This window comes from Eurosta solidaginis, chromosome 2, assembly GCF_040869045.1.
Source record: "Eurosta solidaginis isolate ZX-2024a chromosome 2, ASM4086904v1, whole genome shotgun sequence".
NCBI lineage: Eukaryota > Metazoa > Arthropoda > Insecta > Diptera > Tephritidae > Eurosta > Eurosta solidaginis.
The window spans coordinates 264,121,895-265,275,327 of NC_090320.1; the positions used below are offsets into that span (position 1 = coordinate 264,121,895).

The window sequence follows — 1,153,433 nt, forward strand, 5'->3', positions numbered from 1 at the left end:
ACTGCTTTGTGTTGTTGATTTTCCGACAGGTTGAATAGCTGATGATTGTTGTGCTGCCATCTTAAGTGTCGTTGATCGTTCTGATTTCTTATCAGTTGTGCAGTATTTATATTACATTCAGGTATTGGCGTAGATGCTACCAAATGGGGTTGTTTTGTGTAGCGTTCCTGTGTGGTTATACCTGCATTAGGATTGTTTTGTATGTACCTGTTTTTATGCCTTGGTGACTGGTGCGGTAGGTTCTGGCAGGTTGAAGTCAGTGATCTTCGCCTTTTTGCTTTTAGTGTGCTCTGGTTGACCTTGCGCGTTTATTTTTGTGTGTTTTATGGCTACGTGTTTGTTCCCTGTACCTGGGAATTGGTTTTGCTGTTTGTAGATCAGCTTTAAAGGTTCAAATATCTCGTCGGAGCTGGTACGTACATACATCCTATTTTATATGTGGAGATAACAAAATCTACAAAAAAAAATTAAAAATAGATGTGCAAAGAATTCGCAATGGTTTTTTCTTTCTACTATTAGAGAATACTTCCGACTATAACATATGTAAAATTTAGCCCGGATGTCCGCGGATATATGTAACTTTTTTGTCCCTAAAGTTAAAAATATAGAGAAAAAACCCTTTTCTTATTAATAACGGAATGTTAAATATATTGAAAATACTCTAATTGCGAAAGAATCACTATTAAAAAATTTTACTTACCTTCGGGCTTAGAATGCATCAAAAAAATTATATAAAATTGTTCACTTAAAAGAAATATGAAGCTTAATATTCAACAAGAATTTTGCAAATTAATCAATGCATTTTACGGTCACTCCTGCTTTCTTACTTCAATTACTCAATATATATGAGCAAAAATATCAAAAAAAAGCAGAAATCCCGTTATTTTGTTTGTTTTCTTTCATTTCTCATTACACTTTTCTTGGAATAAGAACTTTGTTTTTGTCCAGCTAGCTTGTTCTACACGAAACACTGTGCGGCGCAGAGAATCGGCTATCTTCAGCGGGGGATAGAAAGAGGTGCAGAATGAGACAGCGATAGTCAACTAAAAATCAGGCGATCCATTCTATTTGTAATTTTGACGTCTATGCAGAAGTTATCACACTTGTCTTATCCATAATGATAAAAATCTTCATGTAGGGTTCACTGGTATATTATAAGTGTTTAAATTAGGTTTTATTATCGAAATAAAGTTTAAGTGTAAAATAAATTATAAATGAAAAAATATGTATCTATTTTTCTTCAGATGTGTCCGTTTTATCTTTCGTTTCTTAATAATAAGAATAGTTTTACAAATATCGCATGTCTTTCGCTAAATGTATGCATGCTTACTCTTATACTAAAAATTACAAATTTTTTGGGTATTTTTTATTTTAATTTTTACCGTTATGTCCATTTTGAGATGGTACAATTTTATTCGCAGTTTTTTTCTGCTTTTTTAGTTGGCCCTTATTTTCAAATGTATGTTAATATATACATATACTATGCATTAGTATGTATTTTAGTATAGAAATATATTTAGACTTAATTTTAGGACTATTTTTAAGTATTTTGTTTTTGCGATTTCTGTTGTTCGTTACTTTTCAAAGTATATACATACATATACTACTTAATTTCACCATACGACGCTAAAATTATGCTCATATAAAAGCAGTCAATTCGTATTTTTTTTATTTCAATATTTACTTTTTTTAATACTAAAATGCGTGAAGAAAACTGAAATGTTTAAGTTCATCTTGGCATTAAACTCTTACTAATAAAACAAAAACTAAGCTCTTATTGATAATAAGGAAAAATTACGAAGTTTTTCTCTAATATCAATTACAAAAATAATTGTATAAAGCAATATGAGCAGGTCTCACCAATTAAATACAAAAACTAGGATCACAATTTTTATTTTTGAATTCCAAAGTTTACTTGAGTAATACTATGTTCAAACAGAAAAATAATAAACTGCAGCAATATCAATTTAAATTGAGTGGTGTTCATACAAATAAATTTAGCTTACGCAATAGTAATTTAATAGCTAGTTGGTTCATCTCTAAAGCAACAAGATATCTTTGTTCAGACTGTCAAAATGTGCGTGTTGGTATTAGGCGAATGGAATGCAATGAAAACACAAAACTTTGAAATTTTTGTGTGTTGTAAGAAAATGTGCTCAATGTTTTGATGATGGGATGAGCCAACCATATAGTTGAACCATACGTAACTGACGTTTAAATCTACTCAATTAACACACTTTACAAGGTTGCATTTGCAGTTAGAAACAATTTATTACGCAATTTTTTTTTAAATTGGCAATTTATTTGTACAATTTATTATATGAGAAATTGCGTAATAAATTGCCCAAATGGTATAAATTGTCAATTTGATGTGTGTTTATACATATTATAAGTAATTATAATGACAATTAAGTCAATTTAAAATTGTAACATAGAGTTATTTTTAGTTTTAGCTTTAATTTTTCGTAGTAAAAAAATAGTAAGAATAATTTAAGTATTGCAGATAGTTCCTTAGATTATTTATTTCATATTCTTATGTCAGACAAGTTTTCCTAACAAAGTACAGCAAAGAATCTCGGATTATTAGAACTGGCAGAGTATGAAAAGAAGCAATGGCAAAACGATGACTGTTTCAATTGTTACCAGTTCATTTCGTACTGTGACGAAATAGTTAACTATAAAAGTCAAATTTTTCAAATTTCTAAATTACGCTAATCAACTAACATATTTCCTGTTGACAAATACTTAGCTTTATTCACTACTCGACATCTCTAACGTGATGGAAATTTAATTAAGTGGCCTCACATCTAATGCCGTTAGCCCAAATTAAATATTCTATTTACGACAACAGCTCATCATAAATTATCGGTAAAAAGTTATTGAAAATCGAAATAATTATATTTATCGATAGAGAATTTCGTTAAAAAAGTAACAGAATTCCAGCACTGGTAGCCTCATATATATACATTAGGGTGGGTAAAATTTATTGTCGAAAAGGCCATCCAATTTCTGAATCTATGGGTCATACTGAGTAATATTGTCCATGGGACCAGAGGTCTGAAATGAATTTCGAGCCTCCCTAATTTTGTTAGAAAATTTTATATCGCCTCCTACTAGCCCCCTAACCCTAACAAAAGTTGCAAGTTGGCTACTTTTTCATGCCAGCTGGCGCCAGTGTCGCGCAATCTACCGTTCTCCATAAAAATACGTGCAATCTACACATTATGCGTAAGATTAAGTTAACAATACCTAACCACTTAATAGCGCTTGAAAGAAGAAGAAAAGCAAATGCAAATGGATCACTGGAGAATGGGCTGCGATTTAGAGTTAAATGTTCAAATGAATTTTGATTGATTTTCTGGAAATTAAAGACAGTGGTGAAAATCTGTAGACAATGAGGAAACAAAAACACACACTTTGAGCGGTTTTTCAAAATCCAAAACCACCATTACAACAGGGAAACTTTTTCAGGAAGAATTGCTCAAATTTAATTATAGTCTGCTCAGTCTAGTTTGCTAGCTTGCAAATCAAAAAGTTTTTAAATTACATATTGTTTTCAATTACTTTTTTTTTAGTTCATAATGAGCCCAAGAAGTTCCAGGAAACGCACGCACATATACCCGAATATCATTAAACATTATACCAATCACGATAAGAATTAAACTCGGATTTACACAAAAATTTCTTGAACTCGACCCGATATGAACTCATTTGCATAAGATATACTTAACAAATGCAGATAAATAACACTGCGTGACATTAAAAATACTCGTTTAACGAGACATATCTACATACTACACGCAGGTTTATTCGAACATAAAATAAACTACATGCCAAATTTTGGGAAAGTTCTCAAAATTTGGGATCAGGACGAAAGATTCTTTTGGCACATGTGATGGAATATATTGGCTCATAATTTTATTTCAGTGTTTGTATCATAGTACAGATTTACAAGTATGATATGTATGAGAAGGAAACAATTCCTTTCTTTTTCTAACACACTGCCGTTTGACACTTCGGTCAGTGTGAAAGTATTGTCGAACTAAGTGGAACCTGCGTGGAACATGCGTTTGACACTGAACGAAGTGTCAAAATTACCGGGGTTGCTGTCGTGGAAAGCGACGCAGGGAAACAAAACAAGGAGCGGAATATCAGATATAGGTTGTTATGGTAAATTTTTTTGAACGAATTTAGTATGAAAATGTAGTGCACCTATATGGATCCTACAGAAAATTATACAAATCTTGAATTGGGGTATCTGAGGACGCGTAGTTATTCCAGTATTAAGAATACAAACACGGGTGCTAAGTTTTTCTACCCGTTCCAAAGTTCTCCGCGAAAAACAGTTTGAAACCAATGTCGGCTGCAATAACCCGCCCAAAAATGTGGAAAGAGAAATGAAAATACGCGTTTTGTCCTTTAATCAATACTCCAATGGCGAAAAAGTATTCGAATTATTGGAAGCGAGGAAAAACGCGTCTCTTAATACCTCTCGACGGTTTTGGTAGTGTTTTAGCCAGGGACGGAAAATAATAATTATTTTTTTTGCGGAGTCGAAAAAGTCCTGGTCAAAAATTGTCCTAGGTTAAAATGTTTGAGTTCCCAGGTATCCCTATAGCAATATCATGCATCCTTTTTATTTTTCAAACTTTTTCCATAAAAGTCCACATATAAAAGTAAAATCTGTATTTTGGTTTTTTTTAGTCCGATAGAACTAGTTAAACTAGTTAAATAAAAAAATGGTTTGCTTCGGATAAGCCGTTTCTTTGTTATCAGGCGGGACTTTTATTTTGGCTTTAAAAAATAAAAGTCCGGATTTAACTTTAATTTCCGGACTTTTATTTTTAAAAGTCCGAGTTTAACTAGTTCTATCGGACTCAGAAAATAATAATCCGAAAATAATTTATATCTTGATCCAAATATATTAAAAGTCCAAAATTAATAGTTTTGAAAGGAATTATACTATAAAAGGAATAACAGTTTCGGCCCCTGGTTTTAGCAATCGTCGCCGGTAATAAAGTACCACAATTTGTTAATTAAAATTGTCCAAAACATATGGATTTTAAAGAGAGATGTAATAAAGTGCTCGTTTGAAAGTAAATAAGGATATTTCTTTGTAATTTTACAATAAAAATTTTACGCCGTTTTCGTTAGCAGATACTACACTTTTCTTGGACCCAAGAAGTACAACAGTGCCAAATAGCATCCACAAAAAAACGAACAAGAACAAGCATTTTATCAGGTGAGCGTGGCTGTGGATGTGCGTGCTGCTACATATCCTACTTGTAGACCTTTAAAATGGTTTGTATGCCAAACTAGACCGCCGATTTAAAGTGCTAATTAAACTCCCTTAACCCTAACGCCATAGTCGTAACCATACACATTCCATAACCATCTCCAATGTGATCGATTAATGGTGTCTTAACCTAAAAATCGTCAAAAATTTCATAAAAATGAAGAAAACGCAAAAAATTACAATCATATTCCGCAAAAAATAAGTCTCTTAGTCATAACGTATCCAAAACAATGAATAAAATCTACAAAAAGTTATTAAATCTACCAGCTCCAAAATTTTTAGGTTATGGATATGGCGAGAAACCAAAAACCAATTGTTTGGCTATGGTATGGTTATGGCTTTAGCGTTATGGTATGGCACCATTAATCGATTACATTGATGTTTTATTTGGTTATGGTTTTATGGTTATAAGTCACCATTAATTGACCCTTAAGGCATGCCTCACAAAAACTGATTTTTACTATTGCACTGTTAACAAATTTTAATTTTTTTTATCTTAATTTTTAGTATTAAAAAATATCTGCGCGTTTTTCTTAAAGCCTACAATTTATATTTCTTCATAGCATAGCATTGTTTGGCCACTGATTATTTTTTTTATGTATATATTTATTTTCGTAATCTTATATGTATTTTATGCCCCTGTTACCGTTTACAACTCAACTCTGGTTGGGTTGAAATTTCGCAATTTGGTATTACAGATTACAACCTGTCAAAAAAAAAAAAAATGTCGTTTGAGTTGTCTAGTCTAATAACTTTTTGTGGCGTTACCGTTTACAACCTTGTGTTAGTGTAGTTCTCAAAGACGTCAAAATCTTACAACTGATTACTAGCAGTTGTCTCATACAATTTTGCAGTTGTTTTGAAAAAATGTAACGTTTTACAGGACGGTTCACCTCTTAATTTTTAACAAAAATTTTGAAAGTTGGTATCAAAAGACACGTTTCGACCTCCGATTCAAGAATCCGAAAACAAAAATTAAAATTTTAATTTTTGTCAAATCATTTCGGTAAAAATTTTCATGTGGTTGTTGTATTTTTTGTATACACTAATGCAGAAAGGCGTTGGACCCATCCAGGGTTATTTTTACAAATCGCGGCCAAAGGCCGCCAACGCAGAAAGATGTTCTGTGCAAAAAAAATGTGGATCGCACCTCATATTTCGGACCATCTCCGGCCATTTTGTGAGTTTTTGTAAATATTTTTCGACAGAAATAAAATTTTTAATTTTCGGTTTCGAATCCCAAAAACAGAGATCGAAACGCGTCTTTTGATACCACCTTTGATAAGAGTTAGATGGTACACGGGCTCATAAAGCGTTACCAAAGAAAAACAAAAAATTTAAAGCCGGTAGTTAAACCTTTTTTAATCAAACAATAATCAACAATTTTGTACACATTTATAGAAAAAACAACGTTTAAACGAAGGATTACATTGAATAACTTTTTTACTTTATGGAGCGACATTCCGAAGTTGGACGAGACTGGCCGCAGTTCGGATGCAGCCAAAATAGGTGAAATTATGCGAACGTGAGTCCCATTGATACTAATCACTACTCCTGGGAATCCTGTTTTAGAGTAAAATACAATTTTTGCTGTTTGGGTTTTATCCATTTCGCTCAAATATGCTCCTCAATAATATCTAAAACCAGTCCAACCCAAAATCATTTCCACAGCATATTTCATAGCTGCCGTCAGCAAGGAATCGGAGTGTGGCGCATAATTTTAAAATACGAACGCGTATGCGGAAATGGTCCTTAATTTTGTTTAGTAAAGAGCAAAACGCTTCCTTTCAAATCTGCAAAATAATTGCATGATAAGTTCAACATTTGTCACTTAAACATTTTCTTACTGGTGCTTGGTAGTTCCAATGGATTGGAATGATCACGCGAATGTTTTCCGTATTCGCGACATGTCAATCACCAACATTTTCGCCATTATATAATAGATTTTCATATAATGTCCGTTTTGCTTTTATTTTGTAAATGCTTAAATTTCCTCCATAAATTGATCAGCTGTTCATTTATCTGTCAAATCATCACTTTCTGAAGTTGGCAACTCAATTCAATTTCAACTGAAATAAGTTGAAATTCGTAATACCAAACGGGAGTTTAGTTGTCTTAAAGTTGAGCTCTTTTAATTACAACCCAACTAAGTTGAGTTGTAAACGGCAATAGGGGCATCAAAAACGGTTTATTATCAAGTGTCAACACTGTGCAACCATTTTGACTTTACTATATTGGGGCGGAATGATAATGACTCAGAATGAAATATGCTATATTGAAATTCCTTAAGACAGACATTATTTTAAGTCTGAATTTTTGGAAACAATAAATTTTAATTAAGGGTACACAAAATTACTCTAAGCATTGGAAACAATCCGCCCAAGCAAGAAAATGTGTTTGCACAGTGTTATCGCCTCTAATTTGTTCGCTGATCCGCTTGCTTACTATATCATTAGCATTCAATTTAAAAGCTACTTAAAATTGGTCTTTAGTGCTTATGTTTGCACAATTCGAGCTATGATTTCAAGTATTATACATACATATATATAGCAGGATCATATCATGATAAATCGACCAATTGGATAGAGTTGTTGCTTTCCATTTGTCTAAATTTCATAGCTTCAAGACTAGAAAAATAGCAGGATTTTAAACATTTGTTTAGTTTTGAAATCTTTTCGTCCTGCCAGAATTGTGTTTTATGCTATTAGTATGGTTTTGATCAAAATTCATTCAAAGCGAAGAGCATCGATTTCTATCATTGGCCAAATTGGCATGAAACGATCTAGATCTAAGTTGTTTAAATGGCTAATCTACAGGTAGGGCTGTGAACTGCATCCGGATTTTTCAACTATCCGGATAAACAGGATATTCGGATAACCGGATAGCTAAGCAAAAAATCCGGCTATCCGGATATCCGGATTCACAAATACGTAAACGGAAAATCCGGATAACCGCATGTCCCGATACTGGAATATAAAAGTTGAATATCTGCATATCAGAACCGAACGAAGCAAACATCGAAAAATTATTCACAAAATATGTTTGTAGATTATTAAATTAACGTCAAAAATTAAAAAGCTACAATTTTACAAACAAGTGAAAATAAGAACAGTGCCATTTGTATATATTGTGAAAAAACGCTGTTAATTGATATAAATGCCCCACGAATTTATTGTTATTAATGTTAGATAAACATATATATTACATCAATTTGTTGCATTCACTGGATATCCAAAAATACGGTTATTAACAGGATCTTCATAAATCCGGATATCCGGATATTTTCACAAACGAATATTAACCGGATTTCCATGCCTTCCGGATTTTATCCGTGTCAACGGATATCCGAATATTGGAATATGCGGGTAGTCCCAGCCCTATCTACAGGGCGTTTACAAAAATGGTAAAATTTAATATCAATGCTTGATGATGATTATCTAAGTTAGAATTGTTTTTCAACATTTAATTTATCAATCACATGTATACGCTGCAATTACACACTCTTTGTTTAAGTCCACAATTTTCTTCATATTGTGTCGTATTATTAGAATTTCGCGGTTAATTGTGTGACTTTTAAATTGATTTTTGAAATGCAATATATTAGAGCTTATGATTTCTTCTCGAACACAAGCGAGATTTTCGAGACCCGAGAAATCGAGAATTCGACTTCTCGCGAGATTCTCGTGTCTCGAAGTCCTCGTAAATCTCGCGAGCTTCCCGACATTCTTACTTAATCGCTGTATGGATAGTATTTATACACTTGTTTTTTTTTACTTGTGGCTTTTTTGTTGATTATTATATTGCTTCCAAGACATTGATAGGATAGGATAGGTTAGGTGGTAGCTGCCCTGATAAGGATAGCTCACTTGGACAACACGAAGGTCCGTTGTGATACCACATACACCAAAAATAACGGTGACCTAGATCCAGCTACTTAGAGAATCGTTGGGTAGCAACGATAAAGCTCCGAATGATACCGATCTTAACTTTGGATATATCCTCGGGAGATCCAAGTAAGTCGCGACCGAAGTACTTTCGCCTAATTCTGGCAAAAGCTGGACAATCAAGCATAAAGTGATTTGGTGATTCCACCTCATCATCCTCCATACAGCTGCAGCAGGATGGAGTTTCCAGTATATTGAGACGTACCGCATGGATACCCATGGGACAGTGCCCTGTCAAAACCCCAATGACCATTGATAGGTGAGCCTTAGTGAACCCAATTATTTCAGCAGACCTCCTGCCATCCACTTTCGGCCAGAAAGATCTATATTTATTATACATATAATTTGATCGCAATATTTTATTTTTCAACGAGACTTCAATAACACGGCTTCTCGCGAGATTCTCGAATCTCGAATTACTCGTAAGGCTCGCAAGATTCTCGAATTACTCGTAATACTCGCGATCTTCTCGACTTTCATTTCAGTAGCTGCATTGGCAATATTCTATACATTTCGGAGGTTTTTACTTGTGGTTTTGCGGACATTTTGGCTTGTGCTCCAGAAGAAATCGTAAGCTCTATATACATAAAACAGCAATGAATCGATTAAGTTGAATGTCGAGAAGTTCGCGAACCATACGAGTAACTCGAGATTCGAGAATATCAGGAGCCTTACGAGTAATTCGAGATTCGAGCATCTCGCGAGCCTTACGAGTAATTCGAGATTCGAGAATCTCGCGAGAAATCTCTTCTCGAACATGTTCGGAAATCGTAAGCTCTACAATATATTGCAATCTAATCACAAACAAGGAATAAACCCTTTAAATTTTAGTAATTAACAGTTATATATGTTTTTATGTATGTAACAGTCAGCGCCAAAATGCATATTTCGGTTTTTTAAAATGCATTTCTTATGTTTTATTATTTTTTTCCTTAGTGAAAGGAAGCGCATTTTTTTTTTAATTTTCAATTTCGTTTATTTCAAAAAAATTTCCATTCGAAATTTGTTTCAAACTCCGTTCAACAAACATTTTTGACTTAAATTTTCGAAAAAGATTCAATCCCGATTTTCGTACTACGTATTGAATACATTATTTGTCGCTGACTAGTTAGTATTCATCTCCAAATATGCCATGCAATATTTTATTCTGTATAGAATGTGCAAGTACTTTTGAGAAAATATTTATTTTCGAAATTATAGTCGAGTCTAACCACCGAAACGACACGTATTCATGCTGACAATGGCTTTGCCTATAGAATAACTCGCAAAAACTTCAGTAGACAGTTACAGCAAGAATGTTGGCTAAGATGTTTTTTAATATTATACTCACTACTAGACAGCTATCAGTCATTCGAGGCATCAGTTGACAGATATAGCTGATGTAAAGCAAAGTTTCTATCAGGTTATTAGAAGCGACATGGTAAACCTGATGTAAACATTTTGTATACGTGTATGTACATTTATGCGAATGTATTAGTGATGCCAAAAATTCTGTTAATGGTTTGGAGTTTCCGTCAGCTCTGTCTAGCAGGGCTTTTAAAGGATCCTATACTGCAACTGAATTCGAAAATAAATTTATTCGAATTCATAATGTTCCTTTGTTGCAATTTTTTCATATTTGTAGTTCCGTTTTTGAAAACAATATTCGCAAATGAACTTACTATAATTCGAAACATTTATATTCTGTTCCTCTTTTTTTAGCATTTGGATTTAAATATCAAAACCGTTTTGCAAAACTCGCATAACGTCCTAATTTGCACATTTCGTTCTTATTTTGTATATCTCGTGTATCCGATATAGTTTGATGCGATATTTTGGCATTCACTTTATCCCGCATTTTAATTCAATCACAAATTGCATTTACCATTTACTTGATGATCTACTATTTTCTCTAAAATCATTTTAGACATCGAACAAAATTTGGAAAACTCATATTTTCAATTCACATGTAAAACTGTTAAATTCACAATGTGCGTATTGGATTGTTAATAAACGAGTTTGTTTTGTCACACATACAGACGCTTCTTATTTTAAATTGCTTAGTAATCTTAATCCTCTAATAAACTAACGAAAATCACGAAAGTATAGCCACAGAACGTCGTGGACCACCTTGGCTAATATTATCCATAGACGACCATTTCTTCATGCCATTCTTCAACGCTTCGGCAGTCACTTTATCTTGCATAACACGTGACATAGCTTCCAATTTTTGAGCACGCTCTTTAGAGAGTGGTTCCGTTGGGAAAGACAAATCGTTCGCTTCGGCTAGCGTACGTAAATCAAAATAGTATTTGGCGTAGACGGATGAGGGTACATTTATATTGAACTGTAATAATTCAAGAAATTCACGTTCCAATTCATTCATGTCTTCAACTGTGATATCCTTTAAAATTTGACAATAATCGACATTCCAAACAGCTTGATCGTCCCACACCTTTGAGGCTAGCAATATGGCACCTAATTTAAAAACGGGAATACGTTTTTTATAAGTATATAATGAATGACTATTAGGTCGTCGTAGAAAAAATTTTGTCATGCACTTTCCAATGTAAAGAATTTTGGGTTGTCTATATACTCCGCTGAATTTACACACTTAGAAAAGCTAACAGTTTTGACAGGACTACGATGTCATGGAGCCATTTTAGAACCTTTACTCTTAGCTCTTTTTGATACAATAATTTTCATAACAGCTTACAGCCTAGTTCGACTTGCACATCTTTAACTTTTCTTTCGATCCTCAGCCGATAAATAAATTCAACAAGTAAGGAAGGCTAAGTTCGGGTGTAACCGAACATTACATACTCAGTTGAGAGATATGGAGACAAAGTAAGGGAAAATCACCATGTAAAAAATGAACCTAGGGTAACCCTGGAATGTGTTTGTATGACATGGGTATCAAATGGAAGGTATTAAAGAGTATTTTAAAAGGGAGTGGGTCATAGTTCTATAGGTGGACGCCATTTCGAGATATCGCCATAAAGGTGGACCAGGGGTGACTCTAGAATTTGTTTGTACGATATGGGTATCAAATCAAAGGTGTTAATGATTATTTAAAAGGGAGTGTCCCTTAGTGCTATAGGTGGACGCATTTATGAGATATCGCTACAAAGGTGGACCAGGGGTGACTCTACAATGTGTTTGTAGGTATTAATGAGGGCTTTGAAAGGGAGTGGCCCTTAGTTCTATATGTGAAGGCGTTTTCGAGATATCGACCAAAATTTCGACCAGGGTGACCCAGAACCTCATCTGTCGGGTGCCGCTAATTTATTTATATATGTAATACCACGAACAGTATTCCTGCCAAGATTCCAAGGGCTTTTGATTTCGCCCTGCAGAACTTTTTCATCTTCTTCTACTTAATATGGTAGGTGTCACACCCATTTTACAAAGTTTTTTCTAAAGTTATATTATGCGTCAATAAACCAATCCAATTACCATGTTTCATCCCTTTTTTCATATTTGGTATAGAATTATGGCATTTTTTTATTTTTTCGTAATTTTCGATATCGAAAAAGTGGGCGTGGTCATAGTCGGATTTCGGCCATTTTTTATACCAAGATAAAGTGAGTTCAGATAAGTACGTGAACTAAGTTTATTAAAGATATATAAAAGTTATCGCCATAGAATCTATGTCCCTAGAATCTATGTACAAGGATTGGTAAATTTTTGTTCGACTTATGGCATTAAAAGTATCCTAGACAAATTAAATAAAAAAGGGCGGAGCCACGCCCATTTTGAAATTTTCTTTTTTTTTTGTATTTTGTTGCACCATATCATTACTCGAGTTGAATGTTGACATAAATAACTTATATACTGTAAAGATATTAAATTTTTTGTTAAAATTTGACTTAAATTTTTTTTTTTTTTAAGTGGGCGTGTTCGTCATCTGAATTTGCTAATTTTTATTTAGCACACATGTAGTAATAGGAATAACGGTCTTGCCAAATTTCATTATGATATCTTCAACGAGTGCCAAATTACAGGTTGCAAAACTTTTAAATTACCTTTTTTTAAAAGTGCGCGGTGTCACGCCCATTGTCTAAAATGTTACTAATTTTCTATTCTCCGTCATAAGGTCAACCTACCTACCAATTTTCATCGCCTTATCCGTATTTGGTAATGAATTATCGCACTTTTTCGGTTTTTCGAAATTTTCGATATCGAAAAAGTGAACATGGTTATAGTCCGATTTTGTTCATTTTACATAGCGATCTGAGATGAATGCACAGGAACCTACATACAAAATTTCATCAAGATACCTCAAAATTTACGCAAGTTATCGTGTTAACGGACAGATTGACGGACGGACGGACATGGCTAAATGAATTTCTTTTTTCGACCAGATCATTTTGATATATAGAAGTCTATATATATCTCGATTAGTTTATGTCGTTACGGATTACCGTTATGCGAACAAAATTAATATACTCTGTGAGCTCTGCTCAGCTGAGTATAAAAACAGTAACTTCCACTTTTAGCGCTAACAACGCTTACACGGACTTTTACAATGTGCTCTATAAAAATGTTTTACATCGGTAAGAGTACACCGAACTTTTCTTTGCCATCTTATTCACATATTACTAAAAACAACTTACCCAACACCATACGCTTCCAATTGCATGGTGCCAAATCTAATTCCGCATATGTAACTAAACGCTCCAAGTAGACTAGCGTTATTATGGCACATTCAGCAGTTAATTGTGCCGCATTGAAAAGTGTCCGTACAAATTTATATATTTGCCTATGTTCAGGATTATGCGTATCATAATCTTCTGGTACTGTATCATGTGTTAATGGATGTAATTTCTCATCGAATATTTCGAGACGTTTATCTGATTGACGATTTTTTATATGATAATAAATAGCGAGTGATACACATTTTACGGTATTTTTTAAATTTGGTTGTGATACTGTACTATCATCCAAATAGATTGTGGAACATGAAGAACTCTTCTTTAAACCTCCACCAGTTGAATTCGCCGCTTGTTGTGCAATTTGATGTTGTGAACGTTTACGTGATATACCACCATTTTCTACTTTAGAACGTTCTAAAAACATAGTGGCAGCTGTTGGATCCACCGACGGATCCTCATCACCTTCAAGCGCTTCACGTTCGGAAATGTGTTGTAAATTGTGTGGATTTTCTAGTGTACCAGCACTGTGATGTATTGCTGCTGTTGAAGCTGAAATACCACCATGACCATCTAATTGATGTTGTGATGATGATGAAATATGATGACTACTATGCACATGATGTCGCTCTTCATAGACCGGTGGTATATCCTTAGATTTACGATCTGATTGTGGGCTTGAATAAGCACAACATGAATTCTTGTTACCCATTTTTATAAAAAAGCAAGCTTGTTTTGAGTCCAAGTAATTGGCTGAGAGTGAGTAAATAAAGTAGAATGAAGTGTAGAGATCTTTCGTGTGCGAGGAAGAAATGATTTTAAAATGGAGACGAGAAAAACTTAACGTAGAAATTCCAATTTTTTTAGTCTGTTTGTGGTATTAAATGCAATCGTTTTGGTTACTTGTCTTGCTTTACGTTCTTCTTCTTTTTTCTTAATATTTTTATTTAATATTAAATTCCTTCTCTTAAAAGGTGTGGCTTTGTTTTTGCTATTTTGACTAGTTGCAACGCATGTTGCCTTATCGTTTCCTAGATTTACAAAGGTTTATTAAGTATAGAGGGACATTTACAATACGCATACTTACCTTATTTTCAAATAAAGTCGATCCCTGTTCGGGTTCTCTTGGCTATCAGCAATAAAACTTAGTTTAAATTTGTTCGTATTTTTATACCGTAACGCTTTTAGTTTCTTGATATTTGGCACTTTTTTCCAGCTTCTCACACAATTTTTTAGGTGCTGTTGATTCTGGAATTGTAGAGAAAAATTTGTGAATCGAAAGTCGCTGCATTCAAACGTTATCAATAAGAAATTGGTTGAAATTAAATTACAGACGTGTGGGCCTGAACCCACCATTAAGTATACCGAAGTAATCAGGTTGGCGAGCTGAGTTGATTTAGCCATGCCCGTCTGTCCGTCTGTCTGTTTGTATGCAAACTAGTCCCTCAAACTTTGAGGTATCTTGATAAAATATGGCGAGCGGGTGTATTTAGATGTACGATTAGACATTTGTCGGAACCGGCCGGATCGGACCACTATAGCATATATCCTCCATACAACCGATTTTTCAGAAAAAGGAGATTCCTTTCTACCTCAATTTATCGGATTGAAGCTTCAAAGTTCACCATATACTTTCCTATATTGCACATATTTTTGTCTGAAAAAATTGATGAGATCGCTCGTATATATACTATATATCCCCCACAACTGATTGTTCAGATAAGACACTTTTCGTAATTACTGACCTATTTTAAGAGCTATAGGCTTTAAATTTCAACGAGTGCTTAAGTATATAGCATATATTGTTGTCTGAAAAAATCACAGAGATCGGTGGTATATATATGGTGGTATATATAGTATATGGGGTATTCCATCCCATTTCGACCAATTTTTAACCCGACCCCTTTAGAATTGGCTGAAAGTTTTTCTTCTTTTTCTAGCTTACGAAAGACGTTTTTCAGAAGTTTTTCAAATTTTTTCATCCAACTCAAAAAAAGTTATGAATTTAAAAAAAAACACCGTTTTTGTTTTCAAAATGCTATAACTTTTTCAAAAATTGACCGTTTGGGATTTTTTTTTTTAATTTATTTTTAAATTACTTTTCGGAAAAAATTCAAAAACATTTTTAAAGTTTTTTAGCTTACGAAAGACGTTTTTCAGAAGTTTTTGAAATTTTTTCATCCAACTCAAAAAAAGTTATGAATTTTTAAGGAAACACCGTTTTTGTTTTCAAAATGCTATAACTTTTTCAAAAATTGACCGTTTGGGATCTTTTTTTTTTAATTTGTTTTTAAACGTACTTTTCGGAAAAAATAAAAAAAAATTTTTAAGTTTTTTTTTTTCAATTAAATAAAATTAAAAAAAAAATTCTCGGCCCACTCCGGGATTAGTGGGGATGATTGCAGAATTGATTGAAGTTTTTTATGAGAAAAAAGGGCGAAATTCGAAAAATCTCGAAAAACTGAAAAATTACAAAAAGAAAACTTTAAAAATTTTTTTGAATTTTTTCCGAAAAGTACATTTAAAAACAAATTAAAAAAAAAAGATCCCAAACGGTCAATTTTTGAAAAAGTTATAGCATTTTGAAAACAAAAACGGTGTTTCTTTAAAAATTCAAAATTTTTTTTTAGTTGGATGAAAAAATTTCAAAAACTTCTGAAAAACGTCTTTCGTAAGCTAGAAAAAGAAGAAAAACTTTCAGCCAATTCTAAAGGGGTCGGGTTCAAAATTGGTCGAAATGGGATCGAATACCTTATATATATTAGAGGTTTACGCCGATCACTTTATCGGCGGCGGCGGCGTAGGCTCAATTTTATACCGGCGGCGGCGGTGTGGGTGGCGCGCCGGCGTACGCCGGTGTTCTTACTTTAAAAAGCTTGATTTTTATACTCAGTTGAGCAGAGCTCACAGAGTATATTAAGTTTAATTGGATAACGGTTGGTTGTACATATATAAAGGAATCGAGATAGATATAGACTTCCATATATCAAAATAATCAGGACCGAAAAAAAATTGGATTGAGCCATGTCCGTCCGTCCGTCCGTTAACACGATAACTTGAGTAAATTTTGAGGTATCTTGATGAAATTTGGTATGTAGGTTCCTGAGCACTCATCTCAGATCACTATTTAAAATGAACGATATCGGACTATAACCACGCCCACTTTTTCGATATCGAAAATTTCGAAAAACCGAAAAAGTGCGATAATTCATTACAAAAGACAGCTAAGGCGACGAAACTTGGTAGATGAGTTGAGCTTATGACGCAGAATAGAAAATTAGTAAAATTTTGGACAATGGGCGTGGCACCGCCCACTTTTAAAAGAAGGTAATTTAAAACTTTTGCAAGCTGTAATTTGGCAGTCGTTGAAGATATCATGATGAAATTTGGCAGGAACGTTACTCCTATTACTATATTTACGCTTAATAAAAATTAGCAAAATCGGAGAAGGACCACGCCCACTTTTAAAAAAAACTTTTTTTTTTAAAGTAAAATTTTAACAAAAAATTTTATATCTTTACAGTATATAAGTAAATTATGTCAACATTCAAATCCAGTAATGATATGGTGCAACAAAATACAAAAATAAAATAAAATTTCAAAATGGGCGTGGCTCCTCCCTTTTTCATTTAATTTGTCTAGGATACTTTTAACGCCATAAGTCGAAAAAAAATTAACCAATCCTTTTGAAATTTGGTAGGGGCATAGATTTTATGACGTTAACTGTTTTCTGTGAAAATGGGCGAAATCGGTTGATGCCACGCCCAGTTTTTATACACAGTCGTCCGTCTGTCCTTCCGCATGGCCGTTAACACGATAACTTGAGCAAAATTCGACATATCTTTAATGAACTTAGTTCACGTGCTCACTTGAACTCACTTTATCTTGGTATGAAAATCCGACTATGACCACGCCCACTTTTTCGATATCGAAAATTACGAAAAATGAAAAAATGCCATAATTCTATACCAAATACGAAAAAAGGGATGAAACATGGTAAGGTAATTGGATTGTTTTATTGACGCGAAATATAACTTTAGAAAAAACTTTATAAAATGGTTGTGACACCTACCATATTAAGTAGACGAAAATGAAAAATTATCTGCAGGGCGAAATAAAAAACCCTTAAAATCTTGGCAGGTATTACATATATAAATAAATTAGCGGTATCATTTTGGTCGATATCTGGAAAACGCCTTCACACCATATCGTCAAACTCATTCTAGAGTCACCCCTGGTCCACCTTTATGGCGATATCTCGAAAAGGCGTCCACCTATAGAACTAAGCCCCACGCCCTTTTAAAATACTCATTAACACCTTTCCTTTGATACCCATATTGTACAAACACATCCTAGAGTCACCCCTGGTCCACCTTTATGGCGATATTTCGAAACGGGGTCCACCTATAGAACTAAGGCCCACTCCCTTTTAAAATACTCATTAACACCTTTCGTTTGATGCCCATATTGTACAAACAAATTCTAGGGTCACCCCTGGTCCACCTTTATGGCGATATCTCGAAACGGCGTCCACCTATGAAACTAAGGATTACTCCCTTTTAAAATACTCATTAACACCTTTCTTTTGATACCCATATTGTACAAACACATCCTAGAGTCACCCCTGGTCCACCTTTATGGCGATATTTCGAAACGGGGTCCACCTATAGAACTAAGGCCCACTCCCTTTTAAAATACTCATTAACACCTTTCGTTTGATGCCCATATTGTACAAACAAATTCTAGGGTCACCCCTGGTCCACCTTTATGGCGATATCTCGAAACGGCGTCCACCTATGAAACTAAGGATTACTCCCTTTTAAAATACTCATTAACACCTTTCTTTTGATACCCATATTGTACAAACAAATTCTAGGGTCACCCCTGGTCCACCTTTATGGCGATATCTCGAAACGGCGTCCACCTATGAAACTTTTAAAATACTCATTAACACCTTTCATTTGATACCCATATCGTACAAACGCATTCTAGAGTCACCCCTGGTCCACCTTTATGGCGATATCTCGAAAAGGCGACCACCTATACAACAACCACCACTCCCTTTTAAAACCCTCATTAATACCTTTAATTTGATACCCATATCGTACAAACACATTCTAGAGTCACCCCTGGTCCACCTTTATGGCGATATTTCGAAACGGCATCCACCTATAGAACTAAGGCCCACTCCCTTTTAAAATACTCATTAACACCATTCGTTTGATGCCCATATTGTACAAACAAATTCTAGGGTCACCCCTGGTCCACCTTTGTGGCGATATCTCGAAACGGCGTCCACCTATGGAACTAAGGATTACTCCCTTTTAAAATACTCATTAACACCTTTCTTTTGATACCCATATTGTACAAACAAATTCTAGGGTCACCCCTGGTCCACCTTTATGGCGATATCTCGAAACGGCGTCCACCTATGGAACTAAGGATTACTCCCTTTTAAAATACTCATTAACACCTTTCATTTGATACCCATATCGTACAAACGCATTCTAGAGTCAACCCTGATCCACCTTTATGGCGATATCTCGAAAGGCGACCACCTATACAACAACCACCACTCCCTTTTAAAACCCTCATTAATACCTTTAATTTGATACCCATATCGTACAAACACATTCTAGAGTCACCCCTGGTCCACCTTTATGGCGATATTTCGAAACGGCATCCACCTATAGAACTAAGGCCCACTCCCTTTTAAAATACTCATTAACACCATTCGTTTGATGCCCATATTGTACAAACAAATTCTAGGGTCACCCCTGGTCCACCTTTGTGGCGATATCTCGAAACGGCGTCCACCTATGGAACTAAGGATTACTCCCTTTTAAAATACTCATTAACACCTTTCTTTTGATACCCATATTGTACAAACAAATTCTAGGGTCACCCCTGGTCCACCTTTATGGCGATATCTCGAAACGGCGTCCACCTATGGAACTAAGGATTACTCCCTTTTAAAATACTCATTAACACCTTTCATTTGATACCCATATGGTACAAACGCATTCTAGAGTCAACCTTGATCCACCTTTATGGCTATATCCCTAAATGAGGTCCACCTATAGAACTATGGCGCACTCCCTCATAAAATACTCTTTAATGCCTTTCATTTGATACACATTCCAGGGTTTCCCTCGGTTCATTTTCCTACATGGTTACTTTCCCTTATGTTGTCACCATAGCTCTCAACTGAGTATGTAATGTTCGGTTACACCCGAACTTAACCTTCCTTACTTGTTCTATTTAAAAATAAATAATAGTTTAAAAAAAACTAAAAAAAACACGCTTTTATAGCTAACCGAACTAAAAAATAGAAAATAATTTTCAATTAAAAAGAGTTTATATAACAGTAGTAGAAGGTCAAAAAATCATTTATAGTTAATCACCTCAAAATAAAATTATAATAAAATTTAAGTTATTAACAGAATAATTTAATTCGCAGTAAAAATCGTGGGATGCATTTGACTATATTTCATATCTTTCCTCTCAGATAGTTGCCAATAGAATGATTGTAACATTCAATATCAAGCACTCCACGCTTTTTACAGTGAATTAAATTATTCTGTTAACTTAAATTTATTATAATTTTATTTTTAGGTGATTAACTATAAATGATTTTTTTACCTTCTACTACTGTTATATAAACTCTTTTTAATTGAAAATTATTTTCTATTTTTTAGTTCGGTTAGCTATAAAAGCGTGTTTTTTAGTTTTTTTAAACTATCATTTATTTTTAATTTTTTATTTCAAGTAATTTTAAAAGTTTTAGTCGGGAGTGATGAAACCTCGAAACGCCAGCGGTCCATGGATGAATCCAAACCCACGGCACCGAAAAACGCCAAGACGTAGGGGGGCTGAACGCGGTCTTTCGTCGAAATTGCCAAGGGTCGGCAGATCATTGGCATTATAGACGAGAGCAGCGAAGATGGCAGGATCCCGAAACAACAGTGGAAGTGGATCGAGGCCGCGCTCGCTACGGTGGCCGTTAAGATTAAGAAAGACAACCCTGGTCCACCGCCATCTTACACCGATGCAGGGTGGTTCCAGGGCAATTTCAAGCTAATTGCCTGTGACGACGCCAGGTCCGTAAACCTCTATAGGGCCGCCGTCACGCTGATAGGGGTGGTATAACCTGGATTTACACAGCAATTGTGCGCCCGATTCTTCTTTATGGTGCCTTGGTCTGGTGGCCTGCACTAGCTAAAAGTACCTATCTTAAAATGCTTCAAAAGGTGGAACGGAGTTCGGAGCTCTGCATTACCGGGGCTCTCGGCTCAACTCCAGATTCCGTTACATACATACATGGATACATAGATAGATAGAGGCAAAGCTAATAAAAGCGTATTAAAAAGGGCTCCAGTATGCTCTTTCGTAGATGTGCCATGCATCCCCTTCTATCATTAATAAAGGAATGCGTTCTTCGTATTATGTGCAAGGTTTCTATGGCCATTTGGGGTGGTCATAAGTTGAATTGACCGTATGTCCATTAACCTTATGTCACCCCACCATCACATTATTGCATTGTCATTGAGCCTTGATACGTGTGCAAAATTTCAATCAAACTTATGGCCATTCAAAGTGGTAATAAGGCCAATTGACCTTATGTCACCACACCATCACATTAATGCATTGTCATCGAGCCCTGATACTTGTGCAAAGTTTCAATCAAACCTATGGCCATTCAAAGTGGTAATAACGCCAATTGACCTTATGTCACCACACCATCACATTAATGCATTGTCATCGAGCCTTGATACGTGTGCAAAGTTTCAATCAAACTTATGGCCATTCAAAGTGGTAATAAGGCAAATTGACCTTATGTCACCGCACCATCACATTAATGCATTGTCATCGGGCCTTGATACATGTGCAAAGTTTCAATCAAACTTATGGCCATTCAAAGTGATAATAAGGCCAATTGACTTATGGCCGTTGACCTTATGTCACCACACCATCACATTAATGCATTGTCATCGAGCCTTGATACGTGTGCAAAGTTTCAATCAAACTTATGGCCATTCAATGTGGTAATAAGGCCAATTGACCTTATGGCCGTTGACCTTATGTCACCGCACCATCACATTAATGCATTGTCATCGAGCGTTGATACGTGTGCACAGTTTCAATCAAACTTATGGCCATTCAAAGTGATAATAAGACCAATTGTCCTTATGGCCGTTGACCCTATGTCACCACACCATCACATTAATGCATTGTCATCGAGCCTTGATACGTGTGCAAAGTTTCAGTCAAACTTATGGCCATTCGAAGTGGTAATAAGGCCAATTGACCTTATGGCCGTTGACCTTATGTCACCGCACCATCACTTTAATGCATTGTCATGGAGCCTTGATACGTGTGCAAAGTTTCAGTCAAACTTATGGCCATTCAAAGTGGTAATAAAGCCAATTGACCTTATGGCCGTTGACCTTATGTCACCACACCACCACATTAATGCATTGTCATCGGTCCTTGATACGTATGCAAAGTTTCAAATTAATCAGACTTCTAGAAACCGGTGAAAATTAAGCTCAAAGATTCCGTTACATACAGGCCAAGCTAATAAAAGCGTGTTAAAAAAAGGAAAGGTTTTGTTTGTATGTATATAAGGAAATCATTCGGAAATATCCGGGGTTTTTGCCTCAAGATCTCGCAGAACGTTCAAAAATTTTCAGGAGTAGCTCCTTGCGGAAGGGATTGTCCCTCGTTCACTTACTCCAGAGAGGCTTCGAACCTAATCCCGGTGTTTGGAATTGGTACTGCTGCGTCTGCTGAAAAGAAATAGAGATACATAAACTAATCACACTTTTGTGTGTATATCACGTGCAAAGCGTAGTTTCACCTAGGGTTAACTCCTAATAATCGTCCCGAACACAATTTCTTTAAAACATTTGTGGCTCCTTGGTGGTCACGCACAAAGGCCACTTGCGGTTGCTATTAATGGTCTATATACTCATGACACTCGTGGCACAGGGCGCCTCCAGTTTTTTCGGCTGTTTTCAAGAGCTATAATTCCCCATGTGCGAACAGTTGCGATCCCAACCACCAGTATGGGAAGACTATACCAACTGGGAAGACTAAACATCCTTTACAAACCATCTTTTGCTGCTCTTCCCGTTCCGACCGATGTCCGGCAGGGTGAACGTGCGCTCCGCAAGGCCATCGCTTCAGCTTCTGCACGCTTCATCCCGGCCGGTAGAATACCTGAAATCATACTGCATTTCCCGGCCGAAGCCGCAAATTTAGCAAGAGAACGTGACCTTGCGAGACACCTCAACCCTAGAGACCCCCCTATTAGGAGTCTTAATTTGGATATCATGCGGGTGGTAAATGAACATAAACGTACCAAATGAGCGGAGCATCTAAAGAACTGCAACCTCTCTGCGGGTGTTGGTAAATTGTGGACAACCGTCTAATCACCTAAATACAATGATAAAGTTTCCATAGCCTTCGATGATAAAACTTTATCTGGTTCGAAGAAATGCGCGAGCGGCTTTTTCCGACAATTTATAATGCATTATACTGTAGACAAAGCCAGACGTCGTGCTAACAGACGAGCCCACAAATATAAACACGACGTCCCACCCATTACCATCACCCCCACAGAGGTTGAAGCAGACATCCGTAAAGCCAGGCCCTCCAAGTCGATAGGCCCGGACGGAATAGCCATGCCAATGCTTTAACACCTTGGCGATGAGGGAATAAAACACCTAACACATGTTTTCGACCTGTCACTGGAATACATCGTCATTCCCGAAAAATGGAAAATGGCAAGGATAATCCCGCTCCTAAAGCCTGGCAAACCAGCTAACGAAGGCGAGTCTATCGACCGATATCACTCCTTTCGCCAGTAGCTACGTCATTGGAAACCGTTCTGCTCCCTTATTTCACGGCAAATCTTCGCCTAGCCACGCACCAACATGGCTTCCGTAAATTGCACAGCTCCACCACCGCCCTCAATGCCATTAACACTCAGATTAATACGGATTAAATCAGCAAAAACCCCATCATAGGACGGTGCTCGTGGCACTTGACCTGTCAACCACGGCACGCTAGTCCAAGATATAGAAGGATCATACCTTCCCGCTTGTCTAAAAAGATGGGCCGCTAATTATCTGAGTGGTTGGCAGGCGTCGGTTGAATTTAGGAACGAAATTCCAAAATATGTATGGATAAAATGTTTAAAATGTAGACCAAAGTTTGCAGACGTTTGTGTTCACAACATTGATTTCAATAGCCTAAGTTAAATCAAAACGATATTTTAGAATGAAAGCCGACCGATTTAAGTTGAAAGATGTTAACGGAACCTTTTTTGGGCATTTTGCTTTTATTAGCAACTTGAGGACAATTTGAAAACATGTTCGGCTTGGGTCATTTTATTTGAGGTCATTGTTCATTATTAATTTTTTGAAAAAAATATGCAAAGTGGGCATATAAATTTATTATATAACTTTTCTTTTAGTGTTTTGTGTTAATAACTTGGTGAATTGGGTGATGCAAAGTCATTGTTCAGCTGACATCGAAAACGCCTGTTTTTTTAAATAACTTTAGAACAGTTAGAAAGAGTTAAATTTCGCAATTAGTTTCTTATTACTGACAGTGATGCGCATCCGTTGATACCACTTTCTACCATATCCGACCAATTTTCGACATGAAGAATAAATGGCCTAAACAGTCTTAAACGAGTAGAAAATATACCACCCAGCGGGTTAGGGGGTCAGATAATACCCGCGGTAGGTACGCCTGTCGTAAGAGGCGACTAAAATACCAGATTCAAAGGGCTGTGTAGCGCAACCATTCAGGTTGCCAGCGCAATATATAGCTTCTCCAAACCCAATTGTCAACCTCACCTATCCGCGGCGAATCCTGTTTCACTAACAGCCGAGACTCTGGCGACCCCAAGCTCCTCATGGAACTTGGGGTGGGGAGGGAGGGATGGCCTGAAGGTTTAATGTGGCCACATAAATCGTTCCCGAAATGGTCGAGCTAGCACCTTAATGGTGGTGTTACCGGAGCGTACCGTATCTTTATCCGGCAAAGGACCATCACATGGATAACACTCCCCAAAGCCTTCGGGGGTAACCTTATCGCTACAAAAACAACAACAACAATAACAGTAGAAAATATAGTATCGCGCCGGACGCCGCCGCCGCCGCGCCGATATTTTTGACATTCGGCGGCGACGGCGGCGTTTATCGGCGGCGTATATCTCTAGTATATATATAGTATATACATATATTTTCGAAATTTCAGCCCCATTTTAACAGCTAGAAGCTTCAAATTTCACCAAATGCTTACGTATATAGCATTTATTGTTGTCTGAAAAAATCATAGAGATCGGTGATATATATAGTATAAATCTCATACAACCGATTGTTCAGATAAGAAACTTTTCGCAATTTCTACCCCATTTTAACAGATATTAGTTTCAAATTTCACCAATTGCTTACGTATATAGTATATATTGTTGTGTGAAAAAATCATAGAGATCGGTGGTATATATAGTACATATGATGGTATATATAGTATATATGTATATATAGTATATATATTTTTTTTTTGCAATTTCACCCCATTTTAACTGCTAAAAGCTTCAAATTTCACCAAATGCTTACGTGTATAGCATATATTGTTGCCCGAAAAAATCATAGAGATCGGTGCTATATATAGTATATATCTCATACAACCGATTGTTCAGATATGAAACTTTGCGCAATTTCTGCCCCATTTTAACAGCTAGAAGCTTAAAATTTCGACAATTGCTTACGTATATAGCATATATGGTTGTGTGAAAAAATCATAGAGATCGGTGATATATATAGTATATATCTCATACAACCGATTGTTCAGATAAGAAACTTTGCGCAATTTCTGCCCCATTTTAACAGCTAGAAGCTTCAAATTTCACCAAATGCATTCGTATATAGCATATATTGTTGTCTGAAAAAATCATAGAGATCGGTGGTATATATATTATATACCCCATATAAGCTGTAATTTTTGCCCCTTTTTTACGGCTAGAAGCATCAAATTTCTTCAAATACTTACGTTTACGTCATCTATTGTATGAAATAATTGATTCGTAGTCATAGTTTTTACATGCAGACCACAAAAAACGTGAAGCTTTGCATCCTCACACAAAGTACCTACCTATTTTTTATTTTATATTTACTTAAAAATCTTTTAGGTATGTACATCTGTTCACTATATATTTCTTATATTATACATCCGATTATTTGGAGATTACGAACGGATAAGATTATTATTCAGCCCCATTCATGAAAGGTATGAAGTCTTCGGCCCAGTCGAAGACAGTCCCGTCCTTACTTTTTTTTGTACAAATTTGGAACTTCGAAAGTCAATATCTATGTTTTGGAGGCTAACTTCGAAACACGGGGCAATTATTTTTTTGACTATGGTTCAATCTCTACAATATTATGGATGTAATAGAATAACTAGAAAAAAAGTCATTTAGTCGTATAATGCTATACTTCGTGTGAAGTATTTTAGCACTTTTTTCGATAACCGTCATATGTACAGATTCTATATGCATGTGATTTCTGATTTGATAACACTCTCATTAGTTTCAACTCATCATTGATAATTCGCAAAGCAGTGTCATAATTTTGGCAATTATCACTACAACTAAGTTTATATCGCTCATTTAGTGTCATAACTCAAAAAACACGACTTTTGAGTTAATAACATATAAACGTACCCAATATCATGATCTATGTTGTATAAAAAAATCTTTGTGATCAGATAAAAATTTGCCACGTGCTAGAAATATGCCTTTATATGCGCAACATATGGAAGTTAAAATCTTTGAATGGCTCTCCTGGAAAATTGTGTTTTTTGAGTTGTGACATTATTGAAGTAAATGAGCGATATGTATACATGATAAGCCCAATGTTAAATTACATACGTTTATCTGTCTATATATTTATTTATTTATTTATTTATTTAAGCCAATTAAAAAAGAATCTTATAGGCTAATTATAAAAGTGTAAAGTAGTTAATAATGTATAATAATATAAATTACCTTACTTATAAAAAGTATTTAAAATGCTCAGAAAGCCATCTTTCGAACAAGAAAAATCTATCTCACAAAATTTAGAAATTCTATTGAACTCAATTAAGGCTCTAGTAATTGGAGCATTCCGCGCATAAAGAGCCCTGAGAACACCAATATGAAAAAACTCAGAAGCACGAAGAGCTCTAGCCGGTATATTAATGAAAATCCTCTCCAAGAGCACAGGGCAATCAACAACCCCACGTAACAAATCGAAAACGAACGACAACGATAAATGTATATATATACACCTGCGAGTAAAAGAATAGCAGCAAAAATGATATACAATTGTTTTCAAATACTTTACGGTTTTTTGGCAATTAAAAAGAAACACTTTATTGAATTGCATAACGAAAACTATTAAACCGATTTCGAAAATGACTTCTAAAAAGTTCGACGAAATTTTACCAACCCACTTCGAAAATTTTTTCCAAAAAGTTTGAAGGTTTGAGAAAATTTACCAATTTGTATAAAGGAAACTTTTTGAGTAAGAAGTTTGGTAGTCCATTAATTTTAAACTGATCTGTATACGTTGGAAGACTTTGCAAAAATGTATTTTTTAAACGGTTTTATTTAGCTTGACTTGACAGGCTGGCTGGTTGGCATGAATTTTGTAATTGAAATTTAAGTAACTTCCCGATAAGCTATAAGCTTGAAACTTGGAATATAGTTCCCGATGACAATGCAATAATAAGAAAAAACTCCGATAGGTGGCGCATAGATCGAAATATTTCAAAAAATCATATTTGTGGTCCGATTTTTTTCATACTTGGAACACATAATACATACATGAATACAAAGCGACCTATGAAAAAATCGTCGCTAGGTAGCGTAAGGATCGAGATATTCAAAAAAATTGTTTTTGTGGTCCGATTTGGCTCATATTTGGAACACATAATACATACGTGTATACAAATCGACCTATGAAAAAAATCGCCCCTAAGTGGCGCAAGGATCGAGATATTCAAAAAAATCGTATTTGTGGTCCGATTTGGTCCATATTTGAAACACATTATACATACATGAATAGAAAGCGACCTATGATGTCCGCTTTGACTCATATTTGGAACAAATATTACATATCGTCTGGTAGAAGTGACATCAAAATATTTTGGAGTTCGAGGAGGGACAAGCATACGTGGCGCAGAGTCGAGTAAAGTCTTTGGAAGGATTATGTATTGAGGACTTAGATTGTAACAAATTGTCAGGAAAGAGTCCGTGTAATAATGAGTCACTAAATGAAGTAAATAGAATTAGAAATAATAGGGAATTAAATAAAGACTAAAAACTTGAAAATAAAATAATTTAAAAAAAATGTTTATAGTTAAACGGTTTTATTGAAAACAATACTTGCATGAAGTAATAATAATACTAAATGCTAGAAAATAATTAGGTAGGTCCTAGGTACTAGTCATCATACTCCTCTTCAATCTATTTTACCCTACTAAAAATTAAAACAAAATTGATATTTAAATTAAATTTAAGAAAAAGCTTTTCTAAGAACAAGCTTTTATTACTTGTTAATAAAACGAACTAAAAAGTAAAAAATAAAATTAAAGAAAAACAAAAACTGTTTTAAAAATAAGCTTTTATTATTGGGTAATAAAATTAACTAAAAAGTAAAAAATAAATTGACTGTAAAGAAATATAACACTTTATTATAAGTTCATTGTAACCTTTAACGATAATTAGGCTTTTTCGTCTGCGACAAAAAAATTCCATATTGTACATAATTATATATTTTTAACATTAAAACTTTACACCTAAATAATTAAATCTTACAGTTTATATCACAGTCCTAATTGTTCTAATAAAAGCGTGTTACATTGTGATAGCCAGAAAAGAGGTCCTAAATGTTCTTAATTCTACCATAAAAATGTCATTTGTTACATTAACAATGAAATTTGAAGCACCAAGCAAAACCGACTGTATTTTTCTCTCGATTAGGCATTCAATGAAGCAATAATTGTATTTTGTATGGAGGATTGAGTTCAATTAGAACTGTAATGTAGAAATCTTGACTAATTATTTCATTAAGCCTCTGTGTGAAAGTGGCATTAGAAAGCTTCACTGGTAATCGAGTCGATAATAATAAGAGAACTTTGAAAATTGAATTCATATTAGGATCCCAATATAGAAATACATTGCAGGTCGATTGGAGAACTATGATTTTTCTCGATTTTATAATTAGGTCCCATTTTGTTTGAGAATGCTGTCTTTCTCCAGTGTTTCGCGAGTCATCGGCTTACATTAGAGATTCGAGAACAGGGGTAGTTAGTTATCTAGTTTGTTTTAATATTTATATAACTTCAGTGTTTGTTGGGAAAGGACAACGGCGGAGGGTTGAGGCCTTAGATAGCTGACTCTCTCATCGCCGAGGTTTTTTCACAGCATTGCTACGACATATGGCTACATAACTTGAAAACCTATTTTCGTAATATAAGTTCATGCAATGCTTTACAGTAGCTCAGTATTTACAAACATACATACATACGTAACATATTAGTGTTTCCATTGTTAATTAAACAACGCCGCAGATAACTTTTTGCAAAGATTAAGCTTAAAAGTAAATATTTGCCGCCCACGTATATTCATTCCTAACATTATAAATATAAAACAAGTAAGGAAGGTTAAGTTCGGGTGTAACCGAACATTACATACTCAGTTGAGAGCTATGGTGACAACATAAGGGAAAATAACCATGTAGGAAAATGAACCGAGGGAAACCATGGAATGTGTATCAAATGAAAGGCATTAAAGAGTATTTTATGAGGGAGTGGGCCATAGTTCTATAGGTGGACGCCATTTAGGGATATAGCCATAAAGGTAGATCAGGGTTGACTCTAGAATGCGTTTGTACGATATGGATATCAAATGAAAGGTGTTAATGAGTGTTTTAAAAGGAAGTAATCCTTAGTTCCATAGGTGGACGCCGTTTCGAGATATCGCCACAAAGGTGGACCAGGGGTGACCTTAGAATTTGTTTGTACAATATGGGTATCAAAAGAAAGGTGTGTCAGCCGACATGGCAACTCTAACTAAGTAAAAGACGATTTGAGGAGAGAAATGAAATGAGCGAGACGAAGGAGTCTGTCTCGAACCTTGAGAACGAAACGTCGTATTTAACACAATCATAATTCGCTTATAATACATTAAAGTGTATATTCATTATTTCTAATAATAATACTTTCTTCATTTAACATTAAATAAACTAGCGTGCGTCTAATTAATTATTCGGAACTCTGACAAACGTAAGTAGATATGCCATCGTGTTAATATCAGAAGTGTGCGAAGCCTATGCCACATAAGGATTGTCGCGTTAATAATAATTCGAGCATATTATAACAAATGTGAAAAATCTTTGCAACAATAAAAAGAAGTGTTGTGTTAATGATAAAATGCATTGAAAAACGAAAGCGTGCATAGTAAATAGTCATATATGTACATATGTACGAGGAAAAAAGTCCAACCGTGTCGAAAAACGTACAACGAAGTAGAAAAATTGCGTCGAAATTGTGAAATTGCAAAACACGAAAAAAATAAAAGAAACGGTAGTATACATACACACATAAATGTACATGCGTCTATATGTACATACGAACGTGCAACGCGTCGAGTTTGCAACGAACGGTCGGTTAAATTGAAAATTCTACGACTTTAGAGTTTCATCATAAAAACGAAAGGGATAGCGAAAATATTCCTATACTAAAACATATATGTGTTTATGTTGTATGCAAGAACGTCGTTTCAACCATTTTAAAACATCACAAAACTTCTCAACTCGTAAAAGCTGAATTCGCATTTTCAATTTCTAATTAGACAAAAACATGAACTTTCGTAGTATGACAGTTAATGATCTGCGCAACAGATGTCGCGAGCGCGGAATTGCAAAGACGGGAAAAAAACACACTTTAATTGAACGACTCGAAGAATATGAAAATGTAAACAAAACCGCGAACGCGAACGCAAATGATACATTTATGAGTGCAAATGAAACGATGCTAATGCAAAGAATAAATGAATTAGAAAAAACAATTACCGATTTGCAAGTGAGTGTAACGCAACGTGAGTGTGAAATGCCAACGCAAAGCAAAAGCACTCAAGTAGTATCTGAATTTCGTCCGTCGGTTGGTTCGTCACCACAGTCCGAACAAATTACAAGTTGCATAAATTCGTTTGTTTCGGTACCGCTTACGTGCGTGCCGCCAACTAGTGTATCATATACACACGCACATTCATCGCGAATGAGTACAAATATTCAACCACCGTATATATCAATAGCAAATGACGTGCACCCGTATATGCAAGTCAACGAGCATTCTTATTGGAATAGTGAGAATATTCACAATCTAAATTATATGCCACCCATGTCTGTTTATAATGGGCATGCTCAGTTGTGTTATGACGAAAATTTCACGCAAACGCGATTTTATAATGAACCGAATATAAGAAGCAATATGCAGTCGAATAGTGTTCATGCTCATATGCAACAAAATCATCCATTTTCAAATGTAAATATACGACAAAATCCGTATAGTAATGTGAATGAAGTGATAGCACTTCTACCCGAATTCGACCCGTCAAATGAAACATCACTAAGTGCAAATCAATTTATAAGAAGAATCGAAATGCTACGTACTGCATATCAGTGGAGTGACCAAGTGTTATTATTCGCCGTACAGCAAAAATTAAAAGGGCATGCGAAATATTGGGTTGATTGTCAAAATATTTTTAAATCGTGGTCGGAATTCGTCGCGAAATTTTGTATTGATTTTGCAACCGTTGAAAACGTCGCGGATATACACATAAAATTGGGACGAACGCGTCGCCAACGTAACGAATCTCCGCAAGACTATTATTACAAAATGTTGTCGATGGGTACAAAAGGAGGAATTCCTGAATTTGCTATCGCGCGGTACATAATAAACGGCATTAACGACCATGATCTCCGTAAAAAGATCTCGAACGATTACGAAAATTGCAATAAGTTGCTACGCGATATTCAAAATTATTCGGTGTACAATAACATAAAATACGAACCGCTGAACTATAAACAGAAAATCGACGAATATACGGCTACGTCCAAAAGCCAAACGAAAAATGTTGGTGAACGTGAAATACCAGCAAACGCTAAAGTAGGTGAACGCGAAACACCTAAATCGGTTAAATGCTATAATTGTTTAAAAACGGGACATATTTCAATAAATTGTTCAGAACCACAACGTGTCGAAAGATGTGAGACTTGTAAACGTACAGGTCATAAAGCAATAAACTGTAAACAAGCGAAAGCAAAACCTAAACCAAATACGACAGTGAATAAAATAAATGATGTAATTCAAGATACAAACTTGACAAAAGTAATCAAAGTAAACGATTTCGAAACAAAAGCTATCATCGACTCTGGTAGTACGTGTTCGCTAATCCGTCATTCTATAGCCGAAAAAGTGGGCAAACTTGTAGAATGTAAACGCATTTTAAGAGGATTCGCAGGAGGCGAATATATGTGTAAAGCAAACATTTCAGTTGTACTTGAAATTGACAAAAATTATAACCAAGCCGTATTATTAGTGGTTAACGATGATCACATTGATGAAGATGTACTCCTCGGAAGAGATGTGTTTTGTAATAACAAAAATAGGCTGGTTATAGAAAACAACAAGTGTAGTTTCGAGAAATTAGAGAACGTGTCGAATATCTCAACGAATGAACGATCGGAATTGAAAGCTATTATTGAAGCAAACCGCGATATATTTTCTGAGTCTGTATCCGACCTAGGTACATGCACAGTCTCGAAAATGAATATCGAATTAACCAACGATAAGCCAATAACTTTAAAGCCATATAGAGTGCCGTTCGCTAAACGTAAAATAGTATCTGATATTGTATCTGAACTATTAACAAATCGAATAATTCGTCATTCGGAATCACCTTACGCGTCACCGGTCGTGTTAGTTGAAAAAGCCAATGGGGAATCGCGATTATGCGTGGACTATAGAGCGCTAAATAAAGTTACGGTGAAACAACCATATCCCATGCCAATAATCGACGAATATTTCGCACAACTATCGGGAAATAGTTATTTTACAACATTGGACTTACGGATGGGATATCACCAAATAGAAATCGAAGAGTGTGCGAAAAAGTTTACTGCTTTCGTGACTACGGATGGTCACTATGAATACAATAGAATGCCATTTGGCCTGGTAAATGCGCCTTCTGTATTCCAACAAGTAATGAATAAAATAATTGCGAAAATGAGAGCGGGTGAAATACTCGTATACTTGGATGACGTCATAATTCCAAGTAAAACGGTTAAAGAAGGTTTATCACGTCTTACAAAATTCTTAAATATCTTACGAGAAAATGGTTTAACACTACGTTTTTCAAAATGTAATTTTCTGGCTGAAGAAATACACTATTTAGGCCACGTAATAAATAAAAATGGTATAAAACCGGGAGAAAAGAAAATAATCGCTATCAAAAACTTTAAAGTACCATCTAGTATAACGGAAACTAGACGATTTTTGGGTTTAACTGGGTTCTTCCGGAAATTCGTACCGGAATACGCGCTAATTTCGAAACCAATAACGAAACTTCTCGCGAAATCAAACGAATCTTTTGTATGGGGTCGTGAACAACAAGAAGCATTCGAAACCTTGATCGAACGTTTAAGCAACGCTCCAATTCTCGCGTTGTACGATAGGATGGCCGAGCATGAAGTACACACCGACGCATGTAGTGTTGGCCTTGCCGGTGTGCTACTTCAGTCAAACGACAATAAAACGTGGAAACCAGTATTTTATTTTAGTAGGCATTGCACGAGTGCAGAAAGTAATTATCATGCGTACGAACTCGAGGTACTCGCCGTAGTCGAATCCCTCGAACGCTTTCGAATGTATGTACTAGGCAAGCATTTTCGACTAGTAACGGACTGTTCTGCCATAGCTAAAGTCAAAACTAATAAAGAATTAAAATCTCGTATCGCGCGTTGGTGGATGAAACTTTTAGAATTTGATTTCGATATAATTCATCGCCAAGGCACACGTATGGCTCATGTCGATGCTTTGAGTCGCGCACCAGATCAGCCACCAAACGACGTAGAACCGGCTGGGTTGGTAATGAAAGTTAATACTTCATCCGAAGACTGGCTCTTGACAATGCAGTTGCAAGACCCAACGTTATCATCGATAGTATCAGTACTTAAGCAAGAGAAGAAAACAGATCAAGACGCCCAAATTCGACAAGACTACGAAATTAAGGATCATCGATTATATCGCCGTACGAAAGATGGGTTACGATTCGTTGTACCAAAATCAGTTCGTTGGAGAGTAGTGCATTCTTGCCATGACGAAATGGGACATTTTGCACTCGACAAAACGATCCAACGAATTTCAACACATTTTTGGTTTCCTAAAATCCGCAAATACGTTAAAGATTATTTAGCAGCATGTCCAGATTGTTGCTACAACAAATCTCGTCACGGTGTGGCTGAAGGTAGGCTGCATTATAGTGAACCTGATCCCATGCCATTTCGGATCCTTCACGTCGATCACTTAGGACCTTTCGTCAAAAGTAATAGTGGAAATTGCTACGTTCTGGCAATATCCGATAGTTTTTCCAAATACCTGGTAGTGAAGCCAGTACGCAATACGAAAACCACCGCGGTAATCAACGCACTAAACGATATGACAAGCTACTTTGGACTGCCTGTCAAAATCATCACCGATAGAGGTACATGTTTTACCTCGAAGCAATTCGAACAGTTTTGTGAAAAAAATTCGATCCAACATATTAAAAACGCCGTACGTACACCTCGCGCCAACGGCCAGGTTGAGCGAGCTAACCAAACCATATTAAATTATCTTCGAACATCGACCGATAAACCGAAAGAGTGGGATTGTCATCTACGAAACGTGCAATGGTCAGTCAACTCACAGCGCAACGATACGTCAGGTTATTCGCCGAACGAACTAATTTTTAATTTTCGTCTCCGCGATATCGTACAAAATAAGCTAATTGCAGCTATTCACGATACAACCGATAATCCGAATCCGCTACCAATCGACGAAAAACGGCATAAAGCCCTTGAAAATATTAACCACGAACGAGAAAAATGGAAACGTAGGTTCGACGATAAGCACCGTACTCCGACAACATACACTGAAGGTAACCTCGTTGTTATTGAGAACGAGCCAGCAGCAACTGGCGAATCGAGAAAGCTGGAACCCAAGTTTCGCGGTCCATACGTTATTACCCGAAGCTTGGGAAACGACCGATACCTCATAGAAGATATTCCTGGTATAAAAATAACAAATCGCAAATTCTGCTCAATATTTAGTACCGACAAAATAAAGCCCTGGTGTCACAGTGCACCCGAGCTCGACGAATACGACGACGACGACGACGACCCTGATCAAATCGAGGTCGATTTGGAGTCAGGAAAGGCCGAATTGTCAGCCGACATGGCAACTCTAACTAAGTAAAAGACGATTTGAGGAGAGAAATGAAATGAGCGAGACGAAGGAGTCTGTCTCGAACCTTGAGAACGAAACGTCGTATTTAACACAATCATAATTCGCTTATAATACATTAAAGTGTATATTCATTATTTCTAATAATAATACTTTCTTCATTTAACATTAAATAAACTAGCGTGCGTCTAATTAATTATTCGGAACTCTGACAAACGTAAGTAGATATGCCATCGTGTTAGGTGTTAATGAGTATTTTAAAAGGGAGTAATCCTTAGTTCCATAGGTGGACGCCGTTTCGAGATATCGCCACAAAGGTGGACCAGGGCTGACCCTAGAATTTGTTTGTACAATATGGGTATCATAAGAAAGGTGTTAATGAGTATTTTAAAAGGGAGTAATCCTTAGTTCCATAGGTGGACGCCGTTTCGAGATATCGCCATAAAGGTGGACCAGAAGTGACCCTAGAATTTGTTTGTACAATATGGGCATCAAACGAAAGGTGTTAATGAGTATTTTAAAAGGGAGTGGGCCTTAGTTCTATAGGTGGATGCCGTTTCGAAATATCGCCATAAAGGTGGACGAGGGGTGACTCTAGAATGTGTTTGTACGATATGGGTATCAAACGAAAGGTGTTAATGAGTATTTTAAAAGGGAGTAATCCTTAGTTCCATAGGTGGACGCCGTTTCGGGATATCGCCATAAAGGTAGATCAGGGTTGACTCTAGAATGCGTTTGTACGATATGGGTATCAAATGAAAGGTGTTAATGAGTATTTTAAAAGGGAGTAATCCTTAGTTCCATAGGTGGACGCCGTTTCGAGATATCGCCACAAAGGTGGACCAGGGGTGACCCTAGAATTTGTTTGTACAATATGGGTATCAAAAGAAAGGTGTTAATGAGTATTTTAAAAGGGAGTAATCCTTAGTTCCATAGGTGGACGCCGTTTCGAGATATCGCCATAAAGGTGGACCAGGAGTGACCCTAGAATTTGTTTGTACAATATGGGCATCAAACGAAAGGTGTTAATGAGTATTTTAAAAGGGAGTGGGCCTTAGTTCTATAGGTGGATGCCGTTTCGAAATATCGCCATAAAGGTGGACGAGGGGTGACTCTAGAATGTGTTTGTACGATATGGGTATCAAACGAAAGGTGTTAATGAGTATTTTAAAAGGGAGTAATCCTTAGTTCAATAGGTGGACGCCGTTTCGGGATATCGCCATAAAGGTGGACCAGGGGTGACTCTAGAATGTGTTTGTACGATATGGGTATCAAACGAAAGGTGTTAATGAGTATTTTAAAAGGGAGTAATCCTTAGTTCCATAGGTGCACGCCGTTTCGAGATAACGCCATAAAGGTGGACCAGGGGTGACCCTAGAATTTGTTTGTACAATATGGGTATCAAAAGAAAGGTGTTAATGAGTATTTTAAAAGGGAGTAATCCTTAGTTCCATAGGTGGACGCCGTTTCGAGATATCGCCATAAAGGTGGAGCAGGGGTGACCCTAGAATTTGTTTCTACAATACGGGTATCAAAAGAAAGGTGTTAATGCGTATTTTAAAAGGGAGTAATCCTTAGTTCCATAGGTGGACGCCGTTTCGAGATATCGCCATAAAGGTGGGCCAGGGTGACTCTAGAATGTGTTTGTACGATATGGGTATCAAACGAAAGGTGTTAATGAGTATTTTAAAAGGGAGTAATCCTTAGTTCCATAGGTTGACGCTGTTTCGAGATATCGCCATAAAGGTGGACCAGGGGTGACCCTAGAATTTGTTTGTACAATATGGGTATCAAAAGAAAGGTGTTAATGAGTATTTTAAAAGGGAGTAATCCTTAGTTCCATAGGTGGACGCCGTTTCGAGATATCGCCATAAAGGTGGACCAGGAGTGACCCTAGAATTTGTTTGTACAATATGGGCATCAAACGAAAGGTGTTAATGAGTATTTTAAAAGGGAGTGGGCCTTAGTTCTATAGGTGGGCGCCATTTCGAAATATCGCCATAAAGGTGGACCAGGGGTGACTCTAGAATGTGTTTGAACGATATGGGTATCAAACGAAAGGTGTTAATGAGTATTTTAAAAGGGAGTAATCCTTAGTTCCATAGGTGGACGCCGTTTCGAGATATCGCCATAAAGGTGGAGCAGGGGTGACCCTAGAATTTGTTTCTACAATATGGGTATCAAAAGAAAGGTGTTAATGAGTATTTTAAAAGGGAGTAATCCTTAGTTCCATAGGTGGACGCCGTTTCGAGATATCGCCATAAAGGTGGAGCAGGGGTGACCCTAGAATTTGTTTCTACAATACGGGTATCAAAAGAAAGGTGTTAATGAGTATTTTAAAAGGGAGTAATCCTTAGTTCCATAGGTGGACGCCGTTTCGAGATATCGCCATAAAGGTGGGCCAGGGTGACTCTAGAATGTGTTTGTACGATATGGGTATCAAACGAAAGGTGTTAATGAGTATTTTAAAAGGGAGTAATCCTTAGTTCCATAGGTTGACGCTGTTTCGAGATATCGCCATAAAGGTGGACCAGGGGTGACCCTAGAATTTGTTTGTACAATATGGGTATCAAAAGAAAGGTGTTAATGAGTATTTTAAAAGGGAGTAATCCTTAGTTCCATAGGTGGACGCCGTTTCGAGATATCGCCATAAAGGTGGACCAGGAGTGACCCTAGAATTTGTTTGTACAATATGGGCATCAAACGAAAGGTGTTAATGAGTATTTTAAAAGGGAGTGGGCCTTAGTTCTATAGGTGGACGCCATTTCGAAATATCGCCATAAAGGTGGACCAGGGGTGACTCTAGAATGTGTTTGAACGATATGGGTATCAAATTAAAGGTATTAATGAGGGTTTTAAAAGGGAGTGGTGGTCGCATTTTCGAGATATCGCCATAACGGTGGACCAGGGGTGACCCTAGAATTTGTTTGTACAATATGGGTATCAAAAGAAAGGTGTTAATGAGTATTTTAAAAGGGAGTAATCCTTAGTTCCATAGGTGGACGCCGTTTCGAGATATCGCCATAAAGGTGGAGCAGGGGTGACCCTAGAATTTGTTTCTACAATATGGGTATCAAAAGAAAGGTGTTAATGAGTATTTTAAAAGGGAGTAATCCTTAGTTCCATAGGTGGACGCCGTTTCGAGATATCGCCATAAAGGTGGGCCAGGGGTGACTCTAGAATTCGTTTGTGTAATATGGGTATCAAACGAAAGGAGTTAATGAGTATTTTAAAAGGGAGTGGGCCTTAGTTCTATAGGTGGACGCCTTTTCGAGGTATCGCAATAAAGGTGGACCAGGGGTGACTCTAGACTTTGTTTGTACGATATGGGTATCAAATGAAAGGTGTTAATGTGTATTTTTAAAAGGGAGTGGGCCTTCGTTCTATAGGTGTTTGCCTTTTCGAGATATCGCCATAAAGGTGGACCAGGGGTGACTTTAGAATATGTTTGTACGATATGGGTATTAAATGAAAGGTGTTAATGAGTATTTTAAAAGGGCGTTGGGGCTTAGTTCTATAGGTGGACGCCTTTTCGAGATATCGCCATAAAGGTGGACCAGGGGTGACTCTAGAATGAGTTTGTACGATATGGGTATCAAATTAAAGGTATTAATGAGAGTTTTAAAAGGGAGTGGTGTGAAGGCATTTTCCAGATATCGACCAAAATGTGGACCAGGGTGACCCAGAACATCATCTGTTGGATACCGCTAATTTATTTATATATGTCATATCTGCCAAGATTTTAAGGGTTTTTTATTTCGCCCTGCAGAACTTTTTCATTTTCTTCTACTTAATATGGTAGGTGTCACAACCATTTTATAAAGTTTTTTTCTAAATTTATATTTCGCGTCAATAAAACAATCCAATTACCTTACCATGTTTCATCCCTTTTTTCGTATTTGGTATAGAATTATGGCATTTTTTCATTTTTCGTAATTTTCGATATCGAAAAAGTGGGCGTGGTCATAGTCGGATTTGGTTCATTTTTCATACCAAGATAAAGTGAGTTCAAGTAAGCACGTGAACTAAGTTCATTAAAGATATGTCGATTTTTGCTCAAGTTATCGTGTTAACGGCCATGCGGAAGGACAGACGGACGACTGTGTATAAAAACTGGGCGTGGCATCAACCGATTTCGCCCATTTTCACAGAAAACAGTTAACGTCATAAAATCTATGCCCCTACCAAATTTCAAAAGGATTGGTTAATTTTTGTTCGACTTATGGCGTTAAAAGTATCCTAGACAAATTAAATGGAAAAGGGCGGAGCCACGCCCATTTTAAAATTTTCTTTTATTTTTGTATTTTGTTGCACCATATCATTACTGGAGTTGAATGTTGACATAATTTACTTATATACTGTAAAGATATTAAATATTTTGTTAAAATTTTACTTTAAAAGAAAATTTTTTTTTAAAAGTGGGCGTGGTCCTTCTCCGATTTTGCTAATTTTTATGAAGCATACATATAGTAATAGCAGTAACGTTCCTGCCAAATTTCATCATGATATCTTCAACGACTGCCAAATTACAGCTTGCAAAACTTTTAAATTACCTTCTTTTAACAGTGGGCGGTGCCACGCCAATTGCCCATCATTTTACTAATTTTCTATTCTGCGTCATAAGGTCAAGCCACCTACCAAGTTTCATCGCTTTATCCGTCTTTGGTAATGAATTATCGCATTTTTTTGATTTTTCGAAATTTTCGATATCGAAAAAGTGGGCGTGGTTATAGTCCGATATCGTTTGTTTTAAATAGCGATTTGAGATGAGTGCCCAGGAACCTACGTATCAAGATACCTCAAAATTTACTCAAGTTATCGTGTTAACGGACAGACAGACGGACGAACGGCCCGACGGACATGGCTCAATCAAATTTTTTTCGATAACTACTGATGATTTTGATATATGGAAGTCTATATCTATCTCGATTCCTTTACTCCTGTACAACCAACCGTTATCCAATCAAAGTTAATATCCTCTGTGTGCAAAGCACGCTGAGTATAAAAACTGCTGTCAACATAACGGCAAATTGTAGGAGCATAAAAGAATAGACATATGAAAATATTGGCTTTGATATATCCAAATGCTCAGAGTGAAAAAGGGTATAGATTAAGGGCTTCATTCTGCATCGCGAACGATAGCTCAGACGAGAGATACGCTTCCAAACGATTTCGTCTGGCAATGGCATTCTCTATTATTTTTGAAACTATTTATAACAAGCTTTCTTTTAGAAATTTTTTATAAGTTTACATTTATAAGCTTAAAAGTAACAAGCCGTTTCGATTATTTCAGGCTTATTTCTGAACAAAAAATCAACATTAATTATTGTTTATTTGAGAAAACTTGCTTACGTTACGTTTACTTTGCTAATTGGCAAGTCTTTTAGAGCTACTTTCAGGTAAAATTAATACATGTATACATTAGTTTTTAGCATGCGAATATTTTGCCGAGCCTCGCGTGCTAAAGAAACAGGATCCGTCAAGGGAAGATGTGGATGTGAAGATGTGTTGCGCTACACAACCCCTTGAATCATTTGGGTGTTTTAGTCGCCTCTTACGACAGTTATGTCTGCCGCGGGTATATTCTAAAGCCTCGAACCCGCTGTGGTGAAACTGTGGATCGTCTTCGGCTGTATCTGAATCCTTTAGTGGACCAAAGTATAAAAAGTCGTTTACCATAAGGATGAGCATTGTTTAAAATATATTTTGGAAAGTCTAGTCTACCTCTCTATGTCTGACCAATTACTATATTTTGTTGTTGAGCATCTTGCATAAAAACTATTTAATCGTGGCAAAACCGGCCGCAGAGAAAACAGTTTAAATCGCTCCAAAAAAAAAATCTAGCACGTCAAAATCGTATTATCAATAATAGTTTGTATCTCTTCCAAGATCCCCTCTTTTCTATCGTACTTTTTTTATTTAGTTGTAGTTTATTCGGTCTATGATCAATGATCTTACATACTAGGTATTAACACTAAGTACTTATCGCTTCCCAAGGCAGTCGGTTCTATGTACCGGAGCGACTCGGGATTTTCCCGACCAAGGACTGTCATTTCAGTGTGACCCCATTTAATTTGTTTCGTCCCTCCCACAAATTGTCATCCTCCCAGCAGCTCCTTGCAGCAGGGCTGCTACATATTCTCTTACTCCGGGAAGGTATCGAACCCAATCCGGGTCCGTCTCCTGACCCCGGTCATGAGAAATGGTTTTGCTGCATTTGCCAGAAAAGAATCTTTTTAGGACGGTCATACTCTGTTCAGTGTGTCTCGTGCAAGGGATGGTTGCATCGGACAGGTTGTTCTGGGCTTGATCCCAAAACCCGACGTCCACGTAACTTTTATAAATCTTTTGTGGCTCCTTGCTGCTCACGCCCAAGGGCGTCCCGTAGTCTACGCCTAAGCGTATCCCCACTACCTTCCAGCAGCTTCGCTGCTCAGCAAGCCACAACAAGTACCCGCTGCTGCTCGCGCCCCACGGCGCCAACAACTCAAACAGCTGATACCACTCATAACTACTACCTTCGTAGTAGAGCTGGTAGCAATGCTGAGCATCAGCCCCTGCCCCCGTCTTCTTCTCCCCCCCCCTCTTTTCTGGCAGCAATCGTGCAGGTCAGGGAAACAGACTCTTAGTCCCTGCCTCCGTTTGCACCGTCTGCCAGCACAGAATATATAGGTTTGCGACATCCGCTCAATGCAGCTCCTGCCTTGGGTGGTGCCACTTTCCTAGATGTTCTGGTCTCCGCGACGGCAACCCCCCGACGGGTTTCATCGCGCCATGTTGCCAGGTCGCAAACCCAAATCATCCGGGTACCCCAATGCTTGCCCAAGGGCGCCCAGTCCCAAGGCCACAACAGCAATTGCGTCCTGGCCTTCCACAACCTAGGCGTAGTCACCCCTCACTTACCACTAGAGTGGCGGCGTCACCCCTCATGCACTTCAGAATTCTGCAGTTCAACTGTAATGGACTAACTGGGAAGATTACGGAGATAGTCGATTTCATGAAGCGGCACAACATCCGCATTGCTGCGATTCAAGAGACTAAACTCACGGCAAGATCTGCATTGCAGACCTGCTCTGGTTATAATGTCCACAGGAAAGACCGCGAGAGCGGAAATGGAGGCGGCCTCGCGTTTATTATACACCACTCTGTGCAATATCATATATTTGATCCTGGCATCGACCGCAGTGACAATGTCTTAGAACGTCAAGGCCTATCTGTCCGGTCAGGCGATGCAAATCTAGAAATCATCAACATCTACATCCCTCCTGTCACCTGTTTCCCCAGTGGATACCGCCTTAATATCGAGGCCTTACTCACTGGCAACAATCGCATTATCTTAGGCGATTTCAATGCCCATCACGACCTATGGCATTCAAAATTGCGGGCGGACAGTAGGGGTGAGATGTTGGCGGATCAAATAGACGAAACGACGTTCTGCACAATAAACGGAGACGCCCCCACACGTATGGTAGGAAGCTGTCATAGCTCGCCAGATATCTCAATCGTGAGCGCAGAACTCGTAAACTGCGTCAACTGGCAGCCGATGGTAACATTGGCATCCGACCACCTGCCTATACTTATTTCGTTCGAGCGTACCGCCGACTTCATCGTCACCGAAAAACGCACTTTCATAAACTTCAAAAAAGGGAAGGTGGAAGAATATAAATCTGCAACAGACAGCAGCTTTGCTGCCCTCCCTATCCCGACTGATGCCCGCCAAGGGGAGCGTGCCTTCCGTAAGGTCATTGAATCCGCCTCGGCACATTTCATTCCCGCCGGGAGAATTCCCGAAATCCGGCCCCACTTCCCGGCGGAGGCCGCGAGCTTACCGAGGGAACGCGACCTTATAAGACAGCTTGATCCAGGCGACCCCCAAATAAGGGATATAAACCAACGCATCAGATTGCTTGTGGACGAACACAAGCGGGCGAAATGGGAAGAGCACCTAAGAGGTTGTAACCTCTCTACCGGTGTAGGTAAACTTTGTCCACCGTAAAGTCCCTATCGAATCCGACTAAGCACAAAGACAAAGTTTCCATCGCCTTTGGCGATAAGGTGCTGTCGGATGCGAAAAAATGCGCGAGCGCTTTCTGCCGACAATATATAATGCATCCTACGGTCGACAAAGATAGACGGAGAGCCAATAGACACGCACATAAACACAAACTCAGCGCGTCACCAATTACCATCACCGCTAGAGAGGTTGAGGACGCCATTGGTCGCGCTAAACCATCCAAAGCAGTGGGCCCAGACGGCATAGCCATGCCGATGCTTAAAAACCTAGGGAAAGAGGGTTTCAAATACTTAGCGCATGTCTTCAACCTGTCTCTTTCCACCTTTGTCATACCCGAGATATGGAAAATGGCCAAGGTGGTCCCGCTACTAAAGCCTGGGAAACCAGCTAACGTAGGTGAGTCATATCGTCCGATATCTCTCCTATCGCCAGTGGCAAAGACGCTTGAAGCCATTTGCTCCCTTATTTCCAAGCACATTTGCAGCTAGCCCCTCATCAGCATGGCTTCAGAAAACTCCATAGCACTACCTCCGCGCTAAATGTCATTAGCACCCAGATAAATTGCGGTTTGAATCAATATCCCCACCATAGAACAGTACTCGTAGCGTCAGACCTATCAAAAGCTTTTGATACGGTCAACCATGGCTCGTTACTGCAAGACCTGGAAGGGTCCACCCTTCCCCCATGTCTTAAAAGGTGGACCGCAAATTATCTGGGTGGTCGGCAGGCATCGGTGCAATTCAGAAACGAAACATCAAAACAAAGGAGAATTCAACAAGGGGTGCCACAGGGTGGTGTCCTATCCCCGGTTTTGTTTAATTTCTACATATCTAAGCTACCTTCACCACCGGAAGGAGTCACAATCGTTTCCTACGCCGATGACTGCACAATAATGGCCACAGGCCCAGGCCCAAAGATCGATGAGCTATGCAATAAAATAAACGGCTATCTCCCTGATCTCTCCAGTTTTTTCGCCTCGCGAAACCTGGCATTGTCACCGACTAAATCTTCCGCGACCTTATTTACAACATGGACGCCCCAAATGTCGACCATATTGAACATCCACGTCGATGGCACTACGCTACCGACTGTCCTACACCCCAAAATCTTGGGTGTGACGTTTGATCAGGATCTACATTTTGGTGCGCACGCAACCGCAATTATTCCAAGAATTCAGAGCCGTAATAAAATTCTTGCTGGCAGTACCTGGGGAAAAGATAAAGAAACGCTCTTGACCACATACAAAGCAATTAGCCAGCCGATTACGTGCTACGCGTCACCCATATGGTCGCCAAGCCTAAAAACCACCCACTGGAAGAAACTACAGGCCTGCCAAAATATTGCCCTCAGAATCGCCACGGGCTGTCTTCTTATGTCCCCAGAACACCATCTGCATAATGAGGCGAGAATACTCCCCATCAGGGAGAGAAATGAGATGCTGACCAAACAGTTTCTGTTGAATACCCAGAAACCTGGGCATCCCAACAGACATCTGATTGACGAACCAGCACCGCCTAGGGGCCTAAGGAGTCATCTCCGTAAGCATTTTGAGGAAATACGGTACCTGAGAACCCAGCCGTATGAAGCGGAAAAACACAAGCAGGTCCTTGGTGAACTCCATAGACAGGCGTCGGACCTTTATGTCGGGAATTGCCCGGTGAATCCAGTACTTGAAGAAAAATATCCAGAACTCGCAGAAGAGGAACGCATACTCCCCAGGGAAACGCGTGTCACTCTTGCTCAACTTCGTTCTGGATACTGTAACAGGTTAAACTCTTACCTATCCAGAATCAAGCCCGACATACAAAATGTATGCCCTGCTTGCAATGTGTCCCCACATGACACCAACCATCTCTTTAATTGTAATGTGGAACCAACGCCTCTAACACCCCTTTCCTTATGGTCCACCCCTGTTGAAACGGCAAGTTTCCTTGGACTCCCGTTAGAGGATATTGATGACAATTTGTGATCGGTCGCGGCTATTAGGTGGGGCGAGCATTGCTACAACAACAACAACAACTAAGTACTTATAACACACTTGCCTTTGTTTTAACTGTTTATGTTCTACTCCCTACTTCGCCTTTTTTCCTTTCCCATCTCTCTCTCGGATTCAACATTTGTTTCTATAAAAAGTCGCGTCATAAGTAATCCCCCAAAAAATTATTTTAAAAAAGAGGAAGGGGGCTATGAACTTTTCTAACAACATTCTAAATCCAGCTTTTCTGAGTAAAAATTACAAACGATATTTCGTGATATTAGGCTTTGTCGGCTGCTCTGCCACAGTTGGGGACTTAGAAAGGTCCTACAAATAGCGAGGAGAATAGATTGAGATTCAAGGGTTGTGTAGCGCAACACTTCAGAGGGTTGATAGCGCAATTTACAGCTTATTCAATCCCATTGTCATCCTGGCATACCCGTAGCGCAACACTGCAGAGGGTTGATAGCGCAATTTACAGCTTATTCAATCCCATTGTCATCCTGGCATACCCGTGGCGAACTCAATACTCTCACAAAAGGAGGGGAACGCAAGGGATCTATATCCGGCAAAAGAATATATCCGCGGCAGGTATGCCTGAGACTAAATACCCAACTGATTCAAGGGGTTGTGTAGCGCAACCCTTTCAAGGGGTTGCCAACGCAGTTTGTAACTTCTCCAACCCAATTGTCAACCTCAAGTACTCATGGATATGGGAGGTTGGAGGACGGGATGGCCTAGAAGGTTTCATGTGGTCAAAATAAATCATTCCCGAGATATTCTCGCTAGTACCTTAATGGTGGTTGTTACCGGGACGTACCGGATCTATATCGAGCAAAAACCATCAACATCGATAACACTCCCCAAATAAATTTGGTATTTTAGTCGCCTCCAACGACAGGCATACCTGCCGCGGGTATATTCTACGCTCCCTATCCCGCTGGGGGGCAGGCCCCTGTGTGCCTCTCTGGTATACATATAAACATGTCCATATATTTGCATTATTAATGCAGTGTGAAGTTGTGAAGGAAATTGATTAAGTATATCCGCTTATAGATGTTAGAATAGGTTAGGTTTGGTGGTAGCTACCTTGATAGGGGAAGCTCACTTGGACAACATGAAGGTCCGTTGTGATACCACAGAAAATAAAATAAAATAAAGTAACGGCGACGTAGATAAAGCTACTTAGAGAATCGTTGGGTAGCAACGATAAAGTTACGAATGATACCGATCTTAACCTTGGATAAATCCTCGGGAGATCCAAAATGAGTCGCAACCAGAGTACTTTCGCCTTGTTCTGGCAAAAGCTGGGCAATCAAGCATAAAGTGATGTGTTGATTCCACCTCATCATCCTCCATACAGCTGCAGCATGATGAAGTTTGCAGTATATTGAGACGTACCGCATGGATACCCATGGGACAGTGCCCTTTCAGAACCCCAATGGCCATTGATAGGTGAGCCTTAGTGAACCCAATTATTTCAGCAGACCTCCTGCCACCCACTTTCGGCCAGAAAGATCTTGCTACCCTGCAAGACGTGGTGTCCGTCCAACCTTTGCTGAGCTGACTCGAGGTCCAGCCAATGAGGAGCAGTCCACAGGTGGCCAGCGGAATCCCGAAATCCCTACAGCCATATTCATCCGGTTCAGTTGTACCGATGGGGACTAAGAGATCCGCCTGACAGTTACCCTGGATATGACTATGGCACGGGACCCAGGAAATCTTAATTTGAAAATGATTCGATGCAATCGCAAGCGAGGTCAGGCACTCCCAGACCACCCTCGATCGCACTGTAGTTGAGCTCAAGGCCTTGATAGCCGCTTGGCTATCAGAGTACATGTTAAATTCCCTAACCGTAGCAGCACTGGATAGCATGTCATTCACCGCATCCTTAATCGCAGCGACTTCAGCTTGGAATACACTGCAGTGATCAGCCAACTTAAACTTGCGGCTTACATTTAGCTTTTGACAAAATATGAACAAGCATAGTTTGAATTAGGCTATTGACAAAATATATAAATACGCTTCATACAAAACACCATAACTGAATACAAATGTTCGTATGTATATGTGTACAATGCTACGTAGATATGTGCATTCAAATAAGACTGTAATCATTGAAGCGAAGTGTACTCAAGGTTGTGCTTGAGTTCAAACCACAAATTGTTGTGACATTTTAAACATGGACATTTGAAAACTGTGTATGTACGTCAGTAGAGCAAATCCAACATTAATTTGCGTTAAATTACTTACAATTCGATTTTATTTGTTGCTAGTGGAGTTGGCAAATATTATTACGCTTAAAAAAGTCATACCAAGCTATTGTCACTAAACCCCTTTAATTCGATGTAACTTTGAGCAAAAAAAAAAAACATATGCTTGGATCATAGTTTGGATATACACCTGCGTGTACAACAATATAACGAAAACAATTAATGTAAACGAATTTCGAAACGTTTTCGAAAAAATGGGGAAGTTTTTAAAAATCATCATGGAAGTTTTCAAATCTCTGTTTTGAACTATTTTGGAGTATTCAGTTTTGTTGTTCAGTTCCGAAATACTTTAAACTTTTCATCCTAAAACTTAATTAAAAAATTTCTCAAAATTTAAGAAAAAATGAAGATTAAAAAAAATTTGAATTTTTGTCTTATTTTTTAAGTTTTAAAAATGTGGTTTTGGTATCTGTTAAGGCGCCGAGCTTAAATTAAATTAAACAAATATTAGCTACGTTTAAAAAGATATATATGTGAATCTACTAAACTATTGGTGCTAAACCTTTTCATATTCATTTCGGGAACGATTTAACATGACCACACTGAACCTGCTAGGCCATACCGCCCCCTACCTCCTAAATTTAAAAGATTTCCTAAAACTCGAAAAATGTATAGCATAGCAGGTATCATGTTCCGAGCAGGGATCAGTTAAAGGGGATTTCCAGCTGATTTGTGAGAAATCTCTCACCTTGGTCGTCGCGTGAAGAGTTTCGAGGAACCCTAGGAACAGTAAGGATTTTATCTCAAATGAAAATTGTTTGATATTGGTGACTTGACTTTTAATCAAGATTGCGATGTTCTCTTAAAATATCTCTAGCAGCTATAGCTACTATTACCACTGTAAAATGATATCAACTATTTTGATCCGATTTTAAGAGTTAGAGCCAGGGCCGTAGAGAGAAAATCCGGGCCCGGGACTAAACAATTTACGGGCCCCTATAAAAAATCCACTAATACATTTGATTAATTTGAATTAAAGACGTCTCATTTATGAATCAATATTGATAGATTACATAAAAAAAAAATGTTTGCCGTAGTTTCATCCATGTCTTCAAATTGCCACAAAAAGGGAAACGTCTCACTAAAATTTCTCATAGCTGCAAATCGTTCAGTAATGCCAGTGATTACCGAATCAACGATCACCAGGAATGGATTGCTTTTAAAATCAGATTCTGAATCATCCGTAATCATCTCATTTAAATTATCTTCTGACCGTCTTTTGGGTTTTCTCTTTCGAATGTCCGGAAACTTTGGGCAGATGTTCAATTGAATAGCAACTGTTTTGCCATCGTTTAAAATCGTTTCCCATTGGTTCCTGATCAACTTCAAATCAGCTAATAAGGCATCTAGATGTTGGACCTCAACATCTATGGTGGCGTCTCTAGCTTGGAGGACCACGTTTCTTTCATTAATGGTAGTCAGTATTTTGAACCAAATTGAGGACAGCAAGATACATTCGAACTTGTTGATGTACTTGAGAATGCCGGTAACATCTCCGTATGCTTGCGCAGTCAAATTTGGCTTTTGGCTGAAAGACTATGAAGGGGGCTCGGTACATTTTTTTTGAGAATGTCCCATCGTTGTGGTGTGCTGCTGAAAATAGTAAAACATTTTTGTACAACTCCGAAGAAAGTAATTGCAGCCGTACAGAAGTCTGCAGCATCAACACCACATAAATTGAGACTGTGGGTTGCACAAGGCGAGTAATCAGCATTCGAGTTTTTGTCGAGAATGTGGCTTAGTGCTGGCGCCGTTATCGTACCCTTGTGACTAGCATCAGGCATAGCATCAACGATAATAGCAAAATACTTGGATTTCTTTCCTTTATCTAATACAGTTTCCCTCACGTGCTTTGCACAAATTTCTATAAACTCGTTTTGAATATCTGGGGAAAGATAGTGGATTTGTAAACGTCTGTGCTGCTGTTATGAAATCCTAACATCTGCAAATGATCTCTAATTATCGGATCATAATGGCTTATGAGATCTTAGATGCCGAAAAAATTTCCATTGTTTCGTTCACAAAGATATATACTTTCGCCTTTGAAAGCTAGGCCTCTTTCACCCAAAAATAAAAGAGTGTCCAAAATTCTATATAAAATTTGTTTCCACTTTTGAGTTTCAGTGATTAGCTGGTCATTGATAAGTTTATCAATTGTAGCCTCCTTTTGAATTAGATTTTGTAAAGATCACCATTGAATATAAAATTTAATGTGATCTTGAGTATTTTCGTGTGATGGCAGTTTATCGTATAGCTGCTTCCATAGCTGGAATTTCGAATATCCGCACAACAAACTTTAGGTCGATTTAAAGTATTGGTGCTTAACAGACGACATGGTAGGCAATAAAAAGCAATGCTATTGGCATTCCACACCAACTAGTCACGCTCCACTTACTCTCCATTTGGCAAGATTCTGTTTAACAACGAGGTAGGAAATGCATGACGATCACGTGGAAAAATAACAGGACACTTTTGAGGACCTCGACGAATTATTTCGTTGACTTCTTCTGATCGCAAAAACTCATTATTCACGGTACCGATGTCGCAGTTGTTTAAATAAACTGGACTGTGATACATAGTTGGTTGTATTGTTGGAAGAGTGTCACCACGAAACTTTACAATTTCGGATTCATGTAAACATACATTTTTGTTTGATGTTTTTATTGTATCCTCACTGTTCGAAGGCCCAGGCAAAAAATCATTATCAATAGTCGAATCGGATGCGAAACCTGAATGGTTTTGTGCCAGCTGCCAAATGAAATATTTATTCTTAAATTTTAAGGAAAAGGACTTTTCCAATTATTTTTCACACTTCACTATAATATTAAAACGAAATGCAGATATTCGTTGCTTTTGAAATTCGGCTTAAAAATTGCACATGGAACAACTAAAGAACCCTGAATTAAAAAAAAAATCTTAGTATCTCTAAATCGCGGACCCTCTCAAAAACCCCGGGTCCGGGGGGAATCCTTTCCCCAACCCCTCTCGTAGGGTCTGGTTAGAGCCATCCGTGACCTAAACAAGTGCGCGCTTGGGAGTGAAATGCTCAATCAGGGAGACACATATCTGCCAATAATGTTTAAAATCTTAATACGAGCGAGGAGCGATACGAAACACGATTACGGTCATTAACTCCATTGTTTTGAATGTTGAAATGCGTAATTATTCTATAAATGATTGCGAGAAATGCATACCAAGAAGAATAACACCGTTTCTTTCTTCTTGAGTTTAGTTTACGCGTGCATATCGTCAGCAGTCTACTACTTTTGATTATATACATACAAATATGTGACTGAGATTCATTCATACAGCTAGACTTGTACAATTCAGAGCAAGAGAAAACCAAAAACTGTCAGTGTGCAACAAATCTTATTCTTTCATTTTTATATAGCGGTGGATAACAGAGCTAAAGATGTCTCTTATTCAAGAAATTCGTATATATTTTTGGCTTTCCGGCAAACTTCAGACCGTGGCACGCGCACAGCATAGTTTTTACATATTCATAGCTCGCACTTAATTTTCTTTCTTTTTTAACCATTTTTAGTTTCTAGTTTATCTCGGTTACGAATTACCTTTTACATATTTCATTCCGAAACTGGAGTAGTTGGGCTGGATATATTGCACTTCTTGTCTGATGCTGCCTTTGTCCGTCTGCCACCTTGTGAAGGCGTTTGGTGTGGCTCACTCTACTCTGTTTTCCCACTTATGTTTGCCTTTGTTGGAGCTTGGTTTGCCGTTCGTTTCTTTGAAAGAAAATTACTTTCCTGTTTGAACACTTACATTTTTTGCGCTAATATTTTCACCAAAACTGTTCGATTCTTCTTACATTTTAAAACCGAACGCTTTTTAATTTTGCGATAACAAATAGACATAAATTTGCGTTTTTTATTCCAGCTTTTGCTTTTTTGCGGTTTCTGTGATTTTTTCACAATTTCGTTTATCTGGTTGACGGGTGTGTATGTGCATGTGTATGTGGATGAGAAGAAGCGCACAGTTGCATTTGTAAGTATAAATATTTTTAAAAACTTCAATGACACTTACCAAAAGTTTAAGAAAAAATTATGAGTAAGTGAAAATATACTTTCGTAAAAGGCTGTCTAAAACAAACTCAATCGTTTTTTTATGCTGAAATGTTATAAATCGTTACCAAATCATAAGAATTGGCTGCAATATTTTTCCCAAATGAATAAGTTTTTTTGCAACTCTGTAACTAAACAGCTGTTTACAAATGTAACGAGTAATGTAATGTAATTAACACGACACTGTAAAATGCAATTTATTGGGGGCTGCACATCTATAACTTAAAGTTTGTTTACACTAAAGCCCCGACACATAAGCAGTTTTTCATATAGATTAGTTTAACACAAGCTTATACATTATAAGTAGATTGCACTAATGAAATCGTAAATTTTTGTTTTCACACAGAAGTAACTGCTCGATTAGTATGAAGGATGAAATGTCAAGCGAATAAAATGACAATGCTATATGACAGACAAGGCGAATCCATACCAGGTGGTGGCAAAGCGAATTCAACCAATTCGCCGTGCAGAAGAATGTCAAGTCAAAAGAAAATTTTCATTGATTTCGATTAACTGACATATTGTTGTACAAGGCTTTGTATGGAAAATTATCAAGAAGAAGCAATCAGCTGTTGGGATAACACCACCTCTACTGAATTCGCCTTGATGACAGACAATCATGGCGGAACGATACAAGGTGGCAGCATGGTGACATACCTACAAACAAACAAAATTCCATCTACTTGTAAATTCGATGGACAAATGTCACAATCGTACTGCGCCGGTAGTTGATGTATCAAATCAAATAAAAAAGGTTATAATCAGCTGTTCGATGCGGCCACCTTGTATCGTTCCGCCATGTAGACAATGACATTAACTTTAACAAATGACATTTTTAAGCACTGAACACACCAAAAACTAAGAAGCGGAAGGCTGCCAACAGAGTTGCATTGTGCTTTTGACTTCATTAGGCATTCGATTAGCTACTAATAAAATAATTATAGATTCGAATTTTGTAGGGAAGATTGAGCTCAATAAGCGTCTTAATGTAGAAAACTGCCTTTAATATTCAATAAGCCGTCTGTGTGAAAACAGTATAAAGGTGTTGGCACACGTTGCAAGTGAAATTATATTTCCCACTGGTTGGTAAATTTTCTAACATTTTTCGTTATTAAAAACTGCAATATAACAACGACACAAAATATGTTAGCAAGTATTTTTGTTGTTTAGGGAGAATGTTTATAACAGTGCTTCGCGAAATTTTGTATGTGAATGGGCGAGCGTAATAAACTTTTATTGCCAAGTCTGAAGTTCCTTTACATTTATGAACGCAACATCTTGGTTGATTGTGGCGATGTTATTGGAATGCATAAGCTCTTGTTAAACGCATCTATATGAAAAATGTCATTGTGCCGCAGCCTTTAGCAGTGTTTTTTTTTATACGCGTATACGTTTATGGTTGCGTGTATAAAAAACGCTTATCCTCGCTTAGATAATGCTTAAGAGACCCATCTAGCGGCACTGGTTAAATAACTAGCTACAGAACAGGGTGTACCGAAAAGCGGAGACACAACCCTCTGATGACCATAGTGTATAACATATAGCTGAATCAGTTGCGATGAATTGTGGACATGCACCATTTTAACGAGTGATACATAGAATTAGTGTAGAGGTGAAACATAGACACATATTTCAGTTGAATCTGAGTATAATGCGTATTGAAATTAGCTGTGTTTTTTTATATCTATAGACGTTTACGCTTAAACTTTATATGGACTGCTAAGGGTCAAACTTTAAATATTCCTCTGTTTGCAGCCTTCCTGCCCATTAAATTAGTACTACTAAATTTCAATACGCATAATATTCAGATGCAACTGAAATATGTGCCTATGCTTCACGTCTACAATAATTATATGTATCACCTCTAAAAATGGCACGTGTCCACTATTCATCGCAACAGATTCAGCTATATGTTATACATTATGGCCAACAGAGGTTTGTGTCTCCGATTTTAGGTACACCCTATTCTGTAGGTAGTTATTTAACCACTGCCGCTAGATGGGTTTCCTAAGCATTATCTAAAGAGCGAATTAATGGTGACTTATAACCATAAAGCCATAACCAGATAAAACAGCTGATCGAACCTACCTTAAGGAAATTAATGTAATAGAGTTAGCGTTATGATATGGCACCATTAATCGATTACATCAGGGATGCACCTTAACGTTAAGCTAATCGTTTATCAAAAAATTTCCACCGTTTCCGTTGAAACACTTCGAAATATTATCGATAAAGAAATTATCAAGATAAATTGTATCTCGTTTTTAACCGAAACGAAAAGCTTTTGTTAACGTTAAAAACGTTAACGAAAACGTGATACTTTATGTTTGAATTGTGCTGGCAATGCTATAGCCATGGTGAAGCCGTAAGGTGGCAACAACGAGCGCACATACACACACAAACTCTATGTAATTTGTTTGTGTAATTCGTTGGTGGTAATGTCAAAAATACTCTGAGAAATGTTCGTACTGTCAAAATTCATGAGAAAAGTTGCAATCAGCTTGGCTAATGCTTTCACCTTTAATGACTCCGCCATCAATCAGCTTTGCCAGCATAGTTTGAAATTAATAATCAACATAAACGATTTGATTTCGTTTTGATATGGCAGAAAACGAAACGAAATCATTTCGTTAATTTGACGATCTTAACGTTAATAAACGAAACGAAATGACTTCGTTTCGTTTATTAACGTTGATTATCGTAACGAAATGATATCGTTTCGTTGGTTAAGCATGCCTGGATTACATTGATTTCCATAAGGTAGGTTCGATCAGCTGATTTATCTCGTTATGGCTTTATGTTTATAAGTCACCATTAATTCGGCCTTAAGTGAGGATAAGCGTTTTTTTACGGCCAAACGTAAACGTATACGCGTGTAAAAAAACACGGCTATTTAGTATTACTCATTTTATGTGCGGCAATTTCAGAAGAGTAGATAAAGTTAGACGCTTAGCAGTCCATATACGTCTATAGATGTAAAAAATCACAGCTATTGCGTTTATTACGCTTAAACTTTATATGGACTGCTAAGCGTCAAACTTTAAATACACCTCTGAAATTGCTGCGCAAAAAATAAGTACTACTAAATTTCAATACGCCTTAAGCCGGAGTCATTGGTGCCGTATGTCGTATCGCTGTATCCGTATCCCTAACGTAATCTGCTGTTTATCGTTACGACGGTAAACCAAAACCCAATTGGTTGGCTACGATACGGTTACGACCTTAGCGGCACCAATAATCGATTGCATTGATTCTCATAAGGTTGGTCGAATCAGCTGTTAAAAGGTTACCGATACGGTTACCGATAAAGCACCAATGTCTCCAGCTTTATACTCAGATGCAACTGAAATGTGTGTCTATGTTTCACCTATACATTAATTCTATATATCACCTCTAAAAATGTTGTGTAACCACTATTCATCGCAACCGATGATATATATATACATGTTATACATTATGCGTTTTTTCGCGCAAACGTAAACGTAAAAAACACGGCTAACATTTTCTTACAACATACAAAATTGCTAAGTTTTATGCTTCCATTCCATACCATTCGCACCAACACCAACACGCAGATTTTGACAATCTGAACTAACATATTTTGCTTTTGTACAGATGAGCCAACCATATTGTTGAACCATGTGTAAGCTGGAGAATCAATTTTCACCCAGACAGCTTTTACAGAGGGAGCTTGTTGGTATGCGCTACCGAAGGAGTATTGGTGCAAGAGCGCAATGCCAAGTGATGACACCCGTCAGTACCCTCACTTCAATCTCATATAACTCGATTTTACTTCAGAGATAACCGAGCGGTGGTCGTATGAATCGGTCCTCCCTGCTTATGCCTAATTTGGAGGGAGAAATTGCAATGCCTTTTAGGAGCGAGGCTCGACATCTTCGCACGATATCCGACTTTGTCACATTGGATTCTAATGCCTTTAAGGCCAACTGTAGAGTAACTTGGCTCTTCTCTCGATGACATAGACCTCCTTCCGAAAACAACTGCGTGAGTCGGTCCCAGTTTGCTTTTCTATTTTCGAGCGACCTGTGTAAATTGTTATGCCGCTACCACTGTCTAATCCTTCCTCCTACTCATCCCTTAAAGAATATCGTATGGTTTGCACCTGGAAGTAAAAAACTGTCGTGATACGATACGTAACGGACGTGAGGTCAGTTATGACTCCGATTTTCACATATTGGATTCTCTTTGTCGTAGAGCCAACCCCTGTACGAATATTTGTAGACGCATCAAGTACACAATTACCTTTAATGTGATGGTAGGCATGCTAACCTTACCATCCCTATGTTGAGTGCTCTTTTTTGTCTAGCACCTTCCACCAGACCTACTCCACCAGAGCTACATACCATAAGCGGGTACATTTCCCATATCCTCCCAAAAGCACTTTTCCAGGTGTAGTAAGCTGCCAGAGCTTTCATTGATCTCACCTCAAAGTTCTTTGTCCAGCTTAGTTTGGAGTTGGGTATCATTGGAAGATATTTGGCTTAAGAAGAGAGATTTATCGTTGTTATGTTTAGCTTAGGTAAGATAAAGGAGGGGGGTTTTGTTTCTTGTGAACAGAACAAGTTCCGTTTGTATTGGATTCACCCCCAGCCGTTTATCCCTGCCCAACGCGAAACACCGCAAGGGCCGTATTCACAAGCTCGCTAATCGTTGGCAGGACTTTATCTTCGCCGTATGCAACTACCTTCATTTCTTCTGAAGAATTTAAGAATTTCATTAACTACCAATATCCAAAGAAGAGGCGATATCACGCCGCTTTGAAGGGAGCCTCTGGAAGTCATTTTTGATTCTTAAAATGGGTGAAACGTGATGATAATCACAACCACCTTTTATATATCGAATGTTTTGGAGAAAAAAGCAGTGTGATGGTAGCGTGCTCCGCCTACCGTATGCCCTGGGTTCGCACCCCGGGCAAAGCAACATCAAAGTTTTAGAAATAAGGTTTTTCAATTAGAAGAAAATTTTTCTAAGCGGGGTCGCCCCTCGGCAGTGTTTGGTAAGCACTCCGAGTGTATTTCTGCCATGAAAGGCTCTCAGTGAAAATCATCTGCCTTGCAGATGCCGTTCGGAGTCGGCATAAAACATGTAGGTCCCGTCCGGCCAATTTGTAGGGAAAATCAAAAGGAGCACGACGCAAATTGGAAGATAAACTCGGCCTTAGATCTCTTCGGAGGTTATCGCGCCTTACATTTATTTTTTATTAACACGCTTTTATTAGCTTGGCCTGTATGTAACGGAATCTTTCAGCTTAATTTTCACCGGTTTCTAGAAGTCTGATTAATTTGGAACTTTGCATACGTATTAAGGACCGATGACAATGCATTAATGTGGTGGTGTGGTGACATAAGGTCAACGGCAATAAGGTCAATTGGCCTTATTACCACTTTGAATGGCCATAAGTTTGATTGAAACTTTGCACACGTATCAAGGCTCAATGACAATGCATTAATGTGATGGTGCGGTGACATAAGGTCAACGGCCATAAGGTCAATCGGCCTCATCACCACTTTGAAAGGCCATGAGTTTGATTAAAACTTTGCACAAGTATCAAGGCTCGATGACAATGCATTAATGTGATGGTGCGGTGACATAAGGTCAAGGGCCATAAGGTCAATTGGACTTTTTACCACTTTCAATGGCCATAAGTTTGATTGAAACTTTGCACACGTATCAAGGCTCGATGACAATGCATTAATGTGATGGTGCGGTGACATAAGGTCAACGGCCATAAGGTCAATTGGCCTTATTACCACTTTGAATAGCCAAAAGTTTGATTGAAACTTTGCACACGTATCAAGGCTCGATAACAATGCAATAATGTGATGGTGGGGTGACAAAAGGTTAACGGACATAATGTCAATTGAACTTATGACCCCCAAACGACCATAGATTTGAAACCTTGCACATAATGCGAAAAACGCATTCCTTTAATAATGATAGAAGTGGATACATGGCACATCTACGAAAGAGCATACTGTAGCCCTTTTTAATAAGCTTTTATTAGCTTGACCTGTATCTATCTATGTATCCATGTATGTATGTATGTAACGGAATCTGGAGTGGAGCCGAGAGCCCCGGTAATGCAGAGCTCCGAACTCCGTTGCACCTTTTGAAGCGTTTTAAGATAGGTACTTTTAGCTAGTGCAGGCGACCAGACCAAGGCACCATAAAGAAGAATCGGGCGCACAATTGCTGTGTAAATCCAGTAGGTCACTTTAGGGGAGAATCCCCAGGAGGTGCCAATTACCCTCTTGCAGGTGAACAGCTCTGCTGCTGCCTTCTTGGATCGCTCCACTATATGGTCACTCCATAATAGCTTCCTATCCAGAATGACTCCCAAATACTTGACTTGATCGCTAAACGCTAAGAACGTACCCCCAATTCTTGGTGGTGTGAGATTTGGTACTTTGTACCTCCTCGTGAGTAGGACAAGCTCGGTTTTATCCGGGTTGACTTCCAAACCTGTGGCGGGTTGTACTCCTGGAGCAGCTCCAGGATGTTAGCTGGGTCTGTTGGCGTCACTGGAACCCAGGCTCTAGCCCTTGGTTGTGAGGGGATATCACGCGCCTCCACTACCTTGAAGCGCCCGCCCGGATATACCACCCCTATCAACGTGACGGCGGCCCTATAGAGGTTTACCGACCTGGCGTCGTCACAGGCAATTATTGATATTGCCCTGGAACCACCCTGCATCGGTGTAAGATGGCGGTGGACCAGGGTTGTCTTTCCTAACCTTAACGGCCACCGTAGCGAACGCGGCCTCGATCCACTTCCACTGTTGTTTCGGGATCCTGCCATCTTCGCTGCTCTTGTCTATAATGCCAATGATCTGCCGACCCTTGGCAATTTCGGTGAAAGACCGCGTCCAGCCTCCCTGCGTCTTGGCCCTTTTCGGTGCCGTGGGGTTGGATTCATCCATGGACCGCTGGCGTTTCGAGGTTTCATCACTCTCGTCTAAAACTTTTAAAATTACTTGAACTAAAAAATTAAAAATAAATAATAGTATAAAAAAACTAAAAAAACACGCTTTTATAGCTGACCGAACTAAAAAATAGAAAATAATTTTCAATTAAAAAGAGTTTATATAACAGTAGTAGAAGGTCAAACAATCATTTATAGTTAATCACCTCAATATAGAATTATAATAAAATTTAAGTTATTAACAGAATAATTAAATTCACAGTAAAAAGCGTGGGGTGCTTGATATTGAATGTTACAATCATTCTATTGGCAACTATCTGAGAGGAAAGATATGAAATGTAGTCAAATGCACCCCACGCTTTTTACTGTGAATTAAATTATTCTGTTAATAACTTAAATTTTATTATAATTTTATATTGAGGTGATTAACTATAAATGATTTTTTGACCTTCTACTACTGTTATATAAACTCTTTTTAATTGAAAATTATTTTCTATTTTTTAGTTCGGTTAGCTATAAAAGCGTGTTTTTTTAGTTTTTGTAAACTATTATTTATTTATTTTTAATAATAATATTCAGGCGTCGCATACCTTTGAGAAGATTAAAGCTTCTCTTATCATTTGTGGTATGCTACTTTATCATTTTAGTTTAATTGTACACCGGTTGCGAACGGCAACTGCTAAGGCAGATGTTTGAAAAGGTTTTCATGGAAGAAATACACTTCTAGAAACATTTTCTAAAATATTTTTCCGTCCAAAAACGTGGGCGTGCATCATTCACTTCGATAAAGCCAACTTAACAGTACTTAATTATTTATTATAATTGTAAGGTCTCGAAGCACTGCGACCTTTATTTAAATCTACTGTGTTTGACCTTCCTTAATAAATTAGCGCTTAACCGTTTAAACGGTTAAGGCCGTCCAACAAGGCGCGCCATTCGCTTTTTATCTCTGCCAACCGGCTGATATTCTCGTTACTGGGAGTGTAAATAATTTGGCTTGCTTTTGCGCTGTGCATTCAATGCAGTGTTGTCTGAAGTGCATTGTTTCCTAGTTACTTATGGTTTCCTTAGTATGTGACTTTGCGAGTACACGGAAGAGATCTGAACCATAGCATGCTTCTGTAGCACTTTGGTTGACTAGGTAGTCTACGTGTTCATAACCTTTATCTGCTGATGCACGGAACCCCAGATCATTTATGACTCCAATGCATTCATCTACTAGCTTAGAAGTAATTGTGTAAGACTGCAAGGCAGGAAAGCCTGAATAACAGTTTGACATCAGTCTGACATGATGAGGGTTCGGTCCAGAGTTTGCAGCTCTAGTTTTTCCGTCATTAAATTTAAATCCGTCAGTGAACCAGACCTCTGAGTAAGGGTCATTATATGGATTCCATGTTTCCCAAAGAGTTCTGTCCACAATGGCCACCCCCGAATTCCGGGAGATTCTGAACGTGTTGGCCATTGCATCACGTAGTTGCAATGCGGGATTTCCTATGAATTTTCTTATTACTTTTATATGCCCTGTCATGTTTCAACTCTTTAGCTCAGAGATTTTTTGAAATATTACTGCACCAAGTGTTGCCTCTTTCTCTATTAGCATAGGGAAGGGAGGTAATACTACTAAGACATTAAGAGCATCAGCAGGGGCGTTCTCCTCGCATTCGTTGTGCAAATTATTTATAAAATAAATCGAAAAGCGTTTTAAGTTTCCATAAGTTAATTTGAAAAAAAAAAAAAAAACGGTAAAGGGTCAACATAACCAAAGTACACGTAATTCTTTTATGTTAGTTTCAAAAAAGTGACTCAGTTAAAGGAGGAGAAGGAATATCTACCATACAAAATGAACTCAATGATTAAAACTTTTCTTAAAGACTTGGCTAGATGAAGTGGCATTGCTTATTTCTAGACTAAGCGATTTCCAAAATAGCCAAAACCATAACTTGAAAAAAGATTGATAGCAAAAAAATTTTCTAGGTACACATACTACTCTTATAACGAGAAATATTTGTAGTGTACAAGGACGAAATCGAAATCGTGACAAAAAATGTTTCAGTAAAATTCGAAAAGGGATATCGCGAAAAGCATATCGTACATATCGACTGAAATTTTTTAGAAGGTGATAAAAAATATTTTATGTGGCGTGGTGTCGCTCCTGTTTAAACACACAGTACTTTTTTTTCGAACCCGATTATTTTAAAAAATACTGATAATTGAATGGCTAGCCTTTTTAAATCTGTATCAGTAGAAACTAAAGGCGGTTTTACATTAACGCTTTGATCGCGTTGCTTCGCCACAAGATAACAAGGAGTCTCCTTTCTGCTTTTTTCGCTTTGGAGCGATTAAAGGTTCATGCACATTATACGACGCGACATGTAGCGACACGTTCCGACAAAATATTCGCGGCATTTTTGCCTAATTGGTCAACTTGGTCTTGTCGTGTCGTACGACTGTCGCTAGGTGTGCATGGCTTCATAAGAATACATGCAAAGAATATTTTGCCGCTACATGTCGCGTCGTATAATGTGCATGAACCTTAATGCGTTTATATACATCCGCCTTAAATTATTACGATCTTATTGAAGCCACAGCCGTAAAACGTTTTGTATTGACCATGCTTAAGAAGAGTTCAGCTATTTTTCCTTGCTTCCCCTACGCATAATATTTCTAAGCGCAACGGTGCTTCACTTCTGTTTTGGCCATAAATACAATGGTGCGTGCCGCCGATTTCTTTAAAATGAAAAGCTCAGTTTTTAATTATTCAGTATGTATTCATGTTTATTAATACTCCTCATATGTATAGCATTATGTTCTTTATTGATTTATTACAATGATTTAAACAATATGTTTAATTAAATTATTATTATTTTTTATTTTCATTCAACATTTCTGTTTTCAATTTAGTAACATTCGTATTATAATAATAAAAAATTGCATTCCGAATTTCTTTATAAGAAAGTTGTTTATAATCTTTTCATTCTTTAGCTACATATATAACAAAACTGCAAAAATTTATTATATACAAATTAAAATTATTAGATAGCTAAAGTTTAGTTTCAAGTGCTTGTAAAAAGAAAAAAATTATTTACAGTAAAGGTGCTGTCACATTTAGTGTAAATGAAAAAACTATGCACTTTAATAGGTATATGTATATGTAAAGTAACTGTTTTGTTGCGCGTAATTTGCTGTTTCATGTTTAATTTATTTATATCCGTTATTGGTGTACTATATGTATGTATCTTTCCATCAGTTTCTATTTTTTTCAGTGTAAGTTATTTTTTTTTTAATTTTTAATAGGCATACTTTATAATAAATATTAATGTAGATGTGCATCCTTTCAATTAATTTTTATTTAATATTTAAAATTTATTAAAATTTAAATGATTGAGTTCATTCCATATATGCTATCTCGCTCTGTTGCATCGTTCGCTAAGCTGTTTCTACTAGTTATAATCACAAATATGTATGGATTATTTCTACTTACACAGGTTCTTCCGCTCGACTAAAATTGTTTTAGTTTTCTAAATTTCTACTTTATTTTTATACTCAGTTGAGCAGAGCTCACAGAGTATATTAAGTTTGATTGGATAACGGTTGGTTGTACATATATAAAGGAATCGAGATAGATATAGACTTCCATATATCAAAATAATCAGGATCGAAAAAAAATTTGATTGAGCCATGTCCGTCCGTCCGTCCGTCCGTCCGTCCGTCCGTCCGTCCGTCCGTCCGTCCGTCCGTCCGTTAACACGATAACTTGAGTAAATTTTGAGGTATCTTGATGAAATTTGGTATGTAGGTTCCTGAGCACTCATCTCAGATCGCTATTTAAAATGAACGATATCGGACTATAACCACGCCCACTTTTTCGATATCGAAAATTTCGAAAAACCGAAAAAATGCGATAATTCATTTCCAAAGGCGGTTAAAGCGCTGAAACTTGGTAGATGGGTTGACGTTATGACGCAGAATAGAAAACTAGTAAGATTTTGGACAATGGGCGTGGCACCGCCCACTTTTACAAGAAGGTAATTTAAAAGTTTTGCAAGCTGTAATTTGGCAGTCGTTGAAGATATCATGATGAAATTTGGCAGGAACGTTACTACTATTACTACATATGTGCTAAATAAAAATTAGCAAAATTGGATGAAGAACACGCCCACTTTTTAAAAAAAATTTTTTTTAAATTCAAATTTTAACAAAAAAGTTAATATCTTTACTGTATATAAGTAAATTAAGTCAAAATTCAACTCCAGTAATGATATGATGCAACAAAATCCAAAAATAAAAGAAAATTTCAAAATGGGTGTGGCTCCGCCCATTTTCATTTAGTTTGTCTAGAATACTTTTAATGCCATAAGTCGAACAAAAATATACCAATCCTTCTCAAATTTGGTAGGGGCATAGATTCTGTGACGGTAACTGTTCTCTGTGAAAATGGGCGAAATCGGTGGAAGCCACGCCCAGTTTTTATACACAGTCCACCGTCTGTCCTTCCGCTCGGCCGTTAACACAATAACTTGAGCAAAAATCGATATATCTTTACTAAACTTAGCCCACGTACTTACCTGAACTCACTTTATCTTGGTATAAAAAATGGCCGAAATCCGACCTTAACCACGCCCACTTTATCGATATCGAAAATTACGAAAAATGAAAAAAATGCCATAATTCTATACCAACTACGAAAAAAGGGATGAAACATGGTAACTGGATTGGTTTATTGACGCAAAATATAACTTTGGAAAAAACTTTGTAAAATGGGTGTGACACCTACCATATTAAGTAGAAGAAAATGAAAAAGTTCTACAAGGCGAAATCAACAGCCCTTGGAATCTTGGCAGGAATACTGTTAGTGGTATTGCATATATAAATAAATTAGCAGTACCCGACAGATGATTTTCTGGATCACCTGGTCCACATTTTGGTCGATATCGCGAGAACGCCTTCACATATACATCTAAGGGCCACTCGCTGTTAAAACCCTCATTAATACTTTTAGTTTGATATCCATATCGTACAAACACATTCTAGAATCACCCTGGCCCACCCTAATGGCGATATCTCGAAAAGGCGTCCACCTATAGACCTAATGCCCACTCCCTCTTAAAATGCTCAGTAACACCTTTCGTTTGATACCCATATCGTACAAAAATTCTAGAGTCACCCCTGGCCCACCCTAATGGCGATATCTCGAAAAGGCGTCCGCCTATAGAACTAAGGATTACTCCCTTTTAAAATACTCATTACCACCTTTCATTTGATACCCATATCGTACAAACACATTCTAGAGTCACCCTGGCCCACCCTAATGGCGATATCTCGAAAAGGCGTCCACCTATAGACCTAATGCCCACTCCCTCTTAAAATGCTCAGTAACACCTTTCGTTTGATACCCATATCGTACAAACATTCTAGAGTCACCCCTGGCCCACCCTAATGGCGATATATCGAAAAGGCGTCCACATATAGACCTAATGCCCACTCCCTCTTAAAATGCTCAGTAACCCTTGGTCCACCTTTATGGCGATATCTCGAAAAGGCGTCCACCTATAGAACTAAGGATTACTCCCTTTTAAAATACTCATTACCACCTTTCATTTGATACCCATATCGTGCAAACACATTCTAGAGTCACCCTGGCCCACCCTAATGGCGATATCTCGAAAAGGCGTCCACCTATAGACCTAATGCTCACTCCCTCTTAAAATGCTCAGTAACACCTTTCGTTTGATACCCATACCGTACAAACATTCTAGAGTCACCCTGGCCCACCCTAATGGCGATATCTCGAAAAGGCGTCCACCTATAGACCTAATGCCCACTCCCTCTTAAAATGCTCAGTAACACCTTTCGTTTGATATCCATATCGTACAAACATTCTAGAGTCACCCTTGGTCCACCTTTATGGCGATATCTCGAAAAGGCGTCCACCTATAGAACTAAGGATTACTCCCTTTTAAAATACTCATTACCACCTTTCATTTGATACCCATATCGTACAAAAACATTCTAGAGGCACCCCTGGCCCACCCTAATGGCGATATCTCGAAAAGGAGTCCACCTATAGACCTAATGCCCACTCCCTATTAAAATGATCAGTAACACCTTTCGTTTGATACCCATATCGTACAAACATTCTAGAGTCACCCCTGGCCCACCCTAATGGCGATATCTCGAAAAGGCGTCCACCTATAGACCTAATGCCCACTCCCTCTTAAAATGATCAGTAACACCTTTCGTTTGATACCCATATCGTACAAACACATTCTAGAGTCACCCCTGGCCCACCCTAATGACGATACCTCGAAAAGGCGTCCACCTATAGACCTAATGCCCACTTCCTCTTAAAATGCTCAGTAGCACCTTTCGTTTGATACCCATATCGTACAAACATTCTAGAGTCACCCTTGGTCCACCTTTATGGCGATATCTCGAAAAGGCGTCCACCTATAGAACTAAGGATTACTCCCTTTTAAAAAACTCATTACCATCTTTCATTTGATACCCATATCATACAAACACATTCTAGAGTCACCCCTGGCCCACCCTAATGGCGACATTTCGAAAAGGCGTGCACCTATAGACCTAATGCCCACTCCCTCTTAAAATGCTCAGTAACACCTTTCATTTGATTCCCATATCGTACAACTAGAGACACCCCTGGTCCACCTTTATGGCGATATCTCGAAACGGCGTCCACCTATGGAACTAAGGATCACTGCTTTTCAAAATACTCATTAACAGCTTTCATTTGATACCCATATCGTACAAACATATTCTAGAGTCACCCCTGGTCCACCTTTATGGCGATATCCCTAAATGGCGTCCATCCATAGAACTATGGCCTACTCTCTCTTAAAATACTCTTTAATACCTTCCATTTGATACACATGTCATACAACCACATTCCAGGGTTACCCTAGGTTCATTTTCCTACATGGTGATTTTCCTTATTTTGTCTCCATAGCTCTCAACTGAGTATGTAATGTTCGGTTACACCCGAACTTAGCCTTCCTTACTTGTTAAATATTATTTCTGTGCTTTCTTAACTAAGTACTAATTTTAGTGGTTTTTTTTCACAACTCATAAGAATTCTGCAATTTTTATACCCAGAACAAACATAATTTGAGACTTTGTTTAAAAAACGCTTTCCTTCTATTCACCTCCTTGCTGTAAGACTTATTTGTAGAAAACGACCAAGCTTCGGTTTCTTTTAGGCGTGGTGCCTCACCAATTGCGGTAATTTTTCTTCGAAGTATTCTTTATAGTAAAGGCAGCCTCTCTGTCGAATTTTGTTGTGATAGCTTTAACGGTTTTTGATTTATGATTAATAATATTTCTAAAATTGATTTTATCACAAGTGGGCGGTGCCACGCCCATTTTCAAAAAATAAATAGTCTTAATGTCAGTTCAATAATCAAGGTTTATGTGTTTTTTCAAAAGGATATATGTATATATAAAAGGTGGTCGCGGTTACCATACGATATACCTCATTTTTAATAGCGATGGGATATGAGCGCCAAGGAAACCATATACCAAATTGCAATATTTTATTCTCAATATTTACTAAAGTTATCGCGTGCACCGACAGACAGACGGACGGACATGGCTAAATCAATTCCTATGGAAGTCTATATTTATCTCGATTCGCTTATGCCCGTTATGTTACCAAAGTTAATACATTCTGTCTGAAAAGCACGCTGAGTATAATAACATTGACCTTGATTAGCTTTACCTTAAATTTAAGTTGATTTAAGTGTATTTTTCCTATATCAAATTCTTGAAATCATATTTTTTATTTACACTTGTCAAAACAAATAATATTAATTAAGTGTACCCAGTGTACTTTTCATTAAAAATATTTGTACATTGTACACGTGCCAACTTCATAACACAATTCAACTTCGCAAATACATATGAGCAATTCCTTGGTAATGGACGCGACATTAGCACGCATAAAGGAGAACATGAGCAACGGACCGAGCAGATATTACAATACTTTAAGCCAAAATTGTTGGTAGCTCAAAAATGTAACTACATATACATATATGACCATATATAATGAGGTTCGGAAGCGACAAGAAATAGAAGTAATTTTTTAATGCTTGTGAAAGTATGCAAAACTTAAAGAAGCTAAGAGGAGACTTAACATTCCTTAAATGAAAGACAGAGGGTGAAATAAAGACCCAATGCCCGTATATTTTATGAAATATCTCTTTAAAACGCTGGATATAAGGTTAAGTACGGTTACGGACACGACATTTTTTCTCAATGAATTACACTATATGACATTAAAAATATTTTCTTTGCGAAACATCAAGATTTAGGTGTAGTAGAGTAACCAAAATATGCATACCTGGAATTTCGAATACGCCCTCAAAGTCCGGGCTAAGGCCAAACCCCTCTTTTTATAAGCGGAGACGTATACTGGTATATAACTCTCCCTCTGTTTATTCCTCGATACATTTTTAAATCATTCAATAGAGTACGTTATTGTGCTTCTAACGATGTACAAATGTTAGTTTTATAGAAAAAATAAAACAAAATTACAAAACTTTAAAGCGACCATATATAATTCTGTGTTCAAAAACTCACGCACATAATAAATCCATTGAAACTTGGATAATATATTTCCATTTAACCATTTATAGTCGACAAATATACACATTTGTTGTTTTCAAGTAGATGAGATTCACAAGAAAAATTCAAGCTAATTTGTACTGCTTTCTTTTGTGTCTTCATATGAAATTGTTGAATACACCAATAAAACCTACTATATCAATCTTTAAAATTAATATCTTGTTGAAATCAGGACTGACTTTAGATTTTCCTTAGAAAATCCTTTGTATATATATATTAAAAAAGAGATTCAACAATTTAAATTTTCCTCATATTTTGTAAGATTTCCCTAACATCTCCAAGAATCAATTAACAGTTTATACACTGCTGAAAGCGCAAAATGCCCTCTTTTTGACAACATATAATATATATATTAGACAAGGTCGATTTATTAACAGATATCGCGCCATCGATATTTCGATAGTATTTGGGCTCAGGAAAAAAAGTTCCACTAGGCATACCCAAAAAAATAATTTTTGAGCCTGCGAAATTTCAGTTTTTTTTTACTTTTTTTCTACTTTGATTTTTAAGGGTTTCTTCATAACCTACTAAAAAAATTTTCATTTCCCGACCCAAGTTTTTCAAAACTGTCATCGCATTTTTAGATCGAACAGGGTATACATAAGAAAATTTTTAGTAGGTATAGTGTTAACTACTTTGTACTCTTTACTTTAATTTTTAAAATAATTTTGAATTGAGTTTTCGTGTTAACTTAAAAATTTTTGCAATTGTTTTTGTTTTTGTCGGCCTATTGATAAATGATTCAAGGTTCGATTCGAGCTCAAGGCCAGAACAATAATTTTTTGTTTAATGATAATTATTGTTATTTTTTAATTTTTCTAAATTTGAAAAATTTTATTTTGTTTTTGGAATAGTAAGTAGACAATTTTTCAGACAACCTGCCATAGCTGCGCAGATAGATCCATTTCGAAGGGTGCTAAGCCTTCATCATCAGTACGCTTTAGGCATGCTGCGCTAACCATTTAACTATACAGCGGTGGTTTGTTTGACTGGCAAATTTGCTACTTCTATTCCTTTTTACCAACTATATTTATTCAGTGTTGCGCCATCTGGTGCAAATCACTGATAATGCTGGATTTTTGTTTATTGTCAATTACTTTGTTTGACATTCCCAAGTGCTCATGGTTTATTAACAATTGTTTTTGTTTTTGTCGGCCTATTGATAAATGATTCAAGGTTCGATTCGAGCTCAAGGCCAGAACAATAATTTTTTTTTTAATGATAATTATTGTTATTTTTAAATTTTTCTTAATTTGAAAAATTGTATTTTGTTTTTGGAATAGTAAGTAGAAAAATTTTCAGACAACCTGCCATAGCTGCGCCGATAGATCCATTTGGAAGGGTGCTATGCCTTCATCATCAGTACGCTTTGACAATAAACATAAATTCAGCATTATCAGTGATTTGCAACAAATGGCGCATCACTGAATAAATATAGTTGGTAACAAGTAAGGAAGGCTAAGTTCGGGTGTAACCGAACATTACATACCCAGTTGAGAGCTATGGAGACAAAATAAGGAAAATCACCATGTAGGAAAATGAACCTAGGGTAACCCTGGAATGTGGTTGTATGACATGTGTATCAAATGGAAGGTATTAAAGAGTATTTTAAGAGAGAGTAGGCCATAGTTCTATGGATGGACGCCATTTAGGGATATCGCCATAAAGGTGGACCAGGGGTGACTCTAGAATATGTTTGTACGATATGGGTATCAAATGAAAGCTGTTAATGAGTATTTTGAAAAGCAGTGATCCTTAGTTCCATAGGTGGACGCCGTTTCGAGATATCGCCATAAAGGTGGACCAGGGGTGTCTCTAGTTGTACGATATGGGAATCAAATGAAAGGTGTTACTGAGCATTTTAAGAGGGAGTGGGCATTAGGTCTATAGGTGCACGCCTTTTCGAAATGTCGCCATTAGGGTGGGCCAGGGGTGACTCTAGAATGTGTTTGTATGATATGGGTATCAAATGAAAGATGGTAATGAGTTTTTTAAAAGGGAGTAATCCTTAGTTCTATAGGTGGACGCCTTTTCGAGATATCGCCATAAAGGTGGACCAAGGGTGACTCTAGAATGTTTGTACGATATGGGTATCAAACGAAAGGTGCTACTGAGCATTTTAAGAGGAAGTGGGCATTAGGTCTATAGGTGGACGCCTTTTCGAGGTATCGTCATTAGGGTGGGCCAGGGGTGACTCTAGAATGTGTTTGTACGATATGGGTATCAAACGAAAGGTGTTACTGATCATTTTAAGAGGGAGTGGGCATTAGGTCTATAGGTGGACGCCTTTTCGAGATATCGCCATTAGGGTGGGCCAGGGGTGACTCTAGAATGTTTGTACGATATGGGTATCAAACGAAAGGTGTTACTGATCATTTTAATAGGGAGTGGGCATTAGGTCTATAGGTGGACTCCTTTTCGAGATATCGCCATTAGGGTGGGCCAGGGGTGCCTCTAGAATGTTTTTGTACGATATGGGTATCAAATGAAAGGTGGTAATGAGTATTTTAAAAGGGAGTAATCCTTAGTTCTATAGGTGGACGCCTTTTCGAGATATCGCCATAAAGGTGGACCAAGGGTGACTCTAGAATGTTTGTACGATATGGATATCAAACGAAAGGTGTTACTGAGCATTTTAAGAGGGAGTGGGCATTAGGTCTATAGGTGGACGCCTTTTCGAGATATCGCCATTAGGGTGGGCCAGGGTGACTCTAGAATGTTTGTACGGTATGGGTATCAAACGAAAGGTGTTACTGAGCATTTTAAGAGGGAGTGAGCATTAGGTCTATAGGTGGACGCCTTTTCGAGATATCGCCATTAGGGTGGGCCAGGGTGACTCTAGAATGTGTTTGCACGATATGGGTATCAAATGAAAGGTGGTAATGAGTATTTTAAAAGGGAGTAATCCTTAGTTCTATAGGTGGACGCCTTTTCGAGATATCGCCATAAAGGTGGACCAAGGGTTACTGAGCATTTTAAGAGGGAGTGGGCATTAGGTCTATATGTGGACGCCTTTTCGATATATCGCCATTAGGGTGGGCCAGGGGTGACTCTAGAATGTTTGTACGATATGGGTATCAAACGAAAGGTGTTACTGAGCATTTTAAGAGGGAGTGGGCATTAGGTCTATAGGTGGACGCCTTTTCGAGATATCGCCATTAGGGTGGGCCAGGGTGACTCTAGAATGTGTTTGTACGATATGGGTATCAAATGAAAGGTGGTAATGAGTATTTTAAAAGGGAGTAATCCTTAGTTCTATAGGCGGACGCCTTTTCGAGATATCGCCATTAGGGTGGGCCAGGGGTGACTCTAGAATTTTTGTACGATATGGGTATCAAACGAAAGGTGTTACTGAGCATTTTAAGAGGGAGTGGGCATTAGGTCTATAGGTGGACGCCTTTTCGAGATATCGCCATTAGGGTGGGCCAGGGTGATTCTAGAATGTGTTTGTACGATATGGATATCAAACTAAAAGTATTAATGAGGGTTTTAACAGCGAGTGGCCCTTAGATGTATATGTGAAGGCGTTCTCGCGATATCGACCAAAATGTGGACCAGGTGATCCAGAAAATCATCTGTCGGGTACTGCTAATTTATTTATATATGCAATACCACTAACAGTATTCCTGCCAAGATTCCAAGGGCTGTTGATTTCGCCTTGTAGAACTTTTTCATTTTCTTCTACTTAATATGGTAGGTGTCACACCCATTTTACAAAGTTTTTTCCAAAGTTATATTTTGCGTCAATAAACCAATCCAGTTACCATGTTTCATCCCTTTTTTCGTAGTTGGTATAGAATTATGGCATTTTTTTCATTTTTCGTAATTTTCGATATCGATAAAGTGGGCGTGGTTAAGGTCGGATTTCGGCCATTTTTTATACCAAGATAAAGTGAGTTCAGGTAAGTACGTGGGCTAAGTTTAGTAAAGATATATCGATTTTTGCTCAAGTTATTGTGTTAACGGCCGAGCGGAAGGACAGACGGTGGACTGTGTATAAAAACTGGGCGTGGCTTCCACCGATTTCGCCCATTTTCACAGAGAACAGTTACCGTCACAGAATCTATGCCCCTACCAAATTTGAGAAGGATTGGTATATTTTTGTTCGACTTATGGCATTAAAAGTATTCTAGACAAACTAAATGAAAATGGGCGGAGCCACACCCATTTTGAAATTTTCTTTTATTTTTGGATTTTGTTGCATCATATCATTACTGGAGTTGAATTTTGACTTAATTTACTTATATACAGTAAAGATATTAACTTTTTTGTTAAAATTTGAATTTAAAAAAAATTTTTTTTAAAAAGTGGGCGTGTTCTTCATCCAATTTTGCTAATTTTTATTTAGCACATATGTAGTAATAGTAGTAACGTTCCTGCCAAATTTCATCATGATATCTTCAACGACTGCCAAATTACAGCTTGCAAAACTTTTAAATTACCTTCTTGTAAAAGTGGGCGGTGCCACGCCCATTGTCCAAAATCTTACTAGTTTTCTATTCTGCGTCATAACGTCAACCCATCTACCAAGTTTCAGCGCTTTAACCGCCTTTGGAAATGAATTATCGCATTTTTTCGGTTTTTCGAAATTTTCGATATCGAAAAAGTGGGCGTGGTTATAGTCCGATATCGTTCATTTTAAATAGCGATCTGAGATGAGTGCTCAGGAACCTACATACCAAATTTCATCAAGATACCTCAAAATTTACTCAAGTTATCGTGTTAACGGACGGACGGACGGACGGACGGACGGACGGACGGACGGACGGACGGACGGACGGACGGACATGGCTCAATCAAATTTTTTTTCGATCCTGATTATTTTGATATATGGAAGTCTATATCTATCTCGATTCCTTTATATATGTACAACCAACCGTTATCCAATCAAACTTAATATACTCTGTGAGCTCTGCTCAACTGAGTATAAAAAGGAATAGAAGTAGCAAATTTGCCAGTCAAACAAACCACCGCTGTATAGCTAAATGGTTAGCGCAGCATGCCTAAAGCGTACTGATGATGAAGGCTTAGCACCCTTCGAAATAGATCTATCTGCGCAGCTATGGCAGGTTGTCTGAAAAATTGTCTACTTACTATTCCAAAAACAAAATAAAATTTTTCAAATTTAGAAAAATTAAAAAATAACAATAATTATCATTAAAAAAAATTATTGTTCTGGCCTTGAGCTCGAATCGAACCTTAAAAATTTTTGAATAACTTCAAAAAAAGAAAATTTTTATTAGTATTAAAATATCTAAACTCAAAAATAAACAAAAATAAATTTTTAAAAATAAAATAAATATTTGGTTTATTACTAAAGTAGGTCATGAAAAAAACCTTAAAAATCAAAGTCGAAAAAAAGGAAAAAAAAAAATGAAATTTCACAGGCCCGAAAATTATTTTTTTGGGTATGCGTAGTGGAACTTTTTTTCCTGAGACCGAATCCTATCCAAAAAGCGATAGCGCGATATCGGTTAACTTTCGTCCATACAAGTCGACCAACCCTAATATGTATACATATATATGGACCAACTAATGGAATAGAGGTAATGGCCTTAACACATTTTAGATACCAATAAAAAATGTTACCCGAACTTTCCGGAAACATTTTAGTAAGCAGACCTATTTAACATCTGAAAGCATTTTTAATTTCAATTCGACGTTAGCTTACTAGGAAAATAATAGGGGTAAGGGCAGGATCAATTTATAAAACCTCTGTTTTATAAAGTTTATTTTTAAAGCTAAATAAAAGCCTAGACAATATTTTATTAAAAGCAAAAATATAGATCTGGGTTTAACAGCGCCACAACATACAAGAAAGGACGTTATATTTTATTAGCAACACATCCAAATTTGCAAAACCGATGAAGCCTTTCTTTGAAATCATGTTTCACATCACACACATTTTTGACCTTAAACCCCAAGTAATAGAATTAAAGGCTGACTACTTTTAATTTTCGGTTCGTTATGGACCTTATTTGGGATTCGCCCACATATAAATACACAAACAATTGCAAAGAAATTTTGTCTTGAAAAAGTATGGCAAAATGCGTCATTTCATTTCGCTAGAATAAATTAATAAAATAAATAATCACATTTGATTTTTTTTTAATAGAGCCAAATCTGTTTGTTCAGCTAATTAAAACAAACAAAACGCAAGTAAGGGTGTCTAAGTTTGGGTGTAACCGAATATTATTTACTGAGCGTGAGTTTGAGTTGTACAGTTCATTTAATATGAATTACTTTTTCGAATTTTGTTACGAGGATTTTTTTTTTGAGAATCTAGAAATCTTTTGTAATGCTTGATCGGAATTGGGGCGTGCAATCACCCATTAAAAAAAATGTCTCCCAATTTCCTCTTACAATAAAACTTGATAAGTGAAATATCATTGATACAAAACTATTTTCCGGTAGGATATATCTTATTATTCTTGTCTACGTCCCTTTTAAATATCTTTTATATAAAAGTGGGCGTGATTTTTAACGGATCCCATTCATTTTTCCTAGAAATATTTGCTGCTATAATGAAATATGTTTACCCAATTTTATTAGGATCCTTTAATTTTTCTTCGAGTTATGGCTCCCGAAACATAGAAAATTCTTTGGCCATAAATTGATTTTATCACAAGTGGGCGGTGCCACGCCCACTAAAAAAAAAAAAAGAGTTAATAATAATTTTAACATTCTAGATGAATTTTTTACTAAATAATCAGATCTTATGTGTTTTTCAAAATGTTATAGATGTAAAAAGTGGGCGTGGTTACCATACGATTTCCCTCATTTTTAATAGCGATGGGAGATGAGCGCCAAGGAACCGATATACCGAACTTCAATATTTACTCAAGTTATCGTGTGCACCGACAGATGGACGGACGGATGGACGAACATGGCTAAATCAATTCTTTTTTCATCCTCAGCATTTTGATATATGGAAGTCTATATTCGTCTCGATTCGTTTCTGCTCGTTATGTTACCAAAGTTAATACACTCTGTGTGCAAAGCACGCTGAGTATAATAAGATTGACCTTGATTAGGTTTAACTTAAATAAATGTATGTATTTTTGTTATTTCAAAACTTATGTTTTATTTACACAACTCAATTAGGTATAAATAGCGCCCCCAAGATTAATTTCGGTGTATTTTATAATTAAAAAGTGGTAGAGGAAGTTTTAAACAAAAATGAATTTCGCGCTGGTGTTTCTCCTGATTAGCTGCGTCTTAAGCGAAACGCATGCCACATTTCGCGTTATAGGTGGCGAAATTATAAATATAAGGTACAGCCCACATTCAGTGGCAATTCTTAAATGTAACCGCTATATATGTGGTGGTTGCCTAATCAGCGATACATCTGTTGTCACACCTGCGCATTGCGTAAAAGATGAACTTCCGTTTCATTTCACCGTACTAGCTGGCGTAACCCATTTATACCGAGAAGAAGGAAAACGAAGCTTAGTGCAGGAAATACATGTTCATCCTCAGTATGATCGAGAAAAAAGAATTATGGATATAGCAGTGGTTAAAGTGAAAACACCCTTTCAAGAGACTGATGAAATAAAAGCAATAAAATTTTGCGAAGAACTTTTAGTACCGAACTTATCGATGCAAGTTAGTGGATGGGGATGCGCAGATCTAAACAATCAAACAAGTCATTCTCCCCTTCTCCAAACTAAGCACGTGCAAATAGTAGAATCCAGATGGAGTCTAAAACATTATAAAAAAAAGGCGCATGCTGAATTGGCAGATGTAGTTATATTAGCTGGAATTAGTGGGGAAGATTTCTGTTATGGAGATTCTGGAGCAGGAGCCGTTCGGAAAGGACGACTTTGTGGGGTGCTACAACATGTAGTTGGAGACAAAAATCCTGCGGCTATATTTACAGATGTAACAAGTCCAAAAGTTCTAGACTTTATAAAAAGCAAGATGTAACTGAATTGTGTTATTATAAATTGACTGTTGATTGGAATATCACCCTAACTCCACTGAGCTCTGAATTTCGAAACATTTTGTGATCGGGCGTTTTTGAAACAGCATTTGAATTATGGTGATATTCCGCTCAGCAATCGAAATAATTATATTTTTTTCTTATATCGTATACAAATAAATTATAATTTTGAGTAAATAAATATTTTTATTGTATGCATTGAAAGTGTGACGCATGTAAATGAATTACAGTGGTGTAGTTAAGCTAAACGCTGCCAGCCTTTCCAGATGAACAACTTTCATTTTGGTTCGTGGTTTACCAATGGTTTGTATGCCGTAAACGACATCGTTGATGCATTTTACAACTTTGTATGGGCCTTCCCAGTTACACTGCAATTTCGGGGACAAACCTTTTTTTCGTTGTGGGTTGTATAACAGCACCAAATCTCCTTCCTGAAAACCTTCCGAATTAATTGCTTTATCGTATCTGCGTTTCATCTTACTACTCATTATCCTGGATCGTTCCCTCGCACTTTGTTGTTTGGCCAATGAACTACTTTGTAGAGCTTGCTCTTGACGAATTGCCTTCACATAATCAGTATCGTTCCGACCTTTCCCAAGAGTAGTGCGCCCTGGCTTGAAAGCACCCTTGCATTCTTTCTGGGAAATTGTTTCGTTCGTTTTAGTGCGTCCATTAGGGTTTTTCAATGCCAGTGTTTCTCTCGTAGGTACCTTCGGTTTTGATTTGTTTGGCCCATTCGTTCCATCAACCTTTGCCCAATATACTTTCCTTGACTTTTGTGGTCTCTGTCGAATTTCCTCCACCAGCACTCGCTTACTGCTGAACCCTTTCTCCAAACTAAAGTTAAGTGGTATATCCTGGTTCTTATAGCGCATATTCCTTCTTTGCATGTCGATCCTGATGTCATGGTCAACTAAGAACTCCACTCCCAATATGACTTCATCAACAATCTCCGCCGCAATGAATTTGTGTAGAGCCATGACCTTTCCTATTAAGACCTCACATAACACTTCTCCTTGGACTTGGTTATACTCGCCAGTGACCGTACGCAACCTTGCTCCAGGTAATGTCTTTACTCTCCTGTTGACCAAATGAGATCGAATCAAGGAATGAGATGCACATTCCCTCTGATGCTTGATTTCCTTCGAATTTGCGACACAGATATCACAGGAGATTCAATAGCTGGAGCTAGCTCTCGATCTCTACATTTTACTCGCTCTTGCTCACCCCCTCCATCTTTGTTATTAAGAAAACCCATACTTTTGAAACCACTAGGATTAAGATCGCAATGACGTGCAATGTGTCCGGGCTTCCCGTATTTGTAGCATTTGATAACTCTTTCGCTCCGCTTTTGCGATCCTTTCAGCGGCTCAAATATTGTGTTCACCCAATCTGGCCTTTCTACCTCCACACGGCGTGCTTTGAAAACTGGCTTACACAGAAGCGACGCTGTTTGCTGAATCAGAGCATGTGATACCGTTTCTGCGAATGTAGGTTTTGGATTTGCGTATGTCGCTCGCTTCGTTTCGACATCCCGTATTCCATTTACAAAGCTCTAAATTTTAACCCTCTCGGTGTATTCCACGGGTGAATCTGCATTTGCGAGATGAGCCAGTCTTTCAACATCCGACGCAAACTCTTGCAATGTTTCGTCAGGCCTCTGGAAGCGGTTCAGTAACTCCATTGGGTATATCTGTCTCCTGTGCTCAGTTCCGTATCGTCTCTCTAGAGCGCCCATCAATGCTTCATAACAGTTCCGTTCGCCCTCTGGAATGGCTTGCAAAATCTCAGCTGCAGGCCCTTTCAATGCCATGAACAGTGCAGCAATTTTATCTTCCGCATTCCAGTTGTTCATTGTTGTGGTCTTCTCAAACTGTAGCTTAAAGACCTGGAAAGGAACAGAGCCATCAAAAGATGGAGTTGTTACCTTCGTATTGCTTGCTGAAACAACTGGGCGATTTAGTTGCAGCTTCTGTATATGACCTTTTAAAGCATCTACCTCAGCCTCGATTTTGTTCTCAAACTGCATTATTTTTTCGTCCAGTTGTGCAGAGATCTGCGATGATACCTGTGTTGAAATTTGTCCCGACATTTCGGATATACGTGCCTCCTGTGCTTCAATCCTGGATGCTATTTGTGATGACATTTCGGATATACGTGCCTCCTGTGTTTCAATCCTGGATGTTATTTGTGACGACATTTCAGATATACGTGTCTCCTGTGATTCCATTTGGGATACCATATATGTCTTCTGTTCTGCCAGTTGAGATGTTATATTTGTCTTTTGTTCTTCCAGTGGAGTTGCCATCTTGGATGTTATGCGCGTCTCTCGGGATTCCAGTTGGGATGCCATTGTCGATGTTTGAGCAGATATTGCAGCCAAAATCATGTTCAAGTCTGTGCTCGTAACTGTCTGCGATGTTTCGTTTTTCTCTTCAATTTTTGTTGTTGTCTCGTCCCCATCAGGATAAAAGACATACTCGTCCACATCAATTCCTTGCGACTCCATTACCTCTCGTAGCCGTGATTGAAGTTCGATTTTATTGCCGGTTGTATTCAATCCACGGTTCTCTAACTTCTTTTTCAGTTGCTGAATCTTTAATTCACTCAACTTTGCCATGTCCAAGTTGTATTCAAAATCTTCGAAATATATTCAACAATCCCACTTCTGACACCAATTGTAACGAATTTAGTGTAATCAGGCCCGACGAGAGGGGCGGTGGGGAGGGGTGGAATGGGGGGGATTCCCCCCGGACCCGGATTTTCTCAGGGCGCGCGCGATTTAGAGGTACTAAAAATTTTAAGCCGAATTTCAAAAGCAACGAATATTGAAAATGATTTTTCGCCTGGGCCTGAGGAGACAATAAAAACATCAAACAAAAATTTGTTTCCCAGGGGCCTGTGATTTAGAGCTACTAAGACATTTTTTTTAATTCAGGAGAGTCTTTAGTTGTTCCATGTGCAAATTTTAAGCCGAATTTCAAAAGCAACGAATATTGATAATGATTTTTTGCCTGGGCCTTAGGAGACAATAAAAACATCAAACAAAAATGTATGTTTACATAAATCCGAAATTGTAAAGTTTCGTGGTGACACTGATGAAGGTTCATCTTCAAAAAGTCTTCCAACAATACCACCAACTATGTATCAAAGTCCAGATTATTTATACAACTTCGACATCGGTACCGTGAATAATGAGTTTTTGCGATCTGAAGAAGTCAACGAAATAATTCGTCGAGGTCCTCAAAAGTTTCCTGTTATTTTTCCACGTGATCGTCATGCATTTTCTAGCTCGTTGTTAAACAGAATCTTGCCAAATGGAGAGAAAGTGGAGCGTGACTGGTTAGTATGGAGTGCTAGTAGCAATGCTTTTTATTGCCTAACATGTCATCTGTTAAGCCCCAATACTTTAAATCGACCTAAAATTTGTTCTGCGGATAAACGAAATTCCAGGTATGGAAGAAGCTATACTATAAACTGCCATCACACGAAAATACTCAAGATCACATTAAATGTTATATTCAATGGCGATCTTTACAAAATCTAATTCAAAAGGAGGCTACAATTGATACACTTACCAATGAACAGATAATCACTGAAACTCAAAAGTGGAAAGAAATTTTATATAGAATTTTGGACACTGTTATTTTTCGGTGAAAGAGGCCTAGCTTTCAAAGGCGAAAGTATATATCTTTGTGAACGAAACAATGGACATTTTTTCGGCATCTAAGATCTCATAAGCCATTATGATCCGATAATTAGAGATCATTTGCCGATGTTAGGATTTCATAACAGCAGCACAAACGTTTACAAGTCCACTATCTTTCCCCAGACATTCAAAACGAGTTTATAGAAATTTGTGCAAAGCACGTGAGGGAAACTATATTAAATAAAGGAAAGAAAACCAATTATTTTGCTATTATCGTTGATGCTATGCCTGATGCTAGTCACAAGGGTACGATAACGGCGCCAAAATAAAAGGAGCTTACAGCGGAGCACTAAGCCACATTCTCGACAAAAACTCGAATGCTGATTACTCGCCTTGTGCCACGCACAGTCTCAATTTATGTGGTGTTGATGCTGCAGACTGCTGTATGGCTGCAATTATTTTCTTCGGAGTTGTACAAAAATGTTTTACTATTTTCAGCAGCACACCACAACGATGGAACATTCTCAAAAAAAATGTACCGAGCCCCCTTCATAGTCTTTCAGCCAAAAGCCAAATTTGATTGCGCAAGCATACGGAGATATTACTGGCATTCTCAACAAGTTCGAATGTATCTTGCTGTCCTCAGTTTGGTTCAAAATACTGACTACCATTAATGAAAGAAACGTGGTCCTCCAAGCTAGAGACGCCACCATAGATGTTGAGGTCCAACATCTAGATGCCTTATTAGCTGATTTGAAGTTGATCAAGAACCAATGGGAAACGATTTTAAACGAATGCAAAACAGTTGCTATTCAATTGAACATCTGCCCAAAGTTTCCGGACATTCGAAAGAGAAAACCCAAAAGACGTTCTGAAGGTAATTTAAATGATATGATTATGGATGATTCAGACTCTGATTTTAAAAACAATACATTCCTGGGGATCGTTGATTCGATAATCACTGGCATTACTGAACGATTTGCAGCTATGAGAAATTTGAGCGAGACGTTTTCCTTTTTGTGGCAATTTGAAGACACGGATGAAACTACGGTTCGGGCGAGCGCAGCAAAATTTGTCGAAAAATACAAGCCGGACATCTCTCAAAGCTTAGAATGCGAAATAATTCACTAAAAACACATTTACGATGCAAATTTTGATAAAGGTCTGTCACCATTGGAATTGTTAAATGCCATCTACATATGTTCAAAATCTGTATACGATTTTCCCAACATTTGTGTTGCTTTACGTATCTTTTGCATTTTACCTGTCACTGTAGCTAGTGCAGAACGTTCCTTCAGCGTCCTTTCAAGAATCAAAAACTTTCATAGATCGTGTTCATCTCAAGAGCGAGTTTCAGGACTTGCCACGCTTTGTGTTGAATCCGTTTTGGAAAGACAGTTAAATTTTGATATTATTATAAAAATTTTGCAGCGAAAAAAGCAATTAAAGCCACTCTTTGATATGCGAACTTTCTATATTGAATAATTGAAATTTATAATCATCATTAAATTTATCAGAAATGTATTAAAATGTTACCAAATAACTAGAAAAGATTATTTGAAACAATATGTGGCTGTTAAAAGAGAATTTTATTTCTACGTTACAAAAAAATAGTATAAATAGTAAATATTCTGTGTTTATTTTATTGTCAGCTTTTAGTCCAAAAATCATTTACTTGATGTGGAAAAAATTTTTTTGATGTAATCCAGCAATAATGATTCATGAATGAGACGTCATTAATTCAAGACAATCATATGTATTAGTGGATTTTTTATAGGGGGCCCGTAAATTGTTTAGTCCCGGGCCTGGATTTTCTCTCTACGGCCCTGAGTGCAATACCGCTTATTTGCAACCTTCTACTAACGTTCTTATCGCTAAACTGTTGAATAAATAACACCAATATTCAATAATGCAAAATAGCCTTTATTAAAGTACTTCACAATAAAACTTCTACTTCTCGACAGATAGCGTGTTTAAATCAAACTGATTCGTCGTGCCTCAGCTGCTGCTTTTATGCTCTTTGGTTTCCTCGTTGACATATTTCTAGACGTTTCTATTTCTAGAATTTACTACCAGCTATAAATTTCTCAGCTATAACTACAGATGCACGATGATTATAGCTGCTCGCATAGCCCATGCGCGTGTATATGTGAGTGATACTTCCACAGATGATTGCCTACTTTTGGGAATATCTCAGATATAGATATATATGTGCGTTTCTCCCTGCTGCGTGTACGTACATATGTGTAGACATAATGATTAATTCGTTTATGTAGATACAAGTGACTGCTTGTTTTATTGTTGTTGTGGCTTTATTTACTTACGCCCCGATTCTAGTGTGGTAACAATATTCTTCACCACGGTAACGAAATCATGTGGCAACTTTTACACCCTTTTGGTATTCTACCAGCGAAAGTATCCGGATAATTTTTTACCCACAAAAGTAGGTGGTTACATCGAAATAACCACACAACAGCTGTTGTATATAAAAAGGCAAAGCCGAAAAATAAAGAATTGTAAGCGAAAATAAGTAAAGATAATAGTAACAAGTAAGGAAGGCTAAGTTCGGGTGTAACCGAACATAACATACTCAGTTGAGAGCTATGGAGACAAAATAAGGAAAATCAATCTGGGGTAACCCTGGAATGTGGTTGTATAACATGTGTATCAAATGAAAGGTATTAAAGAGTATTTTAAGAGAGAATAGGCCATAGTTCTATGGATGAACGCCATTTAGGGATATCGCCATAAAGGTAGACCAGGGCTGACTCTAGAATTTGTTTGTACAATATGGGTATCAAATGAAAGGTGTTACTGAGCATTTTAAGAGGGAGTGGGCCTTAGGTCTATCGGTGGACGCCTTTTCGAGATGTCCCCATTAAGGTGGACCAGGGGTGATTCTATAATGTGTTTGTACGATATGGGTATCAAATGAAAGCTGTTAATGAGTATTTTGAAAAGGAGTGATCCTTAGTTCCATAGGTGGACGCCGTTTCGAGATATCGCCATAAAGGTGGAACAGGGGTGTCTCTAGAATGTGTTTGTACGATATGGGAATCAAATAAAAGGTGTTACTGAGCATTTTAAGAGGGAGTGGGCATTAGGTCTATAGGTGGACGCCTTTTCGAGATATCGCCATTAGGGTGGGCCAGGGGTGACTCTAGAATGTTTGTACGGTATGGGTATCAAACGAAAGGTGTTACTGAGCATTTTAAGAGGGAGTGGGCATGAGGTCTATAGGTGGACGCCTTTTCGAGATATCGTCATTAGGGTGGGCCAGGGGTGACTCTAGAATGTGTTTGTACGATATGTGCATCAAACGAAAGGTGTTACTGAGCATTTTAAGAGGGAGTGGGCATTAGGTCTATAGGTGGACGCCCTTTCGAGATATCGCCATTAGGGTGGGCCAGGGGTGACTCTAGAATGTTTGTACGATATGGGTATCAAACGAAAGGTGTTACTGAGCATTTTAAGAGGGAGTGGGCATTAGGTCTATAGGTGGACGCCTTTTCGAGATATCGCCATTAGGGTGGGCCAGGGGTGACTCTAGAATGTGTTTGTACGATATGGGTATCAAATGAAAGGTGGTAAGGAGTATTTTAAAAGGGAGTAATCCTTAGTTCTATAGGTGGACGCCTTTTCGAGATATCGCCATAAAGGTGGACCAAGGGTGACTCTAGAATGTTTGTACGATATGGGTATCAAACGAAAGGTGTTACTGAGCATTTTAAGAGGGAGTGGGCATTAGGTCTATAGGTGGACGCCTTTTCGAGATATCGCCATTAGGGTGGGCCAGGGTGACTCTAGAATGTGTTTGTACGATATGGGTATCAAATGAAAGGTGGTAATGAGTATTTTAAAAGGGAGTAATCCTTAGTTCTATAGGTGGACGCCTTTTCGAGATATCGCCATAAAGCTGGACCAAGGGTGACTCTAGAATGTTTGTACGGTATGGGTATCAAACGAAAGGTGTTACTGAGCATTTTAAGAGGGAGTGGGCATTATGTCTATAGGTGGACGCCTTTTCGAGATATCGCCATTAGGGTGGGCCAGGGTGACTCTAGAATGTGTTTGTACGATATGGGTATCAAACGAAAGGTGTTACTGAGCATTTTAAGAGGGAGTGGGCATTAGGTCTATAGGTGGACGCCTTTTCGAGATATCGCCATTAGGGTGGGCCAGGGTGACTCTAGAATGTGTTTGTACGATATGGGTATCAAACGAAAGGTGTTACTGAGCATTTTAAGAGGGAGTGTACATTAGGTCTATAGGTGGACGCCTTTTCGAGATATCGCCATTAGGGTGGGCCAGGGGTGACTCTAGAATGTTTGTACGATATGGGTATCAAACGAAAGGTGTTACTGAGCATTTTAAGAGGGAATGGACATTAGGTCTATAGGTGGACGCCTTTTCGAGATATCGCCATTAGGGTGGGCCAGGGTGACTCTAGAATGTGTTTGTACGATATGGGTATCAAATAAAAGGTGGCAATGAGTATTTTAAAAGGGAGTAATCCTTAGTTCTATAGGTGGACGCCTTTTCGAAATATCGCCATTAGGGTGGGCCAGGTGTGACTCTAGAATGTTTGTACGATATGGGTATCAAACGAAAGCTGTTACTGAGCATTTTAAGAGGGAGTGGGCATTAGGTCTATAGGTGGACGCCTTTTCGAGATATTGCCATTAGGGTGGGCCAGGGGTGACTCTAGAATGTTTGTACGATATGGGTAGCAAACGAAAGGTGTTACTGAGCATTTTAAGAGGGAGTGGACACTAGGTCTATAGGTGGACGCCTTTTCGAGATATCGCCATTAAGGTGGGCCAGGGGTTACTCTAGAATGTTTGTACGATATGGGTATCAAACGAAAGGTGTTACTGAGCATTTTAAGAGAGAGGGGGCATTAGTTCTATAGGTGGACGCCTTTTCGAGATATCGCCATTAGGGTGGGACAGGGGTGACTCTGGTATGTTTTTGTACGATATGGATATCAAATTAAAGGTATTAATGAGGGTTTTAAAAGCGAGTGGCCCTTAGATGTATATGTGAAGGCGTTCTCGTGATATCCACCAAAATGTGGACCAGGTGATCCAGAAAATCATCTGTCGGGTACTGCTAATTTATTTATATATGCAATACCACTAACAGTATTCCTGCCAAGATTCCAAGGGCTGTTGATTTCGCCTTGTAGAACTTTTTCATTTTCTTCTACTTAATATGGTAGGTGTCACACCCATTTTACAAAGATTTTTCCAAAGTTATATTTTGCGTCAACAAACCAATCCAGTTACCATGTTTCATCCCTTTTTTCGTATTTGGTATAGAATTATGGCATTTTTTTCATTTTTCGTAATTTTCGATATCGATAAAGTGGGCGTGGTTATGGTCAGATTTCGCCCATTTTTTATACCAAGAAAAAGTGAGCTCAGGTAAGTACGTGGGCTAAGTTTAGTAAAGATATATCGGATTTTGCTCAAGTTATTGTGTTAATGGCCGAGCGGAAGGACAGACGGTGGACTGTGTATAAAAACTGGGCGTGGCTTCCACCGATTTCGCCCATTTTCACAGAGAACAGTTACCGTCATAGAATCTATGCTCCTACCAAATTTGAGAAGGATTGGTAAATTTTTGTTCGACTTATGGCAATAAAAGTATTCTAGACAAACTAAATGAAAATGGGCGGAGCCACGCCCATTTTGAAATTTTCTTTTATTTTTGTATTTTGTTGCATCATATCATTACTGGAGTTGAATTTTGACTTAATTTACTTATATACAGTAAAGATATTAAATTTTTTGTTAAAATTTGAATTTAAAAAAATTTTTTTTAAAAAGTGGGCGTGTTCTTAATCCAATTTTGCTAATTTTTATTTGGCACATATAGAGTAATAGTGGTAACGTTCCTGCCAAATTTCATTATGATATCTTCAACGACTGCCAAATTACAGCTTGCAAAACTTTTAAATTACCTTCTTGTAAAAGTGGGCGGGGCCACGCCCATTGTCCAAAATCTTACTAATTTTCTATTCTGCGTCATAACGTCAACCCATCTACCAAGTTTCGTCGCTTTATCTGTCTTTTGTAATGAGTTATCGCACTTTTTCGGTTTTTCGAAATTTTCGATATCGAAAAAGTGGGCGTGGTTATAGTCCGATATCGTTCATTTTAAATAGCGATCTGAGATGAGTGCTCAGGAACCTACATACCAAATTTCATCAAGATACCTCAAAATTTACTCAAGTTATCGTGTTAACGGACGGACGGACGGACGTACGGACGGACGGACGGACATGGCTCAATCAAATTTTTTTTCGATCCTGATTATTTTGATATATGGAAGTCTATATCTATCTCGATTCCTTTATATATGTACAACCAACCGTTATCCAATCAAACTTAATATACTCTGTGAGCTCTGCTCAACTGAGTATAAACAAGTAAGGAAGGCTAAGTTCGGGTGTAACCGAACATTACATACTCAGTTGAGAGCTATGGAGACAAAATAAGGAAAATCACCATGTAGGAAAATGAACCTAGGGTAACCCTGGAATGTGGTTGTATGACATGTGTATCAAATGGAAGGTATTAAAGAGTATTTTAAGAGAGAGTAGGCCATAGTTCTATGGATGGACGCCATTTAGGGATATCGCCATAAAGGTGGACCAGGGGTGACTCTAGAATATGTTTGTACGATATGGGTATCAAATGAAAGCTGTTAATGAGTATTTTGAAAAGCAGTGATCCTTAGTTCCATAGGTGGACGCCGTTTCGAGATATCGCCATAAAGGTGGACCAGGGGTGTCTCTAGTTGTACGATATGGGAATCAAATGAAAGGTGTTACTGAGCATTTTAAGAGGGAGTGGGCATTAGGTCTATAGGTGCACGCCTTTTCGAAATGTCGCCATTAGGGTGGGCCAGGGGTGACTCTAGAATGTGTTTGTATGATATGGGTATCAAATGAAAGATGGTAATGAGTTTTTTAAAAGGGAGTAATCCTTAGTTCTATAGGTGGACGCCTTTTCGAGATATCGCCATAAAGGTGGACCAAGGGTGACTCTAGAATGTTTGTACGATATGGGTATCAAACGAAAGGTGCTACTGAGCATTTTAAGAGGAAGTGGGCATTAGGTCTATAGGTGGACGCCTTTTCGAGGTATCGTCATTAGGGTGGGCCAGGGGTGACTCTAGAATGTGTTTGTACGATATGGGTATCAAACGAAAGGTGTTACTGATCATTTTAAGAGGGAGTGGGCATTAGGTCTATAGGTGGACGCCTTTTCGAGATATCGCCATTAGGGTGGGCCAGGGGTGACTCTAGAATGTTTGTACGATATGGGTATCAAACGAAAGGTGTTACTGATCATTTTAATAGGGAGTGGGCATTAGGTCTATAGGTGGACTCCTTTTCGAGATATCGCCATTAGGGTGGGCCAGGGGTGCCTCTAGAATGTTTTTGTACGATATGGGTATCAAATGAAAGGTGGTAATGAGTATTTTAAAAGGGAGTAATCCTTAGTTCTATAGGTGGACGCCTTTTCGAGATATCGCCATAAAGGTGGACCAAGGGTGACTCTAGAATGTTTGTACGATATGGATATCAAACGAAAGGTGTTACTGAGCATTTTAAGAGGGAGTGGGCATTAGGTCTATAGGTGGACGCCTTTTCGAGATATCGCCATTAGGGTGGGCCAGGGTGACTCTAGAATGTTTGTACGGTATGGGTATCAAACGAAAGGTGTTACTGAGCATTTTAAGAGGGAGTGAGCATTGGGTGTATAGGTGGACGCCTTTTCGAGATATCGCCATTAGGGTGGGCCAGGGTGACTCTAGAATGTGTTTGCACGATATGGGTATCAAATGAAAGGTGGTAATGAGTATTTTAAAAGGGAGTAATCCTTAGTTCTATAGGTGGACGCCTTTTCGAGATATCGCCATAAAGGTGGACCAAGGGTTACTGAGCATTTTAAGAGGGAGTGGGCATTAGGTCTATATGTGGACGCCTTTTCGATATATCGCCATTAGGGTGGGCCAGGGGTGACTCTAGAATGTTTGTACGATATGGGTATCAAACGAAAGGTGTTACTGAGCATTTTAAGAGGGAGTGGGCATTAGGTCTATAGGTGGACGCCTTTTCGAGATATCGCCATTAGGGTGGGCCAGGGTGACTCTAGAATGTGTTTGTACGATATGGGTATCAAATGAAAGGTGGTAATGAGTATTTTAAAAGGGAGTAATCCTTAGTTCTATAGGCGGACGCCTTTTCGAGATATCGCCATTAGGGTGGGCCAGGGGTGACTCTAGAATTTTTGTACGATATGGGTATCAAACGAAAGGTGTTACTGAGCATTTTAAGAGGGAGTGGGCATTAGGTCTATAGGTGGACGCCTTTTCGAGATATCGCCATTAGGGTGGGCCAGGGTGATTCTAGAATGTGTTTGTACGATATGGATATCAAACTAAAAGTATTAATGAGGGTTTTAACAGCGAGTGGCCCTTAGATGTATATGTGAAGGCGTTCTCGCGATATCGACCAAAATGTGGACCAGGTGATCCAGAAAATCATCTGTCGGGTACTGCTAATTTATTTATATATGCAATACCACTAACAGTATTCCTGCCAAGATTCCAAGGGCTGTTGATTTCGCCTTGTAGAACTTTTTCATTTTCTTCTACTTAATATGGTAGGTGTCACACCCATTTTACAAAGTTTTTTCCAAAGTTATATTTTGCGTCAATAAACCAATCCAGTTACCATGTTTCATCCCTTTTTTCGTAGTTGGTATAGAATTATGGCATTTTTTTCATTTTTCGTAATTTTCGATATCGATAAAGTGGGCGTGGTTAAGGTCGGATTTCGGCCATTTTTTATACCAAGATAAAGTGAGTTCAGGTAAGTACGTGGGCTAAGTTTAGTAAAGATATATCGATTTTTGCTCAAGTTATTGTGTTAACGGCCGAGCGGAAGGACAGACGGTGGACTGTGTATAAAAACTGGGCGTGGCTTCCACCGATTTCGCCCATTTTCACAGAGAACAGTTACCGTCACAGAATCTATGCCCCTACCAAATTTGAGAAGGATTGGTATATTTTTGTTCGACTTATGGCATTAAAAGTATTCTAGACAAACTAAATGAAAATGGGCGGAGCCACACCCATTTTGAAATTTTCTTTTATTTTTGGATTTTGTTGCATCATATCATTACTGGAGTTGAATTTTGACTTAATTTACTTATATACAGTAAAGATATTAACTTTTTTGTTAAAATTTGAATTTAAAAAAAATTTTTTTTAAAAAGTGGGCGTGTTCTTCATCCAATTTTGCTAATTTTTATTTAGCACATATGTAGTAATAGTAGTAACGTTCCTGCCAAATTTCATCATGATATCTTCAACGACTGCCAAATTACAGCTTGCAAAACTTTTAAATTACCTTCTTGTAAAAGTGGGCGGTGCCACGCCCATTGTCCAAAATCTTACTAGTTTTCTATTCTGCGTCATAACGTCAACCCATCTACCAAGTTTCAGCGCTTTAACCGCCTTTGGAAATGAATTATCGCATTTTTTCGGTTTTTCGAAATTTTCGATATCGAAAAAGTGGGCGTGGTTATAGTCCGATATCGTTCATTTTAAATAGCGATCTGAGATGAGTGCTCAGGAACCTACATACCAAATTTCATCAAGATACCTCAAAATTTACTCAAGTTATCGTGTTAACGGACGGACGGACGGACGGACGGACGGACGGACGGACGGACGGACGGACGGACGGACGGACATGGCTCAATCAAATTTTTTTTCGATCCTGATTATTTTGATATATGGAAGTCTATATCTATCTCGATTCCTTTATATATGTACAACCAACCGTTATCCAATCAAACTTAATATACTCTGTGAGCTCTGCTCAACTGAGTATAAAAAGTGTTGCCTATTGCTATACATATTTGTTTACATTATGTACTTTCACAGAATAAATTACAATATACCTATGTAGAAACTTATCATGCATAATATGCATATACACATCGTCCCGTTTATTCGTTAACCTCGTATCTACAAGCGAGACATTTTCTGTAAAGCGAACACGGTTGCCACACTATGTTTTCATTTGTGACCAAAATTCATCGAAAAAAAGGACCAAATTTTTGTTTTATTTTATTAGTATAAAATACAAAATTTTAGGATGTTTCCATATGAAATTTTACTAAACATAGTGAATACTTTCCGTTAATTCAAGCTGAACAAACAAATATATGTGCATACAACCAAAAATGGTACTGTATTTTGACATAGGATATGTCTATGCCTTTCACCAACCAAACATTGTGAACCTAGTTTTGGGCACAAAGCTCTTGGTTCTAGCATTATGTTGTTGATTGCAATGAAATAAAATGCATGGTGCAGTTAGGTTTTAGTAAGAAACGGTTCAAAATTTGCGTGCTGGTGTTGCCGAACTATGTATGTGGAAAACTCAGTAAATCGTAAATGAAACTAGGCAACTTTGTTAGTGCTATTTTTATAGATGCATACTTTTTCCCTTAACGTTTAACCTTCATATCAGTGCCTAGATTCATTAAGTGTGAGTTTTGATCCCAGGCCTCAGGGGTTCTGCTAGCACCTACGGGAATAATTTTATACAAAACATTTCTTCCGAAATCAAATATCTTCCTTCTGTCTTCGAGTTAAAATATTTCTTGTGCCAATATACTAAGTTTTCAATTACCTTGTGTGGCTTAACACCACAATAGTCCTGGAATTCCTTGAACTGTTGTTGTTGTTGTAGTGATAAGGTTGCTCCCCGAAGGCTTTTGGGAGTGCTATCGATGTGATGGTCCTTTGCCAGATACAGATCCGGTACGCTCCGGTAACACAGCAACAGTTGATCTTGGGTCGCCAGAGCCTCGTCAGGATTCGCAGCGGATAGTTGAGGTTGAAAATTGGGTTTGGAGAAGCTGTATATTGCGCTGGCAACCTGAAGGGTTGCGCTACACATCCCCTTGAATCTGGTATTTTAGTCGCCTCTTACGACAGGCATACCTACCGCGGGTATATTCTGACCCCCTAACCCGCTGAGGTGCTGGGTGAGAAAGATTTAAATATCAACGTGCCAAACGAGAAGTAATGCATAGAATTTCTTTGTATAAGTTTTGAAAGTGTTAGGCTCATAGCAGAGTAGTCGCTATAAGCTATGCTAGGCGAGAAGCAATTTTTATTTTCATATATTTTACATAGTGTTGTACAACCGATCGAAATATCTAGCCGTTATTAATATGATAAAAAAAATTTTTTTTTTGATTAGTCGGTTATTTCATCAACAATTAACGACAATGTGTTTGCCAACAATTTTCTTTTTAATGCCTGGCATAAATTATATCTTAGGTGAAATTTTATTGTTCTGGTACATTTTATTGACTGAGCAATTTTTTATGGTGAGAGTTCCATTGAAGTAAATTCAAAATTATATGGGGGCTAACGAAAATGTGGCAAATTTTTGGGCAATATTGTGAATTTTTACCTGAGTGAAAAGAAAGAAAAGTACCAATCGTGGCTACTGCCTAAAAGGACCAAAATTGAAGAAAAGGGAAGGGAAAGGAATTGAAATGGACCATTTTTGATCCAAATGGTCCAAAGTCGCAACCGTGAAAGCGAAGAAAACTACCTTTCAAATTTCTCCACAGACACTGGTGAGTTTTTCGGTGATGACAGCGTTACCACTTTGGCCAGAATCGCGGATAAAAGAACTGGTAACGATATTCGGTTACATAATGTTCTGGGTACTATTTTACCGGTAACGCTGAGAATCGGGGCGTTAGTATCAGATTAGTGATGTGAGTATCACTTAGTGTCACAAATATTCGTCATTATATTTTGCAAAATAAACATTTGTCTCTTAAAATTTTTCACATCACAGGATGTCCAAGTATTCACATTAATGAGAGGGAGTAGGGGCACTCATTTTCATCTAGTTTTATTTCTTTATTTCACGATTTTAGTTCACAAACTTTATTTCACTTCACAAGATATTTATTTTTCTTATGCACAATAGGTTTTGGTTGAGTATAGGATTTTACTAATAAACTTTAATCTTAACAACTGATAGGTAATTCAACCGCGCGCTCTAAAAGACAACTGTCTGCGCGGCCATCGATGACCGCTCGTTGAGCTGTGCAGTGCGCATACAAATCAACATATACAAAGGTAAGTAAATAGAAAAGAAGCGGTAGCTTTCCAACCTCTTCTTAAGAGTTTTACATTAGGATTTTAGGGTAAATGTGGATATAAAGGGTAAGTATAAAATTCAAATTTTAGTGTAACTTCAGCAATGCAATTTAAGGTAAGTATTTAACAGGTCAGTATTTTTACAGGTAAGTTAATCAAATTGGATCAAATTTTCATCCATGTCTTCAACATGGCGGCCGGCTTGCGGAGTCGACAAATTTAGAAGCTCTTGCAGTTTCTGTAAAGTAACCTTTGCTTGATTAACCAGCTTCCTTATGTTACGTTGGCTACCACTACGGCTCTGCAAACGAGCGGCTGGACGTTCAATTGTACGGTGTCGCGTTCTTCGTTGTTCCTCGCGCCTATGACGCGCGGGTGGCGGAGACCTCGAATGTCGGTTGCGTGTTGACGTTGGAACGGACGGACGGTGCAACAAAGTATGATGAGCTCGGCCACAGTGGCGGCAGCTGCCGGCGGAATTGCACTCGCCGGTGGTATGTGACGTGGCCAAGCAGTTGACACAGTAGCGATGGGCGCGTGCCGACTCATATCGCTCCGCAGGAGTCATTATTAGAAATGCGTGGCATTGGCGCAAAGCGTGCTGGCGGCAACATAGGCGGCATTTTCCCAACTCCATGATTAGATCTGTGGAGAAAAACGTTAGAAGAAAAAAGAGAAAAGAAACTCAGCATTAGGGTAAATTGAGGTTGAACTGAGGATAGGATAATTCTAGCTGGGAAGAAAAGAGGCAAGAGAATTAGGATGGGGTCAATAAACAGATTTTGGTGATGTTCCGCGTTATTACTCCATTTTGAGTACGAATATCGAGGACGCGAACATTTCCATCGGGACCTGCATGCAGTTTTGAAATGCGTCCGAGGCGCCACTCATTGGGTGGCAACAGATCATCTTTAACAACGACTAGGTCGCCTTCTTTCAGGTTCGCCTGAGATATTTTCTATTTTTGTCGTTTATGCAGTTGTTGAAGATACTCATTCTTCCAGCGGTTGCTGAATTGATGGTGTAAGACTTTAAGTAATTGCCATTTACGAGTTGGATTTAGATTTTCTGCATTGGCTTCCGGCAGGGACAGCAGGGGGCACCACGGAGAAAGTGTCCTGGCGTTAGCGCGAGTAGGTCTGTAGGGTCCTCCGACATGGGAGAAATAGGTCTGGAGTTTAGGACTCCTTCAATGCGAACGATGAGGGTCGTGAATTCTTCAAAAGAGAACTTATGATTACCGGCTACTTTTGTTAGATGGGTTTTAAAACTTTTAACTGCTGCTTCCCATAGCCCACCCATGTGAGGAGCGTATGGTGGTATGAATTGCCAAGAAAGGCCTTGAGGAGCATATTTTTCTGCGATGTCTTGACCTGCTTCTTGGAGAAAAAGAGGGATTTCCTTTTGCATCGCTCGATGAGCGCCGATAAAGTTCTTTCCGTTGTCGGACAAAGGCTGCTCTAAACGCTTCGGTGGTCAAGTTTGAACAGACCTCAAGATGTATGGCTTTAGTTGAAAAGCAAGCAAAGATGCAGACGTAGGCTTTGGAGTAGGAGGCGCGTCGTAGAGTAGAGGTTTTGACGAGGAATGGTCCAGCAAAATCGACTCCTGTCGTGTGGAACGGGACAGTATACGTTGATCGTTCGGCTGGCAACGCTGCCATGATCTGGGAATTCATCTTCTGCTTGTGGATCGTGCAAGTCTTGCAGTGGAAAATATATGACTTTATCTTTTGTTTCAAGCGCGGGATATAATATTCTTGCTGTACCATCCGAAGCATGAGTTGCTTTCCTGCGTGAAATAGACGATTGTGAGTAAAGTCGAGGAAGAGGGTACAAAATTTTGAGGACTCGGGAATGATGATCGGATGACGTTCATTATCACTGAGTGGGGCATAACTTAGACGTCCATTCACGCGCAATATTTCCTTCTGGTCTAACATCGGGTTCAATGACAGTAGCGGACTCTTCCTACCTATCGGCTTAGAGGCTTTTAATAAAGAGATTGCTTCCGCATAGTACATCTGTTGAGTTACGATGATAAGGCGTTCCTTTGCATGGCAAATCTCTTCTGGAGAGAGAGAATGTGTTGAAGGGACTTGTTGTTTTCTCGCTTTGTGGATGAACCGATACATGTACGCGGTAACGCGGAGGGCCCTAGCGAACGAAGAGAAACGTTCTAAGGGATCCAGGGCCTCTCCGGTGTGTAATGCTTCGACCCGTTTTTGTTCTGGTGGACTGGAGTTTTGAGGAACCGCTTTGGGCCAGAAATCGGGAGACTTGGATAGCCACTCCGGGCCTTTCCACCATAGGGAGGATTCAGCTAGCTCTTGGGGTTTGCATCCGCGTGTTCCAAGGTCTGCTGGATTGTCGCCGCTTGACACATGGCGCCAAGTAACATTGCCGACATTTTTGAGAATTTCCGCAGTGTGGTTTGCTACGTATGTCTTCCAGGTGGAAGGTGGTTTTTCCAACCATGCTAACACGATTGAGGAGTCTGACCAGAGACTTAGCTCATGTGGGGGCAGTTTTAAATGAGAGCATATTTGTTTGATTAATTTTGAGAGTAGTACTGCCCCACACAATTCGAGGCGAGGGAGGCTTACAGTTTTTAAAGGGGCTACTTTGCTCTTTGCTACTAACAAATTTGTAGTGAAATCATTATCGCTATTCTGCACTCTGAGGTGAACGCATGCGCAGAATGCTTTTTCTGAGGCATCAGAGAATCCGTGTATTTGAAATGGTTTGTCGGGAGAAAAGTCGACCCATCGGGGGATTTTTATGTCACCTATCGCTGCGAGATTTCCCCGAAAGGCGTTCCATTTGTGTAAGGCCAGAGGTTTGATTTCTTCGTCCCAGTCCGTTCCTTCCAACCAGAGTTGTTGAAGGAGAGCCTTGGCTAATATCATAATTGGCGCTAGCCATCCTGCCGGGTCAAACAATTTCGCTATTGCTGATAATATTTGTCGCTTTGTCCTTGAGTCGGCGGCTGGTAGAGGGTCATATGAGTACGAGAATGAGTCGTTGATAGCGTTCCATTTTATTCCAAGGGTCTTTGTGGAGCTGACATCATGGAATTTTAGAAAATCTGCATCGAGGAGATCAGATTTTGGGATGGATTTGAGCATTTCGGGGTGATTAGCCGTTATTTTCTTCAGAGGAAAACCGCCTGATCTCAGAGCTTCGATAACTTGGGTCATGGAGTTTATTGTGGACTGTAGGTTATATCCGCCAGAGAGGATGTCATCTACATAAGTCTCGTTTAGAAGAACATTTCTGGCGAGGGGAATTCATCTTTGGTGTCTGCTGCTAGCTGATGGAGGGTGCGGATTGCTAGGTAGGGGGCACAGTTCACACCAAAGGTAACTGTTTTCAGTTTAAAATCTTCGAGCTGTGATTTTGGAGATCGGCGTACTATGATTCGCTGATAGTCCTGATCTTCTGGGTGTATGAGTATTTGGCGGTACATCTTTTCGATGTCGCCATTAAAAACGAACTTGTAGAGGCGCCATTGTAGGATTACCAGCATCAAGTCGTTCTGCAGGGTCGGACCAGTGTGTAGTACGTCGTTCAACGAACTTCCGGAATGCGAGAGTTTTGAGGCATTAAAAACGATCCGTACCTTTGTTGTTTTGCTGTCGGGCTTTATGACAACATGATGGGGCAAATAAAATGAGTAGTATTTTCCTTCCTTGATGATTTCGAGGGGTGAAGTGGGTTCCATGTGGTTCATGGTTAGATATTCTTCCAGTACTTCAGAATATTTTTCTTTTAGTTCTGGTTTCTTTTCCAATGATCTTTCTATGCTAATATACTGCTGTTGAGCAGCGGGTCGTGAGTGACCGAGGGCTAATGTTTCCGGGACATTTTGTTTGAATGGGAGTTTTACCATGTAGCGACCATCTTCTTTCCTGGTGGTGCTCCTTTTGTAGAGATCTTCACAAAAGGTGTCTTCATCTGCGAGCGGTGTGGTGGATTGAACTTCTTCCTGCTCCCAAAATTTTTTGAGGAGTTCATTTAGAGAGTCGTCGGGGTTTTCAATTATGCGGGTTGAAAACGTTGAAATTTGTTCAGTTATTGGGCCACTCAATATCCAGCCGAATATGGTGTTTTGAGCTATGAGGCTTCCTGCGACGTTGGTTTCGAGGCCTTGCAGGAGGATTTGTGGGAGTATGTCGCTACCTATTACCATGTCTATTCTCCCTGGAGAACAGTAATGGGGGTCAGCTAGTGCTAAAGAGGAGAACTGTTCAAGATTTTCGATCACCACTTTGGAAGAAGGGAGGAAGTGTGTCAACTGTGGTAAAATGATGGCTTGGGTAATGATTCGTGTCGTTAAATCCCGAGAGCATATTGTTATAGAACAAATTTTATTGGAGTTTTGGACTATTTGTCCGCCCATCCCTAATATCTGGTAATTAGTCTTCTCGGTTGGTAGACCTAGCAATTTTTGTATTCGAGAGGTTATAAATGACTTTTGGGAGCCTTGGTCCACCAAAGCCCGTACCTTGAAAGTTTCTCCTCGATGGAGTATCGGGACCACTGCCGTGGGCAATAACGTTCTTTCTTTGTTACTGGAGAAGTGAGATAGAACTTTGTTGCCTGAATCTTGCGTTTTCGTAGAGTTTTGGGCTTGTGATTCTTGGAGCTGCATTGCCTGTTTTGATGTACAGGGATTTTCTTGATCATTGGTTTGGGTGTTGGACTGATTTCTTCTCTGGTACTGTCGGGAAGTGTAAGGGTTCGCTGGCCGAGATGTTTGATAGTGTGGCAGAGAGTGATCTCGCTTTTGACAATATACACATTTGAAGTTGCTACAACATTCGGCTTCTAAATGGGAGAATGCTAGACAATTTTTACAATAATTATTGTCTTTTACGAACTTGTTGCGCTCTGACACACTGAGTTGCTTGAATTTAACGCAGTTCATCATGGAGTGGTTTGAATTACACAACTTGCATGAGACTTGTCGGAGCTGTTCGCTATGAAAGGAGTGAGATTTATTTTTAAAGTTGGATTGACTTTGAGGTGTCGCTGATCGAGGGGTGAAGCTCGAGTTTGAGCTTCGAGGTTTGCTTGGCCTGTATGTACCTAGTCGCTCTACCACTTCGTATCTGGTCGTGAGGAATTTATCCATTTCCGACCAAAGTGGTAATTCCTTTCTGGACTCCAGAGATTGTTCCCATAAAGCCAGAGTTTCATTGGGGAGTTTTGAAGAGCATAAATAAATAAGCATAGGGTCCCAATTACTAGTGGGTACGTTATTAGTGTTAAGGGTAGAGAGGCAATTGTTTATTGTGGTTTGAATTTCTTGAATTCTTTCCCCACTTTCATAGAATACGGGTTGCATATTAAAGAGAGTTTTAAGTTGACTGTCTACAAGAATTCTTCGATTCTCGTATCTAGACTTGAGTGCATCCGGCTCGAAGGACCATGTCCAAGTATTCACATTAATGGGAGGGAGTAGGGGCACTCACCACTGGCAGGCACTTTCCTTGCTAAATAAAAACACGATATGGTTTCTAATTTCATACAATAATAATTAATTTTAATCTAGTTTTATTTCTTTATTTCACGATTTTAGTTCACAAACTTTATTTCACTTCACAAGATATTTATTTTTCTTATGCACAATAGGTTTTGGTTGAGTATAGGATTTTACTAATAAACTTTAATCTTAACAACTGATAGGTAATTCAACCGCGCGCTCTAAAAGACAACTGTCTGCGCGGCCATCGATGACCGCTCGTTGAGCTGTGCAGTGAGCATACAAATCAACATATACAAAGGTAAGTAAATAGAAAAGAAGCGGTAGCTTTCCAACCTCTTCTTAAGAGTTTTACATTAGGATTTTAGGGTAAATGTGGATATAAAGGGTAAGTATAAAATTCAAATTTTAGTGTAACTTCAGCAATGCGATTTAAGGTAAGTATTTAACAGGTCAGTATTTTTACAGGTAAGTTAATCAAATTGGATCAAATTTTCATCCATGTCTTCAACACAGGACCTTGGCACTAGAGATATAGGCCGCCGATAAACGCCGCCGCCGCCGCCAATTTGAGACGTTTTTCGCGCGTTACTATATTTTCTACTCTTTTAAGACTGTCTAGGCCATTTATGGTTCATCTCGAAAATTTGTCCGATATGGTCGAAAGGGGTATCAAGGGATGTGTATCACTGCCAGTTATGAAAAATCAATTGCGAAATTTAACACTTTCTAACCGTTCAAAAGTTTTTTAAGAAACCAGGCGATTTCACTGCCAGCTTAATACGGATTTCGTATCACCGAATTCACCAAGTTATTAAAACAAAACACTTAAAGAAAAGTTATATAATAAATTTAAATGCTCACTTCGCATAATTTAAAAAAAAATTAATAACAAGTAAGGAAGGTTAAGTTCGGGTGTAACCGAACATTACATACTCAGTTGAGAGCTATGGTGACAACATAAGGGAAAATAACCATGTAGGAAAATGAACCGAGGGAAACCCTGGAATGTGTTTGTATGACATGTCTATCAAATAAAAGGCACTAAAGAGTATTTTATGAGGGAGTGGGCCATAGTTCTATAGGTGGACGCCATTTAGGGATATCGCCATAAAGGTGGATCAGGGTTGACTCTAGAATTTTTTTGCACGATATGGGTATCAAAAGAAAGGTGTTACTGAGTATTTTAAAGGGAGTGCTCCTTAGTTCCATATCTGGACGCCGTTTAGAGATATCGCCATAAAGGTGGACAAGGGGTGACTCTAGAATGCGCTTGTACAATATGGGTATCAAAAGAAAGGTGTTAATGAGTATTTTAAAAGGGGGTAATCCTTAGTTCCATAGGTGGACGCCGTTTCGAGATATCGCCATAAAGGTGGACCAGGGGTGACCCTAGAATTTGTTTGTACAATATGGGTATCAAAAGAAATGTGTTACTGAGTATTTTAAAGGGAGTGATCCTTAGTTCCATAGCTGGATGCCGTTTCGAGATATCGCCATAAAGATGGACCAGGGGTGACTATAGAATGTGTTTGTACAATATGGGTATCAAAAGAAAGGTGTTAATGAGTATTTTAAAAGGGGGTGGGCCTTAGTTCTATAGGTGGACGCCTTTTCGAGGTATCGCAACTTAGACTTTGTTTGTACGATATGGGTATCAAATGAAAGGTGTTAATGAGTATTTTGAAAAGGGAGTGCGTCTTCGTTCTATAGGTGGTCGCTTTTTCGAGATATCGCAATAAAGGTGGACCAGGGGTGACTCTAGAATGCGCTTGTACAATATGGGTATCAAATGAAAGGTGTTAATGAGTATTTTAAAAGGGCGTGGGGCTTAGTTCTATAGGTGGACGCCTTTTCGAGATATCGCCATAAAGGTGGACCAGGGGTGACTCTAGAATGCGCTTGTACAATATGGGTATCAAATGAAAGATGATAATGAGTATTTTAAAAGGGCGTGGGGCTTAGTTCTATAGGTGGACGTCTTTTCGAGATATCGCCATAAAGGTGGACCAGGGGTGACTCGAGAATGTGTTTGTACAATATGGGTATCAAAAAAAAAAAAAAAAAAAAAAGAAAGGTGTTACTGAGTATTTTAAAGGGAGTAATCCTTAGTTCCATAGGAGGACGCCGTTTCGAGATATCGCCATAAAGGTGGACCAGGGGTGACTCTAGAATGCGCTTGTACAATATGGGTATCAAATGAAAGGTGTTAATGAGTATTTTAAAAGGGCGTGGGGCTTAGTTCTATAGGTGGACGTCTTTTCGAGATATCGCCATAAAGGTGGACCAGGGGTGACCCAAGAATGTGTTTGTACAATATGGGTATAAAAAGAAAGGTGTTAATGAGTATTTTAAAAGGGGGTGGGCCTTAGTTCCATAGGAGGACGCTGTTTCGAGATATCGCCATAAAGGTGGACCAGGGGTGACCCAAGAATGTGTTTGTACAATATGGGTATCAAAAGAAAGGTGTTAATGAGTATTTTAAAAGGGGGTGGGCCTTAGTTCTATAGGTGGACGTCTTTTCGAGATATCGCCATAAAGGTGGACCAGGGGTGACCCAAGAATGTGTTTGTACAATATGGGCATCAAAAGAAAGGTGTTAATGAGTATTTTAAAAGGGGGTGGGCCTTAGTTCCATAGGAGGACGCCGTTTCGAGATATCGCCATAAAGGTGGACCAGGGGTGACTCTAGAATGCGCTTGTACAATATGGGTATCAAATGAAAGGTGTTAATGAGTATTTTAAAAGGGCGTGGGGCTTAGTTCTATAGGTGGACGTCTTTTCGAGATATCGCCATAAAGGTGGACCAGGGGTGACCCAAGAATGTGTTTGTACAATATGGGTATCAAAAGAAAGGTGTTAATGAGTATTCTAAAAGGGGGTGGGCCTTAGTTCTATAGGTGGACGCCTTTTCGAGGTATCGCAACTTAGACTTTGTTTGTACGATATGGGTATCAAATGAAAGGTGTTAAAGAGTATTTTGAAAAGGGAGTGCGTCTTCGTTCTATAGGTGGTCGCTTTTTCGAGATATCGCAATAAAGGTGGACCAGGGGTGACTCTAGAATTCGCTTGTACAATATGGGTATCAAATGAAAGGTGTTAATGAGTATTTTAAAAGGGCGTGGGGCTTAGTTCTATAGGTGGACGCCTTTTCGAGATATCGCCATAAAGGTGGACCAGGAGTGACTCTAGAATGCGCTTGTACAATATGGGTATCAAAAGAAAGGTGTTAATAAGTATTTTAAAAGGGGGTGGGCCTTAGTTCTATAGGTGGACGCCTTTTCGAGGTATCGCAACTTAGACTTTGTTTGTACTATATGGGTATCAAATGAAAGGTGTTAATGAGTATTTTTAAAAGGGAGTGGGTCTTCGTTCTATAGGTGGTCGCTTTTTCGAGATATCGCCATAAAGGTGGACCAGGGGTGACTCTAGAATAGGTTTGTACGATATGGGTATCAAATGAAAGGTGTTAATGAGTATTTTAAAAGGGCGTGGGGCTTAGTTCTATAGGTGGACGCCTTTTCGAGATATCGCCATAAAGGTGGACCAGGGGTGACTCTAGAATGTGTTTGTACAATATGGGTATCAAAAGAAAGGTGTTACTGAGTATTTTAAAGGGAGTGGGCCTTAGTTCTATAGGTGGAAGCCGTTGCGAAATATTGCCATAAAGGTGGACCAGGGGTGACTCTAGAATATGTTTGTACGATATGGGTATACAATTAAAGGTATTAATGAGGTTTTAAAAGGGAGTGGTGGTAGTTGTATAGGTGGTCGCCTTTTCGAGATATCGCCATAAAGGTGGACCAGGGGTGACTCTAGAATGCGTTTGTACAATATGGGTATCAAACGAAAGGTGTTAATGAGTATTTTAAAAGGGAGTGGGCCTTAGTTCTATAGGTGGAAGCCGTTGCGAAATATCGCCATAAAGGTGGACCAGGGGTGACTCTAGAATGTGTTTGTACGATATGGGTATAAAATTAAAGGTATTAATGAGGGTTTTAAAAGGGAATGGTGGTAGTTGTATAGGTGGTCGCGTTTTCGAGATATCGCCATAAAGGTGGACCAGGGGTGACTCTAGAATGCGTTTGTACAATATGGGTATCAAACGAAAGGTGTTAATGAGTATTTTAAAAGGGAGTGGGCCTTAGTTCTATAGGTGGAAGCCGTTGCGAAATATCGCCATAAAGGTGGACCAGGGGTGACTCTAGAATGTGTTTGTACGATATGGCTATTAAATTAAAGGTATTAATGAGGGTTTTAAAAGGGAGTGGTGGTAGTTGTATAGGTGGTCGCTTTTTCGAGATATCGCCATAAAGGTGGACCAGGGGTGATTCTAGAATGCGCTTGTACAATATGGGTATCAAATGAAAGGTGTTAATGAGTATTTTAAAAGGGAGTAATCCTTAGAAAGGTGTTACTGAGTATTTTAAAGGGAGTGATCCTTAGTTTCATAGCTGGACGCCGTTTCGAGATATCGCCATAAAGGTGGACCAGGGGTGACCCTAGAATTTGTTTGTACAATATGGGTATCAAAAAAAAAAAAAAAAGAAAGGTGTTACTGAGTATTTTAAAGGGAGTGATCATTAGTTCCATAGCTGGATGCCGTTTCGAGATATCGCCATAAAGATGGACCAGGGGTGACTACAGAATGTGTTTGTACAATATGGGTATCAAAAGAAAGGTGTTAATGAGTATTTTAAAAGGGGGTGGGCCTTAGTTCTATAGGTGGACGCCTTTTCGAGATATCGCAACTTAGACTTTGTTTGTACGATATGGGTATCAAATGAAAGGTGTTAATGAGTATTTTGAAAAGGGAGTGCGTCTTCGTTCTATAGGTGGGCGCTTTTTCGAGATATCGCAATAAAGGTGGACCAGGGGTGACTCTAGAATGCGCTTGTACAATATGGGTATCAAATGAAAGGTGTTAATGAGTATTTTAAAAGGGCGTGGGGCTTAGTTCTATAGGTGGACGCCTTTTCGAGATATCGCCATAAAGGTGGACCAGGGGTGACTCTAGAATGCGCTTGTACAATATGGGTATCAAATGAAAGATGATAATGAGTATTTTAAAAGGGCGTGGGGCTTAGTTCTATAGGTGGACGTCTTTTCGAGATATCGCCATAAAGGTGGACCAGGGGTGACTCGAGAATGTGTTTGTACAATATGGGTATCAAAAAAAAAAAAAAAAAAAAAAAAAGAAAGGTGTTACTGAGTATTTTAAAGGGAGTAATCCTTAGTTCCATAGGTGGACGCCGTTTCGAGATATCGCCATAAAGGTGGACCAGGGGTGACTCTAGAATGCGCTTGTACAATATGGGTATCAAATGAAAGGTGTTAATGAGTATTTTAAAAGGGCGTGGGGCTTAGTTCTATAGGTGGACGTCTTTTCGAGATATCGCCATAAAGGTGGACCAGGGGTGACCCTAGAATGTGTTTGTACAATATGGGTATCAAAAGAAAGGTGTTAATGAGTATTTTAAAAGGGGGTGGGCCTTAGTTCTATAGGTGGACGCCTTTTCGAGATATCGCCATAAAGGTGGACCAGGGGTGACTCTAGAATGCGCTTGTACAATATGGGTATCAAATGAAAGGTGTTAATGAGTATTTTAAAAGGGCGTGGGGCTTAGTTCTATAGGTGGACGTCTTTTCGAGATATCGCCATAAAGGTGGACCAGGGGTGACCCTAGAATTTGTTTGTACAATATGGGTATCAAAAAAAAAAAAAAAAAAAAAGAAAGGTGTTACTGAGTATTTTAAAGGGAGTGATCCTTAGTTCCATAGCTGGATGCCGTTTCGAGATATCGCCATAAAGATGGACCAGGGGTGACTATAGAATGTGTTTGTACAATATGGGTATCAAAAGAAAGGTGTTAATGAGTATTTTAAAAGGGGGTGGGCCTAAGTTCTATAGATGGACGCCTTTTCGAGGTATCGCAACTTAGACTTTGTTTGTACGATATGGGTATCAAATGAAAGGTGTTAATGAGTATTTTGAAAAGGGAGTGCGTCTTCGTTCTATAGGTGGTCGCTTTTTCGAGATATCGCAATAAAGGTGGACCAGGGGTGACTCTAGAATGCGCTTGTACAATATGGGTATCAAATGAAAGGTGTTAATGAGTATTTTAAAAGGGCGTGGGGCTTAGTTCTATAGGTGGACGCCTTTTCGAGATATCGCCATAAAGGTGGACCAGGAGTGACTCTAGAATGCGTTTGTACGATATGGGTATCAAATGAAAGGTGTTAATGAGTATTTTTAAAAGGGAGTGGGTCTTCGTTCTATAGGTGGTCGCTTTTTCGAGATATCGCCATAAAGGTGGACCAGGGGTGACTCTAGAATAGGTTTGTACGATATGGGTATCAAATGAAAGGTGTTAATGAGTATTTTAAAAGGGCGTGGGGCTTAGTTCTATAGGTGGACGCCTTTTCGAGATATCGCCATAAAGGTGGACCAGGGGTGACTCTAGAATGTGTTTGTACAATATGGGTATCAAAAGAAAGGTGTTACTGAGTATTTTAAAGGGAGTGGGCCTTAGTTCTATAGGTGGAAGCCGTTGCGAAATATTGCCATAAAGGTGGACCAGGGGTGACTCTAGAATATGTTTGTACGATATGGGTATACAATTAAAGGTATTAATGAGGTTTTAAAAGGGAGTGGTGGTAGTTGTATAGGTGGTCGCCTTTTCGAGATATCGCCATAAAGGTGGACCAGGGGTGACTCTAGAATGCGTTTGTACAATATGGGTATCAAACGAAAGGTGTTAATGAGTATTTTAAAAGGGAGTGGGCCTTAGTTCTATAGGTGGAAGCCGTTGCGAAATATCGCCATAAAGGTGGACCAGGGGTGACTCTAGAATGTGTTTGTACGATATGGGTATAAAATTAAAGGTATTAATGAGGGTTTTAAAAGGGAATGGTGGTAGTTGTATAGGTGGTCGCGTTTTCGAGATATCGCCATAAAGGTGGACCAGGGGTGACTCTAGAGTGCGTTTGTACAATATGGGTATCAAACGAAAGGTGTTAATGAGTATTTTTAAAAGGGAGTGGGTCTTCGTTCTATAGGTGGTCGCTTTTTCGAGATATCGCCATAAAGGTGGACCAGGGGTGACTCTAGAATGTGTTTGTACGATATGGATATTAAATTAAAGGTATTAATGAGAGTTTCAAAAGGGAGTGGTGGTAGTTGTATATGTGAAGGCGTTTTCCAGATATCAAACAAAATGTGGACCAGAACATCATCTGTTGGGTACCGCTAATTTATTTATATATGTAATTCCTGCCAAGATTTCAAGGGTTTTTTATTTCGCACTGCAGAACTTTTTCATTTTCTTATACTTAATATGGTAGGTGTTACAACCATTTTAAAAAGTTTTTTCTAAGGTTATATTTCGCGTCAATAAACCAATCCAATTACCATGTTTCATCCCTTTTTTCGTATATGGTATAGAATTATGGCATTTTTTTCAATTTTCGTAATTTTCGATATCGAAAAAGTGGGCGTGGTCATAGTCGGATTTCGTTCATTTTTTATACCAAGATAAATTGCGTTCAGATAAGTACGTGAACTAAGTTCAGTAAAGATGTGTCGCCCATTTTCACAGAAAACAGTTAACGTCATCAAATCTATGCCCCTACCAAATTTCAAACTTCGACTTATGGCATTAAAAGTATCCTAGACAAATTAAATTAAAAAGGGCGCAGCCACGCCCATTTTGAAATTTTCTTTTATTTTTGTATTTTGTTGCACCATATCATTACTGGAGTTGAATGGTGACATAAGTTACTTATATATTGTAAAGATATTAAATTTTTTGTTAAAATTTTACTTTAAAAAAAAAATTTTTTTTAAAGTGTGCGTGGTCCTTCTCCGATTTTTCTAATTTTTATTAAGCGTACATATGGTAACAGGAGTAACGTTCCTGCCAAATTTCATCATGATATCTTCAACGACTGCCAAATTACAGCTTGCAAAATTTTAAATTACCTTCTTTTAAAAGTGGGCGGTGCCACGCCCATTGTCCAAAATTTTACTAATTTTCCATTCTGTGTCATAAGGTCAACCCACCTACCAATTTTCATCGCTTTATCTGTCTTTGGTAATGAATTATCGCACTTTTTCGGTTTTTCGAAATTTTCGATATCGAAAAAGTGGGCGTGGTTATAGTCCGATATCGTTCATTTTAAATAGCGATCTGAGATGAGTACTCAGGAACCTACATACCAAATTTCATCAAGATATCTCAAAATTTACTCAAGTTATCGTGTTATCGGACGGACGGACGGACGGACATGGCTCAATCAAATTTTTTTTCGATCCTGATGATTTTGATATATGGAAGTCTATATCTATCTCGATTCCTTTATACCTGTACAACCAATCGTTATCCAATCAAAGTTAGATACTCTGTGAGCTCTGCTCAACTGAGTATAAAAACAATGAATTTAAATAAAATGTCCCAAGTCGAACATATTTTCAAATTGTCCTAAAGTTGTTAAAAAAGCAAGTTGCGCGAAAAAGGTGCCGAATTTTATATCCCGATTGGCTGAAAGAATAAGCGAAATCTGTGATGCCAAATCCTTTAGTAGGCTCCAGTGGTTTAAATTCTCCGTTAAGTTACATGTATCTTCAACACGTATGAGAAGGGTTTGAAAAATCACTTTATTTGCTTAACTATAAAATAGCGTCTGAAATTTTAATTTTGATTTTCACACATCATCATTCAAAACCCAAGTATCCCGGTTTGACATTTCCTAAAGGTGGCGGCTCTATCCCCAACTAGTACCTTGGAGTGAATCACATTGGATATAGCCTATCAAGCATGTTTAAATACGACCTACACGTAACGGCTCCAGTTAAAAATGTCAATAGGTAGGAATATTTTTTAACCAGGTTAGGCGTTGTCCTTCGCAAGAACACTCAAAGAACACTCAAGACAGTCGACCAAATTACCGGGTGTTCTACTACCCTAACGTAGGGGATAGTCGAACTTGTGTGAAAACTGAAGGCAGTCATCCATAATAAGCTCTTATATCATAAGGCTGGAAACGAAGACTAACGAGGTCAATGTATCGAACACAAACATCTGCAAATTTTGGTCTAAATTTCTAAACTTTTTTTTTATATAGATGCGCCATGGATTATACGATTTTCACCCATGAGTTACGTAATGATATCCACTTAGACTGCTTGTGATTTCGAGGGCGGGATCCTTGGACGAATAGTTACTCCCTAACGTTTCAAGACGTGTGTAACTCGGAAGCATAGCGCGAAAAAAACATCCGTCAGAATGTCTTCGGAGTTACACCTAGAGCTTCGAGGAAAGTAAGGTCGACGAAGGTATGAGTTCGAAGTCGCAGTCCTATGGCTTCTGTGCTGGCATATGGTATAAGGGCCAGGTTGCGTGGTAGCGACTGGTGGTCGGGATTGCTACTGTTCGCACGTCGGGAATTGTAGCTCTTAAAAACAGCCGAAAAAAAAGAAAGCGCCTTTTGTCACGATCAACAATAAGCCAGCATTGATGCTTATCGTTAAAACTGTGCCACGAGAGACTTGAATATTAGTAGATAATTGATAGCAACCGTAAGTCGCCTTTGTGCGTGACCAGCATGTAGCCATAAATGATTTAAAGAAATCGTGGCGACGTCGGGTATTAGAGTTAGCCCAGAACATCTCCTTCGGTGAAACTACGCTACAAAAGTGTGACCATTTTAAGTATTTCTCCCTCTCTCCGCAAGGAGCTACTCCCGACATTTTTTGAACGATCCACGAGATGTTGAGGCAAAAAACGCGGATATTTCCGAAATGGCCGAAACGTCAACGTACTTAAATACATATAAACAAAACCTTTCTAAATATTATTTTTATTTAATTTTCGCTTTACAAGACTCCCAGCTACTCATACGCAAGTTAATGATTTTGTTACAGAACCTCAAAAATAACATTGACGTCAGCAGTATGTTTCCATATTCATTAGTTGTGGACAATATGATACTCTGAAATCCAGCCATTCAATTCAGAGGTTTACGCCGGTCACTTAATCGGGCGGCGGCGTGGCCTATACTTAGCACTGATTTATTGTACATACGGCCATATTGTTAACGACGTGATCCTTGCACATAACACAAAAACTACTGGACAGCCACTTCAATGGCATAACGTTACTACTGTGGAATCCCAAAAACTTTTGGTTGTGACTTTCGAAGACAGTCTCTGCTTCGGTTTTCCCCCTAAGGTTTTTCGCTAAAACATATATTTATTTGTGTTAAATGATTCAAGGTTCAAGGTATTTGTGTTAAAATAAAATTGTGTGTGGCAGTGTACTTTACCACAACCTGAAATTAAAGATTTTACAACGAATTCGACGCATTTGTAAATTGGCAAATTGCTTGTAAACCAATTAAAGAATACAAATATTTGGTAAATTTCTTAGCGATTTGGTCTTTTTTCTATGAATTGTAGTCCCAAATGAAAACATGGTGTGGAAACTGTGATCAGTTTAATCATTTGTCGGAACCGACAGTATCGGAGCACTGTATATCACCCACCCACAACCGATTTTTCGAAAAAGACGATGATATATATTGTCACGGATATTACCATCACTAAGTTATCCCATCACTAAGGCGATGCTAAGGCCATGCCAAGCAGTATTTACGTTAATAATCAAATCATGTATACACATATATAAGGCAACCGAAAGTTGCCACACAGATGCATTTACTTATACGCCTATGTATGCGCGAGAGACTGTAAACTACAAACATTCACATCAATAATTCAATCATTATGTATCTACATAAACGAATAAATAATTGCGTCTACACATATGTATGTACGTATACGAGCAGCGGAGCGGCAATGCACAAACACATGCATATATCTTATCTGAGTTGTCACAAGAGAGAGCAATAATTTGTGCACGTAGTTGTGGCTGGCGATTTTGTAGCCGAAAATAAGTAGTAAGTTCTGGAAATCGAAGAGCCTAGAAGTATGCAGCGTAAACTATAAAAGCGGGCAGGCGAGTAAGAAGTAATTCAGTTTGAGTTGAGCTATCAATCTGTTTGATTAAGCACGCGATCTGGCGGCCAATAGTAGAGTTTCATTTGAGTTATCAATCAGTTTGGTTATTAAGCCAGCGAGTAGCAAAGTATAAGTGTTATTGTGAAGTACTTTAATAAAGGCCATTTTTTCCATTATTCAATATTGGAGTTATTTATTCAACAGTTTAGTGATTCGAACTTAGCAAAAGGGCAAATAAGAGGATTTGCAGTAAATTCGTTACAATTGGTGTCAGAAGAGGAATTGTTGAATAAATTCCAGAGGACAACAAGGACATGGCAAAGTTCAGTGAATTGAAGATCCAGCAACTAAAGGAGGAGTTGGAGAGCCGTGGATTGAATACAAGCGGCGTTAAACTGGAACTTCAGGCACGGCTACGAGAGGCAATGGAAGCAGAAGGAATTGATGTGGAAGAGTATGACTTTCATCTTGATGGCGAGCAAATAACAAAAATGGAAGAAACACCGCAGACAATGGCGAACACAGACCTGAGCATGATATTGGCTGCAATATCGGCACAAATGTCCGAAATGTCATCACAAATATCCACAAACATGTCATCTCAACTGGAATCGCAAAAGACAGATATTACATCCAAGATGGAAACTCAGCTGGAATCGCAGGAGAACCGTATAACAGCGAAGATTGAAGCACAAGAGGCACTTATAACAGAAATGTCATCACAAATATCCACAAATATGTCATCAAAGCTGGAAGAACAAAAGACATATATGGCAACCCAACTGAAAGAACAAGAGACACGCATAACAGTACAACTAGAAGCACAAGGGGCGCGTATATCATCAAAACTCGAAGCGCGCATGGACGAAAAAATAATGCAGTTTGAAGAAAAATTCGAGGCAGAGGTGGAAGCGTTGAGAGGTCGTATACAGGAATTGCAACTTAATCGGCCGGCTGCTTCAGCGAGTAATACGAAGGTAAAAACTCCATCTTTTGACGGTTCTGTCCCTTTCCAGGTCTTCAAGCTACAGTTTGAGAAGACCGCAGCAGTGAACAACTGGAATGGGGAAGATAAAGTTGCTGCACTGTTCATGGCGTTGAAAGGGCCTGCAGCTGAGATTTTACAAACCATTCCAGAGAGTGAACGGAACTGTTATGAAGCATTGATGGGCGCTCTAGAGAGGCGATACGGAACTGAGCATAGGAGACAGATATACCAAATGGAGTTGCTGAACCGCTTCCAGAGGCCTGGTGAAACATTGCAAGAGTTTGCATCGGATATTGAAAGGCTAGCACATTTAGCGAATGCGGACGCACCCGTGGAATACACTGAAAGGGTAAAAATCCAGAGCTTCATAAATGGCATACGAGATGTGGAAACGAAGCGGGCTACATACGCAAACCCAAAGCCAACATTCGCAGAAACGGTGTCACAAGCCCTGATTCAGGAAACAGCGTCGCTTCTGTATAAGCCAGTTTTCAAAGCACGCCGTGTGGAAGTAGAAAGTCCAGATTGGGTAGACGCAATAGTGGAGGCGCTGAAAGGATCGCAAAAGCGGAGTGAAAAAGTTATCAAATGCTTCAAATGCGGGAAGTCCGGTCACATTGCACGTAATTGCGATCTTGGCCTTAATAGTTCCAACAATGTGGGTGGGCGTAAACGCAAAGCTGGAGGAGATGAGCAAGAGCGAGTAAGAGGTAGAGAGCTAGATCCAGCTATTGAATGCCCTGTGATATCTGTGCCGCAAATTGGTAAAAAATCGAGCAGTCTTACCGTCAGAGGGAATGTGGATGGCAAAGAACGAATACTGACTCTAGATATGGGCGCATCTCATTCCTTGATCCGATCTGACTTGGTCATCAGGAGAGTAAAACCGTTACCTGGAGCAAAGTTGCGTACGGTCACTGGCGAGTATAACCAAGTTCAGGGAGAAGTGATATGTGAAGTATTGATTGGGAAGGTCATGGTTCTACACAAATTTGTTGTGGCGGAGATTGTTGATGAAGTTATATTGGGAGTGGATTTCTTGGTTGACCATGACATCAAGATCGATATGCAGAGAAGGGTGATGCGTTATGAGAACCAAGATGTGCCACTTAACTTTAGTTTGGAAAAAGGGTTCAGCAGTAATCGGGTACTGGTAGAGAAGACTCGACGAAGGCCACGAAATTCAAAGGTAAAGGTTGATGGAACAAATGGGCCAAACAAATCAAAACCGAAGGTACCTGTGAGAGAAACACTGGCATTGAAAAGCCCTAACGGACGTACTAAAACGAAGAAAGAATGCAAGGGTGGTTTCAAGCCAAGGCACACTACTGTTGTGAAGCGTCGGAACGATACTGATTATGCAAAGCAAATCCGTCCAGCGCAAGCTCTGCGAAGTAGTTCTTCATTGGCCGAGCAACAGAGTGCGAGGGAACGATCGAGGATAATGAGTAGTAAGATGAAACACAGGTACGACAAGGAAAATAATTCGGAAGGTTTCCGGGAGGGAAATTTGGTGCTGTTATACAACCCTCACCGGCGGAAAGGTGTTCCATCCAAATTTCGGTGCAGTTGGGAAGGCCCGTACTAGGTTGTGAAGAAGATCAGTGATATCATCTACCGCATACAAAGCATTGAAAAACCACGGAGTAGAAGAGTGGTACATATGGCGATGCTAGCAGCGTTTAGATCGAGAGATTTGTCTGATCGGGACGATCAGACTTAGGTGGAGGGCAGTGTCACGGATATTACCATCACTAAGTTATCCCATCACTAAGGCGATGCTAAGGCCATGCCAAGCAGTATTTACGTTAATAATCAAATCATGTATACACATATATAAGGCAACCGAAAGATGCCACACAGATGCATTTACTTATACGCCTATGTATGCGCGAGAGACTGTAAACTACAAACATTCACATCAATAATTCAATCATTATGTATCTACATAAACGAATAAATAATTGCGTCTACACATATGTATGTACGTATACGAGCAGCGGAGCGGTAATGCACAAACACATGCATATATCTTATCTGAGTTGTCACAAGAGAGAGCAATAATTTGTGCACGTAGTTGTGGCTGGCGATTTTGTAGCCGAAAATAACTAGTAAGTTCTGGAAATCGAAGAGCCTAGAAGTATGCAGCGTAAACTATAAAAGCGGGGCAGGCGAGTAAGAAGTAATTCAGTTTGAGGTGAGCTATAAATCTGTTTGATTAAGCATGCGATCTGGCGGCCAATAGTAGAGTTTCATTTGAGTTATCAATCAGTTTGGTTATTAAGCCAGCGAGTAGCAAAGTATAAGTGTTATTGTGAAGTACTTTAATAAAGGCCATTTTTCCATTATTCAGTATTGGAGTTATTTATTCAACAGTTTAGTGATTCGAACTTAGCAAAAGGACAAATAAGAGGATTTGCAGTAAATTCGTTACAATGTTGTAACGAATTCTGGGGAATTCCGATTATTTTGCACCTTCTGCTAACGTTCGTATCGCTGAACTGTCGAATAAATAACTCCAATATTCAGTATTGCAATATGGGCTTTATTTAGTCTACTTTGGGAGTAGTATGATTATACTTCAATATGACGTACTTCACAACTAATAGCGTGTTTAAATCAAACTGATTACTGATTCCTCAACTTGCACTGCTTTTATACTCTCAGTTTTCTCGTACACCCATTTCTCATAAGGTCTAATAATTTCGCGATCATTTTTATCTCATGCTTGGTTACCAGCTATATATATGTATATTTGTAGTTTATGGTTTTCTACTAGCCATATGCGTGTGTATGTGCGTGTAACTAAAGTAGTTAGTTAGTTAGCTGATGACTACATGTGTGTGTGTGTTTGTTATCTCGTCGTTGCCTTGTACATAAGTGTCGCCGCTTGCTGCGTTTTGATGTTGCGATTATTTACTAACATCATATTGCTAAATTTTAAATCGTAGCAAACTGGTGGCTCTTATTAGAATCTATCTTTTTGGTAACTTTCCCAAGACGTGTGTATAAAAATATATATTAATGCTATTTATGTATGGACATTTATAAAAATTGTAGTGCTTTAAGAAATTTTTGCGCTGATTTTTCTTTTGTTTTTGTCTTTCCTTTTTCGTGAAGTTTCATTTCTTTAAATAATTTTCAAAAAATCGATTAATGTAAGCTGCAGAATCAATTTTCACCCCGACAGCTTTTGCAGAGGGAGATTGTTGGTATGCGCTACCGAAGGAGTATTGGTGCAAGAGCGCAATGCCACGTGATGACACCCGTCAGTACCCTCACTTCATTCTCATATACCTCGATTTTACTTCAGCGATAACCGAGCGGTGGTCGTATGAATCGGTCCTCCCTGCTTATGCCTAATTTGGAGGGAGAAATTGCAATGCCTTTTATCAGCTCGACATCTTCGCACGATATCCGACTTTGTCACATTGGATTCTAATGCCCTTAAGGCCACATGTAATATCCTGGAGTAACTTGGCTCTTATTTCGATGGCATAGACCTCATCCCGGAAACTACTGCCTGAGTCGGCTCCAGTTTGCTTTTCTATTTTCGAGCGACCTGTGTACATTGTAATGCCGCTACCACTGTCTATTCCTTCCTCGTACTCATCCCTTAAAGAATATCGTATGGTCTGCACCTGAAAGTAAAAAACTGTTGTGTTACGATACTTTTCGGACGTGAGGTCAGTTATGACTCCCATTTTCATATGTTGGGTTCTCTTTGTCGTAGAGTCAACCCTTGTACGAATACTTGTAGAGGCATCAAGTAAGCAATTACCTTTAACCCTTTCTGGAGTGCGCTGATGGCTGCGCCTGCCATTCGTAGGCATGCTAAGCTTCCCATCCCTATGTTGAGTGCTCTTTTTTGCCAAGCACCTTCCACCAGACAAGAGCTACATACCATAAGCGGGTACATTTCCCATATCCTCCCAAAAGCACTTTTCCAGATGTAGTAAGCTGCCAGAGCTTTCATTGATCTCTCCACAAAGTTCTTTGTCCAGCTTAGTTTGGAGTTGGGTATCATCGGAAGATATTTGGCTTCAGAAGAGAGATTTATCGTTTTTATGTTTAGTCTAGGTAAGGTAAAGGAGGGGATTTTTATTTTTGTTTCTTGTGAACAAAACAAGTTCCGTTTGTATTGGATTCACCCCCAGCGGGTTTTCCCTGCCCAATGCGAAACACCGCAAGGCCCGTATTCACGAGCTCGCTAATCGTTGGCAAGGCTTTACCTTCGCCGTATGCAACTACCTTCATTTCTTCTGCTCTGAAGAATTTAAGAATTTAATTAACTATCAATATCCAAAGAAGAGGCGATATCACACCGCTTTGAAGGGAGCTCTGGTAGTCATTTTCGGTTTTTACAGTGGGAGAAACGTGATGATAATCACAACCACCTTTTATATAACAAATGCTTTGGAGAAAGAAAGAAAGCATGAATAATAATAATATTCAGGCGTCGTAACCCTTGAGAAGATTAAGGTTCTCTTGCCCTTTGTGGTGTGCTACTTTATCATTTTAGTTTAATTGTATACTGATTCTGAGCGGCAACTGCTAAGGCAGATGCATTTTTTTTAAAAAGGTTTTCATAGAAGAAATACACTTCTAGAAACATTTTCTAAAATAGTTTGCCATCCAAAACGTGGGCGTGCACCATTTACTTCGATAAAGCCAACTTGACCGTACTTACCTTACCTTTATATAGATCGTTTGTGCTTGACCTTTTAGCCTATTACTGTATGTGGAGGCTTTTAATATATTTAGTTACCTCTTTAAGCTTTTTACTCCAAATCATGAAGGGATTAAGAACCACGCCACCTAAATGGATGAGTTTCTTTCTTTCATAGCGACTTATTCACAGAGAATGTGAACTGGCGTTTCATTCTTCAGCTCACATAAGTGACATACTGCAGTGTCCCGTATAGCACTCAGTTCGTAGGTCCTTTCTGCTTAGATTAATGAGGCTGATACTCTCGTTACTGGGAGTATAAAGAATTTGGTTTTCTTTTGCCCTCTGATTTCCATCCAGTGTTGTGTGAAATGCTTTGTTCCCTAGTTACTTATGGTTTCTCTAGTATGTGACTTTTTGAGTACACAGAAGGGATCTCGACCAAATAAAGTACACGAAAAATATTTTGTGTGGCGTTGAGTCTCTCATGTTTAATCACGCAGTACTTTTTTTTCGGAACCCGTTTCTTTTTAAAAATACTGATAATTGAATGGCTAGCCTTTTTAAATCTGTATCAGTAGAAACTAAAGGCGGTTTTACATTAACGCTTTGATCGCGTTGCTTCGCCACAAGATAACAAGGTGTCTCTTTTTTGCTTTTTTCGCTTTGGGGCGATCAAGGCGTTTATATACATACGTCTTAAATTATTACGATCTTACTGAAGCCATAGCCGTAAAATTTTTTGTGTTCACCATGCTTCAGAAAAATTCAGCTATTTTTTCCTGAATTCCCCTACGCGTAATATTTCTAAGCGCAACGGTGCTGCACCTCTGTTTTGGCCATAAATATAATGGCTTGTGCCGCCGATTTCTTCAAAATGAAAAGCTCAGTTTTTAATTATTCAGTATGTATTCATGTTTATTAATATTCCTCATATGTATATCATTATGTTCTTTATTTATTTATTACAATAATTTAAACAATATGTTTAATTAAATTATTATTGTTTTTTATTTTCATTCAACATTTCTGTTTTCGATTTAGTAACATTAGTATTATAATAATAAAATTGCATTACGAATTTCTTTATAAGAAAGCTATTTATAATCTTTTCATTCTTTATCTTTATAACAAAACTGCAAAAATTAATTATAAATAAATTAAAATTATTAAATAGCTAAAGTTTAGTTTCAAGTGCTTGTTAAAAGAAAAAATTATTTACAGTAAAGGTAGTTAGTGTAAATGACAAAACTATGAATTTTAATAGGTATATGTATATGTAAAGTAACTGTTTTGTTGCGCGTAATTTGCTGTTTCATTTTTAATTTATTTAGATTCGTTACTGGTGTACTATATGTATGTATCTTTCCATCAGTTTCTATTTTTTTCAGTGTAATTTATTTTTTTTTTTTTATTTTTAATAGGCATACCTTATAATAAATATTAATGTAGGTGTGCATTATTTCAATTAATTTTATAACAAGCAGCTATATTGTAAAACTAATTACTATTTAGTTAAAATTTAAATGATTGCTTTCTTTCCATATATGCTATCTCGCTCTGTTGCGTCGTTCGCTAAGTTGTTTCTACTAGCCATAATCACAAATATGTATGGATTATTTCTACTTTTACAGGTTCTTCCGCTCGACTAAAATTATTTTAGCTTTTTAAATTTCTATTTTTTTTTAAATATTTCTTATTTTGTGCTTTCTTAACTAAGTATTAGTTTTAGTGTGTTTTTTTTACAATTCATAAAAATTCTGCAATTTTTGTACCCAGAACAAACATAATTTGAGAGTTTGTTCAAAAAACGTTTTCCTTTTATTCACCTACTTGCTTTAAGACTTATTTGTATAGAACGACCTAGCTTCGTTTTTTTTTTGGCTTGGGAAATGTCCAGCACACAGAGAACTGTTCCGGCAAAAAAAGACCAAAATTTCCCTTTTCAATCCTCGATTTTCTTTTAAGCATTTAATATATAAAACCTTCGTTTTTTTTTAATTCGAACCTTGAATGATACTTAGTTTGTATTCGACTGAAATGGACAAAGTTCGCTCTGGCTTAAAAATGAAATTAGGTAGTTCTGTTAATTTTTATAAATTTTTTAAATTTACTTTTAGACAATAAGAAATTTATTGATATATGTAATACAGTAATTACCAGTGAAACATACATGGATATATTAAATTATTTTAGAGATTTTTAAAAATCATATTTTTTATTATTCACAAGAATTTTTCTGTTTGCTTGTTTAGCAAAATGAAACAAAGTTTCACAGTGTTTTAGAGGCACTGAATATTTTAGTCACACTGTAGAAAACTCTTCAGGTTTCCAATCCACATGATGCATGCAACTTAAAAAGTATTCCCTTTTATTCACCGTAAAAAAATAGTTAAATTAACGAAGTGGCTATCCATCGACATTTTTTTTTGACTGGAATGAAGATATGAAAAGGAATCAAAAAGAGAATGTATATTTTTGTACTAAATTTTTCAGATATACAGGGATAAATTGTTGAGATAATTTTTTAAGCGCAATTTAACACAAGCTCAATTTAGTGAGCGTGCTAATCATTCGCTCAAAGTACCTACCCTGCAATAATCGTTGGATCATGTGGTCCACTTGTGTCATTTTGGAGTACCCCATTGATTACTCTGATGTAATGCTGAGCTGGAGTATATGGTCCAGTCTTAGGACATCGAAATGTACATTGGACCATATTTTTTGTATAAATTGTGGTTAGTTTTGGGTACTCGCTTGGTCCATAGCGAGTACTCCATATATGCATGCATGGAGTACTCGCGATTATTGCAGGGTACTTACAACCAGAGAGTCGAAAAAACCATACATGAAGAGTTCACTCTGAATATTAGAGAACAACGCAATTCACGAGAAAGGGGAAGTTTGTTCCAAAACCAGTCATATTCCCTGCAAAAATCGTTGGATCATGTGGTCCACTTGTGTCATACTGGAGTACTCCATGGATTATTTTGATGTAATGCTGAGTTGGAGTATATGGTTCAGTCCTAGGACATCGCAATGTTAATTGGGCCATACTTTCTGTATGAATTGTGGTTAATTTTGGAGCACTCGCTTGGTCCATAGTATCCATGAGTCAACTATATGGTTGGCTCATCTCTATAGCAACAACCTACTATTGTTTAGAATGTCAAAATATGCGTGTTGGTATTAGGTGAATGAAAGGGAGAGAAAACATAAAATTTTGCAATTGTTGTGTGCTGTGGGAAAATAATGCGCTAAATTAGATGCATTTACTAAAAAATAACTTAAAGTGATGTGAACCTATTTTTTTATAAAAAATTTACCACTCGATAGTCTATTATAATCAGGAGATCGGTTCTATTTGTAATTTTGACGTCTATGCAGTAGTTATCACACTTGTCTTATCCACAATAGTACCAATATGTGGGAAAAATAAAATTACTTGCAAAGTCTGAAAGAACTCATGGCTAAAAGAAATGTCTAATTCTTATGCTTTGCATAGGACAGAAGTTGAAAATTGCTGATTTTCGTATGTTGGATGGCGCTAGTAACGCTCGACTTGCCACTCTCCATAAAAATATACCTAATGTACTCATCTGTCAGCAGGCGATGATGCATCAAAAATCGTATGTGTCGGGCCTATAAATAATAAATGTTTGTTCCAATGAAGTGTGACCCAGATACGGAATTTAACATGCAAATGCAACAATAAATTGATCCATATGGTTCACTTTGCTGGTGCATTTGCATGTTAAATCTCTATCCGTATCTGGATCACACCCTGCAAAAATAGTTGGATTATGTGGTCCACTGGAGTACTTACCATTATACTCCACTGTAATGCAGCAATAACCCACTCATGTTTCTACACGAACATATTGTAAGTCGATCATTGCTCGTTTATAACGATTGTAATCACTGCACGATGTTTATTGGACTGTGGGTACTCCATGGATTACTCTGATGTAATGCGGAGCTGGAGTATATGGTCCAGTCCCTGGACATCGCAATGTTAATTGGACCATATTTTTTGTATGAATTGTGGTTAATTTTGTAGCACTCGGTTGGTCCATAGCGAGTACTCCATACATGCATGCATGGAGTACTCGCGATTTTTGCAGGGCGTTTCATTGGAACACGAGAAAAAAGTTTTATACTGTTACAGTCGATACAAAAAATGTATGGATCTCTTTCAAATGATTTTTGCTTCTGCTTTATTTTGTATATGTGTATTATACATAAGTACTGTTTTATTTCTAATACATACATATATGTAGATATACAAATATTAATGCTATTTATACTTTTTTGAATGTTGGTTATTGCATTTTAAATTTTTTAAATTTGCATCATGGACGTGGTCAATTCTCAATGTCAATTGTATGTCAGTTATTTATTTCCTTTTTTTTTGATATATAAATATTAAATACTGATTCCGATGCTGATTTTAATAAGCTTAAATTTTTTCAGTTATTTTTTCTGTTGCTTTTGTTTTAGGATGATATGCTGCTTATAACGAAATTTGACTCATTATTATTGCATTTAAATTTCATTTCATTTAATTTAACTTGACAACTATGCAAATCCCAGTTGCATTTACATTTCTGTTGATTAAATAATAATCATTTGCATTCATGTATGTCTCAATACGTGTAAGTGTATTTTGTAAGTGTTGATGTTTTTGAAATTTGCTTTTGTTTTTGACTTTTAATTTTATGAATAAGCTCCACGAATCCCACATAGACCAAACAAGTTCAATTTAACCACCCTGCATTTATTTGGTAAGCACCTTCAAATAAATAAATAAATAGAAGGCGCCGTATACCTCCGAGGAGAATTTATTCCAAGCTTATCAACCAAACAAATAGGCGGGAAGGGACCTACGTGTTTTACGCCAACTCCACCTTAGCAGTTAAAATACAAAAAAAAAAAAGGATTTAAAATTTCACAGTAGTAAAACTGTAGGTAGTTTCTCGCTTCCCTGCCGATACCTAAATCTAGGCCTTACTTTAATCGAAGAGCTGGTCGAAAGAGTAAGGTAATTTACAAGTTAATTCTAATGCTAATGCTACATTTACACTGCGACAAATGTCTCAACTAGTTGCATTTAATCACATTTGGCCTGCAAATACGATCCACTAATGTAATCCATACACGCGTTTGACATTTCCACTAGAATATAATATAATAATAGAAGCATCATAATATTTGCAATGTACCAGAGTTATATTTAGCAGTGTTTTCTGGTTTCCACTAAACCACTGCCGCTTCGATGGTTTTACTCTAAACCAACACAGAAACAGTTGGAATTTTGGCGACCATTGTTCTAAACAATTAAATGGCTTTTGACTTTAATAGTTTTTATACTCAGCTTGCTTTGCACAAAGAGTATATTAACTTTGATTGCATAACGATTGGTTGTACAGGTATATATAAAGGAATCGAGATAGATATAGACTTCCATACGTCATCAGTATCGAAAAAAAATTTGACTGAGCCATGTCCGTCCGTCTGTCCGTTAACCCGATAACTTGTGTAAATATTGAGATATCTTCACCAAATTCGATACACGGGCTTATCTGGACCCATAATATATTGGTATTGAAAATGAGCGAAATCGGATGATAACCACGCCCACTTTTTATATATATAACATTTTGGAAAACACAAAAAACCTGATTATTTAGTGAATAATACACCTAGAATGTTGAAATTTGACGTGTGGACTGATATTGAGACTTTTGATAAAAATTTGAAAAAAATTTCAATTTTACAAATATTATCAATTATAAATCAAAAATCGTTAAACCTATCGTAACAAAATTCAGCAGAGAGGTTGCCTTTACTATAAGGAATGCTTTGAAGAAAAATTAACGAAATCGGTTAAGGACCACGCCCACTTTTATATAAAATATTTTTAAAAGGGTCGTGGACGAATAAAATAAGCTATATCTTTGCAAAAGAGCGCTTTATAACAATGCTATTTAATTTCCCCAGTGGAAAAATTTACATATCGTAACAAAATTGGGTACACATATTCTCCTTATAGCAGGAAATATTCCTAGAAAAAATGGACGAGATAGGTTAAAGACCACGTCCACTTATTATATAAGAGGGGTCGTAGACGAAAATAGTAAGCTATATCTTAGCAAAAAAGAGCCTTGTATCAATAGATTTTCTTTTTCTAAATTGAATTATAACATTAAATTGGAAAACACTAAAATTTTTGAAAATGGGTGTGGCACCGCCCTTTTTATGACTAAGCAATTTTCTATGTTGCGGGAGGTGTAACTCGAAGAAAAATTATCATATCGTAATGAAATTTTATTTTATACATATTTTCCTTATAGCAGCAAAAATGTCTAGTAAAAATGGACGGGATCGATTAAAGACCACGTCCACTTAGATACAAAACAAGTTTAAAAGGGTCGTAGACTAGAATAATAAGCTATAACTTGGCAAATAATAGTTTTGAATCAATGATATTTCACTTATCAAGTTGTACTGTATGAGGAAATGGGGAGACATTTTTCTTTTAAACGGGCGGTGCCACGTGTTATGTAGAAAAGTAATTTATCTGAAATGAAATGTTCAATTGAAGCTCACTCTGAGTATATAATATTCGGTTACACCCGAACTTAGACATCTTTACTTGTTTGGCCTATGTTTTGATATGCAGATGAGTTCCAGTTATTTGAAAGTGGAAAAATGTTAGAAGTGGAAGAATCTTTCACTGGAACTCAAATTTCACATTACAGTGAATATTTACTTATAAAACATGAATATATGTATAAGAAGTATTAATGGCTTTTTAAATTATAAATATATTTTTTTCGTATGTCTGTATGTGTGTACTCACATTGCAGTATATATGTATTCAATACTATTTTTTTTTATTTAGTATATAATTACTACCTTAATAAAGCTATGATCCCAATTTCAGCTGATAATTTAGGTACCCAACTGTAAAGTAAATATTACCATTGCTTTGTAGTATATGTTTTTGTTTATATTTATACATACAATTCCTTTTGTTTTACTGTATGTACGTACTGTTTGTGTGAATAATATTAGATCCGACATTGTCTGAATAAACGATGTACGAATACTTCTCGCTTCGAAAAATTCGAATCATAGATTACTATTCGAATATCTTATTTTCGAATACCTCTATGAATGTAAGCTATGATCGTGTTATTAGTTTTTGTTTTTTCAAATCATTATAGTAGTAACACAAGGCATTCGAATAGAAAGTTATTCGAATAAGGTAAAGTATTCGAATAGTATTATAAACTTCGAACAAATATTATTCGAATAACGAACACCCGTCGAATAAAAGCGTTTATTTTTCCAGTTAATTTTAATGCGAATTGTCCCACCCCTAGTACGTATGTATACATACATACATATATATATTCAGCAAGCAGTGCAATGGTAATCCTTATAAGATATGGTCCCCAATTACCAGACATTTGAAAACTTTCAACTAAAAAATATCTTCTTGTTTCTCATTGTATTGTTACAAAACAATATGCCAATAAAAAAAGAAGAAGACAAAGAGAAAATGATAACTATACGACAATGAAATATATATATATTAGAGCGGGTCAAATTGTATGGATGGATTTATTTTCATCAGGAGTATAGCAAAAACGTAATCTACAGATGATTCTAAGAAAGATTGCTGAAGACACCATAGCTCTAAGTCCGATTTCGAGTCTCCTACTTTTGCAAAATAGATATTTTGCCATATGAATGTAGGGTTTGGCCAAAAAATCTTCATAGCTTCACATATAATTATAGGAAAAATATCATATTGGGCTTACTTTAAAGGTATTTTATGTACATTTCAGAATCTGTATTAATATCTATAGTGTTTTTGAATTTTAGTACAGATATCAGGCTTAAATTATGAGAAATTAGCCTAAAATGAACTTTTAACTACTATATTATCATTTTTAACAAATTTCTTATGGAACATTTTTTTTTCTTTACAGCTGAAATAAGTTCAGAATATTTCCAACAACTTTTATTCAGACAGTTTTTCTTTTTTCCAATTCGTTTTAGTAGAAAACAATTTAAAAAAAACCTATATTTCAAGTAATAAGCAAAAAAACACAATTTTTATAATTTTAATGTAATTTATTTAAAAAATAATTTTTTCACTTAGAATTGACCATTTTAGCGCATTTTTCAAAATAAAAGTAATGTTATGTTATTATTATTTTTAAATCTTTTTTGCTCTCCATTCGTGGTTGTTTTTCACGACTTTCTGTAACAGCCATAACACCTTCACATTTTTTTCTATAACACGTTTGGAAACAGATGTTAGCAACTGTACAATGCATATCTTTCTCTTCCTTGTATATGCATTGGAATATTAGGATCATCTAGTGTTGGCTCATCATAATCTAAGAATTGTACCAAGTGATCGTATGGAATATTTCTTGTGAATGCCGGTTCAGATAGTAAATTACCGTCATTCAGATCAATAATATCAGTATAATATGAAGCATTAAAATTGATATTATATTTTTTCGAAACTCTGAGTTTGATCCAAAGTATTTTTTCTCGATAGTATAAACTTTTATCGATAGCTCTATCACGTATGTCTTTTCTATCATCAAATAACATTGTTAATAAAATGTTTTCTGGATGGGCGTAATATGAATTATTTTGGAATACACCATCTACAATATTAAGTAAATTACGTGGTAGGTATCGTGTCCAACGAATAAACTTTGATAAAAGTACACTGCCGTATACAACATAATTATAGTATTTTACGTTGGAATACGTTGGCACTTAAATTCTTATAATATAAACTGCTAGAGTTTTCAAATTTTCCGATGGTGTATTAGTTTTTGTATAAAGACCTAATACTACCCTGCTTGCTTTGGTTAGCCATCGAGAATGTACAACTGGTCCTGGTTTTATGTTAGCTAAATCAACTGAAACAGCACCACCTGAAATTGCTTTGGCCATTTGATATAAATATTTAACATCTGTAGATAATTCTCTTTCTTGTTCATCACTGATCATACAAGGCATATTTTCCAATGCTATTGGTTCAAAATCACTTACAACCTGAAAAATTAATTTTTTAGATCAATTAAAATTGGTATAATCTTCCTATTAAATTTTTATGCGGGAATAATTTACTTTGAATTTTAGTATGATCACTTAAGAAAAAAATTTTAAAATGTCACGACTAGACGGTAAATTCAGATTATTTAATCGTGTTCAAGTATATGTGATAAAGTAGATTCAGATGATGTAGAAGGATTTGGTTCGTCCATTTTAAATTAAATACAAAAGCTGTAAAGAAAAAAAATTTTTCCATAAGGAATTTGTTAAAAATGATAATATAGTAGTTAAAAGTTCATTTTAGGCTAATTTCTCATAATTTAAGCCTGATATCTGTACTAAAAATAAAAAAAACACTATAGATAATAATACATATTCTGAAATATACGTAAAATACCTATAAAGTAATTTTTCCTATAATTCTATCAGAAGCTATGAAGATTTTTTGGCCAAACCCTACATTCATATGGCAAAATATCTATTTTGCAAAAGTGGGGGACTCGAAATCGGACTTAGAGCTATGGTGTAACAACAATTTTTCTTAGAATCATCTGTAGAATACGTTTTTGCTATACTCCTGATGAAAAAAAAAAATTGACCCGCTCTAATGTATATGGTATTTATGTGTTAATGTACTTAATAATTATTTAACAGACAACAACAAAATTGTTGCATATAAAAATAGGTTTTTGTTATACATACACATGTAAACGTGCGTATATACACCTTTTTATATATGCATATATGTATGTACATATGTATGTATGTATGTAAGTGTGTCCCTTTTATATAATATTTATGTTTGTATGTGGATATATAATTTTTTATATATAGTTATTTATGTTAGTACATATGTATTCATATTGTTTATGTACGAGTATTTATTATTTGCAGGCAGGTATATACAAAATTTGGTTTAATTAATTCTGGTAGTAGTGTTGTTGTATTTGTTGTTGCACAAGTGAATGTTATAGTTAGCTTAGTATTGTAGATTTACAACTTTACATAAGTATTCAGCTTTAGTCATAAAATATATGTATGTACATATGTGTCGATATGTACTAAGTGACGTAGTTATGTTTGTGTAAACATGTTCATAAAATATTATTGAAAAATTAAGAAACATAGTGTGGCGAATGTTGATATCACTAGGCTGTTACTAAATAATCACGCAACAACAAAAACATGAAGCAGCCACATTTGTGTACATGAACACATCAATCATCATTTACACACATACATGGAAGGCGACGAGAAGTCCATGCACACACATAACCAGCCGCTCGACGAAGAGATAACTCACTCACACACATGTAGTCATCAGCCGAAGTTGTTACTCACACATACACACGCATATGGCTCAATTATCAAGCATGAGATGCAACACTTCTAGAAGGTGAAACATCTAGACCTTTGGAGAAATATGCGTACGAGGCAACAGAAAGTATAAAAGCAGCGCAAGCTGAGTATTAACTAATCAGTTTGATTTAAACACGCTATTGGTTGTGAAGTACTACTCCCAAAGTAATCTAAATAAAGCCGAGTTTGCAATACTGAATATTGGAGTGATTTATTCGACAGTTCAGCGATAAGAACGTTAGCAGAAGGTGTATAAATATCAGAAAACTCCAAAATTCATTACAATAATTAACAGATACCTGCTGAGAAAGCACCATCTAACGTCGAAATGTTGGAAGTTCTAAAGACACGCACTTTACCGACTGCACCATAGAACCACTAACATCTGCTAACTCTTCGCTCAACTATCACTCCATGGGGCATTTAATCCCCACTCGGAAGGTTGAAGAGGCCACCAAATTGGTGCTCTACATCCCGGATACCAAAGACCAGAGCCCAAGTAGGGCACGAGGCGCCATTTTGATGCACATTCTACTGGAAACAATTTCTGCTGATATCTTTTACAGATCATTTAGCAACTTCCTGGCATATAATAATATAACTGCCCATAGTTAGGAACATAGTGTGTGTAGGGGTAAGGCATTCGTACTGGTGGTGCGCGACTGTTTCTTCGCTGCCCTCCTCGCCACAGCTTCTCTTCTTCCTTTATTGTTAAAAGGCATCCCCATGCTTTTAAAATACAGGTTAAGTGCTGAATGTGGCAGAGATCCTAAAAATTTCTTTCCTTGGCCAACTTAGCAAGTCCTCTGTTCTCTTTCTATTGTAATTCGGCTAGATTATCTTAGAGGTGTCTAAGAAGTAGCAGTTGGAGGCCGATAGCTCCTTGAATCCGCTATGTATGTGTCCTTTGATTAATGTAACTGACGATATGACGGAGAAGTTAAGCTCCATGAGTACTGCTTGACTATCTGAGAAGTTGTTTACCGCGCCATCCCTTTCGACAAGAGTGTTCAGGCCCTCTTTATATTCAGAACATCCGCTTGAAATATATTAGTCGAGTCTGGAAAACCGAAGGACAGTGACAACATAAGTGGCTCGAAATAGACGCCATTTCCCATGCCGAAGACCATTTTGGACTTGTCGGCACAAAGCGAAATAGCGTCCTTTCTGTGCACCCCTCTTGAGTGATACTCTGATGACGGAGCGCCACCGGGGAGATTTCCACTGTGACCATACTGCCTCGAGCTCCAACAGTTAGACTCACAAAGTTTTACTGCCGGACAGGTCGCAGATTCACGTATGTGAGAGCCTAAAGGCAGCTGGTTTAGGAGTAAATTTAGCTTCTGTGTTGGACAAGAATTTAGTGCTTCTGTAACCTCTCCGAAAGATGCTCGTTGCACTCACCTTTTTATTATTGCTGGCAACCATACTATGGTCCCATATTTTATTATGGGCCTGACGACGACTGTATAGGTCACTTGGTCGATGCAAACAAAAACAATATTTGTAGCATACTTTTAGGCAGACTTTCTTATATTAGGTTTACAGTTGTCTAACAGATGAACTAGTCAATAAAGTTAACTTTGACTTAGATGTTTTGATTTATTAGCTTAATATAATTTCATTTCAATTAGGCATAGTTTGTTGAAGCCAGTTACTTGCAAACGTTTTCGACTACCATGCCAAAAGGATACTTCAAATTTTGTAAAAACAAATCATATGGAATATATAGCAAGTCTTGAATACTTTAAAAGACAATATGTGAAGTCTCAATGGGAACATGCCAAAGAGTAAAATAGTTTTTTGAATGAGAAGGGTTGCACTTTCAAAAAATGTATGTTGTTTTGTAATGAAAACAAGTTCTTAAGACAAAAAAGGGTAACAGTCAATGTATGAATATCTCGAAACCCAGAAACAATTAAGAAAATTGGCGGCCGAATTTAGAAAAAGCACACTTGATGCTTTTAGAAAAGTAAAGGCTCATTTTTGTGTCCTCTGTATCTGTAGATAATAGCGTTTTCTTTTCTGAAATAAATTGTTGCCTAAGTAAATGGTAAAGCCTTAATTGAGCTACTCCTACCCAGAGAAAATTTTGAACATTTATAGTGATCGCAACGCAAAAGAGCAGACAACATTTTTCAGAAAAGAACGAAATACCCCGTAAAGGAGTTACCTGCTTTTTAGAACAGAACAAAGTATATTTACAACACTTGCGCGGAATATAAAAAGCGTAACACTTTTGCCAGAAAAGAAAACGCTTTAAGTTTCAAATAAAAATAAAAAGCATGTGTCATCAGAACATTAAACATGTATGTAAATATATTTTTATGTTTATTATCGTGATTTTATGTTTTCGTAATAGATAATAGACTAAAATAATTAACAACTCATAAAAAAATGGATTTATGTAAATATAACAATTCTTATTCACTTTAATCCCTAAACGTAAAACCTACAAGGTATATTCTTTTCTAACATTACTAACATTTTTCCCCAATAAAAAAAGAAAATTAAAATTTCTCAACTGCGCACATACATATTTATTTTTGATTTAAACAAAAATAATTTTGAATGTTTTACTTTGTTTATTGTTTGATTTCCGTTTGTTCTGAAATTGATTTTTAAATTTTATGTTGCGCAAAAATTAGATTAAAGATAGAACGGTTATACCTTGTTAATGTTTTTATTATGGCCAAGTGCATAGTTTTAAAATTATAATTGGGCCATTCCATGAGAAACTGAGCTAAATATATACATATGTGCAATGTTTGCCATGTCAAATTGATGGCAATACAACAAGTCCTCACTCTTTATACAAAGAGTTATTTTACAAACAGTTCTTAATTTTCCTGTGTTTCAAAAACTTAAAGGGATTATAATTGTGTATAATGAAATAGTTAATTTTAACTTTACACACAGAGTCAATTGCTTTATTAACGATCTGGTTTCTCTTTTATATGCAAACAAACAATCAAATAATCAAAGTCAAATTTATGCGCAAATATTCATAGATGTTGCATCTAAGCAAATATGTGCCTATTTTTTTTTTAAGAATTATGCCTTATTTTATGTTGCTGTAAATGCAGAAAAATAAAATTAAGAATTTTTTCGGTTTTTTCTATTTTTTGTAGACTATTGAAAAAATAAGTTTTTGATTGTCATTTGTTACATTGTGAATAAAATTCGACACACCAAGCAAAACTGACTAGAGTTTTCACTCCAGTAGGCATTCAATTAAGCAATAATTAGCTAATTAAGAATTTGTATTTTGTATGCTAGTTAAGGGCTTTAATGTAGAAAACTCGAGTAATTATTTCATTAACATTTTGTGTGCAATTAGTATTTGGCCTTAAAATTTGAGTTGAAATACCTTACCATTTACCGTGGAATGAACCAATTATAACTTTTTTAGACTTTTGAAGTGGTGTCTGTAATAATTTTTTCACCGCCAGCATTTTCCTATGTAATAAAATGAATGTTTTAAAGAAATTAAAAATTACTCAATTTCACTTGGAATTACCCATTCATTATTTGTTTCTGTGCCACACATGCATTAATTCATGTATGTACATATGTATTTATGTAATAATTTCAGAAACTTAATTGCCTTTATTCTGTTTACTTAAAATATATGCTTTGCACTTCTTTTTTATGTTACTACTCCATACTTAAATTTTTTAAATCTTTTTACAAAACAGTTTTTACTAAATTAAATTTTTAATTATCTAAATTGATATAAATCTGTATGGAATTTGTGATTCTTGTTGATTGATTGAGTTTTATTCCAAATGCGTTTATTTTTAGTTTTTGTAAATTTTTTTGCAATATTTACGGCTTTTTTAGTCCTTTTTAATTTATTTAAATAAATTATTATTTTTCCACCCATAAACAAAGTCATTTATTTATTTATTTTTGATTCTGGTGTTTTTTTATATTTTGCTTGATTTTTGTTTGCTTCATGATGAAATTAAAATCCGACAAGTGAAGTCAGTAGTAAAACAACAAAAATTTGACTGCCCTCATTATTCAGTCACGAATTTTAAAGTATTAGGGAGGGACAATATTTGGTAACTTTTTACTACTTTAGTTATGAAATGTGCGGAAAAATGCCAAGCTCGATAAATCTTCATATTGAAAAAGGGAAATCGAATGAAAAGAGAAAAGAAAAAAAGAAATGCAAAAGGGAAAGTTGAGGAAGTTGGAGGGTAATCGAAAAAGTAAAGGCAACAAGAGGAAGAGTGACGGTTAAAGGTTAATGGTTTGAGAAAAAGTAGGAATCGGAGGTTAACAGGAAGGGTAAGTATTACATTAGGGTTAGGAGAAATAGCGAGAGTCACACTCATATAAGAGCGAGGGCAGGAAGAGTAAGAAGAAAGGGGCAATGATTTACGTAAGAATGAAAGGGATGGGAAAATTGTGTGGGCCGATTAGGGTAAACTTTAAAAATATAGAGGGTGAGGGGAAATAAGAGAAGAAGAACAAGACGAGACATAGGAGATGAAGGTGGATAGATAGAGAAAGTCAGAACAGCATCTGTCGGGTTTGATCATAAGGCTGGGAGTATTTTAAGTTGTTCTAAACGTTTCCATGGTTAGTCAGCAGGACTGTTTAAAATAAAGGTCTGATATATATATGGCTTACTCCTTTTTTGCATTGAAGGCAAACCTATAAGCATATAGATAATTTAAAACCATTCACCTCCTTCTGCTCAATGAGCCTAACTTTTAACGCTGGGTTCACATAGGTAAATATTGGGTCTTGTGACCGTACACCCTCAAACCCTAGTTTTCGTATTAAAAGCCTCGTAGATATTCATACGCAACTTCATGATATTGTTTCACGTTATTAGTCATCTCATTGATATCAACGGTCTGTTTCCATATTCCTTAATTGTGAACAATGTGATATTCTGAAGATTCGTTTCGTGGACTAAGAATGGTTTATTTTTTCTCAGGAGCTCTGTAAATCGGGTGCAATTAAATAATACAATCGGAATTGACGCCTGAAAAATGGAAGTAATGCCCAGTGGCCTTATTTCATATACAAGAATGAAATTTGGTGCTATTTTGGTGTCCGTTATTTCATATTTTAGAATGACATCCACGTAGCAGAAAAAAATCACGAAGCAACACATTAAAGCGTGGTATCCACATCATATAAAAACCCACAAGAAAAATTTCGTAAATATTTCTTGTGTGAAAAATAGTAGCAGACAAGAAATTCTGACTCTCTTTTATTTTCCTGCTCTCTATGAAGTGGCGTCTCTTCCTTGCAAGACACCAAAGTCAGATTCAGAAATGCATTAGAAGAAAGCAAAAATAATAATAAAATTTGCGTCGTGATCTTTTTTAATGTTTCCTACAAATTGGCGGGATGGGTCCTTCATGTTTTACGCCGACTCCGATTGGCATCTGCAGTTAGATGAGTTTTTACTGAGAAGCTTTTCATGGTGGAAATACACTCGGAGCGCTTGCCAAATCACTGCCGAGGGGCGACCCCGCTTAGAAAAAATTTATTTCTAATTGGAAAGCTTGTTAAAATAAACTTCCTCGAATTGAAAATGCATTTAAGTCTAAGAGAATGCACTTAAAGGAGAAAAAGAACACTTTTGCTCAAATAGAATTGCAAATTTCATTCAAAAAACTCATATATACAGTTACTGTTATGCCGACTATGTTCTTACAGGGTAGTTTGATCAAGAAATAATAAGACGCACATATATTTCTTGGCGACAACAGAGCTCCCCTGTGCACGTTTGTTATAAAATTCTTAGAAAAAGGTAGCAGAAAGGTGGATACGAAGTTTGTCTTAAACAGCTCTTGAGCCTTGTTTGTATAGAATTGTTCATTTCTTGCAATGTGGATATCGCGTTTAAGTTTTTGGGGCAAGTATTGTCAAATGCGACTCCATTTTGTAATATTGACTTCACCTGTCTGCTTTTATTATTAATGTATGCATGTAAGTGTTATGTATTTGAGCGCTATAACTGTACATTTTATTTGCTATTCATTCACTTGATTTAACAAATAATAAAATTGTTTTTAATTCAACTCATAAAATGCTTAATAAAAAAAATAAATAAAATTTACTTAATATCCTATTGATATTTGATCTTTTCTCTTTTGTGAATGATATTTGCATGCTTTTTTTTGTTTAATAATATTGATGTTATTTAAATCTTTATTAATTTCATATGCAATATTTACAATAATAGAGTTAATACACATAAAATGCTAATTTCAAGTTAATTTCCGTTTGTTTTGTTTTTATGGCTTTTCACGTTTAGCAATAATAACAAAAAATAAAAATAAAATTATTATAATTAAATATTTTGTTATTTGTTTGTAAATATAATAATAATAATAATAATCGCTTAAATTGCACCATATTATTGCATATTAGCTTAAAACAAATTAATAATTATAGTAATAACAATATTCCATTAATTGAATGTAAGTTATATTCTAATTTTGAAGTTTACCAACTCAAACACTTAATTTTGTATTTTGTTCCTACGTTCACTACAGAAATTATTACACATGTAAGTCTCTATTCAGTTCCAAAATATGGTGTTTGTCCTTATTTATTTAAGTGTTTTTGTATTTATAGTATTTTTATATAATATTTGTATTTTGTATGTATGTATGTTAATCAATGCTTTTTGTTGTAAATTCTACGTTTTCCGCATTGATTACAAATGGTTTATTTCTCCTTTTCCTCACCATCATTGTTCTGAGCTTTTTGATTGCGGGCGGCCTCCTCTGGAATTATATGGAATAATATATTGTTAATTATATTAAAGACACGACTTAATGTTTTAAAAGTTACAATTTATAAAATCTTATGTCCTAAGTGGACTTTAAACATTGATAAGCTTTTTATACTCAGCGTGCTTTGCACACAGAGTATATTAACTTTGATTGGATAACGGTTGGTTGTAAAGGTATAAAGGAATCGAGATAGATATAGACTTCCATATATCAAAATCATCAGTGTCGAAAAAAATTTTATTGAGCCATGTCCGTCCGTCCGTCCGTCTGTCCGTTAACACGATAACTTGAGTAAATATTGAGATATCTTCACCAAATTTCGTACACGAGCTTATCTGGACCCAAAATAGATTGGTATTTAAAATGAGCGAAATCGGATGATAACCACGCTCACTTTTTATATATATAACATTTTGGAAAACACAAAAATAATACACCTAGAATGTTGAAATTTGACGTGTGAACTGATATTGACACTCTTGATAAAAATTGGAAAAAAAAAATTTTTAAATGGGTGTAGCAACGCGCTATGGAAAATAAAGGCCTGTTTCTGATTAAAAATCAATAACTTTTTTACTCGTATTTCTGAATATTATGTTCTAAAATTTTGCACAAATATAGAATAGGGTATATGGCTTCAAATGGAATGTAATTTATTATAATTTAATTTAAAACCATACCTTAAAAAATAAAAGAACTTCAAAATTATCAAAAATATCCAATATTTTAATGCCTACAAAAACCAAATATCAAATAGTACATCAAAATACAAATCAATTTATATAATAAAGCATAATAATATGGTGATTGAAATTGAACACAATAACAATTAGTTTGTTTCATGCTTTTTTTCGGTAACATACAACATTGCACAACTAGATCTAAACAGCGATCAGTTCAAAAATCACGATGCTCGAAAATCCGACTGCTTTCCCTATGTATGTATATGTGTCAATGTAATTTCTATTGTTCATGTAGCCTTTTCTCCGTGGATAGTGGAGGTATTACTTGATCGACTATACAGGTCGATAGGTATTAAGTCGTGGTATGCATAACTTCAATATTTAAGATTTTTGACATAGCTCCTTTTAGACCGAGGTGTGCAATATGTACGTTGAATTGAATTCAATGCAATAAATATTTAATTTTCAAACTTACTATTATTTTACTTTGTTCTATATCTTTTTATTTCACTATATTTTCCAAGGAGATTGAATAGTAACGTTAAAGACTTTTCTGTGTAGCGTTAAAGACCTGTATACTTTGAATCGTAGACTTGCCGGACATTTTTGTTTTCCAAAATTTAAAACAGTTGCCGTCTCTTTCAACCTTAGTCTTGAAGAAAATGCTTTGTTTAAGTTTTTTAGTTGGCAGGATGAGCTGAATTTTCCGTAAGTGTGACGTTACTACGTAACGCACTTACAAATACGGTAACATTAAAGACCGCTTAAAACTGGCTGTATCTTGAAAACAACAAAGAATTGAAGAAAAGTGTATACGTATAAAATATAGCCCTTGGGGTTAATCATCAGAATAAGTAAAAATATTCAGCTTTTGTTCAATACTTCGGAAATATGAACAGAAATATACGTATTTCTGTAACATTAAAGACTAAAATATTGACCATATATGTTATTTCCACTTGATGAACTTCGGGATCTAAAATTAATTCGTTCACTTTCAAAAAATCTAAGGTGTCTAAGGATCCAAAGTATAAAGAATAGTATGAAATACGCCCTCGTTTGTAGCGGATCTTGAGCATTTTCTAGCATGATGTAAACGAAATTTTTTATAATCCTTATTACGGGATTGTTGTGCATCTTCCGAAAGTAGACCAGTAGGAAGTACTGCAAAATGTTTTATGACAATCTCTCCATGAATCAAAATTTTGTGAACTGAAGATGGCATGCAGTACCATTCATAATTGCTCACATAGATCCTGGTAGTCTCCATAGCATAACTGCCAAATTTTTCAGCAAGTCAGTAAAGTCGTAATCAAATTTATTAAATTTCCATCTATCATTGAAAGAAAGAGATCGTGCTTCACTTTCACTCCCTCACCTTCTTTGTTAATTAATGATGGCCTCAAAGAAATCAGTTGACCTTTTATTTCGTCCACAACAGCTTTAGTTTTCTCGGGAGTTTCTTTGCTAAATTCTATTAATATAGGCCGACAAAAACGAATAGATGAAGGTACCGGATTTTGCCAAACAACATCACCCGTTAGCTCGTTAATTAACTTAATAGACATCAAAGAAGTGATAAATAAGTTTGCATCAGAAATTAGTTCAGACTGGCAGTTTATGGCAGAATAATATGTCTTTGAAAATCACTGAGGATGAAACATAAGTTGTCTTCAGATACATGATAATTTCCTTTTAAAACTGTTGATAATGCCTCCAATGATTTTCCTCCTTTCATATACGAAAGTATTATTTCACGTTTAAATATCTTGAAAGTAAACATTTTGAAGGGACAACAAAACACGTAGTTATTTGTATTCGTAACAATTACACTTCTTTTAATTCACCAATATTTTTTTCTGTTTATATACTAATATGAAATTTGAGGGTAGTGCGTTAAAAGAAAAGGTATTTTCGAAATTCCGATATAATCGCATTTAACCTCGTTAATTTCCTACATAAGGTCTACATTCATAAGTACTCCCAAACATATGCTTAAGTTCACACTCATTCAGTCTACCTAATAAAATTTGAAAAACTAAAAATTCTTAGTTTAATGTATTATATAATGTAGTTTCGAATTGTAGGTATTTTATGCAAAACTGCACTTATTGCTTTACTTTAAACAATTTAAAATAGGATTCAACGCTCAATGTCACACGGGAGAAAAAGAATTTTTACTGATACAAAATAGGAATAATACATAGTAATAATATATTTCCGCCCGCTGAAATTCAAAAATTTAGGCAAAACTGCATTTAGTGATTTTGTTATGATATTTGAAAAGATAATGCTTTACTTTTTTATTGTTTAAAACAGTATTGAACCCTCCCGGTCACTCGAGAAAACTGGGATTTTTATTGAGACGAAATAAGAATCATTCAGCGCTATTCTCAGGTTTGCCACTTGTTTATTAATATTTTCACACGCAACATGAGTGCAAAAAAGATAAATGTCCTAATATCAATGAAAAATTACAAAATTTACCGCAAACTATTGATGTAAACAGCAACATTTAAAACACCAATAGATAGCGAGCTGTTTTCCGTTTTCTGACTTTTATCAGATTTTTACTAGTTACCCCGAAAATCGCAAATTTCCGCAGTTTATTTTATTTTATTATGTTTATGGATAGCTAGGCTACAAATCAACATAAAATGTAAGGCGTGGGTAAACGTGGGCAACTGTCAAAAGTTTTTCACCATATATTATTTTGCAATTATTTTAAGATAAACATTAACATAATATTAAAAACATATTAGTGGTTTCATATTCTTCAAAAAACAAGGTTTCCAGAAATATATAATACATAATACCTCTTCCTGTAACGTATAACATTAAAATCAATTTGAAAGTGATGAAGGGAACGGGCTTAACATGGACGTCCGTCAAAACTATAAAGTTTGTGATGTTGTAAAAAAATCATTTCATATAATATGTATCATTTTTTGATATTATAGTCTAGTTTGGTCCACTCGTGATAAAATCAATTTTACAAATATTATTAATCATAAATCCAAAATCGTTAAGCCTATCGTAACCAAATTCGGCAGAGAGGTTGCCTTTACTATAAAGAATGCTTTGGAGGAAAATTTACGAAAACGGTTAAGGACCAGATTTTTAAAAGGGTCGTGGACGAATAAAATCAGCCATATCTTTGCAAATAAGAGCTTTATATCAATGGTATTACATTTCCCAAGTGGATTTATAACAATAAATAGGAAAAACTTCAAATTTAAAAAAATTGGCGTGGCACCGCCCCTTTTATGACTAAGCAATTTTCTATGTTTCGGGAGCCATAACTCGAAGAAAAATTAACGGATAGTAATAAAATTGGGTATACAGATTTTCCCTATAGCAGGAAATATTTCCAGAGAAAATGGGCGAGATCGGTTGAAGACCACGCCCACTTTTATATAAAAGATTTTTAAAAGGGTCGTAGACGAAAATAATAAGCTATATCTTAGCGAAAAAGAGCTTTGTATCAATAGAATTTTACTTTCTATATTGAATTATAGCATTAAATTGGAAAACACTAAAATTTTTGAAAATGGATGTGGCAACGCCCCTTTTATGACTAAGCAAGTTTCTATAATTCGGGAGCCGTAACACGAAGAAAAATTAACGGATCGTAATAAAATTGGGTACACAAATTTTCCCTATAGTAGAAAATATTTCTAGTAAAACTGGACGGGATCGATTAAAGACCACGGCAACTTAGATATAAAACAAGTTTAAAAGGGTCGTAGACTAGAATAATAAGCTATAACTTAGCAAAAAATAGTTTTGAATCAATGATGTTTCACTTATCAAGTTTTATTGTAAGAGGAAATGGGGAGACATTTTTTTTTAAACGGGCGGTGCCACGTGTTATGTAGAAAAGTAATTTATCTGAAATGAAATGTGCAACTGAAAACAAATAGCAAAAATCTATTGTGAATACATGAAAACTATCTAAACAGCTGGCTTTTGTTTACAATTTTTCCTTGGAACTAACTAAGGCGCGAAGCTTCACAGCACAGAAAACAAGAAAATTTCGATAAGTTCTAGATATATAAGTGCCTAACTGAAGATAGTGAAAACGGCCTTAATATAGTTTTTATATCCTTCATGAAACCGAATTGGTAAATATATTAAGTTTGATCTGAATCCCAAAATTGTAAACCCAAAATATACCAAAATGATCAGGATGACGAGTTGAGTTTATTTAACAATGCCGATCTGTCTGTTAGTGCAAACTAGCACCTAAATTTTTGAGATATCTGTATGAAATTTGGTGAGCGCGTATATTTTGATGTCAGATTAAACGTTTGTCCAAACCAAAAGGATCGCACTACAGTATCATATTTCTCTTATACAACAAATTTTTCCAAAAGGAGGGGTTTTTGTCAGGTCTTCCACATTTTAACAGCTAAAGACTTCAAAGTTCACAAGATACTTTTCGTTGTTGCCTGATATATGTATAATTCATATCCCATACAACCGATTGCTCAGATAAGCGGCTCGTCTTCTATAGCTATCTCATGTAGACAGCAAGAACAGTGTAACTGTGTGCGGGTACTAGGTAAGGTTGAACTGTCCGGTCAATAAAGACCTCACATAGACTAAGACTATGGACACATTAGTCTTAGAGTCACAGTCCTCTTCGAGGACTTATGTTATAGAATAACTCCGCCATCTTGGCAAATACTAGGAGTTTTCTAGGATCTAGCTTAATTACTGCCTCGAAATCTAGCAAATCTGCCGCTCCTAATAGTTGGAGCTTTGAACCTGGCAAGCGCAGGACACGCACACAGAACATGCTCAACCGTTTCTGCATGCAGCCCACACTTCCTACATCCGCTGTAACTAGCGAGGCCTTTTTATAAGCATGTAACGCCGAAGGCATCGTGAGCCTTCAGTTTTCTCTCTTCACAGATATGACACACTTTGTGAATTTATTATCGCAGGATTTGCGCATGAATTTAGATCTTTTGTAGCCTAGCGCATTTTCTGCTTGATGTATCATATGCAACTCCTGTCTTCTTTTGATTTCTCACACATCGGCCTTTTCATTACCTTCTACCCCTTTATGAAAAAGAGCCCAGAATAGATGTATAATTGAGGACACTTCTTGATGAAGTACTTTTTGAGATTATTGCCTTGCTCGCCGCTTGACTGTCAATGTATATATTGACGCGACTGCAGCTTAAGCACGCTTTATTCAGAAGATTTGCTGCTTTCTTCGCGGCAATCATTTCCGCCTAAAAGGTGCTGCAGTAATATTGACTACATAGAGGCACTCCAGACGCAACTAATAAAGAAAAAAACGAAGATTTTGCATTACACTAAGCAACAGCGAGACTTCTTGGCTCCCGTCTGAAAGTGTGGCCTCTACAACAAGGAAAGAAGTAGGACCGACCATACTAGGACCAACTTCAGCATGATGCAAGAATAAGCTGCCACTTTACACCCAGAGATGCCATTCTAGATTTTCAACATGTTATTGTAATGAATTTTGGGAAATTTCTTATAATTATGCCCCTTCTGTTAACGTTTGAATCGCTGAACTGTCGAATAAATAAATCAAATATTCAGTACAGCAATATCTCTTTTATTTACAACTTTACTGTAGTAGTACTTCACAATTACAATACTCGCCTACTTCACAAATAGTCATGATTCAATTACAAGAGGTTTGCTCGACAGAGACATTTTTTGACAATTGCAGCCATTTTGCTCCCAAATCGAATTGACATCCATTAACTGTGTTGTTTCTTTGCGATTTTTCGAAAAATATTAGTAGTAGAAATAGGAAGCAATCAGTTTACAAATACCCGATAAGTACTGAACTGCATAATTCCTTAGAACATTTATTTTAATTTTATGATGAATTTATTAACTATGCCATGATCTATTAGTGTGGCTGAAGATAGGTTCTATGAAAAGTACGGACACCAAGGAATCGTGCACTTTCGTAAACATGTGAACATACGAACCCTAAACCACTTCAAAATTCATCGCTCAACGTCCAAAACTCGACTAGTAAATCGATTCACGTAAAAATGACATTACTAAATAATGAAGATGCAATAACGAAATATCCTCGTTGAGCATGTTAACTTATTCATTCCGTATATTGGGAACTTTTAAGACTTTGGGGAATCGGTTTATATTTTGAATATTATGTATATTCGGACCTCGTGAGATAGTATCAAACGAACGTATTCCCAATATTCTAAATTAACGGTTTATCCGGAACACTTCCATGAGTACTTAACGTAAAGGAGCTTTCCTAAATTTCAGAATAAAAAGGTGAATACTCCCTATGTAGCAGGACCGCATAAAAGCTGAACTCTTCTGTCAAAGCCAAGACCGGAATATAAAGTTCTAAGACATTTATTTTTATTTTTTTTGTCAGACCATGTGGACTGCCTTTTCAACATCGTCCAATATCTCAAAATATTTTTCAAAATCCATTTAATGATTTGACACAAAAACTCCCTATATTAAAATTAGATTGAATACCTTTCATTAACTCCCTCTTATGTCAAAATTCATTGAATTTATGTCCATATAATAGAATTTATGTCCATATAATAAATTTAGTACAAAATGAATTATTTCCTCTAAAACCTGTTGGCATTTACACATTTATTATCATTACTAATATACTACTAAAGGTAATTTTCTACTACAATTTTCGATAAAGGGGATTGAATTATTACCCGTTTTCCTTACTTCGTAAAAGCAACCCGTCCAGATTTTTCAATTTGGGAGTGTCAAAGCTCTGCCGTCATTGAAGAACAAACCTCTAGTAATTGAATCATGACAAATAGTGTGTTAAAATCAAATTGATTCCTTATTCCTCAGCATGCATTGCTTTTAAACTCTCGGATACCTCGTTCACCCATTTCACCTAAAGTCCAGACTTTTCACGAGCAGCTGCTTATTTATGTCTCTTTTATGTATCTGATATTTACATTCTTCTTCTACTTATATGTGTGTTTATGCGTGAGTAAGAACTTTTGCTTTTAGCTGCCGACATGTGTATATGTATGGCTGCTTAATTTGCTATTGTTGTACATTTATTTACTAGCAGCAGAGTGATGTATAGAACTGCTAATATTCGCCCCAACATTAAGAACGCGGCCCGAGAAATAGGCATAGCTATACTCATAACAGGCGATTTTTACTCTAAAGCCAACAAGTCGGAACTGCCAACGATGAAGCCAATATTAAAAGTGAAAAAGTTTATCTGAAAAGGTTGTAAGTGCTTGCAAGTTTCATTGGCAGCTACCATAAAAATATTTCGTCGTACATGAAGCTCTTCCAGAGGTTACGAGTTGATGGATAATGTTTTGTTGATTTATTGTACAGCTGACCATGATACAAAACGAAATGCAGATTTAAGAGTCTATAGCGCTTCCTCATCTGAAGTTTGTTTGCTCACAGTTCACAGCTGTACAGTAACTTGAATAGGCCGATGTCCATCAGCAGCTTCCTTTTGCTTTTTGTTGGTCTACCGATGTTTGCCATTAATCTATATAGTACCGATACCTATTTAGATGCCTTCTGAGTTGCAAATTGAATTTACGCCCAAGGTTTTAGTCGGGAGTTCAACCTTACATCTAAAGAGTTGACTACCTTGTTTAAGCTTATATTTCCAGAGAGCACCAGCTCTATTTTTCTGCTGCCAGCGCGAGTCCACGCAAGTCTTATGACCTGATCACGCTTTCTGTTTGCCGCTTAGGTGTCTCGGGCTGCCATGACTGTGGTATCCGACTAAGAATTAATCTTCGGGAATTTCAAGATTCAACAATATTCAAGATTTTATCGCAACGACGTTCCTCTGCTACTCCGCATGTGAACTTCATGGTCCGCGGGCCGTCTGAAGTTTGGTATATGGTTTATGGTAGCATGCGGTTTGGGAACGCTGCTCAAAGACTGTCAGCATATCCTGCTCATGAGAGCGTTTCTTACGTCTAAGGTTGCAAGGAGGGAGGGTTTGGATGTAGTATCAGCTTGCTGTGCTTATTCTACGTTAGAAGAGGCGCCTTCGATTGAGACTTTTTTTTAGGCCTAAAGCCATGTTCTCTAGGTGATAATGCTAAAGCTTGTGCTATTGAGTCTGCGATACATGGTTTTAGAAGCATTTTAAAAATTTATTCAGCTGTTGTCAAGCATGCATAAAGTACGGTATGTTGATGCAAAATTCGGGTCCCATTTCGCCTTGCGGTTTAACACTATCGGTTACTTCTTCAGTTTATTTAACGAATTCTGCTTAGATTCCCCTCTGAACTTGGCCACTTATTGTTTTTAAACTTCTTGCTGTGGTGAATGTTGCTCACCAAGAGTGCTGGTGTAGCCTAAACTATCTTCCTTTATTTAGAAAAGTGCACTTACTATGGAAAGTTAATTTCATACAAAACAATTCTCTTTACTTTGATATTGAATGTTGGATTATTGTAATTAATTTTTGCCCATGTCTGTTCTTTTGGATTATTATAAACCATCATTAAGCAAAACAAGTAAGGAGGGCTAAGTTCGGGTGTAACCAAACACTACATACTCAGCTGCCAAATTACAGCTTGCAAAACTTTTAAATAACCTTCTTTTAAAATTCGGCGGTGCCACGCTCATTGTCCTAAATTTTACTAATTTTCTATTCTGCGTCATAAGGTCAACCCACCTACCAAGTTTCCGTCTTTGGTAATTAATTATGGCACTTTTTCGGTTTTTCGGAATTTTCGATATCGAAAAAGTGGGCGTGGTTATAGTCCGATTTTGTTCGTTTTAAATAAAATAAATTGTGGGCGTGGCAAGGTGTCAAAGTTGTGAAAAATGACGGTAATAGGTACTTTTGAGCTGTGATAACTACGGAATGGCTCAACCGATTTCAAAGATCTTGGTACCATTGCAAAAGGTGTTCAAAAACATATACTGTAAAAAGTTTCTAATACACCGAAAAAATTTTTCTATTCTAAAATAAAATGTTAAACTTGAAAAAAACTTCAAAAGCCAAGCGTTTTAAAATAAAATAATTTTTTTTTAGAAAGGTCTATTTAATATATATAACATATCCAAAAACTAAAATGGCGTATTTTTATACCTTTCATGAACATGAAATGGTATATTAACTTTGGTCCGATGTTTGTAGCATTGAGAAATATAGAAGATAGACTCACCATTAAGTATACCGAATTGATCAGGGCGACGAACTGAGTTGATATAGCCATGTCCGTCTGTCTGTCCGTCTGTCCGTCCGTCTTTCCGTCGGTCTGTCCGTCCGTCTGTCTGTTTTAACGCAAACTAGTCTCTCAAATTTTGAGATATCTCAGTGAAATGTGGCACAAGGATGTATTTTTGTATTATATTAGACATTTGTCGGATCCGGTAGGATCGGACCACTATAACATATATCTCCCATACAACCGATCGTTCAGATAAGACGATTTTGGTCATTCCTGCCGCAATTTAGAAAGTATAAACGTGAAACTCGGTGATATATATTATAATATATCTTAGAAGATATGCTGGAAAAATCACTTTTATTGGAGATATATATAGTACTAGCCTTTACCCGCGGCCCCGTCCGCAAGGAAAATTTTAAATATATGGGCTATTCGCGTTAGCCTGCTTATTATCTGTTTAAAATTTTGTTTTCTGTCTAATGCATTTTATTTTTGTAATTGAGTAAAAAAAGAACTAAATGAGCTGATAACCTGATATGATCCCAAATGATCCCGAAATTATCCAGAAAAAGCTACGAAATGACCCCAACGCTATCGCGGACGGATCCCGAAAACCATCCAGAAATGCCCCGAAAGGGTCTCCAAAAGTTCCCCGAATAGTCCCAAAAAAACCCGAAATGAGAGCGACACGATTCTAGACGTATCCAGAGAACCACACAGAAATGTTCCCTGAAGGTGTTCCAAAATGATCCCGAAAAGGTTCCCAAATGACCCTGACGGGCTCCCGGGCGGATCTCAAAAACCATCCAGAAAATATCCAGGAAGGGTCCCTAAATTATCCAGACTAACTCCAGAAAAAGTTCCGAAATGGCTCCGAGGGGATCCACGATGGATCGCGAAAACAATACAGAAATGATTCCGGAAGGATTCCAAAATGATCCCGAAATAGTCCGGAATTGACCCAGATGGGATCCCGCACAGATCCAGAAATGATCCCGGAAGGGTGCAAAAACTATCCCGGAAAAGTAACAAAAAATCCCGAAATGGCTCCTACGGCATCCCGGACGGATCCAGATATGATCTCGGAAGGGTCCCCAAATGATCCCAAAATGGTCCCGAAATGACCCTGATGGATCCGGCAAACCATCAAGAAATTATGCCGAAAGGGTCCCAAAATGATCCCGAAATAATACAGAAAAAGTCACGAAACGACCCCTAGAGGATCCCCAAATGATACCGTATTAGCCTCGAAAAGGTCCCGAAATAACCCCGACAGGATCCCGGACAAATCCCGAAAACCATCCAGAAATGATGCCGGAAGGAATCCCAAATGATTCCGTAAAAGTCCCGCATTGATTCCGACAGGATCCCGAACGGATACCGAAAATCATCCAAAAGTGATGCCGGAAAGGTCCTCAAATGATCACCTAATAGTCCCGAAATGACCCTTAAGGGGTCATGGACGGATCCCATAAACCATCCAGAAATGATCCCGATATAGTCCCGAAGAAGTCCCGAAATGACCTTGACGGGATCTCGAACGCACCCCTAAATGACCCTGACGGGATCCCGGACAGATCCCGAAATCCATCCAGAAATGATCTTGGGAGGGACCCCAAATGATCCCGAAAAATTCCCGCAATGATTCTGAGGGGATCCTGATCGGATACCGAAAACCATCCAGAAGCGATGCCGGAAAGGTCCTCAAATGATCACCTAATACCAAAATGACCCTGACGGCATCCCGGACTGATCCCAAAATCCATCCAGAAATGATCTTGGGAAGGTCCCAAAATTATCCCGAAATAGTCTCGGAAAAGTTCAGAAATTACCCTGACGGGTTCCCGGACGAATCCTGAAAGCCATCTCTAAATGATCCCGAAAAAGTCCCGAAATGACCCTGACTGGACCCCGAAAGGATCCCGAAAACTATCCAGAAATGATGCCGGAAATGTCCTCAAATTATCACCTAATAGTTCCGAAAAGACCCTGACGGGATCCCGAACGGATCCCGACAACTATCTAGAAATGATGCCGAAAGGGCCCGCAAATGATCCCGTATTAGTCGAGAAAAAGTCCCGAAATGAACCCGACGGGATGCCGGACGAATCCCAAAAACCATCCAGAAATGATGCCGAAAGGGACACCAAAAGATCCCGAAAAAGTCCCGCAATAATTCCGACGGGATCCTGAGCGGATACCGAAAACCATCCAGAAGTGATGCCGAAAAGGTCCTCAAATGATCACCTAATAGTCCCAAAATGACCCTGACAGCATCCCGGACAGATCCCGAAATCCATCCAGAAATGATCTTGGGAGGGTCCCAAAATTATCCCGAAATAGTCTGGGAAAAGTCCAGAAATTACCCTGACGGATCCCGGACGAATCCTGAAAACCAATCTTAAATGATGCCGAAAAAGTCCCGAAATGACCCTGATGGGACCCGGAAAGGATCCCGAAAACTAACCAGAAATGATGCCGGAAAGGTCCTCAAATGATCTCCCAATAGTTCCGAAAAGACCCTGACGGGATCCCGAACGGATCCCGACAACTATCCAGAAATGATACCGAAAGGGCCCGCAAATGATCCCGTATTAGTAGAGAAAAAGTCCCGAAATGACCCCGACGGATGCCGGACGAATTCCAAAAACCATCCAGAAATGATGTCGGAAGGGACCCCAATGATCCCGAAAAAGTCCCGCAATTATTCCGACGGGAATCTGAACGGATACCGAAAACCATCCAGAAGTGATGCCGGAACGGTCCTCAAATGCTCACCTAATAGTCCCAAAATGACCCTGACAGCATCCCGGACAGATCCCGAAATCCATCCAGAAATGATCTTGGGAAGGTCCCAAAATGATCCCGAAATAGTCTCGGGAAAGTCCAGAAATTACCCTGACGGGTTCCCGAACGAATCCTGAAAGCCACCCTTAAATGATCCCGAAAAAGCCCCGAAATGACCCTGACGGGATCCCGAAAGGATTCCAAAAACTATCCAGAAATGATGCGAAAGGTCCTCAAATGATCCCCTAATAGTTCCGAAATGACCGTGACGGGATCCCGAACGGATCCCGACAACTATCCAGAAATTATGCCGAATTGTCCGCAAATGATCCCGTATTAGTCGAGAAAAAGTCCCGAAATGACGATATCCCGGACGGATCCCGAAAACCATCCAGAAATGATGCCGGAAGAGCCCCCAAATGATCCCGAAAAAGTCCCCAAATGACCCCGAAAAAGTCCCCAAATGACCCCGACATACTCCAGAAAAGGTTCCGAAATGGCTCCGAGGGAATCAACGACGGATCGCGAAAACCATACAGAAATGATTCCGGAAGGATCCCAAAATGATCCCGAATTAGTCCGGAAATGACCCAGATGGGATCCCGCACAGATCCAGAAATGATCCCGGAAGGGTCCAAAAACTATCCCGGAAAAGTAACAAAAAATCCCGAAATGGCTCCTACGGCATCCCGGACGGATCCAGAAATGATCTCGGAAGGGTCCCCAAATGATCCCAAAATGTTCCCGAAATGACCCTGATGGATCCGGCAAACCATCAAGAAATTATGCCGGAAGGGTCCCCAAATGATCCGGAAATAAAACAGAAAAAGTCACGAAATGACCCCTAGAGGATCCCCAAATGATCCCGTATTAGCCCCAAAAAAGTCCCAAAATGACCCTGACGGGATCCCGAAAGGATTCCGAAAACAATACAGAAATGATGCCGGAAAGGTCCTCAAATGATCCCCTAATAGTCCCGAAATGACCGTGACGGGATCCCGACAACTATCCAGAAATGATGCCGAAAGGGTCCGCAAATGATCCCGTATTAGTCGAAAAAAAGTCCCGAAAGGACCACGACGGGATCCCGGACGAATCCCAAAAACCATCCAGAAATGATACCGGTAGGTATCCCAAATTATCCCGAAATAGTCCCGAAATGACCTCGTCGGCATCCCGGACGGATCCCGAAAATTATCCAGAAATGATGCCGGAAAAGTTCCCAAATGATCCCCTAATAGTCCCGAAATTACCCTAATGGGATCCCGGACGGATCCCGAAAACCATCCAGAAATGATGCCGAAAGGGTTCCCAAATGATCCCGTATTAGTCGCGAAAAAGTTCCGAAATGACCCCGACGGGATCCCGGACGGATCCCGAAAACCATCCAGAAATGATGCCGAAAGGGTTCCCAAATGATCCCGTATTAGTCGCGCAAAAGTCCCGAAATGACCCCGACGAAAATTTTCGAAAACCATCCAGAAATGATGCCGGATGAGCCCCAAAATGATCCCGAAAAAGTCCCCAAATGACCCCGACGAGATCCCGGACGGATCCCGAAAACCATCCAGAAATGATGCCGGAAGAGCCCCCAAATGATCCCGAAAAAGTCCCCAAATGACCCCGACGATATCCCGGACGGATCCCGAAAACCATCCAGAAATGATGCCGGAAGAGCCCTCAAATGATCCCGAAAAAGTCCCCATATGACCCCGACGAGATCCCGCACGGATCCCGAAAACCATCCAGAAATGATGCCGGAAGGGTCCCCAAATGATCGCGAAATAGTCCCGAAATGATTCCGGAATAGTCCCGAAAATGTTCCAAAATAACCCCGACGGGATCCCGGACGGATCCCGTAAACTATACAGAAATGATCCCGGAAGGGTCCCAAAATGATCCCGAAATAGTCCCGAAAAAGTCCCGAAATTACCCCGGCGTAATCCCGGACCGATCCCGAAAACCATCCAGAAATGATCCCGGAAGGGTCTCGATATGACCCTTACGGGATTACAAATAAGGTGAAGCTAATTATAAAACCATGTTAATAAGGCAGCAGGCGCATTGGAGCGAATAAAAAGTTAGATAGAAACATACAGGTAAAGCTAATAAAAGCGTGCTAATAAAAACAATTGATGGAGGGCGGATGGCGGGAGTAGAGGAGAGGACCACTGATCGTTCCTCCAAAATTGTCTAGATCTCGTTCTGTATGTACCAGATACCAAAAACTATTGATTTAGGAGAAAATTTAGATTGAGTTATAACAATTTATGGATTTTACACCAGAGGGGGAGATAAAGGGGGGCGGGCGGAGGGTGTCACTGCTTACTTTGTAAGCCCTCGACTTATTTGACCCCTTGAGTCTGTGATATTGGTGAAGGCCAGTATACGTAAAGTTATAATGTGTAAAAATTATGAAAAATAATTTCTCGAAGGGTCGTGGGACCCCCACCCCTCTTTCCATGTTCGAAAAAAATTTCGCTAGTAGACTACTGTCTGTGTCCCAAATTTCATCAAAATCCGTGTAGCCATTCTGGCGTGATTCAGTCGCAAAGACGAAAAAATATAATAATTAAATTATAACTGTTCCTAGGGGGTGGGGACCACGCCCCTTTTGAAAAATATATAGCTAGTAGATCCTTCTAGACTATTGGCTATATGTGTGCAAAATTTCATCCAAATCGGTCCAGCCGTTCTTGCGTTATTGAGTCACAAAGGCAAACGTCTGGACAAACATCCAAACATCCAAACATCCAAACATCCAAACATCCAAACATCCAAACATCCAAACATCCAAACATCTAAACATCCAAACATCCAAACATCTTAACATCCAAACTTTCCCATTTATAATATATATTAGATATATCCCATACAACCGATCGTTCAGATAGAAAGATTTTTGGCAATTTCTCCCTTAATTTCCAATATAAAAACTTTAAACTTCGTGATATTTATCCTAATATAGCATAGAAGATTTCATGAAAAAATTATTTCGATCGGAGCTATATATAATATATATCCCATACAACCGATCGTTCAGATAGAAAGATTTTTGGCCATTTCTCCCTTAATTTAGAAAGTATAAACGTGAAACTTGGTGATATATATTTTAATATATCATAGAACATTTTCTGAAAAAATCACTTCAATCGGAGCTATATGTATATAGTATATACCTATCCCATACAACCGATCGTGCAGATAGAAAGATTTTTGGCCATTTCTCCCTTAGTTTCGAATATAAAAACGTGAAACTTGGTGATATAGTCTAATATATCATAACAGATTTCCTGTAAAAATCATTTCGATCGGAGCTATATATAATATATATCCCATACCGATCCTTCAGATAAGGGGGTTTTTTGCCATTTTTATACTCAGTTGAGCAGAGCTCACAGATTATATTAAGTTTGATTAGATAACGGTTGGTTGTACAGGTATAAAGGAATCGAGATAGATATAGACTTCCATATATCAAAATCATCAGGATCGAAAAAAAATTTGATTGAGCCATGTCCGTCCGTCCGTTAACACGATAACTTGAGTATATTTTGAGATATCTTGATGAAATTTGGTATGTAGGTTCCTGAGCACTCATCTCAGATCACTATTAAAAAAGAACGATATCGAACTATAACCACGCCCACTTTTTCGATATCGAAAATTTCGAAAAACCGAAAAAGCGCAATAATTCATTACCAAAGACAGCTAAAGCGATGAAACTTGGTAGGTGAGTTGAACCTATAACGCAGAATAGAAAACTGGTAAAATTTTGGACAATGGGCGTGGCAACGCCCACTTTTAAAAGAAGGTAATTTAAAACTTTTGCAAGCTGTAATTTGGCATTCGTTGAAGATATCATGATGAAATTTGGCAGGAACGTTACTCCTATTACTATATATACTCTTAATAAAAATTAGCAAAATCGGAGAAGGACCACGCCCACTTTAAAAAAAAAATGTTTTTTAAAGTAAAATTTTAACAAAAAATTTAATATCTTTACAGTATATAAGTAAATTATGTCAACATTCAACTCCAGTAATGATATGGTGCAACAAAATACAAAAATAAAAGAAAATTTCAAAATGGGCGTGGCTCCGCCCTTTTTCGTTTAATTTGTCTAGGATACTTTTAATGCCAAAAGTCGAACAAAAATTTACCAATCCTTTTGAAATTTGGTAGGGGCATAGATTTTATGACGCTAACTGTTTTTTTGTGAAAATGGGCGAAATCGGTGGAAGCCACACCCAGTTTTTATACACAGTCGTCCGTCTGCCCTTCCGCATGGCCGTTAACACGATAACTTGACCAAACATCGACATATATGTATTTACTGAACTTAGTTCACGTACCTACCTGAACTCACTTTATCTTGGTATAAAAAATGAACGAAATCCGACTATGATCACGCCCACTTTTTCGATATCGAAAATTACGAAAATGAAAAAATGTCATAATTCTATACCAAATGCTAAAAAAGGGATGAAACATGGTAATTGGATTGGTTTATTGACGCGAAATATAACTTTAGAAAAAACTTTGTAAAATGGTTGTGACACCTACCATATTAAGTAGAAGAAAATGAAAAAGTTCTGCAGGGCGAAAAAAAAACCCTTGAAATCATGTCAGGTATTACATATATAAATAAATTAGCGGTATCCAACAGATGATGTTCTGGGTCACCCTGGTCCACATTTTGGTCGATATCTGGAAAACGCCTTCAGATATACAACTACCACCACTTCCTTTTAAAACTCTCATTAATACCTTTAATTTGATACCAATATCGTACAAACACATTCTAGAGTCACCCCTGGTCCACCTTTATGGCGATACCTCGAAAAGGCGTCCACCTATAGAACTAAGGCCCACTCCCTTTTAAAATTCTCATTAGCACCTTTCGTTTGATACCCATATTGTACAAACGTATTCTAGAGTCACCCCTGGTCCACCTTTATGGCGATATCTCGAAAAGGCGACCACTTATACAACTACCACCACTCCCTTTTAAAACCCTCATTAATACCTTTAATTTGATACCCATATCGTACAAACACATTCTAGAGTCACCCCTGGTCCACCTTTATGGCGATATTTCGAAACGGCGTCCACCTATAGAACTAAGGCCCACTCCCTTTTAAAATACTCATTAACACTTTTCGTTTGATACCCATATTGTACAAACGCATTCTAGAGTCACCCCTTGTCCACCTTTATGGCGATATCTCGAAAAGGCGACCACCTATACAACTACTACCACTTCCTTTTAAAACCCTCATTAATACCTTTAATTTGATACCCATATCGTACAAACAAATTCTAGGGTCACCCCTGGTCCAACTTTATGGCGATATCTCCAAACGGCGTCCACCTATGGAACTAAGGATCACTCCCTTTTAAAATACTCTTTAATACCTTTCATTTGATACCCATATCGTACAAACAAATTATAGAGTCAACCCTGATCCACCTTTATGGCGTTATCCCTAAATGGCGTCCACCTATAGAACTATGGCCCACTCCCTCATAAAATACTATTTAATGCCTTTCATTTGATACAGATGTCATACAAACACATTCCAGGGTTTCCCTCGGTTCATTTTCCTACATGGTTATTTTCCCTTATGTTGTCACCATAGCTCTCAACTGAGTATGTAATGTTCGGTTACACCCGAACTTAACCTTCCTTACTTGTTTATTTTATATTTATCTTAAAAATCGTTTAGGTATGTAGAACTTTTCACTATATATTTCTTATCTTATACATCCGATTATTCTGAGATTACGAACGGGATCAGATTATTGTTCAGCCCCATTCATGAAAGGTATGAAGTCCCGTCCTTACTTGTTTTATTAATTTTAAGTAAATGCATCTCTTTATTTTTGATATAATGGTATTTTTGAGATGTCATAACTACGGAACGGCTCTACCGATTTCAAAGACCTTGGTACCATTGGAAAGGTATTTGAATCGGCTTTCGAAAATATACACTGTAACAAAATTTTATTACACTGAAAAATTTTTTACAGTACTGTAAAAAGTTTCTAATACACCGAAAAAATGTTTCTATTCTAAAATAAAATTTTAAACTTGGTAAAAAATTCAAAGGCCAAGTATTTTGAACTAAAATATATTTTAATTAGAAAGGTCTATTTAATATATATAACATATCCAAAAACTAAGATGACATTTTTAAGTAAATTCATCTCTATATTTTGATATCATAGTACCTTTGAGCTGTGATAACTACGAAACGGCTCACGCGATTTTAAAGATCTTGGTACCATTAGAAAGTTATTCAAATATGCTTACGAAAACGTATACTTTAAGAATTTTTAATTTGCTGAAAAACCATTTTTTTTTTCAAGTTTTTTAAAAACTAAACTTGGAAAAAATTACAAAGATCAAGCATTTAAAAACAAACAAAAAATGCTTTTCAGTGTAAAAAAAATTTTTTCAGTGTACGATTTCGATAGCCGATTAGAATACCTTTCCAATGGTATCAAGGACTTTGAAATCGGTAGAGCCGTTCCGTAGTTATCACAGCTTAAAAATACCATAATATCAAAAATAAAGATATGCATTTACTTAAAATTAAAAGCAAAAAGAAAAAATACGCCATTTTAGTTTTTGGATATGTTATATATATTAAATAGACCTTTCTACAAAAATATATTTTATTTTAAAACGCATGGCCTTTGAAGTTTTTTTCGAGTTTAAAATTTTATTAAAAAAAAAAAAAAAATTTTTCAGTGTATTATAAATTTGTACAGTGTATGTTTTCGATAGCCGATTTGAATACCTTTCCCATGGTACCAAGATCTTTGAAATCGGTGGAGCCATTCCGTGGTTATCACAGCTCAAAAGTACCTATTATCGTCATTTTTCACAATTTTGACACCTTGCCACGCCCACAATTTATCAAAAATACAATTTCTAAAAACGAGGTGGTGTTTGTATAGGTAAAGTGTACCTCTATGTAAAATTTCATCAAAATCTGAGGGGGTCGGGTTCAAAATGTGCCTTTTTTTATAGGTTTTGATATGAAATTCATGTTGTTGTTGTTGTTGTTGTAGCGATAAGGTTGTTCCCCGAAGGCTTTGGGGAGTGTTATCGATGTGATGGTCCTTTGCCGGATACAAATCCGGTACGCTCCGGTACCATAGCACCATTAAGGTGCTAGCCCGACCATCTCGGGAACGATTTATGTGGCCACATTAAACCTTCAGGCCATTCCCTCCCTCCCTACCCCCAAGTTCCATGAGGAGCTTGGGGTCGCCAGAGCCTCGTCTGTTAGTGAAACAGGATTCGCCGAGGATAGGTGAGGTTAACAATTGGGTTTGGAGAAGCTATATATTGCGCTGGCAACCTAAAAGTTGCGCTACACAGCCCTTTGAATCTGGTATTTTAGTCGCCTCTTACGACAGGCATACCTACCGCGGGTATATTCTGATCCCCTAACCCGCTGGGGTATATGAAATTCATCATATAGAAGTCTATAATCTCGATTAGTTTATGCCGTTACGGGGTACCGTTATGCGAACAAAATTAATATACGCTGTGCGCTCTGCTCAGCTGAGTATAAAAAAATTAGTTAAATGTCGCACTTGCTAGCGCGTGCAGACAAATCCGTAACTAACTAAGACAGAAACAAATTTTCTCCTACAACTGACTTGTGTCTCAATTCACTAAAATGGTAAATAAATTCATTAAAATTTGTTTTGCCTTTCAATTGAAACCAAATAATTGATTATACAGAAAAAACTGTTGCCAGTGTTAATTAGTTAATTGAAGGAAATTTTTTACAACAACAAAATTACATTTCTCACCCTGAGCTCTTGAATCGTGCACCTTTGTGTGGTAATGCATGGTACAAAGGTCAGATTAGGCTAGTCTGACTGAATTGGCGTAAAGCTAAAGAGATCAAAGCTCAATTGAATTTAAATCAATACTAATTTTTGGTTATTTATGCTTATGGAGGCAATGACCTTGTTATTTGTACGATTTTGACAATAGCAGACAGGTAAGAGGCTGATATGCAAGCTTTGCTGAGCAATTAGTTCCAAATTAAGAGGGTTGAAAATTACTATGAAATTAATTGACTGATTTGATTTTAATGAAGGATAAATAGTTTGATTGGCTAACTAGAAAATGAAAGTGTTAGAAGAAACGGCAATCGAAACCGATATCGGAAGTTGATATAGGGTATGAGAGATAACTTTATAATTAATTAAATTGAAGGAGGAGGACGAATGAAACAAAAGTTTGCAATAAAATATTTTCCTTTTCTTTGATGAAAAATTTTCCAACACTAAATTGCAGAAAAATTTGATAAAGATCGTTTATACTAATCACCTTCCGTTGGAGCTCAGACTTCGAATACTCGACATTGGAATCTCCGATTTATCGGAATAGGAACCGAAATTTGGTAACACCTCTACAACTACGAGTGCTACATAAACGTCTTAGCAATTTATTCAATAATTTGGGAAACATTTAAACAACGTGACATCAGGACGGACAAGGCGTCAGCCAGCTGTTTCGATTATACCTTGTAAATCTCTTCAAAGCCTTTTCAGCTGTTTCGATTATACCTTGTAAATCTCTTCAAAGCCTTTTCACCCGGGAGTGGGATTTGAACCCGCACTCCTACGATGGTTGAAATTGTTGTTAGTTGTTGTAAAGTTTTTCTCAATTGCCTTCTTTGCATATTTTATTCTTTTACACACTACATACTTCGTATATAATTATGTGTTAAAGTTATGCTTGTTGGTAAGGCGCAATTGTCCAGAACTAACATATTTCAAACCTCGTAACACAAATCCTCATGAGCTCTAATTCATAGATGAGTTCCTGAAGAGTAGGCACCAATAGCAGATTTCTGCTGGGAAAACATAGTAGCAGGTTCAATATACAGTGTAACTAGGGTTAGTAGAAAAAGTCTACGATGATTACCGCATACTTATTATTAAGTAAATGGAATCGCAAGGTTAATTTCATCTTCTGGTGTTGGGCTTCTTTAAAGAACGTGCATGCGAGCAAATAGATAAGTGTTCCTCTTTCCTACAAAGAGTGATCGGAAAAATTGAGAACTTGCTCAGAGATTCATCATCTCAGTTTTGACAGACGGATTGGCTTGTGAAGCGAGAATGTTGCAACAAAATCACCCAAGATCATATTAAAGTGAAATTTTTGCTATTAAGGATACGAATAGTACTGGTTATAGGACAGCTATTTAAACTAGTAGGCAGACGACTTTTCAGAATTTCGAATCTGTGACGTCAACACAAACCCAGGTGGTCAGTGTAGAGAAAGGGCCATGAATCTGGGAAGTCGATATAGCATTTATTTTACTATCTGAGATGATGAGCGCCTACACCGGCTTTTATAGCTTGAATTTTTATAGAAATTCCTTTTTCAAGAGCCTTTTGAACTCAAAGACGTATATCTACAGTACTCTTTCGGCCTCGTCTTCGTTCGTTAGAAGGAGCTTACGAACGATCTGAAATCTTATAACAACTGAAATAGTATTGCATTCACGCTTTTTAAGCTTCGTTGATGTTTATACTCAACTGTATGGATAGTGGCGCGGTATTCCCAACACGGTTTATATTCGTGAGTTTAGTTATGTTGTGGTACCAAAACCCATACTAACAAACTACCTTTTTTAGACTATGAGTGGATGCAGTTAAGTAAACAAAAGTTTGTCTTAACCTTAGCCTTTGTCGGCTACATCAGAAATTATACTATGCGATTTCTTTAAAAAACAATAACTGTGACCTATAATCGACGACAGAAGGCGCTACCCGACCAGCTGTTAAAAAATTCCGTGAACATCCATGTAATGACTAGAGTAACCCACATAGGTACATACCAAACGATGTATATTGGAACGATTTTCCGTCATCCCTTGTCAAATTTGGTTTCGAGACAAACCGGTTTCGGCGTTGTGCCATCATCAGTGTCGATTTTGGTCGAACGAAAAGGAAAATCGTTCCAATATACATTATTTATCCACCCTGTCGGAAAATCAACAAAACAAAATGTTTCAAACTTCTACCCTAAAGTATTTTCACCACAAGTAACAAAAATATTATTGGCAATGTCGAAGATCAGGACAAGACACAAAATTCAACACTATGCAAGAATTATTCTAATATTCAAAAAGTGATAAAACGTCTTTAAGAGTAAAGAGCGAATCAACAAAAAAAAACATATACTTGGTGCAATTTACCTTAAAGGAGATCTGGACCAAGCATCCCTACCAGTTTGCGTTGTGCTTCTTTTTGATTTTTCCTACTAATTGGCGGGAATTGTTTTATGCCGACTGCCATAGATAGTAGCTGGTGAATATTCACTCAGAACCTTTTCATGGCAGAAATACACTCGGAGCAGGCCAAGTGTAAAGAGGAATGCTATTCCTTCTTCCAAATGCAAGCGCTAACTTGAATTATCTTTCATTCAGATAGGAACGACTAAGTTAACATACTTGGGTAGAGAACTTAAAATACCGTGGTTGAAATATTAGGGAAGCTTTTTCTTAGCTTGTTGTTGTTGTAGCAGTGCTTCGCCCCATACAATAGGTGCGACCGATCACAAATTGTCATCAATATCCTCTAACGGGAGTCCGAGGAAACTTGCTGTTTCAACAGGGGTGGTGTTAGAGGCGTTGGTTCCACATTACAATTAAAGAGATGTTTGGTGTCATGTGGGGACACATTGCAAGCAGGGCATACATTTTGTATGTCGTGGTTGATTTTGGATAGGTTAGAGTTTAACTTGTTACAGTATCCAGATCGAAGCTGAGCTGGAGTGACTCGCGTTTCCCTGGGGAGTGTGCGTTCCTCTTCCGCAAGTTTTGGGTACTGTTCTTTGAGTACTGGATTTACCGGGAAATTCCTGGCATAAAGATCCGATGCCTGTTTGTGGAGCTCACAAAGGACCTGCTTGTGTTTTTTGGCTTCATACGGCTGAGTTCTCAGGTTTTTCCTCATAATGCTTGCGGAGATTACTCCTTAAGCCCCTGGGCGGTGTTGGCTCATCAATAAGATGTCTGTTGGGATGCCCAGGTTTCTGGGTATTAAACAGGAACTGTTTGGTTAGCATCTCATTTCTCTCCCTCATGGGGAGTATTCTTGCCTCATTATGTAGATAGTGTTCTATGGACATAAGAAGACAGCAGTTCTGAGAGAAGTATTTTGGCAGACCTATAGCGTCTTCCAGTGACTAGTTTTTAGGCTTGGCGACCATATAGGGGACGCGTAGCATGCAATCGGCTGGCCAATTGCTTTGTAAGTGGGAATGGGCGTTTCTTTGTCTTTTCCCCAAGTACTGCCAGCAAGAGATTTGAGCATTTTATTACGGCTCTGGATTTTCGGTACAATTGCAGGTGCATGCTCACCAAAATGTAGATCCTGATCAAACGTCACACCCAGATTTTTGGATGTAGGACAGTCGGTAGCGCAGTGCCATCGACGTGGATGTTCAAAATGGTCGACATTTGGGACGTTCATGTTGTAAATAAGTTCGCGGAGTGTTTAGTCGGTGATAATGCCAGGTTTCGCGAGGCGATAAAACTGGAGAGATCAGGGAGGTAGCCGTTCATTCTGTTGCAAAGCTCATCGATCTGTAGGCCTGGGCCTGTGGCCATTATTGTGCAGTCATCGGCGTAGGAAACGATAGTACTCCTTCTGGTGGCGAAAGTAGCTTTGATATGTAGAAGTTAAACAAAAGTGGGGATAGGACACCACATTGTGGCACCCCTTGTATAATTCTTCTTCGTTTTGATGTTTCGTTTCTAAATTGCACCGATGCCTGCCGACCACCCAGATAATTTGCGGTCCACCTTTTAAGACATGGGGGAAGGGTAGACCCTTCCAGGTCTTGCAGTAACGTGCCATGGTTGACCGTATCAAAAGCTTTTGATAGGTCTAGCGCAACGAGTACTGTTCTAGGGTGGGGGTTTTGATTTAAAACCCAATTTATCTGGGCGATAATGGCATTTAGCGCAGTGGTGGTGCTATGGACTTTTTTCTGAAGCTATTCTGATGACAGGCTAGCTGCAAATTTGCTTTGAAGTAGGGGAGCAAAATGACTTATGTGACTATTATGACTGGTATCCCAGGCTTTAGTAGCGGGACCCCCATGGCTATTTTCCATTTTTCGGGAATGACAAAGGTGGAAAGAGACAGGTTGAAGACATCTTTTTCTTAGCAGTTGTTGTTGTTGTAGCGATAAGGTTACTCCCCGAAGGTTTTGGGGAGTGTTATCGATGTGATGGTCCTTTGCCGGATACAGATCCGGTACGCTCCGGTAACACAGCACCATTAAGGCGCTAGCCTGACCATCTCGGGAACGATTTATATGGCCATATTAAACCTTCAGACTATCCCTCCCTCCTCACCCCTAAGTTTCATGAGGAGCTTGGGGTCGACAGAGCCTCGTCTGTTAGTGAAACAGAATTCGCCACGGATAGATGAGGTTGACAATTGGGTTTGGAAAAGCTATATATTGCGCTGACAACCTGAAAGGGTTGCGCTGCACTGCCCCTAGAACCTGGTATTTTAGTCGCCTCCTACGACAGACATACCTACCGCGGGTATATTCTGACCCCCTAACCCGCTGGGGGTCTTTTTCTTAGCTCTAATAGCTCAGTTTGATTTCCTTAAAACTTTTGGATAATAAGATGTTTTTGTCGAGCGCCCAGTTCAAGTTAGTTCAACTTTAATATAGCATGAGGTAAAATGGGAATCACATTACTTAATTCGGGCATATGCCATTAAAATATAAAACTCACCTTTGAGCGATTGTTCCTTCCAGATTTTTTTATTATCATTAAGACAAGCAAGCCATGGCTTTCGTATGCTAAATTTAGTCGTCGCTTTAGCACCAATCTGCTTAGCAGTACCACCATCCTCCTGTTGTGTACTCGTCGATGTACTATTCTCATCAATGCTAGCGCTAAGTCGACTACGCGAAGCAGCAGCACTTGCTGACGCCCCATCCACTGGTACATCACCTGCATCTATACTGGCATTCGTCGTTTTGCACATTGGCGCTAATGGTGTTAACACATATTCTAGCATATCTGACATCACTGACAAACTTGGATCCACAATAAAATCAATAAAACCAATTTGCGACTCCGGAAAGAGTATATTATTACGATCACACATTGGACTAAACGGTAAGCCCAATTCACGTTCCAAATCGCCCTGTCGAAAGAATTCCTCAAATAGTAACATCGTCCAGCGATGATGTAAATTCCAACGTTTCGCAGGATGCGAAATATCACAACAATGTAATACCAACGACATCGCTTTCGATTTATCCACCGAAGCCTCATTGAGCGTGAGAAGATTACGCATATTTTTAAGTTGTTGAAAATGAAATGACATATCAGTGGCCAGCACCATGTCTATGATTAATGTACGAAATTCACGATATTCTTCACGTGATAAATTTACCAAAATATTACAATCATCCTCTTTGAGCAAACGAAATGCGGCGCTCACATGATGATTCTCTAAAACGGCACGATCATTATAGAGCATCGCTTTCTCCGAACCGGACATTACATGAAAGTTATTGGTGGTGCCAGTATGTTCGTAATCGTGTATGAGTGCGGCAAGTAATGTGGCAAATATTTCCAAATCAGTCAACCAATTCATGAGGCCCGTTTGACAGAGTACATAATGTGTTGTTTGTGTAACATCTGCGGCATGTATGTTGTTGTGATATGGATTGCGATAACGGCAATAGCCCTCTTCGACGCGATTCAAGAAGGTTTCTAATGTGGCAGGGGCAATTTTGAATTTATGTATAATACCGTAGCGATTGAGCAAATCGTAACTGAGATATTTGATAGGTTGGCCGCTGGCGGCTTCCGCTAGAGCGAACACGTCAAATGACCAATCATCCAGGTTCTGTGGAGAAAGAGAATACTTATTTTAGAAGACATATATGTATACAACATCTTTTTCGTAAAAGAAAAACTTTATTTAGATTGATAAAGACCGCTCCGAGCCATTCGAAACTAAACGAGGCTTGAGATAAGGCGGCTTCCTTAATGTTGGAGAAGATAATTCTTGGAGCAGAGCTAAAGGGTGATGGCGTAATCTATTGTGGCCAATTTTAATATCACTAAGTTGTTATTAAATAACGGCACAACAACAATAAAACAAGCTGCCACTCTTGTGTACGCAAACAAATCAATCATCATTTAAACACATACATACAACGCAACGGAAAGATAGTCACAAACACATTAATCATCACCCGAAGTAATAGTCACATATACACACGCATATGGCTACAAACTATAAATGTACATGTATAGGGTTGGTAACCAAGCATGAAGTTCGGAAATTACTAGACCTTAGGAGATATGGGTGAACGAGGAAACCGAGAGTATAACAGCAGCGCAAGCTGAGGTATGACTAATCAGTTTTGATTTAAGCACGCTATTGGTTGTGAAGTATAAGTGTTATTGTGAAGTACTCTCAAAATAGTCTAATAAAGACCATTTTGAATTATTGAATATTGTAGTTACTTATACAACAGTGTAGCTATTCGAACGTTAGCAGAAGGTTTGGAATAAGTGGAATTCACAAAATTCGTTACACTATTGTAAAAGTGTAAAAATACTGGCGCATGCAGATAATATTGATATTGTAGGCCTCAACAAATGCGCCGTGAGTTCTGCCTTCTCTAGGCTAGATAAAAAGGTAAAAGAGTGGGTTTTGCAGTAAATGAGGACACGACGAAGTACTTGCTGTTATCTAAGAATGAATAAATGGATTTCGGCATTGGCAGCCATGTCAGTGGTGAGTGATATGAATCGAGACTCTGAAGGACTTCCTTTATCTAAGAACCAGCATCAACAGCGAAAATAATGTCAGCTTAGAAATCAAACGGAGAATAACTCATGCCAACAAGTGCTACTTTGGACTGAATAGGCAATTGAAAAGTAAAGTCCTCTCTTGACAAACAAAAATCACGCTATAAAAGTCGCTCATCAAACCTGTAGGTAGGTGAAATGGCTGCGATCCTGGTCGCCCAAGTAGCTATTTAAAGCCATTTTGATGCCATGTAACTCGTCTAAAAACCTACGGAATGTTACAAGTAGAAGCTTTGGATATTCCCCTTGGGTGCTGCTAAGGGTATGCCTACTTCGACACTGGTTATTTCCTCGTTCATCTCCGATGAGCCCCTGCGTGCTAGCTCGTCGGCCTTCTCGTTACCCTCTATCCTATGACCCGGGACCCAGATAACGCGTAGTTCTAGATTGGTGGATAACTGGGATATGAGTCGCTTACAAGCCCACACTAATTTTGAGTTAATTTGTGGCGAGGAAAGCGCTTTTATCGCTGTTTGGCTATCCGACAGGCTGCAAACTTTACCAGCTACATTCAAGACCTCCATTGATTTGCAGGCTTGCCAAATTGCGAGGATTTCTGCTTGAAACACGCTGCAGAGCGATGGGAGTATGAATGATGCAGGCAAATCTAGGGGCTCAGAGAAGACTCCGGCCCCCACTCCCAATTCCATCTTGGAGCCGTCAGTGTAGATTTGGATGTCGTCGGCACTTATGCCCGGGTTTCTCTTCCACTCGTTCCTACTTAGAATGGCGGTATTACAACCGTACTCAAACTTCAGTTTGCGAGGGTAGCAATCTGTCTCGGTACTACATGTACCATCCGGAAGTTTATTTAGGATGCTACTATGCCCTTGCTGAGTAACGTCCCAACACACAGACTCCCTGAGTATCAGTGCGGTTTGTGACGATGTACAAAGTATATGCAAGTCGATCGGAAGCAGGTGCAAAATGGGGTCTAAAGCAGCTGTGGGGCAAGTGCGTCCGGCCCCTATGGCACCAACACACGCAGTGCGCTGGACTTTTTGCAGGCGGGTGAGATTGTAGCTCTTACTTAGAGCTCCCTACCAGACTATGGAACCATAGGTAAGCACCGGTCGCACCACCGCCTCGTACATCCAAAGTACCATGCTTGGCTTCAGTCCCCATTTCTTACCAAACATTGATTTGCAGGCATAGAAGGCGATGCAGGCCTTCCGTACCCGCTTTTCGATGCATACTTTCCAATTCAACTTGCAGTCAATTGTTAGTCCCAGATACTTGGTACTCGACGACAGGGTTAGTTGCTGGCCGTTCAAGAATTGTAGTCTGAAGGCAGGTGGCTTGTACTTCCTCGTGAAAAGAAGCAGGTCCGTCTTGTCGGGATTTAACCTAAGGCCACATCCCTGTACCCACCTGCTGAGTTTCCATGATTTCCCTCATCACGGAGGAGAAAGGACCAGAGACCAAGATCATCAAACCTGTACTACTGTAGTGTTTGTAATCATACACGGTGTCGAAAGAAGATGACATTGTTCTTGGAGTGTTGTAGAGAAAAGTTATCCGGAAGATTTATGGCCCTGTCCGTGATACCGACGGCGAGTATCGAAGGAGGTGTATAATGATGAGCTTTAGGCAGATATGAATATAGTTCAGCGCTAGCTAGGTCATGTTATGCGAATAGGTATTGTTAGTCAAGAAATTTTTTTTCAAACTAAATTAGATTTGCCAAGATAGTTATGAAATCGAATTCAATAGAGATACATAAAAATAGGGCTGCCAATTGGAAAATATGTAATAAGCAATATTCTTAAAAAATAAATAAAATAAGCTTCCTAAGAGATTTTAGGCAGGTCTTCTCTTCCAATTTTCATCGTGCTTCTTTTAAATTTTCCTACAAATTGGCGGGACGGGACCTACATGTTTTAATCCAACTTCGAACGGCAGCTGCAAGGCAGATGAGTTTTCACTACGAAGCTTTTCATGGCACAAATTCACTCGAAGTGTTTGCCAAATCACTACCGAAGGGCAACCCCGCTTAGAAAAACTTGTTTCTAATTGGAAAAACTTGTTTCTAAATTTGAGATGTTACTTTGCCCGTGGCTCGAACCCCTGATCTTCGAAGCACGTTACCACCATACCACGGCGGCCGACGAACTAACATGCTTAGCTCTATTATTTATGAATATCTTAGAGTAGAGTTGCCATCTAATCCTAATTACATATTTGTACGTATATATGTCGTTATTGAGTAGTAAATATGCACATGACTTACCTTGAGAATTTGTACAACTTCAGGCGGAAATTGCATAAGCGCCGTACGCGTAACGCTGCGATAAATTCGATCCACAAATATACCAGCGCGTATTGCATAAGCAACGGTACGAAATTTTGGCTTCTCATCGGTGCGTTTGCGTGCAGTCGCCGATTGCCGTGTAAATGTGGAGGCCAACCATTCACGCACCTCCGGCGGTACGGCATCCGGTTGTACTTCGGATAGTTCATCGTCTTCGTCGGCGAGGCGTCTATTGGTTTTGAATGCAATTGTTGTTGAGGGGGAGGAAGAGAAAGAAAATAATATACTTTATTAGAAAATGTATATTTTAATAATTTTTTTTTTTTACTTTAAACAAAATCAAATTACGTAAAAAACTTTTTTACAATTTTTAAATTTTTAATTGCTTAATCAATTCATAAATAAACACTTAACAACAAACAAATAAATATTTTGAAAAAAAAAAAAAAAAATTAAAAAAAAATTGTTAAACAAAGTTAATAAAAATAATTTAATTTCATATAATTTTTAGTGGGTTTAAAACAAAGCAATTTTTAAATACTTAAAAAACATGAAACTAAAAAATATTGAAATTTGCATCAAGCTCTTAAAAACGCATAAGTGGAATAAAATCGTGTGCATTACTTTCGTGTTTGTGTTAATTCGGGTTTCAACTTTTTTTCTTGATTTGCTCCTACAAGTATTGTAAGAAAAATTAAAGAGTGTAGGAAAGTGAAGTGTTGCGCTTGAGAGGCAAGAGCGTTAGCATAGTAGAGCGGAAACGGAAGTGAAAGTGGAAGTGAAAATTGTGTATAATAGTCGGGAAAATACAAAGATTTTGTGGGTGTTTTGTGTTTAATTTTTGGTTTACTATAAGTGTGTGCGCATGTAAACTACTATACCAACAACAACTTGAGTTACGTACGGTTCGTTTTTTCATAAAGAGCATGTAAGTGTTGTTAAAGGCAACAGGAAGTACACAGTAAACACGAAACATATAGGTAACGTTACAGCAAAAACTTAATAAGATAGAGTAGTGTCGAAACTAGTTTAGCAAGGAAATCTAGTAAAAATTAAAAGTAGTGTAACCAGCATATTTAAAAGTGTACTGGATGTAAAGAAATTGAGGCAGTAAAACAACACAAAGTAATAAAGTAAAAACAAATTAAAAATTTTGTAAATTGAGTTACTTATTGGCCGGTAAAAATATATATCAGTTTTATTTTTCCTTTGAGCTTAAGGCCTATTTTTATAAATAAAGCACTTGATTTTGTGTTTAATTACTTAATTTATTCGATATTTCGACCTTAGTCAAGTGTTTTATTTATAAAAATAGGCCTTAAGCTCAAAGGAAAAATTTTGTAAATTTTTTTCAAATTGTTTATAGTAGGTTGGTAAGTTTTTCATGACTTAAATACATTTGCAGGCTTTATGTATAATATAAATTGTTTGTACATACACTGAAAGAAAAAGGCTGGTAAAATCAACCGAAATACGGGTCAATTCAATCGAAATTTCTGTCAATTTTTATCCATCGCAACAAGATGTTGAATCAACTGCGCACAAATCGTTGATTCGTAATTGACCGTTTTAGTAGTCAAATGTACAAAAAAAGTTGGTGCGACAGCTTTATACGCAAGTACCTATGTTTCGGTATTTGCAAGGCAGATGAGTTTTCATTGAGATCTTTTCATGGCAGAAATACACTCGGAGTGCTTGCCGAACACAGAATACATAAGTACAAAGTAGAGGGCGCAGTGAGCGTAAAATTCGCTTTGAAATTTGCTGATGTATTGATTGTTGATCGCTGTTGAAATGACCAGTGAGATCAGTTGTGTTAACAAAAAATCAGTTAGATTGATTAGGAATCTGTCAATTTTACAGAATTTTGTCAACTTAAGAGCTACAGATTCTCTTCTGTTGAAATGACTAAACTAATTTGTTCGCTTGACAAATTACTCGGTCGAATTAACCATAATTCGATCAATTTCACCGAATCTCCGTTAAGTCAAGAACAACAGAACCGATTTTTGATTTTACTAGCACCATTTATTTCAGTGTAGTATATGAAGTTATGTGAATATGTTTTTGTATATATAAATAAATAAGTGATTGGCTAAGTTGTGTGACTATTATTCTAACTGTTACGTGGTAGATAAATATTTGGCACGATAGGATAACAAATGTATGCGGATAGGTACTTATATACAATTATATGTTTGCGTAAGGGTGTTTTTTATATATAATATAAGTCTTTAAAGTTGTATGCAGGTGAAGTTGTGACAAAACGATCTGGATATAAGATATACTTTATCGATGGACAGTGCTAAAGAAAAAAAAATAAAAATTATACAAAAAAGGCGATTTCTATTGAAGCTTTATCGATATGCTAGTGTAAAAGTTACGTGGAGACCTGTCATGGAAGACCCAACCCCACGGTGTACTTAAACATGGATCAATATTTGCTGATCACCGGCCCAACAAAGTTGGTACCAATGTGCTGAATTTTGGTGTTCAAGTCAACCAGCTTTGGTGAGGTCGGTATCTATACCCCGCCGTTCCATTTATACGTAAATGGCACTCGGTTGCTCGGCAACACCACCGCGAGTTCCGAGCTTTTCTCAGCGTCCCTCTTTCATTGATTTTTGTTATCTTAATATCTGATTAAAGTATTAATCAGTATGAGATATGTATTTGTTTATCACAATTTAGGAATGTGACCAACCTTTTCTGCCCAGCCGTTGGAACAATGTATGATGCATTGTTGACGACAAACTGCCGTTGCTTCGATATTGCTTAAAACTGTACTTCCTTGCCCAACGCTATGCACCTTCTTGTGTCAATACCTCGATGCATCTTGATCAAATCCTCGGTCCCTTGAAAAAGCGATAAGATACAGTATACATCTTCATTACGCTTCATTTTCGCTTCAATTCTCATTCCTATTATCATTCCAAATTTCGTTCCAATTTACATTCCAATTTCAATCACAATTGAGGGCTGTGGTCAACCTTTTCTTATCATAGACCTGTTTGCAACGCGCACACGCTTCAACAATATCTTCGCAAAAGAAATTAATCCACCGCTGTCAACCAACATACTCAGCCGATTTATCAACATCTGACGTGGCCATCCACTTTTCGAAAGAATCCTTTCAGGCATCCTTTCTTAACGTAGCCTAAGAGGAAGCTTCAAACATCTCAAAAGACAAAATGAGCACTGGACCACTCGTACAATTATCGATTGTTTTTAGTTGACGATAGGCATCCGTTTCTCCATTTCAGCACCGTTTTTTCCCCGATTGTCACAATGATGGGATGTGGCCAACCTTTTCGTCTGCCCCTCAGGGTCAGTTTTCAATGATTGAGGTTTACTGAGACAAGCAAGAGACCGAATTCCCATGGGTTGCGCTCACAGGGAAACACTTTATTGTCTACTCGGAGCTAGTCTAAAAGTGAACTCTTATGGGTGAAACCACAGCCCCCCCATTCTCCGAGGGTGTCGAACCCATGGACAGGAGGTGAGACCTGAATACAAGCATCATGCAATACAATGCATCAGATCACAACTGGCCTTTCCTGCTCCCCGCGGTGACAGTTTTTAAGACCATGCTTAAGGTCCCGCAAGTGATACGCCGCATCCACTCTCCTCCCTTTCGAGTAAAGTCACCTTATTACGATCGCCTTTTACGATCACTTTATCGATATATATGAAAACCTGCAAACTGCGCCAACTATCGCGGAATCAGAATTCTTAATATCGCATGTGTGATGTGCGAAAGATTGGAGCTCGCCGTGAATCGGTATATTGGACCTAATCAGTTTACCTTATCAGTGCTGTGTGTCAATTCTTTTTCGCGGTCTAAAGCCACCTGGTAAATCTACCATCGACCAGATTTTCGCAATGCACCAAATCTTGGAAAAAACCCGCGAAAAGAGAATTAACACACACCACCTCTTCGTCGATTTTAAAGCCAACTTCGATAGCAGAATTTGCTTTCCCCGCAAAACTTTTATGGCTGTGCAAAATGACGTTGAGCAAAACCATGATCTTAGTCAATATTGGAAAGGTCCTCTCGTGTTGTTTGAAAATAAACACACGGTCACCCCCTATCGTGCGAATTTTTAATTTGATGATGCAGAAAATTATACAAGCTGTAGAACTTAACCGCTCTGGCAACCAGGTTAGCAAAATAAAAGTAAACCCCTCTCTTGGAAAAGGAAAATTATGCTCTACAAGTCACTTGTCGTATCCGTCTGGGAATATTAGAGAGAAAAGTTCTTCGAAAGATTTACGAACCTCTGCAGGTTGGCGACGCGAGCGCCGATTTAATGATGACCTACATATACAAGCTTTACGCAGACATCAACATAGTCCGGCGAGTTAAAACGTAGAGGCTATGCTCGCTGGGTCATGTTATGCGAATGAGAAATGATGCTCCGGCTATGGAAGCAGAGGGAGAGGGCGGCCCCCACTCCGCTTGAAGGACCAGGAGGAAAACGATTTTAATTCCATTAAAGTATTAAAACAAACCGATGAGTCGTCGTTAATAAATCGATAACACGCCAATGAGAAATTGATAAAACTCCGATAAGAAATCTATAAATTTTCGATAAAAAAGTGATCACCTTTTGCTAACAAATCGATAAATCATTAATATCGAAGCGATAATTTTTGTATTTAATGAATAATTTTTTGATAATATACTGAAAAATTTTCGATAAATTGGCAATAAATTATCGTTGAAAAACAGGTAACTTTTTGATAAAAAATCGATAAATTTTCTATAACACACCGACAATTTTTCGATAAATAATCGATAACATATCGACAGACTTTCGATAAATAGTCGATAACTTTTCGACAAAAAATCCTTTTTTTTGTTAAAAAACCAATAACTAGTCTTTTGAAAATCGCTAACTCATTGGTAACCTTAGCAATCGAAATCATATTTTTAGCACTTCGACAACAAATCCTTAACTACATGACCATAATGTCAGCTGAGCAAATTTCACGGAGTATATTAACATTGTTCGCATAACGGAAGATTGTAACGACATAAATTAACCGAAATGTATATAGACTTCAATATCCATAAAAAAGATATTCATTCAGCGTCCGTCTATGAACACGATAACTTGAGTAAACTTCGAGATATCTTATTTTTGAGTGTATTTTGAGATGTCTTGTTGAAATTCGGCAACAACCATGCCCGAAACTGGGTGTGGCATCCATAGTATTTTTGAACAGAACATCTTCCTGCGTCATAAATAATAATGTCATTCAATATTATGTAAAAATATATCACTAGGTGACGCACGGCTCGGCGCATCACTTGGCCCAATATCAGAAAATTTTTGTGAGAGCCGCGTAATAATGAAATTTCACATGCTCATGAGTTGTGATGCAAAACCGAACATCGTCATAGTCGCGCAAGATGTACGGTTTTAAATATAAAAGAATTGCAGACTTAAAGTTAAAACTTATTTCCGCTTGCTCATTCACTTAAAAAAATTTCGCGAAGCACGGTTATAAACATTTTCACTATACAAGAAAAGTACTTGCTAACATATATTAAAAAATGTTAGAAAAGTAACGACGAGTGGGAAAAATAATTACACTTGCAAAGTCTGAAAGCACCCATAGCCAAAACAAATGTCAAATTCTTCCTCTTATGCTTTGCTTACAACTTAAGGTTGAGAGCTGGCTCCCTTCGCATATCAGATGGCGCTTGTGATGCGCTATTTATCGCTCTCCATGCAAATACATGCAAACTCGATTCGATTTTATGAAAAATCGATTTTTTCGATTCGATTCTAAAAAAAATCGATTTAATCCATTAAATCGAGTGGAAAAAAGTTGATTGCTGCTTAATAGTTTACACGATTTTCACCTTTTAAAAAAGTTCGACAGTTTCTTCCTCTTTCGTAAACTGGCGCTAACTCGAAAATCAAGAGGTACCACCTGGTTCTTCACTTGGTCCTCCCATCGGAGTGGGATTATTAGAGTATTTGATACTGATATATCCTTATTTTTTGTGCTTTTTCAAATTAATTTATAGCAGTAGTAGAGAAACTAACCTCGGGTACCAAGGAGGATGAACAATTTCTGTTTAGGATATTCCATTTTGTAAGCAGAAATAAATTTTATCTTAAATAAATTCTGCCTTCTCTGCATTGCTAGCTTAGAAATCAAATAGAGATAAACTCTTGTCAATAACGCGCCATAAATCTCTCATCGTACGTCTTCTAATGTATGGGTCGGACTCATGGCCCAGTGTAAGAGAAAAAAGTATTGGCGATGATTTATGGTGCTCGCCGTGATGTCAACCGCTACGTCATATTGTGGGAATGCATGAAGACGCTCTGGCACAGATAGTATACCTATCGACACCCGTATTTGGAAGCACACGAAGGGAGAGACCTTCAGTAAGAAGTCTTGATCTCCCTAGGTGTCAGTTATATTGAAACAGGGATGCTGGCGTGATTTCTTATGCAACGCCAAAACCATTTAGGCGGTTCAGCGCTAATCGGTGGTGATGATAAAACCTCCTAATCTTTTCCCTTCACTCGAAGTAATAGTCATAGTTATGGTTCTAAATAAAGTCGAAACTATTTTTTTTTGGCTATGAATATTAGCCAGAGAAGGTAAATTTTATAAAAAATTACAATAAATATGAAAGCATAAACAAAGTGGAATAACATCACCACCTGTGCAATATCAAAATCCATTTGGCCAAAATATGATGGAAAGAGGACGAGAAGTCTTCTGAACAAATCGAGGGCCAACACACACAAATTGATAGCAGTCTGCACCGGTCATTGGGCAGTAGGTACGCATGCGGAAAAGATGTGCATTCCGTATAATGACTACTGCAGAAGCTGCAAAGATACAAAAGCCAGGCAGGCAGTAGAATACTTTATGTGTAAATGCCCGGCTCTAGTTAGAGCCCGACTAAGATTCCTTGGAACCCCGTTTCTAGAAGACCTCAGAGGTTTATCTGTGATAGCAATCCCGAATATTCTTAATTTTATCAACAACTCTGGCTGGTTGTAATACATTGACCGTAATTCCGTAGGTTTTTAGACAAGTTACATGGCATCAAAACGGCTTTAAATAGCTACTTGGGCGACCAGGATCGCAGCCATTTTACTTACCTACCTACCTACCTACAATAAATATGTTTTCTGCCCATTTTGATGAATCAATATTAAATTGTACCTACTATAACTGTAAGATGATCAAAACTTCGAAGGCTAAAAAAATCAAACGATTCTTGAAAAAAATCGATTCTTCATTCTTCGAAAAAAGATCGATTAAAAATCGAATCGAAATCCAGCTCTAATGCAAACTATTCATCTCTCAACGCACGATGTTGCATAAAAAATTCCTATGTGACTGGGCTTTGATTTTAGCAGCAGAATTCATGATGACTCTTTATATGTTTAAGAAAAAGTTTTAGTGGCCTTTTTTGGCCTAGTTATAAGAAGATAGTCTTATAATATTTTAACATTTTTTTGAATGGTCACTTTGAAACAAGTAAAGTAGAAATATCGAAAGAAGTTGTAGTTTAAAGTGTTGTATTGGAAATGTTAAGGCTGCTTTACATGAGTTGATTTTCTGGTCGATTTTTTGACACTCAACCTTGATTACAAATCGTTTAAAGGTTGCTCGTAGAAAAATTTACTAGAAAATAAACTCGGGTAAAAGATGTTTAGGTATGACACTTTTATGTATATACTTGTGTAGATATTTATGGGGGAACTTATACTTAATGTAAATAAATATATTAAAAAACATTAATTTATAGGGCTTTTACATGTCAACTTTTTTGTTTAATTTATATTTTAACCACTCTGTATTTCGTGCAATATCGATTCGTTTATAATTTTTTTTTTTTTTTAAATAAATTTAAGGCAATTTTTGCTGTTAATATTATTATACAACTTCAAAATCTCTCTCTGTATCATACGATTACTTGTTAAGTTAAAAATAAAAATTTAATAACAAGCGTTTTATTTCAATTGCCCTTAATTAAATATGCAATACTTAAAAAAAATATATATAATGCGTTAATAAAGTACATACTGCACATTTTTTCATAACTAAAGTAACAACTACATATGCAAATACAAGGACATACAAGCAATGAAAGAGCTTTTAGAAAAAGTATCGATACCGGTACTCATATAAAATACTCGGATCAAAGTATCGATGCTAGTACTCATACTCAGCAAAAGGTAACGAGTATACTCAATCCAAGTGAGTACTTCGGAATTTTTACTGAATGCGAAGAAACTGTTTTCAAATCCCTCTCCGCCAAGAAAAGCCTTTGAAAAGATTTACAAGGCATTATCGAAACAGCTGTCGCCTTGTCCGTCCTTAGTTGTTTCTAAACAATTAATAAAAATATAAAAACAATTTTAATTAGAAATAAGTTTGTCTAATACCGGGTCGTCCCTCGGCAGTGATATTGCAAGCAATCCGAGTGTGTTTCCCCATGAAAAGCACCCCAGTGAAAATGCACCTGCCTTTGCAGATGCCGTTCGGAATAGGCACAAAACATGTAGGTCTGGCCCCCTCAATTTGTAAGGAAAATTGAGAATAGAACACCGCAAATCGGAATAGAGTCTCGGTCTAAACTTCGCGGAGAAAAATAAAGTCAAGTATTGTGTAGAGATTAACTAAATAGAAGGGGATCAGAACGATTTTTTTTTAACTTTTGTACTTTGCTCTTCGATATTTCTACTGGTAGTATTGTTATGTACCACATATGTATATATTGCAAATTTTGTTAGGATTAAAACTATAACCCATTTTTTTCTAAGTAAGCGTGGTCCTTATCCGCTTTTGATCGGATCTATATTTAATAATATCAAGAACCATATTTCCGCCAAATTGCAAAGTGATATCAACGGCTTTTGATTCACGGCTTGCAAAACCATTTTCGTGGACGATGCTGTAAAAGCTGCTAACTCCATCCACCAATATTTCACAGTAGAATGAAAAAGCTCTATTGCATGACAAGTTAAAATGTATTTAAATTTTATGGAGTGAGCAGTTTTTCATAATTTTGTAAGAGTTAGTGATTCTAGAAAATAAACACATACTTTTCTTTTGCCACCACATGCAGAAATCGGTTCCCATTCCGTAATTATCATAAAGTCGGTTTAAGCTAAGTGTAGAGCTTTTATCGCATCGTCGACGATCTCAGTTTATGCTCAAGTTATGGTGTTAATGGACTAAACTTTGTTGATCTTGAAAATGTAGACCAAAGGCACTTCGTATAGTATCGGGGAAAAGTATTGAGGTAAAGTATCGATACTTTACAGAGTACTTGGAAAAAATCATCTAGTATGAAGTACTCGAGTATTTTTTGGAAAAGTATTGATACTACTCACTCAGTATTCGTATCGGTCTATCACTACATATAGGTAAGTATGCTAATACACATTTTTTAACCTTGCAGACTATTTACATGCAAATTAAAGAAACTTATTAATATTGTACTGGATTGGAGATTTATTTTATTTTTAGTGTAAAGCACGTGCCATGAATATTGTATGAAAAAAGTATTTGCACATAAAACTGTGCTACAAGCTTTGTAGTTTATTATTTAAAATATGTGAATTATGTGTGCACGCGGCCGCTGCAAATATGCCAGCCAAACCAATGGAGCAATTTATTTGAAATTTTGCAGTGTGGTTGCAGATACTTAAATCTAATTTGAGAATAAAATTGGGCGTGATCGGCCCACTTTTTTTCCTTGCCCTCATATAAGGTGAAATTTCATATAATAATATTTTCAACTTTAAAAGCATTTTACAGTGCCAATATAAATAAAAATTGTTTAGATTTCTTAACTTTGTCTTAGAGGCTGTTGATTAATATTTAAAAAAATTTATTTTCAAAGTCAAACACAATATACATATTTGTAAAAACTGAATCGAAATACATACTTATTAATAAAAAGTGATATTTTAACTAGTATAAAGTTAGTCGGAGTCAATATCGTCGACATCCTCTGGTTCAGATAATAAGCCAATAACTTCACTCGTTAATGCTCTTCGCTTTGACCTAGGGGTTTTCCGCAAACTGTTTACTGAACGGGTCTGACGATATCAGCAATCTGTGCAGCAAATCCAAGTTACTACAAATTCTTGACTTTTTTGTGGTGAAAAGTTCACGATAGTTTCGTGCATGTTTGTTTCTGGACTCTTGAGCTTCTTCCGAAAGTTGAACCGACAGATGATGTTCTGGGTCACCCTGGTCCACATTTTGGTCGATATCTCGAAAACGCCTTCACATATACAACTAAGGGTCGCTCTCTTTTAAAACCCTCATTGATACCTTTCATTTGATACCCATATCGTATAACCACATTATAGAGTCACCCCTGGTCCACCTCTATGGCGATATCTCGAAAAGGCGTCCAGCTATAGAACTAAGGATCACTCCCTTTTAAAATACTCTTTAATACCCTCCATTTGATACCCATGTCATAAAAACACATTCCATGGTTACCCTAGGTTCATTTTCCTACATGGTGATTTTCCCTTATTTTGTCTCCAAAGCTCTCAGCTGAGTATGTAGTGTTCGGTTACACCCGAACTTAGCCTTCCTTACTTGTTACCTCTTAACTTTATATACTTTGTGAATTCATTATTTTATGTTAAATAATTTTATTTTCATTATTTTGATTTTTTAAATATCAAAAATTTTCATTCCGTGGAAAATATTTATAAAATAAAAACCTACATTTAGGCGTTTAATATAATAAAGCAATTTGTATATTAAAATATAAAATAAATATATATTATTATTAATTAACCGTGATAACAATCTTCAACAACACATATATTTAGGCGTATTTAAATACAATTTTTTATAAAATTTAAAAGTGTTTTCAACCACTACAGCAATATCCAAGGCTACAAAATAAATTACGGTGTGCAGGCGCATCGCAGGCCAGTCCTGGGGATCCATGGCCTAGGTCTCGTTACCCATCAGAATGTTTTCAGAATTTGTTTGGCACATCCAACAACTCTATACTATTTATCAATAGAGATTTGACGCGTACAACGCTTTTATTTAATTGTCTGATCAACGCCCTAGATTGATCAGGAGTGTAATTACTAATTAACTACTAATTATTTTATAGCTTTTAGTATTATTACTACGCAATGTAAGTATTGTTTTCAATAAAACTATTTAACTAAAAAAATTGTTTTTCATTATTTTATTTTCGAGTTTTTAGTTTTTATTTAATTGGCTATTAATTCTCATTCTATTTAGTTCATTTAGTGACGCATTATTACAAGGACTCTTTTCTAACAATTTGTTACAATCTAAGTCCTCAATACTTGCAAAGACTTTACTCGACTCGGCGCCACGTATGTATGCTTGTTAGGGCGGGTCGATTTAAAAATCGGTCATTGCTCTGTGAAAATCGTACTTTGCCGAAGGAACCATACCTCTAAAGCGAATTCTGGAGTCCCCCCCCCCCCCCCCAGGTAGGGGTAAATTTTGAAAAATCCCACTTTGACCCATTTAGAGTGCTCCAATCGAGTCCAAATGTATGACCGACCCACCGATGCCAGTGGCACACCCCCTGGTGGTAAAGTGCATGTAAAGTGCAAAACCGGCGATTTGAAATGTTTGTATGGTGAACCCCCAGGGGGGTTCCAGGGGGTGTGCCACTGGCATCGGCGGGTCGGGCCTCCAAAGTTAGTGGGGGTCGGTCATACATTTGGACTCGATTGGAGCACTCTAAATGGGTCAAAGTGGGATTTTTCAAAATTTACCCCTACCTGGGGGGGGGGGGGGGGGGGGCATTCGAATTCGTTTTAGAGGTATGGTTTCTTCGGCAAAGTTTCTTATTTTGATCCCTAGAATATGATTTTCACAGAGCAATGGGCGATTTTTTTACCTCCCCACAAATCGACCCGCCCTAATGCTTGTGCCTCCTCCAAAGTATTTTGATGTCAGTTCTACCGGACTGTATGTAATATTTGTTTCAAATATGGGCCAAATCGGACTACAAATACGATTTTTTGAAATATTTCCATCCATGCGCCACCTATCGTAATTTTTTGTCTTATTATTGCATCGTCATCGTGTACTGAACTATATTCCAAGTTTCGGGAAGTTACTTAAATTTTAAATACAAATTCGTTCACAGCGGCCGGCGTGCGCTACACAGAGTCAAGCTAAATAAAACCGTTTTCATTTTCGTGGCGTATTTATGTTCATTAATATGAAGCATTTTACATATTAAAAGGAGCACGATGCAAATTGGAAGAGACACTGGGCCTAAAATCTCTGCGAAGGTTATCGCGCCTTACATTTATTTTATTTTGTGTTCATTCTTTCCAAAAATCGCTATTACGTAAAGTCACGACACCGGATGCAGATAAAGAAAACTAGCCAAAATTCCTAGAGAAAATATTCGGCATAAATTGGTTGCTTTGTTGCTTCCAAAGTAGCGAGTGACGGCTCTTAACAAATAAAAACTCCATGTCTCAAATAGAGCTTACTCGAAAGCGCATTCTTCAAGCAAAAACCAGCAGTTATAACGGTATACAGAAAGCTTATTATTTATATTTTTTATTAAAAAACCAAGAACAAACGAATTATTAGTTACAGATCAACTGTAGTAATTTTTTAATTTAGTTATGTTTCGGCGTTATTAAATCATATTCAAAAACCCATTCCTACAAGAGGTAAAACACCATGTCCAGATCGGCTATATGCGGCCACATCTACTACCATTCCCGAAAAAATTCTTCGTCCCAGGTTCCAGGTTGTGCTGAAAACAATTGAAATAAAAAATTATACAAATCATTTTTTAACTCATCAAATTTAATAAAAACTTACCATCAGCCACGAGTGTTGCCAAAGCTAATAGGAAAAGTACAGTGAATAATTTCATTTTGTCAAGAGGTCGAACCTTAGCAAACTGCTGAAGCTACCCAATTTGTGTTCCCTTTTATAGCATACAGTTTCTACAGTGTTAAACAAATACTATTGTTTCAAATTTGTATTCCCTTTTATAGCAAACAATTTCTACAGTGTTAAACAAATATTGTTTTAAAACAATTGTTACCATATTATACTATGTGAACATATTTTTTGGGTGTATATCACAATCCCGACACAACAAAATCCCGATAATTCATAAACCCGACAGAAGCAAATCACGTCCATTCATATTCCCGACATAACCAAATCCCGACCTTTCATCCCTACAACACGTAAATTGGGACATCACACATGATGTCTTAAAAAATACAGTTCTTCGGTATGGTTTTACCATTTTCGTTTCAAGGAAAGAAAAGCAGACACGATTATACTCTTTCAATGAAACAAAATTTTATGTACGCTCACTGGCTTATTGTACCAAGCTTACTCCGATAAATATAGTACCCTTGTCTCTGTCACATAGTGGTCAAAAGCTTCAGAATTTATTTGAAACCCACATCCTATGCATGAAAGTATTTTTTGAAACTTTTCAAAAGATTGATGTTTATGCCGGTTATGTCTGATGTTATTTCAGGATCTCCAAAGAATCTTCTCGCAGTGTTGCCATCATTTGTGTTGCCGGTTTTTTGCTTTGGCATATCAATCAAAAGACCAACTTCTTTCCTGAATCTATTTTGGATATGTTCTTTCTTCTTTTTCATCTGTTCCTTATTTTCTTCGCCCCGCACACACCAGTTCTTCATTTCCATTCGATAAGCAATGTGTTCCATACATTCCATGCATCGTATCCAAGAATGTAAAGGGGAAAATCCGAAAGCAAGCATGCTTTTGTTAACATTTCGCTCTGACAGGGCTCGCATATTTTTCATATCTTTTGGAGAAGCCCCACATATGTAACACTTTTGCGATGACGTATATGCCGACAGAGCGTTGCAAACTTTGCCATCAACCATGCACAACACAAACGTTGATTTCAGCAGTAATTTTAGGTTATCTGTTTGAATTGTTGTAGGACGAAAACTGGAAATTTGGTCTTTGACAGATTGCACCACCTTTGAAATGACATCTCGTGTTTCTTTCGTAAAAACAAATTTTATCGGGCGGTAGTATCTCGTGGAAGATGGAGCAGGATTCCTCCAAATTATAACCTTTTGTTCGTCAACCATTGTATACATTTGAAGGAGTACTAGTGAAATGAAAAACATACTAGTGTCCGATTTGTTTTCTTCCGAAAATTGTTGTTTGTAGCAGTTATGATCATCTCCATCACATCCACATTTTATAACTACATTTAGTTCGTTAACCTCAGGAATAGAAAGCAATACCTCTTCTTGTGCAAGACACAATCTTCGTAAGCTGTGATCAATTAGGGATTGCAATTCAATTTCATTATAGGTTTCCGTTACGGTTATTTATTCAGCATATCATAAATTCTTTGATTCTTTCCGTAGCCATTAACAGTTAATCATTGTCGACATTGTTCATTAATTCCTTAGCTTTTCATTTTTTTGTGCGCATAGATGACTCCGAAAGAGTCATAGAGTCACCCCTGGTCCACCTTTATGCCGATATCTCGAAAAGGCGACCACATATACAACTACCACCACTCCCTTTTAAAACCCTCATTAATACCTTTAATTTGATGCCCATATCGTACAAACACATTCTAGAGTCACCCCTGGTCCACCTTTATGGCGATATTTCGAAACGGCGTCCACCAATAGAACTAAGGCCCACTCCCTTTTAAAATACTCATTACACCTTTCATTTGATACCCATATTGTACAAACGCATTCTAGGGTCACCCCTGGTCCACCTTTATGGCGATATCTCGAAAAGGCGACCACCTATACAACTACCACCACTCCCTTTTAAAACCCTCATTAATACCTTTAATTTGATACCCATATCGTACGAACAAATTCTAGGGTCACCCCTGGTCCACCTTTATGGCGATATCTCGAAACGGCGTCCACCTATGGAACTAAGGATCACTCCCTTTTAAAATACTCATTAACACCTTTCTTTTGATACCCATATTGTACAAAAAAATTCTAGAGTCACCCCTGGTCCACCTTTATGGAGATATCTCGAAACGGCGTCCACCTATGGAACTAAGGATTACTCCCTTTTAATATACTCATTAACACCTTTCATTTGATACCCATATCGTACAAACCAATTCTAGAGTCAACCCTGATACACCTTTATGGGGAAACCCCTAATGGCGTCTACCTATAGAACTATGGCCCACTCCCTCATAAAATACTCTTTAATGCCTTTCATTTGATAGATATGGCCCACTCCCTCATAAAATACTCTTTAATGCCTTTCATTTGATAGACATGTCATACAAACACATTCCAGCGTTTCCCTCTGTTCATTTTCCTACATGGTTATTTTCCCTTATGTTGTCACCATAGCTGTCAACTGAGTATGGAATATTCGGTTAGACCCGAACTTAACCTTCCGTACTTGTTTAATTTTGAATGATCCACATCTCTTCCAATTATAATCAAAATATGGTTTAGTATGGCTTTATCCGTTTCTCCATCTTTGCTTTTTAGCCAAACTTCAAAGAGTGCATTTCGTGAAATAGCCATAACTAGTTGATGATATAGGAAAATTTGGTACAGTGCAGTTGGTTTTATTTCAATTATATCACTTGTCATAGAATAAGGAACTGGGTTTTTACGGGAAAATAATACCTTCTAATGCTTAACAAAAATTTGCTTACCCATTTCTTTGTTTTAAAGATCTGCCTAAGATCTCAAACTCCGAGCGAACTTTAGGTAAGCGTTTATGTGATACATATGATACATATGTATATTCTCGAACCCGTAATAGATGACCCTCAGGTAGGCGTGAATACATAAGTTGATGGGATAAGTGCACAACTATAGGAAAACTCATTTGACAAACAATGAAGAATATTCAGTGCACATGTTTCCTTTTTCTGTGTTTTTACCATTTCAGGTATAACTGTCTTTTTTTGGGATCTAGTATTGTAGACTTGAATTGAGGACATTCCATAGTTAGCTCACTGCGCTTCATACGTGAGCGAGGGCATAGAGACCTTAAGTTGGCGATTACAAAGAAAAACGCAAAATTTCGCAATGGTTTTTTTATCTGAAACTATATGAAAATCCCTTTAATGCGCATGTATTCGTTGAGTGGAATTGGGCGGACTCAAGCAAGTTTCGTTCTATTGAAAACGAAAAATTTTCTAAGCCTGCCAAACTTTAAGTGGTTGTCTAAAACAAAAAAAAAAAAAAATTTTTTTAAATTCCTACGTGGCTGAAACTTCCTAATGCTGTTATAAACTACCCAATTATGTTAAATAAAATAGCTTGAAGTCAAAACAGTTATCGAAAAATCCACCACGTGGCCACAAAGTTGGTCAAAAATATTGGACTGTGAAATTATTTTTAGACTTGTTTCAATTACCCAAGTTTCATAATGCTTATCATGGTGATCGTGGGTTTTTGCTTTGCTGTGTATACATTTTCTTAACAGCTGGTTATTAATCTGTTGCAAATCAAAACGTTTTTGAGATTGGAGAACATTGTTTTTTGGACTTTTGGCATCCTAAAAGTGAAAAAAGTTAAACTGTGCGCTGTGGGTGTGATGGTAGCTTGCTCCGCCATCCACACCGAAGATCCTGGGTTCATGCGAAGGGCTAAGCACCATCAAAATTTTAGAGACTGTACTTGGCAAGTACTCCGAGTGTATTTCTGCCATGAAAAGCCCTCAGAGAAAACTTATCTGCCTTGCAGATGCCGTTCGGGGTCCGCAGAAAACAAGTAGGTCCCGTTCCGCCAATTTGTTGGTAAAAATAAAAAATGAGCACGACGCAAATCGTGTCAAGTAAACAATAGAGATCCTATATAAATAAAAATCTACATTGCTCCAACGTTGGGCGCGTATTGAAGATTTCCTTGTGCAAAGAATTAAGATGGAATATTCTTACTTGAAATTATTTGATGTATTTCCCACAGGATGCACTGTTTTCCACAAACTGTTTTGATAAATTTAGGTAAATCAAATTTTCACACTTTTAAGCTCCAACTAAAAGAAATTTCGAGTATTTTGCGTAAAGCTTTGCCAAAATTTGCTACTCTATAACGCAGCTATTACAATATTTCCTAGTAGTCGATATGTATGTATGATTATATGCCTAGTAATGAAATCAGCTAGTAGAAAGTTGTATTACAACGACGATCACCATTAAGTCCAACTAGTCAGGCAAATTTTTTTTTTTTGGTTATCCAAAAAGGTTAGATTAAGTTGTACTGGCTGGTCCGTGAGGACCTCACTTAGACTGAATGAGTCTATAGTATTACCAGAAGTTTGCTCAACAACCACACTGAAAAACTCTAACAGAAACCAAGATATATATTATAAAATAGCTCCGCCTTCTTGGCAAATACTAGAAGCATTCTAGGACCTATGCTACTTGCTGCTTCTAGAACTGATAGCTGTGACACTCTTAATAGCTGGAGTGTTAGCCTTGCGAGGGCAGGGCGCGAACACAAAACGTGTTCGACCGTTTCCTTCTCCGACAAGCACTTCCTACATCTGCTATCACTGACAAGGCCTAATTTAAAAGCATGTGGCACTAGAAGGCAGTGTTCAGTCAATATATCCATCTTGAACCTACAGTCCCCTTTTTTCAAAAATAAGAGTTACATTGGAAAGTCTAAGGTTAGAAGATCTGCATATGATCTTGGACACTTTGTATCCTCGCATTTTGTTCCACATCTTCCCTGCTTAGTCGATCATGTGAACCTTTCGCCCCATTTTAAATCTCGCCCAGTCTGAGTCCGTATTACGATGCATAATCGAAACTAATTCTTAAAAGCACAATAGCTCTGATATGGTCAGTCGGATTAATGGCATATTTGAAATAGCGACAAATAGTACTCGTTCGATCCATAATTTATTATTATTTTTAGAACAAGTTTGACAGTTGCATAGTTATCGCTTGAGTGTAAATGGTTTTCAGCAACTGATCGGAACACATGATTCGGGCCCTGATTAGAACGTCTACGGTACAAGCTTCGAGCGTTGCGCCCTGTTTACCTAACTCATCCTCCTATTTTCATCTATCCGTGATACCCAATATCCCGATTATTTCCAGAGATTGATTACACTCTAACACACTTTTAAATGCTGTGCAATGAGAGATTAAAGCCTTAATTGCTGCTTGGCTACCAATATAAAAATTGATGCGGTTCCAGTTTTCCTCCAGTGTTTCTACTGCTTTAGTCACGACTACTATTTCCGCCAGAAAAACACTACAGTGATCTTTTTATTTACGAATTTGCGCCACAGACCGTCTGCCATTTGAGCGCCCTTGCGCCAACGTTCCACCTCTATCGTGGCAAATAAAATAAATTTTTTTATTAGCATTTCCAATTCTGTACGCTCCAGTATTCCACAAAACTTAGGATTTGTATTTAGTACTAGTCTGATATAGCATTTTCAGGTCGAATGAAACTTTTTTTCATTTTAAATGAATTTTTTTCATTTTAAATTAAACTTTTTTCAAGTCAAATGAAACCATACTACTAAGGTAATTGTCAATATATTTATATCGTATTTTATAACGCTATTTATCAAATTTTTCTTTAATACGACTATTTCTAATTAGCCACATTGAAGGCAAAATTTTTGCTTAAATTTTCTTTGTGAATTTAAGCTGCAGTTAAGGTGGGCTTAGTTTAACCTTGCCTTTTGATCGTCTCAATTGTTTAATAAATAATAAGGAGGGTTAAACGCTAGGCAATTTATATACTACAGTTTAACCTCCCACTGAAAATGAGCACCTATATTTTTTACTTGTATCTCCTTCTTTATGTATATATAAAGCACATTCTTCTTCTTACATATACTTCGTTAATAACGTAGGAATATAACAACGTAGAGAACAAAGAGCAGGAACCAAAGAGCATGGTGTGACACCAACTAGAGACCAAGGTCTTACCAAACAACATAGAACGATAGCAAGGTATTGAGAGAAACATTACTTTTACCAACTATATATTAGTAGAGCATGTGTACTGTGGAGAGATCTTTTTTAACTATGCTGAAAAACATAACCGTAAAAAGTGATCTTTTCTACTCTGTGGCGCAGTCACACTACACTTCACTCGTTTGGGCCTTTGAAAAGCAAAAACAAATATTCCATTATTTGTCATTATATAGAAGACCCGGCAGACGTTGTCCTGCCCTAAATTTGGCCAATCTGCATGCATTTTAATAAGCTTTTTCCGTCTGACTCTGCCCTCCCCCCTGTTCACTTTTTCCTAATCCTTTTATTCATTCCTCCCTCCGTCTTTTTCGCTTCATCTATCTCCATCTTCGTCTCATTCTATCTCTTTCTCAATCTCCTTCTCCTTCTCTCTTTCCTCTTCTCCCAATTTCTTCTCATTTTTCTGCATCCCTTATTGCCTGTCCCAGAAGGTGGTATGTATTTTATTCCAGTCCCAGTCCCATTCCGAGTCTCAGTCGCAGTTCTAGTCCTAATCCCAGTCCCAGTCAGGCTCTGGATATTATATTACTCTGTACTAAAGCACTCATCAACAGCTTTCATTTGATATCCATATTCTATAAACACACTCTAGGGGTACCAGGGTCCACGTTTTGGCCTATATCTCGAGACCCTAGTCACCCAGGGGTATGAAAATTACCCTCTACTAAAGCACTCATCAACAGCTTTCATTTAATATCCATATTCTATAAACACATTCTAGGGGTACCCGGGTCCACGTTTTGGCCTATATCTCGAGACCCTAGTCACCCAGGGGTATGAAAATTACCCTCTACTAAAGCACTCATCAACAGCTTTCATTTGATATCCATGTTCTATAAACACATTCTAGGGGTACCCAGGTCCACGTTTTGTCCTATATCTCGAGACCCAAGTCACCCAGGGGTATGAAAATTACCCTCTACTAAAGCACTCATCAACAGCTTTCATTTGATATCCATATTTTATAAACACACTCTAGGGGTACCAGGGTCCACGTTTTGGCCTATATCTCGAGACCCTAGTCACCCAGGGGTATGAAAATTACCCTCTACTAAAGCACTCATCAACAGCTTTTATTTAATATCCATATTCTATAAACACACTCTAGGGGTACCCGGGTCCACGTTTTGGCCTATATCTCGAGACCCTAGTCACCCAGTCACCTATCCTATATTTCAAGTTAGATCAAACTACACACGGGGTGCAAAACAAATTCAAAATCGGTTCAGTAGTTTAGGAGTCCATTGGCCTCAATTGTGTGACACGTGTTTTTATATATTAAGATTGTTTTTAAATGTAATACTTAGAATATATACATATTCGAAGTTATATACATACATATATATTAGGCTGCTTTTTTTTCACCATCACTTTTTTCTTTACTGCCACGCTGAAATTTTGTGGGAAATACCTAAAGAAGCATTCTTTGAAAATTTTAGCTCTTAATATATATATTTAATACTCGCTCTCCGCGTATGAATATATCCTATATCAAATACGCGTCAACCAGAGTTTTTTTTTTAAATCCCTCTATCTCAGAGGTTTTTTATGTGATTTGATTCGTCAGGCTCCCAATTATTTGAGCTACCAGAGCTGAAATCACTTCCGCTTTCACTTTCACTCATGTTCAAAGATCAATTGCAACTGAAAACGTATTGCACTTTTCTTTGCGAATTTGAATAATAATGAATCCGTTATCTTTGGAGAGGTGCAAGGGAGAAATAATCATTTGGAGAGTGGAGGTTTTATATAGTTGTTGGTAAAAACTGTTTACTAAATATATAGTAACAGAAAAGTTACAGTAGGGCTGTTGCCATAGTTCACTTTTAAAAGCATACTCGTTTTTGGAGTGTAAAAGCAAGTGACAAAACCTGTAGATGGCCGATGCCAAATATGCTTTCATTTGACTTGAATAAAGTTTCATTTAAAATGAAAAAAGTTTCATTTGACCTGAAAATGCTATATCAGTAATCATAACTCAGTTGTAAATTCGTTTCTTTTTCTGATTTTTGACAGTTGGGCAACACCACTTAGGGCGCAAAGCTGTAACCTAATATGCACGTTGCAGCACCACTTAAAATTTCTTACCAAGCAAAACACTTTTTGGCTAAAGTGAAATTGCATTAAGCGCAAAATGGGCGATAATGTTCAATTGGGTCGCAAAGCTCTGCAAATCTGTTGGCTTTGAACTTTTATTTTCTAGTACATAGAAAGTTGGTGCATTTGTTAAAGAGGTTTTTACGCTTCAATTTCGTTGTGGCTTTGAAATTCTCATGGCATTTAAGCCTAATATAATTCGCTAAATAATTTGTGTACGTTTAATATTTTCGTGTAAAATTTGGATCATTGAGTTTGACTGAAGGGCGCCAAAAGAGAATAATATCTCAGAATATTTTTTCGAGAAGCATCTTCTATCACAACTCTTTCTAAGAAAAGTTCTATCTCAAATAAAAATGCATTTAGGAGTTTTTAAAGGGCTAATTTAAGTTTGGCAGCCACCGTGGTGTGATGGTAGCGTGCTCCGCCTACCACACCGAAGATCCTGGGTTCACACCCCGGAAAAAGCAACATCAAAATCTTTAGAAACAAGTTTTTTCAATTAGAAGAACTTTTTTCTAAGCGGGGTCGCCCCTCGACAGTGTTTGGCAAGCACTCCGAGTGTATTTCTGCCATGAAAAGCTCTCAGTGAAAACTCATCTGCCTTGCAGATGCCGTTCGGAGTCGGCATTAAACAAGTAGGTCCCATCCCGCCAATTTGTAGGAAACAAAATAGGAGCACGGCGCAAATTGGAAGAGAAGCTCGGCCTTAGATCTATTCGGAAGTTATTGCGCATTACATTTGTTTATTTTTAAATTAAGTTTTGTTGCGAGAGTGACTCGCCCAACGATTTCTAAACCAAAAGAAATGAGAAAAAGATGACAATTTTTGAGCGAAGGAAGTTAATACGTAGGCTAACAGCGCATTGGTTGAAGATCTATAGCAAACACCTTCGCAGCAATGCATACGCATGCACACAGAGAGATCAGTGTAAGCACTGTAAGGAAGACGAGCCGGACTCGTGCGCATCTGGCGCAACAAATATAAAAGTCTCAGATCGAATATCAGCAGAAATCAGCTGTTCTATTAATCAAACATCTATATATTACATGCGCTTTCGCTGCCATCTGGCGAATGCTAGCAATTGCTGGTAATGCAGTGTTATTTCTAATCAAATATGTATTCATAATAGTGCCATAGTGCAAATAGATTTCTTTGTGTGCTCACAATCATTTATTTTTAATAAATTATTTTAATAAAATTTAGCTAAACAAAAGCACTCCGACTAATAATGCCAAAAGCTCGCTAATAGCACGAATCCCCATCTTTACAACCAAAACTTTATTTATAGATTTAGATTCCAAATAAGAGCGAAAAAGGGCCTGTATATAAAAACAGCAATTAGAAATAATAGCTGTGTTTTTTTTCTACAACTATAGACGTTTACGCTTAAACTTTATATGGACTGCTAAGCGTCAAACTTTATCTACTCCTCTGAAATTGCTGCGCATAAAATAATTATTACTAAATTTCAATACGCATTATACTCAGATGCAACTGAAAGACCGGACAATAAGCAGCTTTTCATATAGATGAGTTTAACGCATGCTTATGCATTATGAATAGATCGCACGTATTTTTATGGAGAACGGTAGAATGAGTGACACTGGCGCCATCTGATATTGAAAAGTAGCCAACTCCCATATTTGGTTAGAAGCAAATCATAACAAGAAGAATTTGACAATTGCTTTGGCTAAGGGTGTTGCCACACTTTGCAAGTGAAATTATTTTTCCCACTGGTTGGTAAATTTTCTAACATTTTTTGCAATTAAAAACTGCAATATAACAATAGAATACGACACAAAATATGTTACCCCAACGGGTTAGGGGGTCAGAATATTCTCGCGGTAGGTATCTGTCGTAAGAGGCGACTAAAATATCAGATTCAAGGGGCTGGGTAGCGCAACCCTTCAGGTTGCCAGCGCAATATATAGCTTCTCAAAACCCAATTGTCAACCTCACCTATCCGGGGCGAATCCTGTTTCACTAACAGACGAGGCTCTGGCGACCCCAAGCTCCTCATGGAACTTGGGGGTGGGGAGGGAGGGAATGTCCTGAAGGTTTAATGTGGCCACATAAATCGTTCCCGAAATGGTCGGGCTAGCACCTTAATGGTGCTGTGGTACCGGAGCGTACCGGATCTGTATCCAGCAAAGGACCATTACATCGATAACACTCCCCAAAGCCTTCGGGGAGCAACCTTATCGCTACAACAACAACAACAACACAAAATATGTTAGCAAGTATTTTTGTTGTATAGGGAGAATGTTTATAACAGTGCTTCGCGAAATTTTGTATGTGAATGGGCAAGGCGCAATAAACTTCAATTGCCAAGTCTGAAGTTCCTTCATATTTACGAACGCAACATCTTGGTTGATTGTGGCGATGTTACTGGAATGCGTAAGCTTGTGTTAAACGCATCTATATGAAAAATGTCATTGTGCCGTGGCCTTGAAATATGTGTCTATGTTTCACCTCTACACTAATTCTATGTATCTTCTCTACAAATGGTGTGTCTCCACTATTCATCGCAACGGATTCAGCTATATGTTATACACTATGGAGGTTTGTGTCTGCGCTTTTCGATACAACATTTTCTGTAGCTAGTTGCCACTAGATGGGTCTCCTAAGCATTATCAAAGTGAGTATAAGCGTTTTTTTTACGCGGAAACGTAAACGTATATACGTGTAAAAAAACACGGCTAATATAAAAGATATGGCTACCAGTTTGATTTAAAGCCTTCCTACGCGTTTCGGTACAGTTTGAACCTTCGTCAGGAGAGATCTCTTACTTATTTATAAGAACATAAGGCAGTTGCATGTAATTGAAAATGTTGATTTTCATTTGAAGTTTTTTATATTTTTATAAATAAGTAAATACAGATCTCTCTAAGGAAGGTAGAAAATAAACCCTCTGGTTATGTCGACCATTACAACAGCAGACGGCAGGAGGGCATAAAGCAGCGAAAGTGTTAACGAATACAAGATAAAGAGAAAATGCCGATACGTACGACGAGACTTCTTGAATGTCATCCGCAAATAACTAGGAGACGTGTAAAAGTTTCATGAAAAAAAGAGTTTGCTCTGTGAAGGCAATGAAAAGTAGTCCATTCATCAGACTGCAATCAGAGAATAAAATTAACGTATTCGCTCTTTTTGCCACGCCTGAAGCGTCTTGATGCCGCTGAAAGGGACCTAGAACGTTAAAAAGCAAGTGCACATGTGGAACAACGAAACTTCGGAGACAGAGTGCGTGGCGGATCACGATTTTTTCTTACTCTACTACCTAGCAACCACGTTCCAAAACCATGACATGCAACCATACAACGTAGAAGAGCTTAAGACATCAATGGAGGCAAAAAATTCACCACCAACATGATGGACACATGTGTAACATATTCTTAAGAGTAAGCATACTGTGCTGGAGACGGTTGAGCGACTGAGAGAGCCTATCGTAACAACACCGGATAGCAGTCAGATAGAGGAGAATTATCCCACCAAAGGCATGGCTAGCGAAGTTGTCACTCCACAAAAAATGCCATAGCAGAGGTAAAAAATATGGTGAGAAGACCATAAAAGGCAAGGGGTTCCACAAAGCAAGATTGCAAGTCTTGTTAAACATGAGAATGTTCGCAACTTAGTCAAGGTGTTACAAAGCACTCATCCAAGCTACGGATAGATAGAATTTAGAGAACTGCCAATTTGCGAAGCATTTTCATTCAAGCTATGGACAGATAAAATCTAGAGAAAGCAGAAATAGCCTGAAAAGCAGTACGGGGGTGAGCACGAACTGCCAATTTGCGAAGCTTTATAGCTGTTCTGCTCCTCCACATGAATATATACGTACGTGCATTAGCAGGTGAGAGTTTGGGCACCTCACAATCCTTACGAAGGGATGAGAGGAGATTGGAAGTGCTCATATCAAATCGTTCCATTTATAGTCGGCCTAGTATTATAAAAGTGCTATTATCCGAATCATACCTGATCTGGATTCAGCAAAAGGCTACCAATATAGAAAATGCTTCCTCAAACCGTTGGCGAGTATCTTTATAGATAATATAACAACAACGTAGTCTCAACTCGGTAAAAATCTGTACAAATTGGATGTGGCGTTGGTGTACTGGTGTCAACCACTCTTGGCTTAGCAGTAATGCAGAGAAGACAGGAAAATATGTGAATTTACAGAGCTTACAATAGGGAAGACAGATATATCATACGCCATGTCTTATTTGAATGCGGTTGCTCCGCCCAATATCGAAACAGGGTGTCAGAAACATAATAACTAACACATGGTATCCATCAAACGAACTGTTGAACATACTTCTCACGAAACGGAAAGGTAGTTGACTAGTCAATCGCTCAGGCTGACCAAGAAAACTGCTTTGAAAAACAAGGCAAACCCTAGCTATCAATTAATGTCAAGAACGGCGCCTAGCAGATCAGTTAGTCTTTGTCAGCAATTGGTTCTCTTTTTTATCAATAAGTCTTTTTTCGCCACGTTAAGTAGGTTAAGAAGTAAATAAAATTAAAGAAAAAAAAACTTTTTTAAAAATAAGCTTTTATTATTTTGGTTAATAAAATTAACTAAAAAGTAAACAATAAATTGACTCTAAAGAAATATAACACTTTATAAGTTCATTGTAAGCTTAAACGATAATTAGGCTTTTTCGTCTGCGACAAAAAAATTCTATATTGTACATAATTATATATTTTTAACATTAAAACTTTACACCTAAATTATTAAATCTTACAGTTTATATCACAGTCCTAATTGTTCTAATAAAAGCGTGTTACATTGCGATAGCAAGAAAAGGAGATCCTAAATGTTCTTAATTATACCATCAAAATTTAACACGTTTTTTATTAGAACAATTAGGACTGTGATATAAACTGTAAGATTTAATAATTTAGGTGTAAAGTTTTAATGTTAAAAATATATAATTATGTACAATATAGAATTTTTTTGTCGCAGACGAAAAAGCCTAATTATCGTTTAAGCTTACAATGAACTTATAAAGTGTTATATTTCTTTAGAGTCAATTTATTGTTTACTTTTTAGTTAATTTTATTAACCAAAATAATAAAAGCTTATTTTTAAAAAAGTTTTTTTTTCTTTAATTTTATTTTTTACTTTTTAGTTCGTTTTATTAACAAGTAATAGAAGCTTGTTCTTATAAAAGCTTTAAATATAAGTATAGGGGGTGAAACAAAAACACATATATCAGTTACATCTGCGTATAATGCGTATTGGAATTTATTAGTACACATTTTATGCGCAGAAACTTCAGAGGTGTATTTAAAGTTTAAAGCATTGTAAATATAAGTATTGAAGTCATGAGCCTGGGCATTCGCGCAATTTTAGTGATGTAAATTGCATGGCGCCAGCGCCAATGCGGTGCCAGCTCAATGGTAGCTCATTGACGAAATTACTCCAAGCGAATTTTTGACGCTTCTTAGTAGTGAGTGCGTAGTACATTTTACTTGCGCTATTGAGTGAAACGACTTTTGTGTGTCAGGCACGAGTTTGGTGTTATTGGCGCTACTGGCAGTGATGACACTGAGCTGTTGACGGTAGCGCTGGTAGTTCAGATTTTGAATCAGAGAAAGAATTGATGACCCGTGTGAATTATTATGGCTTTGGCCGTGTAAATTATTATGGTGTATTTGTATATTTTAGATTTAATGCACAATTAATATTTGTGTGTTTGAGCGGCCAAATAATAACAGTAGTATTGCTAAAGTGCTGCTTAGTTGATGGAATGTCGCTAATTTCTTAGCGATGATCAGCAGATTGTCAATATTTCGTTCAACGGACGCGCGAAATTGCCACATCTGCTCAAATTTTCCAAAGATTTTCCATTCTTGATTTAACTTAAGCTGTTATGCCAATATTTTTCAGCCAGCTTTTTTCAAATAGGTAATTTTTCCAAAAGCAAAATAAATTACAGAAAATATTACAAGGTTAAACAGCCTTAAAAATTCAGCTATGTTGGTTATACACAGAAATACAACAGAGGGTTGTGTCTCCGCTTTTCGCAAGCGATGAGATTCACCACGCGTGACACGTGATTCACCACGTCCAAATATCACAATCCACGGATAGGTACCGGCGTGTTTGTATGGGACTTAGGCTGTTATGCCAAAGTAAATACAAATCTTTACCGATAACTGTGTTATCGATTAATTTATCGAATTCTAACAAAGTAATATTGCATTGTCATCGGAGTTATACATGTGTGCAAAATTTCAGCTCAATCGGACACCGGGAAGTGTATCAAATTTAACTTGCAAGATTCCATTACAGACAACAAAAGTGAAAGTAAATAAAAGCTTATAAAAAGATTTCATTCAGATGTCTTGAAAGCATATCATAACTGCTTACTTCTTCAAACGAGCCTAAAAGTATACACCAAGGGTAATAACTTTGACGAACATTTTCAACGCAATCAATCAAATTACGCTTTAATAGGCATTCTTGCGTTTTCATTAATATAAACTGTTGTCATTGTTTGGCAATAAGAGCAATAAAACAATAAACACAAAGGGGAAAAAGGACTATGATACATTCAAAGCGCCCAAAAGAAGGCAACTTTAAAATTAAACTGACAGCTTTCAAAAGCAGCAGCAATTTCAAGGAATCTTGATATGTAGCTACATAGCTCTTGGTTACAAGAGCGGATAAAATATTTAATACCATGAAGATGACATAAAAAAAAGACAGAAACAAAAGTAATGAGCAAACAGAGAAATTATCCGTGCACAAAGGGCAAAGGATATAGACATTCAGTTTAACGAAAAGCTTTTAGAGCTACAAACAACATATTTATGTACATATTTATAAAAAAGATAAATTTCGACCTTTTATCGCATTTCATTTGACTTCGCGCTGGGTTGTCATAGAAGTACTGCAAGCACGTGTTCGTAATAAAAACGTTTCAAAGCTCCGAATAAAGCTAATTAAATGGAAAATACCGGTACTCAAACCATTTTCGTAAGTACCCTTTACCAGCAACCATAAAAGCAGAGAATATGGGTTCACCTGAAAGAGGACAGCGGTGTGAAGATAACGCTCTTCCTCCTAATCCGAACAGCTTCTGCAGAGGGTGCTTTTTGGTATGCGCCACCGTGGGAGCATACGTAGGTGTGATGGCACCCGTAGGTACTCTCACTGCAGATTTGTTAAGCTTGAGAAGGAAGATAGTTTCCGTCTTATCCAAATATGCACATAAGGTCTTTGAGACCGCGAAATCATACCCAATGGTTCACAGCAATTCCGTTGCTATAATCTCAAATTGCTCCATTTTCCTCAGGAGATAGTTCAGCGGTGGTCTTACGGAGCTTTACACCTCGCTTATGTCCATTTCGTGAACTTTCCTGGCCATCTCATCTAAAAATTCATTCCCCTCAATATCACAGTGCATCTCCGCACTATATCTGACTTTGCCACTTGTGATCGTAATGATTTAAAGATGGCTTGGCTGTCGACAAAGTTCGTAACATTGATATGCATTTGGTACTGTACTTTCCAGCAGCAGTTTGGTTGCTTTCTACATTGCATAGACCTCCACCTAGAAGACGCTGCATGAGTCAGGAAGTCGGCAGGATTGATTTAGTTGCAGATGATTTCATTACACTCCAGCTCAGTTCCGTTTTCCATTTTCAAACCGTTTGTGTAGGTTGCAGTGCGTATCCTCACATTCCTGCCTTGAAAGATATATTATGTTTTGCACATGGAAGTCAAAAGCTGCCGTGATATGACCAGTGTCGAACGTTAGGCCAGTTCTGATTCCGTTTATTCGTCCCCTTGTCATGACAAATAATATCGTCGCGGGCACGGTTCATTTCCATATGTAGGATTCTCTTTTGCAGCCAATCCCTGCGTCAACACTTTTGGAGGAATCACGCCTGGTATAGCAGGGCATGCCAGCCTTTGCACCTTCCCTACCCCATGTTGATTACTCTTTTTGTCTAGCGCCTTCCTTCATGCCATTGATGATATGCGGAGACAGTCTCCAGTTCCTCGCGAAAGCCCTTTTGCAGGTGCAGTATGCTGCCAAATCTTGATTTGATCTCACCTCAAGGTTCCTTTCCTAGCTTTATTTCGACTCTTGTATCATGACAAGATATTTGGTTCAGACGAGAAATTTATCGTTGTGCCCTTAAGCCTCGGTTAGTTGAAGAAGGGAATTATTTTTTTTTCTTGTAACACTACGGACTCATTCAGTATATGTGAGGTCCTCATGAACCGGCAAGTTCAACAGGACAAGTTGCGCTTTTGTTAGGTATACCCCCAGTCTGTTTTTCTTTGCCTATCGGGAAATGCTGCATAGCGCCGTAGCCGTGAGCTCGCTAGTCGTTGGCAGGAATTTGCGTGTGATCAGAATCACTAAGTTGTCGCCGTATGCGACTACCCACGTTCCTTTGGCTCTTCAGATTATTAGAATTATATCAACTACCATTATCCAAAGCAAAGGCGATTTCATGCCGCACTAAGGTGTACCTCTGGCAGCTATTTAGAAACTGAACCAGCTCCTGAAGTTGCATTGACAACCTATCCCTGAGCATAGATTTGATTCATGCAACTATAAAATCATGGGTTTCTTGTCGTATTAATGACCTGCAGATGGCCTCCGTTTGAACGTTGTTCAAAGTTCCCTCAATGTCGACGAAGGCTGCCAAGGCGTACGCTTTGTAGTTCAATGATTTCTCGATTACGCTAATTACCTCGTGAAGGGCGCTGTGAACTGATTTGCCTTTCCGTTATGCTTGATGAGCTGCGTTCATCTTGCACTGTCTCTTATATGCAGGTCGATAAGTTCCTCTTGTATGTTAAGCATACAGGAGAGGCTTATTGGCCTGCAGTCCTGTTTTCCGAGTGCTCTAATTCGCCTGCTTTAGGAGTGAACAGCACTCGTAGCCTAATGTTGTGGCCAGGTCGTCAGTGCATGAGGAAGATTCTGTCATAATCCAAAGATACCTAAGTGCCATAAAATATCATAGAACTGATATCTGTGGCAATTTGAAAAAACAACCTATTTTGAGTTAGGATAAAAGTGATATTCTGGCTTCATAATGGAAATCCGTTACAGATCTCCCTGCGTTACATACTCATAGCGCTATCGCCAAATGGCTGCTACAAAATATAGGAAGTTACAATGGTGAATTGCGGCTAGCTTTTCAGATATAGGTCTATGTATCGCTACTATCCTAACTCGAAATACGTTGTTTTTTCAAATTGCCACAGATATATCATACGCTGATTCACAATAGGACCCTAATTAGGACGGTATATATTTACCTAAGTATGTACATTAGGGTGGGTCGATTTGTATGAACGAAAGTTAACCGATATCGCGCCATTGATTTTTCGATAGGATTTGGGCTTAGGAAAAAAAGTTCCCTACGCATACCCAAAAAAATAATTTTCGAGCATGCGAAATTTAATTTTTTTTTGCTTTCTTTCGACTTTGTTTTTAAGGTGTTGTTCATGACCTACTAAAAAATTTTCATATGTATACTCTATGCGATCCAAAAATGTTCGCTAAAAACGTTGGCGGTAACAGTTCTTGGGTTGGATTTTATATAAGGTGCCACGATTTTCAAACTTTTGTTGATTAGTAGGGGTGGAGGGGGTCCTAAAAATCACCAAAATGGAATCCGCAGCTCTAGGAAACTCTTAGTTTATGAAATATAAGCTTTTTAATTTCCAAATTTAGTAAATTTTCAATTTAAGTACTGCCCTTAAAATTCGGGTCGCACATGTCGATAGCGGTATACAAAGACGGGTATTTGCGTCAAGATTCAGAATCCGAAAGCAGAAACTATATTTTTTATCTCGTTTAAAAGTTATTCGCGGAAAACCCGTCGATACTATTGTGGTTTTTTTCGTTGTTGCAATTAAACAAACGAAAACATATGAAGGTGGTGAATAATGTTGCCAGCTCCGCAACAATATCTTTTTAACTTGGTAGAACATTATAAGGTGGTGGCACGTCGACATAAATGCAAACAAACATACCCTATCAATGTATTTTGATTTTGTAAAACTCTTTGGCGGGTTTGTTTGGAGGTGAGTCTTTATGTTAGTTTTCTTGTTGCCGGTGTCGGATCGGTTAAGGGTAATTTTTTTAAAGGTGTTCTACGCAGAATTACGGTGCATGGCGTAGCCGGTGTTGGATCGGTTAAGGGTTATTTTTTTAAAGTGCGGCCAAAGGCCGCCTATGCAGAAGGGTGTACTACGCAGAAGGACATCACCGTGGCGGTAGCCACGGTTACACCACACACCCGGATTTGGCGTGGCGTAGCCCAGGGTTATTTTTTATATGCAGAAAGGTGTTCTACGCAGAATTACTGCGCATTGCCACCAAAAAAGAGCTTTTTTGGTAAATAAAGACTAGAAAAGTTAAAGATATATATACATCAGATGAAACGTATTTTTATAAGTTATTTTTCGATTTTTTAATTTTTGAAATCCATACACTAGTTTCGGAGATATTTTGATTTGAAAAATTCATAATTTCTCCTTTTGATATGGAATTACCCCCAAACCTTTCATTTGCACCAAAAAAGAAATATACCGTTGGAATCAGCATAAAAATCTCTATAAAGTCCGATTTCTTTTTTTGACAGATGTATGTATTCTGCACTTAAGCCCATTTTTCTAAATTCTTATCATACAAAAGTTTAATATTTAGTTAAAAATCTCGCGTTTCGGTAAATTAAATACATTAATTTCAAATTATTCAGAGAATTACAGAAACAAAATACATTGATACTGTATGTTTGTTTGCATTTATGTCGACGTGCCACCACATTATAATGTTCTACCAAGATAAAAAGATATTGTTGCGGAGCTGGCAACACTATTCTCCACCTTCATATGTTTTCGTTTGTTTAATTGCAACAACGAAAAAAGCGACAATAGTATCGACGGGTTTTCTGCGAATAACTTTTAAACGAGATACAAAATATAGTTTCTGCTTTCGGATTCTAAATCTTGACGCAAATACGCGTCTTTTGATACCGCTATCGACATGTGCGACCCGAATTTTAAGTGCAGGACTTAAGTTGAAATTTTACTAAATTTGGAAATTAAAAAGCTTATATTTCATAAACTAAGAGTTTCCTAGAGCTGCGGATGATAATTTTGTGATTTTTAGGACCCCCTCCATCCCTCGAAAAAAAAGATGGAAAATCGTGACCCCTTATTCAAAATATTCCCCCAGTTCTTAGAAAAATTTTTTTTTGCCAAAATTCAACGTTTTTAGCGGACCTTGTTGGGTCGTACAGGGTATACATGAAAATTTTACAATCAAATGAAAATTCCCACTCCCGGGAGAAAAGGCTTTGAAGAGATTTACAAGGTATAATCGAAACAGCTGTCGCCTTGTCCATCCTGATGTCACGTTGTTTAAATTTTTCCCCAAATTATTAAATAAAATTAGAAAATTTTTTTAGTAGGTCATGAAAAAAACCTTAAAAATCAAAGTCGAAAAAAAGTAAAAAAAATGAAATTTCGCAGGCTCGAAAATAATTTTTTTGGGTATGCGTAGTGAAACTTTTTTTTCCTGTACCCAAATCCTATCGATGGCGCGATATCGGTTAATAAATCGACCCAGTCTAATGTACATACATACATAGATATCCTTCACAAATGTACTTACTTGTCAAAACCAAATTGAGGCACGCATCTAAAAATTTTAAAAGATTCCAAGTCAAACAAATCAATTGGGAATTCGTTCTTTTGCTCAAACTTATCAAGAATTTTCCCTTGCGCTAAATGACCCATTGAATTATTTATGATATTCGTTTTGTGCGGGTATGTACAAAATATACTTATTTGAAATAATTTCAAAAGTTTTCTAACATTCAACAAATCTTCCACTTTTTTGCTTTATTTGTGCTTTTTGGCTTGATTCTATATTTTTTTGGTTTTTGTGTTTCTCTGTCTTCTTAGTTTGTGTTGGCGGAAGGAAAACTTTTGCTTTACGACTTCAAAATTTTTGTTTTTTCTGTTTTTTTTTTTTTTTTGGTTTTTGTTGTAGGAAGTAGTAAATTATGACTTTAGTTCACAGACAATTTCAATAAAGTTCGCTCAAGTAGTAACAGACGTCAAATGTCGGTCAGACAAGGTTTGCACAAAATAATAGAAAGTAAAAAAAAAAAAAAAACAGAATTAAAGTCAAAGTTCAGCTGAAAAGAAAAACTCATTACATACCCAGCTGTGCTAAGGCTTTCAAGATGGTTTCAGGCATATGATGGTCCATTTTAGTTCATGTTAGAACTTCGATGCTAATACAAGTGTTTCTCACAACACTTGAGACCCTAATCATACAACTTGGGAAAATTAACGGAGCCACGCCCTCTAATAGAGAAAGCCCACCACTGTATACCTTCACTACAAAATACTATTTTCCGTTCGCCGCTCTTAAATAGAGTGAGGCTGAAACTCTCATCAGAGGCTAAGTACATCGGGGTAGTTTGGACAGTAAACTGAACCGAAATAAAAATGTCGAGAACATAAGCGCTAAGATTAAAACCTCTGCGCCGCTAAAGCAGCCTTTGAATAAAATGTTTGATGCACTGACTGCACACCGTAGACACAAGAGTTGAACAGTCAGTTGCAGTGCTTATATCACGGGCCCGTCTCATAATAGCAACAAACGTTCTTGAAGGTATGTTCCAAATTATACCGATATACCTCTATGGTAATGTAATACCGCCCTGGAGTGACATCAAATTTGGCTATTCCAGCATTATGGGGGATTATCACTTCGGTCGTCCTTACGGATAGTTTCAGACTTAATGGCAGAGCGTGCTGTGGAATTTAGTCAAAATATCTTTCACTCTCCTTAAGGATAGTGACAGCCCTATAGCGTTTTAAGAAGGCGCTTTTTGGTATTATTCCCTATAGAGTTGCAACACTTTATCCTATATACTGAAGATAATCGCTCAACAAACTGGACTTTCTGTGGGTCTCAGCAAAGATTTGGGTTCCATGTTCCATTGGCGTACCTGAAAGTTGTGCTGTGTATGAGCTAGTAAGAAAGGCTATTGAATAGACCGAATTAAACCAGCTTATTGACATTGCTCCTCCACAAGCTACACGCAATAAGGAGCTCATGTGCGTTTTCACCATTAAAGCTTATATCTGATAGACACGGAAACCAGCATGTAAGGTGTCCAAACAAACTTGGCTCAGCATAAATGAAACCCAACTAGGCTGCTGATTAATATATTAATCGTCTCTTTTTAATAAAGCACAATTTATTAGGATACCAACGGGTCAAATGAACGAAGGGGAACCCACAACAAAAGATTCCTAATGGAGCTGTAGGAATGAAGAGGTTAGCAAAAGCTCAGCAGATGCTCTGCTCTGACCAGAAAACGTGTTGAATATCTTAGTAGGCATTCCATGTTTGATTTAGAAAAACTTGGCAATGCTGACCTTCCGGTCTAAAAGTGGCTTTAGACTTCCTGTGGGATAGCCACCCTAATCAAACATAATATACATCTCCATATATATCATTTTTTATCAGGTCTTATGATCTTATGCATAAGAGCGATAAGTTTCATGGACAGATATAGAGAGACAGTGGATATTAGAGGTAAGATGAGAATAAAGTAATGATGCAGGGGCAATAGGGAGACAGAGCTAAACAAAAGCAAAAAACAAAAGGAAAGTAAGAAATAAGAGCAGGGAAAAGGGTGTACATTGGACAGTGTAGTGTAAAGAGGAAATTAACAGGTAGGTGGAGAGGAAGGCAAGGCATATAAAAGGAAAGGGAACATGAGAGTGGAAAGAAAAAGAGGGGGGAAAATGTGGAATAGGTAGATGAAAAAGGAAAGGATGAGGGTATGAAAAGAATAAAAAGAAATATGGGGAGGAAGACAAAGGGGAATGAAAAGAAAAATGAAGATGGAGTGGGAGAGGAGTCGAAAAGGAAGGAAGTGTTTTAAAAGAAAATGGAAGAGAAGTGCAAGAGGAAAAAGGGAGTGAGCGGGACAGGAAGTTGTAAAGGGAGAGGAATGGCCAAAAAGAGAAAATGGTGAAAGGGTAGCCGAAAATTAGAAGATAGGGGATGAAAGAAATAGAGCAAACGAGAGAAGGAAATTCAAAAAGAGGGAAAGCACAAGGCAAAAGAGGAACAGTAAGTGTAAAGCTATAATAAAAAGAAAAAGCAAATGGTGAAAAATCTGTGAAAAAGTTTCACTTAATGGTTTTGATTACTTTAGAATTTTTTTATCTGACTTTAGCGCAGCAAAGCGGGGCACGATATAGGCGCACTTGCGATAAAAAAAGTAGCAGCAAAAATTATTTGCAAATTTTGTATTTCTTTTCATCTTTTTTTTACGTTAGTACAAAAAAAAAATTTTTTTAAAAAATGTGCGATTCCTTTATCGCACACTTTTACCAAAACAGCGATCAACCCAAAAAACTGGCTGGGGAGACGTTTCGTTTTCGAAAAAGTAGGAGTTGAAGTGTTTAGCTTTGTACGCTAATTTCGAAATTATTTTGATTGCCCTTTCAAATAATTACGTTGAAATAGCGAATTTAAATATTTCCTAGTTGGGACGTGACACCGCCCACTTTTTCAAAATATTATATAGCCAGGAAAATACTATGTGACCAAGTGATATTACTGTGAAATTTTTGTATATTTGGGCGCCTGTAGAAAACACACACACGCATCTATTTTTAGTTAAACGATTTTAGGAACAAATTGTAATAAATAATTCGAAAATATTTCTCGAATTCGTTTTGAAAAGCTTAGATTTCTGCTGCTTGTTTTCGGAACAATTTTTCGATGTCAATTCAAGCATTCTTGAAAAATTAATTTATTGTAATTAAAAGATTTCAATAAGTTGCTACCATAATTCAATTACTAGAGGTTTGTTCTCCAAAGCTTTGACACTTCCGAATTTAAAAATCTGGACGTGTTGCTTTTATGGAGTAAGGAAAACGGGGAATAATTTAATCCCTTTCAGCGAAAATTGTAGTAGAAAAGTACCTTTATTAGTATATTAGTAGTGAAAATAAATTCGTAAATTCCAACGTGTTTTGGAGGATGTAATTCATTTTGTACTAAATATTTCCTGAATTGATAAAGAGTTATGTTGGTTTGGTCATTCTTTCAGAATTTTTTTAAGAATACCGTGCGTTAGAATTTTATTCAAAAATACACTATCTCAAAATTTGTTTCAAAAACTCCTTGCCTGAGCATAAGTTCAATGCATTTTGACATAAGAGAGAGTTAATGAAAAGTATTCTGAGATAAGGCGTTTTCAATATAATTCTAATATAGGTCGTTTTGGTGACAAATCCTGAAATGGAAAATTTTTGAAAAATAATTTGAGATAGGACGATTTTGAACAGGCAGCCGGGGGGGTTATACTCTACTAAGCAGCAGCAATGAACTGACAAAGAAAAAATGGCTTATTGTCTTAGAACTTTATATCACGGCCTTGAGTTTGACAAAAGAATTAAGTTTTTGCGCGTTCCTGCTACACCTTTTTATTCAGAAATTTCGGAAAGCTCTTTTCCGTTAAGTATGGAAGTGTCCTGGATAAACCGTTTATTTAGAATATTCGGAACACATGCGTTTGATACTACCTCACAAGTATCGAATATATCAAATAAGTATAACCGATTCCACAAATTCTTAAATGGAGACGTATGTTCCGAACATACGGAATGAATAAGTTAACATGCTCAATGAGTACATTTCGTTATGGCATCTCTATTATTTACTAATGTGAACTGATTTGCTAGTCGAGTTTTTGACGTTGAACGATTAATTTTGAATTGGTTTAGGTTTCATATTATGAACGGTTTACGAAAGTGCACGATTCCTTTGTGTCCGTACATTTCATAAAATTACCTATGCTCAGCCAAACTAATAGATCATGGCATAGTTACCAAATTCATCATAAAACTAAAAAAAAAATGTTCTAAGGAATTATGCAGTTTGGTACATATCGGGTATTTGTAAACGGATTGCTTCCTATTTCTACTACTAGTAGTTTTTGGAAAATCGCAAAGAAACAACACAGTTAATGGATGTCAACTCGATTTGTGAGCAAAATGGCTATAGTTGTCAAAAAATTTGTCAGCCGAGCATACCTCCAGTGATTGAATAATGGTTGCTACTAGGGCTGTGAACTGCATCCGGATTTTTCAACTTTCCGGATAAACCGGATATTCGAATATTCGGATAGCTAAGCAAAAAATCCGGCTATCGGGTTCCTAAACGGAAAATCCGGATATCCGAATGTCCGGATACTGGAATATAAAAGCTGAATATCTGCATATCAGAACTGAACGAAGCAAACATCGGAAATTTATTCACAAAATAAGTTTGTAGGTTATTAAATTAACGTCAAAAATTAAACAACTACAATTTTAAAAATATCAACAATTTTACAAAGTGTCAATTTAAACTAATAATGAGTGCTAAAATGGTCAGCAAGATTTGGTATCATTTCCAAAAGAGTGAAAATAAGAACAGTGCCATTAGTTTATATTGTGTAAAAACGCTACGAAACAAAGGATCGACATCAAGTCTATGGAGCCACTATCAGGTTTCCATCTTCAAGAGAATAAATAGTATGGACACAGCTTTTCTCTCTGAATCTGCGCCAGTATATAAGCCGAGTAGCAGTTCACCACAAAGTAATTTTGATCACAATTGGGAATGTTCAAATCCATGTTCACATGTGAACATCACGCGTAGCTCAAGCTGTTCGCAATAAGTATATGCCCAAAGAACGTGAAGAGATAATAACATAAGTCTTGGCTAATATGATTGATGTTGACTTATTGCCTATTTCGTTGGTGGAATGTGATGGATTCAAGAAGTTTGCTAATGTCCTCGAACCCGAGTATGTAATTCCTTGTCGAAGAACAAATAAACCAATGCCAGCGATTGGTGGCAAGACCATGAAAAAATATATCCCAATCTGTCAAAAATCGCCAAAAGATATCTTGCGGTTCCTGCCACTTCAACAGCTCATGAAAGGGCATGTTCAAGTGCTGCAAATGTAGTCCGGCCCACACGAAATTGTTTGTGTCGGGAAATGATATCGGCACTTGTTTTCTTACACCAGAACTAGAAGAAAATAGTGTAACATCATATTACATATTTCTCAATACGAGCCTTTTTTGTATTCACTGTTAATTTATTTAAATGCCCCACGAATTTATTGTTATTAATTTTAAATAAACATATATGGTACATCAATTTGTTGCTTTCACTGGATATCCAAAAAGGCGGTTATTAACAGGATCTTCATAAATCCGGAATCCGGATATTTTCACAAACGAATATTAACCGGATTTTATCCGCGTCAACGGGTATCCGTATGGATATCCGGATATTCGAATATGCGGATAGTCCCAGCCCTAGTTGCTACTACAATAAAATCCAAATATTGCCATGTCTAGCGGAAAGGGCCTGCATAATCAGCGTTGGGTATATAAATAAAATGATGGTTAACACCAGAAGTCTATGTATGTATGATTGAGAGCAGCAACCAAGTTTTCGTCCTTTTTAGTATATTTCACTTTTAGTTTAGTTGATTTGCTTGTGATTGTAACAAAGTCAAACTGTTAGTTTTTGGTAGTGAAAAGTTTATTTTTGCTCACAAATGCCGATGGCAATAAGTTTTGCTTTGGTTCATACAATATAGACATACACACACACACCTTACGTTGTGTTAGTTGTGATTTATAGCTATTATGTATGGATGTATGAATGCATGAGCTGTTTGTTTGATGTTTTCATACATTTAAGTGTACCCATCTGAATATCAAAATCTTTTTTCATAACTATTTTTGTGTAATTGGCCAAAAACCATTTACAAAAATTTTGTTGAACTCGTTATTGTTGAGGGTGGTGGTGTTGTTTATTTGTTATATGTGAAAGTTAATAGGGGGACTCATGTAACCGTATAAATGCCTTATAAAGTGTGTAAACGTATAAATTTATCTAGTTTACGCAGGAGCTGTCAAATTTTGTATGAAAAATCATTTACACAATTTGTATAAATTTACGCGCACATTTCATTGTGTAAACGCGGTAAACTCAAAGGAATGCAACCTTGCAGACATTACAGACGGCATTTTCATCAAAAATCTCCAACATCAGCAAGTAAAGGCGTTTTAGTTTTGATTTTTCACTTAATCTTGGTATTTTTTAATTTGTATAACAATCAAAAAATTTTTTTTGGAAATAATACAGCTGAAAAACAATCAAGTTTATCAAGAGTATTACTAGGTGCGTTCATATAACCGCGTGTGTAAATGGATATAATTTTACACCTTATAAGTTTATATGCTATCATTAGTCCCCCTATTGTGTAAACGCGGTAAACTCAAAGGAATGCAACCTTGCAGACATTACAGACGGCATTTTCATCAAAAATCTCCAACATCAGCAAGTAAAGGCGTTTTAGTTTTGATTTTACACTTAATCTTGGTATTTTTTAATTTGTATAACAATCAAAAAAATTTTTTTGGAAATAATACAGCTGAAAAACAATCAAGTTTATCAAGAGTATTACTAGGTGCGTTCATATAACCGCGTGTGTAAATGGATATAATTTTACACCTTATAAGTTTATATGCTATCATGAGTCCCCCTAATATCTTTATTGTTGTTTTCTGATTACAAACTTTTTTACGATTCTCGTTTATTAAATAAGTATTATGACGTTATGAATACAAATTTAGCAATTCATAACACTTTTAACACTAAATTTATTTGTGTACTTTTTCTATAAGTCTGTATTTTTAGCATAGGTTAGGTTAGGTTGAACTGGCCGGTCACATAGACTGATTGAGTCCGTAGTGTTATCAGAAGTTTGTTTTAACGACCAAACTGAAAAACCCTATCAAAAACTATGTTATAAAATAACTCCGTCCTCTTGGCAAATACTAGAAGCTTCCTAGGACTTAAGCCACTTGCTGCTTCTAGATCTGACAGCTGTATCACTCCTAATAGCTGGAGTCTTAGCCTGGCAAGTGCAGGGCACGAGCACAGAACGTGCTCGATCGTTTCCTTCTCCAACTCGCACTTCCTACATCTGCTATCACTGGCCAAGCCTAATTTAAAGGCATGTAACGCCAGAAGGCAGTGTCCAGTCAGAATACCCGTCATGAGTCTACAGTCCACTCTTTTTAATGATAGAAGCAACTTTGTTAGTCTAAGGTTGTAAGACCTACACATAATCTTCGACACTTTACAGCCCCGCGCTTGAACCCACGCCTTTCGCGCTTGGTCGACCATGTGCACCTCTCGCCTTTGCTTAATCTTGCCCAGTCTAATTGGGACGTCTACGGAGCAAGCTTCAAGGGTTGCGCCCTTTTTAGCTAGTTCATCCGCTTTTTCATTCCCATCTATTCCCATATGCCCTGGGACCCAATATAGATGTATGCTTCTCCCTGTCTCGATTCTCTCCAGAGACAGCTTACACTCTAACACGCATTTAGATGCTGTGCTATGCGAGATTATTGCCTTAATTGTTGCTTGACTGTCAATATGAAAGTTAACACGGTTGCAGCTTAAGCTATTCTCTTCCAGGTTTTCTACTACTTTGGTTACGGCTAATATTTCCGCTTCGAAAACGCTACAGTAATCCGGCAGCCTGTAGGATCTGCTTATTTCCGGATCAGCATAGTATACCGCAGACCTTACTCCTTCCCCTACTTTGGAACAATCTGTGTACACATGTATCGCCTCGTCCGCCATTTGCGCACCCTTGCACCAACCGTCCACCTCTATTGTGGCCCTAAGATCTCCCTCGAAGCGCAGATAGGGAATCAGGTAGTCTGTTCGTTTTGTGATTGATGACGCTATACTACTATGGCCATATGGTCGGCGCTCAAGCTGCCCCGAGGCTCCGAGCCTGGTTGCGGTTGTAAATGCATTTTCTTTGCTACCAGGTCTACAGGTGGGATGTGCAGAATGGCATACAGTGCAGCCATCGGGGTTGTTTTCAGGGCTCCCGTAATGCTAAGCATCGATAGTCTGCATACCCCCTCTAATTTTTTGAGGTATGTTGTTTTTTGTGTGGCTTTCCACCAAACAAGAACTCCATAGTATAAAATAGGACTTACAATCGCTGTAAAAACCCAATGAGAAAGAGAGGGCGATAAGCCCCACGTACACGCCAGCATTCTTTTACATGCATAGAGTGCCGTTGAGGCCTTCTTAACCCTCTCCTCCACGTTGAGCTTCCATGACAGCTTACTGTCTAGGATGATTCCTCGATATTTTTAGCATATGTTTGCAAACATATGCATAAATACATATGTAAATCTATAAATATCGTTTAGAAATTGAAATTGAGCACACGCTACGTGTTTGTTGTTGTTTGTAAATTATGATGTGCGAATTAGGAAAATGTGTGAAAATTCCTTTAGGTCGTTTGAAGTTATATAAATTATATATGAAGAGCTTATTTGTAGCAACTTGCATATATTCTAAAATATGTATATAAATTGAAGCAATATTTAATGCTGGTTTAAGTGGATTTGTGTGTATAATAAGTAAGCGCCAATGATATTAACATTACTTAAAAAGTGGGGACTTGGAAATTTATTGCCTTTATAAAAAATTGTGAAAAACCAATTACATTTAGAGGGTATTTAAATAGCTAGTTAAGGGCTATACCACTAATAGTATAATATAAAACTAATAGTCTATTGTGTATTTCTTAATATTATTATTAGGTCTGGAAACATTGCGACCTTTATGCATATCTATTGTACATGACCTCTCAGCCTAATTTTGTATATACCGGCTTTTGATGTATTTAAGTACCGCTTCAGGCTTTTTACTTCATATCACATAGGGATTAAGGGTCACACCACCTAGACGGAAGAGTCTCTGCCTTACCATAGCGACGCATTTGCAGAGAAAGTGAACAGGCGTTTTATCCTCCAGCTCATAGAAACAACAAATTTGAATGTCGGATAGATTTAACTTACTTGGGTGATATCGTAAACCATAGTATCCCGTATAGTACCCAGTGAGAGTTATTAAGTCCTCCCTGCTAAGCTTAATGAGTTTAGTTGATACTTTCGTTGTCGGAAGCATAAACAGTTTGGCCTGTCTTTGCCCTGGGCAGTCAATCCAGTGACGTCTGAATTGTTTTGTTTCCAAGTTACTTATGGTTTTCATGGCGTGTGTTTTTGTGAGTTCCCAAAAGGGCTCTGGACCATAGAATGCTGCTATAGTACCCTGCTTTGCTAGGTAATCTGCATGTTCATTAGCTTGATGTCGCTGTAGTCAGGAAACCCATCCTAACAAAACCTTGTTCTTGGCTGCCAGGCCATTAAGGATTTCAATGAAGTCATCCACTAGCTTAGATGTAACTGTGTAACATGCCTTGCAAATGTAGGGCCGCCTGGCTCTCCGACATAATGTAGATGCTATTCGAGGATGAGCCTCTCCGCAGACATTATCTACCGCAGACTTCTATTGCATGGATTTCTGCATGAAATATGGTGGGGTATCATCCCATTGGTATCGATTTGTTGAAGTTCGGCCCACATATGCCAGCTTTCGTTCTTCCGTCATCGAATTTGGATCCATCCGCGAACCAGAGCTCTGAGTCAGGGTCATTATGAGGATTCCCTATTTCCCAGTGGCTCCTGTACACAATGGACACTTCAAAGTTCCGAGAGATTCTGAGCTTAGGGGACATTACGTCAAGCAGTTATAATGTGCGATTTCTTAAGAATTTTCTTATTTCTTTCATATGCCATATCATGTTTCCGAAATATTTTGAAGTATTAGTGCGCCTAGTGTTACCTCTTTCTTCGTCAGAATAGAGAAGGGAGGTAGTCCCACTAAAGAACGAAGTGCATCAGCAGGGGAAACATAGGTGACTATTGACCTTACAACAGTATTAAATGTCCAGTGTACCCTTTTTGGAGATATCCACCACGTTTTGCCGTAGAGTCGAGTACAGGCGAAGACAGCTCTTGGCTTAGAAGGTTTCATATGATCATACTAACTCATTCCCGAGATGTTCGTGCTAGTACCTTGAAGATGCTGGTTACCTGAACGTATCTTATCTGCATCCGGTACCATCATATCGATTTTTTTTCATAAGAAGCAGATATACAGTGTACTCTCTCCTAACGGACATCTCTCTTAAGCGCACACCTCTCATAAACGGACAATTTTTTCAGTACCAAAAAAATCCTTAAGCATTTTTTAAGTTTTTCCCTTTTGAGCGGACAACCCTCCCATAACAGGACGCGGACACTTGCTTTTTACCCCAAAGGGCTTTTTAATTTCCCATAACCGGACAGCTTACAACACTTGTTTTTATACTCAGTTTAGCAGAGCTCACAGAGTATATTAAGTTTGATTGGATAACGGTTGGTTGTACATATATAAAGGAATCGAGATAGAGGTATCTTGATGAAATTTGGTATGTAGGTTCCTGAGCACTCATCTTAGATCGCTATTCAAAATGAACGATATCGGACTACAACCACGCCCACTTTTTCGATATCGAAAATTTCGAAAAACTGAAAAAGTGCGATAATTCATTACAAAAGACAGATAAAGCGACGAAACTTGGTAGATGGGTTGAACTTATGACGCACATAAGAAAATTAGTAAAATGTTGGACAATGGGCGTGGCACCGCCCACTTTTAAAAGAAGGTAGTTTAAAACTTTGCAAGCTGTAATTTGGCAGTCGTTGAAGATATCATGATGAAATTTGGCAGGAACGTTACTCCTATTACTATATGTACACTTAATAAAAGTTAGCAAAATCGGAGAATGATCACGCTCACTTTTAAAAAAAATTTTTTTTAAAGTAAAATTTTTACAAAAAATTTAATATCTTTACAGTATATAAGTAAATTATGTCAACATTCAACTCCAGTAATGATATGGTGCAACAAAATACAAAAATAAAAGAAAATTTCAAAATGGCCATGGCTCCGCCCTTTTTCATTTAATTTGTCTAGGATACTTTTAACGCCATAAGTCGAACAACAATTAACCAATCCTTTTGAAATTTGGTGGGGAAGAGATTTTATGACGCTAACTGTTTTCTGTGAAAATGGGCGAAATCGGTTGATGCCACGCCCAGTTTTTATACACAGTCGTTCGTCTGTCCTTCCGCATGGCCGTTAACACGATAACTTAAGCAAAAATCGACATATCTTTAATGAACTTAGTTCACGTGCTTACTTGAACTCACTTTATCTTGGTATGAAAAATGAACTATGACCACGCCCACTTTTTCGATACCGAAAATTACGAAAAATGAAAAAAATGCCATAATTCTATACCCAATACGAAAAAAGGGATGAAACATGGTAAGGTAATTGGATTGTTTTATTTTGCGCGAAATATAACTTTAGAAAAAACTTTATAAAATGGTTGTAACACCTACCATATTAAGTAGAAGAAAATGAAAAGTTCTGCAGGGCGAAATAAAAAACCCTTAAAATCTTGGCAGATATTACATATATAAATAAATTAGCGGTATCCAACAGATGATGTTCTGGGTCACCCTGGTCCACATTTTGGTCGATATCTGGAAAACGCCTTCACATATACAACTTCCACCACTCCCTTTTAAAACTCTCATTAATACCTTTAATTTGATACCCATATCGTACAAACTCATTCTAGATTCACCCCTGGTCCACCTTTATGGCGATATCTCGAAAAGGCGTCCACCTATAGAACTAAGCCCCACGCCCTTTTAAAATACTCATTAACACCTTTCATTTGATACCCATATCGTACAAACATATTCTAAAGTCACCCCTGGTCCACCTTTATGGCGATATCTCGAAAAGGCGAACACCTATAGAACTAAGGATTACTCCCTTTTAAAATACTCATTAGCACCTTGCATTTGATACCCATATCGTACAAACAAAGTCTAGAGTCACCCCTGGTCCACCTTTATTGCGATACCTCGAAAAGGCGTCCACCTATAGAACTAAGGCCCACTCCCTCTTAAAATACTCATTAACTCCTTTCGTTTGATACCCATATTGCACAAACGAATTCTAGAGTCACCCCTGGCCCACCTTTATGGCGATATCTCGAGACAGCGTCCACCTATGGAACTAAGGATTACTCCCTTTTAAAATACTCACTAACACCTTTCTTTTGATACCCATATTGTACAAACAAATTCTAGGGTCACCCCTGGTCCACCTTTATGGCGATATCTCGAAACGGCGTCCACCTATGGAACTAATGATTACTCCCTTTTAGAATACTCATTAACACCTTTCATTTGATACCCATATCGTACAAACGCATTCTAGAGTCAACCCTGATCCACCTTTATGGCTATATCCCTAAATGGCGTCCACCTATAGAACTATGGCCCACTCCCTCATAAAATACTCATTAGTGCCTTTCATTTGATACACATGTCATATAAACACATTCCAGGGTTTCCCTCGGTTCATTTTCCTACATGGTTATTTTCCCTTATGTTGTCACCATATCTCTCAACTGAGTATGTAATGTTCGGTTACACCCGAACTTAATCTTCCTTACTTGTTTCATTTACTCTTTACCATATTCGTACATTTGTTGCTTATTCACTAATACGTGCATGGATGTAGGGGAATCCCCTAAATACGAAGAACCTGTTTTCAATACAGTAAAAACCATAAAAATGTATGTACCTATTGCATACACGTAGTAAGTATCTTCTTGTGTGTGTACGTACGTGAATCGCAATGCCTAAATTAGTGTTGAGTATTAAAGACAAAGTTAATGTCATTGAAATTCATAAGAAAGAAAAACTAAATGTACGAGATTTGGCAAAGAAATGTAAGATCAGCAAAACTCAAGCTGCTAGCATTATCAAAAACAAAGATCAAATTTTAAGAGAGAAAAAGGAGTCTGCTGAAGCCCAACGGCCTTAATATTTATAAGCTGTTCTACGAATGGTTTGTGAAGGCTCGAAATAAGAGCATTCCTCTGTCAGGCACACTTATAAGGAGCAAAGCTAAAGAAATTGCAGTGAGACTCAATTACGACGATTTTAGTGCATCATCCGGCTGGCTGGAAAGGTTCAAAAAACGTCACAACATAACTTTCCGTACAATTATTTTGAATATTTTGTACACAAAAAATGTATTCTTTAATTTATGAACAAAGCTTTATGAACCTCCTAACTCAGTCTTATTTGTATGTATTAATATTATTATTTTGGAAATAAAACTGTTTAAACATTCATCAATAATACTTTTCTAATAAGCGGACACCTCTCATAAGCGGACAAATTTGGCAGTCTCTTAGGTGTCCGTTTAAGAGAGGGTACACTGTATCAGGTCATTCAACTCGGAGCAATTTCAGAATAACTTCGGCTTTATTTTAGGCATCATTTCGGCAAAGCTTCAAATCAATTTCGAGGCTGTTTCGGGACAATTTTGGGGCATTTGAAGAATCTGCCTACCACATCGAACACCCTGAGTTCACACCATGGGTTAAGTAAAATCAAAATTTTAGAAACAGGTTTTCTCAATTAGAAGAAAGTTTTTCTAAGCGCAGTCGCTCCGCGGCAGTGATTTGGCAAATACTCCGTGTGTATATCTGCCATGAAAAGCTTCTCAGTAAAAACGCATCTGACTTGCAGATGGAGTTGTATGCCAAACATGTAGGTCCCGCCCCGCCAAGTTGTAGGAAAATTATAAGGAGCACGACGCAAGTTGGAAGAAACCGCTGCAAAAATTCTCTTCGGAAGTTATCGCGCCTTACACATTACATTACTTTTATAAAAAAGCCGTTGCGTGGATCTCTCGCTTGATGCCTATATTCTCATAACACATTTAAATAACAAAGACCCGCGAATACCTTTTGTTTTATACCTATATCTTGAAAATGCATTCAGCAATAGATCTGATCCACATATTGGCCAATATCTCGTAGATGAGTTGAGATATCGTAAAAAGTTTACTTTTTTGTTAAATTATTTATCAGAAGCTTTTATTAGATATCCATATTGTATAAGCACTTTTGAAAGATAGCCGGGTCCAAATATTGGGTCTAAAACCCTAAGCGCCTAGGGGTTTAAAACTTATCCTTGACTGTCAGTTAGACCACGGCTGATGAAACAGAAAAGCTGACGCAATTATATGCACGAGTTTCTGAATGAAGCGAGTGCAAATAAACATAGAGACAGACAGACAGTTAAAATTTTTGAAAGCTGATGATTTAGGGTTAGGTTCGGTTAGGTTGAACTGGTCGAACCATGAGCACCTCACATAGACTGAATGAGTCCGCAGTGTTACCAGAAATTTATTTTAACGACCAAATCCATCCTCTTGCCAAATACTAGAAGCTTCCTAGGATTTAAGCCACTTGCTGCTTCTATATCTGACAGCTGTATCACCCCTAATAGCTGGAGTCTTAGCCTGGCAAGCGCAGGAAAAGAGCACAGAACGTGCTCGATCGTTTCCTCCTCCAGCCCGCACTTCCTATATCCGCTATCACTGACCAAGCCTAATTTAAAGGCAGGTAACGCCAGAAGGCAGTCTCCAGTCAGAATACCCGTCATGAGTCTACAGTCCTCTCTTTTTAATGATAGAAGCTACTTTGTTTTTACAGCCCCGCACTGGAACCCACGCTTTTCCCGTTTGGTTGATCATGTACACCTCTCGCCTTCTCTTAATCTCGTCCAATCTAATATACGGGGCAAGGTTCAAGGGATGAGCCTTTTTTAGGCTTCGTGGATCTAAAATTGATCACTATGTTAAATTCTTAAATATCTTTATGGTACAGACATCGACCTGTTACAATTTAATTATATGTAGAAAGTTTTCTACTTTCGGGGCTTTACAAATCAGTAATAATTTATATCAAATAGATTACAACGAAACACACTTTAAAATATTTTTTTTTTACTCGTATTACACAGATATTTGATTCACTCTGCGTATTATATGTATGATGTACCTAATGACTTCGTGCTATTGATCCCATATCTGCCGTATTCAAGTCGACACTTATTACAGTATTTGTTAGATCTTAAATAACCGTTCTACGTATGGAAATCTAATAATGAATGTTGTCAATCATGATGCAATTACAAGGTGACTGACGTTGGCAGCTTCTCTTTCTAATCCGCCATCTTGAACTCCCACTCTGAAACTCAATTTGGCTCTTTACAAAACTAATTTTTTATTAAGAGAAAAAAGTTTAGTAAAAACCGTACAAATCAGTTTTCCTCCAAAAGTATGCAAAGGCATCACTTTTTTTCTCCAATTCTATTTTGTGGTGACTTTTCTATCTTTCAAATTCGTAATAAAATAATTTTGTTTACTAAAACATGAAGGTAAAATGTTTACTATAATTATGATAGTTCACTTTCTAAACACTTTTTTAAAAGTTGGTCTTCTTATTTCCTTTTCCAGGTAATCTGCCTTTTGCTGTCGCAAGTTGGATGCCAATTTGGGTTGGGCACATCCAAAAATTCAAACATGTCTTCTACCTGTAGCAATCTTTTTTATTTTTTCGACCGAAGGGCAGGACAGGAGTATAAAACATGTCTCGGTCGCAGGCAAAGTCGATCAGTCTAAATTCATTGCAAGAGGTATTGTTGTAGGGGCTGAACCTTCCGGCTTTGCGGCCAAATATACGTTTTGTCGCTCCTTGCGTTGAAGCTGGCAGACAAGGACTTTTTAACATGTGCGTTACACGCGCTCCTCTTTCTACTACCACGAATCCGAAACCAAGCGTTCGTTTGCTTGACCACTTCCATTGATCATATTTACTTAATCTGTACGTCGCATCTCCTGGATCTTGTTATATTTTCAATGGAATGTGGTTTTACGTGGGAGATGATCATCATAGCGCCTAACGCGGTTTGACATGTTAAGTATAACATCACACCTTTGCACAGCTAGCTGCTTGCAATCCAAAAGAAGTTCTCAAAGATATTTTTATTTCATCACATCACCAAACATCCCAAAAGAATATATCTGGTTATTCCCACATGAACCCCAACCTCCTAGGATCTGTGGGTCGACAGAATATCACCCCTCCACTGGTTCGCTACTTAGTAGTGATTATAGGATGGAGTTTTAAAACTTGCGACTTATAATGTAGCCGTCACCCGATTTGATGCTGATAAACCAACAACTCTCGACACGGAAAAAAGTATTATCTCCACTAGGCTTATGAGTAATTATAGCAGCCCTGCTAAATATCCACTGACGGACACTTTCAATTAGCCCAGGCCAAGAGATCAGCCTAACGTGGACGACGATGCGGTGATCGGGCATTCCAATTTTCGAAATAACACCGAGCTAACACTCCACCCCCAACCCTGCCGTTCAGTCTGGACCCATCCGTCATCAGATTCACCAGCATCTCGTCCATATTAATCCCCAACTTCATTCATCTCTTAATGAAATATGAGTCGTGAATGTAGACGAATATTGATCCGGCACGCTCCGAAAACTAGCTACATTAAGGTAATAAACAGATCCTCTCGAAAACGATTTGATATGACCGCCTTGAACCCTAGGTTTGTTGATTTTAGTCACTCCTTACGACAGGCATGCCTACCGCGTGAGTATCTTAAGCCCCTAAGTCCGTTGGAACATTTTCCTGAAGTATAGGTTACACCTTTTTACTTCAATTTCAAGACCTTTCGAATTGAAAATGAGCTCTCGTCGCTCCTAACAAACATCCGAGATATCGAAAGTTATTTTTTCAAACTAGCTGCTTCTTTTACGATCAGCTAGCTATACGTCGAATAGCAGACAGTGTAAGGGGAGGAGTGTGGTCTTCATTAGGTTAACCCATACCGTGCGCTGACTTAATCTTCTTGTAATTCATTTTGCCCTTCGGAACACAAACTAAGCAAAATATTTCAAGTTTGCCATATACACTCGAATTCAAAAATATTAGGTCCAAGAAGCCTTTGAAAAAGAATAGTCATCTATCTTTCAGTGGCCGGCCTGCATGTTTTATGCAAAGTTTGAACGGAATTTGCTAGGGTTGCTGAATTCTCTCAGAAACTTTCTATAGCAGAACTAGAAGTTTATTCGGAGAGCCTGCCACTAACATATGTATGTACATATATTAATATAAGAAATTTTTCATGAAACATTTAAAAAAATGTACTTATTTCTTTGACACAAAAGAGTCTAAATTTAATACCATTTCATAAAAGGGCCTGTTCTTTTCTTCCCCTTTCTCTCATCCTTCGTTTTGTATGGGAGTTTTCAAAATGAGCTGTCACTACATAGACCAACATGTCGTTATTACATCATGGTCCTCAATTTTCAAACTGTAAATTTTACCAAAAATATAGCAATATATTGCTTTCTCCATGTGGGCATCTTTCAGACGGGCACGTCCCAAGACACAGTATACTAAGCTAAATAAGCACGTTGGAAAAACTTTGTTTTTTGTAACTTTTCCAGCATGCTGTAACACTTTAACCTTGATCAAAAACTTATATAAATTATACTTTAATAATAAATTTTCAAGACTTTCCTTTCAAACATATCAAAATCCAACATACTGTTGTCCTCCAACTGCGTATCGTCCTTATGTTCAGTTTTAATACAAAGTAATTCGTTCATAGCACCACAATATTCACATTAAACTGTCAAACACTTACTATGCAGATAGTAAATTAAAAACATAAGAATAAGTGACGCCTGAATGGCTACAAAAAGTCACACATACACACAAATTAAGAATACATAACAGAGTGCATAAAGTTACATACACGTAAATATATATCGAATAGCAATTAACTTAACTAAAACTCAAGTAATGCACACCTTTTACGTTTCTCCAACATTTCCTTGGCACGATACTGAATTATGAATTGTATTAGCTCGACTGTAATGACACTTTGTCGGCTATTTTCTCGCCGCAAACGACTCATGGCAATTGATATCACACTGACTGCCTTGTTGCACGAAGGGTTATATACGCAGCACACACACACCAACACCCACACAAGCACAGTGATTATAAACGCGGATGTGAGGAAATTTGCACAAATTGACAGGAGAAAGTCGACAGTAGCGTTATTAAATATTTCGCAAAAGCAATGTTCATGACACAATTAACAGCTGTTGGGGTTAAAAGCCTGCGGATATTGCGAGTTACGTTCTATGTATGCATGTATGTGAACGTACGAATATACGAATGGCCGTAAGCAAATGTTGATTGGATACAACGTCGATGCGTTTAGGTTAATTATTTGCAAATACAAATACGCATTCACATGCAAACACACATACCTCTATATGTATATAACTGTGTGTATAAATATTTAGTATACATACGCAGGATAATGAAGTTTTTACCCCACCTCTGTAACTGTAGACGCTGCAAGAGTGGGGCGCATTGTGGCTGCCAGAAATATTTAGCTTATGATCGACTGGTGGAAGTATTCATGAATGTAGGTACATAGCAGAGCAAGATTCACGTGCGGGGGTGCGGTAGTGTGTCGCAACTAAGAATAATTGCTACTTGTTTTTGTAAATATTTCACAGCTAATGAGTCTTAGGTATTTAGTTTGTGTGCGGCATTCTTTTGACTGGGCTTTGGGTAATCCAATTTCTATGAATTTATTTCACTATTTTTTGGTGTTGCACAAAATTTTCACACGCACAAATTTTCACGTATTAATCGCACGTTAATTAATCGATCGACATTAATTTGGTATATAAAAGGTTAAGAGTCAAATTTATAAGAATTTGAGTTTGTAAAGTGATGTAGATCCCAGGTTGTCTACTGTGGTTTTTGTTACAAGAAAATTAGGTACACGAATTTCGAGGTCGTCTGTGAAAAAAAAAGATTTAGTATTTAAAGGCGCGATAAATTGAACCCTCAGAGGGTTAGGTGGCTTAGAATTTACCCGCGGTAGGTATGCCTGTCGTAAGAGGCGACTAAAATACAAAATTGATTCAAGGGGTTGTGTAGCGTAAACCTTTCAAGGGGTTGCCACCGCAAAATATAGCTTCTCCAACCCAATTGCCAACCTCACCTACATGTGGCGAGCCCAATTTGATTAACAGCCGAGGCTCTGGCGACCCCGAACTCCTGATGAGTCTAAGGGGTGCGAGGGCGGTATGGCCTCGAAGGTTGCATGTGGTCATACCAAATCGTTCCCGAGATGGTCGGGCTAGTACCTTTATGGTGCTTGTTACCGGAACGTACAAGATTTGCATCCGGCAAAGGACCATCAACATTGATAACACTCCCCAAGGCCTTCGGGAGTGTCCGTATTGCTACAGCAGCAACAACAACAACTAACAGCTTTTTTCGTGACCAAACAACTAAAGGCAGAGCGCTTCGGGACAGCTGGAAAAGAATCCTAAAAAGGCACATAGAATCAGAGGACCCATATTTTCTTAGAATGAATCATTTAAAGACCAAATGAAAATTTCGATCCAGTCCCTTCTAATGGTGCATAAAACTGTATTAGGGTAATCAGTGGGTGAAGGCGTATGCTAACGGCACTGATATAAACGATCTAGCTTGTATCTATCTGTAAGCACAAGCTGAAGCTCTACTTCATTGAACAGAAAACTCAAGATGGGCATAGAAAACCCACCTGCAGTGTGGCTAGGTTAATGAGGCCCATCACCAATAGGGCAGCTATGTCCATCATACCATAAGATTGTCTGTAACTGAACTTGTTGAACTCCAGACGAATGACTTCTAATGCAGCTTCAGCAATGATGTTGAGAAAGAAACTGTTCCTTTGTAATTTTCTCCGCCTCGCTACAAGACGACATCGATTCTTGTGCCATCATTTCATTGTAGCGTCTTCCAGACGGAGATCTGCGCCTTAGGATAATTCAGGCTTGGTGGCAGCCGCCGTGGTGTGGCAGTTGCGTGCTCGCCTATCACACCAAAGATCCTGGGTTCAAAGCCCGGGAAAGGAACATCTCAATCTTTAGAAAAAGTGTTTTCAAAAATAAAACATATGGGAACCATGCAGCCATTTTGTAGGAAAAATTAGAAAGTAGCACGCAGCAAATTGTAAGAGAAGCTCTGCCTTAATCTTATCAGAGGTATTGATATTGAAGTTGATTTTTTAAATTCTTTTTGTTCAGGATTACATGCAATATAACGATATATATTTAAGCTCAGGATACATTAAAGGCGTAACAATCCACACATTGATATGATCGGATGTTATATGGAGGTATCGAGCCTCGCTGGCATTCATACGCCAACTCAATGCCTCCCTCTGCTGTGCCTGGTGACAGTAATATTGAAGAGAATGATTTAGCTGATTAGGTGGCTGGGAAAGATTTCTATATGCATACAAAAGAGGTAGTTGGCTAATAACGAGCATCACTGATTATCACATGAGGAGAAATCGAAGTTGCTGTTGACTAACCGGTATGATTAGTAAGATTCAGACCATCATCCTTCGCAAACTAAAGAAATATGTGGCAAGAGTACTTACGGGCCTCATCAGCGATCACTGTTCTATTTCAGCAATCCATCAACGATTGCACATACTAACACGTTGCCAAGACGTGGAAAAGCGGAGTCGGTTCATAACTTTTTCGGATGATGCTCAGGACTACAGAAAAGACGACTCAGATTAAGGTAAGGAAGGTCAACCTTTCACTTTTACTTAAGTTGATAGGGGGAAAGCAAGTGCTTTACGATGTGAAATAGCTGAGTTGATCCATAATTTTTTCAGACGGTGCTGGTAATTGCAAGTGCACTGACTGAGATTAAGGTAAGGAAAGTAAACCTTTCAGCAAGTGCTTTAATACTTTTAAGGTAGTATCTGGTTAGAATTATGCACCCCACTAGGCACGCACTAATGGAATCAAAATGGACAAAAATGTCTTCGACTTTTAGTGTGGTAAGCTTCCATGCATGTCCTCTTAATCTAAAGTAACCGATCTCATTTCCCATCTAAAGGACGACGGGAAATATTCTGGTGAGAAAAGGATATCAGCTATCCAAGCAACGAAGATATAAGATCACTTCGATTTAACAGGGAAGCTCTTAAAACAACGACAAGGAATTGCAGGCCAGCCCTACATTGATGCGGTTGGGTTCTCAAATTTTCAATATCTGTTATATCCGGAAATTTTTTGGGGAGCAACGTGATTTATAACTTTGACTTTTATGTCGCAGAAATCTCAATTCGTAACTGTGAGTTAACAGTAATGTAAGAGTACTCGAGCAGTGATTTAAATCACTCTTTGTAATCGTAGCTTATTTTCCATCTAAAAGACGACGGAAATATTCTGGTGAGCATAGGATATCATCTATCGAAGCAATCGAGATATAAGATCACTTGGATCTAATGGAGAAGCTCTTACAACAACTACAATTAATTCAGCTGACAACCTTCTTTCATTAAACCGACGAAGGAGTTGTAGGCCCTGCATTGATACGTATGGGTTCTCAAATGTTCTAACTGAGGCTCTTTTATATCCGGACATTTTTGGGGAACTACGTGATTTATGACTTTTACTTATAAGAAATTTCAATCCGTAACTCTGAGTTAACATTTATATAAGAGTAATTGGGCAATGATCTAAATCACACTTTACAATCATAGCTCACTTCACACCAGAACATTTATCTGCGACAATATGGAACACCGAATCTGTGCTTTGTTTTGATATTCACCGCTAGATGTCGCAGTCGCAGTATACACTCAATCGCTATTAATAGCAGCATGAATCACAGGCTCAGTGACTCATATTATCGAAACTAACTGTGCCTGTGACGCGATCAGTCATAACGTCTGTGATTTCCATTATTGGTAAGCAATATTGTTTGTCACGATGATTTCTATGATCCTGCAGGCACGATCTTTTGTAATATATAAGTCGCTGTGACAATTGAGGGGATAGCATATCACTATATGTTATCTTCTTTTTTTATTTTTTCTGCATTCGATTTTTCGGCCAGAATTTGCATCTATAAGGTTTACAAAACCCTTATACTTTTCCCAACATCGGTAATTATTGAACACACGCCGGGCGCGCGATTATTAATCAACTTTCATTTATGTTTTGGGTCACTTATTGCCAATGTTGCCATATCTTTAAAATTTATATTTTTCACCAAACTTTATTCTTGGTGCTTGTGCTTTCTAACTTTAAACTTTTTATCCATTTTATTTTAATTTTAATCGCTTTTCACTAAAACTTTCCACAAATAATTCTTTTTGCATGATGGCACTCATCTCCTTTTGATGCTGCTGCACTAAGCTGCAACTCACGTCGCATTAAAAAGAATGTTCCACACGATTGCGCTCCGCATATGTTGCATGTTAAATTTAAACTGAAGGTATATTCTATGCGAATTGCAAGAAATTGCTAAGAAGGAGCAGCACGCAAAAAATTCCATTAATTCCATTTACTCAATTGTTTTTTTTTTTATCCATATTCATGTTATTTATTTCCATTTATTTTTCAACTCCCTGAAGTGCTGTGCCGTGTTGCTGCAGAAGTCCTCATGCTATTGTGTAAGTGTGATAGTACAAAAGCAATGAGGAGGGGAAGGTTTGTTTAGAAGCGTGATGTTGCTGAAATGTGTTGTCCTCACGAAAGCAAGCAGCAACTAAGAAAACCAAGTGCCATTTTATGCACAAAGCTACACTTCCTTCATTTTTATACTCAGTGTGCTTTGCACACAGAGTATATTAACTTTGATTGGATAACGGTTGGTTGTACAGGTATAAAGGAATCGAGATATATATATATCAAAATCATCAGTATCGAAAAAAAATTTGATTGAGCCATGTCCGTCGCTCCGTCCGTCTGTTCGTTAACACGATAACTTGAGTAAATATTGAGATATCTTCACCAAATTTGGCACACGAGCATATTTGGACCCAGAATAGATTGGTATTGAAAATGAGCGATGATAACCACGCCCACTTTTTATATATATATATAATATTTTAGAAAACACAAAAAACTTGATTATTTAGTAAATAATACACCTAGAATGTTAAAATTTGACGTTTGGACTGATATGGGGACTCTTGATAAAAATGTTTAAAATGGGCGTGGTACCGCCCACTTGGGATAAAATCAATTTTACAAATATTGTTAATCATAAATCGAAAACCTTTAAACCTATCGTAACAAAATTCGGCAGAGAGGTTGCCTTTACTACAGGGAATGCTTTGAAGAAAAATTAACGAAATCGGTTAAGGCCATGCCTACTTTTATATAACAGATTTTTAAAAGGGTCGTGGATGGATAAAATAAGCTATATCTTTGCAAAAAAGAGCTTTGTGTCAATGGTATTTCATTTCCCAAGTGGTTTTATACCAATAAATAGGAAAAACTTCAAATTTAAAAAAATGGGCGTGACACCGCCCCTTTTATGGCTAAGCAATTTTCTATATTTCGGGAGCCATAACTCGAAGAAAAATTAACATATCGTAATGCAATTTTATATTATACTAGCAGACCCGGCAGACGTTGTTCTGCCCTAACTTTGGCCTATCTGCATATATTTTTATAAGCTTTTTCCGTCTAACTCTGCCCTACCCCCCTACACTTTTTCCTAATCTTTTTATTCACTCCTCCCTCAGTCTTTTTCGCTTCATCTATCTCCATCTTCGTCTCTCTATCTCTTTCTCAGTCTCCTTCTCTCTTTTCTCTTCTCTCAATTTTTTCTCATTCTTCTTCATCTCTTATTGCCAGTCCCAGAGGGTGGTATGTATTTTGTTAAAGTCCCATCCCGAGTCTCATTCCCAGTCCCACTCCGAGTCTCAGTCTCAGTCCCAGTCCTAGTCCTAATCCCAGTCCCAGTCCGTCCCCGGTATACTTCTCGGAAAAAAGCATCGTAAATACTAATATAGGCAAATTTATATACGAAATTTCAGGCCAATCGAATAGGACATATGTAAATAGGTATGTGGGTATTATTAATTATTGTCTTTATTTCAGCTTCGCATGCATATTTATCAGTTTTGCCAGGTTGATGCGACTAAATCGAATATCACAGTGAACTTTAGAGCTCTCATCAACAGCTTTCATTTGATATCCATATTGTATAAACACATTCTCAAGACTCTAGGCACGTAGCGAAAAAAAGGTAGACGTTGGCCGATTCTCAGACCTACCCATGTTTCGGAGGAGTGAAGCCTCTAACACCGTGACAGAGGAATTTTATATATTAGACATATTTTCCTTATAGCAGAAGATATTTCTAGTAAAAATGGACGGTATCGGTTAAAGACCACGGCCACTTAGATATAAAACAAGTTTAAAAGGGTCGTAGACTAGAATAATAAGCTATAACTTAGCAAAAAATAGTTTTGAATTAATGATATCTCACTTATCAAGTTTTATTGTAAGAGGAAATGGGAAGACATTTTTTTAAACGGGCGGTGCCACGTGTTATGTAGAAAAGTAATTTATCTGAAATGAAATGTAAAATTGAAGCTCACGCTGAGTATATAATATTCGGTTACACCCCAACTTAGACACCTTTCCAATATACAACACCTTTACTTGTTATAGAGAACTTGTGTTTACAACAAACACAATTACATAAGCAAATAAGGCAAAAAAACAAAAACAAAAACAATTAAATGTGAAGTGAGTATATAAGTGTAAGTATTTATGTAAAATACATAGCCAACAATTAATTTTGTTTAACTTGTTTTTTTTGTTTTTTTTTTCTTACTACTTTTCATTTCATTTACGCCCCAATTCTAGTGTGGTAACAACATCTTCACCACGGTAACGAAATCATGTGGCAACTTTTACACCCTTTTGGTATTCTACCCGCGAAAGTAGCCGGTTAATTTTTTACCCACAATAGTAGGTGGTTACATCGAAATAACCACACAACAGCTGTTGTTTAAAAAAAGGCGAAACTGAAAAATAAAGAATTGTAAGCGAAAATAAGTAAAGTTGGTAAAAGAATAAAAGTGTTGCCTCTTGCTATACATATGTATTTGTTTATATTATGTACTTTCCCAGAATAAATTACAATATAGCTTTGTAGAAACTTATTATGCATAATATGCATATACATACACATCATTCGGTTATTCGTTAACCTCGTATCTACAAGTGAGACATTTTCGGTAAAGCGAACACGGTTACCACACCATGTTTTCATTTGGGACCAAAATTAATCGAAAAAAAGGACCAAATTTTTTTTAATTTTATTAGTATTAAATACAAAATTTTAGGATGTTTCTACATAAAATTTTACTAAACATAGTGAAGACTTTCCTTTAATTCAAGCTGAACAAACAAATATATGTGCATGCAACCAAGTGTTTCTATATTTTGACATAGGATAAGTCTATGTCTTTCACCAACCAAACGTTGTGAACCTAGTGTTGGTCACAAAGCTCTTGGTTCTAGAATTATGTTGTTGATTGCAATGAAATAAAATATATAGTGCAGTTAGGTGTTAGTAAGAAGCGGTTCAAAATTTGCGTTCTGGTGTTGCCGAACTATGTATATGGAAAAATCAGTAAATCATAAACGAAACTAGGCAATTTTGTTAGTGCTATTTTTATAGATGCTTACTTTTTCCCTTAACGTTTAAACTTCATATCATAGCCTATATTCAGTAAGTGTGAGTTTTGATCCCAGGCCTCAGGGGTTCTGCTAGCACCTACGGGAATAATTTTATACAAAACATTTCTTCCGAAATCAAATCTCTTTTGCATTTGCTTCCTTCTGTTTTCGAGTTAAAATATTTCTTCTGCCAAGATACTTAAGTTTTAATTACCTCGTGTGGCTTAACACCACAATAGTCCTGGAATTCCTTGAACTCATTGAGCTGGGTGAGAAAGTTTTAAATATCAACGTGCCAAACGAGAAGTAATGCATAGAATTTCTTTGTATAAGTTTTGAAAGTGTTAGGCTCGCGGCAGAGTATTCGCTATAAGCTATGCTAGCCGAGAAGTAATTTTTATTTTATATTGTTACGAATATACTAAACTAAGGGGTACTGCCATCTCTAAGCCGATGCTAAGCAGTGACGTTAATGCACATCAATAATTCAATCATTATGTCTACACATATGTACGTATACGAAGTAGAGAAGCAGCGCACAAACACATGCAGATATCTTATCTGAGATATGCAATTATAATTGTGGAAGTGTCGCTCACAAACACACGCGTATATGAGAGCTATAGACGTACATCTGTAGTTATAATTATAACAGATAACCAACTAGTAGATTCTAGAACAGAAGCGACTAGAAGATGGAAGGAGGAAATCAAAGAGAATAAAAGGCCTCAACAATAGAGACGCTACAATCAGTTTTGATTAAGTACGCAATCTGTCGGGCAATAGTAGAGTTAGTTTCATTAAAGCTATCAATCAGTTGAGTTAAGCAAGCTATCAGCAAGCGAAGTATAAGTGTTATTGTGCAGTACTTTAATAAAGGCCAATTTTGTATTATTGAAGATTGGAGTTATTTATTCAACAGTTTAATGACTCGAACTTAGGAGAAGGTTGCAAATAAGAGGATAATAAGAGGTCGTTACAATATATATATTTTACATAGTGTTGTATAATCGATCGAGATATCTAGCCGTTATTAATATTAATATAAAAAAAGAGTTTTTTTTTGATTAGTCGGTTATTTCATCAACAATTAAGGACAATGTGTTTGCCAACACTTTTCTTTTTATAGCCTGGCCTAAATTATATCCTAGGTGAAATGTTATTGTTCTGGTACATTTTATTGACTGAGCAATTTTTTATGGTGAGAGTTCCATTGCAGTAAATTCAAAATTATATGGGGGCTAACGAAAGTGTGGCGAATTTTTGGGCAATATTGTGAATTTTTACCTGAGTGAAAAAGAAAGAAAATTACCAATCGTTTCTACTGCCTAAAACGACCAAAATTGAAGAAAAGGCACCAGCGGACCAAATGGGGTCGGAAAGGACCATTTTTGGTCCAAATGGACCAAAGTGGCAACCGCGAAAGCGAAGAAAACTACCTTTCCAATTTCTCCACAGACACTGGTGAGTTTTTCGGTAATGACAGCCATTGTAAATTTTACCAAGTATCGCAACTAACAGCTGATCGGTGAAAATTCGCACATTCACACGCACAGTTCTCGACTCAGTTTCAAAAACAAACTTTAGATTATTTAACTCAAATTTTAAAGTGAGATAATCCTTACGAATTTTGTGTATATAGAATATATAAGGCGTTTTTATTGTCATTAAAACAATAGTTTTATTTTTATTAAAGCTTTTATCATTTTTTTTTTTAACTTTGAAAAGACTCCGAACACCATTCTTTCATTATATGACATTCGACTGCCTAGTCCACTGCCTTCCACTCTATTCGCAACAAAACCTCTATTTAAGTTGCCAAACTATATAGTAAACAATGATGACAGCGTTACCACTTAGGCCAGAATCGCGGATAAAAGAACTGGTAACGATATTCGGTTACATAATGTTCTGGGTACTATTTTACTGGTAACGCTCAGAATCGGGGCATTAGTAGCGAAGTTTAACCAATCCTTAAGCCATGTTGCGCTGACCAATTAGCTGTAAAAGGTGCTTTTTAGGCGTAAATTTTTTTTGGTAGCTATTATTATCAACAAAATTTCATAAGACTTTGCGTACTTTGAGAAAAGTTATATATTACTTTTAAATTGAGGATACGGCGAATGTGATTTTTGTTTGAGAGAACAAAGGGAAGTCCCGACTTTACAGTCACTTCCAGTATTTGCATTTGCTACTCCAAAGCAGCAGTAGCAACGAAAGAAATGCTCTGCTACTGCTCAAGCTCTGAACAAAAACAGGGCATAGAGCAAAGCGGTAGCTTAAAACAGTGATAGCATTCTTATGATCTGCTTCGAGCTACGTTGTATTTCAGAGCAGAGAAAATAGCAGAAAAAAAGTCTAAACGAAATGTATTTATTCTGCTATTTGCTCTGCTCTGAAACACAACGTACCTCGTAGCAGAGCATAAGATATGCCATCACTTTTTTATGCTACAGATCTGCTCCATGTTCTCTTCATGCTCAGAGCTGGAGCAATAGCAAAAAAAAAAATCTTGCATTCTCAACCACTGGTCACTGATCAATACAGATTCGAAACTGTGAAAGACTTGTCTATCAGGGTTTACAGCGAAAACAACGACAGCCCATAATAATCACTCTAGAGTTATGAGATATCGCAATTCTCAAGAATGAATTGATTTGAACTGAAATAAAAACCGAACATTACATACCCAGCTATACACTTGAAATGCTGTTGTTGTTTGTTTTGTGTGCATAATAGGGTACAAGGCTGCGCAATAATAATACATATACATATGGTTCTATTCTGAACTAATTTTTCTTCTAGTTATGGCTCCCGAAATATAGAAAATTGCTTAGTGATAAAAGGGGCGGTGCCACACCCATTTTTTAAAATTTGAAGTTTTTCGTAGTTATCGTTATAAATCCACTTGGGCAATGAAATACTATTGATATAAAGCTCTTTTTTGCAAAGATACAGCTTATTTTATTCGTCCACGACCACTTTAAAAATCTTTGATATAAAAGTGGGCGTGGTCCTTAATCGATTTCGTAAATTTTTCTTCAAAGCATTCCTCATAGTAAAGGCAACCTCTCTGCCATGCCCATTTAAAAAAAATTGTTCAAGTTTTTATCGAGAGTCTCAATATCAGTCAACACGTCAAATTTCAACATTCTAGGTGTATTATTTACTAATTAATCAGGTTTTTTGTGTTTTCCAAAATGTTATATATATAAAAAGTGGGCGTGGTTATCATCCGATATCGCTCATTTTCAATACCAATCTATTCTGGCTCAAGATAAGCTCGTGTACCAAAATTTGGTGAAGATATCTCAATATTTACTCAAGTTATCGTTTTAACGGACAGACGCACGGACGCACATGGCTCAATCAAATTTTTTTTCGATACTGATGATTTTGATATATGGAGTCTACATCTATCTCGATTCCTTTATACCTGTACAACCAACTGTTATCCAATCAAAGTTAGAATACCCTGTGTACAAGTACAGCTGGGTATAACAACATGATCTAAGTCGCAGTTCATAATTACGGCAGCTAACCACTATGACTGCGACGAACACCACGCAGGCTTAAAAAAAAAATTTATGCAAGGCGCGATAACCTGCGAAGAGATTTTAAGCTGAGCTTTTCTTCCAAATTGCGTCGTGCTCCTTTTTAGTTTGAATGAACCAGTGCAGATGAATTTTTACTGAGAAGCTTTTCATGTAGGAATACACACGGACTTTTTGCCAAATTACTGCCGAGGGGCTAGCAACCATGATTAAAAAAACGTGTTTCTAATTGAAAAAAACTGTTTTCTAAAATTTTGATGTTGCTTTGACCGTGAATTGAACCCACGATCTTCGGTGTGGTAGGCAGAGCACGCTACCACCACACCACACCGCACCACGGCGGCTACGAATGCTTATTGCTTCATGTTCTAGCAGTTGATTTTGCTTGTGAAAAGTCTGCAATTGATATTATAAGTAAATCTGATTAGCTACGAACAAGAATCTGATGTCTCGATTTATTTGAAGCTGTCGCTGAGATCTACTAAGCTCACAGTTGCAGTGATCATATCCCTGGTAAGCACATGAATATATGCCAACTCTAAATCTCTCTTGGCAGTACGTGCTGGCGAGCTGGTTGGTTGGTTCTGAACTTAATTATGATGCTATTTTAGAAGAGTTGGGTAGAAGAGTGGTGAACATATGGAAGCTCATAGTAAGCATCCGTTATTGTCAAGAATAGTTTTGCGATAAAAACGGAAGAGAAAGATGTACCATATTTTTTGGCCATCAGTCAACAAACGCACTCTTCCATCTACCACTTTTTATGAAAAAAAATCAGTTGTTGTAAGCCCATTGGGGTTTGAACCCTCGGTGGGAGGTTAATAAGTTAAAATATTTAAAGATTTTTTAAATTTTACGCCTTTTACAAAAACACCCTTTACACGAACACTGTCCACATTTGTTACAAATTCAAAAAAACTAGGTTGGCGGACAACCCTTTATATAGTTCAGTTTCGGTTTTTTTGTTGTGCGTCCGCTCTTTGGCTTACTTATAGGATAAAAATTGTGTCACCGTTAAGTAAATAATAATAAAACTTAGAAAGTAGTTGACGAAGCTGTTCTAAGGTACGGGGGTGACTATCAAGATTTTAAATTTAGCCTTGTAAAAAATTAATTTTGGATTACAAGGTTTACTGATTTCGTAAGCAAAGTTATAATTAAGTTATTTATTCTTAAAATAGTGATAAAAGTGGATAATACCCAGCCTTCCCTCAATAAGTGGCTGAAAAACCCCGGATAGGTCGGACTCCGCATATCTTAATATTATTATTTCTTCTGTACGAGTGTGTGACTGAAGTTCTCATAAACGACTAGACCGATTTTGATAAAATGTTGTGTGTGTTCAATGGATTTGACGATTCTTCAGATTCACAAATGGTTACATTTTATTTTTTATCTTTCTGGGAAATAAACCAGGGGCTCAGAAGGACTTCCTTGACTAGCTTATTCTTCGAGAAACTTTCTTTCCTAGGACCTAGGACCTATTCCAATTCACGGTGCGATCATGTGGACAAGTTATTAGAAAAGCCATGGGCTAGAAAAAAGACAAAGAAAAATAGGAGACTGACAAGCGAATTGGAGATAGAAAGGTTAGAAGATGAGTGAGAGAAAAGAAATTCTGAGTAGTAGAGAGATAGTGCGAGGGGAAGATAGGAAGGAGAGGAACCTAGAGAAGGGAAGGAGATGAAGAAAAATAAAGGGAGGTTTAGGGAGAGAAATGAAGTGAGAAGGGCATAAGATATAAAGTGAAAGGGGGAAAATACGGAGAGGCTAGAAGATAACATTTTTTTCGCTGAAGCAACATTATGACAAATACCTCCACTGAGAAAGTAAAAACACCACAGAGAGGAACATCATCGGACAGGAGTATGTCTTAGTCAGCTGCATATCTGTATTGATATTATATAGTTTCGTAGTGGTTAATAAAAACCAAGCTATTGAATAAGCCGGTCAGGTGAAGCGGGTATTTCATATTTTGTATAGGGCTTCCATATATAAGGAAATTGAAGTGAGAGAAGTAGACGGAGCGAGAGTGGGAGTGGAGATAGGAGTAAGAATGGTTGTGTTAGTGGGAGATGGAGTGGGTGTGGGAGTAGGAAGGTGAGTGGAAATTAATAGGAGTGGGAGTCAGAGCGGTAGTTAGAGAAGGAGTGGGAGGAAGATGAATGAAATAATGGATGGACAAGAATAAAAAAAAATGGCAGACAAAATAGAAGAGAGTTAAGAGGGAAATCGAGGCTCGCTTTTGAAATGAATGCAAAACAATCTTCTAACAGAATAAAGTTTGCAAATCTACCGGGTACTCTAGTCTATAATATATTTGAAAACACAACTAATTATGCAATTTTACAGAATAACCATGCACACGCTCCAGCTAAAAAAATAAAAACTCCATTATGCGAGTCACTACTGAAAGGTCATAAAACAAATATTTTCACTTAAGCAAATTTCTCACTCAAACAATTTTTATTACCGCATAACACATCCCATAAAGCACATAGTGCACTCATATTTAAAACTACAAATATATCCAGTTAAAAAATCCTTAAAACAGACGCCCAAATAGGCAAATAGCTATCGCAATGAGGAATGCAGATGTGAAATAGAGTGATTTGTGAATTGGTCATAAATGTTACGGTATGTAGCAGAATTCGTAAGATATTTATCATTTGCGTTAGTCCATTATTTTGTTCATTGCAAAGTATGGTCATAAAGTTGCGACAATTTTCGCTATTACAAATGACAAAGGACCATGTAGAATATGCCAGCATTCTATATTTTACTAAAAAAAAAATAAAAAAATATATTTTACATTGTACTTAAATACGTTAAGGCTGTGTAACTCTGTGCGATTTTGAGTTATTAAGTTGACAACGAGGTTGCAGTTACTGATGCTGACACACTACTTCGTGATACCGTGGCGCAATATGGCGCTACTAACACCAGACTAGTACACATTTTTTTTGAGCTGGCAACACCTCAACACAATTCAATTTATGACTGCCAAAGGCTTGTGGCAACATGCTCACTTTTCTGCATGACGGCAACCCCACATCTCAATTTTTAACTAAATTTCATTTATTAGTTGTAAGAGTATTTATTTATGTAATAAATTTACGTTGGATCAATAAACGTATAATCTAACGTGACTACAGTAGTATCAATACAATCAAGTACACTACAGGCTTTATGAAGCGAGCGACATCTGTTAACAATTGCTGTGTTAACAGTTATTTAATGTACAAGAAAATGAATAGTGTGGCCACAACCGATAACAGCAAAGTTCGAGTATGGTCATACATTTGAAAGGAGATATGTCTCTTTTAGACTCTGGATCGTCTGAGTGCTATCCCAGCCTTTCGACGAAACCCAAGCTTCAGCTTCATCAAAATGCTTTTTTACCTTTAGAATAAGCTGGAAGAACAGTAGTGGAATAACAACTTAAGTTAGTAAGTAAGTCTAAAACAATCTAAATATTTGCAAAAAAACTCTATATTTGTTACATATCGCTTTAATATACTACTTTGCATTGAATATCAAATAATAAACTCAGAAGTAACTCTGGCTGTTATGGCCGTGGAATTTATCTGCTTCAAAACCTAATTTACCAGCATTAAGGGACGTTAACGAAAAGTGATGCGCAATAGACATTTAGATACATAAAGCTTTCTCATGTTCACATGTATATTCTTGTCTGCCGCACAATCAATGACGCATTAAACGACACCGACTCATTGCGCCAACTCACCGAGTCGACACCCGTCTTGGCGTTGATGTAATGTTGTCAACACCACAAAAAATGTGCCATTACCTAGACTTTATACTCCTACGTAGTACAAAGATCTTTGGTAAAAAGTATGAGCGATGAGTGAATAAACTATAAAATGCGAGAACTGCCTCGAAAAACCGTTGGTTTATTCATCTATAAAACGTGTTTTACACACGCGAAATTTATGCACGAAAATGTTGGCAAATGCAAACAAATTCCTTTCGCAGAGAGTCAGGATATTACTGCAGGCTAACATTGTATATGTATGTATATTGGGTATGTACAATGTACACACATACAATGCAGCATTTACTTTTATGTTGCAACAATGAAGCAATGTTACTTTGAATTGTTTTGTGGATCAACCTCATTCTTTTTTTTTTTTTATAGTCACATGCGTGCTTCAAACCCATTTCCACATTATGTATGGTGTTACAAGTACATTGCGACCGCATTGCATATAAAAGAGGAAGGAAATTCGACTTGAATGTTGGCAATTAGCAAAGCACGCAAAGCCAAGGCATTTTATAGTAAAGCAGGAATTGGAGAGACAACACAAACAAAAGTACTTAGTCAATTGGAAAACTGGCATATATAACAAAGTCGAAAACGAGTCTATCTCTTTCCATCGCTCTTAAGTTTCAACCAATTTAGTTTCGCTTTTTAATTCACGGTTACGTTCGAACACTCTTCTCGTTGCTTTCCATCTCAAGGTGGCTCTATAAGGAACGTCCTTTGGGTGATACGAAGTGCTTTAGAGATATCCTAGAACTGCTTCTTTTTTTCTTCGGATTAAGTTTATCGGTGAAGTCTGATTGATACCGCAAGGTGATGGTACAGGAGCGTCTTGCATTCATATTAGGTAAAAGGCCCATATTTGCAATACTTTCACACAACTTAAGGAGTGCTTTTGCTCTGACAATAGAAGTTACGAAGTCAGTGGAAGTCGCATGGGATAACATTTTTTCGAGGTCTGGCGTGAAGATATCGAATCATGCGCACATCTAAAATACTGCAGGTATGCCGTTCTATTTGATTGCGTTTTTTTCGATCGTTTGACAAGTATGTGCCTTGATCTTTTTATGTTTATACTAGGTATTGGAACGTGACCACGTATCGGGCCCTGGAAAATCGATCAGCCTTAATTCGTTAGGTGTGTATGCGATAAAACAAGAGATGTTAAAGAACTTTGCTTTTATGTGTATGAAGCCCAGATGTTTGTGCAACAAGATTTCCCGCCCACCTAAAATCCGATTAAAAGTTATCGATTAATTATCGAAAAACTATCGAAATATTATCAAAAGTTATCGGTTTGTTATACATTTGCTATTGGAAAGTTAGCGATTTTTTATAAAGAGGTATCGACTTGTTATGGACAAGTTATCAAAAACTTGTTGTCGAGGAGTAAGCGCAAATTTATCGTAAGTTTTTCGATTTGCTATCGAAAGGTTACTGATTTATTATCAGAGGCTATCGGTTTGTTATCAAAAATTTATCGAAAAGTTACTAATTTTTTGTCAGAGTGCTATCGGTTTATTATTAAAAAGTTATCTTAATTGATATCGGGGTGTTATAGGTTTTTATCAAAAAGCTATAGAGATAACTATGAAAAGTTATAGATTTTCTTATTAAAAAGTTATTGGGTTGTTAAGAAAAAAAAATATCGATTTGTTACCGAAAAGTGGTCGATTTACGTGAAAGATATCGATTTATTACAAAAATGTATCGATTATTTATTGACAAGTAATATTTTTTATCAAGTTTTTATCGATTTAATATGAATATGATATGCTATATCAATTTACTCATTGAAAAGTAATTGACTATTTATACTGGACTTGTTATAGAAGAGTTACTGATTTGTTACAGGATTTTTGTCGATTTGTTACAGAAAAGTGACCAATTTGTTATCGAAAAGGTATCGATTTCTTATCGAAGTGTGGCCAATCATTTATTGGCGTGTTATAGATATGTTAATGACGAACCATCTGTTTGTTCTGAGGCAAGTACTGAGAAAACTTCAATACAAAATCGATTACACATCTGTAACTCTGCGATAACATGGTGATTAGAAAGGTATAAAAAGTCAATAACTCGGTAAAAACAAACATATAATTCGACGACAGTTTCGCTTTCGATATAAAACCCACAGTAAAAAATAACATGTCAGTTTTGTTTGCTCCTGAGAAGGAACCGACGAAGTCCTTCACAGAAAGCCTGAAATTATTTTTTTGGGGTAAAAATTCCTCGGTTTTGGCTTCACTTCAACCCGTGGGGGAACTCTAGTTAATTTAAAGTAAATTTCCAGAGGTATACCTGTATGTTTAGACATCGACCTTCAAAAATTCTTGGTATGTACGCACGTCTTTTTTTTATAAAACAAACGTTTTTTATAAAAAAATACTTAGAGCGACTTACCTTCGATTTAAATTTAGAACGAGCCCGAATGAATGACGTACTGTCGATTTACGACTCACACAATCACACTTCTTGCTACCACAGCAGGAATAATGTGCGTAGTATAAATAATTTTGAAACTTAATTCTAAAATATTTCCGGAATTGTTGAGCTAAATTATATTTTACACAAGTAAGAACGGGACTGTCTTCGGCTGTGCCGAAGACTTCATACCTTTCATGAATGGGGCTGAACAATAATCTTATCCCGTTCGTAATCTCCGAATAATCGGATGTATAAGATAAGAAATATATAGTGAACAGATCTACATACCTTAACGATTTTTAAGATAAATATAAAATAAAAAACAGGTAGGTACTTTGTGTGAGGATGCAAAGTTTCATGTTTTTTGTGGTCTGCGTGTAAAAACTATGACTACGAATCACATATTTCAAAAATATATGACGAAAACGTAACTATTTGATGAAATTTGATGAATTTTGAAGATTCTAGCCGTAAAAAAGGGGTCATAATGACAGTTTTTATGAAGTATATAATATATATACGACCGATCTCTATGATTTTTTCAGACAACAATATATGCTATATACGTAAGCATTTTGTGAAATTTGAAGCTTCTAACTGTTAAAACGGGGCAGAAATTGCGCAAAGTTTCTTATCTGAACAATCGGTTGTATGAGATATATACTATGTGTACCACCGATCTCAATGATTTTTTCAGACATCAATATATGCTATACACGTAACCAGTTGGTGAAATTTGAAGCTTCTAGCCGTAAAAAAGGGGTCAATATGACAGTTTATATGAAGTATATAATATATATACCACCGATCTCTATGATTTTTTCAGACAACAATATATGCTATATACGAAAGCATTTTGTGAAATTTGAAGCTTCTAACTGTTAAAACGGGGCAGAAATTGCGCAAAGTTTCTTATCTGAACAATCGGTTGTATGAAATATATACTATGTACATCACCGATCTCAAGAATTTTTTCAGACATCAATATATGCTATACACGTAAGCAGTTGGTGAAATTTGAAGCTTATAGCTGTTAAAATGGGGTAGAAATTGCGAAAAGTTTCTTATCTGAACAATCGGTTGTATGAGATATATACTATATATACAACCGATCTCTATGATTTTTTCAGACAACAATATATGCTATATACGTAAGCAATCGGTGAAATTTGAAGCTTATAGCTGTTAAAATGGGGTAGAAATTGCGAAAAGTTTTTTATCTGAACAATCGGTTGTATGAGATATATACTATATATACAACCGATCTCTATGATTTTTTCAGACAACAATATATGCTATATAAGTAAATATTCGGTGAAATTTGAAGCTTCTAGCTGTTAAAATGGGGCTAAAATTTGCGAAAATATATATATATATATACTATATATATATACTATATATATACTATATATACCCCCATATATATACTATATATACCACCGATCTTTATGATTTTTTCAGACAACAATATATGCTATATACGTAAGCATTCGCTGAAATTTGAAGCCTCTAGCTCTTAAAATAAGGCAGTAATTACGAAAAGTTCCTTATCTGAACAATCGGTTGTGGGGGATATATACTATATATACGACCGATCTCATAAATTTTTTCAGGCAACAATATGTTCAATATACGAAAGTATATGGTGAAGTTTGAAGCTTCAATCTGTTAAATTGGGTAAGATATTACAAAAATCCTCTTTTTCTGAAAAATCGGTTGTATGGAGGATATATGCTATAGTGGTCCGATCCGGTCGGTTCCGACAAATGTCTAATCGGACACCCAAATACACCTGCTCACCAAATTTTATCAAGATATCTCAAAAATTGAGGGACTAGTTTGCATACAAACAGACAGACGGACAGACGGACAGACGGACATGGCTAAAACAACTCAGCTCTTCAACCTGATTATTTCGGTATACTTAATGGTGGGTCTATCTATTTTCCTTTAAGGACTTACAATTTTCGGTTTCGTGACGAAATTAATATACCATTTCATTTTCATGAAAGGTATAAAAATAGGTAGGTAATCTGTGTGAGGATGCAAAGCTTCACGTTTTTTGTGGTCTGCATGTAAAAACTATGGCTACGAATCACGTATTTCAAAAATATATGACGTAAACGTAACTATTTGATGAAATTTGATGAATCTTGAAGCTTCTAGCCGTAAAAAAGGGGTCAATATGACAGTTTATATGAAGTATATAATATATATACCACCGATCTCTATGATTTTTTCAGACAACAATATATGCTATATACGAAAGCATTTTGTGAAATTTGAAGCTTCTAACTGTTAAAACGGGGCAGAAATTGCGCAAAGTTTCTTATCTGAACAATCGGTTGTATGAGATATTTACTATGTATATCACCGATCTCAATGATTTTTTCAGACATCAATATATGCTATACACGTAAGCAGTTGGTGAAATTTGAAGCTTCTAGCTGTTAAAATGGGGTAGAAATTGCGAAAAGTTTCTTATCTGAACAATCGGTTGTATGAGATATATACTATATATAGAACCGATCTCTATGATTTTTTCAGACAACAATATATGCTATATACGTAAGCAATCAGTGAAATTTGAAGCTTATAGCTGTTAAAATGGGGTAGAAATTGCGAAAAGTTTCTTATCTGAACAATCGGTTGTATGAGATATATACTATATATACAACCGATCTCTATGATTTTTTTAGACAACAATATATGCTATATACGTAAGCAATCGGTGAAATTTGAAGCTTATAGCTGTTAAAATGGGGTAGAAATTGCGAAAAGTTTCTTATCTGAACAATCGGTTGTATGAGATATATACTATATATACAACCGATCTCTATGATTTTTTCAGACAACAATATATGCTATATAAGTAAATATTCGGTGAAATTTGAAGCTTCTAGCTGTTAAAATGGGGCTAAAATTTGCGAAAATATATATATATATACTATATATATACTATATATACCACCATATATATACTATATATACCACCGATCTTTATGATTTTTTCAGACAACAATATATGCTATATACGTAAGCATTCGCTGAAATTTGAAGCCTCTAGCTCTTAAAATAGGGCAGTAATTACGAAAAGTTCCTTATCTGAACAATCGGTTGTGGGGGATATATACTATATATACGACCGATCTCATAAATTTTTTCAGGCAACAATATGTTCAATATACGAAAGTATATGGTGAAGTTTGAAGCTTCAATCTGTTAAATTGGGTAAGATATTACAAAAATTCTCTTTTTCTGAAAAATCGGTTGTATGGAGGATATATGCTATAGTGGTCCGATCCGGTCGGTTCCGACAAATGTCTAATCGGACACCCAAATACACCTGCTCACCAAATTTTATCAAGATATCTCAAAAATTGAGGGACTAGTTTGCATACAAACAGACAGACGGACAGACGGACAGACGGACATGGCTAAAACAACTCAGCTCTTCAACCTGATTATTTCGGTATACTTAATGGTGGGTCTATCTATTTTCCTTAAAGGACTTACAATTTTCGGTTTCGTGACGAAATTAATATACCATTTCATTTTCATGAAAGGTATAATAACTATCTTTACAGGGCTAAAGATTTTGCTGAGTAAGAATTTTTTCAACGGAAGTTTCAGCCAAATACGTTCAGTACGAAACTAGCTCTTCCCAAAAATACTTTGATGTATAATTTATATTGATTACACTGCGGAACAAATTTCCACTTTTAAAAATTTGCTTAGGAAATTTTTATCACATTAGATGTAATTTTGTGTGCTGATTTCATAAATCATTTTACTTTTTTTGTAACAGCTCTAGTTTTCGAGATATTTTCGACTACCCGAAAACTTATCCCACGGGAGTAGAAAAGTGCAAAAACAAAAAAAGCAGCAATTTACAAAAGCAAGCCTCAATTTTTTTTAATACTTCATTATGCATTTCATGAACATGAAATGGTATATTAACTTTTGTCCGATGTTTGTAACGTTGAGAAATATAGAAGTTAGACTCACCATTAAGTATACCGAATTGATCAGGGCGATGAACTGAGTTGATATAGTCATGTCCGTCTGTCCGTCCGTCCGTCTGTCTGTCCGTCCGTCTGTCTGTCCGTCCGTCTGTCTGTCCGTCTGTCTGCTTGAACGCAAACTAGTCCCTCAAATTTTGAGATATCTCAATGAAATTTGGCACAAGGATGTATTTTTGTATTATATTAGACATTTGTCGGATCCGGTAGGATCGGACCACTATAACATATATTTCCCATACAACCGATCGTTCAGATAAGACGATTTTGGTCATTCCTGCCGCAATTTGGAAAGTATAAACGTGAAACTCGGTGATATATATTCTAATATATCATAGAAGTTATCCTGAAAAAATCACTTTGATCGGAGCTATATATAGTTATATCCCATACAACCGATCGTTCAGGTAGAAAGATTTTTGGCCATTTCTCCCCTAATTTAGAAAGTATAAACGTGACACTCGGTGGTATATATTCTAATATATCATAGAAGATATCCTGAAAAAATCACTTTGATCGGAGCTATATATAGTTATATCCCATACAACCGATCGTTCAGGTAGAAAGATTTTTGGCCATTTCTCCCCTAATTTAGAAAGTATAAATGTGAAACTCGGTGATATATATTCTAATATATCATAGAAGATATCCTGAAAAAATCACTTTGATCGGAGCTATATATAGTTATATCCCATACAACCTATCGTTCAGGTAGAAAGATTTTTGGCCATCTGAAGCTTATTGAGAATGATGAAGCGAACAAAACCAATGATATGATCGCGCTCTTCGTTCGTGAGAAAAAAATAAAAATGTAAAAAGTCGGTCTATTTGCATAGCCATTTAAATCGGTTTCCTAAGAATCTTGGAGATTATAGTGAAGAGCACGGTGAAAGATTTCAGCACGATATTCGTGTTATGGAAGAGCGATACCAAGGAAGATGGGTCACGCATATGATGGCCGATTACTGCTGGAGTTTTTGTCCGGATTTTGAACAACGCCCACAGGAAAGAAAGTCTTATAAAAGGCAATTTTATGCTGATACGCGGTAAATGATTAAAATTAAGTATGTAAAAATTCTAATTTTTGTAAGAATTTAACACCTATACGAAAATTAAAAACTTGAGCTATTAGAAAGGAACAAATCATTCTTTCGTAATCAGCACCCTTAAATTGACTTAAAACGACAAAAAAAAAATTGGGAAAATTTTTCTCTGTCGACCAGTGTTATTTTTTACCACTGCATTTTTGGTCAGCTATAAGGGGAAATAAGAAATTCAAATCTAAACGAAAGTAGTTTAAGCATTCAATTTAATGTAGTAAGTTTACTCGTATCAATGAATTTTTATTATATTGAGTATGAACATAAAAGAGTTGGAATTTACTATAAGGTATATAAAAGGTAGCCATTGTGCTACAGAATGCTAATTGAAAAATGCGTAGGGTATTTCGTACAGCATATACGGATAAATTCATTTTTTAAAGCTCCTTTTTTGATGTGTCATTTCAAGAAAGGTGAAAAATATACTCGTAAAGCAAGAAGAATAGAAAAATCCTGGCATATACATACATAAATATTCACCTACCTATTATTATCCATATTTAATTTTATTAGCATACTTTTGCTATTCACCTAAAAGTTTACGTTCTTTTCATATTTTCAAATAAATATATGCTTTCAGAACCTTTTCTGCACGTTCCTACACTTGGCATTGGCGTACGTGTGAGTGAGCGAAATGGGGCATACATTTAAGCACGCATGAATTCCACTTTATGGTTATGTTGGAATTTATTTTTTCGCATTTTTCTTTCAAATATCAAGTCAATGGGACACGTGAGAATTTTTATTGAGAGGACAGAAATGCAGACGCATAGAAATAAAATGTATGTAGAATATACTTGAGTATATAAAGTGGGCTTAAGAAAGGATAATTCTATGATGGGTACTTATCTTTAGGACACATGCAAAAAAATGTCTGATTTTATGAATATCCTTATTAATAGAAGGAAAGGCATTTTGATCTAAAATCCCGCACAGTTAAATAAGCCCCATGTTATTGCTATTTATATTAGAAATTTCGCCGCTATGCCGCTAGAAAGAAACCCTGTGAAAAATACGATTAGGCTAGGATGAATCCGGAATGAGTCGCAAAGGAACACGCGACTGATGTTAGTTTTAATATCCCTGTACGCAAACAGTTTCCTTTTATTTGAGTATAAAGGGACTAATTGTAGCTATTTATACCCGAACAGGAACAATAGGACCAATTCCTTTTCTACCCATATTGGAACGAATGAAGACTAACCCTTTCTCTTATCAAAAAGTGTTAGTTTCATATGGTGCGAAGATATGTACATTTCAAAAGCAATATTAAAACATGCAAAAGATTGTTAAACACATCTGAGTAAAAAAACTATTTAGCCCCTAACTCATTCAAAAAGATATGGGCGACGATAATGAAACATATGGTCCTAGTCCTTTAGGTTCGGTATAGAGCTCCGCATTTTTCTTAAATAATTCGATTCAATCCCCTGTAATCTTTTTTATTTAATCATTTTATTATCGTTTTCTTTAATGTTTCCTAAAATGGGCTACATAGATTTCAAACTGACTAATGGCAACAAAAAGGGACTCGAACGGATCAATTATGGCCCAATGTAGATAAAAGAGATCAATCAGAGACCACTCTCTTTAGAGCAGTGGTCGGCGCGCCATAGCTCAATTGAGCCAGACTTGCTTCACACATATTCTTACTCTCCATCGTCAGTCGTTAGCGAAACGTTAAGGTTCCCTGTGAGAGATATTACGATTGGGAAACGCAACTGGTATGACGGGCTTTCCATAAATAGCTCATTTTCCAAACAAAAGTTGTAACAATTTCATTCTGTACTCCCTGTTTTTCTGAGCGAAAAACGTTTAATTTCTGCACTGTAAAAAACTATTGTAGAATGTTTAGAGAAACTTAGCGAAATAGTAAAAAAAATTGCCATGAATGTATATTTATGTTTTTTTTAAGTCAGCTACATATTTTTTAAACATTTTGTATTTCCCTCGTTGCGGCAAATTTATTAGTTTCGAAATATGATTTTTTAAACGAGTGATCGCCACTATTTTTACATTATTTGCCGCATTGAGCAGCTTTGACAAACCAAATTTCATGTGCATTTGCATGTAAGAAATATCGGTTACCCTTCGAAGCAAGTAAAATTTAATGAATTGAAGGACTTGAGAATAATTCAAATTATTTCTGAATCATACAGGAAATTTTCCAAAATTTCTGGTGGTGTAAATGTTTTTAATAAATGCACCATCTGCATGTTGTAATTTTACTTTGATTTTCTGCTGGGATGATCATGCTTTCGCTCGCACTAATGCACTTACATTTTAATTTTTGTCGACAACTGCTTTAGAGATTAATCGCAAGATTTTTTGCAGGGAAACGCTGAACAATAACAACAGCAATGTAAGCAGTTGAAATAGCAAACAGCTACACACACATGCACATAAGAACAAAGAGCGCGGACAGCAACAAAGAGCAAATATATGAGATAAAGAAACGAGGTGTAAATAAGCAATTATTCGAGAGGGCTGTTCCCGAAAAATTTAGACCCCGGCAGAAAAATAATGATGAACCAACTAAGTGCTATATAAGAAGCGAAATTTGAGTAATGATTAATGAGTTTGATTTGAACACGTCATAAGTGAAGTATGGCTTTCTACTAGCATCTTTGTAGTTAGTAAAAATATTTGAAATACGCAAATAAAACAAAGCCTCCTCCGATGTTGCTATGGCGCTTGCTCAGAGACTACTAAACGTAATAGAATAATATGTGCGAAGTGAGAGCGAATAATTGTTCCACTAACTGAAGCCCTTTATTGTGACGTGAGAAATACCTACGTGCAGAATTTCATACAAAACGGATAGTTTGATCCGGAACACGCACGAATGGTTCTGAGGAAGTGCGTGTTGTAATGTGTCACGCCCACTCATTATAAAATAATTTTATATGTAAATATATTAAGACTATCTCATAACTCTTTAAAAACCTATTGCCTTGAGTATAATCATAAATATTCAAATCTTGTACCTCAGCAAACAATTTACACAATTTACTCCTTACGAAAGCATTTGCACGGAACTCACAACTGAGCCTTTCGCATAAGCCAAGATGGCATGTATTACAAAAAACCAACTAAGTAAGTAATTAACTAACATGAAAGTATGTATGCGCTCACATTTTACTTAGGAAAACTTTTGTTATTAAATATATATAGAAGAGTTTCTTATTCTCTTGCATGTGGCATGTGGCCATGGCAAAGGCATTAAAATATTATCAAGCCTTTAGAAAATTTAAGTAAACATATACGAGTCTTAATGCTAACGAAAACAATTATTTTCAGTTTCAAACTATGTAAAGGCTTAGAGCATATGAGTAAATAAACGTGCTTAAGTACATAAGTATTTATTTAAGTATTTTAACTTAAGATTCTAGAAAATCAAAAAGTATTTCCACAAAAAGTTTTTAATTTAGTCATATATTGATAATTGTATTTATAAGCGAGTTCAGCAATTAACTTTTGAAACTGTTGAATTGAGAAAAGTTTATTAATTTCACGCGAAAATGAGATATGCAATGGGTTTGTAAATAAGCACGTTGTTTTATTAAAACCCAACCAAAAACACATATTCGTACAACTTAATAAAATAATTAAAAAAAAATGTTTAAGTTAAACGGTTTTATTGAAAACAATACTTACATGAAGTAATAATATTACTAAAAGCTAGAAAATAATTAGGTAGGTCCTAGGTACTTGTCGTCACACTCCGCATCAATCTATGGCGTTGATCAGACAACTAAATAAAAAGGGTTGGGCGCCTGAAATTTCCAAAAATGTGAGGCGTAGCATGACCTTATTAAGGTTCAGTTGGTCTTACTTAGACTATCAATAGAAATTTGACGCGTCCAAAGCTTTTATTTAATTGTCTCATCAACGCCCTAGATTGATGAGGAGTGTGATGACTAGTACCTACGACCTACCTAATTATTTTCCAGCTTTTAGTATTATTATTACTTCATGTAATTATTGTTCAATTTGTTACAATCTAAGTCCTCAATACTCGACTCTGCTCCACGTACGCTTGTCCCTCCTCCAATTCCAAAATATTTTGATGTCACTTCTACCGGACTGTATGTAATATTTTTTCCAAATATGAGCCAAATCGGACATCATAGGTCGCTTTCTATTCATGTATGTATTATGTGTTCCAAATATGAGACAAATCGACTTTTTTGAATATCTTGATCCTAGCGGCGATTTTTTTCTTATTATTGCATTGTCATCGGATTCTGAACTATATTCCAAGTTTCAAGCTTGTAGCTTCCAATTACAAAATTCGTGCCACCCAGCCAACCAGTTAGCCTGTCAAGTCAAGCTAAATAAAACCGTTTAAAAAGACCGGTGCGTATGCGTAACACATTTTTTGTTAATATAAAAATACCGAAGTGTCAAGTGTCAACCTGTTAAAAATTTGTTAATGTCATTTAGATTTTTCATTGAAATCATAGGAGGTAATCTCAGCTTAAAAAAAACAACAGTGGTTGCTAATAGTCTCGATATGATACATCAAATAAACCCGAAACAGTTCGAAAGTGGTCTCGATACGTTACCCAAACAGCTGGGAAACTGTAAGGCAAACAAAAAATTTACATTAAAAAAGTTCCCAACTCCAACATTTATCCCAAAATTAAACACGAAAAGCAACCGAAAACAATTTCGAAATTATCCCAAAGAGCTCCGAAACTTTTCTAATACCGATTTCACACAGAAACTTAATCGAATCAAAATTTTTTTTAATAAAAAATAATTATGTTTTTCTTTTCACACAGGGCAACTTGCTTCATTAAACGAAAATTTTTAAATTTTTGGTGTTTTCTATGTTTTTATTGTTTATTGTCATTGACAACAAAATTCGGCAAAACCCACTAGAGTTTTGTCTCCATTAGGTAAAGCAATAATGAAATAATTGATTGAGTTCAATAAGGGCTTTAATCTATAATTACTATCTATTTCATTAATCCTTGGTGTGAAATTGGTATAAATATAACTAGGCCGACTCACTTCAAATTACATTTAATAAAGTTTCGGGATTATTTCGGGGCTATCGTAAGATGCCCGAAATAAAATGGAGTTTGCCTGAAAATAATTCCAAAAATGATTATAAAAAAGTCACGAAGTTATCTCGAAACGATACTAAACAAAAAATACATTTGAAAAGGCTCCGAAATAGTCCCGAATTCGATTGATTAATTTCCAATTAAATTTAGAACAGTTAGTACCGAAATGATCCAGAAAATAATGCGCAGTTGGTCTGAAAATAACTCCTAAAAGTACTCCAAAAACTCCCGAAATGATACCAAGCACATGACGTTTAAAAAAAGCTTCCAACCAATCCCAACTTCAAAACTGAAATTAATTTTTAAATGATCCCGAAATAGTCCTGGGTTCGCAAGCTCTGTTTCCTTTCTTAGACCTCGATTCAAATTACCAATACACATAGTATTATGGGTATGGGATACATAATCAGTTGTTTGAAAAAAGCTCCGAAATAGTCCTAAACTCGAAAAACTTCGAAATTAGTTCGCAAATAATCCGGAAATAGTTTGGCGGATTGACAAGCGCTTTTCAGTTTAGAACATTTTTAGACTCCGATTCATACTACTCACATACCAAATATTATTAATATAGGAAAAACCGAATTTAGTTTAAACGATTTGAAGATACTTTTATATGGAGGGTATCTCATTGACCACTTTCCCAAAGTTGTTAGACTTCCACTTACATACATATATGACTCACAGACATGATATCAAAATTCGTGGTCAATACAATACCTAAAGTTCTAACGATTATTAATAATTAAATTATAACCGTTTCTAGGGGCCTGGGACCTATCTCTTTAGATTATTGAAAACTTTTGACCATCTGTGTTCGAAACTCTCTCGATCCATAGACATGATATTATTTGTAATTGTCAATATATTTAAAGTTATAACGATAAATCATAATTAAATGAAAATTGTTTCCAGTGGGCGTGTGACCTCTCTCTGCAGATTTTTGCAGATTATTGATCATCTGTGTTGGAAAGTGCATCAAAATAGGTCCAGCCATTCCAGCGTGATTGAATCACAAATACAATTAAAAATTAATAAAATGTAACTGTTTCCAGGTGCGTAGGAGCCCCTCTCTAAAAAAATTTTTTTTCCAAGAGATTACTCAAATGTGTAAACTTTATGATTATAAAATTTCATTTAAATCTGTTCAGCTATTCTGGCATGGTTGATTCTCAAATACACTTGAAAAATAATTAAAAAGTAACTGTTCTCATGGTGCGTGGCACCTCCCCGTTTTCTTCAAGAAAATTTGGTCATTGAACCTCACAGACTGTTGTCTACTTATGTTGGAAATTGTATGCAAATCTGCTTCGGTGTTCGGGCATGTGTTCGACACGAAGACAATTGAAAATTAACTAAAATCTAGCTGTTTCCTTAAAAAAAAAAAATAAAATAAAACCAGTACATCCTTCTAAATCAGATATACCCTTGAGAAATTCGGAAATCCATTCCGTACATTCCGTAAGCGTGCAGCAACTGACACAACAAAGAAAGCAATGAACCAATTTTCGCTTCTACTTCAAGCACTAAAAATTTCGTGCGTAAATTCTATACTCATATATTCTGTCATTACTCTCCTGCTACACATATACTACCACAAAAAAATTTTGTGTTTGAATTCCAAACGTTTTACACCATTTTTCTAGACTATTAGCTGTCTGCGTGCTATTTCAATTTGTTCCAAATATGTTTAGCCGTTCCTGTGTGATCGTATCAAAGACGATTTTAAAATAATTAAAAAGTAACTGTTACAGGGAGCCACCATCTGTAGTGGAATTCACTAACTTAAACAATACGATTTGTCGAGATTTTAATTAACGATTTCGTCGCTTGCCTTATCGATTGTGCTATTCACTAACTTAATTTTAACGACTCGTGAAAAACGACATTTAAATTTCGTTTTAATAGTAGAAATGTGGCAGCACAGCTTAACGAAACCTAAAAAATGCGAAAAGCACAAAAGGAATTCTAAAAATAAATAAAATCCGTATACTAACTGCTTTTAATAGTCATTATTGTGCAACTTTTTACATATTTTGACAAAAGGTAAGTAAATTCGGTATTCATTTCTTTTTTTTTTCTCTGTTGATATCGCAGTTATTCTTGTACCCCTTAATTGGCCATCAAGTTGAGAAATAATATCATGGGCCAAGTCTGGGGTTAGTCGGTACAGAATTCGAAACTCCGTTGCATTCAAGTGGAATAGGTTATCTACTTTTCTAAGAAAGTGTCTGTCCACTGGCCATGGACTTAGTAATTCTTCATCGTGTGATAAAACGTACGCCAATTACTCAAATGCCATTTGATTTATAAAGCAGCTTTTCGTGTTTAAAAGTATTTAATTAAAGTTCCGATTTTCTTTTTTAACTAAAATTGCCAGAAATATGAATTTCGTGATTTTTAACGCAGCCTATTTAGTTGCCGTTTATTTAACAACACAGCTGATCGCCGATAAACAAATATCGATACAAAATAGTTACTGAATAACGAAATCGTTATAGTTATCGATTCGTAAATAAAGCGATGGCAAATGTCGTTAAAAAAGTTAGTGAATTCACTACTGGGCATCCAAACAGCCAAACTTTCACATTTATGTATAAAAAATGCGCCTAAAAGTATGCAACATCTTAAATAAGAAACTGTTTTGTGGTAATTTAGCGCTATTAATCAGCACAGTTTCACCAGTCATAGATGGATAAAATAAATTAACATAAAAAGTGGAATTACCTACAAAAAAAAAAAAAAAAAAAAAAAATATTCGTAACGGTTGAAGATTAATATTAAAAAAAAAAATGCAAATTATATTCACCGCTGAGCAACATGATACAATTTAACGGCGATTTACTTCGAAGTCTAGTATTTTTTTCCGTAATTAATCTATTTTCTCGCCTTTTTGCTCTGCATGAAATTTTATGAGTATTGGTTGCCTTCGTTAACTTCCACCATTTTATGCCAATGCTTTATGAGCAATTTGTCTGTTCACTTATTAATATATACGAACATATATATATATATATAAGGTGGGTCCATTTTTTACCAAGTAATTTTTCGACATTCTGCTAAAAACGAAACCTAAGAGGTTCGCTGGGCGGCCACTGTGGTGTGATGGTAGCGTACTCCGCCTACCACAGCGAATGCCCTGGGTTCACCCCCCGGGCAAAGCAACATCAAATTTTAGAAATAAGGTTTTTCAATTAGAAGACAATTTGTCTAAGCGGGGTCGCCCCTCGGCAGTGTTTGGCAAGCACTACGAGTGTATTTCTCCCATGAAAATCTCTCAATGAAAACTCATTTGCTTCGCAGATGCCGTTCGAAGTCGGCATAAAACAAGTAGGTCCCGTCCCGCCAATTTGCAGGAAAAATTAAAAAGGAGCACGACGCAAATTGGAAGAGAACTCGGCCCAAAATCTCTTCGGAGGTTATCGCGCCCTACATTTATTTATTTTAAGAGGTTCGCTGCAGCATGGCTCTAAATAAAATTTCGAGCCCACGTAGATTTGTAGTCAACTGGCTAAGTCTATTAGCTGTGAACCGATTCTCTTTGAGATATTGAGGCATTCGGTGCTTTTTCTCTGAAGTCCGCTTTTTTTTACAGCTTGGAGAAATAAGGAGCATACTTTTAGGAGCGCAACTCGATAAACAGCCAAAACTACGGGAAACTAGTTTCAGAACTCAATAAAAAAACTTTTTGCTATGCTTTTAATAGCAAGAAATTTGTTCCGTGACCCTTTCTCCACATAAGCTTCTAATTTTGTCACGGTCTTTGTTAAATGTTTTTTGTCGCAGTCTAATGTATGCACGTTCTTATATGTATATTTTTTTCTTGAAAGTTAATATTCAATCGTTAGCTACATTAAATCATAACAACTCTAAGATGATTTGATGAGATTTTGTAAGACTGTGAAGGATAATATTGAACTACGGCCTTAGCCTCTTCTCCACATCATTAAAGCAAGTTTCTTTATGTGAGAAAAAGAAGTTCTCGTAGACCAATGAGAAAACCAATATGAAGCGCAATAACGTGAAACAATGACTTGCGCTTTTGCACAATAAAAAAATTTGTTTCAAATTCAATTTTGCTATTAAAAATTAAGAAAAAAAAACCAACGTTTAACGGTTTATGCAGTAAATTTCGCTGTAGCATTCTTAAAGGCGCCGTGGTCCTTTTGAAGTAGAGCAAGAAAAAGGCAAAGAAGCTTTATGTGTGCGTGTATACAGCAATGCGTAAGTGTATGTGCGAAAATTGATATGACGCAAAAAAGATTTTTTTTATTTTTGAGCACTCAGCTTGCAGTTCATTTCATTTAACGAACATCAATCAAAGTTAAGGTCATGTAATGTATTGAATTTCCAGCAATTTCTTTTTTTTTTTACAAATTTCCTCAATGGCGTCAATACAGTTTGGAAAATATGAAGTTTGAAAGCTTAAAAGCTGCTTGCACTTTTACACTTTTGCTTTTCACAGAGAAAAAAAAAAAACATGTATATTGCTAAGTGTCGAAATATATTTGAAGTAGCTGTAGCCTGCGTTTGCTAAATGTTGTACCTAATTGCTTAATTTATGATCGTTTTCTTTGGAGTTAAAATTATTTTAAGTAGAAATCAGCGTCCAAAAAGTGGAGTATTCTCTCGGAAAATGAAGGTTGATGTGCAAAAATTTATTTTTCTCTTTTAGTTTTCCTTTCCTTTTCACGAAGGGCAACATACGGTCAACGATAATGTCATGGCAACTTATGACCACTTCAAATGCCCACAAAGTCAATTGAAGCTATGACTATATCTAATAGTCACAATGTCAAATTTTTAATGATTCCAATTTCCACGAAATTGACATTATGAACATTCTGCTCTTTCGAAATGGTTATAGGGTCAACTATTTTTTCTCACGTGGCCAAAAGCTCAACTATTTTGCTTCCCACCTTCACGTATTAGGTTACGTTAGGCTCAAAAGGTAGGCATAGGAATTTGCCACACTTCCACTCGTAGACATTTTTGCCCATTTTGGGTGCCCTAAGTAAGTGCCGTCCAACCAGATTACCTCCTAGTAGTCCTTAAGGAACCACTTGCTTTCTCTGATGAATTTAAGTAGGAGCGACCCAACATCTGCCAGACTGTCCAAAAACGTGCGCCCAGATATATGAGTCGTATTATTTGCAGTTCAGTAGCGGAATTCACTAACTTATAACGATGCGATTTGTCGAGATTTTAATTAACGATTTTGTCGCTTTCCTTATCGATTGTGCTATTCACTAACTTAGTTTTAACGAATCGAAATAAATTACATTTAAATTTCGTTTTAATAGTAGAAAGGTGGCAGCACAGCTTAACGAAACCTAAAGAATGCGAAAAGCACAAAAGGAGTGCCAAAAATAAATAAATTCCGCATACTTACTGATTTTAAAAGTTTTGACATATTTTAACAAATGTTAAGTAAATGCGGTATTAATTTATTTTCTCTGTTGATATCGCAGTTATTCTTGTACCTCTTAATTGACCATCAATTTTAGAAATAATATCATGAGCCAAGTCTAGGGTTAGTTGGTACAGCTTTAGAAACTCCGTTGCATTCAAGTGGAATGGGTCATCTACTTCTCTATGAACCACTGGCGATGGACTTAGTAATTCTTCATTTTGTGATAAAACGTACGCTAAGTACTCAAATGCCATTTGATTTATAAATAAAGCAGCTTTCTTTTTTAACTAACATTGCCAGAAATATTAATAGCGTGATTTTTAACGCAGCTAATTTACTTGCCGTTTATTTAACGACACAGCTGATCGTCGATAAACGAATATCGTTATAGGTATCGATTCGCAAATAAAGCGATGGCAAATGTCGTTAAAAAAGTTAGTGAATTCCACTACAGGACATCGGCAAAGAAAGTGATGAATTGATTCCTCTTCCCCTATTCCCCTCATCCTAACATCTTCTTTAAATAGAGTTTGTTGCTATGCTCCACCATTGGAGCATCCGTGCAATAGCGAAATGGCCTGTGATGACGTAAGTACTCTTACTGCAGATTTGTTTACCTTGAGAGGTAAGCTTGTTGCTTTCCATCCAAACTTGGACGTAAGGATCTTGAGACCACGGAATCTTTCCGGTTCTATTTCAGGCGCTCGATACCTTCACACGATATCCAAATTGTCACTTTTGATTCTAATGCCGTTTAGGTAGCATGGCTGTCGGAGAAGGTTGTTACTTTGGTATCTGGGACCATACAGTTCTGGTGCAGTCAAGAAAGTCGTTACGATTGATTTAACTGCAGATGTTCTCATTATACGTATTAAATGTTAACAGCTTTGGAATTATATTTACGGTTTGTAGTTGTTTCTTTGTTTGCCGAATGATAAGCCACATTCCCGCCAAATTTTTCCCGGCGGTGCTTCTTTCTCTACATTCTATCCTTTTTTGGTGATAAAGCAGATAAGTACTTGTACGGTACAGTGAAGATTTCTATCACTATCCCTCCCGTCTTTTTACTTTTTTCGAGTTTTTTCGAGTTATATGCTGCTCGTTCTTGTGGCTTGTCTGCCACTGATACTGGAGCGTTTTTCCTCTTCCTTCTGCATGAGGAAAGCTGGATTGCCGCTTTGAGCTGATCACTGCCTTTTCGGAAAAGTGCACCTGCTTCCACCGTATTTTCAGTTAGTTGTTCGGTCTGTATATGGCTTTATTTCTCTCTCTGGTACATATGCTTTTCAGTTTCATTTTATTATTTGGTTTGCCTAGTAGCCGCTCCTTCACGAAGCTCATTGGTATGCAGATGAAGCCAAACAACTTCTTGGACCGTGTATTAGCTTATACCTTCCAAGAAGAGGAAAGTTTGAAGCAGTCCAACTTTCAACCGGCAAAGGAAATTCAATGGGGTTACATCAAATAACAGCTAGAGAGAGCGAGAGCAAGCGCATCACAGCAAGGAATTAAAGTTTAAATTACTACATGCAGAGTGTGCATTTATTAAAAAGATATACCAAAAATTTTGTAAAATTTCATGTTTGATTCAGAGATAGTTTTAAATATTCTCAAGCCCCTCATTTCATCAAGTTTTACTCGCTTCGAAGGGTAACCGATAGTTTTACATGTAAATGCACATGAAGTTTGTCAAATCGGCTCAACACGGCAAATATCGCAAAAATATTGCCGATCATATTTCCGAAACTAATGCATTTTCCGCAAACAGGGAGATACAAAATGTTTAAAAGTATGTAGCTGACTGAAAAAAATGCATTCATGTAAATTTTTTTATTATTTCGCTAAGTTTCTTTAAATATTCTATAGTAGCTTTTTGCAGTACAGAAGCTCAATTTTCTTTGGCTAAGAAAAAGAGGGAGTCCAACTTATATCGCATTGAAAAGTGTTTATGTATAACATACTCGAAAAGGTGAAAATCTAAGCCTAAACATGTTATGAAGATGAGCTACACATGGAAAGGCCGTCATTCCAGTTGCGTTTCCCCATCGTAGTATTTCTCACAGGGAACATTTGTACGACAGCAGTGCGCAGTGTTTATTCATTGCTGTTGCCATTGTAAACTTTACCAAGTAGCGCAACTAACAGCTGATCGCTCAAAATTTGCACACACACACATCACTAATGGCCATATTGCGGAAATCTTATACTGTTTTCACACAGAAACTTAATGATCTCATTTCACCTTCTAATGAAATCGTAAATTTTTTGCTTTCACACAGAAGTAACTGCTCGATTAGTATGAAGGATGAAATGTCAAGCGAATAAAATGACAATGCTATATGACAGACAATCATGGCGGAACGATACAAGGTGGCAGCATGGTGACATACCTACAAACAAAAAAAATTCCATGTACTTGTAAATTCGATGGACAAATGTCAAAATCGTACTGCGCCGGTAGTTGATGTATCAAATCAAATAAAAAAGGTTATAATCAGCTGTTCGATGCGGCCACCTTGTATCGTTCCGCCATGCAGACAATGACATTTACTTTGACAAATGACATTTTTAAGCACTGAACACACCAAAAACTAAGAAGCGGAAGGTTGCCAACAGAGTTGCATTGTGCTTTTGACTTCATTAGGCATTCGATTAGCTACTAATGAAATAATTATAGATTCGAATTTTGTAGGGAAGATTGAGCTCAATAAGCGTCTTAATGTAGAAAACTGCCTTTATTATTCAATAAGCCGTCTGTGTGAAAACAGTATTAGGGAAATTGAAGTTAAAATTTTCAGCAGACATAAAATATTATAATTTTGGAATATATAGCATCTAATTGCAGCAATTGAAAGAAAATGTTTGCTTATACTCAAGTATTTAATTACTTTTTCTAAATTTATCTTTAATATTGATGCAATGATTGATCCAATGCAACTCTGATCTTCCTACTGTTCTTCATTCCACTCCATTCGAGTGTCTCTTTCACTGAATTCGAGTGTGGAAGGCACACTGAATTCGAGTGCCGTCCACTCTATTCGCAACATAACCTTAATTTAAGGTGCCAAACTATATAATAAACAATGGCTGTTGCGCTGACAACTGACGATGGAGAGTAACATGCATTGTTTACTATATAGTTTGGCAGCTTAAATTGAGGTTATGTTGCGAATAGAGTGGACGGCACTCGAACTCAGTGAAAGAGACACTCGAATGGAGTCCCTGCAAAAATTGTTGGATTACGTGTTCCATTTCCTTCATGTTGGAGTACTCTAACAATACTCCTTTGCAATGCGTTTGCGGAGCACCATCAGCCATTCATTGGTCGTTTTTTAACGACTGTGATCACGACACGATGACGATCGAACACAGTTGCCAAAAGTAAAATATTGTATACAAATAACTGATAATAAAATTTTACTATGGTAACTCTGATAAAATGCAACCGCGCACTGGTTTTATGTATACATACTATAGTATAGAAAAAAAAATTAGTTTCTTTATTCACGCAAATGCTAAATAACATAAGAATATTCGTAGTAAAAAATATAAAAGTTATATTGCCCCTCTTCATTTACTTTCATTTTAAATTAAATTCACTCCGATAATTCTTTCCGACACAATTCCTCTTTAGTACTTTGGCATATGAACCTCTGTGGGTGCTCCATGGAGTACTACAGTGAAAGTACTTTGGAAAGTACTCTCACGTATGTACTCTATGGATTACTCACAAACAAAGCGAGAGTGGGATCACATACTCCTCTCCTAGGACATCGCAATGTTAATTGGAGCACATTTTTTGCATGAATACAGATTAGTTTTGGAACACTCCTATACTCCCAAAGGAGTATTCCTTACATTATTTAGGAGTACTCGCGTTTTTTGAAGGGGTGGAATGAAGAACAGTAGGAAGAGCAGAGTTGCATTGGATTAATATAACTTCAATCATTTCATCAATATTAAAGATAAATATAGAAAAAATAATTAAATACTTGAGTGAGTATAAGCAAACATTTTCTTTCAATTACTGCAATTAAGGTGTCCTAGATGCTATATATTCCAAAATTATAACATTTTATGTCTGTTTAAAAATTTAACTTTAATTTCCCTAAGATTTCCGTAATATGGCCATTAGTGATGTTTATGTGTGTGTGCAAATTTTGAGCGATCAGCTGTTAGTTGCGCTACTTGGTAAAGTTTACAATGGTAGCATGCCAACCATGGTTCAATTATGTACAGGTTGGCTCATCTCATCAGCTGATTTTATTTATGTCATTGCATGGTCGAAGGGATTGTCAAAAGGAGATGGCGAACTCAAAATGAAACCAACCCATTGGCAACATTTTACTTACACATACAAAAATTGCTAAGTTATATGTTTCCATTCCATACCATTCGCAACAACACCAATACACAGATTTTGACAATTTGAACAGACATATTTTGTTGCTTTACAGATGAGCCAACCTGTATATAGTTGAACCATGATGCCAACCTAATAAAACTGACTTAGAAGTCTGTTGAATTTTGATTTTCTATATAAGTTCTAAGTGACGTTTACATTTTGAGATGCCATTTGTTTGTTTCCATTTCATTTTGACATTTTGTCATACAAATTGACAGTTATTGATTATGACGCCAGATTGTATGCGCTAAGTGGAGTATAATCGTGGCTAAGTTGCCAAGTTTACGCCAAGTCAAGTCAAGTCTATGCTAAGTATCAGTAATGGGCCCTTATATGTAAAGCAAGTCTGCCTCAATTGAGCTATGGCGCGCCGACCACTGCATTAGAGTTCATGTTGAAAACCATAGCTTTCTCATTATCTATATGTTTTTGTGGCAAAAATGTTGTTCTCAAATGAGAAACTCAAATGGTTGATAAGGAATTACAAATTTTTCACAGCTTGATATATTTTTTCAATGTTTGTTGGGACAGAATAAAAACAGTAAATGAAAGATTTCAACTGAATATTAAATGGCTTGAAAATACATCTATCGCAATAATTGTTAAGTTTATTGACAGTTATTATTGACATTTATTGATATTGTTAATTCGCATGTGATTGGCGTTATAAAGAATTGCGTTAACTAATTGATTTTTAAGATTTATTATTTTATTAATTAAAATGTTTAATAAAACTGAACTGAAGTTCCAATTTGTTGAACGGGTGAAGTTATGTGTCCGATTAGATATTTGTCGGAATACAACCGATTTTTAGAAAAGAAGATTTTTGCCGATTATACGGTTTTACCGAATGGGATAAGATTATTGCTTAGCTTCATTCATGAAAGGTAGGAAGTCTTCGGAACAGCCGAAGACAGTCCCGTCCGCACTTGTTAAATTTGATATGCCGTAATTTTTACCTTGAGAATTTCTATAACTCCTTCTAATATCCTTTTCAGCTCTGAAATCGGGAAGGGCAGATCATATGAAAAATGGAAAAATCGAACAATAACCACGCCCACTTTTTTTTTCTTCTTTTTAACTATCACATATTTTGCAATATATTTATGGCACGTAAAGAACGAAAATTGGAAAGGCACTGTAAATGGTCTAGATCCGCTCTTTTTAATGAAGCTCCTCACAAAACTTTTAATATCAAAATCGAAAAAAGCGACCAATTTAAACGAAATTTCTTAAGACCATTCGCTTTTTACATACATATACATTTAAACTTTATATGGACTGCTAAGTGCATAACTTTATCTACACTAAATTGTTGCGCAAAAATTAAGTATGTACTGCTAAATTTCAGTATGCATAATACTCTGCCATGTTTTTTTTTACATGTATATACATCAAGGATTAACCAAAATAAAGATGTTGCAGGGACGAAAAATCGTGTGAAGCAAGCTTCACATTCACCACTTACCACAGCAGAATTTGTTAAACTACCACTGTCTGTATTTGTTATTTAACAATTATTTGTACACTTTTTATTCAGCTAATGTGTTCAGAATTTTAACTTTTACTCTCTAAAACTCCAATCAGTGTATTTCTGTGCTTAAATTATGTTAAAAATTGTGTCAAAGTTTTTGGTGTGGTGAAAGTGACCTACTAGAATTTTGTTACGCTCCGCTGCTTTCCACCGAAGTTTGCGCCTGCAACATCTTTATTTTCGATAATCTTTGTATACATCGATTAAAAAAAGCTTATCATCACTTAGATACTGTTTAAGAGACCCATCTAGCGGCAATTATTGAAGACTCGAGGCAGTGGTTAAATAACTCGCTACAAAACGGGTTGTGTATGATAGCAGTGACACACTCCTCTGTTGGTCATAGTGTATATCCTAACTGAATCGGTTGCGATGAATCGTGGACACATTTCATTTGCAACTGAGTATAATTTTCTGCGCAACAATTTCATAAGCAGTGTAGAGAAAGTCATGCTCTTAGCAGTCCATATAAAGTTTAAGTGCATGTGTATATACTTAAAACAAAAAACAGAGCTAATGCCCGAACATAGACTTCCTTACTTTTTTTAAATCAAAGATTATATAAACATATTGTAACGAATTTACTTGCAAATCCTCTTATTTGCAATCCTCTGCTGACTTCGTATCACTAAACTGTTGAATAAATAACTCCAATATTGAATAATGGAAAAATGGCCTTTATTAAATTACTTCACAATAACACTTATACTTTGCTACTCGCTGGCTTAATAACCAAACTTATTGATAACTCAAATGAAACTCTACTATTGGCCACCAGATCGCGTGCTTAATCAATAACTGATTGATTGCTCAACTCAAACTGAATTACCGCGCCTCTACATCTGTTGCCTTTTATACCCTTTGATTTCCTCGTTCGCATTTTTCCAGAATGTACTAGCATTGTCCATGAGCTCTCAAACTTCTCAGCTATAACTAAAATTGCACAATTTTATACATCTTTTAGGCGCTTCCAGAATCTACTAGTCCAGTAGCTCTCAAACTTCTCAGATATATGCATGTGTTTGCGCATTGACTCTCCGCTGCTCGTATTCGTACATGGTACATATGTGTAGACGCAATTATTTATTCGTTTATGTAGATACATAAAGATTGAATTATTGATGTGAATGTTTGTAGTTTACAGTCTCTCGCGCGCACATAGGCGCATAAGTAAATGCATCTGTGTGTGACATCTCTCTGGGCTGCCTTATATATGTGTATACTTGATTTGATTATTAACGTAAATACTGCTTGGCATGGCCTTAGCATCGCCTTAGTGATGGGATAACTTATTGATGCTAATATCCGTGACAATATTTCATATCAAATTTGGATAAAATTTGCTGCATAAATAATGTATTTAACCTTAATGCTTGTTGCCTAGGCATTGCCACTAAAGTTGTTATTACCAAGTTGCCACTTGAAATTTTTAAACTTAAATGAGATATGCAAGTATGGCAAGAACTCCAAGCGTATTTCAGCCATGAAAGGCTCTCAGTGTAAACTCATCTGCCTTGCAGATGCCGTCCGGCATTGTTTACTATATAGTTTGGCAGCTTAAGTAGAGGTTAGTTGTGAATAGAGTGGAAGGCAGTGGACTAGGCAGTCGAATGTCATATAATGAAGGAATGGTGTTCGGAGTTTTTCAAAGTTAAAAAAAAAAAATGATAAACGCTTTAATATAAATAAAACTATTGTTTTAATAACAACAAAAACGCCATATATATTCTGTATACATAAATTGGCAAGGATTATCTCACTTTAAAATTTGAATTAAATAATCTAAAGTTTTTTTTTGAAACTGAGTCGAGAACTGTGCGTGTGAATGTGCGAATTTTCACCGATCAGCTGTTAGTTGCGCTACTTGGTAAAATTTACAATGCCGTCCGGAGTCGACATAAAACAAGTAGGTCCCGTTCCACCAATTTGTAGGAAAAATTAAAAATGAGCACGGCGCAAATTGGAAGAGAAGCTCGGTTTAAAATCTCTTCGGAGGTTATCGCGCCTTACATTTACATTTTTTTTTCATTTAATAAAATACTGCTAGCCTACTTGCTATTCAAGAAAATATTTTTGGCACACCGTTCTGGTATTTTCGGCTGTGTGGACGTGTAGTGTCATCTTCGGTTCAACTGCAATATTTTTGGGCTTTTTTGGTTGAGCTGAAAATTTAAATAGGCCTAAAGGTTGGCTTATGTGCTCCATTCTGGCGTTTTGGCGGAGTTGGGAGTTGCAAGGCTTCCCTGACCCGGAGTTAGGGTAGTTTTTTGCACTCCTAACAGGAATATGTGTAAATTAAAATCTGGCGTGGTGCCATTTAAAAACCAAATGCTTTTTATATACGTAACGAAACATATCGGGACATTGGAAAAAAATGGCAACAAGCCACATATCGGATCCTGAAATACATATTACTGTATTTGTGCCTGGCGTGGTGCGCTTAAAAACCCAAATTACTATGAATTTTGTGCCTGGCGCCGTGCCGTTTAAAAACCAAAAAATGAACATTTCGGGAAATAATGGAATTGAATAACGAAGCTACTGTGAATAACGGATCTTTTGTGAATAACGGAGGAACATGGTGAAATGAAACGGCAAATTGACTTTGAATAAAATTAAGGCAACCTGGTATTTTAAGGGCTCTCATAATCACCTTGCCATTCGACGCTTGCGAGTGCAGTGTCAATTAAAATTAAAAAAAAAATAAAGAAATATTTTTGGGACACCTGTAATTTTTGTTCCGTGAAATCCTGTAATTTTTCATGCACACAGTCAGGTCTTCAATCTGAACTTAAGCGACAGTGAAAATTTAGCTAAGTTTAAACTTGCCACTTAAAGATTAAAGTTTACTGCTCATCTTAGTTCAAGCGTCCAAAATGGCAGGGTTAAAATCTAGATAACTTAAGGTAATATTGAAAACCTGGATCTGTGAGTACGAAAAGAAAGAAATTTTACGCCATACCTATGTATTATATATACAATTTTTTAAGCGGCTTAAGCCACTTGGATGAATTGTTTTATACGTATATGAAGGTAATCCATTACACTCAAAGCACTTTCAATTAAGAAAATGAGATTTTTTGTTGTTATGCCTGATGTATGTTATTTAAACTTATAAAATTTACTTAAATGAAAATAAAATTGTTTAAATGCATTGCCGCATGGATTGAAATAGCAATTCAAACATAATTATATTAATTTATTGGTATTTTCGCAAAATCGTTATGCCACTGACACACACAGCAAAGTTTATATAACTTTGCACGTGTAAATTGCATTAACAGCAAAGCACTATATGGTTATCAGAATCAAAATATTCAATTATATTTTAATTAACTAATGCGTATGCAACTGCCTACACATATACATATGCACATTCGTATGCATGTGGATTTTATTGTTGGTAAGTAAATATATTTATTACTAGCCTTTACCCGCGGCCCCGTCCGCAAGGAAAATTTTAAATATATGGGCTATTCGCGTTAGCCTGCTTATTATCTGTTTACAATTTTGTTTTCTGTCTAATGCATTTTATTTTTGTAATTGAGTAAAAAAAAAGAACTAAATGAGCTGATAACCTGATAGGATCCCAAATGATCCCGAAATTATCCAGAAAAAGCTACGAAATGACCCCAACGCTATCGCGGACGGATCCCGAAAACCATCCAGAAATGCCCCGAAAGGGTCTCCAAAAGTTCCCCGAATAGTCCCAAAAAAACCCGAAATGAGAGCGACACGATTCTAGACGTATGTAGAGAACCACACAGAAATGATCCCTGAAGGTGTTCCAAAATGATCCCGAAAAGGTTCCGAAATGACCCTGACGGGCTCCCGGGCGGATCTCAAAAACCATCCAGAAAATATCCGGGAAGGGTCCCTAAATTATCCCGACTAACTCCAGAAAAAGTTCAGAAATGGCTCCGAGGGGATCCACGATGGATCGCGAAAACCATACAGAAATGATTCCGGAAGGATTCCAAAATGATCCCGAAATAGTCCGGAATTGAGCCAGATGGGATCCCGCACAGATCCAGAAATGATCCCGGAAGGGTGCAAAAACTATCCCGGAAAAGTAACAAAAAATCCCGAAATGGCTCTTACGGCATCCCGGACGGATCCAGAAATGATCTCGGAAGGGTCCCCAAATGATCCCAAAATGGTCCCGAAATGACCCTGATGGATCCGGCAAACCATCAAGAAATTATGCCGAAAGGGTCCCAAAATGATCCCGAAATAATACAGAAAAAGTCACGAAACGACCCGTAGAGGATCCCCAAATGATCCCGTATTAGCCCGAAAAGGTCCCGAAATAACCCCGACGGGATCCCGGACAAATCCCGAAAACCATCCAGAAATGATGCCGGAAGGAATCCCAAATGATTCCGTAAAAGTCCCGCATTGATTCCGACGGGATCCCGAACGGATACCGAAAATCATCCAGAAGTGATGCCGGAAAGGTCCTCAAATGATCACCTAATAGTCCCGAAATGACCCTTAAGGGGTCATGGACGGATCCCATAAACCATCCAGAAATTATCCCGATATAGTCCCGAAGAAGTCCCGAAATGACCCTGACGGGATCTCGAACGCACCCCTAAATGACCCTGACGGGATCCCGGAAAGATCCCGAAATCCATCCAGAAATGATCTTGGGAGGGACCCCAAATGATCCCGAAATAGTCTCGGAAAAGTCCAGAAATTACCCTGACGCGTTCCCGAACGAATCCTGAAAGCCATCCTTAAATGATCCCGAAAAAGCCCCGAAATGACCCTGACGGGATCCCGAAAGGATTCCAAAAACTATCCAGAAATGATGCCGGAAAGGTCCTCAAATGATCCCCTAATAGTTCCGAAATGACCGTGACGAGATCCCGAACTGATCCCGACAACTATCCAGAAATTATGCCGAAAGGGTCCGCAAATGATCCCGTATTAGTCGAGAAAAAGTCCCGAAATGACCCCGACGGGATCCCGGACGAATCCCAAAAACCATCCAGAAATGATGCCGGTAGGTATCCCAAATGATCCCGAAATGACCTCGTCGGAATCCCGGACGGATACCGAAAATTATCCAGAAATGATGCCGGAAAGGTCCACAAATGATCCCCTAATAGTCCCGAAATTACCCTGATGGGATCCCGGACGGATCCCGAAAACCATCCAGAAATGATGCCGGAAGAGCCCCCAAATGATCCCGAAAAAGTCCCCAAATGACCCCGACGATATCCCGGACGGATCCCGAAAACCATCCAGAAATGATGCCGGAAGAGCCCCCAAATGATCCCGAAAAAGTCCCCAAATGACCCCGACGAGATCCCGCACGGATCCCGAAAACCATCCAGAAATGATGCCGGAAGAGCCCCAAATGATCCCGAAAAAGTCCCCAAATGACCCCGACATACTCCAGAAAAGGTTCCGAAATGGCTCCGAGGGAATCAACGACGAATCGCGAAAACCATACAGAAATGATTCCGGAAGGATCCCAAAATGATCCCGAAATAGTCCGGAAATGACCCAGATGGGATCCCGCACAGATCCAGAAATGATCCCGGAAGGGTCCAAAAACTATCCCGGAAAAGTAACAAAAAATCCCGAAATGGCTCCTACGGCATCCCGGACTATATCAACATTCAAATTGATATTTTAAAAGAATCTTTTATTTTGATTTTAAATATAAATATTTATTTTTGTTTATTTTTGAGTTTAGATATTTTCCAACTAATTAGAATTTTCTTTTTTTTGAAGTTATTCAAAATTTTAAGTTAACACGAAAACTCAATTAAAATTATTTTAAAAATTAAAGTAAAGAGTACAAAGTAGTTAACACTATATTTACTCCCCCTCCAAGAAAATTTGATATAAACAAATTATTAATTAATATTAAATGTAACCTTTTTTTGTTTTTTGTTGTTTAATGTATTTGTATTTAAATTGGTAGGATCGCCAATATATCAACATTCAAATTGATATTTTAAAAGAATCTTTTATTTTGATTTTAAATATAAAAATTTATTTTTGTTTATTTTTGAGTTTAGATATTTTCCAACTAATTAGAATTTTCTTTTTTTTGAAGTTATTCAAAATTTTAAGTTAACACGAAAACTCAATTAAAATTATTTTAAAAATTAAAGTAAAGAGTACAAAGTAGTTAACACTATACGGACGGATCCAGAAATGATCTCGGAAGGGTCCCCAAATGATCCCAAAATGGTCCCAAAATGACCCTGACGGGATCCCGAAAACAATACAGGAATGATGCCGGAAAGGTCCTCAAATGATCCCCTAATACTCCCGAAATGACCGTGACGGGATCCCGACAACTATCCAGAAATGATGCCGAAAGGGTCCGCAAATGATCCCGTATTAGTCGAAAAAAAGTCCCGAAAGGACCACGACGGGATCCCGGACGAATCCCAAAAACCATCCAGAAATGATGCCGGTAGGTATCCCAAATGATCCCGAAATAGTCCCGAAATGACCTCGTCGGCATCCCGGACGGATCCCGAAAATTATCCAGAAATGATGCCGGAAAGGTTCCCAAATGATCCCCTAATAGTCCCGAAATTACCCTAATGGGATCCCGGACGGATCCCGAAAACCATCCAGAAATGATGCCGAAAGGGTTCCCAAATGATCCCGTATTAGTCGCGAAAAAGTCCCGAAATGACCCCGACGGGATCCCGGACGGTTCCCGAAAACCATCCAGAAATGATGCCGAAAGGGTTCCCAAATGATCCCGTATTAGTCGCGAAAAAGTCCCGAAATGACCACGACGGGATCCCGGACGGATCCCGAAAACCATCCAGAAATGATGCCGGAAGAGCCCCAAAATGATCCCGAAAAAGTCCCCAAATGCCCCGACGAGATCCCGGACGGATCCCAAAAACCATCCAGAAATGATGCCGGAAGAGCTCCCAAATGATCCCGAAAAAGTCCCCAAATGACCCCGACGATATCCCGGACGGATCCCGAAAATCATCCAGAAATGATGCCCGAAGAGCCCCCAAATGATCCCGAAAAAGTCCCCATATGACCCCGACGAGATCCCGCACGGATCCCGAAAACCATCCAGAAATGATGCCGGAAGAGTCCCCAAATGATCGCGAAATAGTCCCGAAATGATTCCGGAATAGTCCCGAAAATGTTCCAAAATAACCCCGACGGGATCCCGGACGGATCCCGTAAACTATACAGAAATGATCCCGGAAGGGTCCCAAAATGATCCCGAAAAAGTCCCGAAATTACCCCGGCGTAATCCCGGACTGATCCCGAAAACCATCCAGAAATGATCCCGGAAGGGTCTCGATATGACCCTTACGGGATTACAAATAAGGTGAAGCAAATATAAAACCATGTTAATAAGGCAGCAGGCGCATTGGAGCGAATAAAAAGTTAGATAGAAACATACAGGTAAAGCTAATAAAAGCGTGCTAATAAAAACAATAGATGGAGGGCGGATGGCGGGAGTAGAGGAGAGGACCACTGATCGTTCCTCCAAAATTGTCTAGATCTCCTTCTGTATGTACCAGATACCAAAAACTATTGATTTAGGAGAAAATTTAGATTGAGTTATAACAATTTATGGATTTTACACCAGAGGGGGAGATAAAGGGGGCGGGCGGAGGGTGTCACTGCTTACTTTGTAAGCCCTCGACTTATTTGACCCCTTGAGTCTGTGATATTGGTGAAGGCCAGTATACGTAAAGTTATAATGTGTAAAAATTATGAAAAATAATTTCTCGAAGGGGTCGTGGGACCCCCACCCCTCTTTGCATGTTCGAAAAAAATTTCGCTAGTAGACTACTGTCTGTGTCCCAAATTTCATCAAAATCCGTGTAGCCATTCTGGCGTGATTCAGTCGCAAAGACGAAAAAATATAATTATTAAATTATAACTGTTCCTAGGGGGCGGGGACCACGCCCCTTTTGGAAAATATATAGCTAGTAGATCCTTCTAGACTATTGGCTATATGTGTGCAAAATTTCATACAAATCGGTTCAGCCGTTCTTGCGTTATTGAGTCACAAAGACAAACGTCTGGACAAACATCCAAACATCCAAACATCCAAACATCTTAACATCCAAACTTTCCCATTTATAATATACTAGCCTTTACCCGCGGCCCCGTCCGCAAGGAGAAAATGAAATATGTGGGCTATTCACGTTAGCCTGCTTATAAAGTTATCTGTTTAAAATTTTTTTTCTGTCTAATGCATTTTATTTTTGTAATTGAGTAAAAAAAAAGAACTTTATGAGCTGATAACCTGATAGGATCCCAAAACGATAACGAAATTATCCAGAAAAAGCCACGAAATGACCCCGACGCTATCGCGGACGGATCCCGAAAACCATCCAGAAACGCCCCGGAAGTGTTTCCAAAAGTTCCCGAAGTAGTCCCAAAAAAACCCGAAATGACAACGACACGATTCTAGACTTATCCAGATAACCACACAGAAATGATGCCTGAAGGGTACCAAATTGATCCCGAAATAGTCCCGAAAAAGTTCCGAAATTACCCTGACGGGCTCCCGGACGGATCTCAGAAACCATCCAGAAAATATCCAGGAAGGGTCCCTAAATTATCCCGACTAACTCCAGAAAAAGTTCCGAAATGGCTCCGAGGGGATCCACGATGGATCGCGAAAACCATACAGAAATGATTCCGGAAGGATTTCAAAATGATCCCGAAATAGTCCGGAATTGACCCAGATGGGATCCCGCACAGATCCAGAAATGATCCCGGAAGGGTGCAAAAACTATCCCGGAAAAGTAACAAAAAATCCCGAAATGGTTCCTACGGCATCCCGGACGGATCCAGAAATGATCTCGGAAGGGTCCCAAATGATCCCAAAATGGTCCCGAAATGACCCTGATGGATCCGGCAAACCATCAAGAAATTATGCCGAAAGGGTCCCAAAATGATCCCTAAATAATACACAAAAAGTCACTAAACGACCCCTAGAGGATCCCCAAATGATCCCGTATTAGCCCCGAAAAGGTCCCGAAATAACCCCGACGGGATCCCGGACAAATCCCGAAAACCATCCAGAAATGATGCCGGAAGGAATCCCAAATGATTCCGTAAAAGTCCCGCATTGATTCCGACGGGATCCCGAACGGATACCGAAAATCATCCAGAAGTGACGCCGGAAAGGTCCTCAAATGATCACCTAATAGTCCCGAAATGACCCTTAAGGGGTCATGGACGGATCCCATAAACCATCCAGAAATGATCCCGATATATTCCCGAAGAAGTCCCGAAATGACCCTGACGGGATCTCGAACGCACCCCTAAATGACCCTGACGGGATCCCGGACAGATCCCGAAATCCATCCAGAAATGATCTTGGGAGGGACCCCAAATGATCCCGAAAAAGTCCCGACATGATTCCGAGGGGATCCTGATCGGATACCGATAACCATCCAGAAGTGATGCCGGAAAGGTCCTCAAATGATCACCTAATACCAAAATGACCCTGACGGCATCCCGGACTGATCCCAAAATCCATCCAGAAATGATCTTGGGAAGGTCCCAAAATTATCCCGAAATAGTCTCGGAAAAGTTCAGAAATTACCCTGACGGGTTCCCGGACGAATCCTGAAAGCCATCTCTAAATGATCCCGAAAAAGTCCCGAAATAACCCTGACTGGACCCCGAAAGGATCCCGAAAACTATCCACAAATGATGCCGGAAATGTCCTCAAATGATCACCTAATAGTTCCGAAAAGACCCTGACGGGATCCCGAACGGATCCCGACAACTATCTAGAAATGATGCCGAAAGGGCCCGCAAATGATCCCGTATTAGTCGAGAAAAAGTCCCGAGATGAACCCGACGGGATGCCGGACGAATCCCAAAAAGCAGCCAGAAATGACGCCGGAAGGGACACCAAATGATCCCGAAAAATTCCCGCAATAATTCCGACGGGATCCTGAGCGGATACTGAAAACCATCCAGAAGTGATGCCGAAAAGGTCCTCAAATGATCACCTAATAGTCCCAAAATGACCTTACGGCATCCCGGACAGATCCCGAAATCCATCCAGAAATGATCTTGGGAGGGTCCCAAAATTATCCCGAAATAGTCTGGGAAAAGTCCAGAAATTACCCTGACGGATACCGGACGAATCCTGAAAACCAATCTTAAATGATGCCGAAAAAGTCCCGAAATGACCCTGATGGGACCCGGAAAGGATCCCGAAAACTAACCAGAAATGATGCCGGAAAGGTCCTCAAATGATCTCCCAATAGTTCCGAAAAGACCCTGACGGGATCCCGAACGGATCCCGACAACTATCCAGAAATGATACCGAAAGGGCCCGCAAATGATCCCGTATTAGTCGAGAAAAAGTCCCGAAATGACCCCGACGGGATGCCGGACGAATCCCAAAAACCACCCAGAAATGATTTTGGAAGGGACCCCAATGATCCCGAAAAAGTCCCGCAATTATTCCGACGGGAATCTGAACGAATACCGAAAACCATCACGAAGTGATGCCGGAACGGTCCTCAAATGCTCACCTAATAGTCCCAAAATGACCCTGAGGGCATCCCGGACAAATCCCGAAATCCATCCATAAATGATCTTGGGAAGGTCCCAAAATGATCCCGAAATAGTCTCGGAAAAGTCCAGAAATTACCCTGACAGGTTCCCGGACGAATCCTGAAAGCCATCCTTAAATGATCCTGAAAAAGCCCCGAAATGACCCTGACGGGATCCCGAAAGGATTCCAAAAACTATCCAGAAATGATGCCGGAAAGGTCCACAAATGATCCCCTAATAGTTCCGAAATGACCGTGACGGGATCCCGAACGGATCCCGACAACTATCCAGAAATTATGCCGAAAGGGTCCGCAAATGATCCCGTATTAGTCGAGAAAAAGTCCCGAAATGACCCCGACGGGATCCCGGACGAATCCCAAAAACCATCCAGAAATGATGCCGGTAGGTATCCTAAATGATCCCGAAATAATCCCGAAATGACCTCGTCGGCATCCCGGACGGATACCGAAAATTATCTAGAAATGATGCCGGAAAGGTCCACAAAACGAAATTACCCTGATGGGATCCCGGACGGATCCCGAAAACCATCCAGAAATGATGCCGGAAGAGCCCCCAAATGATCCCGAAAAAGTCCCCAAATGACCCCGACGATATCCCGGACGGATCCCGAAAACCATCCAGAAATGATGCCGGAAGAGCCCCCAAATGATCCCGAAAAAGTCCCCAAATGACCCCGACGAGATCCCGCACGAATCCCGAAAACCATCCAGAAATGATGCCGGAAGAGCCCCAAATGATCCCGAAAAAGTCCCCAAATGACCCCGACATACTCCAGAAAAGGTTCCGAAATGGCTCCGAGGGAATCAACGACGGATCGCGAAAACCATACAGAAATGATTCCGGAAGGATCCCAAAATGATCCCGAAATAGTCCGGAAATGACCCAGATGGGATCTCGCACAGATCCAGAAATGATCCCGGAAGGGTCCAAAAACTATCCCGGAAAAGTAACAAAAAATCCCGAAATGGCTCATACGGCATCCCAGACGGATCCAGAAATGATCTCGGAAGGGTCCCCAAATGATCCCAAAATGGTCCCGAAATGACCCTGATGGATCCGGCAAACCATCAAGAAATTATGCCGGAAGGGTCCCCAAATGATCCCGAAATAAAACAGAAAAAGTCACGAAACGACCCCTAGAGGATCCCCAAATGATCCCGTATTAGCCCCAAAAAAGTCCCAAAATGACCCTGACGGGATCCCGAAAGGATTCCGAAAACAATACAGAAATGATGCCGGAAAGGTCCTCAAATGATCCCCTAATAGTCCCGAAATGACCGTGACGGGATCCCGACAACTATCCAGAAATGATGCCGAAAGGGTCCGCAAATGATCCCGTATTAGTCGAAAAAAAGTCCCGAAAGGACCACGACGGGATCCCGGACGAATCCCAAAAACCATCCAGAAATAATGCCGGTAGGTATCCCAAATGATCCCGAAATATTCCCGAAATGACCTCGTCGGCATCCCTGACGGATCCCGAAAATTATCCAGAAATGATGCCGGAAAGGTTCCCAAATGATCCCCTAATTGTCCTGAAATTACCCTAATGGGATCCCGGACGGATCCCGAAAACCATCCAGAAATGATGCCGGATGAGCCCCAAAATGATCCCGAAAAAGTCCCCAAATGACCCCGACGAGATCCCGGACGGATCCCGAAAACCATCCAGAAATGATGCCGGAAGAGCCCCCAAATGATCCCGAAAAAGACCCCAAATGACCCCGACGATATCCCGGACAGATCCCGAAAACCATCCAGAAATGATGCCGGAAGAGCCCTCAAATGATCCCGAAAAAGTCCCCATATGACCCCGACGAGATCCCGCACGGATCCCGAAAACCATCCAGAAATGATGCCGGAAGGGTCCCCAAATGATCGCGAAATAGTCCCGAAATGATTCCGGAATAGTCCCGAAAATGTTCCAAAATAACCCCGACGGGATCCCGGACGGATCCCGTAAACTATACAGAAATGATCCCGGAAGGGTCCCAAAATGATCCCGAAATAGTCCCGAAAAAGTCCCGAAATTACCCCGGCGTAATCCCGGACCGATCCCGAAAACCGTCCAGAAATGATCCCGGAAGGGTCTCGATATGACCCTTATGGGATTACAAATAAGGTGAAGCTAATTATAAAACCATGTTAATAAGGCAGCAGGCGCATTGGAGCGAATAAAAAGTTAGATAGAAACATACAGGTAAAGCTAATAAAAGCGTGCTAATAAAAACAATTGATGGAGGGCGGATGGCGGGAGTAGAGGAGAGGACCACTGATCGTTCCTCCAAAATTGTCTAGATCTCGTTCTGTATGTACCAGATACCAAAAACTATTGATTTAGGAGAAAATTTAGATTGAGTTATAACAATTTATGGATTTTACACCAGAGGGGGAGATAAAGGGGGGCGGGCGGAGGGTGTCACTGCTTACTTTGTAAGCCCTCGACTTATTTGACCCCTTGAGTCTGTGATATTGGTGAAGGCCAGTATACGTAAAGTTATAATGTGTAAAAATTATGAAAAATAATTTCTCGAAGGGTCGTGGGACCCCCACCCCTCTTTGCATGTTCGAAAAAAATTTCGCTAGTAGACTACTGTCTGTGTCCCAAATTTCATTAAAATCCGTGTAGCCATTCTGGCGTGATTCAGTCGCAAAGACGAAAAAATATAATAATTAAATTATAACTGTTCCTAGGGGGCGGGGACCACGCCCCTTTTGAAAAATATATAGCTAGTAGATCCTTCTAGACTATTGGCTATATGTGTGCAAAATTTCATCCAAATCGGTCCAGCCGTTCTTGCGTTATTGAGTCACAAAGACAAACGTCTGGACAAACATCCAAACATCCAAACATCCAAACATCCAAACATCCAAACATCTAAACATCCAAACATCCAAACATCCAAACATCCAAACATCTTAACATCCAAACTTTCCCATTTATAATATATATTAGATACTAGCCTTTACCCGCGGCCACGTCCGCAAGGAAAATTTTAAATATATGGGCTATTCGCGTTAGCCTGCTTATTATCTGTTTACAATTTTGTATTCTGTCTAATGCATTTTATTTTTGTAATTGAGTAAAAAAAAAGAACTAAATGAGCTGATAACCTGATAGGATCCCAAATGATCCCGAAATTATCCAGAAAAAGCTACGAAATGACCCCAACGCTATCGCGGACGGATCCCGAAAACCATCCAGAAATGCCCCGAAAGGGTCTCCAAAAGTTCCCCGAATAGTCCCAAAAAAACCCGAAATGAGAGCGACACGATTCTAGACGTATGTAGAGAACCACACAGAAATGATCCCTGAAGGTGTTCCAAAATGATCCCGAAAAGGTTCCGAAATGACCCTGACGGGCTCCCGGGCGGATCTCAAAAACCATCCAGAAAATATCCAGGAAGGGTCCCTAAATTATCCCGACTAACTCCAGAAAAAGTTCCGAAATGGCTCCGAGGGGATCCACGATGGATCGCGAAAACCATACAGAAATGATTCCGGAAGGATTCCAAAATGATCCCGAAATAGTCCGGAATTGAGCCAGATGGGATCCCGCACAGATCCAGAAATGATCCCGGAAGGGTGCAAAAACTATCCCGGAAAAGTAACAAAAAATCCCGAAATGGCTCCTACGGCATCCCGGACGGATCCAGAAATGATCTCGGAAGGGTCCCCAAATGATCCCAAAATGGTCCCGAAATGACCCTGATGGATCCGGCAAACCATCAAGAAATTATGCCGAAAGGGTCCCAAAATGATCCCGAAATAATACAGAAAAAGTCACGAAACGACCCGTAGAGGATCCCCAAATGATCCCGTATTAGCCCGAAAAGGTCCCGAAATAACCCCGACGGGATCCCGGACAAATCCCGAAAACCATCCAGAAATGATGCCGGAAGGAATCCCAAATGATTCCGTAAAAGTCCCGCATTGATTCCGACGGGATCCCGAACGGATACCGAAAATCATCCAGAAGTGATGCCGGAAAGGTCCTCAAATGATCACCTAATAGTCCCGAAATGACCCTTAAGGGGTCATGGACGGATCCCATAAACCATCCAGAAATTATCCCGATATAGTCCCGAAGAAGTCCCGAAATGACCCTGACGGGATCTCGAACGCACCCCTAAATGACCCTGACGGGATCCCGGAAAGATCCCGAAATCCATCCAGAAATGATCTTGGGAGGGACCCCAAATGATCCCGAAATAGTCTCGGAAAAGTCCAGAAATTACCCTGACGCGTTCCCGAACGAATCCTGAAAGCCATCCTTAAATGATCCCGAAAAAGCCCCGAAATGACCCTGACGGGATCCCGAAAGGATTCCAAAAACTATCCAGAAATGATGCCGGAAAGGTCCTCAAATGATCCCCTAATAGTTCCGAAATGACCGTGACGAGATCCCGAACTGATCCCGACAACTATCCAGAAATTATGCCGAAAGGGTCCGCAAATGATCCCGTATTAGTCGAGAAAAAGTCCCGAAATGACCCCGACGGGATCCCGGACGAATCCCAAAAACCATCCAGAAATGATGCCGGTAGGTATCCCAAATGATCCCGAAATAATCCCGAAATGACCTCGTCGGAATCCCGGACGGATACCGAAAATTATCCAGAAATGATGCCGGAAAGGTCCACAAATGATCCCCTAATAGTCCCGAAATTGCCCTGATGGGATCCCGGACGGATCCCGAAAACCATCCAGAAATGATGCCGGAAGAGACCCTAAATAATCCCGCAAAAGTCCCAAAATGACCCCGACAGGATCCCGGACGGATCCCGAAAACCATCTAGAAATGATGCCGGAATGGACCCCAAATGGTCCCGAAATGACACCGACGGGATCCCGGACGGATAACGAAAACCATCCAGAAATGATACCGACAGGTACCCCAAATTATCCCGAAATAGTCCCGAAATGACCCTGACGGGATCGCGGACGGATCCCGAAAACCATCCAGAAATGATGCCGATAGGGTCCCCAAATGATCCTGTATAGGTCGAGAAAAAATTCCGAAATTACTCCGACGGGATCCCGGACGGATCACGAAAACCATCTAGAATTGATACCGGAAGGTACCCCAAATGATGCCGAAATAGTCCCGAAATGACATCGACGGGATCTCGGACGGATCCCGAAAACCATCCAGAAATGATGCCGGAGGAGACCCCAAATGATCCCGCTAAAGTCCCAAAATGACCCCGACAGGGTCCCGGACGGATCCCGTAAACCATCCAGAAATGATGCCGGAAGAGACCCCAAATGATCCCGCAAAAGTCCCAAAATGACCCCGACAGGATCCCGGACGGATCCCGTAAACCATCCAGAAATGATGCCGGAAGAGACCCCAAATGATCCCGCAAAAGTCCCAAAATGACCCCGACAGGGTCCCGGACGGATCCCGAAAACCATCCAGAAATGATGCCGGAAGAGACCACAAATGATTACGCAAAAGTCCCAAAATGACCCCGACAGGATCCCGGACGGATCCCGTAAACCATCCAGAAATGATGCCGGAAGAGACCCCAAATGATCCCGCAAAAGTCCCAAAATGACCCCGACAGGATCCCGGACGGATCCCGTAAACCATCCAGAAATGATGCCGGAAGAGACCCCAAATGATCCCGCAAAAGTCCCAAAATGACCCCGACAGGATCCCGGACGGATCCCGTAAACCATCCAGAAATGATGCCGGAAGAGACCCCAAATGATCCCGCAAAAGTCCCAAAATGACCCCGACAGGATCCCGGACGGATCCCGTAAACCATCCAGAAATGATGCCGGAGGAGACCCCAAATGATCCCGCAAAAGTCTCAAAATGACCCCGACAGGATCCCGGACGGATCCCGAAAACCATCCAGAAATGATGCTGGAAGAGACCCCAAATGATCCCGCAAAAATCCCAAAATGACCCCGACAGGATCCCGGACGGATCCCGTAAACCATCCAGAAATGATGCCGGAAGAGACCCCAAATGATTCCGCAAAAGTCCCAAAATGACGCCGACGGGATCCCGGACGGATCCCGTAGACCATCCAGAAATAATGCCGAAAGGTTCCCCAAATGATCCTGTATTAGTCGAGAAAAAGTTCCGAAATGACCCCGAAGGGATCCCGGATGGATCCCGAAAACCATCTAGAAATGATGCCGGAAGGTACTCCAAATGATGCCGTAATAGTCCCGAAATGACATCGACGGTATCCCGGACGGATCCCGTAAACCATCCAGAAATGATGCTGGAAGAGACCCCAAATGATCCCGCAAAAATCCCAAAATGACCCCGACAGGATCCCGGACGGATCCCGTAAACCATCCAGAAATGATGCCGGAGGAGACCCCAAATGATCCCGCTAAAGTCCCAAAATGACCCCGACAGGGTCCCGGACGGATCCCGTAAACCATCCAGAAATGATGCCGGAAGAGACCCCAAATGATCCCGCAAAAGTCCCAAAATGACCCCGACAGGATCCCGGACGGATCCCGTAAACCATCCAGAAATGATGCCGGAAGAGACCCCAAATGATCCCGCAAAAGTCCCAAAATGACCCCGACAGGGTCCCGGACGGATCCCGAAAACCATCCAGAAATGATGCCGGAAGAGACCCCAAATGATCCCGCAAAAGTCCCAAAATGACCCCGACAGGAACCCGGACGGATCCCGAAAACCATCCAGAAATGATGCCGGAATGGACCCCAAATGGTCCCGAAATGACACCGACGGGATCCCGGACGGATACCGAAAACCATCCAGAAATGATGCAGGCAGGTACCCCAAATTATCCCGAAATAGTCCCGAAATGACCCTGACGGGATCGCGGACGGATCTCGAAAACCATGCAGAAATGATGCCGGAAGATACCCCTAATGATCCCGAAATAGCCCCGAAATGGTCCCGAAGGGATCCCGGGCGGATCCCTAAAACCATCCAGGAATGATTACGGAAAGGACCCAAACTGACCCCGAAAAAGTCCCGTAATGATCCCGGAAACCATCAAGAATTTATCTCTTGAAGGTACGCAAATGATCCCGAAAGTACCCCGACTGGATCCCGGACGGATCCCGAAAACCATCCAGAAATGATGCCGGAAGGGTCCCCAAATGATCGCTAAATAGTCCCGAAATGATTCCGGAATAGTCCCGAAAATGACCCAAAATAACCCCGACGGGATCCCGGACGGATCCCGAAAACTATACAGAAATGATCCCGGAAGGGTCCCAAAATGATCCCGAAATAGTCCCGAAAAAGTCCCGAAATTACCCCGGCGTAATCCCGGACCGATCCCGAAAACCATCCAGAAATGATCCCGGAGGGTCTCGATATGACCCTTACGGGATTACAAATAAGGTGAAGCTAATTATAAAACCATGTTAATAAGGCAGCAGGCGCATTGGAGCGAATAAAAAGTTACATAGAAACATACAGGTAAAGCTAATAAAAGCGTGCTAATAAAAACAATTGATGGAGGGCGGTTGGCGGGAGTAGAGGAGAGGACCACTGATCGTTCCTCCAAAATTGTCTAGATCTCGTTCTGTATGTACCAGATACCAAAAACTATTGATTTAGGAGAAAATTTATATTGAGTTATAGCAATTTATAGATTTTACACCAGAGGGGGAGATAAAGGAAGGGGGGCGGGCGGAGGGTGTCACTGCTTACTTTGTAAGCCCTCGACTTATTTGACCCCTTGAGTCTGTGATATTGGTGAAGGCCAGTATACGTAGTTATAATGTGTAAAAATTATTGAAAAATAATTTCTCGAAGGGGTCGTGGGACCCCCACCCCTCTTTCCATGTTCGAAAAAAATTTCGCTAGTATACTACTGTCTGTGTCCCAAATTTCATCAAAATCCGTGTAGCCATTCTGGCGTGATTCAGTCGCAAAGACGAAAAAATATAATAATTAAATTATAACTGTTCCTAGGGGGCGGGGACCACGCCCCTTTTCAAAAATATATAGTTAGTAGATCCTTCTAGACTATTGGCTATATGTGTGCAAAATTTCATCCAAATCGGTCCAGCCGTTCTTGCGTGATTGAGTCACAAACACAAACGTCTGGACAAACATCCAAACATCCAAACATCCAAACATCCAAACATCTTAACATCCAAACATCCAAACATCTTCACATCCAAACTTTGCCATTTATAATATACTAGCCTTTACCCGCGGCCCCGTCCGCAAGGAGAAAATGAAATATGTGGGCTATTCACGTTAGCCTGCTTATAAAGTTATCTGTTTAAAATTTTTTTTCTGTCTAATGCATTTTATTTTTGTAATTGAGTACAAAAAAAGAACGTTATGAGCTGATAACCTGATAGGATCCCAAAATGATAACGAAATTATCCAGAAAAAGCCACGAAATGACCCCGACGCTATCGCGGACGGATCCCGAAAACCATCCAGAAACGCCCCGGAAGTGTTTCCAAAAGTTCCCGAAGTAGTCCCAAAAAACCCGAAATGACAACGACACGATTCTAGACTTATCCAGATAACCACACAGAAATGATGCCTGAAGGGCACCAAATTGATCCCAAAATAGTCCCGAAAAAGTTCCGAAATTACCCTGACGGGCTCCCGGACGGATCTCAGAAACCATCCAGAAAATATCCAGGAAGGGTCCCTAAATTATCCCGACTAACTCCAGAAAAAGTTCCGAAATGGCTCCGAGGGGATCCACGATGGATCGCGAAAACCATACAGAAATGATTCCGGAAGGATTCCAAAATGATCCCGAAATAGTCCGGAATTGACCCAGATTGGATCCCGCACAGATCCAGAAATGATCCCGGAAGGGTGCAAAAACTATCCCGGAAAAGTAACAAAAAATCCCGAAATGGCTCCTACGGCATCCCGGACGGATCCAGAAATGATCTCGGAAGGGTCCCAAAATGATCCCAAAATGGTCCCGAAATGACCCTGATGGATCCGGCAAACCATCAAGAAATTATGCCGAAAGGGTCCCAAAATGATCCCGAAATAATACAGAAAAAGTCACGAAACGACCCCTAGAGGATCCCCAAATGATCCCGTATTAGCCCCGAAAAGGTCCCGAAATAACCCCGACGGGATCACGGACAAATCCCGAAAACCATCCAGAAATGATGCCGGAAGGAATCCCAAATGATTCCGTAAAAGTCCCGCATTGATTCCGACGGGATCCCGAACGGATACCGAAAATCATCCAGAAGTGATGCCGGAAAGGTCCTCAAATGATCACCTAATAGTCCCGAAATGACCCTTAAGGGGTCATGGACGGTCCCATAAACCATCCAGAAATCATCCCGATATATTCCCGAAGAAGTCCCGAAATGACCCTGACGGGATCTCGAACGCACCCCTAAATGACCCTGACGGGATCCCGAACAGATCCCGAAATCCATCCAGAAATGATCTTGGGAGGAACCCCAAATGATCCCGAAAAAGTCCCGCAATGATTCCGAGGGGATCCTGATCGGATACCGATAACCATCCAGAAGTGATGCCGGAAAGGTCCTCAAATGATCACCTAATACCAAAATGACACTGACGGCATCCCGGACTGATCCCAAAATCCATCCAGAAATGATCTTGGGAAGGTCCCAAAATTATCCCGAAATAGTCTCGGAAAAGTTCAGAAATTACCCTGACGGGTTCCCGGACGAATCCTGAAAGCCATCTCTAAATGATCCCGAAAAAGTCCCGAAATGACCCTGACTGGACCCCGAAAGGATCCCGAAAACTATCCAGAAATGATGCCGGAAATGTCCTCAAATGATCACCTAATAGTTCCGAAAAGACCCTGACGGGATCCCGAACGGATCCCGACAACTATCTAGAAATGATGCCGAAAGGGCCTGCAAATGATCCCGTATTAGTCGAGAAAAAGTCCCGAAATGAACCCGACGGGATGCCGGACGAATCCCAAAAACCAGCCAGAAATGATGCCGGAAGGGACAACAAATGATCCCGAAAAAGTCCCGCAATAATTCCGACGGGATCCTGAGCGGATACCGAAAACCATCCAGAAGTGATGCCGAAAAGGTCCTCAAATGATCACCTAATAGTCCCAAAATGACCCTGACGGCATCCCGGACAGATCCCGAAATCCATCCAGAAATGATCTTAGGAGGGTCCCAAAATTATCCCGAAATAGTCTGGGAAAAGTCCAGAAATTACCCTGACGGATACCGGACGAATCCTGAAAACCAATCTTAAATGATGCCGAAAAAGTCCCGAAATGACCCTGATGGGACCCGGAAAGGATCCCGAAAACTAATCAGAAATGATGCCGGAAAGGTCCTCAAATGATCTCCCAATAGTTCCGAAAAGACCCTGACGGGATCCCGAACGGATCCCGACAACTATCCAGAAATGATACCGAAAGGGCCCGCAAATGATCCCGTATTAGTCGAGAAAAAGTCCCGAAATGACCCCGACGGGATCCCGGACGAATCCCAAAAACCATCCAGAAATGATGCCGGTAAGTATCCCAAATGATCCCGAAATAATCCCGAAATTACCTCGTCGGCATCCCGGACGGATACCGAAAATTATCCAGAAATGATGCCGGAAAGGTCCACAAATGATCCCCTAATATTCCCGAAATTACCCTGATGGGATCCCGGACGGATCCCGAAAACCATCCAGAAATGATGCCGGAAGAGCCCCCAAATGATCCCGAAAAAGTCCCCAAATGAGCCCGACGATATCCCGGACGGATCCCGAAAACCATCCAGAAATGATGCCGGAAGAGCCCCCAAATGATCCCGGAAAAGTCCCCAAATGACCCTGACGAGATCCCGCACGGATCCCGAAAACCTTCCAGAAATGATGCCGGAAGAGCCCCAAATGATCCCGAAAAAGTCCCCAAATGACCCCGACATACTCCAGAAAAGGTTCCGAAATGGCTCCGAGGGAATCAACGACGGATCGCGAAAACCATACAGAAATTATTCCGGAAGGATCCCAAAATGATCCCGAAATAGTCCGGAAATGACCCAGATGGGATCCCGCACAGATCCAGAAATGATCCCGGAAGGGTCCAAAAACTATCCCGGAAAAGTAACAAAAAATCCCGAAATGGCTCCTACGGCATCCCGGACGGATCCAGAAATGATCTCGGAAGGGTCCCCAAATGATCCCAAAATGGTCCCGAAATGACCCTGATGGATCCGGCAAACCATCAAGAAATTATGCCGGAAGGGTCCCCAAATGATTCCGAAATAAAACAGAAAAAGTCACGAAACGATCCCTAGAGGATCCCCAAATGATCCCGTATTAGCCCCAAAAAAGTCCCAAAATGACCCTGACGGGATCCCGAAAGGATTCCGAAAACAATACAGAAATGATGCCGGAAAGGTCCTCAAATGATCCCCTAATAGTCCCGAAATGACCGTGACGGGATCCCGACAACTATCCAGAAATGATGCCGAAATGGTCCGCAAATGATCCCGTATTAGTCGAAAAAAAGTCCCGAAAGGACCACGACGGGATCCCGACCGAATCCCAAAAACCATCCAGAAATGATGCCGGTAGGTATCCAAAATGATCCCGAAATAGTCCCGAAATTACCTCGTCGGCATCCCGGACGGATCCCGAAAATTATCCAGAAATGATGCCGGAAAGGTTCCCAAATGATCCCCTAATAGTCCCGAAATGACCCTAATGGGATCCCGGACGGATCCCGAAAACCATCCAGAAATGATGCCGAAAGGGTTCCCAAATGATCCCGTATTAGTCGCGAAAAAGTCCCGAAATTACCCCGACGGGATCCCGGACGGATCCCCAAAACCATCCAGAAATGATGCCGAAAGGGTTCCCAAATGATCCCGTATTAGTCGCGAAAAAGTCCCGAAATGACCCCGACGGGACCCCGGGCGGATCCCGAAAACCATCCAGAAATGATGCCGGATGAGCCCCAAAATGATCCCGAAAAAGTCCCCAAATGACCCCGACGAGATCCCGGACGTATCCCGAAAACCATCCAGAAATGATGCCTGAAGAGCCCCCAAATGATCCCGAAAAAGTCCCCAAATGACCCCGACTATATCCCGGACGGATCCCGAAAACCATCCAGAAATGATGCCGGAATAGCCCTCAAATGATCGCGAAAAAGTCCCCATATGACCCCGACGAGATCAAGCACGGATCCCGAAAACCATCCAGAAATGATGCCGGAAGGGTCCCCAAATGATCGCGAAATAGTCCCGAAATGATTCCGGAATAGTCCCGAAAATGTTCCAAAATAACCCCGACGGGATCCCGGACGGATCCCGTAAACTATACAGAAATGATCCCGGAAGGGTCCCAAAATGATCCCGAAATAGTCCCGAAAAAGTCCCGAAATTACCCCGGCGTATTCCCGGACCGATCCCGAAAACCATCCAGAAATGATCCCGGAAGGGTCTCGATATGACCCTTACGGGATTACAAATAAGGTGAAGCTAATTATAAAACCATGTTAATAAGGCAGCAGGCGCATTGGAGCGAATAAAAAGTTAGATAGAAACATACAGGTAAAGCTAATAAAAGCGTGCTAATAAAAACAATTGATGGAGGGCGGATGGCGGGAGTAGAGGAGAGGACCACTGATCGTTCCTCCAAAATTGTCTAGATCTCGTTCTGTATGTACCAGATACCAAAAACTATGGATTTAGGAGAAAATTTAGATTGAGTTATAACAATTTATGGATTTTACACCAGAGGGGGAGATAAAGAGGGCGGGCGAAGGGTGTCACTGCTTACTTTGTAAGCCCTCGACTTATTTGACCCCTTGAGTCTGTGATATTGGTGAAGGCCAGTATACGTAAAGTTATAATGTGTAAAAATTATGAAAAATAATTTCTCGAAGGGTCGTGGGACCCCCACCCCTCTTTCCATGTTCGAAAAAAATTTCGCTAGTAGACTACTGTGTGTGTCCCAAATTTCATCAAAATCCGTGTAGCCATTCTGGCGTGATTCAGTCGCAAAGACGAAAAAATATAATAATTAAATTATAACTGTTCCTAGGGGGCGGGGACCAAGCCCCTTTTGAAAAATATATAGCTAGTAGATCCTTCTAGACTATTGGCTATATGTGTGCAAAATTTCATCCAAATCGGTCCAGCCGTTCTTGCGTTATTGAGTCACAAAGACAAACGTCTGGACAAACATCCAAACATCCAAACATCCAAACATCCAAACATCCAAACATCCAAACATCCAAACATCCAAACATCTAAACATCCAAACATCCAAACATCTTAACATCCAAACTTTCCCATTTATAATATATATTAGATTAGATATTAGATATTAGATTTACTGTACATTTGGCTGCTATTCATGTGATTTTGGTACATTTTCTCTCTGTTGTTTTAAACTTTTGTATGTACTTATTTACACAATAATCTTTTGTTTTTTTTTTTTCATGAAAGCAATTCAGTTAAAAGAACGTTTTTTTGTGACAATGGACAGTTATTATCCAATAAATACATAAATATATATGAGCACACATTTTTTAATGCAATTCTTTCGCAAAAATTCAACAAAACTAAAGTTTATAACACAAAAAAAAGAAGTTACTTAACACTTGTTCCCAATTTTATTTACAAGTTTTTTTTTGCTTACTCAGAAATAAATATTTAAAATAACGCGCATTTATCTTTAAATTTGGATTAAATTATACTGATAACTTTATATACAAATTCATAAACGAGCAACATGTGAATGCCTTGATATTTACAGCTGTGAACACGAAAATAGCAACGCAAATTTTTTAACAAATTTTGTAAATGTAATTTTGTTTTTTTTTTTTGTTTAACACTTTAGTGAATTGAAAGGGGAGAAATTTGCACGCCAATTTCACACATGTTTTCGAAAAAAGTGTCTAAAATTCTTCATGAAAGTTTCAAAACTTTATTCTCTGAAACTTTTTGGTTATGACTAGGTCGAAAAAAGTAGCGAAGTCCGCCCTTAAACTCAAATCTTGTGGGATGAGGCTCTCGGAAAGATTACAAAAAAAAAAAAAAAAACAGTTCAACCTTAAGTTATGGTTTTACTTTTACCAAACTATGAGAAACGGCTGTGTGGAAACGACTGCAGCCCCGAAAAGGACATATTAGAAAAATTGAAAAGATTCTCCAGATAAATACAATCATACAAGCAGACCCGGCAGACGTTGTTCTGCCCTAACTTTGTTTTATCTTCATAACCTTTAAGAAGTTTTTACCTCTTACTCTCCCTCGCCTTTACTCCACCTTTTCCTTGTCCTTCTATTCAATCCTCTCTCTGCATTGCTTTATCTATGCGGGAAGGAGCTCCCGCCCTCCTCTGTCTTCTCCCTCACTTTTTTCACTCTAGCTTCCTGTCCCTCCAGCGCTCAATCTATCTCTATCTCTCTATCTTCGGCTAACTCTATCTCTTTCACAGTCTTTTTCTCCTTCCCTTTTTATTCTCTCTAGTTCTTCTTATTTTACTCGAGCCGAGAATTTGATATACAAGGTATGAATAGATAGTTGAGACGTTTTCCTGCATGAAAATATCTCTCCCTGCGATGCATCTACTCTCCCAGAGTAACAGAGGTTTTTGCCATATTAAGGCTTCTGCAAACGAAATTTTTGTATATTCTTCTCTTTCTATCCTTGTCCCAATGTTTGATCCATCGCTCTTCTCCGTAACTAGCCACCTTCGTTTTCCCGATTTTTTTGCTTCTACTCCCACTTTCTTTCCTCTCCCTCAATCTCTATTTATTTTTCTTCAACTCCGTCCATTCTCACATGTACATGTCACATGTAAATAAATATAAATATATGTTAGGCGCGATAACCTTCCAAGAGATTTAAGAGATTTTACAAATTGGCGAGCCGGGACCTACTTGTTTTATGCCGACTCCGAACGGCATCTGTAAGGCAGATGAGTTTTCACTGAGAGCTTTTCATAGCACGTCTGAAGCGCGACCCCGCTTAGAAAATTTGTTTTCTAATTGAAAAAACTTGTTTCTAAAATTTGTGTGTTGCTTTGCCCGGGGCTTGAACCCAGGATATTCGGCGGCCGCATTGTCAGATGTGCAGAAGAAATATATTGTCATGAATTTGACACATCACTATGCTGCTACTAAATAAAAGCACAACAACAGTAAAGCAAGCAGCCACACATACAAGTGGTCAGCCGCTAAGAGCAGAAGTTATTACTCACTCATATACACGTACATAACTAGAAGACAAACGTAAATATCAGATATATAAATGAGAAATAAATAAGCAGTTGTTCAAGAAGGCTTTTCGTGAAAAGTCTATACCTTAGCAGAAATGGGCGAACGAGGTATACTCTCGGTTAGTGGCAGCGCAACGAATCAGTTTTATTTTAAAGCGCTATTAGTGAAGTACGCGGGTATTGTAATTGGAATTGTAATAAAGAACATTTTGTTATACTGAATACTTGAATTATTTATTCGACAGTTCAGCGATTCGAATGACAAGAGAAGGTGTAATTTGAAATTTCTAGAAATCGTTACAATATATTAAAATATGTTTTCCCGAAATTCCCGCAATTTAAACTTTAAGCTTCCCAGTCTAGTGTACAGCTTTTCAGTTTGAAGTAACTCAAAATATGCATTTTTATTTCTAAATTTATTTCTAACTGGTGTTTTAAATTTTCTTTTACATAATTTCTTAAACAAAATGCTATGCAAACACGAATTTGCATACCAAAGTGAAATCGTTGAAGCTTCTGTAAAGATTCTCAAATACTTCTTGCATTTTCTTACTTTTTACATATTTTTCGCTGTACCATCCGTTAAATATCCCACTAAAATAATACAAAAATAAATGAAATACACAAATAACCGATCAATAATTTTTGCTTCAATTTTTCTGAACACAACTGTACATATAATCGTTTTCTAATGATAACAACCAACTATATGCAAACAATTTGCGCAGTGCCATCAACAGCATTGTTAATATATTTATATTTTTTGGTTTAAATTATTTACAGGTATTTTTGTAAATATCTTATGAATAATTAGAATACGTTTTGTACATATTTATTTACTTGACATAATGGTTCAATTATGCATACTTAACATAACAGTTATGAAGTGATAACTTCAGGACTATCTGGAATAGAAATTTATTCAATAAACTTTATGGTTAAGTGCTTGTACAACGCAAATCCTGATTTACAAGCCCAAGTTTGGTTTTATTAGAATTTAAATAAAATACTTAGGAAATGAAAGCTATAGCGTTATGCTGTGCTTTGCTAAGTGGCCAATAACAAGGTGGAGGTAGATGGTTCTACATACCCAATTAACTTGATAACTCTGCTTGAGACGTCACTTCCATACATATGTGTGACCCTTCGCGAGAAAAGAACCCTAACTAAAAAAAAAAAAATCAACTTTTTTTAACGATTTGATACAATAGAAAGGTCGTTCTCGAAATTGACAAAGACCGGAGCTTTATATCTCTTTTACTTTATGAAACATAAGCGGAGCTTGATATCTTTTTTACTATTGAGTGATGAGCATTCAAAGTGATAGCAATTGTGCCGTATACGGGCGACCATGCGAAAGCTATCACATACGACCATGACGGAACGATACAAGGTGGCAGCATGGTGACATACCTACAAACCATGGCGCAACGATACAAGGTGGCAGCATGGAACAGCTGATTATAAACTTTTTTTATTTCATTTGATACTTCAACTTCCGGCGCAGTACGACTTTTGACATTTGTCCATCGAATTTACAAAAACAAAGTACACGGAATTTTTATATATGTTTGTAGGTATGTCACCATGCTGCCACCTTGTATCATTCCGCTATGCTACAAACATAAATAAAAATTCAATGTATTTGTTTTTGTAAATTCGATGGACAAATGTCAAAATCGTACTGCGCCGAAAGTTGATGTAACAAATCAAATAAAAAAAAGGGTATGATCAGCTGTCCCATGCTGCCACCTTGTATCGTTCCGTCATGCATACGACCTAATATACCTGATCGTCGTGTAAAATCAACAGCACCCGAATTGAGAGCCTTTTCTCGCGGAGTGTCACATATGTATTTATGTAAGAAGGGGAGTGCCGACCAAGCATGGCGCAGAATTTCTACTACAACGAAACCTTTATCAAAGAGGATAAATATAATAAGAGCCACCAGTCTGCTACGAGTGGCGAGTAACTCGCTGGAAATCAAAAAATTGATGCCCAATGCTTTGTAAGAGGGACATTTTTGAATTGTCTCGCTTATCCATGCGATGTAGGCACCTTGTGCAACTGTGATATTTGGAAAGAGAATTAGTTAATTACAGTCGGAAATATAAACACAAATACCCCACGAAAATGTGTCGAAGACATTTTATGCACATCTTGCCAAGAAAACATCGAGCAAATGGCTGCGAGTAACGAGTGATGTCTCTTATCATAATTTATCCTCTTTGCCTTTTTCTTCATATGTAGGCATTATTGATGTATAAATGTTGACGTAACAAACGTGAAATAACTTGACATATCGTTTAAGACGCACTTAGTATAGGTGAGACCCCCAATTTTAGGCGTTATTAGAGTAACCCTCGTTAAATATTTGTTTGATAAAAGTATTTATTTTATCCATCAATTTTATAATTTGCTTTTTATTGTAGAATTGGGCGTGTGCGGTGCTGATTAGAAATAAATTTTGTAGATAAAAGCCACATTGCAAAGAAAGAAATATAGATATAATTGGCGCAGCCAATTTGTTTGCTTTTGTCGACAATACAGTTGGCCCCAGGATGAAATCACAGTGACAGGTAGGTCCACAAATTTGAATGCGAACTTCATTTCTTTGGACGTGTGCTTTCTGCACCAGTGCACAGTGGTTCCAATTCCATTTTGTGGCATAAATAAAGCTAATCCAGCTAAGAAGTTGAAAGTTGACAAGGTCAATCGAGGCAGTTTACATAGGGATAAGACCAAGTATTATGCCAAAAGAACAGCGCAACCTTCGTCACAGCCAGTTCAAAACAATATGTTGAGCTTTGGATAAGTATATTGCATTTAAATTATTGTGGTATTCACTTCAGCTCGTTATCAACTTATATGCTGAAAAACTGTTTTCAAACAGTGCATTTTGTTTTTGTAAAGTGGGTAAAAAATGAACCACATAAGCAGATAAAATGATAACACCCTTTACTTGAATACCCATACTGTGTTTATACCTACAGTTGTGTGCAAAATAATAGGACTAAAATTTAAAAATATTTGTTTTTTACTTTATGTCTATTTATAGAAGTGGGTTTTGACAATTTTTTGAAGACCGGTTTTTTTTATAATTCACAGGGATTTTTTTGTTTAATTATTCTCAACAAAATATATGGCTCTCTGCTAAAATTTGTCAAAAATGTAGCGAAAAGCTAACAATGGGTTAAAAATATATTTTGTAGTTTATCAATAAATGACACGCGGTTCAGCAATCAGAAACAATAGTAAAAACAAACGTGACAAAGACTTATGCGAGAGAAAAAATAGCACAGGAAGCTCGGACAGTGAGGCATAAGCAAAATTCGTTCAAATACATCATAACTAATAGGTTGTCCAGAAGCCTTGTTTGAGTATTTTTTTTCTTCGTTTGTGTTCAAAGGTTCCGGACAACTTATTACTTCTCAGTCTTTGACCGAATTTCGCTCATGCCTAGCTCCGCGACCATCCTCAGCTGTTTTTCTCTCCCATATTGCGTTGTTACTGAGAGCTGGGCTTTGTTCCAAGCATTAATTCTTTGGCTCACATGGAGGTTACATAAAATTCGATAGAAAAATTTAACCACGTTGGAGCAAATTTATAAAATATATCTATCCGACCGTCACCTAGTGATTTCGATCTATGGTTTAAGTTTCAAGTGCCTGGCCCCTACGCAAGTCACTACGAAAACGATCGGAAAATTTCAAAATTCCCTTTTTAATTTTATCGATATGTGCGCCATCTACCGGAATTTTCACTGCATCATATTTAAGTAATATTTGACTTGAAGGGCCGTTTTCGCCAACTCCAGCAATGTAAGTTATATTTTACCTGGAGGATATCAGCAATATCAGATAGCTTCATTTGACCTTTCCGTCTTCACCAACACAGGGTGACCAACTCTCGAGTAAATCGATACCAATGAAGGTTTTATAGGGCAAATCGCAAAAATCAAATGTAAACAAAAGTAAGGAATGAGTTATAAATAGAACTTCCGAAGCGAGCTAGGTTTCCCAGTTCCGCAGGAGTTTTCTAAGTGTCACGCTTCGTGCGACATCTATGAGAATTGGATTTTCTCACATATCAAGACTCAAATACCAAAAATTCACTATTGTGTGGAATATAAGCGACCAAGGATGATGAACTAGTATGCAAGTAGCTCTATACAAAAATTTTAAAAAAGGGCTCGGCCTAGAAAAATAGAAGATAAGTTTGATTCGTCAACATATACACACGCATATAGCTAGAAGACAAAAGTGAATACCAGACACATAAAGAGGAAATAAATAAGCAGCTGTTCGGGAAGACTGTTCGCGAAAAGTGTAGACCCTGATAGAAATAGGTGAACGAAGCGAACTGAGAGTATAAAAGCAGGGCAGTCCCAGCGATGCGCGTTGGGGTATTTGATCAATCTAGCTGGCCAAAACTAAAACAGCAGTTATTTCTGTTAAAAAAGTGGTTGTCTCACTTCATTGTTATGAAGGGAAATTTTTGACAGTAAATTCACGGTGTTCCGAGCAGAATTACTTGGATCGAGCCCCCGGTTTCGGAGGGACCCAGGGTCATTTTTGGCATTACATGGGATATGTATGTCAATATGCGTATCAAACGAAAGGTATTTTACTCCGCATTTCTATTGACACTCTTGAGTAAGGCTGCCACTTAGGGTTGCCTTTTTTATATTTCTTTGTATATCCATTACCATATCGGACATCGGTATAGTATTACATTTTAAGACTTTTCACCTAAGTGTTGCCACTGAGGAAGTTTTCACAAGGTTGCCACCTTTTGCCAACAGGGGTATCGGTCTCTTACAAAATTGATCAACACTCAAAAATCGCGGGTATGCGTAGACGCTTTTGTTATTAAACTTTGAAACAAACATAAGCTAATGTATTGCCGAAAAATAACTGACATTATATGCCATGAAAAAAAGATATATCTTTTGTTTGTTTGTTTTAGGGCATGTATACTATCCAGTGGAGATCTAGCAACGCCAGGGAGAGTATTTAAAAAAATTGGAATATTTTGAAAAATCTACTTTTGGTCAGATAAATTGATCAAATACCCCACCGTGCGATGGTCAATCAATTTGATTTTAACGTACTACTAGTGAAGTACCCAAGTATTGTAAGTACTACTACGAAATTAGTGTAAACAAAAAACATTTTTAAGAATTCATGAGCTTAACACCGGCTTACAAACTGAGCCCGAGTTTACAAAGCTTCTCATTCGCAACGAAGAAGAACTTTACAAAAACAAATCTACATGGCACACAAATTAATATAGAGACAAAATGTCTCAATTGTATTGTTAGTGTACAAATGAGAAAAACTGAATTAAGCATGAAAACAAATACCAGCAGGATAGCCTAGTGGTTAAAGGCAACTGCAGTTTCACCATGTGATTCACGGTTCGAATCCCGGTGAAACCTTTGATAACATTACAAAATTGCCTGATGATGATTACGTTGGCGGTTTTCGAAATGGTTCCATCGCAATATGCCAGTAAATGTTTCTTTCTTTTCAGTTTCTCTTAGAAAACATAATAATTGAAATTAAGCTCATGAATTCTTAAATATAAGTATAAACTGAACACACCATTAAACAAACATATAAAAAAATTTTGTTATATTGATTACTTGAGTTATTTATGCGACAGTTTAGAGATTCGAACGTTAACATAAGTTGCAAAATAATCACGCATTTCTTAAAATTCGTTACAATATTATAATGTTTCCAAAATGCAATTTAGGCGTTTTAAATACCCTAATGATGATTAATACTAATCATTGTCAAAGAAAATGAAATTATATATATAGGCCATATTTTCATGTTAAGAGGAACTTATCGAAATGCTTTAGCACATAAATACCTTTATATAGGTAGTTTATATATGTACAGATATTTATTGTATATATGCATTTACAATAATCTTCAACACAGACAAATGCCAAGGGAAATATTTGGTAGTTGAGAAAATGAAAATCACTTACAAGAGCGCCTTAAAATATGCTTCCTTAAATACAAAAGACTCTACCAAAGGACTTGATTAATGCTTTTGAAATATCAACGTATTGTATTTTGCTCTGACTTTGATGACAAAGCTTGCGTGTTCTTTACTCATATACAAGGCATACAGTGACATTGAGGATTAACAATGGAGTATGCATTGTATATGGCTGTTGGACTTTAGTGTGTGCGTGCCTGCATTGGTAAATAACTATGTAACTTTGTTTAAGACATTTTATTCAATTTACCGAAGGTCATTGAGGTACTAGAGCAATTCGCCTTCTTTTTAACAAATAGTGAGTAATGAAATTTGCAAAAAAGATTTTGTTGATATATAATTCATGCTGTAAATGCATTTATTTATTTGTAGTAATATGATAAAATTTGCATACTACCAAATATATTTTCACATTCAATTTGCTGTGATTTCGTTAATAAATAAATAAAAATTGATTTACGTATGTATATGAATTAATAAATTCTAGAGAACTAAGCAATTGTGAGGTTTTTGTTAAAATATCTGCATTAGGGTGAGTCATATTGCTCCGATAAAATTTTATTATTTCACTCATTCCTTTTTGCTCACACTTCAACTCTCTCCGTTCCTCTCAATGTATTTTTATACCTCTCTCTGTTCCCCTTACCATCCCAGAACTCTTTGGTTTCATAGGTCTCTACTCTCCCTCTTCCTTACCGCTCTCTCAACGTGGTATTTCTCATTCTCATTGCCCTTCTTCACGTCAGTCTTCCCTTCACTTCTCTTCTCCTCTTCATTCTTCCTTTTTTTCTTTTCTATAACCATAAATGCGAATTTTGAGATATAGCTTTTTTGAAATCAATTTTGAGAAATAATCGAACCGACAGCCGAGATAGGATGATATTCACTGAAGCTAGTTATCGACGAAAGATATCGAAAAAAATATATTGCAGCAATGTTGGTAGATCTACAAATTTGTGTGCAATATTTGGCAACAAGGTTTAATTTTTGTTTGCCATGTTATTTTAATAGAAGCGAGAGCTCCCCGGATGAAGCACTGGAATAGATGCGATGATGCAAAGAAATAGCAGGGTGAAGGAGAGTGTGATTATAGAGATAAAAGAAATCTCAAGAGAGTTGACGTAAAAGCTGTCGGTGCTTTCTAATCTTACAAAAAATTTGATTTATAAAAGATTGCAAGAGAAAGTATTATATAACCCAAATAAATTTCAAAATGAAATTGCGTCAATAAAGCTGGATCTAGACATAATCATGCCTGTTTTTTGATATAAAAACAATAAAACATTGGACATTAGCCTATTATTTATTCAAGGAATGTTTTCACACACTAAAAGCAATAAAAAGTACTCCCCGCTTAATAATACAAATAGACATCATTGGTTTATTCTTCGTATTTCTAAAAATAGAACAAAGAAACCCAGTTCCTAAAATGGACCGGTCACAACCGCTGACATACAAAGCATTGTGGATAAGTACAAGTGTCTTGACTTCTTTCTGACAGGCACTCGCTTAAGTTAGCATAACGGCAAAACCTGGGTTGCCATTGTTGTTTCGGTTGAAAACAGTCAATTAGGGTTCGGTGCAGGGACGTTAAAGGTTGAAACAGGGTTTATGTAGTCACGAAAGTGTTGCTCCAGTTACACAGCATTTTTTTCATGGCGAAAATTGTTCAGTTCAGAGTTATTGATTTTCATTGAAAATTTAATTTATTACATGAGGTTACTCCTCTAAGTGTAAAAAGCATAGAAAACGGAGAGTTTTCAAATTATTGTGAAAAACGTTTTAAACACAACAACAAAGTATATTTCGTAAAATATTTTCTATGATTTCTGAATTTCTCTACCCAAGTTCATAATGTTTGCGTAATGCAGTAATCTGGTAACAGCATTTTTAAATGAAAAAACAACAATGTTACACGTGTGGCGCTTTATAGTTTGTCAAGTTTTTCTAGACTTTTTTGACTCTAATTTAAATAAATTTTGCTATGTCCGTATGTTTCCGCATTGTTGGAGGCTAAAAGTCTTCTATTATTGATATTTCCGTGGAAATTTATGCAACTATTTCAACCGTAAATACTACAAAGTTTTAATAAACTATCAAATGCAACTTAGCTTAAAGCAGTCGTACGTACCAAAAGTGCAACTCTAGACCTGAGATTTGTATCAGGTGAGCGAGGCTGTTTGTAATTTTGACGTTTATCGCTTAGTTGACACACTTGGTATTGTGCACTATGATACAAAGTACGACTGTTCAAAGAATAAATCTATGCAAAGAAGGCTATTGGTAAAAGTTGCACAACAACAAATGCATGGCTTTGGCTGAATGTGCTTGTCAATAGTTCAATCATCGAAGGCGTGAATTTCACTTCCCGGAGAAAAAGCTTTGAAGATATTTACAAGCTATAATCGAAACAGCAGTCGCCTCATCTCTAACAATGGATGTGCTCACTGTGCTATGATCGCTTTTGAACTTTGCCTTAGAATTATCAATAGATTAAAAAAAATTTAACACAATTATGCTTTAGATATGTACACACCCCAATGTGCATACATACATATGTAAATATTTATGTTGGCTTAACTTTATTTATTTACAAACAAAATGATAAAATGGAAATCGAAATCCAACTGCTGTCGTGCGCTATCAGGTGGAAAATCGCTGCGAATCAATCAATTCAACATATCCAAATGCCTGGAAAATTGGAAATTTAAGTAAAATATTTTGTAGGCTTTAAAGGAAGTTTATATAGGATTATGTATATAGGTAATCATGAAGCAGATTAGGTATTGATTTATCAAATGCGCTGCTTTGATATGTTTTGCTTTATTTGGTTTGTTTGTTTGAGTAGCGGCAAACGCATTCTCGGAAGGTTTTGTGGTTTGCTATAACGTTGATAGCCTTTAGCCATATACAAGTCCAGTACATTTTTATAGCTGCTCAGCTCTGTACAGGCAGTTCGATACGACTACGTCGAACGTACTGGGTCACTCGAATATCTTCTTTAGTAAGGAGCTTTGGGTGGCATAGCCTGCGGTATATTTGTACTTATATATTGAATTGGATATACCATGTACATATACTGCTCTCACATTTCCCCGAACTCGTTCATGGTTCAAGATCGACCAAACTGCTTCGACTGATCTGCGCAGTAGAGGTGGATGATAGTATCGATATATCGATAGTTTTTACATATCGATGTTACTATCGATGTTTTATGACTATCAATACCATCGTTTAAAGTATTGTAGTAGAGGAATTGTAAGTTTATATATTAATATATAAAAATCATGTGTCACAAATCTTTGGCCGCGATGGACTCCTAAACTACTGAACCGATTTTGAATTTCTTTTATACCCCGTATGTAGTTTGATCTAACTTGAAATATAGGATAGGTTATATCTCAGTTTATAGTCGCAATATTATTTTATTGCAAATTTTTTATTTGTTTATACGTAATAATAAAATTTTACGTATACGCACCGGCACTGACATTTTCAGATGGTGAGGATATACATCCGTGTAATTGGTTGGTGTTTAATTAAACAACGTGCTTATCAATAAAAAATATTATAGCGAATGATATCAAGTATAGCACACCACCAGGCCCGCCGAGAGGGTGGGGGGAAGGTTTCTGAGGGGGCCCGCGATTTTGGGGTACTATGAAATTTTTTTTAATTCAGAAGAGTCTTCAGTTGTTCCGAAAATCTGGATTTCGTTTTAATACTATAGTGAATTGTGAAAAATAAAAATCTATAAATCTTATAAAATAAAGTCGCTAAATGCCATGTACGCACATAACTTCACACAGAATGCTCCGATTTTAAAACAGTTTTTTGCATTTGAAAGCTTAGCTACGTGAGATGGTACAGTTAATATAATTTGAAGATATATATTATAGGGGCGTGGCAAATTGCCAAGATGTAGTAAAAAATCATAGAATTTTTGTTTACACAGCTATAACTCATAAACTGATGGATTGATTTAAAAAATTTTACTTTTCAGTAAAACTTTGAAATATTTACCTTCGATCTGCATCAAAAAACAAAAAAATACTTGATTCCTTTCTTATATCAGCCAAATTGTTTAAACAAAAGTAACATTTTTACCAAAAAATGTGTTTGTGTGGTTGTTCGCTGTGAACCGTGCGCGCTAATTGCTTTTGAGTGAGGCATGATGCGACACATACATACGTACATATATAGCATTCGCCGCGTTATTTAACTTCGGGCGTATGTTTATAGGTATGTATGGATGCACATCACTACATAGTATAAAACAAAGTCACTTTTTCTGTCCCTATGTCCCTTTGAATGCTTAAACCTTTAAAAATACGCAACGGATGCGATTCTTTTAATAGATAAAGAGTGATTGAAGAGGAAGGAACGGATGAACATAATTGGCTGAAAATTGGTGGAGGGGTAGTTTAGAACCAGGAGACAAACATAGGATAATTTTTTCCCGTTCTGGCTAGGGTCTTGAAATCAAAACGTGGACCTGGGTAATCCTGGGATATGTTTGTACAATATGGATATCAAATGGAAGCTGTTTATGAGTGCTTTGATACGGGGTTGTTTTCGTACCCGCGGGTAACTAGGGTCTCGAGATATAAGCGAAAACGTGGACCCGGGTACCCATAGAACGTGTTTATACAATATGGATAACAAATGAAAGCTGTTGATGAGTGCTTTAGTACAGGGTATTTTTCATATTTATTTGTGAAAGGTCTCGAGATATAGGCCAAAACGTGGATCACGGTAACACTAGGATGTGTTTTTACATTATGGTTATCAAATTGAAGCTGTTTATGAGTGCTTTAGTACAGAGTAATTTTTATACCGCTGGGTGACTAGGGTCTCAGGATATAGGCCAAAACCTGGACCCGGATACCCCTAGAATGTTGTGTAATAGGAATATCAAATGGAAGCTCTTGCTGACAGCTTTAAAGTAGTTTTCATTGTGATATTCGATTTAGTCGCAGCAACCGGGCAAAACTGATAAATATGCATGCGAAGCCGAAATAAAGACATGAATTAATAATACCCACATAACTATTTACATACGTCCTGTTCGATTTGCCTGGCAATAAGGGATGAAGAAGAATGGGAAAAACTTGAGAGAAGAGAAAAGATGGAAGGAGAAGGAGACTGAGAAAGAGATAGAGTGAGACGAAGATACAGATAGATGAAGGGAAAAGACGGAGGGAGGAGTGAATAAAAGGATTAAGAAAAAGTGAGGGGGGGGGGGGGGAGCAGAGTTAGACGGAAAAATCTTATTAAAATTTATGTAGATAGACCAAATTTAGGGCAGAACAACGTCTGACGGGTCTGCTAGTCTATATATACATATAAAGATAAAGGCTAAAATGTGTGTTAGTTGGTCGCCGGTGTTTGAAGAGATGCGTCGGTCGATTTTGTTCAAACTTTCACACAAGTTGCGTAAACCTCACGCCGTGGTTTCTACATAGGTTTGGTTGCGGTCGAAGTACAGGGTCTCGAGATATAGGACAAAACGTGGGCCTGTGAATGCCTAGACAGTGTTTATACAATATGGATATCAAATGAAAACTGTTGATGAGTGCTTTAGTACAGAGTAATATATTATCCAGAGACAGACTGGCACTGGGATTAGGACTAGGACTGGGACTGAGATTCGGAGTGGGACTGAGACTGGAACTGGAATAAAATACATACCACCCTCTGGGACAGGCAATAAGGAATGCAGAAGAATGAGAGGGAATTGAGAGAAGAGAAAAGAGAGGAGAAGGAGATTGAGAAAAGATAGAATGAGACGAAGATGGAGATAGATGAAGCGAAAAAGACGGAGGGAGGAGTGAATAAAAGGATTAGGAAAAAGTGAAGAGGGTGGAGGGCATAGTCAGACGGAAAAAGCTTATTAAAATGTATACAGATAGGCCAGGACAACGTCTTCCGTGTCTTCTAGTATAATATAAAACGCACTGGTAACTCATGTTATGCTGGCATGTTGTTAGCACTTATTTTGACGTTTTCAGCGGAAATTTCAGAAGCGATAGAAGTGGGTAAAACACGCGTATAAATTGGAACGAGTTTTCGCATTGGTTTACTCTTATAAATTTAATCTTATAGAAGAAGTTCATGATTCTTTATATAAATTGTCAACTTTCGCACATTCGGAACAAAATGGATAGCGTGTCCCACAAAAAGAAAGTAAGTATGTCTGCTATTTGGAAAAAATATTACACATCGAATAATAATAAACCAACGACAATTTGTTCCTATTGAAAAAAGGAGTTCAAATCAAGCGGCAGCACAAGGAATTTGTGGGATCATCTCCCCGTTGCGCTTTGTAGTCGACCTCAAAAGAAAAACATGATGGTGAAAAACAAGCTTCTGCCTCAAAAGCTGGACTGGCTTCGTTAGTAAGCGTGCTAACTCGCGCTCCGAAAATATCGGGATGGGTATCAAACGACGCGTCTTGGCACCAAGATGTAAGCTCTGTGTGAAGAAATTTTTAAAATTGAATTTAACAGTTTTCATGTGGTTGTTGTACATAGAAAGAAAATTGGTGTAGAAAAAGGTTTTGCACGTCTTTAATTTAAATCGCACCAAGGTGATGGCAATGCAGAAAGATATGAATCCTACCCCCCGATTTCGGTCCGGGGTCATTTTCCGGTTTTTAGTGAACATTTTTTGATTGACATTCATCCAGTGTAATTTTTTATAAGCTCGGACTAAAACCGCTAATGCATAAAGGTGTTCGGATCCCACCCCCGGTTTCGGAGCGGTGCATGGTTATTTTTCGATTTTGGAAAGATGATACTGCTTTCTCTGAAGGTATCGTCGACTAGAATAGGAACCTTAATTTTCCAAACTCCTCCAAAATCTTTACACACCTGCAATGACTTGAATTTCATATTTAAAAGAATTAATACGTTTGTACATTTGTGTCCACACAACTATACGCCATTTTTTTCAAGTTTTTTTTGCAACCGCCGCATTGGTTTGCGTCAATCTTTTTGAACATAAAAACTCATTTTTACAGGTAACTCGAAACTTTGGAATAGTTTGGAAAATGAGAATTCTTGTTTTAGTCGACGATAACTACAAAAAAAAAAACAACATCAATTCCCAAATCGATTTCGATTTCTCGCTTCTTACACCAAAAGGAAAATTAATTGAGTAATCGGTTTTTGATTGATCACAGTATGAATAAAGTTATTAATCACGCTTCTTGCACCCTCCATATTTAATGTTCCAACTTGTTTAATCAAATTAATCAAGTAGTCGCTTAGTTGACAAATGTTTATTTACCAAACTTATCCAATCCAGTAAGGTTACGTACTTTGTTTTCTTGGATTTCCGCATTTAGGGGAAATTTGAGTTACAAACAGGCGGTCTTACTAAACTGGGTATCATATTAGTATTTTTTATGGTCAAGAGCAAGTGAGATTATGATGAACTGGGACACGAAGCATTTTAGGTAGCATTGGTGTGACTGCTTAGAATAACATGGTTCTAATTTCCGACTAGGTACAGGCAAAATTGACATAGGAAGTAGTAGATAATTCAGATCACCATCAAAAGAAAAGAACTCCGCCTAAAGAAGTCACCTTCGTCTACTGAAAATCAACATCAATATGCTGCGAGAGTCATCGTGCAAATTCACTTATGGAATAAGTACCTCGCATATGGTTCTCTGAGATCCTAGAAAGAGTTAATAAAATTCAGAGTAATTTCGAAGTTAGTGTCTTCGTTAGAAAATCTGATACAACAAAGACAATCAGAGTAAATACATAAGTAAGTTCTAATTATATTTATGGCAGATAAAACCCAAACTATCCGAACATAAAAATAGCTGGGCAATCACAAGGGTTTTGAATTCATTGTAAAGTTTTAAGTTGCTTCCGCGGTTTGCAATATAAAATGTAATTGAAACATAGGAATAGGAAACTTTTTAAATTGTCTAAGTCTTTGTTCTTTGCCTTCTTATAGAAGCTTTGGCTGTGCTGTATTTCAAGATATTCTACCTACCTAGCTCCACTTGTAAAATTGAACGTAGCAAATCAAGGATGACTTTTAAAGTCCATTTCCATAAGAACTTTTCATAACCACTAAATATAATGGCACTTTTAAAATCTATTTTGTTCTCACTGATTTAATTTTCTTAACTTCTATTTTTAAACTCACATTGTTATTGCATTACTTTAGTATATTACACACAGCTTAGAAGCTCGCAGTAAAATTTTAAAACACCCCAAAAAGCCATAAGTTATTTTCTGCATGTACTTTTTTGAAGTTGAAGTGTGTCAAATTTCTATTAAAACTTAATAAGATTTTGCACTTCAAATACCTTGCCTTACTATCTGAGAGGTATTGAGTACTTTGTATTTGACACAATAAGAGAGAATCCCTGTAGGAAAAGCTGTGAGCCTGAGCCTTTATGAAGGTCGCTTGCGTGCCCAACTAACAGATGGTCCCTGATTCGAGTGAGAAGGCAGCTAACATCCAAATACACGATTGGACCAAATAAAAGGATCAACAAAAATCAAAAATTTTTGAGCAATTTTGAACAGGCCGTAACACCGAGAGAAATGGTCATACAGAAAAGAAAAATGTATTCCAGCTTGTTGGATCAGAACTTAAAAATTTTTTAGTTCCTGAGGTTTTTGAGTTATCTTACAAACACGAGCAATAAAAAGTTTCTTTTTTTAGTTTTTTTTGTTGGTCTGCGGGCGTGGAAAATTTGTTTTTTGCCTAACCACTATAAGATCGGCTACTTTGCTCATTTAGCTTTAAAAAATTTAGGCCGAGCTTCTCTTCCAATTTGCGTCGTGCTCTTTTAATTTTTCCTACAAATTGGCGGCGCGATACCTACATGTTTTTTTAGCCGACTCCGAACGGCATCTACAAAGCACTTCTAGTCGAGATATCGGTTTTCAAATGAAAAATGATCTTTTTGTCGTTGATTATCGATATCTCAGTAACCAGTGATTATACAGGAAGTTATAGGGGGGTCAATTACTTTTTCGATTAAGAACTTTTTTTTTTCGTCAAATGAGTTTGAAAATGCAACAAAAATGGGTTTTTTGGTGTTACTTTTGAAATCAATAAATGTTAAGTCTGCCTTTTGCAGTTCAATATGCCAGAAAAAAAACCTACAAAGAGCCAAACTAATCCAACCACCCGTTTTTGTGCTTCACTCCATCAAATTGACGGATTGACTTAGACCGATCTGGACGGCACCTGGATTTTAACTGTAACCTCCGTCAATAAGAGTCACTAACCGAGCCAACCGGAGGTGGGATCCGATTGAAGTCGTCTATTCATGATTAGAAATGAAAAAAGTAAGAAGTTTTCAATTTTGACAAAAACAAATATTAAACAAATTTTTGAAAAAAAGAAGAATTTTCAACATAAAATCGGGATGAAATTCCTCGAAGGTGTGGTATACCAAACTATTATTTTTTATTACTACATCTTTCTCAATTTTTATTCAGTAAGTTACAATTCATATTCGAAAAGTTATAATAGAGACTGATATTCAGAAAGCTACAGCTGATATTGAAAAAGTTGCAACTTATATTCAGAATTTTCATTTAATATTCAGATATTTCAGTTCATATTCAGAAAGTAAAATTTGATATTCAGAAAGTTCCAAATCATATTCAGATTTTCCATTTGCTCTTCAGAAAATTGCAGTTCATATTCAATAAGTTTCAACTGGTGTTCAGAAAGTTACAATTGATATTCAGAAAGTTGCAGTTCATATTCAGAACAACTTCTTCATATTCAGATAGGTACAATTATTATTCAGAATTAAAATTTAATATTCAGAAAATTAGAATTTATATTACGAATTTCCAGTTCTTATTCCGGAACTTACTATTCATATTCAGAAAGTTGCAACTCATATTCAGAATTTCATTTAATCCGAAAATTGCAGTTCATATTCAAAAAGTTATAACTGATGTTCAGAGGGTTACAATTGATATTCAGAAAGCTTCAATTATTATTAAAAACTATTATTTCATATTCAAAAAGGTTAAGAAACTATTAGAAAAACTACAATTCATATTTAGAAAATTGCAATTGATTTTCAGAAAATTTCACTGCACGCTTTCAAATTTTATATTGGAATTCTTGTACAGACAACGAATTCTGAACTTTGCTGAAGCTGAATCTTCAGTGCTTAGTGAATTTTGGTTGATAAATTTTGCGAATGCAGTGCAAGAAAAGCTCTTTATATATCCATTTTTGTTATTTTTTCGCCCCATTTAAGAAATTAATACAAATCAGAATCAGATAAAGCAATTACCTGTTTTTTACAGTGCATTATGCTGCATTGCGATTTTGAAGCACTTGCCATTGTCCGCAGATTATCGTTCAAAAGCCCACGAGCAGAGAAGCCACCAAAAAAACCTGTAGTATCCGAGCTAAAACTGAATGGTTGGCAGTCCTTAATGCAATACAAGCGTCAGAAAGCCTGCATCCATGACTACATACCCAATGTGAGTCTTCCATTGAATTTACGGTATAATAAATACCTCAAAGCTTTTCATTGGGGTATATCCACAGTTCAGATGAATACTCTGACGTTAAAAATTCCTACTAACAAGTAAACTTGAAAGTTATTTAGGCCAATAATAACAACAATTTAGAAAAAAAAAAACAACAACAACGCGAAGCCAATGCCGTTGAAATGTGAGTTTGAGTGGTTTGTAAAGTATGTATGTTTGTATGTGTTTATATTATTACTTAGACAGTAATTGAAGTGGAGATCTAGAAATATAGTCACATTTAATGCAATTTTCATCGGATGTTGCCTCCCGCACGTCATTACATAACAATCTAAGTAACTTCATGTGTATGTACGCACTTGGGAATGTTTGGAGCATAGTATGTATATACATATGTATATGATGCTGTTGTGTGCTTCCGTGAGTAAAATTTCTATCAGTAGATATTTATATGTAAGTTGTTTCTACAAATTTATATATATGAATGCATGCTGGCGAAGTAACTAACTGAAATATTGATGTACTCATATATTGATTTTATCTTTTCATCAAGGGTAAAATATAAAATATCTTAGTACATATACATATCTTAATATATAAAAATCACGTGTCACTATGTTTGTCCCCGATGGACTCCTAAACTACTGAACCGATTTTGAATTTGTTTTGCACCCCGTGTTTAGTTCCATCTAACTTGAAATATGGGGTAGGTATATCTCAGTTTATAGTCGCAATATTATTTTATTGCAATTTTTTTTATTTGTTTATACGTAATAATAAAATGTTACGTATACGCACCGGCACTCACATTTTCAGATGGTGAGGATATACTTCCATGTAATTGGTTGGGGTTTAATTAAACAACGTGCCCGCCGAGAAGTGGGGAGGATTAGCCCCGGGCCCGGGGTTTCTGAGAGGGCCCGCGATTTAGAGGTACCATGAAATTTTTTTAAATATATTATCCAGAGACGGACTGGGTCTGAGACTCGGAGTCGGACTGGGACTGGGACTGGAATAAAATACATACAACCCTCTGGACAGGCAATAAGAGATGCAGAAGAATGAGAAGAGATTGAGAGGAGAGAAAAGAGAGAAGGAGATTGAGAAAGAGATGAGACGAAGATGCAGATAGATGAAGCGAAAAAGACGGAGGGAGGAGTGAATAAAAGTATTAGGAAAAAGTGAAGAGGGGGGAGGGCAGAGTCAGACGGAAAAAGCTTATTAAAATATATGCAGATAGGCCAAATTTAGGGCAGAACAACGACTGCCGGGTCTTTCAGTATAGCATATATTATATACACATCAATTTTAAGTTTGAATATATAAGACAATGAACTATTTTCATTTAATTGCAAACTTTTATCGGAAGTTAGGTACTAATTTATAAATGGAACATCACATAATACGTAAACTTCTTTCCGGAATATGAATGCGATAATATTAAAAATAAATAAGTTACTCATACGCCATGGTTCTGTTATACAAAAATATTGTAACGAATTTTAGGAAATGCCGATCGTTTTGCACCTTCTGCTAACATTCGAGTCGCTGGACTATCGAATAAATACCTCCAGTATTCAGTATTGCAAAATGGTCGTTATTTAGACTTTGGGAGTAGTACTTCACAATATCAATTATACTTCACTAATAGGTTGTTTAAATCAGATCCTGATTCCTCCGATTGCGCTGCTTTTATACTCTCGGTTACCTCGTTCGCTCATTCCTCCTAAAGTCTAAACGTTTCACGAACATGCCTTCCAGAAAAATGGTATCTCATGCTTGGTTATTTAGCTATATACATGTATATCTGTTGTTTATTCTAGCCATATTTGTGTGCATGTTTGAGTAACAACTTCTGCTCTTAGTTGCCGGCTACATATATGTATGTGAAATAATCTCTCTGCTTCAAACTGCTGGGTATGTTTATGGAATATTCTTTGTTGTAGCTGCTTGCTTTAATGTGTATATGTACATTAACCTGGGTCCATTTGTATGGACGAACCGATAGCATGCCATCGATTTTTCGCTAGGATTTGGGCTCAGGATAAAAAGTTCTACGACGCATACCCCAAAAAATATTTTTGAGCCTGCGAAAAAAAAAATGGGCGAAAGGGTCAATTTTTCGACCAAAACATTCCCCAAAACCCAAAAAATATATATCTTTTTTTTTTCAAAAAACTGTTGTAAAAACGTTGGCAAAAGAAGGCAATTGGGAAAAACTTTACAATAACTAAGGCATGACGTGGCTGAATGCGTTTGTAACATTTCAACCATCGTAGGAGTGCGGGTTCAAATCCCACTCCCGCGAGAAAAGGCTTTAAAGAGATTTACAAGGTATAATCGAAACAGCTGTCGCCTTGTCCGTCTTGATGCCACGTTGTTTAAATCTTTCCCAAATTATTAAATAAATTATAAAATTAAAAGATGCTTCAAATAAATGCTTTCATACATTTAAAGCAATACGGGCAATCCCGGATTAACTCATACAAGTTGGCGATAGCAGTTTTTTGAAAAAAAAGTAGTTTTTGGGTTTTGGGGAATGTTTTGGTCGAAAAATTGACCCTTTCGCCATTTTTTTTTTGCGCAGGCTCGAAAATTGTTTTTTTGGGTATGCGTAGTGGAACTTTTTTTCCTGAGTCCAAATCTTATCGAAAAATCGATGGCGCGATACCGGTTAATAAATCGACCCAGTTTAATATACATAGGTGTGGCTACTTGCTGTTTTTGTTGTTGTTATTATTTACTAACAGCATAGCGATGATAATATTCGCCACAATATTTTTAAACAAGTATGGGTGTCTAAGTTCGGGTGTAACCGAACATTATATATTCAGCTGAGAACAGAGCTCTTCAAAACTAAAAGTGTGACTGTATTAATAAGAGTATTAAAGTCTTGGTTTTAGTGGTTTAGTCGGTTATTAACGAGCAATGAGTCAAGAAGAACGCACGCATTGTTTGCATATTTCGTAAATATGCTATGAAAATATTATTTTAAAGCTTTAAATAACTTACTTGATATTGCTACTCCGCTTGCTCAATAAACGAAATAGCGAAGCAAGTAATCCGTGTGAAGTGAATATACACTTTGAAATGATGACCCCTGGCTGTAAGTATCTGTCATACAGTTCATTTAGTTTCACATTTTGATACTAAGTATTATATAAAGTGGGCGTGTTTCTTAAACGATTTTCCTATTTAGCTATGGATTCCGAAACGAAGAAGAATGGTTGGTTCAAGAAGGGGCGGTTCCACGCACATTTTCAAATATTTTTATCATTCCAATTTATTATTATAATGATCTTTTGAAAGTAAAACAACATGTACATAAAGTTATTTTGCCTATTGTATTCGTCGACGATTTATCTCCAAATCTTTTAAGTGGGCGTGGGTCTCGATAGATTTCGTTGATTTCCATGAGAAATATTTGGGGTTGTAAGATAAATACATGTACCGTATTCTGACATGATACGCCAATTGGTATTTGAATAATGGCTCCTAATATGGGCGCTGACACGCCCACTTCAAAATTCGTTTATTTATTCCCTTTAGTATTATAAACATTAGAGCGGGTGAAATTTATTGTTGAAAAGGCACAACCAGTTTCTGAATCTATGGGTCATACTGAGTAATATTTTCCATGGGACCATAGGTCTGAAATGAATTTGGAGCCTCCCTAATTTTGTTAGAAAATTATATATCCCATCCGAATTTGACATTTATTTTTATGTATTTTATTTGTGAGAGCCGTTATTGGGATTGGTATATAAAATTTTCTAACAAAATTAGGGAGGCTTGAAATTAATTTCAGACCTATGGTCACATGTACAATATTACTCAGTGTGACCCATAGATTCAGAAACTGGATGTGCACCTGAAGTTTATTTTCCCCCATTTTTCCACAAACAATTTGACCCGCCTTAATAAACATACTTAAGAAGTAAAAAAGCCATGATGTGAAGTAATTTTCCGCAAATAAGCTGCTTTTTGTGCCCTCTTAGGGTTCCCTTAAAACACATTTATATAAAAGTGGGCGTGCTCCTCAACCGTTTTCGTTAAAACGATTTTTAATTTTTGGCCAATATGATTTAAACAGTTGAGTTTGTCAGAAGCGGGCGGTAACACGTGTCTTTTTGAAAATTGTCAAAAAGTTAAATTAGGGGCCAATATTTCAAACCACACATGATATTTGTTATTATCTACTGATAAATCGGGTTTTTAGTGTTTTTGAAAATATTATATACATATAAAAAGGGCGTGGTTATCATCATTTTCAATAGTAATGCGAGATGAGTGTTAGAAAACCCATATATTAAATTTCAATAAGATATCTCGAAAACTCAAGTTGTTGGCTTTATGGACGGATATGCGCATTGAATTTCTTTTTCTTCCTGATCATTTTGATATATGCAAGTCTATGTCTATTTCGATTCGTTTATGCCTTGTAAGCTACCGATATGCGGACAAAATTAATATACTCTGAGAGCTTTGCTTAAAATTTTTTTAAAGAGCCTAGTTAGGAGCCTACTTCAAACTAAATTATGCTAAATACAACAAGTTCATTAAACAATTTTGATCCGACATTTTATGTATGAACAAAAGTACCGAAAATGGTTATGGAACGAAACCGCTGACCCTTTTTCGTGTCGCTGTTGTGTGTTACATACAATTCTCTCAAAATGTATAAAAAGTATTTTAATTCATTCAAACAGGTTGTAGTTAGCAGATTTTTTAATTAATTAAAGGCAATGAGAATTCAATTTTCATTAGCTATATTTAATGTTAAACCAACAACAATAAATGCCAACTAGTTGGTTTAATGTAATAATAGGTAATTACTGAGAGTGTTCATAGTTAAGTTCGTATATTTGTATAAGCGCGGGGAAACACAAAGGAGTGCACTGTGTGTGAAAGGAGACAGATAGAAATTAGAAATAAAGGTGTGGCAGGATTTGCATGCGAAAAATCTTTAAGAATAGGAAACTTCTCTTGAAACCAAAATCTTGAGAAACATCGGTTGCAATTCTAGTTAAATGGAAAAGCAAAAAAGCATATATGTAATGCATATTTCAGTTTTTCCTATTCATAACCCTATATCAAGATTAGGCCGGGTCGAGTTGTGGGGAGGCAAAAAAATCGACCATTGCTCTGTGAAAATCATATTCTAGGGATCAAAATAAGAAACTTTGCCGAAGGAACCATACCTCTAAAACGAATTCTGATGTCCTCCCCCCCCCCCCCCCTTGGGTCGTAGGGGCAAATTTTGAAAAATCCCACTTTGAAATGCCTATGTTTTTTCTTTTTGGAGTTTATTTTTCTCTTTAGAAATTTATTTAGTCAGAAAATATGTAAATGAAAAAATGAACTTAAATTAGTAATAGAAAAGAAATTTAAAAAAATTATTAGAAATTAGCGTTTTTACAACCCCCTTTTAAAACCAAGGCATCACTGTGATGCATTTGCATGTCGTAAACATAGTTGTGTGGGCTTTTTATTCAACCGTTTTAAAAAATGAAGGTATCACTGTGACACAATTGCAGATCGTAAAATTGCTTGTGTTGTTTTTTTAAGCCACCACAAGACACAGCAGGTAGAATTGAAATTGCCCCTACCCAAAAGTTCGATCCAAAGGGGGGGACATCAGAATTCGTTTTAGAGGTATGGTTCCTTCGGCAAAGTTTCTATTTGATCCCTGGAATACGATTTTCACAGAGCAAAGAGCGATTTTTAAATCGACCCGCCCTAATCAAGATGCAATACACCTTGCAATATGGCAACAATCGTTCTCGGAAATAATACGCTTGTTGATATATTCAGTGCTTATATTAGGTTTAATAATAATCCCTAAAATCAGTGTGACCTTAGTTCGAAACATTAGCAATAGGAATAGTTAGCGCAAACTTTTCGAAGCAACAAGTGCGAAAATCGTGAATTAGTCGTCCGTGGTTTGGTTTTAATAATCTTTTTCAAGACACATTTAACGACCACATTTTTGAAAAGTTTGATATTTGGGGTCTGTCATCAGCCTAAATTGCGTATTTCAAGGACCGCTGAACAAGTATTGCGATAGATAAAGTAGTATACAGAGTAGAAGTGGCTTTTGAGATTACACTGTTTAATCTGTACTTAGAGCTCTTAATGATGTTCGTCCGGAACTGTTCTCACTCTATTCCCTAGGTATTAAAAATTTTTTTATTATATTATTTTTTCAAAATAAAAGTTTGCGATTCGTTAACATCAAGATAATCGCTCCCGAAATCGTGGCTTTCAATAATAACACCGCTTCACTAAAAAAATTGTTGGATCTGGTAATGCGAAAGATGTAGTCCTATGAATCCTACGCGGTGAATCCAAATCCACTACCAGATTTGACCGAATGGGTTCTGGTTCGGCTATAACCTGAAAAATCGGACAAAATATTACTGGCGATTAAGTGTTTTTAAGCCTTGGGCTGAAACAGGATTCGCTAAGCGAGTTCTGATACCGGAATACATGTGTCGCAATACCAGATACGAAAATTGTTTGTGTTTTCTTTTGTTTGGCGGTGTAATTTAATCTTATGAGTCCTTTATTTACAAAACAATTATTTGGCAGTATGACTTCTATACTAATCCCCTTTTTACGGGCCTAGCTACGCCCCTGTCCGCATATTTACTAACAAGCAAAAACATAACCTAAAATATTATTTCGATTGTAACCTGCATAAATCAATATATATAGTATGGAGTAAATGTATTATTACTGTAGATTCCAATACCCTTTAAAACTGAATTATTCCCAAATAATTTGCCACACGTGCATTATCATTGTTGAGCTATCAAATTTCATTTTATTGAGATTAATAAAATGTTTTTTATAGTAGTAAGCATAAGATTTAAATATCGACGTTGTTGTTAGCTGAAACTTGTTTGTTTGGATAATTTTTGCTTTTCTTGCAAAATATGATCTTGAGGAAAAAACACTTAAAGCATCACTCGAAATATGAAATTTTTATGGATAGTCAATCCATAAACAATAGTGTTTAGATACTGTGAACAAATTTTTGCTGATCCTTATATATAAGTTAAAAGTTGTATCTTCCTTTATCAAAAACTCCTTATCATTAACTCCTTTCATTTGATACCCATATCGTACAAACAAATTCCAGAGTCACCCCTGGTCCACCTTTGTGGAGATATCTCGAAAAGGCGTCCACGTATAGAACTAAGGCCCACTCCCTTTTAAAATACTCATTAACACCTTTCATTTGATACCCATATCGTACAAACAAATTCTAGAGTCACCCCTGGTCCACCTTTATGGCGATATCTTGAAAAGGCGTCCACCTATAGAACTAAGGCCCACTCCCTTTTAAATTACTCATTAACACTTTCCATTTGACAGCCACATCGTACAAACAAATTCTAGAGTCACCCCTGGTCCACCTTTATGGCGATATCCCTAAATGAGAACTATGGCCCACTCCCTCTTTAAATACTCTTTAATGCCTTTCATTTGATACACATGCCATACAAACACATTCCAGGGTTACCCTAGGTTCATTTTCCTACATGGTGATTTTCCCTTATTTTGTCTCCATAGCTCTCAACTGAGTATGTTATGTTCGGTTACACCCGAACTTAGCCTTCTTTACTTGTTTCTTTATTAATCCATCGGCCGAAGCAGCTCCTGCCCAGCAAACAATTTCCAAAAGAGTTTGGACCAACTAACAATAATCGAAATTTTTTTATACAGAAACGCTCTGCTGATATCTTTGTCTGCGGCTGTCTCGAAACGACCTTTCTCAATTATGAAAAACTGCCTAAATTCAAAACATTTCGAACTGCGGCAGGGCGTTCTTTAACCGAATTTCAAGAGGGGTAGAATACAGCATTCTAAAAAATGCGATATTTTTGAAAAAAAAATTTGAGATAGGATTTAGGGCCGACATATGGTAATATATCACTCAAGGAATACAAATTTAAAGTTCCAAAATTGCGATCTTGTACTTTTGTACTTATATTCAGCTTGAACTTGTACATTAAGGCTCTGTTCTTCGGTAGTTGGTTAAGCTAAGCTTTAAGTAAGTTTGCTTAAACTCTAGTCAAACTTAAACTCCAGTTAAAGTACTGAGGAGTTTTTCAGTCACAATTTAAGGCCGCTTTTGGGGTAGGCTTTTTTGTACGGCAACATTGGTTCTTTATTATTTAGATAATTTGTAGACATGGCAACAGCTGGATTTTGTTAACCCAACCCATGAAAAAATATTTGTTCAACCTCAGAGAAATATATGTATATCTAGTTCCGGAGTTAATATCCAACATCAGTTGATTCCAACGTCATTCTCAAACTATTATCCGACTTTTCAGAGATTTTGAGAAATGTACTGCTGTCAATTGAATAGCCAACACAGTTCTGCAGTTTATATCCCATATTGGATATCGAGTGGAGGTGGGTTGAAAAAAATCTTCTCCACGGTGGTACCATCAAAGCCAACAGCTATTTATTGTGAGAAACAAACAAAAGGCGGATATCAGTAAATAATCGTTATTAATTAAAAATAAATTGAACATGTTTTATTGTTTTTTTCGTGAAAATACTGTAGTATTGGTATCTTACATTTGACATCAGTTAGAGAAGTTGAGAACTATTTTTTTTCAACTTAAGTAAACGCATTTTTTGCTATAAAAAATACCTTTTTTGCTAAGAGCGCTATGACTCTCAAGTTGAGCCACTGTTTGGAAACAACTTTTACGATTTTAGAAGTATGCCTAGCTATCAACATGACCACTAAACATTCTCAAGCCCAAATGCTTTTTGGATATATTCCACACCATTGCGAACGAACCCAAATAACTGATAGGTTAACTAGAGTTTAACCCCCTACCAGATCGACCGCTTAAGCTCAGCTTAAACTTCTGTAAAAATGTACTGAAAAACTGCAGAATAAGTTTAAGCATGGTTTAACTGTCAAACTGATAAACCGAGTCTAATTGTTTAATTTATATGTTACGCATCAGACCTGTCAAGTATATAGGTGTGGTATGTAACATTGTGTAAATCGGAAGTTGACACTGTACAGTGCATTCAAACCCATTGCATGAGTCTCGAATCAAGATGTCGATGGCATTGTAGAAGTTACTCCAGCAAGCTAAAGAGTTTAGAATATGTCTGTAGTAAGAGATGTATATCGTAAGAGGTTACTCAAAATTGTAAACTCTAAAGTAGAAGGGAGTAAACAAATTGTTTTCGTGTCGGTACTTAGAAGATTCAGAAATGTTTCCTCGTAACCATGGTTCAAGTATATGGTTTGCTCATCTCTACAGCAACAACATGTCTATAAAGAGGATACTCGAAAATTGCCAGCATGGGTTTGTTGCAGGTTCAACTGTTACAAATCTTGGTGTTTTTTCGCAGTTCTGTGTTTCTGCTTTCAAGGAAGGATATCAAGTGGATACCATATATACCGACTTTTGCAAGGCTTTTGATACAGTTTCCCACAAACGACTTCTTTTAAAATTTAAAAATAAAGGTTTCCATTCAACATTTTTGTCTTGGCTGGAAACATACCTGTCAAATAGAACATCTTTTGTTGAAATTGAAAATATAATTTACATTTCGAAAAAATTAACAGTAAATAATTTTTAATAAATTGAATGCTTTGAATACCACAATCCTGTAAAGTAAACAATTTACTTAAATATTAAAGCTAAAAATATTATCTACATACCTCAGTGTTTTTTTTTTTTTTCTTTATTAAGTAAATAGGATGTACGTGACTTTTTAAGAATTTTCTTTCATGAGCTTTCTAAAAATTTTTCAACAAGTTTAAATTATGGCCAAAACAAACAAAATAAATCTGAGAATATCAGCCTAATTGAATTTTCTAAATTCAAGTCAATTTGCATAGAAATAAGTTAAAAGAGAGAGAACAAAATTGAAAAATAATTTGCAGGTTACGAGTAGCTGACATTTATTCACTTAAGTGAAATGTCTCAAGTGTTGGCTGCAGGATGTTGATAAAGAAGGAATCGAGCACAAACCCACATATGTGCAAGCACAAAATAAACCCACCAAAAACTGACATAAGCGGTTGAAAGCAATAAGGAATACTGTTTTTACTCCTCACATATAAGCTGTAGAATAAGGTAAATAGATTACATTATAAGCCCTATAATGTACCCACTTTTTTAGGCTTATGTACGCTACGAATAAGCCTGGTCCCTAACGTAAAGAAAAATAAAAGTTGCCTTAACATAAACATGATGAGATTTTATTTTAAAAACTAGCATTAGGGCCACTACTTCGTATGCGAGGAAAGTTTTTTATTTATTTGGCTTGACTCTGTGTAGCGAGCGTTGTTTACGAATTTTGTAATTGAAATTTAAGTAACTTCCCGATAAGCTCCAAGCTTGATGCTTGGAATATAGCTCTGAACCCGATGACCATGCAATTAAAATAAGAAAAAACTCCGCTAAGTGGCGCATGGATCGATATATTTCAAAAAATAGTATTTTTGGCTCATATTTGGAACACATATTAAATATAGAAATAACAAGTAAAGGTGTCTAAGTTCGGGTGTAACTGAATATTATATGCTCAGCGTGAGCTTCAATCGTACATTTCATTTCAGATAAGTTACTTTTCTACATAGCACGTGGCACCGCCCGTTTAAAAAAAATTTCTCCCCATTTCCTCTTACAATAAAACTTGATAAGTGAAATATCATCGATTCAAAACTATTTTTTGTTAAGTTATAGCTTATTATTCTAGTCTACGACCATTTTAAATTTGTTTTATATCTAAGTTGCCGTGGTCTTTAACCGATCCCGTCCATTTTTACTAGAATTATCTTCTGCTATAAGGAAAATATGTGTACACAATTTCATTGCGATATGTAAATTTTTCTTCGAGTTATGGTCCCCGAAACATAGAAAATTGCTTAGTCATAAAATGGGTGGTGCCACACTCATTTTCAAAAATTTTAGTGTTTTCCAATTTAATGTTAAACTCAATTTAGAAAGTAAAATTCAATTGACACGAAGCTCTTTTTCGCTAAGATATAGCTTATTATTTTCGTCTACGATCATTTCAAAAATCTTTTATATAAAAGTGGGCGTGGTCTTTATCCGATCTCGTCCATCTTTCTAGAAATATTTCCTGCCATAGGGAAAATTTGTGTACCCAATTTTATTACGATCCGTTAATTCTTCTTCGAGTTATGGCTCCCGAAACATAGAAAATTGCTTAGTCATAAATGGGGCGGTGCCACGCCCATTTTTTTAATTTGCAATTTTTCCTATTTATTGTTATAATTCCACTTGGGAAATGAAATAGCATTGATATAAAGCTCTTTTTTGCAAAGATATAGCTTATTTTATTCGTCAACAACCCTTTTAAAAATCTTTTATATAAAAGTGGGCGTGGTCTTTAACCGATCTCGTCCATTTTCCCTAGAAATATTTCCTGCTATAGGGAAAATTTGTGTACCCAATTTTATTACGATCCGTGAATTTTTCTTCGAGTTATGGGTCCCGAAACATAGAAAATTGCTTAGTCATAAAGGGGAGGTGCCACGCCCATTTTTTTAAATTTGAAGTTTTTCCTATTTATTGTTATAAATCCACTTGGGAAATGAAATACCATTGATATAAAGCTCTTTTTTGCAAAGATATAGCTTATTTTATTCTTCCACGACCCTTTTTAAAATCTTTTATATAAAAGTGGGCGTGGTCCTTAACCGATTTCGTAAATTTTTCCCCAAATCATTCCTTACAGTAAAGGCAACCTCTCTACCGAATTTTATCATAAGTGGGCGTTTCCACGCCCATTTTGAAAAATGTTTCCAAATTTTTATCAATAGTCTCAATATCAGTCCACATGTTAAATTTCACCATTCTAGGTGTATTATTTTCTAAATTATCAGGTTTTTTGTATTTTCCAAAATTTTATATATATAAAAAGTGGGCGTGGTTATCATCCGATTTCGCTCATTTTCAATACCCATCTATTCTGGGTCCAGATAAGCTAGTGTACCAAATTTGGTGAAGATATCTCAATATTTACTCAAGTTATCGTACTAACGGACGGACGGACGGACATGGCTCAATCAAATTTTGTTTCGATACTAGTAATTTTGATATATGGAAGTCTATATCTATCTCGATTCGTTTATACCTGTACAACCAACCGTTACCCAATCAAAGTTAATATACTCTGTGTGCAAAGCACGCTGAGTACAAAAATCGCATTAATAATAAAATTCTCGCTTGGTGCCGCAAAGATCGATATATTCAAAAAACTCGTATTTGTGGTCCGATTTGGCTCATATTTGGAACAAGTATTACATTCAGTCCGGTAGAAGTGACACCAAAATACTTTGGAGTTCGTGGAGGTACAAGTATACGTGGCGCTGAGTTAGATGGTAATTAATTGTCAGGAAAGAGTTTTTGTAATAATGAGGCATATAATGAGAAATAATAGGCAATTAAATAAAAACTAAAAACTTGAAAATAAAATAATTAAAAAAAATTGTTAAGTTAAACGGTTTTATTGAAAAAAAAAAATACTTACATTAAGTAATAATAAAACTGTGACGAATATTAGCAACACTAAGGGATACTATCATCTCTAAGCCGATATTAAGCAGTCATTTGTATGTACATAAACAAATCAATCATTATGACTACACATATGTCCATACAAGCAGCGGAGAGATACGCACAAACACATGCATATATCTGAGATACTCACAAAAGTATGCAATCATCGGTGGAAGTATTACTCACATATACACGCGCATATGACTATGCGATAGGCTACAAACGTGCATCTGTATTTTATAGCTGCTAAACAAGTAGTAAATTCTAGAAGACGAAACGCCTAGAAGTTTGCGAACGAGTCAACATAGACTATAAAAGAAGCGAAAGCTGAGTAAAGCAATCAGTTCGATTTAAGCACGCTATCAGTTGCGAAGTATAAGTGTTATTGTGAAGTATGTTCAAAGTAGTCTACTAAAGTCCATTTGAATATTGGAGTTATTTATTCAACAGTTTAGCGATACGAACGTTAGTAGAAGGTTGCAAATAAGCGGAATTTCAGTAAATTCGTTACAATACTAACAGTTAGAAAATAATTAGCTAGGCCCTAGGTACTAGTTATCAAGCTCCTCATCTATTGACGACGTTGATCAGACAAATAAATAAAAGCGTGGGTAACGTCAAATTTATATTCGCATATCTTTACAAATTATATTTTCATATATGTATAACTAAGACCAACTCAACCTTTATCAGGTTATGCTACGCCTCACGTTTTTAGAAATTTCCCAAGAAGGCAGTGTCCAGTCAGAAAACCCGTCATGAGTCTACAGTTCTCTCTTTTTAATGATAAAGTCAACTTTGTTAGCCTAAGGTTCTAAGGCCTACACATAATCTTCGACACTTTACAGCCCCCCGTTTGGACCCACGCCTTTCCTTCTTGGTCGAGACCTCTCGCCTTCTCTTAATCTCGCCTAATCTAATTGGGACTTCTACGGAGCAAGCTTCAATGGATGCGCCCTGTTTAGCCAGCTCATTCGCTTTTTGATTCCTATCTATTCCCATATGCCTCAGATGTATGTAGAAGATCTGTCTAAGTCTCGGAAATATATTGCGTCGATTTAATTATTTTATTAATTAGAACATTGTACTGAAAACAACCAAATGCAAAAGCACTTCCTCATGCCTCTCATCTGATGCCCATTTTGCGAAATCACATTCGAGGGCTACCTCTGGCTCACATTTAGGTGAATATTTTTTGACGAAAGTAAGATATTGAAATATAAGATATCATACGTTTATCCCCCGCCAATACCTTTCTTGATACCTATTTGGTGAAAATACATCCAGAGGTACCCCTGATCCACTTTGTCTATATCTCGGAAAGGGGTTGAGATACCGAAATCAGATTTACACTGTTTTGAAACTTTCGGCAGACGATTTCATTTCATATCCATATTGTGCAAACACATTTTAGATATTACACGGGTCCATATCTTGGGGTTTAGACCCTGGTGACCTACCGTATTAAAATATATCCAAACTTAAAGTTAGAGCCCTAATTTCAAAATTGCGAAAGTTACATTGAATTCTATGCAGTGGTTTTTGAGTGATGCCCGGTCAAACATACATACAAACAGACAGAAAAAAATTTTAAAAGTTGTTGTTTTACACTCAGTTACTCTAATAACGACCTCTGGCATCAATTTTTCTTTTATATCTCGCTGCATGAGCTCTATTTCAAGTTTTCGATACACTGCTTTTTTAATATTTCCTACATATTGGTCGAAGCTACGTTTTTCAGGCCTGCTTTCTCGGCCTATAAGCCTGATTTTTAGTTGGTTATTGTCCTTATATAAAAGGTTTTTATATAACAAGTAGTATCTTATAATAAGGCCTTATTATTTATCTGGTCCAAAAGCCTTTTTATTCTACCTAATGGCTTATATTCATTCTTTATGTAAGCCTTATTTTATATGGGCTATAAGCCTTATACATAACATATCTTTCAGATAACCCCTATGCCTGATGACATAAATACAGAAAAATAAGGAGTATTACAAGGAATACGACCTTCTGCTGATTTTCCTCATGAATTAAGGTGATGCCATAAGGCTTTTGGTCATATCAAATAAGCCTTATATAAGGCTCACACTTTTTGCTGGGAATATTTACAAATACATACACTGCAGTGCAACACCAACTTGATCAGAAAAAAATTAGTTTAAAACTAAATTTTTTGATTGGTATCGAACTGATTCAAAAAGATCAAATTAATACAAACTGATTAGAGTTCGACAAAAAAAAACAGCAAATCTTTAGAGGCCGAAACCCACGACCTCTTTCATATAGATTTTTAACTGGTTTATAAAGAAAGAGAGAGTAGAGTGAAAACCTCAGTTATTTATGTGGATAACTTACTCTGGGTTTCATACTACATCTGAGGGAGTAGTTCTCAGTTGTTGCTAAGCACTTAAGTCAAGTCAAACAACAAGCAAACGTGCTCAAGAAATGAACTCCCAGACTGACTTGAGTGTTCATCAATGACGGCTTCTAGGTCTCGACATGCTTATGCATTTGCTTTCCGTGTTCAAAATAAGTTTTCCATGAAATAGTATATTATATATATTTGTGTATGTGTTATGTAGAGATAGTTAAACACCATAAAAAGCAAGAATAGGTAAATAGAAAATGCCAAATGTCACAGAGTCGTGACCCAATTTTTGCTTTTTTATTTGCTTAACGTGTCAAGGATAATGAAGGTACCCCACCAATGTACATAATAATACATTAGGGATATCAGACACTTTTTCATTTCGTCTAAAATTAAGACCTAGAATATTCAGAGCTCTTTATTTCAGTTTCTTAAACATCGAAAATCCATTAAGGATTGAAGTATGGCTCTTGTTTATATTCGATTATTTGACGTATGCTCACATTATTGATATCATCGGTCTGAGCACGCGCGCCGTAAGACCTGCTTACTCTAAAATGGGAAAGAAGCGGAGAAGATGGTGAAAAAAAGTATATGCTGTCATCAAGTAATCAGTCGGCGCCACTTTTGCCAGCCATTACTTCGAAATGTTGTTGTTGTTGTTGTAGCGATAAGGACACTCCCCGAAGGCCTTGGGGAGTGTTATCGATGTTGATGGTCCTTTGCCGGATGCAGATCCGGTGCGTTCCGGTACCAAGCCCGACCATCTCGGGAAAAATTTGTTATGACCACATGCGACCTTCTGTCCATATCGCCTTCCCACCCCATAGATCCATGAGGAGTTCGTGATGATCCAGGTCCATGAGGATCCAGGACTAAAACAAGCAACATAAGCTTTGAAATTCAGTGAAGTATCACTCTTGTCAACTATAGCCGCTTTGGACTAGGTAGACAATTGCAAAGTAAAGTTCATTCGGCAAACATCACTTATCGTAACCGTCCTACAATATGATGCAGAAGCATGGACTATGAAAGCATCAGATGAGGCGTCTTTGGGTGTGGTCGAGCGAAAAGTTATTGGAAAGACTTTCGGACCATTACGAGCTGGCGACGGCGAGTACCGGAGTAGATTTAATAATGAGCTGTACGAGCTTTATGTAGACAACAACATAGTTCAGCGATTTGAAACACAGTGGTTACGCTGGATAGCTCATCCTATGCGAATGAAAGATGATGCACCAACCAGGAAGGTAATGTTATCGGAACCTGCATACAAAAGCAAAAGCCGAGGATGGCCTTCACTCCACTGGAAGGACCAAGTGGAAAACCATTAAGATCGCCTTGGTGTCAGATATTGGCACTTGGTTAGTCCAACGAAAAAGCGGCTGTAGCAAGCTGTTGAACCGCTATACCCGTTTAAACAGTTAAGCGCTAATTAAGTAAGTAATTGGTTTGCGGACTTCACCAGGTTATAGTCGTTGCTTTATACTTTAGATAGGGCTGCTCCTCTTGACACCCCGCAACTTCTCCCTTGTTGCCAAAAGGCCGGAGGGATACTGTTTAATCCCACAGATTTCAACTTCCTAAAAGATCGTAATATTTAGAAAAGGTGGCAAATTTATTGCACCCTCAGTTTAAGGGCAGTTATCGCAATGATGATTTTGGGGTATTGGTCTAACAGTCCAAACCGCGACCTGAATTAGGTTTGATGCCTCTGGGAAGTGGACTGCTAGCAGGCTCTTTGCTATTTGTACTACGTTCTTGGTAAAAGGGCAGTCAGAAAGTTTTAATTGCTAGTTTTGTTTCTCTTTGATCCCTAGCAAGGGATGTGTGGAGTCTTGATGCTTTCGAAATACACAGAATACATTCACAGAAGAACCTAAAGGTAACTCAATTCGCTTTTCGAATCACCTTGTTGTATGCTGTTACAAGTACCGTGTGCTAAATCTAGTTTCTGTGTATCTGCTTTTATTTATTACGAATATTTTCCTCATTACCTAGAGTGCCTTTGACCTCCAGGTGACAACGAAGTATGACGATTTTCCAACTATTAAAATTAATTTTTTCCCCTATTCTCCTTTCTGCTGCAATAAACTTTAATTCATCATTAAGCTGGCTAAATTTAAAAAATTTAGTGCGTTCACTTTTAACAACCCACGTCGTAGTTCAAAATCAAAACAGATAATGCCCAATTTGCTTTTGAGCAACATGAACTTGCACTTAAGTAGTCGATTGCGTGGCAAAGTTGTTACATATAAATCCATTTGGGAAATCAGCAGTTGCAAAAGCTCATCAACAAATATACGATTAACACGTTGTATGTAGGAAGAATACAAAACGGATCCTTGCTGCATTCAAAGATTATATTTGCGACCGTTATGTAGGAAGGAAAAAAAGTTGCAAAAGTAAAGCAAACAACGCAACCAAATTAACAATTTTTTGTTGAAATATGGAAAAAAAATCAACCAAACGAAAATTGAGCTATGAAAATACGCACAGAATTGACCTTGTATGTTGTGGGTGGAGTAGGTTGGGTGTGGGTATACTCGCTGCTCAGGTTGAGCCACCCAAGCGTAATACGATGAGCACAATTGAAACATTTTCTTTTCAAATTGCATGCCAAAGTCAATTGAAATGAAATGGCAGTAAAAAAAAGTAAATAGGGAAAGGAGCGAGTGTAGCAAACGAGGACAAAAAAGGATGTTAATAGTAATCGGATGTTGTTGCTGCTATAGCATAACAACGAATGAATTGCAAGTTTGTTGCTGCTCTTAACAAGTCTGTAAGCATACATTTAGGAATTACGAGTGAGCTGTGTTTAATGTCTGATAAGAAAATCTGCTGAAGTAGTGAGGATTACTTTTAGGCCCGGTTTTTCAGTACAAGTTCAACTCAGTTTGTCAGTTAAACTACGCTTAAGCTTATTTTGCAGTTTTTCAGTCTACTTTAACTGAAGTTTAAGCTGAGCTTAAGTAGCCAATCCTGAAGGGTTAAACTCTAGTCCAATGCTTTTATTTAATTGTCTGATCAACGCCCTAGATTGATGAGGAGTTTGATGACTAGTACCTAGGACTTACCTAATTATTTTCTAGCTTTTAGTATTATAATTATTTAATGTAAGTATTGTTTTCAATAAAACCGTTTTACTTAAATTTTTTTTATTATTTTATTTTCAAGTTTTTAGTCTTTGTTTAATTGCCTATTGTTTCTCATTCTATTTAGTTCATTTAGTGACTCATTATCAGAAGGACTCTTTCCTGACAATTTGTTACAATCTAAGTCCTCAATACATAATCCTTCCAAAGAATTTACTCCACTCGGCACCAAGTATGCTTTTCCCTCCTCGAACTCCAAAGTATTTTGATGTCACTTCTACCGGACTGCATGTAATATTTGTTCCAAATATGATCCAAATCGGACCACAAATACCAGTATTTTTAATACCTCGATCCTTGCCGCACCTAGCGGGATTTTTTTTTTCATAAAGCGATTTCTATTTCTGTATGTAATATGTGTTCCAAATATGAGCCAAATCGGACCACAAATACAATTTTTTTTATGTATCCGTGCTTGCGCCACCTGACGGCAATTTTTTCCTATGTCGCGTTCTATTTATATATGTAATATGTGTTCCAAATATAAGCCTAATCGGAGCACAAATACGATTTTTTGAATATCTCGATACCTAGGTGGCGGCGATTTTTTTCATAAGTCGCTTTCTATTCATCTATGTAGTATGTGTTCCAAATATGAGCCAAATCGGACCACAAATAAGATTTTTTGAAATATTTCGATCCATGCGCTACCTATCGGAGTCTTTTTCTTATTTTTGCATTGTCATCGGGTTCTGAACTATATTCCAGGTTTCAAGTCTTCCCTAAAGACGGCCTTAAACTATAACGGAAAAACTGCTCAGTAGTTTAACTGGAGTTTGAATTTGACTAGAGTTTAGGCAAACTTAGTTTAAACTTATCTTAACCAACTACTGAAAAACAGGGCCTTAGTTAAAGAAAGAAAACTGTAGGGAGATAATGAAGTATGTTTAAGTTGAAAAGTTTTAATCTTGTTCGGATAGGCAGATAGCATTTTAAGATATATGATAGTGTCTCTAACTCAAGTATCTAGCTCACCTATGAGTGGCCTTTTCTGTTATAATTTTGAATAGTAAAGCTCTGATAGTCAGGCCGAGCTAAAGGTCTTGGACTAATGTGTCGACATCACAAAGTCGGTGACTGCTTTGCTGTAGATCCTTCTACTCACTACTCTAGGATGTGCATCGAATATTACGATTAGTGCAGCAGAAGCAGAGGCATTGAGGCGGGGGAAAGCGTGCAGCATCTTCTGAGTCAATGTCCAGCACTAAGAAGAAGGTTGGCTGCTCGCGCTTAACTATTTTAAATGATACCACGGAGGTTCCAAAGCTCGGAAAAAGAGCGATAATTAAATTTATTAGCTCCACAAAGTGATTTGATCTGTATTAGATAGTGCAGTAAGGAGGAAGGATATCATAGGTCACATTGGAGGCCTAAGTGTCAGGCTGGGAAGCAACTTCTGGGCAAAATCCTTTTAACATAACATTACCCGCGACTCTGAGGATCTCCATTTTCTTAAGATAGAAGTGCATTCCGCATACGGTAGCGATATGAGTTCGAGAAGAGGTGGGGGCTACTGGCGTTTAACTCAATTGTGATGGATTTCTTTAGCTATGGTGACCAGGGGGAGCGTGCTCCGCCTACCACACCGAAGCTCCTAAGTTCAAGAAAAGCAACATCAAACATTTTGAAAAAAAGTATTTTCAACTACAAACAAACAATTTCTAAGCGGGGTCGCCCCACGGCAGTAAAAAATTAATCTGCCTTGTCATCCTGCTGCTTGGTTACATCATCAAGTCGAATATAGCTTTCAGGGACTTCAGCCCCAGCGGGTTAGGGTGTTAGAATATACCCGCGGTTGGTATGCCTGTCGTAAGAGGCGACTAAAATATCAAATAGATTCAAGGGGTTGTGTTGCGCAACCCTTTCAGGGCGGGATGGCCTAGAAGGTCGCATGTGGTCATAACAAATCGTTCCCGAGATGGTCGGGCTTGCTACTGGCTTGAACGTACCGGATCTGCATCCGGCAAAAGACCACCAACATCGATAACACTCCCAAGGGATTCAAGGGGTTGTGTAGCGCAATATATAGCTTCTGCAACCCAATTGTCAACCTCACCTTCGAGCGGCGAATCCCGTTTCACTAACAGACGAGGCTCTGGCGACCCCAAGTTCCTCATGGAACTTGGGGGTGGGGAGGGAGGGATGGCCTGAAGGTTTAATGTGGCCATATAAATCGTTCCCGAGATGGTCGGGCCAGCACCTTAATGGTGCTGTGTTACCGGAGCGTATCGGATCTGTATCCGACAAAGGACCATCACATCGATAACACTCCCCAAAGCCTTCGGGGAGTAACTAATCGCTACAACAACAACAACAACATAACACTCCCAAAGGCCTTCGGGGAGTGTCCTTATCGCTACAACAACAACAACAACCGGGAAGACTTGAAGCACTGTTAACACAACAACAACAAGAGCGAGCACATAAGGCAAAGACAAAAAAACGCTCATAGCCACTATTAAAGCAATTGCTACGCGTTGTTGTTGTAGCGATAAGCTTGCTCCCCGAAGGCTTTGCCGGTTCGTTCCGCTAACACAGCTCCATTAAGGTGCTAGCCCGACCATCTCGGGAACGATTTTTATGGCCACATTAAACCTTCAGGCCATCCCTCCCTCCCCAACTCAAGTTCCATGGGGAGATTGGGGTCGCCAGAGCCTCGTCTGTTTGTGAAACGGGATTCGCCGCTCGAAGGTGAGGTTGGCAATTGCGTTTGGAGAAGCTATATATTGCGCTGGCAACCTGAAACGGTTGCGCTACACATCCCCTTGAATCTGGTATTTTAGTCGCCTCTTACGACAGGCATACCTACCACGGGAATATTCTAACCCCCTAACCCGCTTGGGAGAATTGCTACGCGTCTCCGATATGTTCGCCGAACTTAAGTGAAACACCCTGGAAGAAGTTGCTAGCCTGCCAAAACACCGCGCTCAGAGCTACCATGGGAACATCATCTACACAATGAAGCGGGAATACCCGCATAAAGAAGAAAAACGAAATTCTGAACAAAGAGGTTATGTTTAGTACTTGGACACCCGGGTATCCTAACAGACAACTGACGACGACCCTCTTTCCAGGGATATAAGAAAACACCTTTGCATTATGACGAAATGTGGCAAACAATTATTCAGCCGTTTACACCAAAATAGCATGGCCTGCTTATGTTATCAGCCTCATTCACAGGAAGCCGGCAAAGTCTTATACCGATAAATGCCCGACAAACCCTGTTCTGTGCCCAAAACCCGAAAGAGGAAAGCAGACTTCCCAGCGAGACGCGCGTCACTCTAGCACAATATCTATCTTACTTACTGTATTGACGCTTAACCGTTTAAACGGTTATAACATATATCTGGATACTGTAATAGGTTAAGCTCTTAGTCATCCAGAATCTATCCCGACATACGTAGTGGGTCCCCACATCACACCAACCATCTTTTGTCTAATACCATTGGAACTGCAAGTTTCCCAGGACTTGTATAAGAGGATATCTAAGATAATTTGTAAATGATCGCACTTATTGGATGGGCGAGGGACTGCTACAAGAGCACGACATTATCAAATTACTTCATTTTCTTTGAACAGAAGATAGCAAGTAGCTAAAGCCATATTTCACAAGCCAGCTCATATTCCGGGTAAGGGGTCGGGAGGTTGTTACATATTTGCCTCCCAAACCTTAAGACCTAAAGTTAGACTTCCGCCTCCTCGATGTCACACGGGCTTGAAAATTTTCTGAAGTTACAGCTAAAAAGCTCAAAATATTCTGCTGTTGACATGCCTGTCGTTACAAACGACTAAGATCCACAGGCCCGAAGATTCGAGACATCAAAAAAATATCGTTACCGAGGTAGTGGGTCTGCCCATATCCGTGACGCTCCCTAAGCCATCCGAGAGTGTTTTTGCGTTAGAAAGAACGGCGCTAGAAGCCAAAAATTCCCAACGCATGCTTTTTTAAACACTATACCAACTAATCAGGTATAATTGCAATTCTAACAAAAGTCTTCTATTTGGCTTAGAGACTCAAAATTCAATTGAAAAAAATCAAAGCTGCTTTCGTTTTTGATAATTGAATATTCAACCAGAAACGGATACCACGAACTGGCATTCAAGGAAAAACACCAAAGGACAAACTACCAAAAACCAAACACGCAATACTCAAAACCAATGAAATTGCTAACAACGCCTGCAAAAAACCGCCCACATTCAGCAACAAGTTTCAACCAAAAAAAAAAAATCAATAGTCCACCGAAGGGGAGAGTGACATTGACTGCGGACGGTAGTGTGGAACGTGATCTGGGCGTTGTAATTAGCTTTACGTTACATTTACCAACTCCAAAGGCAATCCATAGTGATTACACGCTAGAAGTATTTCGTTTACACAACTTTGCAAACCGCGCTGCAGCTTCACTCATCAATCCGAGATGCTAACACAATGCATGATTGCATGTTAATTGGGGAAGATGGAAAAGAATAGGGAGAATTTGAGTTGACACTATAGCGCTTGTACTACTTACTAACACTTTAATTGCTTAAAGATAAAAGGTAACTAGAAAATGTGAACTATAGTTGCAACTCAAATTGTGCTTAAAGGTGCATCTATAGAATTTTGTGTCTGCTTTTTTAACCAAATAAGGATTAGGTGTTATACACACAAACAGTAAAACTTAGTATATTTGTAATTGTTGTACCAGCATCACTGGTATTATATTTCAATTAAATTGATAGCAATGAAAGAGCTAGTTAAAAAAAAGGTCGTTTGAGAATGCCTTGAACTTTGCTGAATTCAAAAGAAGATACAGCTTGCAAAAAAGCATTGGAAACCATTTTGTCGTTTGATATTGGTCAAATTCAAAACTTTTCGTAATGACTTTTGTTTTCATATTATTTTGTGATTTATTACAATGAACATTATTACTATCTAAGATCATAATCAAACGCTATGGTATTATTTATTATTAAGAAATGAAATCAACACAGTTTATAAGTAGAGTAGATTGTGCTTTTGACATTGATACAGCACAGCTTAAACTCTTGAATGGTACATAATACAAGCGTCATACCTAAACATAACGTTTAATATTAATTTATTATTAAAACTATGATTCTTAATCCTTCATGTGAACTAATATTTCTATAAGCCTTAAGGAAAAATAAAAATTATACCAACATTTAGTTGAATATTTGCTATATTCCTTTGAGCGATATCTTTTGCACACATTTTGGTTTATTTGAATTGGCAGTTACAATTTCGTGCGATTCAATTCTATATCTATGATTTCTAAAATGACTATACATTTGCGACTTTTATTAAGGACATGATTCAACTCAAGGCGTCTTTTGCACCATATTTGTACGATTCCAACGCCAAACTGTACCATCATCACATACGTATACCAAAACACTGGAATCGCGTGAAAAAGCCACTTGGCGTACAGGAGAGTTACATTTTAAATTATTCAACGTACTCGTATGCGTATGACCAGGATCACTTGGATCTAATTCCCACACATACACCTTGCCGTGTTGATTACCCAATGCAACAATCTTATGACAAGGATTAAAACCAAAACGAACAAACCATATTTCACATTCATCATAATCTAGTTCAGCTATAATCGTACATGATGGATCGTTTGGTTTGAGTGTTGATATAGCTTGATGCAATTGGCCAGGTTTCCAACAAATTATGGAATTCTCACATGACTTAGAGAGTACAAAATCGCCAAACCATTGCACACAATCAACATAGTTACGATGTATATCACGCGTGGAGAAATCGGGAAAATGTTGCATTATTGTTGGAAAAGGACGTGATGATTTGTTTGGATTAAATGTGCGTGACAGTTCAATTTTCTCTTTAAAATCTTCAGTGTTTATGCACCACAGTTTCAATGAATGATCCATGCCACTAGACATAAAACGTTCACCACGAAAATCAAAATCAATCGAAAGTACTTCATCACGATGACCTTCCACACCACCAAATATAGCAATACAAACATGTGTTTGTATATTCCACAAACGTACGGCATGATCCTTACTGCCAGACAGTAGTAGATGTGGTTGACGTGGATGATATTTCAATTCGTTAATCGCTTGTCCATGTCCAATATAATTACCCACAGACTCATTTTTATGTACATCAATAACGCGTATCACACCACGATAACCTGCCGTAGCCAACAATGGTAAGGATGTCTTTATATCATATGACCAAGCGCATGTGTAGAAAACTTCATCGGGCTGCAAGTGACAAGAAGAGTTGTGGTAAAGATTGATTATCCTTTCAGTGTTTTCAATTGAAAATGAAATAAAACTTAATATGGAATATAAGCCATTATGACTTACATCTGGATCTGCGTAGCACATAAGCAATTTAATGCTACCCTCACGTGGACATTCATAGACAGTACAACGATTGCTACCTGCTGTGGCAAATATGTGTGGTTGATCATTACCCAACCATTGATTGAAGCTGATGCCGAATATGGCTTGCCCATGATTCTCCTTCACATGGTAGCTGCATATATATAAATACACGTATAAAGAACAGAGTAATTTATGCATATAAACAATTGTTTGCTTTTAATTTAAACAAAATAATATGGTAGCCTCTCCACTCACTCATATTTGTATGCTGGCTTGCGTGCTTTCGCTTTATTGCTACGCCTGTGTCCACGTGAACGCCGTGCTGTTGGGGATTTGCTACGTGATGTGTTGTTGGTGCTAACGCTTGCTGTATCATCCTTGGAAATTCCAATTAAAAACACAGATTTATAGTCAAAAAACTAAAGCACTTATCCATAATCTTACACCACAAGAGTCTTCGCCTTCTTCGTTTTCGCCTTGCACGGTCTCCTTTGGAACACTTTCGGCCTTATCACTTTTAACTTTAGACATTTTGTGGACAACCGATTAAACTAAGCAAATAATAGTTTACAGCTTTCCTTAGCAAGTATTATTTACTATTTTAACAAAATACTAAATCGCACGCTTTTTTCATACGTTAGCGGTTGATTTGTTTTGTTTGTATTTTGGCGCCAATTTCAAGCTGTCAATTTCGTCAGCTGACCGAATAGTTGGCTGTGTTCACTGCATCGGCACAGATACAGGGTTGCAAATTGAGCGATCTTGATTTACAACTAGAGATGCTCATCGAGGTAGATAATTTTTTGAATGGGTACCCGGATATAACAGCAGAAATACTTTACCAGCAATATATATACATATATATATGTAGACATATTTGTAATTATATATATCTCACTTTGTATTCATTGCTAGTTATGGCCGAGACACAATGAAGTTTTTCATATAGATGAGTTCAAAGCAAACTTATGCATTCTAGTAACATCGTCACAATCAACCAAGATGTTGCGTTTCTAAATATAGAGGAACCTCAGACTTAGCAACTGAAGTTTATTTCGCCTCGCCCATTCACATACAAAATTTCGTGCAGCAATGTTATAAACATTCTCACTAGAAAATTACTTTCTTACACATTTTGTGTTCTATTCAAGTGTCAAATTGTAGCTTTTAACTGTGAAAAGTTTTGGAAAAGTACCAACATGTGTGATAAATAATTTCACTTACAAAGTGTGGAAGCACCCTTAGCCAAATCAAATGTCAAATTTGTCACGTACACGTACATTTGTGGATCCGCCCCTTTGCGCAATCAAGGTGGAATTGCCCCAGCTAGCTCAGTACATGGAGTCGCGGTTCTGAACCCTTTTTCCACCTTGATGCGGGGCGGATGTCACAATCACATTAATCATTTCCTCTCCCACCTCACCCCACAAGAAGCCCACCCTTCCTTGGACCGCTCGCTTCGCATCGCTCTGCAGGTCCCCTTATCTTACCTTTGCTCCATTCCGTTCCAAACCTCCTACCCTTTGTTCATCTTCCCCCTCCCCACCTTATTAATTTAGAACGCCATCTTAAATTTCTTTTTCACTTCAATATAACATTTTTAATAAATAAAATATAGCTAAATACATACATCTACTGCTTACTCAAAATTGCAATAAAAATTGGCTTACGACAGGCGATTTGAACAATAAAATAAAATTTTACTTTATGATGGACTCAACCACACATGATTATTTTAAACAAAATTTTCTTACATACATATATCGGTAAAATATGGAATTTCTGGGAAATTTTTACTTTGCCTTATTCGGCTTACACGAAATCATTTTTTTTCTAACTTTATTAATTATTATTAATTTCGCAAATTACTTCGGGACTTCCCGCCAACGCTACCAAAAACCAAACATTAGAACCGCTCAATATGAGCACCAAATTTTATATTCCCTACCAGGGTCCTATCCTACCTAAAAGAGCTCTCTTTGGTGGTCAAGGGACTCCTAGGGGCTGGGCTTTCTCGCCGCTATTTACAAAAAAAAACGGTATATTTGAATAAACGTTTGGGTTGACGCGTGGACGTCCGCCACGAATTAATATTCAAAAAGTTAATATTTTGACACTATAATCAAATACAAATCTTATAACTAAAAGAAATATACATAAAACATATAAATGTCCATATAATCAAATAAGGTTCCAAATGTAGTTTGTTCGCTGGGTTTCCGGCACGCAATAGTTTTATGGCAATGTTTCTTGAACGAATTATGGGTGAAAATTATAGCATGGTTTGGTGAATACTAGTGTGTCGGCTTGAAGAATTTCCCTGTGCTCGCCAGAGCTTTCGTTATGGGAGAAGGTATCCCAGCTAGCGGAACAAAAAGGTACAATTTACCATAAGGTACAATGGTGTGCCTGAGCGCCAAGTTGGCATTCACGCCTCATAGATTAGGTAGATTACATTGCTATAAAAGCAGATATATGTATGAATGCGACATGGAAATTTAAACCGAGAAATAATAAAACAAAAAAAAAAAAAAGGAAAACATTTTATAAAAAAAACAGGAAGAGAATCGAAATTTAATTTGCATAGAAATCTGCACCTGTACACGCAATGCGCTGGGTCAGAATTTTTAGCAAAATTTGTTGACAGAAATTTGAAAATTGGGTTGGCGTGAATCACCAAAGAGGCGCGAAGCCAAAAACAAAAAGTTGCAAATGGCCTAAACAATGGGTTTTGGATCTTGATCGACTTACCACTTTCGCTCCGATGACTTATCACCATTTAACTTTAGATTTTGGTCTCCCCTCGATTTGCTCGTTGTCCTGAGCTTAAATTTGCCAATGGTATTAATGATTTTAATTTCGACTTGTACGACCGATTATTGTAGATTTATGGGCATCCTGCCACACAGCACATACAGATTTTGAACACTACGGACTTGGTCCTTACTGGACTTTGCGCGCACAGGGAAAACAGTTTTATTTGCCGTTCACGGACTATCACCACAAAAAAAATTCACCGCGCACTCACTACGTGCATATGCCCACAGTTAAAATCTTTCTTTTCTTCTGCCACAATTATGCCCTATATATATACCAGCAGAAACAAACCGCAACGCCGGTTCTACATACCGTTTCCTATTGTCCTCATTTCCAATCTTAATAGCACTTTCTTTACTCTATATCCATCCTTTTCCTGGATTGATCCTATTTTCCTTCATCATCCCTTTCGCTGCGGTCCGGCAACCCTCCTGAAAAGCTTTTACAAATTTCTCCATATTGGGAATTTTGCTATTATCTTTAATTTGACGTTTCTCGTTTGTTTACCTTTTTGTATCGTGAGTGTATGTTAAATTCCGCGACCAAAAAAAATAAATTTCGCGTTTAAATTAAATAATTTCAGTGCGCGAGTGTTATTTTTATGAAAGAAGACCAACGTGGCTCTTCTTTGCCAAATAAATAGTTTAGGTTGCGGTGCCTGAAGTGGCTGAGGAAAAAACAATTACTCCTTATGGTCCCCAGGCGGCCGGGCTTGGAATATAAAAAAAAAACTACAAGTTTGGAGCATTGGTGGACTGCTAATAGAGTCCAACATTTACCGGAAGCCTCAGGAATGATGATAAGAGGTAATAAATGTGAAAATTTTAATTAAGAATATTTATAGTGAAGGTGGGCAATTTGCATTTGGTTGTTGTACTTTTGAGTGTTTGATTACCCAACAGAAAAAAATGTGCACTTATATAAGTGATTTCGCTATTTATGCCCAAACTAATTTAAATTAATTTCTTGTTCTTTTTGCTTTTTTCCAGTGCGGAAACTAGGATGCTTAGGAGGCGAGGTGTTGGGACCCTGGGATGTTGAGTTTACGGGAAGTATACATACATAAATTACACGCTGCTTGTAAGAACTTTTTACTTTAGGGTACTTTTCTTTTGTCTTTTTCAGGTGAATTTCGGTGACACTCTTGAGAGCGGCCTCCGGCTTTATGCCCTTTTATACCATCTAATATCCCTCGAGCGGGACAAGGTACGCCCAACGCGGGGAACACCCACCCCTGACAAATTCTTCTTCTTATGCTTTGCTAGCAACAAAAGGTGGAAGATGGCTATCTACTGTTTCATGTCCAATGACGGTAGTGTCGCTCAATCTGCCGTTCTCCATAAAAATAGGTGCAATCTACCCATAGGCCTTAAGCACAAAAGTATTCTGCGCAAATTTACTATTAATTTTTAATTTTTTAGTTTTTTGGGCATATTTTTTTGGCAAAAGCAAAAAAAAGAATTTTATTTGCGACTTTGGAGTAAGGTCGTGGATCCCAAGACCCGTCTTTTGACACCTCACCCGAAAATTATAGTATTGTATTAAGAGTGTCATGCTGTCGTATAGAATGAATTGAATGACATCTGCGTTTTATTTATTTGATATTGTCTTATCTTTAAAATTTTTCAGAAAATCATGAATGCATCCCATTTAGTTAAAGTTTGAAGTTTATTGTATAAAAATTCCGGACACTAGTCCGGAAGATTTATTTTAATATTATTATTTTTCTTGTAGTTTTTGCTTGTTTATCTCGTTATTGTTGCTGGTACTTCTTTTTGCTTTGCTTTTGTTGGGAATAATTTAATAACAAATGTTCTGGACAAATAAAAAAAATATTCTTACGGCATTTGAGGACGCATTCTTATGCGAAATGGCGAAAGTTCGTTAGAATAATCGGGTTTTTCAGACGACCGGTACCTATATTGCATTATTTACATATTTTAAAATGTTTGCAAATGTGCGTGTTTGAAATCCAGCGAAGAATCAATCTTGCCAATAAATGCTATTTTGGACTAGGTAGGCAATTGAAAAGTAAAGTCCTCTCTCGGCGAACGAAAATCATACTCTACAAGTCACTTATCGTACCCGTCCTGCTATATGGGGCAGAAGCATGGACCATGACAACAGCAGATGAAGCGGCTTTGGGAGTGTTCGAGAGAAAAGTTCTGCGAAAGATTTATGGACCTCTACGCGTTGGCGATGGCGAGTACCGAAGAAGATTTAATGATGAGCTGTACGAGCTATACGCAGACATCAACATAGTCCAGCGAATTAAAACGCAGCGGCTGCGCTGGCTAGGCCATGTTATGCGAATGAAAGATGATGCTCCGGCAAAGAAAGTGTTTCTATCGGAACCCGCCTATGGAAGCAGAGGTAGAGGGCGGCCCCCACTCCGTTGGAAGGACCAGGTGGAAAACGATTTAAACTCCCTTGGTGTGACCAATTGGCGCCGGTTGGCGGAGCGAAGGAGCGACTGGCGCGCCTTGTTGGACGGCCATAACCGTTTAGACGGTTAAGCGCCAATAAAGTAAGTAAGTAAGTAAAATGTTTGCTTAATTGGCTGCTCACATTTAATCTATTAAATAGAGTTTACAAAATAATATTAACATGTAGTCTGATTTTTGATTTTCTGTATACACATTAAAAAAAAACGCTGGTAATAGTCTAGTTGAGGGGTCGACTGCTAATACGCTACCAAAAATATCGAGAGAGGTGTCAAACGACGCGTCTTGACATCAGTATTAATAATCCGAAGGCGGAAAATACAAATTTTAACTTGTTCAAAAGATATTAACGAAAAACCGAAAATAGACCCACGGGTACCTCCGAAACCGGGGGTGGGATCCATAGTATTTTTGCGCAGAACACCTTTCTGCGTTGGCGGTCTTCGGCCGCGCATATATAAAATAGCCCTGGGCTACGCCATGCCAAGTCCGGGCGTGTGGTATAACCGTGGCGGTAGTGAGGCACAATTTTTTTTGTGGGTATGAACACAACAACAACTACATGAAAATCGCCAAATTCAACTGCAAATATCTCCGGATAGAGATACAATTTTTCTTGTCCTCCTTCGGATTATTGTTCTCGAGATTAATACGCGTCTTTTGACACCTCTCTCGATATTTTTGGTAGCGTATTAGCAGTCGACCCCTCAACTAGACTTTTACCAATACGCTGATTTGAAACACAAATGAGCAATTCATGGCACTTCAATTTAATAATTACGAGCAAAAAACAAACCTTTCTTCCATTCTCTGGCCATTCGCAACAGGCGTTCTCCCTGTCAGCTGTCATTTACAGGTAGGTATAGTAATGCAAAACCTTCGCCGGAAACTTTTCTCTCCAATACTTCAAGGCGCTACCCGCCCTCTCTCGACAATAGTCATAATTCCCAGTATGACTCACGAAAGTTATGCAGAAGAATCGACCATGACAACATCAGATGAAGCGGCTCTGGGAGTCTCCTCGAAAGATTTATGGACCTCTACGCGTTGGCGATGGCGAGTACGAAGAAGATTTAACGATGAGCTGTACGAGCTCTATACAGACATCAACATAGTCCAGCGAATTAAAACGCAGCAGCTGCGCAGGCAAGGTCATGTTATGCTAATTGATGATGACGCTCCGGTCAAGAAAGTGTTTCTATCGGAACCCGCCTATGGAAGCAGAGAGAGGGCGGCCCCCACTCCAATGGAAATACCAGGTGGAAAACGACTTAAACTCCCTTGGTGTGACCAATTGCCGCCGGTTGGCAGTGAAAAGAAACGACTAGCGCCCCTTCTTGGACGGCCATAACCGTTTAAACGGTTAAGCGTCAATTAAGTAAGTAAGTAAATAAGCGGGTTAAGCATGCCTGTCGTGAGAGGCGACTTAAATATGCCGATCCTTTCTCCGCGCTTTTTTGTTGTTTTGCCGAGATATTGCTATTCTAACTTCGTCACGGTCGTATGACGTAAGATACCCTGCAGAAAAAATGGACACAATGCGCCATGTTCGGAAAACAGGATTAATGACTAATTTCGAACTGTTTCTTACCAGATGTAGAGTGGGACAATTGGTAGCCACACTGCAGATGTTCAAAGTGCAGGCCTGCAAATTTCACCGGTATGTCGCATAAGTTAGACAACCATACTACTACTCGTAAACCGATATTGCCTTTTTATGTTGTCCGCAGACGGGGTTTCTTGTCTTTTTCCCCAAGTATTGCCTGCATTTTACTAAATATTTTTGTTTCGGCATTGGTCTTTAAAGCATTGCATGTGTACTAACAAACGTCACATCAAAAATTTAAAGGTGGAGGTGAGTCAGTTAGGTGATATCATAGATGTGGGTGTCTAAAAATAAATAAAATAAATGTAAGGCGCGATAACCTCCGAAGAGATCTAAGGCCGAGCTTCTCTTCCAATTTGCGTCGTGCTCCACTTGATTTTCCCTACAAATTGGCCGGACGGGACCTACATGTTTTATGCCGACTCCGAACGGCATCTGTGAGGCAGATGAGTTTTCACTGAGAGCTTTTCATGGCAGAAATACACCCGGAGCGCTTGCCAAACACTGCCGAGGGGCGACCCCGCTTAGAAAAATTTTCTTCTAATTGAAAAACCTTATTTCTAAAATTTTGATGTTGCTTTGCCCGGGGTGCGAACCCAGGGCATACGGTGTGATAGGCGGAGCACGCTACCATCACACCACGGTGGCCGCCACCGATGTGGATGTCTATTGTTGTATTATCTGCTCACTTCCTATCGTAAAAATGGCGGCCGTTGACTTGGTAGGTTACCAATGTCGAAATTCTGTGAGGGGTAAATCTGGATAGATTGGGCACGCAGCGTTTTATTTTAGACCATAGCTCATCTGTGGAGGGTCTCGGATCCGTTTCCATTGTTGTAAAGTCGTCCGCGTAGAAAATTATGGTGATTACTTCTATTCAGGAGGAAAGTTTTGAAATATAGATAAAATATAACCCTTCGGTATCCCTGTTTCTTCTTTTTTAATTCTCATGCTTCATTCCTTGATTGCTCAGACGTTTAAATGCCGTCCAAATAATGATCCACGTTTAAAGCTTTGCTAGGTGTTATGGAGGGTAGATCTCAATGAAGTGTATCATGATTGAAAGTTTCATGTTCTTTTGAAATTTTGGGCAACAAGAGCACAGTCCTGTGGGAGGGCTTTTCTTGATTGGACTAGCATAATATCTGAGCTTCACCGGGATTTACTGATATAAGATATTTTCCGTGCTCCGCCTACCACACCGAAGATCGTAGGTTCAACTCCCGGCGAAGTAACAACGAAAATTTAGAAAAGAAATTTTTCAATTAGAAAAAAGTTTTTCTAAGCGGGGATTTGGCAAACACTCCGAGTGCATTTCTACCATGAAAAGCTCTCAGCGAAAACTCATCTGCCGTTCGGAGTCGGCATAATACATGTAGGTCCCGTCACGCCAATTTGTAGGAAAAATTAAAAGGAGCACAACGCAAATTGGAAGACAAGCTCGGTCAAAAATCTCTTCGGAGGTTATCGCGCCTTAATTATACCTTTCATGAAAATGAAATGGTATATTAATTTCGTCACGAAACCCAAAATTGTAAGTCCTTAAAGGAAAATAGATAGACCCACCATTAAGTATACCGAAATAATCAGGTTGAAGAGCTGAGTTGATTTAGCCATGTCCGTCTGTCCGTCTGTCTGTTTGTATGCAAACTAGTCCCTCAATTTTTGAGATATCTTGATAAAATTTGGTGAGCGGGTGTATTTGGGTGTCCGATTAGACATTTGTCGGAACCGGCCGGATCGGACCACTATAGCATATATCCTCCATACAACCGATTTTTCAGAAAAAGAGGATTTTTGTAATATCTTACTCAATTTAACAGATTGAAGCTTCAAACTTCACCATATACTTTCGTATATTGCACATATTGTTGCCTGAAAAAATTGATGATATCGGTCGTATATATAGTATATATCCCCCACAACCGATTGTTCAGATACGAAACTTTTCGTAATTACTGCCCTATTTTAAGAGCTAGAGGCTTCACATTTCAACGAATGCTTACGTATATAGCATATATATGTTGTCTGAGAAAATCATACAGATCGATGGTATATATAGTATATATATGGTGGTATATATAGTATATATATATAGTATATATATATATATTTTCGCAATTTTAGCCCCATTCTAACAGCTAGAAGCTTCAAATTTCACCGAATGCTTACGTATATGGCATATATTGTTGTCTAAAAAAATCATAGAGATCGGTGGTATATATATTATATACTTCATACAAACTGTCATTTTTGCCCCTTTTTTACGGATAGAAGCTTCAAAATTCATCATATTTCATCAAATAGTTACGCTTACGTCATATATTTTTGAAATACGTGATTCGTAGTCATAGTTTTTACATGCAGACCACAAAAAACGTGAAGCTTTGCATCCTCACACAAAGTACCTACCTATTTTTTATTTTATATTTATCTTAAAAATCGTTTAGGTATGTAGATCTGTTCACTATATATTTCTTATCTTATACATCCGGCCACCGTGGTGTGATGGTAGCGTGCTCCGCCTATCACACCGTATGCCCTGGGTTCAACTCCCGGGCAAAGCAACATCAAAATTTTAGAAATAAGATTTTTCAATTAGAAGAAAATTTTTCTAAGCGGGGTCGCCCCTCGGCAGTGTCTGGCAAGCGCTCCGATTGTATTTCTGCCATGAAAAGCTCTCAGTGAAAACTCATCTGCCTTGCAGATGCCGTTCGGAGTCGGCATAAAACATGTAGGTCCCGTCCGGCCAATTTGTAGGGAAAAATCAAGAGGAGCACGACGCAAATTGGAAGAGAAGCTCGGCCTTAGATCTCTTCGGAGGTTATCGCGCCTTACATTTATTTATTTTTTTTATACATCCGATTATTCGGAGATTACGAACGGGATAAGATTATTGTTCAGCCCCATTCATGGAAGGTATGAAGTCTTCGGCACAGCCGAAGACAGTCCCGTCCTTACTTGTTTTTTTTAACTTTATCGCAAAAAGAGATTGCCACTTGTCATTATTGTAGTGTTATACAAGGGTTTCACGTTTTACCATAGCTTACCCACACCAGAGGGTAGTATGTTCTAAGATGCTCTTCCGATTTGGTTTGTTTGTGTTGATCAACAACCCGCCTATTTAATTATAAAAATTATTTTGAGATCCCTTTGATTGAAGTGTTACATTAAAACCCGTTCAATTGGCAGGACAGCAATCAGAAAATTCAATACCAGCTGTTGTAAAGAACTCCGAGCCTAAATATGCGTTCATGCGTATCTCCGGTTAAGGAATATAAAGGAAATCTCTGTTAATTCTTTGAAACATTCCACGTAAGCGTTATAAGAGTTTGTGAAGACTCTGCGTTCTGAAGAAACAAAGAGAACTTAACGATCAATTACAAGGAATATGGGCAGGTAAGCAGATGCTGGTCACTATGCTATATTTTGTAACTTCTATTTGCTCTGCCGCCGCCGTGGTGTGATGGTAGCATGCTCCGCCATCCACACCGAAGATCCTGGGTTCACGCCCCGGGAAAAGCAACATCAAAATTTTAGAAAAAAGTTTTTTCAATTAGAAGAACATTTCTCCAAGCGGGGGGTGGCAGTGTTTGGCCAGCACTCCGAGCGTATTTCTGCCATGAAAAGCTCTCAGTGAAAACTCATTTGCTTTGCAGATGCTGTTCGGTGTAGGCATAAAACAAGTAGGCCTTGTCTCGCCAATTTGTAGGAAAAATCAAGAGGAGCATGACGCAAATTGGAAGAGAAACTCGGCCTAAAATCTACTCGGAGGTTATCGAACCTTACATTTATTTTTTATTTGCTATGCCAACTTCTGTTCGCTACCATCATTTAGCACATTAAAGTGCCAGAGGTCATGGTTTGTTGCTTCCGTTCATCGAGCAGGATATTTGCTTTGAACATTATAGTCATCAAAAATTTGGAAGGCCGAAGTCGCGTTGATCCTTGTCTGGTAGCTATTCTAATTCGCGTCAGTTATGGCGTAAAGAAAATTACGTGCGCACTTTGTAATTGGCGGCAAAATTCGGCTAGACGTTAAAGCGTCAGTTAAGAAAAGAACAGGTGTGTGGAGGGATGGTTGTGTGTAATATACAACTAATTTCCAATAATATGTATGACCCTTTGCTTAAAATGTTTTTAGGCAGAAGACGAATTGTACACCTGCAAGCTAGTACATTTCGTGCTTGGAAGAAAAATAGCTAACATGATCATTCAATTTATGTAATGCACTTGTGCCGTCTTCTTTAGCTTATTTTGTTTCATTTGATATGCATTGTCTAGTAACTTACATAACATACCAGTTTGGATATGTTTTTGGCCGTAAAAATAATTTCAAATACGGCAAATGTGCATGTAAATCCACCCTTCTTTTAATTATGCAACATTTGTGCAGCAGTTGGCATCAGACAAGATGGTAGCAATTGTTGCACGTACACGTTTACATAGGTTAAGCAGCATAATGTGATGCATGACCCTCTTCCCTACAAGAACCCTTGCGGTTAAATAGTGTATGATAACCCTGAGAGCACTACCAGAGATCTCAATGAAAGTTACTATGGCTTTTGTTTTTTTTTTTAAGGCAAACTTACAATTCTGGCCGGAAGTTATGCGATGCAGTGGCGTGGACAGCGATTTAAGGAGGTGAGGGTCATAATATTAACAACATTTTTTTGATTGGTGTTTGAGTTTCTGTGTTTCGTATTTCACAACGAAATATACTAAAATAAGTAGTGCCCGTGTTTTCGGTACGTTTAAAGTTTAAGCTCCAGTTAAAGTTGACTAGAGTTTAATGCTGTCAGTTCGGCCTCTTATTCTGAGATGAGCAGCAAAATTTTATGTTATCGTACATAGCGGGAGTGTAAGTTCGAACAAATTTTACAAAAGTCGGGATTTTGAAATTTAATAACGGTGACCATAAGATTTTTCGAGACGATAGTGTCTTTTGATGTCGGGGTGGGAAAACTGCTCTGGAATTCCATGTTCTGGGATTCTCGGCCGTTATGCCAATACGTTGAAAGTTGTGTATTGGTACGACCTTCTTAACAGAATTTTATAAAAAGTTCACATGATGGTCGACCATCTTTACTAATTCTTACCAGTATATGATGACTTCTGAGTGGAATAAAACCTTACCTCAGCAAATTTTTTCCAAATGACATCCATTTTAAGATTTTTTTTGAAAAACTCTATATGTGTACCAGTATTTGTTTATGGAATAGTCTAGTTCAGAATATCGTTCAAAAACGTCACATCTCTAAATTTTATTGCAAGACAACCCTGTTTGTCCGGAAAACTCGGTAAACAATTTTCGATTTCTTTTACTATCTTTTATTAATAATACTTCATTCTGGACTCTAAAACCAAATTGTTTTAGGACGAATCAGGAAGTAGTTGATTGAAAACGTCATCTTTTAAAATTTGGCTGAAGAAAGCCCTATTTCAAAATTTACTTCAATAGGGGTTTTCTTTATTTATTTATTTATTAGTCTGCAAATTCACCAATTAATGAAACTAAATATAGTTACGGATTACAGATTAATTACAGAACCATACAAATGGAACAAAATTATTTTATAAAATATGTATATATATTATTAAATCAGTTGTCCGGATGGACTGTCATACCGAGCAACGGGAATTGATTATTACTGCTGTCGGAATGTACGTGAATTCGGGCAGCTGATGTATATTTGACACACAACAAGTAGTGCTGCGATGTGGAGGAGTTTGGAAAGGACGTAATTCCAAGCCACCCGCCCAAAGTTACTGGAGCTGGTGATAAAACGTGATTTCGAGCAGCTGATGTATATTTGACATACAACAAGTAGGGCTGCGATGTGTGGGAGGTTGGAAAGGATGTGATTCCAAGCCACCCGACCAAAGTTACTGGAGCTGGTGATAAGAGTGGGAGGTTGGAAAGGACGTGATTCCAAGCCACCCACCCAAATAATTGCGTATTTAAGGTAGTCAGCAGATATTTTTTTATTACGTGGAGTGAGTCACACGTATCAATGTTTTTGCAATGCTTATTGAAGTCAGTACACAGACAACGAAGAGGTTCGTGCATTTCAAAATTCGATCTGCATGTGCTTATATGTATGGCGGCCACCGTGGTGTGATGGTAACGTGCTCCGCCTACCACACCGTATGCCCTGGGTTCGCACCCCGGGTAAAGCAACATCAAAATTTTATAAATAAGGTTTTTAAATTAGAAGAACATTTTTCTAAGCGGGGTCACCCCTCGGCAGTGTTTGGCAAGCGCTCCGGGTGTATTTCTGCCATGAAAAGCTCTCAGTGAAAACTCATCTGCCTTGCAGATGCCGTTCGGAGTCGGCATAAAACATGTAGGTCCCGTCAGGCCAATTTGTAGGGAAAATCAAGAGGAGCACGACGCAAATTGGAAGAGAAGCTCGGCCTTAGATCTCTTCGGAGGTTATCGCGCCTAACATTTATTTATTTTATGTGCTTATATGAAGCGGTTGAAAATGCCTAGATGGTCTAAAGGGAACATTAAATAAAATTTGACCAAGCAGAAAAGGGCTATTTACCATCCCTCTAATAGGTTTTACTACAAATAACACACCTGCCATCTCCCTACGACTCCGTAACGTAAGGAGCTGAATAAGTTTTAAACGGCAGGAGTAGAGAGGAAGAATCCTTGAGGTGTCCCACGGTAAGTTCCTTAGCGCAAAAGTCAGGAATTGCTTTTGAACCACGCAGAGCGTCTGGTAACGAGGGTTCCAGATTATCGAAGCGTATTCTAATATTGGCCGCACCAAAGATATAAAGAGAGTATTGGTAATATATGGACATTCGATTTCTTTAGACCATCCTTTGAACGAAGTTATGAGATCGGTCGTTCTTTAGCGGAATACTGAGCGTATCAATAACTTACATTACCAATTTAAAAAATCAATTTTTTTTCAAGTTATTGCGTGAACGGACTTGTCCAATTCTTTTCTAATGGGGACCAAATTAATATATGAAGTTCTGATGATGATATGAAGGTTTACAACTAATCTACAATGAACCCACAAAAGTTAACCTACACGATCAGCTTTTAAGGATGAAACATAGCAGGATTATTAACTGTAAAATTTTGGATTGGCCTTGTTGGCTCGTATCAAAGTTTAGAAAAAAGAATCGTCTTTCTCTAAAATTTATTCATAGTTAGCGATTATCAAACTCTTCATAAAAATATAATCCATATAATCCTATTTAATAACCAATTAGGAGCTAAATACAAAAATCTAAATAGTTTCGTTATACGTGAAGTAGATCTAAGTGTTACTGTTAAATGCAATGAATAATAAAGTAGCTCACAAGCGAAAAGGGGTTATTTTCCCTCCAATGTGCAGTCATCTGGCTAGCCACTGTGTGTACGTGTGATCTTATTATCTTTTTTTTACAGTTGTCCACCTATTTACTCCAATGCATTTTCGTTCAAGGCATTGGTCAATGCACAGTAGTCGCGTGTTGTAGGGCTTCCACCAACTATAGAGATGGCAGATTGAGACAAACAGAAATATCGACTTGACTCCAGCAAAATTTATCTATACAGATAATCGACTCAAAATGAGTCGGTTTCATAAGATCGTTTCATTCCGATAAAAAATACGAAAATACTTTATTAAATTCATATTATCTTCAAAGCAACGCTAACACACATTTTTTTCATGTAATATTATTCACATGGATTGGAAAATATACATAGTTAGTTAGTTGTATTCCTAGATAGAATTGAACATCTAGTTGACAATCGCAAAAGTTAAAACTAATACCATAGCCATCCAGAAGCACAACTTATCGCTCCTAGTCGGAGCATAGGGCGGAGAATATACATAATGCTGCCATTTTTTTTGCTGTGGTGATGAAAATACTCACAGAAAAATATATCATGTACATGAATATGAGAAAATTTCGAACTTAATTAGTTTTATTAAAATTCGTTGAATTAAAATTCCACTTTACCAAGTTTAGGGGCCGTTTTCGCCGAGACAAGTTACCCTACATTCATACATAGCTAAAGCGGTGTTTTAAAATGTGTTTTCAAGTTCAATAATGGCTCATTTGGAACCCTACAATGCTAATCAATAGTTAGCTGAGAAATAGTACTTAAATAACAATTTTTAGTCCATTTTTGCAAAATAATGGAAACCAGTTGTAGGTTTTGAAAAATTAAAGAGAAACTGGTTTTACAAAAATAAATATATAGGGCATATATCTTGTTATACGATAAAGGACCAATTTCACGCAAAGAATAAATATGAATCTCTGAAACTACTTACATATAAAATTTATGGATCCAATGAACACTTTTTTACCAGGGGCCTGTTTCAGAAGTGACAATCGCGTCAATTGAACTTGAAACTTTAGAATCGACGGCGAAAAAACCGACAATTGTCGGACAAGGGTGCTGACAATTACCGATCTGAGAAATTGTCGTGACAATAATGACAAAACTAAATAGCTCTGTCAGAATCAATAGCAGAGCGAGCTTTGAAAATGTACTTGTTTTTACAGTCCATAAATGTAAATGCTATCATTTAAGTAAAACTAAAGAACGAAATGATTTTCAGCAATGTGACAAAAACCACAGACGCAATTTGTCACATTTTTAATGAAGTTTAACGAAAAAAAATAATCATAATTACCTTCACAAATTTTTCTGTGAAAGGCGTTTTTCAAAAAGCTTTTGAATTATCTCTGCCAAAACGAAAAAATTCTATCATGACAAAATTGCCCTTGCCAATGCTATGTAAAAGGCCCCAGGCTAAATAAACTTTAGTATTTCACGACATTTTGCTTCTTTGTTTAAAAATATTTCAAATGAAAAAGCAGCTTGTTGGAAAAAGTTTGTTCCATGAGAATAGGTAGATATTCATTCCGCTTCAGTTAAACTGATGATTATTCTATAAGTACTATTCAGCAGAAATGAGTAAGTAAATTCACCTTAGATCTGTGTTGTAGTCTCTTTAATTTTATTGTAATTCTTACCACCCGTTTTTCGTTACTGACGCGAACGTTTAGCTACTCTGAAAGCTAACTGTTTACATAATTTAATGCAGCAATTATTTAAATAAAAAGCCTGTAATTTGCTTTCAAATATGTTTCATTAAAATAAATGCTAAATACTGAAGCGAAATTTGTTTCAATCGGTTCATGAGTCAAATCGAAATAGAAAAATCAATTCAATTGGTTTCGACATAAAAGTCACATCTCTTTTTTGCTTAACAATGGGTAGGCTTAGAACATGTTATAGTTGAGCAACGGTTGATCATGCATTCACTAAACGTGCGCTAGTACATCACGATCAGCCGAGTGGTTCTTTGTTCTCTTCCACTTGTGTAATCATACAATTTTCATGAACAGTTAAGCCGGAGTCATTGGTGCCGTATGTCGTATCGCTGTATCCGTATCCCTAACGTAATCAGCTGTTTATCGTTACGACGGTAAACCAAAACCCAATTGGTTGGCTACGATACGGTTACGACTTTAGCGGCACCAATAATCGATTGCATTGATTCTCATAAAGTTGGTCGAATCAGCTTTTATAAGGTTACCGATACGGTTACCGATAAAGCACCTATGTCTCCAGCTTTATGCAGCAAACAAATTTTTACTTTAGACGCCCAAATCAGTGACAAAAGTACCCTCAAGAAGAAAAGTAACAGGCAGAAGTTTTTCTCACATACTACTCTGCAAACGTAAGTAATCATTTTCGTTGCTTAAATTCTTATTAATTTAAAAAGTTCTCCTACTTGGAGTACGCGAGGATCACTACATGAAAACCGGTATTGACACTAGCTATTGCTGGATCTAAGCAACTAATGTACCAAATAGCTTAGCAGTAGCAGCAGCTTGTAACGCTCACTGATCACTGAATTTCAACAACAGTTGCATTAAACTGTTGCGTCTTTTGAAACCACCCTATTGTTTGTTAAGTAAGTTGACTTCAGAAGACGTGTAGCCTGTTGCGCTCATCATTGACCATTGGTTTTCAACCACTTTTGCAGCAAATTGTTGCGCCTTCAGCACCTGTTGTGCGCCCTTTTCTCAGTCACCTGCTAGTCGTTGAATAATCTAGATCGTTGCGCTTGCGCTAAGAAGATGGAAGAGTTATTGCCTTCCGTAAATTTAGACGAAAACCTTACAAAGTAAGTGTTACATTTAAATAAAACGTCTTTGTTAAATTGTAAAGTTATTAAAAATTAAAAATTTTGTTTATTTTTCATTTCTAATATTTTAGTATTATGAATGAATTGTTGGGTGAATCAACTCTGAATTGTGAAACAAGTAACACATCGTTTGAGTAAGTGAAGCAATTTGAATATAATATATACGTTTATATGTACTATATGTTTATTAGAGTGATCCGAAAGCTTGAGGCTGATGACCTTTTGGCTTCTAGCGTAACACAAAATCATCCCCTAAATATTTCGTGCAAAGGTAGTTATTAATTAAACTGTAGAAACTTCGAGTAGATCGCCACAAGTGTTCAAAATGTTACGTTCTTTAAATTTGTGAGCAAACCAAAGAGATACTTTCACAGTGGTTATAAACAAAACAATTTTTCAATTTGCAGAAAAAGTTATACATATATTTTGTGAACTGAAAAACGAAATAATGTAACTTATATACAGTCAGTTTTACTTAAGACTTTGCGTAAAACTGGGGCCGTATCGTATCATACGATCAGTGATCGAATGCCATTTTTTAAATCACAATAGCTCCGAAACGGTGAATCGGATAAATGTAATTATATGAACTAGACGTACTAGATCCACGATATATTATTATTATTATTTTTTTAATGGTTTGATTGCCTAATTTTTATCGCTTGAGTGAAAATAGTTTTCGTTCCGTGATCGCGAGTGACAATACAGCTCCTGATTTTTTTTAGATTCCTATGAAATCGGAGAGCGTATAAATAGTTTTTTACTCAAATTGCTAGTGAAGGTGGCTTTTGGTAATAATCTAACAAAAATGAAACAAAAATTAGAAACTTTCGTTGCTTAAGTCGATTAAGTTTTATATTTAAATTTCAACTTCTCCTTAGAAACCTATTTTAAAAAAATTTGCGTTTTTCTCTTCATGATGCTATCAACATTAAATAAATAATAAATTTAGAAAACTTACAAGTTGCGAGCGTCTATCAGCAATTATATCGACTCTTGTCGATCGGATTTTTTCCACATTTTTTTTAGCTATTGTGCAAAAGAATTGTCACATCTCTGTGCTATTATAAATTTTTAGCTTAATAGAAACAGATTTCGAGAAATTTCGACTATTCGATTGATATAACACGCCATCTTACTCTTTTAACCTCGCATTCCAATGAACAGTGATCCAGATACCTATAAAAGTTTAACATACAAATGCAGCAACAAATTTATCCATATGAATTTCTATCGGGATCTGGATCACTCTTCATTCGTACGCGAGGTAAGATTATCGCTCATCGGTTAGCCATCTGCTTCCATCGACACTTGCATTAGGGAAGAAAGAGTTAATACATTTTCAGTAGCGCTATACCCAATAATCGAGAGAAATTTTTGTATGAATATTTACCAATTTTGAAATAATTTAAACTTTAGCAAACTTTTAAATATTTCATAAATATTTTATTCAGCATCTTTAAATCTTCAGAAACGCGTTTTTACACTTAAAAATAATGTTCAGTCTTCGCTAATACTCTAGAATAGCGGTCGACCGCAAATACGCGTCTAAAAATATAAGGAGGGGTGTAAAAAGACGTGATTTGAACTCAGTATCAATAATCCGAGGTCGGAAAAAATGTTGGTTCTATCAAAAGAAGTTGGCGAAAACCAAATTAGGACACCGTACTGCTTCGAAACTGGAGTTTGGAATACATAGAATTTTTGCACAGAATACTTTACTGCTTTTAAAAAACTACCATGGGTGGGTCCAACCCCGGGTTGAAGATCAAAATTATATGCGCGCAAAATACTTTTATACAGAATTGTTTTCTTGTGTGCTACAAAATTATAACAATCAGATACAAATCGTTAACTTCTAACAGAGTTAAAGCTTTTATTTTGCGCCTTCCTGACGAGTCTTTTCACATCCTGAAATTTTTAGGCGCGTATTAGCAGCGGCTCGCTATTCTATCGAGTCTTATACCCAATTTTCTTTTCAAAATTGAAAAAACTCCAAATTTTAAATACTACATTCAAAGAAACCCACTTACCGAAAATGTGGAAAACATTTCCTAAAAAAAAACTCTATAGGTTAAAGAAACTTTCAAGGACCTCATATATTCGTATCAAACTTTTCATTAGCTCAGTGAATAAGTGCACTCGACAGGCAAGTTGAACATCTCGACTAGAAATGCAGCGCCACACAATTTACACAATTTAATTTTTTTAATTTCATTTGTACAATTTTTAAAATTTTGTATTTTTAAGAAAATTTCTTGTGCAGATTTGGACCTAGTTGACATACAAGGAGATTATTTTCATTTTCGTACTTAACTCCTAATCGTTCATTATATAACTAGATTTCCCATATAAATTTTTCCCCTCGATAGTCCGTAATTATGAAAAATGTTTGAGATGCGGATTTTTTTTATAGAAAAAGTACCACCTCTAGATTGTAATCTCCAAGTCGAAGTACAAAATAAAAGAGAAACGTGAAAAATTTACAGAAAATAATCTAGTTCCCAGAGATGGAACATATATGTAAACGCATAGATTATCTATTGATGATTTCATGTAGATTAAGGCATGTGTATACGTGGTCTTAGGGAAGGATTTCTATGGCGAAATATCATATATCATTTTTCCTAATTTTAATAGCCATTTTCCTCGGTTTTAGGACAAGTTTTTTCAGTGTACGTACAATAAAACTTTTGATCATATTTGATTTCTCTGGGCACAAGTATAAGTGGCCTCATTTTCGAACCATAAAAGACTCATTTGACGGCGAGTCTTAATAACGCTTTTTAAATTCCATTTCTGCTCATAGTTAAGTATTTTTCGAGTCGTTTTTTATAAACACTAATGGTCGCTGTATATTTAGTTACTTTATTTTCAATACGTCACCATAAAAGCGTATGGGAGGAGGGAGGAATTTTTGAATCTTCTTTTAATCGCAGATATTACAGTTTTTAATCTTCCTCGAGTCGTATTTGTAGTCAGTATGTTATCTAGCTCTAAAATTTGTTATTGTATTTCTCATAAATCACATCGCAAACGCAAAAGAGAGTCAAATAATAAACGCTTAGAGGTCAAAAGCCTTAACAATAAATCACAGCACGTTTTTTTCTGGTCACGCTAATGTGTACGTATACTAAAATAACTCAAGCATAACGTACATTTTTATGTATTTACAGCTCCAACTACTCATCTGAAATAGAAAACGTACAGCCTTGCAATTTTGAAACAATTGGCGAAAATTTTGTCTATATACCTGAAGTTAACGTCTCAAGCAACACTTTGCGCTTGATCCTGCGAGCATTATCTTCAGACGATAGTTCCTGTAAGTTGTTTGGAGTTGATTTAAAAAAAAAAAAAACTATAAATTTTAACGTTTTCATTACAGTTTGTGTTAAATCTCCAACAAAGAAGCGTCCCTGTCAACCAGACATGTGGCAACAGAATATACGAAAAAAGTTGCGTGAATGTGGAAAACCATACACGGATAAGCATGGTATACAGAGGCCTGGGCGAAAAATGGGTTTGCCTTGTAGCGAGTTATGTTTTTATCGATGTACTCAAAAAATTACGCAACGCACGCGTGCAGAACTTCACAACAAATATTGGAGCCTTAATGATGTCGAGAAAAAAGCTTATATATTATTATCCGTACAGCCGTGCGATGTTAAACGTCGACGTAAGTCTTCTACACAGCGTAAATCGCGAACTTTTAATTATTATTTTGATACAAAAGAAGAAACTGTACAAGTATGTAAAAAGTTTTTTTTAAGTACTATTGGTATTTCGGAAAGAAAAATTTACTATTTATATAATGTTCCTAACAATGAGGACAATGACGATACTCAAACAAAACCAAAGATTCGCGGTAGACCGCGAACTAAAATTCAAAAAATTCAAAAAGAAACTGTTGGAGAAAAAATGCAAGAAATAGAAAATCAATATGTTGCGAGTAATGATATATTGAAAATATGTACAGAACAACTGGGTTTACCTTGTAGTGATAATTGTGTATATCAATGCACTCAACTTTTTAATGAAGAAGCTCGTGCAGAACTTCATAACAAATATCAAAACCTTAGTGACACAGAAAAAGAATCACATATTTTTGGATCTGTACAGCAATCCGATGGAAACTGTGCAGATTCTTTCGATTTTTATATTGATACTAACATTGCATCGGTTCAAGTCTGTAAAGAGTTTTATCTCAGTACTTTTGGAATATCTGAGAATGTAATTTATAATTTATTCAACGCTTCGAACTATGAGGAACACGCTTCAGTACCAAAGAATTTCGGTTTACCATCCACTAATATTGATAAAATTCAAGAAGTCACAGAACATGTACTTAATTTCTATGCATTGTGATATCCTACGTTTTTGCACTATCATGAGCAGTCCGATTATAAATTGTATGTGACGAAGTTTTTTCTTTGAAAACTATGAGGCATATTTGTGGTCAAAGTTATGTAGGTACTTAAGTCCAGTTAAAACATTCATTATTTCCTGGGGGTATCGGTCGAGAAAATTACAGCTGCTTTTAAGTACGCACGTTATTTCCTATGTAACAAAGTCGCAACTAACTTTAAGCACCAACTTAATTTTGACTATGAATAGCATTTCGAACATATAATAGGAATGAATATGTGAAAACAAATAATTACGAGATTTTTTATTGTGATTGAAATTTATCATATCTAACCATTAAACATTGGCCCGAAGTCAGACTCAAAATAAAGTCAACTTTAATATTAATAGCGTTTTGTTGAGATACATTTTTATTGTTATCTGTAAATGTTACAAATATGTAAATTAAGGATCTAATTTCTTCAACCGATTGACTTGATATTGACTTTTGTTAAACTGTTTTCTTGACACACTGTCTAGTGTAACCGCTGTCACAAATTAACCTATTAATTAACTTATTCATGTTATATCATTTAATATAAGCTTACTTAAGTTATAAATAAGATGTTATTATAGAAACTGGTCGTGAGATGTGACTTTATTTCTGACTATGACTTCGTGCCGCTTTATGAGACGCATTCTTAAACAAAACGAAGTAGGTACTTAAAATTTGGAACAATGGGCTACATGCATAGAAGTAGTGAAGTCCATTTTTGTTTGTTTTGTAACTTAAAACTGGTATTAAAATTTCAAGTGATTGCTTTAAATAAAGCGTTCCCTGGTTTTATGGATAGTTATGGCCCAATGTATTAAACCTAGCTCTAACTTTAAGTATCTACTTAGTTTTGACTTTGAGCAAGTTTTTGCTGGGGCATATTTACAGTCGAACTTTAATATGCACTTAAAGTTAGTTACAGCTTTTTTGACAGATAGCCCACCCATAGCAAATGTGATGTCAAGAAGCTGTAGCTTACTTTAAGTATCTACTTAATTTTGATTTTGAATAAGCTTTTATATTATTTATTTTAGTTTATAGAATTTTTCTGTACTTAAGTCTGATATTCAGGTTTCACACGCACATCTCTTAGCCTTATGATTCTATTTACACAGTATTAAGAAAACATCAAAATTTTTGAAATAAAAAATGTTTTCTGCAAAATTCACACACTTAAATTAATGTTTTTTGTGTATTTTTTGGTTGGGATTGTGATTCTTGTCTGCTTTTGTTTTCAATAGAATATACATATGTACGTATCTATATCTGAGAATTCTCAAACCAATCATGCAAATAAACCTTTTGTTTTATTAGGGGGACTCATGATAGCATATAAACTTATAAGGTGTAAAATTATATCCATTTACACACGCGGTTATATGAACGCACCTAGTAATACTCTTGATAAACTTGATTGTTTTTCAGCTGTATTATTTCCAAAAAAATTTTTTTGATTGTTATACAAATTAAAAAATACCAAAATTAAGTGAACAATCAAAACTAAAACGCCTTTACTTGCTGATGTTGGAGATTTTTGATGAAAATGCCGTCTGTAATGTCTGCAAGGTTGCATTCCTTTGAGTTTACCGCGTTTACACAATGACAGCTCGTGCCTAAACTAGATAAATTTATACGTTTACACACTTTATAAGGCATTTATACGGTTACATGAGTCCCCCTATTGTGTAGCATTATGTATGTGTCTATTAGTGTGGGTCGATTTTATCCACATAAAATCGTGAATGTCGAAAATGCCCTACAAATCATTCTGAGCAACTTTAATTGAGACATTGTTAATTTAACATAGATTTCGAGCCAAGAGGAAGTTTATTTGATTGAAGTTAAAAAAATTCTTATACCTATAAAATGGTATATTAAGTTTGTCACGAAAGTTGTCTGAAAGTTGTAAGACCTTAAAGGCGGAGAGATAGACCATACAATAAGTAGGTAAACCGGTAAATCAGGATAAAGATCTGAGTTGATTTAGCCACGTCCATCTGTCTGTTTGAACGCAAACTTGTCCCTTAATTTTTGAAATATCTTGATGAAATTTGGTGAGCGGATATATTTTGGTTCATATTAGACATTTGTCGATTTTTCAGAAAAGAGGATTTTGTGTCATATCCTCCTCAATTTATATCAGATAAAAGTTAAAAATTTTACCAGAAGCTTTTGTATATGGCACATATTATTGTCTGAAAAAATCGTAGCGATCGGTCATTTACAAGAAGCTTTTTTGTGATTTCCGCCCCATTTTAACAGCTAGAAGCTTCAAATTTCACAAAATGGTTACATACGTACATGGTATGTTTTGCTATCTGGAAAACTCGTAGAGATCGGTATACATATACAAGCTATTATTCAGATATGAGATTCATTGTCATATCTATCTCATGTTGACAACAAGAAACGTGAAACTTTGTGTGAGAATTCACGATTTCTTATTTACTTGTTTGATATTTATCGAAAACTTCGCTTAAGTATGTACATGCATATGTTCTCTATACATTACATATCTTATACAGCCGATTATTCGGGTGTTACGAAAGGAATAAGATTATTGCTCAGGACCAATCCTTACTCATTTTTTATACTCAGTTGAGCACAGCTCACAGAGTATATTAAGTTTGATTGGATAACGGTTGGTTGTACATATATAAAGGAATCGAGATAGATATAGACTTCCATATATCAAAATAATCAGGATCGAAAACAAATTTGATTGAGCCATGTCCGTCCGTCCGCCCGTTAACACGATAACTTGAGTAAATTTTGAGGTATCTTGATGAAATTTGGTATGTATGTTCCTGAGCACTCATCTCAGATCGCTATTTAAAATGAACGATATCGGACTATAACCACGCCCACTTTTTCGATATCGAAAATTTCGAAAAACCGAAAAAGTGCGATAATTCATTACAAAAGACAGATAAAGCGACGAAACTTGGTAGATGAGTTGAACTTATGACGCAGAATAGAAAATTAGTAAAATTTTAGACAATGGGCGTGGCATCGCCCACTTTTAAAAGAAGGTAATTTAAAATTTTGCAAGCTGTAATTTGGCAGTCGTTGAAGATATCATGATGAAATTTGGCAGGAACGTTACTCCTATTACTATAGGTACGATTAATAAAAATTAGGAAAATCGGAGAAGGACCACGCCCACTTTTAAAAAAAAAATTTAACAAAAAGTTTAATATCTTTACAGTATATAAGTAAATTATGTCAACATTCAACTCCAGTAATGATATGGTGCAACAATATACAAAAATAAAAGAAAATTTCAAAATGGGCGTGGTTCCGCCCTTTTTCATTTAATTTGTCTAGGATACTTTTAACGCCATAAGTCGAACAAAAATTAACCAATCCTTTTGAAATTTGGTAGTGGCATAGATTTTATGACGTTAACTGTTTTCTGTGAAAATGGGCGAAATCGGTTGATGCCACGCCCAGTTTTTATACACAGTCGTCCGTCAGTCCTTCCGCATGGCCGTTAACACGATAACTTGAGCAAAAATCGACATACATATCTTTAATTAACTTAGTTCACGTGCTTACTTGAACTCACTTTATCTTGGTATGAAAAATGAACGAAATCCGACTATGACCACGCCCACTTTTTCGATATCGAAAATTACGAAAAATGAAAAAATACCATAATTCTATACCAAATACGAAAAAAGGGATGAAACATGGTAAGGTAATTGGATTGTTTTATTGACGCGAAATATAACTTTAGAAAAAACTTTATAAAATGGTTGTGACACCTACCATATTAAGTAGAAGAAAATGAATAAGTTCTGCAGGGCGAAATAAAAAACCCTTAAAATCTTTGCAGGTATTAAATATATTAGCGGCATCCAACAGATGATGTTCTGGGTCACCCTGGTCCACATTTTGGTCGATATCTGGAAAACGCCTTCACATATACAACTACCACAACTCCCTTTTAAAACTCTCATTAATACCTTTAATTTGATACCAATATCGTACAAACTCATTCTAGAGTCACCCCTGGTCCACCTTTATGGCGATATCTCGAAAAGACGTCCACCTATAGAACTAAGCCCCACGCGCTTTTAAAGTACTCATTAACGCCTTTCATTTGATACCCATATCGTACAAACATATTCTAAAGTCACCCCTGGTCCACCTTTATGGCGATTTCTCGAAAAGGCCAACACCTATAGAACGAAGGCCCACTCCCTTTTAAAAATACTCATTAACACCTTTCATTTGATACCCATATCGTACAAACAAAGTCTAGAGTCACCCCTGGTCCACCTTTATTGCGATACCTCGGAAAGGCGTCCACCTATAGAACTAAGGCCCACTCCCTTTTAAAATACTCATTAACTCCTTTCGTTTGATACCAATATTGCACAAACGAATTCTAGAGTCACCCCTGGCCCACCTTTATGGCGATATCTCGAAACGGCGTCCACCTATGGAACTAAGGATAACTCCCTTTTAAAATACTCATTAACATCTTTATTTTGATACCCATATTGTACAAAAAAATTCTAGGGTCACCCCTGGTCCACCTTTATGGCGATATCTCGAAACGGCGTCCACCTATGGAACTAAGGATTACTCCCTTTTAAAATACTCACTAGCACCTTTCTTTTGATACCCATATTGTACAAACAAATTCTAGGGTCACCCCTGGTCCACCGTTATGGCGATATCTCGAAAATGCGACCACCTATACACCAACCACCACTCCTTTTTAAAACCCTCATTAATACCTTTAATTTGATACCCATATCGTACAAACACATTCTAGAGTCACCCCTGGTCCACCTTTATGGCGATATTTCGAAACGGCATCCACCTATAGAACTAAGGCCCACTCCCTTTTAAAATACTCATTAACACCATTCGTTTGATGCCCATATTGTACAAACAACTTCTAGGGTCACCCCTGGTCCACCTTTGTGGCGATATCTCGAAACGGCGTCCACCTATGGAACTAAGGATTACTCCCTTTTAAAATACTCATTAACACCTTTCTTTTGGTAACCATATTGTACAAACAAATTCTAGGGTCACCCCTGGTCCACCTTTATGGCGATATCTCGAAACGGCGTCCACCTATGGAACTAAGGATTACTCCCTTTTAAAATACTCATTAAGACCTTTCTTTTGATAACCATATTGTACAAACAAATTCTAGGGTCACCCCTGGTCCACCTTTATGGCGATATCTCGAAACGGCGTCCACCTATGGAACTAAGGATTACTCCCTTTTAAAGTACTCATTAACACCTTTCATTTGATACCCATATCGTACAAACGCATTCTAGAGTCAACCCTGATCCACCTTTATGGCTATATCCCTAAAAAGCTTCCACCTATAGAACTATGGCCCACTCCCTCATAAAATACTCTTTAATGGCTTTCATTTGATACACATGTCATACAAACTTATTCCAGGGTTTCCCTCGGTGCATTTTCCTACATGGTTATTTTCCCTTATGTTGTTACCATAGCACTCAACTGAGTATGTAATGTTCGGTTACACCTGAACTTAACCTTCCTTACTTGTTATTTTACAAACAATTTTAATTTTTCAATTTTTGGTACGACGCTTTCTAGTTAAAAAACACCACTACGAATTTCCAATCGCTAACACTTAGCGCCGATTTAAAACTCTTTTTTCTAAAACAAGTAAAATAAACACAAAGTAAGGAAGGCTAGGTTCGGGTGTAACCGAGCTGAGAGCTTTGGAGACAAAATAAGGGAAAATCACCATATAGGAAAATGAATCAAGGGATGTGTTTGTATGACATGGTTATCAAATGGAAGGTATTAAAGAATATTTTAAAAGGGAGTGGGCCCAAGTTCTATAGGTGGACTCCTTTTCAAGATATCGCCATAAAGGTGGACCAGGGGTGACTCTAGAATGTGTTTGTACGATATGGGTATCAAATTAAAGGTATTAATGAGGGTTCTAAACGGGCCCCTAGTCGTATATGTGAAGGCATTTTCGAGATTCGACCAAAATGTGGACCAGGGTGACCTAGAAAATCTTCTGTCGGATACCGCTAATTTATTTATATATGTAATACCACGAACAGTATTCCTGCCATTTCCAAGGGCCTTTGATTTCGCCCTGCAGAACTTTTTCATTTTCTTCTACTTAATATGGTAGGTGTCACACCCATTTTACAAAGTTTTTTCTAAATTTATGTATAAATTGCGTCAAAAAACCAGTCCAATCACCATTTTTTATCGCTTTATTTGTATTTGGTATAGAATTATGGCATTTTTTTCATTTTTCAAAATTTTCGATATAGAAAAAGTGGGCGTGGTCAAGTCGGATTTCGCCCATTTTTAATACCAAGATAAACTGAGTTCAGGTAAGTACGTGAACTAAGTTTAGTAAAGATATATTCATTTTTGGTCAAGTTATCATGTTAACGGCCGAGCGGAAGGACAGACGGTCGACTGTGTATAAAAATTGGGCGTGGCTTTAACCGATTTCGCCCGTTTTCACAGAAAAGAGTTAACAGCATAGAAGCTATGCCTTTACCAAATTTCTCATAGATTGGTAAATTTTTGTTCGACTTATGGCATTAAAAGTATTCTAGACAAATTAAATGAAAAAGGGCGGAGCCACGCCCATTTTGAAATTTTCTTCTATTTTTTTATTTTGTTGCACCATATCATTACTGGAGTTGAATGTTGACATAATTTACTTATATACTGTAAAGATATTCAATTTTTCGTAAAAATTTGACTTAAAATTTTTTTTTTTAAATGGGTGTGTCCGTCATCCGTATGTGCTAATTTTTATCTTGAACATATATAGTAATAGGTGTAACATTCCTGTCAAATTTCATTACGATATCTTCAACGATTGCCAAATTGCAGCTTGCCAAACTTTTAAATTACCTTCTTTCAAAAGTGGGCGGTGCCACGCCCAATGTCCAAATTTTACTGATTTCCTATTTTGCGTCATAGGGTCAACAAACCTACCAAGTTTCATCGCTTTATCTGTCTTTGGTAATGAATTATCGCATTTTCCGGTTTTTCGAAATTTTCGATATCGAAAAATTGGGTGTGGTTATGGTCCGATTTCGTTCATTTTATATAGCGATCTGGGATGAGTGCCCAGCAACTCACATACCAAATTTCATCAAGATACCTCAAAATTTACTCAAGTTATCGTGTTCACTGACAGAGACGGACGGACATGGCTAAATGAATTTCTTTTTTTGCCCAGATAATTTTGATATATAGAAGTCTATATCTATCTCGATTAGTTTATGCCGTTACGGGTTACCGTTATGCGAACAAAATTAATATTCCCTGTGAGCTCTGCTCAGCTGAGTATAATGAAATCCCAAACATTTCTTGCTCAGAATGTTTTGTACAGCATTTTCCGTTTAGGTGTAAGATTTTTTCGTTTTTTCGATTTCTTACAAATCGACCCGTACTACATAGAGTCTATATTAGAGCATATCGAAAAACTCACGCTTCCCACTTGAAATAAAGTGATTTTGTAAGACATTTTCAAAATTTTTTTTTAATATCGTATGCCTATTAGTGTTTTTGCTGGAGCGATAAGTTCACTGAAAGGGTAATTCCAAGGTTCACAGAGAAGTATAACAAACATATATATGGGGTGTGCAAAAATTATATATTTTTTTCGATATCACCTATTGCATATATATACACACATCTATAGATACCTATAAATAGTTTTACAAACTAAAGATTAGTTGATACATTCATTGACAAGAAACCTTACACTGAAACCATGCGAAAAATGTTTACCAAGCAAAAAAAAAAAAAACAAAAAAAAAAAACTAGTTTTTAAAAACAATCCGTGCGAAATACAGCGTTCCTATTAGAAAATAGAATTACATTGTTATAAAATATTGGTAAGTATGTACAAGGTATAAAGAAGTGTAAAGTAAACGGGTATAGAGTTTCATAGTTTCAGATAGAACTAGAGAGAATGCTAGAAAAAGACAATACAATAGATACATTAGAGAAAAGTTTAGAGATAAGGTGTTGGTAAAACTAAATGGTTGTATGTAGAACTTCAAAGTAGATTTTTCAAGGATTCATAAAGTTATTTATTTGTTAGAATTTAACATTTTTTGTTTAATACAATTCTAAAAATCTATCACCTTTTTCGACACGTCAAGTTGTAAAGAACATTTATTAGCCTTGAATTTAGATGTTAGACTATGGTATATTCTTGTTGTTGTAGTAGCGATCTGAAGGTTTTGGGGAGTGTTATCGATGTTGATGGTCGTTTGCCGGATATAGATCAGTTACGTTTCGGCCACAAGCATCATTAAGAAACCTAAACGTTGACTAGCCCGACCATCTTGGGAACGATTTGGTATGACCGCGGCCTTACCGCCCTCACTACCCCTAGGTACATGAGGAACTTGTGTCGCCAGAGCCTCGGCTACTAAAGAAACAGGATTTGCCACGGTTAGGTGAGGTTGACAATTGGGTTGGAGAAGCTATAAATTGCGTTGGCAATCCCTTGAATCAGCTTGGTATTTTAGTCTCGTCTTACAACAAGCATAGTAGGTTTTAATGTATATTAAAAGGCTAATGATTTTGATAATAAACGTAGGGTCACGGTCACATAAGTAAACAAAGCAAAGTGGTTTTAAAAGCAACTTCACATTAAGGTGGCCGTCATTTTTTTTTTATTGAACTCCAAACATTTTTTTGTTTTAAGTAATAATTACACAAAACTTCAATTGATTTGACCCACTTTAATGGGTGGGGGACACTTCTCCTTTGTTTTCGTTATTTATATGATACACGGCTCTCCGGATATCGTCATAGTGCTTACTGGATGGGATGTATAGGTTTAATATGATTTTATTTCTCCTTTACCAATGATAATTGGTATATGGATCATGTGGACCGAGGTCGAAACATTTCGAGAAAGATTAGCTGTGTCTGTCCGATATTAGTCCGAAAAGATCTACAATATGCGTTTTGTTTTTTTTTTTGGAAAAAAGGGTCCCACATCTACTTGCAAGTATAAGAGGCCATATCTGGGGATCGCAGTTTAATGGTATTTTTTTCCCGAACATAGTGTCACTCTGTTTTCTCAGCTCTCTCGTGAGTTTGTGTGTTCCTTTCACACCAAATTTAGAAATTTAATTTACCACAATGGGGTAACATCTTTTTTCCTTTTGGAAATATTTATTTTTTAAAACCATTAAAACTCTTATACCGTTTTCACACAGAAACACAATCGAATCACAATTTTATTTAATGAAATAATTAAGTTTCCCTTTTCATACAGGACCTCATTAAGCGAACATCTGTCAACAGCTCGAAAAAATTATTCCAGTTTTGGAAAAAATTGTTAAAATGGAAAGCAGCCGTTTCCTTCTTAACTATAAATACAATCGAAATATAATTCATGCGCAACTAACCATAGATGTTGCACCTAACCAAATATGTGTATATTTTCGAAAAATCCATATTATCTTTTGTAGCAAATGCAGCGAAAATTAAATTTTGAATTTTTTCATGTTTTTCTATTTTTCGTAAATTATTGAAAATAATTTATTTTTGATTGTCATTTGTTACATTGACAATAAAATTCGAAGCACCAAGCAAAACCGACTGGATTTTTCACTCGATTAGGCGTTCAATAAAGCAATAATGAGATAATTAAGAATTTGTATTTTGTATGGAAGACTGAGTTCGATTATGGCTTTAATGTAGAAAACTTGACTAATTATTTCATTAAGCCTCTGTGTGAAATTGGCATTACCTTATTTGATCTAGGCCCACACAATTTGATGCAGATTTAGGTCTAAGAAAATTTGAAAATTGAGCAGTGCCATCCTCCCTTCACCTTACACAAGGATCAATTCGTAATATGATCATTACGGAACGTTTTTAGCATTGATTTCGGGACTATTTAGGACCACTTCAAAGCTTGTCGGGACTCTCTTCGGTTCCATTAAGGACTATTGACGTTATAATTCAGGATTGCTGTTGGATAATTTCGTGTAAATTTTAAGATAAACTCGAAGCCATCTCGGGATAAATCCAAGCCGGTTAATTTGGGACGATTTCTGACTCAATTGGGGATTACATCGAGTTTTTTTAGGATCAGTTGAGTTCATTATATAAGGACTATTTGCGGTTCAGTTCGGAAGTATAGACGAATCATTTCTAAACTACTTCCAGGTTAATTATGCACTGATTTCATCATGATTTTGACTCTATTTCCGAATTCTTTGGTTACTTACTTATTTACTTAATTGGCGCTTAACCGTTTAAACGGTTATGGCCGCCCAACAACGTGCGACAGTCGCTCCTTGTCTTTGCCAAATTCTTTGGTTACAGTTACGGGAATAGTTGGGGAGTTTTCTAGATATCAAACAAGAAATATTTCGGGACTCGTCAGAGCTTAGTTGATCTAGATCAGTCTTTATAAATCATTTTGGATCCGATATAGTTATCAAACATCAAAAATCATGATTGCTGTAAAAATATTACAAATAAATTTTGGTCTGCATAGAAGTTGGCAGAGGCATGTGGCGTAGAGGTAAAGGGTATAAGTCTAAAAAATAATTTTAATTCTATGAGTCTTCATAGGGTAATCTGAACTTTGACCTCCGTGCGATTGGACATCACGTCTCTTATCGAGGTCAAAATTAATCTTCAACTGTAGTATTATTGATTTCGGGTATTTGATTTAAAAAGTTTGCTGAATTTTTTGAGTTCCCATATCGAAACTTGAACGTTGATCCGCACACGCTTTAACCGTTTACATGCGGGACCAAAATGAATAAGTTCCTAAAAAAAGAACCAATATTCATCAAATTTTTAAGGACCTTCGCAATGTGCAAAATTATATTTTTACAGAATGTCAGATATGTCGTATGATTGGTCGTAGAGCTTCAAATTTTTGGTGGTAATGGCTTGATTATCTTGAGCTAGTTACCGGTTTAAGAGTATTCATATGCGAGAGGTATAAAGAATCAAAGCTACAGAGGGCTCCGAAGAATTGAAAATTCGTAGGTATATTAAGGGCAGATTATGTATGATGCCGTGACAGTTTGAGTCGCAGTCACTAGCATCCATATTCATCATTATATAATACCAAGATTTTCACAAAGGTAATCGATTAACTGCAACTCACTTAGGTGAATGAATGCTCTTATATGATAAGAATTCTGGTTCACAAGAGAACATATGATTCTAAATGATTATAAAACCTTATGAATCCTGTAAAATGCTTTTTATTTCGTGTTCTATTTTAGTTTTTGTAAAATAATCGCATTGAATTTGTTTTTTTTGTACAGTGTGCAGTTTAATCAAATTTAAAAACTCAACGAAGGGAATGGGTTATTCATTAACGAAAATCAGTTGAAATTGCACTAACATTTACATTTCGTCATAATTAAATTCAACGAATGCAAACTAAATAAATTAGTGTCAGTAAGCATTTTGTTTCAAAAAAAAAAAACAAAAAAACAAACCATAATTGAATACATAACAGAATTAAAGGTAAGTACGTTTTATTCGTCGACGATGATGACATAGATCTCGCCCAAACTGGTGTGCGCAAACGCCTTTGCTTCTGCATGGTTGCTTTATTACTACTACTACTGCTACTACAGCCGACATTTCGACCATCACCGCCATTGCTAGCACCACCACCACTACTACCACCGTGACTACCACTACACTGATTTTCGTTTCGTTTACTATCTGCAGCTTCATGTGTGCTCGCCATCGTTCTCGCTGTTTCTGTTTCCCCTTCCGTTGCTGCTGCAGTTTCTGTTTCCGCATCTGCTTCTAAAATCGTATTCGGTGGTCCTGTGGGTCCGCTATGCATTTGAGGTGCTAATGTTACACCTTTAGTGCGACTATCGATGCTCGTTTGATTGTCAGACGCATTGCTGTGCTGGTGTTGGTGATTGTTGGTGCGTAAACTACAACTGTTGCATGAATTGTTATTATCTTGATTGCTATGACGACTATTACTACTACTATTAAAACTAACATCACCACCACTACCATCACCGCCTCCACAAATGTGCTCTTGATGCTGTTCATGACTACGTTGGCTACAATTTATATTTCTACAATTACCGTTGCGCGTTTGCTGACTATTAACGGTTTTGCGAATAAATGTGGGTTTAGGGGCCAACCAGTGTTTCGTGTGCATATTATTTTTTGTTTGTTTATATTTTCGAAATAAGTAGCAGTGTGCGGTGAGTGATAGCAATAGCAACGCACACAGAAAGCAAGGAAGGCGTATAGAGCCGTTGCGCATTTTTAATTTGGATTTGCAGAATTGGCGGAATTTCGTATGAAAATGTTTTCCATGAAAATTTTTCGTATATTAAATTTTTAGTTTTTTAAGTGAGCGCAGAAAAAGAGAAAAGAAATTCAATTAACAAATGTTTGATAAGCTAAATTAAACAACAAAAATGATTCTTAAGTCAATTTGTTCTAAAGTTGGTAGTTATTAAAAAAATGGTTCACCTTAACGACATTTCTCTCAAAATAAAGTTTTTAGAATTATATTTCTAATTAATTTTATATGAGAGGTAGCTCTTACTTACATAAGTCCTTCAGATCATTTTTATTTGGAAAATAAAGTTCTATGAGTAATGAGATTGGCACTTAAAATTTACACTAACCTCACATTTGCAATATTTCATCCCTACTCATTTCACTTATTTATTTATAAACATCATCCTGTGGCCCCCCGAGAGTAGGCTATAAACGTGTTCATTCTTACAGTGAAACCTCTATTATGGGTACTAGAAGTTAAATAATTCATGAGAAATTTTCGAATTTCCTTCGATATTAAACAAAACTTTGTATTCCGGTTAATAAAAAAAAATTAGCTTTTCATCATGACAAAACACTGAAACATTCATAGTGGCCATGATGAAATGAATATTCAGGTGTTCTCATCCCGTTGACGGTTTCTCTTATTCTGATAAGTTCGGCATGCATATTTTAGAGGGTTGTCTATCATACAGAACCGCCGTTTAGTTGTATTATGATCGGAGTAGATTTTACTATACGTTTAGAAATATAATAACTACATATATTCTAAGTCGCTATTAGAATTCTTTAGTCATAAAGATTAGCGTAACTTTGTGCTCCCCAAAAGAATATAGAACAAATTTTGCAGAAAACTAATTTTTGGGAGAAATTTGTACGAGAAATGAAGCAATCACAATTTAATACTTTTGTAATACAAGAAAATAGTGAAAAATGGCGCAACCGAAAAAGTGGGGTTATGTTGTTGACATCACCTTTGTATTACATCATGATAGTGGCGAGAAAACTTTCAACGTGCGTTATGTCAAAGTGAAGCCAACAGAAAAAAAAATCGAACGTGTTTGGGCTTTTAAAGTCAATGTGAACGGTGGTGTCTCTCTACTAGGAAACTTTTGCGCATATCAGTGTTTTCTGGAAAACTTAACTGTCATAAAGAAGGCTGCTGGGTACTTATTACCCAAACTCTTTTATAACGCGGCATTTGCTCCGACAGTTAAGCAGGAAAAAAGCCTTTCATGCTTGAAAACTTTCTTCGAAGATAGCAAAAAACTGAAAATAGTTGCAAATTAGTCATAGATAGTGTATGAGGTGCCGTAGCGAGAAAGTTTACTAAATATACCTAAAACCAGTTGCGTAACATAACTCCTCCTCTTACTGCATGCAAATACCGAGCTCGTGTCTATTTTCACTGAGAAAGATATGGTCAGAAGGACATTGGAAACCACATGTGAGTTATCAAGATGAACTTTTAAATGGGAACTGAACTATGTCCCAAATTAAATTCAATCTCCTAAAGTACCTTGTTATATCAACGGACGCACATTAATAATTTCAAAAGGAGCTGAAGGATCGAGTAGGAGATAGAGGGTATGGGATAATTTATTTGCAAAACCGCTATCTATTACACGTATGTTGTGACTCGACAGACACTTTGCTGACTCTGTAGCAGAATGTGGCAACGCTGAAATTAAGGATATTTTGATCTATAATAGAGGGGCAAATTTGTTTAACTTTTTTCATACTCAAAGTAGGAGGACTCCAAACTCTTTGCTATGAGGCAGCCACCATACTAGGACCCTTGTCCGACTTTTGCTTTAATTAAAAATCGACTAGTACTCGATTCCGATATAGCATGCAACGAATACTGACGCTTTCGTAAATTAATTTTTTGTCATGCAAATTTAATTATTTGCTGCAAAATCAGTATTCTTCGCTAAATCGAGGTTTCACTGTACATAAATCCATCAACACATGCATACGAATGCTCGTGTATTGCATTCGTGCTTCGTTTTGAGATAACTGAAATATAGCCTACTTTTAGGAGCTTGCTATCTAATGTGCTTCCATGAAAATTTACTGCTGTTCTAAAATCATCTCCTTCAACAATGGCCTTTCTAAAAATGTACATATTTACAAAATATTCTGTTGATCTTTGCAAATGAGCACATATTCAAATATTTCATTCCTGCATGCTATTTACAAATATTAAACATTCTTTACTAGGGATGCTTTTATTGAAGGAATGTAATTACATATTTTATATGCTCGAAATTCCGAAAGCTGTTTCAAATATCCGAAATATGAATACCGAAATTTTGGGGTTTCCAAGTCAATTTAAAATATTGTTTCTAAAATAAAATCTTACTGCGTTTATTAAAAACCATTTTACCTGAACTTGGAAATATATTGAAAGCTTAGCTTATAGTCGTCAAAAAGGTACTAGCAGTTTTTCAATATTAGCATCTCTAATAGCCACTTACACCTTTTCATTTAATTTTACAGAATATTTTATGTTTGTTAATTCAACAGGGACACAGATGCTTTTATATATGCAGGTTGTATGTACACACATACATACACTCTATTTACACTCACACATATATACACTCACACATATGTGGTCCTGGATATGCAAGGATAATGCTGAGTTGACAATAAAAATTCGTATATATCTACAAATATAAAATGCTTGCTTACCTAAGTATATTTATATGAGCTTTTATAAAATGTGTTTATATGTACATACATATGTATGTGATATGATAATGTATGGTAGGTAATACATGTACATCTAGGTTACTTAAGGACGACACATTATGTTGATGCAAATTTTATTCCTACAATAGAATGGAATTTGGTGTTACTTCGGTGTGAAGTGAATAAGCACCGAAAAGCTTATAATGAAAAAAAGTTACACAAGGCAAATAAATACCTTTCTGTGTGTATTGCTTTCTTGAAGGCTTTCCTTTCTAACTTTTTTTGTTTAAATTAAAGTTTTTTTTGTAGTAATGGGAAAGTTTGTAGTAATGGCAAAGTTCGTAAAAAAGTGACAGCATGTAGATCGAAAAAGAATGAAAAGGGAAGTTGAAAAAAAGTTTGTCAGTCAAAAACTTGTTTGTGAAAAGCTTGTCTGCTGCGCAAGAAGAAATACTGAACATTTTTAAAATTCAAATATTTATTGTAGAAAGGTTGACCAAGATGAAAACTGGGACATGCTTTAAATATCAGCTCAAGGAGCTTATTGGACATATGCACAGAGATATGCATGTCCTCAAATAGATTGTGAAAGATTTGCATAGAGAAGAGCCGAACGCTTTTGTAAGTGCACACATTTAGAGGAATTCCAACAAAATAAATAGTTTGGATGGAATTTGCTATGCTTGCTATAATACATCGCACGTTTTATTGTAAAGAGAAGTAATTCAAAATTAAAATTGTTTGCGAAAACGCAGACAAAGCTTTATTTTTTTAATAAAATGATGTTTAAAGCCGGTAATTTTTAGCCCATGAAGTATTCTTTACATGTGAGCATAATCTTACCGTGAGATTATTTTCGGGTATCATAATATCTCGAAAAAAAAAATTTTAATATGCATCTCTTAAAAATAAAACGCGCGACACACTGGAAGAAAAAAATTAAGGTAGGAAATCTTTTTTATACTATACCCTTCAACTGAGTACACATTTTGTTTAGATATACATATATACAGTTGCAGTGAAAATAATAGTAGTGTTGGTTCTGGTTCTTGAGATAAATGTACTGTAAAGTACAGTATAAGTATATTCACTAGGCTTTTTTGTCACGAAATAAATAAAAAAATAAAAATTTAAGCGCAACTGCTATCCTTGAAAATGTAGTTTTGTTTTTGAGAATACTATACTGCCAATCCTTGAGAGCAAAAACTGTATCCATGCAGCATTTTTGATCAAAATAATTTAGATTGAATATGGTCGGTCCTGACGTCTATATAGTTACGTCAGGTGCTCGTACTCTGTCCTGTAACCGCTGTCTTTACTTTACGTACTTAACAGAACCGGAGCTGGAGTAATCGCCTACGCTGATGACGTAGTAATACTGGTATCGTGTATGTGTGTCGATGGCATGATCGTGATTATACAGGGATAATTGAAAAAGCGTAGTAGTTAAGCGGATACCGCAGGACATATATTCAGAGGCTGGACAAAAATCATAAGTTTTATCTTACCTTCTGTTTATGGTCAAGAGCTAAGGCTTTTGACATGGGTATACAAGGCGATTGTGAAAGCAACCCTAACATACGGAGCGCTGGTGTGATGGATAACAATTGATTATAGAGCCCATTTAATAATTACCTTCAGCGGCTCCAAACGTGATACACAGTGTGCGACCGATTAAATTATTTAACACTAAAACCTCAATCAATAAAGCAGCTGAAGTTAGCTCTGAGTAAATAATATAGATATGGGCTCCAAAGTATTCTGCTCAATATTGATGATCACAATAAAAATAGATGACTTATATTCTATGACAGTCTTCTTTTCTACAAGGAAGGGTTGGAGAGAAGGAATGCTTACATAGAGACTCAATAACTTAGTGTCAGGGAAATGTTTCTGGAGTGAGTGATGAGGTCTTAGCAACACTGTAGGACTAACTCTCTCACCTGTGCTCATTCTGGAACCGTCAGTTTAGATTTGCACACCGTTGTAAGCTTTGAATGTTATACAAGATGAATACTAAAACTTCTCTCTGCTTCAAATGTGCCCATTGGAAGTAGATTAGTAATATTGCTATATCCTTGTCGAAAATCTTTCCAGCACCGCAATTCCTTAAGTCTTCGTGCGGTTGGTATCAATGTTTACAGTGTTCATGTATTTCAATAAAAAAAAAAAATAAATGTAAGGCGCGATAACCTCCGAAGAGATCTAAGGCCGAGCTTCTCTTCCAATTTGCGTCGTGCTCCTCTTGATTTTCACTACAAATTGGCCGGACGGGACCTACATGTTTTATGCCGACTCCGAACGGCATCTGCAAGGCAGACGAGTTTTCACTGAGTGCTTTTCATGGCAGAAATACACCCGGAGCGCTTGCCAAACACTGCCGAGGGGCGACCCCGCTTAGAAAAATTTTCTTCTAATTTAAAAACCTTATTTCTAAAATTTTGATGTTGCTTTGCCCGGGGTTCGAACCCAGGGCATACGGTGTGGTAGGCGGAGCACGCTACCATCACACCACGGTGGCCGCCATATTTCAATAGCAAATGGATAAAACATGGAATATGAGACCACATTGCGGAAGGTGCGACAAGCTTTCGGGTCAAGATAAAATAAGGAACTTACGATAGGAAGGTGTTGAGGGTTACTTCAGTGCATTTTTGAATTTATTTGGCTGATTGAGAGATTTTAATAAATTTCCCTTAAATTTTTAAGGCCTCAAATAATTGAAATGAGATGAATCAATCACAAAAATGTTAATGCACTCTAGCATAATTCAGTATATCAATGAAGGACGAATGAAGAATGATAGCTAAGAGTGAATTCAGAGTCAGAGAGGATGCCTTTAATACGTTCATGTAGACAGCCTGAAGTAACAATAAAAATTTTCTTACATATCGCTGTGATAGCACTACTTCTATTATTTTGCCAGCAACTGTACATATATATACTCTTGCATACGAGAGAGTATGTATACATGTATGTATGTTACATAAGAGAATATAAAAAGTAAGTACAGTAGAGTTAATTCAATTTTAAGCTTTTATTCAATTTAGTTTGATTCTCGAAATATGTTTAAAATCTAAGAGTTATTGAATTTGATTTTAAATTGGTTATTTAGATCATTCGGTTAACTATTCGGTGAAGTTCTTCAGAACCAACTAAGAGAAAGCTAACAGTTAATCAAATACTTAGTCGAAACTGACAAGCGGCTTTGAAATTAAATCGAATGCACAGGAGGAGCTTAGAGCTAAATATCCACTACAATTTATTTATATTTCATTCATTGCGAAAAATAGGTTAGAACTTATAGTTTGAACTATCAGAATTTAGAAGAGAGATATAAAAATTATACTTCAGAATTTAAAGAAAACTTTTTTCAAAGCTTTTGATAATAACTCTTACTTGTGCTTTAAGTTTAAAAAATGCAAATGCGAAATACTTTTGTGTAGTTTAGTATGGTCTTATTCACGATGCGAGTGCACATGTAACATTTAATAATGAATGAGCTTTTACATAAATTAAGCACACATTTTTTTTTACACAAATTTATTTACAATGTTGTTATAGAAAATTAAAAATAAAACAATATTAAAAATAAATAAAGTAATACATTAAAAATTTTGAAATGAAACTGAGAAACACAACATATGTATGTGTTTGATAAGTCAAACTAACAACACTTACTCTGCATTAGAAGTTTCAGCAGTAAGTTTAGAAGAAGACCCTGTTTTGATACATTCATGTGTAGAAGATGATTTTCTTCTTGATTTAAGTTTATGAATGAAGATACATAGCACATAAATATGTAGAAAAATTTGACATTACAAATTTGGTTTCAATACACTTATTAAATAAAATTCAATAATAATTAAATAAAAAAAAAAGAGACAAAATTTAAAAGCTTTATGTAAAAAAAATATGTAGGTACGAGCTTTAAGGATTGCGTTTGATTGAAAAAAAAAGAGCAGTGATAACAAAACTATTCTTTCTAAGCTTTCTCTAATAAGTACCATTCCCCAATATTTGATCTTCTTCAGATTTTTGGAGCTTTTGATTTTAGGCGCATTTTTTAGATATTCTTTGAAAGCTCTTCCAAGATCTAAAAAATAAAATTTAGAGTGTTTATAATGGTCAATTCGACACAAATCCGAAGCAATTTAAGAATTATATAGGGCTATAGAGCTTTCGAAACTAAAATTTCTTATGAGAATGTCATTTAAAAAAATGTTATAAAAATAAAATATTTTTTAAATGAACTTGACTGTTAAAGGAATAGAGCGAAAGCTCTACTGATATATGCAGAGTTTTTTTTATAATTTTCGATTTCGACATTTTTCGATTTTATAAGCATTCTATTTAAGGTGCAACAAATGTTCGAAAATAAAAGCTTTTAGGCGATGAGTTATTCTAATACAAAATATAGGACAATACCGACTTTAGTGCTTTTTCGACCCAAACGGAGATTTTTGTAAGTTCTATGAATGCTTGAATTAGTGAAAACTATCCTAAGATGTCATTATTGATTTAGGAATATTGCAGAGTCATATTGTAAGATTGGCAATAGCTTTTATCTTTTCAACATATTTGCTATAACAGAAATGCTCGAGAATAAACCGAACCTTTTTTTTTACAATAGAGTTTCCAAAATACTCTCAGAGCTTTCGTTTATAGTTCAAGCTATTTTTTAGTTAAAATTGTTCTTTCACGAATTTATGTAATAAAAATCCTATTTCTACAGCCTTTAACGGTAAAAGCTCATACGAAACGGTCGGATACTTATAAACCTAAGCCACTTTTTAAAGTGAAACTAGACGATTTTTTTTATTTGTTGTGAAATTTTTTATTTGTTGTCAATTTTAAATTCTTATATTTTTGTTGTGAAATTTTCTAATAAAAAATTTTGTTTTAGTGGCATTCGAAATCTAAACATTACATGTTCTTCTTTCAAGAAGTTTGCTTTTTAAGCTACGATGAAAGCTTTCAAATATAAATTCTAGAAAAAAGTTTCTTTGCATTTAAAAACCTGTATCAAAGGCAATCCTTTAGCATGCCAATAGTTTTGAAAACCAGCTTTCACCATGTACACAAAAGAATGTATTTTCCGTAAGCGAGGTGAAAGCGCTTCTAAGCTTTTTTTTATCTTTTCAAAGATATTTATTTTGTATGATTTCCTCATGATATTTTAAACAAAAAACATTTATTACAGAAATGAGCTTTTAAATAACACACATAACACATATAGATATTCTGCCAAGTCACATAATAAAGAGCTTTGGAACAATAAACACAAATGAATGATCAAAAATGAAGTTTAAGTTTGAAAATTTTGTAAATACGTATTGATTTAATATGTAGGTGAAAGCTTTACTTATAAGAATGTGTAAACGTATACACTTAAACTTTTGTAAGAATATAATTAGCAAAACATTGTAACCTAAACCGTTTGAATATTTTTTTGTTTTGCTTTTAATATAAGCCTCATACTAACCGACTAAAAGCACCTAACGAAGCCATCTTTTTCAAAACTGAAAGCAATTTTACTACAAAAAGCTACGCAAGCTAGCTGCTGTTAAGCTTGTGTAATTTTTGCATTAAAATATTTGGTTGTTTTGTTTTCAAAATTATGCAGTCTTGCACCCAAGGCATAAATTTTACGGTAGTGAGTGAATAAATTGCATAATTTCTAAGAAAGCTTTTTAAATTTTCTATAAAGCGTAGTTCTAAAAGCTTTTTTGTTAACATACATGTATAAATGATACTTTGGCAATGTAAATAAACTTAAACTTTTATTTGATCATTTGTAAACGGAGTATCCTATGAATAAAAAACTGTGCTTTTTCAAGCTTTTGGTGGAAACTAATATCAAAGCTCGGGATATGCCTAGATTGAGTCACATATTAACTGCTTTAAATTACTGTAAAATTTTATTCTCATTCTAATTGTAAATATGAAAGAGCTTTAGATAACTTAATTGATGATTTTTAATACGTATGCGGTTTTTATGATCTCTATATTTTCTTGCTCTATATATGAGACTGGTTATAATAAGTGATGACTTTCATTATATGAATATTATAATAAAACTGTAATTTGCAACGAAAGTACTTACTTGGATTCGTCGAGGAAGACAGCTTCAAGAACGCGAGCAGCATAGTGAAGATTACGTTGCAAAACGTCGTTTGAAATTTCGCCGGAATTTAGTAAATGCAATAAGCAGCGTAATCTGGAAAAGAAAACAAAAATGATTTCTTGAAAGTAGGCCAGCATAATGCACTTATGAGCATTGGACTCTGTGAAAAAATTCGAACTAATAGAAATTCAAGGACATCTGAAGCTTGTAGTGTTGATCAATGGGATATTGCAAAGATCCGGGCACCCCGATAACACAGCAAAGGACTTCATCAATGTGGAAGCAGTTTTAAAAGCAGAATGCTATCAATTGCACCACAATTGAGTTCATGGCTTTAATGGCCGGTTGGCTATCTGGGTTGGTTTTAAAATCCGTTTTAAAAGCAGAATGATATCAATTGCACCGCATTTGAGCTCAAGCCTTTAATGACCGGTTGGTTATTTGAATAGGTTGTAAAATCGTTAACCGTAGTAGCACGTCATCTTCCACCTAGTAAACGGGACAGTGATATGACAGCTTTAACTTGCGGCTTGTATCTCGCATCTAACAGAAAAACCGTCAACAATATTGCCATCCAATTTCGACCGATGTATAAACTATCTAACTAATCTACTACCTCAGATGTGTATCCGTTCCCAGTTTTCTATCAAGGGAAGAACTGAGCTGAAGCTTGCATAATGCGTTGTGGCCGGCTCACAATAATATGTGCTGTCAGGGATATCATAAGAGTTGGTAAAAATGCTGGAGGGCCTCAAATATAACACGCATCCTGATCAATGATCGAGTCGTAGCCACCAAGTCCGTAATGTCCATCGTATGTTCACTATGACATTTAGTGCAAAGTTAGATATTAATACCAACCAGCGCCGTCCGGTGTACTGTCTCTTACATTTGGATTTTAATCGCCGTGTTACCGCATGGTAATAAGTTTTTTTTTTTACTTTGACTTGTTGCTACCCCTGTACGGGATAAGGAATCGCTTCCTCCAGGATGAGATCTCTCTGAGAAATTGTATGGACATTGGTTTTTTTCAACGCGTCTGGGACGTAATGAAAATGCACTTGAGAATACTGGAGTATTTGTCACGCATATCACTTATGATAGGGGCTAGCAACGAGCATTGTTATACTTCGATTTGAATCAAGGATGGAAGAGTAACGTACTTGTACTAAGTGACAGCTTTGTAGAAAACTAGGCTCAACATCAGCGCTATCATAAGAGAGCTGGAGTTGATTACACAGTCTAAGTGAAGTCGAACGTGGCTGACTCAAGATACAGCCAATAGTCGAAATTCTTGTCCTTTTCAGAAGTTTTTTTTAGGTTCAAGCTGGAAGCTATAAAAAAGCCTTTAAAGTATGGGTAATGAATTTTTGACACAAGTCTAAAACCAGCAATTAAATTGGAATGCAGCTCCAAAAATCTTTACATATCATGGAAAGTTTTTGCCTGGAAAGTATGTACTTGTATATTCCGGCTCCCAGACCCCTCCCATATTCTACTCATACTCACCTCACTGCCGCTTTATCGCATGCGTCTGGTGTATCGACAGCTGGTAAATTTTCCGTAGCCAAATCAATAATCGCCGTCGGTGGCGATTCACGTGCGACATTTTCCTCCGACGTTTGTCCATCATTTTCATTATCGGCCGAAATTGAACTAAAATTACCGGCATTCGGTGAACTTGGTGTCTCTGATTGCATTTTGTTGATAAGTGAGCTGATGGTGGTGGTGGCTGAACTAAGCTGATTGCTTGTGTTACTGTTGTTGTTGTTGCTAGTTTTAATAATATTAACGGCGGTGGTAGCGTTTGTGCGGTTGATATTGCCAACAAGTGGGGCTGCGGGTGGTATACCCACTGGAGCTGTTGATGTCCCTGCCTTTAAAGTGCTTTGTACTGAAGCTGCTGGCTGAGCTATAAAACTCGCTGGTGCGTTTGTTTCAATTTCAGTGCGGTTGTCAGCGCTATTCCGATTGTCAGTGCTTGTTGCTGTTGAATGGGCTGCAGTTTGTTGTACGAGCTTTTTGTCGATACTGCTACCTAGCTGTTGAGCTGCTAAATCAGCGGCTGCGGGGGGAAATGGTTGTGTTGGATTTTTTTGTGGTTGCAATGGACCCCCGCCACCACTTATAGGTGTTGTTGTGGCTGTTGAGGGCGATGCGACAATATTTTGTTGTTGCTGTTGTTGTTGTTGTTGTGCGTCCAACTGTATGAAGCTCTTGCGGCTATTCGATCGTCGTACAATTGTAAGCGAACCGTGCCCTGCGAAATTAAAAACAAACCATAATTATTTAGGTCCTTGCTCATGACAAAATTATAGAAAGATAAAATAAATATTGAAGCAAAAACAAAATGTTAGTACAAAATCAACCTGATTAGGATTTCAGCTCATTATGAAAATTTGTTGTGAGTAAATATTTATATGGAACGTATTTCCATTGGGCATCTTGAAATGGCTGCCGCCGTGATATAGCGAGTAGTGCTCTTCTGCCATGCCAAAGGTCTTAAGTTCGACTTTAGAGCGGGGTTCCCCTCGGCAATGGTCGGAACACCCGATAAGATTATATCTTCTATCGTCTGGTGGCAGGAAGGAGGAAGATGAAGAAATTATCAGAGAAGAAAAATAATTATGAGACTATAAAAATAAAAACGTCCTACGAGGCTCCCTTACGATTTTGCAAAAGCATCGAGATGGCTTAGTGGAGAGGGGAGAGTGATGGCTGAAGAAGGGTGAGATGGAGTAAGGCACAGTTTATGTCGTTGTGAACAACCTGCTTAAGGACCTTACGAGTGGTGGCTCACGTAGACGACCTAAAAATCGTTGTGATGGTAAAATTTCTGAATACACTAAGGGACGTCCTACAGGGGGAGATGGGTGTAGTCTCAGTCATGTGGATTAGCTGTCAAGCCAAGCTGGGGCTATTTACATATACATATATAAGAGCAGATAAAAAATTTCTAAATTGTTACTCCTTCAATTAGGGGAGTACCGATGGTGCTGGCTGCCAATGTAGTTACCTTTGGATTGTTACTCAGTTACCTTTTTACCGCTTACATGGGGAAACGATGAGGTCTCTTAAGAAGCCAATTCTCTTCCATGGAGTTCTGGTGTGGTTGGCAGCACTTAACACTTCTATCACAGCTAAGAGGATCGAAGTGATGTATCGATTGAGAATAGTTGAAAGTAACGGGATTATTCAGGCAACACTTTTGAGGTGCACGATATAAGTAAGCTAGTTGATTAGAAGCACTCCACACTTTCCGGCTTGGTCTTAAATCTTGATGGAACAGCAATGTGTATCGGCATAAGGTCCTGTGGATAGATTCACCATTCATATTCAATCATGAAAGTAGTATGTTAGTGAATCAGTACGGGATCTAGTGAACTCATTGACGGAACGACCCAAGATGGATGGAAGGGTAGGGAGGCAGTTATGCTGCAAGGTGGTTGGCTTCAGCCTAAAAGTTGCGCTGCCCAATTACTGAAATATTTTCTAGGTGGTGGTCGCCACTATTAAGGATGTGGTGGATGCAATGCTTGCTATATGGAGTTTAAATTCTTAAAGAATTACTTTTATATTCAAGTGGATATCAAAGCTCTGCCACCAAGTAGCCGAAGGCTATTTGTCTGATCTCGGTCGTAGTTGCATCGAACTAGTTTTTGAAACAAATGATCTAAATGGCGGAACCTTAAGATATCCCTGGAACTCGCCACGTTCATCTCTTTGCTTGAACTTTGCTACTTGAACGTGCGTGCCGCTGAAAGTTTCACGATTCCAATGGCTCAGTGGGGCATCAGTTGGACTCACTGACCCCTTGACGGGTAACTAAGTGTTTCTGACCAGTTTTTGATATGAAACGGCCAACGAGGTAGCCATCTTCCAACTTCTGTTGCAAGCTAAGCATTAGAACAAGAATTTGACATTTGATTTGGCTAAGACTGCTATCACACTTTGCACGTGAAATTATCTTTCCCACTTGTTCGTGCTTTTCTAAAATTTTTCACAGTTGAGAACTGCAATTTAATAAATGATTAGAACAGAAAATATGCTAGCAAATATTTTTCTTGTCTAGTGAGAATGTTTATAAAAGTGCTTCGCGAAATTTTATATGTGAATGTGCAAGGCGATATAAATTTCAATTGCTTAGTCTGAAGTTCCTTAGTACTTACAAACATCTTGGTCGATTGTGGCAATGTTACTTGTGGCTCGGCTATAAGTTTGCCACGAAAGAATCGTCTAAGCCTTCATCTACAATCAATAAATTTTCTTCTGCCTAAAAGTATGCAATATACAATAATATAGTGTGTGCAACCCAACACATTAATTGTCTCATTGCTTTTATTGCTTCGATGAACAAATTTCTCGAAATCTGCAAAAATTATTGTAAACCCCCGCTTACTCATTTGTTTGTTTATATGTGCACTAGACTGGGTTGGCCCCATACAAAAAAAAAAAAAAGTTGCTAATGTCCGCCCCTAAATTTAAAGATTATGTTGAGAGGGTTTCGGAAATTTTTTTTTTATTTTTTGTTGATCCTTCGAAACAAAGCCGAAAATGTTTTTTCGTTGTAATTTGGTTATTTGACGTCCGATTTTTCAAATTGATATGTCATTATTTTGGCCTTGAGAAGCTTCACATTTCCGTTTAATTTCCTTTTAAGCTATGAAGTCATTTTCACATGATGAGGTCAACTAACAAAATTGTAGGGGAAGTCAATAAGTGAGTCAAACCTGTTGTTTCGTATTTATAATAATAACAATATTGTTTACTTAAGCCCCAATCTCTACAAAAAAGTAGGTTGTGTCCAATACCCAGAAAAAAAGTTGATTTTGTCGCATAGTGTTATTATTATAAATACGATACAACAGGTTTGACTCACTTATTTACTTTGACTTCCCCTATTTATGATATTTGGCATATCTTTATTAACTTTTCAACGCAAACCCTAATAATAATTTTTCCTCTAAAAATATCATGAGTTTAAGGTATAATAAGAATCAGGCAAAATAACAGTTGAAATAAATATTGAAAGTGATATAATTTCTTTGTTTATTATTTTAGTGATTTGGTTTGAAAGCAACATTTTCTTGAAATTTTAAGTACTTTCGTTTGGTAAGGAAAAAAGGATACTTTTGGAAGGGGGGGGGGGGGGGGGGTACAATTTTGTTAGTTGACCTCATCATGTGAAAATTACTTCATAGCTTAAAAGGAAATTAAACGGAAATGTGAAGCTTCTCAAGGCCAAAATAATGACATATCAACTTTAAAAATCGGACGTAAAATAACCAAATTACAACGAAAAAACATTTTCGGCTTTATTTCGAAGGATCAACAAAAAAAAAAAAAAAATTTCCGAAACCCTCTCAACATAATCTTTAAATTTAGGGGCGGACATTAGCAACTTTTTCTTTCGACACAGTCTAATGTGCACTCATGCATGCGTCTATGTATGCATACATCCATGCGTACATTTCTCGTTAACGGTACACCCAAAATTACAATAACGCCTTTTGTAGGCGTCCCCAATGGATTTGGCATTGTTTATTTGACTGTTCAATTGCTTTTCTTATACTTTTATGTGCATAAGCTACGATTTTGTGTTAAATCGTACTCTGGTAGATTTATTGTTAAGCTCTGTTATTGTTGTTGTACGTACACATGTAAGAGATTTGTTGTTAACAACACCATTTAGTGAAATTTGGGGTAGCCAAAGGCGTCACGTATACGCCATAGTCGACCATTACAGTTTTTGGTTTATAAAGTACGAGCTGGAAAATTTCTTTATCGGTCACAAAAGACACTTTAAATGTGTTTGAAGCAATCGAAATTAGAAGAAAGCTGTTTATTTTGAAAATAATGCTATATGCAAACTTCCAGGAAACATTTTATTTGCTTAAAACACGCTTTAACTTAAAAATAAAAATAAACTACTTACAGCTTTCATTAAATATTTTTTAGAAAAAATTTCAACAAATTTACTCACTTCCAATTTGACCATTGATAGTCACACTCTCGAGTGCACTATTTGTTGCCTGTGTTGTTGCAGTTGTTGTTGTACTTGTTATTTCTTCATTAGCGTAGGTGCTACCAGCGCCTATACCCCCACCGCTACTACTCCCGAATACTCCAGTCGTGTTGCTAACAGTTGGACTGTCAGCTTTTGTACGTCTTTCACTTGTTGCACTCGCACTTGCTGAACCAATCGATGTTGCACTGCCACAAACTGTAGCGCTGCCGCCCGTGGATAGATCGTCACGTTCACGTTTTGGTATGTTTTCTGGTGTGCTGGCGACTGCAAAAAAACGAAAACGAATAAAGTTAAATTGAAGTTAGATGCTTTTTTTAATTTAAAATAAATCGCTTGTTTATTATATTAATATATTAAGATTGATATAGAGTGACTGTTGCTCCACAGTTCAAATGAAGTGGGTGGTTGGGTTTAAACTCAATAATAAGCTTTTTACCTGGCTGACTGAGCTTAATTTCATGTGATTAAAATTTGCATCAGAAATTCGACAGCTTTGCGATATCTTATGAATAAAAATATGCATGCGTATGTGATCTTGAAAAAAATTTCACAGTACGTTCACGTCGTAACGCTGTATTTTTCTGGCTATATACAATTTTGAAAAAGTGGGCGGTATCAGCCGTCGGTTGAGAAATATCTAAGTGTGCTATAACTATATCCGTATTATTTCAAGCAAGTAACCAATATTTGGTTTAGATATTCCAAATATCAAAAAAATTATGTGGTAGAGGTGAAGGGAGTCGAAACGGAAGTATGAGCAAGGGTGGAAGTGGAGGTAGGATTGAGTGAGATTGAAACTGCAACTTTAAATATTTAGTATATTCCATAGATGAGGTCATTTAGGTGGGAGAGGTAGAACGTGCAGGAGTGAGAATGGAAGCGGAAGTGGGAGTGATAGATACAGAAAACTTGTAGCAAGAATTTTTATAGCGAATTAAAATCTAGGTATTTATATGAAGGGGTATACAATGTTTGAATTCTATACATGTATGCGGTAATTTAGGTGGAAGAGATGAAGGGCGTGGGAGTGAAAGTGGGCACGGTAGAGGGAATGAGAGTGGAAGTGAAAGGAATTTTTCTGTCTCCGTAGCTATTTGAAGTAGTATATAATATTTGGTATATATGTTGATTCCATAAGTAGATTCTATACATATATGAAGTCATTTAGCTGGGAGAGGTAGAGGGCGTGGAGGTAGGAATAGAAGTAGAAGTGAAACAAAAATGCAATTTCACGAAACCCCCGTAATAAGTCAAAGTATGTGACTGATGACGGGGTGCCCCCTAATTTTTCTGCTGAAATCCCGCCATTCTTGAACTTTGGGAACTTGGATATTTCTTCAAAGGATATTATTGATGATTTAGCATACTTTAAGCATTCTTCTAAGACAGATGTCGATGGTTTCTCAGCTATTTTATTTAAAAGTTGTGCAGTAGTTAGTCCACTCGTGATCATTTTTAATAAATCCCTATCCGCAGGTACATTCCTAAATGATTGGAAACTGATTTACATAACGACGTTTTTCTAAAATGGAAGTAAAAGTGATGTTCGCAACTATAGGTCTATAGCGAAGCTGTCATGTATCTCAAAACTTTTTGAATACATACATACATACATACATGTAAGGCGCGATAACCTCCGAAGAGATCTAAGGCCGAGCTTCTCTTCCAATTTGCGTCGTGCTCCTCTTGATTTTTCCCTACAAATTGGCCGGACGGGACCTACATATTTTATGCCGACTCCGAACGGCATCTGCAAGGCAGATGAGTTTTCACTGAGAGCTTTTCATGGCAGAAATACAATCGGAGCGCTTGCCAGACACTGCCGAGGGGCGACACCGCTTAGAAAAATTTTCTTCTAATTGAAAAATCTTATTTCTAAAATTTTGATGTTGCTTTGCCCGGGAGTTGAACCCAGGGCATACGGTGTGATAGGCGGAGCACGCTACCATCACACCACGGTGGCCGCCCCGGTCCCCCCCCGTCCCTATTTATACTATTTATTAACGACATAAGTGATTGTTTATTACAGGCATGCTTAACCAACGAACCGATATCATTTCGTTACGATAATTAAATGTCAAATTAGCGAAATGATTTTGTTTCGTTTTCTGCCAAATCAAAACGAAATCAAATCGTTTATGTTGATTATTACTTTCAAACTATGCTGGCAAAGCTGATTGATGGCGGAGTAATTAAAGGTGGAAGCATTAGCCAAGCTGATTGCAACTTTTCTCATGAATTTTGACAGTACGAACATTTGTCAGAGTATTTTTGATATTACCACCAACGAATTACACAAACAAAATACATGGAGTTTGTGTGTATGTCCGCTCGCTGTTACCACCTTACGGCTTCACCATAGCAATAGCATTGCCAGCACAATTCAAACATAAAGTATCACGATTTTGTTAACGTTTTTAACGTTATCGAAAGCTTTTCGTTTCGGTTAAAAACGAGATACAATTTATCTGGATAATTCATTTTTCGATAATATTTCGAAGTGTTTCAACGGAAACGGTGGAAAGTTTTTGATAAACGATTAGCTTAACGTTAAGGTGCATCCCTGGTTTCTTACATGTAGAGTTTTTGCTTTATTCCGACGATTTAAAAATTTTTTGTAATGTTAGAAACTTAGTTGACGCGATGAACCTACAGAAGGATCTCGACAATCTTTATAGATGGTGTGTGAAATCGCACCTCTCTTTAAATATTAAAAAATGTTTCCATTTATCTTTTTCCAAGCGTCAGTCCAATCTGAGTACATCGTAGGCTATTGGTACTGGTGTACTGCAATCCGTTACAGAATTTAAGGATTTATGAGTTGTGTTTGATGCAAAGTTTAATTTCAACAGTCATTTAAATGGTATAATTTCGAAATCATATTCTCTTTTGGGTTTCATTCGTCGCAAATCGTCTGAATTTGCCGACCCCTACACCCATAAACAAATCTTTACGTCGCTTGTCCGGTCACACTTGGAGTGTGCAGTCTTTATTTGGCGTCCATATGATCAGCTTTCGATCAATAGGATCGAGCGGGTGCAAAAAGTTTTTCTGAAACACTCGTTACGTTCCCTTCGGTTTGAGGAACCAGATCCCTCGTACGATGCTCGAAGTATGCTAATAAACTTGGATTCTTTGGAAAAACAACGGAAAGTCCTTTCACTTGGGTTCATGTTTAATGTTATTAATGGCGTATTTGATTGTCCAGTTTTACTTGAGTGTATTAGTTTTAATGTTCCGTAAAGAAATCTGCGTACATTGTTCCCCTTTTATTTAGAAAATTTTAAAACAAAATATGCGAGTATGGCGCCTATTGCTCGGGCATTGCGTGAAATTAATGCTTTATTTTCAATCACAAACCATGTTGACTTTGCTTCCTCAAAATCACATTTTGTAAAAACACTTAATGCAATTTGTTAGTAAAAAACTTGTATTTTGTATTATTCTATATACTATTACTTCCCTGTTTGGGATTTATCAAAATATATTGTTCTAGTCTGTAAGGTATTTGGTACTGTAGACTTAAATATATAAATAAATAAATAAATAAATAATTTGAAAGGGATATCCAATATTTGGTATATAAATTACTTATATAAGGTAACTTAGGTTAGAGAGGCATATAGCATAGAAGTGGTAGCAGCAGTGAGAGCGTCAATGAAACAAACAATTAATTAGCAACAGAGTATTCCCTCTACCTAGAATCCATAGAAAACGTAGAAAGTTTTTCATTTTACTGCCAGAAGCTTCCTTTACGCAATAACAAAATGCATATGAGAAAAGTTTCTAGGGTTTATACTTTTTCTATAGACAAGTTCATGTATATATGAATAGAAAATTTATAAATGTGACAAGAACGTTGGGACTGAAGTTTCAAATAAAAAAAAAAAAATTTTCTCTGCGCAGCAGATTTGTTAACTTTTTAAAAGCTCAGATAGAAAGGATATTAATTGTGGTGCGTTCTCTGAGTGTTGTATATTTGGTATAGAAAACGTGTAATATTTTCTAGGTTTTCTACTACGTTTTCTAGACCGAGAGAATTGTCCTAATGTTTTTCCTAAAAATTTGAAGGGGTATCCAATATTTATTATATAGATTCCATGCATGAGAGTAGCAGTGGGAATGAGAGTGGGAGTGAGAGTGGGAATGGGTTTGGGAGTGAGGTGAAGAAAATACTAAGAGAAGGGCGGAATAAGGAGGAGAAATAGAAGAAAAAGTCTAAACTTGTGGTCTATTTGATGTTACAGAGAGTGAGGAGGAAAGGGGGGGGGGTCCATTTTTCAAATAAAGGAAGGGAAGACTCCTGCAGGGTACGGTAGTGAAAATATAAAGTTAGATAAGTAATTAAGGTGGAAACTAAAAAATTTATTTCATGAAAAACTATGTGTACCCTTAGTACCCGCATACAAGCAAAAGAGATTATAGTGTGACGCATTATTTTAACCATTTTAGAAATAAAAGCTGATATACAAAGGTAGTTGGATATCCATTTGCATATCTCAATTAATCTGTTAAAAAAATTCGAAAAGTGGCAACCTTGTAAAACGTCCAAGACAGTACTTGGAGTGTATCGCCTACATAAAAATATTTAAATTCAATTCAATATATAATAAAATTCCCCCTCTATTGATATATATATGTATTGACGTATCACATTCAATTTTTAAAAACTTTCAAATAGCTGCCAGAATTTTAAATGCAACCGCAGTGGCAGCACCTCTTTAAACTTTCCCTAATTCGGTGAAAAGGTTTGAAATAGGTGGCAAAAATTCAAAAATATCTTCTTTGAAAACATCTAATTAAAATGTCTTAGAATGAAAAATTAGTTATCTGTGTATCAATTTTAATTAGAACCGGTTTGAGGCATTTATGAGATAGTAGTGGCTTAACAAGATGATATATATATTGTAACGAATATTAGCAACACTAAGGGATACTATCATCTCTAAGCCGATGCTAAGCAGTGACTTGATGCACATCAATAATTCAATCAATATGTCTACACATATGTACGTACACGCAGCGGAGAAGAGACGCACAAACACATGCATATATCTTATTTGAGGTGCTCACAAGAGAGGGCAATAATTTGTGCAAGTATTATACTAGGTTCAAATACACACCAAATTGGCAATTTATACTATTTGGGCAATTTATTACGCAATTTGTCATATAATAAATTGTAATAATAAATTGCCCATTTAAAAAAAATTGCGTAATAAATTGTTTCAAACTGCAAATGCAACATTGTAAAGTGTGTTTATTGAGTATATTTTAACGTCAGTTACGCATGGCTGAACTATATGGTTGGCTCATCTCATCAGCTGATTTTATGTCTTTCATTTCACTGGAGTAGGGATTGTCAAAAGAAGATGGCAAACTCAAAATGAAACCAAAACATTGAACACATTTTCTTACAACACACAAAAATTTCAAAGTTTTATGTTTTCATTCAATTTCATTCGCCCAATAATGTGCGTGTTCATTTTGACAGTCTGAACAAAGGTATGTTCTTGCGGTAGAGATGAGCCAACCAGCTATCAAATTACTATTGTGTAAGCTAAATCGAATTGTATGAACAGCACTCAATTCAAATCGAAATTTCCTCAATTTATTTTTCTGTTTGAACATAGTATTACTCACGCGCATATGAGAAGCTATAAACTTAGTTGTGGCTGGTGGTTTTGTAGCTGATAACTAACTAGTAAGTTCTGGAATGGAAAAGCCTAGAAGTATGCAACGAGGAAACCAGACAGTATAAAAGGCGACAACAGTATTGTGAAGTACTTTAATAAACCCCATTTTGCATTATTAAAGAGTGGAGTTATTTATTCAACAGTTTAGTGATTCGAACTTAGCAGAAGGTTGCAAATAAGAGGATTTGCAGTAAATTCGTTACAATATTATAGTTAGGTGGCAGCCTTGTAATGTGTACACATAGTGGGGTGCCTGTAATATTCAAATTTTGTTTTCCCGAAACGCTCCATAAAATTTAACTTAAAAAGTTAAAGCAAATTATAACTAATATCAGTATTATTAGATCTCTAAACCATGCCTCAAATCCGACAAATTTTTCTAATAAAATTGTATGCGATATTGCACTTAGGAAAAGCTAGACTACAAATGCTTTACAAAAGGGTCGGCTGTAAAAACGCGCCCAAATATGTCGGGAAAGTTATCAAAAGATGAGTTTTGAACTAAACAACAATTGGCTGATATTAAAAGTTTTACTTCTGTCTGGAGCTTTGTGCAAATAGCTATTGTTCACTATGTTGTGGTTATTTTATATTTCATATTTTGTTGTAGATATGTAAATAAAAAATTAATAGTTTTTCTAACATGGTTTAAATTAATATAAAAAAAATAAAATAAATAAATATAACGCGCGATAACCTGCGAAGAGAGGCCGAGCTTCTCTCTCAATTTGCGTCGTGATCTTTTCTTAATTTTCCTACCAATAATCGGGACGAGATAAGTTTTCAATGAGAAGCTTTTTATGGCAGATCATATGCTTGTCAAATCACTGCCGGGGGGACCCCGTTTAAAAACTTGGTGTGATAGGCAGTGCATGCTACTACCACACCACGGAGGCAGCCTTAAAATGAATATAATATAATAGTTTTATAGCGTAAATAATTTTTTTCGAGACTTAAAGTAAAAATGTATGGGTTGTCTAGTGGACAAAAATTGTTAAATATCGAATGCCCTAAGTAAGGTGAAATTTTCCACAAAAAACCAAATAAACAGATCCAGCCTGTGGATCTAAAATTGATCCAGATAAATATCAAGATCGAATGTTGTTCTTTGGAACGAAGCAAAATAAGCGTATTCGTCCGATTCTAGGGGCCCCTGAAAAAATCAAAATACTTCTAATATTTTTTTACAAACATAACATTCTAGAGATTGAAAGAAAAATATAATAAGAACTGAAAATAAATTTTACTCAAATAAATAAAACTCAATTGACCGCATTCAAAAGTCGACGACCGACAAACTAAACAAGGCTCCTAAAAAGGACATTTCAAACTTATTTGACAAATTGTATGAGCGTGCAAAGAAGTGTGTCGGAAGTGGAAGGAAATTATATTGAATAATAAAAAAGTTTCTAACTTTTCTTCAGTTGAAAGGTCATACTGGTGAAAGTCTAGCGAATCAAACTTTAAAGTTCCTTACTGAAGACTGTGGTTTAGATATTCAAAATTGTAGAGGACAATAATATGACAACGCATTAAACATGTCCGGGAAGTATAAAGGTATGCAAGCAAGAATATTGAGTTTGAATGAGAATGCGATCTATGTTTCCTGTTCCGCGCATTCCCTTAATTTGGTTGCAGAGCATGCTGTGAAGTGCTGTTTTATGCAGTAGATTTTTTCGCCATTATGCAGACATTATATAATTTTTTTCCGCTTCCACCTATGGTTAGGACGTATTAAAAAATCAAGCAAATAATGAGAAAACTTTGAAGACATTGTCAACTACACGCTGGGAAGCACATACGAATGCGATAAATGCAGTTTACGATTCATTTGGTATCATATTATTAGAGGTTCTAGAAATGATTGCTGATAATGAATCACAAAATACTGATACCCGTTATGAGGCGACGTGTATCGCGAATAAAATGCAAAAATTCGAATTTGGTTTCCTGTTGATTTTATGGAACTCTATTTTGACTGCTATGCGTTGACTGAGTAAGTCATTGCAAAGTGAAAAAGCAGATTTGCAAACGTGTGATTTTATGTCCGGATTGTTAGAAGAGACCTTAGTTTCATTCTGTGAAAAGTTCAATGATTTCGAGGAAAAAACGGAACAATTATTACCTGGTGTAGGCTATACAGAAATCGTAAAATGTACTCGTCGTAGAAAAAACCAACCTAATGAACGAAATGCTCCAGAAGTCCAGTAGAAGTAGAATTTTCGCCTCGCGATGATTTTAGGACAAAAGGTTTTCTCGAAATCATCGACAATCTTCACAGTGAAATCAAACGACGTGCTAAAGTGTATATGGAAGTTTCAGAGAGATTTGCATTTCTCATCAACTTTTCTCTAAAGGATGGAGACCTCGACGAAGCTATAAATAACTTAGTTCGTTTTTATTCTAGAGATTTGGAAAAATTTTTCATTGAAATGAAACAATTCCAAAGTTACGTGAACTCCCGATACACTGATGCACAAAAAACTTATAGTCATTTGTATAATATTCTAAAAGAGGATCAATTAGCCGATGTATTTCCTAGCACAGAAATAGCTCTTCGGATTTTTTTAACATTAATGTTCACAAATTTTACTGCCGAACGATCCTTTTCGCAATTAAAATGAATCAAAGCAGCTGAAAGAGCTACAACGCGACAAGAGCGACCCGAGATGTTAGATATACTTTGCATTGAGTCAGATTTAGTGATCAAAATCGATATTGGTGATATACTTAATTGATGAATTTGCCGAAAACAAATGTAGAAACGATATGTTTAAAATGTAAATAGTAATTTTATTGATATTATTCCATTGTGACAATAAAATTTTTATGAAAGTTGTAAGTTTATATTTTTTATTCGAAAAAATAAGGGAATGGACGTAAAAAAAAGGGCCCCCAAATTGATGGTTGCCTAGGGCCCCGTTGAGGGTTAATCCGGCCTTGCTCATATCTGTTTCGGGCCGGTGATTCCAAATTTGGGTACTGCTCAGAAAAGCAATTTATTGTATTAAATTTAATTTTTTTTGGTAATTTAGTGAGTCGAACGGATACTAAAGCAGCAAGATATGACTTTTAACCGATTGCTGGACGTCCATATTGTATGCGGCAATGTTTTTAACTGTTTGTTTTCGATACTGACTGTTCATGAACCTGTGAAAGCAATAAAATATTCAAGTATATACTGATTAGTTACCAACAGATTAGAGTGCCTTTGATTTACGTCAGAAAATAGTTGAGTGATTGCAGATAAAAGGGTAATACAGTCTGAACCTCTGTACGACTGTATGAATCAAACTGACTGACTTTTATGAAGCTCTGGGTGATAATTGAATACATTTTTATAAAAAAAAACTGTACCATTCAGAACTCTTACTTACTCACTGAAGCCTAAGCCTAATTTTCGATCATTAAAGATGGATCTGTTTTCTTCAAAATACCTCCCGATCTCATCACAATATTGCTTTTCCAATAAATTGTGCCCACTTACATTGCTTATCAAGCTATAAATAATTGCAGAATTGATAAAATCGGTAGCCCATACACACATATAATAAAATAATCGATTAAGCAGCGATAGCCTTGCAAGGGAGATAACTTACTATATTATATTTCAGTTTATACGAGTATTTGCGCAAAATCGCACGTATTTAAAAAAAAAATTCCACTAAAATTCATTCTTTATAACAAAAAAGTTGTGCAAAATGCGCATTTCAATAAAATTTTCTATAATTTCTTTAAGCTTAATGCTTTTATGTTGCTGTGGTATTTATCGAGCGAGCATTGGCGTTGAAGCTGGAGCTGTTAAAAATGTTGCAGAGAGATGTCTTTGTGGTCGCATATATCAACCCGTTTGTGCATCTAATATGAAGACCTATGCTAATCGTTGCCTCTATGAATATGCACGCAAAAAGTTGGCGAACAGAGGACGCAGTCTTGCTCTATTGCGTTCAGGAGTTTGTGGTAACGAGCAGCTACGCAGGAGCAACATTTTGGCAGAAGAAATAATTACTGCTGATGATCTGAAATTATGTAGCTGCGATCGCAGTCTATTGCCTGTTTGCGGCTCTGACAAGCGCACGTATCCCAATCGTTGCCTATTTGATTGCAAACGTAATATTTTGGCTCGTTCAGGTAGAGTTTTGACACTGTTGCGTAAAGGAGCTTGCTAGTAAATATGGAAATATTGATGGTATTTATGGACCGTTTTCACCATCTCCATTTAAGTTAGATTTATACTGTTTTCACACAGACGGCTTATTGAATAATAAAGGCAGTTTTCTACATTAAGACGCTTATTGAGCTCAATCTTCCCTACAAATTTCGAATCTATAATTATTTCATTAGTAGCTAATCGAATGTCTAATGAAGTCAAAAGCACAATGCAACTCTGTTGGCAGCGTTCAGTTTCTTAGTTTTTGGTGTGTTCAGTGCTTAAAAATGTCATTTGTCAAAGTAAATGTCATTGTCTGCATGGCGGAACGATACAAGGTGGCCGCATCGAACAGCTGATTATAACCATTTTTTATTTGATTTAATACATCAACTTCCGGCGCAGTACTATTTTGACATTTGTCCATCGAATTTACAAAAACAAAGTACATGGAATTCTTATTTATGTATGTAGGTAGGTCACCATGCTGCCACCTTGTATCATTCCGCCATGATTGTCTGTCATATAGCATTGTCATTTTATTCGCTTGACATTTCATCCTTCATACTAATCGAGCAGTTACTGCTGTGTGAAAGCAAAAAATTTAAGATTTCATTAGAAGATGAAATGAGATCATTAAGTTTCTGTGTGAAAACAATATTAACCTGGAGGATAGCGATCTATCAGATCTTCATTTGACATTTTCGTTATCACCAATACAGGGTGACCAACCTCCGGTTAAATTGATAATTGTGAATATTTTGCAGGGCAAAGCGGAAAATCGGAATACTCGAAAAATTGCGAAACAGCTAACTTTTGTTTACACTTTTTCTTTTCACTTAATTAAGACGTGAAGGTTCAGTTAGCATGAAGAACCCGAAAATTTCGGTAACTTAAGTTAAGTAACTAACTGAAGATGGTGAAAACGGCCCTAAATGATAAATGTTACAAAAATTTTGTTAAAATTTCTAAAAATCCATTGAGAATACAAGAAAAATAGCCAAACAACTGACCTTTGTTTCCACTTTTTCCTTGCACTTAACTGAGACGCGAAGCTTCTGTTAGCATGAAAATTTCGGTAACTTAAGGTAAGTAACTAACGGAAGATAGTGAAAATGGCCCTAAATGATTAAAATGTTAAAAAAGTTTTGTTATTGGCTAGAACTAACAGTACCTTGAAAGATAAAAAAGTTCAGTACGTAAAATTCAAATCAATAACATATTATTCAGGCTGCTTAGGCAGGATGCCTAACTTTTCCGCATCTGATCGCGACCCCCCTAATACAACTCGATACTCGATTTAATTTCCAGCCACCCACACCATTACCACCTCATGCATGTGCATACACGTGTATGTGTAGTTTGTCAGCACACATGCACATGCATGTCGGCGTTTATGTGTGGGTGACTTTCCCCCCCAAACGGAGGATTCTTTCGGGTAAACGGTTGTCACCGGCGAGCCAACCGCTCTCTTTTTCGATCAACCGCAAAGCAGGACGCATCATCCACGGATCACCATCGCCATTTTTGACATAAAGGTAACCTTTTATCACTGTACATTTTTTTCACTTCAATTAAATACAATCTTATAACCAAAGGAAACTCTACAGCGATGTTTACACTCCAATGTCATTTATTCTCCTAATTTGAATTTTCTTAATTCTAAGAGCCAAAGCTCTATATACCTATCTATACAAAATATTCATGTATTTCTCTATGCAAAAACAAAAATGCACCGTAATATTGTTCGATGTCTTTTCAAAGCCTACTTTGTTTGTCGATCTGCCTGCTACATACATACATATTGATATAAATATAATGCAAGTAAGTTTGTAGATGGGAATAATTATTAAGCTTGTTAAGACGAAAGTACATACATTTTGAGAGCGAAAGAAGTAGGTAACAAGTCGTTTAGTAAATGATTAAACTATTATTGATGTAGTATGTATGTTAATATGAAAACGTATAATCCGCTGACTAAGTGGGATGAATCTGACCAAATAAATGGGTTTTTGGTGTGTTTTTCAAAATAATTTCTCCATATATTGAGCGCTTTTCAGCGCCTTCAGGTAAAAATATTATATTGTTATGTGATTGAATATACCATTTTAACTGGTTGTAGTACATAAGAATGCAATCTCTTAACCTGAAGGGGAGTTCCCAATTGGTCTATATCTCGAGTCCTTAGTTACCCAGCGAAAAGAAATACCCTCTTTTCATTAGCATTTATCAACAACGTATAATGGATACTCATGTGGTTCAAATACATCCTAGGGTTAACCGGGTCCACGTTTTGGTCTATATCTCGAGACCCTAGTCACGGAGGGGCATGAAAAATAATCTATAATATAGCAATCATCAACAGGCCGCATCTGCTACCCATATTGTACAAACACATCCTATAGTTATCCGGGTCCACGTTTTGTTCTATATCTCCAGTCCCTAGTCACGGAGCGGCATGAAAAATACTCTATACTATAGCATTCATCAACAGCTTCCATTTGATACCCATATTGTACAAACACATCCTAGGGTTACCCGGGTCTACTTTTTGGCCTATATCTCGAGGCCCTGGTATCCGATTCTTAAAACGCAAACCATCTACTGAATAGTCAGAACAAAGCCTACAAATTTGGTTTGGATAGGTGAGCCCGTTCTTAAATTATAAAATCACAACGAAAAATGGCATTCATTTTTATATACATATATATAAGATGTATCCACGGTTCAAGGTTTATATAGATGTTAGTCTAAAAGATTGTGTCTTCTGGTTACTTACAGGACAATTTCGGCATCATTCCGGGACCACTTCCGTACTTCCGAGATTATATGAAGACAGGACGAAATCAAAACTAGAGCTTACGATTTTTCGAACTTGTTCGAGAAGAGATTTACGCGAGATTCCCGAATCTCGAATTATTCGTAAGGCTCGTATGGCTCGCGAGCTTCTCGACATTCAATGTAATCTATTCATTGGCTGTTTTATATAGAGCTTACGATTTCTCCTGGAACGCAAGCGAAAATTTCCACAAAGCCACAACTAAAAAATCCCGAAATGTGTAGAGTATTGCCAATGCAGCGACTGAATTGAAAGCCGAGAAGCTCGCGAGTATTACGAGTATTTCGAGGATCTCGCAAGAAGCCGTGTTCTCGAGGTTTCGTTAAAAAAATAAAATATTGTGAACAAAATTATATGTATAATAAAGATGTTTTGAGTGAAATGTCATTGGAAAGCAATATAATCAAAAAAAAAAAAAAAAAAAATAATAAAATTCTCAAGTAAAAAAAGCAAGTGTATAAATACTGTCCATACAGCAATTGAGGTAATGTCGAGAAGCTCGCAAGATTTACGAGTATTTCGAGTCACGAGAATCTCGCGAGAAGTCGAATTCTCTGGTCTAGAAAATCTCGCTTGTGTTCGAGAAGAAATCGTAAGCTCTAATCAGAACTAAATTTTGCGCCAGTTCGAACCGTGTTTGCAATCTTTTCGGGACCACTTTTAGAATACCTCAGGATTGTTTCGGGATTGTGCTCGAAATCGTTTCTGAATTTCTATAGATTAGATACTTTGAGATTATTAAAGGTCGGTTCGGGACCGTTGAGAGACTGTGTTCGAGATCTCCTTGGAGCTGTTTGGATCCGTTTCTGGATTGTTTACGTAATAATACCGTCGACACCTTATGGGAACTAACTCCATATAGTTTTCAAGATTCTTTTGGAAAGTATTTCACGATTGTTTAGGGAATTATATCGGAAGAACTGCCACCCAATATTTTTTAATTATCGGCGGATCTGTTCGTTGTTTTCAAGATCATTCAAAAAAAGAAAGTGTTTCAGGGAATTATTGTATCCTCCTTTAAGAACTCCACTATATCCTTCCTTCAGTTTATCACCGTGTGCTTATCTACGTGACTGCTAGTATTTCGCGATTTGTTGGGACCATTTAAATATTATTTTCTGGACGATCTCGTTATTTTTTTCAAAATCATATCTTGGCATATCGTGCGAACTGGGACGCGGTTTAAGGTTAGTTTTACGAATATGTGAACGACGAACAGACGTTCAAATCTACAACAAATTAATGCCTTATTAACACTCAACAAAAGATATTGTTTATATCAGCCCATTTAAGTTCGAACAGTGTTGTTGTACAGAATTTTGTGCTCTTCTCCCAAACCTGTTTTTTTTTTGGCAGTATACAATAGAAACTACAGATACAGATAAAACTAATTAAGTGAACCCCTTGTACTTTTTTTGTATTTAAAAAAATAAATAAATTTAAGGCGCGATAACCTCCGAAGAGATCTAAGGCCGAGCTTCTCTTCCAATTTGCGTCGTGCTCCTCTTGATTTTCCCTACAAATTGACCGGACGGGACCTACATGTTTTATGCCGACTCCGAACGGCATCTGCAAGGCAGATGAGTTTTCACTGAGAGCTTTTCATGGCAGAAATACACCCGGAGCGCTTGCCAAACACTGCCGAGGGGCGACCCCGCTTAGAAAAATTTTCTCCTAATTGAAAAACCTTATTTCTAAAATTTTGATGTTGCTTTGCCCGGGAGTTGAACCCAGGGCATACCGGGTGATAGGCGGAGCACGCTACCATCACACCACGGTGGCCGCAATTTTGACTGAAGGTTTTTTGCTAATTTTTTGTTCACATCGCTCAGTTGGGTATAAATAGCGCCCACAAAACTAATTTCGATGTAGTTTATACTTAAAAAGTAACAAAAAAGTTCTTAAATTAAAATGAATTCAAGAAATCTTTTCGCTATCGTCTTTGTCGTTCTACACTACTTTTCATCCAATGCGAACGCGGAGTTCCGCGTTAATGGAAACCTTATACGAATAAATGACAGCAACCATACCGTATCAATATTTAGTCGTTCCAGGTATATTTGTGTTGGTTCCATAATCTCTGAGGATGCGGTGCTTACAGATGCGGCATGCGTAGAAAAAAAGGGGAATCTCGCCGTTCTAGCTGGTGAAAGCGATATAAATTACTTTAACAGAGGAGGTATTCAACAACTCCCAGTGCGCGATATATTTATTGATCTTGAGAATAAGGAAGCACCACAGTTTATGCAAATAGCTTTGATTAAAGTGCTTGGCAATTTTCAATGGAAGGATAATTTAGTAAGTTCTGTAAAGCTTTGCGATACCAATATCATATTAGAACCGGGCAGTGATATGCAAGTGAGTGGATGGAATCCAGATTTATCTCCTTATCTCAGAACTACTAGAATGCCTATAATACAAAAGGATGAATGCAAGAACCGTTTTAAAACTATATCGTCATGTCCTCTACGAGACTCAACCATTTGTGCTGGATGTCAAAGTATGCTGGATAATGGAGATTCTGGAGCAGGGGCGCTTGTGAATGGCAAACTTTGTGCGGTGGCACACTACTTTGGTCGTGGGTCCGATATTCCGAATGTATTTACAGATTTAAGAAATCAAAAAGTTAGAGAATTTATAAGTCGCCATACATCTTTGGTGTTGTTATAAATTCACTGTTGAGTGGAATAAAACCCTTACTCGACAGAACACCGACTTTCGAAACATTGTGAGATAGGTCGTGTTCGAATTGAGATATGGTGACATTCCACTCAACAGTCGATATTTGTTTTATATATCATGTACAAATAAACTTTTATGATTGCGAGTAAATAACTATTTTTTATTGTATGTAATGAAATTGGTACGAATGTCTTAAATTAAATGCTTTCAATTTTGAGACCAAAGTTTGATCACGACTGTAAAGTTCCCCCGTGTATGAATATATCATGAGATAAAAAGAAAATTGCGGAACAACTACTTTGAGGCCCTGGCAAACTACGTGTAAAACTCCAGCCCCAACTCTATGAAAGTCAATGTAATCGGTAAGTCATAGAATAACGCCTTAGTCATAACGATACCATAGCCAACCTTTTAGTTTTTGGTTTTCACCCACAGTTTTGTTCCACAGATGTAATAGCTCAGCCAGTCCACAAGATTGGTTTTTTTTTAGATGCTGTTGTAGACCTCTATGGATTAAAACTGAAACCTAGTTCTGCACACACATTCAAGCGAAGACCGGTATAATCTAAATTTGAAACCAATTTGGTTTGGCCATATACATATATAGAACAAAAAAGTTTGATATTTAGGCTCAAACTGTTAACCGTGTACTAGCGTAACCGGCAAACTTTGTCCTGGCATCGTATTTTAAAACTATACTTCCCTTTCCTTTTATTACATCACCATATCATCGAACAAACTAAAACTTTACTACTTTTCCAACCATTTCCCTTTCTTATTCCTTTCCTTTCCTTTTACTCTTCATCTACACTCCCTTCTCATTGTAATTTTTCCCCTCACTCCCAAACCCAATACCAATCTCATTCCCACTCTAATTTCCACTCCCGCTTTAATTCCCATGCTTACTCACTCTTCCACACTCTCTATCTTTTTTTTTTATTGGACGTGGGGGTAGCTCACTACCACCAAGTGGCCCAATGAAGCTAATCCTGTTCATGTGTCCGCACCCTGTGGGCCACCGATAGCGTCACGGAGGGGAAAGGCATACTTCGTATGCGCATTTCTCTGCGCTCCCCTTCAGCATGCATCAATTTCATCATTACTATAAAGGCCATCTTGCTCACAGCAATCCAACAATCTATTTGTCCGCACACTCCTGGAACTAAATACCTAACGGAAGGCTCCTCTCCAAAAACTCTGTTTACAGACAGTCTTTCGCCGTGATTCGAGGGCAGTGAAATATTACATGTTCTGCGCTTTCCAATTCGGAGGAACAGTGTGGACAGAAAGGATCCTCCTCTATCCCATGCTTATGTAGATATTCCTTGGAGGCGTCGTGCCCCTCAATATCTGTCTGAGGTGGTAATTTAGTTCGCCGTGTCTTCGCTCGTACCATTCCCCTATATTACGGACTAGCATGAAGGTCCATCACCATTTTCTCGAATCTTCCTACCGTTCTTGCCACTTAACTATTGTTCCTGACCTTGCGCTTTTCTTAGCATCTTCAGATGGTCGGCCGATTCCAATGATACAGATCGGCCATTTCACCTGAGAGTAGATCTACTGGAATTTTCCTGGATAAAACATGGATCGCGTCGTCAGACACCGTCCGATAAGCACATGCTATTTGTATAGCAGTAATGCGGTAGGCTGCTAGTATATCTGTTTGGTGGACTATTTTAGATCCGTGCCATACTGGTGCTGCATATAATATTATAGAGCCGATTACGTTGGATAATAGCTGACGGGTAGCTTCGCCTGGGCCGCCGATGTTGGGCATTATTCGCGTTAGGGCTCAACTAACTCTAGAAACTTACACTCCCACCGCCCTGAAGTGCTCCCTAAAAGTTAGTTTTGAGTCAATGATTACTCCTAGATATTTCAAGGAAGGCTTTGAATTTATTTGATAATCTCCTATGGTTAGGACCAACTCATCCGCAGTCCGCTTTGAGCTCACCAGAACTACTTCTGTCTTATTGCTAGCCATCACCAGCCCCATGTTCGTCAGCCCTTCCTTTATTCTTCCCACGGCGTCATTACATAATGCTTGGAGCAGATCAAGTTTCTTGGTCACTGCTACTACGACAATATCATCTGCATAGCCGACAATTTCCATGCCTCCGGGAAGGTCGATTTGTAGCACACCGTTATACATCGCATTCCAAAAAGCTGGACCTAGAACAGATCCCTGAGGGACACCGCCCGTGATGTTGTGATTTCTTGGTCATCCGTATCAAAAAGGAGTACTCTGTTGCTTAGATAGCTACCAGTTATTCGGAGCAGGTAAGCAGGTGTGCCAAAGTTTCGTGATCTCTCTATCTCTCCGACCTTAATTACCTCATACATATATGGAATTATACACCAAATATGGTATACTCTTTCAAATAATTACTCTCACTCGTACTCCCACTTACATGCGTTCTCCCTCACCCACCTTAATTAGTAAACGAAATAAAAAGAAATTCTAATACATATTTATCTCCTGCAAGTTATGCTCAAGACTAAATAAAACGAGTTACGGGATGTTCATAAGTGTTGTTATAAATGAAATGCTGTCAAAAATGTATGTAATACTTCTAAATTAATAGTACAGAGAGGGTACACTCGTAAACATCAGAGTGGTGATATATTTCTGTTAAAATGTTTTCGGTTTTCTTTTCCACGAAGAAATGTAAAAAAATTATAGTTTTTAATTGCAAAACTTAAGCTACTGCAATCTAATGCTTCGTCAATTAAAAACTCATTGCGCACATATTGTTGTAGCAATATGGGAGTGTTACGTATATGACTACTGAGCAGAATATCGGCCTATCTCTGCTGAAAGCCCCATTCCAGAATTTTTTGCATAAATGCCCCAGCTCACGTCAAAATATTTTAAATTGGGTGTTTTCCAAACGGTGGCTGAAATCGGGTGAAATTCCACTCAGCAGTCGAAAAAGTTTTGGTTAAATACATTGAAAATGTGATAAATTAAGGGCATAATTCTGTATTGCGAACGATAGCTCAGGCGAACGATTCGTCTCTTTACGATTTCGTCTAGCAATGGTATTCTCTATCATTTTCGTTCGGCCTTTACGTTTCTTATGTTACACACTGTTTCGTGTAGAACAAGCTAGCTGAACAAAATTATTTTCTAATATTTTCAGTTTCATATATAGTCATTTATTACAAGTATAATATTTTTTCAGCCATATGTGCCTTTTTTCTTATTTTTTTCTAAAATTTTACTACTTTTTGCTTTACTTTACTACTTACTGATCAAGGAAAAAGTTATAGCGTAAGTTTTCTTTCATAATTATGTTACCATTCATTATCGTCACTGTCATTCGATGAGTCATTTGTGGAATGGTCATGAGCATCATTACTGTGAAAGCTTGAGACAACTGGGGTATTTATTGACTCCTCAACATTATCGGAGGAGACTGAATGTAAGACTTCTGAAGACATTTTTTCTTGGGTACCTCCCTTAAGCTGTTAACTAAGGGATACGATGTTATAAGTAACATATTCATAAGATCTCTATTCGTGGCTAAGCGCGACTGCTTTTGTGTGTTATCATCCCTGAATCGTCTCTAATCTTTGTTACGGGCTTCTTGTGCTTTTTCAGAAAGTTGACCAATAGGCTTTACATCCAATCCCGTAATTGCAGCACTAGCATCAGAATTTTCGAAAAACCTTCGAGCAGTATTACCATCATTGGTATTGCCGAATCCTGGTTTTGGTTGATCTACTATCAACCCAAGTTCACTTTTAAATTTATTCTGGATTTCGTTGGAACATTGCTTAACACTCTATTTATCTGCCTCATTACTAAGCTGCCATTTTTTTACTTCGAGACGATAACTTATGTGAAGCAAGCATTCAAAACATCTTATCCAGGCATGTAGAGTAGACAAGCCAAAACCAAGTTTACCTGGGTTAGGCATAAAAACCCGTGTCTCATCATTCATATCTTTGGAGTGGCACCACAAATATAAAACTTTTGTGCGGAAGAAGTTTCAGTCAAAGCATTGCAAACATTTCCGTCAATCATTGTTAGGAGTATGTTGTGATTTACATAAACCTCGCATTCTTCGAGAAAGTACTTTGTTGTCAACAAAGCATTTACCTCCTCTAAAATTTTGTTCGTTTCAGAAATAATAAAATCTTTTGTTTCCTTAGAGAAAATAAATTTAATTGGACGACAATACATCGTAGAAGAACGTCGAGGATTCTGCCAAACAATGTTACCCTTTTCGTCCTCATATTTTTGACTGCTAGTTTGTTTTATTTCCACTCACGGCACCGTTTTATTTGCGGGGGACTTTCACATCGCCAGAAATTAAGGCGGATTTACATAGACGCTTTGGTTGTCTTGCATCGATCTGAGACTCCTTGACATTTCATCGCTTTGAAGCGATGAAATAGTTGTAAATCCTCCTTTGACAGTTTCTCAATTTTTTGAATCCCTTAACATTCAACAAACTTTGCGTAGCAAGATATAGGAGCGGCCATAAATTTAACTCATCTGTCGGGCGAAGCATCGCAACAAAAGGCAGATTTATATAAACGCTTTGGCAACGCCATTCGAAAAACAATTAAACTTACCGTTATCTTGGCTTTGAAGCGTTTATATAAATTTACCTTATGCATTTGTGTAAACAGCCATACAAGTGAAATTATTCATGAGGAAAACTTGTTACACGCTTTATAATTTGTTAAGTTTCATTTGACTTTTTTGGCCCTAATTTAAATAAATTTTGGTTTCCGTATGTTTTCGCATTGTAGGAGGCCACAAATCTTATATTATTTATATTTGCACAATAATATATACAACTATTTGATTTGTACATACTACACAAATTGATTAAACTATCAAATGCAACTCAGTAGTGTTACATACCAAAAATGTAACTTTGGACCTGAGTTTTGCATCAGTTGAGCGATGCTGTTTGTAACTTTGACGTTTATTGCTTAGTGGACAATCTTGGCGTGGTACACAATAGGGCCCATTACTCACACTTAGCATAGATTTGACTTGACTTGAGAACTGTCACTGTTCTGTTAAATGAACATTGCATGTTACTCATTACTCAAAACTTGGCAAAACTTAACTTGACTTCGAAGTCTGTTGAATTTTGATTTTTTATGTAAGTTCTAAGTGACGTTTACATTTTTAGATGTAATTTGTTTGTTTCCATTTCATTTTGAAAATAAATTTCAAAGCTGATTATGATGCCAGATTGTATGCGCTAAGTGGAGTATAATCGCTTGAAGTGCAAGCGAAAACTGATTCACTGCTTATTTTGTTAAAACGGCTGCACTATCACGACATCTAGGCGAATACCGAATTGTTTTTCGTTGCTCCATGAAGCTCCCAAGGACACCGCTATTTAAGTATTTGAAGCTATGATGATTTTTCTTTCGCTTCTTTCATAGGCCTTTGCATGTGCTTATAATTCGCAACCGGCTAATGAAGTAACTTAGAGACATAACTCAGGATCGATATGAGTTAAGGGGGGCTTTAACCGTAAAATGAGGTGGCTATTTTTGAGATCCTTTTCCACATGGTCTATGCAGCGGAACGGAAGCCGGAGCATAGTTTTTTATTCGCATAATATGGCCATCCAAGCGAAGCCGCTATATTTTAATTCTAGGACCTATTCCGATGTCTGCATAGAGCTTTTACAGCTCATAATTAAATTTTGTTTGGTACTCGCCATTGTCAATGCAAAGAGATCCATAAGTGTTTAGAAAAACGTGTATTGCGCCAAATCCGTATACCTCATTGGCTTTGCATGAAATATTCCAAATAAATGTCTTCAAAAGGTGATCTTACTCATTTCAATAGCACAAATTAACTGAAATCTAGAAGTTTTTACTTATTGTAAATATATCACATAGCCTTACTCATTTCAATAGCACCAATTAACTGCGAAAATACATAAACAAATCACATGTAAACTTACTGTTGAAAAAGCTAAATGTTTCAAAATATTTTCATTGTGCCCGTTTCTTGAAATCTAGAAGCTTCTACTTATTGTACATATACAGTATTTTTTGCTTATATGCACCCCGGTTATAAGCATTTCCCGGTTACAAGCACTAGAAAAATTGTAAAAAAAAGTTCCCCTATTTCAATGCACACAAAAAATTACGATATAAGCACCCCGCTTAAAAGCACCGATTTTTTTTTTTGTAATTTTCCCGCTTATAAGCACTGAATAAAAAAAATCTATTTTAAGTCTTCTCATACGTGAATTTATTTGGCTTCTAACTAAATTGGGAAGCACTGTGTTAACCACATTACTATTCATTTATCGATTCTATGCATAAATTAACTAGTGCACACATCCCTAGTTTCATGTCAATGTAAACCAGTGAATGTCAACAATGAGCAAGCGAACAGCTTTAACGTATCGCCAACAAAAGGCAATTCTTTAAGAACTGCAAACGACAAATAAAAATGAACTTTGTGTTAAATATAAATGAACGCGATCTACTGTTAACCGATTAATACGCAAAAAAGACAGTTTGGCCGCAAAATGTAGTTCGGGAAATATAAGTAGGAAGCGGAATAGGTGCAGAAATTCGAGCGAGGTTGATAGAGCAGTAACAATTTGGTTTAACCAAATTCGTGCGTCCGGCATTGTCATATCTGGGAACATGGTAAAAGAAAACGCCACGCAATTATCTATAAAAATGAACAAGGATCAATGCCTCCACCGGATGTTTATCACTCTGGCAAAAACGGAACGGAATTTCAGTCAAACACCTTCAAGGAGAAAGTGCATCGGCGAATGTTGAGGGTGCAAATGATTTTTTAAAATTGCTTCTCGACTTGATAAAAAAGTACATGACTAGAGACGTGCTTAGATTATGGAGGGAACACTTCTCTGCTCTCCTAAATGGAGGCAGCGATTCACCGCGCAGAGATGACGAACCCGATCCCGCAATCGATGATGATGGAAAATGGGGGACATATACCCGATTATGACGAAGTTAGAATAGCAATAACCAGATTGAAAAACAACAAGGCCGTTGGCGCTGATGGAATGCCTGCGGAGCTATTCAAGTACGGCGGCGAGGAGTTGGTAAGGCGCATGCAACAGCTTCTTAGCAAAATATGGGCGGACGAGTGCATGCCCGACGATTGGAATCTAAGTGTTCTTTGCCCAGTCCACAAGAAGGGGGATACTGCAAAATGCACCAACTATCGTGAAATCAGCCTTCTTAATATCGCATATAAAGTCCTTTCAAGCATATTGTGCGCAAGATTGAAGCCCACCGTGAACCGGCTGATTGGACCTTATCAGTGCGGCTTCAGACCTGGTAAATCTACCATCGACCAGATTTTCACAATGCGCCAAATCTTGGAAAAAACCCGTGAAAAGAGAATCGACTCACATCACCTCTTCGTCGACTTTAAAGCCGCCTTCGACAGCACGAAAAGGAGCTGCCTATATGCCGCTATGCCTGAATTTGGTTTCCCCGAAAAACTTATACAACTTATGCAAAATGACGTTGAGCAACACTATCAGCTCAGTCAGAATTGGGAAGAACCTCTCCGAGCCGTTCGAAACTAAATGAGGTTTCAGGCAGGGTGACCCCCTATCGTGCGATTTCTTTAATTTGATGCTGGAGAAAATTATACTAGCTGCAGAACTTAACCGCACTGGAACAATATTCTATAAAAGCTTGCAATTACTGGTATATGCTGATGGCATTGATATTATCGGCCTAAACACCCGCGCTGTTAGTTCTGCTTACTCCAAACTGGAAAAAGAAGCGGTAAAGATGGGTTTGATGCTGAATGAGGACAAAACGAGGTACCTGCTGTCATCGAGCAAAGAGTCGGCGCATACGCGCCTTGGCAACCACGCTACTGTTGGCAGCCATAATTTCGAAATAGTAAAAGACTTCGTTTATTTGGGAACCAGCATCAACACTAGCAACAACATCAGCACTGAAATCCAGCGAAGAACCCATCTTGCCAATAAATGCTACTTTGGACTAGGTAGGCAATTGTAAAGTAAAGTCCTCTCTCGGCGAACGAAAATCATACTCTACAAGTCACTTATCGTACCCGTCCTGCTATATGGGGCAGAAGCATGGACCATGACAACAGCAGATGAAGCGGCTTTGGGAGTGTTCGAGAGAAAAGTTCTTCGAAAGATTTACGGACCTCTACGCGTTGGCGATGGCGAGTACCGAAGAAGATTTAATGATGAGCTGTACGAGCTATACGTAGACATCAACATAATCCAGCGAATTAAAACGCAGCGGCTGCGCTGGCTAGGCCATGTTCTGCGAATGAAAGATGATGCTCCGGCCAAGAAAGTGTTTCTATCGGAACCCGCCTATGGAAGCAGAGGTGGAGGAGGGCCCTAATTTCGTTGGAAGGACCACGTGGAAGACGATTTAAACTCCCTTGGTGTGACCAATTGGCGCCGGTTGGCGAAGCGAAGGACCGACTGGCGCGCCTTGTTGGACGGCCATAACCGTTTAGACGGTTAAGCGCCAATTAAGTAAGTAAGGAAGTCAATGATTCCATTGACATTATACGTAGGGCACTTATGCCTACAAATACATTTATGATCGAGCTCGCTAAAATTGAGAAATACTATTTCGAACTCGCTAAATTACATTCAGTCGAAAATTACAGACTTTTTTATACTCAGTTGAGCAGAGCTCACAGAGTATATTAAGTTTGATTGGATAACGGTTGGTTGTACATATATAAAGGAATCGAGATAGATATAGACTTCCATATATCAAAATAATCAGGATCGAAAAAAAATTTGATTGAGCCATGTCCGTCCGTCCGTCCGTCCGTCCGTCCGTTAACACGATAACTTGAGTAAATTTTGAGGTATCTTGATGAAATTTGGTATGTAGGTTCCTGAGCACTCATCTCAGATCGCTATTTAAAATGAACGATATCGAACTATAACCACGCCCACTTTTTCGATATCGAAAATTTCGAAAAACCGAAAAAATGCGATAATTCATTGCCAAAGGCGGTTAAAGCGATGAAACTTGGTAGATGGGTTGCCGTTATGACGCAGAATAGAAAACTAGTAAGATTTTGGACAATGGGCGTGGCACCGCCCACTTTTACAAGAAGGTAATTTAAAAGTTTTGCAAGCTGTAATTTGGCAGTCGTTGAAGATATCATGATGAAATTTGGCAGGAACGTTACTACTATTACTATATATGTGCTAAATAAAAATTAGCGAAATTGGATGAAGAATACGCCCACTTTTAAAAATTTTTTTTTTTAAATTCAAATTTTAACAAAAAATTTAATATCTTTACAGTATATAAGTAAATTATGTCAAGATTCAACTCCAGTAATGATATGGTGCAACAAAATACAAAAATAAAAGAAAATTTCAAAATGGGCGTGGCTCCGCCCATTTTCATTTAGTTTGTCTAGAATACTTTTAATGCCATAAGTCGAACAAAAATTTACCAATCCTTCTGAAATTTGGTAGGAACATAGATTCTGTGACGGTAACTGTACTCTGTGAAAATGGGCGAAATCGGTGGAAGCCACGCCCAGTTTTTATACACAGTCCACCGTCTGTCCTTCCGCTTGGCCGTTAACACAATAACTTGAGCAAAAACCGATATATCTTTACTAAACTTAGCCCACGTACTTATCTGAACTCACTTTATCTTGGTATAAAAAATGGCCGAAATCCGACCATAACCACGCCCACTTTATCGATATCAAAAATTACGAAAAATGAAAAAAATGCCATAATTCTATACCAACTACGAAAAAAGGGATGAAACATGGTAACTGGATTGGTTTATTGACGCAAAATATAACTTTGGAAAAAACTTTGTAAAATGGGTGTGACACCTACCATATTAAGTAGAAGAAAATGAAAAAGTTCTACAAGGCGAAATCAACAGCCCTTGGAATCTTGGCAGGAATACTGTTAGTGGTATTGCATATATAAATAAATTAGCAGTACCCGACAGATGATTTTCTGGATCACCTGGCCCACATTTTGGTCGATATCGCGAGAACGCCTTCACATATATATCTAAGGGCCACTCGCTTTTAAAACCCTCATTAATACTTTTAATTTGATATCCATATCGTACAAACACATTCTAGAATCACCCTGGCCCACCCTAATGGCGATATCTCGAAAAGGCGTCCACCTATAGACCTAATGCCCACTCCCTCTTAAAATGCTCAGTAACACCTTTCGTTTGATACCCATATCGTACAAACATTCTAGAGTCACCCCTGGCCCACCCTAATGGCGATATCTCGAAAAGGCGACCACCTATATACCTAATGTCCACTCCCTCTTAAAATGCTCAGTAACACCTTTCGTTTGATACCCATATCGTACAAACATTCTAGAGTCACCCCTGGCCCACCCTAATGGCGATATCTCGAAAAGGCGTCCACCTATAGACCTAATGCCCACTCCCTCTTAAAATGCTCAGTAACACCTTTCGTTTGATACCCATATCGTACAAACATTCTAGAGTCACCCTGGCCCATCCTAATGGCGATATCTCGAAAAGGCGTCCACATATAGACCTAATGCCCACTCCCTCTTAAAATGCTCAGTAACACCTTTCGTTTGATACCCATATCGTACAAACATTGTAGAGTCATCCTTGGTCCACCTTTATGGCGATATCTCGAAAAGGCGTCCACCTATAGAACTAAGGATTACTCCCTTTTAAAATACTCATTACCACCTTTCATTTGATACCCATATCGTACAAACACATTCTAGAGTCACCCTGGCCCACCCTAATGGCGATATCTCGAAAAGGCGTCCACCTATAGACCTAATGCCCACTCCCTCTTAAAATGCTCAGTAACACCTTTCGTTTGATACCCATATCGTACAAACATTCTAGAGTCACGCCTGGCCCACCCTAATGGCGATATCTCGAAAAGGCGTCCACCTATAGACCTAATGCCCACTCCCTCTTAAAATGCTCAGTAACACATTTCGTTTGATATCCATATCGTACAAACATTCTAGAGTCACCCTTGGTCCACGTTTATGGCGATATCTCGAAAAGGCGTCCACCTATAGAACTAAGGATTACTCCCTTTTAAAATACTCATTACCACCTTTCATTTGATACCCATATCGTACAAAAACATTGTAGAGTCACCCCTTTCCCACCCTAATGGCGATATCTCGAAAAGGCGTCCACCTATAGACCTAATGCCCACTCCCTCTTAAAATGCTCAGTAACACCTTTCGTTTGATACCCATATCGTACAAACATTCTAGAGTCACCCCTGGCTCACCCTAATGGCGATATCTCGAAAAGGCGTCCACCTATAGACCTAATGCCCACTCCATCTTAAAATGATCAGTAACACCTTTCGTTTGATACCCATATCGTACAAACACATTCTAGAGTCACCCCTGGCCCACCCTAATGACGATACCTCGAAAAGGCGTCCACCTATAGACCTCATGCCCACTTCCTCTTAAAATGCTCAGTAGCACCTTTCGTTTGATACCCATATCGTACAAACATTCTAGAGTCACCATTGGTCCACCTTTATGGCGATATCTCGAAAAGGCGTCCACCTATAGAACTAAGGATTACTCCCTTTTAAAATACTCATTACCATCTTTCATTTGATACCCATATCATACATACACATTCTAGAGTCACCCCTGGCCCACCCTAATGGCGACATTTCGAAAAGGCGTGCACCTATAGACCTAATGCCCACTCCCTCTTAAAATGCTCAGTAACACCTTTCATTTGATTCCCATATCGTACAACTAGAGACACCCCTGGTCCACCTTTATGGCGATATCTCGAAACGGCGTCCAACTATGGAACGAAGGATCACTGCTTTTCAAAATATTCATTAACAGCTTTCATTTGATACCCATATCGTACAAACATATTCTAGAGTCACCCCTGGTCCACCTTTATGGCGATTTCTCGAAAAGGCGTTCACCTATAGAACTAAAGCCCATTCCCTTTTAAAATACTCATTATCACCTTTCATTTGATACCCATATCGTACAAACACATTCTAGAGTCAGCCCTGGTCCACCTTTATGGCGATATCCCTAAATGGCGTCCATCCATAGAACTATGGCCTACTCTCTCTTAAAATACTCTTTAATACCTTCCATTTGATACACATGTCATACAACCACATTCCAGGGTTACCCTAGGTTCATTTTCCTACATGGTGATTTTCCTTATTTTGTCTCCATAGCTCTCAACTGAGTATGTAATGTTCGGTTACACCCGAACTTAGCCTTCCTTACTTGTTAAAAATAAGTAACGAGTTCGTACATACATCATATGCAGTACTTATATGTAAGTACATATATACATATGTAAAATCCAATGAATGATACAAAATTCAGTGTAACTGTTAATATATTGACCTCTGTACACTTGGAATATTTATTTTAAATAAATGAATTCTCAGTTGTGCCTTTTTAAATTGGTTGTGTTAGAGGCACTGGTAATTGGGGATTTCAATATAAGCACAGTTCCCAACAAACATTTAGATTAGAAAACGATTAGATGACGAATCGAATTCTAATGTATTTCTCTAAGGTAGAAGGTTAGAGGACGATTTGCGAAACTGTCGCGAATTATAGCATTCTCGACAAAAAGGGGACATCGTTCTCGATATCGAGAAAAAGGTTAGAATTCTAATCGAATTCTAACGTCAAATTCTAATGAGTTTCTAATGAGAATTTTGAAGTGATGCGCAATTAAGTTCAATTATTTAAAATCAGCGAAATTTTCATTGTTTCATTATATCAAATACATTTATTTGGTTATAACCTTATGTATTAAGAATGAACATATTTCAAAGGCTTTTTCTATTATAATAAATTAAAACCGTTACCTACAGATTGAACTCAGCGTTGGTTTGAGGTACGGATGAGGAAGCGTTTTTTTCATGCCATTCAAATAGCACTTCAATAATCTCCTCGCTTTCCTTATATAACCTTTTTTGATTCATTTATTATTATAAATAAAAAAACTTGTTTTGCAACTTGTAATATTTCCAATATTCTTTTTTTGTTTGTATAACACTAAGAATGAGTGATCATGTCGTGCAACTAATCGATAACTGTGACAATAATCATAACATCGCATTTCAAGTATTATTCGAATCGTTTCACAGTCGAATTCTAACCTAGTTCTCTAACCTAGTTTTCCATTCTAATTGCATTAGAGAACTATATTAGAATTCTAATGTAAAACTACAACATTTCTCTAACGTTATAAACTATGTTTGCTGGGTTAGTGCTTATAAGCGGGATTTGGATATAAGCGTCATCAGCGCTTATATGCGGGCTTTCTATATAAGCACTCCCCGCTTATAATCACGCATTCTCGTAACACATAGCCTTACTCATTTCAATAGCACTAATTAACTGTCCAAATATATAAACAAATCGCCTGCAAATTTACTGTTGAAAAAGCCAAATGTTCCAAATTTTTTCGTTGTGCCAATTTCCTGAAATCTAGAAGTTTCTACTTATTGTTCATATATCACATAGCCTTACTCATTTCAATAGCACCAATTAACTGTGCAAATATTTAAACAAATCATATGGAAATTTACTATTGAAAAAGCCAAATGTTTCAACATGTTATCAATTCAATGGCATGAATTAACTGTGTAAATACTTAAACAAATCACATAGAAATTTACTGTAGAAAAAGCCAAATGTTTCAAAATATTTTCGTTGTGCCATTTCTTGAAATCTAGAAGTTTCTACTTATTGGACACATATCACATAGCCTTACTCAATTCAATAGCACAAATTAGGTGCGCAAATATATAGACAAATCACATGGAAATTTACTGTTGAAAAAGCCAAATGTAGCAAAATATTTTCGTTGTGCCCATTTCTTGAAATCTAGAAGTTTCTACTTATTGGACACATATCACATAGCCTTACTCAATTCAATAGCACAAATTAGCCGCGCAAATATATAGACAAATCACATGGAAATTTACTGTTGAAAAAGCCGAATATAGCAAAATATTTTCGTTGTGCCCATTTCTTGAAATCTAGAAGTTTCTACTTATTGGACCCATATCACATAGCCTTACTCAATTCAATAGCACAAATTAGCTGCGCAAATATATAGACAAATCACATGGAAATTTACTGTTGAAAAAGCCAAATATAGCAAAATATTTTCGTTGTGCCCATTTCTTGAAATCTAGAAGTTTCTACTTATTGGACACATATCACATAGCCTTACTCAATTCAATAGCACAAATTAGCTGCGCAAATATATAGACAAATCACATGGAAATTTACTGTTGAAAAAGCCAAATGTAGCAAAATATTTTCGTTGTGCCCATTTCTTGAAATCTAGAAGTTTCTACTTATTGGACACATATCACATAGCCTTACTCAATTCAATAGCACAAATTAGCTGCGCAAATATATAGACAAATCAGATGGAAATTTACTGTTGAAAAAGCCAAATGTTTCAAAATATTTTCGATGTGCCCATTTCCTGAAATCTAGAAGTTTCTACTTATTTTACGCATATCACATAGCTTTACTCATTTCAATAGCACTAATTAACTTTGCAAATATATAAACAAATCACATGGATATTTACTGTTGAAAAAGCCAAATTTTTGAACACGTTCTCAATTAAATGGCATAAATTAACTGTGCAAATACATAAACAAATCACATGGAAATTTACTGTTGAAAAAGCCAAATGTTTCAACATGTTCTCAATTCAATGGCATGAATTAACTGTGTAAATACTTAAACAAATCACATAGAAACTTACTGTTGAAAAAGCCAAATGTTTGAACACGTTCTCAATTAAATGGCATAAATTAACTGTGCAAATACATAAACAAATCACATGGAAATTTACTATTGAAAAAGCCATATGTTTCAACCTGTTCTCAATTCAATGGCATGAATTAACTGTGTAAATACTTAAACAAATCACATAGAAATTTACTGTTAAAAAAGCCAAATGTTTGAACACGTTCTCAATTAAATGGCATAAATTAACTGTGCAAATACATAAACAAATCACATGGAAATTTACTATTGAAAAAGCCAAATGTTTCAACCTGTTCTCAATTCAATGGCATGAATTAACTGTGTAAATACTTAAACAAATCACATAGAAATTTACTGTTAAAAAAGCCAAACGTTTCAAAATATTTTCGTTGTGTCCATTTCCTGAAATCTAGAAGTTTCTACCTATTTTACGCATATCACATAGCCTTACTCATTTCAATAGCACCAATTAGCTGTGCAAATATATAAACACATCACATGGATATTTACTATTGAAAAATCCAAATGTTTCAACATGTTCTCCATGCAATGGCATGAATTAACTGTATAAATACTTAAACAAATCACATAGAAATTTACTGTTGAAAAAGCCAAATGTTTGAACACGTTCTCAATTAAATGGCATAAATTAACTGTGCAAATACATAAACAAATCACATGGAAATTTACTATTGAAAAAGCCAAATGTTTCAACCTGTTCTCAATTCAATGGCATGAATTAACTGTGTAAATACTTAAACAAATCACATAGAAATTTACTGTTAAAAAAGCCAAACGTTTCAAAATATTTTCGTTGTGCCCATTTCCTGAAATCTAGAAGTTTCTACCTATTTTACGCATATCACATAGCCTTACTCATTTCAATAGCACCAATTAGTTGTGCAAATATATAAACAAATGACATGGATATTTACTGATGAAAAAGCCAAATGTTTAAAATATTTTCGTTGTGCCCATTTCCTGAGATCTAGAACTTTCTACTTATTTTACGCATATCACATAGCCTAACTCATTTAAATAGCACCAATTAGCTGTGCAAATATATAAACAAATCATATGGAAATTTACTATTGAAAAAGCCAAATATTTCAACATGTTCTCAATTCAATGGCATGAATTACCTGTGCAAATATATAAACAAATCACATGGAAATTTACTATTGAAAAAGCCAAATGTTTCAAAATATTTTCGTTGTGCCCATTTCCTGAAATCTAGAAGTTTCTACCTATTGTACGCATATCACATAGCCTTACTCATTTCAATAACACCAATTAGCTGTGCAAATATATAAACAAATCACATGGATAATTACTGTTGATAAAGCCAAATGTTTCAAAATATTTCGCTGTGCCCATTTGCTGAAATCTAGAAGTTACTACCTATTTTACGCATATCACATAGCCTTACTCATTTCAACAGCACCAATTAGCTGTGCAAATATATAAACAAATCATATGGAAATTTACTATTGAAAAAGCCAAATGTTTCAAAATATTTTCCTTGTGCCCATTTCCTGAAATCTAGAAGTTTCTACCTATTGTACGCATATCACATAGCCTTACTCATTTCAATAGCACCAATTAGCTGTGCAAATATATAAACAAATCTCATGGAAATTTACTATTGAAAAAGCCAAATGTTTCAAAATATTTTCGTTGTGCCCATTTCCTGAAATCTAGAAGTTTCTACCTATTGTACGCATATCACATAGCCTTACTCATTTCAATAACACCAATTAGCTGTGCAAATATATAAACAAATCACATAGAAATTTACTGTTGAAAAAGCCAAACGTTTCAAAATATTTCGTTGTGCCCATTTCCTGAAATCTAGAAGTTTCTACCTATTTTACGCATATCACATAGCCTTACTCATTTCAATAGCACCAATTAGCTGTGCAAATATATAAACAAATCATACGGAAATTTACTATTGAAAAAGCCAAATATTTCAAAATATTTTCGTTGTGCCCATTTCCTGAAATCTAGAAGTTTCTACCTATTGTACGCATATCACATAGCCTTACTCATTTCAATAGCACCAATTAGCTATGCAAATATATAAAAAAATCACATAGAAATTTACTGTTGAAAAAGCCAAACATTTCAAAATATTTTCGTTGTGCCCATTTCCTGAAATCTAGAAGTTGCTACCTATTTTACGCATATCACATAGCCTTACTCATTTCAATAGCACCAATTAGCTGTGCAAATATATAAACAAATCATATGGAAATTTACTATTGAAAAAGCCAAATGTTTCAAAATATTTTCGTTGTGCCCATTTCCTGAAATCTAGAAGTTTCTACCTATTGTACGCATATCACATAGCCTTACTCATTTCAATAGCACCAATTAGCTGTGCAAATATATAAAAAATCACATGGAAATTTACTATTGAAAAAGCCAAATGTTTCAAAATATTTTCGTTGTGCCCATTTCCTGAAATCTAGAAGTTTCTACCTATTGTATGCATATCACATAGCCTTACTCATTTCAATAACACCAATTAGCTGTGCAAATATATAAACAAATCACATAGAAATTTACTGTTGAAAAAGCCAAACGTTTCAAAATATTTCGTTGTGCCCATTTCCTGAAATCTAGAAGTTTCTACCTATTTTACGCATATCACATAGCCTTACTCATTTCAATAACACCAATTAGCTGTGCAAATATATAAACAAATCACATAGAAATTTACTGTTGAAAAAGCCAAACGTTTCAAAATATTTTCGTTGTGCCCATTTCCTGAAATCTAGAAGTTTCTACCTATTTTACGCATATCACATAGCCTTACTCATTTCAATAGCACCAATTAGCTGTGCAAATATATAAACAAATCATATGGAAATTTACTATTGAAAAAGCCAAATGTTTCAACATGTTCTCAATTCAATGGCATGAATTAACTGTGTAAATACTTAAACAAATCACATAGAAATTTACTGTTTCAAAAGCCAAATGTTTCAAAATATTTTCGTTGTGCCCATTTCCTGAAATCTAGAAGTTTCTACTTATTGTACGCATATCACATAGCCTTACTCATTTCAATAGCACCAATTAGCTGTGCAAATATATAAACAAATCATATGGAAATTTACTATTGAAAAAGCCAAATGTTTCAACATGTTCTCAATTCAATGGCATGAATTAACTGTGTAAATACTTAAACAAATCACATAGAAATTTACTGTTTCAAAAGCCAAATATTGAAAATATTTTCGTTGTGCACATTTCCTGAAATCTAGAAGTTTCTACCTATTGTACGCATATCACATAGCCTTACTCATTACAATAGCACCAATTAGCTATGCAAATATATAAACAAATCACATGGATATTTACTGTTGAAAAAGCCAAATGTTTCAAAATATTTTCGTTGTGCCCATTTCCTGAAATCTAGAAGTTTCTACCTATTGTACGCATATCACATAGCCTTACTCATTTCAATAGCACCAATTAGCTATGCAAATATATAAACAAATAAGATGGAAATTTACTATTGAAAAAGCCAAAATTTTCAACATGTTCTCAATCCAATGGCATAAATTAACAGTGTAAATACTTAAACAAATCACATAGAAATTTACTGTTTAAAAAGCCAAATATTTCAAAATGCCCATTTCCTGAAATCTAGAAGTGTCTACCTATTTTACGCATATCACATAGCCTTACTCATTTCAATAGCACCAATTAGCTGTGCAAATATATAAACAAATCACATGGATATTTACTATTGAAAAAGCCAAATGTTTCAACATGTTCTCCATTCAATGGCATGAATTAACTGTGCAAATACATAAACAAATCACATGGAAATTTACTGTTGAAAAAGCCAAATGTTTCAACATGTTCTCAATTCAATGGCATGAATTAACTGTGTAAACACATAAACAAATCACATAGAAATTTACTGTTTTAAAAGCCAAATGTTGAAAATATTTTCGTTGTGCCCATTTCCTGAAATCTAGAAGTTTCTACCTATTGTACGCATATCACATAGCCTTACTCATTTCAATAGCACCAGTTAGCTGTGCAAATATATAACCAAATCACATGGATATTTACTATTGAAAAAGCCAAATGTTTCAACATGTTCTCCATTCAATGGCATGAATTAACTGTGCAAATACATAAACAAATCACATGGAAATTTACTGTTGAAAAAGCCAAATGTTTCAACATGTTCTCAATTCAATGTCATGAATTAACTGTGTAAATACATAAACAAATCACATAGAAATTTACTGTTTCAAAAGCCAAATGTTGAAAATATTTTCGTTGTGCCCATTTCCTGAAATCTAGAAGTTTCTACCTATTGTACGCATATCACATAGCCTTACTCATTACAATAGCACCAATTAGCTATGCAAATATATAAACAAATCACATGGAAATTTACTATTGAAAAAGCCAAAATTTTCAACATGTTCTCAATCCAATGGCATAAATTAACAGTGTAAATACTTAAACAAATCACATAGAAATTTACTGTTTAAAAAGCCAAATATTTCAAAATGCCCATTTCCTGAAATCTAGAAGTGTCTACCTATTTTACGCATATCACATAGCCTTACTCATTTCAATAGCACCAATTAGCTGTGCAAATATATAAACAAATCACATGGATATTTACTATTGAAAAAGCCAAATGTTTCAACATGTTCTCCATTCAATGGCATGAATTAACTGTGCAAATACATAAACAAATCACATAGAAATTTACTGTTAAAAAAGCCAAACGTTTCAAAATATTTTCGTTGTGCCCATTTCCTGAAATCTAGAAGTTTCTACCTATTTTACGCATATCACATAGCCTTACTCATTTCAATAGCACCAATTAGCTGTGCAAATATATAAACAAATCATATGGAAATTCACTATTGAAAAAGCCAAATATTTCAACATGTTCTCAATTCAATGGCATGAATTAACTGTGCAAATACATAAACAAATCACATGGAAATTTACTATTGAAAAAGCCAAATGTTTCAACCTGTTCTCAATTCAATGGCATGAATTAACTGTGTAAATACTTAAACAAATCACATAGAAATTTACTGTTGAAAAAGCCAAACGTTTCAAAATATTTTCATTGTGCCCATTTCCTGAAATCTAAAAATTTCTACCTATTTTACGCATATCACATAGCCTTACTCATTTCAATAGCACCAATTAGCTGTGCAAATATATAAACAAATCATATGGAAATTCACTATTGAAAAAGCCAAATATTTCAACATGTTCTCAATTCAATGGCATGAATTAACTGTGCAAATATATAAACAAATCACATGGAAATTTACTATTGAAAAAGCCAAATGTTTCAAAATATTTTCATTGTGCCCATTTCCTGAAATCTAGAAGTTTCTACCTATTGTACGCATATCACATAGCCTTACTCATTTCAATAACACCAATTAGCTGTGCAAATATATAAACAAATCACATGGATATTTACTGCTGAAAAACCAAATGTTTCAAAATATTTCGCTGTGCCCATTTGTTGAAATCTAGAAGTTTCTACCTATTTTACGCATATCACATAGCCTTACTCATTTCAATAGCACCAATTAGCTGTGCAAATATATAAACAAATCATATGGAAATTTACTATTGAAAAAGCCAAATGTTTGAACACGTTCTCAATTAAATGGCATGAATTAACTGTGTAAATACTTAAACAAATCACATAGAAATTTACTGTTGAAAAAGCCAAACGTTTCAAAATATTTTCGTTGTGCCCATTTCCTGAAATCTAGAAGTTTCTACTCATTGTACATATATCAGATAGCCTTACTCATTTAAATAGCCCTAATTAACTGTGCAAATATATAGACAAAGCACATAGAAATTTACTGTTGAAAAAGCCAAAGGTTTCAAAATATTTTCGTTGTGCCCATTTCCTGAAATCCAGAAGTTTCTACCTATTTCACGCATATCACATAGCCTTACTCATTTCAATAGCACCAATTAGCTGTGCAAATATATAAACAAATCATATGGAAATTTACTATTGAAAAAGCCAAATGTTTGAACACGTTCTCAATTAAATGGCATGAATTAACTGTGTAAATACTTAAACAAATCACGTTTAAAAAGCCAAATGTTTCAAAATATTTTCGTTGTGCCCATTGCCTGAAATCTTGAATTTTCTACCTATTTTGCACATATCACATAGCCTTACTCATTTCAACAGCACCAATTACCTGCGCAAATATATAGACAAATCACATGGAAATTTACTGTTGAAAAAGCCAAATATTTCAAACTATTTTCGTTGTACCCATTTCCTGAAATCTAGAAGTTTCTACTTATTGTACACATATCACTTAGCCTTACTCATTTCAATAGCAAGAATTAAATGTGAAAATATATAATCAAATGACATGGAAATTTACTGTTGAAAATGCCAAATATTTCAAAATATTTTCGTTGTGCCCGTTTCCTGAAACTTAGAAGTTTCTACTTATTGTTCACATATCACATAGATTTACTCATTAAAATAACATCAATTAACTGTGCAAATATTTAAACAAATCATATGGAAATTTACTATTGAAAAAGGCAAATATTTCAAAATATTTTCGTTGTGCCCATTTCCTGAAATCTAGAAGTTTCTACTTATTTTACACATATTTCATAGTCTTACTTATCTCAAGAGCAAGGATTAACTGTGCAAATATATAAACAAATCACATGGAAATTTAATTTGAAAAAAGAAAATGTTTCAAAATACATTCGTTGTGCCCATTTCCTGAAATCTAGAAGTTTCTACCTATTGTGCACATATCACATAGCCTTACTCATTTCAATAGCACCAATTAGCTGCGCAAATATATAGACAAATCACGTGGAAATTTACTGTTGAAAAAGCCAAATGTTTGAACACGTTCTCAAATCAATGGCATAAATTAACTGTGCAAATATATAAACAAATCACATGGAAATTTACTGTTGAAATAGCAAAATGTTACAAAATATTTTCGGTTTGCCCATTTCCTGAAATCTAGAAGTTTCTAATCATTGTTCACATATCACATAGCCTTACTCATTTCAATAGCAAGAATTAACTGTGCAAATAAATAAACAAATCACATGGAAATTTACTGTTGAAATAGCAAAATGTTTCAAAATAATTTTGCTGTGCCCATTTCCTGAAATCCAGAAGTTTCTTCTTATTGTACACATATCACATAGCCTTAGACATTTCAACAGCACTAATTAGCTGTGCAAATGTATAAGCAAATCACATGGAAATTTACTTTTGAAAAAGCCAAATGTTTCAAAATAATTTCGCTGTGCCCAATTCCTGAAATTTAGAAGTTTCTACTTATTGTACACATATCACATATTCTTACTCATTTCAATAGCAAGAATTAACTGTGCAAATATATAAACAAATCACATGGAAATTTACTGTTGAAAAAACAAAATATTTCAAAATAATTTCGTTGTGCCCATTTCCTGAAATCTAGAAGTTTCTACTTATTGTACACATATCACTTAGCCTTACTCATTTCAATAGCAAGGAACAAAGGACATGGAAATTTACTGTTGAAAACGCCACATATTTCAAAATATTTTCGTTGTGCCCATTTCCTGAAATCTAGAAGTTTCTACTTATTGTACACATATTACATAGTCTTATTCTTTTCAATAGCAAGAATCAACTGTGCAAATATATAAACAAATCACATGGAAATTTACTGTTAAAAAAGCAAAATATTTCAAAATACTTTCGTTGTGCCCATTTCCTGAAATTTAGAAGTTTCTACTTACTGAACACATATCACATAGCCTTACTCATTTCAATAGCAAGAATTAACTGTGAAAATATATAAAAAAATCACATGAAAATTTACTGTTGAAAAAGCCAAATATTTCAAAATATTTTCGTTGTGCCCATTTCCTGAAATCTAGAAGTTTCTACTTATTGTACACATATCACTTAGCCTTACTCATTTCAATAGCAAGAATCAAATGTGAAAATATATAAACAAATGACATGGAAATTTACTGTTGAAAACGCCAAATATTTCAAAATATTTTCGTTGTGCCCATTTCCTGAAATCTAGAAGTTTCTACTTATTGTACACATATCACATAGTCTTACTCATTTCAATAGCAAGAATTAACTGTGCAAATATATAAACAAATCACATGAAAATTTACTGTTGAAAAAACAGAATATTTCAAAATACTTTCGTTGTGCCCATTTCCTGAAATCTAGAAGTTTCTACTTATTGTACACATATTACTTAGCCTTACTCATTTCAATAGCAAGAAACAAATGACATGGAAATTTACTGTTGAAAACGCCACATATTTCAAAATATTTTCGTTGTGCCCATTTTCTGAAATCTAGAAGTTTCTACTTATTGTACACATATCACATAGTCTTACTCATTTCAATAGCAAGAATTAACTGTGCAAATATATAAACAAAACACATGGAAATTTACTGTTGAAAAAGCAAAATATTTCAAAATACTTTCGTTGTGCCCATTTCCTGAAATATAGAAGTTTCTACTTATTGTTCACATATCACATAGCCTTACTCATTTCCATAGCAAGAATTATATGTGCAAATATATAAACAAATCACATGGAAATTTACTGTTGAAAAAGCCAAATATTTCAAAATATTTTCGTTGTGCCCATTTCCTGAAATCTAGAAGTTTGTACTTATTGTTCACATGTCACATAGCCTTACTCATTTCAATAGCAAGAATTAACTGTGCAAATATATAAACAAATTACATGGAAATATACTTTTGAAAAAGCCAAATGTTTGAACACGTTCTCAATTAAATGGCATGAATTAACTGTGTAAATACTTAAACAAATCACGTTTAAAAAGCCAAATGTTTCAAAATATTTTCGTTGTGCCCATTTCCTGAAATCTAGAAGTTTCTACCTATTGTGCACATATCACTTAGCCTTACTCATTTCAACAGCACCCCATTTCCTGAAATCTAGAAGTTTCTACTTATTGTACACATATCACTTAGCCTTACTCATTTCAATCGCAGGAACTAAATGTGAAAATATATAAACAAATGACATGGAAATTTACTGTCGAAAATGCCAAATGTTTCAAAATATTTTCGTTGTGCCCATTTCCTGAAACTTAGAAGTTTCTACTTATTGTTAACATATCACATAGTTTTACTCATTTAAATATCACCAATTAACTGTGCAAATATTTAAACAAATCATATGGAAATTTACTGTTGAAAAAGCCAAATATTTCAAAATATTTTCGTTGTGCCCATTTCCTGAAATCTAGAAGTTTCTACTTATTTTACACATATCACATAGTCTTACTTATCTCAAGAGCAAGGATTAACTGTGCAAATATATAAACAAATGACATGGAAATTTACTGTCGAAAATGCCAAATGTTTCAAAATATTTTCGTTGTGCCCATTTCCTGAAACTTAGAAGTTTCTACTTATTGTTAACATATCACATAGTTTTACTCATTTAAATATCATCAATTAACTGTGCAAATATTTAAACAAATCATATGGAAATTTACTGTTGAAAAAACAAAATATTTCAAAATAATTTCGTTGTGCCTATTTCCTGAAATCTAGAAGTTTCTACTTATTGTACACATATCACTTAGCCTTACTCATTTCAATAGCAAGAAACAAATGACATTGAAATTTACTGTTGAAAACGCCAAATATTTCAAAATATTTTCGTTGTGCCCATTTCCTGAAATCTAGAAGTTTCTACTTATTGTACACATATCACTTAGCCTTACTCATTTCAATAGCAATAATTAAATGTGAAAATATATAAACAAATGATATGGAAATTTACTGTTGAAAACGCCAAATATTTCAAAATATTTTCGTTGTGCCCATTTCCTGAAATCTAGAAGTTTCTACTTATTGTACACATATCACATAGTGTTACTCTTTCCAATAGCAAGAATTATCTGTGCAAATATATAAACAAATCACGTGGAAATTTACTGTTGAAAAAGCAAAATATTTCAAAATACTTTCGTTGTGCCCATTTCCTGAAATTTAGAAGTTTCTAGTTATTGAACACATATCACATAGCCTTACTCATTTCAATAGCAAGAATTAACTGTGAAAATATATAAACAAATCACATGGAAATTTACTGTTGAAAAAGCCAAATATTTCAAAATATTTTCGTTGTGCCCATATCCTGAAATCTAGAAGTTTATACTTATTGTACACATATCACTTAGCCTTACTCATTTCAATAGCAAGAATTAAATGTGAAAATATATAAACAAATGACAGAAATTTACTGTTGAAAACGCCAAATATTTCAAAATATTTTCGTTGTGCCCATTTCCTGAAATCTAGAGGTTTCTACTTATTGTACACATATCACATAGTCTTGCTCATTTCAATAGCAAGAAACAAATGACATGGAAATTTACTGTTGAAAACGCCACATATTTCAAAATATTTTCGTTGTACCCATTTCCTGAAATCTAGAAGTTTCTACTTATTGTACACATATCACTTAGCCTTACTCATTTCAATAGCAAGAATTAAATGTGAAAATATATAATCAAATGACATGGAAATTTACTGTTGAAAATGCCAAATATTTCAAAATATTTTCGTTGTGCCCGTTTCCTGAAACTTAGAAGTTTCTACTTATTGTTCACATATCACATAGATTTACTCATTAAAATAACATCAATTAACTGTGCAAATATTTAAACAAATCATATGGAAATTTACTATTGAAAAAGGCAAATATTTCAAAATATTTTCGTTGTGCCCATTTCCTGAAATCTAGAAGTTTCTACTTATTTTACACATATTTCATAGTCTTACTTATCTCAAGAGCAAGGATTAACTGTGCAAATATATAAACAAATCACATGGAAATTTAATGTGAAAAAAGAAAATGTTTCAAAATACATTCGTTGTGCCCATTTCCTGAAATCTAGAAGTTTCTACCTATTGTGCACATATCACATAGCCTTACTCATTTCAATAGCACCAATTAGCTGCGCAAATATATAGACAAATCACGTGGAAATTTACTGTTGAAAAAGCCAAATGTTTGAACACGTTCTCAAATCAATGGCATAAATTAACTGTGCAAATATATAAACAAATCACATGGAAATTTACTGTTGAAATAGCAAAATGTTACAAAATATTTTCGGTTTGCCCATTTCCTGAAATCTAGAAGTTTCTAATCATTGTTCACATATCACATAGCCTTACTCATTTCAATAGCAAGAATTAACTGTGCAAATAAATAAACAAATCACATGGAAATTTACTGTTGAAATAGCAAAATGTTTCAAAATAATTTTGCTGTGCCCATTTCCTGAAATCCAGAAGTTTCTTCTTATTGTACACATATCACATAGCCTTAGACATTTCAACAGCACTAATTAGCTGTGCAAATGTATAAGCAAATCACATGGAAATTTACTTTTGAAAAAGCCAAATGTTTCAAAATAATTTCGCTGTGCCCAATTCCTGAAATTTAGAAGTTTCTACTTATTGTACACATATCACATATTCTTACTCATTTCAATAGCAAGAATTAACTGTGCAAATATATAAACAAATCACATGGAAATTTACTGTTGAAAAAACAAAATATTTCAAAATAATTTCGTTGTGCCCATTTCCTGAAATCTAGAAGTTTCTACTTATTGTACACATATCACTTAGCCTTACTCATTTCAATAGCAAGGAACAAAGGACATGGAAATTTACTGTTGAAAACGCCACATATTTCAAAATATTTTCGTTGTGCCCATTTCCTGAAATCTAGAAGTTTCTACTTATTGTACACATATTACATAGTCTTATTCTTTTCAATAGCAAGAATCAACTGTGCAAATATATAAACAAATCACATGGAAATTTACTGTTGAAAAAGCAAAATATTTCAAAATACTTTCGTTGTGCCCATTTCCTGAAATTTAGAAGTTTCTACTTACTGAACACATATCACATAGCCTTACTCATTTCAATAGCAAGAATTAACTGTGAAAATATATAAAAAAATCACATGAAAATTTACTGTTGAAAAAGCCAAATATTTCAAAATATTTTCGTTGTGCCCATTTCCTGAAATCTAGAAGTTTCTACTTATTGTACACATATCACTTAGCCTTACTCATTTCAATAGCAAGAATCAAATGTGAAAATATATAAACAAATGACATGGAAATTTACTGTTGAAAACGCCAAATATTTCAAAATATTTTCGTTGTGCCCATTTCCTGAAATCTAGAAGTTTCTACTTATTGTACACATATCACATAGTCTTACTCATTTCAATAGCAAGAATTAACTGTGCAAATATATAAACAAATCACATGAAAATTTACTGTTGAAAAAACAGAATATTTCAAAATACTTTCGTTGTGCCCATTTCCTGAAATCTAGAAGTTTCTACTTATTGTACACATATTACTTAGCCTTACTCATTTCAATAGCAAGAAACAAATGACATGGAAATTTACTGTTGAAAACGCCACATATTTCAAAATATTTTCGTTGTGCCCATTTTCTGAAATCTAGAAGTTTCTACTTATTGTACACATATCACATAGTCTTACTCATTTCAATAGCAAGAATTAACTGTGCAAATATATAAACAAAACACATGGAAATTTACTGTTGAAAAAGCAAAATATTTCAAAATGCTTTCGTTGTGCCCATTTCCTGAAATATAGAAGTTTCTACTTATTGTTCACATATCACATAGCCTTACTCATTTCCATAGCAAGAATTATATGTGCAAATATATAAACAAATCACATGGAAATTTACTGTTGAAAAAGCCAAATATTTCAAAATATTTTCGTTGTGCCCATTTCCTGAAATCTAGAAGTTTGTACTTATTGTTCACATGTCACATAGCCTTACTCATTTCAATAGCAAGAATTAACTGTGCAAATATATAAACAAATTACATGGAAATATACTTTTGAAAAAGCCAAATGTTTGAACACGTTCTCAATTAAATGGCATGAATTAACTGTGTAAATACTTAAACAAATCACGTTTAAAAAGCCAAATGTTTCAAAATATTTTCGTTGTGCCCATTTCCTGAAATCTAGAAGTTTCTACCTATTGTGCACATATCACTTAGCCTTACTCATTTCAACAGCACCCCATTTCCTGAAATCTAGAAGTTTCTACTTATTGTACACATATCACTTAGCCTTACTCATTTCAATCGCAGGAACTAAATGTGAAAATATATAAACAAATGACATGGAAATTTACTGTCGAAAATGCCAAATGTTTCAAAATATTTTCGTTGTGCCCATTTCCTGAAACTTAGAAGTTTCTACTTATTGTTAACATATCACATAGTTTTACTCATTTAAATATCACCAATTAACTGTGCAAATATTTAAACAAATCATATGGAAATTTACTGTTGAAAAAGCCAAATATTTCAAAATATTTTCGTTGTGCCCATTTCCTGAAATCTAGAAGTTTCTACTTATTTTACACATATCACATAGTCTTACTTATCTCAAGAGCAAGGATTAACTGTGCAAATATATAAACAAATGACATGGAAATTTACTGTCGAAAATGCCAAATGTTTCAAAATATTTTCGTTGTGCCCATTTCCTGAAACTTAGAAGTTTCTACTTATTGTTAACATATCACATAGTTTTACTCATTTAAATATCATCAATTAACTGTGCAAATATTTAAACAAATCATATGGAAATTTACTGTTGAAAAAACAAAATATTTCAAAATAATTTCGTTGTGCCTATTTCCTGAAATCTAGAAGTTTCTACTTATTGTACACATATCACTTAGCCTTACTCATTTCAATAGCAAGAAACAAATGACATTGAAATTTACTGTTGAAAACGCCAAATATTTCAAAATATTTTCGTTGTGCCCATTTCCTGAAATCTAGAAGTTTCTACTTATTGTACACATATCACTTAGCCTTACTCATTTCAATAGCAATAATTAAATGTGAAAATATATAAACAAATGATATGGAAATTTACTGTTGAAAACGCCAAATATTTCAAAATATTTTCGTTGTGCCCATTTCCTGAAATCTAGAAGTTTCTACTTATTGTACACATATCACATAGTGTTACTCTTTCCAATAGCAAGAATTATCTGTGCAAATATATAAACAAATCACATGGAAATTTACTGTTGAAAAAGCAAAATATTTCAAAATACTTTCGTTGTGCCCATTTCCTGAAATTTAGAAGTTTCTAGTTATTGAACACATATCACATAGCCTTACTCATTTCAATAGCAAGAATTAACTGTGAAAATATATAAACAAATCACATGGAAATTTACTGTTGAAAAAGCCAAATATTTCAAAATATTTTCGTTGTGCCCATATCCTGAAATCTAGAAGTTTATACTTATTGTACACATATCACTTAGCCTTACTCATTTCAATAGCAAGAATTAAATGTGAAAATATATAAACAAATGACAGAAATTTACTGTTGAAAACGCCAAATATTTCAAAATATTTTCGTTGTGCCCATTTCCTGAAATCTAGAGGTTTCTACTTATTGTACACATATCACATAGTCTTGCTCATTTCAATAGCAAGAATTAACTGTGCAAATATATAAACAAATCACATGGAAAGTTACTGTTGAAAAAACAAAATATTTCAAAATACTTTCATTGTGCCCATTTCCTGAAATCTAGAAGTTTCTACTTATTGTACACATATCACATAGCCTTACTCATTTCAATAGCAAGAAACAAATGACATGGAAATTTACTGTTGAAAACGCCAAATATTTCAAAATAGTTTCGTTGTGCCCATTTCCTGAAATCTAGAAGTTTCGACTTATTGTACACATATCACATAGTCTTACTCATTTCAGTAGCAAGAATTAACTGTGCAAATATATAAACAAATCACATGGAAATTTACTGTTGAAAAAGCAAAATATTTCAAATACTTTCGTTGTGCCCATTTCCTGAAATATAGAAGTTTCTACTTATTGTTCACATATCACATAGCCTTACTCATTTCCATAGCAAGAATTATATGTGCAAATATATAAACAAATCACATGGAAATTTACTGTTAAAAAAGCCAAATATTTCAAAATATTTTTGTTGTGCCCATTTCCTGAAATCTAGAAGTTTCTACTTATTGTTCACATATCACATAGCCTTACTCATTTCAATAGCAAGAATTAACTGTGCAAATATATAAACAATTACATGAAAATTTACTTTTGAAAAAGCCAAATGTTTGAACAAGTTCTCAATTAAATGGCATGAATTTACTGTGTAAATACTTAAAAAAATCACGTTTAAAAAGCCAAAAGTTTCAAAATATTTTCGTTGTGCCCATTTCCTGAAATCTAGAAGTTTCTACCTATTGTGCGCATATCACATAGCCTTACTCATTTCAACAGCACCAATTACCTGCGCAAATATATAGACAAATCACATGGAAGTTTACTGTTGAAAAAGCCAAATATTTCAAACTATTTTCGTTGTACCCATTTCCTGAAATCTAGAAGTTTCTACTTATTGTACACATATCACTTAGCCTTACTCATTTCAATAGCAAGAATTAAATGTGAAAATATATAAACAAATGACATGGAAATTTACTGTTGAAAATGCCAAATGTTTCAAAATATTTCCGTTGTGCCCATTTCCTGAAACTTAGAAGTTTCTACTTATTGTTCACATATCACATAGCTTTACTCATTTAAATAGCATCAATTAACTGTGCAAATATTTAAACAAATCATATGGAAATTTACTATTGAAAAAGCCAAATATTTCAAAATATTTTCGTTGTGCCCATTTCCTGAAATCTAGAAGTGTCTACTTATTTTACACATATTTCATAGTCTTACTCATCTCAAGAGCGAGGATTAACTGTGCAAATATATAAACAAATCACATGGAAATTTACTGTTAAAAAAGCAAAATGTTTCAAAATACTTTCGTTGTGCCCATTTCCTGAAATCTAGAAGTTTCTACTTATTGTTCACATATCACATAGCCTTACTCATTTCAATAGCAAGAATTATATGTGCAAATATATAAATAAATCACATGGAAATTTACCGTTGAAAAAGCCAAATGTTTGAACATGTTCTCAATTCAATGACATGAATTAACTGTGTAAATATTTAAACAAATCACATGGAAATTTACTGTTGAAAAAGCCAAATATTTCAAAATATTTTCGTTGTGCCCATTTCCTGAAATCTAGAAGTTTCTACCTATTGTGCACATATCACATAGCCTTACTCATTTCAATAGCACCAATTAGCTGCGCAAATATATAGACAAGTCACGTGGAAATTTACTGTTGAAAAAGCCAAATGTTTGAACACGTTCTCAAATAAATGGCATAAATTAACTGTGCAAATATATAAACAAATCACATGGAAATTTACTGTTGAAATAGCAAAATGTTACAAAATATTTTCGGTTTGCCCATTTCCTGAAATCTAGAAGTTTCTAATCATTGTTGACATATCACATAGCCTTACTCATTTCAATAGCAAGAATTAACTGTGCAAATAAATAAACAAATCACATGGAAATTTATTGTTGAAATAGCAAAATGTTTCAAAATAATTTTGGTGTGCCCATTTCCTGAAATCTAGAAGTTTCTTCTTATTGTACACATATCACATAGCCTTAGTCATTTCAACAGCACTAATTAACTGTGCAAATGTATAAACAAATCACATGGAAATTTACTGTTGAAAAAGCCAAATGTTTGAACACGTTCTCAATTCAATGGCATGAATTAACTGTGTAAATACTTAAACAAATCACGTTAAAAAGCCAAATGTTTCAAAATATTTACGTTGTGCCCATTTCCTGAAATCTAGAATTTTCTACCTATTGTGCACATATCACATAGCCTTACTCATTTCAATAGCACCAATTAGCTGCGCAAATATATAGACAAATCACATGGAAATTTACTGTTGAAAAAGCCAAATGTTTGAACACGTTCTCATTTCAATGGCATAAATTAACTGTGCAAATATATAAACAATTCACATGGAAATTTACTGTTGAAATAGCAAAATGTTACAAAAAAATTTACGGTTTGCCCATTTCCTGAAATCTAGAAGTTTCTACTCATTGTTCACATATCACATAGCCTTACTCATTTCAATAGCAAGAATTAACTGTGCAAATATATAAACAAATCACATGGAAATTTACTGTTGAAATAGCCAAATGTTTGAACACGTTCTCAATTCAATGGCATGAATTAACTGTGCAATTATATAAACAAATCACATGGAAATTTCCTGCTGAAAAAGTCAAATGTTCTATTGTGCCCTTTCCTGAAATCAAGAAATTTCAATTTACGAATGCGGAACCCCGCGTTCTACCATATGTCGTGGCAATATTTGAAAACTGCGGTTTTTTTTTTATTTTATCTTAAAAATTGCTCAAGTATTTAAATTTCTTTACTATATACTTCATATCTTATACAGCCGATTATTTTTATATTACGAATGTGATAAAATGATTGTTCAGCCCCATTCATGAAAGGTATGAAGTCCCGTCCAGTCTGGTCTTTACTTGTTCGTTTTCAAATATTGCCACGAAATATGGTAGAAAGCGGGGTTCCGCATTCGTAAGTAGAAATTTCTAGATTTGGGGAAATGGGCACAGTGAAAATATTTTGAAATATTTGGTGAGGATGCAAAATTTTACGTTGTTTGTGGTCTGCATGAAATAGCTGTGACAATGAATCACTTATCTCAACAATATATAACGTAAAGGTAAGTTTTTGATGAAATTTGAAGTTTCTGTGTGCTAAAAAGGGGGCAGAAATTACAGTTTATATGGGGTATATAATACATATACCACCGACCTATATGATTTTTTCAGGCAAAAATATATGCGAGATACGTAAGCATATGGTGAAATTTGAAGCTAAGTAGCTTATCTGAACAGTCGGTTGTATCAGATATATACCATTTATACCACCGATCTATAACATTTTTCCAGATAACAATGAATGCTCTATACGTAAGCATTCGGTGAAATTTGAAGCTTCTAGCTGTTAAAATGTGGCAGTAATTACGAAAAGTCGCTTATCTGAAAAACCAGTTGAGGGGAATATATGCTATATATATGGCCGATGTCATCCATTTTTTCAGACAACAATATGTACAATATGCGAAAGCATATGGTGAAGTTTGATGCTTCAATCTGGTAAATTGAGGAAGATATGACAAAAATTTTCTTTTCTGAAAAATCGGATGTTTGGTGGATATATGCTATAGTGGTGCGATCCGGCCGATTCCGGCAAATGTCTAAACCGACACTTAAGTATACCCGCTCACCAAATTTTATCGAGATATCTCAAAAATTGAGGGACTACTTTGCATACAAACACACAGACGGTCAGAGGGACCGACGGACATGGCTAAATCAAATCAGCTTGTCATCCTGATCATTTCGGTATACTTGTTGGCGGGTCTATCTATTTTCCTTTAAAGACTTACAATTTTGAGATTCGTGACAAAGTTAATATACCATTCAGTTACATGAAAGGTATAAAAATTCTAAGCATTTTCTTGATATAAATTGGAAAAATCAACGAAAAATATATTCTTGCTGAACTTTGGTTTTAAAATTTTGACATAGAAATTGTAAAAATATTTACGAGAAATAAAAATATGAAGGCGGTGCGCAATTAATTGACCATAATGTAATGATAGAAGTTGGAGGATGTTTTGACAGCTGTCAAATCGACCCCCCTTAGCTCCGGCTTGTATTTTGGAAGCACACGAGAATGGGGGCATAAAATATTGCTCCTTTTGAAATAGTACTTAAATTAATACTTTTTAAATAATGATAGAATATAGATGTAGCTTGATTTTAATGCAATTTTATGATAAAACTATGAAATTAAATTTGCTTTATTAATTTTTGAACCGCTTGCAGCTTATAGATTTTGCTGGTAATAATCTAGGACAGAGATCGACTGCTAAACCGCTGCCAAAAATGTCGCAAAAAGGTTTCAAAAGGTTTGTTTTGACCTCGATATCAATAACCTGAAAGTAAAGACTTTTCTAATGTCAAAAGATATTTTCAAAACAAAAAACTATTTAAATTTCTTGCTGAAGGGGTTCCTGCGACAAAAGACTATGTATCTTACTCCTAGTCTTGGAGAAGTTGAGGGTCATTACTCGGATTTAAATACCGAGGCAAAATCGTGTCTTTTGAACACGCTCCTGACAGTTTTGAACGGGCATTAGCAGTCCACCCCTGTCCTGTAGTATAACTTCCTTAATTGGCGTTTAACCGTTTAAATAGTTACGGCCGTCCTACAAGGTGCGCCAGCCGCTTCTTGGCTCTGCCAACTGGCGCCAATTAGTCACACCAAGGGAGTTTAAATCGTTTTCCACCTGGTCCTTCCCGCGGAGTGGTGGAAAAATTTAACAACATGCAATAGTAGGACGAAAAAGACGACAGGTATATAAATTACGTTGGATATAAGTTGAACTTCTGAATTTCAGTCTTTATCCCGTAAACCTTAGAAGTTTCCGCTGTGAGAAGATTCATTGTTGGTCACCCACCATTACAATTCAACGCTAAGGTCAACTGTAGGCAGGGGTTTGGCGCCAAAGGGATCATCGGCCACAAGACTACACATCTATGCAAGCCTTCGCTGACAGTACAGATTTTAAGTGCGGTGCTACAATTTCCCATATGCCTGTCCAGGACATTGCCTTGTGCACAAAGAGCGTTGTTTTAAACAACATTACATCTACATTACATAGCATACATTGTTATTGTTTTTGTCTTAACGATAAAAGATACTCCCCGAAGGTTTTGGGTAACTTTATCGGTGTTGATAATCCTTTTCCGGATATAGATCCGGTACGTTCCGGCAAGTGCCATTAAGGTAATAGCAGAAGTATCTCGGAAACAAATTGATGTGACCAAGTTCAACCTTCTAGGTTATACGAACCCTTCCACACAAGCTTCTGATAGCCATTACCTGGAATGACCATCATGGATGTATGACTTGTACATTAATCGGGATACTGTAGAAAAGTGTAATATAATGCGCCCACTTCTCAATTGATTACTCGTTCACAGGAATATTGACGGCAACGAAACATTGGTTGAGCAATGCGGCTGACGGTCCATCAGCTATACTGATCAATAGTGACATACTTACCAATCTCAAGAAACCCGAAATTGCTTACTACGGACTTGTATAAAACCAACAATCAAATTTAGTCTGATTACGATCAGAAAATAAAGTTTCAACTGATTATATCTAGCAAAGAGATATTAAGGATCACATCCACAATCACAGGGCGCAGGCTGTTCAGCCTACACATGGAAAGTATTGAAATCTCCTTCAACGCAGGTGTAAGAGTGAGAGCTGTTGTGAGGACGGTTGATAGGAAAAAGTCACGCATATTCCCTGCGAGAGCTTTAGCCCCAAGGAGCATTATGTCCCGAACATAAGCCAGTTTTGTGCTATCCGATTTAAGGGCGGTATCAAAATGCTCAATAAAGGATATCAGGAGGTATATTGACCTAACCAAATGGTTTTGAGTTAAACACTAACAGGGTATATAAAGCAACCAAACAACCATAAAAGCCTCGGATACTGCCACTTGTGGTGCTAACTACGGAAAACTTTTGAACACCTATGATTTGAGGTCACACATTTAAAATTTCCGGTTCGTTGACGGGAATGATGCCACCGCCGAACTGGTTATTATATTCGTCACGGAAAATGCTGACAATATATTCGTCCAATAGGCACGATAGATAAAGCAAGTTTTGCCCCCGCCCTGATATATGTAATTCGTCCTTAGCGACGTGAACGCCACCATATGAAAACAAGGTGAATTTGGCTCCGTTGTTGCAATTTTCAGCCTGCACAACGAAGCCTCACGTAATGCACTGGGAACCATATCTGAACATGAAATATCCGTCCTTCTATCATCACAAAACCTACAAGGAAAGCTGTAAAAATATATTTTAAACAATTATTACCGGTTTTATATTGATATTGAAACATCTTTTCGTATAGCTCGATTATTTGGCAACTTCTTGCCATATATATTAACAAATATATTACACGTGATTATTTCTTATCTGATTGATGAGGCTACACCGCACAGGAGCTTAAGGGGTAAGCTTTATGAGGAAATACAGCACCTGAGAACCCGGTGAATCGAGTACTTAAAGAACAATACCCAAAACTAGCAGAGGAGGAAAGCACTCTCCCTAAGGAAAAGCGCGGCACTCTAGCTCAACTTCGATCTGAGTACTGTAACAGGTTATACTCTTACTTATCCAGAATCAACCCCAACATACATAATGTATGTATGTCCTGCTTGCAATGTGTCCCCACATGACACCAACCATCTCTTTAATTGCAATGTGGAACCAACCCTTCTAACACACCTCTCACTCTGGTCCAGCCCTGTTGAAACAGCAAGTTTCCTTGGACTCCCGTTAGAGGACATTGATAACAATTTGTGATTGGTCGCACCTATTGGGTGGGGCGAAGCACTGCTACAAAAACAACGACAACTAGTTGCGAAATTGCGCGAACCAATAGCAATATAATGACAAAAGAATCAAAGTTCAAGATTTTCAAATCCAGTCAATAGATACATTTCGCAGCGGTTAAGATTTGCATTTAGATACAGCAACTTCTCTTTCTATACTTCTTTGCTTCGCCTTTTCATATATGGGCATTAATTGACCTTGCTCTCCCACAATTTCAAGTAATTCGATTATGAATGGTAAATATAGCATTTCCGATTTTCCACTTCATATTCAATTTTTGAACGCAATTTCCTTATTTCCGTCTGATGCTCTTCACCATCTCCTGTATCCATAGCATCGTCAGCAGTCGCCATCATTTTATCGATTGTCTGCTGATATATTTTCAATCTACCTGCCACTAGGGCCATAAGATTAAAATGTATTTCACGTTCGCTATATTTTTGCATACGTTTCTCAATTATTGGGCGTACAGCATCAAACCAATTTTGTTCGGAAGATACTGCGCCCAAATCCAAAGGACCTTCTTTCACACCATACAATTAATATTAACGTCCATTAATTGGTATGCCAGTCAGATTCTCACATTTCTAAATACACATAACCTTGAGTTTTTTTCTTTTGCTTAGGGTTTTCCTTATAATATTTTGAATAAGCCATAGTATAGGTTTTGTTGTATAGCATGTATTGTCATGTACGTAATTAATAAGTTTTCACTGAATTGCTTTATGATGTACTTTGAATAAAATTTGTAATGTAAAAATGGGAATGCTTATTAATCTAGAAGGCACGTAGGTATTTCAGGTAAGGGTCCACAGAAATGCAGGTGCGTCTGTGGCCATGGATGAGGATGGGATAAGCACCGGGCGTTGCAACAACAACCGCGGCGCCCCCTATGTATATTCGGCCTTATTATACTTTTCATGAACACGAAATGGTATATTAACTTTGGTCCGATGTTTGTAACGTTGAGAAATATAGAAGACAGACTCATCATTAAGTATACCGAATTGATCAGGGCGACGAAATGAGTTGATATAGACATGTCCGTCTGTCCGTCCGTCGGTCTGTCTGTTTGAACGCAAACTAGTCCCTCAAATTTTGAGATATCTCAATGAAATTTGGTACAAAGATGTATTTTTGTATTATAGTAGACATTTGTCGGATCCGGTAGGATCGGACCACTATAACATATATGTCCCATACAACCGATCGTTCAGATAAGACGATTTTGGCCATTCCTGCCGCAATTTAGAAAGTATAAACGTGAAACTCGCTGATATATACTCTAATATATCATAGAAGACATCCTGAAAAAATTACTTTGACCGGAGCTATATATAGTTATATCCCATACAGCCGATCGTTGAGATAGAAAGATTTTTGGCCATTTCTCCCTTAATTTCCAATATATCAAGTAAGGAAGGCTAAGTTCGGGTGTAACCGAACATTACATACTCAGTTGAGAGCTATGGAGACAAAATAAGGAAAATCACCTCGTAGGAAAATGAATCTAGGGTAACCCTGGAATGTGGCTGTATGACATGTGTATCAAATGGAAGGTATTAAAGAGTATTTTAAGAGAGAGTAGGCCATAGTTCTATGGATGGACGCCATTTAGGGATATCGCCATAAAGGTGGACCACGGCTGACTCTAGAATTTGTTTGTACGATATGGGTATCAAATGAAAGGTGTTACTGAGCATTTTAAGAGGGAGTGGGCCTTAGGTCTATCGGTGGACGCCTTTTCGAGATATCACCATTAAGGTGGACCAGGGGTGACTCTAGAATGTGTTTGTACGATATGGGTATCAAATGAAAGATGGTAATGAGTATTTTAAAAGGGAGTAATCCTTAGTTCTATAGGTGGACGCCTTTTCGAGATATCGCCATAAAGGTGGACCAAGGGTGACTCTAGAATGTTTGTACGATATGGGTATCAAACGAAAGGTGTTACTGAGCATTTTAAGAGGGAGTGGGCATTAGGTCTATAGGTGGACGCCTTTTCGAGATATCGCCATTAGGGTGGGCCAGGGTGATTCTAATGTGTTTGTACGATATGGGTATCAAATGAAAGGTGGTAATGAGTATTTTAAAAGGGAGTAATCCTTAGTTCTATAGGTGGACGCCTTTTCGAGATATCGCCAAAAAGGTGGACCAAGGGTGACTCTAGAATGTTTGTACGATATGGCTATCAAACGAAAGGTGTTACTGAGCATTTTAAGAGGGAGTGGGCATTAGGTCTATAGGTGGACGCCTTTTCGAGATATCGCCATTAGGGTGGGCCAGGGGTGACTCTAGAATGTTTGTACGATATGGGTATCAAACGAAAGGTGTTACTGAGCATTTTAAGAGGGAGTGGGCATTAGGTATATAGGTGGACGCCTTTTCGAGATATCGCCATTTGGGTGGGCCAGGGGTAACCCTAGAATGTTTGTACGATATGGGTATCAAACGAAAGGTGTTACTGAGCATTTTAAGAGGGAGTGGACATTAGGTCTATAGGTGGACACCTTTTCGAGATATCGCCATTAGGGTGGGCCAGGGGTGACTCTAGAATGTTTGTACGATATGGGTATCAAACGAAAGTTGTTACTGAGCATTTTAAGAGGGAGTGGGCATTAGGTTTACCGTCATAGGATCTATGCCCCTACCAAATTTGAGAAGGATTGGTAAATTTTTGTTCGACTTATAGCATTAAAAGTATTCTAGACAAACTAAATGAAGAAGGGCGGAGCCACGCCCATTTTGAAATTTTCTTTTGTTTTTGTATTTTGTTGCACCATATCATTACTGGAGTTGAATGTTTACATAATTTACTTATATACTGTAAAGTTATTAAATTTTTTGTTAAAATTTTACTTTAAAAAAATTTTTTTTTAAAAAGTGGGCGTGTTCTTCATCCAATTTTGCTAATTTTTATTTAGAACATATATAGTAATAGTAGTAACGCTCCTGACAAACTTCATCATGATATCTTCAACGACTCCCAAATTACAGCTTGCAAAACTTTTAAATTACCTTCTTGTAAAAGTGGGCGGTGCCACGCCCATTGTCCAAGATCTTACTAATTTTCTATTCTGCGTCATAACGTCAACCCATCTACCAAGTTTCATCGCTTTAACCGCCTTTGGCAATGAATTATCGCATTTTTTCGGTTTTTCGAAATTTTCGACATCGAGAAAGTGGGCGTGGTTATAGTCCGATATCGTTCATTTTAAATAGCGATCTGAGATGAGTACCCAGGAATCTACATACCAAATTTCATCAAGATACCTCAAAATTTACTCAAGTTATCGTGTTAACGGACAGACGGACGGACGGACGGACGGACATGGCTCAATCAAATTTTTTTTCGATACTGATGATTTTGATATATGGAAGTCTATATCTATCTCGATTCCTTTATACCTGTACAACCAACCGTTATCCAATCAAAGTTAATATACTCTGTGAGCTCTGCTCAACTGAGTATAAAAACGTTAAACTTGGAGATATTTAATCTAATATATCATAGAAGATTTCATGAAAAAATTATTTCGATCGGAGCTATATATAATATATATACGATACAACCGATCGTTCAGATAAGGGGGTTTTTTGCCATTTTTTATTTTATATTTATCTTAAAAATCGTTTAGGTATGTACATCTGTTCACTATATATTTCTTATCTTATACATCCGATTATTTGGAGATTACGAACGGGATAAGATTACTGTTCAGCCCCATTCATGAAAGGTATAAAGTCTTCGGCACATCCGAAGACAGTCCCGTCCTTACTTGTTTTGGTTTGTTTTAGTTTTTAGATATAGTAACCGGTCGTTTCCCGTTCGGTCAGCCGACATGACTAGCCACAGTGCACCACTAGATCATGTCGACTGCCTTCCTCGCTACTCCATAGAAGATGCGTGTCCATAACATCGAGCAATCGAGTTGTGCACTGAGCGAATTTTTGGTGCATTACTTAGAGTAAAGCCTTTTGTATAAGGATCAAAGGATTGGGAAAATTCTTTGAATTCAGTAAGTGTTGGTCCCAGCTTAATGTCTTCATGGTCACAGTTCAACAGAATGTTAAGTATTGCCTGTGTTGCGCATGCATTGTTAATGACTTGCTTTTCAAAGAATATATTATCTAGACTATCATCGCGTACAACAGATCCAGATGATTCATCATCCCGAACCCATTTAAAAAGGAAACGAGCCCATGTATGCGTTCGAGGTCTTTAAATAGGTCAGGATCTAAACTCCAAATCTCCTCCACTTGAATGCCCTCACATTTAAATTCACGTATTAATTCCGTAAATACACCTGGATCGCTCTCAATTAAACACCAGCTGCCTGCGGCGTCGGACATTTCGTTTGGATTTGAATATTATTACAATGATTTTTGTGAAATTTTAATTGCATTCAGCAAACTTTTGTGTTCATTAATATCAAACAAAATTATTAAATGGGAATTGTCACACATTTGAATGATAGAAAAGTCAACACAAAGCGGAATTTGAGAAAAAAAGTGATGCGGTTGTAAAATTTTTCAGAGAAAGCAATTGGTAAGGTGTTACATACATTTTGTCCTCTGAATAAAAAAGGATTTTTGTAAAGCGACCATATTATTATTTCTAAGGGCGTTTAAGATGGCGGCATTAGAGCGAGAAACTGCTTACATCCGCCACCTGCTAATTGACTATATATTGATAAATTGACTTATTTTCTGTCAACTTTCCAATCCACGTAATGTGCACTCCACTTATATATTTTTATTTCTCATAAATATTTTTACAATTTCTACAGCCACCGTGGTGTGATGGTAGCATGCTCCGCCTATCACACCGTATTCCCTGCGTTCACACCCGGGAAAAGCAACATCAAAATTTTAGAAATAAGGTTTTTCAATTCGAAGAAAATTTTTCTAAGTGGGGTCGCCCCTCGGCAGTGTTTGGCAAGCGCTCCGAGTGTATTTCTGCCATGAAAAGCTCTCAGTGAAAGCTCATCTGCCTTGCAGATGCCGTTCGGAGTCGGCATAAAACATTTAGGTCCCGTCCGGCCAATTTGTAGGGAAAATCAAGAGGAGCACGACGCAAATTGGAAGAGAAGCTCGGCCTAAAATCTCTTCGGAGGTTATCGCGCCTTACATTTTTTATATTTATTTATGTCAAAATTTTAAAATCAAAGTTCATCAAGAATATACCTTTATATAAGGAAACATTTTTCGCTGATTTTGTCCATTTATATAAAGGAAATGTTTAACATTTTTTTATTTTCTTTTTATTTCCCTTCCATTAAAGTTTTACGCATTTAATAGCTTAAATCTCTCATGTTATTTTAAATTTAAAATACTTTTTTAAAGATAAAATAGTGTTTATTTTGACTATAACAGACTTAAAATGATGCTTAATTTAGAAGCATTTTAAAACCGATAAAACTCTATTTTACTTTGACTATAACTACGGCCAATTATATTAATATATGACCACATACATAGATCACATAGGTCAAGGTCTAGAAATTATGGCGAAGTGAACGGTTGCATTCCCTCTCCCCCAACAACCGTTTTCCTAAGTCATTATTACTTTGGTTCATCCAGACATCGAACATCCCAAAATTTACATTTATAATATATGTATGCACGGTTCAAGGTTTATATAGATGTTGGTCTAAAAGATTGTGTCTTCTGGTTACTTGCAGGACAATTTCGGCATCATTCAGGGACCACTTTCGTACTCGCGACATTATATGAAGACAGTTTGGGATATTAGATAGAGCTTACGATTTTTCGAACTTGTTCGAGAAGAGATTTCTCGCGAGTCTCGCCTTCTCGCGAGATTCTCGAGTCTCCAATTACTCGTAAGGCTCGCGAGCTTCTCGACATTCAATGTAATCGATTCATTGGTTGTTTTATATAGGGCTTACGATTTCTCCTGGAACGCAAGCGAAAATTTCCATAAACCCACAACTAAAAAACCCTGAAATGTGTAGAGTATTGCCAATGCAGCCACTGAAGTGAAAGCCGAGAAGCTCGCGAGTATTATGAGTATTTCGAGAATCTCGCTAGAATTGAAAGTCGAGAAGCTAGCGAGTATTACGAGCATTTCGAGATTCGAGAATCTCGCGAGAAGCCGTGTTCTCGAGGTTTCGTTAAACAAATAAAATATTGTGAACAAAATTATATGTATAATAAAGATGTTTTGAGTGAAATGTCATGGGAAAGCAATATAATCAAAAAAAAAATAATAATAATAATAAAATTCTCAAGTAAAAAAAGCAAGTGTATAAATAATGTCCATACAGCAATTGAGTTAATGTCGAGAAGCTCGCAAGATTTACGAGTATTTCGAGTCACGAGAATATCGCGAGAAGTCGAATTCTCTGGTCTCGAAAATCTCGCTTGTGTTCGAGAAGAAATCGTAAGCTATAATCAGAACTGAATTTTGCGCCAGTTCAAAACCGCGTTTGCAATCTTTTCGGGACTACTTTCAGAATACCTCAGGATTGTTTCGGGATTGTGCTCGAAATAGTTTCTGAACTTTTATAGATTAGATACTTTGAGATTATTAAAGGTCCGTTTCGGTATTATTTGAGGAACATTTTTGGGACTATTTAAAATTTTCTAAGACTATTTCGGGACCGTTGAGAGACTGTGTTCGAGATCTCCTTGGGGCTGTTTGGATCCGTTTCTGGATTGTTTACGTAATAATACTGCCGACACCTTATGGGAACTAACTCCATATAGTTTTCAAGATTCTGTTCGAAAGTATTTCACGATTGTTTAGGGAATTATATCTGAAGAACTGTCACCCAATATTTTTTAATTATCGGCGGATCTGTTCGCTGTTTTCAAGATCATTAAAAAAAAGAAAGTGTTTCAGGGAAGTATTGTATCCTCCTTTAAGAACTCCACTATATCCTTCCTTCCGTTTATCACCGTGTGCTTATCTCCGTGACTGCGAGTATTTCGCGATTTGTTGGGACCATTTAAATATTATTTTCTGGACGATCTCGTTATTTTTTTCAAAATCATATCTTGGCATATCGTGCGCACTGGGACGCGGTTAGTTTTACGAATATGTGAACGACGAACAGACGTTCAAATCTACAACAAATTAACGCCTTATTAACACTTAACAAAAGATATTGTTTATATCAGCCCATTTAAGTTCGAACAGTGTTGTTGTACAGAATTTTGTGCTCTTCTCCCAAACCGGTTTTTTTTTGGCAGTATACAATAGAAACTATTAGCAGTTTGGATACAGATAAACTAATTAAGTGAACCCCTTGTACTTTTTTGTATTTGTTCACTAAAAATACAGCCATTCTACAGATATTAATTTAATAACACAACTCAACTCTTCAAATATACATATATATAAACAAACAATTACTATAGAAGTTTTCTTTTGAAAAAGTGAAGCAAAATGTTTTGCCAAAGCCACGTTCATTTCGTTTCGCTGGTAAATGCGTAAATTAATTCAATTTGTTTAGCTAATTAAAAATTTCCATTAGAGTTATTAAGCTTATTAGGCTTATTGTATTACCCAAAAATTTCCGCAAGCTATATTTGATCGAGGCGGCCGCCGTGGTATTATGGTAGAATGCTCTGCTACCACCCCGACGGTCTTGGGTTCAAATCCCCGGTAGAGTAACTTCAAAAATGAAGAAAAAAGTTTTTTAATTAGAAAAAACTTTTTCTAATCGACGTTGTCTCTCAGAAGTGTGTAGCATACACTCCGAATGTATTTATGCCATGAAAAGCTCCTCAGTGAAAACTCATCTACCTTGCAGATGCCGTTCGGAGTCGACGTAAAAGCATGTACGTGTCGTTCCTCCAATTTATAGGAACAATTAAAAGAAGCACGATGCAAATTGGACAATAAGCTCGGCCTAAAATATCTTCGGAGGTTATCGCGCCTTGCATTTATTTGTTTATTTCATTTATAATGGACCGAGTGAAAACAAACAAGATTTTTTGTTGTGTAGCATTGACTTTAATTAAAATGTATTGTTGTTATTTAAAATTTCTGAAAGTTTGAATGAACGATTTTTGCTTATTTTTTATCCACATTGCTCAGTTGGGTATAAATAGCGCCCACAAAACTAATTTCGATGTAGTTTATACTTAAAAAGTAACAAAAAAGTTCTTAAATTAAAATGAATTCAAGAAATCTTTTCGCTATCGTCTTTGTCGTTCTACACTACTTTTCATCCAATGCGAACGCGGAGTTTCGCGTTAATGGAAACCTTATACGAATAAAGGACAGCAACCATACCGTATCAATATTTAGTCATTTCAGTTATATTTGTGTTGGTTCCATTATCTCTAAGGATTGGGTGCTTACAGATGCGTACTGCGTATACAATAAAGAAAAGTACGATCTCGCCATTCTAGTTGGTGAAAACGATATAACTGAATTAAACAAACGAGGTGTTCAACAACGCACAGTGTGCGATATATTTATTGATTTTGCGAATAAGGAAGCACCACTAATTATGAAAATAGCTGTGCTTAAAGTGTTTGAAGAATTTCAATGGAAGGATAATTTTGTAAGTTTTGTAAAGATTTGCAATGCCAATACCATATTAGAACCGGGCAGTGATATGAAAGTGAGTGGATGGAGTAAAAATGTATCTCCTTATCTTGAAACTGTTAGAATGCCTATAATACAAAAGGATGAATGCAAGAACCGTATATCGTCGTTTGCTCTACCAGACTCAACCATTTGTGCTGGATGTCGAAGTATGCTGCGTAATGGAGATTCTGGAGCAGGGGCGCTTGTGAATGGCAAACTTTGTGCGGTGGCGCACTACCTTGGTAGTGACTCCGATATTCCGAATGTATTTACAGATTTAAGAAATCGAAAAGTTAGAGAATTTATAAGTTTCCATACATCTTTGGAGTTGTTATAAATTCATGTTGAGTGGAATATCACCCATACTCGACAGAACATCGAATTTCGAAACATTGTGAGATAGGTCGTCTTCGAATTGAGATATGGTGACATTCCACTCAACAGTCGATATTTCTTTATATATCATGTATCATTTTATATATGATTTCTTATATATATCATGTACAAATAAACTGTTATGATTGCGAGTAAATAAATACTTTTTATTGTATGCTAGGAAATTGGTACGTATGTCTTAAGTTAAATGCTTTAAATTTTGAGACCAAAATTTGATCACGACTGTAAAGTTCTCCCGTGTATGAATATATCATAAGATAAAAAGAAAATTGCGGAACAACTACTTTGAGGCCCTGGCAAACTCCGTGTAAAACAGCTGATCCAACCAACTCTATGAAAGTCAACGTAATCGGTAAGTCATAGAATAACGCCTTAGTCATAACGATACCATAGCCAACCTTTTAGTTTTTGGTTTTCACCCACAGTTTTGTTCCATAGATGTGATAGTTCAGCCGGTCCATTAGATTTTTTTTTTTGTTTAGATGCTGTTGTAGACCTCTCTGGATTAAAATTGTAACCTAGTTCTGCACACCCATTTAAGCGAAGACCGGTATAATCTAAATTTGAAGCCAATTTGGTTTGGCCATATACATATATAGAACAAGAAAGTTTGATATTTAGGCTCAAACTGTTAACCGTGTACTAGCGTACCCGGAAACCTTTGTCCTGGCATTGTATTTTAAAACTATACTTCCCTTTACTTTTATTACTCTCCATATCATCGAACAGACTAAAACTTTACTACTTTTCCAACCATTTCCCTTTCTTATTCCTTTCCTTTCCTTTTACTCTTCATCTACACTCCCTCCTCATTGTAATTTTGCCCCTCACTCCCAAACCCAATCCCAATCTCACTCCCACTCTAATTCCCACTCCTGCTTTAATTCCCATGCTTACTCACTCTTCCACTCTCTCTATCTTTTTTTTTTATTGGACGTGGGGGTAGCTCACTACCACCAAGTGGCCCAATGAAGCTAATCCTGTTCATGTGTCCGCACCCCGTGGGAACGCCGTTTAGCATAACGTCACGGAGGGGAAAGGCGATTTAGTCGCCACTACTTCTTATGCGCATTTCTCTGCGCTCCCTTTCAGCATGCATCAATTTCATCATTACTATAAAGGCCATCTTACTCACAGCAATACAACAATCTATTTGTCCGCACATTCGTGGAACTAAATACCTAATGGAAGGCTTCTCTCTAAAAACTCTGTTTACATACAGTCTTTCGCCGTGAAACGAGGGCAGTGAAATATTAAATGTTCTGCGCTTTCCAATTCGGAGGACCAGTGTGGACAGAAAGGATCCTCCTCTATCCCACGCTTATGTAGATATTCCTTGGAGCCGCTGTGCCCCTCAATATCTGTCTGAGGTGGTAATTTAGTTCGCCGTGTTTTCGCTCGTACCATTCCGCTATATTCCGGCTAGCATGAAGGTCCATCGCCGTTTTCTCGAATCTTCCCACCGTTCTTGCACCTAACTATTTTTCGTGACCTTACGCTTTTCTTAGCATCTTCTGATGGTCGGCTGATTCCAATGCCATACAGATCGGCCAATTCTCCTGAGAGTAGATCTACTGGATTGGTTAAAGGTCGAATCGTATCATTTCTTGACAATAATAACTATTTCAGCTCAATGCAATTCGGGTTCAGATATGGGCGGTCAACAGAAGATGCCCTGCTGGACTTTTGTTCTCACGTATATAGGGAACTAGACAATAAAAAGAACTGTGCTGGACTGTTCGTTGATATCACTAATGCATTTGACATGGTTGATCACCAAATTTTATTAGACAAATTGTATTTTGCGGGTTTCCGTGGGTTTATATATAATTGGTTTAAATCTTATTTGTCAGGAAGAATTCAAAAAGTAAAGTTGGAAGTAGTATAAGTAACCCAGTTACAATTAGCTTAGGTGTACCTCAAGGATCTGTCTTAGGTCCTATTCTATTTTTGATTTACCTTAATTCAATATTCTCGCTGCCATTGTATGGAAAAGTAACAGCCTTCGCTGACGACCTTGCTATCGCCTATGGTTCATTGAACTATCTGGATTTAGTAGCAGGAATCAATAACGATGTGCATTTGCTAAGAGTGTGGTTTGCAGCACATAAGCTCTGTGTCAGCCATAAAATGAAGTTGATGTATTTCAATTTGCATCCAAAATCCTCACCTGACATAGCCATTGTATTCCATGCTACTGACTGCAAACGTTTTGTACTAAATAATTTTCTGTTCTGTGCATCGTTTAAAGCTGAAGTAAATTGTTGCAATAAGTGCTTCACTATTGAGAAAGTAAACGACTTCCAATATCTTGGTGTTATTGTTGACCAAAACTTGAGTTGGTCTACGCATATTTCTCGTTTGAAGTCCTACTTGCGATCTTCCGTTCGTTATTTTTACAATTTAAGAAAAGTTTGTTCAAACGAAACACTTAAAACTATTTACTACGCTTTAGTCCACTCCAAGCTCCAATACGGTATAACCTGTTGGGGTGGCGCTGCAGGTAATAAAATCCAGCAGCTTCTAACTATTCAAAAATGGGTCATAAGAAAAATATGTAATGTTGATTGTTTTCATCACTCTATGGAGTTGTTTAGGGATCTGAAAGTTCTTCCTGTTAAGCATATGTACTACTATAAAACGTTAAAGATATTTTTCATTCGCTGTGGGTATTTACATAGCCTGGTATCGGATAGTTATAACTTGAGGCAAAACTCATATGGACTTGTGTATGTCCCGACCTCTCGAACAACCAACTTCATCAACTTCTTTACTATCCTTTCTTGTAAAGATTTTAATGCGTTGCCTGCATGTATACGTGTCACTAGAAATCTGAATGAGTTTTTGGGAAAGTTTAAATCTTTTCTACTAGAGAAATCACACGAAGACATCAAAATTTTGCTGAACCATAGAACTTAAAAAAATATATGTACATATTGTATTAATATATTTTATTACTTATTATTTTTAATCAAACTTCACCCCACGCACTATTTTACATGTTTTTGAATTCAATTTTATTCGGAGATGGCATTCGATACTAAAATACATATATTTTTACAGAATGCCTTACTTTTCTTTCTGTAATTATGGTTAATTTAATTTAAGTCGCTATTGTAACATATATGCTGTTTTGAAAGAAAATGAATAAAAAATGAAATGAAATGAAATTTTCCTCGATAAAACATGGATAGCGTCGTCGGACACCGTCCGATAAGCACATGCTATTCGTATAGCAGTAATGCGGTAGGCTGCTAGTATATCTGTTTGGTGGACCAGTTTAGATCCGTGCCATACTGGTGCTGCATATAATATTATAGAGCTTGTTACGTTGGATAGTAGCTGACGGGTAGCTTCGCCTGGGCCGTCGATGTTGGGCATTATTCGCGTTAGGTCTCCACTAACTCTAGAAACTTTCTCCCCCACCGCCCTGAAGTGCTCCCTAAAAGTTAATTTTGAGTCAATGATTACTCCTAGATATTTCTTGGAAGGATTTGAATTTATTTGATAATCTCCTATGGTTAGGACCAACTCATCCGCAGTCCGCTTTGAGCTCACCAGAACCACTTTTGTCTTATTGCTAGCCATCACCAGCCCCATGTTCGTCAGCCCTTCCTTTATTCTTCTCACGGCGTCATTACATAATGCTTGCAGCAGATCAAGTTTCTTGGCCACTGCTACTACGACAATATCATCTGCATAGCCGACAATTTCCGTGCCTCCGGGAAGGTCGATTTGTAGCACACCGTCATACATCGCATTCCAAAGAGCTGGACCTAGAACAGATCCCTGAGGGACACCGCCCGTGATGTTGTGATTTCTTGGTCATCCGTATCAAAAAGGAGTACTCTGTTGCTTAGATAGCTACCAGTTATTCGGAGCAGGTAAGCAGGTGTGCCAAAGTTTCGTAGCGCTCTCTCTATCTCTCCGACCATAATTACCTCATACATATATGGAATTATACACCAAATATGGTATACCCTTTCAAATAATTACTCTCACTCGTACTCCCACTTACATGCGTTCTCCCTCTCCCACCTAAATTAGTAAACGAAATAAAAAGAAATTTTAATACATATTTATCTCCTGCAAGTTATGCTCAAGACTAAATAAAACGAGTTACGGGATGTTCATAAGTGTTGTTATAAATGAAATGCTGTCATAAATGTATGTAATACTTCTAAATTAATAGTACAGTTAGGGTACACTCGTAAACATCAGAGTGCTGATATATTTCTGTTAAAATGTTTTCGTTTTTCTTTTCCTTGAGGAAATGTAACAAAATTATAATTTTTAATTGTAAAACTTAAGCTACTACAATCAAATTCTTCGTCAGTTAAAAACTCATTGCGCACATATTGTTGTAGCAATATGGGAGTGTTACGTATATGACTGCTGAGTAGAAGAGCGGCCTATCTCGGCTGAAAGCCCCATTCCAGAATTTTTTGCATAAATGCCCCAGCTCACGTCAAAATATTTTAAATTGGGCGTTTTCCAAACGGTGGCTGAGATCGGGTGAAATTCCACTCAGCAGTCGAAAAAGTTTTGGTTAAATACATTGAAAATGTGATAAATTAAGGGCATCATTCTGTATTGCGAACGACAGCTCAGGCGAACGATTCGCCTTTTGACGATTTCATCTAGCAATGGTATTCTCTATCATTTTCGTTCGGCCTTTACGTTTCCTTCGCTACACAATGTTTCGTGTAGAACAAGCTAGCTGGACAAAATTATTTTCTGATATTTTCAGTTTCATATGTAGTCATTTATTACAAGTATAATATTTTTTCAGACATATGTGCTTTTTTTCTTATTTTTTTCTAAAATTTTACTTCTTTTTACTTTACTTTACTACTTACTGATCAAGGAAAAAGTTATAGCGTAAGTTTTCTTTTATAATTATGTTACCATTCATTATCGTCACTGTCATTCGATGAGTCATTTGTGGAATGGTCATGAGCATCATTACTGTGAAAGCTTGAAACAACTGGCGTATTTATTGACTCCTCAACATAATCGGAAGACAGTAAATGTAAGACTTCTGAAGTCAGGCTTTTAAATTTTTTCTTGGGTATCTCCCTTAAGCTGTTAACTAAGGGATCCGATGTTATAAGTAACATATTCATAAGATCTCTATTCGTGGCTAAGCGCGACTGCTTTTGTGTGTTATCATCCCTGAATCGTCTCAAATCTTTGTTACGGGCTTCTTGTGCTTTTTCAGAAAGTTGACCAATAGGCTTTACATCCAATCCCGTAATTGCAGCACTAGCCTCAGAATTTTCGAAAAACCTTCGAGCAGTATTACCATCATTGGTATTGCCGAATCCTGGTTTTGGTTGATCTACTATCAACCCAAGTTCACTTTTAAATTTATTCTGGATTTCGTTGGAACATTGCTTAACACTCTATTTATCTGCCTCATTACTAAGCTGCCATTTTTTTACTTCGAGACGATAACTTATGTGAAGCAAGCATTCAAAACATCTTATCCAGGCATGTAGAGTAGACAAGCCAAAACCAAGTTTACCTGGGTTAGGCATAAAAACCCTTGTCTCATCATTCATATCTTTTGGAGTGGCACCACAAATATAAAACTTTTGTGCGGAAGAAGTTTCAGTCAAAGCATTGCAAACATTTCCGTCAATCATTGTTAGGAGCATGTTGTGATTTACATAAACCTCGCACTCTTCGAGAAAGTACTTTGTTGTCAACAAAGCATTTACCTCCTCTAAAATTTTGTTCGTTTCAGAAATAATAAAATCTTTTGTTTCCTTAGAGAAAATAAATTTAATTGGACGACAATACATCGTAGAAGAACGTCGAGGATTCTGCCAAACAATGTTACCCTTTTCGTCCTCATATTTTTGCCTGCTAGTTTGGTTTATTTCCACTCACGGCACCGTTTTATTTGCGGGGGACTTTCACAGCGCCAGAAATTAAGGCGGATTTACATAGACGCTTTGGTTGTCTTGCATCGATCTGAGACTCCTTGACATTTCATCGCTTTGAAGCGATGAAATAGTTGTAAATCCTCCTTTGACAGTTTCTCAATTTTTTGAATCCCTTAACATTCAACAAACTTTGCGTAGCAAGAATTAGGAGCGGCCATAAATTTAACTCATCTGTCGGGCGAAGCATCGCAACAAAAGGCAGATTTATATAAACGCTTTGGCAACGCCATTCGAAAAACAACTAAACTTGCCGTTATCTTGGCTTTGAAGCGTTTATATAAATTTACCTTATGCATTTGTGTAAACAGCCATACAAGTGAAATTATTCATGAGGAAAACTTGTTACCCGCTTTATAATTTGTTAAGTTTCATTTGACTTTTTTGGCCCTAATTTAAATAAATTTTGGTTTCCGTATGTTTTCGCATTGTAGGAGGCCACAAATCTTATATTATTTATATTTGCACAATAATATATACAACTATTTGATTTGTACATACTACACAAATTGACTAAACTATCAAATGCAACTCAGTAGTGTTACATACCAAAAATGTTACTTTAGACCTGAGTTTTGCATCAGTTGAGCGATGCTGTTTGTAATTTTGACGTTTATTGCTTAGTGGACAATCTTGGCGTGGTACACAATAGGGCCCATTACTCACACTTAGCATAGACTTGACTTGACTTGAGAACTGTCACTGTTCTATTAAATGAACATTGCATGTTACTCATTACTCAAAACTTGGCAAAACTTAACTTGACTTCGAAGTCTGTTGAACTTTGATTTTCTATGTAAGTTCTAAGTGACGTTTACATTTTTAGATACCATTTGTTTGTTTCCATTTCATTTTGAAAATAAATTTCAAAGCTGATTATGATGCCAGATTGTATGCGCTAAGTGGAGTATAATCGTGGCTAAGTTGCCGACTTTACGCCAAGTTAAGTAAAGTCTATGCTAAGTATCAGTAATGGGCCCTAATTTCCGCTTGAAGTGCAAGCGAAAACTGATTCACTTCTTATTTTGTTAAAGCGGATACCGAATTGTTTTCCGTTGCTCCACGAAGTTCTCAAGGACACCGCTATTTAAGTATTTGAAGCTATGATGATTTTTCTTTCGCTTCTTTCATAGGCCTTTGCATGTGCTTATAATTCGCAACCGGCTAATGAAGTAACTTAGAGACATAACGCAGGATCGATATGAGTTAAGGGGGGCTTTAACCGTAAAATGAGGTGGCTATTTTTGAGATCCTTTCCACATGGTCTATGCAGCGGAACGGAAGCCGGAGCATAGTTTTTTATTCGCATAATATGGCCATCCCAGCGAAGCCGCTATATTTTAATTCGAGGACCTATTCCGATGTCTGCATAGAGCTTTTACAGCTCATAATTAAATTTTGTTTGGTACTCGCCATTGTCAATGCAAAGAGATCCATAAGTGTTTAGAAAAACGTGTATTGCGCCAAATCCGTATACCTCATTGGCTTTGCATGAAATATTCCAAATAAATGTCTTCAAAAGGTGATCTTACTCATTTCAATAGCACAAATTAACTGAAATCTAGAAGTTTCTACTTATTGTAAATATATCACATAGCCTTACTCATTTCAATAGCACCAATTAACTGCGAAAATACATAAACAAATCACATGTAAACTTACTGTTGAAAAAGCTAAATGTTTCAAAATATTTTCATTGTGCCCGTTTCCTGAAATCTAGAAGCTTCTACTTATTGTACATATACAGTATTTTTTGCTTATATGCACCCCGGTTATAAGCATTTCCCGGTTACAAGCACTAGAAAAATTGTAAAAAAAAGTTCCCCTATTTCAATGCACACAAAAAATTACGATATAAGCACCCCGCTTATAAGCATTTCCCGCTTAAAAGCACCGATTTTTTTTTTTTTTGTAATTTTCCCGCTTATAAGCACTGAATAAAAAAAATCTATTTTAAGTCTTCTCATACGTGAATTTATTTGGCTTCTAACTAAATTGGGAAGCACTGTGTTAACCACATTACTATTCATTTATCGATTCTATGCATAAATTAACTAGTGCACACATCCCTAGTTTCATGTCATGATAAAAAAGTACATGACTAGAGACGTGCTTAGATTATGGAGGGAACACTTCTCTGCTCTCCTAAATGGAGGCAGCGATTCACCGCGCAGAGATGACGAACCCGATCCCGCAATCGATGATGATGGAATATGGGGACATATACCCGATTATGACGAAGTTAGAATAGCAATAACCAGATTGAAAAACAACAAGGCCGTTGGCGCTGATGGAATGCCTGCGGAGCTATTCAAGTACGGCGGCGAGGAGTTGGTAAGGCGCATGCAACAGCTTCTTAGCAAAATATGGGCGGACGAGTGCATGCCCGACGATTGGAATCTAAGTGTTCTTTGCCCAGTCCACAAGAAGGGGGATACTGCAAAATGCACCAACTATCGTGAAATCAGCCTTCTTAATATCGCATATAAAGTCCTTTCAAGCGTATTGTGCGAAAGATTGAAGCCCACCGTGAACCGGCTGATTGGACCTTATCAGTGCGGCTTCAGACCTGGTAAATCTACCATCGACCAGATTTTCACAATGCGCCAAATCTTGGAAAAAACCAGTGAAAAGAGAATCGACTCACATCCCCTCTTCGTCGACTTTAAAGCCGCCTTCGACAACACGAAAAGTAGCTGACTATATGCCGCTATGCCTGAATTTGGTTTCCCCGAAAAACTTATATAACTTATGCAAAATGACGTTGAGCAACACTATCAGCTCAGTCAGAATTGGGAAGAACCTCTCCGAGCCGTTCGAAACTAAATGAGGTTTCAGACAGGGTGACCCCCTATCGTGCGATTTCTTTAATTTGATGCTGGGGAAAATTATACTAGCTGCAGAACTTAACCGCACTGGAACAATATTCTATAAAAGCTTGCAATTACTGGTATATGCTGATGGCATTGATATTATCGGCCTAAACACCCGCGCTGTTAGTTCTGCTTACTCCAAACTGGAAAAAGAAGCGGTAAAGATGGGTTTGATGCTGAATGAGGACAAAACGAGGTACCTGCTGTCATCGAGCAAAGAGTCGGCGCATACGCGCCTTGGCAACCACGCTACTGTTGGCAGCCATAATTTCGAAATAGTAAAAGACTTCGTTTATTTGGGAACCAGCATCAACACTAGCAACAACATCAGCACTGAAATCCAGCGAAGAACCCATCTTGCCAATAAATGCTACTTTGGACTAGGTAGGCAATTGTAAAGTAAAGTCCTCTCTCGGCGAACGAAAATCATACTCTACAAGTCACTTATCGTACCCGTCCTGCTATATGGGGCAGAAGCATGGACCATGACAACAGCAGATGAAGCGGCTTTGGGAGTGTTCGAGAGAAAAGTTCTTCGAAAGATTTATGGACCTCTACGCGTTGGCGATGGCGAATGCCGAAGAAGATTTAATGATGAGCTGTACGAGCTATACGTAGACATCAACATAATCCAGCGAATTAAAACGCAGCGGCTGCGCTGGCTAGGCCATGTTCTGCGAATGAACGATGATGCTCCGGCCAAGAAAGTGTTTCTATCGGAACCCGCCTATGGAAGCAGAGGTGGAGGGGGGCCCTCATTTCGTTGGAAGGACCAGGTGGAAGACGATTTAAACTCCCTTGGTGTGACCAATTGGCGCCGGTTGGCTAAGCGAAGGACCGACTGGCGCGCCTTGTTGGACGGCCATAACCGTTTAGACGGTTAAGCGCCAATTAAGTAAGTAAGGAAGTCAATGATTCCATTGACATTATACGTAGGGCACTTATGCCTACAAATACATTTATGATCGAGCTCGCTAAAATTGAGGAATACTATTTCGAACTCGCTAAATTACATTCAGTCGAAAATTACAGACTTTTTTAAAAATAAGTAACGAGTTCGTACATACATCATATGCAGTACTTATATGTAAGTACATATATACATATGTAAAATCCAATGAATGATACAAAATTCAGTGTATCTGTTAATATATTGACCTCTGTACACTTGGAATATTTATTTTAAATAAATGAATTCTCAGTTGTGCCTTTTTAAATTGGTTGTGTTAGAGGCACTGGTAATTGGGGATTTCAATATAAGCACAGTTCCCAACAAACATTTAGATTAGAAAACGATTAGATGACGAATCGAATTCTAATGTATTTCTCTAAGGTAGAAGGTTAGAGGACGATTTGCGAAACTGTCGCGAATTATAGCATTCTCGACAAAAAGGGGACATCGTTCTGGATATCGAGAAAAAGGTTAGAATTCTAATCGAATTCTAACGTCAAATTCTAATGAGTTTCTAATGAGAATTTTGAAGTGATGCGCAATTAAGTTCAATTATTTAAAATCAGCGAAATTTTCATTGTTTCATTATATCAAATACATTTATTTGGTTATAACCTTATGTATTAAGAATGAACATATTTCAAAGGCTTTTTCTATTATAATAAATTAAAACCGTTACCTACAGATTGAACTCAGCGTTGGTTTGAGGTACGGATGAGGAAGCGTTTTTTTCATGCCATTCAAATAGCACTTCAATAATCTCCTCGCTTTCCTTATATAACCTTTTTTGATTCATTTTCCCTTACTAGTATTTATTATTATAAATAAAAAAACTTATTTTGCAACTTGTAATATTTCCAATATTCTTATTTTGTTTGTATAACACTAAGAATGAGTGATCATGTCGTGCAACTAATCGATAAATGTGACAATAATCATAACATCGCATTTCAAGTATTATTCGAATCGTTTCACAGTCGAATTCTAACCTAGTTCTCTAACCTAGTTTTCCATTCTAATTGCATTAGAGAACTATATTAGAATTCTAATGTAAAACTACAACATTTCTCTAACGTTATAAACTATGTTTGCTGGGTTAGTGCTTATAAGCGGGATTTGGATATAAGCGTCATCAGCGCTTATATGCGGGTTTTCTATATAAGCACTCCCCGCTTATAATCACGCATTCTCGTCCATTTTCTACGGTGCTTATATCCGGGAAGTACTGTAACACATAGCCTTACTCATATCAATAGCACTAATTAACTGTCCAAATATATAAACAAATCGCCTGCAAATTTACTGTTGAAAAAGCCAAATGTTCCAAATTTTTTCATTGTGCCCATTTCCTGAAATCTAGAAGTTTCTACTTATTGTTCTTATATCACATAGCCTTACTCATTTCAATAGCACCAATTAACTGTGCAAATATTTAAACAAATCATATGGAAATTTACTATTGAAAAAGCCAAATGTTTCAACATGTTATCAATTCAATGGCATGAATTAACTGTGTAAATACTTAAACAAATCACATAGAAATTTACTGTAGAAAAAGCCAAATGTTTCAAAATATTTTCGTTGTGCCCATTTCTTGAAACCTAGAAGTTTCTACTTATTGGACACATATCACATAGCCTTACTCAATTCAATAGCACAAATTAGCTGCGCAAATATATAAACAAATCATATGGAAATTTACTATTGAAAAAGCCAAATGTTTCAAAATATTTTCGTTGTGCCCATTTCCTGAAATCTAGAAGTTTCTACCTATTGTACGCATATCACATAGCCTTACTCATTTCAATAGCACCAATTAGCTGTGCAAATATATAAACAAATCACATGGATATTTACTGTTGAAAAAGCCAAATGTTTCAAAATATTTCGCTGTGCCCATTTGCTGAAATCTAGAAGTTTCTACCTATTTTACGCATATCACATAGCCTTACTCATTTCAATAGCACCAATTAGCTGTGCAAATATATAAACAAATCATATGGAAATTTACTATTGAAAAAGCCAAATGTTTCAAAATATTTTCGTTGTGCCCATTTCCTGAAATCTAGAAGTTTCTACCTATTGTACGCATATCACATAGCCTTACTCATTTCAATAGCACAAATTAGCTGTGCAAATATATAAACAAATCACATGGAAATTTACTATTGAAAAAGCCAAATGTTTCAAAATATTTTCGTTGTGCCCATTTCTTGAAACCTAGAAGTTTCTACTTATTGGACACATATCACATAGCCTTACTCAATTCAATAGCACAAATTAGCTGCGCAAATATATAAACAAATCATATGGAAATTTACTATTGAAAAAGCCAAATGTTTCAAAATATTTTCGTTGTGCCCATTTCCTGAAATCTAGAAGTTTCTACCTATTGTACGCATATCACATAGCCTTACTCATTTCAATAACACCAATTAGCTGTGCAAATATATAAACAAATCACATGGATATTTACTGTTGAAAAAGCCAAATGTTTCAAAATATTTCGCTGTGCCCATTTGCTGAAATCTAGAAGTTTCTACCTATTTTACGCATATCACATAGCCTTACTCATTTAAATAGCACCAATTAGCTGTGCAAATATATAAACAAATCATATGGAAATTTACTATTGAAAAAGCCAAATGTTTCAAAATATTTTCGTTGTGCCCATTTCCTGAAATCTAGAAGTTTCTACCTATTGTACGCATATCACATAGCCTTACTCATTTCAATAGCACCAATTAGCTGTGCAAATATATAAACAAATCACATGGAAATTTACTATTGAAAAAGCCAAATGTTTCAAAATAATTTTGTTGTGCCCATTTCCTGAAATCTAGAAGTTTCTACCTATTGTACGCATATCACATAGCCTTACTCATTTCAATAACACCAATTAGCTGTGCAAATATATAAACAAATCACATAGAAATTTACTGTTGAAAAAGCCAAACGTTTCAAAATATTTCGTTGTGCCCATTTCCTGAAATCTAGAAGTTTCTACCTATTGTACGCATATCACATAGCCTTACTCATTTCAATAGCACCAATTAGCTGTGCAAATATATAAACAAATCACATGGAAATTTACTATTGAAAAAGCCAAATGTTTCAAAATATTTTCTTTGTACCCATTTCCTGAAATCTGGAAGTTTCTACCTATTGTGCGCATATCACATAGCCTTACTTATTTCAATAACACCAATTAGCTGTGCAAATATATAAACAAATCACATAGAAATTTACTGTTGAAAAAGCCAAACGTTTCAAAATATTTCGTTGTGCCCATTTCCTGACATCTAGAAGTTTCTACCTATTTTACGCATATCACATAGCCTTACTAATTTCATTAGCACCAATTAGCTGTGCAAATATATAAACAAATCATATGGAAATTTACTATTGAAAAAGCCAAATGTTTCAAGATATTTTCGTTGTGCCCATTTCCTGAAATCTAGAAGTTTCTACCTATTGTACGCATATCACATAGCCTTACTCATTTCAATAGCACCAATTAGCTATGCAAATATATAAACAAATCACGTAGAAATTTACTGTTGAAAAAGCCAAACATTTCAAAATATTTTCGTTGTGCCCATTTCCTGAAATCTAGATGTTTCTACCTATTGTACGCATATCACATAGCCTTACTCATTTCAATAGCACCAATTAGCTGTGCAAATATATAAACAAATCACATGGAAATTTACTGTTGAAAAAGCCAAACGTTTCAAAATATTTTCGTTGTGCCCATTTCCTGAAATCCAGAAGTTTCTACCTATTTCACGCATATCACATAACCTTACTCATTTCAATAGCACCAATTAGCTGTGCAAATATATAAACAAATCATATGGAAATTTACTATTGAAAAAGCCAAATGTTTCAACATGTTCTCAATTCAATGGCATGAATTAACTGTGTAAATACTTAAACAAATCACATAGAAATTTACTGTTTCAAAAGCCAAATGTTGAAAATATTTTCGTTGTGCCCATTTCCTGAAATCTAGAAGTTTCTACCTATTGTACGCATATCACATAGCCTTACTCATTACAATAGCACCAATTAGCTATGCAAATATATAAACAAATCACATGGATATTTACTGTTGAAAAAGCCAAATGTTTTAAAATATTTTCGTTGTGCCCATTTCCTGAAATCTAGAAGTTTCTACCTATTGTACGTATATCACATAGCCTTACTCATTTCAATAGCACCAATTAGCTGTGCAAATATATAAACAAATCACATGGAAATTTACTATTGAAAAAGCCAAATGTTTCAACATGTTCTCAATCCAATGGCATGAATTAACTGTGTAAATACTTAAACAAATCACATAGAAATTTACTGTTGAAAAAGCCAAACGTTTCAAAATATTTTCGTTGTGCCCATTTCCTGAAATCTAGAAGTTTCTACTCATTGTACATATATCAGATAGCCTTACTCATTTAAATAGCCCTAATTAACTGTGCAAATATATAGACAAAGCACATAGAAATTTACTGTTGAAAAAGCCAAACGTTTCAAAATATTTTCGTTGTGCACATTTCCTGAAATCCAGAAGTTTCTACCTATTTCACGCATATCACATAGCCTTACTCATTTCAATAGCACCAATTAGCTGTGCAAATATATAAACAAATCATATGGAAATTTACTATTGAAAAAGCCAAATGTTCGAACACGTTCTCAATTAAATGGCATGAATGAACTGTGTAAATACTTATACAAATCACGTTTAAAAAGCCAAATGTTTCAAAATATTTTCGTTGTGCCCATTGCCTGAAATCTAGAAGTTTCTATCTATTGTGCACATATCACATAGCCTTACTCATTTCAACAGCACCAATTACCTGCGCAAATATATAGACAAATCACATGGAAATTTACTGTTGAAAAAGCCAAATATTGCAAACTATTTTCGTTGTACCCAGTTCCTGAAATCTAGAAGTTTCTACTTATTGTACACATATCACTTAGCCTTACTCATTTCAATAGCAAGAATTAAATGTGAAAATATATAAAAAAATGACATAGAAATTTACTGTTGAAAATGCTAAATGTTTCAAAATATTTTCGTTGTGCCCATTTCCTGAAACTTAGAAGTTTCTACTTATTGTTCACATATCACATAGCTTTACTTATTTAAATAGCATCAATTAACTGTGCAAATATTTAAACAAATCATATGGAAATTTACTATTGAAAAAGCCAAATATTTCAAAATATTTTGGTTGTGCCCATTTCCTGAAATCTAGAAGTTTCTACTTATTTTACACATATTTCATAGTCTTACTCATCTCAAGAGCAAGGATTAACTGTACAAATATATAAACAAATCAGATGGAAATTTACTGTTAAAAAAGCAAAATGTTTCAAAATACATTCGTTGTGCCCATTTGCTGAAATCTAGAAGTTTCTACCTATTTTACGCATATCACATAGCCTTACTCATTTCAATAGCACCAATTAGCTGTGCAAATATATAAACAAATCATATGGAAATTTACTATTGAAAAAGCCAAATGTTTCAAAATATTTTCGTTGTGCCCATTTCCTGAAATCTAGAAGTTTCTACCTATTGTACGCATATCATATAGCCTTACTCATTTCAATAGCACCAATTAGCTGTGCAAATATATAAACAAATCACATGGAAATTTACTATTGAAAAAGCCAAATGTTTCAAAATATTTTCGTTGTGCCCATTTCTTGAAACCTAGAAGTTTCTACTTATTGGACACATATCACATAGCCTTACTCAATTCAATAGCACAAATTAGCTGCGCAAATATATAAACAAATCATATGAAAATTTACTATTGAAAAAGCCAAATGTTTCAAAATATTTTCGTTGTGCCCATTTCCTGAAATCTAGAAGTTTCTACCTATTGTACGCATATCACATAGCCTTACTCATTTCAATAACACCAATTAGCTGTGCAAATATATAAACAAATCACATGGATATTTACTGTTGAAAAAGCCAAATGTTTCAAAATATTTCGCTGTGCCCATTTGCTGAAATCTAGAAGTTTCTACCTATTTTACGCATATCACATAGCCTTACTCATTTAAATAGCACCAATTAGCTGTGCAAATATATAAACAAATCATATGGAAATTTACTATTGAAAAAGCCAAATGTTTCAAAATATTTTCGTTGTGCCCATTTCCTGAAATCTAGAAGTTTCTACCTATTGTACGCATATCACATAGCCTTACTCATTTCAATAGCACCAATTAGCTGTGCAAATATATAAACAAATCACATGGAAATTTACTATTGAAAAAGCCAAATGTTTCAAAATAATTTTGTTGTGCCCATTTCCTGAAATCTAGAAGTTTCTACCTATTGTACGCATATCACATAGCCTTACTCATTTCAATAACACCAATTAGCTGTGCAAATATATAAACAAATCACATAGAAATTTACTGTTGAAAAAGCCAAACGTTTCAAAATATTTCGTTGTGCCCATTTCCTGAAATCTAGAAGTTTCTACCTATTGTACGCATATCACATAACCTTACTCATTTCAATAGCACCAATTAGCTGTGCAAATATATAAACAAATCACATGGAAATTTACTATTGAAAAAGCCAAATGTTTCAAAATATTTTCTTTGTGCCCATTTCCTGAAATCTGGAAGTTTCTACCTATTGTGCGCATATCACATAGCCTTACTTATTTCAATAACACCAATTAGCTGTGCAAATATATAAACAAATCACATAGAAATTTACTGTTGAAAAAGCCAAACGTTTCAAAATATTTCGTTGTGCCCATTTCCTGACATCTAGAAGTTTCTACCTATTTTACGCATATCACATAGCCTTACTAATTTCAATAGCACCAATTAGCTGTGCAAATATATAAACAAATCATATGGAAATTTACTATTGAAAAAGCCAAATGTTTCAAGATATTTTCGTTGTGCCCATTTCCTGAAATCTAGAAGTTTCTACCTATTGTACGCATATCACATAGCCTTACTCATTTCAATAGCACCAATTAGCTATGCAAATATATAAACAAATCACGTAGAAATTTACTGTTGAAAAAGCCAAACATTTCAAAATATTTTCGTTGTGCCCATTTCCTGAAATCTAGATGTTTCTACCTATTGTACGCATATCACATAGCCTTACTCATTTCAATAGCACCAATTAGCTGTGCAAATATATAAACAAATCACATGGAAATTTACTGTTGAAAAAGCCAAACGTTTCAAAATATTTTCGTTGTGCCCATTTCCTGAAATCCAGAAGTTTCTACCTATTTCACGCATATCACATAACCTTACTCATTTCAATAGCACCAATTAGCTGTGCAAATATATAAACAAATCATATGGAAATTTACTATTGAAAAAGCCAAATGTTTCAACATGTTCTCAATTCAATGGCATGAATTAACTGTGTAAATACTTAAACAAATCACATAGAAATTTACTGTTTCAAAAGCCAAATGTTGAAAATATTTTCGTTGTGCCCATTTCCTGAAATCTAGAAGTTTCTACCTATTGTACGCATATCACATAGCCTTACTCATTACAATAGCACCAATTAGCTATGCAAATATATAAACAAATCACATGGATATTTACTGTTGAAAAAGCCAAATGTTTTAAAATATTTTCGTTGTGCCCATTTCCTGAAATCTAGAAGTTTCTACCTATTGTACGTATATCACATAGCCTTACTCATTTCAATAGCACCAATTAGCTGTGCAAATATATAAACAAATCACATGGAAATTTACTATTGAAAAAGCCAAATGTTTCAACATGTTCTCAATCCAATGGCATGAATTAACTGTGTAAATACTTAAACAAATCACATAGAAATTTACTGTTGAAAAAGCCAAACGTTTCAAAATATTTTCGTTGTGCCCATTTCCTGAAATCTAGAAGTTTCTACTCATTGTACATATATCAGATAGCCTTACTCATTTAAATAGCCCTAATTAACTGTGCAAATATATAGACAAAGCACATAGAAATTTACTGTTGAAAAAGCCAAACGTTTCAAAATATTTTCGTTGTGCACATTTCCTGAAATCCAGAAGTTTCTACCTATTTCACGCATATCACATAGCCTTACTCATTTCAATAGCACCAATTAGCTGTGCAAATATATAAACAAATCATATGGAAATTTACTATTGAAAAAGCCAAATGTTTGAACACGTTCTCAATTAAATGGCATGAATGAACTGTGTAAATACTTATACAAATCACGTTTAAAAAGCCAAATGTTTCAAAATATTTTCGTTGTGCCCATTGCCTGAAATCTAGAAGTTTCTATCTATTGTGCACATATCACATAGCCTTACTCATTTCAACAGCACCAATTACCTGCGCAAATATATAGACAAATCACATGGAAATTTACTGTTGAAAAAGCCAAATATTGCAAACTATTTTCGTTGTACCCAGTTCCTGAAATCTAGAAGTTTCTACTTATTGTACACATATTTCATAGTCTTACTCATCTCAAGAGCAAGGATTAACTGTACAAATATATAAACAAATCAGATGGAAATTTACTGTTAAAAAAGCAAAATGTTTCAAAATACATTCGTTGTGCCCATTTCCTGAAATCTAGAAGTTTCTACTTATTGTTCATATATCACATAGCCTTACTCATTTCAATAGCAAGAATTATATGTGCAAATACATAAACAAATCACATGGAAATTTACCGTTGAAAAAGCCAAATGTTTCAACATGTTTCCAATTCAATGACATGAATTAACTGTGTAAATATTTAAACAAATCACATGGAAATTTACTGGTGGAAAAGCCAAATATTTCAAAATATTTTCGTTGTGCCCATTTCCTGAAATCTAGAAGTTTCTACCTATTGTGCACATATCACATAGCCTTACTCATTTCAATAGCACCAATTAGCTGCGCAAATATATAGACAAATCACGTGGAAATTTACTGTTGAAAAAGCCAAATGTTTGAACACGTTCTCAAATCAATGGCATAAATTAACTGTGCAAATATATAAACAAATCACATGGAAATTTACTGTTGAAATAGCAAAATGTTACAAAATATTTTCGGTTTGCCCATTTCCTGAAATCTAGAAGTTTCTAATCATTGTTCACATATCACATAGCCTTACTCATTTCAATAGCAAGAATTAACTGTGCAAATAAATAAACAAATCACATGGAAATTTACTGTTGAAATAGCAAAATGTTTCAAAATAATTTGCTGTGCCCATTTCCTGAAATCCAGAAGTTTCTTCTTATTGTACACATATCACATAGCCTTAGTCATTTCAACAGCACTAATTAACTGTGCAAATGTATAAGCAAATCACATGGAAATTTACTGTTGAAAAAGCCAAATGTTTCAAAATAATTTCGCTGTGCCCATTTCCTGAAATCTAGAAGTTTCTTCTTATTGTACACATATCACATAGCCTTACTCATTCCAACAGCACTAATTAACTGTGCAAATATATAAACAAATCACATGGAAATTTACTGTTGAAAAAGCCAAATATTTCAAAATATTTTCGTTTTGCCCATTTCCTGAAATCTAAAAGTTCCTACTTATTGTACACATATCACTTAGCCTTACTCACTTCAATAGCAAGAATTAAATGTGAAAATATATAAACAAATGACATGGAAATTTACTGTTGAAAATGCCAAATGTTTAAAAATATTTTCGTTGTGCCCATTTCCAGAAACTTAGAAGTTTCTACTTATTGTTCACATATCACATAGCTTTACTCATTTAAATAGCACCAATTAACTGTGCAAATATTTAAACAAATCATATGGAAATTTATTGTTGAAAAAGCCAAATATTTCAAAATATTTTCGTTGTGCCCATTTCCTGAAATCTAGAAGTTTCTACTTATTGTACACATATCACTTAGCCTTACTCATTTCATTAGCAAGAATTAAATGTGAAAATATATAAACAAATGACATGGAAATTTACTGTTGAAAGCGCCAAATATTTCAAAATATTTTCGTTGTGCCCATTTCCGGAAATCTAGAAGTTTCTACTTATTGTACACATATCACATAGTCTTATTCTTTTCAATAGCAAGAATCAACTGTGCAAATATATAAACAAATCACATGGAAATTTACTGTTGAAAAAGCAAAATATTTCAAAATACTTTCGTTGTGCCCATTTCCTAAAATTTAGAAGTTTCTACTTACTGAACACATATCACATAGCCTTACTCATTTCAATAGCAAGAATTAACTGTGAAAATATATAAACAAATCACATGGAAATTTACTGTTGAAAAAGCCAAATATTTCAAAATATTTTCGTTGTGCCCATTTCTTGAAATCTAGAAGTTTCTACTTATTGTAAACATATCACTTAGCCTTACTCATTTCAATAGCAAGAATTAAATGTGAAAATATATAAACAAATGACATGGAAATTTACTGTTGAAAACGCCAAATATTTCAAAATATTTTCGTTGTGCCCGTTTCCTGAAATCTAGAAGTTTCTACTTATTGTACACATATCACATAGTCTTACTCATTTCAATAGCAAGAATTAACTGTGCAAATATATAAACAAATCACATGGAAATTTACTGTTGAAAAAACAAAATATTTCAAAATACTTTCGTTGTGCCCATTTCCTGAAATCTAGAAGTTTCTACTTATTGTACACATATCACTTAGCCTTACTCATTTCAATAGCAAGAAACAAATGACATGGAAATTTACTGTTGAAAACGCCACATATTTCAAAATATTTTCGTTGTGCCCATTTCCTGAAATCTAGAAGTTTCTACTTATTGTACACATATCACATAGTCTTACTCATTTCAATAGCAAGAATTAACTGTGCAAATATATAAACAAATCACATGGAAATTTACTGTTGAAAAAGCAAAATATTTCAAAATACTTTCGTTGTGCCCATTTCCTGAAATATAGAAGTTTCTACTTATTGTTCACATATCACATAGCCTTACTCATTTCCATAGCAAGAATTATATGTGCAAATATATTAACAAATCACATGGAAATTTACTGTTGAAAAAGCCAAATATTTCAAAATATTTTCGTTGTGCCCATTTCCTGAAATCTAGAAGTTTCTACTTATTGTACACATATCACTTAGCCTTACTCATTTCAATAGCAAGAATTAACTGTGCAAATATATAAACAAATTACATGGAAATATACTTTTGAAAAAGCCAAATGTTTGAACACGTTCTCAATTAAATGGCATGAATTAACTGTGTAAATACTTAAACAAATCACGTTTAAAAAGCCAAATGTTTCAAATATTTTCGTTGTGCCCATTTCCTGAAATCTAGAAGTTTCTACCTATTGTGTACATATCACTTAGCCTTACTCATTTCAACAGCACCACATTTCCTGAAATCTAGAAATTTCTACTTATTGTACACATATCACTTAGCCTTACTCATTTCAATAGCAAGAAACAAATGACATGGAAATTTACTGTTGAAAACGCCAAATATTTCAAAATATTTTCGTTGTGCCCATTTCCTGAAATCTAGAAGTTTCTACTTATTGTACACATATCACTTAGCCTTACTCATTTCAATAGCAAGAATTAAATGTGAAAATATATAAACAAATGACATGGAAATTTACTGTTGAAAACGCCAAATATTTCAAAATATTTTCGTTGTGCCCATTTCCTGAAATCTAGAAGTTTCTACTTATTGTACACTTATCACATAGTCTTACTCTTTTCAATAGCAAGAATTATCTATGCAAATATATAAACAAATGACATGGAAATTTACTGTTGAAAAAGCAAAATATTTCAAAATACTTTCGTTGTGCCCATTTCCTGAAATTTAGAAGTTTCTACTCATTGAACACATATCACAAAGCCTTACTCATTTCAATAGCAAGAATTAACTGTGAAAATATATAAACAAATCACATGGAAATTTACTGTTGAAAACGCCAAATATTTCAAAATATTTTCGTTGTGCCCATTTCCTGAAATCTAGAGGTTTCTACTTATTGTACACATATCACATAGTCTTGCTCATTTCAATAGCAAGAATTAACTGTGCAAATATATAAACAAATCACATGGAAATTTACTGTTGAAAAAACAAAATATTTCAAAATACTTTCATTGTGCCCATTTCCTGAAATTTAGAAGTTTCTACTTATTGTACACATATCACATAGTCTTACTCATTTCAGTAGCAAGAATTAACTGTGCAAATATATAAACAAATGACATGGAAATTTCCTGTTGAAAATGCCAAATGTTTCAAAATATTTTCGTTGTGCCCATTTCCTGAAATCTAGAAGTTTCTACTTATTGTACACATATCACATAGTCTTACTATTTTCAATAGCAAGAATTATCTGTGCAAATATATAAACAAATCACATGGAAATTTACTGTTGAAAAAGCAAAATATTTCAAAATACTTTCGTTGTGCCCATTTCCTGAAATTTAGAAGTTTCTACTTATTGAACACATATCACATAGCCTTACTCATTTCAATAGCAAGAATTAACTGTAAAAATATATAAACAAATCACAGGAAATTTACTGTTAAAAAAGCCAAATATTTCAAAATATTTTCGTTGTGCCCATTTCCTGAAATCTAGAAATTTCTACCTATTGTGCGCATATCACATAGCCTTACTCATTTCAACAGCACCAATTACCTGCGCAAATATATAGACAAATCACATGGAAATTTACTGTTGAAAAAGCCAAATATTTCAAATTATTTTCGTTGTACCCATTTCCTGAAATCTAGAAGTTTCTACTTATTGTACACATATCACTTAGCCTTACTCATTTCAATAGCAAGAATTAAATGTGAAAATATATAAACAAATGACATGGAAATTTCCTGTTGAAAATGCCAAATGTTTCAAAATATTTTCGTTGTGCCCATTTCCTGAGATCTAGAACTTTCTACTTATTTTACGCATATTTCATAGTCTTACTCATCTCAAGAGCAAGGATTAACTGTGCAAATATATAAACAAATCACATGGAAATTTACTGTTAAAAAAGCAAAATGTTTCAAAATACTTTCGTTGTGCCCATTTCCTGAAATCTAGAAGTTTCTACCTATTGTGCACATATCACATAGCCTTACTCATTTCAATAGCACCAATTAGCTGTGAAAATATATAGACAAATCAGGTGGAAATTTACTGTTGAAAAAGCCAAATGTTTGAACACGTTCTCAAATCAATGGCATAAATTAACTGTGCAAATATATAAACAAATCACATGGAAATTTACTGTTGAAATAGCAAAATGTTACAAAATATTTTCGGTTTGCCCATTTCCTGAAATCTAGAAGTTTCTAATCATTGTTGACATATCACATAGCCTTACTCATTTCAATAGCACCAATTAGCTGTGCAAATATATAAACAAATCACATGGATATTTACTATTAAAAAAGCCAAATGTTTCAACATGTTCTCCATTCAATGGCGTGAATTAACTGTATAAATACTTAAACAAATCACATAGAAATTTACTGTTGAAAAAGCCAAATGTTTGAACACGTTCTCAATTAAATTGCATAAATTAACTGTGCAAATACATAAACAAATCACATGGAAATTTACTATTGAAAAAGCCAAATGTTTCAACCTGTTCTCAATTCAATGGCATGAATTAACTGTGTAAATACTTAAATAAATCACATAGAAATTTACTGTTAAAAAAGCCAAACGTTTCAAAATATTTTCGTTGTGCCCATTTCCTGAAATCTAGAAGTTTCTACCTATTTTACGCATATAACATAGCCTTACTCATTTCAATAGCACCGATTAGCTGTGCAAATATATAAACAAATCACATGGAAATTTACTATTGAAAAAGCCAAATGTTTAAAATATTTTCGTTGTGCCCATTTCCTGAGATCTAGAACTTTCTACTTATTTTACGCATATCACATAGCCTAACTCATTTAAATAGCACCAATTAGCTGTGCAAATATATAAAAAAATCATATGGAAATTTACTATTGAAAAAGCCAAATGTTTCAAAATATTTTCGTTGTGCCCATTTCCTGAAATCTAGAAGTTTCTACCTATTGTACGCATATCACATAGCCTTACTCATTTCAATAACACCAATTAGCTGTGCAAATATATAAACAAATCACATGGATATTTACTGTTGAAAAAGCCAAATGTTTCAAAATATTTCGCTGTGCCCATTTGCTGAAATCTAGAAGTTTCTACCTATTTTACGCATATCACATAGCCTTACTCATTTCAATAGCACCAATTAGCTGTGCAAATATATAAACAAATCATATGGAAATTTACTATTGAAAAAGCCAAATGTTTCAAAATAATTTCGTTGTGCCCATTTCCTGAAATCTAGAAGTTTCTACCTATTGTACGCATATCACATAGCCTTACTCATTTCAATAACACCAATTAGCTGTGCAAATATATAAACAAATCACATGGAAATTTACTATTGAAAAAGCCAAATGTTTCAAAATAATTTCGTTGTGCCCATTTCCTGAAATCTAGAAGTTTCTACCTATTGTACGCATATCACATAGCCTTACTCATTTCAATAACACCAATTAGCTGTGCAAATATATAAACAAATCACATAGAAATTTACTGTTGAAAAAGCCAAACGTTTCAAAATATTTCGTTGTGCCCATTTCCTGACATCTAGAAGTTTCTACCTATTTTACGCATATCACATAGCCTTACTCATTTCAATAACACCAATTAGCTGTGCAAATATATAAACAAATCATATGGAAATTTACTATTGAAAAAGCCAAATGTTTCAAGATATTTTCGTTGTGCCCATTTCCTGAAATCTAGAAGTTTCTACGTATTGTACGCATATCACATAGCCTTAATCATTTCAATAGCACCAATTAGCTGTGCAAATATATAAACAAATCACATGGAAATTTACTATTGAAAAAGCCAAATGTTTCAAGATATTTTCGTTGTGCCCATTTCCTGAAATCTAGAAGTTTCTACCTATTGTACGCATATCACATAGCCTTACTCATTTCAATAGCACCAATTAGCTGTGCAAATATATAAACAAATCACATGGAAATTTACTATTGAAAAAGCCAAATGTTTCAAAATAATTTCGTTGTGCCCATTTCCTGAAATCTAGAAGTTTCTACCTATTGTACGCATATCACATAGCCTTACTCATTTCAATAACACCAATTAGCTGTGCAAATATATAAACAAATCACATAGAAATTTACTGTTGAAAAAGCCAAACGTTTCAAAATATTTCGTTGTGCCCATTTCCTGAAATCTAGAAGTTTATACCTATTGTACGCATATCACATAGCCTTACTCATTTCAATAGCACCAATTAGCTGTGCAAATATATAAACAAATCACATGGAAATTTACTATTGAAAAAGCCAAATGTTTCAAAATATTTTCTTTGTGCTCATTTCCTGAAATCTAGAAGTTTCTACTTATTGTACGCATATCACATAGCCTTACTTATTTCAATAACACCAATTAGCTGTGCAAATATATAAACAAATCACATAGAAATTTACTGTTGAAAAAGCCAAACGTTTCAAAATATTTCGTTGTGCCCATTTCCTGACATCTAGAAGTTTCTACCTATTTTACGCATATCACATAGCCTTACTCATTTCAATAGCACCAATTAGCTGTGCAAATATATAAACAAATCATATGGAAATTTACTATTGAAAAAGCCAAATGTTTCAAGATATTTTCGTTGTGCCCATTTCCTGAAATCTAGAAGTTTCTACCTATTGTACGCATATCACATAGCCTTACTCATTTCAATAGCACCAATTAGCTATGCAAATATATAAACAAATCACGTAGAAATTTACTGTTGAAAAAGCCAAACATTTCAAAATATTTTCGTTGTGCCCATTTCCTGAAATCTAGATGTTTCTACCTATTGTACGCATATCACATAGCCTTACTCATTTCAATAGCACCAATTAGCTGTGCAAATATATAAACAAATCACATGGAAATTTACTGTTGAAAAAGCCAAACCTTTCAAAATATTTTCGTTGTGCCCATTTCCTGAAATCCAGAAGTTTCTACCTATTTCACGCATATCACATAACCTTACTCATTTCAATAGCACCAATTAGCTGTGCAAATATATAAACAAATCATATGGAAATTTACTATTGAAAAAGCCAAATGTTTCAACATGTTCTCAATTCAATGGCATGAATTAACTGTGTAAATACTTAAACAAATCACATAGAAATTTACTGTTTCAAAAGCCAAATGTTGAAAATATTTTCGTTGTGCCCATTTCCTGAAATCTAGAAGTTTCTACCTATTGTACGCATATCACATAGCCTTACTCATTACAATAGCACCAATTAGCTATGCAAATATATAAACAAATCACATGGATATTTACTGTTGAAAAAGCCAAATGTTTCAAAATATTTTCGTTGTGCCCATTTCCTGAAATCTAGAAGTTTCTACCTATTGTACGCATATCACATAGCCTTACTCATTTCAATAGCACCAATTAGCTGTGCAAATATATAAACAAATCACATGGAAATTTACTATTGAAAAAGCCAAATGTTTCAACATGTTCTCAATCCAATGGCATGAATTAACTGTGTAAATACTTAAACAAATCACATAGAAATTTACTGTTGAAAAAGCCAAACGTTTCAAAATATTTTCGTTGTGCCCATTTCCTGAAATCTAGAAGTTTTTACTCATTGTACATATATCAGATAGCCTTACTCATTCAAATAGCCCTAATTAACTGTGCAAATATATAGACAAAGCACATAGAAATTTACTGTTGAAAAAGCCAAACGTTTCAAAATATTTTCGTTGTGCCCATTTCCTGAAATCCAGAAGTTTCTACCTATTTCACGCATATCACATAGCCTTACTCATTTCAATAGCACCAATTAGCTGTGCAAATATATAAACAAATCATATGGAAATTTACTATTGAAAAAGCCAAATGTTTGAACACGTTCTCAATTAAATGGCATAAATTAACTGTGCAAATACATAAACAAATCACATGGAAATTTACTGTTGAAAAAGCCAAATGTTTTAACATGTTCTCAATTCAATGGCATGAATTAACTGTGTAAATACTTAAACAAATCACATAGAAATGTACTGTTAAAAAAGCCAAACGTTTTAAAACATTTTCGTTGTGCCCATTTCCTGAAATCTAGAAGTTTCTACCTATTTTACGCAAATCACATAGCCTTACTCATTTCAATAGCACCAATTAGCTGTGCAAATATATAAACAAATCACATGGATATTTACTATTAAAAAAGCCAAATGTTTCAACATGTTCTCCATTCAATGGCATGAATTAACTGTATAAATACTTAAACAAATCACATAGAAATTTACTGTTGAAAAAGCCAAATGTTTGAACACGTTCTCAATTAAATTGCATAAATTAACTGTGCAAATACATAAACAAATCACATGGAAATTTACTATTGAAAAAGCCAAATGTTTCAACCTGTTCTCAATTCAATGGCATGAATTAACTGTGTAAATACTTAAACAAATCACATAGAAATTTACTGTTAAAAAAGCCAAACGTTTCAAAATATTTTCGTTGTGCCCATTTCCTGAAATCTAGAAGTTTCTACCTATTTTACGCATATCACATAGCCTTACTCATTTCAATAGCACCAATTAGCTGTGCAAATATATAAACAAATCACATGGAAATTTACTATTGAAAAAGCCAAATGTTTAAAATATTTTCGTTGTGCCCATTTCCTGAGATCCAGAAGTTTCTACCTATTTCACGCATATCACATAACCTTACTCATTTCAATAGCACCAATTAGCTGTGCAAATATATAAACAAATCATATGGAAATTTACTATTGAAAAAGCCAAATGTTTCAACCTGTTCTCAATTCAATGGCATGAATTAACTGTGTAAATACTTAAACAAATCACATAGAAATTTACTGTTAAAAAAGCCAAACGTTTCAAAATATTTTCATTGTGCCCATTTCCTGAAATCTAGAAGTTTCTACCTATTTTACGCATATCACATAGCCTTACTCATTTCAATAGCACCAATTAGCTGTGCAAATATATAAACAAATCACATGGAAATTTACTATTGAAAAAGCCAAATGTTTAAAATATTTTCGTTGTGCCCATTTCCTGAGATCCAGAAGTTTCTACCTATTGTACGCATATCACATAGCCTTACTCATTTCAATAACACCAATTAGCTGTGCAAATATATAAACAAATCACATGGATATTTACTGTTGAAAAAGCCAAATGTTTCAAAATATTTCGCTGTGCCCATTTGCTGAAATCTAGAAGTTTCTACCTATTTTACGCATATCATATAGCCTTACTCATTTCAATAGCACCAATTAGCTGTGCAAATATATAAACAAATCATATGGAAATTTACTATTGAAAAAGCCAAATGTTTCAAAATATTTTCGTTGTGCCCATTTCCTGAAATCTAGAAGTTTCTACCTATTGTACGCATATCACATAGCCTTACTCATTTCAATAACACCAATTAGCTGTGCAAATATATAAACAAATCACATGGATATTTACTGTTGAAAAAGCCAAATGTTTCAAAATATTTCGCTGTGCCCATTTGCTGAAATCTAGAAGTTTCTACCTATTTTACGCATATCACATAGCCTTACTCATTTCAATAGCACCAATTAGCTGTGCAAATATATAAACAAATCATATGGAAATTTACTATTGAAAAAGCCAAATGTTTCAAAATAATTTCGTTGTGCCCATTTCCTGAAATCTAGAAGTTTCTACCTATTGTACGCATATCACATAGCCTTACTCATTTCAATAACACCAATTAGCTGTGCAAATATATAAACAAATCACATGGAAATTTACTATTGAAAAAGCCAAATGTTTCAAAATAATTTCGTTGTGCCCATTTCCTGAAATCTAGAAGTTTCTACCTATTGTACGCATATCACATAGCCTTACTCATTTCAATAACACCAATTAGCTGTGCAAATATATAAACAAATCACATAGAAATTTACTGTTGAAAAAGCCAAACGTTTCAAAATATTTCGTTGTGCCCATTTCCTGACATCTAGAAGTTTCTACCTATTTTACGCATATCACATAGCCTTACTCATTTCAATAACACCAATTAGCTGTGCAAATATATAAACAAATCATATGGAAATTTACTATTGAAAAAGCCAAATGTTTCAAGATATTTTCGTTGTGCCCATTTCCTGAAATCTAGAAGTTTCTACCTATTGTACGCATATCACATAGCCTTAATCATTTCAATAGCACCAATTAGCTGTGCAAATATATAAACAAATCACATGGAAATTTACTATTGAAAAAGCCAAATGTTTCAAGATATTTTCGTTGTGCCCATTTCCTGAAATCTAGAAGTTTCTACCTATTGTACGCATATCACATAGCCTTACTCATTTCAATAGCACCAATTAGCTGTGCAAATATATAAACAAATCACATGGAAATTTACTATTGAAAAAGCCAAATGTTTCAAAATAATTTCGTTGTGCCCATTTCCTGAAATCTAGAAGTTTCTACCTATTGTACGCATATCACATAGCCTTACTCATTTCAATAACACCAATTAGCTGTGCAAATATATAAACAAATCACATAGAAATTTACTGTTGAAAAAGCCAAACGTTTCAAAATATTTCGTTGTGCCCATTTCCTGAAATCTAGAAGTTTATACCTATTGTACGCATATCACATAGCCTTACTCATTTCAATAGCACCAATTAGCTGTGCAAATATATAAACAAATCACATGGAAATTTACTATTGAAAAAGCCAAATGTTTCAAAATATTTTCTTTGTGCTCATTTCCTGAAATCTAGAAGTTTCTACTTATTGTACGCATATCACATAGCCTTACTTATTTCAATAACACCAATTAGCTGTGCAAATATATAAACAAGTCACATAGAAATTTACTGTTGAAAAAGCCAAACGTTTCAAAATATTTCGTTGTGCCCATTTCCTGACATCTAGAAGTTTCTACCTATTTTACGCATATCACATAGCCTTACTCATTTCAATAGCACCAATTAGCTGTGCAAATATATAAACAAATCATATGGAAATTTACTATTGAAAAAGCCAAATGTTTCAAGATATTTTCGTTGTGCCCATTTCCTGAAATCTAGAAGTTTCTACCTATTGTACGCATATCACATAGCCTTACTCATTTCAATAGCACCAATTAGCTATGCAAATATATAAACAAATCACGTAGAAATTTACTGTTGAAAAAGCCAAACATTTCAAAATATTTTCGTTGTGCCCATTTCCTGAAATCTAGATGTTTCTACCTATTGTACGCATATCACATAGCCTTACTCATTTCAATAGCACCAATTAGCTGTGCAAATATATAAACAAATCACATGGAAATTTACTGTTGAAAAAGCCAAACGTTTCAAAATATTTTCGTTGTGCCCATTTCCTGAAATCCAGAAGTTTCTACCTATTTCACGCATATCACATAACCTTACTCATTTCAATAGCACCAATTAGCTGTGCAAATATATAAACAAATCATATGGAAATTTACTATTGAAAAAGCCAAATGTTTCAACATGTTCTCAATTCAATGGCATGAATTAACTGTGTAAATACTTAAACAAATCACATAGAAATTTACTGTTTCAAAAGCCAAATGTTGAAAATATTTTCGTTGTGCCCATTTCCTGAAATCTAGAAGTTTCTACCTATTGTACGCATATCACATAGCCTTACTCATTACAATAGCACCAATTAGCTATGCAAATATATAAACAAATCACATGGATATTTACTGTTGAAAAAGCCAAATGTTTCAAAATATTTTCGTTGTGCCCATTTCCTGAAATCTAGAAGTTTCTACCTATTGTACGCATATCACATAGCCTTACTCATTTCAATAGCACCAATTAGCTGTGCAAATATATAAACAAATCACATGGAAATTTACTATTGAAAAAGCCAAATGTTTCAACATGTTCTCAATCCAATGGCATGAATTAACTGTGTAAATACTTAAACAAATCACATAGAAATTTACTGTTGAAAAAGCCAAACGTTTCAAAATATTTTCGTTGTGCCCATTTCCTGAAATCTAGAAGTTTTTACTCATTGTACATATATCAGATAGCCTTACTCATTCAAATAGCCCTAATTAACTGTGCAAATATATAGACAAAGCACATAGAAATTTACTGTTGAAAAAGCCAAACGTTTCAAAATATTTTCGTTGTGCCCATTTCCTGAAATCCAGAAGTTTCTACCTATTTCACGCATATCACATAGCCTTACTCATTTCAATAGCACCAATTAGCTGTGCAAATATATAAACAAATCATATGGAAATTTACTATTGAAAAAGCCAAATGTTTGAACACGTTCTCAATTAAATGGCATAAATTAACTGTGCAAATACATAAACAAATCACATGGAAATTTACTGTTGAAAAAGCCAAATGTTTTAACATGTTCTCAATTCAATGGCATGAATTAACTGTGTAAATACTTAAACAAATCACATAGAAATGTACTGTTAAAAAAGCCAAACGTTTTAAAACATTTTCGTTGTGCCCATTTCCTGAAATCTAGAAGTTTCTACCTATTTTACGCAAATCACATAGCCTTACTCATTTCAATAGCACCAATTAGCTGTGCAAATATATAAACAAATCACATGGATATTTACTATTAAAAAAGCCAAATGTTTCAACATGTTCTCCATTCAATGGCATGAATTAACTGTATAAATACTTAAACAAATCACATAGAAATTTACTGTTGAAAAAGCCAAATGTTTGAACACGTTCTCAATTAAATTGCATAAATTAACTGTGCAAATACATAAACAAATCACATGGAAATTTACTATTGAAAAAGCCAAATGTTTCAACCTGTTCTCAATTCAATGGCATGAATTAACTGTGTAAATACTTAAACAAATCACATAGAAATTTACTGTTAAAAAAGCCAAACGTTTCAAAATATTTTCGTTGTGCCCATTTCCTGAAATCTAGAAGTTTCTACCTATTTTACGCATATCACATAGCCTTACTCATTTCAATAGCACCAATTAGCTGTGCAAATATATAAACAAATCACATGGAAATTTACTATTGAAAAAGCCAAATGTTTAAAATATTTTCGTTGTGCCCATTTCCTGAGATCCAGAAGTTTCTACCTATTTCACGCATATCACATAACCTTACTCATTTCAATAGCACCAATTAGCTGTGCAAATATATAAACAAATCATATGGAAATTTACTATTGAAAAAGCCAAATGTTTCAACCTGTTCTCAATTCAATGGCATGAATTAACTGTGTAAATACTTAAACAAATCACATAGAAATTTACTGTTAAAAAAGCCAAACGTTTCAAAATATTTTCATTGTGCCCATTTCCTGAAATCTAGAAGTTTCTACCTATTTTACGCATATCACATAGCCTTACTCATTTCAATAGCACCAATTAGCTGTGCAAATATATAAACAAATCACATGGAAATTTACTATTGAAAAAGCCAAATGTTTAAAATATTTTCGTTGTGCCCATTTCCTGAGATCCAGAAGTTTCTACCTATTGTACGCATATCACATAGCCTTACTCATTTCAATAACACCAATTAGCTGTGCAAATATATAAACAAATCACATGGATATTTACTGTTGAAAAAGCCAAATGTTTCAAAATATTTCGCTGTGCCCATTTGCTGAAATCTAGAAGTTTCTACCTATTTTACGCATATCATATAGCCTTACTCATTTCAATAGCACCAATTAGCTGTGCAAATATATAAACAAATCATATGGAAATTTACTATTGAAAAAGCCAAATGTTTCAAAATATTTTCGTTGTGCCCATTTCCTGAAATCTAGAAGTTTCTACCTATTGTACGCATATCACATAGCCTTACTCATTTCAATAACACCAATTAGCTGTGCAAATATATAAACAAATCACATGGATATTTACTGTTGAAAAAGCCAAATGTTTCAAAATATTTCGCTGTGCCCATTTGCTGAAATCTAGAAGTTTCTACCTATTTTACGCATATCACATAGCCTTACTCATTTCAATAGCACCAATTAGCTGTGCAAATATATAAACAAATCATATGGAAATTTACTATTGAAAAAGCCAAATGTTTCAAAATAATTTCGTTGTGCCCATTTCCTGAAATCTAGAAGTTTCTACCTATTGTACGCATATCACATAGCCTTACTCATTTCAATAACACCAATTAGCTGTGCAAATATATAAACAAATCACATGGAAATTTACTATTGAAAAAGCCAAATGTTTCAAAATAATTTCGTTGTGCCCATTTCCTGAAATCTAGAAGTTTCTACCTATTGTACGCATATCACATAGCCTTACTCATTTCAATAACACCAATTAGCTGTGCAAATATATAAACAAATCACATAGAAATTTACTGTTGAAAAAGCCAAACGTTTCAAAATATTTCGTTGTGCCCATTTCCTGACATCTAGAAGTTTCTACCTATTTTACGCATATCACATAGCCTTACTCATTTCAATAACACCAATTAGCTGTGCAAATATATAAACAAATCATATGGAAATTTACTATTGAAAAAGCCAAATGTTTCAAGATATTTTCGTTGTGCCCATTTCCTGAAATCTAGAAGTTTCTACCTATTGTACGCATATCACATAGCCTTAATCATTTCAATAGCACCAATTAGCTGTGCAAATATATAAACAAATCACATGGAAATTTACTATTGAAAAAGCCAAATGTTTCAAGATATTTTCGTTGTGCCCATTTCCTGAAATCTAGAAGTTTCTACCTATTGTACGCATATCACATAGCCTTACTCATTTCAATAGCACCAATTAGCTGTGCAAATATATAAACAAATCACATGGAAATTTACTATTGAAAAAGCCAAATGTTTCAAAATAATTTCGTTGTGCCCATTTCCTGAAATCTAGAAGTTTCTACCTATTGTACGCATATCACATAGCCTTACTCATTTCAATAACACCAATTAGCTGTGCAAATATATAAACAAATCACATAGAAATTTACTGTTGAAAAAGCCAAACGTTTCAAAATATTTCGTTGTGCCCATTTCCTGAAATCTAGAAGTTTATACCTATTGTACGCATATCACATAGCCTTACTCATTTCAATAGCACCAATTAGCTGTGCAAATATATAAACAAATCACATGGAAATTTACTATTGAAAAAGCCAAATGTTTCAAAATATTTTCTTTGTGCTCATTTCCTGAAATCTAGAAGTTTCTACTTATTGTACGCATATCACATAGCCTTACTTATTTCAATAACACCAATTAGCTGTGCAAATATATAAACAAGTCACATAGAAATTTACTGTTGAAAAAGCCAAACGTTTCAAAATATTTCGTTGTGCCCATTTCCTGACATCTAGAAGTTTCTACCTATTTTACGCATATCACATAGCCTTACTCATTTCAATAGCACCAATTAGCTGTGCAAATATATAAACAAATCATATGGAAATTTACTATTGAAAAAGCCAAATGTTTCAAGATATTTTCGTTGTGCCCATTTCCTGAAATCTAGAAGTTTCTACCTATTGTACGCATATCACATAGCCTTACTCATTTCAATAGCACCAATTAGCTATGCAAATATATAAACAAATCACGTAGAAATTTACTGTTGAAAAAGCCAAACATTTCAAAATATTTTCGTTGTGCCCATTTCCTGAAATCTAGATGTTTCTACCTATTGTACGCATATCACATAGCCTTACTCATTTCAATAGCACCAATTAGCTGTGCAAATATATAAACAAATCACATGGAAATTTACTGTTGAAAAAGCCAAACGTTTCAAAATATTTTCGTTGTGCCCATTTCCTGAAATCCAGAAGTTTCTACCTATTTCACGCATATCACATAACCTTACTCATTTCAATAGCACCAATTAGCTGTGCAAATATATAAACAAATCATATGGAAATTTACTATTGAAAAAGCCAAATGTTTCAACATGTTCTCAATTCAATGGCATGAATTAACTGTGTAAATACTTAAACAAATCACATAGAAATTTACTGTTTCAAAAGCCAAATGTTGAAAATATTTTCGTTGTGCCCATTTCCTGAAATCTAGAAGTTTCTACCTATTGTACGCATATCACATAGCCTTACTCATTACAATAGCACCAATTAGCTATGCAAATATATAAACAAATCACATGGATATTTACTGTTGAAAAAGCCAAATGTTTCAAAATATTTTCGTTGTGCCCATTTCCTGAAATCTAGAAGTTTCTACCTATTGTACGCATATCACATAGCCTTACTCATTTCAATAGCACCAATTAGCTGTGCAAATATATAAACAAATCACATGGAAATTTACTATTGAAAAAGCCAAATGTTTCAACATGTTCTCAATCCAATGGCATGAATTAACTGTGTAAATACTTAAACAAATCACATAGAAATTTACTGTTGAAAAAGCCAAACGTTTCAAAATATTTTCGTTGTGCCCATTTCCTGAAATCTAGAAGTTTTTACTCATTGTACATATATCAGATAGCCTTACTCATTCAAATAGCCCTAATTAACTGTGCAAATATATAGACAAAGCACATAGAAATTTACTGTTGAAAAAGCCAAACGTTTCAAAATATTTTCGTTGTGCCCATTTCCTGAAATCCAGAAGTTTCTACCTATTTCACGCATATCACATAGCCTTACTCATTTCAATAGCACCAATTAGCTGTGCAAATATATAAACAAATCATATGGAAATTTACTATTGAAAAAGCCAAATGTTTGAACACGTTCTCAATTAAATGGCATAAATTAACTGTGCAAATACATAAACAAATCACATGGAAATTTACTGTTGAAAAAGCCAAATGTTTTAACATGTTCTCAATTCAATGGCATGAATTAACTGTGTAAATACTTAAACAAATCACATAGAAATGTACTGTTAAAAAAGCCAAACGTTTTAAAACATTTTCGTTGTGCCCATTTCCTGAAATCTAGAAGTTTCTACCTATTTTACGCAAATCACATAGCCTTACTCATTTCAATAGCACCAATTAGCTGTGCAAATATATAAACAAATCACATGGATATTTACTATTAAAAAAGCCAAATGTTTCAACATGTTCTCCATTCAATGGCATGAATTAACTGTATAAATACTTAAACAAATCACATAGAAATTTACTGTTGAAAAAGCCAAATGTTTGAACACGTTCTCAATTAAATTGCATAAATTAACTGTGCAAATACATAAACAAATCACATGGAAATTTACTATTGAAAAAGCCAAATGTTTCAACCTGTTCTCAATTCAATGGCATGAATTAACTGTGTAAATACTTAAACAAATCACATAGAAATTTACTGTTAAAAAAGCCAAACGTTTCAAAATATTTTCGTTGTGCCCATTTCCTGAAATCTAGAAGTTTCTACCTATTTTACGCATATCACATAGCCTTACTCATTTCAATAGCACCAATTAGCTGTGCAAATATATAAACAAATCACATGGAAATTTACTATTGAAAAAGCCAAATGTTTAAAATATTTTCGTTGTGCCCATTTCCTGAGATCCAGAAGTTTCTACCTATTTCACGCATATCACATAACCTTACTCATTTCAATAGCACCAATTAGCTGTGCAAATATATAAACAAATCATATGGAAATTTACTATTGAAAAAGCCAAATGTTTCAACCTGTTCTCAATTCAATGGCATGAATTAACTGTGTAAATACTTAAACAAATCACATAGAAATTTACTGTTAAAAAAGCCAAACGTTTCAAAATATTTTCATTGTGCCCATTTCCTGAAATCTAGAAGTTTCTACCTATTTTACGCATATCACATAGCCTTACTCATTTCAATAGCACCAATTAGCTGTGCAAATATATAAACAAATCACATGGAAATTTACTATTGAAAAAGCCAAATGTTTAAAATATTTTCGTTGTGCCCATTTCCTGAGATCCAGAAGTTTCTACCTATTGTACGCATATCACATAGCCTTACTCATTTCAATAACACCAATTAGCTGTGCAAATATATAAACAAATCACATGGATATTTACTGTTGAAAAAGCCAAATGTTTCAAAATATTTCGCTGTGCCCATTTGCTGAAATCTAGAAGTTTCTACCTATTTTACGCATATCATATAGCCTTACTCATTTCAATAGCACCAATTAGCTGTGCAAATATATAAACAAATCATATGGAAATTTACTATTGAAAAAGCCAAATGTTTCAAAATATTTTCGTTGTGCCCATTTCCTGAAATCTAGAAGTTTCTACCTATTGTACGCATATCACATAGCCTTACTCATTTCAATAGCACCAATTAGCTGTGCAAATATATAAACAAATCACATGGAAATTTACTATTGAAAAAACCAAATGTTTCAAAATAATTTCGTTGTGCCCATTTCCTGAAATCTAGAAGTTTCTACCTATTGTACGCATATCACATAGCCTTACTCATTTCAATAACACCAATTAGCTGTGCAAATATATAAACAAATCACATAGAAATTTACTGTTGAAAAAGCCAAACGTTTCAAAATATTTCGTTGTGCCCATTTCCTGAAATCTAGAAGTTTCTACCTATTGTACGCATATCACATAGCCTTACTCATTTCAATAGCACCAATTAGCTGTGCAAATATATAAACAAATCACATGGAAATTTACTATTGAAAAAGCCAAATGTTTCAAAATATTTTCTTTGTGCCCATTTCCTGAAATCTAGAAGTTTCTACCTATTGTACGCATATCACATAGCCTTACTTATTTCAATAACACCAATTAGCTGTACAAATATATAAACAAATCACATAGAAATTTACTGTTGAAAAAGCCAAACGTTTCAAAATATTTCGTTGTGCCCATTTGCTGACATCTAGAAGTTTCTACCTATTTTACGCATATCACATAGCCTTACTCATTTCAATAGCACCAATTAGCTGTGCAAATATATAAACAAATCATATGGAAATTTACTATTGAAAAAGCCAAATGTTTCAAGATATTTTCGTTGTGCCCATTTCCTGAAATCTAGAAGTTTCTACCTATTGTACGCATATCACATAGCCTTACTCATTTCAATAGCACCAATTAGCTATGCAAATATATAAACAAATCACGTAGAAATTTACTGTTGAAAAAGCCAAACATTTCAAAATATTTTCGTTGTGCCCATTTCCTGAAATCTAGATGTTTCTACCTATTGTACGCATATCACATAGCCTTACTCATTTCAATAGCACCAATTAGCTGTGCAAATATATAAACAAATCACATGGAAATTTACTGTTGAAAAAGCCAAACGTTTCAAAATATTTTCGTTGTGCCCATTTCCTGAAATCCAGAAGTTTCTACCTATTTCACGCATATCACATAACCTTACTCATTTCAATAGCACCAATTAGCTGTGCAAATATATAAACAAATCACATGGAAATTTACTATTGAAAAAGCCAAATGTTTCAACATGTTCTCAATTCAATGGCATGAATTAACTGTGTAAATACTTAAACAAATCACATAGAAATTTACTGTTTCAAAAGCCAAATGTTGAAAATATTTTCGTTGTGCCCATTTCCTCAAATCTAGAAGTTTCTACCTATTGGACGCATATCACATAGCCTTACTCATTACAATAGCACCAATTAGCTATGCAAATATATAAACAAATCACATGGATATTTACTGTTGAAAAAGCCAAATGTTTCAAAATATTTTCGTTGTGCCCATTTCCTGAAATCTAGAAGTTTCTACCTATTGTACGCATATCACATAGCCTTACTCATTTCAATAGCACCAATTAGCTGTGCAAATATATAAACAAATCACATGGAAATTTACTATTGAAAAAGCCAAATGTTTCAACATGTTCTCAATCCAATCGCATGAATTAACTATGTAAATAATTAAACAAATCACATAGAAATTTACTGTTGAAAAAGCCAAACGTTTCAAAATATTTTCGTTGTGCCCATTTCCTGAAATCTAGAAGTTTCTACTCATTGTACATATATCAGATAGCCTTACTCATTTAAATAGCCCTAATTAACTGTGCAAATATATAGACAAAGCACATAGAAATTTACTGTTGAAAAAGCCAAACGTTTCAAAATATTTTCGTTGTGCCCATTTCCTGAAATCCAGAAGTTTCTACCTATTTCACGCATATCACATAGCCTTACTCATTTCAATAGCACCAATTAGCTGTGCAAATATATAAACAAATCATATGGAAATTTACTATTGAAAAAGTCAAATGTTTGAACACGTTCTCAATTAAATGGCATGAATTAACTGTGTAAATACTTATACAAATCACGTTTAAAAAGCCAAATGTTTCAAAATATTTTCGTTGTGCCCATTGCCTGAAATCTAGAAGTTTCTACCTATTGTGCACATATCACATAGCCTTACTCATTTCAACAGCACCAATTACCTGCGCAAATATATAGACAAATCACATGGAAATTTACTGTTGAAAAAGCCAAATATTGCAAACTATTTTCGTTGTACCCAGTTCCTGAAATCTAGAAGTTTCTACTTATTGTACACATATCACTTAGCTTTACTCATTTCAATAGCAAGAATTAAATGTGAAAATATATAAACAAATGACATGGAAATTTACTGTTCAAAATGCCAAATGTTTCAAAATATTTTCGTTGTGCCCATTTCCTGAAACTTAGAAGTTTCTACTTATTGTTCACATATCACATAGCTTTACTCATTTAAATAGCATCAATTAACTGTGCAAATATTTAAACAAATCATATGGAAATTTACTATTGAAAAAGCCAAATATTTCAAAATATTTTCGTTGTGCCCATTTCCTGAAATCTAGAAGTTTCTACTTATTTTACACATATTTCATAGTCTTACTCATCTCAAGAGCAAGGATTAACTGTACAAATATATAAACAAATCAGATGGAAATTTACTGTTAAAAAAGAAAAATGTTTCAAAATACATTCGTTGTGCCCATTTCCTGAAATCTAGAAGTTTCTACTTATTGTTCATATATCACATATCCTTACTCATTTCAATAGCAAGAATTATATGTGCAAATACATAAACAAATCACATGGAAATTTACCGTTGAAAAAGCCAAATGTTTCAACATGTTTCCAATTCAATGACATGAATTAACTGTGTAAATATTTAAACAAATCACATGGAAATTTACTGGTGGAAAAGCCAAATATTTCAAAATATTTTCGTTGTGCCCATTTCCTGAAATCTAGAAGTTTCTACCTATTGTGCACATATCACATAGCCTTACTCATTTCAATAGCACCAATTAGCTGCGCAAATATATAGACAAATCACGTGGAAATTTACTGTTGAAAAAGCCAAATCTTTGAACACGTTCTCAAATCAATGGCATAAATTAACTGTGCAAATATATAAACAAATCACATGGAAATTTACTGTTGAAATAGCAAAATGTTACAAAATATTTTCGGTTTGCCCATTTCCTGAAATCTAGAAGTTTCTAATCATTGTTCACATATCACATAGCCTTACTCATTTCAATAGCAAGAATTAACTGTGCAAATAAATAAACAAATCACATGGAAATTTACTGTTGAAATAGCAAAATGTTTCAAAATAATTTTGCTGTGCCCATTTCCTGAAATCCAGAAGTTTCTTCTTATTGTACACATATCACATAGCCTTAGTCATTTCAACAGCACTAATTAACTGTGCAAATGTATAAGCAAATCACATGGAAATTTACTGTTCAAAAAGCCAAATGTTTCAAAATAATTTCGCTGTGCCCATTTCCTGAAATCTAGAAGTTTCTTCTTATTGTACACATATCACATAGCCTTACTCATTCCAACAGCACTAATTAACTGTGCAAATATATAAACAAATCACATGGAAATTTACTGTTGAAAAAGCCAAATATTTCAAAATATTTTCGTTTTGCGCATTTCCTGAAATCTAAAAGTTCCTACTTATTGTACACATATCACTTAGCCTTACTCACTTCAATAGCAAGAATTAAATGTGAAAATATATAAACAAATGACATGGAAATTAACTGTTGAAAATGCCAAATGTTTCAAAATATTTTCGTTGTGCCCATTTCCAGAAACTTAGAAGTTTCTACTTATTGTTCACATATCACATAGCTTTACTCATTTAAATAGCACCAATTAACTGTGCAAATATTTAAACAAATCATATGGAAATTTATTGTTGAAAAAGCCAAATATTTCAAAATATTTTCGTTGTGCCCATTTCCTGAAATCTAGAAGTTTCTACTTATTGTACACATATCACTTAGCCTTACTCATTTCAATAGCAAGAATTAAATGTGAAAATATATAAACAAATGACATGGAAATTTACTGTTGAAAGCGCCAAATATTTCAAAATATTTTCGTTGTGCCCATTTCCTGAAATCTAGAAGTTTCTACTTATTGTACACATATCACATAGTCTTATTCTTTTCAATAGCAAGAATCAACTGTGCAAATATATAAACAAATCACATGGAAATTTACTGTTGAAAAAGCAAAATATTTCAAAATACTTTCGTTGTGCCCATTTCCTGAAATTTAGAAGTTTCTACTTACTGAACACATATCACATAGCCTTACTCATTTCAATAGCAAGAATTAACTGTGAAAATATATAAACAAATTACATGGAAATTTACTGTTGGAAAAGCCAAATATTTCAAAATATTTTCGTTGTGCCCATTTCCTGAAATCTAGAAGTTTCTACTTATTGTACACATATCACTTAGCCTTACTCATTTCAATAGCAAGAATTAAATGTGAAAATATATAAACAAATGACATGGAAATTTACTGTTGAAAACGCCAAATATTTCAAAATATTTTCGTTGTGCCCGTTTCCTGAAATCTAGAAGTTTCTACTTATTGTACACATATCACATAGTCTTACTCATTTCAATAGCAAGAATTAACTGTGCAAATATATAAACAAATCACATGGAAATTTACTGTTGAAAAAACAAAATATTTCAAAATACTTTCGTTGTGCCCATTTCCTGAAATCTAGAAGTTTCTACTTATTGTACACATATCACTTAGCCTTGCTCATTTCAATAGCAAGAAACAAATGACATGGAAATTTACTGGTGAAAACGCCACATATTTCAAAATATTTTCGTTGTGCCCATTTCCTGAAATCTAGAAGCTTCTACTTATTGTACACATATCACATAGTCTTACTCATTTCAATAGCAAGAATTAACTGTGCAAATATATAAACCAATCACATGGAAATTTACTGTTGAAAAAGCAAAATATTTCAAAATACTTTCGTTGTGCCCATTTCCTGAAATATAGAAGTTTCTACTTATTGTTCACATATCACATAGCCTTACTCATTTCCATAGCAAGAATTATATGTGCAAATATATAAACCAATCACATGGAAATTTACTGTTGAAAAAGCCAAATATTTCAAAATATTTTCGTTGTGCCCATTTCCTGAAATCTAGAAGTTTGTACTTATTGTTCACATGTCAAATAGCCTTACTCATTTCAATAGCAAGAATTAACTGTGCAAATATATAAACAAATTACATGGAAATATACTTTTGAAAAAGCCAAATGTTTGAACACGTTCTCAATTAAATGGCATGAATTAACTGTGTAAATACTTAAACAAATCACGTTTAAAAAGCCAAATGTTTCAAAATATTTTCGTTGTGCCCATTTCCTGAAATCTAGAAGTTTCTACCTATTGTGTACATATCACTTAGCCTTACTCATTTCAACAGCACCACATTTCCTGAAATCTAGAAGTTTCTACTTATTGTACACATATCACTTAGCCTTACTCATTTCAATAGAAGGAAACAAATGACATGGAAATTTACTGTTGAAAACGCCAAATATTTCAAAATATTTTCATTGTGCCCATTTCCTGAAATCTAGAAGTTTCTACTTATTGTACACATATCACTTAGCCTTACTCATTTCAATAGCAAGAATTAAATGTGAAAATATATAAACAAATGACATGGAAATTTACTGTTGAAAACGCCAAATATTTCAAAATATTTTCGTTGTGCCCATTTCCTGAAATCTAGAAGTTTCTACTTATTGTACACATATCACATAGTCTTACACTTTTCAATAGCAAGAATTATCTGTGCAAATATATAAACAAATCACATGGAAATTTACTGTTGAAAAAGCAAAATATTTCAAAATACTTTCGTTGTGCCCATTTCCTGAAATTTAGAAGTTTCTACTCATTGAACACATATCACATAGCCTTACTCATTTCAATAGCAAGAATTAACTGTGAAAATATATAAACAAATCACATGGAAATTTACTGTTGAAAACGCCAAATATTTCAAAATATTTTCGTTGTGCCCATTTCCTGAAATCTAGAGGTTTCTACTTATTGTACACATATCACATAGTCTTGCTCATTTCAATAGCAAGAATTAACTGTGCAAATATATAAACAAATCACATGGAAATTTACTGTTGAAAAAACAAAATATTTCAAAATACTTTCATTGTGCCCATTTCCTGAAATCTAGAGGTTTCTACTTACTGTACACATATCACATAGTCTTGCTCATTTCAATAGCAAGAATTAAATGTGAAAATATATAAACAAATGACATGGAAATTTACTGTTGAAAACGCCAAATATTTCAAAATATTTTCGTTGTGCCCATTTCCTGGGGGCTAAGATACTTGGCTTGGATATCATACGTGGTTCCAGGCTCTGGATCAGGGACTGGTATCAGTCTTAGACCGGCCATAGTGACGAATTGTCACACGTGATTGGTTGTCACGTCCTGCACGAGGTGCCCCTGCTTCTACTGATAATGGCGGATCTAGAGAGGACAACTCGATAAAACCCGCACCCCTGAGTCATTGTGCCGAGCTCAGGGGAGGGAGGACCCTGTTAAGGGTCAAGATCGGTACTCAATGGTGACGAACCGGATTGTTAGGGACTTGATTTTGACTATGGATAGGAATTGATGACTTTGGGCTGGTAGGTGCAGTATTCTGCCACCTTAGTAGGTCGGGGTGAAACCCTATCGAAATGGCTGGTAGGCTAATGCTGCACCTGCCCACGTCCCGTTAAAACCGTGGCGGGCCTCAAGGTACGTTCCGGCTCCGTCGCCGTTAAGTTGGTGGTGTAGGTGCGGTTGAAGATTTTCCCGCTTTGCGTCCGGTCTGGCTCTGAACGCATTACTCATAAGGTAATGCGTCAACCCTCGCGTGGCCTCCCTGCGCAGCATAGATAACCACGGGACCGTTGAAGGGCGACTACACAATCGGCTCCGGATAGCGGCCTTGAGGGGGGACTTCTTAGAATGGACACGAAGACGAAGAAAAAGGAGGGTAGGAGTGACGGCGAAAGTCGTCATGGTGCGGGGGACGCGACAGGTGCGGAAAGTGCTCCGAAGCAGGTCGCCGCCAGCCGGGAAAGCTCCCGGCGGGTCAAAAGGGCTGATCAGACGGATCAGCGCAGGGGTTTGGTTTCAAACCCCGTAGGTACGGGTAGTTCGGTTAGTGGAGGGGTGTCGAAACCGACACCCAATGTAGGCCCATATGGGGCTGTGACAGGGAAAGGCAGAGGTCCGACGAATGCGACGGAGCAGCCCAGTACTAGTAAGGAAGCCCTGTCGCGAGGAGCTTCCCCAACGGGAGCCCTGGGGTCGAAGCCTGGCGGGAAAGGTAGGCGATCGACGCCGCGTAGGAAAGCTCTGGGTGATCGGCGCTTAGCTGAGAAGATCTTGGAGCGCTACGGCGGAAGGGATGCAGCTCAGATGTCTGAGAAGCATTCCCGGACGCTGGAGTGGGCCAGGAGCGTCGTAGCTTGCGACGACCACACACCGGTGTCGAACGATGCGGGTGAGCAGCAGGGTTTGGGGGCTATGAAGCGGCAAAGGTCGGATGAGCGGAATGCCTCAACGACAAAAAGGGCCCGAGGAGGTGGGGACGCAATTTCGTTTAGCGAAATCGCTAAACGTGCAGGCTCCATCACCCTCGGGGTCCTGGATAGGAGTAGGGAGGATGGTGCCATCTCCCGAGAGGAGTGGCCGTGGGTCGCCAGCGCCATATCAGCGGCCTATATGACCGCTGTTATGGAGAGCCCAGGTACGCGGCCATGCTTCGAATACTCGGGGTGGTATCATGGTTTTAGACTGATTACTTGTGCTGACGAGCGGTCGGCCTGTATCTTTAAGAAAATAATTTCTTTGGTAGGGGAGGTCTGGAGGGGGGCCAGACTCGAGGCCGTGGAACGGAGGGATCTCCCCCTTCGACCGAGGGCTCGGGTGTGGTTGCCTGCCGGGCCATCTCAGCCGGAGAAAATACTCGAACTAATGCGTTACTGCAACCCGAACCTTCCGACGCATAACTGGAGGGTCCTCAGAGTAGAGGAGGCTGTTGGGCCACGTCGGCAAGTGCTGATTCTGCTAAACGCAGAGTCCACCGGTCCTCTCTCTGACACGAGGGGAGCTATCTCCTATGGCCTCGAGCGTGTGGTTCTTAAAATCTACCACGCCGATTCCAGGGGGGATGGTTCCTCTCCCACAGAGACTGTTCGGGAGGTGGAGGCGTCCGCAGGGGAGCCAGTACCCATGGTTGTGGATGCTGACTCCGCTAATTTGGACAGCGAAAGCACTGTTGACGTCCCGTCAATAGCGGGATCTGTCATCAGTGCTAGTCGTCTGGATGATAGGGCCGAGGAGGAGCTCCTGGCCTCCGAGGGCGAATCATCGATGGCGGGATCCGTCATCAGTGTAAGTCGTCTGTTGGGGGAGGAGGAGGACCTCCTAGTCTCCGAGGGCGAAGCCGCCAAGGATGGGGTGCAGAAGAAGAAGAGTGGTGTTGATGGAAATCCGTCAAATCAATCTTCAGCATTCTAAGGCGGCTTCCGCAAACTTGTTGCTCTGTCTTGAGAAAGGCGGAGTGGATATTGTCCTTGTCCAGGAGCCGTGGCTGAGTAGTAACGGCGGAAAAATTTCTGGATTAAGGACGGGAAAATTCAACACCTTGGTGCATGGGGAGGCAGGTAGGCCTAGATCCTGTGTGCTTATTAAAAAGGAATTTAAAGCATTTATTCTCTCTAATTTCAGCAATGCTGACGTAACCACGGTCTGCCTCGAGCGAGGCAGTAGCGAATTGTGGGTGGTCTCAGCGTATATGCCCCATGGGGACGTAACGGGACCACCGCCTGTGATACTGGGCGAAATCACCGCTGAAGCAAGGCGGAGAGGTGTTGGCGTAATCATAGGTGCCGATGCTAATGCACACCATAGCATATGGGGGAGCTCGGATACGAACACCAGAGGTGAGTCTTTATTTACTTTTATTGTAGATGAGGGACTTTGTATATGTAATAGGGGGAATGACCCGACTTTTATTACTGCGGTAAGGGAGGAGGTCTTGGACCTCACCCTGGTTAGCAGAGAACTGGAAGATCGGATATCTGGATGGAGGGTTCTCAACGAGCACTCTTTCTCTGATCACCGATATATTCAGTTCTCGGTGAATGAAGAACGTCCCGGTAAAATATCTTTTAGGAACCCTAAAAGTACCAACTGGGACTTGTATTGTAGGAAGTTGGGAGAGCTATTGCCTGAGGCGCCTATCGCTGGTTCGGACCTGTCCGAATCTGAAATAGACGATCTGGTGGAAAACTTCACCTTGGCAGGCAATAGCGCCTTTCAACAGTCCTGCCCACTGAAAACTTACAGGGGGAAGGGCAAGCCGCCCTGGTGGTCTGATTCCCTTGACGACCTAAGAGCGTCCAGTAGGCGGCTCTTTAATAGAGCCAGGAGGAGTAGACTACCCTCGGACTGGGAGCTCTATAAGGTGAGTCTGGGGATTTATAAATATGAAATAAGGTTAGCCAAGCGGGATTCATGGCGAAGCTTCTGTGAAAACGTGGAGGGCTGCAATGAATCCGCGAGGCTTAGAAAAATACTCTCTAGGAATCCCGCCCCTCGGGGGTATCTGAGAGATGATGGTGGGGACTGGTCGATGAGTAGCGAGGAGTCCCTGAGACTTTTACTGGACAATCATTTTCCCGATGTCCCAGTTGCGCAGGGATCTTCGCTTGCGTGGTCGGCGGTTGCTGGCCATGCAGAAATGCCTGCCATCCCACTACGGGAAAGTCAAATATCCTGGGCTATAAATTCGTTCAAGCCCTATAAGTCACCCGGTCCGGATGGCATCATTCCTGCGCAACTTCAAAGGTCTTTAGGGATTTCCTGCCGCTGGTTGGCCATCATCTACACTAACTGCCTCAGGCTTAACTATATCCCTAGGTCGTGGCACACGGTTAGGGTCATCTTCATTCCGAAGGCCGGCAGGGGCTCTCATGTAACACCTAAGGATTTCAGGCCAATCAGTCTCTCGTCGTTTCTTCTTAAGACGCTTGAGCGGCTGATTGACCTGTACCTACGAGAAAGGATACCTGGGGGGTTACTGTCGGCTTCACAGCATGCGTACTGCAAAGGCAGATCGACGGAAACGGCTCTCCATTCGATTGTAAAGCAAATAGAGGGGTCTCTAGAACATAAAGAATATGCTCTGGGTGCCTTTCTAGACATCGAGGGGGCTTTTAACAATGTTCTACCGGGGGCAATCGAAAGAGCTCTGGTGGGTTTAGGAGTCGAAGCGGCTCTGGTTGAATTTATTAGCAAACTTCTATGCGGCAGAATTGTCGCAGCGGAGTGGGGAGGAGCCATAATAAGGAGGAAGGTGTGCAGGGGAACGCCACAGGGAGGTGTCCTATCTCCTCTGCTCTGGGTTGTGGTAGTCAACGAGCTTCTTGTGGAGCTGGAAGCCAATGGCTGTCGGGTGGTTGCCTATGCAGATGACCTCGCTATCCTAGTCAGGGGCAAATTTCTGGGCACCCTGCGCGATGTTCTGCAGGGATACCTGGATACTGTGGCTAGGTGGGCTGAATCATGTGGAGTGGCGGTCAACCCGGGAAAAACAGAATTGGTTCTTTTTACAAGGAGATATAAGATACCCGACTTCAGAACTCCTTCGATTGGAGGGGTACCGTTGGTACTTACTGACAGGGTTAAATATTTGGGAATTGTTCTGGACAAGAAGCTGTCCTGGAGGCCCAATGTGGAAGATAGGGCCAGGAAGGCCGCGGTTGCCTTGTACTGCTGCAGGGGGGCTATCGGAAAGAGATGGGGGCTCTCGCCAGGAGTAGTACACTGGCTTTATGAGATGGTTGTCAAACCGATTCTGCTATATGGGGTGCTGGTCTGGTGGAAAGCACTGGACACGGCGAGCACCTCCAAAATGCTAATGTCAGTGCAACGGACGGCGCTTATCGGCATCAGTGGCGCTATGAGAACAACACCTACCTTGGCACTGAATGTCATGCTGAATATACATCCAGTAGATATTGCGGGAAAGGCAGCCGCGGCCCGGTCGTTGGTCAGGCTTCGTGATATGGGTTATATGCTTTCTGATTTCGGACACTCTAGCCTTCTTACTAGTTTCGACTTTATCCCTGACAGGACGGACTATTGCATGCCGGTGGCCGCTCCCTATACAACCTTCACCCCAGTCATTCCCCCGAGGGAGGAGTGGAGAAGAGGAATTATCTGGGGCATGGGACCGGTTAACTTGTTCACGGATGGGTCGAAGTTGGACGGAAAGGTTGGCGGGGGGGTCTTTTGTCAAGAGCTAAATGTAAGCCGCAAGTTTAAGTTGGCTGATCACTGCAGTGTATTCCAAGCGGAAGTTGCTGCGATTAAGGATGCGGTGGATGAAATGCTATCCAGCGCTACTACGGTTAGGGAATTTAACATCTACTCTGATAGCCAAGCGGCTATAAAGGCCTTGAGCTCAACTACAGTGCGATCGAGGGTGGTCTGGGAGTACCTGACCACACTTGCGATTGCATCGAATTATTTTACAATTAAGATTATCTGGGTCCCGGGCCATAGTGATATTCCGGGTAACTGTCAAGCGGATCTCTTAGCCCGAATCGGTACAACTGAACCGGATGAAGATGGCTGTAGGGATTTCGGGATTCCGCTAGCCACCTGTGGATTGCTCTTCCATAGCTGAGCCTCGAGTCAGCTCAGCAAACGTTGGGCGGACACTACGTCTTGTAAGATATCAAGATCTTTCTGGCCGAAAGTGGATGGCAGGAGGTCTGCTGAAATAATTGGGTTCACTAAGGCTCACCTATCAATGGTCATTGGGGTTTTGACAGGGCACTGTCCCATGGGTATCCATGCGGTACGTCTCAATATATTGGAAACTCCATCCTGCTGCAGCTGTATGGAGGATGATGAGGTGGAATCACCAAATCACTTTATGCTTGACTGCCCAGCTTTTGCCAGAACTAGGCGAAAGTATTTTGGTCGTGACTCACTTGGATCTTCCGAGGAGCTATCCAAGGTTGAGATCGGGATCATTCGGAACTTTATCGTTGCTACCCAACGATTCTCTAAGTAGTTATATCTACGTCACCGTTAGTTTAGTTTATTATATGTGGTATCACAACGGACCGTCATGTTGTCCAAGTGAGCTTCCTCTCATCAGGGAAGCTACCACCCAACCTGACCTGACCTGACCCATTTCCTGAAATCTAGAAGTTTCTACTTATTGTACACATATCACATAGTCTTACTCTTTTCAATAGCAAGAATTATCTGTGCAAATATATAAACAAATCACATGGAAATTTACTGTTGAAAAAGCAAAATATTTCAAAATACTTTCGTTGTGCCCATTTCCTGAAATTTAGAAGTTTCTACTTATTGAACACATATCACATAGCCTTACTCATTTCAATAGCAAGAATTAACTGTGAAAATATATAAACAAATCACATGGAAATTTACTGTTGAAAACGCCAAATATTTCAAAATATTTTCGTTGTGCCCATTTCCTGAAATCTAGAGGTTTCTACTTATTGTACACATATCATATAGTCTTGCTCATTTCAATAGCAAGAATTAACTGTGCAAATATATAAACAAATCACATGGAAATTTACTGTTGAAAAAACAAAATATTTCAAAATACTTTCGTTGTGCCCATTTCCTGAAATCTAGAAGTTTCTACTTATTGTACACATATCACTTAGCCTTACTCATTTCAATAGCAAGAAACAAATGACATGGAAATTTACTGTTGAAAGCGCCAAATATTTCAAAATATTTTCGTTGTGCCCATTTCCTGAAATCTAGAAATTTCTACTTATTGTACACATATCATATGGAAATTTACTATTGAAAAAGCCAAATATTTCAAAATATTTTCGTTGTGCCCATTTCCTGAAATCTAGAAGTTTCTACTTATTTTACACATATTTCATAGTCTTACTCATCTCAAGAGCAAGGATTAACTGTGCAAATATATAAACAAATCACATGGAAATTTACTGTTAAAAAAGCAAAATGTTTCAAAATACTTTCGTTGTGCCCATTTCCTGAAATCTAGAAGTTTCTACCTATTGTGCACATATCACATAGCCTTACTCATTTCAATAGCACCAATTAGCTGCGCAAATATATAGACAAATCACGTGGAAATTTACTGTTGAAAAAGCCAAATGTTTGAACACGTTCTCAAATCAATGGCATACATTAACTGTGCAAATATATAAACAAATCACATGGAAATTTACTGTTGAAATAGCAAAATGTTACAAAATATTTTCGGTTTGCCCATTTCCTGAAATCTAGAAGTTTCTAATCATTGTTGACATATCACATAGCCTTACTCATTTCAATAGCAAGAATTAACTGTGCAAATAAATAAACAAATCACATGGAAATTTACTGTTGAAATAGCAAAATGTTTTAAAATAATTTTGGTGTGTCCATTTCCTGAAATCTAGAAGTTTCTTCTTATTGTACACATATCACATAGCCTTCGTCATTTCAACAGCACTAATTAACTGTGCAAATGTATAAACAAATCACATGGAAATTTACTGTTGAAAAAGCCAAATGTTTGAACACGTTCTCAATTCAATGGCATGAATTAACTGTGTAAATACTTAAACAAATCACATTTAAAAAGCCAAATGTTTCAAAATATTTTCGTTGTGCCCATTTCCTGAAATCTAGAAGTTTCTACCTATTGTGCACATATCACATAGCCTTACTCATTTCAATAGCACCAATTAGCTGCGCAAATATATAGACAAATCACATGGAAATTTACTGTTGCAAAAGCCAAATGTTTGAACACGTTCTCAATTCAATGGCATAAATTAACTGTGCAAATATATAAACAAATCACATGGAAATTTACTGTTGAAATAGCAAAATGTTACAAAATATTTTCGGTTTGCCCGTTTCCTGAAATCTAGAAGTTTCTACTCATTGTTCACATATCACATAGCCTTACTCATTTCAATAGCAAGAATTAACTGTGCAAATATATAAACAAATCACATGGAAATTTACTGTTGAAATAGCAAAATGTTTCAAAATAATTTCGCTGTGCCCATTTCCTGAAATCTAGAAGTTTCTTCTTATTGTACACATATCACATAGCCTTACTCATTCCAACAGCACTAATTAACTGTGCAAATATATAAACAAATCACATAGAAATTTACTGCTGAAAAAGCCAAATATTCCATTGTGCCCTTTCCTGAAATCAAGAAATTTCTACTTACGAATGCGGAACCTCGCTTTCTACCATATGTCGTGGCAATATTTGAAAACTACGGTTTTTTTGTTTTATTTTATCTTAAAAATCGCTTAAGTATTTAAATTTCTTCTCTATATATTTCCTATCTTATACAGCCGATTATGTTTAAATTACGAATGTGATAAAATTATTGTTCAGCCCCATTCATGAAAGGTATGAAGTCCCGTCCAGTCTGGTCTTTACTTGTTCGTTTTCAAATATTGCCACGACATATGGTAGAAAGCGAGGTTCCGCATTCGTAAGTAGAAATTTCTAGGTTTGGGGAAATGGGCACAGTGAAAATATTTTGAAATATTTGGTGAGGATGCAAAATTTTACGTTGTTTGTGGTCTGCATGAAATAGCTGTGACAATGAATCACTTATCTCAACAATATATAACGTAAAGGTAAGTTTTTGATGAAATTTGAAGTTTCTGTGTGCTAAAAAGGGGGCAGAAATTACAGTTTATATGGGGTATATAATACATATACCACCGACCTATATGCTTTTTTCAGACAAAAATATATGCGAGATACGTAAGCATATGGTGAAATTTGAAGCTAAGTAGCTTATCTGAACAATCGGTTGTATCAGATATATACCATTTATACCACCGATCTATAACATTTTTCCAGATAACAATGAATGCTCTATACGTAAGCATTCGGTGAAATTTGAAGCTTCTAGCTGTTAAAATGTGGCAGTAATTACGAAAATTGCTTATCTGAAAAATCAGTTGTGGGGGATATATGCTATATATATGACCGATGTCATCCATTTTTTCAGACAACAATATGTACAATATACGAAAGCATATGGTGAAGTTTGATGCTTCAATCTGGTAAATTGAGGAAGATATGACAAAAATTTTCTTTTCTGAAAAATCGGATGTATGGTGGATATATGCTATAGTGGTACGATCCGGCCGATTCCGGCAAATGTCTAAACCGATACTTAAGTATACCCGCTCACCAAATTTTATCGAGATATCTCAAAAATTGAGGGACTACTTTGCATACAAACATACAGACGGTCAAAGGGACCGACGGACATGGCTAAATCATATCAGCTCATCATCCTGATCATTTCGGTATACTTGTTGGCGGGTCTATCTATTTTCCTTTAAATACTTACAATTTTGAGATTCGTGACAAAGTTAATATATCATTCAGTTACATGAAAGGTATAAAAATTCTAAGCATTTTCTTGATATAAATTGGAAAAATCAACGAAAAATATATTCTTGCTGAACTTTGGTTTTAAAATTTTGACATAGAAATTGGGGGCATAAAATATTGCTCCTTTTGAAATAGTACTTAAATTAATACTTTTTAAATAATGATAGAATATAGATGTAGCTTGATTTTAATGCAATTTTATGATAAAACTATGAAATTAAATTTGCTTTATTAATTTTTGAACCGCTTGCAGCTTATAGATTTTGCTGGTAATAATCTAGGACAGAGATCGACTGCTAAACCGCTGCTAAAAATGTCGCAAAAAGGTTTCAAAAGACTTGTTTTGACCTCGATATCAATAACCTGAAAGTAAAGACTTTACTAATGTCAAAAGATATTTTCAAAACAAAAAACTATTTAAATTTCTTGCTGAAGGGGGTCCTGCGACAAAAGACTATGTATCTTACTCCTAGTCTTGGAGCAGTTGAGGGTCATTACTCGGATTTAAATACCGAGGCAAAAACGTGTCTTTTGAACACGCTCCTGACAGTTTTGAACGGGCATTAGCAGTCCACCCCTGTCCTGTAGTATAACTTCCTTAATTGGCGTTTAACCGTTTAATTAGTTACGGCCGTCCTACAAGGTGCGCCAGCCGCTTCTTGGCTCTGCCAACTGGCGCCAATTGGTCACACCAAGGGAGTTTAAATCGTTTTCCACCTGGTCCTTCCCGCGGAGTGGTGGAAAATTTAACAACATGCAATAGTAGGACGAAAAAGACGACAGGTATATAAATTACGTTGGATATAAGTTGAACTTCTGAATTTCAGTCTTTATCCCGTAAACCTTAGAAGTTTCCGCTGTGAGAAGATTCATTGTTGGTCACCCACCATTACAATTCAACGCTAAGGTCAACTGTAGGCACGGGTTTGGCGCCAAAGGGATCATCGGCCACAAGACTACACATCTATGCAAGCCTTCGCTGACAGTACAGATTTTAAGTGCGGTGCTACAATTTCCCATATGCCTGTCCAGGACATTGCCTTGTGCACAAAGAGCGTTGTTTTAAACAACATTACATCTACATTACATAGCATACATTGTTATTGTTTTTGTCTTAACGATAAAAGATACTCCCCGAAGGTTTTGGGTAACTTTATCGGTGTTGATAATCCTTTTCCGGATATAGATCCGGTACGTTCCGGCAAGTGCCATTAAGGTAATAGCAGAAGTATCTCGGAAACAAATTGATGTGACCAAGTTCAACCTTCTAGGTTATACGAACCCTTCCACACAAGCTTCTGATAGCCATTACCTGGAATGACCATCATGGATGTATGACTTGTACATTAATCGGGATACTGTAGAAAAGTGTAATATAATGCGCCCACTTCTCAATTGATTACCCGTTCACAGGAATATTGACGGCAACGAAACATTGGTTGAGCAATGCGGCTGACGGTCCATCAGCTATACTGATCAATAGTGACAAACTTACCTATCTCAAGAAACCCGAAATTGCTTACTACCGACTTGTATAAAACCAACAATCAAATTTAGTCTGATTACGATCAGAAAATAAAGTTTCAACTGATTATATCTAGCAAAGAGATATTAAGGATCACATCCACAATCACAGGGCGCAGGCTGTTCAGCCTACACATGGAAAGTATTGAAATCTCCTTCAACGCAGGTGTAAGAGTGAGAGCTGTTGTGAGGACGGTTGATAGGAAAAAGTCACGCATATTCCCTGCAAGAGCTTTAGCCCCAAGGAGCATTATGTCCCGAACATAAGCCAGTTTTGTGCTATCCGATTTAAGGGCGGTATCAAAATGCTCAATAAAGGATATCAGGAGGTATATTGACCTAACCAAATGGTTTTGAGTTAAACACTAACAGGGTATATAAAGCAACTAAACAACCATAAAAGCCTTGGATACTGCCACTTGTGGTGCTGACTACGGAAAACTTTTGAACACCTATGATTTGAGGTCCCACATTTAAAATTTCCGGTTCGTTGACGGGAATGATGCCACCGCCGAACTGGTTATTATATTCGTCACGGAAAATGCTGACAATATATTCGTCCAATAGGCACGATAGATAAAGCAAGTTTTGCCCCCGCCCTGATATATGTAATTCGTCCTTAGCGACGTGAACGCCACCATATGAAAACAAGGTGAATTTGGCTCCGTTGTTGCAATTTTCAGCCTGCACAACGAAGCCTCACGTAATGCACTGGGACCCATATCTGAACATGAAATATCCGTCCTTCTATCATCACAAAACCTACAAGGAAAGCTGTAAAAATATATTTTAAACAATATTACCGGTTTTATATTGATATTGAAACATCTTTTCGTATAGCTCGATTATTTGGCAACTTCTTGCCATATATATTAACAAATATATTACACGTGATTATTTCTTATCTGATTGATGAGGCTACACCGCACAGGAGCTTAAGGGGTAAGCTTTATGAGGAAATACAGCACCTGAGAACCCGGTGAATCGAGTACTTAAAGAACAATACCCAAAACTAGCAGAGGAGGAAAGCACTCTCCCTAAGGAAAAGCGCGGCACTCTAGCTCAACTTCGATCTGAGTACTGTAACAGGTTATACTCTTACTTATCCAGAATCAACCCCAACATACATAATGTATGTATGTCCTGCTTGCAATGTGTCCCCACATGACACCAACCATCTCTTTAATTGCAATGTGGAACCAACCCTTCTAACACACCTCTCACTCTGGTCCAGCCCTGTTGAAACAGCAAGTTTCCTTGGACTCCCGTTAGAGGACATTGATAACAATTTGTGATTGGTCGCACCTATTGGGTGGGGCGAAGCACTGCTACAAAAACAACGACAACTAGTTGCGAAATTGCGCGAACCAAGAGCAATATAATGACAAAAGAATCAAAGTTCAAGATTCTCAAATCCAGTCAATAGATACATTTCGCAGCGGTTAAGATTTGCATTTAGATACAGCAACTTCTCTTTCTATACCTCTTTGCTTCGGCTTTTCATATATGGACATTAATTGACCTTGCTCTCCCACAATTTCAAGTAATTCGATTATGAATGGTAAATATAGCATTTCCGATTTTCCACTTCATATTCAATTTTTGAACGCAATTTCCTTATTTCCGTCTGATGCTCTTCACCATCTCCTGTATCCATAGCATCGTCAGCAGTCGCCATCATTTTATCGATTGTCTGCTGATATATTTTCAATCTACCTGCCACTAGGACCATAAGATTAAAATGTATTTCACGTTCGCTATATTTTTGCATACGTTTCTCAATTATTGGGCGTACAGCATCAAACCAATTTTGTTCGGAAGATACTGCGCCCAAATCCAAAGGACCTTCTTTCACACCATACAATTAATATTAGCGTCCATTAATTGGTATGTCAGTCAGATTCTCACATTTTTAAATACACATAACCTTGAGTTTTTTCTTTTGCTTAGGGTTTTCCTTATAATATTTTGAATAAGCCATAGTATAGGTTTTGTTGTATAGCATGTATTGTCATGTACGTAATTAATAAGTTTTCACTGAATTGCTTTATGATGTACTTTGAATAAAATTTGTAATGTAAAAATGGGAATGCTTATTAATCTAGAAGGCACGTAGGTATTTCAGGTAAGGGTCCACAGAAATGGTATATTAACTTTGGTCCGATGTTTGTAACGTTGAGAAATATAGAAGACAGACTCATCATTAAGTATACCGAATTGATCAGGGCGACGAAATGAGTTGATATAGCCATGTCCGTCTGTCCGTCCGTCGGTCTGTCTGTTTGAACGCAAACTAGTCCCTCAAATTTTGAGATATCTCAATGAAATTTGGTACAAAGATGTATTTTTGTATTATAGTAGACATTTGTCGGATCCGGTAGGATCGGACCACTATAACATATATGTCCCATGCAACCGATCGTTCAGATAAGACGATTTTGGCCATTCCTGCCGCAATTTAGAAAGTATAAACGTGAAACTCGCTGATATATACTCTAATATATCATAGAAGACATCCTGCAAAAATCACTTTGATCGGAGCTATATATAGTTATATCCCATACAGCCGATCGTTGAGATAGAAACATTTTTGGCCATTTCTTCCTTAATTTCCAATATATCAAGTAAGGAAGGCTAAGTTCGGGTGTAACAGAACATTACATACTCAGTTGAGAGCTATGGAGACAAAATAAGGAAAATCACCTCGTAGGAAAATGAACCTAGGGTAACCCTGGAATGTGGCTGTATGACATGTGTATCAAATGGAAGGTATTAAAGAGTATTTTAAGAGAGAGTAGGCCATAGTTCTATGGATGGACGCCATTTAGGGATATCGCCATAAAGGTGGAAGAGGGCTGACTCTAGAATTTGTTTGTACGATATGGGTATCAAATGAAAGGTGTTACTGAGCATTTTAAGAGGGAGTGGGCCTTAGGTCTATCGGTGGACGCCTTTTCGAGATATCGCCATTAAGGTGGACCAGGGGTGACTCTAGAATGTGTTTGTACGATATGGGTATCAAATGAAAGATGGTAATGAGTATTTTAAAAGGGAGTAATCCTTAGTTCTATAGGTGGACGCCTTTTCGAGATATCGCCATAAAGGTGGACCAAGGGTGACTCTAGAATGTTTGTACGATATGGGTATCAAACGAAAGCTGTTACTGAGCATTTTAAGAGGGAGTGGGCATTAGGTCTATAGGTGGACGCCTTTTCGAGATATCGTCATTAGGGTGAGCCAGGGGTGACTCTAGAATGTGTTTGTACGATATGGGTATCAAACGAAAGGTGTTACTGAGCATTTTAAGAGGGAGTGGGCATGAGGTCTATAGGTGGACGCCTTTTCGAGATATCGTCATTAGGGTGAGCCAGGGGTGACTCTAGAATGTGTTTGTACGATATGGGTATCAAACGAAAGCTGTTACTGAGCATTTTAAGAGGGAGTGGGCATTAGGTCTATAGGTGGACGCCTTTTCGAGATATCGCCATTAGGGTGGGCCAGGGGTGACTCTAGAATGTTTGTACGATATGGGTAGCAAACGAAAGCTGTTACTGAGCATTTTAAGAGGGAGTGGGCATTAGGTCTATAGGTGAACGCCTTTTCGAGATATCGCCATTAGGGTGGGCCAGGGGTGACTCTAGAATTTGTTTGTACGACATGGGTATCAAATGAAAGGTAGTAATGAGTATTTTAAAAGGGAGTAATCCTTAGTTCTATAGGTGGACGCCTTTTCGAGATATCGCCAAAAAGGTGGACCAAGGGTGACTCTAGAATGTTTGTACGATATGGGTATCAAACGAAAGGTGTTACTGAGCATTTTAAGAGGGAGTGGGCATTATGTCTATAGGTGGACGCCTTTTCGAGATATCGCCATTAGGGTGGGCCAGGGGTGACTCTAGAATGTTTGTACGATATGGGTATCAAACGAAAGGTGTTACTGAGCATTTTAAGAGGGAGTGGACATTAGGTCTATAGGTGGACGCCTTTTCGAGATATCGCCATTAGGGTGGGCCAGGGGTGACTCTAGAATGTTTCTACGATACGGGTATCAAACGAAATTTGTTACTGAGCATTTTAAGAGGGAGTGGGCATTAGGTTTATAGGTGGACGCCTTTTCGAGATATCGCCATTAGGGTGGGCCAGGGGTGACTCTAGAATGTGTTTGTACGATATGGATATCAAATTAAAGGTATTAATGAGGGTTTTAAAAGCGAGTGGCCCTTAGATGTATATGTCAAGGCGTTCTCGCGATATCGACCAAAATGTGGACCAGGTGATCCAGAAAATCATCTGCCGGGTACTGCTAATTTATTTATATATGCAATACCACTAACAGTATTCCTGCCAAGATTCCAAGGGCTGTTGATTTCGCCTTGTAGAACTTTTTCATTTTCTTCTACTTAGTATGGTAGGTGTCACACCCATTTTACAAAGTTTTTTCCAAAGTTATATTTTGCGTCAATAAACCAATCCAGTTACCATGTTTCATCCCTTTTTACGTACTTGGTATAGAATTATGGCACTTTTTTCATTTTTCGTCATTTTCGATATCGATAAAGTGGGCGTGGTTATGGTCGGATTTCGGCCATTTTTTATACCAAGATAAAGTGAGTTCAGATAAGTATGTGGGCTAAGTTTAGTAAAGATATATCGGTTTTTGCTCAAGTTAATGTGTTAACGGCCGAGCTGAAGGACAGACGGTGGACTGTGTATAAACCTGGGCGTGGCTTACACCGATTTCGCCCATTTTCACACAGAACGGTTACCGTCATAGGATCTATGCTCCTACCAAATTTGAAAAGGATTGGTAAATTTTTGTTTGACTTATAGCATTAAAAGTATTCTAGACAAACTAAATGAAGAAGGGCGGAGCCACGCCCATTTTGAAATTTTCTTTTGTTTTTGTATTTTGTTGCACCATATCATTACTGGAGTTGAATGTTTACATAATTTACTTATATACTGTAAAGTTATTAAATTTTTTGTTAAAATTTTACTTTAAAAAAATTTTTTTTTAAAAAGTGGGCATGTTCTTCATCCAATTTTGCTAATTTTTATTTAGCACATATATAGTAATAGTAGTAACGCTCCTGACAAATTTCATCATGATATCTTCAACGACTCCCAAATTACAGCTTGCAAAACTTTTAAATTACCTTCTTGTAAAAGTGGGCGGTGCCACGCCCATTGTCCAAAATCTTACTAATTTTCTATTCTGCTTCATAACGTCAACCCATCTACCAAGTTTCATCGCTTTAACCGCCTTTGGCAATGAATTATCGCATTTTTTCGGTTTTTCGAAATTTTCGATATCGAGAAAGTGGGCGTGGTTATAGTCCGATATCGTTCATTTTAAATAGCGATCTGAGATGAGTACCCAGGAATCTACATACCAAATTTCATCAAGATACCTCAAAATTTACTCAAGTTATCGTGTTAACGGACAGACGGACGGACGGACGGACGGACATGGCTCAATCAAATTTTTTTTCGATACTGATGATTTTGATATATGGAAGCCTATATCTATCTCGATTCCTTTATACCTGTACAACCAACCGTTATCCAATCAAAGTTAATATACTCTGTGAGCTCTGCTCAACTGAGTATAAAAACGTTAAACTTGGAGATATTTAATCTAATATATCATAGAAGATTTCATGAAAAAATTATTTCGATCGGAGCTATATATAATATATATACGATACAACCGATCGTTCAGATAAGGGGGTTTTTTGCCATTTTTTATTTTATATTTATCTTAAAAATCGTTTAGGTATGTACATCTGTTCACTATATATTTCTTATCTTATACATCCGATTATTTGGAGATTACGAACGGGATAAGATTACTGTTCAGCCCCATTCATGAAAGGTATAAAGTCTTCGGCACATCCGAAGACAGTCCCGTCCTTACTTGTTTTGGTTTGTTTTAGTTTTTAGATATAGTAACCGGTCGTTTCCCGTTCGGTCAGCCGACATGACTAGCCACAGTGCACCACTAGATCATGTCGACTGCCTTCCTCGCTACTCCATAGAAGATGCGTGTCCATAACATCGAGCAATCGAGTTGTGCACTGAGCGAATTTTTGGTGCATTACTTAGAGTAAAGCCTTTTGTATAAGGATCAAAGGATTGGGAAAATTCTTTGAATTCAGTAAGTGTTGGTCCCAGCTTAATGTCTTCATGGTCACAGTTCAACAGAATGTTAAGTATTGCCTGTGTTGCGCATGCATTGTTAATGACTTGCTTTTCAAAGAATATATTATCTAGACTATCATCGCGTACAACAGATCCAGATGATTCATCATCCCGAACCCATTTAAAAAGGAAACGAGCCCATGTATGCGTTCGAGGTCTTTAAATAGGTCAGGATCTAAACTCCAAATCTCCTCCACTTGAATGCCCTCACATTTAAATTCACGTATTAATTCCGTAAATACACCTGGATCGCTCTCAATTAAACACCAGCTGCCTGCGGCGTCGGACATTTCGTTTGGATTTGAATATTATTACAATGATTTTTGTGAAATTTTAATTGCATTCAGCAAACTTTTGTGTTCATTAATATCAAACAAAATTATTAAATGGGAATTGTCACACATTTGAATGATAGAAAAGTCAACACAAAGCGGAATTTGAGAAAAAAAGTGATGCGGTTGTAAAATTTTTCAGAGAAAGCAATTGGTAAGGTGTTACATACATTTTGTCCTCTGAGTAAAAAAGGATTTTTGTAAAGCGACCATATTATTATTTCTAAGGGCGTTTAAGATGGCGGCATTAGAGCGAGAAACTGCTTACATCCGCCACCTGCTAATTGACTATATATTGATAAATTGACTTATTTTCTGTCAACTTTCCAATCCACGTAATGTGCACTCCACTTATATATTTTTATTTCTCATAAATATTTTTACAATTTCTACAGCCACCGTGGTGTGATGGTAGCATGCTCCGCCTATCACACCGTATTCCCTGCGTTCACACCCGGGAAAAGCAACATCAAAATTTTAGAAATAAGGTTTTTCAATTCGAAGAAAATTTTTCTAAGTGGGGTCGCCCCTCGGCAGTGTTTGGCAAGCGCTCCGAGTGTATTTCTGCCATGAAAAGCTCTCAGTGAAAGCTCATCTGCCTTGCAGATGCCGTTCGGAGTCGGCATAAAACATTTAGGTCCCGTCCGGCCAATTTGTAGGGAAAATCAAGAGGAGCACGACGCAAATTGGAAGAGAAGCTCGGCCTAAAATCTCTTCGGAGGTTATCGCGCCTTACATTTTTTATATTTATTTATGTCAAAATTTTAAAATCAAAGTTCATCAAGAATATACCTTTATATAAGGAAACATTTTTCGCTGATTTTGTCCATTTATATAAAGGAAATGTTTAACATTTTTTTATTTTCTTTTTATTTCCCTTCCATTAAAGTTTTACGCATTTAATAGCTTAAATCTCTCATGTTATTTTAAATTTAAAATACTTTTTTAAAGATAAAATAGTGTTTATTTTGACTATAACAGACTTAAAATGATGCTTAATTTAGAAGCATTTTAAAACCGATAAAACTCTATTTTACTTTGACTATAACTACGGCCAATTATATTAATATATGACCACATACATAGATCACATAGGTCAAGGTCTAGAAATTATGGCGAAGTGAATGGTTGCATTCCCTCTCCCCCAACAACCGTTTTCCTAAGTCATTATTACTTTGGTTCATCCAGACATCGAACATCCCAAAATTTACATTTATAATATATGTATGCACGGTTCAAGGTTTATATAGATGTTGGTCTAAAAGATTGTGTCTTCTGGTTACTTGCAGGACAATTTCGGCATCATTCAGGGACCACTTTCGTACTCGCGACATTATATGAAGACAGTTTGGGATATTAGATAGAGCTTACGATTTTTCGAACTTGTTCGAGAAGAGATTTCTCGCGAGTCTCGCCTTCTCGCGAGATTCTCGAGTCTCCAATTACTCGTAAGGCTCGCGAGCTTCTCGACATTCAATGTAATCGATTCATTGGCTGTTTTATATAGGGCTTACGATTTCTCCTGGAACGCAAGCGAAAATTTCCATAAACCCACAACTAAAAAACCCCGAAATGTGTAGAGTATTGCCAATGCAGCGACTGAAGTGAAAGCCGAGAAGCTCGCGAGTATTATGAGTATTTCGAGAATCTCGCTAGAATTGAAAGTCGAGAAGCTAGCGAGTATTACGAGCATTTCGAGATTCGAGAATCTCGCGAGAAGCCGTGTTCTCGAGGTTTCGTTAAACAAATAAAATATTGTGAACAAAATTATATGTATAATAAAGATGTTTTGAGTGAAATGTCATGGGAAAGCAATATAATCAAAAAAAAAAATAATAATAATAATAAAATTCTCAAGTAAAAAAAGCAAGTGTATAAATAATGTCCATACAGCAATTGAGTTAATGTCGAGAAGCTCGCAAGATTTACGAGTATTTCGAGTCACGAGAATATCGCGAGAAGTCGAATTCTCTGGTCTCGAAAATCTCGCTTGTGTTCGAGAAGAAATCGTAAGCTATAATCAGAACTGAATTTTGCGCCAGTTCAAAACCGTGTTTGCAATCTTTTCGGGACTACTTTCAGAATACCTCAGGATTGTTTCGGGATTGTGCTCGAAATAGTTTCTGAACTTTTATAGATTAGATACTTTGAGATTATTAAAGGTCCGTTTCGGTATTATTTGAGGAACATTTTTGGGACTATTTAAAATTTTCTAAGACTATTTCGGGACCGTTGAGAGACTGTGTTCGAGATCTCCTTGGGGCTGTTTGGATCCGTTTCTGGATTGTTTACGTAATAATACTGCCGACACCTTATGGGAACTAACTCCATATAGTTTTCAAGATTCTGTTCGAAAGTATTTCACGATTGTTTAGGGAATTATATCTGAAGAACTGTCACCCAATATTTTTTAATTATCGGCGGATCTGTTCGCTGTTTTCAAGATCATTAAAAAAAAGAAAGTGTTTCAGGGAAGTATTGTATCCTCCTTTAAGAACTCCACTATATCCTTCCTTCCGTTTATCACCGTGTGCTTATCTCCGTGACTGCGAGTATTTCGCGATTTGTTGGGACCATTTAAATATTATTTTCTGGACGATCTCGTTATTTTTTTCAAAATCATATCTTGGCATATCGTGCGCACTGGGACGCGGTTAGTTTTACGAATATGTGAACGACGAACAGACGTTCAAATCTACAACAAATTAACGCCTTATTAACACTTAACAAAAGATATTGTTTATATCAGCCCATTTAAGTTCGAACAGTGTTGTTGTACAGAATTTTGTGCTCTTCTCCCAAACCGGTTTTTTTTTGGCAGTATACAATAGAAACTATTAGCAGTTTGGATACAGATAAACTAATTAAGTGAACCCCTTGTACTTTTTTGTATTTGTTCACTAAAAATACAGCCATTCTACAGATATTAATTTGATAACACAACTCAACTCTTCAAATATACATATATATAAACAAACAATTACTATAGAAGTTTTCTTTTGAAAAAGTGAAGCAAAATGTTTTGCCAAAGCCACGTTCATTTCGTTTCGCTGGTAAATGCGTAAATTAATTCAATTTGTTTAGCTAATTAAAAATTTCCATTAGAGTTATTAAGCTTATTAGGCTTATTGTATTACCCAAAAATTTCCGCAAGCTATATTTGATCGAGGCGGCCGCCGTGGTATTATGGTAGAATGCTCTGCTACCACCCCGACGGTCTTGGGTTCAAATCCCCGGTAGAGTAACTTCAAAAATGAAGAAAAAAGTTTTTTAATTAGAAAAAACTTTTTCTAATCGACGTTGTCTCTCAGAAGTGTGTAGCATACACTCCGAATGTATTTATGCCATGAAAAGCTCCTCAGTGAAAACTCATCTACCTTGCAGATGCCGTTCGGAGTCGACGTAAAAGCATGTACGTGTCGTTCCTCCAATTTATAGGAACAATTAAAAGAAGCACGATGCAATTTGGACAATAAGCTCGGCCTAAAATATCTTCGGAGGTTATCGCGCCTTGCATTTATTTGTTTATTTCATTTATAATGGACCGAGTGAAAACAAACAAGATTTTTTGTTGTGTAGCATTGACTTTAATTAAAATGTATTGTTGTTATTTAAAATTTCTGAAAGTTTGAATGAACGATTTTTGCTTATTTTTTATCCACATTGCTCAGTTGGGTATAAATAGCGCCCACAAAACTAATTTCGATGTAGTTTATACTTAAAAAGTAACAAAAAAGTTCTTAAATTAAAATGAATTCAAGAAATCTTTTCGCTATCGTCTTTGTCGTTCTACACTACTTTTCATCCAATGCGAACGCGGAGTTTCGCGTTAATGGAAACCTTATACGAATAAAGGACAGCAACCATACCGTATCAATATTTAGTCATTTCAGTTATATTTGTGTTGGTTCCATTATCTCTAAGGATTGGGTGCTTACAGATGCGTACTGCGTATACAATAAAGAAAAGTACGATCTCGCCATTCTAGTTGGTGAAAACGATATAACTGAATTAAACAAACGAGGTGTTCAACAACGCACAGTGTGCGATATATTTATTGATTTTGCGAATAAGGAAGCACCACTAATTATGAAAATAGCTGTGCTTAAAGTGTTTGAAGAATTTCAATGGAAGGATAATTTTGTAAGTTTTGTAAAGATTTGCAATGCCAATACCATATTAGAACCGGGCAGTGATATGAAAGTGAGTGGATGGAGTAAAAATGTATCTCCTTATCTTAAAACTGTTAGAATGCCTATAATACAAAAGGATGAATGCAAGAACCGTATATCGTCGTTTGCTCTACCAGACTCAACCATTTGTGCTGGATGTCGAAGTATGCTGCGTAATGGAGATTCTGGAGCAGGGGCGCTTGTGAATGGCAAACTTTGTGCGGTGGCGCACTACCTTGGTAGTGACTCCGATATTCCGAATGTATTTACAGATTTAAGAAATCGAAAAGTTAGAGAATTTATAAGTTTCCATACATCTTTGGAGTTGTTATAAATTCATGTTGAGTGGAATATCACCCATACTCGACAGAACATCGAATTTCGAAACATTGTGAGATAGGTCGTCTTCGAATTGAGATATGGTGACATTCCACTCAACAGTCGATATTTCTTTATATATCATGTATCATTTTATATATGATTTCTTATATATATCATGTACAAATAAACTGTTATGATTGCGAGTAAATAAATACTTTTTATTGTATGCTAGGAAATTGGTACGTATGTCTTAAGTTAAATGCTTTAAATTTTGAGACCAAAGTTTGATCACGACTGTAAAGTTCTCCCGTGTATGAATATATCATAAGATAAAAAGAAAATTGCGGAACAACTACTTTGAGGCCCTGGCAAACTCCGTGTAAAACAGCTGATCCAACCAACTCTATGAAAGTCAACGTAATCGGTAAGTCATAGAATAACGCCTTAGTCATAACGATACCATAGCCAACCTTTTAGTTTTTGGTTTTCACCCACAGTTTTGTTCCATAGATGTGATAGTTCAGCCGGTCCATTAGATTTTTTTTTTGTTTAGATGCTGTTGTAGACCTCTCTGGATTAAAATTGTAACCTAGTTCTGCACACCCATTTAAGCGAAGACCGGTATAATCTAAATTTGAAGCCAATTTGGTTTGGCCATATACATATATAGAACAAGAAAGTTTGATATTTAGGCTCAAACTGTTAACCGTGTACTAGCGTACCCGGAAACCTTTGTCCTGGCATTGTATTTTAAAACTATACTTCCCTTTACTTTTATTACTCTCCATATCATCGAACAGACTAAAACTTTACTACTTTTCCAACCATTTCCCTTTCTTATTCCTTTCCTTTCCTTTTACTCTTCATCTACACTCCCTCCTCATTGTAATTTTTCCCCTCACTCCCAAACCCAATCCCAATCTCACTCCCACTCTAATTCCCACTCCTGCTTTAATTCCCATGCTTACTCACTCTTCCACTCTCTCTATCTTTTTTTTTTATTGGACGTGGGGGTAGCTCACTACCACCAAGTGGCCCAATGAAGCTAATCCTGTTCATGTGTCCGCACCCCGTGGGAACGCCGTTTAGCATAACGTCACGGAGGGGAAAGGCGATTTAGTCGCCACTACTTCTTATGCGCATTTCTCTGCGCTCCCTTTCAGCATGCATCAATTTCATCATTACTATAAAGGCCATCTTACTCACAGCAATACAACAATCTATTTGTCCGCACATTCGTGGAACTAAATACCTAATGGAAGGCTTCTCTCTAAAAACTCTGTTTACATACAGTCTTTCGCCGTGAAACGAGGGCAGTGAAATATTAAATGTTCTGCGCTTTCCAATTCGGAGGACCAGTGTGGACAGAAAGGATCCTCCTCTATCCCACGCTTATGTAGATATTCCTTGGAGCCGCTGTGCCCCTCAATATCTGTCTGAGGTGGTAATTTAGTTCGCCGTGTTTTCGCTCGTACCATTCCGCTATATTCCGGCTAGCATGAAGGTCCATCGCCGTTTTCTCGAATCTTCCCACCGTTCTTGCACCTAACTATTTTTCGTGACCTTACGCTTTTCTTAGCATCTTCTGATGGTCGGCTGATTCCAATGCCATACAGATCGGCCAATTCTCCTGAGAGTAGATCTACTGGATTGGTTAAAGGTCGAATCGTATCATTTCTTGACAATAATAACTATTTCAGCTCAATGCAATTCGGGTTCAGATATGGGCGGTCAACAGAAGATGCCCTGCTGGACTTTTGTTCTCACATATATAGGGAACTAGACAATAAAAAGAACTGTGCTGGACTGTTCGTTGATATCACTAATGCATTTGACATGGTTGATCACCAAATTTTATTAGACAAATTGTATTTTGCGGGTTTCCGTGGGTTTATATATAATTGGTTTAAATCTTATTTGTCAGGAAGAATTCAAAAAGTAAAAGTTGGAAGTAGTATAAGTAACCCAGTTACAATTAGCTTAGGTGTACCTCAAGGATCTGTCTTAGGTCCTATTCTATTTTTGATTTACCTTAATTCAATATTCTCGCTGCCATTGTATGGAAAAGTAACAGCCTTCGCTGACGACCTTGCTATCGCCTATGGTTCATTGAACTATCTGGATTTAGTAGCAGGAATCAATAACGATGTGCATTTGCTAAGAGTGTGGTTTGCAGCACATAAGCTCTGTGTCAGCCATAAAATGAAGTTGATGTATTTCAATTTGCATCCAAAATCCTCACCTGACATAGCCATTGTATTCCATGCTACTGACTGCAAACGTTTTGTACTAAATAATTTTCTGTTCTGTGCATCGTTTAAAGCTGAAGTAAATTGTTGCAATAAGTGCTTCACTATTGAGAAAGTAAACGACTTCCAATATCTTGGTGTTATTGTTGACCAAAACTTGAGTTGGTCTACGCATATTTCTCGTTTGAAGTCCTACTTGCGATCTTCCGTTCGTTATTTTTACAATTTAAGAAAAGTTTCTTCAAACGAAATACTTAAAACTATTTACTACGCTTTAGTCCACTCCAAGCTCCAATACGGTATAACCTGTTGGGGTGGCGCTGCAGGTAATAAAATCCAGCAGCTTCTAACTATTCAAAAATGGGTCATAAGAAAAATATGTAATGTTGATTGTTTTCATCACTCTATGGAGTTGTTTAGGGATCTGAAAGTTCTTCCTGTTAAGCATATGTACTACTATAAAACGTTAAAGATATTTTTCATTCGCTGTGGGTATTTACATAGCCTGGTATCGGATAGTTATAACTTGAGGCAAAACTCATATGGACTTGTGTATGTCCCGACCTCTCGAACAACCAACTTCATCAACTTCTTTACTATCCTTTCTTGTAAAGATTTTAATGCGTTGCCTGCATGTATACGTGTCACTAGAAATCTGAATGAGTTTTTGGGAAAGTTTAAATCTTTTCTACTAGAGAAATCACACGAAGACATCAAAATTTTGCTGAACCATAGAACTTAAAAAAATATATGTACATATTGTATTAATATATTTTATTACTTATTATTTTTAATCAAACTTCACCCCACGCACTATTTTACATGTTTTTGAATTCAATTTTATTCGGAGATGGCATTCGATACTAAAATACATATATTTTTACAGAATGCCTTACTTTTCTTTCTGTAATTATGGTTAATTTAATTTAAGTCGCTATTGTAACATATATGCTGTTGTGAAAGAAAATGAATAAAAAATGAAATGAAATTTTCCTCGATAAAACATGGATAGCGTCGTCGGACACCGTCCGATAAGCACATGCTATTCGTATAGCAGTAATGCGGTAGGCTGCTAGTATATCTGTTTGGTGGACCAGTTTAGATCCGTGCCATACTGGTGCTGCATATAATATTATAGAGCTTGTTACGTTGGATAGTAGCTGACGGGTAGCTTCGCCTGGGCCGTCGATGTTGGGCATTATTCGCGTTAGGTCTCCACTAACTCTAGAAACTTTCTCCCCCACCGCCCTGAAGTGCTCCCTAAAAGTTAATTTTGAGTCAATGATTACTCCTAGATATTTCTTGGAAGGATTTGAATTTATTTGATAATCTCCTATGGTTAGGACCAACTCATCCGCAGTCCGCTTTGAGCTCACCAGAACCACTTTTGTCTTATTGCTAGCCATCACCAGCCCCATGTTCGTCAGCCCTTCCTTTATTCTTCTCACGGCGTCATTACATAATGCTTGCAGCAGATCAAGTTTCTTGGCCACTGCTACTACGACAATATCATCTGCATAGCCGACAATTTCCGTGCCTCCGGGAAGGTCGATTTGTAGCACACCGTCATACATCGCATTCCAAAGAGCTGGACCTAGAACAGATCCCTGAGGGACACCGCCCGTGATGTTGTGATTTCTTGGTCATCCGTATCAAAAAGGAGTACTCTGTTGCTTAGATAGCTACCAGTTATTCGGAGCAGGTAAGCAGGTGTGCCAAAGTTTCGTAGCGCTCTCTCTATCTCTCCGACCATAATTACCTCATACATATATGGAATTATACACCAAATATGGTATACCCTTTCAAATAATTACTCTCACTCGTACTCCCACTTACATGCGTTCCCCTCTCCCACCTAAATTAGTAAACGAAATAAAAAGAAATTTTAATACATATTTATCTCCTGCAAGTTATGCTCAAGACTAAATAAAACGAGTTACGGGATGTTCATAAGTGTTGTTATAAATGAAATGCTGTCATAAATGTATGTAATACTTCTAAATTAATAGTACAGTTAGGGTACACTCGTAAACATCAGAGTGCTGATATATTTCTGTTAAAATGTTTTCGTTTTTCTTTTCCTTGAGGAAATGTAACAAAATTATAATTTTTAATTGTAAAACTTAAGCTACTACAATCAAATGCTTCGTCAGTTAAAAACTCATTGCGCACATATTGTTGTAGCAATATGGGAGTGTTACGTATATGACTGCTGAGTAGAACAGCGGCCTATCTCGGCTGAAAGCCCCATTCCAGAATTTTTTGCATAAATGCCCCAGCTCACGTCAAAATATTTTAAATTGGGCGTTTTCCAAACGGTGGCTGAGATCGGGTGAAATTCCACTCAGCAGTCGAAAAAGTTTTGGTTAAATACATTGAAAATGTGATAAATTAAGGGCATCATTCTGTATTGCGAACGACAGCTCAGGCGAACGATTCGCCTTTTGACGATTTCGTCTAGCAATGGTATTCTCTATCATTTTCGTTCGGTCTTTACGTTTCCTACGCTACACAGTGTTTCGTGTAGAACAAGCTAGCTGGACAAAATTATTTTCTGATATTTTCAGTTTCATATGTAGTCATTTATTACAAGTATAATATTTTTTCAGACATATGTGCTTTTTTTCTTATTTTTTTCTAAAATTTTACTTCTTTTTACTTTACTTTACTACTTACTGATCAAGGAAAAAGTTATAGCGTAAGTTTTCTTTTATAATTATGTTACCATTCATTATCGTCACTGTCATTCGATGAGTCATTTGTGGAATGGTCATGAGCATCATTACTGTGAAAGCTTGAAACAACTGGCGTATTTATTGACTCCTCAACATAATCGGAAGACAGTAAATGTAAGACTTCTGAAGCCAAGCTTTTAAATTTTTTCTTGGGTACCTCCCTTAAGCTGTTAACTAAGGGATACGATGTTATAAGTAACATATTCATAAGATCTCTATTCGTGGCTACGCGCGACTGCTTTTGTGTGTTATCATCCCTGAATCGTCTCAAATCTTTGTTACGGGCTTCTTGTTCTTTTTCAGAAAGTTGACCAATAGGCGTTACATCCAATCCCGTAATCTCAGCACTAGCCTCAGAATTTTCGAAAAACCTTCTAGCAGTATTACCATCATTGGTATTGCCGAATCCTGGTTTTGGTTGATCTACTATCAACCCAAGTTCACTTCTAAATTTATTCTGGATTTCGTTGGAACATAGCTTAACACTCTATTTATCTGCCTCATTACTAAACTGCCATTTTTTACTTCGAGGCGATAACTTATGTGAAGCAAGCATTCAAAACATCTTATCCGGGCATGTTGAGTAGACAAGCCAAAACCAAGTTTACCTGGGTTAGGCATAAAAACCCGTGTCTCATCATTCATATCTTTTGGAGTGGCACCACAAATATAAAACTTTTGTGCGGAAGAAGTTTCAGTCAAAGCATTGCAAACATTTCCGTCAATCATTGTTAGGAGCATGTTGTGATTTACAGAAACCTCGCATTCTTCGAGAAAGTACTTTGTTGTCAACAAAGCATTTACCTCCTCTAAAGTTTGTTCGTTTCAGAAACAATAAAATCTTTTGTTTCCTTAGAGAAAATAAATTTAATTGGACGACAATACATCGTAGAAGAAGGCCTAGGATTCTGCCAAACAATGTTACCCTTTTCGTCCTGTAACTAAAGAGGAACGAAAGAAAATATAAACAAAAACTCATCAGTGTCAGCACTGCATGTGAATTTTTGCTTATATGTATTATGACCAGAACTTCCATCGCAACCCCACTTGCTGATTAAAGTAAATGACACAGATGTAGGTAACAAAGTAACAAGAACTCTTGATTTGCTAAAATTAAACTTTCAACAGTTTTATCTAATACGGCTTTAATTTCAGCACTTGTTTCACCCACATCAATCTCAATTGGGTAGCATTCTGCCTTAGCTTTTCTTAAACTATAAAATGATGGATAAACCTTATGGCCTGCCTTGGTACTCTACTTACGAGTTGTTTTGTACCCATGAGTCGTCGACTTGCTGTCTACATAGTATGCCAAAGCATCTACACTGCTCAAGCGTCTTGCACCTTGCTCACATGTTACCTTGTTCGTCGTTTTTTGTGGACTTTTTATAATATTAGCAATATTCCTGTTGCCGGACATCCGCGTTGATACTTCTGTCGCATAAACTAACTCATCAGCAATTCTGGATTGCAGTAGGTCGTTCACTCGACGACGTTTGACCTTTTCACTGGAAAGCAGAAAGTCCTTCTGTGGTCTTCCGGGTCCTGGGTTACCTGAAGACGAAGCTGGTTGCTCTGATGGCAACCTTGACTCCATCGTAATTGTAAACTTGAAATCTGTTCCCGAAAGCCACTCCGAGCTTTTATTACAAAATCGCTCCCAATGTCTTCCAGAGCTGTTCCATTTCTCATCAATGGTGGACGAATATTTTGAAATTTGTTGACTTAAATTTCTTAACGAATGCTCAGCTACTTCTTTTAAATCAGCCCTAAGTCAAATACAACTCAGTAACTCCTTATTTCTCGATTCTTTCGAATATTTCAACCAAATTTCAAAAAACTCCATTTTTGTATAGTTCATACTAAATCTACAAAAAAAAAAAAAAAAAATAGATGTGCAAAGAATTCGCAATGGTTGTTTCTTTCGACTATTAGAAATACTTGGGACCATAACATATGTAACATTTGCGCGCGGATACATATAACTTTTCCCTTTCTAAAATTAAAAATGTAGGTAAAAAGTACCTTTCTTCCTAATAACGGAATTTTAAATATATTAAAAATATTCTAATTCCGAAAGGATTACTATTAAAAAATTCAACTTGCCTTCGAGCTTAGAAACCATCACAAAATTTATGTAAAAGTGTTTAATTAAAAGTATTATGAAAATTAATATTCAACACTATTTTTTTGTAAATTAATCAACGCAAATTACGGCCACTCCTGCTTACTTACTTCAATTACTCAAGTTATAATAAGCGGAAAAAACAAATGTATGCAAAATTCCCGTTATTTTGTTGTTTTCTTTAATTTTCCATTACAATATTCTTGGAATAGAAACTTTGTTCTTGTCCAGCTAGCTTGTTCTACACGGAACACTGTGCGCTATGGCAAAGTTTAGGCGAAAGCATTTGTCAAATGGTATGTTGCCATATGTATTTTATTCAGAAACTTATTAAAATCACTTAAGTTTTAAAGTTTTTCATGTTTTTTCACTGAATTAAATAAATCTGGAAACAAAATTGATTTGTTTATTTTGGGTTTGTTTACATTTAAAAAAATAAGAAAAATGTAAGTGTATATTTGCAAGTTGGTGTGAATACTAACAGCACTTTACCTCAGATATGTAGCAAATTTTCGGGTGAGCAAGGAAGGTTTTAGACATATATATGGAGAAACGAAAATGCATATGCAAACCTCGTTCCGTACCACTCACTTACTAGTGCAGTTGAAACTATCAACATTTCTAAGATTTCTAGCCACTGGTAGTTACCAAAAGTCAGTAGGAAATGAACATGTTTCAGCTATGAGACAACCGACAGTGGCAAGAGTCATCGAGGAATGTTTAAAAGTTTTTGAAGCCCATTTTTGTAAGAAATGGATAGTTTTCCAAAAACTGAGGATGAGGAGAACAGCACGAAGGAACATTTCTTCAACTCATGTGGTATCCCGGGGATCATAGGATGTGTCGATAGAACCCATGTGAGGATAAAGTCACCTGGCAACCATATTAGGCATTTATACCATAATCGGATAGGATATTACAGTATAAATGTCATGGTGGTAACTATCAGTGAATTCATTGTTTTATTCTATTCCTGTCTTTCTGTATTTTTCCTCTTACTATATTTGTATATCTAGCTCCTTCTGTCTCCTTTTCCTCTCCCTCCTGTTTTACTTCCTCATATTTCTTCAGTTATTTTTTACTTCAAAGATTTGTGATCACAACATGGTGATTACGTACGTGTATGCAAGGCACCCCGGAACAAACTACGATTCTTTTATTTGGAAACATAGCGTAGTCGAAGGGCAGCTTAGATATGCTTACAACAGTGGGAGAACTAACTCCTGGTTTCTCGGTGGGCTTAAAATATTTAATAATAGTAGTGTTAAATACTTTATTGAGTTTTATTTCCGAACAGGCGATTCCGACTATCCACTACAACCATATTTAATGACACCTTTCCGCACTCCCAGTGGCGTATTGTCATTATTATTATTGAACGCTGCATCGGAGTCTTGAAGAACAGATTTCGGAGCATAATAGGCTCACGTGGACTGCATTACTCTACCGAAAAGGCAAAGCAAATCGGTAATATATATTACGCACTTCATAATACCTGTATTTTTTTAAGCATCGGTTACCTTTTCCACCGTTAATTGAGGATGATAACAGCAACAACGCAGTTGTGGAAGATATGCAATCACTTGCTACAAATATTTGTCTACAAATCGCAGTCAATTTGCAATAAATAAAGTTTTATATAGTCATACATTATTCGCGGTTTTTTTTATAAGTAAACAGGTTTGAAGACTGCTTTGTATATACTTGAAAAATTATCCGTCCTTCGCTTACCTTTTTTCCTCCTCGGTCTCGTCTTACTTTTCTTCCTTCCCCTCTTCTTCCTTCCCTTCTTCTTCATACTCTTCCTCCTCCTCTTTTTCTACTCCTGTTCCCACTATTCGTTTCCTCTTCCCACTCTTTCTTTTCCTCTTATTCTTCTCTTCCTCTTCCTACTCTTTCTCCTCCTCTTTAGCTCCCTCTTTCTCTTTTCCTCTTCTTTTTCATGCTCTTCCTATTACTCCTCTTCCAACCCTTCCCTTTATACCCCTCCCCCCTTCCCTTCCTTTCTTCTCTCCCTCATCGTCACCCTGCTCTTCTTTCTCCTCTGTTTCTAATTGCTATTCTTTCTCCTCTTTACCTCCATTCCCTCCCACGTCATCTTTCCCCACATTCTGCTCCTCTTTCTACTCCTGGTATTCATCTTCCTACTTTCTTCCTCTTACTCTTCCCACTCTTTCTACTCCTTATTTCATTATCCTCTTCCATTTGTCTATAAAAACTTTTTAAAGATGGGCCAGACAGTGGCACAGAAGGTGCTGCACGCTTTTCTCCTCATCAATACATCTCCAGCTGCGGCAATAATCGTGCGATACGACGCCCATCCTAGCGGCGTCAGTACCTATCAAGCAGTTACCGGTAAGAACCCTTATCAGGGTCGAAAGTCCTGACTTATTTAGTTTCAAGAGAGTGTTAGTGCGACCTTTATCATAGGATGGCCACACCAACTTTGGTGTATCGCATGTAGGAAGCGCTGACCAGAGTATATGCGCCCTACCTATAGTGTTCGTGCTCACACGGAACTTAAAAAAGGCCATTGGTATATCTAACGAGTCATTTTCAGGATGTGCGCGGGCATACCTTTCCTGGCCAGCTCGTCAGCTACACAGTTGCCTTCAATACCATATGTGTCATATGTGACCAGGTACCCATACAAGGCTAATACTGAATTGCTGGGCCATCTCATTGTTGTCGACACATGAGTTCAAGGTCTTTAGCGCGGCCTGGCTGTCCGAGAAAATTATCACCTTTCTTCCGTCTTTAGGCACAAGTGCCAGCTGATTTACAGTACTGCGTATTGCTAAGACTTCCTCTTGATGGACGCTACAATTGTCAGGAAGCCGGAAGGAGATTTCCAGTCCCAGGTCCGGTGAAAAGATACCACCCCCATCTTCCCGTCGGGCTTGGAGCCATCAGTAAATATGTGGATGGCAACACGAAAAGCATGCAGCATGCTCGTCCATTCCTGCCGTCCATTCCTGCAGAGAGCGCAATAGTCAGTGAGTACTGGTATTGAAACTGAAGCTTTAGTGCTCAAGATATTAGAGTGGCCACCACATACATTCCTTCAGCCACCAGTTCCTCTAATACGTAGGGCCGTGATAACGGCTAATTCTTTAGCCACCAAATCAAGTGGTGGCAGGTGCAGAATAGTGTTGAGTGCATCCGTGGGAGTGGAAACAAGAGCGCCTCTAATATAGAGCTCCGAACTCCTCTGGACTTTTTGTAAGCATTTGAGGTTCGTGGCCTTCGTGAGCGCCGGCCACCAGACCAGAACTCCATACAATAGAATTGGGCGTACAATGGCTGTATAGATCCAATATACTACTTTTGGAGAGAAACCCCACGAGACTCCAATTGCCCTTTCGCAAGAAAACAACGCAGTTTTTGCTTTCTTTACCCTATATTGTCTCTCCAGAGTAGTATGCTATCCTGAATGACTCCCAGGTACTTCACATTATCGCTGAAAACTAGGTTTACGCCGTCAACCTTGGGAGGTATGAGGTTCGGCGTTTTGTACCTTCTTGTGAAGAGGACAAGTTCAGTTTTATCCGGATTTACCCCGAACCCTGAGCTTTTTGCCCAGTTTCGAATGGTTAGTAAAGCAGTCTCCATTAGATTGCAGAGTGTTTGATGAAATTTGCCCCGCATAACAGCACAAATATCATTTGCGTAGGCAATCACCTTATGACCACTTAGATCCATGAGTTGTAGTAGTTGGTTGACCGTGACCACTGGTAAGTATAATATTATGAAAATAATTTATATGAACTTTTCTCATCTAAAGTACTTGTATGTGGGTACATGGAAATGAGCGGAAAAAGCTTCAGCAAGGAATTTGCTCATGAAATGTTTTCTGATTGAAGTACAAGTGAAAATTGATTCAGTGCTTGCTTTGTTGAATCTCAGCGGCTGCACGATATGTAGGTGAATACCGATTGTTTTCCGTTGCTCCACGAAGCTCTCAAGAATACCGTTGTCTTAAGTATTTGAAGCTATAATGATTTTTCTTTCTTTTTTCATAAGCCTTTGCTTAGAATATACCCGTGGCAGAAATGCCTGGTGTAAGAGGCGATGCAAGGGGTTGCCAGCGTAATATATAGCTTCCCCAATCCAATTGTCAACCTCAACTACCCGCGGCGAATCCTGTTCCTTTACCAGCCGTGGCTCATAAATGTAGGAGGTGGGAGGGAGGGATGTGGTCGTACCATATCATTGCTCAGATGGTCAAGCTAGTACCTTAATGGTGATTGTTACCGGATCTGCATCTGGCCAAGGATGATCAACATCGATAAAACTCCTCAAGGCCTTCGGGGAGTACCAACAACAAAAACGAGCTTAGATCAAGCCAGGCTGCAGTGACGGCATAAAACCTTGATCAAATCAGATATCGTGTGGAGATCTCGGGCCTCGTCTGCGTTCAAAGAGCAACCTCATATCTATCGTTGCTGGGCCCTCGGACAAAGAAATAGTGAAGGGAATGAACTTAATATGAGATGTCCAGAAAAGTATATAAACGAGGAGTATAGCTCTGCATCTCCGGAGGAAAATTGAAAAATACGCTGCTAGGGAAACGGAATTGCTGTGGACCAACCGGGATTACTATGAGGTCTCAAGGTCTCAATAACCTTATTTGCATAAGGAAGGAACGCGCTCCTTTCTCAAACTAAGGAAGTCTGCAGTAAGTATATTTGTGGTAGTCCATAGAGGCCTCTTGCTAATGCACCAAATACTGCGTGATTACACATATCAAATAGATCCTTCTGGTGAAGGTGCCAAGAACTGCACACAAGGCGGCTAAAATATAAAAGCGAGAGAAAAGCGATTTTTTCGGTAGCCACTATCGACTTTATCGGTGGTAGCGCCTAGGGATTTGTTTTATATCCTACTTAGGTTAGGTTAGAGTAGCCACCGGTGTAAGCACAAGTGCACTTAGGTCCAAAAAGGTTCCATTGTGATACCACGTTGATCTCTCCCCTACTCAAACCAACAGGTCGATACAGCAAACGTCAGGAGTTTCTTAGTTTCCAACTTAGCCAGATCACAAAGATCATTAAAGAAGGCAGATCCCAGAGATTCTTCATACTTAAGTTAACCGGAAAAATCGGTAGTTTTAACCGAAAAAAAGTTTATGTTAGCATTGGTCATCCATTCATCAGTCTATTCGTCAGCCTATTTGTCCGTGGGGTCATAATTAAACGTTTTTTTTGCAATAACTGTCATTACTTCTTCTGACCGCGACTTATGCTCCTCTAAAAAATATATATTATTTCAAAATGGAATATAGTTCTGTTGTAATTCAATACTTTACGAGATATTTCCGTCATTTATAAAGCTACACTGCTAACATTTTATATGATCAACTTTGTAAGATCGACTTAGAAACTGTATTTGACTATCTTGAAAAAAGTGCGGGCGACGCTTGCTAAGGCTGCTCGAATCTTTTGAAAATATTTGCATCGACTTCAAAAACGGTTGACGATTTTGTGATATTATTTAAATCCATCTTTACCTAACCTCGTTTTTTCTCTCACTCTCAAACCATAAATACGATTTTTTCGAATAAATTATTAACAAGTAAAGGTGTCTAAGTTCGGTGTAACGGAACATTATATACTCAGCGTGAGCTTCAATTGTCCATTTCATTTCAGATAAATGTCTCCCCATTTCCTTTTACAATAAAGCTTGATAAGTGAAATATCATTGATTCAAAACTTTTTTTTGCTAAGTTATAGCTTATTATTCTAATTATTTTAAACTTGTTTTATATCTAAGTTTCCGTGGTCTTTAACTGATCCCGTCCATTTTCACAAGAAATATCTTCTACTATAGGGTAAATCTGTGTACCAAATTAACTATTATATAATTATTACAATCCGTTAATTTTTCTTCGAGTTATGGCTCCCGAAACATAGAAAATTGCTTAGTTATAAAAGGGGAGGTACCACGCCCATTTTTTTTAAATTTGAAGTTTTTCTTATTTATTGTTACAAATCCACTTGGGAAATGAAATGCCATTGATATAAAGCTCTTTTTTTGAAAAGATATAGCTAATTTTATTCGTCCACGATCCTTTTAAAAATCCTTTATATAAAAGTGGGCGTGGTCCTAAGCCGATTTCGTTAGTTTTTCTTCAAAGCATTCCTTATAGGCAACCTCTCTGCCAAATTTTGTCACGATAGGTTTAACGATTTTTGATTTATGAATAGTAATATTTGTAGAATTGATTTTATCACAATTGGGCAGAATAGATAGGTATTGAAAATGACCGAAATCGGATGATAACCACGCCCACTTGGTATATATATAACATTTTGGAAAACACAAAAAACCTGATTATTTAGTGAATAATACACCTAGATTGTTGAAATTTGACGTGTGGGATGATATTGAGACTCTTGATAAAAATTTCAAAAAATTTTTTAAATGCCACGCCCATTTAAAAAATTTTTTGAAATTTTTATCAAGAGTCTCAATATCATCCCACACGTCAAATTTCAACAATCTAGGTGTATTATTCACTAAATAATCAGGTTTTTTGTGTTTTCCAAAATGTTATATATATACCAAGTGGGCGTGGTTATCATCCGATTTCGGTCATTTTCAATACCTATCTATTCTGGGTCCAGATAAGCTCGTGTACCAAATTTGATGAAGATATCTCAATATTTACTCAATATATCGTATTACGGACGGACGGACGGACGGACGGACATGGCTCAATCAAATGTTTTTTCGATACTGATGATATTGATATATGGAAGTCTGTATCTTTCTCGATTCCTTTATACCTGTACAACCAACCGTTATTCAAAGTTAATATACCCTGTGTGCGAAGCACGCTGAGTATAAAAATGTTAATTTAGGGGAAGGCTAGCTATGTACCCAATTTTAACACAATCGCGCCATGAAAAAATATTTTTTTCTTTCGAATAACTCAGTACCTCAACCACTTTTGTGGCCAAAGGTATGTTATCTTTGGCCAAGGTAACAAACTCCAAACAATTCGGATACTACGTTAAACGAAATCCAGCGTCTTATGTGAGTTAGAGCCTTTTCGATATCAAAAAGAGATCAAAATATATGCTAGTCTTCCACTTATCGCGATAAGTCGCTAAGGTATGCGTGATATCTATGAAGCATTTTTTATTACGGTAAGAAACTAAATTTTTAAAATAATCGTACATGTTCATGCCTAAACGGTCTTGTTTAGCTTGATTTAACAGGGTGGACGGTCGGCCGGCACGAATTTGTAATTGAAATTTAAGTAGCTTCTCGATAAACTACAAGCTTGAAATTTGGAATATAGTTCAGAACCCGATGACAATGCAATAATAAGAAACAAATCTGCGACAGGTGGCGCATGGATCGAAATATTTAAAAAAATCGTATTTGTGGCCTGATTTGGTTCATATTTGGAACATATAATACATACATCAATAGAAAGCGATCTATGAAAAAAGTCGCCGCTAGGTGGCGCAAGGATATAGATATTCAAAAAAATCGTTTTTGTGAGCCGCTTTCTCTCATATTTGGAACACGTAATACATACAAGAATCGAAAGCGACCTATGAAAAAAATCGCCGCTAGGTGGTGCAAGGATCGAGATATTCACAAAAATCGAATTTGTGGTCCGATTTGGCTCATATTTTGAACACATAATACATACAATAATAGAAAGCGACCTCTGAAAAAAAAAATCGCCGCTAGGTGGCGCAAGGATCGCCATATTCAAAAAAATCATATTTGTGCTCCGATTTGGCTCATATTTGGAACACATAATACATAATACGGCCACCGTGGTGTGATGGTAGCATGCTCCGCCTACCACACCGTATGCCCTGGGTTCACACCCCGGGCAAAGCAACATCAAAATTTTAGAAATAAGGTTTTTCAATTAGAAGAAAATTTTTCTAAGCGGGGTCGCCCCTCGGCAGTGTTTGGCAAGCGTTCCGGGTGTATTTCTGCCATGAAAAGCTCTCAGTGAAAACTCATCTGACTTGCAGATGCCGTTCGGAGTCGGCATAAAACATGTAGGTCCCGTCCGGCCAATTTGTAGGGAAAAATCAAGAGGAGCACGACGCAAATTGGAAGAGAAGCTCGGCCTTAGATCTCTTCTGAGGTCATCGCGCCTTACATTTATTTTATTTTTTTTAATACATACAAGAATAGAAAGTGACCTATGAAAAAAATCGCCGCTAGGTCGCGCAAGGATCGAGATAAAAAATCGTATTTGTGGTCCGATTTGGTCCATATTTGGAACCCATAATACATACAGTCTGGTGACAACAAAATATTTTGGAGTTCGAGGAGGGACAAGCATACGAAGTCGAGTAAAGCCTTTGGAAGGATTATGTATTGAGTTAGATTGCAACAAATTGTCAGGAAAGAGTCCTTGTAATAATCAGCCACTAAATGAACTGAATAGAATGAGAAATAATAGGCAATTAAAAAAGACTAAAAACTTGAAAACAAAATACTTAAAAAAAATTTTTAAGTTAAACGGTTTTATTGAAAACAACAGTTACATGAAGTAATAATAATACTAAAAACTACTACTAAAAAAACTAAAAACTCCTAATTAAATAAAAACGTTGGACGCGTCAAATTTCTATTGAGAGTCATATATAAGATCAACTGAACCTTAATAAGGTTATGATGCCACGCCTCACGTTTTTAGAATTTCATGCACCCAACGCTTTTATTTAATTGTCTGATCAACGCCCTACATTGATGAGGAGTGTGATGACTAGTACCTAGGCCGTACCTAATTATTTTCTAGTTTTTAGTATTATTATTACTTTATGTAAGTGTTTTTTTTCAATAAAACCGTTTAACTTAAAAACATTTTTTTTTATCATTTTATTTATACTTTTTATTATTTTAATAAAATTTCGTTCTTTTATCGGCCTAGTCATTTGTAGGGTCCGAATCGTGTTGAAGGCGTTAAAAATAATTTTTTAAAAAAGTGTCAACAAAGTAAGACGCTATTGCCAAATAACAAGCAAAATTTTCACAATGCTTTTTCGACATACTTTATGGCGCAACACTGTGAAAAGTGATTGGCAAGAAATGGTATAAAATTAAGTAGATAACAAGTCACTACCATGGAATCAGAATGGTTGGGACAGCGCTGAAGAAAAGTTGTTAATGAGCTGGGTTTTAGCTGCCCCGGAAATTTATCTGTATAACCAGATATGTCTTCAATTTTTTTATATTAAGAGAGTTCAACATTTTGTGTATTTGACGTTGGAAACGTTGCTATAGCAAATATAATCTACGGATCGTGAGCAATTCTTTTCATTTTAAAATTTTCTTTGCACTTTTTGTTTTGTTTTGACAGTTGATTACACTGGTCAACAGTGAAAAATTTTCCAGACTTTTTTTTTAGTCGTTTTAAGCCAATTTAAGGGTGCTGATTACGAAAAAATGATTTGTTTCTTTCTAACAGCTCTAGTTTTTAATTTTCGTATAGGTGCTAAATTTTTACAAAAATGAGAATTTTTACATACTTAATTTTAATTATTTACCGCTCAAACTTCAATTTCATTTTCATTTTAAACTATTTGTTTTTGTATTTGTTGTGTATTTGTTGTTTAATTTAACGAAAGTTTAAGAACAAAAACAAAATAATGTCGATCACTTTCGCTGAGTCCTTCTTATCGACATTCTTGTAGGTTTTTTTTAAGTTTCGTTAAATGAAACAACAAATACAAAAGCCAATAGTTTAAAATAAAGGAGCAAAGGCAAATAAAAAATGAAGTATTAAAAAAATTGACGTTTGATTTTGTAAATTTTTTGTATATTTTTGTTTTTGCACTTTTCTACTCCTGTGGGATAAGTTTTCGGGTAGTCGAAAAGATCTCGAAAACTAACTAACTGATAAAAACTTCCTTGGAAAATTTTGAAAAGTGGAAATTTGTTTTGCAGTGTTATTTGTTATTCCATATTAAAAAAAAAACTACGGCTTTTGATGTTGCGTTTTTGCAATGCCTGTATTGTAAAGAATATGCTACGGATGCTTGCAATGCAATGATTCTAGACCATTTGCACAAAATCTTGAACTCCCTTACTATAAAAGTAATAATTACAAAGAGATTACTATTGAGGCATTAAGCCCGTTACGTCCAATACTACTTAACAAATATTTCGAGTTGCTTAGAATTTCACTGAAATTATAGAAAATCTAAAAATACAACCATAGTGCCGTAAAAGGTACTCGTTTTCAGTTTTGCTAATGTGCTATTTTTTGTCTTTAAGATTTTGCAATAAGTCGCACATTTTTTTGCAGTGTAATTTACCTAAAATAGGTTTTTGTGTCCGGTAAAATAGCACCAGCTCATAGTGAGTTGTAGTAAAGTTGTAAGTAGAGTCTATTGTAAAAATTCGACATCCGTGAAAATAGACACTCAATATCTTGATTTATGGATCAGATATTCGTTTAAATAGGTGGGTCGCAAAACTTCGTTGGTGTTGTTGTTGTAGCGATAAGTAACAAGCACCATACAGTTACTAGCCCGACCATGTCAGCAGCGATTTTGTATGACCACATGCAACCTTCTAGGCCATCCCGTCCTTGCACCCCTAGAACCATCAGAAATTCGGTGTCGCCAGAGCTTCGGCTGTTAATGAAACAAGATTCGCCACGGGTATGTGAGGTTGATAATTGGGTTGGAGAAGCTATATATTGCGCTGGCAACCCTTTTGACAGAGTTGCACTACACAACCCCTTGAACCAGTTTGGTATTTCAGTCGCCTCTTACGACAGACATACCTACTGTGGGTATATTCTAAGCCCTCTAACCCGCTGGGGCTCGCAAATGTACTGGTAAATTGTTGTTTCCGAAATATGCTTACGCAAACGTTCTATGTGAGTTTTAGAAAGGCTGCTACTGATGTCAAATATTTAAATTACCTAAATCTATAACATATTGTTCTCATTTAGGGAAATGTTATTATTGTTGCGAGAAATTATCATTAAAAAATAAACTAGTAAATAAAATCTACCTTTAAAAGTGAAATCAATATTTGCTAATTTTTAATAAATTTGTTATATGAAATTTAGCGTTTGTCACAAAACAAAGGTGATAATACTAAAACAGTGGTATATATTTGCTAGATATGGAGATATTTCTTTACTTCGACATTTGCGGAGTCTTTCTAATTGCGAGCTGATACATGGAAGCCGAAAAATGGAATATCAAAACAAAAAAATGATGCCAACTGTGTACACAAAAAACTCGTGTTTGGGTAAAAACTGTATGCATGAATATGGATTTTACCTACCGTGACAATAGCTAAATGAAACAGTTGCGAAAACGAAAATAGCAGTGGCAACTTTGATCAAATATCGTCAATTAAATTCTTTTTTCGATAATTTACGAAAAAACTTTCACGAATTTCCTAACTGAAACTAAGAAAACCAATCTCCAAAACTAACAAATGACAAGCTACAAGCCTCTTAAAATTCGCATTAATTTTGAGATTGTTTTTCGAAGACTGCCTCAGGTTGTATTTATTGTAAAGGTTTACAAGTAAGATAGGTCTCAGCTGTTCGTTTAGAGCTACGCTCACCTGACCATATTGCTTGTTCTATCTGGTGTATTAGCTTCTGTGGAGTAGCTGTAGTACTGTTGTTCGCTCCTAACTTTTGTACGTATGGAAAAGCTTTACCTCCTTGTTTAGATTCTTAATGTTGATATAACTACGCATCTATGGATACCTTATTCCTCGACTTTTGTAAAATTTTCAAAAGGTCAAATATAATGCACTAAATATTAAATACAAAATTAAAAAAAAAAATCTACCATCTGCGTTGAGTTCAACTACAGTGAGGTCGAGCGTGGTCTGGGAGTGCCTGACCTCGCTTGCGATTGCATCAAACTATTTTATAATTAAGATTATCTGGGTTCCTGGCCATAGTGATATTCCGGGCAACTATCAAGCGGATCTCTTAGCCCGCATCGGTACAACTGAACCGGATGAATATGGCTGTAGGGATCTCGGGATTCCGCTGGCCACCTGTGGTTTGCTCCTCCATAGCTGGGCCTCGGGTCAGCTCAGCAAACGTTGGGCGGACACCACCTCTTGCAGGGTAGCAAGATCTTTCTGGCCGAAAGTGGATGGCCAGAAGTCTGCCGAAGTACTTGGGTTCACTAAGGCTCACAAATCAATGGTAATTGGCGTTTTGACAGGGCACTGTCCCATGGGTATCCATGCTGTACGTCTCAATATACTGCAAACTCCATCCTGCTGTAGCTGCATGGAGGATGATGAGTTGGTACTTCGGTCGCTACTCACTTGGATCTCCCGAGGATTTATCCTAGGTTGAGATCGGTATCATTCGGAACTTTGTCATTGCTATCCAACGATTCTCTAAGTAGCTATATCTACGTCACCGTTATTTTATTTGATTGCATGTGGTATCACAACGGACTTTCAAGTTGTCCAAATGAGCTTCCCCTATCAGGGTAGCTACCACCATACCTAACCTACCATCTGCGTTGGTTCCACGTTACAACTGAAAACACGGTTGGAAATTTATTACATGCGGGACATATGTAAATTGCGTATTTCGGGGTTCTTTCTATTACAGTACCAAGATTAAAGTTGTGCCAGAGAGAAGATCATCTCACTGAGAGGTTACTTTCCTTGTGTTATAGGAATTCGATATTGAGAACTGGGTTCGTTGCGTATTTATCGGCATATGACTTTGCTGACTCTTTTTATGCTTTATTGGTTCAAAAGACTGCATTCTCGTGGTTCGGATTTCTTCATAGTACTTACGGAGGTGACCTTTTATGCTCCTATGAGGCATGCGTTTTCAATCTGATGTCTGTTAAGATATTCAGGTTTCTGAGTATTTAACAGAAACTGTTTGTAACAGTAAATTAGTTTCTCTGCCTTATGGGGAGTATTTCCGCCTCACTCAACCCGTGGCAGTTTTTAGCGCGATGTTTCGACAGTTTCCTACAGCGTGTTTCTTTTAGGCTCGGCAACATTAGTTAGGACCGTTTTTTGTTTTAGCCCAAAGTACTTCAAGATTTTGCTCCGGCTCTGAATTATATGTGCCATCGCGGTTGCATGCTTTCCATAATGCAGGTCACACCAATTAATTTTGGTTGGTGAACAGTTCGTACCACAGTCCCATCGACGTGAATGCCCAATAATGCCGACGCTTGACACGTCCACCTCACAAATACGAGTGTTGGTCAGTGATAGCTTCAAATACGGGAGACCAAAACACTGCAAGTACTAAGTAGATAGCTGTTTATTTTACACCGTTCCCACTTATGGAATGGACATAACCTGTTTCCATTACCCATTACCATGCAGTTATCGGCACAAAAAACAATAGCAATTTCTTGTGTTGGTGAAGGGAGCTTCGAGATATAAAAACTAAACAAAAGTGGGGATAGGACACCACTCTGTTTTACACCTGGTTACATTTTTGTTGGCTTGGATGTTGAATTTCCTAACTGAACCGATTCCTGGTGACCTCACAGATTGCTTGCCGTCTACATTTGAAGACTGGGTGGAAGGGTAGACCCTTTGAAATCATGCAGTAACTTGCCATGATTGACCGTTTAAAAAGCTTTTGGCAGGTCTAGCGGTAAGAGTACTGTTCTATGGTTGAGCCTTTGGTTCAATCCGTCATTTATTCAAGTATTAATGCCTTTACAGATGAGACGGTGTTTTGTGATTTTCAATTTAACCAATATAGAAAGGTTAATCATTATGTAAACAAACAAAAAGACTTAGAAAAATTTATGTTTCCGTAAAAAATTTCCAAAAAAAAAAATACCTTGAAATTATAATACCATCTGCTTAATCACAAATTCATTGATATTTGATAAAATTGGCACTGCTATTTGCTTGTACGCAACTGTATATACTTAAGTATTTACAGTACTTTAAGTTCTATAAAATTTGCTTGGGGATTATACAAAAACTTATCAAGCCAATAGTAATGGGAGAGTATTTATTGTTTAATATTTTTAAAGTTTTCAAATTAATACAGTTACTTAACAACTGCGTTAATACTTATTGATCATAAACCAAAAATCCCAATTCTCCTTAAAATGTATATATGGGGTATTCCATCCCATTTCGACCAATTTTGTACCCAACCCCTTTAGAATTGGCTGAAAGTTTTTCTTCTTTTTCTAGCTTACGAAAGACGTTTTTCAGAAGTTTTTCAAATTTTTTCATCCAACTCAAAAAAAGTTATGAATTTAAAAAAAAAACACCGTTTTTGTTTTCAAAATGCTATAAGTTTTTCAAAAATTGACCGTTTGGGATCATTTTTTTTTTGAAAAATTTGTTTTTAAATCTACTTCTCGGAAAAAATTCAAAAAAAATTTTTTAAGTTTTTTTTGTAATTTTTCAGTTTTTCGAGATTTTTCGAATTTCGCCCTTTGTTTTTTTTCTCATAAAAAACTTCAATCAATTCTGCAATCATCCCCACTAATCCCGGAGTGGGCCGAGCATTTTTTTTGTTATTTAATTGAAAAAAAAACTTAAAAATTTTTTTGTATTTTTTCCGAAAAGTACATTTAAAAACATATTAAAAAAAAAAAAATGATCCCAAACGGTCAATTTTTGAAAACGTTATAGCATTTTGAAAAAAAAAAAAAAACACCGTTTTCCAACTTCTCCAAATTCTCGGCCCACTCCGGGATTAGTGGGGATGATTGCAGAATTGATTGAAGTTTTTTATGAGAAAAAAAGGGCGAAATTCGAAAAATCTCGAAAAACTGAAAAATTTAAAAAAAAAACTTTAAAAATTTTTTTGAATTTTTTCCGAAAAGTACATTGAAAAACAATTAAAAAAAAAAAAGATCCCAAACGGTCAATTTTTGAAAAAGTTATAGCATTGAAAACAAAAATGGCGTTTTTTTTTAAATTCATAACTTTTTTTGAGTTGGATGAAAAAATTTGAAAAATATCTGAAAAACGTCTTTCGTAAGCTAGAAAAAGAAGAAAAACTTTCAGCCCATTCTAAAGGGGTCGGGCTCAAAATTGGTCGAAATGGGATGGAATACCCCATATGTATCCCCCCACCTAATACATCAAACACAATATGCCCCTTCAAGTCAAGCTTAAGTTGCCATAACACATGTCCATTCCTTAAACGATCTTCGAAGTCCGAATGGTTTAACCTTGAGATTTATTGTCGCATTCGCTTAGCGTGCAAATATGACCAACCCAATTGGGTTTTAGTTTACCGTCGTAACGATAAACAGCTGATTACGTTAGGGATACGACTACAGCGATACGACAACGGCTGCTCAGCTACACGCGAGATTATTTTTCCAACTATTGTGAAAATCTCACCACCCTAGTAATCTACTCAACTACTGCGTCCGCTGCATACTGATAAACCAGGTCATCTAGTTCTTTAGCTCTTACCTTTTTTTGTAAGTAAAGTTCCTGCCCAGCAATCAAATCAAACCATGTGTGCGTGTGTAATCGATATTTGTACATATATCCTGTATTTATGTTTATTGAGAGTTAGGCAGACCTCTAGTCGAACCTGGAATACTTTATATTCGACATGGATTGGAATCGTCACTCATGTTACTTTTTAGGCTTTCTGTAAGTGTAGTACTTTTTGCCGGGGATTCCAAGCCCATGAATAATGTTCCCATTAAGCAATCTGATCCTTTTTTGGAGTTGTAGACCCATATGAAGAAGAATTTGGATCGAGTCACAAGAGGTTTTTAAGTATCAAAAAATGGCTGCCCTGAACACAGTTTCACGTAGAAAATAAATAAATTTAATACGGGATTCACAAAAATGGTAATTTATGTTGCGCTCTGAAAAATCAAAAAAGTTTTTGGTTGAGTTACCACCAAATTGAAATAAAATGCATCCCTTATTATACCCCTTTCTTCATTCGCTGCTGTTCCAAAAATGGCTTAACCGATTGGGACGGAATTGTATATAGGAGAGGTGTGGGTAGTATTGGGCACTTTTTTATTTTCACTAAAAACTTGTAAACAATTTTTATTTTCTGAAAATTGTTATGGAAAATATCACAGCGACCTATCAAGAAATTGGTCAGCCCGCTTGTGTGCTACGCGCCTCCGATATAGTCGCCGAGATAAATATAAAAACCCTGTCACGGGATGTCTTCTTATGTCCCCAGAATACAATTTACACAGCCATGTGAGAAAACTTCCCATAAAGGTGAGAAATGCAATGCTAAACAGTTTCTGTTGAATACTCAAAAACCTGGGCATCGCAACAGCCATCTGATTGAAGAGGATTAGCGTCCCAGTGCATAAGGAGTAATCTCCGAAAGCACTACGAATATTTCCGGCACAAAAGAATTCACCTAATTATACGAAAATAGCATTAAAAGGCCCTCATAGCAAGCAACATAAAAATTCAGCAAAGTTCTACGCCGACAAATACCCGGCGAACGCCGTTCTCAATGTCAAACACCAGAAACATGCAGTTGAAGCAAGCACTCTTCCCAGGGAGACGCGCGATTCTCTAGCACAACTTCGGTATGAATACTGCAATATATTAAACTCTTTTTTATCTGGAATCAACCTCAACACACTCAATGTATGCCCCGCATGTAATGAGTCACCACATGATACCAACCATCTTTAAATTGAATTGTGGAACCAACGTTGTCAAGTCAAGTTTCCTTAGAATAACGTTAGAGGATATTGTTGAAAATTTGTGAGTGATCACACGCATTGGATGAGGCGAAACACTACTACAACAATAAAAACAGGACGAAGTTATTTTATAACATAAGTCACGGCACCTAATGGGGGGTTTTCCGTTTGGCCGTTAAACAAAATCTAAACACACTATGCAGTCTATCTAAGTTATTTACTGACCGGCTAGTTCAACCTAACCTAGATTTTGCCTATTAAATTCACGACTAAGTAGTTGATCCTTTTGACACCTTTTTTAGTGTGCCACCCTGTTGTACTTGTAAAATCGATCGATATGGAAGAGAATTATCGATATACATAGATACTATCGAAGGATGTGCCAACTGATCGCTCCAGCGGGTTAACGGCCTTAGAATATTATGCATTTGGCGTGCTTGTCTTAAGCGGCGACTGCGTTCCACAGACTCGAAGGTCCGATGGCTCAACAAAGTCGTTCCAGAAGCAGTCGAACTAGTACCAGAGCGTACAGGACTCATATACACCAATGAACTGCCAACATCCCCAACACTTCCCTAAACCTTTGGGAAATCGCGGTTACAGCAACAACATGGCAAAGGAAAATGTATTTAGCCAGCAAAAAATTATGCGAAAAGTATGTTCTTTGTTATAAAAAAATATTTCTTCAATAGGTTCAATAATGTTTGGTAATAATACCGCACGGTGGGTTTTAAAAAATTTAAATTTTTCTGCCGACCACCCGAGAAACGTTAGAGCTTGGGAAGAAAACGGAGGTAAAAAGAACATGCTAAGTTTTTTAAAAATTGTGTAAACAAACCACTCTTTGATTTTGATGAGGAAATTGAAATAATAGAGTTGATTCCACCTCCGGAACTTCATCTTTTACTGGGCGTTATAAATAAACTTTATGAAAGCACGTTAAAAGAATCTGAAATAGAAAGCAATGAATGGGGTAAAGAATGCCATGTAGATCGTGAAGTTTACTTCGGACAGTCTTCTTTTAACGGCAATTCCTGCAAAAAATTGCTTAAAAATGTAGACATTTTGAGAACAATTTCAGAAATACATGACCGTAAATTTTATTTATTTATTTTAATTGAACACTTGTCTTACTTTTGTTCAAAACAAGGAAAAGGGCTTGCTTTTTGGAGAAAGCAAGTTTTTGAACCTGTGCATGCAGATTTTAAATAGACGTGGGTTAAGTACAGTGTTAAAATATTTCATCCAGAATACTCTAGTCGTTTATTGAGAGCAGTTTGCGAATACAATAGTTGCCATTTGTGATTCAAATAAATTAGAGAAGCTGGTTAACGAACTTTTGTGGTTTCATAAAATATGCATTATTTTGTAAATTTTGTTTAAAAAAACTATTTGCATTGTATGCAACGTTACATAAAATAAATGTTTACATTATTTTTTGCAAAGAAACATGATTATTATTGCGTTAAAATAGACTTCCCTATCAATAACGCTTAGAAAGCTTTAATTGCAAAAATTAAAAAGTTCAAGTGACTCTAAAAAAAGCGCCGAATATACGATTTCACGGTTGGATTTTTTGACACTAGGTACCTCCTAAAGTAAGCCCACAGAAAAATTTCCCAGGTGGTCGGCAGAAAAATTTAAATTTTTTAAAACCCACCGTGACCGATAATATAAAAAAACAAAATTTCAAATTAAATCAGGGATTCTTTTTTGTTTTATTGTTTTCATTAGCAGAATTCTTTTATAATTTATTATATTTTCCTTTTAGTACAAATGTATAATACATAATTATAAACTTGTCACTTCTTTATAAAATTTATAGTTTTTATAGTTTTATTTTATAAATAATTTTTTTTTTAAAACATCATATATTACCAGAAAATTTTACTGAATTATTAAAAAAACCCAAAATTAATTATTCCAAGATCCTGTGCCACACATCCGTATACATCTCTAACATTCGCCCTCGCGTACTATAGATACTTGATGTCCAATAAGTGCCAGATATGTACGTACACAATCAAATTCACACATATTTGAGTGAGTTATGTTGTTGTTGTCACACACAGGAACATAGTCACGGGGACATGAACACAAAGCTTTGCCTTCTTCATTATCTACAAGTCGGGCTGTGGTTAATGTGGTGAGCAGGATGACGCGTAACACCAACGATATGATCAAATGTAAAAATTGCATTTTTGGTGTTGCCGCTTTTTTAGGAAGTTCACTTAAATGCTAACGAAAGTTAACTGAATTTAATTTTGCTGAATTTTTATTTTTATGTACGTTGTGTTCGTGAAGTTCACCCAACCGGCATATGTATGTATGTATGAGTAAATTAAGTTGTTACGAATTCTAATTTTTAGAACTTTGTGTTCCCTAATTTTCGGTATAAGATATGATAATCCCGAATTTCCGCAATTTTTTTTATTTATCAATCAAAGTGTAGGTATACATGTTATCTATAATATGTTTAAGATCGCGGGATATAATATGTTTAATTGAGAGGTTAAATTCCCCAAATTGCACCAGGCCTAAGCACGGAGGGGTGACCCTGTAGGAAAAAAACCTTGCACAAAATATCTAGGTATCATTATAGACAGTAAGTTGTCGTGGAAGCTCAACGTGGAGAAGAGCGCGAAGAATGCATTGAAAGGAATGCTGGGCTGTACATGGGATTTATGGCACTCTTTCTCTTATTGGGTATTCACAACGATTGTAAAGCTTTTCCTATACTATGGAGTGCTTATTTAATGGACAGATACACAAACAAAATCTACCTCAAAAAATTGGGGAAGGTATGCATGCAGGCTATCAAAGTTTAGTATTACGGAAGCCCTGAGAACAACCGCCTCAGCTTCACTCTGTGCCATTCCGCACATTCCACCTGTAGGCCTGGTGGCAAAGAATAAAGCGTAAGCAAATAGAACGAGGCTCAGTGCCGCGGGCAGTTTGAGCTTAGACCACAAGGCCATTCGCTCAGAGAAAAAGTCGTTCTAAAACGAACAAAACAAGTTCAAAATTAAAAACATTTGTTGACAAAAGTCTGTTAAGTGCGTTTTTTCTTAACTCGTGACCGATGGGCTTGTTTTAAGAACAGTTTTTCCAACCACAGCTTTCGTATTTTATGACTAGTTTGGTATTGATGTGTGAACCTTCTGTGTTCATCTCAAGCACTACTTGGACTTGATTTAAGATTTTTCGTTCTCACGCTTCAAGAACGATTTGTGGTCGATTTAACAGTGTTCGGTCTGAATTCAAGCCATCCACTCACATATGCAATTTGGCTATTTTTGCTGCATCATTTACTAATAATCACGTTTTTTTTTTGTTTTTTAAATATCGTGTATATTGTGGCGAATGTTAACATCACTATGCTGTTAGTAAATAATCACAACAACAAACAAGTAAGGAAGGCTAAGGGTGTAACAGAACATTACATACTCAACTGAGAGCTATGGAGACAAAATAAGGGAAAATCTCCATGTAGGAAAATGAACCTAGGGTAACCCTGGAATATGTTTGTATGACATGTCTATTAAATGGAAGGTACTAAAGAGTATTTTAAGAGGGAGTAGGTCATAGTGCTATGGGTGGACGCAATTTAGGGATATCGCCATAAAGGTGGGAGAATTTGTTTGTACGATATGGGTATCAAATGGAAGGTGTTACGGAGTATTTTAAAAGGACGTGGGCCTTAGTTCTATAGGTGGAAGCCTTTTCGAGATATCGCCATAAAGGTGGACCAGGGGTGACTCTAGAATTTGTTTGTACGATATGGGTATCAAATGAAAGTTGTTAATGAGTATTTTAAAAGGGAGTGGGCCTTAGTTCTATAGGTGGACGCCTTTTCGAAATATCGCCATAAAGGTGGACCAGGGGCGACTTTAGAATTTGTTTGTACGATATGGGTATCAAATGAAAGGTGTTAATGAGTATTTTAAAAGGGCGTCGGCCTTAGTTCTATAGGTGGACGCCTCTTCGAGATATCGCCATAAAGGTGGACTAGGGGCAACTCTAGAATTTGTTTGTACGATATGGGTATCAAATTAAAGATGTTAATGACTATTTTAAAAGGGCGAGGGCCTTAGTTCTATAGGTGGACGCCTCTTCGAGATATCGCCATAAAGGTGGACCAGGGGCGACTCTAGAATTTGTTTGTACGATATGGGTATCAAATAAAAGGTGTTAATGAGTATTTTAAAAGGAAGTCGGCCTTAGTTCTATAGGTGGACGCCTCTTCGAGATATCGCCATAAAGGTGGACTAGGGGCAACTCTAGAATTTGTTTGTACGATATGGGTATCAAATTAAAGATGTTAATGACTACTTTAAAAGGGCGAGGGCCTTGGTTCTATAGGTGGACGCCTCTTCAAGATATCGCCATAAAGGTGGACCAGGGGCGACTCTAGAATATGTTTTTACGATATGGGTATGAAATGAAAGGTGTTAATGAGCATTTTAAAAGGGAGTGGACCTTAGTTCTATAGGTGGACGCCTTTTCGAGATATCGCCGTAAGGGTGGACCGGGGGTGACCCTAGAATGTGTTTGCACGATATGAGTTTTAAATGAAAGGTGTTAATGAGTATTTTAAAAGGGAGTTAGTTCTATAGGTGGACGCATTTTCGAGATATCGCCGTAAAGGTGGACCAGGGGTGACTCTAGCATGTGTTTGTACGATATGGATAATTAAAGTTATCAAAGCGGGTTTTAAAAAGGAGTGGCCCTTAGTTGTATATGTGAAGGCGTTTTCGAGATATTGACCAAAATGTGGACGAGGGTGACCCACAACATCATCTGTCGGGTACCGCTAATTTATTTATATATGTAATACCACAAACAAGGGCTTTTGATTTCGCCCTGCAGAAATTTTTCATTTTCTTCTACTTAATATGGTAGGTGTCACACCCATTTTACCAAGTTTTTTCTAAAGTTATATTTTGCGTCATAGACCAATACAATTACCATGGTTCATCCCTTTTTTTGTATTTGGTATAGAATTATGGCATTTGTTTAATTTTTCGTCTCTTTCGATATCAAAAAAGTGGGCGTGGTCATAGTCGGATTTCGGCCGTTTTTTACACCAATACAAAGTGAGTTCAGATAAGTACGTCAACTGAGTTTAGTAAAGATATATCGATTTTTGCTCAAGTTATCGTGTTAACGGCCGAGCGGAAAGACAGACGGTAGACTGTGTATAAAAACTGGGCGTGGCTTCAACCGATTTCGCCCTTTTTCACAGAAAAAACAGTTATCGTCCTAGAATCTAAGCCTCTACGAAATTTCACAATGATTGGTAAATTTTTGTTCGACTTATGTCATTAAAAGTATCCTAGACAAATTAAATGAAAAAGGGCGGAGCCACGCCCATTTTGAAATTTTCTTTTATTTTTGTATTTTGTTGCACCATATCAGTACTGGATTCGAATTTTGACATAATTTACTTATATACTGTAAAGATAATAAATTTTTTTTTAAATTTGACTAAAAAAAAAATTTTTTTTTTAAGTGGGCGTGCTCACCATCCGATTCTCTCATTTTTATTCAGCATACATATAGTAATAGGAATAACGTTACTGCCAAATCTTATAATGATATCTTCACAGACTGCCAAATTACAGCTTGTAAAACTTTTAAATTACCTTCTTATAAAAGTGGGCGGTGCCACGACCATTGTCTAAATTTTACTAATTTTCTATTCTGCGTCATAAGTTCAACTCACCTACCAAGTTTCATCGCTTTATCCGTCTTTGGTAATGAATTATCGCACTTTTTCGGTTTTTCGAAATTTTCGATATCGTAAAAGTGGGCGTGGTTATAGTCCGATATCGTTCATTTTAAATAGCGATCTGAGATGGTTGCCCAGGAACCCACATACCAAATTTCATCAAGATACCTCAAAATTTACTTAAGTTATCGTGTTAACGGACAGACGGACGGACGGTCCTACGGACGGACGGACATGGCTCAATAAATTTTTTTTCGATACTGATGATTTTGATATATGGAAGTCTATATCTATCTCGATTCCTTTATACCTGTACAACCAACCGTTATCCTATCAAAGTTAATATACTCTGTGAGCTCTGCTCAACTGAGTATAAAAAAGCAAGCAGTCACACTTATGTACAAGGTAACGAAGAATATTCCACAAATAACAGCAGCTCGAAGTGAAGAGATTATCTTACATACACATATGTAGTCATCAGCTAAGAGCAGAAGTTGTTACTCACACATATGTACACACGCATATAGCTAAATAACCAAGTATGAGATACAACTGTTCCAGATGTTCATGAAAAGTCTAGACTTTAGGAGAAATAGGTGAACGAGTCTAACTGATAGTATAAAAGCAGCGCAGTGCAAATGATAGGAATCAGTTTCATTTAAACGCGCAATTAGTGAAATATAATTGTACTACTCCCAAAGTAGTCTACAAAAATACCATTTTGCAATACTGAATATTGGAGTTATTTATTCGACAGTTCAGCGTTTCGAACGTTAGCAGAAGGTTCAAAATAATTCGAATCCCCCAAAATTCGTAACAATATTAAAAATGGGCGTGCTTAATGACCATGGTTAACGATGGAAAATGACTACCAATGGATTTGCAAACCAGATTTTACTGAGATATCTTTCATATTATTCAAGTAATCGATTTTAAAGATGTATAGATAGGACTAAATCAATTATTCAAAGCTTCACTCAAGAAAACCAAAAATCTTTCTCAGAAAAGGGAAAATAGGATTGATTTATTTCCCCAATTCCGTATACGAAAATTTGTTGTTTTGAGGTATTCACCTGGTAAGTATAATATTATTAAAATAATTTATAAGTACTGTTCCCACCTGTTAATTAATAACTTTGTTGTTGTTAATTGAGGATTAAATATGTTTGCTTAGGGCTTATTGAAGTCTTCCGAGTTATGCATAGTTTTTCAGAAGAGACAAATTAACAATTCCTTTAATTTGCCGGTAAGATCAAACATAAATATAATTTTGTCAATATTTGTATTTAAAATTATTAGGACATAATTAAAATCACATAAAGGTACGCGCGAAATAAGCCATAAATGTGCTATTTATTTTTTCCGATGACGAAGACGGCGAACGTTTTAGGTACTAGGATGTTAAAGACCATGAATGTCTGAACTCTTTTAGAACATACCGCTGCCCGGCTGTTTCCTTTGGGTGATGTCCTCGTCAACGCAAATACCGACATCACCACAACCAGAAGGGCGATAGGGCCTCCTGACGTCTACTACAGTAGCCATATGAACAAACGTGCAACTCGGCGCCCAGGTGTTAGTTTCGTGTGGTTAGAAAGAAACTCCGCCGCTAAGAAGTGCTGTTCACAGCCGCTAAGCCTCCACGATGTAAGAACTCCTAATGGGCTGAGGCTGATTGACTTTACCAAAGTGTCTATTGATCGAAGCAAACGAAACCAAGTCGATCACGTCGTACTCCAGTGTCGTCGATGTGCGCACTTTAGGATGTCCAAATATTGAGCCGGACCACTACCTTTTGGCAGTCAAGATACTTTCACTCCTCTGTACAGCGAAGGAAGAAAAGTGTGTCTGTTTACAAAACAGATAGCTGATGATTATACCACTCGCCTCTCGCAGCTGCTTACTGTAAATCTTCGACCCGACGATGTAGCTTGGCAGTGGAAATATATTTCCTTCTCGTTAGGTAACGCTGCTGCTGATACAATAGGCTTTAAGTGACCCCATGAAAAAAACTGGTACGATGGGGAATGTTGCGCTGTCTGTCGTGACATATTGGAGTGTTATCGTGACGTGAAGTAGGAAGAGATACGTCGATCATTTACTACGGAATGAATACTATTATTGTATTTATTGGTAGCAAGCAGTAAAATATCAACAGTATCAGTTAATATACCGAGATATCTCCATAAGTGTTGAATGAAATCTTTCTACCTGGCCATTTGATTCACTATGCAGAGTTGGAATAAAAAATTGATCTACTGAAAAGTTATCTCTCAGTAAGGATTTGACTATATTTGATTGAAATGCTTTTTCGTTGTCTGAAACAATGATTTTTATGCTTTGAAATACTAATAATATTTCAAGCAATGCATTTTTCGCATCCAGTATAGATCGCGATGCAATTGGTTTAACAAGGGCAAACTTAGAAAATTTATCCACACATGTTAAAAAATATTGCTTATTTGTGACAAAATTATCAATATGAAGAATTTCCCTGGATAATTAGGAATTGGTGTTTCTCCAATTTCCAAATTGGCCGGCTTGCGCTGATATTTATTTTGCAAACAAATTTTGGAATTTGCTAAAATAGTCTTTAAATCTTTTTTAATGTCGGGAAAAAATATTCTTTGGAAATTTGTTTCAAATTTTCAAACGAACAGCGGTGAGAGTGATTACGTTCAGTGACAAAAGTTTCAAGTTGGTCACTTCTATTTGTCAAGTCTATCACAATCACTTCAGTATGACGAAATTTTACGCCAGGAAATGAAGAGACAATAGAATTTTAAATTTCTGCCAAGGTATCTAACTCACAGCGAATTGCATTTGTAACACTTGGGTTGATAATGTCTTTTAAACATCGTATTAAATTTTTTATTGTGTCGTAAGAGATAGTATGACGAAAATATTTTTGAAAAAAAAAAAAACCTTTGTGGGTTTAGCTACCGAACGCCCTTTTGATAGTATCAGTTGATTTTTAAACTGGTTTATAGAGACTGGAATACTTCTAATACAATGACTTAAAGAATCTTCACTATGTGCTGTGTTTACAGAGGTACTAAGATTATGAATGAACTGCTGCGAAAGAGAATCAGCAAATCTATTTTATCTTCTCGGTTTGTAATGAAAACTTGACGAGAACTCCTCAACAAATGCACGCCATCTCTATCTTTGTATTGGGATTCTTTTCCGGATTAAAAATATGAAGGGCTGATGATCAGTAAAAATTTTAATATTTTTAACTCCATATAAATAATGTCGAAGAGTTTTTAATGCCCATACAATAGCTAATATTTCACGCTCATTATACTCAGTTGAGCAGAGCTCACAGAGTATATTAACTTTGATTGGATAACGGTTGGTTGTACAGGTATAAAGGAATCGAGATAGATATAAACTTCCATATATCAAAATCATCAGTATCGAAAAAAAATTCGATTGAGCCATGTCCGTCCGTCCGTCCGTCTGTCCGTTAACACGATAACTTGAGTAAATTTAGAGGTATCTTGATGAAATTTGGTACGTAGGTTCCTGAGCACTCATCTCAGATCGCTATTTAAAATGAACAATATCGGACTATAACCACGCCCACTTTTTCGATATCGAAAATTTCGAAAAACCGAAAAAGTTCGATAATTCATTACCAAGGACGGATAAAGCGATCAAACTTGGTAGGTGAGTTGAATTGATGACGCAGAATAGAAAACTAGTAAAATTTTGGACAATGTGGGTGGCACCGCCCACTTTTAAAAGAAGGTAATTTAGAAGTTTTGCAAGCTGTAATTTGGCAGTCGTTGAAGATATCGTGATGAAATTTGGCAGGAACGTTACTCTTATTACTATATGTATGCTTAATAAAAATTAGCAAAATCGGAGAACAACCACGCCCACTTTAAAAAAAAAAAATTCTTAAAGTCAAATTTTCAAAGAAAAGTTAATATCTTTACAGTATATAAGTAAATTATGTCAACATTCAACTCCAGTAATGATATGGTGCAACAAAATACAAAAATAAAAGAGCATTTCAAAATGGGCGTGGCTCCGCCCTTTTCCATTTAATTTGTTTAGGATACTTTTAATGCCATAAGTCGAACAAAAATTTACCAATCCTTGTGAAATTTGGTAGAGGCTTAGACTCTAGGACGAAAACTGTTTTCTGTGAAAAAAAGCGAAATCGGTTGAATCCACGCCCAGTTTTTATACGCAGTCGACCGTCTGTCCTTCCGCTCGGCCGTTAACACGATAACTTGAGCAAAAATCGATATATCTTTACTAAACTCAGTTCACGTACTTACCTGAACTCAATTTGTATTGGTGTAAAAAATGGCCGAAATCCGACTATGACCACGCCCACTTTTTCGAAAAGGCGTCCACCTATAGAACTAAGACCCACGCCCTTTTAAAATACTCATTAACACCTTTCATTTGATACACATATCGTACAAACACATCCTAGAGTCACCCCTTGTCCACGTTTATGGCGATATCTTGAAAAGGCGTCCACATATAGAAGTAAGGCCCACTCCCTTTTAAAATACTCATTAACACCGTTCATTTGATACCCATATCGTACAAAAGAATTCTAGAGTCACTCCTGGCCCACCTTTATGGCGATATCTCGAAAAGGCGTCCACCTATAGAACTAAGGCCCATTCCCTTTTAAAATTCTCATTAACACCTTTCATTTGAAACCCATATCGTACAAACAAATTCTAGAGTCACCTCTGGTCCACGTTTATGGCAATATCTCGAAAGGCGTCCACATATAGAACTAAGTCCCCTCCCTTTTAAAATACTCATTAACACCTTTCATTTGCTACCCATATCGTACAAACAAATTCTAGAGTCACCTCTGGTCCACGTTTATGGCAATATCTCGAAAGGCGTCCACATATAGAACTAAGTCCCCTCCCTTTTCAAATACTCATTAACACCTTTCATTTGATAACCATATCGTACAAACAAATTCTAAGTCAGGCCTGGTCCACATTTATGGCGATATCCCTAAATGGCGTCCATCTATAGAACTATGGGCCACTCCTTCTTAAAATACTCTTTAATACCTTCCATTTGATACACATGTCATACAAACACATTCCAGGGTTACCCTAGGTTCTTTTTACTACATGGTGATTTTCCCTTATTTTGTCTCCACAGCTCTCAACTGAGTATGTAATGTTCGGTTACACCCGAACTTAGCCTTCCTTACTTGTTTGTTGCATAATTTTGCTCCGTCGGCAAAAGTGTTCTAGAAATCATAGTTATAGGTCGATTATTTTGAGACAAAACAGTACCCAAAGCGTTTGCCTGATGCATCAGTTGTCAACTGAAAAGGCTTGTTATAGTCTGGATACTGCAAGAGCACATCCTCCGATGCGAGTATCTTCTTGATTTTTTCAAAGGCAGACACATCTTCAGAATCTAATTTTCATCTTATACCTTTTGATTTCTTTGCATCAATAGGCCCATTCTCTCCTCTTAAGTATTTAGTTAAAGGCTTAACAATATCAGCAAAGTCGCTGACAAATCTTCGATAATAGCCCGCTAAACCAAGAAAAGAACGTATACTACGTAAAGTCTCTGGGATTTTATAATTTAAGATATCGTTCACTTTATCTGGACTAGTTCGAATACCATGCTGGGAAACCAAAAATCCTAAAAATTCAACATCTGTTCTGAAAAATTTAGACTTTTCTGGTGAAACCCTCATTCCACTACTCTCAAGCATTTTTTAAAATTTATCAACATCTTTTAAATGGGAACTTTCGCTACCTGAAAATATAATGATATCGTCAATATAAACGGGGCACGTTTTCCCTATCTCTTCACGCAAAACGTCATCAATAGCACGCTGAAAAATACTTGGTGTATTTTTTAAACCAAACGGCAAGCGACAAAACTCGTACGCCGCCGTAGAGCGATGGTAGCATGATCCGCCTACAACACCGAAGATCCTGTGTTGACGCCTCGGGCAAAGCAACATAAAAATTTTTGAAACAAAGTTTTTAAATTAGTATGAAAGTTTTCTAAGCGGGGTCGCTCCTTGGCATTTCCTTGCAGATGCCGCTCGAAGTGGGCATAAAATAAGAAGGTCCCATCCAATTTGTAGGAAAAATTAAAAGCAGCTCGACGCAAATTGGAAAAGAAGCTCGACGCAAAATCTCTTCGGAGGTTATCGCGCCTTACGTTTATTTATTTAAAAGTACGCCAATGTGTGCTCCACCATTATATTTTTGTTCCTCATACAGATTTTTTACAGAGGTTATGTTAAAATTTCAATATCAAAATTTAACAAGATAATGCCTTTGTTTAAAGAGAAATTTTGTGTTTCTTCTCGTTAAATTATAGAAAGGAAGTTCTGAGACATCTTCTTTTTTTTATTTAAAATGTAGTCAATATTTTTCTAATGCACTACACCAGACATTTACAAAAATGTTTCAATAAAACTACTGAGCACATGATTCAAGTAATCGAACAGTGCATTAACAGGTTATCCGGGCTGTTTACTATTGTGAACGTTTTTCACAAACTAGAGTCAGCTGTTATGTTGGTTTTCGTGTAATCACAACAGGTTTTTGAGATTTGGTTCATAAGATATTCACAATTATCGATTTAACTGTGCGTCGGTGATAAGAAAAATGTCAAATGAAGCGATCTGAAATAATGTTATCCACCAGTTAAATTCTTACAAAACTTAAGATGGTTAAAATGGACTTTAGAAATGAAGTACACCTTATCTTTTTAGTGCCACTCTAAGAGAAGCGCGCTCTTAATCAGGACTATGATTATGACCGCTTGATTTCCAGATATATTTTGCTAATGAAACCTCACCGTTAACAGGCATTAGCTATATTTTTGGTGTGGCACTCTATTGCATGATACAAAAAAGAAGGTAGTTCCACTCAAATTTTTTTGACGTATTTGGGAATTTTGAAGTTTCATAATGTTTGTTGTTTTGCCAGAAGCGTTGCCATACCGTTAATTGTTAAATTGTGGTTTTTCGGGTTGGAAATTTCCTTTAGGATGAAAACACAATGGTCATCTGAGACAATAATAATATACTTTAGCACAATTTATGTGCAGTCATATCGATTGAGAATACAGTAAAACATGCAATTTTATTGAAAAATAGTGGATAATGACTCATACATTGGTTAATGACTCATACCTTTATAGCAGCTTGACCCCTAGAGAGAGAAAAAAAAAATACAAGAAAAATTCTGTTGTTCTAGCATGGCCCTATTATCATGCCCCTAAAGTGGATATTTCTCAAGGCATGTTGAGAAAAAGTGTACCTCCAAAGTTTACACATATACATATGTCAATGCTAAAAGGGTACAGAATATGTATAGGCGGGGCTGCCAGAAGGTGACCCCCGGTACAACGGGCAAAAACACTCTCATAACTAACCTGCAGAGCTACAGGGTAATGGTCTCCCTAAAAAGTGATTTAACAATTCCCACCTAAAGCGTAACGCTTGAATTATACAACAAATAAAAAAATAAAAAATGTGGACTTGTAGCCCATTTATCAAGAAATTGCGGTGTCGGTTTATAAGGACCTCCTTTGAGCAAGCAATTGACAAACGTGTACGTTTTGTCAAAATGTTCTGAGCAAACGTACGGACATTTAAGAAGGCTATATTCCCTTACTTTGCATACTTCGATTCATGTTTCTTCCTTCTTCGGAGCTCGAGAAACTTATTAAAGATCTTTTCTAGGCTGATATTTCGTATTAAAATATTTCCAAGGCATGGGGCTCGTTTTTTTCTTTTTTATTTAAAATAACTATGAAAGTAATTTTGTCGTATTCCTCAATATGAAATCCATCAAAATTAGAAAAATTCGTAACATTTTTCAATCTGGTAGCTTGTTTTTGCTGATATTGTCATTCTCCCCACAAAAGTCAAGTGGCTAACGTCACACTAAATGGAACTATCTCCATTTTTTGTATCATGCTCTATTGTATTTGTAGTGTTATCGATGACAGATATACCAACAGATAACGTATTTAGCCAGCAATAAATTACTTATATGTATGCAAAATTATGTGTGTTAATAACAAAAAATATTTGTTCAATATTTTGTTATCGTAAAAAAATTTGCAATAAAACATGTATTATTAATTGTTAGTCATAAGCAAAACTAAGATTTAATTTATTATATTTCCCCATAAGTATTAAGTATGTACCTAGCAAAGATTAGGAGTCAGAAAAGAGGCATAAAAGGCAACCAAATCGGAGCATTTACACTCATTATGAGCTTATTTAAGAGCCCTCAATTAGTGTATTTCCTTTCCTGCAATGATCGCTCAATATGAGCCTTATTTCATACATTGTATGAGCCTAAATAAGAGTCCAATCAGACTTCTATTACGCTCATAAACAACTCATAGTTTACTTCTTATATGAATGACTCCATTCAGCGTCATTAGTATGCATTATATATGGGATTGGAATTTCCCCATTCAGGGCGAATATCTGACGATAGGCATTTAATATAGGGTAGAATATTGGGAAGCCTTGTTGAAAAGTACGATATTGGAAATGGAAAATCTTAAGGGTGGGGCATACCGACGTAAGCGCTAATCGGAGGCATACGAAGGCTCGACACTCCCAACGGGGTATGCCGCGGATGCAATTAGTAGTAGCAATCAAAAAAGTACAAAATACTTACATATATTGGTAATATGCGTTAACTAACAAATGATTAAGCGAAGCGTCCATTAAAAGAAAGCGTCACTTCCAATTTACAAAGGGAGTAGCAAGGAATTTTATTTGAACGAAAATTTTTATAATATAAAATATGAATATCTCTCCTTTGGTTGCTGAACATTGGTACACATTTTACGCCATACCGGAGTCATAAAAGACTCCTATATGATCTTATTTCTGAGGCTCATATTTTTTACGTACATATTTCGGACTCATAACGGATTTCTTAATTATGAGGACTCTGAGAATGTTTGAGGGTTAGCTACAAATTTGTCATCTTTTTATTTTGATAAAGTAAAATAAATTTAATTTGTATATAAAAAAACCACATTTATTTCAATTTAACCAGAAAATGTCACAGAGCTCTTATCAACCACACAATTTAATTATACAAAAAATCCAATGCCGCATATCAATCTACATTATTAACATGGCCCATTGCGTAGTAAGTTTAGACTACGTCCACGACGTTCCACATCCCTACGTACACAATCATATTCACAACGATTTGCATGGGTGACCAAGTTAGTGTCACACACTGGATCATAGTTACGTGCACATGGACATAGTGCTCTCTCGGCTTTGGTTAATGTAGTAAGCAGGATGATGCTCAATAGCAATGATGTGATGAATTGTAAAAACTGCATTTTTTGTTTTTGCTTAATTTTCTATACTTTTATTTTATTAATTTGATAGTTCTTTTTGGTTATTTAAACGCGCGCTATTGTCCCTTTTTGAAGAAGTTCACTATAATGCTATCGAAAGATAACTGAAATTAACTTGCCTTGGGTAAATAATTTTTACTTGTGCAAATGCGTTTCATTCTTATCGCTCACCTAACCAGCATATGTGGACGTGTAAATACCCTGTAGGAATATAAGCATTCAGTTTTATAAATTTACTCATTCAAAAATACGTACCAAGTGTTTTATAAAAGGCTAATACTAATTTCACACAGACGGCTTATTGAATAATAAAGGCAATTTTCTACATTAAGACGCTTATTGAGCTCAATCTTCCCTACAAAATTCGAATCTATTATTATTTCATTAGTAGCTAATCGAATGCCTAATGAAGTCAAAAGCACAATGCAACTCTGTTGGCAGCGTTCCGCTTCCGTTTCCGTTTCTTAGTTTTCAAAGCAAATGTCATTGTCTGCATGGCGGAACGATACAAGGTGGCCGCATCGAACAGCTGATTATAACCTTTTTTATTTGATTTGATACATCAACTACCGGCGCAGTACGATTTTGACATTTGTCCATCGAATTTACAAGTACATGGAATTTTTTTTGTTTGTAGGTATGTCACCATGCTCCCACCTTGTATCGTTCCGCCATGATTGTCTGTCTCATCCTTCATACTAATCGAGCAGTTACTTCTGTGTGAAAGCAAAAAATTTACGATTTCATTAGCAGGTGAAATGAGATCATTAAGTTTCTGTGTGAAAACAGTATAATACTTTTAGAATAATCAATAAAAGTAAATAATACATCTCATCGTTGAACACTTGGTTAGTGTGGTTCCGATACCAACTTGTACTTCATAATGTATTCATATAAGAGGATCGAAAAACTAATCGATACCAAAATATGTATTGAGGGAATGTACTCGCTACTTACTCCTATCGTACTCATAAAAAGCTCAACGAAACTTATGGAAATTAATTCGTTACTTATTAAAGCAATTCGCTTATACTCGCAATTGTCTCATAAGCATGAAAACCACGCAAATGACAAGTTTGCATTTATGAGTATTCATGAGTTGCCTTTTATAAAAAAATTGGGTTATTGTGAAGCATATGTGCATTAGTTCATTTATTTATAACTTTTCAACGGTCAAAACATCTTAAGTAGGCCCAGTTTAAAGAGCACTCTATAGTGTGCACAGACACCTTACCTTTCCCATTTTATTTTAAATTTCATGTGAGTCTTGTTAAATGTACATACTATTTCTATATTTGCCTGTCGGTGATATTAATTCAAATGGACTTCGATTTATTTGTGCCAGCTAGTTTATGAGCGGAATTCAATATTCTCAAAATCGATTCTTTTTTACATAGCATTTTCTTACAAAAAAGGCTGAAACCCAAATTCAACGAACTGATTGCAGACCTGGTAAATCTATTATCGACCAGATTCTTACGATACGCTAAGTCCTGAAGAAGACTCAGAAATTATTCACATCTTCACCCGTATTTAGAATCAGACGAAACAGCGAAAATAGCCAAGACGACTAAGCGCCAATCAATAATTGCGATTTCTTCTAAAAAATCCCAAATGCTGGCCATTTTTTCGCAAACAACTTATGAGCGGAACACAATATTCTGTTTACTTACTTACTTACTTTCTTAATTAGCGCTTAACCGTTTAAACGGTTATGGCCGTTCAACAAGGCGCGCCAGTCGCTTCTTCACTGGCGCAAATTGGTCACACCAAGCGAGTTTTAATCGTTTTTACCTGGTCCTTCCTGCTCCTTCCTGGTCCGGAGTGGGGGCCGCCCCCTTCCTCTGCTTCCATAGGCGGGTTCCTATAGAAACACTTTCTTAGCCGAAGCGTCATCTTTCATTCGTATAACATGGCCTAGCCAGCGTAGCCGCTGTGTTTTAATTCGCTAGACTATATTATGTCAATGTTCTGTTTAAAACCTTTTTATATGATAACTAAAAATTGTATAATCTAGAAAATCTTAAAATACAACTATAATAAATATAGGAGGAATTATTTGACTTGAGTATTCGATGCCTTCATACGCTGCCCACGTAATCGATTCCCAAGAACGTACTTGAAACCTGGTAATTGACTTTGAAAAATAGTCAGCACTTAAGCAAAATACACGAGTGTGTATTCCTAGTTACTCATATCATCGAACGAAGTCTTCCTCGAAATTACCCAACATTCCGAGCCGTACACATCAGGGGAGCTATAATGAGAACCTTATAGAGCGTGATTTTTGTTCGTCAAGAGAGCATTTTACTCTTAAGCGTCTACGCTGTGCGTTTGATTTCTAGGCGGAACTAGTTGATGTCCCCGTCGAAACAAAGGCTGCCGTGACTGACTTGCAATTGACTTGTCCTTTGAAAATCATAAACTTTTGGAATAAATAGCCTAACAAGAAAAAAAATTGTATTTTAACCACACTACTTCTCCTTAAAGCAGTTCCATTTCCATCAGGGCATGTTATTACTGCAATATAAGCACCTGTGTCTAGAATGTGGGTGTTCAGTGTTAACTACTTATTACCACCTATTTAAATATCGGGTGTAATGAAAAATAACTGGTCTCATTTTTTTGCAATTAATTTGTTACCCAGTACAGTTTTGGCTGCATTAAATTCAATAGGCCTCATGCATAAAAATTGCCCATTACCTCAAACATGATTTTCTGAGTAGACGGAGTTTATTGAGACAAAAACAAATGCGAAAATTGAAAGATCAAAGTATATTTCTGTTAGTTGTCGCATTTTATGCTCAATGGGGATATTTCACAGCAAAATGAGTGATTTGTAAATGTTAACCCAAATCTCTTGATCTCTATAGACAAATTATTAGCTGATTTTGCAAGAACAAAACCAAGGAATCTCGCACTTTGTTTCTTAGAACTCCCGCGTGATTTATCTAAATTCAAGGTAAGCAACACCGATTCCCTATACAAAAGAAAGCGGATGTTGCCACAAAACCTAAAATTTTGGTAACACAACGGACCATTGTGGACTTCCGTTGAACTTACTAGAAAGGGCAGCTGAAACTTGATCTAACTCACCGATTAAACGAAGATTGCAGAATTAACGATTTCATAAAAAAAAAAATCTGATTGTTATTGAGTTATATTACTTTCCTCTCAAGAACTTTGAACCCTGTACGCAAATTTGTGGCTGCAGGGCATAAAACGTTTAGTAACCTGGAAAAAAGGGTAAAAAGGGGGACTTTTGCTTGCTAATATAAGGAAGGGGATTTTTATAATTTTATGACATAATGAAATTTAAAACTTGTCTGCTTGCAAATACTAGATATGGAAATATGAATAAAAACATACATATATCGCACGTTTTATAGACAGAAGCCATTCAATTAATATTAATTATTTGTCATTTTCTGAGCTTGAATAGAAAGCGCAATTTCTTTGCCGCTTATTCAGTTTAACAGCTGCTTAAATGGCAATAAGTAAATACACTTTACTAAAAAACCCATATAATGTAAGGAAGTTGAAGTTTATACACATCTCTGTGTTTTAACATAAATATAATAAAAGTAATAACTTGCAGCGATATTCAACTAGTAATCACCTTCATTACCATGGGCCGGAATGATCTTCCCTACTCTAGCTGAAACTTCTTCTTTATTTACGTTACAGACGCGCAAGAAATGTTAGTTGTATTGGTAATTTTTTTCTTTAGCTCACAACTGCTAAAACTAGTCCAAAAATATTGGGAGAGGTGTCAAAAGACGCGTTTTAAACCCAGGACCATGAATCCGGAAGCGGAAATTAAAAATTTTATTTCTATCAAAAGATATTTCCAAAAAAATGGCCCGGAGCGCTCCAAAACTGGTATCCATAGTATTTTTGCGCAGAACACCTTTCTATATTGGCGGCCTTCGGCCGCTCTTATAAAAAATTACCCTGGGTGGGTCAACACCGGTTTGGAGGCCAAAACTATATCCGCGTAAAACACTGTTACCCACAGTTTTTCTTGTGGGTACGACAAAATCATCAAAATTACAACAACCACATGAAAATTTTTAATTTTGTTTGCAAATATCTCCGAAAAGAAATAAAATTTCCAATTTCCCCTGTCGGATTCGTGTTCCTGGGTGCAAAGTGCGTCTTTTGACACCTCTCCCAATATTTTTGGACGAGCTGTAGCAGTTGTGAGCTAAAGTAAAGGATTGCCGTTGTATTATTCATTGCTTAACTAGATTATGAAATATTCAATCACATTTTTTAAGCCCATGTTGATGATGAGGAATGCACGAGATTTTCCGCTGTGTTACGTTCTCTTTAAGCATTTGACTTATTTTGACACCTTTTAATAGCTCTATCTAACTAAAGAACATATAATTGTTGTCATTAATAAATAAACACAAAAATTAGGCTGCATGACTTGGGAACTTGTCCTTTCTAAACTCTCCGTCAGCGTAGCCCTGATAGTTGTGTGATAGTTTTTGATCTGCTGCTCGAGACCACATGCATTCCAACAACATTTTTAATCAATTAAAAGTGATTCAGTGTTGCTTGGGTTCGATTTATTTTGAAGACATATTCAATAATACTCGAAACGATTATAGAATTTTATAATGTATGTAGGTATGCTGTTGCTGGGATGTTGATAATTTTCAAGTGTCAACTACAAAAAATTAATGACGAAAAGGAATAAATAAAATATAAATGTAAGGCGCGATAACCTCCGAAGAGATCTAAGGCCGAGCTTCTCTTCCAATTTACGTCGAGCTCCTCTTTTTTTTCCACAAATTGGCGGGATGGGACCTACTTGTTTTATGCCGACTCCGAACGGCATCTGCAGGGCAGATTAGTTTTCACTGACAGCTTTTCATGGCAGAAATACACTCGAAGTGCTTGCCAAACACTGCCGAGGGGCGAACTCGCTTAGAAAAAATTTTTTCTAATTGAAAAAATTTGTTTCTAAAACTTTTGATGTTGCTTTTCCCGGGGCGTGAACCCAGAATCTTCGGTGTGGTAGGCGGAGCACGCTACCATCAGACCATGGCGGCCGCACGAAAAGGGAGCTCAATATTTAAAAGCTGTCAGCAAGCTTATACTACGGTGCTCGTAATACCGTCATCAACAATACAACAATACTAGTTGTGTTATTTCTTTAAGATGATAGTAGAGAGTACATTCGAGAAGCAGAACTTAACCAGTATTAAAAGCGCCATAAATTCTATATCCTTTCTCCTTCTGCCTTGATAAGAAACGAACAAAGTGGGATAAGCGTAAAATATTGATGATGCAGTCCATCGCTCACATTTAATAATTATTAATAAATTATAATTAATAATAATTTTTTTCAAAGAAGTCAGATGCAGAATATCTTTAAGCTAGCAAAGCTTTTATTTAAAAATTCTACCACAATGTATTAACACTGTCACTTAACAGTTAGTTTTCTGTTAAGGAAAAGCTTATCGCTAGCTGTTATACTGGGCTAACTTTTGAAGCTTTTATAATATATATTACCATCAGCGATGCTTTTAGCAAAGCTAGAAAACTAGCGCTGTAGCTAAGTGAACGATTATCGGTATGTAAGTTCTTGTTATGTAAATATGTATATATTTCGCATCTACTTTGTAGATATAGTAACATGCAGAGGCCCACCAGCGAAAGCTGTTCCCTTTAGGGAAAATTTCTAGTTCAAAACTGGAGTGCTTCTAATGCATTCGTCACCACTACTAGTTCGACCTTTATCTCTTTTATCTCCTTACAACAGCCGACTTAAATAAGGCGTACCCGTTGCATTACCTACTTTATAGCCCTGAACGAGATACATATTTCCATTTTAAGACCAACTGTTGGCACTATTTCGATAGGTTGGAACTACATAGTGCAAAAATTTACAGTTTCTTTTATTGGTACCCTTTCGTTGGTACCGAACCAGACAGAAATTCTACATGTTGCTTCTAATACGATTTTATCCACTTTTTCGATAGTTACGAGCCATAAGAAGTGAGTCGGAAAGACTTTCAAATGTAGGGAAGGGAGGAATACTCATGGTCGAAGCTCCTCAAATAAATAGCTTGTTTATCAAAAATATTTCAAGTATGAAATATAAAAGTCCAAACTGTATATTTTGGAACTAGAGCAAATCTAGTTATTATCACTCTGTTATAACTACGTACTTTAGTTCTAGTTCTAAACCAGACATTTCTTTATTGACTCCTTTACTACAAAGTTCCAAATTAGTAGATTTATTTATTAAGTCTATGGTTTAGAAACCTTACAGACTAAAACTTACATAGATTATTAATTATATTGAAAATAGTACATATAAAGTTTTTCTTTAAATTCATTGCGATTTACAAATATATCTAAATTTATTTCTCTACATAACAAATTACATTCCGATAGCAGTCTGATAATTGGTTCATTTTGAGCATACCTGGTTTTGCAGAGGTCAATAGCAAATAAATCATGATGTCGTAAGTTTCTGGCTGGAACATTGAGTTTAATAGAACGCAATAAAAACGGACAATCAATAGTCCCACTGAGAACATCACGAATAAAAACTAAGCCAGATATCAATCGCCTACTGGCAAGAGTTTGCAGACTGATCAGTCTGCACCGCAGAACATAAAATCGAATAGGCATATTAAACCTAATACTGGATAATGCAAATTTTAGAAACTTTTTATACTCAGTTGAGCAGAGCTCACAGAGGATATTAACTTTGATTGGATAACGGTTGGTTGTACAGGTATAAAGGAATCGAGATAGATATAGACTTCCATATATCAAAATCATCAGTATCGAAAAAAAATTTGATTGAGCCATGTCCGTCCGTCCGTCCGTCCGTCTGCCCGTTAACACGATAAATTTGGTATGTGGATTCCTGGGCACTCATCTCAGATCGCTATTTAAAATGAACGATATCGGACTATAACACGCCCACTTTTTCGATATCGAAAATTTCGAAAAACCGAAAAAATGCGATAATCCATTGCCAAAGGCGGTTAAAGCGATAAAACTTGGTAGATGGGTTGACGTTATGACGCAGAATAGAAAATTAGTAAGATTTTGGACAACGGGCGTGGCACCGCCCACTTTTACAAGAAGGTAATTTAAAAGTTTTGCAAGCTGTAATTTGGCAGTCGTTGAAGATATCATGATGAAATTTGGCAGGAACGTTACTACTATTACTATATATGTGCTAAATAAAAATTAGCAAAATTGAATGAAGAACACACCCACTTTTTAAAAAAAAATTTTTTTGAATTCAAATTTTAACAAAAAATTTAATATCTTTACTGTATATAAGTAAATTAAGTCAAAATTCAACTCCAGTAATGATATGATGCAACAAAATACAAAAATAAAAGAAAATTTCAAATGGGCGTGGCTCCGCCCATTTTCATTTAGTTTGTCTAGAATACTTTTAATGCCATAAGTCGAACAAAAATTTACCAATCCTTCTCAAATTTGGTAGGAGCATAGATTCTGTGACGGTAGATAATTAATTGAGGATCGCACTGCGGCCATTGGTCTATTGTGCCCCCTCTATGACGGTAATTGTTCTCTGTGAAAATTGCGAAATCGGTTGAAGCCACGCCCTGTTTTTATACACAGTCCACCGTCCTTCCGCTCGGCCGTTAACACAATAACTTGAGCAAAAACCGATATATCTTTACTAAACTTAGCCAACGTACTTATCTGAACTCACTTTATCTTGGTATAAAAAATGGCCGAAATTCGACCATAACCACGCCCACTTTATCGATATCGAAAATTACGAAAAATGAAAAAAATGCCATAATTCTATACCAAATACGAAAAAAGGGATTAAACACGGTAACTGGATTGGTTTATTGACGCAAAATATAACTTTGGAAAAAACTTTGTAAAATGGGTGTGACACCTACCATATTAAGTAGAAGAAAATGAAAAAGTTCTACAAGGCGAAATCAAGAGCCCTTGGAATCTTGTTAGTGGTATTGCATATATAAATAAATTAGCAGTACCCGACAGATGATTTTCTGGATCACCTGGTCCGCATTTTGGTCGATATCGCGAGAACGCCTTCACATATACATCTAAGGGCCAATCGCTTTTAAAACCCTCATTAATACCTTTAATTTGATATCCATATCGTACAAAAACATACCAGAGTCACCCCTGGCCCACCCTAATGGCGATATCTCGAAAAGGCGTCCACCTATAGACCTAATGCCCACTCCCTCTTAAAATGCTCAGTAACACCTTTCGTTTGATACCCATATCGTACAAATAAATTCTAGAGTCAGCCCTGGGCCACCTTTATGGCGATATCCCTAAATGGCGTCCATCCATAGAACTATGACCTACTTTCTCTTAAAATACTCTTTAATACCTTCCATTTGATACACATGTCATACAACCACATTCCAGGGTTACCCTAGGTTCATTTTCCTACATGGTGATTTTCCTTATTTTGTCTCCATAGCTCTAAACTGAGTATGTAATGTTCGATTACACCCGAACTTAGCCTTCCTTACTTGTTTTGTATACGTTCAAGTCTATTGGAATGCACATCATAAAACGGATTCCAGATTATAGAAGCATATTCAAATTTGGACCTTACAAATGTACTAAACAGCAATTTTTTAGTATAAGGATCCTTAAATTCAGAACTATTCCGTCTAATGAAAGCTAGAGAGGAATATGCTTTAGGTATAATGTAATTCAAGTGATCAATAAACGTGAAATTCGAGTCAAAAACAACCCCAAGGTCTTTGATTTTGTAACTAGAACTGAGGACAGAGCCAGAAATAGAGTACAAAGATATGATTGGCAATCTAATTTTGTTGAAGGTGACCGAGCAGCATTTTTCGATATTGATCATAAGCATATTTCGATCACACCATTCCTGGAATTTGTTAACCTCATTTTGCATAATTTGAATATCAGAGAAGCTTGTTATTTTTTTTTTAAATTTTTAAATCATCGGCATAAAGTAGATGTTCACACAAGGAAAAAAACTTTGAGCAATCGTTGATAAAAAATAACAAAAAATAGAGGACCAAGGATACTACCTTGAGGAACCCCAGAGGTAGCTCTATATGAAAATGATTTTACGCCATCAACAACAACATAGTTAATTCTATCTATTAGATATGATTTTACCCATGACAAGAAAGTAGAATGAAAGCCAAAATTTTCAAGTTTTTTAATTAATAAGTCGTGAGACACTCTATCAAAAGCTTTTGACAAATCAGTATAGATTATATCTACCGGAGAGCCCTCAACAAAGGCTGAAAAACAAAAATTAGAGAAAACAGTTTGATTAGTGACCGTACATCTGCCCGGTATAAAACCATGTTGAGTATACGAAATATAGGGCTTAATAGCAAATGACAATTTAGAGCTAATGATAATTTCAAATAATTTAGCAATATTAGTAATTTTAGAGATAGGACGATAGTTCGAAACCAGATTCTTACTCCCACTCTTAAAAACTGGAGTAACAGAAGTCACTTTTCATTCATCTAAAAAATGACCTGACCTAAAGGACAAATAAAACAACATAAGTAGCGGATACACTATAGATGACGTGCATTTTTTGAAAAAAAAGCAGAGATATTATGAGCATCTAATTGCTTGGAGCATAGGTCTTTTATAGCTGCGAAAATATCATCCTCAGTTAAAACTAGGGAGCCAAAATCAAGCGAAGAAGCTAATTGCCCAGCACTAGAAGTATCAATCTGCACACAATTATCAACAGAATTAGACTTAAAAAATTCAGCAAACATATTTGCCCTTTCATTAGCGGTGCTTACACTCATGCCATTGTAAGACACTATGGACGGAATAACTGACGAAGAAAGTTTTGAATTTACAAAACTTCAAAAAGCCTTGGGATTAGATTTAATATTCATTTCAAACCCGAGTAAATAGAAGTTAAATGCTAACTGTTTAACGGAAGTGTTATAGCTAACATCGTGGTAACTGCATAATCAGATATTTGGGAGTTATATTTTCTGGTATGGATCTCGGAGGTCCTCGGAAATTATGTATTTAATAAAATTTATTGACATTTAACTCTAAAACTATAGCCAATCTTTGTAATTGGGGGCAAGCCAATATATTTAGAAGGCATGAATTATTAAGTTGAATTATGTATCAAAACATAGTTTGTATGTATGTATGTCTGCTTTTTTTACAGCTCACTGATTAAATACTTCATTTATATGTCATGAGTTAATCTATAATTAAGCATGTAAACTGTGAGAAGCGACAACAATAAGGTGAACGGAGAACTGAGAAAAAAAGCTTCCAGCACAAAGATAATGATGCTATAATAGATACTATTTATTCTTAGTTTCCAGTATATTTATTAGTTTTAAACAAGTGATAATATTTTTCACTTAAGGCACATGAATATTAATTTGTGGAGTACAGAAAGTGCATTTGTATATATGGGGCATTCCATCCCATTTCGACCAATTTTGAACCCGACCCCTTTAGAATTGGCTGACAGTTTTTCTTCTTTTTCTAGCTTACGAAAGACGTTTTTCAGAATTTTTTCAAATTTTTTCCATCCAACTCAAAAAAAGTTATGAATTTAAAAAAAAAACACCGTTTTTGTTTTTTCAAAAATTGACCGTTTGGGATCTTTTGTTTTTAAAAAATTTGTTTTTAAATAAAAATTTTAAAAGTTTTTTTTTTTAATTTTTCAGATTTTCGAGATTTTTCGAATTTTGCCATTTTTTTTTTCTCATAAAAACTTCAATCAATTCTGCAATCATCCCCACTAATCCCGGAGTGGGCCGATTTTTTTTTATATTTTTTTTATTTAATTGAAAAAAAAATTTTATATAAATAAAAATTTTTTTTTTTATCAATTTTATTTATATAACAAAAAAATGTAAGAAAATGATTTTTAATAAACGTAGATAAGTATTGAATACGAATGTGTGTATACCGGCCTAATGCAGCTGGACAGCGAAAGCGAGTCATTTTAATCGTAGATTACCATAATATATAAAGAAAAGAATACTTAAAAATCTTTTTTTTTTTCAATTAAATAAAAAAAAAATATAAAAAAAAATCGGTCCACTCCGGGATTAGTGGGGATGATTGCAGCATTGATTGATGTTTTTTATGAGAAAAAAAATGGCGAAATTCGAAAAATCTCGAAAAACTGAAAAATCAAAAAAAAAAACTTTAAAAATTTTTTTGTATTTTTTCCGAAAAGTACATTTAAAAACAAATTAAGAAAAAAAAAGATCCCAAACGGTCAATTTTTGAAAAAGTTATATCATTTTGAATACAAAAACGGTGTTTTTTTTTTTTAAATTCATAACTTTTTTTGAGTTGGATGAAAAAATTCTGAAAAACGTCTATCGTAAGCTAGAAAAAGAAGAAAAACTTTCAGCCAATTCTAAAGGGGTTGGGTTCAAAATTGGTCGAAATGGGATGGAATACCCCATAAATAAATAAATAAATAAATAAAGCTCACGATTTCTTCTGGAGCACAAGCGAAAACTTTCACAAAACCACAACTAAAAAACCCCGAAATATAAAGAATATTGCCAACGCAGCGACTGAATTGAAAGTCAAGAAGCTCGCGATATTACGAGTATTTCGAGATTCGAGAATCTCGCGAGAATAGAAAGTCGAGAAGCTCGCGAATATTATGCGTCAAATTTCTATTGATAGTCATATGTAAGAGCAACTGAACCTTAATCAGGTTATGCTACGCCTCACATTTTTAGAAATTTAACGTGCCCAACGCCTTTATTTAATTGTCTGATCAACGCCCTAGATTGATGAGAAGTGTGATGACTACTACCTAGGACCTAAATAATTATTTTCTAGCTTTTAGTATTATTATTACTTCATGTAAGTATTGTTTTCAATAAAACCGTTTAACATAAAAAAATTTTTTTTTTTATTTTATTTCAACATTGAATAGCAAATCAGCATCTATCTATACAAAACAAAATGTGCTATTGCAATGTTTTCAATATCAAATGTACAAAACTCTGAACTGGCATACAAAATTCTAAACTCCCTTACTATTTTTATAAATTTCATGAATGCTTAACATTAACTTCAAAATTGTAAGTCCCTGGAAGAGAAGAGATAGACCGACCACTAAGTAAACCGAAAAGATCAGGATGATGATCTGAAATAATTTAGCCATATCCGTCTACCTGTCGGTTCGCCTGTCCGTTTGAACGCAAGTTTCAGTGAAGTCGGTTTTTGAGATATCTTGATGAAATTCGATGAGCGGATGATTCTTGGGTGTCCTACTAATCATTTTTCGGAACCGACCGGATCGATCTACTTATCATATTTGTACATTCAACAACTATTTTTTCGGATAAGAGGGTTGTCGTAATATCTTCCTTATTTCTTTAGCCAGAAGCTTGAAATTTCATGCTAACATACTTCGTTGTCTGAAAAAATGTTCAAGATATACAACAGATTGTTCACATAAGAGGTTTTACGTCATTTCTTCCTCATTTTAACGTTTAGAAGCTTGAAACTTCACGGCATGCATTGCTGTTTAAAAAAAACCGTTACAAAAGGTCATATATAACATATTTATTCCACACAACTCATGGTTCATATTTAATGAATTTTTGAAAATTTATCAGATTATTGTTCATTTCCTTTCATGAAACCTATGAGTTCTTCGACACAACCAAAGACAGTCCCATTCTTGGTTGTTGTAAGTAAAATTGGGCGCACAGCTGGCTGAGAAGAGAAAAGGTAAAGATAGATGTAGAGAAGAGCAGAGGGGATATGGAGATTGAGAGAGCAAAAGTCGGAGAAGGTAACATGTATGGCAGGGGAAAAAGATGCGGAGAAAGGGGCAGGGGCAGGGAAAGCGAATAGAATGGTTGAGTGAGAGTAAAGCAAAGACAGGCTGAAAGTGGTACAGTGGGTTTGAGAAGGAAAGAAAGCCAGTAAGTGGTACAAGAAGAAAACGAGAGGGAGAGAAGAGGAGACAAGAAGTGAAGAGTCCAATAGGAAGATAATAAGGAAGAAATCGAAGAAATGACAGAGGCCGAGGGAGATAGACGGGTATAGAAGTAAAGTGATGGAAAAAGATAATGTGTGAGAAACCGGAAGAAGATGAAGAAGAGAGAGGTATGACAAAAAGAAATTTCTAAGCTTTCGCATGCATCAGGCCAACGTATGCTAAGACTGTAAGTTAATATAAAAACTTATAAAAGAGGTTATCCCGAAATATTCTTAGAAAATTGCCAAAATAAAGAGCCTAATCTAACTTCAAATAAACCAAAATGGCAACACTGATCTCAAAAGTCCTACATTGCATTGTATCTTAATAAAAGTAGTTTGCCAGTTGTAAGAAATATCTCATGCGTAGAAATAAATAAATATCTGTTTTGCTTTTGTCAAATTTTTCTTATCTTAGTCGGTTTTTGCACTTGCGCTGGTACGCTAAGCTATTAAAATGAGATTTTTTTATACGCTGGCAATATTCCTTGTGATTTTTGCTTTAATTACCAAATGTGAAGGAATTAATTGTCAGCCATGTAAAATACAAGAAGCGCGAAAAGTACATGGCAAAGAATTGCACAAGAAGACAGAACAAAATGGTAGAAGAAGAGAGATTTCAAGTGAGAGGAGTTCAAATTGATTCATGGATAATGGCACGATAGTAAAATTTACTGAGTGCAGTTAATTAAATCCCAGTTTCTTACATTTTTTGAAATGATTTTTAAATCAATTTAAATAAAAGATATTAATAATTTTGTTTGTAATATTGCATTAATTGAGAGTTCTTGTTCAACAAATATAATTTCTCAAAGCAAAAGTAGAGCTACACCTCACTCTTCTGTTATTGAATGCTGAGTAGTTTTAATTGAGAATTTCAATTAACAATTGTACAGAGAAACGCTGCAAATATCAACTACATACAGCACCGCACCTCCCATAAGAGAACGTTTTTATATTCATCAGAGTTTTAATTAAAACGTCACTCGTGTTCACACGCATACAAATGCAAGCTGTGAATATTCGCTAACAATTTATAATTAACACATTTAACGCTTTCCGCACACATGAGATAATTGAAACACATTTACGTAGATTTTTTTATGAATAAACAGCTTAGTGCCAAAAGCCGCAGATTCATATCACAATGACAATGATTTGTTTCATAAACAATATTAAAATGTGAAGAATAACAAAATAATTGGTAAACACTACCTTTATATACGAAAAGAGTAATGAGCGTTAGCAATGGGTGCATCATTTTTATTGTTTTTCTAATTTTTATAAAAAAAGTACAATATGACTTACTGTATACTGACTTTCACTGAAGCAAACCAAATAGGTCTTGTTTTCTTAAAGTAAAACACCCTTCCGAATAACAATTAACTTTAGAGCAGTCGATTTGCTTCAAATCTCTATCTTTAGCATGTTCTAAAAAAGTCACTTACAAATTTAACTACTTTAAAAACTGTATCAGTCCCAATAGACGAAAATGGTTCAGTAAAAGCTATTGGTTCAAAAATAACCTGTTCTAAAAAATTTCCTGTTATAAGAAAGTTATTTGTTCTTAATATAATACTTGCTTTAAAAAAGCAAAACCTTGAAAAAAAATTCTCAAAACAGTTAATGTTTTAAAAATTTATCAGTTCTAAAAGCTTAGCCGGTTCTAAAATAGGAGCTCGTCCCGATACGAGTTGAAAAAATTTTCTTACACTGTTACTTGTTCTAAAAAGTTGAAAATTTTCAAAAATTAAGCATTTAAAAAACCTTAGTTATTTTTAAAATTCTATCACTTCCAAAAGACGAAAAAAGTTTGCTCTTGTTCTAAAAAGTGATCTGTTCAAGAATTTAACTATTCTAAGAGGTTTCCTGTAATAAGAGAGTTATTTGTTCTAAATATGGTACGTGCTTTAAAAAGCAAAAGGTTGAAAAAAAAATGATTAAAGACAGTTGCATGTTTTAAAAAATTACCAGCTCTAAAAGTGTAACCTGTTTCGTGTTCGAAATAACTACCTGTTCTAAAAAAGTTACCAAAAATATTAAAAAATAGTTACCATTTAAAAAAAGATTTTCGAAAGAATCACCTGATCTAAAAAAGTTACCACTTCTTAAAAAGCAAAGGGATCGAAAAAATTCCGTATTTTACAAAGACTAACTCTGAGTAGCATTTTCTTAAACAGTAACTTCTTCTAAAAGAGTTACCTGTTCAAAAAAAAATTGCGTGTCCAAAAAAAAAAAAAAAATACGAATTAACAAAAAATGTCTTATACTGTTACATGCTCTAAAGAACTTACCACTTATAAAAAAGTAAACAATTTCATAAAGTTTTTTTTTTTTTAAGTAACCTAACCAGTTCTAGAAAATTGAAAGATTTGACAAGATTTACTTGCTCTAAAAAAGTTACCCGTTCTGAACGAGAAAAAAGTTACTTGTTCAAAAATATTACCTATTCTAAAGGAGTGACCTGTTCTAAAAAGTAGCCCGCTCTTAAAAGTAAACTTTGCTAAAAAATTAACTAGTTTTAAAAATATATCGCAAAACAATAATTTGTTCTAAAAAGTCACTGTTATAAATAATCTGTTCTATAAAATTAGCTAAAAAAATTTACTGATTAAAAAAATGTTTCGAAAAAGTTATATGTTCTAAAAAAAATACCAGTTCTGAAAAGGAAAAATTATAAACAGTTACCTGTTTTAAAAATGCAACCACTTCGAAAAGAGCAAATTTCTTGAAAAAGCTCCTTGTTCTAAAAATATTACCTCTCCTAAAAGAGTAACGAGTTTCTAAAGAGTAACCTGTTCTAAAAAAGCAACCTGCTCAAAAAATATCCAAAGAAAGGTACAAGTAAAAAAAATCCCTATTATTGTTACATGGAAAGATACGAGTAAAAAAAGTGTCCAGTATTGTTACATATTCGAAAAAAGATAATAGACTTTCAAATATGTCTTATTGGAGTCCGTTCTCAGTGCCATGCATCTACCTTACCAAAAAACTATTTCAAAATGCATCAAATTGCCTAATTTCGCAAGAATCTTCCTAACAGCTTCATCTATGCAGCATCTTTTGGAAATTTTTCCTTATATTACATATTTTCATCGGATTCTGAACTTAACATCAAATGTAAAACTACCTAGCTCCTTAAAACAGCTTTAAATCCCTAGACAAGTGCGCCACCTAACGATTTTTCCCATTTTTACTGCATTGTTGATTGATTCTGAACTTTCTGTGCCAATTTTCTAGTCCATAAAATTTCGCCAATTCATTTAAAAATCAAACGCAAAATTCCTTACGACAGTTTTAAAACCCCAAATGAAGGCGCCACGATTTTTTTTTCTATATATTGCATTGTTAGTGGGTTCAGAACTTTATTCAAATATCTACGGAACGTACCTTAAAAATAAATGAAGAATTAAAAAATCTATGGCAGAAATAGTCAGAAAAACAATATTGCGGTTTAATATAAAGGTAGGAGTAAGAATAAGTTTAGAAGTAAGTATAACCTATGTACATATATATATATATACCCAGTGGTGAGTTTTCAGATTCTTCTCTAACTGAAAATCTGTGTCTGAAAAACATGTGACTAGTACTGCCGTCCAAATAAAGAATGTGATTATCTGCATTTTTTTTTCAAAGATTAGTCATTTTCATCTCATCTTTATACCGACATTCGAGTGTTCTGTCTTTCCGGATGACCGATTAAAGTGACACGACTTGAATAGAGCGGTATTTATATAATTTTCGAAACGTAAGCAGTACCTCGCCTGTACTTAGGAAAGGATTAAGGTCAATATATTTCCAAAATTTTTTGGAGCTGCTATGCAGCTTTTCGTATACACATGCAATTAATCAGGACGTGGGAGTTGGAGTCGAAGAGTAATATGGAAAGTTAAACTGAAGTAGTGAAAGAAGGAGAAAGATAATACAAATGAGAAGATAGCAGGAAAGGGAGCAATAGGGAAGGGAGAACCCATTTCCAGACCGTGTATGTATGTTTTATATACATAAATATCGCTCCATTCAATCATTTTCTATTACGTATAGACAGTTTAGCAAAATGCTATAGACCACCACATCTGGGTATAGCAAATTTAAATGCAAGAAGAGCACTCGACACTTACACTTACACATAGTCGATGAGCTGTCCCAATAACGCCTCATTAACTTACAAACGCTTTTAGACGATTCGTTCGCCGTAGCTTTAATTTAGTTTCAATTCAAAGCGCAACCCGTTCGTTTGCTTTAAATTTACGTACAAACGCAGAAAATCATAATATTTTTTAAATTGAAATATCTACAACCACAACAATAAGCAAAACGCTAGTACGCTTTTCAATCATGAAGTCCTTTTCGTTATTATTTCTTCTCCTAATTTGCGTGGCTGCATTCGTCACCGTTACACAAGCATCATACTGCTCGTGCGATCTAACAAAGAAGGAACAAATCTGCGGCTCAAATGGCATTACCTATAAAAATGTTTGTGAGTTTGAGTGCACCCAAAGGGATTACAAGAGATTGGGACGTATATTGAATAAGGCCAAAGCGGGTCCTTGTTAGATGCTATATACAAAGAAAGAGTATGTATGTATGTATGTAGCTGGTGATTGTGGAGTTAAACAGTGAGGCGGCAAATAAAATTTTTTACATACATACATACATATATGCTAGATACTTGTTAAATGTGTTGTGTGGAAAGCTGGCAGGTGACAACCAAAGTGGAAGTTGATTGTAACGTAAAGTGGCAGCATATTTTCAGGATGTCTTGGTGTTTTAACACCAGGAAATTATTTCAAGAAAAATGTTTATCTAGTTACAGTTATGTAGTATTTTCAAAACTATATGTTTGTGTGAAGTTATATTTGCAAGATACCAAAATATATATTTTAATTTACTAAAGCACTTGTCAGTAGCAGTTAATGTTGATACATACACAGATATTTATGTAGTGAAGCTATTTTTGGAAATAAAGTGATTGTTCTTAAAAAGAAAATGATTAATAAATAATAAAAATCTTATCTGTTGTGTTTGAATTCCATATAGTAATATATAACACAGTGAAACATATTTATATAATAAAGCGGACTTCGTACAAATCATTTCCGCTGAAGATAGCTGTAGTCCAGAACGTCTGGATCATCTTTTATTTGCGTTTTAAGATTAGGAGGTGGCAAGGGGTCTTTGGTCAACTTGTAAGCATTCTGGGAGAGTTACAATTTTGATGTCCTAGAAAATGTATATCATAGTATAAAGCTTAAGATTTCATACTAATATTTAAACTCTCCACCATTAGACCTTCCATTGCCTGCGACGATTTTTGAAATACCCTGTAAGAGCGTCTTTTCAGCCCAATGGATCTATGTGAGAGTCATATAGGGAGTTGCCACTGGCATAAAGAAATCATTTATCGCTGATGTTTCTGGTGAATCCTACCAGCGAAGGTGTTATACAGACTCATATATAAAAGTCATGGTATGTATCCAGTCCACATCTTTGTTGAGTTTAAATATTTGAAGAGCTCTACACGGTTTGAGATTGCAGTTTAAGCTGTGGCACCAAGTTCCAATCTCATCCGTGAAGTGTGTTAATTCTATTCACTCTAATATTGGTTGAAGGCAAAACTTTGTAGAAATGCCTTTGTGATGTCATATACCAATTCACGCCGAACTAGCTCATGGGCCCCTTTTTACTGATATAAGAGAAAAATTGCAAAATTGCACACGACAACAGTTGGGATGGGTTAAACATTCCGGTTAATAAAAATCTCGGATAGATTGAATGTGTTCATAGTGTTACCATAACTTGTTCGACGACCCCAATTAGGTGCCAGAAGGCAGCGTTCAGTTAGTATGCCCAACGCGAGACGTAAGTCTTCTCTTTTCAGAGATATGAGCTACTTTGTAATATCGTAGGATTTTCACTTTATCGTAGAAATTTTGTAGCCGCGTTTCCTTCCAACTTGATAGATTATATGCAACTTCTGTCTTCTTCCAAACTGATAGGGACGCCTGCTGTTGAATCGGCGAGTGCTTCAATCTCCATTGCCATGCAGATCCGACTCCTTCCGTAAACCCTAGGTATACACTTTTATAGTACGTTTTTCCATTTCTTTACCCTGACGCTAATCCACAAGATAAGTTGTTGCCTCAAGATCGCTTTAGAAGCTCTGTAATAGGACCATATATACCGTTTGCCAAATATTAGCTGGCGCTATATTTCTTCGGCCATACGGCCTGCACTTAAGCCGCCCCGATGAATTAAGCCTTGTGGCAATGGCTAACGCATTTTTTGGGCGTTAGGGCTGCATGCGGGATGTGTAGCGTAGAAATGTTATAACGATCATTTATAATCTAGTTTTTTTGTAAACACTCTTTTTTAGAAAAATGATTTTTCGATTAGAAAATAACTTTTAAGCGAGGTCGTCCCTCGGCAGTGGGTTAAAAAACGTACTGCGTATATTTCTTTTACGCGTACATTCATCTGCTTGCAAACTACATTCGGAGTCAGCATAAAACATGTGCCCGTCTCGTCAGCTTGTAGGAAAAACTAAAAAGTAGTACGACGCAAATTGGAAGCTTGGCCTAAATCTCCTCGGCGGTATATAGTGCCTTGTATTTTTGCGTTATTTTCCTATACGTAGTTAAGGGGTTTACTGTATATAAAGAGATGAGGTGAAAGCCTTCATTCATCAAATCATTGCAAGTATAACAATGCATGAATCATCATATTTATTTTTTACAAACTTTAGTTTTTAATAAATACATTGTCATCAACATCTACAAATGTAAGCACCTTAACTGACAGCAAAGCTAATATTAGAGCGAAAAACGGTTGACTAATTAGCAAGAAACTCTTTTACTTTTTTATAACCGCTGTACTTGTACACAGGAAATTATAACTTTGATTGGATAACGGTTGGTTGAACAGGTATAAAGGAATCGAGATAGATATAGACTTCCATATATCAAAATCATCAGTATCGAAAAAAAATTTGATTGAGCCATGTCCGTCCGTCCGTCTGTCCGTTAACAAAATAACTTGGGTAAATATTGAGGTATCTTCACTAAATTTGGTACAAGAGCTTATCTGGACCCATAATAGATTGGTATTGAAAATGAGCGCAATCGGATGATAACCACGCCCACTTTTTATATATATAACTTTTAGGAAAACACAAAAAACCTGATTATTTAGTAAATAATACACCTAGAATGGTGAAATGTGACGTGTGGACTGATGTTGAGACTCTTTAAAAAAAATATTTAAAAATGGGCGGGGCAGCGCCCACTTGTGATAAAATCAATTTTACAAATATTATTAATCATAAATCAAAAATGTACGAGATCGGTTGAAGACCACCCCCCCCCCCCCCCCACTTTTGTATAAAAGATTTTTAAAAGGGTCGTAGATGAAAATAATAAGCTATATCTTAGCGAAAAAGAGCTTTGTATCAATAGAATTTTACTTTCTAAATTGAATTATGGCATTAAATTGGAAAACACTAAAATTTTTGAAAATGGGTGTGACACCGCCCTTTTTTTGTCTAAGCAATTTTCAATGTTACTGGAGCCATAACGCAAGATAAACTTACATACGGTAACAAAATTGGGTTCACATATCTTATCTTATCTTATCTTATAACTTTAAACGAGCAATTCTTGTATATTTGTATGTTGGTATAGCCGAACGATCTCCGGAACCGCTCAACCGATTTAAATGAAATTTGGCAGGGAGTTAACGTATCACCTTTTAAGACCTTCTACCTAGGTGTTGCCACTCAGAATGTTTCACAAGGTTGCCACCTATTAGAAATACAAAAAAATTGCATGGGATATGCCCATATGGGTATCAAACGAAAGGTATTTCACTCCGCATTACAATAGGTACATTTTTGAGTAAGGTTGCCATTTAGGGTTGCCACCTATTCGAAATAAAAAAAAATTGCATGATATATGCCGATATGGGTATCAAACGAAAGATATTTAACTCCGGATTACAATAGGGACATTTTTGAGTAGGATTGCCATTTAGGATGGCCACCTATTAGAAATTAAAAAAAAAATTGCATGATATATGCCGATATGGGTATCAAACGAAACATATTTCACTCCCAATTATAATAGGGAAATTTTTGAGTAGGGTTGCCATTTAGGGTTGCCACCTATTCGAAATTAAAAAAAAAAAATGCATAAGATATGACGATATGGGTATCACACGAAAGGTAATTCGCTCCGCATTACAATAGAGACATTTTTGAGTATGGTTGTTATTTAGGGTGAGGTAGTTAGACGAAATAGTACTCTACTTACTCATATTCTATTAAAACTTTAAAGGAGAACATTAAAGTTAAAAATCTTCGTAAAAAAATCTTACACATGATTCGATTTAATTTTCGTAATTTCACACACGCTAATAAAATTGAAATGCAATATCAAGGCACCGTGGCAAATTCTAGCAAAATATATTTAAATGCATATTTTTGGCAAATTTGAAATGAATAATTGCAATTTCTCACAGATTACTATTAGAAAGATTTCTTAACATAGCAAAAAGATATCTTTTCATGGTAATTTGCTACCGTTGAACACTAGAGGCATACGTTCAATTTGAAAACGACATCTAACCATGTAACTACTTACCAACAGATGGCGCTTAGAGAAGTAATTTGACACTTATTTAAACTAACTGATAGTTGTCATTCGTAAAATTTACAAGTTTTTAGAACGTAACAAATTGTGAGACTTTCATAGTGTATAACTTAAAAAAATTTTTGAAATTAATAATTCGGCGCATGAAGATTCTCGACCTAAATAACTGAGTTCTCGATTTTACTAATAGTCATAACAATCGCTTATACTATTACCCATTTCAAAATTTTCATTCCAGTTCATTTTGCGGTTAGTGGTTGATATGCTTTTGAAATCCATTTTTAAAGAAATCAAATATTTCGGATTTCGCGATTTTTTTTTTTCTCATAAAAAACTTCAATCAATTCTGCAATCATCCCCACTACACCCAGAGTGGGCCGATATTTTTAATTTTTTTTTTTATTTAATTGAAAAAAAAAACTTTAACAATTTTTATGTATTTTTTTCGAAAAGTGCATTTAAAAACAAATTTAAAAAAAAAAAAAATTACAAACAGTCAATTTTTGAAAAAGTTATAGCATTTTGAAAAAAACACTGCTTTTTTTTTAATTCATAACTTATTTTGACTTGGACACCGTTTTTGTTTTCAAAATGCTATAACTTTTCAAAAATTGACCGTTTGGGATCTTTTTTTTTTAATTTGTTTTTAAATGTACTTTTCGGAACAAATACCAAAAAATTTTAATTTAATTTTTAAATAAAAAAAAAATATCGGCACACTCCGGGATTAGTGGGGATGATTGCAGAATTGGTTGAAGTTTTTTATGAGAAAAAAAAAAAAAAAAAAAATAGCGAAATTCGAAAAATGTCGAAAAACTGAAAAATTACAAAAAAAACTTTAAAAATTTTTTTGTATTTTTTCCGAAAAGTACATTTAAAAACAAAATTAAAAAAAAAAAGATCCCAAATTGAAAAATTCTGAAAAACGTCTTTCGTAAGCTAGGAAAAGAAGAAAAACTTTCAGCCAATTCTAAAGGGGTCGGGTTCAAAATTGGTCGAAATGGGATGGAATACCCCATATGTATTATTGCGCAGCCTTGTAACACTATTAAGCACTCAAAACAAACAACAACAGCATTTAAAATGTAGAGCTGGGTATGTAATGTTCAGTTTCACCCGAACTTAGAAACTTAGACTTCCTTACTTGTTTTACTGTACATCAGTATTAACTGAATTAATTAACCTAAGTAGCCAAAAAACAAAACGCATCTAATTTTAATTAGTATAATTCTATTCCGAAAATAAAGCTACTTGTGGAATAAAAACATGCTCAATGCTCCAGAATTTGTGTTTTGTACGTTATATATCCCGTTATATATATGCAACTATTCGACGCAATATTGCCGTAAAGGCTGATTTCCTTATCACTGAAGTGCAAGGCTTGTTTGGGAGCAACGGATCCAATACCTGGAGAGGAAAATAGAGAAAGCAAAGACTAACAGCCGTTGGCTGTGCTTAGGCAGCACAACACACTATAACGTTCTTTGCAGGTGCAATATTAATGCGAGATGTTAAAGAATAATAATTTTAAAAAATTCTCTAACAAAATATATACTTTTTTTATTTTAACTTATATAGTATTATATCTGTTTTAGTCTAAACACACATATTTAATAGTTTAAATGAATCGATAACTTGAAAAAATTTTTCGGAAATCGAATTTACACATTCTGAAACTTAATTAAGTATTCTGAAATCCAATTCCCATTTCTGAATTTCTATTAATACATTCTGAATACCGTCTATTCTATGAATAACTATCCTTAAATCCAAATGACAATTTCTGAAATCCAGGCACCTATTCTGAAATAAAATTGCCCTTTCTGATTTTAATCTGGAAAAGGTGTAGTAGTGAACTATTATTACTTTTTTTTTAAATTCTCTGGGGAAAATAGTAATTAGTGATAGGAATTTCTGGTTCAGAGCAAAATATAAAATACCAAAAAATAACTACTTAAAAAAAAAACCTGGCCACGGAGACAATTTCCACTGCATAGAACATTGCAATGATGAATCCACCACATTTGAAAGCAACCATTAAAATTTTTAATTGAGATACCTGCAACAAAAACTATATATTTACGCCTTTAACTAAAAAACACTTTTCAATCATGAAGTCCATTTCGTTAGTATTCTTTCACTTGATTTGCGTTGCTGCATTTATAACGGTCACACGAGCAATATACTGTCCATGCGATCTATCCAAGAAGGATCCACAGTGCGGCACAAATGGTATGACCTATAAAAATCATTGCGAGTTTGAGTGCACCCAAAGGGCTTACCACCAGTTGGGACGTAAATTGCTAGTAGCCCATCGGGGTCGTTGTTAGGTGCCTATATACAAAGCAAGAGTATGTATGGAATGTGTTTGGTGTTCGACCAGTGCAAGTATTATTTCTATGAAAATTTGCACCTCGTTCCAGTGAATTTTTTGTATATATGTATGCATAATAGTATCCCCAAATAAATAAAAATACATTCCAACATAATTTTGGCACTTCAAGTTTATAAATATATTGGTTCACGTAGCCCAATTATTTTTAGAAGAAATGGGAATTAGGCATTTTTAATAAATAAAAAAAAAATTTCTCCAGAATATTGAGCTTATGGCAGATAGATCAAAAATCATTGGTCTATTGCAAAAACGCGCAGATTTCTGGAAGGTTATACAAAAAGTTCAAGCATGGGGTGAGAGTGGTCACTGATTCTCCCATACTATTGCCTAGCCCTATGCAAAACCGTAAAGCTCTTCTGGCGTAGTTAAGTCACAATTACAAACGTCTGGATATCCGGACAAACATCCACACTTTCGTATTTATAATATTAAATAAAAAGATAAGATAAACATTGATGTAGTTCTTCTGCTAAGAAGTAACGAATAAAATATTACACCAAGTTGCAATTATCAGCAGATTTGCCGAAACTAAAACAGTATTAAATTGTGAGCCTTTCAGTATGCCATCAATGAAAAGGTATGTGACCATCAACCGATTTGCTTAGTTTTCTTAGTAACGGTAGAAAGTTTACCAATTTCCATCTAATTGCCCTTATGAAGGTGCGAGTGATTGCTCTTCGAAAACAAAAGAATTTCTATACCGAAAAGTAGGTAGTGCTACGCCTAATTGCTTATATCAACGCAAATAAGTCAAGCATTTAAGAGCAATACTTTTTTTAAGAAATACTGGCAAAATATGGGCGAGGGCCTCAAGAGAATTTCGATCACTTTGCGCTGGCTTGTACCTGATTTGATGGCAGTCTTGAGAGAAATTCCTGGGCGGAGCGCCTTCGTCCATTCGCATAACATGACCAAGCGAGCGAAGCTTTTGGGCACTACATTCATATCTTGGTAAAGCTCATATAGCTCATCATTGCCAGAAATCTTCCGGAAAACTTTTCGCTCGAATACACTAAGGGTCATTTCATTTTACCTCGAGACCGTTTATGATTCTTAGTAAAGGTATTATGGCGATTTGTACAGCGTGATTTTTTCTTTGAGAAAGATGATTTTACTTTGTAAACGCCTACTCAGTCTTAAGAAGGAATTGATTTTTGGGAAGAGTTATTTTGCATTTGATTTCAACGCTGAAATTTTGTTCGCCAACCATCGTTACCAGATAGACGAAGTGCTTCACAATCTGAAATTATAGCTCTCAGCATGTAGAGACCAATGCGTGGATTCCTTTCTCTTATGACAGCTTCGTTAAGTACTTCGCTTTGTTGTCGCTGTTGTTGTATCGATAAGGAAACTCCCCGAAGGCTTTGGGGAGTGTTACCGATATTGATAGTCCTTTGCCGGATGCAGATCCGGTACGTCGCGGTAACAAACACCGTTATGGCACCAGCCTGACCATCTCGGGAACGATTTAGTATGACCACATGAAACCTTTAAGGCCATACCGCCTTCCCACCCCCTAGATCCATGAGGAACTTGGAATCGCCAGAGCCTCGGCTGTTAAAGTAACAGTATTTGCCACGGGTAGATGAGGTTGACAATTGGGTTGGAGAAGCTATATTTTGCGCCTGCAACACCTTGGAAGTGTTGCGCTACACAACCCCTTAAATAAATTTGGTAGTTTAGTCGCCCCTTACGACAGGCATACCTGCCGAGGGTATATTCTAAGCCCACTGGGAGTACTTCACCTTGTCCTCGTTTAACACAAAACTCATTTCTTTACTTTTCTTTGCGTCCTTAAAGTTTGCTGCGTTTCTTGTTGCATGTATAGATAGAGTCTTTAGATTTGGAACATAGTACAGTAATTGATTACATTGCAACCTGAGGTAATTGAAAAATGTATACTCGATTAGGATTCTTGAGGTCAGTTCTTAAACAATTTTCAAATAATCTCACCTAGAGCAAGTCAAAGGTCAATAAATATAACTGCGGACCTAACTTTGATGGGGTATATTAAGAAAATCCATATAGAAAAGTTGAAACCTTATACTTAGTTGTGGGCACTGTGATAATACTATAAAAGGAGAAAAAATGTCCCCTAGATGGCGTATCGGTTTAGATGAATTAAAAACGGCAGTCACCGTGGCAGAATGGTAGCGTGCTCAGCCTACTACACCCCCTCGGCAGATGTTTGGCAAACACTCTGAGTGTTTTTCTTCCAGATTCTCAGTGAAAATTCATCTGCCTCGCATAATCGGAAATTTGTAGGAGTTACTTAAATTTCACCAAGTTGTGATAGGTGCCGATCGGGGATAAAATATGTCAATATGAGTGTTTCTGAAGCAATAAGAAGCCGTTAAAGAGAGTCCCATGTTTACATGAATCATCTTGTTTATCTATTTATTACTTACGTATATATAGTTCATAAACAAATGAATATTATTTATAACAGCTACTTAATTAGCTTAACGGACAAAGGTAGTAAGATATCATGAAAAAGGTGGACCAAATAGCAAACGCTTAACCATGAAAATTTCGTGACTTAATCAACTTAATAACTCGTCATTAAAAAACAAAAATATTCGCATTGTAATTAGTGTATTCTATTCTTAAAAGAATGCTAATTCTGGGGCATAACCAGTACTAATATTATGCACATCTATTTATGAAAATGCACGAACTGTAAGCTAGCAGTGAAACCAACTAGTTGTGAGCCACCTTATGACTAGTCTGATTTATAACCCAAATGGTCAGCAACCTGTATTTTTCTCACTAAAAAACCATTTGCCAAATTTGGGACATTCTTACCGCGTATCGCAGCACAGTACTAGTTCTAATTCTGTCCACTCTCAGCGTTTTAAAATATCATTCTGGGTGTATTTATGCAATGAAAAGTTTTTCAGAAAATTCATCTGCTTTGCAGATGCCGTTCGGAGTCGGCATAGAACATGTAGGTCCCGTCCGCCTATTTGTAGGAAAAATTAAAAGAGCACTACGGAAATTGGAAGGGAAGAGAGACTCGGCCTAAAATCTCTGCGGAAGTTATCGTGATTTGCGGAGGTGCAAAAAGTAGCGAACACAGTTCTTAATTTATTCTTGAGCTTTAATTGACCCTTGGCATTTAAATTTATACTACCTGGGCGAGCGAGCTTTACTCGGAAATCTTCGAGTATGCCACATAACATACTTTTTTCTACATGTCATCATTAATCAAATTCTACTTTTTTATATGTGACGCGCTGTGACGCGCTGTGACGCAATTCCTCCAAACGTTGTGTACGCTGTTCGCCCGTTTCGAAATTTACTATTTCTGATGTAGGCTGCCGCTGATCCTCAAGTCGTTGTTCTAGTACCTCGATACATTCGTTGGCTCTGCGCTGTGACGCACGTTATATCAGGTACTCTAAAGGTGTACTCGTTACTCATCAGTTTCACAAATTTGTGATATACGCTGCCACTGATCCTCAAGTCGTTGTTCTCGGTCCGCGATACATTCGTGAGCCCTGCGCTGTGACGAACGCTGACACAACTCCTTCAAACGTTGTGTGCGCTGCTCACCAGTTTCGAAATTGACTCTTTCTGATGTATGCTGCCGCTGACTCTCAAGTCGTTGTTCTTGGTCCTCGATACATTCGTTGGCTCTGCGCTGAGACGCACGCTGCCGCAATTTCTGCAAACGTTGTGTACACTGCTCATCACTTTCGGAATTTACTCTTTCTAAGGTGAGCTGCCGCTGATCCTCAAGCCGTTGGTATCTCTCTTCGATATTTTCAGTGACGCTGTGTATGCACGCACGTTGACGCAAATCCTCCAAACACTGCGTACGTTCTTCGAATGATTCGTTAGCTAACCGTTTTGCCCCACGCATCTCGATTTTGCAGCACGCGTAGGGCGTTGTGCTGGCAACGTTTCTCGCGTATCTTCATGCACCGAATTATTAATTTCAAAAATTTTTTAATTATACACTATGAAAGTCTCACAATTTTATTACATTCCAAAAACTTGTAAATTTCACGAATGACAACTATCAGTTAGTTTAATTAAATGTCAACTTACTTCCCTAAGCGCCATCTGTTGGTAAGTAGTTAAATGGTTAGATGTCGTTTTCAAATTGAACATATGCCTCTAGTGTTCAACGATAGCAAATTACCATGGGGATATCTTTTTGCTATGGTGAGAATAATAATATTAATAGTAATCTGTGAGAAATTGCAATTATTAATTTCATGTTTGCCAAAAATATGTATTTAAATAAATTTTGCTAGAATTTCCACCGGTGCCTTGATATTGCATTTCAATTTTATTAGCGTGTGGGAAATTAAGAAAATTAAGTCGAATCATGTGTAAGATTTTTTACGAAGATTTTTAACTTTATTGTTCTCCTTTAAAGCTTTAATAGAATATGAGAACGTCAAGTACTGTTTCGTCTAAACACCCCAACCCCAAATGGCAACCCTATTCAAAAATGTCCCTATTGTAATGCGGACTGAAATACCTTTCGCTTGATACCAATATCGGCATATCTCATGCAATTTTTTTTTAATTTCGAATAGGTGGCAACCTTGTGAGTGGCAACACCTAGGTAGAAAGTCTTAGAAGGTGATACATTATATTTGTGTCAAATTTCATTTAAATCAGTTGCCGAGATCGTTCGGATATACAAACATACAAATATAAAAGAATTGCTCGTTTAAAGTTATAGGATGAAACTTGTCTAAGCTTTGGTGATTCGGCGGGCGAATAGTTTTTTTGCTATTATATTATTTAAGTGGACTGTGTGTTATTTTAGAGAGGGAGGTTGCTTTGCACCTGTTACACCTTGTATTTATTCATTGGGGGCGAGCACTGGGGGGCTCCAAGGTATTGGCTGCGGGTTGAGCCACCTTGTTTTGCTTTGAAAAACCCCGCTTTGGGATAAAAAACTTAAACTATGTCTTTAGAATATTTCACTAACCAGTTGAGAATTACAAGCACACTCAATGGCTAATGACACAAACGAACTAAAAATGTTCATAGTTTAAGTCACTTAAACATACTCGCCCGCCTAGACGGCTTAGTTGTCTAGTGAAATTTCCATACGAGACAGTTATCCGGCTCGAAGGACCATGTCTAAGCTTTGGTGATTCGGCGGGCGAATAGTTTTTTTGCTATTAGATTATTGAATTGGACTGTATGTTATTTTAGAGAGGGAGGTTGCTTTGCACCTGTTACACCTTGTATATGTTCATTGGGGGCGAGCACTGGGGGGCTCCAAGGTATTGGCTGCGGGTTGAGCCACCTTGTTTTGCTTTGAAAAACCCCCGCTTTGGGATAAAAACTTAAACTATGTCTTTAGAATATTTCACTAACCAGTTGAGAATTACAAGCACACTCAATGGCTAATGAAAAAAAACGAACGAAAAATGTTCATAGTTTAAGTCACTTAAATAAATATATGACGTAAACGTAACTATATGATGAAACTTGATGAATTTTGAAGCTCCTAGTCGTAAAATAAAAAAGAGGCAAAAATGACAGTTTTTATGGGGTATATAATATATATACCACCGATCTCTATGATTTTTTCAGACAACAATATATGCTAAATACGTAAGCATTTGGTGAAATTTGAACATATCTAAACGATTTTTAAGATAAATATATGATAAACAAGTAAGGAAGGCTAAGTTCGGGTGTAACCGAACATTACATACTCAGTTGAGACCTATGGAGACAAAATAAGGAAAATCACCATGTAGGAAAATGAACTTAGGGTAACCCTGGAATGTGGTTGTATGACATGTGTGTCAAATGGAAGGTATTAAAGAGTATTTTAAGAGAGAGTAGGCCATAGTTCTATGGATGGACGCCATTTAGGGATATCGCCATAAAGGTGGACCAGGGCTGACTCTAGAATGTGTTACGATATGGGTATCAAATGAAAGGTGATAATGAGTATTTTAAAAGGGAATGGGCTTTAGTTCTATAGGTGCACGCCTTTTCGAGATATCGCCATAAAGGTGGACCAGGGGTGTCTCTAGTTGTACGATATGGGAATCAAATGAAAGGTGTTACTGAGCATTTTAAGAGGGAGTGGGCATTAGGTCTATAGGTGGACGCCTTTTTGAAATGTCGCCATTAGGGTGGGCCAGGGGTGACTCTAGAATGTGTTTGTATGATATGGGTATCAAATGAAAGATGGTAATGAGTATTTTAAAAGGGAGTAATCCTTAGTTCTATAGGTGGACGCCTTTTCGAGATATCGCCATAAAGGTGGACCAAGGGTGACTCTAGAATGTTTGTACGATATGGGTATCAAACGAAAGGTGTTACTGAGCATTTTAAAAGGGAGTGGGCATGAGGTCTATAGGTGGACGCCTTTTCGAGATATCGTCATTAGGGTGGGCCAGGGGTGACTCTAGAATGTGTTTGTACGATATGGGTATCAAACGAAAGGTGTTACTGAGCATTTTAAGAGGGAGTGGGCATTAGGTCTATAGGTGGACGTCTTTTCGAGATATCGCCATTAGGGTGGGCCAGGGGTGACTCTAGAATGTTTTGTACGATATGGGTATCAAATGAAAGGTGGTATTTTAAAAGGGAGTAATCCTTAGTTCTATAGGTGGACGCCTTTTCGAGATATCGCCATAAAGGTGGACCAAGGGTGACTCTAGAATGTTTGTACGATATGGGTATCAAACGAAAGGTGTTACTGAGCATTTTAAGAGGGAGTGGGCATTAGGTCTATAGGTGGACGCCTTTTCGAGATATCGCCATTAGGGTGGGCCAGGGGTGACTCTAGAATGTTTGTACGATATGGGTATCAAACGAAAGGTGTTACTGAGCATTTTAAGAGGGAGTGGGCATTAGGTCTATAGGTGGACGCCTTTTCGAGATATCGCCATTAGGGTGGGCCAGGGGTGACTCTAGAATGTTTGTACGATATGGGTATCAAACGAAAGGTGTTACTGAGCATTTTAAGAGGGAGTGGACATTAGGTCTATAGGTGGACGCCTTTTCGAGATATCGCCATTAGGGTGGGCCAGGGGTGACTCTAGAATGTTTGTACGATATGGGTATCAAACGAAAGGTGTTACTGAGCATTTTAAGAGGGAGTGGGCATTAGGTCTATAGGTGGACGCCTTTTCGAGATATCGCCATTAGGGTGGGCCAGGGTGACTCTAGAATGTGTTTGTACGATATGGGTATCAAATGAAAGGTGGTAATGAGTATTTTAAAAGGGAGTAATCCTTAGTTCTATAGGTGGACGACTTTTCGAGATATCGCCATAAAGGTGGACCAAAGGTGACTCTAGAATGTTTGTACGATATGGGTATCAAACGAAAGGTGTTACTGAGCATTTTAAGAGGGAGTGGGCATTAGGTCTATAGGTGGACGCCTTTTCGAGATATCGCCATTAGGGTGGGCCAGGGGTGACTCTAGAATGTTTGTACGATATGGGTATCAAACGAAAGGTGTTACTGAGCATTTTAAGAGGGAGTGGACATTAGGTCTATAGGTGGACACCTTTTCGAGATATCGCCATTAGGGTGGGCCAGGGTGACTCTAGAATGTGTTTGTACGATATGGGTATCAAATGAAAGGTGGTAATGAGTATTTTAAAAGGGAGTAATCCTTAGTTCTATAGGTGGACGACTTTTCGAGATATCGCCATAAAGGTGGACCAAGGGTGACTCTAGAATGTTTGTACGATATGGGTATCAAACGAAAGGTGTTACTGAGCATTTTAAGAGGGAGTGGGCATTAGGTCTATAGGTGGACGCCTTTTCGAGATATCGCCATTAGGGTGGGCCAGGGTGACTCTAGAATGTGTTTGTACGATATGGGTATCAAATGAAAGGTGGTAATGAGTATTTTAAAAGGGAGTAATCCTTAGTTCTATAGGTGGACGACTTTTCGAGATATCGCCATAAAGGTGGACCAAGGGTGACTCTAGAATGTTTGTACGATATGGGTATCAAACGAAAGGTGTTACTGAGCATTTTAAGAGGGAGTGGGCATTAGGTCTATAGGTGGACGCCTTTTCGAGATATCGCCATTAGGGTGGGCCAGGGGTGACTCTAGAATGTTTGTACGATATGGGTATCAAACGAAAGATGTTACTGAGCATTTTAAGAGGGAATGGGCATTAGGTCTATAGGTGGACGCCTTTTCGAGATATCGCCATTAGGGTGGGCCAGGGTGACTCTAGAATGTGTTTGTACGATATGGGTATCAAATGAAAGGTGGTAATGAGTATTTTAAAAGGGAGTAATCCTTAGTTCTATAGGTGGACGACTTTTCGAGATATCGCCATAAAGGTGGACCAAGGGTGACTCTAGAATGTTTGTACGATATGGGTATCAAACGAAAGGTGTTACTGAGCATTTTAAGAGGGAGTAGGCATTTGGTCTATAGGTGGACGCCTTTTCGAGATATCGCTATTAGGGTGGGCCAGGGTGACTCTAGAATGTATTTGTACGTAATGGATATCAAATTAAAAGTATTAGTGAGGGTTTTAAAAGCGACTGGCCCTTAGATGTATATGTGAAGGCGTTCTCGCGATATCGACCAAAATGTGGACCAGGTGATCCAGAAAATCATCTGTCGGGTACTGCTAATTTATTTATGTATGCAATACCACTAACAGTATTCCTGCCAAGATTCCAAGGACTGTTGATTTCGCCTTGTAGAACTTTTTCATTTTCTTCTACTTAATATGGTAGGTGTCACACCCATTTTACAAAGTTTTTTCCAAAGTTATATTTTGCGTCAATAAACCAATCCAGTTACCATGTTTCATCGCTTTTTTCGTATTTGGTATAGAATTATGGCATTTTTTTCATTTTTCGTAATTTTCGATATCGATAAAGTGGGCGTGGTTATGGTCGGATTTCGGCCATTTTTTATACCAAGATAAAGTGAGTTCAGATAAGTATGTGGGCTAAGTTTAGTAAAGATATATCGGTTTTTGCTCAAGTTATTGTGTTAACGGCCGAGCGAAAGGACAGACGGTGGACTGTGTATAAAAACTGGGCGTGGCTTCCACCGATTTCGCCCATTTTCACAGAGAACAGTTACCGTCACAGAATCTATGCTTCTACCAAATTTGAGAAGGATTGGTAAATTTTTGTTCGACTTATAGCATTAAAAGTATTCTAGACAAACTAAATGAAAATGGGCGGAGCCACGCCCATTTTGAAATTTTCTTTTATTTTTGTATTTGTTGCATCATATCATTACTGGAGTTGAATTTTGACTTAATTTACTTATATACAGTAAAGATATTAAATTTTTTGTTAAAATTTGAATTTAAAAAAAATTTCTTTTAAAAAGTGGGCGTGTTCTTCATCCAATTTTGCTAATTTTTATTTAGCACATATATAGTAATAGTAGTAACGTTCCTGCCAAATTTCATCATGATATCTTCAACGGCTGCCAAATTACAGCTTGCAAAACTTTTAAATTACCTTCTTGTAAAAGTGGGCGGTGCCACGCCCATTGTCCAAAATCATACTAATTTTCTATTCTGCGTCATAACGTCAATCCATCTACCAAGTTTTATCGCTTTAACCCCCTTTGGCAATGAATTATCGCATTTTTTCGGTTTTTCGAAATTTTCGATATCGAAAAAGTGGGCGTGGTTATAGTCCGATATCGTTCATTTTAAATAGCGATCTGAGATGAGTGCTCAGGAACCTACATACCAAATTTCATCAAGATACCTCAAAATTTACTCAAGTTATCGTGTTAACGGACGGACGGACGGACGGACGGACGGACGGACGGACGGACATGGCTCAATCAAATTTTTTTTCGATCCTGATTATTTTGATATATGGAAGTCTATATCTATCTCGATTCCTTTATATATGTACAACCAACCGTTATCCAATCAAACTTAATATACTCTGTGAGCTCTGCTCAACTGAGTATAAAAATAGGTATGCACTTTGTGTGAGGATGCAAAGCTTCACGTGTTTTGTGGTCTGCATGTAAAAACTATGAGTACGAATTACGTATTTCAAAAATATATGACGTCGACGTAACTATTTGATGAAATCTGATAAATTTTGAAGCTTCTAGCCGTAAAAAAGGGGCAAAAATGACAGTTTATATGAAGTATATAATAGATATTCCACCGATCTCTATGATTTTTTCAGACAACAGTATATGCTATATACGTAAGAATTTGGTGAAATTTGAAGCTTCTAGCTCTTAAAACGGGGCAGAAATTGCGCAAAGTTTCTTATCTGAACAATCGGTTGTATGAGATATATACTATGTATACCACCGATCTCAATGATTTTTTCAGAAATCAATATATGTTATACAGGTAAGCATTTGGTGAAATTTGAAGCTTCTAGCTGTTAAAATGGGGCCGAAAACGCACAAAAAAAAAATATATATACTATATATACCATCATATATATAGTATATATATCACCGATCTCTATGATTTTTCGACACAACAATATATATTATATACGTAAGTAATCGGTGAAATTTGAAGCTTCTAGCTGTTAAAATGGGGCCAAAATTGCGAAAAGTTTCTTATCTGAACAATCGGTTGTATGAGATATATACTATATATACAACCGATCTCTATGATTTTTTCAGACAACGATATATTCTATATACGTAAGCATTCGGTGAAATTTGAAGCTTCTAGCTGTTAAAATGGGGCTAAAATTGCGAAAATATATATATATACACTATATATGGGGTATTCCATCCCATTTCGACCAATTTTGTACCCGACCCCGACGGCTGAAAGTTTTTCTTCTTTTTCTAGCTTACGAAAGACTTTTTTCAGAAGTTTTTCAAATTTTTTCATCCAACTCAAAAAAAGTTATGAATTAAAAAAAAACACCGTTTTTGTATTCAGAATGCTATAACTTTTTCAAAAATTTACCGTTTGGGATTTTTTTTTTTTAAATTTGATTTTAAATGTACTTTTTGGAAAAAATTCCAAAAAATTTTAAAAGTTTTTTTTTTGCAATTTTTCAGTTTTTCGAGATTTTTCAAATTTCGCCCTTTTTTTGTTTTTTTTCTCATAAAAACCTTCAATCAATTCTGCAATCATCCCCACTAATCCCGGAGTGGGCCGAGAATTTTTGTTTTATTTAATTGAAAAAAATCTTTAAAATTTTTTTTGTTTTTTTTTTTCGAAAAGTACAGTTAAAAACATATTAAAAAAAAAAAATGAAATGCTTTTTGAAAAAGTTATAGCATTTTGAAAAAAACACCGTTGTTTTCAAAATATTTAAAACTTATTTTGAGTTGTAAAACGGTGTTTTTTTTTTTCAAAATGCTATAACTTTTTCAAAAATTGACCGTTTGGGATAATTTTTTTTTAAATATGTTTTTAAATGTACTTTTCGGAAAAAAAAAATTCTCGGCACACTCCGGGATTAGTGGGGATGATTGCAGAATTGATTGAAGTTTTTTATGAGAAAAAAAAAGGGCGAAATTCGAAAAATCTCATAAACTGAAAAATTACAAAAAAAACTTTAAAGATTTTTTTGAATTTTTTCCGAAAAGTACATTTAAAAACAAATTTAAAAAAAAAAAGATCCCAAACGGTAAATTTTGAAAAAGTTATAGCATTTTGAAAACAAAAACGGTGTTTTTTTTTTAAATTCATAACTTTTTTTGAGTTGGATGAAAAAATTTGAAAAACTTCTGAAAAACGTCTTTCGTAAGCTGGAAAAAGAAGAAAAACTTTCAGCCAATTCTAAAGGGGTCGGGTTCAAAATTGGTCGAAATGGGATGGAATACCCCATATATTAAATACATTTTTTTCTCTTTTTTTGAATATGGTGACCATATTTTTATCACACCTTGAATGCGTAAACAAAATTTCGGTTAAATTTTATGTACGTACATTAGGGCGGCCCTTATAAATTAAACAGAAAATTTTTCCAGTCTTACCTCTTCATATGGCACTACCTAGGTCAAAAGTATGACAAATAAATTTTATCCCCGATTGGAGGCGATTAAAGGGTGTAGCAAAGGGGACCAGGTAAACGTTTCTCTATAACTGAAAATTTAAAATTTAATTTAAGACTTCTGTTACCTAAAATGGATAAAACTATGTACGCCGATGGCACATTTAAATTATGGTTCCGCTATGAAGTGGGTAAGGGGTGTCACACAGTGATTAATTTTCAAATTGTAATATATTGAGTTTTTATAAGACAACCTGAGCTTTGATCTCTGTACTGCTTCTGATCGGAGTCATAATATGGATGTAATATTTTTGATCTACATAGGTATTACCGTCTGAAAGCATGGGACTGAAAAAATCGTTTTTGATTTAATGAGGACCACCCTAATTAACCTAACCTAAGCGTTCATGGATCTGTCTACGTGTTTATGAATATCTTTTACTTTAGTCATAAACTGTTGTGTGCGGCAAACATTCATGAGTACCCGCCTAGTTTGGGATATTCCATATCAAGCAACAAAAATGTGTAAAATGCAAGGAAGTCAATAATGCTAACAAAGAATCTTAAATAAAAGTACTCTTTTGATACCCAGACTGAGTCATGTATGTCAGTCCATTGGCACCTGATCTTGTAAAAAAAGAAACATATTTATATTAACACATTTTTATTTTTTTTTTCAAGTATTGGGCTTTACTCAGAATAGATTGACGGATGAAATATTTATTTTACCTTCATTATTTATTGATTATTTTCTTTTGATGCTACCTACAAGATATACCTGAGGCTACGTCGGTACAAAGAAAAACAAACATAAAATTTTGTTGAACTTAGTTAAAACAAGTAAAGGTGTCTAAGTTCGGGTGTAACCGAACATTATATACTCAGCGTGATCTTCAATTGTACATTTCATTTCAGATAAATTACTTTTCTACGTAACACGTGGCACCGCCCGTTTAAAAAAAGTTCTCCCCATTTCCTCTTACAATAAAATTTGATAAGTGAAATATCATTGATTCAAAACTATTTTTTGCTAAGTTATAGCTTATTATTCTAGTCTACGACCCTTTTAAACTTGTCTTATATCTAAGTTGCCGTGGTCTTTAACCGATCCTGTCCATTTTTTGCTAGAAATATTTTCTGCTATAAGGAAAATATGTGTACACAATTTCATTACGTTATGTTAATTTTTCTTCGAGTTATGGCTCCCGAAACTTAGAAAATTGCTTAATCATAAAAGGGGCGGTGCCACGCCCATTTTTTAAATTTTAAGTTTTTCCTATTTATTGTTATAAATCCACTTGGGAAATTAAATACCATTGATATAAAGCTCTTTTTTTGCAAAGATATAGCTTATTTTATTCGTCCACGACCCTTTTAAAAATCTTTTATATTAAAGGTGACGTAGTCCTCAACCGATTTCGTTAGTTTTTCTTCAAAGCATTCCTTATAGTAAAGGCATCTTCTCTACCGAATTTTGTTACGATAGGTTTAACAATTTTTGATTTATTATCAATAATATTTGTAAAATTGATTTTATCACAAGTGGGCGATGCCACGCCCATTTAAAAATTTGATTTAAAATTTTTAGCAGTAGTCTCAGTATCAGTCCACATGTAAAATTTCAACATTCTAGGTGTATTATTTACTAAATAATCAGGTTTTTTGTTTTCAAAAATGTTATATATATAAAAAGTGGGCGTGCTTATCATCAGATTTCGCTCATTTTCAATACCAATCTATTCTGGGCCTCGATAAGCTCGTGTACCAAATTTGGTGTTAACGGACGGATGGACGGACGGACGGACATGACTCAATCAAATTTTTTTTGATACTCATGATTTTGATATATGGAAGTCTATATCTATCTCGATTCCTTTATGCCTGTACAACCAACCGTTATCCAATCAAAGTTAATATGCTCTGTGTGCAAAGCAAGCTGACTTTAAAAAGAATCAATGTATGTATGTATGTATATGAATCAGTTACATGATAATATTGGCCTTCAGCGAATAAGGCCACAGTTATAAACAATTTAAGAAAAATGCTCCCAAGGCAAAAGTACAATAAAAAAAAAAATTCCAAAATTCAGAAGCGCCCCTGAAAGCAAATTTGAAATGGTAGCTGACCCTATGTAAAAAGATAATAAAAACAATTTCGGAGTATCCCAAAGGTAGTCCTAAATGATCCGCAGCTAGTTTCGATATGACGCCGATACATGGAGTTATTCTAAATTTGTTGAGAAATAGTCCCTAAAAGAACTCTGAGCTAGTCTCGAAATAATTCTTGAAACAATTCGAAAACTATCCAAAGTATTCTTTCAATTTGTTTCGAAATTCCCAATCATTTTGAAACAAGTTCATTTTAAACAATAACGAAATACTACCGAAATGATCCTTATTATAATAGTCAGTAAACGGCCAGAAACAATCACGAAATAGCACCGAGAGGAATGCTGGAATGATAGTAAGATAGTCTCAAAATGATCAAAACATTAACGAAATGGTGAATATGGTTTCTAAATTATCCTCAAAGCCATCCTGAAGTTATTATACTCAGCGTGCTTTCCAGAGTATAATAACTTTGATGGGATAACAGTTGGTTGTACAGGTATAAAGGAATCAAGATAGATGGAGACTTCCATATATAGAAATCATGAGTATCGAAAAAAATTTGATTGAGCCGTCCGTCTATCCGCCCGTTAACACGGTAACTCGAGTAAATATTGAGATAACTTCACCAAATTTGATACACGAGTTTATCTGGACCCAGAATAGATTGTTATTGAAACTGAGTGAAATCGGATGATAACCACGCCCACTTTTTATATATATAACTTTTTGGAAAACACAAAAAACCTGATAATTTAGTAAATAATACACCTAGACATGGGCTCATATTGAGACCCTTGATAAAAATTTGAAAAGTTTGTTTAACTGAGCGTGGCACCGGCTACTTGTGCTAAAATCAATTTTACAAATATTATTAATCATAAATCAAAAATCGTTAAACCTATCGTAACAAAATTCAGCACAGATGTTGCCTTTACTATAAGGAATGCTTTGAAGAAAATTTAACGAAATCGGCTAAGGACTACGCCCACTTTTTTGACTAAGCAATTTTCTATGTTTCGGGAGCCATAGCTCGAAGAAAAGCAGATCGGTATGAAATTGTGTAAGCATATTTTCCTTATAGCAGAGAATATTTCTAGTAAAAATACTCGGAATCGGTTAAAGACCACGGCAATTGAAGCTCACGCTGAGTATATAATGTTCAGTTACACCCGAACTTAGACACCTTTACTTGTATTCAATTAGTTTCGAGAAGATCTCAAACTATTTTTTAAAAGAATTTTGCTGAAACTGTCCCGATATAGTGGCAAAAATACTTAAAACATTGCTGTGTAACAATTTTGAAAAAAAAAACTATAAAATTGCGAAATAGTTTGGAAATAGTCTCGAGCATAATCTGGAAATGGATAAAAATGATGCAGAGAGGAACGCAGAAAATAATGCTGGAATGAACTGAAGATAGTCTCGAAGTAATGTCAAACCTGTGCTGAGAATAGCCCCGTAATGATCTAGAAGTCCGAAACCATTCCGAAATATTAAAAGAAAAGAAATTATGTGGAAAATAATAACGAATTGATCAAGGGAAGTGCCAAAATTATGCGGTAACGCAATAATCCCAAAATTACTTGTAGATATTCTTGAATATCTAAATTTGTGTCTAGGAAAATGCAATCATATAAATTGAATTTTTAAACTTTCTTCGTGTGATAAATTATAAATTTTTAAATTCCATTTTTGTGTGATAATATTCTATTCGGAGAAATTAAAAAAAAAATTTTGTGCAGAGTTTAGAACATAGGTGTTATATAAATCTTAATGTATATATCCTAAATTTTCATTTGAAAAGTTTTAAAATGAAACGAAATTACACGCATCAATTAAAATTGCGAATCGTTGAACTGTCGAATAAATAACTTCAATATTCAGTATAGCAACATGTTCTTTACTAGGGTAGTAGTTCTTCACAATTAAAGTTTTTCGCGTACTTTAATTACAACGTTATAAAAAAACTGATTGATTATTCTTGAGCGCGCGCTATTTTTATACTCACAGTTGCCTCGTTCGTCTATTTCTCTTAGGATCCAGTGCAATGGCGAACAGCCGTCCCGAACACTTGCTTGTTCATTTCTCATTTCTGTGTCGCATAGCTATATACGTATATACATATATATGAGTGAGTAATGTCATCTTCTCTCTTGGCTGCTGATCACATTTATGTGAAATATTATGTACGCTCTTGGCATTTCTGTTTACATATATGAATATGTAGCTGCTTGCTTTGATGTTTATATATATGTGTGTCTGCTTACTGGGCTGTTGTTGTGCATTTATTTACTAATGGCATAGTGACGTGTCGAACTGCTAATATTCGCTACAATATATATTTTTCTTATAGATATTAGAGAAAAATTGGAAAATTTACAAATGGCGATGGTTACTCGAACATGCTTCTTAATTTCACTTCTTCATCACCTAGCTTCTCGGGAGCTGAGTATCGAACTCGAATCTCCAACATTCATACTTCATACATCGCCGTTTGTAAACTTTGCAATTTTTCTCTAATATCAATAACAACAACCATTGTATAAAGCAATATGAGCAAGTCTCGCTAATTAATTACGTATTTATTTTTCTCTAAAATAAAGGTATTTGTAGTTTTGATTTTAGCATAATTTAGGCAAAAATTCCCCATGTGTAATTGAAATTCCCAAAAAGAACATTCTGTAGCCCAAATATTTTCTAGCATTCCAATGAAACTCCTTATACAATATATACGTCTGTGAGTCAGTACGACTGACATCAAAGGGGTATGATTTGCCAAAATCACACAAAATTCTCTCAAATCAAATTGCATATTTATACACTTTTCAATCCCGACTGTCAAATTCAAGCGTCATATGAGCTTTATTATATCTAAGTATTTATACTCAGTTGAGCAGAGCTCACAGAGTATATTAAGTTTGATTGGATAACGGTTGGTTGTACAGGTATAAAGAAATCGAGATAGATATAGACTTCCATATATCAAAATCATCAGGATCGAAAAAAAATTTGATTGAGCCATGTCCGTCCGTCCGTCCGTTAACACGATAACTTGAGTAAATTTTGAGGTATCTTGATGAAATTCGGTATGTAGATTCCTGAGCACTCATCTCAGATCGCTATTTAAAATGAACGATATCGGACTATAACCACGCCCACTTTTTCGATATCGAAAATTTCGAAAAACCGAAAAAGTGCAATAATTCATTACCAAAGACAGATAAAGCGATGAAATTTGGTAGGTAAGTTGAACTTATGACGCAGAATAGAAAATTAGTAAAATTTTGGACAATCGGCGTGGCACCGCCTACTTTTAAAAGAAGGTAATTTAAAAGTTTTGCAAGTTGTAATTTGGCAGTCGTTGAAGATATCATGATGAAATTTGGCAGGAACGTTACTCCTAAAAATTTTTTTTAAAGTAAAATTTTAGCAACAAATTTAATATCTTTACAGTATATAAGTAAATTATGTCAACGTTCAACTCCAGTAATGATATGGTGCAACAAAATACAAAAATAAAAGAAAATTTCAAAATGGGCGTGGCTCCGCCCTTTTTCATTTAATTTGTCTAGGCTACTTTTAATGTCATAAGTCGAACAAAAATTTACCAATCCTTTTGAAAGTTGGTAGAGGCATAGATTTTATGACGCTAACTGTTTTCTGTGAAAATGGGCGAAATCGATTGAAGCCACGCCCAGTTTTTATACACAGTCGTCCGTCTGTCCTTCAGCATGGCCGCTAATACGATAACTAGAGCAAAAATCGACATATCTTTACTGAACTTAGTTCACGTACTTATCTGAACGCACTTTATCTTGGGATAAAAAATGAACGAAATTCGACTATGACCACGCCCTCTTTTTCGATATCGAAAATTACGAAAAATGAAAAAAATGCCATAATTCTATACCAAATACGAAAAAAGGGATGAAACATGGTAATTGGATTGGTTTATTAACGCGAAATATAACTTTAGAAAAAACTCTGTAAAATGGTTGTGACACCTACCATATTAAGTAGAAGAAAATGAAAAAGTTCTGCAGAGCGAAATAAAAAACCCTTAAAGTCTTGGCAGGTATTACATATATAAATAAATTAGCGGTATCCAACAGATGATGTTCTGGGTCACCCTGATCCAGCCGATATCTGGAAAACGCCTTCACATATACAACTACCACCACTCCCTTTTAAAACTCTCATTAATACCTTTAATTTGATACCAATATCATACAAACACATTCTAGAGTCACCCCTGGTCCACCTTTATGGCGATATCTCGAAAAGGCGTCCACCTATAGAACAAAGGCCCACTCCCTTTTAAAATACTCATTAACACCTTTCGTTTGATACCCATATTGTACAAACGTATTCTAGAGTCACCACCTTTATGGCGATATCTCGAAAAGGCGACCACCTATACAACTACCACTACTCCCTTTTAAAACCCTCATTAATACCTTTAATTTTATACCCATATCGTACAAACAAATTCTAGGGTCACTCCTGGTCCACCTTTGTGGCGATATCTCGAAACGGCGTCCACCTATGGAACTAAGGATCACTCCCTTTTAAAATACTCATTAGCACCTTTTTTTTGATACCCATATTGTACAAACAAATTCTAGGGTCACCTCTGGTCCACCTTTATGGAGATATCTCGAAACGTCGTCCACCTATGGAACTAAGGATTACCCCCTTTTAAAATACTCATTAACACCCTTCATTTGATACCCATATCGTACAAACAAATTCTAGAGTCAACCCTGATCCACCTTTATGGCGATATCCCTAAATGGCGTCCACCTATAGAACTATGGCCCACTCCCTCACAAAATAGTCTTTAATGCCTTTCATTTGATACACATGTCATAAAAACACATTCCAGGGTTTCCCTCGGTTCATTTTCCTACATGGTTATTTTCCCTTATGTTGTCACCATAGCTCTCAACTGAGTATGTAATGTTCGGTTACATCCGAACTTAACCTTCCTTACTTGTTTTTATTTGATTTTATCATTCTAACAGCTACAACAACTACACATTGCTTTGTAGCCTTGGATGAATGGTTCGAAATGTAAGTGTGTATGTTATACATACATACGCTTATACGCCTTAGCGTATGCCAAACTTTAGGATATGTGCGTGATTAAGTTGGAATTTGTATGAATAATTGAATAAACCAACAGAAATTTTTACACTCAGCAGTTGTATGTTAGTGAGTTTAACTGTAAGCTCCAATTGAATTGTGAAAAGTGATGGAAGATAAAAGTAAAAGAAATAAATCATATTGTTTGGATTTGAATAAAATTAAATTTTGATATATGCAAAGCCTTTTATTATAATTAATTTAGACCCTTTGCTACATTCCGCAACAGGTAAATGGCAAGATTTTAACTTGATTTACAATTGCAAATTTATTTGTAAGTTATCCATTGTGAATAGGTTTTCATGTGAATGTACAATGACAAATAGCTTTTATCTAATTTAATTTTCATATACAAGTCCTTCAAAATAAATGGCACTTAAGCAATTTATGTCAAATATGACGAATTGTTTGATGCTATTAAGCTACCTGGTAGGATTCAAGGGGTTGGTAAGCGAAATACAAAGCCACATAGTTTCAAAGCTTCCGCAACACAATTGTCAACCTCACCTACGCGATTGGAATCTTGTTACAAATATGAATGTATCACACACATATCTTGCGACCCCAAGTTTCTCATGGAATTAGGAGGTGGGGGGCGGAATCGCCTAGAATGGTTAATGTGGTCATTTTAATAGTTCCTGAAATGGTCGGCCTGGTACCTTAATGATGTTTTGTTACCGGTACGTACTGGATCCATATCCGGCAAAGGACCATCAACATCGATAACACACCCCAAAATCTTCGGGGATAGTCTTCATCGTTAATGCAACAATAACAAAAACAAGCTACCTGGTTAAAATATTTATCTTTCCACTGTAGATACTTCGTTTTTGTAAACTGAGTAAAAAATGTCGCTGTTTATTTTCAGATTTATTTGCCGACATTGTGTGTCCCTATCTTAACTGCGGCTTGCATGATGGCTGAACCTTCTGCCTGGAAGGCGCTACAGTAATCGGGTAGTCTGAAGGAGAGCTATAGTTCAAGGTACCTTGAGTCGCCTACACCTCCAACTCCACTGTTTACCTTAGAGCTGTACGCGTATATGGAAATGCTGCCGTCAACAGTGAGACACCTATCCGACCCCTCCCAATCATCCCTACTGGGAATGTTTATTGTAAAGTTGGTTTCCGCAATTGTTGAGGTCGCACAGCGATCCATGCTAGGAGGAAAAAAACTGTATTTGTTTAGTATACTAGAGTGTCCTTTGGTACGGTCCCTGCTAATAAATAACTGTATCTCGTGTCGTCATTTGTGATGTACATATACATACAATGTATGCTTTCGGCATGTTTGTAAGTTTGCTATATTTTTTCCTTTTCTTAACTACGCATCACCTCACATGCCTCTTTTTATACTCAGCGTGCTTTGCACACAGAATATATCAACTTTTATTGGATAATGGTTGGTTGTAAAGGTTTAAAGGAATCGATATAGATATAAACTTCCCTTTATCCGAATCATCAATATAGGACAAAAATTTGATAAAGCCATGCCCGTGCGTCCGTCAGTCCATCCGTTCGTCTGTCCGCCCGCTAACACGATAACTTGAGCAAATATTGATATTAACCAAATTCGGTATACGGGCTTATCTGGACCCAGAATTGATTGGTATTGAAAATTTATCCGAAACGGAGCGAAATCGGATTGTAGCCACGCCCATTTTTACATATTTAACATTTTGGAAAACACAAAAAACCAAAAAATACACCTAGAATGTTGAAATTTGATGGTTGGACTGATATTGCACCTCTTGATAAATATTTTAAAAGCATTTTGGGAATGGGCGTGGCAGCGCCCACTTGTTATAAAATCAATTTTGAAAATATTATTAATCATAAATGAAAAATCGTGAAACCTATCATAACAAAATTCGACAGTGAGGTTGCCTTTACTATAAGGAATGCTTCCAAGAAATATTAACGAAAAAGGTTAAGAATCCCGACCATTTTTATATAAAAGATTTTTAAAGGGGTCGTGGATGAATAAACTAAAGCTTTACATCATTTGCAAAAAAAGCAAAAATTGCCCCAGTGGAATAGAACCAAGGCAAAGCAAAAAATTCGAAGTAATTTTCTATATTTCGGTAGCCATAATTCGAAGAAAAATTAACGGATCTTATTAAGATTGGGTGCACATATTTTCCTTTTAGCAGGAAATATTATTAGTAAAAGTGGACAAGATCTGTTAAAGACCACGCCTACTTTTATATATAAAGCATATTTGAAAGGGTCGTAGACTAGAAAAATAGTTTTGCATCAATGATACTTCACTTAAGGATTGGTTTCCTCCAAAAGCGGTGCCGCTATGTTACGACCGCTAGAAAGCGGCGGTATACTCAGCGTTTTCAACGACAGCGCTTTGTTGGAATCAACGAAGAGTTACGGCAGACGCACAGTGCGATATATCATCAACCTAGCTCATACAAAGTCACGATTGGAATAAATAATTAATTTTTCTAGCTCTACTCACCAACTAACGCTTTTACATAAAAATAAATATATTATTTGTAAATATTTATTATTATTTCACCACTTTTTAAGTTTTTATTGAGCTAAATAAATTTAAATTAAGAAAGGTTATATCAAAGCTAAAAAAATGCATTAGAGAAAACGTATTATAGTGAAGGAAAGCATATTTTTGTATGTAGTAATAAGTAATTGCAATAAACTTAAAAAATTTGAATCAAAGTCAAAAAAATTTAAGTCGATAACGTTATGTTAATCGCTGAAACTTAAGTCGAACTCTTCACCTAGGTCTGAGATATCGGAGACTTCATCAAAATTTGCTTCTGGGTTTGGCAATAGTTTAAGTACTTCTTTGTTGAATTTGCCTTAAATTCCTTCGAGTTCTTTTCTGATATAGATTATATTAGTCGATCGACGACAAAAAACAAATATTGAATAAATCTTCCATTGTATATTTACGAGACATCTTTGTTATAACGTTTTGCCTGTAGCTCTTAGAATATTTATTTCAATTAACCAGTGCTTCCTCTGAGAGCTTTCCTGTTATGAATAATGTCCGCCCAACGAATCAAAATTTTGTGAATGCTCGATGGCATGTAATACCATGGGTACAAATGTACAAATATTTTTGTGGTCAAGGGCGAATCCACATGACATAGTTTGAAGTATGACAGCAAATCGCTTAATTAGATTTTCGTCAACTCCCGTTATTTCCACAGCATTTGAAGGGCATTGGAAAAACGTCTGACTGTGTTGCCATAATTGGTCGTACCAAAGCCTTGTTTTGGAAAATCTACTAATAACCCCATGTCTTCTTTCAATCTTCTTTTTTTCTCTCTTCAACAATCTTTTTTTCCGTTCCTTCAAGAGTTTTGTCCACCAACGCTTGAAGGTGGACTTCCGCTGACAGATCAATTATAAGAATGGAATCCTTTGGAGAATAACCTACAATTTTTTCTTTTCTTATGAATTCATATGCTAGGTAAATGTCAGCGTAACTTTATTTGGCCCCAGATCGTATTTCCAAATACGTTTTAACTGTAAACTTTTGATTTATGTATAGAGCTACTGCCTGTTCTGGAGTATATTTAACTATCACTGATGCTGGACGAGTAAAGGCATGTTATATTATAGTTCCGTCTGCATTTTTGGTGATGGCTTCTGCCATTAATGCTGCATCCCGCTGACCGGATAACCTCAAGCTGGAAGCAGTTGCAAAAGCCAACTCTTTTTTGAATAGTGTCTTATCAAATGTGTTAACTTTTTCCTTTTCGACTGATACTAGCCCCCGAAAAAGATATCACTGTTCATCCCTTCATCTTTAAAATATATCTGCAACTTTTCCACTCACAAATTTTGAAACGCATTTTTTATTGGAGTCAACTTTAAACTGTATTTTTTTTCTTTTGCGTTATTTTGCTTATACCGAATCTCGAAAAGTTCGTCCTTTGAAATTGCCATATTTCCTGAAAACAAAATATTACATGATAACCTGCATTTTCCTACAGCTGAAGTTGTATCATTTTAGTTATACGAATAATAGCAAACAAGTTTAGATACAAATTAAAGCGTATAAATGCGGATGACGAGATTGCTGGTTTCATGAATTCAAAACATTTCAAAAATTTTACTTAATTTAACATTATCCCACTATATTTTAAAATTTAAGACTTCTTCTAATCACAGTTGAAGTTGAAGAACTCCTGATGATGAATTCAGACTGAATTCGAAATATTGAGTGAAAATAAATTAAAACAAAAACATATTCATTTGGTTTATTTAAAACTGGCCTTGAGCTCATTAAAATTTTAAAATATTTTATATTAACGGCCAAAAACATTCTACATTATTGTTCCACTATAACATGAAAAACCTATTCCTGTTCAATTAAAATCACAAAAATGTATATTTACTAAAATTAGCATACCTCAGAAAATAAACACAATATTATATTTTAGCAATTGAAGTATAACTCACAGCAGGCCAGCAATTTAAACTTTCACATTCAATGGCAAAAATTCGAGTTAAAACTTTTTCTCAATTGATATGCTTCCAAATAAAGCTCCGCTAGTCGATTCAACTTAGTTCAAATTTCCTAGTTTTTTATTTTTTCGCTTAATTACGTATTTCTTAATAGAATTTCGAAAGAATTTTTTAAATTCAAAAATATACTCTTTTTAATTAATATTTTCTAGAACATGAGACGATTCGAAAAATTAAATTTTGCAGTTTTGGGTGTTTTTTTTATTTTTATACTCAGTTGAGCAGAGCTCACAGAGTATATTAAGTTTGATTGGATAACGGTTGGTTGTACATATATAAAGGAATCGAGATAGATATAGACTTCCATATATCAAAATAATCAGGATCGAAAAAAAATTTGATTGAGCCATGTCCGTCCGTCCGTCCGTCCGTCCGTCCGTCCGTCCGTCCGTTAACACGATAACTTGAGTAAATTTTGAGGTATCTTGATGAAATTTGGTATGTAGGTTCCTGAGCACTCATCTCAGATCGCTATTTAAAATGAACGATATCGGACTATAACCACGCCCACTTTTTCGATATCGAAAATTTCGAAAAACCGAAAAAATGCGATAATTCATTGCCAAAGGGGGTTAAAGCGATAAAACTTGGTAGATGGATTGACGTTATGACGCAGAATAGAAAATTAGTATGATTTTGGACAATGGGCGTGGCACCGCCCACTTTTACAAGAAGGTAATTTAAAAGTTTTGCAAGCTGTAATTTGGCAGCCGTTGAAGATATCATGATGAAATTTGGCAGGAACGTTACTACTATTACTATATATGTGCTAAATAAAAATTAGCAAAATTGGATGAAGAACACGCCCACTTTTTAAAAGAAATTTTTTTTAAATTCAAATTTTAACAAAAAATTTAATATCTTTACTGTATATAAGTAAATTAAGTCAAAATTCAACTCCAGTAATGATATGATGCAACAAATACAAAAATAAAAGAAAATTTCAAAATGGGCGTGGCTCCGCCCATTTTCATTTAGTTTGTCTAGAATACTTTTAATGCTATAAGTCGAACAAAAATTTACCAATCCTTCTCAAATTTGGTAGAAGCATAGATTCTGTGACGGTAACTGTTCTCTGTGAAAATGGGCGAAATCGGTGGAAGCCACGCCCAGTTTTTATACACAGTCCACCGTCTGTCCTTTCGCTCGGCCGTTAACACAATAACTTGAGCAAAAACCGATATATCTTTACTAAACTTAGCCCACATACTTATCTGAACTCACTTTATCTTGGTATAAAAAATGGCCGAAATCCGACCATAACCACGCCCACTTTATCGATATCGAAAATTACGAAAAATGAAAAAAATGCCATAATTCTATACCAAATACGAAAAAAGCGATGAAACATGGTAACTGGATTGGTTTATTGACGCAAAATATAACTTTGGAAAAAACTTTGTAAAATGGGTGTGACACCTACCATATTAAGTAGAAGAAAATGAAAAAGTTCTACAAGGCGAAATCAACAGTCCTTGGAATCTTGGCAGGAATACTGTTAGTGGTATTGCATACATAAATAAATTAGCAGTACCCGACAGATGATTTTCTGGATCACCTGGTCCACATTTTGGTCGATATCGCGAGAACGCCTTCACATATACATCTAAGGGCCAGTCGCTTTTAAAACCCTCACTAATACTTTTAATTTGATATCCATTACGTACAAATACATTCTAGAGTCACCCTGGCCCACCCTAATAGCGATATCTCGAAAAGGCGTCCACCTATAGACCAAATGCCTACTCCCTCTTAAAATGCTCAGTAACACCTTTCGTTTGATACCCATATCGTACAAACATTCTAGAGTCACCCTTGGTCCACCTTTATGGCGATATCTCGAAAAGTCGTCCACCTATAGAACTAAGGATTACTCCCTTTTAAAATACTCATTACCACCTTTCATTTGATACCCATATCGTACAAACACATTCTAGAGTCACCCTGGCCCACCCTAATGGCGATATCTCGAAAAGGCGTCCACCTATAGACCTAATGCCCATTCCCTCTTAAAATGCTCAGTAACATCTTTCGTTTGATACCCATATCGTACAAACATTCTAGAGTCACCCCTGGCCCACCCTAATGGCGATATCTCGAAAAGGCGTCCACCTATAGACCTAATGCCCACTCCCTCTTAAAATGCTCAGTAACACCTTTCGTTTGATACCCATATCGTACAAACATTCTAGAGTCACCCTTGGTCCACCTTTATGGCGATATCTCGAAAAGTCGTCCACCTATAGAACTAAGGATTACTCCCTTTTAAAATACTCATTACCACCTTTCATTTGATACCCATATCGTACAAACACATTCTAGAGTCACCCTGGCCCACCCTAATGGCGATATCTCGAAAAGGCGTCCACCTATAGACCTAATGCCCACTCCCTCTTAAAATGCTCAGTAACACCTTTCGTTTGATACCCATATCGTACAAACATTCTAGAGTCACCCTTGGTCCACCTTTATGGCGATATCTCGAAAAGTCGTCCACCTATAGAACTAAGGATTACTCCCTTTTAAAATACTCATTACCACCTTTCATTTGATACCCATATCGTACAAACACATTCTAGAGTCACCCTGGCCCACCCTAATGGCGATATCTCGAAAAGGTGTCCACCTATAGACCTAATGTCCACTCCCTCTTAAAATGCTCAGTAACACCTTTCGTTTGATACCCATATCGTACAAACATTCTAGAGTCACCCCTGGCCCACCCTAATGGCGATATCTCGAAAAGGCGTCCACCTATAGACCTAATGCCCACTCCCTCTTAAAATGCTCAGTAACACCTTTCGTTTGATACCCATATCGTACAAACATTCTAGAGTCACCTTTGGTCCACCTTTATGGCGATATCTCGAAAAGTCGTCCACCTATAGAACTAAGGATTACTCCCTTTTAAAATACTCATTACCACCTTTCATTTGATACCCATATCGTACAAACACATTCTAGAGTCACCCTGGCCCACCCTAATGGCGATATCTCGAAAAGGCGTCCACCTATAGACCTAATGCCCACTCCCTCTTAAAATGCTCAGTAACACCTTTCGTTTGATACCCATATCGTACAAACATTCTAGAGTCACCCCTGGCCCACCCTAATGGCGATATCTCGAAAAGGCGTCCACCTATAGACCTAATGTCCACTCCCTCTTAAAATGCTCAGTAACACCTTTCGTTTGATACCCATATCGTACAAACATTCTAGAGTCACCCCTGGCCCACCCTAATGGCGATATCTCGAAAAGGCGTCCACCTATAGACCTAATGCCCACTCCCTCTTAAAATGCTCAGTAACACCTTTCGTTTGATACCCATATCGTACAAACATTCTAGAGTCACCCCTGGCCCACCCTAATGGCGATATCTCGAAAAGGCGTCCACCTATAGACCTAATGCCCACTCCCTCTTAAAATGCTCAGTAACACCTTTCGTTTGATACCCATATCGTACAAACATTCTAGAGTCACCCTTGGTCCACCTTTATGGCGATATCTCGAAAAGGCGTCCACCTATAGAACTAAGGATTACTCCCTTTTAAAATACCACCTTTCATTTGATACCCATATCGTACAAAACATTCTAGAGTCACCCCTGGCCCACCCTAATGGCGATATCTCGAAAAGACGTCCACCTATAGACCTAATGCCCACTCCCTCTTAAAATGCTCAGTAACACCTTTCGTTTGATACCCATATCGTACAAACACATTCTAGAGTCACCCCTGGCCCACCCTAATGACGATATCTCGAAAAGGCGTCCACCTATAGACCTCATGCCCACTCCCTTTTAAAATGCTCAGTAACACCTTTCGTTTGATACCCATATCGTACAAACATTCTAGAGTCACCCTTGGTCCACCTTTATGGCGATATCTCGAAAAGGCGTCCACCTATAGAACTAAGGATTACTCCCTTTTAAAATACTCATTACCATCTTTCATTTGATACCCATATCATACAAACACATTCTAGAGTCACCCCTGGCCCACCCTAATGGCGACATTTCAAAAAGGCGTCCACCTATAGACCTAATGCCCACTCCCTCTTAAAATGCTCAGTAACACCTTTCATTTGATTCCCATATCGTACAACTAGAGACACCCCTGGTCCACCTTTATGGCGATATCTCGAAAAGGCGTGCACCTATAGAACTAAAGCCCATTCCCTTTTAAAATACTCATTATCACCTTTCATTTGATACCCATATCGTAACACATTCTAGAGTCAGCCCTGGTCCACCTTTATGGCGATATCCCTAAATGGCGTCCATCCATAGAACTATGGCCTACTCTCTCTTAAAATACTCTTTAATACCTTCCATTTGACACACATGTCATACAACCACATTCCAGGGTTACCCTAAGTTCATTTTCCTACATGGTGATTTTCCTTATTTTGTCTCCATAGGTCTCAACTGAGTATGTAATGTTCGGTTACACCCGAACTTAGCCTTCCTTACTTGTTTTTTTATAATTTTCTTTAAATCAACTAATTTAAAAACTTAATTAAAAACTGTTGTTTTGTTATAAATAATTTCATCTAGTCGGACCCGTGCGCATCTTGCGCAACAAAATACAAATCTACATGCGCTTGCGTTGCCATCTGGGGAATGTTAGCAACTGCCGGTAATCAGATATTCACAATAGTGCCGTAGTACAAAAAGATTTCTTTGTGTGCTCACAATCGTTTATTTTTAACAAATTATTTTAATGAGATATAGCTAAACAAAAGCACTACGACCAATAATGCCCAAAGCTCGCTAATAACACGAATCTCCATCTTTACAACCAAAACTTTATTTACAGATTTGGATTCCAAATAAGAGCGAAAAGGCACCTGTACATAAAAACAGCAATTAGAAATAATATATAAGAATATTTGACAACATGTTCACCGCTTTGACATTAGCGGTGGCAAAAAACGGTGATGAACCAGTTTCTACCATCATGACGGCTGAAAAATTTTATGCCCTGCCGCTATAATACATTGCGTTGAACTTCACCGTCTTCTTTGTTTCCACTTTTACACTGCAACATTTTTGACAACATACTCTACAGCTATGTTACGGCCGCTTTCGAAGAAACCAAGGTTTTACCAAGTTTTATTGTAAGAGAAAATTGGGAGACATTTTTTAATGGGTGGTGCCAAGCCCTTATTCCGATGAAAAATAAATCCCTTGTAACAAAATTCGAAACAATTTATCTGAAATGAATTGCAACTCACGCTGAGTATATAATGTTCGGTAACACTCGAACTTAGACACCCTTACGTGTTATCTTTAAAAATAAAAAAATAGCAAATTTTAAACGAAATGCTTTTCTGTTGCTAATAAAATTCATGTACAGCAACAATAAACGCCAGCATCTGACAATATATATAAAGATAGTAAGTGTAAGTATGTGTAACATTTTTTATGTTGCAAGATAGCTTATACGACTCGTTCAATATGATAAAAGTAATGTAATGTTAAAGAATACGAGGCATAAATATACATTGTAAGTAGTGAATAATGCATATAAATTGAAGTAGCTGAATGTCCAGTTTCTTTTTACTTTTTTATTGATATTTTGTTTCCATCGTTAAAGATTTACGTTATCTCACATATTTATTAATTTTGTGTGTATCCTTGCGCTTTTAACAAAAACCCAAAAAACTGAAAGCATATTTTATACCATATCAATCGTACATTGTGTATGTAAGTAGCTTAATATTTTTGTTTCTTTAGCAACAAACGTCTTTGATTAATCCGCTTTCAAAAGATAGCTCAAAAAAATAATTTTTATAAGTGCTTTTACAAGACAACTTAGCCTTTTTGTTTGAAGCTTTCACTTTAAATATAGAGAAAAGCTCTTCATCATATTTTTTTTTTTTAATTTAAGTTATTCGAAAGAAAGAGTTATTCACATGAAAAACTTGAAGGAGAAACTGCAATTACTTATATGGAATGATGATATTCCAGCTGTACCTTGAAACTATTTATATCGTCTAAAAAGCATGTTGTTATTATTGTGGCTATACGAAGATTTTGGGGAGTGTTATCGATCCTGTATGTTCCAGTAACAAACACCATTATTGTACTGGCCACATGAAATCTGCCTGGCCATAGCGCCCTCCCACCTCCTAAATCCATGAGGAGCTTGGGGTCGAAAGGGCCTCGGTTGTAAAAGAAACAGGATTCGCCACGGGTAGGTGCGTTTGAAAATTGGGTTGGGGAACTATAAATTGCGCTGGCAATCCCCTGGAAGGTGTGCGATACACAACCGCATAGTTGGACGTTGCGTATTGCGACAAGAAAATGAGTAAAAAGAAGGCGTGATTATCAAAAACTATTGAAAATCGATGTGTACTCGATTTTATATTGAAGTTTTATCGGTATCTGTTTTATAAAAAGCCGATGTGTTGTCGCTCACAAGTCAATAACGCGCCGAGAACAGATTGATAACACATCAAAAAATATGCATAGAGTTTCGATATTATTTTTTTGATAACAAATCTATAGCAAATCCAGAACTTCTCGATAACACATCGACAGTACCCAGTAATACTCCGATAACAAATCGATACATATTTAACTGTAAATCGACAATTTATTGATAACATACCGCTAATTTTCTATAAATAATCAATAATTTTTCCTTAAATTTCCATAACAAATCCTTAAGTGTCCTAAACATGTCGATAAGTTTTTTACGACAAATAAATACATTTTTAAGAACAAATCGATGAATTTTCGATAGCAAATTCAAATTGTTTCGATAATAAATCGATAATTTTTTGACAGCATATAGATCACGCTTCAATTAATAGTCGATAATAGATAGCTTTTCGATAGCAATAGAACAGCACTTTTATAAACCATTGTTAACTTATTGAAACTTTTGTTATCTACAGTAAATTTAATGCACATCGATAACATGTATATACCTCGTCGATAACCTTCACTATTTCAAGCACGAGCTCAATAACATATGCGATCACTGTGGAGGCGAAGTAGTAGAAGATATATATCATGTCTTTTTTTAGTGTCCTAGATTCTGTAGTTCTAGACATAAACTATGCAATATTTTTGGAGAGGATAGTATTTCCTACAGGTAAGTTTGTGGAATATAGAGCGAGGCAAATGTTAAAATATTCTGTGATTATTCTCCCTATTAAGAAGTCAATAACTGCTGATGCGATTTTCTAGTTCAGGAATAGACGTTAAATAGCAAATACCTGTGGAGAACTAACTACTTGATAATAGGTAACTTGTCTCTAGTGTAGCATTATACGTCACACACTGTATTGTATCATTATATGCCACACCTACTGTAACATACTTGTGGCTTTACGCATAACAAATTCAAATATATTTTAGTAATAATCATATTAAAATTATTGAACTAACCCAGACGGCACGGAATGCCGAATATGAGACACATATCACAGTTAATAACTTATACATATAAACACACAACCCATTGTAATATACAAATTATTGCATCCTTTGTTAAGGATACTAAAAAAATAATTTTTTTTGGGGTCTCAAGACCTTTATTACTATTTATTCACTAATTTAATTATTGGTGGTAAGACCTTACTTTGTTACTCACTAATTAAAACTAAACGTTTACAACTAACTGCTTACAACTGACTGACTTAAAAATGGTAAATTAGTTCTAAATATAACTTAATTCTACCTGTGCCAGCATTATTTCGTTCGGCGTATGCCGGATGTTGTTCCCAATTCAATTCCGGATGTCGTTCACAATATTTGTGTTTTTGCTGATCAGGCGTCTGGGCCTTTTCCTGTTTGCTTCAAAATTATTATTAAGTATTTTGAGCCATCAACTTGCGTATTGCTGACTAAGCTCTTTACGTTAGCGTCAGCTCGAATGTTGACTTAGTTGGTGCTAACTCCTTCACCCCAAAAACGAACGTCCTCGTTTGTTAAGGTAGGTATTTCGGATGCTACAGGTTCCTTGTTATCGTTTACCTGGATGCTTACTTTGTAGCTTGATAGCTCTTCTGGTTCCTTTGTAAAATGTCTTCTTATTACTGGTGGGAATATGAGTCCTCCTAGGCAGATTATTATCATGATTATTAGAGAAAAATTTGTGATTATGGCTGCTTTGTGTTTTGTGCGCAATGAATTTATACGATTTGTGTTATTTATATGGAGTTCCTTCATCATTTCCAAACTTAGGATTTCTTCTTCTTGCTTTGATGGGGCATTTGACTGGAGAATTGCAGGTAGTGGTTTGCTGGTTAGTAGTTCGTTAAAAGAATATATCTGTTTATTGATACGAACTGTGGAATTATGGTACTGTATTGCGTATGACCCTGTCAGGTTTACTTTTTGGTTGTCGATATCTATAGTGCCGTTGTATTGATTTAGTAGTAGGATGCCAGGAGTGATGCTTTCTACGGTTGGGATGTGCTGGTTATTAACAAAAACGCATTCAGCTGGCTTGCTTCTCAGTAGAGGTGGGACACAGGTAGTGTTGCTAATGTCTACTATAGCCTTACGGTTACATATTCTTACATTATTATTTTCTTTACATTTAGATTCAATTCCATATACTACGTTATTATTACATGTTACAATGTCCTCGTAAGGGACTTTATTAATAAATTTTCCTATCTTTATAGGTTTTATCAAAATTGACTCACAAATGTCTTCATTTGTTATTGGTAATCCTATTATGTAAAATAACATTTTATCGTTTGTTGCAATTTTTACGCTTGCGATTTCTAGTGATTCTTCTATACTACTTAGGGTAAAATTGTTTTTTTCATATATTGACTTAATTAACATAATTTCTTCATTTGAAAATATATAGGAGTTGACTATGCCGGCCTTAGCCCAATGTATCGCATAGTCTATATTAATTATTTCTTCTTTGATAATTTTTAACTTATATTTCATTTCAATAGCAAAATTATGTTGAGTGTGTTCATCCGTTTGTATGGATTTCGCGATTTTATTAGAAATTGCTGTAATTTTATTTATTTTATCAAAAATTACTTTATTAATTACCACTTGCTGGTTATTATTTTCAACTATATTATTTATTTCATTTTCTAAGATGACTTGGTCGTCGTGGTCGGGATTTCCTGCGATCCACTTCCAGATGGTTCCTAGTTCATTAATTGCTCTTTTAAATTTCCTTGGTTTAAGTCTATTCAAATAATCTTGTATAGATCTTAATTCATTATTGAGAATGGGCAAGAGGGGGTTTCCTTCATTGATTTGTGTCCTAATGGTATGGCTAAGTTCATTTAGTGTCTTTTGGCATACGTCCAGATCTATTTTATGTATAATTTTGTACGTTCCTGTTTGAATTTTGGTTTGTCCCGTATTAAATGTTGCAAGTTGAGAGTTGGAGTAATCTATTATTTTAAAGTCCGCGTACACTAGGTGCACGAGAAGTCTGTAAGAGAGAATTTTGAAGGGTTTCTATGTTTTCTCGCCTTGAATTCTCGTATTGTTCTGGGTCTATCGAGACTCGTCTACCGAAAAATATTTCTATAGGTCGTTTTCCTGTTGCTGAGTGTATGGAGTAATTATATTCATATGTGCATCTATCTAATAGTTCTTGAAATGAACGATGGGTGCGTTCTGTTTGGAGGCAACGCATAATTTCCGATAAGGTGGAATGAAACCTTTCCACCTGACCATTAACTGTGCTTGCGTATGGGGGTGTTTTAAAGATTTTAATTCCAAGTTGATCTTCTACCATGAATTGTATGGATAGTGAGTTTACGGACTTTTCATTGTCGATAACTATTGTCTTAGGTACACCAAATGCGAAGAGTATTTGTCGCAAAGGTTCTCTGATATCTTCTATTGCCTTTGACTGTATTATTCTTACCTGGGCATATTTAGAAAATTTGTCTACTGCTGTTAGTACCAGGCGTTTCTCCGTATTATAGATATCTTATGTGAACTATTTCACCAGGGTACTGTGGAATTGGGGTTTTAAGTAGATGTGGTTTATTAGGGTGACGGTCATATTTATTTTCTTTACAAACTTTGCACTGTTTAATTATATTTTCTATTCTTGCTGTCATTTTTGGGAAGTAATATTTTTGTATTAGTTGTTTTTTGTTTTCATCCCTGTTTCTATGTGCTCGTGTGTGTTCTTTTAATATTTCCTCATTTTGAACATCCTCGTTTACTAAATCTTGTACTTTTGTTTGGGTATAGCGAATTTTGTAATTGGAAAAATGAAGGGGATAGATTTCCTGAATTTTTCCAATTATTTCTTCAGAGGTAAATAAGCCGTTTATCACTGAAGGATTTAGGTAACGTTTTAGTAGTGCTGTTAAATCGTCGGTTGAAAATTGGGGTTTACAAATTAAGTGTCTATGATAGGTCGGGAATGGTATTTTAAACTGATAGCTGTCTTCATCTCCTAGCGAGATCCAAATTTGGTTTTTGAAGGCATTTATGGGTCCTTCTACTGCTGGGATTAGGTTGTGCGATGAACTCTCGTCTGAGTGCGTCGCGACTGATAAAGAATTTAACTCAAATGGCCTTGATAATGTATCTGCAACTACATTGGCCTTTCCTGGTTTATATTGTATTTCATAGTTATATTCCTCTAGTATTGCTTTCCATCGTTTTAATTTAGAGTTAGTGTTCTTATTGCTTAAGGCATAGGTGAGTGGCTGATGGTCAGTGTGTATAATAACTTTCGCTGTGCCGTATAGGTAATTTCTGAAGGAATTTAAAGCCCAAATTATTGCAAGCATTTCTTTTTCATTTACTGCATAATTTTCTTCAGCTTTGTTTAATGTTCTTGAAATAAATGTGATCGGTTTGCCATTCTGTTCCAAAACTGCGCCTATGGCATATTGTGAGGCATCTGTAGTTAAGTCGAAACCTTTACTGTAATCGGGGTATTGTAGGATAACATCTTTGGATGTGAGGGTGGCTTTAATTTTATTGAATGCTTCTTTTGCTTTTTCACTCAAATTTATTAGAATTTTCCTTGAACTGCTTTTAGACATTCTTCCTTCCTCTCCTCGAAGTAGGGATGTCAGTGGTTTTGCTAGTTTCGCATAATCTTGGATGAATCTTCTATAATATCCGGATAAACCCAAGAATGAGCGTAAGTCTTTAATTGTTTTGGGTAGGGGAAATCTGTTATTGATTGTACTTTGGCTGGGTTTGTAGAGATTCCGTCAGAAGAGACGACAAATCCCAGGAATTCGACTTTCTTTTTGAAAAAGTCGCATTTGTCAATCTGGACTTTCATGTTTGCCTTGTTTAGAGTTTCGAAAATTGTGTCAATATGTTCAGCGTGCGTTTTTTCGTCCTCGCTAAATATAATTATATCGTCTATGTATACATAGCAAATTCTACCTATGTGTTCCCTAAGTATGTCGTCCAGTGTCCGTTGAAAGATGGCAGGGGCGTTCTTTAAGCCAAAAGGAAGTCTCGTGAACTCGTATTTTCCGTTGTTCACTGAAAAAGCTGTTTTTTCCACGTCAGATTCCTTAAGAGGAATTTGATGGAAACCGCTTTTTAAGTCAATCACTGAGAAAATTCGATTCTTTCCTAATTGGGAAAGTACCTCGTTTATCTCGGGTATTGGATACCTATCTGCGATTGTTACTTGATTAAGTTTCCTGTAATCAATGACCATTCGAAATTTTTTTTCCCCTGAGGCATCGTCCTTTTTAGGCACGACACAGACGGGTGAGTTGTATGGGGATCTTGATTTGCGTATTATTCCGTCCTCTAGCAGTTTGTTTACCTGAGTTTCAACTTCCTGCTTAAGGCTCATGGGATATGGGTATGATTTTGAGTATATTGGTGTGTCAGAATTTGTGCGAATTTCGGCAACTACTTTTGTTGTATAAGTTAATTTTTCGTTTGGCTCTGAAAATAAATTACGGTGTTTCTGTGCTAATTGTCTAATTTCGTTTTTTTCTTCCGTGGTCATGTGTTGGTCCCGAATTTGTATTGTGTTAACATTTTGTACACTGTATTGTCTTAAAAAGATTTTTTTTATGTTTGCTATAACCATAAAATTTTCTTTCGTATGTATGACCGCTGAGAGTTCCTTTAGGCTGTCATTGCCTAGTATTGCATGAAAGGTTTTGAGAGTGGGTAGTAAGAAGAATTTAAGCTTGTAGTTTTCTAAGTTGAAGAGGTTGAGATATGTGTGATGGGTAATTTTGATTTTTCCCCCTACAGAATTTGCAAAAAAGGGGTTGTCGTTTTCTATTGATTTTGTTACTAAGCTGGACTGGATATAATTTTTGTTAGATCCAGTGTCCACTAAAATGTTTAAAATTTCGCCGCTCTTCGTCCTGCATCTAAAGTAGGGTAACGAAGAGCTGTTCAATCTAAAAAATGTACATCACTCAGATCCTGCGGTTCTTCCGTTTCGTTGTTAAAGGTTGTGTTCTGATTGTGGTCGTTTGGATCTTCGTAGTATTGGTCTTGGTAGTATTGGTCATGGTAGTGTTGGTTATGGCAGTGTTGGCTATCCGTCGCTCCGTCGGTGTTTATGTGAAAATTCCTTTGAACTTTGATAGGGGGATGGTTTATCATTGATGTATTAGGTGGCCGTTTGCCCATTTCTTGAGCTTTAGGGCGGTTCATATAATTTACCGCTCTTGTCCTGACGCTTTCGTCTACGTCCATGGGTTGAGGTGGTTTAGGTGGTCTTGGAGGAGCGTGGTGTTGTTGGTTTAAAGGGTTTTGTGGTTGGTATCTATTTACCTGGTTTGGGTTTTGGTTGGCGTATAGCTGATAGTTGGGAGGATTCAAATTTTGTTGATGATAGTTTTGTGGAATGGGATTTGATATGGGTCGAGGTAGGTGTGCTAGTTCGGGATAAAACCTTGACTGTGGTTGGAATTGTTGGTAAGATTGCGGCTGGGGGTATTTTACCGTTAAGGGCTGCTGTCGTGGATTCGGAGAATTAAAGCTTTGTTGACGGGAGTTAGACATCTGGTTGTTCGCGTGGTATGCCCTGAAGTTTTGGTTTTCGAGCTTCAGGCAAAGGTGTAAGGCTTCTGGCAAACTCTTTGGTTCCTTTATGCCAATTAACCTGGGGAGATCACCCGAAAGTCCTCTGACGAAGGTGTCGAGGGCCTTAGCTCGGTAATTCTCAGTTAACAAGTGAACTGCTTCTTCACCTATTTCCATACAGCCTATTTTATTTAAAAGTAGTGATAGGTGTCCGTATACCTTCTGGTAGAACTCATTAATGGACATTCGTCCTTGTATGAGACATGTCATTTAGTACTCTAAAGTGCCTATGTCTCGTTTGTCGGCGTAGTGGGTAGTTAGACAGCGGGAAATTGCTGTCCAATCTAAAGGGGTGTTGTACGATTCTAAAGCTATGTCTGCCTTTCCAATTATCTTATTCCTAATAACATTCAAAATGCCGAAATATCTAGGTGTGCCCTTTGAGGGTTCATAAATTCTCAAAATTCTTTCAACACTCTTTTTCCAGGAGCTAAACTCTGAGGCATTTCCTGAGAATTCTCTTAATGAACGTACAACATCTGGAATCTTATCCATTTCACTCATATTATTTTGGAATTGGGCGTCTATAGTTTGATCAGTTATGATAGGATTTGTTGTGTTGCTAAGGACACTCTGTACTATATTAGGCACGCTTGCCTCTATGGCTAGGGATATCATGCTTTTTATCATATTGGCCAAGTCTGGTGAAATTTGGTTATTAGGGCTTGGCGGTGCTGGTGGTGCAGCAGGAGGGTTAGCTCCAAGCATTGAGGGTCTAATCAAATTGTTTGGGTTCGACATTGTAAGGAATTTTTGATTTTTTTTCTTTCGGTAAGGGATTTGATTTTCTGGACTTCTTAAATCACAAAAAAAAAATTACGATTGTCTTGAAAAGGATTTTCCTAAATTTTTTCTTTTTTTTTTTTTTATTTCCGCACTTTCACTTTTAAAATGAAATACCTAAGTTATTAAATTCTAAATTATTTAAATTTTTGAGTGACTTCCACAATAAGTATTGAAATTTCGTAATTGTAATTTTTATGTAGTAATTTACTTCTCTTATTTTTTATAATTTTTAATTCCTATAAATCTTTTTGAAAGTTACATATTTTTCAATATTTTTCTTTTTCCTTAAAAAAAAATTTTTTTTCGCTCATTACTTTCTAGATTTTTCAAATATGCGTTTTTAAGATGAAATTTCAAAATTTAGTAGATTTGAATTTTTTTGTTTTAAATATTTTTCTTAAATATATAAATATTTTCTTACATTAATTTCAGCTCCATCTCGATAAGTGTGTATTTTTCCCTTTTCCTGGCGGTACTCGTGGTACACTGGCTTATACCTTGTTGCTGGGGGTGGCTCCTTGGCTGGTATCGTTGGGGCGTCCGGGAAGTTTGTAAGTTTTCACTACCCCTTTCACGCCTCTTCTTATAGGTATCGTTTAGTAATACAAATTGGAATAGTTTTTCTTTCGTAGCACTTTATTATTTGTGGTACTTATTGAAAGTTTTTTTTCCTACCGGTTTTCTTTCTATTGTGGCACTTTTTGTATTGTGGCACTTTTTTTGAAAGTTAATGCTATAATGGTGGCACTTTTGGAATTTTTTGATAACAGTTTCCTTCGAGGCACTTTATTAAGCTTTATACCGATTTTACAACAATATAACTTTACCAGGCCAAGCCTTTTAGCTCGGGCGCCAATTATTGCATCCTTTGTTAAGGATATTAAAAAAATAATTTTTTTTGGGGTCTCAAGACCTTTATTACTATTTATTCACTAATTTAATTATTGGTCGTAAGACCTTACTTTGTTACTCACTAATTAAAACTAAACGTTTACAACTAACTGCTTACAACTGACTGACTTAAAAATGGTAAATTAGTTCTAAATATAACTTAATTCTACCTGTGCCAGCATTATTTCGTTCGGCGCATGCCGGATGTTGTTCCCAATTCAATTCCGGATGTCGTTCACAATATTTGTGTTTTTGCTGATCAGGCGTCTGGGCCTTTTCCTGTTTGCTTCAAAATTATTATTAAGTATTTTGAGCCATCAACTTGCGTATTGCTGACTAAGCTCTTTACGTTAGCGTCAGCTCGAATGTTGACTTAGTTGGTGCTAACTTACATACAAACATTCAACTAATTGTGGGAAAATATCAAAATATTCAAACTGATCTGCTGACGCTGCAAATTGTACAAAACTACATGTATGGAGTTATGCATACAAAACTACATGTATACAAAGACTGTATACAAACGTACATGTATGCATAACCCATTTCCTATGTACTTATTTTTAGTTATTAGTATTAAGATATTTATGAATGTATAGGTTAAGTAAATTAGTATAAAATACAATAATTTATTCAATAAAGAGGAGACTTAATGTCGCACAATCAAACGTGCAACGTCTTTCAATTACGAATATTTCACTAGTTCGAAAATATGTATAGGGAAGTTAATGCAGTAGGTGACACTATCCAGCGCCAAGAATATCTCCAAGTTAATTCCGTCGGTTTGGAACATGTAAAGGAGGACAAACTAGTAATGCTTCCGAATGAAACTCTGTAAGCTATGGTCTAAGTTGTTACTTCTTAAATCACCATGCGCAAATTAGTTCAAATAGGCTTAATGACCAGTTTGTGGAGGCGCAACAGACAAAGTAATATATTCAAGTTGCGATAAAGCCTTTGTTCCTACCAATTTCTTCCTGCCACCTTTCCAAGTATGTCAAGCCTACCTTGGCTGCCAACTTTCACTGTTGTTGCATAATACAAATTCACATTAACCTCGTTTTTAAAGTTTCGTCTGCATTCAAGGCAAATTTAAATATTCTGAGTTATTCTGCTTGCCTAGCAATGGTAAGTGCAAGTTGTCTTCCCTTGTGTACAACGCACTTTCTTTGCTCTCAATCCCTTTCAGTTTTTCTTTAGAGCAACGCAGTTTGTTTTGTTTGTTTTTACTTTAACAGCATGTGCCCTCCTCTTCATTAATGTGAATGGGCTGTAAATCTGGGATTTTTTAAGTATTGTAGGATGTGCTTGAGAAAAGAAGGAAGTGAAATGGAGGATGCAGTGTAAAGCTTCTTACTGATTGAATGGGGTGCTACATTTTCTTTTTCATAATTGCAAGTTGTAAGAAAATTTTTCATTTTAATTATTTGTATACACTGTGAGAAGGGGTTGGTAATTTAAGTGAAGAGGTTTATATATATGTGTGTGTGCTTTTGCTTTAATTTCGAGCTCGCAAGGAAATATGAAAGAGTGTAATGCGGCAGTTACTCACGAACGTACGTACCAAAAACGTGTCAGCTGACACGACCTATCTTATGAGTGTGCAATGTAAACGAAAACTCACCGACGTGCAACGCCCGTACGTACGTAGCCCGGAACGTAGAAATCAAAACAATTTTGATTTTTTCCGTAAGAACGTGTAAGCTGATCGCTCTCTCACTAGACAGAGTTGCCTAGTAAACTTTTGTGGGCTAATTTCTGACCGTTTGCAGTTTTATGCAAAAACACCTAATTAAAGTTTGAAAAATTGTGGAAATAATTCGAAATAATTATGTAAAAGTGCAGATTATAAATATGTAATCTATTTGTATTTATTTAATATTAATTCCAGCCTTTTACAACATCAAAAATTAAATTGGAAAATGTTGATGTTTCCATAAGCATGCATGCAAACTGGTTAATGGCAACAGTGCTTATCTGTAAACAATACACACACAAATATGTTATGTACATGTACACAGACGCACACATTGATTCCTACGGGCTTGAGGGTTCGGTCAAACGTGTTTCGTACAACAAACGTCCGTACGTACGGCACACGTCGGTGGGTAACTGCCGCTAAGACTTGATAGATGTAAAAAAATTTCGTAAACATATCGTGTATAAATTTTAGTGCCTCTCCGGCTGCCGTTAGCCTTTTTGCAACACTGAATGAATGACTTTGTAGCATAAGAATAATTTATCTTGCTTTATGTACGTACGCTTAGTTCAGCTTTTACATTAAAAAACAAACAAAAAATATATATCGCGTAAGCTTTATTGTTAAGTCAGTGTGTATAGAGGTTTTCCGTATGCAATTATTTTAGTGTGGTTGTTGTTGATAAGACACATGAAAAAGGGGAGAATATATATTTTATTTCAAAAAGGCCTCATGAAAGTTAAGATTTGAAAATATTGCAAGATTTATTATTTTTAAATGGAAAACAACGTGTCAGGCGGATGTTGATTTGAGATACGCGCCTAAAAGTAGGTAGTATTTGTCAAATATTTACTAGTAAGAGCTTTCAATTATCAGGCTTGCACTTTTTAGTATTGAAGAAGAAGAAAATAGTACTGGAAAGTGTGATCGGATGCACAGTTCACAATCCAAATTTTTTCTGGGCCGTGATATTTCCAGGCAGCATTTTTTTTTAATTTTGATCAAAAAATATCTAAATACCATACCCCAAGATGATTAAAAACGTTCAAATTTAAAAGCATTTTCTGTTCGAAAATTAATGTGTCGTCGGGAGAAAAATGTACCCTAAATGTGATTATTCTTGAATAATCATTTATGATGTTTGATGGATATTTGACTGCTTTTCACAGCCATTTTCTGATCATATTCGTGAATATATTTCAATCGTTTTAGTTGAGATTTTTGAATATTATTTGAATACGATTGTCATGCATTTATTCTTCATATCTCATTCAAAATAAGATACTACATAATAATCTTATATCATCAAGGGAAGAAAACATACGGAAATGCGCTATTTCAAACAAAGGTAATTCGCAAACAAACTTGACCGATATAAAACTTCAATTACAACATCCAACATCAGCTGTTATCGTCAACATCTTACGATACTGGATGTTGTAGCCGTGTCCAAGTATGTCAAGGGAGTTTCACTTACCTGGGATTCAAACAGTTCACAACCTTTGTATTGTCCAACCATTATGTATTTTCTGGGAAATCGAAGGTGGAGAAATGGTTGGGGAATCTTCGGTCACGAGGAGCATTTACATATTTTCTTGTCTTGTATAAATAATACAATTTTTATACATATATTTTTTTAAGCTTCATGATTGAAAAATTTATTTGTGAAAAAATAAGATTTTTAATGAAAAGTAAAAGTATAAAATTCATTATTCAATCAACAAATATAGTCAGAAAAGATTCAGAAAGCTGAATTAAAAATGATTATAAATTTTTGATCACCTAAAGTAAACACGTTTGATTCAAATATGATTCCAAAATGTGATTGTAAAACTATATTCAGTTTTTGATCATCAAAGGTAAGAATATTTGATTATTGCTTTTTATGAAATATTAAAATTTAATTTTTGATCATCAAAAGTATTCATATTTGATTATTTCTTTTGTTCAATGGTATTACAACTCATTATTTAGTCTGAAAGAGTAATCAAATTGTATTGATATGGAGCATATATGCAATACTCCTATATTGCTTCAAAAGGCTAGGTACATTCCCAAACATCAGAGTGCCGATATATTGCTGTTTAAACGTTTTTGTTTTTGTATTCAATAATCGAATGTACCTAAATTAAAATTTTTTCTTGTCACACTTATGCTGCTACAATCACAAAAATTGTATAGTCTGTCTTGTTTTCGTTTCGAATTCAAAACACATTGCGAGCATTTTCTATTAGGAATATAGGCGTATTACATATATGATATGGAGGAAAATTCAAAATATAATGACCTAAATGTAATTTTAAACAATTGTTATAAAAATTACCAAAAGGCAAAAACGGCCCCATTATTTTAAAATTTTATGGAACTACTAAAATAACATAAGCACGGTCGGCTAGACGTGTTTATTAACAAAAATCTGAGGGGAAAGAAACACTCATCGTCAGGCAATTTCGAAATATTTTTCAAAGGTTTAACTGAGATGTGTGCAGCTATAACTTAGGAATTATATGCGGTTCCACTAATTTGGGAAAGGATGAAATTCTACGACATATAATGCTTTTTACTTACAGAAAATTGTAATAAAGTTGCCACAAAGTAGCGTTCTTAAGATACCAAATTCATGTGATATACAGTTTTCCCACTGGTCTATAAATGACGCGCTAAGGACCCAAAACAACCTAACTAAGAGAAAAGTGATTCTGAACAATAGGCTCATCAAATTTCAAAACTGATCGGCTGCATAGGATATAAAATATACAGAGAGCAGATAAAAGCGACACCTTCGATAAATGTTTACCTCAGATAGTTATGACTATAGCTATGTATATGCTACCGATCACGAAACAATCAACTGTGTATGGTATACATATGCTTATATGGTGGAACTTGAAGCTTGTTAAATAAAATAATTAAAACAAATTTTTAGTTAAATAGTTTTATTGAAAATAATACTTACATGAATTAATAATACTAAAAGCTAGAAAATAAATAGTTAGGTCCTAGGCAGATACTAGTCATCATACTTCTAATCAATCTCGGGCGTTGATAAGACAATTAAATAAAATAGTTGGGCGCGTGAAATTTCTAAAAATGTGAGGCGTAGCACAACCTTGGTTGGTCTTATATATGACTATAAATAGAAATTTGACGCGTCCAACGCTTTTATTTAATTGTATGATCAACGCCCTAGATTGATGAGGATTATAATGACTAGTACCTAAGACCTAACTAATTATTTTCTAACTTTTATTATTATTATTACTTCATGTAAGTATTTTTTTCAATAAAACCGTTTAACTTAAAAATTTTTTTTTTAAATTATTTTATTTTAAAATTTTTAGTCTTTATTTAATTGCCTATTATTTCTCATTCTATTTAGTTCAGTTATAAACTCATTATTACAAGGACTCTTTCTTCACAATTTGTTACAATCTAAGTCCTCAATACATAATCCTTCCAAAGACTTTACTCGACTCTGCGCAACGTATGCTTGTCCCTCCTCGAATTCAAAAAAATGTTGATGTTACCACTACCGGACTGTATGTAATATTTTTTCCAAATATGAGCCAAATCGGACATCATAGGTCGCTTTCTATTCATGTATGTATTATGTGTTCCAAATATGGACCAAGTCGGACCACAAATACGATTTTTTTGAATATCTCGTTCCTTGCGCCACCTAGCAGCGATTTTTATTCATAGGCGTCTTTCTATTGTTGTATGTATTATGTGTTCGAAATATGAGCCAAATCGGAACACCAATTCCAATTTTGTCAATATCTCTATCCGTGCGCCACCCAGCGGTGATTTTTCTTCATTGGCCGCTTTCTATTCATGTGTGTATTATGTTTTCCAAATATGAACCATATCGGACCACAAATACGATTTTTTTAAATATTTCGAAGCATGCGTAACCTATCGGAGTTTTTTCTTATTATTGTCATCAGGTTCTGAACTATATTCCAAGTTTAAAACTTATAGCTTTTCGGAAAGTTTCTTAAATTTTAATTACAAAATTCGTTCACAACGGCCGTGCGTTCATTCATTCTATTTTTTCTCCGAACGTAAAACTAGGTTGCTAGGAGCTTTTGGACTAAACGTGCAAGAAAGATGAGTTTTCACTGAAAAGCTTTTCATGGCAGAAATACGTCTTGCCAGATCACTGCGGGGGGCGACCTTGCTTAGGAGAACTTTCCTCTTATTGAAAAGATTATTCATGAAATTTTGATGTTCCTTTGAGCGCAACGTGAACCCAGGATCTTCGGTATGGTATGCGGAACAATGCGTTTATTTAGTTTATTAGGTGGTGGCAATTTCATTCTAAAACCCATAATAAAATGTTAGTTTTGATTTATTCTCTCAAGACTTAATTCAGACCAAGTAAAATATAAACAGAAACATTAGCAATAATTAGATTATTGGCCCAATAAAAAAAAAAAAAATTATCAAAGAGTAAAACAAAATCTCCAAACTAATAAATTTATTATGCGAAAGTTCTAATATAGGGAAATATGACTTAGACTACACAAAAACTGATACACTTAGGTTAGGTTAGGTTAGGTTAGGTTAGGTTGGGTGGTAGCTTCCCTGATAGGGGAAGCTCACTTATATATAATAAACTAAACTAACGGTGACGTAGATACAACTACTTAGAGAATCGTTGGGTAGCAACGATAAAGTTCCGAATGATCCCGATCTCAACCTTGGATAGCTCCTCGGGAGATCCAATTGAGTCACGACGGAAATACTTTCGCCTAGTTCTGGCAAAAGCTGGGCAGTCAAACATAAAGTGATTTGGTGATTCTACCTCATCATCCTCCATACAGCTGCAGCAGGATAGAGTTTCCAATATATTGACACGTACCGCATGGATACCCATGGGACAGTGCCCTGTCAAAACCCCAATGACCATTGATAGGTGAGCCTTAGTGAACCCAATTATTTCAGCAGACCTCCTGCCATCCACTTTCGGCAAGAAAGATCTTAATACCCTGCAAGACGTAGTGTCCGCCCAACGTTTGCTGAGCTGACTCGAGGTCCAGAAATCCCTACAGCCATCTTCATCCGGTTCAGTTGTACCGATTCGGGCTAAGAGATCCGCTTGACAGTTACCCGGAATATCACTATGGCCCGGGACCCAGATAATCTTAATTGTAAAATAATTCGATGCAATCGCAAGTGAGGTCAGGAACTCCCAGACCACCTTCGATCGCACTGTAGTTGAGCTCAAGGCCTTTATAGCCGCTTGGCTATCAGAGTAAATGTTAGATTCCTTAACCGTAGTAGCGCTGAATAGCATTTCATCCACCGCATCCTTAATCGCAGCAACTTCCGCTTGGAATACACTGCAGTGATCAGCCAACTTAAACTTGCGGCTTACATTTAGCTCTTGACAAAAGACCCCCCCGCCAATTTTCCGTCCAACTTCGACCCATCCACATACCCTTAGGTACCATCTACCATGAAAATCCAAAAGCATATACATATCATAACTGTATTCAGGTATAAATATGTACGTCCCCCTTGCTGATATGGGCAAAACGAATAAATGGAAACATATCAGTCTGAAAGCGAAATTATCACCTTACATACAAAAACCCATTGATTATCTATCGCAAGTCTGAAGAGCAGAAAATTTAATTTTTATATAGTAATATATTTTTGTTGCTACAAAGCTTGCTTTTACATATACAAAGCACTCAAGAGAGCCAATAGAGGGCGAAAATCATGATGCCTTTAAAATACCCACTATTATTTGTGTAAAAAAAAAAAAAAACAAAGGAAAGGCAAAACTGAGTATTCTCGAAGAGTATGGCATACATATACAGGGTGTTGTGTTGCGAACCTTAAACAACTCAAAATATAAACTGGCGAAACACTTTATAAAATAGAGCAATAGGGCTGATTACATTCAACACGGTGTCTATAGACCACAACCACAATAAAGACAACCGTAGCCAAGCATTGGCTTCTTAATTACTTTAAAAGCGGCAGCTAACAATATAAAGTACAGCAAACAGTAGCGAAAAATTTAGAAAAAGATAATAATTATGTTTAAAAAACACTTAAAAGAATGATTTCAGTTTTTATTATCTGTTATTTACTTCTGTTTTGGTTTTATTGACAAAACAAAAAGGACGCCACTTCACTGTCGCTTCCCAAAAATAGTATTGTGACGAATATTAGCAACACTAAGGGATACTATCATCTCTAAGCAGCCACTTGTATGCACATACATAACAAATCAATCATTATGTCTACACATATGTACATACAAGCAGCGGAGAGATGCGCACAAACACATGCATATATCTGAGAGGTATTACTCACATATTCACGCGCATATGGCTGTACGAGAGGCTATAAACGTGCATCTGTAGTTTATAGCTAGTAAGTTTATAGCTGGTACCCAAGTAGAAAATTCTAGTAGTAGAAACGCCTAGAAGTATGCGTTTCTAGCAGAAGAAACGCCTAGAAGTACGAGACAGCACAGAGTATAAAAGGAGCGAACGCTGAGTATGCAGCAATCAGTTTTGATTTAAGCACGCTATTGGTTGCGAAGTATAAGTGTTATTGTGAAGTATTTTCCAAGTAGTATAATAAAGACCATTTTGCATTATTGAATATTGGAGTTATTTTATTCAACAGTTTAGCGATACGAACGTTAGCAGAAGGTGCAAATAAGAGGAATTTCACTAAATTCGTTACAGTGTTATATAGAGAAATAGCGCCACTCACAAGAACATGTGTAAAAATAATATGACAGATGTGGCGGCTACACCGCCGTCGTGAATGTGATCAGCCCTAATAGGTTAAGGAACACAATGAACGATCTACACTTTTAAAATATCTAGACATCAACACTTGTTTTGCAATAAATATAAAACATGTTTAAAAAAATGTTTAATTTAGTCTAATTTTAATAATTTTATATATATATATTGAGTGTGTGCTAGCTGATAGGGATGGTCTTCTAGATTTTTTGTTTACCAATCGAATGAGTCTAATTTCTTAAGCATACGAAGGCCTCATCAAAATGTTATAATTATAACGTACATGGTCGCAGTGATTGAACTAAAATAAAAATTGCTCTCATTTCTAAACTGTTTGAGCTAAAACACACCTTTTAGAGTTCCTTCATCATTAACAGTGTTGCCAGGTTAGCCTTTTCGAGGCTAGATTTAGCCTTTTATTTTTGCCTTTAGCATCGAAATTTTGGGTTTAGCTTCGTGACTTTTTTCTAGCCTTTTTTAATCCGAATGTATTTTTAATAATTTCTAAAATAAAATAATTTCAATAGTTCCTGTGAACACCTAATACCTAATAATATGAGTTCTCTACAAAAGATTAATTCTTTTTCTGCTGAAAATTCGTTGAAAGTTTCAGAGCCAGATGTATTTTCTTACTTTAAAAAAGAGAAGCATAGTTATTCTTCAAGTCAAATAGCATTAATAGAGCTGCAGTGGCGAAAACTTATAACTATACAATGGAAAAATGTACACTCCACCATGGAATTTTGGTCGGAATTCCGAGAACATAAAAATGCATTAAACGGACCACCTTTTTTAGAACTTGTCGAATTCATATTTAGTTTTTTTGGTATTACCACACAGTAACGCAGAGGTTGAAAGAATTTTTAGTGGTATGAAAATTCTGAAAACTAAATTAAGGAACAAACTAAAAATTAAAATGCCTAATGCGCTGCTTAATATTATACGCTCGTTAAAACGCTTATCTAAATGTTGTATTGATTTTGAAATTACCGATGATCTCATATCTATGGTAAATAGCCAAACTTTATACGCAGACTTAAGCTCTTCTGATTTTTCAGACGGGGAATATTTTATATAAATAATTAGTTTGTAATATTTTTTTTTGTGTATATACACATATGCAATCATTTAAAGTAATTCCATGTGCTAGTCAAGGAAAATGTGCCTGATATATTTTTAAACAAGAAGTTATGTTTAAGTTATGTTTATAAGTTTTTATTTACAAATGTGTAAACTAAAATATAAAAAAAAAAAATTTATGAATTAACCAAACAAATTTCTGGCGTTGTTTTTAGCTTTTTTTTCTAAATTTATCTTTTTCTAACCATTTTGTTTTTGCCAATCTAGCTTCTTTTTTTTCATCACCTGGCAACACTGATCATTAAACTAGACACTGCATAAAACCTTAAAGCTTGACAGTTTCTTAACAAAGCACCTTGTATACTATATATTCTCTCTATAGTGTGTTCTGCATTCACGCAATTGGCAAGCAAGCGCTGAATATAGCAACAGTTTTGTTGTTGATGCCGGCATAAAGAGTCAATCCCTTTTGTTAGCGGTAAATTGGAATTGAGTGTTACAAAAAGTTGGCAAAAGACAAAGGAAACAGTGCAGGGATCGTAAGTTTTGTGAATTTTTTTCCAGACCACTACATAAACGTGTTTATTTCATTCTTACTTTTTTTGAAGACGATTTAATGGGGTTGACCATCCTCAATGTGTACATTGCAGACAGTATCAATATAAAGCTTAACGATGACTTAATTCTAGCATGGGATTAAAGTTTGCAAAAACTGTAAATTGTTTTGTTTAATTTATAGATTTAAACATATGTTATCAGTTACTTGGTTCTTGTTTCATATTTATTGAATGGAAAATAACCGCCATGCTATTCCGCTGGCCAAAAAATCTAGCGACAGGGTCATTTGTGAATCATTGCTAGTCGTGAGACCATGTAGGACAAAAATAAATTTGTTGTCAAATTGCGCTTTGTAGCGCGAAAGGAAATACAATTTTTAAAGCAAATAAAATTCTTCAAATGCAATCAAATTTATTTGGGCAATGATCTAACATGATCAAGAAAAATAACGAACAATCTTTTTGATTTAAAACAAAAGACAAAATAAAATAGCTACCAAAATGACTGAACAACGAAGATTGAATTAACAGCAGCGAAGGGAAAAATAGCACAGGCAGGTTTTATCAACTTTCGTCAATAAAATTTTTATTTTTATAATTTCGATATTTTAAGAAAAAAGTTTTATTTACTTTGTAACTGAAACTGTGCAAACCAAGTACAATTTAAAGGTCTCTTAAAATTCGAAAAGATTTTGGAAAGTTTTTTTCCAAAGGGTGTTTTAAATTTTCTTTCATACAATGTGTATTTATTTTTATATGGAAGAACATCTTAAACACCCTTCGAAAAAAAACTATCAAAAATCAGGGCGTATGTTGTACTTTATCTAATTAAAATTGGGATAAGAAACATCATACTCAAAAAATATCACAGAAGCCCAAAAAAATTCAAATTTTTCTTTAAATTTTCTCGAATTTTTCCGAAAAGGTTTTCGAAATTAGTTAGCATAGTTTCTTAACTGAACAAAACCGAAAACTTAGAACCTGTCGGTTTTATTTAATTTAAATTAATACTGCAAAACATATAACCTTTTTTGAAAAATTATGTTACACATACACATATGTGATAGACCTGTGGGTGCAGCACACAACTGTCATACGTAGCACTTCAAACCCGTCTCCGGTTGACATCTTTTGTTTTTTTTAATTGTAAGTCTAAGCTGAGGGTGGAGCCGTGTGTAGAATTCCACGAAAGTGGGGAAAGCTTCTGACCGCCATTTACCTGGGAATGGTCAGAGCGATTCTTTTGCATGCGGTTGAAGCAGCTCACTACTGCCGGTCGCTTGCGGCCAAGTATCCTCTGGGTAGCCGCTAAACGGATCTTGAGCGAAGGCGACAACCTGCCTAGGCCACTCTGACATAATCGGTTTAAGGGCTAGCCGGCGGAGATCTCATCGACAGCGTCTGTACACCTCTAGGTGCGGCTGCAAGCGGGCATCTGTCTTGGAGCAAGCGGCTCGCTATAAAAACGTGCAAGTAATATTTTCACCCCCGCTGAGCGGGTTGTGCGCTGGGCTTGGGACCCGCCACATAAAACCATACTCCAATGAAATATAAAAACAAGCCTCGGATAAATACACTCTCTATTGATGACGACCATGGCAAGCGTTTGAAGGACATTGAATTGAGGGCATTCACCTGGAACGTCCGCTCCCTGAATGGGATTTGCGCAGATGCCCGGCTGGTTGATGTCCTCGTCAAAGCAAAATCTGACATTACCGCCATCCAAGAAATGCGTTGGACGAAGCAAGAAGGTCAAAAATTGTGACATCTATTGCTGGCGTTCTCGCCTGTGGACGAGCGTCTCGCCGCTATCCGAATAAAAGCAAAAGTTTTTAATATATCATTCATCTGCGCCCATGCGCAGAGGGGAAAGACGATGAGGTGAAAGACACTTTTTATGAACAATTAGAACGCACATACGAGCGCTGCCCACGCCATGATATAAAAGTCGTGCTTGGCGCCTTTAACGCCAGGGTGGGCAAAGAAAGTGTTCTTGGCCCTACAGTAGGAAAGTTCAGCCTACACAATAAAACTTCTCCTAACGGATTGAGGCTGATTGACTTTGCCGGTGCTCGAAACATGGTCATATCCAGCACGAGGTTCATGCATAAAAAGATACATCAAGCTACATGGCTGTCTCCTGATCGAAATACTCGCAATCAGATCCATCACGTTGTGATAGACGGACGGCATGCCTCCAGTGTTTTAGATGTGCGCACGATTCGAGGACCTAACATCGACTCAGACCATCATCTCGTTGCAGCCAAAATACGCACCCGTGTCAACGCGGCTAAAACCAAGGAACAAAAAACACAAGGAAAGCTAGACGTCGAAAAGCTTCAATCACAACCGACTGCCAATGATTTCGTAACCCGACTCTCACACCTGCTCTTTGAGAGTACAATTAATCCTGAAGGAATACAGGAGCAGTGGGGGCATATCTCCAAAGCACTTCATACTACCGCCGAGGAAAAAATTGGTTACCGGCGGCCACGAAAAAAACAACTGGTACGATGAAGAATGCCGCGTTGCAACCGAAAGAAAAGACGCTGCCTACAGGGCTACGTTAAAAGCGAGTGCGACAAGAGGAGTATGTGAACGCTATAATGAGTTGAAAAAGGAAGCGAGACGCCTTTTCAGGGAGCAAAAAGCAGAAGCAGAAAGGCGTGAGTGCGAGGAGCTTGAGCTGCTACCCACCAGGAATAACGCCCGAAAATTTTACCAAAAAATACGGCGACAGACGGCAGGTTTTAAGACCGGGGTATACTCCTGTAGGAACGAAAACGGCGACCTTGTTACTGATGTCCAGAGAGTGCTTAGATATTATGGAGGGAACACTTCTCTGCTTTTCTAAATGGAAGCAGCAATTCACCGCGCAGAGAGGATGAACCCGATCCCGCAATCGATGATGATGGAATATATGTCGCCCGCCCGATTATGACGAAGTTAGAATAGCAATAACCAGATTGAAAAACAACAAGGCCGTGGGCGCTGATGGATTGACTGCGGAGCTATTCAAGGACGGCGGCGAGGAGTTGGTAAGGCGCATGCAGCATCTTCTTAGCAAAATATGGGCGGACGAGTGCATGCCCGACGGTTGGAATCTAAGTGTTTTTTGCCCAGTCCACAAGAAGGGGGACACTGTAAAATGCACCAACTATCGTGGAATCAGCCTTCTTAATATTGCATATAAGGTCCTTTCAAGTGTATTGTGTGAAAGATTGAAGCCCACCGTGAACCGGCTGATTGGACCTTATCAGTGCGGCTTCAGACCTGGTAAATCTACCATCGACCAGATTTTCACAATGCGCCAAATCTTGGAAAAAACCCGTGAAAAGAGAATCGACACACATCACCACGAAAAGGAGCTGCCTATACGCCGCTATGTCTGAATTTGGTTTCCCCGCAAAACTTATACGGCTGTGAAAAATGACGTTGAGCAACACCATCAGCTCAGTCAGAATTGGGAAGAACCTACCGAGCCGTTCGAAACTAAACGAGGTTTCAGACAGGGTGACCCCCTATCGTGCGGTTTCTTTAATTTGATGCTGGAGAAAATTATACTAGCTGCAGAACTTAACCGCACTGGAACAATATAATATGAAAGCGTGCAATTACTGGCAGATGCTGATGACATTGATATCATCGGCCTAAACACCCGTGCTGTTAGTTCTGCTTACTCCAAACTGGAAAAAGAAGCGGTAAAGATGGGTTTGATGGTGAATGAGGACAAAACGAAGTACCTGCTGTCATCGAGCAAAGAGTCGGCGCATACGCGCCTTGGGAACCAGCATCAACGCTAGCAAGAACATCAGCACTGAAATCCAACGAAGAATCACTCTTGCCAATAAATGCTACTTTGGACTAGGTAGGCAATTGAAAAGTAAAGTCCTCTCTTGGCGAACGAATATCATACTCTACAAGTCACTTATCGTACCCGTCCTGGTATATGGGGCAGAAGCATGGACCATGACAACAGCAGATGAAGCGGCTTTGGGAGTGTTCGAGAGAAAAGTTCTTCGAAAGATTAATGGACCTCTACGCTTTGGCGATGGCGAGTACCGAAGAAGATTTAATGATGAGCTGTACGAGCTGCACGCAGACATCAACATAGTCCAGCGAATTAAAACGCAGCGGCTGCGCTGGCTAGGCCATGTTATGCGAATGAAAGATGATGCTCCGGCCAAGAGAGTGTTTCTATCGGAACCCGCATATGGAAGCAGAGGTAGAGGGCAGCCCCCGCTCCGTTGGAAGGACCAGGTGGAAAACGACTTAAACTCCCTTGGTGTGACAAATTGGCGCCGGTTGGCGGAGCGAAGGAGCAACTGGCGCGCCTTGTTGGACGGCCATAACCGGTTAGACGGTTAAGCGCCAATGAAGTAAGTAAGTAAGTCTAAACTGAAACCCAGACGGCACAGTAATTTTAGAAGAACCAAAATTGTTGAATTTTTATTAAATTGGGTTTGGTCATATACTTATGTAGTTCAAAAAGCTAAACCGTTCAAGATTTTGGGCCAGAATATATTTTTTAGTGATGTTTATAAATGGAGATTTTAGAGCGAAATATAAGACACAAACAACTGAGTTCTTTCTTGTTATCCTACGCGTTGTGATGTTTTTTCATGTCTTCATCAGGGAGTCTGATTTATTAATTCTCATTAAAATATTAAAATGAGAAAAACTTAAGCTTATTATTTTTCTCCTACTTTCTTCGATGTTTCCTTAGATCTTCATAAGATGGTTTGATTTATTTTAAAGCAAATAAATAAGTAGCAGAATTCTAGCTGGTAATGTAACAAAAACATCGACTTCCTGATTAAGATGTAAGAAAAATATCGAAACGCGTCGCAAACTATTTGTTTCGCAAATAAAAAAAGAAACTTCAGACCGTAAAATAATAGTTTCCTAAGTTGCTGGGATTTTATTCTTAATATATTTTTATTATTATTTTTTTGCAATACATCACTTAATGCGCGAAAGATTGCGCTATTTCGGTTCTCGACTCAAAACCGATCTATCACATATTCCGTTAGATTTCCTCCATAAAGTTAATTTGGAATTGAAGTTACTGAAATTTTGTAACCAAAGAAGTCGATAAAATTTCGTAGTAATCAAAGATTTCTATTGAAATTTTCGGATTTGGCAAGCTTCTATGGAAATGTTGAAAGCCATGACACTATTCCCTTTTACACCATACAATTCTTGAATTGGAGTATGCCGTGACATTGGCGAGATGGTGGGAAGAGAGGTACAACACCATCCGCATCGCGAATTTTTTTTTTAATTTTTTCTTGATATCTCTTACTCTCTGCTTGTATGCTGTTTTTTGTTTCACACTTGCTTTCAAAAAAAATGGATAAAAGTAAACGGCAATATAAAGCACAAAAAGGAACGCAAACGAGACTATGTTTTTAGCAGAGATATGAAGTTCTTCAATTGAAGATTGAACATTTTTGAAAAAATGCTGATTTACAGCCGAAATAATTTTCCACTCAGCTAGCGATATTTTGTAAAAAAAAACATTTAGCTGTACATATATAAAAAATTAAATTTTTTTTCGATCTCTGAATTATGCACAAGTCACAGCGCACGGCGAGACATAAATTTCTGCAACGGGAAAATCTTCCGATTTTTTTTTGGGTAGGTAAATATATAAACACCGTTAGAGATGAAATGCATTTGAACACTGCAGCTGAATTGCAATAGAAAAAATATGTGCGTTGATAGCTGTGATGTGGGGGCTAAAGAAATGTGATGGTGCGAGGTATTAAAAGGACTGAATCGGCGGTGATAGTTTCATTACCTATAGATGGCTTTAGACAAGAGCGTGCCGCCTGAAAACAGAAATAATATGAAATAAAGGAGGCATTTCAAATTGCTTTGTGCTTAGTGTTTGTGGTTTTTTCTATGTGTACACAACAAGCAAAGTTACGCGAAATAAGAAATTTAAATTGATTTAAAAAACTCTTAAAAACAAAATTCGTGTTCTTTGCAAAAAAAAAAAGTTGTGATATATCTGTGATTTTGTTTTGTGTAATAGTGTCATAATAAAATGTTTAATCAGTTAATGGGGCATAAGGCCCTACCTCTCATTTTCGCATTTTACTTGCTGCTGCAGCGAGCGCCTGTATTAACGGATGCTGCTGTAACGCCACCAACTGTACCACCAATAACCATTGAGAAGCCGGGAGGTGAAAAATTAAAAGTACCTGAAACTAACGCTGATATTATTTCGGCTGCCATGGAAACCAATGCTGATATAAGAAAAACAATGAATGATATGCCCATCGATGGAAAAATGGAAAATAAAATTGAAATTGATACTACTGAGGATATGGCAACCAATTCTTGGTGGAAGAATATGGTAATCTATCAAATTTATCCGCGTTCCTTTATGGACAGCAATGGTGATGGTGTAGGCGATTTGCAGGGTGAGTAAAAAAATTAATTTTTCTTTGCTAATTTATGTTGACAGCCGAGACTCTCATTATGAATTTGTTTGAAATTTTGCCCTATTTTAAAATTTCATTGAAAAAAGTCTTACTGAAATAAGTGTTGATTAATAAATGCGCTGTATCAAGGGAAAAGTACTTGAAATTACGCGTAGATAGTGCATTTATGAAAAAATTTCGAGCTAGTGCATTCTTAGGAAAAAGTCTGGCGTATGGCGTTCTTCAAACAAATTCTCAAGTGTTTCGTTCTTTATAATTTTGCTTGGGTAGAATATTTTTGTAACGGAAATGAAATATCGCCCTATCTAGGGTACCGTTTTAATAACGGTCTGTCACAGCAAATATTGAAAAACTTCTTGTATGACATTTTATTTTTTATAACGCTCTATATCGAAGTTCGGTTGAAGAACACTTTATTGCGGATTTTTCTTTCAAAAATGCTCATAAATTTACTAAGTTTTGAGCTGTAGTTAAGGTTTTAAGAAAAAAATTCTGGGATATGGAGGAAAGGAAAGGAATGTCTTGTAAACAAAAGAAAATTTGAATAATATTTATATGCTAAAATAATATTCCCGGTCCCTCGGTCAAATCGAAAAACATAATTCTAAAATAATTTTTACAAGAAAAAAAATATAAAAACAGATAATACAAAAATTTCTTTTAACACAAAAAAATAAAATTTCACAAAGCTTAACTTTAAACAGATACAGCAGAATATAGTATATTGAATAAAATTTTAATACCTTTCATGAAAATGAAATGGTATATTAACTTTGGCACGAATCTCAAAATTGTAAGTCCTTAAAGGAAAATAGATAGACCCACCATTAAGTATACCGAAATAATCAGGATGAAGAGCTGAGTTGATTAAGCCATGTCCACCTGTCCGTCTGTCTGTTTGTATGCAAAATAGTCCCTCAATTTTTGAGATATGTTTATAAAATTTGGTGAGCGGGTGTATTTAGGTGTCCGATTAGACATTTGTCGGAACCGGCTGGATCGGACCACTATAGCATATATCCTCCATACAACCGATTTTTCAGAAAGAGAGGATCTTTGTCGTATCTTCCTCAATTTATCAGATTAAAGCTTCAAACATCACCATATGCTTTCGTATATTGCACATATAGTTGTTTGAAAAAATGGATGAAATCGGCCTATATATATAGTTTACCGATTGTTCAGTTAAGAAACTTTTCGTAATTACTGCCACATTTTAAGAGCTAGAGGCTTCAAATTTCAATGAATGCTTACGTATATAGGATATATTTTTGTCTGAAAAAATCATAGAGATCGGTGGTATATATAGTATATATTGTATATATATATAGTATATAAAAATATATATATATATATTTTAACAGCTAGAAGCTTCAAATTTCATCAAATTCTTACGTATATAGCATATTTTGTTGTCTGAAAAAATCATAGAAATCGGTGGTATATATATTATATACCTCATATAAACTGTCATTTTTGCCCTTTTTTACGGCTAGAAGCTACAAATTTCATCAAATACTAACGTTTACGTCATATATTGTTGAAATACGTGATTCGTAGTCATAGTTTTTACATGCAGACCACAAAAAACTTGAAACTTTGCATCTTCACACAAAGAACCTAGCTATTTTTATACCTTTCATGAAAATGAAATGGTATATTAATTTCGTCACGAAACCGAAAATTGTAAGTCCTTAAAGGAAAATAGATAGACCCACCATTAAGTATACCGAAATAATCAGGTTGAAGAGCTGAGTTGTTGATTTAGCCATGTCCGTCTGTCCGTCTGTCCGTCTGTCTGTTTGTATGCAAACTAGTCCCTCAATTTTTGAGATATTTTGATAAAATTTGGTGAGCGGGTGTATTTGGGTGTCCGATTAGACATTTGTCGGAACCGACCGGATCGGACCACTATAGCATATATCCTCCATACAACCGATTTTTCAGAAAAAGACGATTTTTGTAATATCTTACCCAGTTTAACAGATTGAAGCTTCAAACTTCACCATATACTTTCGTATATTGCACATATTGTTGCCTGAAAAAATTGATGAGATCGGTCTTATATATAGTATATATCCCCCACAACCGATTGTTCAGATAAGGAACTTTTCGTAATTACTGCCCCATTTTAAGAGCTAGAGGCTTCAAATTTCAACGAATGTTTAGGTATATAGCATATATTGTTGTCTGAAAAAATCATAAAGATCGGTGGTATATATAGTATATATATGGTGGTATATATAGTATATATATATATATTTTCTCAAATTTTAGCCCCATTTTAACAGCTAGAAGCTTCAAATTTCACCGAATACTTACGTATATAGCATATATTGTTGTCTGAAAAAATCGTAGAGATCGGTTGTATATATAGTATATATCTCATACAACCGATTGTTCAGATAAGAAACTTTTCGCAATTTCTACCCCATTTTAACAGCTATAAGCTTCAAATTTCACCGATTGCTTACGTATATAGCATATATTGTTGTCTGAAAAAATCATAGAGATCGGTTGTATATATAGTATATATCTCATACAACCGATTGTTCAGATAAGAAACTTTTCGCAATTTCTACCCCATTTTAACAGCTAGAAGCTTCAAATTTCACCAAATGCTTACGTATATAGCATATATTGTTGTCTGAACAAATCATAGAGATAGGTGGTATATATATTATATACTTCATATAAACTCTCATTTTTGCCCCTTTTTTACGGCTAGAATATATTGTTGTCTGAAAAAATCATAGAGATCGGTTGTATATATAGTAGATATCTCATACAAGCGATTGCTCAGATAAGAAACTTTGCGCAATTTCTGCCCCGTTTTAACAGCTAGAAGCTTCAAATTTCACAAAATGCTTACGTATATAGCATATATTGTTGTCTGAAAAAATCATAGAGATCGGTTGTATATATAGTAGATATCTCATACAACCGATTGTTCAGATAATAAACTTTGCTCAATTTCTGCCCCATTTTAACAGCTAGAAGCTTCAAATTTCACAAAATGCTTACGTATATAGCATATATTGTTGTCTGAAAAAATCATAGAGATCGGTGGTATATATATTATATACTTCATATAAACTGTCATTTTTGCCCCTTTTTTACGGCTAGAAGCTTCAAAATTCATAACATTTCATCATTCGTAGTCATAGTTTTTACACGCAGACCACAAAAAACCTGAAACTTTGCATCCTCACACAAAGTACCTACCTATTTTTTATTTTATATTTATCTTAAAAATCGTTTAGGTATGTAGATCTGTTCCTAGATATTTCTTATCTTATACATCCGATTATTCGGAGATTACGAACGGGATAAGATTATTGTTCAGCCCCATTCATGAAAAGTATGAAGTCTTCGGCACAGCCGACAGTCCCGTCCTTACTTGTTTTTATTATATTATCTCTTTATAAAACTCGTAATATTCACGCTCCCTGCTTTTTATCATAGGTACTAAAACAACATATTTTCTCTTTGTCTCCATTCAGGTATCATATCGAAACTATCATACGTCGCCGAAATGGGAGTTAAAGCGATATGGTTGAGCCCCATCTGCGAATCACCTATGGCCGATTTTGGCTATGACATATCCAATTTCGAAGCTATACACCAGGAATACGGTACCATGGAAGATTTTGATATGATGATGAAAGAAGCAGAACGCTTAGGTAAATGTTAAATATATAGTTAAGGGTTAAGGGTAGTCAAGTATAGTTTTATATATTTTTTGCATAATTTTAGGCTTGAAAGTAATAATGGACTTTGTGCCAAATCATACATCAAATCATAGCATATGGTTCGAAAAGTCCGTTAATCGCAAAGCAGGCTATGAAGACTTTTATATTTGGGCTGATGCCAAAATGGATAAAGATGGCAAAATGATGCCACCAAATAATTGGGTGAGTGTGGTTTAATTATTTTGTGTGTCAAGTGGCTAGTAAATTTAGGCAAGCCTCGTCGTAGAAGCAATAAAGTATTGTCAAAGCAGATCTAAAGCTTCTCAGGAAGCTCCATACCTTCTATATATAGTCTCTTGGACATCAAATCAAGTATATTTTTTGATTGGGCACTTTTTATCTCATTTTCATATCCTCCTCTAGCGTTCTGTATTCTATGGCTCCGCGTGGACGTTCAATGAGAAACGTGGCCAATATTATCTGCACCAATTTACAACAGATCAACCTGATCTTAACTACCGTAATCCAAAAGTAATTGCAGCAATGGATGAAGTTATGCGTTTTTGGTTGGATAAAGGCGTCGACGGTTTTCGTGTTGATGCTATCAATGATCTTTTCGAAGATGAAAAATTGCGTGATGAACCATTAAGTGGCATGACCAACGATGAAAATGATTTTGAGTACACAGTGCATATTTACACCAAAGATCAAGTGAGTGGAAAAAACAAAAAAATTATAATTTATAAAAAATAAATTTTTCAAATTTCATTTCCAAATTCAGCCTGAAGTTTTAGATATGTTACACCACTGGCGTCAAATGTTGGATGATTACACCGCTAAAAAAGGTGGTGATGCACGCATTCTAATGACCGAAGCTTACACTAGTGTGAAAACTTTGATGGACTATTATGAAACAAAGGATGGCAAAAAGGGTGCACATTTTCCATTCAACTTTAATTTCATTACCAATTTAGATATGAGTTCAGATGCGCGTGATTATGTTATTACCATACAAAAATGGTTGACTTATATGCCGCGTGGTCATGTTGCTAATTGGGTTATGGGCAATCATGATAATTCACGCATGGCTACACGTTTTGGTCCAAAACGTGTGGATGCACTGCATATGCTTATGATGACGTTGCCTGGCGTAGCTGTGACATATAATGTAAGTGTGTGTGTGTAGAAGAGCGAGATAAGGCATCTATCTAAAGTAATTTTTTTTTTGTTAATAGGGTGAAGAAATTGGTATGGAAGATCATAAAGATATTAGCTGGGAAGAAACAGTCGATCCATTTGGTATTAACGCTGGACGTGAATTATACAAAAAGTTGTCGCGTGATGCAGCGCGTACACCGTTTCAATGGAATGCGCAAAAGAATGCAGGTAAAGTTAATATATTCTAAATGGTTAAAGAAGAGAAAAATATTTTTATTGGGTATATGTGAAAATCAAAGTTATCCACACAATTTATATGGGCAATTGAAAAATGCGATGCTGACTATCTTAGTAATACTCCAAACGGCCTTTTTTATACGAATTTTACAGGAGACGAAAAAAACTGAATAATTTTTGAAATAACCTTTTTTTTAATACTGTGAATGAGGATACTTTAGTTGCAATATTTTTGAGTGTAGAAGCTTTGAAAAAGATAAATAAAAATCATGTATGCTAACCCAGCAGCTATTTTATGACTTGGCACAATTTCCTCACTCAAAACAAATTTTTTCTCCCGACTTAGCACTTTTTACTCAATATGTTTCCCCATCACTTCTCCCCTTTAATGCTTGAAATATAACACTAAAACTATATATTCCACAAAAAATGCTATTTATTTGTCAAACTATTTCTAACTATTGTCGGCCACCGTGGTGTGATGGTAGCGTGCTCCGCCTACCACACCGAATGCCCTGGGTTCACACCCCGGGCAAAGCAACATCAAAATTATAGAAATAAGGTTTTTCAATTAGAAGACAATTTTTCTAAGCGGGGTCGCCCATCGGCAATGTTTGGCAAGCACTCCAAGTGTATTTCTGCCATGAAAAGCTCTCAGTGAAAACTCATCTGCCTCGCAGATGCCGGATGGTGCGCAGGCAATAACTTATTTTTAAATTCAAATAAATGCTGGTTTGCGTCTTATTCCATAAAGACAACTACCAATACTTTATCTTCAAACTAAATGCTAAATCTCTTAATCGTTGTCAAGAGAGTAAAGACTTGGGTGTAATTTTTGACTCCAAACTTTTTCTAGTCACATTGATTTTGTTGTTTCAAAATTTGTTGCAATGGTTGGGTTCAGTAGACGTAACACCAGCGACTTTAAGGACCCTGTGGCGTTGAAGGCACTTTATATATCCTTGGTCAGAAGTGGTATTGAATATTGCTCAATAATTGGAATCCTTTCTATGAATCTCACTCCTATAAAATTGAGAAAGTTCCAAAATTTTTTACAAAATTGCTTTATGTATGCTTCAATGGCCAGATGGCCTCCCATCATATACCGGCAGTCACAAATTGCTTGGCCTTCAGACTTTGCATGACTGAAGAACTTTTATCTCACTCATGCTTGCCTATAATGTAATAAACTATAATGTAATAAAACGAATTATGCTATGAATAAACCTATAACTAGGAATATACATCTAGCAAATTGATTCAGGGGGGTTCTTTATTAAAATAAAAGCCTATATAAGTTTAAGCTTGAATTGTTTTCTATCTTTAACTAGTCTGTAAGAAAGCATGTAGTTATCGACATGTAAGAATTGAAGTAGATTATGGTCAGCGCAGAGTATTTCAAACACCAAAGGCATGTCTCAATTGGGTGAATCCAATTTCAAGGGGTTGTGTTCGCAACTCTCTCTAGGGGTTGCCAGCGCAATATATAGCTTCTCCAACACAATTGTCAACCTCACCTATCCGTGGCGAATCCTGTTTCATTGACAGCCGAGGCTCTGGTGACCCCAAGTTCCTTATGGAACTAGGGGGTGGGGGCCGTATGGCCTAGAAGGTTTAATGTGGTCATATAAATCGTTCCCGAGATGGTCGAGCTAGTAGTACCTTAATAGTGCTTTGTTACCCGAACGTACCGGATCTATATCCGGCAAAGGGCCATCAACATCGGTAACACTCCCCAGTGCCTTCGGGGACTGTCTTTATCGTTAATACAACAACAACAACAAAGCATGTACTTTTAGACTGAATAAATAAATAAATAAATAAAATGCGCGCACAAAGAAATGACTAGTAATTCAGATTGATATTATTGACAGGTTGACTTAGCACATTTTTTTAACAGCTGACGACTTAGCACATTTACACATCATTGCCTACAGCACGTAAAAATGAAAAATTTAAATATTTTTTTTTGTGATCGATGTATTTTGAATTCAGTTTTAAAACTGCATTAAAATACAATTTTTCAAAAAAAGTGACTTAACACATTTTCACATTAAGCTAACGATATATAATAACCCACACGGCATTTAGATGCTTAAATTTTGAATTTCCCTACATATAAATACAATTTGATTCTTCTTTCTGACTAAATAATGAGTTATCATACAATTGAACAAAAGAAATAATCAAATATGAATACCTTTGATGTCAAAAACTGAAAATCATTTTTCGATCACGTTTTGGAATAATTTTTGAAGTCCTTTGATGATTAAATTTTAATATTTCATAAAAGTCAACAAAAAGAATAATCAAATATGCTTACCTTTCGATGAACAAAAACTGAATATAGTTTTTTAATCACATTTTGGAATCATATTTGAATCAAATGTGTTTACTTTAGGTGATCAGACATTTATAATCATTTTTAATTCAGCTTTCTGAATCTTTTCTGAGTATATTTGTTAACTGAATAATGAGTTTTATACTTGTTAAAATTTTACTTTTCATCGAAAATCTTATTTTTTTCACATACACACATTTTTTCAATCATGAAGTTCAGAAAAAATATGTATATACAATTTTTATTATTAAGACATTCTTCAAGACAATCTAATGCAAATACTGCTCATGCCCGAAGATTTCCCCAACCATTTCTCCACCTTCGGCTTCCCAGATAATACATAATGGTTGGACAATACAAAAGTTGTGAGCTATTTGACCAGGTAAGTGAAACTCTCTTGACATATGTACCTGGATATGTCTTCAACATCCCGTACCGTATCGAATTTTAAGATATTGACGATCATAGCTGATGTTGGATGTGGTAGTCGCAGGTGAATATCGGTCAAGTTTGTTTGCGAGTGACCCGTGGTTTAAATAGCTCACTTCCGCATGCTTTCTTCTCCTGATGAAATAAGATTATTATGTAGTATCTTGTTTTGAATGAGATATGAAGAATAAATGCATCATAATCGCATTCAAAAATGAGTCAAAAATCTAAACCAAAACGATTGAAATATATTCACGAATATGATCAGAAAATGACTGTGAAAGACAGTCAAATATTACTCTAAAACAATTAAAGCTCAATTTTACAATGATATCAAATATGAATAAAAAGCGTTTCGAAATATGAATCATAAATGATTATTCAAGAATAATCACATTTATGGTTCATTTTTCTCCCGACGATACGCTAATATTCGAACAGAAAATGCTTTTAAATTTGAACTTTTTTAATCATCTTAGGGTATGATATTTGAATATTTTTTGATCAAAATTTTCAAAAAATGCTGTCTGGGAAGCTACTCAAAAAATATACTTTTCTATCATTTTTATATGCAGCATCTGCAAAATTGAATATTTTCTCAAAAAAAAACTGATTAAACAGCCGTATGAATCAACATTCTAAATGCTTTTTAAATTTCAAAAAAAAAAAATTCGAAATTTTTGACCTTTTTTATATTTTAAAACAAAACCCAAAAGAGGAATTTATAGCTTATTGAATTGTAGCTGAAATTTTGGAATTTATTTTTTGAAGCCATCTTCCACGTTTTCTTATAAAATTAGGCTATCCCTTGTTGTTGATGTTGTAGCGATAAGGCTACTCCCCGAAGGCTTTGGGGAGTGTTATCGATGTTATGAACCTTTGCCGGATACAGATCCGGTACGCTCCGGTAACACAGCACCATTAAGGTGCTAGCCCGACTATCTCGGGAACTATTTATATGCCCACATGTTAGTGAAACAAAATTCGCAGCGGATAGGTGAGGTTGACAATTGGGATTGGAGAAGCTATATATTGCGCTGGCAACCTGAAGGGTTGCACTACACAGCCCCTTGAATCTGGTATTTTAGTCGGCTCTTACGACAGGCATACCTACCGCGTGTATATTCTGACCCCCTAACCCGCTAGGGAGTCTGACCCCCTAACCCGCTTTCCCTATTCTTAGTTTGTTACCATTCCAGAGTTACATTTTTTTTATTGAAGTTAAAAAAAATGTTTTTTGTTCTTTTGGTTCTGAGAAATCGACCATATTTTTAGACGCCTCTGTTGGAAACAGTGTGTGGCTCCGAGAAATTTTTTGCAAACAAATGCACACAAATTCAGAATAGGCAGTTTTTAGTCATTTATATAAAATTTCTGCTAATTAAAATTTTTTCTTTTAGAAATGTTATTTAAGAGCCGTATGAATTTGCTTTTAAAATGCCTTCGAAAATGCATAAAAGTTTCGATTTTTTTTTTAAATTTTTTATATATTTTTTTAAATAAAACTGGTCTTTTATTCAAAATACCATCATGTACCCAAATTCATTTAATGTTTGAAATATCTACTATTTTTAATAATTTTACTTAAAATCTTAATTAAAAACCTTGCGAAGTACGGGTTTTAAACGTTTTCGAAAACTTGAAAAAATATTGAAACTTTTTTTTAACAAATTTTAATTTAAAAACACCGAAAAGCACATTTTTAGCGAATTGAGTTTTAATCTCACAAAATGCTCGTTTACAAATCGGTTGGAATTTCAAGAATTATTTTTCTGATGGCATCGACCTTTTTCATCAAATAGCAATACATTTTTCGAATCCGTTTTAAAGCGAAAATGCGACAAGAAATTAAAACGATGTTTATACCACCTGAGAGTTGCAGTTTATTGAACTAAAGTTCAATGGACTATCAACGATTTCGTTGTTCAAATTAATTTTTTAAATAAAATTTTGGAAATTTGTTTACCATTTTTTTAATTTTCTGAACGCTCTAAAGTATTCGAACTCACACAAATGTTGTAACGCCCGAGATCGAATGAATGTTGTGATATTCTTTCTCTTTTGTTTCTTGACAATTTTGTTTATTGTTCTGTAAATTTAATTGAATTTTTGATGAAATTTTCCTTTAAAACATTTTATTATTGTATCTTATTTTAATGCGTGTGGGTACACAATATTTTTGGTTTTTTCGTTCGGTGCAAAGATAAACAAATTTTTTGCCGTTCCAAATCTAGAGCAAGCAACACATAGCTGGCCATGTGAAAAGCACGGACTCTATAAATTTAATGCTGGGACAGTAAGTGATAGTCCTTGTGCTTTGTTCATTGTAATGGCAAAAGCAAGGCGTTCAGGAAACTGTGAGCGCTTAAAATTGAATGACAAATCTGTAGGAATCATTAGGATCCATGGTATGAGCACATCTTCACCTTTGCTTTTACCGCTGATGATTGTTGCTTAGATTACATTCGGCATTAATTTCTTAAAGCCAATTCTGCTGGGTCTAAATTCCGAAGTAGCATGATTGGTGATCAAATTTTCAAAGTGAATATATGTGCAGGCATTCTAGGTGGTTCTATAGAGTTTAGAAATTCAATTGGATAATTCACAATTTGATCTTCATCTGTAACTATGTCGATCGATTTATATTTCACCACTTCACCAGGAATTTGGTTTTGAATGCGATCATTGATTTTGTTAACATGAGCTAAGATTGTTCGTTCGCATAGCCAAACAAAATTTTTAATTTAAAATTCTTAATTCTGAAATATGAAAAACCTTCGTCTTGATCGAAGGAACCTACAACCAAAATTTGGTAATGATTTAAGGGTGCGAAATACGTTTCCATACACACAGCACAACATACACACAGAATTTGATTTTTATAGAAGCTGTAGATAGCCTGAAGCTAACAAATTTTTTTAACGGCGGGAGATTACGAAATGTCCAAAAGGAATAACAGCCAAACTCAAAAATGCAGTCAAACTTTAGGTGTTAAAATAATCTAAGTTTGCACGGCAGCCATAGTTCTGAAAAACCACATTTGTAGGGAAGGTGCCACGCCCCTTTTTTCTCAATTCCAAATTTTATTGAAGGTGTTAGGACTTAACGTCATATAGCTCCTTGCCAATTTTCATTATCTTACCATTAATACATCCAGGGATATGCAGTGTGATATATTCCATTTGTATGGGAGGTGCCACGCCCCCTTTTTCCGAATTTCACATTTTCTTGGTGGTGTTAGGGGTTGACTTCATATAACTCCTTACTGAATTTCAATGTTCTGGCATGTATACCTTCATAGTTATGCAGTATCAAAGATTCCATTTGTATTGGAGGTGCCACGCCCCTTTTATATATCGAAATTATTTTTAGCCTAAAACCTTCGTGTTGATCGAAGAAACCTATAGCCAAAATTTGGTGATGATTGAAGTGTGGGAAATACGTTTCCATAGCGAACACACACACATACACAGAATTTGATTTTTATATATATAGATAGATTCAAGTTTTTGAAATACTATAACTAAGTCTAACTTAACTGAACAATTTCGATCGAAAAATTAATCAAAATGTATTACTAATTACTACCTCTTGCAGGTTTCTCGACAGCGGAAAAGACATGGCTACCCGTACATCCCAACTACAGCCATTTAAATCTGAAACAACAAATGTCAGAGAAGAGTCATTATTCTGTCTACAAACAGCTTATTGCATTGCGTACAAAACCAGCGCTACGTAAAGGTCGATTGCATGCAGAGGTGCTGAATCGTGATGTTTTCGCTTTTGAAAGGTATGTGGAACATTTTAAAAAGAAAATTATATCATTGTTATTTTTAGCGGCTAAACGTATCTCAGTCGTTCGGTGCCTGATGAAAAGTAAAAGTTGTAAAATTCCGTTCCTAAATTTAAAACCTATGTAAACGTGTAAGATCTGATTAGTTCAATCATTTTACGAGCGAGAAAGCTCCCCAGCACCGCCCGTAGCATATCTTTTAGTAGTTAGGCGTTTCATATTCCCCGGGCTTTCTATCATCTAGTCTAGTAGTTTATGTGTAGACTCTAATTTCTATACGATACCATACCGTATTGCTACTTTTGCGGGTTGATACATTTATAATGGTATTTTTTAAGTACTTACCAAGTATCCAAACCTTTCTATACTATCGAGTCGGAGGAGATAGTCTCTTGAATGAAGGAAATACCTAGACCTATCTGTTTTGTGGCTTAGCAAACAATTTCTTTTCCACATGTATCTTAAAAACTATTGTTACGAAGTCGGTGAAACTCTCCGTTTTCAAAGCCCAAAGATCTTAAAACTTGCAATATAATAAACTTTGCAGTGTTTTTTTATAAAATGAATTAAGTGAGTCGACCATTCAAACTAAAGTACGTACTATAAGGATACTGAGCTGTTTAGTTAACAGTTGTCTTTCATGAGACGTGATTTGTGAAGACGTTGGAGCTGGTATGCTTGACTCTAATTTTCAGGAACCAATCCTAAGAAAACTTAATTTTTAGTTCATTTAGGACCTAAATACCTTCATCAACTTTCCTAAAAGAAGTTATGTAATACCAGCCGGCATAAAAGGTCCGTTGCTGCCTGACATAATATATGTACATAGATGTGTCAATAGGCTTAAACCTCACAAGCTTCTGTTGTATCGATTTCTGTCTGAAAAATAGCGTAGAAGTAAAAAACCAGAAGTAAATATACCATTAATTTGTCATAGTTCTGTCCATAGATACTACCTTTGGTTTACCATCTTCAAATGTGGATTCATCCGTCGAGTCAAGGTCAGTCTTTGTTTGCCCGAGCACTCTGTTCATAACAAACACCTCAAAGTTGCGCGAGAGAGATAGTTTCGCATAATGTTCCCTTATGCATCCCTGTGATCGAGATTAAACAGTTACTTGCAAACCAATGTATCCACAAGAGAGGAGAAAGCACTTCAAATTACATTTCCGTATACGGCGGCAGATGTGGTGTGGTGGTAACATGCTCCGCCTACCACACCGAGGACTGGGTTCACGCCCCAGGCAAAGCAACATCAAAATTTTAGAAACAAGTTTTTGCAATTAGAAGACTCGAAGTGCATTTGTGCCATAAAAAACTTCTCAGTGAAAGCTCATCTGCCCTGCGGATGCGGTCCGGAGTCGGCACAAAACATGTAAAACTCGGCATAAAATCTCTTCGGAGGTTATCGCGCCTTACAAATTGATTTAAAAAAAAATTTTATTTAATTGAAAGAACAGAAATACATACGTGCTAGCACACGTAACTGAGCGTTGGTGTCAACTTGCGCCGAAAGCATGCAGAAATCCCTTATATTTTTAAACGGTTTTATTAAGTTTGACTCTGTGTAGCGAGCATTGTTGACGAATTTTGTAATTGAAATTTAAGTAACTTCCCGATAAGCTACAAGCTTCAAACCTGGAATGTAGTTCAGACCCCAATGAAAATGCCATAAAAAGAAGAAAAAACTCCACTAGGTGGCGCATGAATCGATATGTTTCAAAAAATCGTATTTTTGTTCAATTTGGTTCATATTTGGACCACATATTATATACAGAAATAGAAATAGCTTTATGAAAAAAAAATAAAAATCGTGTTAGGTGCCGCAAGGATCTAGATATTCAAAAAACTCGTGTTTGTAAGTTTAAAAACGTGAGGCGTATCATAACCTGATTGAGGTTCGTATGGTTATACTTATACATATAGGGTTAGGTTAGGTTAAGAGGGCGTGCGTGGGTATTACCCACACTTGTACTCAGATATATTTTTGTCCATTGTAAGTACCCTCAATAAGTGCATTACTTCCTAGTGGTCCTCAACGAACCACTTGCTTCCCCTGATGAACCCAAGAAGAAGCGAGACGTCCATCTTACCAACCTGTGCCAGGCTGCCTCAGAACCGTGTGCCCAGAAATCTGAGCCTTCTTCTTTGAAGCGCTGGAAATCGGCAGAGAAAGTGGTAGATCGACTCCTCTTCCTCCTCATCATGACAAGGGAGCTTGTTGGTATTCGCCACCGTCGGAGCATTGTTGCGATAGCACAATGACCTGTGTTGACACCCGTAAGTACCATCCCGCAGATTTGTTCAGTTTGAGAAGGAAGCTTGTGACTTTCCTATCCAAGCATCGCCATAAGGACGTTGAAAGTTCGCAGTCGACCCCTTTAGTCTTAGTTTTTAGTTTAGCAAGTCCGTTGCCCTATTCTCATATTACTCGATTCTCACCAGGAGATAACTCAACGGTGGTCGGTGGTATAAATCGGAACATTTCCTAGCCATATCATCGGGGAGTTCATTCCCTTCAATACCGCTGTATCCAGGGACCCTTATACATATATGAAAATATATTTTATTAAGATAGCGTGATAGGGATAGGTAGACTATCAATAAAAATTTGATGCTATGCACCCTTTTATTTATTTGTCTGATCAACGCCCTAGATTGATGAGGAGTGTGATTACAAATACCTAGGACCTACCTAATTTATTTTCTAGCTTTTAGTATTATTATTACTTATTGTTTGTATTATTTTCAATAAAACCGTTTAACTTAAAAATTGTTTGTAAGTATTTTATTTAGAAATCTTTCTATCAAAAAATCCTACTAAATGGAGAAAAATTTTGGCTTTGGCAGTACTGTACTTAAGTATTGTCACAATTTGAAGACAAACCAAAATTCTATACTCAGAGTTGCCGTTTTCCTTGTTTTTCTTTAGGCCATCGATATCAAAACAGAAAGAAAAGATGCTATCATAGATGTATAAAAAAAAGTATCGAGTAGGAAATAGTAGATACCCTGTTAGACAGCTGTCAGTCATTTGAGGCATCAATTGACAGATATGGCTAATGGAAATTTACATCAGGGCGTAAAGCAAAGTTTCTATCAGGTTGTTATAGGCGACATGACAAACCTGATGTAAACATTTTGTATACGTGTATGCATACACATACATACCATTCTTTTCCATACGAATAAAAAGAAAAATTTATGCGAGTGTATTAGTGATATCAAAAATTCTGTTAATGTGTTGCAGTTTCCGTCAGCTCTGTCTAGCATGGTAGAGTTTTTACATACATGATGTATATTGGAACGACTTTCCGTCATCCCTTGTCAAAGTTGCTATCGACACGAGACGGAAAATCGTTCCAATATACATCATTTATCCACCCTGTCGGAAAATTTTACATAAATATTAGTATGGCCACTACTTATATCGCCCTATCACATATTTTGACAATCATTGTGTACAAAACAAGTGTGATATCTTATCCATCAACTGCCTGACAAGATGGCTACTTTTTAGCGTTTTGACAGGATGTTCAATATGGCTGCGCATAGGGCCGGCTATATTTAGCGGGTGGTTGAAAGAGATACAAAATGAGACCACGATAGTCAATTAAAAATCAGGTAATCGGCTCTATATGTGATTTTGATGTCTATGCCAAAGTTATCACACTTGTCTTAGCCACAATGATGACAATAAAACTACAAAAAATATACAGCTGTTTTTAGAAAAAATAAACAAATATACTGCAGCGTGAATCCTTCAACATAATCTTTTAATTTAAGAGTGGACCTCTGCAATCTCTTTTATACAATTTTTTTTTTACCAAATATTATATGTACTCTGAAATTAATAATTTCACTCTTTATTTCACAGAGAATTGAAAGGCGATAATTCAATAATAACTGTCATCAATATTGGGCCGCGTGCACGTGCTGTCAATTTGACAGACGCTTTCGATCTGAATAAACAACAGAAATTAACGGTTCTGGTTTCAGGTGTTAAATCGACACACGAAATTGGGTGAGTTTTGAGCTTTTTTTTTAAATTTATTTCCAATTTCCAATTGTTAACAAAACAATAACTTACAAACTTATTCCCTTTATGCTTGTTTCCTTGCAGTAATGCGCTACCCGCTGATGCCTTACCGTTAGCGCCCTATGAAGGACTCGTTTGCATGCTCGAGTAAATAGCCATAAACGAAACCTTTTTTTTTATTATAGTAACACTGTACAACAAAATTTAATTTTTTTGCAAATAACTAGTCCTATAAGAAAACGTTTAATGTTAGAGAGAATCAGGCAATAATATCCGTTACAGATCTCCCTGTGTTACTTACTCATAGCCCTAGCGCCAAATGGCTGCTATAAAATATAGGAAGTTACAAAGGTGAATTGTGGCTAGCTTTTCAGATAAAGGTCAATGTATCGCCATTAGCCTAACTCGAATTAGGTTGCTTTTTTTTCAAATTGCCACAGATATGTGGAATATGTTTTTTAAAGTCCGCATTTATATTTTAGTTTAATGTATTAAACACTCAGAGATGCTGCTCTTAGAAGGGTAGGTACCACATTACAAATGAAAAGATTAGGTTAGGCCTCCCAAAGTGCTGCCAGCGATATAATTGGGGATTTAGTTACGGCTCTGAACTTTAGGTATAACTATGGCTGCATGCTTGCCAAAATACAGATCCTGTTGGAACGTCACACTCAATATTATTGGGTGTAGGACATCGAAATGGTTGTATGGTAGTATGTATGTAGTACTAAATTTACACGCACACATATGTGGAAATTATTGAGTTTTTATGTGTAGAAATTAAACAGGAGCGGGGATAGGACACCACCCTGTGGTACCCCCTGTTTAATTTTCCTAGATTTTGAGATTTCGTTCATAAATTGAACCGACGATTGCCGATCATTCAGATAATATGCGGTACATCTTTTTAGACAAAGGGGAAGGTGTGGTGAGTATTTTACGTCTCGGAGGAGCGTGCCGCAGTTTACTGTGTCAAAAGCTTTTGACATGTCAAGTGCCAGGAGAACCGTCCTTTGTTGTGGTTTTTCCTGATTTAGTCGGTAATTAATCTGGGTGTTTATGGCATTTAGCGCGGTGGTGGTGTATTTTGCGGAAGCCATGTTGGTGCGTGGCTAGGCGAAGATTTGCCGTGAAATAAGGGCGCAAAACGATTTCCAATGTTTTCGCTACTGGCAAAACGAGTGATATTAGTCGGTACGACTTGCATTCGTTAGCTGGTTTGCCAGGCTTTAGTAGTGGAATTATCCTTGCCGTTTTCCATTGTTCAGGAATGACGTTATGTAGTTTATTCCCTTGGTATTGTCATGGTTATTCTGTCTGGGCCTATTGATTTAAATTGCTGCTTCAACCACTGTAGGGGTGACAGTAATGGGTGGTACATCGTGTTTGTGTTTATGTGCCCGTCTGTTTGCCCGACGTTTGGTTCTACGTTCCCAAACTTAATCGATGTATGCCGAACACATAGATAATTTATGGTCCACCTTTTGATACTAATACGAAGGGCAGACCCTTTCAAGTCTTGCAGTAATATCCTGTTATTAACCGTGTCAAAAGGTTTTGATAAACCTAGCGCCACGAATACTGTTCTCTGGTGGGATCCTTGTTTTTTTTTTTTTTTTCAAAAGACTAGTCTTATAGGAATACGTTTAATGTTAGTGAGAAAGTCATATGTGGAGTACGTTTTTTTAAGGTCCGCATTTATATTTAATATTTAATTGAAAATATGTTAGGTCCATCGCTGGCGGCACTTGCGGATTTAGTTACGGCTTTGAACTTTAGGTACAACTGCGGTTACGTGCTTGCCAAAATACAGATCCTGTTGGAACGTCACACGCAATTTTATTGTGTTTAGCACATCGATATGAATGTATGGTCCACATTTTCGAAACCTATGTTGTTAATGAAATTGCCGAAGATTTGGTCAGTGGTAGTGCTAAATTTACGCAGATATGTGAAAATAAAGAAGCGTGGGATAGAATACAACCCTGCGGCAGCATTTGTTCTTCTTAGGATTTTTTTTTTAAACTTACTCGGTGTAACTATATCTGCCGACCACAGAGATTTATTTATTTATTTTAGGACACCACCCTGTCATATCCCTTGTTTAACTCTTCTTGGTTTGGCTGTTGCGTTCCTGAATTGCACCGATTCTTGCCAACCAGAGAAATAATTTGCGGTCCACCTTTTAAGACTTGGGGAAGGGTAGACCCTTCCATGTCTTACAGTAACGTGCCATGGTTGACCGTATCAAAAGCTTTTGACAGGTCTAACGCAACGAGTACTGTCCTACGGTGGGCTTTGTGATTTCATCTGCAATTTATTTGCGTGTTACAAGCGTTCAGCGCGATGGAAGTGCTATGTAGTTTTCGAAGGCCATGTTGATGACAGGCTAGTTGCAAATTTGCGTTGAAATATGGGAGAAAAATGGCTTCAAGTGTCTTGGCTACTGACGATAGAGAGCTATCGGGCGATATAAATCTCCTGTGTTAGCTGGTTTCACAGGCTTTAGTAGAGGGACCACCTTGCCAATTTTCCATTTTTCGGGCATGACGAACGTAGATAGGTACAAGATGAAGACGTGCGTCAGATAATTAAATCCCTCTTTGCCTAGGTTTTTAAGAATCTGCATGGTTTGCCGTTTGGGCCTACCGCTTTAGATGGTTTAGCACGAAGGATGGCATCTTCAACGTCTTTGGTGGCGATGATAATTGATCGCATATGTATAGTACTTTGACTGGTCTGAAGACCTTTCCAGTGTGTGTTTGCTAAGCTAGGGGCAAAGCACTATTAACACAACAACACCACAACATTGATCTTCCTTGAAAGCAATAGTCTGTAGACTGTTGATCAAGCTGGTACACAGTGGGGTGTCGATAAAGATGAAATTTCATGATGAATTGTTTTGTCTAATTGGCGTAGCATCATCCTTCAATGCATCCATCGGGATCGCGTTGGCATCAAGTGGGTTCTTTATTGAGAGAACTAAACCATTTGGAAGAGGGCCCAGTACGGTGCTTGTATTCTGCTACCATTAGGTTTTGTATAATTATGCTGTGAATCGTTGCACCAATATTTTGTTCAGAATTTAAACAGTCACTTTTAATTTGCTTTAAATCGCTTTTTAAATTTTCGCTTTGGTCTCTCTTATTCTAGACACGGGGCCAGATATGCTTTGGGGATTACCTCCCTGCATCGCTACCATACATTGCCATACAAATAGTTATGCCGCGTCATGCGGAGACATACCTCGATAGTCCAGAGAGAGATATTCTGACAATCATGTAGTTTCATACATAGCGTCCTATTTACCTCTGACAACCATTTTGGTTGTTCTTTGTTCAAATTCCACCGATCGTTTGCTATATAAAATGCTTATCTCTGCCCCTTTTCTTGTCTGAAATATTTCTTATTTCCGTTTTTCCTGTTGTCGCTTTTTAATCTTTTTTGTTTGAGCTGAAAATTAACAGAGGCCTCAAGGTTGGCTCCTGTGCTCCATTCTGGTGTTTTGGCGGAGTTGGGAGATGCAATGCTTCCCTGACCTGGAGTTTGGGCGGTATTTTTTCCACTCCTAACAGAAATCAGTGAGATTCTAAAACTGTCGTGGTTCCATTTAAAATCCAAACCCGTTTTATATATGTTATGTATGAAACGAGATGGCAGCGCCACGACAATAAATTATTTATATATACATCTGGCAACTGTGTTGCCAGAAAATTCTTTATCTTCTTTTTATTACTTTTTTATCTTTAAATTGATACTTTGACGCATTAACTTTAAAACTTTATTCAAGCTGTTAATATGTTATCAGTTGTTTCAATGAGTACGTCCTAATTAGTTGGTTCACTCAATTATTGCTATAAATTAAGGTAGTACGTGCGAGCAGCAGCGGGTACTTGTTGTGGCTTGCTGAGCAGCAGAGCTGCTGGAAGGTAGTGGGGGAGCTCTGAGGCGTAGACTACAGGACGCTCTTGGGCGAGAACAGCAAGGAGCCACAAAAGATTTATAGAAGTTACGAGGACGTCGGGGTTTGGGATCTAGCCCAGAGCAATCTGTCCGATGTAACCATCTCTTGCACGTTTGCACGTGACACGTGTATAACCTGCCTAAATATATATTCTTTGCTTTCAAACGCAGCAAAACCATTTCTCAGGACCGGGGTCAGGGGCGGACCCTGATTGGGTTCGATACCTTCCCGGAGCAGAAGATTATGGCTCAGTCCCGCTGCAACGAGCTGCTTGGAGAATGAAAATTTGTGGGAGGGACCGTCCAATGGTGGGGGTTTTGTTCTTCCTGTGGTATCAATGATATTGCGATCTCCGCATCTACAATCGCTTGCTCCGTTTTTCTTACTGTATTCTGGTCCATGATATTGTGCTTCAGGCCCTTTTCGGGAAGTTGTGCCTCTTTCTTGGTAATGGCCACTGTTGTGAGATTAACGAACTTGTCATGAAACTGCTGAGTGTTTTGGTTTTGGTTACACTCTCGTCGTCCTCCCAGCTTGTCCAATTTTACTATTCCGAAATTACGGCTGCCAACAGAAGCATGGTTGCCAAGGCACGTATGTTGTGACTCTTTGTTCGATGACAGCAGGTACTTCGTTTTGTCCTCATTCACCATCAAACCCATCTTTACCGCTTCTTTTTTCAGTTTGGAGTAAGCAGAACTAACAGCGCGGGTGTTTAGGCCGATGATATCATTGTCATAAGCATATGCCAGTAATTCCATGCTTTTATAGAATATTGTTCCAATGCGGTTAAGTTCTGCAGCTAGTATAATTTTCTCCAGCATCAAATTAAAGAAATCGCACGATAGGGGGTCCCTGTCTGAAACCTCGTTTAGGTTCGAACGGCTCGGAGGGGTACTTCCAAATTCTGACTGAGCTGATGGTGTTGCTCAACGTAATTTTGCACAGCCGTATAATTTTTGCGGGGAAACCAAATTCAGACATAGCGGCATATAGGCAGCTCCTTTTCGTGCTGTCAAAGGCGGCTTTAAAGTATTTTATATTATATTTATATTTATTTATTTATTACGACTCTTAGAGCCTAGTTCAACACCTAAAAGCATTATTGCATTAATTAACAATATGTACTATGTACGAAATTGAACTTAAATTAGTATCTGAATTTGAAACATGTATTTGAATTTGAAACATGTAACACAAATTCATTCGAATCCTAATACTTATTTTATATTCATTGATTTCGCGTAAGCATATAATCTTTTCTTAAATAAGTTATTATCACAATTCTTAATATTTGCAGGTAATTTGTTGAAGCATTTTAACCCTTTGTAAAAAAGACTATTGTTTTCAGACTCCGTTTTGTAATAAGGTAATTTAAAATCATTTCTCTGCCTCGCATTTCTGTCATGAACCTAGTAGTCAAATTTAATACTTGTTTTTAGATAATCAGGCAAATTTCCGGTTTTGATGTTGTATATAAACTTCATACTGTGGAAAAATATTATATATTATATATTCAAGTCGACGAAGAGGTGATGTGTGTCGATTCACTTTTCACGGTTTTTTTTCCAAGATTTGGCGCATTGTGAAAATCTGGTCGATGGTAGATTTACAAGGTTTGTAGCCGCACTGATAAAGTCCAATCAGCCGGTTAACGGTGGGCTTCAATATTTCGCGCAATATACTTGAAAGGACTTTATATGCGATATTAAGAAGGCTGATTCCACGATAGTTGGTGCATTTTGCAGTATCCCCCTTCTTGTGGACTGGGCAAACGACACTTAGATTTCAACCGTCGGGCATGTACTCTTCCGCCCATATTTTGCTAAGAAGCTGCTGCATGCGCCTTACCAACTCCTCGCCGCCGTACTTGAATAGCTCCGCAGGCAATCCATCAGCGCCCATGGCTTTGTTGTTTTTCAATCTGGTTATTGCTATTCTAACTTCGTCATAATCGGGCGGGGGGACATATATTCCATCATCATCGAATGCGAAATCGGGTTCTTCATCTCTGCGCGGTGAATTGCTGCCTCTATTTAGGAGAACAGAGAAGTGTTCCCTCCATAATCTAAGCACTCTCTGGACATCACTTACAAAGTCGCCGTTTTCGTTCCTACAGGAGTTTGCCCCGGTCTTAACCCTAGGACTTATACCCAAGTACAAGTGTGGCCAGTAGCTATTTTGGAGTGATGTAGCTCCTAAATCGCTAAAGATATTCACTTGAGATTTTTGATCTAGGAAAACGAAGTAAATCTACGTCGATTGGCGCCTTACTTGTCATGCTAGGTCCATGCATTGATGAGATATAAGCTTTCAAAATTGACACCTACGACTTCTTATACCCGAGTACAGGTGTGGCCAGTAGCTTTTTTTCTCGTTTTTTCTCAATTTTTGAAGGAAAAAATTTTTATTTATTATTTTCTTTATAAAATATTATTTTATTGATTATTTCTTATAACTAAATATGCAAACAGATTTAAATTATTCAATTGTCTTCATTATTGTGCCCGTGTGTTGCCATCGTCAAACCTTATAAACCGCAGTATGGCCTGAAAGCGGTTAATGCCCATTGACGCACGATATAATGGACAATTTTCCACCGACGACAAGTCCGGCGCACATTCGGCATTGCTGCGATTAGCGCCAGTCATAATAAGCACTCCAATGAACGCATATATTTCGCTCAAAGTAACCTTCTTCCATGTTTTTGGTTCCGCCTCTGGATGTTTTGCGTTTAATTCCGCATATGTAGCTTCTGCTTTTTTGTTGGTGCAGCGTACTATAATATCCACCATTTCCGGAGTCATAAAACATTTATATGTATTGACTATTGACATCATAGTAGTTGATCTTGCGGGCCCACTTCGCTGTCGCAAAATATTTTGTTGCCTAGTTTGGCATGCAAGTCGTGGCTGTGAGCGCCATATGGTACTATCACGTGCTACAAATTCAGCTGCACGCAAATTAATCTCCTCAGAATCATCTGCAGCATCGGATTCATTGTCAGATTCTTCGTAATCAGCCTCATCTACCTGGGCATTGTCAATTGTGTAATCAGGGTCTTCTACATCCGATTCAACCACGCCATCTGCTACTGCTACTTATTCGCTTTCATCCCCTTCAGGGTCGGAAAATAATTCATCATCTGAGATTTCGTCAAACAGGTATTGTATGCTCTTTTTCAGCGTCAGATAATCTATGTAAAAATAATTAATTTTTATTTCATTTATGAAATTATATTTGAGTTAAGTATTTGTATTTACCTCATTTATTGATTCGAAGACAAATATTCCATGTTCCTTCTGCTATCCATGTTGTAATATTTTAAATTTTTTCTGACTTGTTATTTTCACAAATACAAATCAACTTCATACTTCAAAAGAACGCTTTACAATGAATATAAACTCGCAGAACTACCGTTTATATAGCTGCAACCCTTAAGTTTCTGGAAGCATTTCTTACCTGCCAGGTAGTTGGATTATATCAAATGTTGTTTGTCAGCAAATTCTAGCAAAGGTACAATATAATGTCTACTTCTAAATAATTAAGAGTGCGCGAAAAAGATTGTATTCTAAAAATTCTAACAACAATAGAAATTATTGACTTCTTAGAAATAACTTAGAATGCGCGCAATTCTTAGAAGCAGGCTACAAATATATGTTTATAACTACTTAAAATGTTCGTAAGATAGTCAGCTACAACATTGCATTAAAAAATAACTTGTTTCTCAGAAAAATGAGAAAAAACTGGTAAAACAGGCTACTGGCCACACCTGTACCCGGGTATAAGAAGTCGTAGTAAAAGTTGGGTATAAGTCCTAGGGTTAAAACCTTCCGTCTGTCGCCGTGTTTTTTGGCAAAATTTTCGGGCGTTATTCCTGGTGGCTAGCAGCTCAAGCTCACCGCAGTAACGCCTTTCTGCTTCTGCTTATTTCTTCCTGAAAAGGCGTCTCGCTTCCATTTTCAACTCACAATAGCGTTCACACACTCCTCTTGTTGCACTCGCTTTTAACGTAGCCCTGTAGGGTTGACTACAGCAGGTGTGAGCATTGAGTTGTAAGGTTCTAGGCAATTTACAGCTAATACAGCTTCCTGATATCTACCTAAGCTCAAGTTTTTGGTTTCAAGTTTTTTGCCGAATAGAGACAAGTGCGGGTTTCTGCTGCGACGTGATAGTGATCCGATGTTGGCGTGCGAACATTTTGATATATTTTTATATTTTAACATATTACTGTTTATTAGTGACCTAGGATGATTAAGAATTTAAAGAATATCGCCTTTATGCGAATAGCGATGAGACTTTCGTACATGAAAGTTTACGATTGTACTTGGTGACGAAGTATCTCTCCCAACACGAATTGAATCCAGTACCGAAACTGCGCTTATTTTCAGGATCCGTATTCGTCATCAGTAAAGGGTTGTCTTTTTATCCGAGGCTTTGTTGAGTTTTTCGTTGGAGAGTGGGTCCCATTCTCAGCACACAACCCGCTCAGCGGGGATGAAAATATCATTTGCACGTTTATATAGGGAGCCGCTCGAACCAATACAGACACCCGCTTGCAGGGTCACCTCGTGGTGGACAGACGCTGCCGATGAAATATCCCCCCGCTAGCCCTTAAACCGTTTATGTCAGAGTGGCCTAGCCAGGTTGTCACCTTTTCACATTAGCTGATCAGTCTAGTAAATGTCACATTTGCTTATCGTCACTGCGCTCACAAAAACAGTTATGTGTCCTTCAGTAACTCTTCAGCTGATAAAAAAAAAAAACTTGTTTTGGTGTGCAAATATTTGCAAATGTCGTATTTTTGAAATATTTTATGGAAAGTATATTATTAATGTGTGAAGAAAAAAATTGTGTCTTTTAACCAACTACGACGTGATAAATAGTTGCGCCGTTTTATAGCACATAGCTGCTGATGGGAGCGGGGACTGATGTTCGTCATTGCTACCCACTCTACTACGGAGATTGTAGTTATGAGTAGGAGCGGCAGCATCGTAAGCCGCCATTATATATATATATATACGGCAACGACTTTAGAAGTCAACGCCCTTTTTACTCAAGCACATATGTAAAAGTTTTTCTTGCCTCCATTAACGGATCAACGTATCCTTATCGCATTGAAGCTAGTTTAAATATATAATAGTTAGGTAAAACTAAAGATGGAACTACAGCTTCAAATTATAGTGATGTGCAACTTGATGGCTGATCTACAGATACGATGCCTCTCACCTCTCACTATCACAATCTCTTGCCATCACTCACTTTCATCGTAATTGATTAACTCCTAATTGCAGAGCAGAGTGAGCGAAGAGTATGATCAAGAACATTCATGGTCAAACAAATCGTTCCCTCGGTAGTCGCGGTAGTATTTTATTTCACTAGTACCGGAACATACCGGGTTAATATCCGGATAAGGACTGTAACACCGGTAGCATTCCCTTAAACATTTTTTCAGTGTTACTACCTTTAAAAAAAAACTTTAACAAAGCGTGTGGCAACAATTTTTCACATTTAGTTTACTTGTTATTGATGTCGGGATGTACGCTATTCTAAGCATCAATGTGTTACTTATTAGGAGTTTGGAAAGGACGTTTCTGGAGTCTTCCTAAACTTACTTACTTTTGAATAATTGGACTTGTGTGTGTGGAAATCGTAAGAGAACTGTCACAAACAAAGAAAGTTAAAATTTCTTAAAAATTTTCTAGTATTTATAAATGTTTCTGTTGTAAAAACGTTAATATAAGTACGCTGAAAGGCACCTCTGTTTCTTTTCTATCGTGAATTGTCTCAAACCTTTTCTACTGTATATCCACTATTTTGTATGAATAAAGATGAGTTGCATATTTTCGCTCAAACGGACAAGTTGGTCCTACTTATTGTTTCGTAAAATATTCCAATAGTTTCGACGTTTGTAAAGACTTCGATATACTTCCATTTAGTATGGGGAATCCTTTTTATATATACTATATATTGAAAGAAATTTTATAATATTTACTCGATCATTTCTTGAATCCTATCCATTTTGCAAAAGACTTTACTTCTAATTTCAAGTAATATCACTAAAAAAAAATAGATAAATTAAAAATCAATTTCATAAATTTTCGTGTGCCGCTTCCGGGAAAATAGCTACTCTGTGTGAGGTCTTTTTGAAATAATTACAAGAACTCGTTTATTACGTTTTAACTTCTGCTTACTTCTAAGTTTTGAATTTGAAATTGTCAAGTGTTTAATTAAATACTGTTTAAATAAGTGTCAGTATATTTAGTCTGTATGACTGTTTAATTTGTAGACTAATAAATAAGTAAATTAAATTGAAAAAAAAAAAATAAAATATTAAAAAGGACGCATATTATTCCATGGTACCCTTTAACATTATACGCTTTAATTTTTTAGTTGTACACTCTAAACATATTTGAGAATTTTGTATAAAGTTAACACAGCTATTGTATGTATGTATGTGATATATTACAAAATAAAAAAAAAAAAAAAAAAAAACTGAATTTAGTTTGTTTTTATTACTAAACTAGCAGACCTGGCAGACGTTATTCTGCCCTAAATTTGGTCTATCTGCATACATTTTAATAAGCTTTTTCCGTCTAACTCTGCCCTCGCCCCTCTACAATTTTTCTCTCAAGTTTTTCGTATTCTTCTTCATATCTTATTGCCAGTCCCAGAGGGCGGTATGTATTTTATTCCAGTCCCATTATCTCAGTCTCAGTTCCAGTCCTAGTCCTAATCACAGTCCCAGTCCGTCTCTGATCTACTTCCCGGAAAAAGCATCGTAAATACTAATATAGGCAAATTTATATACCAAATTTCAGGCAAATCGAATAGGCTGTATGTAAATAGGTATGTGGGTATTATTAATTCAAGTCTCTATTTCGGAATATCACAACGAAAATTACTTTAAAGCTCTAAGAAATAGCTCTCATTTGATATCCATAATACACATACATTATAAGGGTATCCGGGTACACGTGTTGGCTTATATATCGATACCCTAGTCACCCAGCGTTCTAAAATTTACTCTGTACTAAAGCACACATCAACAGCTTCAATTAGATGCCCGTAATTTAAAAACACATTCTAGGGGTATCGGGGTCCACGTTTTGGCCTATATATCGCGAGCCTAGTCACCAATACGTATGAAAACTACCCTGTAGTAAAGCACTCATCAACAGCTTTCACCTGATATCCATATTGTATAAACATTGTCTCGGGGTATCCGGGTCCACGTTTTGGCCTATATCTCGAGACCCTAGTCACCCAGGGGTACGAAAAACACCCAGTATCAAAAATTATAATTTGGCGCAAAATATCTTCAAGTGGACTGGCAGTTTGTAGGGTGATTTTTTGTTTCAATTTTTTCGCCTGCATGTTTTACGTCCACTCCAAACGATAGCAAAACGGACACAAATTTTGCGCTCAGAAGCGTTTTATATTAAAAACATTTGTCAAAGTTTAAGTGCTGATACTTTTCTCTGAACTTTAACCCCACAAGCTATGTGGTAGGCAGGAAATAACCTTGATACAAACGCTGGCCCAATAATAATTACTAGTTCGCATGACATAACCTGGCCTCCAAAGCCGTTGGGCTTTGATTCGCAATGCTGTACTCATATCTGGAAGGAGCTCATACAAATTGTTTCCATTTCTCGTCATCGCTATGAGAGGGAGGTCTTAAGATAATTAGCAGATCCTTATTCCTGAAAGATCTAAGGCTTTGACAAATATAAGAAATTTTCTAGAACCCTTAAGTCACAATGCACAAAAATTCCTCCAAGCGGAGTTAGTACGGCCTGCGCTTAGGCTGCCGCGAGTCAACTACATATGTTCTGGCCATGAAGTTTTCAGTTGACAAGTGCAGAATGGCATGGAAAACAAGGACTCCAAAGGATAGGCTCCAAAATCAGTGCCATTAACCAATGGGAGAGTGCATTGTAACATACACGGTAACAAAATGACTAACGAGAGCGAAGGAGGTCCTTGAGCAACTGGGACTCAACAGGAACCGCACATTTGAGCACTGGTTCGTCGACACTAATAATAGCTGGATGCGGCTATAGTACAGCAGTCAAACAACGAAAAAGATCTTCGGTAGTTAAAAAATAAAGCCGTCATATACAAATAAGAGGCAGCCGCTGTGGTATGGTGTTAGCAAAGAAACATAAAAAATTTAGAAACAAGTTTTTTCAATTACAAACAAGTTTTTCTAAGCGGGATGGCCCCTTGGTAATGATTTGGTAAACACCCCGAAGGTATTTCTTCCATCCAACCAATTTAAAGGAAAAGCAAAAGAGGAGCACGACGCAAATTGGAACTGAAGCTCGGCCTAAAACCTATTCCGATTAATATCGCTCCTTACCAAACTCAAGGTGGTTAGACAAAGGAAGCTTCCCCGAAATAAGAACTTAACGGCATGGGTATTGTCGGACGAGATTTTCATCGTGGGTTTCGAGCATTCGTCAGTGTTGTCATACTATTTTTAAAAACTTTATTCACGAGCTGTGTTATTAAAGAGGCGTTTTAACGTCTTAAAATCATATGTGACTCCTTGCCCTTTATTTAAAGCTATCCTGATTTATTCTACCTAACCCGGTTCCAGCGTGCTATAATTTATATGTTCGTGAGACTTCACTTTCTAAGACACATATAAATATTGTCTGTGCCCAGCATATTTTTCGAAATTTCCATCCTATATTACTATGCGGAGCGCAGCAAAAGCCAGTTGTGACCTGATACAATGGTACGGAAGTCAGTTATTGAGATAGAAATTAATGGTTCAAAATTGGATCTAAAGTATTTCATTAGCTTAGAACTATATGAAATGTAATGCACTGGGGGAGAATTTCCACCGTATACGACCAATTTCTGGTTCAGAACTAGTACCCAAGTACCAAATAAGTACTAGTTGGATAGTAGCTAGGTTTTTTCAATTCCGAAAATCGATAGTTTGGGGCTTTATATATCATGTTTAATAAATATTTCATAAGTATGCTATGTACAGAAAAAACTAAGCCTTCTTTCCTAACACTTTGAAGCCTTTCCCTTACGTAGGTCCAATATAGTACATTTATACAATTACAAGCAACTTAGGCTTGACTCAGTCCATATAAAACATGTCTAAGTCCTTCAGAGGGCAATTTCTGGGAATCCAAAACATTGCGTTGAAACTGGAAATGGGGTTCGTTATATAATCTGTGGAAAAAGGTACTAGTTAAAATATTTCGAATTTTCGCCTGGATCAGAACTATCTTAAAATTGGAGTAGATGTTTTCATTGCAGATATTTATCCACCTCGGGGGCTTACGAAAAAAAGGAATAAAATTGTATAAGAAGCAACATGTAGAATTACTGTCAGGTTCGAAACCAACAAAATATCACCAACAAGTGAACTAGATCTAAACTATTAATATTTTCCTAGTTCGGATTCGTTGAAAAACTGCTAATAAAAGAACTAATTCTTAAGTGAAAATTTGTATCTAGTTCGGAACTACAGAAAAGGATATGCAGCGGGGACAATTTCTACCACCTAGGACATCACCATATTGCATTCGCCAGTCGAAAGTATGCAAAAGAGATAGAGAGTGAACTAGTAGTAGTTCCGAAGGCACTAGAAGCGCATCAGTTTTGAACTAGAGATTTTCCCTACAGTATTCTGGTTCACTTAAATAAACCTACATACCTATGTACTATATAATCGAATTTTAATATAAAGCTGTCAAATGAATATCGACTTAAATATTTATGCGTTGTGGCCGATATCGTAGCATTAAATATTTGAAAAGCATTTAATTTGTCTACAATTAGCTTAATGCTTTAAAATTTTTTAATTAAGCCGACAAGGTGTAGACCACCTAACTAGACAAACGCGCCACTACTGCTCCACTTTCAATATTTATAATTAATGAATTGTTTTACATACAAACTTAGTGGTAAACAAAAAAATTGCTTAAAAAATATGTAATTCTGTATACATATGTGCGTATTCCAGTTATGATGACGTCAATACTGAAAGGCTTGGCATTTTGGCATTAAGCCAATAGTTGCAGGCAAGAATATGATTAAGAGCTTATGCATATATACATACATACATATACTTGCATTCTAATAACGACAGTTGGGCTCCTTTAAGTCTGCAGCTATAAATTTTTATTTTTAAAGTATTATAATTTTTTTTGCCATTTTGCTTTAATATATTTTTTCAATTTTAATTATGCTTTAAGCGCTCTTTTGTGGCAGAAAGTGGTACTAAAATTTTTTTCAGCTATTAAGTTGTGACTATGAAAGCTGCACTTTAGTATTGATATGCTACCGCTTTTGTATTTCAATACGATTAAGATTAATTTGTTTGTTCTTATGTTGAGTCATTTGAGAGTTGTTAACTTGTTTTTGACTTGTTTATCTGCGTCAGAATCAATTCAGTCATATAGCGGAGTGTTTGCGCAGTGCTTTGTTGATGTTGGTATTTTTATACCTCTCATGAACATGAAATGGTATATTAACTTTGGTCCGATGTTTGTAACGTTGAGAAATATAGAAGATAGACTCACCATTAAGTATACCGAATTGATCAGGGCGACGAACTGAGTTGTTATAGCCATGTCCGTCTGTCCGTCCATCTGTCTATTTGAACGCAAACTAGTCCCTCAATGAAATTTGGCACAAGGATGTATTTTTGTATTATATTAGATATTTGTGGGATCCGGTAGGATCGGACCACTATGATATATATCTCCCATACAACCAATCGTTCAGATAAGACGATTTTGGTCATTCGTGCCACAATTTAGAAAGTATAAACGTGAAACTCCGTCATATATATTCTAATATATCATAGAAGATATCCTGAAAAAATCACTTTGATCGGAGCTATATATAGTTATTTCCCGTACAACCGATCGTTCAGATAGAAAGTTTTTTGGTAATTTCTCCCTTAATTGAGAAAGTATAAACGTGAAACTCGGAGATATATATTTTAATATATTGTTACGAATATTAGCAACACTAAGGGGTACTGTCATCTCTAAGCCGATGCTAAGAGTGACTTGTATGCACATCCATATCTACATAAACAAATCAATCATTATGTCTACACATATGTACGTACACGCAGCGGAGAAGCAACGCACACACACATGCAGATATCTTATCTGAGATGCTCCCAAAAGTATGCAATTTTTATTGTGGCAGTGTCTCTCACAAATACACGCGCATATGAGAAGCTATACACGTGCATCTGTAGTTATAATTATATGGCAGTAACCAAGTAAATTCTGGAGGCGCCAAAAGATGCAACGAAGAAATCACAGAGTATAAAAGCACCAACAGTAGAGGCGCGAGAATCAGTTGAATTTAAGAGGCTATCTGGCGAGCAATTGTAGTGTTATTGTGAAGAACTTTAATAAAGGCCATTTTGCTTTATTGAATAGTGGAGCTATTTATTCAACAATTAAGTGATTCGAACTTAGCAGAGGGTTGCAAATAAGAGGACTTGCAGTAAATTCGTACAATATCATAGAAGATTTTCCGAAAAATCACTTTGATCGGAGCTATATATAGTGTATATCCCATACAACCGATGGTTCAGATAAGGGGGTTTTTTGCCATTTTTATACTCAGTTGAGCAGAGCTCACAGAGTATATTAACTTTGATTGGATAACGGTTGGTTGTACAGGTATAAAGGAATCGAGATAGATATAGACTTCCATATATCAATCATCAGGATCGAAAAAAAAATTGATTGAGCCATGTCCGTCCGTCAGTCCGTCCGTTAACACGATAACTTGAGTAAATTTTGAGGTATCTTGATGAAATTTGGTATGTAGTTTCCTGAGCACTCATCTCAGATCACTACTTAAAATGAACGATATCGTACTATAACCACGCCCACTTTTTCGATATCGAAAATTTCGAAAAACCGAAAAAGTGCGATAATTCATTACCAAAGACGGATAAAGCGATGAATCTTGGTAGGTGAGTTGAACTTATGACGCAGAATAGAAAATTAGTAAAATATTGGACAATGGGCGTGGAACCGCCCACTTTTAAAAGAAGTTAATTTAAAAGTTTTGCAAGCTGTAATTTGGCAGTCGTTGTAGATATCATGATGAAATTTGGCAGGAACGTTACTCCTATTACTGTATGTATGCTTAATAAAAATTAGCAAAATCGGAGAACGACCACGCCCATTTAAAACAAATTTTTTTTTTTAAGTGAAATTTAAACAAAAAATTTAATATCTTTACAGTATATAAGTAAATTATGTCGACATTCAACTACAGAAATGAAAGGTTGCAAAAAAATATAAAAATAAAACAAAATTTCGAAATGGGCGTGGCTCCGCCCTTTTTCATTTAATTTGTTTAGCATACTTTTAATGCCATAAGTCGAACAAAAACTTACCAATCCTTGTGAAATTTGGTAGAGGCTTAGATTGCAGGACGATAACTTATTTCTGTCAAAAAGGGCGAAATCGGTTGCAGCCACGCCCAGTTTTAATACACAGTCGACCGTCTGTGCTTCCGCTCGGTCGTTAACACGATAACTTGAGCAAAAATTGATATATCTTTACTAAACTCAGTTCATGTATTTATCTGAACTAACTTTGCATTGGTATGTAAAATGGCCGAAATCCGACTAACACCACGCCCACTTTTTCGATATCGAAAATTACGAAAAATGAAAAAAAAAAATGCCAATTCTATACCAAATACGAAAAAAGGGTTGAAAGGTGGTAATTGGATTGGTTTATTGACGCAAAATATAACTTTAGAAAAACACTTTGTAAAATGGGTGTGACACCTGCCATATTAAGTAGAAGAAAATAAAAAATTTCTGCAGGGCGAAATAAAAAACCCTTGAAATCTTGGCAGGAATACTGTTCGTGGTATTACATATATAAATAAATTAGCGGTATCCAACAAATGATGTTCTGGGTCACCCTGGTCCACATTTTGATCGATATTTGGAAAACGCCTTCACATATACAATTAACTACCACCACTCTCTTTTAAAACCGTCATTAACACCTTTAATATGATATCTATATCGTACAAACACATTCTAGAGTCACCCCTGGTCCACCTTTGTGACGATATCCCGAAATGGCGTCCACCAATAGAACTATGGCCCACTCCCTTAAAAAATACTCTTTAATACCTTCCATTTGATACCCATGTCATACAAACACATTCCAGGGTTACCCTAGGGCCATTTTGCTAAATTGTGGTATATGGTGGTAATGTTCGGTTACACCCGAACTTAGCCTTCCTGACTTGTTTTTATTGCTTTTGTAGCTAAGTGCACTGTCAGTGCAGGTTTTGTATATCAAGAATATAATGAGCATGATTTTTAGTGATGAAGCATTAATCTATTACATGTTTCACTGCAATAGTGACTTAAAGAAAGAGAGGACTATATATTGAACTGCATTGGTGGCTCTAATGTTGTTAAAGTGCATTATAAGGAGTGTACATGAACAAATTTATATCTTTTCTCCCGTCTTTAAGATTATACAAAGTTCAGCTTCTTTAAAAAGGTTGAGAATTTTCTATAATGTCGTATGAAAATTGTCTAGAACTTTGAAAAAAAAAGTTCCGTTAAATTTATAAGAAAAATTATTTTGTTATCTGCATAGATCAGCAATCAAATAAGGATGTAAGTTTTTGAGTCTTCAGTGGTTGATGAAAGGAAAAGAATAAAACGTTTTAGCATATTGTGTGAAAAGCTTCACAGAAAAGCGAAGCCCGTATATGATTAGATAGTAATTTTTGAAAAGCCTTTGCTCAAGCCAATTGCACTAAGTGAAAAAAGTAGTGATAGCGTAAATATACTTACTTAATTGGCGCTTAACCGTTTAAACGGTGGACGGCCGTCCATCAAGGCGCGTTGGTCGCTTCCTCGCTCTGGCGCCAATTGGTCTGCTTCCATGGGCCGGTTCCAATAAAAATACTTTCAAAGCCGGAGCGTTATCTTTCATTCACATAACATGACCTAACGAGCATAGCCGCTGTATTTCAATTCGTTCGACTATGTTGATGTCTGCGTAAAGCTCGTATAGCTAATCATTGAATCTTCTTCGGTACTCGCCGTCGCCAACGCGTGGATGTATGTACATAAATCTTTCGAAGAACTTTTGTAGATATACTATGGTGTAAAATATGAAGTGCCAAAAGTTATAAAAAAATTCTCGACATAGTATTTATGCTTTGTGTGCTGCTAAAGATTGGACACCAAATCAAAATAGGAACGAAAGTCGTAGCCTCAACCGGACGCATGCTTTCGCTTTCTTATCGAAATGTAAACGTTTTGTTACCGATAACCACCGTTATCGACGCATTATCGTTTTGAAATCAGGGTGTTATCGATTTGTAATCGAAGTGTTGTTATTATATATAGTGATAACATTTGCTATCCATAGCAATGTTATCGACTATGCATAGGCCTGCTATAAAATAGATACCAATCAAGTCAATAATATGTCTATAGCCCTTCGATAAGAAGCTGCTACAAATCAATAACAAGCTGATAACTTGGCAATAACAAACCGAAAACAAGCCGATAACTTGACGAAAGTGACGTTATAGATTGTTACCGAAACTAGCTGATAAGGCTCTTCTTAAAAAGTCTTCAATTTCTACCGAAATTGCGATAAAATGTTCAAGACGTGGTTCCGAAAAAGGCATCGAGCTGTTCCGAAACAACAACGAAATTGTCCCGAAACAGTCTCGAAAGTGATACCTAAATAATGCCGAATCAGATCCCAAGAGAGCAGGCAAATAACCGAATTGATGCCAAAGTCATTATAAAAGATAAAAAACTAGTAGAAAATTATTCCGAAAACATTTCAAGGAGGACCATAAAGTAATGCCAATTCCATTTTGAAAATAGCCACAAGCCCGTGAAGAATCGATACTTCATTTTCCAGAAATAGTTTCGGAAGGTATCTTAAACTTGTATGTTTATACATCAAACTTCACGAATATTTGAAACTTAGTGCCTATTAAAGGACATTTTGAATAAAGCAGTCTGCTAATACGTTTTCCTCTTCTGGTCTCTTTGCACTTCATTACATAAAATATTATGTAGAAGGGTTCGAAAATAAAGGGTTTAATACCTTGAAAGCTATAATCCACCAAGTTGCGCATTTTTAAAGTTATATTGAACAGTGGCGAAGTGAAACCTCAAAGAATCAAAACCAAATTGAAAGATACCCAGAAAAGTTCATTCAAAACAGCTTTTAATAGTTTAGGATTTTCCAAGAAATGCTATCTTTACTACCTCTGCACCACACTCGTTCTTCAACAACACCACAGCTGCTCACTTTTTGGTTCGCCTTTTCCTCCCCCTTTGAAAGTTAGGATTTAGTAGTTGAGGATTTTCCAAGAAATGCTATCTTTACTACCTCTGCACCACACTCGTTCTTCAACAACACCACAGCTACTAATTTTTTGGTTCAACTCCCCCCCTATCCTCGTACGCTTAATCTCTCTTTTCCAATAGTTGTTCTGGACCTTTATAACCTTGCACTCATCTATGCCCGAATGAGCGCACCTCTCACTCCATAATTCACAAAATTAAATTAATCAATAACAAAGTAAAAGTGCAAACTACAATTAAGCTGCTACCGCTAGTTATTTTATTTGTTTTTTTTTGTTTTTTTAATTTTCATTCATTATCCAAATAGCTCTATATTAAACCCCAGTGCCGAATTTCTCTTAAAAGCTTACGAAGGTATTGTTTTTGATTTGAACACAGCGGCATCACTGCAATCCGATGCATTAGTGTGAGTAAGGCTTCAAAAACAAATTTAAAAACTTTTAAAGAGAGTTTTGTAATTTTTGTTTCATTATTATAACTTTATCTTTTGTTGTTATATTTTTACAAACAGTGACAGACGTAATTTAATCAAATTAATAATTAAATCGGTAAGTATAATTTTGGTGGCTTTACTTGTGCATCAGACATCGTCAAGAAAATGGACGCAGCTGCGTTGTTGGAATCGACTTGACAAGCGAAAAATACGAGTAATGAGGGCAGATTTCGGAGATAGAATAAAATATTTTATGTTTTTTTATATGTTTTTTTGTTTGAGTTTAAGTTTGTTAAACTTTATTTATTTGGATTTCTATGATTAAGTTTCACAGGAAGATGGATGCAAAAACGCAGAATATAAAAAAAAATATATTTATCATTCCTTCTGAAATCGGCCGTTGATGGAAATTGAAACTCAGCTAACATAATTTTTGCTGTACAAATTTCTTGTGACATATATGTATGGCAATTCTGCAGACTATACAAAAAGGGCCCAAGTAAATAACGACAAACATTTCGTCAACTCATAGCTTCCTCTTGGAGGAAGGTAACGACTCAGCAAACATTCCAGTTCATTGACTAGAAATTTGTGGGCTGATTATTACTAGATTTCGATCGCGACTCACTTGGACCTCCCGAGGATTTATCCAGGGGTGAGAGCGGTATCATTTCGAACTTTATCTTTGCTACCCAACGATTATCTAAGTAGCATCAGGGCAGCTACCTCCTAAAATAATGTAACCTAATACTAGTTAGTGTTTGAATAAATAATTGACTAGAATTTGGAGGATATGTTCATATTCACTTTCTCTATTTAATAACTGAAGTGACAACAAAATGAGCGTTGTGGCGGAGATCGTTGATGAAGTCATATTGGGAGTGGACTTCTTGGTTGACAATGACATCAAGATCGATATGCAGAAAAGGGTGATGCGTTACAAGAACCAGGATATACCACTTAACTTCAGTTTGCAGAAAGGATTCAGTAGTAATCGAGTACTGGTGGAGAAGACTCGACAAAAACCACGGAAGTCAAAGGCAAAGGTTAATAGGTCGAATGGGCCAAATAAAGCAAAATCAAAAGTACCTGCGAGAGACACACTGGCATTGACAAAACCTAAAAGACGCAGGAAAACGAAGCAACGAATTTCCGGGAAAGAATGCGAGGATAGTTTCAAGCCGGAGCGCACTACTGTTGTGAAACGTGGGAACGATACTGATTATGCGAAACCAATCCGTCAAGCGCAAACTCTAAGAAGTAAACAGAGTGTGAGGGAACGATCCAGGATTATGAGTAGTAAGATGAAACACAAGTACGACAAGGAAAATAATTCGGAAGGTTTCCGGGAGGGAGATTTGGTACTGCTATACAACCCTCACCGGCGGAAAGGTGTTCCATCCAAATATCGGTGCAGTTGGAAAGGCCCGTACAGAATTGTGAAGACGATCAGTGATGTCATCTACCGCATACAAGCAATTGGGAAATCACGAAATAGAAGAGTGGTACATTTGGCGATGCTATCAGCGTTTAGATCCAGAGATTTATCTGATCGGGGCGATCAGACTTAGGTGGAGGGCAGTGTTACGAATATTAGCAAAACTAAGGGATGCTGACATCTCTAGGCCGATGCTAAGCAGTGACGTGAATTCACATCAATAATTCAATCATTATGTATCTACATAAACGAAACAATAATTGCGTCTACACATATGTACCATGTAAGTATACGAGCAGCAGAGAATCAATGCACAAACACATGCATATATCTGAGATACTCCTGAAAGTATGCAATGAGAGAAGCTATAAGATCGTACAATTGTAGTTACAGCTGAGAAGTTTGAGAGCTGATGGCAACTAGTAGAGTCTGGAAGCGCCTAGAAGATGCGAACGTTGAAATCAGAGAGTATAAAAGGCAGCAAATGTAGAGGCGCTGGAAGTCAGTTTTCATTTGAGCTATCAATCAGTTTGGTTATTAAGCAAGCTATTCGTTGCAAAATAATTGTGTTATTGTGAAGTACTTTAATAAAGGCTATTTTTCCATTATTCAATATTGGAGTTATTTATTCAACAGTTTAGTGATTCGAACTTATCAGAAGGTTGCAAATAAGAGGATTTTCAGTAAATTCGTTACAATTGTACTGATATTATATCAAAAAGCATTCAACTGATGCTCAGATGGACTTACATTTAAACTTATAAAACTCTGATTAATAAACTGAGTAGTATATGAAAGGGAATGCCGTTTTTTGCGTTAACTAACCTGTATGCCAATTAGTACGATTCTGATGCATATACGACTAGTATGCTAACTGGGATGATGCTGATGTAGATTGGCGATTGATATTTCTTGCAGGACATCGTCGTGTTACCAGTTGTTTATATGAAAAAAATACATAGCTCGAACTGTTTGGAATTTTGCGAAACTGGTATTCATCTGGTATGTTCTTAGGAGGTATTACTGCAGGGAATTTGCATTTAAAGCAAACATATTTTTGGACCCTTCCGTGCCAACACGAGGTGGCTCCATCTTTTTATATCAAATACTGAGTTTAAAACCTTAAAATACTGACCTATGTATGTATATTTGGAAATTTAAAAAAAAAAAAAGCAAAATATATAACGAATTTTAACAAATTATAGATCATTCTGCACCTTCTGTTATCGTTTGTATCGCTTAGACCCACTTGCAGAACGGCAGGTTATATTATTAACGCAGGTTTAATTTAAAAAATTTGTCAAAAATGTATGAGATTAACCGCTCATGTCACGTTAACTCTGAGTTAAAAAGACAGTTTGTCGTTGCGCAAGTGGGCCTGCACCTGCAAAGTTTTAAAACCAAACTGATTGGTATTGTGGCGTTACTTTGCTGTTAGGAAATAATCACAACAAACAAAAAAAAAAAAAAAAAAACAGCAAGCAGCCACACTGCTTGAAGCAGAAAGATTATTTCACATACATATATGTAGCTGGCTGCTAAGAGCCGAAGTTGTTACTCACACATTCACATGCATATGGCTAAAAGAGAAACGTAAACTACAGATATGTATATGTACATGTATATAGCTAATAACCAAGCATGAGATACAACAGGTCTAGTAGTCGTGTTTGTGAAACGTCTGGACCTTGAGAGAAATAGATAAACCAGTCTAGCTGAGAGTATAAAAGCAGCGCGGTGCAAGCGATAATCAGTAAGTTTGATCTAAACACACTATTAGTGGAGAGTGGAGTATAATTGTTATTGTGAAGTACTGCTCCTAAAGTAGCCTAAATAAAGACCATTTTGCAACACTGAATATTGGAGTAATTTATTCGACAGTTCAGTGATTCGAACGTTGGTAGGAGGTGCATAGCAATCAGAAATTGAAAAAATTCGTAACAATATTTTTGAAATAAAATTTGTTAAAAAGCTTTTTTTAACTAACTTAATTTAAATTTGTTGTTAATTAATAAAACGCATCTAAATAAGAAAGCATAATTTGTAATTGTTGAAGTTTGAATTGGAATGACCCATATATAATAATACATCTGTTACTGTAACGTAAACTTAGGTCCTGTCTCCTAATTTTATTGTTTGAGATAAGCGAAACTTAATTAGTTTAGCGGAATGTTTGCGACAACCAACGAAATGGCCAAAAATTAAATAAAAACGGAAATATTTGTTTCTAAAAAAGTGCTTGAAGCAAGTATTTGCCAGAGTGTGGTACTAAGCAATGCGTTTATGCTTCTAATATAAATGTAAATGAAATTGTCTAAGTATTTTTTTATCCACCGGCGCTTCACTCAAAGTGAAATGACCTTTAAAAGCATATTTTTTTTTTTACTTTGTGCTTCATTATTTTATTGTCTTCTTGAGGTCACTTTGTAAATGTGTTTTCATGAAAATCTTGTAATGTGGTAAGATGTGTTTAAGTATTTAAGTAAGTGCCTATTAAAGTTCTGGCAACTGTAATTGGTGATTTCAGAAAATAAGCAAACAAAAAATATAAATATTTTTAAGTCTGAGAAAATAATTTCTCGAAAGTGTTCCCATTTCTGTGTAGCTATGTAACAATAAGGTATACAAATTTTATTGTTTAAGAACAAGTAATTACCTGCCAATTTATTTATATTGAGCTCCGGCATCTCGACTTACCTGCAATGAAAGAAAGATTCAAAATTACGTTAAAAAGTTATTTACGTTTTAAAACAATGTGTTATTTTTATTTGCACCTAAAGATGAAGTGGTAACAATTCTCTAAGAGTTACAGCTTTGGTATCCCAAAAACAATGCTGCCTGTAGAAAGCTTAACATTTCATACGATCACTTCAACAGTCCACCATTATTCCTCCCATAGCTTTTTTTTCAAAAACATGTCGCATCATTTTAAAGCAACTTCTTGGCGATTTTGCGAAAAATGTGAAAAATTGATCGAAGGAGAAACGAAGGAAAATGAAATTATTTGAAGATATCTAATTTTAGTGAAAATCGTACACTGCGTGTGCTTTTGGATGTTTTTAATATAATAATAATTTAATAACATAATAATTTAATATCAGCTTGTATGGATTAATCTTGGTTCCCACACTCCCCTACGGGAAATCCGATGTATATAAGAATGTTAATATAAAGAAAATTTGCATTGATTTTGATTTAGTGACAGTCTGTTGTACCAGTTTTCGCCAAGAGAATTGAATTTGTTTTTAATACCGAAGTGCTCGTTCATCATATGAAAGTGCTTAAGTTTTGCACTTACATATAAAAACACAAGTATACACGGTTTTGGATATAGGCAATTAAAAGTGGTTTTTAAGATAATTTATGACGTTGAATCCGATTCTTCATTCCGTTTTTTAAGATTGATTCTAATTTTTAATACAGTCAATAAATTCATTTTTAAAGATTTTTGTCAAATAATATTCATTTTATTAATTTAAGAGTAACAAATCAGAAATGGAGATTGGTGGAACTTTGCCTTTTGTATTGTTTAGTATCTGTCTCGCATATTAGAGTCCAACATTAGTCGCTCATTATGCTTTCATCCCAAAATCCTTGGTATCATCTTTCAATGTTGGCTAGATCTTGGTGTAGCCTCACTCCTTGTTCGTCGCTCGTATCGCCCGAGTTTTTGGAAAAAAAAATCGAGATGGAAATGCAAAAAATGCGTCCTTAGAGACATTTTAGCTCCAATCTTTCGATAATTTTCCAACATATCGCCAATAATTTTCTTAAAATTAGGGGATTTGTGATTACCAAGAAAGTGGTGAACGATATTTTGAAAAGATGCCCATGCGGCTGCTTCATCGGGCGTTAAACAACTTTGCAACACTGTCTCTGCATTTTTATTTGCTCTAATTACTTATGTTATTTTACAGTTACAGTTGAAATGACTTATTAAGCAGTGCCACTATTTAAAAGCTGCTATAACAGCACAATGGTGCTATCATGCGAGAACTCGGAAACTAGAATCAATCTTAAGAAACTGAATGCAGATTCGAATTCAGCATATCAAATGTAGTTAAGAATCGTTCTTATCTGCTCAGATTCAAAAGTTGACCTGAATTTGTAAGCTTATGTAATCAAAAACTTCCATATGAATTTTATTTATATGCGAGGGTAGTCGGGAGTGCTTTGACATTTTTTTTATGATTGAGGTGTAAGTTTGTACGATCCAGTGCAAAACAAAGACAAAGCAGCTCAGGTGATCATCTTGAAGAAAAAACTAAAAACTAAATTTATTTTATCGATTATTAAAAAAAAAAAAAAATAAATAAATAAATAAATACTTGTCGCGATTTATCACCGCGGAATGCTAATTTTAATTTTTTTCCACAAACTTGATGGGACGAGCCCTTCATGTTTTATGTCGACTTCCAACGGCATCTGCAATGCTCATAAATTTTCATATAGAAGTTTTTTATTGCAGAAATACACTCGGAGTATATACTAAATCACTGCCAGGGGCGTCTCCGTTAAGAAAAATGTTTTATAATTGTTTTCGTAGAGTTGCTTTTCTTTTTTAATTTGAGCTTTGTTCCGCGACTAGAAACCATGGCCTACGGGGTATTGGCAGGGCAACGCTATCACACGTGGCCGATCGTTTATTCTTCCAACCCGCACATCTTACATCTGATATCACTGACCGAAGCCCAATTTAAAGGCATATGACGTGAGAAGTTAGTGTCCAGTCAGAATAACTGTCATAAGTCTACAGTCCTCTCTTTTTAATGATAGAAGACACTTTACAGCCCCGCGCTTGGGTCCACGCCTTTTCCGCTTGGTTGATCATGTGCACTTCTCCACTTCTCTTGATCCGGCCAAATTTAATTGGGACGTCCACGTAGCAAGCTTCAAGGGATGCGCCCGTTAGCTACCTTATTTTTGTACTAATTGCATAAGCAAAGACAAATGCTTTATTATCCTTTAATTTACATCAAAAAACGACAAACAAAAAATAAAAACGTTAGCAGTAACAAATACTAATTCTGCAGCGTCTAACAAATAGAAAAAACATTTGATTTAACGAAATTATAAGTCGGTTAAGAAATTTTGTGAAGACAACGAACTCTGCGCAACTAAAACAATCTGACGCTGTCGCTGCTTTGAATGCATAAAATAAAATATTAAGTTTTTTATTGCTTGTGATTACTATGAAAATGATGGCAAATGCAAGGGATGGGAAGAAAAACGGAATGGGAAGAAAAAATCAGCGCACTGAGACGAAAAAATAAAGTTAAGAATAAAACAAGTAAGGACGGGACTGTCTTCGGCTATGCCGAAGACTTCATACCTTTCATGAATGGTGCTGAACAATAATCTTATCCCGTTCGTAATCTCCGAATAATCGGATGTATAAGATAAGAAATATCTAGTGAACAGATCTACATACCTAAACTACTTTTAAGATAAATATAAAATAAAAAACAGGTAGTTACTTTCTGTGAGGATGCAAAGCTTCACATTTTTTGTGGTATGCATGTAAAAACTACGACTACGAATCACGTATTTCAACAATATATGACATAAACGTAACTATTTGATGAAATCTAATGGATTTTGAAGCTTCTAGCCGTAAAAAAGGGGAAAAAATTACAGTTTATATGGGGTATATAATATATGTACCACCGATCTCTATGATTTTTTCAGACAACAATATATGCTATATACGTAAGCATTTGGTGAAATTTGAAGCTTCTAGCTATTAAAATGGGGAAGAAATTGCGCAAAGTTTCTTATCTGAACAATCGGTTGTATGAGATATATACTATATATACCACCGATCTCAATGATTTTTTTCAGACAACAATATATGCTATATAAGTAAGCATTCGTTGAAATTTGAAGCCACTAGCTCTTAAAATAGGGCAGTAATTACGAAAAGTTTCTTATCTGAACAATCGGTTGTGGGGGATATATACTATAAATACGACCGATCTCATCAATTTTTTCAGGCAACAATATGTGAAATATGCGAAAGTATATGGTGAAGTTTGAAGCTTCAATCTGTTAAATTGAGTAAGATATTACAAAAATCCTCTTTTTCTGAAAAATCGGTTGTATGGAGGATATATGCTATAGTGGTTCTATCTGACCGGTTCCGACAAATGTCTAATCGGACACCCAAATACACCTGTTCACCAAATTTTGTAAAGATATCTCAAAAATTGAGGGACTAGTTTGCATACAAACAGACAGACGGACAGACAGACAGACGGACATGGCTAAATCAACAACTTTCATGAAAGGTATAATTAAGATGGCGATGAAGATGAACCTTGAGTTGCTTGAACGAGAGAGAAATTGACAAAGAAAAACTGTAAGTAAGCGAATGAAGTTTGTGCTTCAATGACAACGGCAAGTTCTTGAAACGCATTGGCGCAGCGGTTGTATGGTTACATTTACACTCTAGAACAGCTTTGGATACTGCTGCCAACATATATAAACATTTATTAACTTTGCTGCGCTCAAATGCGTTTATTTCTAAAGCGTAAAGCAAATGCTGACAATGAAAGGACACTTTTTTTCGTTTTACTGAACTGTGAAGAAGAGTGCAAATGATGCAAGTAAGGTTGAGTAGAAGGTTAGAAAAAGAATAAGAAAGAGATGAGGTAAAGAGGGTGGAATAATTTTGTGTAAGAGCGAGTGTTTGTGCAAATCAACCTACCTAGTGATGAATTTCAATCACGCGCACGCGATTTTATCACGTTTCAGCATTTTTAGGGTTCAAAGACGACGATGCAGTACATTACTTTAGCGTATAAAATTTTGTGGCATGATAATGATGGCGCTAGTGGCAAAAGTGCACCGCACACCATCTACACAGTGTAGGTGTGCGTTTCAAGTGACTAATGTTCGTCTAATAAACGGAGTGTTTGCTATTTTGTCACCAAATGCTTGCAGTAACAATGTGTGTTTATGTGAGCATGTGTGTGTGTATGTGAGCATGTGTGTGTTTGAAAATAAATTGGCTAACGTTGCTGCACTTGAGCGTTGACTTGTATAGCATGAAGAGTTGCATAGCCGCAGGGTCAAGTGTGTGTTGTAGCTGACAAAAATTACATTAACTTGAGAATAACTTGTGTATGCATTTGTATATATTGTTACTTATATTTTGTTGCTCAAACACAGATACCTTACAGCTAGCTCATGCACATAATTTGTTATATTTTGTCAAGGAAAAACAAATTTGACATTTGCTGTGGCTACTTCACTACTTTGAGAGCGTTCAACCTTGTGAACTTTATGTGGCGCAGGGCGTCAAATAGAGTATGTTGCAGACACATGAAATTAAATGACCTTGCATCACTTTTGAAAGGGAGCCTGTAGCACTTTGAAGCCATTTTGGTAGTATCGAATGTCTTTGGTGCATATATACGATAAGTATTCTTCAATAAATCACTTCCTTTTCCATATAAACTCAACTAGGAACAAAATATCCACTTTCTGAACCTCCATAATATACGAAAGTCTCATGCGCCTTCTAATCTGAATCATGTTTCCTGGCGTTATGTTTGGCAGAGAAAGTTAAAAAAGCGACTGTTCAATGCACATGTGTATAGATTGAGATGTAAGCTTATTTCTTTTTATCTAAAAATAGTCATAAGGAACTTGAGACCTCAGAAACTTCCCAGTTGGTTCGTGATAAGATCATTGATCTGATAGTGTATTCTTCGATTTTTTCCCATAATCCCATGAATATGTTTGATACGCCCTATGGACGAAAGAGAAACAGCACGAGGTCGAATTTTGTTGGAGACGCACTTGTTGGGATTGTCCCAAAACATCATCGCTGCTCTCTCTATGGCCAACCAACTACGGCAGAATCAGCCTTCTTAATATGGCATATAAAGTCCTTTCAAGCGTATTGTGCGAAATATTGAAGCCCACCGTGAATCGGCTTACTGACCTTATCAGTGCGGCTCGGACTTTGTAAATCGACCATCGACCAAACTTTCACAATGCGAACTGACACACATCACCTCTTCGTCGATTTTAAATCCGCCTTCGACAGCATTACAAGGAAATGCCTATATGCCGCTATGTTCGAATTTGGTTTTCCCGCAGAACTTCTGCGACTATGCAAAATGACTTTGAGTAGCACCATCAGCTCAGTCAGAATTGGGAAGAACCTTTCTGAGCCGTTCGAAACTAAACGAGGTTTCACACTGGGAGACCCACTATCGTGCGATTTATTTAATTTGATGTTGGAGAAAATTATACAAGCAGCATCTTAACCGCTATGGCACAAGAAGGTTCATTATTGTGATCTTGAATCGTTTCCGATATGTTCGGGCTTGTACCTTAATGGTGCTCGTTAATGGAACCTACCGGATCTATATCTTGCAAAGGGCAGCGATAATACTCCATCGATAACACTTTTCAAAACCTTCGCAGAGTGTATTTATCGAGAAAGTCCAATAAAGCTCTTGAGGGATAGGTGTAGTGTAGCAAATATTACCTTAAAAAGTAAGGAAGGCTAAGTTCGGGTGTAACCGAACACTTCATACTCAGCTGTCAAATTACCGCTTGCAAAACTTTTAAATTACCTTCTTTTAAAAGTAGGCGGTGCCACGCCCATTGTCCAAGATTTCACTATTTTTCTATTCCTATTAAGTTTCATCGCTTTATCCATCTTTGGTAATGAATTATCGTACTTTTTCCGGTTTTCGAAATTTTCGACATCGAAAAAGTGGGTGTGGTTATAGTCCGATTTCGTTCATTTTAAATAGCGATGTGAGATGAGTGCACAGGAACTTATATACCAAATTTCATTAAGATACCTCAAAATTTACTCAAGTCATCGTGTTTACGGACGGACGGACGGAAGAACGGACATGCCTAAATGAATTTCTTTTTTCGACAAAGTCCTTCTGATATATAGAAGTCTATATCTATCTCGATTAGCGCTTGTAAGCTTATGATTTAACCACACACATTTATTCATGACAAGTATGATTACTCGAGCATATGATTTTATTAATTTTGGGCTGTGGTGTAGAACTTCAAAATGTAGCAACACTTTCCATTTAACATAATCCTCCGTACTGCTTTGGGGCAACTCCATGCTTGCAATTATTTGCGTTGGTAGTGATTAGTTGTAATATTGTTGCACTCGTTGTTGGAGCTGTTGTTGTTAATGATGTTGCTACAAAAGTGATTGCAGTTGTGGTTGTGGTTTCTGTTATTAAGCTGCGGTTGCTTCCGGGTGGTTTGTTTGTTACACTCTCACAATTTTCCGCACAACCGCAAGTTTAGGAAACAATTGTAAAATTAGGCAAAATCGCAAGTGTGTGAGTGGTCACATTTTGATTTCTAATGCTACAGAATTTATACTTACGAGTGTTTATATGCTAGTTTTCCAGCTGTGATTTAATAGAATTCAAGTTCGGTGTTAAATGGTTTGTTATTTCAAGTTATGGTTAAAGGGTGGGCTCCAAAGTGCATTGAACTGTGTTGTCCGCTTACTTGTCAAAACTTTCCACAAATAAACTAAAACCACCTAATCTCTACATTGTGTGCATAATGTAAGTGTGAGAAATTGACAGACTGTCTGACTTATATTAAGCGAATGAATGAAGACGTTCCAGCACAGAAGGTTTTCCCATCGACACATTAACTAGCCATCCGCGGAAACCACACACCACCACTGAGCAGGGAAGAAAGAACAGAAACACTTGATCTCCATTATTGCTTCGAGAGACATAATTTCCATTTTTAGCGCTCCTGCAAGGTGTCGCTCTATTGCTTCTGCTCCATTGCTTTCATTCCGCTAGCAAGACGACATGGACTGGTATGAGTCCATGACTGGTTCATCATTACTTTTTTCCCGAAGATAATCTCGTATTTGTATAAATAACATTGGCTAGTCTGTTCGGTCAGATTTTCTGTCTCTCCTGGAGTTTTCGGGATAAACGCAGAGGTAGTTTTGCAGAATGTGCCAGTGCACGTATGGTTGGACTAAATGTGATAACAGCCACTAATTCAGAGCCTGGTACTACGAACGATATTTGAGCAAAGCTCTTCTACCAAGAATTGTACCTAATGTGGTCGGATCGTTTGTAAGACTCGGTGATAAGGGTTATGGCCTTTTAAGTGAAATGCAAGAAGCTTAATATAAACAGAAATTTCAAGCAGCTTAATCACTGTAGAGCTTACCACGCCTAAATATCAGGGCTTATGCAAAATTCACATCAACTCAGATATCATGCTCTAAGCTCAACCTTGATGCAATTCATTGATTCCTATGGGTGTCTGATGTTATAGGATTATAGATAGAGATTGTCTGGGTCTCAGGCCAGAGAGGTAAGTAATTTGGGTAAGAGTCGCTTGGATATTTTAGCTTGTGCGGATATTTTGGTAAGAGCCTGTATGGAAGACGTTTATAGAGAAGGACTTTGAGTTATGCTGACAACATGGGGTAGATTTAATCTTTAGCAGAAAAGTGGAATCCCTCTGCTCAGAAGTCGAAAGCAGACGGTTTTTTAAAATAATGATTCGATTCATTAAGGTTCTATCCTGGTCTAACAAAGGTACCCGAGTTAGTTTAAAAAAAGCTACATAGAAGCAGGGTTAGAGTTCGAAAGCAGTCGATTTTTCAAAATAATTATTGGACTTACCAAGCTTATCTGTATGAGGAAATCGGTGCTTCGGTCATAGCTTCATGAGTGTATATGCGGCACGTTTTCTTATTTTAGTGAAAATTTTTTTGCGTATTCAAGGGGAATTTAGAATGGTTTAAATTTACATAAAAGTTTTGAAAGTTAGAAGGTGCAAAGCCGCTTCAAGGAAAATTTTAAAGTTGCTTTATAACCGCAGTTATTTGAAGCAGAAATTGAACAAAGGTGCAGATATGCCATATATGGGGAAATTGTGGTGGAATAGTAGTGAGAACGGGAGTAAGCTTGAAACTGACAATGGGATTGTGAGTGGTATTGTAGCTTCAAAACTTAATACTGTTCCAGTGAGCTTTTTATGCTCTGGTAGCTACCACTCAACCTAACTTAACCTTATCTTTCCTAGTGTAAGTATAGTAGGCTGTCTTTTCTTTGTCCTCAATGCTAGTAAAGTTAAAACTTGCAACTCGTTACGTGCTCTTACCATGTAAAATTTGTATTCGTGTACAACACGTACGATATGGTACTTACAACGCCTTCAAAAACTATGCACTATAAGAAAATGATTGCAGTTTGTTGCAGAGACTTCGCGTTGTATTCGAAACGGCACATACCATATAAATTTTGCTCCTTTTGCTTACGTTTCTACATTTCACTGCAATATTGCACTCTCATATCTCTAAGTTTCACATAATTTACTTTTGATGTTCGTACGATTACAAAGGCGCCACAGAGGATAAAATATTTTGAATGTATATAGACTTAAAGGCTTATGCCATGCTTACGTATGTACACACAAATATATGCATACCTACATTTGCTTGGAGTTCATGCATCTTTGCGGCTTACAATAGCAAACATTTCCATATTCTGAACATGCATTTGCAGAACCTGAAGCAGACACGGTCTAATATGTATTAAAGGGTATCTGGGTAAGTATTTTGCAACCGTATTAGAATGTAGGTGCTTGATTACAATGGTTTGTGTGTTTGCAGGCTTGCAATTTCAGAGAAAAATATCCGACTGAACTATTTCTTATGAAGATAAATTTAAGGCATTCGCTATCTTGCCTATAGTACACTTTCTACACCAGAAATTACTGCGGTTAATTAAAAAACTTAAAAAAAAACTCTTTTATTTGCATAGAAAAGATATCTTTAGTTTCTAGTGAAGAGAATCGATTTTCAATAAATATCACAGTTGAGTGGTTACCTGAATCCATGGTTTTATTCGAACGAATTGTAGAGTTCTTTCCAAATGTTGAAGGAGCAAGAGGCCTTACACGTCTGAGTCTTCTACAGGACTTAGAAGTTGCATTCAACGTCACCTTATTATTTCTAAGACGAGACATTCATTGCTTTCCACATTTCGCAATAATCATGTCGTGAAACGTGGTCTGGCTTTGTAGCAGTTGTTGTTGTAACCGAAAAATTACGGATGTGAACAGTTTTGCGAGTATAAATGCGTCCTTTTTGGTACTAGCCCGAGAGCCACTGGAAGGATTTATTTTTCCGCTACAACTTTCTGATCTTCACATTTTTAACTGTTTGAAGCCCTTTAAGGAGCTGAAGTTAACGCTGTATTACCATCGTTGAGATTGGGGTATTGTACCTTAAGGTTGGTTTTTTAGGGACGGGTTTTATTAAGGCTCGAATGATTTCGTAGATAGATACTTAAGGAGATTTTAGGCTAGATATGTAATACTACAAATAACCACATACCACGGCGAAGTATGTATGACCCTTATAACTCTGTAGGCCTTACCTTTCGCGCCCTATGAACAGGAATATACAAGCTTGCCCACAGTACTTAAAGGAACAAACTCTTTTCCATATCCTTAAGCCTTGCTCCGTTCATCGCACGTCGCGTAGTGCTGTGATGCCTATGTCTAGTCTCATGTAGCAGAAATATCTCTACCAAAGGATCTGAAACTCGAAATACATAATGTGATAGCTACTGTGAGCTTTGATTCCGAAAATGTCGCAGTGCGCTTCTTATACCCCTCCCCCTAATATCTATGTGCGATGAAAATAGTTATCCCAAAATAGTACGGAGAAATTCCTGAAATGATATCGGCATCGAAATAAACTTCTTTCGCTCGGTCCTAAGGAAAACCAAAAACTATCAAGAGATTAGTAAGAGATATTTATGAAACGAAAACAATTCCAAAATTTGTCTGAACTTATCCCGAAATTATAAAGAAAAGGTACCGAAAATTTCGAAAGCAGATTCGAAAATATCTAAAAATTGTCCTAAAATGTTCATGATAAAATTCCGATATTGTCCTGAAAAGAGTTCGGAAGCATACTCTAAAACTGTTAAGGAAACATCCTCGAAATTATTCAAGGATGAATCCAAAATAGTCCAAAAACAGTTTCGATTTGATCTCGTAAATAACTCAGAAATTATTAATAATCAGCCACGAAATGATCTTGAAATTTTCTGAAAATAGCCTTATTTGACTATTCTGAAATGCACTCGGAATAATCCCGAAAAGATCCGGAAAATAGTGACCAATAAGTTCGGAATAGTTTTGAAACAATTCTGGCAATAATTCCGAAACTTTTTTGAAGCTCCTCCAAAGTTAATCATAAAATGATCTCGAAATAGGACCGAAATGATACTAAACATAGTTCTGTTATGGTTCCCAAATATAATCTAGAAGATGGCGATTGGGTTTCAAAACCATCAAAAAACATTCTCGAAATGGTCCCGAAAAAGTTCCAAAGTGATCCCGATAAGGTACCAAATTATATATAAAGCAATATGGAAGCAGTACCTGTATGACCCTAAATTGGTGTCAAAAAGACCCCAGTGATCCTTCCCAGTGAGAGGTAGGTGACCAAAATTGGTAAGACCTAGATCTGAATGTTTCATATACTAAATAGATGTGGTATAGGTCAGATAGATTCATAGCTTTACCTTTTTAAGAAAACTGTACCCTGGATGATTTGTAGGTGCAGATGGACAGGAGAGGGCTTATTCTTAAAATTCTTGGACCTCGAATTGTATTAACCGAAGAATTAATATTATTATTCAGGGTAAAAATACATAGATATAAAACGATCAGAAGTAACTAAAAAGTAACTTTTCCCAGGGGCGTAAACCCTCCCTCGTTTTTTTCAAACAATTATCGCTTGAAATGCTTCTAGACTACTGAGAGACAAGCTTCACAAAAGTCTGTTCAGCCGTTTTGGAGTAACTAAGTCACAAATGCAAACGTCTATACATCCAAGCATTAAAGCTTTCATATGTATTAATATCAGTTTGATAACTTGTTTAACTCATTCCTAGCATGCTTCTGCAGCTCATCCATAGCAAGCTTCTGCAGCCGTTAGCCATCACATAACTCAAATTGACATTTCACTATACACGATACAATTTATGTAGTCCAAGCTATTGCCTTATACTATCTGTCCATGTAAAAGTTCATCCACATAACACATTTAACTTGCATTCTTGAGTAAGTTGTCTATTTGTATGTGTGCTCATAAACCACATACGCAATCAACGCTTAACTGCCAATATGTCTAAAACAGGCACATAAATTAGGTTGGTATGTTGTACTAGACTAATTAAAAGCATCCTCAAGCCACATCATCTAAGGTGTAAATGGCAAGGTGTCTCGACACTGAGTATGCAGGACATATACTCATCATATAAGAATAACAAGCACAACAGAAATCAGATGAGAGATAATAGGGAATACGGCTGAATGGTAAAGTCAACAAATTGTGTAGGTATGTGTGGCCGAGCTCGCACGTGCACTGTACATTACACAGCTTTGATTAAGTGGACGATAGTTAAATAGGAAGGGGAAAGCAAGCTGAGAAACTAATGTGACCATGCCGTTTGCAACCAAAAATATGTTGAATATTAGGTTTAAGGATAAAAAATGGTAGAGTAGATTGGAATGTTTTAATTGAAGCACATATTTTGGACTAAATGCTGCATAGAGAATAGAACACCAGGCTAAGAAACCTGCCCTTATTTGCATATCTCCTTAAGATGGATAAACCAAGGATAAGGTGACTCTTGACTTTTCAACCATTTTAATTTTTGCTTCTGTTTTTTTAACCACAACACACCACATTTGAGTTGTTAAAAGCACTTTGCAAAATGCCTATATTTATTTAAAATGATTCTTTCTTACGGCATGTTGTGTAAGCATATCATCATATTTCTCCGGAGAATAATTTCTTCCATATTTTCCTGTTATCAGTATCATTTATGTCCTTCCCCTCTATTCTTCTCATATTGTTCCCTTCCCGCATATTTTCGATTCCTGCAGCCCATTGTGTAAGCACATTGTCACTTTGGAATTCTGCGTAAATGTTATTCGTGAAGATTCTTTTTTTTCAGCATCTACTCACTAGGGATGTAAATTTTAATATAATTTTTTGAGACCGAATTTCGGACGAAGCGAAATTTACAACAAATGGCAAAGCAAAAGTGTTCAATATATATAAGCTGAGATTTTAACATGAGTGCTGCCTTTACATTTTCAGCTGAGAGCTTTGGAAACAAAATAAGAGAAAATCACCATGTAGGAAAATGAACCTAGGGTTACCCTGGAATGTGTTTGTATGACATGGGTATCAAATGAAAGGTGTTAATGAGTATTTTAAAAGGGGGTGGGTCTAATTTCTATAGGTGAACGCCTATCGCCATAAAGGTGGACCAGGGGTGACTCTGTAATGTGTTTGTGCGATATGAGTATCAAATTAAAGTTATTGGGTTTTAAAAGGGAGTGGCTCTTAATTGTATATGTGAAGGCGTTTTCGAGATATCGACCAAAATGTGGACCAGGGTGACCCAGAACATCATCTGTAGGGTACCGCTAATTTATTTATACATGCAATACCACGAACAGTATTCCTGCCAAGATTCCAAAGGCTTTTGATTTCGCCCTGCAGAACTTTTTCATTTCTTTTTCTTAATATGGTAGGTGTTACACACATTTTACTGATAATCTTATAGACTTAGTTTCTACGAAATCAGAGTGTAATTTTTGTATTTTAGGTGATTTCAGTATAGGAGATGTGAGCTGGGCGCCAGTGGGTGAGAATTTAACTGTGTACCCCAACAATGTAACTAGCTTTTCCGAAACGTATGCTGTTGACAACTTATTAAGCGTCAATCTTACCCAAATTAATTCAATTTTAAATAAGCTGTTTAAAACATTAGATCTAATTTTTTTAAGTGAAGATATGAGTTTTTCTTTGGAAGAATGTCCCGACCCTCTGTCACGCCCCGGCTTGCAACATGTTCCTCTTTTCCTGCAACAGGAGTTTTACGAATTTAGAAATGTCGACTTAGATTTGCTACCGGATAATTACTGTTTCAAAAATTGCAACTTTAATGCCATTAGCGATAGAATCAATTTGCATGATTGGGATACTATATTTTCTGGGAAGAGTGTAAATGAATGCTTTGATCTTTTCAAAGTTAAAGTCAATGAAATTTGCTCCACTTTAATTCCTCGAGTGAAAAGGAAATGCTACAAAATACCTTGGTATACAAGAAAGTTGAAAAGACTTAAAAATTTAAGGAATAAGTTTTTTAAAAGGTACAAATTATCGAAGATGCGTCTTCATAAGGATAAATATTTATTATACTCAAGTAAGTTTAAATCTTTGAGTAAGAAACTTCATAGAGAGTATGTTGCCAAATTTGAAAGGGATATTAAGTTGAACCTTAAATCTTTTTGGCGTTACGTTAAGGCTAAAAAGTTATGTGCAAGTATCCGATCTCAAGTTTCTTACAATGGAAACTCTGCGTATTCCCCCGGCGAAGCTGTCAACCTCTTTGCTGATTTTTTCGGGCGAATTTTGAGACTGGGACGTTTCTCACCGAGGAACTAGATACGGAAAATGACACCCCTATTAATTTTGGTCAATTGTCCCTGACTCTTGAAGATGTCATTTGTGGTATCTCGGTGATCGAGTCGTCAGTGCAAATGGATGTAGATGGGTTCTGTTCTTTTTTGTTTAAAAATATTGCAGCAGTTGCGTATCCAATCTAATTAATTTTTAATAAATCTCTCAGGAATGGAGAATTCATCAACGCTTGGAAGGTAACGTCCATTACCCCGATATTCAAGAGTGGTAATAAAAGTAATGTTGCCAACTACCGTCCTATTCTAAACTTTCCACTGTCCCGAAATTGTTTGAAATTGTAGTTAAGGATAAAATATTCTTCGCAGTAAAGACCTTGATTTCACCTAATCAGCATGGATTCATGCCTGGCAGATCAACTGTAACTAATCTAGCAGTATTTTCTGAATACTGTATTTCTTCATTTAATAGGAGGGCACAAGTTGGTACTATCTATACCGATTTTTCGAAGGCTTTGGACAAAGCCAACCATTCATTACTAATATCTAAACTTGCTGGCTTGGGCTTCCATTCTAGTATGCTATCTTGGGTGAGATCTTACTTGACAGATCGTAGCTGTGTTGTTGTGGTAGATGGTATTTCTTCGCGGTCGTTTACTGCCACTTCTGGTGTACCCCAAGGGAGTGTGTTGGGTCCCTTATTATTTGTTATCTTTATTAATGACATACGTCATTGTTTCAGTTATGCTGAATTCTTATTGTTTGCTGATGACTTGAAAATTTTTGCATCAATCACGACTCAATCTGAGTCCACTATGCTCCAAGCTGATCTTGATAACGTAATGGACTGGTGTAAACGGAATCGTCTGCTTTTAAATATAAGTAAATGTTTTAGTATTACCTTTGCTAAAACTCGAAATGTTCTTCCTGTTTCTTATCATATTGGGGACTCTACGCTGAGGGTTGTTGATGAAATATCAGATCTTGGTGTAGTCTTTGATGCGAAACTTCTATTTCACAGTCAGATTAATTATGTCATTACAAAGTCTCATTCCACACTCGCGTTCATTCGCCGTTTCAGTATGGATTTTAGTGATCCTTATACTTGAAAACTTTTATTTACAACCCTAGTGCGGTCTAAACTAGAATATTCTGTTTGCATTTGGAGGCCGTACCTGCCATATAGACGGACTTGAGCGTATTCAAAAAATATTTTTGCGATTTGCCCTCCGGTCTTTGCGTTTTCAGGACCCAACATACAGTTCTAGGTGTCTTTTAATTAATCTTAAATCTTTAGTGAGTAGAAGATCAAATCTTTCATTCTATAGATATTGATTTCGCATTAAATAAATTTAGGTTTAAACTGTTATTGGATGAAATAATTTGAATATTATGTATTTGTCTGTTAAGATATATTAGTAAATAGTCTGTAAGGAGGTTCTGATTGTCCTAGACTATAATATGAATAAATAAATAAATAAATAAATAGGAGTAACGTTCCTGCCAAATTTCATCATGATATCTTCGACGACTGCCAAATTACAGCTTGCAAAACTTTTAAATTACCTTCTTTTAAAAGCGGCCGGTGCCACGCCCATTGTCCAAAATTTTACTAATTTTCAATTTTTCGTCATAAGGTCAACCCACCTACCAAGTTTCATAGCTTTATCCGCCTTTGGTAATGAATTATCGCACTTTTCGGTTTTTTGAAATTTTCGATATCGAAAAAGTGGGCGTGGTTATAGTCCGATTTCGCTAATTTTAAATAGTGGTCTGAGATGAGTACCCAGGAACGTACATACCAAATTTCATCAAGATACCTCAAAATTTACTCAAGTTATCGTGTTTACGGACAGACGGACGGACGGACGGACGGACATGGCTAAATGAATTTTTTTTTTCGCAAAGAATATTTTGATATATAGATGTTTATATCTATCTCGATTAGTTTATACCGTTACGGATTACCGTTATGCGAACAAAATTAATATACTCTCTGAGCTCTGTTCAGCTGAGTATAAAAATAAATATGAATACGAATCCGAATATGAATATGAGTATGAATATGAACATGAATATGGGTATGAATATGAATATGAATATAAACATTAATATGAATATAAATATAATATTATAATGAATATAATGAATTTTTTTTTTTATTTATAATGAATATGAATAGCAATATAAATATGAACACGAATATGAATATGGGCACGAACATGAATATAAGTATGAATATGACTATGACTGTGGATAAGAATATGAATACGAGTACGAAAATTAATATAAATCTGAATACGAATACTAGTACGAATATGAATATGAATATGAATATGAATATATGAATGTAAATATGAATATGACTATGAATATATGAATATGAATATGAATATGAATATGAGTATGAGTATGAATATTAATATGAATATGGGTATGAATATGAATATGAACATGAATATGTGTATGAACATGAATATAAATATGAATATGAGCATGGACATGAATATGAGTACGAATATGACTATGAATATGAATATTAATAAGAATATGAATGCGAATACGAAAATAAATATAAATCTGAATATGTATATGAGTATGAGTTTAAATATAATAATGAATATGAATAACCAATATAAAAATGAATATGGATATGAATGTGAATATGAATACAAATATGAATATGAATACGAATATGAATATGAATATAAATATGTATATGAATATGAATATTAATACGAATATGAATATGAATACGAATACGAATATGAATATGAATATGAATATGAATATGAATATGAATATAAATATGAATATGAATTCCAATATGAATATGAATAAGAATATTAATACGAATACGAAAATAAATATAAATCTGAATATGAATATGAGTACGAATATGAGTATGAATTTAAATATAATTATGAATATGAATACGAATATAAAAATGAATATGAAAATCAATATGAATACGAATATGAATATGTATATGAATATTAATAAAAATATGAATACGAATACGAAAACAAATATAAATCTGAATATGTATATGAGTATGAGTTTAAATATAATAATGAACCAATATAAAAATGAATATGGATATGAATGTGAATATGAATACAAATATGAATGTGAATACGAATATGAATATGAATATAAATATGTATATGAATATGAATATTAATACGAATATGAATATGAGTATGATTATGAACATGAATATGGGTATGAATATGAATATTAACATTAATATGAATATGAATATAATATTATAATATTATAATGAATATAATGATTTTTTTTTATTTATAATGAATATGAATAGCAATATAAATATGAACACGAATATGAATATGGGCACGAACATGAATATAATTATGAATATGACTATGACTATGAATAAAAATATGAATACGAGTACGAAAATTAATATAAATCTGAATACGAATACTTGTACGAATATGAATATGAATACATGAATATTAATATGAATATGAACGTGAATCTGAATATGAATATGAGTATGAATATGAACACGAATATGGGTATGGATATGAATATGAATATAAACATTAATATGAATATGAATATAATATTATAATGAATTTGAATAGCAATATAAATATGCACACGCATATGAATATGGGCACGCACATGAATATAAGTATGAGTATGACTAAGATTATGAATAAAAATATGAATACGAGTACGAAAATTAATATAAATCTAAATACGAATACGAGTACGAATATGAATATGAATATGAATATGAATATATGAATGTGAATATGAATATGAATATATGAATATGAATATGAGTATGAGTATGAATATTAATATGAATATGAATATGAGTATGAATATGAATATGAATATGAACATGAATATGTGTATGAACATGAATATAAATATGAATATGAGCATGAACATGAATATGAGTACGAATATGACTATGAATATGAATATTAATAAGAATATGAATACGAATACGAAAATAAATATAAATCTGAATATGTATATGAGTAAATATGAATATGGATATGAATGTGAATATGAATACAAATATGAATATGAATACGAATATGAATATGAATATAAATATGTTTATGAATATGAATATTAATACGAATATGAATATGAATACGAATATGAAGATGAATATGAATACGAATATGAATATGAATATGAATATGAATATGAATATAAATATGAATATGAATTCCAATATGAATATGAATAAGAATATTAATACGAATACGAAAATAAATATAAATCTGAATATGAATATGAGTACGAATATGAGTAGGAATTTAAATATAATTATGAATATGAATACCAATATAAAAATGATTATGAAAATCAATATGAATATGAATGTGTATATGAATCCAAATATGAATATGAATACGAATATAAATATGTATATGAATATGAATATGAATACGAATATGAAAACAAATACAACTATGAATATGAACATGAATATGAAAATGTATATGAAAATGAATATGAATATGAATATGAACATGAATATGAATATGAATATGAATACGCATATAAATATGAATATGAACATGAATATGAGTATGAATATGAATATTAATAGGAATATGAATATGAACGTGAATCTGAATATGAGTATGAATATTAATATTAATAAAAATATGAATACGTGCTCGAATCCGAATAGAAGTAAAACCATGGATACGATTCCAAAAAATTATACGAATAGAAAAATGAATACGAATGCGAAAACAAACATCGAATATCATTACGATTACGAAAATAGTAAGAATTCGATATTCACACACCCAAAATCGGCAAATAAATTGGCTTCCAATTCACAATGTTTATATTATTTGTCATTCAAGCTGTGCAATACTCGATTGAAATCAGCAATTGTTCTATTTGTGTTATTCACAGTTGGCATTTGATGCTAGGAAACAAAGGGAAAAATAGAACGTTTTTTTTTCTTCTCAAAGCACTTCATTGGCCAGCGCTCTTCACAGTTGGACATCAAAAAACACCAACACAAACAAAGAATACAAGATAAGTTAAGCGAAAATGTTTTTAAATCCATTGACTTAAGTAGTCCTTAGCAAATTTTCTTTAAATTTTATTGTGTTTTCAAAGAAGAATTGCTCGCTAGTTCTTGTGCATAAATACATACATATCAGCAAAATATTTATATGAAAATTTCGAAAAACTTGGAGTAGTTATGCGGTTTTGTAAGATGCGATAATGATTTTATACCCTCATTTATTTTTATTTACCACAACCTACTGTGCATTCTTTCTGTTATAGTTTCTGCACAATTTGAATATGCTCAACATACCAAGAATAAGAATGAACAATAAAAAGAAAAAAAGTAAATACCACAAAAATTTAAATTATTTGTAAGTTTTTGTTCTTAACAAAGGGTCCTTATTCTCGCCTTTGTTTTTTATATGTAAGTGTCGAATGTTGATGTCATTCCTAATTCCGGACTGGTTGTTTGCAAGAGCATTGAGAACGTTATGAAATATTTTAAACATCAAAATTGGGATTGAGAAAACGTTTAAAAATATACTTAATAATGAGGTTTTCACCAGCTAAGGAATAAGCTTCGGAAGCATAAGCAGTAGTTATTTTTATCAAATTTCATTTAAAAAAATTGTATTTTTATTTTAGAAAATAAAAAATAAAAATTATAAAAATTTGTAACTCAAATTATGCAAACCAACCTCAAAAACTCCATATAAAGAGTTCTAAATTTTCGAAAAACTTTTTCGAATTTTTCGGGATCATAACCAAGATTTATAATTTCGTAAATCACTGCATCACTATATCAAGCTTTTCGAATTAGTGGAAGGTTACGTCAATTAGAAAAATAGCGAAGAAGACACCTCTTGATACTCTTTTTTTGGCCTATAAGTTCATTGCCCGCTTTATTCAAGGCTTCTTTTACTAGCTAATGAAATTAGCTAAAGCTCCTATCGTAATCAGCTGGTGTCACCTCTTCGGTCAAAATTTGGGGCTTTCCTTAATATCCTTGAAAATATTCGTACTCATCTTAGTGAAAACTTTGTAAAGCATCTACATCTTGATTTTTCTAAGGAATTGCACTCAACTAGCCATCAGATGTTTTCGTTTACTTACTTACTTACTTAATTGGCACTTAACCGTCTGAACGGTTATGGCCGTCCAACAAAGCGCTCCAGTCGCTCCTTCGCTCCGCCAACCGGCGCCAATTGGTCACACCAAGGGAGTTTAAATGTTTTTCCACCTGGCCCTTCCAACGGATTGGTGGCCGCCCTCTACCTCTGCTTCCATAGGCGGGTTCCGATAGAAAGACTTTCTTGGCCGGAGCATCATCTTTCATTCACATAACATGGCCTAGCCAGCGCATCCGCTGCATTATAATTCGCTGGACTATGTTGATGTCTGCGTATACCTCGTACAGCTCATCATTAAATCTTCTTCGGTACTCGCCATCGCCAACGCGTAGAGGTCCATAAATCGTTCGTAGAATTTTCTCTCGAACACTCCCAAAGCCGCTTCATCTGCTGATGTCATGGTCCATGCTTCTGCCCCATATAGCAGGACGGGTGCGATAAGTGACTTGTAGAGTATGATTTTCGTTCGCCGAGAGAGGACTTTACTTTTCAATTGCCTACTTAGTCAAAAGCAGCATTTATTGGCAAGATTGATTTTTCGGTGGATTTCAGTGCTGATGTTGTTGCTAGTGTTGATGCTGGTTCCCAAATAAATGAAATCTTTTACTATTTCGAAATTATGGCTGCCAACAGTAGCGTGGTTGCCAAGGCGCGTATGCGCTGACTCTTTGCTCGATGACAGCAGGTACTTCGTTTTGTCCTCATTCACCATCAAACCCATCTTTACCGCTTCTTTTTCCAGTTTGGATTAAGCAGAACTAACAGCGGGTTTTTTGGATAGCTAATCGCTATTTTGGGCTAAGTGAAAATTCGGTTGCATTAATTAATAGCTTTTTAACAAATCTACAATAGCGTGCAATAAGAGGGGCAAAAATATCATGCCTTAGTAAAAAAAATTGCGGTGTGATTAGGAATCTATTCTTGACCCGCTGTGATTTAGCTCATTCATAAGTGATGTTTTTACGGTCGGAGAGCTCTGCAATATGTGTTTGAAACTTAATGCTGATATTTTATCAATTTTCCTTTGTATTAATAGCAACGGGATTTGCCTCAACTCAACAAAAAATATCTCAAAGCGAAAGCTGCTTATGCCAAAAATTCTACCTCTGTACTTATGTAAGAATAATGTTAGTAAATAAAATAACCAACCTAGGCTTTGTAACCAATTCAGATTTGGCATATGTTGACTACTTTAATTTAGCCATAGGTAAATGTATGCTGCTCTGCGAATTTTGTGGCTATCGGCGAAGTTTACTCCCTGTAACGTTCACCATAAATTGGTTGTCCAGTTAATTTTAGCTTACTTGATATTCGCCAAGTTGTTCTACGATAAGCCAGCTTTATACTGTGCTCATAATATGGATGAGGTCTTTAACCATATCATATTGTATGGACTGCAGATGTTCGACGAAATATCTCGCAGGAAATCTTATCTTTTGCCATGACTATTCTCATTAAAAAAATATTAGAGTTTAAGTTTATAAGGTTTGCTTGTACAAACGATCTATTGGTACCTGTACTTAAGTCAGTTTCGTCTACTAGACTATTTTTCGCGAACATTATACTTACATGGAACTGTATTTTCAACTTTATAAAAAATTAGTTTAAGAGGAAGAAGCTAAAAGTATGTTAATTATAACTCTTTCTGACATAATACTTAGTACGTGGACTGGCCACACATATGGTTAAGATAGCTTCAAAAATACTTATCAGTTCTGTTTTGGGAATGCTTATGTTATATACATATTGTGACGAATATTAGCAACAATAAGGGATACTATCATCTCTAAGCCGATACTAAGCAGTGACTCGTATGTACATCAACAAATCAATCATTATGTCTACCCATATGTCCATACAAGCAGCGGTGAGCAACGCAAAAACACATGCATATATCTGAGATACTCCCAAAAGTATGTATTCATTTGTGCAAGTATCACTCACACGCATATGGGCTATGAGAGAAGCTATAAAATCGTGCATCTGTAGTTATAGCTGAGAAATTTATAGCTGATAACTAAGTAGTAAATTCTGGAAATAGAAACGCATAAAAATATGTCCGCGAGGAAACCGGACAGTATAAAAGCGGCAACAGTTGAGACACGAGAAATCAGTTTGATTTAAGCAAGCTATCAGTTGCGAAGTATAAGTGTTATTGTGAAGTACTTTAATAAAGGCCATTTTGCATTATTAAATATTGGAGTTATTTATTCAACAGTTTAGTGATTCGAACGTTAGTAGAAGGTTGCAAATAAGAGGGATTGCACAAAATTTGTTACAATATATATTATTCAATACATATCAACATTTTGTAATTGTTAAACTTTGTTCTGCTATTAATATTTTCCTGATTTCTTGTACGATAAAGGACATATAATTCTACAGTACTAATACTTGTGACCAATAAATACACAAACATGTGCAAGTGTTAGTCATATCTAAAGTAAAACAAGTAGGGGGGTCTAAGTTCCGGTGTAACCGAACATTATATACTCAGCCTGAGCTTCTATTGTACAGTTCACTTCAGATAAATTATTTTTCCCTTTAAAAATTTTTATATAAAAGTGGGTGTGGTTCTTAACCGCTTTAGTTCATTTTTCTTCGAAGATTTCCGGCCATCTCTCTGCCGAATTTTGTTATGATAGGTTTTACGGTTTTTGATTTATTATTAATAATATTTGTATAATTGATTTTATCGTAAGTGGGCGGTGCCAAGCCCATTTTCAAAAATATTTCGAAATTTTTATCAAGAGCTCAATATTAGTCCACACATCAAATTTCAACATTCTAGGTGTATTATTTACTAAATAAGCTGGTTTTTTGTGTTTTCAAAAATAAATGTTATATATAAACAAGTAAGAACGGGACTGTCTTCGGCTGTGCCGAAGACTTCATAACTTTCATGAATGGGGCTGAACAATAATCTTATTCCGTTCGTAATTTCCAAATAATCGGATGTATAAGATAAGAAATATATAGTGAACAGATGTACATACCTAAACGATATTTAAGTTAAATATAAAATAAAAAATGCCAAAAAACCCCCTTTTCTGAACTATCGGTTGTAGGGGATATATATTATATATAGCTCCGATCGAAATGATTTTTACAGAAAATATTCTATGATATATTAGAATATATATCACCAAGTTTCACGTTTTTGTATTGGAAACTAAGGGAGAAATGGCCAAAAATCTTTCTATTTGAACGATCGGTTGTATGGGATATAACTATATGTAGCTCCGTTCACAGTGAGTTTTTCAAGATATCTTCTATATTATATTAGAATATATATCACCGAGTTTCACGTTTATACTTTCTAAATTGGGGCAGGAATAACCAAAATCGTCTTATCTGAACGATCGGTTGTATGGGAGATACATGGTATAGTGGTCCGATCCTACAGGATCCGACAAATGTCTAATATAATACAAAAATACATCCCTGTGCCACATTTCATTGAGATATCTCAAAATTTGAGGGACTAGTTTGCGTTTAAACAGACAGACGGACGGACGGAAAGACGGACGGACGGACAGACGGACATGGCTATATCAACTCAGTTCGTCGCCCCGATCAATTCGGTATACTTAATGGTGAGTATATCTTCTATATTTCTCAACGTTACAAACATCGGACTAAGGTTAATATACCATTTCATGTTCATGAAAGGTATAAAAAGTGGGAGTGGTTATCATCCTATTTCACTAATTTTCCACACAAATTTATTTTGGGTCCAGATAGGCCAGTATACCGAATTTGATGGAGATATCTCAATATTCGCTCAAGTTATAGTGTAAACGGATGGACAGACGGACGGACGGACATGGCTAAATCAAATTTTTTTTTGATACTGGTGATTTTTATATATATGGAAGTCTATATCTATCTCGATTCCTTTGTACCTGTACAAAATTATTCTGCTTTAGCAATATATTGAACAATATACTCCTGTTACATATGGAACCAAACCAACCGGAATATACGTCGTATTATTGTGTCTTAAAATATAATTTTCATAACGCTCATCCATCGCACCTCTCTAACATTTCAAATAAATAATTTTCTTCAGGCATTGCATTGCTCTTGGAAGAATTACTCAAATCTTTTCCGATTTATTGCGCACGTGTCAACATTGACATTATACATACATACGCGAGTATGCATTGTTATACATATGCAAGTATAAACTACCTAAGTATACTCCATATATAAATTTATCTTTCATGCGCATGTGATCTTTATATGCATACAACGACAAACTAAAAACCGTTGCACTTAACCTATGCAAACAAATAACTATTGATTTATTATAGAGAATATTCTAAAGTGATTTGTATGAACTAGTAAAACTATACATTAGGCCGGGTCGATTTGTGGGGAGGCAAAAAAATCGCCCATTGCTCTGTGAAAATCATATTCTAGGGATCAAAATAAGAAACGAAGGAACCATACCTCTAAAACGAATTCTGATGTCCCCCCTTTGGGTCGTAGGGGCAAATTTTGAAAAATCCCACTTTGAAATGCCTATGTTTTTTCTTTTTGGAGTTTATTTTCTCTTTAGAAATTTATTTAGTCAGAACATATGTAAATGAAAAAATGAATTTAACTTAGTAATAGAAAAGAAATTAAAAAAAATTATTAGAAATTAACGTTTTTGCAACCCCCTTTTAAAACCAAAGCATCACTGTGATGCATTTGCATGTCGTAAACATAGTTGTGTGAGTGTTTTGTTCAACCGTTTTAAAAAATGAAGGTATCAATGTGACACAATTGCAGATCGTAAAATTGCTTGTGTTGTTTTTTTTAAGCCACCACAAGACACAGCAGGTAGAATTGAAATTGCCCCTACCCAAAAGTTCGACCCAAAGGGGGGGGACATCAGAATTCGTTTTAGAGGTATGTTTCCTTCGGCAAAGTTTCTTATTTTGATCCCTAGAATACGATTTTCACAGAGCAATGAGCGATTTTTAAATCGACCCGCCCTACTATACATATATGTGCACAAACACAAATGCAATTATTTTTGTGCATATGTTAGTGTCAAAGGTTGTGGTGTTGCACTCTACAGCTTACATATACACATATATTTGCAAAAATATATAAAATTTATGGCAAAACTGAAACAAGACCAAATCAGTGCTTATAATAAAAACCTGTGGCGCTATTTTTCAAAGTAAAATTTACCATTTTATTTTAGCATAAATTTTAAAATTACACAAATGATGAATGCAATATATAAATGCTGTTATTAGTGCTGTCAATTAAATTGATGGATATTTATTGTGTCTTTTACGTGATTGCGGAATGTTCTGTTGTGATGACATAAAAACGGTCGACACTAAAAAACTAAACTTATGAGCATATCAATAAAAATGCGCTAAAAGAACAAAAGTCGGCAGTAAAATCGGGACTTAACATTTTTCCATTAAAAGGAAAACACATTAATTCATATTATAAAACGGGGACTCATAGTTTTTTCTTCATAGAAAGAAGACAAGATAGAATATTCAATTCGAAATATGACTATCCCGGGACTGTTTCGTGAAAATTATAAATAAATAAATGTAAGGCGCGATAACCTCCGAAAAGATTTTAGGCCGAGCTTCTCTTCCAATTTGCGTCGTGCTCCTTTTTAATTTTTCCTACAAATTGGCGGGACGGGACCTACTTATTTTAAGCCGACTCCGAACGGCATCTCTGAGGCAGTTGAATTTTCACTGAGAGCTTTTCATGGCAGAAATTTACTCGGAGTGCTTGCCAAACACTGCCGAGGGGCGACCCCGCTTAGAAAAATTTTCTTCTCATTGAAAAACCTTATTTATAAAATTTTTAAAATTACTTTAAGAATAAATCAGGACTATTTCAAACTCTTCCGGTGTTATTTCGGGGCAATTTCAGGACCCCTTCTGGCGTATTTCAAAATCACTTCGAAGCTATTTCGGAACTAATTCGAAATAAATTAAAATTCTGAATTATTTTAGGTATCACTTCGGGACAATTTACAGTATCACTTCGAAACTAGCTCAGAACCACTACGAGACTATTTAGAAACCATTTTGGGACAGTTGCAGAACCATTTCTTGATCAATTCGGGATTATTTTATTATTATTCTTTATTATTTAATTCCAGGATCTCTTCTGGAGTAATCTCGGAATTATTTCGAAACCATTTTAAGACTGTTACAGGTTTCAAAATAGTGTAGAAATTCTACCGAAGCGATACATAAAATAATACCGAAGTGATCCTGAAAATTTTCCAAATAGGTCTAAAAATGGTGTGGATGTGACCCTAAAATAATAAAGACGGCATCCTGTAGTTTCCCTAACTTTGCACCGAAATACTCACGAAACAGTTCCGGAGTAGAAGAATCTAAGACTTATCAGCCTATCTTCGTTTCAAATGCTCGATTAATCTTTACATAAAGGACAGGATTTCTCGAGAACAATTTCCGACATCTTCATACTCCTTCACTTGGTTGCTAAATTGATAAAAAGATCCTGGGTGCATTTACTTGCAAGGAAGGAGCATTCAACAATATCCTACTAGAAGCCATTCAAAGTGCGCTCATAGAACCAAAAGTCGAACAAATTCAGAGAGAATTCATCAACAAATTATGAAGTGACAGATCTAAAGCAGCAGAGTGGTAGAAGCGACGGCTCAGAGAATGGTGGAACGAATGCTCTACAGGATGTGGTCTTCCTTCCCTTTATGGAATACGGGCTTTTAGGTGGTGGCGGGCTCTGATTACATTTTGCAAAGTTACGAAATCCAAGACTTGGTCGTTCAGATCATGCATAAACTGGCATTTTAAGCAAGACGCATATGGTTTTGTTTACTTGGAGTTACAAGATTCCTAAATTTAGTCTAGTGTAGGTGCTGTCTGATAGATTTAATTAGATTTTTTTCTTAAAAGCAAGCAGTCAGGGCTGCAATACGGCTTCACTTGCAGTGGCAAATAACTTCAATTTGATAAAATGATATGGGTGTTAAGGCATAAGGATATCATTGGCACCTGTCAGACTGATCTCTTGGCCCGTGTAGGCCATGGAGAACTAAACGTATCTGCCAGGTGAAATTCACTAGCAATTTGCCCCCTGAATTTGTACATTGGCCCTAGCCAGTACCAGCTGTATGGTGGACGAGGAGTTGGAATCTTCTAGAAAATGCTTTGAAAAATTGTACAAGGATCTCAACTACTGCACAGCCTTGCCCGCCCCGATGTTATCTTCTGGAATTTTTTCTAAAATAATAAATAAATAGAAAAAAAAATGCTCTAAAAAGATTTTCGTACATTAACGATACAATTATTCTTACAATAAAGCTTATAACTGTTATGATCCCTGTTTTTCAAAATACTTCCATCTCTGAAACTTGGGCACATCCCACTCACTTTACAGTATAAAGAAGAGCTCATATTTTATGTCTACAAAGCAGTTTGTTGAAATTTAACATCTTAGCCATAATATCAGATGCTTAGCCAAGCAAAAATGAAAATAAAAAAAATTACTGATAAAAACCTCTTCCAAAGTGTTGGACTAAATGCTGTACTTCCCATTTTGGTTTTCAACATTAGCTGACTTTAAGCCACTTAAACTAGCAAATTCTTATAACACATTCTCCCGTTTGATAGACCGCTTGGTAAACTGTTTAATGTAGCGTAAAAATAAAAGGACAACATGAAAAATGTTTGACCAATATTTAAGCAACAATAAAAACAACAATAAGGCAAAAAAGGTACCAGCAGCGACAAGCAAGAAATGCAAACGACTTACATATTTGGGTGCCTACACATTTATATCGTACCGTAATATCAGCAATATTTCTCTAGAAAACAGCAACAAACATAGACATACATTATATTTATATTTATTTTAAGATTTAGGGTAGGGCTCTTAAAAATTTTCAAATAATTTGATCAATCGAGATTTTTGTACGTTTCTTAATCGAATTTCACTATTCGAATAGTTGATTTATTTAGATTATTCGAGTAATGGTAACTCAACGATTATTCGATCAGAATCGAACTTCGATTTTCTATAAAGTATTTATAAATGAAATTACGTATATACCATGTATGTATCAAATATTTCATTCTTGTTGATTCTTTGTTAATTTGAGTAGTAGATATTGAAACCTTGGACTGATTTGTCTCAAAAACGGTGTTTCCAAGTAAAATTTTCCGAACTTCCGGATTCCGGTGAGAAAGACACAAGCATGCATACAAAACTTTCGGGAAAAATCTATATTTTGGTAATAAAGTCAAAACATTGTCTAAAAACAAAGTTTTTGTTTACAAAGTTTGTGAACCTATTTGTGGTCATCGCATATATCTCTAGCTTTTACAATAAAGGAGACGTCCGTCGTTTTCAAACGTGATTTACCTAATATTTCTACAATGAAAATTGCACTCAAGATTTGGGTCAGCTTATATCACAGCTTTAAGCACTGGAATTTTTCGTCCGTCTTGACTCGTGAGCAAATTATTTAAATGCCATTTCGGATCACTCTGTACATAGCGCATTGGATACAATTTACGGCTTTTACGAATATTCGCATGAGTGATGAACGAAACTAAATATATCGCAGAAAACGGTAGTTTTAATAGCCAATAACATACTACTAATGCATTTTGTTCCAGAGAGATGTCAACGCAAGTTTCGTGATTACTTTATTTCGAGGATATTAGCAAAATTTTTTCGGAATTTTTCGGTATTACAAACTAAAAGATTACATTAAGGTCAACTAAATATCAGATATGTTCGGCGTTATTTATGATCCCGAAATTCAGGGGAAATGAACCTGGAAGAACTTTGAAAAGGTCCCCTTGAAATGACGCCAAATTGGTCCCAAAGTTACCCTGGAAGGCCCCAAAATAGTCTCCAAAACCAACCTGAAATTAGCACGAAGTAATTCCTAAATAATTTCGGAGGAACCCTGAAATGGTACGCAAGATCATCAGGAAATTACCACAAATTGGCCCGAAATGGCACAAGAACAACCACGAAATAATCCCCAAATGATCCGCAAAGTTCCTACAACCATACAGATATGAACTCGAATGGCTCCTAAACCATTCCGAAATTACAACGGACTAGTCTCTAAAAGCTTTTCGGAGTTAGCGTAATGATCTCGCAATGAGCATGGAAGGAAATGCTCTAACTATCCTTCGGCTCTGCTATAAAACACATATTGTTCGTAGTTATTATTTTGTAATTTGGTGCGATCTTAAACACAAAGTAGCTCATAGCACTGCCAAAGTATGTATACTTCAACATTTTAATAATCGTTCGAAAGCGATTATACGAATAATCGACAACGAGCAATCATTCCAATAATCAACGATATAGGATTATTCGATTTTAACTAATAGACAGAAACTCGGATATAATTGCATTCGAATTATTCGATTAATCGAATATGACGAGCTCTTGTGTAGAGGTGTGCCATGGCTGCACTCGTTTTCACGGCAAACCGCATGGGGAATTATCAAGATTTTGTAAATAGTATACCGTCATCCATCTTACTCATATCACTACCTATATACATTCTCATCAGAAATTGAGCCGCCTTTAAAAAATGTTCTGCTAAATTCTTTGCTAAAATGATACATTCAGTACGACTCGAAGTTAAAGTTCAAGGTCAAATTATATTTGATGGACCACACGATTTGTATGGAAAAAATAAAGACGCAAAAAGGCACCTTTAAATATTGAAATAAAAATGGAGATTTGTATAGGCTATGTTTTGGATATTATGAATAAAATGTTCACAATACCAAAAGAAAAACTAATTAATTTTTGACCCAATCTAATCTAAGTCTAAACGTTAATATACCATGCTGTGAATATACTCCCCACTCATTTGTCCAACATTTATAGCACAAAATTTATCGTGCATGCTTTGTATGTTTCTTTTGTGTTAGTCAATGAAGACATTTTAAATAAAATTGATGATAAAAAAAAAAAATAAGAAAATATGCACCTCTAATATTTAAAAGGCTCGATGACCGCACAAATCCTATCATCAGCGTTGTAAGTTCAGGCTAACTTTCATTGTGTTCGAAGCCATCAAACAACGAACAGCTGCCCTTTTTCAAACAACGAGAAGACCACAAAAGTTTTCCGTTCAAGGCTATTAAATTCCAATTCGTTATACTTGTAATATGAGGAAATATTGAATGTGGCAGCAAGTATGACGGAGGCAAAAATTTCGAAAATTTAGATAATAAAGGGAAAGAGTTTAAAAAGAATGGCATAAAATGAAAAAGTTATGACAGTGCTAGATATGCTTGTATTACAGAAATACTTATGTACATGGGTTGGGTTGGCTGTATGTGTGTATGTCCGTGTGCATTCGCCAGAAAAGTTTTGAGTATTTCTTTGAGTAGACAAGTAAATCAAAATGAACTTTGATCAGATAATAGTACTTTAATACTATATTTACTCACATTTTCTTAGCTTCATATTAATTTCAAAGTTAAGCGAGTAAGCAGTTGGCAAGTTTTTAGGATGAATTGCTTACTTTACAATTTCAAGGCGATTTTCAAAGAGCTTTTCTGAATAATTCAATTAATTGGTTAATTTTAATTTTATTTCTTTGACAATGCTTTGCTTGCACCATCAAGTTTCACTTGCAGAGCTCGGACTTATTATAACATGAGTTATTAAAAAATTGTATGAATTGAAACGCATTTTTCCACCTCAACTGACTAGTTAAGGAAGAAGGTTTCCAGCCTCGCTAACTTTTGTCCCTTAAACGATATTTGATCAAACGTTTTTGATTTGAAATTTACTATCGAAAAGTTTTCGATATGTTATCGAAAAATTATCGATTATTTATCAAAAGGCGGTCGGTATGTTAGCAAAATATATCGATTTATTGACGAAACGTTATCGATCTGTTATCGTTTTTCTATCGGAGTGCAACCAGCGAAAAACTATCGATTTTTACAGAAAATGTATCATTTTGTTAACGAAAAGCTACCGATGTGTTACTAAACAGCAACCGATTTATTATTGAAAATTAATCGATTATTTCTCCAAAAGTTATCGATATATTATCGATTGTTTAAAGATTTTATATCACAGAAATATCAATTTCTTAACAAAAAGAGCCTGACCTTTGAAAGATATTTTGAGGCCGCAATAGTGCAGAAATGTTAGAACATACTACTTATAAATGTGCATACCTATCGCTTCAAGTTATGGAAAGGGGTCGAGTCTGTTGCTTACTGTGTTGATCCAAAATTAAGAAAACAACAGAATTCCTAGAGTAAGTCCTGATATCTAAATAAGTATTGAAGAACCTTTGCTCAGGCCGTATGATATATCCATACTGGGTTCCCAGTCAAAAAGGTATACAAGGTAACAAAAAGGCCTATGAGTTGCCAAAAATTGGTGCAGTATTTCATGCATTTACGGTAAACGTCTCAATCCTCTAGGGAATAATAAAAATGCGACAAAAGTTGCATATGATTCAAATGCTAATTCAGTACAAGGTCGCTCGTATTTCTAAGAAAATACTTAAGCTTCATGGTGGGCATATTATTTGAACTCACCTTCTGGCCTTACATGTTTTTAAACTAGGCCCCGTCAGTAACAGCAGGAGGAAGTGAGGACCGCAGGGAAAACGGCTTGTTCGTGTAGTAAGCTCGCGAGGTCAAGGCTTCCATTAATGCGGGCAGCAAAAATGTGTTACTCTTTGACAATGAGATGTGCTACTTCTCTACACGAAAAAAGAACTCTGTTGGTATTTAACGCTAATGACGAAATAAGTTAGACTTAAATGAGAATTTGAAACATGCGTTGGTGGCGACGATATATATATATATATTTAAGTATGCTATCCACACAGCCCTAACTTTAGAAAGCGTAGCTTATCTCAGATGATGATTTCTTTGCAAAAAACCCTTTTATAGAATCAAAACTGAAACCTATATAATGTCAAAATAGTTATGTCTTTGACATTTGTGTCAAACGATATTGATCTAGCTTACGTCGCCTACTCTTTACCACTTTTGTTTGACTTTATGATTGTATTTTGACTTCAGTTCTCCTTAATCAAGCTAATTTAACCGCCCTGTTCATGAATAATTTTTCTTCTTAGTTCGCATGGCTGGGTACACGGGTACCACAAGGCAGTTGATACGTGAGAACTACTAGTGGTACCTGGGTATCCCAGCCATGAGAACTAGTAATAAAAACTAATTTTAGTAATAAAAAACTAATTTATTAAAAAACCATCTTTATGAAAGTATATTTGAGAAAATTTTCTCTTCTTTTTGTAGAAAACTTATTCCATAGGATGGCACAAAAAAAATTTAACTTGTTTATATTTGTAGATTAAGTAAAAACGTGAGAACTACGAGTGGTACATGGGTATCCAAGCCACGGTAACTAGTAATAAAAAAATAATTTATTAAAAAAATCATCTTTATGAAATTATATTTGAAAAAATTGTCTCGCCTTTTTGTAGAAAATTTATTCCCATACGATGCCACAAAATTTTCACTCGTTTCTATTTGTAGATTACTTAAAAATGGCTTTTGAATATGCAAAAGGTACATGGGTACCCATTTATGCACAGGACGGTTAAGCCAAATTTTCGCCAAAGTATTGTTTTCTTTTCTTGATATTTCTGTACAATTCTACAATTGTACTGGTTCATTAAATTTGTGTGGCTTCAAATGGCTAGAAAACTTATTATAAAAGCTTATTTTAATTAAAGAAGAAGTCATTCTTTGATCAAGCGATTCTATTTATATGCGATGGTGACGTACTATAACTCATATTCCAGAAGCTTTAGGAGCCCACTTAGTTATTATGTTTTGAATTTGGCTGGCAAATCATATTAACAACACAAGCAAGCATACATGTGGGCGCTAAAGTACTCTTCCAACTTTTTTCTAACTAAGCGAAACCGCATAAATTCAAATTAGTTATGCGCCGATTAGATGGAACGAGTGCTAACAAACGCAAGCCTAAAAGTATGCATTTAAAAAAATTCCATCGATCCTGGATTCGTTGCGAAAACTTACATTGAACCAGTAAAGCGAAGAACGCAATGCAATTTTTTTGTTTTAAATTGCTGTCTGTTATAAATTTCTAACATTCTAAAATAATTCGTGCATACGGATTTAGCGACGTTGTTTTTGCCTCGCTAACTAACATGCAACGTCTAAGACAGCAAATAGGTTGCCTACTTTTATGCGCTTTACAAATAAGGGCACTTCCTGATATCTTCTTCTGCTTGTAGTAGGCAAATAAGGGACGGACGTTGCTAAATGACAACCGGCAACCGACAACTAGCAAATATGTTGGCATTCATGGTTAAATGAAAATAAATAAATTACTTATTCTTAAAAAAAACATGACTGTTGTGATTGTTGATACGCAAATGGCCTTCGGTTTTGTTTGTTTCCATGTTAGAGCACAAACCATATTTCTTGGTTGTCAACGCCAACTGGCAGGTAACTTTGCAATTATTTGTATACGCGCTTATTTGAATCTTCGTGGAATTGTGCAGAGCTTGTAGATTGTTGCAGTGATTTTTCAGCGAAAAAGAAAAGACGCAAAGAGCACAATTATGTTAGAATATAAGTAGTAAGTATAATACACAAATACAGGAAGTTGCAGTTGGATAAAGGTTGTTTTCACCTCCGGCCTTTTGACATTTGCGTGAAAGTTAAGGTTTATAGGTAAATATTGATTTTTATTGTATTAAGCGGGAGAGGGTATGCATTGAGATGGTGGAAATAATGATAAAGTTGTGCTTTTATACTGAAAAGTTGTCTAAAAGTTCTTAAAGGCTTGAACTGTTGATTAAGATAACAAATTGTGCTTGTTATGAAATACAACTGATTTTCCAACTAATATGTTTATCTATGTTTTTGCCCCCTTTATGTCGAAAGGTAATTGCGTTCATCTTAAGTATGCGTAATATAGGTACACGGTGTAGTATTCGATATACGTGGACTTATTTCAGATATGAAATTCATTGTACCGAAATAGCAGCCGCCGAATATTAAAATTCACTTTGGAATAAACTCTACAAAACTTAAAAAAAAAACTCCCCGTCCGCTCAAAGTATGCAACGTGCACTGACTTGTGCTTCAATCCGCTGTTTCTAATAGTGTGGTTGTACAGCGCCAAATACCGTTAAAAATTTGAAATACTTTTGAGGCAGTTGGTATTATTTTAAAAACTTTAATAGATTTGGTGTAAGGGAATGTGATTTTCTGAACTAAACTCTTGTAAATGCTGCTGTTCTTTAAGTGTTTGCTGAAAAGTTGAAATTCAAAATTCAAAAAGAGAAATGCAGGTCATCTGAAAGAAAAATAGTACTGAAGGTGTTAAAAGCCGACGCACACCCAAAGTACATTTGACGGGGGTATCCGAAAATCATTGGCGGCCACCATGGTGTGATGGTAGCGTGCTCCGCCGACCACACCGTATACCCTGGGTTCACGCCACGGGCAAAGCAACATAAAAATTTTAGAAATAAGGTTTTTCAATTAGAAGAACATTTTTCTAAGCAGGATCGCCCCTCGGCAGTATTTGGCAAGCGCTCCGGGTGTATTTTTGGCATGAAAAGCTCTTAGTGAAAACTCATCTGCCTTGAAGATGCCGTTCGGAGTCGACATAAAACCTGTAGGTCCCGTCCGGCCAATTTGTAGGGAAAATCAAGAGGAGCACGACGCAAATTGGAAGAGAAACTCGGATTTAGATCTCTTCGGAGTTTATCGCGCCTTACATTTAGTTTTTTTTTATCGGAAAATCATTCCAATATTCACCAAAAACTAAGCATAACGAACTACTATAAAGATGGAAACACTTCAACCTGTTACTGAAAAAAGCTCGGATTCTACCTCAACATCCTTCACACAGCTGTTGTATAGATGGTTTTGCTCTATACTGAGATTCATGCCTTGAACTTTCATGGGAAAGTCACCAGTCAGAAGCCCAATAATCAAAGATAAATCAGCTTAATTAAACACAAAGGTTTTGCCAGAACTCCTGCCACAAATTTCCGACCAAACATATTTAAGATAGATAGAAAATTGTTGAAGATTACAAGAGGAAGTGTTGGCCTAACGTTTGCTACGCTGACTCGGGTGTGATTAGTACAAGAGCCATATATATGAGGACATTTGGACCCCGAATTCCCTATAAAGCATTAGTTTGGCCTAAAGCCTTTTGCTGCATGTTTCAAAGATACGGGGTTTGTTGATATAAAAAACATATTGCTGCGATATACATATTTAACTAGGTCGTTTGTAGAGAGTTTAGTTTTGGCACTACTGGGCAAGCTACACCTGTCATCCGTGACTTCTGATGATTGATGACAAATCGGATTATAAAGGGAAACCATGTCTTCCTCCGTTTGAGATGAGTGCCTGGGAACTTATATACCAAATTTAATTAAGATACCTCAAAATTTATTCAAGTTATCATGTTTACGGATGGACGGACAGACGGACATGGCTAAATGAATTTCTTTCTTCACCCAGATCATTTTGATATATAGAAGTCTATATCTATCTCGATTAGTTTATGCCGTTACGGATTGCGAAAAAAATTAATATATTCTCTGAGCTCTGCCCAGCTGAGTATAATAATACAAAAGTAGAAAATATCATAAAACTATTAAGACTAGCAAAAATAAAAAACATGACAAGCAAACATTTAGTGTGACACAAAACACCCAAAGGCATACGCAAAGACGCGCACTGCAATATCAGATTTTGTTCGTTATAAAAATAATATAAAAACTGCGCCAATGACAACCAGCAATCGAATGGCAAAAATAAACAGAATTGACCAACGTGTTATGGCAGCCACATCCCCAGGCGCTTTCGAACCAGAAAAACAATATTCTCCTTACGTCGGTTATATGCATGTGTGTGTATGTGTGTGGGCATGAGACATAAAAACAATGCAATTGCGGCTACTGTTGTTCGTGGCTTTGTGTGCCTTGTAATATTTTCATTTTTTGGCAACATCCGATTGCGGTTAGTCGCCCAGAGTTGTTTCCCCAGTTATATGTTGCTATTTTTATTGCACCGAGCTATGGCAAGCCGGTGTGGTAGAACATAATCGCTGAAAATGATTTCAAGCTATGAAATTTGATCGCTTAGCAGGCGGAACAAAGGATGTTAAGGATAATAAGAATAAGAATAAGGATAATAAGAAAAATGAACGAAAAAAAAGTAAAAATCACAGACCGATGATAGAGATTGCATTTTGAATTTTTTAGCAACAAATTTCGAAAAAATAGGGTATTTGTCTTTTATTCAAAATGTATTGATAAAAAAAAAACTCAATGCTTATTACCGGTCTATCATTATATAAATTGTTTCTGCACTTTGGGAAAATTTCAGACTCTCTAGATTGTTATCCTCTTGCTGAAAAATTGAATAATTTTGGACAATTTTGTTTTTTTCTTTTTTTGAGATCCTCAGTGTGACAGTAGGTTGAACTGGCCGGTCCATGAGGACCTCACATAGACTGATTGAGTCCGTAGTGTTACCAGAAGTTTGTTTTAACGACCAAACTGAAAAACCCTATCAAAAACCAGGACCTATGTTATAAAATAACTCCGTCCTCTTGGCAAATACTAGAAGCTTCCTAGGACTTAAGCCACTTGCTGCTTCTAGATCTGACAGCTGTATCACTCCTAATAGCTGGAGTCTTAGCCTGGCAAGTGCAGGGCACGAGCACAGAACGTGTTCGATCGTTTCCTCCTGCAACCCGCACTTCCTAAATCTGCTATCACTGACCAAGCCTAGTTTGAAGACATGTGACGCCAGAAGGCAGTGTCCAGTCAGAATTCCCGTCATGAGTCTACAGTCCTCTCTTTTTAATGATAGAAGCAACTGTGGTAGTCTAAGGTTGTAAGACCTACACATAATCTTCGACACTTTACAGCCCCGCGCTTGAACCCACGCCTTTCCGGCTTGGTCGATCATGTGCACCTCTCGCCTTCGCTTAATCTCGCCCAATCTAATTGGGATATCTTCGGAGCAAGCTTGAGGGGATGCGCCCATTTTAGCTAGTTCGTCCGCTTTTTCATTCCCATCTATTCCCATATGCCCTGGGACCCAATATAGATATATGCTTCTCCCTGTCCCGATTCTCTCCAGAGACTGCTTACACTCTAACACGCATTTAGATGCTGTGCTATGCGAGATTATTGCCTTAATTGCTGCTTGACTGTCAATATAAAAGTTAACACGGTTGCAGCTTAAGCTATTCTCTTCCGTGGTTTCTACTGCTTTGGTTACGGCTAATATTTCCGCTTGAAAAACGCTACAGTAATCCGGCAGTCTGTAGGATCTGCTTAATTCCGGATCAGCGCAGTATACCGCAGACCCTACTCCTTCCACTATTTTGGAACCATCGGTGTACACATGTATCGCCTCGTCCGCCATTTGCGCACCCTTGCGCCAACCGTCCACCTCTATTGTGGCCTTGAGATCTCCCTCAAAGTGCAGGTAGGGAATCATGTAGTCTGTTCGTCTTGTGACTGAGGACGCTATACTACTATGGCCATATGGTCGGCGCTCAAGCTGCCTGGAAGCACCGAGCCTGGATGCGGTCGTTAACGCTTTATTCTTTGCTACCAGGTCTACAGGTGGGATGTGCAGAATGGCATACAGTGCAGCGGTCGGGGTTGTTTTCAGGGCTCCCGTAATGCTAAGCATCGATAGTCTGCATACCCCCTCTAATTTTTTGAGGTATGTTGTTTTTTGTGTGGCTTTCCACCAAACAAGAACTTCATAGTATAGAATAGGGCTTACAATCGCTGTAAAAACCCAATGAGAAAGAGAGGGCGATAGGCTTCACGTACACCCTAGCATCCTTTAACATGCATAGAGTGCCGTTGACGCCTTCCTGACCCTCTCCTCCACGTTGAGCTTCCATGACAACTTACTGTCTAGGATGATTCCTAGATATTTTGTGCAAGGTTTCTCCTGTAAAGCCACCCCTCCTAACTTAGGCCTGGTCCAATTTGGGACCTTGTACCTCTTTGTAAATAAGACCATATCCGTCTTCTCCGCATTGAATTTCAACCCGACATTAGATACCCAGGTATGAATATCCCGAAGCGCCCGATCCATCAAAGAACTAATCGTTGGAAGGCACTTTCCACTTATGACAATTGCAACGTCATCTGCGTAAGCCGAAAGTTTTACGGGTCCCTCATCGAATTGCCTGAGCAGTTGGTTGATGACCAGCGTCCACAGCAGAGGTGATAGCACCCCTCCCTGCGGCGTGCCCCTGTCCACTGATTTCGTGGCCTCGTACAATCCCCATTGTGATGTAATCTTTCTGCAATTCAACATGCAGCCGATCCATCTGATTAAGGCGGGATGTACTTTAATGTAATTAAGACCATCCATAATCGCCCATTTTGCAACATTATTGAAAGCCCCGGAAATGTCCAAGAAGACGCCTAGAGCATACTCCTTATATTCCAGGGATTTCTCTATGCTTATTACCACCCTATGCAATGCGGTGTCTACCGACTTGCCTTTGGTGTACGCATGCTGTGTTGTGGAGAGCAGCTTTTCATCCACGTTGGACTTTATGTACACATCTATGAGCCTCTCAAAGGTTTTGAGCAGAAATGATGTTAAGCTAATGGGTCTATAGTCTTCGGGATACACGTGACCGATCTTCCCCGCCTTTGGTAGAAAAGCTACACGAGCAGTTCTCCAAGAGTGCGGTACATGATTCAGTCTTATGCACCCATCGAATAATATTTTAAGCCATTCCATGACTGCCCTACTTGAGACTTGTAGCATGGCCGGGAATATACCATCTGGGCCCGCCGATTTAAACTTAGAAAACGTCTTCACTGCCCACTCGATCTTGGTATCGGTCACCAAGCCCGGCACTACTAGCTCCGTGATCGAAGTGTGAGTGATGTCTGCTGCCTCTTCTAAACCGTCTCCCGATGGGAAATGTGTATCGAGAAGCACCTCGAGGGATTCCTCACTATTACGTGACCATTCCCCGTTCTATTTCTTTTTTAGTCCCTGGACTATGTTTCCCTTTGCTAGGACTTTTTTCAACCGTGCTGTTTCGCTGGAGCACTCTATGTCCGTACAGAAACTTTTTCATGAGTTTCTCTTCCCCCTAGTAATTTCACGCTTGTAGATCCTCAGTAGATCCCTGTACTCATCCCAACATGCTTCGCTTTCCGCGGTCTTTGCGAGCTTAAACATTTCTTCTACCTGTCTTCTTAGAAGACTCAGCTCATTGCTCCACCATGGTGGCTTTGCTTTTCCTCTGAATCTTCTTAGAGGGTAAGCTTTGTTATACGCAGTCATAAGCGTCCTTGTTAGGAATTCATTCGACGCCTCCAGTTCCTCTACATTAGCAACCTCTTTGGGTTGTCCCAGTTTTTTTTCCACATGTTCCGGAAATTTAGTCAAGTTCGTTGACCTAGGGTTTCTAAAGGTTCCTCCCTTCTCTACCCTCTTTATGGGGATGCTGAAGCTGATATACGCATGGTCGGAGAATTTTGGTCTATCAAGAACCATCCAATCAAACCTTGATATATCACGCTCGGAGCTCAATGTAATATCCAGAACATTGCTGGAAGTTGGACTAATGTATGTAGGGACATTTCCCCTGTTGGCTATCTGAAAATTGGTTTGCAGGATGTAAAAAAACAGAGATTCGCCTCTCTCGTTCGTATCTGCTCCTCCCAACGCATTGTGGTGCTCATTTGCATCTGCGCCTATGACCAACCGCCTTTTGCGCCCTTCCTCCTGTACTAGCCTTTTGCACTCCATCGGTGGAACCTCCGCAGCATGGGCCATGTAGCAGGAAGCCATTACAAATGCCTGCTTATTCTTTTGCGGCCACCGCTACGAGATCCTCAGTGGTGTAATTAGGCAGCACATATGAATGCAGCTGTTTCCTTATCATTACTACAGCTCGCACCCGTCCTTCCGTTTGCGCGTAGTAAACGCCAAACCCGCGCGCGCTAACTCCAGGAACCTTTCCTACCGATGAGAGCCACGGCTCCTGGATCAGCGCCACCTCAAACGAACCCTCCTCAAGGGTTAGAAGGAGTTCGCTCGACGCCACTTTACTGTGTTGGAGGTTTATCTGTAGGACTCGTAGCACCATTGGGCTGTTTGTCCCCCTCCAGCACATTCGTCTTGACGTCGCCGTCCTCCCCTTGCCCTTTTGGTTTAGAGTATTCGCGGCCCCCTTCAGCCTCTCGTGACTGTTGTGCCGGGTGTTCCTCTGTGCGAGTCACAGCACCATTTAGCGGTTGGTTCTCTTCTAGCACGTTCGTGGTGACGTCGGGGACCTCCACCTGTCTTTTTTCCCTTAGGCTTTTGAGGTCCTACTTCGCTTACCTCTAGCGTGTTAGGGTTTTTATCCCCGGGACTTCTTTTCCTGAGTCGTGTGTAGATTTTGCCAGTGCCAAAGGATATTTTGCCAAGCTGCGTGTACAAAATATCCTCCAACTGCTTGTTTATTTGGAAGATGTAGAACTGACCATCCTCGGTAGGCCGAGATACAGTAAGTACCTTCCAATCCTGTGTCGGTATGTTCGGATTCTGATTCTGCAGAAGTCGCAGTGTATCCTCCGACTTCATCACGCATGGTATCCATGCCTTAACTTTTGGCACCGTGGGGATTTCTGCTTTGTCCACCACCTCAAACCGCACGTTCGTGCCTTGCCTTTGGAGGTTTGGAACCACTTCCTCCAGCCACCGCAAGCTCGCTATGTTGTCGCACGCTATCATCCTCACACCATTATACCATCCCCCGAATCAAAGGTTGGAAGGGGCTTACTTGGTTGTTCCGGCATCAGCTTAAGCATTAAGCTAATAAGCTTCCTTTCCACAGACCTCCACTTTTCAGTAGTCATTTGTCCAAAAGGACTGCTAGGATCAACCAGCGACACAGGCTGTGACTGCTTTGCCACATCACTCATCTTCTCGGGAAAAGCAGGAGTCTTAGTGTTATCTCCCTTTGGCACCTCCGAGAAAGCCCGAGTCTTAGCGTTATCTCCCTTTGGCTTATCTCCCGCTTCCGTAATTGGAACTTCCCTCTGACTCGCAGCTTACGAGGGACAGTGAGTGCTTACGGGAATCCCTGTCTTCGTAGACTTACCTCCGGTGTAAAACACAGACCAATGTCCGTTGATCTTCGGCCCAAAAAGTTGGTACCAATCGGTGAGCTGGGGTGTTCAAGTCCACCAGCCTTGGTTTGGCCGAGGAGGGCTATCCATCCTCCTCTTCCATTTTCGGGTAATGGCACCCGGTTGCACGGCAACTCCACCGCGAGTTCCGCGCTTGTCTCAGAATCCCACTTTCATTGATTTTGATATCTCGATATCTGATTAACATGTTAATCAGATTGAGATATTGTGTTTTGTCGCAATTTAGGAATGTGACCAATCTTTTCTGTCCTGCAGTGTTACAACAATGTATAAATACATTGTTAACGACGGAGCTTGGTTTTGCTTAGATACCGCTTAAGGGCCGCACTACGTTGACAAACAGAGTGAGCTTGGCATCAAATTATGCTCCGTCTATAAAACTCCATCACAATTAAAATCAAGGGCTGTGACCAACCTTTTCCGCGCACAGACCTGTGAGTGCCGAGTGCCCGTCTCAGCAATGTCTCTCGACATCGCTTAAGACCACACTACGTTGACTTGCCATTGCACGCCATATTGTGCTACTATTGGCTTCCATTTTTGTTACTAATTTCGCTCCAATTTTCACTCAATTACGCAACAATTATGCTCCATTATGCCTCCAAATAAACTCCTACCACAATTAAAGGGATGCCTCCAACCTTTTCCGCTCACATACCTGTAAGTGACCGAGTACCTGCCCCAGCAACATCCTTGCATTGCAGTCCGCCACACTGCAGTGATTTGACAACGTCAAATCTTGCCACATATTTGGATGTGGCCATCCACACCGCGAACGCCTCCTATTCGCTTACGCAGTCTAAAGCAGCCTCAAACATCTCAAAAGACGAGATGAGCACCGGCCCACTCGTACAATTATCGATTGTTTTTCGGCTGACGATAGACATGCATTCCTTCATCATCTTTCGTCACCGTTTAACAGCATATATAACCGGCATCTCCGGTTGCCACAATTAAGGGATGTGGCCGACCTTTCATCTGCCCCTCAGGGTCAGTTTGTCAATGAAATTAGGACTCTTGTGGCAAGCATGAGACCGAATTCCCTTGGGTCCCCAAGGGAAAACAAGTCTATTCAGAGCGTGTGTCATAAGTGAACTCTATTTGAAACCACAGCCACCGCGATGCTCCCACAAGGGGGCCATCCCAGGACAGGAGGTGAGACCTGAGTCCAAAGCATCGCTCGATGCAGTGCACCGGATCACACTGGCTTCTCCTGCTCCCGCGGTAGCAGTTTTTATAAAGACCTTGCCTAGGGTCCCACAGGGTGATACCCGCGTCCACCCTGCTACCTTTCGAGTAAAACACCTTACTCATGGATTGGGTACCCATGGTATTATGGTCGCCTTTTACGAACGGTATACCTACCGTGGGCATATTCTAACCCCTAAGCCACAGGGGGAAGCTTACGAGGGAGTTGGTACCTCCCTATTGGAGCCCATCTGTCGCGGCTCTAGGACTGGGTCCTTTCTGCCTCTTGAAAGCAGGCTTGTCGCCTTCCGCCGAACGTTGCCTCTTCATTCTGCCATTCGACGCTTCTTCCTCCTCGTACCGGTTGCAGAACCGAGGGTTTCTCGCAGCAAACCTTTTGAACTGCCTTCGACCTACTTTTACCGCTTCATGGGCCCATTCCAAGCGCTCGATCTCGACTTCTGTTGGATCGACCACTGCTCCCAAGCGTTGTACAATTCTTAGTGCTGCACGGTACTGCAAGAGAGCTCTTTTGCTTCCTCTGCTCCGTACCCTTCTCCACTCTTCTACTCCGTTTTCATTTGTGTTCTTCTCCAACACGAAGTTCATTGAATCAGCATTACTCTCGCTCCCCGAGTCCGACGCATCGCTTAATTCGTATGTGTCGTCCTTGGATTGCGACTCAGTTCTCCTCTTTACATCGTCCTTATTACAATCAGGTAATGAGTCGTTCATCTCGGTCGTACGACCACCTGCCCGACAAGGCAGGCTCAGCGGTCCAGTAATATATACGGGGAAAGAACCGTCCGCCACAGCAGCACCCCTTACTATGGTAAGGCCATTAACACTTCCCGAGGTGGCCCGGTATCGGGCAGGCTCCGTTCGAATACAGCCGAATTTATCCGCTGGCTCCAAATCGTCCAATAGGCACGGTCCGCATAACACCCTGGATTAGGGGGTTGGCAGTTCTTGGTCACCGATATCCCGCCGCCCTCCTATGAGGCGAAACGGCGTAGATGTCAGTCCTAAACAGCTCCGCCTCATAGTCGGGCGCTATGGAATTCGGCTAAGCCCTCACACCAACGACAAGGTGCCTAACCTAGTGAGGGTGTGGGTATATATTGTTTGTGATATTTCCGAAATAACTTTTTTGAAATTATTTTCGAAAACATATTTGATCTTACTTCTATGTCATATCTTGTAATTTTAAGGCAAGAGTTTGTGTGTGATATTTTCGAAATTATTTTCGAAATCGCTTATGTCGAAATTATTTTCCAAGTTATTTGTATCGAAATTATTTTCGAAATTAAGTAAGACCTTTCGGATAATACCTGATATAGAGAGATCTTTTTGTTATTATTTTTGGACTCGTGTTGACAAAAATTTCGGATTTTTATTCTACAATATTACTGAATAATTTAATTATTTTGTGATAATTTAGGTATTGCTTTTTCGAAACTATTTGGAGTAAAGTAGTTGGCCTTTTAGAATTACTTCTGGGTAATATTTAGTCGGTTTGTTGTATGAATTCGCTTGTGGTATTTCACAACTATTTTCGAAATCATTTTTATCGAAATTATTCTCGAATTTACGTAAGTCCTTGCATAAAAGCTTTTGTGTAATATCTGGATTCATAGTTTTGGTATATGTTGTTTGGTAAAATAACAACCCTTCGGAATAATTTGCAACTTAGAACAATTTTGTAAATATTTTGGGTTTGTTTTTAGAGTGAGTTATTACTTTTTCGGACCTCTTTAGATAACCCCGTAATTTTTTTTGGCGGTCATTTTGTGGTATTGAATTTCTTTGTGATATTCTCGAAACCACTTTTTTCGAAATCATATTTATCAAAATTATATTCAATATCACATTTGACCTTTCAGAATCACTTCTGGGTAATATATAGTCATATTGTTATATTAATTTTTTGGAATTATTTTCGAAACCACTTCTTTTTGAAATTATTTAGGAAGTGACATAAGTCCTTTCGCAATTACTTCTGGGTAATACCTGGGTTTATAATTTTTTGGTGCCTGAGGAATCACGTCGCAATCTTTTCGGATCACATGTTTGAGGTATTTTTGTCACTTATTTGGTGTTATATCGGACAAAATTTGGAATTACTACTCTGGATGAGTTTGTGTGTTCTTCACCATTATATCGAGATCATATTTAACGACTTCGAAATCTACTATTATGGGTTACCTTGAGAATATATCGGTGTTCTTTTCTGAAAAATTAGGAATTAATTTCGGATTTGTAACTAGTTCAATACCAAGAACATCTTATGTGCATGAATTTTTGGGGCTGTAGTAAGAAGATTTGCAGACGACAAAGAGATGGTGATCACCAACTCTGGGTCTCTTAATATGGAGTTGATTTATATAGACAAATGCGCAAAGAAGGTACTTATTTTTAGCCAGTTAATCCCTTGAGCTTTGTTATTGTTTTTGTTGCAAAATAGTACATTTAATAATCGACCTTGCTAAAAAAAAAATAAAATTTAGTGAAAATTTCGCTAAGGAAAAAGCAAACAATATTTTTTTCAAAACAAGTAAATTCATCTTTACTTTTCCGTCAAAAACGTCAACCGTCGGCTATATTAGAAATGAACAAAACTTTTTGTTTTTCCGTTAGCCCTCTGAGCTAGCTCATACACCCACCGCACCTAGTCAAATATGGAAGTAACTACTACTTTTGTTTACCGTACGGTCGACCTGTTTACAAACCACTTACCACTTTGTTTATTTGAGTGCTTCTAGCTATATTATGTATCGTTAGGAAACCAGCCACACAAGAGACCGTCACTTATTCAAAGCAAAAAAGTTTATATAAAATTTGCCTACATATGTACTCGTATGTATCCAAATACATAAATACATTACATTGTAACATATGTACCCAATAGAAAGAATAAGCGTTTGGCAGCAAGATTTAAACAGCGCGCTAAAAAAGAATAAGTATTGTTATAAACCAACCAATTACACGCAGACATATCTATATCTATATCTATATCCAACTGAAAAGACGGGCACCGGTGCGTATGTGTAACACTTTTTTTTTAATTTGGTATGTAAAGCCTATAAACTTTAGGAAAACGAGCAAAGTATCACTCCTTTTTGATTAGTGTTACTAGGCCTCTTTTTATCATTATGTTCAATATATTCAATATAACGTCCTTGCTAGATCTTTTTAAAATTATTTTGGTATCCTTCCCATTTATTATGGCCTGAAAATCGAAGTTAAGACATGCACCGCACTCCATGTACCATTACTAATTTTTGTTCGTTTCGTTCCCGTTTTGTTCTAAAATGCTAATCCAATTGTCTAGCTCTTCCCGTTTCATTCTAAACATTTTTTTCGGTTCTGTTCCGTTCCGCTTAAAGGTTTAGTTCTTCATAGCTTTTTTTACAAAACCAGGTAATTAGATTTTGTTTCTATTCTTGTTTCTGCTTCAAAATACTTTGAGATTCCTTTTAATTCCTATCTCGCTTGTTTTTCCTGGTTTCGTTCCTTTTCTACAAAGCAATTTTTTGGGTTTACGATAAAAATTTTTTTTATAAAAAATTATATCGATTTACGGGCTAATCTCGTTCTTCAAGGATTGTTTCATTTAAAGTTGCAGTTAAATTTTTTAAAAAGATTCCAGACACGTTCCAGTTGGGTGCATAAGGCTGAATCATGTACTGCACTCTTGGAGAGCTGCTCCTGTAGCTTTCCTACCAAAGGCGGGGAAGATCGGTCACGTCAATCCCAAAGACTATAAACCCATTAGCTTAACATCATTTCCAAACCTTTGAGAGGCTAATAGATATGTACACAAAGTCCAACGTGGATGAAAAGCTGCTCTCCATAACACAGCATGCGTACACCAAAGGCAAGTGGTTGACACCGCATTGCATAGGGTGGTAATTAGCATAGAGAAATCCCAGGAATATAAGGAATATGCTCTAGGAATCTTCTGAACATTGCCCGGACTTTCCACGCCGCAGGGAGGGGTGCTATCATCTCTGCTGTGGACGCTGGCCATCAACCACCTGCTCAGGCGATTCGATGAGGGACCCGTAAAACTTACGGCTTAAGCAGATGACGTTGCAATTGTAATAAGTGGAAAGTGCCTTCCAACTATTAGTTCTTTGATGGATAAAAAATATCTAGGAATCATCCTAGACAGTAAGCTGTCATGGAAGCTCAACGTGGAGGAGAGGGTGCAGAAGGCCTCAACGGCATTTTCTGCATGTAAAAGAATGCTGGGGTGTACGTGGGGCTTATCACCCTCTCTTTCTCATTGGGTTTTTACAGCGATTCTAAGCCCTATTCTATACTATGGAGTTCTTGTTTGGTGGAAAGCCACACAAAAAACAACATACTTTAAAAAATTAGAGGGGGTATGCATACTATCGATGCTTAGCATTACGGGAGCCTTGAAAACAACCCCAACGGCTGCACTGTGTCCCATTCTGCACATTCCACATGTAAACCTGGTAGCAATGAACATAGCATTAACAGCTTCAACCAGGCTCGGTGCCTCGGGGCAGCTTGAGCGCCGACCATATGGCCATAGTAGTATAGCGTCATCAATCACAAGACGAACAGACTTCCTGATTTCCTATCTGCGCTTCGAGGGAGATCTAAAGGCCACAATAGAGGTGGACGGTTGGCGCAAGGGTGCGCAAATGGCGGACGAGGCGATACTTGTGTACACAGATGGGTACAACGTAGTGGAAGGAGTAGGGTCTGCGGTATACTGTGCTGATCCGGAAATAAGCAGATCCTATAGGCTGCCGGATTACTGTAGCGTTTTCCAAGCGGAAATATTAGCCATAGCCAAAGCAGTAGATACCCTGGAAGAGAGTAGCTTAAGCTGCAACCGTGTTAACTTTTATATTGACAGTCAGGCAGTAGTTAAGGCAATAATATCGCATAGCACATCATCTAAGCTATTAGGAGTGGTACAACTGTGAGATCTAGAAGCAGCAAGTGGCTTAAATCCTAGGAAGCTTCTAGTAATTGCCAAGAGGACGGAGTTATTTTATAACGTAAGTCCTGGTTTTTGATAGGGTTTTTCAGTTTGGTCGTTAAGACAAACTTCTGGTAACACTACAGACTCAATCAATCTATGTGATGTCCTCATAGACCGGACAGTTTAACCTAACCTAACCTATTTCGGTTTACATTCTAATCTCGTTCTTCGAAGACTGTTTCGTTTAAAGTTGCAGTTACATTCCTTAAAAACATTCCAGACACGTTCCAGTTTTTGGTGTTGTTTCTCAAAATGCTTAAAGATAATACGGGCTTGTTAGAAGTTTCGTTCTTTTTCTTCAAATCTATTTCGTTTTGTATTTGTTTCGCTTTTGCTCTTTTTTAAATTGTAACGATTTCATTCATATATCAGTTCTATTCATTTTAAAATACTTTTTCTGTTACATTTTCAGTTTCGTTCTTTAAAAACTATGTCAATTCCATTCTTGAAACTCGTTTCTTTTGGAATATTTTGGATAAATTGTTCAAAACTATTTCGGCTTTGTTTGGTGTTTTGTTATGGGTTTTCAAAAGTTATTTCGACTTCGTTTCATTTTCGGTTTCGTTGTTGAAGTATATTTTCTATTTCATTCCAGTTTCTGTTCCATTCCATTTAATTCCATCCATTTAATACTTTCTAATTGCTTTTCTACTATATTTTAAACTAAATTTCTTCTGTTTCAACTTCGTAAAGAGTTCTGTTTTGGTTTAGTTTCGTTCTATTATTTCGAATTCATTATAATTTAAGGTCCGTTTCCTTAAAACGATTTCAACTTAAATAATAGAAAAGTTTTATTTCTTAAATTTTATTTCGATTTCGTTTCAGCTTCTGTTTCGTTCTTCTTAGCTTATTTCCTTTTCATTCCATTTTCAGTTCTGTTTCTTTTAAAAATATACTGAATTCGCTTTTCAACATTCCAATTCATTAAAAGTTCCATTTTTAGTCTTCAAAGTTATTTCGACCTCATTTCAGTTTCGGCGTAGTTGTCTTAAATGTCTTCCATTTTATTTCAAATTCTGTTTCTTTCTCTTATTTTTTGGATTCGCTCTTCAAACTTTCCAGTTCCTTAAACGTTTTGTTTTGATTCCAACATTTTTCAATTTCATTCCAATCTTAGCTCGTTACTTTAAAGTTATTTTGATTTCATTCCAGTTTCAATTTGTTCTTTTAAAAATATTTGGTATTCGTTCATTGTCAAAGCTAATTTGTCTTAATTAAGAACTTCGATTTGATTTATTAATGTTATAGCAATTTCGTTCCAGATTTAGTTCCGTTAATTCGAAACTATTTCCTGTTCCGTTCCTTTTAAAATATTTTGGACTCTCCTTTCAAATTTACTCTGGTGTAGTTAAGAAATATATATTCTGTTCTGTTTCGAGCTTGATTTCGGTGTAGCAATAAAAGAAGACAAGTTGTTTACTAAATGGCTACAACCGTGTTATCTGTCAACTCGCTTAAGCTTTAACTTCTATGGCTACAAGTCAGCTTGGCCAGTAGGACTTGCTGAGGGAACCTAAGACAAAAACGATATCTATCATCTAGTCTTATTCCATCTAAAAAGGTCTAATACTCTTTTAATGGGGCTGTACATCTATTCAAAGTAAATCTTATGTTATTATGGTTTTGTTCTTAAAAAAATTTGCTATTTTTCAAATAAAGTTAGAAAGGGTTTGGTCTACTATTCTCTAATACATAATTTGGTATCTTTGCTAAATAACACACGACTCAGACTAGTTGAGTGGTGTTTCAAACTAGTGTCCTGTTGACTAAAGTCCATGCATGTATGCATATATATTAGACATATGTGTAAATGTATTTGTAAAAAAAATTGTAATATATTTATATATGCATCTCATGAGTTTAAATATATCTACATAGACATGAGTATACTGAGTCTTAAACTTTGACCAGCAGTTTTTTGAGTGAAAAATATGTATAATTAAACTGCCTGTAGTTTTGCACTAAAACAAAATTGACAACGAATTCAAAATGGTGATAGCCATTCCTGCGCTTTATCTTGCGCTTCATCTTTCTCTTCCTTCCTGAGTATCATATTTCTCTTACTATCCATCTCCTTAAAATATCTATAGATTTCGGAAACATATGAGGAGGAGTCTTCATGTAAAACTTGTAGTTACAGATTTTGGCATCACTTAGCTTAGGATAAATCGAAAGAGTTAAAGATTTAACTTTTGATTAAACATAGGGTTTTATTTTTTATAATGGACATACAGTTTATCAACTCATGCAATTTCTTTATGTCTTTATTATCTTCGCAAACCACTTTAAAATTTATAGCTTAGCACTATAATCTCATGACTATATAAAACCCATTAAAAATGAGTGAATCTACTCAAGTTTTCACACCTGCTTTACTTCAAGGCTATTAAAAACGCAATCAATCACTCGATCGATATTGCGTCTCAAATGGCTTGCTGTCGTAGTGAAATATGCCAAATGGAATTGAAATCAGCTCGAAGCACGCATACCCCACCTCCTAACTATCCTGATATTTTACTATCTCTGCTCATACGTTCAATCACTTATCATACCCTTCTATGTTATATACATACATATATCATGCAACGCAACGCACTTACCTATTACATACGAATACCCATCCAATGTAAGTACACATTTGCGTGTCATTGCCCCACCACCAATACCAATACCCCCAACGGCGCGACTGAGTGCATTGCGACCAAAAATTGCTTTATTGAAACTGCATGGACTGCTGTCCTCATAGTTGAGACTTTCACTATCACCTCGAGCAAATTCATCGCCACTACCGCTACTCCTTGCAGCATTAACACCGGAAGCGCCACCATTACCGCTAATACCCTTGGTATTGTTGCTGCCACTATCACCACCACTACTACCAATACTCATAACACCATCACACGAATGTTTGCGTTCATCGCGCGCATCCATTTGAAATTCACTATCACCACCCGCAACACCTACCCGACTACCAATTGTATGCGAACGCACTCGATTACGCGCCAAATTGGCTGCCAATTCTGCATTATTTACGTCACTTTGTGTTGTTTCTGTCATATTTGTGTTACAAACATTTGTTGTTGGTGTTGCATCCGTTGTGGATGCATTTGCCTGTAGATTGAGCGATTTAGTGGCTTCGATGCCGCTAAGCGTTTGTGGTTTATCGCGACGCGCTTGTGAATCGCGGTTCAACGGTTGTCGCGCGGCGTCAAACTCATTCGGCGTGTCGCTCATTGTTGCGGTCGCGGCCACGATTTTATATAAATGCGCGCACAAAGAACCAATCTTTGATTTTTTTGCTTTTTAATGGTAAATGAACGAATTAAATGGAAGGTAAACAAAGAGAGATAAGATAAAGATGCATTTTAAAAATACTTTACAACCATTTTATGGATTTTTTATTTGTTTTAGAAATATTAAAAAGTTTTTGTTTTTGTTCAATGCATTTATGGCAGCATTTGGCGCGTAAATGTCATAAAAGCTGACCTTGACTTTGAACGTTTGTTTGATAGTTGCGCGAAATTTTGTGTTCATTTTGTCGGAACGACGGAAACCGGAAACAGTTTCGTTGCGCGTTCACCAGCTGTCGTGCACCGAATGGAATTAATTCTGCTTCATTTTTTTTGCTGTTGATTTGATTTCTAAACGTTAACACTTTTATAAATTTTTTTAAGCGAAGCACTTGATTTTATCACTCTGCGTTTTTTTTGGAAATTTTCTCAACTTTTTTGTCCTATTTTAGTGACAAATCACCAAACTTCTGTAAAAAAAATATTTCTTAAAAAATTATAGACATGGTTTGAAATTTCCTTTCGTATTCACGAAAAAAGTGCAAGAAATTCATTAAACCAATAACAAAAATATTTAAGTGTATAAGTCAAATCGTTGATGTTCTCAACTAAATATTTGGTACGGGTTTATGAATCGCATAAAATATTCATTTTCTTTACCATTACTTAAGTTAGGAGCCTTTATAATCGTTTAAGCACAATAGTCGTCTTGCTGGTCCAATTTATCTAATTTAAGTTGTAAAATTATTGTATTATGCACAAAATAACAAAGGTATATTTTTACTGTGTATTTTTATAAAAATAGCCGTAAATATATTTCTAAGCGATTTCATACCGTTAGCGTTCAAACATTTGTGCTTGAAAGTCTCAATATAAGAAGTAGTTCGTTTTACTTAGAACCAACCAAATACAAGCAAACATATCCATACTGCCTGAAGAAAGGAGTATATACATTCTCTCGTTTTCTACAAACATTATCTCATGTATTAATCCGTAACGTTGGTAAATCATGTCTGCATAAGTTACGGACAATTCGCTCCCTGTTTACTAATCTTCCATTGGAGTTCTGATGTCTCCTGAATCGAAGGCAGCTGAGATTATATTGTTACGAATTTAGTGCAACTCCTATTATTTGCAAACTTCTACTAACGTTCGAATCACTAAACTTTTGAATAAATAACTCCACTATTCAATAATGCAAAATGGCCTTTATTAAAGTACTTCACAATAACACTTATACTTCGCAACTGATAGCTTGCTTAAATGAAACTGATTGTCGTGCTTCTACTGTTACTGCTATTTATAGTCTTCGATTTCCTTGTTTCATACTTCTAGGCGTTTCCAGAATTTACTTAGTTACTGCTATAAAATTATAACTACAGATGCACATGTATAGCTTCTTACATGCGCGTGTATATGTGAGTGATACTTCCACAGATAATTGCCTACTTTTGGGAGCATCTCAGATAAGATATGTGAATGTGTTTGTGGGTCTCTTCTCCGCTGCGTGTACGTACATATGTTTAGACATAATCATTGATTCGTTTATGTAGATACAAGTGACTGCCTGCTTTATGGTTGTTGTGGCGTCATTAATTAGCATCAGACTAGTGATGTGAGTATCAATAAATAAATTTACGAGCAATTGGGTTATAATTCCACAGTCAACGTGGTATAGTATGACGTAAACCATAACCCAAACACCAACATAAAATATTATTGGGTGGGTTTGCCATTTACTACTGCAATAATGTGAGTCATAAGAATGATAAATCATTTCAAGTACATCTTTTTAAGTTGACGGCACGATTTTGATGTAGAAGTGCGAGCAGCGACAAAACGTATTACTTAAGCTTTCGTAGAGATATTTTTCGGTTGCATTTCAGCAATCTTTTGTCGCGTTGTATGCGCAGGAAAGGTAAATGTAGATCTTTAACCATAGTACCTGGTGACACTATACCCGCACAGGGTAAGGGGGTTAGAATATACCCGCGTTAGGTATGCCCGTCGTAAGAGGTGACTAAAATACCAAGTATATTCAAGGGGTTGTGTAGCGCAACCCTTTTAGGTTGCACAGTGCAATATATAGCTTCTCCAAACCCAATTGTCAACCTCACTTATCCGTGGCGAATCATGTTTCATTAACAGCCGAGGTTCTGCCGATCCCGAGATCTTCATGAATCTAGGGAATGGGAGGGCGGTATGGCCTAGAAGGTCGCATCTTTCCCGAGATGGTCGGAGTTGGTACAGGAACGTACAGGATTTGCATCCGGCAAAGGGTCATCAACATCGATAATACTCCCCAAGGCCTTCGGGGAGTGTCGTTATCGCTACAACAACAACAACAACACTCTCTCTTTCTCACCACAATACCACGGCTGGGGATTTTCATACTTTGCATGGCTTCTAAAGTAGGTGATGCAAAGCCCAATTGTTTTGCATGATATTAATAGCTGAAATCTTTGTATTCACAAGGACAATAGCCTGCCTGCAGCTAAATTGGTATTTAGGTAACTCACTTGTACTATCATGACAAATATTATTTTGCAGCGCATTATGCCCAGAAAAAAAAAACGAACATATTGCACTAATGTGCGATTGATTGATAGTTGTAAGATTACACTTGACTAATGGCACTTTGGCTTCTGCCTGGATCCAATTTCAGAACACTTCAATCTAAAAATTAGTATCTTTCTTAAATTTGTTAAAGAAAAAAAAAAAAAAAACTCGAACTCTAAATAGAAGGACCTATGGAAAAACTTGATATGATATACACTAAAAGTTCCGATACCAAATAAATAAAAATAATAATTAAAAACAAGTAAGGAAGGTTAAGTTCGGGTGTAACCGAACATTACATACTCAGTTGAGAGCTATGGTGACAACATAAGGGAAAATAACCATGTAGGAAAATGAACCGAGGGAAACCCTGGAATGTGTTTGTATGACATGTCTATCAAATGAAAGGCACTAAAGAGTATTTTATGAGGGAGTGGGCCATAGTTCTATAGGTGGACGCCATTTAGGGATATCGCCATAAAGGTGGACCAGGGGTGACTCTAGAATATGTTTGTACGATATTGGTATCAAATTAAAGGTATAAATGAGAGTTTTAAAAGGAAGTGGTGGTAGTTGTATATGTGAAGGCGGTTTCCAGATATCGACCAAAATGTGGACCAGGGTGATCCAGAACATCATCTGTTGGATACCGCTAATTTATTTATGTATGTAATACCTGCTAAGATTTCAAGGGTTTTTTATTTCGCACTGCAGAACTGTTTCATTTTCTTCTACTTAATATGGTAGTGTTTTTTTCTAAAGTTATATTTTGCGTCAATAAACCAATCCAATTACCATGTTTCATCCCTTTTTTCGTATTTGGTATATAACTATGGCATTTTTTTCATTTTTCGTAATTTTCGATATCGAAAAAGTGGGCGTGGTCATAGTCGGATTTCGTTCATTTTTTATACCAAGATAAAGTGAGTTCAGATAAGTACGTGAACTAAGTTCAGTAAAGATATGTCGATTTTTGCTCAAGTTATCGTGTTAACGGCCATGCGGAAGGACAGACGGTCGACTGTGTATAAAAACTGGGCATGTCATCAACCGATTTCGCCCATTTTCATAGAAAACAGTTATCGTCCTAGAGTCTAAGACCCTACCAAATTTCACAAGGATTGGTACATTTTTGTTCGACTTATGGCATTAAAAGTATTCTAGGCAAATTAAATGAACAAGGGCGCAACCACGCCTATTTTGAAAATATCTTTTATTTTTGAATTTTGTTGCACCATATCATTACTGCAGTTGAATGTTGACATAATTACTTTTATATTGTAACGATATTAAAGTTTTTGTTAAAATTTGACTAAAATTTTTTTTTTTTTAAATGGGCGTGGTGGTTCTCCGATCTTGCTAATTTTTATTAAGCATACATATAGTAATAGGGGTAACGTGTCCACCAAATTTCATCATGATATCTTCAACGACTGCCAAATTACAGCTTGCAAAACTTTTAAATTACCTTCTTTTAAAAGTGGGCGGTGCCACGCCCGTTGTCCAAAATTTTACTAATTTTCTATTCTGCGCCATAAGTTCAACTCACCTGCCAAGTTTCATCGCTTTATCCGTCTTTGGTAATGAACTATCGCAGTTTTTCCGTTTTTCGAAATTTTCGATATCGAAAAAGTGGGCGTGGTTATATTCCGATATCATTCATTTTAAATAGCGATCTGAGATGAGTGTCCAGGAACCTACATACCAAATTTCATCAAGATAACTCAAAAGTTACTCAAGTTATCGTGTTAAGGGACAGTCGGACGGACGGACGGAAGGACATGGCTCATTCAAATTTTTTTTCGATACTGATGATTTTGGTATATGGAAGTCTATATCTATCTCGATTCCTTTATACCTGTACAACCAACAGTTATCCAAACAAAGTTAATATACTCTGTGAGCTCTGCTCAACTGAGTATAAAAATATGAATTAAAATTAAAAAAAAAAAAAAAATAAATGTAAGGCGCGATAACCTCCGAAGAGATCTAAGGCCGAGCTTCTCTTCCAATTTGCGTCGTGCTCCTCTTGATTTTTCCCTACAAATTGGCCGGACGGGACCTACATGTTTTATGCCGACTCCGAACGGCATCTGCAAGGCAGATGAGTTTTCACTGAGAGCTTTTCATGGCAGAAATACAATCGGAGCGCTTGCCAGACACTGCCGAGGGGCGACCCCGCTTAGAAAAATTTTCTTCTAATTGAAAAATCTTATTTCTAAAATTTTGATGTTGGTTTGCCCGGGAGTTGAACCCAGGGCATACGGTGTGATAGGCGGAGCACGCTACCATCACACCATGGTGGTCGTGTTTAAATGTGCATGAAAACTGCCTATCTATGACATTTATCAACTTTTACTGAAGCGCTCATGCCATACAAAAAAATTTTGTCAACTGAACGAAAACAATCTCTCATTAAAACGCTATCGGCAATAAAGTTGTTAAATTCGCACTTTTTCCTGATTGCATTGAGACATATTTGATTTTAATTGCCAAACTTTTATAATCTCTTGCGGTGCTTGTGCGTCATTTGTTTTGCTATAAATGTCAACCCACCCAGTTGGTGCACAAACACATACACTTTAACAAAATGAAAAAAAAAAAAAAATATATATATATATATATATATGTATATAAAAATGATCATGATTGAGTGTTTTAACTGTTATTAGGTTTGGTTTTTAATTATAGGTGTATTGTTGGTGACATTGGATGATTTCGATAAAAAGAGTTCAATAAAAAATCGTTTATCATGGACATGCATAAAAACTAAAAGGTTTACAAAAAATGTATACCACTGCAAACAAAAATATGTATCGGGTGTTATAAATCCTGATTTTTTAGTTAATTTGGGTTGATAAGAAATCAATTTGAAAAGTTGGTAATCATTAAAAGCAAACTGAGTATATTTCTTCTCATAATGTTACACTGAAAGTAAAAGTGTGGTAAAATCAACCGAATTACAGGTCAACTTAATTGGGATTTCTATAAATTTTAAACCATCGCAAGTACCTGTTGAATCAACTTCGCATATAAGAACCAACTGAATTACAGATCAATTAAATTGATTCGGTTTATATCGCAGAGATTTCTATGGCACCATGGTCAAATGAAAAAAGTAGAAAGCGCTTTGAGCTTAAGCTTTTCTTCAAAATTAGCTTATGAATTTGCATAATATAAACAGTTGTTTGCTGTTGAAATTACAGAAATTCTATAATTTTTACATGACATTTTTAGTTTGAAAAAAAAAAAAAACGTTTTCGCTTCAGTTGAAATGACTGAAAAAATTTTCTATTTACGAAAAAGTCGGTTGAATTAACCATAATTCATAAATTTTACCGAATGCCTTTTAACTCAAAATAATAAACCGTTGTTTATTTTTGTGTTGGAATTTTTCTAGTTCAAATTTAACCCAAATTTCGCCAAGGCTTTGTTTTTTGGGTGCTGATCAAGTTTTTTCGATTGTGTTCTGGCGGCGCTTCACTTTTGGCCGTATTTTAATTCTGCTTCGGTTTCGATGGCCATTGCATTCTCGGTTTTGAACCAATACTTTTCTGTCTTGGATTTTATTTGTTTTGGTTAGGTTTCCTTTCCGGTCTGAGTTCTAGTTTCATATAATTCCCGTCTTTGGTTCGGGCTCCTTTTCAGTTTCTCTTTCGCCTCGGGCCCTGTGTACTATTCCTAGCACAAGGTTATAGTCAGGACCTATCGTTTGCTTTTGATTTAGTCTGGTTTAACGTATGTTGCGATTAGTCGGTATACTTTTACGACTTTGCTTTTGGTTCTTGTCCAAATTTTTTATACTTTTCTATTCCATTTCGTTTCTGGTGTGTTTCATTTCCGATCCAAATTATCTTTCCACTCAACACCGCATGCTTGATTCCATGTTTGAATTAAGTTCTATTGCGAATTCGAATAATGACTCAAGTTAGTACGATTTTATTGCTCATTTTGTGCCAGTATTTCATCTCTTTGATTAGTCCAAATACTTTTCCGCCCTTGACTTATGTTTCGCTTCGGTTTCGTTTTCACTTCATTTCGTGTTGGTTTGATTTCCGGTCTGAGTTTAAGTTTGCGTCTGTATTCGGTCTCAATTTCGTTTCGTTTCCGGGCTTATTCTGTTTTTTCATCAATTTTGATTGTGCCTTTTTTCCATTTCGCTACCAATTGGTTCTAAGTTTTGTTCTATATTAACTTAAATTTCCAATCTTAGTACCGATTTTAACCTCTATATAGATTACGTTCCGATTTCTGTTATTATATGACCTATATTTCCGTTTTGATCTAACACGATTTCAGTTCTGATTTTGATTTTGCTTCTGCCTTTTATTTAAACTCTTCTCCGGTCCCACTTTATTTACCGTTCCGGTGTCGGTTTCGATTATGGTTTTTATTGTTTCCACTTTAAGTCCCGGTTTTTGACTTTATTTAATTTTCAGCTAAACTCAGTTACGGATTCATTTCCGGACAAAGGTTCGATTTCACAATGAATCAATCTCAACATAAAACCCCATTGAGTATTTTTCAGATGCCAATACTAAAAATGCTTCCGGAAAAGTTATATAATGATTTTATTTTTGATTCTTTACCTTTATTGATATGTGTATCGATACATGCTCATATTGCTTTATACAATTATTTTTGTTATTGATATTAGAGAAAATAGTGAACAGCGGAAGTACTGCCTATAAGAGCACTGCTATAAATCCAATGTTAATAAACTCTTGAGAGCGCGTCTATAAATATTCCATACAACTAGGATTAAAATCAAATCGAATTGGTATGAACCTAATGGTGTATAAAAGAATAGCAACAAAAACGCAATATTTAGAGAACAATTGCAAAGCGAGCAGCGGCGCAATCATATGGCTAAACGGATAAAAGCATTTGCCTATACATTGTTATGAAGTATGAATGTTGGATATTTCAAGTTCAATACTCAGCTAAGGATAAGCTATATGATAAGGAGGTGAAATTCCGAAACATGTCCTAGTAGCCGTCGCCTTTTGTAAACTTGGTAATTTTTCTGTAATATCAATAACTAAAACCTATTGAAATAATTTACTTCTTAAAAAATATATATTCCAGGATCAAGAAAGCAAATGTAATTTCCAAAAGGCTTCTTTGCTAGATTGAGAAAGTTCCACCTTCTTAGAAAAACTATTGCTCTTATCATTTTAATATGAAAAAGCTTCTGATTGTATATTGAACGGGCCAGTTAATTTTAGTTCTTTTAATACATTGTTTATTAACGTATATGTAGTTTTGTAGATAAATTTTCTTCTTTTATTAATTTTTTACTCTTTTCCATAAAAGGAGTTCTTGAAACCTTACAATTTTCATCTTTAATATTGCATCTTATGTTACTGTCATTCCAAATTGATTTAACTTTCACTCAAAATATTTAAAATGTCAGTAAATATACATTTCAACATCAACTACTTTGCTTATGCCCAAATATGGGTTGTAAGTACTCCAGAGTTTATTAACGTTGAGTGCATTTTCACATTTCACTTCTGTTGTTATGTAAATTGGTTTTTTCTCGTACCATTGTGGTAAGCGACGAAACCCTCACACATACACACATTTTTACATTTTCCTCAAATAGAGCCAAATATATGTACATTAATATTGGTATATTCCAGTGTGTGTTTGTGCTTCTTTGCTTCACAGACAGGTGATTTCCCAAAAAATATTCTCTTACATTTTGAAGTGGCTGCTAATGCTGCATGTAAATGCCAAGTCAGTAGACACATCTTGCTTGACACTTGACACTTCCTTAAACGTTCATAAGTTGACATTGCCTATTTGTTTTAAACCACCAATCAAGTGTTTTTGACTTTAAATTATGCTCACAATCTTCGACAAGTTTCTGTCAGTGGTTTGGTACTTGGATGCCGTTTTTACAAGGTGTATGAATGTGTGGGTGAGTATCTGTTTTTTTTTTACGTTGAAACCAAAGTCTCTCTAGAAAGTGAGCTATATGATAAAGCAAATTAAAGCGGAAGTCAATTATCTTGAAATTGCCTGAAATTGCCTTCAAAGGTTAATTGACTTCTTATGAAGCAAAAAGAGATGGCCTTGTGACATTTTTGTGTGTTATTCTAGAGAATAAAAGTTCTCTATTTGATTTATATATCCAAGGTTAGTTTTCTTAAAATCTGTAGCTTCGCATAAAAGCTTTAAACATTTCTATAAAAGTCTGCAACCAAGTCACGATATTTGGTTGCAGTGGAGGTATATATTTCCAAATAACCAAATTTCTTCTAAGATCCATATTCTTGTTGTAAGCATTAATATACAAAACCATCTGTTAACATCATTGGCGATATTATCAATTGAATGAAATTACATACACGCCTTACTCTTGCTTTTTAGTCAAGCACTGTGTATCTCGCTTTGAGAGTGAAGAATACACTTCATGCAGAAGAAAAAAGCCATTTTACATGAATCGCGCAATACTTTGGCTTAAAATCGATCTTGAGCAGATTGAAATTTTACTTACCCAGAATAGCCCCCGTCTCGATATTTACTCTGTATGTAGTGTTTACCTCCATAAAGAGCAATATCCCCTTGGGCGAACCAGTTCGAACGTTAAGCTTTCTTGGACTTTCATCCAGAAATTTGATGAACATAATAGAATGGGTTGATTTTTTAACTGACTATTTACTTTGGACAGGTTTTATAATTGGTTAAGTTTGCCCATTACAGCGACGTATTTGAAGATAGGCTGCCCCTTGTAATACCACAAATATACACCATTCCCTTTCCTCTTCGAACCATTTTGAGTACCTGAAGAAAGCTACTAGGTCCTTGACGTCATGCTCCACAACATGGCTCAGATTATCCAGAAATGCAGCACTCAGGAAGCGCTGCGATGAGCTACTTAGTGCCGGACAGTTGCAGAGGAGGTGAACCACCGTTTCCTCCTCCTTATCCTATTTACAACTCCTCCAGCACCAACGATAAGGCATTCCTAACCTTTTCGCATGCCTACCTATAAGGCAATGCCTAGTTAGTGCCGCCAAAAGTGTGGAAATTGACGTTGGATGTGTTCTTTTAGCATCAGCTTGCATGTGACCAAGGGCATACCTAAGCGTTCTTAGCCGGGAAGAATCTGCCTGGTAGTACCTTGCCTAGCGAATTCATCTGCAATGCAGTTTCCCTCGATGTCCCTATGTCCAGGAACCCATGTGAAGTGTACACGGTTCTATTGGGCCATCTCTTGCAGAGATCGGAGACAGTTTAGTGTTTGTTCAGAATTGAACGAGTAGGACCTAAGAGGTTTTTTGGCAGCCTTGCTCTCCCTGGAAATATAGGTTTATGTGTCGACATTGTTTGCCCCAATCCTAACTGCGGCTTCTATGATGGGTGAAACATCTGCCTGGAGTACGCTGCAGTTGTCGGGTAGTCTGAATGAGAACTGGAGGTCAAGGTCCCTTGAGTATACTCCACCTCCAACTCTACCGTTTTATTTAGAGCCCCTCATGTATATTTAAATACAGCCATCAACAGGAAGGCACCTGTCCGACTGCATCCAGTTATCACTACCGGGGAGGTTTATCTTAAAGTTGGTCTCCGCAATTGTTGTGGTCGCATAGCGATTCGTACTGGGATGAAGAAAACTGCTTTTGTTTAGTATACAAGAGTGTCCTCGTCTTGTTGTTATAGCGGGACAACTCCCTTAAATGCAGGAATGATGTTGCCGCCGCTCGATAACCAGCTAGATCCAGTGGTAGTATGTCAAGAATGACTTGTATTTGAAGATCCTCATAACATGTTTTCTGCAAACCTGACCAAGACATTTTGAGAGCTTTGCATAAGGCCTTGTTTTACATTTTCTACTAGAACAGCGCAAGAAAATTAAAACTTTTTCATCCAAGCGAGTAACAACAGGAAGAGCTGTGTGCAAAGCGCGGGACGGCACCTACGTGTTTGCCAAATCATTGCTGAGAGGTGAACCCGTAATATAAAAAGCTTGTTATATAAAAAGCTTGTTTCTAAATTCTTGATGTTCCTTTGGCAGAGACTTGAGCTGAAGATCTGCGGTATGGTAGGCTAACTACGTTGCCACTATACCACGGCGGACTATAACTTGGTTCAGAAAAACTTATCTGCACGATATCAACCTTGGAAAAAAACCATGGCTTCTTTGTGAAAAATTGTTGCTGTAAAAGTTCTTACGGATTTTTAATCAATATGAAGTAAAATGAAAAATGAATAAGAAATGTGTTAATTCGAAATTCGATTTAATCATTTTTCGAATGATGGTTTCCGTTTTTTTGCAATAATCTGATCACAACCATTTCGCCAACTATAGAAATAGCTTTTGCCTGTCTCATAACTAAACCACCAACTAATCTTAAGAAGTTACAAAGGATTTTAGTTGCGCCGTAGTATTTTCAGGCCTTTAACGCAAGCAAGGCTAGGTTAGGTTGAGCTGACCGGTTCGTGAGGACTTCACGTCCTCTAGACGATATTTAGGACCTATGTTATTTGCTGCTTCTATATCTGATTGCTTTACAAATCGTCTCCGCTGGAATCTTAGCCTCTCAAACGCAGTGCTTGAAAGTACTCATTCCCCAATTTCTATATCTGCTATCACTGACTAGACGTAGTTTAAAATCATGTCATGCCATGTTATGCCAGAAGCTGGAGTATGCAGTCCTCTATTATAAGTGAATTATAGGGGTGTAACAATATATTGAGAACTTTTAAAGTTTATTATCGTCGCGTATTTAATTTGACAAGCCAGCCAAACGAACCAATAATAGAAATTCGAGGAATCAATGAGACTCGTCACAATATATAACTGTTCATGATCTTAGCAGAGGTGGATGCAAAATTCCTTTCATTGTCGGAGGACAATGCGATATAAATTTTACTTAGAAAATATCTTGCCTCCACTTTATAAAAAAAAATAAGGAAGTCTAAGTTCGGGTGAAACCGAACATTGCATACGCAGCTGTACTCTTGAAATGCTGTTGTTTGTTTTGTGTGCTTAATGAATACACACGATTCTGAACTAAGTTTTCTTCCAGTTATGGCTCCCGAAACATAGAAAATTGTTTAGTCTTAAAAGAGGCGGTGCCAAGCCAATTTTATTAAAATTGAAGTTTTCCTTTATATAAAAGTGGGCGTGGTCCTTAACCGATTTCGCTAATTTTTCTTCAAAGCATTCCTCATAGTAAAGGCAACCTCTATGCCGAATTTTGTTACAAGAGGTTTTAAGATTTTTGATTTATGATTAATAAAATTTGTTAAATTGATTTTATCACAAGTGGGCGACGCCACGCCCATTTTAAAATTGCTTTTCAACATTCTAGATGTATTATATACTAAAAAATCAGGTTTTTTGTGTTTACCAAAATTTTATATATATAAAAAGTGGGCGTAGTTATCATCCGATTTCGCTCTTTTTCAATACCAATCTATTCTGGGTCCAGATAAGCTCGTGTACCAAATTTGGTGAAGTTATCTCATTTATTCATTAATTTACACAAGTTATCCTATTAACGGAGAGACAGACGGACGGACAGACGGACGGATGGACATGGCTCAATCAAATTTGTTTTCGATACCAATGATTTTGATATATGGATGCCTATATCTATCTCGATTTTTTTATACCTGTACAACCAACCGTTATCCAATCAAAGTTATAATACTCTGTGTACAAGTACAGCTGGGTATAAAAACAAGTAAGGAAGGCTAAGTTCGGGTGTAACCGAACATTACATACTCAGGTGAGAGCTTTGGGGACAAAAAAAGGGAAAATCACCATTTAGCAAAATGAAACTAGGGTAACTCTGGAATGTGTTTGTATGACATGGGTATCAAATGGAAGTTATTAAAGAGTATTTAAAACGTAGTGGGCCTTAATTCTATAAGTGGAAGCCTTATCGAGATATCGCAATATAGGTGGACCAGGGGTGACTCTAGAATATGTTTGTACGATATGGGTATCAAATTAAAGGTATTAATGAGGCTTTTAAAAGGAAGTGGTGGTAGTTGTATATGTGAAGGCGTTTTCGAGATATCGACCCAAATGTGGACCAGGGTGATCCAGACCGTCATCGGTCGGGTACCGCTAATTTATTTATATATGTAATACCACGAACAGTATTCCTGCCAAGATTCCAAGGGCTTTTGATTTCGCCCTGCAGAATTTTTTGATTTTCTTCTACTTAATATAGTAGGTGTCACACCCATTTTACAAAGTTTTTTCTAAAGTTATATTTTGCGTCAATAAACCAATCCAATTACCATGTTTCATCCCTTTTTTCATATTTGGTACAGAATTATCGCATTTATTTCATTTTTCATAATTTTCGATATCGGAAAAGTGGGCGTGGTCATAGTCGGATATCGGCCATATTTTATACCAAGATAAAGTGACTTCAGATAAGTACGTGAACTAAATTTAGTTAAGATATATCATTTTTTGCGCAAGTTATCGTGTTAACGGCCGAGCGGAAGGACAGACGGTCGACTGTGTATAAAAAATGGGCGTGGTTTCAACCGATTTCGCCCATTTTGACAAAAAAACAGTTATCGTGATAGAGTCTATGTCCCTACCAAAATTCACAAGGATTGGTAAATTTTTGTTCGACTTATGGCATTAAATGTATCCTAGACAAATCAAATGAAAAAAGGCGGAGCTACGCCCATTTTTAAATTTTCCTTTATCTTTGTATTTTGTTGCACCATATCATTACTAGATGCGAATGTTGACATAATTTACTTTTATACTGTAAAGATATTAAATTTTTTGTTAAAATTTGACTTAAAAAAAAATTTTTTTTATAAGTGGGCGTGTTCGTCATCCGATTTAGCTAATTTTTATTTATCACACATATAGTAATAGGAGTAACGTGGCCACCAAATTTCATCATGATATCTTCAACGACTGCCAAATTACAGCTTGCAAAACTTTTAAATTACCTTCTTTCAAAAGTGGGCGGTGCCACGCCCATTGTCCACAATTTTTCTAATTTTATATTTTGCGTCATTAGGTCAACGCACCTACCAAGTTGGATATATCATTTATGATTACCGTTATGCGAACAAAGTTAATATACTCTATGAGCTCTGCTCAGCTGAGTATTTAAAATACATACATACATAAGTACATATATGTTTTTTGACCACCTTGTGGTATGGGTAACATTTTTATGACGTGCCGCATAAAATAAACATTTCGGGGTGGTAGGAACCGATGGTAAAGATTTACAGTTTTTTACACAACTAACGAAGTTTTTGGTGCATGAATATTGCGTAGGAAATGTATGAAAGTTAGAAACTTGCTTCCTGAGATACCATGAGTTCGATTGGTATTGGAAGATTTAAAGAAAGTGTACCTCTTTCCTCTGATTTGGATGAAATGAACAATTATTTTGCTAGTTTTCTTGTATCCAGTCCTCGTGCGTGTCTTTATAACTATTGTGATCGTATACATGCTTGTGTCAGTCCTCTGGTGTTGATGACTGTGATGGATGGAATCAGTGCAAAGTTTCTAAAAATTATACTGCCTAAGATCCTGCCGCATGTCGCATACTTAATAAATTCTATCTTAACAACCCGTGTTGTTCCTAAATGTTGGAAAGTTGCAAAGATTATTCCTCTACATAAGAAAAATAATGAGTACAGACCCACTACTATCCTACGGTTCCTGCCAAAAATAACTGAGCATATTGTAACGAATTTAGGGAAACCTTCTGCTAACGTTGGAATCGCTAAATTCTTGACTGGCCGTAAGCGAAGGCATCCAGATGGAAATTTATGGCAGTAATCTAGCCTTCCTAACAATGCTCGACTATTCCAAAGCACATGACTCAGTCGACCACGACCTACTTTGTTGTAAGCTTAAACATTTTTTTAATTTCTGTATATATGCTATTGCTTTGATTGGGTCTTACCTTGCTGACAAATCTGAGGCTATTTGCGCAGTTGTTCGAGAAAAATCTTGGTCTAATCTTTGACAATACTCTAACGTGGAATAATCACATCTTTAGTTCAGTAGGTCAAGTTTATGGAATGCTTCGTACACTATTACTAGCAGAGTACTTCACACCTTTCAACATTAGACTTATTCTTACGAAAGCGTACCTAATACTTAAGCTACTGTATAGATGTGAGATTTATGCTAACTTAACAACATTGTTAGATATGTATTTGGGCTTATACGACTTGGTCATGTGTTTGCTTATGCTGAAAAGTTGCTAAAGATTTCCCTCGAAAACCTGTTAAAAGTCAGAGCGCTAGTATTCATACTTATGGATCAATACTAAGGAGCCACGCTACCTGTATCAAAGGCAACAGTTTCTCCAATCTGAAAGGTCAGCGCAGCTTGTCTGTACTAGTCACATAACTCCCACGTCTAAACGACAATTCTTTAAAAGTGCGGCTCTTCTTTGGAACTCTCTTCCAGTTTGACTAACTAATACACTGCTTTTCAAGAGCGGGGTGACCCGTTTTTACAATAATTACAATCAGTCGCGTATTCAGGTAAGGGGGGGTGTTTGGGTTTCATGTGTTTATACAATATGGATATCAAATGAAAGCTGTTGATGAGTGCTTCAGTACAGGGTAGTTCTCATACATATCGGTGACTAGGGTCTCGAGATATAGGCCAAAACGTTGACCCGGGCACCCCTAGAATGTGTTTATACAATATGGATATCCAGTGAAAGCTGTTGATGAGTGCTTTAGTAGAGGGTAGTTTTCATACCTATCGGTGACTAGGGTCTCGAGATATAGGCCAAAACGTTGACCCGGGCACCCCTAGAATGTGCTTATACAATATGGATATCAAATGAAAGCTGTTGATGAATGCTTTAGTACAGGGTAGTTTTAGTACCTATTGATGACTAGGGTATCGAGATATAGGCCAAAACGTGGACCCGGGCACCCCTAGAATGTGTTTATGCAATGTGGATATCAGATGAAAGCTGTTGATGAGTGCTTTAGTAGAGGGTAGTTTTCATACCTATCGGTGACTAGGGTCTCGAGATATAGGCCAAAACGTTGACCAGGGCACCCCTAGAATGTGCTTATACAATATGGATATCAAATGAAAGCTGTTGATGAATGCTTTAGTACAGGGTAGTTTTAGTACCTATTGGTGACTAGGGTATCGAGATATAGGCCAAAACGTGGACCCGGGCACCCCTAGAATGTGTTTATACAATGTGGATATCAGATGAAAGCTGTTGCTGAGTGCTTTAGTACAGGGTAGTTTTCATACCTATTGGTGACTAGGGTCTCGAGATATAGGCCAAAACGTGGACCCGGGCACCCCTAAAATGTGCTTATACAATATGGATATCAAATGAAAGCTGTTGATGAATGCTTTAGTGCAGGGTAGTTTTGGTACCTATTGGTGACTAGGGTATCGAGATATAGGCCAAAACGTGGACCGGGGCACCCCTAGAATGTGTTTATACAATGTGGATATCAGATGAAAGCTGTTGCTGAGTGCTTTAGTACAGGGTAGTTTTCATACCTATTGGTGACTAGGGTCTCGAGATATAGGCCAAAGCGTGGATCCGGGCACCCCTAGAATGTGCTTATACAATATGGATATCAAATGAAAGCTGTTGATGAATGCTTTAGTACAGGGTAGTTTTAGTACCTATTGGTGACTAGGGTATCGAGATATAGGCCAAAACGTGGACCGGGGCACCCCTAGAATGTGTTTATACAATGTGGATATCAGATGAAAGCTGTTGCTGAGTGCTTTAGTACAGGGTAGTTTTCATACCTATTGGTGACTAGGGTCTCGAGATATAGGCCAAAACGTGGACCCGGGCACCCCTAGAATGTGCTTATACAATATGGATATCAAATGAAAGCTGTTGATGAATGCTTTAGTGCAGGGTAGTTTTGGTACCTATTAGTGACTAGGGTATCGAGATATAGGCCAAAACGTGGACCGGGGCACCCCTAGAATGTGCGTGTATTTCGGATATCTAATGAAAGCTGTTGCTGAGAGCTTTTAAGTAATTTTCATTGTATTATTCGATTTTGTCGTATCAACCTGGCTAAACTGATAAATATGCGTGCGAAGCCGAAATAAAGACATGAATTAATAATACCCACAGACCTATTTACATACGTCCTATTCGATTTGCCTGAAATTTGGTATATAAATTTGCCTATATTAATAGTTACGATGCTTTTTTCCGGGAAGTAGACCAGAGACTCACTGGGACTTGGATTAGAACTGGGATTGAGACTGAAACTCGGAGGGGACTGGGACTGAGACTCGGAAGGGGACTGGAACAAAATATATACCACCTTCTGGGACTGGCAATAAGATAAGAATGAGAAAAACTTGAGAGAAGAGAAAGGAGAAGAAGACTGAGAAAGAGATAGAATGAGACGAAGGTGGAGATAGATGAAACGAAAAATACGGAGGAGGAGTGAATACAAAGATTAGGAAAAAGTGTAGAGGGGCGAGGGCAGATTTAGACGGATAAAAGTTTATTAAAATATTTGCAGATATACCAAATTTAGGGCAGAACAACGTCTGCCGGGTCTGCTAGTATTTATATATTTTCTTGAGCGATACTATTCATTTATGTATTTTCAAGTTGAGTTTTAACGTTTTTGCAGTCGCTTGTCAATTGTGGTTTCATTCAAACGCAATCAAAGCACTCGCACTTATGCCTCAACACACTTGAATACCTTTCAGTGCCTTTTTAAAGCTGCCCCCACTTTAGTGAAAATATTAAATCTGTGTGTGTGTGTTAAAATGTTTGTTTGTGTGAATGCTTTTTGGAGAACATATTTATATGTACATTGCAATAAATATATTTTATGACTTTTTACAATTTTTCCCAGCCACATTTTCCTACATGTTTTTTTATTTATATAGTTTGTTTGCTACTAACTATTTAAAACGATGTTTACTTGCCGATACAAAATATAATATTGTAACCACTTTGTAGTTGAAAAGTTGCACCACATGCCATACAATTGTGAACACACACACACCATTATATATGACTTTATATCAGGAACCCAAACTGTTATCACTTTTATAACATAAATCCTTCACATAACGCAATAAAACCAGATAAGTAAAGTCACTAGTACAGCAACAAAAATTTGACCGCTTTCATAATCCGGTCAGGAGTTCTAAAGAGGAGAGAAAATTGTCGTTACTATTTTGTTATTTTTTACTACCTTATTAATGTAATATGCAGAAGAAGCCAAACTCAATTGGAAACGGAGATAGATAAAGGACAACAGAGGAAATGGGAGGAAAAAGTAGAACAAGTTGGGGGAAGTCGGAAGTGTAAAGAGAACAAGAGGAAGGTGGAGAGTAAAAATAAAAATACGGGTAATAGTTTGAGCCAAAATAGGAAAAAAAATTAACAAGAAGATTAAGAATAGGGATCATGGTCCTTCAGAGACATACATTTCCACGATTTTAATTTTGCGGTCTGAAAGAAGTTATTTAATCCGGACGTTTGTTTTATAAGTCCAAAAATGTATGTTAAATCAGGAGTTTAATTTCTTAAGGACAAAAGAAGTATAAGATTGAGAATAATAATAACAGTTGGACTTTGATAAGAGCAAGAGTGGGAAGAGTACGAGGAAAGGCGGGAAGGTTAGCGAAATAAGAAAAGGATATGGAAATTTAATAAGCCGATTATGATAAACAAGAAAATGCAGAGGGAAAAGGAAGTAGAGGGGAAAAAGATTAGGCAATGGGGAGGCAGGTGGATAGTTAGAGAAAGTCAAATCAATGTCTGTTGGGTTCAATCATGCGCCCGTGATTATTTAGTCTTTCTCTCTAAACGTTTTCAGGATTAACCAGAGCTGTTTAACATAAATTTATGATAAGTAGAAACTTATTTGCATCAGATAAATCTCTCAGCTCTGACTTGTTGAAGCATCGTTGCAGTAAAACCTTTGCCGCTATATATTTTTACAACAGCCATCTTTTTGCTCAATGAGCTTAACCTAACGCTTGACTTACATACATAAATATATACAATAAACTCAGAGTTTTCATTTTGCACGCCTTCCAGATACTCACACGTAGCATCTTGACATTGTTTCGCATCGTCAATCATCTCATTGACGTCAGCATTATTTTTGTATATTCCTAAGTTATGTGTTACTTCAAAATTTTCCATTTCTTCTCAGAAAAAGGCAAGCCTCCCAAAAAAAGGAAAAACAGGCCGGCAAATTCAGAAAGGCATTAATGTAGAATTTTTTGATACTAAAAAAATCAACGCTGCAGATAAGTCAAGAATCAACACTTAATTTTATTATATAAACTCCACCTGCTTGGCTTATTGCACAATAGTCTTTCAGAAAAAGTAATTTACACACTTTTAGTTTTTGGATCCGAAAGAAGTTATTAAATTCGGACTTTTATTCTTTAAGGTCAGAGGTAAAGTCCTGCTCTGCTCATCCAAATTAAACGAACCTTTTCCATACAGATTTTTTTTAATAGAAAGCGGTAATATCTCAATTGAAGCAAACTTTATACCGAAAAAACTGATGGAAGCTTACTATTGAAAATTATAACTGCAGTGCCATGACAATTGGGTGTGGCTTTTATTTGACCAATTTATAGTATAGTAAACAAAAGTTTTGAAGTGCCCCACAAATCCGGGTCAGACTTTTGCAGATTTTGCAGACTTACAAAATAAAAGTCCGGTTTGTACTCTTAAAAGCGTATTTTTGTAAAAAGTTCGAAAAATAAAAAGAAATGAAAACGCTATGGGTTTAACCGGGAAAACTTTCACATAGCATAATTTTTTGGTCCGGGGTTTTCAACTAAAAAAAAAAAGAAAAAAATTAGTAACTATTAACATGTGTCCCTGCTGTATAAACAATGTGCACGAGCTGTGATCATTTTCATATTATGAGACTGATATGTGCCTTACTGGATTAGCTGGCAATGTGCTCTTTCCAATGCAATAACCAACCAGTTCTTCTGTCAAAACCAATTAAGAGTCACTATGCATGCCGCATATCGCGTATATACTGGACGCTACGTACGATCGGGAGATTTGAGTCGTTAGCTCCTCGAAATCGACTAAAAGAAAACTGCTAACCTTTATTGATTGGGAAAGTTTTTATAAACAGAAAAAGTTATGACTATACCAACTGTTTTTACACTAAAATTTTAGATTTTTCAAAAAGTGGAATTAGGCGATTTGTGCAGTGAATGGCTCACATGGAACCTGAACTATCAACGTCAGCATCAGGTTATGGAAAGTTTTTTACATGTGCTGAATTTCCGGGGAAAATGATAAAAATAAATAATTTGCGCACTTTGCTTTTTGCAAGAATATGATTTCTGTACCGTATTTTTCTTGCGAGAGGTGATGAAAATTTCCAAACGAGAAAGAATAACAGTTTTCTGACGGGTTAAAGCGAAAATTCGTAGCCGAACTTTGGAAAAAACATGCAAGCGCTTGTTGATGTTAATTTTCTGGAGAAAAATTCTTATGTGCATTTGCTGGCAAAGAAAAGCAAATATTGTATAATTTTTTTTTTTTTTGTTATTCAACAGCAATAATATTCGAGTCATATGTTAAACATAACTTTTTTAATTTTTTTAAAAATTATGTGTAATTTTAGAGTGGTTTCTGTTTCTTAGGGAGTACACTTGGACTACTCGCATAGTATTTGCGATTTCTACAGAATGTTCATATGAAAAAAAAAAAACATATACATGTGAGTATGTTTGCATTTGAACTCTGTATTATGCTGCGACAACATATATTACATATGTTGTTGAAGCATCGAGTTGTTGACATGCTTATGAACTTACTTCACTTCATATTGTTCTCTTACAAACATCTCGTATGATTTGCTCAGGCACAGAAAAAAAGCAAAATACAAGCTCACGCTGCCATGTACAAATTTTAATCTTACAAATATTTATTCATACTGTTGTGAGTCATATTGAGTCATTGTAAGATGTTGTGTGTTGCGGGAGCATGTTGTCACAACAGTTGTACAAGTACAAAGGCTACAATTAATCCTTTTGCAATAATAATATTAATAATAATAACAACAATGGCAGGTATATATTGATAGAATCCTCGTATGTATATATAAGTACATGCATATAATATTACGTTATTATAGCGTAATTTGTTCTTTCAGAATTGCTACATTAAGTGACAGCTTCTGGCTGCCCCCTGCATATACATATGTATCAACAAGCAGAGCAGAATATATACAAACCGTAACAGCAGAGAGCAAAGGTCAAGTTAGAGTACAAGGTAAGTAGTTGGTGTATGCGAAATCGTATTTAAGGTCGCTGCGCTGCTTATTTAAGTTGTTTTGTAGGCCAACATATTTGATAGGTGGATGGCATTGATTTTATTTAGCGCTGGTCTGATATATTTGGATCAATGAGCAATCCCGAGATAACAACAATTCACATTTAAATATGATTCGTTTCGTGATTGATAAAATTGGGCTTAGCTTTAAGAGGATTTCGAAAATCAGTTAAAAAATGCTTCATCATTTTGAACACGCCGGTACAGATTATTGTACCATTTGTCAAGCTTGATCAACAAAAGTTGAACTAATTGCAGCATCTATTTTTTTAATAATCAGCACTGGCAAGACGATGTCTTTATGAAATAAAGAACACAGGTTACTACAGGGTTTACAGTACTGTTTTCAACTAGCAACTATTTTCTTCAAACTAGTTATTTAAAGTCACAAGTAACGTGAATCGAAAAACTGTACCCTAACCTGCACCACTTTTACTAGATATACGATTTCAGATTCGTCTGTGCAAGTTAAAATGACTAGTCGTAAAGACACCACCCCGAAAGCTACTGGAAAGATACTTGCTCGAAAGTTTCGGGTTTTGGGATGGAAATAAAAACTTTATGCATTAACAGTTTGGTTCGTAGACTCCCAGAGAGGATGAAATGTGAATGTATAATAGAACGATTTATTAACATAAATTAATGTTATAATTAAAAATAATTAAATACAAACGTATATATTAAATTCAACCATACATATGAAAGCAAGTACAGAATATCAGACCAGACGTGAGAGTATTGGAATATGCAACGCTATAAACGAACATTCAAAGCTGATGCAGTTATACAAGTTATTGTAGTGCAAACACCAGTTACGCAGTGGATTATTTTTGGCAAAATTTTGCCGGCAAAGTGGTAAATGAAAAAGCACAAAGTGCCTGGACGTACTACCAGGAACAGCAAAATTCAGTCGACTAACAAGATCAGAGGAGTCAATCTCTCTCATACTGAGCTTATGAATGAATGTTACCCCTAGTAAAGTTCTTCGATTTTCTAAAGTTGGCAGATTAACCGTGCTGTGCATAGATGGGTACCCGGGTACCTTTTGCATAATCAAAGCCAATTTTAAATAATCTACAAATAAAAACGTGTTAAAATTTTGTGGCATCGTATGGGAATAAGTTTTCTACAAAAAGGAGAGTCAATATTTTCAAATATAATTTCATAAAGATTATTTTTTTAATAAATTGGTTTTTTATTACTAGTTCTCATGGCTGGAATACCCAGGACGGTTAATAAGGAAAATCCTATTTCTATATTGTGGCAAATGCACACTTGAATCCCAGTTAAGACCACGTAGTGCGAAGAGATCTAAGGCCGAGCTTCTCTTCCAATTTGCGCCGTGCTCCTCTTGATTTTCCCTACAAATTGGCCGGACGGGACCTACATGTTTTACGCCGACTCCGAGCAGCATATGCAAGGCAGACGAGTTTTCACTGAAAGCTTTTTCATGGCAGAAATACACCCGGAGCGCTTGCTAAACACTGCTGAGGGGCGACCCTGCTTCGAAAAATTTTCTTCTAATTTAAAAACCTTATTTCTAAAATTTTTGATGTTGCTTTGCCCGGGGTGCGAACCCAGGGCATACGGTGTGGTAGGCGGAGAACGCTACCATCACACCACGGTGGCCGCCAAATATAATGCATGTCTGCATTTATATGTAGGTAAAGTTTAACGTGAGGAATCTAATATATTTTTGCATTAACAAATTAATGTTAGGTTTGGTTAGGTTGAATTAGCCGGCACGAGGACCCCACATAGACCGAATGAGTCTAGAATGACTTTTTGATGACCAAAGCGAAAAATCTTCTCAAAAACCAGGACATATGTTATAAAATAGCTCCGTAGTATTGGAAGATATCAGAAGCATTCTAGGACCTATGCAATGGCTTGCCACTTCAAACCCCACTTCCTACCTCTGTTATATCGACACTTTATAACCTCGTTCTTAGACGTACGCCTTTACCTCTTGATCGACCATGTACACTTCTTACCTTCTTTTAATATCTAAGGCGTCCCAAGTCTGTGAAGCATGATCCAGGGATTGCACCCAATTTAGCTAGTTCATCCGCTTTTTCATTTCCATCTATTCCTATATGCCCTGGGACCCAATAAAGAATCACATTTTTCTCCGTCCCGATTCTTTCCAGGTATTGCCTACACTCTAACTCACTTTTAGATACTGTGCTGTTCAAAAGCCTTAATTGCTGCTTGGCTGTCAATATAAAAGTTCACACGGCTGCAGTTTAAACTACGAGTATATTCTTCCAGTGTTTCTATTGCTTTAGTTACGGCTAATACTTCCGTCAGAAAAACGCTACAGTGATCTGGCAGGTTGCGGGATCTGTTTGTTTCCGGATCAGCATAGTATACTGCAGATGCTCTTCCTTCAACTACTTCACAACCATCGGTGTACAACTGAATAGCCTCGTCCACCATTTGGGTATCCTTGCGCAAACCATCCACCTTTAGTGGGGCTCTTTGAATTGCAAACAGGGAATCGGTAGTCCGTTTTTCGCGTATCTCATGACACTATAATTCTATGGCCTTATTGTCTGGGCTCAAGCTGTCCCAAGGCACTGCAGTTGTTAACGCTATATTCTTTGCTACCAGGCCTGCAGGTGAGATGTGCATAATGACATACAGTGCAGTCGGCGGGGTTGTTTTCAAGTATGTTCTTTTTTGTATGGCTGTCCACCAAACAAGGACTCCATAGGAGAGAATAGGGTTTACAATAGCTGTAAATACCCAATGAGAGAGAGGGCGTTAACGACACGTACACTCCAGCATTATTTTGCGTTCATATGTTTCCAACGAGGTCTTCTTCACTCTCTCCGTAACCCTGAGTTTCGACGAAAACTTACTGTATCGGACGATTCCTAGATGTCTTGCGCAAAGCTCCTCCTGCTCGGTCACCACCCCTCAATTAGGCCTTGTCCAAGTTAGGACCTTGTACCTCCTAGTGAACAAGAACTTATCCGTTCTCTCCGCATTGGCTGTCAACCTCACATTAGTTGCCCAGGCATGAATATACCGAAGCGCCCGATCCATCAAAGAGCCAACCGTTGGAAGGCACTTTCCACTTATGGCAATTGCATTTGATAATCAGCGTGCACAGCAGAGTTGATAACATCCCACTTTTCAGCGTGCCCCTGTCCGCTGATCTCATGGCCTCATACAATCTTCATTATGAAATAATCTTCCTGCTATTTAACATGCAGCCGATCAATTTGTTTATGGCTGGATACACTTTAATGTAATTAATACGATGCATGATCGCCTTTCAAATTAGGGTACAAAATCGCAAATTTATAATTTTATTAATTAATTTTTCATCATCATTTATACAAAATTTTTCTTTCCCCAATAAACTTTCAATATAATTTCCATTTTGCTAACATATGGATATTAAATATTTATCGCTTGCAATTTCTCGTATGTCACAAATGTTGAAGCTACAAATTTTAAGTAATCATAATTTGGCAGAAGCAGCGATTGCAACTCAATGAAGTGTTTCTTTATATTTTATTTTTTTTAGTGTTCTTAACAACGAACTAAAAACGGTCATTAAAACCAATAGCGCATCCTGCTGTTGCGAGCTGAGTTGGCTACATAATAATGGATGGATATTTGTATGTAGTTGTGTATTTATGTTGAAGCCAGGTGTGTGGTAAATATGCAATGCTATGGCTGAAAATGCAAGACGTGCAACTGAAATATGCAGAGGTGAAATATTTTTGTGTAATAACTGGAAAGCAGTGAGAAGTTGGCGCAGCAGTAAATTATATGTAAGTGGTTTATAAGGAATAGTAAGTTGTTTAAAAACAAATTATAAATTTGTAAAAAGGGAACACAAAAGCAGTGAAGACAAATCGCCGCTCCCGCCAATGGGTCAGGGGGCTTGGAATATACACGCGGCAAGTATGCCTGTCCTAAGAGGCGACTAAGATACCAAATTGATTTAAGGTGTTGCTGGCGCAAAATATAGCTTATCCAACCCAATTTTCATCCTCACCTACTCTTGGCAAATCCTGTTAGTTTAACAGCCTAGGCTCTGGTGAACCTAAGTTCCTCACGGATCTCGGGTGTGGGAGGGCGAGATGGCATTGAAGGTTTCATGTGGTCATACAATATGCTCCTTACGGGAACCTACCGGATCTTCATCCCGCAAAGGACCATCAACATCGATAACAGGGCCCAAGGCCTTCGGGGAGTGTCCTTACCGCTTCAGCAACAACAACATTAAAATATTCTTCAGCTAAGGGAAAAATATGAATATGGAACCTTGGCTTATTCAGGTTGAAAAGAATTCTAACCATATCTGCAATATAAATTGTGCTCGTAAATCTCGCAAGCTTCTCGACATTCTTACTTAATCGCTGTATGGACAGTATTTATATACTTGGTTTTTTTACTTATGTCTTTTTTGTTGATTATATTGCTTCAATGACATTTAACTCAAAACATGTTTATTATACATATAATTTTGTGCGCACTATATTATTTTTCAACGAGATATCAAGAACACGGCTTCTCGCGAGATTTTCGAATCTCGATTTACTAGTAAAGCTACCGAGATTTCGAATTACTCGTAATACTCGCGAACTTATCGACTTTCAATTCAGTCGCTGCATTGGCAATTTTCTATACAGTTCAGGATTCGGGAGTCTCGCGAGCCTTATGAGTAACTCGAGATTCGAGAATCTCGCCAGCTTTACGAGGAATTCGGGATTCAAGAATCTCACGAGAAGGCGAAACTCGCGAGAAATCTCTTCTCGAACATGTTCGAGAAATCGTAAGCTCTAATGGTTAGTGCTCTTCACAAGGAAACATTGCTTGCATTCGATCTCTTACTTTGCCCTTATGAAATTTTTTTTTCCAATACTATGGTGAAGGTCCATCATGGTCACTGCTCACTACCATTAGGCCATCTTTCATTAAATCTGAAACTAAACTCAACTTTTACCACGACCGAGTTGTTAATGAACAGAGCCCCTTAGTGAAGTGCTCGTGATGCAAGGATGCTAAGGTGCCGTATACAATTTGTAGTAGAGCTTAAAAACTCATTTAAATAACGCGCTGAAATTGACATCTGGTTGACTTAGAAAGGAGCAGTGCATGGTGTTAAACCCAAAATTGGTATATTCAACCTCCACTGGCCAATATTTGTAAATTAATATTGGCTGCTCGAGCTCATTTTTCATATAGATCAAAAAACCAAAACTCAAACCGTTCTTCTTCCCTTTGTTGTGACGCGTGCTTGTAAAAGGGTGCGATTACACACGAATTATTACAAATATTGTTCTAGTAAATTCAAAAAAACTTGCATTTAAAATTATGTTGTAGAAGTAGGTGTTAGAGGCGTTTCTTTAGATTTAATTCCACAAATCTATGGGATTCATTAAGCTAGAGTGGTGCGCATCAGCTTGGATCGCCTACTTTTTTTGCTGCAAAATTCGAGTATTGAACTTCGAGAATGTGATTTTCTGGGCTTAAATTGACTCGCGGTTTAACCGTTAAATTATGGAGGAGGCTGTAGGCCTAAGATTTTTTTTCTTTTTTAGTTTAAACTGTTGAAATCTTGTGCGCTTGAGCTTTTTCCTAAGTGCTGCCTGATGAGACTTGATGTTGTAATTTTGTTGCTGCTTTGTACCTTAGGTCCAATATTTTTCGATATCTGGGTGTCGGTAGAGTAATTCCAGAGGCATATGTGTCTAAAAGTATTACATGTGCTTCGTCCACGCCGTAAATACGGTCGCTAAAAACTTGGACGGTGGATATATCAAGCTACGCGATGCGAAGTGAACTGAAAATACTAGGAAGGTAATGGTTGGCTTAAACGATATCAAATCGATCTCATCATGGTTGAAGTATGTCTAGCGTAACTGTAACGTGTTGGAGTGCATACTTTTTCCCAGTCCCAGAAAGGCGTGTGTTGTGTTCGTGTCCTGCGCTCCTGTGAGTAGGGGCCGCAAAGTTTCCAGATCTCGAGACAGATATTGGGCCTAGAAAACTTCTAGTGTTTTGCTTTGAGGACGGAGTTATTTCATAACAAAAGTCTCGGTACATAATTAGGGCTTTTCTGTTTGGTCATCATACAATTATCTGTTATTACTATGGTCACATTCGGTCTACGTGAAAAAATTTGCTTTCTAAATGTCTGAAGTCGCTTTGTCTGTGACTTGAATCCACTATACCACGGCAACCGCACTTTTTAGCCTTCTTCCTATGAAAAAAACTTCCTTGACACTTTGAAATGCTATCTGGCGATCAAGTTTGCATACCAGAATCCGCAACAAAACTAGCGAAACGGCTACAATTTGCATAACTTTTAAACATTTTGTTATAAAAAAATCTTGATAGTTTAATCTATCTGTAGAAAAAAACCAAATTCTCATCGCCACTGTCTCAAGAAATAGGCAGGTGTACATTTTAAGGTGATTACAAAAGGCAACCCTGAAATTTTGGAAGACAGCGGGATCAATATTTCACCGAAATACACCAAATTTCATGGGGCTATCCCACTAGACCCATATTGGTAAGTGGCCAAGTGCAGCATTTAGGCAATACGAGGTCTCGCAACCTCTGGTTTGAGAGACAGTGCACAAAACGATGAAATTTTCTTCAGAAAGAGTGAATGTTATTATGTGGAGCTTTTATGGATAATTGAAAATTGACTTTCTTTGAAAGATAGAATTTCGGATTTTTTTCGGTGAAAGAACCAAACAGGTGCCACCTTTTTTCAAAAATGCAATAATTGGTGATCATAAGCACCGACTCTGAAAATGTAATCAAGATTGCTTGAAAACTCTGGATGCCCATAGGTGGCTCACATACACTTATCCACTTTTATTGCCATACACAGTCGAGGCGGAACCCCACTCTTCTTCTAATTGAAAAAACTTGTTTCAAAAATTTTGATATTGCTTTGCCCCGGGTATCAACCCAGATCTTCGGTGTGGAAGGCGGAGCATGCTACCGTCACACCACGGCGGCCGTAATTTACTATAAGAAACCATTTTCTTAGCTTTCATAGCAGCGCTTCACGCCTCCACTCTGTGGTCAACCTTAGCGTAGTTCACCCCCTCAAATCAGCACAATTTGAAAATTAGTTCCAGATGATTTAAGCTGAGAAAAAAGTGCTTATAACGTGTCTAATAAAATTTATTTAAACTAAATTAAAAGGGGAAATTGGACAGAAATGTGGTATGTCCCCTATGATAGTGCATTGGATATACACGGCCATAGTTAGGCCATTATTGCTATACGGGGTGGCGGTATGGTGGCCCGCCATGAGTAAATCCTCGACGGTTCTTGTTCTTCAAAAGGTGCAAAGATCTGCACTACTATGCATAAGCGGAGCCATCCGCACAACGCCAACGGAGGCTATGAATGTTATACTGAACCTACTACCCATAGATATACTAGGCATTAAATATGCAGAATGTGCAGCTATCAGGCTTAGGAAACTGACCACATGGTCGCACTGCACACATACTGAAATTCTCGACAGATATTGCGTACCAGAATGGACGGATTTCTGCAAACCACATACCAACTTAAACAAGGGATACGAGATATTTATCCCTGAGTGGGAACAGTGGGTGAATGACCCTGATTGGTCCACTAACAGCATTCAGATCTACACAGGTGGATCTAAACTGGATAACAGGTTCGGAGGCGGTGGCTATACGGAACGATTGGAGATACAAAGATCGTTTCCCCTTCCCTGTAGCGTATTTCACGCCGAGCTTGCGGCCATACAAGAAGCTGTGGACTGCCTTAGGGAAAAGGCAGTCTCTCAGAACCACATTTATATTTTCTCTGACAGTCAAGCAGCACTCAAAGTCCTTGACTCTGTCACAGCTAATTCTGAAACTGTAGTAGGCTGTCGCAGATCACTTAACGTGATCGCTGAACAGTTTACTCGGCATCTGGTATGGGTTCCGGGACATAAGGGCATACCAGGTAATGATATGGCGGATGAGCTTGCAAGAAAGGGTACCTCCCTTCCAATTTCGCCATCCTGGAAGAGGTTGGGCATGCCGCTCTCCACCTGCAAGCTCAGGATAGAGGAGGCTCTACTGATGGAAGCGGGAGCCAGGTGGAATCATCTTGATAGATGAAACACGGCAAAACTCACATGGCCGGAATGGAATGAGAAGAGATCGCGAAAGCGTCTCACCCTCCGTAAGAGGGATATTTCCTTTGTTGTAGGTCTTCTTATGGGTCATGTTTGTATTGGACCGCATGCGGAAAGGATTGGCGCTCCATTTTATGATTATTGTAGAAGCTGCGGCAACGAAGAATAACCTGAAACTGTTAGGAATCTGCTATCTGAATGTCCAGTGCTCGGTAGAAGAAGGCAACGTTTTATGGTCAAGATGTTTCTCGTAGATCTCACTGATATAGCTGAGGTCTATACACGACGCTTAGTTATCTTCATAAACTCAACGAAGTGGTTTGATTAGGAGAGTAGGGACAAATCCGTGCGGTTTCACAATGGGCCTGTAAAGGCCTAAGTGTGCCGATAAAATGTGGACGTCAGCTTCTAGAAACCTTACCTAACCTAACCTAACCTAAATTAAAAAAACATTTAATGTGAATGCAGAGAATTATTCAACAAGTGTGCACAAAATTGTGGATGCTACTTTTTTACGCACTTAACATATCACTTAGGTATAGCCAAACCCCTCTGGCATATGTAGTGCGAATCTGTTTATGTTGAATATGAAAACTTTTAATTAATTTTCATGCAACACTGAATTTAGTAAGCTAATAAACTTTGAGAAAAATTTAATTTTTGCTTGTACCCGCATAAAAATTCATTGGTTTCATGAATGCTTAGAGTTACAAAGAGCCAATGGCCTGTAAAGTAAATGATTTTTACCACAAAAATTGACAGTAAAACTCATCCGCTAAAATCTAGCTGAAAAAAAGTGAAGGGTCACACACGAGCTTTTATTTCTTTGTGGTACAGAGAATGGGCATAATAAAAATACACTTTGAGCACGTGAATATGATACTTACATGTATGTTTGTACATTAGAGCATATCAAAGAAGGGCGAATGTCCGAACGTCTGAACTTCCGAAACAAACTTGAAAATTGTTTGGCACTATGGATGTGTGAAATGTGTGTACTCGTCAGTCTATATTTTGAACAGGCAAGGTGGGAGCAGTGTTCATATCTTATACCCACTACCATGAGCTGAAGCATTTGCAAAGCTCAGCGCGATTTATATCCTGAAGTTATCGAAAGAAAGAGGGTCCTGAAAACTGCGCCATTTACAGTGAAATCAGACTTATTTTAATAGCATATAAGGTACTGTCAAGTGTTCTGTGTGAAGGGCTGCAGTTTATCACAGTAACTTCAGACTTGGTACATCAACGGCCAACCAGATTTTCACAATTCACGGAAAAAAATTTACATATATCCTCGCCAATTTTAAAGACACCTCCGACAGCAGTTTTGAAAAACTTATAAGGCTGTGCAAAATGACGTTGAGAAACACCATCAACTCAGTTAGAATTAGGAAGGACCTCTTCGAGCCGTTCGAAACTTAACGAGATTTCAAATGAGGTGCCCCCCTATCATGCGGTTTCTTGAAGTTGATTGCGGAGAAAATTTTAGAAGTCGCAAAACTGAACCGCTCCGAAACAATATTCTTTAAAGCGTACAGTTACTGGCGTATGCTGGTGACATTAAAATCATTGTCTTGAGCACCCGCACTGCACGTTTTTCATACGTCAAACTGGGATAAAAGCGAACAAGTTGGGTTTGATGGTGAATGAGGACAAAAGTCTCGCGCCTTGGCAATCACGCTACTGATGGAAGCCGTAAAATCGAAATATTAAAAAACTGAGTTTATTTGGAAACCCGCGTTAATTCAAAAAACCACGTCAGCCATAAAATCCAGCGAAGGATCACTCTTGCTAATGAATGATACTTTGGATTAGGCAGACAATTGGAAAGTAAAACCCTCGTTTGGCAAAAAAAAATCATGCACCACAAGTCACTTATCGTACCCGTCGTGCAGCACGGTGCAGAGCCATGGACCATGAAAATGTCTGATGAAGCGGCTTTGGGAGTGTTCGAGAGAAATTTTCTTCGAAAGATGGTACGTAAATCTTAATCTATGCTTTGGCGACGACCAAAAAAGATTAACGATTAGATGTACGAAGCTATGTTATGCAAATAAAAGATGTAGCTCTAGCTAAAAAATGTTTTTATCGAACCCCGCATATGAAATCAGAAAAATTTGGCGACTCCCACGCCGATGAAAGGACCAGGCGGAAAAGGGTTTAAATTCTCTTAGTGTGAGATATTGGTACAAGTTAACACAGTGAAGAAATGACTTAGACTTTGGGCCTTGTTGGATAGTTAAGCGTCAAAGGAGTTAGCATGTAAGTAAATAAGCCATAAAAGTTCCCAAAAAACAGTTTCAAAAAAACTTGTTTCTAATACGTGAGGGAGCTTGAAAAGCGATCTTTTGCCTAAGCGATACGCTCTAATGTACTTACGAGCATGCTATTATATTTGTATATTTGTATACCAATTAAACACGCATATGATAAATTATCTTTTGTTTTTGGTTTTCTCATATTTTGAACTTTGACCCGCATATGCTGTGTTTGCTGCATGAGTACTGAAAGTAGTAAAGACTAGCTGGAGCCTAAGTTCACAAAAACAAAGTTCAGTGAGCCAAATAAATATTTGCTACAAAGTTATCTGAGATGTCTTTATGCTAAACACACAGACAACATTTGATTTCACATGAACATAACTGAAACGAAGATGAAAATCTTTTTATAGCAAAGCAAGTTCATAGAACTTTCAGTTTTTGCTGATGGTACGATGAAATATGCAGATCTTTTTCATAATGTTGGTGCTGAAACTGTGATATAAAAGCGAATAGCAAATTATTTTTATGCGAACTGCACTGTACCTAAGTACTTAATAACATTGAGTATGAATGTGAAAATTTTTTTAATACAACTTTTTTTCCTTAACACAAAAAACAACTTGAAACAGATGTAAAAAATAATTTGAATAGTTTCGGCACATAAAAAAAATAAATAAATGTAAGGCGCGATAACCTCCGAAGAGATCTAAGGCCGAGCTTCTCTTCCAATTTGCGTCGTGCTCCTCTTGATTTTTCCCTACAAATTGGCCGGACGGGACCTACATGTTTTATGCCGACTCCGAACGGCATCTGCAAGGCAGATGAGTTTTCACTGAGAGCTTTTCATGGCAGAAATACAATCGGAGCGCTTGCCAGACACTGCCGAGGGGCGACCCCGCTTAGAAAAAATTTTCTTCTAATTGAAAAATCTTATTTCTAAAATTTTTGATGTTGCTTTGCCCGGCAGTTGAACCCAGGGCATACGGTGTGATAGGCGGAGCACGCTACCATCACACCACGGTGGCCGCCGTTTCGGCACATAGATTTCTAATAACCATAATGTGGTTGTATGTTATCTGATTACAGCATTACAGTTAGAAACTTTTGCTTTGACTCACTTTTGTATTACTCTGCAGCCAATGTCCAATTTGTTGATAATCATAAAAAACAAGTTTTGAGTATTTTTATTTTCGCTCTGTCAAATAATAAAGGAACAGTTTTGTCATAGAATTTAATTCAAATCAAGATTTTTGAAAATTTCTGCTGTGACTGAGTCATGAATGAAGTTTTGATATTTGTCATGCGAACGAAATACTTTTAAATGTGGTACACGTCGTATGAGTAACTTTTTTTTATTTTGTACTGGCCAGTGGCCAAAATTGAAAACTACCCTGCAGTCAAAAGCCAAAGTTGTCAGCAAACATTCTAATTGTGAGGTTATTCGTACTAGTCAGCTTTTGAATAATTCATTGACTAGAATTTGGTTTGTCGGACTCGATGAAATGCGTGAGCGTTTTCTGTTGGAAATAAGCAATGTTTATTTCAGAACACCTCACCGTTACGTCTGCAGATTAAGTAAGCCAATAAAAAGGGCAAGCTTTCTAAATAAATGGAAAAGCTATGCCTATGCTAGAACACCTTGGGCATAAGAGCATCATATACCTGGCGTATATTTTCTACTTTTCGTTTTGTCCTTGCCGCTCCAGAATAATGAAAAATGAAACAGATAACTCCACTACCAAAGCCTGGAAACCCAGCCAACGAGTGAGTAGTTATCATTCCTTTAGATAGCAGGGAAAACGTTAAAAATGGGTTTGTTTCCTTAATATAAACATAAGTCTTCCGTTAGCCAGCCATCACCATGCTTCCTTAAAATACACATCTCTAAAACCGCGCTAAACGATAATTTCACCCAGATAAGTTGCGCAATGAATGACTCAAAATTTCATCATAGAAATGAGCTCATGGCCTTTGGGTTTTTATTCGTTGCACTATTGTCGATGTCTGCATATCATTATACTTACTTCGATACTCGCCGTCAGCATCACGGGCAAGACCATACCCCTTCCGGGGAACTCTCGACACCGTCCATGTTATCGAGCCATACATCAGGACCGGTATGAAGAGCGACTTGTAGAATGTGATTTTTGTTCTTCGAGAGGGGACTTTTCTTTTCAATTGCCTACTCAGTTCAAAGTAGTACTTGTTGGTAAGCGTAATTCTTTATTTTATTTCTATGTAAGGTTAGGTTGAACAGACCGGTCAATAAAGACCTCACATAGACTGAATGAGTCCATGGTGATACCATAATTAGTTTGAACACCAAACGGAAGAACCCCAATCAGCTGCCAGGATATATGTTATAGAATAACTCCGTTCTCTTAGCAAATACTAGTAGTTTTCTAGGACTCAGCTTAACTACTGCCTTGATATTTGGAAACTCTGCCGCCACTAAATCTGGAGCCTTGAGCTGGCGAGCACAGGGCACGAATTTCTAAGCTGACATTGTTTTTTGCTCGTAATGCTGGTTCTCAAGTATGAAGTACTTTGCTACGGAAATATATTCAGGCAAGGATATAGCCAGAAATAGGGATATAAGAAGAGGTCGAGATATATATTGAGATATGAGTAGAAACAGTAATACAGATTTAGATAAGGAGATATGGCTTCTGAACTTTGCGAAGCCCTTATGCGAATAATGCCTAGCTCACAAGGATCAGGTGAGGTTGGCCATATGCTTTTGTCTGCCGTAACCATCTCTATAATATTAAAGGCAGCATCAGTGTTTAGCGTTTCTTTAGAACATAGCATGGCGAATGTAATATCTACTACATTGTTATTGAGAAAATATGGCGGCCTTAAGAAAATGAAACCTATTAAAGTAACCTTATCAGGGGTTCCTTTTTGTCTTCACTTTCCCACTAATCTGAGAAATGTACTCATGGCGTAAGACTCATTGTAAATAATGTTTTAAGGGAATTAGTTTTAATGAGACATTTTTCGCGTTTAATGTGCAAACACTTACATTATTTGACAGTTCTCATCTGATTAGTATTAAAGGATATTATAGGATTGATAGATGCTAAGCTATTGTGACTTACTTTCTACCCTTTAACTTACGGATGTGTTTACAAGTTAAGACTGAAAACAATACATTTTCATTAACAAAATTGATTTCCATGCAAACCTTTTTAGTTACAATCCGACAAAATGCCGTATTATATTTGTATTATTCCATCCATATCAATTGTGTCTCAAATCCAATTAAAAATGCTTCACACTCAATTCCCACTCAAATAACAATCAGCTTACACTCAACAACCGTTCAACTGCCAAATGCCTTATTGAATGACTTAATTTAAATATTATTGTGTTGCTTTCTGTCTGTGTCCAATTCATGTTAGTTATTTATAGATTCAGAACATGACCTTGTACAATAAGCAAACACTTAGCCATTGTTGGTGAAGTGAGCAGCTACAAGTATTACATTGTTATTAACATTTTTATACATACATATTGAAACTCCTACCAATTTGAATGCAAAAACACCAAACTTATACAATCGTACATGTATGTATATATAAGAACGTGTATTTAGTTTCTTAATTATCAAGGACGAATGAAACGTTTTGTTTGCTAAGCCATCGAAGTTTCTATTTTTTTGTTTGCCTCTTTCATTTATTTTTTGATTCCATTGTTTACACGTTTTGTGGTCACTTGAAGAATTTTTGTGTATTTAGGTTGATGAAGGAAATTAAGAAAATTGTAGCATCCTCCAGGGAAATTTCAATAGTCCATTTATTTAGGTTATTCAATATGCGGTTGGAATCGTTATTAAAATGAAAACCTAATTAAAAGCTTAAAGTGCTTAGAGCTTTCATAAGACGCAATTAAGTGATGTAAAAATGACGACCTAGAGTTGCGAACATAAGCTAAGACAACATACCTTTTTTTTTTGGGTAATTTGAGTATTAAAGCAAGGCCCTGCTTAAACATCCAAAATAAGAGCTTATTATAGTAAAATGTTGCTCTTAGAATGTGTCGCAGTTAATGTGTGTGGCAAGCCGTTCTGTTTTCCATAACCTCTGAAATTCAAGACGAAGGCAAATACTCAAACATTTAATGTGGCATAATGTTATATTTGGAAGCGTAATCAAGCATTACGTCCTTTTAATTTAATTTCTTTTCACATGCTCGATACGGGATGCCTAATATTTGCCAGCATCCTCTCGGCCTTTATATGAAACCAATTAAATTTTTATTACTTAGATGGTACGTTAACTAGGCAAAACCAATATGAGTATTATAACCAATTATGGGGCATCTAAGAAGTTTTACTATGATTTTAGGTAACCCTAGCTAAATGTAAGCCGCAAGTTTAAGTTGGCTGATCACTGCAGTGTATTCCAAGCGGAAGTTGCTGCGATTAAGGATGCGGTGGATGAAATGCTATCCAGCGCTACTACGGTAAGGGAATTTAACATCTACTCTGATAGTCAAGCGGCTATAAAGGCCTTGAGCTCAATTACAGTGCGATCGTGGGTGGTCTGGGAGTGTCTGACCTCACTTGCGATTGCATCGAATTATTTTACAATTAAGATTATATGGGTACCAGACCATAGTGATATTCCGGGTACTGTCAAGCGGATCTCTTAGCCCGAATCGGTACAACTGAAGCGGAAGAAGATGGCTGTAGGGATTTCGGGATTCCACTAGCCACCTGTGGATTGCTATTCTATAGCTGGGCCTCGAGTCAGCTCAGCAAACGTTGGGCGGACACTACGTCTTGCAGGGTAGCAAGATCGTTCTGGCCGAAAGGGGATGAGAGGAGGTCTGCTGAAATAATTGGGTTTACTAAGGCTCACCTATCAATGGTCATTGGGGTTTTGACAGGGCACTGTCCCATGGGTATCCATGCGGTACGTCTCAATATATTGGAAACTCCATCCTGCTGCAGCTGTATGGAGGATGATGAAGTGGAATCACCAAATCACTTTATACGTGATTTCCCAGCTTATGTCAGAACTAGGCGAAAGTATTTCGGTCGCGACTCACTTGGATCTCACGAGGAGCTATCCAAGGTTGAGATAGGGATCACTCGGAACTTTATCGTTGCTACCCAACGATTCTCTAAGTAGTTATATCTACGTCACCGTTAATTTAGTCTATTATATATGGTATCACAACGGACCTTCATGTTGTCCAAATGAGCTTCCCCTATCAGAGAAGCTACCACCCAACCTAACCTAAACGAGGTAACCCTAGAACTTCACTTTTATTCAGCACTACTCGAATTCTGCTCTAGGTCAAAAAGTGGGATATATCAGTTTCTCAACCTGTTATAGATCGAGCAGCATTCTGCCTCACCCAGTCCTGTATCCAGATTTACATATATCAAGCAAAGAGACATGTCATATATTTTAGTGGCTGGTAGTTTAAATCTTTCAAACTTCGGCATATTATTACCTTCCTGCCTTGACGGACTACGTGCTTACTTAACTGGAGCGAACCGATATAATAGTTCATCATTGTTAATATTACAGAGAAATCTCGGTTCATGCTGTTATTGATTTACTTACTTACTTAATTGGCGCTTAAGTGTTTCAACTGTTATGGCCATCGAACAAGGTGCACCAGTCGCTTCTGAACTACGATAACTGGTGCCAATTGGTAAAACCTAGGGATTTGAAATTCTTTTCCACCTGGTTCTTTCACCAAGTGGGAGTCGCTCTTCTTCAGTACTCGCACCATATAATAGGACCGGGAGCGGTTTTCACCATACAGTTGCCTCTCAGTTCAAGTAATCAAATGTTTGTGTGCTGGTTCCAAACTTAATGAAGTCTTCTTCTATTTCAAAATTATGGCTGCCAACAGTTTTGTGGCTGTCAAGATTCAAATGCGCCGATAGCGCTCTCTTGTTCAGTTTAGAGAAAGCAGAACTTAAGCCGCGGGTGCTCAGGTCGGTGATATCAAAGTCGTCAGCGTACGTCTGTATTGTTCCAGAGCGTTTAATTTCTGCAGCCCGTATTATTTTCTCATGAATCAAATTAAGAAAAACTGCACACTGCACCCTGTTCTTTCCTCCAAGTTGTTATATACCATATTAAATATAAATAAATGTAAGGCGCGATAACCTCCGGGGAGATTTTAGACCTAGCTTCTCTTCCAATTTGCAACTTGTTCCTTTTTCATTTTTCCTACAAATTGGCGGGATGGGACATACTTGTTTTATGCCGTCTCCGAACGGTATCTGCAAGACAGATGAGTTTTCTGTGAGAGCTTTTCATGGCCGAAATGCACTCGGAGTGCTTGCCAAACACTGCCGATGGGAACCACGCTTAGAAAAATGTTATTCTAATTAAAAAACTATATTTCTAAACTATTGATGTTGTTTTGCTTGAGGCGTGAACCCAGGATCTTCCGTGTGGTAGGCAGAGCACGCTACCATCGCACCACGGTTGGCGCCAAACTATAATTACCAGAGTGTGGGCCGCCCTCTTCCTATGCTTCCAAATAAGTTTCGTAATTTTATCATTTTAATCCTTTTAGTTTTATATATATTTTCCTTTTGCTCATCGTTTTCTCATCGTTTTTCCTGTTTATAACCTTCTGTTGCCTGATCCTTTTTTCTTCATTTCCTTTTTTCTCTCATCGTTTTCTCATCGTTTTTCCTGTTTATAAGCTTCTTTTGCCTGATCCTTTTTCCTTCATTTTCTTCTTTGTTTCGTTTTTTTTTTTTAATTTTCTCGGTTTACGATTACTTTGTTCTCATACTAAACTACACTTTTCTTTTACTTACCGTCTTCTATTGGTATCCCGAACTCAATACCTTCTCTATGTTTCTTTTTTTAGTATTCCTAATCGGGCGGCCGGGATGTGGTACCACACTCTGCTTACCACATCAAAAGTTATTGGTTCAAGTCTTGGTCAAGATAACATCAAAATTTAGAAAGAATTTTTTTTAGTTAAAAAAATTTTTTTGAAAAGCGCGTTCGCCCTTCGAAAGTGGTTTGAAAACCATTCCGTGTGTGTTTGAGCCATGAAAAGCTTCTCGTTAAAAATTCATCTGCTATTAAGCTGTTGTTTGAAGTCGGCTTAAATCATGACGCCAATTTACAGAAAAAGGAGTACGATCCAAATTGGAAGAAAAGCTCGGCCTAAATTCCCTCTGAAGTAGATCACGCCAATTTTTTTTCTGCTCGGCATAACTTTTCTTATTACTTTTTCCCGCGTTTAGCTTTCTTTTCTCTCATTCTGTTTCTTTTTTTTCTTATTTCTCTTGCTTTTCGTCCTTCTCTTCTTTTTCCCTTTTTTATATCCCTCTAAGTTCATCCTTTCATATTATTTCGTGCAATTCATAAAATTCACAGTTTTTTCTCCTTCTCAATAAATTTTACTCTCTTCTTTTCAAAATTCAACTCCAGGTTTTTTTTTAATTAGGTATTGTTCTCATAGATTTTCTGTTACTTTCGTAATTTTTCTTTGTTTTACTAACTTTATTCCTTTCCGTTTCTCTGAAGCAAAAATATTTATCCCTGAGCTGTTCATTTCTCCTTTGAAATAAACTTTTCCCATACTTCACTTTTGTTCCCGATACTGATGTCTCTTTACCCCATATAAATCAAGCTTAAACTCTCTTTGTTTGAAAATATGTCCGACTGGGCATTTGAGAGTCAATGGACAATGTCAACACAAAAAGTCCAACAATAATGGTGAAATAAAAATGCGAAATGCATTGCTAGTCACTCGTTGACATTTAGTTGTTTAAGTTATCCTCTGGCACAATTGCATGAATGTATATATATATGTATGTTGCAGATGTTTTCATGCATGTGTGAGATAGTGGCGACATTATGTCGGTAAGCTGAAGCATGCGGCGACCGTCGACTGTCGGCCCTGGACACCTAAGCTTTCGCTTTGTGCTGCGCTTGCTTTGTCTATTGTTTAAATGTGGGAAATTGCAAAATTTTCACTTGCATAGCTATGTATGTATGTATGTATGTGAGAAACAAACGTTTTACAAAAAGAAAGCGTATCAAACAAAAAGCAGGCTAAATGCCAAATAAGGAAAATATTTATAAATATTTTCACAAGCAATCACAGAGACAGTTACGCATAACGAAGGACGAAGCCATGTTTCTTTTCAGAGCGAAATGGGGCAGGGCGGGGGGGGGGGAGTTCAGCAATTATTTAAATCGAAGTAGAAATTTTGATTCAGCAAAGGATACTATTAGGATAGCCGATTCACTAGATAACTTCAGAGTGGGTTGAAAGATGTGGAAACCCATCGACAGCGTCACCATGTTCAACTAAGTGGCCTTGAGACCGATCACCAAATAACTTTCTACAAACCGAGCGTCTAGTCGACTTTGACAGAGCATAAGTCGGTGTCGCCTTGGAAAAGAAGCTACGTGGAACGGATTTCTAAGACTAACAGAAGACTAGGTTAGGTGAGGTAAGGTGGCATGCATGGGCACTGAACTTCCATTTTGAATGCGTGAGTGAGCGCCATTCATCAAACCATATAACTTGCTAGTTGTCTTCACTGAACCACTTGTGTTTTCTGATAAAATTAGGTAAGAGCAAGAGATCCACCTTCTTTACATGTACAAGACTTTCTTTAAAACGTGCATCCAGAAAACAATGGATGGAAAAGTAATGAATCGACTCCTACTTCACGTCATCCTGACAGCTTCTGCATAGGGAGCTGATTTACGCCAACCTCGGAACATCGGCGCAATAGCAAAATGATATTTGATGACATCAAGTACTTTAACTGAAGCCATTTCTTAGCTTGAGTAGGAGGCTCATTAGTTTTCTTCTGAATCGGTGCACAATATCTTCGCTTGATATCTGATTTTGTTAGGTTAGATTTTAACACGTTTAAGGCAACCTGGCTGTCTACAAAGATTTTAAATTTACGTCTGGGACCATATTGACCTGAAGCAATTTAGCTGTTCTTTTTAAGGTACATTATTGTTATTATTACTAGGCCTGGAATCACTGCGACTTTTGTGCAGATTTATTGTGCATGACCCTTCAGCCTGATATTGTATCTGGAGGCTTTTGATGTATCTAATTACCTCTTCAGGCTTTTTACTTTATAACACATAGGGATTAAGAGTCACACCACCTAGATGGCGAATTCCCAGATAATGTAAACCACGGTTTCATCATCCAGCGCACGGAAACGACAAATTTAGGTATAGGATAGATTTTACTTACTTAAGTGATATCGTAGACCACAGTGTCCCTTATAGTAACCAGTGAGATTTCTTAGGTCCTCTCTGCATAGATTAACGAGTTTAGCTGACACTTTCGTTGACGGAAGTTGCCCTGGGCAGTCAATGCAGTGACGTCTGAATTGTTTAGTTTCCCAGTTAATTATGATTTCCCTGGTGTGTTCTTTTTTAAGTACACAAAAGGGCTCTAGACCATCGAATGCTGCTATAGCACCCTACTTTGTTAGGTAATCTGCATGTTTGTTACCTTCATGTCTCTGATGTCCGGGAACCCATCCTAACAAAACCATGTTTTTGGCTCCCAGGTAATTAAGGATATAAATGCAGTCATTCACTAGCTAATATGTAACTGTGTAGTGTTGCAAGGCACGCAGGGCATCCTGGCTGTCCCACGTAATGTAGGTGCTCTTCGATGTTGAGCCTATCCGCAGACATTCTCTACCACAGACTTCTATCGCATGGATTTCTGCCTTAAATATGGTGGGGTAGCGTGCCATTGGTATCGATTTCTTGAAGTTCAGCCATATGTGCCAGCTTCCGTTCTTCCGGCATTGAATTTAGATTCATCATTGAACCAGACCTCTGAGTCAGGGTTATTAAGGGCTTTCCCTGTAATACAGTGGGTCCTGTCCACAATGGATATTTCAAAGTTCCGTTGGATTATTTAGGGAAGATGCTTGCACCTAGAAAAGACTGCACAAATAAGTGAAAATTGCAAATGTTTTAGGTACATTCCAACTCCAGTTCTCTTTATTGCCAGACTGGTTCGAGATATTTCTTTTCACGTTTGCATCTTTTAAACTACTTTGGAAGCTGTCTGAGGGATAAATGATGCCTTATTTCGTGTATAGACTTTTTGTAAGTAGGTGATGACATAGTTTATTGCAAGAAATTACCGTGATCATCATTTAAAACGGTGCTCTCACACGGGTTTTTTCGCTTTTCAATAACAGTGGTTATGTTGTAAAAGTTCTAGGCTTTTGCTGACAACCCGCGTTGTGGAAACATAAGTTACTTCATTTATTTATAGCGAGCTCCTTGTGTATTTTGCACGACCCCAGATATTATATGGGCTATTTACCCCCACGTAATTTCTTATTTGTGCTAGAGTTCGCGAGTAGGAGAAAATTAGTCGGTCCTGATTAAGTTCACATTACTTTAATTGCGTTCACGGTGGTTCTGCAAGATAAGCGGTTTTTCACCCGGAAAATAAAAATTTTGTTTTTGCAATGAAGTGAATGGGAAAAAACGGCAGTAAAAGATAAAAAAAAAAAAAAAAACAAGATACAAGCGGTTTCGGAGTATGAAATGATTTGCATTATTCCAGGTGATTCAAGTCAATGCCTGGTTAAAGCAGGAAAATATAGAATGGAAGTGGGGGCGCAAGCATCAAACCCCGGCAATGTTGATATAAATCTCGTTGCTCGACGTTTACCTGAACCCCACGGATATGTGATAACTGACAGCGATTTTTAACCCCCAAGCATCCCCTTAGCTGCGACCCTACACGCACATTTACATTCAAAACCTAAACGTGTGAAATGTCTGTAAGCGCATTAGTGTAAAATGAGTTCCAGTGTACACTTCCTGTATGACGGTGGCACCCTATATTTCGTTTACGTATAATTAAATAAGGAAAAAGACAATTTAAACATTTACATAATGTACGTAATATGTAACTGTGTCAACAGCAATGTTAGTTTGCGCCTCGGGTATAATTATTGCCTCTCACTTTACAAGGCACTCAACTCAACTATAGCACACACATACACATGCAAATATTCCTACTCATATTTAACATTCAGACATACAAAACGTTTTCATTTCACATTCCTCTAGATATGAATGGCGACCTCTTTTGTGACTGCCTTATTATCCTTGCCTGGAGGTGTAGCAGAAAGTTTATATTTTTTACACATTTTTTTTTTCTTTTCGATGTTTTTGTTTTTGTTCACATTTTCATTATCCAATTTCATTGCTATGAAAATATTCTTTTGTTGTACGTGCATGGCATTTCGGAATGTGACAAACTGCTGTCTGCCCCGCCGGGTTTATTGTTTGCATAGTTTTTATGCTCATATGTCTGGGGTCCTTTTCATATTTTTAGCTTTTGTTTTTTATTAGGCGTCTTATGTCCCCATTTCGAAATAACAATGCGTCTCTTTTTCATAGAGGTTTATTAATTAGCGACCTTTATGGGCGTAAAAAGGACAATTTGAAATGTGATTGAGTTTCAGGAGTGAATATAAGTATAAACAAAAAATGGGTCAGCAACTAGCGGGAACCAATGGGATTGCATTTTTATCGAGCGCAATTCAGAACTTAATAAACAGCAACGCAGCCCCTCCAACTTAAATCACCTTCGCTTATTTTTGGGCAAATTACTTTATAAATGCAAACACGTACACATGTTTGTGCAGCTAGAGCCTGGTGATCTCATGTTCCTTACGGCAGGATTGGATATTTGAGAGTACGAAATATAAAATGCTGGTAACGAGGCTTCATATCTTTAATACTTACTTAACCGAGAGGAAATAAGTTTTCAGTTTAACTGCAAGAAACAACAATACACAATACATTGCCAAAACTTTAGTTTCTATACAACGGAAAGGGTTAGTTGGTATCAGTGAGCAATCAGTACCTACGATAGCATTGACTGCCATGCGCACATAATCTCTATATTTTGAAGAGTGACTTCAAAAGTTGTAAGGTTGGTTTTATCTCATACAGATGTAAGTGACTTTTTCGGATAATAGTGGCTGGTTTATGTAGAGATTATATCCGCAACCGGGTCCGTATTCATACTCATTACAATATACGTGACCGGAATGTAACCAAATCGCCTGGTTAAGTTCGGTCAAAATGGCTCCCTTCGCTGTCCAAGCGGATACTGACGTAGGCCATTGTGGCCTATTCTGATACCATGAAGGAGCCTTTGTTGCCCTGTTGTAGAATCTGGTTCATGCAGCCATGAAACAAAACCAGCGTCTTTGCCTTATATAGCGCAGTATTTCGTTTATATTTGCGGATTCTAGTTCCGAAAGGCACCCAAAGAAGTATCTATGGACATATCGGTAACTGCTCTTCGAAAGGGCAGGACAATGTCATACATAATGCTCTTCGATTTCTACCTCTTCCTCCTCCCTGCAGTTACGGCAGAAGTCATTCGTTTGCAGGCCCATAAGACAACATGGGCGCACATAAGGCAGTGACCTTACTAAATTCCCACATTTGGCTGAGTGCGATCTCTTTTCGTTCAACTTTGGCTAGATTTGCCTGGGAACCTATTATGTTTGATTCCATCTCGCGTTAACTTGTTACGTAAACTGAGATCGCAACCAGTGCTTGCAAGTATTTAGAGGACGATGCATCCAGCCAGCTGTGGTAGGTGTTTGCAAGCTGGTGCCTTCCCTTGCTAGCTCATCAGCAGCTCAGTTACACAACCCATATTATGCTCAGATTGCACGTATCAGCTAGCTTGTTGAGATACTCCCTTCACTTTTATACCACTGCTAACGATGTATCACTACATTGCACGGATTTTAAGTCAGCTTGGCTGTCGGAAAAAATGGTAATAAAGTTATTCACCGGCAGGTTAATAAGATAGAGAGCAGTTTCCAGATAGCTAAAATCTGTAAATATAACGATTATAGTAAGTGTAACCCCACATATAAACGTAACTTAATCCTTAACTGTAAGCGTTGATGTAACGTACTAGTAACCGTACGCAACAAACACGGAACTGTCAAAGTAACTGGCAATTTAACTGTAACAGTAATTTTAATGATAACTCTAACAATAGCCGTAAGTGTAACTGTATTCATACCTATAACCATTATTATATTACCTTATCCATAACTGAAACGCATTTGTTAACATAACTATTTGCGTTAGATTAACCATAGCTTTATCCGTTACTGTAACCGTATCGATTATCATAAGTGCAACCCCAAATATAACCGTCACTTTATCACAAACGGCAATCGTTAGTGTAACCGTACATGTAACGGTAACTGTTATTTTAACCAAAACTACAGCCGTAACTTTAACCAAAACTCTAACTCTATCCCATTCACAACAGCACCGCAATTGTTAGGATAACTTCAACTATGGCTTTTCTTTAATATAGACGTTTAAATATTTACCCACAAAATATAATCCATTAAATAACCACTGAGATAATCTAAATTGCCTTAATGATACTGTATTTGCTATTAAAACTGTCCACACCATACAAGGCTTGTACAAACATATTAAGTAAGGGTAAAACTGATAAACGCCTGGTGAAACGACAATTGAATATGTGCTTTTCGCAATGTATATTATACCAATATGTTTTAAATTATCTCAGATCTTTTTTGTTTAAGTCGCATACAAGGCAGTTGACAAATATGTTGGACTCACATAGTACCAACAGGGCGTATGAGTAACATACAACTAAAACAATATGACACGAAGAAATGTTTGCCTAGCTGATATGTGATAAAAATAATAATAGAAATTATAGATATTGACTTTGCCATTATACTTAGTAATAACACTATGCCACCAAATCAACTCTTTTTCTGGGTATTGGACTAAACCAACTTTTTTGCTGAGACTGAGGTATAAAAATTGCTATTTCCGTTTTTCGAAGTTAGCCTCCAAAAATAGATATCGGCTTTCGAAGTTCGAAATTCCACATTTCGAAATTTAATTTTTTTGTAAACGCGTTCAGCAAATTAAAAAAGTAAAAATTTGGTCGTTGTCCCCTCTTATTTGAAAGGTTGAATTCTTTTTTGAGAAATCTAGTATAACAGCTGTTATACGAGGTGAAAAGTCAGATAGTCCCATGATAGTGGCTACTACTTTCATGTCTGCACTGCAATTGCTCGTACTGTAATTTTTCAAAAAAAATAATTCAACCATTCAAATAAAAGAAAAAGGCGGTCCACGACCACATTTTTAATTTTTTAATTTGTTGAACGCGTTAACAAAAAAATAAAATTTCGAAATGTAGACTTTCGAAATTCGAAAGCCGATATCTATTTTTTGGAGACTAACTTCGAAAAACGGAGATAGTACTTGGCTTACATAACCCTCAGTCTCTACAAAAAAGATAGTTTGGTCCAATACCCAGCCGGCTATTAAAAATAAAAAACGAAAGGCGCGATAACCTCCGAAGAGATCTAAGGCCGAGCTTCACTTCCAATTTGCGTTGTGCTCCTCTTGATTTTCCCTACAAATTGGCCGGACGGGACCTACATATTTTATGCCGACTCCAAACGGTATCTGCAAGGCAGATGAGTTTTCACTGAGAGCTTTTCATGGCAGAAATACACCCGGAGCGCTTGCCAAACATTGCCGAGGGTCGACCCCGCTTAGAAAAATTTTCTTCTAATTGAAAAACCTTATATCTAAAATTTTGATGTTGCTTTGCCCTGGACGTGAACCCAGGGCATAAGTAGGCGGAGCACGCTACCATCACACCACGGTGGCCGCCGACTGTTGCACAGTGTAATAACAGAAATGAAAGAAGATTATTATTGAGGTATTAAGGGGAAAAAATATAATATAACTTACTAACAACCAGTTTCATATTGATTTAAGGATGTAGCGTTTGACTTAATCTTTGTATAACGAAAACATGATTAAGTGGAGCGAAAGTTGATCATATCTACAGCGGCGAACAGAAAAATAGCAGTGGATTTTTTAAATAAAATTTCATAGTTTGAACTCTGCTTTTTGATTACTGATATTTTGGTGAAAAAATTTCTATAAAATTTGCTACTGAGACTAGGCAAGTCAATTTCAAAATTTTTTCAAATTGGAAAAATTTCAAAAATTGGGATTAAAATTTTTTTGAAAAAAAAAAATTTATAGAATTTAACTGAGGAAATTTCTAACAACAAAAATCTATAATATTTTCCTATCCGCCCTGTATATATGTAAAGGTGACCACCAATGGCTTAAAGAATATGAGAAATAAAGTAGTAAAAGCTGAAATAAAATAGAAAGCTAGCGTTAATTTGTTACATTTGTCTTTGTTGTACATACATATGTGTATATATAAGCAAGCAAGTACATGCATATATAAGTATGTTCCCTGATATCTAAGTAACTGCCCACAATTCATTAGCTGACACTCACAGCTATTACCTTAATTTTCTATTAACTTATTTATTAAACGAAAAATAACCAATATTCTATGTGGTTAAGTATGCATTAGCATAGCTAAGATATAAAATAAATATAAGATACGCTTAGTATAAATACCTTATAAAAATAATTGCTTATGTTAGCATTATTCATGAAGTTACAAGTGACTAATGGGTAGGCATTTGAAATGATGATAAATGCGTACGTGTATAATTAAAACTGTGATTGTATATAGATATGATAAAATATGTATACACTCCTACATTTATACTACTAATGTAAAATTTTTGTATACATAAATACATAATGACCTAATTAATATATACTCGTGAGCCAAAGAAACCGCGTAGACAACTTAAAGCAAATACTGAAATCGATTATGCTCTATAGAGCCGTAATTTGCACAAACGAGTTTATATCACAGAATGAGCTGGCCTTCTACTTAAGGCAATTGCTGACGGAAAGTGGTGGTTTTTGGAATTGATAATATATTATATAAAAAGCTGGATAGAGGAACGATTGCTTTTCTATCGACCTCATTAACTAAATATGAAAATGAGAAGTAAAAGCCAATCATTTTCAATAGGAAAAAAAAAATAAATAAAATATGCAGAGTAAATGGAATATGCGTATGCATAATAATTCGATCCAGAAGCCGCGTTCTTTATATGCATAGAATTTATTTGTTTTATTTGATAGCTTAAAGCCTTGAATGAATGTTTATTAAATTATGTCTAACGCATAATAATTCGAACCTGACCCAAAGCTTTTTAAATGAATATTTGTTTGATTTGATTTACAGTTTAAACATTTTTTAATTTTGTACGTGGAAAATCCGAGGTAGCGTGCTCAGCCTACCACACCGTATGCCCTGGGTTCACACCCCCCCTCCCCACAAAGAAACATCAAAATTTTAGAAATAAGGTTTTTCAATTAGAAGAACATTTTTCTAAGCGGGATGGCCCTCGGCTTTGGCAAGCGCTCCGAGTGTATTTCTGTCATGAAAAGCTCTCAGTTAAAACTCATCTGCCTTGCAGGTGCCGTTCGGGGTCGGCATAAAACATGTAGGTCTAGTTCGGTCAATTTGTAGTGAAAATCGAGAGGAAATATTGGAAGAGAAACTCGGTCTAAAATCTCTTCGGAGGCTATCGCACCTTACATTTATTTTTTTAAGTTAAAAATCCTAATATCGTTTGGAGTCCTAATTACTCTGTTGATTCCATAAAAATTGAAAGACCGTAGAAAAGCTTAGTTTGTTTTTTTCTTTGCTGCATGAAATATTAGTTCGCTGCCATACTTTTGCATTATTTTTCCGACTCAGCTCTATACAAACTCAATACCAGCGCGAAACTATAACATTTATACTAGTTCTTATTCTTTCCCCTCGCAGTGCTTTGAACTGACACTGTTAATATTTTGATGTCTTAGGATATAGTAATCGCCTTCCTTTACAGACTTTTTGAACACGTGCTTAATTGGACCGGTAGAAGGTTGTTCTGAAAAAGTTTCAATCTTTGACTAAATAATTAAATTATATATAGCACCAGTTGAGGGTTTGTCGTGAAACTTTTAGTATGAAACTGTCGCTTTTCGTGACTGCCTCCCATGTAATATACGCTGCAGAATACATTTCGATGAAGAGCACCGCGGCGTATGAGTAACATACAGTCATGTAGGGTAAAATACATATTTTACAACCATATGAAATTTTAACACCGGTAAATAATAATTGTTAAGAATATTTGTTTTTATACTCAGTTGAGCAGAGCTCACAGAGTGTATTAATTTTGATTGGATAACGGTTGGTTATACAGGTATAAAGAAATCGAGATATAGACTTCCATATATCAAAATCATTAGGATCGAAAAAAAAATTGATTGAGCCATGTCCGTCCGTCCGTCCGTCCGTCCATTAACACGATAACTTGAGTAAATTTTGAGGTATCTTGATGAAATTTGGTATGTAGGTTCCCGAGCACTTATCACAGATCGCTATTTAAAATGAACAATATCGGACTATAACCATGCCCACTTTTTCGATATCGAAAATTTCGTAAAACCGAAAAAGTGCGATAATTCATTACCAAAGATGGATAAAGCGATGAAGCTTGGTAGGTGAGTTGAACTTATGATGGACAATAGAAAATTTTTAAAATTTTGGACAATGGGCGTGGCACCGCCCACTTTTAAAAGAAGTTAATTTAAAGGTTTTGCACGCTGTAATTTGGCAGTCGTTGAAGATGAAATTTGGTAGGAACGTTACTCCTATTACTATATATATGCTTAATACAAATTAGCAAAATCGGAAAACGACCACGCCCACTTTTAAAAAAAATTTTTTTTTAAAGTCAAATTTTAACAAAAAACTTAATATCTTTACAGTATATAAGTAAATTATGTCAACATTCAACTCCAGTAATGATATGGTGCAACAAAATGCAAAAATAAAAGAAAATTTCAAAATGGGCGTAGCTCCGCCCTTTTTCATTTAATTTGTCTAGGACACTTTTAATGCCATAAGTCGAACAAACATTTACCAATCCTTGTGAAATTTGGTAGTGGCTTATATTCTGGGACGATAACTTATTTCTGTGAAAAAGGGCGAAATCGGTTGAAGCCACGCCCAGCTTTTATACACAGTCGACCGTCTGTCCTTCCGCTCGGCCGTTAACACGATAAGTTGAGCAAAAATCGATATATCTTTACTAAACTCAGTTAACGTACTTATCTGAGCTCACTTTGTATTGGTACACAAAATTGCCGAAATCCGACTATGACCACGCCCACTTTTTCGATATCGAAAATTACGAAAAATTAAAAAAATGCCGTAGTTCTATACCAAATACGAAAAAAGGGATGAAACATGGTAATTGGATTGGTTTATTGACGCAAAATATAACTTTAGAAAAAAACTTTGTAAAATGGGTGTGACACCTACCATATTAAGTAGAAGAAAATGAAAAAGTTCTGCAGGGCGGAATCAAAAGCTCTTCGAATCTTAACAGGAATACTGTTCGTGGTATTACATATATAAATAAATGAGCGGTACCCGCCATTTGATGTTCTGGGTTAGCCTGGTCCACATTTTGGTCGATATCTCGAAAAGGCGTTCACCTACAGAACTAAGGCCCACGCCCTTTTAAAATACTCATTAACAAATTTCGTCTGATACCCATATTGTACAAACGCATTCTAGAGTCACCCCTGGTCCACCTTTATGGCGATATCTCGAAAAGGCGTCCACCTATAGAACCAAGGCCCACCCCCTTTTAAAATGCTCATTAACCCCTTTCGTTTGATACCCATATCGTACAAACAAATTCTAGGGTCAGCCCTGGTCCACCTTTATGGCGATATCCCTAAATGGCGTCCACCTATAGAACTATGGCCCACTCCCTCTTCAAATACTCTTTAATACCTTCCATTTGATACACATGTCATACAAACACATGGGTTACCCTCGGTTCATTTTCCTACATGGCTATTTTCCCTTATGTTGTCACCATAGCTCTCAACTGAGTATGTAATATTCGGTTACACCCGAACTTAACATTCCTTACTTGTTCAATTATCATTTTAGTTTATTTGAGTATACTGAAAAGAAGGACACACACACGTGATCATCTTAAGACAATTTCGTAATGTTTTCTATAACAGGTTTCTCCGAGGATCGAATTCAGCCTTGAAATCACTATCGCCTAACCATTGGACTGTATTGTATTTGCTTTGGTTTTGAATTTGAAAGGAAATAACGTATAGATGCCTGATCCTTCCAGACGTTTTGTCGATAGATTAGTTCTTTTATGTCAGCCAAAAACGTGGATATGATCGGAAACAAATATACTTTTTGACATATTAGTGGAATATAAAATGACGTGCAGCTTGAACTGCTATTTATATGTTCAAGGTAAATTTAAAAAGAGTGCCCATTGATGAGAAAATATTAAATGGTATTATTGATCTAAAAAGATTCCCAATCAAGAGGCTTTTTTAAAGTTAGCTAAATATCAGGGCGATTGGTATAAAGACAGTAGAATGTTAAGAGCGATTAAAGTTTCGCTCGGTTACAAAAACTTGGTGGTGAGGATAGAAATAAATCAATTTCATATTTGTTACATAATTAGAGGCGATTTGTTGTTTGTAATGGTCGCCAAAGCGTTAATTTATAAATTATATATATTAATAATTTTTCTTTTTAACTTCAATTGTAGAGAAGAGACAAAAAAATTAGAAGAACGAAATATAACCAGTATTGCTGCTCAGTTCCTCCAATCAATTGTCAACTTTATCTACAAGAATTGAAAAATGGTACTGAAGGAAGAAGTTGATCGGTTGGATAACCCTAAAGGTTTTTGATGGAGAAAACGAAGAAATGGAGGAAAACAATTTGGTAAGGATAACAACAATCAGAAAAAGTGGAAACCCACGGCTAAGATGGGGTAAGGAAATAGGAAAGGAAGGGAAAGAGAGGAAAATCTTTATATTTGTAGCAGGAACGAAGCCGTGGAGAAGATTTAAATGACGGAATTAACTGAAGTAAGAAAGAAAATGTTTACAAGCATGATAGCGCTTTGGTTAGGCAACTAAAAGCTTTCCTTCGGTTTTTCGAATGTCAGTGAAACTATTGAAAATGGTGCGAAATTGAATAATAATAATATTTAACCGGCGTTAGGCTCATGAACTCTTTAATATTGATTAAAATTTAACAGACCATGAAATTTAAAAATTTGGGCCAAATAAATAATGTCGAGCCCAAGGCCTGGAAGCTACGAGAGAATAAGATGACATACTATTAACAAAACAACGCAATATCCAAGGTCTAAGTAGAATGTGATCTAGGTTAAAAAATAATACCAGACCTTACTCGTAATTACTCGGAATTATTAAGGCTTTCGGTATAAGTGGACCTCCCATTCGAGTTCTGTTCTTGAAATACTTGCGTCTGTTCAAATGTATATATCAATTTTTGATTTATATGCTAATATTATTAACAAAATTTTAACAGTGCATGTTTTTCAATTTTGATTAATTACACCTTTCCACTTTAGCGGAAAATTACTGTGTTAGAAATGCGAAAAATAAACAAAAAAAAAAAAAAAAAATTGCGAAGGTAGTATTTTAAACAAAATGTTCCCGTGAAATAGTCTAACGAAAATAGTACAGTAAACATACGACGATATCACGTAGCAAAGCAAAGCACACAGAACGCGGTGGAAGCACAACACTTAATTTGTTACGTATACGCCGTGTCACCCATTGCAACTAAATAGATATATGTACATAAGATAAGGGCAGTGAACACGAATTGATATGTTAAAATCAAAATAAAGAAGAGGAAGAAAGAAAACAAATTAAAACTCTCTACAATATTCTTAAACTTATTTTTTTACATTTAAATAGACCAACACTGCTAGCCGCACAATTTCAATAAAACCAGGTAGGATGCTTTCGGAAATTTGCTATTCAAACATGTTGACTTTTTCATTTTTTTTGTAAGTTTTCAACTTAAACAAGCAACACAGATAGCAACAGATTGTGTAAAAAGTAGAAATTGAGTTATTCGATGCGTCCAAACTTTTCGCGTTTTGTACAATGGCACCGTGTGCTCTTTATAAAACTTTTGAATGATTTTTTTTTTTTGTTGCAACAGTAGTAGCTGTTGCAGTGTTGACCTCAAGCGTACTATCAAAGAGGCCACAGGAAAGCAGCAAGTTTTATGAAAAAACCGCAATGCGAATAAATGCTAATGAAGCACAGCAACGCCATCTTTTGTCGGTAAATGTGTTTTTTGTTTGCTTGGTTTGTGTTTACAAAAGCGGCGCCTCTTTAAAAATGAAACTTTAGCTTTTCCTCTTTCATATTTGCGTTAGTTTCACAAATTTACCATTCTAGCGTTTAAGTGCAATAAATTTACGCCTTCCGGTTGTAACTTTAAAGTTATGGCTTTGAAGTTTGTCAGCGAATGCTTTATGGGATTTATTATATAAATGTATGAGAATAGTTTCGTATCGCGCTGTTAGATGACATTGTAACTAAATTGAATGCATAACCGGTGTAGTTGTAGTTGAATGACAAATTATGTATGTTGTAGGTTTAATTACTGGGTATTAGCTTTGTAAATGCAGAATATTCATAAAAAATACCAACACTATAACAGATATTCAAATGCAGATAACTTCATATGAATAGTGACATGGCGTATGAGTGATTTGTGGTTGATGTTTTCCAATTTATGTTGCTCATACGTAGGGTATCACCGCCACAATGTCAACAAGCTCGTTTTTGTGTGCAACTGAGTTCTTCATAGCTAACGGTACTTTCTTATAAAATAGAAAAAACAAAGCCTTAAGTACCAAGTACTCGTGAAGTTAACCAGATCTCACCTACGGGTTGAAGGTAAACCTCATCAAAGGTAATCTTACAACATATACGTAGTTTCCGGCTATTTTATATGATCCCTGTAGGTATTTTATTAGTAACAAATCGATAACTCTGCGATAACAATCGATAACTTTTCTATAGCAATTTCAAAATATAACAAAATTCTAGATTATAAATCTATAACATGTGGATAGCTAATTGGAAACAACCTGTTAATAAAAACCGGTAAATACATAACTCTTCGGCAGTAAATCGATAACTTTCGATAGCTAATTGGCAAACTAATAACAATTCGAAAACTTCTCGATAGCAAATATATAACTTTTTTATAACATATCGATAATTTTTCGAAAAATAACTAATAAAATAAATAACTAATATAGTAAATAGTAAATCGATACATTTTCTTTAACCATACGACTACTCGTTGATGATAATCCTACAACTTTCTGATTACCTTTATCATCCATAGCAAGCTTATAACACTAAAATCTATAACTTGTCGACAAGAAGAAAGAAAGAAAATGAGAGGAAAGAAAATATTAGAAGTGAAAAGAAAAGCTTAAAACGAGGCTGAAACCAGATAGTATGTTATGAATTTGTTATCGAAGTTTTATAAGTTTGCTGTCAACAAAGGGATTAAAAAATGTATCGCCTAGTTTTTGCAAAGTTATCGGTTTGTTAGCGAAAAGCTTTAGAATTAAACATGGAAAAGTTCTATTTAAAAGATATAGATCTTTTATCGGAGTGTTACCCGTTCTTTGAAGGCTTGCTATCGAAAAGTTCTTGTTTATTTTTATGAAAAATATGTCAATATTTTTTTTTAAAGTTGTCTTTTTTTCATCGAAATATTACCAACTTGATATGTGCGTGTTATCTATTCGTTATCGACGACCCAGCGGTTTGCTGTCAAACAGATACCGATGAATGTTAACAAAAGCTTTAGATTTTTTTTTTATCGAAAAGCTATCGATCTCATATCAAAAAGTAATAGACTTTTTATTGAAAAGTTGACGAGGTGTCGTCAGTTTGTTAACAGCGTGTTTTCGATTTATTATCGAACATTTTTCGGTTTTTATAGACGAAATATCGTTTTGTTAACAAAAAGTTACCGATTTTATATGAAAAATTATTGATCACTAATTGAAGCCGAAGAACTGTCGGCATCGATTGTTAACCACAACTAACTGACGCTCTTTAAAAAATTTAACAATTATCTGCTTTTAGTAAAGTTACCTCTTTTCTGCAAATCAACCCTTTGCCGGGCTCTTGTTAACTGAAAAACATAAGATTTTTGTATGTTTCCACACCGAACTTCATGAGTACTTGGCACTAATACCTAATATTCTTAAATTAAAAAAGCATTATCTGAGTTACAGGAACCCACTAGCATTTTTCAAATTAGCCATTCTAAAAAAAAAAAAGACAGATGCCCCTAAAAATCAAAGTTAATTTTCCAACTGCAAAACAACAACGTCGACTTAATTACATATACTTCCCTCTCCCATTTCGAAAGAAGTCTGTTTAATTAGGAGCACCACAGATATGATGTTGCCTTATAATTTCATTCAAATTAATATTGCAATCAAGTCTAAAAAAGACACAATCACCATCCCATTCATAGGGTGTGCACATAATCACCCATTTCTACATATCTACTTTTAGGCGCTTTCTGGCGTTAAATAAATAACGCTTGAGGGAGTGACGTATGCAGCGTGTTGGCGCCAAAATTAGAGCATCTCTTTACTGATTAATGTGTTGCTATTTAGTTTGATGATTTTGGTGGCTTTTTTGTCATTCAACCACAAAATAGCTAAAGCTACAACTAACGCTAAGGCAATAAAATATATAGCATATGTTCAAAATACAACTAAAGCAATTTATAGAAACATTTGTAAATAAATGTTAGATTGTATGCTAGATTTTTTTCCATTAACGTTAAAATATTCCACGCTGAATTGTTTGTATCTCTCAGAGTGCTAGACTGGTTTATGTTGGGCGCGTATGGTAAAGTTTGTGGTAATAGCTTCGTATGCAATAAATATGCAAAGTAGGTTTCAACATAATGGAAGTGATATATTTGTATGTAAATAATATTGGATTAAATTCAATATTTGTGCATGAATCTGAATTCATGCAAGAAGAAGTACTAAAGTCCGCTAAATATGAAGGACGGATTATTATCGGTTCAGTGTGCTGTACGTGGTGTCCGTAGGGGCTGATTTTTTGTTTAATGTCTGGAAGGATTCACTACTGGGTGCTCCATGGCAGCTCTGATGTAAGCCCCTTTGTCATCTAGAAATAACAACAAGATGAAAGTTCGTTTCCACAGGCAGAAATAATCATTAAAATGTTGACCGCTGAGTAGGATATCACCTTATTTCCGCTGCGAGCTCGAGAACGCCCTACCTTCGAATGCTTTCAAAAACACCCTGTTTAAGAATTTGTTCCAAAAACGCTTTTATTTCAAAACTTTTTCATAAGCGTCCCATCCAATATAGTATCAGTGTATACAATTTATGCAGATGGGGAAATTTTGATAAAATTCTTAAATAGATTCTGATTTAAGACGTTCTTTAAAAGTTTCCTGAAGTTGAAAGTTTTCAAAACGGCAGCGGAAGTAGATACCGTGTAAAGAGTCTCAGCAATTATCAATGTATTTAAAAAAATATTGTTACGAATATTAGCAAAACTAAGGGGTGCTGCCATCTCTAAGCCGATGATAAGCAGCGCCTTGCATGCACATCCATAGATCAATCATTATGTATCTACATAAACGAATCTTTCATTATGTCTACACATATGTAGGTACACGCAGCTGAGAGCAATGCACAAGCACATGCAGATATCTTATCTGAAATGCTCCTAAAGGTATGCAATTGTGATTGTGGAAGTGTCGCTCACACATACAAGCGAATGGGGTATGAGAGAAGCTATAAAAATTATACATCTGTAGTTCTAGCTGAGAAATTTATAACTAACTAAGTAAATTCTGGAAGCGCCTAGAAGATGCCACGAGGAAATCGCAGAGTATAAAAGCATCAGCGGTAGAGGCGCTATGGACAGGTTTAAATTAAGCCCGCTATCTGTCGGGCAATAGATCAGTTTCATTTAAGCAATCAGTTTGGTTATTAAGCAAGCTATTCGTTGCAAAGTTTGAGTGTTATTGTGAAGTACTTTAATAAAGGCCATTTTTCCATTATTCAATACTGGAGTTATTTATTCAACAGCTTAGCAATACGAACGTTAGCAGAAGATTGCAAATAAGGGGAAATGCGGTAAATTCGTTACAATATATATAGAAAACAAAGAAAGAGAAAAAACAGAAAACTCCAAATAAAAACGAAACGGGAGAGAAAAATAAATATAAATTCAACTTAAAAGGAAAAATAAATTATTTGAAGAAATTAAATAAAATAAGGGGAAATGAAAGAAAGACAAATCAGAAAAAAAGGAGAAAAGACAAGATTAAGGAAGAAAAAAAAATACCAAGAAAACAGCAGAGAAAAGCAAAAAGAGGTAAAATAAAAAAACAGAAAAAGGGAATAAGAAAAGAAGCAATTACGAAAAGTGTGAAAAAGACAAAAATAAAAGATCAAATTGAATATCATAAAAGAGAACCAGGGATTAAAAAAGATAAGTAGACAAAAAAATAAACTAATAAAAAGGAAATGAAAAAATAATAGAAAGTGGTAGCATATGAGGAAGAGGAGGAAAAATATGAATGAGAAGATACAGAGGAAAGAGAAGAAAAATCATAGTAAGGAGAAAAAAGAAGAGGAAAAGTGGATGAATGAGGAGGAGCGAGATTTCGATTTGTAGTAATTGTAAAGAAAAGCAGCACAACAAATAAAAAAAAAAATAAATAAATGTTTTCATCGCTTTCAACCGCAGACCGTTCTATGTTACAAGCCTGTTATTTCGATGTAACCTTAAGATGAAGAAAATGTATTTTAATCCACAAATAAGGAGTATGGAATTCTTTAACTTCAGCATAATTTTTGATTCCAACTGATATTCTCCTGCATAACTTAAGTCTGTTGTGTTTGTATTTTTAAAATGTGAATTGTTTCATGTTTAGTTATGTTGCGTTGTGTTATGATCTCATTTTTTGTTGGGTTATGAGATTTTGGATTGGGTTATGTGATATGCTGTTATGCTGTTTCATGTTATGTGTTATTTTCTTTTTTTTGGGAAATATTGTGTTATTTTACGTAATGATAATTTTTGCTTGGTTATGTTTTTACGTTAAGTGATGTGATTTTGTCTTGCGGTATATCATCCTATCCTCATTTCTATTGTCATAACTTAAAAGTTTTGTAAATAAGGCCATATTTAAGACATTCTGCTAATGAGACCATATTTCAATGAAGTCTTTTATAAAGCCTCAAGAGGCTGGTTAAAATGGTAGTAATTGAAATAAAAAAAGTTTTTAATAGAAGATATATGAAATAATTTTAGTTAAGATCGCGTGTCCGAATAGAGCTGAAGGCCAGCAATAATTACTTTATTTTATCGTTACTATTGTTATGATACATTTCTTCTTAATTGATTGAGATAGCTGAATATTTATAGCAGCGGCGCCTAAACGCTACCGATGAAGGAATTTAGCTGCTCCCGAAACGAATCTATACAAGGAGCCTTGGCAGTTGCCAAACATTTTTCTTTCTTCTTATTTAAATTTTTTTCAATTAAGAAAAAATGTATCAACAATAATAATGAATAAATAATTATTGTTAGGCCTTGAGTTCGATTTGAACTCACGATCTTACAAATCAGTAGGCCGATATAACAACAAAAATTCCTAAATGTAGTTAAATTTATTTTCACAATTCGTTAAAGACTTAAAATGATCAACATTACTATATAAGACACATAAATCTATATCTGGTTTACCCGGAAAAAGATTTAAATAAAAGCTAAGCTTTTTTTTTACAAAAAAAAAAAAAAAACAATTTTTCAGTTACAGCCTTTTTAACGAGCCTCTTGAGATACGAATTTATTAACTAATTCAATTAGATACGGCCTAATTAACAAAATATCTGAGATACATTCTTCTTAACAAATTTTAAGTTACAACCTTTCTATTAGGATGGGTCGATGTATAAAAAGCAATGGCAATTCGTTCATTCAGTTCTCCTTTTCTTAATTTCCGATGTCTTGACATATATAGTTTCAGTTAAAAAATTTAATCTCAATAGTCACATATTTTGCTCTGGATGGAACACTCTAAGGTACTATTTGCAACTACTTTTGACTCTCTATATTGCTTGTTGTATGACAACCATACTGGAGCTGAAGCTTTGACACGAAGCACTGCCTAAAAATATTTAAATATAAATTTTTGCAGCGAGTTTTTTCATTGCGCATTTTTTGGCCAAACTAATGGCGAGGGGTACTAATGTTCTACCAGTACTCAGGGGATCGATTTCTTTTACTTTTTACCTTTATAATTAAGTCGCTTTCATGTTTGTCCCCTCATTTTCATACGAATTTTTGACCCACGGAAAGTCTTTTTCGGTAACTTCCCATTGAGCTAGACACTTGATACATAGAAATTAGTTCAGACCTGGGAGACATTACAATGCAAGTTCCGCTAGGTGGCGCACGGGTCGAGATATACAGAAAATTAATTTTAAAATGGAAATTTGGCGATCGACTTTCGTCTAACTTCTCGGTGATCCAGAGACTTGAAACTTAGCACATGGTTTGCGAGTCGTTGGCACTACAATTCGTGGAAAACAAAATGCCGCCAGGTGGCAAACGAATCGAGATAAATTAAAATCCCTGAAAAAATACAGGGAATCTCGCGATCGATTTTTAAGTAACTTCGCGGCGAGCGAAAGACTTGAAACTTGGGCCGCGAGTCAGAACCCGGTGACAATGCAATATCTGATCAAAAAAAAAATTACGCTAGGTGGCGTATGGATTGAGATATTAAGAAAATTAATTTTGATTTGGGAATTTTTCAATCCATTTTTAACTAACTTCCCGATGACCTAGAGACTTGAAACTTGGCACACAGTTCGAGGCTTGGTGAGAATGTAATTTGCAGAAAACAAAATTCCGCTAGGTGGCGCCTTAAGTGAGATAACTAGAAATTCTTGAAAAACGAGGGGAATCTTACAATCGATTTTTGAGTAACTTCTCGGTGAGCTGGAGATATGAAACTTGAGCCGTAAGTCAAAACCCGGTGACAATGCAATATTTTGTCAAAAAATTTCCACTAGGTGGCGCATGGATCGAGATATTGGGAAAATTAATTTTAATTTGGGAATTTTCATACCATTTTTAACAAACTTCCCGGTTACCTAGAGACTTGTAACTTAGCACGTGTTTCGAGATCCGGTGACAAAAAAATTTATAGAAAACAAAGTTCCGTTAGGTGGCGTTCTAATTGAGATAACTGCAAATCCCTGAAAAACGTGCGGAATCCTGCGATCAAGTTTTGAGTAACTTGCCGGTGAGCTAGAGACTTTAAACTGGGTCCGTGGGTCAGAACTCCGTGACAATGCAATATTTGATAAAAAAAAATTCGCTAGGTGGCAAGTGGATCGAGATCGTAAGAAAACAAATTTTAATTTGGCAATTTTTCAATCCATTTTTAATTAAATTCTCGGTGACCTAGAGACTTGAAACTTGGCACTTAGTTAGAGGTCTGGCGATGATACAACTTATAGAAAACAAAATTCCGCTATGTGGCGCGCTAGTTAAGATAACTGCAAATCCTTTAAAAACGGGGGGGAATTTTGCGATCGATTTTCGAGTAACTTCCCGATGAGCTAGAGACATGGAACTTGGGCCTTAAGTCAGAACCCGGTAGCAATGCAATATTTTAACAAAAAAATTCGATTTTTAACTAACTTCCTGGATATCTAGAGACTTGAAACCTGAAATATAATTTAAAACTCGGTGACAGTACAATGTTTGATCAAAAAATTTGTGGCTACGTAACGCACAAGTCGAACTATTTAGAAGAATGAGCCATACTTTAATGGTTAACCTCTTGAGTGTTGCAGGCGTTGTAGAATTCCACCTCGTTGAAGGCCCAACCCAATGCGCGTCCTTGCATACTTTTAGGCGTACGCGACTTTCAGCACGATTCTTTTAGACTTTCAGGCGTATGCGAATTTCACCACGATTTTCAGCTGTGCAAATTAATTACCTGAAAAACGAGGTGGAATTCTCTTGTTATGATGCACATTCACCAGCAATGAAAACTCAGCACATGATCAAGTTTGTTGAACTTACTTCCTTAACAATTGTGATCATATTCACCAACAACAATTGCGTTGCACTATCCGGCTTCGCTAATAATGAGAATAATCGCCAACAAGAATCATTTACCACATTCATCCTCTTTGTCCAAATCACCCGCTCTTCGACTTTTAATATCGAACAGCTATAATAATTCACCGATTTATATGTAGCACACATACATATTTGTACAGTCACCTAAGCCGAATATAGATATAGACGTAGTACCTCCGAGCAACGCCCAAAGAAGGGGTAGCTATTTTGATCAAATAAATAACGCTAAGAATTGCCTTTGTGTAGGCAGTACTAAAAAATTTAAAATAAAAAGATGATAAAAAAATATTAAGGAATACCTTTATATGAATGGACCAAAAAATAGGAGGCAATTTTACCTTTAATGCAAACATAGTCTTGTTGAATTTTGACTACAAAATTTTAACAATAGCTCTTGTAAAAAATTTTGGGATTTAAAACTATAAAGGTGGAGCGCAATCTTTCAATTTAAGGCGAACCATGTACTTGGGATTAACTAATTGATTATTAAAAATTTAAACACGCGCTCTACATTTATAATTTTAAATACCAAAATCCTTTTACAGAGCTATTGTTAAAGTTTTTCAGTCAAAATTCAACAAGAATATGTCTGCGTGAAAGGAAAAATTGCTTTCTGGTTTTTGGTCCATTTATATAAAGGTAGTCATTAAAATTTTGTTATCACCTTTTTATTTTAAATAATATTTATTATTATTATTAAGAATGTATTGACAGTTTCTAATTTATCACCTGAGTGAAGTTGCTTTCGATACGTGATCTTATATCACGATTGGACCCTGCTTTGTTAAATAAACACTCATTGCATCCGGATTTCAAATTCTATAAGAAAGGAGTCTTATATGAGTCTTTTATAACAATACTAGACTTATAGTTACAAGCAATCCGAAAATATTTGATAAAGTATTATAATTATCTTCTTTTGCACCTGTCACAACTAACTTCATTACACACGTAACAAGTACAAAATAAAATTTTCTGTTTTCCTGGTTTTTAACACACCCAATTTAGTTTAACTTTTAAATAGTTTTGCTAAATTTTTCCAACAAAGCTCCACTTTAAAACAATAACATATTTACAACAACAAACACACACAACAAAATTCTTTAGTTACATGAAATTAAACATATTTCCAACAATAACTACAATTAACTATTTAGTATCTATTGCAAAGTGCATTGGCCGCTAAGGATTTGCGTGAAATGTGGCATTTATACGCTTACTCAACGTGAACTTTGTTCAGAGCTATTGTGGAGCCGCATGATAGTTTGTACGACATGCACTTTTGATTGTATGCAAAACTGTAATTTAAAATACATGCATACACTTATACTGACATAATAAATTACCACAGCAAAGAACTAACTACAACAATTTGTTAAAAGCTAAGTACTCCTACTGCAGTGCAATGAATTATTGGTGGTCATATTGTGAGACGTTTCGCTCTCTTACTTGCTACATGAATATACATATATATATGTACATGTGAATATGTGTTTGATAACATAAATGTGTACATGTAAATGTTGCATATAAACAATAAATTACTGTAGGAAGTCGAGCCATCAACATTTGGCGCCAATATGCGCAACAATCAAGAAGCACAATAACACCAACAATAGAAATAGCAAAAATGGCAATAGCAATTAACCTCATTACTTGCTACGTAGCTTGTAGCATGTGTGAGCGTTCTTATTAAATATGTATACTAACAGCTTTGCATACTTCAATGTGTTTCAATATTAGAACAGAGACATTTTTGAGAGTAAATTATACAAGGAAAGTATAAAGAATATTCAGTCCCCCCAGGCGAATAAAATACCAAATTGATTCAGGGGTTGTGTACCGCAACCCTCTAAGGGGGTTACCAGCGCAATATATAGCTTCTCCAACCCAACTGACAAACCTCACCTACCCGTGGCGGATCCCGTTTAATTAACAGCCAAGGCTCTGGCAACCCTGAACACCTGGTGGATGTTGGAGGTGAGAGGGAGTTATGGCCTAGAATGTTTCATGTGATGATACCACATTGTTCCCGAATGTATCGGATATACATCCGGCAAAGGACCATCAACATCGATAACACATTACAAGGCCTTCGGAGAGTGTCCTTAAAGCTACAACAACAACAACATAGGATATTCTGATTCTGCGCCAAGCTCTAAACAAGAAAACATTGTTAATATTAGGTACTCCTAAAGTTCGATGTGAAAGTACGTCTAAAGAACGAATGTTTCTAAGTACACTTTACAGGAAAAAAAGTTTTGGGCTTTTTGAAGAGAGCTTCGTCGGCTTTGTTTCAGAAGCAACTGATACCGACAACTTTTTATTTTCGACTTTTTATTGAAAATATGTTATTAGTGCCAAGTTATCGTTTAAATACCGGCTTTCAATTCAATTCATCGGTTTTTTATTGGTTTGTCATCGGTTTATTACCGACAAGCCACAGATGTTTCATCGATTTTATATCGAATTTTTTCGGTATCTGTTTCATAAAAAAAACGTCGGTAAGGATCGATTATTCGCCGATAACAAATTGGTTGCATATAAGATGGCAATCGATGTAAAACTGAAAACTTTTTCATAAAAATTCGATACATTTTCGATAACAAATCAATATCTTTTTGGTTACATAGCGGTAGCTCTAATTTCGAAAATAAATCGATAACTTCGCGTTCACATATCAATATTTCTCGATAGTTTTTTCTTTCGATGGGCTTCGATAAAAAATCAATAACTCTGCGAAAATATATAATTAACTTTATGATAGCAAGTCCGTAAATTTTTGATAACATATCGATGAACTTTCGATAAATAATCTATAATTTTTCGCCATTACATAAGTTGTATACATATTGGTACCAAATCCAGAACTTTTCGCTAACATATCGCCACTATTCGATAAGTAATCTATAATCGATATATATCGATACATTTTTAATAACTCTTTCATAACGAATCGAACATACCGTTAACTCTTCGATACATCATGATTATATTTTTTTAGAGTACATCGGTATAATTCAATGATAACAAATCGATAACTTTTCAATAACATATCGCTACTCTTCGATAAATAATATTAAATTTTTCGATAATCAACCGATAACTTTTCGATAAATTTGTAATAAAAATTCAATAAGTTTTTATAACAAATCGATAATTTTTTGATAAAAAAGAAAACTTTTCGATAATATGTTTTTTATTAACATATCGATAACTCTTCGATAAATAATCTTTAGCTTTTCGACAAAAATTAAAATCTTTTCGGTAACTAACCGATAATTTGCCGATTAAAAATAAGTAACTAATTTATATGCTTTTCTATCGAATTTTGATAAAATTTCTTTTGAAGTTCGATAACTTGTCTATACCTCGTCGATAAAACACCTATAAGTTCTGGACGAGAAAACGACAATACGCCCATAACTGGTCGATAGCAATGACTTATCGTTAACTCACGGTTAAAATTCCTAAAACAAATTAACCACCCGGTGTGGTTCCGGCTTCCGTTCTGTCCAATCTTTGGTTCCATTTTAGATTCTGATTTCGGTTAAGCCATAGCTTGGCTCTCGATGCAGGCTCAGGTTTGGACTACCTTTCAGTGTACGATTTTTTGTTTTAGTTTTTGTTTTAGTTTTTTTTTTTCCGAAATTTATGTTCCGATTTAAGTTTCGCCCAAGCTGTATATATTAATGTTTGATTTCTGCTGAATTATAACGGCCTTTTTGATTTCTTTCCATTAAAAAAAAACGTAGCTCCGCCTTATACAAGCATATATGTACGTTGCAGTGGTCCCTGCTGTTTACTTATATAGGCGTTCGTTTATGTTGTCACAATTTCTGCCGCATTGCGCCTTTGTCATTATACTTCTATGCTCTCCCCCTTGACAATACATTTCCGATGTTGCTAAAAAGCTTTCAACAGTTTTAGCCCTTACATAGTAACACACATGCATATATATATATATATGCAAGTAATTACTAGTGTTTGGTCGGTTTTTGCAATTAAAATAATTATAGTTTTCCTTACGGGGTTGAACTCCTATGCTGAAATTATCTCTTTTTTCAATAAAACTTTTAATTTAATCAAAGCGTGGTTGGTGTGTTTTAGTATTAATTAATAATGCAGATAACCAACGGGTGGCGAAAGTTACTCAGAAATTTTCTACTGTTTTCCATTTAAATGAATTTCATGCAATATTTTTGGATACATTTTTGTCAGGAATAAGTGGAAGGTAGTAAATGAATCTGCATAATAATATATTAGAAGGCGGAATTTTAAAGAGAAACGATTTTTAATTCGCCGTTACTAGAATTCAAATAAATTCTTATGAAAAGATGAAGTCTTATTGTACTGCATATTAGCAGTTTCAATAAGTCACTATGCTGCTAGTAAATTAATGCGCAACACCAGCGAAGCAAACAGCCATACATACATGCAAACAGCAATCTAAAAGCGAAGATGAAACACATATACCGATATATAGCTAAATAACCACCTATGACATATAGTAACGCGAAATATAGATTCAACTATTCGAGACGGCTGCTCGCGAAAAACCTAAACTCTCTCAGAAATGAGCGAATAAGTAAGCTGAGAGTATAAAAGTAGCGCAAGCTGTTGCATAGGAGTAAGTTTGATTTTAGCACGTTGTAAGTGAAATACGCATGTAATATTATTGCGAAGTACTACTTCCAAAGTAGTGTTGAAACTAAAGAAAATTTTACTCTACTGAATAGTTGAGTTATTTATTCGACAGATCAGCGATTCGCATGATGACAGAGGGTGCACTATAGTCAAGAATTTCCTCAAATTCGTTACAGTATTAATATCTCAAAAGGGTAACAAATACAAACCAATTACTGAACTAGAAAATTTAATCTGACTGATTATTATGGACTTGAAGATTACGTTCCAGATTTTGTTGTAGAGCATGTAAAGAATCAAAAGCTTAACCACAAATATGAGACATATACTGCTAACGAGGTTGCTGACATTATTGTTGTTATACTCAGTTGAGCAGAGCTCACAGAGTATATTAAGTTTGATTGGATAACGGTTGGTTGTACATATATAAAGGAATCGAGATAGATATAGACTTCCATATATCAAAATAATCAGGATCGAAAAAAAATTTGATTGAGCCATGTCCGTCCGTCCGTCCGTTCGTCCGTCCGTCCGTCCGTCCGTCCGTCCCTTAACACGATAACTTGAGTAAATTTTGAGGTATCTTGATGAAATTTGGTATGTAGGTTCCTGAGCACTCATCTCAGATCGCTATTTAAAATGAACGATATCGGACTATAACCACGCCCACTTTTTCGATATCAAAAATTTCGAAAAACCGAAAAAATGCGATAATTCATTGCCAAAGGCGGCTAAAGCGATGAAACTTGGTAGATGGATTGAAGTTATGACGCAGAATAGAAAACTAGTAAGATTTTGGACAATGGGTGTGGCACCGCCCACTTTTTCAAGAAGGTAATTTAAAAGTTTTGCAAGCTGTAATTTGGCAGTCGTTGAAGATATCATGATGAAATTTGGCAGGAACGTTACTACTATTACTATATATGTGCTAAATAAAAATTAGCAAAATTGGATGAAGAACACGCCCACTTTTTAAAAAAATTTTTTTTTAAATTCAAATTTTAACAAAAAAGTTAATATCTTTACTGTATATAAGTAAATTAAGTCAAAATTCAACTCCAGTAATGATATGATGCAACAAAATCCAAAAATAAAAGAAAATTTCAAAATGAGCGTGACTCCGCCCATTTTCATTTAGTTTGTCTAGAATACTTTTAATGCCATAAGTCGAACAAAAATATACCAATCCTTCTCAAATTTGGCAGGGGCATAGATTCTGTGACGGTAACTGTTCTCTGTGAAAATGGGCAAAATCGGTAGAAGCCACGCCCAGTTTTTATACACAGTCCACCGTCTGTCCTTCCGCTCGGCCGTTAACACAATAAGTTTAGCAAAAATCGATATATCTTTACTAAACTTAGCCCACGTACTTACCTGAACTCACTTTATCTTGGTATAAAAAATGGCCGAAATCCGACCACAACCACGCCCACTTTATCGATATCGAAAATTACGAAAAATGAAAAAAATGCCATAATTCTATACCAACTACGAAAAAAGGGATGAAACATGGTAACTGGATTGGTTTATTGACGCAAAATATAACTTTGGAAAAAACTTTGTAAAATGAGTGTGACACCTACCATATTAAGTAGAAGAAAATGAAAAAGTTCTACAAGGCGAAATCAACAGCCCTTGGAATCTTGGCAGGAATACTGTTAGTGGTATTGCATATATAAATAAATTAGCAGTACCCGACAGATGATTTTCTGGATCACATTTTGGTCGATATCGCAAGAACGCCTTCACATATACATCTAAGGGCCACTCGCTTTTAAAACCCTCATTAATACTTTTAATTTGATATCCATATCGTACAAACACATTCTAGAATCACCCTGGCCCACCCTAATGGCGATATCTCGAAAAGGCGTCCACCTATAGACCTAATGCCCACTCCCTCTTAAAATGCTCAGTAACACCTTTCGTTTGATACCCATATCGTACAAACATTCTAGAGTCACCCCTGGCCCACCCTAATGGCGATATCTCGAAAAGGCGTCCACCTATAGACCTAATGCCCACTCCCTCTTAAAATGCTCAGTAACACCTTTCGTTTGATACCCATATCGTACAAACATTGTAGAGTTACCCTTGGTCCACCTTTATGGCGATATCTCGAAAAGGCGTCCACCTATAGAACTAAGGATTACTCCCTTTTAAAATACTCATTACCACCTTTCATTTGATACCCATATCGTACAAACACATTCTAGAGTCACCCTGGCCCACCCTAATGGCGATATCTCGAAAAGGCGTCCACCTATAGACCTAATGCCCACTCCCTCTTAAAATGCTCAGTAACACCTTTCGTTTGATACCCATATCGTACAAACATTCTAGAGTCACCCCTGGCCCACCCTAATGGCGATATCTCGAAAAGGCGTCCACCTATAGACCTAATGCCCACTCCCTCTTAAAATGCTCAGTAACACCTTTCGTTTGATATCCATATCGTACAAACATTCTAGAGTCACCCTTGGTCCACGTTTATGGCGATATCTCGAAAAGGCGTCCACCTATAGAACTAAGGATTACTCCCTTTTAAAATACTCATTACCACCTTTCATTTGATACCCATATCATACAAAAACATTCTAGAGTCACCCCTTTCCCACCCTAATGGCGATATCTCGAAAAGGCGTCCACCTATAGACCTAATGCCCACTCTCTCTTAAAATGCTCAGTAACACCTTTCGTTTGATACCCATATCGTACAAACATTCTAGAGTCACCCCTGGCTCACCCTAATGGCGATATCTCGAAAAGGCGTCCACCTATAGACCTAATGCCCACTCCATCTTAAAATGATCAGTAACACCTTTCGTTTGATACCCATATCATACAAACACATTCTAGAGTCACCCCTAGCCCACCCTAATGACGATACCTCGAAAAGGCGTCCACCTATAGACCTCATGCCCACTTCCTCTTAAAATGCTCAGTAGCACCTTTCGTTTGATACCCATATCGTACAAACATTCTAGAGTCACCATTGGTCCACCTTTATGGCGATATCTCGAAAAGGCGTCCACCTATAGAACTAAGGATTACTCCCTTTTAAAATACTCATTACCATCTTTCATTTGATACCCATATCATACAAACACATTCTAGAGTCACCCCTGGCCCACCCTAATGGCGACATTTCGAAAAGGCGTGCACCTATAGACCTAATGCCCACTCCCTCTTAAAATGCTCAGTAACACCTTTCATTTGATTCCCATATCGTACAACTAGAGACACCCCTGGTCCACCTTTATGGCGATATCTCGAAACGGCGTCCACCTATGGAACTAAGGATCACTGCTTTTCAAAATATTCATTAACAGCTTTCATTTGATACCCATATCGTACAAACATATTCTAGAGTCACCCCTGGTCCACCTTTATGGCGATTTCTCGAAAAGGCGTTCACCTATAGAACTAAAGCCCATTCCCTTTTAAAGTACTCATTATCACCTTTCATTTGATACCCATATCGTACAAACACATTCTAGAGTCAGCTCTGGTCCACCTTTATGGCGATATCCCTAAATGGCGTCCATCCATAGAACTATGGCCTACTCTCTCTTAAAATACTCTTTAATACCTTCCATTTATACACATGTCATACAACCACATTCCAGGGTTACCCTAGGTTCATTTTCCTACATGGTGATTTTCCTTATCTTGTCTCCATAGCTCTCAACTGAGTATGTAATGTTCGGTTACACCCGAACTTAGCCTTCCTTACTTGTTTTTTTTTAAATATACCAACAAAAAGAAAAAAATTTCTAGTTTTCATTCATAAACCGCAAAAAAGTGAATGCAACGTATTGAATAGCTGAAAGTAGTAAAAAATTATTAACAATAACCAAAGCATTTGGAAATCATAAACTGAAACCACAAATGCCAACGAAATATTGTTTATCCACAAATGTATGTAAATCATAACCATATACCCAATAAAACCAATTATGACAAACGTAGAATGGATACAAGTGTATTTGTATTTGGTATTTGGTATTTGGTAATAATCGAAATATGTTGGCTTTATAAAAAAAATGTAAGCTATTTTTCAAATGTCTATCCTATTCTTTGTCTTCGAATTTGCATTGTAATTTTTTAAATTTTCCCTTCAAATTTGCGGGACGGGATATGCATGTTTTATGCCGATTCCGAAGCGCAATTTCAAGGCAGATGAATTTTCCCTGAGAAGCTTTTCATGGTAGAAATACACTCGGAGTGTTTGCAAAAACACTGCCTTGCCCCTCCGCCTAGAAAAACTTTTTTTAATTGAAAAAATTTGTTTCTAAATTGTTGACGTTGCTTTGCCTGAAACTTGAGCCCAGGATTTTCGGCTAAGCGGAGCACGCACCACTGCACCACAGCGGCCGCAATATGAAAATAAATCATAAGTAAAGCATTTGACATCCCGCGGATCTATATCCGGCAATGGACCATCAACATTGATATATTCTCAAAACTATCGCGAAGTGTCCCTTTCTCATAACAAGTAAGAAAGTCTAAGTACCTGTGAAGCACAACATTACATACCCAAGTGTACACTTGAAACGCTGTTGTTGTTTGATTTGTGTAGGTAATAGTATAACAAGGATGCGTAATAATACAAATACGGTTCTATTCTTAACTCGTGTTTGTTCAAAGAATACAAAAGGATACAGAGGCTACCACTAATGAACTTGAGTTGGTAAAAATGCAGTTTAACATTTGAAGGTATGAAAAAGTATTTATGCCAAATTTCGTTCGGATTAGAAGATAAACAATTTTGCTGACCAATTTGGTGTTTTTAATTCAAAATCAATTACTTTGTAGGCTTGTATTTTCAGATATTTTAACAGTGTAAGTTAAAACTTCACTTATAAACCAGACGTTTCGCCAAACTCCTTGTCATCGTCAGGGGTGGACATCCTTATTTAAAAACAAAGAAAAATTTGCAAAAACAAGTTAAAATATAATACAGAGTTATTGCAAAATTTGTTTAGGTAGAACCTATAGGAAAGTGTGCATGGTCTTTAACCGATTTTGGTTTTCTTCACCCAGTCTATATAATTTGGGAAGGATAGTGCCTCTGCCTAATTTAAATGTAATATCTTTAACAGCTTTTTATTTACGGCTTGTTAAACTTCCAAATTTTCGGTTTGAAAATGTTGGTGGTGCCACGCCCATTTTAGAATTGTTTTGCGTCATAAAACCAATCCACCTACTAAATTTTATTAGCGTAGCGGCAATCGTTTTTAAATTATCTCATTTTCTTCATTTTTCTAAATTTTCGATATCATAAAATTGGGCGCGGTTATGCTCCGCTTTCGCTGATTTTCAATACCAATCTATTCTGTGTCCAGTTAAGCCCGTATACCGAATTTGATGAAGATATATCAATATTTGCTGGGCAGACGGTCGGACGGACGGACGGACATGGCTTAATCAAATTTTGTTTCGATACTGATGATTTTGATTTATGGAAGTATATATCTATCTCGATTCTTTTATATCTGTACAACCAAACGTTATCCAATCAAAATTATAATACCCTGTGTACAAGTATTATTGGGTATAAAAAAATGTTACACATACGCACCAGTACCCGTCTTTTCTGTGGCATGTTTGAGTGCAATTCGTTGATTTTTAAAGAACAATATGCGTTATTAGAAATTTCTTCAGCATTTTTATTCCAAAGTTAACTTTCAATATAAATCCAATTATATTCATAATCCCTTTGGCATTTTGTAGCAAAAAAATCCTGACAAATTGAATTATATTAATTTCAGCATATGAATATAAAATAGCAAAATCTTTTAGTTTCGCTCGCTTGTTTGTAGCATTGATAATTTGCATATTAAAACGTGACATTCATTTAAATTAACAATTCACATGCACACATACATAGAAACTAATTCAAATTCAAGGCAATCTCTTGCAGTTCCATTGTATTGACGGTTATTTGCTCTGCAAAATTTTATTTGGCTATTTGATGCCATCGGAGATATCGTAATGTCCGTGCGCAAATAACAAGCAAATAAAAAACATGCAAATGTGTATGTATGTATATACGTACATTAGGGTGGCCCTTCGTTGTATTGAGGGAAAAAAGTGTTTGGTTCCTTGATCTCACCCCTTTTAAAATATGCGAATAGGTCAAAAACGAATATATACAAAGATTCAGGACAATCAAAAAAGATTTAGAGGTGGCGCAAAAGGCTTGAAATCCTGAAAAATGGCGAATTTTTACAATTTCGTGTTTCAGGCTTCCATATTTCTAAACCCTAAGAAAATTTACTGCTGTTCCATACCGCAATAAGATCTGTATTTCCTTACTTTTCCAAAATGGCCATAATTTTCAAAATCGGTCGATCAATAACAGAGTTACAGGGCAAAATATATATTGCTTGCGACAAACAAATACGAAAAGTAAATAAAGTCTGTGCAAATGTGTTTATCAGTGAACCGTGTTATTCGGGTAAAAAACGCTCAAATAAACTTTTTTATACACAAATATATATATCCCTTGAAGGCAAACTTGAAGTTTATTTATTTAAATTTTCTTTCGAAATGCGTGATGCCACAAAAAATTTAAGCCTGCATTGCAATTTGTTCTTGCAACAAGCATGTCGAAAGAAATTAAAAAAAAAAAAGTAAAAAGAAATGAAGATATAGATTTTAGAATTGCAAACAACTACAAAAAATTTCTTTGACGTTTTCTTATTAAAACTATACTGCTCTTGAAAGAACAAATTTTGAATAGTAGGTTTTTTTTAAATAGATAAATTGCGGCACTTTGCACTGGGATGGAAAACCACTTCCAGAAATAACCGGTCGTGAAAAGGTGAAACGACTTGCAGTTGTTGTTACTTACAGGAATGGTGAACAGTAAATAGGAGCTCCAAAATTATTTGCTGCAACAGGCTCGGAAATAGCTGAAACGTTGTATGAACTGTTATTTAAATGGAATGTGAAGGCTGATATTGCGGCCTATTGTTTTGACACGACATCGGTTAACACAGGCGTTATAAAAGGAGCTGCAAAATTATTAGAAAACAAAAAAATTGAGGGAAATTTTTTGTATCTACCTTGCCGTCATCATATTTATGAAGTTCTGCTGAGAGTTATTTTCCAGTAAATATTAGTAAGGACGTTCAGTTATTTCGGCGATTTCAAGAAAATTGCAAAAACATCGACAAAAATATTTTTAGAGATTTGCTACGTGAAATTACTTTTTAGCGATAGCAAAGATACTATTCTAAATTTCTCTAAGGAAGAGTTGAAAAAGAAAATAGTAAGAGATGACTATAGGGAATTATTGGAATTAACGTCTATATGTCTAGGAGCAAGTGATGGCATAAAGTTTCGTACACCAAAGCCCACGCATAACGCTCGGTGGATCTCTAAGGTATTGTTTTGCTTAAAAATCTTTTTATTTCGTGAACAGTTTAAACTAACGGAGTATGAAGAGAATTCGATAGCAAGTATGTGCGCGTTTCTTATACAATTCTATGTTAAGCGTTAGTTTTACTGTACCAATCCTCATAGAGCACCCCTTCAAACTTATCTTTTAATAAAGAAATTTATAAATACAGAAATGCTAATAAAAAAATATCTGACATTGCAATAAAAAAGTTTTGTAACAACATATGGCACCTGTCTGAAGAATGTATGGCATTGGCATTGTTCGATGATGACGTCTCTTGTACCATGAAGAAAAAGATTGTGGAAAAAATCAAAAGCATAGACAACTGCTACAAGGAAAAAGAAAATTTAAAGAGGTTACACTTAAGGCCCAGTGAAATCAATAAATTTATAGAAAAAACTGCACGATTTTGTAACAGGAAATGGAATTGTTTTTTTGGTCGGTTTGGGATATCATATCAATTTCTGGGGGTAGATCCATTATACTGGGGGGATACAGGAACCTATAAAAAAGCTAAGGATACTGTTATAAATATAAAAGTAGTTAATGACACAGCAGAACGGGGAGTAAAGCTTATGGAAGAATATAATAGAATACTTACAAATGACGAACAAGAAAAACAATATTTTTTACAAGTTGTAACTGATTACAAAAAATAATTTGAGTTACGTACTAAATCATCATTAATTAGATCCTTGGAAATAATATCATATTATATACGTGTCAGCTAAAGTTTCAAAAGATATATGTATATGTAGGATCAGCATCCAAATTCTGAGGATTTTCGTCCTCATTATTGCATCTCGCTGTATTTGGTTCAGCTTCTTCAATTTTAGTTTATTTAATTGCGTAGTTAGTCCCTTGACGATGATGTGTTCAGCTATGCACTCGAAATTCAATTGCTCCTCAAACTCATATTTCAATATTCTCGCTCTCAATAATTACGAAACAAAAATGAAATTAAAACATGTAATTCATAAAGCAAATGCTATTATTTTCAAATGAAAAGTACATTCTGACAAGTTTAATAAGAATAACTCCAGTAGCATAGAACATAAAAACAAGGTAATAAGTAAAAAAGGAAATACAGTAGAACCTTTATATAATTGACTACTGTATCAACTGCACCTACATATATATTTTAAAAATGTATTTTCAAAATTTTATAAAAAAAAAAAAAAAAATTTGAAACCAACTCATTTAGGTATACTCATTATATACACATTCTTGAAGTAATGACACCGTGTTTAAAGCATAATTTATTTTATAACTTTATTATTATTTGACCAATTTTTATTGTTTTAAATTTATTTGAATGCCAAATATCTGCAGAACTTACTAATAACACGATAAATTACGTTTCACCCATAACAAATGAAGTAGGGTTGACCACATTTAAGAAGTTGTAAAAATTCGTAATTTTTCAGGACTTCAAGCTCTTTGCGCCACCTCTAAGCCTTTTTCGATTGATCTAAAACTTTGTATATTCTAGTTTTTAATCTATTCGCATATTTCTAGGGAGTGAGATCCAGAATCGGAACACTTTGGAAAATAAGGTCCACCCTAATGTACATAAATATAAACATAAACACAGAAAAGTGGCTTTAATTCCATTTTTCTTTTTATTTGTGGTCAAATGCCATGCATTTTTAAATTAAACTAATGAGCAAAATTAATTTTTGAATGTTTTACACGTCAGATAAAGAGCTACTTACTAAATTAATTGCATGGAGATTTCTAATTTGGTTACGTCAAGCAGTTTTTCCAATTTTCGGTTGTAGTTGACATTTAGTGTTATGCTATACTCCTAAATAATTGAAATTCGGCAAATTTGTACTAGAAATTATGCGCAGATTAAAGTGATTGAGCGTAATAAACATGACATTTTTTAACTTTCTAAACATCAAAAAGAAAAACAGGTTGTTCATTAAAATTTTCATTCCATTACGGTAAATTTAATTAAAAAGGGTCGAATTTAATGAATATTCCAAAATGAAATCAAAGAATTCGTTAGCAAAGTAAATAAGGAAAGACATCTAACCAGACCTTTGCAGTATCACGAAGTTATGAATTTTGCCAAACTATAGACTTTCGAAATTTTATACCCTCAATTTGTGAACAAGGTTTTGACCATTACTTAGACAATAGAGCGAGAGAGTTGTGATAACTGGTGGCGGGCCCCGAAGTGTCTGTTCAGAGCCCAACTTGGATCATGTGTGATGCCTCGTGGCCATAGTATTGTAAAGGGAGTATTTTTGGTAACAATATTGGTTTCCTCATAGCAAGTTCTTACCTCCGGAAGATATCGTAATTGTGACTCCACTTAAGTGAAAGTTTAAACCCTCTATCCCATCTTCTGCATCCAGTGAAGGTAAAGACAATGGATATGGCAGTATAGAGGGATTTTCCATATAAAAAGTGTTAATAATAAGGCAGGTCACGTTATCCGAATTGAGCATCACAGTAAAAAATAAATCACGTAATCTTAGTAGCAATTCTTATAAACCCAATCATCATCTCTATCACTTGAAAAAATATATCAATTGACTTCTTTCGTTATGACTACCGTTACATGCATTCAATCAGAGTTTTAGAGCTGTCTCATCAAATTTTATAGCCTGGGGGTGAAGCTACCTTTGGGTTATAAGCTCCACCAGTCTTTTCAAGCCTACTAACTTAACAAATAGTCATACAAGAGGACCTCACTGCGCAATTCGAAACCAAACGAGGCTTAGTACAATTCCCTATCATGCGACTTCTTAGACCTAACCCTGAAGAAGATAATTCCAATAGCAAATCTAAATTACGGTGCTAAAATATATTATAGTATTGTAAAATTTTCGGAATGTGCTCACGATATTGATATTAAAGTGTGGTAGCAGTGGTGTGTTGGTAGGATTATCCACCTACCACGCCGAAGATCCTGTGTTCAATTCCCGGAAAAAGCAACATTTAGAAACAACTTTTTTCTAAGCGGGGTCGCTCCTGGGCAGTGATTTGGTTAATACGTTGAGTGTATTTCTGCTATGAAAAGCTGCTAAGTGAAAACTCATATGCCTTGCAGATGCCGTTCAGAGCAGTCGTAAAATATGCAGCTCCCGTCTCTTTAATTTTTAAGGAAAATAGCAAAATTTAAAAGAGCACAACGCAACTTGGAAGAAAAACTCGGCATTAAATCTCTTCGGAAGTTATCGCACCTTGCATTTATTTTAAATATTTTTTTTTTTGATATTTAAAACCTTCTCTCCAGTCTAATTAAAGAGGTAAATTAAGTGCGTCCAAGATAAAAAACTTTCTGCCATACAACAAATGACAACTCGGCAACCAAGCCACTCTTCACTGGAAGAAAAAGGCTGGTTAAATCAACCGAAATGCGTGTCAATTCAACCGAAATTTCTGTCAATTTTTATGCATCGAAACAAGATGTTGAATCAACTTTGCACAAATCGTTGATTCGTAATTGACCGTTTTAGTAGTCAAATGAACAAAAGAAGTTGTTGCGACAGCTTGGTATGAAAGTACCTATGTTGTCATATAAATAAATAAATGTAAGGCGCGATAACCTGCGAAGAGATTTTAGACGGAACTTCTCTTCCAATTTGCGTCGTGCTCCTTTTTAATTTTTCTTACAAATTGGTTGCACGGGACCTACTTTTTTTATGCCTACTACGAACGGCATCTACGAGGCATTTGAGTTTTCGCTGAGAGCATTTCATGGCAGAAATACACTTGGAGTGCTTACCGAACACTGCCGAGGGGCAACTCCGCTTAGAAAATTTGTCTTCTAATTGAAAAAGCTTGTTTCTAAAATTTTGAAGTTGCTTTGCCCGGGTGTAAACCCAGGGTTTTCGGTGGGGTAAGTGGAGCACGATACCATCACACCACGGTGGACGCCATATAAATACGTAAATATGTGAATACATAAATACGCATGCTCGCTACATATACATACATCTTAATATATAAAAAACACGTGCCACAAACTTTTTGGACGCGATGGACTCCTAAACTACTGAACCGATTTTGAATTTGTTTTGCACCCCGTGTATAGTTTGATCTAACTTGAAAGATAGGATAGGCTACATCTCAGCTTATAGTCGCAATATTATTTTATTGCAATTTTTTTTATTTGTTTATACGTAATAATAAAATGTTACGTATACGCAGTGGCACTCATATTTTCAGTTGGTGCGGATATACTTCCGTGTAATTGCTTGGTGTTTAATTAAACAACCTGCTTATCAATAAAATTTATTAAAGCGAATGATATCAAGTATAGCACATCACCAGGCCCACCGAGTGGGTGGGGGGGGAGGTTTCTGAGGGGGCCCGTGATTTAGAGGGACTATGACATTTTTTTTTAATTCAGGAGATTCTTTAGTTGTTCCATGTGTAATTTTTTAGCTAGATTTCAAAAGCTACGAAAATCTGCATTTCGTTTTAATATTATAGTGAAGTGTGAAAAATAAAAATCTATATATATAACAAGTAAGGAAGGCTAAGTTCGGGTGTAACCGAACATTACATAATCAGTTGAGAGCTATGGAGACAAAATAAGGAAAATCACCATGTAGGAAAATGAACCTAGGGTAACCCTGAAATGTGGTTGTATGACATGTGTATCAAATGGAAGGTATTAATGAGTATTTTAAGAGAGAGTAGGCCATAGTTCTATGGATGGACGCCATTTAGGGATATCGCCATAAAGGTGGACCAGGGCTGACTCTAGAATTTGTTTGTACGATATGGGTATCAAATGAAAGGTGTTACTGAGCATTTTAAGAGGGAGTGGGCCTTAGGTCTATCGGTGGACGCCTTTTCGAGATGTCGCCACTAAGGTGGACCAGGGGTGACTCTAGAATGTGTTTGTACGATATGGGTATCAAATGAAAGGTGGTATTGAGTATTTTAAAAGGGAATGGGCTTTAGTTCTATAGGTGAACGCCTTTTCGAGAAATCGCCATAAAGGTGGAACAGGGGTGACTCTAGAATATGTTTGTACGATATGGGTATGAAATGAAAGCTGTTAATGAGTATTTTGAAAAGGAGTGATCCTTAGTTCCATAGGTGGACGCCGTTTCGAGATATCGCCATAAAGGTGGACCAGGGGTGTCTCTAGAATGTTTGTACGATACGGGTACCAAACGAAAGGTGTTACTGAGCATTTAAGAGGGAGTGGGCATTAGGTCTATAGGTGGACGCCTTTTCGTGATATCGCCATTAGGGTGGGCCAGGGTGACTCTAGAATGTGTTTGTACGATATGGGTATCAAATGAAAGGTGGTAATGATTATTTTAAAAGGGAGTAATCCTTAGTTTTATAGGTGGACGCCTTTTCGAGATATCGCCATTAGGGTGGGCCAGGGGTGCCTCTAGAATGTTTGTACGATATGGGTATCAAACGAAAGGTGTTACTGAGCATTTTAAGAGGGAGTGGGCATTAGGTCTATAGGTGGACGCCTTTTCGAGATATCGCCATTAGGGTGGGCCAGGGGTGACTCTAGAATGTTTGTACGATATGGGTATCAAACGAAAGGTGTTACTGAGCATTTTAATAGGGAGTGGACATTAGTTCTATAGGTGGACGCCTTTTCGAGATATCGCCATTAGGGTGGGCCAGGGGTGACTCTAGAAAGTTTGTACGATATGGGTATCAAACGAAAGGTGTTACTGAGGTTTTTAAGAGGGAGTGGGCATTAGGTCTGTAGGTGGACGCCTTTTCGAGATATCGCCAATAGGGTGGGCCAGAGGTGTCTACAATGTCTTTGTACGATATGGATATCAAACTAAAGGTATTAATGAGGGTTTTAAAAGCGAGTGGCCCTTAGATATATATGTGAAGGCGTTCTCGCGATATCGACCAAAATGTGGACCAGTTGATCCAGAAAATCATCTGTCGGGTACCGCTAATTTATTTATATATGCAATACCACTAACAGTATTCCTGCCAAGATTCCAAGGGCTGTTGATTTCGCCTTGTAGAACTTTCTCATTTTCTTCTACTTAATATGGTAGGTGTCACACTCATTTTACAAAGTTTTTTCCAAAGTTATATTTTGCGTCAATAAACCAATCCAGTTACCATGTTTCATCCCTTTTTTCGGATTTGGTATAGAATTATGGCATTTTTTTAATTTTTCGTAATTTTCGATATCGACAAAGTGGGCGTGGTTATGGTCGGATTTCGGCCATTTTTTATACCAAGATAAAGTGAGTTCAGATAAGTACGTGGGCTAAGTTTAGGAAAGATATATCGGTTTTTGCTCAAGTTATTGTGTTAACGGCCGAGCGGAAGGACATACCGTGGACTGTGTATAAAAACTGGGCGTGGCTTCCACCGATTTCGCCCATTTTAACAGAGAACAGTTACCGTCATAGAGTCTATGCCCCTGCCAAATTTGAGAAGGATTGGTAAATTTGTGTTCGCCTTATGGCATTAAAAGTATTCTAGACTAACTAAATGAAAATGGGCGGAGCCACGCCCATTTTGAAATTTTCTTTTATTTTTGTATATTGTTTCATCATATCATTACTGGAGTTGAATTTTGACTTAATTTACTTATATTCAGTAAAGATATTAAATTTTTTGTTAAAATTTGAATTTAAAAAAAAAAATTTTTAAAAAGTCGGCGTGTTCTTCATCCAATTTTGCTAATTTTTATTTAGCACATATATAGTAATAGTAATAACGTTCCTGCAAAATTTCATCATGATATCTTCAACCACTGCCAAATTACAGCTTGCAAAACTTTTAAATTACCTTCTTGTAAAAGTGGGCGGTGCCACGCCCATTGTCCAAAATCTTACTAATTTTGTATTCTGCGTAATAACGTCAACCCATCTACCAAGTTTCATTGCTTTAACCGCCTTTGGCAATGAATTATCGCATTTTTTCTGTTTTTCGAAATTTTCGATATCGAAAAAGTGGGCGTGGTTATAGTCCGATATCGTTCATTTTAAATAGCGATCTGAGATGAGCGCCCAGGAATCCACATACCAAATTTAATCAAGATACCTTAAAATTTACTCAAGTTATCGTGTTAACGGACAGACGGACGGACGGACGGACATGGCTCAATCAAATTTTTTTTCGATACTGATGATTTTGATATATGGAAGTCTATATCTATCTCGATTCCTTTATACCTGTACAACCAACCGTTATCCAATCAAAGTTAATATACTCTGTGAGCTCTGCTCAACTGAGTATAAAAAGAAAGGCTAAAATGTGTGTTAGTTGGTCGCCGGTGTTTGAAGAGATGCTTTGGCCGATTCTGTTCAAACTTTCACACAAGTTGCGTAAACCTCACTCGGTGGTTACTACATATGTTTGGTTGCGATCGACGTACATGGTCTCGAGATATAGGCCGAAACGTGGATTCAAGTACCCCTAGAATGTTTTTATAGAATATGGAAAACAAATGAAAGCTGTTGATGAGTGCTTTAGTAGAGGGTAATTTTCATACACCTGGGTGACTAGGGTCTCGAGATATAAGCCAAAACGTTGGCCAGTGAATGCCTAGACAGTGTTTTTCAATATGGATATCAAATCCATTGTTGATGAGTGCTTTAGTACAGAGTAATATATTATCCAGAGACGGACTGGAACTGGGATTAGGACTAGAACTGGCACTGAGACTCGCAGTGGGACTGGGACTGCGACTGGAATAAAATACATACCACCCTCTGGGAAGGCAATAACGGATGCAGAAGAATGAGAAGAAATTGAGAGAGGATAAAAGAGAGAAGGAGAAAGAGATTGAGAAAGATATAGAATGAGACAAAGATGGGGATAGATGAAGCGAAAAATACGGAGGGAGGAGTGAAAAAAAAAGATTAGGAAAAAGTTAAGAGGGGGGGGGGGGGGGAGGGCAGAGTCAGATGGAAAAAGCTTATTCAAATGTATGCAGATAGGCCAAATTAAGGCAGGACAACGTCTCCGGGTTTTCTAGTATGAATATAGAAATAAAAATACTAGTCACAAAACTGATTCTCAATTATTTCAGTTGCAGCGCAGCTCATTCTCAATTTCTTCTCTCGCAAATAGTTGCCACATTTGATTCTTTCGAACAAAACTTGTAGTATAAATGTTTGGCGTAACATTTTAAAAAGAGAACTTGTAAGTTTTAGAGAAGATTATAATTAAATTGCACGAAGATAATTCACCACTGGAGTAACTTTACATGTAATTCGGCAAGTTTAATTTTCGTAACACTTTAAGTTGAAACGATTCCAGAACAACTCAAACTTTTATAAGTTAACCGGGGATTGCCCGTATCGCTCTAAATATATGAAAACATTTATTTCAAGCAATTTTTAATTTTATAATTTATTTAATAATTTGGGAAAAATTTAAACAACGTGACATCAGGACGGACAAGGCGACAGTTGTTTCTTATACCTTGTAAATCTCTTGAAAGTCTTTTCTCCCGGGAGTGGGGGTCGAACCCGCACTCCTACGATAGTTGAAATGTTTATAAACGCATTCAGCTACGTCATGCCTTAGTTGTTGTAAAGTTTTTCCCAATTGCCTTCTTCTCATATATATATCTTCCACATATTACATAATTCGTATATAGTTATGTGTTGAAGTTATGCCTGTTTATAAGGCGGTTTTCAGATAAATAAATTATAAAATTAAAAATTGCTTGAAATAAATGTTTTCATACATTTAAAGCGATACGGGCAATCCCCGGTTAACTCATATATGTAAGTAGACAACATTTGGTCAATTCATTGTAGTTCTATAAAATAGAACAAAAACAACAACAAATACCAAGTTTCTCTGAAAACCGCCTTACAAACAGGCATAACTTCAACACATAACTATATACGAATTATGTAATATGTGGAAGATATACATGCGAAGAAGGCAATTGGGAAAAACTTTACAACAACTAAGGCATGACGTAGGTGAATGCGTTTATAAACATTTCAACTATCGTAGGAGTGCGGGTTCGACTCCCACTCCCGGGAGAAAAGGCTTTGAAGAGATTTACAATGTATAATCGGAAAAACTGTCGCCTTGTCCGTCCTGATGTCACGCTGTTTAAATTTTTCCCAAATTATTAAGTAAACTCAAACTTTTATTTTGCCGGATACATGAACATTAAAAAAGAATGTTTTTTTATTATGTTATTATATTCGTGCGCGTGAGTGAAAAATCATAAAAACTTGAACAAAATATTACTATTTATTAAATTCAGAATTATTATAGGCTTGTATGGTCAGATATTTGAACAGTGCAAGATTAAACTTCACTTATAAACCCGACGTTTCGCCAAGCTCCTTGGCATCCTCAGGGGTTGGACATCTTTATTTAAAAACAATAACAACAACAATGACAAATTTGTAAAAACAAGTTGGAACATAAACATTGTTAAATCATGACACAAACATTAAATGCGGAAAAAAAGAAACTCATATGAAATAATAATTAAAATAAAATATCACAAAACTCATAGGAGTATATAATACCATGCATGTTTGGTATATTTGTCAAAACTAATTTCAAATCATAAGCATAATAGATATGCTGCCGCAACTTGATCAGTATCTTCTCGTCTATTTACTGTTTTCTCTCTATTTTTTAGTATGTGAAGACTCTCTAGTGTGTACCGCTTTTTCTCTTTCCTCTCTGTGTCTATTATTTTTGTATTTTGTAAATCAGCGGTGTGTCCATGTGTTAGAATATGTTGAGCAAGTGCCGTGCCGCTTTTCTTTTTGTTTATGTCCGCTTCGTGCTCTGCAAGTCGAACTCCCAATTTTCTTTTCGTCGTCCCTATGTATATTTTGTCGCATTGTGTGTTTTCTCCACCTTTGCATTGTACTTGGTAGATTACATTGTTTTGTTGGTGTGGTTCTACTGGGCTTTTTGTCTTGGTAAATATAGTGGAGAGAGTGCAGTTGGATTTGTATGCTAGAGAAATATTTCGTTTTTGTTCTCTTATGTTTGCGTGAACTTTTTCTGTGAACTTTGGTATGTAGGTGATGCTGTGGTATTGTTTTGTTTCGGTAGGTGTTTTTGTGGTTGTTGTATGATGTTGCTTTTTGTTAGTCTCTTTTAATTTCTGTTCTATTAGGGTCTTCACTAATTGGCTTGGGTAGTTGTTGTCAGTAAGCAATTTGTAAATTTTTTCCTTGTTGGAATTTAAAAACTGATTGTGACTCAATGTGAATATTTTGTTTATTATGTTTTTTGCAGCGTTTATTTTGTATTTTTTAGGTTGGGCAGAAAGGAAGTTTATGATTCTTCCTGATGTTACTGATTTAGAGTACCAGTTGAGTAAAATCCTATTGTCAGTTCTGTGAATGAGCACATCTAAGAACGGGATTTTTGAGTTTACCTCTTTTTCTGTTGTAAACTGTAGCCGATTGTGGTACTGATTTAGAGTTCTCAGTATGATGTCTAAGTCTACTTACTATTTATTTATTTTAATATAACTTTGGAAAAATTCTGTTCGTTCAAGCAAAACTCTTGCAACAAGAGGGCGTAATTTTGCATTTCGCTTGGAGGATTAGTTGCAAAATTGCACCCGATAAATAGGTGTCCTGGTATCTCATAATTTTTTGCACAGTTAATTCAAAATAGGGGTTTTTTCGTTTTGTATTGATAGCTGAAAGCTAGTGTTTTGTTGTTTTCCCATTTTGTGTGTTTTTTGGATTTGATGGTTTTCTTATTTTGGTGTTATTTTTTCAACAAGTGGCACCATCGTCATAAGTACCCCAAGGCAGTCGGTTCTATGTACCGGAGCGACTCGGGATTTTTCCCGACCAAGGACTGTCATTTCAGTGTGACCCCATTTAATTTGTTGCGTCCCTCCCTAAATTGTCATCCTCCCAGCAGCTCCTTGCAGCAGGACTGCTCCATATTCTCTTACTTCGGGAAGGCATCGAATCCAATCCGGATCCGTCTCCTGACCCCGGTCCTGAGAAATGTTTTTGCTGCATCTGCCGGAAAAGGATCTTTTTAGAACGGTCATACTCTGTTCAGTGTGTCTCCTGCAAGGCATGGTTGCATCGGACAGGTTGTTCTGGGCTTGATCCCAAAACCCGGCGTCCACGTAACTTTTATAAATCTTTCGTGGCTCTTTGCTGTTCACGCCCAAGGGCGTCCCGTAGTCTACGCCTAAGCGCCCCCCCCCCCCCCCCCCCCCCCCCCTCCACTACCTTCAATCAGCCCGCTGCTCAGCAAGCCACAACAAGTACCCGCTGCTCATATCTACTACCTTCGTAGTAGAGTTGGTAGCAATGCTGAGCTTCAGCCCCTGCCCCCGTCTTCTCCCCCCCTCTTTTCCGGCAGCAATCGTGCAGGTCAGGGAAACATACTCTTAGTCCCTACCTCCGTTTGCACCGTCTGCCAGCATAGAATATATAGTTTTGCGACATCCGCCCAATGCAGCTCCTGCCTTGGTTGGTGCCACTTTCCTAGATGTTATGGTCTCCGCGACGGTAACCCCCCTACGGGTCTCATCGCGCCATGTTGCCAGATCGCAAAACCCAAATCGTCCGGGTACCCCAATGCTTGCCCAAGGACGCCCAGTCCCAGGGCCACAACAGCATTTGCGTCCTGGCCTTCCACAACCCAGGCGTAGTCACTCGTCACTCACCCCCAGAGTGGCGGCGTCTCCCCTTATGCACTTCAGAATTCTGCAGTTAAACTGTAATGGACTAACTGGGAAGATTACGGAGATAGTCGATTTCATGAAGCGGCACAACATCCGCATTGCTGCGATTCAAGAGACTAAACTCACAGCAAGATCTGCATTGCAGACCTGCTCTGGGTATAATGTCCACAGGAAAGACCGCGAGAGCGGAAATGGAGGCGGCCTCGCGTTTGTCATACACCACTCTGTACAATATTATATATTTGATCCTGGCATCGACCGCAGGGACAATGTCTTAGAACGTCAAGTCCTATCTGTTCGGTCGGGCGATGCAAACCTAGAAATCATCAAAATCTACATCCCTCCTGCCACCTATTGCTCCAGTGGATACCGCCCTAATATCAGGGCCTTACTCACTGGCAAAAAATCGCATTATCTTAGGCGATTTCAATGCCCATCATGATCTATGGCATTCAAACTTGCGGGCGGACAGTAGGAGTGAGATGTTGGCGGATCAAATAGAAGAAACGACGTTCTGCACAATAAACGGAGACGCTCCCACAATTATGGTAGGAAGTTATCACAGCTCGCCAGATATATCAATCGTGAGCGCAGAACTCGTAAACTGCGTCAACTGGCAGCCGATGGTAACATTGGCATCCGACCAACTGCCCATACTTATTTCGCTCGAGCGTACCGCCGATATCATCGTCACCGAAGAATGCACTTTCATAAACTTCAAAAAAGGAAAGTGGGAAGAATATTAATCTTTTACAGACAACCGCTTTGCTGCCCTCCCTATCCCGACTGATGCCCACCAAGGGGCGCGTGCCTTCCGTAAGGTCATTGAATCCGCCTCGGCACGTTTCATTCCCGCCGGGAGAATTCCCGAGATCTGGCCCCACTTCTCGGCGGAGGCCGCAAAGGGATAAGGCGACCCCCAAATAAGGGATATAAACCAACATATCAGATTGCTTGTGGACGAACACAAGTGGGCGAAATGGTAGGAGCACCTAAGAGGTTGTAACCTCTCTACCGGTGTGGGTAAACTTTGGTCCACCGTAAAGTCCCTATCGAATCCGACTAAGCACAAAGACAAAGTTTCCATCGCCTTTGGCGACAAAGTGCTGTCGGATGCGAAAAAATGCGCGAGCGCTTTCTGCCGACAATATATAATGCATCCTACGGTCGACAAAGATAGACGGAGAGCCAATAGACATGCACATACACACAAATTCAGCGCGTCACCAATCACCATCACCGCTAAAGAGGTTGAGGACGCCATTGGTCGCGCTAAACCATCCAAAGCAGTGGGCCCAGACGGCATAGCCATGCCGATGCTTAAAAGCCTAGGGAAAGAGGGTTTCAAATATTTAGCGCATGTCTTCAACCTGTCTCTTTCCACCTTTGGCATACCCGAGAAATGGAAAATGGCCAAGGTGGTCCCGCTACTAAAGCCTGGGAAACCAGCTAACATAGGTGAGTCGTATCGTCCGATATCTCTCCTATCGCCAGTGGCAAAGACGCTTGAAGCCATTTTGCTCCCTTATTTCCAAGCAAATTTGCAGCTAGCCCCTCATCAGCATGGCTTCAGAAAACTCCATGGCACTACCACCGCACTAAATGCCATTAGCACCCAGATAAATTGCGGTTTAAATCAATACCCCCACCATAGAACAGTACTCGTAGCGCTAGACATATCAAAAGCTTTTGATACGGTCAACCATGGCTCGTTACTGCAAGACCTGGAAGGGTCTACCCTTCCCCCATGTCTTAAAAGTTGGACCGCAAATTATCTGGGTGGACGGCAGGCATCGGTGCAATTTAGAAACGAAACATCAAAACAAAGGAGAATTAAACTAGGGGTGCCACAGGGTGGTGCCCTATCCCCAGTTTTGTTTAATTTCTACATATCTAAGCTACCTTCACCACCGGAAGGAGTCACAATCGTTTCCTACGCCGATGACTGCACAATAATGGCCACAGGCCCAGGCCCAAAGATCGATGCGCTATGCAATAAAATAAACGGCTACCTCCCTGATATCTCCAGTTTTTTCGCCTCGCGAAACCTGGCATTATCACCGACTAAATCTTCCGCGACCTTATTTACAACATGGACGTCGCAAATGTCGACCATTTTGAATATCCACGTCGAAGGCACTACGCTACCGACTGTCCTACACCCCAAAATCTTGGGTTTGACGTTTGTTCAGGATCCAAATTTTGGTGAGCACGCAGCCGCAAACGTTCCGAGAATTCAGAGCCGTAACAAAATCTTCAAATCCCTCGCTGGCAGTATCTGGGGAAAAGATAAAGAAACGCTCATGACTACATACAAAGCAATTAGCCAGCCGATTACGTGCTACGCGTCACCCATATGGTCGCCAAGCCTAAAAATTACCCACTGGAAGAAACTACAGGCCTCCCAAAATACTGCTCTCAAAATCGCCACGGGCTGTCTTCTTATGTCCCCAGAACACCATCTGCATAATGAGGTGAGAATACTCCCCATCAGGGAGAGAAATGAGATGCTGACCAAACAGTTTCTGTTGAATACCCAGAAACCTGGGCATCCCAACAGAAGACATCTGATTGATGAACCAGCACCGCCTAGGGGCTTAAGGAGTCATCTCCGTAAGCATTTTGAGGAAATACGGCACCTGAGAACTCAGCCGTATGAAGCGAAAAAACACAAGCAATTCCTTGGTGAACTCCATAAACAGGCGTCGAGAATTGCCCGGTGAATCCAGTACTTAAAGAAAAGTATCCAAAACTCGCGGAAGAGTAACGCATACTACCCAGGAAACGCATATCACTCTTGCTCAACTTCGTTCTGAATACTGTAACAGGTTAAACTCTTACATATCCAGAATCAACCCCGACATACAAAATGTATGCCCCGCTTGCAATGTGTCCCCACATGACACCAACCATCTCTTTAATTGTAATGTGGAACCAACGCCTCTAACAACCCTTTCCTTATGGTCCACCCCTGTTGAAGCGGAAAGTTTCCTTGGACTTCCGTTAGAGGATATTGATGACAATTTGTGATCGGTCGCGGCTATTAGGTGGGGCGAGCATTGCTACTACAACAACAACAGAGAGCGCAATGAGCGTAAAATTCTCTTTGAAATTTGCTCATGTATTGACAGTTGATCGCCGTTGAAATGACCTGTAAAATCTTTTATGTTCACAGAAAAATCTGTTAGATTGATTAGGAATCTGTCAATATTACAAAATTTTATTTACTTAAGAGCGACAATTTCTCTTCTGTTGAAATGGCTAAACTAATTTGTTCGCTTGACAAAGAACTCAGTCGAATTAACCATAATTCGATCAATTCCACCGAATACGTTAAGTCGAAAACAACAGAACCGATTTGTTGATGTTACTAGCACCATTTCTTTCAGTGTTGACTGATGTCAACTCAAAACTGCGAATTACAATATCTATTTAGGAACCAGTCCCAACACCAATAACAATGTCAGTTTAGAATTCAAGCGGAGATTACCAAAAATTACTTCCTAGAGCCGAGCAGGCAATGAAGAGCTGAAATCCTCTCTCGACGAAAAAAAATATGCACTACAACTCGCTCATCATACATATCTTTATGTTTGACTCGGAATAGTTGCCGGTGTCGAGTGAAGATAAAGTGGCCTTAAAAATGTTTTAGAGAAAAGTTCTCCAGCAAATTTATGGCCCTATTCGGTTAAAGCTTGTATGAAGTTAGTTCAGCCAAAGGAAGACCGTCTTTGAATTGGGAGAATCAGTTTCTTGGTGCTCTGAATTGGCGCCAGTTATGACGAAACAGGGACAGCTGGAGTGAGTCGTTGCGCACCGACCAAATCCGCTTAAGTGCCCACTAATGATGATGTTGATAGCTATAACATATGCTTTTGAGACAGATAAAGTCACTCCGAGACAAAATTTTATTATTTTTTGTATGGAAAATGCACTATGTAAGTGAAGTTGAAAAACAATTTTCTAAAGTTACCATTATTTGTGCAACACCTTCTTTAATTAGAGTTTCGATATCCATTTGAATTGGTTGTGATATCATGCGGATTACGCAATCTGAATCTGTCAAGGAAGTTAATAACAAATGGCATTTAAAATCCAACACTTTTGCTAAATAGAAATTAAAGCGTTTCTCTACTCGCTCCCACGAAAAGGCCGTCAAACTTGAAAGGTTTTACTACCAGGCATTTTTCTAGAACTGCTTCCAACTTTCAAGTTTTAATTAAGTTGGTGTATCAAATCAGTTTTATTTAACACCAACTTCCGATTGGAATCATATTTTAATGCAGCAATAATATATACATGACATGGCTCCCTTCAATTTCAAATCAGACTTTCAGAGGTTTTACGAGACCCTAGATATTTCCTAGCATAAGCAGGATACCTACATATAATTGGTAACGCATCGATTCGCTTATGGCAAGTGAAACCATTTTCCATCACCCTTTGTTAAATTTGGTTTGGCGCAAAACTGATTTAGTCATTTTGCCCCTGCGCAATTCTGATCCGTTATTATTTCTCTTGTGTTTATACCCAGCTGTACTTGTACATAGGGTATTATAACTTTGATTGTATATTTGTTGGTGGAAGAGGTATAAAGGAATCGATATATATATATATTAGGGCGGGTCGATTTAAAAATCGCTCATTGCTCTGTGAAAATCGTATTCTAGGGATCAAAATAAGAAACTTTGCCGAAGGAACCATACCTCTAAAACGAATTCTGATGTCCCCCCCTTTGGGTCGAACTTTTGGGTAGGGACAATTTCAGTTCTACCTACTGTGTCTTGTGGTGGCTTAAAAAAAACAACACAAGCAATTTTACGATCTGCAATTGTGTCATAGCGATACCTTCATTTTTTAAAATGGTTGAATAAAAAACCCACACAACTATGTTTACGACATGCAAATGCATCACAGTGATGCCTTCGTTTTAAAAGGGGGTTGTAAAAACGCTAATTTCTTATAATTTTTTTAAATTTCTTTTCTAAATAACTGACTAAATAAATTTCTAAAGAGAAAAGTAAACTCCATAAAGAAAAAACATAGGCATTTCAAAGTGGGATTTTTCAAAATTTACCCCTACGACCCAAAGGGGGGGACATCAGAATTCGTTTTAGAGGTATGGTTCCTTCGGCAAAGTTCCTTATTTTGATCCCTAGAATATGATTTTCACAGAGCAATGGGCGATTTTATTGCCTCCCCACAAATCGACCCGGCCTAATATATATATATATATATATATATATCATCATGAATATATAGATCATGAATATAATTGATTAAGCCATGTCCGTCTGTCCGTCCGTCCGTTAACACAATAAAATGAGCAAATATTGAGATATATCTATCAAATATCAGACCCAGAATAGATTGGTATTGGACTCGGACGATAACCACTTTTTAGATATCGAAAATTTAGAAAAATGAGATAATTCAAAAACGAATACAGCTTAACTAATGCAATTAAAAAAAAATTTAGAATATGGGCCTGGATCCACCCACATTTAGAAAAAGAAAATTTGGAAGTATAACAAACCGTGAATCAAAAGCTTAAAGATATTACATTGAAATTTGGAAGAGACACTATCCTTGCCAAATTATATAGACTGAGTGAAGATAATCAAAATCGGTTAACGATTGCGCCCACTTATCCTAAAGGTCTAACCAGAACAAAATTTCCAATAAATCTATGGTATTTTAGTGTAGTGTATTTTAGTGTGGTTGAGCTAAGAACAAAACTTAAACAAATTTTGAAAATGGGCGTGACTCGCTTCTTTTTGTTACTCTTTCCAAAATACTTTTAATACTATGAGTCGATCACAAAAAACTAAAAAAAGGAGTTTCCAAGAAAAAGATTTAAAAAAATTACTTTCTGGCGCTTAACCGTTTAAAAAGTTATGGCAGTCAAACAAGGCGCACCCGTTGCTTCTTCGCTGATTGACGCCTATTGGTCACACTAAGAGAATTCATATTCTTTTCCACCTGTTCCTTGAAGCGGAGTGGTGGCCGCTCGCTTCGTATGCTCCATAGGCGGGTGCCGAAAAAAAAAAAAACTTTCATAGCAGGAGCGTTTTTTAAAAGATGACACAGTGATATTCCTACAATTGTATTTATGTTTTAGATTTGCTCAGTTATTACGCGGCTTATTTTCCCCTAAAGCAGAATTGCCTAAATGATTCACAGTTGGAAAGCTTGAATCTTTTGTGCATATTACAACAACTAATTATTCCAGACAATTAACTTTAACAACAATTTGTTTGTAGCAAATGTCAGCGTATAGTTTATGGCCGTGACCACATCATTCCTGTCAAACTAAGTAGAACTAAGCGAAATGACACGCATTTGCCATTAATGACTAAGTGTTGTGAAGTCTGAAAGGCGACACCATTAGCGTATGCTTTTCCATATAACCACATAAATTAATTATGTAATATATCACATATATTTGTGTATTTGTATCTAGTAAGCAGTGTGTCATTATTTTGATAATATCATCGCCACTTGCCTAATTATTCACTTAAGCACTAATGTGCGTAACATCACTTTAAAAAATGTTTGACATTAAAATACCATCAGATAACAAGGATTAATGTTCATGAAGGAAATGTGGAATATGAATTTTGAAACTGGATTTGAATTTTAATATTTATATACATAAAAAAATGAAAAGAAAACAATAGAACATAGAATTTAGCTGAAGAGTAACTTCGAAATCGAAAAGAGAGTGGTATGCTAAGGATTCGCTTTTGATGGGACTTTTATGAGGTACTGCCTTAAAGGTTGAGCACTAAGGCTACATCTTCTCTAGTCGAATTATAAGCCTGAGTTTTGCGAAGCAATTCCAGTTAAACATAGCTTGCATACGAAGTTTAAGCAGCGAAGATCTGATGACCTCCAGTGGGGTACGCCAACTGTAACCATATAAAATCGCTTCCCCAGGTATGAAGTTGAGACATAACTTCAAATTACTTGAATGCGATTGAACTGGATATAGTTCTAGAAAGGTATAATCAACATCGAAGGAACTCCCAAGACAACAAGATCAATGGCTAAAGTGCTGGACTATAGTGGATATCACCTTTCTCGTAATTGCATATAATGATATTTCTTATATATTGAGCAGAGCATGTTCACGTTCAAATTTTAAAACATGCATTCGAGACGTTCCCTGATGATTCATGATTTTTGAATAAGGATATTTCCATTTCCACTTCGTCATTGTTGGGTGTTGAGAATGAAGCCTTTTATTTAGAAATGAGGCGAGTGGTTCAACCTCTACTTTGCTTTACGACAATGTGAGAAAGTGCTTCCTTACAAGCCGCAGCTTGTCGATCCTTTTGTTATACCCTGTTGGTATTGATTTGGATGTGCTTAAATCTCTTATCACAGTATGGGCAAATCCAGCCAGTTAATCGTAACTCGTTACGCGAAACTGTACGCTTGATCTCATGAAAGCGCTAACAGACACCAAAACATTTTCCTTATTCTGATCATTTCGCGACTATTTACCGATTATGTCAGAACAATACCCAGATCGTTGTAGTACAAATTTGCAACTATTTCCGCATTATATCAGAGTTGTTTCTGTATTTTTCTGGTTTTCTCGACATCATTCGAGATTGTTATAGGAATAGCATTAAGACAATTTCGATGTAATTTCGGGCCTTTTTTGGATATTACGTATTTTAGTGGTTTTTAGGGATTTTTAAGAGTCCAGATCCTTTATAGGGTTTAGTTCGAGAAATTTTATTTATACATAAATATTCCCGAAAAACCCAAAAAATCACAAAAAAGTCTTAGTACTATCTCTAAAACAATCTCGAAATAGTTTGTAATAAGACCTATAATGATCCAAAAACAGTCCCAAAATACTGCGAAGGTGCAGTGATTCCATAAACGTCCCAAAATCGTCTCCAAGTCATTCCAAGAATGGTTTTCGCATAATACTTAAAGTCTCACTGCAGTTATCTGGAAATAAGCGCGATGAACTCGTTTTAAGATTTCATGATTTCCTGATTGTTTCGGAATTATTTCGTGAATGATGTGGAAAAAATTTTAGAATTGCTTAACCTTGCTTTGGTACCGTTTCCGCAACATTTCAACATCCTATTTGCAAAATATCTGTTATATTTCGAGATCACTTATATGTAACTTTCGGGACTTTCTCTGGCCTCTATTGGTACCTTTTTGGCAACACTTTTGGACCGAATACATATCGGTGTTGTTTTTTTGTAATACTTCAAGTTTTTTTCGGTATAATCTTTTGACAATTTTGGCCGAATTTCGGAGACAGAACGAAGTTGTTGCAAGGATTGTGAAATTAATATTTCATCACTTTGGAATTATTCCATCAATCTGGATAATTGTGATCCTTTCTATAAATTCGGAAGCGGGACCATTTATGTGTGTATGCCAGAATTACTTCAGGTTTCATTTTTGGATTGCTTGGGCTAAATTTGAGATGGTTTCTGGATTGTGTTATGAGATTGTTTGATTTCCGGACAATTTAATACTTTTTTGAATAATTTCGTAGAAAACTCAATTTAGAAGCTTTATGTATGTAGCAATGCGAATCCATGCAAGATAATGGCCAAGCAAATACAACCCATTCGCCGTGTAGAAGAATGTTAAGCCCAAAAATTTTATTCATTTCCATTAGCTAACATTTTGTTGTACAAGGCGTTGTATGGCAAATAATCAAGAAGTAGCAATCAGCTGTTGGGTTAACAACATCTGGTACTGAATTCGCCTCGATATGTAGACAACTCACAAGGCTTCCTGTGTGCTGTTTGTGCTTTGCTGTAATAAAATTTTTTTATTGAAAACTATGGAAACACTCATGGCTTAAAGTTTTACAGAGTAGAAACACATTGCTAACAGCATACACCATATTGATTTTTCCCATAGCTTGGCAAATTTTCAATTAAATTCAATTCAATTCACTTTATTAAGTCTATGATTACATAAATCTTATAGACTAGCAATTCTAAATTATTGTTAACAAAGAAATATATTCCAATATATGTATGAAGATTAAGTATAATATGATTCAACTTTAGTACCAAAACATGATTTCGGGAGTGCGAAGTCTAGATCTAGAGTAGAGAAAATCTTGTTAAACTCCGCGAGAGCCCTTGAAATAGGGTCATAATTAAAATAGTTGACTCTGATTACTTTGACGTGAAATGGATATTGCGTACGAAGCGGAACATTGAAGGTAATTTTCCCCAGAAGATGCGGGCAGTCAGTCAAGCCACAAACTAAATCATAAATAAACCTGAGGGATTGGCTAGACCGTCTAGACTCAAGTGACTTCATGCTTATGAGGGCGCATCGAGCACTATACGAAGGTATAGGATCATAAAAATTAAGGGGTTGAAGAGAAAATCGAACGAATCTCTTCTGTACTGTTTCCAGTCTTAGTGAATGAACAGAATAAATTGGATTCCAAATAATAGAGGCATATTCCAGTTTTGAACGCACCAATGAATTATATAATGTTTTTCTTGTGTATGAATCTGTAAAATCTTTGCCTTAGCGCAGTATGAAGGCCAGATTCGAATATGTCTCGAGCAAGATGTAGCTGATGTGATTGGCAAAAGTAATGCCCGAATCGAACAGCATTACACCAAGATCAACAAATTCCCTTACGGTAGAAAGGCTATCACCAAAAAGGGTGTACGTGGACTAAATTGTATAAAGGTTTTTCATATGAAGGCACTTCTTTATATTCAGTCGAAGGTTGTTTTTAATGCTCCAACTAGTTAGATTATTGAGATCATTTTGTAAAAGAATTACGTCAGACACACTCGCAATGGTTTTGAAAACTTTCAAAGGCCAGAAGTGGCTTCAAAGGAATAAGACTTGACATTCTCAATTTCTACAAAAGAAATTCTATTAGAGAGATATGATCTAATCCAGCACAAAAATTTAGAATGGAAACCCATCAATTCTAGCTTACGCAATAATATATTATGAGAAACAGTGTCAAACGCTTTTGCGAAATCGGTGTAAACAAAGTCTACTTGATTACCAATCTTAAATGCACTGACGCAAAATTGGGAGAATGAGGCAAGGTTCATAAAAGTTGGTATTTATCAATGTTGGTATTTATCAATGGTGCCCTTTATTGCAAAGACAAGAGTGGAGTAAATGTTAGCATTGACGTCTATATTCAATTTATTACTAATGCATTGTAAATTACAAACTCATTCGAATACAGACACAAAAACTATTAAGTTTCACGCCTAAAATAATCATTTCTGTCGTCATCAGGGCAAGTGCTATCAAACTCGTTTGGAATCATCATCGTCTTCCGCCATCTTTGGCATCATTAACACAATCATGCTCGTTACAATTTTCTAAGTAAAAAATTTTCTAAGCAAACATTTCACTTGCGAATCGAACTAAGTGTGCAAATATTTACGTTGGCATGCATACTTTTAGGCTGATAAACTGGTAAAGCCTAAAAATTTATCATTCCAAAGTAAAGAACATTTTTGAAATTTTTATTAATAAATGTTTGCACATTTACCTTTGCTTTTAATCACTCGTATTTTATGTCTACATATGTGCGTAAAATTTCCTCCAACCGAACGATAATTCAACCAGTGCATGAGAAGCAAATTTATAATCTTTTGTCAATCTTTCAGATTTTTCAATGAAGATTTTCAGATTTGTTTGTCATGTGAAGTGCAAGTAAATAAAATGATAAATTGCTAAAAAAAGGTATGTAAATTCAATGAATGAGTACAATTATTTTTTAGAAGCATATGTTAAGGCGCTTAACCTTTTTTTTGCTGATAGGCAAAATTAATGATTATTCATGAGGTTCAAAATTTGCTAAAGTGATTTTGAAAACAGTTTTCATGACCTTTTTAGACCAAATTTGTCGGTAGTATCACCAAAATTTGTTTTACGACCAAACGTAAGAGCCCCAAACAGGTAACATGACTTATGTTATAGAATACCTCAGTCCTCTTGGCAAATAATATAATTTTTGTAGGACTTTGCTAAATTGCTGCATTGAGCCTTAATAGCTGGAGTCTTGATCTGGCGAGCGCAGGAAACGAACACAGAAGGTGCTGAACCATTCCTTCCTGCAGCTTGCACTTCCTAAATCTGCTGTTACTGATGAGGCCCAGCTTATAAGCATGTGACGCCAGAATACAGTGTCCAGTTAGTACGCCCGTCGTGAGCCTTAAGTCTTCTCTCCTCAGATATATGAGCCACTTGATAGATCATATTTAAATTCTGTCTTCTTTTGATTTTTCCCAAGCGGATTGGGACGTTTACCTTCGACTCAGTGAGTGCTGTACCCTGCTTTGCCAAGTCCTCGGAGTTTGTATTGGCTTTTATCCCTTCATGACTAGGAACCCAGTACATATCTATAACCCGATTTGTGCGAAATTTTGCCAATTTTTGCATTCTAGAACACTTCTGCATGAGGTGCTGTGTGAGGTTATTGCCACGTTTCCTTCAGAATTTCTGCTGCTTTCTGCACGGCCTGAAGGACGCTGCGGTCATCTGTCAGCCTGTAGGACCTTCTTATTTCTGAATCGACAGAGTAAACAGCAGGTCCCAATCCTTACGTTAATTTGTAAGCATCGGTGCACACGTGCCTAGTATATTCTGTCATTTGCTGCACCCTGGCGCCAATTGTGTTCCCAGAACCCTTTTCAAGCTTAGGCACGGGACAATGTATCCCATTTTCCCGATATTAGATGGCGCTATACATATGTGGCCATAAGGTCTACACTCAAGCTGCTTCGAGGCCGTGGCGTGTTAAATCATACTAAAATATATACAAAACTTTTTGATAAGATTTCTTATTCCTTTAGTGTGAAGGTTCAAGGTTGAACTCTTTTGGAAACACCTTAACCCTTTGCAACTTGTAACTTTTTAAAATCCTTTATTATTTTGGATACGGCTATATTATTTGAACCGCTTATCTTTGTGTTCTCAGTTTCTATGAACCGGTGACTTGAATGTAAAAGTTTTAGGAATCGGTAATGTGGTTGTGCCTGGAACCTGTTTTTGAAATTGGTTAATAGTTGTAACTGGTTTCTAAATTGCTTTAGTTTTTTGGAACCGTTTAAAATTTTGAGGGAGCAAATTTTTTGGGTTAATTGCTTATTATTATACTTATTATTTTGAATGGGTATTTTTTTGGAACTGATTATTCTAAAGAACCAATTAAGTTGTTGGAACCGGTTACGTTTTAAGAACTGGTTCCGTTTTTGGAGCCGGCTTCTTTTTTGAGTGGGCTGGTTTTTGGAAATTGCTTGCTATTTTGTCATAAATATAATACGTCCAAATATTTCCCGTCGACTAACAAAAGTTGAAATATTGATAAGCTTTAACCCTAGAAAGATAACGTTATTTTTTTACCCTAATGACCCTAAAGAAAAAAAAAAACTTACATTTTTTTTGTTTTTTTTTATCATTTATTTGGTATATACTCACTTGTTTTAAATGTTTTTTAAAGAAAAATATTGTTTTTTTAATATATTAAAAATTAAGTTTGACTTGTCTTGGAGTTGTCCTTAAAAAAATCAGTTTTTTTCGAAGGACCTCAGTTTATAGCAAAAAAATTAAAATAAAATACATATTTTTGTACTTCAATTGAATGAATCAACTGTTTTAAACTATACTTAAAAAAATAATAGCTAAAATTACCATTTTCGGCAAAAATTACATATAAAATTAGTCATGTCACGTAAAATATAACGATACGTCTCTTAGACGTATTTTTAAAAAACAATCGTATATATTTCAGCAAACAAAAAAGTTACTACTGAAAAACACCCCCCACTGACAAGCTGGCAATGGTAGCTGAGAAAAGTGAGAATGTTCTCTCTTTACGATTGTGGGAGACTGAGAGCAAAATTAAAACGGCGTACGTCTCACAGACGTTCGTTATCTCACTACGGTTAATCGATTAGTATAGGGTGAAACGTAATTTTTTTTGACCTACTCTACAATTCTTAAATTGGTTATTTTTGAACTTTTTACTATTTAGTAACTGATTATTTTTTGGAACCGATTACTTCTGGGAACTTTCTTTGTCTCTTCTAAACCAGTTAAATTTTTTACTATTTTTTTTTTTTTTTTGAGTCAGTTACTAGTAGGAAGATCCCCCTTCGGGCGACTAAGAATTCAGACACGGCAGGTCAGCTTGTCGTAATAGGCAGCATAAATACCCAAATTATTAAAGGGATTGTAAAGCGGAATCCTTTCAAAGGGCTGCCATCATAACATATAGCTTTTTCCATACGATTTTCAACATCACCTTACTAAGGGGTGGGGCACTGTCGTATAGTTTCATATTTTTCATATTTGCCTATTATTTTACCAATAATCTTGAGAACCGAGAATCAAGAACCCGTCTGCAAACAAAGTTGAGTTTTGATTCAAACATTCAATGGTTTTTGTAAAAAAAGCAAATAACAGCAAGACAACAACAAATACCAAATCTGTATATCATCATTCCAACAATATGGCAGTTGTAGTATATAAATTTATTGTCATTGCATAAGAATATACAGTTATTTTTAATTTTAAATCGGATGTCATATATGTTTGCTTACGGATAGTAAAATTTTCATTGTTGTAAATACAATTCTTTTTAATTAGCGTTAGTACAAATTACGTGGGAATTGACATTTGCCTTTAATTGGATTAAATACTTCTTTTTTCTTCTTCTAGCTCATTGAAGTCAACAAAGCTTTTCAGATTTTAATTAAAATATGCCAAAGCAGCTTACGCAGAATTTGAAAAATTTTACAACAATACATATACACGTAGATATGTATATGGATACCTGTCAGCATGTAAACAAAATATTTAATCAAATTATGTTAAATTCATCAACTGTCATCACCCAATATAATTTGCTTTGCAAACTGTTGATATAACTAGCATATTTAAGCGCTTTAATATTTACCAATTAGCATCTAAAAGTTGAATGAATTTACTAAGACCTATTCATAAGCAAAACAAATTTAAGTCGGCATAATCATTTTGTTTCAACATTTCTTCTAATTTGTTGTAACTTTTGAAACAACGTATCTTTTGAGAACTTACACAACATAACTCAGGCTTATGTAAACTTAAGCTGTTATCGCTTTCGAACACACAACTGCTTTTGTTTAAACTAATGGATATCAAGCAAAATTTTGTCTTAATAAATAAAATAAATGTAAGGCGCGATAACCTCCGAAGAGATCTAAGGCCAAGTTTCTCTTCCAATTTGCGTCATGCCTCTTGATTTTCCCTACAAATTGGCCGGACGGAACCTACATGTTTTATGCCGACTCAGAACGGCATCTGCAAGGCAGATGAGTTTCAACTGAGAGTTTTTCATGACAGAAATACACCCGGAGCGCTTGCCAAACACTGCCGAGGGCGACCCCGCTTAGAAAAATTTTCTTCTAATTTAAAAACCTTATTTCTAAAATTTTGATGTTGCTTTGCCCGGGGTGCGAACCCAGGGCATACGGGGTGGTAGGCGGAGCACGCTACCATCACACCAGGCCACCGTGTAAAATTCTCAAATTCAAAATAAAGAAATTATATATGATTTACATTTGCATTTGTTACATCAAAACTAAATTAAGTTCTTATCTAAGTGACACACATAAAGTTTTGATATTTTAAGGAAACAAATGCATCGCTGTAGTATAAGACTAATAGATAAGCACACCGTACCTAGTCTCAGTCAAGGTAGATCTTTTTCAACTGGCTTAACAGTTTGATTTGGCAAGCCCCCAAGTGTATTTATGCCACGGAAAGCTACTCAGCGATAGCACAGGCCGACAAAATCTATAGAAAAGGCGCTACTTTTCTTAAGCTGTTCGGTGTGCACATCAGTCTTTTTATGTATGTTCCAGTTTTTAAGACATTCTTATGGTACGAAATTCAAATAAATAGAAAAGCTCTGGGAATTTGAAATCCTAAAAGAGGACGAATTTTAACTAACTCACGTGTCCATATTCCTTTATCCTAGAAACGTTTACTCTTTTCAAAGCAATTTTTATATTTTTAGTTCCTTGCGTTAAATGACTACGGATCTTAGAAAGGGGTCCATTAATAACAGAGCTACAGAACAAAATATAATATAAATAAAAGTAGATTTTTTTCATTCATTATATAAAAGAAATGACCAACCCCCATCACAATAAGAATTCTCAAATAAAAAGTAGATATCATTTTTGTTTTGCAAGTCGTTAGAGCCAAATTGAATGAGCTACAAAACTTGCGAAATTAAGGGCCACGCTAATGTGCACAGCAGCAAAAAGCGCATGTTACTTAGGCATTTACACACATATACATAGAAGGCAATAGTGAGAGCGCATAAACAATATAACACATACATGAAAACAGCAGCTAAAAGCGCATAAGTTATTGCCCACACATATACATTATTGTATTACCTAGAAGACAACAATGAATGTGATGTACTGAAATGAGAAATAAATAAACAATTATTTGAAAAGGCTATTCACGAAAAGTATAGACCTTAGGAGAATTGGGCAAACTAGGCAACTGAGAGTATAAAAGTAGCGCAAGCTGAGGAACAGTCAATCAGTTTGATCTAAAAAGGTTGTAAGCGAAATACGCGAGTAACCTAATTTTGGCGTCCTATTATCATAGTAGTGTAAATAAAGAACAATTTGCTGTATTGAATATTTGATTTATTTATTCTACAGTTCAGCGATTCGAATGATAACAGAAGCTGCAAAATTCTTAATTATTGATTGATTATTTCCTAAAATTCTCTACAGGTCGTGTCATAGGGGGATTTGTTGAAAATATTCCTAGAGTTTTGAAGAAAACTAAGACATGGCAAAGTTAAGTGAATTAAAGATCCAGCAGCTCTAAAAGGAGATTTCATCGGCAGCGTCTGTACACCTCTAGGTGGGGCTGCAAGCGGGCGTCTGTCTTGGAGCAAGCGGCTCGCTATATAAACGTGCCAAGTAATATTTTCACCCCCGCTGAGCGGGTTGTGCGCTGGGCTTGGGACACGCCACGTAAAACCATACTCCAATGAAATATAACAACAAGCCTCGGATAAATACACTCTCTATTGATGACGACCATGGCAAACGTTTGAATGACAATGAATTGAGGGCATGCACCTGGAACGTCCGCTCCCTGAATGGGATTGGTGCAGATGCCCGGCTGGTTGATGTCCTCGTCAAAGCAAAATCTGACATCACCGCCATCCAAGAAATGCGTTGGACGAAGCAAGGAAGAAAGAAGATCAAAAATTGTGACATATATTGGAGTGGCCATGTGAATAAGCGCAGTTTCGGCGTCGGATTTGTGGTGGGAGAGGGACTTTGTCGCCAAGTGCTGGCGTTCACGCCTGTGGACGAGCGTCTCGCCGCTATCCGAATAAAAGCAAAATTTTTTAATATATCATTCATCTGCGCCCATGCGCCGACAGAGGAGAAAGACGATGAGGTGAAAGACACTTTTTATGAACAATTAGAACGCACATACGAGCGCTGCCCCCGTCATGATATAAAAGTCGTGCTTGGCGACTTTAACGCCAGGGTGGGCAAAGAAGGTGTTTTTGGCCCTACAGTCGGAAAGTTCAGCCTACACAATGAAACTTCTCCTAACGGACTGAGGCTGATTGACTTTGCCGGTGCTCGAAACATGGTCATATCAAGCACGAGGTTCATGCATAAAAAGATACATCAAGCTACATGGCTGTCTCCTGATCGAAATACTCGCAATCAGATCGATCACGTTGTGATAGACGGACGGCATTCCTCCAGTGTTTTAGATGTGCGCACGATCCGAGGACCTAACATCGATTCGGACCATTATCTCGTTGCAGCCAAAATACGCACCCGCCTCAACGCGGCTAAAAACAAGGAAAAAAAAACACAAGGAAAGCTAGACGTCGAAAAGCTTCAATCACAACAGACTGCCAATGATTTCGCAACTCGACTCTCACACCTGCTCTCTGAAGGCACAACTCATCCTGAAGGAATACAGGAGCAGTGGGAGCATATCTCCAAAGCACTTCGTACTGCCGCCGAGGAAAAAAATGGTTACCGGCGGCCACGAAAAAACAACTGGTATGATGAAGAATGCCGCGTTGCAACCGAAAGAAAAGACGCTGCATACAGGGCTACGTTAAAAGCGAGCGCGACAAGAGGAGTGTGTGAACACTATCGTGAGTTGAAAAGGGAAGCGAGACGCCTTTTCAGGAAGAAAAAAGCAGAGGCAGAAAGGCGTGAGTGCGAGGAGCTTGAGCTGCTAGCCACCAGGAATAACGCCCGAAAATTCTACCAAAAAGTACGGCGACAGACGGAAGGTTTTAAGACCGGGGCATACTCCTGTAGGAACGAAAACGGCGACCTTGTTACTGATGTCCAGAAAGTGCTTAGATATTATGGAGGGAACACTTCTCTGCTCTTCTAACTAGAGGCAGCAATTCACCGGGCAGAGAGGATGAACCCGATCCCGCAATCGATGATGATGGAATATATGTCGCCCGCCCGATTATGACGAAGTTAGAATAGCAATAACCAGATTGAAAAACAACAAGGCCGTGGGCGCTGATGGATTGCCTGCGGAGCTATTTAAGTTCGGCGGCGAGGAGTTGGTAGCGCATACAGCAGCTTCTTAGCAAAATATGGGCGGACGAAAGCATACCCGACGGTTGGAATCTAAGTGTTCTTTGCCCGGTCCACAAGAAGGGGGATACTGCAAAATGCACCAACTATCGTGGAATCAGCCTTCTTAATATCGCATATAAGGTCCTTTCAAGTGTATTGTGCGAAAGATTGAAGCCCACTTTGAACCGGCTGATTGGACCTTATCAGTGCGGCTTCAGACCTGGTAAATCTACCATCGACCAGATTTTCACAATGCGCCAAATCTTGGAAAAAACCCGTGAAAAGAGAATCGACACACATCACCTCTTCGTCGACTTTAAAGCCGCCTTCGACAGCACGAAAAGGAGCTGCCTATATGCCGCTATGTCTGAATTTTGTTTCCCCGCAAAACTTATACGGCTGTGCAAAATGACGTTGAGCAACACCATCAGCTCAGTCAGAATTGGGAAGGACCTCTCCGAGCCGTTCGAAACTAAACGAGGTTTCAGACAGGGATACCCACTATCGTGCGATTTCTTTAATTTGATGCTGGAGAAAATTTTACTAGCTGCAGAACTTAACCGCTCTGGAACAATATTCTATAAAAACGTGCAATTACTGGCATATGCTGATGACATTGATATCATCGGCCTAAACACCCGCGCTGTTAGTTCTGCTTACTCCAAGCTGGAAAAAGAAGCGGTAAAGATGGGTTTGATGGTGAATGATGGCAAAACGAAGTACCTGCTGTCATCGAGCAAAGAGTCAGCGCATATGCGCCTTGGCAACCACGCTACTGTTGGCAGCCATAATTTCGAAATAGTAAAAGACTTCGTTTATTTGGGAACCAGCATCAACACTAGCAACAACATCAGCACTGAAATCCAGCGAAGAATCAATCTTGCCAATAAATGCTACTTTGGACTAGGTAGACAATTGAAAAGTAAAGTCCTCTCTCGGCGAACGAAAATCATACTCTACAAGTCACTTATCGTACCCGTCCTGCTATATGGGGCAGAAGCATGGACCATGACAACAGCAGATGAAGCGGCTTTGGGAGTGTTCGAGAGAAAAGTTCTTAGAAAGATTTATGGACCTCTACGCGTTGGCGGTGGCGAGTACCGAAGAAGATTTAATGATGAGCTGTACGAGCTATACGCAGACATCAACATAGTCCAGCGAATTAAAACGCAGCGGCTGCGCTGGCTAGGCCATGTTATGCGAATGAAAGATGATGCTCCGACCAAGAAAGTGTTCCTATCGGAACCCGCCTATGGAAGCAGAGGTAGAGGGCGGCCCCCACTCCGTTGGAAGGACCAGGTGGAAAACGATTTAAACTCCCTCGGTGTGACCAATTGGCGCCGGTTGGCGGAGCGAAGGAGCGACTGGCGCGCCTTGTTGGACGGCCATAACCGTTTAGACGGTTAAGCGTCAATTAAGTAAGTAAGTAAGTAAGCTCTAAAAGGAAATGGAAGCTCTCGGATTGAATACTACTGGTAATAAATCCCAGCTGAAACCACGACTACGGGAAGTAATGGAATCGCAATGGATCGACGATTGATTAACACACTTTTCATTCGATGTGGAATAGTCAACGACTAAATTGGGGAGGAGGTCTATATCGGAATCCATTGGCAAGTGTGGACATTAATAAAGTACAAGCAGTGCTGACACAAATGTCGTAATAAATATCATAAACTAAAAGAACCGAAGAAACATATGACGTCTAAATTGGATTAACAAAAAGCACATATGGGTCTCTTAGATTGCAGAACAATTAAAAGTACACGAGAGACGTGTAACTCGAAGCACAAGAGGAACGCATCTAATAAAAGCTGAAGGAATGGGAAACAAAGGCCCAATCGCAACTGGAGGCTTTTAATTACCGGCAGGATAAAATTGAGTTCGAGATGGATGCTTTCAAAAGTCGGATCCAAGAGTTACAATTGAACCATCCAGTCACTTCAATGTAGACTCTGAAGGTAAAAGCTTCAACATTTAATGGTTTTGTTTCTTTATAGATATTTTAGCTTAAATTTGAGAAGACGCCAGCGGCGCAAAACTGGAATTCTGAAGATAAAGTTGCTGATTTGAGCGTGGTGTTTAAAATGCCTGCTGCTGAGATCTTACAGATCATTCTAGACTGGGAATGAAACAATAATGAGGTATTGCTAGCCACAGTGGAAAAAGACGGTTCATCCCAATTTCTCACGTTTTTCCTTCACTGTAACTTGAAAAAATCTATTTTGATTAATTCATATACGAAATCTACTAAGCCAATTTATATCTTTGTAATCAAATATGTAGAACGTTATTCGAAAAGGGTTGTGTTCATTCTTCCAAACAAAAAATATATGAAGCCGTTGATTGGAGGATACACCAATTGGCTATTCAAACCTTCAGTTTCACTTTTTTCAACTTTTACTATCAATTCAACATATATTTACATACGTATGTATTTGTATAACTAGATAAAGTGGTGCTCGTTTAGTTTGTTTACACTTGCCCCGATTCTTGTTTTCACTTCAGTTGTTCGATTTACGGATCAATGGAAATATGCTTACATAGAATGTAAACAGCAGTAGTTATATAATACCTCCTTACGTATTTGGTAAATAAAAACACTGGAAACTGCAAATAAACTCAAATCAGCAATTTTTTATATTTTTTTTAATCATCTCTAGTAGGTTATATGTATGAGCGTGAGTGAGGAGCCGCGTAAATATTCTCATTCTCAGCTCTTCGGTTTGGTAGGCGGAACACGCAACCATCACACCACGGTGGCCTTTTTTCTTAATTTTCTTAATCCGGTAACTTGAATCCAGGGCCTTCGGTGTGGGAGGTAAATACGCTGCCACCACACCGCTTATTTGTATTGAAAACGAAATAATCGTCGAATTATCGGTTTTTTATTGCCTTGATATTACCTAGTCATTGATCTTTTCTGGTTTATTATCGGCTTTATATCAACTGGTTACGATACTTCGTCGAATTTATCCAGAATTTTTAGCGGTATCTGTTTCATATCGAACCGAAAAGTCGTGCATAGTAAATCGATAATACGCCGATAGAAAATTGGGAAGACTCTAATAAGAAATAGATAACTTTACAGCAACAAATCGATAACCTTGTTGATAAAAAACCGATATTTTCCAATAATTAATCGATAATTCGCTTATAACCAATTACACTGGATCACAAATTCCAATTTTTTTTCTGCACCAGAGACGCCGTTATGAAATTCCTATGTAAAATCACCCCCTGATTTCGAAAATCAAAGTTATTTTTAATTCTATGGTAACGTTTTTGAGATATTTACGAATAACGGTTTTTTCCAAAAAAAAAAAAAGTTGGGTTTACTTAATCATATATATCTCAAGAACGAATTGAGCAATTCCAAAACGCTTTCAAGCTTTTAAAAGGTAATAAAATTTTCTATAAACTGTTCATACAACACTTTCTTGCTAGGCCCTGTGGATTTAAAGATAACGAGCCCTGTTTTATTACAAAAAAACAAGCTTTCATTCAAGAAAATCGATGGACTAACACAAAAGTTATAAGCATTCAAGTAAATATACCCATTTAATACTTCAGTTCCCTACTGGTACATATGTATTCGTATATCAGTTAGGTAGCGAATATTAACACATATGTACCTGTAGGGTACTTAAATATTAAATGGATATATTTACTTGAATGCTTATAACTTTTGTATTAGTCTATCGATTTTATTGAGTGAAAGCTTATGTATTGTAATAAAACATAGCTTAGAGAGAAAAAACCAAATCTGAAAAAAAAAAAAATAAAAAGTTTTCGCGATCCTTTCTCGCAAAGTACACATTTTTTAATATTTTTACAAAAAAAAAAAAATTAAAACAATCCGTAATAATTGCCCGTTGCCTTTGAATCTGCAGGGCCTAGCAAAAAGTGTTGTATGCACAGTTTATAGAAAATTTTATTAATTTTAAAAGCTAAAAACCGTTTTGGAGTTGCTCAATTCGTTCTTGAGATATATATGATTAAGTAGACTAAATTTTTTTTTTTTTGGAAAAACCGGTTATTCGTAAATATCTCAAAAATTTTACATTGAATTAAAAATAACCTTGATTTTCGAAATACTGGCGTCTCTGGTGCATTTTAGCTGTAAACCAGTGTTATTAATAGTCCCATTACAAAGCGAAATTTATTTACTATAAAGCGATAACTTTTTGATCACATATCGATAACTTTTTGATACATATTAGACAACTTTGCAGTAATTAATCTATAAATTTTCAATTACAATATTGGAAACATTCGGATAACAAATCGAAAACCCTTTGATAACAAATCGATAAATTTTCGATAACATATCGATAATTTTTATATTGATAAACGATAATTTTCCGATAATAAATCTCCCAGTAAGAGTAGTAGGGGTTAATTTTTTAGTTTCAAAGCTGACACACCTGATTGTAACCTTGGTTAGGAGCCATACGGCAGACTTGATTTTGTGAGAAGGTCGGAAAAAATATAGTTACCTCCGGAAAGAGAGCACGCTCTCTCTATATTTGTGATGTTTTCTTCCATTTCCACTTATAAGATTTTAGGTAACAGTGTATGTATATGTAACTTTACACCTCTTGAGAGGTTCAAATTGACTTAAAAAAAAAAAAACACTTCGGTTTTGCCTGCTTCACTTCCAGTCAAGGGTTGCTAACAGGGTTTATAACACGCCGATAACAAACTGATAGCACTGCAATAGCGAATCGACAACTTCTTAACAACAAATCGATAGCCTTTTTTTAATATATCGGTAACTTTTTCTAAATATTCGACCACTTTTCGATAATAAACCGATAACCTTTCCTAGCAATCCAATCACTCGTTAAAGAGAAATCGATTTTTTCTTCTTTCCACTGCCTTTTCTTACCTTGCCTTCATAACCGTGACAGCAACCATAGGTTGTCATTGAGTGTCCTTTATATTCAAAACAACCAAATTTTTCCCAAGTAATTGATTGGTTTTTCGCAGGTAAAGTTGAAAAATAAAAATCAAAAAATTTAGTTGCTTTTGAAACACAGTGTGAAACCGTAAAAAGTTAAAAAATGTGCAAATTTGCTATTCGTATTATTTGCTTTGCCGTAAGTAATTCAAGCAATTGTCGATTTCGCCAACTTTCTGTTTTGCTATTTATTATTGTTTTGAATTCAATGCCTCCTAAATTGTATGAGAAAAATTTACTGATTGTTTACTAGAGATTTTTTGGTTGGTTTCGATTTCGACAATATTTTGGTTTCTTTACTTGTTTCTTTTTCTGCACGCGTAAGCATTAGTATACAGTATTTTGATTTCGTGGAGATAATAAAGGTGGAAATGTTTGTCTTTATGTTCTTGATTTTTATATTTTTTGCAGTATCATTGTATGCATATAAATGAATTATAAATACATGTAAAGTACCTACGGGATGACTCTTCTGGTTTTCAACAGAAAAGTTTTGGTACAGAGGATTTATTTTTCTTCACGGCATAACTTTAATTTTTGCATCGCTGTACACAACGCAGTGAGATTAATCCTAGCTAAATCACATGCGAATTGATAAAGCTACCAGATTTTAAAAGCACCTGAATGTGACAGTACGGGGAAAGGAAGACATCCACTAAACTTTAAGGAACAGTTTTCATTACCTTGTCCATATTATGTTTATATATATATTTTTTCTCGAACGTTGTGCCAGCGCACTGCCCTCAAGTGGCCCGATGAAACCAGGCACTACGCACAGACATTGGTGATCATAATTTCAATGATAATCAATATTTAAACAGTAATTAATATCATCACTGCCAAGTTGTTATTAACGCCCAAGGATAGCAATCAAAAGGGGACGTATGTTGAATGCATGTCGAAAAATGCAACAAGTTAATGCGAAGAATTGAACAAGCAACATGAAAAATAATTTTGTACAGACTTTAAATGTGTGACATAACCCAGCAAAATATTACTGAACGAGATGAAAATAAAGAAGCATTTTGGCCAAGCTTAAAATCAGGTAGCGTTTGTTACGATCCGTATCAGAATCCAGTCTTCACTCAATTTATAAATATGAAACTGCCAACCAGTTTACTTGATTCTTCATTCGAGCTCACGATTTAAGCGCTATTTTGATTCAATGTCTGAGTGAAAACTTGATTGCGATACGGGCCAAGGATTTCATAATTGTGAATGTTATACAGTTTAACATCTGGTACGGTTTGTAAGGTCTGGTACTGATATACGCATTATTGTCAAGAAGTCCCTTTAACAGTTACTCAAGATGTTATCATGCGTCGGGAGCCAGATGGTCCTTTCCCTAAAACAGTTCAAGGGACCCAGGGAAGGTATTCCGAAAGCATTCTCAATTGGTCCACTGTTGTAATTGGAGCCCTAACTTTGCTTTCTGAGTAAATTTGAAATTTCAAAACCGTAGTAACACAAGATACCATCCAATAGCATGCTTCCTACAGAGTTTATAGCTAGCTTTCATCCATTCATGAACAACAAGCCATTTCGTTGAACCAGATAGTCCTTTCACATGATTCATCATTCGTCTCCATATTTTGTCCGCAATATTTTGGTAAGCAGATTACCTGAAATATTTAACTCTGTAAGACAGTATCAGCGGTACTCTAGCAATCATAAAGAAAATCCTATAGATCTTTATTCGAAAAGAATTTAAACCAAAGGAGGAAGAAATAGTAAATAGGAAGAACCTTTTCGTGTACTTCCAACCTTTAAAGAGCTAACAGTGTGTGTGTTTACCCGTAGAAAAATGTATGACCCACTTACAAATTCAACAACCGTCAGACGTTTGGGTAAAAATTTTGAGTGGCCTGTAATAATACTACTCTAGAATAACTTAAGATAGTATTTAATAACGCATGAAGCTGGAATTCCTCAATAAAAATTGGTAAGTTTATATGAGTTAATCGGGGATTGCCCGTATTGCTTTAAATGTATGAACACATTTATTTCAAGCAAATTTTAATTTTATAATTTATTTAATAATTTGGAATTTTTTTTTTTTATATAATTTAATCGAAACAGCTGTCGTCTTGTCCGTCCTGATGTCACGTTGTTTAAATTTTTACAAATTATTAAATAAAAAATTGGTAAGGTTTCCTAGAAACTTTTCTACGAATTATATTTTGTATATGAAAAGTTCACATCAAGTGTTCCTACTCGAAAATGTCCATGTCTTCTATATCCACGAAAGCTGGTGAACATATTTTAATTGTAGTGTTCATTTGCTGTAAAAGAGGAAGGACTAAAAATCTTATCAGTTTTCTATGACGAAAATTCCGTGATGAAATTTATTGAGATTGTTTTCGATAAAGAGTTAGCCCAACAAGTTTTTGTATACTTACAAAAAAATTTTCTGATAATGATGCGTACTTTTACCGTATTTTTTAAGAATATATTGTAAAAAAAAAATTGGATAAATTTTTGTACTCGCGTTTTAAAATTTTGAAATTTTTGATTTTTTAGATACGAGCCGGTTTTATTTTTTTAGCGTTGCTTAAAATGAAGCCCATTTATTCCATTACACAATATTTACAGGTCACTTTGTGTGGCAAAGCGAACTTTTTTGTAAGAGTGTTGAACTCTTGGCTTCCATGCCGGTGCTCTTTCTAAGTCCAAAACTACATAAAGCTAAATTACGTCTATATGATTTTCAATGTTTTCAATGAAAACTGGGATAAGATATCTAATGGTCGTATATATGATCAGGAATTCGAGTTAAAATCTCAGTGAGTTCCATTTTATTCCATATTTCTGCAATCTATGCTATTTAGTTTAATGTAATTTCGTTTCAGTTCATATAGTTACTTTTAATGTGCTTCGTTTCCAATCTGCTCTTGTCAATTGCTGAATCTTATATTGAATTTTAACCCATTTTATTTTATTAATTTCCTTTAGTTCATTTCATTTTGTAAATTTTTTTTCATCTCATCAATTCAATCATTTATTTTGCCAAACTAAATTTTAATTGTAAATAAGTTCCGTTCAAACAGTTTCATTTAATTTCATTTCATTTGGTTTCTCTTATTTTCATATAATTTATCTTATTGCAAGTTGTCTCTATTGGTATTCTATTACATTCAATTGTTTCTCACTCAGTGGTGCTATGCAATCCATTCTTGTTGGAACCGATTTTGAAAACAAAATTTTTAATTTTTTTTCATTTTTTTACACTTTGATGTTCCAATTGGATAAAGAGTACAAAAATAATAAAATATATGATTAAAAGGAATTTTTATAACTCATTCAAGGAAAACGTGTTTTATTCAAAGCCATTTCCAACAACATTACAACCTAGATTTTATTTTATTTAACCTCAGTTTATTTCATTCGTAAAACTAAATGGGTCCTGGACGTATTGGACAATAATTTCTTTATTTATTTTAGTATTTTTATTATGAAGGAAAACAGAAATGAATTAAACATACTGCCTGATATTATAATTATTTCGACCCTACCTAAGATTTCTTCAGATGTCTTTGCATTATTAAATTAGAAGCTATATTCTCCCCGAGTGTGATTCTAACTCAAGTCGTTAGATTTTACCTTTTAATTAGTTTCATTAACCCAGCAACATGTCTACCCATAAATTAGCTAGCAAAATTGCCCTATCTGTAACGATGAATCACGTTAAATCTTCAGTAACATTTTTTAAGAGCATCGGGAACTTTTGTTCCATTCCATTCCGTATCGTAAGGACAAATGTACACAAACTATAGGGCTGTACTGTTCGTGCAACTTTTTGGGGAACACGGAGGGATTTTTTGTTCTTGACCGACATTTTCGGGCACTACATTCTTGCTGGGTATATATTCAGTTTTATTTCTTCACACTTCGTTCCATCTAATTTTACTAACTATTAATTTCGTATTGTTTCATTTCATTTAGTTCTGAATTCCATTTGAATTCATTCACAAATTTCACTTCCTTCAATACTAATCGTTTTGTCGTAGTCCATCTAATTTTAGCTCATGTCATTTTCTGGTGCCTTTTTTATTTCAATTCGTTTGATTTCATTTCAATCATTTCAAAAACAACTTACATTGATTAATTTGAATTTCTTCTTGATTCTTAAAACTACTCAGTTCCTTACTTTTAAAAACTGTGGTACCGAATTCACCCAAAATAAAGCAGTTTGGAACAGATTGACTCAAAAGCAGGTATGCATTAATTACCCGCCAATATTGGCAGGTGAATAGGCATGTAGTGCTGGTTATAACAGACGCTACTGAAATGAGAAGCTGTCACTTGTAAGCTAGCCACGCTACTTGTTAATTGGCTATAGATGCGTAGTATGTATGTGAATATATACAACCTATAAATATACATGCCTCTGTGTGTACGTATGTAGACTCGTTTTATGTACACTGAAAGAAAAAGACTGGTAAAATCAACCGAAGTACAGGTCATTTCAACCGAAATTTCTGTAAATTTTTATCCATCGCACCAAGATGTTGAATCAACTGCGTACAAATCGTTGATTCGTAATTGACCGTTTTAGTAGTCAAATGAACAAAAAAGAGTTATTGCGACAGCTTTGTATGAAAGTACCTATGTTGCCATACAAATAAATAAATGTAAGGCGCGATAAACTCTGAAGAGATTTTAGGCCGAACTTCCCTTCTAATTTGAGTCGTGCTGCTTTTTAATTTTTTTACAAATTGGCGGGACGCGCCCTACTTGTTTAATGCCGACTCAGAACTCGGCATCTGCAAGGCATACGAGTTTTCACTGAGAGCATTTCATGGCAGAAATATACTCGGAGTGCTTGCCGAAAACGGCCGAGCGCCGTCTCTGCTTAGAAAATTTTTCTTCTAATTGAAAAAGCTTGCTTCTAAAATTTTGATATTGCTTTTCCCGGGGTGTGAACGCAGGGTCGTCGGTATGTTAGGCGGAGCACGCTACCATCACACCACGGCGTCCGCCATATAAATACGTAAATATGTGAATACATAAATACGCATGCTAGCTACATAAACATACATATGAATATAGACATGAAAATAGTAGTCACAAAACTAACTCTCAATTCTTTCAGTTGCAGCTCAGCTGATTCTCAATTTCTTCTCTCGCACGTAGTTGCCACACTTGATTGTTTCGAACAAAACTTGTAGTATAAATGTTTGAAGTAACATTTTAAAAAGAGAACTTGTAAGTTATAGAAAAGTAAAGAATCAAATCGCAGGAAGGTAATTCACCACTGGAGTAACTTTACATGTAATTCGGCAAGTTTAATTTTCGTAACACTTTAAGTTGAAACTATTCCAAAACAAACCAAACTTTTATTTTGTCGGAAACATCAACATTAAAAAAGCATCTTTTTTTTATTATCTTATTAGATTCGTTCGCGTGAGTGAAAATTCATAAAAACTTGAACACAATGTTACTAACTTTGGAAAAATTCCGTTCGTTCCAGCAAAATTCTTGCAACAAGAGGGCGTAATTTTGCATTTCGCTTGCACCACAAGTTGCAAAATTGTACCCGATAAATAGGTGTCCCGATATCTCATAATTTTTGCACAGTAAATTCAAAAAAGGGTTTTTTCGTTTTGTATTTTGTTGCTTTTTTTACAAGTGGCACCATCGTCATAAGTACAAAGTAGAGAGCGCAGTGAGCGTAAAATTCTCTTTGAAATTTGCTCATGTATTGACAGCTGATCGCCGTTCAAAATGACCTGCAAGGTGAGTTGTGTTAACAGAAAAATCAGTTAGATTTATTAGGAATCTGTCAATTTTACAGAATTTGGTTAACTTAAGAGCTACAATTTCTCTTCTGTTGAAATGACTCAACTAATTTATTCGCTTGGCAAAGAGCTCGGTCGAATTAACCATAATTCGATCAATTTCACCGAATCTCCATTAAGTCAAGAACAACAGAACCGATTTTTTGATTTTACTAGCACCAGTTCTTTCAGTGTATGCACGCATGTAGTATGCTTAAAATAAAAATTTTAACAATTTAAACAGCAATTGAGCAGGACAAATTCAGAAAAAAAAAACAAATAATCGAAATTTTAAAAATATTCACTAGAAACATGTTTTGTGCCGTGATTTTTATATATTTTTTTTAACAAGTTGCAGTTTTTGTTTAATCTTTACAGGCTCGTTGTGTTTTTGCAATTTGTCTTCAAGTCGCGAGTATTTAATTTGTATGCTTGTACATTTGTACAAGTTATCTGTGAGCTTATGATTTAATGCGCCCTATAAAAATTTTATAAAATTAAAAAACAAAATAATAATGAAAGAAAAAGGGGGAACATAACAGAAGTTTGTATGAAAATTAATCAACCACTATGTGTTTTTTGATGTTGCTTATTATTGGTTGCCCTGGACAATTGCTATTTATTTCGTTGAACTTCGTTGATTTTGGCAGCTGTGATAAATATCAGCAATCAACAGTTTTAAATTATATGAATTATTTCAGGAAATTGTAATATCCTCGCTGAGTGGCAGCAGAAGCAAGAGCAAAAGCATTAAGATTTATTGCATTTCAGTAAGTTTAGTTATGAGTTTCTTTGTTGTTGCAACTATGACAACAGAAGCATGCGGCAATGTAATTTATTTCTTCGAAATTGTAATTATCAGTGCTATAATGAATGCGCGTATTGTTGGTTGCTGTGGATGACCAGCGGGTGACCCAAATTCATTTTGCTGAAATTATTAATTTATTTATAACTCATCATCATTGCAATTTATTTTAATCATTGCTTTTGAGTAAGGAATAAATTTTCGTGCATATATTACAAGTTGAGTTGGAGGTTTTTTTATACTCAGCTGAGCAGAGCTCACAGAGTATATTAACTTTGTTCGCATAACGGTAATCCGTAACGGCATAAACTAATCGAGATGGATATAGATTTCTATATATCAAAATGATCTGGGTGAAAAAAGAAATTCATTTAACCATGTCCGTCCGTCCGTCCGTCCGTCAGTCCGTCAGTCTGTAAACACGATAACTTGAGTAAAATTTGAGGTATCTTGATGAAATTTGGTACGTATATTCCTGGGCGCTCATCTCAGTTCGGTATTTAAAATGAACGAAATCGGGCTACAACCACGCCCACTTTTTTGATATAGAAAATTTCGAAAAACCGAAAAAGTGCGATAATTCATTACCAAAGACAAGTAACGCGATGAAACTTAGTAGGTGCATTGATCTTATGACGCAAAATAGAAAATTATAAAAATTTTGGACAATGGGCGTGGCACCGCCCACTTTTAAAAGAAGGTAATTTAAAAGTTTTGCAAGCTGTAATTTGGCAGCCGTTGAAGATATCAAGATGAAATTTGGTAGGCACGTTACTCCTATTACTACATGTGTGCTAAATAAAAATTAGCGAAATCGGATGACGAACATGCCCACTTTTAAAAAAAAATTTTTTTAAGTCAAATTTTAACAAAAAATTTAATATCTTTTCAGTATAAAAGAAAATTATGTCAACATTCGACTCCAGTAATGATATGGTGCAACAAAATACAAAGACAAAAGAAAACTTCAAAAGGGGCGTAACTCCGCCCTTTTTCATTTAATTCGTCTAGAATACTTTTAGTGCCATAAGTCGAACAAAAATTTACCTATCCTTGTGAAATTTGGTAGGGATATAGATTCTATGACGATAATTATTTTCTGTGAAAATGGGCGAAATCGGTGAAGCCACGCCCAGTTTTTATACACAGTCGATCGTCTGTCCTTGCGCTCGGCCGTTAACACGATAACTTGCGCAAAAATCCATATATCTTAAATAGACTTATTTCACGTACTTATCTGAAGTCACTTTATCTTGGTATAAAACATGACCGAAATCCGACTATGACCATGCCCACTTTTCCGATATCGAAAATTACGCAAAATAAAAAAAATGCCATAATTCTGTACCAAATATGAAAAAAGAGATGAAACATGGTAATTGGATTGGGTTTTTGACGCGAAATATAACTTTAGAAAAAACTTTGTAAAATGGATATGACACCTACCATATTAAGTAGAAGAAAATGAAAAAGTTCTGCAGGGAGAAATCAAAAGCTCTCGGAATCTTGGCAGAAATACTGTTCGTGGTACGACATATATAAATAATTTAGCGGTACCTGACAGAAGATGTTCTGGGTCACCCTGGTTCACATTTTGGTCGATATCTCGAAAACGCCTTCACATACACAACTAAGGGCTACTCCCTTTTAAAACCCTCATTAATACTATTAATTTGATTCACATATCGTACAAACACATTCTAGAGTCACCCCTGGTCCACCCTTATTGCGATATCTCGAAACGCCGTCCACCTATAGAACTAAGCCCCACTACGTTTTAAATAATCATTAACACCTTTCATTTGATACACATGTCATACAAACACATTCCAGTGTTACCCTAGGTTCATTTTGCTAAATGGTGATTTTCCCTTATTTTGTCTCCAAAGCTCTCAGCTGAGTATGTAATATTTGGTTACACCCGAACTTAGCTTTCCTTACTTGTTTTTTTGAAAGTGAAATTTGAGATGGTAGAAAACATGAAATGTAACGGACGAGAAAGGAGTTTCAGTAACTCTCTCTAACAACATATTGCAAGATTGTCTTTGATGAATGCCGTATATCAAAATTCAATTTAGTGACTGCCTGTGCCAGTTTTTATGGAAACCCCCTTACTAATGTCATCTTCAGGGATCGCACTTCAGAAATGACTATGATGCATTGCCTGAAAATGTCTGCCTTTCATTTTATTTATTTATTTATTTAAGTTTATGAATTTTAACCTTACAGACTATAATACAAAGGAAATTCAAAAATGTTTTTGCCTAAATGGTGTACCTAGAATGCAGACTTCAAAATATTCATAAATTTAGCCCTCTGTATGTAGAATTTTCCAATATCGCTGCTAGTTGAGGGCCTAAATTCAAAAACCTAAGGTTTAGTTTTTTAAGACTGCAATGAGTAGGTTAACTAAGATGTGGTCTGTGGTTTCCGTAAAAAAAGTTGAAATCGTTAATAAAGGCCAAAAACATTTTCTCACAGAAGCCTTATACCTGGATGTATTGCCAGAAAAGTAAAAGAGCTTCAGCCGAAGATGTAAGCGATTTAATTTTGATTTATATTGAACAAATGTAGTGCAGACCTTTATAAGCGGTTCTATTTTTAGGAAGAAGCGAGAGTAAAATTTTCGTATATGTTGCTTAAAACAAGCTTGGAACAGTTTCAGGCAATTACGAAAGGGGCTTCTCGAACATTTTTCTTGGAGATGTTTTAAAATTATATGATCCAGAAAACAGTCTCGAAGTATTTGCCAAATGAAGGGGGGATGGTTCCGAAAGACTCTCATTGAAAACTCATCTGCCTGGCACATGCCATTTGGAGTCGACGTAAATCATGTAGGTCCCGTTTCGCGGATTCGTATAAAAAATTTATAGGGGAACGTCATGAATTGAAAGAGAAGCTCGGCCTTAAATCTATCAATGATTTCGAAGTTCACCCCGAAAAGATCATTTAATAGTCTCGAAATCGCTACCAAATAGATCCGAATTCATCACGAAATTATTCTAAATTACTCATGAAATCATACCACAGTCAGTCCCGAAATCGTCCAAAAATTATCCAAAACGCAATCCGGGCTTTATTGCGATTGATTGATAATAAAGAATGTGACTTTTATAGCGGGTCGTAGTTTTATTTGAAACGAAAAACAGAAAAACTTTGATATTTTTTCCAATATGAAAAAAGTTGCATTAATTGGAAATTATGATCAATGACTAACTGAACAGCAGTATTTAAATAAGAAAAAAATATTTAAGAAAATAGCTTCGAAAAAAACTCGAAGTTCAAATTATTGTCCATTTCTAAAACTTCTTTCCAATAAAAAAAAAATATATTTTGTGAAATTTTAATTTTTTTGGAAGGTATTTTTCAAAGTTTTTTTTTTTTTATGTAAGAGGTTTTAATCTATGCTGCTTCTTTTTCAAATTCCATACAATCTTCGAAATTTTTCTGTTGGAACTTTATTTTCATACAAAATAAAAAAATCCAAAACATTTTCTAAGTAGAAAAAAATTTAAAAACAGCGATAATTTGGAACTTTTGTTGTAAAAAACTTCGAAAAAATTCGAAGTTCAAATAAAATTTCGAGTTTTTAAACTGGCTTTAAATGAAAAAAAAAAAATATATATATATATATATATTTGCACTTGGAATTTTTGAGCTTTATCATTCCTTAAAACTATTTGAAAAAATTCGAAGTTTTTTAGAGTTGGTTCTTTAATAAAGCAGCGATTGTGTTTGATTGGGCAATCGATGCTTCTTCTTTTTCAAATTTCGAAAAATTTTCGAAGAATTTTTTGCCATTTTGAATGAAAGTACTATCATAGCACCACAAAATATCGCGTTCTCAGTTCACACTATCATTCCTTAATTCCATATTCGAACTAAGCGACAAGTTTCGTTCATTCAGAACACGGTCAATTTTTGGGTTACAGTAGCCAGCAATAATAGCATACTTAAATAAGGCACTTTTCAAACAAAGCAATGAATTATTTAAACTTTTTACAACTCAGTTAACAAAAGATAATAGCTTTTGCTCATATATCATCTTAATAAGAAAACAACTAAATTCTTGGTAACAATTTGCTTGTAAAAATTTAAAATTCATTAGCTGCGAAATTGTAGCACACTCAACTAAACAACCACAATCGCATCTACAAAAAAGCAATAAATATACTTTTGGTCATAAACGAATGTGCCAGCATTTATGGAACGTGTTTATAATTTGCCACAGCAGCAACAGCAAGTATTTATTTAGCTAAAAGCTATGCGCCAGCAACAGACTATAGACTATCAACTTTGGTTAGGCGCAAATGCATTAAATGCGGCGGCGAAACAAACCAAAAAGTGCGCCTGAACATTGCACAAAAACTACATACTTATATACATATATATGAACATGTAGAAGTGTGTAAGATACTAATATGTAAGAACAAGTAGTAAACAAATGTTTACTGCAACTGCGAAATATATCATCTTGCTTAGGAACATTGGAAAAGAGATAAAAAAACAAGTAAGGAAGGTTAAGTTCGGGTGTAACCGAACACTACATACTCAGTTGAGAGCTATGGTGACAACATAAGGGAAAATAACCATGTAGGAAAATGAACCGAGGGAAACCCTGGAATGAGTTTGTATGACATGTGTATCAAATGAAAGGCATTAAAGAGTTTTTTATGAGGGAGTGGGCCATAGTTCTATAGGTGCACGCCATTTAGAGATATCGCCATAAAGGTGGATCAGGGTTGACTCTAGAATTTGTTTGTACGATATGGGTATCAAGTGAAAGGTGTTAATGAGTATTAAAAGGGAGTGATCCTTAGTTCCATAGGTGGACGCCGTTTCGAGATATGGCCATAAAGGTGGACCAGGGGTGACCCTAGAATATGTTTGTACGATATGGGTATCAAATTAAAGATATTAATTAGGGTTTTAAAAGGGAGTGGTGGTAGTTGTATAGGTGGTCGCCTTTTCGAGATATCGCCATAAAGGTGGGCCAGGGGTGACTCTAGAATGCGTTTGTACAATATGGGTATCAAACGAAAGGTGATAAAGAGTATTTTAAAAGGGAGTGGGCATTAGTTCTATAGGTGGATGCCGTTTCGAAATATCGCCATAAGGGTGGACCAGGGGTGACTCTAGAATGTGTTTGTACAATATGGGTATCAAACGAAAGGTGCTAATGAATATTTTAAAAGGGAGTGGGCCTTAGTTCTATAGGTGGACGCCTTTTCGAGGTATCGTAATAAAGGTGGACAAGGGGTGACTCTAGACTTTGCTTGTACGATATGGGTGTCTCTCTTCCAATTTGCGTCGTGCTCCTCTTGATTTTCCCTTAAATTGGCCGGAGGGGACCTACATATTTTATGCCGACTCCGAACGGCATCTGCAAGTCAGATGAGTTTTCACAGAGAGCTTTTCATGGCAGAAATACACCCGGAGCGCTTGCCAAGCACTGCCGAGGGGCGACCCCGCTTAGAAAAATTGTCTTCTAATTGAAAAACCTTATTTCTAAAATTTTGATGTTGCTTTGCCCGGGGTGTGAACCCAGGGCATACGGTGTGGCAGGCGGAGCACGCTACCATCACACCACGGTGCAACTGGAAACTTAAATTTTACTTTATTTCGAAACTGATTTTTTTAACGAAACTTTTTTCTTCTTCTTGGTTTTGCAATTTTAAAAAAAGAAATATAACTGCGAATTGCTAATTGAAAAAGTTTTTTCCAAAATCTGATTTTGAATTCAATTTATTTTGTATTTGTATTCAAAATCATTGTGCTCAGTATTTTTTTCAAATTTTTTTCTTTTCGCAGGCTTTTTTAGCCTCAAAAATACTATTTTATTTTTTAAATTATCAATAGTAAATGAACAACTGTCAAAACAAAACAAAATATGAAAAGAAAAAAATTAAAACGACAAAAAGTTGTTCACAATCGATAGCTTTCATTTGCTATAGCAACGCTTCCAAAACCAAAGACACAAAATTCTGTACTCCGTTTATGTTTTTAAAAAATTTATATAAATTTAATTGATTTCTTCAAACTTCGACTCATTTTTCTAGTATCTTGTTTTCAATTTGATTAATTTTCGAATTGATTTCGAACATATTTCTTTAAAAATTTTTAGGTATCGGTTATTTTTGCAGTTTTATATGAAAATTGTCGTTTTTAAACGGTTGTATTTAGCTGTACAGGCCGGACGATACGAATTTTGTAATTGAAATTTAAGTAACTTCCCGATAAGATACAACCTTGAAACTTGGAATATAAATAACAACCTGATGACAATGCAATAATAAGAAAAAATAAAAAAACTCCGCTAGGTTGGCGTAAGGATCGAGATATTCAAAAAAATCGTATTTTTGGTCCGATTTGGCTCATATTGGGGACAAATATTACAAATATTACAAGTCTGGTAGAAGTGACTTCAAAATATTTTGGAGTTCGAGGAGGGAAAAGCATACGTGGTGCTGAGTTGAGTAAAGTCTTTGGAAGGATTATGTATTGAGGACTTAGATTGTAATAAATTGTCAGGAAAGAGCCCTTGTAATAATGAGGCTCTAAATGACCTAAATAGAATGAGAAATAACAGTCAATTAAATAAAGCCTAAAAACTTTAAATAAAATAATGAAAAAAAAAAATTGTTTAAGTTAAACGGTTTTATTGAAAACAATACTTACATTAAGTATTAGTAATACTAAAAGCTATAAAAAAATTGGAAAGTCCTTGGTACTACGGCGTTGATTATAAAATTAAATAAAAGCGTTGGGCGCGTGAAATTTCTAAAAATGTGTCGCGTAGCGTAACTTGATTAATGTTCAAATGGTCTTACTTATGGCTATAAATAGAAATTTGACTCGTCTGAATGCTTTTTTTAATTGTCTGATCAACGCCCCAGATTGATGAGGAGTGTGTACTAGTCATCACACTCCTACGACTTACCTAATTATTTGCTAGCTTTTAGTATTATTATTACTTAATGTAACCGTTTAACTAAAATTTTTTTTTGAATTATTTATTTGCTAATCTCTTTAAAGATATCAGAATTCTCGTTTTATCTCAGAATATGTTTGTATAACATACTATCTTACCAGTGATTCGTTAAACTTTACTTAAACAGAGCATTGCAGAAAAAATGTGTTACAATTCTTCTAAAAGAAGCAAACAACCAAATTTGGTATGTTGAAACGAATTCAATTAAGAGGATCGAATCGAGTTCTTGCTCGATTCGACATGGAATGCCACATGAATTATGCTTTATTCTAACTATATAACAAGCACTCGTGTATCTTAAACACAATTTGCCCAATGCAATAAGTCACAGTAACGTTACGCTGCGTTGTTTGAAAGATGTTTCAGCCAATTTTTTAGAAGTGTAGTTACAAAGAGAGAAAGAGAGAGAGAGGTATGATTGAAAACTTAAAAATTTTAAAGTGGACAAACAAATGTATCTTGCATTGTTCAACATGATTGAAATAGTTGAAAGAGCGCGAATGCCGGTTCAATAGCACACTATGTAATTGTCATGTTTTTTCTCAAGTAGGAGTTGTGCAAATAATGAATTACTGTCATGAGTAGAGCTAATATATCATAAACGAGTTTAAAGCAAATACAAGAATCATTAAAGCGGATCCATAGAGATAAATAACTAAATATTAAATTAAACTTATATATAAAATAATGTAAGGATTTGTATAGTGTTGATTGTTTTAATACACCAGTGAACCGAAAACTAGCAGTGTAAACCTTTAAGCAATTTGTATAATACCTAAGAATCCCTGAAAACAAAAAAAATTTTGATTGATTTTGCGCCACAGAATCGCTTGCCTTAATCGAAACAAAAAAATTTCTCAAAAACTAAGATGTTCTTTGTTCTATGGTATTATAAATAAATAAAAATAATAACTGTGTTACTGTACCGGCCGTGGATTTCTAGCAGATTCGCCGTCGAACACTCTTATTCACTGAGGTATAAATATTAATAAAAATATTCAACGAAGTATTCTTCATTTGAAAAAAAAAAAAAAAAAACAAGTATGCCACCGATCTGCACAATTTTTTCAGACAGCAATGAGCTCTATACGTAAGCATTCGGTGAAATTTGAAGCTTTTAGCTGTGAAGATGGGGCAGAAATTACGAAAAGTTTCTTCCTGAACAATCGGTTGTGGTGGTTGCTATATATAAGACCAATCTCAGCAACTTTTTCAGACTATTATATGTGCAATATACGAAGGCATACGGTAAAGTTTGAAACTTCAATCTGATAAATTCAGGAAGATATGACAAAAATCCTTTTTTCTGAAAAATCGGTTGTATAGAGAATATATGCTATAGTTGTCCGATCCGGCCGGTTCCCACAAATGTCTAATCGGACACCTAAATATACCCGGTCACTAAATTTTGTGAAGATATCTCAAAAATTGAGGGACTAGTTTGCATACAGACATACAAACGGACAGACGGATATGGCAACTTTGCCCACCATCCTGATCATTTCGGTATACTTAGGACTTAAAATTTTGAGATTCGTGACATGAAAGATATAAAAATTAAGAAAAATGAAATCAAAATCCTCAAATTTATAAAAAGTTTTACACAAAAATAAGAAATTCTAAAATTCTTGGTATAAAGTGCTTTAGTTTCATCAGGATCACTAAATTCTTTCGATCACGTTTCGCGAATGAAAATACACCTCTCTTGCCTTATTGACAGGAGCATTGATATTAAGGTTGAAACTATGTTTAGCATCTATCCATTACAGAAACATCTCGTAATCAATTTGAGCATCAGGAAGTCACTTAAATTCATCACTTTAAAAATATTTCTGTCAAAAAAAAAAAATAAATTCAGCATTATTTTTAAGAATTCATTGCCATATGTGCATTTTGAATGCATGTCAAAAATTTCCTTTTGCATTTATAAAATGTGAATGCTAATTGCGGAAAATGAAAAATTAAAGAGATAACAGAAAGCGTTCGTAAGCAAAATATTAAATATATATTTTGACAAACAGCTTTTTACATCCGGCAGAAAAAAGGCATGACAGCAGTGAATTTTGCACACTTATTAAAACTGCACTTTTTAATCTTTTGGCAAAAAAGTTTAGACTAAATTTTAAATTATACCAAAAAAAAAGCAAAGATTTGAAATAAGTTTTCGGAAAAAAGCATTCAAATAGGAGAGAGAAGAGGGACTAAACTTGTTTATTGATATAAGAGAAAAATTACAAAGTTTGCAAACGGCGATAATTACTAGACATGTTTCATTTCTTCATCAGATAGTAATTTTTCTCTAACATCAATACCAAACATAATTGTATAAAGCAATATGAGCATGTCTCGCTAATAAAATACAGATAATAACATTGACGTAATAGTGCACTGAAAGAAAAATACTGGCAAAATCAACCGATATATGGGTCAATTCAACCGAAATTTCTGTCAATTTTTATACACCGCAACAAGATATTGAATCAACTGAGCACAAATCGTTGATTTATAATTGACCGTTTTAGTAGTCAAATGAACAAAAAAAGTAGTTGCGACAGCTTTGTACGAAAGTACCTATGTTGCGGCATTTGCAAGGCAGATGAGTTTTCACTGAGATCTTTTTATGGCAGAAATACACTCGGAGTGTTTGCCGAACAGTGGCGAGGGTCGACCCCGCTTAGGAAAATTTTCTTCTAATTGAAAAACCTTTTTTCTAAAATTTGTATGTTGCTTTGCCCTGGGGTGTGGTAGACGGAGCACGCTACCATCACACCACGGCAGCCGCCATATACATACGTAAATATGTACGTACTATATGTATGCATACATAAGTACAAAGTAGAGAGCGCAGTGAGCGTAAAATTCTCTTTAAAATTTGCTCATGTATTGACTGTTGATCGCTGTTGAAATGATCACTGAGATCAGTTGTGTTAGCAGAAAAATCAGTTAGATTGATAAGGAATCTATCAATTTTATAGAATTTTGTTAACTTAAGATCGACAATTTCTCTTCTGTTGAAATGACTAAATTAATTTGTTCGCTTGACCAAGAACTCGGTCGAATTAACCATAATTCGATCAATTTCAGCGAATCTCCGTTAATTGAAGAACACCATAACACCATTTTTTTCAATGTGAACAGCGGAAGTACTGCTTATAAAAGCAATGCTATAGACCCAATTTTACAAGGTTCTTGGAGCGCGCCTATAATTATTCCACTCAATTAGGATTAAAAATCATAGAGAATAAGAATGTACCTAATTGGTGAATAAAGGAATAGCAACAAAAATGCAGTACTTAGAAACCAATTGCAAAGCGAGCAGCGGGGCACTCATATAGCTGAGTGGTTGAATGTTGGAGATTTCGAGTACAATACTCAACTTCCGGGAAGCTAGCTGATGAAGAAGTGAAATTCAGAAGCATGTCCTAGTAACCATCGCAGTATGTAAACTTTGTAGTTTATCTCCAATGTCAATAACAAACACAATTGTACAAAACAATATGAGCATGTCTGGCTAATTAAATACAGCTACTGACCTTTTTTAATTTTCTAAAATTCGTGTATGGAAGTGTCACGAACAGCAGCTAAGCAATGCAGAAAACTCTTTCCAAGTTGAAGTTGTAACATAAGCCTCGGTTCCTAATTTCGGCTCCCCGCCGAAAAATCTGTTTAATCTCTAGCTACGGTGGAATCGAATGCGACTTAAGTGAGAATGTCGGATGTTAGGAAATAAAGCTCAAAATGAAAGCTGGGTAAAAGCATATTTACTTGAACCACATATATTCATTTATATACATATTTGTATTCATATTTACAAATCTTATTAGTATAGACATTCCATTTGTACATATTGCCGCCAAATAACAAATACAAAACGTGTGAGCTAAGCAATCAAATATTAGTAATATTCAGAAATGAAAGAAAAATCAAACAACGGAAATAACAACAACAATCATGCCAGACCTCAACTAGCCAAAAAGTTTATCAAGCGTCATAGCTTATTTAATAATGGATAATCGATTTGTTTTTTATACATGGTACATATATGTGTACACTGAAAGTTAGGCTGGGCCGGAAAGTTTGCGATTAATGCCACTTCGAACTTGTGGTATTTGTGGGAGTATAGAATTTTGTGTATTTGATGTTAGAAACGCTGCTATAACAAATATAAGCTATGGATGGTGAAACATTTTTTAATTTTTTTTTGAATATTTTGTTTTATTTTCACAGTTGTGGATTTGTTATTAAAAATTATAAAAACAAACTTGGGTTTTTTATGCTGCACCTTTGCCATGACGTAGCAAATGCATAGCCATGTATTTTGTAAGTGTATTTTAAATACACAAGCTTGCAATACAATGATGCTAGACCACTTGCACAAGATCCTGAACTCCCTTAATTACTTTTATTTTCAAATTGGTCGTTTGTACGAAAACTCAAGGCTATCGTACTCAAACGACATACGAAAAATTAATTCCGATTTGCGTAAAAAGGAAGCGCAAATGATTACGGCGAACAAGTACACATCTACAAATATGACAAGTTAACAGAAAACAAACAGTAGTAGTAGTCGTAGTAAGAAAAGCGCCCAAAACGAAGTGCAAGAACTTTAAATGTATATTCTTATTAAACAAATATGACAGAGAAACTTTAAAACATATATGTAAGACTCCTATATTGCTAATACAAAATGCTCGAAATTAGGTTTGAATTCGAAATCAAAAGAAAACAGCCTACAAAATTTTTGTGATTGGAGAAGCACAAGTGTGACAAGAAAAAATTTAGAATTTGGTATATTCGATTATTGTATACAAAACCAATAACCATTAAACAGCAATATGTAGGCACTCTGATGTTTGTGAGTGTACCTAGCCTATTGTAGCAATATAGGAGTATTATATATATGCTTTAAACTAATATTTAAAAAACTTTTAAAAATTATCAATAATTTTAATTTATATCAACGGTTGTCCTGCTTTTTTGATTGTAATCAAATTTGATTGTTTTTTCTTGTGATTGTAGAAATTTAAATCTATAAACAATTCACAGTCAAATATTGATTGCAATTAGATTGATTACAACTTAATTGCTTAGAATCAAGTTGTAGATTGTAGTTATCGAATATGTAATCACTTGAAGTTTGAACACTTCATCTGCACTTCTTTTAGTTTGTACGAATATGCATATTTTCAATTAAAATCCACAATATAAGCATTATTTTTTAATATTGGAAAATTGTTACTAATACACCCCGAACTACTGCGCGCGAACCGCTATTATTGCGCTTGGCTTTCATAAGGTTAAAATAATTGACTGACAACTGCCTCAAGCTGACCCGCCCGCTGGTCAAAAGCGTTTCCCTTACATATGTCACATTACTAACTCGAAGTCGATAATGCAGTGCATAGTCACAATCCACGCTACATTTTTTGTTCATTTATTTTACAACCTCTTTCATTATTTCTCGTTGTTTCACGCGCTTTAGCATTATACTGTTTTCACACAGAAATTTAATGATCTCATTTCACCTGCTAATGAAATCGTAAATTGTTTGCTTTCACACAGAAGTAACTACTCGATTAGTATGAAGAATGAGACAGACAATCATGGCGGAACAATACAAGGTGGGAGCATGGTGACATACCTACAAACAAAAAAAATTCCATGTACTTGTAAATTCGATGGACAAATGTCAAAATCGTACTGCGCCGGTAGTTGATGTATCAAATCAAATAAAAAAGGTTATAATCAGCTGTTCGATGCGGCCAACTTGTATCGTTCCGCCATGCAGACAATGACATTTGCTTTGACAAATGACATTTTTAAGCACTGAACACACCAAAAAAAAAAGCAAATGAAATTTGAATGACAAAATTACCATATCGTTGTGCAATAGCCGTTTTCACTTATTGGTCAATTTAATTGTCACTTAATTGTAAAAATGGACGGCGAGCGCAGTTGACGTTGTATGACGGGCAGTTTCCATTCATATTGTCACGGTTGTGGTCAAATTTACCTGGTGAAAACTAAGCATTGTACTCTATTGACTACAAAAAAAACAAAATGTTTGTTTTTTGAAATTGAGTGCAATAAATTGAATGTAACCGAGATATGGTAGCAGTAAAGTGATTGCAATCACAAACATACTATTGACTAACTTTTATATAATCAGTGATTTGACAATCAACGCATGTAAGAAAAACATTTCTACAACCAAATACTCTTAAGACATTACAGATCTCTATTTTTTACAATAAAATTTTTTTTATCACATATGGTTAAAATCGAATATATATTTGCAAAATTTCTTGTATTTGGTGAATGAAATCAAATATAGCCAAGGAAATAAGTTATTTTAATTGAAAAATCGGTAAAACTTATTGAGAATCTGTAACTTTTACAGAACATTGTTAACTTCATACCAGCAGTTTCTATTCTCTTGAATTGATTTAACAAATTTGTTCACTTTATTGTTTTATAATGTGATTGCCGGTAAAATCTACAATTTTAAGATAGAGTAGGGGCAGCCACAAGTTTGTGCATCAACGGTGTTGTTGGATAATCTGAGTACGACGGCGCTTCCTACAATTTCACGACAATACAAACTTGATTTTTATATGGAACCGTCCCACTCTAATGTTTACTCATAAACTTATATACAAAGATGTGTATCCAACTAAAATTCTATCACAAGCTGAAAGCCGAATATCCTTAAGAAAAAAATTTAAGCATATCTTGGGCCAGTTGAGACACCTTTGAGGAAGCCACTTAAATTGGTTGTAGTTTTCTGATTGAAGTTGAGTGCTAGCGGCTTAGAAACTAATGTAATTTTTTAGCTATTACAGGAATAATGCGGCTGAAATAGAGTGCAGCATTTTGTATTGTAGCATAGTGGTCGTGTTCCATTTTAAGCTATTTCACTTATTGGGTAGTATAAAATATGTTACAATAAAAACAAGATGTGGCTTTGGTCGAGTGTGCTCGCCAAGGGTGCGATCATCGCGAGAGGGTAAGTTCGAATTCCACTCCCTTGCTAAAAATCTTTCAAGACATATAATCGAAAAGATGTCGCCTATCCGTCCTGATCTCGTGTTACTTAAATTTTTCCTCAATTATTTAATAAAAATTTGCATTGCTGATAGCCAGTTAATACTAAAGATTGTTAAACCTAGCGAGCTAGGAGGCTTACAATATACCCGCCTGTCTGTCGTAAACGGCGACTAAAATAATCAAATGATTGAAGAGGTTGTGTAGTGCAATCCTTTTAAAGGGTTTACCAATGCAATTTATAGTAAATATAACCTAATTGACAACCTCAACTACCGTGTCGAATCCTGTTTCCATAGCAGCCGAGGCTCTGGCGACCCACAGTTCCATGGAACTAGGTGGTCGAACTGCCTTGAAGGTCCAACGTAGTCATACTAAATCGTTTTCGAGATGGTCGTTCTTGTACCTAAATTGTGCTTGCTACCGGAACGTATCGGAGCTGTATAGGGCAAACATCTATAATACTCCCCAGGGGTTATCGCTAAAACATAAACAAAAACAATAACAACAGCAACATTTTTTGTTTCTATAGTATCAAAGGCCAAGCTACGTAGGCCTAAATAATTACACATTCTACGGCGAGGCTCATTCATTCAATGTAAAAAAAAAAATCGATGCGCACGTGTATGGTTTGGTAGGTGCAAACTCATTTTTTATCATTGATAACGTTATCACTTATCTTTTTTGTGATTTCTGACGTCATAATGAGCAATACCAACTCTAAAAAACAACTGTCATAAAAATTTTGTTGTGCCTATTTATTTTACAAATATTCAAAACGGATCGATACGCTGACAAACTGGCAAATAGTACGAAATATAGTTTGTTTATTCGATTGATGTTTTGTGAGCAACGAAGGAGACAAAACCTCAAGAATATCGTTAAATTTTTGTAAAAAGGGTCTTAAATATATGTATATTTCAACAAGCCGTCTTGCTTCTATCAATATTGTACATTAGGCTATTTCGTTCTCCAAATGAAGAAGTAAGCTTTTGTTTTCCATTAGTATTATCAAACTGTTATTGTTTTAAGAACTCCGCAGAATAGCATTACCGATTTGTTCTGTGGACGCATGTAATATTTGTATAGTGTCAGCGAAAGCTTTAAGACCAGTTCTCAAGGCATGCCCAATTTGAAATGCAAAATTAAGTTCAATAAATAAAAATTTTCAAAATACAAGTGATGCATTCTTTAATGGTATCATGGATAATCACACAGCCATCGCAAATGTATTTAGCAATGACATCTTTAATAATCACCGGACACAGCTGTGTAAGGAAGTAGTTTTTACTTGTATATTCGTTTGTTTTTTGAAACGAAAAAAAGCACGGACGAAAAAGAGTATCTTAGAAAAAAATTTACAAAATTGACTACACCAATAGCAGCCAGTCCAGTACTCATATTTTGTTTACTTTATCAAAGATTTAATTCATTAAAGAACTCAAAATAAGTAAAACTTTAAAAACGTAATTAGTCTCTGAGTATTCCCTGTTTGTTGCTGTTTTTGTGATTGGTTTGTATTGTTCAATAACAAAATGTATACAAATTTTATATTAAGCTATCGAATGTTGATAAAGGCGAGCCTAACTGGCGAGATTTAGTAAGAGAAAAAGGCACTCCCAGGGGACTAGTTAAATTTCATACAGAAATTTCAAGCTGTTTCTCATTTTTCTAGCTGATTTGTTGCTACTTTTAGGGGTTGTATTGCCTATTCCCAGTCACATTTTGCATACATAAATAAATCTTATAACCAAATTATTTAGACAAATAAATATTTTAACAAACGCATACATTTTAAAATTAAAACTGAATTGCTGGAGAAAAGTGCTAAACTCACTAACAGGTGGTAACAAATTTGCTATATAAGTTTATAGTTCATATAATTAATACACACCTACATAAATCTATGTATTTGCATATGTTTATTGTATTTGCTGCTAGGCACCATTGCCAAATAAAAAATAAACAAAATAAGTCGTCTAATCAATGGGCCAAAGAATGCCGCTGGCGACGATGTGTAATAAAATAGAAGAGGTGTGCTTTCATTTTTGACTTTTTTGATTTTGAAAAGTAAATACGCCAAATTGATTAAAAAGCAAAGAAATACAATTTTACTGTGACGAAAATGAATATATAAATATACAAGCATGCTAGATATGTGTGTGGTTTTACTATAAATGCATGTGTAAGTAAACGAACTTGATGATACACGTGATTGTTAGGGTGGCTCTTGTTTAAGTGGATATTTTCACTTTCATGCATTAACCCACCGATTAGCGGTGCATAAATTCAACACATCTTAGCGTTGTCGTTCTTTTGAAGAGAACTCATCGCACACTGTGATTAACCAGAAATAAATTTGAATTTTTATTGATAAATTTTGAAATGAATACGAACTATGAGGTATAGGCTTAAAAATATGTTCGTCTAGCCAGACGACAACGCTAAAACGTGACATAACGAACTTTGGTACAAAAAAAAAAATAAAATAAAATCCACAAGAATCGTTAGCAAATGATCCACAGGTTATTGTACACCTTCTGCAAACGTTCGAATCGCTAAATTGTCGAATAAATCACTCCAATATTTAGTATTGCAAACTGGTCTTTATTTAGATTACTTTGAGAGTAGTACTTCACAATTATACCTCACAACCAGTAGCGTGTTTAAATCAAAACTGATTCGTTATTACTCAGCTTGCACTGCTTTTGTTCTCTCGGTTTCCTCGTTAACCCTTTAATTGATTAACCGATTAATGTGATCACATTAAACCTTCCAAGTTCCATGCGGAACTTGGGGTCGCCAGAGCATCGCCTGCTAATATGTGTATGATACATTCATATTTGTAACATGATTCTCCTCACGTAGGTGAGGTTGACAATTGGATTTCGGAAGCTTTGAAGCTATAAAGCTTTGTATTGCGCATATCCACCCCTTGAATCCCCTCGGAGCTACCTCAAGAGCCGTAACGCCAACAAAGCTCGTTCGTCTGACTATATCGCATCAAGTTCAAACAGGAATAATGGACATAATCCTGGGAAGTTTTCCAAACAGCTAAGATGTGTTCCATCTCATACGCGCTTAATTACTATATTTATGTGTATGTAACCCTTTAACAACAAATGAAAAAAAAAAATGTTACGTATACGCATCGGTACCCGTCTCTTTAGGTGTTACGGATATGCTTGCATGTAATTGGTTGGTTTTAAGAAAAACAAGATTTTTTTATTTTTTGGATTTCAGAAACAAATATTGTTAATTATTGTAACCAAAAACAACCTAAGTTTTATAATTTGTGAACTTCCTTTTGAATTTTCTTGCACTTTTTTATTTGACACATAGATCTTGTTGTGTATACTTACCGCATCAGCGAGAGTTTCCGCAGATTTATTTTTAAATAAGAACCCCCTACTTATAATACATGTTTCTTATATATTTACAGAAATTGTGTTTGCTAGTTATTCACTGCTTTGTTTACACTCAGATTTATTGTTTTTGTTAACAATATTTGAGCGCCGAAAATTAATTTATTACATAATTAAAAATTTGTTTTATAGTTTTGTATTGTAATTTGAAGAAGTGAAAATCACTTCACACTTTTTGTTTTTGTGTCTACACTTTATTAAGATTTGATTTTAATGGTATTTTATTTTTGTGTTTTTTTAAAGAGGTCTATTTTATCATTTATCGTATATAAGCGGTATTCTTAGATACCGGCTGTAATTTATTTTTACACAAATATTTCTGTATATAAAAATACTGTTGTTATTTTAGGTTTTACATAAACAACAACATATTTTATGATTTATTTTTAAACGACTTTTCGTCATACGTTTTCAATTTTGTTTTGAAGGCTGTCCGAATTGGACGTGGTGCCATCTTCAGTGATTTTTTTATGGGTTGCCAGAAATTTTTAATATTGTAAAGAACTTGCAGTATTTAATTTGCCTAATGGCGATTCATTTGTTTTTATTAGCTTCACTTGTAGGCTTTTCAGTTTTTATCCCATGAAATAATTATAAAAAATGTTACGTATACGCACCGGTACCCGACGTTTTGTGTGCTGCGTATATGTTTGCGTGTAATTGTTGGTTTTAAATAACGTACTTATTATTCAATCATTATTATATTTTTTTTTTTGTTGTAGTTATATATATCAGTTTTTTTGGAAAACGAAAATATTTAAGCAAAGTTTATTTTAACTTTTATTTTTTCTTCGAAAATTCTTAATATTTAATATAAGACTATTATTTGCTTTCTTTTAAGAATTCAATATTTCATACACTTAAAAATTTTAATTTATTTTTTTTTTGTTCAATCACAATGAAAGCATTAACCTTGTAATTGTCAGTGATAAGTTCTAGAAATATTTTATTCATTTGGAAGACTCATAACAACTTTTTGCTGGACTATTTGTTTATTTAGTATAACAAATCTTAATTTGAAAATTCCTATCAAAAATTTTCCAAGCTAAACAAAGCGATTCTGAGCGAAAGGAAATCGACGTGTTCTCAATTTCGATCGATAGATTTTTGCGATTTTTATGCACAATTGCACGTCTTCTTGACTCTGCATTTCCGAAAACCATTGGTGCTGGATTTTCTTCAAATTTTTGCACAATTTTAATTTAACTAAAACTAAAATAAATAAAAACAGCTGTTTCGCTTGATTATCGACTCGAAATGAAAACGATTCGAATCGATTTGTTTCAATCGGAATTGAGAACACCAAAAAGAAATCGACTCGGAATCAGCCTCGTTTTACTTTTCAAAACTAGTCGGAATTCAGAACAGGCCTGAATATCAGATTCGATTGAGCCTAAAATAATAATTTCGACGACGGGAAATGAGTTTGCAATTCTATTGTAGCTTACAAAAAATAAAGCAACTATGATTTTGAGTTATTTGAAAATGTTTTTAAGATTTATCTCAAGTAGACATTACAAAAAAAAATTTAGATTTTTAATCTACTTTTTAAGAATTTTTTTTTTTGGAATTTCGCATGTAAAATTCTTTTTAATTTAAAAGAAAATATTGTTTCCATTGGTGTCTTCATTACTGGAAAAATTTGAACTTGGTCACATCGCGCTACGCAAAATGCCTCTATTTTTAAGTTGTGACATCTCTTTTCTTATGAAGTGGTTAATACTTTGTGAAACGAACACTCAAGCTTACGTGAGAGCTGATTCAAGAGGTTGCCAAGCACAATTCATAGCTTCCGCAACCCAATTGACAACCTCATATACGCGAAGCGTATCCTGTTACCAATATACATGTATCATATATACATATATTTAGCAAGTGAGTCTCTGGTGACCCCAAGTTCCTCATGGAACTAGAGAATGGGGTGCGGTACGGACTAGAAAGTTCAATTTGGTCATATTAGATCAATACCGAGATGGTAAAGAGCTGAGTAAAACCAACAGGGCGAAATTTCATTCAGAAAAAAAAACCATATATGTTATTCTTGATTCAAAAATACCGATAATACAAGAGGAAGGAAACTGGATGAGTACGTCTATTTGTACCCAATGTAAGGCTTTGGAATTATGTCTTGAAACTAATGAAATAATTTTCAAAGGCAGTTTAAAATATTTTTTGCAGGATAAAGTGTACTTTCTTAAGTAGTACTTATTTTTTTTTTTTGAAATTAAAATTTAAACAGAGTTGCAATTCACATTACTTTTTATTGTGTGTAGAAGTATTTTTTTTTTTTTTTTTTTTAATTAGCTTTAATAATAAACTATGAAACCTTTTTTATTTCATGTTTGAGGGAAATTGAAATAATTCGCCATCTGTTGATAATGTTTCATGTTTCAGTTCAAAGTGTTTACCTCTGCTAGTGGGATGTGTATCCGCACTGCTGCGATGATCGATCTGTTGACAAATAGTCTTGATCAAGGCAACGTCTTTGTTGAAGTGCAACTTCTGCCGATTGGCCTTTTCTTTGTATAACACAAATTTTGAATATTTGCTTTTGTTTTGTTTTTTGTTTGAAAATAAACTTTATGCGATATTCCTTTTTGTGTAAGACAAATATTAAACAAGTGTTTTCATTATTTGCAGCATAAAAAAGTAAAGAGTTAACATTCTAGATTTAAGATATTTGGTTATTTTAAACATTTTTCTAATCAAATGAACATTTTTTCATTACGTTTCGAGAGAGAAGCAAACCCAAAATCTATAGATCTTATATACAAAAAAATATTTTCATTTAAAAATTAATAATCCAATTTGATTTGAAAAAAGTTTTTATATGGTTTGATGAAAGTTTCGTTTGATTTGAAAAAAGTTTTTATATGGTTTGATGAAAGTTTCGTTTGATTTGAAAAAAGTTTCATTTGCTTTGAGAAAAGTTTCATTTGATTTAAAAAAAGCCTTAACTGACTTAAGATATGTTCAGTTGACTTGAAAAAATTTCATTCGGTTTAAAAAAAGTTTTAATTGACTTGAGAAAACTTTTATTTGGTTTGAAAAAAATTTCATTTCATAAAAAGTTTAATTTGACTTGAAAAATGTTTAAATTGGCTTGAAAAAAGTTTCATTTGATTTGAAAAAAGTTTCACTTGACTTGAAAAAGGTTTTATTTGATTCGAAAATAGTTTTATTTGATAAAAAAAAAATAATAATAATAATTTGACTTGAAAAAAAAAAAAAATAATATTATTTTTATTTGAAAAAGTGTCAACTGATTTGGAAAAGTCTCGTATGATTGAAAAAGTGTCTTTTCATTTGAATAAAAATTCAGTTGATTTGGAAAAAGTTTGATTTAATTTGAAAATAAATTATAGTTGGCTTAAGGAAAATTTTTCGCTTGATTTGAAAAAAGTTTAAATTGATTTGGGTTTGGTTTAATTTAAAAATAAGATATTTTTGATTTGAAAAAAGTTTCAACTGATTTGGAAAAAGTCTCGTATGATTGAAAAATCGTCTCTTGATTTGCATAAAAATTCATTTGATTCCAAGAAAGTTTCACTAGATTTGAAAAAAATTTCATTTGATTTGTAACAGCTTTCAATTGATTTGGAAAAAGTTTGATTTCATTTAAAAAATTTAATTGACTTAAGGAAAATTTCATTTGATTTGAAAAAAGCTTCACTTGATTTGAAAAAATTTTCACTTGACTTGAAAAATGTTTCACTTGATTGGAAAAAGTTTAATTTGTTTTGAAAAACGTTTCATTTGTTTGGAAAAAAAAATTAATTAGATTTGAAAAAAATTTGTTTTTTTTACCAGTATTGCAAATTGGTTATGGCTATTATTTGTATTATATTATTTATTTTTCTTAAATGTGTTTCTAATGGATTTTCACTTTGTTTATTTGTTTACGAATTCACGACAACTCTTCGCACTTATTCTCACTGTTTGCGAGAAAATTTTTTAAAGATATTCATTTTGAACAATATTGAGCTTACGGCACGTTTCCACGCACATATTTTGTGTTCACTGAAATTCCATTTCACATTTAATTTCATTCACAAATTTCCGTTGTCTTGCATAAAATAAACAACATATGTTTATCTACGGAAAAAGAGCCTTAACGCGCGCCATTTCAAGCAATGGAAAATAACAAAAAACGTCCGTTGGACATCTGACCGAACCGGGTCCAGGCGAACATGCTTTTAATCATAGAGCTGATGCTGCGGCTGCTTGAGTACATACATTTCAGTGGAATCTACAGTTGCTTGATGCTACAAGTGTGCGCATAAATCAATGTTGTTGTTTTTATTGACGGCATATGTTTACACACTTTTTATGAGGCGTTAACACACACACACTCGGAAGCACACTTCAACAAGCCCACAAATATGTAGCGAAATAAATAATAATAATTCCTCTGATAACAATTAAACGCGGTACCACGCGACGACGATTTTTCTCCATAAAAGAAATAAGCGAATTGCACTCCCTAAAACGTCCGAACGTGCTGCCTTCTGGGGATAAACTGGATTTTCGGAGTTGGCATTTGGCTAAAATCACATTTGCACTACCCACTATTTGTGACGAACGCAGCAGACAGGCGAGGAGATAGAAACAGAGACGGCGCAAAGCAAAGCTAAAACGAAGCAGTGTTGAGTAACATCAGATGGTAGAACAAAAAAAAAAAAAAAAAAACAACCAACAATAGCTGTAAAAGTAGCGTCAAAACATAACACAGAGAAAAGGCAATGCGCCCTAATAAATAGATATTGATGGGCTGAACCAATGGACTAGTAAGGGGTCGCGACGAGTCTGCAATTTCTTATAGATAGTTGGAGACAACAGCTGTTGATGAGAATGAGTGAGCTCGTGGCAGAGAATACAAGAAATTTGCGCACAGGAAGTATAAGGGAGCGCGCTGTCGTTAGTGCTGGGGGTGCAGATACAAATAAGCAGCCAGACAATGAGAAAGGATGTCTCGGCTGGGTCCACAAATCAAGGGAATGAAATCAACATTTGAACATGCATAATTCATACATGTGTTGGTTACAAGCGCAAAGTTTTTTAGTAGCACTAGTTTTCAGTAAAAAACAATTTTTTTGCTGAGATTAATGTAACGCATCTGTGCGTAGCATTTGTTTCGTAATATTATATAGCATGCCTTTAACACTTTAGTGCATATAAATATGTACATGTACATACATAAATGTGTACGTATGAGTGTTCACAACAAGACCTTGTCTAAAAACCAAAAAATTCCTGCTATGTTGCTTATTATGTATGTTTGTGTGAGTGTGTGTGTATACAATGTAGTCGCCGTTAGCCCGGACAATCAACCTGTCCGCTTGTAAAGCAACAAAATCTTAATTAGCCAAGTCAATATAGAGAAGCACCCACAATTGCGAGAGAGAGAGAGATGGAGAGCGAGATGCTGTTTCTGCAGGTGGCCTGCCACAATGAGCAATGCAATGTCAGATTTTCTCCATATTTGTATCTTTTTTGCTCTCTGTTTTGATTGTTGCTCAGCTCAGTGTGCGCTAACTCGTTTGGGGGGTTGGGTGTGCGCAATGTAAACATTAAAATATATAGCAAAAAAAACTTAAGTTTTGGTGAATTATATATGTACTGATATGAATTAGGATGGGTCAATTTGGCGTTGCATATTTATTGCACCATGGAGCAATTCGGTACCTCACATAAATTTGACAGCACGAAACTGCCCAGAGTTTGAACCTGGTATTTGCCGGGAGTGGACAGTGGAGGTTGCAGAGGAGATTTGTGACCATTTTCTTGCAACCTTCTGGTTTGGACTTTCTGCAAATGCCGTTTAAGAGTACTCCCATTATTTATGCTTGTGGGCCAAATAGCTAGTGTCTTGTGTTAGTTGCTGCCTACCTAAATATTTTTTTCTTAGAAAATTTTAGTAAATCCTCAGTCCTCCCGAATGGTTTTGTTGATCCTACATGAGTCCCAAAAGTACCAATTTTGAATTGCGGTTTGCTTGACATTGGTACAAATGTCTATTTTAATTTATGTGACCCGTTGATACGTCTAACGATGCACTCACCTTTGCCAGTCTATCCGCTTTTTCATTTCCGTCTATGTTCCTGGGCCCGGTATGCATGTCTGAGTAATGGTCGCTTAGTTTCCTGTATTGTTTGAGATGATGTTAGTGGAGAGTCTGCATACCTCCCGAGTGTACGGAGTTCTTTAGAAGGAAGCGACAGGCAATATCTACTGCTTGGAAAATACTAGCTAAAATTGGCGAACGATTTGAGATTGTGACATTCAGCTATCCGTAGAAGACTCCTGCACCAAAACGGCGGTCCATTTTGGAGTGAATGGTGAGTTGACACCCTCTCTTCACACCACCTTGATAGACCGAGCTTCTCTCGAGGGTGTCCTCACCTAAAATTTCGTGTATTGTAAGTTCTAGTAAGATATTAGTAACAAAATTTTTGAACTAAGAGATTTCCATGTAAGGAGCCTCAACATCGAAGTCAGGCGATTGATTGACTAACATCAATATACTTAATGCGAAAGCGTTATACACATTTTCGAACTTTATCTGGGGTATTTATACACTATCGTAAAATTGCGATCCACCGCCACCCAATACTGAATTTATCTGATTAGTTTTGCAAGAACGTTACGACAAACAAATAGGACGCATCTCTTGCTACCATCAGCACATAGATTGAGGAATCTACACAAGCAAGGAAATCAACTCCATGACACAGATTGTAACGTAGCGTACAATAAATATCCCCCCTGTACTTTCTTTTTCACTTAAGCCTGACACTCCCTGTACTTATTTTTCTATAGCATAGCCAACAACCACTATGGTAAATAACCACATGCTACCAACAACTGATGGTAAACCAATGGGGTGTTTCGTCAACACACCACACAAGAAAATCACAATTATATTGTATTAGTTTCTCAACCAGTTTGCGGCACCACCCGTATAAACAGCGAATTTGAATTTTTGCACGTGAGCCAGCGGGAGTGGTTGTCATTTTTAAAGACAAAATTGCCACTCCGGCTAGCCAGCTGAGTGAAAGGAGGCGCTGTCATGGCGCGGGTCACCCTCCACCAGGGCTGGGCGACGCGAGTGGTGTCTTCGGGCTATCCTTCCCTCCGTCGCCCACCCTGGTGTTGATCGGCACGCCACCACAATGACCAAATACCTCCTCCCCCGCAGCTCGGACTGAGCGGAAGGGGGCGCTGTCATGGCGCGAGCCACCCTTCACCTGGGCTGGACGACGCAAGCGGAGTCTTCGGACTATCTTTCCCTCCGTCGCCCACCAAGGTTTTGAGCGGCCCGCGGCCTTAATGACCAAATAACCCCCCTTCCCCCTCAACACTGATTTAGTAGGCTGGCCGGTGCGGAGGGACCACTCCCTCTAGTTAGCTGGGGAGAAGAGGGTGCGGCCGTGGAGCGAGTCACCCCTTGCTGCACCAAGACGACGCGAGTGGCGTCTACGGACTACCCTTCACTCCGTCATCCTGGTCTGGTAAGGAATGAGTCGCCGCCCGAACGACCGCACGACCCCCTCTCCTAAGCTCTGGTTTCGGCCGTGAGCCGATGCGTGCGCACAAGGGGCTACCGCTGTGCCATTACAATGCACTTCCCCTCCGCCCACGGGTCGACCCAAGGTGTCTCGGCTGGTACAACCCCGCTCCCCTTACACACCTTCTACTAGTGTGCAAGCAGGGAGGCGGGGGTGTCCAGAGGTGAGACCAGCACTAACCCGAGTTCTCGCAGTCTCTTCCTTAGGTGACCGACCCTGCCGACTATCGATCCTGCCGAAGACTACCGATCAACCCGACCCCGCCGATACCGTTATTCGATCCCGCCCGGAACGAGCCGCCGCTGTCCAGGTAAACCCCATCGCCAACCGACTTGCCCTCTCACCACGGCCCTGGTACGCGCTCCGTAGCCCACCGCCGCTGTCTTCGCATCGTCGTCCCTCTGGTGGCGCCGCTGCTTCCATCCCGCCCGTGCTACGCCGACTGATGGTCGTCGGCAATACTACCGCCGTACCGATCACGCCGTGCTGGTGCCGCCGCTGCTACACCAACCACTGGCCGTTCACCATCCTACCGCCGTTAAGCCGCTGTATCCGTCCCGCCGCTGCTACGACGACCGTTGGCCGTCCGCCATCCTACCACCGTTAAGCCGTTGTATCCGTCCCGCCGCTGCTACTGCGAAAGTTGGCCGTCCGCCATCCTACCGCCGTTAAGCCGTTGTATCCGTCCCGCCACTGCTACGACGACCGTTGGCCGTCCGCTATCCTACCGCCGTTAAGCCGCTGCTTCTATCCCGCCGCTGCTTCCATACCATCGTACCAATCCGTTCATTACCCGACCGTTCAACCGTCCTGCTGAACATCCTCATCTCCAACGACCGTTAGCCGCCCTCACCGTCTTGTGACGCAAAGCTGCTGCTCCAGCTGTATGTGTGTGTGTGTTCGCAACACATAGATATTGTGTTTTTATTCAGTAGCGGTTTGTGGGACCTTTTCTCGACTCTGGATTGACTGAGCGTTACCCCAGCCTTAGACAAAACCCACCTCATAAGATGAATGCGTTTCTCCTTGATACAGCTCAATTTTCACCACTTAATTTGTTGCGATTACTTGAGCAGTGCAGTTGAGAACATGCTCTATAAAGCAGAGATGCACACAAGAGCTTTTTAAAGTTTCGAAAGACTTTTCGGCCTTCATCTACATTTTATATGAGTGCATCCACCGAGATTGAGCCCAGCAAGCAGTGAATCAGTTTTTGGTTTGCTCTTCGGCCAGTAAACATCTCAGGCCCACATTTTGTGGGCTCTTTCAGCATTGAGCACCGTTGTTGAAGAAGGATTGGATTGGGACACATCACGATATTCTCATATAAGGCAATGTAAAATATATAATCGATTCCTGATCGGCCTGAAAATCCTTTTATTCATCGAAATGCCTATGTCTGCCGAACTCGCAGTAACAACGACATTCATGTGTGTTAACATTTGGAAGAAAAAGTAACAAAGTTCAAATCCAATACCATGTCCATCTTTGTACGTTCCCTGAGCGAACATAACATATGTTAGGTAAGGTTGTACTGGCTGATCTCCTAGGAACTCACATATACTAACCTAAGATAACTTCGGAGCAATTTATATCTTTGAGCAAAACCAAAGTTGTTTTAGGAGATTTATAAAAAAATATATAGGGCTTTTTTTTAGTGTTTCCTTTCTGGTAAACAAACCCAAGATTTCAGGCTTTTAGGAAATCGCATACAATTGTAATAATTTTTTTTTTAAAGATATTTTCGTAGTATTTTTCACAAAAAAAAAAAATTTATAAATATTTTTAATGAGAGTAAAAGAATAAAAAAAATATAATAATAATTTGGAGAAGTTTACCCTGCAGTAAAACGAGAGATAGTCAGCATTTAAAACAAGGTTACAGCCTGATTTTTATATACTTAAATTAACTAACACGGTGATAATGTATAACCTTCTAAGACTTTCTACCTAGATGTTGCCACTCAGAATGTTTCACAAGGTTGCCACCTATTCGAAATAAAAAAAAAATGCATGAGATATGCCGATATGGGTATCAAACGAAAGGTATTTTACTCCTCATTACAATAGGGAAATTTTTGAGCAGGGTAGCAATTTAGGGTTGCCACCTATTCGAAATTAAAAACAATTGCATGAGATATGCCGATATGGATATCAAACGAAAGGTATTTTACTCCTCATTACAATAGGGACATTTTTGAGCAGGGTAGCAATTTAGGGTTGCCACCTATTCGAAATTAAAAACAATTGCATGAGATATGCCGATATGGATATCAAACGAAAGATATTTCACTCCGCATTACAATAGAGACATTTTTGATTAGGGTTGTCATTTAAAGTTGCCACCTATTTGAAATAAAAGAAAAAAATTACATGAGATATGCTGATATGGGTATCAAACGAGAAATGAGGAAATTAAAAAAAAAAAATTGCTTGAAATATGCCGAAACGAAAGGTATTTCACTCCACATTACAATAGGGATATTTTTGAGTAGGGTTGCCATTTAAGGTTGCCACCTATTCGAAATTAAAAAAAGAAACGTTGCCAGCACAACGAAACGTTGCCGAGCAAAGCTGGGTCGCCCAGGTAAGCACCGAATTGAAAAGCCCAAATAACTAAGCGCAATGATTTACAATGCAGAAAACTTACTCAAGAAATGTATTTTAGTAAAAATTTATCCTTTGATATTAATATGTAGTGCTAAAGTATTTTGAATTATACATATATATTTGTGTATGTAGCTATATAATAAAAGGCTAAAGGGCATTATCATACCCCTGTTATCAACATTCAGATTTATGTCTGATTTTCGAATTTCTAGTGTTTTTTTTTAACAAAAATTGTTTGTACGCTCTTGGCAGTTTTTGAGGGTTGATTATATTAGCAAGCGACACTACGTAAAATTACAGAGAGCCACCAGCTATTGAGAGCTTTTGTTTTGCTAACAAACTTCCATTGAATATACATTTGTATGAAGCTGAAGCTCAGTGTCAATAACAATAAACTTAACAGTGATGATAAAAGCTTTTTCATACAGTGGTGGCTATCATGTCGAAAACTTGTTATTTTTTGGTGGCACATTTATTAGCTCATAAACTCTTATACCGTTTTCACACAGAAACTTAATACACCATCAGAGATCGAAAATAATTGTTAAAAAATATTATTTTTTTTGTATTTCAATGAAAAAACTATAAAATGTAAAACAAAAAACCGTAAATCAACAAAAAATGTAATTTTTAAACTTTTTTTGTGTCTTTCAGCAACCGATAATTTTATTTTTGAAGATAATAAAGTGAACAAGAGCTTATGAGTTCAGCTTTACAAGTAATAGTTTTTCAAGCATTTGGTCGCTTAAGTTGTACCTCCTTTCATTCAAAATAAAATTCAAAGAAGAAAATGATCTTTCTACTGATACTTGCGTAGCAGGGCCAACAAAAATAACTAAGGCTAATTTATACAGCTCAGGAGATGTAAAGCGAATATTTTGATAATAAGTAAAAATGTCTTCATATACCAGCAATTTCTTCTTCTGTCTTCATATATTGTCAATTTCAGCACATATATTAGTAAGTTCGGAAACTTCATGTTAATGAACTACAGCTACTATATTTAGAACCATCTCACCCATAAAGGTACTGAGTTTCGAGCTTTGGTTAGCGTTTATGAGCTCCTGGTCATCAGAGTGATTTTGGTGTAATTGTTCACTATTATTGTATGTGGAAGTTTGATAGCTCTAGAGAAGAAACAGGATTTATTTTGAATAAAGAAATCGCAGTGCGTCTCGGCAAAAAAGGGAGTAAGCACAACTGAGTATAATAATCTATATTAAAATTTTGCATCTTTAAGTATTACCTGCTTGAAAATGAAAATTTGTTAGGCAGTAGCTTTTAAATTTGCCTTAGCTAATGATTTTTGTGGTTCGGATAGTAATACATTTAAACGAGGATCTAAATAAATAACGCTAAGCAATGTGACGTCACTAAGTAACAAACTTTCTCTAATTGACAGAGCGTTATATAAATTATGTTGCATACTGCTTTGCTCCCGACGAGGTAATTGTTCTTCCTGTAGTTTTTTGGTTGCAAAGAAAAACGGTTCCAATGCCGATACGTATTCATGAAGGTAGTTCCCGTCAATTATAATTGACAATGTTTCTTCTGGGTCCACAAAATCCCTCAATTCCAATGCTGTTTTTGCCATAAGGTTAGTGGAATTCCATCCATATTGCACGCATTCAACGTTGTTCTGCACAAGCAAATGTTAGCATTTCATTACTATCGCTATTACGCTATCATTTTATTTATCATTGTATTAAAATTATGTATAGTGGCAGTGAAATTATTTTACACTTTCACTTTAATGGGATCTGAAAATGCAGTGCACTACCTCCGTGTCTGCCATAATAAAACTGCGCATTATAGAATGGCATTATCATACAAATACTCAATTAAAAGAGTTTAATAAACCCATTAAATTTTTTATGAATATGCATATTACTTGCCTATATTTACTACTACGCAAAAGTTTGCAAATTCTGTGAACATCTTCTATGTTTGTCTTAATAGTATTCTCTTTGTGAAGATCGGTTACACATACTTGAAGCGAGTGCGCCGCACACCACATGGAATGAATACATTTTGTTAAATCGATTTCTTCAGGTTTATCTGTAAAATCGACAAGTTTAGTGAAATTCTGATTCATAATTTCCACAGCTTTGAGCATATTTCGCCCAATATCGGGTGTTGCACTGTTTGAATATATATATGGATATTTGTATGAAAATGTCTATAAAAATTGTTTTCTACACTAAAATATGCTTCTGAAAATATAAGCACCTAATATTAGTATTAAATACGACCTTAATATTCATGCCTATTACGTATCCGCCGAATGCCTTTCGAGGGGAGTGCAGGTCGATTCGCGACAAAATAGTTGCGGATTTGAGTTTTAAAATTTCAAAAATAGTTTAAATTATTTTTATAACTTTTAAATTAAAATCTTCAAGAGTTTCCAGTACCGTTCTTTTTTTTTTGTTCCCAGTGCGTGGGTGTGACAATAGTCTCATTCCGAGAGTTTTTACAACTACTACTAATTTTGAATTTCAATATTCTGTAGGTTAATGTCTAATATTGAGCGGCCAAGCCGAGTAGCGGCATTAATTTTAATTGATATAAATTTTTTTCCAACCACATTTTTATTTCGTTTTTTATTTCTTGTTTGTTACAATTTTTATTAACGAATTCTTAAAGGATTCTGGTTGTATAAAGTATGAAATTTTAATTGGTGGTTCGCTATTTTCGAATTAAGCCCTGAAACCGTCTAGAAATCTGCTGTGCGTCGTTATTATGTGGCATTTTTAATTCGTTGCGACTTTTTTCTTCATCGTTATATTGGAAAACGTCTCTAATGTCATTGTTTGCTGCATCCTATTCCTGCCCATAGTGTATTTACCCGATATGAGATTTACCCAGCTTATATATATACGCTTCAAATGTTGTTCTCCGAAAAATTTTCTATAATATAATATAATGTATAAAGGCCTAAAACTTTTTAATGAATTGCCAAGCAATATAAAAAACGAAAGAAATATTAATGTATTCAAAAGACTGATAATATATCATATTAGAGAACATTATAGCTCACAATGAGCCAATTACCTATTGCTAAGATTACCGATTTTGTACTACTAAACTGTACCTGAAAGTTTTAAATAGCTACGGCTAAATAAAAAAGCTAATAATAATAATAATTATTTTCGTTTTAGTTGTCTAAGTTTTTCAAAACATTTATCAGAGAAAGAACGAAAATTTTTTTTTTGTCTTTGAATTTTAGTTTTGAACGGATAACTGAATATTTGGCTTAACTTTCATGCTATTTTCAAAAACTTTTAAATTATTAATAGATATTTTCGGTGTCTGATCACAATTCTATTTAATGAAATAATTAAGTTTCCCTTTTCATACAGGGCCTTTTGTTTCATTAAGCGAACATCTGTCAGCAGCCCCAAAAAATAGATATAATTGAAAGCAACCGCTTCCTTCTTAACTATAAAAGTGGTCAAAATAAACTGAATGCGCAAATACCCAGAGATTTCGCACCTAACTATATACATATGTGCCTATTTTGCAGCAAATGCAGCGAAAATTTAATTTAAAATGTTTTTGTGTTTTTCTATTTTTCATAAATTATTGAAACTATTTTTGAAATTGATTTTTAATAATCGGGGATTGCCCATATTGCTTTTTTTTTTAAATGTATGAAAACATTTATTTGAAGCAATTTTTTAATTTTATAATTTATTTAATAATTTGGGAAAAATTTAAACAACGTGACATCAGGACGGACAAGGCGACAGCTGTTTCGATTATACCTTGTAAATCTCTTCAAAGCCTTTTCTCCCGGGAGTGGGAGTCGAACTCGCACCCCTACGATAGTTGAAATGGTTGTAAACGCATTCAGCTACGTCATGCCTGTTGTGAAGTCTTTCCCAATTGCCTTCTTTTTGCATATTTTTTAATCTTTTACACATTGCATACTTCGTATGCAATTATGTGTTAAAGCTATGCTTGGTACGGCGGTTTTCAAAGAAACTTTGGTTTTGTTGCTGTTGAAATTATTATTGAAAATAATTTATTTTTGATTATCATTAGTTACATTGACAATAAAATTCGAAGCAACATGCAAAACCAACTGGATCTTTCACCCGATTGAGCATTCAATAAAGCAATACTGGAAGTTTGAGTTCAATTAGGGCATTAATGCATAAAATCTGACTAATTATTTCATTAAGCCTCTGTGTGGAATTGGTATTAAATTTCTATTGCTGCCACTGGAAGTATGAAGTGTTCTAAGAGACAAGCTTTATTTGTTTTAAAGTGCTCACATTCTTTGCTACACAGAGCCGAAAACGTATATTTAATATTGAAAATATATATGTTATCTCTATTTTGTCAAATAATGTTGTGTAAAATGTGACTAAATGCTCCGTGATTCTATAGACCGAAGTATTCTTATAATGTTAATGGGCAACCCCGTCCGCAAAGAGAAGGCGGAAGTATTCAAATGGATCTTCGAAGATATTACCCAGGGTCATGGTCAGTCTTATTCCAAACGGGACCACCACTGTTCTCAGTGAGCTTTTCCTATCAGAAAAAGCTTCCAAGCAACGTTTCATAATTTTGAATGGAGCTTAAATGGCGTTTTTTGTTGCTTTTTTGCAACACAATCATAATTAAATACTAAACAGTTTGGGAAAACTTTAATATATATGTACCCAGAACCAAAAACAGATTTTCTTTTCTGAACTAATACATATATGTAGGTATATTTCTCTACTTTTTGGCATTCTCTCGTTTTCCTACTACGATATTGTTCCAATCCACTACTCTGAGAGCTCGTATGAGAACATCATTACTAAATTTGTTATGAGAACTAAGGTATAAAATGCCACAGAGAAAGGCTTTTTATATAGTAGAGTATGCTTTTAGGCATTAAAAGTAATGAAAATGAGAATAACACTGTTTTGCTGTCAATTTGAGTAGCACTACACGACCGAGACAAAAATTTAATTGAGGCAACAAGTTGTTTAATTTCGGAGGACTGAAATGTTTTATTACTATGCAGACAAACTATGTATAAGTGCAAACGTAAACAAGTTATAAAAATTTCGTTTTTACTTAAGGTAGGTATGAAAAGATAGAAAAGCACTGAGAATGAACGCTTGTTATATAGAAGTTAAGCTTAAATATTTAAATATACTTGTGTGTTTGAAAATAAACACACTAAGTTGATAAAATCGGATGGGATATTTGTTTTTGCAATAACACATTTTCCTTATCTGGCTGCTGTTGAATTTATCTTACCTCTGTGAATTTTTTGATATTCTTTCATTCTAATATATTATTTGAAATACTGAGGTTCTGCAATATGGCGACTTACCTGTAAACAAAAGAAAGACACCCATTAAATTACTTGCAAAAACGGCAAATATACCTATAAGATACTTATTTTGAAGACCTATAGCAGAAAAATTGATTTGTCCTATAAATCTTATTTTATGTTGTAAATTCATTAAGGTAACCTACTTTATTACGATTTAATCTTTTATATAAAATTCTCTTGAAATGTTGTGTGCATATTGAGTAGGTCTGAGAATCGCACTTTATTTATTTATTAAATCCCAAAGTGGTATAGGTGGAAAGCTTTTAATTTTTCTTATATTTTTAAATGTTTTATTTTTTTTATTTTTTTATGAAACAGCATTACAAAATATACTTAATACATCTGCGACTGGGACTGGAAATAATCCTGGGACTGGGACAGGCACTGGAACTGAGGCATGCACTGGTAATAAGGACTGGAGAAATATAAAAAGGACTAGAAATAAAAAAAACGAGAGAAAGAGACTGAGAAAAGATAGAGTTAAACCACGATACTTAGATAGGGATGGATGGGGTGGGGGAGGGAAAAGAAGTGGGAGCTAGGGAGAAAGTAAGTACCAAAAAGAATGAAGAGGGAGAAAGACACGTAGAAAGAGGATGGGAAAATAATAATTCTTTGTAGAAATGTAAAAACTTCTTAAAATTATGCCGCTAGACCAAAGTTAGGGCAGAACAATGTCTGCCGGGATGACTATGTGCGCCTTACGAGCTCGGGAGAAATGTGTTTAATTGAATTAATTGCCATGTTATTTACACACGTTTAATATATTCTTGTTATTTACAAAATTGCCCGGTTTTTTATTCCAAAGTTTCTGTAAACTTTTTGTTGAATAAGTTCTTCTTATTTTCTCTGTCAACACAGTTACATTGGACAAACAGCACGACAAGTAAAAACAAACAGAGTTCAACTTTGTGAATCACATGGTCGAAAATAAAGGTCAAGCGACTAAAATTACTGGTTTCTACCTGCCTCAGCCTACCACGCAAGTTGGTAAGAGAAAAACCACCCCCGTTTGTGAAGGAACACATATTGTACAAAGATATGTACATAAGAAAGGAAATATAAATATAAGACAAACGACAACAACAAATCAGAAAGAAAAATGATACTGACAATAATGATGGCGCAACGCCAAAACTGGTTGTGTCCAAACCAAATTTGACAAGGAATGACGTAAAATCGTTAAAATCAACATCAATTACCCACCCTGTCGGAAAATTCAAACAACAAAAGAAGGCGCTGTCGAAACTTTTTTTTTTCATTTTCGCTAGAAATCCCGGTAAATAAATACTGCATATCAAGCTACCTGTAGGTAAGTTAGAAGTTAACTAGGACAAAAATGGTATACTGAATATTGATGTCTGTTCTCTGTGTATTTATTCACATAAGGTAGACCGCCTACAACAACAGCCACAATTTTGTTGTTTTGCAGTCGAAAGAAACAAGCAAAGAGTGGTCTATGGTTTCTAAATTAACTGGGAAAACAAATTTAGTAAAGAGTAAGAAATATGAGTATCATAAAAAATTAGGTAAGCAACCTATTACATTCAAACATTTCCGTACCACATGGAAAGACGGGTACCGTTGCGTATACGTACCATATTTTTTTTATTATTTAGTAAAAGAGAGTTACATACATACAAACTAGACCTGTTAAATTTGAATTAGCATTAGTAATCAATGAGTTAGATGCCTATTGTAATGGTTATGATTACTTCAATTGTTTTCCGAAAAAAGCAATTACTAATTGATTACCATTAGAAAAAACTCCAAAAAAAAATCAAAATTTTTTATGATTATTGAAAAAAAATCAAAAATAATCAAAAGTAATCGAAAAAGGACTTCGCTATCCAAGAGGCGGGTAAAGCGTTAATGGATATCAATGGTAACGGTAACAGGGTGGCCATTTTCTCTGATAGCCAGGCGGCTCTTGGGGCCCACGGGTCAGAGACGATATCACCAAACCTGGTTGGGCTGTGTAGGGAGAGCGACATGATTTTGGCGAGCCGGCAGATCGTTACCCTGACGTGAGCGCCGGGGCATCGAAACATACAGGTTAACGAGATGGCGGATGAGCTGGCACGGCGTGGAGCGGCTCTTGATGTCTCAGGAGCGAAGGAGGTTCTTGCACCCCTGGGACTCATCAAGGGTCGCATCTGCCAGCACTGGTTGAGTGAGGCCAACAATAGGTGGAATCGGCTGCGGACCTGTAGAGTTTCCCAAATCATGTGGCTATTACATAACGAAAAACGCTCGGCAGCTCTCCTTAAGATGTACAGAAGGGATATATCCAGAGTAGTTGCGGTGCTCACGGGGCATTGAACAATTGGGGTACATGCGGCACGGATGGGAATGGAACACAATACCTCCTGTCGCAGCTGCAAGCGTCCGGAGGTGGAGGAAACGGTTGAACATCTGCCGTGCGAATAGCCAGCACACTGTCGAAGCAGAATAAGGTTTCTTGGAAAGCTCTTTTTCGAAAGCCTCCCAGAACTCAAGGATGTTAGGCCGGGAGAGCTTCTCAGATTTATAAACTCCACGGGATGGATATAAGCGAACGGGTTTTCCCCGATGTGCGTGAAAATGTTTATTAGTCTTCTCACAACACCCTTTCATTGGTTAACTCACAAGATTGTGGTAACAAAACGGCGCATGAGCGCTCTAGCGAATTTTGTTATATCCAAAATAAATATATCCACTATTTTGGATGACGTAATAGCTATGCATTGATTGATTTATACACAAAAGTACATTGCTGGATGCAAAGGTGAGCGCTTATCTAGGCATATAGATACATACATACCCACCCACAAATTATCGTGTCTGTAATTGTATCCGACGAATACCTTGTGGGGGAGTGCATTTTGTTTAACGACAAAGCAATGTGCTCAAATGATATGAATGAGTAATACTACTTAGTTTGAGCACTTCACTTTCAACTGGAGCGATCATCATGATCAGTTGTCTAACCAAAGGTTGTTATATGCCAGATAAATATATTTACATATGTCCATGTACATTAGATTGCAACTTCTTTTTAATTCCTTATCCTAATATAGGATATTTCCTATAAAATTTTATGTTTTCCATAGTGAGTCATATATTTAGTATTAACAATGGAAATTCCAAACATATTTGCTTTGCCTATCATACATTATTTTTTCAACTTGGCTGAATATTTTCCAAGAATATATATTGCAAAAGCCTATAACAGCGGTCGACTGCTAATACGCATCCTACAAGACTCGGCTTGACCTCAGTATTAATAATCCGAAGGCGGAAAACAAAAATATGTAGTCACTTAAAAGAAATTAATGATAAACAAAAATGCTTATTTATGCCTAAGCTCTCTAAAAGGGTGGGATGAAAAGCAGTCACACAGTTGCGATGATGTGAAACCGATAGTACTAAAATAAAGCTAACAATATGATAAACTTCGATTACAACACAATCAGTGCATAGCCATAACTTAATCCAAAATAGCGGATATATTAATTAATAAAATTGGCAAGAATTAAGGATGAAACCATAGAGGATTGATATTATTTTATATAATGAGTATAGTAAATTATGCACGTGTGTATATGGGGTATTCCATCCAATTTCGACCAATTTTGAACCCGACCCTTTAGAATTGGCTAAAAGTTTTTCTTCTTTTTCTAGCTTACGAAAGACGTTTTTCAGAATTTTTTCAAATTTTTTCATCCAACTCAAAAAAAGTTATGAATTAAAAAAAAAAAACGGTGTTTTTTTTCAAAATGCTATAAATTTTTCAAAAATTGACCGTTTGGGATCTTTCTTTTTTTTAAAAATTTGTTTTTAAATGTACTTTTCGGAAAAAATACAAAAAAATTAAAAAATTTTTTTTTTCAATTAAATAAAAAAAAAATTTATAATCGGCCCACTCCGGGATTAGTGGGAATGATTGAAGAATTGATTGAAGTTTTTTATGAAAAAAAAAAAATAATAATAATGGCGAAATTCGAAAAATCTCGAAAAACTGAAAAATTACAAAAAAAAAAAAAACTTTAAAAATTTTTTTGTATTTTTTCCGAAAAGGTAATTTAAAAAAAAAGATCCGAAATGGTCAATTTTTGAAAAAGTTATAGCATTAAAAAAAAAAAAACCGTTTTTTTTTTTTTAAATTCATAGCTCTTTTTGAGTTGGTTGAAAAAATTTGAAAAAATTCTGAAAAACGTCTTTCGTAAGCTAGAAAAAGAAGAAAAACTTTCAGCCAATTCTAAAGGGGTCTGGTTCAAAATTGGTTGAAATGGGATGGAATACCCCACATACTTACCTCAGAATATGTTTAAATCAGCGCTTATATACTATCCGCCTTATATGTTGCAAGTATCTACATCTACGCCTAGATAAGCCCTTAAGATTTACTATTGCATCCTAAAATGTACTCGTTTGCTTAAATTATCCCGTGAATGCAACAAACGAGAATTTTTCTTTCAAAAAAGCGGAAAAATAATTTAAAAAATAATAACAAAAAATTTCTATTATTATTTTCATGCATTGGAAAGTAATCATTAGAAAAAGAAACTAATAACAAGTAATCATTAAATGAATTTTTAAGAATATAATCAATTGAATGGGTAATTATTACCATTTCTAATCATTATTTAATAGGTCTGATACAAACTAACAAGTTATGCTAGAAACTTCCAGAGCACTCTCCTTGATTATAATTATAATCATCAGCAATTTAAAAGAGCTTAGCATTTATAAAATATTTCTGCGAGCTTTGCATATTTCTATAGTCAGCTCAGCAGAGCTCGCAGAGTATATTAATTTTGTTCGCATAAGGGTAATCTGTAACGGCCTAAGCTAATCGAGATAGATATAGACTTCTATATATCAAAATGATCTGGGCGAAAAAAGGAATTCATTTAGGCATGTCCGTCCATTCGTAAACACGATAACTTGAGTAAATGTTGAGGTATCTTGATGAAATTTGGTATATAGGTTCCTGGGCACTCATCTCAGATTGCTATGAACGAAATCGGACTATAAACGTGCCCACTTTTTCGGTATAGAAAATTACGAAAAATGAAAAAAATGCCATAATTCTATACCAAATATGAAGAAAGGGATGAAACATGGTAATTGGATTGGTTTTTTGACGCAAAATATAACTTTGGAAAAAACTTTGTAAAATGGGTGTGACACTCACCATATTAAGTAGAAGAAAATTAAAAAGTTCTGCATGGCGAAATAAAAAGCCTTCGGTATCATGGCAGGAATACTGTTCGTGGTAATACGTGCTATATAAATAAATTAGCGGTACCCGACAGATGATGTTCTGGGTCACCCTGGTCCATTCCACATCGATATCTCAAAAAGCCCTTCACATATACAACTAAAGGCTGTGAGGACCCCAAAACCGAGGGTTTTGTACCCTCACAACATATACTTACATATTCATTTTTCAACATGCATTTTATACAATAATTGAATTTATAACCCTGAATTTACCATTTATACATTTTTGCGACATGTGCTATATCTTTATGAATTACACGTCAAAATACATATATTCTGTTGTATATTGAGTTAATAATTACTAAATTGAAGGACAAATCAGACTTGCGCACTTTTGCGCGCAAACAAAATATTTACATTTTCGCCCTTATAAATTTCAAATATGGGTCACCCTAATATACATTAAAACATTTGGAAGGGAAATGGATACGCACAAAACATAAAATTGCGCCGGTCAATCATCCCTTTGCGCATCCAATGCACTCAACTACAAATACAACATATATAATAATTTCGTTGATGCATATGCAATACCACCTATCTACCAATTGCAAAACCTCCCAACTGACGAAAGTGGCAAAAATGAGATTTGGTAACCCTGCATTCCAGGCATCGAGTTTCATCTATAAAAATAAAAAATTTCGTATTCCAACAGAAAATTCCATAAAAAAACGGTAAATGCAAAACCGCATGTAAAGTGTGTAGTCAAATTTTATTTGCAAAACCAACCATCATTTAGTTCTGCTCAGCAAGTTGATCAACCAAGTGTCAATACTACGGACAGGGAGTGGGCTAATTTCTTTGTGTTCTTTGCTTTTCAAATTTCTTCAAATTTTAACTTTTTGTGAATATAATATATGTACATACATGCCAGAAATGGCTTCAAATGAAGGATCTGATATAATTATGGACAAGTTTTTGAAAGGTAACAAAAAAAGAAATATTGTGCTTTATATACATATATAATATCAACGTGTTTTCATGTATGTACATTAAAATATAAATTTAGATGCTTGGGCGACTTCACCAAGTTCTCCTGGAACTTCCTATTCAGAGTTGGAATTGTCGCCGTACACGCATGGGATGCGCATCTCAATAGAGAATGATGAAGAATTTTTCAATTTTCCCAGTATGTTCAATTCTCCTGTTAAGAAAGATATAACCAAAACCAAAACTATTTACAAAGAGGCCAGAATATACATAAGAGGAACCTACGCAATTCAGAAGGTCGCGGGTAAGGAATTCAACGCGTTGTAAGAAAAATCCTCCACCTCCATAAGAAATACACTATGCGGCGAATTCCTTACCCGTGAGGTGCTGAATTGCGCTGGACCCTCTTATATTCTAGCCTATTTGCTATTTGGTTACATGTAAAGAAATGTTGTATGTGTTTCTTCCAGCTACGGCAAGAGCGAAGAGCGACACAGATAACAATGCGGCGGAATCAAAAAAACACAGCAACGATTCTATCAAATGTGACTGTGATATTCATACTTCCCCCAGCAATCAACACCTTCCAGAAATAAAAATTTTGGAAGAAAACAAAAATAAAAGACGAAAACGGAACACAGACAATTGGAAAAGAGAGATCAACAAAAAGAAAAGAATGCTTGGAGAAGAGTACATAGGGTTTCGCAAAGTACAAAACAAAATAGTCCAAGATGTGCCACGAATGAAGAGAGTGCTTAATAAGTCAATTTGTGCTAAAGCTTGCAAAAAGAGTAAAACATTTGATTGTAAAAGGTTTAGTGAGCAGCAAAGAGAACACATTTTTGCAAACTTTTGGAAAAACATTAATTGGCAACAAAAACAAAAATATGTTTGCTCGCTGGTTCACGTTCAAAATACAAAAGCAACTAAGCGCAGCAAATTAAAGAAATCAAATTCTTTCGCATATTTTCTCAAAGATGGTACCGAAAGGCGAAGGGTTTGCAAAAATATGTTTTTATCGACCTTAGGACTAAAGGCATGGACTGTACGTTCGTGGCTCACTAATACACAGGTTTCGTGCAGCTCTAAAAAGAAACGCAATTCCACGAAAAATTCCAAAAAAAAACTTGTAAAAAATTTTTTGGCATCTTTGCCAAAGCTCCCGTCACATTACTGCAGGTCAACATCAAGCAAACTCTATTTAGAGCCAGTTATTGAAACAAAATCACAGTTGTACTCTCTTTATAAGAATAACGCTCTCGAACTTTCTCTACCCGTAGTCTCAAGATGTTATTTTGATAATATCTTCTCCGAAGAAAATATATCTCTTTTTAAACCTAAAAAAGATGAGTGCAATACTTGCATTGCTTTTAAGACCGGAAATATATCCGAAGTGGAATATAAATGTCACATCGACCTCAAAAATTCAGCACGATTAGAAAAAAAGAATGATACCATTCTTGCCAATTCTGGAGAAATTCATTTAATTACCGTTGACCTACAGGCTGTTAAACTATGCCCAAAATTAAACGCCAGCGCTGCTTATTATAAAACTAAGCTTGCTGTGCATAACTTCACAGCTTACAACTTAGTTACTAAAGAAGTTGTTTGCTATTGGTTTGATGAAACCGCAGCCGACTTAAAGTCTTCAACGTTTGCCAACTTTTATATGGACTATATATCATCAATACTTCGTAAAGATGTAAAACCTGTGGTGATTTATTCCGATGGTTGCACATATCAGAATCGAAATTCTGTTGTCGCCAATGCACTCCTTAGGCTTGCCATTGAATACAATGTTGACATAACTCAAAAATTTTTAGTAAAGGGGCATACACAGATGGAGGTAGATTCGGTTCACTCTGTAATTGAGCGGAAATTGAAGAATCGGCAAATATATTTACCTAGCCCAATATATTTCGACAACACAGGAATCCAGACGCAATCCGTTTCCATATATCGCAAGAGAGTTGGACTACATATTTTTTAAAGACTATGATAATAAAGAATATCAATTATATGAATCCATACGCCCAGGTCGCAAAAAAGGGGATAAAGTCGTTTTCGATTTACGTGTCTTGAAATACTCTTCCGATGCATCAATCAATTATAAGTTGTCTTTCGAAAGCACCTTTCTAGAGCTTCCACACCGACCTAAACGTAAATGGAATAAAAACACTCCTCACGCTCTTTATTTGTCTCGTATACCAATACAAAAATCTAAATACCAACACTTACAAGAACTGAAACATGTAATTCCTTCAAACTGTCACTACTTTTATGACAATTTACCTTACAAACAATAGATACTAAGATTTATGTCTGTAAAGTTAATTATAAAAAGATAAAAAGAAATAGTTTTGTTTTTATTCGATATGCGGGTTGGAAATATTTACGTGTAAAAATAAGAGGAAAATTTATTTGCAAACCCGTCTATAAAAAATAAAACTTACAGAAACACACATTTATGATAAACTTCAGTTCAATACTGGTTTACTGAGGTAAGTTGCACCTATTAAAAGTAGAAAAAAGATTTCAGTCCCAACTTTATAAATAAGATTAAAGAAAACTCGTTTTTTACATCTCCTGTAAAATTTGCTTGCCGTCAGATAGATGGTTTTGCAGTTGGTAGATAGGTGGTATTGCATATGCATCAACGATTTTGAATAAACGGAGATCAGCAGCAAGTCGCCAAAAATAAGCGTCGCTACTAATTGCAATTTTACTATACATACTTACGCACAAACATACGAAACACCACACCAACGCACGCCGTAAGCAGAAGTCGAAAGCATCAAGCAAGGCCAACGCACCATCAGAACCAAGCGACAGCGAACATACGCATAAACACAAATGGTTGAATTCAATAGGTAAAGCGAAGGTTGGAAAACTCGGCAGGCATACAACAAACGTATGTACGAGATTAGGTACATTGATTTCTATATATATATTTAGGGCTCCCGAAATTAGGATGAAGCTAAATACCGGGATAGCGGATTATCCTACATGATCGAAAGTATGCATATATACATATATATGTACAAACCATAGGTATGATAATGGAAGAAGGAAAAAAGTATGTTAGCATGTAAGCGTATGTATATACTAATAGAATACAGCGAAAATAGCGTTAGACTAGTATTCGATTTTTGCATTTCTACTTTTTTTATACTCAGTTGAGCAGAGCTCACAGAGTATATTAAGTTTGATTGGATAACGGTTGGTTGTACATATATAAAGGAATCGAGATAGATATAGACTTCCATATATCAAAATAATCAGGATCGAAAAAAAATTTGATTGAGCCATGTCCGTCCGTCCGTCCGTCCGTCAACACGATAACTTGAGTAAATTTTGAGGTATCTTGATGAAATTTGGTATGTGGGTTCCTGAGCACTCATCTCAGATCGCTGTTTAAAATGAACGATATCGGACTATAACCACGCCCACTTTTTCGATATCGAAAATTTCGAAAAACCGAAAAAGTGGGATAATTCATTACAAAAGACCGATAAAGCGACGAAACTTGGTAGATGAGTTGAACTTATGACGGAAAATAGAAAATTAGTAAAATTTTGGACAATGGGCGTGGCACCGCCCACTTTTAAAAGAAGGTAATTTAAAACTTTTGCAAGCTGTAATTTGGCAGTCGTCGAAGATATCATGATGAAATTTGGCAGGAACGTTACTCTTATTACCATATGTACGCTTAATAAAAATTAGCGAAATCGGAGAAGGACCACGCCCACTTAAAAAAAAAAATTTTTTTTAAAGTAAAATTTTAACAAAAAATTTAATATCTTTACAGTATATAAGTAAATTATGTCAAGATTCAACTCCAGTAATGATATGGTGCAACAAAATACAAAAATAAAAGAAAATTTAAAAATGGGCGTGGCTCCGCCCTTTTTCATTTAATTTGTCTAGGATACTTTTAACGCCATAATTCGAACAAAAATTAACCAATCCTTTTGAAATTTGGTAGGGGCATAGACTTTATGGTGCTAACTGTTTCCTGTGAAAATGGGCGTAATCGGTTGATGTCACGCACAGTTTTTATACACAGTCGTCCGTTTGTCCTTCCGCATGGCCGTTAACACGATAATTTGAGCAAAAATCGATATATCTTTACTAAACTGAGTTCACGTACTTATCTGAACTCACTTTATCTTGGTATGAAAAATGAACGAAATCCGACTATGACCACGCCCACTTTTTCAATATCGAAAATTACGAAAAATGAAAAAAATGCCATAATTCTATACCAAATACGAAAAAAGGGTTGAAACATGGTAAGGTAATTGTATTGTTTTATTGACGCGAAATATAGCTTTAGAAAAAACTTTATAAAATGGTTGTTACACCTACCATATTAAGTAGAAGAAAATGAAAAAGTTCTGCAGGGCGAAATAAAAAACCCTTAAAATCTTGGCAGGTATTACATATATAAATAAATTAGCGGTATCCAACAGATGATGTTCTGGGTCACCCTGGTCCACATTTTGGTCGATATCTGGAAAACGCCTTCACATATACAACTACCACCACTCCCTTTTAAAACTCTCATGAATACCTTTAATTTGATACCCATCTCGTACAAACTCATTCTAGAGTCACCCCTGGTCCACCTTTATGGCGATATTTCGAAAAGGCGAACACCTATAGAACGAAGGCCCACTCCCTTTTAAAAATACTCATTAACACCTTTCATTTGATACCCATATCGTACAAACAAATTTTAGAGTCACCCCTGGTCCAGAAAGGCCCACTTCCTCTTAAAATACTCATTAACTCCTTTCGTTTGATACCCATATTGCACAAACGAATTCTAGAGTCACCCCTGGTCCACCTTTATGGCGATATCTCGAAAAGGGGTCCACCTATTGAACTAAGCCCCACGCCCTTTTAAAATAATCATTAACACCTTTCATTTGATACCCATATCATACAAACAAATTCTAAATTCACCCCTGGTCCACCTTTATGGCGATATCTCGAAAAGGCGAACACCTATGAAACGAAGGCCCACTCCCTTTTAAAAATACTCATTAACACTTTTCATTTGATACCCATATCGTACAAACAAAGCCTAGAGTAACCCCTGGTCCACCTTTATTGCGATATCTCGAAACGGCGTCCACCTATAGAACTAAGGCCCACTCCCTTTTAAAATACTCATTAACTCCTTTCGTTTGATGCCCATATTGTGCAAATAAATTCTAGGTTTACCCCTGGTCCACCTTTATGGCGATATCTCGAAACGGCGTCCACCTATGGAACTAAGGATTACTCCCTTTTAAAATGCTCATTAACACCTTTCATTTGATACCCATATCGTACAAACGCATTCTAGAGCCAACCCTGATCCACCTTTATGGCTATATCCCTAAATGGCGTCCACCTATAGAACTATGGCCCACTCCCTCATAAAATACTCTTTAATGCCTTTCATTTGATACACATGTCATACAAACACATTCCAGGGTTTCCCTCGGTTCATTTTCCTACATGGTTATTTTCCCTTATGTTGTCACCATAGCTCTCAACTGAGTATGTAATGTTCGGTTACACCCGAACTTAACCTTCCTTACTTGTTCTAATTGTTATTGTAAAATTACTGACTGCCTGCGCACAGTCCTACATAATTGTATTACGGAGGAATTGTTACTAATGAATTGTTTTTAGAAAATAACCGTCCACCGATGTACGAAATCATATATAAGGGCGACAATTAGCTTGTATGAACAGAAGCTAGAGGCACACGAGCAAGTGGGCTACTACCACTGCCCAGAACACGACTTGAAGGTTTCTACTTCATTTCGTGATTCGTTTTATATTCAGTAGGAGGTTTCTACTCCAACCGACGGAGAGCTTGGTAGAGGGGTTCTACCTCAGCTACTCTTATCGAGACAGGGCCAGAGAAAAGAGTAGCTATTAAGGGCATTTTAATTTTAAATAAATTTTATAACGTATTTTCAGAACTCCTTTGTTTATTTCTTACAGTCGGAATAGGTTCTTCCACCAACTATAGGAACCCTGGATGGACTGGGCATACCTCAGCAAATATAAGTCCGTCACAAGACCACTCCCTTTTAAAACCCTCATTTGATACCCATATCGTACAAACAAATTATAGTCACCCCTCGTCCACCTTTATGGTGATATCTCGAAATGGAATCCACCTATAGAACTATGGCCTACTCCCTTTTAAAATACTTATTAAAACCTTTCATTTGATACCCACATCGCACAAACACATTCTAGAATCACCCCTGGCCCACGTTTAGGGCGATATATCGAAAAGGCGTCCACCTATTGAACCATGGTCCAATCCCGTTTAAAATATTCTTTAATAACTCCCATTTGATACCCATGTCATACAAATACATTCCAGGGTTACCGTAGGTTCATTTTCCTACATGGTGAGTTTCCGTTATTTTGTCTCTAAAGCTCTCAGCTGACTATGTAATGTTCGGTTACACCCGAACTTAGCCTTCCTTACTTGTTTATTTATTAAAAACTAATGGCTTTATATACTTTGTTTACAAAATGATTAACGAATCAAAAATAACTTGTCTAAAGGGACCTCAAATTGAGAACGCAAATTTGAAAGATACCGCCTTCCATCTTATTTAACACATTGAGCTCAAAAAATCAACGAGTTTTACGTATATACATAAAACACTAAATGTGACCTTGATTGGATGTAATAATTGAAGTACACACTTGCGTTGATTAACATCCTGCAAAATAGAGCGCATGCATTTAACATATTTCAATTCTGTGGGAAATGTGAAAGCTTTTCTTAGCAAGCGTTTGAGGTTGGATTCTAGAAGCAGGTTAATTTGAAATAATAATGCTTCCGAAATGAAATGAAATTTTTTCTTGTATGCGAAAAAAATCGTCAACCGAAATACATTTACCTTCGAATATATCTTTCGTAGTTGGTGTGAAAGTTTGGGATCAGATTATATATAAGTAGGAGCACTTGAATATAGAAGCGCGGCCTTAAACCCATCATATATATTTTCGCCGCAAGTTATTACTATTAGCAAATTTCATACACACATTGAAAAGGTATAGGAAAATGTTACGATAAATGAATTCCATATTAATTTCCTGTTCCATTTCAGCGGATTTATACATTTTTTTTAAGGAATATCTAACTAATAGGAAATGTTTTTATATACATATATTATACATACATATGTTCATAGGTTTCGGAATCAATAAACCGTGAAAGATAAACGTATTTAAATAAATTTAAATATGAATATCTGCATAATCAGCATTTAAATACACTTTGTCACTTATGCGTGAGTATTTGATTTGCTGAAGCTTATAGGTCATACTTACATATACAGTATGAAAGAAGTAAGGATGCAACTGTATCAGAGCTTTTATACCTTTCATGATTGGAACTGATACAAGATTACCATTTGTAAATGTACGCATCACTGAAGAAAGTCTTCGCTGAGCAGTTAGTTAGTTTAAATTCTTTAAGGCTACGGGACCAGGCGGGATGGGTCCCGCCCAACTCCTTCTGCTCTTTAGGGATATCAGCTAACTGGTCGCGGCACATATAGTTATACCGTTTTCCTGGCTTTAAACTTTATTCGGTGTGCATGGAGGAGTGCCACGATCATATGCATTCCTTAGGGAGGGAAAGTTTCTCGTTACAAGCTGAAGGACTACATACCCATCACTGTTTCAACTTTCGTACTCGAGACCCCAGAGAAAATAATACGCAACATCCGCGCTACCACTATTTATAGCAACCTCGTATCTGATGAGTCTGAGGAGACTGCGCTGTACAGCCTAGTCTCTACTATTAAAATATTCTTCTTCGAAAAAGATTACTGTATTGTTGTTTTGCTAGACTTTGAAGGAGCATTTAAAAATAAAAGTCCAGATGCTGTTAGCAATGTTTCAGCGAAACTAGATGTAAATAGGCCCCTAGTGGGACTGAGTGATGAACTATTCAAGGGAAGGAAAATACGATCTTCACTATTTTGTCCCCTCTTCTTAAGGAACCAAACGCTGGTTTTTAAGAGATACTAAGAGAACAGGAAGCTTGTGGTACTGCTGACCTAGCGATTGCTTAGACACAAGTTCCGTCAAATTTTATGTGACTTGAGGTAGGTAGCAGTGCGAGAGGTTTCTCCATGGATCTCCCGGTGTGGACTCAGCGTAAATTCTTGTAAAGTTGAACTTGCCTTATATACAAAATACCGCCGTTAAAGTTACCAGAACTAAATGGTGAAAGTCGAAACCTTATCGGGAAGCGGCAACGTCAACTTTGTTAGAATAGCAAGACCACATGATTTGTTTGTATGTTAAACATATTCAACTTTCTTCCTTCTAGCACGGATCGCTGTGCGACCATAAAAGTTGCGGAAAGCAGCATTTCCATATACATGGACCGCTCTAAGCTAAACGCTGGGTTGAAGGTGGATTATACTCAAGGAACTACACCTTCAACTTGCCTTCACTCCACCCAATCACTGTTGCGCCCTCAAGGCAGAAGTTTCAGGCTGGCAGAAGCAGGCCATGGAAGCCTCAGTTAGTTACAGGGACATCGAAGGAAACTGCATTGTAGATGAACTCGCTAGGTAGAGTTCAGCCAGGCAGATACTTCCTGACGAAAAACGTTAAGGTATGTCCCTTCCACATACTAGTTAATGCTAAAAGAGGGCATTCACGACATGGAAGAAAAGCTAAAAGATCCTTCCATATGCAAAACCTGAGTAGGGGTAAAATTTCCATACTTGCAGGGGCTCTAGCTGAGAGTTGACTAACTGAGTAGGCATGCACAAACATTAGGAGCGCCTTATCGTCGCTGCTCCAAGAGTTGTAAAGAGAATGAAGAGGAGGAAAGGTAGTGAGCAGATAAAGGCAATAATTTATTATTTTGGAATTTTTTGGATATTTTCTTGGGACAGATTGGAGGCTATTTAGCGATGATTTCAGAACTGCTTTTAGCACTTTTTGTGAAGCTTTCAAAATCAGTTTGAAGTTATTGCTAAAATACTTCTGAAAAGTAAATTCTGAACTCCAAGTGTTTTCGTGGACAACTTGATTTGAGAATAAGTCTGTGGTTAAAAGCAATACACCCTAGTCCAGTGTGAAAGGAGACGGCCTGGTCGATAGCTGATTGTCGGCAAAGAATCTCTGAATTGTTTTCAGCGTAATTTTGAGTTTGTTAATGGCTTACATCTGAAATTTTAAAATTTTGGAAATATTTTGAATTCACAGCTTTTCTTGAATATTTTAGAATTGTTTTGAGAAACATTTTGAAAACATTTAGAATTTCTAGAAACTGGTAAAAGATATTTTCAGAATTTTTTTTTTTTTTTTTGAGCTATTTTCATACTATCGTAAAGTAGTTTTGTTTTGGAAATTTAACTCAAGGTTTGGGTTTAATTGAGACTAGTGCGAGCTCCAGTGACGTTGAGAATGGAGTTGGATAGGTATTGCGTTGGAAAACAGTATGCATAACTTCAAAATTTCAGATTTTTGACTTAGCTCCCTTTTGGTCTTGGTGTGCGCCCATAACCTTTAAGATAAATACCAGAAGAAAAAAGGAAGGGTACAAGATATAAAGTGAAATAAGGCGATAATGAGGGATAGCTAGATATTAGGCAGGTATGTATGTATGTTGAGAGAAAGGGACGGCGATATAAAGATGGATTTAAGTAATTTCATCAAAATATGTATATCGCATCGATGTATGTGTTTTGCAAACATTCAAGGAAACTTCACATTTTTAGATATTGAAACAAGGAAATTTAATGAAATGAATAACTAAAAACTTTGCGCGCTATCGAGAAGATTTCGGTCGAACTTCTCTTCTAGTTTGCGTCATGCTACTTTTTGCTTTTTCATTGAAATTGGTTGGACAAGACAAACACATGTTTTATTCTAACTGTGAATGGTGGAGAAAAGACTGTTCAAGGTTTTCTTCCATAAAAATAATTTTCACACTTTGAATTGAGGAACATCTAAATCACCTTCAGAAAAGAATTTCGTATAAATCCATGCGAATCCTAAAAGACCTATTACATGTACTTTGCTAGACCTTGATTGGGCTAAAAGACTGCATACTTAAACAATCTATATATTACAAATAAAAAGTTCAACATTGTCGTAAAATTTTCTCAAATTTTATAATTTTTTCTTAAAAACATTTTTTATATTGGTTTCAGCTATAAAGTTTATAGATGTTTTTTAATATATCGAAAATAAAAAGATAGGATTATACTACTGCTATTATTCTTTTCGCTGCTGTATGTGTTTAAAAACTTTAGGGAATAAATTCAGTTCAGACAGACAGGAGGGGTAGTCGAACAAAACTTGTTTCATTAATTTGACCTATGGCACCTTTTTCTGAGCAATTCATGTACATGTAATTCACATCCATCTTATCTGATATTCTTGAAACATGCCCTTAGTTTTCATAGCAAAATGAAATGGCTCAACCAATACCACTCAGCCGCAAGTTCTTACCTCAACCGAATTCCATGGTAATCCATTTAATGTTTATGAAAGTTATAAAAGGAGAATGGCATATGTTTTAATGAAGGTTTTATTAAAAAATATGACAAGTTATACAGTATTTTTTGTTTCTATCACATTCACCATAAACCACAAACACATAAAGCTCATATGTTGGAGTTATTTGTTTCGATAGAGCCGCAATAGTGTTGTAATTTCAACAGCAACAAAGTTGCGTTCATTAATAGTTTTGTTGTGGAATCGTGGCAGCACCAAAAACATCAACCGCATTACATATCGCAAAGCTTATGCGTAAAAATGATTTCATTAGCACTTACTTGTCAGTTATTTGTCATGCGAATGAACATATGTCAGGCTGTTTTATTTCACGCAACGCGCGGAACTATGTACATATGAAATTAACCAGTTGTTTAAAGCATGTGCGTTATGAATTTTTCACACACCAGCCTTTCGTGGTATTTTAAGAAGAGACTATTTTAAGATAAACTACGGCATAAAGCCACTTTAAAAGTTCTGCTATCGATATCAATCTTTTTGTACTCATATTTAGTTAAATGTTTTTACGGGTCTCTCTGCAAAATAATGCTAAGCAAATAGTGACACCTAAGACCAAAACTCATGGCATGATGGCAGAATTCAGTTATTTGACCGATCCAAATATACGGAGCCCTGACATATTGCTAGTTAGATGTGATATACCGAAAGTATAAGGCATGTAATTGGATATTATTGGTAAATCGATAACATCGAAGTACTATACCGATTCCGCTGAAAGCCGATCGGATAAAAGCCAGAACTGAATATTACTTAGCAATGGTAGCATTCGAATGAGTCGAAAAAAAATGTCAAGTCGAAGACTACTCCTAGGTTCTTTATCTCCTAAAAAGTTAAGAGGCGGTTGGGATGAGCAATTTGGGGAAGGTTACATGAAAGCATTTATTAACATTTAAAGGTCGATCATTGCTACTGCACAATGTAGCGATATTGTACAGATCCCGGTTGATCAGTGAGTCAATCTGAGATTGAAGCAAATGTGTGTGTGGTTACCACAGGGCTTTGTTTAAGAATCTTCTATCACTTGCAGTCAGGGACGGAAAATATATATATTTTTTTTTCGTAGTCGAAAAGACCGGGTCAAAAAATTGTCCTAGGTGAAAATGTTTGAGTTGTCAGGTATCCCTATAGCAATATCATGTCGATTCATGCAGCCTTTTTATTTTTCGAACTTTTTCCATAAAAGTCCACATATGAAAGTAAAATATGTATTTTTATTTTTTGAGTCCGATAGAGCTAGTTAAACTCGGACTTTTAAAACTAAAAGTCTGGAAATAAAAGTTAAATCCGGACTTTTATTTTTTAAGGCCAAAATAAAAGTCCGGCTTGATAACAAATAAATGGCTTATCTGAAATAAATTTTTTTTTAATTCGGATAAGCCGTTTCTTGTTTATCAAGCCGGACTTTAATTTTGGCCTTAAAAAATAAAATAAAAATTATTTCGGATAAGACGTTTCTTTGTTATCAAGCCTGGCTTTAAAAAATAAAAGTCCAGATTGAAAGTTTAACTAGTAATATCGGACTAAGGTAATAAAAATTCAAAAATAATTTTTATCTTGATCCAAATATATTGTGACGAATATTAGTAACACTAAGTGATACTCCCATCACTAATCTTATACTAATGAAATAAAGGCACAACAACATTTAAGCAAGCTACATAAACACATTAATCATCATGTACACACATACATACAAGCAGCAGAGAGATACTAACAAATGCATGCCATCATCAGCTACTACTTCGCTCACATATACACACGCATATGGGTACACGCTACAAATATACGCGTGATGGCTGGTGACCAGGTAGAGCATTCTATAAGAACAAATGTCTAGACATTTGGGCAGAGAGTATAAAAGCAGCACAAGCTGTTTAGTCCGTAATCAGTTTGATTTAAGCACGCTATTGGTTGTAAAGTTAAGTGTTATTGTGAAGTACTTTCAAAGTAGTCTAATAAAGACCATTTTTGCATTATTGGATGTTGGATGTTTTTATTCAACAATTTAGCGATACCAACTTTAGTAGAATGTTGCAAAGAGGCGGAATTCCCCGAAATTCGTTACAATATTAAAAGTCAAAAATTAATAGTTTTCTAAGGAATTATATTATAAAATGAATAACAGTTTCCGCCCCTGCTTGCAGCAGAAAGGTTTACTTGATTTATATTTTAACACTACTCACCTTTCCCTTACAGCTTTTGTACGAAGTAAACCTGAACGGAAAAATCTTCTACATTCTCAATGAGTATCACTTTCTGATATGAATATTTAATATTTTTGAATTGATGGTAGGTTATTTTATATCAACACTGTTGATCATATGCACTTTTTTCACTTTTTATTTAAACAACATGAACTCAAAATTGCCTTTTTTGTTATTTATTATATTCCCAACTCATTTAAAATGAAAGCTACACAAGAACATGGGGTTAAAGTAAATCGATTCACAATAAATTGTGCGTTAATTAAATAGTTTTTTGAAATTTCATGATTTTTTATTGCCACAATTTTTATAGATTTTTTATTCACTAAATATTTTTTTCTTAATTCATATAAATGTGTGTGTGTGTATTTTCAATTCAAATGCAAGAAACAAATTTCAAATTTCCACTTTTTATTATTTTTAATTTTACTTCACCATTAATTTACCTTGATCACTTTACGAACGAGTTCACGTCTTTACGCATTGGCGTCTGTTGTTGCATTAAAGCGTTTCGCATGTTTGCATTCAGGTTCAAGCGGCTTTTTTTTGACTAGCTTAATCAAATGTTTGTGGCATGCCACAGAGTATATTAATAAAAAAAAAAAATTTAGCGTACTTTGTTTTTTATCTCAACATGTTGCGGTCAGCTTGATATATCTTGAATTTAAATATAAAACAAAATACTTGGAAATAAAGTTATCGTGCCTGATAAAAGTATTTGTGGTAAAGGTAGCACTTTTTAATGGTATATATATATGTACAATATATTTTATTTTATTTTATTATATCTTTCATGAACATGAAATGGTATATAAACTTTGGTCCGATGTTTGTAACGTTGAGAAATATAGAAGATAGACTCACCATTAAGTATACCGAATTGATCAGGGCGACGAACTGAGTTGATATAGCCATGTCAGTCTGTCCGTCCGTCTGTCTGTTCGAACGCAAACTAGTCCCTCAAATTTTGAGATATCTCAATGAAATTTGCCACAAGGATGTATTTTTGTATTATATTAGACATTTTTCGGATCCGGTAGGATCGGACCACTATATTTTAATATATCATAGAAGATTTTCTGAAAAGATCACTTTGATCGGAGCAATATATAGTATATATCACATACAACCGTCCTTACTTGTTTTATTTTATTTTATTTCATTTTATTTTATTTTATTTTATTTCATTCAAGGTTCGAATCGATCTCAAGGCCAGAACAATAATTTTTTTCTTATGATAATTATTGTTATTTTTTAATTTTTCTAAATTTGAAAAATTGTATTTTGTTTTTGGAATAGTAAGTAGAAAATTTTTCAGACAACCTGCCATAGCTGCGCAGATATATCTATTTCGAAGGGTGCTAAGCCTTCATCATCAATACGCTTTAGGCATTTTTCAAATTTAGAAAAATTAAAAAATAATTATAATTTTCGTTAGAAAAAAATTATTGTTCTGGCCTTGAGCTCGATTCGAACCTTGAATGATTTATCACTAGGCCGATAAAAAAACAAAAACAATTATTTTATTTCATTTTATTTTATTTTATTCAATCTACAAACAAGTTGTTGTGACTGTTAGTTTACAAAACTTCAAGTTAACAAAGCTTATATTAAAAGAATAGTTATCTTTATGACAAGTGTCTAATGATCAGATTCTTAAATGTAAATTTACTACAACTAAAACGGCAAGGAACAGGAATAAGCACTAAATTGATAAAGTGTCCTCCTAGGGCAACCATTCATTGTATATACTTTCCCACAACACACATTTTAAACAAATTTTTACAACAAAAGATACGAGAGCATATATTAGAACGAATTGTCATGAGGAGGTAAGAACAGACAATTGAGCCTGAAGCGATATCAAAGACAATGCATATTGACAACAGAATTTGCCTGGAGTCTAGTGACATAAGATTTACCAGTAAACAGCGAGATTGATATGATAATACTGGATCTACGAAGTTAATCGACCGCGACACAAAGCGCACAAAAGCTGTCTGAACAAACTTCAACTTCTTGACATAAACAGCATGAAAAGGACTCCAAACAAATAGCGCATACTCCAACCTCGATCTCACTAAAGATGTGTACAAAGTTTGAGAGTAAAATGATCTGAAAATGATGAGCAGTTACGACAGATGAAAGCCAACATCACGTACGCTTTAGAAACTATATAGCTTATGTGAGTGGTAAAAGTAAGCTTGGTATCAAAATACACAGGCAAATCTTTAACTTCAGTTAACTTTTTTAATGGAACGTCTGAGATGATCTGTCCGTTGTAGGAACTAAACCAGTACATTTAGCATAAGTGTAAAATCACACTTACCAATATTTAGGAATAAACGATTACGGACACACCAATGGTATAAGTTTATAAGCTCACTCTTTAAGATTAAAGAATAATCCAAGTACTTGATTGCATGGTAAACATTTAAATGTAGATATGTGTGTAAATTTTACATTAAAATTAACATTTCTACCAGACGACCGTTGACATACGAAAAAAAGTGAAAAGTTTGTAGGTCGCTGTGATCAATATAAAGAAAAACGGGGTAAATGCGCATGTACTTTGAGCGAAAAAAACTTAGCATTCGATTACATATATGTCGAATTGACATGTTCGTTAGATGGGCTTGGTCTAATGCACAGCACACTTTTTCGTTTTTTGTGCCATTATATCTCAAAAACGAAACTTTCTTCCCCCTTCGATCGACCTAAATATGTATATATTAATGAAGTGGGATTCACATGGGGTTAATCAAAAATATTTTTGATTTATATGTGTTTTCACGCTTTATTTTCTTGCTGTGCATTATGGCCTTAGACTGTCAATTTTTGTTTTACGCACATATATCACCATATCCGAAATTGTAAATGGCAATTAGTTTGCAGATACGCTACACGTGAAAGTATAATACGTTTATAAGCCGGAGTTACTTATACACTTTTATGCCTTGGTCAATCGGACAGTGACTTTTGTGTGTGAGGCGCATTGCTACCGTAGATAAAGCAACCTCATACCCCTTGCGTGGACTAGGAACAAATCAGTGTCCGATCAGTATTAGTTACACACGCAACAGACAGCTGCTGAATATTGTGTTCCCACATTTATAATATCATAGCGTTCTATCAAAAAAAAAAAAAAAAAAACAACTCGAACCATCATGGGGAATGTCGAACCGACTCTGAATATATGGTAATGTCGTTTGGCCTACACTTCGCTCCCGGGGCTTTTTAAGCGAAAGCAATTGATCGGACCAGCAGACATTTGCATATATCGACATCACCAGCGTTAAGTGAAAGACATTTCAACGACTATTGCAAGTGAACCTGAAGATCGACGCAGAAAAGTGTGAGTTTTCATAAAGAGCTTCAAATACCTGTCCCAATAGTCCAGGCCAAAATAACTACCAACAAAGGGATGTTTCCGCCAAACAACATAAAAAAATTACAACGTTTTCTGGGAATGGTATCGTTGTTCTAAGTGGTTTGTACTCGATTTTTCACGAGCATAACATTTGCCTACATCGATTTTAAGAAAAGTATAATGCGGAAGTGGTCTGGTTGGTGGGAAAAATAACACTGGGAAAATAAAGAAGGCAAAATTTATAAGCAGCCCATTTATTGTGTTTCAAGTAAAGTAACGTATGCGACCAAAATACCCTAGTTCTAACATAAAAAACCACCAAGCTTATTAGCGTGCTAATGATTAATGAACCTCATACATCATTCTATATTTAAACAAGTAAGGAAGGCTAAGTTCGGGTGTTGCCGAACATTACATACTCAGTTGAGAGCTGTGGAGACAAAGTAAGGGAAAATCACCATGTTGTAAAAAGAACTTAGGGTAACCCTGGAATGTGTTTGTATGACATGTGTATCAAATGGAAGGTATTAAAGAGTATTTTAAGAGGAAGTGGGCCATAGTTCTATAGATGGACGCCATTTAGGGATATCGCCATAAAGGTGGATCAGGGTTGACTCTAGAATTTGTTTGTACGATATGGGTATCAAATGAAAGGTGTTAATGAGTATTTTAAAAGGGAGTGGGTCTTAGTTCTATAGGTGGACGCCTTTTCTGAATATCGTTATAAAAGTGGACCAGGGTTGACTCTAGAATGAGTTTGTACAATATGGGTATCAAACGAAAGGTGTTAATGAGTATTTTAAAAGGGAGTGGGTCTTAGTTCTATAGGTGGACGCCTTTTCTGAATATCGTTATAAAAGTGGACCAGGGTTGACTCTAGAATGAGTTTGTACAATATGGGTATCAAACGGAAGGTGTTAATAAGTGTTTTAAAAAGGAGTGGGCCTTAGTTCTATATGTGGACGCCTTTTCAAGATATCGCCATAAAGGTGGACCAGGGGTGACTCTAGAATTTGTTTGTACAATATGGTTATCAAACGAAAGGTGTTAATAAGTGTTTTAAGTGTTTTTCGTGATATCGCCATAAACGTGGACCAGGGGTGATTCTAGAATGCGTTTGTACAATATGGGTATCAAATGAAAGGTGTTAATGAGTATTATAAAAGGACGTTGGCCTTAGTTCTATAGGTGGACGCCTTTGCGAGATATCGCCATAAAGGTGGACCAGGGGTGTAGAATTTGTTTGTACGATATGGGTATCAAATGAAAGGTGTTAATGAGTATTTTGAAAGGGAGTGGGCCTTAGTTCTATAGGAGGACGGCTTTTCGGAATATCGTTATAAAAGTGGACCAGGGTTGACTCTAGAATGAGTTTGTACAATATGGGTATCAAACGGAAGGTGTTAATAAGTGTTTTAATAAGGAGTGAGACTTAGTTCCATAGGTGGACGCCTTTTCAAGATATCGCCATAAAGGTGGACCAGGGGTGACTCTGAAATTTGTTTTTCCAATATGGTTATCAAACGAAAGGTGTTAATAAGTGTTTTAAAAAGGAGTGGGCCTTAGTTCTATGGGTGGACGCCTTTTCGGGATATCGCCTTAAACGTGGACCAGGGGTGATTCTAGAATGCGTTTGTACAATATGGGTATCAAATGAAAGGTGTTAATGAGTATTATAAAAGGGCGTGGGCCTTAGTTCTATAGGTGGACGCCTTTTCGAGATATCGCCGTAAAGGTGGACCAGAGGTGTAGAATTTGTTTGTACGATATGGGTATCAAATGAAAGGTGTTAATGAGTATTTTAAAAGGGCGAGGGCCTTAGTTCTATAAGTGGACGCCTTTTCAAAATATCGCCATAAAGGTGGACCAGGGGTGACTCTAGAATTTGTTTGTACGATGTGGGTATCAAATGAAAGGTGTTAATGAGTATTTTAAAAAGGAGTGGGCCTTAGTTCTATATGTGGACGCCTTTTCGAGATATCGCCATAAACGTGGACCAGGGGTGACTCTAGAATGTGTTTGTACGATATGGGTATCAAATCAAAGGTATTAATGAGGGTTTTAAAAGGGAGTGGTGGTAGTTGTATATGTGAAGGCTTTTTCGAGATTTCGACTAAAATGTGGACCAGGGTGACCCAGAACATCATCTGTCGGGTACCGCTAATTTATTTATATAGCATGTATTACCACGAACAATATTCCTTTCAAGATTCCAAGGGCTTTTGATTTCACCCTGCAAAACTTTTTCATTTTCTTCTACTTAATATGGTAGGTGTCACACCCGTTTTACCAAGTTTTTTTCTAAAGTTATATTTTGCGTCAATCGACCAATACAATTACCATGTTTCATCCCTTTTTTCATATTTGGTATATAATTATGGCATTTTTTTCATTTCTCGTAATTTTCGATATCGAAAAAGTGGGCGTGATCATAGTCGGATTTCGGCCATTTTTTACACCAATACAAAGTGAGTTCAGATAAGTACGTGAACTGAGTTTAGTAAAGCTATATCGATTTTTGATCAAGTTATCGTGTTAACGGCCGAGCGGAAGGACAGACGGTCGACTGTGTATAGAAACTGTGCGTGGCTTCAACCGATTTCGCCCTTTTTCATAGAAAACAGTTACCGTCCTAGAGTCTAAGCCTCTACCAAATTTCACAAGGATTGGTAAATTTTTGTTCGAATTATGGCATTAAAAGTATCCTAGATAAATTAAATGAAAAAGGGCGGAGCCACGCACATTTTGAAATTTTCTTTTATTTTTGTATTTTGTTGCAACATATCATTACTGGAGTTGAATGTTGCCATAATTTACTTATATACTGTAAAGATATTAACTTTTATTTTAAAGTTTGAATTAAAAAAAAATTTTTTTAAAAAGTGGGCGTGGTCGTTCTCCGATTTTGCTAATTTTTATTAAGCAGACATATAGTAATAAGGGTAACGTTCCTGCCTAATTTCATCAGAATATCTTCAACGACTGCCAAATTACAGCTTGCAAAACTTCTAAATTACCTTCTTTTAAAAGTGGGCGGTGCCAAGCCCATTGTCCAAAATTTTACTAGTTTTCTATTCTGCGTCATAAGCTCAACTCATCTACCAAGTTTCATCGCTTAATCCGTATTTGGTAATGAATTATCGCACTTTTTCGATTTTTTGAAATTTTCGATATCGAAAAAGTGGGCGTGGTTATTGTCCGATATCGTTCATTTTAAACAGCGACCTCAGACGAGAGCCCAGGAACCTACATACCAAATTTCATCAAGATACCTCAAAATTTACTCAAGTTATCGTGTTAACGGCAGACGGACGGACGGACGGACGGACGGACGAACATGGCTCAATCGAATTTTTTTTCGATACTGATGATTTTGATATATGGAAGTCTATATCTATCTCGATTCCTTTATACCTGTACAAACAACCGTTATTCAATCAAAGTTAATATACTCTGTGAGCTCTGCTCAACTGAGTATAAAAATTAATTATTGAATTATAACTCATGATTAATGCTCTTCCACTCCAACGCTTTCTACCTCTCGATCGGACACTTCCTCTTCAATTTCTATACATCTCCCCTCTTTCTGTCCTTCTGACTGAACTTCTCCAGTTCTTATGTCCATATTCATCTTCTCATAAATTAGAAATGGTCGACCTGGTCCACTTTCCGGATGCAAGAATATCCATAATATTAATCTAATATAAATAATTACGAATTTGACGCAAGTGGCATAAAAGTGGGACTTTTTATAAAATAACGTCCGCTGGTAAATTTTCAGGAAAGAAAACGTCTCAAATACTAACCTAGTCAAAGAAGTACTTCTGCGCAAAGCTTCAAGTTAATCGCTCCAAAAATTACTCTCCAGGTGCTTCGAAGCTATCATGAAAAATTGCAACAAATTCAGCAAAGTAGTTTCGGATTCCGTAAGCTGCATACGCAGCCAAATATTTGCATACGTACATGTTTTTTATACCTAAATCAATTAATTATTGAAACAGTGCTTCACATAGCTTTGATTGCAGAACCGTTGACCTTTTATATTTAAAAAATTTCCCATCACTTTCCGACAGCTTGTTGGGCTCGAAACCTTCGACTTCCACCAAAAATTAATCCAGTATGCTCGTGTCGTAGATTCTGCAGGCTTTTGCCAGGGTCTGAAATTACCATGTACAAAATTATCACATCGCCTTCATTAGTTGCACCCCAATTCGTACCAAATATATTGATGCTGGTGCTGTTCAAGTAGTCTTCCCTGTCTTTGAACTCATGAGATAAATTTTCAATTAGAAAAATTGCAGTTTCGACTGGGTTCTTTAAGGTGTTTATGTCATGAAGGGGCATAATCAGCGCACGAAATTGTAAACTAGGTCTGGTAGAACTATTAAAAAAAAAAAAAAAAAGAGATACATACACGTTAAGCTTGATGTTTAAATATACAGGGCCCGAATCACCACATACAATCACGGATCGAAAACTATACGAAAGACAATTACGTGATACGTCAGACGTGAAAGTCGATTGGCATTACCACATACGAAAGCTTTCGTATCGTAATTCATTCTCAATTCACAATAGGTTTTAAGGTCCACATCAATGTGAATTTTATTTTTATGTCACAAACGATGTGGAAATATCAAAGTATTTAAAAATTTTAATAAACAAACGAAATTTCAAAATGGATGTGCACTTACTTTTCTATAAAAGTTCATGCAATAGTGAGGAAGATGAAACAATAGCACGTAGGCTACTTAAAGATAAAGGTGATCCTTTAGCTTGACCAAAAATTGCGTAAGTATGTGGCAAATAAAGTTTTACATATATACAAAATTGTTTGTTTTGCAGATTCTTGAAACGATTTAGATTATCTAAAGAGGCTTTCCAGTTTGTAATTGATGCCTTAGAATTGAAGCAGTCGGATGCAAAAGCGGTGCCTCTAGTTCTACAATCAGCTGCCACACTTTCTCTTTTCAGCATTGTGTTGACAGTGATTATTTGGTTGGAATGTGCCAGAGTACTGTGTTAAAGATAACATCCCACGTTCTTCTCGAAATGGAGAACAAATTGTATCCGCAATTCATTTAAACGAAACTTCGGAATGCAAGCAATGGTTTATGGACAAACACAAACTACCTGGAGGTAGGCAAATGTTCAATTACATTTATAAATAAAGTTTTTTAATTGAATATATATTTTACAGTGATCGGTTGCATTGATGGCACACACATCGGTTTGCAAAGACCATCTGTTGATGAGCATATGTACTTTAATAGGAAAGGATACCATAGTATCAACGCCATGATAGTGAGTTGTTGCTCATCTACGATATTCTTTGTATTAACTATATAAATATTTTGGCAGATGTGCGATCACACCTATAAAATTTTGGCAATCAACAGTCAATACGGTTGTGCGGCTCATTATTCCTTCGTTTGGTGGCATTCAGATCAAAGACGAGTATTGCAAGAGCGGTTTGAACTTAATAGGCGGAGCAATGCGCGGCTATTAAGTACGAAAGTGTATGCTTTGTGGTTAATATTACTATTATAATGATAATTTTCATTTCAACAAGTGATTCTGGCTATCCACTAGAGCCGTATTGCATAACGCCTTACCGAAACCCCGCCGAAGGCTACAGTAAATCAGCATTTAATGATGTATACTCAAAAGCAAGATTTATCATCGAACGAACCATTGGTATTTTTAAAGAATGTTGGAGAATTTTAGGGTATGGAAATAGGGGAAGATACTATCCTACAAAAGTGGCACGATTTGCCAATGTGTGTACAGCTTTACATAATATATGCACACAGTTCAAAATTGATTACAACATACGAAGATATGAATCTCTACTTAATTCCATGTAAACATTACGAAAACACGATTTGTAAAAGCAAATGAATTCATTTAATTGTTTTTACTTAGTGCTAAATATGTACGTTAAAATTTGAAATAAAATAAATGAAATGGATATTCGTTGAATTGTTTAAAATTACAAAAATAAAAAAAAAAAATCAGGTAATAACTTGTTCAAGCTAACTTAAAATTTTAATTTCTTCTTTTTCTATTTACACTTATTTCTAGAGACTCTAATTCTAAATTCTTGATTTGTAAATCAAGTGCATGGGAAGCTCGTTGCAGTCCATGCTTCTCCTTCTTAATAGTTAGCATCCTTTCTTGCACTTCCAACAACTTCTACTGCACCTGCACCAACTGGTCAATCTTTTACCCCAAATTGCGTTGAAAATCCGACACTTTACTTAAATTTTGTTGGAGCAGCGACAATTACTTACCTTACAATTAAAACCTTACTGACTTGTAATGTGGAGTATTGCTCCGAGAGGTTACTCGCGGTGTTTGGGTAGTAATCCGCCTAGATGGACCAGGCAAAGCGCTACTTGTTCCACCATCACCATTGCTCCCACTATCATTATTTTCGGTGCTGCTTCCTTAAGTGGGTGAATTTCCAAAAGTGCGAACGGTACTATTCCCGTCCAATGCAACCTCAAGTTCGGCTGCCTCTATAATTAACTACTCACTTGCACTGATGGGAGTTTCGTTAGAGGGACCTCCTCCAGTTTATCTTTTGGACAATTTATTGTGGGAAAGCTTCTTCTTCTCCTGATATTTTTGATTCGCGAAAACTTACGAGCAAATATTTGTAAGTACCTTGGTTGCACTTTATATTTATATATATATATATGTATATATATATATACCTTCCTCCACATCTTGGCGTCTTTGGCTGGTGGCCCGTCAGCATTTAAACGCTTGGAAAGCTCCTCCCACAGTCTGTTGGACGTTGCTCTACCTTGTGCGGAATTGGGAAATATATTTTTCGCCAAGTTCGAGTGTTCCGCCATAAACTGCGCCATGCACTCCTTTAGATGTTGGTTTAGCTTGTTAAAATTCGTTCTTAAATAATAAAATATAGTTCAACGTTAATTTAAACACATATTTTGAGAAATACCTTACATTTTCTCTTATATTTCTATTTAATTTTTGTATATTTATATACTTGTACTCGCTTTCGGTTGCCGGTTTGTAATCGAATAACTATACGAACGATCGAGTGCAATTGTCTCTCGTTCACGGTTGTCGCGATACCGATTTACGATCCACAAAGTACGTTCACGTATGTAGTAATCCAAAAAAGTGCCATTTTACGTGACGGATAGTACGATCACGTATATCGTAATCCGAAAAACAAGTTTTTACGTGTCGAGTTATACGATCTGGCTGAGCTAGAATGAATCACGTTGTTGTTGTTGTCTTTGTTGCTTTTGTTACCGTAAAAACACTCCCCGAAGGCTTATGGGTAGCCACAGTGTGAAATGATTACTTCCAAAATGTTAAAATTATTCTACATGCGGTTATGGACCTTGACGTACCAAACGGTATCAAGAAAAGTATCAAACCAACAGAAGAGTGATGAACCGAGCTTAATGTTCCTGTTGTAGTGCCTTACTTAGAACTGGTAACTCTTTTTTAGAACTGGTAACTCTTTTTTTAATTTTAATGATTACTCCCATTAAATAAATTTTCCATCACGAATTGATATTCTCTTCCAAGATTTAGATTTTTAAGTAACGAAAATATTTTCCAAATGACAATGAACAGAAATACCACTACCTTGCCCCGATATACATACGTGAATGTTCCCTCAGATATCTGATTCACAAAAAAAAGGGTTTTTTTACGCAGCAAAAATAACCGCTGTGTATTTATATCATACCTTATGCAACCTGTCGTACGTATTACCAAAATTTTAAATTTCAAATTTTTCTAAATTGAATTGAATGTAACTGTCAAAATACTTGTCTCTTGCACAAATACGTCAAATGCGAATTTGACGCCATAGCATAGTAAATCAAAACAATAAATCAAATGTCAATGGTGGCGAAAAGCGAATGTGTGCATTATGCAATGATATTTTTGGCAAGCGAGTAATCGGTAAGCTGTGGAAGGCGCAGGCGCAAACGCCGACACGCCTCTTCCATCTATGGTTAGGTTGCAGCAACAGCAGCAGCAGCAGCAGCAACAGCCAGCTGAAGACAAACTGTGACTTATGTATGCTTATAAAAAAGCTGCATGTACACTAGGGTGACCCTTATTTTCCAAAGTGTTCCGATTCTCGATCTCACCCCCTAGAAATATGCGAATAGCCTAATAACTAGAATATACAAAGTTTTAGGTCAATCGAAAAAGGTTAAAGGTGGCGAAAAGAGCATGAAATCCTGAAAAATTACGAATTTTTACATTTTCTTAAATTTGGTCAACGCTACTTCATTTGTTATCGGCGAAACGTAATTTTCCGTGTTTTTAGTAAGTTCTAGAGATATTTTACTGCCAAATAAATCTAAAACAACAAAAATTGGTCAAATAATAATAAAGTTATAAAATAAATTACGCCTTAAACATGGTGTCATGTGTATATAATGAGTATACGTAAATGAGTTTGTTTCAAATTTTTTTTATAAACTTTTTTGTAAATACATTTTTAAAACATATACATACATATATCTTGTGCAACTTTAGCTGACACGTATATAATATGACATTATTTCCTAGGATCTAATTAATGATGATTTATTATGTGATTCAAATTCTTTTTTGTAATCAGTTACAACTTGTAATAAATATTGTTTTTCTTGTTCGTCATTTGTAAGTATACTATTATATTTCGCCATAAGTTTTACTCCCCGTTCTGCTGTGTCGTTAACTACTTTTATATTTATAACAGTATCCTTAGCTTTTTTATTGGTTTCTGTATCCCCCCAGTATAGTGGATCTACCTCCAGAAATTGAGATGATATCCCAAACCGACCAAAAAAATCAATTGTATTTTATGTTACAAAATCGTGCAGCGGGGGTCGCCCCTCGGCAGTGTTTGGCAAGCGCTCCGGGTGTATTTCTGCCATGAAAAGCTCTCAGTGAAAACTCATCTGCCTTGCAGATGCCGTTCGGAGTCGGCATAAAACATGTAGTTCCGTCCGGCCAATTTGTAGGGAAAATCAAGAGGAGCACGATGCAAATTGGAAGAGAAGCTCGGCCTTAGATCTCATCGGAGGTTATCGCGCCTTACATTTATTTATTTATTTACAACGAAGTGCCACCCTAATGTGCACATATCCATTTTGTATACATATATGCAGAGTATAAGTATTTCTATCGAAAATATGCAGTATATATCATTTATAATGAATGCCACAAATATGCGGCGGGTAGAATTGAAGTGTTGACAAACATTTGTACAACAGAAAAAGAAAAAAATTTTTTCTTGTTTCGAGATTTAAAATAAAACGGCGCAAGAAAACAAAAGCAAAACTGGTAGTAGCATATGAAATAAAAACAAAAAAAAAATAAAAATAGAAAAATATAAAACAAGTTTAAATTTTTGGACATTTAATATGATACTTTTGTGACACTTTTTAATTGCGTTAATTAACGTTGTGCGAATTGATATTTAATTGTGGTGCACTGTTAAATGAAATTGAATGCCTTAAACATTTAAATTTAAAATGAATAATCTAAAATTTGCAGTTTGAGTAAAAAGTGTTTTGCTTTTTACTATTTTGCTAATTAAAGTCACAATTAAGCATACTAATCAGCAACAGCTGGCAGAAATATTTTAACACTCAAGCATATGCATGTTCTTATACATACAGTCATTCGTTATCAAAATGGTACAAAGTTCAAAAGCTAAGTGCAAAAATTTTAAAAATAGATCATTTAAGCTTTTTGGCCGAAAACTGCTTAAAGTTTTAATGTGTTCCTGATTATTGGCTTAACTGCTCATGTGGTTTTATCATTTGCACAGTATGTTAAAATGAAATACACTGAAAAACAAGTGAGAGTGTCTAAGTGCGGGTGTAACCGCACATTATATACTCAGCTACACTGAGTTTCAATTGCAAAGTTCAATTCAGATAAATTACTTTTCTACATAACACGTGGCACCACCCATTTAAAAAAAATGTGTCTCGATTTCCTCTTACAACAAAATTTGGTAAGTGGAATATCATTGATACACTACCATTTTCGCTAAGATATAGCTTATTATTTTAGTTAGTATACGACCCTTTTAAACTTCTTTTATATAAAATTAGGCGTGGTCTTTAACCGATCCCATTCATTTGTACTAGAAATATTTTCTGCTATAAGAAAAATATGTGCACCCAATCTTATTACGATCCATTAAGTTTTCTCTGATTTACGGCTCCGAAAACTAGAAAATTTCTTGGTCATAATGCCACGCCCTTTTTCAAAATTTTAATTTTTTCCTTTTTCGTGTTACAATTCTGATTGGGAAATGAAACATCATTGATATCAAACCCTTTTTTGCAAATATATAGCTTGTTTTATTCGTCCATTTAAAAAATCTTTTATATAATAGTGGGCGTGGTGCCTAACCGACTTCGTTAATTTTTCTTGGAAGATTTCTTTATAGTAAAGGCAAGCTCTGCGACCAATTTTGTTATAATAGGTTTGACGATTTTTGATTTATGATTAATAATATTTGTAGTTGTTGATTTATCACAAGTGGGCGGTGCCATGCCCATTTTAAAAAGTTTTTCCAATTTTTATTAAGAGTGTCAATAATATCCACACTTTTTATTTCAGTATTCTAGGTGTATTATTTATTAAATAATCAGGTTTTTTGTGTTTTCCAAAATATTATATATCTATATAAAAATTGGGCGTGGTTATCATCCGATTTCGCTCATTTTCAAATATTAAACTATGCTGGGTCCAGGTAAGCCCGTATGCCGAATTTAATGAAGATATCTCAATATTTGCTCAAGTTATCGTGTTAACGGACGGACGGACATGGCTTAATACAATTTTTTTTCGATACCGACGATCCTGATATATTGAAGTATATATCTATCTCGATTCCTTTATACCTGTACAACCGACCGTTATGATACCAAAAGGTAATATACTCTGTGTGCGCTATCTGAAGCGGTAGTGATGTATTTTGAACGGTCAGAAGAGGGTAAAATGTTTACCCACTCCGAAAAAATAGGAGTACAAAAATAAATATGTTACTACGAAAGCCATTACATAAACAACTTTTTTCAGCATATCAGTGGGTATAGTTTGTGCCATTTCGGGAATGTGCTTGGAATCATTTTGGAACTATGTCTAGATTATAAGGACTATACTGGGGGCGTTTCGTGATTGTATTTTATATACTTTAGGTGCTATATAAAGGTAATAGTTTGGGGTTGTTTAAAGAATATTTTCGGGCCTACTGAAATATTTATATTTTTTTTTCAAATTTACCCTTTTGAGGTAAAGGGATTGTGTATTGGGACTGTGCGAAGATATTTCTTGTTTGTTTTCGAAATAATATCGCAACAATCTCAAGACTATTCCAAAATATTTTCTTGATTATATCCAGATAGTTACGGGATTGATATTTAGGTTATTTTTGAACTGTTTTTTCCACCTTGGAATTTTATTTTGAAGTAATTTTGGGGCTGTTTAGAAATGAAAACGGAAAAATTTCAACCAAATTTCGGGATTATTTTCGAAATAACTTCAGAATTGCTTATGAACTATTTCAACAGTTCGCTTTGAAATTGCTTTTGGAAATAATATAGTTCATGCTTCGTATAAATTTGTTCTTCAAAAATTTTTGGTTTTCGTATAGCTATAGGATTATTTCGGTACTATTCCGGGGATATATAGGTATTATTTCAAGGCTTTCGGTCATTTTATTACTACATACAAATGTTTAGTATCGGGTTTTACCAAGCCATTTCGCGTTTGTTTGCATCGTCATTTCGGTATATGTTTGGTTCCGGACTCTACCAAATTATAATCTGAACTGTTTCGAAAGTATTTAATTTCGGGACTATATCGTCTCGTTTCGACTACTAATAAGTGTACACATAATTAGAAGTGCGTTTGTGAGACGCTATACGTTCGTTTATCTCTACTTTTTTAGTGTGGTAGGATTTTGCGGTTGCTGTGATTTGCTCGCACACTAATTGAACATGCGGACGACAAAAAATTTCAATGGTTTTTTATTTTCTACTATTTTTTGTTCACGTTTGCGCTTATAAATTTTTCATTTTTTATTTATTTTTTCTAGCTCATTTCGCAGCTGCATTGTCTGCTTTTTTCTGCTTGTTGTTCACTCGCATATTTGCTTGCTTAGATTTTGTTTGTTTGAAAGTGGCAAGCAAAACAAATTGACGATACATTTGTTGCTGTGTTGAAAGCTTATGTGAATAAGTGCTTAACATATGACCAAAATGCGTTATTTTTTTAGGAAAAAATGAAAAACGCTATTACAAAAAGTGCAACAACAAATTTGTGTGCGAATTTTGGTTGCTTAAGTGTGCGGTCCAAGCGGACAATTAAATTGATAATGAAACTATAAAAACTAAAAAATTTTTGCTACTGGATGTTTCTTTTTGTTGTTATTCACCTAAGCTTGTTTGTGACAATAGTTGGTTCAAATGTGTATTTTTTTAAAGCAAAATCAGCAGCATGCAGCTGGGTTGGTATGAAATTGGTGCTTGGGGATTTTTGGTTGCAGAACGTGCGGTGAAGCTGGATGGTAATACGCACAAGGTGTGACAAAACGTTTGTGTATTTTTATTTTTCATAAGTACCGCCAAAAGTTTATAACGTTTTAGAAACAGCTCCAGTCTTAAATGCCGACAGAGCTCACTTACATTATAAAGAGCCCTATAAACACAGTGTTCCACATCCAGAAAAAAATAAAGTTTGCGAAATGGTTTCTCATGCACAAAAAAGTTATTTGAGAGGTTTTTAGGTCATTCTAATATATTGACCTTTTTTTTTATTTTTATTTTTAATATATTGACCTTATCTAATTTATATGACTCTGTATGGTTTATATAAATTGAGATCTAGGAAACACCCGCCACCTAACCCTAGTGAGTTTAGTCGTTATAACTCACTCAACCAAGACCAGTGTAATGCAATTTTTATTTTAAACTTTTAGAAGAAAGTGTAGATTGTTCGATTCTGCTTTCAAACGTAAAGTGTCTACAAGTTCATATATTTTTAGATTTTTGTTTTTTGTTTGGGTTTAAAAATAATTTGAGATTTTATATTTAGTCCAATTTGTTTCAAAATTTAAACAGACTTAAATTTAAGAGATCATTTGTCAATCTGGAAAATTTCAATGAAGTATAAATTAAAAAAAAAAAACATTTGTATTTTTTCGGAATCATAACGTGAAATATGGGAAACTTCTCTGTAACTTGTCAGGACTGTTCAGGTTAGCCAAAGGACTATCCCGAAATAATTTTGAAAGGTATTCGGGATTATTTCGGTATTGTCTTTAGCTCATTAAGGAAGAAAGTTTAGCGGCTACTTCAGGATAGTTTTTAAAAAATTCCAATACCATCCTAAATAGCTTCGGCAATATTTTCGAACAATTTGGGAGCCATCATCGAAACACTTTCGGATGCTATCGGTATAATTTAAGTAATTGTTTGAGATAATTTCAGATATATATCGAAATACACATGATTTTGAGGCTATATCCAGCTAACTTCGGGGCTGTTTTCGAGTTAAATCCCGTGATTATATTGTGATTATATAGGTTAATTGTATCACTTACGAGTTACTTTTTGAGATTATTTCGAGCATCGTTTCGGAGCCATTTTGGGATCATTTCGAGACCATACCGGATCATATCGGAACTATTTCGGGAATACTTCAGGACTGATTTTATTTTCATTCATCCACTTTCAAGGAATCCATTCAGGACTATTTCTGTATTGTTTTAAAGATAATGCCTGAGGAGCTTCATATTAGAACGCAATAATTGTAGATGAACTCTTTCGAAAAAATTTTGAAATTATAATAAAAAAATGCAATATCTTAATATCTCTTTTTATGCAACCTTAAAATAATGATTATATTAAAATATGAAAAAAGTGTATGTTGAGTTTTACTACCAAACTCATCATCTGTACTTTTTTGGGACCATAAAAAAAATTCGCGCTCACCCGGACCGTTCGGTATTATTCGCGATAACTAAAACCCTATCTCGAAATAATATAGGTGTTCGAGATCATTTAAGGACTGTCGGCAGTTATTATTTTCGCGACAACTAAGGGTATGAATTAAGCGGGGACTGTCCTTATTGTTTTTTTTTTTTTTTTTAAATGTATCAAAACATTTATTTGAAGCAATTCTTCAGTTATAATTCATTTAATAATTTGGAAAAAATTAAAAAAAACGTGACATTAGGACGGACAAGGCCCCAAAAAAAATTTGATTGGACAATTCATAAGAGTTGTCTCCTTGGTTTCCAATATAAAATTTGATAAAAGCATATCACGTTAGGTGAATGGCATACCTTGTAAATTGCCTTTATATTTACCGACAATGAAGTTTCAAGTTTACATAGCTTATACAAAAATTAAAGTTAAAAAAAAAAATAAAATGTAAGGCGCGATAACCTCCGAAGAGATCTAAGGCCGAGCTTCTCTTCCAATTTGCGTCGTGCTCCTCTTGATTTTTCCCTACAAATTGGCCGGACGGGACCTACATGTTTTATGCCGACTCCGAACGGCATCTGCAAGGCAGATGAGTTTTCACTGAGAGCTTTTCATGGCAGAAATACAATCGGAGCGCTTGCCAGACACTGCCGAGTGGCGACCCCGCTTAGAAAAATTTTCTTCTAATTGAAAAATCTTATTTCTAAAATTTTGATGTTGCCTTGCCCGGGAGTTGAACCCAGGGCATACGGTGTGATAGGCGGAGCACGCTACCATCACACCACGGTGGCCGCCAATTATAGTTAACTTTATGATAATTATCTGATTAACAGGTTCTTAAGTGTAAATTTACTACAACTAAAATCAAACGCCAAGGAATAAGAATAAACATTAAATTGAGAAAGTGTCCTCCTAATGGGACCATTTATTGCATAAACCGTTCTAACATCACCCATGTAAAACAAATCATTACAACGAAGAATACGACAGGGTACATTAAAACGAATTTTCATGAGGAGGTAAGAACAGTCAATTGACATAAGATTTATCAGTAAACAGGGAGAGTGCTATGATGGTACAGGGTCTACAAAGTTCATCGAGTGCAACGCAAAGCGCACAAAAGCTCTCTGAACAGACTCAAACCGCTTGATATAAACAGCATGAAAAGGTCTCCAAAAAAATATCGCATATTCCAACCTCGATCTAACTAAAGATGTGTTTAATAGTTTGATATTATAAGGATCTGAAAATTATGAGCAATTACGGCGGATAAAAGTCAACATCGCATGTGCTTTAGAAACTATATAGCCAATGGTATAAGTTTCTAAGCTCATTTTGTAAGATTAAAGAATCATCCAAGCACTTTATTTCATGGTAAACTTTTAAGTAATCAGCATAAAGAAGAAACTTACACCTTGAAAAGCAAGATGATATGTCGTTAATAAATATGGGGAATAGTAGCGGGCCCAAAACGCTGTCGTGGGGACACCGGAAGTTGGGGCGAATGGAAAAGATGACACATTCTCTAGGCGAACGACACAGCTTCTGTTCTCTAAGTAAGAAGAGATCCACTACAGAAGGTCAGAGTGTAAGCCCAAGCATTCAAGTTTTGCCAGTAGTATTTGATGCGATACCCTAACGAAAGCCTTAGAAAAATCAGTATAGACCCCGTGGATTTGGTAGCCCTTTTGAAAGGAATGCAAACAGTCTTCCGTAAAAAAAGCCAAATTAGTTATGTTAGATCTACCCGCAACGAAACCGTGCTGCTGAGGACAAAGTAGATGTTTCGCGGAGAAGTAACTTTTATTCTTAACTATGCACTCAAATAGCTTTGACACAGTGGTAAGTTTGGATATCATCGGCCTATAATTTTCGATATCATTTTTGTTACCACCTTTAAGGATAGGCGTAATAAAAGTCAATTTCCACGCATCAACAAAAACTCCGGCAGATAGTGACATATTAAATATGTGCCTAAAAGGGACAATCAAATATGAACAACTTTTCAACAGGACAGCCGAGAGGCCATCTGCGTCAGTTGTGGTTGACATCTTTAGCTGTTCAACACAATTAGCTATGTCCAAGTCAGTCAAGCATAAAAAATAAATAAATGTAAAGCGCGATAACCTCCGAAGAGATCTAAGGCCGAGCATCTCTTCCAATTTGCGTCGTGCTCCTCTTGATTTTCCCTACAAATTGGCCGGACGGGACCTACATGTTTTATGCCGACTCCGAACGGCATCTGCAAGGCAGATGAGTTTTCACTGAGAGCTTATCATGCCAGAAATATATCCGAAGCGCTTACCAAACACTGTCGAGGACGACCCCGCTTAGAAAAATTTTCCTCTAATTGAAAAACCTTATTTATAAAATTTTGATGTTGCTTTGCCCTAGGTGTTAACTCAGGACATACGGTGTGGTAGGCGGAGCACGCCTATCTACAACTGGCAGATGTTCAGACGAAACCCCACTACTATTATCCGTAACGAAATTTGAGCCGTTTCCGAAATTGGGTTGGCCGAAACACCTATAAGTTGGACCGATTTCGGAATATCCCAACAATTCTTTTTTGACTTAATATAGCTCCAAAAAAAATGTAGGGTTGCATTTAATACTGTTTTCAACATTATGGATGTACCGCCGATACAAAAATTATTGAGCTTATTAAATTCAGCTCTGTAAAATATGTAGCGTTCACGAACATTGGCATTGGTAGAGCGTGTATGCTTTTATAGAACTTATTCTTTAAATTTCTTAATCGTTTGAATTCTTTGGAGAACCACGGACGTTTATTTTTTGTTGCTCTATGAAATGGGATGTTATTCACACAGACGTCATAAATTGTTGACTTAAAAATATAATAACAACCAGTTACACCTGTATTTCCAAAAAGATGGTCCCAATTCAAATCAAACAAAATGTTTAACTCATCAAAATTACATCGGGAGTAGTTAAAGGCCACTCTATTATCATATGTTGGTAGTTCGAAATATTGATAAAACTCAAGCTCCAGCATTAATGGGCTATGTTGATTTGGAGGGGAGATGTAACTAGCTGCTATCCTAGATAGACATAAAGTTGAAGCGGAAATTTTAAAAGTATTTTTTCCGCTTTAAAATTGCATAATCTCTTCAATGTAATAACAAATATACATTTGAATAAAACTTTCCCAAAACATAGAATTTGTCATTCGTTTTTCGCAAATTGTTTGGATAAAGTAACGAAAAGTTATTGCCATTTTTGGCAGAAAGTTTTTCGAATCTGCGATATGTTGTAGCACCCTGTACACTATACCCATATAAATGCATATTTAAAAAGAACAAAAAAAAAAATAAAAAGGAAAAAGGAAAAAACAAAACCTAATGACAAACTATTCACCATTGCTGCTTTTGACGCTAAATTCTGCACACATTTAACGGTTTTCGCGCCTTTTGTCGCACGCTCCCAAAAATCATTGATTGAACGTTTAACCGGCTGCATGTCAGCACGCACATGTCGCTAATGCAACGTAAAACCTCAAACATATCTCACAGCGGTTTGATAGGGAGTTTAGTACAGCCGAATTAAGTCAAGCTGTGGAAAATCGAGTGTTGTCTTTAAACTTATGTTCGGCTGGAGTTTGGAGGCACGAAATAATTTTTTTGTGTGTAACATGAAACGAGTGTGAAACTTTTGATTGTAAATTATGTCACTTAATTCACGCAACATTAATTTAAAAAATTTGATTGTTTTGTGGTTTATATAATATCACACTGTGCATTGCAAATAGAAGAGAACCAACTAAAACAGAAACGATTAAATCTTTAAAAAATTGTTTAAAAAAAGCTAAATATTACTCTAAATTAGATTCATAAAACAGACCATTGGTAAACGATGGTAAGCACTAGCTCTGGAGAATAAAGAGTTACGAATGTTTTATTTCTTGTGGTTTGACGCTCTAGGTTCTTTAAATCTGACTCGCCAATTTCAGAGAAAAGCGGCGCACAGTGTTCCGTGTAGAACAAGCTAGCTGGACAAAAACAAAGTTTTTATTCCAAGAATATTGTAATGGAAAATGAAAGAAAACAACAAAATAACGGGATTTTTTTGCACACATTTGTTTTTTTCGCTTATTATATCTTGAGTAATTGAAGTAAGTAAGCAGGAGTGGCCGTAATTTGCGTTGATTAATTTACAAAAATAGTGTTGAATATTACTTTTTATAATACTTTTAACTAACACTTTTGCATAATTTTTGTGAAGGATTCTAAGCTCGAAGGTAAGTTGAATTTTTTAATAGTAATCGTTTCGCAATTAGAATATTTTTAATATATTTAAGATTCCGTTATTAGCAAGAAAATGTACTTTTTGCCTACATATTTAATTTTAGAAAGGGACAAGTTATATGTACCCGCGTGTACCCACGCCATATGTTACATATGTTATAGTCCCAAGTATTTTCTAATAGTCGAAAGAAAAAACCATTGCAATTTTTTGCACATATATTTAGATTTTTTTTTTTTTTTTTTGTAGATTTAGTATTAACCATAGCAAGAATGGAGTTTTTTGAAATTTGGTTGAAATATTCGAAAGAATCGAGAAATAAGGAGTTATTGAGTTGCATTTTGCTTAAAGCTGATTTAAGAGAAGTAGCTGAGCATTCGTTAAGAAATTTAAGTCAACAAATTTCAAAATGCTCGTCCAACATCGATCAGAAATGACATCGGGAGCGATTTTGTAATAAAAACTTGGAGTGGCTTTCGGGAATAGATTTCAAGTTTTCAATTACGATGGATTTAAGGTTGCCATCAGAGCAACCATCTTCGTCTTCAGGTAACCCAGGACCCGGAAGACCACAGAAGGACTTTCTGCTTTCCAGTCAAAAGACCAAACGTCGTCGAGTGAACGACCTAATGCAATACAGAAGTGCTGGTGAGTTATTTTATTCGGCAGAAGTATCAACGCGGATGTTCGGCAACAGGAATATTGCTAATATCATAAAATTTTCAAAAAATAAACCACACAAAAACGACGAAAAAGGTAACATGTGAGCAAGGTGCAAGATGCTCGAGCAGTGTAAAAGCTTTGGCATACTATGTATACAGCAAGTCGAAGACTCATGGGTACAAAACTATTCGGAAGTGGAGTATCAAGGCAGGCCATAAGGCTTATCCATCATTTTATAGTTTAAGAAAAGCTAAAAGCTAAGGCAGAATGCTACCCAAATGAGATTGATGTGGGTGAAACAAGTGCTGAAATTAAAGTTCAAGCCGTATTAGATAAAACTGTTGAACGTTTAATTTTAGCAAATCAAGAAGTTCTTGTTAGATATGAATGATGAGATACGGATTTTTATGCCTAAATGAGATAATCTTGGTTTTGGCTTCCCTACTCTCCATGGCTGGATAAAATGTTTTCAATGCTTGCTTCAGATAAGTTATCGCCTCGAAGTAAAAAAATGGCAACTTAGGAATGAGGTAGATAAAGAGAGTGTTAAGCAACGTTCCAATGAAATGCAGAATAAATTTAAAAGTGAACTTGGATTGATAGTAGATCAACCAAAATCAGGATTCGGCAATACCAATGATGGTAATACTGCTCGAAAGTTTTTCGAAAATTCTGAGGCTAGTGCTGAGATTAGGGGATTGGATGTAACGCTCACCAAAAGATTCGATACTCTGCTTCGCGCATTAGCATCTGGGTATAATATCAATATCCAATATCCAAAAATTTTAGATATTTGCGAGTGAGACTAAAAAACTATACATAGATCTCTATCTGTGGTTTTATATGCCTGCTACAGTTCATAAAATCTTAGTGCATAGTACTGATATTACAAAATCAGCAATTTGGCCTATTGGTCAACTTTCTGAAGAAGCACAAGAAGCCCGTAACAAAGATTTGAGACAATGCAGGGATGATAAAACACAAAAGCAGTCGCGTGTAGCCACGAATAGAGATCTTATGAATATATTACTTACAACATCGGATCCTTTAGTTAACAGCTTAAGGGAGATAACCAAGAAAAAATTTAAAAGCCTGACTTCAGAAGTCTTACATTTACTGTCCTCCGATAATGTTGAGGAGTCAATAAATACCCCATTTGTTTCAAGCTTTCACAGTAATGATGCTCATGGCTATTCCACAAGTGACTCATCGAATGACAATGACGATAATGAATGGTAACATAATTATAAAAGAAAACTTCTGCTATAACTTTTTCCTTGAACAGTAAGTAGTAAACTTAAGTAAAAAGAAGTAAAATTTTAGAAAAAAATAAGAAAAAAGGCACATATGGTTAAAAAAATATTATACTTGTAATAAATAACTACAAATAAAACTGAAAATATCAGAAAATAATTTTTCCAGCTAGCTTGTTCTACACGAAACACTGTGCAGCGGCTGTACAGTAACGACAAGAATATTTTTTGGCTAAGGATGGGCAAACATAATTTGTTGGTCGGTGGGAGACGCGAAGGGCCGCATTCAATGTGTTTCTCAAAAATGAAATTAAAATTTTCCTTCTTTGTTATTTCAGCAACAACGATGAGAAACAGTCATGGTCGTGTGAGAGAACGGTGTACGGGTGTTTTCAGCGTATACACTCAAGTTGATGAAACAGGATAACTATTTGATATTTTGTGCGAGATGACTGTCCGAATAAGCCGAAGGCGAGTCCGCCTGATCATTGACGCTGAGTCAAATGTGCATCAAACAATTTGGGGGAACTCAGATACCAATCCGAAGTATGAGTCTTTAATTACATTTATTGTAGAAATTATTTTAGTAAGAACTATTGAATGTCCAATTTGGAGGATAATGCTAAGAAAACAGTATCTATTGTACTGGCCCTGGAGAGAAAGCTTTGCAGTGTTTTTTGTCTTTTGGAAATAGGCAAGCTGGTTTTCCTCTATAAAGGGCTGGTCTTATGTAACGCACTGGAACTACCAAAATGTTAGTGACATCTTATGGCAGTACCGGCAGCGAATATTAGAATAACAACAAACTTTACAATATATTGCAAATAACGTTGTTGTACCTAGAAAAATTTATATTGGGAACAAGATAGTATCTTCGAAGTTTTTATTTCCAAACATGCCAATATAAATGCCAATATATGAGGCTATATATAGATATGGGATTTGTGAAAAGTGGTATACTTTAACTGGTTTCTTACTACTTGGCCAGTACACTGGGCGAAAAATGACTACAAAGCAGGTATCAATAAATGTGAATGTGAATGTGCATATAAACAGAAATGTATTTATCTATACATAATTTTAGAAGAATGTTTATAAGTACAAAATGTAGAGAAAAGTTGCGCTAAAGCTTTCAGTTTGCAGTAAGCTTTTTCAAAGCTTTTCTACGCTGTCTACAGTGGTTTATAAAAATGATTTTTTGCAGCCAAATTTTATGGTGAAAGCTCGTAGCATTTGTGCTTTAAGCTCATTTATTTTTAAGAGACTGCTACTCTTATTTATAAGAGCAGACACAAATAGTGTTGCCAGAGTAAGTTTATGAGAAAAGAAATACATATGAGACACAATAAGATTTTAACTTGAAAAATAATATTTTTATATCCACCCACCATCTTAATTATATAAATTTTCAAAGAAAAATTTTTCTAATAAATATGCTATCGTTTTATTTTTTACTTTCTTTTCACGAAAATTTTTAATTGTAAACAATTTATCAGCCTACTAGTATTGAGGCTGTTATCCAAAATAAACTAAGATTTGTTTAAGCTTGTTTTTAGCTTTGAAAACGTTTTACTTTCAAATAAACTCTCACCTTTGGCAACGCTAAACAAAGTGCAGTTTATCACAGAAATGAATATAGCTGAGCTGAATATAGGAATGAGCAGAGAAATGAAGTTGTGAGCTAATATTAAAGAGAAAATAATAGTAAAAAATAAAAAAAAAACTGAAACTTATTTACAGGGATTGTGGTGATAAGAATAATAACATAAGCGGGGCCCTTAAATTTGTTGCTTACAAATAAGACATTGATTTTGCTCTAACAAGAATTTTTAAAAATTTATTACTGCTTTTGACAGCTCAGATTTCTTGATATCGCAGACTTGTATGTATCAAAGCTATACATATTTCCTTTTTGCGAGAATAGTTGAAGAGAAGAACGGAGTGTAATTTATTATAGTGTTATTGGAAGTTTCTTTAACAACCAAACAGAAAACCCTTATCAGGACTTATGTTATAAAAAACCCGTTCCACTTAGCAAATACTAGGAGCTTTTTTTTTTATAATAAGAGTATAAAGTTGCAAGACCCACACATCTTACAGCCCCGCGCTTGAGCCCACGCCTTTTCCCGATTGGTCGGTGATGTGCAACATTCGCCATCTTTTAATCTCGCCCAACCTGATTGAAACATTTACATAGAGAGCAAGCTTCGAGGTCTGAGCGCTTTTTATCTAGCTCATCTAGCTTTTTCACTCTAATGCTATCCTATATGCACTACACTCTAACACACTTTTAGTTGTTATTTTGGAACCATTTCGGCGACCTTGCGCCTTACATTGTTGTTTTTGTTTTTGTAGCGATAAATACACTCCCCGAAGGTCTTGGGGAGTATTATCAATCGTGATGGTCCTTTCCCGGATATAGATCCGCTATGCTTTGGTAACAATCACCATTAAAGTAGAAGTCAGATCATATCGAAAGCGATTTAATTTAACCACATTGAAATTTCTAGGCCATCCTGCCCTCACTCCGTAGTCCCATACGGAAATTCAAGTCGTTAGAGTCTCGGTTGCATGAAAAACAGGATTCACCACAGGTAGGTGAGGTTGACAATTGGTTTGGAGCATCTGTGAATTGCCCTTAAAGCTCCTGAAAAGGGGTGTGCTACACAGCCCCTTTGAATCAGATGGGCTTTTCAGTCGCCTTGTACAACATGCATATTGGCTACGAGTATATTCTAAGCCCCTAACCCCATGGGGCTGCGCCAGCCAACTCCTTCTGTTGTGGCTCTAAAAGCCCCTTTGTAGCGCAGTTACGGAATTACCTGTAAGTTCTTCCAGTAATAAATACCCTATGCTGTGCGCTAATGTCACATCAAGGCACTGAGCCTCATTGCATCTGTTAACGCTATGTTCTATGCCACCGAACACAAGAGAAAGGCATATTCTGTTTGAGGCAACTTCAACTCCGGTTGCGTACGTTGTAAATTCGGCAGGTCCCTCGTCGAACCGCTGGAGCAGTTGATTGATATCCAGCGCCCACACCACATATCCCGCCCTTGGTGTGCCCACTGATTTCGTGGCCTCATCTTTCTGGAAGTTTTCATACCGCCGATCCAGACATTGCTAAAAGTCGGCAATATTTAAGAAAACTCCTAAGGCGTACCAGGTGTAATATGGTGCATTATATACTTGCTTTATTTTCAACACACCCAACACCCCGTTTCCGTTAGTGTCAAAAAGTACTTTTGAGTTATAAGTGGAGTTATGGAGTTAGACGCAAGGTCGATCAATCTATCCCTCACAGTTTATCATCGGTGGTCAACGCATTGAAGGTGCGATATGTATCTTGTCAAAGTATCACTGCCATTTTGAGTGTTCCTTTTATTAGCTTAATTTATAAGTTTTTGTTTTTGTTGGTTAATACTACACCAACTTAAATTAACTGCGGCAAAGTGGTGTTATTGGCCCATAAAATGATGATTTTTTGCACAATATGCATATAATATTTCCTTGAAGCTTTTGGTTTACGTGACTTTGACCGATTTGAAAATATTGAGTTTATCGAGTTTTTTAAGGATAGAAGTGAACCTTCGTGCACAACCGAAAAATGATATTGTTTACTTTTAAGCGTCACTAATTATAAGAGTCCTTTTAATCGAGAAAAATTCTAAAAAAGCTATTAATTACTTTAATTTAAGTATTTAGTACGCATAAATGTCAGGATAATTAAAATTTTTATTTGACTTTGTATCAACGGCATTTCTTCATAAAAGATTCACATAATTTGCATATCAAAGTAAAGCATTTATCTTTGTAGGCATGTGTGTGCTGCTAAGCCATTAATTGCATTCAACTGGTGGCAATTTTAATATATATTTATGAAGAGAAAGTAAGCGAAAGCACGTAACTGCATTTATTTATTCTTCTCGGCATATTAGCTATTTACATAGAGAATTTTGGCATAACAGTTGATGTCGTTCATGTTTGGCATTTTTGTATCTATGTATATAAAAACTAGCAGACCCGGCTTTCGTTATTCTGCCCAAACTTTGGTTTAGCCGCATAACTTTAAAGAAGTTTTTACATCTAAATCCCTTCCCCACTTTCCTATATCGTCGCTTTCTCCCTCTCCGCCTTTTTCAAAACTTATTTTCTCTAGCTCCCCCTGTATCTCCCCCTCAGCTCCAAATATCCCTTTTTTTCTATCTTCGCCTAACTCTATCTCTTTCTCAGTCCTTTCTCCTTCCCTCGTTTTTCTTCTCGCCAGTTTTTTCTCCATCCCTTATTTCCAGTTCCAGTGCTAGTCCCAGTCTCAGTACGAGTGCCAGTCTCGGGGCCAGTCCCAGTAGTAGACTTAGTCGGAGTCGCAGTCCCAGTCCCTGTCGCGGTCCCAGTCCAAGTCACAGTCCCAGTCGCAATCCCTCTCCCAGTCCAAGTCCCAGTCGCAGTCCCAGTACCAGTGGGTTGTATGTATTTTTTAATGCTATTTCATAAAAAAATAAAAACAAAAAATTTTTTTGAAAAAAAAGATTAAGGTGTGGTATTACAACAGCACATTTGGATTGATTGATTAAGGATTCCTAGTTTAATAATTATTTTAAAATTACAGACAAGAGCTGTGGCTGACAAGGCCTTAGGCTTAATCGATAACAAGTATCAATATTATTAATAATTGTTTGCTTACAAACAATTATATACTTTTTTAGATAATTCCAAATTCATTAGCAGACCCGATAGACATTGTATACTACGCGTCCCCAATATGGTTACCGAGCCTAAAAGAAACACACTAGAGAAAACTTTACGCCTATTAAAACGTCGCCCTCAGAAATGCCGAGCACCCAGAAACTAGTGCATCCCATCCGACATCTGATTGAAGAGGCCCGCCTGCCAGGAACTTTAAAATCACTCCGTAAAAATTTCCGCACTCAAGAACTTAGCCGTTTCAAAACGAGGAGCACGACACGGCCCTCAGAAAAAGGTGTTGGACCACTTTGTCAGGGATTGCTCGAATAGCTCCATTCTGAAAGACAAACTCCCTTAACTCGCAGCGGAAGAAAAGAAACTGCCAAAGGAGGCGCGCGTCACTCTAACTTAACTTATATCTGAGTACCGTAATGCGTTAAACTCACACACAATCTATGTCCCACTTGTAATGTGTCCCCCATGACACCAACAATTTTTTCAATTGCAATGTGAATGAGTGAGTAAGTAGTGTGAAACCAAGGTCTCTAACACCCTTAATTCTAATAGGTCCAACCTAGAAGATATAGAAGGTTTCCCGATCGCAGTCTTTAAAGTTTACATTTCAGTAATGCTTCATATACAACATTGAGCAATGACTTTGAACCCACAAAGTGTACGTATGCTGAGCGACATAGGGGGTTACATTGCATTACTTAGTGACCATATCTATGAACTTAATACAGATGGGATCGCACAGTGTGCCAAAAAACATCTGCCTCGAATAAAATTCGTTCATTAGCAGGTAAAGATGTGTAACTCATACGGGCGTTGTGTTATTGCGTTGATGCCGCAGTGGTGCCATTTGCGCTAGTATAACATCCACTAATACCCTGGAGAAATCGCGCCAGTCACACTAGATTTGTATAAGCTCTTCTTTGACAGAACGTAAACTGGCAATGGGAAAGTCTGCTAAAAGTAAAGTCAATCATGAAGATGGGCACGTAGTCAATTTGAAAGGGCTGCCTTAAAGTAGACCGTCATATATTTTTACAAAATACTTACTAGCAAAACTTCAGTACCCATACCTTGCGCGAACTTTTTGGCACATATCTTTTGAACCAGGTAGAATATTTCAATGAAATAAAAACCAAAATGTGTATTCGTTGTTACTCTACAAGTATATTATTATAAATTATATTATTTTGTTTTGCATTTATCAGGACAACAACAAAAACAAAAATCCACTGTTGCATGTCCTGATTTTATTTGCCCATATCTCTGAAACCAGTAGGAATATTCGAATGAAACAAAAGGCAAAATACTTGTTATATATTAAAATATACATTTCAAAAAAAAATCAGAGAAATCGGTTGAATAAGCATTAAAAAATCGCAAAATAAAGTCCAGGGTACAAACGTATCCCGGGTGTGTGTTTACGTGGTATTTTCTGGGTGTATGTTCTAGGGTTAGGAAATGTACTTCTTGGTATCCTGCACAAATCGATCAGCAAAAAAGAGGATTTATTAAATATTTCGGGAAGAATTTAAACAGTGCGACTTCAGGTCGATTATGCCTTGCAAATTTCATCAAAACCTTTTCACAGGGAGGGGGCAGACTGCTTCAATGATTCGGGTATTTATACTTTTACGTAGAACATAACTCGAACGTATGCATGTGTGAAAGCCATGAGCTTTGTTGTTGGCGCATAGCGCTAAAGTTTTGCGCTGCAGTTTGCCGTTGATGGCAGTGTACAACAAGTAAAGTCGGGACTGTCTTTGGCTGTGCCGAAGACTTCATACCTTTCATGAATGGGGCTGAACAATAATCTTAACCCGTTCGTAATCTCCAAATAATCGGATGTATAAGATAAGAAATATGTAGTGAAAAGATGTACATACTTAAACGATTTTTCGGATATATATTATATTTAGCTCCGATCGGAATGATTTTTCAGGAAATCTTCTATGATATATTGGAATATATATCACCAAGTTTCACGCTTTTATTTTGGAAACTAAGGGAGAAATGGCCAAAAATCTTTCTGTCTGAACGATCGGTTGTATGGGATATATACTATATATAGGAATGACCAAAATCGTCTTATCTGAACGATCGGTTGTATGGGAGATATATGTTTTAGTGGTCCGATCCTACCGGATCCGACAAAATATAATACAAAAATATATCCTTGTGCCAAATTTGATTGAGATATCTCAAAATTTGAGGACAAGTTTACGTACAAACAGACAGACGGAAAGATGGACGGACAGACAGGCGGACATGGCTATATCAACTCAGTTCGTCACCCTGATCAATTCTGTATACTTAATGGTGAGTCTATTTCCTATATTTCTCAACGTTACAAACATCGGACCAAAGTTAATATGCCATTTCATGTTCACGAAAGGTACTAAAAGCGCCAATACCAACCCTAACAAGTAAGGAAGGTTAAGCTCGGGTGTAACCGAATATTACATACTCAGTTGAGAGCTATGGTAACAACATAAGGGAAAATAACCATGTAGGAAAATGAACCGAGGGAAACCCTGGAATGTGTTTGTATGACATGTGTATCAAATGAAAGGCATTAAAGAGTATTTTATGAGGGAGTGGGCCATAGTTCTATAGGTGGACGCCATTTAGGGATATAGCCATAAAGCTGGACCAGGGTTGACTCTAGAATGCGTTTGTACGATATGGGTATCAAAAGAAAGATGTTAATGAGTATTTTAAAAGGGAGTGGGACTTAGTTCCATAGGTGGACGCCGTTTCGAGATATCGCCATAAAGGTGGACCAGGGTGACTCTAGAATGTGTTTGTACGATATGGGTATCAAAAGAAAGGTGTTAATGAGTATTTTAAAAGGGAGTTATCATTAGTTCCATAGGTGGACGCCGTTTCGAGATATCGCCATAAAGGTGGACCAGGGGTGACTCTAGAATTTGTTTGTACAATATGGGCATCAAATGAAAGGTATTAATGAGGGTTTTAAAAGGGAGTGGTGGTTGTTGTTTAGGTGGTCGCCTTTTCGAGATATCGCCATAAAGGTGGACCAGGGGTGACTCTAGAATGCGTTTGTACGATATGGGTATCAAATGAAAGGTGTTAATGAGTATTTTAAAAGGGAGTAATCATTAGTTCCATAGGTGGACGCCGTTTCGAGATATCGCCATAAAGGTGGACCAGGGGGACCCTAGAATTTGTTTGTAAAATATGGGTATCAAAAGAAAGGTGCTAATGAGTATTTTAAAAGGGAGTAATCCTTAGTCCCATAGGTGGACGCCGTTTCGAGATATCGCCATAAGGTGGACCAGGGTGACTCTAGAATATGTTTGTACGATATGGGTATCAAATTAAAGGTATTAATGAGGGTTTTAAAAGGGAGTGGTGGTTGTTGTTTAGGTGGTCGCCTTTTCGAGATATCGCCATAAATGTGGACCAGGGGTGACTCTAGAATGCGTTTTTACAATATGGGTATCAAATGAAAGGTGTTAATGAGTATTTTAAAAGGGAGTGATCCTTAGTTCCATTGGTGGACTCCGTTTCGAGATATCGCCATAAAGGTGGACCAGGGGGACCCTAGAATTTGTTTGTACAATATGGGTATCAAAAGAAAGGTGTTAATGAGTATTTTAAAAGGGAGTAAACTTTAGTTCCATAGGTGGACGCCGTTTCGAGATATCGCCATAAAGGTGGACCAGGGGTGACCCTAGAATTGGTTTGAACAATATGGGCATCAAACGAAAGGTGTTAATGAGTATTTTAAAAGGGATTAGGCCTTAGTTCTATAGGTGGACGTCGTTTCGAAATATCGCCACAAAGATGGACCAGGGGTGACTCTAGAATGTGTTTGTACGATATGGGTATCAAATTAAAAGTATTAATGAAGGTTTTAAAAGGGAGTGGTGGTAGTTGTACATGTGAAAGCATTTTCCAGATATCGCCAAAATGTGGACCAGGGCGGCCCAGAACATTATCTGTTGGATACCGCTAATTTATTTATATATGTAATACCTGCCAAGATTTTAAGTGTTTTTTATTTCGCCTTGCAGAACTTTTTCATTTTCTTCTACTTAATATGGTAGGTGTCACAACCATTTTATAAAGTTTTTTCTAAAGCTATATTTCGCGTCAATAAAACAATCCAATTACCTTACCATGTTTCATCCCTTTTTTCGTATTTGGTATAGAATTATGGCATTTTTTTCATTTTTCGTAATTTTCGATATAGAAAAAGTGGGCGTGGTCATAGTCGGATTTCGTTCATTTTTTATACCAAGATAAAGTGAGTTCAAGTAAGCACGTGAACTAAGTTCATTAAAGATATCTGGAGTTGAATGTTGATATAATTTACTTATATACTGTAAAGATATTAAATTTTTTGTTAAAATTTTACGTTAAAAAAAATTTTTTTTTAAAAGTGGGCGTGGTCCTTCTCCAATTTTGCCAATTTTTATTAAGCGTACATATAGTAATAGGAGTAATGTTCCTGCCACATTTCATCATGATATCTTCAACGACTGCCAAATTACAGCTTGCAAAATTTTAAATTACCTTCTTTTAAAAGTGGGCGGTGCCATTCCCATTGTCCAAAATTTTACTAATTTTCTATTCTGCGTCATAAATTCAACTCATCTACCAATTTTCGTCGCTTTATCTGTCTTTTGTAATGAATTATCGCACTTTTTCGGTTTTTCGAAATTTTCGATATCGAAAAAGTGGGCGTGGTTATAGTCCGATATCGTTCATTTTAAATAGCGATCTGAGATGAGTACTCAGGAACCTACATACCAAATTTCATCAAGATACCTCAAAATTTACTCAAGTTATCGTGTTAACGGACGGACGGACGGACGGACGGACGGACATGGCTCAATCAAATTTTTTTTCGATCCTGATTATTTTGATATATGGAAGTCTATATCTATCTCGATTCCTTTATATATGTACAACCAACCGTTATCCATTCAAACTTAATCTACTCTGTGAGCTCTGCTCAACTGAATATAAAAAGTAAGATTAGCTATAAAGATAAAGCCTTAGCGAATTAAAGATTGTAAGCTGAAGGAAGGGGACATTGCTTCGGTTAATATATCATCCATCAATTACAAAAAGACAAGTCTATCATTTAAATGTGGTCAAAAATTTTAAATTTGCATAAAAACTTTTATTGTACCAAAAAAAAAAAAACCGTAAGAGAAAAAAACTCTGACACACACGCAAAATTGTTGTAAATCTCCAACATCTGTTTTGGTACACACACTATACAAAGGGGGATATAAATAGTCTAAAAAATTCCAACTAAGTATTTACGGAAATAAATATGCAAAAATAAACGTGTAAAGCTTCTTTTAAGCTTAACTGTAGAAAAAAAAAAAAATTAATTAAAGCTTTTAAACGTTTACAAATAGAAAAACGTGCATTGACAAATTACGAAAAAATTAGCAAAAACCCATTCTCATCTTCAGCTTAAATACCATTAAATAAGTTTTAATTAGGGTACATGTCTTTAAGTGGGAGTATCATTAAAGCGAATGTGGGAAATTTAATTGTGTTTATTTTACCACAAAAAGTTTTAGTAGGTGATGACTGTGTAGGTGGTGGGTTTTAACGATTTTTATATTATTGTTGGAAATTGTGAAGGATAAAAGATACGAGAATAGCACAGTTTTTGAAGCAATTAAAGGATGGATTATAAAAGCTTAAGAAGGTGAAATTAAAACCATAAATTTATGCTTAAGAAGAAAGTGACTTTCTACGCATACATACAAGTACACTAGGCCGGGTCGATTTGTGGGAAAAAAATCGCCCATTGCTCTGTGAAAATCAAATTCTAGGGATCAAAATAAGAAACTTTGCCGAAGGAACCATACCTCTAAAACAAATTCTGGTGTCCCCCAATTTGGGTCGAACTTTTGGGTAGGGGCAAATTTTGAAAAATCCCTCTTTGACCCATTTAGAGTGCTCCAATCAAGTCCAAATGTATGACCGACCCCCACTAACTTTGGAGGCCCGACCCACCGATGCCAGTGGCACACCCCCTGGAACCCCCTGGAACCCCCCGGGGGGTTCACCATACAAGCATTTCAAAAAATCGCCGGTTTTGCACTTTTCATGAAAAAATCAGCACAAACATATCCATACCAACTGAAAAGAGGTGCACCACTGCGTATACGTAACATTTTATTATTACGTATAAACAAATAAAAAAATTTGCAATAAAATAATTTGAAATGTTTGTATGGTGAACCCCCAGAGGGGTTCCAGGGGGTGTGCCACTGACATCGGTGGGTCGGGCCCCCAAAGTTAGTTGGGGTGGGACTCGATTGGAGCTCTCTAAATGGGTCAAAGTGGGATTTTTCAAAATTTGCTTCTACCCAAAAGTTCGACCCAAATTGGGGGACACCAGAATTAGTTTTAGAGCTATGGTTCGTTCGGCAAAGTTTCTTATTTTGATCCCTAGAATACGATTTTCACAGAGCAATGAGCGATTTTTAAATCGAACCGCCCTAATGTACACATTTTTGGATCGGACCGTGCTTATATGATAATTTTCAACAAGGGTGTATTTGAATTTGGACGGTTTCTTCACGATAAAAGTGGTCTTAATACTCCAAGAAAATCTGCTAATTCTGACGATTCTTTCTACCAACATTTACTAATAAATTTCCAAGTCCACCTTTTCGGACAGATGTTCTTACGATCAAGTTGAATCACTTGGAAGTTTAAAACGAAGATAAGTATGAAGGGGAAGAAAGGGAAATAGATTCGCAATCCAAGGAAGATAATATTTGCAAAAACAATGAGTCAAGGAAAGCTGCTAAAGCTGACGATTCTACTTACCCATATTTACTAATAAACCGCTGAGTCCGACTTTTCGGACAGATGTTCATACGACCAAGATGAATTAAAGGAAAGTTTAAACCAAACAAAAATAAGAAGAAGAAGAGAGAGAAAATAGATTCACAAGACAAGGACGATAATATTCTCAAAAGCGATGAGTCAACCGTGGAGAACGAGACTGGTGGATGGAGAGAGTTGAAATGAGTTCGATCAGAAAAGATGAGTGGAAAAAGGAGAGTAGGATATACACACCTTACCCACACACCCCCAGCGGATTAAGGGACTAAGCATAGGCATGCATGCCGTTAAAGGATTAAGTCTATAGAGCTAGAACGTTCAAAGTAAGCAAATCGCTTTCGTGATTGTCGGGCTGGTACTTTAATGATGCCAATTTCCGGAACGTAACGGTATTCGGCAAAGGACCATCATTATCAATAATATTCCGGACAAACTTTAAGAGGTGTCTCTATTGTTACAAAAAAAAAAGGAAAAAAAACATAAGAAGAAGAAGAAGGATAAGAAGAAAAAGATGAAGAAGAAGAAGGACAAAAAGAAGAAGAAGGATAGAAATTGGAAGAATAGGGAAAAGAAAAAAATGAATAAGAAGATAGCTGTCACAGTACTGGGCAGCATTAAGATTTATCTAGCGCTCGGCAGACCTAGTCGATCAAACTGACCTGGAGAAATAGCACTTTGTATGTGCCTGCGAGGTAGATATGCTTCGTGGTCCAACCAACCGTGGTCAACCTAGGACAGTAGAAATATATCCACGGTATATCCACGGTTGATATTGAAACAGGTATGAGCAGGACGAAACTTCGGACGAAATGGTGAAGCATCGATCGACTTAAGGGGATATAACTACTTTTGAAAATTGTGAAAGGAACCAGCCTCTGTGCATTGAGGCAAGCAAGTTCCATCGACCGGATGTCCAAAGCTGACAGACAGGCGGATATCAATAGCGGGAAAGCAGCCAATGGAAAGTAATGTCAAGACAATGGATTTCTCTCGGAGTCTAATACAAGAAAATTTGAAATCATAAATTATTTATTTCTAGGTTTTTTAAGAGAAAAAAATGCTTAAAAACAGAGTCTGGTAAACTCTAAGAAATCTGGTCTCCTTAACAGTCAACTGATTGATGAAGCCACACCGCCACAGAGAAAAAAGAGAAAATGATACATGTGTATTTAACAATCATTTGTCTTTGGCCTAACCCTATTAAAACCGCAAGTGTCCCAGGACTGCCTATAGACTTATTGCTATTAAATGGAGCGAGGCACTACTACAAGAAAAAGATGAAGATATTGGTGCAACAGAACGTACAGCGAACCCGAACTAGACTTTCGGTGATTATGCAGGGGATGCGGATAGGTATATGATTTACTTTTTTGATCATGGCATCTCTAACTCGTGCTCTGCATCTCCAACATTTGCAGATTATGGAAAGGTTTTAATTTGTGGAAAGGTTATAACTTGGGGCGGAGTTCTAACAGCTGAAACTTTTTAAATCGAAGGATGGGGGGGGGGGGGGGGAGGGAAACAACAATTATCAGGCACAAAAATGGTCCTGGTGTCCACGCATCGGTTCATGAGCAGTTCATATAGTTGTAAAGACAACAATAGGCTCATTAACTTAACAGAACGCCTAGAGTTAAGTACGCTGAAATCATCCGCTTTGCCGTCTACTTAAGTCGTGAGGTCATGCGCAGCATGGTGGCATTCATTTCAAACAGTGATCTTGCAAATTTGCTAAGTCTTCCCAAGGGCATTCAATCCAAATTAATCTCAAATTTGAGCTTAAATTATTCTCATTCCTTTTTCAATTTGAAAAGTTCTGCAATCACAATTTTTGAAATTACAGCCTCGTTATTCGTGTATTGCACAATCATATGAAAAATGTTTTCTTTCATGTACAGTTAAACTCTCATTGCCAGTTCAATCAAATTCTCAGTAGTAGTTCTCTGCGGAATCCTGAAAGTCAAGCCCATCGTACCCCTACAATGCAATACAAAACATAATAAGTAGAGCTTGGTTCAAACATATAAATGATATTGTATCGAATATTAGCAGCACTAAGGGATACTATAATCTTCAAGCCGATGCTAAGCAGTGACTTGTATGTACATCAATAGATCAACCATTATGTCTATACATATGTATGTACACGCAGCGGAGAAGAGACGCACAAACATATGCAGATATCTTATCTGAGATGCTCCCAAAAGGATGAAATTATAATTGTGGAAGTGTCGCTCACAAATACACGCGCATATGAGAAGCTATACACGTGCATCTGTAGTTATAATTTTATAGCAGTAACTAAGTAAATTCTGGAAGCGCCTAGAAGATGCAACGAGGAAACCGCAGAGTATAAAAGGCAGCAACAACAGAGGCGCGACAATCAGTTTCATTTAAGCAAGCTAATGGTTGTGAAGTGTAAGTGTTATTGTGAAGTACTTTAATAAAGTCCATTTTGCATTATTAAATATTGGAGTTATTTATTCAACAGTTTAGCGATACGAACGTTAGTAGAAGGTTGCGAATAAGAGGATTTGCAGTAAATTCGTTACAATGTGCATATATATATGAATATACTCACAAACACCTTTTCATAGAATCTTTGCATTTCTTTCTCTCTTAATGTAGCTTATTTGTGACGATAACTTTGCATGTTTTGGTTAAGCTTTCTTTTTTTGAATTGCTATTTCCAATGAAGTGGTAAGTCATTTAAAGATTGTTTTCACTACATACAATTCATCGGACAGATAAATATACCCTAAGGTTTACTACTACCCAATCAGTTGACTGAGTTGCATTTGTATGTATGTGTTTCAATAGAACAGAAGTACTCGAAGCTGCATACACTCGTAAATTGCATTGTTAGTGTTGTAGGATGTTTAAGCATGTAATTGTAACAAATGACTGCATAATTTGAATGCATTTGCCTTTTTGATTTATTGTGCATAATCTAAGGAAAACGATTGGCATTTAATATTCCACCACTTCTGATAATTGTGGGAAAAAAAGCGTGCAAAATTAAGATTGTGTAGTAAATATTGGAAAAGTGAAATAATTTTAATAGCCAATAGTAGCAATGAATTAGATATTGCTGCAAGTACAGATAGGCGATGATATAAATAATTTGATTTCCATATCTCTAAAAATTTTGAGATCAGCATGAATCAGGACCTGCCTCAATTTTGTGAAGCATTTGGAGATCGCTAGATGCAAGCCAACTCAAAATTGTCTTACCATAAGCGAACAACGGTTTAAAGTGCTAATTTTCGGAAGGTACCGCCACATTTTCCGGCAACGAACCCCTATCATTATTCGTACTTCTAAAACCTTCAGGGAGGGTCTTTCTCTATATAAAAAAAAAAAACAGATTCCTACAAAGGATTTAATGTAAATCGCTTCATTGGTCGCAGAAAAGTACGAATATCACCATTTTACACGTCTTTTAAAAAGCGCCAGCTTTATAGTGAGATAACTGACGCTTTCTTGACTAAAAATTTTTGTTAAACAGAATACCTCCATTTCGATAAAAATTTATGCTATGCAAAATTAAACCAAATAAATATAGTTTAATAAAACAAGCAAATATGGTGCAGTTTTAGTGTCTACAATGCACTTAGATATTTGATATTCACACAGAGGTTCATGTCGCTGCTATTTAATGTGACATAATCAACTGTGGTACAAAAAAAAAAAGGTAAAAAAAAAAAGAAAAAAATATCGAATTCCGAATTATTATAAAGACCCCCTCTTAACGTACACATTCACTAAAGCTTTTCATGATTGGGTGGGTAACAATAAAGTTATTCACGAAAATAAAGCCTTCTCACACAATCTATCGGACGGTTAAGCACAACTCGTTTTATAGCGAGTTACTTAACCACTGTCGCGAGTCTTCAATAATTGGCGCTAGGTGGGTCTAACTCTCCCCTGGGTATCCGTCTGGGATCCTGTCGAGTAATTTCGGGATTATTTCGACGTCATTTGTGGACCCTTCAGGGATCATTTCGGGATGATTTTCGGTATCCCGTCGTGGTCATTTCGGGACTACTTCGACGTCATTTGGGGACTCTTTAAGGTTCATTTCTGTATAGACTTCGGGATCCCTTCGAGGTCATTTCGTGAGCAGGTGTCTTGATTCAGAACTAGTTTCTGGTCTGAAATTATTCAGTGAAATTATGAGAGATATTCCTTTCCACAGAATTATGCACAAATTTCTTGTTCATCTCAGGTTTTCAGATATATGATGATAGCTCTTTTGGCGTCCTTTACTTTTGCGCTCGTAAAGCGGATGTAACTATTTAGTTTTTAAAAACGGGGTTTTTAACATTAAAGGGAATCAAAAACTAGCGTCCGCAACTATGGTATAAAACATGTAGGTCCCGTCCCACCAATTTTTTGGAAAAATTAAAGGGAGGATGACCTCAATTGGAAGAGAAGATCAGACGAAACATTTACGGAGGCTATCGCGCCTTACACTTAGTTTTTATTTTCTGAGCTAGTACTCCAAATAGCGCATATGCTTTAACATTTGTAAAAACAGAATTTCTGATCACATTTGTGCTATTTTTAGAGCAAATAATCATGTGTTATAAATATCAAATTGTTTTCAGTCCGATTGAGGATCAAGGCAACAATCCACTTTTCGTGTCCAACTCTGTTCAGAAAATAAAATTGTTGTTCACACTAAGTAGCCAAATGAAGGGATTAAAGTAACTAAAAGGATATTAGTTTGTGAAATTAATACTGTAGGCTTAGTAATGAAATAATAGCTTATCAGAAATTATATCTTAATAAAATGACTTCCGCCAGATTGCATATACTAATTTTCATATCGATGAAATAAAGCAAACCAAAATGGGGACAAGAGAAAGCAACACCTACAACAAAAGCTCATCAGTTATAATATTAGTCGCATTTACACATCATTAACACCTGCTGACATACCATTTTGACACTTGACATATGTATGCTGTCAAATTAATTCACCTTGTGATTGTTTCGTCCTCTTTTTCCTTAAGCTACGCCTTGATGCACGTTTATATTTATTTACGCATTTGCTTTTCTTGCTGTTGACTTTGCCCTTTAAATTTAATATCAATTATGTTATCAATTAAGTTGTCACTTTCAAATATGGCAATTGGGAAGCGCAAACAATGACCTTGTAGGCAGAAAGGTACATTCAATGTGGATGTAGTAATAATGAAGAATGAATTACCTACAGTTAAAGGCCAAAGTAGTCAGCAAATATTCCAGTTCATTGACTAGTACTTTGCGAGGATATTTATGCTTGTTTATTTTCAGCCTGCAGTTTGCACTGTATACTTTAAGATAAGACATGGCACCTCATCATTACTTCCACAAGAGCTAAAGAAGCAATTGATAAGGCCAAGCTTTGTTAATAAGTAGGTCTATACATATCTATCCTGCTGTTCATAAAACTCCCCGTATATAGGGGCATGATGTACCATACGCATGTTTTTTACGTCGTTGCAAACCTTCGTAATTCCAGAATAATGGAAGACTGCAAAAGCAATCGGACTAACAAAGCCTGAAAGCCCATCTAACGATTGTGAGTCGCATTTAATTATATCTACCCTTTCTGGTTCCCTCATTCTAATGCAAGTCTTCGTTAATTTCCTTTAACACCTAGATAAATTAAAGACTGAAACAGCCAAAACCGCATCATAAGACTATGCTCGTAGCACTTGTCCTGTTTTGAAACAGTTAAACATGACACACTACTCCAAAATACATAGAACACTCACCGCTCCCCCGTTGTTGAATTAGGTGTACTGCAAAAACTGGCCGTCTGTAGTTGGTGCAGTTTAGAAAAGAAACTTAAAAAACTAGGCAAATTAAACAGAGGGTGCGACTAAATGGACTTATTATTATTTTTTTATAACGGCAATGTTCCTTTGCCCTTGAAGGGATAAATAAGTTTCCAAAACGAATGATTATCTTCCTTGTATTTCTGGTTTTTTCCCGCAATCTGGGAATGCCACCGGCCAAGTCCACAGCTACTCTGTTTCTTATTAATCAGATGACGAAAAATTTGGACGTTAACGTCGATAGTGCTACATTATCGACTACCCGTCTAAGGTGCAACGTTCGACGGCAGTCCAGCCTTCACGGCATTTGCTTTCGAAATTTTATCCGAAGTTTAAGGCCATAACAACACTCTCCGGTGGCTTGCTGGCAGCTCCTGCGGAAAGGATAAAGTTTCGCTGCTAAAAACTTACAAAGCAATTGACCGGCTACCCATGTGCTTAAAGTTGTCAGTTTAGTCGACCGACTTTAAAAATATACATCGGAAAATTTTGCAGGCCTGCCGAAACAATGCCTTCAGAACTGCCATTGGAGCTCTATTTAAAGAAGCATAATGAAAAGCTGAACAGACAATTTCAGCTGAATTGTCACAAAGCGACTTCCAGGTGGCTAAGGTTATATTTGTATAAGCTTCTTGATGAGATGTGGCCCTAACTAACACAGCCGTTTGTTGCAGATAAGCACACGGAGGCTCTAAGCCTTAATATAGTGTGTAGATAAATCTTTTGCCGTGTCGAGCTCATTGAACCTCGTTATAAATATGCATTATCTAACTATTGAAAATACACCACCCAGGCAGACAGGAGTCACTTTCACCGAAATTGGCCGGACGGGACCTACATGATTTTATTCCGACTCCGAACGGTATCTGCAAGGCAGATGAGTTTTCACTGAGAGCTTTTTCATGGCAGAAATACACCCGGAGCGCTTGCGAAACACTGCCGAGGGGCGACCCCGCTTTGAAAAATTTTCTTCTAATTGAAAAACTTTAGTTAACATTCCTATACTCACGCGAATTATTGTAACATCTGTATTCGCCCACGGTCTCACATACCGATAAATTATCCCCCTACAATATATTTTTATACTCTGATTGGATAACGGTTTGTTGTATAGGTATAAAAGAATAAAGATAGATATAGACTTCCATATATCAAAATCATTAGTATCGAAAAAAAATTTGATTGAGCCATGTCCGTCTGTCCCTCCGTCTGTCCGTCGTCTGTCCGTTAACACGATAACTTGAGTAAATATTGAGAAATCTTCACCAAATTTGGTAAACGAGCTTATCTGGACCCATAATAGATTAGTATTGAAAATGAGCGAAATCGGATGATAACCACGCCCACCTTTTATATATATAACATTTTGGAAAATACAAAAAACCTGATTATTTAATAAATATTGCACCTAGAATGTTGAAATTTCACCTTTGGACTGATATTGGGACTCTTGATAAATATTTGAAAACTTTTTTTAAAATGGGAGTGGCACCGCCCACTTGTGGTAAAATCAATTTTACAAATATTATTAATCATAAATCAAAAATAGTTAAACCGATCGTAACAAAATTTGGCAGAGAGGTTGCTTTTACTATAAGGAATACTTTGAAGAAAAATTAACGAAATCGGCTAAGGACCACGCCACTTTTATATAAAAGATTTTTAAAAGGGTCGTGGACGAATATAATAAGCTATATCTTTGCAAAAAGAACTTTATATCAATGGTATTTCATTTCCCAAGTGCATTTTTAACAGTAAATAGGAAAAACTTCAAAATTTAAAAAAATGGGCGTGGCACCGCCCCTTTTATAACTAAGCAATTTTCTATGCTTCGGGAGCCACAACTCGAAGAAAAATCAACGGTTCGTAATAAAAAAGGGTACACAAATTTTCCCAATAGCCGGAAATATTTCTAGAAAAATGGACGAGATCGGTTAAAGACCACGCCCACTTTTATATAAAAGATTTTTAAAAGGGTAGTTGTATCAATAGAATTTTACTTTATAAATTGAATTATAACATTAAATTGGAAAACACTAAAATTTTTCAAAATGGGTGTGGCACCGCCCCTTTTATTACTAAGCAATTTTCTATGTTTCGGGAGCAATAACTCGAAGAAAAATTAACATATCGTAATGAAATTGTGTACACATATTTTCCTTATAGCAGAAAATATTTCTTGTAAAAATGGACGATATCGGTTAAAGACCACGGCAACTTAGATATAAAACAAGTTTAAAAGGGTCTTAGACTAGAATAATAAGCTATAACCTAGCAAAAAATAGTTTTGAATCAAAGATATTTCACTTATCAAGTTTTATTGTAAGAGTAAATGGGGAGACATTTTTGTTTTAACGGTCGGTGCCACGTATTATGTAGAAAAGTAGTTTATCTGAAATGGAATGTACAATTGAGCTCACGCTGAGTATATAATGTTCGGTAACATCCGAACTTAGACACCTTTACTTGTTTTACATACTTTTTTTATATTATAATTATTTTTAAATTTAGGACATAATGAAATATAACAGTGTGCATAGTACTTCATTTATTAATTATTTTACAGACTTTCAGTCTATCTCAAATCAGTCTTCAAACTTGAGATATTTTTCTTAAGTAATAGGAAAACAAAAATAAAATCTGAACTTCTTAAAAACAAAACAAACTTTTTAATAATAATAAAATACATATCAAATTACATATATATTTATCTAAGTTTGGCTTAACTTTGAGCCTCGCCATAACAATCACGGTATACTCGCGGCAGTCTCACAGACCGATTGGCACCAAATGCTACAACACATACACTTCGCACGAACGCACAGTGTGCACTAAAATATAGTAAGCCACAAATCCGACAGCTAGCACAGAGCTCGGCTTCTCCAGATTTTCGTGCATAAAAATAATTACGAAAATGTGTTTTGTCGGTCTCAGAGACCAATACGCGAGTATAGGAAGGTTAATTGGTATGATATTGCTATCAAGCTGCCATCTGGTGTAATGCTGGTATAATAAGGTTGACTAGTGGGTTAATTGGTATTCCACTGAAGCATTTACTTACCTGGTAAGATTTTGGTTAATATAAATACTAGCTTGTCAATGGGGACGATGCTTTATTTTGATATTTCGTCAGATATCCCCTAGTTAAAAATGCATGTTGCTAATATGAAAAAAAGACGAAGCTCAAACTAGTTATTATTCTTATAAAAATAGTATTCGTCCGGTATGAAACTAGTTGGTTTGGCTGCAGGTTATATTAAATTGTATAAGTGGTCGTCTTTTCGAGATATTGCCATAAAGGTGGACCAGGGGTGACTCTAGAATACGTTTGTACAATATGGGTATCAAACGAAAGGTGTTAATGAGTATTTTTAAAACGGAGTAGGCCTTCGTTCTATAGGTTGTCGCCTCTTCCAAATATCGCCATAAAGGTGGACCAGGGGTGACTCTAGAATATGTTTGTACGATATGGGTATCAAATGAAAGGTGTTAATGAGTATTTTAAAAGGGCGTGGGGCTTATTTCTATAGGTGGACGCCTTTTCGAGATATCGCCATAAAGGTGGACCAGGGTGACTCTAGAATGTGTTTGTACAATATTGGTATCAAATTAAAGTATTAATGAGAGTTTTAAAAGGGAGTGGTGGTAGTTGTATATGTGAAGGCGTTTTCCAGATATCGACCAAAATGTTGACTAGGGTGACCCAGAACATCATCTGTTGGATACCGCTAATTTATTTATATATGTAATACCTGCCAAGATTTCAAGGCTTTTTTATTTCGCCCTGCAGAACTTTTTCATTATCTTCTACTTAATATGGTAGGTGTCACAACCATTTTACAAAGTGTTTTTTAAAGTTATAGCTCGCATCAATAAACCAATCCAATTACCATGTTTCATCCCTGTTTTCGTATTTGGTATAAAATTATGGCATTTTTTCATTTTTCGTAATTTTCGATATCGAAAAAGTGGGCGTGGTCATAGTCGGATTTCGTTCATTTTTTATACCATGATAAAGTGCGTTCAGGTAAGTACGTGAACTAAGTGCAGTAGAGATATGTCGATTTTTGCTCAAGTTATCGTGTTAACGGCCATGCGGAATGACAGACGGACGACTGTGTATAAAAACTGGGCGTGGCTTCAATCGATTTCGCCCATTTTCACAGAAAAAGTTAACGTCATAAAATCTATGCCCCTACCAAATTTCAAAAGGATTGGTTAATTTTTGTTCGACTTATGGCGTTAAAAGTATCCTAGACAAATTAAATGAAAAAGGGCGCAGCCACGCACATTTTGAAATTTTCTTTTAGTTTTGTAATTTGTTACACCATAGAATTACTGGAGTTGAATGTTGACATAATTTACTTATATACTGTAAAGTATAATTTACTTATATACTGTAAAATTTTACTTTAAAAAATTTTTTTTAAAAGTGGGCAAGTTCCTTCTCCGATTTTGTTAATTTTTATTAAGCGTATTTACAGTAATATAAGTAACGTTCCTGCCAAATTTCATCATGATATCTTCAACGACTGCCAACTTACAGCTTGCAAAAATTTTAAATTACCTTCTTTTAAAAGTGGGCGGTGCCACGCCCATTGTCCAAAATTTTACTAATTTTCTATTCTGCGTCATAAGTTCAACTCACCTACCAAATCTCATCGTTTTATCTGTCTTTGGTAATGAATTATTGCACTTTTTCGGTTTTTCGAAATTTTCGATATCGAAAAAGTGGGCGTGGTTATAGTCCAATATCGTTCGTTTTAAATAGCGATCTGAGATAGGTGCTCAGGAACCTACATATCAAATTTCATCAAGATACCTCAAAATTTACTCAAGTTATCGTGTTAACGGGCGGACGGACGGACGGACATGGCTCAATCAAATTTTTTTTCGATCCTGATGATTTTGATATATGGAAGTCTATATCTATCTCGATTCCTTTATACCTGTACAACCAACCGTTATCCAATCAAACTTAATATACTCTGTGAGCTCTGCTCAACTGAGTATAAAAAAAACATACTTCATGGAAAAAATATTTGAAGATCTAAATTTATAGTTCATAAGGAAAAAACATGCTAAGCATTTTACTAGCGTATCAGTGTATAGCCTGCACCTGCAACTTAGAATAGAGCGAAATATTGGCAATTTCATGCAAATAAAAAAATTACCTTGAAAAATTATAAAACAATTCTAATTAAAATTGTAATTATTTTGGCGCATGAAAATAGACTTGATGCACATAAATTTGACTACGACGTTCTTTTGAATTAAATACTTAAATGTAGTTCAGTTGTTGTTTCACTCTTTCCCAGTTAACTCTTGCAAACGGCTCTTGAAAAATATGATTTATTAGCATGTAATTGTGATACATATACTTATGGCTACGATAAGCTTCGCAGAAGAACAAAGCTGTAAAGAAATATGTTGAAGCATTAGTTTCCCAGTTTGTGGAAGTGACGGCAAAACTTATGACAACGAATGTATTTTATTGTGCGAACATGGCGCAAGAGTAAAAATAGCACATAAAGGACAATGCAGTTCTGCTGCTAAGTACAAAATAAGCCGTCATGGATTCATATTTGGATAGCAACATTGAATATTATGAACTATTGGGAATACTTAAAGAATAAATTTTCTGTTCAAAATCATTACTTTTAATTTGTAATATTTGTGTTGAATAAAGAGCGATACAAATTGCAAATATGATTGAAAGCGGTTTGACTTTTATTTTATATGCAAAAGAAAACTGGGAGTGCTTTTATAAAAAATGTTTAAAAGGATGTGGTTCATCAGGTGAGGGAACGATATCGTACCGAATGACGGGTCCAGAAAAAAGTAAAATGAAAAATAACAGCAAAAATACACGAAGACAAAAACCTTTTGTGCTGAAAGGCACATGATATAATTGAGGAGTTTACGTCTCTAAGTGATACTATCATATGATGATATTAAGATGTGATATAATGATATTCTAAAATTGAGAAGAGGAAAAAAATCACTTAAAAAGCAAAAGAAGACACGAAAAAAATCTCAGAAAATTATGTTGTCTACGCATGAGTGGAAACAGCATGCTATTGTTAGGGCATTCAAGTCACCACATTATCAAGTTATCTATTTCAAAGTAATTTTCTCCAGTGTGCTGTGTATTTTGTTAATACTGTTTAAAATATTATCAAAGAAGCTCATAACCAGGGTCACGTCAATACTCCATATGATATATCTATAATATGATTTGTGATATTTTGAATATATGATATAATGGCATAATGATATTATGATTTGATAATATGTTTTTTTTGATATTAGAAAGTGCCTATTTTCCGAAAAAAAAAAAATAATACATTATTTTGTCGAGAATGAAGTGAAATGGAGATAAACAGCAAAGAAGATATATATAAAAATAAAAACGAAAACAAATTTCATAAATTTGTGAACTATAGTTTTACGCATGATGAAATGAATATTCAGGTGTTCTTATGCAACAACATTGACGCAACTTCGTCTTTCCCAAAAGCATATAAAATAATGTGCAGAAAACATATTTTATTGTGGAAATTTGAAGAAAAATTAAGCAATCAAAATTTATAACTTTTGTAATAAGTAAATACTGGAAAATAGAGCTGCCGAAAAAGTGAAATTATGTTGTTGACATCACCTTCATTATTGCAATATGGTTTTACGCACGAATATGGACATCTATGATGATATTTGGGTATTCACGTCAGCTCGTTATCAACTTATATAAACATATAACAAAAAAAAAAAAACAGATATTTGGAGCACGTTCATATCCCATTTGATATTCTGATATCATAATATAATTGATATTATGATATTATGATATTGTGATATTATGATGATATGATGTAAGGGTGTTATGATATCAAGATAATATGGTATTGTGATATTATGATGATATGATGTAAGGGTGTTATTATATCAAGATATTATGATATTGCGATATTATGAATACGATGTAAGGGTGTTATGATATCAAGATATTATGTTATTGTGACATTATGATGATATGATGTAAGGGTGTTATGATATCAATATATTATGGTATTTTGACATTATGATGCTATTATGCGATATAATGTCGATTAGATGTTATAAGATCCGAAGCAAAAAATGTTTTAACCTTTAAGAGGCTTTCATACAATGCTGACACTGTTTAGCTTGTATTTAAAAAAAAAAAAAATCCATCAGTCTTGCATTTACAAATACAACGAATTAATGTGTTCCATATACAACCACACCTGACAGCTATTGACCACAAAAAAAATAAATAAAAAAAAAAATAATACATCACATCCATAAAGGCGTGTCAGCAACTAACAACATGTGGATTAAATAATCGCATATGTAGCATGTCAAATGATATAATAAATAAAAAAAAGTTTATTTGCTAAAGGCGCACATCAAATGGAGGAATATTCCATAAGCCTTTGTCACTCGTATCTACACAAGTATGTTTTTTCCATAAATATGTTGAGCAATTTTTCCTGAAAGAACGACATTTACCAATTGTCCTTGTGCAGTAAAATTTACTGAACCGTCTTCCTGTTATAATAAATGTTTTGAAGGGAGCCTAAAGTGCTGAGAAAATTTATCACTCAAGAAGATATGTGAATACTTGGCATTATGTGTAAAAAACCTGTCTTGGCTAAGCCGAAGATGAAGCGAAAGCGAGGTCTTAAAATATTTGTGCGTTCTGTTGTGGAATGTGCAAGTGTTGTCCTTCGATTTTCGATTACAAGCAAAGAGAATTTTATTCCTTTTTATTTTTTATTTACTATCTATGTAAGAACTTCTTTTATACTTTCTACTTAACGTGCATACAATGCTTTTGTGATTACTATGGCGTATAAGAAATATCCTGTTGCTTGGAAATTTGTAGTTACTTAGCAGCTTGTCTTTTTGTTGTTGTTTACATTTCATTGCACGCTTAATTCAGTACTACAGCTGTTCAAGGTCTTCTTTTTATAAGAGCATGATTTTTTGTATACCCTTACGTGTTTTCAAAGACTAAAAGAGCTAAACTTCAAACAGGGGCATCTATCATTTCAACTTGGTATACGAAATCCTTTTTTGAAGATATTTAGTTATTGATAGCTTCAACGAAAAATGGGACTATTTCAGGTATTAAAGAGTTGTGAGTGTGCGTTTTTAAAATGTTGTAAGCGTGTATTGGTGCAATCCTGGAAGGGTAAAATGTTGCTATATAGAGTGGATGAGTATTTTTGAAATGATGTAATGGTAAAATAGTATAATGATGCAATGCATTAATGGTGTAATTGTGTAGTGGTGAATGGTACGCTGGTATATTGGTGTTATATTGAAGTAGTATCTACGATGGTGAATTGATTAAGTGGAAAAATTATATAGAGGTAGTCATTCTTTGGAATACTCTCGGACAAAAAATCACCTAAGCATCTGCAAGTTAATCTTTGATGTGTGCAAATTCTGGTTAAGCAGACAGAATTTACCATGCACTTCGTCTATGCAAACCCCTATATGTAGCCCGCTTAATTTAGAGCTCTCAAACAGAGAAACATGGCATAATACAAAAATGAGTGTAAGGCGCGATAATCTCTGAAGAGATTTTAGGTGGAGCTTCTCTTCCAATTTGTTTCGATATCATCTTATTTTTTTCTACACATTGGCGGGATGGGACCTACTTCTTTTATACCGACTCCAAACGACATCTGCATATGAGTTTTCACTCAGAGCTTTTCATGGTAGAAATATACTCGAAGTGCTTGCCAAACACTATCGAGGGGCGACACCGTTTAGAAAAATTATCTTCTAGTTGAAAAAAAAAAAAAAAATTCCAGGTTCGAAATGAGCTCAAGGCCAGAACAAAAATTTTTTGTAATGATTATTGTTTTTTTTTTTAATTTTTCTTTAATTGAAAAATTGTATTTTGTTTTTGGAATAGTAAGTAGAAAATTTGTCCGACAACCTGCCGTAGCTGCGCAGATAGATCCATTTCAGAGGGTGCTAAGCTTTCTGAAAAAAAAAAAAAACAAAATACAATTTTTCAATTATGAAAAAATTAAAAAAAATAATAACCATTACAAAAAATTATTGTTCTGGTCTTGAGCTCATTTCGAACCTTAAACCCTTTATCAATATGCCGATAAAACAAAAACAATTGTTAAAAAAAAATATTTGATGCTGCTTTGCCCGGGGCGTGAACCCAGTATCTTCGGCGTGGTAGGCAGAGCAGCCTACTATCACACCACGGCGGCCGGGATATCGTGGTACTAGCACTTTAAAATACAAACCTCATTGTTGTGGAAGTGAAAGCTGCAAATCGCCACTTTCATTCATAAACGCTTTCCCCTCGCATAGGCTATATTTCTAGTAGAATTGGAAGAATAACGAAGATATGCGTTTTTCGTTTAGTATCCCGCTTGAGTTCCTAATAAGATGGCTTTATTGGAAATTGATCTGTTGAAAACCACAAAATCGTTAAATCTTCTCCCAGTTAACCAATGCCTTTTACCAAAGACGTCTGAGGAAATAATGAGCGTTAATTCAATAGACGGCTGCCTAATTAATTTTCGGTAGATTAAATGATTGGTTAATAGATGAACGATGAATCGACAGTTGACCGATGTCTAAACGACAGTGGGTGCTAAATTGGAAATAGCTGGTAGAGGAATTATATTAAGTCGGTGTGGAATTACATTTCGAGGTGATTTTTTTTTGTTCTTCGCATAAGCCCCCGTCTCGTAATCTGCAAGATCAAAACAAAAATTTTAATAACAAAAATTTTTGTGAAAAAAATTCAGCCTTCAGCTGGGTATAAATTTATCATTTCTATACTAACTCATTTTTTTCAGTTACTTCATCCCCTTTTAGATTTCTTCCAAAGCATCATTATAATTTGCTAGCATTCTCATGCAACAGAACACCGAATGTAAGTCAGAATCTTCATAAATTTCAATCGACGTCAAGCGAGCGCACGCGGAACGCAATGAGTTTCCATCGCTCCTTATTTTGTTTTTAACTTAGCAGACCACTGCCTATGAATGACATATCGTTAAGTAACTCAGTACAATGCCATTATCTACCTCAGTTGATTGCTGCAAAGCTTTTGAGCAGAATGAACTTCATTTACTACCATAATAATATTCTTACTAATGACACTCCAAAAACCCAAGCTTCAATTCACATTAATAGGCCACTGCAGCGCGTGGTTATAATGAGCTGACAACAACAATAAAAACAAGCTGCATTAGCGCCCACACACACACACCTACATAAGTTAAATGAAGCATTATTTTATTTTTTTTATTGACCAACCTTCAAGTTCATTGTTTTTATACTCAGCTGAGCAGAGCTCACAGCGTATATTAACTTTGTTCGCATAACGGTAATCCGTAACGGCATAAACTAATCGAGATAGATATAGACTTCTATATATAAAAATGAACTGGGCGAAAAAAGAAATATATTTAGCCATGTACGTCCGTCCGTCTTTCCGCCCGTAAACACCTTAACTTGAGTAAATTTTGAGGTATCTTGATGAAATTTGGTACGTAGGTTCCTGGGCGCTCATTACAGATAGCCATTTAAAATGAACGAAATCGGATAATAACCACGCCCACTTTTTCGATATCGAAAACTTCGAAAAACGGAAAAAGTGCGATAATTCATTACCAAAGACTGATAAAGCGATGAAACTTAGTAGTTGGGTTGACCTTATGACGCAGAATGCAAAATTAGTAAAACTTTGGACAATGGCCGTCGCACCGCCCATTTTTGAAAGAAGGTAATTTGAAAGTTTTTCTAGCCGTAATTTGGCACTCGTTGAAGATATCATGATGAAATTTGGCAAGAGCGTTACTCCTTTTCCTATATATCTGCTGAATAAAAATTAGCAAAATCAGATGACGAACACGCCCACTTTAAAAAAAAAAAAAAATTTTAAGTCAAATTATAACAAAAAAATTAATAATTATTTCTTCAAACTGGCTCTAGGTCAATAAATTAAACAAGTTGTTGTTGTTTTTGTTCCAATATTTCGATCTCCAATGGAGATCGTCATCGGGGACTACAATAATAAATAAATAAACACTTTCTTTTACACAATTTATCACAGGCAAATTTATATATATGTATGTATAAACATATTAGCATTACTGCAAACATACATACATGAGTTCAGATGTTAGGTGGGCAGCGTCTGTTCGAGATGCTGTTGTTGAACTGATTTTAAACAACAACAACTTGTTTAATTTATTGACCTAGAGCCAGTTTGAAGAAATAATTGTTAAATTTAAAGGTCGCCAAAAATCAAAATTTCTTAAAAAAATTAATAATTTTACAGTATATAAGTAAATTATGTCAACATTGAACTCCAGTAATGACATAGTGCAACAAAATAGAAAAATAAAAGAAAATTTCAAAATGGGCGTGGCTCCGCCCTTTTTCATTTAATTTGTCTAGAATACTTTTAATGCCATAAGTCGAACAAAAATTAACCAATCCTTATGAAATTTAGTAGGGGCATAGATTCAATGACAATAACAGTTTTCTGTGAAAATTGGCGAAATCGGTTGAAGCAACGCCCAGTTTTTATACACAGTCGACCGTTTGTCCTTCCACTCCGCCACTAACATGATAACTTGAGCAAAAATCGACGTGTCCTTACTAAACTCAGTTCACGTACTCACCTTGTATTGGTATAAAAAGTGCCCGAAATCCGACTATGACCACGCCCACTTTTTCGATATCGAAAATTAGGAAAAATGAAAAAAAATTGCCATAATTCTATACCAAATATGAAAAGAGGGATGAAATATTTTGATTGAATTGGTTTATTGACACGAAATATAACTTTAGAAAAAACTGTGTAAAATGCGTGTGACACCTTCTATATTAAGTAGAATAAAATGAAAAGGTTCTGCAGGGTGAAATCAAAAGCCCATGGAATCTTGGCAGTAATACTGTTTTACATATACAAATAAATTAACGGTACCCAACAGATGACGTTCTGGGTCACCCTGGTCCACATTTTAGTCGAAATCTTCAAAACTCCTTCACATATACAATTAAGAGCCACTCCCTTTTAAAATCATCATTAATACCTTTAATTTGATACCCATGTCGTACAAACACATTCTAGAGTCCACCTATAGAACTAAGGCCAACTCCCATTTAAAAACTCACTAACACCTCTCAGTTGATACCCATATCATAAAAACACATTATAGAGTCACCCCTGGTCCACCTTTATGCCGATATCTCGAAAAGACGTCCACCTATAGAACTAAGGCCCACTACCTTTTTAAATACTCATTAACAACTTTCGTCTGATACCCATATCGTACAAAGAAATTCTAGAGTCACCCCTGGTCCACCTTTATGGCGATATCTCGAAAAGGCGTCCACCTATAGAACTAAGACCACGCTCTTTTAAAATACTCATTAACACCTTTCATTTGATACGCATGTTATATAAACACATTCCAGGGTTACCCTAGGTTCATTTTACTACATGGTGATTTGCCCTTATTTTGTCTCCAAAGCTCTCAGCTGAGTATGTAATGTTCGGTTACACCCAAACTTAGCCTTCCTTACTTGTTGCGTATAAAAAAAGGCTTGAGGTTTTTTTAAAGCTTCGTACGCTTTCGTGTGTATTATCTATTATGCTCTTTTGCTCTTTTCACTTGTTGCGTGCCCCGTTCGTCTCTTCCTTCAGAGGGGCTTGCTTAGCCGGCCGGCAACAGGTGGTGTGCACTAGATTATTTACCGGAGCTTCAGCCTGGGGGAGGTCCAACGGAAACCCTATTGCCTGACCAAGCCATCCTCTAGCAACGTAAGGGCCGAACAAGAATAATATGCTTGCACACACAAATGGAATACCGTCAAAATCTCGAGCATCACTGCTTTGGTCTGGAACTCCCTACACCTTGCAGCACGTATACACCATGAGCGGCTGCTCCTTACCCGTTCCCCACCTTGGCTATGTAGGTGTTCAAATAGCCCCAAAATGACCCTCCTTTGGCCGCGAGATCAGACCATCAGATATATATTTACTCAGGCATATTTACAAATATCATTTATTTATTCAACAAAAATAATTGTATATGTGTATAACTATAGTTTTTTTTTTTTTTTTGCTTAGGGAAAGACTATTTAGCTCATAGGTTGTTGGTAGTTCATTGTATACTTATTTAATCTTAATAATTCATTTATCTAAACTTATCTCTTATTCTTGGACATGTGTTACAGTGTTTTCTGTTGGGTATTGATCTTCTGCTAAAACTGATCTACCTCAACCCTATGTATACGTTATGTGGCCAGCGACCTTGTCGCTCTCTTTAAATGTACACATCTGACCAAACCAAAAATAGCCGTTCGGGCTCTCTGCAAGGGTATATTGACGCACAAACAAAAAGGAAAACCTCAAGCTAAGGCTATGGGAACACCAACTTATCAATTCACTAAGTATGTAGTACGAGTACCAAGGAGATTGTTACCCATCCACATACATGGGTACAGACAAACTATGCGCGAATTCCACGTAAATAAGGCGGATTCGAAATCGTACACTCATATATATATGTACATATGTATACAAACGCTGATGGTCATTAGAACGAACCATGTATGTGGACATGTGACAAACTCATCTGGGTATGCAAGTATACCCCGGTTTACGTAGTTTGGTATAGTATATACATAAAAGAAATGCACTTACATGATCCTCTGGTTGAGTTCCTGGTGTTTCCAAGCGGTCCCGCGAAGCGAAGAAGGCCTTCCTTGCTGCGTATGTTGAAGCTTTTAGGTTTAGAGGTTAGTGCTGATCAAAGGTTAATATAAATTAAGCATATGTTGGTCACCCTTTATTATATTTTTTTTTTTTTTCTTTTTTTTTTTTTTTTTGACTGAACTTGAGAGAGCGGGAGGAATTGTGAAACTAGTTCATTTTGGGTGGAATTAGGTCAGCTTTAGCAGATCACGTCGCACAGGTTTAGTGTACCTGTATAGGTATGTAAGTTGTTTCGTAATGAACATGCCATCATGTACAACTAAATATGTATAAACATATGTTCTTCAGAATAATAATTTAATAATTCACGATTTAAGATGATGTCAACATTTGAAATTTACCGATAGGGTAATCTTAAATGCAAATATTAGAGTTATTGTTTATAACTTATGGAGAAATAGTGAGAAATTCATTCTATGGATTTGTTCTTCTTTTTCTTTTCAAACGTATTTGCTAGTAATTCGGTAGACCCCTGAGTATAAGATTCGGTGGGCATTAAGGAAAACCGCTTTTCCATTAAGTGGTACAAGTTGGGATATAACTAGGTATATACGTGGAAAATTAACACAAGTAGTGCCGCCTCGCGGCCTGGGTGACTTGATTGTATACACTTGCCCGTGAGTTGAGTTTAGGTGGACTTTGTCGGGTGTTTCCTTGATACTCGCTTAAACGTTTCTTCTGGTTGCTTGATTTGGACTCTAGGAGGATTCTGCTTACCGCCGTTTAGCACAATTTTTACGTTAGCATATCAGGTTGGCTCGTAATCCGTATAAATTATTTCTTGGTAGTGATTCAAATCACCCACGACTTTAATTGAAATTTACTAAATGCACTCACTTTACCAGCTAGGATGTGTACGGTCCGGAAGTTCATCAGAAAAGGCCCAAGATCTCACATGTGTAAAAAAACCCCGTGTGACACCTCATTCATCGAGGGTTATCGATAAATCTATCTATCTAAAATCATATGGAACCTTTGATGGATTGAAAGAACTTATGCTTACGTTACACGTGGCAACTACAGGGCGCATCATTCTTCATCGAAAATTATGGTTATTATGTAAAAACTGAGCGAATCTTCATCTGCCATAGTTGCGTGTACCTACGGTACATACACCCCCCACCTAGAGTGTTGGTGCGGGTGGTGCTTCACTTTGGTCCTTCTGCATGTCCTTTTGACTATACGTGCCCCGTTTCCCGGTAATGACATCTTCCAACTCGTATAGGCTATTGCCCGTTCGCGCCACAACCCTTGCTTTGACGAATTTTGGCGCTAGTTTGGAGCAGAATTTCTTCGATGCGTTACTCAAAACAAAGTTTCGTCTAAAGACATAATCTCCAACACTAAACTGGTGTACCGAACTCCTTAGGTTATATCGTTTGGCTGAACTTTCGTATGCTTTTCTAATATTGTCGCCAATGGACTTTCGTATAAGTGCTAGTTGGTCTGACCGGTTCAGAATGCTATCGTCAAGTGTTCCTAGTTTCCGCAATAATGCGTACTCATCACCATGCGACGGCATCTGCTGGCCAAAGACGGCATAGTATGGTGTGCAGCCGATGGATTGGTGAAAGGAACTTCGTAAGGCTTCTGCAATACTTGGCAGATGGGTATCCCATAGCGCTTGATCGTTCTTTAGGTAGGCTCGCATACCTGCGATGATGGATCGATTTACTCGCTCGCTCGCGTTCGCTTGGGGGTGGTACAAGGCCGTGTAAACGTGTTTAATTCCCCTTTCTGCAAGTAAGTTGTTAAACTGGTGTGACTTAAACTGTTTGCCATTGTCGCTCAAAACAATCTCGGGTGTCCCGAAAACGGCAAAAACGTGTTCACGTAGAAAATCACATATGCCTTTGGCATTAAAGTTTTTTATAGCTTTGAGAAGGGGAAATTTGGTGTAATGATCTAAGACGATAAATATTCCTATATGACCTTGTTTTGAACGGGGATAAGGACCTAAAAAGTCTACGTATAGTTTTTGGAAGGGGCGCTGGATGGTGTATTGGGTCGACATGGGCGCTCGCAGTATAGTATTCGACGGTTTGGTTGTCCGGCAGACCTCACACTTTCCGATGAATCCCTTTACATCAACCGTCATACTGGGCCAATAGAAATTCATGCGTAGGCGCTCTAAGGTCTTCGCGATCCCTCCATGACATTTGTTGGGCTGGCAATGAGCATTTTGTATCACGGCCGCGACTAGTGGTTTTGGAATCCATAACTTCCACACATACATCTCCCGCTCCGGGTTTCCATTGGGATGTTCTGTCCTTTTATAAACACGACCATCAAGGATTTGTAAATCGGGTAGCCTACTTTGGTTATTTTTGACGTGATTTACTAATTCCTGGTACTCTTCAGATTGGAACTCGTGCGAATCGATATCGACTAACGGACGAAAGTCTAACTCAGCTATTTCTTCTAAATTCTGGCGGGATAAAGTATCCGGTACCACATTCAAAGAGCCTTTCCGATGCTCTATGTTAAACCTAAAACCTTGGAGTTTTAGTGACCATCGGGCTAACCGGGTGGAAAGGTCGCCTTGGCGCATCAGCCACTGAAGGCTTGCGTGATCAGTAACAATCGTAAAGTCTTGCCCTTCAACGTAAGCTCTAAACTTTTTCAGGCTGAGAATTGCAGCAAGGCATTCCAGCTCAGTCACGCTGTAATTACTTTGGGCTTTGTTGAGTTTGTGGGAAAAATATGCGACGGGAACTTCGACACCTTCCTCATTCTTCTGCAACAAAACCGCACCGACACCTAGTTTGGATGCATCACATTGAATTATGAATGGCTTAGTGTAATTAGGGCTAGCCAGAACAGGGGCGGAACATAACGCTTGTTTTAAAGCTTCAAAGGACTTTTGTGCTTCCTCATTCCACGTAAAGTGTTTACTTTTTTTCAACAGATTTGTCAAGGGGGTAGTTAGGGACGCAAAGTTCTCTACGAATCGGCGGTACCAACCGGCCATCCCAAGAAAGCGTCGAACTTGTTTAACCGTTGTTGGCACTGGGTAGTTGGTTACTGCCGCAACTTTATCTGGGTCAGTCCGTAGAGTACCATTTCCCACAATGTACCCAAGGTATGTTACCTCTCTGATGCAAAACCTACTCTTTTCTACATTTATAGTCAAACCAGCTTTTCTTAAGTGATGGGCAACTTCGGACAGGACGGACATGTGTTTATCGAAATCTTCGGATAGTATAAGTAGATCGTCTAAATAGACGAACACTTGATTTTTCAGTTGAGGTGGGATGACGCGATCCATCAAGCGACAGAGGGCTTGAGGGGCGTTGCATAAGCCGAAAGGCATTACACAATAACGATATAGCGGACGATTAGGGACAGTGAAACAGGTGTAATCGCGAGAGTTTTCCGAAAGGGGAATTTGCCAAAAGGCTCGACGCAAGTCTAGTGAGCTTATATATTCGGCCTTTGGTATTCTGCTCAAAATACCATCAATGTGGGGAAGGGGATAAGCGTCCTTAATAGTTACTGCATTTACTTTTCGGGAATCTAGGCACAGACGCACTTTATTTGGTTTTTTCACTAGAACGACCGGACTGGACCAAGGACTGTTAGGAGACTCTTCGATTACACCTAATTTTAGCATTTCATCAATTTCTTCGTGAACCAGTTTTTCTACCGCAGGTGAAATGGGAAAATATCTTTGTTTGATCGGACGGACGTTGGGCTGTAACTCTATTACATATTCTATGAGGGACGTTTTTCCTAAACCTTCTTTTTCGCTGTTGGGAAATCGTCTTTTAACAGCTTCCAGTTGTATCTTTTGCTCATCAGTCAAGAAAAGGGTATTTTCATCCGACTTCACATCAATGGAAAGTTCGGATATGATATGCGGCGCAATTCGAAACTTACTCCAGAAATCTACTCCCAAGATGACTTTTTGGGCCATGCTGGGTATTACAAAAAACGTTATAGACTTAAGTTTATCTTCAAATCTTACTTCCAGGTCTATAACTCCGAAAACCATTTGCGTTTTACCGTCTGCGGTGCAAACGGCTGTTTTATGCTCTCGCAAGTTCTTTGACTTGCGAATCTCATCAGCAAATGAAGACCCTATACAGGATACTTGGGCTCCACTGTCTAGCAGTCCCAAATATTCTACACTATCAATCATTATTTTGGCATATGGCCTTAGATCCGAAGACCTTTTTGTTACAGTGCAGATTAAGTGTTTGAGGGACTTTCGTGTAAGCCGTATGTTTCGCCAGAACTCTTTAATACGGGCCGACGCCCGACTAGTATTTTGAGAGGTCGGATGTTCTGGAGAGAAAATCCGATCTCGTATTGTTTTATAGTTTTGGAGGCGTACCTCATATGGAACGATCTCTCGTGCAAACGGGTTGCCTATTACAGTGTCATTCGAATTCTTTGGCGGTCGCATATGTGGTTGTATTAGTTTAGGGCTCGGCGAGGGTTCGACTTCGATGCCTCGCCGGCTTTCAAGTTTCCCGAACACGTTCCGCATTTAGGCCTATAAACATTTGGCTTTCCACATCCATAACAAAATACTGTCCGGTTTTCTAAACAGTCCATGTACCTATGACCCTCACCTCGACAATTCCAGCAAACTAACTTTGAAGTGTCAATTGGCCGTTTCGACACCTCGCCTACTTTGCACTCTAGGGCTTCTTGTGAGTCGTCATCGCATTGAATTTCGTTGGCATATCGGCGAGGACTTGGTCGCGCATTTCCTGATGCTGGTTGGGTGGTGGTTTTGTTAAGTTCGCTTAAAAGACTTTCTCCTTTCAAACAGAGCCTGCGCAGTTCGGCAAGGGAATTTATGGGCACGTACAAGAGCTGTTGTCGAATTCGGGGGCGTAGGTTATGTTGCAGAATTTCCACTAATTCAGCCTCAGACAATGACACTTGTAAAGGTTCTGCTAACTTCAGGACAGCGTTTCTAAATTCATCAAAATTTTCCGTTATGCCTTGCTTTCTACCCCGTATCTGTTCTTTTAACTCAAAATCACTTTTATGCTGCTGGAAGTTAGTTCGGAGGGCTTGGCATAGAGAGATCCATGTGACGCGCTCCACGGACCGTCGATATCTCCAATACCAATCCTTTGCATCATGGGTGAACAGACTCTGTACATGTTCACATAGTAAGTTGAAGTTTCCACCGAGGGTGTCAATGACTTGGCATTCTATTCGGTATATAAAGCTATCGACGGATAAGCGTGTCGATCCATCAAACGTAATACCCCAGCTAGAAATGAGGTGAGCGATCCTACCGGAGTTGGGAACGCTGGACATGTCGCTAAAGCGCAACTGGTCGATCGCACGGTGAAAGGTTGGATGGGAGTGGTTGGGTAGGTTAGGTACATCACGGGGCCAAAATTCCGAGAAGTTGTTGGGTGGATCCACCTGTACGGGGTTGCCTACTGGACTACTGTTACTAACTGGTGGAACTGCCGGTATGGTTGACGGTATGGGAGGATTTTCATGATTCAGGTTTATTCTAGCTAGCGCGGCGGCAAGCGAACTCTCGAGTTTTTGCTCAATCATTTGTGCAACTCTATTTTCGAGGTCATCTACAAGTGTAGCTTGCCTGGCACTGATTACCGCCGCCACTATATTTCTAACACGGCATTCTTCGTCCCTGGTATTTGCATCAGGTGCAGGAGTGTTTACGCCTCCACGAATCTGTAATTGTTCATCACGGGGCAGCTCTAAGTTCTTGGGTCGATTGACTGCTCCCGTATTCTGCTTAAAGTCCTTGCTACTGCACTTGGCTCTACATTGTGGACAAATCGACTTCTTTTTCAGCCAATTCAATAAGCAAGCTTTATGGAAATCATGAAGACAAGGTGTGGTTAGAATGTCATCACTGTCTCCTAGGGTATCCTGGCATATGGTACACTGAGCATTCTCCGGTGCTACCCGCCCAGAATCTAAATTATACGCCATGTGTGAGACCGATAAAAAGTATTGTATCAAGAATTAAAGGTTTTTTTTTTTTTTTTTTTTTTTTTTTTTTTTTTTTTTTTTTTCTTTAAAAAACTCTGTACGACAGGTGTACAGGTTTATGAGTAACTATGTATACCCACGTGAAGGAAATCCACTATATATGGTCGAGTGAATGTAATCGTAATTAGTTCGTCTAGATTATTTCGATCGACGTCATCAGCAACCGTAACTAATTTTTTTATGTAAAACCGAAACAAGTTAAAATTTATCAATAGGGAAATTGCATCAAAAAGTTGGTCTGAGTTTCGGGCCGTGGGACTGTCAGATCGGTGAGGGAACTCCAGAGCTCATCCTAGTAATGACTCTAGGCATCGGACAGGAAAGAAAATATGATTAGCTTAAGTAAATTATCAGAATACTCTCGAAGTAGGAGGAGAGAGAAATTAACCTGCCAAGATTACACGGAAGGGCAGAATAGGTAAAACTATCAGTTGGTTATCGGACATCTAGCCTCGTTATAAATCAAAATTCCAAATAGCTTTCCATTCAACTCCAATGAAATTTGCAAGTCTAACTAGTATGGTTATTTTACTTTTTTTTTTTTTTGAATTTGTGCAGTGGCTTCATCGGTCGGATCCGTGGACATACAGCCTTTAGGATTCAGCACTTCCAGAATCAGCACTGGCCTACACTCATCATCAAAACAACCATACCAAATTAACTGTCAATTGAATAAGTCAAAACCAAAAACATTTAGTTGTAAGCTATGCGATTCCAATCAATCGACTTTTACCCTAACGTTACTTGATAATTAAGTATTTATAAAATCGGACGGACAAAATTTAGTTCCAAGTAGAACTATGGGGGGACCACCATGAATTCGGAATACCACGAAGTAAGTCACTAACATTCAGGCCCCACACTTGGACGCCATTTCTTTGTTGCGTGCCCCGTTCGTCTCTTCCTTCAGAGGGGCTTGCTTAGCCGGCCGGCAACAGGTGGTGTGCACTAGATTATTTACCGGAGCTTCAGCCTGGGGGAGGTCCAACGGAAACCCTATTGCCTGACCAAGCCATCCTCTAGCAACGTAAGGGCCGAACAAGAATAATATGCTTGCACACACAAATGGAATACCGTCAAAATCTCGAGCATCACTGCTTTGGTCTGGAACTCCCTACACCTTGCAGCACGTATACACCATGAGCGGCTGCTCCTTACCCGTTCCCCACCTTGGCTATGTAGGTGTTCAAATAGCCCCAAAATGACCCTCCTTTGGCCGCGAGATCAGACCATCAGATATATATTTACTCAGGCATATTTACAAATATCATTTATTTATTCAACAAAAATAATTGTATATGTGTATAACTATAGTTTTTTTTTTTTTTTTGCTTAGGGAAAGACTATTTAGCTCATAGGTTGTTGGTAGTTCATTGTATACTTATTTAATCTTAATAATTCATTTATCTAAACTTATCTCTTATTCTTGGACATGTGTTACAGTGTTTTCTGTTGGGTATTGATCTTCTGCTAAAACTGATCTACCTCAACCCTATGTATACGTTATGTGGCCAGCGACCTTGTCGCTCTCTTTAAATGTACACATCTGACCAAACCAAAAATAGCCGTTCGGGCTCTCTGCAAGGGTATATTGACGCACAAACAAAAAGGAAAACCTCAAGCTAAGGCTATGGGAACACCAACTTATCAATTCACTAAGTATGTAGTACGAGTACCAAGGAGATTGTTACCCATCCACATACATGGGTACAGACAAACTATGCGCGAATTCCACGTAAATAAGGCGGATTCGAAATCGTACACTCATATATATATGTACATATGTATACAAACGCTGATGGTCATTAGAACGAACCATGTATGTGGACATGTGACAAACTCATCTGGGTATGCAAGTATACCCCGGTTTACGTAGTTTGGTATAGTATATACATAAAAGAAATGCACTTACATGATCCTCTGGTTGAGTTCCTGGTGTTTCCAAGCGGTCCCGCGAAGCGAAGAAGGCCTTCCTTGCTGCGTATGTTGAAGCTTTTAGGTTTAGAGGTTAGTGCTGATCAAAGGTTAATATAAATTAAGCATATGTTGGTCACCCTTTATTATATTTTTTTTTTTTTTCTTTTTTTTTTTTTTTTTGACTGAACTTGAGAGAGCGGGAGGAATTGTGAAACTAGTTCATTTTGGGTGGAATTAGGTCAGCTTTAGCAGATCACGTCGCACAGGTTTAGTGTACCTGTATAGGTATGTAAGTTGTTTCGTAATGAACATGCCATCATGTACAACTAAATATGTATAAACATATGTTCTTCAGAATAATAATTTAATAATTCACGATTTAAGATGATGTCAACATTTGAAATTTACCGATAGGGTAATCTTAAATGCAAATATTAGAGTTATTGTTTATAACTTATGGAGAAATAGTGAGAAATTCATTCTATGGATTTGTTCTTCTTTTTCTTTTCAAACGTATTTGCTAGTAATTCGGTAGACCCCTGAGTATAAGATTCGGTGGGCATTAAGGAAAACCGCTTTTCCATTAAGTGGTACAAGTTGGGATATAACTAGGTATATACGTGGAAAATTAACACAAGTAGTGCCGCCTCGCGGCCTGGGTGACTTGATTGTATACACTTGCCCGTGAGTTGAGTTTAGGTGGACTTTGTCGGGTGTTTCCTTGATACTCGCTTAAACGTTTCTTCTGGTTGCTTGATTTGGACTCTAGGAGGATTCTGCTTACCGCCGTTTAGCACAATTTTTACGTTAGCATATCAGGTTGGCTCGTAATCCGTATAAATTATTTCTTGGTAGTGATTCAAATCACCCACGACTTTAATTGAAATTTACTAAATGCACTCACTTTACCAGCTAGGATGTGTACGGTCCGGAAGTTCATCAGAAAAGGCCCAAGATCTCACATGTGTAAAAAAACCCCGTGTGACACCTCATTCATCGAGGGTTATCGATAAATCTATCTATCTAAAATCATATGGAACCTTTGATGGATTGAAAGAACTTATGCTTACGTTACACGTGGCAACTACAGGGCGCATCATTCTTCATCGAAAATTATGGTTATTATGTAAAAACTGAGCGAATCTTCATCTGCCATAGTTGCGTGTACCTACGGTACACACTTATATACTTATTTCGTATTTCCCATGCCCTTTGCAGCACATTTATTCTTAGCCTTATTTAAGTATATAAAGAAGGTATTGTTATGGCATAAAAGCGATGGGATCACTTGGTCATAATATGCCTTTTATTTTGACGAAATTTTTTCGCTTGTTGGTATTTTTTCTTGATGGTAAGTCTTCCTGTGCTTCCTTTCATTCTTAAAACACCCTTTTCTCTGTATCTGTCATCACATCACTTTTAACGACAATTTGCATGTTAGCAGACCGTCGATTTAATCACGGATTTTACAGCAGCCTCTTTAGTACCCTGATTCTTTTCTATAAATCACTTTGCCACACCATTACCCATTTTCCGCTTTTAAACGTACGTACATGCCTTATATATGCATGCGTGCCTTCTCTATATACTACGTATATATAATGATGAGAAATATGTGGGGTGCGCGGCGAGGAATGTGCCATTACGTATAAAATTATCTGCTTTTTTTCGATTGAAGTGCTGAATGAGGAGCACTTTAGATGCAAAAGTTAAGATTGCTGAGTTTATAGGTTGAGGAAAAGAGTTAGGTGTAATTTGTGTTCGTAAGTAATGAGTTTAAATCTGTTCTGTTTACTCAGTATAGTTTGGTAAGGTAAACAGATACTCAAAAGGGATTTATCATTATCGTAAATAACATCTTAATGCTAATTTTTAAGTTTAAAATGGAGTTTATGAGTGTTTATATGATAAAAGGTTATAAACTCACTACGTACGCTGAATGAGATGAAAGTTTAAAGATTAAAGAATTTTCAAAAAGGGTACGAAATTTTTAAAACATCATGTATATTCGATTTGATGTTGAAGAAAAATTAAAAGGCTACACATGGTGATTTTTTCTAACATATATTTCAAAGATTTGAAACCTAAACTTTTTTTTACTAATTTTCGGTTTTAAATGGGTGGGCTATCCTGGGCCCACCGTTGAAAGACGAGTTTTATAGATTTAAAAAAAAATTCCGTATTTTGCGGTAATTGCTGTTTTTTTACAAGATTGGGCTAGCTAAAGAAAGAGTGGGCTCTTTGGGCAAAATAATCGAATAGTTTTTATTCAAAAATTCGCATTTCGGGGACGTAGGTTACAAATTTGTTTTTCTCATGAATTTGTTTGCGAAGGTTGTACCTACGAAAAAAAATTTGGGTTGACAAGTGTTTTCAACTTGAGAACTTTTTTTCACGATAATTTTATTTGCAAGGTGGGCAAGCAAAAAAAATGGTACGAAATCCAGTCTAACATAAGGCAATCGAACCACAACTTAGCCTTTTCGACTACCGCGATGCGATGGCTATTTTGATCTTCACTGAAGTTCAGGTAAAACAAAATTACGTTAGATCTCTAGGAAAAATTGAGTAATCCTTCCTTTGAGGGGATGCTAATTATTTCCGCGTCTTGCGTCAGTTGCCAGTGCCCTTTAGTTATGTAAGTGTTCGGAAAATATCAATCCTAAACCAGCTTAGCAGGCATTTAGCTCTCTTTTTATTATACATTGAGCAAATCTTTGCTTGATAAGCTTACAGCTTTCGGAAGAGTATATATGACAATCATATTGTAATTGTCATGTTTTTCCTCATAAAAGCTGTGATTAGGCGATGTACTGCTGTAAGCCGACGTGTTATTCGCCGTACCCTTGCCTTAATTAGTTAAACCGAATTTTTGTTGCCACCAACATTTTTTTGATCAGGAATCCGTTACTTAATTGTTTGCAAAATGCACTGCAGACGGTAGCGACCTCTAACAGTCGTTGACTACTTTAGACAATATTATTGGCTCTCTGAATGCATGCTTCCACTTAATATAACATACTTGTCACCCTCCCTTAGAAATTTCTTTGGGGATACTCTAAGCATTGTCGTCACCACAACAGCTTGCAATCTAAAAGCAGCTCTGACATCGCATTCCATTCTTTCAAGATAAGGCTGTATCAACATAATTTGTGTACGGGGAGGCTTCACGGAGTATTGCCGTATACGCATGTAGCCGAACGGCTTGCCGCTATCTGTATAGAGGCTAATTTTTCAACATCTTACCCATTTCCGCTTATGCATCGACCGACCTGCCAAAAGTTTTGGAAACGTTCAATCACAGCAATTCACTGGTAGATTTGGGTTTTCCCTTGTCCGAATGTGTACTGCAAGCTGCCTGTGTAGTCACCAGGCATCGGTCCAGTTTAGGAATGCAACGTTTGAGCCAAGACAACTTTACCAAGGAGCAAAATAGTGTGGTGTCCTATCCCCACGTTTGCTTAGTTTTAGGTCTCGAAGCTCTCTTCTTCACCAGAAGCAGTTGCTATTGTTTCCTGTGCCGATGACTGCATGGTAATGGCAACAGGTTATGTCCATTCCATAAATGGGCAATGTTGTAATATAAACAACTATGTCCTTCATACTTCCAATGTTTTGGTCTCCCATACTTGAAGCTATCATCGACCAACATGCCTAATTGAGACGTGGACATGTCAAGAGTCGGCAATATTGGGCAGTCACGTCGATGGCACTGTGGTATCAGCTGTCCATCAACCAAAATTAATGGATGTGACATTCGATTATGGCCTGCATTTTCCCAAACATGCGATCGCAATTGCATCTTCAGTTCAGAGTTGTAACAAACTCGTGAAAAACTTGGGGCAAAGACTAAAACGCTAATAGCTGCGCTTGCCGAACCGAAGGGAAATAAACTGAAGGAAACTGTCAAAACACCGCCCTCAGAACTGCCACGGGATGTCTCCTTATGTCATCGGAACATTATCTACACAGTGAGGCGGAGCAACTTTCCATAAATAATAGAAACTAATTTACTGAAAAAACAGTTTCAGAAACCTGTACATCCCAAAACACATCTGATTGAAAAGGAACACCTCGCAGCAGCATAAGGCGTCATCTCGGTAAGTGCTATGAAGAAATCAGAACCACGAAAATGCAGTAGTTTGAACAAAGAAAAACGCTGTGAACCCAGTTTTCAAAGTCAAATGCCCGGAACTCGCAATTGAGGAAAGTAGACTCTGGATACTATAATAGAAAGCACCACGAAATACTCAATGTAAATAAGTCCTACGTGTAGTGTGTATTCAACCACCTTTTCAATTGTAATAGAGCATTTGAAGGCCCTCAGACTCATCTACGAAGAGTCCGCAAAGTCATATACTGCTAAATACGCTGCGAACCCAGCTTTCAAAGTCAAATGCCCGGTGCTCGCAATTGAGGAAAATAGACTATGGATACTATAATAGAAAGAACAACGAAATACACATTGTACATAACTTCTGCATGAAATGGGTCTTCAACCATCTTTTCAATTGCAATGTGGAACCAAACACCCTAACACCCTTTATTTGTTTCAACTCTGTTGAAACTGCAAGTTTCCTTGGACTCTCGTTTATTTATATTAATAAATTTATTAAGTTTGTGTACGAACTTAATTAAGGTGTTCATCTTCACACCGGTAGCATGTAATGTCATCGTTCCAGCTAAAGTCAAACGGTTAAAACGTCTGCCTACGTCAAAGTGTGAATTTACATCCTTTACTTACACCGTGGTACAACATTTCACGTTCATTCAAAATACAATAAAATATTTATATGCTTTGATAGACTCAATCATGTTCACTAATACTAATATCTAAACGAACATCTTTGAATCACGTAGCTGAAAAACAAGCTGACTTTCGGCTGCGCGTGCCTAGAGCAAAGCATGAAGGACAATACAATACTTAATTACTGGGGCCCACGCCCCATGCAGATCCATGTCAACATTTTAGAAACAAGGTTTTTCAATTAGAAGAAAGTTTTCTAAGAGGCGTCGCCCTTTACGGTGTGTGGCAAGTACTCCGAGTGTATTTTTGCCATGAAAAGCTCTCAGTGAAAACTCGTGTGTCTTGCAGATGTCGTTCGGTATCGGCATAAAATATGTAGGTTGCGTCCCGCCAATGTATAGGCCACATTCAAAAGAAGCACGACGCAACTTTAGAAGAGAAGCTCGGCCTAAAATCCCTTCCGAGGTTATCGTGTCTTGCATTTATTTTATATATAAGATTTTTTTTTTTTATTGATTATTTTATGCTATGCTATAAAACAATTAGTAGCATTGTAGGCGACAATTTTTCTATTACCGTAATTTGAAATGTAAATTTTGCCAAAACACCAACCTTTTTAATTATTAGGCAGATTAGTAACAGCGAATAAATTAATGAATTTGTGCGGACAGCGAATGGCGTTTTGTTGGCTTATGCCGGTGTGAAACGTGACTAGACTTTGAATAGATATAGCATAAAGTGCTTACATCTATACTACACTCAACAAAAAAAAAAAAAAAAAAAGTCTGGAAAATGTCTGTAAATCAATTCAAATAAAACATTTTGATTTTTAATAAATGCAAATAAATTTCACATTGTATACGAAAAATTTGGGTTAGTGGATGTATGCTTTGACTAGTAAAGTGTCCGTTGTGGAGACTGTGGTATGACGATGCAACCGGTCTTCCAAATCGATGAGAGCTAATTGTGGCCTCGAAGGACTTGCCGCCATGAAATAAAAAGTAGAGCATTCTACACATACAGTTCACTACATTCGACGGCTTTAAATATGTTACAGTAGGTATGCCAGATGTTAATGGTAGCCATGGATCGTTCAACATTTTGGAAATTCCAATGAATGTGCTTTTCCACACCCAGCCACACAACAAGTTTGAGTCCTTGTAGCTACTTTTTCAGTTATATGGCAATATCTTCTGTTCAGGCAGTCGTTCAAAGCATTAATTCATATTGAATAATGTAAAAATATTTAATTTAAATATAGTTTTTTTTTCGCTTTTCACAAATAAAAAATTTGAGCAGTACTATGAAATTCCAACGGAATAATAGTTTGCTTGCTTGCTTAATTGGAACTTAACCGTCTAAACGGTTATGGCCGCCCAACAAGGCGCGCCAGTCGCTCCTTCCCTCCGCCAACCGGCGCCAATTGGTCACACCAAGGGAGTTAAATCGTTTTCCACCTGGTCCTTCCAACGGAGTGGGGGCCGCCCTCTACCTATGCTTCCATAGGCGGGTTCCGACAGAAACACTTTCTTGGCCGGAGTATCATCTTTCATTCGCATAACATGGCCTGGCCAGCGTAGCCGCTGCGGTTTAATTCGCTGGACTATGTTTATGTCTGCGTATAGCTCGTACAGCTCATCATTAAATCTTCTTCGGTACTTGCCATCGTCAACGCGTAGAGGTCCATAAATCTTTCGAAAAACTTGTCTCTCGAACACTCCCAAAGCCGCTTCATCTGCTGTTGTTATGGTCCATGCTTCTGCCCCATATAGCGGACGGGTACGAGTGACTTGTAGAGTATGATTTTCGTTCACCGAGAGAGGGCTTTACTTTTCAATTGCCTACCTAGTCCAAAGTAGCATTTATTGGCAAGGTTGATTCTTCGCTGGATTTCAGTGCTGATGTTGTTGCTAGTGTTAATGCTGGTTCCCAATTGAACGAAGTCTTTTACTATTTCGAAATTATGGCTGCCAACAGTAGCGTGGTTGCCAAGGTACGTATGCGCTGACTCTTTGCTCGATGACCGCAGGTACTTCGTTTTGTCCTCATTCATCATCAAACCCATCTCTACCGCTCCGTTTTCCAGTTTGCAGTAAGCAGAACTATCAGCGCGGGTGTTTAAGCCGATGATATCAATGTCATCAGCATATGCCAGTAATTGCACGCTTTTATAGTATATTGTTCCAGTGCGGTTAAGTTCTGCAGCTAGTATAATTTTTTCTAGCATCAAATTAAAGAAATCGCACGATATGGGGTCACCCGGTCTGAAACCTCGTTTAGTTTCGAACGGCTCGGAGAGGTCCTTCCCAATTCTGACTGAGCTGATGGTGTTGCTCAACGTCATTTTGCAGCAGCCGTATAAGTTTTGCGGGGAATCCAAATTCAGACATAGCGGCATATAGGCAGCTCCTTTTCGTGCTGTCGAAGGCGGCTTTATAGTCGTCGAAGAGTTGATGTGTGTCGATTCTCTTTTCATGGGTTTTTTCCAAGATTTGGCGCATTGTGAAAATCTGGTCGATGGTAGATTTATCAGGTCTGAAGCCGCACTGATAAGGTCCAATCAGCCGGTTCACGGTGGGCTTCAATATTTCGCACAATACACTTGAAAGGACATTATATGCAATATTAAGAAGGCTGTTTCCACGATAGTTGGTGCATTTTGCAGTATCCTCCTTCTTGCGGACTGGGCAAAGAACACTTAGATTCCAACCATCAGGCATGCACTCGTCCGCCCATATTTTGCTAAGAAGCTGCTGCTTGCGACTTAACAGCTCCTCGCCGCCGTACTTGAAAAGCTCCGCAGGCAACCTATCAGCGCCCGCGGCCTTGTTGTTTTTCAATCTGGTTATTGCTATTCAAAGTTCGTCATAATCGGGCGGGGGGACATACATCATCATCGATTGCGGGATCGGGTTCTTCACCTCTGCGTGGTGAATCGCTGCGTCCATTTAGGAGAGCAGAGAAGTGTTCCCTCCATAATCTAAGCACTCTCTGGACATCAGTTACAAGGTCGCCGTTTTCGTTCCTACAGGAGTTTTCCCCCGTCTTAAAACATTCCGTCTGTCGCCGTATTTTTTGGTAAAGTTTTCGGGCGTTATTCCTGGTGGCTAGCAGCTCAAGCTCCTCGCACTCACGCCTTTCTGCTTCTGCTTTTTTCGTCCTGAAAAGGCGTCTCGCTTCCCTTTTCAACTCACGATAACGTTCACACACTCTTCTTGTTGCGCTCGCTTTTAACGTAGCCCTGTAGACAGCGTCTTTTCTTTCGGTTGCAACGCGGCATTCTTCATCGTACCAGTTGTTTTTTCGTGGCCGCCGGTAACCAATTTTTCCTCGGCGGCAGTACGAAATGCTTTGGAGATATGCTCTCACTGCTCCTGTATCCCTTCAGGATGAGTTGTGCTCTCAGAAAGCAGGTGTGAGAGTCGAGTTGCGAAATCATTTGCAGTCTGTTGTGGTTGAAGCTTTTCGACGCCTAGCTTTCCTTGTGTTTTTTTTCCCTTGGTATTAGCCGCGCTGAGGCGGGTGCGTATTTTGGCTGCAATGAGATAATGGTCCGGGTCGATGTTAGGTCCTCGGATCGTACCCACATCTGAAACACTGGAGGCATGCCGTCCGTCAATCACAACGTGATCGATCTGATTGCGAGTTTTTGACCAGGAGACAGCCATGTAGCTTGATGTATCTTTTTATGCATGAACCTCATGCTTTCGAGCACCGGCAAAGTATATCAGCCTCAGACTCTAGGGCCAAAAACAACTTCTTTACCCATCCTGGCGTTAAAATCGCCAAGCACGACTTTTGTATCATGACGGGGGCATGTGCGTTCTAATTGTTCATAAAAAGTGTCTTTCACCTCATCATCTTTCTTCTCTGCCGGCGCATGGGCACAGATGAATGATATACTAAACAATTTTGCTTTTATTCGGATAGCGGCGAGATGTTCATCCACAGGCGTGAATGCCAGAACTTGGCGACAAAGTCTCTCTCCCAACACGAATCCGACGCCAAAACTGCGCTTATTCGTATGGTTACTCCAATAGATATCACAATTTTTGATCTTCTTTCTTCCTTGCTTCGTCCAACACATTTCTTGGATGGCGGTGATGTCAGATTTTGCTTTGACGAGGACATCAACCAGCCGGACATCTGCACCAATCCCATTCATTCCTACAATTTAGCCCAAATAATTTATATTCTTCTTGTTTTTAGAAATATTTTTTTTTTATTTACAACAAGCAGACATTGGAGATGTTGCTCTATCCTACGATTGGTCTATCTGCATAAATTTTAGGCAGCTTTTACCTCTTAATCTCCCTTGCCTTCTCTCCCCCTTTCCTTCTCTTTTTATTCACTCTTCCATCTGCCTTTCTCTTTTCCTGCGTCCCTTTCTCCCTCTCCGTCTTTTCCCTCAATTCTTTTCCGCTTAATCCATCCATATCTCTCTATCTTCATTTAACTCTATCTATATAGGTTTGATGGTGAAAGAGGACAAAACGAAGTACCTACTGTTATCTAGAAATCAGTCAGCGCATATGCGTATTAGTAACCACGCTATTCTTGGCAGTCATAACTTCGAAATAGTAAAAGATTTCGTTTATTTGGAAAGCAGCACTAACACTAACGTAAACTACTTTCGATGAGGTCGGCAGTTGAAATGTAAAGTCCCCTCCCGGCAAACGAGAGTCATGCTCTACAAATCACTTATCGTACCCGTCCTACTATACGCTGCAGAAGCATGAACCATGACAACATCAGATGAAGCAGTTCTGGGAGTTTTCGAGAGAAAAGTTCTTCGAAAGGTTTATGGACCTCTACGCGTAGGAGATGGCGAGTATCGAAGAAGATTTAATGACGAGCTGTACGAGCTATACGCAGACATCAACTTAGTCAGTGGATTAAAACGCAGCGGCTACGCTAAGAAGTGTTTCTATCGAAATCCGCCATTGGAAACAGAGGAAGAGGGCGGCCCCCAATCCGTTGGAAGGACCACGTGGAAAACGATTTAAACTCTATTTGTGTGACCATTTGACTCCGGTTGGCAGACAGAAGGAGCGACTGGCGCGCTTTATTGGATGGCCATAACCGTTTAAACGGTTAAGCGCCAATTAAGTAAGTATTATAATTTTAATTTCATGGCATGCTGACTAAAGCAAATACATTTTTCATATATAAAGGATTGCTGAGTGTGTTGACGAAATGGACGGGGTTTCAATCAGCGTGAGTTCATAATTGAGCTATTGGGAAACCGACGAAGGTTGCTGTAGTTTGGTAAGCATATTTTCTACCCTGCTCTTATAGTTTACTAAATTATTTTTTATTGGTGCAAAATTTTTAATGTTGCCTTTGGAATGGACGTGATTTCGAGCAGCAGGGTACTTGTTTGAAAAAGCAACTAAGACTGCGCTACATGGAAGATGGGAAAGGACGACTTAACCAGCCACCTTAAATACTTTTTTTAATAATTCTAGGCAAAACGTATACCCTTTTTAATAAAAAAAGCGACCTTTACAAACCATGACACATTTGTTTTCATAGCCTGGCTTACAATGCGCTATACTAAAAAAAATTTTCTGCTTCGATAGTGAAAATAGAAACGATTTTCATAGTTCTATCGAGAAGCGCCAAATCATATTTACGCTTATGTCACATTATATCGCTTTTGGGTTTTTACAAACCTGTTAACAATAAAATATTTTTACGCGACAAAGCGTTTTATATAAATACACATTTTGGCGTTGTTAAAGCGAATAACGTTTAAATCATTTCGCCTTAAGAATACAAAATTTTCTGCGCAAGGAAGTACTTCAGGACTAGTGATAGAACGATACGAGTACTGAGTGAGTAGTACTGATACTTTTCCAAAACATACTCCAGTATTTCGTACTCGAAGATTTTTTCCAAGTACTGAGTAAAGTATCGATATTTTACCTCGATACTTTACCAAGTGCCGATGGTCTACATGTTTCAGATCAACAAAGTTCATTCAGTTTATGTTAAATATACGTAAACCTGGGAATCGCAATAGACATCTTATTGAAGAAATCCAGCCACCCAGGTTCTTAAGAAGTCATCTCCGCAAGCATAATGAGGAAATACGCCACCTGAGACCTCAACTGTTTGTAGAAAAGAACACAAAAAGGTCATCAGTGATATCTACAAAAAGCCGTAGGACTTCTATGCCAGGAATTGCCGTTCTCAAAGTTAAATACCCTGAACTCTCAGAAGAGGAGAAAATTCTCCCTAGGAAACCCCGCGTCACTCTGGCTCAACTTCGATCTGGATCCTGTAACAGGTTAAACTTTTACCTATCCAGAATCAACCCCGACATGCATAATGTATGTCTTTGTTGAGACATGTCCCCATTTTACACCAGCATCTTTTCAATTGCAATGTGGAACTCACACCCCTAACACACAAGTGGTTGATGACGAGTGGTTGCACCTATTGGATGGGGCGAAGCACTGCTGCAACAACAACCAGTACAGATACAGCAGTACATAATACTTAAGTTATATTTAAAGTTCTGTTTTTTAATCTCCAAAAAAAACGATGGATGTCATAAAAAACATACTTGAGCGATTTACCCTCGTGGAGATTTAGACACACATTCTCTTCCAGTTTATTTGTGGCGATTCCTAACGGTATGTATATGCAAGGTGGATAAATCTTCAATCGAAAGCTTTTAATGTGAGGAGTATACTCGGAATACTTGCCAAGCCGGTGCCGAGGGGCGCCCTGTTCAGAAAAACTTTTTTTTTAACTGCAATTTAGTTTAAAGGCCATAAGTCGATCAAAAATATTTTCAAATATATCCTCAAAATATATGCAAGAGCACGCAGATGGGTATGTAATGTCAGGTTTTGTCCAAATTAAAACTGCCTTACTTTGATTTCTATTAAAATCAAAACATACGATCTCATTTAAAAAAAAGTTTCTTCACTTTTGGTAAAAATTTCGAAGTACTCATTTGGATCGAGTATACTCGATACCTTTTACTGAGTATGAGTACTAGCATCGATACTTTAATCCGAGTAGTTTATATGAGTACCGGTATCGATACTTTTTCTAAAAGTTGCATCGATATACAGGACAAATCAATCCTTATCTTCATTTTACTGGAATTAAATTAAATCGAATAAAAAGTTATAGAAACTTTTGCACAAAAATATAATTTGGTTCTGATTACAATGAAATTTTCCTCAACACAAGGATATTTTTTTAAGTGTTTCCATCATTATACTCAGTTGAGCAGAGCTCACAGAGTATATTAACTTTGATTGGATAACGGTTGGTTGTACAGGTATAAAGGAATCGAGATAGATATAGACTTCCATATACCAAAATCATCAGTATCGAAAAAAAATTCGATTGAGCCATGTCCGTCCGTCCGTCCGTCTGTCCGTTAACACGATAACTTGAGTAAATATTGAGGTATCTTAATGAAATTTGGTATGTAGATTCCTGGGCACTCATCTCAGATCGCTATTTAAAATGAACGATATCGGACTATAACCACGCCCACTTTTTCGATATCGAAAATTTCGAAAAATCGAAAAAGTGCGATAATTCATTACCAAATACGGATTAAGCGATGAAACTTGGTAGGACAGTTGAGCTTATGACGCAGAATACAAAACTAGTAAAATTTTGGACAATTGGCGTGGCACCGCCCACTTTTAAAAGAAGGCAATTTAGAAGTTTTGCAAGCTGTAATTTGGCAGTCGTTGAAGATATCACGATGAAATTTGGCAGGAACGTTACTCTTATTTCTATATGTCTGCTTAATAAAAATTAGCAAAATCGGAGAACGACCACGCCCACTTTTTAAACAAATTTTTTTTTAAATTCAAATTTTAAAAGAAAAGTTAATATCTTTACAGTATATAAGTAAATTATGTCAACATTAAACTCCAGTAATGATATGTTGCAACAAAATACAAAAATAAAAGAAAATTTCAAAATGGGCGTGGCTCCGCCCTTTTTCATTTAATTTGTCTAGGGTACTTTTAATGCCATAAGTCGAACAAAAATTTACCAATCCTTTTGAAATTTGGTAGGGGCATAGATTTTATGACGCTAACTGTTTTCTGTGAAAATGGGCGAAATCGGTTGAAGCCACGCCCTGTTTTTATACACAGTCGTCCGTCTGTCCTTCCGCATGGCCGTTAACACGATAACTTGAACAAAATTCGATATATCTTTATTAACCTCAGTTCACGTACTTATCTGGAGTCACTTTATCTAGGTACAAAATATGGCCGAAATTCGACTATGACCACACCCACTTTTTCGATATCGAAAATTACGAAAAATGAAAAAATGCCATAATTATATACCAAATACGAAAAAAGGGATGAAACATGGTAATTGTATTGGTCTATTGACGCAAAATATAACTTTAGAAAAAAACTTGGTAAAATGGGTGTGACACCTACGGGCAAAGCAACATCAAAAAAAAGAAGAAAATGAAAAACTTTTGCAAGGCGAAATCAAAAGCCCTTGGAATCTTGGAAGGTGGTATTACATATACAAATAAATTAGCGGTACCCGACAGATGATGTTCTGTATCACTCTGGTCCACATTTTGGTCGATATCTCGAAAACGCCTTCACACACATAACTAAAGGCCACTCCCTTTTAAAACCCTTATTAATACCTTTATTTTGATACCCATATCGTACAAACAAATTCTAGAGGCACCCCTGTCAACCATGGCTCGTTACTACAGGACCTGGAATGGTCCACCCTTCCCCCATGTCTTAAAAGGTGGACAGCAAATTATCTGGGTGGTCGGCAGGCATCGGTGCAATTTAGAAACGAAACATCAAAACCAAGGAGAAAATAAACAATGGGTGCCACAGGGTGGTGCCCTATCCCCACTTTTGTTTAATTTCTACATATATAAGCTACCTTCACAACCGGAAGGAGTCACAATCGTTTCCTCCGCCGATGACTGCACAATAATGGCCACAGGCCCAGGCCCAAAGATCGATGCGCTCTGCAATAAAATAAACAGCTACCTCCCTGATCTCTCCAGTTTTTTCGCCTCGCGAAACCTGGCATTATCACCGGCTAAATCTTCCGCGACCTTATTTACAACATGGATGCCCCAAATGTCGACCATTTTGAACATCCACGTCGATGGCACTACGCTACCGACTGTCCTACACCACAAAATCTTGGGTGTGACGTTTGATCAGGGTCTAAATTTTGGTGAGCACGCAGCCGAAATTGTTCCGAGAATTCAGAGCCGTAACAAGATCCTCAAATCCCTCGCTGGCAGTGTTTGGGGAAAAGATAAAGGAACGCTCATGACTACATACAAAGCAATTAGCCAGCCGATTACGTGCTAATCGTCACCCATATGGTCGCCAAGTCTAAAAATCACCCACTGGAAGAAACTGCAGGCCTGCCAAAATACTGCTCTCAGAATCGCCACGGGCTGTCTTCTTATGTCCCCAGAACACCATCTGCATAATGAGGCGAGAACACTCCCCATCAGGGAGAGAAATGAGATGCTGACCAAACAGTTCCTGTTGAATACCCAGAAACCTGGGCATCCCAACAGACATCTGTTTTGATGAACCAGCACCGCCTAAGGGCTTAAGGAGTCATCTCCGTAAGCATTTTGAGGAAATACGGCACCTGAGAACCCAGCCGTATGAAGTGAAAAAACACAAGCAATTCCTTGGTGAACTCCATAAACAGGCGTCGGACCTTTATGCCGGGAATTGCCCGGTGAATCCAGTGCTTAACGAAAATTATCCAAAACTTGCGGAAGATGAACGCATACTCCCCAGGGAAACGCGTGTCACTCTCGCTCAACTTCGTTCTGGAAACTGTAACAGGTTAAACTCTTACCTATCCAGAATCAACCCCGACATACAAAATGTATGCCCCGCTTGCAACGTGTCCCCACATGACACCAACCATCTCTTCAATTGTAATGTGGAACCTACGCCTCTAACACCCCTTTCCTTATGGTCCACCCCTGTTGAAACGGCAAGTTTCCTTGGACTCCCGTTAGAGGATATTGATTACAATTTGTGATCGGACGCGGCTATTGGATGGGGCGAGCATTGCTACAACAACAACAACAACAACAGAGTCACCCCTGGTCCACCTTTATGGAGATATCTTGAAAAGACGTCCACCTATAGAACTTAGGCCCACTCACTTTTAAAACTATCATTAACACATTTCATTTGATACCCATATCGTACAAACAAATTCTAGAGTCACCCCTGGTCCACCCTTATGGCGATATCTCGAAAAGGCGTCCATCTATAGAACTGTGGCCCACTTCCTCTTAAAATACTCTTTAATACCTTCCATTTGATACACATGTCATACAAACACATTCCAGGGTTACCCTAGGTTCTTTTTACAACATGGTGATTTTCCCTTACTTTGTCTCCACAGCTCTCAACTGAGTATGTAATGTTCGGTTACACCCGAACTTAGCCTTCCTTACTTGTTTTAGATAAGTTCTTTTTTAAGTATACAAATAATTAAATAAATTAGGGTTAATATAGTGAGACGTGAATTAATTTTTTACTGTTTTGGGTTTTTAATTTATAACCAGAACGTGAGTTGTGAATTTTCTTAAAGAAGAATTTTAAAATAGATGACTCTAAAGTTTATTGGTTTGTGCTGGTGGAACGGAAAACTGTGATATTGTTTGTAGGTAGGTAAAAAAAAACGTTTCCCAGTCTATAAATATTGTATTAAATTGAAGTGCTTATTTGACTCCTGGGGTTTTAATTCGCTTATGGGATATGACATAGCCAGCCATGAGACGTCATCAAAGCATACACAACAACTCGTAAGTTGGGGATATAACGCTGCCAAACGTGATTAGCGTGCAAATATTTTTAATACTTACCAGTTGCAGGCATCTACTATTTTCCTCTCTTTTTGCGATTTTTACGGTATTACTTAAGATACGACTAAATAAATATTTTTAAATGAAATCATTCTCAACACTACCAAAGTACATTTTATCTGAGCATTTTCCCTATGCGTAGACTTACCATTATATGCCTGGCTGTTGCTTTTAGTGGAAATTGTTTGTTTTTTACATTTATCGTAGCCCAGTTTTCCTTTTGTCCAAATATTGCTTTGCTCACACTCAAAAGACTTCTAAACAGAATTCTTAGTTGCTTTTCCAGAACATTAGCGTTAAAGACAGCAGCACGCTTCAAAAAGTACCTGAACTGGCGTAAGTCATAAAATAAAAGTGTCAAATTTACGATTTTCCCATGAATAAAAAATAAAGCAAAATAACAAACTTTTACTTTTATGCATTTCTCCTTACTTGGTTAGTGTCGTTTAAATTTTTGTTTGCTTTTGAAGTCAAGCGTAAAATATTTTTTAGATAATAAATCTTATAGCTGCACAAAAAAGTGGCAATATGGCTTCAAGCTTTAGAATGTTTTGTAAAATTTTGTTGCTGAGTTTTTTAAGAGTAATAATATTAGTGTGATGGCTCCTAAAGGCACAAAGTAGCGTGCAAATAGTGAACTGTAAACTTAAAGACAGCTATGTCAGCAACACCTTGAAAAGCAAATGTATTTAAAATCCATGAATTTCGTTTATTCTTTTTGAATTTTTAAACCTATCATGAACATGAAATGGTATATTAACTTTGGTCCGATGTTTGTAACGTTGAGAAATATAGAAGATAGACTCACCATTAAGTATACCGAATTGATCAGGGCGACGAACTGAGTTAATATAGCCATGTCCGTCCGTCCGTCCGTCTGTCTGTTTGAACGCAAACTAGTCCCTCAAGTTTTGAGATATCTCTATGAAATTTGGCACAAGGATGTATTTTTGTATTATATTAGATATTTGTCGGATCCGGTAGGATGGGACCACTATAACATATATCTCCCATACAACCGATAGTTCAGATCAGACGATTTTGGTCATTCCTGCCGCAATTTAGAAACGGTCGGTGATATATATTCTAATATATCATAGAAGATATCCTAAAAAAACATTTTGATCGGAGCTATATATGGTTATATCCCCTGCAACTGATCGTTCAGATAGAAAGATTTTTGGTAATTTCTCCCTTAATTTAGAAAGTAGAAACGTGAAACTCGGTGATATATATTTTAATATATCATAGAAGATTTTTTGAAAAAATCACTTTGATCGGAGCAATATATAGAATATATCCCATAAAACCGATCATTCAGATAGAACGATTTTTAGCCATTTCTCCTTAATTTCCAATATAAAACGTTAAACTTGGTGATATTTATTCTAATATATCATAAAAGATTTTCTGAAAAAATCACTTTGATCGGAGCTATATGTATAAAGTATATACATATTCCATACAACCGATCGTTCAGATAGAACCATTTTTGGCCATTTCTCCCTTAGTTTCAAATATAAAAACGTGAAACTTGGTGATATATATTCTAATATATCATAGAAGATTTCCTGTAAAAATCATTTGGTCGAAGCTTTATATAATATATATCCCATACAACCGATCGTTCAGATAAGGGGGTTTTTTTGCCATTTTGTATTTTATATTTATCTTAAAAATCGTTAAGGTATGTACATCTCTTCACTATATATTTCTTCTCTTATACATACGATTATTTGGAGATTACGAACGGGATAAGATTATTGTTCAGCCCCATTCATGAAAGGTTCCGTACTTACTTGTTTTTTCATGTTGTTTGTTTTTATGGTAACTGTTTGATTCTGGCCGGGGGAGAAAAAGAGTGGGATATTCAAGTTCTGATAGTCCAATAGTATTTCGTTTTTCCTTACTATAGCGTAACAATCGCAAACTATTAGCTTAGCGGTATCACTCATATTGTCACGATATCTACACAAACTGTGTGAATATTTTATGTTTTGAACGTTGTAGTGCTGTAAGCCTCTATCATTGGTTTGCATGCAGCGCTCCGATCCACTGATGTCAGAGCTCCTGTTTTAGTTGTGGAACACTACATCCATGAGGTGACTAGCTACTGAAGACTCTTCAGCCCCTGCTTATGTAATAGTTTGTTTGCTCACTCATTTTCATAGACCCCTGCGTATTTGAGAATTAAGGCTAGCGGTGCCTTGTGATGAGTTCAGTTTTGTTTAGAGCTAGTTAATGGATCAGTGTATTCATGTTCTCATTGAAATATTCGTTTCTGCACAGATACTTAGATATTATGGCTAATTTAACCTGATTAAAGCGCAAAGCTGCTCAGGGTATGCAAATTTTTGCTCTGGTCGTATATTTTCCCTGAAATTCCATAAACGGTTTTTGGGCCGTACGCATACCATATTTGTATATGATCAGTACTAATATTTATGGTTGTCTAGGTTGTTTGGTCCAAGTAATCCTCCTTACCACTTTTAAAAACAAACGATTTTCATAATATTCTATGAGCTTATCTGAATTGCAGGATGTAACGACTCTTCCCTTCTCCTATGCTCTCACAGTTAGTTTTGCCGTAAGTTGAAATTTTAAGTGTAATTTTGTTAGCTAGAGCAGCTCTTTACTGGCCGCGTTTAGTCAGATCCAAGTGACATTTATGATGCACACGTAAGTCATGTGTTGGACTTTAATGAGTGATTTCTTCGCTGAGGTTTGGGCTTCCCTTGGCATCCAAGCACCTTGTTCATATAATATTAAAGACCTGATTTCCAATTTCTCATTCGAATATGTCTTTTTGGTCACGGTCTCTTAATTTACCCCATTCACAGTGATTGTTTTAATTTTGGTAAGGGATCTCATCTTTGTGAAAGGAATACAAGCTCCTCGTGCTGAAATTAATGCTTCGACCCAATCAAATATATATTCTTTTGTTAAATTTAATTCTCTCAAAACAACATCTCAGGATATGATCCTTACATTAACATCGATATTAACCGTATAGACTTGATATCATGCGACGTTACAGGAAAGATCAAACCTCACTTTCATGTGGGCAACTTATTCTCATTTTTGTTGCGCCTTGTAAATGTTTCATGTATACCGAGACAAATTGGGAGCACCAAGGAAAATAAACTCTATCCCCACCTGCGTGTGCGTGCTGATACCTATACTTGCCGGGCTGAAGAATAACCGATTATTATAACATATTATTTTTGCGATTTTTATATCTGTATTGGGATCATACATAACGCCATTAAATCTGCAATAAGACGCTGGTCCTTTGGTGTGTCATGGTTTTTACCTCCGGGAAAATTTGGTTCCAAGTTTCCTACTCAGTTCAAAATAGCACTTGTTGGCAAGGATAAATAGGCAAGACCTTTAACGGTTTATAATATATGTCCGTTAGCAGTGACGCAGCTGCAAAGTTCGATTCCTTTTTTGATAACAAAAGATAATTAAGCTTGCCCACGGTGTCTGAGGGCGACCCACTTTTTCTCCTTTTAAACAATCTAAGGATTTCAGAATTTACTGTGAATTTGTTTGGCTTAATGATATAATTAACAAGAGCATGTACTCGTGCTGTTGTTCTTATAATACATTTTACCATTGTGGTTTAGATTCGTTGTTAAAACTATCACCTGTTAAAGTTTAAAGGACTCGTTCAATAAGAATCAACTTGTCTCAAAACACGTTGATTTTGGAAAGCCTCTGAGATATACTTTTCAATCGCTCCTATAAGATGGTGTACAAGAACTGCAGGGAACACCAGTTCAGACATAGCAGCATGCAGGTAACTTTTTTCCTTTTGAATTAAAAAAAACAAAGTAAATTTTGACTCTATGATAGTTCTGGAGGTGGAGGAGACCAGTACTTGTTCGGAACCCATCTTGATTCAGCGTCATCGGTGTGAAAAACATTAAAAAATGGTCCTATGTGGACGTACATTGGATCTTCTTTGTTTAGTTGCCCATGCCTTATTATTATCCTAAACTTCAGCAGGATCTATAGCGCATCATCTGCTAAAGGTTTTATAACAAACAGTCTTTAGAAAGAACAGGTGACACTAATTATTCAATGCGTTTGGTTTTGAATTTCAACTTTCTTGTACACATTTATGTATGGAAAGCTTCCTTTATATGGAAGGTGTCCTTCGTTACTCTCGTTTATTAGCTACTCAACCGTGTTTATTTTGTTGTCTCATCCACTTAGTATTTTATTATTTCGTATTTTGCAACAAAACTATAGAGAAAACCATAAAGGCGACAACCCGTTTTCCCGCAAGCAAGGTGTGACCAGTGCCGTGGCGGCACCCCCTTTCCCTCTGGAGGTGGGATTGGCTCGTTCCATGGACATCGCTCACCCCGTGGTTGCACACTAAGGTAAGGTGCCGGGGGGCGGTGCACCAGCTCTGTCCTTGCCGGTTCGTAGGCTGCGAGGAGAAACTGGGGTCCAAAGGCACCACGCTACGCAGCTGCCGAACCGGGTCGGCTGAAGCCTTAGCTGAGAGGAAGGGGCGGGGTAGCCCTAAGGCGACAGGCCCCCCCCCCCTTATTTAGCTGGGACACGGGCGAGAAAACCATAAAGGCGACAACCCGTTGTCCCCGCAAGTAAGGGGTGACCAGTGCCAAGGCAGCACCCTTTCAACTCAGCTAGTCAGGAGGAGTGAGTGGGTTGCTTAATAAAGCAACCAATTCCTCTGACTAACCTGCGAGGAATGAAGCGACAACAGCAAATTCATTCTCTTTTATACTGCTTCTGCTATGATGCGAGTGAGAAATGATCCGCTAATTGGGTACTTCAGTTTGCCATTTACTGTGAGTTGGCGTACTGTGTGCATATTATTGTTATCGCCAAATGCTATCCGCATGCATTGGTATGTAGCTGCTGCTGTTGGCTACCTGTTAATGTACTATGTATGTATACTCTCAGGCGTAGGTGGAAAAGGGTTAGAGTGGGGGTCTCAGGCGTAGGAGGAAAAGGGTTACATTGGGGGTCATACTATTGTAACGCTACGTTACAGTCCCCCTCCCACTTCGGTTGACGGAAAGCTGCTGTGAGGAAGAGGAGTATCACGCCAGGCCTGGCCTAGCGGTTGTGTGTGTGCCGTTATGCCAGCTTTGCCGGTGTGTATGCGTGCATCGTTTTTTTGAAATTTTTTCAAAAAATATACAGAGTTATTCCATTTATGTCTAATTAAGTTAATGCTAACATTACAGGTTTAATAAATTTCATTTTTTTGTTGGGGTGGCAGAGAGTTCTCGACTATTACCGTTTTCGTACTGTACCGCGCCCCCTTTAATGTGTGCCTATGGCAGAAAAAAAAAAAATTCCCCTCTTCATTAATTTATTATTATATATATTCTGTTTTTTGTGTTTTTTTTTTTGTATATAGTACTTCAGATTTGCTACTAATATAACAACAATGTAGTAATTTAAAGTAAATAAATTCAGTGCTTAATACTAATTTTATTCTTCTTTCCTCCTTGGCTGCTGCTTCTCATCTTAGTCTCGTGTTGTGATTGCATTATGACCATTCGGTAATATATGGGCCGGAAAAAATGTGGTTCCCTTTGTATTTTGACTCGGCTGACTGGCCACTGGTACTGCTCCCTCCGTGTGGACTCGCTCTAACGTCGCTTTATATCGCCGAAATTTATGTCTGCTGAAGATGTTTTTGTACCCTCTTTGCTGACTACATTTACTGCAAATGCCATTTGTGGAGTCTCCTACTCCCATGTGCGGTGGTTGCTCAGGAACGGTGATAACGCTTTTCCGCCGAACTGCTTCCCATTGTCGGTGGGGAAGGTTTTCGGACAACCAAGTCGGTATAAGACCTTTTTTTGTAGCGCTTTGAGCACGCTTGCCGTTGTTGCTTGGCGCGCCGGAATTAACTCCACCCACTTGTAGAATTGTAGGTAAGTGCTTCTTTGCTTGGAACGTGGTAGTAGTGGCACGAAGTTGGCGGTTACTATTTCCCATGTCTGCAGATATTGTATGGTTGCCAATAATCTCACCGGGCTTTTCTCTGTCACCTTTTATTGTGTAAAGTATGTCTGGTTCGGTGTTTTGTAACGGGCAGCGGGAGAGCGCATTGCATATCGCGTTCAGCGCTCCTTTTCGGTACTCTTCGAAGTTGTATTTTTGTATAGCCGGGTAACGGGTATAGAGGCGTTGCTTCAGCGGTCGGTTATGCTCACGGATGGTTGAATGTTCGGCTGCGGTAATTGGGCTAACGGTTTTGCTCAATCGCTTTTGGTGGTGCGCTGAAAAAGTTTCCTGTTCCGAATTTCGGCCATTGTTCGCGTGTTCCCAGGTGGTCATTGCACATAGTGTGTCTAACTCGGCTGATCTTCTGGTCAAAGTGACTTCTAACGGCAGGCCATCTAACGTGAGGGTGATTCCCCTTTCCCGTAAAAAGTCCATTCCTAAGATCATCCGTTCTGCCAAGTTCGGGATGACGGAAATCATTGTGTTAGTCGTTCGTCCTTGGTACGTGGTCCTTGCTGGGTAGGAATTCGAACTGTTGACACACGACTGGTCTGCCATTTGGACGCTTCGCCTGTTAAGACGTGGTTGTATGTTGTTACTCTCCAGGTGATTACGTATTGACTCATCGACGTATAATAGGGTGGCGCCTAGCGCGCGCACGCTCATGCCCTCGATGGTTATCGGTATGTAGAGACGGTCATCTACTTGCATTTCGGCAGCGGGAGCGCAGGCTGGTGTTTCCATAAACTTCTGTGGCCGCACAAATAATGCTTGTCGGCTTCCTATCACATAACTTGACGGCATCCTGGATGTGCTGTTGAAGGGCATAGGCAGTCCCTGGAGAGGATGTTGTCTTGTCCACACCTGGAGCAGAATATTCTCCAGCGGCCCCTGCATTGGAAGCGGCGGTGTCCGCATTCCTTGCAGCGCCAGCAGCACTCCTTACTATCGTACTCCGTTTAAAGATGATACAGGCTATGGATTGCCACTTTGGCCTGTTTCGCTTCCTCGCTTTTTAGCAGCTCATATTCCTCCGTTATTTCCAGGAGCTCATCGATCGTCTTAAACTCGCTGCGCTTGACGAAGAGGCGGTATTCAACGCGTAGGCCATCGTATATTCGTTCGATGTGGTTTTCCTTACACATTGTCGGGTGCTGGCGGATCAGTGTTTCTAATGCGAGGATGTAGTCTTTGGCTTTTCACGGCCGTGTTGCTTTCGTTGTCGGATGGCCTCTTCCAAATGTCGAAGATGACGCTTGGGCAGGAAAAAATTTTGCACCTCCGTTCGAAAATCGCTCCATTGGTTGACTTTTTGTTTACGGATGCGGTACCATTGGAGTGCTTTGCCACGTAGAAGTTCCGGCAACGTTGGGAGGAGCCGGTCGACGGGGATGAGGTAACATTTAGTAAGCTCCTCTATCCTCTCCAGAAATTCGTGCAGCGACTCTTCACCCGAAAAATGCAAATCCCAGCGGCGAACGGTGTTCATCAGCTCACCGTCGCTCATTTCGTCTCGCTTCGGTGGTGCGCGTTCTCTCTCATGCGCATGCGGTTGGAGACTATGAATCTGGATCGAAGGGCTCGGCTTTGTTGTTCGCTGGGGTAGCATAACGGATTTCCCCTCTTCTTCATTCACTTCCCTTTCCAGCTCCTTTAGCAGGTCTTCACTTGATTTTCTCGCGCGTTTCGCTCGTACGTAAATGCTCAGTGCGCGGCGCAGCTCGGCTACGGTTTGGCCTTCGACGGGGACTCGGTGTTCCTTACACTCCTCTATCAGTCTCTCCATTTTCAGCAAGTAGATCCAATTGAGCGAGTCGGTGGTCAGCGTTGTACCTTCGGGGGCCGGTGTGTTTTTTGTTTCTGATGGTGTGTTCGTCGAACCCGCCCCGGCAGTGTTGGTGGTTGTTGTATTTGGTTTTCCACGTTCGTTTGCGGAGGAGGGTTCCTGCTCGGGCGCCATTTACAGTGAGTTGGCGTACTGTGTGCATATTATTGTTATCGCCAAATGCTATTCGCATGCATTGGTATGTAGCTGCTGCTGTTGGCTACCTGTTAATGTACTATGTATATATACTCTCAGGCGTAGGTGAAAAAGGGTTAGAGAGGGGTCTCAGGCGTAGGAGGGAAAGGGTTACAGTGGGGGTCATACTATTGTAACGCTACGTTACACCACTTTCCTACAGAAGATAAGCTACCGAGAGAGCGATTTTTTTTCCCCACGAATCTTCTGCTTATGCCTTATTGTTATCGATTTTCCACTCCATATATTGAGTTAAAAGTCAGTCAACTTCATAATCTGCTTCAATGGCCGTAGACTTAGTAATCTTATATCAAACTTAAAACATAAATTCAAGAAAAAATTCAGCAGTTTTTGCCAGTGCGCTTATTCTCGCTTATAAATTGAACTGCGCCAATAAAATGCATTGAACCATTGGCATAAGAAATTGACAGTAATAAATTCAAATTGAAAAACGATGTGAAGAAAAGAGTTAAAAATTGCAGTCTTGTTCTCGAAGCATATCAAGAAATCAATGCATGCAAGTTATACAATATTCACAATCGTTAAAGTAGAAGAACACTCTATAGAACCAATAATAATATTTGATAGTGTTACAGTGGTAGCAATAAAATTTGCGCAGTTATCGATTGCCAATGTTACCCAGCAGACAAAACTCAAAGTAGTCAGCAAACATGCTAGTTCATTGGCTATAATTTTGCTGGGCTATTCATACTAGTTGCTGTTTGAATAGTTTATTGACTGGAAGTTGTCTAGGTTATTCATATAAGTCAGGTTTTGAATAGTTTTTTGACTAAAATTGTGTGGCGTAATTCATACTAGTTAGTATTTCATTTGTATTTTCTCTGCCGAATTCGATGAAATCGCTAACGCTTTCTGCAGACAGTTAGCAATACATACTTCAGTTAACAAGGCTAGGCACATACCACCTCACCGTTTCTTCTGCAGATTAAAGAAGCCATTAAAAGGGCCACGCATATACTTCCCCCATTTAATTGCTTTTTTTTTTTTATTTTTCCCTTAGACCGCCTACATAATTTAAAACTCAAAAATCCCAACAATCTCAAAAGGGACTAGCCGCGGGCCATTCTCTATACGAATAAGTGTATGAATTTTTTTAATATTTGTATGCACATGTGCAGCTTAATTTAAAATGCATGAGTGCTTGAATTCCAGATGTTGTTAGTGATTGAATGAAGTGGCTTGGCATTGATAATATCTTATACGATTTTATGTTTGATTCTTAGTGCATAAATTTATTTGGACATATATATATGCCTAAGGAAGTGAGTTTTACAATAAGCCCAGAAAAGTCAATCGTCTTAAGAAGGAATAAGAAAACGACACTGATGATGACCCAACGACGAAACCGGTTTGTCTCGAAAACAAATTTGACAAGGGATGACGCGAAATTGTTCCAATATACATCGAATAAAAAAAGTTGCACGCCTGACTGATAAACTTTGCATAAAGTTAATCATAATCTAAACAGGAGCTTTTCCTTGGCATCAAAGTTGAAATTACGTCGGAAACTAGTATAATTTTTTATAATATGGGCTCGTAAGCCTTAAAGACAAACATAACATGCAAAAAAAAAAAAACAAATGTGCGTTTGTACGCTGTAAGCCAAACAATAGCACACGCTTTCAACGATATCACATTGTTGTTGTTATTTCATCATATCACATTGTTCAATTAGACCATATATTCGAGAAGCATATCTATCCATGTTTGTAAGTATGTATGCATTTGCCTTTCATTTTGTTTTGATTTCGTCTTCACATATACATATGTTGATTCATGCTCACAGGTGAATGCAACCAAACCGATTAAAGCGGGATGCACCTTTCCAAATAAACAAAAATAATAAAATTTCGTATGTTTGTGATTATATATACATATTTTTTCTGTACTACGGTGCAGTAGGGGCGGTTGAATGGTCTAAAATATTGTATCCCAATTTTAATCAGTATAACAGTATAACATAGTAGCAGCGATAATAAATGTTAGAAGCAACAGAATCGATTGAATATTCCTTTTTTTAATAAATCTGTATAGGAATGACATACATTTTTTAAAGTAAAGTTTCATCTGTAGTCTGGAATTGTTGAGTTGCATTATAAGAGAGCATATCTCACTACCGCATAATTTGTTTATTATCGATCTAACTATGTTTGTAGCCAACGATTACCCACTAATATATACTACCTACCAAAATATTTCAATAAAGTGCTTGATTTGCATTTGGGTTACCTGAAAAGATAAAGTAAAATTTAAATTTTGATTAGGTCGGGAATTATAATGTAATATTTATTTTTAATATATTAGTGACGGAATTTTTCAACTTCAAGGTGGTGTGTTTTTTTTTTTTTTTTGCAAAATATAATGCTTACAACTGTTCTTTGATGTTGTTGTGGTTGTTGTTATAGCAGTGCATCGCCCCATCCAATAGGTGCGACCGATCACTAATTGTCATCAATATCCTCTAAAGGGAGTCCAAGGAAATTTGCTGTTTCTACAGGGGTGGACCATAATGAGAGGAGTGTTAGAGGCGTTGGTTCCACATTACAATTAAAGAGATGGTTGGTGTCATGTGGGGACACATTGCAAGCGGGGCATACATTTTGTACGTCGGGGTTGATTCTGGATAGATAAGAGTTTAACCTGTTACAGTATCCAAAATGAAGTTGAGCTAGAGTAACTCGCGTTTCCCTGGGGAGTATGCGTTCCTTTTCCGCAAGTTTTGGGTACCGTTCTTTGAGTACTGGGTTCACCGGGCAATTCCTGGCAGTAACCCCACTGTTTTTTGATAGTTTTCTATTGTGGCGGGAATAAGCAATTTCGATACATCACTATCACGCTAGTAAATAAATGCTACACAATAACAACAAGCCATATACACACACATACATAGAAGGCAACGAAGATCAGTTTACCTACATAACCATCAGCTAAGAGCGAAGAGAATATTTCACACACACAGCAACAGCAGCTGACAGCGAAGAGAATATTTCACATACATGTTAACTACTGATATACATGTAGGTAGCCAAAGCCAATAAGAGCTACATAAATGTGAAATAAATAAGCAAGTAATCGAGGCGGCTGTTCGCGAAAAATCTAGGCGCTGGGATAAATAGGTGAACGGGGTGAACTGAGAGTATAAAGGCAGCGAAGTCCAAGCGCTAGCGAAGGTCAATCAGTTTCATTTTAACTCGCCGTAAGTGAAGCACACGAGTAATCTAATTGTAAATTACTACTGCCAAAGCAGTATAATCAAGAATTTTGTTCCCGATTTCGTTCCTTCTGCCTCTTCCTTTTCCATATAATTTAATAACACTTTAACTCTAAATCTTGTTTTTTCATATATTTTTCTTCCTACCTCCTCTGCTCCTTTAAGGCTTTATGTTATTTACACAACTTCTTTCCTTCCATTTCCTCCTTCCGTCTCTTCTAATTTCTCTATATCTTTTTGTAGGAAAATGGAAAAATGGATTCGACGTAAATTGGATGAGAAACGCTCTTCGTATATATATAGCGCATTTTATTTATTTATTTCCTTTTTTAGAGACAAGCTAATTTGCTTTGACAAAATTTTCTGTGCACAAGAAGTTTACTTGTATTACAAGGTTTGTATGTTTTCAGAAATGTTGACTGAGTTGATTGTTACTGTTATCACCCAGCGTTTTAAAGGGCTTAGAACACAACTGTCTAAAATACTGAAATGAATGAAGGCGTGGAAAATCTTATTTCCGAAGCAGCCAAGGTTCTGGTGTTCCGAAGTTTTTCATGAAACTGATACGTGGAGGCTGGATAACCAAAAAGGTTGAATGTGGTCATATTATATTATTTTCGAGATAGTCGGGCTTTTACTTGTGCCTGTTAGCAGAACCTACCGAATCTATATGCTGCAAAGGACCATCAACATCGACAACACTAGCCAAAAGTGGCGCTACAAAAACTACAACTACTGTTAGCTTATAGAGAAAAAAAATTCCAGTCGAACAAATAGTGATCGGAAAATATGTTAAACTCCATTATCCTGTCCGGGGGTAGTTTCTAAGCCAGCCACATCAATTCCAACAACAATGTTGTGGACACTGAGCTTGCTGATCTCTTTTGAGTCTAAGGCAGTTAAGAATGTTTTTTTATAAACTTACTAAATAGAGAAGCTTCAAAATCAGGAAGCACTTCTGAAACAACCAATTTAACTAAGGTTCAGTCCCTACTTCAGATATGGAAGCAACAAACCCTGGAAATATGACAGATTTTTGGAAGAGTTTTTAAGATGAAGAGCGTAGAAGGTATACAATTGTTACTGCTAAATACAAAAATACTCAAATGTGCAAATATCTGCACGAGAAATTGTGTAAAGTACTAATTTTACTGAAGTGTTAAGAATTCAGTAACTCCACTAAACAACAAGTACACTCTTACGCCCCTCCACGGCAAGGAATTTCGATATGAACTACTTCATATTTATCTAGCTGAATGTACCATATGTTGCCAAATTTCGAAGTCCTCTCTTACTTTTCGTTAATTCTGTACTCTGTTCCGGTAGGTTTTTGTATTTTCTGTAATATTTTCTTAAAAATTTATTTAAAATTTTCGTGCGCACGCTCTGATTGGCCTAATTTCACTTTAAGCTACTGCTCGATATCATTTGTAATACTAACACTACATAGTCCAGGAAATGGCACAAACAAAACTTTACGAGCATACACGCGAGTACCATAATCCAATTTAAAATTTACAACATAAATATTTGAAATAAAAAAAGTCAATGTCTCACTTTCTTTCTTTCTTATCCGACTTTGACATTTATTTTCATGTATTTTATTTGTGAGAGCCGTTATTCGGATTGGGATATAAAATTTTGTAACAAAATTAGGGATGCTCGAAATTCATTTCTGACGTATGGTCCCATGGACAATATTACTCAGTATGACCCATAGATTAAGAAACTGGATGTGCACCTAAAGCTTTTTCCCCCATTTTTTACAAATTTTAAAGTGTCCCACCAGGAAATGCTATGTCAACAATATTAAAATTAATAAATTATAATCTGCTACGAAACATGGCCATATTTGTGGCTTCGATTGTATTCAGTTCATTGGCATATTGCACGCAACTCTGTAAAGATGAAAAATTCATCCCTATTGTGGTTCCGAATATTGTCAATGTTTGAGATTTCGCACAACTAAATATATATTTTGCAAGGCAAGTGTTGTGTTTTAAAATAACATTTGGAAAATGAATCCACAGAATATTGAATTCGCATTAAACACATTAAACATATTAATTGTTAGCCTGTTTCATAAAAATATTTGTTATAAATAAATGAGTTTAAAAAGTTTAATTCTATCTAAAAATTATTTCGCCGAATGAGCAACCCATACAAATATATAGGTGTTTCTTATTTTTAAATGTCGCGGCAAATTTTTAAAAAGCCCAGGATTAATGGCTCAAATTTGAGGTTTGTCCCGGGAATACGAAATAAAAATTTGGCAACCCTAATAGTTATGTAAATGTAAGTCAGGGTTGTTAAATATATTTCTAATTTTAAATTAATGGATTCAGTAGGAATGAGAAATTTGCATACTCTTTAAGACCAATCGTATAGAGCGAGCCGGGTTTTGGCACCATCGATTGGATCATGATTAACAAATTTTTATGGAAAGAAAACTCTAGTGTTATATCAATATAATTTATGTTTAAGGCATTGATTCGCTTATTCGATGAACGTTGCTTTTAGTTTAGTACATACCAGAGGAAGAATGCCTCTAAACCAAAGCTCACAATGATTTTTGTTGCCCAACCCTTTTCCAAAAGATTCAAAATTTGTATGTATTTCAGAAAAAGCCACTCGGTTTGACAATATCCCAGCACCTGGCTTAAAATTCTTAAATCCCTCTGATATACCACAGCCATTATTTAAGGCGTGTGCGTCGCTTATTTGTTTCTTCAGTACGTTAAGTTATTTTGGATACATGAATCCAGTCTTGACAAGACAATCCATAAAACTATTTTGTATAGTGTTAATACTAAAGTTTCGCCTACAAGTCGCCATGACGTTTGAAAAGAATATAGGGGCTTTATTGTTGATCGACGGCCGGTTCTTTTTATATTTACCATAATCCTCTTCACTTAATTAGAAAAACCTAATTGTGATAAATAAGAGTTTGTTTAATAACGGTTCCTGGTCTATGCATTTAGGGGTTTGTAATGTGACCTAGGATGGAATCTGAAATGGCTGGCGTATTACTAAGAGCTTCCTTAATTAACCAGAGACATGGTGCCCAGTGTGATTATGTTCAACTTGCCAATTCTGGCTGTCTGGACTTTTTTAATCACTTTTCTTATGTGAGAGTTAAACTTTGAATTGAATGAACCTTTGCGCTGTTTCTGTTAAGATTCCAACAAACATATCACTAATTTTGATACCTTTGACTTGCTCTTCCCAATCTCGCATTTTATTTCAAATACCATAATTCGAGCGTATGGCTGGAAAATACGTCGTAGAATTCCTTTTACATATGCTGATGGAAATAGCGTCCATTCCGACATAATTATTAGTCGATCAAATCGTATTCAGTGTTACTCGGAAGCACGTCTATCCCGACAACATATTCTGATATACTTAGGATTATATAATTGAAATTATAATTATTACTTATGTTTTTTCCTGCATGTTGTAGTTTCCAACTATAAAAAAGGAAGATAGTTGGAAAATTATTAATTTTGAACCTGTCAACAAACGTCTACTATGGTACATGGAATCCCGTTTGTGCCGACATATTCATGCGAGAAAGGAATTATATACTGAAACTTAATAATTTCAATCCAATGAACCTTCTAAGGTGTTTGGAATCTCGTCCATCTCGACATTATCAAGAATGAAATTTTGAATTCATTTGCACTACGTACAAAGTATCTTAAAACTTAACCTACTAGCTATGTAAGCTTGTTTCTGTTTTCATATATAATAATCTGTTACTGAATATCACTTAAAAAGTTCAATTAATTTGTAGATGAAAAGACTTCGTTAGTACCAAATACTGATGGAGTGCTATATGCAAACACGAGACCAGAAAACTAAGTTTTTTAAATTAAAAAAATAATATCGAGCTATGTCAGAAGAGTTTTGTCGGTTTCCTTTCAGCAACAATCAATACCAGAAACAAGTTAGTATTTTACTATCGATGTTTGCCGAAAAAAAAACTGTCATTGAGTTATTGGCTGTTAATTCGGAGCTTTCGGCATCCTTTTGATTTCTTCTCGGCTTATAATCGACAGATTACAGATGTGTCAGAGATTTTATAATGAAGTTTTATCGCTATCTGTTTCATAGTAAACCCATAAGTCATTGATAATAACTCAATAATGTTCCGAGCTAAAATTGGTAACACTCCGTTAACAAACCGATAACTTTTTGAAAAAAAGTGAACTACTTTTCAATAGCCAGTCGAAAACATGCACATAGCAAATCGAAGACTGTTGGATAAAACCTGACTAACATTTCAACAGCCAATAACTTTCTAAAACATATCGATAATTTTCGATTACTAACCGATTCATTTTCGATAACACGCCCATAAAAAGGATGTTTTCGATAGAAAACCAATACGAAAATTTTCCGATAACAAATCGATTACACCCTGATATCAAATCAGTAATACTCCGATAAAAAATTGATACATTTTTAATAACATATTGATGATATGTTTGATAAATAATCAACAAATTTTCGGTACCAAACCATTTAATTGTGGACAAACCATCGATGAACTTTGCTTTTTTACCTCCTTTTACCTTCAATTTGCTTTGCTTGCCTACCGATTTGTTGTCTGATTTCGCTCATATCAACTCCACAACGTACATTATTCCCACATTGTGCTAGTGTTTGGCGATTAGATTATATATATCGCCACATGTAGCATACCACTTACAACGACAGCGCTTACGATAACATTCTGGACTCCCTCATACCGAGCTAAGAATTTTGAACATCAAAAAAAAAAAAAAAATAAGTTACAATTACTCCGATATGGTGAGCCCAAGTAATGATATACTTGAACTATAGACAGTTTATTCCGTTCAGAAAATTATTTTCGTTGTTCTCAGCATCACCGTAAAATAATGTGTTCCTTTTACAAAATATTTTCCACTGAATAACATAAAGGGTACCATTACCAACTAATTTAGCTTTTTTGCAGTCCGCGAGGTTATTTAAGTCGAAAGCTGGCGTCTATGAATGAAACATTAACGTTCAATATCTTCCAGAATAGAAAACGCAATGAGTAGATACATAATTTGATATTATTTTAAAATTAGCTTCACAGTCACTTTTTTATCGTTGAGTGAAAATTAAATTTTGACTCTTGAAATAAACTAGGAGTTATGCTCTATTCAACTTTTTTCGTATAATTGTAGTAATCAAGACATGATATCGGAAAAAAAATCGAACGATAAGAAGTAAGGAAGGCTAATTTCGGGTGTAAGCGAACATTACATACTCAGCTGAGAGCTTTGGAGACAAATGTTGGAGTTGATATAGTTTACTTATATACTGTAAAGATATCCAACTTTTTATTAAAATTTTACTTAAACAATTTTTTTTTAAGTGGGCGTGATCGTTATCCGATTTTGCTAATTTTCATTTAGAACACATATAGTAATAGGAGTAACGTTCCTGCCAAATTTCATCATGATATCTTGTGAGGACCAAATAAAACCTCATTAATTTGGCCCACAGAAAACGACCCCACATTATATGGATCACAACCATTAACACAACATTAACACAACAAGCGGTCACAAAAGGCCCTAGCAACACGACCAACCGACAAGTCTCAGCAACACAACGAGCAGTCGCAACCAGTGCGCGGACTTTTAAAAAGAGAATGTTGGTAGACGAAAAATGAAAATAGTGGTAGAAGTTGGTAGATTTTTTTTCCAAGAAAACAATAGCTACAATTTATGTTTGTACAACACAATTCATAATTTATTGTAAAACAAATAAAGCACAATTCACGGAAATGACACTTAAAAAAACATTTAAACAAAACAAAAAAATACATGTAAATTTATATATACATAGCTTATGCCTATATGATACTTGCTTTTTTCCTGTATCTTGAGCGTGAAATACCGACGAAAATATACGCCTAATTACCACATAATTTTTGCAATGTACCAAAAATACTGCCACAAAATAACCGACTTAGGTTTATTATCGTTTACTTAAAAATTTTTTTATTTTCGTTCACAAGAAACTGATGAAAATAGCGCAGGAAAATATTTGCGTGCACACTTACTACATTTATTTCATAAGCAAATTTATTTCTTGTCTGGATTTGTGCACAAATTTTACAAAATTGGTTAGTTTGGTTAGTGTCAACTCTTAATGTTATTTGGGTGTGCTAGGCAATTAAATACGTTTACCTAAATGATCGCAGTACTTGGTTTCAATGCGAACATATTGAAATGTATAGAAAATGAAAATGGGTTAAAAAGTTGGTAAATCCACCAATAAAGTGGTAAAGTCCGTGCACTGGTGGCAACATTTAACAGCAACACGGTGACCATGGCACGCAACCATCTGAGATAGCAACACCAAACACAACAGCCATAAAAGGAGCGACACAGCAGCACAGCAGTCAGTCAGCACGGAGCTGTGGTTGTGACCGGAGCTACCAGTGAAACGCACCTCGAATGTGTCGGTTCTACTACCAAGAGAGATCGTTTCATAGGAGTGAGTCGTGGCTTCAAGTTGTGAATGTGGCGGTTATACCACCAAACACCTTTTGAGACTTCTTTCACACCCGTGAACAGGTGACGTCCGCTTGCCTGCGTCGACGCGTACCGCCCTGCGACAGTAATAAACCGCAGCGACACGACCGCCCTAACGCCAGCAAGACGCCGACGCAAGGCGCGACGGAAGGTAGCAGCAGAAAGAGGCGCCGACGTAAGGCACGACAGAGCACCGCAGTAGAGCAAGGCGTCTACGGAAGTTGCGACAGAGCATCGCCTCAGCGACATAGGTAGACGCCGGCATAAGGCGTGGCAGAGAATCGTAACGCAATACAAGCAGACGCCGACGTAAGGCGCGACAGAGCACCGCAGCAGAGAGAGACGCCACCATAAGGCGCGACAGGGCACAGACGCCACATATTAAAGGGATCCGTCTAACGGAATACGGTTGGACCGTTAAGGCCCGCCACCACAGTCGACGATACCGCAAGATTGTCTAAGTGAATTTGCAAATGAAGAACAAAAATACGTTTCTTTTATATTATAGTATTTAAGCAATCAATCAATAAAGTGAAGTATTACATTAAAACGATTTGCAAGGTGCCCTTAAATAAAAACTTATTGTAAACGAACCCCGAACATGACGAGTAAACCCTAGCAACTATTAAAGAAGCAACGGGGCTACGGAAAAGCTTCGTAACAATCTTCAACAGCCAAATTAAGCCTTGGAAAACTTTTAAATTACCATCTTTCAAACGTGGGCGGTACCACGTCCATTGTCTAAACTTTTACTAAGTTTCTATACTGCGTCATAAGGTCAACCCACCTACCAAGTTTCATCGTTTTAACCGGCTTTGGTAATGATTATCGCAATTTTCGGTTTTTGGAAATTTTCGATATTGAAAAAGGGGCGTAGTTATAGTCCGATTTCGTTCATTTTAAACAGCGATGAGATGAGTGCCCAGGAACTCACATACCAAAGTTCATTAAGACCCCTCAAAATTTGCTGAAGTTATCGTGTTGACGGACAGACGGACGGACATGGCTGAATTAATTTCTTTTTTCGAGCAGATCATTTTGATATATGGAAGTCTATATGTATCTCGATTAGTTTATGCCGTTACGGGGTACCGTTATGCGAATAAAATTAATATACTTTGTGAGCTCTGCTCAGCTGAGTATAAAAATTGGCCTTCCCTAATGTAACATTGTACACATAAATAAACATTAATAGCAGTATAAAATTACGCTGCTATCCGCAAAACTTTTTAAAGCAACATTCGGTTGTTCTCTTTAAATTAGTTTCAGGTATTTAGCAAAGTATCTTTGTGTTGTCGCAACAAATACATAAACAAAGGGAATATTTTCGACAGCGAGTCAGGCAAAAAACAAAGCCTCAAAAAAATGCAAATTTAAATACATTTTGTGAATAAAAACAAAAGCTTACGCACATTGAAAGTAAAATTTATTTTCTAAGGTCATTACCTGTGCTTGGAAAACTTTTGTTGTTGTATTTGTTCTTATGAAAATTTATGCAAAACGTGGGCAAATAAGTAAGTGTATTTGTGGATGTCTCAACTGTTTTTAAAGTGTCTATAGCTTCAAGGTTATTTATTTGTCTGTTGAATGCGCCTTACTAAACGAAGAAGTTAATAAGTGAGTGAGAGTTTTCTCCAAAGGCAAGTAAAAGTGATTCTAGAGTGTGTTTCGTAGCATCATTTATAACAAATGCCAGATATGAAACTTTTAAACAGAAAAGTTGGCTGAAAGTCATTGAAACAAACAAATATATAGATAACGTTTACATTGTACTCTTTGCATTTAAGTGGTATAGTTGTAATTACAGATTCTTGCGATCACAGATGAATTAAAGTTTAAAGTGTACTTATGTAGGGACTAAGAAGCACTACTCATATTTTTTAAGCAAATATCTATAGCGTTTAATAGAAATACTTAAGAAAGTTTTGCACTAACTTTAAGAAAGCAACTAAATTCAAACTTTAGCTTATCCATGATTCGTTAATGACCACAAACCAAGATAAGAGATATTTCTAGAGTGCTATAACGCAGTTAAAAGTTGCTCACATTCATTCCCATAAGTTGGGTTTTGGCAGAGTTTGCGATTTTATTACTAATTGGCTGCCAAAGAAGAAAGTTAACTTAATGGTTATGTTTTGGTTCTTTGGGGGTTGAACAATATGCGAAGACTTTTGATAGAAGCAATACGATGGAAATTTTAATAACTAGGAGCGATAAGTTGTGCTTCTTGATGGCTATGGTATTAGTTTTAACTTTTGCGATTGTCAACTAGATGTTCAATTCTACCTAGGAATATAATATAATACCATCTGCAATGTTTTAACAAATATCATTGTGTAATAAAAGTGTTGTTGTTTAACACTTAACCAGTTAAGAACTGACAACATGCCTCTGATGGGCGTGTCATAGCGCTTACAAAGAATAAATCTCATTGTTCGATTTTGTTGCTTTTGAAATTTATAAATTTGGCTATCATTCATTGTAAAAAATATGATTGGACAGTACTTTAAAAGAGATTCAATGATTGCTCTGTATACCATTATTTTGTACTTCCTCTTTAGAAATTTTCAAATGCTTGATACTCTTTCTATAGTTTGATGGTTTATATTTATGTTACTAAGGTCATTTGCATCGAAATTTCTTCTCGATATGACCATCAATTTTGTTTTGCTTATATTAAGTTTAAGTTTGTTCAAACACAGCCACTTATAGATCTCATCCAAATCACATTGTAGCTTTGCAGCCATCTCAATTATTTTCAGGTAGGAGGGACCCTGCAAACTGCACCAGCTATCACGGAATTAACCGTAGTAGCATTGCGTACGAGGTTCGATGAAACGTTTTGTGCGGATCACTAAGGTCCACTGTACCTGATAAATCTTCCAATTGACATACATCACCTCCTCGTTGATTTTAAAGCCAAATTCTATAAGACAAAAGGAAGGAATTTAATAGGGTTGTGCAAAATGACGTTGAGCAACATCAAACGAGGGTTCACTCATTGTCACCTATCATGCGATTTTTTTAATTAGATGCTGGACAAAATTATAATGGCTTCAAAAATTCACCGCACTGGAACAATATGCTTCAAGAGGTTGGAATAACTGGCGTATGCTAACGACATTGATATCATCGACCTGAGCACCCGCGCGAAAGATCTACCTACTCCAAACTTGAAAAAGAATCAGAAAATATAGCTTTTTAATAGTGAATGAGAGCCTACTGTTATCAAGAAAAGAGACAGTGCATTTGCGCTTTTGCAACCACGTTACTGTTATTCGCAGCGCTTATTTCGAAATAGTAAATAACTCGTTTATTTGGAAACAAGTATTAATGCAATCAACAAAATCTGCTTTGAAAACCAGCAAATAATCACTCTCGCAAATAACACTGTACTATGGACTATGTAGGCAATTGAAAAGTAAAGTAACCTCGCGGTAAATGAAAATCAAGCCCTACAAGTCACTTATCGTACCCGTACTTCTGTATGGTGCAGAAGCATTGACCTTAAAAGCATCAGATGAGGCGGTTCTGGCTAGGTTATGTTATGCGAATATAAGTTGAAGATGCGGCCAAATTAGTATTCTTATTGGAATCCTCCAATGGAAACAGATGGCAAGGACGGCACCGCCTCCACTGGAAGGACCAGCGGTTAGATTCGATAAAAAATGCGATAACCTCCGAAGAGATTTTAGGCCGAGCTTTTCTTACTATTTGCGTCCTGCTCTTTTTATAATGTTTCCTACAAATTGGTGAACGGAGTTCTACCCCACTTAGATGTATCTCTAATTGAAAAAACTTGTTTCTAAAATGTTGATGTTGCTTTGACCAGGCGTGGACCCAGGATCTTCGGTGTGGTAGGCAGAGCACGCTACCATCACACCAGAAAGAAAAATTTACATTTTGTGTAACCATTTGGCGACAGTTGGTCTAATTAACCCTAGTTCGGCCGACGAGTCAACGGGGTGACCTTTTCATAGTCTCCCTCCAAAAAACACATTCTAAATACATTTTTTTAACTCATTTTCCGTAACCTCTTAACTTTATTATTTTTAAGTCGAAAAGATATAATAAAGGTTTTATAATTTTAGTCATAGACAACTGTAAAGGGTTGAACACTTTTATTTTTTTTCTGGCAGTCACCGGGGTGACTGCGTCGGCCAAAAATAGGTGTAAAAATCGTCAGCCGTACTAGGGTTAAGAAGCTACTGCGTGCCTTGTTGGACGGTCATATCCATTTAAATAGTTAGTTGCCAGTTAATTAGGTAAATTTCTGGGTCGCGTCAGGCCTTCGGAAGAGCGTTTTTATTTCTCTGTTCCAGTCATTCATACTTGTTTGGATGATAGTAGTTCAACAAACTTAAGGACGTGAAGATGAAACAAATTGTGCCAAATGAAGTACGTTAAGGACATTGCAATATCCACGATCAGATTTTGCGCTGCGCGAGCTTTTGCTGCTTACGTTACTTCAAATCAACTTAAACTTTTGCAAGGTTTAAAACTGTAGACGAGAGAAATACTTTGACGCATTGTTGTATAATATCTAATCTTTTTTAAGCTTATTTTCAAAAGGTCGGGCTAGTCTTTTAATAGTGCTCGTTACCGAAACGTAATGGGTCTGTATTCGGCAAAGGACCGTCAACATCGATAACACTTCCCATGGCCTTCGGGGAGTGTCTTTAGCGCTACAAAAACAACATCGGAACTGTAGCAGCTTTTCGTGATCTGAAATCGCATTGTTAGTCTGATTAATAATGAAGAGCGTCAATGTTTCACACAATGCGCTTTATGAAACTTTAGGTGCGTTAAAAGAGGACCTACATAATGTGCAGCTATTGGTTTAGTGTACAAAAACATCATTATATTGGATTGGAAAGCGTATTGTAATACTCAATTGGGAGGTTTGGACTTGTAATGTATTTTGAAAAGAAAAAAAATTAGTCACAAATAACTGATATATTCTAACGAGCTGAGAACGCATATCCGGTTTTTTGAATCACGGCTTCAAGATTGCTTTCATTCTTTAATTTAGATTTGTATGCAGATGCGACATATTTTTTTCTAGGTAGGGGATGGGGGACTTATATATGCAACAGATTTTATTTAAGCGATAAAAACTTCAAGAAATACCTACAGAAAGACGAAAGTTGGGGCGAGTCAACGTCTGCTGGGTTTGCTTGTAAATAATATAAAATTTCGCTGGAGTGCTGATGAGTAATACCCAGTAAAGGCGAAAGTTGCTTAGAGAGGTCAATGTGGAAACAGCTACCGATATAAGGCAGGAGCTTGCAGGAAAAGAGCAGTAAAGGGTGTGTGGGCGTAAAATAAAATTTCTCTGGAGATGCCTACTATATTTATAAAGCAATATTTTTTCATGCCTTGAAAATCAGCCACTCCATGATATATATTATACTAGCAGAACCGGCAGACGTTGTTCTGCCCTAAATTTGGTCTATCTGCATACATTTTAATAAGCTTTTCCGTCTAACTCTGCCCTCCCTCCTCTACCCTTTTTCCTCGTCCTTTTATTTACTCCTCCCTCCGTCTTTTTCGCTTCATCTATCTCCATCTTCGTCTCATTCTATCTCTTTCTCAGTCTCCTTCTCTCAAGTTCTTCTTATTCTTCTTGATCCCTTATTTCCAGTCCCAGAGGGTGGTATGTATTTTGTTCTAATCCCCTTCTGAGTCTCAGTTCTAGTCCTAGTCCTAATCCCAGTCACAGTCTTCTGGTCTACTTCCCGAAAAAAACGATCGTAAATACTAATATAGGCAAATTTATATACCAAACTAATTTCATGGCAATCTTTCTATCCGTTCTCGAGTTATGGAGTGACAATCAAAATGTACACTTCTTTTTATATATATAGATATCTTTTTGCACGTGACATGGACTTGCCTCAAAGTGGAAATAATCTTCAACCTTAGGTGCAAAGCCGCTAGTACAAAAAAATAATTACTTTATTATAATAAAACTTTGCTCTTATTTCATGGAACCAATTTTTCCAGGAAAGGAAATATCGAATAACAATGCCAGAGGCTCTTGGAAATGCCACTTAATTGCCTTCATTGAATGTCAATCACTTTGAATGGACGCGAGAGTAAAATAAATAAAAAAAAAAAGAAAGTAACTGAGATAAAAATAAATGTAAAATAAATATTCACGATGTACTGATTCTTCTTCCTTTTCTTCACACAATCACAGTAATTTGCATTTCCTGTGCTTCCTTTTCTTATTTATTTTACGTTACACTGCTGTTTTTTATACAAGTTGCGTGGGGTCTAAAAAATTGTATATATTTTAGTGTGCGTACGTATGCGTGTGTGCGTATGTGTGTGCCAGTGTGTGTGCACTAAAGCGTGTAAAAAAAATAAAAATAGTAAAATTGCAGTCATTACCTTGCCTTCTGTGACCGAATAGAAAAACAGTGCACATCTGCATTCATTATGTGATATCGTTTGAAAGCAAATAAGAAATGAAAGAAAGCAGAAAGAGACAATGAAAATGCATATTTAAAATATAACAGTCAAATCTCCTTTTAAGTGTTGCTTCAATGGTTGGATGCTAGTTTTAGCGTATCTTCAGGGTGTAGGGTGACCAATAAGTTAGTGACTGTCTGCAACAAAAAATATTATGCTTTTCACGCGCATTTTAGTTGGCTCCACTATTCATTACTGATAGGGAATGAGTAAAATATAATTTCCTACCGTGGGTGTCTTGATATATGGTCTTAATATACCTTGTACTTAAAAAAAACAAGTAAGGAAGGTTAAGTTCGGGTGTAACCGAACATTACATACTCAGTTGAGAGCTATGGTGACAACATAAGGGAAAATAACCATGTAGGAAAATGAACCGAGGGAAACCCTGGAATGTGTTTGTATGACATGTGTATCAAATGAAAGGCATTAAAGAGTATTTTATGAGGGAGTGGGCCATAGTTCTATAGGTGGACGCCATTTAGGGATATAGCCATAAAGATGGATCAGGGTTGACTCTAGAATGCGTTTCTACGATATGGGTATCAAATGAAAGGTGTTAATGAGTATTTTAAAAGGGAGTAATCCTTAGTTCCATAGGTGGACGCCGTTTCGAGATATCGCCACAAAGGTGGATCATGGGTGACCCTAGAATTTGTTTGTACAATATGGGCATCAAACGAATGGTGTTAATGAGTATTTTAAAAGGGAGTGGGCCTTAGTTCTATAGGTGGACGGCGTTTCGAAATATCGCCATAAAGGTGGACCAGGGGTGACTCTAGAATGTGTTTGTACGATATGGGTATCAAATGAAAGGTGTTAATGGGTATTTTAAAAGGGAGTAATCCTCATTTCCATAGGTGGAAGCCGTTTCGAGATATCGCCATAAAGGTGGACCAGGGGTGACCCTAGAATTTGTTTGTACAATATGGGTATCAAACGAATGGTGTTAATGAGTATTTTAAAAGGGAGTAATCCTTAGTTCAATAGGTGGACGCCGTTTCGAAATATCGCCATAAAGGTGAACCAGGGGTGACTCTAGAATGTGTTTGTACGATATGGGTATCAAATTAAAGGTATTAATGAGAGTTTTAAAAGGGAGTGGGGGTTGTTGTATAGGTGGTCGCCTTTTCGAGATATCGCCATAAAGGTGGACCAGGGGTGACCCTAGAATTTGTTTGTACAATATGGGTATCAAACGAATGGTGTTAATGAGTATTTTAAAAGGGAGTAATCCTTAGTTCAATAGGTGGACGCCGTTTCGAAATATCGCCATAAAGGTGAACCAGGGGTGACTCTAGAATGCGTTTGTAAGATATGGGTATCAAATGACAGGTGTTAATGAGTATTTTAAAAGGGAGTAATCCTCAGTTCAATAGGTGGACGCCGTTTCGAAATATCGCCATAAAGGTGAACCAGGGGTGACTCCAGAATGTGTTTGTACGATATGGGTATCAAATTAAAGGTATTAATGAGAGTTTTAAAAGGGAGTGGGGGTTGTTGTATAGGTGGTCGCCTTTTCGAGATATCGCCATAAAGGTGAACCAGGGGTGACTCTAGAATGTGTTTGTACGATATGGGTATCAAATTAAAGGTATTAATGAGAGTTTTAAAAGGGAGTGGGGGTTGTTGTATAGGTGGTCGCCTTTTCGAGATATCGCCATAAAGGTGGACCAGGGGTGACCCTAGAATTTGTTTGTACAATATGGGTATCAAACGAATGGTGTTAATGAGTATTTTAAAAGGGAGTAATCCTTAGTTCAATAGGTGGACGCCGTTTCGAAATATCGCCATAAAGGTGAACCAGGGGTGACTCCAGAATGTGTTTGTACGATATGGGTATCAAATTAAAGGTATTAATGAGAGTTTTAAAAGGGAGTGGGGGTTGTTGTATAGGTGGTCGCCTTTTCGAGATATCGCCATAAAGGTGGACCAGGGGTGACCCTAGAATTTGTTTGTACAATATGGGTATCAAACGAATGGTGTTAATGAGTATTTTAAAAGGGAGTAATCCTTAGTTCAATAGGTGGACGCCGTTTCGAAATATCGCCATAAAGGTGAACCAGGGGTGACTCCAGAATGTGTTTGTACGATATGGGTATCAAATTAAAGGTATTAATGAGAGTTTTAAAAGGGAGTGGGGGTTGTTGTATAGGTGGTCGCCGTTTCGAGATATCGCCATAAAGGTGGACCAGGGGTGACCCTAGAATTTGTTTGTACAATATGGGTATCAAACGAATGGTGTTAATGAGTATTTTAAAAGGGAGTAATCCTTAGTTCAATAGGTGGACGCCGTTTCGAAATATCGCCATAAAGGTGAACCAGGGGTGACTCTAGAATGCGTTTGTAAGATATGGGTATCAAATGACAGGTGTTAATGAGTATTTTAAAAGGGAGTAATCCTCAGTTCAATAGGTGGACGCCGTTTCGAAATATCGCCATAAAGGTGAACCAGGGGTGACTCCAGAATGTGTTTGTACGATATGGGTATCAAATTAAAGGTATTAATGAGAGTTTTAAAAGGGAGTGGGGGTTGTTGTATAGGTGGTCGCCTTTTCGAGATATCGCCATAAAGGTGGACCAGGGGTGACTCTAGAATGTGTTTGTACGATATGGGTATCAAATGAAAGGTATTAATGAGAGTTTTAAAAGGGAGTGGGGGTTGTTGTATAGGTGGTCGCCTTTTCGAGATATCGCCATAAAGGTGGACCAGGGGTGACTCTAGAATATGTTTGTACGATATGGGTATCAAATGACAGGTGTTAATGAGTATTTTAAAAGGGAGTAATCCTCAGTTCCATAGGTGGACGCCGTTTCGAAATATCGCCATAAAGGTGAACCAGGGGTGACTCTAGAATGTGTTTGTACGATATCGGTATCAAATAACAGGTGTTAATGAGTATTTTAAAAGGGAGTAATCCTCAGTTCCATAGGTGGACGCCGTTTCGAAATATCGCCATAAAGGTGAACCAGGGGTGACTCTAGAATGCGTTTGTAAGATATGGGTATCAAATGACAGGTGTTAATGAGTATTTTAAAAGGGAGTAATCCTCAGTTCAATAGGTGGACGCCGTTTCGAAATATCGCCATAAAGGTGAACCAGGGGTGACTCTAGAATGTGTTTGTACGATATGGGTATCAAATTAAAGGTATTAATGAGAGTTTTAAAAGGGAGTGGGGGTTGTTGTATAGGTGGTCGCCTTTTCGAGATATCGCCATAAAGGTGGACCAGGGGTGACTCTAGAATGTGTTTGTACGATATGGGTATCAAATGAAAGGTATTAATGAGAGTTTTAAAAGGGAGTGGGGGTTGTTGTATAGGTGGTCGCCTTTTCGAGATATCGCCATAATGGTGGACCAGGGGTGACTCTAAAATGCGTTTGTACGATATGGGTATCAAATCAAAGGTGTTAATGAGTATTTTAAAAGGGAGTAATCCTCAGTTCCATAGGTGGACGCCGTTTCGAGATATCGCCATAAAGGTGGACCAGAGGTGACCCTAGAATTTGTTTGTACAATATGGGTATCAAACGAAAGGTGTTAATGAGTATTTTAAAAGGGAGTAATCCTTAGTTCTATAGGTGGACGCAGTTTCGAAATATCGCCATAAAGGTGAACCAGGGGTGACTCTAGAATATGTTTGTACGATATGGGTATCAAATGACAGGTGTTAATGAGTATTTTAAAAGGGAGTAATCCTCAGTTCCATAGGTGGACGCCGTTTCGAAATATCGCCATAAAGGTGGACCAGGGGTGACTCTAGAATAAGTTTGTACGATATGGGTATCAAATGACAGGTGTTAATGAGTATTTTAAAAGGGATTAATCCTCAGTTCCATAAGTGGAAGCCGTTTCGAGATATCGCCATAAAGGTGGACCAGGGGTGACCCTAGAATTTGTTTGTACAATATGGGTATCAAACGAATGGTGTTAATGAGTATTTTAAAAGGGAGTAATCCTTAGTTGAATAGGTGGACGCCGTTTCAAAATATCGCCATAAAGGTGAACCAGGGGTGACTCTAGAATGTGTTTGTACGATATGGGTATCAAATTAAAGGTATTAATGAGTGTTTTAAAAGGGAGTGGTGATTGTTGTATAGGTGGTCGCATTTTCGAGATATCGCCATAAACGTGGACAAGGGGTGACTCTAGAATGCGTTTGTACGATATGGGTATCAAATGAAAGGTGTTAATGAGTATTTTAAAAGGGAGTAATCGTCAGTTCCATAGGTGGACGCCGTTTCGAAATATTGCCATAAAGGTGGACCAGGGGTGACTCTAGAATGTGTTTGTGCGATATGGGTATCAAATTAAAGGTATTAGTGAGGGTTTTAAAAGGGAGTGGTGGTTGTTGTATAGGTGGTCGCCTTTTCGAGATGTCGCCATAAACGTGGACAAGGGGTGACTCTAGAATGCGTTTGTACGATATGGGTATCAAATTAAAGGTATTAATGAGGGTTTTAAAAGGGAGTGGTGGTTATTGTATAGGTGGTCGCCTTTTCGAGATATCGCCATAAAAGTGGACCAGGGGTGACTCTAGAATGCGTTTGTACGATATGGGTATCAAATTAAAGGTATTAATGAGGGTTTTAAAAGGGAGTGGTGGTTGTTGTATAGGTGGTCGCCTTTTCGAGATATCGCCATAAACGTGGACAAGGGGTGACTCTAGAATGCGTTTGTACGATATGGGTATCAAATTAAAGGTATTAATGAGGGTTTTAAAAGGGAGTGGTGGTTATTGTATAGGTGGTCGCCTTTTCGAGATGTCGCCATAAAGGTGGACCAGGGGTGACTCTAGAATGTGTTTGTACGATATGGGTATCAAATTAAAGGTATTAATGAGGGTTTTAAAAGGGAGTGGTGGTTGTTGTATAGGTGGTCGCCTTTTCGAGATATCGCCACAAAGGAGGACCAGGGGTGACTCTAGAATGCGTTTGTACGATATGGGTATCAAATGAAAGGTGTTAATGAGTATTTCAAAAGGGAGTTATCCTCAGTTCCATAGGTGGACGCCGTTTCGAGATATCGCCATAAAGGTGGACCAGGGGTGACCCTAGAATTTGTTTGTACAATATGGGTATCAAACAAATGGTGCTAATGAGTGTTTTAAAAGGGAGTAATCCTTAGTTCCATAGAAATCGCCGTTTCGAAATATCGCCATAAAGGTGGACCAGGGGTGACTCTAGAATGTGTTTGTACGATATGGGTATCAAATTAAAGGTATTAATGAGGGTTTTAAAAGGGAGTGGTGGTTGTTGTATAGGTGGTCGCCTTTTCGAGATATCGCCATAAAGGCGGACCAGGGGTGACTCTAGAATGCGTTTGTACGATATGGGTATGAAATGAAAGGTGCTAATGAGTATTTTAAAAGGGAGTAATCCTCAGTTCCATAGGTGGACGCCGTTTCGAGATATCGCCATAAAGGTGGACCAGGGGTGACCCTTGAATTTGTTTGTACAATATGGGTATCAAAAGAAAGGTATTAGTGAGTATTTTAAAAGGGAGTAATCCTTAGTTCCATAGGTGGACGCCGTTTCGAGATATCGCCATAAAGGTGGACCAGGGGTGACTCTAGAATGTGTTTGTACGATATGGGTATCAAAAGAAAGGTGTTAATGAGTTTTTTAAAAGGGAGTAATCCTTAGTTCCATAGGTGGACGCCGTTTCGAGATATCGCCATATAGGTGAACCAGGGGTGACTCTAGAAGTTGTTTGTGCAATATGGTTATCAAACGAAAGGGGTTAATGAGTATTTTTAAAAGGGAGTGGGCCTTCGTTCTATAGGTGTTCGCCCTTTCGAGATATCGCCATAAAGGTGGACCAGGGGTGACTTTATAATATGTTTGTACGATATGGCTATCAAATGAAAGGTGTTAATAAGTATTTTAAAAGGGCGTGGGCCTTATTTCTATAGGTGGACGCCTTTTCGAGATATCGCCATAAAGGTGGACCATGTGACTCTAGAATGAGTTTGTACGATATGGGTATCAAATTAAAGGTATTAATGAGAGTTTTAAAAGGGAGTGGCCCTTAGTTGTATATGTGAAGGCGGTTTCCAGATATCGACCAAAATGTGGACCAGGGTGACCCAGAACATTATCTGTTGGATACCTCTAATTTATTTATATATATAATACCTGCCAAGATTTTAAGGGTTTTTTATTTCGCCCTTCAGAACTTTTTCATTTTTTTCTACTTAATATGGTAGGTGTCACAACCATTTTATAAAGTTTTTTATAAAGTTATATTTCGCGTTAATAAAACAATCCAATTACCTTACCATGTTTCATCCCTTTCTTCGTATTTGGTATGTATTATCGCATTTTTTTCATTTTTCATAATTTCCATATCGAAAAAGTGGGCGTGGTCATAGTCGGATTTCGTTCATTTTTCATACCAAGATAAAGTGAGTTCAAATAAGTATGTGAACTAAGTTCAGTAAAGATATGTCGATTTTTGCTCAAGTTATCGTGTTAACGGCCATGCGGAAGGACAGACGTACGACTGTGTATAAAAACTGGGCGTGGCATCAACCGATTTCACCCATTTTCACAGAAAATAGTTATCGTCATAAAGTCTATGCCCCTACTAAATTTCATAAGGATTGGTTAATTTTTGTTCGACTTATGGGATTAAAAGTATCCTAGACAAATTAAATGAAAAAGGGCGGAGCCACGCCCATTTTGAAATTTTCTTTTATTTTTGTATTTGGTTGCACCATATCATTACTGGAGTTGAATGTTGACAAAATTTACTTATATACTGTAAAGATATTAACTTTTCTTTTAAAATTTGAATTAAAAAAAATTTTTTTTAAAAAGTGGGCGCGGTCGTTCTCCGATTTTGCTAATTTTTATTAAGCAGACATATAGTAATATGTGTAACGTTCCTGCCAAATTTCATCATGATATCTTCAACGACTGCCAAATTACAGCTTGCAAAATTTTAAATTACCTTCTTTTAAAAGTGGGCGGTGCCACGCCCTTTGTCCAAAAGTTTACTAGTTTTCTATTCTGTATCATAAGTTCAACTCATCTACCAAGTTTTGTCGCTTTATCTGTCTTTTGTAATGAATTATCGCACTTTTTCGGTTTTTCGAAATTTTCGATATCGAAAAAGTGGGCGTGGTTATAGTCCGATATCGTTCATTTTAAGTAGCGATCTGAGATGAGTGCTCAGGAACCTACATACCAAATTTCATCAAGGTACCTCAAAATTTACTCAAGTTATCGTGTTAACGGACGGACGGACGGACGGACGGGCGGACATGGCTCAATCAAATTTTTTTTCGATCCTGATTATTTTGATATATGGAAGTCTATATCTATCTCAATTCCTTTATATATGTACAACCAACCGTTATCCAATCAAACTTAATATACTCTGTGAGCTCTGCTCAACTGGGTATAAAAAGTGAAAGAAATCCATAAGGTATAACGATATAACGTTGTCTTGGTTTTAAAACTCTTAACTACATTAGTCTTGATTTTACATCTTGTTACTATTTTAAGTGATGTAGCAGCGTACAATGCAATCTACTTTCAAGCACGATAAGTCAGATCAATTATAATTAACTAATCTGGTGTGGTATAATTTAACATTAATCTTTAATTATAAATCAAACAATCGATTCTAATCATGATTTGATATGATCTGTTTAAAACAGATTTTCAAGCTTATGTTATCTGAACAGAATTTTCGTTTTCTTATCTAAACATTTCTAAGGCAAAATAGTTCAATTGGTTCAAACCTCATCTATTTCAGAACGAAAAAGTTATATGAATGAAGTATAGTCGCGCCACAAAAATCGAATGAGTTATAAATGAGCCACTCTAATTACTATATCCAGTATAATCAAATCCAAATTTATCTGCTCTAAATTAAACTTGTTGATTCTATCTAGTTCTATATTATTTGTTTTAGTCTGCTAAAAGTCAATTAAAAAATTTAATTTTAGTCAATGTGATTAACCACAAGCTTACTATTTCTAATATAACGTTGTATTATAAATCAATTTTTAAGATTTTCAGAACTTTGTTCAACAAAACCATTTAAGCTGATTTTGAGATATCTTATTTCTAATTATGTAAATCCTTAGTCTTAATTATACAAACCAGCATTAAACATTTTAATTGAATCTTTTTTAAAATAAGTCTCATTTGAATCTCATTTTAAAGATTTGAGTAAATGTATTTTTAAATAATCTAAACTAATTTGCATAATCCAATCTAATTAAATCGAATTAATAAAAGTCTGCTGTAATTCATAATACTTGAATCTTATTTTAGTTTATATTGTTTGGTTTGGCCAGCTAGGAGCCAATTCAATATAATTTTATTTTAGTTGATATGATTTAATCCAAGTTATTAATTTCTAATATTACGTTATTTTTTTATCAATTTGTAAGCTTTTCAGTTCTTTCTTAAAGAAGTTTATTCTAGTGGATTCTAAGATAATGAGAGCTTACCTTTTCTTAGTCTAAATTGATTAAATAGACGTCTGAATATTTTAATTTAGTCGGTTAGAAAATAAGCCTCTTGAAACCTCGTTTAAAAATTAAATTCCTTTCAAATAATCTCAACTAATGGATTTTCACAAAATCGTTTCAATTATATTTTTCATAATCCAATCTAATTAAACTTATTTAATTCAATTTTGCTGTTGTTCAAACTATTTAGAACTTACTTAATTCTTTATTGTTTGGCTTGGAGAGCTAAGAACCAAATAAACATTATTTTACTTTAGATGACATGATTAAATCCAAGCTACCCCGTTCTTATAAACCATAAGTTTGTTTAGCATTTAATAATCTTTTTAAACTTATTTCAAATAATTTTTTTAGAGCTTATAAGAAGTAAATGCAAATTAATAATATCGTAAATCGACTCCTATCAAAATTGATTAGATACAAAATAATATATATAATTCTATTTATAATTCCTCCTATCAAAATTGATTAGATAAAAAATAATATATATAATTCTATTTATAATAATCCCATCAAATAAAATACAGTTCGATTCTAATTTATTTGATTGAAATCAATCTAGTAGAAAAATAGTCTGAACTAACCCAGTCTTGCAAAATCCAATCATATCTAGCATGGTCTCATATATTTTATTCAAAATAATCCAACTGATTTTTTTTAGGTTTACCTTATCTAAGTTTAGTTAATACAGCGTCATAACTAACTGAATTTAATTTAATTCAACCTTGTATGAAATAATCTTACCTTGCATGAATAATATAGTCACAAAGTTGAATTGCTTTTGCTTTCGAGCTACCTATAATTATTTACATTTATTTTTGGTAAGGGAGCTTTAATTTAGTCTAATTCTTTGCGAGGTAGTGAGTAATTGACCAAAGAGGAATGGAAACAACGAGCCGCGTTCTGTATTACGAAATGAACGTCCGTTCCGCCTCAGAGATGAATCGCTAATATATTTGAACTATGTTAAACGATGGTAACATATCACTTGACAATTGCTTTCGCCTTCCAATTTGACATAGAGCTGGAAACGTAAAGCTCGGACGAAAAAGATAAAGAATATGATTGTTAGATGAAATCGTTTGGGGCGGATCGTTCGTCTGAGCTATCGTTCGCAATACAGTATGAAGGCCAAAGAATCACGCTATTCAGATATCTCAGAAAATTAATTAAAACGGAGCACAGGTTTTCCTTAATATGTTTGCACAATATTCACATAAAAGGGGATACGTACATAGGCACTACTGCCATTTGTACCTAAAACTGAAGTGAAACAAAAATTTCAAAACATTTAAAATCTTACAGGCTAATAATGCAGAAATTAATTAGAACTTCGTTAACTGCTTAGAACTTCCATTTAGTGATCTCATCTTCTCTGTATGAACTTTAGGCAGGAGCTGTTTTTTTCATACTTATTTCAAATGAAAAAATAAAAATAAATTAAATTTTACTTGAAATGAAGCGGAAGTGAAATAAATATAAAAAACTTTACTGCAAAATTTTCGTATGCAAATCAAATGCAGATAGTCAAGGTTGCTTTAGTGCACAAGTATAAACATAAAGTACGAATAATGTGAGATCAAAAGCTGCAAGTAGCATATGATTGCAAGGAAAAAGGAATAAAAATTGTGATACTAATAAAATTGCATTAACAAACGTACAGTGGTATTAATACCAAAGTTACCCATCTACTTATGAGCTCTGCAATGTTACCAAGAAAAGGCAAAAAACCGCAGGATCTTCACTTGTTTACCACATTCAATATAATAAAGATTTTATACCCACATTTGCAAGTAGAATTATTGTTTGTATGTAAGAAAGTTTCAAGCAATGCAGAAGAAAGCGAACAATAAGTACTTCAAGAGGAATGCAATTAAGTGTTCATGTAAAAGTTTTATACGCCCTCAGTTTGCCACACATTACTTTGGCAATGTTATGAACAGCGAGGAAATATAAGCAAAATAAGCTTTGAAAAAAAAACAATGTTGAATAAAAATTTTATTGCGCTGGTACTGTGCAACTGCTACTTAGTTTTAATAAGCAGATTTATAGCAGTTACGATTGTTACTTAAGATTTGTTTTTTATAGTGGTTAAGTTGATTATCATTTTTTAGAATTTTACTGTAAAACCCGAAAATAATCATTACTTTTCTAGTTTTTTGTTACGCTAGCTTGGTTTGGGAAGAACTATTATTAAACGGTTTTATTTACGTTGACTCATCAGGATATCTGTGGTCCGATTTAGCTCATGTATAGAACACATATTACAAACCTGAATAGAAAGCGACATATGAAAAAAATCCCCGCTAGGTGGCACAAAAATCAATATATTAAAAATACTCCTATTTATGGTCCGATTTGGCTCATATTTGGAACAAATATTACATACAGTCCGGTACAAAGACATCAAAATCCTTTGGATTACGAGGAGGTACAAGCATACGTGGCACCGAGTTGAGTAATGTCTTCGGAAGGATTATGTACTGAGGACTTAGATTGTAACAAATTGTCAGAGAAGAGTCATTGTAACAATGCGTCAATAAATAAATTAATATAATGAGAAATAACAGACAATTAAATAAAGACTAAAAAATTTTTTAATAACATAGTTAGAAAAATAATGTAAGTTAAACGGTTTTATTGCAAACAATACTTATATTAAGTAATAATAATACTAAAAGCTAGAAAATAATTAGGCTGGTTCTAAGTACTAGTCATCACACTCCTCATCAATCTTGGGCATTTATCAGACAACTAAATGAAAAAAAGACCAACAGAACCTTTATAATGCTACGTCTCACATTTTTAGAAATTTCACGCTCCCAATGCTTTTATTTAATTGTGTGGTCAACGCCCCAGATTGCTGTGGAGTGTGATGACTAGCAACTTGGACCTACCTAATAATTTTCTAGCTTTTAGTATTATTATTACTTAATGTAAGTATTGTTTGAAATAAAAACGTTTACCTTACATTTTTTTTTTAAATTATTTATCTTCAACACATAATCCTTCCAAAGAATTTACTCGACTCGGCGCCACGTATGCTTGTCCCTCCTCGAAATCGAAAGTATTTTGATGTCACTTCTACCGGCCTGTATGTAATATGTGTTCCAAATATAAGCCAAATCGGCGCACAAATACGATTTTTTTAAATATTTCGATCCATGCGCCACCTATCGGAGTTTTTTCTTATTATTGCATTGTCATCGGGATCTGAACTATATTCCAAGTTTCAGGCTTGTAGCTTATCGCGAAGTTACTTAAATTTTAATTACAAAATCGTGCCTTCCAACGTGTCAAGTCAGGCTAAATGAAACGGTTTAAAAAAATACGGCTATTTTTATATTTAATATATTACTTTTAATCATAATCTGTTAAAAGTTATTAAAAAAGTAAAGAACATCTAAAAAAGTTCATCATCATCTACGTACATAGGAAATTCGACTTCAACATAACACATATGTATGTACCTATACAAGTGGCTATGACACGTGCCTGAACTGCCAACCACAAATTGAATACGGAAATTTGTCTTTACTAATACATAGAATTCAGAATATTCAATCAAATATATGCCTTTGTATATGTGTAATATGTTAATGCATGTGCTTGCGGTTATTCGCAAAACACTTTTTCTATATATTTATTATATATAGAATACACCACTTCATACTACTATACATTATTTTGCAATTCATCGAGCTGCAAAAACTTGTATTGCGTAAATAATAAATTTTTTTGATTACTTACAAATTTTTAACACTAAGCTTAACATTTGCCATCAACTCAGCGTCAATGTGTTACAAGCACTTCAATTTTACTTTAAAAAATCAGTTTCTGTATAACTTACTTACTTATCTTCGACTATTTTGCTTTAATTTTGCTGTACTTACGTACATTTGTACAAATGAAATAAGAGTGAGGCGATTTCTTTTCTAAACGAACAGTGCATATGTTTGGTACTCAATGGATATGCTAGCGTGCTTAAGTAAATAAACGCTGGTACGTGAGCAAGTATTTTTTCAAACATTTTTTTTTTTTTAGATGTAGTTATTCAATGCTCTGTATGTTCAATTCTTTCTTAATACATACATTGTATATACTTTGCTCACCAATATATAAGCCCTTCAATGCACAAAACCATTAACTCCATAAAACAGAAAGTAGAGAAATGCGAAATGTGCATTGTTTTATAAAATTCCCTTTATAATATAGATTCAAATAAATATTGTATAATGCATATATAAAGATGTAGCTTTCACCATAAGGTATTTAAAATTAATAAGAAAGACTAGCCAAAAAACTATCGTCAGAAATCTTACAATTTGTATGTGATTGGTGTAGTTAATGTTGTTATTTTTGTATTAACAATGCCTCGCCCCATTCAATCGGCACGACCACTCACAAATTGTTATCAAAATCCTCTAATGGGAGTCCAAGAAAACTGACTGTTTCAACAGGGGCGGACCATAGGGAGATGGGTGTTAGAGGCGTAAGTTCCACATTACAATTGAAAAGATGGTTGGTGTCATATGGCGACCCATCACATGCAGGACATACATTACTTATGTCGGGATTGATTTTGGGCAAGTAAGAGTTTAATCTGTTACAGTATCCACAACGAAGTTGGGCCAGGGTGACTCGTGTTTCCCTTGGTAGTGTGCTTTCTTCTTCTGAAAGGGTGGGATATTGCATATTGATAACTGGGTTCACCGGGCGCGTCCTGACAAAGGCGTTTACCGATTCTGTTTGGGTTTGGCAAGGACCTGCTTATGCTTACCTGGATCAAACTGCAGTGTCGGCAGGTGCCGTATCTCGTCATAGTGCTTTAGGAGATGTTCGCTTAATCCCCGTGGAGGCGGTACTAAATCAAGCAGTTGTTTGCTAGGATGTCCTGGTATGTGACAATTAAGCAAGAACTCTTTGTTCAGCATTTCGTTCTGCTCTTTTATATTGAGCTCTTTGGTCTCTCTATATAGATGGTGTTTGGGAATCATAAGGAGACATCCGGTGGCAGTTCTGATTTTTGGCAGGCCAGTATCTTTTTCCAGTGTGCATTTTTAAGACCAGGCAGCCGGCCAATTGCTTTGTACGTGGGTAGCAACGTTTTCTTTTCCCCATGTGCTGCCGGCTAGCGACTTGAGGCTTTTGTTGCGACTTTGCACTTTAGAAACAATCTCGGTGGCATGAGCCTTGAAGGTTAGAGTATCATATCATGTTACCCTAAGATCTTTGGGTGACTGACAGTCGGTAGTGTAACACCATCGACGCGACATCTGTTCCTTCCACGTCGTAAACAGGGTGTCCGTGGATTTTCGTGTCGGTGATAATGCCAAGTTGCGCGAGGTGAAGAAACCGGAAAGATCGGAGAGATAGCTGTTTATTTTAGAAACTAATTCATCTACTGAAAGCCCAGTTCCTGTAGCCATAATCGTGCAGTCTTCAGCATTGGAAATGATTGTGACCCCTTCTGGTGGAGAAGGGAGTTTTGATATGTAAAAATTAAACAGAAGTGGGGATGCGACACCACCCTGTGGAACCTTCTTTTAATTTATTTTAGGTTTAGAAATTTCGTTCCTAAATTCAACCGACGCCTGCCGACCACTCAGGTAATTAGCGGTCCATCTTTTTAGACAAGCAGGACGGTGTGAGCCTTCTGTGTCTTGGAGTAGCGTGCCGTGGTTGACTGTGTCAAAAGCTTTTGACAGATCAAGTGCCGCGAGCACCATGGGGTTGATGGGGTTTTTCCTGATTTAACCCGTAATTAATCTGAGTGTTAATGGCATTGAGCCCGGTGGTGTTGCTATGCATTTTACGGAAGCCATGTTGGTGCATGGCTAGGCGAAGATTTGCGGTAAAATGTGGGAGCAAAATGGTTTCCAATGTCTTTGCTACTGGCAAAAGGAATGATATCGGTCGATAAGACTAGCCTGACTGAGAGTGACTAATTTATTTTACTTTTATTCTGATAAGACGGCACTAAAAAATTCACCGTTATACATATATTTAATACTCCTATATAGCTACTATGGGCTGGATACACTCACTTTGATTTCAATAATTGAATGTAACTTAACTTATATTTTTTCTTGTCACACCGCCACAATCACAGAAATTTTGTGTGCTGTCTTGTTTTGATTTCGAATTCAAAACTCATAGCGCTTATTTTGTATTAGCAGTATTAGGAGTGTTACATATATGCCGTTATCATTTGGAGTTTGTTAGTGAATTTAAGTTGAATTATTGAAACAATTTCCATTACAGTACGGAGTTAATCAAAGTGGACTCTGAGATAAATTAGTTACTATTCAGTGGCCCAAAAACTGTTTGTCTTTCTGTGGTGGTAACCTTTATTGATTGGGAAGTTTTTATAAACACCTATTTAGTAATGGACGGATTTTTAAACAAAAGGCAAATTCATGTGATTTACACCGAGCTCAGTAAAGCCTTTGACTCTGTCAATCATGAACTTCTAATTTTTAAACTTGATTTTTTTTGGTTTCCGAAGCATTTACTTCTCTGGCTTGAAAGTTATCTCGCCAACAGGACTCAGCAAATTTTGTTTAAAAATTGTCTTTCAAAGAAGTTTAGTGTAACGTCTGGGGTTCCTTAAGGTAGTCATTTGTGTCCATTACTTTTTACCCTGTTCATAAATGATTTACCAAAAATTATCTTACATTTCCGTAATTGTATGTATGCGGATGATGTTAAACTTTGCTATGCATACCTGCCCTCTGAGTTATCCTCTTTCCATCTCTTAAAGGCCGACTTGGGCTCTTTTCAATGCTGGTGTACAGCGAATTTATTAGATTTAAACCGCTCCAAATGCAGGCTGATGGCATTTCATCGTTTGAAGCCAATTTTGGCATTTTATACGTTAAATGCCCGCCCTTGGAGCGTATATCTGTTGTAAGTGATTTGGGAGTTCTCTTTGATCCGAAACTGTGTTTCAATATGCATATTTCATCAATTGTGAACAAAGCAACAGGGGTACTTGGATTTGTGAAATGTTGGGCTAAAGAGTTTGATTATCCGTATCTCACTAAGCTCATTTTAACATCTTTAGTACGCCCAAGTATTACTCGTGTGTCTGGTGCCCGCGGTATCAAAACATATACATCGAATTGAGTCGGTTAAGAAACAATTTTTAATTTTCGCACTCCGGGGCCTCAACTGGGATCCTAACCTTCATCTACTACCATAAAAAATATCCTGCTTCTTATTAGTTTGCCAACTTTGGAAAATCGAAGGATATTCCTTGGGGTAATGTTCCTGCACAAGCCCATCATTGGTGAGGTTTTTTTTTTTTTTTTATCAGCATGGAATATTCTATTACTGCTTTGCATAATTAATTACTCTCATATCTGTCCTGATTGTTAATTACTATAAGAACAAATTTAATTCTCATTTTTTTTATAGTTGAATTTAATTTTTAAAGTTCTTGTGTATTTAATCCTAATGTTAGCTTTTAAATTTACAAATATTTTGTTATTGAATTTATATTATTTTTAGTCATCGACCGCGTTGTGTCTGTTGTTGATTTTAAATAAACAAATAAATCTTTATATATATAAAAATGAATGTGATTTTGTTCAAACTTTCACATAAGTTGCGTATACCTCACGCGGTGGTTTGCACATAGGTTTGGTTGCGGTCGACGAACAGTTTTTCGAGATATAGGCCAAAACGTGGACCCGGGTACCCCTAGAATTTGTTTATAGAATATGGATATCAAATGAAAGCTGTTGAGGAGTGCTTTAGTACAGAGTAAGCTTTACATCGCTGGGTGATTAGGGTCTCGATATATAGGCCAAAACATGGACCCGGATACACCTAGAATGCGTTCTTACATTATGGGTGTCAAATTTAAGCTGTTGATGTGTGCTTTAATACAGAGTAAGTTTTACACCGCTGAATGACTAGGGTCTCGAGATATAGGCCAAAATATGGACCCGAATACCCTTAGAATGTGTGTGTATTATGGACATTAAATGAAAGCTGTTGATATTCGATTCAGTCGCATCAACCTGGCAAAACTGATAAATATGCATGCGAAGCCGAAGTAAAGACATGAATTAATAATACCCACATACCTATTTACATACGTCATATTCGATTTGCCTAAAGTTTCGTATATAAACTTGCCTATATTAGTACTTACGATGATTTTTTTCGGGAAGTAGGTCAGAGACGGACTGGGACTGGGGTTAGGACTAGGACTGGGACTGAGGCTTGGAATGGGATTGGAACAAAATATGTACATAACATCCTCTGGGAATGGCAATAAGTGATGGAGAAGAATGAGAAAAACTCGAGAGAAGAGAAATGAGAGAAGGAGAAGGAGACTGAGAAAGAGATAGAATGAGACGAAGATGGAGATAGATGAAGCGAAAAAGACGGAGGGAGGAGTGAATAAAAATATTAGAAAAAAGTGTAGAGGGGGGAGGGCAGAGCTAGACCGAAAAAGCTTATTAAAATATATGCAGATAGACCAAATTTAGGGCAGAAAGATGTCTGCTGGGTCTGTTAGTAAATAAATAAAATAAATAAATAAAAAGTTATGACTATACCAAGTGCTTTTACACTTAAATTTAAGATTTTTCAAAAAGTGTAGTTAGTCGATTTGTGCAGTGAACTGCTCATATGAAGTTTTATTTTACAACTGTATTGCTGGAATTTTTCTTCTTTTATAAGGTTTGCTTAATCCTACTCTATTTTCTTGGTAGTTAAAAAAAACTTTAATTAATTATTTCTTTTCTATTGTGTGTGAATGTAAGACAAAGCACTACGTTTGTTCACCATTGCGTATGAGCAACATTTTTTCTCTTTGCATTGTTGTTATAGAATTCTAAGTAAGTAAATACACATTCTTTGGTTTTGCTATTGAGATTTTAATTAAGTAACTGAAAGATAACATGAATACGTACATACATTTATTTATAAATGTGCACATACAAACATATTATATAAGTTGTACAAATAGAAGACCTTTATCAATTGACAGTAGTGATTAAGATTTCGCTTTTAACTTCCCTGAATATAAGATAGCAAAAGTTTGAAAGAGCAAATTCGGTAAGCGTTAAAATGAGTTAAGTTGTTTGTGTAGAAAAGATGCGGCAGTCTGAATAGTTTTGTGTATGGAGAAAGCTGGTCGAATTAGGGAATTTTTTCAAAATATATTCCTAGCGTTATTAGTTTCATTAAGCTCAAAAACACATGCTTTGAAATGGTGTCTTACATATTTATTTAGTTTCAGTGAGCATTCTGAAATTTTATGTAAATATATAAACGAAGGTTTTAACAGAGTGTACAGGCTTTAACCCTCCGATTAGCGGTGAATAAATTCAACACAACTTAGCGTTGTCGTCTGGCCAGACGAAATTTTACACTTTGAACTTTATCCACAAATATTTGAATTTTTATCTAAATTTTGAAGAAAACTCTTCGCACACTGTGATATGTTTGAATTTTTATTGATAAATTTTGAAATAAATTGGATCTATGAGGTTCTGTTGGCTTAAAAATATGTGCCTGTAGCCAGACGACAGCGCTAAAAAGTGACATAATCAAATTTGGTACAAAAAAGGTAACACAAAATCCACAAATATTTGAATTTTTACTAAAATTCTGAAGAAACTCGTCGCACACTGTGACTACACAGAAATGAGTTTGAATTTTTATTGGTAACTTTTGAAATGAATACGCACTATGGAGTCCTATACGCTATGTTCGACAACGCTAAAATATGACCTAACCAACTTTGGTACAAAAAAAAAAAAAAAACAAAAAAAAAAAAAAAAAAACAGATAAAATAAAAAGAAAAAAATATCGATTTCCTAATTATTGCAAAGACCGCCTCTAAACTTAAAAAGTCACTAAAGCTTTTCATGATCGGGTGGGTAGCAGTAAGGTTATTCACGAAAATAAAGCCTTCTCGTCTGGTCAGACGCCACAACCTGTCGGAGGGTTAAACAAGTTTATCTTTAATGTTTCCCAACAAACAAAAAAAACCTACACAGGCTTAGGCCGAGCTTCTCTTCCATTTTTGCGTGGTACACCTTATTAATTCTTTATGCAATTTGGCAGCACGGAAGCTACATATCTTATGCCGACTACAAACAACTATTGCAAGGCGGATTAGTTTTCACTCAGAAGCTTTTTATGGCAGAAATATATTGGTTTTGTTTACCAGGGAGCGGACAAAATATATATTACGAGGGGTCAGCAACGACATACAAAAGGATATCTACTTGAGAACTAAAAATTTCACCAACACTTGAGAGTTATAGGAGAATGAAGTTGGGTCTTAAAATTTCTTAAAGTTTGGAGTAATATTTACTCGATGTTTATTTAGTACAGACCTGTTAAATAACTATTAAAGAGGTGACGTTTATTTATTATATTTAGTGTTCTTCAGGCAATGGTTTAATTATTGATTGCCAGTAGGTATGCCTTTTATATTCTCACTAATGTTAGCACTTTTTCGATGGTGTGAGGCTTAACCAAACTCCATAGCGCTCGACTAATTAAATGAAATAAAAAGTTAACGTGCTTTGTGGTTGAACGGAAGGTGAACGCAAATGAAGAAGTGTGGTGGAAAAGAGTAGGGAGCAGAGGGAATTAAAGCGCTCTCTCGCAGTACCGCGTAGGATTAAGAATTGTACAATATTTGGTAGCGGTGCTCCATTCCAAGTACTTCATAGTATAGGATGGGATTTACATTTATTGTAAATATATAATGAGATAGAGACAGCGATATACCCTACGTACACTCTGACATGCTTTTAAATGCTTGAGCTTCCACGAAAACTTACGACCTAAAATGTTTACTAAAAATCCTTAAAAAAAAACAATTCCGGACCTTATATCTCTTAGTAAATAAGATCATTACCGTTTTCTCCGCGTTGGTGCTCAACACGTCACTAGAGGTACAGGTGAGTTGGAGGGTTTTTCCATTTACGGCAACTGCAACGTCAGCTACGTAAGGTGTAAGTTTGACGGGTCCACATTGATCCACCTGTGCTATTGGTTAATGGCCAGCGCCCACAGCAGAGGTCAGGATGCCTCGCCCTGCAGCGTGCCCTTATCCACCAATTATTTGGATTCCTTAAGACCCCACTGCAATAAAGTATGAAGCCGATCCATCTGGTTAGAGCTACCAATGTAATTAGAGCCCTCCATAATCGTCTGCCTAGAGACATTGTTGAAAAGTCAAACAATACCTTAAAGTACTCCTAAGGGCCACTTCTTTTATTTCGAGGGCTTTCTATCTGTTTATAACCATCCTATGCAGCGCTTTGTCTACCTGTTCACGTGACCATTACTAGTTATCTTTTTTTATTTGTCCCATAATATATTTCCCATACCTAGGAATTTCTTTTAACCCACTGTTTCTCTGAAGCTATTGACTTCCGCACAAAATGTTTTCCACTATACTCTAGTTGACCTGTGGATTTCTCGCTGCTGGATCCTTAAAAGAGCACTGCATTTTACTTGCAGGCTTCGCTTTCTATGACCTTTTCACGCTTGAAGTTGTTTTTTGCCTGCCCTCTATGAATACCCAGATAGTTGCTCCACCATTGAAGCTTTGCTTTTCCTCAAAATTTTCTTCTAACATAATCTGGCTGGGTATAATTCCCTGCTAACAAATACAGTTGACTGCAAAAACTATTATTCTCAAATTGGTTACATTTTAGCCACCCTAGCTTTTTATGTTGCTGGGATATACATATGTACGTTTGCACATTACGCTAGCAAGGTTCCGTTGAAAAGCGGTTGATACAGGCGAATGAACTGCATAATAACCAGTAATGAATTTATTTGCCCTAGAAAACCGCATTACAAAATTTAATTTAAATCTTTAGCTAGTAAATGTACATTAATGTAGCTTTATTTGCGCTTCATTAATGGAAAATCCGCACTTTAATAAAACATAAAGGCGCTTTTTACATAAATATTTTTAAACACAAAAATTCATTAAACACCCAAAAGAGACAAAGCAGCCAAAAGAGACAATTTTGTATTTCAGAATGAGCTGAAAATCAAAAAAAACAAGTAAGTACGGAACTATCTTCCGCTGTAAAAAATAGGTAGGTACTTTGTGTGAGGAAGCATAATTTCACGATTTTTGTGGTCTGCATGTAAAACCTGTGACCACGAATTACTTATTTTAAATTTGGAGTTTGTGGCCGTAAAAAGGGGAGAGAAATGGCAGTTTATATGGGGTATATACCACCGATCTATAAAATTTTTCAGCCAACAATTAATGATCTATACGTAAGCATTCGGTGAAATTTTAAGCCTCTAGCTTTTAAAATGGGGCAGTAGTTACGAAAAGCTTCTTATCTTAACAACCGATGGTGGGGGATATATGCTATATATACGACCGATATCATCCATTTTTTTCAGACAATTTTTTTCAGACAATTATATGTGCAATATGCGAAAGCATATGGTGAATTTTGAAGCTTCAATCTGATAAAGTGAGGAAGATATGGCAAAATTCATCTTTTCTGAAAAATCAGTTGTATGTGGGATATATGCTATAGTGGTTCGATCCGACCGATTCCGACAAATGTTTAATCGGACACCTAAATATACCCGCTCACCAAATTTTATCAAGACATCTCAAAAATTGGGGGATTGTTTGCATACAAACAGACAGACGGACAGACGGACAAATCAACTCATCTCTTCATTCTGATTATTTCGGTATAATTAGTGGTGGGTCTATCTCTGCTCGTTTAAGGAATTTTGAGATTCGTAACGAAGTTAATATACCATTTCATTTCCATGAAAGTTATAAAAATACGCATGCTTTGTAATTGCTTTCTCACTCAGAGCATCCGTCATATACAAACAATCATCGACAGATGGCTGCTTACATTTGCAAGTTTGCTGCTGAAAATACATATCGACACGACTCAGGTATGTTTTGCTGGTCGCACCCCAACTTTACTTTAAGATTAACAAACAAATTCCAAGCACTCTAGCAATCGCATGTTGCTGCGTAATACCTGCGTAAGCAAATGCGCCTGAATGTATGCTATTTTTATATGCAAAGTGATGATTGCAAGCGAAAACATTTTTATCTGTAGATATTGTTGATATTTAAGTTTATTGTGATGTTGTGGCGCTTGTGATGGTAAATGTGGCATAAATAAAAAGCTTATTCATTCACCACCGAATGAAGGTTTAGCATAAATTTAATAAAAAATATATGACAAGCTGATACTCGAATACAAAATACACACACACACTCACATAATCATTTTTATTGAATTTATCGAATGTTGATGGTTATGTAAAAACATTTATTTTCAACATTCATAGATGTTTTTGCTCTTGTAAGCATTTTTGCCAAAAAAAATATTAGCTCTTACATTCCTAATAATAATATTAGCATTTTTTGTTATTTAAATTTTACACGAGAATATTTTAAAGCTAAATATATGTATTTTTAAACGCATACTGAGGGAAGGCAGCATGCGGTCTACGCCAAAAAATATTTACGACCGCGAAACTTTATGAATTTGCTCAAAATTGTGAGAGTGCCACAAAAATAATGATAAATATCTTTAGCACTATAACCAATACATTTTAGATAAATTTTAGACGTAGACTTACTTTCGTAAAATTTGTCGAATTTGAGATACTCTTGCTTAGAGATGAGAAAATAAAAGTTTACTTTTAGTATGTGCGAGTTTTATAACACCTGAAAAAGTATTGCATACTTTAAGGCGCCGAATATATGGTCCCGTGCTTGAGCTTCGAAACAGATCTTAGGACCACAATTGAGCTGGATGGTTGGTGCCAGGATGCAGAAATGGCAGAATATAATATAAACGCGTATACGCACGATTACAAAAACTAATGGAAGGGGCGGGTCTCCTGTTTATCCAGAAATAAGTAGATCCTATTTCTGCCAGATTACGGCAAAACCTTTCAGACGGAAATTATAGCCGTTAAGGAAGCTGCAAAAATTCTGGAGGAATCGTGCTTAAGCTGCAGTTGCGTTAATATATATATTGATAGACAGGCGGCGTTTAATGCAGTCTCACAAGAAGGAAAATGGCGATGAGTTGGCAGAGGAGGAATTAACACTCGGTGAATCGAGGATAGACAACTCAGTCAATTTGGAAGGAATCAAAAGGAGACAGGAGTTGTATATGATCCATCAGACAGGAAGGGGGAAGACTTAAGGCATATGATGGGCATACTATCTAGACACTGCCTTTTGGCGTCACATGCTTATAAGTAAGGTCTCGTCAGAAATTGTAGGTGCAGGTAGTGCGAGTTGCAGGAAGTAACGGTTGGGAACGTTATGTGTTCCTGTCCTGCGTTCGTCTGGTCATAAATAAAAAAAGGTAAAGTTGGATAACCTCTGAACTGATTTTAGGCTTCCCTTCCAATTTGCGTTGTTGTTGTTGTAGCGATAAGGTTGCTCCCCGAAGGCTTTGGGGAGTGTTATCGATGTGATGGTCCTTTGCCGGATAGAGATCCGGTACGCTCCGGTAACACAGCACCATTAAGGTGCTAGCCCAACCATCTCGGGAACGATTTATGTGGCCGTATTAAACCTCCAGGCCATCCCTCCCTCCCCACCCCCAAGTTCCATGAGGAGCTTGAGGTCGCCAGAGCCTCGTCTGTTAGTACAGCAGGATTCGCCGCGGATAGGTGAGGTTGACAATTGGGTTTGGAGAAGCTATATATTGCGCTGGCTGCCTGAAGGGTTGCACTACACAGCCCCTTGAATGTGGTATTTTAGTTGCCTCTTACGACAGGCATACCTACCGCGGGTATATTCTGACCTCCTAACCCGCTGGGGGTCCAATTTGCGTCGTGCTCCTTTTTAATTTTATCTTAAAATTGGAGGGGCAGGGCCCGCTTGTTTTGCGCCGACTCGGAACGGCATTTGCAAGGCAGATGAGCTTGCACTGAGAGCTTTTCATGGCAGAAATACACTCGGAGTGCTTGCCGAACACCGCCGAGGAGCGACTCTGCATTTTTCTTATTATTGAAAAAACTTGTTTCTAAAATTTTGATGTTGCTTTTCACGGGGCGTGAACCCGGGAGATTCGATGCGGTACGCGAAACATGCTACCATCACACCCCAGCGGCCGCCAAGGTCAAGGCTTCAGCTTTTGGAAGCAGCAGAATAGACAGGTCTTAAGACAACAGTTAAAATAAGCCCTAGAAGATGTCTAGTATTTGGAAAGTGTTTGGAGTTATTCGAAAACATAAGTCCTGGCACCTGATTAGAGTTCTTCCGTTTCAACGTCAAAAAAACTATGGTAACACTATGGACACATTCAGTCTATGTTAGGTCTTTATTGACCGGTCAGTTCAACCTTAAGGTGCCAAATATCCATTTTAATTCTCACACAGCATATAGGTCCGAAACAAATTGAAAGAGTTGCTCGACTTGGATCTTCTCGGTTAGCTCTTAATTTTCATTTATTGTTATATCTATGCAGGCACGTATACTGCGTTAAAATTTTAATATATTTCACACATATCTTTAATTACCAGCACTCTAGAGCGAAAGAAACAGCTTCAAAGTGTCACTGACACAAAACAAATACTCAAAAGATAAACTTTTTGTTTTAACATCAGTCACCGATTTTCGCTTTTTACTTCCCATTGATTCTAATTTCAACGTCAATTTCGTCGCCTATTATGTAATGCCGCAAGCTACGTGTCTGCTCCTTTGTATTTTAAATTCAGCTTTCAAATTCCTGAGTGTACTCAAGGGCTAGATCTTCTGAATTTAAAATGGTTTACACGACATGATTCTGGTTGAGCATATTAAATGCAGATACATAAAACTTTTTTAATAAACATACATATAAGTGAATGTGAGTTAGTAAATTAAATGGAGTTTTTTTAGCATACTATGTACTAACTTATGATGTAGGAAGGCGTGTCGTATGAGTGACATTTTAAAGGTAACTTCGAGTGCGACAGCTGAGATGTGCAGAAAAAGTTGTGAAATATGTAGATGCAAAAAAAATGTCTGTGCATATAAGAGGAATGTAGGCGTATCGTTATATAGAACTATTGTTGAAAAAATTTTGGAAAAAGACTTACTCAAGGAAAGTCCGTAACTAGTGATACATATTTCTGGTTCGGAACTAAAGACCTAAAGTGCAAACCTAGTACTTGTTTCGTTACAAGCCAGATATTCTCCAGTTATAAAATCGGCAGCTTGGATTTTATATTTCAAATATATTATATACTAGCAGAGTACCCGACGTCGTTCGGGCATAAATAAAACCAGTACTATATACGTACCTGGTTTTAAACCACATTCAAATAAAAGTAAGTTAATCCTTGGTAGTAATTTGGTTTTTCAAAGCAAAGATTCTTTATAAACCATGTTTTTCATTTTATCACTTGGTGCATAAATATACAGATTACTAGCAGACCCATCAGACGTTGTTCTGCCCTAAATTTGGTCTACCTGCGTACATTTTAATAAATTTTTTCTCTCTAACTCTGCCCTCCCCTCTTCACTTCTTCTTAATCATTTTACTCACTCCTCCCTCCGTCTTTACCGCTTCATCAATCTCTATTTTCGTCTCACTATATCTCTTTCTCAGTCTCCTTATCCTTCCCTGTTTTCTCTTCTCTGAAGTTTTTCCCATTATTCTTCATCCCTTATTGCCAGTCCCAGAGTGTTGTATGTATTTTGTTCCAGTCTTATTCCGAGTTCCATTCCCACTCCGCGCCTCAGTCTCAATCCTAGTCCTAATCGCATTCCCAGCCCATTGCTGGTCTACTTCCCTGAAAAAAGGATCGTAAATACTAATATAGGCAAATTTACATACCAAATTTCAGACAAATCGAATAGGACTTATGTAAATGGGTATGTGGGTATTATCAATTCATGCTTTTTTTCGGCTTCGCATGCATATTTATCAGCTTTGCCAGGTTGATGCGACTAAATCGAATATCACAATGAAAATTACTTTAAAGCTCTGAGCAACAGCTTTCATTTGATATCCATATTGCACACACATTCTGGGGGTATCCGGGTCCACGTTTTGGCCTATATCTCGAGACCCTAGTCACCCAGCGGTATAAATTACTCTGTACCAAAGCACACATCAACAGCTTCAATTTGATACCCATAATATAAAAACACATCCTAGTGTTACCCTGGTCCACGATTTTGCCTATATCTCGAGACCCTAGTCACAAACAGATATAAAAATTACCCTGCACTAAAGCACTCATCAACAGCTTTCATTTGTTATCCTTCTTGTATAAACACTTTCTAGGGTTATCAGGGTCCACGTTTTGGCCTCAATCTCGAGACCGTAGTCACCAATAGGTATGAATACTACCCTGTACTAAAGCACTCATCAACAGCTTGCATTTGTTATCCATATTCTATAAACACATTCTAGGGGTACCCGAGTCCCTAGTCACCCACCGGTACGAAAAATACCCGGTATCAAAGTACCCATAATCAGCTTCCATTTGACGCCCACATTTTACAAACATATCCCAGGATTACCCAGGTCCACGTTGTGATCTCAAGACCCTATACAGAACAGGATAAAAAGTATCCTGTGTCTGTCTCCTGGTTCTAAGCTGCCCCTCCACCAATTTTCAGCCAAATCTGTTCATCCGTTCTTGAGTTATAAATAGTGTAACTAACACCACTTACTCTTATATGTACATATATACATCACATTAGAAACTTAAAAAATAACAGTATTTCTCCACTATTTAATGGATATTATTATACGATCTACAAACTTCAATCACTCTATCTATTAAAAAAAAGCGCATGAAAATCCCTGGCGTAGTTTTAAAGGTTTAAGCATTCAAAGGGGCATGGGACAGAAAAAGCGACTTTGTTTTATAATATGTAGTGATAGTGATACATGCTAAAATACCAAAAAATATAACTTTTTTGAAGAATTTTAAGGAAATGTTTAATATTTTTAACGAAAGATTATTTTTCAATAGATGTATGCATTCTTAACCATTTATGTTGCATTAACAATTAACCATTTATGTTACATAAATATGTATGTACATACCTATGTCAAGCTGATATGATATGAAAATACATACATATGTACATTCATACATGGCTACAAACCTACGTCCGAAGTTAAATAATGCAGCGAATGCTATATATGTACGTATGTATGTGTCGCATTATACCTAACTCAAAAGCAATTAGCGCCTACAGTTGACACCGAACAATCACACACACGACTTTTTTTGTAAAAATGTTACTTTTGTTTAAACAATTCAGCTGATATAAGAAATAAATCAAGTATTTTGTTTGATGCAGATCGAAGGTAAATATATCAAAGTTTTACTGAAAAGTATAATTTTTTAAATCCATCCATCCGTTTATGAGTTATAGCTGTGTAAACAAAAATTTTATGATTTTTTCCTACATTTTGGCAATTTGCCACGCCCCTATAATATATATCTTAAAATGATATTAACTGTACCATCTCACGTAGCTAAGCTTTCAAATGCAAAAAACCGTTTTAAAATCGGAGCATTCTGTGTGAAGTTATGTGCATACATGGCATTTAGCGACTTTATTTTATAAGATTTATAGATTTGGACTTCCGACTCGTGAACACCCGACATATAACTGCCCATGTGTAGAGCAAGGTTCTTCGAGCTGAAGTCCAGCCACTTTTAATATCTGACCTTGCGGTTTGTTGATAGACATAGCGAAGCTAAGTCTAAGAGCAAATTGAAGTATCTTAAAAGAAAATGGGAGATCTGTCGGGATTAAAGGGATTCTCGGTATAAATACATTTTCACCTTTTCCACAACCTGTTATAATTATTGCTTCAATTATATTACCCAACATTTGTTTTACTATTAATCGTGTACCATTGCAAAGTTTAGGTGGGTCAAGTTTCCGCAAAAGAATAACAGCTGCTCCTTCTTTCACATTCAAGCTGTGAGGTGAAAGTACGCTAGGCTCAAGAGAATTTCGAAACTCTGTGGGATATTTAACAGTGTCCTCATCGGTTAAACTGACATCTATAGATTTGTATATTCGCTCGGTTCGGACAACATGATAACCCGAATAGGCAAAAAACCGACCACACACAATCTAAATAAATTTACTAAAATCTCGTTTTTATACATAACGCCTATGTGGGTCGCGTATTTGGTGATGGATCGGGTTAATTTTGATGTGCAGAGATGTCCAAAGTAATAGAACAATACTGAAGATGTGTATTTTTATACTCAGTTGAGCAGAGCTCACAGAGTATATTAAGTTTGATTGCATAACGGTTGGTTGAACAGGTAAAAAGGAATCGAGATAGATATAGACTTCATATATCAAAATCATCAGAATCGAAAAAAAATTTGATTGAGCCATGTCCGTCCGTCCGTCCGTCCGTCCGTTAACACGATAACTTGAGTTAATTTTGAGGTATCTTGATGAAATTTGGTACGTAGGTTCCTGAGCACTCATCTCAGATCGCTATTTAAAATGAACGATATCGGACCATAACCACGCCCACTTTTTCGAAATCGAGAATTTCGAAAAACAGAAAAAGTGCAATAATTAATTTCCAAAGACAGATAAAGCGATGAAATTTGGTAGGTGAGTTTAACTTGTGACGAGAAGGTAATTTAAAAGTTTTGCAAGCTGTAATTTGGCAGTTGTTGAAGATATCATGATGAAATTTGGCAGGAACGTTACTCCTATTACTATATGTACGCTTAATAAAAATTAGCAAAATCGGAGAAGGACCACACCCACTTATAAGAAAAATTTTGTTTAAAGTAAAATTTTAACAAAAATTTAATATCTTTACAGTATATAAGTAAATTATGTCAACATTCAACTCCAGTAATGATATGGTGCAACAAAATACAAAAATAAAAGAAACTTTCAAAATGGGCGTGGCTCCGCTCTTTTTCATTTAATTTGTCTAGGATACCATTAATGCCATAAGTCGAACAAAAATTTACCAATCCTTTTGAAATTTGGTAGGGGCATAGATTTTATGACGCTAACTGTTGTCTGTGAAAATGGGCGAAATCGGTTGAAGCCACGCCCAGTTTTTATACACAGTCGTCCGTCTGTCCTTCCGCACGGCCGTTAACACGATAACTACAGCAAAAATCTGAACTCACTTTGTATTGGTATAAAAATTAACGAAATCCGACTATGACCATGCCCACTTTTTCGATATCGAAAATTACGAAAAATGAAAAAAATAATTATGGCATTTTTATACCAAATACGAAAAAAAGGATGAAACATGGTAATTGGATTGGTTTATTGACGCGAAATATAACTTTGGAAAAAACTTTGTAAAACGGTTATGACACCTACCATATTAAGTAAAAGAAAATGAAAAAGTTCTACAGTGCGAAATAAAAAACCCTTGAAATCTTTGCAAGTATTACATATATAAATAAATTAGCGGTATCCAACAGATGATGTTCTGGGTCACCCTGGTCCACATTTTGGCCGATATCTGGAAAACGCCTTCACATATATAACTACCACCACTCCCTTTTAAAATACTCATTAGCACCTTTCGTTTGATACCCATATCGCACAAACATGTTCTAGAGTCACCCCTGGTCCACCTTTATTGCGATACCTCGAAAAGGCGTCCACCTATAGAACTAAGGCCCACTCCCTTTTAAAATACTCATTAACACCTTTCGTTTGAAACCCATATCGTACAAACAAATTCTAGAGTCAACCCTGATCCACCTTTATGGCGATATGCCTAAATGGCGTCCACCTATAGAACTATGGCCCACTCCCTCATAAAATACTCTTTAATACCTTTCATTTGATACACATGTCATACAAACACATTCCAGGGTTACCCTCGGTTCATTTTCCTACATGGTTATTTTCCCTTATGTTGCCACCATAGCTCTCAACTGAGTATGTAATATTCGGTTTCACCCGAGCTTAACCTTCTTTATATCATGTGTGATTTCCCACTTTATATGTTATCGGGATTATGAGTAGTCGAGATTTGGTCGTGTCGAGATTATAAACTTTCAGGATTTTGACTTGGCTTGGTTGACGTATTTTGTGATTTTGTATTTCGATATTTTTTAAGTCAGAATTATGTAATACACCTGCATAATACATATATTAAGAGGCGAGGGTATGGCCAACCCATGTTCCTCACAGAAAAACAGGCTGGGTGTGAGATGGCCAAGAAAGTTCAACGTGATCATATCAGATCGTTCCAGAGATGATTGGGTACCCTTATGGTTGGTTACTGGGATATACCGAAAACGGCGAAATTGGACGATAAGGAAAGAGCCTAGGAAATACGAACGAAGTTGGTTAATGACCATGCCATCTTTTATATAGAAGATTTTCAAATAATCAAGGGCATTGCTAATTAATATTTTTTTTTCTTTTTGTAACAATGGAAAGAAACTACGCCCAATTTAATTTTCAGCCTTCAGCATGTCTTTTAGTCCGCCAATTGGTATGATAATTTGAGTAAATGTCGAGACATCTTAACAAAATTTAGCAAATGATCTTTTCTAAATTCAAAATATATTGGTATTGAAATGGTTTAACTCATTTTGTAACTGCGCCCTTTTTTTTATATATTGAATGTTTCAAAAAAGGCAAAATGTGCAAAATGCATTAAAAATGCTGACGTAGTAGTGAAACTATGCAGTTAGATTAACTTTATGATGCAAATTAGCAACCATGTAAAATTTATAAAAATAGACGGGGCACTGCCTACATTTAGTGAAAGAAAATTCACACAGCTGGTTATATAACTAAGACTTCCTGCTTGCTTGTTATACCTTTCATGAACATGAAATGACATATGAAAGTTAATATGGTCCGATGTTTTTAACGTTGAGATATATAGAAGATAGACTCATCACTAAGTATACCGAATTTATCAGGGCGAGGAACTGAGTTGATATAGCCATGTCCGTCTGTCCGCCCGTCTGTCTGTTTGAACGCAAACAAGTCCCTCAAATTTTGAGATATCTCAATGAAATTTGGCACAAGGTTGTATTTTTGTATTATACTAGACATTTGTCGGATCCGGTAGGATCGGACCACTATAACATATATCTCCCATACAACCAATCGTTCAGATAAGACGATTTTGGTTATTGCTGCCGCAATTTAGAAAGTATAAACGTGAAACTCTTGGCGGCCACCGTGGTGTGATGGTAGCGTGCTCCGCCTATCACACCGTATGCCCTGGGTTCAACTCCCGGGCAAAGCAACATCAAAATTTTAGAAATAAGATTTTTCAATTAGAAGAAAATTTTTCTAAGCGGGGTCGCCCCTCGGCAGTGTCTGGCAAGCGCTCCGATTGTATTCCTGCCATGAAAAGCTCTCAGTGAAAACTCATCTGCCTTGCAGATGCCGTTCGGAGTCGGCATAAAACATGTAGGTCCCGTCCGGCCAATTTGTAGGGAAAAATCAAGAGGAGCACGACGCAAATTGGAAGAGAAGCTCGGCCTTAGATCTCTTCGGAGGTTATCGCGCCTTACATTTATTTTTTATTTAAACGTGAAACTCGGTGATATATATTCTAATATATCATAGAAGATATCCTGAAAAAATCACTTTGATCGAAGCTATATGTATATATTATATACCTATCCCATACAACCGATTGTTCAGGTAAGGGGGTTTTTTCCATGCATACTCAGCGATTAGTTAGCTGGCTTTTCACAATTGATAATTTTTTTTTCTGTAGGTGCACTTAAGTTGAAATGAATTGTATAGAGTAAATGTGTATGAATGTTTTTATAACTATGTACACACAAATGTTTATTTATCGCCAATATGGTTAATATACGTTTTTCGATTGAAATTGCTTACAAAATTTTATTTCGATAGAAGTTACGTAATGCCAATTTCAGGAATGATATTGATGACATTGGGGAAAAAAAGTTTAGCTAAAAACTACTTTTATTTATTTTTGCACGTACATACCAACATGAATGTAAACAGAACTAAATGCTTTTGCCTTTGAGGTTTGCAATTTTGTACGCTCATCAATATTTTTTCTTGCCCAAGTAAATACGTTCTATTTTTGCTTATGAATTGTCAATGGTAAATATGGTTAAATTATTTCTGGGAATTGAAAACAACGTTTAAATTCCCAAAAGTAATTTTGCAAGATTACATAAAAATATGTTTATTTTTCACAACATAACTCGTTGAAGTTTCACCATTTGTTGGATTCTCAATACACATATGGAAATATATTGAGCGACAAAGAAGATAATGCGTTATTTATTGGAATTTGTGGGTTATACGAAAGCTGAAATCCTCTAATTTAAGAGCGATAAAACAAAAACAATGCCAACATTGAATTAAAATAAACAAACATAAGAAGAAATTTAATTTTATTTTGTTTTATTTTAAACAATCTGACAGATCATTATGTCTTATATCAGAACGCAATAAACTATAGAAGAGCCAAAGGTTCGTTATCAATAACAACCGTTATCGACTAGTTATCGGTTCGCCATTCCTTTGTGTCGGCGTATCTATGAGTCGAGGTATCTATAAGTTATCCATTTGTTATTTAAGGGTTATTAATTTGTTACCGATTACAAGCGTTATCGCCGAGTTAAGGACTTGTTATTGCAAAAAATAGGTATGGTATCGGTTAAGAAATCAATAAGCAATCGATAACCAATAGATAACTTTCTGCGAAAAAAGTTAGAACTTTTCGATAACAACTCGAAAACTGTTCGTTAGGAAATCGATAGCTTTTCGATAGTAAATTGATAATTTTTGATAACTTTCGATAACAGATCCATAAACTTTCTATATGTTTTTGATAACAAAACGATAATTTTTCTATAGCAAATCGATAACATTTCGACAACAAGCCAATAATGTGCCAACAGCAAACCGATAATAATAGCAGCCCGATAATTTTTCGTATATATAAATGGCTGTTAACGAACCCTGTCAAAATATTTCAAAAATAGTCCCCAAATGATTTTGAAATATTCATGCAAATAATCTTAACGCGTCCCAACAGATTCTAAAAATGATCTCGAAATAGTAACTTAAAAAATCCTGAAAAGGTCCTAAAATAACTGCAAAATGATCGCAATATATTCCTGGACTTATTCCAATATTTCTACAAAAAAAGCTTCGAAGTGATTCCAAAATAGTCCATATGTGCTTCAGAAATTGTTTCAAATTGGTCCCGGAAAAGTTCTGCATGACTCTCAAAATATACTATCGGAAAGCAAAAGGTATACATTTTAGGAACAGCAAATATTTGCAAACCCTGATAATAACATAATTCTATGTTTGATGAGCAGATAAGAAATTTACCATTTCCAAAACCTATTTCGGTAACAAAATAAAAAATCAAAAAAAAAAAAAAAAAAAATCTTGGCAAAAAATCACATTAGCGTGCTATTTGTAAAGATAAAATTGAATCCATATTGCGGGAAGAGGTGAAATTGAAATCAGTGAGGTCCTGAAAAAAATGAAAACACATCAGCTTTGAGTATTTTTTTTTTTTTTAATTTTAATCAGTTAATGTAGTTAGATACAAAGGCTTTTGTTCAAACTGAGATATACAGAACATTTGAGTCATCTTTTAACGCCTTATCAACTCAACTCAACCTAACTCAACTCAACCCAAATCAACTGAACTCATCTCAACCCAACTTAACTCAACTAAACTCAATTCAACTCAACTGATTTCAACACAGCGCAACTCAAACCAACTCAATTTATCCCAACTCAAATCAGCTCGAGTTAACCGAACTCAATTTAGCCCACCACAACTCAACTAAAGCTAACGACATACAACTCAGCTCAGCTAAAATCAACTTAACTCAACTGAGCTCATCTTAACCCAACTTACCTCAACTAAATTCAATTCAACTCAACTCAGTGCAACGCAGCTTAACTCAAACCAACTCAATTTAACCCAACTAAATTTAACCTACCTCAACTCAACTCAAGCCAACGAAATCCAGCTCAACACAGCTAAAATCAACTCAACTGAACTCAACTCAATTCTACTCAAGTAAACTCAACACAGCGCAATTCAACATAACTGAATTCAAGTCCACACTACCCTATGAACAAAGAGGAAGTACTGAGAATGAAAAATGGCATGAAAGATGGCACAATGCCGTAACCTGTTTGTGTCCAAATATATATATTTCTTTTTTTCTCTTGAACGTTGTGGCAGCGCACTGCCCTCAAGTGGCCAGATGAAACCAGGCTAAACCTTTTTTTTTTTTTTTGAATACATACTTTTTTTTGTATTCTTATTTTTATTCACCGAGTCTTTGAGACCAGTGGCTTCTTAAGCGCCGGGATCTAAAACTGCTCAGCGAGAGAGAAACTCATCAGCTGAGAAATAGAGATTCAAAAACACAATAGATTAAAAGTATATATATAATTTTTAATTATTATGAGAAGAACCGTTTTTTTCGTGGTAAAAAGCGAGTCCGAAGCATCGCTTATTCTCGAGTGGGTGTTATGACCTTCACTCAAACATAGAAAAGGTCCTTTTAGTTGGAAATTGTTTCTGCATTGTTTAAGAATTATAAGTTTATAATGCCTTGAAACTCAGCACAGAACATTCAAGTTTACTTCGTTTAAAAGAAATGGGTTTGAAATCGGTCCATTTAATAGTTTGGCCACAAATAAAAAACCTATCATTTCTCTACGACTTGCATGGGAAGGAAGGTTTATTAGTTTTAACCGATTATTGTAAGGTAGAAGATTATAGAAGGAGTCCCGTTGAAGATTTCTCAAGGCGAAAAGCAAAAACTGTTTTTAAATTGATTCTAGCCTATCCACATGAACTTGATAACGCGGATTCCGAATTATCGATCCATATTCCAATATTACCTCAATGATGTAAAAAGGGTTTTTGTAACGTAAGAATCACTAAACTCTTTTGCCCATCTTTTCACACATCCTAAGACACCTCACCTGATGAGCTGTACGAGCTATACGCAGACATCAACATAGTCCAGCGAATTAAAACGCAGCGGCTGCGCTGGCTAGGCCATGTTATGCGAATGAAAGATGATGCTCCGGCCAAGAAAGTGTTTCTGTCGGAAACCCCTTTGGAAGCAGAAGTTGAGGGCGGCCACACTCCGTTGGAAGGACCAGGTGGAAGACGATTTAAGCTCCCTTGGTGTGACCAATTGGCGTCGGTTGGCGGAGTGAATCAGGGACTGGCGCGCCTTGTTGGACGGCCATAACCGTTTAGACGGTTAAGCGCCAATTAAGCAAGTAAGTAAAACACCTCTCGATTTATTGACTGCGGCATTAATATGAGGGTTGAAACTAAGTTTGCAATTCATTGTAACTCCCAAGTCGGCAAAAACATCAACGCTTTCCACAGTTTGGCCATTAATTGTGTAAGAGCTGGCTGTACGTTCCCACGTGAAAAACACATGAATTAACCTTTTTTTTATCTTTATATTAAGTCCCTTTCATGTTGTCACCTCATTTTCATACGAAGTTTTGACCCACGGAAAAGTCTTTTTCGATAACTTGCCGTGGAGCTAGAAGCTTGATACTTAGATCATAGTTCAGATCCGGGAGACAATGCAATGCAAGTAACAAAAATCCGCTAGGTGGCGCACGGATCGAGATATACAGAAAATTTATTTTAAAATGGGAATTTTGCGATCGACTTTTAACTAACTTCTCGGTTATCCAGACACTTGTAATTTAGCACAGAGTTTGCGAGTCGTTGGCACTACAATTGTTGGTAAACATAATGCCGCCAAGTGGCAGACGAATCGAGATAAACTTAAGTCGCTGAAAATCTCTGAAAAAACGCAGGGAATTTTCGATCGATCGATTTTAAAGTAACTTCCCGGTGAGCTAGAGACTTGAAACTTGGGCCGTGAGTCAGAACCCGGTGACAATACAATATCTGATAAAAAAAAATCGTTAGGTGGCGCATGGATTGAGATATTAAGAAAATTAATTTTGATTTGGAAATATTTCAATTCATTTTTAACTAACATCCCGGTGACCTAGAGACTTGTAGCTTAGCACATAGTTCGAGACCCGGTGACAATACAATTTATAGAAAATAAAGTTCCGCTAGGTGGCGTGCTAAGTGAGATAACTACAAATCCTTGAAAAACGAGGGGAATCTTGCAATCGATTTTTGAGTAACTTGCCGGTGAGCTAGAGACATGAAACTTGGACCTCGAGTCAGAACCCGGTGACAATGCAATATTTGAACAAAAAAAAAATTCGCTAGGTACCGCATAGATCGAGATATTAGGAAAATTAATAATATAATAACTTGCCGGTGAGCTAGAGACTTGAAGTTTTGGCCGTGGGTCAGAACCCGGCGACAATGCCATATTTGATCAAAAAAATTTCGCTAGGTGGCGCATGGATCGAGATATTAAGAAAATTATTTTTGATTTGGGAATTTTTCAATCCATTTTTAACTAACTTCCCGGTAATCTAGAGACTTGAAGCTTGGCACACATTTTGAGGCTTGGTGGCAGTACAATATACAGAAAACAAAATTTTGCTAGGTGGCGCACTAAGTGAGATAACTACAAATCCTTGAAAAACGAGGGGAATCTTGCAATCGCCTTTTGAGTAACTTCCCGGTGAGCTGGAAATATGAAACTTGAGCCGTAAGTCAGAACACGGTGATAATGCAGTATTTTATCAAAAATTTCCGCTAGGTGGCGCATGGATCGAGATATTAGGAAAATTTATTTTAATTTGGGAATTTTTCAATCCATTTTTACTTCCCGGTTACCTAGAGACTTGAAACTTGGCACTTAGTTATAGGCCTGGTGACAATACAAATTATAGAAAACAAAGTTCGGCTAGGTGGCGCGATAGTCAAGATAACTGCAAATTCTTTAAAAACGGGAAGAATCCTACGATCGATTTCGAGTAACTTCCCGATGAGCTAGAGACATGAAACTTGGGCCGTAGGTCAGAACCCGGTGACAATTCAATATTTTATCAAAAAAAAATTCCGCTAGTTGGCGCATGGATCGAGATATTTAGAAAACTTGTTTTAAATTGGGAATCTTGCAATCGATTTTTAACCAACTTCCTGGATATCTGGAGACTTGAAACCTGAAATAAAGTTTAAAACTCGGTGACAGTGCAATATTTGATCAAAAAATTTCATCTATGTAACGCACAAGTCGAACTATTTAGAAGATTAGGCCATATCTTAAAGGCTAGCCTCCTGGGTGTTGCAGGCGTTGTAGAATTTCACCTCGTTGAATGCCCAACTCAGTGCATGTCGTTGCATAATTTTAGGCGTACGCCACTTTCACCACGATTATTTTAGACTTTCAGGCGTATGTGAAATTTACCACGATTTTCAGCTGTGTAAATTAAGTAGCTGACAAACGAGGTGGAATTCTCTTGTTATGATGTACATTCACCAGCAATGAAAATTCTCCACGTCATCAATTGTGTTGAGCTTACTTCCTCAACAATTGTGATCATATTCACCAACAAGAATCATTCACCACATTCATCCTCTTTGTCCAACTCACCCGCTCCGTCACTATCAAGAATATCGAACAGCTATAATAATTCACCGATTTATATGTAGCACACATACATCTTTCTACAGTCAACGCCAAAGAATGGGTAGTGATTTTGAGGAAATAAATAAAGATAAGAATTTTCACTTAAGAATTACTTAAATTACTAATAAAAGTTGCAATTGCATTTTTTTTAGGCAGTACTAAAAAATTTAAAATAAAAAGATGATAAAAAAATTCTAGAGACTACCTTTATATAAATGGACCAAAAAATCGAAGGCAATTTTTCCTTTAATACAGACATACTCTTGTTGAATTTTGACTAAAAAAACTTTATCAATAGCTCTTGTAAAAGAATTTTGGAGTTTAAAACTATAAAGGTGGGATTAACTAATTTATTATTTAAAATTTAAACACGCGCTCTACCTTTATAATTTTAAATCCCAAAATTATTTTACAAGGGCTATTGTTAAAGTTTTTTAGTCAATATTCAACAAAGCTATGTCTGTATTAAAAGAAAAATTGCCTTTTATTTTTTGGTCCATTTATATAAAGGTAGTCCTTAAAATTTTTTTATCATCTTTTTATTCTATGTTGAGCGGCATTAAATTCGTATTACACCAAGTAACTAAACAATTTAAACCCGACTGGAGTACAGAACGTTCTTCAACCGACGCGTATGACTTAAAAAGTTTTAGGTCGTCGGAATACATTAAAATTTTAGAATATTTTGTAGATGTGGAAATATCGTTTATAAAGAGCAAAAACAGAATCGGACCGAGATGGCTGCCCTGAGGCACACCGGAGGGAACATCGATGACACTCGAACAAATGTTTTTAAAAATTACACTTTGAGTTCTGCTGTAAAGAGAGGAGGAGATTCCAATATTTATCAGCACCCACCCTGTCAGAAAATCAAAAAAAAAAAATATAAACAATAAAACATGCCTTTAAATTACAAAAAAAAAATGATTTGTAAAATGAAATATTATGCGCAGTTTACATTAGGTAAGGCAAATTGTGGAAGATGTAGCTAACACTAACCTAAATGCCTTTAGAATACGGGAGGAAGGCTGTGTACTTTTTGAGATTGATTTCCTTCTGCAAAAGTAAAACAGTTCATATACCGATGAATCATTTACAAAAATATAATCATTTCTTTACCCCAAGATATGACATTCAATTCTTTTTGGAATCTTTGCCATACGTGAAATACATACCTGAAAAATGAGTATTAAAAGAAACTAAAATATGCAGATTAAGAATAATCCTCACATAAACAAAACTAAAACTAATTCAATGCATGCGTTTAACTAGGATTTGCTTTTATCCCGAAATAAGCGACAAACACACATGCAACAAATCCAATAAGGAATCCAATGTTTTGCATTGACAATAGAAATTTTCTAATTTCCGGCCATCAAGTATCAACAAAATGACAACTGTTATCCCAAAACTGACAAACTAGTGCATATATATATATATGTACATAGAAGCAAAACTTTGTTTGTGTCTGCATATTAACCCACATTTGATCCTACATATTGTCCAAATACATTTATTTAAGGATTTCTATCATTTGTTTATGTCACTTTGTCGAAAATTTGTAATTGAAGCAGACAAACACAGCATGATGACGAATACTGGCATGTATAGAACAAGACTTTAAGTAAAACAAATGTAGGCTCACAAGGGAACTAATCCAAATGTTTTTTTCTTTTTTTTCCTGTACCAGCCATGAAAGTTCTGAGATGAGTTTAGTTATGTAAAACAAAAAGGTTGTTGAATGGACAGTAGTTTTTAACGAAGTCAACTAATACAAATGATTGATAAATTATGTGGCTGTGTTCAAAATTTGCAGCTGTCATTTCGATATCTGAAGTAATTTTATCGAATCATCCTTTTGGTTTATAGTTTCGGTAAACTTTATATTTTATTAGTATTACTAGCGGACCCGGCAGAAGTTGTTCTGCCCTAAATTTGACCTTTCTGCATACATTTTAATAAGATTTTTCCATCTAACTCTGCCCTCCTCCCTCTTCATTTTTTCCTAATCCTTTCATTCATTCCTCCCTCCGTCTTTTTCGCTTCATCTATCTCCATCTTCATCTCATTCTATCACTTTCTCAGTCTCCTTCTACTTCTCTCTTTCCTCTTCTCTCAAGTTCTTCTCATTTTTCTTCATCCCTTATTGCCTGTCCCAGAGGGCGGTATGTATTTGGTTCCAGTCCCAGTCCCACTCCGAGTCTCAGTCCCAGTCCTAGTCCTAATCTCAGTCCCAGTCCGTCTCTGGTCTACTTCCCGGAAAAAAGGATCGTAAATACTAATATAGGGAAACTTATATACCAATTGTGGGTATTATTAATTCATGTCTTTATTTCGGCTTCGCATGCATATTTATCAGTTTTCCAGGCTGATGCGAATAAATCGAATATGACAATGAAAATTACTTTAGAGCTCTCAGCAAGAGATTTCATTTGGTATCCGTATTACCCACACATTCCAGGGGTATCCGGGTTCAGGTTTTGGCCTATATCTCGAGACCTTAGTCACCCAGCGGTATAATGTACTAAAAGTACTAAAGCACTCATCAAAAGCTTTCCTTTGATATTCATATTGTATAAACACTGTCTAGGCATTCACGGGCCCACGTTTTGGCCTATATTTCGAGATCTTTGTCACCCAGTGGTATGAAAATTCCTCTACTAAAGCACCCACCAACAGCTTTCAGTTGTTATCCATGTTCTATGAACCTATGTAATAACCACCGCGTGAGGTATATGCAACTTGTGTGAAAGTTTGAACAAAATCGCCCGACACATTTCTTCAAACACCATCGGCCAACTAACACACATTTTAGCCTTTCTTTTTATATATATAGATTTTTATTTTTCACACTTCACTATAATATTATGACGATTATGAGTGACACTAAATGATACTCACATCCCTAGTCTGATGCTAAGTAAATAACGTCACAACAACAATAAAGCAGACAGTCACTTGTATCTACATAAACGAATCAATCATTATGTCTACACATATGTAGGTACACGCAGCTGAGAAGGAAGGCACAACCACATGCATATATCTGAGATACTCCTAAAAGTATGCAATGAGAGAAGCTATAAAATCGTGCAATTATAGTTACAGCTGAGAAATTTGATAGCTCATGGACAACTAATAGATTCTGGAAATGGAAGCGCCTAGAAGATGTCAACGAGGAAATCAGAGAGTATAAAAGGCAGCAAATGTAGAGGCCCTGGAGTTCAGTTTCATTTGAGCTATCAATCAGTTTGGTTATTAAGCCTGCTAGTTGCAAAGTTTGAGTGTAAATGTGAAGTAATTTAATAAAGGCCATTTTGCATTATTAAATATTGGACTTATTTATTCAACAGTTTAGTGATTCGAACTTAGCAGAGGGTTGCAAATAAGAGGATTTGCAAGTAAATTCGTTACAATATTAAATCGTAATGCAGATATTCGTTGCTTTTCAAATTCGGCTTAAAAATTGCATATGGAACAACTAAATACTTCCCTGAATTAAAAAGAATGTCTTAGTACCTCTAAATCGCGGCCTCCTTCAGAAACCCCGGCCCGGGGGTGATAACCCCTCCCTCCCCTAGCACGTTTTTTAATACACCAACCGATTAAAGCGAAGTATATCCCACCTGAAAATGTAAGTGCCGGTGCGTATACGTAACATTTTATTATTACGTATAAACATAAAAAATTGCAATGAAATAATATTGCGACTATAAACTGAGATATAACCTATCATATATTTCAAGTTATATCAAACTATACACGGGGTGCGAAACAAATTCAAAAGCGGTTCCGTAGTTTAGGAGTCCATTGCGGACAAACAATGTGACACGTGATTTTTATATATAAAGTTTTCAGAGCAAAAAGAATAACTTTTTTACGGACAGCTCACTTTAAATGGCATAAGAAAATTTATGTAATCCCGATAAATAAAATCAAGTTTTTCCGCTTTAAAGTAGATAAAATGGTCGAACATTTTCTGTGCACCCACTGTTCGGAGTCAACTTTCGACAAAGTTTTGTTGCGACTTATACCTGAGCTCTTTAAGACTCAGACATCTGTTCGTATTTATTCGATACTCGTTTGATTCTGTTTAGTTTCACACAATTTTATACCAAAAATGTTTTATCTATTTTGTAGAAAGGTTTTGAATGTGCACGAATCTGAATTTTGTTTCTAAGTTTTTGGTGTCACCAGAGCCCGAATCGTGTTCTACGATCGCGTATCGAAAAACAATTTCACTTATTCGATAAATATGAGTCCGTTAAATAATTCACAAAAATTATTTTGAATTTTGAATCTAATGAGTACATGCAGCTACAAGTTCACATGTGTCTTTAATCCGATTAGCAATTTCAGAGCTATTCTGACTTCAAAAACTGATTTCGATTACGGGTCGTAATATACGTTACGTGCCAAGACGACGACGACCACATTGACGATCTTACGTAGGTTCTAAAACTATGCCAAAGAGTCCTCCCTTACTAAAAACCAAATAAAACATTGTGTTCGGAGTTTCTTAGATTTTAAGCGCTACCTAAATACTTAGCTCACTTAGTTATGTACTTAGGTGTGCGAGATATCATAAGTAAAATTATTCAATGTGTATCTACTTTTGCTGTCAGCTTTTTATCTTGCATCTACCCTGTAAAATTTGAGTTGGATACAAGCATGTTTCAATTATATGGTTGGCTCATCTCATCAGCTGATTTTATTTATTTCATTGCATGGCCGAAGGGATTGTCAAAAGGAGATGGCAAACTCAAAATGAAACCAACACATTGGTAACATTTTCTTACACATACAAAAACTGCTAAGTTTTATGTTTCCATTCCAAATAATTCGCTCCAACACCAATATACAGATTTTGACAATTTGAACAGACATATTTTGTTACTTTACAGATGAGCCAACCATATAATTGAACCATGGATACAAGCACGTATGCATATCTGGTAATAAATAACTGCTGATCAGAATTTCCAACAAATTATGACAAAGGGAAATACAATACGTCACTAATTTGAAGTTGTGCAGACATGTGATGTAAATTTATGTATATGTACTAGGGTGAACCTTTCAAATCGAATTTCCGTTTTTTACCAGTCCCACCTTTTAAAATGGTAATAAAAATGACAAAGATGTCACACATATATTTGATTCCTCTCTGAAGACTCAATATATGAAAGGCAAAGTTTTTTGTTTTCCAATACCCAAAATGGATCATTTTATTGCAGGCGATAACAAATACTAATGCTTGGCCTTGACTTGTAAGACTTGTATATTTTATCATATTGAGTCTTCATAGCGTAGTCTTATAACCCTTGGACAATACGCTTAGCCTCTTCCCAAGCTCGAGCAAAATTTATATATAACTAGCTTATGCCCGTGGGTTTCACTCTACGTTTCTCTAAAAACATGCAAAATAAATAACACAAATTTTAAACTTATTGTTATGTATTTGCAAATTCAGGTACTGCCGAAAACCATAAAATATTCTATATTTTTTGTAATATTATTTGGAGTATAAAGAAAAAGATTTTTCGATGAGCCAACTCTGGAGCAGGCTACGTGTAATTTGCCATGGGCGTAACATGAGTTGGTAAGATTGACTCCTACAGCATCTAATGATGGTCCTTGAGCTTTATTGATAGACATTGCGAAAGCCAACCTAATAGGAAATTGGAAGCGTTTAAAATTGAAATGCATATTTGCAGGTATTAATGGACTCATTGGTATGAAAACTTTGTTGTTTTCGAAATTTCCCGATAGAATCATTGCTTCAATGACACTCGGTAAAAGCTTTGATTTGATATGATAAGCCTTATCATATTACATAAGCGTAGAAAATCCTAATTACGAAGCATAATTATTATGAACCCTTGTTTAAGGATCAATCGATGAGGAGGAATTCCTGATGGCTCCACGGAGTTAAGAAACTCAACCGGATATTGCACAGCTTGCGATTCTTCCACGACTGTGTCAATGGATTGATAAGTTGTCTCTCTTACTGATAGTTTTTCAGGATTTTGGCATTGATGGTATTAACGTGCTCATTTTAAGCGGCCCAAATTGTCCTTTCTCGAAGCCGTTTGTAGTTTGTATAGTTATATTCAATATTTGGAAAAACATTAGCTATTCAAGTTTCATTTTAATTTTATATAGATATAGAAGATATATATAGACTGAAATTAACAAAAAATTTTTAACGGCGGCAGATAATTAAACGTTCAAAAGGTATAACAGCCAAACTCGTTTCTACAGTTAAACTGTGGCGGCTAAAATAACTTAAGTTTGTACGGCAGCCATAGTTCTGAAAAATACCACTTCTAGGGAAGATTCCACGCACCAAATTCTACATTCTACTGGATGTGTTAGGAATTAACGTCATATAGCTCCTTACCAATTTTAATTATGCTGCTATTATTAAATCCAGGGATATGCAGTATGATATATTCCATTCTTATGGACCCTTCTTCCTCATCCCATATTTTTTTAGTAGTGCTAGGGATTGACTTCATATAACTGCTTACTAGACTTCAATGTTCTAGCAAGAATACCTTTCGAATTATGCAGTACTAAAGATCCCATTTGTATAGGAGGACAATCGAAATTATTTTTAGCCTATGATCATCCCGGGAAGGCTTCTAATGGGTGGTACAAATTTGGTTGTGATCGGTCGATCCGTTTAAGACGCAACCCAATCTATACGTACATACATACATAATTTGAATTTTATATATAGATATCATCTAAGGCCGACGGCAGAGTACTTGCTATAAGCAAAACTTAGCGAGAAGCAATTTTTATTTTCATAATTCAAATGAATTTTTCATAGAAATCATTTTCATAGCTTTCTATATTTATACTAAAAGACCCGGTAGACGTTGTTCTGCCCTAAATTTGGCATATCTGCATATATTTTAATAAGCTTTTTCCGTCTGACTCTGCCCTTCCCCCTCTTCACTTTTTCCTAATCTTTGTATTCACTCCTCCCTCCGTATTTTTCGCTTCATCTATCTCCAACTTCGTCTCATTCTATCTCTTTCTCAATCTCCTTCTCTTTCTCTTTTTTCTCTTTTTCAATCTCTTCTCATTCTTCTGCATCCTTTATTGCCTGTCCCAGAGGGTGGTATGTATTTTATTCCACGTTTGTGTTTTAATTTGGACCTTGAGCCAGCAAAAAACATATATTAGAATATAAAGGTCGCTAAATCATCAATTATAAAATAATAACTTTTTCGATATCGCTTGTTACAGATAAAAAGTCGAAAAGCAGGTATGTATGTATGTCTCTAGGCCTGATTTTGTAGTAGGGACACAATAACAGGGCCATGACGAAGTACTTCTCGGAATGGAATTGGGTTTACTTTATCCATTCGATGAGCTCCAATCAATTCAAGAACTTGAATTTTCTAGACGTACACCTGGGCGTTGATTCAGTAAGTTTGAGGTTTGAAATGCGTATAAATTGTATGAAAGAAAAATTTAAATTTCAAAATTTACATTCACTGAATCAACTCCCCGTATATTTACACATCAAACTTTAGGAGTAATTGGTACTCATGCTTTATTTTTCCGTAATTTATATTATTTTGAAGATATCCAAAACTCTCGTATTGGAGTTACCATCTAATGTACACAACATTGCATTACAAGCACATATACACACTCACAGTCAAATAATCCATAATTTTTAGCAACTACTGACTCTACATGCAATTAAATATGTGTAAATGTATGAGTATATCATAATTAAATTGCATTTTAACACAGCTGCAGTTTGTAGCTGTTGCAGCATTGACGTTGTCATATGCGTCAACAATAATAAGGAAGAAGACTACGACGACGACAACATTGACAGAGCAACTATTAACAACTGTCACAATATGCAAGTCAGCAAAGTTGAATACGACTGTGAGTAACAGCACCCTGTATGAAATGCCAAAAGTAAAACGGTACAGATGCTCCATTGACTTTGTAACCAGTACTATTTTCCCGTAATAGAACAAAAACGTGTAACTGTTTTTTTGAACATTGTGGGAAAGTAAGTATTTGCGTAGAAGCAAAGAGGATAAATTATAATAAGAGACGTCACTCGTTACTCGTAGCGATTTGCTTGATATTTTCTATGAGGTAGTCGCTGGTTTTGTTTTGGGCGAGTTGTGCATAAAATGGGTTCTATACATTTTCGTGGGGTATTTGTGTTTATTTTTCCGACTGTATGTAATTAGTTAATTCATTCTCTTTCCAAAAACCACATTTGCATAAGGTGCCTACATCGCATGAATAAATGGGAGACAATTCAAAAATTTTCCCCATAGAAAACATTCAGCATCCATTTTTTTATTTCCAGCGAGTTACTTGCCACTCTTATCAGACTGGTGACTCTAGTTATATTGTGACGAATATTACAGCTCCGACACATAAGCAGTTTTTCATATAGATGAGTTTAACACATGCTTATGCATTATGAGTAGATTGCATGTATTTTTATGGAGAATGATAGAATGAGCGACACTAGCGCCATCTGATATTGAAATGTAGCCAACTCCCCCATTTTGTTCCCAGCAAATCACAAGAAGAAGAATTTGACATTTGCTTTGGCTAAGGGTGTTGGCATACTTTTCAAGTGAAATTATTTTTCCCATTGATTGGTAAATTTTCTAACATTTTTCACAATTAAAAATTGCAATATAACAATCGAATGCGACACAAAATATGTTAGCAAGTATTTTTGTTGTATAGGGACAATGTTTACAACAGTGCTTCGCGAAATTTTGTATGTGAATGGACAAGGCGTAATAAACTTCAGTTGCCAAGTCTGAAGTTCCTTCATATTTACAAACGCAACATCTTGGTTGATTGTGGCGATGTTATTGGAATTCATAAGCTTGTGTTAAACGCATCTATATGAAAAATGTTATTGTACCACGGCCTTTAGTGACAATAAGTGATACTCACATCACTAGTCTGATCCTATGTAAGTGAAGCCGCAACAACAATAAAGCAGGCAGTCTTGTATCTTGCATAAACGAATCAATCATTATGTCTACACATATGTACGTACACGCAGCGGAGAAGAGATGCACCAACCCATGCATATATCTTATCTAAGATGCTCTCAAAAGTAGACAATTATCTGTGGAAATGTCACTCACATATACACGCGCATATGAGAAGCTATACACGCGCATCTGTAGTTATAATTTTATAGCAGTAACTAAGTTAATTCTGGAAACGCCCAGAAGTATGGAACGAGTAAATCGAAGAGTATAAAAGAGCGCAATCTGAGCAATCAGCAATGAGTTTGATTTAAGCAAGCTATCATTCCGAAGTATAAGTATTATTTTCAAGTAGTCTAATAAAGACCATTTTTGCATTATTCAATATTGGAGTTATTTATTCAATAGTTTAGTTATTCGAACGTTAGCAGAAGATTTGAAATAAGCGGAGTTTCATTAAATTCGTTACAATATTTATCCTCTTTGGTAGAAGTGCATATATCCCTCAAATTTTAATTTATTTCAAAGACGTTTATCTTTTTGGATAGCCTAAACTAAAAGTTGTTTATGTATAAGGACCCTGCATTTTTAATTCCTAGCTTTCGACTAATTTATTAAAATGTAAAGTTAAGCGCCTAGAAAATGCCATGTTTTTAGCATTTCACATAAAATAATTTTTCATGTCACAACAAAACCACGTAACTTGGACTTAAGTTCTATGAAATTATAACACAATTTTTTTTATATACATTTAAATTTGTTTTGCTTTAACAAAAGCATTTAACTTGAATGACGCATTTTCAGAGACCATCACCGATTGGGCAATGAAGCTTTTGGTGGAACCTTTACGGATATTGGAGAATTGGTCTATGGTAATTTTTTGACAAAAAGTGCAATATGTACAGCAATAACGGGGATTCCTTAAAAGTTGCTTGCTTTTGTCGTGCACCCATTTTAAGGTTTTCATACATACTAAGTTACGTTGTTTTATTTTGGGTTTGAGGTATATAGTTATAGAGTAGAAATAGTATTGAAAAAAAAAAACGCACTGAAATTCTTAATTGATTTTTTCCTCGGAATTCCGAGAATCCATAGCATTACAAAAGCGCTTAAGTAAAAGTTACGTGTTTCTCTTCATAACGGGAGTATTAGCCAATTATATAGTGTTCGCTGCTGCAGACATTTCACAACTGTTTGTTACTAAAAATCTTTCCAATTTCTCTACCCGTCGCTAATTCACAACCATGTTTAATCAGTTACGTATTTTCAATCAAATGTTTGGCGTTCACATCGCTCCGTGGATAATTAATTACTTCTCAATTAAAAAAAAAAACTACGCAGCGGTATTGGTAAGCTTAATAAACTTGTTTCCATAGTAGTAGCGGAAACCAGCGTTAGCTGGCGAAAATTTATATTTTTCTGTTGCCATATTTACATACAACTTTTATCGCTTTTTTCGTAGTTTGTGTTCTTATTAATGGTTCGCAAATATTTGCGTTGAATAGTCAATTTGGTTAGACTAATTAATTCCATATACAGGAAAATGGCATAAGCAATTAATTCGTGTAACTTTAACCGACACAATAAACATTCATTATAAAACGTTTTAAATGATGGAATTAAGTCTTTTAGATACATACTTACATACAAATTAGAGAGTCCGAGTTTTAGATTAGTATACGCCGTTTTAGGTCGAAAGAGCAAAGATTACTCACCTACAAATGAAAAAAATATTTGTTTCGTCAAATGCGAAAATATCTAATAGGTACTTTATATATTTGCTCATGTAATAAAGTTATATGATAAAGGATAAAAGTAATATATATGGGGTATTCCATCCCATTTCGACCAATTTTGAACCCGACCCCTTTAGAATTGGCTGAAAGTTTTTTTTCTTTTTCTAGCTTACGAAAGACGTTTTTCAGATTTTTTTCAAATTTTTTCATCCAACTCAAAAAAAGTGATGAATTTTTAAAAAAAAACCGTTTTTGTTTTCAAAATGCTATAACTTTTTCAAAAATTGACCGTTTGGGATCTTTTTTTTTTTAATTTGTTTTTAAATGTACTTTTCGGAAAAAATACAAAAAAAATTTTAAAGTTTTTTTTTTTTAATTTTTCAGTTTTTCGAGATTTTTCGAATTTCGCCATTTCTTTTTCTCATAAAAAACTTCAATCAATTCTGCAATCATCCCCACTAATGCCGGAGTGGGCCGATTTTTTTTTTTAATTTTTTTTTTTTTCAATTTTATTTATATAACAAAAAAATATAAGAAAATGATTTTTAGGTATTCTTTTCGTTATTTATTATGGAAATCTACGAATAAAATAACCAGGAAAGCGAAGGCGAGTCATTTTAATCGTAGATTACCATAATATATAAAGAAAAAAATAAGAACTAAAAATCATTTTCTTACATTTTTTTGTTATATAAATAAAATTGATAAAAAAAAATTTTTATTTTTGAAAATTTTTTTTCAATTAAATAAAGAAATATATAAAAAAAAAAATCGGCCCACTCCGGGATTAGTGCGGATGATTGTAGTATTGATTGAAGTTTTTTATGAGAAAAAAAAAAAATGGCGAAATTCGAAAAATCTCGAAAAACTGAAAAATTAAAAAAAAAAATTTAAAAATTTTTTTGTATTTTTTTCGAAAAGTACATTTAAAAACAAATTAAAAAAAAAAGATCACAAACGGTCAATTTTTGAAAAAGTTATAGCATTTTGAAAACAAAAACGGTGTTTTTTTTTTTAATTCATAACTTTTTTTGAGTTGGATGAAAAAATTTGAAAAAATTTTGAAAAACGTCTTTCGTAAGCTAGAAAAAGAAGAAAAACTTTCAGCCAATTCTAAAGGGGTCGGGTTCAAAATTGGTCGAAATGGGATGGAATACCCCATATGTAAGCATAATAATTTTTTGCATCTTATCTATTTGTAAAACCCTAAACACTAGTGTACACGAGAAAGGAATGGGGAAAAGGACTCATAAGGGATAGAAAACCGGTTAAGTTGTTCACGTATGGGTCGAAGTTGGACGGAACGGTGGTCTTTTGTCAAGCTATATGTAAGCCGCAACTTTAAGTTGGATGACCACTACATCGTCTTCCAAGCGAAAGTTTCTGCGAGTAAGAATGCAGTGGATGAAATAGTAGACATCCAGTGCTACTACGGTTAGGAAATTTAACATCTACTCCTATAGCCAAGTGGCTATAAAGGTTTTGAGTTCATACACAGTGCGATCGAGGGTGGTCTGGGAGTGTCTGACCTCGTTTCCGATTGCATCTAACTGTTGTATAATTAATATTATCTGAGTCCCGGACCCCAGGTATATCGCGGGTAACTATCAAGTGAATCTCTTAGCTCGCATCTGTACAATTGAGCCGGATGAAGATGGCTGCAGGGATATCGGAATTTCGCTGGCCACCTGTTTTTTGCTCCTGCATAAATGGACCTCGAGTCAGCTCAGCAGGCTAGCAAGATTTTTCTGGCTCGATTTGAATGACAAGAGGTCTGCCGAAATAATTGGGTTTACAAAAGACAACCTATCAAAGGTAAATACAATTCTGCCAACATAAAATTTATCACTATCTATAAAAATTGCGTTAAGTTGAAAAAATACAAATCTGAGTACATGGAAACCAAAAGATCAATAAGTAGAGGAAGCTTCGAAATACGCAACCTTCGAAACTTATACTGTAGACGCCCAAATCAATTTGGATTGGATAGGCAAAAGTTTGCAAGAGTTGCACTCAATCCACCGAGCAGTTAAAAGCGCGAGGTTGCAAAGTTTCGAAGAGTTTGTGCAGGTCTTTTTACTTTGAACTAACAGCGCTACTCTAATCACTATAAAAAAAGTTTCAGCACGTTGTTTTATTAAGAAACAACCAATTTCACTCAAACATATCGGTGCCACGCACAAATGAAGAGTATTCTCGCCAGGTATGCTTGTTATAAGAGGCGACTTAAATTTCCAAGTGATTGAAGGGGTTGTTTAGCGCAACCCATTCATGGGACTGCCAACGCTATATATTGCTTCTCCAACCGAATTTATAACCTCACCTATCCGCGTTAGTAGTCGAGGCTCTTGTTCTATAGAACAGGGGGTGGTGAAGTGGCCTAGGAGTTTTAACGTGGTCACATTAAATCGTGCCCGATATGATCGGGCTTGCACCTTAATGGTGCTTGTTACCGAAACATACCGTGTCTATATCCGGAAAAGGGCCATCGACATCGATAAATCTCCCCGAAGGTTCTATTTTATCGCTGCAACAACAACAAAAACAACAGTACCGACGCGTATACGTAACATGTATTGATTTAATAGAGTTACACAAATAACTTGCAGCGAAAATATGAGAGCATAACGGAAAGCGATGGTTTCGCACTCGTCCTAGTCAAGTCCATAGCGGAACAGTTGGTGTCACACTTATACCAACAAATACCTGCATATAATTAGAACTAGTACCATCTCAAATTAAGATGATTCTGATGATTCCTTCGAGATATCGCAATAAGGGTGGACCAGGGGTAACCATAGAATATGTTGGTACGATATGGGTATTAAGTTAAAAGTATTAATAGAGGTTTTAAAAGGGAGTAGCCCTTAGTTGTATATGTGAAGGCGTTTTCGAGATATCGAACAAAATGTGGAACAGGGTGATCCAGAAAATCTTCTGTCGGGTACCGCTAATTTATTTATATATGTCATACCACGAACAGTATTCCTGCCAAGATTTCAAGGACTTTTGATTTCGCCCTGCAGAACTTTTACATTTTCTTCCACTTAATATGGTAAGTGTCACACCCATTTTATAAAGTTTTTTCTATAGTTATATTTTGCGTCAATAAACCAATCCAATTACCATGTTTCATCTCTTTTTCATATTTGGTACAGAATTATGGCATTTTTTTATTTTTCGTAATTTTCGATATCGGAAAAGTGGGCGACCATGACGGATTTTGGCCATATTTTATACCAAGATAAAGTGAATTCAGATAAGTACGTGAACTAAATTTAGTTAAGATATATCGTTTTTTGCGCAAGTTATCGTGTTAACGGCCGATCGGAAGGACAGACGGTCGACTGTGCATAAAAACTGGGCGTGTCTTCAACCTATTTCGCCCATTTTCGCAGAAAACAGTTATCGTCATAGAATCTATGTCCCTACCAAATTTCACAAGGATTGCTAAATTTTTGTTCGACTTATGGCATTAAAAGTATTCTAGACGAATTAAATGAAAAAGGGCGGAGTTACGCCCATTTTGAAATTTTCTTTTATCTTTGTATTTTGTTGCACCATATCATTACTGGAATCGAATGTTGACATAATTTACTTTTATACAGTAAAAATATTAAATTTTTAGTTAAAATATGACTTAAAAAAATTTTTTTTTTTTAAAAGTGGGCGTGTTCGTCATCCGATTTCGCAAATTTTTATTTAGCATACATATAGTCATATGAGTAACATGCCTTCCAAATTTCATCATGTTATCTTCAACGACTTCCAAATTACAGCTTGCAAAACTTTTAAATTACCTTCTGTTTCATTGTCCAAACTTTTTCTAATTTTCTATTTTGCGTCATAAGGTCAACGCACCTACCAAGTTTCATCGCTTTATCCGACTTTGGTAATGAATTATCGCACTTTTTCGATTTTCGAAATTTTCGACATCGAAAAAGTGGGCGTGGTTATAGTCCGATTTCGTTCATTTTAAACTGCGATCTGAGATGAGCGCCCAGGAACCTACACACCAAATTTCATCAATATACCTCGAAATTTACTCAAGTTTTCCTGTTTACAGACGGACGGACATGGCTAAATTAATTTCTTTTTTCACCCAGATCATTTTGATATATATCTATCTCGATTAGTTTATGCCGTTACGGATTACCGTTATGCGAACAAAGTTAACATACTCTGTGAGCTCTGCTCAGCTGAGTATAAAAATAAAAATACACACTAAAAAAACTAAAATAAAACTGAACTAAAAATACAACAGGTTACTCTAAAGAAAGCGTCGAGTCATGGATTTAACAAATAACGGCATAAGGCGCTCACACTTTCTTTTAAACAATCCTGGTAGTTTTTGCTCACTATTGTTTAAAGTTTATTTTAAAAATTATCTTTTGTTTTTTAGTTTTAAGTGATTGTTAAATTTTATTATCATTTAGTGTACCATACCAGTAAATTAGCGACATACTTGAATAGGAACCCAGTAATTTTAAAGGGCCCAACTTTTCAGATCGGGATACTTTTCAGAACTGGGTAATTTTTCAGAAACCGGTACTTTTCCGGATCAGGGAACTTTTTCAGAACTGGGTACTTTTTCAGATCCCTGTATTTGTTCAGAATCGGATATTTTTATGATCCATGTTCTTTTTAAGAATCGGTTTTGGAAGAGGATGTTTTTCGGGATCACGGTACTTTTTCGAATCTGGGTTTTTTTCCGATTCGGGTACTTTATAGAACAGGGTACTTTTTGTATCCAGTTACTTTTTAGTAACCGCGTACTTTTTCGGCTTTTTCGGCCCTGCCAAAAATTCCAAAATAGCAGGGCTTTAAGTTTTCTGTACTTCCAATTACCAGTTTCAAGTTCATTTCGTACATAAAATCATTCTAAGTGTTATTTTCCTGAAAATTCCAGTTGAAAAAATACCATCTCTCAGCCGGTAGTCTACATTTGTAGACACTATATAAAACGTATGTACAATTTCATTACAATTTTGACTTCGATTTGTTGAAACAAAAAACTTTTTCATATGTTATTACTATTAGATTACATAAAACTTTCACTAAGGTAAGCACCTTGTCGATGGCGTGATGGCTTAGTCGAAATCCATAGCGCGTGATTGTTTGTCAGAGTGCTTGTGGGCACTTCCTGTACACCATTCTGCCTCATAGAAGGGCATGAGATTTCTGTATTTACTGAAAAGTTTGCAGCTGCGAGAAGCCTTTCAGTGGAATGAAGATGAAGAAACTTCAGATGGCAGAATGAAACAAAAATATATAACATTCGAAATAGCGCTAGATTGATCGTTTTCTGCGACTTTTTGTGTTTAAAAGAGAATCAACCAACTCATTGTGTCCGTTGTCCACATCGTGAATTATTTGAATTAACTCGAGCTAAACCCGGACTTTGGGTGCTTTAACTAAGAGGAGAAAAAAATGTGAGCCAGAAAACTACAGTCGCAAAATTAATTTAAGCACATATTTTGCTGCAGTTTAAACTCGTATCAATTTTCAAACAAGAACGTTAAATTTATATACATAGAGGTACAGCTTTTAACGTAAAAGTATTTTTTCTTAAAAATTATCTCAGGAGTTGCTTGCTACAAATATAGACTTTCGGCAATCTACGCAAATTTTGTATCACAGTTACTTGATGGCTAATATATTTTTTAATTTGCCAAGCTAATGTACATAAATATCTGCATGTTCTTGCATAGCCACAGGCGAAAATTATTTATCAAACCAATATAAATATTTTAATAAGCTTTTAGTGGTTACATAAGCAATCATTACAACAAAGGATACTTCACCAAAACAAACGAATAAATTTTTAGGAGCAAGTTCACCAAGTTATTGTCTACCAATATGAGTATAAAGGAAACTATTTTGATTTGCTTCCATTTATCTTATCATTGACATTTTAAGGGTCATCATTGCAAGTTGTGTGCATTTGGAGAATTGATTTGTGGTTAGCAGAGATCGGTTTTTGTGGCTTTAAACTTGCCAAGTTCAAATGAATTTTATTCGTTTGTTGAAAACGAGAAAGACAGAAAATACGTTGCTTGTTCTTTGCGTAACAACTCACATATACACAAATATTACCGTGAGTGATTATTCAAACTCATGTTCATGCATTTGTTAGCAAAGAGTTGTTAAAATATTTACATATATATATATATATATATATACTAGCTTTACCAGGCGCATGTTGTAACGCCCGAGATCGAATGGATGTTGCGTTATTTTTTCTGTTTTGTTTGTTGGTAATTTAATTTATTGTTCTGTAAATTGAATTGAATTTTGTACGCATATTTGGTGAAATTTTCTGTTAAAACATTTTATTCTTGTATCTTATTGTATCTTATTTTATATTATTGTATTGCTTTTACCGCTGATGATGCTGATGATTGTTGCTTTGATTACATTCCGAAGAAGCATGACTGGTGAACCAATTTTCAAAGTTGATATATGCGTAGGCATTCCTTTTGGTTCTAAGGAGTATAGAAATTCGTTTGGATAATTCACAATTTTATCTTCATCTGTAACTGTGTCGATCGCATTATATTTCGTCACTTCACCAGGAAATTGATGTTGAAAGCGGTCATTGATTTTGTTAACATCATCATTTTTGAGAGCTAAGATAGTTCTTTCGCATAGCCAAAAACAAAAACATTTAAATTTAAAATTCTTAATTCTGAAATATGAAAAACTTTCGTCCTGATCGAAGGAACCTCGAGCCAAAATTTGGTGATGATCGAAGTATAGCAAACACGTTTTCATAGGGAACACACACACAGAATTTGATTTTCATAGAAGATTAGATAGAACAATTTTTTAACAGCGGCAGATTACTAAACGTCCAAAAGGCATAGCAGCTAAACTCAACAATGCAGTCAAACTTTAGGTGTTTAAATAACTTAAGTTTGTACGGCAGCCATAGTTTTTCCCCATTCCATATTTTTCTGAAAGTTTTAGGACTTAACGTCACATAGCTCCTTACCAATTTTAATTATCCTACCATTACGACATCCAGATAGATGCAGTATAATATATTCCATTTGAATAGGAGGTTCCACGCCCCCTTTTTCCCAATGCATTTTCTTGGTGGTGTTAGGGATTGACCTCATATAACTCCTCATTGAATTTCAATGTTCTGGCATGTATACCTTCAAATGTATGCAGTACCAAAGATTCCATTTGTATGGGAGGTGCCACGCCCCTTTTTCCCAATTCCGCATTTTCTTAGTGGTGTTAGGGATTGACTCCTAGGGATAACTCCTCATTGAATTTCAATGTTCTGGTATGTATACCTTCAAAGGTATGCAGTACCAAAGATTCCATTTGTATGGGAGGTGCCACGCCCCTTTTATATATCGAAATTATTTTTGGCCTAAAACCTTCCCGTTGATCGGAGGAACCCATAACCAAAATTTGGTGATGATTGATGTGTGGGAAATACGTTTCCATAGCGAACACACACACACACAGAATTTGATTTTTATATATATGTATATGGCTAAATCGATTTGAGATTTCAAAATCAACTAACCATCCTCTCTGCTGATACAGGAAAAGTTCATGGCAATCTGTCGAGCCGTTCTCGAGTTATGGAGTGACAATCAAAATGTACACTTGTTTTTATGTATATAATTATCGGCATATATGCGGAAACCTTTTGTCATCGACTAACAAAAGATCATTTGTAGGGAAGTCTAAGCACACGTGAAAAAATAACAAGAAATCAGAAAAAGTAAGGAAATATATATTCGGTTGGAATCGAAGACTATCTATAAGTCCAACTATATTTCATTTTGCTTGTTTTAAACCAGTCTAAAAAATAGCATGTCTACCTTTTCTTTCAAATTTCAACGCACTTTCTTCAAACGCATTTACGGCTATGGTTGGCTTAGAATTTTCTATTCCAAAGTGTAGACACTACCATGTTCACTTATGGCTTGCATATAAAAAACTGATTTGTGTTTTTGATGTGTATTGGAAAAATTTTACGTCATCCCTTGTTAAATTTGGTAAGAGGCAACCTGGTTTCGGACTTGTGCCATGTTCAATGTCATTTCTTGTTTGATTTGACCACGCGGCCGATAAATCAATATAATAACAGCGATAAACTTTGAAAGTAAAAACATTTTTATTGCTTTTTTATTGAATTGATATCAACTTTTTAGCTCGTTTATGTTAGCTTAACTATGTAGGTATAGGTTAGCAATGCCTGTTGTATGTATATTTTTTATAGGCGGGTTATTCCCTTTTTGTGAAAGAACAAAAAAATATGACACTCCGGCCAAGAAAGTGTTTCTAGCGGAACCCGCCTATGGAAGCAGAGGTAGAGTGTGGCCCCCACTCCGCTAAAAGGACAAGGTGGAAAAAGATTTAAACTCCATTGGTGTGACCAATTGGTGCCGGTTGGCAGAGAGAAGGAGAGACTGCCGCGCCTTGTTGGACGGCCAAAACCCTTTAAATGGTTAAGCGCCAATTAAGTCAGTAAGTAAGTATGAAAGAAGGCCCCCAGGCATCACTTCCATTTAATTCGTCAATAACGCGGGCATTATATGATTCCACTAGAACTACGGGGCTATTGAAGGAAAAATGCCAAGCTCAGGTCGACGGAAGTAAATGCCTGGAACTGCAGAGTCGCACATTGTTTCGGATGAGCCTCATAGATGGCTTGTAATACCAAACTTCGTTATACGGTCCCACTATCCAACTTTAACCTACGTAAAACAAGCGGTAAGAGGTAAACTCATTCAGCCAAAATATGTCAATAATGTAAACATCTATAGCGGCAGATTTTTTAAAGCGACAATGCTTGAAAAGATCAGAGCTTATAGATTTATCATAAGGCAAAAAGAAGTTTTTGGCTTATAAGATCTTTACTTTCAACAGTTCTGGCTAGCTCTGGAAACATTAAGAGCAACACGAAATATTCCAGCGTCATGATCAAACCTGAAAGACGTTATTTTGATTTTCTCTACCTATTCAACTGATTTCCCTCTGCCGCTCCTCTTTCTGACCCTGTTTATTCTCTCTTATTTCCTTTTCCATTTTTCAATAAATCTGCCTTCTTTTCCTCTAGCTCTTCTTGCTCTTGATGTTAGTTAAGTCTAACTCTCAATTTTTTTCTTAAGCTTACTTACTTACTTACTTAATTGGCGCTTAACCGTCTAAACGGTTATGGCCGTCCAACAAGGCGCGCCAGTCGCTCTTTCGCTCCGCCAACCGGCGCCAATTGGTCACACCATTCCCTCTAGATTCCCTAACTTTTCCTTACCCATCTTTTCTTTTTATACCCTTCATGAAAATAAAATGGTATATTCAGTTTTCACGTGTTAAAATTGTAGGTCCTTAAACGAGAAAACAAAGACTCCCTAATAAGTATCGATATGCTCAGGATGACGATCTGAGTAAATAAGTTCAACTGTTCCATCTGTATGTTTGACCGCAAACTAGTTCCCTAATTTTTGCGACATCATGCAGTTGGTGAGCCAGTATATTTTGGTATACGATTAGTCATTTGTCAAATTCATACGGATCGTATCACTTCGGCATTTATCTCCACACAACCGATTTTCAGAAAGGGGACTTTTTGTTATATCTTCCTCAATTTATTCTATAAAACTGATTTGCCCGATAAGAAGATTTTTGGTATTTCTGCCCCAGCTATGTTTTCTACAAGGCCAAAGAGATCGGTCGTATATATAGTACAAAACTTATGCAAACCGATTGGTCAGGTAAGAGGCTCAATGGTTAGAACCTTCAAGTTTCATTAACGGCTTACTTGCACGGTATATAATATTATATGAAAAAATTGTTTAGATCAGTCGTATAAATAGCATATATACCATACAACTTATTGATCATATATGAGGCTGAAACTTATGTAGACAAAAAGAAACGTGAAACTTTGTGTGGGATTACGGATTTTTTACTTGTTTGATATTTATCAAAAATTTCGCTTATAATAAACTATTCTCTACATATTTCATATCTTTAACTAATAATTCGGATTTTACGAATGGGACGCGGTTCCACATTTATGGTACATAGTAGTTAGAATAGCTTTGTTCGTATTTTGCAAATCAATTGACATACGAATTCGATAAACCATAAAGAAATTCAAGAAGTTATTGAGGATGCTGGTATACTTTAATACTTCGTTCATACTTATATATGCCTGTGTGTGCGTTAAGGCTTTTAATGTTTATAACAAGCAAAAATACATAATTTATATATGCACCTTTACAAGTGCTTGACCTAAAATGTTTTATATGAATTTATTACGTCCTTTTCGTTTATTTTGTGACTAAATTTTATTCAAAGTTAAGTTCGTTTATTACATATTGACCGCACTTGTACGCCGCCTTAACCTCACTTGAATGAAATAATAATAATTTATTTAATAAGTCACGTATATGTTTTCTTAGGATATCTGCATATATAAATAATTGCACATACACAGCTATGAATATTTTATTTCTTTATTTTGTAGCGTACGCATTTGTTTTTTATTTCATTATTAAATCTGTTCAACGTTTTTTTAAAGACTAGTATACCCGGCAGATGTTATCCTTCCTTATAAAAAATGGGAACTGCGTTCTATATACAACTTAGATAATATTTTTTCCATTTCCCCTTTTCATTCCTACCCTTTACTTATTCCCTTTGTCTCCAACCTAGCCTCCAATCCCTATTCATTCTAATTCTCTCTCTCACTCCCAAGCCCATTCCTACTTCCACTCTCATTTTCGATTAAACTATAGCTCCCCATTCTACTCCCTCTATCTCTATCACCTGAATTATCTCACATATGGAATCTATTACCAAATACTGCACACCTTTTCCAAATAACTATCCTCGTTCCCTCTACCTCTCTCGCTTCCACTCTCATACTCATATAAAGAATTTATATAACAAATATTGTACGACGCCTTCAGATAATTAATAGGATATAGCGACCTTTTGTTTCACTTATACTTCGAATCAAATTCCCATTTTTCCATCCATCCTAACTCACACAGTCACTCCTTTTTCCTCTCCCACCTAAGTGACCTCATATACGAAGTAATCTACCAAATATAGCAAATTAAGGATTTTTGTTTCACTTGCACTCATTTCCATCTGCACTCTTACTGTTGCTCCTACTTCGACATTCGTTTCTACACCATCTGTCACCAAATTTTTCTGATATTTAAAATTTCTATACCAAATATTGGATATCAGCTTCAAATAATACGAAGATAAAGGGAACTTAAATTTGATTATATAGGGATTATATTTCTCACTGGTAAAACCAACCGAAATACGGATCAATTCAACCGAAATTTCTGTTAATTTGTATCAATCGCAACAAGATGTTGAATCAACTGCACACAAATCGCTGATTCGTAATTGACCGTTTTAGTAGCCGAATGAACAAAAAAAGTTGTTACGACAGCTTTGTACGAAAGTACAATGTTGCCATATAAATAAATAAATGTAAGGAGCTATAATTTGCGTCGTGCTCCTCTTGATTTTCCCTAAAAATTGGCCGGACGGGACCTACATGTTTTATGCCGACTCCGAGCGACATATGCGAAGCAGATGAGTTTCCACTGAGAGCTTTTCATGGCAGAAATACACTCGGAGCGCTTGCCAAACACTGCCGAGGGGCGACCTCACTTAAAAAAATTGTCTTCTAATTGAAAAACCTTATTTCTAAAATTTTGATGTTGCTTTGTTCGGGGTGCGAACCCAGGGCATACGGTGTGGCAGGCGGAGCACGCTACCATCACACCACGGTGGCACTTACTAACCGAACGTCAATTGGGCTTACATCAAATATGCTGGCAAACATTAAACATTATTATACACTTTATTATTTTGTTTTATTAAACGCAATTTCACCAAATTTTATATTTTATAATTTACTTAATTTATAGTTTTGAACTTCGCTTTGCATATAGAGATGAAAATAATCGTCACAAAACTGATTCTCAATTCTTTCGGTTGCAGGTCAGCTCATTCTCAATTTCTTCTCTCGCATGTAGTTGCCACACTTGATTGTTGCGAACAAAACTTGTATAAATGTTTGACATGACATTTTTAAATAGAGAACTTGTAAGTTATAGAAGAGTAAAAAATCAAATCGCTAGAAGGTAGTTCACCACTGGGCTAACTTTACATGTAATTCGGCATGTTTAATTTTCGTAACACGTTAAGTTGAAACGATTCCAAATTCAAAATTAAAAAAGGATTTTTTTATTATCTTATTAAATTCGTTCGCGAGAGTGAAAATTCGTAAAAACTTGAACATAATGTTACTAGCTTTGGAAAAATCCTGTTCGTTCAAACAAAGCCTTTGCAACAGGAGGGCGCAATTTTGCATTTCGCATGGACGAGAAGTTGCAAAATTGTACCCGATAGATAGGTGTCCCGGTATCTCATAATTTTTTCCACAGTAAATTCAAAAAAGGGTTTTTTCGTTTTGTATTGATAACTGAAAAACTAGTTTTTTGTTGTTTTCCCATTTTGTGCGTTTTTCGATTTGGTGGTTTTCTTATTTTGGTATTTTTTTTTAAACAAGTGGTAGCATCGTCATAAGTACAAAGTAGAGAGCGCAGTGAGCGTAAAATTCTCTTTGCTCATGTATTGGGTGTTGATCGCTGTTAAACTGACCAGTGAAATCAGTTGTGTTAACAGAAAAATCAGTTAGATTGACCAGGAATCTGTCCATTTTACAGAATTTTGTTAACTTAAGAGCGACAATTTCTCTTCTGTTGAAATTACTAAACTAATTTGTTCGAAAAATACCGGGTTACCTGAAAATTTTGTGAAGATCGGTTGGCTATTTCGGACTCCTATGAAACAAACACACCCACACATACATACTTCCTTATTTATTAAATTTGAAATATTTACTAAAAATTAGTTGGTGCCTCATCTTTAATTAAGTTCAATCTATTTAAATGAAATTGGATAGAAATTACAAAGTGCTGTTTTTAAAAAGTATGAACTGGCATGATAGCCAAGGCATGTCAATATTTTAAAAAAATAGCCAAAAAGCATTAATTAAACTATAAATATTATCAGCATAAAACTAATCTAAATTAGTGGTGATATAATTTTGCACGCAACAAAATCACTATTTCAAATTTTCCATTCAGAGAAATTACTTTTTACGCGCCTTAAATGCATATACAAACATAGAAAGCAACAATTAGCAACAATCGAATGCGTGTGCAAAGTAATCATAAAACGAAAATCAATAGTGGATGATCGCATACTAAAGCACACAAAATTTTACGAAGCGTTAAAATGTCGTTGGCATGGAAAAATGCAAATTAAAATGAAACTGAAAGCGAAATCGAAAGTAAAAGCGAAACTAAAATAATATTAAAGTGATGCCACAACTATAGCTATGCAATCTACCCTTTTGTCAACTGTGAGCGAAAAATAAATGTAAACCATTTTCAATGAGCTAACAGGGAGGGTGTAGGCAGGTAATACATATATATTCCCATGCATGTATACTTTTTCTGGGTCCACCATTTCTTCTTATCTTGGCAATAGCATTTAGCAAAAATCAATAAATTCTTATATGATAGTGAATATTTCTAAAGGCCCATACACATTTGACTTTCAGCGCTGGCGTCACTTTGAATTAAAGCACGTTGAAAGTTTCCCTGCCAAAATGAATACAAAATGCAAGGTCACATTCATGGTTCAACTATATGGTTGACTACAACTACAACATACATTTCTTCAGATTTCCAAAATCTGCAAGTTGGTGTTAGGTGAAAAGAATGGAGGGAAAATATAAAACTTTGCAATTTTTGTGTCATCGTTGACATTCTGGTCTAGTCATTGGTGGATCTTCTCTTGCAAGGAGTTAAAATATTTATATATTACTATTTAATTTTCATGAAAGGTAGAATATGGCAAAATCAAGTTTAGCAATAAAGCGAAAGAAACAACAAGACAAGAAAAAAACAAGAACAAGGAAAATAACAACAAAAAAACTAAGAATGAATAAGAAATACTAAAATTAAAAAATTGATTTTGAAAACAACAAAGGTAAAACAGTGATTACAACAACAAAAATGATAGCAACAATTATGGCAACAACAACAACAAAAATATGCAGAATGTGAATTGGAAAAATAACTAAAAAAGAAGTGCAAACGAAATCTTGAAAAAAAAACAGAAAATTTTAAATAAAATAATAACAAAAAAATAAAATAAAAAAATCTTAAGCACTTCCTTTATATAAATGGACAAAAATCAGCGAAAAATTTCTCCTTATATAAAGACATATTCTTGCTAAACTTTGATTTTTAAATTTTAGTTATATCCCATACAACCGATCGTTAAGATAGAAAGATTTTTGGCCATTTCTCCCTTAGTTTCCAATATAAAAACGTTAAACTTGGTGATATTTATTCTAATATATCATAGAAGATTTCTTGAAAAATCATTTCGATCGGATCTGTATATAATATATATCCCACACAACCGATCGTTCAGATAGAAATATTTTTAGCCATTTCTCCATTAATTTCCAATATAAAAACACGAAGCTTGGTGATATATATTCTAAAATATTATAGAAGATTTCCTGTAAAAACCATTTCTATCGGAGCTATATTTTATAATATATAGCATATTCAACCGATCCCTCAGATAAGGAGGTTTTTTGCCATTATTTTATATTTATCTTAAAATCGTTTAGTTATGTACATCTTTTTATACTCAGTTGAGCAGAGCTCACAGAGTATATTAACTTTGATTGGATAACGGCTGGTTGTACAGGTATAAAGGAATCGATATAGATATAGACATCCATATATCAAAATCATCAGTATCGAAAAAAAATTTGATTGAGCCATGTCCGTCCGTCCGTCCGCCCGTCCGCCTGCCGTTAACACGATAACTTGAGTAAATTTTGAGGTATCTTGATGAAATTTGGTATGTAGATTCCTGGGCACTCATCTCAGACCGCTTTTTAAAATGAACGATATCGGACTATAACCACGCCCACTTTTTCGATATCGAAAATTTCGAAAAACAGAAAAAATGCGATAATTCATTGCCAAAGGCGGATAAAGCGATGAAGCTTGGTATATGGGTTACCGTTATGACGCAGAAGGGAAAAATAGTAAGATTTTGGACAATGGGCGTGGCACCCCCCACTTTGACAAGAAGGTAATTTAAAAGTTTTGTAAAATGGGTGTGACACCTACCATATTAAGTAGAAGAAAATGAAAAAGTTCTACAAGGCGAAATCAACAGCCCTTGAAATCTTGGCAGGAATACTGTTAGTGGTATTGCATATACAAATAAATTAGCAGTACCCGACAGATGATTTTCTGGATCACCTGGTCCACATTTTGGTCGATATCGCGAGAACGCCTTCACATATACATCTAAGGGCCACTCGCTTTTAAAACACTCATTAATACCTTTATTTTGATATCCATATCATACAAACACATTCTAGAGTCACCCCTGGCCCACCCTAATGGCGATATCTCGAAAAGGCGTCCACCTATAGACCTAATGCCCACTCCCTCCTAAAATGCTCAATAACACCTTTCGTTTGATACCCATATCGTACAAACATTCTAGAGTCACCCCTGGCCCAACCTAATGGCGACATCTCGAAAAGGCGTCCACCTAGAGACCTAACGTCCACTCCCTCATAAAATGCTCAGTAACACCTTTCGTTTGATACCCATATCGTACAAACATTCTAGAGTCACCCCTGGCCCACCCTAATGGCGATATCTCGAAAAGGCGTCCACCTATAGACCTAATGCCCACTCCCTCTTAAAATGCTCAGTAACACCTTTCGTTTGATACACATATCGCACAAACATTCTAGAGTAACCCTTGATCCACCTTTATGGCGATATCTCGAAAAGGCGTCCACTTGTAGAACTAAGGATTACTCCCTTTTAAAATACTCATGACCACCTTCCATTTTATACCCATATCGTACAAACACATTCTAGATTCACCTTGGCCCACCCTAATGGCGATATCTCGAAAAGGCGTCCACCTATAGACATATTGCCTACTCCCTCTTAAAATGCTCAGTAACACCTTTCGTTTGATACACATATCGCACAAACATTCTAGAGTAACCCTTGATCCACCTTTATGGCGATATCTCGAAAAGGCGTCCACCTGTAGAACTAAGGATTACTCCCTTTTAAAATACTCATGACCACCTTCCATTTTATACCCATATCGTACAAAGACATTCTAGATTCACCTTGGCCCACCCTAATGGCGATATCTCGAAAAGGCGTCCACCTATAGACATATTGCCTACTCCCTCTTAAAATGCTCAGTAACACCTTTCGTTTGATACACATATCGCACAAACATTCTAGAGTCACCCTTGGTCCACCTTTATGGCGATATCTCGAAAAGGCGTCCACCTATAGAACTAAGGATTACTCCCTTTTAAAATACTCATGACCACCTTCCATTTTATACCCATATCGTACAAACACATTATAGATTCACCTTGGCCCACCCTAATGGCGATATCTCGAAAAGGCGTCCACCTATAGACATATTGCCTACTCCCTCTTAAAATGCTCAGTAACACCTTTCGTTTGATACACATATCGCACAAACATTCTAGAGTAACCCTTGATCCACCTTTATGGCGATATCTCGAAAAGGCGTCCACCTGTAGAACTAAGGATTACTCCCTTTTAAAATACTAATTACAACCTTTCATTTGATACCCATATCGTACAAACACATTCTAGAGTCACCCCTGGCCCACCCTAAAGGCGATATCTCGAAAAGTCGTCCACCTATAGACCTAATGCCCACTCCCTCTTAAAATGCTCAGTAACACCTTTCATTTGATTCCCATATCGTACAAACACATTCTAGAGTCAACCCTGGTCCACCTTTATGGCGATATCTCGAAACGGCGTCCAACTATGGAACTAAGGATCACTCTTTTCAAAGTACTCATTAACACCTTTCATGTGATATCCATATCGTACAAACAAATTCTAGAGTCACCCCTGGTCCACCTTTATGGTGAATTCTCGAAAAGGCGTTCACCTATAGAACTAAAGCCCATTCCCTTTTAAAATATTCATTACCACCTTTCATTTGATAACCATATCGTACAAACACATTCTAGAGTCACCCCTGGCCCACCTTAATGGCGATATCTCGAAAAGGCGTCCACCGACAGACCTAAGGCCCACTCCCTCTTAAAATGCTCAGTAACACCTTTCATTTGATACCCATATCGTACAAACAAATTCTAGAGTCAGCCCTGGTCCACCTTTATGGCGATATCCCTAAATGGCGTCCATCCATAGAACTATGGCCTACTCTCTCTTAAAATACTCTTTAATACCTTCCATTTGGTACACATGTCATACAACCACATTCCAGGTTTACCCTAGGTTCATTTTCCTACATGGTGATTTTCCTTATTTTGTCTCCATAGCTCTCAACTGAGTATGTAATGTTCGGTTACACCCGAACTTAGCCTTCCTTACTTGTTACTATATATTTGTTATCTTATACAGCGCATTATTTGGAGATTACGTATGGAATAAGATTATTGTTTAGCCCGATTCATGAAAGGTATGAAGTCTACGACGCGGCCGAAGACAGTCCCGTCGTTACTTGTTGTATTGTGTCATCGACCTCTGAATTAAGCTCTAAATTTTTAGCCTCTAGCTCATCGAGAAGTTAGTTAAAACCCGGTTTCAAATTTCCAAATTATTGTCTAATTTTTTCGATCCGTGCGCCACCTAACGGAATTTTTTCGCCTTTTGTTCTTTTGGCACGGTGTCTTAACCTGTCTCTTAGGTTTCATGTTTGTAGCTCAATGAGAAGTTACTTTAAAATCGATCTCAAAACACCAGAATTTTTTTCTCCTTTTCTTAAATTTTCTCATCGTCTTATCTTATCTGTCAAGTTTTTCAGTTGTAGCTCAATGAGAACTTACATAAAAATCAATCCCAAATTCCCTCCGTTTCGTACATTTTTTCTAAATGTCCCCTCCCGTGCGCGCCCTAGCGAAGCTTTTTGTATTGTGTCATCGGCTGTCATCGACCTCTGAATTACATTTGAAATTTCAAGTCTCTAGCTCATCGAGAAGTTACTTAAAACCCTGTTTCAAATTTCCAAATCTAATTTTTTCGATCCGTGCGCCACCTAACGGATTTATCCCTTTTGTTGTATTGTCACGGTGTTCTAACCTATATGTAAAGATTCACGTTTGTAGCCAAATGAGAAGATACTTAAAAATCGATAGCAAGATTTGTATGAAAAGCGGACAAACATTCAACCGACATAATATAAAGGAAGTAAAAAGAAGGCAATAACAAGAACAACAGGAAAAAATGTCAATAAAAAGAACCAAAGGAACAAGCTTATCTTATACCGCATCAGCACCATAGCACAAGCAGCAAAGATAAGCGAAATAAGGCGGCTATTGAGAAAGCAAATTTACCCTAGTTTTTCAAAAATTAGTTAAAGCCCTCGATTTCCTTCGTTGCCAACACGTCGTTGAACTTTGACCCCTGCATTGTCATGCACACAAAAAACACATAGGGTTTATAAAATAGTTCGTAGATATGAGCATAGACGGAAGTTTTTTGTACTCATGAGATTCTATCGCAGTACATAATTCGTAGAATTATACGAAAAATGAAAATTATGAAAATTACGCAACTTTCAAGTTAAAATTAAGCAAATATTTGGAATTATGCAACTGATTACCTAATCTTGGTAACGTGCGCTCAAAATATGTATGTATATAGCTTTAATTTGCAACAATTTTCCACCATAGTTATTATTACAATTACAAATTCAAATTTTTTAGTAGTCTTGTAAAAAATTGATTTGAGATGATATACATTTCAATATCTAAAATAAAAAATAATACATAAATATTCATGCATTTCAATGGAGTGCAAACATACATACGTATATGTTCACACAGCAGTGGCTATACGCCGGCATTCAATTGCATTGGCATACAAACATGCACACCACATGTTGCAGGAAAGGGATATAGGTGAGTATCGCAATTCTGAAGCAAATTTGAAGTATTTTTCGCAATCTTTTACGTCAAGAAAATTGTTGTGGTATAATTTTGGCTTATAAAACAGGCCTAATACGTCAAAACCCTCCTTGGAGTCTTTTGTGTAATTTATTTTTAATTTCAGTTACACTACTAATCAGGCAAAAAGACGCGGTAGCTCTTACAGACGAAGAAAGAGTGGTTGAAATATACCTGGCTACCTACAGCGAAATTCAAATTTCCAATGGTGAGTGAAAGGAAAAAAATTGGTATTTTCAAATGAACTTGTTGAAACAGCATGAATGGCTAGCGTATAGTAAAACTGCTGGTGGCGGATTATGCAAGATATGTCTTCTCTTCTCATATGAGGATAGCTAGCACTCCCAGCTTAAACTTGCGAACATTTTAATAGCGTAAGTTTCTTAAGCACTCAGCTTTTTATAGGGATAGCAGATGCTGAAAAAGTATTAAAATGCTGCAAAAATTAGTTCAAATAAACTGATCTGTATTAATTGTATACTGAATGCAAAAGCACAAATATGTGTTTACTTCCAACCTGTAGCAAAATTAAATGAGCATGCCACAAACTTAATCTTCATTTATTACATGCGCCCACCCTATGTATGCCTTGACTTTCACTTGATGTCGCACAAGGTAAATAAACTAACAACAAGGTGTTTTCCTCTCAATACCTCACATACACAAAACTGTGTAATAAAATGCAGCAACATTGTCCGTGACACTTTGATGCACGTCAATGGTAATCGATAACTTGGAAAAAATAGACAAATAATAAAACAAAATTTAACATTGAACGTAAAGGCGGAAATCCCAGCCCATTGATATAACATTACTTACAAACTACATAAGAATCCATGTTTGTATAAAAGTGTGTTTTATTACATATTTGCTAGTCACTTGCCTTGCATTACAATATTCTTAGTCACACACTTATCACACCGTATCATCACTTTTTTTTTATATTTCTAGGAATGTGGCTATATCTGTTTGTATGTGTATATGGATGATGACAGTTACAAACATACCTGCATTCGAAACATAATACAGTAGAGGCAAGCAGCATCAACAACAACAACCACATGAACAACAACGAGGATTTTGTAGAGACAACTATGCTGACAAAGAGGGTGTGACAATGTCAACATAAACAACAAATTGGCTTTTGCTGCACACTTAGACCCATAAGCATTATATCCTCTCATGTGGCACCATCACAGAGGTCAGTAGACCACTCAAGCAGCTCTAAGCAGTCACTTGGCAAGATATTCAGCCAGTCAGTCAGTTTGTCGCTTTAGTAAATTTACTCTTTCTGTATAGAAAAGCCAGCTGTCACACGAGCCAGTTATTGCTGTGCTAAAATGTTGTTATCTGCAATTCGTTAGCTGTAACGGTAATTGTGGACTTTTATATAATCGAAAATTTTTTTTTTAATTTTCAAAGTTTACATACATATCACAATTTTTATGTTTTAAAATGGTTGTTATTTGCATTGTATTTTATTAAGGTATCTTAAAAATATTACGTGGGATTATTTTTGTGTGAATTGTAGTAAAATAAATAGCAACGACATAGAGTATATTGCTGTTGTTTTTTGGGTTGATTACTTTTCAATCCTTTGGTTGTTAAATCGAGTTTTACCTTAAATTACCTTTAAACGGAATTCATATTCAATTACTTAGTTTTGGTCTGTAATTATTTTAGAACTACTGAGGAATTTGTCTTAGACTTTAAAAATTTATAAGACAGCCACAAAAAAAAAGAAACATGCCTCAAAAATGAGAGTGAGCGTTAACACGTTCAATGAAGCTCAGTGCCTCGGGGTAGCTTAAACGCAACGACACCGCCATAGTAGTACAACATCATCAATTACAGGACGAACAAACTAACTTATTCCGTACATGCGCTTCGAAGGGGCTCCAAGAGACACAACATAGGTGGATGGTTGACCGAATGGTGCCGAAATGGCAGACAAGGCGATATACGTGTACACCGATGGCCCCAAAGTAAATGAAGGAGTAAGGTCTAAAGTATACTGCGATTATCCGTAAGTAAACACACTACATCGAATAAACAGAGATAACTGCAGTGTTATTCAGGAGTAGTAGCTGTAATGAAAGAAGCAGAAACACTGGAAGGAAACAGATTAAACTGCAGCCGTGTAAGCTTTTATATTGACAGCAGCAATCAAGGTAATAATCTCACATAACACAAAATCTGAAAGTGTGTTAGGGTATAAGAAATCCATCGAAAGAATGGTGGCAGGGGGAAGCATAATACATATTTGGTCCCAGGGTATAGGGAAGTAGATGGGATTGAAAAAGCGAATGAATCTGCCAAAAAAGGGTGCATATGTGTGTCCCGTATAGGTCCGAGTCAGATTATTTCAATTCTTTCTGTTTCTGTCTGGTTTTCCCTCTTCACTTATATCTTTCGTTCTTTGTTTTCTTCATTTTCTTTCTATGCTAATTCTTTTTTTCTTTAATTTTTTCCTCTGTCTTTTTTGTGTTTCATTTATTTCTTTTCCTTATTTTCTTTATTTTTCATTCGTTATTTCTTTTCCTTTTTTCCTTGTCTTCTTTTAAACTTCTATTTTTTCCGCTTTCATTATTTTCTAGTTCTTTTTTACTTTATTTCTTTCCCTTCTCTCATTTTTTTGTAGATCTTTATATTCTTACCCTTCTTCATTTTCCTCCTGTTTATTGTCTCCCTTCTACTTTTAATTTTTCCATTTACATTCTTCATTTATTTTCGTAATTGATTTTTCTTGATTTCTTGTCTTCGCATTCTCTTCTTTTTTTCTCTTTTCACCCTAGTTGCAATTTTCTTACTTTCTTTATCATGCTAAACTTCTGCATTTTTTTCTTTGATTCGTTGATTTTTCGAAAGTCTGGTTAATTGATGTATATTGGAACGATTTTTAGTCGTCCCTTGTCAAATTTCGTTTGGTGACAAACCTATTTCTGACGTTGCGCCATCATCAGTGTCGATTTTGTTGCTTTTATATTTCTTTCTTTAATCCGTTTTTTTTTTTAATTTTTATTTTTATTTTTTTTTCTTTCTTTCCTTTCCTTTGATTTCGTTTCTCCTTTTCATTTCGTTCTGTTCTTTCTATATTTTCTTTTCTTTATTTTCAATTTTCTCTTTCTTTTCTTCTTTAAATTTACATCTGCTCTACCCTTATTTCTTTTCGTTCCTTCTATTATTTTATCCTACATTTATTTCTTTTTTTTTTCCTTGTTTTGTTAATTTTTTAAAATGTATATTATTGTCTTGGTTTTCTTACGTTTTTATGTTTTCCTTATTTATTTTTTACCTTTTTTTATTACCTTCCTCTATTTTCTCTCTTCTGTTTCTTTTACTTCCTTGCTTTTTTTAATTTTCTCTCTTTTTAATTTCCTTTTTATCTTTCTTATTTTACTTTAAATCCTTTCCTTCTGTCATTTATTTTAATTTGTTTTGTTTATTCTTCTGTCAAGCTCTTGTTCGAGAGAAAGGGTTTAGGGACCTTTACGCGTTGACCACGGCGACCGCCGAAGAAGATTTTATGATAGGCTTTACGCATACATTAACATAGTTTAGCGAATTAAACGCAACGGCTACGCTGGTTAGGCCACGTTATGTGAGCTTAATACGATGGTCAGGTTCTAATGGGAACCTGTCTACGGAAGCAGAGAAAGAGGGTGGAGCCCACTCCACTGGAGCGACCAGGTAGAATACGATTAAAATTCACTCGTTTAACCGCTAATTACGTCAGTAAGTTAGTTTCACACGCTCGTTATTTTCTTTGCTCTTTTCTGCTTTTATTTTTATACCCACCTGTACTTGTACACAGGGTATTATAACCTTGATTGGATAACGGTTGTTTGTACAGGTATAAGGAATCCAGATAGATATAGACTTCCATATATCAAAATTATCAGAATCGAAAAAAAATTGAGCCATGCCCGTCCGTCCGATTGTCCGCCCGTCCGTCTGTTCGTTAACACGATAACTTGAGTAAGTATTGAGATATCTTCATCAAATTTCGAACACGCGCTTTGCTGGACCCAGAATAGATTGATATTGAAAATGAGCGAAATCGGATGACAACCGCGCCCACTTTTTATATATATAACATTTTGGAAAACACAAAAACCTGATAATTTAGTAAATAATACACCTTGAATGTTGAAATTTGACGTGTGGACTGGTATTGAGATTATTGATGAAAATTTGAAAATGTTTTCTTTAAAATGGGCGTGGCACCGCCCACTTGTGATAAACTCAATTTTACAAATTATATTAACAATAAATCAAAAATCGTTAAACCTATCGTAACAAAATTCGACAGAGAGTTTGCCTTTACTATAAGGAATGCTTTGAAGAAAAATTAACGAAATCGGTTAAGGACCACGCCCAGTTTTATATAAAAAGATTTTTAAAAGAGTCGAGGACGAATAAAATAAGCTATATCTTTGCAAAAAAAGAGCTTTGTATCAATGGTATTTCATTTACCAAGTGTATTTATAACAGTAAATAGGAAAAACTTCAAATTTTAATAAATCGGTGTGGCACAGCCCCTTTTATGACTAAGCAATTTTCTATGTTTCGGGAGCTATAGCTCGAAGAAAAATTTGTTCAGAATAGAAACATATGTATATGTATTATTGCGAAGCCTTGTAACACTATTAAGCACACAAAACAAACAACAACACCATTTCAAGTGCACAGCTGGGTATGTAATGTTCGATTTCACCAGAACTTAGACTTCCTTACCTGCTACTTCTGTTTTCCTTTTTACTGTTCTTCTTATTTTCTTTTCCTTTGCGAGTCTCTCTAGCTATGATTTATTATACTTTTGCCTTTCCTCGTTTTTCGTTCTCCTGCTTTTTGGTGTTTGGAATGTATGTAATTGAAAACCCGTCAGAGCTCTAAATCAAAACTAATTTTCCCAAATCAAATTTGATTTGCAATTATCCCCACTGATTGAAATATTTTTGATTGGAAATATGATAACCATCCGAAATTCTCATTAAAATTATTATTTTTTGCAGCAAATGGTGTTAATGGCGTTTTGCACAATCTTCCTCGTAACCAATTATGAACTAACGAATATTTCCCAATCAGCTCAAACTCCCAAGGTGATTTCCAATATGCTCAAGAATCAATGTTTGCAATGTGTTTACATATCAGTAAGTGTAAGCAATAGGAGAACATAAAGACTAATCCACAGCAGCTAATTTATCATGTAATAATAAGCAAATCAAAGAGAAATGTTACAGAAATTAATAAATACCCCGCTGACAATTGATCGTCAATAATTTGTGTGGGGACTTCTTGTGTAACAACATACTTTTACAAGGATGCTTCTTTGTGTAAGTTTTTGTTGCTTGTGTGTGTGTGTAGGCTTGTTTGTTACCTGATTCAATTGCGCCATTGTGTGGCATCAATTAAAATCACTTCCGTAGCAAATAGGCGAACTGTCTGATATAGCAAACTATAATAATGTCGAGTATGCATACTTTTGCCTGTAAATATGAATGTAAACAAAGGTATTCACAATATCAACGTTTAAAGTCAGGGTTGATAGCGAATTTCATAGGTTAATTAGATTGCAATACAATTTGCAGCATAACATAACATAATGAGCACGTGTAATACATAGCGTAAAAGCTAAACACACATGTAGGTACACTATATCATATATATTAACATGCTTCATCGTTTGTCATATCCAGTTTTACCCTGCAGTCAAAACAACACGGCTTAAAATGACTACAATTGACCAAATAACAAAAAAACTTAGCAGAGAGATTCGTAGGATTTTTCCCATTGGTACCACACCAACTATAGCCATTACTCTTTGGATTTTCAAGAAGCTGCAGAGAGCTCTGCTAGGCATTCGATTCTGTATTTTGTGGAGGATATGCAAGAAAGTTCCTTACTTTTTGTATTTCTTTCTCGCTTTTGAGACAGATAAAGTAGCCATTTTATGGCTTTTCATGCCTGTACCTTGTTGATTTCTTTGGTTCTTGTGCTATCTGGTCAGATATATTGGGCCCAGATGGGAATATTTTTATAAGCCATTGCTACGGTTATGGAAGCTGCTTATGTGCTTTATGGACCACTGAATTCCGCTAGAAATACAGACTCGACGATGGTTTATGTGACCATACCTTTGCAGCCCTACGTCTATCATTGAAGGTGATTCCTATTATTTCCGCATGTTGACTTCGAGACCCAATGCGTTCGTATTCGCGCCGCTTACGTTTGATAATCTTACAAACATCCGGAGGGAACCAAATTTGCATGCCGGTTTTCTGCCTAGTTCATCCGTTTTTCATAGTAATAATCGGTATTCATGTAGCCAGGTACCCATACAAGACAGATGATCAATAAGATTTCTGAATTGTGTAGACCTTCTAATAGTAATAGATGGCTTAAGGCAAGTTATTATCCAAGAAAAAGCTACTGGCTTTCTCTATTATTTTTATTTCAGCTTGGAGGATATTAGCTTAATTTGAGGTGTGACTTCTAGCTGCTTGGAGTAGGTTTCTCAACTGCAGTATATTATTGACCCTCCTGCTTTGAATCCTTACACCCTATACGCGCTTTACTAACTTTGAGTGAGTAGCCTTATTTCAAGGTTTTTGTCAAAGAACAAAGTGAGCGAAAGATGGTTAATTGTCGCATTTATGCCTAGGTGCCCGCTTGGGTTGAAACTGGCCTAAAAACTCTTCTCATTCTACTCAAATTGTGGACGACGTGATACATGTATACACAGATGGTTCTAAAGTTGTGGAAGAGTAGGGTCTGCGATTCACTGTGCTAATCCGAAAACAAACAGATCTTACCAGTTGCCAGATCGCTGTAGCGTTTTCCAAGCGGAAGTATTAGCAGAAACAAAAGCGGTAGAAACACTGGAAGAGAATAGCTTAAACTGTAACCGTGTTAGCTTTTATATTGTCAGCCAAACAGCAACTAAGGGAATAATCTCGCATAGCACAGCATCTGAAAGTGTGTTAGAGTGTAAGCAGTCTCTGGAAAGAATCAGAACAGGGAGAAGCATACACCTATATTGGGTTCCAAGGCATATGGAAATAGATGGGAATGAAAAAGCAGATGAACTAGCTAAAAAGGGCGCACCCCTTGAAGCTTGCTGCGTAGATCTCCCAATTAGATTGGGCGAGATTAAGAGAAGGCGAGAGGTGCACATGATCGACCAAGCGGGAAAGGCGCGGGTTTAAGCGCAGTGCTGTAAAGTGTCGAAGATTATGTCTTACAACCTTAGACTAACAAAATTGCTTCTATCATTAAAAAGAGAGGACTGTAGACTCATGCCGAGTATTCTGACTGGACACTGCCTTCTGGCGTCACATGCCCTTAAAATAGGCTTGGTCAGTGATAGCAGATGTAGGAAGTGCGGGTTGGAGGAGGAAACAATCAACCACGTCCTGTGCTCTTGCCCTGCACTTACCAGGCTAAGACTCCAGCTGTTAGAGTGATATAGCTGTCAGATCTAGAAGCAGCAAGTGGCTTAATACCTAGGAAGCTTCTAGTATTTGCAAAGAGGACAGAGTTATTTTATAACATAGGTCCTGGTTTTCGATAGGGTTTTTCAATTTGGTTGTTAAAACGAACTTCTGGTAACACTACGAACTCATTCGGTCTATGTGAGTTCCTCATGGCCCGGCCAGTTCAACCTAACCCTACTAGGCGGCTCTCAATGCTTTAGAATCACATAAGTTTAACGTCCAAAGTTAATTAACTTTTTTTTGTCATACTGGCCTTATGTCCAATTCAAATTGGTCTGAGAAAGAAAATTGTTGTTATTTCAAGAAGTTCCCACGGGCTCAGTTTTAATCCGATTTTGCACTTTAGTGACCTAAGTTATAGAAAATATAGCGCGGCAGGCAAACATTTAAATAAAAAATCCAAATTTTCCCTAAAACTTTTGTTGAATAAGCTCTTCTTATCTAAGAGAAGCTATTTTTCTACTGAGCTACTTTTTTTTATTCCATTTTTTACTAGATTGGATGCGGAAGAAGAGCGGTTTTGATGGAAATCAGTCAAATGAATCTTCAGCACTCTAAGGCGGCTTCCGTGAATTGGTTGCTCTGCCTTGAAAAAGGCGGAGTGGATATAGTCCTTGTCCAGGAGCCGTGGCTGAGTAGTAACGGCAGAAAGATTTCTGGATTAAGGACTGGAAATTTCAACACCTGGGTGTATGGGGAGGCAGGTAGGCCTAGATCCTGTGTGCTTGTTAAAAAAGAGATTAAAGCTTTTATTCTCTCTAATTTCAGCAATGCTGACGTAACCACGGTCTGCCTCGAGCGAGGCGGTAATGAAATGTGGGTGGTCTCAGCGTACATGCCCCATGGGGACGTAGCGGCACCACCACTAGCGATACTAGGCGAAATCACCGCTGAAGTATGGCGGAGAGGTGTTGGCGTGATCATCGGTGCCATTGCTAATGCCCATCATAGCATCTGGGGAAGCTCGGATACCAACACTAGAGGTGAGTCTTTATTTACTTTTATTGTAGATGAGGGGCTTTTTATATGTAATAGGGGGGAATGACCCGACTTTCATTACTGCGGTAAGTGAGGAGGTCCTGGACCTCACCCTGGTTAGTAGAGAGCTGGAAGGCCAGATATCTTTCTGGAGGGTTCTCAACGAGCACTCCTTCTCTGATCACCAATATATTCAATTCTCGCACTGGGAGCTCTATAAGGTGAGTCTGGGGATTTATAAATATGAAATAAGGATAGCCAAACGAGATTCATGGCGAAGCTTCTGCGAAAACGTAGAAGGCTGCAATGAATTGGTGAGGTTTAGAAAAATACTTTCTAGGAATCCCGCTCCTGTATGGTATCTGAGAGATGATGGTGGGGACTGGTCGATGAGTAGCGAGGAGTCCCTAAGGCTTTTACTGGATAATCATTTTCGCGATGCCCCAATTGCGCAGGGATATTCGCCTGCATGGTCGGCAGGCTTTGGCCATGCAGAAGTGCTTGGCATTCCAATACGGGCAAGCCAAATAACTTGGGCTATAGGGTCGTTGAAGCCCTATAAGTCTCCGGGCCCGGATGGAATCATTTCTGCGCAACTTCAAAAGTCTTTGGAGACTTCCTGCCGCTGGTTGGCCATCATCTACTCTAACTGCCTCAGGCTTAACTATATCCCAAAATCTTGGCACACGGTTAGGGTTATTTTCATTCCGAAGGCCGGCAGAAGCTCTCATGTATAACCGTTGGTACTTTCTGATATGGTTAAATATTTGGAGATTTTTTTGGACAAGAAACTGTCCTGGATACCCAATGTGGAAGATCGGGCCAGGAAGGCCGCCGTTGCCTTGTACTGTTGCAGGGGGGCTATCGGAAAGAGATGGGGACTCTCGCCAGGAGTAGTACACTGGCTTTATGAGATGGCGGTCAAACCGATTCTGCTATATGAGGTTGCTGGTCTGGTGGAAAGCACTGGACACGGCGAGCACCTCCAAAATGTTAGTGTCAGTGCAACGGACGGCGCTGATTGGTATCAGTAGCGCTCTGAGAACAACACCTACCTTGGCACTGAATGTCATACTGAACATACATCCAGTAGATATTGTGGGAAAGGCAGCTTCGTGATATTGGTTAAGGGCATTCTCACTTCGGACACTCTAGCCTTCTTACTAATTTCGACTTTGTCCTGGACAGGACGGACTATTGTATGCCGATGACCGCTCTCTATGTAACCTTCACCCCAGTCGTTCCCCCGAGGGAGGATTGGGGAGGAGGAATTATCTGGGGCATGGGACCAGTTAACTAGTTCACGGGTGGGTCGAAGTTGGCGGAAAGATTGGCAGGAGGGGCCTTTTGTCAAGAGCTAAATGTAAGCCGCAAGTTTAAGTTGCCTGATCACTGCAGTGTATTCCAAACGGAAGTTGCTGCGATTAAGGATGCGGCGGATGGAATGCTATCCAGTGCAACTAGGGTTAGGGAATTTAACATCTACTCTGATAGCCAAGCGGCTATCAAGACCTTGAGCTCAACTACAGTGCGATTGAGGGTGGTCTGGGTGTGCCTGACGTCGCTTGAGATTGCATCGAATTATTTTACAATTAAGATTATCTGGGTCCCGGGCCATAGTGATATCCCGGGTAACTGTAAAACGGATCTCTTAGCCCGCATCGGTACAACTGAACCGGATGAAGATGGCTGTAGGGATTTCGGGATTCCGCTGGCCACCTGTGGATTGCTCCTCCATAGCTGGGCCTTGAGTCAGCTCAGCAAACGTTGGGTGGGCACCACGTCTTGCAGGGTAGGGAGATCTTTATGGCCGAAAGTGGATGGCAGGAGGTCTGCTGAAATAATTGTGCTCACTAAGGCTCCCCTATCAATGCTCATTGGGGTTTTGACAGGGTACTGTCCGATGGGTATCCATGCGGTACGTCTCAATATACTGGAAACTCCATCCTGCTGCAGCTGTAATGTTTGTTCAAAGAAAGAGGAGGTTCGGTGTTCGCTGAATGACGGAGAATCTTCAACACTGATGGAACGCGCAAGTAGTCCACTTAGTTTACTGACTTTCCGCAATCGACCTTCGACAAAGTATACCTGCCATGATGGGGTTTGATCGCTGCTTCGCTGCCAGGGTAATTAAACATGGATCTAAGGCAAAACAAGTAAGGAAGGCTAAGTTCGGGTGTAACCGAATATTACGTACTCAGTTGCTACATTAAAGCTTGCAAAACTTTTAAATTACCTTCTGTTAAAAGTGGGCGGCGCAACGTCCATTGTCCAAAATTTTACTGATTTTCCATTCTGCGCCATAAGGTGAAGCCACCTACCAAGTTTCATCGCTTTATCCGTCTTTGGTAATGAATTATCGTACTCTTTCGGTTTTTTTTGAAAATGTGGGCGTGGTCATAGTTCGATTTCGTTCATTTTAATTAGCGATCTCAGATGAGTACCCAGGAACTTACATACCAAAATTTACTCAAGTTATCATGTTCACGGACAGACGGCCGTATGGACGGACGGGCATGGCCAAATGAATTTAATTTTTCGCCAAGATCATTTTGATATATAGAAGTCTATATCTATCTCGATTAGTTTATGACGCAACGGAAGGTGCCGTTCTGCCAACCCAAACAGTATACTCTGTGAGCTTTGCTGAGCTCACTATAAAAGCTAGTCCAGAGAATGAATTTATAGCTACTAAACCGTACTTTTTTAAGTTTTTTATTGATCTTTTTTGGCAGAATATGTTTGGATTTTCGGGTATCTCCAGGTAAGGATTACATCAAATTTACTCGGATGAAATGATGCTTGGATTTTACCTAATAGGTCATTGGAATAAAAAGTACCGCATTATCGCTAACTATTTCACTCCGCTTATACTGCAGATGATGTTTTTCTCTTCGTGGAAGAATATACATGCATAGTTTTTATGATAGCGCTAAAGTCTTTAGTAAATGACATCATTTCTATCTGTAACAGAGCATTTACGGTTTATCGAAATATTGCTTTGATATGTAAGCCCCAATTTAATTTACTAATAAATACTACTATGTATAAGACGAAAGTTAAAAGCTTAGGTCTGACCGCACTAAAATTCATTATAACAATCTATTTTTCAATTTTCGTTCGCTTATAAATCAGTTCTAGTCCTACTTCTTCTATTCTTCATTTAACACTTATTTTTTCTCCTCTCTCTCTCTCTGTTGTCGTAGCTTACTTCTCCCGTTATCTTAATTTCATTCTCACCAGCTCTGACTATTTTCCTTTCATTTGCGTCTCTCCATCCAACCCGTTCTGCACATCCCACTCTGTCCTTGTCTCCCAGCACTTCGCCACACATTTCTGGTTAGAACTTCTTGTTTAGAAGTAGTTCTTTTTCTTTCCCACCATTTTGTATTGATATTTTATGTATGTGCTTAGTTGCTCGTTTACCATCACCACATCGTAGTCTCCGGCCACAGTGTGATAGTATTCAATTAGTCAACGCCATATTTATCACTCCCACCCAATCCAAGCTATATACATATATATATAGTAAATATCTAAAATAGAAAAAAGAAAACGAGTGAAAGCAATTTACGAGTGTAAAAAACACTTTTCCAAACATGCACTGATCGAAGCATTTTTCATATCGCTCATACCATAATATTTCAACTGACATGAACTCATTCTGACTACTTCACTGCCGCATAAGTAATTTCCTGCTTGCAACTTGTTGATATTTTCCAGCTGTGCTATTTGTAGTTTGTTGCTGTTGTTGTGGCTGACTTTGATTTTGCTGCTTTTGAGGCTCCGGAACCATTTGCTTTCGATAATGTTGCACAACGGTCAATAAACAGGCGCATATCAATGTATTTGTGTTTGATGTATGCAAGGACAATTTGCTATTTGCTCTATTTTGAAGGCTATGCGATGCAACATTGAACTATGACTGTGAAAAGGATTGTATAAAAAGAATGCAGTGAAATCACAGAATCAATAAAGATTAAAGTTAAATGTCATTGATGACAAATTTTTAACTATTTTCAAAGAATTGTCATTAGTTTTTGTTAGTTGGCGTAAGACAGTAAGGTCGTTAGAGTCTAACTGAGATTATGAGGATAGAAGTTATAATAAACAATTTCACGGGTATTGGTGATTGATAAATGAGTAATGAAGAAAAATTGAGGAATTGGAAAATGTTAATACGTTTTGAGATTTATGCTCTGAAAATAAATTTTAATGTACTTAATGCAAATATTGTTATAGGCTCATTCCATTTCAAGACACCCGGTCCGCGGAGGACACGATTTTTGATTTCGATGAAATTTTAATATGTTGTTCTTTGGTCAAAATAATGAAAAATTTTTTTTCGGATTTATCGGCAATTGAATTCGATAAATTACAATCGATATTTTATTCATCTATTCTTCAACTGTCAATAATTTTGTCAAAAATTGACCGATTCTCAAGATTTTTTCTTTGAAATGTTCGTTATTACTTTTACTTTTATACAAATTTATAAACAATAGCATATAGTTTAAAAAAAATATTTTTTTAGTATTTAGTAAACATTTATGACTTTTTTTAAATTAATTTCTCAAAAAATTTTACTTTTTGTTTAAAGTTTTTCTACATTAAGTGAGCAACTCATATTTCAACTTGGTCAAATGCCTATTAGCCAAAACTCGTTGTTTTCGAGATATGAATTTTTGAATATTCAACTTTTTTTCGCCATATATTGATGCAATACATATTAGCATACAAGGCGATCAATGCCAAATGCTTAAAATTAATTAAAATATCACATTTATTATTGAAAACATTCATTTGTTATTATTTTTCGGATATGGCAAAATATGTCACTAAACCTCCAATACCGTCACAAGAGCCTTTGCCATGCCCTGTTACAAAATCAATGTAATTCTGAAAAACAACAACAAATGAATGTTTTCAATAATAAATGTGAAATTTTAATTAATTTTAAGCATTTGGCATTGATCACCTTGTATGCTAATATGTATTGCATCAATATATGGCGAAAAAAAGTTTAATATTCAAAAATTCATATCTCGAAAACAACGAGTTTTGGTTAACAGGCATTTGGCCAAGTTGAAATATGAGTTGTTCACTCAATGTAGAAAAAACTGAAACAAAAAAGTAAATTTTTTGAGAAATTAATTTTTAAAAAAGTCATACATTTTTACTAAATACTAAAAAAATATATTTTTTTTAAACTATATGCTATTGTTTATAAATCTATATGAAATTAAAAGTAATATCGAACGTTTCAAAGAAAAAATCATGATCAATTTTTGACAAAGTTATTGACAGTTGAAAAAATAGGTGAATAAAATATCAATTGCATTTTATCGAATACAATTGTCGATAAATCTGAAAAAAAAGTTTTTTGAGCAAAAAAAAAAAAACATGTGTTTCATTATTTCGACCAAAGAACAACATATTAAAATTCCACCGAAATCAAAAATCATTTCCTGCTCGGACCGGGTGTCTTGAAATGGAATGAGCCTATATTTTTACTGCTGTACAGTAAAAATATTTCTGATTACACCTTGCAAGATAAATATTGATATTTTTATCTTGCTCTGACGTTGAAGGCCCTTGATGGGAAAATTTTAGTAAAATGGCTGATGCATTGAATACCTTTTTCACAAAATATGGAACCTTCGAAGATAATAAGAAAACTAAAAGCCCATCACCAGCGTATACTGAAAAAAACCTCGTCAGGATATGAAGAATATGACAGATTCTTCGCCACAGATATTTACAAAAGAAAATGTGTATGTATTTTAGGCAGGATTCCAGGTTTTTTGAAACGCTTCGTTGTTTTGATGAAGAAATTCCTATGGCGAAAATTTATTCCCATTTTGGAAAAAAAAATTTTGAGCGTGGTTTTTCTGAAATCTACAAACGAATTCGACTGTAAATTTATCAATGAGTTCTGTTCCTACCTTAACTTTAGATGTGCGTCTAAACGGTTATGGCCGTCCAACAAGGCGCGCCAATCGCTCCTTCGCTCCGCCAATCGGCGCCAATTGGTCACACTAAGGGAGTTTAAATAGTTTTCCACCTGGTCCTTCCAACGGAGTGGGGGCCGCCCTCCGCATTTGCTTCCATAGGCGGGTTCCGATAAAAACACTTTCTTGCCCACGGCATCACCTTTCATTCGCATAACAGGGCCTAGCCAGCGCAGCCGCTGCATTTTAATTTGTTTAATTATGTGGATGTCTGCGTTTAGCTCATACAGTTCATCATTAAATCTTCTTCAGTACTCGCCATCGCCAACGCGTAGAGGTCCATAAATCTTTCGAAAAACTTTTCTCTCGAACACTCCCAAAGCCGCTTCATCTGCTGTTGTCATGGTCCATGATTCTGCCCCTTATAGCATGACGGGTACGATAAGTGACTTGTAGAGTATGATTTTCGTTCGCCGAGAGAGGACCTTACTTTTCAATTGCCTACCTAGTCCAAGCATTTATCGGCATGATTGGTTCTTCGCTGGATTTCAGTGCTAATGTTGTTGCTAGTGTTGTTGCTGGTTCCCAATAATTTCGAAACTATAGCTGCCAACAGTGGTGTGGTTGCCAAGGCGCTTATGCTCTGACTCTTTGCTCGATGGCAGCAGGAACTTCGTTTTGTCCTCATTCCCCATAACTCCCATTTTTACCGCTTATTTTTCCGGTGAAAAATAGCAGTGAATTTGAAATCACAAAGTTGGACGGCGACTCCGGTCATTCCTTTAAAATGTGCGTTCAAGTATTGAAGCGTGTCCCTTAACCTCGTTAGAGAAAAAATTTGCCACACAATTTACACATAAAATTTTCCAGAAACTTTTGCTTGTTTTTATTTTGACCTTAAATGTCTGTCAATATAAAACAATGAGTTCAAATTCACACTCAAATTTTGCACAAAACCCAAGTGAAAATTCAGTATGGATTTTTATTTGGCTTAAATTTCTGGTTTTAATATATCCCAAAAATTTGCTAAGGATCTCGAATAAAAGTTCATTTTCACGTTTAACATCGAATCATTATCTTTAATCACATTCGCATAAAACTTTTCCTGTATATACCAGTTAGGTCTGTGTATTCAAGCTTTTCTTCCCTTCGATATAATTCCATCACAATCGCAGACATCATCATTTTCATCTTCGTCGAAATTCTATTGAATTTATTAACCATAATTCTTAAATTTTTTCATATTTTTAATTTCCGTCTTGTTTCACACTTTTCTTTTCATTAATTAAGTAATTTTCTATCTTTGTTCTACCAGGACTGCATATGCTATATAAGTTTCCTTGTGCTGTCGGTATGTTATCGAACAATTATTTTGAGTCGAAGCAAATTTAAAAACATTGGATTTCGAGGCATAGCCTTCTTTTCTTAAACTTTATTTCTGGTTTTATTTATTTAACATCCCTACTTTTTCATACTCAGCGTGCTTTTCACACAGTGTATATTAACTTTGATTGGATAACGGTTGGTTGTACAGGTATAAAGGGATCGAGATAGGTATAGACTTCCATATATCAAAACCATCAGTATCGAAAAAAAATTTGATTGAGCTTTGCCCTTCCGTCTGTCCGTCTGTCCTTTAACACGATAACTTGAGTAAATTTTGTGGTATCTTGATGAAATTTGGTACGTAGGTTCCTGGGCACTCATCTCATTCCTATTCACTCCTATCACGTCCACATTTAAAAAAAAAAAAATTTTCCAAATTCAAATTTTAACAAAAAATTGAATATCTTTACAGTATATAAGTAAATTATGTCAACATTCAACTCCAGTAATGAGAGGGTGCAACAAAATACAAAAAAAAAGAAATTTTCAAAACGGGCGAAGCTCCGCCCTTTTCATTTAATTTTTCTAGAATACTTTAATGCCATAAGTCGAGGAAAAATTTACCAATCATTATGAAATTTGGCAAGGGCAAAGCTTCTATGACTATAACAATTGTCTGTGAAGATGTGCGAAATCGGTTGAAAGCACGCCCAGTTTTTATACACAGTGGAACGCCTGACCTTCCGCTCGGCCGCTAGCACGATAACTTGAGCAAAAATCGATATATTTTTACTAAACTTAGTTCACGTACTTATCTGAACTCACTTTATCTTGGTATTAAAAATTGACGAAATCCGACTATAACCATGCCCACTTTTTCGATATCGAAAATTTCGAAAAATGAAAAAAATGCCGTAATTCTATTCCAAATACGAAAAAAGGGATGAAACATGGTAAATGGATTGGTTTATTGAAGCAAAATATAACTTTAGAAAAACTTTGTAAAATGGGTGTGACACCTACCATACTAAGTAGAAGAAAATGAAAAAGTTCTGCCGGGCGAAATCAAATCCCTTGGAATCTTGGCAAGATTACTGTTCTGGGTACTACATATATAAATGAATTAGCGGTACCCGACAGATAATGTTCTGGGTCACCCTGGTCCACATTGTTTTCGATATCTCGAAAACACCTTCACATATACAACCATGGCCCACTCCCTTTTAAAACCCGCATTAATACCTTTAATTTGATACCCATATCGCACAAACACATTATAGAGTCACCCCTGGTCCACCTTTATGGCGATATCCCAAAATGGCGTCCACCTATAGAACTAAGGCCCAATCCCTTTTAAAATGCTCTTTAATACCTTCCATTTGATACCCATATCATACAAACACATTCCAGGGTTACCCTAGGCTCATTTTCCTACATGGTGATTTTCCTTTATTTTGCCTCCAAAGCTCCCAGCTGAGTATGTAATGCTCGGTTACACCCGAACTTAGCCTTCCTTACTTGTGTTTTTTTTATTTATTTAACATCCCTACTTTTTTTTAAACTCAATTGGTTGTATAGATTTTTATGTAATGCAAATAGTATCAAATAAAAAAATTGCTTCACAAAAAGTTCTTTCGTACGAAATCGGTTGTTAAAGAAACATCCTGGTTAACCTTCAACAAAAAATTCCTGTTACGGCATAAAGCTACGAACTGTTTATTTGTAGCTACAAGGAATAAAAGACATACAAATTTTATAAACAAGTTTTTCAATTACAATTAAGTTTTTCTAAGCGGGATCGACCCTTGTATTTATTTTGTTATTTAACTGAATTTGATCACGCTGTGACACTATGAAATTATGATTTTTCTTGTCTTCTGCTTTGTATATATGTATTTCTTTTGTGAAAATATGAAAACCAAAATAAATTAGAAATAAATTGCACCATTTATCAAATTAATGCGAGCTTAATAAAGCAGAGCAGTTCTCTGTATGAGAAGACAATCTTTTTAGTCTAAGTAAGAACAGCCTTACATATTTAAAATTTCTTTAGGTAGCATCGCTGTTAGCAATTAAATATTTCTACAATACTCAGGAATAACATTCAATGTCAGTGTGACATTAACTAGCAAGCTCACACAAATAATAACGCACACATAAGAGCACTACTCTCTGTGTATGTATGTATGTGTGCCCAGTTACAAATAAAACACTCAACAATCGTTGAAGGTTGGTGAGGTAAATAAAATTACGTATACGCCACCACCACCAATTTCTGGCATTTAACGCCTGCTGAGCAAATATTTCATATATGCTTGTAAATGTAGACTTTATGGTAGTCCAAATGTGTACATGTATGTGTTTACAACTAAATAAAATTCATGTTCATGGTTGAATATGTAAGCGACTTGTATTCACATATATAACAAACTGATATGAATATGAATCTGCTTTTGGCTCATATTCGGTATTTACTTTAAACAAGATATGCGAGCCGAGACCTTGAGTGAGATAAAATAAGTAAAAATTTTGCACGGATTTTAGTAGCTTGTTCATAAATGTATGGTACGAAACTTATAATCATATTAATTTGACAGTCACCTGTAATTTGTTTGGCAGCGATGATACCATACTCCATACAGTTTTTGAACTTTTCAAATATGAGATGGTGTATTTTTACCTCGCATATATATTAAATTTATGCACAAGAGCTTGCGTGATTCTTAGCAAACTATTTGAGCTTTTTATGTATGTAGTTTTGCTGCTCATAGGCGGACAATATATTAAATGGACTTAATATATGATACCTGCCATTTGTCATAACGACGTAATGGGCTGACAGCTTTATTATTCTCAAATAAGATGAAAAAGAGGTAAATTTCTTCTAATTAAGACCTTAGACATGAGATTTATTTGAATGGGTTGTGGTTCACAAACATACGATGGCCTGTAAGGATCTACTGGCAATCTTGTTTTTTTTATAAGGGGGGGTCAACATGTTTGAATGAAATTTAACATAGAGATAGACAATAGTGTGGAATGACCTACTGCGTTTTTTTTTCTATAAAAAAGTGATGATGAGGTTATGCAATCTTCAGTTGTGGGCTTATATGCATATATTGACATTGATACTAAGTCAGCGGGCTTAATGAAGGAATACAAATTTTTGAAAAGTTTGCTCCCTCTCTCTTCTCACTGTATTTGTCGCACACCAGTTATATTTCCTACCTGTTTCATATAGCGTTTGGAGCAGTACTAAGCAGTGGCCCATTCTCTACCCGCAGGCCTCTCTCCCCGATCGTTTTTATACCCAGCTGTAATTTTATCGAGATAGATATAGACTTTCATATATCAAAATCATTAGAACCGAAAAAAAAATTTGATTGAGCCATGTCCGTCCGTCTCTCTGTTAAGACGATAACTTGAGATATCTTCACCAAATTTGGTACACGAGCTTATCTGCACCCAGAATAGATTGGTATTGGAAATGAGCGATATCGGATGAAGCTACGCCCACTTTTTATATATATATAACGTTTTTGATAACACAAAAAACCTGATAATTTAGTAAATAATACACCTAGAATGTTGAAATTTGACGCGTGGGCTGCTATTGAGACTCTTGATAAAACTTTGAAAATTTGTTTTAAATGGGCGTGGCACCGCCCACTTGTGATAAAATAAATTTTAAAAATATTATTAATCATAAATCAAAAATCGTTAAAACTATCATAATAAAATTCGGTAGAGAAGTTGCCTTTACTATACGGAATGCTTTGTAGAAAGCTTTGTATCAATGGCATTTAACTTCCCTAGTGGATTTATAACAATCAACAGGAAAAACTTCAAATTTAAAAAAATGGGCGTGGCAATTTTCTATGTTACTGGAGCCATAACTCGGAGAAAAATTAGTTCAGAATAGAACCATATGTATATATATTTTGCGCAGCCTTGTAATACCATTAAGCACACAAAACAAACAACAACAGCATTTCAAGTGTGCAGCTGGGTATGTAATGTTCGATTTCACCCGAACTTAGACTTCCTTAGTTGTTATAATTGTGACTTACCTACGATTTACTTGTCCCAATAATCTTTTTTTTTTGTGCATCCTACAGATATAAATCAAAGCAATTTTAGAAAAGCAGTAGCTTGCTCCCTCTACCAGCCCTCTACAATCTTTTTATAAATAACAATCTTTGAATATATTTACCTTAGATTTATAATACATAGTATATTGTTCACACAGATAGAGAGCAAAAGTCTACAGATATCATCCACGGATCATTTCGGGATGATTCGAAAACTATTTTGGGATCAATTCGAAACTATTTCCAGAATGTTCTAGAATCTTTTCGGGACTTATTGGGTACTTCGGAATACTTTCGTGGTTGTTTTTGCAATCAATTCAGATTGTTTTCTGAATCGAGTCGGAACTATTTCAAGATCATTTAGAGACTTTCTCCGTATCATTATGGAATAGCTTTGGGTAAAGTTCTGCGATTTTTCTTATTAATTTCAAAAAGATGTGCTTGGTAGATCCTCCTTGAGTATTAGTTTACTTTTTTTTTCTTGTATGTTAGTTTAGACGTCCGTGGTGCTGTATTATAAATAAACATGCTCCCCGAAGGCTTTGGGGAGTGTATCGATGTTGATGGTGCTTTGCCGGATATATGTAAATCCGGTACGTTCCGGTAACAAAGAAACCTTAAGGTACAAGCCCGACTATCTCGGGAATGATTAATATAACCACAGTAAACCTTTTACGTCAACCCGCCCTCCCCAGCCCCTAGTTCCATGTGGAAGTTGAGGTCGCCAGATCCTCGCCTTCTAAATATGTATATGATACATTAACATTTGTAACAGGACTTCCCTTGAGTATGTGACGTTCACTATTGGGTTGTGGAAGCTTTGAAGCTATAAATCTTTGTATTGCGCTTTTCAGCGCCTTAAATTTCAGCCATTCTGGTGAAGTTGAATTACGAAAGCAACATCTAAAATTCCGACATCGATCGAGGGAAATTTTGGTGATCATTCCGAGCCCATTTCCAGATTATTTTAAGGCTATCTGCTGATCGTTTCACGACAACAAATCTGGAGTAATTGTTTCGGAATGGGTAATTTCTGGCCCATTTTGGGATCTTTCTAGGATTGTTTTTGCGATAAAGCCAGACACATTTCCGATAACTTTCGAGAGAGATTCGGGAATATTTGGTACTGAACTTCGGAATCACTTTGGGAGTATTTAAAGATTATTTCAAGATTATTTGGGGATCGACTTGGACGAAATCGTTTCATAGTTATTTCCATATTATCTAAACACTGACAGTTTCGTAATATTTCTAGGGAACTTTTTCGAAGCTATTTCGATTTTCTTTATTTAACCTTTCCGGGACCGTTTAAAAATGTTTGTCACTATATTTTCTCGAATGTTTTGGATCAGTTTCTTGGTTGTTTTTATTATTAGGTATTTTGATGTAGTGTCCTTCGGAAATTTTTTTAGCTCCAGGGATGAATTTGGCAATTGGGACACACCTTAAAAAGAAAAATGTATCTCACATACATATTTTACCCTGCCTTTGGTAATGTGTATGCCAAATTTCAATTGAGTCTCTAAACCAAACAGTCCAACATCTAAATATCCAGACGTTAACATTAATAAAACGTAGTTTTCTAAGCATTTAAGTTTCCTTCTCAAGAATTTTGAAATACAAGGTAGTTTTCATTTAGGACTATATACAGTCCATTCCAGGAAGTTTTTCTGATTAGTTAAAGCGGTATCACTTCGCAGTTTTTTTTTTAAATATTTTCCGCATATTTTTTATTAGGGTGTATTTTATTTCGCGTCCCTATCGCAAAATTTAGCCGGGTCATTTTGGCACTATTTCACCTCATTTCGGGACTATTTAAACGATTAGCGTTATGATTTTGGGATTGTTTGAAGACTGTGTTGGACTGTATCGGTACTGTTTTCAGGATCGTATTGAACTTATTTTGTGTCTTATTTTTTTTCGTGTAAACGGGGATGCGGGTAAGGGCTAGTTTAGTTTTTTTAGCACGTGAAGCACAATAAAAACATCTTACCATCAAGTGTTATTTAAATTATCATAACGTAACACAACATGACATATCACAACGTAACATAACATAACATAACGTAACATAACATATCATAACATAACATACATAAAATGACATAACATAACATAACACAACATACATAACATGGCATAACATAACATAATATAGCATAACGTAACATAATATACGAAAACATAACATATCATGATCTAAAATAGCATATCACAACATAACGTAACATAATGTTACATAACATAGCACACCATAACATAACATAACATAACATAGAAAAAATAACATGCTATGTCGGCAAAGCGGCTGCTTTTATCAGCATTCCAGATTATTTATATTATCTGATAGATAATAACGTTTGTTTATATATATGTATAAATAAATAAATTTTTTGAATGCATTTCCATCTTTCCTTTTAAGCCTATAAAAGAGTTATCAAAACTATAATAAGATGTTTATCGAATCTGCCACAAGTTTTGAAATATTTATTAAAAACATTCCAACAAAACTCTTAGCAACAGTATCTCATCAAACATGCGCGTAGCAAGGTTAGTTGCTTTTATTAATTTAAATTAACGCTAAGGTTCTTCCCCCTTCACTACAAAATTATGCAGCGCAAAAATTTTAGTTTCTGCCAAATTTACTTTGGCGAAGCTTTTGCTGCTAGCTAAACTTTATAGATACATATTCTAATAAACATACATACATATATGCACAGGTATAAACCAACAGCGACACAGTGCAATAGGGTGTTTCGAAAATATTTTAGTTTTTAATTTCAAAAATTATTCACAAATAAGTAATTTTTTTTAATTATTATATTAGTTCAAGAAAAAAATGTATTGTATTGTAGCCAAGTAAAAAAAAACTTAAAATTTCAAAAAATTAAGGAGTTTTAAAAAATTTTGAAAACATTTTCGAACATTCGAAATGTGTTTGAAAATATTTTCGAAAAAGCTCGACAAAATCGAGAATTCTTGAAATATTTTCATGGAAACTTAACAATTTTTTACGGTTTAAAAAAGCTTTTGTGTAACTTTGTAGTCCAGGGTTTTTTTGGCTTACCATTTTCATAGTATTTTGAAATTATTTTACCGATGGGCGTTTCAAATTTCCTCCCATATAAAAATATGATTTTTTAAACTTTGTATGGGACTGAGGCGAAGAATTAAAATTTCAAGTTTTTTTAATTGCGTTTTTATATTCAGCGTTAGTTTCGGTATTGATTTCGCCTTTTTGTATGATTTTAGTAGACGGTCGAGTTAGAATGTATTAACCATACAAAATAATTTTAGTTATAGTTTTGGTTAAGATATCAGTTACCGTTCTATTTACAGTCTCTGCTGCTGTTCCTTCTCCGGTTTTGCAAATTCGTTCGAGTTACGGTTTCAGTAACGGTTTCTGTTACGGTTCCAGTTATGATTTGATTTAAGTTTTCAGTTCAGCTTTTAGTTACAGTTGCAGGCACGACTCAAGTTACTTCAATTACGACTCTAATAACGTTTTCAATTACGTTTACAGTTACGCTACCCGTTATGGCTCAAGTAACGGTTCAAATAATGGTTAAATTTACAGTATCAGTTATTTGTTTAGCTATGTTTTTTTTCAATTAAGGTTCCAAGTGCGTTTCCAGTTATGTCTTCAAGATAACTTTTCGGCTACGGTTACACTTTGGTTTTCAATAACGGTTACAGTTACAGTTACAGTTACCCTAACGTTTTACGTAACAATAGCAGTTAGAGTATTCTGTTATGGTGCGGGTTACAGTTGAATTTAGTTTTACAGTTACGTTGTCAGCTATTACGGTCTCAGCTACAGTTCCAAGATAAATTTGCGGTTATGTTTACAATTAGGTTTCAGTTGCAGTAACAGTATCGTTTTAAGTTACGAATACAGTAACGGTAAAAATTACGACTATAATAACGGTTACGGTTACATTAACAATTACGGTTATAGTAACAGTTACAGTTACAATGACGACTATATTTACGGTTACAGTTACAATTGTGGAAATAGTTACGGTAACGATTGCATTTATGGTTCCAATTACAAGGCAAGGAACTGTAAAAACATAATACCTCATCGAGTTTTACAACAGGGTGACAAATATTGTGCTATCACTAATCCAAAATAAAGATATTTGAAAATAAGTGATTTTTTTTAACCTTGATATTGCCTCTTGAAAGGGTGAGACACAAAAAATCGGAAACTGAATTTATAAGGGCACCCTTATAAATATATACATAAGCTTACAACATACTGCTTAGTGCACAAGTACACTCTCAAACTTTTGGTAAATAAAACTGAGACTGGATTTTGTGTATTAAGTATGAACATTTTACTTACCTATTGTATATGTGGCACCATCCACAGTGAAAGTTGCTGCTTTGCATTTGTTGAAGAAACGCGTGGCGAAACCAAAAGCTGAGTTTTTCAAACTTGTTGAAACTCGACGAATTGGTGAATCCGGGCAGGAAGAGGGTATATTGCGGCCAATATTGCTTGCCCTCATTGCTGACACTTGACTTATGTTGTGATTCGCTGTATTTGTATTAAAATTTGTGTTGTTGTTATCATTACCTACCGTAAGCTTATGGTTAACAGCAACTGGTGTGGTAGTGATGACACCTCCATCTGCTTTACCACTCAAATGAACAATACTTTCTGTAGTGGCAGATGGTGTTGTTATTATTGTTGTTGTTTTTGTAATAGCTGCTGTGCATACACTTTGATATGAACTTACATCAACAATGTTAGATGTTTTCATTTTTGTTGCTATTTTCGCTGCGGATGTTGCATCCGTCTTTGGTAGAAGTGGTGCAGATGACGCAGTGCCAATTTGTGTTGCTGTACCGGGAACAGCAAAACCACGCCGAAAATGTGGTGGCGAAATGCGACGCGAACTTGGTTGCGACATATTGCACTATACGAAATTACTTTATTGTTTTGCTCACTCTTCACTTATGTATGCTGGGAAACACGTTGCAACATTGAAATTTTTATTGTGAATTTTGTTATTTTGTGAAGCACTTGCACGTAGATTTTTGCACAGATTGTGCACTTTCGGTGGTAGATAAATTTTGTTTTGTGTTTCACACTCTTATTTTAGGGATTGGGATTTTTTGTTTCCTTGAAAGTTTAGGATTACACATTAGGGGTGTATTTTTTTTAGTACGTAATAGATTATATAATTTTTCATTTTTGTTTTTATAATTATTTATTTATTGTTTTTATATTTTTATATATATATTTTTTTTCTGTTTTACATTATTTCACTACATCTAATAATTTTTGCTTTCTCTTTTGTTGGTTTATTATATTCGGTGGGGCAAAACTTATATTACTTGCATTTTCCGCTTTGCGTTTCCAGGAATTATGGACCTACACCTAAGTTCGATTATATGTTTGAACACAAATATTTCGCTTAATATATCTTTATTAGGGTTGGCCCTTTAAAATCCTTTACACGTATTTTTCCAATTTCATCGCTTCAAACGGTAAAAACCATACCAAAATATCACATATAAAATTAGGTCATGACTGGAGACGGTTAAGCAATGTCGCGCATGGGTCACAGTTAAGATTGCTCAATAAGAGTTAAATCACTGTGCGATACCCCTAAAGATTTTGCAATTGAAACCAAAATTGATATATGACATTCTCGACCTTTTAAAGCTGCGAGAGTAAAAAAAAATCTGTACTTGTTTCTAAACGATTTTATTTAAATTGACTCTGTGTAGCGAGCAGAATTTTGTAATTGAAATTTAAGGAACTTCCCGATAAGCAACAAGCTTTAAACTTGCAATATAGTTCAGAACCAAACGACAACTCATGGATCTAAATATTTCAAATATCATATTTGTGGTCCGATTTGGCTCATATTTGTAGCAGATATTACATAAAGTCCAGTAGAAGTGACATCGAAATAATTTGGAGTTCGAGGAGGGTCAAACGTGGCGCTGAGTATTGAGGATTTAGCTTGTAACAAAGAGTCAGGGAAGAGTCCTTGGAATAATGAGTCACTAAATGAGCTAAATGGAATGAGAAATGAATGAATGAAAACAATACTTAAATTAAATAATAATAATACCTAAAACTAGAAAATAACTAAGTAGGTCCTTAAACTAGTCATCACACTCCTCATCAATCTAGGGCGTTGATGGCACAATTAAATAAAAGCGTTGGGTGCGTGAAATGACTCGTATCTAACCTAACTAGTACCTAAAAAATTATTTTCTAGCTTTTAGTATTATTATTTATTAATGTTAGTATTATTTTCAATAAAATCGTTTAACTTAAAATTTATTTTTTTATTTTTTTTTTTTTTATAACATCCCTAATGTCCATAATTTTTTTCTATTCCAATGTATGATTCTCATACTTATATAAGCATATAGTGCTTGAATATATTATTATTGCATTAGATGCATTAAATAGTATATATATACGCTTTTGCCTTATATCGGTTTCTATTCATCTAAAGGACCTCGAAGTAAAAAGCTGGATTATTTTCTAAATTTAAGTTGTTAGGTGTCATATTAAAAAACTTGGGTTAAGAGTGAAATACCAGCACTTATCATGAACGGAATCTAGCCACACCTGAGATCATTCTTCGGTGCGATTCCATCGTACTTTCATTGTAAGTAGAGCTTACGAGTCCTTCTCGAAAACAAGCAAGATTTTCGAGACTCGAGAAATCAAGAACTCTACTTCTCGCGAGATTCTAGTGCCTCGAAGTCCTCGTAAATCTCGCGAGCTTCTCGAAATTCTTACTTAATCGCTGTGTGGACAGTATTTATGCACTTCTTTTTTTTTATTTGTGACTGTATTGTTGATTATATTGCTTCAATGACATTTAACTCAAAACATATTTATTATACATATAATTTTGTTCGCAATATTTTATTTTTCAATGAGACATCAAGAAGCCGGCTTCTCGCGAGATTCTCGAATATCGAATTACTCGTAATATTCGCTATCTTCTCGACTTTCAATTCTGTCGCTGCATTGGCAATATGCTATAAATTTCGGGGTTTTTTATTTGTGGATTTGCGGATATTTTGGCTTGTACTCTAGAAGAAATCCTAAGCTCTATATAAAACAGCTATGAATCGAATAAGTTGAGTGTCGAGAAGCTCGCGAGCCTTATAAGTAATTCGAGAATCTCACGAGCCTTACTAATAATTCGCGAACAGAGAATCTCGCGAGCCTTACGAGCAATTCGAGATTCGAGAATCCCGCGAGAAGGCGAGACTCGAGAAAAATCTCTTGTTCGAGAAATCGTAAGCTCTAATTGTAATTAAAATTACACCATTCTTGGAAGCGTATGTCGAAAGCAGAATATCTGAGCTACTCCAAAATGTAGGCAGTGCTAACATATGAATTCAGGTTATCGATGTTGCAAGACTCATGATTTAATATAATGTCCATAATGGTGAAAAAGACACATCAATTGGCTTTTGACACTCTTATATCTTACCATTTAGAACAATGACCTGTCGAGGCATTCCAGGCTCTGAGGAAGAACAGATACATATTAAACCGGCATTTTTTGCTGTTTTCTGGAGCACTCAGCTGCCTCTTCATATGTTTCATTTTAAGTATTCAAATGACAACCAAACTCCAACGTTGTCGATATGAAATCCATTGTGCAAATTCTATGAAGTTATCTGAAGATATAATAGATCCACGTGTATGTCGGGCTTCAGGACTTGTGACATTGAATCACATTACAAGTTAACTAAGGCTTAAAAAGAGAAAGAATGGCAGATTTGTTTATGCTAGAACCTACGATTTCTCGAACATGTTCGGGAAGAGATTTCTCGCGAGTCTCGCCTTCTCGCGAGATTCTCAAATCTCGAATTACTCGTAAGGCTCGCGAGATTCTCGAATCTCGAATTACTCCTAAAGCTCGCGAGCTTCCCGACATTCAACTTAGTCTATTCATTGGCTGTTTTATAAAGAGTTTACGATTTCTTCTGGAGCACAAGCCAAAATGTCAGCAAAACCATAAGTAAAAAAGCACGAAATTTCGCCAATGCAGCGACTATGTAAAATAAATATGTTTTGAGTTAAATGCCATAGGAAGCAATATAATCAACATAAAAGTCACAAGTAAAAAAAACCAAGTGGATAAATATTGTCCATACAGCGATTAAGTAAGAATGTTGAGAAGCTCGCGAGATTTACGATTACTTCGAGATACGGGAATCTCGGGAGAAGTCGAGTTCTCGATTTCTCGTGTCTCGAGATTCTCGCTTGTGTTCGAGAAGAAATCGTAAGCTATAGTTTATGCCGCCTGTAGCTACAACAAAAAGCAACCAATTACCATACACATACACTATCTTATTTGACAACAGCGGTTTGGGTAGCTTAGAATATACCCGCGGCAGGTATGCCTGTCTTAAGTTGCGACTAAAATAATGAAATGATTGATGGTTTGCCTGCGCACTACAAAGCTTCTACAACCCAATTGTTAACTTCAAACAGCCGTGGCGAATCCTGTTTCTTTAGTAGCCGAGGCTCTGGCAATCCCAAGTCGGAACTAGAGTGTAATGGGAACGTGATGGCATAGTAAGGTTCAATGTGGCCATATTAAATCTTCCCGAGATGGTCGGACTTATATCTTAACAGTGCTTGTTACCGTACCTTAACTGTGTCCGAAGCGTTAACTTCTATAACACTCCCCAAAACTTTCGGGGAGTTTCTTGATCGCTACAACAGCAATAACAACAACTCTCATATTTACTCTTCCCTGATTCACTTTCTCTACTTAAATTTTGTAAATGCTGATAAATGTGATCCTGAGTAATGGCAGCCTTTTTAACTATTGCGGTCCATTTCCCTGTACGATAACCACCAGGGTATACTCTTCTAACTTTTATCATGCTCGGTTTGTTCTTCATACAAATTTCCCGAAAGAAACATACAGACTGTCCTATTTCATGCCGACACTGAACGACAGGTGCAAGGCAGATAAGTTTTCACTGAGATGCTTTTCATCACAGAAATACTTTAGGAGGTTTTGCCAACTAACTGCGGGGTTGAGACCCTGCATTAAGGGTTGTTTTTTGAATTCAAAAAGCATTAATCTAAACTTTATATGTTTCTTTGCTCGCGGTTTGAATCCGGGATCTCCGGTGTGGATTGTTATCGATAATAAGCCGGTAATTAAAGAGTTAAGTGCCAGTATCGGTTGTTACCGATAACAAACTTTTTTAAAAAGCTCGAAGTTATATGAGCTGGAACCTCTGTTGGGGTTAAACTTTATCCTGGGAATGCATTGGTTATCTTAAAAATATTTGTTTACCGCATGTACAACTGTTTGTTTACATACCAAATTTTTACGAGTACTTGCTTCTGAGGCCTTGACTTTTTTTCGTCGTTTCTCTACCAGTAGCTCCCTGTTCAGCTGCACGAAATGCCTACTTTTCCGTCATAACTTCTCCTCCTATTCATCGTCGCACCATCTGACTTTCCATGTCGCTGTTATGTCGCTAATAGGAAAAAGGCAGTAAAATATAAAATCGGGGAAATTGAATCTTAAGATAAACATTTTTGCATTTTTCAAGTTAAAGATTGAACAGCAAGTGAAATTTAGTGCATTTTTGCTATCGACAGCAAAATTGCTCTCAGTCCGTGCCTTCATCTTCATTTACATCCAAATATCCCTCCTCCAAGTTTCTCTGTGTTAATTGCACCTCCGTTACATATTCCAGTATTACATAGGGTACAAAATCCTATATAAGTTAAACGAAAACTCGCGACAATACCCTAATACACACCGCGTTAATGTACGCAGTTTGGCTCAATAGGCATCTTGTTGCTTCTATGCCATGGTGACGAGACGTTTCTTATCACAAGTTGTTTAAAGGAATTGCTCGAAAAGAGAAAAAAGCGACGAGTTAACATAGTAATGAGCGCTATAATCGGTTTCAGTTCAAGCTCCGAACCTTTGTGTTAAAAAAGTTATAATTTTGTAATTTACTCTATAGATCCACTCATTAAACTCACCTCTTTTTTAGTTGCACTAAACACGATCGGTGCTTATGTTTGAAGCCTTTATTACACAATCTTGTCAGCATATCGAAAACCACGTAACAATAGTCTTACTATGAAACAAGTAAGGAAGGCTAAGTTCGGGTGTAACCGATCATTACATACTCAGCTGAGAGCTTTGGAGACAAAATAAGGGAAAACTACCATGTAGGAAAATGAACCTAGGGTAACCCTGGAATGTGTTTGAATGACATGGATATAAAATGGAAGGTATTAAAAAATATTTTAGAAGGGAGTGGGCCGTAGTTCTATAGGTGGACACCTTTACGAGATGTCACCATAAAGGTGGACCAGGGGTGACTCTAGAATGTGTTTGTACAATATGGGTATCAAATTAAAGGCATTAATAAGGGTTTTAAAAGGGAGTGGCCCTTAGTTGTATATGTGAAGCCGTTTTCGAGATATCGACCAAAATGTGGACAAGGGTGACCCAGAATCATCATATTTCATCCCTTTTTTCGTATGTGGTATAGAATTATTGCAATTTTTTTCTTTTTTCGAAATTTTCGATATCGAAAAAGTGGGCGTTGTCACAGTCGGATTTCGCCCATTTTAAATACGAAGATAATGTGAGTCCATGTAAGTACGCGAAATAAGTTTAGTAAAGATATGTCGATTTTTGCTTAAGTTATCGTGTTAACGGCCAAGAGGAAGGGCAGACGGTAGACTGTGTACAAACAATAGGCGCGGCTACAACCGATTTCGCCCATTTTCACAGCAAACAGTTATAGGCATAGAAGCTATGACCTTACCAAATTTCATAAGAATTGGTCAATTTTTGTTCGACTTATGGCATTAAAAGTATTCTAGACAAATTAAATGAAAAAGGGCGGAGCCACGCCCGTTTTGAAATTTTCTTTTATTTTTGTATTTTGTTGCACCATATCATTACTGGAGTTGAATGTTGACATAATTTACTTATATACTGTAAAAATATTAAATTTTTTGTTAAAATTTGACTTAAAAAAAATTTTTTTTAAGTGGGCGTGTTCGTCATCTGATTTGCTAATTTTTAGTTAGCACGCACATAGTAATAAGATTAATGTTCCTGCCAAATTGCATCATGATAGCTTCAACGACTGCCAAATTACGGCTTGCAAAACTGTTGAATTACCTTCTTTTAAAAGTGGGCAGTGCCACGCCCATTGTCCCAAATTTTACAAATTGTTTCTTCTGCATCCTAAGATCAACCTACCTCCCAAGTTTCATCGCATTTTCCGACTTTGGTAATGAATTATCGCACTTTTTCTGTTTTTCGAAATTTTCGATATCGAAAAAGTGGGCGTGGTTATAGTCCGATTTCCCTCATTTTAAATAGCGATCTGAGATGAGTGCCCGGGAATCTACATACCAAATTTCATTAAGATACCTCAAAATTTACTCAAATTATCGTGTTTACGGACAGACAGACGGATGGACGGACGGACGGACGGACCAACGGACATGGCTAAATGAATTTTTTTTCGCCCAGATCATTTTGATATATAGAAGTCGATATCTATCTTGATTAGTTTATGCCGTTACGGAGTACTGTTATGCGAACCAAGTTAATATACTCTATGAGCTCTGCTCAGCTGAGTATAAAGAGTAATAAAAATCAAACTAAAAGATAATCGGAATATATCATTGAGGCTTTAATATTATTTACAAATATAAATTGCCTTGAAAAGGTTATGAAAAATATTTAAGCAGCCTGCTACTTTTAATGTAAAATAATTGTTGAGAAGTATGTAAACATAACTAACCAATGTAAATTCTAGCATAAGTGCTAATATTAGATAATTTTATGATTAAGTTTAGTAAACACCACAGCGAAAATTTCAAAGGATAACCAAAAACAAACAACAAATAAAATATGTTAAATAAATAAAACGCAAACGCGAAAACAAATTAAAAATTTTTGAATGCTACGCTTGTAATACAGTTTTATTTAAATTTTAGCATATTCTATTCCATCTCATACTAAAAATTCGGCATAAAATTCTATGAAATTTAGCTCATTATAAAGCTATACGCTGGCACATTTGGCGTTTTGCAAATTGAATGTAATAAAAATTAATTGTTTGGAAATTTTCTGAAAATAAGTTAAGTAAACAGTCAGCTATACCAAAAATATGTAGTCAAATTAGGGCAATTTACCCAAGCGCCTCTGAAGGGCATGGTTGTGTGTTTTGCTTGAATTAAGGAGAAATTGGTGTTAGAGGAAAATAATGTTCATTTTTATTAAAGAAGTAAAAACAACAATGGAAATTAGCATCAAATAAGCAAGTACATATTACAGAGTACTAATAAGTAACATCCGCTACGGAAATCACGTATGAAATTCCAAATAACTTGGAAACCAGAAAGTTAATAAAGAGGGTCAAAAGAATATAGAATTAAAACAACTCTAATCTTGATTGCTCTAGAGAATAATAAAGAGTATCAGGTGATCGTTGGGCGGCAGCCATGGTGTGGTTGTAGCGTGCCCCGCCTACCACACCTAAGATCCTGGGCTCACGCCCCGGGCAAATCAACACTCCTTGTGTATTTGTGCCATGAAAAGCTCTCAGTGGAAACTCGTCTGCCTTGCAGATGCTCTTTGGAGTCGGCATAAAACAAGTAGGCACCGTCCGCCAATTTGCAGGAAAAATTGAAAAGAAAAGGAGCACGACGCAAATTGAAAGCAAGTTCGGCCTTAAATCTCTTCGGAGGTTATCGAGCATTACATTTTTATACTCAGTTGAGCAGAGCTCACAGAGTATATTAAGTTTGATTGGATAACGGTTGGTTGGTAAAGGAATCGAGATAGATATAGACTTCCATATATCAAAATAATCAGGATCGAAAAAAAATTTGATTGAGCCATGTCCGTCCGTCCGTCCGCCCGTTAACACGATAACTTGAGTAAATTTTGAGGTATCTTGATGAAATTTGGTATGTAGGTTCCTGAGCACCCATCTCAGATCGCTATTTAAAATGAACGATATCGGACTATAACCACGCCCACTTTTTCGATATCGAAAATTTCGAAAAACCGAAAAAGTGCGATAATACATTACAAAAGACCGATAAAGCGGCGAAGCTTGGTAGATGAGTTGAACTTTTGACGCAGAATAGAAAATTAGTAAAATTTTGGACAATGGGCGTGGCACCGCCCACTTTGAAAAGAAGGTAATTTAAAATTTTTACAAGCTGTAATTTGGCAGTCGTTGAAGATATCATGATGAAATTTGGCAGGAGCGTTACTCTTATTACTATATGTACGCTTAATAAAAATTAGCAAAATCGAAGAAGGACCACGCCCACTTTTAAAAAAAAAATTTTTTTAAAGTAAAATTTTAACAAAAAATTTAATATCTTTACAGTATATAAGTAAATTATGTCAAGATTCAACTCCAGGAATGATATGGTGCAACAAAATACAAAAATAAAAGAAAAGTTAAAAATGGTCGTGGCTCCGCCCTTTTTCATTTAATTTGTCTAGGATACTTTTAATGCCATAAGTCGAACAAAAATTAACCAATCCTTTTGAAATTTGGTAGGGGCGTAGATTTTATGTTGTTGACTGTTTTCTGTGAAAATGGGCGAAATCGGTTTATGCCTTGCCCAGTTCTTATACACAGTCGTCCGTCTGTCCTTCCGCATGGCCTTTAATACGATAACTTGAGCAAAAATCGATATATCTTTACTAAACTCAGTTCACGTACTTATCTGAACTCACTTTATCTTGGTATGAAAAATGAACGAAATCCGACTATGACCACGCCCACTTTTTCCATATCGAAAATTACGAAAAATGAAAAAAATGCCATAATTCTATACCAAATACGAAAAAAGGGATGAAATATGGTAAGGTAATTCGATTGTTTTATTGACACGAAATATAACTTTAGAAAAAACTTTATAAAATGGTTGTGACACCTACCATATTAAGTAGAAGAAAATGAAAAAGTTCTGCAGGACGAAATAAAATACCCTTAAAATCTTGGCAGGTATTACACATATAAATAAATTAGCGGTATCCAACAGATGATGTTCTGGGTCACCCTGGTCCACATTTTGGTCGATATCTGGAAAACGATTTCACATATACAACAACTCACTCCCTTTTAAAACTCTCATTAATACCTTTAATTTGATACCCATATCGTTCAAGCTCATTCTAGAGTCACCCCTGGTTCACCTTTATGGCGATATTTCGAAAAGGCGAACACCTATAGAACGAAGGCCCACTCCCTTTTAAAAATGCTCATTAACACCTTTCATTTGATACCCATATCGTACAAACGCATTCTAGAGTCACCCCTGGTCCATCTTTACGGCGATATCTCGAAAAGGCGTCCATCTATAGAACTTAGGTCCACGCCCTTTTAAAATACTCATTAACACCTTTCGTTTGATACCCATATTGTACAAACACATTCTATAGTCACCCCTGGTCCACCTTTATGACAATATCTCGAAAAGGCGTCCACCTATAGAACTAAGCCCCACGCCCTTTTAAAATACTCATTAACACCTTTCGTTTGATACCCATATTGTACAAACACATTCTAGAGTCACCCCTGGTGCACCTTTATGGCGATATCTCCAAAAGGCGTCCATCTATAGAACATAGACCCACGCCCTTTTAAAATACTCATTAACACCTTTCGTTTGATACCCATATTGTACAAACACATTCTAGAGTCACCCCTGGTCCACCTTTATGGCAACATCTCGAAAAGGCGTCCACCTATAGAACTAAGCCCCACGCCCTTTTAAAATACTCATTAACACCTTTCGTTTGATACCCATATCGTACAAACACATTCTAGAGTCACCTCTGGTCCACCTTTATGGCGATATCTCGAAAAGGCGTCCACCTATAGAACTAAGGCCCACTCCCTTTTAAAATAATCATTAACACCTTTCGTTTGATACCCATATCGTACAAACACATTCTAGAGTCACCTCTGATCCACCTTTATGGCGATTTCTCGAAAAGGCGTCCACCTATAAAACTGTGGCCCACTCCCTCATAAAATACTCTTTCATACCTTTCATTTGATAAACATGTCATACAAACACATTCCATGGTTTCCCTCGGTTCATTTTCCTACATGGTTATTTTCCCTTATGTTGTCAGCATAGCTCTCAACTGAGTATGTAATGTTCGGTTACACCCGAACTTAACCTTCCTTACTTGTTTTTTATACATTTAATGAAAATGAAATGGTATATTAATTTTGTCACGAATCTCAAAATTGTAAGTCCTTGAAGTAGAAGAGGTAGACCCACCAATGTGTATACCGAAATGATCAAGATGAAGAGCTGAGTTGATTTAGCCATGTCCGTCTGTCCGTCTGTCTGTTTGTATGCAAACTAGTCCCTCAATTTTTGAGTTATCTTGATTAAAGTTGGTGATCGGGTATATTTAGGTGTCCGATTAGATATTTGTCGGAACCGGCCAAATCGAACCACTATAGTATATATCCCCATACAACTGATGTTTCAGAAAAGAGGATTTTTGTCATAAGCTATATTTTTGCAAAAAAGAGCTTTATATCAGCGGTGTTTCATTTCCCAAGTGAAAATATAACAAGAAAAAAGCAAGAAATTCAAATTTTTTAAAATGGAAGTTGTACAGGCAGGCCTTTTTTTGACCAAGCAATTTTATATGTTTCGGGAGCCATGGGTTAGGTTAGGTGGTAGCTGCCCTGATAAGGGAAGCTCACTTGGACAAAATGAAGGCCCGTTGTGATACAACATACAGTAAAAATAACGGTGACGTAGATATAGCTACTACTTAGAGAATCGTTGGGTAGAAATAATAAAGTTCCGAATGGTACCGATCTCAACCTTGGAGTAACCTCGGGAGATCAAAGTGAGTTGCGACCGGAGTACATTCGCCTAGGTCTGGCAAAAAGCTGGCGATCAAGCATAAAGTGATTTGATAATTCTACCTTATCATCCTCCACAAAGCTGCAGCAGGATGGTGTTTCCAGTATATTGAGTTGTACCGCATGGATACTCATGCGACAGTCCCCAGTCAAAATCTTAATGACCATTGATACGTGAGACTTAGTGAACCCAATTATTTCAGTAGACCTGCTGCAATCCACTTTCGGTGAGAAAGATCTTGCTACCCTGCAAAAGGTGGTGTCCGCCCAACGTTTGCTGAGTTGACTCGTGGCCATTGGAATCCCGAAATCCTTAGAGCCATCTTCATTCGGTTCAGTTGAACCGATGCGGGCTAAGATATCCGCTTGACATTTTCTTGGGTATGACTACAACCCAGAACCCAGATAAAGTTAGTTATAAAATTTCCATGAAATCGCAGGCGAGGTCAGACCCTCCCAGTCCACACTCGATCGTACTGTAGCTGAACTCAAGGCATTGATAGCCGCTGGGCTATCAGAGTAGGTGCTTAATTCCCTAACCATGGTAACACTGGATAGAATTTCATCCACTGCATCCTTAATCTCAGAAACTTCCGCATTAAATTCAGTGCCAAGGTAGGTGTTGTTCTGAGAGCGCCACTGATACTGATCAGCGCAGTCTGTTGCACTGACGGGAGCCATATCACGAAGAAAAGCTAACGGATCGCATGAAGATTTGGTGCACATATTTTCCTTGAAGCAGGAAATATTACTAGTAACAAGTAAGGAAGGCTAAGTTCGGGTGTAACCGCACACTACATACTCAGCTGAGAGCTTTGTGGCAAAATAAGGGAAAATCACCATGTAGGAAAATGAACCTAGGGTAAACCTGCAATGTGTTTGTATGACATGGATATTAAATGGAAGGTGTTAAAGAGTATTTTAAAAGGGAGTGGGCCATATTTCTATAGGTGGACACGTTTTCGATATATCGCCTTAAAGGTTGACCAGAGGTGACTTTAGAATGTGTTTGTACGATACGTGTATCAAATTAGGGGTATTGATGAGGGTTTTAAAAGGGAGTGGCCCTTAGCTGTATATGTGAAGGCGTTTTCGAAATATTGAACAAAATGTGGACCGGGGTGACCCAGATATCACCTGTCGAGCACCGGTAATTTATTTATATATATATATAATACCACGAACAGAAATTTTTCTTTTTCTTCTACTTAATATGGTAGTTGTCACACCCATTTTACAAAGTTGTTTCCAAAGTTATATTCTGCGTCAATAAACCAATGCAATTAACATGTTTCATCCCTTTTTTCGTATTTGGTATAGAATTGTGGTATTTTTTTTCATTTTTCGAAATTTTCGATATCGAAAAAGTGGGCGTGGTCATAGTCGGATTTCGCGCATTTTTAACACCAAGATGAAGTGAGTTCAGATAAGTACGTGAACTAAGTTTAGTAAAATTATATCGATTTTTTCTCAAGTTATCGTGTTCTTATGCCGTTACCGATTACCGTTATGCGAACAAAATAAATATACTCTGTGAGCTCTGCTCAGCTGAGTAAAAAAATGGACGAAATCGGTTAAAGACCACGCCCACGTTTTATATATAAATAATAGAGTAAATTGTTTGGCGACCTTTCATATTTAATATATTTATTTATATTAGTTCTGCCGGCTCGAGGCCAATTAAAAAATAAACATAAGTTTTCTTTAAAAATCCGATATATTTTGGTTACTCCGCGGTAACCGTCCTCAGGGATATAAACTGCAAAATCTATACAAACAAATAACCCTATATAAACAAAATATTGATGAAACAGTAACAACGAATGACATACATTAATTTACACATCCTCTTGCTTAGGCGTGGAGTTTGTTACTACTTTATTTGTAATTAAATGTCTATAAATATGCGCGACGTTGTCCGTGTCAGTCTTGTAGTTCAGTCGTATATTTGGCGGAGGGTTTATAATGTGTAACATTTCAAGTGAGAAACGCTTGGAATAATTTGCTTCTTGCTGTAAGATGGATGCTTTGGCGAAATTGGGAGAGTGTCCGCTCGATGCACAGTGTGCCATTAGCGCAGTTTTTTGTGTAAAAGAATTTTGGCATTGTTTGGTGTCTGATTTGTGCTGTGCCAATCGCGTTTTTATACTCAGTTGAGCAGAGCTCACAGAGTATATTAAGTTTGATTGGATAACGGTTGGTTGGTAAAGGAATCGAGATAGATATAGACTTCCATATATCAACATAATCAGGATCGAAAAAAAATTTGATTGAGCCATGTCCGTCCGTCCGTTCGTCCGTCCGCTAACACGATAACTTGAGTAAATTTTGAGGTATCTTGATGAAATTTGGTATGTAGGTTCCTGAGCACTCATCTCAGATCTCTATTTAAAATGAACGATATCGGACTATAACCACGCCCACTTTTTCGATATCGAAAATTTCGAAAAACCGAAAAATTGCGATAATTCATTACAAAAGACAGATAAAGCGACGAAACTTGGTAGATGAGTTGAACTTTTGACGCAGAATGGAAAATTAGTAAAATTTAGGACAATGGGCGTGGCACCGCCCACTTTTAAAAGCAGGTAATTTAAAATTTTTGCAAGCTGTAATTTGGCAGTCGTTGAAGATATCATGATGAAATTTGGCAGGAACGTTACTCCTATTACTATATGTACGCTTAAAAAAATTTGCAAAATCGGAGAAGGACCACGCCCACTTTTAAAAAAAAATTTTTTTTAAAGTAAAATTTTAACAAAAAAATTTAATATCTTTACAGTATATAAGTAAATTATGTCAACATTCAACTCCAGAAATGATATAGTGCAACAAAATACAAAAATAAAAGAAAATTTCAAAATGGGCGTGGCTCCGCCTTTTTTCATTTAATTTGTGTAGGATACTTTTAACGCCATAAGTCGAACAAAAATTAACCAATCCTTTTGAAATTTGGTAGGGGCATAGATTTTATGACGTTAACTATTTTCTGTGAAAATGTGCGAAATCGGTTGATGCCACGCCCAGTTTTTATACACAGTCGTCCGTGTGTCCTTCCGCATGGCCGTTAATACGATAACTTGAGCAAAAATCGACATATCTTTAATGAACGTAGTTCACGTGCTTACTCGAACTCACTTTACCTTGGTATGAAAAATGAACGAAATCCGCCTATGACCACGCCCACTTTTTCGATATCGAAAATTACGAAAAATGAAAAAAATTCCATAATTCTATACCAAATACGAAAAAGGGATGAAACATGGTAAGGTAATTGGATTTTTTTATTGAAGCGAAATATAACTTTAGAAAAAACTTTATAAAATGGTTGTGACACCTACCATATTAAGTAGAAGAAAATGAAAAATTTCTGCAGGGCGAAATAAAAAACCCTTAAAATCTTGGCAGGTATTACATATATAAATAAATTAGCGGGATCACACATTTTGGTCGATATCTGGAAAACGCCTTCACATATACAACGACCACCACTCCCTTTTAAAATACTCATTAACTCCTTTCGTTTGATACCCATATTGCACAAACGAATTCTAGAGTCACCCCTGACCCACCTTTATGGCGATATCTCTAAACGGCGTCCACCTATGGAACTAAGGATTACTCCCTTTTAAAATACTCATTAACACCTTTCTTTTGATACCCATATTGTACAAACAAATTCTAGAGTCACCCCTGGTCCACCTTTATGGCGATATTTCGAAAATGCGACCACCTATACACCACCACCATTCCCTTTTAAAACCCTCATTAATACCTTTAATTTGATACCCATATCGTACAAACAAATTCTAGAGTCACCCCTGGTCCACCTTTTTGACGATATTTCGAAACGGCGTCCACCTATAGAACTAAGGCCCACTCCCTTTTAAAATACCAATTAATACCTTTAATTTGATACCCATATCGTACTAACAAAGTCTAGAGTCACCCCTGGCCCACCTTTATGACGATATCTCGAAACGGCTTCCACCTATGGAACTAGGGATTACTCCCTTTTAAAATACTTATTAACACCTTTCTTTTGATACCCATATTGTGCAAACAAATTCTAGGGTCACCCCTGGTCCACCTTTATGGCGATATCTCGAAACGGCGTCCACCTATGGAACTAAGGATTACTCCCTTTTAAAATACTCATTAACACCTTTCTTTTGATACCCATATTGTACAAACGCATTCTAGAGTCACCCCTGGTCCACCTTTATGGCGATATCTCGAAAAGGCGACCACCTAAACAACAACCACCACTCCCGTTTAAAACCCTCATTAATACCTTTAATTTGATACCCATATCGTACAAACACATTCTAGAGTCACCCCTGGTCCACCTTTATGGCGATATCTCGAAAAGGCGACCACCTAAACAACAACCACCACTCCCTTTTAAAACCCTCATTAATACCTTTAATTTGATACCCATATCGTACAAACACATTCTAGAGTCAACCCTGGTCCACCTTTATGGCGATATTTAGAAACGGCATCCACCTATAGAACTAAGGCCCACTCCCTTTTAAAATACTCATTAAGACCTTTAGTTTGATACTCTTATCGTACAAATGCATTCTAGAGTCAATCCTAATCCACCTTTTTCCCTAAATGGCGTCCACCTATAGAACTGTGGCCCACTCCCTCATAAAATACTCTTTAATGCCTTTCATTTGATACACATGTCATACAAACACATTCCAGGGTTTCCCTCGGTTCATTTTCCTACATGGTTATTTTCTCTTATGTTGTCACCATAGCTCCCAACTGAGTATGTAATGTTCGGTTACACCCGAACTTAACCTTCCTTACTTGTTAATTTTGATTTGGTTGTACCAACATATACCTTGTTGCATAGCTCTTTCTGGTTTCCATTACATGGGATTTTATAAATGACATTACTTTTGTCCATTTCCGGTATTTTTGACTTAGTTCTGTTAAATATGTTTTTAAGGGTACTTGTAGGCTTGTGAGATATTTTTATTTTCTCTTTGTCGTAGCAATCTGACATCATTAAGCGTTCAGATAAATGAGGTACGTAAGTTACCAATTTTAATATTTTGGGTTTGTCTTGAATTTGAGACTGAATATTGTATTTCCATCTTTTAATTAGGGAGTTTATAATAAAGGTTACCGCAGAGTAACCGAAATATATCGGATTTTAAAAGAAAACTTCTCTATATTTTTTAATTGACCTCGAGCCGGGAAAACGAATATAAAAATACAAATTATATAAATAATATTTAAAAGGATCGTAGACTAGAATTATAAGCTAAATCGTAGCGAAAAATAGTTTTGTATCAATGATATTACACTTACATTGTTTTATTGTAAGAGGAAATCGGTAGAAATTTTTTTAATGTGTGGTGTCACGCGTCTGTGCTGATCAAGCATTACAATATTTCTAGAGCCTCAAAGAATAGTAAGTCCCCTTTAACAAAATTCCAAAATGTAATTTACCTGAAATGAAATCTATAATTGAAACTCACGCTGAGTATATAATCTTCGGTAACACCCGAACTTATACCCCCTTACTTGCTTTAAATTAGGCTTCGTCAATGAAATGATATTTAGGAAGTGTGGGTTGTAGGAGGAAATGATCGGGCACGTTTTGTGCTCATACCCTACGACCGCCAGTCTAACACTACAGTTATTAGGAGTAATACAGCTATCAGAACTAGAAGCAGCAAGTGATATATATCCCAAAAAGCTTCTAGTATTTGTGAAAGATAATGGGGCTTTTTTATAACATAGTCCCTGGCTTATGATCGTGATTTTCAGTGTGGTCGTTAACCAATCTTCTGGTAACACTACGTCTATGTGATGTCTTCATGGACCGAACAGTTCAACCTAACCTTTCTTAACCTATATTTTTATTTTAGCCACTCCTATTCTATCCCACGCAACTAATTAATTAAAATAAATTATTGACGAAAATAATGCAACTAACAATTTATTTAATATTTTTCAATTACTTCAAAATTACCTTCAAAACTGCCGGACACTTAAAATGACAAAACGATAAAAAAGTTGTCCTACACATTGAACGCAAAATATTTTGTCACTGCTTTTAACATTTATTTTTATGTGTCATAAAAATACTTACACACATACCTCCATGCATATTTATTTAGGTACACATAAAAATAAAAATAAAATACCTCGTGACTTAACGCATTTATTTAGATTAAAAATTCTTCTTGGCATTATTGAAATAGCTTTTCTTATCAGCTGCTCCCAAAAATTACCATCGCAACAAAATATTTAATATTTTTTTTTTTTTAGTATAAAATTAAATTTTTAAGCTTCTGGTCATCATGAATATGATCTTGTTTTGTTGGTCAATTTTGAAATGCTTGCATCAACATTTACGAGTTTTCGTCAGACTTTTTTTCTGTTTCAACAAAATGAATAGAATACAGTTATGTATGTGCACAAGTACTCGAGATATATTTATTTTGTGTGCGCTCAAAATAAAGACCTCCTGTTGACATTGATTGAAGGGGATTTGACGTTGACGCAGAAAAAATTGCATTGTTTTGAAGGATTTAGAAGTTTCGTAGAAGCGCATGGATTTATGCGTCGCAATTCACATGATTGACTTATTTTTTTATTGCATAAATTTATGAATTCATTTTGGACATATTGAAAATAAGGTGTTTAACGTTGTTCACATTTTATTAACTTTATAGCAGTGGTGGCCATATTATGCGCTCAGACCTGCTTTTTAAATTAATTTTGCTGCTTTTGTACCACACTACACACTTAGCGTATCGAGAGAGAGAAACATGAAAAAGAGAAATATTATTAAAATGAACGAGTAAGGGTTTCTAAGTTCGGCTGTAGCCGAACATTATATACTCAGCGTGAGTTTCAATTTTACAGATCATTTCAGATAAATTATTTTTTCCAATTTTGTTACGAGGGATTTATTTATTTTTTTTGAGGGTCTAGAAATGTTGAGTAATGCTGCATCGGAATAGAGGCATGGCACCGCCCTTGAATAAAAAGTTCTACCAATTTCTTATATGCTGGCCGCCGTGGTGTGATGGTAGCGTGCTCCGCCTACCCCACCGAAGACCCTGGGTTCACACGCCGTGCAAAGCAACATCAAAATTTTAGAAACAAGCTTTTTCAATTAGAAGAAAATTTTCCTAATCGTGGTCGCCCCTCGGCAGTGTTCGGCAAGCACACCGAGTGTATTTCTGCCATGACAAGCTCACAGTGAAAACTCATATGCCTTGCAGATGCCGTTCGGAGTCGGCATAAAACAAGTAGGTCCCGCCCCGCCAATTTGTAAGAAAAATTAAAAAGGAGCACGACGCAAATTGGAAGAGAAGCTCGGCCTAAAATCTCTTCGGAGGTTATCGCGCTTTACATTTATTTTTTTATTTAATTTCCTTTTACAATAAACTTTCTAAGTGAAATGTCATTGCTACAATACTATTTTTCTCTAAGATAGAGCTTATTTTTCTAGTCTACGACCCTTTTGAATATGCTTTGTATGAGAAAGTTTACAAGAAATATTTTGTGCTATAAGGAAAGTATGTATTCGCACTTTTATTGCGATATGTGATTTTTTCTGACTACCGAAACATAGAAAATTGCTCAGTCGAAAAAGTGGCAGTGCCACGCCCATTTTTAAAAATCTTTCAGTCTTCTAATTTTTTGTTATAAATCCATTTCGAAAGTAAAACACCATTGATATTAAATACTTTTTCGCAAAGGTGTGGCTTATTATATTCGTCTACAAACCTTTTAAAATTCTTTTATATGATTGTGGGCGTGGTCCTTAGCCCACCTCGTCCATTTTCTTTACAAATATTTCCTGCTATAAGGAAAAGATTTATTCTCAATATTATTACGATACGTTGATTTTGATTTGAGTTATGGCTCCCGAAACATAGAAAATTTCTTTACCATAAAAGGGGCAGTGCCACTCCCTTTTTCAAAAATTAAAAATTTTTCTTTTTCTTGTTATAATTTCACTTCGGAAATGAAACACCATTGATATCAAGCTTATATTGCAAATATATACCTTATTTTATTCATCAACACTCCACTTAAAAATCTTTTATACAAAAGTGACCTTCGTCCCAACCGATTTCGTTGATTTTTCTTTGAAATATTTTTTATACTAAAAGCATTTTCTTTCGAATTTTTTAATGATAGGTTTAACTCTTTTTGATTTATGATTAATAATATTTGTAAAATTGATTTTCCACAAGTAGGCGGTGCCACGCTCATTTTTTATTTGTATCAAGTGTCTCAGTATAAGTCCACACATCAATTTTCAACATTCTAGGTGTATTATTCACTAAATAATCAGGTTTTTTGTGTTTTCCAGAATTTTATATATTTATATGTAAAATCGGGCGTGGAAAGGAACACATATACCAAATTTTAATAAGATATCTCAATATTTATGTCTTTTTTAAGTAAATAGCATCCAATTAGCTCATAAACAACTAACTGAGAAACTAAGCTTATGTCCAAGCTTATTAGCTCCCTTGAACATTTTTATATTGGTTCGTTGTAACGGTAGAACTGGCTTTCATTTGTTTAACGATTCGCTGTTAGGCAACATTAAGTATAAGAACAAGCTAAATATCTATCTTGGAAATTTCTTCTGGAGAGTCGAATACGTTCAGCATAATAGGCGGCTTAGAGTATTTGCGCAGCAGGTATGCTTGTTGAAAGAGGCGACTTAAATACCCAAATTATTCAAGGGTTTCTGCAGCGTAACCCTTACAAAGGATTGCCAGCGTAATTTATAGCTTTGTCAACCCAATTGTCAACTTAAACTGCACATTTCGGATACCACTTGTTTAGCAGCCGAGGCTCTGGTGACCTCAAGTTCCTCATGGAAGTAGGGGTTGGGGGGCGGTTTGTCCTAGATGGTTAAATGTAGTCACACTAAATCGTTCCCGAGATGGTCGGGCTTGTACTTTAATGGTGCTTGTTACCAGTTTTCTATTGGGTGAGAAGTGTTTTTGACTATAGTGTAAAAAGGAAAAATAACAACATTTACACATTTTCTTATCTACATAATATGATTAATTGAATGTTTGAGTGGATTTGTGAGAGACAATGTTATAATCCACTGAGAGTCCTTAATTTAATATGTTTTTTATCTTCCAACAGCCTATTTCATTATTCATTCTAAAACCAACACTTTTATACTATAATACGTCTTAAGACTTTAGCACTAACAAAAAGAGGGCTAAATTTTCCTTCAGCTAATTAGTCACACCTGTTTGTTGCATGTCCGTAAGCAATTCTTTTACACCGCACGTACATAAATCGCGCGTTACAAAATCAAGCCCGTAACCATACATCCCAATAACAACGGCAATAAAGAGTAATAAATAAAAAAGGAAATCAAAAGAGAGGAACAAATTTTAAATCCTTTCAAACAACAACCATTTTTTTTTCTTTCTTTTGCCGTCATGAAACGGTCAACTAATCGGAAGTGCGTCTACTAAATTGATAATAAATGGTTCTTTAAAAAACGGGAAATTTGTTTCTAAGGATTGCTATTTATTTGTTTCCAAACAAATTACACTTACTGTTTAGGGAGCTGGAAGTACAAAATTTACCTGCTTTGATTTCTGCTGTGGGATGTAGCTGTGGTGGCGATGATGGTGGTTGTGATATGGCGCTTGGATGTTGCAGGCGGTTGAAGTTGGTGGCGGTGGCTCCTGAGCTGGATAATATGGCGTTCAGTTGGTCTGCAGCGGGTTCGGCTAAAAATTGTGTAAAAGCTAACTTATGCTTTATTTCTACTATTATAGCGGCCGTATAGATATTGCATATAACGTTGGTTCAAGCTAGCAAATAAGGCTGTTAACACTTAGGACTTCACTTCGCATATAGCTTACTAGTCCAGATTCATCAAGAGTTATGCACCATAAAAAAGTTATTAATGTTCAACGAGGATTCTTATACTGATTTTCACTTCAATAATTGCTTATTTTCCGTGATCACCTCACCAAATCAAATAAATAATATTATGCAGTGAAACTATTTCTTTTAATGTATTTTCTTTAAAAAGAGACTTTACAAATTTTTGTGTCACACCGAATGGAGAAAATTTCGAATAAATAATAAAAAGAAGTGTCAAAACAATAATATAAATGTATGTATGTACGTACATAGTCACATCTGTCAACCCATTGTTGGGGTTGCCAGAGAGGTGAAATACGCTCGCGTGTTAGCGTAAAATACAAACATTTCAAATTCTTAAGTTTAATAAATATGTACGTAATATGATATTACGTATTTGTACGTGCAAATAATTCAGAATGCGTACTTATACGTAAAAGGTACATATATCAATAAATTCAATATAAAATTCAGGTAAATTCAGGTTTAGGTTTCCTTAAGCCTAATTTCTATTAAATAGAAGGGTTGGCTGTTGGCGACTACGACAGTCGCTCAAACATCGTCCCCGCCCTAGGCGCGTTCAGCGGCTAGAGCCTCCTGTAGCTCCTTAAGGGTCCGCAATGCATCTCGAACGAGGATTTGGGACACTCTTCCTCTAGCGTTGGCGGTTTGCAGCCCTTGTGCGGTGCATCGAATGGTGCGTCGTGCGATGCTGGGTGCTGCTGAGGGAATGTTGTTTCCCGGGCGAGAACGGGATTGCCCGGTGGCGGCAGGGGGTGCCGGTACGGCGGATCTGCCAGGCCGGGGTGCCTGGATGGCGCGCTGGGCGCTTGGGGTAGCGTCCCGCCGATGGAGTAGGGAGTGATGTCGCGCTCCACAGATCCGGCATCTGTCGTATGAGCTGCACTCGCTGGTGATGTGAGATAATGCCAAGCAATTCAGGCAAAACTCATGGGCTCGTGCAAGCATCCATCTCTGGGGTGGTTTCATTTTTTTGAATATGACGCAGTTCCGAAGAGCGTGCTGACGGGTGCATATGCGGCACCGTCGGTAATCCGTTATAAGTGTCGAGCTGCGTGATTCATTGGCGCGGTTGGGAGCAACGATCTCCGACCGCACTGGTCTTCGTGACGACGACTGATTTGCACGATCCATAGCGATCTGTAATTACAGTTGTAAAAGTATTTTAGTGGAGAGAAATACTGATACAGGGGATTTCAGCTGGCATTATGTTGCAAAATACGACATATTAGTGACGGTGATGTGGTAAGAGTGGTCAGAGGTGGTTTGAGAGTAGCTACGAATTCTCCGGGTTTGCCCGAGAGGGTGGGCTTTCAATCTGAGGGAGGAAACAGAGCTTGACAAGTGGTCCTTCGACGCCACTAGGGAAACCAGCGCAGGAAAAACAAAAAATACCCATTTGCCAAAAAACCGTGAGTATTAAATGACATTTGAATACACCCTAAACACGGAAAAATATACATAAAAGAGAAAAATCAAGGCAATTTTCATTTTCGAGGATTAGAATTTCCCGCCAATAATCCTCATTTCCCGCCAAATTTTCTCAAGTTCCCACTAAAATTGCACATACCATTTCGTATATATATATATATATATACATATAGCAATAACCCCATATTGCAAAAATCAGTACGGTATATGTGCAAAGCAAAATAAGAAAAACTCAGTAGTTAGCTACAGTGGGCACACTTGCTAAAAGCACCCCTTATATTTTAATGCGACAAATCTCTTAATAATTTAAAATTTCCTCATTTTAAATTAAAATATCTCTTGTCGTTAATTAAATATATTGCACAACCTCTGCTAACTTCTGATTTTTCCCAATTTAAATTAATACGAAACGCAAAAAATATTTTCAAATCTCCATACTTGCGTATACATACATACGGATATACAAAAGAAAGAAAACGACATAAGCGGTGAAATAAAATATCGTGAACAGTGGTACAAGAGTGGTGCAGTGCGTATTATAGCACTTTTCTCGCATTAAATTTGCACGCTATAAATTCTCAATCCCCATTAAGAATTTCGATAAGCTACTAATTTCTCTCTCCTCCAAGCCCCTACAGTCCAACAAATCGAAGCTAAATAAGACTCCTCTAAGTCACACAAAAAAAAAAAAAAATACACATTTTTAGATAATCTCATACGTATCAAAATTATAATAATTTACCCCCGAGATACTTTTAATACGTATATATACATATATCTCACATAATTTTTCCCACGTATATTTAAACCACCCTCATATACATATATTAAATATAGTGCAAACGCAGCACAGTGGTAAAATTTTCTCAGTCTCACCCTCAAATAAATTTAACTTAAAAACTTTTTTTTGGTTTTGAAAAGTATTCTCTCTTGCTATTTAACGTGAATATAAACGTAACTCCCTCACACATAGTTAAAAGCAAATAAATACTCTCTATTCAAAAAAAAAAAGTTTTTTCTCTCTTAGTTAAATTTTATTAATTCTCAACTCTAAGCGACATAAAACAAAGCTCAAAAATGAGTGACGATGAAACCAAAAAAGGTGGCTCCAAAACTCAAGGAGTTAAAAAATTTAAAATCTCGTCTGCCCCCAAAAAATTTACATCCGAAACGGACAATTTTTTGGAATATTGTGCTCGGTTTAGGTCGACGTCGCTCCAAGACAACACGGAGTCCTCACTCAAAATAAAAAACTCGAATATAGAAAAATTCTGGAATAGAGTTCAAACCGTCTTCGATAAGATTGTCGAAACCCCAGATCAGGACCTGCCCGAAGATTTTCCAACATCTGCTAATAGCATATACAGGTCCTGTCTCATAGCATACGAAGACACAAAAGCCCAGATAGAAGACCAGCTTCACTTGCTTAAACAAGCAAATGCCCCCGCTCCCCCTACCGTCACACCAGCTCCATCTGACAACTCCGGTATTTCGCTGAAAATCCCTCCCTGCGATACCGAAATATTTTATGGTGGTTATGAAAAATGGCCCTCATTTCGTGACATGTTCACAGCCGTTTATATTAACCATCCCAAACTCTCCCAAGCGCAAAAATTGTATCACCTCAGATACAAAACCCAAGGAAAGGCAGCTCAAATAGTCAATCAATTTCCCTTGACTGACGACAACTTTGCCTTAGCGTGGGAAGCCCTAAAGGCCCGATACGAGAACAGACGAGTTCTCGTAGATAATCAAATACGGGCCCTAATGAACTTAAAAACGATCACCACGGAAAACAGTGAAGATATACAAAAGTTGCAATCCTCAGTAAATAATTGTCTTCAGATTCTCGCCACGCAACAGGTGTCCACAGATAACTGGGACCCCATACTTATTTATCTCGTGACCTCTAAACTCCCTGAAAATACAGTCACGTTATGGGAGCAGTCTCTGACTTCAAGAAGAGAACTTCCTAACTGGTCCCAAATGGACCAGTTCCTCACAACTCGATATGAAGTCGTAGAGCGAGTCGATCAATGGCGACCAAATAAATTTAAAGCCACCCCACAAGCTAGGCCACCATTCAAACCCCAGCAGTCGCATCCCTTTCAAAATAGATCGACCTCCCACACCCAATCTCATATGACAGAGCAGCGAACAATGTACAAGTGCGCTTTGTGTAAAACCTCATCTCACCCCCTTATAAGTTGCTTCAAATTTAAGAAGCTGTCGACCTCTGATCGCAGAAGGTTTGTGAGAGAAAACAATATGTGTTTCAATTGCCTCTCTCAGTCACACATATTGAAAGACTGTTCCAGTACTCAAACTTGCAATCAATGTCAAGATCGGCACAACTCAGTGCTTCACGAAGACACATCTCAAGTGCCGAAAAGACAACCCTCACGATTGCAAAGGACAGCCTCACAAGCCACCACCACGAATTCCACAGTCTCACCCGGTAATACTCCCGATCAAGCCAATGCTCTGGATGAAAGCCCTTCATGCTCGCAGAAAAGCCAAGTGCAATCGTTTTATTCCGAAAACGATTGTGAAATAATTTTACCCACGGCTATCGTTCCCGTAGAGCATAAAGGAGAAATTTTTAAACTACGAGCTCTTGTGGATCAGGGATCTGAACGAACCTTTATCTCTACCAGAGCCCAAGATAGACTCAAACTCCCATTCAAACCCTCTAGATTTGAAATATCAGGGATGGGCGGCAAGGTAGTTCAGACCTCAAACAAATTGTGCTCTCTGACTTTGGTATCCCCCGATTTCAAAACCAGAATAAGTGCAGAGGCAATAGTATTACCCCGGCTAACAAAAATGCTCCCCTCGCTTAAGCTCACTAGCGAGCTTCAAGCAAAATGGGCACACCTCAACCTCGCAGACTCGAACTGTCACTCCCCCTCGCAAATAGATCTCGTCCTAGGCAGTGATGTAATACCGCAAATCATCCAAAATGGCGTTGAGAAACTTTCCCCCCATCTTCTAGCGCAGAAAACTATTTTTGGATGGATTCTGAGCGGTAGAGCTCCTGTGTTGGTAAACGCTTTCTGCATGCAAGTGTCAGAAGTGTCGAACGAAGATCTTCACTCGCTATTGCGTAAATTCTGGGAATTGGAGGAAGTTCCCACCAAACCCCAAATAATCCCAGAAGACGAGTTTTGCGAAAATTTCTATGCAGCCACAACCTCACGCGATGATAACGGTCGTTATATCGTAAGGCTGCCGTTTAAACCCAGCTTCCCAGAGTCAATCTCATTATCCCACTCTCGGTCTTCAGCTCTAAGCCAGTTTCTTGGAATGGAGAGAAGTCTGCAGAAGAAAGGGGATTTAAAGACTCAATATGATAGTGTTCTAGAAGAATACCTCACCCTCGATCATATGGAGGAAACCGGCTCCTATGAAAAATTTGACGGAGGAAAATGCCTCTCATTTTATCTTCCTCATCACGCAGTTGTCAAACCCGAGAAAAAGACATCAAAGGTGCGGGTCGTGTTTAACGCCTCAAAGAAGTCGGCATCTGGACATGCGCTCAACGACGTTCTGTATACCGGCCCTACCCTCCAGCCCGATCTGATGCTTCTGATTCTCAAGTGGCGTACCTACCAATTTGTTTTTAACGGAGACGTAGAAAAAATGTATCGTCAAATCATAATGCATGAAGACGACAGAGACTATCAGAGGATCGTCTTTCGCTCATCTCCGAGCGACCCCATAAAAGACTATCGTCTGAAAACAGTCACATTTGGTGTGAACTGTGCCCCCTACCTCGCCATACGTACTCTTCACCAACTGGCCAAAGATGTAGAGGAAACTTTCCCCAAAGCCGTCCCTGTTTTGACGAAAGAAACATATGTAGATGCCATTGAGTGTGCTTGTAATTCTCAACTGGTTAGTGAAATATTCTAAAGACATAGTTTGAGTTTTTTAATTAAAAGCGAGGTTCTTCGGATGGTGTGCTAATACATCAGAGCCCAGTGCTCGCCTCCATATCACACTTTGAAGGGGTTCTTCAAATAGAAGATGAGGTGGCTCATTAGAGCGAAACCTCAGAGTGCCCAACTCTCGCCCCAAATTAAATAAATAGAGGTTTTTCTTGTAGAAAATGGGGTGCCAATACCTCAGAGCCGTCCCGTGCTCGCCTCCATATCACATTTTAAAGGGTTCTTCAAATAGAGGATGAGGTGGCTCAGTAGAGCGAAGCCTCAGAGCCTCCCAGTGCTCGCCCCCATATTAAATAAATAAAGGTGTACTGATGCTATGCATCCTCCCATGACTTAAATACACCAATAACACTAAAACTACCCAACTCAATAAATGGAATACATTAAATCAAAAACCCCATAAACTCAATACAGTCCATTAATAATAATAATTTAAAAATTTAAAAAAAGGAATGCTTGGTGGGAGTTGAACCCGCAACCCCGGGCGTTTGGTCGGGTACGTCAGCCACTGTGCCACGACTCATACGCTTACAAGCACATAAAATTACTCATTTATAACTCTTATTAAACTGCTCGCCCTCAATTGCCCAAAGCTTAGACATGGTCCTTCGAGCCGGATATGAACCAGCGACCTATGGATTCAGTTGCTTAAACAAGCAAATGCCCCCGCTCCCCCTACCGTCACAACAGGTCCACCCGATAACTCCGGTATTTCGCTAAAAATCCCTCCCTGCGATACCGAAATATTTTATGGTGGTTATGAAAAATGGCCCTCATTTCGTGACATGTTCACAGCCGTTTATATTAACCACCCGAAACTCTCCCAAGCGCAAAAATTGTATCACCTCAGATACAAAACCCAAGGAAAGGCAGCTCAAATAGTCAACCAATTTCCCTTGACTGACGACAACTTTGCCTTAGCGTGGGAAGCCCTAAAGGCCCGATACGAGAACAGACGAGTTCTCGTAGATAACCAAATACGGGCCCTGATGAACTTAAAAACTATCACTACCGAAAACAGTGAAGACATTCAAAGGTTGCAATCGTCGGTAAATAATTGCCTTCAAATTCTCGCCACGCAACAAGTCTCCACAGATAACTGGGACCCCATACTTATTTATCTGGTTACCTCTAAACTCCCAGAAAATACAGTCACGTTGTGGGAGCAATCTCTAACCTCAAGAAGAGAACTTCCCAACTGGTCCCAAATGGACCAGTTCCTCACAACGCGATACGAAGTGGTAGAAAGAGTTGATCAATGGCGCCCAAGTAAAAGTAAATTCACTCCTCCTCAAACTAGGCCGCCATTTAAACCCCAACAGTCGCATCCCTTTCAAAATAGATCGACCTCCCACACCCAATCTCATATGACAGAGCAGCGAACAATGTACAAGTGCGCTATGTGTAAAACCTCATCTCACCCCCTTATAAGTTGCTTCAAATTTAAGAAGCTGTCGACCTCTGATCGCAGAAGGTTTGTGAGAGAAAACAATATGTGTTTCAATTGCCTCTCTCAGTCACACATATTGAAAGACTGTTCCAGTACTCAAACTTGCAATCAATGTCAAGATCGGCACAACTCAGTGCTTCACGAAGACACATCTCAAGTGCCGAAAAGACAACCCTCACGATTGCAAAGGACAGCCTCACAAGCCACCACCACGAATTCCACAGTCTCACCCGGTAATACTCCCGATCAAGCCAATGCTCTGGATGAAAGCCCTTCATGCTCGCAGAAAAGCCAAGTGCAATCGTTTTATTCCGAAAACGATTGTGAAATAATTTTACCCACGGCTATCGTTCCCGTAGAGCATAAAGGAGAAATTTTTAAACTACGAGCTCTTGTGGATCAGGGATCTGAACGAACCTTTATCTCTACCAGAGCCCAAGATAGACTCCTGAAATTAAAAAATAAATCTTTAATTATGTTTCTCTTTACTCAAGCGCTTTTCAAAATCGGGTTTATCTTAAAATCTGCAAATTTAAACAAATATTTGATTTGAGCAAACCGAATAAATGCAACCAAACAATATTGGTATATAAAACGAAATAAAATAAATAAACAGAAAAAGAGGAAAAAAGTGCCGAATAGCAGATATCAAAATTGGGAATGAAATAAGTGAAGGAGAAATTTATAAAAAATGAGCGTAAGGTAAATAACTGGCTGAAAAAGTGCGTGGTTTGCCTGCACGAAGATATATACACAGACGTAAGCTAAAGCAATTCCTCGTGTAAGGTAAATATTTTAGTTTTTTATTTTTTTTTTCTTTTCTATATTAAGGCTGAATAGAAGGTTAAAAGAATTGTCCAACGTTGGACGCCTTTTGCCTTTGCTTCATGCCTATACAAATTTATAAATTTTCCGTGCAAGAAATATAGCGGTGACCTGTTACGAAACGGTCGAAAGCGTCTACAAAAATAAGTGAAAAATAAGTATGAAAGGTAAGTTCGGGTGAAACTTAATATTACATACCCAGCTGTGCACTTGAAACGCTGTTGTTGTTTACTTTGTATGTTTATAAGGCTGCGCAAGGCATTCAGGCGATTTTAATAATTTTGAGAGTAAACAGTTGTAGCCATAAAAACAATTTTTATACCAAATTTCGTTCGGATTGGGGGATTTTGGTTCGATTTATGGCATTAAATGTATTTTGAAAAGAGTTACAAAAACGGGGCGGGTCACGCCAATTTTCAAAGTTTATTTAAGTTTAGTTATTAGCTCAACCCTACCACTAATGTGGTAGAATATCTGTGAAATATGGTTAAATACCATAGAGTTAAGTTAAACTTTGTTAAGGTAAACTTAACATTAGGTAAAGTGGGCGTGGGCTTTAACCGCTTTTTACTATCTTCTCCCAGTGTATGTAATTTGGCGAGGATAGTTTCTCTTCCAAATTTCAATGTAATATCTTTAAAGGCTATTGATTTACGGCTTGTTTTATTTCCAAATTTTCAGTTTCTTAATGTTGGTGGTGCAAGGCTCATAATCCATAATTTTTCTAATTATATATTTTGCGTCATAAAAACAATCCACCTAAAAAATTTCTTTAGTTTAGCGATATTCGTTTTTGAAGCATCTAATTTGTTTCATTTTTCTAAATTTTCGATATCGAAAAAGTGGGCGTGGTTGTCGTTCCATTTCGCTCGTTTTCAATAAAAATCTATTCTGGGCGCAGATAAGCCCGTTAACCGAATTTTATGAAGATTTCTTAATGGCGGCAGCCGTGGTGTGATGGTAAAAAAAAATTTTTTCTAAACGAGGTCGACCCTCGGCAGTGTTTGGCAAGCACTCCGAGTGTATTTCTGCCATTAAAAGCTTCTCAATTAAAACTAATCTAGCTAGGCAGATGCCGTACAGAATCGGCATAAAACAAGTATGTCCAGTTCCGCCAATTTGTAGGAAAAATTTAAAAGAGCACGACGTAAATTGGAAGGGAAACTCGGCCTAAAATCTTTTCGCAGTTTATCGCGCCTTACATTTATTTTATTTATCTTAATATTTGCTCAAGTTATCGTGTCAAAAGACAGATAGATGGGCAGACGGACATGGCTTAATCAAACTTTTTTTTCGATACTGATGATTTTGATTTATGGAAGTCTACATCTACATGTCTCGATTACTTTATGCCTGTACCACCAACTTTTATCCAATCAAAGTTATAATATCCTGTGTACAAGTACAGCTGGGTATAATAATAATGATCAGGACGTATTCCTCTTCCCAAAGCAAATGTGTATTTGACATGCAAAGTTTTGCTCTCGTATGAGCCATAGAACAGCAAAGTTATGAAAATAGCAGCAGGGTATAAAACAAAAACAAGCAAATTGGCTTGATAGTAGCAACAGTTGATTTGCCCTATACGAGCTTCATAAATTTTTGTATATTTGTGTACGTGCAAAACACTGCTAGCTTTTTTGAAGAGAAATTGAAAAATGAAAAAACAATAACAATAAACCATTGAAAGAAAGTTAAAAGTCAAATAAATTTATGCGGTATGAAAGAACTTCGCATCGCAAAAGCAATAAACGTGTTAATATAGCACCACTTACTTTTTTCTTATATTACACTTGATCTCTTTTTTCAGTTTGCGTAGTTTCTGTGGTTATGGCAAGTTTGGCATACAAGGAGATTTCGCAAAGCAAACAATTTAGTAATCCAAAACTTCATTTATCGATTTATAAAATTTGGCAGTTAGTTTAAAAGTTTTGTTTGCTGTTGTTACCTGTTTGTAGATACAATCTCTGCACATATATCTATGTACCTAAAAATGTGTCTAGACATTCGCAGAATGGACTAAATAACAGACATTTTTTTTCTTATTTTTAGAACTTTTCACAAACGACAAAACAGCATTAATCAATAAGTAATTTTGTGAGCTCGACATGAATAATGAACACTCAACTAACATTAAGTAAAATGAGCAATTCAAAAGATACATAATTGTGATAGAGGAGGTATATTCACAAGCTTTGTTATAGCTTTTCTAGAATGGTGCAGGTAAATGTGACTTTGATAAGAAGTGTTAAAATTTAGGTATGGTATGTTAGATTAAAATCATCCATCAATAAAGACTTCAAATAGACTGGGTTCGCATGTGATTAGGAAACGGAGAAATCATATTAAGTAACTTTCATAACTTATGTTTTAAAGTAAGTCTGTTCTATTTTTATACTCAGTTGAGCAGAGCTCACAGAGTATATTAAGTTTGATTGGATAACGGTTGGTTGTACATATATAAAGGAATCGAGATAGATATAGACTTCCATATATCAAAATAATCAGGATCGAAAAAAAATTTGATTGAGCCATGTCCGTCCGTCCGTCCGTCCGTCCGTCCGTCCGTCCGTTAACACGATAACTTGAGTAAATTTTGAGCTAACTTGATGAAATTTGGTATGTAGGTTCCTGAGCACTCATCTCAGATCGCTATTTAAAATCAAGGATATCGGACGATAACCACGCCCACTTTTTCGATATCGAAAATTTCGTAAAACCGAGAAAGTGCGATAATTCATTACCAAAGACAGATAAAGCGACGAAACTTGGTAGATAAGTTGAATTTATGACGCAGAATAGAAAATTAGTAAAATTTTGGACAATGGGCGTGGCACCGCCCACTTTTAAAAGAAGGTAATTTAAAATTTTTGCAAGCTGTAATTTGTCAGTCATTGAAGATATCATGATGAAATTTGGCAGGGACGTTACTCCTATTACTATATGTACGCCTAACAAAAATTAGCAAAATCGGAGAAAGACCACGCCCACTTTTAAAAAAAATTTTTTTTAAAGTAAAATTTTAACAAAAAATTTAATATCTTTACAGTATATAAGTAAATTATGTCAACATTCAACTCCAGTAATGACATTGTACAACAAAATACAAAAATAAAAGAAAATTTCAAAATGGGCGTGGCTCCGCCCTTTTTCATTTAATTTGTCTAGGATACTTTTAACGCCATAAGTCGAACAAAAATTAACCAATCCTTTTGAAATTTGGTAGGGGCATAGATTTTATGATGCTAACTGTTTTCTGTGAAAACGGGCGAAATCGGTTAATGCCACGCCCAGTTTTTATACACAGTCGTCCGTCTGTCCTTCCGCATGGCCATTAACACGATAACTTGAGTAAATTTTGAGGTATCTTGATGAAATTTGGTACGTAGGTTCCTGAGCACTCACCTCAGATTGCTATTTAAAATGAACAATATCGGACTATAACCACGCCCACTTTTTCGATATCGAAAATTTCGTAAAACCATAAAAGTGCGATAATTCATTACCAAAGACAGATAAAGCGACGAAACTTGGTAGATGAGTTGAATTTATGACGCAGAGTAGAAAATTAGTAAAATTTTGGACAATGGGCGTGGCACCGCCCACTTTTAAAAGAAGGTAATTTAAAATTTTGCAAGCTGTAATTTGTCAGTCGTTGAAAATATCATGATGAAATTTGGCAGGGACGTTACTCCTATTACTATATGTACGCCTAATAAAAATTAGCAAAATCGGAGAAGGACCACGCCCACATTTAAAAAAATTTTTTTTTTAAGTAAAATTTTAACAAAAAATTTAATATCTTTACAGTATATAAGTAAATTATGTCAACATTCAACTCCAGTAATGACATGGTGCAAAAAATACAAAAATAAAAGAAAATTTCAAAATGGGCGTGGCTCCGCCCTTTTTCATTTAATTTGTCTAGGATACTTTTAACGCCATAAGTCGAACAAAAATTAACCAATCCTTTTGAAATTTGGTAGGGGCATAGATTTTATGATGATAACTGTTTTCTGTGAAAACGGGCGAAATCGATTGATGCCACGCCCAGTTTTTATACACTGTCGTTCGTCTGTCCTTCCGCATGACCGTTAACACGATAACTTCAGCAAAAATCGACATATCTTTAATGAACTTAGTTCACGTACTTACTTGAACTCACTTTATTTTGGTATGAAAAATGAACGAAATCCGACAATGACCACGCCCACTTTTTCGATATCGAAAATTAGGAAAAATGAAAAAAATGCCATAATTCTATACCAAATACGAAAAAAGGGATGAAACATGGTGAGGTAATTGGATTGGTTTATTGACACGAAATATAACTTTAGAAAAAACTTTATAAAATGGTTGTGATACCTACCATATTAAGTAGAAGAAAATGAAAAAGTTCCGCAGGGCGAAATAAAAAACCCTTAAAATCTTGGCAGGTATTACATATATAAATAAATTAGCGGTATCCAACAGATGATGTTCTGGGTCACCCTGGTCCACATTTTGGTCGCGATCTGGAAAAAGCCTACACATATACAACTACCACCACTCCCTTTTAAAACTCTCATTAACACCTTTCATTTGATACCCATATCGTACAAACGCATTCTAGAGTCAACCCTGATCCACCTTTATGGCTATATCCCTAAATGGCGTCCACCTATAGAACTATGGCCCACTTCCTCATAAAATACTCTTTAACACCTTTCATTTAATACCCATATCGTACAAACGCATTCTAGAGTCACCCCTGGTCCACCTTTATAGCGATATCTCGAAAAGGCGACCACCTATACAACAACCACCACTCCCTTTTAAAACCCTCATTAATACCTTTAATTTGATACCCATATCGTACAAACACATTCTAGAGTCACCCCTGGTCCACCTTTATGGCGATATTTCGAAACGGCGTCCACCTATAGAACTAAGGCCCACTCCCTTTTAAAATGCTCATTAACACCATTCGTTTGATGCCCATATTGTACAAACAAATTCTAGGGTATCCCCTGGTCCACCTTTGTGGCGATATCTCGAAACGGCGTCCACCCATGGAACTAAGGATTACTCCCATTTAAAATACTCATTAACACCTTTCTTTTGATACCCATATCGTACAAACAAATTCTAGGGTCTCCCCTGGTCCACCTTAATGGCGATATCTCGAAACGGCGTCACTCGCTTTTAAAATACTCATTAACACCTTTCTTTTGATACCCATATTGTACAAACAAATTCTAGGGTCACCCCTGGTCCACCTGTATGGCGATATTTCGAAACGGCGTCCAGCAATAGAACTAAGGCCCACTCCCTTTTCAAATACTCATTAACACCTTTCGTTTGATACCCATATTGTACAAACGTATTCTAGAGTCACCCCTGGTCCATCTTAATGGCGATATCTCGAAACGGCGTCACTCGCTTTTAAAATACTCATTAACACCTTTCTTTTGATACCCATATTGTACAAACAAATTCTAGGGTCACCCCTGCTCCACCTGTATGGCGATATTTCGAAACGGCGTCCACCAATAGAACTAAGGTCCACTCCCTTTTAAAATACTCATTAACACCTTTCGTTTGATACCCATATTGTACAAACGTATTCTAGAGTCACCCCTGGTCCACCTTTATGGCGATATCTCGAAACGGCGTCCACCTATGGAACTAAGGATTACTCCGCTTTAAAATACTCATTAACACCTTTCTTTTGATACCCATATCGTACAAACAAATTCTAGGGTCTCCCCTGGTCCACCTTAATGGCGATATCTCGAAACGGCGTCACTCGCTTTTAAAATACTCATTAACACCTTTCTTTTGATACCCATATTGTACAAATAAATTCTAGAGTCACCCCTGGTCCACCTTTATGGATATATCTCGAAACGGCGTCCACCAATGGAACTAAGGATTACTCCCTTTTAAAATACTCATTAACACCTTTCATTTGATACCCATATCGAACAAACAAATTCTAGAGTCAACCCTGATCCACCTTTATGGCGATATCCCTAAATGGCGTCCACCTATAGAACTATGGCCCACTCCCTCATAAAAAACTCTTTAATGCCTTTCATTTGATACACATGTCATACAAACACATTCCAGGGTTTCCCTCGGTTCATTTTCCTACATGGTTATTTTCCCTTATGTTGTCACCATAGCTCTCAACTGAGTATGTAATTTTCGGTTACACCCGAACTTAACCTTCCTTACTTGTTATATACTAAAATTTATTTTTATTTATTAATTTATTTTTTCTTTTAATCACCAACAAAGATACTTCCAAACTGCTTATTACAAACTACCGAGAAAGACACTAGTTCCAAACTATTGCAGAACTATTGCACTAAGCGTCGATACTAGTTCTAATTCTGTCCCACTCGCGGATCTTTAAATTTACGTCTTTAACATTTTAATACCCTACGAAATAGCAATTTTCCAAAAATTTTCCAAAATTTAAGTTTTTGTTTCCACCACCTTATTTATCTTCAGTAATGAATAACCCCATTTTTAAATTTTTCGAAATTTCGAAATCAATTTTTTTTTTAAGTGGACGTGGTCGGAAACCGATTTTAAACATTTTCTTTAAGTGAATTATAATGGTAAGGATAATGTCCGTGCCAAATTCAGACACAATAGAATTGACGTCCCACAAGACTTTTTTATTTCTTTGTATTATATGTTGACGGTGCCGCGTCCATTTCCCAAAATTCTTCCAAGGATCTGTCAAAAATTCAATTTACACATAAAACTTTATCGGTCTTTGATAAAAAATCATCGTACTTCTACAATTTTCGATATCGAAAAAGTAGGCACTATTTCATTTCTCTCATTTTCAGTATCAATATGTTATGTGTCTAGAAAAGCCAGAGTACCAAATTTCGTAAACCTATAGCAATTTTTACTCAATTTATTCTGCTATGGAACGGACGGACATGGCTTAGTGAAAATATCTATCGATAATTGTTTGGTAATTTTGATATAAGAAAGTATAAATCTATCTCGATTACATACATTACATACTACCGTTATCCTATTAAAGTTATAATATCCTTGTGTAAAAATATGCGCTAAATAAAAAAAAGTATAAATAAATGCACGACTTGGATAAAGAGTATATTTTCAAAAGCAAATTATAGCGTTAGGACGCTGTAGGGGAGTCATCAAGCAGTTATACAATATTTCTAGTAGTAATAGTTCGATAGTACAGAACAAGAGTGATGAATTTCGTATATACGTTTGATTTTATTACAGTAGTATGACGATTTACTTCAATTATCTCATCAACTTTCTCGTTACCATACACTGAAGGAAATGGTGCTAGTAAAATCAACAAATCGGTTCCGTTGTTCTTGACTTAACGGAGATTCGGTGAAATTGATCGAATTATGGTTAATTCGACCGATTTCTTTCTCAAAGGAACAAATTAGTTTAGTCACTTCAACAGAAGAGAAATTGTCGCTCTTAAGTTAACAAAATTCTGTAAAATTGACAGATCCCTGGTCAATATAACTGATTTTCCTGTTAACACAACCGATCTCAATGTTATTTCAAGAGCGACCAACAGTCATTACATGAGCAAATTTCAAAGAGAGTTTTACGCTCACTGCGCTCTCTACTTTGTACTTATGACGATGGTGCCACTTGTTAAAAAAAACACCAAAATAAGAAAACTATCAACTCGAAAAAACACACAAAATGGGAAACAACAAAAAGCAAGTTTTTCAGTTATCAATACAAAACGAAAAAACCTTTTTTTGAATTTACTGTGCAAAAAATTATGAGATACCGGAACACCTATTTATCGGGTACAATTTTGCAACTTCTCCTCAAAGCGAAATGCAAAATTGCGCCCTCTTGTTGCAAAAGTTTTGTTTGAATGAACAGGATTTTTCCAAAGTTAGTAACATTTTGTTCAAGTTTTTACGAATTTTCACTCACGCGAACGAATTTAATAAGATAATAAAAAAACATGCTTTTTTAAAGTTGATGTTTCCGACAAAATAAAAGTTTGAGTTGTTTTGGAATCGTTTCAACTTAAAGTGTGACGAAAATTTAACTTGCCGAATTACATGTAAAGTTACTCCAGTGGTGAATTACCTTCTAGCGATTTGATTCTTTACTTTCCTATAACATAAATTTCTCTATTTAAAATATTATGTCAAACATTTATACTGCAAGTTTTGTTCGAAACAATCAAATGAGGCAACTACATTCTAGAGAAGAAATTGAGAATAAGCTGAGCTGCAACTGAAAGAATTGAGAATCAGTTTTGTGACTACTATTTTCATTTCTATTTGCAAAACGAAGTTCAAACCTATAAACTAAATAAATCATAAAATATAAAATTTGGTGAAAGTGCGTTTAATAAAAAAAAATAATAAAATGTATAATGTTTAATGTGTGCCAGCATATTTGATGTAAGCCCAATTGACTTTCGGTTAGTAAGTGCCATCGTCGTGTTATGGTAGCGTGCCCCGCCTACCACATCGAATGCCCTGGGTTCACACCACGGGCAAAGCAACATCAAACGTTTAGAAATAAGGTTTTTCAATTAGAAAAAATTTTTTCTAAGCGGGGTCGCCCCTTGGCAGTGTTTGGCAAGCGCTGTGAGTGTATCTCTGCCACGAAAGACTCTAAGTGAAAACTCATCTGCCTTGCAGATGCCGTTCGGAGTCGGCATAAAACATGTAGGTCCAGTCCGGCCAATTTGTAAGGAAAATCAAGAGGGGCACGACGCAAATTGGAAGAGAAGCTCGGCCTTAGATCTCTTCGGAGGTTGTCACGCCCTACATTTATTTATTTATATGGCAACATAGGTACTTTCGTACAAATTTGTTTCAACAACTTTTTTTGTTCATTTGACTACTAAAACGGTCAATTACGAATCAAAGATTTGTGCGCAGTTGATTCACCATCTTGTTGCGATGGATAAAAATTAACAGAAATTTCGGTTGAATTGACCCGTATTTCGTTTGATTTTATCAGTCTTTTTCTTTCAGTGTAACAACATATTACAGCGAACAGATACCTAAATAAGTTCAATGGTACTGATTTAGTAGCTAGAAGTGTGTAGCAACTTATATTGGATAACCGAAATTTTGAGCATAGCTCTGCACTTTTCCTGAATTTTTCAGACTAATCGACCTTTTGTTAATCCGTCCTTACTTGCTTGTTCTTGAATATCTGTGGTAAGCCAAATTGCTTATTCTGGTTAACCGTTTAATGCAATTTCCGCTTTGTTTTCGGCCACCGTGTGTGATGGTAGCGTACCCCGCCTACAACACCGTATGCCCTGGGTTCACACCCCGGGCAAAGCAACATCAAATTTTAGAAATAAGATTTTTCAGTTAGAAGAACATTTTTCTAAGCGGGGTCACCCCTCTGCAATGTTTGGCAAGTGCTCCGGGTGTATTTCTGCCACGAAAAGCTCTCAGTGAAAACTCATCTGCCTTGCAGATGCCGTTCGGAGTCGGCATAAAACATGTAGGTCCCGTCCGGCCAATTTGTAGGGAAAATCAAGAGGAGCACGACGCAAATTGGAAGAGAAGCACGGCCGTAGATCTTTTCGGAAGTTAGCGCCTTACATTTGTTCATTTTTTTTTTCGTTAAATTTTCGCGAATACTTTTGAAACATCTTCGAGAGGAATTTACATATTTCCAAACACAAAATTCATGGATTTATTTCTTAAATTATCGAAAGTAAAAAAGAAAAATTTAATGTACGAAATTTGATTACCACTGCTATTTTTTGCTGACAACTGTATATTTTATTATTATTTTTTTTTATAAGAATATGAGTGTGAGTATGTATACTCTTTTACTAACACTTTTTATGAATATTTTTGAAATCTTTTTTTCTTTTACTTGCTTGATACACAAAAACCCTTTATAAATCAAAGTTTGTTTTCTCACAAATTGTTTTGTGGCACATATAATTTACGATGTAATTGTTTTATTTTCTCATTAACTTTTAAAAATCAATTTCAATTCACGACTTTTTTTACTTTTTGCGAAGCTTTAACACATTAACTATTTAATTGCACTTTGAACGCATTAATTGCAAAAGCAACAAAAAATTGGCGCGCTTAAGCAAATAATTCTGCACAAAGTAAACACAACACAAAATTACTGCACCACCAGCAAAAACAAAAATCACCTGTTTAATCAGGCAGGTGAAGTATTATTTTTTTATTTATATATACAAGTCTGTATTTGCACATGCACGTGTGCTTATTTCCGACGTAGTGTGAATTCATAAATACAAAAGCACACAATGGAATAGCAAATTTCCTTTAAATGCATACGCAAACAGAAATTAACGCGAGCGCTTTATCGTTTCGTACCTTCCGGCGAGTGCGTTGCCAATCAACTGAATTGTATGAGCGAAGGCACCACATAACTTCCTGCATTTGTTCGTTGCTCAAACGATGTAATATGCCGATACATACGCTTCATTTTTATTTCGACAACTATGTTGTGGCGCATGCTGGGGGTTAACAGATTGTAGCGGAAGAGTGGTGTGGTTTCAACAAACAACAAATAAAGGCTGGATAATATGCAATTGCCATCATAAACAGCAAACTGGTAGAGCAACAAGCCGAAACTTGAATGTAAATAAAAACAACTGTCATGCAGCAAATAGCATGGCAATTGCGTGTATGCGTGTGTGTATGAGCACACACAGTGTTCATTGTTGAGCAGTGCGCCTACGTATAGGCAGCATAAAATGAACACAAATGAGTCACAAGCAAGCATAGCACACAGGTGTTCGCTGTGAAAGTGAGAGCAGAGCATTTAGTAAGGATAGAATGAATTAAAAAGAGACAACATAAAATGCCAGAAGAGAGTTATTTTGAAATGAATAATGCAAGAGCTTATATTACGGGAGCTTTTTGCGTTGTTGTTATCAGCTTTTCCTCCACTGGCATTGATAATGAAAATTGATTGTCAATGATAAGGCTGTTAAAAGTAAAGTTAATAGTATGTGTAAGTGTGCGTTTAATGGTATTTACTCATTAACTTGCAAGAATATTTTTAGCGAAATTAGAAAAGAGTTTATCGGCTGCGGGTGTTGCTAACAACATATTGCATACTTTAATTTATGGATATGATGAGGAAATATTTTTAAACTCAAAGTACACGTGTATCTACTATGTCAAGTAAATCTACTATCTAACCTCATGTAAAAGTTTTTGTTTCAGAATTACGCTAACTTATTTAACTAAATCAACAAGTTTATTTTTATCTTTTTTGTATATCATCTGCATCCTAGGCCGATCGGGAGCACGAAAGGCAATGTAGCCTCCCTCCACCTGCCTCTTCCAAATCAGTGGTGGTCTCCTCTCCTCCTATATATACAAATACGGGTTTCCATTGTGCCACTTTCTTGGCCGGAACGTTTTGCTCTATTCGAATAACGTGAGTTGGCCAGAGAAGCCCCAGTGCTTTTACTCTTTGTACTATCTTCATCTTTGGGTAAAGCTGTACAGCTCATACTTCCTTCGATACTACCCGTCGACATCACTATCACTTCAAAGGCAAAGTTACAATTTTCACTCACTTAAATAAAAAAAATAAATGTAAGGCGCGATAACCTCCGAAGAGATCTAAGGCCGAGCTTCTCTTCCAATTTGCGTCGTGCTCTTCTTGATTTTCCCTACAAACTGGCCGGACGGACCCTACATGTTTTACGCCGACTCCGAACGGCATCTGCAAGACAGATGAGTTTTCATTGAGAGCTTTTCATGGCAGAAATATACCCGGAGCGCTCACCGAAAACTGTTGAGGGGCAACCCCTCGAATAATTGAAAAACCTTATTTCTACAAATTTTTATGTTGCTTTGCCCGGGGTGTGAACCCAGGGTCTTCGGTGTGGTAGGCGGAGCACGCTACCCTTATACCACGGCGGCCGCCACTTCACTCACTTAATGAGTTCAAAGTAGCACTTGTTTTCCACCAATTTTTATATTCTAAGTATATGCAATACCAATGTAAAGGTTAAAGCAAAATGGAAGAGCTTCTTTTAATTTTTCTTAAAAAAATCAATTGTCCACATAGTATTCCAAATAGACCAAAGTAGTTGACTAAATTGGGCTCTAATCTTCGCAATGAGGGATTTAGTTTATTGGCACTTGTTTCCAAACTGTTTTTCTACCATCTTCATTCCCGAAATATATTGTGGAGTAAATCAAGCCGCTCACCAACGAAAAGTACTCCTAGCGCTATACCTGTATAAAAGTCTTTAAAATGATCAACAATGGCACACTATTACAAACCAAAATATGTCCTAAAAGTTGAACAACGAATTCCATAGGTCGTCGGCAGGCATCGGTTTCAGTTTATGAGTCCCAGCAGTAGAGAACGTTGTTTCCTATCCTGATTACTGTACGATGAAAGCAACGCCTCGCGACCCTTTCTTAGATGAGCGAAGCTTTAAAATAAACGACTATCTCCTCAGCTTTTCAAGTTCTTTCAATTTGTGTAAATTCTTATCAGTGACCTTATTTACGACGTGCCAGTACGCTATCGACTGCCAAATACCCACACGTGTACAGGACTTTCGATATTGACCTACACTCTTGAGGAAATGCAGCCGCAATTTCCGCTGCAAATTCTCTAGTCTACCGCAAGCAGGACATGAAGCAGAGTCAAAAAAATTCTGACAATTTAAGCAATCAGCCTGCCGCACTTTTATTACTATACATCATACTGATTACTTTTAGAACTTAAACATTTTTTTTACTAAAGCATCTTTCCCATTCCTGAGTATGCTTCACTTTCTTACACAATGCAAGTAAGTACAAACAATTACTAAGCAAGGCCAGTCAGCTGACTTCAATGCACAAAATCCAAAGATATACATAATTATTTATTTAAAAAGTTTCAATGTCAATGTTCATCCCAAATAAACAGATGTAATAATTATTCACTATATTAAAAAAAAAATGATGAACTGTGGGCTAAAGCATTTTTTGCAGAGAAGTTAAGAGAACCGTATAATCCATCAGATATCTAAAATTAATTATGGTTATTTATATAAATGTTAAATAAAATATTATTTATAAATATATTATAAATGTTAAATATATTATAAATATATTATAAAATATTTATAACTGTTACAATATTATTTATTTTTAAAGAGGTAAAGTCGATAGATTTTTCAAAATTTGTTTCAAAAGCAGATGGATTAAACGATTATCTCTTGTTTATGGGCTTTAAAAAAGTTTAAGCTTTTTCTACTTCTCACAATCCTGCAAGCTTTTCACCACTTTTGTTGATATGAGAAAGCTTAAATTTTTCTTTCAAAAGCTTTGAACTTGAACTACATACTGTAAAAGCTTTAATATTTATATAGGTAAATCAGGGAGAAAATGCTTTCCATTTAAATACTATGTAAAGCTTTAAATTCTGCATATATTTAGTTTTACACAAGTAAGTATATGCATTAGGGTGGGCCGATTTGTATGAACGAAATTAACCGATATCGCGCCATTGATTTTTCGATAGGATTAGGGCTCAGGAAAAAAAGTTCCACAATGGCACAAACTAATCGAGATAGATATAGACTTCTATATATCAAAATGATCTGGGCGAAGAAAGGAATTTATTTAGCCATGTCCGTCCGTCCATCCGTCCCCTAACAAGATAACTTGAGTAAATTTTAAGGTTTGTTGATGAAATTTGGTATGTAGGTTCCTGGGCATTCATCTCAGATCGCTATTTAAAATGAACGAAATCGAACTATGACCACGCCCACTATTTCGATATCTAAAAGTTCGAAAAACCGAAAGAGTGCGATAATTCATTACTAAATACGCATAAAGCGACGACGGGTTGATCTTATGACGCAGAATAGAAAATTAGTAAAATTTTGGACAATGGGCGTGGCACCGCCCACTTTTAAAAGAAGGTAATTAAAAAGTTTTGCAACCTGTAATTTGGCAGTTGTTGAAGAGATCATAATGAAATTTGGAAGGAGCGTTACTCTTATTACCATATGTGTGCTAAATAAAAATTAGCAAAATCGGAACACGAACACGCCCTCTTAAAAAATAATTTAAAAGTCAAATTTCAACACACAATTGGATTTTTTTTACAGTATATAAGTAAATTATGTAAACTTTCAACTCCAATTATATGGTGCAACAAAATACAAAAATAAAATAAAATTTCAAAATGGGCGTGGCTCCGCCCTTTTTTATTTAGTTAGTCTAGAATAATTTTAATGCCATAAGTCGAACAAAAATTTACCAATCCTTGTGAAATTTGGTAGTGGCATAGACTCTATGACGATAATTGTTTTCAAATTGAGCAAAAATTGATATATCTTTACTAAACTTAGTTCACGTACTTATCTGAACTCACTTTATCTTGGTATAAAAAATGGCCGAAATCCGAGGATGACCACGCCCACTTTTTCGATATCTAAAATTACGAAAAATAAGAAAAAAATTCCATAATTCTACACCAAATATGGAAAAAGGGATGAAACATTGTGATTAGATTGGTTTATTGACGCAAAATATAACTCTAGAAAAAACTTTGTAAAATGGGTGTGGCACCCACCATATTAAGTAGATGAAAATGAAAAGTTCTGCAAGGCGAAATCAAAAGACGTTGGAATCTTGGCAGGAATACTGTTCGTGGTATTGCATATATAAATAAATTAGCGGTACCCGACAGATTATGTTCCTGGTCACCCTGGTCAACATTTGGTCGATATCTCGAAAAAGCCTACACATATACAACTAAGGGCCACTCCCTTTTAAAACCCTCATTAATACCTTTAATTTGATAACCATATCGTACAAACACATTACAGAGTCACCCCTGCTCCCCTTTATGTCGATATCTCGAAAATGCGTCCACCTATAGAACTAAGGCCCACTCCCTTTTAAATAATCATTAACATCTTTCATTTGATACCCATATCGTACAAACGCATTTTAGAGTCACCCTTGGTCCACTTTTATGGCGATATCTCGGAAACGCGTCCACCTATAGAACTAAGGCCCACTCCGTTTTAAAATGCTTATCAACACCTTTCATTTGGTACCCATATCGTACAAACCCATTGTAGGGTCACCCCTGGACCAACTTTATGGCGATATCTCGGAAACGCGTCCACCTATAGAACTAAGGCCCACTCCGTTTTAAAATGCTTATCAACACCTTTCATTTGATACCCATATCATACAAACACACCCTAAGTTCATTTTCCTGCATGGTGATTTTCCCTTATTTTGTCTCCAAAGCACTCAGATGACTATGTATTGTTCGGTTACACCCGAACTTAGCCTTCCTTACTTGTTAAGATACAGAGATGTTTAAAAGTAGCACGAAAGGGATTGAACGGGGATTGAACTAGCTGGTCAATAAAGACCACACATAGACTGAATGTTGGGTATTTGCTTGCCAAGTATCATTTTCCTGTTATTAATACTACTCTAATCAAATATCTTTAGATTTTTATATGTGTATGTATTTATATAAAATGTACAAATTTGAATCTTTGAACTCTCATTCAAAAATTTTTGGCACTTCCAATCAAAATATTTCCAAATTTTTGTTTTAGTGCCAAAAAGAAAAAAAGTTATGCATTAAGATGACTCACAATTATCAAAATCTTTCTTCCATAGACAATTAAGAAGCAGCCACAAATATTGTCTTTGCTTCCCTATGAAGTATGCATGCGCTTAGATTTTTGCATTCACTGGCGGTATTGTCATTGCTTTAAATGTAAAGCCCGCACGTATGTACGTTAATGTGAGGGAACGGAATTTTCGATAACAGCTGTCAAAGCAATTTGCAAAGCTTAACACATTTTAACAGATGGAGCTGTTGAGGTAGCTGGCTGCAAATTGATACAAAGCATATCTTAAAATAATAAAAATGAATAATAGTGAAAAGAAATAAAATTGGACGGTATCGAAATTGTCAATAGGCAAAGCGATTTAAGAAAGCAAATGTATTATAATACAAACATAGAATTATACAGTAGCGAACACGAAAATAGCAGTGAAATTCTTATCAAATTCATCGGCTGTCGTCTTGTCAGTCCTAATTTCACGTCTTTTTCTTAAACTATTAAAAAAGTTAAAAATTAAAAGTTGCTTAAAATAAATGCTTTCACAAATTTAAAAGCAATGAGGCATGCCCCAGATTAATTTATAATATTATTTATTTTTATTTTCGATAATTGAAAAAAGTAACTTTTACGAATATTTAGCTAAAAAGGTTTAGAGCAATCTCAAAAATGTTCATGAAATGTGAAAATTCAAGGAAATTGCACGCCAATTTCAAATTTTCTTTTTTGAATTAGTATTTTTTTTATTGCAGTGCAAGAAATTTAAGTCGAACAAAGTATAAGTCGGACAATTGCAAGTCTCTCGAAATATGTTTTGATGTTGGAAAATTTTTTTCCGAATGTTGTTTCAGAATTTGTTCCAAATAAAGTATACATCTGTGAACGTTTTGTATGAAAGAAATTATGTTAAGCACCATGCGTAGAAAACTGCCAAAACCCATTACGAATTTTGAGAGGCTGTAGTATCGCGTGGAATTCACCTCACTTCAAACACGCTTAACATTACAAACATACGTTCATTGACCCAGGTAACTACCATGAGTTCATTCGCGTTCACCAAGTCGCCTAATGCATTAATGCGTCATACCCAAATTGCTCAAGTAGGAATTATATTGACAATATGTAGGTCAATATAATAATTCGCTGACAAAGCATTTCCCACTATTGAGTCATGCACCTCTTGTATGTAAATATTAATGTAAGAATGTATATATGTATAGGTTATGAACTTTTTTATAAATAGGAAAGAATTTATTCAATAAAAAAGGAATATCATTCTGACCCTAAACTTCAGCGAATCTATTTTATTATTATTCGGAAATATTACAAGACCTATAATTAAGATTAATATCTATTGAACTATAAAACTGCATAAATGAGAAAATTTAGAAAAACATAAACAAAATATTCCACATTTTTGTCAAAATTACAAAAATTTTCGGCATTTTCCAAAAGAAATCGGTCTACAAATATCAGTTTTGTACTCACGAGTGTTTTTTTTTTTTTTTAGTGTATAAAAAACAATAATTATCATAAGAAAAAAATAATTTTTCTGGCCTTGAGCTCTAATCGAACCTTGAATCTTAAAATATATAAGATAAAAAACGAAGAACTTAATTGACGAGGATTAATAATACTTGAATTCTGCTAGCAGTGCTTTTTTCCATTCTTCCTACTGTATGTATGTGCGTATGCATTGAAGGCATGTTTGCGTCTCCAGAGAAATAAAAATGCACTTTTTCACATTTCAACTAACACAAACAGAAACACAAAAAAATCTTATAGTAATATAGCTCAGTATCCACTTTAATTAAAACAAGTAAGGACGGCACAGCCGAAGACTTCATACCTTCCATGAATGGGGCTGAACAATAATCTTATCCCATTCGTAATCTCCAAATAATGCTCTGTATAAGATAAGAAATGTTTAGTGAACAGATGTACGTACATTAACGATTTTGAAGTAAATATAAAAAAATGCCAAAAAACCCCGTTATCTGAGCGATCGTTTGTATGGGATATATATTATATATAGCTCCGATCGAAATGATTTTTACAGGAAATCTTCTTTGATACATTAGGATATATATCACCAAGTTTCACGTTTTTGTATTGGAAACTAAGGGAGAAATTGCCAAAAATATTTCTATTTGAAGGATCAGTTGTATGGGATATATACTATATATAGCTTCGATCAAAGTGATTTTTTCAGAAAATCTTCTATGATATATTAAAATACATATTACCGAGTTTCACGTATATACTTTCTAAATTAAGGGAGAAATGGCCAAAAATCTTTTTATCTGAACGATCGGTTGTATGGGATATAACTATATATAGCTCCGATAAAACTGATTTTTTCAGGATATCTTCGATGATATATTAGAATATATATCACCGAGTTTCACGTTTATACTTTCTAAATTGCGGCAGGAATGACCAAAAACGTCTTATCTGAACGATCGGTTGTATGGAAGATATATGTTATAGTGGTCCGATCCTACCAGATCCGACAAATGTCTAATATAATACAAAAATACATCCTTCTGCAAAATTTCATTGAGAAGTCTCAAAATTTGAGGGACTAGTTTGCGTTCAAACAGACAGACGGACATGGCTATATCAACTCAGTTCGTCGCCCTGATCAATTCGGTATACTGAATGGTGAGCCTATTTTCTATATTTCTCAACGTTACAAACATCGGACCAAAGTTAATATACCATTTCATGTTCATGAAAGGTATAAAAATTAAATTTAAAACATACCCAAAAATAAGATGTTAATAAATGCACTTACATATAAATAGAAACATCTACACTCTATCTAGCTATAATACATAGTAACGTATTCTTGCAAATATTTATCCAAACAATTGTGATGTTGAGTTATTCACTGAGCTGCAATATGAAAAGCTTAAGTACTTTGTCTACACATCCTTAGAATATCGCTCACATTTTCTTTTTCATATCTTTGTATCTTCGTTGTTGCGACACTTTACATATATTGACACACGATTTGTTATAAACAAGTAACTGTAATTTATGCGAAAGCGCAGAAATGTAAGGAAATTTATTTCTTTATCTTGAGCCGTAAGCTCAACCGCCTAAGTCACATGCAAAAGTGTAGCACTTAAACGGTTGTTGCTTGTGAACACAGATATGAATCACTTGAAAATTTGTCTTATTACACGTTTGTATGTTCATATGATATATGTAGGTGCATACGTTTACATGAATATTTGGCTTACGTGCAAATGTCGACCTTCCCGTGAGGGAACTTTGTTAGCAAAATGTCTCTTGTTTCGCTTCATGATTTCTGATTTTGTGCAGTTATCACACGCTTCAATACACAACAAAACTTAAGTAAGCATAGCTTTCAAATTGAATTTATTGTTGCGCGTTCTTTTTGTGTATAAATATTTGTTAGTTGTTCATAAGCAAGAATAAGCAATAGACTGAAGCTATGGTGATTTAACTTCACTGAAACATTTGTTTGGGAAGCTTGTTTAACTTTAAAATGATTGATGAAAAATACACAACCTTAGAAACCTTACAAAAAGTAAGTCACGTTTTTATATAAACTCCAACTAATTGCGCGCACCTCCCTGTCACCTGTAAAGACGGCTACCGGTGCGTATACGCAACATTTTATTTTATTATGTGGTATAGAAGAGTTGCATACATAAAATAGCATGCAATTGTGGCTAGTACAGGCTTAATACAAATCTTTCGCAGTGAAAAATAAATTTTGTAGATCGTAGCTGAGAACACTCTTTTTAGATTTATATCATGGCAAGCGTATTAAAGGCTTTGATTTGAGGTCACATACTTATTATGTTCGGAAGCTAATGAAGGACTAGCTGGTTATGTGCTCGTCAGTTCAAAAGCTGACTTCATCACAATAAACAGCGAAATACAGTATGCTCCTGAAGGATAGACCTTGCGACATCTAACACAGAGCCCAGATGGGCGAATGCACTAGATACAAAAAGGGAATTAGTTTTGCGGTGGTAAAGAACCTTGCCATGAAGACCTTTCGCTCATAGCCGACTTGCAGCGACTCGCATCAACTCGACGCTCTTTATCATAAGACATACGTTTGGTAATCTAGCCACGATATTGAATTCATCGCTCTGATTCCATCTTGGCAAACTGAAGGTTATATAATGAACATCTTAATAGGAAATTTCTACACTGTTAGACTAAAATTGAGCAATGAAAATAACAAATTAAAAGGGTTTAGTATTTTCAGGTTTCACCTCGCGAAATTTGAAACTGTTACCGGCCAAATTTTCGGCGATCTCATTTACAACGTGGACGTAGCGCTACCGACTTTCAAACACCCAAAAATACGCGCTATGACTTTCGATCAGCGCCTGCATTTTGGTGGGCATGTAGTCCCAATTTTACCTACAGCTTAGAGCAGTTAGCTCGTGGAACTCGCTGACAGCGCTTTGAAAAAAGGCAAAGAAATTCTCAAAACCACTTATAAACAAATGAGCTAGACGCTTGTATGCTTCACTGCTTCGTTTGGTCACTGGGCTTAAAAGAAACATACTGGAGGAAAGTGTAGGCCTGTGTAAACACCGCGCTCAGAACTGCTACAAGATGTCTTTTAATGATAGTAGACACCGTTTATACTACAAAGTGAGAATAGTTTGTTTTTGTTGAATACCCAGACACCTGGGCAACTCAATAAACATACAATTGAAGAGGCCTCGCCTCACAGGGTCAGAAAAAGTCGCGTCCAGTAGCACTACGCAAATACCCAGCACATAACAGCTAGTTTTAAGATTGATTTGCATAGCTTTAATGAAAAAAATTAAATGAGTTGTTTCTTAATTGATTGAGAAGTATTAGAAAAAGGAATTTAATTTAGGAAATTTGATAAAAATTTACACTGCCATTTTCGTGTTCGCTGCTGTATTTTTGTATGTTTAGATCTTCTTTTTGCGGCAGGTATTAATGTTATTAACTTTCATTTCCTTTCTGTGTCACTGCAATATAAATTAAGCACATGCATATGGTTACATATATACATAACTAATTTCAACGGCATGCACAAGAGAAATCATATATGACAGACAATCAGCTTGTGCTGACATTCACTCATCACAAAAGTAAGTAAATTACATTCACTTGCAATTGACGTTGAAGAGACACAAATGCTAGCAAACGAAATTTGTTCATAACTTAAAAATAAAGAAAAATTTCATAGTTGCTTTGGACGCTATGCTGTTCGTAAAAAAAAACAAAAAATTTTTTTTGCTGGCAGAATAGAGTAAATAATGGTCAAAGCCGTGAAAAATTTCAGCCGAATTTAATAACTCTTAGAACTGCCGCATTGCGTTTGAAAAATTTTAAAACCATATGCGTTCAGGGCGAAACAGTTTTTATAAAACAAAGGATTAACGGTAATTTGCTTATCATTTTTTAGGCAAAAAAAAAAATCAAAGAACAAGATTATGAAGGTAAACATCAGTAAAAGTTTAGATATAGGTTGGTCTGAAATTTCGGGCAGTTATTGACTTTTGAAAAACTAGAAAACTCCATCTTCCTCCTATCCAAAATATGTTCAGTTTTTACGCGGTGCTGCGAAAATGAAGCACCGTCCCGTTAAAGAACTTTTTCGCCCTAACCCACAAAGTTTTTTCAAGTAACAAGCATTTTGAACTCTGTCGTAATATTAAAGCTTAGTCAACTCCAGATAATATTTGTTCAAAAAATCAACAAGCGGTTAAAAAAAATTTCAAAGTTATAGCGAGTTCAGTAAAATGATATAGCTACTTTAAGCATATCGGTACGGTACAATTATTTAATCGAAAATTTGATACATAAGACATACACAAACATTCGAATGAAATTTGCCTAAATAATATAAATATAGTTTAATCGTAGAACGAATAACCAAAAATACCACGCAAACCGTGTGTCCACTCACAAGCTTTTACCGTTCCGAAAGCACGGTAACAATATTCATAAGTAAAAATTATTACAGATTGTGAGCTGAGCAATGAGTTACATACTTACACCGACAAGCTTGCGAAAACCAGTAAGTGGATCCTGCTAACTATGTTATACTGAACCCCCCAAACGAAAAAAAACGCGAAAAGCATACAACATCTGCAAAAAACCAATGTGACTGGTACATTCGGTGACAAGTTGTATCTGCACCGTTTGAGAGCAGAAAAATTGGTATATGTCTACAAAATAAAATATTTTTTCAAATATATTTTTACAATCCGCGATAAAAATTTCATATTAAAACAAATACATTTTTTGATATTTGATGAGTTATGCGTTATGCGCTCGCGTAGGTGTCGATTTTGGTTAATTATATCTGGGGAACTCCTCAACTGAAACCTACAAGCATTGACTTAAACGATACAGAAATATTGTAGTTCCCTAGTTTAGAAGGTTCAACACTCTAGTTACAGTGGTTCTCTCACTAAAGTAGTTTAAATTCGCAACTGGACATAAGGGTAACCAGTTATGCGTTCTAGGTAAAAAAAAAAAAAAAAACTAAAAAATACGCAAATATGGTTTGTGTCCTCGCTATTAAGCACAACTCATTTTGTAGTGAGTTATTTAATAACTGCCTCTAGATGGGTCTTATTCCCCTTTTCGCGCCTAACCTAGAGGGTTACAAATACGCATGCAAACAAACAAATATAAACGTATTAAAAAAGATTGGAAGCTTTTGAATTTTGATTTTCAGATTTTCCGATTACATCTGCTGTACAATATCAAAATACCAAATGAACTTTTATGTATAATTGATGTATTGTGGTACAATTTTCCATCATCCGTTTTAAAATTTGGCCTCGAGAAAAATCGCGTTCAGCGTTGTGCCATCGTCAGTGTCCATTTTCATTCTGATCTGCTGTTGTCATTTGTCTTCTATTTTCATTCAGTTCGTAGGTACATCAGCAGATATTGTCAAAATGGATGTTTGTGTATGCGCTGTGTGTTCATTCAGAACCGAGGATGGTTTTCGTTCATCGATTTTTGTGGCTGACTAAAGCAGGTAGAAATCTGTAATTCTTGTCGTTTTGTTGTCGTGTTGTCCTTGTGTGTTTGTTAGACGCACAGATGTAAAACCACCTTCGATTCTGAATGAACACATAACATATACACACACTCATACACAAACATCAATTTTAACAAAACCTGCTCATATACCTACGAGCTGTAAATACAACAAATGCGATACTGATTTGTGTTATATTTTCTGCATAAGTGTAAAAATAGCTCATAAGCTGTTGCTCTGATTGGAAAACATTATATGGCGAGATGTTGGGGCGCAAGGAGATCTATAATAGCGCTAAAATCGTTTTAAATATTCCATGTACAACAAGTAAGGAAGGTTAAGTTCGGGTGTAACCGAACATTACATACTCAGTTGAGAGCTATGGTGACAACATAAGGGAAAATAACCATGTAGGAAAATGAACCGAGGGAAACCCTGGAATGTGTTTGTATGACATGTGTATCAAATGAAAAGCATTAAAGAGTATTTTATGAGGGAGTGCACCATAGTTCTATAGGTGGACGCCATTTAGGGATATAGCCATAAAGGTGGATCAGGGTTGACTCTAGAATGCGTTTGTACGATATGGGTATCAAATGAAAGGTATTAATGAGTATTTTAAAATGGCGTGGACCTAAGTTCTATAGATGGACGCCTTTTCGAGATATCGCCGTAAAGATGGACCAGGGGTGACTCTAGAATGCGTTTGCACAATATGGGCATCAAACGAAAGGTGTTAATGAGTATTTTAAAAGGGAGTGGGCCGTAGTTCTATAGGTGGACGCCGTTTCGAGATATCGTCATAAAGGTGGACCAGGGGTGACTCTAGAATGCGTTTGTATGATATGGGTATCAAATGAAAGGTGTTAATGAGTATTTTAAAAGGGAGTAATCCTTATTTCCATAGGTGGACGCCGTTTCGAGATATCGCCATAAAGGTGGACCAGGGGTGACCCTAGAATTTGTTTGTACAATATGGGTATCAAAAGAAAGGTGTTAATGAGTATTTTAAAAGGGAGTGGGCCTTAGTTCTATAGGTGGATGCCGTTTCGAAATATCGCCATAAAAGTGGACCAGGGGTGACTCTAGAATGTGTTTGTACGATATGGATATCAAATTAAAGGTATTAATGAGGATTTTAAAAGGGAGTGGGCCGTAGTTCTATAGGTGGACGCCGTTTCGAGATATCGTCATAAAGGTGGACCAGGGGTGACTCTAGAATGCGTTTGTATGATATGGGTATCAAATGAAAGGTGTTAATGAGTATTTTAAAAGGGAGTAATCCTTATTTCCATAGGTGGACGCCGTTTCGAGATATCGCCATAAAGGTGGACCAGGGGTGACCCTAGAATTTGTTTGTACAATATGGGTATCAAAAGAAAGGTGTTAATGAGTATTTTAAAAGGGAGTGGGCCTTAGTTCTATAGGTGGTCGCCTTTTCGAAATATCGCCATAAAGGTGGACCAGGGGTGACTCTAGAATGCGTTTGTACGATATGGATATCAAATTAAAGGTATTAATGAGTATTTTAAAAGGGAGTAATCCTTAGTTCCATAGGTGGAAGCCGTTTCGAGATATCGCCATAAAGGTGGACCAGGGGTGACCCTAGAATTTGTTTGTACAATATGGGTATCAAAAGAAAGGTGTTAATGAGTATTTTAAAAGGGAGTAATCCTTAGTTCCATAGGTGGACGCCGTTTCGAGATATCGCCATAAAGGTGGACCAGGGGTGACCCTAGAATTTGTTTGTACAATATGGGTATCAAAAGAAAAGTGTTAATGAGTATTTTAAAAGGGTGTGGGGCTTAGTTCTATAGGTGGACACCTTTTCGGAATATCGCCACAAAGGTGGACCAGGGGTGACTCTAGAATGTGTTTGTACGATATGGGTATCAAATTAAAGGTATTAATGAGGGTTTTTAAAGGGAGTGGTGGTTGTTGTATAGGTGGTCGCATTTTCGAGATATCGCCATAAAGGTGGACCAGGGGTGACCCTAGAATTTGTTTGTACAATATGGGCATCAAAAGAAAGGTGATAATGAGTATTTTAAAAGGGAGTATTCCTTAGTTCCATAGGTGGACGCCGTTTCGAGATATCGCCATAAAGGTGGAGCAGGGGTGACTCTAGAATGAGTTTGTACGATATGGGTATCAAATAAAGGTATTAATGAGAGTTTTAAAAGGGAGTGGTGGTAGTTGTATATGTGAAGGCGTTTTCCAGATATCGACCAAAATGTGGACTAGGGTGACCCAGAACATTATCGGTTGGATACCGCTAATTTATTTATATATGTAATACCTGGCAAGATTTTAAGGGTGTTTTATTTCGCCCTGCAGAACTTTTTCATTTTCTTCTACTTAATATGGTAGGTGTCACAACCATTTTATAAAGTTTTTTCTAAAGTTATATTTCGCGTCAATAAAACAATCCAATTACCTTACCATGTTTCACCCCTTTTTTCGTATTTGGTATAGAATTATGGCATTTTTTTCATTTTTCGCAATTTTCGATATCGAAAAAGTGGGCGTGGTCATAGTCCGATATCGTTCATTTTTCATACCAAGGTAAAGTGGGTTCAGATAAGTACGTTAACTGAGTTTAGTAAAGATATATCGATTTTTGCTCAAGTTATCGTGTTAACGGCCATGCGGAAGGACAGACGGACGACTGTGTATAAAAACTGGGCGTGGCATCAACCGATTTCGCCCATTTTCACAGAAAACAGTTAAAGCCATAAAATCTATGCCCCTACCAAATTTCAAAAGGATTGGTTAATTTTTGTTCGATTTATGGCATTAAAAGTATCCTAGACAAATTAAATGAAAAAGGGCGGAGCCACGCCCATTTTTAAATTTTCTTTTATTTTTGTATTTTGTTGCACCATATCATTACTGGAGTTGAATCTTGACATAATTTACTTATATACTGTAAAGATATTAAATTTTTTGTTAAAATTTTACTTTAAAAATTTTTTTTTTTTTAAAGTGGGCGTGGTCCTTCTCCGATTTTGCTAATTTTTATTAAGCGTACATACAGTAATAAGGGTAACGTTCCTGCCAAATTACATCATGATATCTTCAACGACTGCCAAATTACAGCTTGCAAAATTTTAAATTACCTTCTTTAAAAAGTGGGCGGTGCCACGCCCATTGTCCAAAGTTTTACTAATTTTATATTTTGCGTCATAAGTTCAACTCATCTACCAAGTTTCGTCGCTTTATCTGTCTTTTGTAATGAATTATCGCACTTTTTCGATTTTTCGAAATTTTCGATATCGAAAAAGTGGGCGTGGTTATAGTCCGATATCGTTCATTTTAAATAGCGATCTGAGATGAGTGCTCAGGAACCTACGTACCAAATTTCATCAAGATACCTCAAAATTTACTCAAGTTATCGTGTTAACGGACGGACGGACGGACGGACGGACGGACATGGCTCAATCAAATTTTTTTTTGATCCTGATTATTTTGATATATGGAAGTCTATATCTATCTCGATTCCTTTATATATGTACAACCAACCGTTATCCAATCAAACTTAATATACTCTGTGAGCTCTGCTCAACTGAGTATAAAAAATAAGCTGAAGAAGTTCTAAGTAGTACGAAAATACCATTTTAGGGTTTCATTCTGGATTACGAACGTTAGCTCTGACGTACGATTTGTCTCCAAACCATTTTGTTTCCTTTATGTTTATTACTCAAACAAGAAGGCGAAAGCAATTGTCAGAGGATATGTTGCAATCGTTTAACATAGTGCAAATACACTAGCGATCCGTCTTTGACGTGAAACGAACGTTCGTTTCGTAACAGAGAATGAGGCCTTTATTCTTTTTCGAAAGTTGATAATTTCGCTAAATCTCAGACCGAAAACAGTTTTGCTGATTCTAACCTTCATAACATGTGACCCGGTCTACGAAAAGGTGGCTTATGACTCAAAAAACATTTATCCACATTTTTTCTGGTTTCGATAGTTTTTGAGACACTCTTTCACGTTTTCACTACTAGAAAGTCCTAACTTGCTTAGAAGTGTACTGAAAATTAAGAGAGAGAAGAGCACAAATGATAGACGATGAAGCCTTTGGTTCCTTCGATGCCACATTGGTGGCTGGTGAAGCAACCTTAGATTTTTTTGATGGCATTTTTTTCGATGACAATGGAGCCAAAATATCGGTCAGAAACTGATTTGTGCTTTGCCTTTTAGGCAGGACTGTTCATAATGCAAAAAAAAACTACTAAGAAACTGAAGAAATGCATTGTTTATCTTTAACAGCTGTTTCTCGCAATTTCTTTTCTGAGTCATAAGCCACTTTTCATAGATCGGGTCACATATAGTTCTGTGAGTTTTTGCACGTAATAATTGATCAACAAGCTAACGGTCATCAATTTTTATTATACAAATTTTTCAAGTGCAAGACGGCTTATTTTAGAACATTATTTATTACTAGCAGGGTACCCGACATTGTTAGGGATGCGTATTTATATTAAATTGGCCCTTATTTTTTTTTAAATATCGATATCTTAGGACTTTAACTTAACAAATTTTAAAACATTTCTGCTAACCTAAATCAAGAAACCATGTGCAGGCTCCGTTTATATAAAACAATATTTATTTTCCCACATTATCCCTCCTCCCCTTTTATTGCTTGGTCCATCCCACTTACTTTACTCTGTGCCTTTTTCTGGCGATCCCATTATTCTTATCTCGCGCTCAACCTCTTTTCGGTATTTTCTTCACTCTTCCCCACATCTCTATTACCATATCTTATTTTCAGTTCTTTCGTCTAAGCTTACCGCTAAAGCATGCAATAAAATCAGTAAATATTTCTTTAATCGGTTAAAAGTTATAAGCCGTAACTTACATAAATATATGGATATACATACACATTCAAAATATAAAACAGAAAATACTTACAGATCCTGTTGATATACCAGAGAATAAAAGAAAGTTTTTTTTTTATATGGGTACATATGTACGTGTTTATTTCGCTTGCAAAATCGTTGAGTTTGACAAAAAAAACAACGTACACATTTTTAAAATTGTTAGTTTTTACAAATTAGAATAAATAATAATTTTTTGTTTAGTGAATAATTTTAAAAGAATTCATTTTGATAGCTTTTTACGACTTTCTAATTTTTAATTGTTGCATACATTAAGGCGAATTATATAAAACTGTTATAGAATAACTTATGCGCATACATAGACATATATAGCATTATAATTGTTATAAAAGTGAATGCTTACATACTTAGCACACATAAAACAAAATTATTCCAAGCTCTTCAGTGTGAATGTATGTGTATGTGTGGAGAGTTAACTTGTAATACAAAATTTAACATTTTTAATGCTTATTTAAAAAAACGAATTGTTTTATAATGCTTTCTTATAAACAACGTTTGATGTGGAAGTGTTAGGAACATAGAGGATTAATTTGTCTGCTTCACTAACACGTGAGAGCGCCACGTAAGCTGACTCACAGTTAGATCAACGCCCACAACACTCATCGGCTGGCCTTGTGCTTTGTTGATTGTCATAGCATAGCAATGGCGTACCGGGAATTGAACATGTTTAAATCTATATTGAAAGTTGTTTGGTATAGGGGGGATACGTGGTATAAGGACTCTCTCTCCTCTGCCACTGCCTGTCAAAATTTCTGCTTCAATTATATTTTGTTTTAGAGAAACAACTTTGAGCCTCGTTCCATTGCACAATTTTGGTGGGCTTAGGTAATGCAACAGAATAATTGGTGCGCCGATTTTCAAAATAATTTTATGGGATGGAAGTCCAGGTGCACTAAGGCTATTTAAAAACTCCACAGGGAAATTTGTTGAGTCATCTTGCTCCAAAACTCTGTTGATTGAAAAGTATTCGACCTCCTCTCTCTGAATATCGTTGAGTATATACGAATTGATTTTCAAAACCTGGTAATTTCGTGGCATCAAGATAGCCCTCTCGCAAAGCCAAAAGTTATCATGGCAGACTCCTAGATCATTATAAAGGGTAGAAATTAGTTCTTGCAAAGAATGTACGGTACGGCACAAATTATCGTGCAGTGTAATTTTGCCCTCTTCTTCGGGGTATGTACCATTTCCAATCTTTAGCAAAGTTTCGGAGAAGTTCTGCGCATTTATGTTGCCTCCGGTTCGCGCGCGCATATTTTCTGTTAAATGCATTCTTTTAATGTTACACCATAAATATGAGCTCTTCAAACACGCTCGTATTTCATCTGCTCTTGTACCGCGTGATATGACCGGTAGTATATGCCGAAAATCTCCACAAAAGAGAAAAGTAACACCACTCATAACTTGGTCATTTTGGCGTATATCCCTCAGCGTTCTGTCCACAGCTTCTACGGCTGTCCGGTTCGCCATGGTGCATTCATCCCATATTACCAACACACAGGTCACTCGCCCGAATACCAGCTGGTAATGTCAATACCTTAGAGCCCATTTACATACAACTTTGAGAACTTTGACAGAAGTTGCGCTCCCATTGCTATCACACGGTCCTGTCAAAAAAAGTTTGTGGAACGTAAGGTTGAGAAAAATGTTGAGCCATGAGCAAAAAACGAAGCGCTCATCTGTCAAAGTTGCACAAAGTTGTATGTATTTCGGCCATAACACGTAAAATTTCGAAGGATCAACTTCCATACAAAGTTGCTCTACGTTCCACGAACATTGTGTGGAAATGACAACTCCAAAGTTTTATGTAATTGAGCCATTAGTTACTGGTGGTAAAATTGCTTGGGGTTCAAAAATACGTTTCTTCAGTTGAGGCTACCAAAATTGAACTACATCATCCGAATGCACCTCCCAAATAGCAATAAATTGAGTTTACCAATATGTAATTAAAAATATTCAGGGTATTCGTTTAAAGTCGTATATGCCTCGAAAAGCTCATATAATAGTGTAAACCTCGCATTTATTTCTGTGACATCAAATCATAACAACTTAAGTCGAGTTAAGAAATTATACCCGTTGAAATTTCCTTCAGCGATTTTTTAAAAGAAAACTGCTTCATAACTTAGCCAAGCGTATTAGATTTAATGTTCTTGAAACCAAATTATATAAAACCGATAAAATTTCTACAAAACTAAGCTTTTTTGTTACTAAAAACCGGCAGAAGAATATCTGATTGGTCTAATTTCTTAACTCGACTTAAGTTGTTATGATTTGTTGCCACAGGTTTATTTATTTAAACGAATACATTAATTGATTAACAATAAAAATTAAAGGAAAAACAATTTGTACTCATCAGTTTAAAATTCACTTACAACAATACAACTGCACAACACAAAAAACTACTGCACAACTGAGCTTCTTCAAACAACTAAAATTTATGTCCCGCTAAAACTTATAAAACCTCAAAAAATCAAAGAAGATAATCACAGCTACTTTGATGAAAGTTTTTTCATGAAAACTGGTAATAACGCTTCTCAACAGAACTTTGCGCCACCTGTCAGCGAATAGATAAATCGAATTGCACCAAAAGGTTTGAGTCCCTGATTAACGCGTGTAAAAGGTTTAAAATCTTAGCTAAAAGTATTTCATATTGTAGGTAAATTTATAGATTTTGGAGCAAATACATTTTGACCGATAACTCAGTTATCGATTAATTTATCGAAATATCACAAAATTCAAATGAAACCTGTGACCTTCCTCTATTGGTTGATGCCCATATTGTACGCATATTTAGAGGTTTTAGGTAACCTCATTTTAACCGATTATCGTAATATGGCAGCGTGAAATATTTTTTTTTTTGGTACGCCACTGTATCTATTCATGAATTTGATTTTTAATTTATATGAAATTGAAAAAAAACTTTGCAAAGGCATTCTTTGGCATTTTCCTTTGTTTTTCAAAAAAAAAAAATCCTTGAAAGTAGCTTAATTATAGCTTAAACAACTATATCTTTTTTGTTTCTCACGCGATTTTAATGAAGTAAGTTCTAGATTCCCGTCTGGATTACAGGCTATCCATCTGTGAAAGTCTCATAAAAATTATCGATATCATACAGACAAACAGAAAAAGAGGTGCCGATGGATCCTACGACATTCCAAACGTCAAGTACACTCATTTTTTTAGAAATCTTGGATGTACCTACACGATTTTCTAGAAATTTATTATAGTATAGAAGATATTACGCCCGGCAAACCTAGTATTTGTAAAAAATTTAAATATAACGAACGGCTTAATGCACATAAAATTACAGCGAAGTAGTGACGATGCGAATATTTATAGAAGTACTTTTAGCATATATATTACTCATACACCATGTATAGCTCTGTAATGTGTGATAAATTTGCATTATGTATGTACCTGCTAATCCGATTACTTATGCCAACTCAAAGTGTATAAAATATAGCATAGATTTAGGCGTAATTTCGGTGATGTGTGAATGTAGAAGAGACCCAAACAATTATGTCATCGCGGCAGGTTGTAAAGAATTTTGAAAAGAAAGCAAAGCTGCTTTAAAAGGCATTTTGGAAACCAAATAGAAATACTTCAAAGCAACAACAAAAGTATTTTATAAAAATTCGTATCCGCATACAAACGAACATATTTGCGTATAATACACAAACAAATTTGTATGTTATGTTTTCATTCGATCGCAATTTTATTTTTTTACTTTCATTCGCAATTTTCGCGTGTTTCTTCAACTTCGCAATAGCCTTCTCTACATCTACGGTGCGCAAGCTTGAATCACCGGAGTTGTTATGTTTGAGATGCTCGAGAAATTTTCAGCCATATTTATTTGCAACGTAAAAAGTTATAAGCAGTGTGCACTGTGCATAATTTGTTAGTTGAGTTTTTTATCGTAATATTTTTTGTAACTCCTCACACTGTTTATTGCCCTTAAGTGGATATCGCACCAACGTCTGCTTTGTGTGATAGCCAGGTAGATATTAGAGGGTTTATTTATGATTGCTCTGTGGGATATGGTGAGACCTACCGCTGCCGTCTTTGTTTCGATCCGCAAAATGAGCATTAACCGTTCCACCGTACTCCAGTTTCATGAGTGTGCCTTTTGAGTCTTTTACGACTTGCGGAACTACGTGCTAGAAATACAACGTTGCTTTTAAAGGGAAGTCTCGAAACAGTGAAGCAAAATTTTAACTTGGAAAAACAAGGGTGACGAAGGCATGCTAACTCAAAAACTTTTTGGCAAGCAAAAACGATATTTTGTTATTTATTTTCGTGCAAAATACATATCCTGCTACCTCTAGTGTAAAAGCCAACACAGGCTTGCCAAATGTTTACAAAAATTTAACTTACTTGAAGTTGTCAACAAAGATAGCTACAATTATGTTAGCAGATTAACTTTACATTGATTTCAGTAAAGTGCAAGATGGAACAAAAATTGTTTTTTCTTTAAGAATAAGTGGTCAAGAAGGAGTTTCCTAACTGTGATATGCCGCCAGATACTTATATCTGAGCGGGAGGTTGCGGATACAATGAAGAGGAACCTAATATTGGAGAAGTTTTCACCAGGTGAGGGATTTAGTTCCATCTAATGAGGAACTCAATACTGATCACGAAGCTCCGTTATAACATCTTCTTGAGCGTAATCAAACAACTACACAAGGCGCTGCTCCGATGCAGGCGCACTGTATTAAGCTACAAATGTGCAAAATAACTCGCTGCTACTGGAAAGGAAAAGAGTATTTTAGCCATCGCTATGAATATTTTATAATCCTTTTTTGAATAAATGAAAAACCAAAAAAAATGTGTAGACCTTTTCACAGTGCTCACCTCAGCTTACCACCATATAAATCACCTTCCTGTAGCTGTACTTAAAGAAAAACTGCATTCATGGCATAATTGGAATCTGGCAAACAGATTATATTGAAATTACAAAAAACTGTCCCGAAAAGATTTAAAGCATTTGCAGCCGCTTCATATCCATAGAAACTTTTCGCCTATTAATTTTCCACTAACCATACAGCTCAATGTTAATTGTTCACTAGTGTAACTTTTCTACTCACCCCACCATCGCAAATTTTTTAGTGCATTAATTTAATAATGCTGGATACTTACATATTAAAAGTTGGCAGTTGCAGGATTTGATGAGTTCGGAAAAAAAATTGTATAATTTCTTGGTAACCACAATGCAAAACAGACACCTTATTTTTCGGAACAAAGTTGCTTTTGTTGCTCCAAGATCTGATAAAGAGCCGACGCTCGTCGATAGATATTTATAGTTTTAAGAATTTGTGATTTCGATTGCGGTTAAATTCTTCATTGTACAAACAATTTAATTTAAAAAAAGTGAAAAGCTAAAGTGATAATGTGCCTGCCAGTATATTTTTAGGAAACCGTTTAGTTGCGTCTTTGCCTCTTCAAGTCCACTATAATAAAAAAAAAAAAGCTACGTGTAGACTGTGAAATACGAAACTGTTTCTCAGGTTTGTTAAACGTCTACAGGACTAAAAACACGGACAGAACTTAAAGTTATCTTTAAAGACTAGGTTATTTAAATTTGATGTTGATAGATATACCGAAATATTAATGAAATTTCATCGGTAGTTAACTTCTAGGTACCTTTGTGTCTCACCGACTGTGCGCTCGGTTATCCTCTTTCCGGGCCGTTTTATCGCTATTTTCATTTATCACTTTCGCCTATCGAAGAAGCTTTTGAAAAAATTTGTGTGCGTTATTCTTGATGGCTAGTAGCTTAAGGTCCATACACTCATGCTCTATTTCTTATGCTTCTTTCTACCTAAAAAGTGGTATTTCATACCTTTTCAGCGCGCGTTAGCATTCGCATACTCTTCCTTTTGAGTTTGGTTTTAATGTTGTTCTGTAGGCATTGTCCTTTTTCTAGGTAGCAGCATGGCATTCCTCTTGGTACTAGTTGTGTTTGCGTGGTCACCAGTAATAATATTTTTTCTTCGGAGGCGGTACGAAATGACCACTGCTCCTGCATTCCGACAGATTAACCTGTGCTCTCAGTCGTATGTAAGTCAAATTGGAGAATTCATTCGCGGTCACTTGCACTTGTCGTTATTTTCGCTGCCACAAGATAGTGATACAATACGATGGTAGATCCCTAAGGAGCACCTTCCGTCTATTACATCGAGGTTGTTTCGATTGCGTCCATTTCTAGGGGAATATTCATTTATTTTGATCCATATGAGATATTGTTGGCGTTAAAGTCGGCAAGAATTTTTAAGCGTCGATGATTATCTCCTTCCATTAGTCCAACAGTCTAACTGCATTTTAGTAAATGTCACAACTATAAATTGTCTTCTTACCATAGTCCGTCCATCGCATCGCTTGGAGGACGGTGAAGTCCGCTTTTGGTTCCACAATGACATCAACCAACTAAACATCAACACCAGTCCCCTGAAATGAATAGATATTCCAAGTGCATGCCCTCAAATCATAAGCCCTTAAATTTTTGCTATTGTGATCATCAAAAATAGGTTTCATCATAACCCGAGGTTTTGCTGGAATTTTCATTGCAATCAGGTTTTACTTGATGGATCGCAGCTTACCGTCTCAGCTGTAATTTGGTACAATGATACAAGTTTTGTACAGCAAGCCGCTTGATCCAAGTTAGCAGCCTGTTTGCAGCCGCACATTATGGTGATAAGATGGTTCCGATTAAATTCTCTGACAAGCCTTTAACTGATTATGTAGAAGTTGACTAGCTAATTTATGACATTCTCATATTATATCACCACCAAAGCAACCAGAAGTAGCGAGCTGCTTAGACACATTCAAGATAGTTGCCCTGATCATTCCTTGGCCAATGAGGCTCAGAAGCTTTCCCCACTTACGTAGACTTCTACATATAGCTTCATATTCCTACCTGCTACACTTCATCCCGATTTGACTGTTAACATATGTGTATATAATATGGCTCTAAATGGATGTACTTTTACAAAATATTGTCGCTCTTCCTTCTTCAATCTCACAATAGATCTGTCTCATCACCAAGTAAGATATTAATTTTGAAAAGCTTATTTGAAATGCCTAGCTCAAAATCAGAAACTGTCCTTATCAAGTTATTTGAACTTCATGCGTAAGTGGCAGTAAAACAGATATTAAGCTATTGCATAGATTTTATCGCGGGCTAGGCGACTAAATCAAAAAACACCGTAACGGATATTTGTCATAAAAGGTTCGAAAAGGTTCGAAAAGGTCCGAAAAAGTTCGGTGTTAGCAACAGGACAAATACATAAAATTGGATCTCTATCATAAAGTTAAAGTTGAAGTTAAAGTTAAAGTTAAAGTTAAATTTAAAGTTAAAGTTAAAGCTAAAGTTAAAATAAAAGTTAAAGTTAAAGTTAAAGTTAAAAATAAAGTTAAAGTTAAAGTTAAAATTAAAGTTAAAGTTAAAATTAAAGATAAAGTTAAAGTTAAAAATAAAGTTAAAGTTAAAGTTAAAGTTAAAATTAAAGTTAAAGTTACAGTTAAAGTTAAAGTTAAAGTTAAAGTTAAAGTTAAAGTTAAAGTTAAAGTTAAAGTTTAAATTAAAGTTAAAGTTAAAGTTAAAGTTAAAGTTAAATTAAAGTTAAAATTAAAGTTAAAATTAAAGTTAAAGTTAAAGTTAAAATTAAAGTTAAAGTTAAAGTTAAAGTTAAAGTTAATGTTAAAATTAAAGTTAAAGTTAGAGTTAAAGTTAAAGTTAAAGTTAAAAATAAAGTTAAAGTTAAAGTTAAAATTAAGTTAAAGTTAAAGTTAAAGTTAAAAATAAAGTTAAAGTTAAAGTTTAAGACAAAACTTGAACTAATATCAAAGAAAATAAAATGTTGAATAAATAAGTTAATAATATGCAACAGCTTTACCGCGGTATTCTCCGACTGCCACACGTCCTTTTTTATTATATCCTACCCGTTTTATATATGAAGATGTAACAAATAAAGATTCATATAACAGTGGTTATGTTCATTCTTCCATTCGTTGCTTATAATTGCGTTCAAGTTTCAAGGAAGCAATCGTAAAAAGTACGATTTAATATGCGAATGCGTACCTTAACACGCATTAGTCACCCGCATGCACACATTATTTGTCGGCATGACGTGCATGCAATTTGTCACTCTTCACTGCTTTGCTAAAATGGAATCATTACTCGTAAATAACACAACAACAAGAAACTATAATAATTTTTACAACAGCAAAAGTAGCTTGAGAACAATTATGAAAGCAAGTCATTTGGACCCCTTATATTTAACACGCTCACAAATATATAAAAACATTCGCAACCAAACACAAAACTGACTTGGTAAATATGTCAACCCTCCACAATTGTCATGCACTTACTTAACTTCAAAGCTAGCATTTATTTTCAATTTGTTTACTTGCAACTGACTGCTATTAATGCACTTTATAAATATTAATTTTTATATACGAGTGTGGTCTCCATGAGTTGTTGATGTATGTTTGAAGTATGTGCACGCATATGTGAGTCATAGTTTATATCACTTATAAATTTGTTTAAGGTGATGCACATTAAATAGTCATTAAATTGATCGTATAACAAAAAGACCTAGTTTACATATAACGAGATTGTGCGTACTTAACTCTTAAGCGTGAATTATATAATTTAATTTCACATATATATGCGGTTTTGTTTTTCATAGAAAAAGTTCCACCTCTATAGTGAATATCTACCTTGAAGCACAAAATTAAAGATAATCGTGAAAATTTTACAGAAGATATCTAGTATCCATTAATTAAACCTGTAGATTATCTATTGAGGATTTATTGTAGACTAAGGGATGGAATGGCTGACGAGCATGGGGCTGGGGATGCCTAACAATAAGACGGACGTGGTTTTGGTGAGCTGAAAGCGGACTGCGAATGATCTTGTCCTAGCCATAATAGATTATCAAATAAATTCAAAGCCTTTCTTGAAAAGTCTTGGAGTAAACGTTGACTCAAAATTAACTTTTCAGCATCACTTCAGGGCGGTGGGGGAGAAAGTTTCTATAGTTAGTGGAGCCCTAACGCAAATTATGCCCAAAATCGGCGGCCCAGGCGAAGCCACCCGTCAGCTATTATCCAACGTAATCAGCCCGATAATATTATATGCAGCACCAGTATGGCACGGATCTAAAAGTGTTCACCAAAAAGATATACCGTATTGCGGTGTCCGATGATACGATCCATGTCTTAACCAGGAAAATCCTAGTAGATCTCCTCTCAGGTGAAATGACCTATCTGTATGGCAGTGGAATAAGTCGACCATCTGAAGATGATGTGAAAAGAAAAGCGCAAGGTCACGAACAATAGTTAGGTGGCAAGAACGGTGGGAGGAATCGAGAAAAGGGCGCTGAACCTTCATGCTGGTTTGGAGTATAGCGGAATAGTACGAGCAAGAATACGGCGAACGAAATTACCACCTCACACAGATATTGAGCGGGCCTCAAGGAATAGCTACAAAAGAGTGGGATAGAGGAGGATCCTTTCTGTCAAACTGTTCCTCCACATTGGAAAGCGCAGAACATGTAAAGTTTCGCTGCCCTCGCTTTTACAGCGAAAGACACTCTGTACATATAGTTTTTGGAGAGGAGCCTTCCATTAGGTATTTAGTTCACCGAATGTGCGGACAAATAGGTTGTTGAACTGCTGTGAGAAAAATGGCCTTAATAGATATGACGCAATTGAAGCATGCTGAAAGGGAGCGCAGAGAAATGCGCATACGAAGTAGTGGCGAATAAATCGCCTTTGCCCCGAGTTCCGTTATGCCTAACGGCGACCCCACAAGGTGTGTACACATGAAAAGGATTAGCCTGGTTTCATTAAGCCACTTGAGGGTAGTACGCTACCCCAACTTCCAATAAAAAAAATTTAAAAAGGCATGTGTAGATTTGGTCTGGTCTTAAAAAAAATGTGAGTTGAAGCCAAAAAAATGTCCTGCATTTGTGAAGAAGTAGTTATCCATTTTATTGCTTTAGCTATTGGATCGTGTTTTAGAACTTTCACTTTTACTCACAACAATTATGCCTTAACACAAAAAACAAAAAAAATAAAAAATTTAAGACATTCACTCCATTTTGATTCTCCAAGTTTTTTGACAAAAGAATTGGGGTTTATTTGTAGTGGCCCATGAAAAAATAAGGCTGAGAACTACTTAGTTTTTGAAATTTCTATTTTTTTTTTTCTTTTGTTGAAAAGTTCAATTTCGCTTTTTTTCACTATAACTTTTAGAATTGGCCATTATTTTGTTGATGTAAAAAAGGCGCTGTTGTAATATTAATAGCATCTCCTTAAAAAAAAAAAAAATTACAATTTTTTATTTGTAAAATCGAGGGATAGCTGCGTGGTTATAGCAGTGGCACCTAAACGTTTCCGGTGAAGGAATTAAGCAGTTTCTCAAATGGATAAATGCAACGAGCTTTGGCAGTTGTCTAAATTCTTTCTTTCTTCTAATCTAATTAAAAAAAAAATTTGTCGGGCCTTGAGCTCGATTCGAGCCCGCGATCTTAAAAACATTTTTTATATGAGTAATGTAGGCGAATATAAGCAGAATATATTTCGCATATTTCCTTATGCTTGGTAAAGTATTGTGGTTGCTTCTAACTATTTTTTGAGGAAGTATTTTAAAAGAGGGCAAGACAAAGTACTTGCTGGTATCGAAAAAATTATTTGCGCATTTGCGAGCCACGTCACTGTTGACGGATATTAATTCGAGACTGTCAGGATTTCGTCTATTTCGGAGCCAGCATTAACAGCTGAAAAACAATTTCAGCTTAGAAATCAAAATGAGAATAACTCTTGCCAACAAAAGCTACTTTGGGCTGAGTAGGCAATATGACATTTTAATTTGCTTCCATTTTGACACGTAGAATTCTTGGCACAATAAAGGGGGTGTTCCTTCAATTTTCTGAACTATATATAATTTCTCAATTCCAAGCTTCTTTTCCAAGGTGAACGTTTTCCGCAAAATGTTCTGAAGTCTCTTTAATAGTGAAAAGGTTTATTGGGTTTCGTACCAAGATCATCATCACGAAAGTCATATATCACATTATACCTCAGTACCCTAGTCGAAATATCTAAAGCAATTTATCTTGAGCTCAAATTTGACATTATTCTATATTTTGTTATGACATATCATTAAAAGTGAAACTTCGCACATATTCCAGCAGAAATGCATTTTTAACAAGTAAGGAAGGTTAAGTTCGGTTGTAGCCGAACATTACATGCTCAGTTGAGAGCTATGGTGACAACATAGGGGAAAATAACCATGTAGAGGAAATTGAGCCGAGAGTAATCCTGAAATGTATTTGTATGACATGTGTATAAAATGAAAGGTATTAAAGAGTATATTATGATGGATTGGGCCATAGTTTTATAGGTGGACGCGAGATATCGCCATAAAGGTGTACCAGGGGTGACTCTAGAATGCGTTTGTACAATATGGGCATCAAACAAAAGGTGCTAATGAGTATTTTAAAAGGGAGTGGGCCTTAGTTCTATAGGTGGACGCCTTTTCGAGATATCGCCATAAAGGTGGAACATGGGTGACCCTAGAATGTGTTTGTACGATATGGGTATCAAATTAAAGGTGTTAATGAGGGTTTTAAAAGGGAGTTGTGGTAATGTATTTGTACGATATCGGTATCAAATTAAATGTATTAATGAGGGTTTTAAAAGGGAGTGGTGGAAGTTGTATAGGTTGTCGCCTTTTCGGGATATCGCCATAAAGGTGGGCCAGGGGTGACTCTATAATATGTTTGTACGATATGGGTATCAAACGAAAGGTGTTAATTAGTATTTTAAAAGGGCGTGGGGCTTAGTTCTATAGGTGGACGCCTTTTCGATATATCGCCATAAAGGTGAACCAGGGGTGACTCTAGAATGTGTTTGTACGATATAGGTATCAAATTAAAGGTATTAATGATGCTTTTAAAAGGGAGTGGTGGTAGTTGTATATGTGAAGGAGTTTTCCAGATATTGACATAAATGTGGAACAGGGTGACACAGAACATCATCTGTTGGTTACCGCAAGCTTATTTATATATATAATACCACGAACAGTATTTCTGCCAAGATTTCAAGGGTTTTTTTATTTCGCCCTGCAGAACTTTTTCATTTCATTCTACTTAATATGGTAGTTGTCACACCTATTTTACAAAGTTTTTTTCTAAAGTTATATTTTGCGTCAATAAACCAATCCAAATACCACGTTTCATCCCTTTTTTCGTATTTGTATAGAATTATGGCATTTTTTTCGTTTTTGGTAATTTTCGAAATCGAAAAAGTTTGCGAGGTCATAGTCGGTTTTCGGCCATTTTTTATACCAATACAAAGTGAATTCAGATACGTACGTGAACTGAGTTTAGTAAAGATATCGATTTTTGCTCAAGTTATCGTGTTAACGTCCGAGCGGAAGGACAAACGGTCGACTGTGTATAAAAACTGGGCGTGGCTCCAACCGATTTCGCCATTTTTCACAGAAATAAGTTATTGTCCCAGAATCTAAGGCCCTACCAAATTTGACAAGGATTGGTGACTTTTTGTTCGACTTATTTCATTAAAATTATCCTAGACAAATTAAGTGAAAAAGGGCGGAGCCACGCCCATTTTTGAATTTTCTTTTATTTTTGCATTTTGTTGCACCATATCATTACAGAAATTGAACGTTGATATAATTTACTTATATACTGTAAAGATATTAAACTTTTTGTTAGAATTTGACTTTAACAAAAAAATTTTTAAAAGTGGGCGTGGTCGTTCTCCGATTTTGCTAATTTTTATTAAGCATACATATAGTAATAGGAGTATAGTTCCTGCCAAATTTCATCAAGATATCTTCTACGACTGCCAAATTACAGCTTGGAAAATTTTAATTTACCTTCTTTAAAAAGTGGGCGGTGCCACGCCCATTGTCCAAAATTTTACTAATTTTCTATTCTGCGTCATCAGTTCAACTCACCTACCAAGTTTCATCGCTTTATCCGTCTTTGGTAATGAATTATCGCACTTTTTCGGTTTTTCGAAATTTTCGATATCGAAAAAGTGGGCGTGGTAATAGTCCGATATTGTTCATTTTAAATAGCGATCTGAGATGAGTGCTCAGCAAGGTACATACCAAATTTCATCAAGATACCTCAAAACTTACTCAAGTTATCGTGTTAACGGGCAGACGGACCGACGGACGGACATGGCTCAATCAAATTTTTTTTCGATCCTGATGTTTTTGATATATGGAAGTCTATATCTATCTCGATTCCTTTATATGACGGTTGGTTGTACAGGTATATAGAGGAATCGAGATAAATATAGACTTCCATATATCAAAATCATCAGTATCGAAAAAAGATTTGATTGAGCCATGTCCGTCCATCCATCCGTCTGCCGTTAACACGATAGTTTGAGTAAATTTTGAGGTATCTTGGTAAAATTTGGCACGTAGGTTTCTGGGCGCTAATCTGAGATCGCTGTTTAAAATAAACGAAATCGGGCCATAACCACGCCCACTTTTTCCACATCGAAAATTTCGAAAAACCAAAAAAGTACGATAATTCACGGATAAAGCAATGAAACTTGGTATATGGGTTGACTTTATGACACAGAATAGAAGGCTAGTAAAGTTTTGGACAATGGGCGGGGCACCTCTCACTTTTAAAAGAAGGTAATGTAAAAGTTTTGCAAGCTGTAATTTGGCAGTCGTTGAAGATATCATGATGAAATTTGGTAGGCACGTTACTCCTATTAATATATGTGTGCTAAATAAAAATTAGCCAAATCGGATGATGAACTCGCCCACTTTTACAAAAGAAAATTTTAAAAGTCAGATTTTAACATAAAAATTTAATCGAATAGGACGTATGTAAATAGGTATGTGGGTATTATTATTTCTTGTCTTTATTTCGGCTCCGCATGCATATTTATCAGTTTTGCCAGGTTGTTTAAATCGAATATCACAATGAACTTTAGAGCTATCAGCAAAGCTGTTGATATCCATTATACACATACATTCTAGGGGTATCCGGGTCCATATTTGGGCCTATATCTCGAGATTCTAGTTACCTAGCGGCACAAAACTTACTCTGTACTAAAGCACACACCAACAGCTTCAATTTGATGCCCATAATGTAAAAACACATCCTAGTGTTACTTTGATCCACGTTTTGGCTTAAACCTCGTGACCCTAGTCACCAATAAGTATGAAAACTACCCCGTACGAAAGCACTCATCAATAGCTTTAATTTGATACCCACAATGTAAAAACGTTGTCTAGGTGTTCACGGGCCCACGTTGGGCCTATATCTCCAGACCCTAGTCACCCAGGAGTATGAAAATTATCCTCTACTAAATCACTCATCAGCAGCTTTCATTTGTGATCCAGTTAACAGTTTTGATTTGACATCCATATTGTATAAACACATTCTAGGGGTACTCGGGTCCATGTTTTGATCTCAAGACCCTAGACACGTAGCGAAAAAAAGGTAGACGCTAGCCGATTCTCAGATCTACCCAATATGCTCACAAAGTTCCATGAGAATCGGTTCAGCCGTTTCGGAGGAGTTCAGCCTCTAAAACCGTGACTGAATAATTTTATATATTAGACTAGCAGACCCGGCAGACGTTGTTCTGCCCCAAATTTGGTCTCCATTTCATTTGATATCCATAATACACACACATTCTAGGGGTATTTGATATCTATATTGTTTTGGCCTATATCTCGAGGCCCTAGTCACTCAGCGGCGTAAAACTTCATCCGAACTAAAGCATATCTCAACAACTTCAATTTGATACCCATAATGTAAAAACACATTCTAGGTGTATCCGTGTCCACGTTTTGGGCTATATCTCGAGACCCTAGCCTCCCAGTTGTACGAAAATTATCCTGTATTATAGCACTCACCAACAGCTTTCATTTGATATCCATATTGTATAAACACATTCTAGGGGTACCCGGGTCCACGTTTTGGGCTATATCTCGAGAGCCTAGCCTCCCAGTTGTATGAAAGTTATCCTGTACTATAGCACTCATCAACAGCTTTCATTCGATAACCATATTGTATAAACACATTCTAGAGGCACCCGGGTCCACGTTTTGGGCTATATCTCGAGAGCCTAGCCTTCCAGTTGTATGAAAATTATCCTGTACTATAGCACTCATCAACAGCTTTCATTCGATAACCATATTGTATATACACATTCTGGGGTACCCTTTTCCACGTTTTGGGCTATATCTCGAGACCCTAGCCTCCCAGTTGTATGAAAATTATCCTGTACTATAGCACTAATCAACAGCTTTCATTTGATATCCATATTGTATAAACACATTCTAGGGGTACCCGGGTCCACGTTTTGGGCTATATCTCGAGACCCTATCCTCCTAGTTTTATGAAAATTACCCTGTACTATAGCACTCATCAACAGCTTTCATTTGATATCCATATTGTATAAACACATTCTAGGGGTACCCGGGTCCACGTTTTGGGCTATATCTCGAGACCCTAGCCTCCCAGTTGTATGAAAATTATCCTGTACTATAGCACTCATCAACAGCTTTCATTTGATATCCATATTGTATAAACACATTCTAGGGGTACCCGGGTCAACATTTTGATCTCAAGACCCTAGTCACGTAGCGCAAAAAAGGTAGACGTTGGCGGATTCTCAGACCTACCCAATATGCTCACAAAATTTCATGAGAATCGGTTCAGCCGTTTCGGAGGAGTTCAGCCTCTAAAACCGTGACAGAAGAATTTTTCTGTGAAAATGGGCTAAATCGGTTGAAGCCACGCCCAATTTTTATATACAGTCGACCGTCTGTCCTTCCGCTCGGCCGGTAACATGATAACTTGCGCAAAAATTGATATATCTTTACTAATCTTAGTTCACGTACTTATCTGAACTCACTTGGTATAAAAAATGGCCGAAATCCGACTATGACCACGCCAACTTTTTCTATATAGAAAATTAAGCAAAATAAAAAAATTCCATAATTCTATACCAAGTACGAAAAAAGGGATGAAACATGGTAATTGGATTGGTTTATTGACGCAAAATATAACTTTCGAAAAAACTTTGTAAAATGGGTGTGACACCTTCCATATTAAGTAGAATAAAATGAAAAAGTTCTGCAGGGCGAAATCAAAAGCCCTTGGAATCTTGACAGGTATACTGTTCGTAGTATTACATATATAAATAAATTAGCGGTACCCGACAGATGATGTTCTGTGTCACCATGGTCCTCATTTTTGTCGATATCTCGAAAACGCCTTCACATATACAACTAAGGGCACTCCCTTTTAAAACCTTCATTAATACTTTTAATTTGATAACCATATCGTACAAACACGTTCTAGAGTCACCCCTGGTCCACTTTTATGGAGATACCCCGAAAGGGCGTCCACCTATAGAACTGTGGCCCACTCCCTTTTAAAATACTCTTTAATACCTATCATATGATATCCATGTCAAACAAAGACATTCCAGGATTACCCTAGGTTCATTTTTCTACATGGTGATTTTCCCTTATTTTGTCTCCAAAGTTCTCAGCTGCGTATGTAATGTTCGGTTACACCCGAACTTAGCCTTCCTTACTCGTTGTTATTGATATTAGAAAAAAATTGTAAGTTTACAAACTGCGATGGTAACTAGGACATGTTTCTGAATTTCACTTCTTCATTAGCAAGCTTTTCGAGAGCTGAGCATTGAACTCAAATCTCCAACATTCATATCAGTTTAAAGGCAGGTGCCTTTAGCTGCTCACCCATATGAATGTCCCGCTGTTCGCTGTACAATTGGTCTCTAAGAGTTGCCTTTTTACTAAATAAATTAATATTTTTTTTTTACTTATTTTCGTGAGTTAATAAAATTATATCCACTACCATAGCATCTTCCGGTAATGACTGAACTGTAAAGTCATTTAGCAGTGGCAGACTTATACGGCTGTGAAAAATGATGTTGAGCAACACCATCAGCTCAATCAGAATTGGGAAGGATTTCTCCGAACCGTTCGAAACTAAACGAGGTTTCGGACAGGGTGACCTCCTATCATGCGATTCCTTTTGATCACCATGTCGCCGTTTGTAAACTTACAATTTTTCTCTAATATCAATAACAAAAAACCATATTAGCAAAGTTCGCTAATTAAATACATATGATCATATTGATATAATAGTAACAGCGGAAGTACTAAAAAAAAATACTGTAAAAATCCGAACAAATGTTACTGAGCTTTCAAAAGCGCGCCTAAAAATCATATCCACACTATTACGAATAAACTACATACAGAATGTATGTGCCTACATGATGATCAAAAGGAATAGAAACAAAAAGCAACTCAAACAGACTAATTGTATAGCGAACAACGGGACATTCATATGGCTGACCAGCTAAAGCATCTGCCTTTGCACTGATATGAATGTTGGAGGTTCGTGTTCAATGCTCAGCTTCCGAAAAGCTAGCTGATGAAGAAGTGAAATTCAGAAACATGTCCTAATAACCATCATCGTTTGTAAACTTACAATTTTTCTCTAATATCAATAACAAAATATCATATGAGCAAAGCTCGCTAATTATATATATATGATCATAGTCAAGAAATTCAATAAAGTTTAGGTTAATTTTGAAAAACTAAATAAATTAATATTTTTTTTTTACTTATTTTCGTGAGTTAATAAAATTATATCCACTACCATAGCATCTTCCGGTAATGACTGAACTGTAAAGTCATTTAGCAGTGGCAGACTTATACGGCTGTGAAAAATGATGTTGAGCAACACGATCAGCTCAGTCAGAATTGGGAAGGATTTCTCCGAACCGTTCGAAACTAAACGAGGTTTCGGACAGGGTGACCTCCTATCATGCGATTTCTTTAATTCGATGCTGGAGAAATTTAGAGTAGCTGAAGAACTTAACCGCTCTGGAACAATATTCTATAAAAGCGTGCAATTTCTGCCATATGCTGACGACATTGATATCATCGGCATAAACTCCCGCGCCGTTAGCTCTGCTTACTCCAAACTGGAAAAAGAAGCGGTAAAGATGGGTTTGATGGTAAATGAGGACAACACTAAGTACCTGCTCTTCTCTTAGACCCAAGAGTAAGCGCATATGCGCCTTGGCAACCACGCTATTGTTGGCAGCGTTTATTTGGGAACCAGCATTAACAGTAACAACAACATCAGCTCTAGAATCAAAGGAAGAATTACTGTTGATTATAAATGCTACTTTAGACTAGGTAGGCAATTGAAAAGTAAAGTCTCCCCTCGCCAAACGAAAATCCTACTCTTCAAGTCACTTATCCTACCCGTCCTGCAAAAGCATGGACCATGACAAAATCAGATGAAGCGGCTCTGGGAATATTTGAGAGAAGAATTCTTCGAAAAGATTATGGACCTCTACACGTTGGCGATGGAGAATATCGAAGAAGATTTAACGACGAGATGTACGAGCTTTACGCAAAAATCAACATAGTTCAGCGAATTAAAACGCAGCGGCTGTGCTGGCTAGGCTATGTCATATGAATGAAAGATGACGTTCCGGCTAAGAAATTTTTTCTATAGGAATCCCGGAATGAAAGTTTCTTAAATATTATCTCTGTCAGAAAGGTACCCCTTTACCGAATTTCAAGCAAATAGTACGGTAAATAAGATCAATTAGAATGCACACACAAATTTTTATTGTATTGTATTAAGTTTCGTCGTCCAGAAGATATATATATATATATATATATATATATGTATATATATCTCTGAAGAGATCTAAGGCCGAGCTTCTATATATATATATAGTTGTTTTTTTTCCAAGCGAGCTTGAAAAAAACGCTTCACCTAGCTAAACAGTTTCATTATGGAAAAACCATACATATGGTCGAAGTTTATCAGCTAATTGTTACTTTGTTTAGCTGCTATGACATTTCTACTTCTATCGCAGTATGTTTTTGACACTCAACGAGAAAATTACAAAAACAAAATACATGAAATGCGTGTGTTTGTTTGTATGTATGTCACCCTGCCGCCACGCTGTTATTTTGTTAGTTTTCTTTATCTGCACATTCGTATGTTCATTTCATTCGCTCGTTCACAATAGTGCCCTATTTTTGAATATGCAACACTATCAATCAGGTCGACAATTACCTAAGCGGTTTCAGCTGAAACCGCTTAGCCAACTCAACTCGATTACTTTTTATTGTTGCTTTCCCTGCAATTCGGTAAGCTAGCTAGTGTTTTACTTGTAATAGTTAGCAAAGAAATACAGCTTATATATAATATATATATATAAGATAGTTTGAATCCCCTAAGTGCACAAACGTTAGTATATCTGTATATAAAAAAAAATTAAAATTGAGAAGCTATTTCTATATTGTAGGAATTTATTTTTTCGAATACATACATATATACATACATCCCACTCAGAACAAGTTTTTTCGTAATTCAAAGCGAATATACACAAAAACCTCATTTTGAACCTCTTAGTTTTGTGTCACGTCTTAGAGTTTCTCTCTCAAAATTTTTTCATAACCCGCTTAAAGAAGTATAACATCAAAAAAACTTTAGCCAGTGTGCAACGTAGCGTCTACGTAACATTATTTTTCCAAGTAACCTGTACATATTAGTAACACCACATTTAAATTGTTTTAAAATGGTACATAAATGAAATTTTTTATAATAAATAATTTTTTTGGAAATTTTTCATTGCTTAAAAAGGAAACAAAATGTTTATTTATGTCCCTCATTTTGCAACCTAAAATATAGTTTGGCTGATTGTGCATTTAATAGACTGAGTCGATTTATTAAGCGATATCGCGCCATCGATTTTTCAAAAAGTTCCACTACGCATACCCAAAAAAAAATAATTTTCGAGCCTGCGAAATTTCACTTGCTTTTCGACTTTGATTTTTAAGGTTTTTTCGTGATCTGCTAAAAAAATTTCATTTGATTGAAAAACAAAAATTGTTTGTTTTCGATAACGTTTTAACGGACATTTTGTGGGTTGGGCAGGGATACTTATAAATTTTTTAGTTAGTCATGAAAAAAACCTTAAAAATCAAAGTCGAAAAAAAGTCAAAAAAATCAAATTTCGCAGGGTCGAAAATCTTTTTTTGGGTCTGCGTGGTGGAACTTTTTTTCCTGAGCCCAAATCCTATCGAAAAATCGATGGGGAGATATCGGTTAACTTTCATCCATACAAATCGACCATAACCAATATTTACGCTGAATAAGTGATTATGAGCAACTCTAGCTGAACGAGTAGTTTTTGCGAATAACATTGACGATTAAATTACGTAATGGACAGTATACCCCCCTACCATAAAATTAATATTGTTACGAATATTAGCAAAACTAAGGGTTGCTGCTATCTCTAAGCCGATGCTAAACAGTGATATCATGCACATCCATAGATCAATCATTATGTATCTACATAAACGAAACAATAATTGCATCTACACATATGTACCATGTACTTATACGAGCAGGGGAGAATCAATGAGAGAAGCTATAAAATCGTGCAATTGTAGTTACAGCTGAGAAATTTGAGAGCTGATGACAACTAGTAGATTCTGCAAATGGAAGCGCCTAGAAGATGCGAACGTTGAAACCAGGGAGCACAAAAGGCAGCAAATGTAGAGGTGCTGGAATTCAGTTTGATTTGAGCTATCGAGCAGTTTTGATTAAGCACGCAATCTGTCGGGCTATTGAAGAGTTTCATTTGAGCTATCAGTCCGTTTGGTTACTAAGCAAGCTATTCGTTGCAAAGTATAAGTGTTATTGTGAAGTTCTTTAACAAAGGCCATTTTTCTATTATTCAATATTGGAGTTATTTATTCAACAGTTTATTGATTCGAACTTAGCAGAAGGGCAAATAAGATGATTTGCAAGTAAATTCGTTACAATATGTTCTTTGCAGGTAAGGCTTAGTTTTTTTACTTTGTTAACTATTTGTATCGCATCGTTATCGATATGTATGGCTGGAAGGTTACATATGTCGATCTTCTTTCTAGAGATCGACAAAACATAAGATTTATTTACTTTGAACCAAAAACCATTTTGCTAGCGAAGCGAGAAATGCTCAACAAGTTAGCATTTAATTTAGAGCATAAGTCATTGGTCCTGTTGAAATTATTAGCCATATATATTTGAATATCGGCAGCATAGACAAGAAAGATGACATGGCAATGAGGAAAAATGCCGTTAATCACAAGATGAATAATAGAGGTCCAAGGATGGAGCCCTTTATAAATCCAATGGTCAATGGCTTAGGCTACGATAATTCGTAGCCCGTATTTAATCGCTGATATCTGCCGGTCAAATAACTTTTACTGCAAATGTATTTAGGCATAAATAGAATTTAATTACTTGCCTGCAGTTAAGTTTTTTAAATTTAAGTTAATTAAATCACAATCGTAAAAATTGCTTAAATTTAACATCGTATATTTGAAAATATAGCGCATATAAATTTAATTTAATTGCTTCCTGTTGTTAAGTAACCACACCACAATTATGCACAAACACTACACACAAGTACCCATACGCATATATTAAAGTGGTTTGAAAATTCAACATGCTTTATTCAAGTACATGTAATTAAATTTTATATTTTAGAAACATTTTGTGGGTGTGTGTTATCCTAAATTACATTGAAAAAGGGTAATGAATATTAATAACAAATCAGCTAACTTTATTAAAATATACTAAAGTAAGTTTGTGCGTCATACAACTTTATACAATAGGTTAGGCACAGGCAACTTAAATTTTATCTAAGTACACATCAAATAAACCTATTTATACTCAGCGTGCTTTGCACACAGAGTATATTAACTTTGATTGGATAACGGTTGATTGTACAGGTATAAAGGAATCGAGATAGATATAGACTTCTATATATCAAAATCATCAGTATCGAAAAAAACTGATTGAGCCATGTCCGTCCGTCCGTCTGTTAACACGATAATTTGAGTTAATATTGAGATATCTTCACCAAATTTGGAACACGAGCTTACCTGGACCCAGAATAGATTAGTATTGAAAATGAGCGAAATCGGATGATAACAACGCCCACTTTTTATATACTTAACATTTTGGAAAACACAAAAAACCTGATTATTTAATAAATAATACACCTAGAATGTTGAAATTAGACGTGTGGACTGATATTGAGACTGTGATAAAAATTAAAAAAAAAATGTTTTTAAACGGGCGTGGCAACACCCACTTATGACAAAATCAATTTTACAAATATTATTAATCATAAATCAAAAATCGTTAAACCTTTCGTAACAGAATTCGGCAGAGAGGTTGCCTGTACTATAAGGAATGCTTTGAAGAAAAATTAACGAAATCGAGTAAAAGATTTTTAAAAGGATCGTGAACGAATGAAATAAGCTATATCTTTGCAAAAAAAAAGTTTTGTATCAATGGTGTTTCGTTTCACAAGTGGATTTATAACAACAAATAGGAAAAACTTCATATTTTAAAAAACGGGCGTGGTACCGCCCTTTTTGTGACTGAGCAATTTTCTATGTTTCCATAACTCGAAGAAATATTAACGGATGGTAATGAAATTGTGTACACATATTTTCCTAATAGCAGAAAATATTTCTATTAAAAATGGACGAAATTGGTTAAAGACCACGACAATTTAGATATAAAACAAGTTCAAAAGATCGTAGACTAGAATAATAAGCTATAACTAGCAAAAAATAGCTTTGAATCAATGATATTTCACTAGTCAAGTTTTATTGTAAGAAGAAATGGGGAGATATTTTTTTAAACGGGCGGTGCCATGTGTTATGTAGAAAAGTAATTTATCTGAAATGGAATGTGTAATTGAAGCTCACGCTGAGTATATAATGTTCGGTTACACCCGAACTTAGACACCTTTACTTGTTTTATCTTAACGCAACCATATAACTTATAGGTAAATATGGGTAGTACGAGTGAATTCCTTAAAATATCAACTCCCACTGATAGCTCTATCTATAACAAGTAAGGAAGATTAAGTTCGGGTGTAACCGAACATTACGTACTCAGTTGAGAGCTATGGTGACAACATAAGGGAAAATAACCATGTAGGAAAATGAACCGAGAGAAACCCTGGAATATGTATCAAATGAAAGGCATTAAAGAGTATTTTATGAGGGAGTGGGCCATAGTTCTATAGGTGGACGCCATTTAGGGATATAGACATAAAGGTGGATCAGGGTTGACTCTAGAATACGTTTGTACGATATGGGTATCAAATTAAAGGTATTAATGAGGGTTTTAAAAGGGAGTGGTGGTTGTTGTATAGGTGGTCGCCTTTTCGAGATATCGCCATAAAGGTGGACCACGGGTGACTCTAGAATGCGTTTGTACGATATGGGTATCAAATGAAAGGTGTTAATGAGTATTTAAAAGGGAGTAATCCTTAGTTCCATAGGTGGACGCCGTTTCGAGATATCGCCATAAAGGTGGACCAGGGGTGACCCTAGAATTTGTTTGTACGATATGGGTATCAAATTAAAGGTATTAATGAGGGTTTTAAAAGGAAGTGGTGGTTGTTGTATAGGTGGTCGCCTTTTCGAGATATCGCCATAAAGGTGGACCAGGGGTGACTCTAGAATGCGTTTGTACGATATGGGTATCAAATGAAAGGTGTTAATGAGTATTTAAAAGGGAGTAATCCTTAGTTCCATAGGTGGACGCCGTTTCGAGATATCGCCATAAAGGTGGACCAGGGGTGACTCTAGAATGCGTTTGTACGAAATGGGTATCAAATTAAAAGTATTAATGAGGGTTTTAAAAGGGAGTGGTGGTTGTTGTATAGGTGGTCGCCTTTTCGAGATATCGCCATAAAGGTGGACCAGGGGTGACTCTAGAATGCGTTTGTACGATATGGGTATCAAATGAAAGGTGTTAATGAGAATTTAAAAGGGAGTAATCCTTAGTTCCATAGGTGGACGCCGTTTCGAGATATCACCATAAAGGTGGGCCAGGGGTGACTCTAGAATTCGTTTGTGCAATATGGGTATCAAAGGAAAGGAGTTAATGAGTATTTTAAAAGGGAGTGGTGGTTGTTGTATAGGTGGTTGCATTTTCGAGATATCGCCATAAAGGTGGACCAGGGGTGACCCTAGAATTTGTTTGTACAATATGGGTATCAAAAGAAAGGTGTTAATGAGTATTTAAAAGGGAGTAATCCTTAGTTCCATAGGTGGACGCCGTTTCGAAATATCGCCATAAAAGTGGACCAGGGGTGACTCTAGAATATGTTTGTACGATATGGGTATCAAATTAAAAGTATTAATGAGGATTTTAAAAGGGAGTGGTGGTTGTTGTATAGGTGGTCGCCTTTTCGAGATATCGCCATAAAGGTGGACCAGGGGTGACTCTAGAATGCGTTTGTACGATATGGGTATCAAATGAAAGGTGTTAATGAGAATTTAAAAGGGAGTAATCCTTAGTTCCATAGGTGGACGCCGTTTCGAGATATCACCATAAAGGTGGGCCAGGGGTGACTCTAGAATTCGTTTGTGCAATATGGGTATCAAAGGAAAGGAGTTAATGAGTATTTTAAAAGGGAGTGGGCCTTAGATCTATAGGTGGACGCTTTTTCGAGGTATCGCAATAAAGGTGGACCAGGGGTGACTCTAGACTTTGTTTGTACGATATGGGTATCAAATTAAAGGTATTAATGAGGGTTTTAAAAGGGAGTGGTGGTTGTTGTATAGGTGGTTGCATTTTCGAGATATCGCCATAAAGGTGGACCAGGGGTGACCCTAGAATTTGTTTGTACAATATGGGTATCAAAAGAAAGGTGTTAATGAGTATTTTAAAAGGGAGTGGGCCTTAGTTCTATAGGTGGACGCCGTTTCGAAATATCGCCATAAAGGTGGACCAGGGGTGACTCTAGAATGCGTTTGTACGATATGGGTATCAAATGAAAGGTGTTAATGAGTATTTAAAAGGGAGTAATCCTTAGTTCCATAGGTGGACGCCGTTTCGAAATATCGCCATAAAAGTGGACCAGGGGTGACTCTAGAATATGTTTGTACGATATGGGTATCAAATTAAAAGTATTAATGAGGGTTTTAAAAGGGAGTGGTGGTTGTTGTATAGGTGGTCGCCTTTTCGAGATATCGCCATAAAGGTGGACCAGGGGTGACTCTAGAATGAGTTTGTACGATATGGGTATCAAATGAAAGGTGTTAATGAGTATTTAAAAGGGAGTAATCCTTAGTTCCATAGGTGGACGCCGTTTCGAGATATCGCCATAAAGGTGGGCCAGGGGTGACTCTAGAATTCGTTTGTGCAATATGGGTATCAAAGGAAAGGAGTTAATGAGTATTTTAAAAGGGAGTGGGCCTTAGATCTATAGGTGGACGCTTTTTCGAGGTATCGCAATAAAGGTGGACCAGGGGTGACTCTAGACTTTGTTTGTACGATATGGGTATCAAATGAAAGTTGTTAATGAGTATTTTTAAAAGGGAGTGGGCCTTCGTTCTATAGGTGTTCGCGTTTTCGAGATATCGCCATTAAGGTGGACCAGGGGTGACTCTAGAATGCGTTTGTACGATATGGGTATCAAATTAAAGGTATTAATGAGAGTTTTAAAAGGGAGTGGTGTGAAGGCGTTTTCCAGATATCGCCCAAAATGTGGACCAGGGTGATCCAGAACATCATCTGTTGGATACCGCTAATTTATTTATATATGTAATACCTGCCAAGATTTTAAGGGTTTTTTATTTCGCACTGCAGAACTTTTTCATTTTCTTCTACTTAATATGGTAGGTGTCACAACCATTTTATAAAGTTTTTTCTAAAGTTATATTTCGCGTCAATAAAACAATCCAATTACCTTACCATGTTTCATCCCTTTTTTCGTATTTGGTATAGAATTATGGCATTTTTTCATTTTTCGTAATTTTCGATATCGAAAAAGTGGGCGTGGTCATGGTCGGATTTCGTTCATTTTTCATACCAAGATAAAGTGAGATCAAGTAAGCACGTGAACTAAGCTCATTAAAGATATGTCGATTTTTGCTTAATTTATCGTGTTAAAGGCCATGCGGAAGGACAGACGGACGACTGTGTATAAAAACTGGGCGTGGCATAAACAGATTTCGCCCATTTTCACAGAAAACAGTTAACGTCATAAAATCTATGTCCCTACCAAATTTCAAAAGGATTGGTTAATTTTTGTTCGACTTATGGCGTTAAAAGTATCCTAGACAAATTAAATGAAAAAGGGCGGAGCCACGCCCATTTTGAAATTTTCTGTTATTTTTGTATTTTGTTGCAACATATCATTACTGGAGTTGATTGTTGACATAATTTACTTATATACTGTAAAGATATTAAATTTTTTGTTAAAATTTTACTTAAAAAAAATTTTTTTTTTTTAAAGTGGGCGTGGTCCTTCTCCGATTTTGCTAATTTTTATTAAGCATACTTATAGTAATAGGGGTAATGTTTCTGCCAAATTTGATCATGACATCTTCAACGACTGCCAAATTACAGCTTGCAAAACTTTTAAATTACCTTCTTTTAAAAGTGGGCGGTGCCACTCCCATTGTCCAAAATTTTACTAATTTTCTATTCTGCGTCATAAGTTCAACTCACCTACCAAGTTTCGTCGCTTTAGCTGTCTTTTGTAATGAATTATCGCACTTTTTCGGTTTTTCGAAATTTTCGATATCGAAAAAGTGGGCGTGGTTATAGTCCGATATCGTTCATTTTAAATAGCAATCTGAGATGAGTGCTCAGGAACCTACGTACCAAATTTCATCAAGATACCTCAAAATTTACTCAAGTTATCGTGTTAACGGGTGGACGGACGGACGGACATGGCTCAATCAAATTTTTTTTCGATCCTGATTATTTTGATATATGGATGTCTATATCTATCTCGATTCCTTTATATATGTACAACCAACCGTGAGCTCTGCTCAACTGAGTATAAAAACGGTGTAGAAATAGACAAAAACAATAAATATGCAAGGGCGTTAAAAAAATATTTTTTTTTTCGGAACCATGCTTTGTTTTGCTTTGTTTGAGCCTGTAGTATAAACATTAAAGTGGAATGCATCGTATTTTTGAATTTAACTTTGTGCGTATAACATCCCAGCTTGATATTTTAAGGACAATTTTCTAACACATATTTGAAAAGAAAGAAACTTATTTCAAAAAAACGACATCTTTGATTAGTTTGCTGGTTAAAAAATGTTGAAGATGGAAATTGAAAAACGAAAATTCATGAAATTTCATTATAAGAAAGCAATCAATTTTCTATAAAGCTATGTAAAAAAAATTTTCGTACAGCGTCCCGTTAAAATTCACGTAAATATAAGAGAATTTGTTTTAAGTGACAGACAATGTAATAGAGAGCTGCATTCATATTTTATTCTGCAGAGATCGAAAGGTTAACGCCGTAAGCTCCATTATATCTTCGCATCAAATTTGAGCCAAAATCGTTTTTTCCAGAAAAAAGTGGCTAATACGTGATTTTTAAATAAAATAATATTTAAGTTCCATAAAATTTCTATTGAGATCACATTTCACTTGTAAAATTTAACAACATTAATTACTATAAACCTGTGTAATAGGAATTAAATTATTTAGCGCATGTTTTCAACCTATCCCTGTCCACCTTCGTGTTCCCCAAAAAATGGAAAATGGCAATGCTGGTTCAGCTATTAAAGCCTGGAAAACCAGCTAACGTAGGAGAACCTTATCGTCCGATATCCCTTTTATCGCCAGTAGCCAAAATACTTGAAGCCATTCAACTTCCCTGCTTCACTGCATACTTGCTTCTTGCCAGTCATCTGCATGGCTTTCGGAAACTAAACTAAATAAAACGCCATTAACATGCAGATAAGTTGCGGATTGAAACAAAAACCCCACCACAGAACAGTAGCTGTTGCGCTAGACCTATTAAAGCCGTTTGGTTCATTCAACCACGGTATGTTTCTGCAATACTTGAAAGGGTCTTCCCTTCCTCCAAGTCTCCAAGGAAGAACCACAAATAATCTGTCTGGTCGCCAAGCATCGGTGCAATTAATGCAGAAAAATTAAGCAAGGGGTACCACAGCGTGTGTCATATCCCCACATCTGTTTAACTGCTACATATCGAAGCTACCTTCGCTACAAGAAGGAATCACCATTGTATCCTCCCTCGATGACTGCACAATAGTGACCACAGGGCCAGGCCCATACATCGATGAGCTTTGTAATAAAATATACAGCTGACCTTGACCTTCCAGTTTTTTTTTTTTTTTTTTTTTTGTGCCATCCTTTTAATGGGATATAAATTATCTTCATTTTTTTAGTGAATCAATAAGCCAGAAGCATAATTATACCTAATGTCTCCGATTTAAAAACTTCACTTTATTACAAATACACGATATCGACGATATAGGCAATGGAATTTTCCTACATGAACACATACACACATACGTAACATGCATATACACATTTTTTTATTTATAGAAAAATACATACAAACATTAAGTATAAACAACTTAACCATTAATGAAGGCAATGTATCGATTATTAATTACGCGTAGATTAATTCGATTATACGGAGAAAAACAGACAGTAGCAAGGTCAGTGACTCGCCTTGTTCTACTTACTCATATAAGGGTAGATATATGCACTATGGTGTCAGTTATTTAAAAAATGCTACTAATTGTTTTGCACACAAAATATTCGAACATAGATTTTAGTTCAGCTGTGCTAATAGTATGCAATTTTGCATTTTTTTCTGCTAAGGAAATACCAAATTGGATTTTCAACGATCTAGAATAAAGACTTAAAAAAATTCTCGATAAGTTTATTTACTTAAAAGTTATTCAAAAATAAATCTCTACTAAAGTTATGAAATATGTTACCGAGCATCATCGACGATATCAGGACGTACAAGGTGGCAGCTGCTTCAATATGAACTTATAAATCTTTATGTTGGCAATTTGTCTGAGAGCGAAGTTTGAGTCCGCTTTCCTGTGATCTGCTCACAAAAAGACTCAAAATAAGGCCACTTCTTGTTGCTGTTTATCTTTTTAACAATTTTCTTCTGATGCATAAATATATTTATATTATTTTAGTAATTTTGTTTGTTTTCATGTACGAAAACTATGCATTGTTGCTGGCAGATTCTTTATGTACAGATTTGTGTACTACGTTATCTTTAGAATCACAATAACTAGCCTACATTAAAAAAAAACATTTTGGTAGACAACGGGCATCCTCATATAGAAATTGTAAATGATTATAACTGTACAGCGTGCAAATACGCCATTGCAAAGAAGGGGATTTTTTCGTAGTTTCCAGCATACTATTCGCAATATCTTAGTCAAATACCTCTTAGTTAGCAAATCTGTATAAAGACTGTTTCGATAGAAAACTAAAGAACTTAATTTAGTGAATTTTCTTATGGCTTATCTAAGACTTTTAATCAACGTTAATATTTTTTCATTACAAAATGCTTTTAGTTGTTAAATATTGTTAGGTATTTATTATAAATTTGAAAAAAATCCACAAAAACGCAACTTGATAAGAAAATTTATTAAAAAAGAAGTACTTGGCGCAATTTACCCCCAGATATCTAAGTTAAAACTTTATTTGCCTGGTGCTCGTTAAAAAAAATAGAGATCCTAGGTTGAACTTCTTTTCCAATTTGCGTCGTCCTTCTTTCTAATTTTTTCTACAAATTTGCGGGACGGGACCTATATATTTTATAACGACTCCGAACGGCATCTGGAAGGCAGATTTATTTTCACAGAGAGAGGGCAGAAATACACTCATAGTGCTTGCCAAACACTGGCGAGGGGCAACCCCACTTAGAAAAATTTACTTCTAATTGAAAAACCTTGTCTCTAAAATTTTGATGTTGCTTTGCTCGCGGCGTGAACTCAGGATCTTCTGTGTGGTAGGCGGAGCACGCTACCGTCACACCACGGCGGCCGCCGCACAAATTGGCGAGACGTGACCTACATGTACAAAACGATTGGGTTTTCTAATCAGTCTTCCTGATCGTGTTCTAACTTCTGTGGGTACACAGTTAACGTTATTGGATTTTTTGGCATGTTCAAATTTTTGACTAAGAGGTTCATTGTTTTCTTTAACATTATTTTTTACAATAAAATTTTTGGTATTCGTTTCATTATTATCCTTATATGATACAGCTGCTTTTAAACGGTCACATGATACCGTTACCAATCTTCCATTTACCCGAATGTCGAAATTTTTTTCTTTTCGTTTAACAACTTCAAATGGGCCATCATATGGCTGTTTAAATGGTGCTCTAACGGAATCATCACGTAGGAATACATGTGTGCAATTCGAAAGTTCTTTTTGAATGAAACAATGGTTCACAGAGTGATTCGAAGTGACAATGGTTTTGATTTGGTTCATGACGTTTTTTAGATTTTTAACAAAATCTGTCGAGAGATCAGTAGTTTTGTCATCGAGAAAATCGCCCGGCAATCTTAAAGTTGTGCCGTATAACAATTCAGCTGGACAAGCTTGTAAATCATTTTTAATTGTCGTTCTTAATGCGAGCATGATTAAAGGTAACACGTCATACCAAGTTTCGTTTTGATGACACATGATTGATGCCTTCAGAGTTCTATGGAAACGTTCAATCAAGCCGTTGGCTTGTGGATGATAGGGAGTGGTACGGATGTGTTTACAACCAAGAAGACGATTCAATTCTTTGAATACATTCGATTCGAATTGTCGACCTTGATCGGTTGTGACATATAGTGGTACGCCATAGTGTGAAATCCATCCACGAATGAGTGCATTGGCTACCGTTTCAGCTGTCATGTTTTCGATGGGGATTGTAACTGGCCAGCGTGAGAAACGATCAATGCATGTTAAGCAATAACGGAATCCCTTGGATAACGGCAAAGGTCCAATGATATCAATATTTATGTGTTTGAAACGACCGTCAGGTGCATTGAAATTAGCTAAAGCAGTTTTGTTATGTTTGTGAACTTTGCTTTTTTGGCAATTAACACATTCACTTGACCATTTAGAGACATCCGATTTGATGTTTGGCCATACATAACGTTCGGTTAATAAATTGACAGAAGCCCTTTTACCAGGATGCGAGATGTTGTGCACCAGATTGAAAATTCTCTTTCGCATGTTACCGACGATAAAGGGTCTGATTTGCTTAGAAGATGTGTCGCAATAAACGTGCAGATTAGAACCAGGAAGATAAATTTTGTTCAAATTTAAAGAACATGGGATTTTTCCTTCCAGAATGTCATTTAGTTCGTTGTCGTTTATTTGAGAATTTGCTAGAAGTTCTAAGCTGATATCGTTAACTTTGATTTCTTCAATGCGCGACAATAAGTCTGCAACAACGTTATCTTTGCCGGAAATGTGACGAATGTCCGTTGTGAATTGACCAATGAAATCAAGTTGACGTGCTTGTCTGGGTGAAGCTTTGTCGGGATTTTGTCGAAAGGCAAATGTTAATGGTTTATGGTCAGTATACACAATGCAATTGCGTCCGTCGATCATAAATTTGTTGTGTTTGATTGCCTGAAAGATTGCCAAAAGTTCACGATCATAGGTGCTATAACGCTTTTGGGTATCGGTTAATCGTTTGGAATAGAAACTTAATGGCTGAAGTTGACCATTGTTGATTTGGTGAAGGGCTGCCCCTATTGCGTGATTACTAGCATCCACGTGTAATGCCAAAGTTGTATTGGGAATTGGGTGAGCTAACAGGACAGCGTTGGCGATATCAGCTTTACATTTTTCAAATGCTAAAGATGCATCGTCGTTCCAAGCAATTTGCGAATTATCTTTTTTTTTTTGTTGCCTTTTATTAGCAGCTGAAGTTTGCCTTGGATTTGAGCAGCATTCGGTAGAAAGCGACGATATGAGTTAAGGATTGCCAAAAAACTACGGAGTTCGTGTGCTTTTTCAGGTTTTTTGAAATTTTTAATGACATCAACTTTTTCAGTTTTTGGTAAAATGCCATCTTTTGTGACGATGTGACTGAGAAAAGTGATTTTTTGTTGTCCAAATTCGCATTTGGCAAGGTTGATTTTAATGTTTTTTTTTTTAAGACGTTGTAAGACAATTTTCAAATGTTTTCGATGTTCGCTCATGTCATTTGAAGCTATGCAAATGTCACCGATGTAGACAACGACGAAATCAAGATCGTGAAAAATACTGTTCATGAAACGTTGAAAAGTTTGAGATGCGTTTCTGAGACCAAAAGTCATCACATTGAATTCAAATAAGCCGAAGGGTGTAATGATTGCAGTTTTCTCTTTGTCTTCTTCTGCTATTGGGATTTGATTGTATGCGCTAACGAGATCGATTTTTGAAAAAATTTGTTTGTTTGCAAATATGTGTGTTACATCTTGGATGTGAGGTAAGGGATATCGATCAGGAATTGTAACGGCATTTAAAGCACGATAATCACCGCAAAAACGCCATGTGCCGCCTTTTTTGGGTACTATGTGCAATGGGCTTGCCCAAGGACTTTTACTTGGTTGACAAATTCCCGCTTTTAGCATTGCTTCGAACTCAACTTTAGCTAGTTTAAGTTTTTCAGGGTTTAAACGACGTGCTCGTGAAAAAGTGGGACGACCCGTTGTAATAATTTGATGTTTTACCGTACTAGGTTTCAAATTATCACGTTTATTGAAGGTTGGAGGCAGAGTGAGATCTACAAATTCATTTATTATTTCGCTGAAATCAGATTTGCAATGAACCGAAGAGACTCTTTGATAGTGTGTAAGATGGGAATTGCATTTAGTTCGTAAATTTGTATGAACATCGATCAATTGTTTATTTTTTATATCAACCAGCAATCCGTATTCATCAAGAAAATCAGCGCCAAGAATGGGTTTGGACACATTTGCTATCAAAAATGTCCAAATGAAATCACGTCTTAGTCCTAAATTGACATTGCAAGTAATGCTACCGAAAGTTTCTATGGGTGTGCCGTTTGCGGCGAAAAGTTTATAGGAATTTGGTTTATTTAATTTATTGAATAAATTTTTTGGCAAAATTGATAAGTCTGCGCCAGTGTCGACTAAAAATTTACGATGATTTGATTGATCAGTGACGAAGAGACGGCGAGTGAGATTTGATTCCACTTCGTGTACCGTCGGTGGCGAAGTGGTTTTTAGTTTTCCAAATTGTCGTTTGAACTGCCTTCAGGTTTTTTGAACCGGCAAGGTTGTTCACATTTGCGAGCAAGTGCCCCGAATTTGTAATGATAACGGCAATATGGATGTTTTCTATTTGATTTAGATCGAGAACGTCTGTTACTGTTGTTGTTTCGGTTGGGACTTTTACTTCGACTTGCCCTAAAGTCATTAAACGATTTTGTGAGTTCATCAATTTGTGCTTTTAATTGTGACAAAGAAGGTTTTATTTCCGTTTTGATTTCGGAGATTTGTTTCGAAGAAGTTAATTCCACTACTTTATCGGCCAGAGTGGCGCATGTGTTCAAATTATCGTTAGAAATGGCTACAACCGCTCTCACATTTTCGGGCAGACGATCGATCCAAAGTGATTTTAATGCTTCATCACTCATAGAACTTCGTGCTAAATCACGCATTTTACGCAATAAATGCGATGGTTTGTCATCACCGAGTTCGATTTCTGTTAACAAAACTTTTAATTTCTTTTGATCAGATGCTGTATATTCATTAATTAAACGCGCTTTTAATGTTTCATATTTTGTGCCGTCGTCCGGCGGATTACGAATCAAATCAGAAACCATTGACAAATATTGAGGATCGAGTGCAGCAATGACATGATTATATTTAGCGTTATCTCTAGTGATTCCACCGTTGGTAAATTGAGCTTCCATTTGAATAAAAAATAAATCCGGTTCATTTTTTACGAACGTCGGTGCCCTTATTGTAATTCTACTAATTTCAGGTAAAGGAAAATTGCTAGCGGTACTTACGTTTGATGCTGATTGTCCATTTGAATTGTTCGATTCGTCCATCTTGAATATTATCCGAAAGCTCTGGTTGAAATCGTCAAGATACTGGTTATCTTCCACTTCGGCTTCTGTTGGGCACGTTTCCCAAATCAATTTTTTGGATAATAATGTTTTTGTGTTGCAAACAATTTAATTTTGTTGCGCACAAGTGACGTAATGTGTGAATCAGCTGGTGAAATTTGTGCGTTTTTAATTTTTTGACTTTTGCAAAAAAGACGACTTTGATTGCACTTTTCTGATTAAATTCACTTTTGGTTTTGTGAAAATATCGATGCTTTAATGTTTTTGGTAAGTTTCTTCCATTCCCGAGTCGATAAACGATGAGGGCAATGCGAATATGTATTTGCACCTTGTTCACTGTATTGTATTTGTTATATGTCGGGGTCACCAATGTGGGCTTCTTTGTCGGCAGAATTATTCCAACAAATGATGGTTTCTAATGAAACGCTTTATCGCTGCCGAATCAAGGAAACACACTGTATAACTTTATATAAATATTTCTTGATTTTATTCGCGGATGAACCACGGTGTTTGCGATTTAGTTTTTACAAATTTATGATGAATGCGTGCGCTTGTCACGGCCGCTCGAACAAAGAACAAAGTAAGAAAGAGTATAAAACTCATTTTGACATTTATCATTGAATGACATGTGAATCGTGTCGCGAAGTAAAATGACTCTCATTGACTATTGTAAAAAGGCTAGTTAGTAAACCGCCACAAAATGTTCTTACCACGTGGTGAATCCCACGCTTACTTTCATGTTCTTTGTTTAGAGGGATGGTGAATAACCTAGAGCACCTCAAGAACGCAGGTAACTTCGCTTTGATTGTGTATACAACGAACGTAGAATTTAGGCTGTTATCGCTAAATGTTGCATACTTTTCTGCGCACCTGATTTTGTTTTACAAATTTTTGGCGATGGAAATTTAGCTAAGCGACAGTTGGAATTTTATTTTAAAACAGATTGAACCCACAGAGCAGAGATCTGCAATGAGTAGTTGTAAACTGAACGCGACATAGGCAAAGTCGCAATAAAATATGATTTTAAGTTAGTTAACACTGTTTGACATAATTTTATATGTGCTCTCTATCAAAATGCTTCAACTAACTTAGTAACATTTTATGTCGATTATGCATATGTCACAATATATTCGGATCATGATATAAAAGATCGTGTACTCTTACTCAGTCAGGATTATTTAAACGTAGCGATTCGTATCAGTAATTTGGTTGACAGTCTTTTTCATCCTGACACCGCGTTAGCGTTGAACGCGAAAGATCTGACAAGCGAAGATGCTGATACCCGAAGAGAAGCCACTTTTGGCAAACACATACGATATGTTTTCTCGAAAATCTGTATATTGATATGTATGTATGTATGTATTTAACGTTTTGTTGTTGCAAGAACACGTTAACGTTTGTATGCATATATACACAAATTCATTTTAATGAGTTGAACAAAGTATGGGGCGCATTCCAAAAGCACAACTGCTGGCGAAGTTGATTAGTGATAACTTCTTGGAACGCACAGTTGCAACTTTACGACAAATTAGTGAGCATACAAATTTTCCGCTCCATTCACTCAACGTTTTTATCGATTGTTTGTTGACAGTTGGCTCAACGTATCGTTTCAAAAGCACAATTTCTTTCACTCAGCTGATAACTGCTTAGCTGAGCTAGCAGTTGCACTTTGAAATTCAATTTCAATTAAAATTTCACACGAAAACAGACCAAACACGAGAACAGTTGCTGAGAGAACGTTGTCGCTTGTATCCATATGCATCATAGCATATACTTATACATCAATTTTTGTATGTAAACGAATAGATCAGGCAAGCTGCGCTTAGTTGCTTTATACGTACTCATACTCAAACTGCTGCGGATATATTAGAGTATCAAAAAAGTTACCTGATGCCGATCTTTGCCACAGAGAAAATTTGTTTTTTATGAATGTGGATTTTTTCAGATTTATTATTAGTATTTATGACCCAATGCCAAGGTGAGCACGTGCCGAGGGCTGAATGATATGAGGGTGTAAAAAATTTCATATGGCTAACGTTGCGCCTCAGGGTACAAGGGAAAGCCTGTTGAACTGAAGCCCTTATCCCTCTACAATGGACCTCTGGCGGGATGGACCGTTTTTGTCCTATACTCGTGGGAACAAAATGAACAAAAATATAATTAAAGAAAAAAAACTTTTTTTAAAAATAAGCTTTTATTATTGGTTAATAAATTTAACTAAAAAGTAATAAATAAAATTAAAGAAAAAAAAAAACTTTTATTATTGGTTAAAAAGTAAAAAATAAATTGACTGTAAAGAAATATAACACTTTATAAGTTCATTGTAACCTTTCACGATAACTAGGCTTCTTCGTCTGCGCCAAAAAAATTCCATATTGTACATAATTTTATATTTTTAACATTAAAACTTTACACCTAAGTTATTAAATCTTACATTTTATATCACAGTCCTAATCTTATTGGTAGTCTTATCAGGCTCTAATTTGAACTTACAAAATGCAAGAATTAGGGTTCAATTCGGATGACTGTTGCAGGAAAGGAAATACAATCAATTCGGGTTCTTAAATGAGCTCATATTGAGAATAAGTGCCCCGATTAAGGTGCCTTTTATGACTCCAAATGTTTGCTGGGTTGTGTACGTGTATGAATAAAAAAGTCAAAACATTCTACAACGTAGAAAGGAATCACAAGATTTGAGAGCTTGTATACATTTAACATAAAATAAATTCATTTCATACGCTAAGAAAAACGACTAACCAAACACTTCACAATATTAAAAACACTTTTGGTAAACCGAATATAAATCAAAGTTATATAACAAACTTATTTATACGTACAATAAATCTGGTCATTGATGCGCATCAAACCTTTACCACGATAATAAAATAAATTGATACAGCCACAAAAACACACCCACAGACAAAACCAATAACTACTAATTTATATGTAGTGGTTATAGAAACAAAAGGTCGAGCATAAATTTAGCATACGTTCCATAAAGTGTATATATTTAGTAAATGTGATTTTGAACCCACATCAAAATAGTTGGAGCGAAGCTAAATCTTAGAAGCATGCATTACTAAAGGTTACATTTACGTTTACTTCCGTCATTCGCGTGTGTGCAGTTATGCATGTTAATGAAAGATGAGATGAACCTTGAGCATTTCAAGCCGGCGAAAAAAGAAAAAATTTATTCAACTGAAGAAATCATTATTTAATCATCTAAAAGGTTCTTTGTTCAGCTGTCAACAGCATGACCTTTATTCGATAGCTCAGTTTAGAATATATTATGACTAATAAATAAGGGTCGCTGTTAATAGTTTTGCTTGAGATTTGTTTTTCAGGCAGCCGCTTGAGATGCATGGCATATTAATTTTATTTCGATATTCTTGAAGGTATTTGTCGTCAATCAATCTGAAGCTACACGGTTTATCAGATTCAATCATGTTAACCCGGTCGAAAATATACAGCAGCGATAGACAGCAGTGTTCGATTTCTTAGGGTTACCACGGCGAAGTTTCTTAAGAATCTCAAACCCAACCAAGACGTTGGCTGCGAGTTTCGCGTATTTTTATATGGCCATTGGTCACCGTGATAGCCGTCGCAAGGTCCTTGGCTCTTCTGTCTCATAAATCCTGTATGGCAGTGATGTCAGCCTTTGCATTTAAAAGGACATCAACAACGGAAACAGCTGGGCATCGGTAACTTTTCATGAAAATTTTCGGACGTTCCAGATACATGCAGGGGAAAATAATTTATCCGCGGTGAGTATACCGATCGTAAGAAGCACGACACAAATGTACATCATCTTATAAGCAAATTGCCGTCATCGTGTGAATAAGGCTAACTAACTTCCCGGAAAAAAACGAGTTAGAACCTTTTGTGTCTTGCTGGTTTTGTGATGGGCTTGCCCATTCAAAGTGCGAGGTATTGACAGGTAGATTTGTGGACAACATCAATGATCCCACCAAAGGAGTACGTTTGTCGTGTCCTAACTGCAGATCAACTGAGGTAGATCTCTTTAGGCTATTTATGCAAACGCGCAATGCGTTTTCTAAAATATCAAAAGAGTTTTCCGTAATAAGTGAAAATTTTAGGCATTACGATAACTTGTTCAATTCTTTTAAGTGTTTAGATGAGTTATCACACTCTAAAGAAAAGGATAGCCATAACAAAAAACCTAGGGGCAACAAAAACCCACCCAACTCTTTGAATCTGATCCCCTCTCATAACGATCCTTCACCACAAGTGCAAGAGTTGATAAACCTAGCTTCACCAAATCTGCAAGCTGTAGTGCCTTCCCTTTCGTAGGTCACGAATACAA

General features: G+C 36.4%; 8 protein-coding genes, 1 long non-coding RNA gene and 2 pseudogenes across 15 annotated transcripts; 3 read left to right on the top strand and 8 right to left on the bottom strand.

Moving 5' to 3' along the window:
* Window positions 1-1,135: 1,135 nt before the first annotated feature.
* On the bottom strand, window positions 1,136-52,051 carry CycY (cyclin Y). Of its 2 annotated transcripts, none has more exons than XM_067767818.1 (5): window positions 51,736-52,051; window positions 51,267-51,437; window positions 14,959-15,119; window positions 13,836-14,902; window positions 1,136-11,697 (listed from the first exon to the last, which is right to left on the bottom strand). In XM_067767818.1, exons 4-5 carry the CDS (start codon window positions 14,581-14,583, stop codon window positions 11,315-11,317), a joined length of 1,131 nt encoding a protein of 376 aa, XP_067623919.1. In that variant the 5' UTR covers window positions 14,584-14,902; window positions 14,959-15,119; window positions 51,267-51,437; window positions 51,736-52,051; the 3' UTR covers window positions 1,136-11,314. The 2 variants fall into 2 exon arrangements, with proteins under 2 accessions (XP_067623919.1, XP_067623918.1); XM_067767817.1 differs by having other exon boundaries at window positions 51,267-51,635.
* A 78,002-nt stretch (window positions 52,052-130,053) lies between these two features.
* On the bottom strand, window positions 130,054-834,810 carry Pde1c (Phosphodiesterase 1c). Of its 3 annotated transcripts, XM_067767820.1 has the most exons (10): window positions 834,136-834,810; window positions 830,266-831,263; window positions 698,962-700,121; window positions 365,543-365,851; window positions 361,069-361,819; window positions 359,539-359,652; window positions 349,949-350,545; window positions 160,319-160,568; window positions 155,986-157,114; window positions 130,054-130,533 (listed from the first exon to the last, which is right to left on the bottom strand). In XM_067767820.1, exons 3-10 carry the CDS (start codon window positions 699,593-699,595, stop codon window positions 130,475-130,477), a joined length of 3,843 nt encoding a protein of 1,280 aa, XP_067623921.1. In that variant the 5' UTR covers window positions 699,596-700,121; window positions 830,266-831,263; window positions 834,136-834,810; the 3' UTR covers window positions 130,054-130,474. The 3 variants fall into 3 exon arrangements, with proteins under 3 accessions (XP_067623921.1, XP_067623920.1, XP_067623922.1); XM_067767819.1 differs by lacking the exon at window positions 834,136-834,810 and having other exon boundaries at window positions 830,266-833,255; XM_067767821.1 differs by lacking the exons at window positions 349,949-350,545; window positions 834,136-834,810 and having other exon boundaries at window positions 830,266-833,255.
* Window positions 172,888-173,324, bottom strand: LOC137242744 (uncharacterized). The gene is made up of 2 exons (XR_010950355.1): window positions 173,195-173,324; window positions 172,888-173,126 (listed from the first exon to the last, which is right to left on the bottom strand). It is a non-coding gene; the product is annotated as an uncharacterized lncRNA (long non-coding RNA).
* On the bottom strand, window positions 315,481-317,629 carry esc (extra sexcombs). Its single transcript, XM_067769997.1, has 4 exons — window positions 317,424-317,629; window positions 317,235-317,356; window positions 316,959-317,130; window positions 315,481-316,853 (listed from the first exon to the last, which is right to left on the bottom strand). Exons 1-4 carry the CDS (start codon window positions 317,508-317,510, stop codon window positions 315,936-315,938), a joined length of 1,299 nt encoding a protein of 432 aa, XP_067626098.1. The 5' UTR covers window positions 317,511-317,629; the 3' UTR covers window positions 315,481-315,935.
* Window positions 333,909-339,585, top strand: LOC137242746 (uncharacterized). The gene is made up of 4 exons (XM_067769998.1): window positions 333,909-334,006; window positions 334,099-334,161; window positions 337,204-337,349; window positions 337,413-339,585. The coding sequence occupies exons 1-4, from the start codon at window positions 333,960-333,962 to the stop codon at window positions 338,390-338,392; spliced, it is 1,236 nt and encodes a 411-aa protein (XP_067626099.1). The 5' UTR covers window positions 333,909-333,959; the 3' UTR covers window positions 338,393-339,585.
* Window positions 374,958-376,441, top strand: LOC137240150 (double-headed protease inhibitor, submandibular gland-like; the record flags this gene model as incomplete). Its single annotated transcript, XM_067766091.1, has 1 exon — window positions 374,958-376,441. A coding segment is annotated over one exon (495 nt), but the record flags the coding sequence as incomplete, so codon positions are not given.
* LOC137240151 (ubiquitin carboxyl-terminal hydrolase isozyme L5-like) lies at window positions 417,442-421,677 on the bottom strand (annotated as a pseudogene).
* Window positions 431,188-487,004, bottom strand: LOC137240155 (ubiquitin carboxyl-terminal hydrolase isozyme L5-like; annotated as a pseudogene).
* On the bottom strand, window positions 530,025-530,495 carry LOC137242747 (serine protease inhibitor Kazal-type 2). The gene has a single exon (XM_067769999.1). The coding sequence runs from the start codon at window positions 530,365-530,367 to the stop codon at window positions 530,146-530,148; it is 222 nt and encodes a 73-aa protein (XP_067626100.1). The 5' UTR covers window positions 530,368-530,495; the 3' UTR covers window positions 530,025-530,145.
* On the top strand, window positions 608,751-635,244 carry LOC137240889 (maltase 2-like). The gene is made up of 9 exons (XM_067767822.1): window positions 608,751-609,384; window positions 612,909-613,088; window positions 613,162-613,319; window positions 613,521-613,808; window positions 613,879-614,265; window positions 614,333-614,483; window positions 620,860-621,052; window positions 624,933-625,079; window positions 625,179-635,244. Exons 1-9 carry the CDS (start codon window positions 609,006-609,008, stop codon window positions 625,243-625,245), a joined length of 1,950 nt encoding a protein of 649 aa, XP_067623923.1. The 5' UTR covers window positions 608,751-609,005; the 3' UTR covers window positions 625,246-635,244.
* Window positions 834,811-953,285: 118,475 nt separating the features above from the next.
* Window positions 953,286-1,097,922, bottom strand: LOC137240890 (uncharacterized). Of its 4 annotated transcripts, none has more exons than XM_067767825.1 (3): window positions 1,097,747-1,097,922; window positions 1,058,435-1,059,469; window positions 953,286-953,340 (listed from the first exon to the last, which is right to left on the bottom strand). In XM_067767825.1, the coding sequence occupies exons 2-3, from the start codon at window positions 1,059,003-1,059,005 to the stop codon at window positions 953,309-953,311; spliced, it is 603 nt and encodes a 200-aa protein (XP_067623926.1). In that variant the 5' UTR covers window positions 1,059,006-1,059,469; window positions 1,097,747-1,097,922; the 3' UTR covers window positions 953,286-953,308. The 4 variants fall into 4 exon arrangements, with proteins under 4 accessions (XP_067623926.1, XP_067623925.1, XP_067623924.1 ...); XM_067767824.1 differs by having other exon boundaries at window positions 1,058,435-1,059,475; XM_067767823.1 differs by lacking the exon at window positions 1,097,747-1,097,922 and adding an exon at window positions 1,097,327-1,097,663.
* Window positions 1,097,923-1,153,433: the final 55,511 nt, after the last annotated feature.

Coding starts and splice junctions, on each gene's coding strand:
- LOC137240889 (XM_067767822.1), top strand. CDS start 609,006: ATGTTTAATCAGTTAATGGGGCATAAGGCCCTACCTCTCATTTTCGCA. Junction 613,809..613,878: donor ATATTTACACCAAAGATCAA/GTGAGTGGAAAA, acceptor TTCCAAATTCAG/CCTGAAGTTTTAGATATGTT. Junction 614,266..614,332: donor GCGTAGCTGTGACATATAAT/GTAAGTGTGTGT, acceptor TTTTGTTAATAG/GGTGAAGAAATTGGTATGGA.
- CycY (XM_067767818.1), bottom strand. CDS start 14,583: ATGGGTAACAAGAATTCATGTTGTGCTTATTCAAGCCCACAATCAGAT. Junction 11,698..13,835: donor TTGGAAGCGTATGGTGTTGG/GTAAGTTGTTTT, acceptor TTTTTAAATTAG/GTGCCATATTGCTAGCCTCA.
- LOC137242746 (XM_067769998.1), top strand. CDS start 333,960: ATGGAAGAGTTATTGCCTTCCGTAAATTTAGACGAAAACCTTACAAA. Junction 334,007..334,098: donor TTAGACGAAAACCTTACAAA/GTAAGTGTTACA, acceptor CTAATATTTTAG/TATTATGAATGAATTGTTGG. Junction 334,162..337,203: donor ACAAGTAACACATCGTTTGA/GTAAGTGAAGCA, acceptor ATGTATTTACAG/CTCCAACTACTCATCTGAAA.
- LOC137240890 (XM_067767825.1), bottom strand. CDS start 1,059,005: ATGTCGCAACCAAGTTCGCGTCGCATTTCGCCACCACATTTTCGGCGT. Junction 953,341..1,058,434: donor TGGTGCCACATATACAATAG/GTAAGTAAAATG, acceptor TTATCTTTTCAG/GTAACCCAAATGCAAATCAA.
- LOC137242747 (XM_067769999.1), bottom strand. CDS start 530,367: ATGCAGTTTTTACAATTCATCACATCATTGCTATTGAGCATCATCCTG.
- Pde1c (XM_067767820.1), bottom strand. CDS start 699,595: ATGAGCGACACGCCGAATGAGTTTGACGCCGCGCGACAACCGTTGAAC. Junction 365,852..698,961: donor TGGGTATTCGTATGTAATAG/GTAAGTGCGTTG, acceptor GTTTTTTTGCAG/TCGCCAGCACACCAGAAAAC. Junction 157,115..160,318: donor AAGTTGTACAAATTCTCAAG/GTAAGTCATGTG, acceptor CTTTCTCCACAG/AACCTGGATGATTGGTCATT.
- esc (XM_067769997.1), bottom strand. CDS start 317,510: ATGTCTAAAGTTAAAAGTGATAAGGCCGAAAGTGTTCCAAAGGAGACC. Junction 317,131..317,234: donor AAGCCAGCATACAAATATGA/GTGAGTGGAGAG, acceptor ATATATATGCAG/CTACCATGTGAAGGAGAATC. Junction 316,854..316,958: donor TGTGCTACGCAGATCCAGAT/GTAAGTCATAAT, acceptor TGTCACTTGCAG/CCCGATGAAGTTTTCTACAC.